The following is a 1,093,443-nucleotide window of genomic DNA, read 5'->3' as shown; positions in this document are numbered from 1 at the left end:
ATAGGCCCACGACCATAAGTGGAAGGAGGTTCAAGGACATACAAAACGCTAGAACAGGCCCTGCATATTACCCTCTAACACCTCCAGAGTCTAAAATTATCAAACTTTGCTTCTGTACATCCTATGCATAATGGAACAGAATCCATGTTATATATGCTGCTATATTCCAGGGTCAGATAACAGACAAGCCGCCCCATTTTGCATATGTTGAAGTTTCCAGATTGTTTCAAAAAGCGTTCCCATGTAGAGAGTGTTGTAGGAATCTAGTCTAGAGGAGGGTGGAGGCCCAGCCTCTATAAGAAAAGCTGCATAAGAACATAAGGAGAGCCTGCTGGATCAGGCCCATGGCCCCAGCACCCTGTTCTCACAGTGACTGAACAGTTGCCTATGGCAAACCAGCAAGCAGAATTCAAGCACAAGGGCACCTCTCACCCCCCCCCCCCCTCCTGTGGTTTCCAGCAACCGGACACAGCCTCTAAAAGGCAGTCTGTGTTTCTGCCAATTCCACCAGCAAATCCAGGGAAAGGAACAGATGAAGACCTTCCAGTGCCGTACCTGAAGATGCACACCTGCCACTTCAGAAGAAGTGTAACCTTTCCCAGAGCACAGTGATATATCCTCACCCAGATTGTCAGAACCGCTAACAGATAGTACGTATTTCTGCCTTATCAGAAGTAAGTTTCAGTATGTTCACCCACCCAATCAATTTCTAAAAAGATTTTGAGCTCTTGTGCGTAATGTATACTCCTGAGTTTGTACAATGACACTGCTGAAAGGCTATTTTAAGCATATTTCTGAGTGCTTTATTAAGAGCTTTGTGTCTGAATCATCTCACTCAGGAGGAACAAAACCTATTCAGTTGTTCCCTACGTTAAGTTGCTGGGTTGGGGAGATAATAGTGGCCTTTTGTGGGAAAGGACTTGTGAACTTGGTTCTGGGCTGATTGCAAATTCCTGGGCTGAGCAACTACTCAGCGGGACCCTGTCCCTTAATTCTTAGCATGCATGCATCTACCTGCTACGATGAGTATTTTTGCACCTGGTTCTAGCGGATGGACATGAAAGCCAAATCAGATTCCTCTAGCCTGAAGTTTTCTCCCCCTGCTCTGCACATTGTAGTAGTGTGGTGCAGTTGTCAGAGTGTTGGACTAGGACTTGGGAGACCAGGGTTCTAATCCCCGTACTCGGCCATGAAGCTCACTGGGTGACCACGGGCCAGACATTGCCTCTAAGCCTAACCTACCTCACAGGGCTGTTGTGGGGATGAAATGTGAGGGGCAGAACCGTCTACACTACCTGGAGCTCCCTGAGGGGGAAAAAGTGGAATTTTAATCAAACAATTAATTAAATGCATGGGAAATGACCATGTGGGTTATCCTATAGAGCAGGGGTCCCCAAACTAAGGCCCGGGGGCCAGAAGTGGCCCAATCACCTTCTGAATCTGGCCCACGGACGGTCCAGGAATGTGTCCTTTTATTAAAAATGCATCTCTGGGTTATTTGTGGGGCCTGCCTGGTGTTTTTACATGAGTAGAATGTGTGTGTTTATTTAAAATGCATCTCTGGGTTATATTTTTCAAAATATAGTCCGGCCCCCCACAAGGTCTGAGGACTGGCCAATTGCTGAAAAAGTTTGCTGACCCCTGCTATAGAGTTCTATTGGATATATCTAGTTTGAATGCTTGTTGCTTTGCGATGGGATCAGACAGTTGTGACTGTTGTACAGAGTAAACGAGTGAATGTATAGATTTGACATGTAGATCTGCATCATAAACTGCATTATTTAGCTTCTATTTCCCTGCTGGAATTACGAATACAGGCCAAATTTTGGGCTGGCAACAAGCAGCCTTGAGATATTCCTTTGACCTTTGTAGACATTGCTTTATTATAGCCACGTTTGTCAAACAGTTTATAATAATCCCATTACTTAAAAATCCTTAGTGATCAGAAATTTGTTCCGAGTCGTGTACAGGAGTGGCTATACTTTGATTTATGGTCCTGAAGAATGCCATATGGCAGAAATAGCCATCTGTCTTTGAAGACAATGAAAAAAACATTCCTCCTCCCAGATCTGGAAAATAACTGTCATGAGCTATTCATAATGATCCTCTGAGGGACTATTAACACGATAACTTTTATTTGTTTTGGAAAACACCAAGAGACACCCAGTGACGGCTTTAAGGCATTCAATGATAAAAATTCAGAGAGGTATGAGGTTATCCTTTTTTTTTAGTCTCATTCTCACAAGTTCTGGATTATTGGTTTTAAACAGTGTTTAAAATGGTTGGTTCTAACTACTGTTTTAAATTTTGGTATTCTATTAAGGTTTTGCATTGCAAGTCTATATTTTTATGTGAGCTGCCTTAGAAGAGCTTTTTGCCTTGAAAGATGGCTTAGAAATATTTAAAATAACAGGTACAAAATACCATAGTTCTGGAGCTTTCAAACTGCACACTACAGCTGCTTAAAGGGAAAGTGTATCCAGTGGACATGCTATTACCTCCCTCAAATTATCGGACCAAGTTCTCACCACCACTTCTTAATTTTTATGACTGTAAAATACAGTTTGGACTACAGCTTTGTGGGGACACTTGACATTCTCCATTCAATTGACTTCTGTAGATGGGTGTCTTTCTCTTCCCATCTTGGATTATGGTCATAAGCAGTAAATGAATCTAAGGTTGCCACATTTTCACCAGCTCTGTTACTGTTCAGATTATGATTAAACACATAGGTTCAGGCTGATAAAACAACAATCTGGTAGCCTTATTCCAGTCCCCCACCCGCTGCAGGTTTGTTTGTTTTTTCGCTTTGTTTTAAGGACATTTACTTTGACTGCCTTCGTACACTCCAAAGCTACAATGCATCTATTAATTTTTCCCTCTTTAAAGTTAAAAATAAAATAAAATAGGGGACCCAGGTGGCGCTGTGGTTAAACCACTGAGCCTAGGGCTTGCTGATCAGAAGGTCGGCGGTTCGAATCCCTGTGACGGGGTGAGCTCCCGTTGCTTGGTCCCAGCAGTTTGAAAGCACGTCAAAGTGCAAGTAGATAAATAGGAACCGCTAAAGCGGGAAGGTAAACGGCGTTTCCGTGCGCTGCTCAGAAGCGGCTTTGTCATGGTGGCCACATGACCTGGAAGCTGTACGCCGGCTACCTCGGCCAATAATGCGAGATGAGCGCGCAACCCCAGAGTCGGTCACGACTGGACTTAATGGTCAGGGGTCCCTTTACCTTTAAAGTTAAAATAGGACACCAACAATGGCACTTATATGTTCCGTCTAATAACATTTTGCCAGACATCTGCAGTTAAAGATTTAGCTAATTAGTTCAGGCCAATAACTGGAATTCAGTCAGTATCTGGGTCTTGGTCCTCTACATTCTGCCCCCACACTCCCGGCTCCTGTGATCATCCACTGACATGCTTAGAGGCCTTCCCTAGCTCCCATTTTTTGTTTGGCCTGTTTTTTCCCTTGATCCTCTCACGTATCTGCTTTGCAACCCACTGCTTACTCTGTTTCCCGCTTCCTTCTGCAACTCCACTCCATTCGGGCGCCCCAATTTTGATTTAGTTATCTGGAATTTCCCAAGTGAAAAGGGATGATCTGTGTCTTGCTCCCTCTCCTGGGCTTCTTTAACACTCCAGCCATAGTGCCCACAAAGCATCCTTATGCTCTCACATCATGAAGATTTGTACCTGAGACAGGTGTGCTTCAAATCAGTAGATTCCCTTTCAACATAGCAATTGTTACAATCTTTCCTGCATATAAAGAACAGGAGTGATGGGCCAAGGGAAAGTTTGGACGTGAAGATGCCAAAACAGGGAATACTGGCCTATGGAGCCCGCATTACCCTTTAAATTCATCCACCTGCCCAATTTACTGGCTGAAGCCTCCCATTATTGGCCTTCTCACAGCTGGATCGCTTTGCTTTGCCTCTCCTGACAGGTGAGTGTCTCCATCTCTCTCTGTGACTCAAGCTTTCATGAAGTACGTACGGGCTTGATTCTGTTCTCTGCATTAGGTGCCAGATATACAAGGACAAAGCATTTAGTTAAGATTTTACTTTGTAACTAAGGCTTTAATCCTAACCCTATTTACCTGGGAGTAAGCCCCACTGAATTCACTAGGGTTTACCTCTGAGCATGGACTGTCCTGTAAGGCCCTAAAAATTAAGAAATAAAAGAGGGTATTATTGGGGTGGGAGTTAAACTAATATTTCCATGACTATGAATTAGCTATTTTTAATTATCCCTACATTTATGAAGTCAAGAGGCAATGTTTTCTTATTATGTGTGTGTATGTTTGTTTGGTAATTTTTTGGTAATTAAACTTCATGCTGTTACTCTTTTAGTTTGGTTTTAAGCTGAGGTGCATGTTATTTACTCTCTCTGCTAGGGAAATATTCATGTTTTTATTTGTTTTTAAATCATTTTATTTGGTACTTTTAGATTTTTTTGGAGGAGTAAGTTCAGTCTGTGTCAGTGGGTTCTCTTCTGAGATAATTAACTGTCTTTCAGCTGGTAATTAATGTTTGATTTCATATTCTTTATAAGATGTTATAATTGTTCCAAGGTTTCAGCTGCAGGGAAATGCCAAGTGAGTAAAATATGGTAATTGCACATCAACTGCTTTTTAGCCTTTAAGATTAAAGTGTTCCTCCTTTCACAATTAAACAAAAATAAACCCCTTAGCACAAGATGTGAAGATAGAAGGCTAGCAAGGAAACATGTCGGGAGCATATATGATGTGTTTGGTACTTCTCCTTGTTGGGCTGCTCCAGGCTTAGCTGGCTTTTTCTGGCTTTGAACACCATTTATTCTCTTCCAAATAATCAGCTGGAGGTGAGTAGTTTGGAAGTGATGAGGAGAACTGCCTCAAGACATCTTGCTGGCTGAGACAACAAGCAAAATACTAGCCAGAGAATGTCAGTTTCTTAAGGTTTGCTTAGAGCAGGGGTCAGCAAACTTTTTCAGCGGGGGGCCGGTCCACTGTCCCTCATATCTTGGGGGGCGGGGCGGAATATATTTTGAGGAAAAAATATGAACGAATTCCTATGCCCCACAAATAACCCAGAGATGTATTTTAAATAAAAGCACAAATTCTACTTATGTAAAAACACCAGGCAGGCCCCACAAATAACCCAGAGATGCACTTTACATTCTACTCCTGTAAAAACACACTGATTCCCAGACCGCCTGCGGGCCAGATTTAGAAGGCGATTGGGCCTGATCCAGACCCCGGGCCTTAGTTTGCCTGCCCATGGCTTAGAGTTTACCTCACAGGGATAAACTACAGTGCCCATAATGTTTTAGGGGGTGGGAGAGGGATTGTGCTTTATAGTGTGTACATGGCTTTTCTTTGACAGTGGGAATAGACAGCAGGCTAACACAGCAGGGAGGCCACATGTCACATAGAGCTCCTTCCTCCAACACTCTTAATAATAATAATAATAATAATAATAATAATAATAATAATAATAATATTATAATAAGGCGGCTTCCAACAGAAAAATAAAACACAATAATCTATTAAACATTAAAAGCCTCCCTGAACAAGGCTGCCTTCAGATGTCTTCTAAAAGTCTGGTAGTTGTTTTCCTCTTTGACATCTGTTGGGAGGGCGTTCCACAGGGCAGGCGCCACCACCGAGAAGGCCCTCTGTCTAGTTCCCTGCAACTTGGCTTCTCGCAACGAGGGAACCACCAGAAGGCCCTCGGTGCTGGACCTCAGTGTCCGGGCAGAATGATGGAGGTGGAGACGCTCCTTCAGGTATACTGGACCGAGGCCATTTAGGGCTCTAAAGCTGCCACTCTCTCTAGTACCTCTCACCTGAGATGGCTGCCTCTCTCTAACACTGGGAACAAGAAGCAGGAGAGTTATTGTTTTCATGTCCTACTTGTGAGTTTCCTCAAAGCACATGGCTGGCCATACTCGTGTCATCTGATTCAGCAACCCAATTATTAGGTTCCTAAAGGTAAAGGGACCCTGACCATTAGGTCCAGTCATGACCGACTCCGGGGTTGCGGCGCTCATCTCGCATTATTGGCCGAGGGAGCCGGCGTACAGCTTCCAGGTCATGTGGTCAGCATGACAAAGCCGCTTCTGGCGAACCAGAGCAGCGCACGGAAATGCTGTTTACCTTCCCGCTGTAGTGGTACCTATTTATCTACTTGCATTTTGACATGCTTTTGAACTGCTAGGTAGGCAGGAGCAGGGACCAAGCAATGGGAGCTTACCCTGTCGCAGGGATTTGAACTGCCAACCTTCTGATCAGCAAGCCCTAGGCTCTGTGGTTTAACCCATAGATAGCCTTAAAAGGGCCCCCCTTTTTCTTATTTTGGATGTGAATTATGAAAGTGCAGCTGAATTTAAGATTGGAATGGGACTTATTTGCAGATATATGCTTGAACCAGCATGACTGGATTATTATAATATGGATTAATATAAGGGCTGATCTTATCCACTGCTTTTAGGGTTTGTGGTAGGGAGCACTGCAGATGGATTCAGATTATTTTGCTTCCAGTGTGCTGCTTGCTTTGTAACTGCTACATGGTAAGTCTTTAAGAATCTATGGTGCAATGGTAGCCACTTGGAGCAGTTCCTTAAACTACCATAAAGAAGAAGTGTGCATGCACACAAAAGCTCATACCAACGACAAACTTAGTTGGTCTCTAAGGTGCTACTGGAAGGAATTTTTTTAAAAAAAATTTACCATAAAAAGTGAGTTGCTAGATGATGCCAGAGTTATTGCCTGCAAGATTTCTGTGGTGAGAGACCCGTAGCAGATATTTTAAATCACAAAACATGCAGCAAAGTAAAATACAGTCATACCTCGTCTTGCATTAGGTTCATGTTGCGTCTTTTCAGCTTGCAAACCCGGAAGTGGTTTCGCCGTGTGTCTGCATGCTTCACACATGTGCAGAAGCGCTCTATTGCTCTCTGCGCTTGCGCAGAAGTGCCACTCTAGTTGCGGACTTTTCGGGGTGCGAACGGCACCCCGGAACTGATCGTGTCTGCAACTAGAGGTACCACTGTACTGGAAATATATGCTGTTAGACCTTTAAAACACCCTCTTCTAAGTTTCTTTCCTAAGTTTCTCACTTTCCTTAATATAGAAAGAGATCACGTGCTTGGTAAGTTAAAAATGGTTTACTGACAATTTTTTTAGAGGTCAGATTCATGTGCTTTTCCATGCAACAGCAAGAAAAAAAACAGGCAGTGCAACATAGTTTAAAAAAGTGGTAAGAGTTTCTAAACTTGTATAGAAACACAAAGATACAGTAGCTTGCTAAAGCCATGTGGTGTGAGCTTGGGGAAACCAGCCCAGATGTCCTTCCTGGTAGGGTGACATGGTGGAAGAGAGTAAATGGAAGAGAACAAAGAGTTAGGTAACCTGTCCTCCCGAGGTGAGGGGGTATGACCTCGCTAAGCCTGACAGGACAGCTTACTCTATGGCAGGGGTGTCAAACTCAAATTCATCGGGGGGCCGCATCAGCAGTTTGGTCACCCTCAAAGGGCCGGTTGTGTCTGTAGGACTATGTGTCCACTCTTTATTATCATAAATTATTGTCACTGCATTCAATTATTACTGTTTTTTGTAATAATGTAAGCTCATTCCCGCCCCCACGCGGATCACATTCCTGCGTCGTGGCGCGTGTGTGGGAGGGGATGTAAACGAGGCTTCCGGGGGGGGGGGGGCTCAACTAAACCTTCGGCAGGAAGGAGAAAGCCACTGCTGGGATTAAAAACCTGCAGATGGAAAGAGGGCTTCCCTCTCCCGCCCTGCGCACACCCAAACCCCGCTAGGCAGGATGCCACACGCTGCAACCCACCCCATGCTTTGGAGAGGGGCAGGAACATGCGGTGCAGTGCCAACTCCCTGCTTTGCTTTTGCATCCTCCCTCCTCAGCGCCAGAGTCCCTTCCCCTCGCGCTGAGGGAGGGCAGTGGATTTCCCGAGGAGGAAGGCGGCGGCAGCCCCAGCGGACGTGCATCTTCGCCTCAGAGCTGCTCTTCCCCCCACCCGCGCTGTTGTCGTCTTCACCGCCGCCTCTCCCTACCGGGACTGCAGGCAGAGGAGGCTTGAAAACCTCCCCCCCCCAAAAAAATTCCCCTCCCACCTACTCAAACCGCGAGGCGACTCCATCTGGAGCCCTACATCACGAGGGGCTGAGAGGAGGCGGCGGCAGAGCGGGAAGAGCAGGAACCCGTGCCGTCGCCGCCGCCTCCCTCCCGGCCGCCCCCCGGGGAGCAGCTCCGCCGGAACTGAGAAGCCAAAGGGCAGCTCGGGGGTGGGGGGCAGAGCAAAAGCCAGGCACCCTCCCAAGTGTCTATGAGGAGAAAACGGGGGAAGAGGGAAGAGAAACCCGGCTCCATCAAGAGAGCGACTGTTGCGCTTCGCCTACTTCCCCTCAGGCTCACTCCACGTCCCTTTCGCCCGCTCGCTCACCCACCTCCCGGATGCAGCCGAGGAGAGGAAGGGAAGCGGCGGGCGGCGGCTCCCCAGTGCCGCCTCACTCGCTCTCGGAGACAACAGCAAAGCCCGCCCAAAAAAAATCCAGCGCTGCTCCGTCCCGGCACCAACTTTGCCGGCGGCGCCTTTAGGGCTTTCCTACCTCCTCGGCGGGCTTCCTCCTCCTCCTCCTGCATCTCACTTCCCCGTCTGGCCACTGTGCCACCGCCTCCCTCAGCCTCATTCGAAATTGAAATTCCCTGGCCAAGGCCGTCAGCGCGGCTCCAGCGCCCCGGCCTCCGCCTGCAGCCCCGCCCCCGGTTTTGACCCTCGGCCAATCGCAGGCTCCAGAACTACTGTCAGCGGTTAATGTCGGCGGCGGCTACGCGGGCCACATGACGAGGTCTGGCGGGACGGATTAGGCCCCCGGGCCTTGTGTTTGACACCCGTGCTCTATGGTCTTAACCCCTTCAGGCATTAATTAGAGTTAAACATGTTGGTTATATGAGGCTGGATGAATTCCACAGTTTTAAGGGACAACTAGACAAGATGTTGGTGTGTCTATGATCTCTATTTTCCATACAGATACTTGCATGGCCTTCCAGATGGAGCGAATAGCAGCTTGTATGGAGGGAGATCTAGATTGGGGAGAATTGATGTACCCCAAACTGCAAACAGTTTGGTACTGGTTTAATATGCATTCTATTGACATGCATTGAATGCACATTGTTGTGGAACATCACAAGAAACATTATTGTATCTGACTGCACATCCTTCAGCTTCAGTACTGAAAGGCGTACATCTTCCCCTTTTTATTTAAAAAAATGGATTCAGAGGGGAAATAAATGTTTTATGCCACACATTATTTCCCTGCCCACCAATAATTAAATTACACTACAGTATATTGAGTGAGAGAGCATTTCTTGTGACATGTAGAGACTGCCATACTTCAGTTTTCACAGTGGCTTCCTCAGATGTTTATAGAGCATGGTGAATCGGAATCAGCCTTTGTGCCTAACAGATAGCATTCAGATTGATGCTGAAGCATAGCGGGCAGCCAATAGGTTTGCTGAAGGAACCAGAGGTGTTGGAGACTGCCAGAGGGGAGGCATTGGTTCCAGGCACACTTAATTCTCCCCCAGCCCCCACCTTGCAGATTCAGAATCTCAAAGCTTTGCAGATTTTTTTTTTAAAAAAAGAAACGTTTATTACCTGTTCTGCACTCAAGGTCCCAGGATGGGTTATCTATCTATATCAGGCATCCCCAAACTGCGGCCCTCCAGATGTTTTGGCCTACAACTCCCATGATCCCTAGCTAACAGGACCAGTGGTCAGGGATGATGGGAATTGTAGTCCAAAACATCTGGAGGGCCGAAGTTTGGGGATGCCTGATCTATATCTATATATTAGAAGGTCCATGTTTGTTAAAGTCCACTTTTCTCCGAAATCGCATGACTGATTGAGTTCAAATTTGGACACAACATTCTATTCCACTACCTGAGGGTTTCCATAACCTTAGAGTATACAGATCTCACACCTGTCACAGGTAAAACAATGTATTTGTCTTAAAAAACATAGCGCCCTCCAGTGGACGTCAAAGGAACAGACGCCATAATCCTGCCCCCCCCTCCTACCTCCCCATCGAGGCCTCTCCAGAATATCACTCCATCAAGAGCCAGGCCGGACCCCGCAGGCACCGCCACCAACAGACCAGACGCCCCGAGAGCCAGGCCGGACCGGAGGCTGTGCCACCGACGGAGCCAGGCTTCCCAGGAGGCCGCGCCCACACCCCGAGAGCCAGGTCGCCCCGGAGGCTGTGCCAACGGACGGACCACACTGAGCTGAGTGGGGGTCTGGTCTCCCCTGGGTGGGGGGGTGGGGGAGGATGGGGTCGGGACAGATCACATGGGTCGGGACGGGGTGGGGAGAGTCACAGGGATTAGCCACAGCAACGCGTGGCTGGGTACAGCTAGTATCATAATAAAACAATTAAATTAAATACATAAATAATGACTCTCACTAAGATAGATAGATATCTTTATTTCGGCTATAAGCCCACAAAAATAAAAATAGATCAGAAACATGAAACACACATACACATTTCTGATACATATATAAAATGTAACTATAAAATGATTACACCACCACATATAGGGGGCGCAATCTTTTAATATCACATATGATTACTGATAATAAATCAAATAATGTGTTAGAATTCAAAAATTGTGGAGCATTCCAGTTCGCCTTTTGTACGAAAGAACTGAAATCAGAAATCTTGCTACCTGCAATGTTCTGTGTGGGTCATTGTCTTGAAGCACACATGCTAAATGGGACTCAGATGGTTTATCCGCCATCTCCAAAATTATTGGATTTAGAATGCTGGTCCGAGCAACAGTGTGCAGGGGGCAGTTAAACATTATATGGTAAAGGGATTCTATTGATTTATTATCGCAAGCACATAAAACGGAAACTCGGCCTTTGGAGAACCTGTGGCTTAATACATTAGATGGAAATGCATTGAACCTCGCTTTGATGAATGCAAATCTATGTGACGCAACAGAAAGGGAGGACAGATATATGACTCTCACTAAAAGGACAACCAGTAAAATGATGAACAGAGGATGTACAATAATCAAACATTTCCAAAAGCCTCTGTAAAGAGGGATGCCTTTGGATGTTGCCTTAATATCCCTAAATTTGGGTCTTAGCACACATCCAGGGGCAGAGAATTCCAGGTTCTTGGGGGGGGGGCACTACTGGGAAGGCCTGTTTAGGTGCCAGCATCTCACTGACCTCTGAGGAGGACAGAATTGCCAACAAAGCCTCCCTTCCTCCTCTTAATTTTCCCGGCTGGTCTATAAAGGAGGAGGCAATCTTTCAGATGTTTGGGACCCAATATGTTACAATGCCTTGGATTTCAGGCTACTAGTCGTTCATTTTCTGTTGAAAACAGAACTTCCATTTTATCCTCACAACAGTCCCCTAAAGAAGCCAAGGATGAGAGCAAGTGACTGGCCCCGTATCACCACCCAGCGAGTTTTGTGGTTGAATGGAGATTTCAGGCCGAATCTCCTTGCTCAGCCCAACGCTGTAACCACTGCACTACACAAGGGTGTTTCAGTTGGTTGCATCTGAAAATCCGCTGCGCATTCAGCTGATCATGCAGACACAGTGAGGCAGGAAGCTGTGCTGGCCCTGAAGAAAACAATAAAAGGAAATGTTCTCTTTCCCCCGCTCATATGTCATGCTTCCTTTCAAAAGAGGCCTAAATGCACCAAACTATCCAAAAGGGATTGGAGGTGGACATGTTTTGAGTATTTGTTTTGTAGGTAGAAAGAGCCAAGTGATAGCTGGATCTGGAACCTGAGTAGAATGAGAACGGAATTATCACATACAGCTTGTGATCTTAAACATAAAGGGGATATACATCTTGCTAATTATATCTCTGTGAGGGGTCAATGATAGTAGTGCCCAGAATTCTTTGAGGAGGAAAATGGTAATACAAATGTGATTTCTAGGTATAGTGTGTGTATGCTGTTTTGCACATAATGCCCACTGAAATCAATGAAAAAAGATAGACCTGACATTCTTTTCACATTGATTTCATTGGGCCTAAGGGCAACAAACAGACTACAATCCTGTAAATAAATGCTTGTAATTGAATACAATTGAACTCAATGGGGCTAACTTGTACTGTTAGGGTTTGGCTGCACTGGACGGTTAGTATTTGCATTTAATTTGCATAGTCCATCTTATGTTACCCTCAAACGCAAATCTTTGTGCTTCCCCCCTGAAAATTTAGGTTTACCTAATGCAGGGTTGATGGGACCCAGGTGGCGTTGTGGGTTAAACCACAGAGTCTAGGGTCTGATCAGAAGGTCAGCGGTTCGAATCCCTGCAATGGGGTGAGCTCCCGTTGCTCGGTCCCAGCTCCTGCCCACCTAGCAGTTCGAAAGCACATCAAAGTGCAAGTAGATAAATAGGAACTGCTCCGGCGGGAAGGTAAACGGTGTTTCCGTGCGCTGCTCTGGTTCGCCAGAAGCAGCTTTGTCATGCTGGCCACAAGACCCGGAAGCTGTCTGCAGACAAACGCTGGCTCCCTCGGCCTATAGAGCGAGATGAGCGCTGCAACCCCAGAGTCGGACACGACTACTCTTTCCCTGCCCACTACTTGCTCAATTATTTCTTTTCTGGCAGTGCTTGTAACTCATCCTACTTCACTCCCCCTTTCATTTCATCTCTCAGAAAACCACACAAGTAAATTTACTATTGCCTATGTGTAATAGTAAACACACACACAAAGCCCTCTTTGCATGCCCTCTTGGTATTTTTGTAGGCACAATAGAACCAACACCTTAGAACACAAAGGGAAAGCCTACTGTTATGAAGGGAAATTCATGTGAGTGTAGATCACTCTTGTCTAACTCAGATAAGGGCAAAGTCAATCAACAGCTAAATAATGCTTGAATTGTATTCCTTCTAGTAGTATTTATGAAAGCAGAAGATGCGGTAGTTGCAAGAAAAGGTCAAAATCAATCATACATGTGGCAAAAACATGTCTAATTTAAATTTTCTTCACACCTGCCCCCTTCTCAGGAACAGCATAACTTGACCAGATTACCACCTGACAAAAGCTGGAATTTGGATGAGATGGCAATTCACTTAAAATCAAATGGTTTTTGGAAAATGGCCTTGTGGGTGAAATTGGGACCCCTGCTGGGCCAAATATGACCTATGAGTCAGAAAGTTATAGAGTAACATAAATTTGGGCTGCAATTAACTATTATACATTCTATTGTAGGTTAGGTAACCATATCTATATGGATCAGTCAAATTAATTACTTTCAGTGACATCATTATGACTTGTATATTCATTGACCACTAAAGAAGACCCCTGTGAGGGCTCACCCACACTTCCGCTTGTTCCATGCCTAGAAAGCACAACTCTGTAAAATAGTGGGTAGACGACACAGCGATTCTTCAAAAGCAGCTCTTTATTTGGAAGCTGGAACAGAACTGAACTGAATTGCTGAGCCGGCCTGCTTTTATAGATGGCTGGCTCAAACAATGTTGCAACCATAATTCAAAGTTCCCTCCTAAAGTTCCCTCCTAAAACAACTGCCAAGGACCTGAGGGAAAACTATATTCACCAATACATAACAGTTTTCCCCTTGCCCCACTCCTTTCCCAGGGGAAACTCACTCTTTTGTGCTAAACCAGAGCAAACCCGAATCGCTGTTTGCTCCAATTGAGCACTAAAGAGTGGTTTCCCCCAGAAGAAAGCAGCAGGAAAAGATTAAGGGTAGATAAGCCCTGAGTTGAAATGAATCTGGTCTTCAGCATTAATTTTATCATGGTCACCAAGGAGTTGGTCACATGAGCCTGATGTTTAGGCATCAGCTTACATTGTTGTGTTAATAATGACTCGGTTTAACCTAATCAAGGGGAGGGTTTTCAAATGCGTAGTAAGTAACCACACCCACCCATGTGGACTCAATCTAGATGAGCATGAATGGTTCCAGGCTGAGAAAAACTAAATTGGTCAGGAAGACTGATTGCAAAAGCCCTGGGTCACAGTTTCTGTGCTCCTGACTGGGGAAGCCCAGGTAATGTCAACAACAACAACAACAACAACAACAACAACAACAACAACAACAACAACAAACATTACCTGGGCTTCCCCAGTCAGGCGCACACAAACTATGATTATTATTTGCACTCCCCCCCCCCCATCTGACTGGGTTTCCTCAGCCACTCTGGGTGCCTTCCAACATACATAAAAGCATAATTAAACATTAAACATAAAAACATTTAAATCTGGTAGTCAGGATTGTTTAATTAGCTCCACCCAACTGCAGATGTTTCTAGAGAATGTAGACCGAGCCACAGGGATCCATGCTCTGGTCATGTTCAAATTGCACTCCTGCAATGCATTCTATGTGTGGCTGCTTTTAGAGGCAAACTGGAAACTTCAGCTGGTTCAAATTGTGGCTGCCACAGTCCTGATGGGTGCACAACAGCCAGCTTCACGAATTCCTGTATTATACCAACTATGTTTCTTGGCCCATTTTAAAGTGCTTAACCTATAAAATCCTAAATGGGCCGGAGCTATGTGATGGACCATGTACATCCATACCAGCCAGACGGCGTACTGAGGTCTCAGTCAGAGAGGCCATCTTGGTGTGTCCGCTGCCTAGGTCTATGAACCTGGTGACCATGTGTCAGAGAGGACCTTTTGTGCAGCGATTCTTCCCTTGGCACACCCAGTGGAACTGTGCTAACTTTGCTGAGCTGCTTGTGTGTCACCCTGACTTGCACATTTACTTTACTATGGAGATAGTTGTGAGACTTGGCTGGATTATCGTCAGTACCCTGTTTCTCATATTTTAAGACATACCCATAAAATAAGCCATAGCAGGATTTTAAGCATTCAAGGAATATAAGCCATACCCCGAAAATAAGACATAGTGATAGGCGCAGCAGCAATGCCGGCCGCGGCAGGAGGAGGAGGAAAAAAATAAGACATCCCTTGAAAATAAGCCATAGTGTGTTTTTTTGAGGAAAAAATAAATATAAGACATGTCTTATAATATGAGAAACACGGTATGTTAAATGTTTTTAACCATTGTGGTTTCATCATTTAGCCTATTAGGGCTGAATTTGATCCAGGGCTGAGCACAGTGCCCGTTTTCTGTGCAAAGGCTTCCACCCTAGGATATATGAAGCGAGAAAACAGGTCCCTGAACACTGGCATTTTGCTCACCAAGGAGTAAACATGGGAGTCCCCACTTGATGGGGACTGGGGGAAGGGCTTCCAGCCTGAGCTGTTGGTCAGGAAGACTTGAGCCCCACCATTTATTCTGCTGTTGATTGGAGGCAAAAGCAAAGCTGAAGTGAGTGATGTGCTGGTTCTAAAAGCAGAAAGCAATAAAAAGAATATAATCTGCTAACATGGAGTTCAGGATTTCAACAGGCAAAGAGCAACAAGTCAATTTTAAAGAAGAGACTCTCAAGATTAGCAGTGTCTGTTAATGGTCAACTAACTTGCAGAGTTAGCTAAACTGTTCAGATCCGATGTGAGCCAACAGGAAAAGAGAAGTGGGGGGAGGTTCAAACAGGAAAGGATGTATCGGGGAATTGGTTGGAACAAAAGTGGTCAAATGTGCCTTATGTTGCTGAAGTGAAAATTAGGAACCAGCAAGACTGGGAGGTAGGTGTACTCTCAGACATTTTGTTTGTGTGTTTTGATTTAGTTCTGTGGCTCTCATAGGGCTGACCTTATCATTAGGCAGAGTGAGGTGTTTACTTCAGAACAAGGGCAACAAATGGTTAGCTATTCTAATTTTGTTGTTGTTGTATTTTGACTGTCGGGAAGGCACTTGTGAGATTTTTTTTCTGCCTCAAGTGCCAACATAACTTTCCCTACTATGGTCCTTTGACCTTAACGTGGGGTTGGGGTGAGGCACCATTTGGTGTTCTGCTTCAACTAGCAAAATGTCTTGGGCTGGCCCTCTCTGCAGCTATTTCAAATACTGGGCAACTAACGCAGCTTTTTGCAGGAAGACTGAATGCACGAGAAGAGAAGGGGATTAGTCTGTAAAATAAAATAGTTACAGTGCCTGGGGGAAAAATGGCAAACTGATGTAAAACAGCTTTTCAGGAATTTGCACAGGATAGATTATTTTCTCTTCCTAGAATATGAAGTCCAATGAACCCTGAAGTCCTAAGTCCTTTGTCATCCCCCCACACTTCCACATGTACACTTTACACTGCCTTTCCCCCTTTCCATGTAGGTCAAAATGACAGCTGGTGTAGTTTGGGGGTTAACAGAACGAAAGCTGAATGACAACTGTAAACAAGAGCTTCCCCAGCTGGTGTCTATCATGGGTGTGCAAAGTGGGGGTCATTTTATGAAGGAGAAGCAGCAGGAGGGGGCAATTTACTACTGAAAGTTTATTTCCCTTGCACTCCTTTCCCTGGCCACTTTCTCCCAGTTGTAGGTTAACAAGGGGGAAAAGTGGTACTGGGGGGGGGGGGTGCAAAGGGAAAGCAGCAGCCGGGAAAGGACGAAACAGCCCCTCCCAGCCACCTCCTGCTTCTCCCCTCCAAATGCACCCCAGCAAATGCTTGGCAATTGATGGCATACATTGAGTTGAGTTTCTGGTGCTTGCTGCTGAAAAGTAGTGCAGGATGGGGTGCCATAAATATGGCTGTATTGGCTGTATCTCTCCTTCTCGTTTGATTCCAGAGAGACAGCAGAAGTCTTTTCTTTTTCTTTTTCTGGGAGCAATGATTAATTGGATGTGGATTAACAAGCTGAGGTTTAATCATGTAAAGACAGAGAGGTGCAATAGGAAAACTAATCCAGGATTAGCTGTGCAGCCTGTTCTGGATGGGGGTCGCTTACTTTAAAATAGACGGGGCTTCTTGAAAGATCAGCGGCTTAAGGGTGCTTCTGGATCCTGCCTTGGTCCTGGGTGGTCAGGTGGCAACTACTGAATAACAAGGACTGTGTTCATACTCCCATCCAGTGTGATCCGAGCACTGCTTTGGGAAGATGTGTACCCACAATGTTAGCAACATTGTATCTTGTATCTTATGAAATACTGCATTTTGATGTGTTTTCCTCCAAACCAGCTTTGATCCAAATTAAGAAGAACCACCACCCATTATTATTATTTTTAATGAATTTTAACCATTTTAATTTTACCTTTATTAATTCCACCCATCATTACTCCATATTGAATAATACTAAATTATACCATCCATGTCCATAGTATCTCCGCTAAAATCACACATTGGACCAGTATTCCATTTTTGTTTCTCATTCTATATCTGCTTGTTCATATCCAGATCCATATGTTCACCTCCATGTCCTGTTGTGTTTACGATGGTATCCCAATCTCCACCTCTTAGACCTTCCATTTTTATTTTCCCCAGTCTTTTTCCAGAGATAGTGCCATAGTTTTAATAGCAACATTCTCTTATTTCACTCCAGATTGTATGCAAAGTACTTTCTTTCTGCTAAAACTAAAAAAAGGCCAGGAATGAAGACTGAAAGCTTTTTTCTGCTCTTCACTCCATCAACACTACATCCAGATAGTTATCCAAATCATTTGTGACTTTATCTTCTACTTCTCCTCTAAATCCTTGTATGGAGGTCATCTCCATTTCCTTTTCCCTTTCCACATGACCACCTGGTTCCTTCCATTTGATCATTTCTTGATCTAGTCCTGCCCACTGTCAGAGGTAGAGGAGTGCGGGGGGGAACCCCCCCTGGCAGCGCGATCCCGGTGGGGTTCCATTGTGGCTGCCCCCCCACGCTGGGCACCCCCAGAATGCACGCCATGCCCCCAGAACGTGCACCAGCCCCGCCCCCACCTGCTCTCCCATTTCAATTTTCTGCCTCATATTCCTCTGGCTCCTTTTTTCCATTAATATCTGGTTCATTTCTTAATTTTCATCCAACATTGATCAGATCATTTTTAATTGTTCAGCCATCAACTGCTGAACAATACCAACAGTCACTGATTGGTCCAAAGGTACCTTTACCATAGTGGATGGGTTTAATGTTCTTATTATTAGCCACTCAATCCACCTTAATGAAGCCTGTTTAAAAACTACAGTGGTACCTCGGGTTACAGACGCTTCAGGTTACAGACTCTGCTAACCCAGAAATAGTACCTTGGGTTAAGAACTTTGCTTCAGGATGCGAACAGAAATCGTGCGGCGGCAGCGGGAAGCCCCATTAGCTAAAGTGGTACCTCAGGTTAAGAACAGTTTCAGGTTAAGAATGGACCTCCGGAACAAATTAAGTTCTGAACCCAAGGTACCACTGTACAGTCTTGGATTTCTGCAGCTGTGACTATTATCTCAAAACAAATTCTTTTCCCCATACCTAACTATGATTAGGTATGAGAGACATTTTCTTGAGTTCTTTAGTGACAGTGGTCGCTCAGTCTCATGGCAATACTATATCAGGTCAGCTACACCAACAGAGTTTGTATGGTATGGTGCTTTTTATAGTGCTGGTCGTACCTGAAAAAGATGGAGTCCTCAGTAGCAACAGGAGGAGAACAATTTGCCACATCTGTTTCTGAGTATGATGCTGTCACAGAGGGACAGAATCCCTGCATCTCTCCCTCATACCTGCAACCCAAGCAGAAAACCAGCTGGGAAGAGAATGCCAAGCTACTGGGAGAGAGCACCTCTCCTTGCAAGCTTGTGCCTTTGTCCAATGTGAATGAGGGAATTGTATTGCAGCAGCAGCAGCAAAAAGGTAAGGCCTATTAACACCCTCCAGTTGTTTCGCCTCTCCTCAACCCTCAAACATTTAATAATAATAATAATAAGTATCTATATGTAGATGTGATGAGTGTATCTGTTTTGTATTCTTATTTGTTCTGTAAATCTGTGAGGATAAGTTTTGACGAAATATTGTAAGAATAAGGTTTTTCTTGCCCTTTTTTTCTTTTTTTTCTTTTTTTTTTTTTTTCTTTTTTCTTTTTTCTTCTTCTTTTTTTATCGATCTTCTTTATTGTATTGCTGATTTTTTTTCCCTCCCTTATTATTCTCCCCCACCTTATTATTCCTTTTTATACGTAAGTGTGTATTTGTTGCTTTGCTGATTTTAAACAATAAAAACTATTTAAAATAATAATAATAATAATAATAATAATAATAATAATAATAAAGCTGTCAAGTTTTCTCTTTTCTCGCGAGGAAGCCTATTCAGCATAAGCCTATTCAGCATAAGGGAATTTCCCTTAAAAAAAAAGGGAGAACTTGACAGCTATGATAATAATAATAGTTCAACCTGCTTCAATATTCATATGTTGCCAGTGAAACAGTGTCAATTATGGTAGCATTCAGGGCCGTCTAAAGCCCATCCAGCGCCCTGGCGCTAGGTCCCTCCAGCGCCCCCCTCCAGAGCCTCTCCAAGGGCCCGGGAATGCCAAGCGGACCGCGGCAGCAGCGGGAGGCCACCTCTGAGGACTCCGCACTGCGCCTCCTTCTCATTGCCCCAGCTCAGTCAAGCTTCGCCACCAGCGTGCGCACCGCGGGACCAGCAAGAGCTGCTTGGGCACTGTGCGCACTCTGGTGGCGAAGCTCGACTGAGCGGAACCCAGCGCTGGGGAAACGAGAAGGAGGCGCAGCGCGGAGTCCTCGGAGAAGGAGCACAGTCCTGGCCAGATCGCCGGAACCCTGTGCTCACTTGGCACCCTTCCAGCGCCCTCCAGCGCCCGGCGTCGTGGTTCTCCGCGCCACTAGCCTCTATGGCTAGGACGGGCCTGGTAGCATTGCAGTCTAAAAGGGAAAATCACAGGGATAACTATGTATTATTTATTTGGTTTTGTTCTTATAAAAAGGAGTGTCTCATGAAAAGTTCTGTTAAGTAAGGGGATAATTCGCATTCTTGAATGCATTCAGCTTGCATTCATCTGTCTGTGGTTCAGGAGATTGCTCTGCGAAAGAACATATACGTCATTACTTAAATTCCCAGTATTTCCGTTCATAATATTATTCAACACATTTTTAACAATGGAATATTTCTGCTATATACATATGATGAAAATATCTTTTTGACATTTCTGATGTTTTAGGTAAGTACACTTACTTGGGAGTAAGCTCCAAATTGGTACTTACTTTGAGTTAATATGCATAGAACTGTCCTACTGTTGGTATTCTGAGTTTTACCACATTTATTTATATTTGGTGTCGTATAGTATTTATTCCTTGTCTTTTTCATAATAAAAAAGTGAAATACTGCAAATATTCACATACCCTTCTGCAAAGTAGACAGTTCTAAACTAGATGAAGTAATCTGACTTCAGTATAAGGTAGGTTAATCATATGTTCATATTCACAGTCTACCAAACACATATTTTCAGATTTACCCCTGAAGATAACCATGGTGAAATGTAAGACTGGGCTTCCTGACTCTCAGCTGCAGGGTTATCTGAGAGGACAACTTCGTCTTCTGGAAAACGATGACAAAAAAGCCAGGGCAGTTTTCTGTGTAAGTCATTTACAAACAATTATTATCCACAATTGCCTTCAGTGCCACAAAATTAAGCTTCCGGGATCTATAATAAGCTATGGGAATTGTGTTTGCACAGCCTGCTATCCTTCATGTAGAGAATAAGGCTGGGCATCCCTTGTCTCTGCTACCTGAAAAGCACAAAATGGTCCCAACTTAAGGGGGGCAATAATTTTAGCTCTATAGCTGTAGCCAACCTTATTTCTTGATGCTTTATGATAAAACAAAGCTGTCAACTTGGCTTAGAATACTATAAAGCTGAAATAGCAGCATCTGCTGTTATAGTATTATTCTTTGAAAGCCCTAAATGGCCTGAGAGGAGGGATATTCACATGATCACCTGCTGCTTTCAGGCGGAATCTCTTTCAGCCCACTTTGCTTCCCAGGAGGTGTTTCCACACCCCACCCCACTTTCCTCACAATTATACCCAAGTAGGATTATTGTGATGTGCAATCTGATCAGATGAGCAGCAGGAAGAAGGTCTCTGGATGAAGATTAGCTCCCCCCGCCCAGTCCAGCTCCCTTTCCCCCCACTCTCAGCTGCTCCCCAGTCAGCTGAGCCACACAAGGGGAATTGCGGGGAAAGGAAACTTTAAATGTTCCCTCCACCTGCCATCATTCTGATTCATCCCCACCACCGCTGCTATTAAATTAAATTCCCAATATCATGGGAAACTGCAGGGGAGGGGATATTCAACCAGGCAAGAGGACTGGGAGAGAAAGGGTGTAAAGTACCTCTAATCCTGCCCACTGCCATTTCTGGCTCAGTCCACTGCTGAAAGATTACTCCAAAAGTCCAAGTCCAGCCTTCTTTTCCTCTGCTGGTGAAAACTTTCCTTCCTCTTCAATCCCCCCTGTGCTGCTCAGTTGAGGGCGGGCATCCAGCTCAGGTTGGTGAGAAGGGACCTGGACTGCAGACAAAATTTAGGATTTATCTAGTGGATTTATCTAGGATTTAGGATTTATCTAGTGGGCCCCCACTTGGCTTGGCTGGGTACGTTGTGGCCCATGTAAGATTATAGATTGGCACAGAAGCAGCCCAGGGAGTGCAGATTGCACACGTCTGAACAAGAAATAGAGAATGGCATGTTTCTTGGAGACACTGCATACTAACCGGACAATGTGCATATTACCCGGCAAATGTACCAAATGCAATTGACACATGCCCAAACCCCTTTGGAGATTATGCATCGTATCCTGAGAATGTATAAAACTCAGTAAATATATTCTCATTTCCCAAGGCCTGTTGGAAATTATGTATATCGACTGGGAATATGTAATTCTCTCTTCATGAAAGGTTTGTTTGTTTGTTTCGTACAATTTATATACCACTTGATTATAAAATACATACATACATACATACATATATACATCTCAAAGCAGTTTACAAAACAATACAATAATCAGTAAAAAAAACAGTTAAAGGAACTATTTAAAGTGTTCCAATAAAAATTAAAACAGCAATAGGCTAAAAATGGATGAAAAAACATATGTGAACATTCTGCATATCTGGTTAAAGGTAAAGGTAAAGGGACCCCTGACCATTAGGTCCAGTCGTGACCGACTCTGGGGTTGCGCGCTCATCTCGCATTATTGGCCGAGGGAGCCGGCGTATAGCTTCCAGGCCATGTGGCCAGCATGACAAAACCGCTTCTGGCAAACCAGAGCAGCACATGGAAACGCCGTTTACCTTCCCACTATAGCGGTTCCTATTTATCTACTTGCATTTTGACGTGCTTTCGAACTGCTAGATTGGCAGGAGCTGGGACCAAGCAATGGGAGCTCACCCCGTCACAGGGATTCGAACCGCCGACCTTCTGATCAGCAAGCCCTAGCCTAGGCTCAGTGGTTTAACCCACAACGCCACCTGGGTCCCGCATATCTGGTTAGGCTTGTCTAAACAAAAATGTTTTTAGTGAGCACTCAGAAAAGCACAATGCAGGTGCTCGCCTGATGCCAGTAGGCAGGGCGTCTCAAATTGTGAGTGCTGGCACGCTCAAAGATTGATTTCTTTCGAACACTGAACAATTATTATGCAGCACCTGTAGCAGTGCCAGCTCCGCAAATCGAAGTGGTCTGGTGGCAGATATGGCATAAGGTGATCTCAAAGATAAACTCGCAGGATTATGTGCACATTCTCTGAAACTTGGTAACTGTGCACAATAGCCAGTTGTGCACATTGACCACTCAACTTACATTCCTCTTAACACATGCAGGGCTTTCCCCCCCCCCACCTGGAACTCACCAGAACTGAGTTCTGGCACCTCTTTTTTTCAGGGAAAAAAGCCCTAATTGCCAAACACATGTATGGTTTTTTGCTTCACTCGGTGCACCTAGGTTGCTTTTTCTTACTCCAATCTCTAATGTAGCTTCCATAGGTCTATTTCTCTTGGGGCAAACTTGTGGTTTAATTATTCCCACCATGGTTTTTTCTCTTTTAGCTCAAATATGATTTAATTGGTTCCTTCCATAGGACTCACATATATGTATTGTCTTCATCTGTACTAGAACTGTTTTTAAATATATATATTTTAAAGATGTTTCAAAGGATTTTTATTGTTTCATCACTTGTTCGCTGCCCTAGGCTCCCTTGGGAGGACGGACAGGATATAAATTTAATCAAAAGCAACAACCAGCAACACATGGGTGTTTTTGCCTTTCTTAGGAGTTGTCTGCCAGGCTGCTGTCCATTCACAGTGAAGACCAACTAATAGTGGTGACATTTTGGACCTTTGAAGAAATCTGGAAGTTTGTAACTTATTATTCCCTTGGTAAAGCACTTCTGCCTATAGGAAAGTTAAGATTTTGTTGTGATATTATAAATATAAGTCCTCACGGTACATTTCTTCACAGTAAGAAATATAAACCAGCTTTTTTCAATGCTTGCTCTTTTTTCTGCTTTCTTTTTTGGAAACATGCTGTTGGATTTTTACAGGTAACAAAGGGCTTGAAAATGGAAGGGTTTTCAACATCTTTGCTCATTACTTAAAGTGAAAACACTTGTAAGGATGAAATATTTATCAGCATAGCTTCCACTAGATAAAACGGAGGACTCTCCATTTCTGTTTGGCTGAAGATGGGTGTCATAAACTAAAAGTACATCATTGAGCATTATGATGACGATGACAATGACAAAGATTTTATTTTATTTTATTATACTGCCCTTCATCTGTAGATCTCAGGGCGGTTCACAACATAAAATTACGAAATAAAAAGCACAAAGTACATAATAAAAGTAGGAACAAAAAACAAACTAACAGTTCCCCCATCCAACAACACATTTAATAGGGCACCGGTTGTTAATCAGCCAAAGACCTGACTAAAGAGGAATGTTATTGCCTGGAGCCTAAAGGTGTATAATGAAGTCACCAGGCGAACTTCCCTGGGGAGAGCCATTCCACAGACAGGGAGCCACTGCAGCCATTTTGGAACTGGGCAGAGCAGCATCAAAAGTCGCTTCTGAGCATGCTCTGCCCAGTTCCAAAATGGCCGCCACACCAGAATAAACCGGGAAAAAACAAAAAAATCCGTTTTTTCAGCTAGGAACAGCTGGAAAAACGGGGATTTCCTGGGGAAAACGGGAGACTTGGCAGCTATGCCGGGTAGGTTCATATGGAAAGAGGTGGTCCTTGAGGTATTGTGGTCCTGAGCCGTTTCAAGCCATTATAGGTATGAACCAGCACTTTGAATTGGGCCCAAAAACTAATTGTCAGCTAGTGCAGTCCACCTAGGATCGGTGTAATGTGCCCGAACCATCTTGCCCCAGTGAGCAACCTGGCTGCCAAATTCTGCACCAGCTGAAGTTTCGGAAGCATTTTCAGAGGCAGCCCCACGTATAATGTGTTGTGTTGTGGGGTTCGTGATTTCATCTCTCTTGACATAATATGCTGGAGACAGTTCTCTAGTAACACTTCTTTATTAAAGCAAACAAGACTGAGCTCTGAGGAGAGGAAAGCTACATTTATAGGGACGGGGGACTAGCTAGAAAGGGATACATTTTGGAGGGAACAATATCAGGCAATCACAGTGCTGCCTTTTGGAGGAAACCAAGAAGACAGAGGATCCAAATACTGCAGCTTAAATGAACCAATAGTAGCTGTACCTTCTGGAACCAAAAGACAGTTACTTTACCCTAATGCAAATACAGATAATAGTAATACAGATATAAAATCCTTTAACTCAATATACAACATAACAAGCTGCAGCAATCTAACCTAGAGGTTACCAGAGCATAGAGCAGGCACCCCCAAACTTGCGGCCCTCCAGATGTTTTGGACTACAATTCCCATCTTCCCCAACCACTAATCCTGTTAGCTAGGGATCATGGGAGTTGTGGGCCAAAACATCTGGAGGGCTGCAGTTTGGGGATGCCTGGCATAGAGCATATAGTTTTCATTCTCCATGCTTGCATTCAAGTCCTTTTTATTTTGTTTTAAAAAGTTCATTTCATCTCTGTTACGACAAATGAACTGAATTCAAAAATGCATCAAATAGGTTACATGCACAGCCCTCTTGCCCTAGTTTTCAAAATATGCCCCCTAAAGGGTTCATATCATTGAGGGTGGGCAGAAGCAGTTTATGAATGAAATGGGTTCAAATAACCTTTGCTGTCTTTGCTGCAAAGGTTATAGCAGACACAAACAGTATGCAGATTAGAAAAAAAAATGTTATCAATCTTACTTCCAGCGATAACATGTCCTGGCCAGGATATTTTATTTCTAGGTCACCTTTTAAGGCAAAGATCTCGCAGGACAGTTCACATAAAACTTACAAAATGATAAGATGCATTTAAATAAAAAAAACCCAGCAATTTAAAACAGTGATCTTGAAACTACTCACAGGTCAGCTAACACCTTGTTACCAGCCCTTGTTTCTGCTATTATTGGCTTTAGGAAAAAGGGACTTTAAAAAAAACAAACCACTTACACTGAAAAATTTCTTCGGCAGGTTTTTTAAATCATTGTATGGAGAATCTGTTGCTAGATGACTATTTCTGGCTCTCTTCATCAGAGGAATCAGTTGGAATTGATGTCAGTCTTGATGAGGAATGTCTTGGTATGATATACAGAGGCCTCTTAATTCAAGAAGGTAATTGTCCGGAAATACTAAATATTCATGGAATTAAATTACACGATGATCTCTGGGAACAAATGTTGAATTTTCCATATTACAAAATGCTATGGCGTATGGGCCCCTCTCACTAGAAAGAGATGCTTCTTTCTAGCCAGGGGTCCAACTCTTCGGGGCAAGGGAGTTAGTGGAGAAAGGGGAAAAACGTTTTCCTCCCTGGTTTTCCTGAAATCCCTGTTTGCCCAGGACTTGATAGTGGGGTGGGAGAGCTGAAAATAATGCCAAGGCATTCATGGGCGTACCCAGGATCAAAACTAGGGGGGGGGCAAGGGGAGGGGCCAAGGCACGGAAGGGGAGGGGCCACAAAGTGGGCGGGAACGGCGAACTCGCGCTCCGCCGGGCTGTGCCCCTCCCTAGAAGCAGGGCTGGTGGGCGGAGGCGGAGCCCAGCCCAGCGGAGCGCGAGTTCAGCGTTCCCGCCCGCCGCGCCGCGCTCTCTGGTTTCCCGCCGCGCTTGGCCTTGCCAGAGGGCGCGACGGGGAGCTGGAGGGAGGGCGCAGCGCGGCGAGCGGGAACTGCGAACTCGTGCTCCGCCGGGCTGTGCCCCTCCCTAGAAGCAGGGCTGGTGGGCGGAGGCGGAGCCCAGCCCAGCGGAGCGCGAGTTCGGCGTTCCTGCCCACCGCGCCGTGCTCCCTGGTTCCCAGCCGCGCTTGGCCTTGCCTGAGGGCGCGCCGGGGAGCTGGAGGGAGGGTGCGGCGCGGCGCAGCGGGAATGGCGAACTCGCACTCCGCCGGGCTGTGCTCCGCCTCTGCCCACCAGCCCTGCTTCTAGAGTAGGGCAGCTGCCCTAACTTGCCCCATGGTGGGTACGCCCTTGAAGGCATTTCACATCTGGCAACCAATGCAACCCCTTGGTTTCAGATAGTACATGAGTAGATGAATTTTAAAAGCCTGGGACACAAATTTTCATGGCCCTCTAGTGGTTCATTTACCAGAAGTAATGTATTTAGCATTAACTCTGGAAGCATATACCGTATATTCCGGCATATAAGACGACTGGGCGTATAAGACGACCCCCAACTTTTGAGAAGATTTTCCTGAGTTAAAAAGTAGTCTTATACGCAGGAATATACAGTACTTGATTCTGACCAAACTAAGCCTCCTAGAGCACAATACTGTATACATCAGGATTACTCCACCTCACCCCCCCAAAAAATCATGGAACCACTGAATAATAGAATTTTAGAGTTGGATGGTCCACCAAAGGTCATCTAGTCCAACCCCTGCAAATACGACCATAAAACCTTAACCACCACCCCTTATTTGAATTAACAGCATCAAACATAAAAGAAAAGACAATGCTCAGTGTACTTCGCGTTTCAGAGACAGAAACGCCCCTCCTACAGGGTCTGGGGGGGACTCATTTGGGGTTCATTTTATGTGGCTCATGTTAAAATGACTGCAAAAATACTTGATATGTTTTTAAATACAGCTTTTTCCCCCTAAGGTACCTTCTTACCTTCTTTGTATATCATAATGAAAACGTAAGTGAGAGAAGAGCAGCAGATTGTGGAGTCGGAATTCACCAGCTGAATTGGTCCGCTACTGAGAAAGCCCCTGAAGAAATGGGGGGGAACCTGGCTAAGGGCTTTCCAGAGCCCCTGATCCCTTTTCATCAGTAGGTCTCTGAACTTAACTTTCAGTTCCACCTGTGTGTGCAGGTGTATTTGCAAATATACACCAAATAACTGTTCTATCATCAGAGTACAGTGGTGCCTCGCTTAACGAATGCCCTGCTTAATGAAATTTCCGCTTAACGAAAGGATTTTTTGAGCGGAGGTTGCCTCGCTAGACGAATTCATTTTACGAAAAATTCATCTAGCGAATCGTGGTTTCCCATAGGAATGCATTGAAATTCAATCAATGCGTTCCTATGGGCAAAAAAAAAATCCAAAAAAAATTTCAATGCATTCCTATGGGATTCGCTAGACGAATTTTTCGTTATAAGAAAAGACCCGTGGAACGAATTAAATTTGTCTAGCAAGGCACCACTGTACATGCTCATTACTTCATAATTTCCGCCCAGTTCTACAGCAGGTGGAGAAGGATTAATATTTAAATATTTTGATGTCTAGTGAAAGTGATAGCATTTTCTATGTATGGCAAGAATTGTTATTTCCTCGAACGTATGCCATATCCAACCTGAACACAAAATATCGCCATTTGTCTAAGAAGGAGAAAAGAAAAAGATTGGCCAGCTTACCATACAAAACAAACGCTGACTATGTGAAAACAGTGTGCAAGAGCAGGGGTGTTCAGAAGACACAGACACCCTGGATTTGTTCAATGAATGTTTGAGGGCAGCAGCAGGAACACGTGACTGTTGGCCATGCATGCAGCACCAGCATGAAGAGGGCAGAATTCCACCTTACTTCTGAAAGCACAGCCTTCCATGTGTGGTCACTCACTGCAGGCAAGCATGGCTTGCAGGCATGTTCCAAATGGCATCTCAATAATTCACTGAATGCAACAGGGAATTGTTTTGCATAGTCCTGATGTTGCTTTGCTTTTTTAATTGATGTCTTCCGATGATGAAATGAGCGGTCTTGAAAGCTCTGCCATTTTCCATTTGGAATAAACATTGCTATACAGAGTAGTACATAGGGCTTTAGGTAATCAGCTTTATATGCTAAAAACTAAGTGTAACATTTCACAGTGAATATTTTAACATAGCTCTCTTGCAAATATAAATTTAGCAACAGCAGTTAGATAATATAGCAGCCACAATCCAACAGAGTTAAGTGTGCCTTGAACAGTGGTGTTTTGCATCACCAGGAAACTGTTAATATGCTTCATCATTTCTCTACATTTCTGCCTTTGGTGCAGTTTCCCTTTATTATAACCCAATGAACGTTGACATTGATCTGGTGCTTGAGGTGGTGTTAAGATTGCTATTACTGTTACGGCAGGCCAAACTAATTTCCTTGAACCTTTCCCATGCTAGATGGTTTCTGAAAGAAAACACAGAGCCTGCTGATTTTGCTGTAAAAAATGAATCTGCAGTCACAGATCAAATAGGTAAGTAGCTGCTATCAAGACTGAAGCTGTAATAGTTCTGACGAGTTGTGACGAGAATGGAAAGGAGAAAACTCCATTTTGTGCCATTGCTATGAGGTAGGCAAAAACCCTACACAACCATACCCAATCTGTCTGCTGGTAAGAAAATTCTCTCGGGTCCTGAGAATCAGCGACCAAGCCAGAGCCCTGTCCCTGATTGGTTCCCTGGTTTGGGAAGTCCCTTCCCCACAACCAGGCAAACCATGTGGGAAAAGACTGTGGTCCCTCCTAGCGCTGTGTGCTGCTGCAAATTGGGCTCACTGGTAAGTTGGGAATTTATACCGACAAAAATGGAATGGCAGACGAAATTATCTGCGTATGCTGAGATGGCAAGATTGACAGGGAAAGTTAGGGATCAGGAAGATCAAAAAATTAACAGAGAATGGGATAAATACAGACAATATTTAAAAGATCACTATAAACATGTAAAATCTTTGGCAGGCTTTGAATGGCTTCTGCAATGTGATGTAATTCTTGGACGTGCTGTCTTGGATAACTGCAAAATAGATGCTGTTTAATATGCAGTTGATACAGAAATGTAGAGAGCCCAGGTTAGGGAGGAGGAAAGTCTCAATACAGGAATAACTTTACCTTATTCCCAACTTTTTTACTTCTTTTATTTACACTACTGATGGAGAGTTACAACTGTGATTCATTGCATAAAATCAATAAAGATTAAATAAATAAATAAAAAGTTGGGAATTTGACCTTGTGGCAATGCCTATGCTTTGAAACCAGTTTGCCCAGGACAACCAGCTGTGTTGCATCACTGTTTATCATAGGAGGCCCCCTTTACATGGAGGACTTGTCCACTTGTCCCATTCTTCCCAGGCATGGGTCCAAGCGGTATTGCCTTTGCCCCACTGCTTTCCCCCAGGAAATCCTGTAAAATCAGACAATTCCTCTCTGCCAGCCGTCTCCAAACAACGCCTAACTTAGAACAGCTCAGGAACATTGTGTTGCTGAGAATGGGGAGGGGAATCAAATCACTTACCATAGATCACATAGGAAGATGAGCAGGTGAATGAATCCTGGGTGTGTTAGCTGACATTTCGGGGTCTTTTAATAGGGTTGCCTAAGTAAATACGGGAACAAAGTTGACCTCTGGGTTTGTTGGAGGGTCTGGTCTCTGTGTTTATATCTCTGATATATGGCCTGTTGTTGCTGGTGTAAGTAACTATTTTAGTCCACATTGGGGCAGGGGAATCCCTACTTATAATGATTGTGAGTCCCTTCTCACCTCCTGCAAATGCTACCGTTTGCTGTAACAGAGAATGGCTGTGCTGATACTAGATTGCACCTGTAGCATCAAATTAAGGCATGCATCAAGTCCCACCACCCAACTAAATCATTCTCTTGCCTCTCTTTGTTGCATCAAAATCTATTGACTCTTATTTCTCATGTGACATTGTTAATACTAAAAGTAATGATGTTGACAACATATTGCCTTGATACCTTATTTTAAATAAGTTACCGGATTTCCCAATTCTTTGTTATTCAGCCACAGGATTTTCTGTAGCAATTGTTAGCAATGAAAGTGCTGTGCCTGAGGAAATTGGCTTCCAGAAAGGAGACAGAATTGAAATCATTGGCTACTTTATGAAATGCATGAAGTGGTTTGTGGGAAGACATGCCCCTACTGGCCAAGTTGGTTTTGTGCAGAGTAGCCATGTCAAACCTGAAGACTTTGAGACGACTGCAGCAGAGTACCGGTAAGTGCTATGGATTACCATAAAGCCAGGCAGTTACATCTATCTGCCAACAAATTCCACTTTTAGGAATGTTTCTACTGCTGTGCAGCGGAGGTCATGAATGTACATCTTTGACTCCAAGTTTGTGCCCCAAGTTTGTGCATTGTATCTTTCTTAGGGTCTTGGGGTCCTGGAAGACAGGAAGTTCTGAGTGACTACATCAAGGACCTGTTCCAAGTAATGGTGGACTTTGAACTCAAAAGCTTTCTAGCTAACTATATTGTAATTTTGTTGTTGTTGTTTAGCCGTTTAGTCGTGTCTGACTCTTCGTGACCCCATGGACCAGAGCACGCCAGGCACTCCTGTCTTGCACTGCCTCCCGCAGTTTGGTCAAACTCATGTTGGTAGCTTCGAGAACACTGTCCAACCATCTCATCCTCTGTTGTCCCCTTCTCCTAGTGCCCTCAATCTTTCCCAACATCAGGGTCTTTTCCATGGAGTCTTCTCTTCTCATGAGGTGGCCAAAGTATTGGAGCCTCAGCTTCATGATCTGTCCTTCCAGTAAGCGCTCAGGGCTGATTTCCTTCAGAATGGATAGGTTTGATCTTCTTGCAGTCCATGGGACTCTCAAGAGTCTCCTCCAGCACCCTTCATGGATCAATGCCTTGTCATGGCGAAGGGGCTTGAATAACTCAGAGAAGCTATGAGCTATGCCATGCAGGGCCACCCAAGATGGACAGGTCATAGTGGAGAGTTTTGACTAAACGTGATCCACCTGGAGAAGGAACTGGCAAACCACTCCAGTATCCCTGCCAAGAAAACTCCATAGACAAAGACAACAGGCATATATTGTAATAGAGACAGGAATATTCTGTTCTCCAGTTATACTTACTGCTCTCGAAGGCTAGAAGTGACTTCAATGCATGGGCGTAGCCAGGATTTATGCTAGCGGGGAGCAGGCTTTATGTTAGGGGGGGGGGAAGAACCTCAGTTAGTTAAGTATTTTTATTGATTTACTTGATTTTGGGGGAGCAGCTGCCCCCCTGCCCCCCCCTTGGCTATGCCCACTAGGTATGTTTACTTGAGGAAAACTAGAGAGAATATTGGAATAATAGCTCTTTCCAAGTGGCAGTTGAGACTGGAAGCCTTCAAGCAAAGAACTGGCAGGTTAGGTCAAAGCAGTACAGTATGCGAGACGCATCCCTGGGTTTGGGTTTGGTGCTCTTGTTGCATGATTAGGATTTCCACAGCAGAAACGGCATCTTCAAGACCCAGCACAACTCTGCGCCCCATTCCCTTTCTTCCTTTCTGACAGCCTCTACATTCTGAAGGCCAAATGTATAAGTTTGTTCCCCTTGTTTCACTCCTCTTGTTCATAGCCAAGGACAGATTAAGGTAGTTGAGGGCTCTGGCACCATTCCCAAAATACCCTCCCCCAGGAACACATGAAATGTGACTCTTCGTGACCCCAGGCACTCCTGTCTTGCACTGCCTGCCGCAGTTTGGTCAAACTCATGTTCGTAGCTTCGAGAACACTGTCCAATCATCTCATCCTCTGTCGTCCCCTTCTCCTAGTGCCCTCAATCTTTCCCAACATCAGGGTCTTTTCCAGGGAGTCTTCTCTTCTCATGAGGTGGCCAAAGTATTGGAGCCTCAGCTTCAGGATCTGTCCTTCCAGTGAGCACTCAGGGCTGATTTCCTCGTGAGAAAAGGGAAAACTTGACAGCTATGCTTTCCTCACCCCCGCCTTCTGCACCAATTAGTACAACTCCAAGGCTTAAATTAAATCATAAATTGGCCTGATTATTGTGCATTTTAGGCATTTTGGGTAAGTGGGATTGATTCCTAAGCACAGTTATCTTAGGTATTTAGCCACTGGGGTGGCAGACAGTGAAAGAAATGATCTGCTTTCTATTTTAAATGTGTGTTGTTGTTTCTTAAAAAAACATTTTACTATTTTACGTATAGGTAAAATAATAAGGAAGTCTGTCTTTTTCTGAATTGCTCAGTAAAAAAATAAAATAAAACAGGCTCCCACTTTCCAATGTTCTGCCTTAACAGCACAACCACTAAGGTAATTAATAGGTTTTTAAAATGTTGCAGAATTGTTTTCTTATTTTATGAATAATAATTTCACTGTGTTAACATTATTATTTTACTTTATATAGCTCTTCAAACATAGTGGGCTGCCTATATTTAAGTTCCCACCAAAATTGCCTTCGCAAGCTAGCACCTCTGGCCTTAACTGTTCCCCTACAAAAAATTCCACATCCCAGTCACTGGCTTGATCTCAAGTGAATCCATAGGAAAGATGCATCCTGGTTGCTAGGAAGAAATGAAGGGATTCCAAGGACTAGAAAGCGAAATGGAATCAGTAAAGAAAAAGTGCACCAAAGGGGAGGGGGAAACAGCGGCACTTTGAGACCCCAGGGTTTCCTATAATCTGCTGTCAAAAAATCCACCCATTATTCACAGTTCTTACTTCACCCACTGGCAAAAAGGACTAAAAGGAAAGGGCAGTTGGACTAGATCATCTCACAGAAATTGCTTATTTTTCACATTTTGTTTCATAATTTTCCTTTTAGGAGGGTATAGAGACTTGGGGGTTTGGGGTTGTTTTTTTAAATGAAAACTCAGAATCTGTTGCTATTTTGCACCATTATATTGGTCATGTGTTCTTGGCTCCTCCAGGTCTCAAGGACATTATTTCCTCCTCCTTGTCAGGCTACTGCCTACTTTCTCCCTCTTTCTTTAGTCACGCTGCCACCCGAACAGCTTTCCTACCACTCCTTCTATGTCCTATGTTGTCTTCTGTGTCCTAACTCCTCTGTATCGTGTGCTTCCTTCAGACCACCATGCCTGGCTTTCTTTGAAGATGAGCATTCTTCTGCAAAAGAAAATGCCCTTTTGGAAGAAAATGTGGTGAACCTCTTGGCACAAACATCACATTATAACATTTGCAATTTATATCAATTAGGTAAGCAACTTTCAGATTCAATAACTTGAGTTCTTCTGGAGAAAGCTAAGGTCTATTACAGTTACCGGGGGAAAAATATTTTTCGCAAAACATCCATTATAAAGACAATAACCATCCATATGCCAATCAATATACAATAAGGATAAAATCCTGATTAAATATAAAAACTGCTGTTTCCTGGCTTTGACCTTTCAGCCTTCCTAGTGGCTTCTTTCTGCAAAAATATCACATCAAACAACAGGCAGAATCCAATGTTTTCGTTTTCATTAGAGCAGCTGATAAGACTTGAAATCATGAGCAAATTGTTCAAAATTCATATTCTGCCTTGCCCTACGGCAAGGCTGGGTGGCGCAGGACCGCCAGACAGCAGCCGCGCTGGAAAACGGGGGGTGGGGCGCGCCGGAGGGATCTTCGCACCGCGGCGCTAGGGCACTTATGCTTAAGACGGCCCTGCTTCAGCACACCACAGATGAATTACAATTTCTGCTGGCTTCATTCTGTGAAATTTCAGATTCTTCTTTACAAAATATATGCAATATGGCTATTGTGATCCAGGGTTGTGCTTAATACACCAGAAAATGACCAGGTGGATTTAATGAAAATGATTGTGTTCACATTGCACATTTTGTGTAGTTTCATTCTCTGCAATAACTACAGCGATGGGGTGGCTTAAAAGTTTTTCCTTCTATTATTAGATCGCCAAGAAGATTTTGAATTTGAGAAATCTACCGAGCGAGGTAAAAGGGCAAAGCAGAGGGATTAGCAGTGTGTGTGTCTCCCTGCACCTCCACCCTTTCCAGACAGCTGCATAACTGGATTGTGGAAAAGGCTCTGCAGGAAGCAGTTCGATCCTTTCCTGATGCCTTTTCCCTGATTAAAGTCCTGTTCCACTCTTTACTCTGTTTTCCCTAGTTTGGTCCAATGTTTTTCTTGTAGTTCTTGGTATTTCTTCTTGTGCGGTGAGATAAATGTATATCAAAAATGTAATGCAGTTTACTTTTTCCTCTGATAAGCAGATTTTGCCCTTCGTTGAGCAGGACCCAACCTGATCTTATTATTTCTGTTGCTATTTTCAGGTGGGATTCAGTTCCATAGTGGCAAATCCCAGGTTGTGCCATTGCAGTTGATTGCAATGTCTTACACAACAAGCCACTTTCCCAAAATATCAGACTTTTTGCAAAAAAGGAGGAGACGGAGAAATGCAATGGGAAGTTTGAGATAGCATTTGCTTGTATGCAACACCCTCTAGTCTTCCCCATAAACAAATCAGAATGAATGCTCATTAAAGAGCAAACATTGTCTAATGTCTCTGCAGACAAATCAGGATAAATATCCCATCTGTAAGTGCTCTGAGAATGTTATCAGATGTTGCTTGTGAACTCTTACCTATCTATCTATCTATCTATCTATCTATCTATCTATCTATCTATCTATCTATCTATCTATCATCTAGAAATACCTCAGGCCCACATGTACCCTTGTTCTGCTTTGCCTATGGAAGAAGTCCCTCTCTCATACATGGTTCATAAACTGACTTCTAATCTGGTAATTAGACTTGGGATGCGGGTGGCACTGTGGTCTAAAGCACTGAGCCTAGGGCTTGCGAATCAGAAGGTCGGCGGTTCAAATCCCCGCGACGGGATGAGCTCCTGTTGCTTGCTCCCTGCTCCTGCCAACCTACGGTAGCAGTTTGAAAGCACGAAGTGCAAGTACGTAGATAAATAGGTACCGCTCCGGCGGGAAGGTAAACAGTGTTTCCGTGCACTGCTCTCGTTCGCTGGCCACATGACCCGGAAGCTATACGCCGGCTCCCTTGGCCAATAAAGCGAGATGAGCGCTGCAACCCCAGAGTCGTCCGTGACTGGACCTAACAGTCAGGGGTCCCTTTACCTTTACCTATTCATCACAATGTGTTCTTATGCTTTCCTTACTTCCTGCAATTCTCTGTCTTTTGTATTTCAGAGATGTCTCATTCCTTCCTTAACAAGCATTCTGGCACAATGAAAGACAATATGGTGCAGTCCCTGATAAAAGTGAGAAGCTCGCAGTTTCACAGGGAAGAGGTCAAGGATAAAAAAAGGCCATTCTCTGCTTCGGATGAGGAGATGCCTTCTAAATCCCAGGATCCACACTTCTGCATATGCCCAGAGGATGGAGTTTGTGGGCCAGAAATCCTGGATTCCTTACTGTTGTTTCTGAACTGCAAAGGATATGAGAGCAGTTTCAAAAACATATACGACCTCTCATTTTCCTTTCTTAGCACCCTATTCCATGGCTATGCCAGCGAGGAAGATCTGGTTGATTATTTTGTACTGGCAAGGGAAGCGGCAAAACGAGCAAGTCTGCCAAGGGCTTTGGCGAGGCTCTGCTATCTCTTGGGGAGAATGAGTGTCCGGAAATTCAAGCTTTCTCAAGCTCGAGTTTATTTTGAAGAAGCTTTGGCAACAACACTGGGAGATTTTAGTGACCTCTTCCTCATAGCTTCTCTTTATACAAATCTAACTGGTATCTACCTGAAGCAAAAGAACAAGGAAAAATGTGCTTGCTTTTTTGAAAAGGTTGCTTCTTTGCTTATGGGAATTCCCAACTACATCAGCAGCACCAGAATGGAATCAGATATTCTGAAGTACGCTTTAAAAAGGGCAGTGCTTAGTCAAAGCAAGTATGCAGAAGCTAGAGCATGCTTCCTTCTAGCAAAGCACTATCTGAACTTTCGCCAGGGTGAAGAAGCCCTGCCATTTCTAGAAAGGCTGCAGCTTCTGAATAATGCCTTGGGTTTGCAAAATGGCTCATTGTCAGTTGATTGCTATTTTAAGCTAGGTCCACTCTACAGTGAGAAGTGTTTGCCCCACCTTGTGCTAAGCTGTGTTAAGGTGGCCGCCTCTTGCAGCTCATGCAGTTTGCTGGAGTTATTCAGAAGCATTGACTTAGTATTTAAAAATGCTCCCAAAGTCCACTGTTTGAAAACTGTGGGACAAAGACATCCCTCCCAGACTGCGTATTATCTCAGACAAGTACTCCACTTGCTAGAGACCAGCAAAGAACACCCAAAGTTGTGCAGCATGGTTTGTTGCAATCTGTCTCTACTATATAGCCACCACAAACAGTACGGAAAAGCAATCGACTACATGGAGAAGGCAATAGATACAAATGCACATTCAAGCAGTGAAGAACTTATTGGTCATTTAGTCTCCCTCAGTTGGCTGTATATTCTCCACCAACAAAACACTGTGGCTCTGGACATTTTAAATGTTGTAGTAGAGTCTACACAGAGCAGTCACCAGCAGTTAGGTATTGTTTATAACATGACTGCCATTGTTTTAAAGAGAATGAACAATACCAAGCAGGCAGCTGAAAGCTACTATAAAGCCCTGAGCATTTCAAGAGAGATGGGAATAGTACATAATCAGGCTGTGGCTTTGGCCAACCTTGGGATTCTCTGTCTGCATTCAGCTGCCAGAAGTCTTGGAGAGCATTTCTTAATTAAAGCAGTCACACTGTTTTCTGAACTGCCAAGTGTTGAATGTGGCAGAGATTTTATAGACATCCTTCTCAGGCTAGGATGCTACTATGCCAATGGAATTTATAAAGATAAAGGGAGATGTTGTTATGAATGGGCATTTTTGGTAGCAATGGAAGCAAACCATTTGGAAGGTACGTATATTATCTTGCTTTCAAAACTGGGGTAACTTGTATTTCAGATGCTTAGATGAGAAGTTATCTCTGCACAGGGAAATATGAGAAAAGTTGGTTCCCTTATTTCCTTTGCAAACTCATTTGCTACTTTTGAATTAGCTTGTTCATTCTTTGTCATAATTATCGATTAAGTGTCCTTTCCTGAGTCCCTTCCCTCATCCTACTAGAAAAAGCTTCTCAGGACAGAGATTGCTACCTCCAAATTCTTCATTTGTTATAATGAGCTGGAACAAGCAATGGATGTAAATACCAGGGTGAGGTTATGAAAACTGCCACTTTTATCAAACCCCTAATTGGGGATGGGGGAAGAACCTTCAGAAGTTGGGATTCCTAAGCCAACACCTGGTCCAATCAAGGTGCATTGTGACTGGGATCAGATCATGAGTCCTTTTCAGAATCTGCAGTCCTGTTGATCCCTTTATAACAGTGATGGCCAAACTTGGTCCTCCAGCTGTTTTGGGACTACAATTCCCATAATCCCTGACCACTGGTCCTGTTAACTAGGGATGATGGGAGTTGTAGTCCCAAAACAGCTGGAGAGCCAAGTTTGGCCATCACTGCTTTACAAGGTATCTGAGGGCTGCAGCATTGCTTCCATCTGGTTTAAAAAAGAATGTATTTCCTTTTTAACAACTTGGTTATCTAGCCACCCACAGCCTTGAGTGGGGCAGGTGTGTGTGTGTGTGTGTGTGTGTGTGTGTGTATGTGTGTGTGTGTGTTTTAGATAGATATTTATTATGGCTTTAAGCCCATATAAACAAACAAAACAAAACAAAACAAGACCATAACAGAACTAGACAAAACCATTACAAAATCACAAGACCATTTACAAAATACATCCTAAAACGCATCACGGCAATTGGGGGAGACAAATAATATACAAGAGAGTCAAATTTTTGATTAAGATTAATATAAATAAAAACTTTCAGTAATCAAACAGCATTCCAGAACGTCTCTTGTGCGAGAGAACTGAGGTTAAAAAACCTTGCAACCTGCAAGGTTCTATGGGGATCCGTGTCTTGCAGCATGTATGCAAGGTGAGACTCAACTGGCTTATCAGCTAGTTTCTGGATTATCGGGTTCAATATACTAACCCGAGCCGCTCTATACATGGGGCAATTGAACATTATATGCTGGAGGGATTCAGTTGACTTGTTGTCACAACCACACAAAACAGAGACCTTGGTAAATCTGTGTCCCAGCACATTTGATGGAAAAACATTAAACCTCGCTTTAATAAAAGCAAATCTGTGTGACGCCACGGAAAGGGAGGTTAGATAAGATGGAACCTGGTAAATTGGGGTAATGCCAAAGTTCATCGGTGAACATACCCCTCCGCCCGTTAGAAGATTTTGTTGTATGTGTATGTATTTTGTTTGATTGTTGCCATAAACACTGAAAGTGGCCATTTCCCCCCCCCCCCCCCGTACAATTCCCTTTGGGAGTGGCAGACTGACAGCTTGCCCTGTTCAAAGTATGTGTTGGCCACTTCAGCTGGATGACCAAGATTCTTAGAATGAAAGTAATTATAGACCAGTGGATAAAAAATACAGCATTTTTTTATTTGTCTAATTCATCAGTGTCAATAAGCCAGGGAGTTCTTGTGTACGAAGCATGAGTTCAGCTTGTTATAAATTACTCTGAGCCTTCAGGAAAACATGGGATATCCAAGCCATATCTCTATGCAGGGGCCTTACAATAGCAAGTGTGGTCCCTTGGAACCAGCATGTTCCATTAAATCATTTGTTCCCTTTTCTTTATAGGGCAGCTACGGGCCGTTCAGCATCTGTGTCAGTTCTACAGTACAGTCCTTCCAGATGAAGCTCTGTGTGTCGTCTACAATGAGTATCAACTCTCCTTAGTTAGGAAAACATCCGACAAAGTCATGGAGGGGCAGATACTGGAAACGATCAGTCAGCTGTATCTATCTTTAGGCACAGAAAGGTAACAACAGGCAGAACAGGAAGCTGATTTGTCTCAATTTGAAAGCTTTTTAGTTACATTGCTAGTTTTATGTCAGTGAGCCAGACCCCAAGGTGCCCTTCTGCATGCAAAAAGCCACCTTCCACTCGCGGGAAAACTTTTTTACACCTCGTGCTAGAGCTTTATGCAAGAAAAGTGAAACGAATGCAAAGAGCTTCTCTTTGGGCTTGAGCTGCCTTCACCAGCCTGGGACTGTCCAGAGCTTTTGATCTACAACAGTTTTTGGACTACAATTAGCAGGGGCTAAAAGGAGTTGCAATTCCAAACCTCTGGAGGTCAGCAGGTTGATCTGCCCTAGAGCTTGTGCAGCCTCTTTCTCAAGTGGATATGTAAGAGCTGCAACAGGCTATATCAGGCATCCAGATGTTTTGGCCTACAACTCCCATGATCCCTAGCTAACAGGACCAGTGGTTGGGGAAGATGGGAATTGTAGTCCAAAACATCTGGAGGGGCGCAGTTTGGGGATGTCTGGGCTATACGTTAGCCCTGTAAAGCTGTTACACAGTATGCTTGAATGTTTTATTTTTTGACTCTTAGTTTTTTTTGTATCTTACCCATTTTCCCCGTATTATTTTGATGCTCTTAGCTGCAGCAGCACTGAGGTGCAGAGAGGCAGCAACTAAAGATGCCGGTGAGGCCCTGCTACTGGGCCACAACTGGAAAAGAACTTCAGTGCCCTGTTAAGTCTGACTCAAAGGAGAGGCAAGCTCTACAGGTGCCTGGATCTAGCTTGGATAGAAACCAGAGTCAGAAAACAATTGCTGGCTCCCAGTGTGCCAGGTGTTGCTGAACTACAACTTCCATGACTTGTGTAGCAAGCGCCATTTCTTTCTGTTATTCTGTTTTGGGAAATGGGATGCCATTGATAAGAAGCAAATCCCCGTTTCTCATGCCAGAAAATGGAATGATCAGGGCAGGGAGCATGTTTAGGTCTGCAGTCTGTCTCTTAAATAAGTGAATGGCTGCCATGTGGGGGACCACACGCACTCAGACACAACATTGCCACAAGGACAAGCCCCCTTCATCACTGCTCCTGGTGAATGGCTTGACCACTACAGATCGGAAGTCATAAGGGAGACTTAATGTTTGATAAATAGCCATCTGATATTTCATCTTAAGCTTCAAGTAAATTATTAGTTGAAAGGTGTTTTTGTTTTACTTGGACCATGAACTGTCAGTATTAAAGCAACCTATGGATATATTATGATGGTCCGCGGTGACTTTGACAACAATAGTATGTGGTAGCTGGAAGAAGCTTCCTTGAAAACAAAGTGGCACACAATGTTAGTGGGGACAGGTGTCTCCTTTCCTTACTCTGATTTCTTTTAGGGCATACAGATCTGCCCTGGAGTACACCAAAAGAAGCCTTGGAATATTCATTGATCTTCAATCAAAAGAGAGGGAGGCACAGGCTTGGCTTCAGGCAGGAAAGATATATTACAAATTGAGGCAGAACGAGCTTGTAGATCTTTATATCCAGGTAAGATTAATGCTGCCTTGGGAATTGATAGCTGGGTTAAAAAGAGATTGCATAGGTTAAAAATACAGTTTAATGCCATCTTTGTCTTCTGTTATTTTGCCTCAGTGATAGAGCAGCTGTCTAACTCTGTCGGGAGCATATAAATTAGGAACATGTTAATCTGATTAGAAAGCAAAGGGGGAGAACAAGTGATGCCAAATGAGGGATCTGCAAAGAGACGTCGTCATACTGAGATATTTGCAAGCTTTTGAGATGCTATGTGTGTTTGAAGCATAGTCCAAGTGGGTGGGTGCGCAGCTGTTTTAAAAGGTATCTTCACATCCTCCCAGAAACAAGAGGCAAGCTCTGTGAAAGTATTGGATAACAGAATAGAGGGAATGGAAGTTTTGGAAGGGAACTCGGGTGTTCAGGTGAGCCCCAGTGACAAGGGGCTCGCCTACACTTTCTCTTGCCCTGCCACTTTCCCTCGGGAAAACCTGATGTTTGCCACTGAATTGGAGCAAACGTCACTTGGGTTTTATCCAGATTGACGCTTGCTCCAGTTTAGTGCCAAAGAGTGTGTTTCCTGGGGTAAAACGGCAGGACAAAGGCAAAACTGCTTGGACTCGTGTTTCCTAGGCACGCAATGATCAGAACGCTGGACAAGACAAGTTACTGACATCACCTCCAATTTGTTAGAGCAGGAGCAGCTGGTGTGGCTGGGTGATGCCTTGGATTGCTGCCACTTACTTGGGCAGGCCAGGGCAGCAAGGTTAGGCTTGCATGGGTGCACCAGACCCAATCCGGTGCTCATACTGCTCTTCTCTGACCTCATCCAGGCAAACAGATGCCGGTGTTGGGCACTGTCCCACCACAGTGACCAAGGGCGTACCCACCACGGGGCAAGTTAGGGCAGCTGCCCTACTCTAGAAGCCAGCTGCCCGCCCCCCCCAAGCTAAAAAGAAAGAAATCTCAATGCAAAAAGTGGGGTGCGCGGCCCCAGCCAGAAAGAAACAGACCAGCCCTCCCCCCTTTCCCCTTTCCATAACCCATCGCACTTTCTCCTCTCCCCCTCCCACTATCGAGCTGCAAAAGCGGTGGGGTGTAAACGTAAGAGACGGAGGGAAACAGCGCACCCGGGGGATGGGGCGAGCTGCCCAGAGGGGCGACCAGTGCCGTGGGCAGGGGGGCAGGAGGGGGCAATTGCCCCCCCCAGAAGCAAAAGGCTAAGGGGCGCAGCGTGGCAGCCCCAGGCTCCGGCTCCCAGCGCAAAGCTCCAGAGGCGCGAGGGGAGCGTAAGCGGAGGAGCGCTAAGCGGGAGCGGGGAGTGTAAGTGGAGGAGGCAGCCACAGGCTCGCGTTCCCCGCGCACCTCTGGAGCTTCGCGCCGGGAACGGGAGCTTGGGGCCGCCTCCTCGGAAGACCTGGGAGGTGCGGAGGAGGCAGCCCCAGGCTTGCGTTCCCCGCGCGCCTCTGGAGCTTCGCGCCGGGAACAAGAGCCTGGGGCTGCCTCCTCAGAAGAGCTGGGAGGACGCAGGCCACGTAGCCCCGCCCATATTCCCACTGTGGCCCCTCCCCTCCCGCCCCTTGCCCCCGCCCCTTGCCCCCCCTAATTTTGATCCTGGGTACGCCCCTGACAGTGACTGCTCCTGCTTTAAAGCCAAGAAAACCCTTAATAAAAACTTTTTAAAAAGAAGAAAGAAAGAAAAGAAAGGTTGTATCGAAATACTCCAGGAGTAGCCAGTGTGACACCCTCCAGGTGCGGCTGCCATCAGTCCTGGCTACAGACCATTCTGGCTGGGCTGATGCTCTCGACCCGATGTAGTGCTTCTGTTTGAAACAGTCACCATTGTTGCTTTAGAGGTCCAAAATTATGAAATCTATCTCTCTCTCCTCCCTCCTCTCTCTAGGTTGCCCAAAATGCTGCTCTGTGTACTCACGATCCTAATTTGCAAATGGAATTGTTTGAAGCTTCAGGAGACATATTTTTTAATGGAGAATGGGAAAAGGAAAAAGCAGTGCCTTTCTACAGGGTTGGTTTTCTGTTCTTAATCTTTCTAACTCTCCGCTGTCTGCTCCTGGTCAGAGAGATGAGGCTGCGGTTGTGGCCCATATGAAATACAGTGGAACCTCGGTTTATGAACACCTCGGTTTACGAATTTTCGGTTTATGAACGCCACAGACCCATCTGGAACGGATTAATTCACTTTCCATTACTTTCAATGGGAAAGTTCGCTTCAGTTTATGAACGCTTCAGTTTATGAACAGACTTCCGGAACCAATTACACCCATGCTTCGGGTTAAGTATGCTTCAGGTTGAGTACTCCGCGGACCCGTCTGGAATGGATTAATCCACTTTCCATTACTTTCAATGGGAAAGTTCATTTCAGTTTATGAACGCTTCAGTTTATGAGCAGACTTCCGGAACCAATTGTGTTCATAAACCGAGGTACCACTGTAATGCAGTGTGGTGATTTTCTTTGTGAAAACACATTTTCCAGTAACTGTTAAAAAGTTTTGGTTTTTTTTTTTGTACTCCTTTTAGGACAAGGCTCTACCACTTGCTATTAAGATGAAGAACAGCAGTGCTGAGCTCCGACTCTTCAACAAACTGGTGGGATTGCTGTTAACTCTAAAGGTGTATGAGGAATGTCTGGAGTATGCACAAACAGCGTTAATGCTCAGTGTCAATTTAGGTAAGGAGAATATATGGAAAACTGTAAAGAAGTCTTTTAAAAGTCACTTGGGGCCTATTCAGACATGCATATACATGGCTGCATTTCATGTTGCTTAAAAATGGACAACTCAACAGTGTATGAACTATCTGTTGAAAGCATGTTGAAGGGGCACTAATCTTCTCTTTGTGGATGATGACCCATTTAGAGACTGCCTTTTCCCTATATGAGTCCACCCGCCAGCTGAGGTCATCTTTGAGGACGGTAATTCATGCTCTTGTCAGCTCATGACATTGAAGCATTTGCAGCAATCAGCAAGGCAGACATCCCCAAACTTCGGCCCTCCAGATGTTTTGGACTACAATTCCCATAATCCCTGACCACTGGTTCTCTTAGCTAGGGATCATGGGAGTTGTAGGCCAAAACATCTGGAGGGCCGCAGTTTGGGGATGCCTGCAGCAAGGCCTTCTCTGCAGCTGCCATGATGTCATAGGAGGATTTCCAGAAGGGAAGTGTGAGCTTCTTACTCCTGAACTCTAGGAGTCAGATGTTTTTGTGGTGGTTCGGCTGTTATACCACTGCTGGTAGTTGTTTCTGTGATAGGCTTTCAACTAATTTTGCTTCTAAATTTGTTGTATGCTACCTTGAGGTTAATGGGCAGTATCCAGCAAAGTAGTTTCATGCAAGGATTTCTGTGTGTGCAACAAAACTTCATCTCCCCAGATCTGCTCTAGAGGGTTGAAGGAAAACCCAGAAAAGATTTGGAGGCATGTGAGAGAGAGGGAGGGGAAGCTGTGTTGTGCCACCAGAAGTCATTGCGCTACTAATGGATCTACTTGGTTGGTTTACCACCTAATTGCAATACAATAGGTCAGTTGGAATATACTAAATTAAAAACATGCAAATCAGTAAACAAGGTTGCATATTCATCACTTTGTGACTGCATGTGTAAACCAGTCCTTAGATTTCTCTGAAATGTTTCCATGTCTCATGCTGTGAGCACAATCTGTGTGCTACTGTCTTTATTCCTTTACACTAGAACAGATGTTCCTCCTCTTGCTACAACAGGATTAACTCAGGGTTAAAAGAACTTGAAGTCTACAAGGCAAACTGAGCAATCCTCGAGTGACCTTTTGCTTTTAATTTAGTGTTTACCCAGCTTTGCATAGCTGCATATTAATCTTTAGTTACAATGTTTGTTGAGTACCGTATAGTTGGGAGCTGTCCAGAGTAGCTGGGGAAACACAGCCAGATGGGCGGGGTATGAACGAATAAATAAATGAATAAATGATAATAATTATTATAGTATAACAGAAACCTGCTGGGCTGCTCTGTGCAGGGAGCAGGAAGGCGGGTGGGGGAGGGAATATTGAGGGGCCTGTTTCCCCAGAATAAAATTATTGGGGGGTGGGCCCCAGCCCCCTGTTGTTTCCTATGGATGTGACTTGCCCTTTTAATGGCTGGAATGGAGTCGGCTGCACATACAGAGCTGTCTATACACACATGCATGTCTCCATCTAGCCAAGCAAGACACATTATCAGAATCCAAGGACACATTGCAGACAGGAACAGGAACGCCCATAGGCAGGAACAGTGATGGGTCTGGCCTGGGGAGAGTCGCAAGGGCTGGATAGACCACCTGGAAGGCATCATTCGGCCCCCAAACTTCAGGTTCCCAATCCTTGTTCTGGGGCCGTGTCCAGCTGTTATCATATTTATAAAGGAGAAAGATAATGCTTGCCTCATTTCAAAGGGGCTTCATGTAGCAAGTGGAATTAGCCCAAGGAGCGAGAATGACCACCTTCTCTTTCGATTCCCAGTAGCAGTTTCCATCTTGGGATTACCTGTGTCTTTTAATCAAACTAGTAGTGAAAGGGAAACTTATAGGTGTAAGAGGAATACATGCCTATATGCGATATTGGTGCATCTCTCTTTTAGTATAAACAGCTGGCCGGATTAAAAAGACTCCCTTCTTCTGTCCTAAATGAATCCACAACCTCATGCAGCCAAAAGGGGGCAAACAGATAGTGCAGGTTTTACTTCACAAATGTAGACTTTGAACCTTGCGAGGGGAAACAGATGTATGTGTGGGTGGCTGGGGAAAGCTGAAAATGGTTCGCAGGAAAATAGTTAACCAGCCGCTTCTCACCTAAGGCCCCAAATACTCTTTTATGAAGATGGCAGAGAAGGGATCAACAGGTCGCAGTTTGACCCTGGATGTTTGAATGCCAGTCCACTGAAAAACTTGTGTGTTAATACGATACTTAAGTTCTGTCTGCAATGGCCCCTTCACACATGCACATGTGGAGCATGTATGTGTGAATCTGGCGCAAGTCATTCATAGATGCATACAGTGCTGTGCTTGTTTGTTTTAACCGTTATTTCTTTGATTTCCATGCTGATTCCTTTGCTTACCTCATTAGGGAATCTGTTAAATGAAAGGATAGCCTATCACCGGCTGGCTGTTGTCTACCATCATCTAGGGCAATGTGAGCTTACTGAGCACTTCTTCTTAAAAGCCTTGTCTCTCTGCCCCTCACCTCTTGAGTTTGATGAGGAAGCCCTATACTACGTAAAAGTGTACCTTGTTCTTGGAGACATTACATTCTATGACTTAAAGGTGAGACACTTGGATGGAATTGATATATGAATACGGAAAATATTTTTGCATGCTCTGGATTAAGTAACGGCACCGAGATTATACAGTCTTGCCGTAACTGCTAGGTGGGTTGGATTCCAGTACAGTGGTGCCTCGCTTAACGAATGCCCTGCTTAACGAAATTTCCGCTTAACGAAAGGTTTTTTGTAGCGGAGGTTGCCTCGCTAGACGAATTCGTTTTATGAAAAATTAATCTAGCGAATCGCGGTTTCCCATAGGAATGCATTGAAATTCAATTAATGCGTTCCTATGGGCAAAAAAAATAATTCAAAAAAATTTCAATGCATTCCTATGGGATTCGCTAGACGAATTTTTCGTTATAAGAAAAGACCCGTGGAACGAATTAAATTCGTCTAGCGAGGCACCACTGTATTCTAAATCAAAAATATCCTACGAGGTGCTACCTTAGGAATAGTTTGTCTATTTGCTTGCTGGTGTGAAATGAATTGGTCTATTTAATTCCCTCTTCAGGTGGGTGAAAGATTAGTGTACGCTCCTACCACTGGCTATTTCTGTCTTCCAAACATTTGTCACTTGTTTTTCAAGTTCAAATTTGCAGAAACACATTTTAAAAAAGGAAACAAGCAGTTCGAGGTCTGGGGATTTTGCTTTTAGCCACTTTTTTTTCTGTTGCTGAGGATTGGAGTGCTGTCTTGCTCTCAAAGTGATGAATAAGGAGATGAGAGAGGAGAGTGGGGTGGCCTTGGTTTTAGTCTTATTGCTGGGCTTTGCTTATGTTTTCATAACATTGAGTTTCTGAGCTGTTCCATAATTTTATGGAGCAGATCAGATTCAACACCAAATATGACATAGTCAGATACCATCCTGTCACTAAATACAGCGGGAAATATAACAGGGAGAAGCATGAAGTTTAAAGCGTCTGAAAGTCTTTGTGTCCCCTAGGGAATCTCTGTGTGTGCATGGGTTGCAGTTTCTGTGTGCACATTCATGTGCCTTTGTGACCACATGAATGTAGTCATTTTTATGGCTCCAAAATCTATTTTGATTCTGAGGTCCATTGTAGGCATGAACCTGGGTCTTTGTTTACCTGTTCTGGAGAACCTTTAGAAAAAATACTATATTGCTTCCTTTATTGGATGGAGAAAATCCAAATTTAGTGAGATAAAGTACAGGCTGCTACTTGGATGATGATGCCATAAAGCAAAACAAAAATGGGCACAACAACTTACCCTCTTCTAGGAATTGGAGTGACTACTACAGTTATAAAAGGCAACAAATAGTTGCCACACTTCACAAAAAGTAGCAATTCCACTGCCTACAAAGTGTGATGGTTATTCTTAGGTTATTCTTATTTAGAATATTTGTAAATTGTTGTTTGGCTCATATTTTGCTGCACTGTTTCAGGACCCTTTTGACGCTGCTGGATACTATAACTTGGCCCTTGCAGCTGCCATGGACTTGGGAAACAAAAAGGCTCAACTGAAGGTTTACACAAGACTTGCGATAATTTACCACAACTTCCTGGTGGACCGAGAGAAGTCTCTCTACTTCTACCAAAAGGCAAGAGCCTTCGCCACAGAGCTCAATATTCGCAGAATAAATCTAGCCCCTGATCAACGTCTGAGGGCATCAAGGGCACCGTTGAAAAATGCCAAGTGAGGACTTGACATCAGGGGACTTTGTGCTGAGAGCAAATTGTAACATAGTCTTTTGCATGTGAAATGGTACACGGCGCATAGGGTTACTGACCTGAATGCGGCTACTTTAGCTCTTGCATACAGAAATGTGTTTGCAAATGTGTCTTCTGTCCCCAAATGAGCAGCTGTATAGGGTCCAGTGAAACGAGAGCAAAAGGTTCCTGGAGAGCTTTGGCAACAATCCATCTTACAAGCAGATTTTGGACCAAATTGTTCACATACTAACTGTTGGAAACAGAGGAATCTTAAAATACGATTAACTGAAATAATAAAGATACTGACTGACTAATCCTTAAACTTCTCATGCTCCCTCTGTAATTAGTATGAATGTTCTGGGATGTGATTGTGAAATATTTGTTTCCAAGTGGGGCTCGGGAAGAAAATGTTGTAATATATCCCATTCACATCTATACCTGAGCTAGTGTGTGAGCGAGCTGAAAACAAGTTGACATGAGACAAATGTAAAATGACAGAATAATGAAGGAGTAAGCGAAGGAACAAGGCAAATTTTGAGCTGGTGCAAATTGTCCCTGTGTCTCTCTCCACTGCCCATAGAGAAAGTTCCACCACCGTTTGTTTGTTTACTGGAAGTGGGTTTGTTGCACAACAGCACCAAATCTACATTTTCCAGTCTGTGGCCAAACTTCACTTACCAAAGAATACCAGTTGGGAGGCAGCCCAAGTATGTACACAGGGTTGTACACATTTAGCTAAAAAGGTTTATAACTTCTCTGCCCGTGAGAGGGTGCTCTGTGTCTTTAAGACAGGCTGCTGAATGCAAGAGCAAAAAGAAAGTTTCCCCATAACATTAAATGTGTTAAATACATTTGATAAAACTGGGCTTAGGAAGAGCCGCTTCAAATAACCAGTCCATCTTCTACGAAGTACAGCTGTGTTTCATAAAGAAGAAAGAAAAAATCAGGGCAATAGATTGTGTGTGTGTGTGTGTGTGTGTGTGTGTGTGTGTGTGTTGTTGTTGTTGTTGTTTGCAGGAGTAGGAACACAAAATAACCTATTGTAGGTGCCAGGGCAAGAACAAGGTTCCATGTGGCTGGGAACTGCAGCACTCACAAGGAAGCCTGAGTAAACGGAGCAAGATCCTGTTGGCAGTAGTAGAGGAGAGCTGTGGCACAAAGATTTGGGCAGAATAGGTTAAACCACAGAGTCTAGGGCTTGCTGATCAGAAGGTCAGCGGTTCGAATCCCTGTAATGGGGTGAGCTTCCGTTGCTCGGTCCCAGCTCCTGCCCACCTAGCAGTTCGAAAGCACATCAAAGTGCAAGTAGATAAATAGGGACCGCTCCAAGCGGGAAGGTAAACGACGTTTCCGTGCGCTGCTCTGGTTCGTCAGAAGCAGCTTTGTCATGCTGGCCACATGACCCAGAAGCTGTCTGCGGACAACGCCGGCTCCCTCGGCCTATAGAGCGAGATGAGCGCCGCAACCCCAGAGTCGGACACGACTGGACCTGATGGTCAGGGGCCCCTTTACCTTAAATTGCACAAGGAAGACAATCAAGCTGCACACTTTACATGATAGATGACAAAGAAGCACACACAAGAGTGGGGGGGGGAATTATAGAGTATCTTAAAGACCAGTGCAGATATCTAAAAACGCTAGCGGGATAATTATAACACTTATAATGTAATATAATTTAAGATTTGAAAGGATATAAAATGAATTTGAAAAATGTAATTAGATGCAATAGAAATAATAGAAAAACTGGAAACCAGGGGAGGGCAGGGAAGTCGGGGGATTTAATTAATCTCAGATGTGTAAAAATTGAAAATGATTTTAATGTATAAAAACATTGTTAAAAAACCGAAAATAAAATATTAAAAAAAGACACAAGAAGCAGACACAGGATTCCGACCTGCCCAGAAAGCACCCCAAATATTTGTTTGTCAACAAAATGTAAGAGACCATCCTTCACAGGGCATTAGGGGAGGGGGAGGACCTATAATGGGGTAACAGGTGGTTCTTTTTAGGGTAGTTTGTCCACCTTTAGCCCTTACCCTAACATGAACCCTACACCTAGCCCTAACCCTTTGGATCCTAGAGGCTGTCGTCATGTGATGGTGGCCACACCCTGGGAACAGCTTTGACTGGCTGGCTAAACCAAGAGAGGGTAGCTGATGCCTCTCAAACCCTTGGTTAGTTATGGACTTCCCCTGCATGGGAAAACAAGCTCCAGTGGATAGAGTGGACAAGACCAATAAGGAATGCTGGCCAATTGAATAATAATTTATTATTTATACCCCGCCCATCTGGCTGGGTTTCCCCAGCCACTCTAGGCGGCTTCCAACAGAAGTATTAAAATACAATAATTTATTTAACATTAAAAGCTTCCCCGATGTCTTCTAAAAGTCTGGTAGTTGTTTTTCTCTTTGACATCTGTTGGGAGGGTGTTCCACAGGGCGGGTGCCACTACCGAGAAGGCCCTCTGCCTGGTTCCCTGTAGCTTGGCTTCTCGCAGCGAGGGAACCACCAGAAGGCCTCGGCACTGGACCTCAGTGTCCGGGCAGAACGATGGAGGTAGAGACGCTCCTTCAGGTATACTGGACCGAGGCCATTTAGGGCTTTAAAAGTCAGCACCAACACTTTGAATTGTGCTCGGAAACGTACTGGGAGCCAATGTAGATCTTTCAAGACCGGTGTTATGTGGTCTCGGCGGCTACTCCCAGTCACTAGTCTAGCTGCCACATTCTGGATTAATTGTAGTTTCCAGGTCACCTTCAAAGGTAGCCCCATGTAGAGCGCATTGCAGTAGTCCAAGCGAAAGATAACTAGAGCATGCACCACTCTGGTGAGACAGTCCGCAGGCAGGTAGGGTCTCAGCCTGCATACCAGATGGAGCTGATAAACTACAGCTGCCCTGGATACAGAATTAACCTGCACCTCCATGGACAGCTGTGAGTCCAAAATGACTCCCTGGCTGCGTACCTGGTCCTTCAGGGGCAGTTACCCCATTCAGGACCAGGGAGTCCTCCACACCTGCCTGCCTCCTGTCCCCCACAAACAGTACTTCTGTCTTGTCAGGATTCAACCTCAATCAGTTAGCCGCCATCCATCCTCCAACTGCCTCCAGGCACTCACACAGGACCTTCACCGCCTTCACTGGTTCTGATTTGAAAGAGAGGTAGAGCTGGGTGTCATCTGCATACTGATGAACACCCAGCCCAAACCCCCCCCTTAACCTTCTCTTCTCCAGGCTAAACATACCCAGCTCCCTAAGCCGTTCCTCATAAACATACAGCTGAACAAACAAAATTCTCTATAACAGAACAGTACGTGATTTAGGCTTCTGCTAGTTTTTGTTAAGGGGAAATAGTTTTGGCTAGGCTATTGTTGGTTTCCTCTTCCTTTCTTCCAGAGACTGATATGGTCACTTCATCTGACACCAACATCTGCACTTGAAGTAGGAATTCCAAAGTCTGACTTACCTCCTCAGATATTCAGTTCCTCCCACTAAGATTTATGAAGAAAGCTGTTTTAGGCACACAGTGTTACGTTGAGCTCATAGCTGATGGGTGCTATCTGCAAAGAAACTCAAACATGTCAGAATATGTGTCTGTGAAAATATGTCAGGGCTGTAATCCTATGATTACTTACCTTCAAGAAAGTCACACTGAACTGAATGGGACTTCTGAGTAGACATCCATAGAATTGCCCTGGTCAACTCTCTCAGCTTTCTGTCCACTAAGAGTGGCCTATCTAATGCACAATGGAAGTTCATAGGCATCTCACGTTGTTTGAATAGATAGTAGAGTGAACCTAGGGAAAGAGAGCAAAACAGATTAACTGAACCCTTTGCAGAACTCTGAGTCCCAAGATGGTGTCAGAAAGGTTTGCACCCAAATGATGACCCAAAGAGTCAATGCAAAGTAGAAGAGCTCTACTCCTTGCCTTAAATGTCATTAGGAGGAATTTGACACAAGTACCGGTAATGCTTTATTTGCCAGAAGGCTGATCCACATTTGCTGGCAGAATCCTGACGCTTCTTGTCCGGTGGGTCCATACTTGTATCTGGGGATGGGATTGCTTGTGACTTTGGCCTGGCAGGCCAGAAAGGAATTTGTAGGCACAGCTGATTAGCAGTGCCTGAAAAGTCCTTAGCAAGGCATTTTAGATGCTCCAAGAGAGTTGGATATGTTTAAGAAGAGGAGACTGAGAGGAGTCAAATATCTCAAGGGCTGTTCCATGGAAGAGGGAGCAAGCTTGTTTTCTCCTGCTCTGGAGGGGAGGACCCGAACCAATAGATTCAAGTAACAAGAATGGAGATTCTGTTGAAAGATAAGGGAAAGCTTTCTGAGGTTAAGAGCTGCTTGACAGTGGAACAGGCTCCCTCAGAAGGTGGTGGACACTTCCTTCCTTGTGTGGGAAGATCTGCAGCCAAATCACAAATGCATGATTGCTAGATAGTCACAGACAGGGGGCTCTTCTAACCACTACACCACACTGACTCCCCCATGCTTTCTCAAGGAGAGTTAAGATGGTGGTGGTGTAGCTATCAAGTGATAAGGCTTCTTTGCATTTGCCACATAGTTTGGCGCCCAGGGCAGGATAAAAGTCAGCATGGGTTTCTGAAAAATAAGTCATGTCAGACTAATCTGATCTCATTTTTTGACAGAATTACAAGCCTGGTAGATGAAGGGAATGCTGTGGATATAGCCTATCTTGATTTCAGCAAAGCCTTTGACAAGGTACCCCATGATATTCTTGTAATGAAGCTGCCAAAATGCTGGCTAGACAATGCTACCATTCAATGGATTTGTAACTGGCTGACTGACTGAACCCAAAGGGTGCTCATCAATGGCTCCTCTTCATCCTGGAGAGAAGTGACTAGTGGGGTGCCACAGGGTTCTGTCTTGGGCCCAGTCTTATTCAACATCTTTATAAACGACTTGGCTGGTGGGCTTGAGGGCATCCTGAGCAAGTTTGCAGATGACACCAAATTGGGAGGGGTGGCTAATACCCCAGAGGACAGGATCACACTTCAAAATGACCTTAACAGATTAGACAACTGGGCCAAAGCAAACAAGATCAATTTTAACAAGGAGAAATGTAAAGTACTACACTTGGGCAAAATAAAAAATAAAAAATGAAAGGCACAAATACAGGATGGGTGACACCTGGCTTGAGAGCAGTACGAAAACTTGACGAGTCAACAGTGTGATGCAGCAGCTAAAAAAGCCAATGCAATTCTGGGCTGCATCAATAGGAGTATAGCATCTAGATCAAGGGAAGTAATAGTACCACTGTATTCTGCTCTGGTCAGACCTCACCTGGAGTACTGTGTCCAGTTCTGGACACCACAGTTCAAGGATACTGACAAGCTGGAACATGTCCAGAGGAGGGCAACTAAAATTTTCAAAGGCCTGGAAACGATGCCTTATGAGGAACGGCTTAGGGAACTGGGTATGTTTAGCCTGGAGAAGATAAGGTTAAGGGGTAATATGATAGCCATGTTCAAATATATAAAAGGATGTCATATACAGGAGGGGAAAAGGTTGTTTTCTGCTGCTCCAAAGAAGCGGACACGGAGCAATGGATTCAAACTACAAGAAAGAAGATTCCACCTAAACATTAGGAAGAACTTCCTGACAGTAAGAGCTGTTCGACAGTGGAATTTGCTGCCAAGGAGTGTGGTGGAGTCTCCTTCTTTGGAGGTCTTTAAGCAGAGGCTTGACAGCCATCTGTCAGGAATGCTTTGATGGTGTTTCCTGCTTGGCATGGGGTTGGACTGGATGGCCCTTGTGTTCTCTTCTAACTCTATGATTCTATGATTCTATAACTGGCTGCGATTCCCTAAATCCGCTTCTGTGGTAAGTGGTAAGTACTTGCCTGTATTCATTCACTCACTCACCCAGGGAACAACTATCACTCTGATCTTCTGAGAGGTGTTTGTGTTGGGTGAGTTTTGCCTTGCTACAGTCCTTGTGGTCGCTCTCACCATATAAATCAAACTCATGTGCAATTATGATGATATCTTCATACTCCGTAATCCTCCCTGCACCTTTCGTCCTCGGGAAACTACTGAAATGGAACCGCTGACACAAGAAAAACTCCCACCTACCAGAAAGATTTTTGTCTGTCAGTGTGGACATTCTCCGTCTAGGGCAACCTGGGACACAGCTCTTTCAAGTGGCGAGACATCATGGCCGGGGGGAGGGGGAAGAGGCTATTCCTTCATGAACTTCTAAAGCTTCTTACCATCATTAGATGAAGGATCTATTACATTGAGACAGAAAATCAAAGTTAGCTGGAGGCTCAGAAATGAGTTATGACCCGAGTGTGAGATATTTCTCTGTTTGCTTAATGGATCTTTCCCATTGCTATTTTCTGAACTTTTAATTATTTCACAAACTGTTTCAAAGTGCACATAAATTCCGTGGAGCTTTTGATGGAGACGCTCCTGTTTAAGATTCTAAGTCAGAGAGGCTTGGAGGTTAAAACCCAGCACCAAGCATTAAAGCCAAGCCAGGGAGAGTAAACAAGCAGCGTGCTGCAGGAAATGGCATTGGGATGAAGTCAGAGAGTGTGTGCAACAGTTTCAAGTATGCCATGGTTGTGAGCCAAGAAGAAGAAAGAAGGGTTGTGCTTGTGCATGATAGCGGCAGCAGCAGCACACACAGATGCACTGGCTGGGACTGCTCAGCTCATTTATTCTATTCTGAAAGAAAGAGATGCCTCTTGCTGCCAGCAGGTATCTCCTTCCCCAAGGTCCTGTGAGCCTTGAAAGACCAGCTCCCTGCCTTGCAGGCCTTTCCCACATGGGACTGACTCCAGCTACAAAAGCTGAGGCTGCTGAACAGGACTACTGGGCTGGGGTATTATTTAGGGGGCATAGTTTGGTGGGGATTGCTGCTGTTATTGATATTATTTTTCATATCTTTATTTTAGATCTTATGATTTTGTGCAAATTGCTCCAGTTGCGTGCACATGAGCAACAAACATTCTGAGCATGCAACTTAAAGGCTAGAGCATGAGAATTTATTCTGGCTGCAGCACGGTCATGCAATGACTCTAGTGAAATCCAGTTGCAGTGGACCCTTTGGATACGAACTTAATTTGTTCCGGGAGTCCGTACATACCCCAAAACGTCCGCATCTAGAGGTGCTGCTTCTGCGTGCACGGTGCAATAGAGCGCATCTGCTCATGTGTGCGGCGCGCAGAGTGCTTCTGCACATGCGGTGAAACCCAGAAGTATGCACTTCTGGGTTTGCCGTGTTCGCAACCCAAAAATTACGTTACCCAAAGGTAACGTAACCTGCGGGTCCACTGTGCCTACATTTTTGACTCCCTGAAGATTCTCATCATCCTTGAATCTCATCTCTAGCAAACAAAATTTTCACATTCTCCTATATAAGATGGAAATGATAACATGACTCTAAAAAACCCTTGTCCCTCCTTATATCACCTGTGTGAATTAACCAACAGCTAAGTATTGTTCTAGATTTAGGGTAAATCCTATAAATTAATAAATGTTATTTTAGTTATTTCTGATATGGAGAATGCATGCAAAGGAATTACTGGGAGGCTTGGAGGAATCCAGGAAGCTGGAGATCGCTTGAAGATGAACTGTTATTGTGTTTTAAAATGTGCCACTGTGGTATTCTTTGCTTTTAGTAAATCTGCTGGCCAGTTATGGAAAACTGGTTTTTTTTGTTTAGTTTTTTTGTTTTTTGTTTGCTAAGGGAGTGATGGTGTTATAGATTAGCAGGCATCCAGATGTTTTGGACTACAATTCCCATCTTCCCTGACCACTGGTCCTGTTAGCTAGGGATCATGGGAGTTGTAGGCCAAAACATCTGGAGGGCCGCAGTTTGGGGATGCCTGGATTAGAGTAAACCCTAGAAATCAATAAATGCCACGACATTTGTGATATGGAGAATGCAAGCTGCAAATGAATTCCTGAGGTAGCTTATGCAAAAAAACTGGCTGAGCTACGGGAATCAAGAGAACAACTGGAGGCTGCATATCCATGTTTCCCAGGGCAGCAAAATGTCCTGGGCCTGCTCTGTGCTGAAGTCTGCTGCCTTTCCTTATTACAAAACAACAAGGCAAGGAGGTGTAATAGTTACAACATTTTCTCTCCTCTTGGTACAAACCTGCAGGTAGATGCACATTGGAAGAGAGAATATTCAGCTCTCTCACAAAACTTGCATTCCCTTGAGAATGGAGGGAGGGTTGGAGTGACTCTAATAATTAGAAACAGGTTTGCATTTATAGTTATAGTATTTCCTAAAGGTCTGTGATGACAGTACTTCCCCCACCAAAAGCACAAACCTGCTTTCACACTCTAGCTCTGAACCAGAAGTGTGGGGAAACAGCAGAGAACGAGGGCATGTTTAATCTCAGTAATGCTTGCATTGCCATATAGATTCTGTCAGTCTCAGAACCATCAATCTGGCCAGCAGAGATTACAGAAATTGCTGTGATCCCTGAGGATGTCAGGTTCACTTGACTCAGAACAATGGAAAGCTGCAAAATCAATTACAGTATACACATATTTTTTGCACTGGTGGCTTTTGGGTGTGTGGGGCCCTGTCCACAGCACTTTTGGGCGACCTCATTTGCCCACCTAAATAAACATGACTTTGTTTGAAACTATGATGGGGCTAAATGCATAAGAATGAGTTGGCTAATAACATGGATTGTCTTTTTATGGTCCTCCAGATCCTCTGGAGAATTCTTTTGTTAAATGAAGATGTAAAGACAAGGCATATGCCAAGTGGCATACTGAGCAGGAAAATATGCTAGTCACCATCAACCCAATCAAAGCATAACATAGCCTAAGCCTGAGTTTAAGTTGAGCAGGGGGAAGACATGATTCAGAATTATGAGCCAGCCTCATAAGGAAATGCTTGAGCATGCACAGAGTGAGGAATCTGTGTTTGCATTTAATAAGATGATTCCATAACAGCAACTTCAGTCTGAAATATAATTCCATTGAGTTGTATCCAATACTAGTCCTTCTCAAAATAGACCCATTGAAATGAATGGATGTGAATAATTTAGGCCTATTAATTTCAATGGATCTACTCTAAGTAGGGCCAGTAATCCTTCATTGCTAGTCAGCCACATGATACACAGAATCACTGCTGTTCACTGTCACCAAAATGTGGAGAAGAAAAAACCCAGAAGCAAGTACAGGTAACTGTAGTACCAGCAGAGAATAAGGTTAAGGGAAGTACCCTTCTTTTTTGCCTTGGGGAGACCACCTGCTCAGGGGGAACTGGGTGGCAACTAATAAGCAACACTCTCCTGCAAGGAAGCGAAGTATAGCAAGAATCATTACAAGGAGGTTCACTGTCTGGTGCTTCAGGCCACGGGCGTAGGCAGGGGGGGCAGGAGGGGGCAGCTGCCCCCCCCTAGAAGCAAAAAAATTAATGTATTTTACAGACCATAACCAGCACTTTTCCCCTCCAAAAACTGAAGTGGAAAGGGCTTTGCTTTAGCAAGAGCAGCTAAGTCTCCGCTTGCTGGGGGGGGGGAGACACAGCAGTAACAAAAACACATCAAATAAATAAAGCAAAGTGGCTACCAGTAGTTAAGCAGTTAAGACAATGGAGCATATATCCCCAGGCAAGATTCGATAGCTGACCATTTCACCCTATTGTTCTTAAGTGGGAGTTGTTAATGAGCATTCAGGAGCATTAAGAGTTCTATTGGCGATTTAATGAGGGTGCAGACTCAGAGGATTCAATTTGACTAAGGTGGCTCTGCAAGGCTAAAAGGAAGTGAATAAGAAAGGGGGGGCTGTAGCTTTGACAGACACAGTGATGTTTATAAAAAGCATTGGTGTTCCAGTCTGCCCCTCCTCCTGCATCTGTATACTGTAAATCAGGGGTGGCCACCTCCCAAGAGACTCTGATCTACTCAGAGTTTAAAACTGGGGGTGATCTACCCCCTTTTGGGGGGTTCAGGTCAAAGCTGTTGAGTTTTTTTTAAAGGAAGGGAAGCCCTGTTTTTTGGGGTTTAGGTCAAACTTGTTGAGCTTCTTTTAGGAGGGAGGGAGGCCCATTTTTGTTTAGGGCTTCAGGTCATAGTTCAACTTTTTTGAGGGAGGAGGAAAATTTTGGGTGAGCTTTTTTTAGGGGTGCCAGTGACCTACCAGTGATCTACCACAGACATCCAGTGATCTACTGGTAGATCACAATCTACCTGTTGGACGTGCCTGCTGTAAATCAAGCAGAGAGAAAGCTGCTTACAAGGCTCCTGTACATGCAGAGTTCCAGCATCACAGCGTCGCCCAGAGGCACCCACAAATATGAGTTATCCCTCTCTCTATTTCTTCCTTCCTTCCCTCCCTCTTCCATCCTTAATAAAATACGGGGGGGCGCAGATAAGCCCCACATAGAAAGCCCATCAACATGGGGGGATGACTCTTTCAAATACGGTATTTACCAGTAATTGGGGGGAGTGTCGCCTGCCCGACACTCCCGTCCTCTCCAGCCAAGCAGGGTAGCCGCCAACGCTGCCAGCCCCAGAAGCACAAGGTGGCCGCTGCTGCCACCGCCACGATGTCATCAGGCCCGCTGGCCCTTTAGCCCCGCCCACTTCATGGCCCCTCCCCTTCCGTGCCTTGGCCCCGCCCCTGAACGATCATGGCTTGCCCCCCCCCCTAGTTTTGATCCTGGCTACGCCCTTGCTTCAGGCACAGCAGAAACAAGGGCAGCAGTTGCAACAATGAGACATTGGGAACATATTTGAACTAGATCTTGTTTACACTGTGGTGGCAGACACCCGACCGTCGTTTGTTTTTGCATACAGCCGCAGAACTTGCTGCTCTCCCGCCGTCGCCATTTCCAGCCACCTTATTCTTTGACATGCGGATTGCGGACCTTTGCAAATTTGTGCTTCCATCCCGTGCCTTTCTGCATCGTTTTTCTCTTTTGTATCGAACGCCGTCTCATGTTCCACAGCGCATTTGCATTGCTGCAGATGAAAGTTGTTTGGCATGGAAGCACTGCAAGTTGTAACTGTGTGAAGGCCGTACTCTTCGCCTGTTGTCACGGGAAGTAGGGCAGGCAGGAGCTCATTTCTAAAAAGAGATGATGGCGCTCAGGCTTGTGAGGGCGGGGAGGGGTGAGTCCGTCCGCGTTCCGAAAGCAGGCGACCCTTCACGCGCAGCCCTGGCCGCCCCTTTCTGAGCCTCCAGCTGGCGCTGCGCTCCTTGGCAAGCGGTTAGCGGGGAAGAGCCGCGTCAGTCAGTTTCCCGACGTAGCCTCGAGGGCGTCCTTTTTACCACCCGCGGCTCGCTCCGCGCCTCCTTCGGCACCACCACCACCAGCAGCAGCAGCCAGCCCGGCGAAGCCGCCTCGCTCGCTGCGTGTTGTGTTTCGCCTCCGCGGTCACCGGGGCTGCAGCGCCGAGGCGAGAGCTCCGCGCCAGCGCGCACCGCCTTCCCGCCGGCCTTCCCGCCCTTTCCGCGGCGGCGCTCTCGGCCTGATTGGCTCGTGGGGCGGGACTCGGCGTCGCGCTGCTGCCGGGACGGCGCCTTGGGCGGCGGCGAGCGGGGCTGGCGCGGGGCCGCTGGCGATGAGGGCGCTGGTGTTGCTGCTGGCGCTGCTGGCGCGCGGCTGGGGCGCACGGTGCCCGGCGCGCTGCGACGTGTCGCGGTGCCCGAGCCCCGGCTGCCCCAGCGGCTACGTGCCCGACGGCTGCAACTGCTGCTTGGTGTGCGCGGCGGGCGAGGGCGAGGCGTGCGGCCGCCCCGAGGACCCGCCGTGCGGAGACGACCTCACGTGCCGCTTCCCCGCTGCCGCGGGCCAGAGCCAGGGCCGGGGCGTGTGCCAGTGCAAGCTCCGCGCGCCGGTGTGCGGCAGCGACGGCAGGACGTACGCCAATGGGTGCCGCCTCAAGAGCGCCGAGCGCCAGGCTCTGCAGCAGGGGCTGCCGCCCGTCGTGCAGGTCCAGAAGGGCGCCTGCGGAGCCGGTAAGAGCCACAGGGACCCCCGCGCGGGCCGCCGGGAACGGCAGACCCGCAAAATCACGCGCTGCCCGCCCGTGGGAGAGCGCCGAGGCGAGTCCGACACGGTTCCAGTCGGCCTGGGCAAGGAAACGAGTAAGAAGTGAGGGCGAAGCGGAGAACCCGCCGCCCTTTGGCCCGAAGGGAGAGCAGCCGCTTAGTCGTAGTAGGGGGGCTGCCAGGGTCGCCTTCAGCCCCCAGAGGGTCATAGACCCTCCGGGTCATGCTCCTGATCCGCTTGTTACTGCAAGAGAGAAATACGCAGGGGGTCGGAGCTTTAGACCCAGGACTTTGAAGGCGGCATGTCAGCTGTCATTGCTCCAGTGTGGGTGGTGGTCGCTGTGATCTCACTCTGCTCTGCCGAACAGGTTTTGTATGCTTTTGTGGCGCTTCAGAAACCTGCAACACCCGTTCCACCAGAGAGAATAGCAGTGCAAAAGGTGTGTGTGTGAGTATGCACTCGATGCACAACTTGCATCGTTCCGCCTTCAGCTTTCTTATTGAGCCAACCACCGTAGGCAAAAGAGACAGGCAAGCTTTTTATGGCAGTGCGCTCTTCCTGACGGGGCATTCTTCTGGAGAAGGCAATGCTCTATTCCATTAAAAGACAAAAACGGTATTGATTTGTGCCACGCGCCAACGTGGTAAAAGAACCAATTTGGAGCAACCTCTCCATATAATAACAGCACAGCAGGGAAATTGGAAGGATTTTATGCACTCCATTAACTTCTCTCTCCAGTGGGGGCGCATGTACTACTGGCAGCATTAATAATAATAATAATAATAATAATAATAATAATATATTATTTATACCCCGCCCATCTGGCCAGGTTCCCCCAGCCACTCTGGGCGGCTTCCAACAAAATATTAAAATACATAAATCCATCAAACATTTAAAAGCTTCCCTAAACAGGGCTGCCTTGAGATGCCTTCTAAAGGTCTGGTAGTTGTTGTTCTCTTTGACCTCTGGTGGGAGGGCGTTCCACATCTCAAGAACGTTTTGTTCTGACATGGTTCCTTCTGTCAGCTGAACCCTTTTCAGTTCCCTTTGTAGTGCATCATGCCAAACGAATCTAGTTAGGGTCAAACTGCATGTTACTCAGGGCGGGTGGGCCCACCCAGCTTGGGTGGCAGGATCCACAAGGGCAGCAGATCTGGCCTCCAAGGAATGCCAGTGGCAGTTGTGGCACACTTCTCGGAGGCCGGATCTGTCACCTCCTTGGCAGCCCCCCACCCATGCCACCTCTACAGTGACCTTTTGGCAAAGAGGAGGCACTGCTGGTCTCCTCCCACTCTTGTTCCTAATGCAGAGCATTATTCCCCACTTGCTCCTGATCTAGATTGTCACTCACCCCTTCTTCCCTGGCAGGGGGACAAACCCATTTTGCGGTTCACTTCAAATGCCTTGGGTAGCATTAAATCAAAGCTGCAACAACAAACTAAGACGTGCCATGAACAACTCTTGGCAGTGGCACAAATTGTAATTCCCGGTTCTTCAGCTGGTAAGGTGGGACCCACTACTGGGTCACAGACTGATCTAAAGTGGGTCACACCAGCAACACTTACCACAAACAACACTATCACCATTTCGAGATAGGGTGAAACATTAAGAAGTGGGTCTCTAGATACATGTTTTGGGTGCTGTGTGGTGGCATCTCTCCTCCTTTCCCTTTGTGTATTATGCTCCAAAATGGACCACAGAGACTCCTGTGGTCTTATGTTGGTGCTGCTTGTGTCACTGGAGCTGATGGCTTGGAGGTGCTGTGATGTGTCCTTCATCAACCTCTCTCCATGCATGTGAGTGATTTCACCAGCACACTCTCCAGATCTGCCTTTCTCAACCTTGGGCCCCCAAATGTTCTTGAACTTCAACTCCCATCACCCCTGACCACTGGCCATGCTGGCTAGGAATGATGGGAGATGTAGTCCAACTACATCTGGGGACCCATGGTTGAGAAAGGGCCAAGGGGCACTAGGGAAGCAAGTCTAGAGACTAGGTTGATGTCTGTTGTTTCCATAACTCTTCTTGTTATGAGACTTTTGTGGGTGAGCAGAGTTTTTGTTTGGATCCTGGGTGAGAACTCGGAGATTGAGAGGGAGCATGTGTCAGAAGGAAAATGAATTGATATTGATTTATATATATTAGCCACTTTGCATTATTGGAACATTTTAATATGTAACGGTGTAATTTTGTAATATTTAAGTTGTCTGTTGCTTTTTTAAGTTTTTAGTACACCGCTTAGAGATGTTTTAAACATATTAAGCAGTATAGAAATTAAATAATCAATGCCTTCTCTTCTAAAATGCTATTTTAGTAGGATTTGGCAGCAGCTATTTTTTTTGGCATAATAGTTGCTTACCTCCCCCCATATCCTGCCTCCTGGTGTAACTAGGGTATAGGATTGCTCTTTAAGTGGGATTGTTGGGTTTTTTTTCTCAAATCAGAAACTCCAGTTGAACTATTTTTGGCAATTGGGTAACATTTTCAAATAGTATGTAAAATTTACATGACACACTTTTAAAGTTTTTGTTTTTAGAGACTTAAGTCAAACATGCTAAATCAGATCTCCTTGTTTTTAGGACAGTGGAAAGTTTTTTAGGTGAAAACTTTCCATTCAGTTTCCCCCAGAAAACCCACATAATCTGCTAGAAATACACTCAAACAACAACATTATTTTCTTTTCCGGTTGTTTTCTGCAAGTTTCAGACAGTTTCAGAATGTTTACTTTGGTTTTCTGTGTGTACGAGTAATACCATTTGAAAATTTAAAAAACAGCATTTCATAATCCTGTGGCTCAGTCATGAAAACATGTGCACAATGGGCTGTGATCTTTTTGTTCTTGAAGAAGAACTGTTTAACCCAGTAAATTATAGCCACTTAGTAATGCAGAGACAGAGTCTCTTAACAGTACACAATATTTGAAGGTTGCCAAAGGGAGAAAAAAAGCCATTATCTTAGGCTGCATACACACAGCAGTTTAAAATGGATTCATTTAATTTGGATTTCCCTGATCCACAGATAAGGGGGAAGCAACATATAATTTCATCTTACCCAACTGTGGACATATTGAAGAGTACCTGTTGTGTGTGAGGGAGGGGGTTTAACCTGTGTGCTAATGCAGTGCCATTGTAATAGGGGCAGGGGGGTGTGCCGCCCCGGGCAGCAGGCTGGGCGGGGGGCAGCAGGCTGGACCGGGCTGACCACCTCCGACGGCCCCTGCTGCTGCACGACGCGGCCGCCGCCATGGAGAAGCCCCGGTGCAACCGAGACTGCCTCACTCTGCGGCTTGCTCGCGGGGTTTGCCGCGGCGCCGTGTTGCATGCCTCTTGTGTGTGCATGCGCCACGCGTCGTGATTCATGCATCATGACACATGACGCATGTGCGCAACGGACACCCCGCCCCCCGGGCAGCCAGGCAGCTAGCTACACTGCTGTGCTGATGTTTTGCTGGATGCCATTTATCACGACATTCCTCAGTGGGCTGCTGGTGGGCTGAGAGCAACACATATTTTATATAAAACAACCTGCTGTTTTGCATAAGTGTGCTGTATCACAAAACTTGTATCTCAAAAACCATATATATATATAAAGTGGAACCTCGGTTTATGAACACCTCGGTTTATGAATTTTCGGTTTACGAACGCCGTGGACCCATCTGGAACGGATTAATCCACTTTCCATTACTTTCAATGGGAAAGTTCGCTTCAGTTTATGAACACTTCAGTTTATGAACAGACTTCCGGAACCAATTGTGTTCATAAACCGAGGTAAAAAGGTAAAGGGTAAAGGGGCCCCTGACCATCAGGTCCAGTCGTGTCCGACTCTGGGGTTGCGGCGCTCATCTCGTTCTATAGGCCGAGGGAGCCAGCGTTTGTCCGCAGACAGCTTCCGGGTCTTGTGGCCAGCATGACAAAGCTGCTTCTGGCGAATCAGAGCAGCGCACGGAAACGCCGTTTACCTTCCCGCCGGAGCGGTCCCTATTTATCTACTTGCACTTTCGAACTGCTATGTGGGCAGGAGCTGGGACCGAGCAACGGGAGCTCACCCCGTTGCAGGGATTCGAACCACCGACCTTCTGATCAGCAAGCCCTAGACTCTGTGGTTTAACCCAAAGGTACCACTGTATATATATATAAATTGCCCACCCACACAGGTAAACAAATATGCTCACAGTGGACCTTGCAACACTTTTATTGTTATCATCATTATTAAATAAATTTATATACTGCCTTTCAACCCAAGATCAGAGGGTGGTTTACAGCATAAGACTCCAAAATGAAAACACAAAATACATACCATAATAAGGCTACAATAGGAACAACAACAACAAGAAAGAAACACTACCCCACACACATGTAAAAGGACAACAACAACAACAACAAAACACTACCCCACACACATGTAAAAGGACATAGAATCAGCCAAAGGCTTGGGTGAAGAGGATTGTTTTTGCCTGGTGCCTAAAGATATGTAGTGAAAGTGCCAGACCCAGACGAGCCTCCCTGGGGAGAGCATTTCACAAACAGGGAGCCACTGCAGAAAAGGCCCTTTTTCGTGTTGCCACTCTCTGGGCCACATGTGTTGGAGGCACATGAAGAAGGGCCTCAAATGATTACCGCCAGGTCTGGGTCAGTTCATATGGGGAGAGGTGGTCCTTTGTGCAAGTCTGGTATAATGGAAAACTTGTATTTCAAAAATGGAAAAGAATTGGCTGTGCACAGTTAAACAAATATGCCCACAATTGACCTCAGGTTTCCAGAAGTTATGGTGGGTGGGGAAATACCAATTGAGGGGAGAGGACAACGCCACATGGTGCAAATAAATGCAGCTCATCTCACCAGTGAGGACAGAAAGGCTTAAGCAATTGAATGCTCATGCGTGCACAAAAGCACACCCGGGAAAATCTAATTTGTGTGGGTCACATGCACTTTAAACCTCTGGTGTGCCTGGCAGGGTGTAGAAGTATGAATGGTGGCTGAATGTATAAAAGGCCTTTTTTGATTGTTTAATGAGGAGTAACTTCGATGGAGGATTTGGAATCACAATAAATATGCATAGAAAGGAAATGGGTGTTGGGAAATTAAAAGGTGATGGGAAAACACACATAGCAGCTTGAAATATATACTTACTGAGAGCCAAAGCCCAAAGCATGGAGCAGCATATACTTATTAATAAATAAGAAATTTAAACGTTAATATAAATTCTAAAATCCAGCTTCTAAAATCGAACTTGCGCTGTAAGTTATAAAGTTGACCTCTGGCAAGTAAAGAAAACTTTTTGAAATGTTGACAATGGAATTTGTCCATCCCCTTCAGAATCTGCTTCCTTCATTTATTTTCTTTGAAGATATTTTTTTAAAAAGCAAGTTTCAGCACAACAGGTTCAGCATGGAATAAAAGAATAATTTTGACTCATGTCTCAGGAAATGAGATGTTAAACTGTTAAAAAGAAGAACCACTAGTCCAGAATAAATAATATTTTTAAAAAAGTTTAAAACCTCTTCCTAATGTTGGAGTATTTGATGTGCTCTTGTAGAGAAGCAAAACAAAAACATAACATTTTAAAAGAAAATAATATTCCTCCCCCACCAAGTACTTCTGGAAACTTATTTATTTCTAATTACAATTTTTACATTTCCTGTAATGATGATGTACTCATGCAGAATGACAAACAAACAAAATACAGGGACAATTTTTGTTTCTCTGGGAAACTAACCAAACAGCTTCCAGGGGGAAAAGGCCTTTAGATTTATGTTGTTTTTTCACACCTTAAATTAAAAATTATTATTTGCTCGATTCTGAAGAGCTGAGACAAAATTAAATACAGGACGTGGCCATTTTGATGGCTGACCGTCCACATGCTCATCACCACGGATCTGGAAGTGGCCCAAAAATGGGACAGGGGCGTAACACATTCATATTATGTAGAAATAAGCAAAATCCCTATTGATTTCTAGTTTCTTAATAACACTTCCTTTTATCTTTGCTAGTATAGATCATCAACAGCCAAACAGCCCAAGGTATAAGTTTAACTTCATTGCAGATGTGGTGGAGAAGATTGCACCAGCAGTTGTACATATAGAACTTTTCTTAAGGTAAGCTGCTGGCATTTATGATTAAAAGTAAAAATGCTGTGCAAGTACATACCTCGTTTTGATGGCAAGAGGAAAGCGCAACACTACTTTGCCACCATTGGGGATTTGACTCCTGGTGGCTGGGGGCAGGGCATGGGCGTAGGCAGGGGGGGCAGGAGGGGGCAATTGCCCCCCTAGAAGCAGGGCCGCTGGCCAGCCTGCCCCGCTGCCCGCCCGGTGGCGTCTCCCTTCTCCCTGGCTGGCTGTGGGGCGGGCGGAGGGAAAGCCAGGCAACCGCTTTACGCGGCTCTGGGGCTTTCCCTCTACCTGCCCCAGCGATTGCAGAGGGGGAGGAGGGGATTGGAGCAGCCCGATTTCGGGCTGATCCTGGCTCCCCCTCGCCCCTGCCGATCGCGGAGGGGGAGGAGGGAGTCGGAGCAGCCCGATTTCGGGCTGATCCTGGCTCCCCTCGCCCCTGCCGATCGCGGAGGGGGAGGAGGGAGTCAGAGCAGCCCGATTTCGGGCTGATCCTGGCGCCCCCTCGCCCCTGCCGATCGCGGAGGGGGAGGAGGGAGTCGGAGCAGCCCGATTTCGGGCTGATCCTGGCCCCCCTCGCCCCTGCCGATCGCTGAGGGGGAGGAGGGAGTCGGAGCAGCCCGATTTCGGGCTGATCCTGGCGCCCCCTCGCCCCTGCCGATCGCGGAGGGGGAGGAGGGAGTCGGAGCAGCCCGATTTCGGGCTGATCCTGGCGCCCCCTCGCCCCTGCCGTTCAAGGAGGGGGAGGAGGGAGTCGGAGCAGCCCGATTTCGGGCTGCTCCGATCCCCTCCTCCCCCTCCGCGATCGCTGGGGCGGGAGGAGGGAAAGCTGGCAAGGGAGAAGGGAGCTTTCCTTGCCCCACTGTGGCCCCTCTCCCCGCCCCTTGGCCCCGCCCCTTGCCCCCCCTGAATTTCATCCTGGCTACGCCCCTGGGGCAGGGGCGGGTTTATGGTAGATTTCCTAGATTTCTTTTGATTTCCTTCTCTAGCTTGTGCTCATTCAACCGTTCTGTTGAGGTGGATTTTGAACATGTCCAGGATGTCCGATTTAGAGCAGAATACTGTTGGCAACACACACAAAAATTGCACTGCATGCTCAGGCCTGGCTAGCCAATTGGATGGAGCTGGAGGCAGCAGAATTGACCTGTGCAGAACCAAGGAGTGGATGAAGAAACATGGGTTTTCTGGAGAAGGTTCCAAAATAAAATATGTATACAATGTGCACAAGTACGGACTCGCAGGTGACAAACAGAACAATGAAAGTCTGGATTTTACCAGCAAGGGTGGATGGCCCTAAAACTTTAGTTTCCATAGATTTCCATAGAAAATCTTTCCAGTATTGGGTGGTTACTGTTTTGGTGCATTTAATCACCCACCATCTGTTTGTAGTGCCCATTAGATCAACTCACTTGTGGCGACTTTAGCTCTGCCTCTTGTACCTCAGGAAACCTGATGGCAGAGGAAATGGGGGGTGTTCACTTTACTCACTGTTACCTGAGGGTGAATTTACAAAATGGAGAATAGCAGAAAAACGTCTCATTTTAAAAGGTGGATGCCAGAGCACTGATATTTTTGTAGAGAAGATTCAAAATCTAGCTCAGTTTCCTCAGGTAGGAGCTGCCACTTGATATACCGTAATTGGTATTAAAATTCATTACACTAAGTGAGCCTAAGGCACAAGAGCAACCCTGGCAATTTTATCAGCAGAGGTTTTCAACCTTTTTGAGTCCACAGCCTCCTCTCCTTGGGAATCTTCCAGGCAGCCATTTTGTTTCTGCAGTACTCATGAATTCATCTTAAGTTGCAGGGCCAAACAGCACAACATGACACAGGAGTTCTGGGACTGAATCACCCAATTTCTTTTTATTTTCCTGAAAGTGGGCAGATGATCCCATAGTGTTGAGGGTCGTTTAACTCATTTCCCCTCCAAACCAGTTCTCCAGTGCAAATCACTCAACACCCCCCCCCCCAAATGTCGCCGTCAGCCATGGAGGAAAAAAAACAAGCATTTGCTCATTGTACTTGCATGTTTTCTTCTCAGTAGCTAATACCAACCAGAGATGGTACAGGGGGAGGAACTCAACTCCCAGACTTTATCCTCAGTTCAAATTAGGAACCCCTTGAAGGTGTTTTTACAAAAGTAAAAGGGCATTGTAAGATCTTCATTTGTTTGAAACCATATCCCACCTTTTAAGATAAAGTGGATGGTAAAACAAACATTAAAACACACACACACACACCCAATATAATACATAATAAAACAGGATCAGGTAAAACCACCGATCTCCCACATCATATGTAGTTTCGCCTTGGGATACGAGAAGAAAAAGGAATTGGGAATTAACCTGATTATGGCTGACTTTTGTTTGGACATATAAGCTGTAGCTGCTGTTGCAGGCGGATGCTTAAAGATGGGTTGCTCCTGAAGGCTGTCTGGCGAAGGACCATCACTAGTACTGTATAGTGTCTGAATGCTTGTTGTGGGGCATGTGCTGTGATTTCTACAGCATTTTATGGGTCGCTTATGTTATTACCTTTTAGCAGCTCTGTAATCCTAGCCATTTCTGTGGAGAAGAGGCACTGCCCTCTACAGTATTTGTTTCTGGGAAAAGGGTGCAGATCACTGCTTATTTTTTCTTGGTGAGGTTCATTGATTAAGAGGTGACATTTTTTTCAGGCATCCTCTGTTTGGCCGGAATGTTCCTCTTTCCAGTGGATCTGGGTTTATTGTGTCAGATGCAGGTTTAATTGTAACCAACGCCCATGTGGTGTCAAGCAGCTCCACAGTCACCGGGCGACAACGATTGAAAATCCAGCTGCAGAATGGAGATACATACGATGCAACAATCAAAGACATTGATAAGAAATCTGATATAGCGACAATAAAGATTAATCCATGGGTAAGGAGGGGAAAGGAAGTGTGCTCAATATTTGATGAATGCTCTTTGCATTGAAACCTGAGGCTGCTTACACTCCATAGTTGCCTTTAGACCAGGCATCCCCAGACTTTGGCCCTCCAGATGTTTTGGACTACAATCCCATCTTCCCCGACCACTGGTCCTGTTAGCTAGGGATCATGGGAGTTGTAGGCCAAAACATCTGGAGGGCCGCAATTCGGGGATGCCTGCTTTAGACTCTCACTGTTTTATGGCAAGGATTCAGTCACATACCTGAAATTACAGTTTTCACGAATAAAGTGCATTAAAGTACTCTGGTGCAACAAATCCACTTTTAAAAAATACCCACACTTTTTGTTAGGAAGGAGAGTGATGGGGAAAGGCAGCAAAAGTGTGAGATAACAGTTCGAGGACAGCAAACGAATCAGAATAGATGCTCAGGAAAGAGCTGCGTTTGTGTCTCTTGTAACAACTAGTTTTTCCCTAAGAAGGTAGTGATTTTAGCAGGGTTAAAGTGGATTGGGGCAGGGGGTGCTTCTCCTCTTGGATCTTATCTTAATAGGCATCAAATGCATCACAAGTGAAACATTCCACAAATGGAAATTTCTTACATTTTGCCAAGTTTCTTTCAAGCGATTTAGATTGAGAACAGATTTGTAGATGAACGTGCACTCCGAAACGCCTAAAACATAAATCATAGATGGTGCGATGACTGTATTTCCTGACAAGATGTTGGAAGCAAGAGGAAAAGGGAAACCCTGGTTGATTTCTGAACTCCAGTTCTTTCATAGTTCTTTCATAGTTTCTTTCAGTTCATTATAGTTTCCAGTTCTTTCATAGTTTCTTTCAGTTCATTATGAAAGACACAAAGAAATAAAGTTTAAATTCATGATAGATTTACCAACACCACCCGCAATTACTTCATGAAGCAGCTTGGAAAAAGCTGAGAAACTCCCTTTACTTCAAAAGATACTGGTAAATAGCATAAATTATTCCAAACCAGTTGGAATTAATTCCCATCCCATCCCTGATTGGGAGTACAATGGCATCTGCTCACCCCGCCCATAAGCCTCTGTTTAGATGTCAGGAGCACTGCAAACAATATTCCCCAACAGTCTTTGGGATTGACAGAGCAGTGCTGGGAGGAGTACAGGTGGGGTGGGGAAGGAGGGAGGGAGGTTTCTCCCCACCTTCATGGTGGGTAAGAGAGTGCAATTGAGTTCTTCCCTGGCTTGATTGCCAGTAAAAACTGAGCCATGGGGAAATTGGGGTGGGGTGGGGGTTGTAATGGTCATCTTGTATGTGAGGGGAGCAGCCACAATTCATAACATGAACCTGGGAGTTACTATTTTCAGTGGCATCTCTAGTTTAAAGTTGAGAATTGGACTGAAAACCGAATGTTGGTGTCCTGGTGGTCTTTATGCAATTTTCTACATTTTGCTAACATTTCTGCACCGATACATCCCCAGATCTTGGAGTGTTCAAGGTGGGCATAAGGTCAAGTTCCAAAAGCAACAGTTGCTGGGAAAGGAGATAGAGCTGGGGCCTGGTGGTTCCTGAGGCCCTGGTCCTTGGGGTCAGTTTACAGAGTTGTCAGTCAGGTGTCAGGACTAGTTCTGCGGCCTTGAAAAGCAAAGCTTGTGGCAGTCACACACAGGGTGGATAAAAATCAATGATTTTTAAAAAAAAATAAAAAAAATCGGATTTTTTTGATTTAAATCGGATTTTTTTGATTTAAATCGGATTTTTTTGATTTAAATCGATTTTTTTGATTTAAATCGGATTTTTTAAAATAAAATGCTTTTTGAGGAAAATATATTACCATCCAAAGGTTATTCCATCATGAAATAAAGATTAGTTTTTTAATTATGTAGAATAAGGTTGTATATGTGTGAGGGGCAAGGGATATCGCGAAGCCCCTCCCCTCCTGAGTTCCAGCCCAGCCCCGAGCGAGGCTGAAAAGAGGGAAAGCTCCAGCTCAAGTGGGGAAACAGGAAGTGGTGTCCAAGGCTCTGGCAGGGTAGAAGAGCCATCGTCCCAGGTGGGACAGGAAGGGGGAAGGAAGGGGGGCAGGCCAGTCCCCCCAACTCCGGAACTTCGCAGAAAGCGTCGGGGGAAGAGGATGGGTCTCCCCAAGTTGTTATGCTGGCGCAAGACGCGCCAAAAGCCACTTGGAGGTTCTGATTCAAGCTGAACAGATGTGTCTTTGTAAATAGCACTGCCATTAGCACTGTAAATACTCAGCACCAATAAAAGATAAAATGCAGAGCTGTGTAGAGTCGTTACTCTGAAGTAGCCTTCTCCAGCCACCGTGACAGCAACCTCCAAGTCTTTCTGGCTACTTTGGAGCGGCCGCGATGAGTGCGCAAGACGCTGAGCAGTGGAGGCTGGAGGCCGAAGCCGCAGCACAGGAATTACAGAAATTACAGAACCTGACAGCGCAGGCACACCAGCAATTACTTGCCGCTCAGGAGGAAGCGCGAGGAACGCGGGAGGAGCTGAACAAGCTGGCAGAGCAGGTGAGAGCGAAAGATGAAACTGAGAAGCAACTAAGGGTGATGGTGGTGGAGTTACAGAAAAAGCTGGATGAGGAAAAAGCTGCGAGAGGTGGGGGGGTGCCCCAGCCCCAGCTAGTCCAAGTGAGGAGGGGACAGACCCTAGTCACCAAGTTTAGCGGCGACCCGAGAGAGTACTTAGGCTTTGAGACAGAAATAAATTATGCGCTGGAACTGCATGCGGCAGAATTCCCAGATGACGCGCACAGAGTCTCCTTTATCATAGAACATTTGACGGGGGCCGCCAGAGAATGGGTCAGACCGCTCATCGCGCAAAAAAATGATTGCATGAAGAACGCAAAACTGTTCTTAGAAGCTTTAAAAATAATGTATGCGAGTGACTCTGAAATGGAAGCCACAAAAGAAGAGCTTCATAACTTAACACAAGGAAAATCGACAGTTCGGGACTACTGGGCGAGGTTCACCATGCTAGTGCACAAACTGGGGTGGGATCTGCACAGTGAGCAAGTGAAATCAGCCTTCGACCTGGGGTTGCACTCAGACGTTAAGGATGAGCTGGCGAGAGGTCCTAAACCACGGACTATGGATGAGTTAAGCAAAGCGGCGCTAGCGGTGGGGGTGAGACAGGAATCCAGATGGAATGACAAACAAACGATGCGCGCAGCAAAACCTTGGTTCCCACGCTCCCAGGACAGACCTCATCACCAAACCCCACCCCAGGGCCCACCCCTAGTCCCGCCCAGACCAAGCTCAGAGCCGGAACCGATGGAGATCGGAGGAGCGCGCGCGGGGGCTTTTCAAACCCCGGCGGCGCCAAGACGCAAGGAGGGAAGAGGCGGGAATTGCTTTCTCTGCAACTCCCCCCAGCATCGCGTCAGAGACTGCCCACACCGCAGGGAGTGGCAAGGAAAGGCAGGAACGGTTGTGCCCTCCCCCACTGACGTAGCACCACAGCAGGGAAACGAGACAGCCTGGCTGCAGGAGACAAGGGGCAGCAGCCAGGCGCAATCGGCAAACAACAGCCCCAGCCCACCCACCCGCACAGCGAGGAGCAGCGCCAGCCCACCCCCCCCCCCCAGAGCAGGGGTGGTTCTAGAAGTGACGCTAACGCTCCCAAATGGCTATTCCCTGACGGTCCTCGCGTTAATCGATTCGGGGGCGTCAGCGAACTTCTTCTCGAGAAACTTTGCAGAAGCACACCAGATCCAACTTCTGCAGCTGGATTTCCCCCTGCACGTCTCCACCATAGACGGCAGGGAGTTGCTGGGAGGGGCCATCACCCACCAGACCCCCCCCCCCATGAGAATGACGGTGGGGCGACACTCAGAGACACTGGCATGCAACGTCACCACCATCTCAGACCCCCCCCCCCCATCGTCTTGGGCATGAGCTGGCTGGCGCGCCATGACCCCTCCATCAGTTGGCACCAGAGATGCATCACGTTTGGATCGGACTTTTGTCTAGAACATTGCATGCAGCGCCAACCAGGGGAGGGGCCTCCCATAGCCACGGTGGCCACCATGCACGTCAAGGGGGGGAGGCAATACCCAAACCGTACTGGGACCTGCAGGAGGTCTTCAGCGAAGCGGAGTCCGACCACCTACCCCCCCACAGGTCCTTTGACTGTCAGATCAACCTGGTGCCAGGGGCCACGCTACCCCCCGCCAAGCTGTACTCCATGTCAGATCAGGAACTGGAGGATCTGCGGGAGTTCATCGACAAGAACCTCAAGAGGGGGTTCATCAGAGAAAGCAAGGCAGCAGGGGGCGGCCCGGTCTTCTGGGTGGACAAGAAAGACACGCAACAGCGCCGCCTGGTGGTGGATTTTAGACGGCTCAATAGCATGACGGAACCGGTGGCTTTCCCAATGCCCAGAGTGGATGATCTGCTGACAGCGGCACGCAGGGGCAAGATCTTCACCAAGCTCGACCTGAGGGGGGCGTACAACTTGATCAGGATCCGGGAAGGCGATGAGTGGAAGACCACGATGTTCACGCCTCTGGGCTCTTTTGAATATCTGGTGATGCCCTTCGGTTTGCAAGGAGGCTCAGCATGCTTCCAGGCCTTCATGCACCACGTCCTGGGGTCCCTCCTCTTCAAGAACTGCTTGGTATTCCTAGATGACATCATTATATACTCCAATGACCCCGAGCAGCATGTGAAGGATGTCAGGGAGGTGTTGCAGCGCCTGAAGGAGAACCACCTGTATGTGAAGCTAGAGAAGTGCAAGTTTCACACCAGGGAAGTGGACTTCCTGGGCTACAAGCTGTCAGACAAGGGGCTAGCGATGGACAAGGACAAGGTGCAGGCCATCCTGGACTGGCACAGCCCCAGAACGCGCAAAGATGCCCAACGCCTACTAGGCTTCGCCAACTTCTACAGGAAGTTCATCAAGAACTTCTCACGTGTAACGGCTCCCATCACGGACTGCCTGAGAGGCAAGCAGAAGTTCAGATGGACACCAGAGGCGCAAGCAGCGTTCGAAAGCCTCAAGAGGGTGTTCGCCTCAGACCAGAACTTGTTCCACGTGGTGCAGGATGCGCCCCTGCGCGTGGAGACAGATGCTTCAGACAGAGCTGTGGGCACCATTTTGCTGCAACTGGACGCCAACAGAGAGTGGAGACCCTGTGCCTTCTTCTCCAGAAAGCTGACCCAGCCGGAGCGCAACTACACGGTGTTTGATAAGGAGCTTCTCGCGATCCACTCTGCGTTCCAGCACTGGAGACACTTCCTGGTGGGCGCCAAGCACCCCATTCAGGTGTGCACGGACCACAAGAACCTGGAGTTCTGGAGAACGGCCAGGGTGCTCAACCAGCGGCAGATACGGTGGGCAGAGTTCTTCTCGCACTTCAACTTCTCCATCCACTACATACCGGGGGAACAGAATGTCAGGGCGGATGCCCTATCCCGCAAGCCAGAGTACATGGAGGAGGAGTTGCCACCAGCACCCAGGCACATTTTCCCCCCGTCAGCATGGTCCTGCGGAGCAGCAGTGGTGAGCGAGGCAGAACTCACAGCACTGACGGCAGCAGATGAGTTTGCCACCCGCATCTTCAGAGAGCTGCGAGGGGGGAGGGAGCAGGCAAAAGACTTTGAGGAAAGGAGGGGGTTGCTTTTTTACAGGGGAGCCCTGTACCTGCCCACCAACCAGCTCAGAGGTAAGGTCCTCAAGCAGATGCACGACAACCCGACGGCGGGTCATTTTGGAAGGGACAAAACCACTCACCTAGTCATGAGACACTTCTGGTGGCCAGGGGTGCGGGAAGATGTTCGGGACTATGTAAGGGGCTGTGACATATGCCAGCGAGCAAAGGTGGTCAGAGCACCACCAGCAGGGTTGCTGGAGCCATTAGCCACACCGCACAGGCCGTGGGAAGTAGTGTCCATGGACTTCATCACAGACCTGCCGTCATCCAGGGGCAAGACCGCAGTGTTGGTGGTGGTGGACCTCATGTCCAAAATGTGCCATTTTATACCGTGTGCCAGGGCGGTCTCTGCAGAAGAGACAGCCAAACTGTTTGTTGACCACGTATTCAGACTGCATGGATTACCTTTAAGAGTTATCTCGGATCGAGGCCGCCAATTTGTTTCCAGGTTCTGGCGGCGGCTCATGAACCTCCTGCAGGTGGAGGTCAGCTTGTCGACGGCTCGGCACCCGCAGACCAATGGACAGGCGGAGGGGGTCAACGCCATTCTGCAGCAGTACCTGAGGTGCTACGTCAGCCAGCGGCAAACGGACTGGGTGGATCGCCTGCCACTGGCAGAATTTGCCTACAACAATGCGGTGCACCTCTCCACAGGGGTGTCGCCATTTAAGGCCAACTATGGGCGCGACCTCAGATCTTTCCCGGAGAGGGAGGGGGAGGAGGAGGAGGAGGGCCCACAGGCAGAGGATTGGGCAGAGGAACTGGAGACGGTGCACCAGCAGCTCAGAGAACACTTGGAGAGGGCCAAAGAAGCGTACAAGAAGGGGGCAGATCGCCACAGGCGACCGGGGGAGGTCATCAGGGTGGGGGACAAGGTTTGGTTGTCCTCGGAGGGCCTTCTCACCAGAGGGAGGTGCAAGAAGCTGGCACCCAGAAGGTTGGGCCCCTTCACGGTCACGCAGCAGGTAAACCCGGTGGCATACAGGCTGGCACTGCCAGAGGACATGAGGGTGCACCCAGTGTTTCATAGATCGCTGCTGTCTCCGTACAGGGAAAGTAGCAGGTTCCGAGGCAGCGCACAGACCCCCGAGGGAGGGGGGGAGAGTGGAGGCAGAGAGCCACTCAATGAAGCAACGGCCATCCTTGATTCACGAAGGGGGGTGGGGGGCCTGGAGTACCTCATGGCATGGGAGGACGCCCCGCCATCCCAAAATGAATGGGTCCCAGCCACCCAGATACAAGAGGAATTCTTAGTGGAAGAATTCCACGCCCTCTTCCCACACAGGCCCAAGCCCTGGCACATGGAACGGGAGTGGGAGGAGGAGGAAGCACAGGAGGGGGAAAGCAGTTCGCCATGGAGATGGGAAGCAGAGTTTGAGGACACGGAGGAGGAGATATGGGCATCTCCGAGGTCCATTCAGTCAGGAGAAGAGGTGGACTGGCAGCAGATTTTCACCCCCACCAGCTCTGAGGCCACGGACTTTTTGGGCTTCCCCTCTTCCCAGGAGGAAGGAGGGGGCCAACGGGACTGGGGGGAGGTGTTCACACCAACCGGCTCAGACAGCACGGAGTTTTTAGGCTTTCAGTCACCACCAACACCCGTGCAGCCTCTAGGGAGGGGAGAAGGGGGGCCTGGGAGGGGGGTGGATGTGAGGGGCAAGGGATATCGCGAAGCCCCTCCCCTCCTGAGTTCCAGCCCAGCCCCGAGCGAGGCTGAAAAGAGGGAAAGCTCCAGCTCAAGTGGGGAAACAGGAAGTGGTGTCCAAGGCTCTGGCAGGGTAGAAGAGCCATCGTCCCAGGTGGGACAGGAAGGGGGAAGGAAGGGGGGCAGGCCAGTCCCCCCAACTCCGGAACTTCGCAGAAAGCGTCGGGGGAAGAGGATGGGTCTCCCCAAGTTGTTATGCTGGCGCAAGACGCGCCAAAAGCCACTTGGAGGTTCTGATTCAAGCTGAACAGATGTGTCTTTGTAAATAGCACTGCCATTAGCACTGTAAATACTCAGCACCAATAAAAGATAAAATGCAGAGCTGTGTAGAGTCGTTACTCTGAAGTAGCCTTCTCTGGCCACCGTGACAATATGTTTATTTTTTGGGGTAAATAAATGCCATTAATCCATTCACAATGTCATGCTCTTCCAGAGGTTTTTGTAAGATTATTGGGCAGATTCTCTGCCTACAATATATTATCACAGATGCTTGGTTTACTTTTGCAGTTCTCAAAACTGAATTTGACTCAACAGAGATCACATGCCTCTTCTTCACAGCAAAAATGTTATAACATGAACAGAGTTGAGAAAAAGACCTTAATCCTATTGTTCTACAAACCTATGAATACAGAAACAACCCCTTCAGTGCTAAGTTTCAAGAAGTTCAGTGAATAGAATAGAAACAATATTTTTCTGATTGTTTGGAGTGGACAGTATTTAAGTTTTTCATGTGATTTAAATCGACTATGATTTAAATCAAGCCTTACTGACTAGTGATTTAAATCGTGATTTAAATCATGATTTAAATCAGTTTGATTTAAATCAAATCCACCCTGGTCACACAGTATGGGTCGGGGCCATCTTAAACATATCTGGCGCCCTGGCGCGAAGATCCCTCCGGCGCCCCCCCCAGCCCCGTTTTCCAGCGTGGCTGTCTGGCGGGCGCTGCGCTCAGTGCAGCGCCCCCCTGGCGGCCCTGCGCCACCCAGCCTTGCCGTAGGGCCGGCCCTGGTATGGGTGGTGCAGAGCGTAAGGCCACAGGGCTTGGCTCCTGGGAACCCAGTACAGTAGCTTGCCTTGAGTAGTGCAGACTTAGTCCAAAGTCACCCCATGAGCTTCATAGTTCTTCATAGTTCTACCCTGTCCCTAGTTCTGATACATTACTAAAAAAAATTCTGTGAATGCTATGGTTTGCTTTCCTCTGCTCAAATGCACCCACTGTCTTTATCTCCTAGAAAAAATTGCCTGTCCTTGCCATCGGCCTGTCTGGTGATCTGAGGCCGGGTGAATTTGTTGTGGCCATTGGGAGTCCCTTTGCTTTGCAGAACACAGTGACAACAGGGATTGTCAGTACAGCCCAGCGGGATGGCAAAGAGCTTGGCTTGAAGGATTCTGACATGGATTATGTTCAGACAGATGCTATCATCAATGTAAGTAAATCCTCCGATTTCAGGAAATCTCAAAATCTATGAAGGACCAGAGGTGACGATTTCTAATCAGTCCAACTACTGAGAAGGACCATACTATTGGAAGGTTTTCCAATAATATCACAGTTACAGGTAGGTAGCCGTGTTGGTCTGGGTCGAAGCAAAATAAAAAAATTCCTTCAATAGCACCTTAAAGACCAACTAAGTTTATATTTTGGTATGAGCTTTCGTGTGCATGCACACTTCTTCAGATACACGAAGAAGTGTATCTGAAGAAGTGTGCATGCACACGAAAGCTCATACCAAAATATAAACTTAGTTGGTCTTTAAGGTGCTACTGAAGGAATTTTTTTACAATAATATCACAGTTTACAGTTTATCCAATTTACAGCAGTCCAGTACATTCAATACATCTTTTGACTACAGGCAACTCCCAATTTTCGCAGGGGTTACATTCCCAGGCACCACACCTTGAAGTGAAATCGCATATGCAGTGGTGCCTCACAAGACAAATTTAATTCATTCCGCGAGTCAATTCGTTTTGCAAAAAAAACGTCTTGCGAATCGCGGTTTCCCATAGGAATGCACTGAAATTTCTTTTTTTGCCCACAGGAACGCATTAATTAAATTTCAATGCATTCCTATGGGAAACCACGATTCACAAGACGAATTTTTCACAAAACGAATTCGTCTTGCGAGTCACCATCAGATCGCACGACGCATTCGTCTTGCGAAAAATTCATCTTGCAGGGCATTCGTCTTGCGAGGTACCACTGTATTTGAAACACCACTGAAAAAGCCTGCAAATACCCGTTTTACCCCTTGTGACATTTTTGTAACTTTTGGGGTGACTTCGGATTGGGAACAATGGCTGTGTGCACATTGGACATGCCTAAAACAGTAGCTGCTTGTAGTTCAAAGAAACTGAGAGTGGTCTGTATTTATGAAATAGCAAAGGCTGCTTAATGTTTTCTACTTTACTGGTGTAGATGAATCATTGTTTAACTTCTGTCCTTGTTTCTTAAGAAAAAGCAACCTGTAGAACTTGGCAAATTGTTTTCCATTGGCTCATTATTTTAATGTTTCAGCTTATGTTCTTTGCAGGAGGAGGACTCTAGTCCTATTCCCTGATCCGCAGGGCTACCTTAACCCTAACCACTCCCAGCAGCAGTGTGGCATCTCAGACTCAGTCAGAGCCCCTGAGAGGGGTGCTGTAGACCAACAGCCATTAACCTTTTCAGACCTGGGGCCCACCTTTAACCCCAAAAATGCACTTGGCGATCCCATAACTTAATATTTACCACTTATTTGTGTGGTGGTAGCGCTGCTGCTGCGACCTATCTTAGATCAAGCTGTGACCCTGTAGTGCAGAGGTGGGGGATCTTTTTGGCTATACTGATGGCTTGAGAACCTTCATTTTCTCTGGTTGCTCCATTTCTCTACTGCCTGACCATCCCTGTTGGGCTCAGCTGCCATTCCCTCATCTAGGATGTGGTGGGGTCTCCAGCCATAAGGTTCCTGGGAAGTGGAAGGCAACCAACTCCTGTCATGCTGTGCACCACCTGGTCTTTCCAGTGCCTCACACAGCCCATGCATGACAGGCCGGGCAAGTGCAAGCTCTGAGAAAGATGGGAGGGGGAGGGCAACTCCGTGTCTGCCCACATCAGGCATGTCTATGTCCAGTGAGGCAAAAAGCAGAGATGCCTTACAGAGATGTAGATGCAGACAGCGCATTTGTGTTTGCCTAGCTATCCTAGTAATTTTAGGCGAACTGCCATCTTAATGAAACATGCAACTTGTGCAAGGGAACGAACGTGTGTCTTTATCTCTGCATATGGTGCATGCATATGGTTGCTGGCATTTGCCTGTCTCGAGAGACAATGGAGTGCACCTCCAGTGGTGAAGTCAAACCGCTGCATTATCAGCACTGAATTGACCCCCCTGTGAAGAAAATTAGTCTAAAGTGCACACAGCAGCTTTTGTGGGGCAGAAAATACAGAATTGCTGCTTGATAAAGTATGCTTCATTGAAATATGACGTTCACTTTCCAAAAGTAGCCACCATGTTTTCTGATATTGTTTTGCAGTATGGAAACTCAGGAGGACCTCTGGTAAACTTGGTAAGGACGGATTACTTTAAAAGAGCTTGATAAGCACTTGTTTTCATTTATCGGACTGAATTTTTTTATTTTAAAGGGACAGTTACCCAAATTGCCAACTTGATAGTCTCAGTTTGTCCAATAAAGTAGGAGTTGTGTCATGGCTGGACTAAGACCTGGGAGACCAGGGTTCTAGTCCCACTTGACTGTGAAGTTCAGTGGGTTATTTTGGGCCATGAGTTGGTCTCTCAGCCTAACGTACCTCACGGGGTTGTTGCGAGGATAAAACGGAGGGAGGAGAACTATGTACACCACCTTGAACTCCTTGGAAGAAAGGCAGGACATGCATGTAATAATAATAATAATAATAATAATAATAATAATAATAATAATAATAATAATAATAGAAAGCAGATGTTTTCAAATGTCACAAAATCAGAACCATGGACCTCTATTTTTACTTTTCTTTCATATGCCATGAAAATACGGGTGTGAGAAGGACAGGTCTATCAACGCATTGAAGATACCCAGCCTTGTTTCCTCTTCTAATTTAACCTAATTCCCACAGTCTTTCAAGACTATTGTGAATGGCAGTGGCATTCCAAGCTCTCAAGCAGAGAAAGGTCTTTTCCAGCCCTGCTCTGCAGGATTCCTTAACCAGAGATACCAGGGACCGAACACGAGACCCTGGGCATGCAAAGCCTGTGCTCCACCACTGAGCTGTGGGAGGTGCCCTGGGTCTGCTTTGTGACATCCAAAAGTGCCGTGGAAGCCCAGCCCACTGGTCCACTGGGCAAGGCAGTTCGATAGAGCTGAATGCAGAAGCCAAAAACTCAGTCCAGCATCACAAGTCATGGCGACACATGACAGTTGCAAAAATCCAAGGGTATATAATAATACAATCAGAGCTTTTTTTGTTTGTTTGTTTAAAAATGAAGTGCCAGCATTAATAGCTCAGCCGGTAGAGCCAGGGGCGTAGGAAGTTGGGGGTGGTCCGACCCAGGTTCCATCATGGAGGGGGGTGACAAATTATCAAGGAACAATTCATGCCCTACTAGGGCGGTTCATAAAAACTTTTTGTAAAATGCCTGCTCCAAAGGTCTTATCTTACTACAGTAGGGATTATATATGTATTATATATATATATATTATATGTATTATATATAGGGATTATATATGTATTATATATAGGGATTATATATACAGTAGGGATTATATATATATGAAATGTAATACATATCAGTTAATATCTTGACCCTCCTCCATGAAAATAGCTGTTTGCTTGGCCATTTTCCTATGTTGTGAAGGCTGAAATTTCAATTCAGTGGAGCACTTACTGTTCCCAACCCTAACCCTGCGGAAAGCCATATAATTAGACTTTAATTTGATTTTGACACGTTTTTAGGAGGTAATTTAATTATTGTTTGATTTTAAACCAATGTTATGTATTTGATGTTAGCCGCCCTGAGCCCGACTTGGCCGGGGAGGGTGGGATATAAATAAAAGTTTTTTTATTATTCCTTTGTAAGAAAATATGAAATAATGTAATACCATTTTTGCAGGCCAAAAAAAAAAAATCAATGTGTGGGTGTGGGTGTGGGCGGGGGATGACAAGAAATTTTCCGCACCGGGTGCCACCTGACCTTCCTACACCTCTGGGTAGAGCATGAGACTCTTCATCTCAGGATTGTGGGTTGGACAAAAGATTCCTGCATTCCAGGGGGTTGTGCTAGATGACCCTCAGGGTCCCTTCCAACTCTATAATTCTATCTTGGTAGACCAAGCGGGTTGTACTCTGTGGCAGTGAGTACCGTGTCAGAAAAAAGCGCTGGTTATCATTAATTTACTATTGTGATAAAAGCACAAGCTGCCTGTTAGGAATACACTTCTTTTTAAAGGCAAAAGCTTTTAAAATAACAAATGAAATGTGTTTGTATCTTACTTCAACAGGATGGAGAAGTGATAGGCATCAATACATTAAAGGTTGCTGCAGGAATTTCCTTTGCTATTCCTTCCGATCGCATTGCTCGATTCCTCTCGGAGAATTCTGACAAAGAAAGTAAAGGTAAAATTTGAAAGCAATTTTAAACCAGAGCGGGGGGGGGGGGACCTTTTCAGAGGCAAAAATGGGCAGAGCAACAAATGTGCTATTTGATATAAATATGCTTTTATGTTATGGCTGTATCATCTGTTGGCAGAACTGTTTGGCAGCTCAAATGACATTAAAATGGTCTGGTAGTCCATCTGAGCACCATCACTATTTAGGGACCACGAGTGCTGCTACTTCCCCTCTTCAGCCTCTGATCTGTGAAGAGAAAGAAGATGGGTCCCCTTCCTTTCTCACTAGTGGTTCGTATCCTGTTTCTGCCCCACTGGACCTTCCCCTTCCCCTTTCAGGCTTCACTTTTCCTCCTTCTGTGTTGAGCCTTTTCCCATGTGTGAAATTGACTAGTACATGACTAGTGCAGCTTAGGGCATTCTGTCCTAGCTAGCTGGCTGCCTTAATTTCCTTCCTTTCCACACACCCCCCCCCCCGGCTTTCATTTCTTCACACGATTTTAGTAGCAAGTACTCCTCCAGGCTACCAGACAGAAGGCACTGGGGGCTGCTTATCCACAGAACAGACACGGCGCAATAAGCTGTTGCGCCAGCTTTTCCTGTGTTGCTGCCGCTGAACTGAATCGATTCAGTTCTCACATTGGATTGACAATGAAGTGCTAGAACTGTGTGTCGAGGCTAGTAAAGATGTCAGTATTAATTGCTCTTGGAATTGTTATTACTCCTATTTCAATATCTGCCTGTGGGTATGAATTAGATACAAAGTGTGGCATTAAACATAATGGAAGCATTTTTAATGGTTACGTAATTTCTGATATTATTTCCACCAACTCTGGAAAAACTCAACCTCCAGCTGCTAAAGTAATTATGGTCCCTATCTGGGGCACGTTTTAATAATTATAAAATATAAAATACAATGCACAGATGGTTATAACCCTCCACCCACCCACCTCAGCATCCATTGTCCCTTCCACGTGGCCCCAGCTGTTGGATCAGTGGAGGAACAGTCACAGAATATCTATTTGCACATACATTTCCTCATCCAGCTGTAGTTATGAGAGTGGAAGCAGGGTTGGTTAGATCATTATTTGAAGCACACACCACCAGAGTAATTCTCCACTAATAATAGAAGTCCCTGCTGTTGCAGGAAAAGGGCATGAAAAATCGCTAAGAAAAATCCCTTTCTGGACTCCTAACACTTCACAACTGGAAAACCACAAAAAGATCCTCTATTAATTATCCTGCTCCATCTTTGATCCTTGCTGCTTTAACTGTTTCAGAGGGGGGCTTTCAGAAACATGAGTCCATAATTTTCTCTTTCCTACTTACTCATAGATTAAAAGCCTGTTGCTGCTTACTCTAGAAGCAACACAGGAAGTAATTAGGAGCAACATTATGCACTAGGGACTGATTGCCACGCTTGCAGAGTCCTGCCCATTTCTCCCTGCCCATTTCAGTCTCCCTTTAAACAGAGCTGTGGGTCCCCCAAATGGCATTGGCACCAGGGAACAGGAGGCCCCTTTCTCAGTATAAAGCCTGCTCCGCCATGTCACAGGTTTCCTGGTCCACGCCTAATTTGCAGGGCTGTTTTTAAAACAAAGTTTTAAAACAAAGTTTAAACAAAGCCTCACTGTCAGTCATCGCCTTGCATTGGGGAAAGGGCACCTTTCTTGCTTTGAAGTCATACAGAGAAATAAAGGTTTGAGAACTGCTGCAAATATACAACTGCTTGCCCTTTCAAGAAAGCACTTTGGAGACAGGTTTTACCTTAGGCGAAATAGATCATGTATATAAACTTTGTAAGTCGTAAGGTCTAAAAATAGGAAGCTGCCACATAGTTTAGAAACTTGGCAGATTGTCTGGCCTTTCCGTAAGCTTTCCTAACAACCTGATGTTATGAATTGGCTTGAACTGCTGCCTGTAGAGATTGGTTTGTGCTGCCACACACATACACACACACAAAAGTGGACTTCTCTGCCCTCCTTCCCTTACGGCTAGGGAAGAGAGGTGCAGGGCCCTTAAGATGCTGCCTGAGGGGGGGGGTGCCAGCCCTGGATCTCTTTCTCAGCCCCATTATGTAGCACACCTGAGCCCTGGGAGGGCTGGCAATTGAGCTGGGCCAACCCATTTATCTGAAGACTTTTTATGCTGACAGGGCGGGCCAGCTGTTTCCTTTTTAACTTTTTTTAATTAGCTAGGCATTTTAATGATTATCTGCATTGGTTTTACGTTTTGACGTTGTACCCTGTTCTCTTATTTTATTATACAACGACATAGAAATACTTTAAAAAATAAATAAAATTTACAGTATGCTGCTGAGAAACCCAATTGTCTTAAAGAGATGGCCTATGGCACAAACTTAAGGACTTGGCTATTTTATATGCCATGTAGAGTTTTTATGTAATTCTGTAGTGTTTGATGTTACTTTGGAACGTTTGAAAAAAAGCTAATTAGGCTTTCCTTTTTATTCCAGATATGAAAAAAAGGTTTATTGGAATAAGGATGCTGACAATAACGCCTGTGTAAGTCTCTCTTGGTGTGCTGAACTACAGAACACCCAGAGCTGCATTCATGTATATAATTCCAGTTAAAAGAAGCCAGTCTCCCATGTGCAGAATTGTAACCCTGGGCCCAAATCCAGTTGTCGCCAGGGGCTGCGAATCATGTGTAACAACTGGTGGACCAGATGAGCATTCTCATTCACATCAAAAAGAAGCATTGCTGGCACCTGGGGTCAGCATTTTCAGGCGAAGACCAATGCCATAATGCCCCAGGAAGGCCCATTGGTGCTACCCCCTGACCTGCTGTGTAGGAAGAGGAGCATCTGGGCAGCTTCCCTCCCTCCCTCCCTCCCTCAGTAGCACTGCACCCCTGCTGGCGTCGATAGCCTCTCTTTTGCAGCTACTGCCCACAATAGGAAAGCCTGCTGTTGTGTTGTGCCACTAACTGACACCCCAAGTAGACACTCAGGAGAGGTGAGTGAGTAGCAGCAGTACCTGGTACTGGAAGATGCTGGCAGCAGTGGGGATTGGACCACAGAGATTGGACCACAGGTCTAATCCTCACTTCTGTCCAGGACATGTAAAGCTCATCTCCTGTACACCTGAGGGTGCAAGTGATGAAGGTGGTAAAGAGGTGCCACAGCTTCTTGGGAGAGAGAAGAGCAAGCATGGGCAGCAGCTGTTCGTCTCACCTGCCTAACTGCTCATTTTGGCGAGCAGTGGGGAACGTCTGTGTGGGAATGTTCAGTAGGGTGGGTCATAAAAAACTTTTTTTTGAAAATGTTTCCTCCCTTGATCTTTTATCAGGCGTATGGTATAAACATAGTCAAATTTCAAATTTGGGACAAATCGGTTAATATTTGGACCCTGCTCCTACAGATTGAAATTTTGCCTCACTACGAGTGATGAAAACATAGGAATTTGACTCATTTATTCTCAGTATGTTAAATTGTGAACTAATAAAACATAAATTTTAGATTTTATGTAGAGCAATAATAGTTGCATACTATTATTTTCTGCAATATTTATTTATTTAAGATAAAACATGTTGATAATTTACATGAAAAACCAATGGTTTTGAACAAATTATATGGAACAATTAAGCAAACGGTGTACTAAACAAGTAAACATAAACATTAAACAATAAAACACCACTCATATTATGTGTTGCATCAAAACATCACATTATACTTAATTACTTAGGTATAAATTGTATTAAATGCTTACATTTCGTGTAATTAATAAAATTTAACAGAGGAGCATATTTCAATTGTTTCATTGCCTGATGGAAATTACATTGGTGGTCATGTTACACCGGTTGATAGCAAGGTGAAATCTATTGCAAATTCTCTTATCTCATTTCTCAGAGAAATGTGTGAGTCGACTTGCAGCAGTTGCTTGTGATGGGACAAACACAAACATAGGTGCCCCGGGAGGAATTAACCATCTTATTGAAATAGACATTGGCCGGCCATTGCAATGGAATATTTGCCTCCTTCCTGCCAATGAATTGCCTCTACAACATCTCATCATTGAACTAGATGGACGCACATCTGGGGTTAACACCTTTTCAGGGCATATTGGGAAATTACTGCCCAGTGTCACCGATTTGCCATTTGTTGAATATAAATGTTTTGCACGATCAGATTCAATCCCAGAAATGCCATAAGTAGTTTGGAAAAATCTATCTACTGATAAAAAGTATTTGTGGCAAGTTACATCTGCACTCATCTCTGGAGAATTCAGCAGTGACTTACAGCTGCTCAGAATTGGCCCATGCAGCCATAGCAGGTGGCTCACTAGTGCCTGTCGTATCTGCCAGCTGTATAGAACAAATGATAAAATGGTGGAAAACTGACACATATGAGCCACCAATAATCAGGAACATGACCAACAATGAACTGTTAAATATTGTGACCACTCCATTAACAATTCCAAAATTCAAGTGCCATTCGCAAATGGTTGAATGTGCAGTGAAGGAGGTTACTAAAGCATCTAGGATAGTTATTGGAGAGAAAAGATGTGATGCTACCATCAAAACAACAATGAACAATCGCTCTAAATTCCCAAAACAAGAGACAAATAAGGACTTTGTACCAAAATAGGCTTTTAGTGTAAGGCATAAAAGCATATTTTTAGCATAATAGAATATGGTGTACATGTACAATGTATAATATTGCATCAGGCATAATTTTATTAATTACACAAAATGCAAGCATTTAGTACAATTTATACCTAAGTAATTAAGTATAATGTGATGTTTTGATGCAACACATAATATGAGTGGTGTTTTATTGTTTAATGTTTATGTTTACTTGTTTAGTACACCGTTTACTTAATTGTTCCATATAATTTGTTCAAAACCATTGGTTTTTCATGTAAATTATCAACATGTTTTATCTTAAATAAATAAATATTGCAGAAAATAATAGTATGCAACTATTATTGCTCTACATAAAATCTAAAATTTATGTTTTATTAGTTCACAATTTAACATACTGAGAATAAATGAGTCAAATTCCTATGTTTTCATCACTCGTAGTGAGGCAAAATTTCAATCTGTAGGAGCAGGGTCCAAATATTAACCAATTTGTCCCAAATTTGAAATTTGACTATGTTTATACCATACACCTGATATAAGATCAAGGGAGGAAACATTTTCCAAAAAAAAGTTTTTTATGACCCACCCTAATGTTCAGGGTGACAGGAGAGGATATATTGTTTATTAATATCCTCCCTAACTTGCACTAGCAAGTTCCTTTACTTAGCAGAGTTACATTCCCCTTTTTACATGCACAGCAGATAGCTGGTTGCAGGCTCGTGTGAGCCTCTCACTATTATACAATTCAGTCTGTCTTCAGATTGAATTGTACGTTCCTGGCAAGTTCCCTTGAATCCCTCTTAAAAGAATAAAGACGCCACAATCTTATTCAAAGTTAATAAAAGTATTTAGTTACAAATATGTGCATGTGGATCTACTCCATATGGGGGAACAATCCCAGTGCTTCTGCTAGCTGAGAGCTAGGAAAGCAGTCCTAGCTAAAAGCTGGTCAAACGAAGAAGGAAGTCAAAAAGAGGGAGGTGTGCTGCGTAACTTGTCCCTTTGTTACCTGGACAGGTTAGGTCATGCCCACCTTCTATCACATGCAAAAGGAAGGATGCTCCAGCCAGGAGGAACAGGAAGTTTTGACTGGCTGGACCAAACATTCCCTCGCATGTCTTCTCTAGCATTTCAAGGAATGTTGTACTTGACTGCCTCTCATGGATCAAATCCTACAGTCTGCAGCAGCAGCAGCAGCTGCCGCCTCCTATCTCAGTCTGGAAGAGGAGGAGAAGCTCGCTTGAGGCAAAGCACTTTACCACTACCACAAACAATAACCTTGAACAAGGGTGTGGATTCACATCCATAGTGTCTGCAGAAGGCGGCTTATGCATCTGGATGCCTCTTACAAGTGTGCATGGGTGTGTGTAGCTAGGCTGTGACTTTATGTTTTATTAGAGACACTCTTGAGTTTATAATGACTAAGGACCAAAGTTCACATGACATGTAGTTTGTCCCCGGTATTTTTCCTTTTACAAAATTAAGGGTGCCACCTAAAGTGGAAGATAAGCACAGAGGATAAGGGACTTCTTAATCCTTGACCACTCACGTTTTCCTGATTAAAAACAAAACAATAGTACACACCCCAAAAGCTGCTTGTCTCAGGGCAGAAGCAGCTGGGAGGGGAGTGGGGTTTTGGCTGAAAAGAACTGTAGGCTTATATTCCATTTTAGATCACAGTCTCTGCAACTGCATTTTGTAAAATAAAATATAAGAAACTGTTGGGAGACACTCCCCACAGGTGACTGTAGACAACACATTCGAACAGAGAATGGGTTCAGCTGACCCAACAGCCAGTTTATTTGTGGAAATAGTTTCTCAGGCAAGATTACAGTGGTACCTCGGTTTATGAACACAATTGGTTCCGGAAGTCTGTTCATAAACTGAAGCGTTCATAAACTGAAGCGAACTTTCCCATTGAAAGTAATGGAAAGTGGATTAATCCGTTCCAGATGGGTCTGCGGCGTTCGTAAACCGAAAATTCATAAACCGAGGTGTTCATAAACCGAGGTTCCACTGTACGTGTGAGCTGTGTACTCTGATAAGAGGGGCTTGCAGCGATTCCTCCACAAAGAAGCTGTGATCTTCCATTGAGCTGTTGAGGCTTTGGGGATAACTTTGGGCTGCTGAGAGAAGCAGAACACATTTTTTAAAAAAATTAAACAAAATTGGCCAGTTCCTATGCAGCTGCAGGGTGGTATTGGCAGCAGCAGAATCCTTTGTCTACTGCAGATGCTTGGAACGCCCTGAACACCCTGTTAGGATGTTGTTCCCCAGTTCCCTGAGACTCCTAGGCTCTTCACAAGCCCCTCAAGGCCCAGCAGCTGATGAGAAACAGCTTGTTTTCAGCAGACTCCAAAAAGGAATGCCAGCCAGCAGGACTGCCAAGTCTGCGGGGTCCCTGGCAAGGTGACCTCTGGGTGCCACCCTGATTTCTCTGCAGTCCTCTCGCCTCACTGCCCTTCCTCTACCAGGCAGCAAGAAAGGGCCCCCGTTCCTTGTTTATGTCTAGTTGGGTGGGCAGAGTGAAAAATACATTCTCCGAAGGATGGCTTAGACATCTAGGCAGTCTCTTCTTAATGCTGAAGTAGCTTTCCCTCTCTGCACACAAACCTCAGTTGATGCTGCACATGGCAGCAGAAAAAGGCTCACTTTCCTGAACCCCAGAGGTTTATAAAATAAAAAAAAATTCCTTCAGTAGCACCTTAAAGACCAACTAAGTTTTTATTTTGGTATGAGCTTTCGTGTGCCAACTTTGCTGCCACATACACCCGGACAACATCATTACTGGCCCCAACAACATCCAACATACCATCTCAGGACTATTTAATCGCTCATCTTCTAACATTGTGTATGCCATCAAATGCCAACAGTGCCCTTCAGCTCTCTATATTGGACAAACAGGCCAAACCCTACGCCAAAGGATAAATGGACATAAATCTGACATCAGGAACCAGAAGACAGAGAAATATACAAGATCTATACAAGATCTCAAAGCAGCTGTTTTATTACAGAAAAATTTAAGGAACAGACTGGAAAGAGAAGTTGCTGAATTGGAACTCATTACCAAGCTTAAAACCATGGAGCCACCTGGGATGAATAAAGACATCGGATTCTTATCTCATTATGCATGATCTAGCTTTCTTTAGCGTCTCAGTCCTTGCTCCCCCCCCCCCAGGACTAATTGCAGTCATCAGCAGTCGTTAGCCATCTACAGGTTTACCACTCCCATCAGCCCATCTCCCATTCCCACCCACCCCCACCACCCTCTATATATATATATAGGGTCTGACACTTCTGTTTCAAGTGTATCTGAAGAAGTGTGCATGCACACGAAAGCTCATACCAAAATAAAAACTTAGTTGGTCTTTAAGGTGCTACTAAAGGAATTTTTTATTTTACTTCGACTCAGACCAACACGGCTACCTACCTGTACCCAGAGGTTTATAGTCAACAAAGTTGGCCCGTCAAACTTCTCTGCCTGCACTCCAGGACTTCCTCTCCCTCTCCTCTCCCCATGCGTGCTTCCCCAGCCCCCATATCTGCTTAGAGAGTTTTCCCCAACCCTCTGACGCCGGTTTAAGCACTAGAGGAGAGAAAGTCCCATTGCTCAGCTGGAAGTTCTTGCACTAATGGGGCAGCTTTGTTGGATACAACCCAAAATATCCAGAGATGGATGGGAGTGGGGAGAGGTGGGCTCATCCTCATCCTTTCCCACTTTGAGAAGAAATAGTGCTCCTAAAATTTCAGACACCCAGTCAACTTTTCTCAACCCTTCCTTCCAAAGAACCAGAGAAGCTGTGCAGCAGAGCCCACCTGCCCCTTCCTGTATAGGTTTCCCTCCCTCTGGGGTACTGCATCTGTTCCCGGAAGCCAAATGTTACAACCGTTTTTCAGGGAAAAAAACTACTCATCCACCTTGCCTCTCACCAAGAGGCCACATAAATAGCCTGTGTATTACAAGTTTCACTTGCACTGCTAACTTCCATTTAACACAATACTGCAAAGTTGTTTCTAAAATATTAATTCATGGAGGTAGAAATTCTGAATTCTTCAAAAGCTGCTTTTCAGAAGAAAAAATAAAATAGGTAAGGGGAGAAAAATGCAGTGAAAGTAGCAGCAGCAGCAATAGTAATACAATGATTCAATGTTGGTAATATTTGTGCTTTTCTTTTTTTTAGACTAGTGGAAGAACTTAAGCTTGATGATCCAGATTTTCCAGATGTCAGTAGTGGAATTTATGTGCATGAAGTTGTTCCAAATTCTCCATCTCATAGGTATATTGGTCACAGTCCAGAAGCAGTTGCTTAAAACATGCTAAATCCAGCATAAACTCAGAGGCACGATTAGATTCAAGGTTCAACTTGTGTTGACTGATTTTTATTTTTTAACCATCTAAAAAAACTTGTAATGAGAGCCCTACTTTCTTTTTCAGGAGTTGTACAATCCAGTGGTATTTCATTTTTAAGTATTATTCTTAAAGTCTCAGCTGTATTAGATTTCAAATCACGTAGGAGAAGTCTGTAACATCTGTGCTTATTTTTGTTTTTTTGTTCTGTTTTTTGTTCTAATATTGTTTTTAATGCTGTAATCCACCCTGGGACCTTAGGCTGAAGGGTGGGTTAGAAAATAATAATAATAATAATAATAATAATAATAATAATAATAATAATAATTCATTGTAAGCTGCTTTGGGAGCGTTTAGGGGAGATCAAAATGTTTTAATAAATAAATCTGTTTGTGGTTTTGTTTTGTTTTTTAAAAGGATGGGCTTTATCTTATAACTGTTTCTCTTTTGACATCACAGAGGTGGGATTAAGGATGGAGATATCATTGTTAAGGTGAATGGGCGTCCATTGGAGACTTCTGCTGACCTGCAAGATGCAGTAATGAATGAATCACCTCTACTACTTGAAGTTAGAAGGGGAAACGATGACTTGTTGTTTAACATAGAACCTGAAGTGCTTATGTAAAACAAACTGAGGAAGATCATTGCAACACAATTAAACTCATTTATTCTGGAACATCAGATACCTCCTTTACAATGTTAGTAATAGCACCTTGTGTTGACTGATGACAAGGTGGATTGACATAACTGCCTGAGCCAGGGCTGTACCTGACAGTCAACAACCTCACGACTTCAAGACAAGTTCCTTTTGGTAGTTCTGCATATTGAATTTCATATAGTGTACGACTGTTGTATATGGAAGCAGTGAAATGTAGAAAAAATGATTCTTATAGAATTATTGCCTGATATAAAAGCAAAACAATGTGCAAAACAAAGCTAAAACTTTGAGAAACTGCACAATTTTTCAGGGTTTTATAAATGATTTTTTTTCATTGCATTAAGAAAGCATTATTGTACAAATTATATACTTATGACAAGTACTGTATGTTCTACTGTACAAAGATTAAAGTTTACACAACTGAAAAGTTTTCTCTTAATTCTGTTTAGCTATTATTTCCTAGTACTATTGCTATGAAAAGAAGCACTATACAACAACCCACCTGAGCCCTCAATAGAAGTGCTATACTAGGACAACAAGGGCTATATCACTCACGTTTGAGCTTAAGCCATTGCCAAAGAGGAGTATAGGACTTGTAATGCTAGCTGGAGCCGGTGTCCTTTGGGACGAAGGGCAGGATATTTATTCAACAAATTAATAAATAATTCTATATAGTATCTCTGTTCTGGATTCACTAGAGGGAAGGGTGAAAACAAGGGTGCACATCTGTCGCTACTGTTCACTAAGTGTCTGTTGCGCAGTAAAATGTTCTGTTTTCCCAAGAAAAATAATAGAACCATAGAATTTTAGGCACCAGCAAAAATGTTTCTCCTTAACCACGCCTTTGGCTAGTCTCTGTCTTTCTAAATGTGTTTGTGGAAAGGGATGTTATTGGTTTGTTTTTGGTTTTGGATCTTATTTTCTTATTTTGTGTTCTCATCTTGTACTTTTATGTCATGAACTGCCCTGTGATCTGTGGACGAAGGGTAGTATACAGACTTAATAAATAGTAGTAGTAGTAGAAGTAGTAATAACTAATAGAATTGTAGAGCCAGAAGGGATGCACTCAATCCAACCCCCAAAGAGAGGAAGAGATTAATTTTACTAGTAATTATTTAGGCTCTACTGAGTGGGAACTACGGTAAGTGGAAAGGACCTTGTCACATCCTCCATCTAATGCACGAAACTGCTGGTCAGCCTGCCAGAAGGCTGGAGGCCACAAAGTACTAGAGCAGGCATCCCCAAACTACGGCCCAAAGGACTCTTTTATCCGGCCCGCGGTGCCCCCTGCCGCCCGCTCTTACCGGTGTGGCTAGGCTACCCACTTCTGGGTTGCAAGAGCACCAGAAATGGCTTCCACACATGCGCAAGCGTCATTTCCGGCGCACCTCTGGGTCGGAGGAGGCCCGTGCGCATGCGCACAAGCTATTTCTGGTGCTCCTGCGACCTGGAAGTGCGCCGAAAATAGCAAGTGCACACGCGTATGGGTGCGTGCTCCCGCGTGCTCCCCCGCCCTCCAGCCCACCGCGCGGTCGGCGCTACAGGCACCGGTCCGAAGCGCGGTAAGTTTGGTGACCCCTGTGCTAGAGGGATCCTCCATTTGTGTGCACAGACTGGCTGAACCACTCTCAAGGGGAGGCAGCAGCCTTAACAGATGCTGGGGGTTAGTGGCAGCACTCCCCATTCCTCCTGAGCTTGGTACACACCTCAGCATAGAATCAGGTTGCTTATTTATTTATTTTTAATCTTTATTATTATACTCCACCTTTCCCCCTGACATAACTCAAGGCGGCTTCCTGATAAAAATAAGAACCGCTTAAAAACACAGGAAAAAAACAATCATTAAAAACAATTTAACATTGATAGAATTAGAACTATATACATCTATAAATTTTGAATTATGGTGCTGGAGGAGACTCTTGAGAGTCCCATGGACTGCAAGAAGATCAAACCTATCCATTCTGAAGGAAATCAGCCCTGAGTGCTCAATATATGATTTAATTTAAGCCTTGGAGTTGTACTAATTGGTACAGTAGGTGGGGGTGAGGAAAGCTATGCTTTCCCCTTTTCTCACTAGGAAATCAGCCCGGAGTGCTCACTGGAAGGACAGATCGTGAAGCTGAGGCTCCAATACTTTGGCCACCTCATGAGAAGAGAAGACTCCCTGGAAAAGACCCTGATGTTTGGAAAGATGGAGGGCACAAGGAGAAGGGGACGACAGAGGACGAGATGGTTGGACAGTGTTCTCGAAGCTACGAACATGAATTTGACCAAACTGTGGGAGGCAGTGGAAGACAGGAGTGCCTGGAGTGCTATGGTCCATGGGGTCACGAAGAGTCGGACATGACTAAACGACTAAACAACAACAACAACAACAACAACATCTATAAAACCTTAAAACCATACAATTAATTACAATAAGAACAGCAGGGGACCAGCATTTTCATTAAAAAGCAGTGAGTTCCCCAAAGCCTGTTGCAACAGGAAAGTCCACCTGGCCGAGGAAGGACAGCAAGGAGGGATCCAGTTTGGTTTCTCATGGGAGGGAGGTGCAAACTTGAAGCAGACACCACCCAAAAGGCCCTCTCCCGCGTCCCCACCAAGCAGGCCAGTGTGGGTGGCGGGACTGAAGGGCCTCCTCTGAAGATCTCAGCTAGCTTGGACCTAAGCCATGTAGGGCTTTATAGATCATAGCCAGCACTTTGAATTGTGCCCGAAAACACAGCTGCTGTAGGATTTATCACAATTTACCACAAAAAGTGGTACACGTGCACCGTTTTCAGCATCACAAGGGGTGGGGCAGGGCAGACTAACGTGTCCTGCCAATGCGTCTGATGGCCAGGAATGCGAGTGGGGAGTTGCCTGCAGGGGCAGAGGAAGGGGGGTACGGTAGGTGCGACCTGCCCCAGGTGTCCCCACTGGGTGTGTGTGTGTGACAAAATGCCGGGCGGCACTCACCGTGGGGCCTGCAGTACACCTGAGACACATGTCTCTCCTGGGAGTGACATGGTGGCTTGAGCACCCGCAGGCTCCGTACTGCCCCAAACAGTCCACGGTCCACAGCTGTAGGGCTGAGTGGGAGGAGGCAGGCAGACTCCTCGCAGGCCCTGCGGAGCGTCCTGCCCTGGCTTGCCCTGCCCCACGGCCAGGTGGCTATGCCCCTGGGCGCAGGGCGCGTGCGCCGCCCCAGGCGCCCAATCAGCTTGCTCTGCCGCTGGTTGCCTGTACCATAATGGATAGTCTTTAGCAAATACTTATCTGTGGCCCCACATATTTATCTCTGGTACAATTTCGTGCATTATATTTGCTCTCCTTACTGATCTGAAACGAAAGGCTCCTTTAAATCTTGCTCTGGGCATGTACTGTACTATGGTCCATGCATCTTGATTGCCCCAGCGGCCAAATGACTAGGGCCTCACTTTCAAATACAGGACAGGAGAGTAAACATTGGGAGAACAACAGCTACAATTGGGCAACCTTCTTTTTAGAAACAGAAGTGTTGCTTTATGCCACAGTATCGCATGATTTGCGCATGTTCGGTTTGTTGCCCATTACAGATTTGAAACCTCTGAAATCCTGCCACTTGGTTCCTTAAACCCACAGTCTTTCCTCTGCAGAACCCTTCGCATTTGCTACTGATATCTGCCCAGCTAATTTTGAATGTATCGCCTTTCCACTAATGGTGATCCTACAAATATCTTGACAGATGACATGAAAAAGAGATGAATTCTTTGTTACCCCGAAAAAACGTCTGAAAAGTGTTTCAGGTAAACTTGCTAACCAAATAAGGAGCTCTTGGAGCTTTTAAGTTATGTTCTGATATTGCTATTGTAAGCTAGTTAGCACACACATTTTATTGGGCAGCCGTATAAATATAGTATAACAATAATAAATGGTTTCCCTCCACCTTCTTTTCTTACAACTCATTTTGAAGCCTTACTTTTGGACAGTTAAGTACTTGAGTCCTTGTTTAAAGCAAGATGTTCAATTGATCTAAAATAAACAACAAAGTAAGCACCCGGTTACTCTTTCTGTGTCTGTGTCAAAGACAAAAAAAAAAGGCTTATCACCAAGTCTGGGCTTTGTCTGAGGAAAAACTGTCAGCAGTAAGTTGCTTCGGTCAAGTTTAGGTCAAGAGAATGAAAGCATGCGAGCTTCATTAGCCAGCTTATTCTGTTATTCCCAGAAAGAGGTATCACAAGCCCATCACATTACTCAGAATTTGATCGGAGTCCCAGCATAGTTAATGAGAAAAATTGAGTGGAAACTTGATATGAATCTTCTAAAAGTTAACATAGAAATTTGTGAGACCTCATGTATGCATAAGAGAGGCAGTTGTTCCGTAAGAATGAGTGCAATACAAAGGATCCTATAGATTGGGTTATCAACCAAGAGTGGTTTTCTTTCAGTTTAACCGGTTCTGCACAACCTGCTAGACCAGGCATGCCCAACCTGCGGCCCTCCAGATGTTTTGGCCTACAACTCTCATGATCCCTAGCTAACAGGACCAGTGGTCAGGGATGGTGGGAATTGTAGTCCAAAACATCTGGAGGGCCGAAGTTTGGGCATGCCTGTGCTAGACACTATTTTGACTACTGAAACAAGTGCAATATTTACCCAGGATTCTGGCACAAAGTGGGTTGTGCTCAGTTCATCACAAAAAGGGGACTCTTGTGCAAGTGCTGCTTCTGGGTCATGGACCCTCTTGTGATGCAGGTCCAGTTTCACCAATGGTGCCAGTTCTTGGTCCTGTTCCCTGTCTTCTCTTGAGTTACGGGTCCCATGGGTTGTGGTGGTCAGGTATAGAGTACAGGGAAGTCACTGGTTCAGCAGAGTGGCTAGGTCTTGAAGAACAGTAACTGAAATATACTCGGAGTCGAGAGTGAATTTCATGCTCTTTATTCAGCTCATATTCATCAAGGAGAAGAAGAGAAGACGAATGGCTCTTTTCCCAAAACCATCTGCTTATATACATTATTTACACAATGGGCCTTGCGTGATTGGCTACTTCAGGGCTACACCTGTGGGCCAATTATATTGTGGATTGACTTCTGCCTGCAGCCTGATTGGCTGCTCCTACAGGCCAATCAGGTAGCAGATTCACTTCTGCCAGCCGCCTGATTGGCTGCTCCAGCAGGCCAATCAGGTTGCGGATTCACTTCCACCTGGAGTTGGATTGGGTAGCTCCCGCTGATTCTGAATCCTATTGTTCTAGGATTCAGCTCAGTACATAACACCCCTCCCCTCTAAGTTCCAGTCCTGCCCGGGAAGTTGCATTCGTAGTCCCCAAGGTCTGCTGGCCGCCTCCGTGTGCGTTGTGGCCTGGGGTGTTCCTTGGTCAGGGGTTCTGGTTCTGGCTCGTGTTCCGAGGCTGCTGGCTGTGCCGGGGCTGTCTGGTCTGGCGCCACTGAACCACTAGGTTGTGACTCTGGTTCCGGTGTCCTTCCAGCCTCGGGGCGCCCCTCTGTGCCTACTGCTTCTGCTTCCCCTGCCCACCCCTCTCGCTCTACAGGCCTCACTGCCCTGCTGTCCCCTTGGGACCCCTCTGTCCCGCTCTCCTCCCGGGTTCCTCCTGGGAATCGTCGCCGTAGCTGGTCGCAGTGGCGGCGCCAACATTGCCCCCCTTCCGTTAGTACCTCGTACGACACGGGACCGGTCACCTTGGTGACTGTGGCGGGTACCCATGCTGGGCCTGCCCCAAAATTCTTTGCATACACTGGGTCCTGGGCCACAAATGTCCGGGGGTTCCTGCCTTTCCCCACCACTACCTCATCCTGAGCTCTGTCGGGGTGAAGTCGGTCCAGTCTAGTTGCAAGGCGCCGGCCCATGAGTAGTTCAGCTGGGCTCCGGCCCGTCGTTGTGCTTGGGGTGCTGTGCTGTGCTAGAAGAAATGCGGCAAGGCGGTATTCCCAGTCCCCTTGTGTTATGCGGCGGAGGCTGTCCTTGGTGGTCCGCACCATGCGCTCCGCTTGGCCATTGGTGGCAGGGTGGAATGGTGCTGAGCGGATGTGGCGGATGGCGTTCTGCGCTGTGAAGGTCTGGAACTCCTCTGACGTGAATGCGGTTCCATTGTCCGAGACGAGGGTGTCAGGGAGCCCGTGGGTTGCAAACAGCTTACGTAGTACCCGGATGGCTGCCGCCGTAGAAGTGGACGGTACCAGTGCGACCTCCAGCCATTTGGTGTAGGAATCCACCACTATGAAGAATGTTTTTCCCTGGAAGGGGCCAGCGAAGTCCACGTGCAAGCGTGACCATGGATGTCGGGCGGACTCCCAGGGCTGGACTGGGGCCCTTGGGGGATCCAGGCGGGATTCTTGGCAGGTCTGGCAGTGTTGGACCCAGGCCTCTATCTCTCTGTCAATCCCCGGCCACCACACATAACTCCTGGCAAGGGCCTTCATCCTCACTACCCCTGGGTGTGTCTCGTGTAGGGCTGTGAGGACCCTTTTGCGGAGGGGCTGGGGAACAACAACCCTGCTTCCCCATAACAGGCACCCCTTGTGGGCCGACAGTTCATGTTTGCGGTTTGTGTAGCCAGCGAATTCTGGCCCGGGGCTGTTGCTGGGCCATCCTCGCCACACCCAGTCCAGGACCCGGGAGATGACCCTATCTTTTGTGGAATGGTGCGCAACTTCTTGTGCCTGAATTGGTCGGTCGGGAAGCAGCTCCAGGGTCATAACCTCTTGCGCAGGCGCTGGGTCGGGGCCTGTTTCTGGTAGTGGTAGCCTGCTGAGTGCGTCTGCGTGGCCCATCGCCTTCCCAGGGCGGTGGATTAGTGCATACTGGTAGCCGGCAAGGAAAATTGACCACCTGAGGACACGTGGAGACAACACTTGGGGGGTCTGCTTCTCGGGGGCAAACAGGCCAAGCAACGGCTTGTGGTCAGTCACTATGGTAAAGGGCCGCCCGTACAAGAAATCATGGAATTTTTTTACGCCCTTCACGATTGCCAGACCCTCCTTGTCAATCTGTGAGTAGTTTCGTTCGGCTGCAGCAAGCGTCTGGGAGAAGTATGCCACCGGCACCTCTCTTCCATCCGGGAGTTGGTGTCCCAGGACAGCGCCGATGCCATAGGGAGAGGCGTCGCATGCCAGCACCACTGGCAGCCTCTCGTCGAAGTGTGCCAAGACCGAGTTTGAGACGAGCAAGTCCTTGACTGCCTGGAATGCGGCCCTTTGTCGCTGGCCCCACACCCAAGGGGCCCTTTTATCTAGGAGTCTGTGTAGGGGCTCCGCTACCGCTGCCTTATGGGGAAGGAAGGCATGGTAAAAGTTCAATAGTCCCAAGAATGACTGAAGTTCGGGCTTGCTCTTGGGCGCTGGGGCCTCACAAATGGCCCGTACCTTGTCACCGGTTGGATGGACCCCTTCTGCGTCCACCTTAAATCCCAGAAAGTCCACCTGCGGCACTCCCAGTAAACACTTTTCCCGCTTCACCTTGAGGCCCGCTGTCTGGAAACGGTGCAGGACGGAGCGGAGGCGGTCCTCAAATTCCTCTGGTGTGGGCCCGGCGATCAGTACATCATCGAAGAAGGGGGTGACGCCAGGAATCCCTTTAAGGAGAGAGTCCATTAGATTCTGGAATATGCCTGGTGCCACGCTAACGCCAAATTGCAGCCGCTTTACTCTGAATGCCCCTCTGTGCGTCACAATCGTCTGAGCCTCTGCTGTGGCTTCGTCCACAGGCAACTGTTGATACGCTTGGGCCAAGTCCAGTTTGCCAAAGATTTTTGACCCAGCCAGGGTGGCGAGGACATGGCTGACCACTGGCACTGGGTATGCATGGGCCGTGAGAGCCTTGTTTATGGTGCATTTGTAGTCTGCACAGATGCGGACCGAACCGTTAGGCTTGACGGGTGTGACAATTGGAGTTTCCCAGGGGGCGTTGGGCACCGGCTCCAGCACTCCTTGCTCCACGAGCCGGTCCAATTCCTCGTCTATGCGGGGTTTCAGGGCGAACGGGACCCGGCGGGCCTTGTGCAGCGGGGTCTAGCTGTAGGGCAATGGGGGGTCCTGTATATCGTCCCAATGCCCCATCGAAAACCCCTGGAAACTCTTTGCATATGGCGTCCACGTCCACTTGTAAGCTAGTGCGGTTCACCCCGGTAACGGCTAGCCCCAGAGGTCCAAACCATGCCAGTCCCAGTAAGCTAACGTAGGGGCCCTTAACTACCAGCAAGTCCAATTGTTGCTTTCGCCCTCGATATTGCACCCTGAAGGTCCCCACCCCCATTGTAGGGACCTTACGTTTCTGAAAGTCCCGGAGGGTAAATGGGGCCGGCCTTAGTTTGGGACCCCCATTAGGGCACAGTTCCCTTAATGTTCGGGCCGAGATTATGGATAGAGTTGAACCCGTGTCCAGCTCCATGCGGCATGGGGCTCCCTCTATCTGTACCTCTATATAAATTTTCTCTGTGCTGGGATGGGGCAACTGGAATACCTGGTAGTCCGTGATCTCCGTCGAGTTGCCTTGGTGCATGGTGCCGTGTGACCTGGGGCTCCTGGGTCGGTCATCTGATGCTTGTCGACGGGTGAGTCGAGCCCGACACACCCGGGCGATGTGTCCCAATTTTCTGCACTGCCTGCACTCTGCGTTGCGGAAACGACAGGTCCTCCTCTCGTGGTTCTCCCCGCAGCTTGCACAGTTCCCTCCTTCTCGTCGAGGCTGCTGTGGTGTGTGTGCTGCTTGAGTGCGCCGCTGTACTCGGTGTACTTCCTCCCTGTCAGATTCGGATTCGTCGGTGAGGTCTTCATGGTAGACCCTCGGTTGGGATGGCGGGGCCGGTCGTGCCTCTTGCGTTGACCTCTCGGCGGCTTCGGTTGCCAGGGCTTCCTCCAGAGCAATCTGGAACGTGAGGTCTTTTTTGGCGTAGAGGCGTCGTTGCAACATCTCGTCCCTCAGGCCACCGACGAGGCGGTCACGAAGCATGTTCTCCAACTCTGAGAAGTTGCATAACCGGGCGGCTTGGCGGAGGGAGGTCACAAACCCAGTTATGGTTTCCCCCGGGGCTTGCCGCTTTGCGTAGAAGGCATTTCGGCAAGCTACCACCGAGGGCTGTGGTGAAAAGTGCTCCTTCAGCCGTTCCATTATTGTTTTGTAAGAGACGGTAGCGACATCTCTAGGTGCAAGGAGAGCCCGGGCGATTTCAAACGTCTCCTCTCCACAGACGCTGAAGAATGTCGCCCTCTTCATGGCATTGTTGGTGACTTCTTTCGCTTGCAGGAGGAAGTTGAAACGGGCGGCGTACCCTTCCCAGTCTCCTGATGCTGGTTTGAATGGCAAGAAGCTGCTGTCGGTTGCCATTCTGGGTTCCTTGGGTCCTGGAGCTGAAGCCTGGATGCACGGTGCGATGCAGCGGTGCAGCAGGTGGCGGTGCTGCGGTGCAGTGCGTGGTGGCGGTCAGCTCAGCAGGATCCCACCTTTGTCGCCAGTGAAATATACTCGGAGTCGAGAGTGAATTTCATGCTCTTTATTCAGCTCATATTCATCAAGGAGAAGAAGAGAAGACGAATGGCTCTTTTCCCAAAACCATCTGCTTATATACATTATTTACACAATGGGCCTTGCGTGATTGGCTACTTCAGGGCTACACCTGTGGGCCAATTATATTGTGGATTGACTTCTGCCTGCAGCCTGATTGGCTGCTCCTACAGGCCAATCAGGTAGCAGATTCACTTCTGCCAGCCGCCTGATTGGCTGCTCCAGCAGGCCAATCAGGTTGCGGATTCACTTCCACCTGGAGTTGGATTGGGTAGCTCCCGCTGATTCTGAATCCTATTGTTCTAGGATTCAGCTCAGTACATAACAGTAACCAAATAAGATAAGTCCAGAAGTTCAGTCTAGGCCAAGTGAAAGATTACAGAGAACCCTGGAGAGCTCCCTCGCTGGCAACAACTCTCTGCAGTTTTGTGAAAGCCCGTCAGCCTGATACCTCCTGTTAGGCCTGGTCCCTCTGAAGAGCTGTTTGTTATTCAAAGGGCTGTGGTTCTGTTTTGCATCCACTGGCTCCTAGAGGTGGTAAAGAGGGATGTCCTCTGATCTTCAGGAGGTGGGCAAGGATGGTCCAGAAGTGGAGGACAATGGTTCCCCAGCTGTGGTGTCCTCTGCCTCTGAGTTGGATTGCATATTGTTGGCCCAAGAACAGGACACCCAAATCATTTTGCTGGTGTCAGTGAGTCCCGAGGTGCTGGCAGGCTGGCAGAAGAGGAGGAACAGAAGGGTGGCATTGCAGGGCGGGCTAAGACTGGGCAACAGACTGGAGGAGGCCTGGTAATTCCCCTTCCAAGGAGATGGCTGCCTTGGCTGAGGATGCAGGACTCTCTCCTGGGGAAAGGAGCACAGCATCAGACTCCAGGGAGGCTGTCAGGCCAATGCTGGGGGCCGAGGAACCAGAAAAGGGAAGGGCACAGCCTGGCTGCCGTCATTGGGGATAGATGCATCTTCCCCAATGCAGCGAGCATTTGCACACTCAGCCATATCACAAGGCACGCGGGTCTCGTGAGTAAGCACACATTGACCTTCCTTTAAATGCTCAGCAGGTGGGAGTGCCAACCCGTTGGGACCATTTTGCAGTTTGCATGCAAAACTGAACTCCTTGCCTCCTTTAATTATTATTTGCTGATATTTCGTGTATTATAATATTCTAAGGTTATTGATTATTTTATTTGATACAAGTTGTTTATTTCAAGTCATATCTTTTATTGTGTCTTATTTGCATGGGATTGGGTTGTCATATGATGTATGGTCTTTGCTGTATATTTTGTAGTTTCTTCAGCTTGCAAACTGCCTTGTGTATAGTAATATAGCAAGGAGGTGTACAAATTAAAAGTTTGGATGCTGATGAAGAGGTTGGATCACCGCTTCTAGCCTAGCCAGCCTCACATTTCCTGCATCAATCTTGAGCCTAGCAGCTACAGTACTGTGATTCATCACCAATTCCTGTCTGGAAGTCTTCTTCGCTTCAAAAAATGTCTCTTCCTTACTCTCAAGTAAGAGTCTCTGTTGCCTCAGCCTGGATAGGCATCAGGAGAGTGAGGACAATAGTGGGAGAATATGATAAGATCAATGGGATGCTAGGGAAGATCCTCATGGAGGATGATTAATTTTTTAAAAAAATAATTTTTATTGGTTTTACAACAAAAAAAACAGCAAAAACAAACAGCACAATAAAACACAATAAAACACAATAACATAACAATAAAAAAGAAGCACAAAAATCCAAATACACAATCCTTTTCTTTTAACATTATGAAGGGACTTCCTCGAGTTCCCTCCATCTGCGGTTCACTTCTCCTTTATCTTTAGCAATTTCCAATTCATTGTTAAAAATTCCTTACAATTTCAAATCTCTCATACATCTATTTACAGGTACTTCACCTAATTCCCAAATCCACAGTTTCTATACACTTCTAAATCTAATCTCAATATACAATTTTACCACATTTTTTAAAATAAATTTTAAAGTCTTTCCACTCTTCTTCTGTCGCTTCTTCTCCCCGGTCGCGAATTCTCCCGGTCATCTCAGCCAGTTCCATATACTCCATCATCTTCATTTGCCAATCAGATCCTCATGGAGAATGATTGGGAAGGATGGTCTTTAACAAGGATGATTCACAATTAGCTTCCACACACGTGGGCCCTCTCCATTAGAAAGCCGATTCTGACTTGGTGCCACATGTGTAAGGCCAACTTAGAATGTGACAGGTCAAACAAGTCGTACACAAGATTAGGGTGTCTCCTTGGCCCCCAGTTTAACATTTTGTTGTTGTTGTTTAGTCGTTTAGTCGTGTCCGACTCTTCGTGATCCCATGGACCAGAGCACGCCAGGAACTCCTATCTTCCACTGCCTCCTGCAGTTTGGTCAGACTCATGTTGGTAGCTTCGAGAACACTGACTAAGTACAAAACTGGACAAAGGAAGAAAATGTTCTTTGTTTCCCTCTCAGCCTGCCATTTAATGAGTTAAGAATGAAGTCAGGAGGTGCCACAGTGCTGACTAGCAACTGCCTCATCCTTCAGTTGTTTCAAAACAATGTCTTGGCAATTCCTACATTTCTATGGTTACTAGAGAAAAATGGGAAAATAGCTGAACTGAGTTGCTACAACCTGCTAGCAAAAAATAGTTCCGTAGGAAAAATACTATGAGAGAAAAACCTTGAGTTGCAAGTGAGTCCCCAACCAACATATTTTGTGGACTTTAGCTTACAATTATAGTGCACCAAGGGGCCAAATTACGCTTCTCTCAGGAGGACATAGCAATCAGATAACAGGCAAAAGTTTAGACTCAAAGAAAATACGATTAGTGCAAAAGATAATTCTGTTTTCATGTTTGGATTGGGTTGGGGAACTTCCAGTTGACATGCCAGTCTTGGTCTGCCATGCATGCCAAATTGCAAAGATAATGCACCGCTATTTCCCCCAAACTACGCCCACCTAATGAAGTCATCTGGTGGGTGGGAGGGTAGGGGTAAATCCTGTATTGGCTGTCCATATCTGTTCCCAACAGGGAAAAGGGTTGTACAACCAAAGTGAACAGGATTTAAACCCTACTCATCAGGTTAAGCCCTGCTCAGTTTGGCAACTTCCAAGCAAACCCCCTCCCAGGTTCAGAAAGAGAGTTGCATGAAAAACCTGGCTCAAACAACCGACTTCCCACAGACATTTTAGCAGGGCTTTCCATCAGGGGCGTACCCAGGATCAAAAAATTGGGGGGGAAGGGGCAGGGCCAAGGCACGGGAGGGGAGGGGCCACAGTGGGAATGTGGGTGGGGCTACATGGCCTGCGCCTCCCAGCTGTTCCGAGGAAGTGGCCCCAGGCTCTCGCTCTCGCTCCCTGCACAAAGCTCCGGAGGCACGCGGGGAGCGTAAGCCTGGGGCCGCCACGCTGCGCCCCCCAGCCTTTTGCTTCTAGGGGGGAACTGCCCCCCTGCTCCCCCTGCCTACGCCCATGCTTTCCATCTACCTGGAAGGGGTTTACATTAAAGCCTGCTGAACCTTTGCTTTAGCAGTGGCTTACAGGGTGCTTATACGTTTATATTACTGTATGTTGTGTTGTCAAGTGACCGACAGGTTGGAAGTCCCACCCAACATGATAAGGATCTAGCTTGGTAAGCTGCAGATTAATCTATGATATGTAGCTATGGCAGGAGAAAATATGAATCACTGATAAAAATGGGAGTCAGGTTACTTGCAGGAGTATGACCAACTTCACATTGATGAAGCCCAGGGGGCTGACTGGATGGGTCCAAAGAGTGAATGAATGAATGAATGAATTTATTAATACGGTCGCAGACCAGCATCAACACGCACAATATCACAAATCATAAAACATATCAAAAATACAAAGGACAGTGTGTGAATATAACAAGGATTTAAATATAAGAATTAAAATTAATTATTAGCGTACCCCCTGTAGTTAACATTTAGGGGTTTGATCATTATGGGATACCACTTGCTTCCTGCGATTGATTGCAGACACACAAAATTTGGCTACATTTAATGTAGTCTTGGGATTCTTATCCTCTAGCAGTAGTTTTAAACTATGATGTTCAGATTCTTTCGTGGACTTTTGCAAGACAGGTGTAATAAAAGTCAAACGTATATCTTCATACAAACGACAACGTAAAAGTACATGTGAGGCAGTTTCTACTTCCATCGAGCCACAAGGGCAGACCTGTGCTGTAAAGGTCCAAAGAGTGGTGCCTGACACCTTTGAAGAGGCAGTGAGGCATCCTGTCCTTAAGAGACTCTCCCTGGATTATGAGGATTAAAATAACTACCACCCAGCCACCAGTACCTCAAGTATGCTACTCAAGAGGACTGTGGCCACCCAACCGCAGGCACCCTTGGATTGAATTGATTATCTACACCCCTTCCACTTTGACTGGCCTGGTTCTGGCACCGAGACAGCTTTGGTTGTTGTGGTGGATGGGAGAGAGACTAGAGGAGGAGAACCCTGTCAATTCTTCTTGAGCCCTCAGCTACTTTGATACAATTGGTCATGCTATTCTCCTGGAGGAGCTCTGTGGGTTGGGAGTGAAACCACAGAAATATGGTGGTTTCACTCCTATCTGGGGGCCATTTCCAGAAAGTAACTTCCAGTTAATTCTGCTTAGCCCCAGAGCAGTTATAGTCCCACAGGGCTCCATCTTTTCACCAAGGCTATTGAACATTTATGAAGAGCCGTTAGCAGTGGTCGTCAAAGAGTTTGCAGTTCGGTGTAAGAGAGAGCTCCAGCTCTCTCTATCATCTCATCCAGATGAATCACTCACTATCTGTGATGAATCAGTTCCTGGAGGCAATGAGTTGGATGAGAGCCAATAAACTGAAAATGAATCCCAGCATCTTCATCCAAGATTTAATCTGATGTTCCAGTGTTTCGCAATAGTACTCCAAGATTCAGTGGCTTATAACACAACAACTTGGATCCTTAAGTCTGAACACATTACTGTCTGACTACGTTTCACCTTAATTGCCTTATCTGGATTCGACAGCCATATTTCCAAGAAATATGGACTTCACTTAGCAGGTTGGGACCATGTCCGTTGAGGCGCATTCAGCAAAGGGAAGAAACAAGAATCCACCACAGGACCCGCTCTCACAGGGAAGCTATTTTGATCCTCTTTTCACAACACCCACTCTTTCCTGCAGAATTAAAGGTATCAGCCATGATGGCAATGTTCTGCCCATACTGTCTGTTTACTAGTTGAGAGTTGTGAAGGGAGCACTGTTGCGCTCATGGCCCGCTTGCAGGCTTCCTCTTGCCATCTGGCTGGCCAATGTGGGAACAGAAGGCTGAGCTAGGTTCAGGAGGACTTCTCACTGGTTCTTTTTTTTTTTTTAGAACAATTTATTAAATTTTCCAAATAAACACATTAAACACATTACACAAAACAAAACATTCAAAAACAAATACAACACACACAATTTTTCTCTTTTTAACAGTTATTTCCATATCTCTCATTCCCAATGCTCTGCCGAGCTTGACTTCCCTCCCTCCCCTCATTTGGTTTTCTTTCCAACTCTTATCTCGCAGTTCCTTATTCCTGTTTAAAGTCATTTCGTAGGATTTATTTCAGTCCTGCAAGTGTCTTTAAACTTCTACAGTTCTTTTCCATATAGTCCACAAATTTACTACAATCTTTTTGGAACTTTGTCTCCCCCTGGTTTCGGATCCTGCTAGTCAGTCTTGCTAGTTCCGCGTAGTCCATCATTTTTGTCTGCCACTCTTCAATCGTCGGTAAATCCTGAGTTTTCCATTTTGGGGCTAACAAAGTCCTAGCCACGGTTGTCGCATACAGAAATATTATATAATCCTCCTTTGCAATCTCTTGTCCAATGAGTCCTAATAAAAATGCCTCAGGTTTTTTGGGAAAGGTATACTTAAGAATCTTTTTCAGTTCATTATATATCATTTCCCAAAATCTTTTAACTTTTTCGCACTTCCACCACATATGATAAAACTCTCCCTCCTTCTCATTACATTCCCAGCACATTTTATTACTCATCCTATACATTTTGACTTCTCACTGGTTCTTAATGGAGCTGGGTCCTTAATCTCCCACCCTTTAAATGCAGGGCTCCTACTCTGACAGAGGTAGCAGTTCTGGGAGAGCAGGGCCATTGAACCTTTTCATCCTTGGTTATTTCTGCCATCTAAACTGCCCACAAACCTCTGCTGTCAGTTTTCCATGTGTGTGTGGGGAGGGGAGACAGTAGCTTCTGGTATTGGTGGGGATTTAGTTTGGGGAAATGGTGAAGGAAGAGGCAGGTACCTTTATCTGCAGTCCTGCTCATCCAAACAATTTAGGTCAAACTTGGTAGTAGAGCAACTGTTTTGCATGCAGAAGGTTCCAGGTTAAATTCCCAGGATCTCTTCTTCTTCTTCTTCTTTGGCGATCACTTGTAACCGAGTAAGATTGTCTTCCATAAATATGGTTTTAGCAGTGAGTCTGTAGGTGACAGTGGAGGCCAATTCTGGATCCACATGTCCTTCCACAGTGGGAAGATTGGTTACCGGGCAGGAGTTGATCACGGTGAGTGGTTGACAAGCGTGCCTTCCTCTTAGCATGTTTCGTCCTGAGTTCGTGCTTCTTCAAAGTCAATAACACCTTTGGAAAGGCTGTTCTCCAATTGGAGCACTTGCAGGCCAGTGTTTCCTAATTGTCAGTGTTTATGCTACATTTTTTAAAGATTTGCCTTGAGAGAGTCTTTAAACCTCTTTTGTTGACCACCAGCATTACGCTTTCCATTTTTAAGTTCAGAATAGAGTAGTTGCTTTGGAAGATGATAATCAGGCTTCCGAACAACATGACCAGTCCAACGAAGTTGATGTTGAAGAATCATTGCTTTGACACTGGTGATCTTTGCTTCTTCCGGTACACTGGCATTGGTTTGCCTGTCTTCCCAAGTGATATGTAAAAATTTCCAGAGACACTGTTGAGGGAATCTTTTGAGGAGTTGGAGATGGTGTTTATAAGTGGTCGATGTTTCACAAGCATACAGTAAGGTTGGTAAGTGCAATAGCTGTCAGGGGGACTCCCTACAGGGAGCCTCCCCCCATCATCTTGACCAGCATTTCGCCCAGCGAGAGAGAGAGCAGCGGGTCAGACGGGGGGGGGGATGAGGAGTGGAGCGGAATGGAGGAGGGAAGGCTCAGCGAGGTATCAGAGCCCCTGCACTGCCCTAGCCAACAAGTGAGGGAGCACAGCCGCTTCCGGTGCCCGAATTGAGGTGCGTGCCCAAACGCAGGTTTAGAGGGCAGCGTTTTGGGGTCCCCAAGCTATTATGCTGGCCCCGGAGCAGAAGGGCGCCATTGCCGGATTCTGCAAGTGACTAGGAGGTCACGTTTCCTGCTATCTCTGCACTGTAAATAGTATGCACAATAAAACCCTTAAAGACAGAACAGACTGGAGCGTCTTTACTTGAGAGTAGCCGCAACAATCCCCTGACAATAGCTTTGTAAACAAGCATTTTGGTTTCCCTGCGAATGTCCCAGTCCTCAAACACTCTGCACTTCAATTGGGAGAAAGCCACACTTGCAGAGCTCAGGCGATGTTGGATTTCAGCATCAATGTCAACCTTTGTGGAAAGATAACTGCTGATGTAGGAGAAGTGATTGACACCGTCCAACGTTTTCAGAAGGACAGTCCACAGGGCATTATGATTTAGTGTTGAAGGCCTTAGCCAGGTCAATAAATGCCATGTACAGCAGTTGGTTTTGCTCTCTGAATTTTTCTTGAAGCTGCTGGGCAGTGAAAATCATGTCCACTGTCCCCCTAGAAGGCCGAAAACCATTCTGGGATTCAGGAAGGGTAGCCTCAGATATTGTTAGGAGACAGTGTGCTAAGATCCTTGCAAGGATTTTGCCAGCCGCAGCTAATAAAGAGATGCCGCGATAGTTTCCGCAATCCTTTCTATCACCTTTTTTAAAAAAAGAGATTGATGATTTTGGCATCCCTAAAGTCTGCTGGGATCTCCTCTCTCCCAATTGTTTTCGATGAGCTTGTGAAGTTGTTGTGTTAGTTCAATTCCATCCACTTTGAAGACTTTGGCAGGTATCCCATCAGGACCGGTGGTGGCTTTGTTGTTTTTCATTTGGTTAATAGCTGTACACAACTCATCCCAATTTGGAGGTACTGCAAGCTCATCTCCCATTTGTTTTTGTGGAATTTGTGAGAGGACCTCAGCAGCTGCGAAAGACTTCTGCATGAAGCCTTGGAGAGCTGCCAGTCACTGGAGACAGCAATGAGCCAGATGAAGCAAGGGTGTGACTCAGTTTAGGGCAGCTTCCTATGTTCCTAACCCCAAACAGCTGAACTGAAGTTTCAAAAAAAAAAAAAAAAAAGCACCCGATGGAGATCCTGATCCCAGTCTTTCTGCGTCATGTCTAGTTTGTCTCCAAGAGAACACGACTAATTGAAAACTGACAGACCCTTTTAACCATATCAGTGGCAGCTTGGGGGGATGGGGAGAGAAAGAAGATCTTTAGCATCTCTTTAAAGTAGGTCTAGCAGCAGATTCATTGGCCTTGTCTTCTCAGGACAGAGATGATGACTTCCATTTGTGCTTTTTAATCATGATTTTTATCATGATTATAGCACAGGTTGTCGTCATAGAGACTGTAAATGTATACAGTACAAAAGAGGATGTCATAAGTATACATTAAATAAAGAATGCTTAATATATATATATATATATATATATATATATATATATATATATGCTGAGCACTGACCACTTTCTTCCTCAGTTGCATTCAATTTCTACCAAGGGGACACCAGCTCAGCTCAGCAAAACTTTACCTGGTCACAAAGGCAGCTCACTTGCCTCAGTTTACTTGCTGGCCACCACTGCGGTAGCAGAAGTTTTCTTTCGTAAATATGTTATCATTCCACTTCAAGGGCCAACTTACTCATGACAAGGAACATGCATGGTTGGCTCTCACTTCCAACTTTGCAGGGTGAAGGTTTTTGTTTGTTTCTTTGCTTGTAAACAGTTTCCATCATGTGCAAATGTTGCTCCCAATAGCTTGTGGGAGAATATTATTATTATTATTATTATTATTATTATTATTATTATTATTATTATTATTTTATATGGCCCTTCCTCCAAAGGTCACAGGGCAGTTCACAAATACAGACATATTGTGCCATCATGTTTTGTCTGCAGCAACTAACAGTCGCTCTGGGGTGGGGCAATTTGCATATGCAATTGCCCCCCCCCCCAGCTGTATGCCACAGCTCCTATGCAACCCCCCTCCTATGGCTGCTTCTTTAAAAAGAGAACAGCATTTGATAGATCTGCTGACAGATCTCTTATATCAGGCATCCCCAAACTTTGGCCCTCCAGATGTTTTGGACTACAGTTCCCATCTTCCCCAACCACTGGTCCTGTTAGCTAGGGATCATGGGAGTTGTAGGCCAAAACATCTGAAGGGCCGCAGTTTGGGGGTGCCTGTCTTATATCATATTAAATCTGGCTTTGAGACATGGCAAATATTTATCAGGAAATAATAGCTCAGACTTGCCTGGCATGCTATGGTCCATGGGGTCACAAAGAGTCGGACACGACTAAACAACAATAGCTCAGACTTGCAGGTAACAGTTCCGCCCCACCCTTGTGGCTTGCCAGCTGGCTGCTAAAGAGGGCCTTGATCCCAAAGTCACCCTGTTGGCAAATAAGCTGCTTTTTATCACACAAGCAAAGGGATGTTAACCCGCAACTCCCTCCTCCAGAGTAAGCAGCAACAATGAAGGCCGTCAGAAAGAATTCAACCCACATTATCTGCCTCAGAAAGGGCCAAACTATACATGACACTAAATCTATTCCTTGGGAGCAGGATAGGTTTTTAAAATATTTGTTTGTTTGCTTACAAAATTTATACACTGCTTGAGTGTAAACAACAACAACACAACAACCTCAAAGCGGTTTACAAAAAGTTAAAACAAGAAAACCCAGAAAAAATGACAATACTTTAAAACATACAAAAAAATTAAATACTCGAACAGATTAAAATCCACATGAGCACTGCTAAGCAAGTGTGTTTTTAGCCGGTGCTGAAAAGAATAGAGCGAAAGTGCCTACTTGATATCAATAGGCAGGGAGTTCCACACGAAGCAACTGAATTATTACAAATGCTTCAGCTCTTCCCTCCCTAGCTGTGATCCTGGCGATTATTAGCCATTAGCCTTGAAAGAAAAGCTCCCGTTCGTTTCCAGGCACTGAGCAACTGAAGCACATATGGAACGCAGCTCTGCCAAAGCCTTGTTCCCACTATAGAAAAAGGGGATTAAAGAGCTTTGCCTTTGTTTTGGCTTGGGTGGAGTGAGTCAGTAGGTGGAGCCCATATTACTGGCGGTTCAGCATTTGCTCCATTCAAATATGGTCCCTGGTATAAATTAAACCCTGCTATTGCCAGCAAGGCCAATTTACACATTGGATCTGCCTAGCTAGCCACCCCATGTGGGGATATATGTCTCCATATGTGAAGTCTAGCACAACAACCCTCTCACCCCAAGATAGAGGGTCCAGATAGGGCAGCTATTGCACACAATGTTTTGGCTCGAGATGAGATTTCTGGTGAGACAGTAAGAAATAATAGATCCAGCCAGAAGATTTGCAAGGAAAGATGCATAAGAACTTCCTAAAGTTCTATAGCCTGGGTTATTCTCTACAGATACCATAGATAGGTATCAGGGGAAGGTAAAGGTAAAGGGAACCCTGACCATTAGGTCCAGTCGTGACCGACTCTGGGGTTGCACGCTCATCTCGCATTATTGGCCGAGGGAGCCGGCGTACAGCTTCCAGGTCATGTGGCCAGCATGACAAAGCCACTTCTGGCGAACCAGAGCAGCACACGGAAATGCCGTTTACCTTCCTGCTGTAGCGGTTCCTATTTATCTACTTGCATTTTGACATGCTTTCGAACTGCTAGGTTGGCAGGAGCTGGGACCAAGCAACGGGAGCTCACCCCGTCACAGGGATTCGAACTGCTGACCTTCTGATCAGCAAGCCCTAGGCTCAGTGGTTTAACCCACAGCGCCACCTGGGTCCCTATATCAGGTATCAGGGCAACAGGTAGCCAAAGTACCGGTATCATCACTCTCGACCCTTGTGCATTTAAAAGTATGTTTCCTTGATGCTGACCTAAACCAGAAGGTATTCATTACATTAGACGTACAATAGATTATGCTGCGCAGAGCTCTACAGTGAAGTCCCCTGAGCTGCCATAGTTTCCTCAAAACCATCAATCACTGACACATCCAGTAAAATGCTTTCATCCAAATTCTATGAGTTTTATTCCATATTAAAACATTTTTAATAGGAATTTTATTTCCAACTATTGAGATATAACATTCTAATAACACGTTATTGGATCGCCACCAACTCTAACATATGCTTAACATATTATGATGATGATATAATCTTTATTGTAACAACTATCATTTTAACTGCTCAAAATACACCCCACCCCCATATAAAAGGAAGTGTTCCTATTTTTAGAACATCTCGCCTAGTGCCCATCACATCTTTGGGCAGCAAATTCCTCATTAACGATGCATTGTGTGAAGCATTTTCCTTCCATCTGCCCTGAACCTGCTGCTAAGGGTGAGTTGACAGAGCACATTTCACCGCCCTGGCCACCTTCAGGAGAGGAGGAGGAGGAGGAGGAGGAGGAGGAGGAGGAGGAGACGAAGACGAAGAAGAAGTTTGGATTTGATATCCCACTTTATCACTACCCAAAGGAGTCTCAAAGTGGCTAACACTCATCTTTCCCTTCCTCCCCCACAACAAACACTCTGTGAGGTCAGTGGGGCTGAGAGACTTCAGAGAAGTGTGACTAGCCCAAGGTCACCCAGCAGCTGCATGTGAAGGAGCGGAGACACGAACCCGGTTCCCCAGATTACGAGTCTACCGCTCTTAACCACTACACCACACTGGAAGGATGGGATATAGCATGGGTCAGCAAACTATGGCCCGGGGGCCGGATCTGGCCCAATTGCCTTCTGGATCCGACCCGCAGAATCACTGTGTGGATTGGTGTGGGGATTCTGATCATTCAGGCTGTGCCATTCCCCCCCCCAATGCACTCCGCGGTGGCGCCTCCCCCCCCCCGCCTCCTGACTTCTCCCTGCCCTGCCTAGAGGAGGAAGGGGGCTGGGCTTTGTTGAGCTGCGGGTGGCCGAGTGCCATTTTAAGCATCCCCTCTCCAGAGCCAGCTCTTTCACGCCGCTCATTGTCCCTCCGCCACCGCCAGCCCCTGCCGCTCGCACGGCACAGGTAAGCAGCCACTGGGGCTCGTCCAGTGCTGTGGAGAAGGGAGGGGAGAGTCGGGGGGGGTTTCTTTCCCAAATATAGTCCCGCCCCCCACAAGGTCTGAGGGACAGTGGACTGGCCTCCTGCGGAAAAAGTTTGCTGACTCCTACGATATAGAGTGATTTAATTAATTAATAAATTCAGGCCCCTTTTAAGGCAGGGGCAATTATTCCAAGCCACATATGAGGGGGGTGCCCTTACATATGCAGGCCACATCAACTCTCCAAATGTGCTTCAGCTGTTTGTTACGCATCTATGAGAATTTGGGCAATAACACTAAAGACTTCAGTGTCTAGTTTGCCAAGACATCAAATGTTCAACTGAGGCAGAGTGCAAAGCTGTAGAGAATACTGCTCTCCGGGCTTCCGGTCGCTCGCGCGGCCATGTCAGTCGAGGTTTTGCTCGCTGAGTAAAACCTGGCGCTTCAAGGACTGGGCACGTCGCTCCGGCGTAGCGTGTGCCCTTAGAAATCCCAAAAGGGGCTTTTTGGGAACGTGGTGGTCCGGCTGTGTATTTTGTGGGCTCCCCCCTCCCCGGGAACGGCTTTTTTTTTAAGCTGCCGAGAGCGAGGGGGTCGGAGCTGCAGCACGAACGGACTTGGTGCTTTCCTTGATAGCGCGAAGCCGCAGGACTGACTGGCAACAGCGGGTGATTCTTCCTTCAAATGAAATGCAAGGAACCGTGAGTAACAAGCGGAATTAATCAGATTAGTTGGTGATATTAAAGTTTGGCCACGGATAAGGGGTTTAAAAGAAGGAAGCCAGCCCCTATCTACTGTTTGAGGCGGCAGCAGCAAAAGTTACTGAAGCCGCAAAGACTTTTTAGAGACTAAGACTTTTTCTGGAGAGCTGTCAAACCTCCCCTATGGAGAGGGGGGGGGGGAGACGATTTAGGTGTATTCAGAGAACAATCAAGTAATTAAGCTGTAAAGATCAAAAGGGAGTCATTTGCTGGAAAGGAGGACCTGTCAGCTCAGCCAGAGAATAGAGGCTTTGTTAGTGTAACAGAGCCTCAAAAGAATTGGGAAAGAGCTGTGAAGTCTGCCTCTTTGTAACTATTTGGAAGTTGGGACAGTGTTATTTGAAAGCTGAAAACTTGCCACATTGTTGGAATTATATTGAGAAAACTGCAATAGACTGTTAGGGAGTTTGGCTATTCCTCTATGGATTGAAAGTACTTGCTGCCTGTGAGAAAGGAACTTGGTCTCCAGCATCTACCCAGTTGTTTGGGCTACATGAAGATTTGGTGACCTTGGGAGCCAGCTGGAGAAAAGTGTTTTCCAGCATTGCAGCCACTGTTGGTAATACAGTGGTGTTTTTGAATTTGGAGGAAACGAAAGTAATTTCCAGCACGTCGGCTGCTGTGTGGATTATAAAATATTTTGGGCTTTGGTGAAAGAGATGGGGTTTTCCAGCACATCAGCTGCTGTGTGGATTACAAATGATTGGTGATTTGCTTGGTGAAGAACTTATGTGATTTCCAGCACGTTGGCTGCTGTGTGGATTACAAAATAATTTTAAGGGCAGAAGTTCTGCTGGTCTAGCACATTAGCTGCTAAGTGGATTACAAAATTTGGGACTCTGCAAAGAAAGCACCTCTCTGGACCTGAAGATATAATAACTATATTGTGGATTACAGCTTTTTGGTGTGGGAAGGCACATTAGCTGCCTGGTGGATTACAAATTATTTGATAATTATAAAGGTGGAATATATAATTAGAAAATGACGGGTACGGATAAAAAAATGCAATTGAGAAGGGAGTCCAGAGATCAAGCTTTTCAAGAACAAATTTTGGAATTTATGAAAGATAACAAGCAGAGCCTACAAAGTTTAACCACAGAGGTCAAAGCCACTACAAAGTGTCTCCAGGAATTTAAAGAAGAATTTGGTGTATTGAAAAAAGATCTTCAGGAAGTAAAAACGCAGGTCTCTGGTTTAAATGTAAGAGTGACGGATATTGAAACAAATAAGTTAACGGATTTAGAAAAGTTGCAGGAAGAAACGCAAATTAGGCTCGCTTTTATCGAATTACAAGATAAGGAGAATCAATTAAGACTTAGAAATTTGCCGGAGCTGGAGAAGGGAAAAGGTGATTTGGGAGATTTAATTGCTCAAGAAATTTCTGACTGGTGGGGCCTGGATAAAGAAGAGGTAAAAGCCACTATTTTGAGGGCCTACAGAGTAGGCCCAAAAAAGAAAAAAGATTCTAATTTTTTGAATGATTGTATAGTGGTCTTTCAAACAAAGGAGCAAAGAGACAAGATACTAGGCCACCACTATCAGAAAAAAATTGGAAGTTCTCCAGCATACGATAATTTTATTTAAAGAAGTGCCTAAATTCTTTTTGTCTAAGAGAAATAGATATACAGACCTGACAACGATTCTGACAAGGAAAAATATTTTTTTTAAGTGGAAATTTCCAGAGGGCCTGGCATTTAAATATAAACAAAAGGAGTACAAGATCCGATCGGTTGAGGATAAAAGAAGATTTTTGGAAAGTCACGCAGAGGATTTTATATTATCAACTGGAGGAGATCAAGGTTTGGGAGCCGGTGCTGGACCAGGGGCATTTGATTTGGAATTGCTGGCAGGAGCAGGAGCTGGGACTGGAGCTGGGCCAGGGGAAGACGCTTAAATTATAAAGTAAGACAAGATGGCGTTAAGAGTACTTTCGTGGAATGTGAACGGACTTAATTCAAGCGTGAAAAGAAGGAAGATTTATCATGTAGTTAAAAAGCAGAATTTGGATATTATTTGTTTGCAAGAGACCCATGTAATTAGGACTCATAGAAAAATTCTACAAAACAAGTTATTGGGCCAAGAGTTTATATCTGCTGATAAAGTCAAGAAAAGAGGGGTAGTCATTTATGTAAAGGAAAAATATAATCCTAAATTGCTGTTTAAGGATGAAATAGGGAGATATATTGCAGTGGAAATATCTCTGCAAGGCGAAAAATGTTTGATACTTGGAATTTATGCACCAAATGAAGCTAAATCAGACTTTTTTAAGAATATACACACTACGTTGTTGGATTATTTGGATTATAAGATCATAATGATGGGAGATTTTAATGGGGCCGTATCGACGATGATGGACAGAACTCAAAGACAAAAAATATCTAATGATGGTAAGCTTCCAAAAACATTTTTTGATTTGGTAGAGAACTTAGACTTAGTAGATGTTTGGAGGCTAAGAAATCCATTGGAAAAAGAGTTCACCTTTTTCTCGGACTCGCAAAAGTCAGGAAGTAGATTGGACTACATTTGGATTACCAAGGACTTATGTCCAAAAGTGACAAAAAGCGAGATATGCCCCAGAACCTACTCAGACCACAACGCAGTTTTGATGGAGCTGAAACAGTATCTGCAGGGTTCTTTTAGATGGAGAATGAATGACTCTTTATTGAGAAATGAACAGATAATCAACAAGGCCCAGAAGATGTTGAAAGATTATTTCGAATTAAATTTGAATAAAGGACAGAATATTACAATGGTTTGGGATGCCAGCAAAGCAGTAATGAGAGGATTTTTGATCCAACAGAATACAATTTGGAAGAAGAAGAGAAATGAAAAGAAGGAAAACATTTTGGATAAATTGAAGGGAAAAGAAAAAAATTGAGAGATAATCCGAAAAGTCAGGAAGTCCAAAAAGAAATAAAAGCTTTGCAGGTGCAGTATTCCCAAATAATAAACGAGGAAATAGAATGGAAAATTAGAAGAATGAAGCAAAGATCCTTCGAATCGGCTAATAAGTGTGGGAAATTGTTGGCATGGCAATTGAAAAGAAGACAAAAAGAGAATACCATCATAAAGATTATGGAAGAAGGAAAATCTATTGAGAACCCTGCAGAGATAAGGAAATGTTTTACAAAATATTATAAACAGCTATATAAAAGGGAAAAAGAAGATTTAGATGGGATAGAGAAATTTATAAAAGAAAATGGGCTGCAGAAAATTCCAGTACAACAAAAGAACCTACTGAATGGACCGATTACAAGACAAGAGATCGAAATGGCGATTCAAGAACTGAAAAGTGACAAAGCCCCAGGGGCGGATGGACTTACCTCAAAGTACTACAAAGCATTAAAAAACTGGTTGATACAACCATTAATGGAGGTAGCAAATGAGATTTTAGGGGGGGGGGCAAAGCACCAGAGACTTGGAAAGAAGCTTTTATTTCTCTGATACCAAAACCGGATGTGGATAAGACTCAGGTTAAGAATTATAGACCAATCTCCTTATTAAATGTGGACTACAAGATATTTGCTAGTATCTTGGCGTTAAGATTGAAAAGGGTGTTGAAAGACTTAATTCATAAAGACCAGGCAGGATTCCTGCCTGGAAGACATATGAAGGACAATGTAAGATTTATAATAGACATTTTGGAGAGACTGGAAGTGAAAATAAACACCAAAGCAATGTTAATTTTTGTGGACACCGAAAAAGCCTTTGATAATATTTCTTGGAATTTTATGAAAAGAAATTTTGAAAAAATGGAGGTTGGCCAAAATTTTGTTAATGGGCTTAATGGTATCTATTCTGAGCAAAGAGCGAAGATTATTGTAAATAATGTGGTATCAGATGAGATAAGAATTGAGAAAGGAACAAGACAAGGGTGCCCACTCTCCCCCCTGTTATTTATTTCTGTACTAGAGGTTTTGTTGAATATGATAAGGAGCGATGAAGGTGTCAAAGGGATTACAGTGGGTTCGAAACAATATAAGTTAAAGGCCTTTGCAGATGATTTAGTATTGACTTTGCAGAATCCCGAACAGAGTGCAGTGAGAGCACTGCAGATAATTCAAGAGTTTGGCAGTGTGGCGGGTTTTAAGCTGAATAAAGGGAAAACTAAAGTATTGGATAAAAATCTGACATTACAAGAGAGACAGAATATAGAGGAATGCACAGGACTGAAGTGTGTAAAAAAGGTGAAATATCTAGGAGTTAATATGACGTCAAAAAATTTGAATTTGTATAAAGACAATTATGAGAAATTATGGAAAGAAATCCAGAGAGATTTGGAAGTATGGACGAGGTTAAAATTGTCTTTAATGGGTAGAATAGCAACTGTTAAAATGAATGTTTTGCCGAAAATGTTGTTTTTATTTCAGGCCCTACCGATAGTTGATAAAATGAAATGCTTTCAAGAATGGCAGAAGATATTGTCTAAATTTGTCTGGCAGGGGAAGAAACCAAGAATTAAATATAAACTTTTGACTGATGTTAAAGAAAGAGGAGGATTTTCCCTGCCGGACTTAAAGATTTATTTTGAAGCTGCTGCCTTTTGTTGGTTGAAAGATTGGTTTTTGTTAGATAATGATGATTTGTTGGATTTAGAGGGTCATGATAACGCATTTGGTTGGCATGCATATTTATGGTATGATAAAGTGAAATTGCATAAAGGTTTTAAAAACCATATAATCAGGAAATCATTGTTTAATGTCTGGATGAGATATAAGGATTTGTTGGAAAGGAGAACTCCTAGGTGGATCTCACCTCTTGAGGCAAAGAAACCTAAAAGGACAAATATGGATGAGAATAGGTTGAAATACAAAGATATCTTGATGGAAGTGGGAAACCACTTTAAGTTAAGACCATACGAACAATTGAAAGATAGGTTGAGTGACTGGTTTCAGTATGTGCAGATAAATGAGGTATTCAAGTTAGACAAAAAATTAGGATTCCAATCAGAAAAATCGAAATTAGAGACGGAGTTATTAGAGACAGATCACAAGAATTTGTCCAGAATGTATAATTTGTTGTTAGAATGGCATTTGAAAGATGAGCAAACAAAATCAGTTATGATTGAATGGGCCAAGGATCTGGGTCATAATGTGATGATGTCGGAGTGGGAAAAATTGTGGAAGAAAGGTATGAAATTTACGGCTTGTACGGTGTTGAAGGAAAATTTGATGAAAATGATGTATAGATGGTATCTGACGCCGGTCAAGCTAGCTAAAATGTACCACAAAAGCGACAATAAATGTTGGAAATGTAAACAGGATGTTGGCTCATTCTACCATATGTGGTGGACATGCCCTAAGATAAAAGGCTTCTGGGAAATGATTTACAATGAATTGAAAAAGATGTTTAAGAACACATTTTCGAAAAAACCGGAAGCCTTTTTGCTTGGAATAATTGGGGAAGAAATCCCCAAGGATGATGTTAATCTGTTTATGTATGCCACCACAGCCGCTAGGATTTTATTAGCAAAATATTGGAAAAAAGAAGAATTGCCTTCGAAGCAGGAATGGCAAATGAAAATGATGGACTATATGGAATTGGCAGAATTGACAGGAAGACTCCGGGACCAGACAAATGACAAAGTTTCAAAGGACTGGAAGAAATTTAAAATGTATATAGGGAATGTATTCGATAATTAGAGTTTGAAAATCCAGGAAAGTAAAGAGGTTAAGGCATTAGGGAAACAATAGAAGATTTAAAGTTTGAAATTAGGGTAAATGATATGAAGATGAATTAACTTGGAAGTTTTAAAGGGATTGCATGATGGGAAAGAAGATGATTTAGAAACTGCTATAGAAGTTTTAAAAAAAATGAAAACCAGATAGTAGGGAATTGGGGAAGCCTGAAGACAATGAGTATTATAATGGATGAGAAATGATATATTTTTTTGTTATATTTTTGTATTTTGTATTTTGATGTTTTTGATATGTTTTTGTATTTTGTATTTTGTATGTTTGGTGTATGTTTGTTGAAAAAATGTTCAATAAAAAATATTATAAAAAAAAAAAAGAGAATACTGCTCTCCAACAAGCAGACAGCGTAGAGAAAACACACTGTCCGAATCCAGCACGCCATGTTTATTTGCACATTGGACAGAGTTGCACACCATATTTTATTGTAATGGTTAAAAAAGTGAAGGCTGCCTGGGCCACTTGCAGCTCCTTGTCAAGTAGCTGATGCTGGTTTGCTCTGAAGATAAGTGGCCTCTGGAGAGCAGGACCACAGATCTGTTCAGGGAGAAAGGGCATCTTCTGCTTGTGAAGAAGAGAAGCTTGAAGGTCTGAACTGGCCTCCTGTAGAATGCTTCCAATAGAGGGGATTGCTGAGCTTCTTTGTCTGAAAGACTACCAGCTGAAATCGACCTAAGAGGAGAAAATTAGCAGTACCCTAGAATTGGCTTAGCCATTCTTACTGCCTTCAGCTGCAGAGCCACAGAAATCGTTCTCTGCTGCCACCTACTGGAGGCTCCCCAGTTGGGGCTGCAGCCTCTCTGCTGCCACCTGTTGCTTGGAATTCCTTACTGCGTGGCTCTCAAATTCTGCTGTCTTTGCTTGCATCCCCAAACAAACTGTGAGTAAAGCCAAGGGCACAGACTTCCATTGGCACCTTGGGAGAAGGTGCAACACTTTCTCAGGTTTCCTATAGAAAAAAACCCTTGAAACTCAATTGGTTCTTCAAGTCCCCGTGTTTGCATTCTGTAAAGACAAGAACTAGAGCACAGTGGAAACAAAACAGGTAGAGCACTGTGTGATGGTCAAGGCTATACCTGGACTGTGTGCTGATGGATCCTACAGCAAATAAATGTGACTTCCATGTATGAACCTGCAGTAAGTAAAACCTGGAGGTGGCAAGTCCACTTGGATAATAGGCCACAATTCTGTGAAAGTACATTTTGCAGGTAATCAGTAAAATCTCTGACTCTGTTTCCAGATTTATAAAAGGTGCTTGTCATAAAAAGTGATTTGTGAAAGGAAAGAAGCAGGTAAGCTTTTGCAAAACTGCAGGAGTATATCCCAGTGCTGGTTGTTGGTAGGGGAATATATCCAAGTGTTGCTTACCAGGTAATGGAGGTAGTAGGTATATGGATAAATAATAATACAAGTGTTCCACACAATATTTGGTTTCAGAGTGTACAGTGAGAATTTGTGACTTGTTTTTCCTTGAGGTGGCCAATGTGTTTGTGGACTCAAGCTGCAGAAAAGCATTCAGATGATTCAATGCTCTTGTGTGCTTTCTCTGCACATAAAAACTAGAGGTCAGGAAGAGGTAAGGTTAAAGCCATTCTCTCTGCCATCTATCAAAGTCATCTTGTGAAATGACGTGATGACTTTACCTTGTTAAAAACAACAACAGTCTTCTGGACAGTGTGAACAGAAAAGAACCTTGCAAGAGGCTGAGGTTTCTGTACTCAGCATTCAAAATTGTACTTCAAACTGCTTTTTATTTTCCTTTTAAAGGGAACCAATCGTGTATCGGAAAATTAAAGCAGAAATGTTCACTAATTTCATGGATTAAAAAGAATGCATATAAAATAAAACTATTTTATTCATCATTGTTAACATTTGCTCTATCTTGTCAGCACAAAACATTTCCTCAAAAATATGTAGCAGGTAGAAGAACTTTGTTATAACACATAATATTATGTTTACCTTTCACAGATACTAAACTAGGATTTTCTGACACCAACTTACAGTTAAAATTAAAAAGTGCGGATAAAACGCAGAATGTTGGTAAGGCGATATAAGGTTCAACATTTTCATTCACTTCAATTAGACCATGAATTAAACAAGGAACTATAAAAACATTTGACTACAGATGTACATGACAATTAATCAAAGTTAGAAAGTCCTTATCTGCTCTGTATTCCAGGAGAGTGAACATGTTTTAGGTCTTTGGGCGAAATTGTGCATGCCCAGTGCCTCTCATGGTCCTCTAAGGGAACTGACTTTGCAAAGGTATAATTTCCCTTCAATTTGTTATACCTATTTCCATACCTGGAATTCAGACTTCAACTATCATGGCCACTATGACCACTTCAGGCTCTGAGTAGCAGCCCATTTTAAAGTGACTTCATTTCTGCAAGACCTGACTGACTGACACACACAAGTGGGAACGGTGTAAACTGGGCTGCACTGACCCTCATTGCGCCAGTAGTCGGGGAAATAGGCGGAAATGCTATTTCAAAGGCCTTTTCCTTCACAAAAATTACCTTCTTCAACATGATCCTTTAACTAATAATTTGAGTTTACGATTTATTATCCATGCCCTTGCTGAGCCTCTCCAATATACCATTCCGTTTACATTCTTGATCTCAGCCTACCTACAACAGGTTTATTAGTACAAAATTCCGACCACCAGGATGGCCTCTCCAACACCTTATTGCCTTGCAGAACGGTGCTCCACAGGTTTTTATACAGCTGGAGGGGGAGAAAAACAGAAATGGTTTCAGCAACAGCATTCATTTCCAAAAGGTTCAGACTTTGCAGTGGTGTCACCTTTATGTCAAGGAGGCGTAATGAGATCTTCATTTAATAGTTTCCCTGTATTTGCCCATGTCTGTTTTCTAGGGTGACCCAACACAACAGAGAATTCTGGCAGGCGCTGTTCAGCAGAGACAAAAATTCCTGCTAAAATCCTTTCTATGCAGCAAATGAAAGGAAAAGAGCACTGTATTCTCTCACTCTCTTTCTCGGGGTTTCTCAGCTTCATATTTCTGCCTCTATCCTTAAAAACCCCAAAAGCTAGATTTAAAAAAAAGCACAGAGCTTGTGCTAGGGCCCACTTGTGGGTATCAAGGCATCAAGTGAAGAGCAATGTTTAGATAAGTAAACAGACAAATCATTTCAAAAGAACATTATGGCTACATTGAATTGAGCTGCAGCGTCTGAACAATGCAGTTCGGTTCCGAGATTATCAAAGAGCTGGTGAGCACATCATAAGGTTTCCTCTGTAGCCTGTGCTTACAGTCAAAGCTCTTCAGTTTGTTAAGTTACTTAATTTACTTTGGCCTGCTGCAACGGTTTCCCGGGCACCTCTTCTAAAATGGTTACCTTCCCCAAGCAGAGGTGCCTCAAGCTCAAGGATCAGAAAGGCTGGAATGTGCAGTCTGGAGTAGATTTATTTCCAGCATCAGAAGAATGCAGCATATAAATTCATGCTGCTAGACTGTGGGTCTTCCCTCTCTGCCACTCCCAAATACACACAGTTTCTAGCTGTGACACAACAAAGCACAAATATTGAAAACACAAGGTTCAAAAAGAGGCACACTCAATCTGGGTCAGAGCTTTGCAAAAAGACTTGTTTACCTCTCCATCAGCCCTGCCAATTGGCGAGTTGAGAATGAAGTCCAGAGGAGCAATTACATCGACCAAAGCCACAGCCTCTTGCTTCAGCTGTGCAGGGAAAAAAAAAGTAAGACTAGAAACTGGGTACCATATTTTTCGCTCCATAAGACGCACCTTTTCCCTCCCCAAAAGGAGGCGAGAGCCAGAGCCGCGAAGGTGAGAGCCAGAGAGCGTGACGGGAAACCGGCTCTCGAGCTGCTTCTGTGACAGCTTTTCTTGCTTTACAGCAAGGTGAGAAGAGACGGAAGGAAGGCCCTTCCGCCCCTCCTCCCAGCTTCCATCTTTCCTTTCTTCCCCCCTCTCTCCCCCTTCCATCCTTCCTTCCTTCTTCCTCTTTGTCTCACTCTTTCTCACCCCTTCCTTCCTTCCTTCTCTCTTCCCCCCTCTCTCACCCCTTCCTTCTCTCCCTCCTTCCTTCCCCCTCTCTTTCACCCCTCTCTCCCTCTCTCTCTTTCTCTCTCTCACCCCTTCCTTCCCTCCTTCCTTCCCCCCTCTCTCTTTCACCCCTTCATTATCTCTCTTTCTTTCTCTCTCTCTCTCACCCCTTCCTTCTCTCCCTCCTTCCTTCCCCCTCCCTTTCACCCCTCTCTCCCTCTCTCTCTTTCTCTCTCTCACCCCTTCCTTCCTTCCCTCCTTCCTTCCCCCCCTCTCTCTTTCACCCCTTCATTATCTCTCTTTCTTTCTCTCTCTCACCCCTTCCTTCCCTCCCCCCCTCTTCCAACTTGAATAAAAGATGGGGGGGCAGGTAAGCCCCACATCACATACCATATCGGCCTTTCTGAACCTGTGGGCCCCCAGATATTGTTGAACTACAACTCCCATCGCCCCTAGCTAGCAAGGCCAGAGCTCAGGGATGATGGGAGTTGAGGGATGATGGGAGTTGTAGTCCAACAACATCTGGGGACCCACACGTTGAGAACCGCTGCAATTGATCTCAAGACAAAGTGCATGCACACTATATGAATGACAATGCCCATCAACATTGGGGGGGGAATGACTTCCTCAAATATTTAATGTGGTGGTGGGGGGGCGGCGAAGGCACCTTGGCCTCTAGGAGTTGGCTGCTATGCCTAGGAAAATTCAAGAAAGCAAAATATTTTGTCTTGTTTTCAAACTAGGTGCGCCCTATGGTCAGGTGCGTCTTATGGAGCGAAAAATATGGTATTCTGAGTAGGTTTCTACAACAACCAATAAACTGCAGAGCTGTAGCATAACTATTTTGGCACGCCACTAACAGCCAGCAGTTTCAGATTTCTAATATTTCTGTATTTTAGAATTTCTGTTTTGTTGGAAGCCGCCCAGAGTGGCTGGGGGAACCCGGCCAGATGGGCGGGGTATAAATAATAAATTATTATTATTATTATTATTAATATGGAAAGCTCCATAATCTTCTCCAATTTTCGTTTTCATAGAACCTCATGGCTCATCGCGTCCAACCCCCTGCAATGCAGGAATCAAGTGTAAAAAAAAAGCTCAACTATTTTGGGGGTTTCCTAAAAAAAAAACAACACTAAGAAGGATGTCCCAGGTCATTTTGAAGCGTTTTGGGGTCTTCACTTGGGCCTGTATGCCTCCGAATTTCTCTGTAGTACTCATCAATCACAGCTCTGACTTCACTCATAAGCTAACAATGAAAGGCAAGACTAGACTCATATACCTTGCAAACCAATTGCTTTGAATGATGGCCTCACATTTTTCTTCATAGCTTTCAATCTAAAAGCTAGAGACTTGCACTTTTTGTTGAAAGGAAGCTCAGTCTGGGGCCCCTGCTGGCCCCAGGCCAGGAGTATGGCTTAACAACCCTCTTGCCAGCCAGCATGCCAACTTCCAAATAAAGGCATTATACTCTTAGTCTACAGGTTACTCGGCATAATATTTAAACCAATCGGGAACATACCTTTGAACACAGTTCTAGAATTGCATCTTGTACAAATCTGCCAGCATTTGCACCTGAAGCGTAGCCACCTGAAAGATATTCATCATGATAATGAAGCTAAAGGACTCATACTGGATCAAAAAACCTGCAAGATCTGTGGGGTTTGAAGAAAGTTATCTAAAAGTGAGCATGTTTCCCCCTTCATGGGTGAATGGGAAGAGGACTTGGAATCTGGTGTCCCAACTGTGGGAAGAATACTGCCGAGTGACAAAGCTGAGCTGGCCGTGCTCAGCGACAGTCCTGGAAGGAACAGAGTTGAGGCAAAAACTTTGTTTTCTACCTTCGAGTGCTGAGAAATAGATTTTCCAATGGACAGATATCGCTCTTATGTGATTGTAATTGTGGGACACCGGAATCGTTGCATCACATAATCCTTGATTGTGCTCTTCACTCATCGGCCAGGAGCAAGTTTCTTGCTCCATATCTAAAGGGAATCGCCGATGATTCGAATGAAGCCAAACTGAGATATCTACTAAATGATGAAGACCCCTTAAGATCACTCACGGTTGCCAGATTCTTGATCAGCGTCCTATCCCTAAAGAAGAAAAACAGACTCCTGTGCAGCTCGGATAACCCTTTTAAACCATGATTTATGTTTTAGGATGTATTTAGGTGATATCAACATTGATGTCTTTTATTAATTTATGAGCAGAGGGCGATGTTTATGTTGCAAATTTATTGTATTGTATGTTGTTGGTTTTTTGTTTTTGTTTTGTTTGTTTTTTGTAGTTTTTGGCTGTTTTAAATTTGGAGGTTTAAGTACATATATGTTGGTATGGGAAATTGTTGTGTGATGGGCCAATGGCCGTAATAAATATCAATCAATCAATCAATCAATCAATCAATCAGTTCCTATTCTCCTCACAGAGCTACAATTCTCAGAATGGTGTAACAATCAATCCCTCTTCCCAGGGAACTCTGGGAACTGTAGCTGTGTGAGGGGAATGGGGGGTTTCCCTAAGAACTCTCAGCACACTTAACAAACTACAATTCCAAGGATGCTTTGAGGGAAGCCATGGCTGTTTAAAGTGGTATTGCACTGCTTCAGATGTGCAGCGCAGGTGGGGCCTTTAGTTACCTTGCTAGTTTTGCCTTTAAGAAGATTGCACTCCAAAAGCTTCAGGCAAGTTTTGTAAGAGGCTGGATGTCAGAAGAAAAGGTTTAGGAAATTCGGTATTGTAGCTTAAAACACAGCTCCTCTGAGCTGTGCAGTAGAAGAGGACTGGGGCTAAAAGAATAGAGCTGTAAGACTGTACAGTGGAACCTCGGTTTATGAACACCTCGGTTTACGAATTTTCGGTTTACGAACGCCGCGGACCCATCTGGAACGGATTAATTCACTTTCCAATACTTTCAATGGGAAAGTTTGCTTCAGTTTATGAACGCTTCAGTTTATGAACAGACTTCCGGAACCAATTACACCCATGCTTCGGGTTAAGTACGCTTCAGGTTGAGTACTCCGCAGACCCGTATGGAATGGATTAACCCACTTTCCATTACTTTCAATGGGAAAGTTCACTTCAGTTTATGAACGCTTCAGTTTAAGAAGAAGAAGAGTTTGGATTTGATATCCCGCTTTATCACTACCCGAAGGAGTCTCAAAGCGGCTAACAATCTCCTCTCCCACAACAGACACCCTGTGAGGTGGGTGGGGCTGAGAGACTTCAGAGAAGTGTGACTAGCCCAAGGTCACCCAGCAGCTGCATGTGGAGGAGCGGAGATGCGAACCTGGTTCCCCAGATTACGAATCTACCGCTCTTAACCACTACACCACACTGGCTCACACTGGGAAATTACACGCAGAAATTACACTGGGTGCCTCAACTTACTTACTTAAATGCAGTAGTAAATTTGTAAGAGCCTTGAAGTGTTTGCAGATTCTAAATTTTACCATGTAGGCTGCAGAATGTTGATCTCACCTTGGTAGAGCACTGCCATGTGCTTATTTAAAGACCACAATCCATACAGCGAACATATATTCTTCAGTACCGGCTGGAGGCTGGCTGGTGTGTTGGAACTGTGAACGTAGTCATGGTATCTTTGCAAAACAGTGTGCTCAATAAAAGCTATAGCTAAAGAACGACAATAGTACACCTTGAAAAAAGAAGGGAAGAAAAATTCAACTGTAGCTACAAATCCAGGCAAAGATTAATAACTGTTCAAAAGCAATAGTTAAGTAAAAGGCACCCAAAAAGAAGATGAAAGGCCCATTCTTACTATCCTCTCTGTATCCTTCAGGGCAATCTGTGTTGCAAAAAAGTGATGCAGATTGTACTCTGAAGCAACAGTGTGAAGGAATGCTGGTGGCGTATATAGAACTCAACACAACACTACCCTGACTGCACCCCAGCTGAACATCTCTCATGCGATTTCAGGGGGACAGGTATACAAGACAGATTGTGACCCTTCTGTAATATGAGGCAAGGTTGGGCATCATGTCTTGCAACCTTCATCACTGATCCATTATCTGCAATTCTCCTGTTCCTCCCCCCGGAGCTTCCTTACAGTGGTTGGGCCTGAGAACGAGGCCACTGTCTCTGGAGGCTGGAGTTCTGGTTGGGAAGGCCGTGAGGTCCTGCCTCCTAGGGTACATCACATGGTGTTAGTCTGTTACAGCCCTGTGGTACCATAATGAGTAACAGCACCGTGGGACTCTCTGTTGTACAGTGGTACCTCTACTTACGAATTTAATGCATTCTGAACACACATTTGTAAGTTGGAAAAATTTGTAAGTCGAATCCCATAGGAATGCATTGGGAGAAAAAATTCGTAAGTCGAAGCAACCCTATCTAAAAATTCATAAGTAGAAAAAATCCTATATAAACTGCATCCAAGATGGCGGACGGAGCTCCATTTGTAAGTAGAAAAATTCGTAAGTAGAGTTATTTGTAAGTAGAGGTACCACTGTATTTAATACACTGTAGGTACCTTGGCAAATATTAAACTATGATGAACCATCATAACCAACAGTGATAATATTGGTCCCTCCAGCTCTTTAGGAATGGCAATTTCCAACCTCTAGCTTCATGAACCCTTAATTTGGATTGGTCGGCCACCATGACCCACTTTCCCCTTTTTTCACTAGTATCCATTCCTGACTTACCCCCACTATTTGACATGTCCATTCATGCACTGGAGCTGCTGGGCATTTTGGAGGAAGTCCAAATACTGGGCTGACTTTGCCCATTTTTTCTGCTCCTGCTATTTTCTCATGCTCTGCCCCTTCTCTGGTTATCTTCCTGACTGAGCAACGATACTAGGCCAACCTGATCCACCCTCACTCGTAACAGTCCTCAGCACCTTTTGACTCTCTTCCAAAGGCTTTTGTCATACTCGTTTCCCACCTGTGGCAGACCTGAGTACTATAGCGCCATGTGCGAGGCCAAAATTTGGTGCCCCCGCACCCAGCCTTTGCATTGCCTTCCCAAAGCTGGCTAAGTGAGGTGCTGGGTTTGGGAAAGGAGGCGCAGGGCTCTGGCAGGGTCCTAGAGCCCTCCCACCTCCTTCCCAAAGCTGGGAAAGTGCTAACTAGGCTTTGGGAAGGAGGCAGGAGGCCCTTAGGAGCTTCTCAGAGCCCTGTGCCTCCTTCCCAAAGCCCAGTTCCCCACTTACTGGGCTCTGAGATGGTGCCCCCTTGGCTCAGCACCCAGCACATGAGCATCGCTTGCAAAGCCCTAAATCCATCCCTGTTCCCATATTCACTGGAATCTCTCTGCCTCAAATTTGGATGAGCTCTTAAGAAAGGTGGGCATGGAACTGAATTATTATTGCCATCATAGAGAGGGAAGGAACTGTTACTGCCTGGACACAAAACCTAATGGAGGACTTGGGGTGGCCTGGACACATTCCATAAGGTTTCAGCCCAGCAACTGGGAGAAAGGAGAATGGGGCTCATTACACAAGAAATCTCCTGATGTGCAGATCACATTTCCCACCACTTGGTGTTAATCTCACTAGTTATTTCTTTTAAAGTAAAAAATGCATGCGGGAGGTTATTTGGCTGTAAGCCTGATGGCAGGGTTTATTCTTTTTAACTTAGTTGCTGCACAAAAAAAGCATGAACTTTAGCTCCAGCTGAGGTTGAGGTCCTAGGTGCTTTACTTTTCATATTTTTGTGAAAGTAAGTGTGCAATGTATAGAGTGTGTATGTGTAGGGGAAAGGCAGCAGAAAAGGGCAATGTCCATTAAAATAGCCCTTTCATGAAATTGCTCCGCAACATAAAACCATACAATGTGTTTACCTGAGTGTTGTTCCTTGCCTCAAATTCATCGCAACCACATTTTTCTTGGCTTCTCAGCTTCTGCAAACTCTCTTGGAGCAAGTAACAAACCAGCCACTTGTATCCCCTCAGAGGTACTGAAAAAAGAAATGTCAAAGGTTTAATGCTTTCATTCAAGATAATAATAATAATAATAAAAATCCTTATAAAGCAGACGGCAAATAATGCTGATAGTTTGCATCAGAATCTGAGTTTCTGTAATGCACAGCCTGCGTTTTGCAGAAATAAGGTTGAAAAGCATCCACAAAATTAAGTATTTTGCTGCTGAAACTTAGCTGTCCTTCCTCTGCTCCACCCCAACAACTTGCTGCTCATATAAAGACAGAAGAAATAATTTGGCATCATACCAACTAATAGAGGACAGACTTTCTTTTTTTGATACTGCTATTTAAGGCTAGTGAACTAATTCATGAGCACTTCAAAGCCTCATTTTTCCTATGTAAGACTGTATTCCCCTTCATCTCCAAAGCAGTATCCCCTCTACTCTCATGTTCATCACTAACAACATCATCATCTGTATTGAACGTCTTTACCAGGCATCACCCGCCCACAGGTCCCATTTTCCCTGCTGATTTACACGCTCTCTTGTTCCCATGCCTCGAGCCCATTCTGTCCTCACCAAGTTTTCATTTCCACTGTAACATATGGCATAAAGCTCCAGTAATCAGAATCTCAATCTCTACAAAAGAACTTAAAATTTATTATGTCAAGATGTTCCCTCCCATTCTACTGTCTCCAAGATGGGACAACCTTCCTCCTCTAGCAACTCACCCTCTAAACTGGTGCTTGCTATAACAACCCCAGTGTGTGAATTAAAGGGAAGAGAGAATGCACAAGGACTTAACCGCAAGCCCTGAAAGGAAGAATAGCCAACGGTTTGTAGGGGAAAGGGGCCACACTCAAAATTATAAGCACATGACAAGGGATGCAATTTGAAGAGTTACCGGAAGAATCCATGCAATCTTGAACATTTGACACTGTGAACTTCTGGCAGAGAATATGATCGCAGTCTTCCAAAAAAATTGCCGATCCCAATGGTGAAGCAATAGGACCTTTGTCTGAAATGCCAATGATACGAAAACTAAATACCAAGTCAAAGTGTGTTAATGTCTACGCACTAATGGCTTTGAAAGTCAATGCAAGTCAAAAAATCTGCTCATCGGTGCACGCAGCATGGATAATCTGATTAAGTTATTTCCCCCGTTTCTCCAACTTCAACCAAGCATGCTCTTTAACACTTCTATGCTTCTGAGACATGGCCCTTTTATTTCTCAGTCGGAAGCCTTAAAAACAACCTCTATTGACCTGTACTTTGCACATGATGCACAACTGTGCACTCCTTAGCCTAACTGCATCACATTCAAATTACGTTTTAAGTTAATTGGTTTAGGAACTTGAGCCAACTCTTCTTGAACTCACCCTAAGAAGAATAAATACAAGGGACTCAGCGTGAAACAGTAGACAGCCCTCACTGATATTCTCACATGACAATTTAGACTGCTGTTCTGACTGCTGTTTGAGGACACCAGAGAGTGCAGACTGCTGTTTCACACTGAGAACCTTGTTTTTATTCTGCTTGGGATGAGTTCAAAAAGAGTTGACCCAAGTTACCAAACTACAGAATACTATGGGTGCTAATCATGCTTTTTACAGGATGTAACTATTCTGAGATGCATGCAAGTTTGTTCTACAGACCACAGGCTCTCTGTTAAGCCCATACCAGGTGCTACTGATAGCAGGTTACACACACTCTCTGAGAAAACAAAGCCTAGCTTTTAACTTTTGGGTCCGTTCTAAAAAAGGCATCACCCAACTGCGGACTTCTGGGTTTTTGCTTACACCGCAAGATGGTCACCTTTGCTTTTTTTTGGAAATATTTCAGTTTCTGATTGGGAGGTTTCTCTCATCTCTAAAGTTAAAACCGTCGAAGACACTAATATTCGCATCTACAGAGCCCAACGAACTCAAATGAAGAATTCAAGTAAGGTCATTGTGACCCAAAACAGTACTAAAGGTAAAGGGACCCCTGACCATTAGGTCCAGTCGTGACCGACTCTGGGGTTGCGCGCTCATCTCACATTATTGGCCGAGGGAGCCAGCGTATAGCTTCCTGGTCATGTGGCCAGCATGACAAAGCTGCTTCTGGCAAACCAGAGCAGCACATGGAAACGCCGTTTACCTTCCCGCTGGAGCTGTTCCTATTTATCTACTTACATTTTGATGTGCTTTTGAACTGCTAGGTTGGCAGGAGCTGGGACCAAGCAACGGAAGCTCACCCCATCACAGGGATTTGAACCGCCGACCTTCTGATCAGCAAGCCCTAGGCTCAGTGGCTTAGCCCACAGCGCCACCTGTGTCCCAAAACAGTACTAAGAATAGTTAAAAACAGGGTGCTTGAGTGCTGGCCACCATTTCAACAGAAACACTGATAGGAATGGAGTAGTTCAACTATGCAAACACACAACTGCATCTGCTGGCCGTTTTACCCGGTACCCACTTGGTGGGCTCCTAAGTCAGCGCAACATCCGAGTTCTACATACTAACCTTGGTGTTTGGCATTCATCCAGCCTAATAAGTAGTTGCTAGTTTGCTGTAGCAGAACATTGTTGTCTCCCTCATAGGTGCAATTTGGGTCGTTGTCGTTACGGATATCACCCAGCCGATTCACTTTTGGAAAGAACAGTTAACATGTAGGGACTTGTATCAGTGAGCTGTGCTTGCGATTTAAAGTTACTGACAATTACGGGACACAATTATCCGTCAAGTTCACTTACTGGCCAGGTAGCCATGTCTTCCACAAGCTTCTCTGCACTCCTGAGTTCCTTGTTGAGTCAGCCAGGAGGCCAGGGGTTTCCCCGAAGTAGATAAAGCATGGATTTCGCGCCCGAGTTCCGCCTTGTAGAACCAGAGCAAACAATGAATATAGAACACAACAGCCAACATACTGCATTACCCCACGTTGTGCTGGTTTAGCGCAGTGCACAGTGACTCGCTGAGCAGGCGGCTCAGTTCGGGGGCGGCTTGTGGCCCATGGGCATTAGGTTGCCGACACCTGATATAAATGCTCAACTCTAAGCCTCTTTTGTGCAGGTTTCTGGGTTACCAACAACCAGTGCTTTTTTCTGGGGGGATTTGGGGGTACACATACCCCTAAACATTTTGTGAATCTAAGTTTGGCCTCATTGAGGGGCAGTATTTCAATATGAGTAGGAAAATGAGAGTACCCCTAAAAAAGTACCCCCTTTTTAGGGGGGAAAAGCACTGCCAATAACTGTGGGAAACTGCACAAGCAGGGTTACCAACAAACGTACTAGCAATTTCCTGCTCTTTACAGAATACAGCTCAGAGTCTGTGCCTGTGTGTTTAGAATATGCAACACTCCCCCCCCCCCCCCCAGCAAAGGGATCAACTGTAAATTTACTTACTATTAAATTTATAGATGCAGTTAAAAGAAATTAAATCCTAACAACAACAGTGCCCCTCCTTCATGCTTAGAAGTGATGTGTTTTAAAGAATAAATTAAGAAGAAGAGAAGAGGAGCTTCAGTTGAGGTAAACCAAGACTTACGTGTTTTAGCTATTTCTTTTATTTAACAAAATCTAAATATCGCTTGATTGTAATACGGTAAAACCTCTAGGCAGTTTACAAGAATATTAAATTTATCATTAAGAACAATTTAAAATGTTTAAAGATAAACAAAAAAACTGTTTCACAGTTAATTAAAATGTAATTCAGATATTACAAGAAGCTCTTCCCCAAAGGAATAATAAAAATTGGCTTTCGTTATGTGCTCTTCTTTTCTGCATTATCTTCTCACTATTTATTTGGAAAATACAACCTCTATAGTGCTCCTATGTTGTGTAACTTTGATTATGTACTTTATTAATTGTACTTTTGATTTCACATTAATAAAAAAAACTTTATATAAAAAGAAGGCACTGAAGAAACAGTAGGTTGTATTTGTTAAAATTGTTGTGCATACAGAACTGGCTGTTTTATTCATATTCAGAAAGGTAACAGAACTGTGCATTTTCCCGCAGCTGGCAATATAGTTACTGTTTTCCTCTCATGAAATTGGGGTGCAAGTTGCCATGTTCTGGGATGTGAAGCATTTAGCCTCTGGTGAGCAGAATAGGTACCCTCTTCAGACACCAGGAGATGCTTGGATTCTGCCCATCCCCACACAATGGCTTATAACAAAGAATTACTGACAAATCCTCACCTGCTGTGGACTTTTGTCTTTCATGAGGAGACCTATGTGGAATTCTACGGAGTTTATGAACAACATTTTGGAGAAATGGTCTAAGGCGTAGGTGGCTGCTAAATATGGCAGCAAGCGCCATTGCTGGAACAAAAATGAAATTTGCATGAAGAAAAACAGAGATACACATTCTTTTAAAACATTTTTCAAACACACAGAGGAGACATTTTTGTCCCCTTTGTAAAAGTGGTAATTTTCTTAACCTTCTTTCAGTGATCCATCGCTCTGAGGGCCTTACCTTCCAAGTCCTGGACTGCAGAATCTGGGACCAGCAGCCGTGTGACACCGGACGTTGCGTCGACCTAACTTCCGGTGTCGCTTTGCCCTTCTATGGGCACCAAAAATGGCCACCACCGGCTTCAAAAGTAGCTTCTACGCATGACCGGAAGTGCGTCGACGCGACTTCCGGTGTCAGCGGCGGCCATTTTTTTTGCCCATAGAAGGGCAAATCGGGGGGGGGGGGAAGGCCGCCGGCAGGAGAAAATAACGGAGAAAAACGGGAGACGAAGTGATACAGGGGACCACCGGGAAAAGGTAAGTAAAAACGGGGGTTTCCCGGGGAAAATGGGGTACTTGGCAGCTATGCTGAGGGCCTCATTGCAAGAAGTGAGGTTACAGGGAACCAGGCAAAGGGCCTTCTTGGTAGTGGCGCCTGCCCTGTGGAACGCCCTCCCACCACATGTCAAGGAAATAAACAATTATCTGACTTTTAGAAGACATCCGAAGGTAGCCCTGTATCTGGAGATCTTTAATGTGTGATGTTTTACTGTGGTTTTATAATTTGCTGGAAGCCACCCAGAGTGGCTGGCACAACCCAGTCAAATTGGTGGCATGTAAAAAAAAAAATACAACCCTGCTTTATTCTGCCCCTGCAACCCTCCTCCCCAAGCACTACTTTGGATTTTTCTGAGCCAGGATTTTTAAAAATCCAAATAGCAAAACAAAAGCATCCCTCCTCATTTAACAAGGAGCCATCATCCAGTTCAACAAAACAAGTTATCCTTGTTCATGAAGAATGTTTGTTTTTAAGGTGTTATATGTTAAAGGAGAGGAACCAGAGACCAAATAGCAAACATGCGCTGGATTATGGAGAAAGCTAGAGAGTTCCAGAAAAACGTCTACTTCTGCTTCATTGACTATGCAAAAGCCTTTGACTGTGTCGACCACAGCAAACTATGGCAAGTTCTTAAAGAAATGGGAGTGCCTGATCACCTCATCTGTCTCCTGAAAAATCTCTATGTGGGACAAGAAGCTACAGTTAGAACTGGATATGGAACAACTGATTGGTTCAAAATTGGGAAAGGAGTACGACAAGGTTGTATATTGTCTCCCTGCTTATTTAACTTATATGCAGAATTCATCATGCGAAAGGCTGGACTAGATGAATCCCAAGCAGGAATTAAGATTGCCGGAAGAAATATCAACAATCTCAGATATGCAGATGACACAACCGTGATGGCAGAAAGTGAGGAGGAATTAAAGAACCTTTTAATGAGGGTGAAAGAGGAGAGCGCAAAATATGGTCTGAAGCTCAACATCAAAAAAACCAAGATCATGGCCACTGGTCCCATCATCTCCTGGCAAATAGAAGGGGAAGAAATGGAGGCAGTGAGAGATTTTACCTTCTTGGGCTCCTTGATCACTGCAGATGGTGACAGCAGTCATGAAATTAAAAGACGCCTGCTTCTTGGGAGAAAAGCAATGACAAACCTAGACAGCATCTTAAAAAGCAGAGACATCACCTTGCCTACAAAGGTCCGTATAGTTAAAGCTATGGTTTTCCCAGTAGTGATGTATGGAAGTGAGAGCTGGACCATAAAGAAGGCTGATCGCCGAAGAATTGATGCTTTTGAATTATGGTGCTGGAGGAGACTCTTGAGAGTCCCATGGACTGCAAGAAGATCAAACCTATCTATTCTGAAGGAAATCAGCCCTGAGTGCTCACTGGAAGGACAGATCCTGAAGCTGAGGCTCCAATACTTTGGCCACCTCATGAGAAGAGAAGAATCCTTGGAAAAGACCCTGATGTTGGGAAAGATTGAGGGCACTAGGAGAAGGGGACGACAGAGGACGAGATGGTTGGACAGTGTTCTCGAAGCTACGAACATGAGTTTGACCAAAATGCAGAAGGCAGTGGAAGACAGGAGTGCCTGGCGTGCTCTGGTCCATGGGGTCACGAAGAGTCGGACACGACTAAACAACAACAACAAATGTTAAAGGAGAACCCACTGACCTATGCCTAAGACTTATGTTTAATTAAGAGTCTCACCAGCTGCAAAATCTAGCACTTCAAGCTTTTAAAGAGCACTCTAGATTTTCACCTGCATTTGGTATTCAAGAACAGGAATTTCTTCATCATCTGTTGGTCCAAATTGGCGCCGGGTAGCTGAGAAGCGAATTGCTATTGATATGGCAAGCTTTAAATTGACCACAGACATGGATATAATCATAACTCTTCCATTGGACAAAGCACCAAGAGAAGCTCCTAAACGCTGCTTGCGATCCTGGAGAAATAAGATAGGATAAGCAGAAAAGGCTTTAAGGATTTGTTTGAACATTTTGTACCCAGCAAATTCTCCCCAAGTCCACCAAGTGTTAACATTCAAAGTACTGTATAATATTGTGTTTGTGTTCTTAATTATACTGTGATGAACTCTGGAGAGCGTGTGAGGGAGAAGTAAAAGGATTAGGCAATAAAAGGAATATTCAGTTAAGAGCAATTAAGTTTTTGCATTAAGCACACGGACGTTAGTTAAGCACAATTCATACCTTGAAGGCACTTGTATATGCTCCCTCAACTGTGACATCTCCAGTTCGGTTCAGCAAATTCCTTTTGGGTATCCTGACATTGTGAAACATTGCAAAGCTGCCAATCCAAAAAGAATGAATTAAGAGATAACACCTGTGCGTCCGATGAGCTGTATAAATCAAATGCTGAATACAGCGACACTTATTAGTTTCACAGAACCAAGAGCAGACATGATGTTAAATGCATGAATGCATTGAGTGTGTCTCCTTCTCCTTTCAGAATAACAGCTGCAGGGGGACTCCTGAGCAGGATTACACTGCAACTTTCAGTTGCAGTCAACAGGTCCTGTTGCACTACAAGTCCCATCATCCCCGGCCACTAGCCATGTGGCTGGGATTACAGGAGTTCTGGAGGCACCGAGTTGGCTTCATGTGACTTAACTCTATCATTCTTACATTTCAGTTCTGGTTAAAGACCTCCCTAGAGATGTGAAGGAAAATATGGAAAGATTGCTCAGGGGACTGTTCCCCATAAACAGCTGTAACCACTGCTACAATTTACTTCCCGAGTCATTTTAAAGGAGGCAGTCAGGAATACTATGTGTAGCACAATCCAACTGTTTCTTGGCAGGCGATGGGTTTGTGTGTGTGCATATGTGCACGCGTGTAACACAAGGAAACGACAGTGAGCAACATGTATTTTCTAGAAAGTAAATTCCACAAATAATCCAGTGTCCACTTCCTCACACGATCTGGTCTGCATTTGTTTTGAAGCTTCACGGTCATCCTTGGGACCAGACTCTTCAACTCAGTGCTTCCAACCTATAAAATGAGGGTTTTCTAGAACACCTGTTAAATGTTTGTCAATAATAGGCTGCACTTATCCAATCTGTTAATCTGTCGTGAGCTTGTGTTGTGCATCCTGCTCGTGCTTTAGCCTTTGCCTTGTGCTTTTGACACAGCTGTAGTCCTGTGCCACTAGGCCACTAGGTGGTAGTTTAATAACGTGTATGGATAGTTTTGCCTGGTGGGCTTGTAAGCACATGCAGTAACCGTGCACTTCAGACATTTGTCCACCCAACCTGCATTTGCTGACAGGCCAAGGGAGCACCTGACTGCAGGGAGTCTTAAACCATAGGCAAGCAGGAGAGAGTCTGTAGAACATCTTTACTGCTCAATTGGTGTGGAAGTTAAGGTGGGCAATTTACAATCTCCATACTTTCTGGCATAGGAATGGGTTTGCACAACCCTTAGCTTTTCAACTAGCCAAAGTTTTTGATCCTAGAATTGTTTCTGCTTTGTGGTCTTGTTCCTTCAAATACAATAGAATGAAACTGCATTACTGAATGAATTGTAAAAGGTAAAGGTAAAGGGACCCCTAACCGTTAGGTACAGTCGCGAACGACTCTGGGGTTGCGGAGCTCATCTCGCTTTACTGGCTGAGGAGCTGGCATACAGCTTCCAGGTCATGTGGCCAGCATGGTGAACCGGAGCAGCGCACGGAAATGCCGTTTACCTTCCCGTCGGAGCGGTACCTATTTATCTACTTGCACTTTGACGTGCTTTCAAACTGCTAGGTTGGCAGGAGCTGGGACCGAGCAACGGGAGCTCACCCCATCGAGGGGATTCGAACCGCCAACCTTCTGATCGGCAAGCCCTAGGCTCTGTGGTTTAGACCACAGCACCACCCGCACCCTGAATTAATTGTACCACTCTCCAATTTGGAATATTTCTGCTCTTTAGACTATCTTTTAGTTGACTTTGAAAAATGCTTGGGTTTTGCAATCATTCCTTGATAGGGAGCAGAGATGACTTTGAGATTCCTAAGCATTTCTCCACTCTTTCGTGTAATGGCGCACAATGATGTGGCAATGTGCTTGAACCATCTCAGACTAGAACCGATCAAACTGAAGGTCCTTTCGCTGTATGATGCACATGCTAGGATTTCTGTTCTCGAGGTCTGCAGAAGTGACTTGCAACTTTTGCAACATTCCTTTCAAGTTCAGAGTGCTTTGGTTTAAACTTACCCATTGTCTAATCCATTCTGCCCAAGTTTTCTACCTATATCACCAACCAACACCCCTGGCATGGGAAGAAGTGTTTTCGGATCTCGGATCTGTAACAAATGCTTCCATTAAAACATTTACAAGAAGTCATGGAAACACCCTTTTGTTCCGGTTAAGAACTCTATAAAATTAATTAGAAAAATGTGCACATCTGTTTCAATGCATGCAACTGGTTGGATTACAGTGGTGTCTCGCTAGACAAATTTAATTCGTTCCACGGGTCTTTTCTTATAACGAAAAATTTGTCTAGCGAATCCCATAGGAATGCATTGAATTTTTTTTGCCCATAGGAACGCATTAATTGAATTTCAATGCATTCCTATGGGAAACCGTGATTCGCTAGACGAATTTTTCATAAAACGAATTCGTCTAGCGAGGCAACCTCCGCTCGAAAAATCCTTTCGTTAAGGAGGGCATTCGTTAAGCGAGGCACCACTGTATATAGCTATGATTTAAATGGCTCTCACATAGTTCCCTGGGACAAGACATAAGCTAAGAAGCGGAAATACTTCTCCTCCACTGGGGTTATCGGAGGTTGGGGGAAAATTTGCTCACCAGAGGGGTGTCTAAGTAGACCCCCTTCATTTTCTCTCACTTAAATGAGTGTACCTGGGAACAATACAGCACTAGGGTAGGGAGAACCCACCTAAAACACAGCAACTTCACATTTCCCACATGCGCTTCTGTGGAGCTCACAACGTCTCTCAGTACACAGCTCATTGTACGATTGCACTGTCAGGTCCCCTTCAGATAAACATTTTTGTATCTGCTACAAGGGCACATGATGCTCCCCACCTTCTTGGGTCTAAAGTAACACAGGACTCAGCAGCACAGAGCTATGTTCACCTACAGCTGCGTGTCTCTGAAATCACTGTCCAAACGCATACTGGGAGAGCAATGCTGAGAGCAAATTCAAGCCCCAATGGATCTAAAATAAAAAAATTCCTTCAGTAGCACCTTAAAGACCAACTAAGTTTTTTATTTTGGTATGAGCTTTCGTGTGCATGCACACTTCGTCAGATACACTGAAACAGAATCCACCAGACCCTTATGTATATTCAGAGGGTGGGGGGTGGGGGCGATGGGAATGGGTGATGGGCTGATGGGAGTGGTAAACCTGTAGATGGCTGTTAACGACTGCTGATGACTGCAATTGGTCCTGGGGGGAAAAAGCAAGGGCTGAGGCGCTAAAGAAAGCTTGATCATGCATAATGAGATAAGAATCCAATGTCTTTATTCATCCCAGGTGGCTCCATGGTTTTAAGCTTGGTAATGAGTTCCAATTCAGCAACTTCTCTTTCCAGTCTGTTCCTTAAATTTTTCTGTAATAAAACAGCTGCTTTGAGATCTTGTATAGAATGTCCTGGGAGATTGAAGTGTTCTCCTACTGGTTTCTCTGTCTTGTGGTTCCTGATGTCAGATTTATGTCCATTTATTCTTTGGCGTACATAAGGGTCTGGTGGATTCTGTTTCAGTGCATCTGACGAAGTGTGCATGCACACGAAAGCTCATACCAAAATAAAAACTTAGTTGGTCTTTAAGGTGCTACTGAAGGATTTTTTTTATTTTGCTTCGACTCAGACCAACACGGCTACCTACCTGTAACTAGCCCAATGGATCTAGTTTTGCACTGGGTTGTACATTACTTTCTGTTTGGCCAAAGCAGAGCAAGGGCACTTGCAAGCCTTTCATACCCAGTAGAAAGATGTTTGCCTGAACAGGGGCACATTTTAAGGGCCCCCCCCCCACACCTTTAGTGACGCCAGCATGATCTTATGCAATTTCCAGGCTAGCAAGTGACCATTCCACAAAAAGTGTTTACAACTGAGAAATACAGTAATAATAGGCAAATGCCACCAAGGATCCAGGTTAAGGAAAAGCTCTTGGCTTATTCCAATATTCTAGATTGAGATGAATTCATTCTCACCTGTACGACAAAGGAATGCAATCCATGGCATTGGCCATCCGGAGTGTATAGCTGCGCATAGACAACTGCATGAGTGGCATTCTTCCCCATGTTGCCAACCCAGAACTTGGCTGCTTCAAAATCCGGTGAGTGAATAATGAATTCCTACGTAGTTGATAAGAGGGGGGTGGGGAGAAAAAATCGAAACACACTTTATATCTTCTCTGAAATATGAAGTTGGATGAAGCTATTGATAACCTCTGTTCTGTGCGGTCACAGCACAATCCCGGTCTGCTTGGCATTCGGCGGGGCTTTCTCTGAACTAAATGGGCACAGGACTGCAGCCTCATTGAGCAGGACAGAAACGCAATGGAAAATAGTTTTACAGGAGTAAACAATACGTACATTTTAGGAGAAAGGCTTAAAAAAAAAACCCAACAAAGCCACAGAGGCATTTTTTCTTTTTACCTTTGCTCCACAGTCACGGAGCTCTTTTCCAAACCATTTACCAGCAGCCAACATGAGGCTGTAGGGTAGGGCTCTTCCCATGGCAGGTCCCAATACAGTGGCCTGTCTGGATCAGGCCTTGCCCTCCGCCCTGCTTACTGCACAAGGGCTCTGGGAGTATCTCAGGGCCCTTGCACAGTAGAGCCTAGCCAGCAACGCAGAGGACTAAATAATCTCCTGTGCCTCATTCATTCATTCATTCATTGGACATGAGTCTACGTTTGTGATCATATAAATAAGTTACATGTGAGTTGCAGGCCCAATGTATAGAAAAGATTAGAATACCTGGGTTCAGAAGTACAATGTCCTATTTTAATGAAAAGTTAATATTAGAGAATTTTACAGGGCTCTGCTACTAACTTGCGTAGTCGGGTCATATCTAGCAGTAGTCCGCATATTCTTGGTATTGCTGCCATGGCTTAATTCAGTCAGAGCAAAACATCCAAAGTTCTGGAGACAAAAGACACAAATTGAGTAAGAACTCGTACAATTCAAACTGGAGCAGCACAAACATTCAGCAAATGTTCTAAAAGAGCCGCACTGGAGCTCCAGCTGACAAACTTCAAGATTTTCACCTGTGAGCGTCAAAGTCTAGTCCTTAAATGATTCAGAGTGTGCGCACTGCCCTGCAGCTGGGTCAGGGGTCACCCACTGACCAACGGCTGCCCTTTGGGAAAGCTCATCTCCTCTGGCAGGCTAGGACATGAGGTGGCCAACCCTCTACTGGCTGCATTTGACAGGTGGGGGGTGTCAAGTGGGTGTGTCCATCTTTCAAGCTCCTGTCAGGTGGATCTGATCTCTGCTGAAATGCATGCCAAATGCTTCCAGGCATGATCAGTTCCACTCAGGAGCTCTCGACGGAAGTTTTGATCCTTTCTGGAAGCAGCAGGGCATGGCTTGCATTATGATGCTGTTCAAATTTGGCACCCAGTGCAATGAAAGCTTCCCAAGGATTACAGCAGGCACCCCCAAACTTCGGCCCTCCAGATGTTTTGGACTACAATTCCCATCTTCCCCAACCACTGGTCCTGTTAGCTAGGGATGATGGGAGTTGTAGTCCCAAAACATCTGGAGGGCCGAGTTTGCCTATACCTGCCCTAGATCATGCTCCATGCAATATAAGGATGGTGGCATTGGTGGGGAGCAACAGACCATTTGCTGCTGCAAAGGCCCTGGCTAGTGGCCAACTTTACCACTGCCTGGAGTCAGCGCTACAACTGGCATTCACCTTATGGCTACAGAAAGAAAGGGAAGAGCAAACTATTCCTAAGTCAAGAGCCTAAGGACAAAGGGTTGCTAGGAGGTTGTGGTACCGTACTTCCTCCCCCCCCAAGGGTATCAGCCTGGTCCCTGCTGGATTTAAATACTTTTTAAAGCTTTCTGGCATTATCACCATGAGATCCCACACACCCTGTTCCTGTGTGTCTAGTCCAAAGTTGCATGCACATTCAAACACATTTCCCTCAAGAATTCTGGGTTTACCCCTCACAAGGTTACAATTCCCCAAACTCTTCAGAAACTGCAGCATCCAGGATGCTTTGGGGGTGGGGAGAGAACACGCTTTGAATGTGCTTTAAAGGTCTAATGTGTATATAGACTAGGCATCTTCGGCCCTCCAGATGTTTTGGACTACAATTCCCATCTTCCCCGACCACTGGTCCTGTTAGCTAGGGATCATGGGAGTTGTAGGTCAAAACATCTGGAGGGCCGCAAGTTTGGGGATGCCTGGATTACAGCTACCGTCAAAGAGTTCCTGATTGGAACTGGTCCTGCCTGGAAGTGACAGGCAGCATGCACTGGGCAGCAGCGTAATGCAAATGATTTATCTGGAGTGTTGTCTGCCTCCTTATTTTTCCTTTGAAGCCATGGTTGTGCTTGTCCCACACCTGGCACCATATAATGTTGGGTTAGTGACAGGTGGCCACGCATGACTATTGTGAGGTTGCAGCAGCTCTAAAGTGAGCCCTGAAATGTACTGTATTTATCATTTTTTATTCGTTTATTAAATCTCAGGGCAGTTCCCCCTTTCCCTCTCCTCCCACCCATCTGAGCTCAGTGTTTCTATTACAATTCACAGGTGCAAATGTCTAAAGGTAAATGTTAACACCAGGTCACCACAGCAACAAGCAAAATCCAAAGCTTAGTCAATGTATTAACAGTGAAGAAACACAAAATGAAAAAGTTTCCTTAAGAAGTTAAAAGAAAACTCTTTGTTTGATCCAAAGGAGTGTGCACAGAGTCCTTTAGAAGCAGGATCCGCTCTCTCTAATCCTACCGTTCAGAGAAGCACTACTTCCCTTTCTGAACATTTTGCTTAAGCCGGGTGGGGGAGGGGATGATTCTGCGGCCGTGCACATGTTGCCGGACTACAACTCCCATAATCCCTGGCTGCTGGTCACACTGGCTGGGGCTAATGGGAACTGGAGTTCAACAACATCTACATGGCAACAGGCTCTTCATCCCTTGGCTAAGTTGACACCTTTTGAAAACGGTTTGGTTGTGGGAATAGGAATCACGCACACAGAATTGACGTATACAGCTTAGGATATGCATGTGGAATCCTGCTTCTACCTGCATCACCCTTAACTGAAGCAAGGTGAGCATCTTTTGGACAGGTATGTTTGTGGCTTTGTGCTGAAGGACTCCACGCTGCTGATTTGATGCTGCGAGGCACTTCTTGAACTATTGCCTTATAACTTTTGTATTAGAGATTGGTGCTGATGATCCTGCAATCTATATCTATAAAGTGCAAGTGTCCCTGCATCCAAGTTGTCCCATGTGTCCCTGGGGTACTGCGCATGTACGCCAGGGACACAGGGATTGGACAGCAGAGACTGCACGCGCGCACTCTCACCCCCCCCTGCCTCCTCCAACCGCCGCTCCCGGCCAGAACGTCAGGGAAGCGAGGGTGGAGGCCGGCGGAGACCTCCTCCTCACAACCCTCCCTGGCCCGTGAGAGGAGCGGCGGGAGGCCGCGAAGCAGCGGCGGCGAGGTAGGGGTTTGTGTCCCGCGTCTTTCCTGTCGGCGGCTGCGGGAGAGGAAGGAAGGAGGCGAAAGCAGCGCTTTCTCCTCCTCCGTTCCTGTCCTCCTGCCGGCGACAGCAAGTACAGGTCCCAGGGTTCAGAGAAGCGCTGCGCAAGCGCTTCTCCGAACCCCAGGATGTTCTAGCGCCCGTTATTGAACGGGCTGAAATACACTAGTAGTTTCATAAATGATGAATAAGCAAACTGATAATCACTTCCACCGTAAGAAACTTTAATTATGGTTTTCCAATTGTAACAGAGAAGCACTAGTAAATAAAAATGAAGCAACTCCATATGAGATACTATTTTACAAGAGATTTGCAGATATTGCTTCATTAGAATACATAGTTAATAATCTTGTTTTTAGAAATACCATTAACTCAAAATTAGTTGCAGTACTGTATATACATTTTAAAGCAAAGATCGATTTCGGCAGTTTAAAGCGTACCTTCATATTTGCATTATCTTTAATAAATTCTTCATGTCTTTCAGGCCCTGTACTCTCAATTGCACCTTTGAACACCTGTAAACATTAGACAATTAGCTGATGCGACTGATAAATAGTGTAGTAAAAACATTTTTGTCAAAGAGGAAGGCGAAGGGGTCAGAATGACATGTTCATGAAAGATTTGAGATAGTGAAGCATCACTGCTCACAGCTCAAACCACAAGTGTGCTTCCTCCCTAGGAGAAAATGCCATTCTGTGATATTTTATGCTATTCTGCATCAGGAAACCCAACTTCATTACAAGAAAATAATTTTCCTCCTGGTTTCAGCTGCAAAGTGAAATAATGAAAATAAAAATGATCTCTGATCTCTGGATTATTCTTAAACAATAGTAAAATGTCTTCTCAAGGCCGGTGAAGAGAACGGGTTTCATCCTAGAGCACTTGCCACTATCCCACGACCCTCTCAATCAATTTTCCAAAAAGGGGGTATTTGCAACTGGGCAGTAGTCGTCACAAAGCAATGGGCCCAGGGAGATTTTTTTCAAGGAGTGCTTGGGTCACTGCGTCTTTCAAGATGGCCAGAACCACTCAGTCCCAAAAGGATGTGTTGGCCACACCCAGGATGCATGTGATCACACACCCAACATGAAAAGAGGAGCAGGAGCCAAGAAAATATGTCCCCAGGCCACATCCATTGATCCCGATAGGGTGATGAGGCTGGATTGAACTGTTGAGTAAGTCTGACAATCACGATAAAATCAAACATGGTAGATGTTTGTTTTCAACCTTTGACACGCAAAGGCTCTGGTAAAGATCTAGTGAGGATATAGAGGTAAATCTTTCCACTGCAACGTTTCAGGTCTTCCCATCCTGCCTCCTCCTCCTCCTAATGGTAGAGTTTGTACTTCCTTTTCATCAGGACTTTTGTGTTCAAGGCACTGCTGCCCACTGGTGTCAGAATAATGATACTACAGTACTTGTTTAAAAAGGGTTTAAAGGTAAAGGGACCCCTGACCATTAGGTCCAGTTGAGGACGACTCTGGGGTTGCAGCGCTCATCTTGCGTTATTGGCCGAGGGAGCCGGCATACAGCTTCCGGGTCATGTGGCCAGCATGACAATGCCGCTTCTGGCGAACCAGAGCAGCACACGGAAACACCGTTTACCTTCCCGCTGGAGCGGTACCTATTTATCTACTTGCACTTTGTCATGCTTTCAAGCTGCTAGGTAGGCAGGAGCAGGAACCAAGCAAAAGGAGCTCACCCCGTCACGGGGATTCGAACAGCCAACTTTCCGATCAGCAAGCCCTAGGCTCAGTGGTTTAGACCACAGCACCACCCAAACATCTAGCAGACCTAAGCATTTTACAAAAAAAGTAAGTTGCTTGGAGACCTTTTAGGGAGTGCTATTTTTCCAGAAAAAGAGATGCCGGAACTCACCTCGTTCTCTTAGAATGGCAACGGCGCCCACTTGAGAGGTGCCAGAATAGAGTTCCTGTAAGTTACCCTGGGGAAAATGCCCTGCTTTTAGGTAACAAGCAACTGATAATAAAAAGAGTAATGGAATGTCAGGTGGGAATTCTGCCTGTGTGGCCCCAACTGTGTCTGTCCAAAAGAGAGAACTTTAGGAAGATGCTACATAACTCTTTATACCATTAGGCACTTCTTAACCCTAAAGGTTTCCTGGCCAGCCTAGATCACTGCTATAAGCGAATAGGATGTTTTATAGACTGTCTGCTTTGCTCCCTGTATGACAAAAACCAGCTTAGCTTAAACCCAAAGGGGACGGTGCAATTATGTTAGCTTCAATCAGAATCTGACCAAGCTCTGCATCAACACAGGGAAATGGTTTAAATAAAAGTAAGAGAAATAGTAGCTTAATCATTTCCCACAGTTAGGTGATTAGATGACATGATGAGATAATGGTTTATAATTCCGATACCAGTTTTATAAATTTATTTATTTATAAAAATATTTATATACCACTGTATCATAAAAATATATCACAATGGTTTACAACAATATAAAAATATAAAACCAAAGAATAACATCATAAAACCGCCCTGAGACCTCCGGGTATAGGGTGGTATATAAATTCATTAATAATAATAATAATAATAATAATGATACAGTGGTACCTCTAGTTGCGGACACGATCCGTTTCAGGGTGCCGTTTGCACCCTGAAAAGTCTGCCACTGGAACGGTGCTTCTGCGCAAGCGCGGAGTGCAATAGAGCGCTTCTGCACATGTGCGAAGCGCACAGAACGCTTCTGCGCGTGCGGCGAAACCCAGAAGTATGCACTTCCGGGTTTGCCACGTCTGCAACCCGAAAAGCCGCAACATGAAGTGAACGCAACTAGAGGTATGACTGTAATAATAAGTGAAATAATAATAAGCGAAAAGCAATTTAAAAGCAAAAAGAAACTAAAAACAAATATCAATAGACTATTGTGGAGCGTGTACGTTCAAGCAATGAAGTTTTCACTACAATTACCGCGTGAAAAAAGTGCCAAGCCTCTATAGTCTCTAAATCAAAAACGCACATAGAGCAGCTAAGATGTAATCTCCAAAAATATTTATCCAAAATAAAAATGGAATGCTTTGCCAGTAGGCTTGAGTCTTTAAGGAAATCTATAACGGAGTTTACACCTGCATTGTACATACCTGGGAATTTAGCAAATATTTGGCTCCTAGAGACCAGTCATACATCCCCAGGCAAGTAATCAGTGCTACAACTCTTAATGGTTTCTCAATTATGTCTTCTAGTCGTAGAAAATCATATTCAAAGAGTCTCCTACAGCGAAGGAAGGTTAGTTCACGGTATTTCTCAAGAGGTAATTCTTCTCCAGTGTGACGAGCAAAGAGAGGGTCATTTTCAAGAGCAGAGAATATTCTGTTCTTCAGGGTAGAAACACATCAGAATATTTGAACGTCAGATTTGAATTTGTCATTGAACTGAAGTATTCTTATTTTATATACGGTATTAACACATTTAGTCATTTCCCTATGCCATAAGAAATGTACAAGGACATGGACAATCAGGAAGCAGTTTAAAACTTAATAAATGTCAACCATCTGATAAGCAATATTACTAAATAAGTTCACATCCAAATGCTGCCTCAGTGATTAAAAGCTGTTTGAATTCTTATTATAGATATTGCATTTCATGTACTGCACTAAAAGTAGTAGAAGTTTGGATTTGATAAAGAAGTGCATACTTTCAATTTTACCAGTATAATTGTGTGGTTTCCCTCCAGATCAAAAACACAATACAAAAGAAACCTATTTCCTCCTCAAAAGGCTTCCAATATTTTTGAGAATATTGTTTTTACCCAATCCTAGATTGAAAACCCTTTAAGCATGAATCCTATCAAAATGTAAAGTAACTTACTGGACGGCCATTTACACTGACAAAAGCAAAAACACCTCAAATCACTATTTATCAAGGATCACGGCTCTCTTGACCTAAGAAAAGGTCATGTGAATCCCTTGGCCAGACAGGGCTCACAAGAGCCAGAATTTATATTGGATACTTTAAGGGGGTTACAGCAGATTTTGTTTCACTCGCAATATCGTTTTTAAAGAAATATTATTCTAAGCCTTACTTTAAAACGTAGGAGATCTTCTTCCTCTACGAAGAGTGCCATCTCTTTCCAGTTGAAGGATGCTTTCTTTCGGTAGGCATCCAGCGGCCCACTGGGTAAGCCTGGGAGCACCAAAGTGTTCCAAGAGCTGACCTTTTCCTGATCACTGACAGATGCCATCTTAACGTGCAATGTTCTGTAAGCAAAGCCCAAAATTATTCAAAACAAATGCCTTTTTTTTTGAAAAAAGAAGAAATCCTTCCAAAGTTATTTGTTCAGAGGATAACAGAGGCCGTGTAGACCATCCTCTCCATGTAGGCTACATTAACAGTTCTTAAAAGAGAGGCTGCTGCTGCTAAAAAAAACCTTTACCTTCTCTCTCTCTCTCTCTCTCTCTCTCTCTAACTGGATGTGGTAACTGCCTTTGGTCAATGTAAATAAACTTCGGTACTGATCGACCCCGCACAAAGAAAGCTACAAGGGGTGCTTAGATAAAAGAAGGAGCAGCTAGTTTATGGGCCTGTTGTTGACAAGTTCACTGCCTCTGTCACATGCCATTCCTTTCATAAGCAGGTGACCGCTAGTTATGCAAGACAGCGCCCGAGTGCAACTTCCACGGACTGCGCAACCGGACAGGTTCGCTGGCAAGCAGCTGCCTCCCACTCCGGACAGCCCAGGGCGCTTCCCCGGCCAACGCGCGCAGCAGGGCGGCCCTTCAGCCCCCGCGGAGCACAGGCGCAGCAGCCAGTCCGGGCTCCTTTCCCAGCGACGCGTTTGCGCCCCCTTCGCCTCGCCAAGGGCGCCCACCCGCGGCAAAGGTACCCGAAGGGGATCTCGCGGCGATTCGCGCAAGTGAGCGCCTCGAGAGGCTTCGGGTGGGGAGGCGGGACGCGCCGCCAAACAGACGTTTTCTGCAGCGCGAAGGGGAAAGAGGTGGGAGGAGGACCCCTGCCGGCTCCCCCGGGGCTTGACGCCCCCGCACCCACCCGGGACAAGGCGCTTCGCCGCTGCCCCTCTCCCCACGGTCGCGGAAAACGCGAGGTCGCAGCGCTGCGCAGCTTCCCCCACGGCGGCAGACTTCGGTCTCCGCTCCGCTACGCGCCACCCTCTCCCGGGCGCGCCGCGGTCTCGTGGGACGCGCGCAGAAGCGCCGGCGCCTCCTCCCGCGAAGCCCGAAGGCAAGGCGACGAGGCCCCGGGGCGCGCAGCGTTGTATTGCTCGGGCAGCCAAACCAGCCCCGGGCGGAACGGCGCACTGGGGATCTTCATCGCCTCTAATAGTTCTCAGTTCCTTATTAAACTTACTAGACGCCGCCTTTCACCCGAAGGTCCCTCCCTGGGCGGTTTGCGGCACACAGAATCGTACCGACACGCGCGCGGGACTTCCGCACCTGCGGCTGCCTTTTCTTCCGCGGTGAAAGCTTTGCAGCCGCCGTGAAGTTGCATCGAAATCCTGCCTTGCGCCTTGTTTGTTTAATGGCCACCTTCCATGGATGCTTTGGTTCAGATTCCTGCATTGCCGGGGGTTGGGCTAGATGACCCTCGGGGGGTCGCTTCCTACATCATGCTATGTTGCTATGACTTTCTCTAAATCAGGCATCCCCAAAATGCGGCCCTCCAGATGTTTTGGCCTACAACTCCCATGATCCCTAGCTAACAGGACCAGTGGTCGGGGAAGATGGGAATTGTAGTCCAAAAATCTGAAGTTTGGGGATGCCTGCTCTAAATGGTGCTAGAGGGGAGAGATTGCTTATCTCTCGTCGTTGATATTGCAAGCGACTCCTCTCGGAATATCCCTATGAGCAAGGAAAGCGCGCCACTCTTCACCTTTTCTATAGCTCTCTGGGTGAGATGGAGAGGAAGAGCGGGGCGGGGAAAGCTCCTTACCCGGATGTGACGTCGTCAACCCGCGCCAGCTGTCCTCTTCCGCCGACTGTCATGGAACTGCTGGGGGAGGTCGCCCTGCGGGACTCGGCGCTGCTCCCGGGGGGCTTCTGGGCGGCGGTGGGCGTGTGGCTGGAGAAGCCCCAGGTGGCCAACAAGCGGCTGGGCGGCGCTTCTCAGGACGGGGCTTGGCGGGCCGCTCGGCCTGGGGCAGGCGGGGAGGGGAGCCCCGCGAGGGCGCTGGAGGCCGCCTGCGAGGCTTTCTGCCGCTGCTGCCGCGAGGACTTCGAAGCCCTCGGCCTCGCAGGCCCCGGGGAGGAGGAGCTGGAGGTGGTGCTCCGGACGCTCGTGCCCAAGGCTTGTCCTCCCGCGCCCGCCAGGGAGATAGACTTCGGGGCGGGAGGAGGAGGAGGAGGGATAGGGGCGGCCGCTTCGGCCCTGCCTCGCGCCGGCTGCGGCTCCCCTGAGCGAGCTTGGACCTTGGACGGGGGGCGGACAGAGTGCCTTTGTTTGTGTGCCCCTCCCCTCCGTGAAAAAAGCCCCACGGTTTATTGTGTTATTACAACACAAGGCAATCCAAGCCAGATGGGCGGGGTATAAATAATAAATTATTATTATTATTATCAGGTTTTCCGCCATGGAAGGCAAAGCCACTCTGCGGGGCAAGCGAATAATCCTAAAGGCTTGTCCACAGTTCCACTTGGCCCATGCCTAGAAAGCATGGGTCTGAGCAGTTTCCCGTTTGCCCCTCCACTTTCCCCAGGAAAACTTGCTCTTTGATGCTGAATTGGGAGCAGTCCATCCACGGAAAACCCCACTGACATTTGCTCTGATTCAGCGGTAAAAATCGGGTTTCTTGGAGCTGGCGGAAGCAACGGGGCAAGCTGAAGTGTGGGTGAGCCCTAGCTTTGCCCAAAGTGGCCCAAAGCAAAGAGAAAACATTCAGAACATCAAAAATGGAAAGCATTGGATATAAATCACACAGTAAATTCAAAAATCAGCTATGTGTCTGCTCTTGGTGGGCAGAGACACCTTATTACTATAGGCAATGGCTTACCTGTGTCAATGTGGCTCTGCTAACTAGCAGCACTGTGTATTTCTATGTCCAGCGCAGGTGGGAAATTAAGCATTGGGCCTTGCTAGGAAAGGGCTTGAGCATCAAATGGCAAGAGCCTCCACAGCCACCCACAATAGAGTGTTGATAATAAAGCTGGCCTGTTTACAATGTTATTGTAAAGGTTGCAGCAATATGATGTATGCTACGTAAGCCTTAAACACTACTCTGTTTCCCAAAGGTGAATAAAACCTACTGTTATGAAATATTTACAGATATATTTAATGGGACCGTCACTTTTTTGCCATTGGTACAAACCCATGATGGGAAATACAAGATCAAGAAGAGCAATATTTATCAAGTTCGACTTCTGCATACACAAGACAATGAATGGTGGGTGCTGAGAAGATTTTTCACTCTTTTGAATGTATTTGTCATGTGGAATTATTATGGTGTGTGTGGTGGCTAGAGTATAACATTTTTGGAAATTTCTGAAACCACTAAATAAAAATAATGCACACCCAACTTACACATTTAAATATAAGCAGTTGAGTGCTTCCTGACACACCTAAACCTATTTCACTCCTTTGGTAGCATAAAAAGCATTTATACCTGAGGTGGCATACAGGCAACTCCCCATTTATGTGTGGGTAGCACTGCAGGTCATTGCATGTGTCGGCCAAGTGTATGTAACTGTTCTGCTCCCTTCTGGGGCCGAAAACAGCGTATGTGTCAGCAGTCATGCGCACACAAAATGATCGCCACCTGTATATAATTTTTACTATTTACCCTATATATGAAATTTAAAAAGCAGTCCTATCTGTTTGTTTACTCAGACTTACTCTGATAGGGAGTGTTTCCCAGTTGTACACGTAGGACTGCAGCATCAAAAGTATGGATGTCCAAATTAAGGCAAGCAAAATCATGAATACTCCCAATCCTAGAGAAAGAGTGCTCCAAACTTCTGCACAGTGCTACCCATGCACAGTTATCTTAGTTTTTGTCTTTTGAGATGTAAATAAATAAATATATATATGGAAATGGAAACTACAAATTCTGTAATAAGCAAAATAAAATTTATTTATACCATAATGGTCTCCTGCAGTCATGGTATTAAGGGCAGAGTCCACAGCATATTACTTAAATGCTAGTATGCAAAACAGTAATATAGTAAGCCCACAACTTGTGTAGGAGTTACATTCCAAGGGTTTGCCTGCAAAGGCAAAACTTTGCAAAGTCCAGAAGACCCCCGGAACCAACCCTGCGTGACTATTCCTACATTGCTAGGTTCTGGAAAGGTTGGTTGAGGCCTCTGGAAGGCTGTGGGAACTACCCATGAGATCCAGTAAGCAAGGTGGTGGGCTTAAAAACCCTTTTTGGGCACGAAAATCTGGCACAGAAAAAGCTTGTTAAGTAATCTGTCTTGCTTACCCAGCTCTAGGGAGGTCATGCAAGATCTAACGAGCCTTTTGAGATCTCGAGACAGCCCATTCCGACCCGTGATAGAAACTTAGATATGTAAGCTAATCAAATGGTACCTGTCACAGTGGCCGGAGTGGACTACTTCAGAGTAACGACGCTACGCAGCTCTGCATTTTATTCTTTTATTGGTGCTGCGTATTTACAGTGCTCAAGTCATTGCTATTTACACGGAGCGATGTTGTCAGTCGGTTTCAGAACCTCCTAATGGCTTTTGGCGCGTCTTTCTCCAACACAAAAGCTTTGGCAGACCCATCCTCTTGCCCCTCCTCTTCCTGCGTAATTCTGGAGTTGGAGGGATGGGTCTTCCCCCCTTGCTTGCCCCTTCCTGTCCCACCTGGGACCCTGGCTCCTCTACCTTGCCTGAGCCTCGGACACGACTTCCTGCTTCCCCACTGGAATCGGAACTCTCCCTGCTTTCCCCTTTGCTCGGGGACGGGCTTGAACTCAGGAGGGGAGGGACTTCGCGATATCCCCTGTCCCTCACATCCACCCCCCTCCCAAGCTCTCCTTCACCCCTCCCCAGGCCCCCCCCATGTGTCGGTGACGACTGGAAGCCTAAGAACTCAGTGCTCTCCGAGCCCGTTGGTGTGAATACCTCCCCCCAGTCCTGCGAGCCCCCCCCTTCCGCCTGGGCGGACGGGAATCCCAAAAAGTCCGTGGCGTCAGAGCTGGTGGGGGTAAAAACGTTCTGCCAATCTGCTCCTTCCTCTGACTGGGTGGATCTCGGTGACACCCATACCTCATCCTCTGGTTCCTCAAACTCCGCTTCCCAGCGCCATGGTGAGCTGCTCTCCCGTGCCTCCTCCTCCTCCCCCTCCCTTTCCATGTGCCAGGGCTTGGGTCTGTGGGGAAAGAGGGCGTGAAATTCTTCCACCAAGAATTCCTCCTGTATCTGAGTGGCTGGGACCCATTCATTCTGGGACGGTGGAGCATCCTCCCATGCCATGAGGTACTCCAGTCCCCCCACCCCCCACCTTGAATCCAGGATGGCCGTGGCCTCATTGAGTTGCTCCCTGCCTTCCCTCTCCCCCCCTCCCTCGGGGGTTTGTTCGCTGTCTCGGAGCCTGCTGCTTTCCCTGTACGGCGACAGCAGCGATCTATGAAACACTGGATGCACCCTCATGTCCTCTGGCAGTGCCAGCCTGTATGCCACCGGGTTTACCTGTTGCGTGACCGTGAAGGGGCCCAGCCTTTTGGGTGCCAGCTTTTTGCACCTCCCTCTGGTGGGAAGGCCCTCCGAGGACAACCACACCTTGTCCCCCACCCTGATGACCTCCCCTTGTCGCCTGTGGCGATCTGCCCCCTTTTTGTACGCTTCCTTGGCCCTCTCCAAGTGTTCTCTGAGCTGCTGGTGCACCGTCTCCAGTTCCTCTGCCCAATCCTCAGCCTGTGGGCCCTCCTCCTCCTCCTCCTCCCTCTCCCTCTCTGGGAAAGATCTGAGGTCGCGCCCGTAATTGGCCTTAAAGGGCGACACCCCTGTGGAGACGTGCACTGCATTGTTGTAGGCAAATTCTGCTAGTGGCAAGCGATCCACCCAGTCCGTTTGCCGCTGGCTGACGTAGCATCTCAGGTACTGCTGCAGAATGGCGTTGACCCTCTCCGCTTGTCCGTTGGTCTGCGGGTGTCTAGCCGTCGACAAGCTGACCTCCACCTGCAGGAGGTTCATGAGCCGCCGCCAGAACCTGGAAACAAATTGGCGGCCACGATCCGAAATAACCCTTAAAGGTAATCCATGCAGTCTGAAAATGTGATCAACAAACAGTTTGGCTGTCTCTTCTGCCGAGACTGCCCTGGCACACGGTATAAAGTGACACATTTTGGACATAAGGTCCACCACCACCAACACTGCAGTCTTACCCCTGGACGAAGGCAGATCTGTGATGAAGTCCATGGACACCACTTCCCACGGCCTGTGTGGTGTGGCTAAGGGCTCCAGCAACCCTGGTGGCGCTGCTCTAACCACCTTCGCCCGCTGGCAGGTGGTACAGCCCCTTACATAGTCTCGAACATCTTCCCGCACCCCTGGCCACCAGAAGTGTCTCATGACTAGGTGAGCGGTTTTGTCCCTTCCAAAATGCCCCGCTGTAGGGTTGTCGTGCATCTGCTTGAGGACCGTACGTCGAAGCTGGGTGGTGGGTAGGTACAGCGCACCCTTGTAGAAAAGCAGCCCTCTGCGTTCTGCAAAGTCTTTTGCCTGCTCCCTCCCCCCTCTCAGTTCTCTGAAGATGCGGTTGGCAAATTCATCCGCTGCCGTCAGTGCTGTGAGTTCTGCCTCGCTCACCACAGCTGCTCCGCAGGACCATGCCGACGGGGGGAAAATGTGCCTTGGGGCTGGTGGCGCCTCCTCCTCCATGTACTCTGGCTTGCGGGAGAGGGCATCCGCCCTGACATTCTGCTCCCCCGGGATGTAGTGGATGGAGAAGTTGAAGTTCGAGAAGAACTCTGCCCACCGTATCTGCCGCTGGTTGAGCACCCTGGCAGTTCTCCAGAACTCCAGGTTCTTGTGGTCTGTGCACACCTGGATGGGGTGCTTCGCGCCCACCAGGAAGTGTCGCCAGTGCTGGAACGCAGCGTAGATCGCAAGAAGTTCCCTATCAAACACTGTGTAGTTGCGTTCAGGCTGTGTCAGCTTCCTGGAGAAGAAGGCACAGGGTCTCCACTCCCTGTTGGCGTCCAGTTGCAACAAAATTGCGCCCACAGCTTTTTCAGAAGCATCTGTCTCAATGCGTAGGGGCGCGTCCTGCACCACATGGAACAGGTTTTGGTCTGAGGCGAACACTCTCTTGAGGCTTTCGAACGCTGCTTGCGCCTCTGGTGTCCACTTGAACTTCTGCTTGCCTCTCAGGCAGTCCGTGATGGGAGCCGTAACGCGAGAGAAGTTCTTGATGAACTTCCTGTAGAAGTTAGCGAAGCCTAGTAGGCGTTGGGCATCTTTGCGCGTCCTGGGGCTGTGCCAGTCCAGGATGGCCTGCACCTTGTCCTTGTCCATCGCCAGCCCCTTGTCTGACAGCTTGTAGCCCAGGAAGTCCACCTCTTTGGTGTGAAACTTGCACTTCTCCAGCTTCACATACAGGTGGTGCTCCTTCAGGCGTTGCAACACCTCTCTGACATCTTTCACATGCTGCACTGGGTCATGCGAGTAGATAAGGATGTCATCTAGGAAGACCAAGCATTTCCTGAAGAGGAGGGACCCCAGGACGTGGTGCATGAAGGCCTGGAAGCATGCTGAGCCCCCTTGCAAACCGAAGGGCATCACCAGATATTCAAAAGAGCCCAGAGGCGTGAACATCGTGGTTTTCCATTCATCTCCTTCCCGGATCCTGATCAAGTTGTACGCCCCCCTTAGGTCCAGCTTGGTGAAAATCTTGCCCCTGCGTGCCGCTGTCAGGAGATCATCCACTCTGGGCATGGGGAAAGCCACGGGCTCTGTCACCGAATTCAGCCGTCTAAAGTCCACCACAAGACGGCGCTGTTGCGTGTCTTTCTTGTCCACCCAGAAGACCGGGCTGCCCCCTGCTGCCTTGCTTTCCCTTATGAACCCCCGCTTGAGGTTCTTGTCGATGAAAGCGCGCAGATCCTCCAGCTCCTGGTCTGACATGGCGTACAGCTTGGCTGGGGGTATCGTCGCCCCTGGCACCAGGTTGATCTGGCAGTCAAAAGGCCTGTGCGGGGGTAGGTGGTCGGACTCCGCTTCGCTGAAGACCTCCTGCAGGTCCCAGTACTGCTTGGGTATTGCCTCACCCCCTTTGATATGCATGGTGGCCACCGTGGCTATCGGAGGCCCCTCCCCTGGTTGGTGCTGCATGCAATGTTCCAGACAAAAGTCTGACCCAAACGTGATGCACCTCTGGTGCCAACTGATGGAGGGGTCGTGGCGCGCCAGCCAGCTCATGCCCAAGACGATGGGGGGGTCTGAGATGGTGGTGACGTTGAACGCCAGTGTCTCTGAGTGCCTTCCCACCGTCATTCTCATGGGGGGGGTTTGATGTGTGATGGCCCCTCCCAGCAGCTCCCTGCCGTCAATGGTTGCTACGTGCAGAGGAAAATCCAACTGCAAAAGCTGGATTTGGTGCTCTTCTGCAAAGCTTCTCGAGAAGAAGTTGGCGGACGCCCCACTGTCAATTAAGGCGAGGACCGTCAGGGGATAGCCATTTGGGAGCGTTAGCGTCACTTCTAGAACCACTCCTGCTCTGGGAGGGGTGGGCTGGCTCTGCACCTCTCTGTGCGGGTGGGCGGGCTGGGGCTGTTGTCTGCTGACTGTGCCTGGCTGCTGCCCCTTGTCTCCTGCAGCCAGGCTTTCCCGTTTCCCTGCTGTGGTGCTGCGTCAGTGGGGGAGGGCACCACCGTTCCCGCCTTTCCTTGCCACTCCCTGCGATGTGGGCAGTCTCTGACGAGATGCTGGGGTGAGTTGCAGAGAAAGCAATTCCCGCCCCTTCCCTCCTTGCGTCTTGGCGCCGCTGGGGTTTGAAAAGCCCGCGCGCGCGCGCTATCAATCTGCATGGGCTCCTGGTCCTGGCTGGCTCCAGGCGTGGCCTGAAAGGGTAGTTGAGGGAGTGGCTTCTCCTGCGACCGTGGGAACCAAGCCCGCTTTGCGCGCGTCGCTTGCTTGTCGTTCCACCGGGATTCCTGCCTCACCCCCACCGCCAGAGCTGCTTTGCTCAGCTGATCCATAGTACTGGGCTTTGGACCTCTCGAGAGTTCATCCTTCACCTCCTCGCTCAAACCCAAGTAAAACGCAGCTTGCATGGGAGGCGAATCCAAAACCCACCCCAGTCTGTGCACCAGCATGGTGAATTTCGCCCAATATGCGCGAACTGTCATATTTCCTTGGCGTAAATTATGCAGTTCCTCCTTAGTCTGGTCCAAATGACTATCGGACGAATACATCGTCCTCAAACCTTCTAGAAATTGTTGGACATTTTTCATGCAAGGATTCTTGGTTGCGATTAATGGTCTTAGCCACTCCCTGGCTGCTCCGGTGAGATGTTCCACAATAAACGCTACTCTGTGCTCATCATCGGGGAACTCATTCTGGTGCAGCTCAAGAGCATACACGATCTCAGTCTCAAAGCCCTGAAACTCCTTCGGGTCTCCATTGAACTTGCTTACAAGGGTCCCTGCTCTCCTTCCTGGCAGCACTTGGACTTGGGGAGCCCCTCCCTCCTTGTTTTTCTCTGCATCCAGCTTGTTTTGGAGGTCTACCGCCACCGCCCTTAAATGCTGCTCTTTTTCCTGGAGCTCTCTCACCTGTTCCGCAAGTTGTAGCCGGTCGTCCTGGACCTTCTTAGTCTCCTCTTTAGCTGCCTTCAATTCTCCCTGCGCCTGCAGCGACAGCTGTTGCAGTTCTAGCTGGGCTTGCTCAGCGATCTGCCGCCACTTCTCCGCCTCGGACACGCTCATCCCGGCAACTCCGAAGTAGCCCCAAAATGATTAGGAGGTTGCTGTCACAGTGGCCGGAGTGGACTACTTCAGAGTAACGACGCTACGCAGCTCTGCATTTTATTCTTTTATTGGTGCTGCGTATTTACAGTGCTCAAGTCATTGCTATTTACACGGAGCGATGTTGTCAGTCGGTTTCAGAACCTCCTAATGGCTTTTGGCGCGTCTTTCTCCAACACAAAAGCTTTGGCAGACCCATCCTCTTGCCCCTCCTCTTCCTGCGTAATTCTGGAGTTGGAGGGATGGGTCTTCCCCCCTTGCTTGCCCCTTCCTGTCCCACCTGGGACCCTGGCTCCTCTACCTTGCCTGAGCCTCGGACACGACTTCCTGCTTCCCCACTGGAATCGGAACTCTCCCTGCTTTCCCCTTTGCTCGGGGACGGGCTTGAACTCAGGAGGGGAGGGACTTCGCGATATCCCCTGTCCCTCACAGTACCTTAAACCTAAGTTATGGTTGCCATAACGGAACATATTTTTAAAAATGAAATTTATTGTTATGATAATTATTTTCATTTCTATACCACTATATTTTAAAGAAAATAATCTCAAAGTGGTTTACCTACTTACCGGTACTGTAATTTATAGAGATGCCCCATAGCAGAGTATTCTAGGAAGCCAGTGTGGTGTAGTGTTGGACTAGAACCTGGGAGATCAGGGTTCAAATCCCCACTCAGTCATGAAGCTCATTGGGTGACCTTGGGCCAGGCACAGCCTCTTAACCTACCTCACAGGGTTGTTGTAGGGATTAAGTGAGGAGGGTGAACTGTGTACTCCTTGGAGAAAAAGGTGGGAGATAAATGCAATAAATAAGCTCTTCTTACCTGCTTAAAGCTGGAGGAGCCAGCCAGATGGAGACATCAGTTGCCAGTCTGGCATCCAGAGATCTCCACATGGTCACAATTGGACCCTCGACAGTTGAAAAATGTGCCTGGCACCTGGGGAATTTCTAACATTGCTTCTGACACTTTTCCCGGCTCTCCATTTATTAATTTTTTTGCCACTCATTCAAAGCTGCAATCGCATAAGTAAATCATGTGCAAGTTTGCAGCTCTGCGATACCATAAATACCAGCATCTGTAATCAGAATCTGTTTCACTATGATTAATAACTTGTGATCCTGAATACGAGGCTTCATTTTTATCTCCATGGATGGAAAAAAAAGTTGAGTTTTGCACAAATGGGACAAATGTTTCCGTCACATTTTGGTTATATCATTTGGTGTGAGAATTTTAAACATGGGTCAGTTTATTTCATGTGAAGGAGTCTGACGCATGTACATAACAGGAGGCGAAGGCTGCATCACACAGATCTAAGTGTTCACAGAACTACAGGCGTCCCACACTCGAGGGTTACGTTCTGGGCCCCCACATAAATAAGCGAAAATCACTTAAGTGGGAAGCACCCTCTAAAAATCCTCTAAATGCCACCCCACCCCCCGCTCCCTCCAATCAATTCTCCTTTCAACTAAGCCCTGCTGTGCCTCCAGTCTCTGGAGCATCCACTGTCATTGAAGCCACAAGGACTCTCCAGCTCTCTCTTGCCATTCCCTGGTTTGAATCTATTTCCGGACCCCACACGTCTACACGGTCATCCGCAAATCAATTGCGCTTAAGTTGGATGCCTGTATCATTCTATAATGCTATTGATTGTCTTACCTAAAACTCTTCCTACAACACATTCTTTGAGAGTGTAAACCATTGTCTTAAAAATGATTTCACCAATTCAAAATTATTTATCGTCCTAATTTATCAGTTTTATCACTGGGGGGGCCAGTGTGACATTTCCTCTCCCCCCCCCATTGTTTTCCTCATAGACCTCTGAATCTCTATTACCCAGAAAGCTAACTTGCGGAAAACATTTCTTCAAAGTTTATTGAATTTTTCCATTAATGTGGTTCAGTTATGCCAAGCTTCTCTCTTTTTAAAAATAGCCAGCCTAAAACTTAAAATTGCATTTAATAGAAATTCGGAAGGTTGGACCCAGCCATGATGACATAGACCCTAGTTACGGCCAGATTGGGTTTGCTGCAATATGTTTCGCATGGGAAAGTCAATGGAAACATAACCTCTGGCCACCTTTTAAATCCCTAAATGGTTTGGGCCCATGATACCTAAAGGACTATTTCTTTCCGATACGAGTCTGACCACCCTTCAGGGTCTGCTGGAGAGGCTGTTCTTCACATTCCCAGGAAAATGGAGGCATGATTGCTTGGGATGCCAGAGATAATATTCTCTATGGCTATTCCCAAACTGGAATTCCCTTTTCCAGGAAATTTGGTTGACCTCCCTTCTTTCAGACTTGTGGTCAAACATTTTTTCTAGCAGGTGTTTTGGCCTTGTCAGACTGAGTAGTTTTTAAGAGACCAGTCCTCTGTAAGTTTTGAGGTTTATCTACTTTTCTTGCCTTTGACCTTCAAGGTTTTATGATTGTATTGATTTGTTTAATGGATTTTGCGGGTGTTTCTAAAAGCATTGTGTCTGCAGTGCAAGAGCAGGGTATATATATATTTGTATATATTTTAAACTAAGAAAAATAGGTGGCATAAGTCCAGCTTGGCATGTCTGTCATTTTTCTACCCTGTCTTGTGATAAGAATGAGCACATACAAAATTGAGTAAGATAAGGATAATTACGTAGTGTGCTAGGCCCTCAAGTCATATCAAAACCTATTTTATCCTCCCTCTTATTACTTTCCCCATTTCCTGTAAACCTATAAAGGTTTAAGAGTGACGGGAAAGTTAAATGAGCATGGTTTCAAACTAGAACTGAGATCTGGATTTCAACAGGGACAAATATAAGATTCTGCACTTAGGCAGGAAGAACCAGAGGGGGGTCTTAAAGGCAAGTCCCCTCAATCCTAGTCTACAACCACATTATACTGTCTCCAGAGCATCTCACTTTCAATAAATCCTATACTACTGAAATAGACCAATCAATATGCATATGTGGAAGTATCATTCTATAATGTCTGAAAATTTAAAACAAAATATTTGTTTCCTTTAGCTGCCGGTGGAGACTACTGGAGACTGCTGCCTCCTGGTACATATGTTGTCAGTGCTCAAGCTCGCGGTTACAGTAAAGTCCTGAAGAAAGTGACTTTGCCTGCCAAGATGACCAAGGCTGGACGGGTAGACTTTGTCTTGCGACCCCTCCTTGGTAAGCCCTCCCGAACTGGCCATGGGGCCGTGGGCACAGCATATGAGCATTATGACCCACTGGAACACTTTGACCCTCATGCTCAACATGCCCAACCAGAACCAAGAGATGATGGAGGGCAGTCTGTGCAGCCGAGAGAAAAACCTTGGTGGTGGTCTTACTTCAGCTCTCTAGATCAACATAAACCTTTGTGGCTCCTTAAACATCACTAAACTGTTCATCTGAGCACACTAGCAGTAAATTGCATTTCCAGCTCTACCTTTGATGATAACAGAAGTGTTTGAATCTGATTCCATTGTGAATATAAAATTGCCTTGCTTTCCCCCTCCCTGCATTTTCTTTATTTCAAAATACAAAGAAAATATTAAAATTAGTATGCTCTTAAAGCTGGATGTAGCAGTTAATATTCCCTAGTACTGTACTTCCCTTGTGCCATTGTTGTTAATCATCAGATTTATTATTTATTAGGACTCTAAAGTACCTGAAGAGAAATCTTTCTGATCCTTTAATGCATTTTCATACATGTCTTAACACATTCATTACTGCAAGTGAAAACACCCTTTAGGAAAAACTGGAAAAGCCTTTTCTTCTATACACATTACTTCTACTTAACTTGGTACATTAATTTCCCCATCTGAAATGGTTTCTTAAAAAATATTACTTAATGTCTACATTGGTTTTCATGTAGGCTTTTGAAAAGTATGAAAGAAGAGGTCCTCATTTAAGCCGGCAATGACAATAAATGGGGTAGCCGGATTCTTTCAGACTGAAAAGGACATCATGCTCTTGCTGAAACGAAGATCCAGCAAGCATTTCTCAAAAACAAGTCATGCCAGACAAATCCCATTTCTTTTTTTGATAGTGTTTGATGGATCAGGGGAATGCTGTGGATGTAGTGTATCTTGATTTCAGAAAAGGTCCCCGCGTGATATATTTGTGAAGAAGCTGGAACAATGTGGGCTGGACGAGGCAACTGTCAGGTGGGTTTGTAGCTGGTTGACTGATTGAGCCGAAAGAGTGCTGATGAATGAATGGGTTTTCCATCCTGGGTTTTCTGAAGCTTTTATGTTCATGCCATCGTCTCCTCCTCTTGTTTTTTAATTCAGATGGAATTACTGAGGAAAGTGCTTCTGGTAGTTTTTGAGACCCACCAGCTGCCCAACAGTTTGTGTCAGAGCACATCCCATAAGGATAGGGAAGCAAATATTGGGAATAAGGGTCCCAGATAGATAGATACAGGAAGGAGCCAGGCCATGATTTCAGCTCAGTACTGTTTAATTGTTTGTGTTCTGGATAGGACAAGGTGTATTTGTGTTCACTCCTGACCTTGTCATCATGCATCACAAGGGAAGCAATGAAGATGCAAATATGGGGTGTGTGTATATGGAGGGGGATTTTTTCTCTCACTAAACGTTGCTGTTTTGAACGCTCAGGAAATGCAAATCCCCTGATGCAAGAATCCTAGCTTGAGAAAGGACATCTGGATGACATACAAGCCAGCTTCCCAAAAATAAAACCATATAATAAATAAATGCAATGCAAACTTGCGCACACCTCTCTCTGGCCAAGTGAGAAAATGCACAGAAACATTTGAGCCTCTTCAGGTTGCAACAAAGCTGATGTGAGCACATATGGACGGGGTTTTCTCAGGCATGGAAGCAGACAGGTCAGCTAGAAGGGAGGGAGCAGGCCCAGGTGGCCCCAACATGTGGCCTAAAGGGGCCAGAAGGAGGCACTCCGGGAAAGCCAAAGGCCATGAGAAGTAGGGGGCTGCCACCTCCTGCTCCCAACACTCCCAGGCAAAGCAAGCTGCCCATCTTGAATAGATTAAATTGGGATTTTTCTGGGAGGCAAACGAGGAGAGCAGCAACAGGAAAATCATAATAGGGTTCAACATGCAAATAACGGTATAATGGTGTTGCCAAATGTGGATGTTATTACCCAGGGAGGGTTGTGTTTTGTTTTGTTTTGTTTTACTATATAATGTTGGACGAAATTAGTATAAAGGCAGAGATTCTGCATGCACTTACCTGGAAGGTTCTGGGAATGACTGACTTGCACACTTGTAACTGGGCTCTAACTTGAAACTCAAAAGCCTCCCCCCCCCCGCCAATCCCCGTCCTCCTCGCTGCCACCTCCCAAGAAGAAAGGCATTTTCATTGCATTTCTAATCAGTTCTATTAACCCACTTCTATTAACCATTTCTAAAATAAAAATAAGTTCCCGAATTGCAGCATATAAACCTTTTCAGACTGGAAGCAAGCTTGTTTTGTTTTGGAAATTGTTACTCTGCTTCTCATTCTTCTTCTTCTCCTTCTTCTTAAAACCCTCAAAGCAGCCTTTATCATAGCAAATACAAATTGAGTAAAGCTAATGACCTGGGGAAAACTTTGCAATTCTTTGCCATCAATCATTGTTTTGTAGAAGCAGAGGGAAATCTTCTCATCTCATACTGAATGAACTTCAATGGAGCATTGATAATTTGTTTACTTTGCAATTATCTTCCATCAGTGGAGACAAATTGATTTGAACAATAAAATTGATGGCAAGTGCAGTACAAATGTCGTCCAAAATTGAAGAAAGACATAACTAGTTTCAATACCTGGGAACACAAATTTACTCAAAAATACATATCTTATTTGATAATGTACTGCATTGTGTATTAGGACCAGGAGATTGCATATAAGATATATTTTTACATTTAAGCAGCCTAAAGGTTCAATTTTAGAACTTATTGTCGATGTAGTTACTAATCCCTCATTGGTTTTTAGAGGTTCTTTTTTAAAAAGAAGAAAATAATGTCAATAAAGATGGTATTAAAAGGAAGCAAAGTAATTGAATAGACTTCCTTTTTTATATACAGTAATACAATACTTTTACTGGATAAAAGAAAATGAGATTAACACATTGGATAATAATTGATAAAATATTAAGAATAAAAAGCATCTCAAAATACATACCAACTAAAATGAGGTTTGCATATTAGAAAAGAGCAGAACAATCTTTTACGCACATTGCACTAGGATGCCTTGTGCTGCCTGTGGGTTTTACACTGTCTTTGCATTTTCTGGCTGTGTGTTTTTGCCTGCTCCTCGTTGACAGGGCAAGTGTTGGACACAGCAGCCGTTCTGCTGGAACAGAAGAGATTGCAGTGTATGCAACATTATATTTTTGTTAATTACTGCATTTTTCCATGTAAAAGACAATGTTTTTTGCTAAGAAAAAAATTAGTGAGAAATGGGGGGTCGTCTTATACATGGATGGGGAATGCACAGGTTAAAGAAAACCCGCACTACTTCCCTTCCTGTGGCTGCAGTGAAGAGGTTGCCGGAAACCCCGGAGCGCTAGAGACACCGTCCCTCCCGGGTGTCCAAATTTGGGTGATCTTGGGTGTTGGTGGGGCACATTCTGCTGCTGGCTGCACACACCCACACACACTCCAGGCACCAGCAGGGGGTGCTACGCCAGTGCCAGTGTTTTGACTAGTTAATAAAATATAAAAGTTGTTCTGTTTGATGTGTAAAATATTGATTTCTTAATTTTGGTTTAAAAAAACACACAGGGGTTTTCTTATACACGGAAAAGTACAGTATAAGCATTACTAACCCAACTTGGCCACCATGACCTTCATAATTGTGCTAAATAATGTACATCTTTCCTTCCCAAAAAGGAGAGCCCTGCAGGAGCAAAACAATGGCCCATCAGGTCCAGCATCCTGTTCTCACAGTGGCCAACAAGATGCATTTTGGGAAGGCCAAAAGCAGGACCTCAGTGAAACAGCACCCCCCCCCCCCCCCCGTGCATACCTACCAAGTTCCTGTGGGAGAAATAAGGGACCGGACCAGAAGTAGCAGGCCGGAAGTACCGCTGCCGCCATTTTGGAACTGGGCGGAGCATGCTCAGAAGTGACTTTTGATGCTGCTTTGCCCAGTTCCAAAATGGCCGCCGCGCCAGAAGTCGCACTGAGCATGCTCCGCCCAGTTCCAAAATGGCCACCACGCCAGAATAAACCGGGAAAATACAAAAAAAAATCCATTTTTTCAGCTGAGACCAGCTAGAAAAACGGGGGTTTCCCGGGGAATACGGGAGACTTGGCAGCTATGCCCCCGTGAGTCTTAGTAACTAGCACCCAGAGACATATGTCTCAAAAGATGGCCCTAGGAAATTTACTATTTTATTTCTAATATTTGTATCCTATACAATTCACCATTATTAAAATACAATTGCAAATATTGTACAATTTAATACATTAGCCGTTGCAATCCTATATCCTCTGAGGCAATAGGAGAGATCTCCCTCTCCAAGGTCAGAAAGAGAGCGCCAATCTTAAAGAACTTTGGCTTCACTTTTACAAACCCAGGTGGCATCAAATTTTGCAGAACCTGAACAAACCATAGATGACGCAGGAGTAGCTTAGTAGCCATGCAAGTCTAGACCATGGGGGAAGGCATGAATGATAAATTCAAAAGAATTGCCTTTTTACTACTTTAAATGTCAAAGGAATTTGGGGAAGTGTCTTTAGAAATAACACCCAGGATAACTGACTTTTAAGGAACTCTAGTAGAGTGTTGAATCACAGACACTCAAGGGGGCACCGTTGGTCTTTGTCAGAAAATAGGCTTTGTCACTATACCTAATTAATTGATGTTTTCTTACTCTTTTCTTTTTTTCTTAGGATCTACTTGTACCATTTTGTTTCCAAGGCTATCTTATTTTCTCCAAAATATTTTCAGTTGGACCAGCTCCAAAAATCTTTTTTTCCCCCCAACCAGTAAAGGCTTGTAAATTATTTCCTCAACTTCCTTAGTTGTGGAATTTTGCTGAGACAGGATGAAACAACCGAGAGAGTGAGATATTGAAACTTCTGTGCATTAAACCATGGAACCATGTTGCATGAGGCTGGTTCTAAACATTGCAGCGTTAACATGAACACTGGAAATGGCAAAACCTCATCTATTCCCAGAATCTGCACTTTAAAAGTTCATCAGGCTTGCATTACTAACGTTGTCGACTTTTTGCAGAAATGCAAGATCGTTGTTAAATGATAACAGCATTTCTTTATGCAAACTTTAAAGTCTGGAGGAAAATGATACTTCACAGTTCAAGCACATTTGACTGGGCTAATTTACAAGGTAAACAAATCATTCTGAGCCCTGATCAAAGTGCAGATCTCGGGCCCAGTGACCTGATCTTTAGGTGTGAGAAAGAAAATTGGAGGAAGAAAGTCCCATGCTTGAAGCCTTAGCCATTGGACTTTGACTTGACCTGCCCGCTTAGCTAGGAGTGGTTCCCCCAGCTACTAATATGGGATAAGGTGAAAGGTTACCAATTAGTTGGAGAAGCTAAGAAAGTTGTAAGCAGTTGCTCTCGGTTGTCATTTCAAATTAGTATTGGGCCACTAGTAGGTAGGTTAGAGCGCTCAATGCTTCATTGCACTGCATTGGTTGCAATGATTCAGAGACAGTAACAAGGAGACATTTTTCTATCAGTTTATTGTGTCGGGCTGCTGTAATTTACAGTAGGATTTTACTAGGGAAACCCATCATAATGATTTCTGTTATTTCCACGTCGTAGGTTTCTGCTTAGCCGTGAAAGTAATTTTCTTTCTTTCAGTGAGTTACATTCTTAAGCAGGGTTGTGTTTCTTTTGCCATTTCTGCAGTATACAAAAGGTCTGCTCTTGCTTCATTTTAAATATTCAAGTAAAATCCACGTTCTTGCCAGAAAATCTACTTGATACTCAGAACACAACACCGGTTTTGTAAGTGCCTTATTAATTAACTTACATAACTAATATTACAGATTCAAAATTTTAATATTGTAAACCAGATTCCAAGCGTTATGGTACTATTTTGTGTGTGTGCATGTTTCTAGTGGTGGGCGGGGGGGGGGGAGGGGCCACTTGACCTCCTGTGAGGATTGGCTACACTGGGCATTTCCACTGTGCTGACCTCTCTCCTCTACATCTTGGCAGGCAAAAGCAATGCAGCCAACCGGAGGTCAGGTGAGCACTGCTACCCAACCCTGAGGGTGCACATTTCTGTATTGTTACGCACACCACACTCTCCAGCCAAGGAGAATTTCTGGAACCCCAGTGCATGCCTTGTTTGGTTCCCTTCTAGTGACGGTCACTGGAGACTGGTGCCATTTCTGTGACAAAAGGCTTATTTACACGCATATACAGGCTGAATGTGCGATGGAAGGCTCACAGGTCCTTCTTCCCCTTAGCTTTCCGCAGGGGTAAGAAGTACAAAACTCCTTTTCTGCAGGCATAAAGGGGCAGGGAAGCCAGAGACCTAGTTGCTGGGAGTGTGTCTGCATGAAGTTCCTGTCTCTTTTCCTGCTCCAGTCCCTTGAGTGCTAATTTCTTTTACACTCTTATATAGTGGTGGCTGGCCTACTAAGGCTATTGGGGCGCAGCCCTCCCACAGAGAATGCCAAACAACCCCCCCAAAAAAAATCTCAAAGCTATTTCCTGTGCTACACACATTTTATACTTTTATTCCAACTCTCAGCAGCTCTGCAAACATTCCTGCCCATCTCCCGTTCTCTGGCCAAATGGGGTCTCTGCAGCACTTGGCTAACCCTAATCCAAAAATATTGTTATGGCAAAGAGGTCCCGCTCCTGAGTCTTGAGGCAGGAAAAACATGTGAGTGAACGGACTGCCTGAAGGCTATTATGAAGGCTATCCAGCATTCTCAGTCTTGGCCTAGTAGGGCCACCTTAGCATGCTCAGAACTGTATTTTATTTTATTTTATTTTATTTTATTTTATTAAAGCTGTCACTCATTTGTAGCTAGACAAAAGAAGGATGTTGTTTAGGGTTGCATTTATTTTTGTGAATGGGGGAGGACACTTGAAAGTGCTATTGGAACAGTAGGGGTTCTAGGTGTGTCTCTAGGTTTGAGATCTATAGAGAAATTTTGCGTTCCAGTTTTTCTTAAGGTTTAGATGGTACCCTTCCTGCACAGCACACCCAGGCAAACTTATTTCAAGTGAGACCCCTTCTGAACTAAAGCAAGACACTTTTCACTTTCTATTTGTAAAATTGTAGTGCTTCAGCATCCATAGTAGCTTTGCAAGGGAGAAAACCAGAACAACTTGGCCATGTTCCTGTGAACTTCTAGTAGTCTAGCACGCACCAAGCTGCCACAGCTCTTAGGTGCACACAGACCTTGACAGCATCCCTTCCAGCTGGGAGAGGAGGAATACCAGTATCACCTTCTGCTAGCTAGTTTCTATAACAAGCCTTTGGCCCAAGCTTTTCTAATAAAGTAGATGCTTAATAGACCTGGCTAGGCTATTTACAAGAAACTGTTCTCACCATTTTGCAGTTGCCTCTCTTCGCAGAACTTCCATCTAACAACTGTAAAATCCTACAGTCGGAGGAGACTCCCCAAGCCCAAACTTGTTATGTGGGTGAGGGGTTTGTTTTGTTTAGTTTAGTTTTTTGTTTTTTTAAATGTTCTTGAACGGAAATCCTGCTCTATTAGTATTCTGTTTTGTTTTTAAAAAAACACCCTTCATTTGAAAAATAGCAGTTCCAGAACCAATATGTTTTTTTCTCCCCTCCAAAGTTCCTCTCTGTGCATATCAGAAGTTGATTTCTTGTCTCTGCAACTCATTTTGGAGTTTGGGCAGGTTAGAATTGATTTCCCCCCCCCCTCAATCAGCAGTTTGCAAACCAGATTCCTATTGTTGGTAATCTTTGCTTTGTAGAAAGCATTTTGTCTCTACTTAATGTCATTCTTAAAGGGACCCAGGTGGCGCTGTGGTTAAACCACTGAGCCTAGGGCTTGCTGATCAGAAGGTCGGCAGTTCAAATCCCTGTTGGTCCCAGCTCCTGCAACCTAGCAGTTCGAAAGCACGTCAAAATGCAAGTAGATAAATAGGAACCGCTACAGCGGGAAGGTAAACGGCGTTTCCATGTGCTGCTCTGGTTCACCAGAAGCGGCTTGTCATGCTGGCCACATGACCTGGAAGGTGTACGCCGGCTCCCTCGGCCAATAATGCGAGATGAGTGCGCAACCCCAGAGTCGGTCACGACTGGACCTAATGGTCAGGGGTCCCTTTACCTTTTTAATGTCATTCTTATTGCACCCACACCCAGGAAATAAGGAGGTGGGATAAAAACTTCTTGCCGCAACTTTATTGGCTGTTTACAGGATCTAGCTAACAGTGGGATAATCTTAACGACCCACTATTTCCAACCCCCAGTTGGAATATGCTACTGCTGAGGCTTGAGACAATGGATTTCATCCAGTGCTTGCTGCATCCGCTGAAATCCAGGTGAGCACCAGCCTGGCTCTGAGCCCGGAAGCAGTTATATAACTGTCCCAATCTCCTCATGGCCCCAAGTGTGTTGAGAGAGGCCTGCCTCATCACCCCACTTGCTCATTAGCTTTGGCTGAGTGAAGCAGCTGCACCCCAAGAGAGTCCTGGTAACAGCTCCATCTCAGGAAGATGGTCCAGTAAATCCTCTTCGCCCCTGCAAGTGATGTGTCAGAGGCCTCGCCACCATCTCCTCCTTCTACGTCCTCTTTATCCCCACTGACCCGATAACAGGAAAGAACAAGCTTCCTTCGTTTCCTATTTGTGTGTGCAAAAGCATTTCTAAACTGTTTATTACTATAATAATCTCTAAGCAGTGTCCAATATAAAAACAGACTAATCCAATAAAACATCAATCTAGAAACCTAAACCATGAAAACAGAACCGAAAGAACAGGGACCATGGTACTGAGCTGATTTAGAATACTTGGCCCGTTCTTTGAAGTTTTTTCAGTCCATCCTTCCTAGTTTTGTATCAGCCTAAATGAGACAAAGGATAAATGTGATGACAAATAAAAGGAATGTAAAAAAGGTCCCCTGACAGTTAAGTCCAGTCGCAGACGACTCTGAGGTTGCGGCGCTCATCTCGCTTTACAGGCCGAGGGAGCCGACGTTTGTCCGCAGACAGTTTTTCCGGGTCATGTGGCCAGCATGACTGAGCCGCTTCTTGCGCAATGGAGCACTGAAACCAGAGCAGCACACGGAAATGCCGTTTACCTTCCTGCCAGAGCGGTACCTATTTATCTACTTGCACTTTGAAGTGCTTTTGAACTGCTAGGTGGGCAGGAGCTGGGACCGAGCAACGGGAGCTCACCCCGTCACAGGGATTCGAACCGCCGACCTAGGCTCAGTGGTTTAGACCACAGTACTACCCGCGTCCCAAAAAATGAATGTACTGTTGATTATATTAAGCAATCCTGAATGTCTCCAAGACTTGCTGTACTTCTTCATGGATGTTTAGAGGACTACAGGGCAACACACTGTTGTTCATGTCACCCTGGGCACAAACAGCATAGCTTAGTGGTGACTTGATTTGCTCTTGGCTGTTCTAGGTCTCTCAGTGCATTATCCAAGTTGTCTGGTGCATTATGAACAAGGACTTCCATTCTACTGTGGAAGGCTATTTCAGAGCCTGAGGTGGATTGTAGAATTCCCTCCTGATTCCATTGCCCACTCTGGAGTTTCACGGGGGTGGTAAGAGGGTTGCCCCGAAGGGATTTGACCCTTTTGTGTGCACTCCCAAGTTAGTGCATGCAGCATGTAGAACACCCATGGTTGTTCCAGATCCTCCAAGTGTTCCTCTTTTCTAGGGACAGTCCTGGATTTACAGAAGCTGGCCCCATTTCTGATTTGATCCTGGAATGTCCCGCTCAGGGGTGTCTTACCCATAGAGCCTAGTGGCGCGGGGCACCAAGTTTTGGAGGGCACCAGGGAAAAGGCAGAGGCTGGACGCGGTGCCTCCTGGCATCAGCTCGCTGCTCTCGCCCACCTCTGCTTTGCTGCCTGCGCTGAAGCAGCACCGCGCTCAGAGCCTCCGTCTGCCGTGGCCACTGTGACACGAATTGACCAGCTGACCCGGGAGGCGCCGCGTCCAGCCTCCGCCAATTCCCCACCAGAGGAGCTGCCCTCCAGCCGCTGCCCGCCTCTTCCGGCCCCACCGGCAGTGCCGTTCTCCCTAAAAAAAGTCGACAACTCTGGGGAAATGGGGGGGGGGGGCGCCGGGGGGGAGCTTTGCACCACGGAGCCAGATATGCTTAAGACGGCCCTGCTTAGGATGTCCCTATTTTCAAATTATGTTAAGAAGCTGCTAAGGATCTGGAGCCCCACAATGCCACCTTCATTTCATTTTTTTTCTCAAATAATTTTTATTCACTTTTCCAAATCAACAAAAAACACACAAACAACAAACACAGTTTCAATTACTCTTATATCCCCTCATCTCAGTTCACTTTGCTCTGCCGAGCAATGACTTCCCTCCCACCATTCGGCTTTGTTGGTCACTCTTGCCTCGCTGTTTCTTTCTACCCACATTTTAAACCAGTTCGTAGGATTTACTTCAGTCCTGCAAGTGTCTTTAAACTTCTACAGTTTTTCTCCATATAGTCAATGAATTTACTCCATTCCCTTTGGTACTTTCTCTCTCCTTGGCCGTGGATCGCGTAGGTCAACTTTGCTAATTCTGCATAGTCTATCATTTTGGTCTGCTACTCCTCAATCGTTGGTAAGTCTTGTAGTTTCCATTTTGGGGCTAATAAAGTCCTTGCCACAGTTGTGGCATACATAAATAATCTCTGGTCTCCTTTTGCTATTTCCTCTCCCATTAGTCCCAATAGAAAAGCCTCTGGTTTTTTGGGAAAGGTATACTTAAACAATGCCACCTTCATTTCAACTATCTCTTCCTTCTCTGCCCTAGGAAAGTTTGGGATCTCAGGGTGTGGGGAGGAAAGGGGAAGTTGGCAGTGAGGGCTCAAGATGGGTGCTGAGTGGACACTCCCTCCCTTGCAATGATCCGAGGCGTTTTTTGTTATGAGGACCTCTTTGCCATTATATACTTGCAAGCTGTAGGATCCTGAGCAAGGTCGGCGCTTCAGTGAGGCAATGTGAAGCAATTTGCCTCAGGCATTAGATCCGACCCCCACCGTTGCTCCACTACCAGCCCCACCATGCCTTTCCCCCCCACCCCTGCCACTACAGCACCCTTGCTTGTACCCTTGCACCACAAGGGGAGGTGGGGGGCATATACCATATGCCTACAGTGGCAAAACATTACAGGCCACCCCTGATTCTAAGGGAGTGACTCTCAAGGGAGAGCCAGTGCGGTGTAGTGGTTAAGAGCGGTAGACTCGTAATCTGGGGAACCGGGTTCACGTCTCCGCTCCTCCACATGCAGCTGCTGGGTGACCTTGGGCTAGTCACACTTCTCTGAAGTCTCTCAGCCCCACTCACCTCACAGAGTGTTTGCTGTGGGGGAGGAAGGGAAAGGAGAATGTTAGCCGCTTTGAGACTCCTTCGGGTAGTGATAAAGCGGGATATCAAATCCAAACTCTTCTTCTTCCAACTCACTTGTTCCTGGGTTTTTTGTCATTGTTCTTAGACATGGCACCCAGCATCTCCACACCACAAATATTTACCATTACGACAGTAGAATATTCTGTTCTTGACTTTCATCTGTGCACAATGCACATTTGTAGTTGCAGTGGCTCCACCAAACATTTGCTAAACAAGAGCCTGGTTCTTCAGCTCGTTCAAACTGTCTTGCGTGTTTTATGGATTGACTCAACACGTGGGAATTTTCTAGCACTGTCAAGACTTCTGCAGAGTGAAACACACACTAGTCCACACATAAAGGAAAAGAAAACGGAACATGAGAAAAATGTGTTGCACAGGCTTGCATCCAAAAATGCCCCAAAGAATGTTAGCATTTAGTTAGAGTTAATTGAGCAGTTCTCCAGTTTGAAAGACATGACTATTAAATCAAGCAGAGAACCATAAAACATTTCTGGCAGTTTATTACAAGGCTAACTTCAGACTGAGAAGAAAATGTCTGTCAGGCCTATAGGAATATGGTTGGAATGGGGTGGGGTGTGGCGGTGTTTGAAAGGCAGAGGAGAGGCCATAGCTTTGACCATAAATTGCTGATTAATAAAGTGTTTTTCTTGTTTCAATTAGCTTGGTAAAATGAAAGGCGGCGGCGGCGGGGGGGGGGGGGGATGTCCCAAAATAAACTTCATGGAGGTCAAACCACAAATCAGACAAAGATAATAAATGTGAATGACTGGCAGCTGACAGAGTGACAGTAAAATGAATTCCCCTCCAGGTTATTATTTTTATTAAATTTGTCTATCTTGAAATTCAACATTTTTTCCAAGTCCCTCCCCCTCTTTCTCTCTCTCTCTCTCACAAACACACACACATTTTTGAACATGTCAATTCCATGTGGAGATGCAATGGATGGCTAGGAGAAGGAAATTGTAAACAACTGGATATGAAACTTCGGGCGTATATATAAGCAGAGTAGCTATTGCGCAACAAAAAGCGGTTGGAGGAGACCTGCAGAGTATAAATAGGAGTGGATTTAATTAAAGAAATATAACAACAAAAGTTACACTAATCGTAGTTACATAATTACAGAGACATGACCCATTCAACAAGCAGAGGTTAAGAGTATCAGAGGAAAAGAAGAGAGAGATGGATACTGAGCAAGGTACACAGACCTCTCTTATACTGTAGAATCATAGAATCATAGAGTTGGAAGAGACCACAAGGGCCATCCAGTCCAACCCCCTGCCAAGCAGGAAACACCATCAAAGCATTCTTGACATATGCCTGTCAAGCCTCTGCTAAAGACCCCCAAAGAAGGAGACTCCACCACACTCCTTGGTAGCAAATTCCACTGCCGAACAGCTCTTACTGTCCTACTGTATGCGATTGCTAACACGCCCCAATCAGTACAACTTGACATCAGCTGCTGTGCTATCCCACCGCTGTGTAACTAGGCCACTACATCTCTTTCTTTCTTTTAAAGCAATACACAGTTCTGTGGAACAATGATGAACCTAGATTGTAAAACACTCAACAGAAACATCCTTTAAAAATGATGTGTGGGGGTCCATCTTGTTTTAAAGGGATTGCCACCTTACATGAATTGACAAAAAGGCTGTGTCTGCAATCTCTGCTTATGGATAAAGGGTCATAAAAATAGTAATGACTATGACTAGTCTGGACTTTTCAAATCATAATCAGATAATCAGATATTATCCATCTCTGTTACCTGGCCTTGCATTGATTACTTGAATGTTCATCTATTCCCCCATTAGATGTCCAGAGAAAGTTAACTATTTTTGGCAAGGTATTATATGTACAGTTTAATGAACATTAATTCTGGATTGGCCTCCACAGTCACTTATGGAAGACAATCTTACTCGGCTACGAGTGATTGCCAAAGAAGAAGAAGAAGAAGAAGAAGAAGAAGAAGAAGAAGAAGAAGAAGAGAAGAAGAAGAAGAAGAAGAAGAAGAATCAACACAAACATTTAAGCAATTTACATAAAAGTTGGTTGCCTACTGAGGTCAATGACATTTAAGTTAGAAATGGAGTGAACCAAAACCGAGGGCATGTAGGTAAAGGACCCCTGGATGATTAAAGTCCAGGCAAAGGCAACTATGGGGTGTGGCACTCATCTCGCTTTTTCAGGCCAAGGCAGCCCTGTTTTGGGAAGCTTTTTAATGTTTGATGGATTTCTGTATTTTAATATTTTGTTGGAAGCCGCCCAGAGTGGCTGGGGGAACCCGGCCAGAAGGGCAGGGTATAAATTATTATTATTATTATTATTATTATTATTATTATTATTATTATTATTATTCCACAGACAGCATTCCGGGTCATGTGGCCCACAGGACTAAACCGCTTCTGATGCACGGAGGACCGTGACAAGTGGCAGAGTGCATGGAAACACCGTTTATTTTCCTGCCACAGCTGTACCTATTTATTTACTTGCGCTGGTGTGCTTTTGAACTGCTAGGGTTGGCAGGAACTGGGAGAGAGCAACAGGAGCTTCCCCCATCACGTGAATTGGAACTGCCAACCTTCCGATCAGCAAGCCCAAGTGGCTCAGAGGTTTAGACCACAGTGCCACCCACTGAGGGCATGAAAGACTTTCACTTCTTGCAAAAAGTACCTCCCACTTGGCAATGATTTAGAGGTCACTGTGAAAGGAAGCAGAAGTAGCCCCCCTCCCCCTCCATGCAGAGGCAGGGGGGGTGGGGGCTGGGGTGGCATCCTGTCTCCACTGCTGAGTCCACTGGGCAAGATTTCTCATGCTCTGCTACACTGCGGGCTATGCAGGTGCTGTAGCACAAAATAGGAAAGGAGCTTCAGCCCAGCTGTCAAGGCAGTGCAGCCCATTCTCGTGATGCCTGTTCAGAATGAGGGCAATAGGTTTAACTTGGTTTGCCTTTTTTGATGGCTAATGGGGTGCAGGATCACATGGCAAAGGGAATCCAAAAGAATGTTGACAGAAGGACAGAAGGATGCTGAAGCTGGAGAAGATTGGGGTGGTGAACAGTGGCAAAAGAATTGTAAACGTTTTTAAAGTTAGTGTTTATAACATGTTTGCCTTCTCAAAAGCCACCTTTCACTCCCAAAATGTTCACAGGAGAGCATCTGGCACAGATCTAGTTCTTATTGACATTTTCAGAAGGACTTCAAAGGTGCTTCCTAAGCAATGTCGAGTTTTCTTTTTCAATGGAAGGTGGTTGATTTTGACTCATGAGACCATTTGGGGGGGGGAGCCACACACCCCCTACACCTGATGCCTTCAAGATGTTAGGTACAGGGTGGGGAATGGTGGGGCTTTAGAGGAACTAGGTAAAGGTAAAGGTACCCCTGACCATTAGGTCCCAGTCGTGACCCGACTCTGGGGTTGCGGCACTCATCTCGCATTATTGGCCGAGGGAGCCGGCGTACAGCTTCCAGGTCATGTGGCCAGCATGACAAAGCCACTTCTGGCGAACCAGAGCAGCACACGGAAACGCCGTTTACCTTCCCACTGTAGCGGTCCCTATTTATCTACTTGCACTTTGACGTGCTTTCGAACTGCTAGGTTGGCAGGAGCTGGGACCGAGCAATGGGAGCTCACCCCGTCACAGGGATTCGAACCGCCGACCTTCTGATCAGCAAGCCCTAGGCTCTGTGGTTTAACCCACAGCGGACTTCTGGTTGTTCTTTTGCTGAAGCAGGGCATTCTCCCTATCAGCTGATGGGTGGTAGAAGCACACCTTGCTCAGGGAGAGGGAAGCAGTCTCCATTCAATAGAAACTGCTTCTCCTTCCCAATGGAGCTCTTTGAAACCACCCTCTATGGCTCCTTTCCTCCACCTCCATTGGAGGAAGAAGCAGTAGTGGAGGAAGCCTCTCTGGCACCTGGTGCAGGGTGCTGAGGGGTGGGGCAAACCATCCATAGGGGTGGGGTGAACTGCCGGACAGCGCGTGAGTGGTGTCCATTACAAACCGTGTATGCGCGCCCTCGGCAGACCCTGCGGGCGCCCGAGACTTGATGCGGTGCACTGCAGCCCCCCATGGTGAGTTCTGCCCGCCATTTTGTCACCGCCTCAGGGTGACACTCAGGGCGGACCGCACCTGGGATGCCCCCTGGGTAGAAGGAAGCAGTGTGGGTGGCTTTCAAACCATAGAGCTAGCAATACCCCTTGCACTGTAGTTCCCAAGCACGGGATCCCTACGCAGTGCATTCTGACAAGTGAGTGGAGCAACCAATTTGTCAATCATGGGCATCATAATTATGTCACGTGATTGACAGGTGGGTTTCCCACCCTGCCTACCTGTGAAAACTGGCCCATGGATTGGGGCCACAGAGAGATCTGCTGGAAAGGTTCCCCCGCCCCTACTCTAGAATTTCAGGTACAGTATATGCGACTGTCATCATATTTCAGTTACATCAGAAGAGCCTGGTGGGCTGAGTCAAGGGCCCATCTAGTGAAGCACCTGTTCTCACAGTGGCCAATCAGATGCTTATGGAAAGCCTGAAAGCAGGACCTGAATTCAATGGCTGCTCCCCAGCAGCTGACATTCAGAGGCATACAGCTTCCAACAGCGAAGGCAGAACACAGCCATCATGTCTGGTAGCCATTGATAGCCTTAATCTCCATGAATTTGTCTAATCTTATTTTAAAGTAATCCAAATTGGTAGCTATCATTGCCACTTGCAAGGGATTAATTCCATAGTTGAACCATGTTCCACTGTGTGAACTTTCTTTTGTCTGCCCCGACCCTTCCAAAATTCAAATGCCTTTCTCTATCCACTTTCTCTACACCAGGAATTATTATATATATACCTCTATCGCTTTATACTGGCCTAGATTATTTGATTCAAAGATCAGGCGACTGTTAATATGCCCCAGAGCTGCAAACTGTTATGCTGTTGGACACTCAGTGGCCCGAATGCTATTTCCTCATTTATGTTCCTTTTTACGTTCTTAATGATTCTATTCATGTCTTTGAGTTTTCTTCTACCACTACTTGATGTAAAGAAAAAACGATTCTCATTCTGTCTCCTTAGCATCAAAGATAAATTAGGTACATTCTGTCAATCTGCGTCCACCTAGACTGAATACTTAGAGCTCTTCTGCTCTACATTATATTGTTTCTCCCTGTAATAATAGTCCTACTTACACCCTTGAGGGACAACATCTGCTATTTCCCAATCACCAGATTTATGTCATCTTTTTTCCCTCGGCAATATCCTTGACCACAGTGATGTGGTAATTTTTTTATGCATTTCAGATGTGTTTTTCTCAGGGTCCTAAACATCAGAATGTACTCAGCCTTTATACTTTCCATACTATCTCAACAGCATCAGTTTGGTGGAGGGTAAACCTTTTAAGATAATTGTAGCCCTTGAGGTCCATCCAAGTAAAAAATTGAAGAGACTAAGCAATGATTTCAGCTTAGTATCAGTTTCTTATCTGTGTAATAAGAAGGACGGGATGTCCAGGCAAAGTGTTTGCCCCTTGTGGTTGGGTAAGAAGCTCTGATTTCTTAGAGACTAAGAAACGACTTAAATGTAGTTGGGCAACAGAGTCTTACATTCTTGCTTTCAATTACATGCAAAGAACAAAGCCTTGTTTACAGTTACATCTTTGTCTGAATGAAGATTATCAGGGGAGCCTTTGGAGTGTGTTGAATGTCAGAGGGAAGATGGTTTCCTCTCAAGAAGCACATATCCAAAGCAGAGGTGCATTTGAGTAATTAGAACCAGTTGGGACCGTGGATGAGTCATAACTGCAAAACAACAAATATAAGATGGGCCTCACTTTATCACACTAAAGTAGGGTTACCAGATGTCCCCGGATTTGCAAATCTGTCCCCGGACAAATTCCGTCTCCGAAATGTCCCCAAATTTGCAAATCTGCCCCCAGGAAACATGTCAAGGGCAGCCTCAGCAGCCCAGAGCCAGCCTGGTAGCGCAGTTGGCTCTGGCTAGCTTCAGGAGCTACTCATTGCTCACTGCCGTAGCACCCACCATTTTTCCTCACCGGAAGACCCCATATGATTGTGTTGCGCACAAGACACATCATATGGGGACCTCCAGTGAGGAAAAATGGTGGGCGCCACGGCAACGAGCAGCTCCTGAAGCCAGCCAAAGCCAACTGCACTTCCAGGCTGGCTCCGGGCTGCTGACTGCTGCTGCTGCTGCCGCCACCACTGCTAAAAGGGAACCGGGGATGTCCTGTGGTACACATCAAAGGCAGAAGGGGGCAGGAGATCGGGGAAGGCTCAGGAGTCACAGGCGGGTGGCAGGGGCGCAAGGCACGTGGTTTCTCTGCTGGGCAAGGTGCAAAACCCTTATTTCGCACACTGTGAAACATAAATGTGCAGAGTTTTTTTTAAAAAAAACTGGGCAACGGCGCGCCCATGACTCCGAAGCGTTCCCCGATCTCCTGCCCCCTTTGTTTTGACTGATTCGGGGAGGCTCAGGAGTCGCAGGCGGCCAGCTGTTGCTCAGATATTTTTTTTAAAAAAAACCTCTGCGTATTTATGTTTCACAGGGTGCGAAAGAAGGGCTTTGCACCTTTATACAATATGCATGTGTGCTTGGGCCCAGAGTCTTTTGCCTCACCATACCCACTACTGACTCTCTGTTGCTACTCAGCTTCAAAAAAAAAAAGTGTCCCTGGATTCATTGAAAAAAATCTGGTAAGCATACACTAAAGGCCCATCTAGTCCAGCATCCTGTTCTGACAGACGACGAAACAGATTCCTGTGGGAACCCTGCGTAAGAGGACCCGAGTAGAACTGCACTCCTTACTCGTGATTCCCAGCAACAGTCTCTAGCACTGGAGGTAGAAGATAGCCATCATGTCTTTGTTGGATTTTTTGAATAGTCAAGTTACTTTATAATAATAATAATAATTTATTATTTATACCCCGCCCATCTGGCCGGGTTCCCCCAGCCACTTTAGAGCCGGTCTGATGTAAATACTGTCTGTTTAAGAGAAATAGGTGCCGGTGATTTCTGTTAATTGCTCACAGGCATGGGCTCTGCTTCTTGTATATAAGGCTCTGCCAGAAAGCCTTCTGCATCTCTTAGTTAGATCTCTTAGTAGATCACTCTCTCAGTTAAATATCTCTCAGTGTGATTTAATTCTCAGTTTAAGAGATTCCCAGTTGAATCTTAGTATGAGAGTTGCGTAGTTATAAAGCTAATTTGCTGTTAATTCTTGGGTAGTTTAATGGGAGAGGTTTGGAATGGTTTGAAGGTTGGAATGTGGGTAGATAAAGTTGCTAAGAGAGAAAGCATTTATCTTTAGTTTAAAGTCTCTTTAGAGTCAGTTTGTTTTTCAGTTAAAGAAGCCCAACCGTTTGTATTGTCTTCTGTATACTTTTACAAGTGTACAACTAGTAAGGGGTTTCATATAAGGGAGATAATTCCCTACGCTCTTGGTGGTGTTTTCTTAGCCAGGTCAACTTCTGACTGCGTATACTCTGTGTGAAGCGTACTTTAAAGGGCCGCTGAAAACTGGGGTATATGATTTAGATTAAGCAGGTTTCAATACCCAGTTTTTCCAATATTTTTCTTATTATATATATTTCCCCCCCAAAAGTCTTGTCCTCTATGAATTTGTCTAATCGTTCCTTAAAGCTGCTCAAGTTGGTGACCACACCTGCATCTTGTGGAATGCACTCCAAGGTGGAATCCTTGATAAACTCAGACCAATGAAGCTAGAGACAAAAATGAAAAGAAATGAAGGATTACTTCTTCTCCCCAGAGTCTGAGCTGTAGGAGTACAAACCCTTCCATTCAGAATGGAAGAAAGAGGGGCAGGGAAAATATGTGGCCTTTGACTCCGTACACGGAGTAGAAATGCTACTACCCTCTCTGCAGGCCAATAATGACTTGGGGCTTGTCCACATTTAATCCACAAATCCCTCCAATTCAAATTTGACTAAAATCCACACTGTTAAGTTTAAGGAAAAGTTATGGCAACAGAGCTGCTTGGAAGGTTGGGCACTCCGTGGTCCTCATGAAAATGCCTTGTTCATGGTACAATCTGACTCAGTAACGTGAAAGGCTACCTAAAATCAGAGAACCAATGCACACCCTTACTATAGCTACTATACAACAGCGATAACAAAGCTGGGTTTTCAGAATCCAATACAACTCAATTAGATGTTAAGGTATTGACACATGAGATTGGATTGTTTGGGAGTCCAGCCAGTCATAGCGTTTGTCTTAAGGCAACAGAAGGGAAAGAAGGGGAGGACCTAAATATTCAAATACTGCTTTTGAGAGCTTACTGATTTATATTAATTGTATTGTCATTTTTCATATTCCGCCTTGAATTTCAGCATAGGGTCTGGATCTTGTTTTTTGTGTAAAGGGGGTGGCAGTTTATTTATTGTGGTATTATGATTGTATAATGGCTTTCTCTTTTGTAATATGTAGAACTCAGTGAAGAACTATATATATATATATATATATATATATATATATATATATATATATATATACACACACACACACAGCTGTTAAGGTTAGGTGTACGGTAATTTCTAGATGTCAGGAATCAATCCCAAATAAACATTAGGCTAATTGAGCAAGGTGCTGTAGGTTAAACCACAGAGCCTAGGGCTTGCTGATCAGAAGGTCAGCGGTTCGAATCCCTGTGACGGGGTGAGCTCCCGTTGCTCGGTCCCAGCTCCTGCCAACCTAGCAGTTCGAAAGCACGTCAAAATGCAAGTAGATAAATAGGGACCGCTACAGCGGGAAGGTAAACGTCGTTTCCGTGTGCTGCTCTGATTTGCCAGAAGCGGCTTTGTCATGCTGGCCACATGACCTGGAAGCTATACGCCGGCTCCCTCGGCCAATAATGCGAGATTAGCGCCGCAACCTCAGAGTCGGTCACGACTGGACCTAATGGTCAGGGGCTCCCTTTGCCTTTACCTTTATGCAACTGCCCATACCAGTCATAGAGAACACGGCATGTACAAAATGTACAAATAACACAGGAACCTGAAGAAAAACAAGGATAAACCATGTCTTTTTCCCAAAGAAAGCTAAGCGACATCAAGACAACCAAATCAATGGATGGGTGACCTCACAGTTCATGTTGTTTAAGCCCAATCAAAGTCTTGACTTGTGGAAGCCTCCTGGTGGTTCTCAATTCAATTAGCTTTTTATAAGTGAAGAACAGACAGCATACATTTCTCCTATTATGACTTTATCTGATAGAAACTCTACAATAAAACAGGACAGTGCTTTAGGGGTGAGTCATATGGTGCTAAAGAGTCATATCTTGCAAGGTTGAGAGCCATTTGGAGATCCTGCTACAGGCTTTGTAGTGATGGCAGTAAGTAAGGGTGGAAATAAGAATAGACCTGTGCAGAAAAAGGGTCCAAGATTCAGTTACCATTGTGTTTTTGGATAAGAGAAATATAAGCTTAAATACAGAATAGCCTATGCTAAGATACAATACAAGTCCAACCACATTATTTTTTTGTTATTGTTATTCTTTTTTATAAATGGTTTTCCATATTTGCAGGGCTGCTGAAATTGGAGGATAATGCACACCCTTCTAATTTGTACGTGAAATAAAGGCTTGCCATGCTAGACAAAAATCCCTTGGTTTACCTATGTCTCCCAATATAGATAATCTAGCTGGTATTATGAGTAATATAAGCAACTCTGGGGGACTTAATATCGAGATTAGGATACCCTCAAACAAATAGAAAAAGTATGGGTTCTTTCAAAAACAAAGTCATTTCCTGTTGCACTTTCTCCCAAAAAGTTACACCCATCAGACAAGCCCAGTAGAGGTTATACTAGGAGCCTCAATGCCCACAATTATGCTAGCAGGTTATGGAAACTCCATTTACAAAATGTGCAAATTTGTATTTTTGTCCTATATCATTTATTCTATACTATAGTTTGCATGGATTTAAATAGCCAAATAGATTTACAGTCACAATCATCTATAGACAGTTCCGTAACACTTTCCCAGGTTATCTTTAAACCAGTCATGGTACGGTACCAGTTTTTGTTTTAATTAGTTCCGCATATAGTTTTGATTCTAGACCCTGCTCAGAGAATTAGTTGCTTCTAACACATTTTTTTAAAAGCAGGTAGTTTGCATGCATTTGAATCCCATCCTCTTTAAGATATATTGTAATTGATGTATTTGTACCCAATCTACCACAAGTTCTCCAATATCTGTTCTTAAACACTCCGTGGTAATTGGATTGCCACTTTAATAGAAATCTCTAAGTTTGAAATAGCATTTTTCTTCCCATTTTGCTGGTTTACATTTAGATATATCACATTTGAATTTTCCTTTTTAATAATAAATAATAATAATTTATTATTTATACCCCGCCCATCTGGCTGGGTTTCCCCAGCCACTCTGGGCGACTTACAACAGAAAAATGAAGTAAAATAATCTATTAAACATTAAAAGCCTCCCTAAACAGGGCTGCCTTCAGATGTCTTCTAAAAATTTGGTAGCTGTTTTTCTCTTTGACATCTGTTGGGAGGGCGTTCCACAGGACAGGCGCCACCACTGAGAAGGCCCTCTGCCTGGTTCCCTGCAACTTGGCTTCTCGCAACGAGGGAACCGCCAGAAGGCCCTTGGTACTGGACCTCAGTGTCCAGGCAGAACGATGGGGGTGGAGACGCTCCTTCAGGTATACTGGACCGAGGCCATTTAGGGCTTTAAAGGTAAGCACCAACACTTTGAACTGTGCTCAGGAACGAACTGGGAGCCAATGTAGATCTTTTTTTAAAAAAACTTGTACATATTTCTCATGTTTCAGGAGCATCCAGGGAAAAAAGAACAAGAAATATTTCCTGTGTCTAGAACCCTCCCATTTTTATTTTATGTTATTTTGTACTCTGACTGACAGCAGCTCTCCAACTTCTCAGACACAGGTTTCTTCCCACCCCTTTTACTGACAATCCTTTAATTGGGGCCTTCTGCATACAAATAAGCACTTGACTTCTGCTAGACCCCTTCCTGAATTGCATTGTGAAGGGCAGCCAGGAGGGAGCAGTGGAACTAAGCTTCACACCACCCAATCTCTCAGCTATGCACTCCACCAGATGCAGATTTAAGTTTCTTTGAGCCAGACTTTATCATTGCCATCTGCATGAGAGCACCAAGAGAGAGAACATCAAAGAAGAAGTCTGCACGTTTTGCAAGAACTGCTAGAGGAAATTTTTAAAAATTGTGATAAAAGCAGAGAGATCCATTCCCAAGCACCATGAACCTTTGCTAAATGTTGAGGTTTTGTTCTCATCGTTAAGCTTAGCATCTCAAGAGGATATATTGTTAGTATATATGGCCAAAGTGATGTAGCCCTTGTGCTCCATTATCATTATGTACAAAATCAATATCAGAACAATCCAAGTCTAGACGCATAAATGTCAAACTATTTAACAAGAAGCAGTTAGAGTGGGAGCAGGAGAAAACCCACTTAAATCACCACTGAGGTGGTCTGAAGTAGCTTCCCAGGATTTTATGTGAGATTAAGAAACTGTTTAACTAAGCATGTAGAACAAAGCCTAGGGCCTTCTGGTCATGGAGAATGAAATGCATGGGTCTCTACAAGGCGAGATGCAGCAGTAACAGCAAGAGACTTTATTGAGCTAACAGAACAAAACAAGGGCAAAGCAACTGCTTATATACAATTCTGAAGGCCTGGGTCACTCCCACTCTCAATGTTATTGGCTGTCTAAACCCCCAAGCTACAAATCGTAACTCTTAAGAGCCTATTCCAGTAGCCCAAATCCTGATAATGCTATGTGATTGGATATCATGTATCGAATCAGAACACAGGTGCTCAGATTCCTTAGTCCAGACTCAAACTCGGGCGAACACAGACCAGTGAATATATAACAGGGAATATCAGAGGGAACAATTACAGAGTTCTTTATTGTACCTGTCAGGCTGCTTTGTCAAAAGGAAAGAGACTCTTTAATCTAATTTTCTCTTTCTTTAAAGTTTTTAGGTTACCTAATCAAGTTACCAAATATGGAAAATGGCATATTCCTCCGACTTCGAGAGAGCTGAAGTTACTCACATCACTTTCCTTAACCTTGGCCTTGTTGGTTCTGTATAGCTTTATGAGCCAAAATATTTCTTGTAGTAACACAGGAGAAAGCAATGAAAGCAGGTTTCACCTGTCTGTAAAATCATTATTGGCCCAGCATTATTAGTCCTATTAGTGTGTACAGTTTTCTGGTTTTGTGCAAATATGAGGAATCAAAAGAAAAACTGCTTATAAAAAATGCTGAGCTCTTGATGTATGTCAGGAGTTTGTGCAGGAGCCGGGCCCTGGGACCAGCAGGGCTTTGCAGGACTGGGATCCTCTTTGGCTTGTTCCAGAGAGGCAGGGCGCGGCCGCACAGGTGAGGCCACTTGGTATTTGCTGCACCTGGTGGCAAGAGCCGGCAGGGAATATAAGGTCAGCATTTCCCCTCAGCTCTTTGCCACAGTAATGCACTCTCTGCCTCGCCATGTGCCTCCTTATCTTCTGACTGTGACTTCGTGCCTTGACCCTTGGACTGTGACTTTGTGCTTCGACCTTTGGACTGTGCCTTCTTCCCTTGTGCTTCTTGACCCTTGAACCTCATCGGACGTTTGTGCCTACCATCTTGCCCCCGGTCCTGACGCTCCTTGCTGGGACTTCGCTCGTACCCTTACTAGAATGCTGGAAAAGAAATGCAAGCCATTTTAAAATCACAGCACACACCTTTCCGATTGTTGTTGTTGTTTAGTCGTGTCCGGCTCTTCGTGACCCCATGGACCATGGCACCTTTCCGATTACTGCCCATTATATCAGGTGTAGAAACTTTGAATGTGATTTGCTTGTGCAGCTTTCTGGTTTTGTGCAAACATTAAGAATGTGTGTGTGTGTGTGTGTGTGTGTGGCTACACTCCTCGGTCCAGGAGTGTGCTGGAAAGAGTTATATGTACAGCCAGAAATGAAAAGAAAACATTGAGGAAGCAGTGAACATGGTAAATGGAGTAGCAGACACCCCCTCCCATCCCTGCTCTCCAAAACACTGAAACAAATAGTTTGCAATTCTGAGTGGAGTGATTTGGTGTCTGATTTCCCCTGATTTATCAGATTATCCCCATATTGGATGGACTCAAATTTACAGGAGAAAAGCATCAAGTCCGGTGCTGTTGGAAGTAAACACCATGTAGAGTACACAAATTAAATGTAAATGCAAATAGCTGAAAACATATAGTGCAGACAAGCCCAAGGTTGCCCACTGTAGACTATGAAGAGAGGATTCTGCCAAGAAGAAGAAGAGGAGGAGGAGTTTGGATTTGATATCCCGCTTTATCACTACCCAAAGGAGTCTCCAAGCAGCTAACATTCTCCTTTCCCTTCCTCCCCCACAACAAACACTCTGTGAGGTGAGTGGGGCTGAGAGACTTCAGAGAAGTGTGACTAGCCCAAGGTCACCCAGCAGCTGCATGTGGAGGAGTGGAGCATAGCTGCCAAGTTTTCGCTTTTCTCGCGAGGAAGCCTATTCAGCATAAGGGAAAATCCCTGTAAAAAAGGGATAACTTGGCAGCTATGGAGTGGAGACACAAACCCGGTTCCCCAGATTACAAATCTACCACTCTTAACCACTACACCACACTGGCCAAAGGTACGTTCTCCCTTCACCACAGTCATACAACTCTGAAATCCAAAAGGATATTGAGAGTCAAGTGATAGTTGGATAGAGAACTGGTCAGCCAAACTTCTAAACTGTATTGGAAGAAACCTCAGGCAGAGAGCAGGAGAAGGAACAAGCGAAATGAACCATGCCCAAGTTTCTGAATAATCATCATTGTTTCAGGAAAAGCCCCTTTAAGAAGACTGCCATGCTCCTTTCTTAAGGGAGGGTGAACACCACTTGGGTTGCAGGGGTGACAATGTCGATTGAATTAGGGGGAGGCAGATTTATAATTCAAAGGGCTGGTCTTGGAATTATTCAAGATTAATAATCTGGTAAAATAGCATTTTACTTTGTGGATTTTTTGTGGTTGTTTCTTTAGAAAATAATCCTAGCATGTTCTTGAATTAGCCCATCATATCCAAGACCGCATCTGATACTTTTTCATGATAGAATGGGCAAAGGATGTGGGTCACAACATAACGATGGAGGATTGGGAAAGGTTATGGAAGAAGAACATGAATTTTACTGCATGTACTGTATTAAGAGAAAATATGATGAAAATGTTTTATAGATGGTATTTGACTCCTGTAAAGCTTGCTAAGATCTACCATAACCAAGATAATAAGTGCTGGAAATGTAAAAGTGCTGAAGGAACATTCTATCACATGTGGTGGACATGCCCATTAGTTAAGGATTTCTGGGAAATGATTTATAATGAATTGAAAAAGGTGTTGAAATACACATTTATTAAGAAACCATAATCCTTCCTATTGGGCATGGTTGGAAAAGAATTGCCTATGAAAGATGTGAGAGGGGAAGACGGAAGAGGAATGGAAGAAATTTAGAGTTTATTATAAAAAATATTGTAGAATTGATATATGAAGAGAAATATAAGCATTTCTGTACGCTGCAGGTTATGAAATAAGAGAGAGAATTGTAAAATATAGATTAGAATGTTACAATGGAAGTGAAAGAGTATGAAAAAATTGTAACAATTGTAATTAGGTATAGAAAATATGAATAGAACCTGCGAAATATGATAACCAATGAACCGTTAGAAAAGGAGCTCGGGGAAGTCCATGAATGAAAATGAGTTGTTAAATTAGATCTATTTGTTGTTATGAATTGTTTTTTCTTTTTTCTTTATATAATAGAAAATCTTACTAAAAATATTATTTAAAAAAGACAGCATCTGATACTTTTGTGGAAGGAAAGCTGGAAGGGGTTCTGTTTGGAATGAACATCATGACTTTCATAGACCAGAACTGAAATAAGAACTGACATATCATCATGAATAATTTTCATAGCTCAGTTTTAAAGAAAATTAGAATACTCCCTTTTCATCTTGACCCATTGCCACTGAACTGATTGTATTTTTAGTACAGTTTTCACCATTGTGCATTATAGTTGAATTAGAAAATATAATGTTATGTAATCCACTGTCAAGATCTGTGTTGCTTCAATTGTTTATATTGTTCATAATGGCTTTTCTAGGCCCTGTATGAAGATTAACCTGTCTGGCTTGCATTGTGCACACAGATTCCCCCATATTGATTACTGAGATCTTTATGAACTTCAGTTTGGACATTTTTCTTAGATACATTATGGACTCAATGGCTCTTGTAATTGTAGGCTATCTGGAAGTACCCAACACTTAACTCATTACTCATTACCTTGATTTTTATATAGACCACAGTGTGTGTGCGCACACACACACACACACACACACACACACACACTGTACATAATATAGCCCCAAGCACAATCTATACAACTATCCTTTCCTTGCTTATCTGTTGAGTAGATCTGCAAGGTCTGTTACATTAAGAAAATGGTAGTTCCATGTTAATGAACCTGGCCATGCTGTAATTTAAGTGAAGGTGTGGGCTGGGGTACTGCCAACTTATTCATTCATTATGTTTCTACTTCCTGTCCTCCCTTCAAATAGCTCAGGGTGGCATAAATGATATCTGCCTTCACTTCCAATTTTATCATCATCACTCTGTGAAGAGGGTGGGGCTGATCAACAGCCCAGGGCCAATCAGAGAGCTTGAACCTGGGATCTTCTGGTCCTAGGCTAGCACTGGCTAGCTCACAGGTGCCTGCTGCACATGTGGACTGAGAATGGGAGACATAATACTTGGCTACTTTGCAGGAACTCCCACAAGCCACCTTGTGGTATGGGTCCATAGCTCAAATGTAGGACCCCACGTCAGATGTGAACTCTTCTCAGTGGCCAGAGCAGCACTGCCCCATGCCTCCAATATGGGGTGCCTCCAATGTGGGGTTCCAGACCCATATAGGCAGCTTTTAACATTACTTTCCTAAGAGGGACACAGCTGCCAGATGAAGTTGGCAAAATGCCATAGCAGCAAAACTATCAGGTTCAGAAGAAACCCAGATCTGAATGCGATTCTTCTTATGGGAATGTTCAGGAATGCAGGAGAGGATATATGGTTTGATTACAGCCTTTCCAACTTGGGTTAACGAGTTTCACAATTTAGCAGAGTAACATTCCCCTTTTTAAACTTGCAGCGGATGCGTTTGCTCAGGCTCGCTGAAGCCTCTATAACAACTGTCCTGGCATTTCCCCCTTTATTTCCTAATAAAATATAAGACACGACACAGTCTTCTGTAAAAGTATAAAAATGAGTTTACTCACACATCATTCTGTTCGCAATAGGATCCCAGAAGGCAGACTTAGCTTAGAAAAGTAACATACACCAGCAAACTATCCCATACGGAGATAGCTCCTTTGTCCTCTCTTGGCTGGAAGCCAAGAGGGCATCTTAGGCTAAGCATATGTTGCGTCCTTGACGAATGTGGTGTGTGTGAGAGAGATGGGGGCCAGCCCTATGCTTTTGTTACCTGCACAGAAACGATGGGATACAGTTATCTCTGAATACTAACTCTATAGAAAAGACAATGAATGGTGTACAGCGGGGGGCGATGCTCTATACTTCACAGAGGGGACGAGTGAAATAAATTAGAAATATCAAATGGGGCAGGTTCCTCCACAAAACCTGTGTGAACAGTAATGCCAGATGATAGGCTCTGGAAGCTCTTGAGATGGAGAATAAAATCAGGAAGGGATCCAAAGGAAGAAGTGATGTAATTTCAATGCCCTTCATGAAGGCTGGATAGTTACAGGTGTGGTGTACAGGTGTAAATGAAACAGGCTTTTCTTTTATAGACCTTTATGAGAGATAAGAAGAGACTACAGTACCTCCTCTTAATGATGATGATAACACTTCCGTGTGACGGACACCTTTAACATGTCCATCAAGCTGATTTGAGCTTGTGTATTGGCTAAGTCCTTTAACTTATATGCAGAATTCATCATGCGAAAGGCTGGACTAGATGAATCCCAAGCCGGAATTAAGATTGCCGGAAGAAATATCAACAACCTCAGATATGCAGATGACACAACCTTGATGGCAGAAAGTGAGGAGGAATTAAAGAACCTTTTAATGAGGGTGAAAGAGGAGAGCGCAAAATATGGTCAGAAGCTCAACATCAAAAAAACCAAGATCATGGCCACTGGTCCCATCACCTCCTCGCAAATAGAAGGGGAAGAAATGGAGGCAGTGAGAGATTTTACTTTCTTGGGCTCCTTGATCACTGCAGATGGTGACAGCAGTCACGAAATTAAAAGACGCCTGCTTCTTGGGAGAAAAGCAATGACAAACCTAGACAGCATCTTAAAAAGCAGAGACATCACCTTGCCTACAAAGGTCCGTATAGTTAAAGCTATGGTTTTCCCAGTAGTGATGTATGGAAGTGAGAGCTGTAACATAAAGAAGGCTGATCGCTGAAGAATTGATGCTTTTGAATTATGGTGCTGGAGGAGACTCTTGAGAGTCCCATGGACTGCAAGAAGATCAAACCTATCCATTCTGAAGGAAATCAGCCCTGAGTGCTCACTGGAAGGACAGATCCTGAAGCTGAGGTGCCAATACTTTGGCCACCTCATGAGAAGAGAAGACTCCCTGGAAAAGACCCTGATGCTGGGAAAGATTGAGGGCACAAGGAGAAGGGGATGACAGAGGACGAGATGGTTGGACAGTGTTCTCGAAGCTACCAACATGAGTCTGACCAAACTGCGTGAGGCAGTGCAAGACAGGAGGGTCACGAAGAGTCGGACACGACTAAACAACAACAACAATGAGAGATAAGAAGAGACTACCTCCTCTTAATGATGATGATAACACTTCTGTGTGACGTCCACCTTTAACATGTCCACCAAGCTGATTTGAGCTTGTGTATTGGCTAAGTCCAAACTTTGAGCATTTTCCTAAGGAGCTTACCATTCACCATGGGCCAGTATTTAATTTTATGGGGGAGGAAGTCCTAGTTACATGTCCCACATTCCACAGTGCTTAATATATATCTGACTCAGCAGGGCTCACCAACACTTCCGCTTGTCCTGTGTCCAGAAAACACAGGTTTGAGTGGATTCCCACTGGACCTCTCCTTCCTGGGCAAGGGCCGGAGCGGTTTCCCCCGCACCGCACCTTTCTCAAGGAAAACCCACTCTTTAGCTCTAAATCTGAGCAAACGTCAAGCAGTGGGACACAATGAAGTGGGGATAGGCCCTCATTGTGGAAGGAGGTTTTGTAGATTAGAGACAGGCATCAGGTGAAATGGACTACAGTCCACTGACATGCCTTTACAGTACTAAACAACGGCTGTTTTTATGTTGCACATTGGGAGAGAACTTTTCTGCCCATGTTAATTCTTCAGCCTGTAGAGGAAGTTGATTTCTGCATTGAAAATCAGAAATCCAGCCCTTCAAGTTCCCCATACTGTATATGTTTAGACATAACAAATATGTTAAAACATGTTGCTATATCATAATAGTTCATTTCATGAGACAATATGTTGCATTCTGTGGTATCTACTGTAAACTGTTTTGAGGATTTTTACAAACAAGTGTATAAACAAACAAACAAAAACAGTGGTAAAAATCTACAAAGATAATTAAATAATTTCAGCCATGTGATATAGGTGAAATGATCTGAACGTTTTAAAATGCCTGTTAGTAGTTAAATAAAGAGAATTTTGTTTTTCTAAAGGCCTCTGTTTTTCATTTCACAGACCCACAAATTGAGCTTGTACGATAATTTTCATTGGATAAATGCTAGTTTAAATAATTTGCATTTGACCTTTAAGCTACTATTAAAATGTTAAAACAATTTGTGCTGTTAAAATGTATTGGATAAAATACATGACAATCACTCTTATAGAATGTGAAGCTGTTTTGATGATCTTTAAAGATAGTGGATGGTATTTATGATAACAGCTCAAAGCACCTTTATATCACAGCTGTGGTGAGGCTTAATGTGGCAGCAACTGTCAGACGAGATCAATACATGCTTTTCGGGCAGCTTTTGGTGCTGTAATCCAGTCCCTGCAAGAAGTGACCTCATGAGCAGCCTAAGCTCTCTTGTTCTCGTTCTGTTTGATTAATTGAAGAATATCCAGACGCACTAAAACGACAAAGCGGGACAAAAGCTAATTACCAAAGGAAAACAATGAAGCTGAGGGTGAGCCTAGCTCAGCTTTCTTCTGAAGAAGAGCCTACTCTCTCTCCCTTTTATTTTGGTATCTCTTCTTTTCAAGAAATGAACTGAGAAATGCACGTTACTGGTAGGAAATTAGCATAAAGATACAGGGCTTAGCAACTGCTGAGCAGCCTAGTTTGTGCGCACGTTCACAGACTGATGACAAAGCACACATTAAGATGCTTTGCATTAATACATTGTGAGATGTGGTTTTTACAAGGAATTAGGGTGCTTACAGAACACACCCCCTGCCAGATTCCTCTCTGAATATTGGGGTTCCGCTTCACTGGAAATGTTTACGAAAGCACAACCAATCATATCAGAATCCACAACAGCAGAATTGTTGGGTGGTGGTGTGTGTTTTTAATGACACAGAATGGTTTTTATTTGCTGACACAGGAGTATTTGGCTTTAATTTTTGCTTGATTTCCCACCCCTCTTCTGATTACACTTCAGCAGAATGGAAATTTTTAAAAAAATGATCTGGAGAGGAAACCCATTTCTAGAACCCATTTGAAATTGTACACTTAATTCACCCTGTCCACAACGCTCAATTTAAAATACCCATACTAGGAATGTGTTGTTAACTTTTCTTCCACAGGATCTCAATTTTGCTCCTTTAGGAAGGTTTTATTAATTTATACTTTTTATTCTTTTTTAATGTTTGGGGATATTATTTTATATGTGGATTTACAGTTTACAGCTGCAACATTACACATTCATAAACCCAGTGCTATTTTTCTAGAAAAAGAGGTGCTGGAAGGCCTCCCTTGTTCTCCTATGATGGCAATGGTGTGTACCTGAGAGGTGCCAGAACTGAGTTCTGGCTGGAAAAAAAGTCCAGCATAAACATATGATTCTACACTGGGGGGGGGAAACCTCATACTAATTCATTCAGTTACTTGAAAGCATTTATAAACCACTTAATAGTTCAAAAATCTCTTAAGTGGTACAAAGTCTTAAACCCCCTCCCCAAAATATCAGTAAAACAAAAATTCAGCCTAAACCCAATAAAATAGTGGTATAAAAGCACATAAAAACAAATTAAATAGAAATCCAGAGGACTCAAACATGTAAAACAGGGTCCATTCTTATGGGTCAGAGAAAGCCTGCACAAATGCCAGAAGAACATTTACTAATGTTTGTTCAATGTTTGGGTCTAGGCCTGCAGACTAGAGAAGGTTAGATGCAATGTTGTAATAGTTTCGTGATTTGATGCTCCGCTTGAGTAACTATTTTACTGATCTTCCTTTTGGTTCCATGTGCAGAAGACTGTGGTCTGTAGATTAGAAGAAGAGGCTGGCTAACTGAGTCAAGAGTTTAGAATTTTTAAGTTTATAGCTTGTTTAAATTTGATCGTACGACCAACCCACCTTCGCTGTTGCCCCAGATCTGCAGAGCAAGAAAATTGAGATGGAAAGACTAAGGGGTAGTTTGCAGAGATGGAGGCAAAGCTATGAACAGGCACATGTTTACTGCATGTAAGGTGTGGTCATTAAGTATGGACGCCTTAACTTACAATTTCTAAACTTTTTGGCAAATGAGATGATGTGTAAGTGTCTTACATATATATTCTGCACTATAGAAATTAAATCAGTAGAGCTCTGTATTTGCAACATCCTTTGAAGGTAGTTACTCTGAATCAAGAATACCATGGAATTTCTCCCTTTTATTTGGTCAGCGGTCATCTACAGGAGATAAGGATCTGGTTCTGCATTTCACTTTTACCCACTATCCTATATAATAAAGTCCCTGTGTCTCTGCGTCCAGATTCCGTGTGTCCTGTTTTCCGCGCTAATGCGCATGTGCCCCAGGGACACAGGGATTGGACGCAGAGACTGGACCGTTTCCCTAACCGCTTCCCTGCGGCCGCCAACCGCCAAATTCTTTTTTTTTTTTTTGCCTCACACGCGCAGTGGGTCGCATTCCTCTTCCCGCCGGACTCACATGGACGTAGAGCGCGGCGGCTGCCTCCGCTTCCTGAGCGGGAGGCTGAGGGCGGAGCTGCACAGCGGAGGCGCCTTCGAAGAGCCTCTCTGGTGGCTGAACTTTCCACAGGCCAGCCGGGAGCGCCGCCCTGAGTTTGCCAAGGGTGCCCATGCCGCTCTGCGCTGCTCTCAGGTCCCGGAGATCTCTTCCGGTGCCTGACGGGCGGAGGTGATGAGGAGTCCACCCATAGCGACGGGGAGGGCAGGGGGCGGGAGAGGCTGGGCTCGACTGGAGCTTCTCTGGCCCACGTTGCTTTTCACACAAGCGCGGTGGTCTGAGGGCGGGAGGGGGAAACAGGCTGCTTGCCTCCCTCGGCCCCCGGACAGCTCGGAAACCTTCCTCAGGCCTCATTCTGCCCCCTTCAGAGGCCGGCTGGGGAAATGCCTCGATGACGAGCGGGGCTCACGGCTTCCCCTCAGCCCCCTCTTCCCTTTGTCTTGCCTCCCTACCCCCTTTTCCCAGCGGCGGGAGCGGTGCTCGCTCCGGAACTCATTGTGAGCCCACACTTTTCTAGCGCCCGTTTACCTAACGGGCTGAATGACACTAGTTCTATATAATGCTAAAAGACTCAAGATTGTGCCTGGATATCAGCCCAGAATCTGAATGCTCTATTGCCATGTATCTGGGGAAAGTAGGAATTATAATTTGGATAAGAGATTCCTTCCACTTCCCAATATTTCACAATCTATCCATTTTATTTTAGAATTGTATTATTATAATAGTATATAAATCCAAAAGTAGAAAGTTATTGGGGGGATTAATATATTAATTTAATTCATGCAATGTACCTTGCTCCAAAGCCAAATTTATAGTGTTTAAAAAAGATAATTCCATTCAACCTGATCAAAAGCTTTTTCAGCATCTGAGAGCAAAGGACCACGGGTTTTGTCTCCTAGTCTTATGAATCACATTTAATGCCTTATACATATTTGTTGTTAACTTGCACTCCTGTCATGGACTGGCTGGATGCAGACACATGGTGGGAGGCACCAGCTGGTGAACCCCCCATGGAACCCCCAGGGGAAGAAGGCTCAGAGCCAGGCAACTGGTGGCGGGACAACAATGCTTGGTCAGAGGGAGAAGAGGGAGCAGACTGGGAGGAGGGGGTGTCAGAAGCTGAAGAGGCAATAGGGTTTAGTGAGCAGGAAGAGGCTGGGGATGAATCCAGGCTGCCAAAGAATCCAGGGAGTCTCACCCTCCTGCTGCAATCAGCTCCCATCCCTACTGGTCTTCCAAAACATGCAAATAAATTAAGATAGCGGTGAATAAGATACAAGGAAACAGAGGCTTAGGCTGCTGGGGAAGGAACCTTAGAGAGCAGTGGGAAGGCAGGGGACCTTCAGTCCTTGCAACTGCTTCACTGGGGAAAGACCTGTTCAGGGCCGTGTCAAGCACATCGGGTGCCCTGGCGCCGTGGTGTGGAGATCGTTCCGGCGCCCCCACCCCGCTCCGTTTCTTGCCGTGGCTGGTGGGCGGGCGCAGCAGGCAGCACGGTTCCCACACGGCGCCCCCTACCGGGTCGGCGCCCTGGCACCCCGTGCCACCCAGACTGCCCCTAGAGCCGGCCCTGGACCTGTTGGAAGGGTTGCTGTGACCACTAGGACTGAGCTGGTTTTGTTTCTTTGAATAAAGAGTTAACTTCACTGACAACGGGTGCTTTATTATTTTATTGCTGGCCTATGCCTGACTCTGGCTTCTTGCAAAACCCTTACTAATCTTCAGTTATTTATTCTTCAATCTTTTGTCCAGATTATTTCTTCCCAGCTTGAATTTTGATTTAATAATGCTATAACTCTGCAACATTCTGGGCAGATCTTTATCTACTTTATGATCAGAATAATTTTTGCCTCCTCCTATGTTTTACGACAGAGTTAATTGTATTTAACATGAAGTTTGCTAATAAGGTCAAAATATTTGTAATATTCAGTTACAGGTAGGTAGCCGTGTTGGTCTGAGTCGAAGCAAAATAAAAAAATTCCTTCAGTAGCACCTTAAAGACCAACTAAGTTTTTATTTTGGTATGAGCTTTCGTGTGCATGCACACTTCTTCAGATACGAAAGCTCATACCAAAATAAAAACTTAGTTGGTCTTTAAGGTGCTACTGAAGGAATTTTTTATTTTGTAATATTCAGTTGTAGAGTCATGTGGCTGAAGTGTGCATTCTCAAACCCTTCACCACTAGTGTTAGCTCCTGAAGGCTATATCATTCATAGCTAAATGAGACAGCTTTAATTTTCTCAAACGTTTGCATCTTCCTCATGTTTGAATATTCTAATGAATACAGTTTAGCATAAACTTCTTTAAACCTATATACTATGCCATTGGGATCTGAAATATCCTTTTTTGTACTGCATTGGGGTGTGTTGAATTTTTCAACTTTCAAATGATGGGTGTTAAAAAGTTGTAACATGGGAACTCAAAAGATATTTTGGTAAAATCAATATAATTTTGTTTTGCTTGGTAAATACTGTATTAAAATATTGACTTTTATATTTTTATGGAATTTCCAATAATTCTAAACTTGTCTTATTTTTAAAAAAATTGTGGGGAAATGTGTGGAAAGCATTGTTTGCATGTCCTACCCCTGCTGGTTTAGCATCAAATAAAAGGTTCAACATCAAATAAAACACTAATCTTACCTTGACTGGAACATAAGATTAAATAACCATGAACTCTGCACAGCCAAGCTGCCAATACTGCTACACCCTTAAATCAAAATGTGTTAAAGAAACACATACACACATATCCAAAACAGAGATAGAATCATAAAATTGTAGAATTGGAAGGGACCCTGAGGGTCATATAGTCCAACCCCCTGCAATGCAGGAATCTCAGCTAAAACATCCATGACAGATGATTATCCAACCTCTGCTTAAAAACCTTCAAGAAATTGTAGTTTATAATTAATAAGGGGTGAGTTGATATTTCTAAGCTTTGGAACAGAGTACTGGTAATAAGTGTTGTATATAAAATCAAAGGGAATTGGTAAGGAACACTTAATTCACAAACAATACAGAAAGATGTTCACAGAAATATATTGTAGCATAGATTAGCTGAGGATATTTTCATAAAGAACAGGTTCATGTTTGTTGAAAACTTTGAATGTTCCTTTTTACTCAGTCTAGGATGTTACTGTGGAGATAGCAAAACAAAAGGAGGTTAATACAAAGCAGGTATATTGTACAGCCCTTGCCTTTAAACTTCCAAACTTCAAAGACAAGGTTAAACTGAAACAGTGTTGTTAGCAAGGTGTCACTACAAAGAAAACTTATTGTACTGTAAACCTTTTCCCTATACCATTACAAAACTCATAGATATCATAGAAACATTGAAAAAGGGGAGGAGGTGAATATGGAAATTTACGATAATTCTTCTTTCTAAGCTTCAGTCCTTCAAAGCTTCACAGATAAAGTCAATTATAAAAGTAGTACCTGTACTATGTAGAAAATTAGTAAAAGATGCTGCGTAGTCTGGTCACAACTCTTCAAACCTGTATTTGTGGGGAATCATCTTGTGTCCATGGGTCAGATCCTTATCACGATCAGGTGATCGTTCATGTTTGCAGAGAGCCTTCCATGGGGCTCTGAAAGGCAAGGTTTATGGCTTGTAACTACAGACTGTTGACTCATGACTAAACCCCACACGCCATTACATGAGAAGCAGCAAGAAACAATGGTGATTTAGTGTACTGTATGGGATTTTATATTTCAGAACGAAATCTAACCAATTGCTGTATTTGTGCATTTAATAATAACAGAGTAAGGCACTAGAAAGACAAGCAGCTTTAACTTGCCCATTGAACAAGAGTATGTACTGTAGGACTCTAAACCAAATAAGAATAAGAAGAAAACACCTAAAGCTGACTTTCACACCTTTTACCTTTTACACAGACTCTGTCTTAGCTGTGGTGAACGCCAGACATAGGATCTGAAACCAGTCAGGCTTTTTTATTAACACTTGCCTACCTACAACATAAAGGAAAAATATAATACAAAGTGGATCACTCTTTAAACAAAAACTGGACTCTTCAAAGATCTTGGCCAAAACAGTCAAGAAAATCTCCTTGAGATAGGTCTTCAACTTTTCTCTATGGATGCTCAACAAGCACAAGCCAGACAATTGATCTTCAGCCATTGTCAAACATAGTCCTGCCTTTGCCTGCGCAAAGTGCTAAAGGATCGTTCAATTATGCATGTTGTAACTGGGATGGAAAGTGCTGCAAAGATGGTCATTTTAATAGCAGGCAACCATTTGGCGTAGTCCTATACTTCAGTAAAGCTCATGTTGCATAGGTCACATGCTTTTTGTTTTGCCCACGTCTCGTACCAAGTCATAGCTTCCTCCCCCAAGTTTTCAAATTTGTATAGTTCCTGAATTGAATTTATATGAGTTTATAAATTCTTTTTCTTCAGTGGGGTATATCTGAGATGGTTACAGTTTCAGAAAACTGTGAGCAAGTTGGCTTTCATCACTGAAATGAGTCCTCGGTGAGGTAGGGAATGTAGAAGAATTGCTGGTGGCACTCTTCCGTGAATTGGTTGGGACGAATGGTACAGTTCTTCCATTGTATGGCTTTTCTAGGTGCTTTAAGTTAACGTCATTGTCCAGTTTCTTGCACTTCTCTATTATTGTGCTAATAGCCTCTTGACTTGCTCCCCTGCATTATTCTGTTATTCACAGCAATTCTCCTATTGCTGCTTTCATTTCCATTACATCTAACAGCACAGATTGCAGAGCTTGAATGACTGGCTCCAGCACTGAAGAATATTTGCTTATGACGACAAGGCAAACAATAAAACTGGCATGAAAGATATCGTCTTTTGGTGTCACTTGATTCTGCTAATTGCTTGAGTTGTGAGAAAAGACTTGGGTAATTTTCTGCAAACAGATAGATACTCCACCATGTTTTGTATGCTGGATATTAGATGTTGTCTTTGGGTGCTTTCACAGAAATTATTTCATGGTGGCTTTCATTGTGCCAACTGTATTATGCACATGACTTCCACTGTTGAGATCATTTACAGTGAGATTATGTCTAGGAATGAGCAGTGGGCAAAGGTTGCCTGAGGATATGTTGTTGCCATGATTTGTGCTCAAACTCCACCTTCTTTCCCTGCCATGGTTGAACAATCATCATATCCTTGTCCAACTAACTTACTGAGATCTAGTCCAAAATCAGAACGAGCATGTAAGATTGTGTTGGCTATGCAGACAGCAGTTGGGTTGAAGTCTGAAATGAACCCAAGGAATTCCTCATGTACTTATGCTGCCCATCATCTAGAAACAGTTCCTTACATCTAGAAACAGTTGTTCTATGCCAGAAATATCTGATGTTTAATCTGTTAAAACTGAGAATCTCATAGACACATCATTTTTCAAAACAACATTTTCCCTCAGAATTTAGCCACACCACTAAATTCATTATTGCAGATGTGTACTACCGTGTTTCCCCTTTTTTAATACGTAGCCATAAAGTAAGCCATGGCAGCATTTTTAGGAGTTGCTATATCTAAGACACCCCCCGAAAATAAGACATACCTCTCATACCATATACAGCGAGACCGCCAAGCGCCCCAGCCAGCCAGCGGGACCCAGCCAGCCAGCGGGGCCTGGAACCAGCTGCTGCAGCGGCGAGCCACCTGCCGGAACAGGCGGCTGCAGAGTGGAGCGCTCTGCAGCGCCGAGCGCTCAGAGTGCCCAGCAGCGCCGGGTGGAGCGCCCAGCCAGCGGCCTGGCCTCTTCCTGGCCCGGCCGAGGAGGCCTGCCGCCCCGCCGCCGGAACAGGCGGCTGCAGAGTGGAGCGCTCTGCAGCGCCGAGCGCTCGGAACGTCCAGCAGCACCGGGCGGAGTGCCCAGCCAGAGCGGCGAGGCAGAGCGGCGGCCGGAGGCCCGCTGGACCTTCTGCACCACCGGAACGTTGTGGGCCGCATGGCCCGAGGCAGAGCGGCGGCGGGAGCCCCGCTGGCCCTGCCAGAGTGACGGGCGGCGGCGGGAGCCCTGCTGGCCCCATCCGCGCCGTCGGAACGTTGTGGGCCGCATGGCCCAAGGCAGAGCGGCGGCAGGAGCCCCGCTGGCCCTGCCAGGGTGACGGGCGGCGGCGGGAGCCCTGCTGGTGGCCCCATCCGCGCCGTCGGAACGTTGTGGGCCGCATGGCCCAAGGCAGAGCGGCGGCAGGAGCCCCGCTGGCCCTGCCAGGGTGACGGGCGGCGGCGGGAGCCCTGCTGGCCCCATCCGCGCCGCCGGAATGTTGTGGGCCGCATGGCCCAAGGCAGAGCGGTGGCGGGAGGCTCGCGGGTCCTTCCGTGGTGCCGGGGTGCGGACGGCGGCGGAAGCGCTGCTGGCCCCTTCCGCTCTGCTGGAGCGGCATGGGCTGCATGGCCCGCCGCCGGAATTTTGTGGGCAGGGAAGCGGGAGGCAGGCAGGCGGGCGGGCTGGGCGATGGGCCCGTGGCTGTGCTCGGCGGGGCCGGTAGTGAGCTCAACGCTGGCCTGCACCAGGGGCTCCGGCTCAGTCCGCTGCCGGCGCACGGCGCCTCGTCGTGGCCGGGATCTGGGTCATGGTTAGGTGAGTGCCCTCCACTCCCATAGCGGCGCCCGGGACGAGGCTGCCTCTGAGCATGCACAGAGACACCCCCTTCACATCCCCCCCGCCAGTCCAGTGCCGGGGAAAAGGCGTCTTGGAAAACCAGGGTGGGTTTATAGCTGGGGATGGGGTGGTCTCTGAGCATGCACAAAGTGTCTCCCTCACCGCTGCCTTTGCTCTTTTTTCCTTGTCTCTTTTTAAAGGAAGTTGCTCCCCAGGGTGGGTCCATAATAAAAATGGTAATAAAAAATTAAGACATCCCCTGAAAATAAGACACCTTGTGTTTTTTTGAGGAAAAAAAGTTATAAGACGGTGTCTTAAAAAAGGGGAAACACGGTAAGTATAGTCTGACCCAGTTTCCAAACATTTCTGTTTTAAAAAAATATTTCATCTCCTGCCTCAACACAAAACTGAAAAGGGCCTGTCATGTTACCTGTGGCACTGGAGTCGCCATGAAAAGCAAGGTCATGTGACTCACAAAACACAATGACTGATACTATTGAGTGCAGCGTCTGATTATTTTCTTCTATAGCTCTTGCATGTGATGTATTAAGTTGCTGGTTCAAGTGACAACTTTTTCTTGCTCGTGACAGAAAGAATGGAAGCATCTGCAGGTGAACACCTATGAAATCAATATTCTGGCAGGCCCTCCCTTCCACAGCTGCAGCAGGCAACATCGGGACCTCCTGAGTCCCGCAGTTGCTTTTTGAAGTAGTTGCAGGGAACCAGACAGAGGGCCTTCTCAGTAGTGGCACCCGCCCTGTGGAATGCCCTCCCAGCAGATGTCAAGGCAATAAGCAATTATTTTACTTTTAGAAGACAGCTGAAGACGGCCCTGTTTAGGTAAGTTTTTAATGTTTGATGCTGTTTTTAATATTCGGTTGGAAGCCGCCCAGAGTGCCTGGGGAAACCCAGCCAGATGGGCGTGGTATAAATAATAAATTATTATTATTAATTATTATTATTATTATTATTATTATTATATATTTTTATCCACAGGTAAACAAACATGCCCTCCACCCCACCATTTTAAAATGATGTTGTGTCGAGCAATTGTTATCCCACACTTTCCGATGCATTTTCCTTTCATTTCCCTTATTGTAAGAAGTCCTCTTTGAGGATGTGGGTGGGGAAAGTGGGTGTGTTGTGCACAAGCTGAAGACCAACTTGAATTGCACAATTTACTGCAAAGGGACACCCTCTAACATATTTCGATCCTGTGCAGAGGCTGCAGTGGAAATGAAGGATGTTTCCATGAGTGGCAGTTTATTGCACAAGGGGGGATGCCACCGCTGGATATCATCCAGAGTCTTTGTTTGAGGAGCACTGAAAACAGATCCATAATAAACTGCAGTCCCGGACAAATGCAATTAGAGCTAGTGATCTCTAATCCTCTCTCCCCTATTTGCTCTTCAAATGACAAAGACTCCCACCCATACCTTCGCCTGTCAAATCCCTTGTCCCACTTACCCTAACAACCCAAATTCCAAACGATCTCCCCTTCCCTCCCAATACAGTTAATTGCACCACGCTAATAATATTTAAAGCTGAGCATAGCTGAGAGCAGCCAAAAAGGAGATGGTGCTGCTCTTTCACAATTAGGTAACTAAGGATACAAAATCTGAGCCGAGCACATTACTGTATTGTGCTCTGAGGCAGGAAAGTGCAAGCATGCATAGAATATGCAGCTGATCATTCCCATGACAGGCTACTGACTGGGGATTGGTGGAGAAGGTGTGCTAACTCTGCTTCTCAGGCCTCACTGGGATTATCACTTATTTTATGTGATTCAGGCAATGAGCCATGCAAGCAACCATGTATGTAGACAACCGCTTAACAAATAATTTGTTTTCAGCGAAAGCATCCTCTCATGGTTTGGTATATTTACGCAGGCAATTCATCTATTTTTCTAGCTAAAAGAATTTAAATCAACAATGCACCAGCTTTAATGTGTTTGGAGGAAAAACATCACTGAATATTCTGGAACATAAAAGAAATATCATTATCCACCAGCCCTTTGTTAAAACGTGCTTTTATTTAATTCTTGATCACCGTGAAAAAATATAAAACACCTGTGCTTTTGGGACAGCAACAATAATGATATGATTCAATAATATAGATGTTAGGTGCAATGTAAATCGAGTGGTTAATGTGAATAACAACTGGCCATTGTCATGGAGAATGTGCACATAATCCATCCATGAAACAGGAATTGTGCACATTTCTCAGTCAATATACTGCACATAACTTCCAACAGGTCTTGGGAATCTTGACCGCATTGTGTATATTTTCCTGGCAGTATGCATATATATAATCTTCAAGAAACATGTCCCCCCCCCCCAGAAACCTGCAATAGGACACAGGCACTGGTTGCAAACCCCAAAACAAAAAAACCAAACAAATTCTCAACAATAAACACCCCCCCCAAAAAACCCACAATCACACACAAATAATAAATGTAAAAAGGGCATGTGGGAGAGGGGGAATCACAGGGATAAGCCGAGGGTGGGGCAGTGGTGGGGGGAGAAAGGGATGGGAAACGTCATGGATCAGAACAGGGTGGAGGAAATCACACTTCAAAAAATTAAAAATACAAATAAAACTACCAAAACAAACAAACAAACAAAAATACACAATCATAAGAAGACACACACAAAAAACCCATAAATACAAGGACAAAGTTGAAACATCTGGACAAACAGAATACGTTCTACAATTCAAAAAACAAAGGTATTAAACCATTAATTTTCAAAATAAAAATGATTTCAATACTCCAAAAAAAAACAGCAACACGTGGCCGGGTCAGCTAGTCTTATATAAGAAAAAACAAAATCCAATGTGTGCATGATTGGTGGCAGCAACAGCAATGACAGAACTTACATTACTATAAAAAAAGGTATATTGCAATGAACTTCGGTCAGAGAGGGAGCCAAAATTGTGGACAAGAAAGTGTTCGTTGGGGTATAAGTCTTACTTAAGGCAAGGTTTACTTAGCCTCTGTAGATGTTCATTTTGTACAGAAATTGCATGGGGAGGAAGAACTCCATGTGTTCAGTGTCCCATATGCCTAGGGGCCTGTGACATAGATGGCTGAGCTCCCTCCTGCTGATCTGTACTCTCAATTTTTGCAGTGTACAGATTGTGTTAGGAGTCCAGGTTCCCGGCTTGATAACACAGTAAGCATACGTAATTAAAAAGGAGGATTTATTGCAAAAAAAAAAAAAAGCAATTATCTCCGGATGGCTCTAGCAAGCCTCCAGCCCCCATCACTCAGTTGACCCTTCTGAAGAGTTCTTCCTGTGTCGACAGAAGAGATTGAACCTTCGACCTTTACATTTCTTCTTTTGCTTCCTGTCTAGCAGCCTTCCTATATGCCTATGCCTCGGACTTATTTGGTCAGCTGCAGCCCCTTCCTGTTCCAAAAAGCGTGTCTCTGCGGCTTTCTGTGCCTGTTTGGGCTTCTGGGGAGCTTTGGCTGTGTTCCCGCCTGCTCTCTGTTCCTCCCTTATCAGCCGGCTGGCCAAGGTCAAGGGGAGTCAATGCTGGCACCTGCGGGCTCTCCTGTGCTGACGTAAAAGCCCAGCCTCCCTGTTGCTGACTGCATTCTGGAGCCGGCTGCGAGATTACACTGGGAGCTGGTGTGTTCATGACAGATTGGATGTAGGGAGCCTTTGCAGATGGGGCTTTAAACATTTGGAGGTCAAGAGCACAACCAGCAGCTGTTCCTCTGTCTTGTTCCTCTTCAGTACTATACACAATGTTTCCTGGCTCCACCAGTTGTTCAAAGGTAATCTGGTTTGTACACCAATATTTTAGTTGTAATTTCTACTTTGGGACTTGCAGTGAAGTTACTCTCTTCACCACAACACAGTGGTGCTCTCTCTTGTAAAGTGGTTCTAAGCCCAAACTCCTGGTCTAAGGGCAGAACCAGAGGAACATTCCAGCAGGATTGTGTCAAAGATCAGTGAGCCTTATAGAAGGAGTTCAAGTTCCCAAATCTGGTGAAGGAAATTCCTGGACATTTTTTTTGAAACTGAGATCAAATTTCTGTAAGTTGCCTTACCCCTCTAAATGCTGGTTGGAATTCAGACCCAATTTCACTCCCTTAATTCACCTTTAAACAGTTAACCTAGGGGTAGCAGTAGTTCTCCCCAGACAACTACTAACTCTCTGAGATCATTTCTGTTACCCTCCTAAGTTTATTGTATTATCCCTCCCTGAAGCAAGGAAGCTGTCATGACACCGTCATACCACAATTAAATGTGACGTTTTGTTTTAAAACTGGGTTGGCTTGCCCTCACTTCCTCACTTTTAAGTTTGTATTGGAGCCTGACCTCTTGCTGTTTTTAGATTATTATTTTTAAGAAGGCAAGGAAGTCTGCACATTTAATGTTAATGTTCAGATGCACCTGCAGCTCAACCTTCACTCTGCCCATTTCTGTCCTTGGTTCACAGTAGTGCCATTAAACGGAAAGCTCCCTCACAGTATGCATTAGATACAGGAATGAAAAGTGCAGAAGAGACCATCATCTTCATTTGGTTGCCACTAACCTCTGGTATTCATCTGAAAACCCATCGACATTCTGCTCCTTGGAGACAACCTCTTCCTCTGCTTGTTGTAAAACACAGTAGTCCTCATACAACTTACCAGTTGGCAACCTAAGGCCCGTGGGCCGGATGCGGCCCAATCGCCTTCTCAATCCGGCCTGCAGATGGTCCGGGAATCAGCGTGTTTTTACATGAGTAGAATGTGTCCTTTTATTTAAAATGCATCTCGGGTTATTTGTGGGGCATAGGAATTCGTTCTTTTTTTATTATTTCAAAATATAGTCTGCCCCCCCCCACAAGGTCTGAGGGACAGTGGACCGGCCCCCTGCTGAAAAGGTTTGCTAACCCCTGGTCTAGTGCCTTTAAATGAAAGAGGCAAGGAGCTTCCCCATTTTGAAAATATTTAAATTTATTATTAATAAAATAAAGGTTGACTTAAGATAGGAAGTGGGACCCAGGTGGTGCTGTGGGTTAAACCACTGAGCCTAGGGCTTGCTGATCAGAAGGTCAGCGGTTCGAATCCCTGTGACGGGGTGAGCTCCCGTTCCTCGGTCCCAGCTCCTGCCAACCTAGTAGTTGGAAACACGTCAAAATGCAAGTAGATAAATAGGAACCGCTACAGCGGGAAGGTAAACGGCGTTTCCGTGTGCTGCTCTGGTTCACCAGAAGTGGCTTTGTCATGCTGGCCACATGACCTGGAAGCTATACGCCGGCTCCCTCGGCCAATAATGCGAGATGAGCGTGCAACTCCAGAGTCGGTCACAACTGGACCTAATGGTCAGGGGTCCCTTTACCTTTGTAAGATAGGAAGTGAGAGTGAGGCTGTTAGTATTTTGCTCCATGTTTTCCAAACCATTCAATTGTCTTGTTGTTTTGAAAGGTGGATTAAATATGGGAGGCCGTAAGAGTGTATACAAGTCAGCTCCTATAGCAGCCATTTTATGATGGCCCATAGGCTCATAAGGATTGAGGATCCCTAAAAACTAGAAACTCAATGTTGCCCCACTCTGGTGGACGAATTACCATAATTCTGGCTCCTCCCAATAACCTAAACTCCCCACCACTTGACTTCCATGCTTCCTGGTTCTTTCTTGGTTTCCAGTGAGACTACCCAGATTAGCACAAAGGGCCGTGAGGCTGTGAACAGTGCCCACGAGATTAATCCACTGCTTTACCTGTCATGCCCTACCCTTTTTGGATCACTTCATGTGTATAAGAATTATCAAAAGAATGTTTTGCATCAGTTTCTTCCACATAACGGAGAACAACTTGCTTTCTACTCCAGCTGAAGAACTATAACATCTATGCATTCTCTTTAAGGATGGTGACATGTTTTTGTTTTGTTTTGTTTACCAAGTAATCACTGGGCTACAGTATTTTTTTCCAGGATTTACATGGCATGACGTTCTGCTAGATCCTCAGTTCTGAAAGTCATCAATTCTGGTCCCTTTTGTTTACCTCCTTTAAAACCTGAGTTCTGTGCCTGCCAAGCTCTGAGTCAGTTTGGGACTAGTAGATAATTAAGCACCCATTCAGTTGCTAGCCCACCGGAAAACAATCATGACCGGCTCTAGCTATGCTGAATGTATGAAGTTATTATTTTAAAAATAGCTGCCGTGCTAAATTCCCACTGGGCGGGTTGTATTAATGCACTGATAGTCAGCATTTATAATACACTTTTTTTTGCTGTAGTTTTTTAAATAAGCCTGGTTGATCTTCTTTGATGCATGTCATTGGCAAGTTAATTTATCTCCTTTGAGAATTATTAAAAACAAATGCTTACCTGCCTGAATTGCATTTGTGTTTCTACAGAATGTCAAAGATGTTGCATTTCGAGTGCAGAAAAATAATCTGAGGAAAGCCCCGGCATAATAGTTGCAGGTTCCCCACAGGCCACTGTGAGAACAGGATGCTAGATTAGACGGGTGAAATATACTCGAAGTCGAGAGTGAATTTCATGCTCTTTATTCAGCTCTTAGTCATCAAGGAGAAGAAGAGAAGAAGAATGCCCTTTTCCCAAAGCCATCTGCTTATATACATTATTTACACAATGGGCTTTGCGTGATTGGCTACTTCAGGGCCACACCTGTGGGCCAATCAGTTTGTGGATTGACTTCTGCCAGCAGCCTGATTGGCTGCTCCTGTAGGCCAATCAGGTTGCGGATTCACTTCTGCCAGCCGCCTGATTGGCTGCTCCTGCAGTCCAATCAGGTTGCGGATTCACTTCCACCTGGAGTTGGATTGGGTGGCTCCTGCGGACCAATCAGACTGCTGATTCTGGATCCTATGGTTCTATGATTCAGCTCAGTACATAACAACGGGTCATTGGCCAGATCCAGCAGGGTCTTCTTATGAACTTGCAAATAAAGCCTGCCTGTTTCTTACCACACCGATATGTGTCCCGCCTTCCAATTTGTTGATTTTGGAGAAATGAGACTAGTGTCCAGTAATCAGCAGAGCCATGGGCATACCTTTTTATTTTATTTTTTAAAAAAAATGTATCTGTGGAGCAGCACACATCTACTATCACACAAGTTTGTGTGTGTGCAGTTTAATTGTGTCCTCCCTCAGTGTTGCGGTGAGACCTAGCAACCAAACCCTTGTGTTGTCGGTGGGTACGACTGGATAGCCACGGCACCCGATTGGTAGGACCCTTGATGCTGGGTACAATCTGACCAATGGGCGCTAGCCAAAATGGATCAAGGGACCTATATATGCCAATGCATTTGACCCCGAGCTTTCTCTCTTGGTCAGTGCATCGGAACACCTGCCCACCTCTCGCTATATTTAGGGCTTGCGCGCTTGACCTTGCTATGCTGTCATGTGTCGTCTGTCGTTGGGACAGGGGCACGGCAGGAATTTTCCCCAATAGGCTGATTGGCTGGTGCCATTTGGGTTTCGCCTGCCGCGTAGCAAATCGTCACAACTTGTAAGGTTGCGGAGAGGCTCTGGTTCAGGTGATAGGGATGGGGGAACGCTCTCGCCATCCCTATGCAAAGGGATATTCCGTTAAAGGAATCCAGGGACTCGATGGTTTGGTCAACCCTGAGAGGGGTTGTGCCCGTGCCTGAGTCCAGGGGGACATCTGGGTGGTGGACATAGCATGTCCCCGGCTTTCCGCCATCCCAAGTGTTCACCCTTGGTTGACCTACGATAGAGCTCTGGGTCAGCGCTACCTGCAAGGGTGCAGGGAGCTAGTCGAACCAGAGCCTATGCAACCACTCACTTGATTGTAATCAATAAAGCTGTGGCCTAAATTCTGCCAAAAACCAAACCAAAAATTGAGTCTTGTCTGAATTTATTTAAGGGGGAGGTTTAAAGGTCTGAACATGCAACTTTATATTTAATCCTAGAACAACTGGAATTTCCCATTGCAGAACAGGAAGATGGCAATAGATAGGGGGAAATGATGCAGTGAGAGTTGGGAAAATAATTGTTTTCCAGTATTGCCCAAATCTGATAGGTTTATTTTAAATCCATGGTTGTAGAGCACACCCACTCACCCCAAAAAAAGAAATAGGTACCCTACTACTGGAACAGAACCGGCATTAGGTGGGTTTGGGGCACGTATAAGATTAGGAACACCTGGCATTACATGTGGAAGAGATGTAGAGGTCTTAGTGGAGCACAAGCTATAATGAGTCAACAGAGTGATGCAGCAGGGGGGGAAAGCTCTAGGCTGGATCAACAGAAGTCTAGTATCCAGATCAATGGAAGTCATAGTTCCACTCTATTCTGCCTTGGTATACTGGAATACTGCGCCCAATACTGGGAACCACAATTTAAGAAGGATAAGGACAAGCAGAGGAGGCAACCAAGATGAATACGGTTCTGGAAAACCAAGCGATTGAAGCTGCTTGTTATGTTTAGCCTGGAAAAGAGGAGACTGAGGGAAGACATGATAGCCGTCTTCCTTGGAGGCTTTTAAGCTATGGAGGCTTTAGCTGAGATTCCTGCATTGCAGGAGATTGAACTAGATGCCCTTTGAGGTCCCTTCCAACTCTACGATTCTATTGATTCTATGGAAAGGAGAATAGCAACAATGGATGCTTGATCCATGCCTACTCTCTTGAATAAGGTTGTTCCGGAGCTGCATTTTTCAAAACTTGCTGCGTTATGTCTCGATCAAAGAAATAAATTTTACAGAAGAAGACCAGCAGGATAGGGGCATGTCATGTTAATGACATTACTTAAATGGGAATTTAGGCTGCAATCTGCTCAGTCCTTGTCCCTGTATTTATAACGTCTGGTATTTTTTTAACCATTTCCTTTCATTATTTCTGCAAGGAACAAAATCCTTGTAAAATAAATTATTTGAATAAAAGTTAGCACACTTCAGCTAATTTTGAATGTTTGTATTCCAGGCCTATAAGCTCCCGACTGCAGGCATATAAATGAAAGCATATTTGTTCACAGAAAGTTTATACATGACACACCATTGTCTTTGCCCCATCAATCATAAACGCCTACAAATTCTCCACCTTGGATCAATTTTTGTTCACCAATTCAAAAGGAAATAGATATGCCTGAGGTGCTGGGAACCTTCCATTGTGCATATGGATATTATTACAAGTTTATTGAATTCTCTCTGTGATATTTCCTTTTCTCCCCCCGAAGCTTTTTTTAAAACACACATGCACAAACACACAATATAAACAGGCCTGATGGAAATCAATTTAGGCCAGGAATATATTTAACTAGGATTAAATGTAGCACCCCTATTTAAAAAAAAATAAAAGTAGGCTATTTGTTACAGTGATAGAGAATTTCTGCTTGGATTCCAATTTTGCTGCAATTTTTAAATATAAAAAGTTACAGATAAGATTTTTTCCCCACTTTTATTTAAAATTTATGTAATTTAATTATATAAATTAATTAAGGAGAACCCGAGCAACTTTGAATCTACATTATATTCTGGTGTGAAAAGGCACTAGGTTTGTGAGAATGCCATCTGCTTTGGTGTCTGCCGTGAGAATGTATTGTGGGAGATTAATGAAGATACAGGACTATATTAAGTGCTATGTGGAACCACAATTATCACTGAAGTTCCGACTGATTGTGGAAGAGTAAAAGGTCCTTGTGTGGAAAGGACCAATGATTTGTGGATGTGCTTAACTTGCATCGTTTCCACTCGCTCTCTTCTAATTGCTGCCATTGACTTCAAAGAACTAGGAGGATTCCATGTTTTCTCCTGTGGCGTTCTTTTGCTTCAATTTCTTATGCACAAGCTTTTCTACGAATCTCTGCTTAGTAAGTATTAATTTACCCTCAATTACTAATGACAAGTAAAAGAAATTCTTGCATTCATCAGTGCCACTGCCTTAGGACACCCATTTGTCCTTCAAAGCGTTCAACCTTTCAGTGATTAAAATTAATAGTTACTCCAGGCTATAGACGAGGAAATGTGGCCAATCGTCCTTATGCTCCTTTTTTGCAGAAAGGAATCCTGATAGTTGCAACAAGCTCTTGATTTTCATTTAAGAGAAAGTCAAGGAATTGGGCACAATTAAGATGTGACTAGTCAATTGTTACCTACTAACCATGGTAAATATCTCTTCTTTATTATAATCAGAAACATAACATAAAAGCCAAAACTAATGAGAAATTTAAATGGCTTCGTGAAAAATACTGTGTTTATAGCGCAGGACTCAACAAACAAAGGAAGGCAGCATGTTACATTTAAATATGTTCACATGTCCTATGAGAGTGCAGGACCAAAATACATGAGTCACCTGGCCTCTTTGAAAACTCGGAACCAAAAAGTGAGATATGTAAGAGAAACGGAAGATTGTTCCTGGGGGTGCTGTTGTGAACGTATGCACAGACAATGCATACTTTTTGAGGAATACATTAAACATAATAGGTCTTCCCTCAAATAACTATGCACAGAATTAAGCTGTTAATTTCCTTTTCCAGGTGACAAGGCAGTCATCAATAGCCTTTGTCGAATTATCTGGGCATCTCCTGTATCCTTCCCTTTTCTGGAACCACAGTATGGACTGTAAAGTCCAGAGCAATTCATAGAATCATAGAATTGTGACGCATTCACCACTACTTGGAGCTCATTGCCCAGCCCTGTCTGGCTTGCATTTATGAGCCAGGATGGGCAAGGGTCAAGAAGTCAAGTGGTTGGTTTCACTTGTCCACATCCTTGGAGGTTGAAACTGATCCCCTACAACTTGACTTGATGGAGCACCAGCACTCTCCTGTCCCGGTCGTCCTACTACAGTATCAGTATCAAAACCTTTATTGGCATCACTTAAAGGTAAAGGTAAAGGGACCCCTGGCCATTAGGTCCAGTCGTGACCGACTCTGGGGTTGCGCACTCATCTCACATTATTGGCCGAGGGAGCCAGCGTATAGCTTCCAGGTCATGTGGCCAGCATGACAAAGCCACTTCTGGCAAACCAGAGCAGCACATGGAAACGCCGTTTACCTTCCCGCTGTAGCGGTTCCTATTTATCTACTTGCATTTTGACGTGCTTTCGAACTGCTAGGTTGGCAGGAGCTGGGACCAAGCAACGGGAGCTCACCCCGTCACAGGGATTCGAACCGCCGACCTTCTGATCAGCAAGCCCTAGGCTCAGTGGTTTAACCACAGCGCCACCTGAGTCCCTCATCACTTACAAACATTCAAAATAGGCCAGTACGATCTCATCGCCATATCACCTATCACCTATCATAGTAGCGTTAATCTCCTTCCAAATTGCTATACTGTCCTTCTCAATGCAGCAATTGCCTTCTCTCGTGCATACTTCACAAGAGCCTCACACTGTAGTAATAACAGGCTCCATGCCCTTAATGCCAGCCTCAAACCAGTCAGGGATCTGCTATTCTCTTTTGCCAAAAGAGGACATAACGGTGTTGGTTGCCTCTTTGATATAATTCCACCTTGCTTCAACGCTGTCTCTGGGGCAGTTCAATAGTGCTTGTTCGACAGGATCAGGGAAGCGTTCACAAAATTCAGGTATGGCTGTTTTGGCTGTGTTGATTCGAAGCCACACTTTCTGCTTTGTGCTTATAGTCCCTCTTGGGCTGGAGAAGGATCTTGCTTGCCACCAGGGAGTGATCCATGTCTCAGTCAGTACTGTGGCAGCTTTGTGTGACACGAACACAATTCAGTACCTGTCAGAGGTTGTTACGGCTACTCTTGAGTAACGACTTTCCACATACTTGTCTTTAAGAGAGTCTTTATTGGTGCATGTTATTTACAGTGTAGTGAGCTGTCGGTTTCATGTCCGCTCATTCCGTGTCAGAATCCGGCACTGCCCCCTTTCGGGACCTGGACCAACATAAGAGTCGCGGGACAACGAATCTCCTCCCCCTTCTCCTCCTTCTTTATTCCGCTGCCGGGGGAAAGGGTCTGCGCTCCGTCTTTTCCCTCTTCCCCCTTCCCGTCTCTCTCTCTTCCCGCCTGTGGAGCAGGGGCTCTCCCATGCTGCCGGAGACCTAGCTCTCTCTCTCTCTGCCTCCTGACTAGCCCCTTCAGACCCCGTGCTTTCATGGCTGCTTGGGGACGAACTGCTCCTGATGAGAGGGGGAGGTTCTCTGTAATCTCTCCCCCTTACAGTACCGATTACCTGGTGACAATCCAACCTCCTCTACGGCTCTTTAAGTAACAATGGAATCTGGAGAAAGGCAATGGATAGCCATATAATCTCTCCTGAGCAGAATCTGGGTGAACAAACAGTACCAAATACTGCCGTTTCCATGTTTTTATCTGTAAGCACCCCAGCCAGTACCAGGTTCAGGTCTGAAAGGGAAATTGTAGAATTGCCCTCCAGGGAGCACCTGCCCAGTTTCTGCCACCCCCACCCCCCAGATCCTTTTCCCTCCATTATCTGCTTCAAAAATGCAGAAGCCAAGGAACCAACAGCAGTGGAAGAAGAAGCAGGAGCAGATAGGAAGGGCCCTGCAGAGCCCACCCAGCAGCCCAGTGTTTCCTGGGTCCCAATCCTACACAGGGTGCCCAAATAGGGCAAGCAGTGCTGTGTGCTGTCCATCATGAGTTGGCAGTGGGTTCTGCAAGGCTCAGCATGATGTTGCACCCCCCTTGAAGGAACAGGTTTGTAGCCTTGAGTGTTCCTGGAGCCATCTTTGTCATTTGATGTTCACTTGAAGCTTCATTGGCTAAGAGTGTGCACCCCCAGTTACACCTGGTTTCCTAGCTACAGCCTTTCTTGGACAGGGATAGCCTGGCTACAGTTAATAATAATAATAATAATAATAATAATAATAATAATAATAATAATAATAATTTATTATTTATACCCCGCCCATCTGGCCGGGTTCCCCCAGCCACTCTGGGCGGCTTCCAACAAAACATTAAAATACAGAAATCAAACATTAAAAGCTTCCATAAACAGGGCTGCCTTGAGATGCCTTCTAAAGGTCTGGTAATTGTTGTTCTCTTTGACCTCTGGTGGGAGGGCATTCCACAGGGTGGGTGCCACTACCGAGAAGGCCCTCTGCCTGGTTCCCTGTAACTTGGCTTCTCGTTGCGAGGGAACCGCCAGAAGACCCTCGGTGCTGGGCCTCAGTGTCCAGGCAGAACGATGGGGGAGGAGACGCTCCTTCAGGTATACTGGACCGAGGCCGTTTAGGGCTTTAAAGGTCAACACCAACACTTTGAATTGTGCTCGGAAACGTACTGGGAGCCAATGTAGGTCTTTCAGGACCGGTGTTATGTGGTCTCAGCGGCCGCTCCCAGTCACCAGTCTAGCTGCCGCATTCTGGGTTAGTTGTAGTTTCCGGGTCACCTTCAAAGGTAGCCCCACGTAGAGCGCATTGCAGTAGTCCAAGCGAGAGATAACTAGAGCATGCACCACTCTGGAGAGACAGTCCGCGGGCAGGTAGGGACTCAGCCTGAGTACCAGATGGAGCTGATAAACAGCTGCCCTGGACACAGAATTGACCTGTGCATCCATACATGCTCTGGTAGCTTCCAGATTTGAGTATTGTATTGTGGGCAACATTAAGTTACCCTTGAAAACAGTTTGGAAGGTACAACTGTTGCAAATGCTAGCAGGTGGGGCTGGTCATTTGCATATAACACCTAGATTGAAAGAATTGGACTGGTTGCAGATTGCCTTCTAAGCTCGATATAAGGTGTTTTTTTTAAAATCAGATTTAAAGCCCTAAACAACTTGGATCCCAAACATCTGAAAGAATACCTCTTCTTATACTAACTTGCCTCTGACTTAAGGTCTGCAGAGAAAGCCTAATTAGTGGTTCCCAAACTTAGTGAGGTTGGCAGAAGAAGAAGAAGCACCTTTGTCTCGCCTCTAGGGATGGATAAGGCGCATCAGGGACTGATGCTGCTGCCTTGTATTCTCAAGATTAATTGTAATTTTAATTTGACAGGGTTGTATTTAGGGTTTGTTTTAGTTCTCATAGATACTGTTAATGCTTGATTTTGACATTTATGTACACTTCACCCTGGGATCTTCAGGTAAATGGCAGAGTATAAATGCTTTTTATAAATAAGTAGGTAGAAAAAGCTCCTGCTACCAGCACTTTAAAAAAAAGCTAATATGTATTTACAAAATATCATGCCAGAAGCTGAACACAAAGACACAGAGAGAATGGTGGACTGTGTCACTCTCCCAATAACCCTGAAATGAACCCCTATGTAAGTACAGTGGTACCTCTATTTACGAATAACTCTACTTACGAATGTTTCTACTTACGAATGGAGCTCTGTCTGCCATCTTGGATGAGGTTTAGATAGGATTTTTTTCTACTTACGAATTTTTAGATAGGGTTGCTTCGACTTACGAATTTTTTCTCCCAATGCATTCCTATGGGATTCGACTTGCAAATTTTTTCGACTTACGAATGTGCGTTCACAATGCATTAAATTCGTAAGTAGAGGTACCACTGTACGCTGCTGCTGCTGCTTCTTCTTCTTCTTCTTCTCTCTCTCGGTCTCTCTCTCTCTCTCTCTCTCCAGCCCAAATTAGGGTTTGGACTAGAGAGGATTAGGGTGGTATAAATGGAATAAGAAATAATTGTTCCAAGTTGATTTGCTTCCAGATAGTTATAAATATTCATAATTTTACAACTGACAGCATAGGTAGTTACAGGCCTACAAGTATAAGATCACTCAGGTGGACTCAAAGAATGATTATGATGAGATACAGAATGGCATTCTGGTACTGTATCCAGTATCAAACTTACAACTATACATGAATTATTGTGTCATAATTATAATGGTTGGTTAGAAAAGGCAGATATTTTTCCCTGGTTCTTTCTCTAAATAGAAAAGTAGTTTGTCTTTCACCCAGTGTATTTAATACTATGTCATGTCAAGAATTAAACTCTAAGAGCTTTCCTATAGTGTATCTGTCACAGGGGCTTTGGTGGCTACTCTAGAGTAACGACTCCTCCAGGCGTTGTCTTTTCATGTTTTTATTTAGTGCTGATTATTTACAGTGCAGAGCAGTACTATGTACATGTTGTCCGTTACAGGTCAGAACCTCCGAATGGAGATTCGCGCGTTTTCCTCCAGCAAAGTAATCTCGGCATACTGAATCTCCGCCCCCTTCTCCTCCTCCTCAGTTCCGGGGTCGGGGGGACTGGTCTCCTTCCTTTGTTTCCCACTTCCCTTCCCATACTGGGCATGGGCTCCGCTACCTTGCCTGAGCCTCGGACACCACTTCCTGAATCTCCACTGGAGATCTCTTCCTCCCCACTAACGCTCCCATTGGGTGATGAGCTGCTGCTTAAGATGGGAGGGACCTGCCGGTACGTTCTGTCCCTCACAGTATCTGTATTAATTTCAAACATCACTTTAAAGCAGACTGCTCTTAATTAAAAACAATATAAAAGTTTGTTAATTAATAAGTGGTTAATTAATGTGCTTGCTTATTGATAAGACCCATTCTCCACTCTCTACTAGATTACCTTTGGATTTCTCATAATCAACTAGGGTTGTGCATCAGATTCAGAAAAATCCCAAATCCTGAAGCAAAGCAAATACCTGGAAATATTTTGAGCCTGCCGGAGGTAAAGTCAGTCAAGTCAATGATGAGAGCCCTAAAGGACCTTATGGCACCTTGGCAAATCCAGACCAGAGGAGCTATTATACCTGCAAATTTCATCCAATTCTGCCAAAAATGGAAAGTTAAAGCTATTTAAAAAAAAAACTTCTGCAGTGAATGGGGATGGAAGAATGAAGTGAATTTGGATCTCCAAACAGAATTTGCAGCATGGGCATGTTTTACAGCATGCCAAATTGGGGTCTGAACTAAATCTTGACAATTGGGTTTTCTCTGGATTGCTATTTGTTCTGATTCAGTGGTAAACAGCAGGTATTCCCAGAGAAAGCGGCAGAACAAAAAAAAAACCCACTCAGTCACAGACTTAGAAAACACAGGCCTATGTCTGGAAAGCATAGTGCAAAAGAAGTCTGTATGAGCACTCTTGCAGAAAAGAGATCGTGTCAAGGTCCTTTCTTTTAGCTTTTGGAACGGAAACTGCAGTCTAGTAGATTTAACAGATATATTTAAAACTCTTTGTATCCACATCCAATATGAAGTGAGCTACATCACACGAAACCTTGTGCCACATTAAATCCATGCCAACGGTTATTTGTCATTTTGCTGCAACGACAAACTAGGACAGCGACCGCCTTGGAACAGTTCTGTATGGAGAATGTGACTGAAGACAAACCTGACTTTGCAACCTAATATGGACTTCACAGCACTGGTGAATTTGTCTTCACTTGAAATTTAAGACTGGCCCTTCATCCCTAACCAGAGAAATGACCACAAAGAAACCCACAAGTTTGGATGCATGCCACTGTTTGACCAGGATCAAGGCAAACAGATACTCCTGCCACATACAAGCCCATCCTGGCTCCAAGGGGGGAAAGCTTAACTTGGAGGCCAGGATGGGGTAACAAGCCTCAGCTCTGACCATGGCTCTGGCATCAGCTCCTTCTTGGATGGAAGAGATGGTTTTATGGATGCATCAGACAGAAATTTCTTAATCATGTCATGTGCTTAAGAGGTGTTTCTTCCTGGTAAAATGTGGAGGCATGAAACTTTTTTATAGGTGGCGCTATGGGTTAAACCACTGAGCCTAGGGCTTGCTGATCAGAAGGTCGGCGGTTCGAATCCCTGTGATGGGGTGAGCTCCCGTTGCTTGGTCCCAGCTCCTGCCAACCTAGCAGTTCGAAAGCACACCAAAGTCCATGTGCTGCTCTGGTTTGCCAAAAGTGGCTTTGTCATTGTTAGGGATGCTGGCCACATGACCTGGAAGCTATACGCCGGCTCCCTCGGCCAATAATGCGAGATGAGCGCGCAACCCCAGAGTCGGTCACGACTGGACCTAATGGTCAGGGGTCCCTTTACTAGTGTGTGAACTACACACAGCCTTCACTGCTTCCATGATACAAAACATAAGGCATTTTCCTTAGCTTACAAACATTATGCATTTGGGAGTGTGAATGTGCCTTTGCTTTTACGTTATTAAACCAAAGGGGTTTTGCTTGTCTGTTTTTTTTATAACAGACAATATACATAGACACCGTAGTAACAAATTGGCACATTACCCTATGCTACCATTTACTATGCAAGATTATGAATGTCATCTAGATTTTATGAAGAAAGAACAAAGCACACATCCCTTGCTTCAGGGAATTTTATGGGTGAAATGTCAAACTGTTCTTTTATTCGCAAGATACCATATCAACATAACTACAATCGATAAATTAAGGTTGACCTCGTTATTTCATCACTTTACATAAGAAATAAATCCCAGTGCCTGTCAAGAAAAATAAGAATATGCCCAGAATGAAAGGCACAGATGATTTCATAAGATTTTTATTCTCTGGAACACAAGAATTCGAGTCAAGAACTTAAGCTGCAAGGGGGCAATTGCTGTGGCTGAAAGTATTTGTTTCAAAGAAGGGTGAAAGTAAATGAATGTGTCACTTTGAGCTAATGTGATAGGCAGCTATTCTGCCCTGTCAGAACAAGCAAAGTCCTGTAAGCTTTATCCCATGGCCACAGGCACTTGGGCACCTCTCTTGAAATCAATCACAGATTGGCGTGAAGAAGAGCAGAGCTCCCGAGCAGCTCCAAAACAATGGAATGGCACCAGAGCATAATGAAAGCCACTTGTTAGTCCACACCTAGGCTGTCTAGACAGCACCTCCTGTGCTTTGATCACTGATAAAACAGTCTAAATGTTACCAGCACCCTTTTGGGGTTCTGTTTATGGGTAATCATTGGGCCTCTGGCCACTAGCACCATCTCAAAGAGTCTTGCATTTCATCTGCCTGCAATCAAATAGAAAGATCAAAGAGGACAAAGAAAGAACATTCTGGATATGATGCACTTGGGTTTTTTTCCCTGGCTTATCCATCTATAAACTGATGGGGGGGCGGGATATGATTATGAATGTACATGATAAAAACTTTAAATCAGAGCTATGTTAATCAGCTGGATGAAAGATTTCCTTCCATTATGTAAGTGCAAGGATGACTGATGTTGCTTCAGAAGCCTCCCTAATCCAACATTATATGGAAAGAGTTCTTAGGGCTGACTTTACAACTTTTCCCATGCAGCTGGAGTAGTTTTTTTTTACATATTAAGCAGGCTAGAAATAAAAAAAAGAATGCTTTCAAAAATAGCAACTTCATAAGAATTAAGAGGCAAACCACAACTTTTCTAATACAAAAGGATCTACAATGAGTTTATATTTAAGCCCAGTTCTATCCCTTCTTTCCAGAATGTGGAGGGATATTAAATGGACTAGGGTGGCACTGTGGGTTAAACCACAGAGTCTAGGGCTTGCTGATCAGAAGGTCGCCGGTTTGAATCCCTGCAACGGGGTGAGCTCCCGTTGCTCGGTCCCAGCTCCTGCCCACCTAGCAGTTCGAAAGCACATCAAAGTGCAAGTAGATAAATAGGGACCGCTCCAGCAGGAAGGTAAACGGCGTTTCCGTGCGCTGCTCTGGTTCACCAGAAGCAGCTTTGTCATGCTGGCCACATGACCCGGAAGCTGTCTGCGGACAAACGCCGGCTCCCTCGCCCTATAGAGCGAGATGAGCGCCACAACCCCAGAGTCAGACACGACTGGACCTGATGGTCAGGGGCCCCTTTACCTTTACCTTTAGGGTGTAAAATCAGCATAAAATCACCACTTATCTGAAGCTCCCTGGATGACCTTGGGCTGGAGAAGGATCTTGGGCTATTCATTGTCAGCCTATGTCTCAAGGTTGTAAGAAGAAAATGTGCAAAAGAAGAATCATAAATGCCATCATAGGACAGAAAAGAAATGAGTTCAAAGAATATAGAAGAGATCACAGACTCACTGTCAACAATCAAAAGTTGCCTTTTGAGCAGAAGAAAGACACTTGGGGAGGGGCCCAGTGCTCTGCTGGAGGTAAACACTGTAACAGAAGGCCTCTCGGGGTCACGGATGACAATAAAGATGCTGCAGGATCGATAATATAATAATAATAATAATTTTATTATTTGTGCCCCACCCATCTGACTGGGTTGCCCCAGCCAGAAAGAGCACCAAGTATGACTCAGTATGATGCAGGAATTAATTTATTATTATTATTATTATTATTATTATTATTATTATTATTATTATTATTATTATTGCCTTGCCCATTTGACTGGGTTTCCACAGCCACTCTAGGCGGCTTACAGCACATATAAAAAACTGTAAAACATCAGAAATTAAAATTTTCCCTATGCAGGGCTGCCTTCAGATGTCTTCTAAAAGTCAGATATTTGTTTATTTCCTTGACATCTGCTGGGAGGGCGTTCCACAGGGTGGGCGCCACTACCAAGAAGGCCCTATGCCTTGTTCCCTGTAACATCACTTCTTGCAATGAGGGAACCGCCAGAAGGCCCTCGGAGCTGGACCTCATTGTCCGGGCTGAACAATGAGTGTGGAGATGCTACTTCAGGTATACTTCCACATGCACAGCCCTCCTAACCGAATTGGGACACAGTTAATCAAGTGTCAGCTAAATGTCATTCCCTCCTCTGACATAATTTTTGTCAGATGGGTGGCCATCTGTCTTGGATGCTTTAGCTGAGATTCCTGCATTGCAGGGGGTTGGACTAGATGATCCTATGGGTCCCTTCTGTTATAAGAATTTTGAGGTCATATATATATATATAATAATTGTTCATAAAACATGTACATGAATGTACAGAAACATGTCTGAAGCAGCACAGGAAAACAGGCCTGACTGACACCATTTTGACTCTCTCTGACCAGGTGTTCCTCTGCAAGGAAGAAGTGGGGTGGGGGGAACCTTCTCATTGTCTCAGGAATTAAAGTGATAACCCTGGCATCCTGATACCTGAGTGCCAGACAAAAGGGTGTGATTAACTTGGCTGGGAAACAAGGAAATGTAAATATCTCTCAATTTTGTTGATTAGGTTTTGGGGGCAGGGGGCAGGGTCCAGACTGCTCAGATTCCTGCCACCAGACCTCCCCTTTCATGATGTACCTATGATGAATCTAGGGAGGGGGGGTCTTGGGCTACACCCCTTCTGTGACATATGGATGATGCTTCTGGGGGGTGGGCTGAAACCAATTTCAAATTTCTTTTTAAGGACAGGACACCTTTGTTTGGGGTTCCTTCCTTGTTCTCCTGTGTGAGAGGAAGGACCCTGTTGCAACAGCAAAAATAAAAGTGCCTTGCTTCGCACGTCCTGGTTTGGTCTCTGTTATTTGGTGGGCAGGAGACGCTTAAACTTTGTCTGCTTGCCAGGATACCTGGACTCTTCCTGGGTCGAGGATCCACTTAATTCTAGGGCCGTGTAGCTCTGCAAAATTTTTATAACACTTCCAACTCTACAATTCTATGATTCCATTATTATTATATTATTTAATTTTGTTCTGTTGTTTTTGCAGGCACTGATTTGCTGTCATTTGGTAAAGGAGAACAGCCTTTACCAAAGGTGTCATGGGCTTTGAAGAAACTCAATCTCAGGACGCAAGGGAGAAAAGTGCTAAGAGGAAGCCACGCTCATAGCTGCCAAGTTATCCCTTTTTTTAAGGGAAATTCCCTTATGCTGAATAGGCTTCCTCGTGAGAAAACTTGGCAGCTATGGCCACGCTTGGCAAATCCACATCGTGATCAACTCCTGCCTGAAAACCAATGTCCCCACTGTGGAATTGGCCTCCACAGTCACTTACGGACCCATTGTTAAAACCGTGTTTATGGAAGACAATCTTACTCGGCTACAAGCGATCGTCAAAGAAGAAGGAAGAAGAAGCAGTCATCACCTCTGCTTTATCTTTGTTTTCTTTCTTTTAAGTGTTTTATTATTATTTTACTGTATATATATCTACTGTATTGACTGTGAGTGTTTATTTTTTATTACAGCACAGCCAGAAATGTGGGCTGCAATCCTATACACACTAACATGGAGGTAAGCCCATTGAATTCAATTGAGCATTTAAATCTAATAAGCAATATTTCATATAATCATGACTAGAGGCTGCCACACTGAACGACTTAATTAGTCAACTTTTATCCATAGGCTAACAAGGTGGCTTCATTAATTCTATCCAAGACTGTTTTTCGCATCTGCTGAAAATAAGAGTCAAATCAATTTAAAGGAATGTTGCATTACCAAAAGCTATCAGCCAGAAACTCTGCTGAAATCAGTTTCACATAAATGTTAACATTTCTGACATGCTCAAATATTTGGATTACATTTATATGTAACTGATGTGCTTGGGATAATATTTGTTATGGTTAATGATTTTCAGCTGTGAAGATCCTGGTATTTTGAGCCATATATTGAGCATATACTGTACATTCACATCAGAATAAATATACGTATTTAAAAACCGATTTCTGATTAAGGCCGAATCGAAACAGGGGAATCTGTCCCTCTGAAATTTTTTTGCCTATTTGGAGTGATAGAGCAGGAGAAAAACAAGCTTCATCAGAGCAGGAGAAAAACAAGCTTCCTCCATGGGGTGGCCCATTAGGAAGCTGGCTATCATATCTATCTCCTCTCACTCGCCTCTTTTGCAGGCTAAATATATGTTACTCCCTCAGCCATTCTTCAGCAGTCTTGCTTTCCAGACCCTTGATCCTCTTGGTTGCCCTCCTCTGCACATGTTCCAGATTGCCAATATCCTTCTTAAACTGTGGTGTCCAGAACTGGACCCAGGACTCTAGGTGTGGTCTGACCAAGTTTGTCCTTACTTTAACAGAACCCAGTAGCTTGTGGGGAGGAAAGAGGCAGAAAAGAATAATTATTTTGTATTTTGATGGTGTGAACTGCCCTGAAATCTTTGGATGAAGGGTGGCATACAAATTCAGTGAATGAAATAAAAATAAATAGATCTATTTCTCATCAGGCTGAAGGGGTAGATACAAAAACTGGCAGAGGAAGTGACCACACACAGTATGAGACCAGCATGATCAAAACATTACACAAGAGCTATTAAGTAGTGAAGTAAAGAGAGGAGAGAAAGAGAGAGTATATTTGTGAGGGACAAGGGATACAGGGAAGTCCCTCCCATCTTATGTCCCAGCCCATCCCCAAGCGCTGGAGAGAGCAAGGAGAGCTCTGCCTCCAGCGGAGAGTCAGGAAGTAGTGTCCGAGGCTCAGGCAAGGTTGCGGAGCCCATGCCCCAGGTGGGACAGGAAGATGGGAGCAGGGGGGGAAGGCCAATTCCCCCAACTCCGGAATTGCGACGCAAACGTAGGGGGAAGAGGTTGGGTCTTCCAAAGCTTCTATGCTGGAGGAAAACGCGCCAATCACCATTCGGAGGTTCTGACACCTCACCTTAAGGATGTATATTAACCGCTCTGAACACTGTAAATAATCAGCACTTAATAAAAGCCTAAAAAGACCATGCTGGAGTCGTTACTCTAGAGTAGCCACATCAGGCCCTCTGACAGCAACCTCCGAATCTTTTTTTGGCTACTTTGGAGTGCCGCGATGAGCGCGCAAGAGGCTGAGCGTTGGAGGCGGGAGGCTGAAGCGGCGAAGCAGGAGATACTGAACCTGACAGCCCAGGCCCAGCAGCAATTGCATGCCGCTCAGGAGGAAGCGCGCGGGGCGCAGGAGGAGCTGAACAAGCTGGTGGACCAGGTGAGGACAAAAGAGGAGACTGAGAAACAGCTAAGGGTGATGGTATTGGACCTGCAGAAAAAGTTGGAAGAGGAGAAAGCAGCTAGAGGTGGGGGGGCGCCCCAGCCGCAGCTAGTCCAAGTGAGAAGGGGACAGAGCCTAGTCACCAAGTTTAGCGGCGACCCTAGGGAGTACCTAGGATTTGAGACAGAAATAAATTATGCGCTGGAATTGCATGCAGCAGAATTCCCAGATGACGCGCACAGAGTCTCCTTTATCATAGAGCATTTGACGGGGGCCGCCCGAGAATGGGTAAGACCGCTCATCGCGCAAAAAAATGATTGCATGAAGAACGCAAAACTATTTTTAGAAGCTTTAAAAATTATGTACGCGAGTGACTCTGAAATGGAAGCCACAAAAGAGGAGCTTCATAACTTAACACAAGGAAAATCGACAGTTAGAGACTACTGGGCGAGATTCACCATGCTGGTGCACAAACTGGGGTGGGATCTGCACAGTGAGCCAGTGAAATCAGCCTTCTACCTGGGTTTGCACTCAGACGTTAAGGATGAGCTGGCGAGAGGTCCTAAACCGCGGACTATGGATGAGTTAAGCAAAGCTGCGCTAGCGGTGGGGGTGAGACAGGAATCCAGATGGAATGACAAACAAACGACGTGCGCAGCAAAACCTTGGTTCCCACGCTCCCAGGACAGACCACATCACCAAACCCCACCCCAGGGCCCACCCCCAGCCCCGCCCAGACCAAGCCCAGAGCCGGAACCGATGGAGATCGGAGGAGCGCGCGCGCGCGCGGGCTTTTCAAACCCCGGCACCACAGAAACGCAAGGAGGGGAGGGGAGGAAACTGCTTTTTATGCCACTCCCCCAGTCACCTCGTCAGGAATTGTCCGCATCGCCGGGAATGGCAGGGAAGGGCGGGAACTGTTATGCCCGCCCCCACAGACTCAACGCAACAGCAGGGAAACGAGACTGCCTGGCTGCAGGAGACAAGGGGCAGCAGCCAGGCGCAATCGACGGAAACCAGCCCCCTCCCTCCCTCCCTTCCACAGAGGGGCAGCGCCAGCCCACACACCCCAGAGCAGGGGTGGTTCTAGAAGTGACTCTGACACTCCCTAATGGGTACCCACTGACGGTTTTAGCGTTAATCGATTCGGGGGCGTCGGCCAATTTTTTTTCAAGGAATTTTGCGGAAGCACACCAGATCCAACTGCTGCAGCTGGACTTTCCCCTGCACGTCTCCACCATTGACGGCAGGGAGTTGCTGGGAGGGGCCATCACCCACCAGACCCCCCCCCCCATGAGAATGACAGTGGGAAGGCACTCAGAGACACTGGCCTTCAACGTCACCACCATCTCAGACCCCCCCATAGTGCTAGGAATGAGCTGGCTAGCATGCCACGACCCATCCATAAGCTGGCACCAGAGATGCATTACGTTTGGATCGGACTTTTGTCTGGAACATTGCATGCAGCGCCAGCCAGGGGAGGGGCCACCGATAGCCACGGTGGCCACCATGCACGTTAAGGGGGGAGAGGCAATTCCCAAACAGTACTGGGACCTACAGGAGGTCTTTAGCGAAGCGGAATCCGACCACCTGCCACCCCACAGGTCTTTTGATTGTCAGATAAACCTGATACCCGGGGCAACGCTACCCCCAGCCAAGCTGTACTCCATGTCAGACCGGGAACTGGAGGATCTGAGGGAGTTCATCGACAAGAACCTCAAGCGGGGGTGCATCAGAGAAAGCAAGGCAGCAGGGGGCAGCCCGGTATTCTGGGTGGACAAGAAAGACACGCAACAGCGCCGTCTTGTGGTGGATTTTAGACACCTGAACTCCATGACAGAACCAGTGGCTTTCCCAATGCCCAGAGTGGACGATCTGTTGACAGCAGCGCGCAGGGGCAAGATCTTCACAAAGCTCGACCTGAGGGGGGCGTACAACTTGATCAGGATCCGGGAAGGCGATGAGTGGAAGACCACGATGTTCACGCCACTGGGCTCTTTTGAATATCTGGTGATGCCCTTTGGTTTGCAAGGGGGGTCAGCATGCTTCCAGGCCTTCATGCACCACGTCCTGGGGTCCCTCCTCTTCAAGAACTGCTTGGTCTTCCTGGATGACATCCTTATTTACTCCAATGACCCAGTGCAGCATGTGAAGGATGTCAGGGAGGTGTTGCAGCGCCTGAAGGAGCACCACCTGTATGTGAAGCTGGAGAAGTGCAAGTTTCACACCAAAGAGGTGGACTTCCTGGGCTACAAGCTGTCAGACAAGGGGCTAGCGATGGACAAGGACAAGGTGCAGACCATCCTGGACTGGCACAGCCCAAGGACGCGCAAAGATGCCCAATGCCTACTAGGCTTCGCCAACTTCTACAGGAAATTCATCAAGGACTTCTCTCGTGTTACGGCTCCCATCACTGACTGCCTGAGAGGCAAGCAGAAGTTCAGGTGGACACCAGAGGCGCAAGCAGCGTTCGAAAGCCTAAAAAAGGTGTTCGCCTCCGACCAGAACCTGTTCCATGTGGTACAGCACGCGCCACTGCGCATCGAAACGGACGCTTCAGACCGCGCGGTGGGGGCCATTTTACTGCAACTGGATGCCAACAGAGAGTGGAGACCCTGTGCCTTTTTCTCCAGAAAACTGACCCAGCCAGAACGCAACTACACGGTGTTTGATAAGGAGCTTCTCGCGATCCATTCTGCGTTCCGGCACTGGAGACACTTCCTGGTGGGCGCCAAGCACCCCATCCAGGTGTGCACGGACCACAAGAACCTGGAGTTCTGGAGAACAGCCAGGGTGCTCAACCAGTGGCAGATACGGTGGGCAGAGTTCTTCTCACACTTCAACTTCTCCATCCACTACATACCGGGGGAGCAGAATGTCAGGGCGGATGCCCTCTCCCGCAAGCCAGAGTACATGGAGGAGGAGTTGCCACCAGCACCCCGACACGTGTTTCCCCCGTCGGCATGGTCCTGCGGAGCAGCAGTGGTGAGCGAGGCAGAACTCACAGCACTGACGGCAGCAGATGAGTTTGCCAACCGCATCTTCAGAGAGCTGCGAGGGGGGAGGGAGCAGGCAAAAGACTTTGCAGAACGCAGGGGGCTGCTCTTTTACAAGGGAGCCCTGTACCTGCCCACCACCCAGCTCAGAGGTAAGGTCCTCAAGCAGATGCACGACAACCCAACGGCGGGCCATTTTGGAAGGGACAAAACCACTCACCTTGTCATGAGACACTTCTGGTGGCCAGGGGTGCGGGAAGATGTTCGGGACTATGTAAGGGGCTGTGACACCTGCCAGCGAGCAAAGGTGGTCAGAGCAGCACCAGCAGGGTTGCTGGAGCCATTAGCCACACCGCACAGGCCGTGGGAAGTAGTGTCCATGGACTTCATCACAGACCTGCCGTCGTCCAGGGGCAAGACCGCAGTGTTGGTGGTAGTGGACCTTATGTCCAAAATGTGCCATTTTATACCGTGTGCCAGGGCGGTCTCTGCAGAGGAGACAGCCAAACTGTTCGTTGACCACGTATTCAGACTGCATGGGTTACCCTTGAGGGTTATTTCGGACCGAGGCCGCCAATTTGTTTCCAGGTTCTGGAGGCGGCTCATGAACCTCCTGCAGGTGGAGGTCAGCTTGTCGACGGCTCGGCACCCGCAGACCAATGGACAGGCGGAGAGGGTCAACGCCATTCTGCAGCAGTACCTGAGATGCTACGTCAGCCAGAGGCAAACGGACTGGGTGGATCGCCTGCCACTGGCAGAATTTGCCTACAACAATGCGGTGCACGTCTCAACAGGGGTGTCGCCCTTTAAGGCCAACTACGGGCGCGACCTCAGATCTTTCCCAGAGAGGGAGGGGGAGGAGGAGGAGGAGGGCCCGCAGGCAGAGGACTGGGCAGAGGAACTGGAGACGGTGCACCAACAACTCCGGGAGCACTTGGAGAGGGCCAAGGAAGCGTACAAGAAGGGGGCAGATCGTCACAGGCGACCGGGGGAGGTCATCAGGGTAGGGGACAGGGTTTGGTTGTCCTCTGAAGGCCTTCCCACCAGGGGGCGATGCAAGAAGTTGGCGCCCAGGAGGCTGGGCCCCTTCACGGTCACGCAACAGGTCAATCCGGTAGCCTTCAGGCTAGCACTGCCTGAGGACATGAGAGTGCACCCAGTGTTTCATAGATCCCTGCTGTCGCCGTACAGAGAAAGCACCAGGTTTAGGGACAGTGATCAGCCTCCAGAGGGAGGGGGGGAGAGGGGAGACGCCCGACGACTCAATGAGGCAACTGAGATTTTAGACTCAAGGAGAGGGGTGAGAGGGCTGGAGTACCTCATAGCATGGGAGGACACTCCGCCGTCCCACAATGAGTGGATACCTGCCACGGAAGTACCTGAGGAATTTTTAGTGGAAGAGTTCCACGCCCTTTTCCCCCACAGGCCCAAGCCCTGGCACATGGAAAGGGAGGGAGAGGGGGAGGGGCGGGAGGAAGGGATCGCAGGCAGCAGCTCTCCATGGAGATGGGAAGTGGAATTTGAGGATACGGAAGAAGAGGTGTGGGTTTCACCGAGGTCGACTACGTCTGAGGCAGGAGAAGACTGGCAGAACATTTTTACTCCCACCAGCTCTGACGCCACAGACTTTTTGGGATTCCCGTCTTCTCAGGGGGAGGGGGAAAGATCGCCGGATTGGGGGGAAATTTTTACACCCACAGGCTCTGACACCACGGACTTCTTGGGGTTTCACTCATCTCCAGCAAGCGGATAGCCCCTAGGGAGGGGGGGAGAGGAGCCTGGGAGGGGGGTGGATGTGATGGACAAGGGATACAGGGAAGTCCCTCCCATCTTAAGTTCCAGCCCATCCCCAAGCGCTGGAGAGAGCAAGGAGAGCTCTGCCTCCAGCGGAGAGTCAGGAAGTAGTGTCCGAGGCTCAGGCAAGGTTGCGGAGCCCATGCCCCAGGTGGGACAGGAAGATGGGAGCAGGGGGGGAAGGCCAATTCCCCCAACTCCGGAATTGCGACGCAAACGTAGGGGGAAGAGGTTGGGTCTTCCAAAGCTTCTATGCTGGAGGAAAACGCGCCAATCGCCATTCAGAGGTTCTGACACCTCACCTTAAGGATGTATATTAACCGCTCTGAACACTGTAAATAATCAGCACTTAATAAAAGCCTAAAAAGACCATGCTGGAGTCGTTACTCTAGAGTAGCCACATCAGGCCCTCTGACAATATTTGTGTAGTGCCTTCTTAGGTTACATAACTGCCTACGTATTGTATCCATGCAATAAATGCTTCAGGGGGGCTTGTTCCAACTGCAGTCATCTAACGTAGATGAGATGGGACCCCAAATATTTTTCCCTGCAGGTAAAAAAAAGTAGCTTGATTTGGGCTTTAAAAACTAAAGAAGCACAGGAGTAAATGAAACCTGACGAACTGAACAGGGAACAGTACGTAGGTTGCCTGTGAGGCTGTGTGCAGCATCTGGTTTTTCCTGCACCAGGATGTGCATTTCTTTGCTGGCATAAATATTTGGTAGAAAAACATTATTAGCCATGTTGAAGCCTGATGCTGTAGGGAGCCTTGCAGCACAATCAGTTGCATGTTATACTCATGCTGTGGCCAGTGGTTTACTCCTAGCCTAGGTGAGCATGCCTAGGAGTGTGGCCTTAGTCCTACCGGAGTCGAGCTTTCTTTCAAAAACTGCTGCTTGTGTTGAGCATCTTTTTTCTTAAATATTTAGATCCCTAGCTTGGTGTTTCCCAGTGACCAAATGTATTTAGAAATAAATGTACAAACTGCACTTTTTTTAATCCAAATTTTACTTAGAAAAAAAAACGTTGCTTAGCTGAGTGTGTAAATCTTAATTCAGAAAAGAAAGAACAAGCTCTTTCCTGATAAAATGGTACAAAGTGTTTTTCTCTTGCTGAGACAACAAGAGTGTAGCAGCTGTGATCCAAACACCATGCTGGATGAACAGCAAATCCTGCAGTGCAGAATTGTTCCAGTAAATGTTAAGTGATTTGAAAAGACCTGACAGGCGAGAACAGCAAGCCCTGAAGTCATGTAAAATGCAAGAGAAATACCATTTTAAGGATGCTTCGTGATGGTTTAGAAACAGAAGATAGCAAGCCAGCTAATAAAACTACTTGGGCATTAATCACACACACACATACAAAACCCCCACCCAGTTTTTTTAAAGTATCATTCTAAGACTCTGTATCTTAAGAACTCAAAATGGTATTTGCAACATGTGGCTTGAAGAGCATTCGCTTTATTACCAGCCTGTACTTATTAAACATGAGAATATATTTTCCTTCCATCAAAAATCATTCAAAATAATTTTTTTAGCACACCCCACTAAAAATTGAACTATATGCAAGGGAGTCGATGTCGGAGACTCTGAAGATGGTTATTCATGCATTGTGAATGGGCCTGGAACAATTTAACTATTTCAGCTACAACTCATACATAAATCTAGCTGAAGACAATGAGACTTGCCACCATATAACCTATGACAAGTTTGCAGCCTTAGACAGCATCTGGTGGGACTCTCATTCAAAAGCACTATCTTCATTGGTAACAAATCTGTTTAAGTGCAGCATTAAGGCATAAGGTTAAAGGCATTTAAATGACAAAACGCAAGGAAGTTAAATGTGAACAATTCAAATATTCACTGGCAAACTTAGCCCTGTATTACATGTAGGGAATTGGGGCCTCGTGGATCTGAGAACTCTACACAATTCCTAAACAAACCTGGGAATAGGAACAAAGCATGAGGGTGACTTTATTCAGTCGAAGAACTCCATGGGTTTGCTCCTATTATCTGTATTATACATATGTTTTCATTATTTATATAGGAAATTTGCAATTGTAGGGAATCAATGTTAGTATGAAATGGTTTATCGCTGCTTTAGGTAGTTAAATTGTGTGGTTGCTGTTTGAGTTCATCGGCTGTCTTTCTTTTTAGAAAAGTGGCTGTTTGTTAAAAAATCTATTTATTGCCCCTACATGTACACCAAGTTAAAGTGTCAAACACCCAGTGACATAATACAAGCATTGCACCATATTGTACATAATAGAGGAAACTCACACAATATGTTCCTAGAAAGACAAAAAATCCAGTTAACCAATCCATAGATAAGCAAGCTCACATATACTGTGAGTCCTTATGATATTTGACTGAACTAATGCAGTTAACATTGGGGTTATAATGGGAGTGAAACAAAATTGTAGCCTTTTAAATCATAGGCCCAAGACAGCCCATTTATGGTTCAATCCTAAAGTGAATTATGAAGGAAGTTTAAGCACTTCATCCAACACCCTGCTGGGCCATTGCCAGCAGGGCAGAACTGAGGGTGGATAAACATTCTGCATTCTTCTCCCTGTTTTCAGTCTCAGAATTCTTTAAAACACTTTTGGAAACAAGGGGAGGAAAGGGGAGGAGAGAGAGAGAGAGAGAGAGAGAGCGCACATCCCCTTTTTGGTCTTGCGAATGATGGAGCTCCAATGTTGGTTGGACCAGGAATTTGTAGGGGTGAATGGCATCAGATTGGAAGACTCCTGTGGGTAGAAAATATGAATCCCTGTGACCCACATGTGTGGGATAAACAACAACAACAACAACAACAACAACAACAACAACAGGCTGGGTGCCTGGATTCAAAACATTGGGGCTAAACTCATTCTCCAGCAGGAGAGAGCTCCCAATAGCAGAGTTTAAATTCACAAAAATCAAGCAGCACAGTGAAGCGTTAGTAATGTAGCATGTTAAACCTTCTGCATATCCTGTTTTGTCTGCTTACAAAGCATTCCCCTCTTTCTACCCCTCTTGCAATGAACATACCACACACTGTTAAGTAAGTTTAAAATGCATTACTTACAAAATGTTCCAAATGTCAGGTCTTGAACTTATCCAAGCAGCAGCAGCAAGGAGAACGCAAGCAGTATACTCTTGGGTAGAAAATACAGAGATCTAGTTTCAGACATGTGCTCTAATCTTGGAGCTTACTTAGGCACATCTTCCTTGGTCAGTTACATTGTGTGAGAGGAGAGGGAACAGAAAGAGAAGACATCACTTCCTCCATCATCAGAGAAGAGGGGTGTGTGACCTAGCTGAGTCTAGGAATCAACCTCTCTGGTCTTAACCCCTTCATGCACTAATTAGCACTGATGTTTGATTGTAATTTCTCTCAGCCTCACTTCTCCTGCTTCAACACTGGAGATCTCCCAGAGACCATAGGATTGCACCCTTAATCACTTTTCATGCGTTGCTTTCTCTAACTGAAAACAGCTTTGTCTGGCTTCTGCCAAATATTTTACTTTGTGAAAATGGTATCAAATGATATCCCAATGCTGTGGGCACTAAGAATGGCAAATGCTCAGTTTGGTTCAACTTTCCCTGTCCTTATGCCTCAAATGTGACCTTACTGGTGTTTTACTCCCAGTGAATGGTTCTATAATTTGGGGAAGGGCAATATTGTAGGATTTGGACCCTCCCTTGCAATTCATTTTGTATTCTCTATAATTACTGACATCATAATAAATTCATGATGCAGTCCCATGAATGTCATTGTAATTTAGCATTAGTTAAGTGCTAGCTAATGAACTGTTGTTGCTCAGCATTTAATTTATGTAGATTTTAAGTGGTGTGTGCATGAATAAGTGGCAAAGGGAAAACTGGGGCTGAGTCCGAACTAGGTATGATGTTCTTCAATGGACTTCTTGTTTTTAATTTTATATACACACAAAAAAGACTCTACCAAACTAGGTCATATTCTACTCCCAAGTGTACAGTAGAGTTCCATATAAATGAGTCTTCTGGATAGCCAAGCATAGCTCTGATACTATTTTGCTCTACGAAAGTCAGGAGTATATTCAGGAAGCTCAAATGTAGGAATCATGGCTTTAATACAAAATTGATGCAGAAATTCAAGGGAAAACAGTTTTGTGAAACTGTCCCACCCTCAACTTCATCTCTGAATTATTTCACTGATTCCTCAGCACATTTGCTTGCTGGTAAGTCCCCCTGAGCTCCCTAGTGCTTACTTCAGACGTGGGTGGCGCTGTGATCTAAACCACTGAGCCTCTTGGGCTTGTCAATCAGAAGGTTGGTGGTTCAAATCTGCACAACGGAGTGACCTCCCGTTGCTCTGTCCCAGCTTCTTCCAACCTAGCAGTTTGAAAGCATGCCAGTGCAAGTAGATAAATAGGTACTGCTATGGCGGGAAGGTAAGTGGTGTTTTGGTGCACTCTGTCTTTCATCACGGTGTCCCGTTGCGCCAGAAGCCAGAAGTTTAATCATGCTGGCCACATGTCTGTGGACAAACGCTGGCTCCCTTGGCCTGAAAGCTAGATGAGCACCACAACCCCGTATTCACCTTTGTCTGGACTTAACTGTCCAGGGGTCCTTTACCTTTACCTACCTTACTTCAGATTATACAGTTTTTTGTGGGGGTTATTTTAATAAATAGTTATTTGGGATGGCTGAAACATGGCTCAACTTTCTATAGAAGAGTCTGCTGGAGGAAGGCCTACTCATCATTAAACCAACCATGGGGCATAAAAAGGTGTATGGAAAGCTTTAGGCAAGGATGCAAAACTTTTTGATCCTCAGAATCAGGTTGCCTGGATAGACAGCTCTCCAGGCCTGCATTCCAGCCGTGCAGAGTGTGTTAGACACACACATAAAGGTAAAGGTAAAGGGACCCCTGACCATTAGGTCCAGTCATGACCGACTCTGGGGTTGCGCGCTCATCTCGCATTATTGGCCGAGGGAGCCGGCGTATAGTTTCCAGATCATGTGGCCAGCATGACAAAGCCACTTCTGGCGAACCAGAGCAGCACACGGAAACGCCGTTTACCTTCCCGCTATAGCGGTTCCTATTTATCTACTTGCATTTTGATGTGCTTTCGAACTGCTAGGTTGGCAGGAGCTGGGACCGAGCAACGGGAGCTCACCCCGCCACAGGGATTTGAACCACTGACCTTCTGATCAGCAAGCCCTAGGCTCAGTGGTTTAACCCACAGAGCCACCCGGGTCCCTGCAGACACACACATACACAATTGCAGACACACACATACACTTTAACGTGTGTGCGTGCACACACACACACACACTGCACTCAGAATCCTTCCCATGCACACATCACATTTTCTCAATGTAGCACCCTAACAGCAAACCCCCACCACAAGCATACAGATTTCAGGAGAATTCCTAATTAATGGCAGGAAATAGAGAAACATGGTGCTTATCATAACGCTTCCCCAAACACCCACAAGTAGACGAGCACTTGCAGACCTTCCTGAGCAGTTCCAATGATTTCCAAAGATGCAGAGTGCAGCACAGAGATGCTCAAGAGCAGCCAAGCGCTCTGGCGGTGAAGAAGCAGCTCCACCCGCAGTGCTGTGGGTTGGATGGAGTGGGTCTGGTGGGCCACGATTTGGAGGTCTCCCTTGCATGCAGTGCCTTAAAGGGTGCTGAGGGGCTCTTCCTGCGCTCCGAGGGCAATTACAGAGCTGCCAATAGGAAAACCCTAAAGCTGAATAGGGAACTCCTCTTTCGGGAAGACTCAGCAAGCCGATAATCGATATCTCAAAGAGCCAGCAGAAGAAGCAGGCTGCGGAGAAGGCAACAAAGGTAGGGTAACTCATGTGAATTGCGAAACTCTAAAAGAACATGCTGAAATCCTGGCCCTGCCAAGCCGAACACTGTAACCCCAGGCTGTGCTCTCAAGCATGTTCCAGATGGCTGACCTACTATTTGGAGGGTAAGAGCAACCAGGCTGCTGCGTTCCCCTATCTATTGCTTCTAGTGCTTGCTTGAAGAAACACAGAAGACTCTCCGGGACACATGGGAGGAAAGGTATTTCTGTTATGTTATGTACTGAGCTGAATCCTAGAACAATAGGATTCAGAAACAGCGGGAGCTACCCAATCCAACTCCAGGTGGAAGTGAATCCGCAACCTGATTGGCCTGCTGGAGCAGCCAATCAGGCGGCTGGCAGAAGTGAATCTGCTACCTGATTGGCCTGTAGGAGCAGCCAATCAGGCTGCAGGCAGAAGTCAATCCACAATATAATTGGCCCACAGGTGTAGCCCTGAAGTAGCCAATCACGCAAGGCCCATTGTGTAAATAATGTATATAAGCAGATGGTTTTGGGAAAAGAGCCATTCTTCTTCTCCTCTTCTCCTTGATGACTATGAGCTGAATAAAGAGCATGAAATTCACTCTCGACTCCGAGTACATTTCACTGGCGACGAGGATGGGATCCTGCTGAGCTGACCGCCACCACGCACTGCACCGCAGCACCGCCACCTGCTGCACCGCTGCATCGCACCGTGCATCCAGGCTTCAGCTCCAGGACCCAAGGAACCCAGAATGGCAACCGACAGCAGCTTCTCGCCATTCAAACCAGCATCAGGAGACTGGGAAGGGTACGCCGCCCGTTTCAACTTCCTCCTGCAAGCGAAAGAAGTCACCAACGATGCCATGAAGAGGGCGACATTCTTCAGCGTCTGTGGAGAGGAGACGTTTGAAATCGCCCGGGCTCTCCTTGCACCTAGAGATGTCGCTACCGTCTCTTACAAAACAATAATGGAACGGCTGAAGGAGCACTTCTCACCACAGCCCTCGGTGGTAGCTTGCCGAAATGCCTTCTACGCAAAGCGGCAAGCCCCGGGGGAAACCATAACTGGGTTTGTGACCTCCCTCCGCCAAGCCGCCCTGCTTTGCAACTTCTCAGAGTTGGAGAACATGCTTCGTGACCGCCTCGTCGGTGGCCTGAGGGACGAGATGTTGCAACGACGCCTCTACGCCAAAAAAGACCTCACGTTCCAGATTGCTCTGGAGGAAGCCCTGGCAACCGAAGCCGCCGAGAGGTCAACGCAAGAGGCACGACCGGCCCCGCCATCCCAACCGAGGGTCTACCACGAAGACCTCACCGACGAATCCGAATCTGACAGGGAGGAAGTACACCGAGTACAGCGGCGCACTCAAGCAGCACACACACCACAGCAGCCTCGACGAGAAGGAGGGAACTGTGCAAGCTGCGGGGAGAACCACGAGAGGAGGACCTGTCGTTTCCGCAACGCAGAGTGCAGGCAGTGCAGAAAATTGGGACACATCGCCCGGGTGTGTTGGGCTCGACTCACCCGTCGACAAGCATCAGATGACCGACCCAGGAGCCCCAGGTCACACGGCACCATGCACCAAGGCAACTCGACGGAGATCACGGACTACCAGGTATTCCAGTTGCCCCATCCCAGCACAGAGAAAATTTATATAGAGGTACAGATAGAGGGAGCCCCATGCCGCATGGAGCTGGACACGGGTTCAACTCTATCCATAATCTCGGCCCGAACATTAAGGGAACTGTGCCCTAATGGGGGTCCCAAACTAAGGCCGGCCCCATTCACCCTCCGGGACTTCCAGAAACGTAAGGTCCCTACAATGGGGGTGGGGACCTTCAGGGTGCAATATCGAGGGCGAAAGCAACAATTGGACTTGCTGGTAGTTAAGGGCCCCTACGTTAGCTTACTGGGACTGGCATGGTTTGGACCTCTGGGGCTAGCCGTTACCGGGGTGAACCGCACTAGCTTACAAGTGGACGTGGACGCCATATGCAAAGAGTTTCCAGGGGTTTTCGATGGGGCATTGGGACGATATACAGGACCCCCCATTGCCCTACAGCTAGACCCCGCGGTACGACCCATCAGGCACAAGGCCCGCCGGGTCCCGTTCGCCCTGAAACCCCGCATAGACGAGGAATTGGACCGACTCGTGGAGCAAGGAGTGCTGGAGCCGGTGCCCAACGCCCCCTGGGAAACTCCAATTGTCACACCCGTCAAGCCTAACGGTTCGGTCCGCATCTGTGCAGACTACAAATGCACCATAAACAAGGCTCTCACGGCCCATGCATACCCAGTGCCAGTGGTCAGCCATGTCCTCGCCACCCTGGCTGGGTCAAAAATCTTTGGCAAACTGGACTTGGCCCAAGCGTATCAACAGTTGCCTGTGGACGAAGCCACAGCAGAGGCTCAGACGATTGTGACGCACAGAGGGGCATTCAGAGTAAAGCGGCTGCAATTTGGCGTTAGCGTGGCACCAGGCATATTCCAGAATCTAATGGACTCTCTCCTTAAAGGGATTCCTGGCGTCACCCCCTTCTTCGATGATGTACTGATCGCCGGGCCCACACCAGAGGAATTTGAGGACCGCCTCCGCTCCGTCCTGCACCGTTTCCAGACGGCGGGCCTCAAGGTGAAGCGGGAAAAGTGTTTACTGGGAGTGCCGCAGGTGGACTTTCTGGGATTTAAGGTGGACGCAGAAGGGGTCCATCCAACCGGTGACAAGGTACGGGCCATTTGTGAGGCCCCAGCGCCCAAGAGCAAGCCCGAACTTCAGTCATTCTTGGGACTATTGAACTTTTACCATGCCTTTCTTCCGCATAAGGCAGCGGTAGCGGAGCCCCTACACAGACTCCTAGATAAAAGGGCCCCTTGGGTGTGGGGCCAGCGACAAAGGGCCGCATTCCAGGCAGTCAAGGACTTGCTCGTCTCGAACTCGGTCTTGGCACACTTCGACGAGAGGCTGCCAGTGGTGCTGGCATGCGACGCCTCTCCCTATGGCATCGGCGCTGTCCTGGGACACCAACTCCCGGATGGAAGAGAGGTGCCGGTGGCATACTTCTCCCAGACGCTTGCTGCAGCCGAACGAAACTACTCACAGATTGACAAGGAGGGTCTGGCAATCGTGAAGGGCGTAAAAAAATTCCATGATTTCTTGTACGGGCGGCCCTTTACCATAGTGACTGACCACAAGCCGTTGCTTGGCCTGTTTGCCCCCGAGAAGCAGACCCCCCAAGTGTTGTCTCCACGTGTCCTCAGGTGGTCAATTTTCCTTGCCGGCTACCAGTATGCACTAATCCACCGCCCTGGGAAGGCGATGGGCCACGCAGACGCCCTCAGCAGGCTACCACTACCAGAAACAGGCCCCGACCCAGCGCCTGCGCAAGAGGTTATGACCCTGGAGCTGCTTCCCGACCGACCCATTCAGGCACAAGAAGTTGCGCACCATTCCACAAAAGATAGGGTCATCTCCCGGGTCCTGGACTGGGTGTGGCGAGGATGGCCCAGCAGCAGCCCCGGGCCAGAATTCGCTGGCTACACAAACCGCAAACATGAACTGTCGGCCCACAAGGGGTGCCTGTTATGGGGAAGCAGGGTTGTTGTTCCCCAGCCCCTCCGCAAAAGGGTCCTCACAGCCCTACACGAGACACACCCAGGGGTAGTGAGGATGAAGGCCCTTGCCAGGAGTTATGTGTGGTGGCCGGGGATTGACAGAGAGATAGAGGCCTGGGTCCAACACTGCCAGACCTGCCAAGAATCCCGCCCGGATCCCCCAAGGGCCCCAGTCCAGCCCTGGGAGTCCGCCCGACATCCATGGTCACGCTTGCACGTGGACTTCGCTGGCCCCTTCCAGGGAAAAACATTCTTCATAGTGGTGGATTCCTACACCAAATGGCTGGAGGTCGCACTGGTACCGTCCACTTCTACGGCGGCAGCCATCCGGGTACTACGTAAGCTTTTTGCAACCCACGGGCTCCCTGACACCCTCGTCTCGGACAATGGAACCGCATTCACGTCAGAGGAGTTCCAGACCTTCACAGCGCAGAACGCCATCCGCCACATCCGCTCAGCACCATTCCACCCTGCCACCAATGGCCAAGCGGAGCGCATGGTGCGGACCACCAAGGACAGCCTCCGCCGCATGACACAAGGGGACTGGGAATACCGCCTTGCCGCATTTCTTCTAGCACAGCACAGCACCCCAAGCACAACGACGGGCCGGAGCCCAGCTGAACTACTAATGGGCCGGCGCCTTGCAACTAGACTGGACCGACTTCACCCCGACAGAGCTCAGGATGAGGTAGTGGTGGGGAAAGGCAGGAACCCCCGGACATTTGTGGCCCAGGACGCAGTGTACGCAAAGAATTTTGGGGCAGGCCCAGCATGGGTACCCGCCACAGTCACCAAGGTGACCGGTCCCGTGTCGTACGAGGTACTAACGGAAGGGGGGCAATGTTGGCGCCGCCACTGCGACCAGCTACGGCGACGATTCCCAGGAGGAACCCGGGAGGAGAGCGGGACAGAGGGGTCCCAAGGGGACAGCAGGGCAGTGAGGCCTGTAGAGCGAGAGGGGTGGGCAGGGGAAGCAGAAGCAGTAGGCACAGAGGGGCGCCCCGAGGCTGGAAGGACACCGGAACCAGAGCCACAACCTAGTGGTTCAGTGGCGCCAGACCAGACAGCCCCGGCACAGCCAGCAGCCTCGGAACACGAGCCAGAACCAGAACCCCTGACCAAGGAACACCCCAGGCCACAACGCACACGGAGGCGGCCAGCAGACCTTGGGGACTACGAATGCAACTTCCCGGGCAGGACTGGAACTTAGAGGGGAGGGGTGTTATGTACTGAGCTGAATCCTAGAACAATAGGATTCAGAAACAGCGGGAGCTACCCAATCCAACTCCAGGTGGAAGTGAATCCGCAACCTGATTGGCCTGCTGGAGCAGCCAATCAGGCGGCTGGCAGAAGTGAATCTGCTACCTGATTGGCCTGTAGGAGCAGCCAATCAGGCTGCAGGCAGAAGTCAATCCACAATATAATTGGCCCACAGGTGTAGCCCTGAAGTAGCCAATCACGCAAGGCCCATTGTGTAAATAATGTATATAAGCAGATGGTTTTGGGAAAAGAGCCATTCTTCTTCTCCTCTTCTCCTTGATGACTATGAGCTGAATAAAGAGCATGAAATTCACTCTCGACTCCGAGTACATTTCATGTTATAATTAGAGTAGTAACTACAGTGGGTTCCTATTATGCATGCCTGGAATCCCTAGCCTGCCTTGCATGTCTAACTTCAATAAAAAAACACTTCAGGCTGGAATATTGCAGGGCTGCATATATGTAAAGAGAACCTCCATAGACACAGCTAGGAGAGGCTAACCCAGGGGCCAGCAACCTTTTTCAGCCGGGGGCCAGTCCACCGTCCCTCAGACCATGTGGTGGGCCAGACTATATTTGGGGGGGGATGAATTAATTCCTATGCCCCACAAATAACCCAGAGATGCATTTTAAATAAAAGGACACATTCTACTCATGTAAAAACACGCTGATTCCTGGACCATCCGCGGGCCGGATTGAGAAGGCGATTGGGCCGCATCCGGCCCCCAGGCCTTAGGTTGCCTACCCCTGGGCTAACCCTTCCACCTTGGTCTTGGTAATATATGGCAATACATTCATCTAGACTCAAATCTTACTCATCTGGAGTAATCTAGGTGGCAGATGTTTTCCCATTCAGTGGTAGGAGTCAGAGCCCTTCTTGTTGCCTACATGCCGACAGGAACTTTCCCTACTAGAAGGACAATAACAGAAAGTTGTCGTTCTCCCCTTCCTTGGCTTGTCCTATTTCCATTGCCCATACACTAAGATCTCTTCACCCCAACACAAACCCATTGGAGAGTGGCACCACACATCCTTTCCTCCCACAAACATCTGCCCTTTTCTCCAAGCAGAATAAAAAGGATAAAGAAAAGAAAAATTGAAGATGACAAAGTAAAGCACATAATAAAACAGATACAGAATGGAAAGAGCAAAAGGTGCAACCATATATATATATATATATATATATATATATATATATATATATATATTCTCAAAGTATTTTGGTTGGTATATAGAGCTGTGCCCTTGCAAAGCAACACGACAAAATGTAAAGAAAATAGGCCACATCAGGAAGCACTAGCAAAAGCTAAGAAGCTGCTAATTACGATCCTCAGTTAAAGGCAGCATTGGTGAGGAATATCTTCAATGGCTGCCTAAAGGTCTGAACAATGAGGCAAAGCACAAGTTAATAAGAAAGGAGTTCTGCTGTTCTCGGACCACCACCGAGAAGGTCCCATTTCTTGGGCTAACCAATCGTAATCGTGAAGCACTTCTGAAGCAGAACTCCACTTATGGACACCGTTATATGGGTGAAGGCAATTGTCCAATAACCTGGTCCCAGGCTGTTTAGGACTTTAAAGGTTAAAATTTAGGATACAGGAGAACCCACAGGCTATAGCACACCAAGCACCAAACTTTTAAAAATCTGTCAAGGCCATAGTGCTCATCAGAGGGCTAATTTCAGCTACAAAACATTTCCCCCCTAAACTAAACGCACAAACTTCTTAATTCGTTCCTATGACTCACAGAAAACATGGTCAGCAACACTGAAGACAGATAATGGCCATGGGAAAAAATCAGATTTGTCTTGAGGTCTTTTATTTTATTATTCTGCCAATAATTCAGTGAAACAAGTCTTGTTAATCTTACTCATATTTATATGTCACACTGTTCAGGCCACAATTTTCATTTGCAGTGTTTTGTAGAACTGGGGCTTTAATATTTCACAGAGGTAACTGACCCAGGTCAGGATCCTAAGCACAGTAGCAAAGTAGTATAATGGGTTAAATGGCTTGCAATGGATGCTGATTTTGACAATTCAAAGTTATTGTTTGCTAAATCAGAGTATAGATAGTAATGAGAGATCTTAGTGGAGGGAAGGGGACATAAGGGAAAGCACATGAATAGGAATAATTAGGAATAGACATCTCCTTAAAATAATGGACAGTCTTAGAAGACAAAAAGTAATTTTATAAAGTAAGGATTACTTTTTAAATTGAATTAAATGCCTGGATGTTTTAGCTGTTCATTCCTCCTTAATATGTAGAAGTTGGAAATAGATTAGAAGGAATTTAACATATTTTGAATATGTTTTTTAAGGTCCAGATAGGACCTTGATAACTTTAAGGAAGATAAGTTCAAGCTGAAATGGGAAATAAATTTGTATAGTACCACAGTTAATCATGCATGCCATTATTTAAATGCACAGATGCCATCAATTTCATTAAGTGTGAAAATAAAGAGCAAATTCTTAGATTATTTATAAATAGTATTTTACTTCTGCAAAAATTAAGTTATTTATGTATTATCAAGTTCTGTTCGTTAAAGGTGTATATCTAAATTTAAAGAAACATACATTTTTGCACATCTGGTGGTGGTGTAAAAAGATTCAGATATTTTAGCCTATGTGATGTTTTTAGGCAAAAGCTAGTTCTGCCACGAAGTTAAGCCTTACTGAATGATATGAGAGTTTTGTGAAACAAAATGTTAAATTGCCTGTTAATACACGTATAGCTCCTGGGATATTAATAGCTAGAGGAAGAAAGGCAGTGTGTCTCTTGTATGTGAACGGTTTCCAAAAAATGTGGTCTGTTATATTATTGAATCAAAATTCTGCTCTGATTTTTATCAGGGCAGAATAAATACATTGCAAAGATATGTTAAAGAGTGGGATTTGTTTGCATGTTACGGGAAAGTCAAATTTCCTGGTTACGGAGTCTGTGATCAAGGCATGGCTTTGAATCAGAAACTGTTGGCTTTTTCCTCTTAAGAACAGAAGAATCTGCTGGATCAGGCCAAAGGCCCATCCAGCCCCCCGCCCCTCCTGGCCTCACCATGGCCAACCAGAGGCTTATATATAGGAAGCCCAAAAGACCTGGGGGGCAACCAGACTTTCTCACCTGCAATTCACTGCAAATGGCCATGGAGACATCATGCTTCAGACAGTTAAGATGGTTCCCCCTCTCTTGATGGATGGGTAAGGCATTGATTATGAGGTAAGAAGGTCAAGAGAGATATTGATGAGCCATATAATATTCAGTATTCTTAGCATTTGCATAGTATGTATCCTTACTGATATGTGCCTTTGTGATATTTATTTGCAGAGACATTTGCATTTATTGTATCTGCAGATATTGAGATATTTGTTCATGTAGAAATATATGACTTGATGAAATAAATGTGATATCATATATGACTTACATTGTGTTTAATAAACAGCCAGTATTAACTATTCATTGTGTATTATTAAGCACTTTGTTCAGTTATGAACTTCTGTCTACTAAATGTATTAAATTAATGCAACAATAACAAATTTTTAAAATTATGAAAAAATATTTCTCCTCATCAAGTTATGTTTTACTTTTAGCAAAGGTGTGGAGGGTATGCAGAATATTCCAGAGCAGAAAGTTGAAAAATAATTGTTTTTACATTATATAATGGAAGGAAACTATGCTTTAACAATGTTGCTTATCATGAGTTGTCTATTTTCTAGATCCATATTTGTTTGTATGATGGGTACTTTGTTTGCTTTAAAAAAAAATATGAGTGGCTTAAGAAAAATAGCATTTCCATGTTCATTGTTAGGTGGCACTTAAGTGTGTGTTTCTCCTCTGGGCAGTGCAGGAATACCCTGCTGAATGGAAAGGGTAATAAACAATGAAGCAGCTGCTAAATATGGCACGAAAATGCTCCAAGCAGTGAAAGGGCTAATCAGCTTGATGGAAATCGCTTCCTGACAAGCCCAGGATTCCTGTGACAATAATTAAGAATCAGGTTTCCACCAAAGGGCTTTCTAACCAGAAGGGGTTGTAAATCAATAGGCAGCAGTTTTATCACAGAATTGGAATTAATTATTCTGTGTTCAACATCCTTTCTTACACTAAATGCTTCCATTAACCCTTGATTCCTACGAACGCCATTAAAATATGGTTCGCAATAGTGGCTGAAAGATAAAGCTATGAATGAGGAAGTTCAAATCTCATCTCTGCCATGACCTCCCTGGGTGTGGCCTTGGCCAGCCACTCTCTCCGTCTGCAGTATTTAAATGTTATTACAGTTGTTAAAACAGCAGAGAATCTTGTGACACCTGGAAAAACTAACAAATGTATTAGGGCATAAGCTTTGGTAAACTATAGTCCACTTCATGTATCTCATGAAGTAGAACACAAAAGTGTGGGATGTGAAACACAAGAGCAGTCAAGTACAACATCCCTAGAGTGGACATAAAAGGGGATGTCTGGACCAGCCAGTCAGAACATCCTGTTTCTCCTAGGCTGGGACAGACTTCCTCTGCATGTGGCTAGAGGTGGGCGTGACCTCACCTGCCCAGGTAACAAAAGAGCAGGAGTGGTCAGCCATCTCTCTCTCTCTCTCTCTCTCTGACCACATTCATCGAAGAAGCAACATCTGCTTAGCCTAAGATGCTCTCTTGGCTTCCTGACTACATATTGACAGTGAAAGTTTATGAAAGGACATGGTCTCCTAATAACTAAGAATCAATCTTGAGCTTTTAAAGCAAGATATCAGTTATAAGACACTTCATCGGTCCTGGAAGATGCAAAGAAATCTTGGAACCAAAGTCCAAATTAGCTGAAAAGGGTCGTGGATGAATCACAATGCAGGAAAGTATATATATTTTTTTAAAAAAATAAACAAATGTCCAGTAGCACTTTAGAGACCAACTACGTTTGTTCTTGCTATGAGCTTTCGTGTGCATGCACACTTCTTCAGATACCTCTCTATCAGGGCCGGCCAGCCTGCTAGTCTAGGAATCTAGCACAATCATATTAAAAAATTAAATAAAAGGATGCATCCCCACTTCATGCAGCACATGAAGGCCCACCCCACAAAACAAGAGACTCTTGGAATGAAAGTCAGTTCTCTTTGCCTTTCTTTGTTCAGCGCATTTACACGGAATGAAAAAAGAGCAGTGCAGATTGCAGCTGCTGTAGAGTTCAGGGAATGTGGAAAGACACACAGAGAGATCCAGACCAATAAAGAACAACTTACTGTAGATAAAACAACAAAACATGGATGTCTCAATCCCTATCCCCTGTCGATCATGTTGCCATGTTAGTTTACTGTTCTTCACTGATCATAGTTCTGTTGCTATTTCCTTTGTAGCTCGCTTTCATTCTGGTGTCTTTTTTTCTTCACACTCTTTTTCTTCAAAGGATTACTTCTAGACCTCCTCTTTGCTTCTTCTGCAACTAACACCAACCCTCTTTCCCCTTGCTTTCTCCCTGCATTTTCTGCCTGTCCATGATGAGCTTGTAGCACTAGGCATTGCCGTTTCCAGCCACACTCTCATGGAAACCATAGTGCAGGCATCCCCAAACTGTGGCCCTCCAGATGTTTTGGCCTACAACTCCCATGATCCCTAGCTAAGAGGACCAGTGGTCAGGGATGATGGGAATTGTAGTCCAAAACAGCTGGAGGGCCGAGGTTTGGGGATGCCTGCCATAGTGGAACAATTTACCTTTCCATGGCAATGTTCCCAGTGGCATAAGCAACTTTAAGGTCCCTTTTAAGGGGGAGCCACCTCAAACTGATAATTAATAGACAATGTGGTTTCAAGGGTAACAATTAATTTCTCTGTTAATGAGCATGCACATATACATACGGTAGGTGCATACTTGGAAAAGTATTGTTATTTTAGATAAATTTCACAAATGAATAATGGATTCTTATTTGCAAATATATTTTGACAGAAGTATACCAAAACCCAGTGCTTTTTTTCTGGGGGGGGGTGCGGGGGTACGCATGCCCCTAAATATTTTGTGAATCTAAGTTTGGCCTCAGTGAGGCGCAGTATTTCAATATGTGTAGGAATATGAGAGTACCCCTAAACATTTTTTTGGGGGGGGACACTGCCAAAAGCCATAAGGTTTTTAGTGATAATTTTATTGGTTTGTATTTTTTCCTGCAAAACCACTTTGAGGCTTTTTTTCTACCATCAAAGAGAGATATTTTTAATGAAATAAATAAATATAAATAAAAAGCAGAAATAAAAACAATTATAAAATGCTTGGCACTCCAAGAGAGAAATTCAGTGTCGGGCATGGACGTAGCCAGGATTTATGTTAGGGGGGCAGGCTTCATGTTAGGGGGCAGAACCTCAGTTAGTTAAGTATTTTTATTGATTTGCTTGATTTAGGGGGGCAGCTGCCCCCCTGGATACGCCCATGGTTTCAGCCTATTATGATGGTTCGATCAGCACAAACAGGCAGAACGAACTCCCCTCTCCTCGCCCATATGGGGGTCCCTCCCTACCCTCAAGCCAATTCCATTCCACTGGCTCCCACTAGCACAATTATTTAGTTGAATCTGGCCTCAAAATCCAGGGTTGACCCAAACTATGGCATCTCTTCTGCAGGCTATAGGCCCACTTTAGGAAATTGAAAGAAAGAATGAGAGAGGTTGTTTGGATAGCATACTCTAAAGGAGTCGTCATACACACCTGCTAAGCATTGAAAAAAATACATGGGAGGATTGTGCAGCCATTTGGACTAGCCCCACCTCAGTACATTCATCATATCCCCTGGCATTCTTGTATTTGGCACATGCAAGAAAGGGCTTGAAATGGACACCAACATGCTCATCACTCAAGGGGAATTCTGAGCCAATCAAGATCCCTCCTTATATGGAACAGTGTGACATCATGCATACGTTTCACATGCGCTAAACATGCGGAGGAAGTGCATGGCCACAAGGTGCAACAGCAGTGGACCTGAAGGTAGCCTCTATAAAGCTGTGACTCAGTCATGTGTGCTGGCACTATTAGACAGACCACTGGTCCAACTGGCTCGCTGTCGTCTACGTTAACTGGCAGTGGCTCTCCAGGCTTTCCGACGGGGTTCTCTCCCAGCCCTGTCTGAAGGTGCCAAAGATTGGACCTGGGACCTTCTAAATGTGCAAAGCAGATATAAGGCAGCTTGCTGTGTTCCTATGCATAGGCAAGGAGAAGCCAGCCAACAGGGTATGGTAGGGAAGAGAGCAAGAAGTAGAGAGAAGAACAGTGATAACCATGGATAGTGAGATCCCTGGGATGGTGGTATCTACTGTTTGAATTTGCAGGCCCCAAATATACGTGAGTAGGCAAGTTCGAGAATTAGAGCTCTGGCACATAGAAGACCTGACATTAGATCCCAGAACAGGGAACAGAGTGTAAACGTCCTTCCCTTTTGTATAATTAATATTCATGCACGGCATATAGCTGTGTCTGGGTCTGACAAAGCAGGAACATTAGGAGGTTTACTAAAGGTAAAGGGACCCCTGGCCGTTAAGTCCAGTCGCGGACGACTCTGGGGTTGCGGTGCTCATCTCACTCTATAGGCCGAGGGAGCCGACATTTGTCCACAGACGGCTTCCAGGTCATGTGGCCAGCATGACTAAGCCACTTCTGGCGAACCAGAGCAGCGGACAGAAACGCCATTTACCTTCCCGCCGGAGTGGTACCTATTTATCTACTTGCACTTTGATGTGTTTTCGAAGTGCTAGTTTGGCAGGAACAGGGCCCGAGCAACAGGAGCTCACCCGGTCGCGGGGATTTGAACCGCCGACCTTCTGATCAGCGGTTTAGACCACAGCACAACCCGCGTCTAAAGTAAACTAAAAGAATCTTAAAGACACCTAACAATCCTTCTATTTCAATACAGACAAGGGATTGCAAGGGGGAGAATTTCCATAGAAATTCATAAAATTCCATAGAACTGAAACTATAGGTGTACCATGCCCCATTCCATGTCCTGATTTCATGCTCTTTTGACACAAAGGATCTGCAGATGCGCGGCTGAGTGGTGCAGATTTCCGTTGCAAAATTCAAGCATAGTTTGAAAAATCATTTAATAGGTCAGTATTATTGGAAGGATTGCCCATAACAGCTGTTGTAACATTTGCTAGGGGCTCTAGATATTTGATACTATACATAATGAAGCATCTGTCTAGCGAGTGGGGAAGAGTGTGCCATCCCAAACACCTAAGTTCCATCCTTGGGAAGTATAACACATCTCAAATATTTTCTTAAAAAATCAAAGAAATAATAGGCTGTTCTAAAACGTACGATCCCCTAATGGCACAGTTTATCTGAATTATTTGCTACTTAATTGAAAAATAAGGATCCTGCTTCTTTACTGGAGCTGTATTATAGGTTGCGACGCACTGCAAATATCACTGAACTTAAGTCTGTATTGAGAAGGCTATTAAGTTTTCCAGACACCTTGGTGGAAACCCAAGTTCACTCCCAATTTTGTAAAGCTCAACTGTTTCTTGTTTTGTGACAGTGGAGTACACTGTGAGACAGCCAGAATGCAGATTACAAGAAAACTCTGGATGTATATGACTAAACAGAGAAAGGCTAAAAAGTGTGGTAGCAGCAGCAGCAGCAGCAGCAGCAGCAAAGAAGCAACTTCCAAGCAAAGCTTTTAAGAGAAGTCTGTGGCTTGTGGAAAACAAGCAATAACAAGTTGCTTGCTAAGCACCTCAAGGATTAGATCATTTGGATCCTATTGGATCATTTCCTACCTATTTTTATTAATGCTAATGTCTTTTGATGATATGATCTGTATTTCAACCAAAAAATGATGTTTCAACGTGAATTATTTCTCCTTATCGGTATTGTAGCATAAACAAAAATGTTCAAAACTGAGTGTGCTTTCTTATCTCTGATCCTCTTTTATTTTATTTATATTTGCTTATACTTATCATGGAAGGAGTATCAGAGCATAAGGCCTTAAATGCAGAAAATTAACAGAGCGCTCTCTCATCTTCCAGACCCTTTTTGACCTTATACAGGTCAGGGCATAAACCATAATGGATAAAAACAGAATGACTAATGGACAAGGGAAGGGGCCCAGACAGAACTTTGTACCCCTTGATAAAATTCCCATTCAGAAAGGAGATTCTCTATAGCTGCACTTTGAATATTGCTTGACCCCCTGAGTTGGTTGCCTGAGATTAGTTTTTCTTTGCTGCTGTTTTTTTGTAATTGTAGTTAATTGTTTTTAATTAGCTGTGTTTCATATACATACATACATACATACATACATATTAATTTGTTGTGAGTTCCTTAGAAACTCCACCCCCACCCCACCCCGGTCTAGAAGCAGTAAAAAAGTACTTCTTCTATAAATGAATGCATGCTTAAAACATACAAGGGGGTTTGAATAAATTTATTTATCACAATAATTTCAAGATCCCAATCTCATTCCTGCTGCTGAGAATCAGCATTTTATATAACTGCAGCCTTATATTTATAGTAAAGCGTGCTTTTATATCTTCCATCTACTTGTTTTTGGAAGTATATGAGGAAGAGAGTAAACAGCTCTTTTGCTGAGCAAGTTTTAATGCTATTTTACCCCTTAGAGAGGCTTTGCTGGTGTTTGCTCTTGCAAATTGCTCAGTACTTCCTGATCATGTGATGTGCAAGAAGCCAATAGAGCTCATGCTTGGTGTCATCACTTTTTAGTTCAATCATCCCAGGTGCTGAGCTGCATCATATTGAAGATGGCCTTTTTAAATTATGGATGATTGTTATCCATTATTGAAGACTTCTCTGCCCCACATAATTATTGCCCACACAAGTAATAACTGATAATTTCCTGGTAATTTATGTGACTTAAAAACAAGAAATTTTACCAAATTCAGGTATATATCTTTCACTCGTTCCCTGCCTGTTTTATTATGCATGTTCTTTCTTGTTTGGGGGCTTCATAAACTGGATCTTAAAATGTAATGATTTTGGCTTATTAAACCACTTCCCTACTTCCCCGTTGTTCACAGTAGAAATAATCACTGAGTACTTGGGTTCATCCTTTTCTGTCCATGTCCCCCATCTCCCATGAGTAAGAGCTGTCATCCCATTGGCTTTCTATATATGCATAGCTGCGTTCTCTTCTTTGTTCATCACATAGGGAAGTGATGAGCAACAATATGAACTTAGTCCTTTTGCACAAATAACAATAGGAGAGATCTTCAATTTCTCAGAACTAGGAAAGGGCTTGTATTTTCTCTCTCTAGTGATATATGTAAGATAAAGGGGGGAAATGGGATGGAGGAGGTTCTTGATTTGTGTAATTAACAAGTCCTGTGAGATATACTGTGCAAATGCAATGTTGTCATTGTGCCTGGAAAGAATTGTATAAGCCCGGTGCCAGATCTCCTGGGTCTAGGATGTGAGTAATAGGGCTTTGGGGGCTTTCAAATGGCAAGCAGAGCAGAGCTGCACAACTATTTCCTTCTTGCCAAGTGCAAATGATGATGGTGGTGCTTTAGGTGCAATAGCTCAGGCTGCTGTTTGTACTACTGCAACATAGCTGCCAAGTTTTCCCTTTTCTCACGAGGAAGCCTATTCAGCATAATGGAAAATCCCTGTAAAAAAGGGATAACTTGGCAGCTATGTACTGCAAATTAAGTGGCCCCTTAGGACTGGGCTGTAAGAGAACAGGAGTGTTGCCAGTTGCCTAGGGTAAGTGCCAGTAACTTTTGTTAAAGTGCACACTCCTGTGTGTACAGTTGACCTCAGAATGACACACTTGAGATGCCTCTTGTACTGAAGCTGATTAACCATTTGAAATCTACCTGGAACATGTTCCAACCAATTCTGAGCTCAACTACCCAGCTGATTGCAAGGCCAAAGATGCAGAGTTAGGTTCAATTACTGGGCTGAAATCACTGAACTAAATTATCATGAAATTGCCTGAATGAGGAATCCCAGGCCCCCACCCATATTTTAATGGTGTTGTACGGCTGCCTTTTCTCTAGCATGCTTTAAATTCCTCCGCTGTTAAATTTTATTGCTTTGGTCACTGGGTTCAGATGGTATCCACCAATGATTTTTTTAAAAGGAAGCCAAATATGAAACTGCTTATCTTCTAACAAGAATACGTAACTACTCATTAAGATCAGCCTCCATACCTGAGCACTAGAAAGTGACCAATACACCATCAATTTTTGAAAAAGTATCCAGAAAATTACAGGCCAGCTAGCTTATTGTCTTTTCTGTGAAAATTTGTTAAAAGCATTATTAAAGAGAAACATTATCAAACATAAAGTCTTGCTAAAGAAAAATCAAGATTACTTCTGAACAGATGTCAACTCTCACTAACCTTCTAGAAGCAGGACCCCCCCCCCCAATAGCAAATGTGAAATGTGAAAGCTTTGCAAATGAGCTTAAGACATATCTTATGCTAAAGACCGGGCACTCATTAAGAATTCACTGTATACAGTACAATGGTATACATGTATACACAGAAGTAAGTCTCTTTGGGGCAGTGGAGAATTACTGCCTAAGGTTGGGTTTGGGGTTGGCAATTGGGAAAAGTGGAGTTATTTTACCTCTAGCTGTGTGTGTGGTGGGCAGAAATTGAACAGGTGAAGCCTTTTCTAGTTGAATTTCTGCCCATAACACAGCTGTTAAAGTTCCAGACTCTCCAGCTGATGCAAAATGCTGTGGCTAGAGATTGTTGATGGGGACAAACTATTGCCTGTACACAGGGCTGGCCCTACGGCCAGGCTGGGTGGCGCAGGGAGCCATGGCGCCGGCCTGCCAGGGGGGCGCCGGGCAGCTGCGCCCGCCCGCCGCTCCGCAAGATGTTCTTCCATACAAGGTGCCTAGGATTTATAGGTTAGTTTCATTGAACCAGAAGGGATTCAGGGATCGGGACCATAAGAACCTATTATGGCACTGACCTCTTATAGCCACAAAATACCAATGTGCAAAATAAAACGGTGAAGGGAATGGCTTTTGGGTGCCCCCAGCACTTTCCATCCTTGCTCTCGTTTCAGAGCATTTCACACAGAAACAAAAGGCAACAGTACACATTAAACTATTTTCAGCACTTTAAAGGAAACTTGATTGAATGTCTTTTTAAGCTATTGCCTATCTCAAGGGGCTATTGAAGAAAGGGGGGGGGGACACACACAGAAAGTGCTTAGAGATTGCAAATGGGAAATAGGATGCTTGAATTTCAGCGTGAACAGTATCCGGTGTCTATAATTGCTATAAATGAAGCCAATCAATAGTATGTACAAAATACCATTATAATGGTCCATAGTCTTAGCTATCTCTAAATGATTGCAGCTGGTGTGTCTTCATCAAGAGTACTTTGATCAGATGGAATATTACATAGATTTTTGTCCCTAACAAAGCTTGACTCAAAACAAGGCAGAAAATGGACAGGGCCAGAAGGTCGTGTTAACCTTGTGGTTTTATAGCAAAGTGCAGCTGGAGACAAAAAATGGTCCCATGTTTAGAACTTTGTTCATGGGCAGAGCCAGAAAGTCTGGCCACTATCTGTTATCCTAGCATTAGCAGCCAAAGGAAGAAGCGTTAATGGGAGTTTAAGGGGGGGAAATAGTAACCTAATATTAATGAACTGGCATGTCTGTCACTTCTGTGTTCATTTAGTTTGATTCAACTGTCAAAACTTCTGGAGCCTGAGTAATGGAAATAAACCTTGGAGATCTCATTTAAGAAGAATCTTAAGTCTATTTGTACAGGCAACCATCTCAGAATTATTCATTAATGTTTCACTTTACACTGCTGGTTCAGAAGCTGCAGTGTTGAGAGCTGATAATGAGTTAGAATCAGAAAAGTTTAATTATTAATGCACTAAATATTTGCAAAAGAAAATACTGAGAAATCTTATATGTTGTCTCTGGAAGTTCTCTTGATAGACTTAAGATGCCATTAGTCACTAACACTGGGAGTTTTGCACCCATTCATTAAGCTTGGCAACACAGGGCAAAGCATTTGGCCCTATATATTTAATTTTTCAGCTTTAAATAGCAAGGGCAGCTTTTCACAAATATCAGCTTCCCTCCAGTACAGGTAGTATAGCAGGGGTGGGCACAATTTTGTGAAGATCATGGCACCAGGGTAAAGGGTTCTTTAAAAACTCATTGTGTTCTGATCCTGGTATCTCACACCTTAGGTACTATTTAAAGTGGAAGCACTGGGCACACAGAAGCAAACTGTACATTGAATTCAACAGGCACTTTGGCCCAAAGTTTTCCGAGGGAAAGTAATACAAGTTAAGTACTGAGCAGAGTCATGTCTGCTTGCACTAAGAATTTGCCAGCACATCCGTGCAACAGACGTGGGTGGCTACAGCTTCTCATTCCTGACTCAGTGTAGTCCAGCTACATCCTTTTTAACTTAGAGCAGTGGGACAAGGGAGCAGGTTCCTATTCCTTCTTCTCTTCAAACTTTCTCTCTGGGCTGGTGCTCAGAATGTGGTGCCAGAATGTGGTGCCAGAATGTGGTGCTTGGCAGGGGGTTGGACTGGATGGCCCTTGTGGTCTCTTCCAACTCTATGATTCTCTGCTTTCTGCTCCTAGAAGAATGGTGGTACTAGCTATGGATGAAGGAATAATAACTATGCTCAGATTCAGTTTTTCACATGCTCTGGGTCTGAGCAGGGGTGGACTTTGGTTACCCTTCATAATGTGGTGCCCTATGTGAGGCCAAAATTCAGCACCCGCAAATGGATCTTCTTCCCTTGGCTTGGTGCCCTAAGCGGCGGAACCACCACCCTAAATCCAGCGCTGGTCTGAACTCTTCACTGAAAACAGGTGCTGGGGCTAATTCCTGGAGGGTCCTATCTTAGGGAAAGAGCTGGAGGCAAAACACAGTGCATTCAGTTTCTTTAAACTGTTTAACAAGCTTTAGCTATATTCCTGAACCTAACTGCCTCTTATGAAGGCTGTGAACCAGAGATTTGCTAACCCATGGTCTGTCCATGGCACCATCTGACCCCAAGAAGTACCATACATTTATCGTTTAAAATAATAATGACAAGTGTTTATGTTTTAAAAATACAGAACGACTGCTCCCAATGATGCCATTGCTCCAAAAGTGTGTGTGTGTGTGTGTGTGTGTGTGTGTGTGTGTGTGTGTGTGTGAGAGAGAGAGAGAGAGAGAGAGAGAGACTCAAGCCCTCCCCTCAAATATTCCCCCAAAAAAGATAACCAGTTTATTTAACATTAATCCTGATTTGCTTGCACAAAGCTTACACCGTGAGTAGATTATATCTGGTCTTCAGTGAACATTCATTCTGATTTTGTTATAGAGCAGTTATATAACAATAAGCATTTATCCTGCGTTCATCCAGATTTGCTTGCAGGGTGTTCACACATCTTCCCGTGTGAGGAATATGGATATGTGTAGGACTTCCGAGGGAGGGAGGTGGCAGACTAGATGCCTCTTGTTGACAATCTGTCAGCAGAGATAATTATGTGGTGATTAATGATAGCGAAGCCATAAATCTTGGTTATCACATTCTCTCTGAGAAAATGGAAAGAAGAGGGGACCAACCTCTGATGGTCTGAGAAGCCTGCTTTCCATGCCAGGAGACGTTTCAGGGGACCCGGATGAGGGTGAGTGACCTAAAGCAAGGCACTTCATTCATGCCCAGACACCACATAATAGTGCTGAGGGTCAGGCCATAAGGTCAGCAAAACCTCCCTTTCTTTCATTCCTTTTCAGGCTGTTATAAATTATGACTGAGCTGATCTGTCTGCCAATCTACCAGCTGACTACTTGCTGAAGAAGAGCCATAAAACGCTGAAAGCAAAACAAAAAGCTGTGCTGGGGTTGCCCCTTCCCTGCCTCCCTCCATCCCCAACTGCTCACCATGGGCCTTGGCTGTTCCCACCACCATCCGGAAAGCATGGTGTGCCCAGTGAGAAGCGAGCACTTGCCAGGGGGCCATTTAGCGAGGGGGCCAGCCTTGATGTGACCCAGCCTGGAGACTGAAGGGCAGCCCGGCCTCAAAAATGCACCCTCAGGAACACAAGGAAGATGGACAGAGCCCTCTGGCAGACCTGTGCACAGCATGTGCATTTACCGGCCTCTGCTGGGGATGCAGCGGTGATGGGCTCCAGGGCCCAGAGACCCCAGCAGTAGGCAGAAAAAGACAGGGCCCACCACGATGCGCCTGGGCAACAGCCCCCCATGGACAACTCTGCTGTATTCACTGGGACGGGGTTCCCCACTGAAGCTGACGCCTTGTTGCACCCCCTTAGCATTTTGCACCCAGGGCCATGGCCTCCCTGCCCCACCCCCATGTTACACCACTGCTGTGTACAATTTGGAGTGAATGCAGAGGGGGAAACTACCAACCTCTGGTGATTCTCCTGGAAAAAGAATGGAAGAACGGAAATGGAAGGAAATTTCCCCCCTAAACTAGAATGAAAAATCATGGCCAACAGGAAATGGGATTGGAAGATATGGAACTGGGTGTGAACTGATTAATATACAATAAGTAAAAAAAAAACCTCTGGATTACTGTTTTAATATATGACCTCAGTGGAGAAACTCCTGTGTGAATAAAGATGAAAGCTTTATTGTTTTTCAACATAGGAATTAAAGTTGTTGTGCTGGAATGGAGGAAGACTATTTTTGACATTTATTCATTATAATAATTGGAGAACCCCTTTTAGACATTTTGTGTAGGAGGGAAAATGAATGAACCTGAGATGTTTGGATCTGAAGACGGGGAAAATATCACCTAGAAGGAGGAACACCTGGATACCACCCTGAATAATCTTTATATATATGACTGACAGACGAAGAATTGCAAGCTCTTTTTATTTCTTTTCTGTTTTCATTCTTTTGTTGTTTTTATCTTCCTGCTTCTTTTTCTTCTTTTTTCTTTCTTTTTTTAAAAATGATTTTTATTAGATTTTACATACAGGGGGAAAAAGAACCATGGAAAAATACAAAAAAGGAAAAATATAAGGCAATTTCAATAAATCTTATTCCCCAAAATTCTTCACTATCAACAATAGTACAGTAGAACAAGAAAAAAAGGAAAAGGTAAAAATAAAAAATAAAAAGATTCAACTCTATAACTTCAAATCTAAACATTTCGGACTTCCTCATTCCCCCTTCTTGAGTTCTAAATGATACACTAATACCTGCAGTTCCCAATTCTAAAATCACATTCTTTTTTCCAGGTTGTAACTTCTTTATTGCTAATAACCCTTCACACTTCACATTGCTGTTATTTATCTACTAATCTCTACCCTTTACCCAAAATTATTCCAATTTATCTATCAAAATCTTTTACCCCCTATTGTTCCCACCCACAAAACTAAATCTGTCCCCCTTTCCTTGGAGTCGGTATCTCCAGAGGCATCAGCCAGTTCCTTAATACATTCCGAATTCAGACCATTTTTTATCAGTCAATACAGATTAATACAGTTTTCCCTCAACCCACTCCTAATCTGTCCCAATCCAAATTTTGTAGAACCCTTCTTTTTTCCTTGCTTTGCTTTTGTTTTGTTCTTTTTGGTGTCCTCTAGGAAATCAGCCCCGAGTCCTCGCTGGAACGACAGATCCTGAAGCTGAGGCTCCAATACTTTGACCACCTCATGAGAAGAGAAGACTCCCTGGAAAAGACCCTGATGTTGGGAAAGATTGAGGGCACAAGGAGGAGACAACAGAGGATGAGATGGTTGGACAGTGTTCTCGAAGCTACCAACTTGAGTCTAACCAAACTGCAGGAGGCAGTGGAAGACAGGAGGGCCTGGTGTGCTCTGGTCCATGGGGTCACGAAGAGTCGGACACAACTAAATGACTAAACAACAACAACAACACTGGGGTACTGAGGGGATTGTACACACATTAAGGTGATGGATAGCAGGTGAAGAACCCTGTGTGAGAGACAGGGAAGGGAAGATCTCCCAGAGTGGGAGAATGGGACAAGAGAGAGAAGTTCCCAGGTGAGAGCTGGCAGGGTCCACCCCCTTCAGTGTGAGACAAGTATTGAGATCTCCCTTTGAGAGAGGACTGTGTTTCTTCTCCTTTTTCTTTCTCTGTTTTTGTTTTATTTTGATTAGTTTGTTTTTTATTGCATTGTATGATGAAAAAAATCAATAAAAATTATGGAGGAAAGGTATATGGATATGTGTGCATATCCACATACGTATATGCACTATTGGAATTTGAACATGACAAGAAAGTATTTGTTTTAAAATATTAATACCAATACAATACCAAGAGAAAATAATACCTGTAACATCTGGGACAAATGAACTATTGCAAGATTATTAAACTTAAGAAGCGGCATTGTACCACTCTCTAATAAGCACATGCAAAAATCAAATCACATTTTCTCTCCACAACGATCAAACAGTAAATGTAAAGGCTCAAAAGAAGACTCAATTTCTGAACATACATTATTGTTTTGGGCTACTGGTGTTCAAGAAAGTGCTCTAGGACATTTTTCTGCTGAGAAGGAGGAAAGGGAGGAAGAAATAACAACCAATTATAAGCTTTGCTGTATTTACATGAAAGAACCTTTTTGTTGTATTCTTCAATCTCTTGTTTGGGCTGTCAACAGCAATTTGATAAAGAACGTCCCTCTGTCTGACCTGTTTTTTCAGTGGTAACCTATATTGTGTGCCACAGGAACCAATGATAGGGCAATATATTATGTTCTTTCCTCAAACCTCCTGCATGTTTAACATAGCATTTAAAACTCATAGCTGTTTGATAATTTAGCTAATACTATTTTAGTTAGGAAACAAAACTTAGTTACTTTAATCTCTTTTTCCCCTCCCCCAACACACACTTTAGAGGCCAAAGCTCATGACAACTGTTTTGTGGTGAATGGTCAATTGTTACAAAATTCTAATTGGTTCTGGGTCAGTCCCTTTGAAATGACTGCTCTGCTCCAGTAATTTTTTCAATTAATTCCTAACAACTGACAAAACTTTGGATCTTGTCAAAAATTGTTGCAGTTCTTTAAACTAGAGGTACAAATAACTTAATAAGGAATACAATTGAACTGAATTACCAGAAGATACCTTCTCACTCTCAAAGATTTTGCTGGCATAAAATCTACTTGCTTGCATCCACATTATATTGATATATTTATCTCCCATCTTAGTTGGATAACTTCTGTTCGAGGCTTCAATTTAAAAAAAAAAGGCTTTTACTGCAAATGTAGGAAGTGGGTGCTCAGTTTTATACAGCTGAAAGAGATTTTCATTGCAATAAACTTTTTTACCTGCTTAAAGTACGGTAATACTGCAAAACAAACAAGTTCATCCATCAATTGTAACACGAACAGACAATTTATATTACTTGCCCTTTGCCCCTTTGGTAGGCCAGTAAATGAGAAATCCAATGGTTTTATGTGAAAACGTCCATTGATAATTCTTTGGCCAGTAATCTGTCCTCATTGATTAGATTTCCGGAGAAGAGGGAACACAATGACTTGGAGTCATTTTGCATCATTTCCTAAAGTCCACGTTGATTCAGATATTAGACTGTGGTTGTTGAATCCTGTGTTTCTGAGATCAAGGAAGCCAGTGGACAGGTCATCATGACTGCAGAATAAATCCGCAAGGTTTCAAAACGCAAAATACACAACCAGACACTAACTCAACCAGTTTCATTTGTAGTGTCTTCTACACAGCAGATGCAAGTGTGCAGAAAGGGGAGCCTGTGAACTTTAGTCCATGAAGATAACTTTTCTATTTGTGAATGACAGGCCTTTTCCTCTCTTCCTCCCCCAGTTAGGACCAACACTTTATAACAGCGGGTTGTTGTGTTTTTGTTGTTCTTGCTCACCTGAGTTGGCCTCCGGATGATAATGTGAACAGGAAAGCAACCCAGGGAAACCTTTGCAACAAGGGCCTTCACCCGCTGACCACTTTAGCCTCAACAACGTAAGAGGGAAGCCCACTCTGGTCTCATTAGCTTCCATGGTAAATAAGGCATTCTGCTACATGGTGGTCGGAAGGATGAACAATGAAGTTTGCTAGGGAAATATTTAGCAAGCCCAGGCAATAGATCGGAGGGCTAATGCAAAAGTCCTGTGGGAGTCTGGCAGTTTGGCTGAATCAGGGCTCCTTCTGATTGGTTGCTCTCTTAAATAGTAACGGAGCAGTACCTCTCTCAGTTCAGTAGCCATACCACACAATGACTCCGGTGATGCAAATTTTCAGAAAGGTTTATTTTATTTTCCTTGGAAAAGGTATACATGCATATATAATTGATAGCTACTGTATGTTGTGCTTGAATAAATAAGAATGTTACAAGATTTAAAGAGAAAGAAATTGATACCCAGAAGTGGTTGAGGTATCTGGAGAGTGAGACTTACCATCCGCCCCCATTCACCTTGCCAAGCCACTCCCACTGCATGTTCCCTAAACTCCGCCCATCCAGGCTCCTCCCACCTGCTGCAGAAACACACCAACAGTGCCTGTGTCCTCTCAAGGAAGGACAAGTAGTTCCCTCTGCTCACCCCAGTTCTGCTCATGGTCATGGAAGCCCCTCTTCTCAGCCATAATAGGTACATGGGACTTCCGTGTTCAATGTATCCCAGTATACCTGGTGCTGGAGACAACTGGAACATTTGACTTCATGCATCTGATTATTTATTGTTTTATTCTTTATTCATTGCATTTATATCCCACTTTTTTTTTCTTCAAGGATCTCAGGGTGCCTTACATTGTTCACACCCACCCCTCATTTAATCCTCACAACAACTGCATGATTTTGGTTAGGCTGGGAGGCATGAACTGGCCCAAGGTTACCCAGCGAATTTTGTGGCCAAGTGAGGATTTGAACTCTGGTCTCCCAGGTATTAGTCTTACACGCTAACCACTATGCCACACTGAATGTTGTCCAGGAAAGCATCGGCCATAATAAAGGTGTGAAGTAAAATTTTAGCTGGTTCCTATGAACCCAGAGAAATGGATCCTGACCCAGGGAGAGTCCAGGTATCCTGGCAGGCAGACGAATTTAAGCGTCTCCTGCCCACCAAATAACAGAGACCAAACCAGGACGTACGAAGCAAGGCACTTTTATTTTCGCTGTTGCAACAGGGTCCTTCCTCTCACGCAGGAGAACAAGGAAGGAACCCCAAACAAAGGTGTCCTGCCCTTAAAAAGAAATTTGAAATTGTTTTCAGCCCACCCCCCAGAAGCATCATCCATATGTCACAGAAGGGGTGTAGCCCAAGACCCCCCCTCCCTAGATTCATCATAGGCACATCATGAACGGGGAGGTCTGGTGGCAGTAATCTGAGCATCCTGGACCCTGCCCCCTGCCCCCAAAACCTAATCAACAAAATTGAGAGATATTTACATTTCCCTGTTTCCCAGCCAAGTTAATCACACCCTTTTGTCTGGCACTCAGGTATCAGGATGCCAGGGATCATCACTTTAATTCCTGAGACAATGAGAAGGTTCCCCCCAGCCCCCTTCTTCCTTGCAGAGGACCGCCAGGTCTGAGAGAGTCAAAATGGTGTCAGCCAGGCCCGTCCTCCTGTGCTGCCCCAGACATGCTCCTGTACATTCATGTACATGCTCCATGAACAATTATTATATATATGACCTCAAAATTCTTATAACAGGTGTAAATCAGGCACCCCCAAACTTCGGCCCTCCAGATGTTTTGGACTACATTTCCCATCTCCCCCGACCACTGGTCTTGTTAGCTAGGGATCATGGGAGTTATAGGCCAAAACATCTGGAGGGCCGCAGTTTGGGGATGACTGGTGTAAATCTTGCAGGTTACTGCAAGACTCTGTTGCTTTTGCTTCAAAAGACTAACCTTGTAGGCAACAAACCCTGCTAGTGAGCTGCCCAAAGCACTGTGCACAACTGGAAACAGAACGCTGGACTAGATGGGGGCCAGTGGCTAGTTCACCAAGGCAGCAAACTGTGTACCAGAAAGAGTCGAGGGGCTAAGCTGCAAAGCCAAGTGGCTCTTGTGTCTTTCACATTTGCTGCGGCAACATTCATTTCACCAAAGTGAAACGAGGTCTAAAAGTGGGGTCCCACGGGGGTCTGTGCATGGTTCTGCCCTACCCAAAAGTAGTGTCTGCACAGGGCCAATGTCCTCTTCCTCCTCCCTGGCCTCCCTTCAGTCTTGCCTTTAGGCGCTCAAACTCTCCAAGGCAGTGTTTCCCAACCTTGGATCTCCAGCTGTTTTTGGACTAAAATTCCCATCATCCCTGACCACTGGTCTTGCTAACTAGGGATGATGGGAGTTGTGGTCCAAAAACAGTTGGAGACCCAAGGTTGGGAAACACTGCTCCAAGGAATGTATCCCATTACAAACAATTATTTCCTTTCCAAAAATTCATTTCCCCCAAATTCTGCCATAGTAATTTCCCCCTCCGCTTTCCTCCACTAGCTCTATTTAAACAAACAAACAAACAAACACAAACACAATTTTTTTCTCTCCCCTCCCCCACAAAAAGTGGTGGGGAGGGCCACCAGCCCAGCTCTCAGACTCCCCTTTAGTCTGGGCCACTAAATTATAACATGACATGGCAGCACAATCCTTCCTTGAATGCCCACATGTTCTTTGTGTTCAAAAGTGCCACAAATGAGTGTGAGGAGGAACTGCTCTCCATTCTGCCACTGATAGCCAGCCTGGCTCAGTCCTGCTCTACTCCTCCTTTTCAGCAATAAGAACAGTGCAGGCATGGGCCATGCTCCAGGGAAGTCAGTTTTGTGACCTAGAGCAGTGTTTTTCAACCTTTTATGGGCAAAGGCACACTTGTTTCATGAAAAAAATCACGAGGCACACCACCATTAGAAAATGTTAAAAAAATTAACTCTGTGCCTATATTGACTATATATAAAGTAATTCTCCCACGGCACACCAGGCAACATCTCACGTCACACTGGTGTGCCGCCATGGGCGTACCCAGGATCAAAACTAGGGGGGGGCAAGGGGAGGGGCCAAGGCACGGAAGGGGAGGGGCCACAAAGTGGGCGGGAACAGCGAACTCGCGCTCCGCCGGGCTGTGCCCCTCCCTAGAAGCAGGGCTGGTGGGCGGAGGCGGAGCCCAGCCCAGCGGAGCGCGAGTTCAGCGTTCCCGCCCACCGCGCCGCGCTCCCTGGTTCCCCGCCGCGCTTGGCCTTGCCTGAGGGCGCGCCGGGGAGCTGGAGGGAGGGTGCGGCGCGGTGCGGCGGGAATGGCGAACTCGCGCTCCGCCGGGCTGTGCTCCGCCTCTGCCCACCAGCCCTGCTTCTAGAGTAGGGCAGCTGCCCTAACTTGCCGCATGGTGGGTACGCCCTTGTGTGCCGCGGAACAGTGGTTGAAAAACACTGACCTAGAGGAGCCACCCATCCATTCAGGTGAGCCAGAAGCAGTTGTTTGGGCCCCAGATGCAGGCATTGCATTCCAGAACTGCTGGCCAAGGACCAGATCGACCAGAGGTAGGTGTGCAGTCACAAGTCAGGCCCAGATCAAGATCCAAGGAAGCAGTCAAGGAAAGGGCATTGACACTCAGGCCGCATCCTTACACCAATACAAGTTTGGGAAGCCAAATTAGCCAAAAACATACAGGGCCCAACACCTACAAGAATGAAGCCCAGGATCAGCTGAGGCTTGAATTGGTCAGGATGCCACCTTGGTTAGGCTCCTGATTGGTCCAGCATATGACCTGTAGGTGAGATGGGGGCTTTGGTGTGTAGATCTCCTTGGCTAGATTAAATAGAGAAGTATGGGTGGAGGAAGAAAGGGGGGCATAGTGGGGGGTTCTCTCTCTCTGTCTCTGTCTCTGTCTCTCTCTGGGCGTCCGAGGCGACCTCCACCTGGAGGATCTGGCTGGTGGATCCTCTTTCTGGAGGCCTCCGTCGGCGCGCGACCGCAGCTCCAGTTCAGTTCTCGCTAGGAGGGCTCCAGGGCCCGGCTGCAGAGGCCCTCGGCCTCGAGTGGGGACGCAGAAGAAGGCATGAGCGCGCGCCGGAAGGCGAAGTGGACGGGACGCGGGCACACCTTTCCAAAACACAGCAGAGAGAGCGCGGCGAAGGGGAAAGTCTGCCGCTTCAGGACCACAGGCGCAGGATAGGGTCTTGCCTACCCGGACTAGCATCCGTCCTCCAGGGCTTCAGGCAGGAGAGCCTTTCCAGCCCTCCCTGGCAGCGTGGAAAGCGCCTCCCCTCCAGCATGGAGCGCAGGCATTGGAAGCGAAGGCTGGCGGTTCTGCGGGCAGCGCTTACCTTTCCTTGTAAGGCCTGCCTACCCCAGCAACGCCTCCCTCCCTCGGACTCAGTCGCCCCAGTACGGTTTGGAACGCACGTGCCCCTTTCCAATCCCCGAGCCAATAAAGGACGCGCAATGTAAGCGCTAGTGCGCAAAGGAAGCAATTGGGGAGTCCCACCTGACGGAATCTCTTTCTCGGCTATGGCGGAAGAGCCCTCCGGCCCCCGCCCGGCTCCTCCTCGGCCCCCTGCGGTACCGGAGCTCCCCTTCCAGGCTGCCTCTGTCCCTACAGGGCCGGCGCGCTCCCTCCAGTCCTCTTCAGCCTGCTGGGGGAAGCGCTCCCGCTCGAGGTTCCGCTTCGGGATATTGTTGGTGGGTGGCGAAGGGCAGCCGCGGCCGGGGATGCAGCTCAGCTGACGGTTCCCTGGCCGGAGCTCTGCGCTTCCCCCGGGTCCCCGAAGCCTTGGGCTCCAAAGCCCCCTCCGGGCTGCACCATCCGTCGGCGGCGAGGCTTTCCCAGCAGCGGAGCGGAATCTCGGACGGCGACCGGGGGGGGGGGAACAGCTGCCAGGCGCTGGCGATTGGGTTGGCGGCCAAGAGGGCGAGAGGAAGGGGCGGGGATCGCACGGGGGTGGCAGGGAGCTGCAGCTCCAGAACCCTTGTGCTCGGATCTGACCGGGGACCCGAAGGAAAGGAAACGGCGCCTGCTGCGCTGCCTTGCGCCAGCGGCCCGTCTGGCTGGCCTCGTTTGCGCTCTATCACGTTGCTCAACACCCCGCGCTTCAGACGGCTTGTTTAAAAAAAGACATCCTGGAGGTCTCAACGGCAGCTTGAAGGAAAGGCGAGGCCCCGGCTGCCGTCCCTCCCGTCTCCCCGCCAGAGGAGGAGGCGCGGACGTGGCGAGCGAAGGCCTGAGGCAGGGGAAGGTACGGGATGTCCGCCTGAGACAGGGTCGTATTTGGCCCCCGGTCCTAAGGTTAGGAAGGGGAGGGGGGCTCGTGGTGGAAGAAGGAACGTTCAGGTCACAGTTGAGCGATCCCTGGAAAAGACACCCCTGACCTCTGGAACAGCACCCGCTCCAAGTTTTGGATGCAGGATCCAGCCAGCGAGCAAAGACAGACACCCTTTGGCAGAGGGCTGTTCTATGCTAGCTTTCTGGACATGCGCCATAGTTGCGCAAGCCAGACGGGCGGCGGGGTTTGGGCCGAGGGACGCGGACTCCGAGGCGACCCCCGCCGGCTTCCGTGAGACTGCGAATCTCCCGGGACAGGAGGGCCGGTCTTCGCTTCCCGGACAGCCCCAAGGCGGGAGCAGGTTCCCTTTTTCCCTTGCTGATGCTTCCTTGCTGCGAGATCGCGCCTTCCAACCCCAAAGCAATAATCGGCCCGTCCCTGATCCCTGGTAAGGGTCCGCCTGGGATGTGGGGCTCGGGCAGAGGCGCCTGCGCTGTAGCGGAGCCGCGCTTCTTACCAGGGAGTGGCAGGGACAAGCGCGCGCGCCTGTGCTATAGAGAGCCTGGAGGGCGCCAAGAGCAGCGGCACCCCTGCGCTGGCGACCACGAGGAAGCTCCTTGGAATCAGCCACTGAATAGCTAGGGCTCCGGCTGCAGATAAGCCCTGCCAGAGTTTCAGAGAAGATCCTCGGCGAAACAGGGGAAGAGGCTGAAGACAGGTCAGACTCTGGCCAGCAGCGAGGAGCGCTTAGAGGAGAACAGTTCCCTGCCAAGCTATTTCCGTGCAGCAAAAGCAACAAGAAGTTCGTGCCGTAATAAATTCCTTAGTCTTTCAGGTGCCGCAAGACTCTTCTCGGTTTATATTAGAGTTGCTGACATCCCGTGAAAGATAATTGAGTCTGGATGGGATGGATGTGCATCTTCCAACCTGGGGCAACAATTGTGGTGGAGGCTGACGCTGTTCTTTGAAAAAGGAAGCTTTAGAATACAGTCACACGGCGACTTCACAAACCGATCCAGAGGCGCGCGCGCGCGCACCCACCGCCCATTTTCCAATGGGCAAAAAGGACCAACCCTAGCAAGGCATCGAGATTAAGGCGTGTGTAACTCGCCTTGCTCCGCACAGTCTACTTAGCAAGGAGATGCGGAGAGTCAGCCGCCTTCATTGCTCAATGTCGACCCGATTCTTCTCATTGTCTCCAGTGGGATTGCAGCAACGCCTATGTGTACAGTATTACGGACAAAGTGTTTTGAAAACAGATTTGGGTTTGGGTTTGGTTCTTGTATAAACTGAAACCTAAGCCCACGTGGTGTAGTGGTTAAAGTGTCGGAATAGGACCTTTAAGATCATGGTTCAGAGCGAGCCCCTCTCCGTCACTGCCTCTCAGCCTAACCTACCTCACAGGGTTGTTGTGGGGATTAAATGAGGAAAGGGGCCCCACCTTGAGCTCTTTGGAGATAAAGTTGGGATATACCTGCAATAACAAAATACATAACGAACCCAATTCGTGTTCGGGGTCCCGGACATATTATGCATTTATGAGTGAGGTTTGTAAATCCTGCACCTGAAACTGTTTGGCTTTGGATATGAATCCAGCTTGGGCGGAGGGAGCTAAAAGATCTCCCTCTCCCAACATATCTTGTTTTTAAAGAAAGCAAACGTTATCCAAAAAGAAATGGCCAGGTAATTTTTGCAGCGCTACCACCGCACCGCTAAAGACTAAACCCGCAGTAACTGAGTGTAATTCGATACAGGTAGGTAGCCGTGTTGGTCTGATGCAGTCAAAACAAAATAAAAAAATCCTTCCAATAGCACCTTAAAGGTAAAGGGGACCCCTGACCATTAGGTCCAGTCGTGACCGACTCTGGGGTTGCGCGCTCATCTGGCATTATTGGCCGAGGGAGCCGGCGTATAGCTTCCAGGTCATGTGGCCAGCATGACAAAGCCGCTTCTGGCGAACCAGAGCAGCACACGGAAACGCCGTTTACCTTCCCGCTGTAGCGGTTCCTATTTATCTACTTGCATTTTGACATGCTTTCGAACTGCTAGGTTGGCACCTTAGAGACCAACTAATTTTGTCATGGATATGAGCTTTCGTGTGCATGCACACTTCTTCAGATACAGTGTAATTTTTCAGTGTAATTCGGTTGGTACTGTACCAGCCTCCTTTAGTGGAGTAAAGAGAGCCTTGAGGTCAAAGCGGATGGCAACGCTTACCTATCGGAGCCCTAAACAAATCGCAATTCTTTCTCCGAGTGTGGATGCTGATGGAGAAAAGGCGGCACCGGCGGAGGTAACAAAAGGCAGGGGTAGTCAACTCACCTGCATATCTTGTCGGACTACGACTCCCATCATCCATTGTCGTTGGCCATGCTGGCTGGGGCTGATGGGAACTGAAGTCTAACAACTCCTGTCCCTGCTTTTGGAGGCGCACACCGAAAGGGAGGGGGATCAAAACAGCCCAATGGGAACGGAGAACTGGGCATTTTCAGCGGCCCCGGAATGCTTGGGCTGTTGGTGAAAACCTGCTTGGAGGGGAATTGCTTGAAGCATGAGGAAGGCCACACGCAGCATCTTGACCAAATATACGTATATGGCACCTTCCTGGCTTAACAGGTCGAGAGTAGCGTCGCTTCTACCCAAATGCCTCTCCTCCGTCCCATCGCTCAAACACGTTCACTTAAAAAAGGCAAGAAGGAAACCCATTAGTTCCCTGCAAGTAGGGAAGCCGGCTTAAATTGGCTGAAATGCTGCCCGGAGAAAGGAGGCTCAAATCTTACTGGACGGCAATGATGTGGCCCGAGTTCAGGAGTGCAGCCTTTGAGGGTGGAGGGGTGTGTGTGTGTGTGTGTGTGTTACTGCTGAGTTTTGGATCGGGGGTGCAAAGCTGCCCCCATTCTACTCCCAACGCCTCCATCTGTTTGCAGCCCTGGTCCGAGCAGCAGCACAGAAAGTCAAAAATAGCAAACGCAAATAAATAGTCTCTACCGACTCCCTGGAAAAGACCCTGATGTTGGGAAAGATTGAGGGCACAAGGAGAAGGGGACGACAGAGGACGAGATGGTTGGACAGTGTTCTCGAAGCTACGAACATGAGTCTGACCAAACTGCGGGAGGCAGTGGAAGACAGGGGTGCCTGGCGTGCTCTGGTCCATGGGGTCACAAAGAGTCGGACACGACTAAACGACTAAACAACAACCTTCAAAAGTAGAGGGTGATCAGACAAGATCTGCGTGTTCAGGGTAGCATGGCCTTAGAGGGGGGGGGGGGGAAGGAGAGGGTGATTGACTACAGAGCCCCAAATCAGCTTCCATACAAGGAAGGAATCCTGCCTCCTCTGCGTGACTCGAGACCTCTTTTACTTGCGCATTCAGTGATATTTGTGATCCTGACGCTGTGGGCGCAGGCATACCAATGCCACCTTCAACTGTTTGCAAAGCCTTCAAGGTAGTCGCTCGGCTTCATTTCTGATAAGACGGTAACTTCCCGCTGAAATCCCGTGACTTTTCGTGCCACAATGTGAGTGTGTGTGTGCTGTAGCCCCCCAGCCTAAGGTAGTAGTGCTGGAGGAAGTATGGCAGAACAACGAAAAGAATAATCGAATTGTTGAGTTGGAAAGGGACCCCGGGGGTCATCTAGTCCAACCCCTTGAAGCTCCTCACCAAGCAGAATAAATCCACTACTCTGCGCTATTGTTGTGTCGAGCACGTGCTCCAGAAAACCAGTCTCGGGACAAGAAGTCCACCCTCTCCGAACTGGTTTTTGGATCTGGCTACTGGCCTTGGCACCAATAACTTGTCCAATATGACTCAGCTCACGTCCTATTCGGATTTCAAAAGCGAATCCCGAAGATGACACGGACAGTTGCTGTGGGCTGCGTTGTTGGGTCACCACCGGACCTCATCTCAATACTGTACCTTCAATCGGAAACAAGCTTGCTCAGTTGCTCTTCCTCTCCAGTGGTGTGCAAACTTTTTTCGAAGAGGGCCAGATTTGATGAAGTGAAGGGCCACGAGGGCCGACCAAAGTTGTTGACTTTTTTTAGGATTGAAGTTGACCTTTTTATGATTTTGCCCCAAACTTGTTGAGCTTTTTTTTTAGGATTGAAGTTCTTGAGGTTTTTTTTTTAAGGATTTTTTAGGAAATTGACTGCCATGGGGCGGATTAAACCGACTGGCGGGCCGGATTAGGCCCCCGAAACGGACTTTGGACATGCCTGCTTCTAAAGTAAGCGTGCAGAGGATACCTGCTCATTCTATAGGTTTAGGTTGTAAGCCATTTGACACCAAATTGATGATGAAAAAGAAGCATTTCTATTGGGGTGGGGCTTTTGGCTGTTGTTGTTTTTATTATGCATTTTGTGTTATTTTATGGTGTGATTTTATGTTGTAACCGCCCTGAGACCTCCGGGTACAGAGCGGCATAAATATTTAATAATAATAAATAATAATAATAAATAATAAATATTGCACCAGCGCATGCTCTGTTTTGGAGGCAAAGGGCGGAAAGGGAAAGGCAGGCTTGAACAATTGCCCCTCTCTCGGCACTTGGCTGTAGCAGTATAAGCCGGTTTGCCAGCTGGATGGTTGGTTTTTAACCTTAGGGAAAGAAAGAAAGAAAGAAAGAAAGAAAGAAAGAAAGAAAGAAAGAAAGAAAGAAAGAAAGAAAGAAAGAAAGAAAGAAAGAAAGAAAGAAAGAAAGAAAGAAAGAAAGAAAGAAAGAGCCATTAGGTACCATCACGTGAGCCACTTGGGGATGGTGGTCTTTACTGGGAAGGGGGCTACAAATGGGAGAGACAAACATGCAGTGCTTCTCCGTGGGGGACTCGGGTAGACGTAGCAGAGTTTGCAGTGTGGCGTAGTGGTTACCGTTAGAATGTCGGATTAGGACCTGGGAGACCAGGCTTCAAATTCCCACTCAGCCAACCTCACAGGGTTGCGCTCGCTGATTTAAACTATGAGGGGAAGAAGCATGTGCACCACCTTGAGCTCCCTAGAGAAAAAGCTGGGATATGAACGCAATAAACAGAAGAAATATCGTATGGCATTTTATTTCAACGGAATGTGCTTCAAATGACCGACGCGCCACGTGGAAATCAATAGCACTTCTTCCCGCGCAAGTCTAGTTAAGAGGGTCTCGTTAGGCAGAGGCCCCATGCGCCTGGAAGCAGGATCCGAGCCGAGCCAACTAGTCACTGGATTGTGCGCAAGCTGCAGCTGGTCTCGGCACAGATTTACAGTCATACCTCGGTTTAAGTACGCCTCGGTTACTTTCAATGGGAAAGTCCGCTTCAGGTTAAGTACCCTTCAGGTTAAGTACAGACTTCCGGAACCAATTGTGTTTGTAAACTGAGGTACCACTGTACCTGCAATAGACGGGCCCTTCTTTGAGGAGAGCTTACTTCACCACCAGTTCCTTCCGAGCAGCCTGAGCGGCATGGGGCTCCTTTCCCCTGCCCCTTCCCTCCGTTTTGCCTGCCCCGCTCCCTCTTGACACTTGGAAGGCACTTTGTTTTGGAGCGGAGCAGCTGTTTAATAAAAAATATAATATTATTTATACCCACCCAGCCACTCTAGGCGGCTTCCTACACATACAAAAACACAATACAAAATCAAGCATTAAAAACTTCTGATGGAAGGGCATTCCACAAGGAGAGCGCCACTACCGAGAAGGCCCTCTGCCTGGTTCCCTGTAACTTCACTTCTCTCAGTGAGGGAACAGCCAGAAGGCCCTTGGAGCTGGACCTCAGTGTCCCTTTAGTGAGAACTAGACATGTCACATGCTCAAGGGCGGAAGTATCCTTTACGCAGGAGTGGAAACATTACTCAGAGGAGTAATCAAGAGGGGAAGGAACACTCTTGATTATTTTTTCCACACCCAAAATGTTCTCCTAAGGTTGGGAGGTTAGTTGTTCCAGTGTTTATGGCTAAATTAGGCGACAATTTAAACACCTGCAAATCCGTTCAGTGGGCTCTGCCTCCTAGGACGCAGGCAAAGGCTTGAACTGCTTGCTTCTTTCTGTAACGGCGAGCTTTGTAGGAGGTGAGGGTTAGGGATACGCAACGCCACCCCTCATCTTTATCCTAATTACAGTGGCACCTCGGGTTACAGACCCTTCAGGTTACAGACGCTTCGTGTTACAGACTCCACTAACCCAGAAATAGTACCTCGGGTTAAGAACAGTTTCAGGTTAAGAACGGAGCTCCAGAACGAATTAAGTTCTTAACCCGAGGTACCACTGTAATCTTAACTTGCCTTCCTGACAATTTGTTGGGTTCAGGTGAGTCCGGCTCTGGAAGCAACGCCGCTGATCTCCAAGTGTCGTCCTGTAAATAGCAATGTTTCTTCATCGCCCCTCTTTCAAGTGCAGCCGACGGTCTGTCCCTTCCACTGTCAGGATTCATGCACCTCTTTCTTTGCCCAAGAATTTACCTTCCAATAGGGACCGTCGCCGGTGCCTCCTGGTCCATATTCGTAGAAGAGGGACAGTCCAGTCTCCAGCCACTAGTTCCTCCCTGCCCCCCGCAACTGAGCGCTGCAGAGACCTATTGAGGCAGAGCGAACCAAGGGCTCAGGCGGGCGAGGTGGCCTCATCCCTTGCCAGGGGTGGCAAGACAAGCGGATCAGTGGGATAAGGGGATAGGGATCCTGCTGAGGCGCACTTATTTAATGGCTCCGCATTTGTGTCTATGGGTTCCCTGCTAGTTTGGGCCCGAAACCAAAGCAGATGTTTTCACGCAAGTCGGAGGATCTCCGGGAGCTCCTGGGCCTCGGTGCGAATTGTTGCAGCAGCGATTCCCTTTAAGGACGCCCCAGCGCGCATAGTCTCTCTAAGAGGTGGCTTTACTTAGCTATGCAATCCTGTACAGGCCTTCTTAGAAGCAAGTCCTGACAAGATCACAGAGACTTACAACTGTCGAGGGTTTTGTCTTTGCTTAATACTTTCCATTGAAATCCGTCGTATTTACGCAATAGCAATAGTAGTTAATAATTTTATATCTATGCAACTCTTCTTCTCTTGTTTAGTATTCAAAGCACTTTACCTAAACGATTTGTCACTTCCCCAGATGCGATTCTATGTACGGTACACATATTTGAGAGGAAAGGTCATTGGATTCAAATCTGACTTTCTTCCGATTAAACACATATAGATTTGTGTCTGCCTTTAGGATTAAGAGTGATTAGGATTAAGAGTCTTCCCTCTTACATACGCGACACCTATATCCAAGCATAAAGTTGTACATATGCAACTTAAACTTTTCTTTGACATGCTTTTGTTTTTTTCTCCGTAAGTTATACTAAAAATAATCATGTATTACTTTGCTGTATCTTATACTGTTTAGTTTATAAAGCCTTCGGGTATCTTTATTTTTCCAAATACGGACAGTGCACGGAATTTTGCAATTTAATTGTGTGACTCCTGCACTAGGTTTTAATTAAAAAAACAAAAACAAACGGGGGAGGCATGTTATTTTCACCTCTTTCCTCACTTTCGAGGAAGCAGCTTAACGCATATAAACTGATTCTTCTTGGAAATCGAAATGGCAGTGAAATTCACGATGCTGTGTTATGAGTCTTCCCCTGCCTCCAGCATTCGCCCGGCAAAAATGCAAAATCAAACTTTCAGGACCAGGCGCACGCAGAAGCCGAAGCGCCTCTCCGGCGAATGGCTCTCGTCCTGAGAAGCGGTGCAGAGAACAGCAGCCTCTAGGGCCCCACAGTTCCCAACCAAGGATATTTACCCAGGGAACAAACTCGTTCCCAAATCAAGTGTTCGATCCCGTGCTCACGAATTTGTGAGTAAGCCCGACTGAACGGAATGGGAGCTTTTCCGCACTTAGCACTGCGCCTAAGTGAGCTCGTTTGAACTCCTACTGAGAAACCTTTAAAAAGGAGAAGCCACGATCACAGATTGCAAGATTAGCATACATGAACAAATGTTTATTGAAATATTCAGAATGCCTTTTAAAAAGAGAGAGAGAGAGAGAGAGAGAAGCAGCAGCAGCAAGAAGACATTTTTAGCTGCCAGTTTGTCGCCTTAAAAAACATGTTGGAGAATAACCCCCGATCAATCGCGTTTTCTAGGGAAGAGCAGAAAAAGGGAGGAAAGAGGTCCGGTGCATCAAGATAAGGGGGCAGGGTCCTTCCGGGTTGATATGCCTGCAGCGAAGTGTCCTTTTTACACTTAAAGATTTTTGGGAAACCAGTTATGGTGGTCAGGGAGCTACTTTTTGTGTTTTCTTGGGTACCTGTAAACACGTGGATCAAGGGCAGGGGGGGGGGAGGCTGGGGTCTAACTGGAACAAAAAACTCGAATTGAATTTGTTGGAAAGTAAATCCTACATAGTTCAGTGGGATTTACTTCCAGGTAGCCTAAACCTGCAACCTTAAACAAATTCCATTTAAATTACAGTATCTGAAAGATAGGCCTAATGAGCCATCTTGGATCCTGTTGGTGTTGTAATCACAGCGCGGAAGGCATGAAAGACCCTCCGACGCACGACTGCAGAATCACACCCTAATAGCTTGGGACAAGACAGACACTCAATATATTCTGCCTGTTGTATAAACAATAATACTTTGGAGCATGTGATATTGCGCTCTGTCCGAGCAGACAACGATTTCAAAGCCCCTCTGCGAAGGCAGCTTGTTCAGTGACAGACACACTGCTTTAACAAAATAAAAAAAAATTCCTTCCAGTAGCACCTTGGAGACCAACTAAGTTTGTCATTGGTATGAGCTTTTGTGTGCATGCACACACGAAAGCTCATACCAATGACAAACTTAGTTGGTCTCTAAGGTGCTACTGGAAGGAATTTTTTAATTTTGTTTCGACTATGTCAGACCAACACGGCTACCTACTTGTAACTAGAACACTGCTTTCAGATTCAGTTGCATAAAAATGAGTGGGCATTTTAATATAAAGACTGCATTACTGTTATGCAGATTAAAACTGGTTTGAATAGCGAACAATTACTTCCTTTTGTAAATATGCTTCTCAAAATACTAGCTGAACTACCAACAAAAATCGTTCCCCCCTCTATTTTTTTCATGTTTAGCTGCCAATTTTGATCCTAGAATCATTAATTCATAATTGCAAGTAGGCTTCAAAAATTGGAAAAGATTTATGTTTACAAAATTTATCCTTCAAGCTTTACAGGCTTCAGGGTGTTTCCTCCTCACTGGCTATTTCAACATTCGCGTCTAATCATAAATGGTTAGCTTGTTCAAAATAACACTAAAAATTAGTTTGTTTTTTAAAAAGAGGGCACCCAACCCCTCAATATTCCACGATCTCTATGCCTGGAATAGCTCCGAGCTAAGAGACTAAATTATAGTTGAGTGTACTATGATAATACATACGTTTACAGCTTGAGGTACATCCCAGAGTAACTTATCTGGCGAAATCCCTTCTTCATTTCTCCTTCCATCTCTTCCCCCACCCCCAAATCAGATTTGCTACAGCAAACTGACGAAACTGGGATTGATTTTGTGACTTGGACTTGCTTCCATAAATATTCAGGCAGAGAAAAAGATTGGTTAAAGAAACATAGTTTACGCATGCATAATACTTCATATAATACCGCATTACAGTCGCTAAAGACAAGTTATCAACTGAAGTTTTACTCTAATATGTTGTGAACAGGACACATGAATGCGCAATCCAGCTTTCCACAGGAAACATATTCGAACATGACTGAAGGAAATCAAAGGCTTTGGCAAATTGGTCATTTTCAACCACTCAAACGGAATTAGGCTATAACATGACGTCAAGGGAAGTATAAACTATTATAACGGGGCGCTTGGGGAAATGGTTGAAGAATGAAAATTATTAAGGAGGATTTTAAAACATTTTATACCATAAATTAAAATCAATTGAATAATTATAGCGCATACTTCATATATGTTGATTTTTGGGGTGTGAGGCACAGAAAATAAATCCAAATATGGATTTTACATCTAAAATGTTACAGCAAGAGAAGTTTGCAGGGGGTTTTTCCTCATGAAAACCGGCCCAAAATTCAATAATTATTTGCAAATTGGGAAGCAAATCTCTTTAGCATCCAATTAATTCCAGGTTGTTGTTTTTTAAAAGATACAAAACACCCATTGACAATCAATTTCAAGGTAGGCCAACTAAAGCCTTTCCTAAACAAGATACCGAATGAAAAGCTTTCAGAGGGAGGGCGATAAAAACTATCTTGTTGAATGCCAATACTTCAGTTTCCCTCAATCTTCCTCATCCTATGAAAAGGCAATAAACTATGCGACAGATCACGTGTTTCAACTATACTTTTGATCAGAGGAAGAGCTGCCGGGGGCGGACAAAGGCAGGAGGCCTGTGTCCCTGGCATTGTGGCTGGAAAAGTAAACATCTTTACATTCTTTTCTTACGCAACATTGCCGCCATTAAGAAATGCGAGAAGCCCATCCGCAGATCTTCGAAGTATAAGGAGAAGTGTCTCTAGGACTTGAGCCCGCAAACTATGGTCTCCAGAATTCCTGGACGCAAACCTGGCAGGCTCTTGCTCAGGAGAAGTCCGAGCGAGGAACAGAGGTCAAGTAGAGACTTTTTGCTTTGCTTCTTGAAAAAAAATTTTTTTTTACGCCCGGGGAAAATATATAAGTTTATTGCACCTTTAAAACAATCAAAAGCATCCAATCAAGTAGTTTGGGACCCAGAAAGGAAAACGGTGTCCAGGAGGGAGAGGATCAAACGAGGCCAGTCACTTGCGAACGGAGGAAGGGCGCCGAGGCCGCGGGGAAGGTCGCCAGCGGGTAGGCGACGCCGCTGCCGGAGACGGCGACCAGCGGCGGGGAGGCGTGCGCGGGAGGCGGCAGCGTGAAGCAGCCCAGCGCACCGCCCGCCAGCGAGTTCTCATGGTACAAAATGGGCACGCGGACTATCCTTTGCGCCGCCGTGTGCGGGAGGTTGGCGGCCTCCAGGTCGGCCGCCAGCTGCCTCTTCCACTTGTTGCGGCGGTTCTGGAACCAGATCTTCACCTGCGTCTCGGTGAGGTGTAGCGAGGCGGCCAGGCCGGCCCGCTCCGAGCTGCTCAGGTAGCGCTTCACGTCGAAGGTTGACTCCAGCTGAAAGACCTGGCTCCGGCTGAAGACGGTGCGCGTCTTCTTCTTGCGCCCGCCACCGCCGCGCGCCTCGCCGCCCTCCGACTCCTCCGCGCGCTCCTCGTCCAGGCTGCTGCTGCCCTGGCTGCCGCCACCGCCTTCCTGTGCGCCGCCGCTGCACGCCAAGTCCTCGCTTTTCGCGCCCGGGCTCAGCTCCGCGGCCACTTTCTCGCAGCAGCCGCTGCCGCCGCCTCCTACTGCAGCTGCTGCTTCCTTCCCGGGTGATGCCTCCTCGGAGATCTCCGGAGAGTCTCTGTCGCTGGCTGAAAAAGGAGGAGAGGGTAAGCGAAGCAGGGACGGGTCAGGGACTGCATGCAACGAAAGGATCCTGAGCTCTGACCTTCGGCCACCCCCCTCCAACAAGCCTTGCTCAAGTGCTAACGGTGCTGCCGATTAATTCACCTCGAATTTGTGCCGGCAGCTGAAACCTAATGATCCTGTTAGGTACCTGGACATGCACGGGCGCGCAACGCTATAAAACGATCGGACTTACTGCCGAGGCTGTTTCTCTCCCCTCGTTATTCTTGTTTTCCTCTTTACCATGTTACAGGAGCCCGGGAGAAATTTGTGTTAACTCTAAGGAACAGAGTGCTGAGACAGACAGCCTCTTTGGGCAGACCCCAGCCCACACGCCCGCCCGCCCGCCTTCGGAGAAGCGTTCAAGATTCAAGCGCCAAGTTCTGAAGATCACGAGGCTCCCCGAAACAGTTTAAAGTGCAGAGAATGGGGCTGCACGCCACAAGGCCCAACATAGAAACTACAACGAGTCGAAGTGTGTGTGTTTTTAGAAAACAGACTGCAAAAAGCCAAATAAGTTGTTCCCAAATACCGTCGCTGCTTGTGGCACACCCCAAATCCTACCCTCTCGCGCAAAGTACCTTTTACAATCCTCCATCTCTCGTCCTGAAGTTAAAGCGAAGCCTTTGTTTGTGTTTGTTTTAGGGACAAAGCACCCAGCTCAGTTAAAGCTAAACATCTGGATTTAGCCAAGTTTCTTCCCGCTAATAGTGTTGACGGCGACAAAGTGGTCTCTTCAAGCTAACGCGAAGCGCTTTCCTCGGAAGACGCTTTCCAATACTTGCTTCCGAGAAAAGCGCTCCGGTGCTGCAGGCCGGCGCCCGCGTTTTACTAGGCCGTAGGCCGAGCTGCCCTAGGGACTGAGGGAAGAGGCGGCTCGTTACGACTGGATGTATATATGCAAGATTACCAGATTTTTTCAATTAATCGGGGACATTTTTCAACTTTAATGGATTTTGTATGTGGACTGATTTTTAAATCCGGGGGCGAGCTATAGGTTGTAAAAACATTTCCCGTTTTCAGAAAAGAAATGTCGTTTTATGTCTCCAAAAGTAAGACCTGGTTGTAAAAACGAATCTTTTGCGAGAAATATTTCTCTCTCTCTCAAGAGGCCTTAATAATGTCTTAAGCAAATTCGTGTGACACCCCAAGGACAGGACTGGCCCACCGACACTGCCAGGGCCTGCGGTCGATGGGGCGAGCAGGACAGAAGAGGAGGCAGGAAGGAATTGCACTTCGCGGGGCCGCAGAGGGAGGTCGGCCGGCCCGCGACCCTCTCAGAACAGCGGAGCACATGGCAGGAAAGGGTTTTCTTTTTAAATGTTTATTTTTATTTTTTTAAGGGGGGTATTTCGTCCAACGCCAGCGGAAAGTCTAGGGAATCACAGGGGGGTTGCTTGGGCCTCAATACGCTTCCAAGAGCCGCCTTCACTAGCCTTGAAACCGGCTGGGCTTCCTTTAGTGGGGAGCTCCACGACCCCTGCCCCCTCCCCGCGAGGCTGTCCCTCTCAAAAATGCTCTCGTGCAATCTGACGAGCCACCCACTCCCGGAACAGGGGTCGGCGTGATCTCCGTCCGCTGAGCCTGGGTTAGATGACGCCCCTGCGGCGGCCTGGGGAGCGGCCGGGCGCCCGGGGCCGGGAAGGGGAGCTGCGGCGATCCCGGACGGCGGCGGGCACTTACTTTCCGGACTGGCGCAGCCTATGAAAGCCACGTGCGCTCTTCTGTACCAGTCCACGGTGCTCTCCCGGAGCGGGTAGCCGCGCAGCCCGAGCCCGAAGCGGGAAGCCTGGCACGGGCAGCAGGCGAGCGAACAATGGCTGCCTGCGAAGCCGCCGCCGCGCGCCCGCCGCGCTTGGCGTTCCTCGTCGGCGCCGTCTGGCCTCTGCTTGTCCTGGGCTTTGGCGGCCAGCAAATTCGCGATGAAAAAGGAGGAGACGCGCGCGGCCGCCGAGGCGGGAGACGCGCTTTCCGCGGCTTCGTCGGGCATCGCCGAAGGGAGGCGAGAGCCAGCGCGGCGGCCGGGCTCCGGGCTGCTGCCAAGGCGAGGGACGCCGCCCGCTCAGCTCACTGGGCCAGGCGAGGCGCCTTCGACGGAGTCCTCATCCGCGAGCACAATAGGCCCTCATTTCCTGCCTGGGCAGCGCGAAGGGAAGCCCCCATCCAAGGCGCCAGGGGCTGCGCGATAACCAGCCACAGTCCCGCGCTCGGCCAGCGAGCCAAGCTTCTCCGATGGGACGCGCCGGCCGGGCAGCCGGGATTCCTGCAAGCGGCGCAGCAAGGGGAGCGCCCGGGAAGTGCCCACCGGAGAGCGAGCGCGCAGCCCCGGGCTCGGCGCCTCGCCCTCGCCAGCCTCGTTATTTAGGTCAATTGGGGAGCAAATCAAAACGCAGAAAGCGAGACTCACTGGCCGCAACTCCGGGAGAAAGGAAGGAGGCCGGAATCCGGGACTCCCATTGGTTAGCCTGGAGGGAGAGGACAGACGGAGCAGCCAATCACGTCCTCTGGCACGGAAGGATGCTGATGACCAGAACGGCAGTCTGCGCGCTGCTGGCAAAGCTCCCCCTTTGCATTCCTTATTTGGACCCTCCCCCCCCCCTCTCTCTCTCTCTCACACACACACACGTTACCCGTGACCAGGGGAGACACCGCGGTCTGCTGCAGCAAGAGTCTGCGGAGCTCCAGCAAGCTTCCTTAGGTAGCCTTGGAAACGCGGACGTGTGGCCAGGGCGGCCCAAGATATGTGGGCACCTGAGGAGGACCCCAGAATGCCACCTCCCTCCCGCTGAGGGAAGATGGACATCAGGAACAAGGGGGAAGAAAGATCGACATGGGCATCTCCTGCCCCATGAACCGTGCCGCCCGAGGCACTCGTCTTACCTGGCCTTCTAGCACCTAGCCGCCTCCGCCGCCTCTCCCCGTAGAGCGAATTTTTCGCGCGTGGGGAGCGCGGAGAGATCTGCAGACAGGAATGAAAGCCCATCGCGCGGGCCTGCGCCCAGGTCTCTAGCGCCACAGGCTTCCGAGCCGCGTCCGTTTTCTGGAAGCAAGGCACTTCCCAGCGACTAGAGCCGAGAGAGGTCGAGGCGGCCCGAGGAGCACCCGGCCGCTTGGGGGCGCTGCGGAGGCGCGTTTTCCCGGTAGGGGCAAGAACCGCTAAGCTGCCGGCTGCCGAGTCTCCTGCACAACCAGGGAGACGGCCACGGACTAGACCCGCACGGCTCCCGGACTCCGGGGGCCGCCTTGGACCCGCACCTGAATTTGGCGCCCGCGCTGTCCTCCAAGCGCTTCGGCGGCCTTGGCTGGCTTGCGGCTCCTAGCGCAGGGAGCTCTCGAGGGTCAAAAGCGGCTACTGTCCGAGAGGCCTCCTGTTTGCCTCTCCAGGCCGGCTGGAACCTGGAGCCGGCACTACTGAGCTGCAGCAGAGGACAGAAGCACGGAGGGCGCCGTCGGGCAAGGGCTGCAACAGCCCTCGACGCTCTCGATCCCAGGCCGGCCCGGAGCCGGCCGTTTCCTCCGTGGCAAGGTGCGTCGAAGGAGCGGAGGGACTCCATCCAGGTGCCCTGCCGACTTTCTCCCCAATCACGCCCAGCGCGATTGAGTCCTCGCGGGCCAGGCATCCCTTTCCATTGGCCCGCCTTTCTGCGCCAAGTCCGGGACCCCTTCTGCACCTCGGGCTTGGCCTAGCGCGGACTCGGGGCATTGCAAACGTACCGCGTACCGGTAGTTGCAATGGAAATGTTATTTATTAATTTTGCTAGTCGCTTTATCTTGCCTAGGGCAACCCAAAGCGACTACAGCCAAATGGACAGTGTTCTGCAGATGCAGGCTCCCGAGGAGCGAGTAGGCACTGAGTGGGGCTTTCTCCTGGGCAGGCACGAGCTCGGGCTCTGCGCTTGGCAAATTGTTTGCCGCGTTAGTTCTGTTTCTTGGTTTCCAACGCGCGCCTCGTGCCACAGTCTAGGAAAGTGAAAGGAGCGGCCGCGCTGCAGTGGAGGAACCCGGTTTGAGTCCCCCGCTACTTTAGTAGCAGCATGTGAACACGAGCCGAGAGGGGCAGAGTGTGGCCCTCTGGCCGGTAAAGGCACTTCCATAGCTGCCAAGTTTTCCCTTTTCTCGCGAGGAAGCCTATTCAGCATAAGGGAAAATCCCTTAAAAAAAGGGATAACTTGGCAGCTATGGGCACTTCACACGCTGCAAGAAAGACGCAGAAACGTTATACAGCAGCTAGCTCACTCCACCGTGGGAGATAACATTGTGGCGAGCTATTATCAACTCGCGTGTGAACACTAACGTGAGCACGTTACCAATAATAACAGCAACCAGCTGTATAAGATCACTAATACGCGCGCATTTATCAAGATTTTTTTTTGTCAGCCTGGTGTGCAACGTAGCTAAAACAGGTGGCATTAAATCAAAATCAGAATATCGCCCCTGTTTTTAACCCCACGAATATTTGGTTTAAGTAGTTTGTATACTTAGATTTCATGTAATGTTAAGGTGGGTTTAGTATTTGAATATTTGAATTTTTAATATGTGATATGGTGTGCATCTTGAGAGAGGCGGGGAGGGAGGAAAGGGGAGAGGTGATTTTTTTTTAAAGTTTTTTTTTGTTTAAAATATTCCAAAACCATAGGGGATGCTGGCATACAGAGAAACAAACATATCAGCACATTTACTAATTCAGCTACTAGATGCAAGAACTCACTCTGATTCTCCTGCACTGACCTCCCAGTACAGGATGGAATTGGGGGTGGTATAAATACTAAGCTACTCCTTTCCAAAAGAGGCTTAGCTCTTGGAAATAAATTACATCGAAACCAATGGGATTTATTTTCACCTAATATGTTTTGTCTCAGAAGCTAAAAAGAGTGATGTGTTGCCTAATTTTATGCATGTATATTTAAAAGTAACTATTTATTCAGTGGAACTTCTTCCCAGGTAATAATATTACTGCATTTGTGAGTATGGCGAAGAGACAGGAAAACATACTGGATTATCCAGTTTTAGAGGAGGGGATCCTTACTGGGAACATGGAAACAGATAATCTTCCCCTGACACAATTGTTACAGGAGCTCCATAAATTGGCATTTCAGACCAAGGCTAAATATTGATAAAAGTTCTGCCGTGTTTCTGTTGGGTGAGGGCAGCTACTGGATAAGGTGCTAAACACACACACACCCTAATTTATTCCTTCAGGCTGTTTTCCCAGTGGCCATCTCAGAGAAAGTTAATTAAGATGTTTCATAAGCTATAGCAATAAGAATAAAAATGATTTATACAAATTAGAATTAGAATACAAAAATAAGTTGTCATATATACCATGCCAAGTGAGTCCCCCTTTAGGAAGCAAATATTGTTTCCACTGCAGAATAATAGCAGCTGATTTTTAAGCAGAAGGTGGCAAGAAAGGGGAGTGTTAAGCAGTTCTTTTGCAATTGTTTAAGAAAGAAAACATCAGAGAAAAGACACATTCTAACTAAAATAAAAAAATTCCTTCAGTAGCACCTTAAAGACCAACTAAGTTTATATTTTGGTATGAGCTTTCGTGTGCATGCACACTTCGTCAGATACACTAGAAACAGAAGTGTCAGACCCTATATATATACAGAGGGTGGTGGGGGTGGGTGGGAATGGGAGTATCTGAAGAAGTGTGCATGCACACGAAAGCTCATACCAAAATATAAACTTAGTTGGTCTTTAAGGTGCTACTGAAGGAATTTTTTTATTTTGCTTCGACTCAGACCAACACGGCTACCTACCTGTAACATTCTAACTAGTACATGTAATGCGTAGTTTGGTATGGAGACGCTGAGCTTCACTGCTGATTCAAAAGATTACCTAGCAAACAACAGACCCATTGTTTAATCTAAGATCAAATGCATCGCAATTGGGGAAACAATGTAACCTAAAATGACATTGGAACAAAGACTCGTAATTGCAAAACCTGAAATAGGAAGTGTTCATGAGGCAAAGCAGGTATGGAAGCAGCAGGAAGGACCTCTGCCCCTGCTGAATGGGGGAGGAATCCTCGGAGGATCCATCCTTAGAAAGCAAGTTCCTAAGCAGGCAGATGAGGCAGCAGACAGAAGCAAATAAGGTAATGGATCTGAGAGAGGAGGGCGGGATAAATGAGGGAAAACAAGGTGGATAAAAGGCTACCTTAGCTTAGAAAAGGAGAAGGCATGTGGGGCAAACTCTTCTGAAGTTAACACGGGGCTTAGTGAAGTTATGAGGGGCTGTGTGTGCAGCACCCAGAAAACCTGTGCACACACAGCCAGCCTCTGATCTGCAGCTTCAAGAGCACAGCATGGATGCAACTGCTGGGAGTGCCTTTGTTGTCTGAAAAATAGGTCAAAAGGCAAGCCAAATAAAAGACAAAGACATGGTAGAATGACATCAGCCACATGACAAAGGCAGAAGCACTCCTCTCTTCTCATTAGGCCTCAAAAGCCAGGGTCCATGATCTAGCCAGACCTAAAACTTCATTCATGGGGAGCACAAAATGCAAACAAATTATTATTGTTACAGATCTGGGATAACAGAGTTTGGGGTGTAAGGGCACCCATAACTGCTAGAGTTGGTGAATGTTAGAAAATAATAAAGGGGTAGGATTTAGCTGATTTTTGGAGTATTGAAGGGACGATGCCATATCAGTGGGAAAATTACAGGCTAAGTTCCCTTTCCAGGCCAGGGTCTCACCTGGGATAGAAGCCATTAAGCATGGCAAAAGGTGTTGATGGGAAATCCTTGTGCCTGTGCCAACTGAGGTTACTACAGGAAAATTGTCACCTTTTAAAACTAGGCTTGGAATAGCAGGAAGAAGGGGAGGAGCAGACAGAAGAAGAGGAGTTGCTTGGAAGGTGGGGAGAACTCCACGCAGGGGACTGAAGGACAGGTACTATGAATGGTGGCTGGAGACAAGCTACGCAAAGGCACAGAGATGGCGCTTGGAAAGCCTTTGAATGCAATGCTGGGCTGCTGTGAAGGACAAGCCCATCTTTAGATGTGAATGCTGTAAGTTCTGCACTCCATCTGCACACAGGTTGCTAATATGTGTTAATAAACCATATTTCTTAAAAACATTATAGTCTCCACCACATCTTGATTCCAAACGGAAACACGACATCCTTGTAACATTATTTCTATTTCTAAGATGTCATATGTAAAGTAAATTTCTGCACAGATCAGAAGTATAACAAAATTGCATTCTGACAAAGGGATCTCTCAAACCAACAGAGTGAAAGATTAACTGAGTAAAACCGCTTAGCACACAGTGGCTTCTGAACAATAGGTGGCTAAAATGAGGCACCATTCTAGAAAGATAATTTATGTTTTTCAATAAACTTTGGAAATCACATTCTTATAAAGTTACCTTTTTATTTTAGCTAAGTTAGAACATGACTGTTTGTTTGCTTATAACAATATAGACAAATTTCTGTAGCAGCACCCAGAGTGTGGAATGTTCTTCCCTAGAAGATTAACTGATCACCAACTCTGCTAGGATTCCATTGTCATTTGAAATCCTTGCTTTTCTGCTGCTTCAGTTACATTTTTTTAAAAAGTTGCTCCTGCTGTTTACATGTTTGTTAATTTTTATTGCTGTTTATTGATATTGTAAATTATTTTAGAGATCATTTTATTTTTCTTGCTGGCTTTGTGTTGTTTTATTCCCTCCTCAAATTCATTACCTCATTTGTAGGTGACAAAATGGGTGTGTGGGGGAAATTCTGCTAAAGTTTTAGGGCCCCTTTGCCTTTGGTGGTGGTAGGGGTTTCTTATATATATTTTCTGCCTTTTAATTTATTTCCCTTGTTTCCCCCCATTGGGACAGCAGTAACAGTGTCATTCTCTCTGGTGGCCAAAGTCTTCTGGTAGATATTTTCTTTTCTCCAGAGTGCTCCCAAGAATTATACTCTCTTACAATGTAGTGTAATTCCAGGAGCACTCTGGGATGGAGAGAACAATGCCCAGAAGCCAGAAAAGAAAGGTGACTGCGGCCACCACAAAGTGATTTTAACAGATTTCCATTTCACCCTTTATTGAGCCTCCCACCACTTAGGAGCTGAAAGATCTATTAAAAAAAAAACCTTTCAGATGAGCGCTAGTTCCTATATTTTATTGGCTGCTTTGGGCATTGCAGTTTTTGCAGTAGAAAGCCAGATACAAATAAGAAAGAAAGAAAGAAAGAAAGAAAGAAAGAAAGAAAGAAAGAAAGAAAGAAAGAAAGAAAGAAAGAAAGACGTGTCACTTTTAAAATATTCCAGGATTGTAATTTCAATTATCATTCAGATCTTTAAAAATGGGTAAAATCAGTATCCATTATTATCCTCAGAGTCACCCATTTGGCCAATAAGTCTATTTTGGCCAAGCAACGCCCACCTGTCTTATCACCTGACATCACCCAAATTCCAGCTGCAGCTTGCAAAGGAAAAAAATCTTACTCTGGATTGTGGATTCAATTTACAATCATCTGGAATCATATGATGTCAGGTGATGGACAGGTGGGTGGCCCCATCCCCTTCTCAAAGTGGTGGGAGTTTTGGGGTGGTCTACCTGTCTATCTGATTGTGATAGGTAGGAAGCATGTTTTTAATACATAACACAAGCAGATAATAATAAATCTGCTCTCTTTTTTAGTGTGAGTCGGTAAAAGAGACCAGGGCCACAGAAGTCCCACATGCTGGAGAAAAACAGTTAAGCCACACTCAAGCAAGCTATCCCATCATTTTCTGCCCATCCACTCCCAGAACCAAATATCGAACAGAAACATGAAATGGAAAAATGCGACGTGGGGTTTGCCAATATCCACCTAAAAAGAAAAAAGAAAAAGAGAGAAAATAAATCCTAATTGATTTGGCCACACAAGAAAAAAGGGAGAATTCTGAACAGGTAATGTGTAACACAGTGCCATCTTGAGGAGAATATCAGCATTGCAATTAGGAGCAGCTCTTACCGGTACCTATTCAAATAAATCAGTGCAGTCAGTTTATCTTTATTTAGATGGATGTTATGCCGTATGTACACATTAGTATCAAGTACATTTTAAGGTCTTGCTTCTTTTATTTTATACAAATTCTCACACTTGATGTGATGAGGCAGAACACTGGAATACAGCAAATTCTCTACAAATATTAAATTATTTGCAAAGCAGTAAGTGTTGTGGGACAGTGTGAGCAAATCTGTGTTCAGTCCCATATACAGGCAGAAAGCATGCTGGATGGCATTGGGCATTGCAAACTGAATGGTTCCCCAAATACATTGATTTATTTATTTGATTTCTTCACCATAAGGCCCCAGCGTGGCATAAAACAGCAGAATATACAAATATACATACATACATACATACATACATACATACATACATACATACATACGTGTGTGTAACCATTACAATTAAAAAAGAGAAAACCATTCCAAATGGAACAGAAGAGAGTCCCACTAAACAAGTCACCTCAACTGTCAAATGCCAGGGTTAAAGAGGCGCCCAGGTGTAAGCTATACAATGAAAATGTTAGACACACCTCCTTGGGGAGGGAGTTCCACAGTTTACAGGCTGCCACAGAGGAAGTCCTTTCCCCAGCCGCCACCCCCACCTGCACTCTTGAGGGTGATGGAGCTATCTTAATACCCAAAAGGTTGATAGGGATGGAGACTGTCTTCCAGATATCTGGGGCCAAAGTACCCTGAATTTGGCCCTGATTCGCAGGGTGGGTGGCCAAAAACTTTGCTAATGGTGTGTGTATGTGTTTGTGTTCTATTTAAAATAAAACCTGTTTATTTTAAAGAATGTGTTAGGTGAACTTATTGGTATCAGATTGTACCAAATATTATTGGGGAGGGGGAGAGACACAGTTGAGAAGAAGAAGAAGAAGAAGAAGAAGAAGAAGAAGAAGAAGAAGAAGAAGAAGAAGAAGAAGAAGAAGAAGAAGAAGAAGAAGAAGAAGAAGAAGAAGAAGAAGAAGGAGGAGGAGGAGGAGGAGGAGGAGGAGGAGGAGGAGGAGGAGGAGGAGGAGGAGGAGGAGGAGGAGGAGGAGGAGGAGGAGGAGGAGGAGGAGGAGGTGGTGTAATGTCAGGTTGGCAGCAACCAGGCAAATGTTTCAAGAGCTAGACAGGAAGCGCAAAGCACAGCCACAGTTACCCTTCCTCTGCTGTCAGCCTGGTTGTGTGGTCAGATCACATTTGTGACAACACAAAGCCCCACGCAATACATATTCGTATAGACACATAAAAACTCGATTTGGGTCTTGCCTGGCTTTTGATTCAGTTGCTATATAGATCGCTCAGCAGCAACAATAGCTTCTAAGGTCAACACTAATTCACTATTTTTTAATATAAATAAATAAATAAGCAAGCTACAAATACAAACATTAAACAAGATCTGTTATGGCAGCATCCTCTGAAAGAAGCTTGAGCAAGTTAAAATGAATTTAAACATATCGTGAGATCTTCTCTTGAACACGAGAGGTTGTTAAATATGGTGATCCTTTCAATTGAAAATAAAATAACATAATGTATACATTTTAACCAACTAATCAACATTTTCACTACAATTAAAGCTTGGAGGTTTACATTATAAGTTGATGTCTGAGGATGTTATGTATGTATGTATGTATGTATGTATGTATGTATGTATGTATATAATGTTGTGGTTATCATTATTATTACTCAACCTTCACGCTAAGGTCCCAGGGCAGGTAACATCATTAAAACACAACATTAACAACAAATTAAAACAACTTAGTCATAAAAATTTGGTGGATCCTTAAAACATATACCACAAGTGCCAAAAGCCAGGGTAAAAAGGTGCATCTTCAAGATTCTCTGCAAGTTGCCAGATGAACAGCTCTTAGGGGCCACCACAGAGAATGCCCTCTCCCAGACTGCCACCACCCCCACAAACCCTGCGGGTTGAGTAATTTCCAAGAGGGCCACCTCCTCCAATCTCAGCACCTGAGGAGGTCTTAGGAAAGGAGGCGATCTTTCAGCTGTTTTGGGGCCTGAGACACCTAAGGCTGTAAACACCTATGCTAGCAACCCCCACAACATAATGTAGCCTATTTAATGACCTACAGGGGTATTGACAGGATAAACACAGGATATAAAATGGAACAAAAAATGCCACATGTTACATTTATGGTATCGCAGAGAATATTAGGAGCATAAGGCATGGCAGGATTATGATGTCTTTGGTTTTCCATGGACAGGGCAGTCATACCAGGCTAAAAAAGCAGAAAGCATTTACTGTACTTTAGCACAGAGGTGGGAAGGGTCCTCCAGATGTTGCTGGAAAACAACCGCTGGCATCCCTGACCATTGGCCATGGTGGACTCCAACAACATCTGGAGGGCCAGAAGTTCCCCAGCCCTGCTTTTGCAAGAGCAAAGCCAACACATGTTGATGGAGATCACAAGGAAACTTTGTTATTCTTGTTCCTGGGTTGGGGACCTGTTTTGGCTGGCCTGTTGGATTCATCTGCGGCCAATCCTACCTGAGCCACATTTGGAAGGTGGATAGTATTTTGTAAGGTTAATTAACTAGTGCATAACCTGATCGTATAGTTCAAGCTATGGTTTTCCCAGTAGTGATGTATGGAAGTGAGAGTTGGACCATAAAGGCGGCTGATCGCTGAAGAATTGATGCTTTTGAATTATGGTGCTGGAGGAGACTCTTGAGAGTCCCATGGACTGCTAGAAGATCAAACCTATCCATTCTGAAGGAAATCAGCCCTGAGTGCTCACTGGAAGGACAGATCCTGAAGCTGAGGCTCCAATACTTTGGCCACCTCATGAGAAGAGAAGAATCCTTGGAAAAGACCCTGATGTTGGGAAAGATTGAGGGCACTAGGAGAAGGGGACGACAGAGGACGAGATGGTTGGACAGTGTTCTCGAAGCTACCAACATGAGTCTGACCAAACTGCGGGAGGCGGTGCAAGACAGGAGTGCCTGGCGTGCTCTGGTCCATGGGGTCATGAAGAGTCGGACACGACTAAACGACTAAACAACAACAACAACCTGATCATAAAGATAACAAAGTTATTCACCTAAATAAAAGTTCTCACACATTCCTAGGTCCAGGGGCAAATGAACTAATCAACTCCAGCGCAAACAAATAAGTACTCAATGGCTCACTTTGGACTTTAGTGGGAACAGAACAGGCAAAGAACAATTTGCGCTTAATAGGCTAGAATAGTGATCGCTACTATAAATTATGTGTATCCTAAATTGTTTATTGATGATGCCCACCGATTCCAGCAGGGCCTAAGGCAATGAACCAGAGCTAAATATAAAAAGAGGGAATGAAATTTCCTTAACTCTGCAAATTAAATAGAAAAAATGCCTTTCTTTCAGTGGCCCCTCTCTCTGGCACAGGAAGAGCCTAAGAACAAAGTTCTAAGCCAGTTTTGGAGTATTAAAACATCCCTACTCCTCTAAGCAAGTGCTGAATAACAGAGATGCTTTTACTTCTGTCTGGGAAAGTTTCCCCTCATTACACTCCTGACAGAATAGACATAGACAACATTAGAGATGCCGGTTTAAACTTCAGCCCCCAAAGGAATGTTCTGCACAGAGCAGAAAGGGGCTCACAAGCATTTTTTGTTGAATACACGAAGGCTCTCAAGCAAAATTGGCCATAGGAAGGAAGGGAACCCCAAGCCTTCATCCCCTCCATCCACCCCCCCCCCCATTTGTGTTCCCTCTGAATTATCAGCTTTTGTCAATTATGACCTTTCCCAGGAATACGGGGAGAATGGCGATTAAGAAGAACACATTCTGAGCAGCTTTCCTGACAAAGAGCTTACAAGGTCCATTTGTTTAACCTTTCCACAACAGCTTGACCTTGTCAAAAAGAACAAATCATGTTCAAATAATGTCTGATGAGAGCGGAGGCAGGGGCTGGGCTGGGGTGGGGTGGGGAGGGACAGTGCTTTTAGCTCCTCAGGCCACAGGGAATGCTGGAGAAACAAGGGCTCAGGTTAGCAGATATCACCTCTTTTAGCTCCATTTTAATTCTGCAGAATGATAAATGGGGATACAACTCTGGGAAGTTATTCTATCTAAGCATCTCTGCAGGGAATGAAAACTGTGGAGGACCCATTAAAATGGAGCAGGGTTTCTATCATATTCTATAGTGCGTAGCTCAGCTGGGAAGGGCTGTAGCTCCAGGTTCACTCTAGCATCTCCAGGTAGGTTGGGAAACCCAGGACAATGGATGCTAGTCAGTGTAATCATGTCTGAGCTGGATGGGCCAGTGGTCTGTCTCAGTATAAGGAAGATGCCTATGTCCCCCCCCCAAGCATATCTTCAGCATATGACTTTTCCCTAAATGTCACTGGTAGGTGTGTACTGGCATTGCTCTTTACGAAAAACTAAAGGCAGTTGCATAAAATACTTAAGTGGTGGGAAGATGATTAAAAATTAAGCAAAAGAGATGGTCAAAGAACATCCCCATTCCACACCTTGGGTTACAAACACCTTAGGTTACAGACTCTGCTAACCCGGAAGTAGTACCTCGGGTTAAGAACTTTGCCCCAGGATGAGAACAGAAATCGTGTGCCAGCGGTGCAGCAGCAGCAGAAGGCCCCATTAGCTAAGGTGCACCTCAGGTTAAGAACGGTTTCAGGTTGGCTTCCGGTCTACCGCCAGCACTGATTGGCGAGGAATCCTCAAGCTCCGAGGTTCCTGGCGCTGTGAGGGAGGGGGGAGCCGCAAGAGCAACGCAGACACCCAAAAGAACCCCAGATTGAGCTTTCTGGAGGCGTGAGAGCCCGCTGCGCCCCAAAGTGACTCCTCTGCCCCCAGGTAAGCTCTTTTTAAGAGCTCCGAGAGCGAGTGGAGTGAGAGTTGCGGGCGCCATTTTCGAATATACCGCTACCCTCACAGAGCAAAGCTCCAAGCTGGCAGTGGAGGAGCAGTGGATTTTTTTTTATTAAAAAAAAGGATTTGAAGACATTGGACACCATGAGTAACACAAAGAAATTCAAGAAACAATTTTTTTAATTGAAAAGAATTGGCCACGGGAGGAGATTTAAACAGGAAGTCGATCTCCCCATTGAGAGAACTGTGATGCGGTTAATTTGCCTGTCACCGGAAAGACTGAAAGGAACTTATCAATTACCAAGGATTGGGCCCAATACCTTCCCCCTGAAGCAGGGTAAAAGGGAGAAGAGCTGAATCCACTAAAATCCCTGCAAAAAATTTTTTATTTGGACTGGGGAAAGTCCCCCTGGAAGCTGGAGTCGGGTCCCTGGAGGGATCAGCAAGCCGTCATTATGATATTACAATAGAAAGGAATTTGTTTACCTCTTTGAAGTTGAGAACTGTCAGTTTTGAAGAGAGCACAATATATAAAGCTGGGTATAAGAAGTTTGATAAATGCTCTTTTCACAAATGGTCACAAGATTTTTAAGATATGAAGAAGAATTAAAAATGAGAGTATAACCAGTTTGGATATAAACTTGGTCCCTGATGTTTTTGGAAATAGGATCTGCGCCACTTCCTGCTCTGTTCTGTTCTCATGAAATCTGAGATGAGCAGGATGTCTGTAGCCACAACATCACCTGATGGCCTGGACTTTCAGAAGGAACTTTTGGAATTGCTTTTGGACTTGAGAAATGAATTGCGGCAAAATAAGATATTGTTGTGTGAATGTTATTTACAGTTGCATGAAATGCGTGAAAGGAATCAGAATTGTGTGGACAGTGAAAAAGGATTAATTTCAATAGAGAATGAAGAGAAGCAAGAAGAACAATCATCAGTCTTGGACAATGTAATTGACTTTAAAGAAGGTGAGGAAGATGCATGGAATATTGTTCCCCCAGTGAGAGAGGGGACAACAGAACATATGTCTGATCCAAGGAGTCTCCAAAGAAGAACCAGCATGGAATAATGTCCTCCCAGTGAGAGAGGGAGGGCAGGATCCATACTGGGGCCAGAACTTAAGGGGGGGGGAACTGAGATAGGGCTGGAAAGTGGAAATATAACTGGATGGTTTTGTACTACAGTATTTAGAGAATTGGGGAGGCAGCAGGGGATGATCAAGGAAGAATAGGGGGTAGGCTGGGACAGGGTGGGAGTGGGGTGAGGGGTAATAATGGATGTAAATTTTTGATTGATCTAGATGGTCCGAAACTGGAACGACTTATGGAACTCGCTGAAGTATCTGGGAGACCCTGAGTCCAGGGGAAGAGGGGCTGAATTAATTTTAAGTCTTTAAATGTTAGTATGATAGAAGAATTAATATTTAAATTTATGGAAAATTCTTGGTAATAAATTTTAGGCTAAGGGGAGAAATAGAAGATAGAAGGACGGGAAAATAAATTTTGATTTGGATAAATTGATTAATCATTGGTGAAGAATAGATGATGCTTTTAGAATAGAATATTTGAGTGATAATGATAAAATGTGATAGAATGATTTAAGATATAAAATGGAAATTGCTTACTTGAAATTTTAAAATGGACCCAGTGAGGGGGGAATTGAGGAAGTCAACAATGTTAAGTTAAAAAATGCAAAAATTGATGGGCTTTTTAGAAAGGTTTTTGTTTGTTTGTTTGTTTGTTTTTTGTTATTGTGATTTTGTAATATTGGAAAATGAATAAAAATTATTTGAAGAGGAAAAAAAGAACGGTTTCAGGTTAAGAACGGACCTCTGGAATGAATTAGGTTTGTAACCAGAGGTACCACTGTTTTGGCTCACTTTGCACATTTAATTTATTCATTTATAAATACGTCCAATCATCACATCAGTCAGGTGACTCCCCTTGTGCATGTTTGTGTTTGAACCTATGCGTCTGCCAAACTGCATGTGCTATACTATGTGCAGAACCATATCTAAAGTGAAACTTACATATGGCAGTGTCCAATGCCATTGAGGTAAACTGACGCTCATTATGCTGGTTTTAATGTGAAGTGTTTTTTTTTGTGGTTTTACTAATGAACAATATATTGCTAATCAAAGCTAAAAGGTAAAGGGACCCCTGACCATTAGGTCCAGTCGTGACCGACTCTGGGGTTGTGCGCTCATCTCGCATTATTTGCCAAGGGAGCCAGCGTATAGCTTCTAGGTCATGTGGCCAGCATGACAAAACCGCTTCTGGCAAACCAGAGCAGCACATGGAAACGCCATTTACCTTCCCGCTGTAGCGGTTCCTATTTATCTACTTGCATTTTGACGTGCTTTCGAACTGCTAGGTTGGCAGGAGCTGGGACCGAGCAACGGGAGCTCACCCCGTCACAGGGATTCGAACCACCGACCTTCTGATTGGCAAGCCCTAGGCTCTGTGGTTTAACCCACAGCGCCACCTGGGTCCCTGCGCCACCTGGGTCCCTAGTGAGATGCTATTTCCTTCTATAAGTGACTGCATATATCCCAGTTGCGGCATGGCAGAGTCATGTCAATGATTGCAATCTTTTATCATCTTTTAGTCCCCAACCAATTTCAGAACATACTGGCACAGAAACAAACATAACCCACTTTTCAAAAAACAAGTGGAAATATAACTTAACGGAGGATGAGGAAGGTCATCTCCAAGAGCGAGGTCTTTGTAACTGATTGACCAGGAAACCATTACCAACCAACCAACCATAACCTGACTCTTAAAGTAACAAGAGTACCCAACACAGAAAAGAGGTAGGTGCCCCCCCCAGCAGAGTCCAATTCTCATCGCTTTAGGAGAAAGCAATAATTCAAGGAGCAAGTTAGTTGTTAATTTAGAGTATAACGGAGAGGAAAATGTTTATTTAGTGTGCTGAGCTGGAGTAAAGAATGCTCTCATCATTCTCTGCTTTAGCCAGGTCATAAAAGGCCCTTTGGGAAGAATTGACCTCCCAGCATATAGTGTCTAAATGCAGCAAACAGCAAACTTAATCCCTCCAGTCTAGGAATCAGGTTCTGTCTTGTTACACCAGGATAGAGAAAGAGAGAGTGTCACGATGTGCCAAATAAGTAAATATGGCAGAATTCCAATAGCCTGTCCTGGCAAGTAACTTAGATGGAAAGTAAGGCAGGGGAGGGGCACTGGCGGAGGAAGAGGAGGCGGGGGAGTACACCACCTCCTGCACCACGATCCCAGTGGGGTGCCATTGCGGCTGCCCCCCTGTGCTGGGCGCCACGCCCCCAGGGGACTTGCCATGCCCCTGTGGGTGGCGTGCCACTCCCCCATGACATGCGCCACACCCCTGCAGGCAGCACGCCATGCCCCCGGGATGCAGGCCACGGCCCCGAGATGCACGCAAGCCACGTCCCCACCTGCTCTCCGCACCCGGTGCTGGAGCATGAAGCTCTGCCACTGGGGAGGGGACCTGGGAATGACATTGCTCTACTCCTTGCTCCCACTACAGCAATGGAAAGGGACTGGCAGAGCCTGTACAGAGTGCATCAACCACAATTATATACCCTCTGACATTTCACCATTGGAAATAGGAACACTCTTTTAACCATTTAGGGGCAGGGCCTAAACAACCCAAGCAGAATGTAGAATGTAGAAAATAACTACATAACTAACACAAGACAGGTAAAGTCACACCAAGTCACAAACTGGGCAAGGAAAAATGCAACACACACACACACACACACACACACATGTCATATGTTTTATTTCAGATCTCTGCAACCTTCCAACAGCTTGACCTCACCCCCAAAGGCTCATTCCTTCATTGTCTCCTGAGATTGATGGATGACAGCACGTTAGGTAGGAATAAAATTTAGAGGGCATCATGGAACTCATTTTGTTTACATGGTAAACACGGTCCTTGCAGTAAGTTTTAACCTTGGTTAGTTAATTCATGGCAGAGAACATAATACAAGTATACATATGATATTTTACAGAAGAGAAATACGAGCGTCACACACACACACAGAAGATGCATACAAGTACACAGCAACATCATCACGCCTCACTTTCTCTCTCTCTCTCTGATGTACACAAACAAGACTTTATATACAAGTGTATCTATGTCACACGAGTCACACACAGTTAGGCAATACTATCAGCACCCTGCTGGATTAGACCAAAGGCCTAATTAGACCAGTATCTTGTTCTCCTAGCAGCCAACCAGGTGGTTATGGGAAGTTCTCAAGCAGAACATGTGCCTAATCTCACTCTCCCCATATGGGCTCCCCCGGAACTGGTGTTCAGAGACATACTGCCACCATCCTCAGTAGCCATTGATAAGCTTATTGTCCATGAATCTGTCTAATCCTTCTTTAGAGCTGTTCAGGTTGGCGGCTGTATCTGTGGTAATGAATCCCCTTGTTTACTTACGTCTTTTTACTTATGTACTCCCCCCCCCCACTTCAACCCCCTTGGTTTCAGCCAGCCATCTCTGCAGCAGAAACTTCAGCAACAGCTTCTGGCCAGGTATGCAGCTGCTATTGGGACTAAACTGTTGTAATGTTAAGGAAAGTAAGAGAATATATATTGTTTTGATATTATCCCTCCTCACTCACGCTAGTGAGTAAACAGAAGAGCACATTCCCGTTGTAACTTATTGGAAGCAAGTTGATGATTCATTAGAAGCCTTTAATTAAGCAATCCTTTATTTAAGCAATTCAGTCTTGATTGTTGCTGGTAAGTTTCCCCTTTATTTCGCTCTTAAAATAATAACAACACAACACAGTCTTCTTTAAAAGTAAGAATAAAGTTTTTCTCACATTCAGTTCACAGCAGTGATCTGAAGGCAGGCTTTATCTTGTGGTTACAATGAAAAGAAGTCTGATCATGTGCTTAGGACTGACCAGGCCTCTTCATTAACAAACAAACAAACGCATCTGCAAGAGCTCTGATCCAGATCCGGACTGTGGCAGGAGGCAGGGGTGTGCACCATGGTCCCAATCCAGACAAGGCTGTTGCAGCTGCTTTTTTGTGAAGAAAGGTATGACTAGCACTAAGCATGCTATTTAAATATGTTTAGTAATGTGCTGCCTTCCTACTGGCAAGAACCCCTCTTGCTTGAACCCAGGCAGGCACCACCTGGCTGCAACTCCTTCCAAGATCAGTCCAAGAGGAAGTTGCACTGGCTGAGTTGAGCTGCTGATAGAGAAAGGCTGAGTTTGTGTGTTGGCAGCAGGGGTCTTTTGAAGCACATGCAAAACAGATACTTATTCCTCTTCCTTTGTGGCTTCTTAGGTCAGATTTAACCTTTTAAAGGCAATGTTAGGATGATTTACCAAACATTTCTCCTCTGCACTAGCCCACTAAGAATCTTCCGGAAGGCAGTTATGCAGGTATACAAGATTGTGTGTGTGTGTGTGTGTGTGTGTGTGTGTGTGTGTGTGTAGCAGCATCTGCATGGCAACATTGGCATCAAAATGTCAGCCTGCAAATTTCCCCCATTGATTCAGATCTACCCTTTCTGGTGGAAATGCAATAATTTTATTTATACCCCGCCCTTCCCAGTCAAGACCGGGCTTAGGGCGGCTAACAGCAAAAATATCAACGCAAGTATAAAAGAAATAATTCAATTAAAATGCAGATTAATACAATGTTAAAATTCAATTTTAAAATTAGAAATATACAAGTAAGATAAAACCATTATAAGACAAAACCTTAGGGGAGGGTAACCCCAGGGCCAGACTGCGTCAGTCCAAAGGCCAAGCGGAACAGCTCTGTCTTGCAGGCCCTACGAAAAGATGACAAATCCTGCAGGGCCCTAGTCTCCTGAGACAGAGCGTTCCACCAGGTTGGGGCCAGTACTGAGAAGGCCCTGGTCCTGGTCGAGGCCAGCCTAACTACCTTGTGACTCGGGATCTCCAGTATGTTATTATTTGTGCACCTTAATGTCTTCTGCGGGGCATACTGGGAAAGGCGGTCCTGTAGGTAGGTACGAGGGTCCTAAGCCGCATAATTAAAAGATCCTTCTCAAATACCATTTTTACGTAAGACCCCATCTGAATCTGCTTTGGCCAGGGAGGTTTAAAAACTGGATTCCTATATTGTCACAGTGGCCGGAGTGGACTACTTCAGAGTAACGACGCTACGCAGCTCTGCATTTTATTCTTTTATTGGTGCTGCGTATTTACAGTGCTCAAGTCATTGCTATTTACACGGAGCGATGTTGTCAGTCGGTTTCAGAACATCCTAATGGCTTTTGGCGCGTCTTTCTCCAACACAAAAGCTTTGGCAGACCCATCCTCTTGCCCCTCCTCTTCCTGCGTAATTCTGGAGTTGGGGGGATGGGTCTTCCCCCCTTGCTTGCCCCTTCCTGTCCCACCTGGGACCTTGGCTCCTCTACCTTGCCTGAGCCTCGGACACGACTTCCTGCTTCCCCACTGGAATCGGAACTCTCTCTGCTTTCCCCTTTGCTCGGGGACGGGCTTGAACTCAGGAGGGGAGGGACTTCGCGATATCCCCTGTCCCTCACATCCACCCCCCTCCCAAGCTCTCCTTCACCCCTCCCCAGGCCCCCCCCAGGTGTCGGTGACGACTGGAAGCCTAAAAACTCGGTGCTCTCCGAGCCCGTTGGTGTGAACACCTCCCCCCAGTCCTGCGAGCCCCCCCCTTCCGCCCGGGAGGACGGGAATCCCAAAAAGTCCGTGGCGTCAGAGCTGGTGGGGGTAAAAATGTTTTGCCAATCTGCTCCTTCCTCTGACTGGGTGGATCTTGGCGACACCCATACCTCATCCTCTGGTTCCTCAAACTCCGCTTCCCAGCGCCATGGTGAGCTGTTCTCCCGTGCCTCCTCCTCCTCCCCCTCCCTTTCCATGTGCCAGGGCTTGGGTCTGTGGGGAAAGAGGGCGTGAAATTCTTCCACCAAGAATTCTTCCTGTATCTGAGTGGCGGGGACCCATTCATTCTGGGACGGTGGAGCATCCTCCCATGCCATGAGGTACTCCAGGCCCCCCACCCCCCACCTTGAATCCAGGATGGCCGTGGCCTCATTGAGTTGCTCCCTGCCTTCCCTCTCCCCCCCTCCCTCGGGGGTTTGTTCGCTGTCTCGGAGCCTGCTGCTTTCCCTGTACGGCGACAGCAGCGATCTATGAAACACTGGATGCACCCTCATGTCCTCTGGCAGTGCCAGCCTGTATGCCACCGGGTTGACCTGTTGCGTGACCGTGAAGGGGCCCAGCCATTTGGGTGCCAGCTTTTTGCACCTCCCTCTGGTGGGAAGGCCCTCCGAGGACAACCACACCTTGTCCCCCACCCTGATGACCTCCCCTTGTCGCCTGTGGCGATCTGCCCCCTTTTTGTACGCTTCCTTGGCCCTCTCCAAGTGTTCTCTGAGCTGCTGGTGCACCGTCTCCAGTTCCTTTGCCCAATCCTCAGCCTGCGGGCCCTCCTCCTCCTCCTCCCCCTCCCTCTCTGGGAAAGATCTGAGGTCGCGCCCGTAATTGGCCTTAAAGGGCGACACCCCTGTGGAGACGTGCACTGCATTGTTGTAGGCAAATTCTGCTAGTGGCAGGCGATCCACCCAGTCCGTTTGCCGCTGGCTGACGTAGCATCTCAGGTACTGCTGCAGAATGGCGTTGACCCTCTCCGCTTGTCCGTTGGTCTGCGGGTGTCTAGCCGTTGACAAGCTGACCTCCACCTGCAGGAGGTTCATGAGCCGCCGCCAGAACCTGGAAACAAATTGGCGGCCACGATCCGAAATAACCCTTAAAGGTAATCCATGCAGTCTGAAAACGTGATCAACAAACAGTTTGGCTGTCTCTTCTGCCGAGACTGCCCTGGCACACGGTATAAAGTGACACATTTTGGACATGAGGTCCACCACCACCAACACTGCAGTCTTACCCCTGGACGAAGGCAGATCTGTGATGAAGTCCATGGACACCACTTCCCACGGCCTGTGTGGCGTGGCTAAGGGCTCCAGCAACCCTGGCGGCGCTGCTCTGACCACCTTCGCCCGCTGGCAGGTGTTACAGCCCCTTACATAGTCTCGAACATCTTCCCTCACCCCTGGCCACCAGAAGTGTCTCATGACTAGGTGAGTGGTCTTGTCCCTTCCAAAATGCCCCGCTGTTGGGTTGTCGTGCATCTGCTTGAGGACCGTACGTCGAAGCTGGGTGGTGGGTAGGTACAGCGCACCCTTGTAGAAAAGCAGCCCTCTGCGTTCTGCAAAGTCTTTTGCCTGCTCCCTCCCCCCTCTCAGTTCTCTGAAGATGCGGTTGGCAAATTCATCCGCTGCCGTCAGTGCTGTGAGTTCTGCCTCGCTCACCACTGCTGCTCCGCAGGACCATGCCGACGGGGGGAAAATGTGCCTCGGGGCTGGTGGCGCCTCCTCCTCCATGTACTCTGGCTTGCGGGAGAGGGCATCCGCCCTGACATTCTGCTCTCCCGGGATGTAGTGTATGGAGAAGTTGAAGTTCGAGAAGAACTCTGCCCACCGTATCTGCCGCTGGTTGAGCACCCTGGCAGTTCTCCAGAACTCCAGGTTCTTGTGGTCTGTGCACACCTGGATGGGGTGCTTGGCGCCCACCAGGAAGTGCCTCCAGTGCTGGAACGCCGCGTGGATCGCAAGAAGTTCCCGATCGAAAACTGTGTAGTTTCGCTCGGGCTGGGTCAACTTCCTGGAGAAGAAGGCACAGGGTCTCCACTCTCTGTTGGCGTCCAGTTGCAACAAAATGGCGCCCACAGCCTTATCAGAAGCATCTGTCTCAATGCGTAGGGGCGCGTCCTGAACCACGTGGAACAGGTTCTGGTCTGAGGCGAACACCCTCTTGAGGCTTTCGAACGCTGCTTGCGCCTCTGGTGTCCACCTGAACTTCTGCTTGCCTCTCAGGCAGTCGGTGATGGGAGCCGTAACTCGAGAGAAGTTCTTGATGAACTTCCTGTAGAAGTTGGCAAAGCCTAGTAGGCGTTGGGCATCTTTGCGCGTCCTGGGGCTGTGCCAGTCCAGGATGGTCTGCACCTTGTCCTTGTCCATCGCTAGCCCCTTGTCTGACAGCTTGTAGCCCAGGAAGTCCACCTCCTTGGTGTGAAACTTGCACTTCTCCAGCTTCACATACAGGTGGTTCTCCTTCAGGCGCTGTAACACCTCCCTGACGTCCTTCACGTGCTGCACTGGGTCGTTGGAGTAAATAAGGATGTCATCCAGAAAGACCAAGCATTTCCTGAAGAGTAGGGACCCCAGGACGTGGTGCATGAAGGCCTGGAAGCATGCTGAGCCCCCTTGCAACCCGAAGGGCATCACCAGATATTCAAAAGAGCCCAGAGGCGTGAACATCGTGGTTTTCCACTCATCGCCCTCCCGGATCCTGATCAAGTTGTACGCCCCCCTCAGGTCTAGCTTGGTGAAAATCTTGCCCCTGCGTGCCGCTGTCAGGAGATCATCCACTCTGGGCATGGGGAAAGCCACTGGCTCTGTCACCGAATTCAGCCGTCTAAAATCCACCACAAGACGGCGCTGTTGCGTGTCTTTCTTGTCCACCCAGAAGACCGGGCTGCCCCCTGCTGCCTTGCTTTCTCTGATGAACCCCCGCTTGAGGTTCTTGTCGATGAAAGCGCGCAGATCCTCCAGTTCCTGGTCTGACATGGCGTACAGCTTGGCTGGGGGTATAGTTGCCCCTGGCACCAGGTTGATCTGGCAGTCAAAAGGCCGGTGTGGGGGCAGGTGGTCGGACTCCGCTTCGCTGAAGACCTCCTGCAGGTCCCAGTATGGTTTGGGTATCGCCTCACCCCCTTTGACGTGCATGGTGGCCACCGTGGCTATCGGAGGCCCCTCCCCTGGTTGGTGCTGCATGCAATGTTCCAGGCAAAAGTCCGATCCAAAAGTGATGCATCTCTGATGCCAACTTATGGAGGGGTCGTGGCGCGCCAGCCAGCTCATGCCCAAAACGATTGGGGGGTCTGAGATGGTGGTGACGTTGAATGCCAGTGTCTCTGAGTGCCTTCCAACCGTCATTCTCATGGGGGGGGGGTTTGATGAGTGATGGCCCCTCCCAGCAGCTCTCTGCCGTCAATGGTTGCCACGTGCAGAGGAAAATCCAGCTGCAGAAGCTGGATCTGGTGCTCTTCTGCAAAGTTCCTCGAGAAGAAGTTCGCTGACGCCCCACTGTCAATTAAGGCGAGGACTGTCAGGGGATAGCCATTTGGGAGCGTGAGCGTCACTTCTAGAACCACTCCTGCTCTGGGAGGGGTGGGCTGGCTCTGCTCCTCTCTGTGCGGGTGGGTGGGCTGGGGCTGTTGTCTGCTGACTGTGCCTGGCTGCCGCCCCTTGTCTCCTGCAGCCAGGCTTTCCCGTTTCCCTGCTGTGGTGCTGCGTCAGTGGGGGAGGGCACAACCGTTCCCGCCTTTCCTTGCCACTCCCTGCGATGTGGGCAGTCTCTGACGAGATGCTGGGGGGAGTTGCAGAGAAAGCAATTCCCACCCCTTCCCTCCTTGCGCCTTGGCGCCGCTGGGGTTTGAAAAGCCCGCGCGCGCGCGCTATCAATCTGCATGGGTTCCTGGTCCTGACTGGCCCCAGGCGTGGCTTGAAAGGGTTGTTGAGGGAGTGGCTTCTCCTGCGACCGTGGGAACCAAGCCCGCTTTGCGCGCGTTGCTTGCTTGTCGCTCCACCTGGATTCCTGCCTCACCCCCACCGCCAGAGCCGCTTTGCTCAGTTGATCCATATTACTGGGCTTTGGACCTCTCGAGAGCTCATCCTTCACCTCCTCATGCAACCCCAAGTAGAACGCCGCTTGCATCGGGGCCGACTCCAGATCCCACCCCAATCTGTGCACCAGCATGGTGAATTTCGCCCAATACGCGCGAACTGTCATATTTCCTTGGCGTAAATTATGAAGTTCCTCCTTAGTCTGGTCCATATGACTATCGGACGAATACATCGTTTTCAAACCTTCTAGAAACAGTTTGACATTCTTCATGCAAGGATTCCTTGTTGCAATTAACGGTCTTAGCCACTCCCTGGCCGCCCCTGTAAGGTGCTCCACAATAAACGCTACTCTGTGCTCATCATCAGGGAACTCATCGTGGTGCAGCTCAAGAGCATACACAATCTCAGTCTCAAAGCCCTGAAACTCCTTCGGGTCTCCGTTGAACTTGCTTACTAGGGTCCCGGCTCTCCTTCCTGGCAGCACTTGGACTTGGGGTGCCCCTCCCGCCTTGTTTTTCTCTGCATCCAGCTTGTTTTGGAGGTCTACCGCCACCGCCCTTAAATGCTGCTCTTTTTCCTGAAGCTCTCTCACCTGTTCCGCAAGTTGTAGCCGGTCGTCCTGGACCTTCTTAGTCTCCTCTTTAGCTGCCTTCAATTCTCCCTGCGCCTGCAGCGACAGCTGTTGCAGTTCTAGCTGGGCTTGCTCAGCGATCTGCCGCCACTTCTCCGCCTCTGACACGCTCATCCCGGCAACTCCAAAGTAGCCCAAAAATGATTAGGAGGTTGCTGTCACAGTGGCCGGAGTGGACTACTTCAGAGTAACGACGCTACGCAGCTCTGCATTTTATTCTTTTATTGGTGCTGCGTATTTACAGTGCTCAAGTCATTGCTATTTACACGGAGCGATGTTGTCAGTCGGTTTCAGAACCTCCTAATGGCTTTTGGCGCGTCTTTCTCCAACACAAAAGCTTTGGCAGACCCATCCTCTTGCCCCTCCTCTTCCTGCGTAATTCTGGAGTTGGGGGGATGGGTCTTCCCCCCTTGCTTGCCCCTTCCTGTCCCACCTGGGACCTTGGCTCCTCTACCTTGCCTGAGCCTCGGACACGACTTCCTGCTTCCCCACTGGAATCGGAACTCTCTCTGCTTTCCCCTTTGCTCGGGGACGGGCTTGAACTCAGGAGGGGAGGGACTTCGCGATATCCCCTGTCCCTCACATATATGTATGACAGAAACCTGCCCAAATTTATCAGCTGGGGCAATCCTGGGCTGTTCAGGACTGTCAGAGGTTATTGCGGCTGCTCCTGAGTAACGACTCTCCACAAACTTGTCTTTCAGAGTCTTTATTGGTGCACATTATTTACAGTGTGATGAGCTGTCGGTTTCATGTCCCCGCTATTCCGTGTCAGAATCTGTGGGGATAACACGAGGAAATTGTGCTTGCATGTGTGGGAATGACTGAGATCTGGTGCTGGCAAGCCACACCGATCTGCGAGAGTGTGGGCATTAGCGCGGCAAGCCGGCTAATGTCAGAATGGGAAACACGTGAAGAAGGACAGGTCAGAGGCTCAGGTCAGCAGGGCAACAGGTCACAACAGAGCTAGAAGGATCAAGGAGGATCTGGATGGAACTGGATGAATCAGGACAAACCAGATGGGTCAAGCCAAGGAGGGCAACACAATGGGAACTAGGAGGGGGTGTTTACAGAGTGACATGTGCTTGGAGCATGGACAGAGGGCATGGCAAAACAACACGTGGGCTATGGAGGATGTCTTAGGGAGTGACCGGGTGTGACGTTACAGGAAACATCACCTTGTATGGGACTGCACTGCTGTAATTGGCTAGAAGTTACACTGTCGTTGTAATGATTAACTGTCATCCTGAGCTTTCAATAAAAGGAAGCCCTCGAGCTCTGCTCTTGGTCGCCTTCCCATTGAGTTCAACCTGCCTCGAGTCGTGTGTCTTTGCCCCAGACAACATCTGGTGACGCCGGACGTGATGCGATTCACCCCATGCTCATAAGAGACTGGACAAGTCTAGGTACCTCAGCGCAGCGCGCTCCCCGTGAGTATGGGTTCATTAGAAGCAGTTCAAAGGAGAGGCCACTCAGAAGAACTGCAGAAGGTTTGTAAACTTTCGGTCAGGCAGGTTCTAGCATAGGAGCGCTAGGGAAATTATCAGAGGATATCAGAAGTTCATGCCCTGGTACCTAGAGGCGGGTTCTCTAAATATTGGGAGAGAATCGGGACAAAATGTCCACGCTTCGGGTACTCATAGTGACTGTGTTGCTGTGGCAAAGACGCAGGGAAGCAATAGAAAAGGTGGAGATTTCATTAGGATCATCAGGATCAAGTATCAAGGGACCATCTCCACCAGATATTCCTCAGCTCCAGGGGGAGGTTTTAATCCCCCCCCCCCCACATCAGCCCCTAAGGCAACAAGGCTTCCGGAAGTGAATCTGTCTGTCGCTTCTTTGCTGCCCCCCAACAAGGCGGTAGAAGAAGCTGTCAGATTAAGATTTATGAAAGGAACCTTGATCAGAGAGGGGTTGGAGGCAGAGTTGTTGCCGCTTTGCTGCCTCCTCCTCTTCCTCCTCTTTTCCCTCCTCCTCAGACCTGCGCTCCTCAGAGCGGCCAGAGGGAGTGCTGCCGGCTCCGGATCGCAGCAGCTCCTCTGCCCGACAAAGCGCGCACACCCCATGCCCAGCCGTTTCCAAGTGGGGCAAATTCAGGCCGGCTGTGCCAAGCGCGCAATGCCAGCAAGCGCCGCTGAGCGCCGGCTCTTGGGTGCTTCTGCTGGACGTGGCATCAGGCAGGGACAGGGGCAGGCGCTGCAGCTGCTGCTTCTGCTGCTTCTCCTGCTCCTCCTGGCAACCCCACTCCCGTCAGGGATCGTGGCCGCTACCTTCACGTTCTGGGAATCTGACTTGCAGCGGGAGGGTGTCTCTCATTGCCACCTATTTCCCAAGAGCCTTTTACCAGCTCATTGTTAGGTACTCAATGCAGAATTGCATTTCTCCCTCATTCAGGGCTTTTAGCAAACACAGAGCTGGGAACTTGCAAGCTCCGGCTGGAGCTAAGCTCTGGGTTGGCTTCAGGAGTCTGGAGTCAGGAGTCAGGAGGATTTTAGCAACATCCTCTCAGAAATATTCTGTGTGTCACTGAATTTCCTTGATTTTGCCAACACTGTTGTTCCAACAGCATTCCATTAAGCTTTTGGGATTGGCAAACGTTACAGACCGCCATTTCCTAAGATATGCCAGCAATTCATGGCACAGGTTTTAAAAAGGGTTTTCATTGGGAGAAAACTTAGTCTAAAAACTGTGCTAGCATTTGGAATTTTCTAGTTTTGGAGTCTAGACTTTTCTCTTCAGTTTGTCAGCATTTTTCTTCATTTTCTTCTGGTAACACTGTATCTTACGAAAGGCAACATTATCTGTTCCTGGTTAGTTACTAGTTTGTGAAACTGAGATTCACACACTCACCTCATATATTTGTAAGGTGCTCACATTACTCCAAGTCTGGAAACAAGTCTAAGTCTTGCTGTGTGCATTTCATTTTTATAAAGGTTTCATCTTGCTAATTGATATATTTCTGCCCAAGCATAGCTTCATAGAGCAAGGCTGGGTCACTAGATCTTGATAGCATTAATTTCTTCCTTATTTTCTGGAAGTAAGGATGCAGCTTAACCAAACAGCTTGTAACATAGTTCTTAGGATTTTTCTTCATTTTAGCATTCTTCGCACACTTTTCTTTAAATGTATCCTCCTAACATTTTGGGCATTCAGAAAGGCGGGAGATTTCTGTTTCAATTTCTCTTTTGTGTAATTTATTGGGATTCCTTCTACGATAGTGTTTAGGTTTTACCTTTCTCTTAAATGTCAGATTTTTGGATTAAATAATAGATTTTCCTGTAATCTTTTGAGCCTTTTTGTCAGAATAAATAACCCTATACCCATTAATAGGCTTAGATTTAGTGTGTTGCTATTTCTTACTTCAGTTTGCATTGTCTTCCCTTTAGCACTTCTTCCTAGGGTTGACTTTCTTGGCTACACATTAGTTTATTTTTATTCCTTTTCAAATGCATAGGTTACCTTATACCTATTCAAGTATTAATAGGTTTGGGTTTTGTTATTATTTCTCACAACAGAGTATTTCTGCAAGTATCATATTTTTCAGTACATCTGGTGTCAAAACTGACTGATTTTCTAGGTTTTGTATATTCTATTCCTCATTCAAAGGTGTGAGCATGGGAGTCTTAACTCTGCTCTCTAGTTACTTTTGATTGCTCTTTACAGGATTTGTTCTTTTCAGATTGCCCAAGCTCTGACTCGAATTTATTTTTCTACAGGAATTCCAGTAATATTGTAACTAATGTTTTTTCCCTCCAGGATTTAATTCTTTCTCTTTTAGCACTGGTTGAGCTGTTCTTAGCTACAGATTTCTCACTCTTAAACCCTAAATTGGTCTAGTTTCTTGTTTTTGGTTTAAATGCATTAATTTTGCAACTACTGTTTTTTCAAAAGTTTCTCTTCACAAATATAAAAAAGAAAGGGGAAACTACCCTGGAAAATTATTATGGCTAAACACAAATTATTATTACATTAAATATTTATTCATATTTTTAAATTTATTAATACCAGTGTGAAATCTCCAGCCCTTGGTTAGATACAGGGCTTTACTCTCTCTCTGGCAAGGACCTGTCCCCCTTCTGCCTTCTACAGGTAAACCTATCTGGCATCTGGCTCGAAGTGTGAGACTGTGGAGAGATGGCTTGGTGGAAAGGGATTCAGCTTCAGTGCCAGAGACAGCAGAACCCAGTGCCCAATCCGGTGCCCAGCATTCTGGACCAGTCTACCTCATTGCTGGACTTAGCAAGGCTTCAGATACAGGATCCACAGAGGGACCGTGATCGTGTTCGCTTGCTTTTGGCTGCATTCTCATGCCTCACTATCAACTCCGCAAGAGTGTGTGAACATGAGCATACCAAGTCGCAGTAAAGGACAAAGACTGACCACAAGTTTAAAGTTTAAAATTTCCCCTACGTTGAGGGGTGCAGTTTATCTTTCTTGAAGGAACGAACTTAAGCTGTTATACCCTCGCATTCCGAGAGACTGACTACTTTTGCTATTTTCATGGACATTGTTGCAATGTTTCATTTGTGTTATTTATACAAGAGTTTATGCAAAGTTTTATAATATTTGTTATAAGGTTTATAAGGTATTATTTAAAAGGAAACAGTTTCAGGAGTTGACAGGTTAACCGGTACAAGCGGTGACAGCTGACAGTTGCCTCTGTTCCAAGATTGTTTTGCACATGTCAAAAGTTTACAGACCCCTCACTCACTCACTCATCTATTTCATATTTCAGACTCATATTTAAAAAACAAAAAAAGGGGAGATGTGGGGATAACACGAGGAAATTGTGCAGGCATGTGTGGGAATGACTGAGATCTGGTGCTGGCAAGCCACACCGATCTGCGAGAGTGTGGGCATTAGCACGGCAAGCCGGCTAATGTCAGAATGGGAAACACGTGAAGAAGGACAGGTCAGAGGCTCAGGTCAGCAGGGCAACAGGTCACAACAGAGCTAGAAGGATCAAGGAGGATCTGGATGGAACTGGATGAATCAGGACAAACCAGATGGGTCAAGCCAAGGAGGGCAACACAATGGGAACTAGGAGGGGGTGTTTACAGAGTGACATGTGCTTGGAGCATGGACAGAGGGCATGGCAAAACAACACGTGGGCTATGGAGGATGTCTTAGGGAGTGACCGGGTGTGACGTTACAGGAAACATCACCTTGTATGGGACTGCACTGCTGTAATTGGCTAGAAGTTACACTGTCGTTGTAATGATTAACTGTCATCCTGAGCTTTCAATAAAAGGAAGCCCTCGAGCTCTGCTCTTGGTCGCCTTCCCATTGAGTTCAACCTGCCTCGAGTCGTGCCGTCTTTGCCCCAGACAACAAGAATCTGGGACCAACATAAGAGCCTGGGGACAGCAAATCTCCTCCCTTTTCTCCTCCTCCTTAATTCCACTGCGGGGGGGGGGGGGAAGGGTCTACACTCCATCTTTTCCCTCTCCCCCCTTTCCGTCTCTCTCTCTTCCCGCCTGTGGAGCAGGGGCTCTTCCCTGCTGCCAGAGCCCTGGCTCTCCCTCTCTGCTTCCTGACTCCCTCCTTCAGACCCTGCGCTTCCGTGCATAGCTGCCAAGTTTTCCCTTTTCTCGAGAGGAAGCCTATTCAGCATAAGGGGAAATCCCTTTAAAAAAGGGATAACTTGGCAGCTATGCTTCCGTGGCTGCTTGGGGAGGAGCTGCTCCTGATGATAGGGAGTGGTTCTCTATACTCTCTCCCCCTTACAAGGACACTTGGAGTTTATGGAATTAATCTGATGCACACTGCAAAAATGACAGTAGATAAATTCTTCAGCTATAAGCAATTCTGCAATCACAGAATTCTAGTTTTAGATTTTTACCAAATAGTCACCCACCTTTTTAAAAAAAAACTAAGACAAAAGATAGCTAGTATATGCAACTGTCTGCAAAATAACTCATTAGACTGAAATACATTGTGACCACTGATTCATGAACATAACTTATCCTTGTTCCATTATTTTCTGTCTAGTTTGGTTTGCGTATGAGCAAAGGAAACCCATGCCAACATCTGATGCACAGTTCTGTGGTGAAAAATAGTAAGCTATATCTTTAATAGAGATCAGACCTTTTCTAGTGCTTCCTAATAAAGAATAGCGACTCAGTTTAGAAACAAGTTTTTAGAAATACAACCATTCTTGGGGGAAATGGCCTCCTTGAAAAAACTAGAATACTGATTTGAACATATTTGGAGATTAGTACCTTTGGTTCAGTAAAAACAAACCAAGGAAGATACTTTGATCACCAAAGACCTTTGGAGGTCTTTAAGCAGAGGCTTGACAAGCATATGTCAAGAATACTTTGATGGTGTTTCCTGCTTGGCAGGGGGTTGGACTGGATGACCCTCATAGCTGCCAAGTTTTCCATTTTCTCACGAGGAAGCCTATTCAGCATAAGGGAAAATCCCTTAAAAAAAGGGATAACTTGGCAGCTATGATGACCCTTGTGGTCTCTTCCAACTCTATGATTCTATGATTTCATGTCAGGGTAATTTACCAGCTGATCACAAATTAAGGGCCAAACTAGACAAAATATTAGCACATATCTGTGCCCTTTAGCAAGGTTTTTATCCAATTGTAATACTTGTTACCAAAATTGGATGATCTGGATTGGGGCCACAGCATAAAAAGGGGGTGGGGAGGCATGAAGCTGAAGTAAAGGAGAACTGAGGAGGAGGCTGGTCTTGGGTTCTGCACTCTTATCTGGACAGAGATATTTGTAGATTAGGACCCCAAGGGGACACAAGGCTGCTAGTTTTTGAGCCAAGACCATGAGAGACGTATCCCAACCATTGCAGCTTCTACTGGTGGTGTTGCAGGATTGTAACTGTGAGCAATGAGGGATAAAAAGCTACAGAGTTTGGTAGGGCTGGATTTCACCCATTGAGTTTTAACTCAGGTGATTCTTTGGCTGTAGGCTTCAAGATAAAACAGATAGCAAATACAGATAGCAAATATACCGTAAATATGTTCCTAGTAAGATAATAGGCCTATCTGGAGAATCTTGAACACTAGATTTGCAGATAAATTTTCTTGTAATTAAAATGGAACATCTTTCACTTTTGATTTAGAAGAAAAAAAGGACAGTTTTATCACCAATAAAATTGTCCCTGTCCACATTCTTTTTATGCCTCCCAAAGTACAGAATGCCGGCAAGACGTCTCCTGTTTCACAGACCTCTCTCCTCTCTCTCTCTCTCTCTCTCTCTCTCTCTCTCTCTCTCTCTCTCTCTCTCTCCCCCCCCCCCCAACTGAGGTGAATTAGAAGTGTCAGTTTGAAATAGTTGGCAAACTGATATAAATTGAAACTGCCCTCCATGCGAAATGCTTTGAAATGGCAGAGAGGCCAGCATAGCTGCCAAGTTTTCACTTTTCTCGCGAGGAAGCCTATTCAGCATAAGGGAAAATCCCTGTAAAAAAGGGATAACTTGGCAGCTATGGAGGCCAGGGGCAGCCCAAAGGAAAAAGAGAGAAAGCGCATTGCAGTGAGCAGAGAAAAGGGGATGGGCGGCTCCCTCTCCATTTTTTGCTCAATAAATTTCTGTTTTGTTCTCACTGTGCCTAGGCCATCCCCTCAAGGCTGGGTTTCTGCTGTGGGAATATCTTATTTCTCAGCACTGAAAACCACAATATTTTGTACCTGGGAAGATGCTATAGATCACATTGTAATTTGGAGCCAGTTTGAATTTCATAGTGCAGCAGAAAGGTGGTATAAGAAATATTACAAGAACAATATTAAATTAACAAAACACAGCTTCCAGACTAAACTCTCACGCCCAGTGCCAAAGGATTCTGGAAGATTCTAGTTTAATTGGGAAAATAAAGCATTTCCTAATGCTGTAGAGTCTATACAATTCCCTGCACAGGGGTACTTATTCTCCCCCTCTCTAAACACCAAAACAGGGAAGGGGTAGAGAAAAATCATGGTTTTAATCTGGACAGTCTCACCTTTAAAGTTCTGCAATTTTGCTCCATCTGGGAACTGATGGGAATATATAAATACTGCATAGAACTTAGCATGATTCTCGCAGCCTTTTTCCATGTACATGGAAGAGGTGCTTCCACAACTAACCTGGACCACATACATATGGGATTTGGCTCAAAGAAACCTTCTGTAACAAAGGTGGAGAACAGCTAGGTGCATGTAGCTCACATAACTCTTTCATCTGGTCTCCTGTATCCCCTCCTAGCAGATCCCAAAGGTGTGGGCATTTGGATGTATGGATGTGGTGACCGAAAGATGTATTTTAGATTGGAGGTTGGGGTGCGCCATCCAGCAGGGACATTTACCCCCAGAGAGACAACTAGAGGGGGAAATGCGAGGCCTTCAAAATTCCAAAATAAATAAATGAAATTAAAATTAAAATAAAGGTTCCTGGTCTTTACTCTAAAAGAATATCTTTTTTAGAGCTAGATTTGACTACTCCCTCCACCCCCAGCAGCCACTGGATAATGCCTGGACATTTCCATACTTTTGCAGCTATGTTTTGGTATTGTTTCCTTCTGTGTGCGGTTGGTGCAAAGAGTGTCATGGGTTGCCATGGCTGTTGCAGGAATGGCTGTTGCTACATTCTCTGATTTGGAAATGCTGCTGTTTCCTTTTCGACTTTCCTGCTAAAAATGTATAGGATCGTGGGCATAGCCATGATTTATATCGGGGGTGGAGACAGAACCTCAGTTAGTTTAGTATTTTTTATTGTTTTACTTGATTTGGAGGGGCAGCTGCCCCCTGGCACCCCTTGGCTATGCCCTTGTACAGGATCGGATCTTATCTACCCCAGTGTCAATGCACTGCTGCTAAGCAGCTGCCACTGTCCCAGTTACATTCCAGCCTTTCCAGGATTTGTATGCTACTTGTGAATGGAACATGACCATGCAGGGGCATATGGGTGTGTGAGTCAACTCTCCCATCTCCATGTGTCCTGACAAATATCACAATAATCTCCCAACAGTGCTCTCTCTCTCTCTCTCTCTCTCTCTCTCTCTCTCTCTCTCTCTCTCTCTCTCTCTCTCTCTGTGTGTGTGTGTGCAGCAGCAGCAGCAGCAGCAGCAGCAGCAGCAACAACAACATACATACATCCCATGTGGTTTACATTTATTCCAATGTGTAGTTTGTAGGTGCAGCATAATTGTAGGAGGGTCTTAAAAACAACAAACACCAAGACACATGGATGGTGCTTCATCATAGCTGTGTCTGTGCCCTTGAAGATCCCCAGAAAAAAATAATGAACAAGTCTCTTCTCCATTGCTGCATGCCCAATGCAGGTATGACAACAAGGGCCCTGCACAATAGTACAGTTGCCAACTGCACTGGGAAATGGCACGGTGGTTGCTGTAAATGATGATAATTGGAAACCTACTTTTCTCTGCACCTGTTGGAGGACTGCCTGGGAAGAGCTGCAAGAGACACATGGAAGGGACTGAGCAATGATCAGCAGTTGCCTTTGCCTGACTGTTCTGTAAAGGTAAAGGTACCCCTGACCATTGACTCTGGGGTTGCAGCGCTCATTTCACTTTACTGGCTGAGGGAGCCCGCGTTTGTCCGCAGACAGCTTCCGGGTCATGTGGCCAGCAGGACTAAGCCGCTTCTGGTGAAACCAGAACAGCGCACAGAAACGCCGTTTACCTTCCCACCGGAGTGGTACCTATTTACCTACCGGTACTTGCACTTTGATGTGCTTTCGAACTGCTAGGTGGGCAGGAGCTGGGACAAATGAAAGTTTTGCTACTTCAGATTTCCTCCAATACTGTAGATGGTATTCATCCTGTGTGTGTTTTAGGAGCAACTGCACCAATCCTGATGAATCCTCCTGGGACACAGATGTTATGGGCCCCATTTTTATTTATTTTTTGAAATAAGGAATATAACTAGATAACCTGTTCAAGCTACACCTCAGTCGGCATTATCATCAATATTTGATGGTAGAAAAGAGGAAGTAAAATCAAACTCACTATTATTATAATAATTTATTAGAGGCAGCATGTGCTATCATGGTTCAGAAGTGGAGGAATCTGGTATTGGGAAACGGTGGGATAATGTCTGGCAATTTGCAAACAGGAAAAGCTTACGGTACATGGCATGTAAGATTCATGCTAGGTAGGATTAAGCCAGAAGCCTTTTGGGCAGTATGGAGAGATTTTTTTGAAGATACTGTTACAAGGGTGGGTGCCACCTCAATCTCTGCCCAGCATAATTGGCGGGGGGGGGGAGGGTTGGTTCTAGGCAGTCACCCAGGATCCATGCCCCTTTGAGAATCCAGATGTAGGGGAGGTTGTCGTAGTTTTAGGAAATATGATGTATTCACATGTTTACACCTTCAGACTCCAGTCCGACGGAAGTTGCCGGCCTCGGCCTGGGTACATTTTAGGGGTGCTAAAAGCCTCGCGGAGGGGGCGGCGGGAGCTCAGGGGTCTCGCTCCCTCTCATGTCGGCGGCGGAGGATTTCTGTGTGGCTCGAACCTGCTTTTCCTGGCGCGCCAAGCAGTTGCTCTCGGCTGTCGGAGATCCGGCAGGGAGGAAGCGGCGGGAGGGAAGGCAAGGCCAGGCCAGGCCAGGGCGGGAGATTCGGACTCGGGTCCCGCGTCCCACACACCCCCGTTGGCAGGGAGCGGCTCCCTCCCGGGACCTGGGCTCGTCCGCCTGCTCCGCCCCGCCTTGGCCGGGGGGACGCGGCGGGCGGGTTTCTAATGGAGCCGCTCTGGGGTTTTCGGCCTGTAAAAGGTTTGATGCGACGGCCGGAGAAATGGGCGCCCGACAATCACTTGACAAGCGCGGATCGATCTCGCCCATTACCGACAGGCGGGTTCCAGGAAAAAGGCAACCGCGTTGGCAGCTGGTTTCTGGGCTCGGGGGCGGGCGGCCCCCTGGCTGTGCCCACACGGGACGTGGCGCACCTTCCCGGGGTCGATAGTTCCCTCCTCCGACCTTCTTTTCCCAGAACAGACAACAGGGCGGGAGAAGCAAGCGCCGAGGGCTCGCCCGACCCTCGGACGCAGGAACCTCTCCGCGGAAAGCCAGAAGCGCTTCCTTCTGAATTCCAAAGGGCTTTCCTTCCTCTCTCGCGCTTCGCGCAAAGGAAGCACCGAGGCAGCGACTCTGCTCCTCCCCACGATCTGCAAGCCCCATTCGCCTTGCGTCGCTTATGACTTACCCCTCGAAAACTGCCTACGCGCATCTCGAAGTATACTTTGTTTCGAATTAAGAAATCCTAAGGCAGTCATGCATTACTGACGTCCCGGTCCAGCACCTTCGATGGAACTTTGGCTGGTTAAGTCGACGGAAAGGACGGGACGAAAGGCGAACTCGTGGCTGAAGCCAAGCAAGGCGCCGGGGGGGGGGTGTCGGGGCCAGGACTCGCCTCAGTCCCGTGGCACCGAGTTCGAAGCGCGCTACATTAAATTATGAGGGGTTTATCAGAGGAGGAAATACTTTAACAATTTCACAGAGAAGGAGGAACAGAAGGCTATTAGGTCCTTAACTTCCAAAGCTGGTAGTTAGTGTTAGTGCGTTGCAAGCACCACAACAAACATCTTCTTGCGGCATTTTGGAGAGGCAGGTTTCTTGGACTTAACCAGCTGCATAGAGGGTGGGCCTAGGGTTTATACAGGATGCACACGTGCGTAATGCGCGGGGGGGGGGAGGGGCGGAAATATAAAAGTTTGAGACAGAAATGATAGGCAAAAGGTGAAGTCTGACAATCAAATAGAACTCAACTGGTTTTAAATTTATTTTAATTTTATTTTTATTTTTTTTGCAATCTGTAAGCAAGGACCACCTCTAGCAAGCATCATCAGTTTTGGTAACAACAGACATGGATCTGTTTTGCAAGCGAGTTGGAAGTCAGAAGTTTGTTTCTCCTGGAGGAATGCTGGAAAAAACGAAAGACACATAATGATAAAAAAATTCAAATTAGTCTAGTGCATCTATTGCATCGAAACCAACGAATAGGGTTTTATAGTTGTGTTTTTCTGCAGATTAACAGACTTCGGTGATATAAGCTTTTCGGAGCTCACTTTTGTCAGCTACGTGGAATGTCTTACTTTGACAAACGGGATAGGTTTGAGGAAGGGGATTTTGTCCTCCGGGAGTTGATGAACTTGCTTTGTTTTCAATGAGCCACGGAGCTCTCTCTCTCCCCACCCCCTTCCTTCCTTCCTTGGGCTGCTTCAATGCTGTTGAAGTGCGAAGCTTAAGGAAGTTGCGCGGCGTCCCTGTGACCCAATGGGAAGAAGGTAAAACGCGGATCTACACGGATCCTCATGGATCCTCCACTTTTTTTAAAACAACTCCAACAAATCCAGTGTCATATCACATCTGGAAGCCACGACTACAGACTGGACTATAAAAAACGTGGATCCAAAACTTTGCTGCCCTGCAACAACACAAAAACGTGGTTCCGAGGCACGGATCCTCATGAATTCATATGATTTTTATATAGAAACAAAATAAAACCACCATAATACTCTAGACCACATCTTAGTCTATAGGCACCACCAAAAAAATCACGCACCCACTGTTTCGTGTGGTCACAATGGCACAAAAACGTGGTTTTGAAGCACGAATCCTCATGGAACCCCACGCTTTTTGCATGGGACCCCCCCTAATTCACCCTCAAATCACATATCATGCCCAGGAGTACAGCCTGCACCACAAAAATCAAGGATCCACAGCTTCCTTGCGACACCGTGGCCCAAAAACGTGGTTTTGAAGCACGGATCCTCACGGATCCTCGCGAATCTTCACCTATTTGCATGGGACCCCCCCCCCAATTCACCCTCAAATCACATATCATGGCCAGGGGTACAGCCTGCACCACAAAAATCAAGGATCCACAACTTCCTGGCGACACCGTGGCCCAAAAACATAGTTTTGAAGCACGGATCCTCACGAATCTTCACCTTTTTGCATGGGCCCCCTCCAAATTCACCCTCAAATCACATATCATGCCCAGGGGTACAGCCTGCACCACAAAAATCAAGGATCCACAGCTTCCTGGCGACACCGTGGCCCAAAAACGTGGTTTTGAAGCACGGATCCTCACGGATCTTCACCTTTTTGCATGGGCCCCCCAAATTCACCCTCAAATCACATATCATGGCCAGGGGTACAGCCTGCACCACAAAAAACAAGGATCCACAGCTTCCTGGCGACACCGTGGCCCAAAAACGTGGTTTTGAAGCACGGATCCTCACGGATCCTCGCGAATCTTCACCTATTTGCATGGAGCCCCCCCAAATTCACTCTCAAATCACATATCATGCCCAGGGGTAATGCCTGCACCACAAAAATCAAGGATCCACAGCTTCCTGGCGACACCGTGGCCCAAAAACGTGGTTTTGAAGCACGGATCCTCGCGAATCTTCACCTATTTGCATGGGACCCCCCCCCAAATTCACCCTCAAATCACATATCATGCCCAGGGGTACAGCCTGCAGCACAAAAATCAAGGATCCACAGCTTCCTGGCGACACCGTGGCCCAAAAACGTGGTTTTGAAGCACAGATCCTCAAGAATCTTCACCTTTTTGCATGGCCCCCCCCCCAAATCTCCCTCAAATAACATATCATGCCCAGGGGTACAGCCTGCAACTCAAAAATCAAGGATCCACAGCGTCCTGGCGACACTGTGGCCGAAAAACGTGGTTTTGAAGCACGGATCCTTACGAATCTTCACCTATTTGCATGGGACCCGCCCAAATTCACCCTCAAATCACATATCATGGCCAGGGGTACAGCCTGCACCACAAAAAACAAGGATCCACAGCTTCCTGGCGACACCGTGGCCCAAAAACGTGGTTTTGAAGCACGGATCCTCACGGATCCTCGCGAATCTTCACCTATTTGCATGGAGCCCCCCCAAATTCACTCTCAAATCACATATCATGCCCAGGGGTAATGCCTGCACCACAAAAATCAAGGATCCACAGCTTCCTGGCGACACCGTGGCCCAAAAACGTGGTTTTGAAGCACGGATCCTCACGGATCCTCGCGAATCTTCACCTATTTGCATGGGACCCCCCCCCCCCCCAAATTCACCCTCAAATCACATATCATGCCCAGGGGTACAGCCTGCACCACAAAAATCAAGGTTCCACAGCTTCCTGGCGACACCGTGGCCAAAAAACGTGGTTTTGAATCACGGATCCTCACGGATCCTCGCGAATCTTCACCTATTTGCATGGAGCCCCCCCAAATTCACCCTCAAATCACATATCATGCCCAGGGGTACAGCCTGCACCACAAAAATCAAGGTTCCACAGCTTCCTGGCGACACCGTGGCCCAAAAACGTGGTTTTGAAGCACGGATCCTCACGGATCCTCACCTATTTGCATGGAGCCCCCCCAAATTCACCCTCAAATCACATATCATGCCCAGGGGTACAGCCTGCAGCACAAAAATCAAGGATCCACAGCTTCCTGGCGACACCGTGGCCCAAAAACGTGGTTTTGAAGCACGGATCCTTGCGAATCTTCACCTATTTGCATGGGACCCGCCCAAATTCACCCTCAAATCACATATCATGGCCAGGGGTACAGCCTGCACCACAAAAATAAATCAAGGATCCACAACTTCCCGGCGACACTGTGGCCCAATAACGTGGTTTTGAAGCACGGATCCTCACGGATCCTCGCGAATCTTCACCTTTTTGCATGCCCCCCCAAATCTCCCTCAAATAACATATAATGCCCAGGGGTACAGCCTGCACCACAAAAATCAAGGATCCACAACTTCCCGGCGACACCGTGGCCCCAAAACGTGGTTTTGAAGCACGGATCCTCACGGATCCTCGCGAATCTTCACCTATTTGCATGGAGCCCCTCCAAATCCACCCTCAAATCACATATCATGCCCAGGGGTACAGCCTGCACCACAAAAATCAAGGATCCACAGCTTCCCGGCGACACCGTGGCCCAAAAACGTGGTTTTAAAGCACGGATCCTTGCGAATCTTCACCTATTTGCATGGGACCCGCCCAAATTCACCCTCAAATCACATATCATGCCCAGGGGTACAGCCTGCACCACAGAAATCAAGGATTCACAGCGTCCTGGCGACACCGTGGCCCAAAAACGTGGTTTTGAAGCACGGATCCTTGCGAATCTTCACCTATTTGCATGGGACCCGCCCAAATTCACCCTCAAATCACATATCATGGTCAGGGGTACAGCCTGCACCACAGAAATCAAGGATCCACAGCATCCTGGCAACACCGTGGCCCAAAAACGTGGTTGTGAAGCACGGATCCTCACGAATCTTCACCTATTTGCATGGGGGCCCCCCAAATTCAGCCTCAAATCTCATATCATGCCCAGGGCACAGCCTGTAACACAAAAATCAAGGATCCACAGCTTCCTGGTAATACCAGGGTGCAAAAACATGAACAGCAGAAGATGAAAATATTGACAGATCAAGTATGGATGTTGGTGATCTGACACTAAGTAAATGCGAACCGAAAGATGTGCCATGGTCAGATCACTACCTGGTGCAACTTGACTTCTCCACGACTCTTCCCCTCTCCAGGGAGGTGGGACCAATTCGGACTTGGGGGTTATGTTTCTGCGGTTTTTAGAAACAGAGGCTGGGCATTTTTGACGGAGCATACTGGGCAAGTATTTTTTGTACGTCTGCAACGCAGCTAAGAATTTGTTCGTAGGCAGATAGATTTCTCTGCTATCTTTCTTTCTCACAAAGCTGTGTTAACGATAATTAGCCAATTACGGGCTATTAATCTCAACAGCCGATTCCCTGGTGGCCCGCTGGAATGTCGAGTTGACCAGGGCTGTTGACTGTTTGGCTCCGAAGCGCCCTCTCCAATTGCATGGAGCCTGGACAGCCCCGTGGTTCTCCATGGATCTGAGGGCAATGAAACAATCGTTGAGATGGCTAGAGCGCCGGTGGCGGATAACTCATTCTGAAGCTGACCAGACATGGGTTAGAGCTCAATGTCAAGCCTACCAAGTGGCGGTAGCGACCGCAAAGAAGACTTTCTTCACCGCCTCTATTGCATCTGCGGAAAACAGCAGCAGGAGACTTTTTCAGGTGGTTCGCAGTTTAGTGAAACCACCTGCTCCATCGGGGCCCAGTACGGGCCCCATGATCTCCTGCAACGATTTTGCAAAGTTTTTTTGCAGATAAAGTCGCTCAGATTCGGGAAGAGGTAAACTCCACTGTGGGAGCAGGACCGGGGCGGGGGAGCGCTGGAGGTCTGTCTAGTCCAGTTGCGTGGGATCAATTCCAATCTGTTACCTCCAAGGATGTGGACAGGCTGCTTGGACGAGTGAAACCAGCCACCTGTCTCCTTGATCCTTGCCCATCCTGGCTTATAAAAGCTTTGCGGGTTGGTGAATGCTTCTCTCTGTGAGGCAGCCTTCCGAGACCCGCTGAAAGAGGCGGTTATTAAACCGCTTCTTAAAAAACCATCTTTAGATGCGGCCAATATGGCCAACTATCGCCCAGTCTCAAATCTTCCATTCTTGGGCAAGGCGATTGAGCGAGTGGTTGCTGAACAATTCCAGGCACACCTGGAAGAAGCGGACCATTTGGTTCCCTTCCAGTTGGGATTCAGGCCTCATCATGGGACTGAAACTGCCTTGGTTGCACTGGTTGATGATCTCCAGCGGGCTAGGGACAAAGGTGAGAGCTGTTTCCTAGTTCTGCTGGATCTCTCAGTGGCTTTTGACAGCATCGACCATAACATACTTCTGGACCGTCTAGAGGGGTTGGGAGCTGGGGGCACTGTCATACAGTGGTTCCGCTCCTTCCTCCTGGGCCGTGTTCAGAGAGTGGGGGTGGGGAATGAGTGTTTGGACCCCTGGGCTCTCACTTGTGGGGTGCCTCAGGGCTCTGTCCTCTCCCCCATGCTTTTTAACATCTACATGCAGCCGCTGGGAGAGATCATCAGGGGGTTTGGGCTGGGTGTTCATCAGTATGCGGATGATACCCAGCTCTACCTCTCTTTCAAATCAGAACCAGTGATGGCAGTGAAGGTCCTGTGTGAGTGCCTGGAGGCGGTTGGAGGATGGATGGTGGCTAACAGATTGAGGTTGAATCCTGACAAGACAGAAGTACTGTTTGTGGGGGACAGGAGGTGGGCAGGTGTGGAGGACTCCCTGGTCCTGAATGGGGCAACTGTGCCCCTGAAGGACCAGGGGCGCAGTCTGGGAATCATTTTGGACCCACAGCTGTCCATGGAGGCTCAGGTTAATTCTGTGTCCAGGGCAGCTCCCTACCAGCTCCATCTGGTACGCAGGCTGAGACCCTACCTGCCTGCAGACTGCCTCACCAGAGTGGTGCATGCTCTAGTTATCTCTCGCTTGGAATACTGCAATGCACTCTATGTGGGGCTACCTCTGAAGGTGACCCAGAAACTACAACTAATCCAGAATGTGGCAGCTAGACTCAGGGGCGTCTTTCCCCTTGGGCTGAGTGGCACCCTGGGCCATGTTGCCTGCCCAGCAGGGGCGCATTGATACGGCACACGGAACCACCCGCGTGTCCGCTTCCCCCGCTTCACTCCTTTCCCGGTGGCGGTGGTGGTGGCGGAGCTGCCTCCGTCAAGGGGCTGTGCCCCCACCTGCTCAGCCCAGCCCAGCCGCCCGGCGCTGCGCGCTCCTTGGGGTGCAGATTGCAGTGCCTCCGACAAAGCCACCTCGAAGGCGGGGAGGGGCACCTGGAACCATAGTTTTTGGTCTGTTTTTTTAAAATTCTGGTACATCGCTCATGCAAAGAAAAGATCCTGCACTGCGTGTCTCAGGCCTGATCGATCAACTTTGGCAGACGCAGTAAGGCTGTTGTTTAAAGAGAAACTACCATAAACAGAGAAGCAACTCCACACGAGGCAGGCTTTGGAAGGTGAAATAGCAAAAGGTTTATTTGGTAACGCTCTGTCGGAATGCCACTTGATTCGCAAGGACACGTCAATTGCAGCATTTTCATTTTAAACCGTTCTCTCAAAGTGAGGCTCCACTTTTCCAAATGCCCCTGCGAGGCAGGGACAACCACCCACCCACCAGCCTGGGAAAACCAAGACTATGGACCACAGCATGTTCTGGTCAGGGCCCGCCTGTCAGAGCCAGTGTCATATGCCATTGGTTTGCCTGGGTGTCGAGGACATACCCATCCATCCGCAGCCCTTGTATGCAAGAAAATGAATCATGTGATATAGAAAAATATGGGGGAGAAATATCCACTGTGCAAAGCACAACCTGCCCGCATCCTTCACTTCCCTAACTTTGCCTATGGGGGCCGCCATTTTCAAGGGTTGCCCAACTGGGCCATTGAGCAGAGATGAGTCGGAAGGCATGGTGGTCTCTGTTTCGAAACATAGAATTGTAGAATTGGAGGGGACTATTAGAGTCATCTAATCCAACCCGGAATTTTGCCCAACATGAGGCTCGAACCCATGACCCTGAGATTAAGGGTCTCATGCTCTACCAACTGAGCTATCCAGCAACAGAGGCTGTAATTTTGGAGCTGGCAGTCCATCAGTCTTGATTACCTATGCCAGTTTCCCCCAACTTGGTGCCCTCCAGACTCCAGCTCCCATCTTCTTCCCAAAGTTCAGGGATGGTGGGAGTTGCAATCCCAAACATCTGGAAGGCAACGAGGTTGAGGAAAGCTGTACTTGAAGGGAGGCCAGCACTGTTTGTGTAAATCTGGTCATTATAATGAAGACAATGCCCTCAGCAGCAAGGCACCCACCAAACCAAAATAACAACATTTATTTATTGTGACATTGGCACTCAAGGAACCATTTTGTTAGCACCAATGTGGTGAACCTTTAGCCCGCCAGACATTGATGAACCACAACTACCATCAGCCCCACCCAGCAAGCAGAGCCAGCGACCAGGGATGACGGGATGATGGGAGTTGTAGTGCAGTAACATGAGGAGGTTCCCCATACCTGAGTTCAGGGATGTTCTTGATGGATTTCATCATTTTATTAAGGGGTGTCCTTGTGGGGTTTTCTCTTGCTTGCTGTTCTTTGATCCCTTGACTACCTTGTCAGTCCTTGAGAGTGTTCTTGCCCTTTTAAGAGTTCTATGGAAGGAAGTTTTCTTTTTCTGGGATACATGAGACTTTTCGCAGAAGAGTGCTATACTCATGGAAGAAGTTACAGTGGTACCTCGGTTTATGAACACAATTGGTTCCGGAAGTCTGTTTATAAACTGAAGCGTTCATAAACTGAAGCGAACTTTCCCATCGAAAGTAATGGAAAGTGAATCAATCGGTTCCAGATTGGTCTGCGGCATTCGTAAACTGAAAATTCGTAAACCGAGGTTCCACGGTACACCTAATGGCCTGGCTTCTTCCATGTCCATCGTCAAGGGACAGCAGCTCTTTCTCAAGTTCTGGCCCTATGGATGGGATTTATACCTACCCCTCCATCTCTGTCCAGCTTTCCTTCAACTGACACCAACTCCTGACAAATCATTGAAAATCCACATGCAGGTTTGTCCTTTGGTAACTCGATTCATACACTAAATATTGGCTGATAATCAAGAGGAAGGCAAAACGGACGTGCTCGCCTATGGACAAATGACATGGCTTTGAACTGGGATTTAATGTGACTTCAGAACTCAGCCAGAACCATTTTTTTCAGTATCAGGGTTTGACCCTGGGACATGTGAAGGAATGAGGAATGAGAGTTTCTTTGTGCATGGACAGAGTGCTGAACGGCTACAACCAGCCTCTGCACACCTGAACTTAAAGGGAACGGCTTTTGGGAGAGGCATGTATAGGTGCGCTTAAACCGAAAGAGGTCGCTTTAGAAATTCAGCACCATTTCTTACATGTTCATAATAAGTAGAACTTAAAAATATATGTATCTTGATTTTACGAAAAGGGGGTTTTAAGTGCTCAGGCTCACAATGTAAAAAAAAGAAAAAGAAAATAACACTTGCAACTGTAAGTATCTTATTTTTCCTTATTTTAATAATTTCAATGGGGGGGTGTGACCAAAAAAATCCGCACCGGGTACCACCTGACCTTGCTGGGTCGACAACTTCGCCTTCTTCCTGCGCTACAGCTGGTTCCCCTTTTTTTGCCACTCGCCGCCGCTTCGTCTTTCTATGGCTGCGCTTCGCAAGATGAAGCGGCGTTCATAGAAAACCTCGTTGTCTTGCGAGTCCCTCGTGCAAAGCAAAAAAATTTCATCTTGCGAGTTTTTTGTTGCACGAGGCATTTGTCTTGTGAGGTACCACTGTACTTAAAATAATAATAATAATAATAATAATAATAATAATAATAATATATTATTTATACCCCGCCTATCTGGCTGGGTTTCCCCAGCCACTCTAGGCGGCTACCAACAGAAAAATGAAATAAAACAATCAATTAAACATTAAAAGCCTCCCTAAACAGGGCCTCCTTCAGATGTCTTCTGGTAGCTGTTTTTCTCTTTGACATCTGATGGGGGGGCGTTCCACAGGGTGGGCGCCACCACCGAGAAGGCCCTCTGCCTGGTTCCCTGCAACTTGGCTTCTTGCAACGAGGGAACCGCCAGAAGGCCCTCGGTACTGGACCTCAGTGTCCAGGCAGAACGATTACCCCATTCAGGACCAGGGAGTCCTCCACACCTGCCCACCTCCTGTCCCCCACAAACAGTACTTCTGTGTTGTCAGGATTCAACCTCAATCTGTTAGCCGCCATCCATCCTCCAACCGCCTCCAAGCACTCACACAGGACCTTCACCGCCTTCACTGGTTCTGATTTGAAAGAGAGGTAGAGCTGGGTATCATCTGCATACTGATGAACACCCAGCCCAAACCCCCTGATGATCTCTCCCAGCGGCCGCATGTAGATGTTAAAAAGCATGGGGGAGAGGACTGAGCCCTGAGGCACCCCACAAGTGAGAGCCCAGGGGTCTGAACACTCATCCCCCCCCCACCACTTTCTGAACACGGCCCAGAAGGAAGGAGCGGAACCACTGCATGACAGTGCCCCCAGCTCCCAACCCCTCTAGACAGTCCAGAAGGATGTTATGGTCAATGGTGTCAAAAGCCACTGAGAGATCCAGCAGGACTAGGAAACAGCTCTCACCTTTGTCCCCAGCCCGCTGGAGATCATCAACCAGTGCGACCAAGGCAGTTTCAGTCCCATGATGAGGCCTGAATCCCGACTGGAAGGGATCCAAATGGTCCGCTTCTTCCAGGTGTGCCTGGAATTGTTCAGCAACCACTCGCTCAATCGCCTTGCCCAAGAATGGAAGATTTGAGACTGGGCGATAGTTGGCCATATTGGCCGCATCTAAAGATGGTTTTTAAAGAAGCCGTTTAATAACCGCCTCTTTCAGCGGGTCTGGGAAGGCTGCCTCACAGAGAAGCATTCACCAACCCGCAAAGCCCATCGCCCAGCCCTTCCCGGCTAGCTTTTATAAGCCAGGATGGGCAAGGATCAAGGAAACAGGTGGTTGGTTTCACTCGTCCAAGCAGCCTGTCCACATCCTCGGAGGTAACAGAATGGAATTGATCCCACGCAACTGGACTAGACAGTCCAGTGCAGGAGATCATGGGGCCCGTACTGGGCCCCGATGGAGCAGGTGGTTCCACTAAACTGCGAACCACCTGAAAAAGTCTCCTGCTGCTGTTTTCTGCAGGTGTAATAGAGGCGGTGAAGAAAGTCTTCTTCGCCGTCGCTACCGCCACTTGGTAGGCTCGACATTGAGCTTTAACCTGTGTCTGGTCAGCTTTAGAATGAGTTATCCGCCACCGGCGCTCTAACCGTCTCAACGATTGTTTCATTGCCCTCAGATCCATGGAGAACCACGGGGCTGTCCAGGCTCCATGCAATTGGAGAGGGCGCTTCGGAGCCAAACAGTCAATAGCCCTACATTCCATCGGGCCACCAGGGAATCGGCTGAAAGGCCATCAACATGGGATAAAACATCCCCTACCTACCACTCTCTGGAAACCATTTGGATCCATTAAGTGGCGGGGGCGGACCATCCAAATTGGTCCACCTCCATAGAGAGGGGAAGAGTTGTGGAGAAGTCCAGTTGCACCAGGTAGTGATCTGACTGTGATGTATGTGACTTTAAGTGTGGAATCTTATTATGTGCACCTGAATCCTATTAACTGGGATACAGGTATTTTAGTGGTAACCTGTTCCCCACCCATTCACTCGTCTTGTGCTTTTCCTCCCTTGCCGGGTGGATGTTGTCACTGTGTGTTATTCTTCAATAAACCATGTCTATAGCTCAGTAAAGACTGTCTTAGCAGCGGTGCCTCCTCATTGCTGAGGTCCAAGGTTTCCCGGAGACATTACATGTGACCAATGACCATGGCACTTCTTTAGTTTCGCTTTTACTTAGTGTCAGATCACCAACATCCATACCGTGTTTCTCACATTTTAAGACGTGCCTATAAAATAAGCCATGGCACGATTTTCTCAAGGCAATAAAATATAAGGCATCCCCCCAAAATAAGACATGCTGGGGTACTGGTAATATACTGTGCTGGGTGCAGGTCCAGGTGGCACTTCCGTAAGGAACAGGAAAAGGAAGATGCCAGTCCTTGCCGGAAGCGGATGCGCAACGTGCGCCGCGTGCTCAGATGCAGCGGGAGCCGGCAGAAGCTGCAGCACGCCCCGCGCTGAGCCCCGACCCAGCAGGACCCTGCGTGACCCGCAGCGTGCCCCACGCCAAATCCTGACCCAGCGGGACCCGGCAAGAGCAGCAGCACGCGCTTTGCCGAGCCCCGACTGAGTGGGAGCCGGCAAAGCGCGTGCTGCTGTTTCTGCCGGCTCCTGCTGGGTCGGGGCGCGGCGCTGCACGCGCTGCTACCCTTGCCAGGTCCCGCTGGGTCAGGAGCCGATGGAGCGGGAGCCAGCAAAGGCAGCAGCAAGCGCTTTGCGGAGCCCCGACGGAGCGGGAGCCTGCAAAGGCAGCAGTGCATGCTTTGCCGAGCTCCAACCCGGTGGCGGGACGTGGCAAGAGCTGCAGCACGCGCCGCGCCCCGACCCCAGGGGCGGGACCTGGCAAAAGCCACAGCGTGCACCACTTGGAGCCTCGACCCAGCAGGACCCAGCAGCGTGCCCTGCTGAAGCGCCAACAAAGCACCCAGCAGTGCAGCTGCAGCAGCAACAGCAGCAAGTTCCGGGCGCCAAGCCGCAGCAGGAAGAGGAGGTAATTTTTTAAAATGAGACACCCCAAAAAATAAGCCATAGGCTTATTTTCTTCAGTAAAATAAATTTAAGGCAGTGTCTTAAAATGTGAGAAACACGGTACTTAATCTGTCAATATTTTCATCTTCTGCCGTTTGCGTTTTTTAACCTTGGTGTCGCCAGAAAGCTGTGGATCCTTGATTTTTGTGGTGCAGGCTGTGCCCCTGGGCATGATATGTGATTTGAGGGTGAATTTGGGGGGGGGGGTCATGCAAAAAGGTGAAGATTTGCGAGGATCCGTGAGGATCCGTGCTTCAAAGCCACGGTTTTGGGCCACGGTGTTGCCAGGACGCTGTGAATCCTTGATTTCTGTGGTGCAGGCTGTACCCCTGGCCATGATATGTGATTTGAGGGTGAATTTGGGCGGGTCCCATGCAAATAGGTGAAGATTCGCAAGGATCCGTGCTTTAAAACCACGTTTTTGGGCCACGGTGTCGCCGGGAAGCTGTGGATCCTTGATTTTTGTGGTGCAGGCTGTACCCCTGGGCATGATATGTGATTTCAGGGTGAATTTGGGGGGGCTCCATGCAAATAGGTGAAGATTCGCGAGGATCCGTGCTTCCAAACCACGTTTTTGGGCCACGGTGTCGCCAGGAAGCTGTGGATCCTTGATTTTTGTGGTGCAGGCTGTACCCCTGGGCATGATATGTGATTTGAGGGTGAATTTGGGGGGGGGCATGCAAAAAGGTTAGTATCCGTGAGGATCCGTGTTTCAAAACCACGTTTTTGAGCCACGGTGTCGCCAGGAAGCTGTGGAACCTTGTTTTTTGTGGTGCAAGCTGTACCCCTGGGCATGATATGTGATTTGAGGGTGAATTTGGGCGGGTCCCATGCAAATAGGTGAAGATTCGCAAGGATCCGTGCTTTAAAACCACGTTTTTGGGCCACGGTGTCGCCAGGACACTGTGAATCCTTGATTTTTGTGGTGCAGGCTGTACCCCTGGGCATGATATGTGATTTGAGGGTGAATTTGGGCGGGTCCCATGCAAATAGGTGAAGATTCGCAAGGATCCGTGCTTCAAAACCACATTTTTGGGCCACGGTGTCGCCAGGACACTGTGAATCCTTGATTTTTGTGGTGCAGGCTGTACCCCTGGGCATGATATGTGATTTGAGGGTGAATTTGGGCGGGTCCCATGCAAATAGGTGAAGATTCGCAAGGATCCGTGCTTTAAAACCACGTTTTTGGGCCACGGTGTCGCCGGGAAGCTGTGGATCCTTGATTTTTGTGGTGCAGGCTGTACCCCTGGTCATGATATGTGATTTGAGGGTGAATTTGGGGGGGGCATGCAAAAAGGTGAAGATTCGTGAGGATCTGTGCTTCAAAACCACGTTTTTGGGCCACGGTGTCGCCAGGACGCTGTGGATCCTTGATTTTTGTGGTGCAGGCTGTACCCCTGGCCATGATATGTGATTTGAGGGTGAATTTGGGGGGGGGCTCCATGCAAATTGGTGAAGATTCGCAAGGATCCGTGCTTCAAAACTACGTTTTTGGGCCACGGTGTCGCCAGGAAGCTGTGGATCCTTGATTTTTGTGCTGCAGGCTGTGCCCCTGGGCATGATATGTGATTTGAGGGTGAATTTGGGGGGGGCCCCATGCAAAAAGGTGAAGATTCGCGAGGATCCGTGCTTCAAAACCACGTTTTTGGTCCACGGTGTTGCCAGGAAGCTGTTGATCCTTGATTTTTGTGGTGCAGGCTGTACCCCTGGCCATGATATGTGATTTGAGGGTGAATTTGGGGGGCCCCCATGCAAATAGGTGAAGATTCGCGAGGATCCTTGCTTCAAAACCACGTTTTTGGGCCACGGTGTCACCAGGAAGCTGTGGATCCTTGATTTTGGTGGTGCAGGCTGTACCCCTGGGCATGATATGTGATTTGAGGGTGAATTTGGGGGGGGCATGCAAAAAGGTTAGTATCCGTGAGGATCCGTGTTTCAAAACCACGTTTTTGAGCCACGGTGTCGCCAGGAAGCTGTGGAACCTTGTTTTTTGTGGTGCAAGCTGTACCCCTGGGCATGATATGTGATTTGAGGGTGAATTTGGGCGGGTCCCATGCAAATAGGTGAAGATTCGCAAGGATCCGTGCTTTAAAACCACGTTTTTGGGCCACGGTGTCGCCAGGACACTGTGAATCCTTGATTTTTGTGGTGCAGGCTGTACCCCTGGGCATGATATGTGATTTGAGGGTGAATTTGGGCGGGTCCCATGCAAATAGGTGAAGATTCGCAAGGATCCGTGCTTCAAAACCACATTTTTGGGCCACGGTGTCGCCAGGACACTGTGAATCCTTGATTTTTGTGGTGCAGGCTGTACCCCTGGGCATGATATGTGATTTGAGGGTGAATTTGGGCGGGTCCCATGCAAATAGGTGAAGATTCGCAAGGATCCGTGCTTTAAAACCACGTTTTTGGGCCACGGTGTCGCCGGGAAGCTGTGGATCCTTGATTTTTGTGGTGCAGGCTGTACCCCTGGTCATGATATGTGATTTGAGGGTGAATTTGGGGGGGGCATGCAAAAAGGTGAAGATTCGTGAGGATCTGTGCTTCAAAACCACGTTTTTGGGCCACGGTGTCGCCAGGACGCTGTGGATCCTTGATTTTTGTGCTGCAGGCTGTGCCCCTGGGCATGATATGTGATTTGAGGGTGAATTTGGGGGGGGGCCCATGCAAAAAGGTGAAGATTCGCGAGGATCCGTGCTTCAAAACCAAGTTTTTGGTCCACGGTGTTGCCAGGAAGCTGTTGATCCTTGATTTTTGTGGTGCAGGCTGTACCCCTGGCCATGATATGTGATTTGAGGGTGAATTTGGGGGGCCCCCATGCAAATAGGTGAAGATTCGCGAGGATCCTTGCTTCAAAACCACGTTTTTGGGCCACGGTGTCACCAGGAAGCTGTGGATCCTTGATTTTGGTGGTGCAGGCTGTACCCCTGGCCATGATATGTGATTTGAGGGTGAATTTGGGGGGGGGCATGCAAAAAGGTGAAGATTCGTGAGGATCCGTGCTTCAAAACCACGTTTTTGGGCCACGGTGTCGCCAGGAAGCTGTGGATCCTTGATTTTTGTGGTGCAGGCTGTGCCCCTGGGCATGATATGTGATTTGACAGTGAGTTCGCGGTGGCCCAATGCAGAAATCATGAGGATCCATGAGGATCCGTGGTTTTTAACCACGTTTTTGTGTCATTGTGGCCGCACGAAACAGTGGATGCATGATTTTTTTGGTGCTGCCTACAGACTAAGACATACTCTACAATATCATGGTGTTTTTTTTTATTTGAATGAAAAAATCATATGAATTCATGAGGATCCGTTTAAAATCATCTGGATCCGCGTTTTACCCTGACCCGACACAATGTACACACAAAGAGTTGCAAAGAGCAATACATGCACAAACCGAAACCCTAGTTTTAAAATGCGCAGGAATTATCTGCAACTCCTCCACAAGACAAAGTGATGTACATAATTTATATTCTCCGGCAGTAAATAAATATTGCTGTACGTGGACTGTGAAGCACTTCTGCTATGGGACCGCGAGCAAAGGCTCCCTCGTCTGACTTTCTCCTGTTTTGCAAGCGAGGTCTCTCCATCTTTCACTAGCCTCTTCCGGACTCCCCTTCCAAAGATTCACATACAGTTCTGTACAAGCCTCGGAACAGGCCTTCAAAGTGCCGCCGGGGCCGGCCTCGTAGGCCTCTGGGGGAAAGCTCCCCTTGCCTTCGGAAAGGGCCCGATCCTTGCTCTTACCGCCTTGCTTCGGCCCCGCCAGGCTCAGGCTTCAAGGGATCCTTCCTGTCGCTTTCGCTAAAGCCAGGGGGTGTTGGTGGAGCTGGGGGTTCAATGCCTCTCCTAAGCTTGGCCAGAACCCGCTGCGAAGGCGCTGAAGCCAACCCCGGACGGGGCTGGTCCGCGAAGGGGAGGCCTCCAAGGACGTCGGGGCGGCGGCAGGATGCTGGGAGCCGAAATACGCTTTTGAAAAAAAAATTGTTTAATACAGTAAAAACAAAAAACACCACAACTTTTAAAACGTGTACTTTAGCTCCGTCTGAGGGCTCGCGATTAGACGTCCTTCCCTTTACCAAAATAAAATATAAATTGAAGCTGAGCCCGGCGGCTCGTGGGGTGTCGGGGGACCTCTTTTTACTGCACGGATCGGAGTCAGGCCCGCCGAGTTCCCACGCGGAAAACCCGAGCCGCCCCGACGGAAGAGGCTAAGCTAAGGCAAAGCTCCCGCTAAGAAAGCAAAACGGCGTACGCGCCTGCTGGAGGGCTCTTCTGCGTGAAGGGCCCACGCGTGTGAATAGCGCCTGCCCAGGTTAACCGTGGCGAGGGAAAGGCCGCTCTGGCGCAGGACGGAGGCCACTTGGAGCTGCTTCCCCTCGACGTGGAGGCCTCAAGCTTCTGGGGCATAATCGTTTCAGTTTGTAAAGGTGACTTGGAAATCACTAGGTAAAGGAGACGGGTATCACTAGGTACTGGAGAGGGGTATTTCAAAAGTCCATTAATAAATCCAAATGACAACCTTTAAAGGTCTGCAAATTTGTTAAAAGTCAAGAGTTGGCCGTCTAGCATTCCGCCGACACGCCGAGGGGTTCTGTCCTGGGCCTGTTGTTGTTCAAGGTCTTTATAAAGGACTTGGGTGAAGAAGAAGAGAAGAAGAGTTTGGATTTGATATCCCGCTTTATCACTACCCGAAGGAGTCTCAAAGCGGCTAACATTCTCCTTTCCCTTCTTCCCCCACAACAAACCCTCTGTGAGGTGGGTGGGGCTGAGAAACTTCAGAGAAGTGTGACTAGCCCAAGGTCACCCAGCAGTTGCATGTGGAGGAGCGGAGACACGAACCCGGTTCCCCAGATTATGAGTCTACCGCTCTTAACCACTACTACACCACACTGGCTCTCTTTTTTAAACAATTAAACCATTTATCCTATAAGCAAGCCATCCTGAAGGAAGCAATGTAGTTCCAAAAGGACAAGTTTCCTTGTTTTCAGGAATATGTAAGTCCGGTCAATTCTCATCATCTCGACTATAGTGAATAGTCTGAATTTCCTGAGCTATGAATGCAGCCTGGATGAACGAACTGGGCGGATGCTCATCAAATTTGCAGACTGGGTGTGGTAGGTAGAAGACAGAATCCTTGGGATCAAGATCCTGGCTGCTACTATTGTATACATAAAAAGTGGTCTAATTTCTTTTTTAATTTCTTTTTTAATTTCTGGTGTCATTATATGTACTTAGGAGGAAGGTTTCAGGTTTTTTCTTTAATGATACCTCAAATAATTTTTTTCAGTTCATTATAGATGTTATTCCAAAATTCCTTAATGGCTGTGCATTCCCACCACATGTGCATGTATGACCCTATACCATATTTGTTCAGTTTCTGTTAATTGGTTAATTGGTTCTCATGGGAAACTTACAGATTCTGGCTTCACACAATTAACTCAAGGCAGTGTCAATTTACTCTTGGCAGAAAGCCAAGGTCTGCCTGACCTAGAAACTACTCTCTTCTGATTGGTTAACGACCAGCACTGAACTCTGTTATCAAGGAATGCTAGCACAGTTGGTTTTTGTTAGGTGTTAGGAGTAGAAGTGTTGTGTATATGGTTGGAGAGAGAGAGAGAGTAAGGATTTATTTTGCTTTGCTTTGTATGCAGAATCTCTGCTGCTTTTATTTTCTTTTAATAAATCCTGTAAATAGTTATTCTGCGTCTAGCCGACTAGTCATTTCCACCTCAACTAGCTTCTGCGTTGTGCAGGAAAACTCTGCTACGTTTGGGCTAAAGCCACTAGAGCTATGCCTGACACTTCAAAATTCTAAGAGGTTATGGGCAAGGTGCTGCCAGCCTGAGTTGTGGTGGTGTCAGCGTAAGCAGAGAGCTTCCAGTAGTTCCAGAAGTCGTTGTTCCTGTGACGTTGGTGCAGCGGAAGGACACTGGCTGGTTCCTGACTGTCGTGAGCTGGAGACGCAGTGGACGCAGCTGCAGCGTGTGAGTGCTGGGTGCTGTGGTTCCTGTTCTCTCTCAGTGGCCGTGAGTAGCTGGTTCCAGGTTCCAGGGACATCGCTCTCAAGATGGCCTCACAACCAGTTCAGATGGCTTTTGAGCGTCTGAATGACTCCAATTACTTGCTGTGGTCGGAACGCATGCAGGCAGTGCTGCAGAGGGATCATCTCTGGCAAGTGGTGAGTAAGTTTCCTGCGAAGCCTGATGATGAAGACCTCGATAAAGACCAAAGAGCAAGGGCCACAATTGTCTTGGGGCTGGAAGATTCCCAGTTGCCGTATGTGAGGGGAATCAAGACAGCTAGAGGTGTGTGGCAAGCACTTAAAGAACTCCATGTGCGTGAGACAGCGGTTTCCAAGCTGTTTATTCGCAAGGCATTGTACAAGGCAATGTTACAGCCTGGGGTTACAATGCAGGAACACCTACACAGTCTGCAGTTAAAGTTTGTTGCGCTTCAGGAAAGAGACTGTGCGTTAGACCAGCAGGAGAAGGTGGCTATCATTCTGAGCTCTCTCCCGGAAAGCTGGGATAATCTTGTTATGTCTCTAGAAGCAATGAAAGAGGATGATTTAACAGTCAGTTATGTTACTGGGCGTTTGATTGAAGAATGGCAGAAAAAGCAAGAAAGGTCGTTGGCTGCAGAGGCTTCTACAAGCGGGCGGTTTGGAAGGAGTTCTCATGCCGTACCAGAGGTGAAGCAGCAGCAGCGTGCCAGTGAGGAGTCAGCGTTTGCTGTTAGGCGTTGTTTCCGATGTGGGTCTTCAGCGCATCTAAAACGTCAATGTCCAGAGTTGGTCAAGTCTCAGCGGCCGGTGCAGGAGCAGAGACGAGATCAGCAGCAGCAAAAGCAGCAGCAGCAGTGTAAAAAGAAATTCTTCAAACGAAAACAATCAGCTCAGCTGGTGACCGCCGAGGTCAAGATTGCTGAGGAGAAACAAGCTGTCTGGGTGGTCGATTCGGGAGCGTCTCGGCACATTGTAAATTCAGATGAATTGTTTGTTTCCAAGAACTCGGCACAGCGCAGCCAGGTGGCTCTAGCAGACGGAAGTACTTCTGAAGTGGTTTCGGGGGGGTGCAGTTTTTGTTCCTTGTCTGCGTGAATGCCTGCAAAATGTACTGTGTGTGCCTTCATTAAGGAGCAATCTGATGTCTGTAGATTGTTTGCTAAAAGCTGGGTTTAAAGTGCATTTTGAAGGAGACAGTTGCATGATTAAGAAGGCTGGTGAGATTTTAGGCACTGCTAAGTCAGAAGGAGGCTTGTTTTGGCTTAAAGCAGGATCTCAAGTTGCAGCAGTGGTCAATAAATCTCAGCCTGCAGTGAGCAACAAAGCTATGCATGACAACTGTGTGCACTTATTGCACAGGAAAATGGGGCATGCTGGCTGGAAAAGTGTACTGAAAATGTCTGAATTGGCTGATGGGTGCAATTTAAAGAGTTGTAACCAGTTCCTTGACTGCAATATTTGTAAAAAGGTTAAAACCCACAGAGTCTCTTACCCCAGGAGTGATAGAGTTAGTGAGTCACCGCTACAGCTAGTCCACATGGACGTGGTTGGTCCATTTGCTGTAAGCAGGGGTGGATCGCGTTTTTCGCTAACAATTGTTGATGACGCAACACGTTACACTTGGTGTTATCCAATGAAGCATAAGGGTGACGTGTTCACTAAATTTAAAGGCTGGGTGGCATCTGTGGAAAGGTTTCTGTCCCTTAAACTCAGAAGGATTCAGACGGACAGAGGTGGGGAATTTATGTCTAATGCTTTTAGAGATTGGTTACAGAAGCGTGGCATTGGGCATAGGAAAACGAACGCTTTTTCCCCGGAAGAGAACGGCATTGCGGAGCGAAAACACAGATCTCTTCAAGAAATGATGTTTGCCATGCTTGAAGATGCTGGTTTGCCCATGTCTTATTGGGGGGAGAGCATGCTCACCGCGTGTTATCTCCAAAACAGACTCTTTCATCAAACAATAGGGACAACTCCATACTTTAAATTGTTTGGCAAAAAACCCAAAATTGACCACTTGCATGTGTTTGGGTCAAAAGCCTGGGTATTAATTCCAAAACAAATGAGAAAGAAGGGAGATCCTAAGACCAAACAGTTAGTGTTTGTGGGCTACCAGGAGCTAGGAAAAGGTTTCCGCTTTGCTGAAGGGACAAATGGCATTGTGATCTCCAGGAATGCCAGTTTTTGTGAACATAGTGGCTGGGAGAGACTACATGCCAATACTGAGGTTTGGTTTGAACCTTCCCAGGGGCTTCGTGACTCTGAAGGTAAACATAGAGAATCAGAGTCTGAGGGGGAGGAAAGTTCAGATAAGAGCTCTCAAGAAAGTGCAATTAGCCAGAGACCAGTTGCTAAGCAACAGAAGAGAGGTCATAGTTCTGAGGAGGAAAGTGGGTCAGAAGAAAAATTTTCTCCCAGAAGATCTAAAAGACAAAACAAAGGAGTGCCTCCAGAGCGGTTTTCTCCAGATACTGCAAATGTGTTTAGTGTAATTGCAGAGCCCAAGAGTTTTCAGGAGGTGTTAAAGTTACCAAAAGAGGAGGCAGAGCTTTGGAAACAGGCAATGGAGGAAGAGATGTCCTCTCTGAATGAGCACAAGGTTTTTACACCAGTAGCAGCGCCTGAGGGGGCAAAGATTGTAGGCTGCAGGTGGGTGTACAAACTTAAACCACTGGTGACAGGAGGGTACAAATATAAAGCTCGTTTAGTGGCTCAGGGATACTCTCAGAGGCCTGGAAAAGATTATGACGAGATTTTTTCCCCTACTGCTAAAGGGGACAGTGTAAGGCTAATTCTAACGCTTGGAGCAAAGAGAAAACTCCAGTTAAATCATTTTGACATACAGGCTGCATATTTACATGCATCATTATCAGAAGACCTGTATCTAGCTGAACCGCCTGGTTATGAGACAGGTTCCAATAGAGTGCTGAAATTAAACAAAGCTCTATATGGGCTCAAACAGGCTGCAAGATCTTGGAACAAATGTTTTCATGAGGCCTTAGTGTCATTTGGTTTCAAGCAGAGTACAGCTGACAATTGTGTTTATGTACGTGGTACAGGCAGTAATCAAGAGTTTTGTCTGCTCTATGTAGATGACGTATTGTATGCTTGCAAGACAGACAAACAAACTAAAAGGTTTGCCAAGCAATTGTCAAGTAAGTTCAAAGTGAAGGACTTAGGCCCTGTTCGGGCATATCTAGGGTTGGAAGTGTGCTGGGCCCAAGATGGCAGCTGCCTAATTAGTCAGCAGAACAAAATAAAACAGCTACTGACTACGTACAGGATGCAAAGGGGCAGCGGTACCTATGGATCCAGGTTTCATAAAAACACTTCATACAGATGAGAGTCCTGTATTTGAACATCCTGATGTATATCATTCTGTAATTGGAAGTCTATTGTATCTAGCACAATGGTCCAGACCTGATATTAGCTATGCAGTAGGCATACTAAGTAGATTGGTCTCAAAACCCACACTAAATGCCTGGAAAGGGGTAAAGCAAGTTCTGAGATACCTCAAACAGACAATTGGCTATATGTTACAACTAAATTCTTCAGAGGATGAAATGTTGAGTTGCTACTGTGATAGTGACTGGGGAAATTTGCCAGATAGAAAATCTGTCACAGGATTAGTCATAATGTTCGGTGGAGCTTTAATCAGCTGGCGATCGCGCAAGCAAAACGTTGTAAGTGTGTCGTCAACGGAATCGGAGTACGCCGCATTGAGTGAATTGTGCAATGAGGTGGTTTATTTCAAGCGTTTGTTAGCAGATTTAAATGTAAATTGTGGTGAACCAGTACAAGTTTACATTGATAATCAGGCTTGTATAACCTTAAGTAAAACAGAGGGTTTCAAGTCACGTTCCAAACATATCGCTGTAAAATACCAAAATGTACGTTGTAGTGTACAAGACAATGTAATCACATGTATTTATGTATCAAGTGAAGAAAATGTGGCAGATGTATTAACTAAACCATTGGCAAAGATAAAGAACAAGCAAATGTGCAAGGGTTTAGGTTTGCTGGAAAAATGAGTGAACAGTAAAAGTTCCTACACAGGAGTTAATAGATGTTAATTGTCCAGCAGAATCTGTGAGGGGGTGTTCAGTTTCTGTTAATTGGTTAATTGGTTCTCATGGGAAACTTACAGATTCTGGCTTCACACAATTAACTCAAGGCAGTGTCAATTTACTCTTGGCAGAAAGCCAAGGTCTGCCTGACCTAGAAACTACTCTCTTCTGATTGGTTAACGACCAGCACTGAACTCTGTTATCAAGGAATGCTAGCACAGTTGGTTTTTGTTAGGTGTTAGGAGTAGAAGTGTTGTGTATATGGTTGGAGAGAGAGAGAGTAAGGATTTATTTTGCTTTGCTTTGTATGCAGAATCTCTGCTGCTTTTATTTTCTTTTAATAAATCCTGTAAATAGTTATTCTGCGTCTAGCCGACTAGTCATTTCCACCTCAACTAGCTTCTGCGTTGTGCAGGAAAACTCTGCTACGTTTGGGCTAAAGCCACTAGAGCTATGCCTGACACTTCAAAATTCTAAGAATATTTACACCTCCAGCAGGTTGGTGATCTATTTTTGTACATTTTTGTGAGTTTTGCTGGAGTGTGGTGCCATCTGTATTGCATTTTCATAATATTTTCTCTCAGATTATAGCACGCCGTAAATTTAATATCCTCCCTCCATAGTTTCTCCACTGATCCATATAGATATTGTACCCTAGGTCTTCCACCCATTTCACCATTGATCCTTTCACCAATTCTTTTCACCTCCCATTCTAGGAGGAGGTTGTAAATTCTTGAAATATATTTTCCTTTATATTGCATTAGTTCTTTTTCAAATCTAGATATTTCCTCTGCAAGACCTTTCTTTTTATCTATAGTCAATCTTTCATTTATTTGAAAATATTGTAGCCAGGAAAAGTGATAAAACACCCACAATGAACGAATGGCAGGTCCTGATGATAGAATACTTGCAAATGGCCATGATGACAGGGAGACTTAAGAGGATATCCAAAACAGAAAGTTCAAAAAGAATGGAAAATCTTCAAAGAATATTTGGAAAAGTACTATAAAAATAAATGCCTCCTGGCAGAAATAGAACAATCCTTGATAAGAAATATAATGGGTTTTTTTGTATCTGAGGAAAACAAAGAAAGTGAATACAGTACAACAATCTAGAAATGTGTGCTAAAAATAGGAGAAACAAGAACACAATGAGTATAGTCGGAAGTTAAATGTATTTATTTTGTTGTGCCTTTTTTCTTTCTTTTCTCTTCTTCTTTTTTCCCTTTTCTGCTTTTCCTTCCTTCCTTCCTTCCTTCCTTCCTTCCTTTCTTTTTCCTTTCCTTTTTGCACCTGTTTCTTTGGTCCTTTTCTTTTTGACCTGTTAAGAAAGAGACAAAGAGAGAAAGTTAAACATGAATATTTGAGTAAATTAAAATGATGTTTAGCAATTTTTAATTATTGTTTAATAAGTGCTAAAGATGGTAAGCTGTAATAAATCGATGTACCGGTAGTAATTATTGTGATTTTTTCTTTTTGTTATTGTCGAATTCAAAATAAAGCATTCTTTTAATAAAAAGAAGAGGACAGAATCAGAATTCAAAATGACCTTAACAGATTGGAGAACTGGGCACAAACTAACAAAATGAATTAGACAAATGTTAGGTTCTGCACTAAGGCAGGAAGAACTAGCAGCACAAATACAAGATGGGGGACACCAGGCTTACTAGCACTACATGTGAAACGGATCTAAGGGTCTTGGTGGACCACAAGCTGAACATGAGTCAACAGTGTGATGCAGCAGGGAAAAAAGCAAATGCTCTTCTAGACTGCATCAACAGAAGCATAGTGTCCAGATCAAGGGGAGTAATAGTTCAACTCTGTTCTGCCTTGGTCAGACCACACTTGGAATACTGTGCCCAGTTCTGGGCACCACAATCTAAGAAGGATATTGACATGCTGGAAAGTGTGCAGAGGAGGGCAACCAAGATGATCAAGGGTCTGGAAACCAAGCCTTATGAGGAATGTTTGAAGACGCTAGGTGTGTTTAGCCTGGAAAAGAGGAGACTGAGAGGAGATATGATAGCCATCTTCAGATATCTCAAGGGCTGTGACATGGAAGGAGGAAGAAGAAGCTTGTTTTCTCCTGCTCTGGAGGGTAGGACTCAAAGCAATGACTTCAAGTTACAAGAAAGGAGATTCTGACTAAACATTCAGAAAAAACCTTCTGGCAGTAAGCTGTTCAACAGTGGAACAGTCTCCTTTGGGAGGTTGTGGAGTCTGCTTCCTTGGAAGTTTTAAAGCAGAGGTTGAATGACCAACTGTCAGGGATGCTTTAGCTGAGATTCCCGCATTGCAGGGGACAGGACTAGATGACCTTTGGGGGTACCTTCCAACTCTAAGATTCTATGATTCTATGAATAATAATAATAAATCAACATGGATGCACAAGAATAGTGACTGGATAGTTGCACTATTGTGGGGATGTTGACAAACTAATGGCCTTTGGATTATTATTTGATCATTAGTCATCTAGCTTTAATGAATCAGTTAAAATTCAATAAAAATGTGAATTCCCAGAACTTCAATATAAGTGTGTCCTTCAAAAGTTATTGAAAGTTATTGAGCAGAGTTTCACATAAGTATAAGGGAATAAATAACCACATTTTCAGAAGAAAAGTCTGTACTCTATCATTTTCTTTTCTAAACTGAAAGTCTGAAATACAGACTTATTTGTTTTAATAACCACAATACCAAAGCAAGAACTGCTCCAAAAGTGGAGGACATCCTCTCATCTATTGTGGAAGGTCGTGGTTTAAAAGGATATATTGATATCGATTTCATCAGTTGTCAGTGGTAGTAGTTTTACCTTGAAACGCAAAACATCAGCTGACTTGGAGTACAAAGAATGGGGAAGTTCTTTTTCAAGTCTTTAGGAGACACAGGAAAGAAGCCGATTCTCTCCCCTGGATACTTTCAATGACAGCCTACCCTGACTAATTTGGCGGGGTTAACCTTCAGCTGAAGTGCTGGTTAAGTTACAGCTTCCAGTTTAACCATTAGACTCTCCTCTGGGTGTTGAGCAGTTATATTCCCAGCCAGGCAGATTGCATTGTGCCATTTCTATGTATTTATCAGAGCTGTGGCTCAGGCAGTAGAGTGAGTATCTTATTTGGCTGCAGACGGTCCCAGGTTCCATCCCCAGTGGCATCTTTGCCTGAAGCCCTTGAGAGCAGCTGCCAGTCATTGTAGACCATGTGGTGGGCCGGACTATATTTTGGAACCAATTCCTATGCCCCACAAATAACCCAGAGATGCATTTAAAATAAAAGCACACATTCTACTCACGTAAAAACACGTTGATTCCCGGACCGTCTGTGGGCCAGATTGAGAAGGCGATTGGGCTGCATCCGGCCCCCGGGCCTTAGGTTGCCTACCCCTGTTGTAGACCATGCTGAACTTAGATGGACCCAATGGTCTAACTCAGTATAGGATAGCCTCCTGTGTTCCCATGTTTCATAGTCAGCACCCTCACCAATGAATATGGCAAAGGTGATATTGGATACACATGGTGGTGAAGAAAAACAATCATATACCCTTGAAAATACATTGCAATCTATAACAGTAAAAGTGGCATTTCAAAGGAGGAAGTGTTATAGGCATCAAAAAAACACTGAGGTCCAGTGTAGAGGGCCTTCTGGCGGTTCCCTCGATGCGAGAAGCCAAGTTACAGGGAACCAGGCAGAGGGCCTTCTCGGTAGTGGCACCCGCCCTGTGGAACGCCCTCCCACCAGATGTCAAAAAGAAAAATAACTACCAGACTTTTAGAGGACATCTGAAGGCAGCCCTGTTTAGGGAAGCTTTTAATTTTTAAGAAATTAGTGTATTTTAATATTTCTGTTGGAAGCCACCCAGAGTGGCTGGGGAGGCCCAACCAGATGGGTGGGGTATAAATAATAATATATTTATTATTATTATTATTATTATTATTATTATTATTATTATTATTATTATTATAAAATAGGAATTGGCTATTCCTTGTTGCTGTTTTTATTTTGATTATGTATTTTGCGGTTTTATATTTATATTTTATTCTGTGAACTTCCCTGAGACCTCCAGGTATAGGGCAGTTCACAGAATAAAATAAAAATAAAATAAATAAATAAAATAAATAAATAAATAATATTTCCCTCACAGATGAAAGCCTAACGATAACTTTTGTTTGTTTGTTTTACAAGCCAAGGTTTGTCCTTTGCAAGAATTTTTCATTCCTGTGAATGAAGTGCGTGCTCAGTTTCCCTAGGAAAATCGGTGGGCATTGCACACACTTGAGCTGTGCCGTACAGCGGCAATTGTGCCTCCAAAGGACTGTCTGTGGCTTAAGTGAGTCTGCATTATTCACATAAAATACCCTGGCAGCAATAGCCTAATTAGGAGTAGGGCAGACAGGGTTCCTCAACCCTAACAGTTGGGTGGGAGAGGACATTTCAGCAGCTGCAATTTGCCATGCAAACTTATGATCCTCAAAGGTGCCCTCATTTGCAGGCTAGAATGGATTTGTCCTTAGTCTTCACCTCTCACAGACAGGACTCTTCTTGTCCTTGCCTCTGCCTCCTGGGCAAAATGTAAAACACCCTACTTTCTTGAGGGCCATTCTTTGCTTCAGCTCCATACCCCCACCATGGCTTCCTTTCCCTCCAATCCCTGCCTCATAATCAACTCCTCTTTCAGAATCTTGCCTGCTGTGCTCCTTTCTTTCACCCACCCTGTGTTGGGACTCCCTGCTCCTCCTATGAACCCCTCCAATTGTCAGTCTTCCAATCACCATGTCCTTCTGTCACCATGTCCCCATGATAATTGTGGGATGTATTACTAGAGCAGTGAAGTACAACATTTTCCTATTGCCTAGAAGGGACACACAGGGAAATGTGGCTCCAGACAGCGAGGACTTCCTGTCATACCTGTTGGGAGCCTCCTCCCCCTGTGTGTGTGACCAGGTAAATGGGTGTGACCCTAGCTGACCAGGTAAAAGGGCTGGCCACGCTGCCATCTTCCTCTCTTCTTTTGGACTTCCTCTTCTAGATCCTCACTTCTGGATCTCTACTGTTCCTGGCTCTCAGCCAGCACATGGCTCATTCTTTACAGAGGTGGGAGCCCACAAGTAAAAAGGCTGAGACCTAGCTCAGACTTCTTTTCTCTACAAATGTAACTGCAACCACAAGATAAAGCCTGCCTTCAGATCACTGAATGTGAGTAAAACTTTGTTCTTATTTTCAAGAAGACTGTGTTGTGTTATTCTTTTTTTAAAGGGCAAATTTACCAGGAAGAATCGATCGAGTCTGCACAGCCAGATTGGATTGCTTAATTAAAAGACTCTAACAAGTCATCAACTTGTTATCTGAAGCTCATACCTATGACAAACTTAGTTGGTCTCTAAGGTGCTACTGGAAGGGATTTTTTTATTGTTTCGAAGTCATCAACTGCTTCCAATAAGTTGCAAGGGAATGTGTTCTGTTGTTTGTTCACAAGTGTGAGTGAGGAGGGATAATATCAAAACAATATATCCTCTCCTACTTTCCTTAACATTCCCACAAGAATTTCCTCAGCCACTAATCTTTCATGTCAAGAAACTGTTTTATGCACAGTTACACAACAGCAGCTCTGTGCAATGTACTCATGAGCGAACACGCTTCAGACTGAGCTGTAAGAGTTATTAATCTGGAAGTCTCCAGTTCAAATCCCCTTCCTGCTTGCTACATACATCCATTTAGTGCACGTGAGGTGTGGGAGGATCTGCAGCCAAATCACAGATAGCATGATGGCTAGATAGTCACCCACAGGGGACTCTGACTCTATGATGTCATATCCTCTAAATTTTCATGGGGGGAAGGGAAGAGTTGAGAGGGAGGGGTTGCCAGGGTAATGGGGAGAGCATGATGTTGCCACAGGAAGGAAAGTATCCTGAAGTTTTTGGGCAGGAGAAAGGAGGGACAGAACTCCATGCAGGGATGGAAGAACGGGCAGCAACCATGCTGGAGCAGGCTGTTACAGAGATACATGGGGATAGTGCCTTGGATGCCTCTGAATCCAATGCTGAGCTGCTGGGAAGGATAAGTCCCTTCTTGAGATGTGAATGCTCCATCAAAAACCAGGTTGTAAATTTCTGCAAAATAGATGACCCTTGTGGTCCCTTCCTACTCTGCAGTTTTATGATTCTATGACAGTCTCTACTGTGGGAATGTTAGGGATGTGGATTAGGATATATTATTAGATAGATCCTATCCAAGCTTGTGTTAGCAAGCTTCCAATATGAGCAGAGTGACATTCCCCTTTTGTGCGCAGCAAAGCGTGAGCGTTAGGTTTGCTAGAACCTCTACAACAAATATACAGGTACTTCAATATTATACTTCCCGGCAAATCCCCTTTGTCCCTCTTAAAGGAAATACACGACACAATAGTATTAAAATAAGATAGAGTTTACTCACATGACATCCTGAGTTAACAGCATAATCTCAGAAAGGCAGGCTTGCTTAGAAAAGTTACAGATATATACATGTGGAGACTACTTAGTAAAGTAAGGCTCCATCTGGTCTCTCTCTTGGCTGCAGGCCAAGAGGGAGAACCATCCTAACTAGAGATTCTCTGGAGATGTGTTCCCATCGAAGGAGAGAAGGCTAAGAAAGAGAATGGCTGCTGGCTAGGGGCTTTTGTCCCAGCTAATCCATCTCATCTGCATATCTGGAGGAACAGGAACTTAATCAGGTGTCCCTCCAGGTGAGTTCCTGTTAGTGGACACTCTAGGAACTGTTGTGACCTGTCTGCCCCAGTGTTCCATCCCACATCTACTGTGCCTCATTGCATAGGGCTGCCATATTTCATAAAGTGGAAATCTGGACAAAAAAAAGCTGTTGAGCTATTTTTGCAAAATCACAAAGAAGTAGGAGGTTTTTGAGCTATTGCTGGGAGAAATCGGCAAAAATGACACTGCCGACATGGGCTCCCATGTCCCGGACATTTCTGCCTGTACCTTGCTTGCGACTGCAGTATTCCAGATATGTTCAGGAATTTCCAGATATATGGCAACCCTACATTGCAAAGGAGCACAAACCCTGGTTAAGTGCCAAGACCCCTGAAATCTTGCTACAGCTCGGCTGAAATTGGGATGGCCTTTCCCTTGTTTCTAACTTGCTCTCTAGATTTTAAATAGGGCAGGCGCCATTTCATTGAATTACAAAGTATTTTCTCTTTCTTAGATCATGCCAATGGATTGGGTTTGGGGGTGTCTCCAGGGCCCTCTGGTCCTCCCCTCCAGCTGAAGATCCTAGACAGCCATTGGCCTCTCTCCTCCCCTCATCACCTTCAGGGTGCCTGAGTTTTGCTTTTGCTTTCGAATGAGCAATGAGGGTCCCAACAAATAATTATCTCTACAGCATTTTAATTCTTACATGGCCCTCTGCCTTGTCACATAACCCTGGTAGGCTTGTGAGCAGGCATCCCCAAACTTCGGCCCTCCAGATGTTTTGGACTACAATTCCCATCATCCCTGACCACTGGTCCTGTTAGCTAGGGATCATGGGAGTTGTAGGCCAAAACATTTGGAGGGCCACAGTTTGGGGGTGCCTGCTTATGAGCTTCTAGTCAATTCTCTCCTGGAGGCACCGGGCGTGGTCTTCATGCCTTCTCCCAAGGAATTGAAATGACAAAAGCAAGAAGCATTTGAGTCTGAACAGCTATCTTCTGCTCTGACGTCATTCTGCCCTGATGGGCTAGTAAAACATCAGAGCAGAAACAAAACAGAAGACAAAACAGAAATTTGTCAATAACAGAAGATGTTTCCAAATTACCTGTGGGGTGAAATACATTTTAACACAACATGAATTAAGTCTTATTGATTCATGAACTTCCGATTGAGTGTGCCTGGGACTGCAGGCTGGCAGAGTTTAATATGCATTGAAAAGCTTTCATCGGTGGACTGACTGAATGCCAGTAATAGCTGGATCTGCATATTCCCCTTTGGAATAAATCCAGATCCAGCCAAATCCACATATCTTGATGCCAGACCTCTGGAGCTGCAGGTGTATGATTAAAGGCTGGGGGCTTGAATCCAAATTTGCCTCTTACCAGTTTCTAACTTCTCACCTCTGCAAATAAGGACTGGATCCATAGATAGCAGAAGATCTGATGTGATACTATCCACATCTTTCATTGAAAGAGAAGACATCAAAACAGGAGTAATGAAGAAGGAAGACTTCAAAGGTGCACCAAATACAATGTATGGAGCCATGGGCATAGTCGGGGAGGCAGGGGAGGCAACTGACCGCATTAAATAAAGTAAATAAATAAAAATAACTTATTGACCAATTGCGTCACAGATAACTTGGTTCTGCTCCCCTCAAAAATAAATCCTGGCTATGCCCATGTTTCTCGTTCTGTTCCTCAAATTGCAAAGCTATTTGGTTTGTCCAGTATATGGGCTTTGTTATTTTTACTCATTTGTTGTTGTTGTTGTTTAGTCGTTTAGTCGTGTCAAACTCTTCGTGACCCCATGGACCATAGCACACCAGGCACTCCTGTCTTCCACTGCCTCCCGCAGTTTGGTGAAACTCATGTTGGTAGGTTTTACTCATTAGATTTTTATTTTTAATGACATCTATGAGCAGTCCTTTTTTTTAATCAGCCGGAGCGCCAGAGCACAGTTCCAGCCCTTCTCAGGTGGGCGCCATTGTGGGCCAGCTCCACCTAACTCCTAGCTACTCCTCATCATGGTTGGTCAAGATACAGGGTGGGGCCAATTCCTATTTCCTTTTCTTAAATCCATATCCTGTGTAGCTTTCAAGCCAGGGCTCTACCATTGCACACGCTTGCATTTGCACAAGGGCCCTTCCGAACTGCCCAGAATCTGAGAGAAGGAGGGAGGCAGAGGTGCATTTATTTGACCTGCGTCAGAACCAGAGGCAGCCACCAAATCAGCTAGAGAGACGGCGCTTGCCATAGCTTTTAGCAGCTCTGGGGTGAATGTGGCTCTTGTCAAAACAGCATCTGTTCGGGCGCCACAAGAGTTGCCTGATGACTTAACTGCAACAACTTCATGGCAAAGGAGCCAACTTCGAGGAATATTTGCCCCCCCCCAATAAAATATTTGATGGGGCTGCTCCCCGCAGTTGATGGGCATTGCCATTCAAATGGTGTGCGTGCACCACATCATGTGATCACTTACACAGGCAGGGCTCACCCCCCCCCCCCAATATTTTATTCAAGTTTGCACCCTGCTTCAAGGTGATTTCTGGGGGGGGAGCACTGTTTCTGAGGGTCTAATTTTCAGGGGAACAGCACCCTCCCTTATTTTAAAGTGAAATTGTTTTTCAGTTTAAAAAATGACAGATCCAGTCAATGGATTCCACGGAGATTCCATGGAAAGCGCTGTTTAACCTGCAAATCACGGAATGAGGAACACGGATAATTATTATTTACAGAATACTGCCATCTAGTGTTCACTTCTGAGAATTCTGCACGCATACACTATCCATAAAGCATTTTTATGTGCTGACTCTGATTAGCACAGGCAGCCAGTCAATCGTCACAGTCTTGTCTGGCATGTTGATTCCCCCTCGCCTCTGTTTTGTATCCTCTTCTCCCCTTATTGTTGATCAGGGGATATTTGAGGCATGAAGATTGGCTTCTATAGATGGCGAAGAGTGAAGGATTGCAGCTGCAACTTGTCATGTGAAGATACCAGTGAATGCTTCATAGTCTGTCATAAGCCCTGTGCAGTCATAAATAACCGTAGTTATTTTGCAGAATAACCGTAGTTATTATGTTAGAAGTAGACCCTTCATCTAACAGCAACAAAGCCACTGCTAACTCGAGGCTGATTTAAGAAACAGAGATTGTGGCAATTACACAATTTATTACAAAGAAGACCCCCTTAGAAAATGGACAGATTCACGCATTGCTGAAGTCTGGAATTTGCTGGGCACTTTGAACCGTAGAAACCACATCTTCAGGAAATGGTTGGATTTTTGTGAGTTTGCCCCATCCATTACCTGATTGGATCATTCCCCCATCCAAGTCACACACCAGATTTTCTGCCATTGTTTGATTGCTGGTGCTGTCTTCTGCTTTCAGCATCCTGACATTGCCATTCAAGTCGCCATTAGCAAATAGGCAACTAGCCATTTGTGCTAATACGGATGATTCTCAGAAACTATTAGATCTAAGATGTTTGGGTATCCAGTTCCATCATATCTCCAAGACTACCGATTACCATAATTGCTGGACTACCATGCATTGACCCTGAGCCCTGGTAACAAGAAAATTTGTAGTACCTCTCCCAGCCAAAGATTTACTCTGAGGCAAAGCAAAATGAGACTGCATTAGGGTAGAGGGGTGGAATCCTTATAGCTAACCCCCAGTAACATAGAAAGAACAGCTGCGATCAAGTGAAAGGTTTTACTGAATAGAGACAGAGGTAGATGGGTGTCTCATCAGTGTTTGTGAGAAGATGCTTAGAAATTCCCTACCAAAAGGCAAGTGCCCTTGAGACTCCGGGGAGGTCAAGTCCTCCTGTACTGCTTCTATTATCAAGATTTGCATAAAACCTTTATTGAGCCTTTCTTATGAAATTTGCCAGGATGATCAGATGCAATTTTATGCCTTGCTACTTCTCTCAGATCAAAATATATTGGCCACACTCAGTGTAGTTAAGTACAGTACGGTGGCAAGCAAGGCCCACCAGGAACTGAACCCATAAGTTTTGTAATTTTCCTTTTTGGAGTTCATGTCATGGCTCCCTCGGCCATGATGCCCATTTTATGCTCTGTGTGCTACTTTTATTTACTTTGTTTCATTTTATTCTATTTTACTCTGTTATGCACATCTGGGCAATGTGTTCTCTGCTCTTCTTATCTTGCTTTCTTAATGCTGACCATTGACCATAACAATAAAGGCTTGATTTGATGCCTGAAAATATGCAAGGGTAGGCTTGCCAACCTTTTCAAACCAACAAGGCTCCTGTGCTTCTTCTGACACATGCATCACAGATGCAGAATCTGTTGTTCCATCTTTATGCTGGGCGTGGCTTCACTGTTGCATAAATGCCTATCACAGAGTTTGTAAAGGTGCAGGAGCCTGTCTGAATTGTCACAAATGTCACAGGCCACAAGCTTGCCACCTGGGAATTTAGGATTCAGCAGAAGCCACATTACATCCCGGTGGAGTACAGGATCAGGTTTAAGGTGCTGGTTTTGACCTTTAAAGCCTTATGCGGCTTAGGACCCTCGTACCTACGGGACCGCCTCTCCCGGTATGACCCACAGAGGACATTAAGGTCCACAAATAATAACATATTGGAGATCCCGAGTCACAAGGTGGTTAGACTGGCCTCGACCAGGACCAGGGCCTTCTCAGTACTGGCCCCGACCTGGTGGAACGCTCTGTCTCAGGAGACTAGGGCCCTGCGGGATTTGTCATCTTTTTGTGGGGCCTGCAAGACAGAGCTGTTCTGTTTGGCCTTCGGACTGATGCAGTCTGACCCCACGGTTACCCTCCCCTAAGGTTTTATTTCATAATGGTTTTATCTTATTTGTAGATTTTTAATTTTAAAATTGAATTTTAACATTGTATTAATCTGTGTTTTAACTGAATTGTTTCTTTTATACTTGTGTTGATATTATTTGTTGTTAGCCGCCCTGAGCCGGGTCTTGACTGGGAAGGGTGGGGTATAAATAAAAATTATTATTATTATTATTATTATTATTATTATTATTATTATTATTACACCAGCTGTGACCCAGATATACCATATGCCACTGGAATACCCCAGAAAGCCTAGCTGCAGGAAAACAGGAATGGGGTAGAGCCATGGTTGGTCCAGGAGAGGAGCACACAGGCCAGACCCCCTACTTCTTTAACACACCAGCACACTTTGGTCAGTTGTGCAACTTTGCACCAACCCTAGACCTGGAGCAGCAAATGGCCTTCTCAATTTCCAGACTTCAAGGTCAAGGAGCGGTAAGCAAGGGAAGGAGGAACACATCATGTAATGTAGAATTGTCTTTCATAGCTTTCTCTCTTTGACATATGTGAATACTGTGACTTTTCTTAATTATATTGTTCTAGCACTACTTCTGCACACACACACACACACACACACACACACACACACACACACACACACACACACACGGAACAGCCTTCCCCTGTGGGGAATCACAAAATCCTTGTGGTGAAATCTGCAGTCAAATTATGCTAGCCAAATAAGCATATAAAGTGGTTAAGACTCACAGGGTTCCTGTATTCCTAGAGAAGAAAGGTCTGTATGATGACATATCCCCTACATATAATGCCAATCCTGGCTCGACTGCACTGGCTGCCAATTAGCTTCTAGGTCTAGTTCAAAGTGCTGGTTTTGACCTATAAAGTCTTACAAGGCTCAGGATCCCAATACCTTAAGGACCGCCTCTCCCCATACGAACCAACCAAGGCCCTTCTCTACGTCCCTTCTCCCCAGGAGGTTTGGAGGGTAGCAACATGAGAATGGGCCTTTTCTGTGGTGGCTCCCCTCTTGTGGAATGCTCCTCCCAGAGAGGCTCTCTTGGCACCATCTTTACATTTCTTTAGGCCCCAGGCAAAAACATTCCTCTTTACCCAGGCCTTTGGCTATAAAATAATCCATGGCCTGCTAAAGCATGGGTGTGTGTAACTGTTATTATGATAATTTTATTATTATGTTGTCTATTATTATGCTTTTTATTATGCTTTTATTGTTGTGCTCCATAAAATGTGTTCTTAATATACACCGCCCTGGGATCTTTTGATAATGGGTGGTATATAAAGTAAGTAAGTAAGTAAGTAAGTAAGTAAGTAAGTAAGTAAGTAAGTAAGTAATTTTCTGTGGTGGGAAATAGGACAAAGAATCTTAATCTTTTTTCCTTCCTCCTTGCCTCAGCCTATTTTCTTTCTTTCAAGCCAGCTATGTGAGCAGACAGGGGAGCCAGGTGGCGCTGTGGGTTAAACCACTGAGCCTAGGGCTTGCTGATCAGAAGGTCAGCGGTTCGAATCCCTGTGACGGGGTGAGCTCCCGTTGCTCGGTCCCAGCTCCTGCCAACCTAGCAGTTCGAAAGCACATCAAAATGCAAGTAGATAAATAGGAAGGTAAACGGCGTTTCCATGTGCTGCTCTGGTTTGCCAGAAGCAGCTTTGTCATGCTGGCCACATGACCTGGAAGCTGTACGCCGGCTCCCTCGGCCAATAATGCGAGATGAGCGCGCAACCCCAGAGTCGGTCACGGCTGGACCTAATGGTCAGGGGTCCCTTTACCTTTACCTTTATGTCAGCAGACATACATGGCTGGGCTCTACTTTGGAAATTAAGTTTGCATTTTGTAACTAAGAAGTATTTTTACCTGCATACTCCTTTGAAATATTTGCTGCCTGCACTGAAACATAGCTGCCAAGTTTTCCCTTTTCTCACGAGGAAGCCTATTCAGCATAAGGGAATTTCCCTTTAAAAAAGGGATAACTTGGCAGCTATGTTGAAATTTAAGTAAACCTTTTTGTTTTTACTAAAAAGTGTGGTTCATTTTTAGCAATGGGGACAGAGAGGGGAAAGGTGAGCAGCCCACAAATAAGCAAGGATCAGAGGTGTAATTGCCTAATTCCTAGCTTCCAGTAAGCTGCAAAAGTGTGTACAGTAAGTGTTTTTACTCTGCTAAAAGGGCTTCACAGCCAGCTTACTCTCATATTCCTCCCACACACAGGGGATAGGAGGTTTAAATTTAAATTTACATATTTATGCATCTCCATCAGTGCTGAGATAAAGCTTTTACAGAATGTTACAAAATCTGTAAGTAAGAATGTTTTCTGTGATAAAGGGACATTTTTTTTCCTAAATAGATTGTGTCATAGTCCTAGAAGTCCTCTGGTTTAATACAGGGCAGGGGTTTTAATTAACGTTGTGTGTGTGTGTGTGTGTGAAGGTCAGCCATTAGATTTGCAAATTAATAATTATGATGATTTTGTGTATGTATTTTCATTGTTTACTGTACAGTGGTACCTCGGTTTGCGAACACAATCCGTTCTGCGGAGGCGCTCGCTCGCCGAGGCACTCGCTTGCCGAAGGCACGCTTCTGCGTGTGCGCGAAGTGCCGATAGAGCGCAGTACACACGCGCTGCACAGATCGCGTCTGCGCATCTGACACTGCGGAACCCGGATGTAAACACTTCCGGGTCTGCGGCGTTCGCAAACGGAGGTTTTCGTAAACGGAGGTAGGCGTAAACCAAGGTTCCACTGTATTAACCTCATGTCTATGTTTTCTATGTAAAAGGATGACGTTGGGGATTATTATTATTGTATGAGGCGGAGGAAGTTGAGAGATGATCTGCAGGATGAGGAAGCCTCTCTATAGTCAGGTTATATGCAGTCCACTCAGGAGGTCCAGCTCATGACAAACAGCAGGAATAACCAACTAGGTTCCTAAGCAGGTTCTACACACTATGATTGGCAACAGGTAAAGGTGTCCTAGCTAGTGATCGAGTAGGGTGCCAAAAGGTGTGGGATGGAACACTGGGGCAGACAAGTCACAACAGTTCCTAGAGCAGGGGTCCCCAGACTTACCGGGCTTCAGGCTGGAGGGTAGGGGAGTGCGCGCGCAGCGGGCCGGAGGGCGGGGGAGTGCGCGTCCGTGCGCATGCGCACACGCACACGGTCGGAAAAAAATCACCGAAAATCGCTTGTGCGCATGCGTATGGGCCTCCCCCGACCCGGAAGTGCACCGGAAATGGCCTCTTCTGGGTCGGGAGAGGCCCATACGCATGCGCACAAAGGATTTTCGGCGATTTTTTCCGATTTCGAAGATCGCCGCCGTGCCGCGCGCTGTAAGAGCGGGCGGCGGCAGCGGGCAGCGGGGGTCGTCGCGGGCCGGATTGGGAGGCCAATTGGGCCGCATCCGGCCCGGGGGCTGTAGTCTGGGGACCCCTGTCCTAGAGTGTCCACTAAGAGGAACTCACCTAGAAGGACACCTGACTAAACTCAGTTCCTGTTCCTCCAGATATGCAGATGAGATGGATTAGCTGGCAGACAAAAGCCCCTAGCCAGCAGCCATTCTCTCTCTTAGCCATTTCTCCTTCAATGGGAACACATCTCCAGAGAATCTCCAGTTAGGATGGTTCTCCCTCTCGGCCGGCTGCCAAGAGAGAGACCAGATGGAGCCTCACTTTACTAAGAAGACTCCAGATGTACAAATTTGTAACTTTTCTACGTAAGCCTGCCTTTCTGAGATTATGCTGTTAACTCAGGATGCCATGTGAGTAAACTCTATCTTATTTTAATACTATTGTGTTGTGTATTTCTTTTAAGAGGGACAAAGGGGATTTGCCAGGAAGTATAATATTGAAGTATAATATTGTTGCAGAGGTTCTAACAAACCTAACGCTCACGCTTTGCTGCGCACAAAAGGGGATTGTCACTCTGCTGATATTGGAAGCTTGCTAACACAAGCTTGGATAGGATCTATCTAATAATATATCCTAATCCACATCCCTAACATTCCCACAAAAGGGACTTGCTATGTTACTGTACCTTGAGGAACAGATTCCAAGGAATCTGAGTTCTGCTGGGGTGACTGGTTGGCAAACCTGCACATGTATTTTTCATTTCAGGGTGTCCTCCAGCCAGATGCTGTTCATTAAAGGCTTTGACACTGGCGCATGTGTGGTTAGTTGCTTCCTCTGGCCTCAGGATGAGCAGCTTGATCAGGAATTTGATGGGTGCAGAGGAACTTGATGTGTACAGAGACACTGCCTCTTGTTCACCAAGGTTTATTGGACAGTGAGGGACTCACCCTACTCCTTTCTCTAGGGTGTTATTCCCTGGATTCAAACCAGTGACATCTGACCTGAAAAACAACCTGCTCCATAGCCTAAAGCACTTCCTGCAAATCCTGTGCTCCTGGCCCCTGTGAGTGTGTTTTGGAGGCAGGGGGTGGGCAAAGAGATTGTCATGGACTGATTGGACACAGAGGAATGATGGGAAGAGCCAGCTGGGGAACCACCAAGGGAAGAAGGCTCAGAACCAGAAGACTGATGGTGGGATGAGGATGAGTGGTCGGAAAAAGAAGACGACAGGGAGGAGCTGTCAGAAGCTGAAGATGTAACAGGGCTTAGTAAGCTGGGGGAGTCTGTGGCAGAGACATGTCCAGAATCAGAGGCAGAAGCTGAAGCAGGAGAGGTGGGAGGCCAAGAGACATAGATGAGTTTAGCTAGTGAAGAGGCATGGGTGTCTCCTCTTCCTACTCTTGGTCCCCCAGAACCAGGAGAGGCATGAAGAGGCTGAAGAAGAAATTAGCTTCACACAGGCACAGTCTCAGATTGCTTGGGAAAATCCCTGGAGAGGAGGGGACAAGCAGCTGTGGGGAGGCAGGGAACCTTCAGTCTCAGCAACTGCTTCATGGGGGCAAGACCTGCTGGCGATGAATTATGCTGCTCACTAGGCCTGACACTCCTGGGCAGATCCTGTTTTGCTAATGAAGAATTAACTCCAACTTGCTCGGTATGATTTACTACTGGCTCGCTCCTGTCAGAGACATATGTCCCCCATGTGCTATCACTGAGCAGTTCTGCTTTGTGGCTCAGATCCTAGGAGTTCACTCTCTTTTGTCCTGATGTGACTGTTTTCCCCACCAACCATCCAAAAGTGAGTGGGGTTATATTCCCCCCTTCTCTCAAGCAGGGCTTCATTTCTGTCTCCTGCTTCTCAACCCCATGCACAGTGCATGAGTCACTTGTGGCAGCTATCGCCATGGGCCTGTGATGTCTCCTTTTGCACATCCTGGTGTGGTCCCTGACTCCTTATCAAAGTAGTCTTACCCTCCCTCCGTGGATCTTGCACCCTTGTCTCAGGAGGGTTGTATGGACTTTCTGCAGATATCCTGCCCAGAAAACTTCACGTATTCAAAAGAATATATATGAGCATGTAGATAGGGAGGCATGCACCTCAAATGTCCCCACACCTGCTCCATCCCCAACATGTCCATAATGGGTGAGAAGGTCTGAAGGGGGTTTATAAGCACATTCAGGTGACTGCACTTAGAAGCCTCCCACAATCCTGGATAAAGCTGGAATCCTGATTGGAGGGAGGCTTCTAAGTGTGCTCAGTTGACTGAGCTTAGAAGCCTATTCAGTGCTTATTATACATACCACCACATGTGGCTTAAAAATACAAATCAGGTAGCCAAAAAGGAACTTAATTATATTTTAAAAAAGAGAGTGCAGAATGGTCAGTTGCAACAGTATGACATTCTTCGAAAAGGCTATGATGTGGTACGTACATTATCATGGGCAAATATCAAAGAGTAAGGCACATATCAAGTTGTAAAACAATTTGTTTTCATGTGAAAACCATAACAAGTCATCTGCTTGAAAAGCCTTCACAAAACTCTACAAATTTTGACATTTCCAGTTTCGAAGATAAGAACATCTGAACAAAAACATTTTGTTTCTGGCTTCGGTTGTTTTGGAAATCACATCATTGATTTGGATGACACAGTAGCTAATCTAGAGCAGAAAATAAAGCAAATGGTCTGTGAACACCTAGAAAGAAACGCTGTGATCACTAAAAGTCGGCATGGGTTTCTGAAAAATGTCATGTCAGACTAATCTGATCTCATTTTTTGACAGAATTACAAGCCTGGTAGATGAAGGGAACGCTGTGGATGGAACCTATCTTGATTTCAGCAAGGCCTTTGACAAGGTGCCCCATGATATTCTTCTAAAGAAGCTGGTAAAAAGCGGGCTAGACAATGCTACCATTCAGTGGATTTGTAACTGGCTGACTGACCAAACCCAAAGGGTGCTCATCAATGGCTCCTCTTCATCCTGGAGAGTAGTGACTAGTGGGGTGCCACAGGGTTCTGTCTTGGGCCCAGTCTTATTCAACATCATTATCAATGACTTGGATGATGGGCTTGAGGGCATCCTGAGCAAGTTTGCAGATGACACCAAATTGGGAGGGGTGGCTAATACCCCAGAGGACAGGATCACACTTCAAAATGACCTTAACAGATTAGACAACTGGGCCAAAGTAAACAAGATGAATTTTAACAAGGAGAAATGTAAAGTACTACACTTGGGCAAAAAAAATGAAAGGCACAAGTACAGGATGGGAGACACCTGGCTTGAGAGCAGTACATGTGAAAAGGATCTACGAGTCTTGGTAGACCACAAACTTGACATGAGTCAACAGTGTGATGTAGCAGCTAAAAAGCCAATGCAATTCTGGGCTGCATCAATAGGAGTATAGCATCTAGATCAAGGGAAGTAATAGTACCACTGTATTCTGCTATGGTCAGACCTCACCTGGAGTACTGTGTCCAGTTCTGGGCACCACAGTTCAAGAAGGATACAGACAAGCTGGAATGTGTCCAGAAGAGGGCAACCAAAATGATCAAAGGCCTGGAAACGATGCCTTATGAGGAACGGCTTAGGGAACTGGGTATGTTTAGCTTGGAGAAGAGAAGGTTAAGGGGTGATATGATAGCCATGTTCAAATATATAAAAGGATGTCATATAGAGGAAGGAGAAAGGTTGTTTTCTGCTGCTCCAGAGAAGCGGACACGGAGCAATGGGTTCAAACTACAAGAAAGAAGATTCCACCTAAACATTAGGAAGAACTTCCTGACAGTAAGAGCTGTTCAGCAGTGGAATTTGCTGCCAAGGAGTGTGGTGGAGTCTCCTTCTTTGGAGGTCTTTAAGCAGAGGCTTGACAGGCATATGTCAAGAATGCTTTGATGGTGTTTCCTGCTTGGCAGGGGGTTGGACTGGATGGCCCTTGTGGTCTCTTCCAACTCTATGATTCTATGATCTACTGCCCATAACATACGTTACCGTTCCTCATAAGGTTGCATATGCAATCTTGAAATTAAGTAATTATTTTGGAGAAAACAAGATTTCTGTATTTTAGTCATCTGTAACCTACTTGGATGCTAAGCATCTTTCTACCTGGTCCTAAACATATTTTATTGGAACTGAGACTGCAATCCTATACCAATTTACCTAGGAGTAAGCCCTATCAAACCCAATGGTGTTGACTTCTGAGTAGACATAAATAGTATTTCACTGTAAATTCCATTGATTTTTGTCATTTTCTTTTCAAGTCAATGTGTCAAGGACTATAATACGCTTCCTTCAAATACCAATATATTTTGTTTATCTTTTGATAGCAGGCCATAGTGAACCTGCTCTAAAATTATTCAATACCATTTTCCATCAGGAAAAGAATGGTTTCATATTAATAGAATTACTTTACACTGTCAGCATTGTCCAATTTTTCCTATGATTTTTTTTAAATCAAGATACCAAAACAAAACAAAACAAAAACTCCAAAACAAACACACTCTGGAAACTTTGATGATCCACAGCAAGAGGAAAGCACCATTAAATACAGTATCTCTTTGTTGAATCTTATGAAATTGCCTGGTTTTAGCTAGCATTTTTTAAAAAACAACCAGGATTATTGTTTCCAAACCAATCCTATTTCACAAAAGCAGAAATCCTGGGATTGATTCTTCATGGATTTGCACATACACAGCTGTATTCAGTGTTTTAGTGAACAGGAACAAATTATGCTTAGCAATTATGAACTCTAGACTCATTTACTCTACCATTTTATATAGGTTGAGGTCCACATTAATTGATACCTTCACTGGTTTTTGCCATTTTTACCCACCCTTGTGAATGCTTTGACATGTGTGTTGGCTCATCTTTCCCCACATCCCCCAAAATACTCAATCATTATCTGAATACTCTTTAAGTTGCGAGACTAGTTCAACCCTTCAAAATCCACTGAAAATGTCAGTCTGCATTGTTTTTAACACAAACATAATAAGAATCAGAGTTAACTTAGGAAATGTAAATATGCAATGGCGACTTCCTACTTCCTTAAAAAAGAAAAGCCAAAAACTCATTGCGGAACAAAATGAAATGATAAACATTCCAAATTACTTAATAACTTACACGTACTGTATATTTATAATTCATTATGTTCCGACAGGTGCTCCTCACAGATGACTCCGCTCTTTATTTTCCTTCCGCAAAATGTTTGCTCGATGACATTACCAACATGAGAAATTAGCTACTTAGTTTAATGACTGTTGTGCACCTAAACCTAAAGTAACATATCCTTGTACTAATTGTTACTCATTCAAGAGGGGCCTTCATGGTTATCTGAACATCTCTATTGAAACAATGTGCAACAGATGTTAGATGTTGGATAAAGAAAGAGTGGTGGGAGCTATTGACCCATTGCAGCCCCTCCACCATAAGACTATAAGCAATGGGTCAATAGCTCCCACCACGCCTTCTCGGTAGTGGCACCCACCCTGTGGAATGCCCTCCCACTAGAGGTCAAAGAGAACAACAACTACCAGACCTTTAGAAGGCATCTCAAGGCAGCCCTGTTCAGGGAAGCTTTTAATGTTTGATGGATTTCTGTATTTTAATATTTTGTTGGAAGCCGCCCAGAGTGGCTGGGGGACATAGCTGCCAAGTTTTCCCTTTTCTCGCGAGGAAGCCTATTCAGCATAAGGGAAAATCCCTTAAAAAAAGGGAGAACTTGGCAGCTATGCTGGGGGAACCTGGCCAGATGATGATGATGATGATTATTATTATTATTATTATTATCATCTATGCATCACTCAGCTACAGGCATGTGACTGTGCACACAGTATTCCCTGCCCCCCCCAAAAAAGAGAAATACCTGGCACTCACAAAACAATAATGTGTTTTTCTCCCACTTCCTTCCTAATGCCTCTTGATATCAATATACTTGCTTGCTGTGCTACTGCAGTGCAGAAGGAAAACCCACAGAGCTCCACCCAAGGGTTCTATCCCTGCAGTGATGCTGCCCAATTGTGGGGTGCTCAGTAAGTGGAGAGGATCAGCAGCCTGGACGTATACAACTTTATATTTGAGGCCTCCTGTGGTGCAATGGGTCAGTGGGTCTGGCTGTTAACCAGAAGATTGGCCGTTTGAGCCCATCCAGGATTATTGCATTGCATGGAGTTGGACTACTAACTAGATGATTCTCATGGTCCTTTTCCACTTCTACAATTCTATTTCCTTTCCCCTCATCTTAGTGGAGCCTTCTTGTCCGTTTAATTTTTGCCCCATTCCGAGGAAGGAGAGAAGTGGGAAGTGGGTTGTAGCAAAGTCTTTGTGCTACTTCATGGATAAAGAAAAAGGCTGTATACTGAGGTAAGCTGGGCAGGGTTGAGTGCAAAGCAAGAAGATGTTTATGGAAATCAGGTGGGTGCTACAAGGACAGGTGGGGGAAGGGCAGTGCACTGCCAAAAGAAGCAGAACAGCTATAGCAGAAATCCATTTATTTCAGAGGAGAAACTGAGAAGCAATATATATCTGGTTCAAGGATAGATTTGATTTGGGCAGCTGAAGATGCCAGCCTTATTCAATTAAGTTTAGTCAAATCTGAAAGAGTTGTTTAACATGGAAAGGCCTGAAGACAGATTCGTCCTTCTCTCTTCGGAAGAAGTGAAATGCCTAATATAATCTATCAGGTTTCCCCTTCAATTTACAGACCTTTTGCAACAGTATATTGTGGGTGAGAGAGCAAGCCTCTGAAATCCTCCTGGAAATATTTTAGCTATTAATGGCTGGGTTGAGAGGACATTCTCTGTGTACTCTTTGGTAGTTAAGAAAATTTATAAATTATCTGAGAAAATAGTTTGTCACTTGTAAAACTGATTAGAAATTTTAATCTGTATACAAATACTCAAATATTCAATCAATCAACAGACAGGCAGAACAAAGGCACCTTAATTGGTTTCAGTAATCCTAAGGTAAAGGTAAAGGGACCCCTGACCATTAGGTCCAGTCGTGACCGACTCTGGGGTTGCGCGCTCATCTCGCATTATTGGCCAAGGGAGCCGACGTATAGCTTCCAGGTCATGTGGCCAGCATGACAAAGCCGCTTCTGGCGAACCAGAGCAGCACACGGAAACGCCGTTTACCTTCCCGCTGTAGCGGTTCCTATTTATCTACTTGCATTTTGACGTGCTTTCGAACTGCTAGGTTGGTAGGAGCTGGGACCAAGCAACGGGAGCTCACCCCGTCACAGGGATTCGAACCGCCAACCTTCTGATCGGCAAGCCCTAGGCTCTGTGGTTTAACCACTGCGCCACCTGGGTCCCTCAGTTATCCTAACTCTCTAATAAATGACTGTTGCTGGGTGTTTTGTTTCTTTTTTAAAGAAACAGTTTGTCACAGGTTGCCAAGCCTCTGGAAACCCAAGTTCACCTGAAAACAGGCATACCATCACATTCTGTGGGAAAGGCATTTACAGTATAAGCAAATCTACTCTGTTAGTAGTAGTAGTCCCTCAGCCCTCCCCATGGGGTGGGTGGGTGGGAGGTGGGAGATACAAACTAGCTTCTGGCACAAAGATGTGGAAACCTGTGGCGCTCAATACATTGTTGGGCTACAATTCCCCTCTTCCCAATGATGGGAGTTGGAGCACAGCAACATCTGGAAGGCCACGTTCATTCCCATCCATAGCTGCCAAGTTCTCCCTTTTTTTAATGGAAATTCCCTTATGCTGAATAGGCTTCCTCACGAGAAAAGGGAAAACTTGGCAGCTATGTTCCCATCCCCTCCGGGAATCACTGACCAGGGAAGAGAAATGTCACCTCAGGGCAAAACCACAATTCAGCAAGGTTTACAACTGATTAGAAACATTTATTTAGAAAAAGAAAAGTTCATAGTCTCCTTTAGCAGGATTTGGGCAAATATATAAACCATTTCAGGTATAAAAGACTGTCCATGCCTGACAGCAAGCACAGGCTGGGCTCCTCCCCCCCCCTCTTCTTCTCCAGTAAAGCCAGGCTCCGTCTTGGAGCAAATCCAGCCCTGAAGACAAATCAAGTTCTGACACCCGCCAGGGCCGGAACCCCCTCGCTCCCCTCCTTTTCTGTGCCCCTTGTGCAGGTGCCAAGGGACCCCTTTCCTGCCCCCTTGTATTCCCTCGGCCGGAAGTGTTCTTCTGGTGCTGATCTCAGGCGCCTTTCGTGCGCCCCGGAGTCAGTGCAAGAAGGGAAGCTTCCTCTCCTTCCTCCTCCTCCTCGTCCTCCCGAAGAGAATGTGCTTGAAGGACCTGCGGAAGTCCTGGTTGAAGATGGTGTAGATGACCGGGTTGAGGGAGCTGTTGCAGTAGCCGATCCAGAAGAAGAATTTGAAGAGCGCCTCGGGGATCTCGCAGGCCTCCCGGCAGATGCCGTACAAGCTGTAGCTGAAGAAGAACGGCGACCAGCACACCACGAACACGCCAATCACCACGGCCAGCACGAACGTGAAGCGCTTCTCGCGCGCCTGGCTCGCCGCCGCCTTGGGGCCCACGCTGCTCGCGCGCCTCCGCCGGTGCGACGAGAAGAACTCGAGCGAGCGGCTGCTGGAGCGGGACAGGCGGCCGCTGGACGCTTTGCACGACGCCGACGCCAAGGGCTGTTGCCGCTTGGCCTGCGCCCGAGCCGCCGCGTCCCTGCTTTGCCGCCGGCGCCGGCTCTCCAAGGTGCTGCTCTCGTCCAGCTCCACGTCCTGCAGCTCCGCGGCTTCCTCCCAGCGCGCGCCGGGCCACGGGCCGTTCTCCCGGGGCGGCGACCTCAACGACATGAAGCCCCTGCCGCCGCCGGCTCGGGGCGCGCCATTCTCGGCTTGGCACGCGCCGTCGGGCCCGGGTCGCTTTTCCGAGAGCGTCCTGGTCCTGAGCTTGGCCACGTGGTAGATGCGCACGTAGACCAGCACCATGATGAGGCAAGGGGCGAAGAAGGAGCCGATGCACGAGGAGAGGATGTACCAGGTCTCGTCGTTGAGCTGGCACGTGGCGGGCGCCTCTCCGGGGGGCTGCCAGTACTTGGAGACCAGAGGAGGCGAGGAGATGAGCGCCGAGAGGAGCCAGACGAGCAGGATGGTGCCCTTGATCCGCCGCGGGGTCCGCTTCTGGTTGTACTCCACCGCCTGCGTGACGGACCAGTACCTGTCCAGGCTGATGGCGCACAGGTGCACGATGGACGAGGTGCAGAACAGGACGTCCAGCGCCAGGTAGATGTTGCACCAGGCCTTGCCGAAGTGCCAGGCGCCCATCAGCTCATTGGCCAACGAGAACGGCATGACCAAGGCGGCCACCAAGATGTCGGCGCTGGCCAGCGAGACCAGGAAGAGGTTCTGCGGGGCTCGCAGGGCGCGGCTCGTCAGCACCGCGATCACCACCAGCACGTTGCCCACGATGGTGAAGACGATGAGGAAGCCCACCACGGCGGCCAGGCCGGCCACGGCGCCCGGAGAGTAGGGCGAGAGCGGCGCCCTGCGGGACCCGTTGAGGGGGGTCGCGCTGCTGTTGGGGGGCACCTCCATAGCCCAGGCGAGACGGGGCGCGGGACTAGGGAGACGCCGGCACCCCCCGCTCGCTCTTCAGTTTAGCCCTGTCGGCGCACGCCCCACCCGCGGCGGGCGCCTCCATCCCGGGGTGCCCCCCGCCCCAGGACCCCTTCCCGGGAGCAGCGGCGCTTGCCTGCCTGCGCGCCCCGGGCAGGCGGGGGACTCCCTCGCTCGTCCTCTCCTCCTCGCTCCTCTCCGAGGCCACGGCCGCGCCGCCTGCTCGCCCGCAGCTCCGGGCGCCCGGCGCTCCTCGGGCGGGAGAGGCGGCGTCGTGCGAGCTGCTCGCCGGGCATCCGGAGCCGCGCGCTCCTCCCGCCGGCCGGCGCCTCTCACCCGGGCGCCGAGCGCAATGCCGGCTGCTGCGGACGGCGCCCGACGCTGCCTCGAGCATGCCCAGTAGCGGCGGCGGCCAGGCACGCTCCCTCACGTGCGCCAGACGGGAGGGGCGGGCGGCCAGGGAGCCCGGCAGCGCCCGCCGCGCCCTCCGTCTCAGGCGGCTCCCCGGAGCGCGCTCCAGCCCGAGCATGGACGCCCCCGCTCCTGTCCTGGCCCTCGCGGGGCGGGCGAGTGGGCGGGAGAAGCCGAGAAAGCGCGCCAGGGAGAGCTGCCTTCCCCCGAAGAAAACGGGGACCAGCAGGGAGACCCCGGAGAGAAAGCCTCCGCCCCCCCCCCCACGAGCGCCAGTCCGCCCCGCCCCCTCATGCCCAGTAGCGGTGGGGGCTGGCTGACTTGTAAGGCCTTCGCTTTCTCATCAGAGTTCCGGCTGACCAAGAGTCGGGGGTGGGGTGGGGGCAGAGAAACGCGACGGCAGCACCAAGAAGCTGCCGAGCTAGAAGGGAGGCCCCATCAGTTAGTTGCTGCCCTATCTTAGGGACCTGTCCCGCCCCGGCCTGTTTCCGCTGGTGCTGCGGAGACCAAAGAGTTCCCCGGGCAACCTAGGAGGAAAGTTGGCCTGGGATGTTGTATGGCTGGGATGCTTTCCAGGCAACTTTCGAGGATACGCAGATGGACCTGCTGTGAATGCTTCCTTGAGAGCAGCGCAAGGGACAGGCCTCCAAGGGTTGGAAAGGGCTCCCCAGCTCCTTCCTTAGCAAAGCTGGGGAGGCGGCAGGGCTGGTGGATTCAGCTGGTTACAGCCTTTATGATGAAGCAATCCAGGATGGCTTGGCGCAGCCTGGATTTCCCTGATATTTCCCTGATATTTCCCTGTTATTTCCCTGATATTTCTCCTTTTATCCCACTTAAAAACAATAGCAGCATACCAACAGTCTTCTAAGAAGAAAATAGTTTACTTGCAGTTCACATTCAGTAGCAATCTGGAGGCAGGCTTATGGTATGTTGCAGTTATAGGTACATTTTGTGTGTGTGTGTGTGTGTGTGTGTGAACAATGGAATCTGAGTCTGACCTCAGACTTGAGAACTAGCTACATCTCTGTAGAGATGCAGTGACAAGATGGACTAGTCGAAACAAAATAAAAAAATTCCTTCCAGCAGGAGGAATTTTTGTTTGTTTGTTTCGACTACGGCAGACCAACACGGCTACCTACCTGTAACTAGAAAGATGGACTAGAACAGGGATCAGCAACCTTTTTCAGCTGTGGGCCGGTCCACCGTCCCTCAGACCATGTTGTGGGCTGGAGTATATTTTGAAGGGGGGAAAATGAACAAATTCCTATGCCCCACAAATAACCCAGAGATGCATTTAAAATAAAAGCACACATTCTACTCATGTAAAAACACGTTGGTTCCCGGACCGTCCGCGAGCCGGATTGAGAAGGCGATTGGGCCGCATCTGGCCCACGGGCCTTAGGTTGCCTACCCCTGCACTAGAGCAGGCATAGGCAAACTTGGTCCTCCAGATGTTTTGGGACTACAATTCCCATCATCCTGGACCACTGGTCCTGTTAGCTAGGGATCATGGGAGTTGTAGTCCCAAAACATCTGGAGGGCCGAGTTTGCCTATGCCTGGAGAGCCAAGAGAAAAAGATGGCTGCATAACCAGCCCTTTTATATAAGTTACGCACATCTCTTCCTGGCCGCACCCAGAGGGGAGTAGCTCCTGCTGGTTTGACAGGAAGTTCTCCCTGTTGGATCCACATTCCGCTGAGTGCCCATTCTAGCAAACAGGAAATGTTGGACTTGACTGCTCTTTCTGGATATCCCACAAGTGAAAGGGTAGCAAGTGGCAGTGGGCTGTGAGCAGGATCAGGGCAAGGGGACTGTTTGAGGCAAACTGTGCCCACCTTGGTCCTGTTCTCTAGAATTTCAAATTTGAGCAGCTGCCTTTGGATCTTTGCCCCTCCTCTCCACATCTTTGTTAACAGGCAGTGTGATCAGAATACTGCAAGTTGAATATCACCGTCTTATATTTATTTTTCCTCAAAAACAACAACACGGTGGCTTATTTTCAGGGGATGTCTTATTTTTTTATTTTATTAAGTATGGTACAGTTTAACCTAGGGACCCAGGTGGCGCTGTGGGTTAAACCACAGGGTCTAGGGCTTGCTGATCAGAAGGTCGGCGGTTTGAATCCCTGCAACGGGGTGAGCTCCTGTTGCTCGGTCCCAGCTCCTGCCCACCTAGCAGTTCGAAAGCACATCAAAGTGCAAGTAGATAAATAGGGACCGCTCCGGCGGGAAGGTAAACGGCGTTTCCGTGCGCTGCTCTGGTTTGCCAGAAGCAGCTTTGTCATGCTGGCCACATGACCCGGAAGCTGTCTGCGGGCAAACGCCGGCTCCCTCGGCCTATAGAGCGAGATGAGCGCCGCAACCCCAGAGTCGGACACGACTGGACCTGATGGTCAGGGGCCCCTTTACAGTTTAACCTACAAGGTTAAACTGCCTATCACTATGGCTTATTTTTGGGGTATGGCATATTTTCGGAGAAGCACGGTAGATTGAACATAAATTTGGGAGCCCACTCGTGTTCCAGAACAGGTATAAAATTCTGCATGCAAGACATGTCCCACTTTGTCAGTTTCTTTTTTTTAAAAAAAATGTTTTTTATTTATTTCAATCTTTAAAACCATACAAAGGAATCATGGATCCTCAATTACAAAATGGTAGAAAAAAAAGAAGGGGAAAAAAGGAAAGAGGTGAGAAGGCAAAACCACAGCAATGTCAACCACAACATATCCTAATCTATACACAAATTGTCTCCTCTAAATGAAAACTGAAAAAGAAAAAAGAAAAAAAAGAAAAAAAACAGAAGAAAAAGGAAAAATCTGTACATATGTAGTAAAACACAAAAAATAACATCGATCTTCCAATCATATCCTATGCAGTTTGTATTAGTCCATCTTATTATACACAGAAAGTTCACCTCTAATTTTTCTCCTTTTATTTCCCAACAGGTTCAGTACCAATCTGCCTTCATGATCTTATTACTTTACTCGTTGATATATAATCGTCAAAAATCTTCCACTCCTTTTTCGTTTTTTGTTTTGTTTGTCCTCTAATTCGCCCAGTGACCCTGGCTAGCTGTGAATATTCCTTCATTAAAATTTTCCAATCTGTTACGTTGGGTGTGTTCTTACTTTTCCAGTTTCTTGCGATTAAAACTCTCGCAGCTACTATGCCGTACATAAGTAATATTCTGTTTGCGCTTTTTATGTCTTCTGGTATTATATTTAGTAGGAACATTTCTGGTTTTTTTATAATCTTACATTTTAACATTTTCTTTAACTCTTCATAGATGTTATTCCAATATTTACTTATCTCCCCACTTTGTCAGTTTCAATTCTCCTTCCATGGAACAGCCAGCTGGAGTTCTTGTGCGGCTGGATGAAATAATGGATTTGTAATGCGGTTCTCATACTGCATAAATAACCTGCGGGAATTAATAATCAAAGCTCTAGTGAGACACTGTTCCCCCCCCCCAACACCACTTTATTTGCTTAGGAAGGTTTTGTGGGACTTTGTTGAAGAACCTGGGAAGGAAATCCCCAGAGTTCCAGAGGGCATCATGCGCTGTGCGACTGGCAGACGTTCTTACAGCCTGTTTGTTCCAGTTCAGATCAAAATTCCACTGACTTCTTTAAGGTGCTTTTAGACTGAATTTGTTTCAATGCAGCACATAGCTTAATCCATTTCCTTAGGGCACTGAATGTCACAGAAAATTAATCAGGGATAATGATTACCTGCTTTAAAATCCATTTTAACTTATGAGATGAATCTGGGGGCTTCATTTTGTTCTCAACTCTTAAAGAAGAAGAAGAAGAAGAAGAAGAAGAAGAAGAAGAAGAAGAGGAAGAAGAAGAGCTTTTGAGTCACAGAAACTCTTCTCATGTGCTGACAGGATGTGAATTAGTAACCTGGAGATAGTCATCCCAGCATTTGCAAATGCAGAAGAAGATGCAGTACTCATAAATGCTTACACTGAGCTGCATATAGAGTCTTTCCTGTTCACATCAATGGGGGTAGCTTTGTTACATCTCCAATGGAGCATGCATCTTTCCTCAAAAATGAAGATAACAGGAAACTTGTTCACTCTAGAGCTCCATAGAAGTAGCACTACCAGGTAGAGGCTGCCTTTTATTTTGCTATCTATTCGAATTTTAAGCAAGGTTATGCTTAAAATTCTACAAGGCAGGCTTAGGCAGTATGTGGACCGAGAACTCCCAGAAGTGCAAGCTGGATTTTGAAGGGGCAGAGGAACCAGAGACCAAATAGCAAACATGCGCTGGATTATGGAGAAAGCTAGAGAGTTCCAGAAAAACATCTACTTCTGCTTCATTGACTATGCAAAAGCATTTGACTGTGTCGACCACAGCAAACTATGGCAAGTTCTTAAAGAAATGGGAGTGCCTGATCACCTCATCTGTCTCCTGAGAAATCTCTATGTGGGACAAGAAGCTACAGTTAGAACTGGATATGGAACAACTGATTGGTTCAAAATTGGGAAAGGAGTACGACAAGGTTGTATATTGTCTCCCTGCTTATTTAACTCATATGCAGAATGCATCATGCGAAAGGCTGGACTAGATGAATCCCAAGCCGGAATTAAGATTGCCGGAATAAATATCAACAACCTCAGATATGCAGATGACATAACCTTGATGGCAGAAAGTGAGGAGGAATTAAACAACCTTTTAATGAGGGTGAAAGAGGAGAGCGCAAAATATGGTCTGAAGCTCAACATCAAAAAAACCAAGATCATGGCCACTGGTCCCATCACCTCCTGGCAAATAGAAGGGGAAGAAATGGAGGCAGTGAGAGATTTTACTTTCTTGGGCTCCTTGATCACTGCAGATGGTGACAGCAGTCACGAAATTAAAAGACGCCTGCTTCTTGGGAGAAAAGCAATGACAAAACTAGACAGCATCTTAAAAAGCAGAGACATCACCTTGCTGACAAAGGTCCGTATAGTTAAAGCTATGGTTTTCCCAGTAGTGATGTATGGAAGTGAGAGCTGGACCATAAAGAAGGCTGATCGCCGAAGAATTGATGCTTTTGAATTATGGTGCTGGAGGAGACTCTTGAGAGTCCCATGGACTGCAAGAAGATCAAACCAATCCATTCTGAAGGAAATCAGCCCTGAGTGCTCACTGGAAGGACAGATCGTGAAGCTGAGGCTCCAATACTTTGGCCACCTCATGAGAAGAGAAGAATCCTTGGAAAAGACCCTGATGTTGGGAAAGATTGAGGGCACTAGGAGAAGGGGACGACAGAGGACGAGATGGTTGGACAGTGTTCTCGAAGCTACGAACATGAGTTTGACCAAACTGCGGGAGGCAGTGCAAGACAGGAGTGCCTGGCGTGCTCTGGTCCATGGGGTCACGAAGAGTCAGACACGACTAAACGACTAAACAACAACAACAACAACAACAACATCTATCCGAATGCAGGCTTAACATTTGTGGAAAGCTTCACTGCACAGTAGCAGTCAGCAGAAAGCATTTCAGGAAAACTGGTTTGTGAGCAACCAGGGTATGGTGCTCATCCATCATGTATTTATGAGCAAGATTCAGCTCCCTTCCCTTTCTTCAGAGGAACTTGCTTTTCCCTGACAAATGCGAGGGCATTTGGAGGAGGCCTGGAGTGCTGTCTCATGCTGTGCATAGGATCAAGAGACATGGGGGGGGGGGTGAGGGAGTTGCAGCAGTGACCTGCGACACCTGTGCCATGTTTGTCTTCCTGAGAATGTGCAAAACTACGCCTGCAGCAAATGCAAGTTGTTTGCCTTGCTGGAAGAGAAGGTACAGCACCTTGAGGCCTGCCTAGCCCCACTTTGGGGCAAGATGAGGATTTTCTTGCAAGAATGCAAGTGGACTGTCCTGGAACAGCAACGTAGATAGGCTCCCCCCCCCCCCCCGGGGAGGAGAAAGATTGCCCATTGCAGGAAATGAACTCTTGGAGAATCATAACACACACAAGCAGGACTGTCAGGAGCTGCAAACATGATTCCGTGCCCTCACCTCGGACACCAATTCTGGGCCAGAGGAGCAAGGACAGCAGTTGGAGACCTCAGAATACACCGAGGAGGCTGTGGAAAGTACAGTGTACAGAATGATTCCTGCCACTCTCCAGAGGAAAAAAAGAGACACACATGGCAGGGGCAGGTGATTCGCTACTGAGCAGGATGGATAGAACTAGATAGTAGTACCTGTCATTTACAAGGGACCCAGGTGGCGCTGTGGGTTAAACCACAGAGTCTAGGGCTTGCTGATCAGAAGGATGGCGGTTCGAATCCCTGCAACGGGGTGAGCTCCCGTTGCTCGGTCCCAGCTCCTGCCCACCTAGCAGTTCGAAAGCACATCAAAGTGCAAGTAGATAAATAGGGACCGCTCCAGCGGGAAGGTAAACGGCGTTTCCGTGTGCTGCTCTGGTTCGCCAGAAGCGGCTTTGTCATGCTGGCCACATGACCCGGAAGCTGTCTGCGGACAAACGTGGCTCCCTCGGCCTATAGAGCGAGATGAGCACCGCAACCTCAGAGTCGGACACGACTGGACCTGATGGTCAGGGGCCCCTTTACCTTTACTTTACCTGTCATTTACAGTACTCAGCTGGCCCCAATGCAAACCGCACAGAAAGATATTCCAAGCCCTCCCCTATTAATTTTCCAGGTTCCTTGCTTTGATTATCATTATTACAATTACAATGAAGTGTTTTTTGACACTGCGTCTGCACTGATAGGGAAGTATATTGTGGTATTAGTTGTGCGGACTCTCCGTATGATGTGCTGATGCTATTACTTATAACAATCATGGTATCCTGGCTCTCCATAGCAAGTGACCAGCAAACAGATCATGATTTTCTGTAGCAAATGAGTGGAAACATGTAGATACCTTCTGCTATAGCTTAACACTTTGGTTTTAGCATAAATCATTTTTCATTCCTAGGATTATGGGGAATGCTACATTGTAAATCAGCTCAGCGTGATACACCACAGCATAAATCACATAGATTTGGTGATTACAAGTCTAGACAATATATTTTTGCAACTTCAGACATTTCAAAAGATGATTGATGACAGAAATGAATAATTGAGTAGAGTGTCTCTGTTCTACAAACAATAAATAGAGCAGCATCATAAAATGTGTGGCTTAGGGGAATAAATGACTCCAGTTTCTCCAGAGTTTGCAATTCTTACATCCATATATATTTATTATTTTAAAAGTAAGTGTGCACCTAGATGGTCAAACTACAGGAAAAGATGTTCTAAAATGAAAACCACTTCTTCTGGGTTCCTGACAGTTAAGAGAGATTCAATTCTGAAAGACTTAACAGAAGACAGACCCGGTCAACAGTTTTTAAGACAGTTGATTGGTCTGTGAAGAAGAAGCAAGGAAGCTCTTGGGCCATCTCATGAACAGCTAAGATAGTGACACTTGCCCACTCTCCAAAACATTGGCATAAGTTCTCTTTCAATTTCATGGGTGAAAAAGGTTTTGTGAAGGGGGAGAATTACCTCTAAGGATGGGATAATCTAACAGTTTTAGTTTCTCACTACACCAATCTTAAATTCAGTTCTCCATGTAGTTTGTTACACACAGAGAGAGGGGGGGGGGAGAGGGAGAGAGGGAGAGAGAGAGAGAGAGTTCCTGACAACACAGAACACCATCACATACTCATCTGAATGCAAGTAGGCACCCTGCAGATCCATCAGTGTGCATGTTATAAAAGGTGGAGCAGCAGCACAGCTTCACTCATGTTTGTGGGAGTGTTCAGAGATGAAGGAGAGGGTATATTGCTTGATTATATCCTTTTCAACTTGTGTTAACAAGTTCTACAATTTAGCAGAGTAACATTCCCCTTTTTAAACTTGCACAGCGGATGCGTTTGCTCAGGTTCGCTAAAGACTCTAAAATAAGTTACTTGGTAATTTCCCCGGTAAAGGTAAAGGTAAAGGGGCCCCTGACCATTAGGTCCAGTCGTGACCGACTCTGGGGTTGCGGTGCTCATCTCGCATTATTGGCCGTGGGAGCCGGCGTACAGCTTCCAGGTCATGTGGCCAGCATGGCTAAGCTGCTTCTGGCGAACCAGAGCAGCACACGGAAACGCTGTTTACCTTCCTGCTGTAGCAGTACCTATTTATCTACTTGCACTTCACGTGCTTTCGAACTGCTAGGTTGGCAGGAGCTGGGACCGAGCAACGGGAGCTCACCCCATCGCGGGGATTCGAACCGCCGACCTTCTGATCGGCAAGCCCTAGGCTCTGTGGTTTAACCCACAGCACCACCCGCGTCCCCTAATTTCCCCTTTAGTCCCTCATAAAAGAAATAGACACAACACAGTCTTCTATAAAAGTATAAAAGAGTTTACTCACTCACTCATTCTGTTCACAGATAGATCCCAGAAGGCAGATTTAAGTTACAAAAGTTACCTGGAATCTATCCCATAAAGAGATAGTCCCTTTTTCCTCTCCTGGGTGGAAGCCAAGAGAGCATCTTAGGGTAAGCAGATCTTCCACGAATGTAGTCAGAGAGAGAGAGAGATGGTGGTCAGTCCTATGCTTTTGCTACCTGCACAGCTGAGGCCACACCCACCTCTGGTCACATGTAGAGGAAGTCTGTTCCAGCCTAGGAGGAAACAGGAAGTTCCAACTGGCTGGTCCAGACATCCCCTTTTTATGTCCACTCTAGGGGTGATGTACTTGACTGCTCTGTGTTTCACATCCCACAATGTTATCCATGTGTAGTTTCAACTCCCAAGTAATGTCTACAAAGATCTACATTGTCTTGAAAGATCTACATTGGCTCCCAGTACGTTTCCGAGCACAGTTCAAAGTGTTGGTGCTGACCTTTAAAGCCCTAAATGGCCTCGGTCCAGTATACCTGAAGGAGCATCTCCACCCCCATCGTTCTGCCCGGACACTGAGGTCCAGCACCGAGGGCCTTCTGACGGTTCCCTCGTTGCGAGAAGCCAAGTTGCAGGGAACCAGGCAGAGGGCCTTCTCAGTGGTGGCGCCTGTCCTGTGGAACGCCCTCCCATCAGATGTCAAAGAGAAAAACAGCTACCAGATTTTTAGAAGACATCTGAAGGCAGCCCTGTTTAGGGAGGCTTTTAATGTTTAATTATTTTATTTCATTTTTCTGTTGTAAGCTGCCCAGAGTGGCTGGGGAAACCCAGCCAGATGTGCGGGGTATAAATAATAAATTTTATTATTATTATTATTATTATTATTATTATTATTATTATTATTATTATTATACAAAGGCCTTAAATCTTTCCAAAACTGGATTGGTTAAAGCTCCATTGAAGCCCATGGACTTTAAGGTCCCTCTACCAAGCTACACACACACCCATCAGCAAAAGTTTCTGCAGCAGTTGTGTGGAGGAGAAATAGTTGGATCTTCTGTTACTATGGAGACAACAGTACTGTAGTCAACATGCTCTAAACTCCATGGTATTTTATATGGGCACCTCCAGTCACCATGGAAACAGATGTCTCTAAATCTTCTCAGTATTGTTGGAAGAAAAGAATGATTTCAAGGACGGTATGGAATCAATCTGCTTGGTGAGCTGCACCCTCTGTACAGGGATCTCAAATATTTTTCTGCATTGATACTGCAGGGATATAATGTGAAGGAAAAGGAACCGCCAAGTCAAACCTGGAATGCCCCTTGTGATGTGCTAATGTGTTACAGAGACAAGATGAAATGACAATGTCTTGTGTTAAGTTCTTTTAAGGGGAGGTGTTTGAGTGTGAGGTCTGTTTTACAGAGGGAGCGACTGCAAATATGTGGACTCGTGTAAGTTTTAAAATTCCTAAAGTTCTAGTTATTGTAGCATTTAAATTGCACTGGAATGTATAATGTGGGCGACATTTCTCACCAGCCACACCTCAACTAATTCAAGGAGGCAAGAGAGCTTCTGCAGATCTTAGGGACTGAGAAAGCTCATATTGGCAGAACATTCCTGAACCCATGCCATTTAGGGCTTTAACAGTAACAACCAGCAGTTTCATTTGTGCCCGGAAATGATTCAGAAGCTAGTGCAGCAGACCCTCCAAGTTTCCCTATTTTCCAGGGATGTCCCTGATTAGAGAAGCCATCCCAGTTTCTGATTTGATCCCAGAATGTCCCACTTTTCCTTAGAACATCCCTATTTTCATTGATGAAATGTTGGCGGGTATGGAGTTATCTGACCACTGAGGCATCTGAAGGCAATCCCGTATAGGGAAGTTTTTCAATGGTTTATGTTTTATTATGTTTTTATATATGTTGGAACCTGCCCAGAGTGGCTGGGGCAATTCAGTAAGATGTGTGGGGTATGAATAGTAAAATTTATCATTATGGAATGGGACATCCCTATTTTCATCGGAGAAATGTTGAGGGGCATGTTGAGGGTACATCTGTTGTAAGATGTCAGGAGGTACCAGGGACCTTTCCACCCCTGTGTGTGGCTGTCCCGTGTAGTGAGCTATGAAAACTGCAGCACCAGGCATTTCCCAGGCCGATAAGGAAGCCTTTTCAGAATTTGGTCTGGTCCTGGTTACTCAGGTCAGGTTACTGGACCCTCCTGTATAGGACAGGGCCACAAATGGTTTCCTGTTTGGGCTGGGGCCTTGCCTGAGGAACAAAGTTTTCCTGGCTCCAGTGTTTCTATGTCCCTTGGTACATGTAGCCAGTGACCGAATGGACTCTTAAACATTTTAGCGGCATGCTTTGTAAATGTGCCTTTTCATGTTCTCATCGGCAGGGATGTAGCAAGGCGCTGCGACACCCGGGGCGGCAAAATTGCCATGCACCCGGGGGGGGGTCACTATGTAACAATGCATGTGTGTTATGTAGTGATGCATGCGTCGTCGCCCCCCGCGCCTCCAAAGCTGTGCACCTCCAGCTACAAACTCCAGGTAGAAAGCCCGCTCAGTGCGGCGGAAGGGGTGCCACTTGGCGCCCCCACCCCTGCGACTCCCAAGCCGAGCCTCCAGGCCTCCCGGTAAAAAGTCCACTTGGTGCGCCGAGCAGACTTTTTTCCGGGAGGCTGGAGGCTCGGCTTGGGAGTCACAGGGGTGGGGGCGCCAAGTGGCACCCCCCAGAGTGGAACCCGGGGCGGACAGCCCCCATCGCCCCCCATTGCGACGCCCCTGCTCATCGGGAAGTCAACTCACTGACATCATTGTACCACAGGCACAGCCTGCACATGGCAGAGCAACAGAAATACATGACATGTTATACTCGGAAGAGAACGTACACCCCCAGGACTTGCATGATTCATACTTTTATTAGCTGGTCTGCATGTTCCCTACAAAAATCTGATGAGGTTAATGCAGTGCAATTCTATGGTAGTATAACGGTCCTTTATCATCCCAGCATTTGGTCTGAAGGATGTAAATGTTAACAAGGTTATGAACCTGGATTCCTTTCTTCTATAACCATGAGTCCATGTGGGGTTTTATAAAACAAAAGCAAAATCCCCTAACACTGATCATACTGAAAATGAAGCCCCACTCCATAATTCAGTAGTTCAATAGTTGTGCTCTCCACCTGGGTAGTATGATGAATGGGTTTGGGACCACTCAGCCCTGATGCATATTGTACCCAGCCTGAAACTTATTTTCACTCTAATTCCAACCCGCTGCTTATTATTTGTGCCTGTGTTTGGTCATTATTTAAACTTGGGTTGGTCTGGCATGCTCACTGCCACCTCCAGGATTTTAAAAGATCCCCCAGGCTATGCAAATGGAGAATTCTCTCTCACTGTCTCCGCTCCGACTTTCTTGGATGTGAAATTGGCTGTTGAAGCCAATCTTGGGGCCCTGGCAAATGCCCATACTTTCCAACCTTTGGAATTCTCGATGGGGGGACATGTTCATTTTGACCAGTATTGTCCTCCAGAAGAAGGGGGAGGCACCCTTCCTTAGTCTGGCAAGAGAACCTGACAACTGATATTCACAACTGACATAGTCACCTAAGGACAGGAGGGGGGGGGGCCTTGGGCTTTCCCTCTGCTACTGGCAATTGCTATGCTTTTTGCCAATGGCAGGGATGGCAATCAGTGGTCGCTCGATGCTTCCTGCCTACTGTAGCAGTCAGTGCTCTTGTACTAATGCCAGGGATGAATACACAAGACATTTAAAATGGTGGTATAATTAACAGTGACAAAGATTGGCAGGGTTGGGTGGGAGGGTGCATTTTAAAATCCTCTGCTTTAAAAAGCCTGACACTCCTAAGTGTTTATAAAAGCTTCTCTAAAGAGACAGAAAATACATACCTTAGTCGTCGTCTTCATGTATTTTGTGTGGAAAAGTCACTAGCAGAAGAAAACAGATTGTGTAATGTCTGATCCAAAATACTGATTGATTGTCCTGATCAGCTGAGGTTGCCTATGGTCAGGGGCGTAGCCAGGATGAAAATCAGGGGGGGGCAAGGGGCGGGGAGCAAGGGGCGGGGCCAAGGGGCGGGGGCGGGGCCACATCGGAGCAGCCCGAAATCGGGCTGCTCCGACTCCCTCCTCCCCCTCCGCGATCGGAAGGGACGAGGGGGAGCCAGGATCAGCCTGAAATCGGGCTGCTCCGATCCCCTCCTCCCCCTCTGCAATCGCTGGGGCAGGTGGAGGGAAAGCCCCAGAGCCGCGCAAAGCGGTTGCCTGGCTTTCCCTCCGCCCGCCCCACAGCCAGCCGGCTAGAAGGGACGTCTCCCTTCTCCCTTGCTGGCTGTGGGGCGGAGGGAGGGAAAGCCAGCCAAACGCTTTGCGCGGCTCTGGTGCTTTCCCGCCGCCCGCCCCACAGCCAGCCAGGGAGAAGGGAGACGGCACCGGGGGCAATTGCCCCCTCCTGCCCCCCCTGCCTACGCCCATGCCTATGGTCCTCCCAAGACTGCAGTCTGCTGCAGTTCAAAACTGAGAGTGACAGGAGCATCCCGCTATGTTTCCTGTGAACTGCAAAGCTGTGCAAGATGAAAAGCGGGTCATCACACTTCAGCCCAGTATGAAAAGCCTCCTGCCAGCTCCCTCTCCCCTCCGATTGTTCTTTGTGAGAAGTCTAGCGCCCACCTATTTCCTCAGTATACCAAATGAGCCTGCATGGAGTCAGCTTGTTTTCAACCCAGTCTCCAGGCTGGCATGAAGTGAACCAGCCCCGTGAGTAGTTTGTCATAAGACTCTGGTTTCATTTGTATGCCATCACTCAAACCACTTTAGGTTTTTGTTGACATACAAAATTGCAGTCTGGGCTACACTCAGACTAATTTACGTATTTCCACATTTGATTTGTAGCAGCATGTTTTTAAGATAAGCAGGCTTAGCCCCATTGGACGGGTTGTTTGATTACCTTCCAAGTGGGCTAGTTCTTTGAACAATGCCCTCCCCACCCTGGGTGGAGGTGGTTTTGCCCCCATCTCCCTGGAAGCACAAGTCTCCCAGGTTTTCAGCATAGGAGCTCTCCTGCTGCTTAGTCAATGAGAAGGTGGCTCCTCACCCCTAATCTTGGTCCAAGGGAGCTGTAGCATGGCATGTATGGTGCCTGACTTCTGAATTACTTTTGGCTGCAAGCCTGAGGGCCAGTGGCAGAGAGAAAGGTGGCAGCAACAATAGTATATTGTCCATCATTCTGCCCGGACACTGAGGTCCAGCGCCGAGGGCCTTCTGGCGGTTCCCTCGTTGCGAGAAGCCAAGTTGCAGGGAACCAGGCAGAGGGCCTTCTCGGTGGTGGCGCCTGCCCTGTGGAACGCCCTCCCAACAGATGTCAAAGAGAAAAACAACTACCAGACTTTTAGAAGACATCTGAAGGCAGCCCTGTTCAGGGAGGCTTTTAATGTTTAATAGATTACTGTGTTTTATTTTTCTGTTGGAAGCCGCCCAGAGTGGCTGGGGAAACAGCCAGATGGGCGGGGTATAAATAATAAATTAAATTATTATTATTATTATTATTATTATTATTATTATTATTATAGTATATGTTCAAGACATAAGGTATTGTTAATTTGGGATTACTGGTTAACCTGAGAAACACTATTGCTCTGATATAATGAACAAGGAATTGTAAAGTATTTTTTACAACTAAGTACAACTCAAGTTATTTCGGCCAAGTTGCAAGAAGCTGCAAAATTTGCAGGGGAAAGATAAAGGTTGTAGTGTTGGGGGAATGAAGCCCCCAGGTTCATATGTATGGACACAGCAAAGTAGGTCACAGGCAACTTTAAAGATACACGATGAGAGTGTCATAGACTCCTGTAACAGTATTTAATGGCTGCTTGAGATTTGTGAGTTTTCCAGAACTCTTCATTTTGCAAGAAACAAAACAAAAAGAAGATTCATTCCAGGGGAAAGACAAGAAGGGAATAGAAACTAAAGTTACAGTTTCTTTTCCTGCCATTGCACCTTTCTCCTTACATGGTCCTGTGCAGATTCATGAATATTTCGGTCCCTAACTTTGCCCATCTGATGTACGGAGCATCATGGCAGCCTTTTGGGTGGACAACGATGTCACTAATTTACAACAGTATATGTGCAATCAGGTTGTGCTACTGGTCAGGATTTAAAAAATTATTAATTTAGAAAACTGCTGACAGAAAGCAGGAGATTTCAAGAATGCTCAGTCTTCTGAAAGAAAGTGAGAACAAAGAGAGCAATTGCTCTAAATCTCAAAGAGCTTAGGGGGCAGACAAAACAAACCTTTGGCTTGTAGGTAAGCTCATTATCACTGTTATTGCATAAGTGGCGTGGAAACACAAGCTAAGGACTTATTAGCAAAGAGAAACTCTCTGGAACAAGACCTTTTCTTAGCTCCTCTGTGCAATAGGAGCTAAACTAACACACACACCCGATGTATTTTTGTCAACCGTCCTTCACTTGTTCAAATCCCATGCATATAAGGATTTATTGCATGGGATTTATTTCCGAATGACAATTTTTTAAGTCAAAAGTTGAGTCTAATGTGGAATCATTTACCACGACTGAAACTATACTGCCTTACAAATGTCAATATAAAAGGGGCAGGCGGGCCATCTCTTGGGACTGCTCCAGCTCTACATTTCCTGCATTAAGCCCTAGAGGGGTTGAGCTGGATGAAAGCCTTTTCCAATTGCAGGATTCTAGATGCTGAAGCGGAAGAACATGAGGTCGCCTCATCAATGCTGCTGTGTTTTTCACCAGAATTTTACAGAGAGTAGCTCAAAACATCTGTGACAGACATTCCCTGAAAAATAACACTATTACGCAGACAGGAAAAACATACTTGAACCATTTCTCTTCTTTTTACTTCAGTATACCCCCCAGCATCCCTCAGATGAAAATAGGGACATTTCTCACTCCCCATCTACTGACCCTCCTCGACCTCCGATTTTTTTAACGTCCCCCGCTGCAGAGCATTTCCTATCAGAAGTAGGGTGAGTGCACACTAATAGGACACAGCACATATGCCCTCCACCGTCCTTAGAAAACCCCTTAATTGCAATGTTATTGTCTTTTACTCTTTGGTAGATGTACAAAAAGAAAAGCACACACCAATAAATTAATTTTAGAAAGGGGCAAGGTTAGATGTGGATGCACAAAGCATTAAAAAATACAGTGGTACCTTGGGTTAAGTACTTAATTGGTTCCGGGGTGCCATTCACACCCTGAAAAGTACTTAATCCGAGCGGCGGTAGCGCGCATGCACAAAGCGTCGATACATCGCTTCTGCGCATGCGCGAAGTGCACAGATTGCTTCTGCGCATCCGTGTGTGGCGGAACCCAGAAGTAAACACTTCCGGGTCCGCAGAGTACTTAAGCTGAAAGTACTCAAACTGAAGCATACTTAAATCGAGGTATGACTGTAAAATCAAGGCTCTTTGAGCCCAGCTCTGCTCCCCCTTCCTTTCGGCCCAGCACGGCCCTGTCCTCTGCCTGCCCCTCAGTCAGCGTATCATGCGAGGCTGGGACGTGGTGGTGGAAGCCTCTCCTCCTCCTCCTCACCAGCTCTCCAGCAGCTGCTATGAGTTGACGGAAGGAGGCCAGCAGGATGCTCCCTCACCACGGCAGCCACCACTGCTTGGGACAAGTGCTGGCTCATCTTCCTCCCCGAGCTCAGCGCTGGCGACAGAAATAGGGACATTCCAGGATCAAACCAGAAGCCGGAATGGCCTTCATAATTCTGGGGCTGCCCCTGGGAAAATCAGGACACTTGGAGGGTATGCTTCAGTTCCTCTTACTTTTGTCCATTATTTTCAGACATCTGCAGCAGGATGAAATGTGACATAATTAGAAATGGATGGTGATCTTCGCAAGGAATGGGCTTGCTTCAAATAGGTTAATCTCGGCTTGATTCAACATGGGCTCAAAATAAGTTAATATCCGCTAAGTCCCGTCTAGAGTGATAGCTTCAGCACACACCTGATTATATTACTGTAGACGTAATCAGGCCTTAAGGCCTCACCCCAGCTCCTTTTCCTTCCCCGTAATTCAATAGACCTTCAGCCTGTTGGCAGAATCTTGAATAAATATAGTTCTCATAGATTGACATCTTAGAGGGATCATTAGGAACTACTGGTAAATCTCTTGGTACCACACTCGTGATACTGTCCAAGTGACGCCCATAAACACCCCAGGTGTAAGAATACATGGGAAATGTAGTTCCCATGGGTCCTGAAAATTAGGCTAGCTAGGACATCAGAACCATTGGGAAATAGCAAAATATTAAGGCAGCCACCTTGTAAATTTGGACTGGGAAGGGAAAGGCTTGTGCCAGTCTGAGTCCAAACAAGGCCCATGCATTAGATTAAGATTGAACTTGGGTTTTGTTTTTTGAACAGGGGAAGTTGTAGCTTTTTGCACTCCCCAATTCCAAACTTTAGCACCATCACTAGTTGTTTTCACATATGCAACCCCCCCCCCCCAAAAAAAACCCACCAGTTATGCAGATGAATATTCTGGCAAGTCAAAGATACAGCGTATGAGGAATACAAGAGGTGGAGAGTCATTAAATTTCAGTTGTGTCAGTGAAGTGAAGTGTTTATGACATGCCAAATGAGAAATGAAAGAAGGCAGATTTTAATTCAGGGCCTGCAGCATGAGTAACTGGGTTAAAGTGTGAAGCTTGTACTAAAAGGCACACATAAGAAAGGAGTGGATGATCTCTGAGAGAACAATTGTTAGTTCTATTTTTGAAATATTTTCATTAGTCACCTTAGGGAGGAAAGTAGGAGCATCTATCTGAAATCTGCAGATGGTACCAAGTCATTCTTTTGTTTGCTTCTCCCACTCCCTAACTTTGTATCTTTCCTCCTGCCATTCTGTCAAGCCTACTCAGCCTTGTCCCAGCCCATGTCCTTGGCACATAGGCCACCCCCACCCCACCCCACTATCTCAATGTCTTGTATGCCTCCATGGGATGAGGGGAGAACTTCCACTCCTTTAGTATGGTCTGGGTTCGAGTAGCTCTGTACTCGAGGGGGCAGTGGTTGCCAATGTGCCAGGGCTCATCTCTGGACCAACATGGGGGCAAGAATGGCCCAAGAGGGCTAGTGAAGTGTGCTGTGACCACAGCAATAATTGCTTAAACAATTTAGAGATATTCATGTTCATGCAATTAAGCACACATATCATAGGTCTGGAACATATACAGGAAGTTACCTTAGACCAAAAGTGTATTTGTGCATGTATGTCTATGAATTTCTGTGCATTTTTATCCATGTAAACCTGTGCACATATGTATTTCTCAAGTAAACAGTTATAACGTTTGCCATCCGTAGTGCTAGGCACCCCAAAGGTTTTTTAAATTTTTTTAAAAAAACAGAACCATCAGTGCTATTTTACCTTCCATGCAAGATATGTCTGTACCATGCAATACGCCCCAGAGATTTGCCTTTATTTTAGTCACCCCTTTTATTGCTGAAAAGAGCTATCCAGTTTATCAAACATTACAACAAGTATAACAAAACCAAATAGATGTTAGAAAAAGACAAAAATAATTTTAAGAAATGACATCAGATCAGATACTAGCTTTTGATACTTAAATTTTGAAAGATACTTAAATTATGAAAAAAAAGGAAAATTATGTATAAGATCAATTTAGCCTTATCATGGGGAAATTATATGTAAAGCAGAAGTGACTATGGAAGAATTTATTTAATTACAATAAAGTGCCTTCATGTCACCTTCCATCAAATAGCATATTGAAACATATTACTAGTTTCAGTTTAATAACAACACAAAAAAACTGAATTACCATGTTGGGTGCTCAAAAAGCATTTGATATTGTAGAGAAGCCTTTGTTAAAAAGCAGTATTAACTACATTTATTTTGAGAACTCAAGTTTGTGAATTAGTTTTCAAGTATTTATGATAGACCCATTCCTAGGATTGCTCCAAGTAATAGATGGTCAGAAACAGCATTATTGGAAAGAAGAACATGACAGATTTGTTCCCTTTCACCAATATTTTTTATTTAGAGTACTAAAATCTGAGCAATAGCAATAAGAACTAATTAAAGGGATGCCTCTTAGAAATAAAGAAATTAGCATTAAATGTTGGTGATAGGGTGTTAATGCTATCAGATCCAGTGCTTTTAAAGAAGTATAGCTAGATTTCCAGTACTAGTTAAATAAATTAAAGAAGGACATTTTGGGAATAATCATAATACCACAGTCTTTAACTTACAGCTTTTTGTAAAAACCCTTGGAAGAAGAAAGTTAATTATTTCCATATATTACTTAGCAGTAGATGTTAAAGAATTTTCTTTGAATTATTTGTGAATCAAAAAGAGATTGCAATCGAGAACAGCAAGAATTGAATGTAATTCTAAATCGTTTGTGTTTTTACATTATGAGTAAATATACCAAAATAAAGGAGAAAATAAAGGTATACATTAACAGGATTAAAAGCTCTGGACTTGCATGCAAGATTCTATATCAAAACAAGCAATTTATGGGGATACATACGGTAGCAACACAAGTAGCAGGACTTTGAAGGTAGTTCCTAAAACCTTCTCACGATTTAATCTGTCAAGAAGAACAGCTAGTTTTAAGGTGGTATCCAATTAACTAGGTCCATCAACACATTGATTCATGCTTGTGCAATGGAACTTCCCCATTCTCCTCCCCGCTCCTCGCTGCCTAAATCTGTTCTGGGCTTCTCCCAACCCTCTGGATCAGATCTGGGGAGGGTACCTGTGGCTTAAGCAGTGTGAGTTCCATTGCACAAGTATAAATCCTTGCACTGACAGAACAAGCTAGTTGGATTCCTTAGATATTCCTTTTAAAGACATTCATATGGTTGAGTAAAAAACAATGGCCAGTAAATGCCTTGGCTAATCCTGTAATTCATTCCTTTTTTACATGCTGGAAAATGATCCAGCTTAAGTATTGTTATTGTCTCATATGCATCCTTCTGGTTTAATGATTAGGTTCAAAATTTTATATTTGATCCAGTTCAAGATCACAGTGTATGTTTAAACCTAACAATTGTGTTAGTTCTTAAAATAGAATAGAATACTTTCTACTATATAAAAAGGTAAAGGTAAAGGGACCCCTGACCATTAGGTCCAGTCGTGACCGACTCTGGGGTTGCGGCGCTCATCTCGTATTATTGGCCAAGGGAGCCGGCGTATAGTTTCCAGGTCATGTGGCCAGCATGACAAAGCCACTTCTGGCGAACCAGAGCAGCACACGGAAACGCCGTTTACCTTCCCACTGTAGCGGTTCCTATTTATCTACTTGCATTTTGATGTGCTTTCGAACTGCTAGGTTGGCAGGAGCTGGGACCGAGCAACGGGAGCTCACCCCGCCACAGGGATTCGAACCGCTGACCTTCTGATCAGCAAGCGCTAGGCTCAGTGGTTTAACCCACAGAGCCACCTGGGTCCCTCTTATATAAAGGTAAAGGATCCCTAACAGTTATGTGCAGTCACAGACGACTCTGCGGTTGCAGCACTCACCTCACTTTACAGGCCGAGGGAGCTGGCGTTTGTCCGCAGACAGTTTTTACGGATCATGTGACCAGCATGACTAAGCCGCTTCTGGCACCACCGAACACCGAAACCAGAGCAGTGCACAGAAACGCCGTTTACCTTCCCGCTGTAGCGGTACCTATTTATCTACTTGCACTTTTGGGCGTGCTTTCGAACTGCTAGGTTGGCAGGAGCTGGGACTGAGCAATGGGAGCTCACCCCGTCGCGGGGATTCGAACTGCCGACCTTCTGATTGGCAAGCCCAAGAGGCTCGGTGGTTTAGACCACAGCACCACCCGCGTCCCTTTTTTCTACTATGTATAGATATGAATAAAAATTGAGGAAAAATTTTGGTTGGAAAACTTTCAAATATAGCATATATTTAGTTATTTATAGTGCAACTCCATGCATGTCTTATCAGAAGAAAGTCCCATTGAGTTAAATGGAACTTACTCCCAGGTAAATTATAGGAGTTCATCCTTAGTGAGCAATGTTGGAATACACTGGAACTTGGTTTGAAAAATTATTAAGTGTACTTACAAGAAACCATCTAAAGTATACTGGGTTTAATGGCAGAATGGGGAAGGAAAAATGAAAATCCATTTATGGAAAAGGTCAAAGTATTGTGAAATAGAAATAAACGGAGAGCCATAGGTATCCCCATGATTTTTTCTGGGTGACTGAAATATAAAACACTGAATGGAGCAGGCCAGTTTTTCTACACACACAACATGAAAAGTGCCTATACATTTTGCTTCACATCTCAGGCTCTACAAATAAATGCTAGAAACTTATCTGTTTAAAAATGAAAGCTGGGGATCTGGAGAATATTGTTTTTTATTGGGATGGGGGTGTCCCTACCCTGCTGAACACCCATGCGGAGAACTGGATTTCTGAAAGGACTCCAGTTTTCCATTTCAAAGGCACTGATGGAAAAATCATTTTATATTGTTATAAACTTCCCATCAGCAGAGTTGCTGTTGTTTGTTGGAAGGAGAAAACTGCTTCTTGTTTTTGAATTTTTGTATGGAGGCAAAAGCTGGTCATAAAAAGGATTCCATCAAATGTGGATTTTAGTGGTATCACAGAATTCTGCTTCTCTCACATAATAGTATGCTGTGTGGAAATGAAGCTTAGCTCATTGTGCCTATTTAGTAGCTATCATGGGAGTTCTCATCTTACAGGCACAATTAGAATATAGTTGATGCAAAAAATAGTGACAAGTGCTCAAGTAGACAATTCTTATACTTAGAAGGGGGGTATTATTGTAATATTATGAGATTGTTTAACTTTCTCTTTTAAACCCCTGCATTGCCAGGAACAACTTTGAATAATAGCAGTTTGATACAAAAAGACACAGCAGTAAATTATAAATAGTAAATTGTATTAGACTACAGTTGAATATAAAAACATTAATAGAATTAAAGGCTCAGTTGTACCAATCCTTCAATACAAAGTACAGAGACATTACTGACTTTCCTATAGATAGAACACTGTTCTCTAAGTATCTGCAGCTATATTTGCAATAAATGTTATGAATCCAGGTAAATACTGTATTCTTTTGACTACTTATTTGCAAGAGTAAATAAGTATACTGTTTATGGAATACTGTTACAATTGCTAAAGCCCAGAGTGCGATGCACTAATATCTGAATTGTGTCAGTAGTATTAGTGCCACTTTTCATAAAATAGCAACTTCTTTGCCTGAGAGCACCTCCATCTTTTAAGTATTAAGTGGGAAAGTTGTATTAAGTGGAAAAATACATGTAAGACATGATCTCAATCAGAAAATGGGACAAATTAAAACAATGAAATGAAATGAAATGAAAACAAAGGATAGACACACTTACTTCATTTGGGTCCAAAGAAACTGAAGGCAAGAAATGTCCATCTAGGTGAAGATGGATTTGTCACTGGATTTGTGCATAAGCAGGTTCTAAAAACAACACAGGAAGCTAGGATGTTGGCCCAAAGGTCATGATCAAGCACCCCACTCCTGTGAGTGTTTTTGTTTCAGCCACCTGAAGCAAACTTGAGGCAAACTTAGGAAATCAAAATGCAAATCCGTATATTTAAAAGGGTTCATGGATTCTGCATAAACTATCCCTTACAAGATTCTATAAAATCATGTGACAGTTTCTTAGGATGTCGAACCAAACTCTAAACTACATGAGATAAACAAAGAAAGTGGCACAGTCATGAAATGTGGACAGGAATAATATATTAACCTGTTTCAGTAGAGTAAATAATAAATTGGATTTGATGGAGGGGAAGATGGCATAGATACCAGTTCATTCTACATGGTACTGCTGGATCCAAAGTCACTAGTTACATCTAATAAAAAAAAAAAGGTGTTGCTTTAGTAGAAAAGTTACTTGTAAAAAAAACCCCAAACCCCAGAGGAAGTCATTGACAGCATACCTGTTTTATCAAGAGATGAGGTTGCCATAAATGTTGTTTTTCAAAAGTCCAATTAAACAAGCCAAAAAAAGAAGAAAGGTGGTGTATCCACAGATAATAGGAATCCACCAGCGGAATGGGGAGGGAGGCAATTTTTTTTAAATCAAATTGTTTATCTCCCAAAGGAGTCCAGGGTGGCATTTGGGGAGATCTCCCCCCACCCCTGGTCCATTCCTCTGACGGACTCCTTCCACCAGCACATGGTTGCCACTGAAGACTACCCATAATGTTCAGCGTAGCTGGTGTGCCTTAATTCTGCATTTTCTACTGTGAATTACGGACTTCAACTTGGTTTATTCAAGGTGCGATTGGCTGTTAAACTAATAGCACAACATTGACTTCACTGGCTGTTGCTTTGCTGTTCATTGCCTCTACTATTATGATTTTGTTTAAGAACTGAGCTTGTGTGCTACAGCACGGAGGCACCAGCTCCAAGGCCAGAATGTGGGCTTGCTGTTGTCCCTTACAATGTTGCCAAGACAAAGTGGGACAGGCAAGTAGCAAGTAGATGTGTGAGCCTATTTTCCTGTATATCTTTTCCTGGGAAGTGGAGCAAAGCTTCACTTGCCATACGATTAGGCTTTGCCTGCACTGGCAAGGACCATTACACTCAATAAAGTGTAGTGGCATTTGCGGACAGGCCTGAGAGAAATCTGGGAGGGGGTGGGTTAAAATGTTAAGCTAAGTCACGGGGCGTGCCTTGAGTTTGATTGACAGGCACTTCTAACTTAATGACCGCTCACTTTCGTTTTTGCCCAGTCCGTTGGAGAAGCTTCGAATCGCTGGTTCACTCCCGCTGGTTCCTGCTCCTTCAAGAGACTTTTAAAACGGTCATATTCGCTCTTTTCAGTCCTTTTCTCTTTTCACCCTTCTTAGTCAATTGTTTTAAGTTAGATTGTATATTTTATACATTCCTGCCTTTCCTTTTTCCCTTCCCTTCCCCCTCCCTTGCCCCCAGGGTGCTTCAACATATTTTATACATTCCTGCCTTTCCTTTTTCCCTTCCCTTCCCCCTCCCTTGCCCCCAGGGTGCTTCAACGGCCGGCCGTCTTCAACGGCCGTCATGGCCGGGAAGCCTCCTTTCTTCATCCCCCCCCCCTTTCCTCCCTCCCCCCACCTTGAAAGCCGATTTTATAAGGTAGCCTTTTTATTCCGGCCTTACCTTTCTGCAATTATTGTTGTTGTTTTTTTGGGTAATTTTGTGGCTTCGTGGGCGGTTTTTTTCCTGGGGGGTTGGTTGAGCTCCGGAGGGCGGGTGACTCCGCTGGGGGCTTTCCGGCCCCAATACACTCATTCATAGCCACTCCGGGGGCCTGAGCCGTTCCTGCGGGCCCTTCTCGCTCCTGTTTAGGGCCTTTTGTCCAGCGGGTGCTGAGCGGTTTGCGTGCGCGGCCGTTCCAGGCGCAGCCGGCGCTCTGTCGCCTGGGTAAAATTCGCTGTTGGCGGCCGCCATTTTCTAGCCCTCCCTCCTTCTGTTTCGGCGCTCTAGCGAGCGGGCGCAGAGGGGGCTGTGAGCGCGGCCCTCTTGTAGGAGGCGGCCGGCGCTCCGACGTCCTTTACTGCCGCGGCTGTGGCGCGGCCTTCCCTGCTTGGGGGGGGGGGTGTGCGCGCGCTTCGCGCGTGCAGGCTCGCCAGGGAGGCTTGTTTTGGTGCCTCTTTCCCCCTCCACATTGTTTCAGACCCCTGGGGACGGTCTGCCGCGCTCAGGGGCGGCGCTGAGCGCCAATTTTTTCGGCGCCTTTTTTCGCGCCAATTTTTCTTCCAGCCTTATCCCGCCTTGCACGGGGGCTTAACCCCGGCTGCCTGGGGGGGTTGGGGCGGTCTGGGCCTCCCCTGGGGTGGTTGGCTCCCTGGCGGGCGTGCCTAAAAAGGGCGCGAATCGCCCTTTTGGCTGCAGCATTTTCGCGCTCTTTTTTCTCAGGCTTTTGCTGCTGTGGTGAGCCTATGCAGAGCATTTGCTGTTGCTTTTAGTGGGCGATTGGCTCCCTCTTGTGGAAGGTTACTGCTACCGCAGGCGGTTTCCTTTAATTCTTAAGCTGTTCATTTGGCCTGCCTGCGCAGGCATCCTTTGTTAATTCAAATTGCTTATTTCATTAACAGACCAGGTGTGTGCTGTTGACCCGCCACTGGCTGATATAATTTAATTCATCTGGTTCAATCTGACTTATTTAATTTAGTTTCAATTTAATTTTCATTTAATTTTAAACAGTTTATTTGATTTTATTTATTTATTTAATAATTTAAGTGGTTCATTTGGCCTGCCTGTGCAGGCATCCTGTGTTAATTCAAATTGCTGATTTGATTAGCATATCAGGTGTGTGCTGTTGGCCCGCCACTGGCAGACATTTCATTCCATCTGGTTCAATTTATTTAATTCACTTAAGTTCATTTTAATTTTCATTTAATTTTAAACGGTTCTTATTTAATTTTATTTTATTTGTTTGGTTATTTGATTCATTTCTTTTATTTTAGTTCTTTTAATTTATTTCCTTCCCTTCCTTCTATTTTATTTTATTAGTCCTGACAGACTTAATATAGGCTGCTGAGTTTGGTCTACTGTTAATATTTAATTGATTCAGAAGTTCACCATTTGGTTTGTGTTTTGATCTAACCTTTCTTGACTAGGATGGCTGACGGCAGTGCAGCACCTCAAATGCCAGCTCCGGCCAAGGACAGGAGGTCCAAAACAGCCCAGGCTGCGCGTTCTAAGAATCCTGCAGCGTCTGTTCGCGTGAGGACGATCAGAGCAAGTCTGGCTGCTGACCCACAGGCCTTGGCCCAATTTGACGCCGATTTTGATGCTCTCATTCAGCGCTCCGCCGCATCAGCTCCATCTACCTCCACTGCTGTGCAGTCGGCAGCGGTGCAACCTTCCGCTGCCGCAGGGCCGCAAGTATCACAGGCTCCTCCTAATTTGGTCCTTTCAGAGTCTTCTTCCCCTCCTCTTTCTTCTAGTGATTTGGATGACATTGTCCCACCTTCGGGAATCCCTGTGCCTGCCCCTCCGGTGGCCCCGCTCCTCGCAGCGCCTGCTGCGCAGGGGAAGGGGAAGCAGCCCCTGAAGCCCGGAAAGAGCGGGCCAAAGGGGGCCGGCGCCAAGGGTCCCACTCAGGTTGCGCAGGCGGGAGGGGCAGACGGGGCGGGGGGCTCTGTCTCACCTCTTATGTTTTCACAGCCCGCAGTCGCCGCATCGCGACAAATTCAGCATACTTCTTCCTCGGACGGGGACCCCCTCCCGGTGCCAGCCAAAGTATCGCGCGGCGGTAAACGCCATAAGAAACGTCGCTCAACGAAGCGTTCGAAGCGTCGTAAGGAGGATTCGACGACTACCTCCTCGTCAGGTTCGTCGAGTTCTGAGGATTCTGAAGCCTCTCTCGGCTTGTACTGGGGTCTGGGTGAATCTTCTGGCTTGCCAAAATGGATATGGGATAGAAGAGCTAACTCCCATCGTGCCCAATGCGGGGCAGTGCAGGAATGCCTTAATGGCGTTCTTTTGCCCGAAACCACAATCCCCCCGAACAGTGTCAGGGACATAATCCCTGGCAGCCATTTGTCCTCCAAGTTGCGCTCGTGCATATTGGATGGCAAATATGTTGATATTTTTGATCTGGTGCCCCGCGAAGAAGAAACCCCAGCACAAGGGAAGACCACTTCCTATTCGAAAAAGAAGGTCAAATACAAGAGAGTTGAGCGTAACTTCGAGCGTTGGCTCGATGGGTTTCAGGTCTTCGCAGGTGTAGTGATGGCCGCCTACCCTAGGAGATCACTGCATCTCATGGTCTACATGTCCATAGTGAGGTCCGTGTTTACGATGGCTGGGGAAACGGCGGCCATCGCTTACGACGAACATTTTCGTCGGCGAGCCTCCAAGGTTTATTCCGCAAGATGGGACCGGAAAGACTTGGATGTCTGGACGACCTATGTAGCCCCGTCAATGTCCAAAAAGCTCCCTGAGCAAGAAAAGCCCAAGGCCGCGGCGTTCAAGCTGGCCAATAGGCGGCGTTGTTGGGACTTCAATAAAGGTCTCTGTCAACGCCAACCCTGCAGTTATGCTCACCAGTGTGATAATTGCGGCGGTAATCACCCAGCAGCCTATTGTTTTGGGGGCCGGCGGCCCTTTCGCGGAGGCAGGTGGGGCTTCAGGAGGCCACGAGGAGCCTCTGCTAGCCAGGCTCACCCAGCCCCCCCCTCGGCCGCAACCACTTCACAATAGTCTGCTTTATTCCTTGGCCCGGTCCCCCATCCGCGTTCCGGCTCTTGTTCGTTGGTTACATTCTTACCCCGATAGGGAAGCCGCGGCCTATCTTCGCGAGGGTTTTACTTCCGGCTTTCGGATTCCGGTAGCTTCGCCACCCGTTGCACGGAATCCTCGCAACCAGAAGTCAGTGAGGGAGCTGAGCGATGTGGTCAGCAGAAAGATCAATAAGGAAATTTCCCTCCAGCGTATCGCTGGCCCCTTTGATGTACCTCCTTTCTACAATCTGCACCTCTCTCCCCTCGGCATCGTACCGAAGAAGGCTCCTGGCGAATTCCGGCTCATTCACAATTTGTCACATCCCGTTGACACTTCTGTGAATGACGTGATCCCACCTGAACTATGTTCAGTCAAATACGCATCTTTGGACCAGGCTATCAAGATGGTCAGAAGATTCGGTCAAGGAGCCTTACTAGCGAAATGCGACATTGAGTCGGCATTCCGGCTATTACCTATTCATCCCCAGGATTTTTGGTTGTTAGAATTTCAATTCGAAGGCGCATTTTACTTTGATAAAGCCATGCCAATGGGCTGCTCTGTAGCCTGTGCGGCTTTCGAGGCTTTCAGCACTTTTTTGGAGTGGGCTCTTCGGTCTAAAACTGGTCTGCAGGGGGTCACGCATTATCTCGATGATTTTCTGATTTGCTCCGCCCCTGATTCAGGCAACTGTGTCGCCATGATGCAGGCCTTTGAAGAGCTCACAGGGGAACTAGGTGTCCCCTTGGCCGCGGACAAAACCGAGGGCCCGACCACGCAACTTACATATTTGGGTATCCTGTTGGATACCGTAGCTCAGACTTCTAGCCTGCCTATTGCAAAAATTTCAAAGCTCAAGGAGGTCATTCATGAGATGTTATTGCCTTAAAAAGTGACTTTGAGGCAGCTGCAGTCGCTGCTGGGTCATCTTAACTTCGCCTGCAAGGTGGTGGCGCCTGGACGCCCCTTCTGTGCTAGGTTGAATAAATGCACCGTGGGCCTGCGTTCACCGCATCATCATTTGCGGTTGACGCAGGATGAGAAGGCAGACCTCCTGATGTGGTTAGAGTTCCTGGGTGACTTTAATGGTGTGTCATTGTGGCAGGATGTCCTGAACCTCCACAATGACTTCCAGGTTAATTCAGATGCAGCCGGGTCACTTGGTTTTGGCCTTTACTGGAATGGTCACTGGTGTGCGCAGCGCTGGCCTTTGTCCTGGCTGAACTCCGATATTTCGCGCGACCTAACGTTCCTTGAGTTTTTTCCTATAGCAGTGGCTGTTCATATTTGGGTGAACGAATTCAAGGATCGCAGGGTCTGTTTCTGGTCGGACAACTTGGCCGTCGTCAACGTCTTGGCAAAACAGTCCTCCAAATCCCCTAGGGTATCCACCCTTCTTAGGGCTTTTGTATTGCAGTGCCTTCGTTTTAACATTATGTTTTCAGCCCGTTTCGTGCCGGGGGTTTCTAACGACATTGCTGACGCCCTGTCACGTTTTCAGATGGAGCGGTTCAGGTCGTTGGTTCCGGACGCCTTGCCACAGCCGGAGTTTTTCCCGGATCGTCTTTGGAACCTTGGAAGCTGCTAGTTTTGCAGGGAGTAGCAGCTTCAGTTTCCCCCTCCACCTTGCGGGCTTATCAGAAAGCTTGGACTGACTTTTTAACTTATCGTCAGCAGTCCATCGCAGTCGAGAGCTCGGCACGGCCTTCTTCGTCTCAGGTGTTGCAGTATCTGGCGCACCTTTTTCAATTGGGTAGGGCGGCTAAGACGCTTAAGTTACAATCTGCCGCCATGTCATTTTTCAGTAAATTGTTTTTCAACAAGGACCCTTGTGCTAAATTTGTGGTTCGCAAGGCTTTGGAGGGGTGGGGTAGACTGCATCCCCCCCGTCCACCGTCAAGACAGCCCATCACCTTTGACCTCCTTTGCGCAATGCGCGTCAAGTTGAGGTCAGTCTGTTGGTCTAAGTACGAAGCCCGCCTATTTTCAGCTGCGTTTGCGGTGGCATTCTTTGGTGCACTGCGAATAGGTGAGATAGTTAGGGAGGCAATCCGACCAGGTTCCTCTAGGGGTCTTTTATTACAGGATGTCCGTCTTTCACCCTCGGAATTGTTGCTCTCTATTGGGAGCTCGAAAACTGATCAGCTGGGCAGGGGCTCAGCCATGCGTTTGCCTGCTACAGGACAGAGGGGCCCCTGCCCAGTTAAGGACGTCTCCAAATACTTGGCCGTTAGGCCTCCAGGAGACGGGCCCTTATTTAAACACATTGATAATGCTCCCCTGACAAGACAACAATTCACGAGAGTCATGAGGAAAGTGATAGCGGCGTGCGGTTGCTCGGCCGCTGATTACGCTCCTCATTCATTCCGTATCGGGGCTGCCACCACGGCCACCCACTGGGGTTTGTCGGTAGACAGAATCAAAGACTTGGGGCGGTGGAAGTCCAATGCTTACAAATCCTATGTGAGGAAGCGTCGCTAATTTGCTTGTTTGTCTGTCTCTTCAGGCCCTGAGGAAGTGCGGATTTGGATAGTTGGGCACTCCATTGTCCACTGGGCGGGCGACCACGCCGCCAAATCCACCCTGGGGCTCCAGCTCGGCCTTCCACCCCACGTTCGTTTGACCTGGATGGGCAGGAGAGGGATGCGATGGGGGGAACTCCTCCCGTTGCTCCGCCGCGAGGTTTTTGCTCTTGGGTTCCCTACTGCCTTGGTTCTGCAGCTGGGTGAAAATGACCTCCCTGATGTGGACTCTCTTTCTTTGCGTTTGGCCATGGAGTCTGATTTGACGCATCTAAGGACTTTGATGCCGGGTGTTACAGTAATATGGTCCCAGCTGCTTCAGCGCATTGAGTGGAAGGGTAGCCTTTGCCCGGCTGCCACGGAAAAGGCCAGAAAACGCGTTAACAATGCAATTTCTAAGTTGGTCTTAGAGTTAGGGGGGTCTGTAATTTCTCACCCGGATATCACATTTAAGGCCACTTCCCTCTTTCGTCCCGATGGAGTTCATTTGTCCCCGGTTGGGAATGACACCTGGTTGAGGGATGTTTCAGAGGGTTTAAAAAGATGGCTAGGGTTATGAGTGTTGGCGGCAAGCCGAGGCGGCTTGTTTGGCCGTTAGGCTTTGGTTAAATGGTTTTGGAGGGGCATGGCCTATAGGCCTATCCCCCAATTATTTGCTCCTTATAGAAGTATTCCGTTAAAGGAATCCTGGGGCTCAGGGACTCTAGTCCATCATCCGGCCTTAAGCAAGGATGGTGTGTCCATTACAGAGCCGAGCCTCGGGGAACACTCCTTGGGGGAAGGAGAGTACTGGGAAACCGTACCTCCAATCCCTTGGGGTGTTTACTTGACTTACCAACCGCGAGGTAAGTCGGAGTTGGTCCTGACCCAAATGGTCAGATGGTATGGCCCTGACCCAGTGGTCAGATGGAAATGGTCCTGTCCCTTAGGGTGGACAGAAGGATTAACCAAAGCCTAAGCCAACACTCGAATTTAATTTGTATTTTAAATAAAGTTGTGGCCAAAATTAATGCCAAAAACCAAACCATAATTATTGTGTCCGTTGTGAGTTATTGGGATTTCTTGGGGCCTTGTTACGCAATGGTGTTGCTGCTGCAACAACTAAAAAGAAACAGTTCAGTAATATCTTATTGCTTCATTGTAATTAATGGTTACGTTTCCTATACAACTCAAGAGTTGCCAAGAAGCAGAAGTATAGAAGCTGGCAATTTAAAGCTGCATCTGCTCTCCTTATGAGAAATCTGTCTTTGACTTTTGAAAAACAGCATGAAAAGCTACCTTAACTCTTAACAAAACACAACATTCTTGTCAATACGCATGCTGTATAGACCAATATTTAATGTATACTTAGCTACATGTACATCCTTGTTAACACACAACACATTCAAATGTCTTTAAATTAAATGCCACAGTTTGAAAATCATTTGTATTTGATACCTGATTTGTCAAGATAGTAAAAAAAATTACAGCATAAGTGATCTATCATACATGTGTACAACCAATGTTTTTACACAGAAACCCACACACCCCATGCTACCAGTTTTCCAATTGGAAATTAATAGATTGGAATGAATCTGGTATAAATCTGAAAACGATGGCAGCGTTTAGTTAAATTAATACACTCGTGAAACATTTACAAGTAGTATGTTAGGGGCAGCTATGAGGAGCCTTTCTTCTTCTGTTCCAGCTCCTGCAGGCGCTCTTCTCTGAACTGAGCGTGTTGTGTCCCTACTTTGTGGGCAGTCTCTGTTGCTGCAATGTCAATCTGGGCATATTTAGTTGATCCACTCCCTATGGCAGAAAAACATTGCCATGGTTATAACATCTTCATGTACTTTCACCTAAGATAATTAGGTAACAAGACAATAATACTCAGTTTGATGTCGCAGACAGCACAAATAATAATACCCACACCAGAACATAAAAGTTATGATCTTTGTTACTGGAAAACATAGCATCAAGAAACAGTTCAGCTCTTGTAGCTCAGAGTCCAAACAAACAAGTGGAATCTACAACATAATGTTGCAGTGTACCATAACTAAGACAATATATGTGAAATTGAAATAATCACTTAGTCTCTCGCTGCCTACCAATGTCCCCATTTCCTTCCTTCCTTCTTTCCTTTTTTGTCTGTTTCAGCTTATAAGCTCCTTGGAGTGCTGACTTGTCATACCTGTTCTTTGTGAAATGTGTGCATGTAGGTGCTGCTGCACAAACAAACAAACAAACTTAATAAATCCCTATCATGGAATTTGTCTTCCTGTCAATTAATTTGTAGTCAGTTAGAAAGATTAGCTTAAGAGTTTTCCACCAACTAAACCTCAGTTTATTAACATGGCTTTGAAATTTAGCCTGATTCCTTAGCTTCATATTTCTCTATTAGCTGCAAATCTGTTTAAAATATTCTCTATTCCATCCATCACATATCTGGAAGTGATGACACCTCTGAAACCAGCATAGACTCACTTTTCTCCCCAGGGTTTCACAGTAGTAACCCAGTAATTATTTCTCCATAGGTGACACTTTCTAGTCAACTGTGTATCCATATGAATGGTAAAGGTAAAGGGGCCCCTGACCATCAGGTCCAGTCGTGTCCGACTCTGGGGTTGCGGTGCTCATCTTGCTCTATAGGCCGAGGGAGACGGCGTTTGTCCGCAGACAGCTTCCGGGTCATGTGGCCAGCATGACAGAGCTGCTTCTGGTGAACCAGAGCAGCGCACAGAAACGCCGTTTACCTTCCCGCCTATTTATCTACTTGCACTTGACATGCTTTCGAACTGCTAGGTGGGCAGGAGCTGGGACCGAGCAACGGGAGCTCACCCCGTTGCAGGGATTCGAACTGCTGACCTTTTGATCAGCAAGCCCTAGACTCTGTGGTTATTAAGCCACAGCACCACCTGGGTCCCTATCCATATGAATGGTAGCACTGTGTAATCCTTATTTTTACAGACCTATTCATTCTTAAATGGTTGGAGATTGTATATTACTTGAAATAAATGAGAAAAAATACAGCATGTTAACAGTACTTTATTGCAGCTAGCAAATACCCAATAACCAGCAGTGACTGGTACACCTGTGAAAGGTGACCGTGCGGCAGTGTAGCTTTGCAAAAGCCCCTTTTGGTCCCTGGAACAGCCTAAAATGTTATGCAGAAACCACAGAAACCTGCTTCTGTTGCTTTCAAAGATATTTACCTCTTATGCTTGTACTAGGTTCCTGAAGTTCCAACTCCATATAATGAAGCTGTTTCTTTGATGTGGGGCTTGTAGGAATATTAACATAGTTTGCCATTTCACCACGCAATCGATCAGCTGTTGGTAGGTCTGCTGAATACCCAACTGCCCCTGCCGTGAGAAGGAACATGCTTTTAAAAGATACGTTAACTTAAGCCCCCTGAAGATGTAAAAAGAAATCAACTTGGGTGTAAGACAAGAAGGGAAATCTTTGAATTCATGCACTCATGGAGTTCTCCTGCCTAAAATCCCCCACCCCGTTCATTTCAACATAGGAAAAAAAGATTCTCCTTTGTGATATGGCTGGAAATTAATGTTGCCAACCCAAGCATACATGACTTCCATGCACACCCAGAGTGCATACAGCTGTCGGTTGTATTACAATGAGAGGGTAGGACTGCATTTTGAAAGTGCCCTTGCTCTGCAGGTACTGAGGATCAAACTAGACGTGATGTTAAAGTGCACCTTTGCATTTACAGTGGAAGTTTTAAAAAATGCAAATAGCATCAACTGGAGGGGGGGCAATGATAATGATCATGATTGCAGCAGGTGGGGGTGGGAAATATAACCCTTTCCTCCCCTGTTATGGTCCTGAGGGACATTCCTTCCTTTGAAGCTTGTATTTGCATTGGGAGGAAATTACCTGGTAAAGGGCAGTGGAATAACATGAATAAAAGAACTTCTACAGATTCTCCACAAAGGATATGTGCTTAGAAGTGAGGAAATGAGGACTAGGCAAGGCAAAAGTCTGATTAAAGTTGGGTATTCTATGGAAAACAAAACTCTCTTAGGGTGAGGTATGCCCTGTAATACTCATGGGAACTATCCGTATATGTTCATGGCTTTTGAATTTAGGAAGTAGCTCACGCTGTTCCTCCAGCAAGTGCTGGCTTGGGCCCTAATCATATCCCTAGTGCTATTTTTCAAGAAAAAGAGGTGCCAGAACTCACCATGAACACCTCCCTTGTTCTCTTATAATGGCAACGGCACACACCTGAGAGGTGCTGGAACTGAATTTCTGCATATTCCCATTAAGGGTTTGTCCAATGCCTTGTGTCATTTGGAGTGTTCCCTCGCCACCCATTGAACTGGATCTGTCTGCCTATTCATATGAAATCACCACCCGTCTGTGTACTCTGCTGCAAGTCAGTTTACTCACCAGCTTCTTCAGGATCAGATGGCGCTCCAGACTCTGTAGGTGGCATCATAAATTCATAGCTTCCTTTAGGACCTAGAGCATACAGAAATCGATACATTGTTGATCCAATTTTAAACAACAATATGGACAGTAATATAATGCACATGTCTCAATTCTTTTAAGTTTCCTTGCAAATGATTAAAAAATGTTGCTCAGTCAAGAAATATGGAGATTATCTAGGAAGCATTATGTGCTTCTAAGAACACTTCGAAGGGAATAAATACTACCACCCTTTGAAGAGTTTGCACCGTGGGCTACTGGGTCGTGATGCATGGGGGGTCAAGAGTGCTTTGATACTTGCAACCTTCCCAGAGTCTTTTAAGACAGTCTACCTAACTGAATGACAGTAATAGCAGACACATCTGATTAGAAATGGTACAGCTTCAAAAAAGGACTAGTTCACCTCAATCTTATGTGAGGGGACACCTGGAAAATCAAAACTGTTAAACCTGTTATTAAATAAAAAAAGTTTCTCATGGTACTTTTTACAATTTCTACAACCTGCACTTCAGGATCGGTACCACATAAGATGGACATAAAAATGAACTCCAAAAGATCATCTGTAAACAGGATTTTCTTATCTTTCATGGAGCTTACTCCTCATTAAACTTTGTTTTCTTAAATAATTCAAACATAATTAATTCATCACAGGTGCTCCAAGGACCAAGAACTACCGCAAACATTGCTTTGACCAAAACCAGCATTCCTGTGATGGAGTTCCTCACAAAAGGTCTTCCAACTTGCAGTTTAAAGGCAAATGCCTGTGACTTTCCACACACAGGCAACCTTTCCTATCTGAATAGAAAAGTAAAGCATAACTATCTATCTCATCAAAAACACCAAGTACTTGCTTCTTTGACCTAGGTTTGTTTGAGGAAATTGCCTCTCCAAATACTATGCCTACCAACTTGTAAAGTTTGTCCTTTATATGCTTTCAGGGACCAAAACACTATTTTAAAAACACCTCCAACATAATACTAAAAAATATTCAGTTACATTTATGGTTCTATTGTGCTCAGTTGCTCAAAATAAATTGCTTTGTGGAGATATTCATGGCAGTGGGGCAGTAACAGATAAATCAATTCCCTGTTTCTTCTTCCTACTATTCCCCCCCACCTTTGAACTAACTGAGAGATAAAGTCATTATTCTATTGACTTTGCTTTGGAACAAAAATTCTGCAATGACTGCTCCACACATCAAATGGGGGGGCGACCTTTGCGTGGTCGCGCGCAGCCCCCTGATCCCATAAGGCGACTCCTATTGCAGCCTTTCTGATATCCATTAGATATCATTAACACTAAAAATATAACACAATTTACCACATTATAACCACTGCACATGACTAGTAGCCAAGGACAACAAAATGAGATGTGCATTCCCACTTGCATGACAACAGAAATGGAATAGCCATCTCCAACCAAGTAAAACAATGCAATCAGGAATTATTTTAATTGGCGCCTAGATGCACATCATTATGTGATAATAATCATTATTAATTTTTAAGAACAGATTACAGATAGAAATGAACATAAAGTCAAAGATTATTTGAAACTTATTTTTTCAAGAAAGAAAAAAATGATTGATTTGGTTCTTAAGTAACTTCTGGAAAAACAGATCAGCTTGGGTCAAGAAGGCTAATGCCTTCAGATATATATTGGATTTCAACCCTCATATTTACTTCCAAGTCCTGCATGGCTGAAGCTCACGCCAAAAGAAATCAAAGGTGAGGGTGATTCTGGCTGGATCTCTTTGGACTCTGGAGAGTTTGATTTGGCCTAGGAGGCAGGGGCTGGTTTGGCTGCAACTGACAGGGCTGTTATTTCTTCATCTTTGGAGGTAGAGTAACTAGGAATGCTTATTGAAGGTAGCCGAGGGGATTTTGCTGTGATTGGACTATTGTAATGCTTTCTGCCTTGGACCTCGCTGACTTTGAAGACGAACTAGAACCTTCAAACTAGTGGGAAATGCGGGCACACAGAGATCCACACCCACAACTTGTCAGTTGGCTTCTATGGAGGAGGTTGCTTCCATGTATCATGCTGCCTACTGAAATGAATGCTGAAGCCTGTAGACGCAGGATCTGCTTGCACACATGACTCGTAAGGAAAATATACCCGATATGAAGCAAAGTTATAGGGGTGGTGTAAGGGGAAGGGCTTATAGAGAACAGCCCCCTCTCATCAGAAGCAGCCCATCTCCAAGCAGTCATGAAAGCGAAGGGACGGATGAGGAAAGTCAGGAGACGGAAAGGGAGTGCCAGACCTCTGGCAACATCCAGGAGCCCCTGCTCCACAGGCAGGAAGAGAGGGAGAGGGAAAGAGAGGAGAGGACACAGGCGGAACGTAGACCCTTCCCCCCCCCCCTGACTCCGGAATTGAGGAGGAGAAGAAAGGGGAGGAGATTCGCTGTCCCGAGGCTTTTATGCTGGTCCAAATCGCGGAAGGGGGCAGTGCTGGATTCTGATTCGGAATGAGAAGACATGAAACCGACAGCTCACTACACTGTAAATAATGTGCACTAATAAAGACTTTTGAAAGACAAGTATGTGGAAGGTCGTTACTCAGGAGTAGTCGCAATAATCCCTGATAGGTGGGGATGGGAAGGAAAGAATGGGAGGAATATTGAGGGGGCTTTTGTTTTGTGTGCATGTACATACTTGCCCAACCCACAAAGAAAGAGGATTGGGGCTCTAAGACAAGGTAAATATAGGTAGCTGGGGGGAAATTTGATACAGAGTGAATTTATTAATACTTGACCCTCCTTAAGCTTAAGACTTGTTTTTGTCTCCTTTAAAGTCCAAAAATAAATACTGCAGTCTTGTGGATTGGGACCTTAAGTTGTAATTTCGTTTCCCTGAGAACTGAAATCAACAGGTGTCAACATCTAGCAAAAATCTCATTGCCTCTTACCTGGGCTAGCTGGTAAGATTCCAGATGATAAAATGGATGTTTCCTTTTAAAAACACACACAGAGAGAGAGAGAAACAGAATGAGTTATCATGAGTTTCTTGCAAACTTAACAACACTGAACTTTTCCACCTGATAAACTGTTCTCTAAATTATTTCCAACCATGTTCAATGAGTTGATAAAAGTTCCAAGGAACAGCATAAGAAATTCACCTTGTTCGCATGAGCTCAAATCCTGTTAGTCCAGCTCTCAATATTGTTTGTGAATAATTTTACAAGTACATTTGGAATGATTAATCCTTTATGCATATGTAAATGATTATATATATATGCAACAGATGAACACTTTATGCTGAAACTGACCTCCATATGAACTAGAAGATAATAACTATTAAATAAAAAAATAGATCAATCCTAACTATAGGAAGCCAGCAGAACATAATGCTGCCTTGAGTTAAGCAGGCATAGGTAAAGGTAAAGGGACCCCTGACCATTAGGTCCAGTCGTGGATGACTCTGGAGTTGCGGTGCTCATCTCGCTTTACTGGCCGAGGGAGCCGGCGTACAGCTTTCGGGTCATGTGGCCACCATGACTAAGCCGCTTCTGGTGAACCAGAGCAGCGCACGGAAACGCCGTTTACCTTCCCGCCGGAGCGGTACCTATTTATCTACTTGCACTTCATGCTTTCGAACAGCTAGGTTGGCAGGAGCTGGAACCGAGCAATGGGAGCTCACCCTGTCACGGGGATTCAAACTGCAGACCTTCTGATCGGCAAGCCCTAGGCTCTGTGGTTTAACCCCCAGTGCCACCCACGTCCCTTAAGCAGGCATAAGTTACTCCTTTTCCAAACTCTGTCCAGCACTGGGGCTAGTGCTGGCTGAGCTGTCCTGAGCCTGGCAGAGGGAGAACAAGACTTTAAAAGAAGGCTTTGAGTTAGATTATCATTTTTGCTGGTGCAAGTTCAACTGGGTTGCTAGGTCACATGGCTGAGCTGAAAGGCATTTGGAATGGGTGCAAGTCTGCTCCTGTCCTGTCCTACCCCAGCATTGCTGCACCCGCAGAACAATCCCTTTGGGGGACTTACTATGGTCAGCCAGCTTCAGCTGAGCTCCAGGAGGAATTGCCCTGGCTTCCACAAATGTGGAAAAGGCAAATGATGGGTTTCCATATAATGTGAAAAAGCATCTGGTTTGTCTTCTCCTCAATGCAGCAAAAGCAGGGGCAGAGGAGGAGCAAATTAGGCATTATTGATCAGCACGCACCAGCATGCTGTTCATTCAACATTAAACTACAATATCTATTAACCAGCTGCTCTGGTTCACCAGAAGTGGCTTTGTCATGCTGGCCACATGACCTGGAAGCTGTACGCCGGCTCCCTTGGCCAATAAAGTGAGATGAGCGCCGCAACCCCAGAGTCGGTCACAACTGGACCTAATGGTCAGGGGTCCCTTTACCTTTTTAGTAGACCTCTTTGTCTGCGGCACCTTAGCTGTGGAATGCTGTCCCCAGTGAGGCTCACTTGGCACCTACTTTAGAGTTTTTTTGTGGCAGGCACAGCCATTTTTAATTTATTTAATTTCTTTAAATTAATCTTAAATCTTTTAAATTCTGTTGAAGCCTGATGTTTTATTCTTCTATAAGTGACCGATGCGTTTTAATAGTTTATGGACATTGCAAGCTGCCCAAGAAAGTTGTTATCGTGGGATATAGAAATGTAATGAATAAATCAATCCCACTAGCCACTAACCCCTGCTTCTGGAAAGTTCAGGACACTACTGAATTTCTTGGTTTATAGTTACATGCAAACCAGTGCACTGCAAGTAGGCCCACGCTGCTAAATGTAGAAAAAAGCAAGCCAATTTCTGTATTGTCTCAGCCCTGGAATATGTGCAGCAATAAAGACGTAAGCCTCTGTTGCATGCCTGGAGTTCTCCTCCCTCGTCACTGAGAAACATAAAGCAGCCGCCACACAGCAGATATGAGGGACAAATGACTTGAAGCCAAAGAGCAGGACCTCACATGCAGGCCACATCCTCATAAGAACAGGAAAATAATTGTGGCGTCCCAGCAATCAATAGAAGTTCATCTGTCTAGCATTCTGTTATCAACAGCGACCATTCAGAAATCCCAAGGTGGCTTGTAAGCCAAGCATGATACAGCAGCTCTCCTACTGCTTCCCCTTAACAACAGGTATTCTGAACATGTGCTGATTTAGAAATCACAGAAAGCACTTAATTTCTAACGTGGCGCATTTTCAGAGATACTCGTCTTCCAGTTCACCCGTCTCAGGCCTCGGCAAATTCTGAAAGAGGGCTGGTCAGTTTGCCTAACGCTTTTTACACCACTGCCCTATTATTAGAAAAGCTAAAATTACAGCGGCACCCCAAACTTCCCCCTTCTCAATGGTCTCTGTCTGGAGGCCTTTGGAAGCAACCAGCCAGTCAAGAAGTTGCCAGGAATAGCAGGGGGAAACGACACAAGCAAGACTGTGACAGCTGAGTAAGATCATTATATTTAAAGTTCCTCATTTATGGTACTTCATATATTCTTAACCAGCACAGTAACCAGACTCTGAATTATATATATGAATGACCCATGACGTTTACTCAAGACTTTTTAGTGTACTTGGCCCAACAGTTTTCATGCTCCCTCAACCTGTTGCAATAAACTTTTCACTAGCATAAGCACCATGTTTTGCCTCATTCTCAGGCCACATTCAACCAAGCATATTCTCAAGGAGCTAAAACGCCAGTGCAACAAGGCATGGTTGTACTGTGGAGCTGCTCACCTAAAGATTTTGCAGAGACAAAGAACTGAATCATTTTTGTTTAAAAGGATGAAGCTTTTCACATGCACATCTAGATATAGCAAGTGGTACAATGACACTAATGCCTTGGGCCAGGAGCCTGATGGCTCCCAGGCAGCATGCAACCCTTGGCCCAATTTCAAAGTCAGGGTGGCACAGAGAGAGCTATAAAATGCTGCAAATACCGCTCATTTTTGGCTCTGGCTTAGCCCACCATCAGTTGTAGCCCTTGACTGGCTTTTCCAGAGGGTAACAGAATCATAGCACCAGAGTTGGAAGGAAGCCCCAAGGGACCCCCTGCAATGCAGGAATCCTGCCCACAGCTGTCGCTGGGTGGGCTCAAACAAACAACCTTCTGGTTAACAGCCAGACACACTGACCTGTTGCACCACTGACCAGTGGCGGAGCTTCATGCTCTGGCACCGGGGGGGGGGGGGCGGAGAGCAGGCGGGGTTGGGGCTTGTGCACGTCTCGTGGGTGTGGCGCACTGCCCACAGGGGCGTGATACGCATCCTGGGAGCATGACGCGCTGCCCGCAGGGGTGTGGCATGCGTCCTGGGGGCATGGTACGCTGCCTGTGGGGGTGTGGTGCCCAGCGTGGGCACAGCTGCGATGACACCCTACTGGGATCGTGCTGCCAGGGGAGGTGTGCTCCCCCCGCACTCCTTTTCCTCCGCCAGTGCCACTGACCCTTTATAGAGAAAAGGTTCCCACTCCTGGACTAGGGACAATCTTCAGTTGAATTACGAGCTGGTTGGCAGGAACCATACCCTAAGACAGGCCATCTCAGAATGGCCCGACACAATTTATTTTAATAAAAGTTTGAACAAATGTTCAGTTATTTCTGATGGAACAAACTGATTTCTCCTACAGACTTAGCAGTTGTCTTCCGGAATATTTGGCCCTCCAAAACGGTAAAAGAATCGTTGGGACGTGTCCGTCTCGATAGACAGTGGAGTGCGCCTCGAGGGGTGAAGCGAAACCACTGTGATAGCAGCACTAAAGTGACCTCTCTGGGGCACAAGCCCAGGCAGTGTGTATGGAGGTCCTTGACTGCTCAGATGACAAGACCAAAGGCAAGCAGAGCAATTTATTTGGCCCCAGCTTGGCTGCAGGAGTTGTTGGAAGGAGGCGTACAAGGTGCCCTCCAACCATCTTAGAAACTCCACATAGGCCTGGGACAAGGTCAGCAAACCTGGGCTGGTCAATGTCTGCATGGGAAATCACTCAGCAACCTTAAGCATGACACCCTGAATTCAATGGAACAAAATAACATTTACCTGTTGCTGTTAGTGTTTTCCTGACGGTAACTGATTTCAGCTACCATTGGCACATATATAGTAGCATTTATCCACCCATAAAATGCACACAATTCTACAAACAAGACCAGCATGTGCTCAGAACAATGATTTACCTTTAGCCCTCCACAGACCGGGCAAGGTGAAAAGAAAGCTCGTGTTGTCCCAGAAGGAGAGCTACACAGTTCACACGGGCTGCTGGGGACCCCAATGAATGTTGTCACATCAGTACTTTGAGAATCTAACAATTGTGCTTGCTGTCTTATATGTGACCACCTTGAAACAAAATCTATGCTTGCCTCAAGCGATGAGTCTTTGGCATGTTCCTGGGGGAAAGCTGCTTGCAAGCCCCCTTCCCCTCTGTGCTCAGGAGAAGCTTGTGCTTCCAGATGTGGCAATGGCAGTTTGGGGTCACTAGTTTCTTGAGACGATTCACCCTTGGATAATGAGGAATCTGCACTTGAACTTTGTGTGTCTTTAGCAGCTACCTGTAGCAAACTCCTGGGTGTGTCATAGGCATGTCTAAGGGAACTGGGGACCTGGTACTCCAAGCCAGGGCTCCTCAGGTGATCACCTGGTGGGCAAGTGCATATGTTCTGGTCTGAAGGGAGGGTCAGCGGCAGACTCAACAATGATCCAAATTCATCACCACGGCAAATGTCCAGGCTCCCAGCATATGAGGAAAAACTTCCTGAGTAAGAAGAATGACTCCCCGTAGCTATCCCACTATCAGAAGAACTTTGGCGGCCTATTTCTTGCAGCTGTCTGGATCGAAGAAGCTTAGGAGGTGGTTTGGTGATGCTGCGAATACCTTCTGAATGGGCCTTCTCCTCTCCAAGATGAATTCCCTTTGTTGCAGGCAACCCATGACTTTCTTGAGAAGTACTGGCTGAAGACTGGTCTGCCCAAATAGTCAACCTGCTCCCAATGCTAGCGTCAGAGTGGCTTGTGTCCGAAGATGAACTTGATAAGCTTCTGTCATCACCTAGGGTGAAAGAAAGGAGATTAATGATTCAAGTGGAAATGGCTGCACTATAAAGAAAGATGATAGCTGCGGTATCAGCCATACTTCTGACTTTGACAGTTCAGGGAGTTCTAGACCACTACATCTCTGAGGGGGATAACATTCAATTTAGAGAAACCAAGTCCCTTGGCTGCATTAGGGATTTTCCACTGGGAAACTTCCTAGTGCAGCCAATTCCAGAACGGGACCCTGTCAGCATCATCCAGCTGATTGACATTGACAAGGACATTGACACTTGCAAAGGAACCGGCAGAAGCTCACACAAAGCTTCCAGTTGTCCCTTTGAAGCCCCGTCTCTACCTGCCCCATCCCAACATCATATGTGACATCAGGTGTGGACCAAATTATGACTCATGCCAAACCTAATTAGGCCACCAGGCCATAGGTACCCCACAACTGCTACAGGAGAATGAAGAACAGCAAAGATACCCGATGACAAATTTCATTCCATCATCTCTTTAGTCTAAAGCCATGGCCTAGATGTGACTTTAGCTTTAGCTATTTTGAGGAGTCTAAGGGCTCATCCCAGGGATGCAGGTGGTGCTGTGGTCTGAACCACTGAGCCTCTTGGGCTTGCCGAGCAGAAGGTTAGCAGTTTGAATCCCCGTGACAGGGTGAGCTCCCGTTGCTCAGTCCCAGCTCCTGCAAACCTAGCAGTTCAAAAGCACGCCCCAAAGTGCAAGTAGATAAATAGGTACTGCTCCGGCAGGAAGGTAAACAGCGTTTCCATGCGCTGCTCTGGTTTCGGTGTTCTGTTGCGCCAGAAGTGGCTTAGTAATGCTGGCCACATGACCTGGAAAAACTGTCTGCGGACAAATGCCAGCTTCCTCAGCCTGTAAAGCAAGATGAGCGCCGCAACCCCAGAGACGTCTGCGACTAGACATAACTAGTCAGGGCTCCTTTACCGTTACCTTTTAAGGGCTCGTCCGCACTTCCGCTTGTGTGATGCCTAGAAAGCACAGGTCCTTGCCCTGCTGCTCCTTTCTAAAGTAAAACCCGCTCTCGCCATTGCCATTTGCTCTGACTGAGTGCTTTCCATGCGGGGCTAGAGGAAGTGTGGAAAAGCCCTTTATCAGGTAAGGGGACACATTCACTCCCTGGCCAGCTTCTAGGGGCTTGAAAGCCTGCAGTGGGTGGGATCAAAGAGACAGAAACACCCCATGGAGATTCCCCTCTTTTTCCAATAGCACAGAAACATAGTGACCTGCCCACGAGGGAAGAGAGCAACCTCCTCCTCTGTGGGCAACCATGGCCCCCCTTTTCCCACCAGGGCTGCAGAAGGCAAGGGGCCTCAGAGGGTGTGGGGCCTGGGAGAAGTGGTTGGTGAGTCAGTTGGAGAGGCCTTGTGGCCCACGTGCCACCACCCCTTATGTCAGAGGCCTGAGAAAACAGGATCAAATGCCCAGGTGGATTATGTACTTTGTCCTTACCATGATAACTTGTATGGGACAGAAGGCTGAGTCGCTTCTCTAACTGCAAAGCTTCATGGGCCACTCTCTCTTCTGTGCATGCAGGATTTATGCTGGGGTCTTAAAAAAAACACACATAATGATAAATCACAACTGAGGCTTAGCTGTAAAAAAACCAAAACCCTCCACTTTAATAGTCTAAGACTAAGTAGAGCACCTGGAGTAAGCATCAAGGGTTCAAGGCTGCCTGCCAACCTTAAATGTGAGCGCTTTGTTGCTTTATAGTCAAGAGGGTTCAGGTACCAGAGTTCTGTTCTTTCCTGCCTCCCAAAATCTTCACGTATAGCATCAGAAGGGGAGGTTTTTAATATCAGCTGCTAATAACTCCCTCCAGGATACTATAAAATGATAATGGTTCCAGAAAGCCAATTCCTTTTCTCCCCTCCTTCACTTCCATTGTTTGCTTGTTTCCTTTCAACTGGTATCTCCAAACATTTTCAAGTCCTGGAAGCTCACATACTCTACGTGGGACTTTTCCCGGTTGTAAAACAAATATTTCCCCTTTAATTTACAACCTAATATAAATTCTACACAACTGGACAATTGACTGAGAATATAGAAACCTCTCCTTTACTTTTTTGTGGGGGGCAGGGTGTACATTTTGCTTCCAAACTGATAAGCATGGGACTGCCCAAGTTCAGTATTTGAGGAAATTATAATTCCCCAATACTTTATTCAATACAGATCATTCAAAGATCTATCTGTCATTATTAAAACATTCACTTTGGTAATAAATCAATAATTCCTTCTCAGCAGACAATACTTGTTCTTCCATTTTCCAGTCAGGAATTCTAGTAATTATTACAGTTAATACATTTGTAAAAAGATATTTGAATTGCTAGACATCAATGCTATTTTCATCATTTGTCAGATAGTGGGAGGTGAAACAAATATTACTTTCCTTTCAGTGACAATCATGCCCTTGTTTAATCTGGTAGGATGCACAAAATTAAATCTAGGTTGTTGAAGACCACACAGTGATTTCTTGAACCACTTTGAAGTGAGTGTTAATCATAGCTGCCAAGTTTTCCCTTTTCTCGCGAGGAAGCCTATTCAGCATAAGGAAAAATCCCTTAAAATAAGGGATAACTTGGCAGCTATGGTGTTAATGTTCTAAATATTTAACGGCTGAAATCCTATGCAGAAAGTGAGCCCAATTGAGCATAGTAGGATTTACAGCTGAGTCAACACTTGTAGAATTGGCCTGTAAATCGTGTTTCTTCAAGGTGGTTTGTCTCATTCTATGGGATACAACTGAACTAATGATGCTTGGACTAAAAATTTGGGGTGCTAATAATGCATTCATGTATTTCAAACTTCACAAACTTGACCATTTTTGTTGCCCTCCTCTGGACACGTTCCAGGTTTTCAATATCCCTCTTGAACTGTGGTGCCCAGAACTGGACACAGTACTCCAGGTGAGGTCTGACCAGAGCGGAATACAGTGGTACTATTACTTCCCTTGATCTAGATGCTATACTCCTATTGATGCAGCCCAGAATTGCATTGGCCTTTTTAGCTGCTGCATCACACTGTTGACTCATGTCAAGTTTGTGGTCTACCAACTCCTACATCCTTTTCACATGTACTGCTCTCAAGCCAGGTGTCACCCATCCTGTATTTGTGCCTTTCATTTTTTTTGCCCAAGTGTAGTACTTTACATTTCTCCCTGTTAAAATTCATCTTGTTTGCTTTGGCCCAGTTGTCTAATCTATTAAGGTCATTTTGAAGTGTGATCCTGTCCTCTGGGGTATTAGCCACCCCTCCCAATTTGGTGTTATCTGCAAACTTGCTCTGGATGCCGTCAAGCCCATCATCCAAGTCAATGATAAAGATGTTGAATAAAACTGGGCCCAAGACAGAACCCTGTGGCACCCCACTAGTCACTTCTCTCCAAGATGAAGAGGAGCCATTGATGAGCACCCTTTGGGTACGGACAGCCAGCCAGTTACAAATCTACTGAATGGTAGCATTGTCTAGCCCGCATTTTACCAGTTTCTTTACAAGAATATCATGGGGCACCTTGTCAAAGGCCTTGCTGAAATCAAGATAGAAGAGCGAGAAAAATTCTTAGGGACAATTCACACCCTGGCCAGCACCTCTTTAACCCTCTACCCTTGGGCAGGAGCTATTGAAGTATAATCAGTCATAAAGGTAAAGGGACCCCTGACCATTAGGTCCAGTCATGACCGACTCTGGGGTTGTGGCGCTCATCTCGCGCTATTGGCCGAGGGAGCTGGCGTACAGCTTCCAGGTCATATGGCCAGCATGACTAAGCCGCTTCTGGTGAACCAGAGCAGCTCACGGAAATGCCGTTTACCTTCCCGCCAGAGTGGTACCTATTTATCTACTTGCACTTTGACATGCTTTCGAACTGCTAGGTTGGCAGGAGCTGGGACCAGCAATGGGAGCTCACCCGGGGATCTGAACCGCCGACCTTCTGATCAGCAAGCCCTAGGCTAAAAAACAGTTTCTATCCATGGGCTGTTAGGCTGCTGAACAGAAAATAATATAGTGCAACTGACTTTCAGGGTTGGTGTGTTGTGCGACAAGCACACAGAGTGCAATGGGATTGAGTGTTTGCGGGGGGGGGGGGAGAGGCTCGGTTAATTTCATTGTACACAGATTGTACATTGACAATAAAGGTATTATTATTATTATTATTATTATTATTATTATTATTATTAGCTCACTGAGGTGGTCCAAAGAAAAGCAGAGCAATATGTTTGGGACTAGCTTGGCTGCAGGAGTTGCTGGAAGGAGGCGTACCAGGCGCCATCCAACTGTCTTAGGGACTCCACTTTGGATTTGTCTAGGGTTTACGCCTGAGACTTTTCTTCTCCCAAAGATATCCCGCAAGGCAGCAGAGGTTTAGGATCAGAGTTTTGCTTCTGCTAGATGGGCTGCCTTCCCAGGTTGAGCCCCATCTGTCCTTACTTCCCTTGACAGCACGTACAGAAACTGCCTTCTTGACCGTTGACCCACTATGGGTCTCTTCTGCTCAATCCACCAGAACCAGTCTTCACATGCAGGGCAGGTCCCTAACTCACCAAGGATTTAAGATCCATTGGCTACCCTCACTTGTTTTAGTCTCCCAGTTAGCCATTCTCAGGGTGTGGCACCACTCTATTCTGCCTTGGTCAGACCACACCTGGAGTACTGTGTGCTGTTCTGGGCACCACAATTTAAGAAGGATTTCGACAAAGCTAGAACGTGTGCAGAGGAGGGTGACCAAGACAATCAAGGGTCTGGAAACCAAGACTGATGAGGAATGGTTGAGAGAGTTGGGTATGTCCCATGGAAAATGAAGCAAGCTTATTTTCTCCTGCTCTGGAGGATAGGACTTGAACCAATAGCTTCAAATTACGAGAAAGGAGATTCCGGCTAAACATCAGGAAGAACTTTCTTACAGTAAGAGCTTTTCAACAGTGGAATGGACTTCTTCAGAATGTGGTGGACTCTCTTTCCTTGGAGATTTATAAGCAGAGGATGGATGGTCATCTATTATAGTTGAGATTCCTGCATTGCAGGGCATTAGACTAGTTGCCCCTCGAGTCCCTTCCAACTCTACAATTCTATGATCCTATGATTCGCCTGATCCTAAACTAAACCAATAGCAATGTTGTTCTCAATGGTTGCCTAGCAAAGGAAAATTTTTACTTTCAAAATTAATTACCTGGCAACTTCCAATTATGTCAAAGTTTAACAAGTTAATTTTCAGAGTAGTGTGATGCAACTCAACTCAACTCAAGTCAACATCTCAAATTAATGTTGGGTCCCTCTCTAGCTTTTCAACATTTATACACATTTATGCAACTATATGGGACGTGGGTGGCGCTGTGGTCTAAACCACAGAGCCTAGGGCTTGCTGATCGGAAGGTCAGCAGTTCAAATCCCTGCGGGGTGAGTTCCCGTTGCTCGGTCCCTGCTCCTGCCCACCTAGCAGTTCAAAAGCACGTCAAAGTGCAAGAAGATAAATAGGTACTGCTGTGACGGGAAGGTAAACGGTGTTTCCGTGTGCTGCTCTGGTTTCGCCAGAAGCGGCTTAGTCATGCTGGCCACATGACCCGGAAAAACTGCCTGCGGACAAACGCCGGCTCCCTTGGCCAGTAAAGCGAGATGAGCGCCATAACCCCAGAGTCGTTTGCGACTGGATTTAACTGTCAGGGGTTCCTTTACCTTTACCTATGCAACTATATATATACCATTTATTTAGACCAGGCACGTCCAACAAGTAGATCGTGATCTACCGGTACATCACTGGACGTCTGTGGTAGATCACTGGTAGATCACTGGCTTCGCCCAAAGAAGCTCAACAACTTTGGCTCCCCTAAAAAGGCTCAACATTTTAGCCCTTCACCCCCCCCCCAAAACAGGGCTTTCTTCCCGCCTCAGAAAAGCTCAACAACTCTGATCTGAACCCCTAAAAATGGGCCTTCCTCCTTCCTAAAAAATCTCAACAACTTTGACCTGAACCCCTAAAAACAGGGCTTTCCTCCTCCCTAAACAACTTTGACCTGAACACCCCAAAAGGGGGTAGATCACTGCCAGTTTTTAACTCTGTGAGTAGATCGCAGTCTCTTCGGAGTTGGCCATCCCTGATTTAGACAATCCAAGGAAAAATGACCATGTAATTGTATTTTGATGCTTAATGATGACAAACATTTTATGCATCCAGAACCTCTTATTCCAATCAAAGCGAAATATATTATACAAGCTAAATTCCCTTGTTACATGGAGTGCTATTTTTCTAGAAAAAGAGGTGCCAGAACTCACCATAAATGCATCCCTTGTTCTCTTATAATGGCAATGGCACCCACCTGATAGGTGCTGGAACTGAGTTCCGGCTAAAAAAAAGTGCTAGTTGTGCTATACACCCAAAACTAACCTGGCAGGACCGGACGTAGACCAAAAGGGCCTTTCATTGGAGAGATGCCATGAACAATGCAATCAAAGAGAAAGCTGATCTTTTCTCCTTCCGTGCAAGATAGAAAAAAAACACCAGCCCCTGAAAGAAAGCAAAACATTTAGGACAAATTTAAATCTGAATGCGAGACACATTGGCATATTTATGCAAGATCAAAAGAACCTAAGGAGCAATTTATATGCTATGCTGGCTCTAGCATTGCTTCCAGAAAGGCCTTATCCTTAAGGGGTCACATTTCAAAGGTTCTTAACCTGTGTACCATCCTGTGTTTCTGTACTAGACCACAGAGTACTATAATAATGTGAACTTGTGGTTGCTATTTTGGTCAAATTCCTGAACCAGAGAGGAAGAGGTGCTTTCTTGTGCTACATTGTGAACTTTTATTTGTGAAGGGCAACACATTATTGGGCTCTTGTCTTAATAATTAAATATAGCAAAAACCACATAGTTGCAGAAGGCTTTTTTTACGGTGGTTTGGAGACAATGAAACAAGAACCTGATATTCTATCAAACATTTTGAATATATTATTACAGTCTAGAATGAATAGTGACCAAATGCTTTCAAGATGAAATTGCCTTTCCTTTTTAAATATTATTTTACTACTTATTTTTTCCTAGAAATAAGCCAAAAAGTATTTTTTATTATTTCATTGACAAAAATTATTCTTAATTTTTCAGTCTGTTTAAAGTATCCCCCCTGAAACATTATATTTGTCCAAGTTCTAGACATGGGAATAAAATGAGTGAAATCTGGATATTAAGGCTCCAGGAAACCACACAATCCCTAAAATAGTCCACAGGGGTAGCTCCCAAATCCTGCAATAAGCTGACATGGACTGGTTCACAGCTGTTTTACACAGGGTATTTTTATTAGGAAACATTTTAATGACAGGGAGGCAAAATTCTTTTGCAGGGGAGCTGTTTCCTGCCCCCCCCCAACACCTGTTCTGAGGTGAATTTTGGAAAATTCAAACTCATAAAAATAGCTGTCTCCTTTGCTACTCACTAGGGGGAGCCATTATAGTGGACAGCAGTTAAATATCCATTAAAAAACATTTTTACAGAGTGAGCAGATTGTTCTTCCAACAGCTCAATTAAAAATAATAATCTTTTTTTTTACTTGGAAATCCCTTTGGAGAAAAACATTTCTTTCTTTTAAAAAATTACCTTGCAAAACCCCAAAATATGCTTTATTTAAAAACAGACTCGAGAGTTTAAAAGGTGCCCTGTGGTTTGTTGGTTGGTTGGTTGGTTTGTGGAGAGGGAGCAGAACTTAACAGCGCAACCTTATAAATACCAAATCAGAGGTAAGACCCATTGAGAGCAATGAACTATTTCCCAATGTGAATGTGCTAATAAAATCAGCAAAATCAATCACTGAATAAATGTTAAACAACGCTGGAGAGGCAGTTGAAATTAAATGGGTAAATTGCACAATTTTGAGTCAAATCATTGTTTCTCTACAAGGAATATGGTCTAGAGGAACTTTCAGAAAGTGTATAAAGGAGATTATCCAAGCTTATTCTGACAATTTTTGAGAATGCACAGTTCCCTTGCTCCCAAAGGGACTACAAAATTCTCTGGTGCATAAACATTCAGTTGGGGGGGGGGACTTTTGCATAGGTCTGTTTGAACTGTGATTAACATAAAAAATGGGAAAACAGCAGAACACTATTTTGATTGTGTGTGAGAGAGAGAGGGAGAGGGAGAGAGAGATTTGCTTAGCTGTATTGAAAGGTTCATCCATATCAAATATTCATATTTCAACACAAAAATCAAACCTCACAAAAATTCAGTTCACCTCTAATTTATTGATGTCTATAATGCCCTATGAATGCCCTACATTACTTGGCAGAATAATGCTTTTCCATTTCTTGGTCAGACATTATTATTGCTGCCATTAATAGATTTATTCCTTGGCCCCTGCCTGGAAAAGAAAACACGTATGCAAAACACATTCCTATCTATCCTCCCTCAGCTCATGTCCAATTTGGACAGTGTGTTGTATTTGCTTAATGACAACTGAGGACATTCTCCTATCGCTGGGTCAACATTAAAAATCTTTTAGGGCTAGCTATGCAAGACAAAATAATCCTGAAGGCCTTTCTGGTCTGCAAAAATTATTGACACAACCAAGTGCTGATTAAAATAGGAGATGGGGGTGAAATTTAAAGCTGAGAAGAGTCAATATGTGATGCATTTTGGGGTTAACTACACATGATGTTGGCACAACCTGCATGTTAGAAGGCATATAATGCTGAACAAAACAGGATGGGAGGGTTTAAAGCTGAGAAAGGCTGAGGAAGAGTAGGTCCAAAATGCTTTTCCTCCTCACACTTCCCCACCAAAACTACTTCCCCCAATTTGCAAGTGGGAAACTGAGAACCGAGAGCAGAACATACCCCTGCAGCAGATACTACCCCAATTCCTCAGTCCCACATCCTCAGAGCACTCAGATACCCCGTTTAATATCCCAAGGACCCAAGTCCTTGCCGCTAGAAGGGTGCTTAAGGAATTTGTTGATTCTGTATTCCAAAGTGGACTTGCCCGATCCACACTCGATGGACTTGTGTGTGGATCGGAGAGTAGCCCTCCTTCAGAATCTAGACTCCATCCAAGGACAGGGTTTAAAATTGGGGCTTATCTTAAACACAGGTAGTGCTGAGGGATGCTTTCTTAATTTGGAGTTCCCAAAAATAGGGGCCGTCTTATACATGAGGGCGTCTTATAGACAGGGAAATACAGTAAATGACTTCTGTAAAGCAGCTGTGCATTCAGAGGGGTCAGGGGGACCATGGTTTCCTTTAATATACCATGGTTTGTTTCAACAGGTGTGAGCTTGTTCAACAAACCAGGCTAAAAATAAACAATGGCTTAGCATTATGTCTGAATACAACCAGAATATAACAATGAAATTAATAATGCTAACACTTAGCAGACATCAGAACTTTTTAAAATCCTCATTTTATTTTAGGACCATTTTACCACTTTATTTGCAGCCCTTATATTTTTTTTAATATATATTTTCTTACATACAGATCCCTAATTGATGAGATGCTATCATCCTACAATTTTCTATATTTAAAAAGCTAATCAAAATTTAAGTGCAGAACACTCACAGAAACCACACCGAGTTCCTCCTTCAAAGACAAATCCATTAGGAACAGCTCCGTAGCGTCGCAGATCTGAGAGTTTCCATTGTCCCATGATAGAGGATGGGTTATCTTTTGCTAGTACTAGAATATCATTGCAAAAGTGGAGAGTTGCTGGACCACTCTCCAGTTTAGTTCCAGGTGCTACCACAACATGAAATCTGTGAACTATCAGAGGGAGGGGGAAATGGGATTAATTTAATCATTATGCCAAAAAAATTAAACAGTCAAATGTGCACAAAGACTGGTTTCATTACCTCTAACATAAAAATGTTCATGCTAATCCACGTTCATATAATGACATTTAGCAAAGGCTACAAGACATAAAATAAAACTTGGTGGTGCTAACTTTTCCCCCTGTAATTTCATTACAATTTTATTTTAATTCTATTTTTAAATATATAACAGCAAAGGGCTGAATATTTTAAGAACAACCCATTTACTCTGATGGCTCATAGGGAAAACAAAGAACTTCAAACTACTGAAACAATCGTTTTCATATTTTGCTGAAAAAGACATTAATTTAATGGCAACAAAGAGAAGGGTGCATTTTAACAAGATGTGAAGAGGGGGAGAAGAAGAGGAAGAGTTTGGATTTGATATCCCGCTTTATCACTACCTGAAAGAGTCTCCAAGCGGCTAACAATCTCCTTTCCCTTCCTCCCCCACAACAAACACTCTATGAGGTGAGTGAGGCTGAGAGACTTCAGAGAAGTGTGACTAGCCCAAGGTCACCCAGCAGCTGCATGTGGAGGAGCGGAGACGCGAACCCGGTTCACCAGATTACGAGTCCACTGCTCTTAACCACTACACCACACTGGCTCTCACTTATACTCAAGTCGCAACTATTCAGAAAAACTGCTCTCCATCAAGTGAAGTCTGATGGGAGAACTAGTTATCATCTCAGTGGTACAGGGGCACTTGCAGGGGAGAAATAAACCAGCAAGAGAGAGAGAAGCAACACCCCTCCTGCAGCTTTCCCCTTGCCTAAGCCTACTTCCAGTCTTAGAGTCACAGATGGTTGAAATGACCTAGGGGGCATCTGCATGGGAGAAGTAGGGAGTGGGAATTAAGCATCAGTGGGTGGAGATATTGGTTAAGAACCCCCCTTTTTACTTATAACATGCAGCTTTCTAGTGTGCCAGCTTCAACCTCCTGCCTACCAGCACTCGTATTCAGGTCGATTCACAATGGAGCTTAAAATGCTGAGACCATCAAGCTTCATGATGTGGAGAGAGATTTGCCAATTGTGTTATTGAGCTAGATCTGATCCTATAGTTTGCATTGCCTGCATTGTATAATTGTGAGTGGCTTAGCCCCCCCATATCCCTGGGATGACTTGCTTAAAATGCTTTTTTTCTTTGCCTCTCTCTGTGTGCCAAAGGGTAATGTAAACAAAACAGGATGCCCAGCTAAGCTATCAAGGCCGGATAACTGTCTTGTCTGATGCTAGCAGTCTGACGCAAAGAGCAGCAAGATAGTCAAGGCTGCCTGAGTCAGCATGTGTTTATGCATAAGACCGGATACAGGAAGATCCTTATATGTACTTGTGACCCCCTTGTGTGCGTGACCCCCTTGCATGCGCACATTTACAGAGGGGGGAAGGAGCCCAAAGAAGCTTGGCAATTTGTGTTTCTTTACTACTCTTGTCATCAGGAGTCTCTCTAATTAGAGATTAAAACTCTTTCTCTGAAACTCAACCCCGGTGTCTTATTGACTGTCTCTGTCCTTGCCTGGGCGCAACTTAAAGGACCCTTAATAGCTGATAAGGCTACAATGAGACTGACTTTTTTTACATGACAGCTATGGATGAAGTGGTCACAACAGCAGACCCTAAGACAGGATTGGGGAAACTCTGGTCCTCCATTTCTCCAGATGTTGTTGCACTCCAACTCCCATCAGCCCCAACCAATGATGTGATTTCTAGTCCAATAACATCTGGAGAGCCACAAGTTCCCCATCTCTGTCCTGAGAGATGCTATAAAAAGCAAAAGAAGAGAGGGACAAGTAGCCAAACTAATTGTAGAAGGCAACCAAGGAGCAGGGAACCATCATATGTTAACCATATCATTGAAAAAAGTAAAAGAAATAAAATAGGATAAGGGGAAGCATGGTTCAACCAAAACACAAGCAAGAGTTGTGTAATCTCTGAAGCATAGTGGACTCACAATACTTCTGGACCAATGTGAGATGGCTCAGAGCTATGAGATAACTCCATGTTATTCACCTTCACAAAGGCAGAGGTGCATGAATGAATTTGCTGATATGTATAAATGGCCACTGATGCTAGGTCAGGCTTCCTCAACCTCGGCCCTCAAGAGGTTTTTGGCCTACAACTCCCATGATCCCTAGCTAGCAGGACCAGTAGTCAGGGATGATGGGAATTGTAGTCTCAAAACATCTGGAGGGCCGAGGTTGAGGAAGCCTGTGCTAGGTTTACAAAGCCCATGGCTAGGAGCCAAACAGTTGTTTAGGTTTGCACATAGGCTAGTAAAATTGTTAACGTTTTTTCTTTGCTCTCTGATCTCAAAGCTATATCACAAAGTACTTCAGCACCAAAAGCACATTCCTGTGCACAATATTTTTGCTTTAACCAAATGAACCATGTGTTTAAAAGGAGGAAACATTACCTTCACCTAAACTGTAGCGAATGCGCAGATCCCAGGCATGCATGGTTTCCTTGTTTTCAAAGCCCAGCATAACAACTTGACTCAAACAGATGATGGCAAGAGTGTGATTCAGACCCTCATAACAAAGCCCAGGATCCAGGCCACAGATGTCTTCCAAAGTAACGCTGTTCCTCTCCTTCAGCCCCTTCAGTCGTTCAGATCTTTCCTTGTATACAAGCATAAGCAAGCAATCTGAAAGATGGAAGCCTGTGATCAAATACAAAGTATGGATGCATTGCAACATTTATTCTCATGCTGATCAGAATTTATCCTTAGTATTAACCAGGACTCATTTCCTGATCAGATAATATATTTTATCTTTTTATCTTATCAGATCCCATCACCTCCTGGCAAATAGAAGGGGAAGAAATGGAGGCAGTGAGAGATTTTACTTTCTTGGGCTCCTTGATCACTGCAGATGGTGACAGCAGTCACGAAATTAAAAGGCGCCTGCTTCTTGGGAGAAAAGCAATGACAAACCTAGACAGCATCTTAAAAAGCAGAGACATCACCTTGCCGACAAAGGTCCGTATAGTTAAAGCTATGGTTTTCCCAGTAGTGATGTATGGAAGTGAGAGCTGGACCATAAAGAAGGCTGATCGCCGAAGAATTGATGCTTTTGAATTATGGTGCTGGAGGAGACTCTTGAGAGTCCCATGGACTGCTAGAAGATCAAACCTATCCATTCTTAAGGAAATCAGCCCTGAGTGCTCCCTGGAAGGACAGATCGTGAAGCTGAGGCTCCAATACTTTGGCCACCTCATGAGAAGAGAAGAATCCTTGGAAAAGACCCTGATGTTGGGAAAGATTGAGGGCACTAGGAGAAGGGGACGACAGAGGACAAGATGGTTGGACAGTGTTCTCGAAGCTACGAACATGAGTTTGACCAAACTACGGGAGGCAGTGCAAGACAGGAGTGCCTGGCGTGCTATGGTCCATGGGGTCACGAAGAGTCGGACACGACTAAACGACTAAACAACAACAACATCTTATCAGATAAAAAAGGAATAATTACAGGTACCACGGTGTGCAAACATTGCCATGTTCTGCAAAGCCATCTCACCTTGTGGAAAAAATAATTCCACCACTCCACAAGGTTATCAATATGAATTTATGGGTTAAAACAAAATCTATGTAGTTATCCTAATGCTATCTTTTGTTAGCTATTCAGAAAATAAATAGTTACAGGTAGGTAGCCGTGTTGGTCTGACGCAGTCAAAATAAAAATAAAGAATCCTTCCAGTAGCACCTTAGAGACCAACTAAGTTTGTCATAGGTATCTGAAGAAGTGTGCATGCACACGAAAGCTCATACCTATGACAAACTTAGTTGGTCTCTAAGGTGCTACTGGAAGGATTTTTTTATTTTTATAGAAAATAAATATATATTCTCTATATCTCTTCCCAGTTCTGTCACTGTGGCTGTTCTGAAGAAAGCAGGAAAGAAATCACCTCATCTCACATGCTACTACCAAAGCACTAGAATGAGAATAATTATTTATTTCCATATTTTAAATGCACAGACTTCTTTTTTGAAGAAATGGCCCTCAAAATTTCCAAATATTCTTATCATGGTTTACAGGCAATATAATAAAATAAGCAATTTAGCATTTAAACAATTAAATGCTCCAAGTCTTGAGATGTTGTCACTTAGACTTGTGGTTGGTAGTCTCTCTGAGTCTTTAGTGTTGACTGAAGACCTGAGAGGTCTGGCACTGTGTAGCCTTTTCTTCTTCTTAGGCAAGGCTTTCTTCATGAGGACCTTCTCTAAGGAGCCACCGAAGAGCTTCACTCCTGAGAAAAAAGGGCCTACCAACGGGAAGATGGGATCCACATCTGAGTGATGGAGCTGCTAAAGGACCATTGACCGCCATAGATCTTGCTGTGAGATTTGTGGTATTAAGTAACAAATATGAGAGAAGCAGCAACTCCTGTTTCTGCAATAGCAAATGCTGAGTTACAGCACAATCCTATTCATGTCTACTCAGAAGTAAGCCTTATTGAATTCATTAGGACTTCTTTTCAGGTAAGTGGGACTAAAGTTGCTTAAAGCCTCAAAACTCTTATTTAATACCACATTTTCATATGTGAATCCTCTGAGGTTTCTCCTATAAGGCGAACCCTTTGAGGCCTCCACCACTGCATTGTACCCAAGGGTACTGCATCCTACCCATGTCACTGAGAATAGGGGAAAGTGTGTAGTTTGTCACTGAATGGCTTGCCTGCTCCTGAAGTCAATGGTGAAGTCAAATGGAAGAAAGCCCAAGGGCAAGGGACTGCCACTTCACAGGCGTCTATTGCCTATTATACTTGCCCAGCCCTGAGAAGGCAGCAAAGGCAGGAGAGAAAAATGGGAGTAAAAACAGAAAGGCTATGAGGAATTGTACCTTCTCTTGATAGAATCATAGAATTGTAGAATTGTAAAGTACCCCCAAGGGTCATCTAGTCCAACCCCCTGCAAATAATCCTGAGAGATCCAACCTCTATTCAAAAACCTCCAATGAAGGATACTCCACCACGTTCTGAGATAGTCTATCAGAAACTTCTTCCTGATGTTTAGTTGGAATCTGCTTTCTTGTAATTTGGATTCTTTGAATTAGGTCCTACTCTCTGGAGCAGGTGCAAACAAGCTCGCTCCATCTTCCATGTGATTGACAGTCCTTCAGATATTTGAAGTAGGCTATCATATCTCCTCTCATTTTCCTGTTTCCCAGGCTAAACATACCCAACTCCTTTAACCATTCATCATAAGGCTTGGTTTACAGACGCTTGATCATCTTGGTCGCCCTCCACTGCACATGTTCCAGCTTGTCAATATCCATCTCAAACTGTGGTGCCCCCCTCTGCCCAGTTGTTCCTCTCTGCCCAGTCCACTTGAACTTGAGGGGATGGTGTTACAAGATAGAGAAAAGGGGCAAGTGTATTTCAAGTTCATCATGCTGCCTCCATGTCTCTGCTGCCCTAGACCAGCAGAAAAGGCCAAAGAAAATGCCTTCCTGCAATCATGTAGTTTAGGAGAGAAGCAGGCAGCTCAAGCATACCCTCTCCGTTGTTGTCTGCCAAGTGCTCCCCAAAGGAAAGCAAGCCCCAACTGATTCCTTTGAAGAAATGGCAGGGGGGGGGAGGACAAGAATTGCCACAAAATGATGTTGTTGTTGTTGTTTAGTCGTTTAGTCGTGTCCGACTCTTCGTGACCCCATGGACCATAGCACGGCAGGCACTCCTGTCTTCCACTGCCTCCCGCAGTCTGGTCAAACTCATGTTGGTAGCTTCGAGAACACTGTCCAACCATCTCGTCCTCTGTCGTCCCCTTCTCCTAGTGCCCTCCATCTTTCCCAACATCAGGGTCTTTTCCAAGGATTCTTCTCTTCTCATGAGGTGGCCAAAGTATTGGAGCCTCAGCTTCATGATCTGTCCTTCCAGTGAGCACTCAGGGCTGATTTCCTTAAGAATGGATAGGTTTGATCTCCTTGCAGTCCATGGGACTCTCAAGAGTCTCCTCCAGCACCATAATTCAAAAGCATCAATTCATCGGCAATCAGCCTTCTTTATGGTCCAGCTCTCACTTCCACAAAACGATGTAGCATCTGGCTAATCTAGACTCTGCTTCTTCTTCCTCCCCATCATAAGCCAAGTGAGTAAGAGCCAGAAACGGATGGCAGAAAAGACTCAGCCCCCATAGAGCTCACCTATCTTCACCTGCATCACCTGTTCATTCTGATGCAACAAGGGTAACCCTGAAATGTCTAGAGCAGGCATCCCCAAACTGCGGCCCTCCAGATGTTTTGGCCTACAACTCCCATGATCCCTAGCTAACAGGACCAGTGGTCGGGGAAGATGGGAATTGTAGTCCAAAACATCTGGAGGGCCGAAGTTTGGGGATGCCTGGTCTAGAGCATGTCTACTGTACTAGAACTGGGTAACCATAAAGATCAATTACAGGTCATTTTTGGGGGTGTGCTTTCCTCCACTTTCACTTTTTATTTTTAATATTGGGAGCCTATTGGCACACACTTTTAATGTGACATAAAGCTCTTGATGCATTTTTTAAAAATGTTACAAAAATGTGTCTCATATATATACTGTATATATATATAACCTCTAATCAAAGAGCAGATAAAAGCTATGTGATGTAAAATTCCACTTATGGTACCTATTGTTCAAAAAATGCAAATTATTCTGAGCGGTCTCCAAACATGTTTTACATAAGAAAGCTTGTTTAATTTTTTGTTAGCCATTCAACGTGAGTAAGATTAATTTATGGCAATAAACAAAATATTTCTCAAGAATTAGATTATGCACTTTTCTTGAAACTGTACTTTTTACATATCCATGCAAGAGTACCAACAGGGGGAGGCAAGTGTATTTCAGTATTTATTACAACATGAATTTCAGTCCAATATAAGTTAACTTTAATATATATAATGCTTCGGAAAACCCAATATATTACCGTACATACATTAAAAAGAAGGCGCTGTCTATCCATTCATTATCACAGCCATTTCTTATCAGAAGAATGGTATGGGAATAGAGAAGAGGCAATAGTTAATTGAAAGGTGTGGGTCTTTTGAAACACAGCTAGCTTATACTGTGTGGACGGTTTCATCAGAAAACACTAGGAGCGGGATAATCTTATATTACGCTGTGTTTATTTATTTATATTATGCCCAGCAGCAGCTACTGTTTAATATACACCAGCAGACTGAGAGGACCCGTCCCATACCATGGCCTTCCCAATATAGAAATGGTTTGAAGCGGAATCCAAGATTTGGTTTTATAGAGGAGGATCAACTAATCCGCGCAGGCTTCCAGGCCCCACCGTGTCCGTCCGCTGCCTTCCATATCCTCTTTCTATAATTAGCGCGCCCTCCGGGCCACCAGGAGAGGAAGGGAAAAGGAAGAGCCGCGAGACGGACAAGGGCAGCGCTCTCGCCGGCGGGCCGGAGGGGGGCGAGAGGCGCTTGGGAGAGAGCGCTCGACTCCTTCCCTTCTCCAGCCGCGCCGCCTGGCTCGCTGCCCTCCCTCTCCAAAGGCGCACGGAGTCCCCTCGCTCTCCTGGCAAGCCTGCGGAACCCTCTTGCGTATCTCATTGTAAAAAGCAAAGAGGAAAGGGCGAAAAGCCCATTTGCCCCCCCCTCCGCTCCCGGACTCACCCGCCACCGGCGAAGGTTTGCGCAGCACCGCCCATCGGTTCTTCCACTGTGGAGACAGAAAGAGAGACAAGCCGTTGGTTGGTGGCGGGGAGCGGCGCGCCTTCCCTTGCCCCTCTCCCGCGCCGAGCCGAGCCCCTCCGGCAGCTACCCCGACCCCCACCCCGACCCCACCCCCAGCCCCCAGGGCAGAAAACGTAGGCCGAAGCGGGCCGGGGAAAACTTCGCGCCGGGGACCTTTTTGCCGTCTCTCCACTTGAGCGGGCCCTCCACCACCACCGCGGAATCCGTCATCTTCAGTCATGATTTCCGACAGCTGCTGCTGCTGGCTGGGCTGAGCTGCTGCGGGGGTCACTTTCAAAATAGCTTTATTGGGTCACTGCTGCGAGTGGGAGCAGGCGGGGCGGAGGCGAGCGAGCCGGCAGGAGAAAGGGGAGCGCGCCGGAGGGAGGCGGCCGGCGAGCCGGACGTGGCTGCAGGGCTGGTGGCTTTGGGGCACCTCCTGGGGCGAACCCCAAACTGGCGCCACCACCTCCTCCCCGCCAGCGCGAAGAAGGGATCAGTGAAGATCTACATCAGGAATAGGAGGGGGAGGGGGAGGGGAGGGGGAAAGAAAGATCGACATCGCGATCGACTGCCCCTGGGAAACCTGCCGCCCAAAGGGCTCGCCTCCCCCGGCCTCCTGACTGACTAGCCCCTTGCGTCTGGCCCTTGCAAGGAGCACCCTGCTTGCTGCCTCGCCTTCTCTCCGGCTTTAACTCATTCTTCATAAAGGATCAAAAGTTAGAGGCCAGCAGTGAAGGAATCAGAGCTACAATACCAAAAACAAGTAGAAGCCCCAAAGGATTTCTCCAAATTGAATGGGCAGTAAAATGGCAAACAGTTCAATGTAAGCAAGTGTAAAGTGATGCACTGAGGGGGGACCCCCCCAAAAAAACCCTAAATGCACAGATATGTGCTGAACAGAACTGATAGTGACTGACCATGAATGAATCTAGTTACAGGTAGGTAGCTGTGTTGGTCTGGCATAGTCGAAACAAAATATTTTTTCTTCTTCCAGTCGCACCTTAGAGACCAAGTAAGTTTGTCATTGGTATGAGCTTTCATGTGCATGTACACTTCTTAGTTGGTCTCTTAAGGTGCTACTGGAAGAAGAATTTTTTTTTTTGTTTTGACCATGAATGAGATACTGTATTGAGATTGTAGTGAGTAGCTTTAAGAGAAGGAAGACTTTGATCCTAACCCCCTGATGCCTTGCAGCTATACTTCTTGGTGGAAAAGGCTTTGGGAGTAAACCCTGAGGAAAAAATCCATACCCACTGACTTGTGGGGCAACTTCAGGAGAAGAAAAGGATAGGGAGTAAACCCTACACAAATCCAGAGTGCAGTCCCTAAGGCAAGTTGGGTGGCACCTTGTACACCTCCTTCTGGCAACTCCTTCAGCCAAACTGGTGCCAAACGAATTGGTCTTGCTTTCCTTTGGACCACATCATCAGCGAGGTGAAGAGGGGGTCTTGTTGCCTGGGAAGCCCAGGACCTCCAGACACACTGCCCAGGCTTGTACTCCAAAGAGTTGATAGCTTGATGAAGATGTGGGCCCAGAATAAGGCAAATGTGAAAAAGGCAAATTCCATGCTAGGGATCTTTAGGAATGGGATTGAAAACAACAATGACTCTATGGTGTGACCACACTTGGAATACTTGTTGCTTTACCTCAAAAATAATATTGTAGAGTGGAGAAAACTCCCAAGAATGATCAAGCGGATGGTGCAACTGCCCTTTGAGGGAAGGTTGCAACATTTGTAGCTTTTTAATTTAGACGAAAGGTAAGAAACTTGCACAATACTTTACAGGGGTTGAGTTTCTGAGGCACCATGCACATCAGGACGTGTGTAAGCCCTCCCCGTCCCACTTGCGGTGCATCAGGGGTTGCATGCATGCCAATCGTGCACAAGTGGGTAGTTGCCTGTTATGGAGAAAGTGGACAGAGAAATATTCCCTGTTGTACGGTACTAGAACTTGGGGGTCATTCAATTAAGTGGACGGTTGTTAAGGCAGACAAAAGAAAGTGCTTCTTCACATGGCACATAAAACTGGCATTTGCTCTCATGAGACGAAGCAATGGCCACCAACTTGGATGGCTTTAAAAGAGGATCAGACAAATCCAGGGGGGACAAGGCTGTTGGACTACTAGCTACAGTGTGGTTCTACTTTCACTGCCCTTGGTGCCTTTGAATGCCGGTTTCTGGGAGACGCAGGAGACTGTGGTGGTTGCACCCAGTGTCTGCTTATGGGCTTCCCATGGGCCTCTGCCCGGCCACTGCGAGAAGAGGATGATGGAGGAGATTGATTGGGACTGTGGCCTAACCTGCTGATTAGGCACTTATCTTCGGAGTACTGTAGTTTTGTGCTGGTTACAGGTAGGTAGCCGTGTTGGTCTGGGTCGAAGTAAAATAAAGTATCTGAAGAAGTGTGCATGCACACGAAAGCTCATACCAAAATAAAAACTTAGTTGGTCTTTAAGGTGCTACTGAAGGAATTTTTGTAGTTTTGTGCATTCTTTCAAAACTAAAACGAGCAACGCAACGACAAAATTAACCCTCGGTTTGATGATAATAAGTGTGTGCAATGTGGCGGTTCCTGTCATTACTTTCGACGCACGTACTTCAAAAGGGGCTGTTTCCAGAGCTCATTTTATGTAGGTGCGTTTTTCCGCCTTTTCTCTCAAAACTCGGGGCAACCCTGAACTTCCCGGCCCGCCTCCCGAAGGCGGCAAGGACTGAACTTCCCAACAGGCCTCACGCGTCTGGGCCTCCGAGAGGCGGGCAGGCGGGCGGGGAGGGGCATGGTGGGAGTTGTAGTCTCTCGAAAACTGCCGCCTCCCGCCACGCCAGCTCGTCGTGCCAGCCGAGGGCCCCGTGATTGACAGCCCGCCTCGGCCAGTGGCCGACGGGGCTGTAGTCAAGGCGGGCCCGGCGGGCATCACCCTGGCAACAGAGTCGGGGCGAGAGCTCGCTCCTCTGAGGGAGACCTGCTTGGGTGGTCTCCCGGCCCCTCGGCGAGGGGGCAGGGGGCGAGAGAGGTGAGAAAAAAAAGAGAGAGACAGATCCCTTTGCCTCCCCCCAGCAGCTGCGCCCCCTCCCTGGTGCTGGGATTCCTGGGGAGGTGGCGGGTGAAACAATGGGCGGGGTGGGGGGTGGGCGCCGGGCGTGTTGTCGTCGAAGTTAAGGCGCTAGTTCTCTGTGTTGGAGCCGTGGGCTCCTGCCTGCACGGGCTCGGCCGAGAGCAACAAGTTCTGAGTCCGGCGGGCCCTTTCCCCTGTCGGCCCTCTTCGTCGCCGTCGGCGGGGGCTTTGTCTGGGGCTGCGAGGCGCCGCTGGTCCCTGCGGCCGGGGGGAGGGGGGGCGCGCGGATCTCGCCCCGGGGGCTTTTCGCCCTGAAGCGAGGCAGCCGCTCCGCCCGCCGCGTCCCAGGCGCGACTTTTGCTGGGCTCTCCGCGCTGCCCGGACGCGGCGCTGCGTTGCGCTTCCGAGGCAGGGAGGGAAGAGTATGGAGCAGCCAGGCGGTTGCCACAATAGAGGCAAGGCAAGCGTATGCAGCGAAGCCTGCTCGAAGGATCTTGGAATGGGAGCTCCGCTGCTTATGCATGCACAGGGATGAGTAGCGAGGCGGTCCAAGTTTATTCCTGCCTGTTAGTTCAAAACACTTATTATCCCGCTCTTCAGCCAAAAACAGCTTCCGAAGCAGCAGCTCACAAGTTACCTACCAGTAATGAGTTTGCAGATGGTGGCAGGCAGATTATTCAGAGCACAATGAAATCCCAAGAAGAGTTTGAAGAGCTTTGAAAGGAACCCACTCTGAACTGGGTAGAATGGGCAGGTGTGAATAGTATGCCAAGGAGAGCTTGCTGGGAGGACACAGTTCACTTCACCTAAATGGAAAGGGAATACAGTACAGTATTGGCTAATGATAGGAGGTACATTTTTAAATGGCAAGACATGCATGCGATGAAGGATATCAGTCATATGTCTCCTGTAATGAAGTTGGAGGACTCAAAATGCACTGCATATGGGTCTGCCCATAGCTGCCAAGTTATCCCTTTTTTACAGGGATTTCCCCTTATGCTGAATAGGCTTCCTCGCGAGAAAAGGGAAAACTTGGCAGCTATGGGTCTGCCTTTGTAGGCAGTTTTGAAATTTCAACTAAAGCAGGATGCAACTGTCTAGAGACTTGTCAGGTGATCAGAACATGGTACACCAGTATTGTACCAGTTGGTTGCCTATATTCTTCTGGGTGCTGCTACTAACTTCTAAAGTTGTAAATGGTTTGAAGTAAAGTGATTTCAAGGACCACCTGCACCCATGTGAACCTGGTTGGGCCTTGAGATCGGTATTTGCAACCCTGCTCATTGATATACCTGTAAGATCTGTTAAATAGACAGGAAAGCAGGCCCTTCACAATGTGCCCCATCGCAGCTATGGTAAAATAACATTTCTGATATCTCACTTCTGTTCTGGGGGCATTAAAAATATATTCTTAGTGTAAACCAGATAGTTCTCTTTACATTTTATATATGTCTCTTCCTCCATCCTCCCTTTTCCAGTCTGTTGCAGACCTTAGGACTAACTAGCCTGTTGATACAGTACTACATATTGTGGTAATGTTTTGGCTACATAAGTGCAAACACTTAAAAAACTGATATTTCTGTTGGTTGGAGCGTGGTGCTGATAATGCCAATGTTACAGGTTTGATCCCTGGATGGGACAGCTGCATATTCCTGTATTGTAGGGGGTTGGATTAGATGATCCTCAGGGTCCCCTCCAACTCTACAATTCTATGATATCATTAAATAGTATCATTATTTTTAGTTAATTATGGGATCTGATGTTGGATTATAACTGTTGCGTTTTTAATTGTGTTTTAAATAATTAAATTGTTTTTAGGGGTTGCTTGATAGGACTTAGATTTTTCTAACTTCTATTTTAAATTATGGCATTTTATTTGATGTTAAATATTTACATTTTCAGGGACATGGGTGGCGATGTGGGTTAAACCACAGAGCCTAGAGCTTGCCAATCAGAAGGTCGGCGGTTCGAATTCCCGCGACGGGGTGAGCTCCCATTGCTCGGTCCCAGCTCCTGCCAACCTAGCAGTTCGAAAGCACGTAGATAAATAGGTACCGCTCCGGCGGGAAGGTAAACGGTGTTTCCGTGTGCTGCTCTGGTTCGCCAGAAGCGGCTTAGTCATGCTGGCCACATGACCCAGAAGCTGTACGCCGGCTGCCTCGGCCAGTTAAAGCGAGATGAGCACCGCAACCCCAGAGTCGTCCACGACTGGACCTAATGGTCCGGGGTCCCTTTACCTTTACCTATTTACATTTTCATATTAGCCACATTGGGAGGGCTTTCCCCCCTAACACAGCTCCATTAATAAAATAAAAGTTGGTGTTAGGAAAGGGATGAAGTACCACAATGTTGGTGTACCCATTTTAAGAATATGGTGTGCAGTTCTCTGGCCACATTTTGAAAAAGGATGTTGTAGATATGGATCAGCTTCCACCATTGAGCAATGTGAAGAAGTCACCGTGGGCAGCATACTGGTATTATACAGACAACCCAACATGTTCAATCTTTTCATTTCATACTTAACTAATGTACTCTGGGTGACATACAGCACAGTACAAAACAAACCATAAATTGCAAAATACATTTCTAAACAATACCATTAAAACCATCCAACCCCCCAACCCCCCAAAAAACAGAGAATCAAACATTGCATAAAATTACTCTTGGATATTAGAGGGATTAAAAGGGATAGATTAGAAGGCTTGTGATAATAGAAATGACATTGCCTGGCACAAAAATATTATTAAAATAGGATGTAGGTGAGCCTCTCTGGGGAGAGCATTCTACAAGCAAGGAACCAGTTCTGAGAAGGTCCTTTCTCTTTAAGCCACCTGCCTTATATGCAGAGAAGGCCCCCCTGCTGATGATAACAGGACCCAGAGAGGTACCCATGGGAAGGGGTGAGCCATTAGATACTGAGGTCCCAGGTTGTGGAGAAGCAGGGGGATTGGTCATGTAAGTTGCTAGGGGGAAGAGGTGTGCCAGAAGGGTTAGTTCACCCAGGCAGGAACCAAGTGTCAAAGCTGGTCCTACCTTTAGGTAGTGTAAGGCAGCTGTTTCAGGCAGCAGACTCCTGGCTAGTTCCCCTAAATCTCTGGCTAGAACCTTCAGTTGGGGGACAGAGCTCTGTGTGAGCTGCAAGGAACCCACACTGAACCCAGGAGACTTCAGGAATTGCTTTCCGGCTCTGGATTTAGTCTGAGACAGAGAAAAGAAGGGGGGGACTCCTGACCCATCCCGGGCGTGGTTTCACCAACATCTCTTTAACCCAGTAGTACACATGGAAAGAGTAGAAGTGTCCCCCATAATGTTAGTTTGAATGTAACTAAATCGCTCTATGCTTGCTTGACATTAAGTTCCATTGAGCCTAATAGCACTTCCTTCCAAGAATGAAAGATTGCAGCCACTGTTATAGAATAAAATGGGGGACAAGATGGTTAGAATTTTGAGGCTTTGAGCAACGGATCCATGATCCCAATAAAAATGTCAGCAAATGGATGAATTAGGGAAAGGTGTGAAATTTGAGTCTGCAGTACAGTATTTCTGGTCCTGTAAGCTCTACTGTGTGCTAACAAGCCAGCACTGTATTAGAAAAATGTGTCTTTTAAAGTTAAGGCTTTCAGTAGTGAGGCTCAATGCAATTTCTTGGAAGGATTATTTTATATTTAATGCTTTAAGTTCTTTGTATCTGCCTTTACAAAAGTGAATTTCAGAATAGAAGGATCTGGTCTTTTAGGAACTGCCACAATTAACACTGGAACTAGATATGGAGCAAAATGAACAGAATAACAGAAACCACCAGTTTCGTGGGCTTCTTGCTGAGAGTGAACTTGGCAGATGTTAGGTACTTGGGGAAGTAGTAGATGTGTGACTAATAAATAGTAGAGTTTGTGCTTGTGATGGGTGCTTCTTTTGCTTAGGAAAGTTTGTACCTGGGTCAGCCTCCTTATATTACTACCTTCTTCTTCTTCTTTGGCGATCACTCGTAGCCGAGTAAGATTGTCTTCCATAAACACGATTTTAACAATGGGTCCGTAAGTGACTGTGGAGGCCAGTTCTGGATCCACACGTCCTTCCACAGTGGGGACATTGGTTTCCAGGCGGGAGTTGATCACGGTGTGGATTTGCCAAGCGTGCCTTCCTCTTAGCACGTTTTTCCCTTGTGTCCTGAGATCGAGTTTCTTCAAACCCATGACACCTTTGGTAAAGGCTGTTCTCCAACTGGAGCGCTCGCAGGACAGTGTTTCCCAGTTGTCAGTGTTTATACTACATTTTTAAAGATTTGCCTTGAGACAGTCTTTAAACCTCTTTTGTTGACCACCAGCATTACGCTTTCCATGTTTAAGTTTGGAATAGAGTAGTTGCTTTGGAAGACGATCATCAGGCATCCGCACAACATGACCAGTCCAACGAAGTTGATGTTGAAGAATCATTGCTTCAACACTGGTGATCTTTGCTTCTTCCAGTACACTGATATTAGTTCACCTGTCTTCCCAAGTGATGTGTAAAAATTTTCAGAAACACCATTGATGGAATCTTTCGAGGAGTTGGAGATGGCGTTTATAAGTGGTCCATATAAATGGTCCACAAGCATATACAGTAGTAAGGTTGGTAGTACAATAGCTTTGTAAACAAGCACTTTGGTTTCCCTGTGAATGTCCCGGTCCTCAAACACTCCGCACTTCAATTGGGAGAAAGCCGCACTCGCAGAGCTCAGGCGATGCTGGATTTTGGCATCAATGTTGGCCCTTGTGGAAAGGTAACTGCCTAGGTAAGAAAAGTGATCAACATTTTCCAACGTTACACCACTGAGTTGGATTTGTGGTGCTGCAGAGGGGTTATTTTGTACTTGTTGGTGCAGCACTTTGGTTTTTTGGATGTTGAGTGATAGGCCAAGCTTTTCGTAAGCTGCAAAGATATTTAGGATGGTTTGGAGGTCATCCTCTAAGCGTGCGCACACTACGTTGTCATCAGCATACTGAAGCTGTATGACGGAAGTTACGGTAACCTTACTTTTTGCTTTCAGCCTGTTCAGATTGAAGAGCTTTCCATCTGTTCGATATATGATTTCTACTCCGGTGGGGAGGTTCCCGTTGATAAAGTGTAGGATCATGGCAATGAAAATAATGAATAGAGTTGGGGCAATAACAGAACCCTGTTTAACACCTGATCCCACTGTGAATGGTTCACTTTGAAAGCCATTGTTATCTGCGATTGTTGCTGTCATATTATCATGGAGGAGCTGAATGATGTATACAAATTTATCTGGGCAGCCAACTTTCAGAAGGAGAGTCCACTATTTACAGTGTCGAAAGCCTTAGTCAGGTCAATAAACCCCATATACAGGGGTTGGTTTTGCGCTCTGCATTTTTCTTGAAGCTGTCGAGCGGTGAAAATGATGTCCACTGTCCCCCTAGAAGGCCGAAAACTGTTTTGAGATTCAGGAAGGGTCACCTTGGATATTGTTACCAGACGGTTTGCTAAGATCCTTGCAAGAATTTTGCCGGCCACAGGTAATAGAGAGATGCCTCGATAGTTTCCACAATCAGTTCTGTCACCTTTTTAAAAGAGATCGATAATTTTGGCATCTCTAAAGTCTGCTGGGATTTCTTATTTTTCCCAGATTTTTTCGATGAGGTTGTGAAGTTTTTGTGTAAGTTCAATTCCGCCCACTTTGAAGATTTTGGCAGGTATCCCATCAGGTCCACTGGCTTTGTTGTTTTTCATTTGGTTAATAGCTGTACACAACTCTCCCAGATTTGGAGATATTGCAAGCTCATCTCTAACTTGTTTTTGCGGAATTTGTGAGAGGACAACAGCTCGGGGGGAGTTGCGGTTAAGGAGATGTTGGTAATGTTCTTTATCTTTTAGAAGTGTGTTACCGTCTGCTGAGCGTAGGGGGCATATGTCATGATTTATTGGCCCATAGATGGTCTTTGTGGCTTTAAAGAAACTCTGTGCATCATGAGTGTCGGCTAAGTGCTGGATCTCTTGAGCTTTTTTTTTTATCCACCAGGTGGTTTTTAGTTCTCTGGTTCTACCACATATCTGAACAACAACAACAAAAGTGGGAATAGCAGATATATTTAAACAGTATTTTTCCCCTCTCTAGGCTTCACTGGATAAAGACATGAAAATTCCTTGCCTGCATCCCAGGAAACATTAACACTGCATTGCACGGACTTTCTTTTCCAAGAAATACCAGCATGTACAGACCAGGAGAGAAAGTGAAACGCCGGATGCGTATGCATGGTTCCAGCATAAGAAGTGTTGAAGTTGCTAGAGGAAGAGCTGGATATGGATTTACCCTTTCTGGTCAGGCTCCCTGTGTTCTTAGTTGCGTTTTAAAAGGTAGTCCTGCTGATTATGTGGGACTTAAAGCAGGAGATAAAATATTTGCAATAAATGAAATCAATGTGAAAAAGGCATCCCATGAAGATGTGGTGAAGCTAATAGGCAAATGCTCTGGGGTTTTACACATGGTCATTGCTGAAGGGGTTGGCCACACAGACTCTGGCTCAAGTGATGAAGAAGTTGGGTTTTGTGATGGGAAGGGGTGGCTGAAGCCAAAGCCCGATTCCAAAGGATTGGGTATAAACAGAGCAGAGAAGGTTGTAGAAGAAATGCAGTCTGGTGGAATTTTCAACATGATCTTTGAAAATCCTAACATTTCTCCTGGTAATCTACAGACGTCGATCAGAAAGCAAATGCTGGTCCATGAAACTGCTCCTGTTAAATTAGAAGTAAGACCTGAAAGTAACAACCCAGATATTCCCTGTAATGAGGAACTTCCCAAAGCCTTGAATGATGACTCAGTTTTTAGAATTGGAGTGGAAAACCAGGAATATTTTGGATTAGATGCAAGTATTTTAAATGTGGCAATGGTTGTAGGCTACCTAGGATCAATTGAACTTCCATCTTCAAGTTCAAATCTGGAATATGATAGTTTGCAGGCTATTCGTGGATGTATGCGACGTCTTCGAGCAGAACAAAAAATCCATTCATTGGTTATAATGAAGATTATGCATGACTCTATTCAACTCTGCAGTAATAAATCTGGTGTGATTGCAGAATATCCTGCAGAGAAGCTGGCATTTAGTGCTGTATGCCCTGATGACAGAAGATTCTTTGGGTTAGTTACCATGCAAACCCTTGATGATGGAAGTTTGGCTCAGGAAGAGGAAGCAGTTTTGAGGACCTCATGCCATGTGTTTATGGTGGATCCAGAGCTTTTTCATCATAAAATTCACCAGGGCATTGCACGACGTTTTGGACTGGAATGCACAGCAGATCCAGACACTAATGGCTGCCTAGAATTTCCAGTGTCATCTCTCCCTGTTCTTCAGTTTGTCTCCGTTTTGTACAGGGATATGGGAGAATTGATCGAGGGAGTTCGGGCAAGGGCCTTTCTTGATGGAGATGCAGATGGTCAGCAGAATAACAGTATGAGCAGTAATAGTGATAGTGGCATTGGAAATTTTAACCAAGAAGAGAAAAGTAATAGAGTTTTGGTAGTTGAACTAGGAGCTAACTCAAGTAAACATGTTCTTAATAGTGCACAAGACAGTGCAGTAGGTAGAAGTCAGGCTATTTCCCATTGGGCATTTGCTCATGAACAAGAAGAAAACTCTGCACTAGAAACAATGTTTCAGAATGATAAATCTCAAAATGTAAGTAAATTCTTAGCTTCTTCAGCTCGCACTGAAGTTCCACTAGTTTCTCCCCAAAACTCAGTTACATCATGCAAGAAAAACTCTGCGAACATTTCCAATCAAAGATGGTTGCCGGTTCATGTATTAAAGGATTGGCAACATGGATGTGTAAGTGACCAGGAGTCATACACAGATTCTACAGATGGTTGGTCAAGTGTCAAGTGTGGTACTCTTCCTCCTCCCATGAGTAAGATTCCTGCTGACAGATACAGAGTAAATGGAAGCTTTGGGCAGCCTCATCTAATCTCTCAAAATAATGAATTGACTAAAAAAGGGTTTCATATACAAAACACATTTGACTCTCAACATAATGTCAGAAAGGCCAAAGAAGATAAAAAGGTAAGAATGTTCATGTAACACTCTTTGAAATTGCCCATTAATTGGAAAGCAGTGCTGTTAGAGAATGTGGGGGGAATATAATAAAGGAGCTGCTGTCTTCTGTTCTTTCCCCTCTGTCTGTAATTATTATCAGTACCATGCAAAAGAAATTGTACTTACAGATAATAGGAATGTTGAATAATAATATTGCACTGCATCTGTAGGGTGGAGGATTGGAATGTGATTTATGAGCAGCAAAGAATTTTTAGGCAGAACCTAATGTCACCCATGGAAAAATTAGACATCATAAGTCTGTTCTTTAATTTCTCTGTAGTTCTGTATTTGCCCGCACTATATCAAATCGTCAAAGTTTTGGGGTTTATATGTATAATTAAACCATGTAACATGCAAACCTCTTGTGAGATGAAACTAGAAAACCTCTGTAAAATATGCTTGCAAAAGAACTTGGGCTGGTACAGCCACAATGGAGCTGATCTTTTAATAACAATTACATCAACTCCAGGTGTTGCACACAGATGCAGAATGACAAGACTGCACAAAATACATTGAAAGAATGTGTGGGCAACAACTTTATTAGACCATTAAAGAATGTGCAGCAGGGTAAACTTGGAAGTTTTCAATACGGACCTAAAAATGGCATTGTAGTGGCTATTGAGTGATTGGGGCAGGGTTAGAAGTATGCATGCTCCACCCCAGCTCAGGGCCTATGAGCCCATATGGTTTTCAGTCGTTGCAGCTAACCTGTTCAAAGTGTGATCTGGGAGGCTTTATCAAGTCCTCATTTTTCAGCCTTCTAAGCTTTGGGTAGGTGATGTGGCCATTCCACAAGAGAGTTTCTGCCCCTGTTCTCCCAAGCAGAGTAGCACCGAGAGACTGGTCTGAGGAAAGGATGCTCAGCAGTATTCCCCTCTCTAATCCTGTGCCATAACTGTCACCTGAAAGGTATTCATGATTATTCCAAGATTCTTTGGGGTGGGGAATATGTAGCATCCACCACTACCAAGTTCCACCTCGAGTCCTATTAACCTTTTCCCTGGCTCTGGCAATGCACTTTGGGTCCTTGGCACATCTCAGAACCGTCCTTTTCAACAAAGCAGTCAACCAACCATCTCAGTCTAGATCTGCTTTAATCTGTCGGCAAAGGGATTTGCCAGTTCTCATCCCCAAGTAATTTGCACCTGAACGAACCAACAAATTTTGAGAAAGTGGGAAGGCCTTCAAGTCATAAAAGAGGACATGAAACAGGCAATCCCACAACATGCTTCTTACTTTGTGCCTGTCTGTTTTGTTATTTGAGCATATGCCATACTGTGATCCAGGAAGAGCTCCCAGAATGACTTGCCCCACAAAGTTCCTGTAGTCCCACAAAATAATTTGTTTGGGGGCATTAGGCTTATATGCTTAAACCTCTAATAAAATATTAAATACTGAGGTGCATCCTAAAGAGAGTCAGACCAGCCCACAATTAGAAAAATAAATAGTGAAATTTGGCATATGGACAGGGAAGGGACCTGTACTGCCAACTAACACAAATGGGGGGGGGGGGACCTGGCCTTAAACCCATTGTGTCAGCAAGATTTACTGCTGGCCTATTAACCACTAAAATAAAGCGTCTCGCAGTGTTTGCCTGAAATTGCCACCTGCTCACCATTTGAATTAAAGGAGTGCCAGATATCCCCCTTTCATGGGACTATTCGTCTCCTGCAAAATTAGGGGCAGGATACAGTGGTACCTTGGGTTAAGAACTTAATTCGTTCTGGAGGTCCGTTCTTAACCTGAAACTGTTCTTAACCTGAGGTACCACTTTAGCTAATGGAGCCTCCTGCCGCCGCCCCGCCGCCACCATGCGATTTCTGTTCTCATCCTGAAGCAAAGTTCTTAACCCGAGGTACTATTTCTGAGTTAGCAGAGTCTAACCTGAAGTGTCTGTAACCCGATGTACCACTGTAATCAGCAACTTTCATGGCAGCAGGCAAATTTTAAGATTTTGCGGGGAGGAGTCTTCCCTTTAAATATGAGATGGCTCATCGTTTTTCTTGCATTTTAAAAAATGCTTGGACAGAATGCCCTGGAAAGGATACTACATTATGATATAATGCCCTTCCCAAGGACATTTTGGAAGGGGATCAAAGCTGGCTGCCAGAAACTGCCAACCCACTGAATGAAGCAGCAGTAAAAATCCTTGCTTCTTTCTTCAAGTTAAAACACACACACTCTTTAAAATTCCCTGCGATCTTTGGTGGTATTTGTCCTCCCACCCCACCCCCCACCCCAAATAACCTTCAAAGTTGTAAAGGACCAGGATAGCTCAGTTGGTAGAGCATGAGATTCTTAATCCCAGGTTTGTGGGTTCAAGCCCTATGTTGGATGAAAGATTCCTGCATTGCAGGGAGTTGGACTAGATGACCCTTGTGGTCCCTTCCAAGCCTATGATTCTGTGAAAATTTAGCTTCAGTACAGCAAAAATTTGAATGATGTGGTAATAAGTGTCCAAGAATTTAGGCATGGATGTTGCTCCAATCATAAGCCTACAGGGAGGTATAATTCAGAACTGGTATCACATCAGAGGCACTGCACCAGCATTCCTGAAAAGAGGTGCTGGAATATTTCCCTGAGGTCTTCATGCCTATATCTTGCTGCAATTGCACAGAAGCCGTGGACAGCACTTAAGGCCAGAAAAAAATAGATGTTTCCCTCTCCTGTTCCATCTTAGAGAACTGTAGTTTCAAAGAGACAGCATTCTTCTGAACAGCCAGATCCCAAAAATTATGTCATCTGCCAAAACTGTTGAATCCAGAATGAACCAGAAGCTTTCTAATACAGAAGGATCCAGTGTGTTCTAACTGCAGCTGCTTGAAAAAGATAAAGAACAAATATTTAAAAGACAAGTGTTGCCAAGAGCAGGTCCAGAGAAACAGGGCTTCCGCTTTTCAGTGAGGACCTTTATAGGTATCTGAAGAAGTGTGCATGCACACGAAAGCTCATACCAAAATATAAACTTAGTTGGTCTTTAAGGTGCTACTGAAGGAATTTTTTTATTTTGCTTCGACTCAGACCAACACGGCTACCTACCTGTAACTAGACCTTTATAGGGTTACTCTTCCAGCATCCTCCATACCTTAAAGTCCCCACCATTGTCTGTACACCCAACTGCCCCTGGCATGAATTATTTGTTTAGAATACTTATACCACACTTTATAGACCTGGAAAGCTCTGGAGGCCAATACTTATAGGTACACAATTCTAGGTATGGTTGCATCAAGTGTCTTGCATGTATGAGCTAAATATTAGAAAACTTAAGGAATTAGCAAAATGCCTAGCATAAAATGCCCAGTAAGAGGAGCCAAATATGGAATGCATTGCATAACCTATAGGCCCTATAACTTGATGGTAATTTTCTCTAGCATATCTTTTACCTTCAGTGCCAAGAGTTGAAAATGCTCTGTTACTATCTGTATCTTTTGCACAGCTGATGCTCTTGCTAACAACACCATTGCTTTAGATAAGATAATCAGTTTTGTGTGATTCAGACTCCATCTGCACTCTGAGAGCTGCTGGGAGACCCTTGCAGAATACCCAAAGTGATTTAACGATCACACCCTCTTCCCAGGGAGCTGTGGTAATTGAGGGGAACAGGAATCTCCTAACAGCTCTCGGTCCCCTTAACAAACCACAGTGCCCAAAATGCCTGCAATACAGTACCCCTGTAAATGACAAATCTAGCCAGTGCTGGGAATTAACTAGTTCAGATGACTAAAGTTCACTAAACTAGTTCAAAAATCTCTGAACTGCAGCACCTGGTTACCTCAGTTTGTTCGAGTGTGCTGCTGATAATGCCAAGGCCATGGGTTTGCTCCCTGTATGGGTGCCTATTCCTGCATTGCAGCCGGTTGGACTAGATCAGGGGTAGGCAACCTAAGGCCCGGGGGCCGGATGCAGCCCAGTCGCCTTCTCAATCCGGCCCGCAGATGGTCCAGGAATCGGCATGTTTTTACATGAGTAGAATGTATCCTTTTATTTAAAATGCATCTCTGGGTTATTTGTGGGGCCTGCCTGGTGTTTTTACATGAGTAGAATGTGTGCTTTTATTTAAAATGCATCTCTGGGTTATTTGTAGGGCATAGGAATTCGTTCATCCCCCCCCCCTAAAATATAGTCTGGCCCACCACATGTTCTGAGGAACGGTGGACCAGCCCATGGCTGGAAAAGGTTGCTGACCCCTGGGCTAGATGCTCCATGGGGTCTTTTCCAACTCTATGATTCTATCATCTGTAATCTAACTTAAAGTAGTTCCCATAATTGCTAGTTGAATTAAATTCATTATGAAGAAGAACTTTGAATGATTTCTAGTTCTTCATCACATCCATTCCATCCCCACCTCCCAGGAGGAGGCCTGGTATTTTAGCTGTCATTAAAAAAACCCTGATACAGTTAGAAGCAAAACATAGAGGTGATGTTCTAAGTCTTATTTAGGCAGATATGGAGGCAGTACTGTTGCTAAGGTCACAAAGTCACTTAATCACTGTTGCTAAGCAATCGAAGGAGAAATGTGATAAGAGCCTGCTGGATCAGGCCAGTGGTCCATCCAGTCTATCATCCTGTTCTCACAGTTGCCCTGCAAGCAGGGCCAAAGGGCAACAGCAGCCTCCCCACTTGTGATTCCCAGCAACTAGTCTTCAGAGACAGACTGACAGTCAAGGTAGAACATAGCCATCCTGGCTTCTAAAGGAAATGGGAGGCATTTCCTCTAGCTTCCTTGCTTAAGAGATTTACTCTCTTCCAACACTATCAGCTTGCAGCAAGAAGTACAAGCAACTCCTGTTTTACGTGTGTTCAAAGAATGCACTACCGTGCATGGGTGGGCCGTTTTGGGACCTAGAAGAGGGCGGAGGCATAATGGGGCAGGTTTATGCGCTCTGCTGTTGCATGCCATGACCCAGAACGTAACCCCCACACAAAACTGGGGTTGCCTGTACAGGTACAGGAACAGAATAAATGATGTCTTATGCCTGGGGCTGGCACAAAGTAAATAATAAGCATTTTATTGTAGAGAAATACAATTATGGGGAAGCTTCACCTGTTTACATTCTGTCTGTGACATCTTATTACTTGCATGTGGCCCCTGATTTACTTTGAACCCTATACATCCGCACAGTAGCTTGTAACATTCTGAATGCTGATTGACTCAAAATGTTTTCTTTTGCCACGGATGAACTTTTTATGAACTAAAAAGCTCATTTGGGTGAACTTTAACTGAACTAATTCATTTTGTTAAAGGACAAACTAGAACTAGTTTCTTTTTGGATGGAATGAACTCAAATGAGAATGAGTTCCTTTTAAAATTGAGCTTTCCAAGTACTGATCTTAACAGCCACTTGCCCTAGTACCTGTGCTCTTTGGTGCTGACACCTAGCTCTAGCTATGTCATCCATGTCTGTAATGACAGAGTTCACTTTCTGTTGAAGGCTTAGTACTGGCAGTTTTAGGTTCCAGTTCCAGCCTTTGAATGTAGTGTCCTCTGTACTCTATGCGCTCAGTATCTTCTTTGGTACTGATGGCCCTGCACTTTGGTACATAGTAGCATCCAACTATGTCTATGCCTGGCTCTCACTGCACAGGCTGTTTTAGCAAAACCCCAGTGTCCCATACTCAGTGCTCTCTGCACTGGCAACTTTGGCACCCTGTGTTGCATACGACATATGTCTCAGATGAACTTACAGTTCAGACAGCATATTGTCTGGGTACGTATTGTTTCTCTGTGCCAATAATCTCAGTTCCTAACTTGAGTCCTAGCACCAAGCACATGCTGTATAGATTTGTTACTGCTCCAGAATCTTACTCGGCTATGAGTGATCGCCAAAGAAGAACTATACAGCTCCAGTTCTGGGCCAGATTAACTTCACAAAGACAATTTGGGTATATGATATGATATGATATTATATTATATTATATTCTGTTGTTGTTGTTGTTGTTGTTGTTGTTATTGTTGTTGTTTCTATACTGCCCTTCATCCGAGGATCACATTCTTCTTCTTATTGGTACTGTTATTTTATTATTTATCACATTTCATCCAAAGATCACAGGGCAGTTCAAAGCATAAAAATACAAAATGAGAATATGAAATACATAAAAGAAAAACATACCAATAACGTCCCTCCCACAAACATATTTAAAAGGCCATAGAATGTTAATCAGCCAAAGCCTGGTAATCAAGAAACATTTTTGCCAGGTACCTAAAGACCTGTAATGAAAGCACCAGGCAAGCCTCCCTGGGGAGAGCGTTCCACAAATGGAGAGCCACTGCAGAAAAGACCTGTCCTTGTGTTGCCACCCTCCGGACCTCTCACGGAGGAGGCACATGAAGAATTATCATTTTATTTATTATTAATTAAATTTGTATACCGCCCTTTACCATCCCTTTGAATCTACAGGAGATTGAGGAATCTGTACACAAGGCACACAATGTGGGGACTTTGTCTCTTTTGTTGGCACTACTGCTGCTTGCCACCAGCTGGAGGCACTCTGTACATTACCCAACAGGGGGTATAGACAAGCTTTCAGTTGCTGACCACCTTTTTTGAGCACAGAGAACTCTAAGGGTTCTTCGCTCACTAAGGTTACTACCAGTTCCAGAGGTGTCCCTCACATTGTATTGCCTCTACCGGTACATCCCATGGTGAAGCAATATTCATACCACTACAGAACAGTTGGTTGCACCCTCCTTCTCTAGAGCATCTCCCTTATTTAGTTCACCTTCAAGTGAACTCCATGAGTGATCTTTTACACAATCTTTGTACCCAGTTGTCTAACTTGGTCAGTGTCTGTCTCCATAAACATCCTGAGGAATGCAGCACTGTTCTCTTAATTTAACACAGTTTGCATCCTGTTGACTGAGTGTGTACACCAGGGGTCACCAAACTAAGGCCCGGGGGCCGGATGCGGCCCGCGTGAGCCAATTGTGCGGCCCCCGATGACTCCCGCTGCCCGCTCTTACTGGTGCGCCGCGGTGCAGTTGCCCATCTCCGGGTCAGCACGGTGCCAGAAACTGCACCGGAAATTATGTCTGTGCATGCGCAGAAGCCATTTCTGGCGCCACCCCATGCCAGAAAAAGCGAGTGTGCACGCATATGGGAGTACGTTCCCCATCGATCGGCGATCGGCGCCAGAGGAACCGGCCCAAAGCTGGGTAAGTTTGGGGACCCCTGGTGTACACCATCGGGCAGGAGCTTCCTTCTGCCTCATGCATTAGTAGGTGTGGAGGGACCAGTCCCTATGAATTATGACAGATTACTGTTATGTCTTACCTCCATGGACAGTTTGACAGTGACTGTTAGGGACTATGTATACCTGCACACTCTGCATGAAGATCATTCACCTTATTACACATATGTTGGGAGTATGCCCTGCATATGTCCCTCAATAGATGTACCTGGCTAGCTGTCTTATGGTACCTGCCATGCACCCCAGCTTCCCTGGGTCCTAGACTATGAAGGGAAGGATGATTCAGCTAAAACAATGTGTCTCCTTTCTGTTCACCTGCCATTAGTCTCTCATTGCTTCCAGGTGAAAGATTTTATTTCCATCACTGCATTCAGACACTGATCCAAAGCTTTCACAGCCTCTCCTGATTCAGATGTTATGGAGAAGTAAAGCTGTGTATCATCAGTGTATCGGTGACATCTTCCTCCAAAACTCCAAATGATCATTCCCAATGGCTTAATATAGATATTGAATAGCACTAGGGAGAGAATAGTGACTTGCAGAACACTCACCCAGAGCATATGAAGTACGGGGGAATCCCCACTTACACAGGGATTCAGTTCCCACACACTGCATGTGTCACTGGGATGCACACAAGTGTGAATTCCTCCATTCCGTCCCTCCCCCTTTCAGCGCTGAAAACACGTGTGGCAGCAGGAGCACACATGCTGATCACACGCGAGTGGGGAGACAGCTGTAGCGCAATCCTTTGAAAAGCAGAGCAGGAAGTAATATTTAGCAGATTATTTAGTATATTATTTTCATTGACACAGAATTCCCAAGGAGAGGGTGTATTTATATATATTCATAGAAAGCAGAGTGGGAAAGCTTTTGCAGCCAGAACCTGCAGGTTGTCTTCTTTGGGCTGCATGTTGGTGATGGGTAAGTGCAGAGACAAACATGGATAGGCGTAAAGCCAGAGCCGAAAGTGGGCAGAGCAGCAGATACGACTCTTATCGTTGTGCAGTAGACCACATACCAGTCATGCAAAAGCCAGCAGTTTCTACATGCGTATCCGTGCGTGTACACACACACACACACCTACACCTCTTTATTCTCCAAACAAGAAGCATTATCACAATTCAAGAGCACATTCCAGCCAGGTTAACACACTTGAGGAAGCACAGAACAGAACTGTTGAGACGTGTCACTTGGAGCAAGTTCTAGATAGGAGGACACCTTTAGCCTCTGGGTCAGGCCTGAAGTTCCTCGCCCCAATATATAACACTGTTGCATGTTCATTTACAAACATTTTTCATGTTTTATTTCAAGACGGTTGTGCCTCATTGGGCCTCCCTTGTAGGACTACTGTAATTTCATCTTATTTGGAAGTGAGGCATAGGTGATCTCCGCGGGAGTGAACTGGCTCAGGCGAGGTAAACCTTGCCAACCCCTGGTCTAGAGGCACCTTTGGACCCCCATTCAGAGCAAGGACCTGAACCACCCATGAACACAGCTCTGTTCAGAGAGATCAAGCAGATTTATCCTCCCAAGATCTCTTAAGCATGTCTAACAAAGGACTTAACGTCCTTTTAACTTCAGCACCTTTAGTCACGTAAAACTTGATAATTTGCTGGGAGCATTTAAGGTCAAGTCAGTCTTTACATGTACAACACCTCTTCTCACGTAAGATATCACAGCAAATGTCAGGCTGGTATAAGTTAACCTCTGAGCCTAAACAGAATGTAAAACAAAACTTTACCAACAATACATGATAGCCATCTTCAAATATCTGAAGGGCTGTCCCATGGAAGATGTCTGCAGTCATGGGATTGTTGTCTATCACATGACGGTGTATGTTTTTCATTCCACAGAGTGGGAAGTGACGGAAACAGGATGTTTATGTTACTGTGTTCCGTCAAGTGGGACTATTGTCCCTTGTTCTTTCTCTTTGCTGTCTGATGCTAGAGAGAGAGAGGAAGTCATGTTGCTGTGTTCCATGTGTTTTTATATGTAAATAAAATAGATTAGCCAAATGCTGAGTTGCTGAGGTCTGTTACGCAACTGCGAAGACTCTACGGATCCCTAAGTGTGCTGATGTCTCCAAGGCATCAGTCGCAGTGATGTTCAGGTTGGAGAAAACTTTTGAAGCTCCTGAACGATCAACCAGGAGGGAGAGAACATGCCAGTTGGGCATGTGTCTTTGCCAAGGTCCTACTCGTGTGCAGGACTACTCCTAACGGTTTTCTCCTGCTCTGAATGGTTGGACTCAAACCAATGGCTTCATGTTACAAGGAAGGAAATTCTGACTAAACATTAGGAAGAACTTTCTGACGGTAAGATCTGTTTTACAATGGATTGGACGACTTCCTCAGAAAGTGATGGACTCTCCTTCCTTGGAGGTTTTTAAGCAGAGCTCTACTATATAAGAAACGTTGTTGTTGTTGAAAAAGCAGCCTCTGCACTGTGTAGAACAACATAACCTATGTCTGGAAGTCATTATTATGCGAAGCATTTCTCTTCCCTGTCAGGGGCAGTCAGTGATGTGCAGTGGAGGTGGGGTAATGGACAGCATAATTAGTCAGGGCATGGCTAAGTTGTGCTAGACATTATGAAGGAGTGAGGAAGGATGAAGATAAGTTGCTATTTTCAGCAGTCACCACATGTTCCTTAGAACATGTAGTTCTACCCTCAGAAATTAATGCATAGCAACCCAATATTAGAACAGTTTTTCTAGAAGTTATTTAAAAATAGAACAAAATCCTACAATTAAAAAAGGTTACATTAAATTGCATGGCACTAAACAGAATTCCAGCTGCTACTAATTTTGCTTTATAAAAAGATTCTCTCTCCCCCCTCCCCTCTTTACTAAAAGGACAATCTCCAAAGCAAAGTGAGCAGAGCTCTTGAAGACTGAAGACACTATAATTACGCAAAAGAAGAAACTGATAGTATTATGCAGATTTGTTAACATTGTCCTTGCATCACAAGTGACTTTGGTTTATTTCAGCAAACATCAGCTGTTCATTAAAAAAAAACACCAACCCTTAAATGCATATACCGTATGCCGTGTGAGCTGAAATGCATATATGCCAACTTATTTCAGTGAACGGTTGCATCTTGCTTTTCCTTCCAACAGGAAGCCTATTGCACTTAATAACAAAAAAATGCAATACTTTTTTTAAAAAGAAAGAAAGAAGGATTGTATGAAATATTCTAACAATAAAAATGGTGCACTAATCAGTACAATATTTAAGAGAGGGAATTAACCATTAAATTAATAAACAGCAGACATTTCAAGAAAAGGTCTAAGCAGCAAGCCCTTTGGAATTACCCTTCGGTAATGACATGCTGTCCTAAACCACCTCCACAATTTTATAGCACTACCTGGAGTGCATTCATACATATATACCGTATATGGTTTTTATTCCATTCTGTCTTAATTCCCTTTTTCTGTCTGCTTCCTGTAGTGAACTCTCTTCCTGTTGACCCATCAGAGCTCGTTGCTCATCCTTCTCTTTGCTAACTTCACCCTCTCTTTTCTGTCTACATCCCATAGCATGCACACTCTTCTTTTTGCCCAACAGCAACTCTGCACTCCTAACTGACGCCTCCTCTCCTTCCGTTTTCTTACTTGTAGGTTCTCTTTAGACCTATAGGCCTGTTTCCCTCGCTGAATCAAAAGCAGCCCAAACAAGAAGTCTCTAGTCCCTTGTTAACTGCAGTAACAAATTTAAGTATGGTAGTTTAAGGCACTAGTAGAACTACAGTTACAGGCAGCCACTGGAGAAAGTGTGAGGCAGTGGCTTTACATCTACCTACCAGCGCCAGTTTTCAACCTAAAGCAGTCAGATGTAACTCCTGAACTGAAGAACAGGCTACATGACTTATGTGTTGGAATAATGGCAACAAAACTACAACCAAAGAAGTCAAGGGAGCAAGATGCAGGATACAAGACTGTTGATGTTGTATAGAGAGTCTTCAGTAGCCAGACAGTGGATCTAAAGCAAATACAAGACCAGGAAACTGCAGCGATCCTGGAGGGCAAAGTGTTTATTCAGAGAACATACTCTCTGCTTTTGGAAATGCCATAGTTAAATGAAAGGGTACAGGAATAGTTTACAGCACAGCTGGGTGTAATTGAGAAGTTCTCCTGTTCTACATCACAGAGAAAGAGGATCCACTATTGCTAGGCAGTGTACTTCATTATGAACCTCATCAGGTGAGTTTATGATGATGCATTACAAGCACTCTCCAGCAAATATAATGTTTTCAAACTATAGATACTTTTGAGGGGCTTTGATAATGTCCCAACCCTCAGTGTATTTGCTTGGTTCCATCTGTGACCTCAGGGATCCAGGAAAATATTATATGCGATGCTAGCAAATCTTAAGGCTACTTTTTAAAGGCTGGAGGCTGATAGAGTTGTTATCAAAGTGTTGAAACCCAAGCCCTACCTAAGTCAAGGACATGGTAATCAGAGAGTAAAAAGAATAACTGTGTATAGTCATGGCAAAACAAAGCTAAGTGGCACCATTTCCGTTGCTTGCAATTAAGGATTCCCTCATCTTTCCCTCATTTTACCCCTACCCCACAAAAGGCCAAGTCAGCTAGAAATAAACTACCGTATTCATGATCCTGGATGAAAAAGATGCCAAGTGCAGGTGAAAGTGGACAAATAGTCTTCAGAAGACCACATGTTTCTTTACCCATGGAGATGCCACTCCAACAAACTCCCTTTTGGAATAAAGTCTGCAAGTGTTCTAGTAGAAAAACGAGTGTTATTAAGTGCACACATCATAGCAGATGATATGCATAATTGCATCAGCTGCCAAAGAACAGGCTGCCATTCTAAAGCAGAGCTAATCAGAAAGGAGGAAAACTCAACAAGAAACAGCACAATGCCTGAATCACAATGTCAAATATATGGAGTTAAACCAAGTGAAAGCAAGACAGAAGGCATCTGCTTACAGAAGATTCTCAGTACTAATCAGTAACTAGCATAAACTAAATAAATTTAGCCTGACAGCACAACTGCTGAAAAATAATGTCATCTGCCAATGGGGACCAAAATATGAAGGCTCAAGCAAAGCCTTACCGCAGCTCCAAGTGATAACACAGCTGATATTATGACCTGGCAGAGCAACTTGAAGTACAGGCACATCTAAGGATGGTCTAGGTGCATGTCACTTCAGAAGAGAGAACCCTTAAAGCCTGTGCATCGCTGCCATCTCTATAGCATCAACTGAAAACAGTTGCAGGAGACTCATTTAGGTGGTTCATAATTTAACAGAACCACTTTCTCCATTGGGGTCCTGTGAGGTCGAGATCTCTTGCAATTATTTTGCAAAGTTGTTTGCAGATAAAATCACTCAAATTCGGAAAGAGGTTGACTCCATCATGAGCTGGGAGAGTGCCCGTGCTCTGTCTGGTCATGTTGTATGGGATCAATTTCAACTTGTTGCCTCCAAAAATGTGGTCAGGCTGCTGGGATGAGTGTAAGCAACCACCTGTTTGCTTGATCCTTGTCCATCCTGGCAAGCAAGCCAGGCTTGGCTTGGCAAAGGGTTCCATTGGGTAGTGAATGCTTCCCTCGGTGAGGGAGTCTTCCCAGAACCCCTTAAAGAAGCAGTTGTTTTAAAAGCTATATTTGGAACAGCCATTGTGGCCAAGTTATCTCCCAGTCTCAAATTTTCCATTCTTGGGCAAGGTGATGAAGTGGGTGGTCGCTGAACAACTCCAACCATGTCTGGATGATGCCCAAACATGACTTCCCAAACTTGTCTTGTTCATAACTCCTGCCCACTTACCTGGTGATGATTCTGCAGGGCACTTTGCAGCACCTGCTGCATCCCTAGGAGTTGAGTTGAGGAGAACAGGGTAAGGAATATCCTGGTTATCTAATATACTACTTTGCTTTCCATTTCTAGCCTTTCCCTCACTCTTACTCATTACATTTTATATCCTCTCCTTCTCCCAAGGTGGCATATGTAGTTCTCCCCTCCCTTTTTGATTCTCACAACAGCCCCTTGAGGTAGGCTATGATGAATCAAAGTATGGTAGCTGTACACATTGGGCGAAAGGAGGGGCTTGTGTGAGCTAAAGCCTTTGAAGTGGACTTGTTAAAAAGACAAAAATGCCTGCGAACCACATGTCTGTTCGTGGGGGACAGGAGGCGGGCAGGTGTGGAGGATTCCCTGGTTCTGAACGGGGTAACTGTGCCCCTGAAAGACCAGGTGCGCAGCCTGGGAGTCATTCTGGACTCACAGCTGTCCATGGAGGCACAGGTCAATTCTGTGTCCAGGGCAGCTGTCTATCAGCTCCATCTGGTACGCAGGCTGAGACCCTACCTGCCTGCAGCCTGTCTAGGCAGAGTGGTGCATGCTCTAGTTATCTCCCACTTGGACTACTGCAATGCGCTCTACGTGGGGCTACCTTTGAAGGTGACTCGGAAACTACAACTAATCCAGAATGCGGCAGCTAGACTGGTGACTGGGAGCGGCCGCCGAGACCACATAACACCGGTCTTGAAAGATCTACATTGGCTCCCAGTACGTTTCCTAGCACAATTCAAAGTGTTGGTGCTGACCTTTAAAGCCCTAAATGGCCTCGGTCCAGTATACCTGAAGGAGCGTCTCCACCTCCATCATTCTGCCCGGACACTGAGGTCCAGCACCGAGGGCCTTCTGGCAGTTCCCTCGTTGCGAGAAGCCAAGTTGCAGGGAACTAGGCAGAGGGCCTTCTCGGTGGTGGCGCCTGCCCTGTGGAACGCCCTCCCAACAGATGTCAAAAAGGAAAACAACTACCAGACTTTTAGGAGACATCTGAAGGCAGCCCTGTTCAGGGAGGCTTTTAATGTTTTATAGATTATTGTGTTTTATTTTTCTGTTGGAAGCCGCCCAGAGTGGCTGGGGAGACCCGGCCAGATGGGCGGGGTATAAATAATAAATTATTATTATTATTATTATTATTATTATTATTATTATTATTATTATTATTTCTAAGCCAAGGTGTGTGTGTTGCATTTGACATGTGACTTGCTAAAAGCAGCAGCCCCACATCTCTTCTTTCCCCCATAACAATTAGCAAACCAAAATGTATTAGGTGGTGTTGTGAATTTGCCATTCCTATAAATGGTGGCCAGTGAGGTAGCATGGAAGCTACACTGTGGTGATGATGTTAAGAAGGTTATTGCCATCTTAAGCAGGAATGAGAAGATGACACAAGGGCACTGCTTTCAACAGTGGCCTTTTATCAGCTATAATATGGTGTCCTGGCTAGTGCACTTTGCTCATTTGTGAAAGTAAATTTGCAAATAGCAGACGCGTTAGTTCACTTCCCATGATCTCCCAGACATACATGAAGAATGTATTTATGAGTATTCATAAAAGAAGTAAGAACCATACTACTCAATGGGGGCTTACACCCTGGTGTATGTGTATAGGATTGCAACAAAAGTTGAGTCTGTACTTATAGTAAGAAGTAAATGGAGAAAACCATCCTTGAGAATGGCTAGTAGATTCTCCCACAAAAGCAAAAGTCTACTGTTTCGTGTGCAGACTTTTCTGTAACCAAACTACCTCAAATACAGCTTTAGCTTCTACTGGATTTGATTACTAACTGGCATCCCATGGAAAATCGAAAAATCAGATGAACTCTATGCTAACATGCTTAACTAGAAAGCATAGTCAAATGCTCACATTAGCTGATAATTTTTATTTTTATTTGTGAACCTGCAGGCAACCAAGAAACAGATTCACAATGGCATTGCTGGAAGAGTATCCAAAGGATGTTGACCTTAGTCTAGTCAATGAACTCTTGCACTTCCACCTGTGCAAACCTACCCTGAAAAAGAAAGTTTCAGCCACCAATATATGTATCAAATAATATTCCAGGAGAAAATTTGGACAGGTTTTCCAAATGTGGAAACAATTTTCAGATTGTTCATGTGTTTAACAGTTACAAATTGTACTGGTGAAAGATTATTTTCTAGACTGAGAAGGATATAGCATGATCTGTGGTCAACAATGTCCCAAGATTGGTTGTGTGATCTAAGCATTCTCTGCACAGAAAATGATAAACTGCGACTCACTGATTTTAATGATATAATTGATAAGTTGGCATCTAAAAAAGCTCAAAAGAAACCATTGCATATAGTGTAATGTTACAGCTGTGATTCTCCTATGAATGTTCTGTGTGTATGTCTTCATTAATTCCATACTTTTGTAAACTTACTAAAGTTTATAAATTTAGAAACAATATTTCCATTAATGCTCAAATTTCAGCAATGTTCTGCTTCCATTGAGTAGATAAAGAAGAGAATAGGGTTTTGTTTCTCAGGATCAGGTGCTATTAAATTTAGGCCTCCCAATGTCTCCTAGTCCAGGGCCTCCAGTTGCTTTAATCCAAAAGGGTGATTCAGAAGACAGTTGAAGATGGTGACTGATGTCTAACATACCTGGTGTCTTAAGGAACTTCCCTTCTTCAGTATATCTCAGTTATTGTGGTTTATTAAAGGGAATAAGGATTGATTTATACTGTAGTTGATGTTCTCTGATCAGGGAAAGTGGCTCCTGGGCTATGACATGAGGTCAAGTTTGCTTCCACCTAATACTGTTCTCTGCAGGACAACTATGTCACCTATGTAAACAAGCTTCACGACAAGGCTTTCTTATTGCGCTGGGGATGAAGACAGGTGGGTGGTAGAGCATCTTCATTTTAACCTACAGTATTACTGCTGCCTGCCACTTATGTACAGCCATACCTCGGTTTAAGTATGCTTCAGTTTGAGTACTTTCAGTTTAAGTACTCTGTGGACCCGTCTGGAATGGATTAATCCACTTTCCATTACTTTCAGTGGGAAAGTTCGCTTCAGGTTAAGTACGCTTCAGGTTAAGTACAGACTTCCGGAACCAATTGTGTATTTAAACCGAGGTACCACTGTATATCGGACTAATCACTGGCCTCTTTTTTATTCTGTGTCACTTGCTAGCTAAAGTAAAATTTGTTCAAGAACTATTTCATTGATTAGAATTTTAAAAGCAGGCATGTTAGCACAAGCATCTGTGTAGCAAGTCTAGGCAGTAAAATAAATAATAGTATACATTGTTTGGTTGCTAATCTGCACATAGCCCCACAAATGGCTATTGTTAAGCCTGTTGTTTTTTAAATAAATGCTAAGTGCCATCAAAGGGGATAATAAAGTTAAATAAATCTTGCTGTATCAGGAATGAATAAAGCAATATAATTAAATATATATTTCTTGGCTTATTTAGTGCACAAAGTTTGGACCTACTTCTGGTTTAGGACAGCTTCCCCAGCGCTCTTCTACTCGAAGATCATTTGGACGGACAAAGAGATTCAGCATTACTCGCTCACTTGATGATCTTGAGGTAATTTTATTACACTAAGCTTTCATTGTTTCCTGTGATGAGAGAGAGTGAACAGGCGTTAAATAAGCTGCTTAAACTGTACTCTAAGGAAAGTAGATATGTTCTCAAATGAGAGTAAATTAATGTGTTGCTTTTCTCTGTTCTGCTTGACAAATCACTTTAAACCACTGTTGAGCTTGACCAGGCATCCCCAAACTGCGGCCCTCCAGATGTTTTGGCCTACAACTCCCATGATCCCTAGCTAACAGGACCAGTGGTCAGGGATGATGGGAATTGTAGTCCAAAACATCTGGAGGGCCGAAGTTTGGGGATGCCTGAGCTTGACTGTGATTTAAAAATGAATGTGCCATGTCCGTGTGTGTGTGTGTGTGTGTGTGTGTGTGTCACATCACTCCTCCCCTGCTCCCACTGCTGATGCTACCAGGAGTTGAGCCCTGCTTTGGCTTAGCGTTGCGTTTGGACCTAGACTTGGGAGTTATATCTCTCCAAAAAAACCATGAGCTATAACCAGATTTTGTTCTTATCTTACTGGTCATGGCTTGTTTGGGGAAGGCAAACCATGCAACCCAGGTTCAGATGTCACCCTAAGGCTGAGCTCTCAGAAGCAACCTTTAAACCATAATTAAGCTTCATTATGGTTTCAAATGGCATACACATGAGGCTATACAAATGAGGCTAAATATTGTTATAATATAGGTGGTACTGCTGAACATGACGACCTCTGGAATTTGTGTTATAAAATTCACCCAGGTTCTCTGTTTGATTCCTTGTGACCAAATCTTTGCTTTCATAACAAAGCCTAGTCTTCATGATTGTGTGTGTGTATGTGTAAGCGGGGAGAGTCTCTACTAGTCTTCAAAAAGTGAACATTAACCAGAATGTAGCTCAAAAAGCATGATTTTCAAAATGTAGCAAAGTTCTAAAAGGATCATAGAATCATAGAGTTGGATCATAGAGTTGGAAGAGACCACAAGGGCCATCCAGTCCAACCCCCTGTCAAGCAGGAAACACCATCAAAGCATTCCTGACAGACGGCTGTCAAGCCTCTGCTTAAAGACCTCCAAAGAAGGAGACTCCACCACACTCCTTGGCAGCAAATTCCACTGTCGAACAGCTCTTACTGTCAGGAAGTTCTTCCTAATGTTTAGGTGGAATCTTCTTTCTTGTAGTTTGAATCCATTGCTCCGTGTCTGCTTCTCTGGAGCAGCAGAAAACAATCTCTCTCCCTCCTCTATATGACATCCTTTTTTATATTTGAACATGGCTATCATATCACCCCTTAACCTCTTCTCCAGGCTAAACATGCCCAATTCATTACCGGGGTGGCAGTATCCTACATATATTTTTATATAGTATATTCAAAAGTAGTCATTTTTAGCTAAGCAAATGACTTTGTGGTTGGAGTTTGACTAATGCTATGACATAATAGAAGTATCCTCAGTACTTCATAGGCTTGTGAGTTAAAATAAATGGGTGTGGTACTGAAATGTATGAGATTCCTGTTGCACAAGGAAAAAGAATTCTGTAACCTTCTTTTGCTTAGTCAAAGGAGCAAGGAACAGACAAGTAGGATGGGGCAAACAGCATAATAGGCTTGCATGTGATTGCAATCTTCAAGGAACATGCAGCTACATGCCAAGAAGCAGAGAAAATGGAAACAAGCTGTATAAAGTTGCTGTTTGATTTCAGAGCTAGTTTAAAGTTTTTCTATACAGTTCACACTGAACCTATGAACCACTAGTATGCAGTCTCTGTGGAGGGTTCATTGTCATGCAAAGACAGTCACAGCAACAATTTAAAGCCTTGAGTGCAAGCTGTTTTTTTCTTTTTCTTTCGATGGGTAGATACACAAACTGGTGCTTAATCTGGGTGGGTCTCCACTGTGAAAGGAAGGAAGAAGAGGCATCTTAGTTTCATTTGTTTTACTGGACAGGAGAAGTAAACATGTGTGTTTGTAGGAAACTTTCCTTAAAATGAGAGAGAAGTCCCTTAGGGACAACTTGTACATGGAGGAACTTTGCAACATTAGTCACGTAAGTATGTTTCATTTATCTAATAGTGTACTGTATATGGAACTCAAGAAAGTGACTTAAAGGACTGCCTTCAGTAGCAAGATCTTCCATATAGTTCCTGTAAAAGTCCACGTTCTCTCCAGTTGATTTGCCCCCCTCTATTAATGTTAACTGATAATTTTTATATTTAATTCTTTTATTGTGTAAGACAGCAGTAAAGTTGTTTTTCCAGTAGGTACTTATGCAACACTGTGCACTGTCATTTTTCTAAGAATGATGAGATGCATTAAACAATGGCAGCTCCCCATGTATAAAAATAGTTTGATTGAATGGTTTGATGGTTCTTTGTATGTTTATTTGGTAAACCTACCCGCTAGGGGTTTCCATGACTCAGATACCGGTAGCTTGAGACGGGGACGTTTCGGTTTTTAAAAATGTTTAATGTTTCTTAAATGAAACACAGAGAAGTATTCTAAAAGCTCTGCGTCATTAAAAAAGGAAGGGGAACAATATGCCCCGGCTATATTGTTAATGGCATACATTCCAGTAAAAAAAAACAACACACACACACAAACAAACAAACAAACAAACACACACACAACTCACTTGTGGGCATATCTATCTTCAACAGGTTGTTAAAAGATACCTTTTGTATTGTGTGGCTATTTCTTAGTTATTCTTATTCTTACTGGTAAAGAAGATAAAACAAGCACACTTTCAATATGCAAAAAATTGGTCTTCTAAAAAATCCTTTGTGGCTACAATTTATTGGGCTTGCTTCAGTGCTAGCATGCATTGGATAGCACATTTTCTATTGGTATTGTAAGTTTCAACCATATCCTGAAAAACATGTTCAGTTTTCTTAAGAGTGACATTTGAATGCTTTGATATATAGTTTTTTCTTTGAGGTAGATTCTCTAGGGAGAATATATTTTTGCTATACCATCTTATAGTTTTCAAAGTATTATTATTAAGACTGAAACTTTATTGAAATTTTAATAGCTTAATCATTGAAGGGTTAGTCAATCTATTAGTTAAATTTGAATATTTATACAGCATTCTTCCCATTCCCATATATATAAAACATAAAAATAATCTATGTTTAATAGATTATTTTATTTCATTTTTCTGTTGTAAGCCGCCCAGAGTGGCTGGGGAAACCCAGCTAGATGGGCGGGGTATAAATAATAAATTATTATTATTATTATTATTATTATTATTATTAACATATTTGGTGTGTTTCATATTTTCACTAAATTCTGTTGTTTCCTGCTGGGAACTGCTGCTAACACAAGATATACACTGCCTTCGTAAATTGAGGTTCCATCCCTAACTGTCCTACTGGTGGTTAAGAAATTCCTTGATTAAACAGATCTGGCTATTCATACTTAAGAACTGCCCTGCTGGAAGAGAACATGAGTTCCTATAATTTAGTGTCCTGAACAGCAGACAGCCCAGTATTGCTTCTGAGAAACCCACAAGTTTTGAACTCCCACCCTACCCCCTAGCACCTGCTATCCTCTGCCTGTGTTTTTTTTTCTTCATGGGCTGAATTTGTGGGTGGAGTGGAGAGACAATGTGGCATTGAAGGAGTAGAGCAGCAGCTGCCCCTTTCCCTCTTTACCCTTCCCAGTAAAAAGCTGGTGAGAAGTGCACAAGCCTGTGCCATTTGCGCCAACATCCACCTCTCCTTCTCAGCATTTTTTAGCTGATTGACAGAGCACAGCCTTTGCATACAGAAGGTCCCTGCTTTGATCCTTTGCATCTCTAGTGAAAAGGATCGTCTGGCCAGTAATGAAAAAGACCTCTCTCTTCCTGAGATCCTTAGTGAGCCAGCCACTGCCAGGAAGAGTAGACTAAATGGAGAAATAGTTTGGCCTGGTATAGTCAGAACTGTCTTTAGCATATGCACCGCTGGGGTGCAAAGATCCGCCCATGTGCCCCCAAGTTTAGTATAGCCCCCAAATTAACTTTTATTATGCTTAGGTCAGACACCACGCTTACGCCTTATCTCTTGTTTACGAAAGAAGGGAGGAAAACGAAACAAAACTTTTTTATTTGCTCATTTATTTACAATACACTTATACTTGAGTACACAACACCACCACACTTAAACTTATAAATATTGTTTAGGCACCTACTTAGGAGAAACATCAGTCATGTCAAAGGTGCCACTGGCCTCGCTGCCGCAAAGCAGCTTAATACAATACGTAACAATATTTTGATGTAAGAGTTAATTTTGCGTGCGCGGTGCCGTTGTGAATGACAAATGCTGCCACTGGCGCGGCGCATCTTTGGTAAATGAGTGCACAAAGTCGAAAGTCCTTTAGTGAAACAGTAGGTATACATTTCGATAATACCTAGGTATATTTGTATTTTGTTTTTCTAGCTAATAATAATAATAATAATTTATTATCTATACCCTGCCCATCTGGCTGGGTTTCCCCAGCCACTCTGGGCGGCTTACAACAGAAAAATGAAATAAAACAATTAAACATTAAAAGCCTCCCTAAACAGGGCTGCCTTCAGATGTCTTCTAAAAATCTGGTAGCTGTTTTTCTCTTTGACATCTGATGGGAGGGTGTTCCACAGGGCAGGCGCCACCACCGAGAAGGCCCTCTGCCTGGTTCCCTGCAACTTGGCTTCTCGCAATGAGGGAACCACCAGTAGGCCCTCGGTACTGGACCTCAGTGTCCGGGCAGAACGATGGGGGTGGAGATGCTCCTTCAGCTTGATCAAAATTATTTATTATTTCATGACAGGCAGTTAAGATAGTTAAGAGCTTAGGTGGCTTCAGCGGCGGGGCACCTGGCACCCCCCCAAAATTTGGCGCCCAGGTGCCCCGCACCCCTTGCACCCCCGGGTAAAGATGGCCCTGGATATAGTGCAGCTTGCTACATGAGTGAGCCTCTTCCCTTCCCCAGCACAGCAGCCGCTGAGATCAGCCAGGGTGACTTGCATGCTGAACTTCTGACTCAGATGTTCAGCATCAGAACCGCCCTGGACACCAAGTAATGAGCCTTATCAGTGTTCAATCGGTCTGAAGGGGAGGGGCTTGTGTCAGTGAATCATGTGCTGAACACCAACTATGCAGGGGAACTTTGCACGCAGAGAAGGGAAAGGGGGGGGGGGAGAAAGTTGCAGCTCAGCACAGCTCAGGCTGATTGAGGCTAAACATTGGGAAGAACTTTCTGAGCTGTTCAACGGGAGAATTGTTTCCCTCGGGAGGTGGCAGGCTCTCCTTCATTGGAGGTTTTTCATCAGAGGTTGGATGGCCGTCTGTCATGGATGCTTTAGCTGAGATTCCTGCATTGCAGGGGGTTGGACTAGATGACCCTCAGGGTCCTTTCCAACTCTACTGTTCTATGATTGGGTTCGGAGCCTTGCCAACTGAAAAGAGGATATTGGTCCACAATATTGATCAAGGCAAAATATTTTAATCTTGCGGCCATTTATTGCATCATTTCATTTATTTGTTTAGTTACTTAATACTGCTGGAACAAATAATATGCAGTGCAGAAAACAAACCTGTTTGCTTCCCTGCGAAAGGGGGCCTTTTGAGACAGAAATCCATTGACAGAACTGCTTTTGACTGCGAAAAACATTGAAAATTATATTTTTACATCTGCCAATAGTTGCCTCAAACCAGTATCAATCTATCTCTTTCCTGGATTGGGACCCTCGTACCTACGGGACCGCCTCTCCTGGTATGTCCCACAGAGGACCTTAAAGTCCACAAACAACAATATTCTGGAGATCCCGAGCCATAAGGTGGCTAGATTGGCCTCAGCTAGGGCCAGGGCCTTTTCAGTATTGGCCCCAACTTGGTGGAACGCTCTTTCACAGGAGACAAGGGCCCTGCGGGATTTGTCATATTTCCGTAGGGCCTGCAAGACAGAGCTGTTCCGCCTGGCCTTTGGGTTGGATTCAGTCTGACCCCTGTGTTTTCCTCCCTCATGGATTGGATTTATGGACTACTTAGGATTTATGGACTACTTAAAATGAGGCTGCATTTTAAATTTTAATATTGTATTTTAATCTGTATTTTAATTAATTTTTTTTAATGTGTTATTGTAATTTTATTGGTGTTAGCTGCCCTGGGGAGGGCGGGGTATAAATAAAAATTTATTATTATTATTATTATTATTATTATTATTATTATTATTATTATTTGTTGAGTCTTCCTTTCAGAAAAAAAACCTCTCACCTTAGAGGGTACCAGGAGCATGCTTATTTAGACGTAAATCCCGTTGCATTAATGAAGCAAGGCAGTCTTTGTTCCTGTTTAGGTAATCCAACATCAGGTCTGTCCCTGCCCACTGCCACATTACCCTCAAGGAGTAATCCTAAAAACTCATTTAAAAAAAGAAATTAAAATTCAGAGTGCTCAGGTTGTCTGTGGGAAGGTAGTGCTCACAAGTGTCACGTTGTGGGACCCCCAAAGCTACTCTGACGCCTTGAGTAAGCTTTGTGTGGTTCAACTTGTGTATGGATCTTCAAGATGTTCCTCTGAAGGAAAAAAAAGTTGAAGTCACTCTCACCTATATCATCTGCACATAGAGGATTTACTACTTGCTTGTTCCTCCTCTTTCTTTGAACATGACTGAAGAAACTTTTTAGATTTTATTTTTAACCTCTCTCGCAAGCCTGAGTTCATTCTGAGCTTTGGCTCACCTGACCTCCTTGCAACTATTCGCTACTCATGTATACTCACTCTTCCTTTGTGGTTCCCCCGTTCTCCAAACACATTCTTGCCAACCACTGTGAGGTGCAACCCGTGTCTTGCCAGAAGGCCTTCCTCAAGGAAGCGAAGACTATGGTCCAAGCCTTCCTGACAACACCAACTGCACAGCCAGTGGTTTACTTCCAGTATTTTCCTCTCCCTCGGCCAAGACCTTCAACAGAAAGGAGAGATTTTAAAAAACACCTGTGTCTCAAGGCCCTTCAGGCTTGGTCAGAGTCAGAGTCTCATAGTCCCTTGCTATATGTCAAAGGCTATGTTTGGCAGTATTGTTTGTACCCACGTGAATCAAAAATAAGGGGTTGGTGTCAGTGAACTTTATAAGATTTGGCAACTTCTCTGTCACATTGTGAATCTTTGCACCTGGAAGACAGCACACCTCCCGAGACATCCTGTTACTTCCGCACACTGCTGCCTCTAAAGATAACTAAAGAGTGGTGCATGCTCTAGTTATCTCTCGCTTGGACTACTGCAATGTGCTCTATGTGGGGCTACCTTTGAAGGTGACCCAGAAACTACAATTAATCCAGAATGCGGCAGCTAGACTGGTGACTGGGAGCGGCCGTCGAGACCACATAACACCGGTCTCGAAAGACCTGCATTGGTTCCCAGTACGTTTCCGAGCACAATTCAAAGTGTTGGTGCTGACCTTTAAAGCCCTAAACGGCCTCGGTCCAGTATACCTGAAGGAGCGTCTCTACCTCCGTCGCTCTGCCCGGACACTGAGGTCCAGTGCCGAGGGCCTTCTGGCGGTTCCCTCGCTGCGAGAAGCCAAGTTACAGGGAACCAGGCAGAGGGCCTTCTCGGTAGTGGCACCCGCCCTGTGGAACGCCCTCCCACCAGATGTCAAAAAGAAATATAATTACCAGACGTTTAGAGGACATCTGAAGGCAGCCCTGTTTAGGGAAGCTTTTAATCTTTAAGAAATTAGTGTATTTTAATATTTCTGTTGGAAGCCGCCCAGAGTGGCTGGGGAAACCCAGCCAGATGGGCGGGGTATAAATAATAAAATTATTTATTATTATTATCATTATTATTAAGAAAAAACAGTATTATATAAGGGGAGGTGGGATGCCTTAGACATGCCTATTGCCTATTCAGCAATGGAGTCTTTGATGGACAGGCAATATTGGTAGACATGCTGTGTCACATTTATTATACTATATCTCAGACATTAAATCTAGTTCTGTCCCCAGTTTGTTGTTTTACATAGAAGAGCAGACTTTTGCTATTTGTTTGGTAAAGGGTCCTGGATAAGAGACTATTGCATTCCTGTATAATTTTACACCACCTGTTTTTAAGGAGCATTTAATGCAACATACACACTGATTTTTGATAATCCTGATATATTACCTTTTTCCAGTAGTGGAAGGGTGAAAGACTTCAAAGTTGCTCCCCAAACCAGTTATTCAGCAACCCAGCAGGTATCTGAGATTCAGAAAACCTTGCTATCTTTGCAGCTAAGAGGACTGGAAACCTCCTTTTAAAAAATAAAATCTGAGATGCTCTAGAAGCTGAATTCTATATCTACTGCCACACCTTGCCCATTTTTGCACTCTTGTAGCCATGGCAGATGCACAGACCTAACTATAGTGTTCTTCTGCAAACACACCTTTTCAGACTGAATAAAGTGTGTTATGTTATTTGCTACAGACAGGATTTGTTAAATACCACAGCCCCAATTCTCCAAACTCTCCTTTTTCTGTGAGATAGCCGAGATACAATCTGATCCATGATGAACTGGAGCGTTCTGCGGTGGTTGGTTGCTATTGGTAACATAAAGAGAGTAAAATAGAACATGTGAAATGCCTTTAAACTTTGTAGGCATTTTGAACAGGCAGTGCGTAGTATTGGATGGTGCACTTAAGCTCTTGAGAACCTATTTTACAGTATTTAAGAAATGCTCCACCATCTCAAGTAAAGATGAATTTAGGAAAGGTGCTTCTGGCAAAAATAACTGCTTTTTCTTACGATGAACAGGTAAGCAATATGATTGCTTGTCACTTGCATTGGAGATTAGAAACCAGAATTATAGATTCTTATTATTATTATTCCATATTAAGACTTTTGAGACTTATAGCTGAAATTGTATTTTGTGAAAAAATAATTTTAAAAAACAAATGTTGATTATGGGAGCTATGTGAAAGAAACTACATAGCAGCAGTTTTACAAGTTTTTTGTTTTACTCATCAAATTTTAGTGTGTAAATATTAACTTTATCAGAGATGTTTCAAGATGAAAAGCAAATTTGACAATCATCTATAAATGGTACAGATTGCTTATGTCTTCTTGTCTGTTTGCAATAAACCACAAATGCATTTCTATTTTGGAGGGAAACCCTTTTAATTTTTTTTTAAATTTGAGTTGCATTTGTTTTGACACCAATGTCTTGTAACAATTTCTCTAACATGACAAGAAAAAGACTATCATCTTTGTCTTCTTCTTGCTTTACTGTTTTTATGCAAGTAGACAATTTTAGAAGTGGAAAGAAAATAATTTAAAATATTCTGAAGTAAAGGAATGTTATCAAATCATGATGAATCAGCTTCCTGCACAACAGAAATTATGATTTCTTACAGTTCCTTTGCTACTTTTTGGTGTTTAAAAAATAACCTGCTTCAATTTCCTCTGTAAGAAATGTCTGGTATATATCTGTCCTTTTCTTCAAAAAATAATCAAAGTAAAATGAATGAGTGATAACTGGGGCAGGAACCGGGAATGAAAACATGCAGAAAGTAAAATGCATATTTTTAAGGCATTCATTTCATAATAGTAATATTTATATTTTTATGTTTTGGTAGTTTTTTTAAAGTAATATTTATTTTCATACTTGCGTCCAGAGAGGTTGTGTGTCATTTGAATTTTTTAATTTAAATGAAAATATTGAATATGCATAATCTCTTGTGTTAGCAAAAATATAATTTGCAAAATAGAAACCTTGACCAGAAACCAGGAAGACACAAGAGAGGAGGGTGCTTCATGTCATGATCAAGAGCCCTTGATCTGCCAGGAGAGCTTTCAGAGGGTGAGGGGCTGTTGCCAGATGGTTAGAGTTGAAAAGTACCAGTACAGAACATCACATGAAACGCTCTAGATCCCAGCAGCAGAACAGGCGTTTCTGCTGTGTGATAACAGCAATAATTTATATACCATTCAAGTTGTTTCTCACACACATCATTGTTGTATGCATGACACTTTACAATCTAAAAAATAGACACAAAGGGAATAACGGGGAAGGGATATCAGGGTAAATGGGAAGAATATGCAATTACTTCAGCTGCACCTACTGAGGTTTAGTTACAGTAAGGTTAGGGTCCGAGGGTTGTTCCACGGGCTTCATGGAAAACGTGAGTTTTGAGGAGGGATTTGAAGTATAAAGAAATAAGTTGGTCTCTGAAACTTTCTGGGAAGCAATTCCAGACAGATGGGGCAGCAATGGAGAAAGCAGTTGTCGTTTCAGGGAGTAGGAAACCTTCCGATTGTTGGTGGGGGTGCTTAACAATCGGATGCCAGGATACAAGAAGAAGGAGATGGGGCAATGGCGGAGGAAGAGGAGTGCGATCCCAGTGGGGTGCCATTGCGGCTGGGACCACCCACCCGCCCTGGGCGCCACGCCCCTGCAGGTGACATGCCCCGCCCCCAGGACGTGTGCCCCGCCCGGTGGGCGGAGCACCACGCCCCCGCCTGCTCTCTGCCCCCTGGCGCTGGAGCATGAAGCTCCACCACTGGGTGGGGGCGGTGAGAGACTCTGGAGGGTTCTGGCTTGTGCAAGGGCCTGGAACGGATGGAAGCCAGTACAGTGGTACCTTGGGTTACTTAATTCGTTCCGGAGGTCCGTTCTTAACCCGAAACCATTCTTAACCTGAGGTACCACTTTAGCTAATGGGGCCTCCCGCTGCTGCCATGCCGCCGGCGCACGATTTCCGTTCTCATCCTGGGGCAAAGTTTGTAACCCGAAGTACTTCTTCCAGGTACCCAAAGCATTTGTAACCCTAGGTGTTTGGATTAAAGGAGAGGTTTTTTTGGGGGGGCTACCCTTGGCGTTGGCCTGGAGGCTGCAGCTAGTGCTGAACACACTGGTTAGATGGCTTGCGGGTTGGTGGGGTGAGGGACCATCACCAGCATATAACTCTTAGTTCGAAGGATTTGCAGTTTGAAGGATTTCCAATATGCTACCAGGCCAAGTTCAAGTGTTTCTTATTTGCTGTACGCAAATAAGGACTAGGTTACTTCAGAAAGTGCCCTATTGCTTGTACTGTATACCCAGTCAGTTGCTGCATTCTGCAGAAGTTTCTCCTTCAAGAACCAACCCCACAATAACTTGGGCAAGGCTTTCAGTGTGGCTGCCTCTGTTCTGTAGAACATTCTTGTTGAGATATTACACAGGCACCCACTCTTTCTACTTTCTAGAAACAACGCAAGAGATTTTTCATTTCAACAGGCATTTCCAGCTTCATGAGAAGGTGCCTCTGATTATTTTTGTATTATTTTTAAACCTGCCTTGTTATTTTTTGCACAATTTTTAAAACTATTTTAGCGGTTTTTATATGTTCATAAATTGCCTTGACTCAAATGTTGAAGGCGTAAATTAAGAAAAATGCATACAAATAAAAAAGATGAAAATACTGTTTTGGACATTCTGAGCTTGAGAGAACCATAAAGCATACAAGTGGAAATTTCAGGAGAAGCACTTGGAGATACACGTCTGGTTCAGAATTTCATCAGCATATAAACTACTTTTTTATTTGTTGATTTTATTTCTATCTTGTCCTTCCTCCCAGAGTAGCAATCAACAAAGTGGTAAAGCAATACAGGTAAAAACATGTCTAAAGAATGTAGAAACAATGAAAAACATTTAAAACAGTGACCTATCCTCAGCGATAATAATTCCAAAGTTGTCAGTATCTTTGGTAGTATTGAAAGCTGTAGGATGTGAAGATGTTTTCCAGGGACACTAAATATGGAGAGAATAGTGAAGGGCCAAGTAAAGTAGCCCAAGGAATGTATGTAACCTTCCAGGAGCCACAAGTCAACAGATCTGACTTCTTTTTACCTTTTGTACAGTACATTCTGCAGGGACGCAGGTGGTGCTGTGGGTTAAACCACAGAGCCTAGGGCTTGCTGATCAGAAGGTCGGCGGTTCGAATCCCTGCCACAGGGTGAGCTCCCGTTGCTCGGTCCCAGCTCCTGCCAACCTAGCAGTTCGAAAGCACGTCAAAGTGCAAGTAGATAAATAGGGACCGCTACAGCGGGAAGGTAAACGGCGTTTCCGTGTGCTGCTCTGGTTCGCCAGAAGCGGCTTTGTCATGCTGGCCACATGACCTGGAAGCTGTACGCCGGCTCCCTCGGCCAATAATGCGAGATGAGCGCCGCAACCCCAGAGTTGGTCACAACTGGACATAATGGTCAGGGGTCCCTTTACCTTTACAGTACATTCTAGACCATGCACACACATGCACACACAAACCCCCATTACAGCCAGCAAGTGGTTGTCGTTCAAGGGTAAAAGTTAAACAATGAGAAAAAGAGTTGACGGAGGTTCTGAAGGAGGGAGATCTGGAAGAGGGAGGAGAGAGGGGTGTCAGAGCAAATAGATTCAATTATGGCATTGAAGAAGATGGCAAAATCTTAAGGAGGGGAGAGGCGGAGGAGCAGACATCTTCAGGATGTCTTTAAAAATTATCCCCAATAAGAAGAGGTTCCCATCACTAAGAATGCAACATAGTTTGAACACCATTTATTTTTCTTCTGGTCTATAATACTGATTTTTGGCTACAATTCCATATGCATTTATCTGGAAGTCAAGCTCCGCTGAACTCTTCAGGACTTGCTTCTAAGTTGACAGGTGTAGGATTGTACCGTTCATTAATCAAGGTAAAAGAGTAAAATGTGGTAGATTCATGAGACAAGAAAATGGAGACTAGGGTTGTTGTTGTTTTTGTCCAGTTGGATAATTTTTTTATATATATATAATTAATATGGTAGGTTACACTGTGCTAGATGCACTAGAGGGCTCACTATTTGTTTATAAAATAGGAGTTCGGAAACCATATCATTATGTTGTATACATGCTTCTAATTTTGGTAATAGCTATTTTCTCCACCAGCTTGTAATAAAAAATGACGACTCGTTGGGGAAGCAGATTTAATATTTGGAAGTGATTTGGTACAAGGCCCATTTCAATCTGGCTAGTCACCCAGGTCAAGAGGCACAGGGGAGCTGGACCCTGTTAATTCTCCTCAGTCTCTCCAACAGCTTTTAATACCATCAGCCATATTATCTTCCTTGGTTAAGGTCTGAGGGTACATTGCTACGGTGATTCCACTTCTACCTACAGCAGGGGTTCCCAACAAAATTTTCTCAAGGACCCCTCATCGAGCCGCTATTGTGACAAGGACCCCCATTAATTCCTAATCCCAAAATTAAAAAGTGAGAGCCAAATTAAGAGTCTTTTTATATTTTATTTATATGTTTTTTACAGTTACAACAGAGTACTCCATCAGTATACAGTTAGTTTAAATTTTCAGTTCTTAATGAGAGGAACCACTTTTTAACCAACGGTCCATTTTTAACTACACGAACTGTAGCTTCCGCGAAAAACAACGCTTTGTTTACAAACACTACTGTTTTGCAAAGAGGCAGCGCGCGCCAGGGAGGAGGGAGGGGAATGGAGAAGACAGGGTACCTGCGCAGTAGCGCACAAATGAAGCCGACGTGCGCAAAGCATCTTGGGGAGGTGAGCGTTAGTAGAATGCGCGCGCTGCCTCTTTGCAAAACAGTAGTGTTTGTAAAGCGCCACCTAACGGCATACAGCAGAACTACTGCCTCTATCTAATTCTAGTTTTGCGCTAGACTCTGCTCATGCAGGAAGCGGCCAAAACAAAACATCTGTTATCATACGAAATATATTTAATATATTTTTTAGCATCTTGCGGACCCCTCTGGCATAGCTCGCGGACCCCTGGGGGTCCGCGGACCACCTGTTGGGAACCACTGACCTACAGGATTGATACCAGAGAATAGCAAGGAGGGACTTCACTTCAACCCCATGGCATTTGTGTGGTGGGATCCTGCAGGGCTCCATCCTGTCCTCCCTGCTTTGTAACATCTATATCAGGCATCCCCAAACTGCGGCCCTCCAGATGTTTTGGCCTACAACTCCCATGATCCCTAGCTAACAGAACCAGTGGTCGGGGAAGATGGGAATTGTAGTCCAAAACATCTGGAGGGCCGAAGTTTGGGGATGCCTGATCTATATGGAGGTGTTGGGTGTGATCATTAGGGATATGAGACACAGTGTCATGAGGACAGTATGCTGATGACACCCAGCTCTGTGTCTGGATCAAGTGCTGAATCAGTGTCTGGAATTCCTAACCAATTAAATATTGGTTCCCCACCACACACACCTTTCTGCAAAGTTGACTGACAAAACAATGGCTTGTCATGTTGCTGCACAGACCTATGCAAAGCAGGCCCCAAGTTTAGAATTTGATTTTGCTAGATATAATGAAACTAGGAAAGTTGTCGCCTAAACAAGTTTCTTCTGCTTAATAAAGAAATGGCTATAATATTTGGACAGTAATGCCGGATTAATTCCTATAATTGAAATAATTTGGGAGGCCCCTAAGGCATTTATGAGGGGTACCCTTTTAAATTGCTTATCAGCAAAAAAAAGAGACAATAGAAAAGAGATGATCTTTTTGGGAATAATCTCATGATACATGTTAAGGAGGCAAATAGTTCTATACAATTTTGTATATTAAGGGTCATTTCCCGGCTCTGGAATCATGATCAAATCAAAATTGCTTCCCTTCAGTAGTCTGGGATTTGTGTATCAAAGTGGCAGGCGGATTGTGTCCACTTTAGATATCAATTCTAAATATCCCAATCTTTTTTCTAAACTGTTTTATAAATGTTTGATGTGCAGTCAAATGCCAGATTTGTGAATGGAAGCAACTATGACTGTGATCCTCAAGCAGCTAGACACTTAACATGATCTGTGATTGTGTGAAATAGGGATCTTGTTTAGGGTTGAAACACTCAACTGTTGCAAATGATTTATTTGATTACTTTCCTGTAAATGGACAAAAACTGAGAATAAGAGGTAGGAAAGACTTAAGATGTCACACATCTCTCTAGATTTTTATTATTTTTTAAATTGTTACTATACCTGTCAGTATTCCTATGGAGTTACTGGAACTGAGAAAATGTGTTGAAAAGATTAATAAATTGGCAGGGATGGGGGAAGATCTAGGCTATCATAGTGTTCTGCATCTTTTTTTAAAAGGTTCACTGTCTAAACTAACAGTTCATTACTTGGCCCTAAACTGGTTGCTTTACAGTTCAACCATCTGCATGCTGGAAATAACGAGAACAGGATGTGACAGGCATTTGCCTACATTTAGTCTTTAGAAATAAAAGGCCTACATGAAAAAATGGGTAAAAAAAGAACCATAGTCAGTTTATTTACATATTTCATTCCCCACAGATGCATATCCCATAGACAATCCAATAGTCATAGAATCATAGCATTGTAGAGTTGGAAGGGACCCCAAGGGTCATGTAGTCCACCCCTGAAGTTCAGGAATCTCAGCTAAAGCAGATGGCCATGCAACCATTCACATAAGTTCAGTACTATAATAACCATGATTGCTGGCATCCATCTGTCTTGAAAGGCAATGGAGTGCGATTCTGGGGGTGAAGTCAAACTGGAAAGCATAAAGTTGACATAAAGCTGACATCAATACCAGGAAAGATTAGATTCTAGAGCAGATCATTAAGCAAATGGTCTGTGAGCACCTAGGAAGGAAGGCTGTGAGCACTAAAAGTCAGCATGGGTTTCTGAAAAATAGGTCATGTCAGACTAATCTGATCTCATTTTTTGACAGTCACAAGCCTGGTAGATGAAGGGAATGCTGTGGATGTAGCATATCTTGATTTCAGCAAGTATAGCATATAGATCAAGGGAAGTAATAGTACCACTGTATTCTACTCTGGTCAGACCTCACCTGGAGTACTGTGTCCAGTTCTGGGCACCACAGTTCAAAAGGGATATTGAAAACCTGGAACGTGTCCAGAGGAGGGCACCAAAAATGGTCAAAGGCCTGGAAATGATGCCTTATGAGGAACGGCTTAGGGAGCTGGGTATGTTTAGCCTGGAGAAGAGAAGGTTAAGAGGTGATATGATAGCCATGTTCAAATGTATAAAAGGATGTCATATAGAGGAGGGAGAAAGGTTGTTTTCTGCTGCTCCAGAGAAGCGGACACGGAGCAATGGATTCAAACTACAAGAAAGAAGATTCCCCCTGAACATTAGGAAGAACTTCCTGACAGTAAGAGCTGTTTGACAGTGGAACTTGCTGCCAAGGAGTGTGGTGGAGTCTCCTCCTTTGGAGGTCTTTAAGCAGAGGCTTGACAGCCACCTGTCAGGAATGCTTTGATGGTGCTTCCTGCTTGGCAGGGGGTTGGACTGGATGGCCCTTGTGGTCTTTTCCAACTCTATGATTCTATTATTCTAATAAGAGAAACCTGGACTAAACTCAATGTCAGGAGAGAGCACTCCTGCTTCACACTCACTGCCAAATAAGAGGAATGTTTTGCACTGCTACCTTTAGCTAGGGTGGGGAGAGGCTGCTGCTTAATCACAGCTGCACTGAAATCTGAAATTGTTCCCTCTCCCTTTGTATGTCACTTCCACCTGAAGGAGGGGGGGGAGTCTAAAGAAGGGGTAGCTAAACCCCAGTTTGGGGAGCTGATCTGCCCTTCTTCCTTCACAGTATGGAGAAAGTCTTAGAATTTTGAAGTGTCAGGCATAGCTCTAGTGGCTTTAGCCCAAACGTAGCAGAGTTTTCCTGCACAACGCAGAAGCTAGTTGAGGTGGAAATGACTAGTCGGCTAGACGCAGAATAACTATTTACAGGATTTATTAAAAGAAAATAAAAGCAGCAGAGTTTCTGCATACAAAGCAAAGCAAAATAAATCCTTACTCTCTCTCTCCCCAACCATATACACAGCACTTCTACTCCTAACACCTAACAAAAACCAACTGTGCTAGCATTCCTAGATAACAGAGTTCAGTGCTGGTCGTTAACCAATCAGAGAGAGTAGTTTCTAGGTCAGGCAGACCTTGGCTTTCTGCCAAGAGTAAATTGACACTGCCTTGAGTTAATTGTGTGAAGCCAGAATCTGTAAGTTTCCCATGAGAACCAATTAACCAATTAACAGAAACTGAACACCCCCTCACAGATTCTGCTGGACAATTAACATCTATTAACACCTGTGTAGGAACTTTTACTGTTCACTCATTTTTTCCAGCAAACCTAAACCCTTGCACATTTGCTTGTTCTTTATCTTTGCCAATGGTTTAGTTAATACATCTGCCACATTTTCTTCACTTGATACATAAGTACATGTGATTACATTGTCTTGTACACTGCAACGAACATTTTGGTATTTTACAGCGATATGTTTGGAACGTGACTTGAAACCCTCTGTTTTACTTAAAGTTATACAAGCCTGATTATCAATGTAAACTTGTACTGGTTCTCCACAATTTACATTTAAATCTGCTAACAAACGCTTGAAATAAACCACTTCGTTGCACAATTCACTCAATGCGGCGTACTCCGATTCCGTTGATGACACACTTACAACGTTTTGCTTGCGCGATCGCCAGCTAATTAAAGCTCCACCGAACATTATGACTAATCCTGTGACAGATTTTCTATCTGGCAAATTTCCCCAGTCACTATCACAGTAGCAACTCAACATTTCATCCTCTGAAGAATTTAGTTGTAACATATAGCCAATTGTCTGTTTGAGGTATCTCAGAACTTGCTTTACCCCTTTCCAGGCATTTAGTGTGGGTTTTGAGACCAATCTACTTAGTATGCCTACTGCATAGCTAATATCAGGTCTGGACCATTGTGCTAGATACAATAGACTTCCAATTAAAGAATGATATACCTCTGGATGTTCAAATACAGGACTCTCATCTGTATGAAGTGTTTTTATGAAACCTGGATCCATAGGTACCGCTGCCCCTTTGCAATCCTGCATCCTGTACGTAGTCAATAGCTGTTTAATTTTGTTCTGCTGACTAATTAGGCAGCTGCCATCTTGGGCCCAGCACACTTCCAACCCTAGATATGCCCGAACAGGGCCTAAGTCCTTCACTTTGAACTTACTTGACAATTGCTTGGCAAACCTTTTAGTTTGTTTGTCTGTCTTGCAAGCATACAATACGTCATCTACATAGAGCAGACAAAACTCTTGATTACTGCCTGTACCACGTACATAAACACAATTGTCAGCTGTACTCTGCTTGAAACCAAATGACACTAAGGCCTCATGAAAACATTTGTTCCAAGATCTTGCAGCCTGTTTGAGCCCATATAGAGCTTTGTTTAATTTCAGCACTCTATTGGAACCTGTCTCATAACCAGGCGGTTCAGCTAGATACAGGTCTTCTGATAATGATGCATGTAAATATGCAGCCTGTGAGGGACAAGGGATATCGCGAAGTCCCTCCCCTCCTGAGTTCAAGCCCGTCCCCGAGCAAAGGGGAAAGCAGGGAGAGCTCCGATTCCAGTGGGGAAGCAGGAAGTCGTGTCCGAGGCTCAGGCAAGGTAAAGGAGCCAGGGTCCCAGGTGGGACAGGAAGGGGCAAGTAAGGGGGGAAGACCCATCCCCCCAACTCCAGAATTACGCAGGAAGAGGAGGGGCAAGAGGATGGGTCTGCCAAAGCTTTTGTGTTGGAGAAAGACGCGCCAAAAGCCATTAGGAGGTTCTGAAACCGACTGACAACATCGCTCCGTGTAAATAGCAATGACTTGAGCACTGTAAATACGCAGCACCAATAAAAGAATAAAATGCAGAGCTGCGTAGCGTCGTTACTCTGAAGTAGTCCACTCCGGCCACTGTGACAGCAACCTCCTAATCATTTTTGGGCTACTTTGGAGTTGCCGGGATGAGCGTGTCCGAGGCGGAGAAGTGGCGGCAGATCGCTGAGCAAGCCCAGCTAGAACTGCAACAGCTGTCGCTGCAGGCGCAGGGAGAATTGAAGGCAGCTAAAGAGGAGACTAAGAAGGTCCAGGACGACCGGCTACAACTTGCGGAACAGGTGAGAGAGCTCCAGGAAAAAGAGCAGCATTTAAGGGCGGTGGCGGTAGACCTCCAAAACAAGCTGGATGCAGAGAAAAACAAGGCGGGAGGGGCTCCCCAAGTCCAAGTGCTGCCAGGAAGGAGAGCAGGGACCCTTGTAAGCAAGTTCAATGGAGACCCGAAGGAGTTTCAGGGCTTTGAGACTGAGATCGTGTATGCTCTTGAGCTGCACCAGAATGAGTTCCCCGATGATGAGCACAGAGTAGCGTTTATTGTGGAACATCTCACCGGAGCAGCCAGGGAGTGGCTAAGACCGTTAATCGCAACCAAGAATCCTTGCATGAAAAATGTCCAACAATTTCTAGAAGGTTTGAGGACGATGTATTCGTCCGATAGTCATTTGGACCAGACTAAGGAGGAACTGCATAATTTACGCCAAGGAAATATGACAGTTCGCGCATATTGGGCGAAATTCACCATGCTGGTGCACAGACTGGGGTGGGTTTTGGATTCGCCTCCCATGCAAGCTGCGTTTTACTTGGGTTTGAGCGAGGAGGTGAAGGATGAACTCTCGAGAGGTCCAAAGCCCAGTACTATGGATCAGCTGAGCAAAGCAGCTCTGGCGGTGGGGGTGAGGCAGGAATCCCGGTGGAACGACAAGCAAGCGACGCGCGCAAAGCGGGCTTGGTTCCCACGGTCGCAGGAGAAGCCACTCCCTCAACAACCCTTTCAAGCCACGCCTGGAGCCAGCCAGGACCAGGAGCCCATGCAGATTGATAGCGCGCGCGCGCGGGCTTTTCAAACCCCAGCGGCGCCAAGACGCAAGGAGGGAAGGGGCGGGAATTGCTTTCTCTGCAACTCACCCCAGCATCTCGTCAGGGACTGCCCACATCGCAGGGAGTGGCAAGGAAAGGCGGGAACGGTGGTACCCTCCCCCACTGACGCAGCACCACAGCAGGGAAACGGGAAAGCCTGGCTGCAGGAGACAAGGGGCAGCAGCCAGGCACGGTCAGCAGACAACAGCCCCAGCCCGCCCACCCGCACAGAGAGGTGCAGAGCCAGCCCACCCCTCCCAGAGCAGGAGTGGTTCTAGAAGTGACGCTCACGCTCCCAAATGGCTATCCCCTGACGGTCCTCGCCTTAATTGACAGTGGGGCGTCCGCCAACTTCTTCTCGAGAAGCTTTGCAGAAGAGCACCAAATCCAGCTTTTGCAGTTGGATTTTCCTCTGCACGTGGCAACCATTGACGGCAGGGAGCTGCTGGGAGGGGCCATCACACATCAAACCCCCCCCATGAGAATGACGGTGGGAAGGCACTCAGAGACACTGGCGTTCAACGTCACCACCATCTCAGACCCCCCCATCGTCTTGGGCATGAGCTGGCTGGCGCGCCACGACCCCTCCATCAGTTGGCACCAGAGGTGCATCACGTTTGGGTCAGACTTTTGTCTGGAACATTGCATGCAGCACCAACCAGGGGAGGGGCCTCCGATAGCCACGGTGGCCACCATGCATATCAAAGGGGGTGAGGCGATACCCAAGCAGTACTGGGACCTGCAGGAGGTCTTCAGCGAAGCTGAGTCCGACCACCTACCCCCGCACAGGCCGTTTGACTGCCAGATCAACCTGGTGCCAGGGGCGACGATACCCCCAGCCAAGCTGTACGCCATGTCAGACCAGGAGCTGGAGGATCTGCACGCTTTCATCGACAAGAACCTCAAGCGGGGGTTCATCAGAGAAAGCAAGGCAGCAGGGGGCAGCCCGGTCTTCTGGGTGGACAAGAAAGACACGCAACAGCGCCGTCTTGTGGTGGACTTTAGACGGCTGAATTCGGTGACAGAGCCAGTGGCTTTCCCCATGCCCAGAGTGGATGATCTCCTGACAGCGGCACGCAGGGGCAAGATTTTCACCAAGCTGGACCTAAGGGGGGCGTACAACTTGATCAGGATCCGGGAAGGAGATGAATGGAAAACCACGATGTTCACGCCTCTGGGCTCTTTTGAATATCTGGTGATGCCCTTCGGTTTGCAAGGGGGCTCAGCATGCTTCCAGGCCTTCATGCACCACGTCCTGGGGTCCCTCCTCTTCAGGAAATGCTTGGTCTTCCTAGATGACATCCTTATCTACTCGAATGACCCAGTGCAGCATGTGAAAGATGTCAGAGAGGTGTTGCAACGCCTGAAGGAGAACCACCTGTATGTGAAGCTGGAGAAGTGCAAGTTTCACACCAAAGAGGTGGACTTCCTGGGCTACAAGCTGTCAGACAAGGGGCTGGCGATGGACAAGGACAAGGTGCAGGCCATCCTGGACTGGCACAGCCCCAGGACGCGCAAAGATGCCCAACGCCTACTAGGCTTCGCTAACTTCTACAGGAAGTTCATCAAGAACTTCTCTCGCGTTACGGCTCCCATCACGGACTGCCTGAGAGGCAAGCAGAAGTTCAAGTGGACACCAGAGGCGCAAGCAGCGTTCGAAAGCCTCAAGAGAGTGTTCGCCTCAGACCAAAACCTGTTCCATGTGGTGCAGGACGCGCCCCTACGCATTGAGACAGATGCTTCGGAAAAAGCTGTGGGCGCGATTTTGTTGCAACTGGACGCCAACAGGGAGTGGAGACCCTGTGCCTTCTTCTCCAGGAAGCTGACACAGCCTGAACGCAACTACACAGTGTTTGATAGGGAACTTCTCGCGATCTACGCTGCGTTCCAGCACTGGCGACACTTCCTGGTGGGCGCCAAACACCCCATCCAGGTGTGCACAGACCACAAGAACCTGGAGTTCTGGAGAACTGCCAGGGTACTCAACCAGCGGCAGATACGGTGGGCAGAGTTCTTCTCGAACTTCAACTTCTCCATCCACTACATCCCGGGGGAGCAGAATGTCAGGGCGGATGCCCTCTCCCGCAAGCCAGAGTACATGGAGGAGGAGGCGCCACCAGCCCCAAGGCACATTTTCCCCCCGTCGGCATGGTCCTGCGGAGCAGCAGTGGTGAGCGAGGCAGAACTCACAGCACTGACGGCAGCGGATGAATTTGCCAACCGCATCTTCAGAGAACTGAGAGGGGGGAGGGAGCAGGCAAAAGACTTTGCAGAACGCAGAGGGCTGCTTTTCTACAAGGGTGCGCTGTACCTGCCCACCACCCAGCTTCGACGTACGGTCCTCAAGCAGATGCACGACAACCCTACAGCGGGGCATTTTGGAAGGGACAAGACCACTCACCTAGTCATGAGACACTTCTGGTGGCCAGGGGTGCGGGAAGATGTTAGAGACTATGTAAGGGGCTGTACCACCTGCCAGCGGGCGAAGGTGGTCAGAGCAGCGCCACCAGGGTTGCTGGAGCCCTTAGCCACACCACACAGGCCGTGGGAAGTGGTGTCCATGGACTTCATCACAGATCTGCCTTCGTCCAGGGGTAAGACTGCAGTGTTGGTGGTGGTGGACCTCATGTCCAAAATGTGTCACTTTATACCGTGTGCCAGGGCAGTCTCGGCAGAAGAGACAGCCAAACTGTTTGTTGATCACATTTTCAGACTGCATGGATTACCTTTAAGGGTTATTTCGGATCGTGGCCGCCAATTTGTTTCCAGGTTCTGGCGGCGGCTCATGAACCTCCTGCAGGTGGAGGTCAGCTTGTCGACGGCTAGACACCCGCAGACCAACGGACAAGCGGAGAGGGTCAACGCCATTCTGCAGCAGTACCTGAGATGCTACGTCAGCCAGCGGCAAACGGACTGGGTGGATCGCTTGCCACTAGCAGAATTTGCCTACAACAATGCAGTGCACGTCTCCACAGGGGTGTCGCCTTTTAAGGCCAATTACGGGCGCGACCTCAGATCTTTCCCAGAGAGGGAGAGGGAGGAGGAGGAGGAGGAGGGCCCACAGGCTGAGGATTGGGCAGAGGAACTGGAGACGGTGCACCAGCAGCTCAGAGAACACTTGGAGAGGGCCAAGGAAGCGTACAAAAAGGGGGCAGATCGCCACAGGCGACAAGGGGAGGTCATCAGGGTGGGGGACAAGGTGTGGTTGTCCTCGGAGGGCCTTCCCACCAGAGGGAGGTGCAAAAAGCTGGCACCCAAAAGGCTGGGCCCCTTCACGGTCACGCAACAGGTAAACCCGGTGGCATACAGGCTGGCACTGCCAGAGGACATGAGGGTGCATCCAGTGTTTCATAGATCGCTGCTGTCGCCGTACAGGGAAAGCAGCAGGCTCCGAGACAGCGAACTAACCCCCGAGGGAGGGGGGGAGAGGGAAGGCAGGGAGCAACTCAATGAGGCCACGGCCATCCTGGATTCAAGGTGGGGGGTGGGGGGACTGGAGTACCTCATGGCATGGGAGGATGCTCCACCGTCCCAGAATGAATGGGTCCCAGCCACTCAGATACAGGAGGAATTCTTGGTGGAAGAATTTCACGCCCTCTTTCCCCACAGACCCAAGCCCTGGCACATGGAAAGGGAGGGGGAGGAGGAGGAGGCACGGGAGAGCAGCTCACCATGGCGCTGGGAAGCGGAGTTTGAGGAACCAGAGGATGAGGTATGGGTGTCACCGAGATCCACCCAGTCAGAGGAAGGAGCAGATTGGCAGAACGTTTTTACCCCCACCAGCTCAGACGCCACGGACTTTTTGGGATTCCCGTCCTCCCAGGCGGAAGGGGGGGGCTCGCAGGACTGGGGGGAGGTGTTCACACCAACGGGCTCGGAGAGCACCGAGTTTTTGGGCTTCCAATCGTCACCGACACATGGGGGGGGCCTGGGGAGGGGTGAAGGAGAGCTTGGGAGGGGGGTGGATGTGAGGGACAAGGGATATCGCGAAGTCCCTCCCCTCCTGAGTTCAAGCCCGTCCCCGAGCAAAGGGGAAAGCAGGGAGAGCTCCGATTCCAGTGGGGAAGCAGGAAGTCGTGTCCGAGGCTCAGGCAAGGTAAAGGAGCCAGGGTCCCAGGTGGGACAGGAAGGGGCAAGTAAGGGGGGAAGACCCATCCCCCCAACTCCAGAATTACGCAGGAAGAGGAGGGGCAAGAGGATGGGTCTGCCAAAGCTTTTGTGTTGGAGAAAGACGCGCCAAAAGCCATTAGGAGGTTCTGAAACCGACTGACAACATCGCTCCGTGTAAATAGCAATGACTTGAGCACTGTAAATACGCAGCACCAATAAAAGAATAAAATGCAGAGCTGCGTAGCGTCGTTACTCTGAAGTAGTCCACTCCGGCCACTGTGACACAGCCTGTATGTCAAAATGATTTAACTGGAGTTTTCTCTTTGCTCCAAGCGTTAGAATTAGCCTTACACTGTCCCCCTTAGCGGTAGGGGAAAAAGTCTCGTCATAATCTTTTCCAGGCCTCTGAGAATATCCCTGAGCCACTAAACGAGCTTTATATTTGTACCCTCCTGTCACCAGAGGTTTAAGTTTGTACACCCACCTGCAGCCTACAATCTTTGCCCCCTCAGGCGCTGCTACTGGTGTAAAAACCTTGTGCTCATTCAGAGAGGACATCTCTTCCTCCATTGCCTGTTTCCAAAGCTCTGCCTCCTCTTTTGGTAACTTTAACACCTCCTGAAAACTCTTGGGCTCTGCAATTACACTAAACACATTTGCAGTATCTGGAGAAAACCGCTCTGGAGGCACTCCTTTGTTTTGTCTTTTAGATCTTCTGGGAGAAAATTTTTCTTCTGACCCACTTTCCTCCTCAGAACTATGACCTCTCTTCTGTTGCTTAGCAACTGGTCTGTGGCTAATTGCACTTTCTTGAGAACTCTTATCTGAACTTTCCTCCCCCTCAGACTCCGATTCTCTATGTTTACCTTCAGAGTCACGAAGCCCCTGGGAAGGTTCAAACCAAACCTCAGTATTGGCATGTAGTCTCTCCCAGCCACTATGTTCACAAAAACTTGCATTCCTGGAGATCACAATGCCATTTGTCCCTTCAGCAAAGCGGAAACCCTTTCCTAGCTCCTGGTAGCCCACAAACACTAACTGTTTGGTCTTAGGATCTCCCTTCTTTCTCATTTGTTTTGGAATTAATACCCAGGCTTTTGACCCAAACACATGCAAGTGGTCAATTTTGGGTTTTTTGCCAAACAATTTAAAGTACGGAGTTGTCCCTATTGTTTGATGAATGAGTCTGTTTTGGAGATAACACGCGGTGAGCATGCTCTCCCCCCAATAAGACATGGGCAAATCAGCATCATCAAGCATGGCAAACATCATCTCCCGAAGAGATCTGTGTTTTCGCTCTGCAATGCCGTTCTCTTCTGGGGAAAAAGCTTTCGTCTTCCTATGCCCAATGCCACGCTTCTGTAACCAATCTCTGAAAGCATTTGACATAAATTCCCCACCTCTGTCCGTCTGAATCCTTCTGAGTTTAAGGGACAGAAACCTTTCCACAGATGCCACCCAGCCTTTAAATTTAGTGAACACGTCACCCTTATTCTTCATTGGATAACACCAAGTGTAACGTGTTGCGTCATCAACAATTGTTAGAGAAAAACGCGACCCACCCCTGCTTACAGCAAATGGACCAACTACATCCATGTGAACTAGCTGTAGCGGTGACTCACTAACTCTATCACTCCTGGGGTAAGAGACTCTGTGGGTTTTAACCTTTTTACAAATATTGCAGTCAAGGAACTGGTTACAACTCTTTAAATTGCACCCATCTGCCAATTCAGACATTTTCAGTACACTTTTCCAGCCAGCATGCCCCATTTTCCTGTGCAATAAGTGCACACAGTTGTCATGCATAGCTTTGTTGCTCACTGCAGGCTGAGATTTACTGACCACTGCTGCAACTTGAGATCCTGCTTTAAGCCAAAACAAGCCTCCTTCTGACTTACTACCAGTGCCTAAAATCTCACCAGCCTTCTTAATCATGCAACTGTCTCCTTCAAAATGCACTTTAAACCCAGCTTTTAGCAAACAATCTACAGACATCTGATTGCTCCTTAATGAAGGCACACACAGTACATTTTGCAGGCATTCACGCAGACAAGGAACAAAAACTGCACCCCCCGAAATCACTTCGGAAGTACTTCCGTCTGCTAGAGCCACCTGGATGCGCTGTGCCGAGTTCTTGGAAACAAACAATTCATCTGAATTTACAATGTGCCGAGATGCTCCCGAATCGACCACCCAGACAGCTTGTTTCTCCTCAGCAATCTTGACCTCGGCGGTCACCAGCTGAGCCGATTGTTTTCGTTTGAAGAATTTCTTTTTACACTGCTGCTGCTGCTTTTGCTGCTGATCTTGTCTCTGCTCCTGCACCGGCCGCTGAGACTTGACCAACTCCGGACATTGACGTTTTAGATGCGCTGAAGACCCACATCGGAAACAACGCCTAACAGCAAACGCTGACTCCTCACTGGCACGCTGCTGCTGCTTCACCTCTGGTACGGCATGAGAACTCCTTCCAAACCGCCCGCTTGTAGAAGCCTCTGCAGCCAACGACCTTTCTTGCTTCTTCTGCCATTCTTCAATCAAACGCCCAGTAACATAACTGACTGTTAAATCACCCTCTTTCATTGCTTCTAGAGACATAACAAGATTATCCCAGCTTTCCGGGAGAGAGCTCAGAATGATAGCCACCTTCTCCTGCTGGTCTAACGCACAGTCTCTTTCCTGAAGCGCAACAAACTTTAACTGCAGACTGTGTAGGTGTTCCTGCATTGTAACCCCAGGCTGTAACATTGCCTTGTACAATGCCTTGCGAATAAACAGCTTGGAAACCGCTGTCTCACGCACATGGAGTTCTTTAAGTGCTTGCCACACACCTCTAGCTGTCTTGATTCCCCTCACATACGGCAACTGGGAATCTTCCAGCCCCAAGACAATTGTGGCCCTTTCTCTTTGGTCTTTATCGAGGTCTTGATCATCAGGCTTCGCAGGAAACTTACTCACCACTTGCCAGAGATGATCCCTCTGCAGCACTGCCTGCATGCGTTCCGACCACAGCAAGTAATTGGAGTCATTCAGACGCTCAAAAGCCATCTGAACTGGTTGTGAGGCCATCTTGAGAGCGATGTCCCTGGAACCTGGAACCAGCTACTCACGGCCACTGAGAGAGAACAGGAACCACAGCACCCAGCACTCACACGCTGCAGCTGTCGTCCTTGAGTCCACTGCGTCACCAGCTCACGACAGTCAGGAACCAGCCAGTGTCCTTCCGCTGCACCAACGCCACAGGAACAGCGACTTCTGGAACTACTGGAACCTCTCCGCTTACGCTGACACCACCACAACTCAGGCTGGCAGCATGATACCCATAACCTCTTAGAATTTTGAAGTGTCAGGCATAGCTCTAGTGGCTTTAGCCCAAACGTAGCAGAGTTTTCCTGCACAACGCAGAAGCTAGTTGAGGTGGAAATGACTAGTCGGCTAGACGCAGAATAACTATTTACAGGATTTATTAAAAGAAAATAAAAGCAGCAGAGTTTCTGCATACAAAGCAAAGCAAAATAAATCCTTACTCTCTCTCTCTCCAACCATATACACAGCACTTCTACTCCTAACACCTAACAAAAACCAACTGTGCTAGCATTCCTAGATAACAGAGTTCAGTGCTGGTCGTTAACCAATCAGAGAGAGTAGTTTCTAGGTCAGGCAGACCTTGGCTTTCTGCCAAGAGTAAATTGACACTGCCTTGAGTTAATTGTGTGAAGCCAGAATCTGTAAGTTTCCCATGAGAACCAATTAACCAATTAACAGAAACTGAACAGAAAGGACCTCCCCCATCAGTGGCTGACACTTAGGTTTGGAATTCTTTTCTAGACTTGCCAGCTTAAACTATTTGGAGTTTTGTTTCCTCGTATGCATTTTGGTAATGACCACTCCACACATCAATGGGGGGCGCTTTTTGATCCCAGAGGGCAGCTCCCTGGAAGTTCAGGACTGGCACCGCCTTCCCAGGTAGGATGCCAGGGGTCTCCGCCTACCCAAGCCTGGCATCCAATCCTGCCTGGGGAGGTGTTGCCAGGGGATGGCCAGGTAAGGGGAGGGACAAACCGGCTAGGACAATAGCATTTGAATCTTACCTCCAAGCGCCAGTTGGTTCCAGAGCTTCTCCCACCCTCCACACCCTCGTTCAATTTCCTTTGCAGGCTAACCTTTTCTCTACAGGTTCTCAGGCACTGCTGCGTTAAGGCCGCTGTTGAAGGGTCGGAAAGGAATTTCCCTGCATTGGCAGGTTTCGCCTTTCCCGTAGCAATACGTCACAACTTGGCGGTGTCAGGCCTTGGGCGGAATTCTTTGGCGATTTTCCTAGAGGGAGGGGCGTGAGGCGGAGACCTCACCCCTTTGCGGTGACAAGATTTGGGGGAAGCCTTGACCATACCAATAGGTGTCATCACTTCCCTCTACCAGCGGCGGCGAACAGGGGGCGGGCTCTCTCTGCTTGAACATATGTTCTCCAGAGCCAGCCCCAACCCCCATACATGTGGATGACCCCGAAGCCTCCCAGAACCCCAGCTGGGGACTGGGAAGGATAATGCCCAATGCCTGAAGCCAAGGTCTCCCTACATCTGAATTTGAACAAAGCTGTGGCCAATTTGAATCCCATAGGTGTATTTTTCTGCTCGGGGGGTCGCCTGCGGGTTTCGGGGACTCCGCCTGTCCACGCAATAGAAAGAGGGGAAGAATGGTTGGATAATTTAGTTTAGCTCCCTGCCTCAAGGCTTTGGGATGGCAGAAGCGGTAAGTCTGATAAATAATAAATTTTGCTGGGAAGCAACATTTTACACATTTAACACATTTAACACATTTAACATTTTACACTGAGTTACAGAACAATTTTAAGAAGCTATGAATAGGCTTGGAAAGCAAGATGACTGTATTTTGAATCTTGGTTTGGGAAAAAAATCTGTGATTAATCATATTAGACTCCTGGTGCTGGTTATTTATTTGGCAAAATAAATGAATAAAAATATTCAATGCAGTCCACACAGAAGCCAGAAAGAAACAAATTTATATTTTGAACCTAAATTGTATGTGGACAAAACCTCTTTGATTTCTAAACATTCTGGACCTTGTAAGATTTTATGAATCCTGTGTTCCACATGGAGCGTAGGAGAAGCAGCAAAGAAAACTGTCTTAAGATGTTAAATTCAAAACTCTTCAGTTTGAGCAGGGCCTGGATGTCTGCATTAAAAGCAAAACACGAACAAAAGAAACCTTTGGGTTATCTTAAGTGTGCATTGTAGATACATCAAAGACTACTGGTCACCCTTGGGAATAGATTCAAACCCTTACATACAAATAATGTTACTAATCTACAGTACAATCCAAAATTGATCTTATTCCCTTTATAGTCAGTGGGAACACGTTTGTTGACATTGGTGGGGAGAATGAAATTGTCCTGAAGGGGCTGCAATGGATTGCTCAAAATTATCAGTGAATTTGGAACAAAAGTCTGGTTCATATATTTTTGATAACTGAACAATGCTCACTATCTATAGCAGTTTATGTGTAACTGATTTTCCCCCCTTTCTCTTTGCAGTGTGCAGCTGTGTCTGATGGAGGTAAGCATTAATTATGTGAAAATATTTGATGTTTCGTAATTTGGCACTGTGGCATTGGATGATAATTTTAGCAACCTTATTTTATAAAAATTTGTATACCACTTGATTGTAAAACAGGGGTCAGCAAACTTTTTCAGCAGGGGGACGGTCCTTGGACCTTGTGGAGTGCCGAACTATATTTTGAAGGGGAAAAAAGAGAACAAATTCCTATGCTCCACAAATAACCCAGAGATGCATTTTAAATAAAAGCACACATTCTACTCATTTAAAAACACGCTGATTCCTGGACCATCCTGCAGGCCTTAGTTTGCCTACCCATGTTGTAAAACAACAATAAAAACAAAAACAACCTTCAAACCGGCTAGCAAAAAGATAAAGAAATAAAATCAACATAATGGCTAGCTGTATTTGTTTGGAAAACAGACCTACCTACCTGTAACTAGACCTAATACTAATTTCTCAATGTAGCTTATTGAATATAATGCTGATCTCTGTCTGTAGTAGTTCACTAAGAATGTTCTCTGTGCAATGTCTACATCCTCTAGCCAGGTCCAGGTTTGCCAGGAGCTCCCTTCAGGAGGGTGTGATCCTGGAAAATATAGTTGTGCAATGGGCCGATCTCATATCAAGGCATCTGTACTACCTGATTACTCATCCAGATGCTGCCCTGTCGTCTTGTTAATTATACCTAAAATGCCCAAATAGGATTTGCATTAAAGTCACTATCAGTGCCTGGAAACTGACAGAGTAACACTCCTACTCTATTACAACTGCTGCTAATAATAAAGCACCATAAAGTTAATAAACAATACAGTCCCTGTCCACATAACCAGACTATCTAACCGACTCAGTGCAATAAGAAAAGAGAACAGGAAGAGAGAGACAAGTATACTCAAGTTGCAAAATTTGTACATGCTGAAGCCTGTGAGGTGTGTATTCTGCCTTCCTTGGTATGCCTTTAGTGATTGTGAAGCTTATTTACAATTTTATCAATATCTAAATATAGAAGAGCTCTTTCACTGGCCTTTCTTAATGTTTTACCTTCATAGCTCGTAGATAGGAAATATGCTAGAGATCCTTTTAGAGATGCTGTAGATGTTGGAAATGATCACTCACGTCTTCTTTTTCTGTAGTTACTATCAGGAGTCCCCTAACGCAGCTCTGCTGAGCGTTTTTCTTGGAGAGACTTTTATCTTTATCACTGAGAAGGGGGCAAAAATGGTTGTTTCTCTTTCAAACCTTTTACAGTTGCCAGTTAATCTTAGTTCATCACTCTTTGTAGCTGGTTTTACGGAGGCTGTGATTTTGTATTTTGGGTTATTAGAGAAATACATCCTGCTAAACTCAGAAAAGGGAAAGGGGAGAAAGAGGATAGGTAAAGAAGGCAAGGAGTAGTTACAGGTAGGTAGCTGTGTTGGTCTGGCATAGTCGAAACAAAATTTTAAAAAAATTCCTTCCAGTAGCACCTTAGAGACCAATTAAGTTTGTCATTGGTATGAGCTTTTGTGTGCATGCACACTTCTTACCTGTCCCAGGCCTGGCTGAATGTGAAAGGGGACATATCCATGCCACTAGACTGGGGGGGGGGGAGCGCATCCTGTTTCACCGCCTGAGGCAAAACAGAAACGTGCTGCTTAGTCCCCGCCCTGCCCTGTGAGTCAAAAAGGCAGTGCCCCCTGCACCAGGATCCCCGACTGAACTGAGTTTAAACGAACAGAAGGGCGAGGAGTAGCAGTTAGACCAGGTTGACGTAATCCTCCTCCTGGAAACCATGAAATGGACCTTTAAGAATGAGTAGGACAGTGGTCAAAGTGCGGGTGACAGAACACCCAAAACAAACCCAACCATTTCTCCCCCTGCTCCCCTTGTAATGGCTAGCAGGAAATGCCTTTTGAGGAGCATGGAGGGATACATTCCTGTTTCGTTTCTTTGCTGTCCAAATCAGCTGCCATTACTTGCAATGCCAGTACAATGTGAATAATTCATGTTCCTTCAGCGACAGCAGTTGAAGGCCCTTTCTTTAAATTATTTATCCAGCTTTTTTATAATGCTTTGTGCCAAGTATATTGAGGATATCTCTTGTGGCTATAAGGGGAAATAGACGTTCAAGTAAAAAAATGCATAATTTGTTGAAGAGTTATTTGAAGAAGATGTTGTAATATAGCGGGAGGTGTTGCAGAAGAACAATGTTTCACACTGTTCAGAGAGCGTTGATCAAGCGTGCTCTAGGGGAATGGATCTGCGCTAGGAATGGATACAGAAGGATGGTATTCAGTGAATGGTTTCAAGGATTTGGTTAAATGGCACTACAGTGGCTCTTACCAGCTCTATCCAGGTAATACCTTCAGTGATGGTGATGATCGTTTAGAGATATAGGCATTCTGAATAGGATTGTGCTGTTTCACTGGAAAAATGATTGCACAGGAAATATTTGTTTTGAAAGGATAGTTCTTTGCTTAAATATTTTCAGCATTGATTATTAAACTAAAACTTTTTTAAAAAAAGCCCTCTTACAATCAGTAATATTGTTAGCTTTTTATTTTTAAAAGATTCCATTTTGGGTAGTATTTTTTATGAAAGCAAGAAATGGGTAAATAGGAAAATTATTTGAATTTGCCTTTCCATTCAGTTACAATTTCCCCACTTTGCATTTTTATTTGTAACAGTTGTGAAGATGTTATAACAAGGAGGATAACAAGGAGGAGAGGGTTTGTTGATCAGTGTGCATAAAATTGCTAATACAGTAACTTACCAGAAGGATATTTAATTTCATCTGCTGGAGTGGGAATGCAAAGTAAAACTGTACTACTCCAACTGTTAAAGTCATTAATAGAGACCCTATATTAATGCCTTTTGCTTGTCTAGAGGAGGTAGAGGTAGAGCTGTGGGTGTGGAAACTAGCCCACTGCATTAAAATACACCCATTGCTCCGCCCATTTTTGCATCTAGCCCCCCCCCCCACGGCGGGTATGTTGCTCTTGGAAGGCTGCCCCAAGCAGAACGCAGCCCTTGAGCTGAAAAGGGTTCCTCACCCCAATAGAGGGCAAGGTCCCCTTGCACCACCCCACTCCCCTGTCCCCCTCTGAGCGCAAGTATGGCTTTGTCCACATGATGTGATGGGTTGACTTTGTGTGTCTCCCATAACTTCATCCAGCCCTCCTTCTCCATGTCTTACAAATTGTGTATACTGCCCTTCACCAATAGGCCACAATAAAATTCTATAACTTCGACACACACACAAAAAGAAAAGAAAAATGCAATAGTAAATTATCTATCGATCCAGCAGTGGATGTAGCTTCTGCACCAGCCCAAGCGGGGCATAGGTTTTCCTAGCCAACAAGACCCCTTGGACCTCCAGACACTGATTCAGCACCTTCATTGCTTCTCCTGGTACCAGTGGAAGAGAGAGATAGGGCTGGCTTGCATCAGCATAGTGATAGCCACATGGTAGACACAAAGGTGTGCTTGAACCTGTGATGATCATGTGCATCCTGGGCTCTAATCAAATTTGTACAGGTTGCAAGTGAGATAAGAGCTTGTGAGGCCCAAGTTCTGATTGTGCAAGATTCTGCTCTCCAGCTCAACGGTGATGTCAGAACAATAGTTTAATACAGAAATCGTAGCTGAAATTTATTTTCTGAAAAGTTTGCGTTTTTGTAATTTGTTGATACATTAATTGGTTCTTTCTTCCCACAACAGAGCTAAATAACACAGATTTGAAAGATTGTGTCAGTGATAATAGCCTCAGCAGCAATGCGAGCCTCCCAAGCGTCCAGAGCTGCCGGCGACATCGGGAAAGAAGAGTTGCAAGCTGGGCCGTTTCATTTGAACGGCTTCTGCAGGACCCGGTTGGTGTAAGATATTTCTCTGTAAGTAAGGGACAAAATGCTAACTTTTTTGGTATTCATATTAACGTAAACAAAATGTATCCAACACAAATTGTGCATAAAATATAGCTTGTTTCAAAAATAGAATTAACTCCAATGTTAATTCTCCTGCATTAAATATGCTCATTTTTGTTGGATTGGGCCTGTTTTATGTTTCAAAAACTCTAAACGAAGCCTGTCAATTCTTTCTACCAGGATAAAAATAGTGATGTGCAAATACCAGTTAAATTATATTTGTGCTAGAAATTTCAAGCTTCCTCCATGAACATTAAGAAGATTGCTTTTTCTAAAGTCTTGCATATTGGCTTGTATACTGTCACTTACATGAGACCATGTGGGGGTGTCATTTATTTTTATTTTTTAATCCCAAGGAAAAGTGATTATTGCTCGAAAGGGGTGCAGCATTCTTTAAAATGAGTATTGTGAGCAGTTTCTTGCAATCAGTGGGGCTAATTAAAGAGATTGCTGGGCAAATCTTAGATTGAATCCTAATTCCAGCAATGTGAAGTCTACAGAACCCATGTGTGTATCACATGAAGGGGCTCCATGAATAGAACATGAGTTGGGCTACACTGCTGGCCATGCCCTCAACTTCACACAGCTGGACTCTCCCCAGCTGCCAACTCCCATGCACTGATCACAAGCATCCTGAAGAGGAACAGGGCTGTCTTAAGCATACCTGGCGCCGTGGTGCGATGGATCCCTCTGGCGCCCCGCCCCACCCCGTTCCCCAGCACGGCGGGTGGGTGCAGCGTGGCTGGCGCCTGGCAGCCTGACACCCTCTGCCACCCAGCCTGGCTGTAGGGCTGGCCCTGGGCCAGGGGGCACTGCCCGCCCCCTGTTGCGATGCCCCTGCATGCGGCGGAGGCGGCCCCAGGCCCCCGCGCCTCCGGAGAGCGGCCTGAAGCCGCTGAACAGCTGAGAGGCGCGCCTAGGGCCGCCTCAGCCGTGCCTCTCAGCGGGCGCAGCGGTGCCCCTGGCGCCCTGGCGCCCCGCACCACCGGACCCAGGCCTAGAGATGGCCCTGAAGAGGAACACCTATGCATAAGCAGCCATGCTCAATGCGCACAAGTTGTAGGCAGGGCTAGCCTGGCTGCTCAATGTTGGAGGCAGAGTCAACAGCTCAGCCCCACTCTTTGTTCAGTGAGTGAAGTGGGCTATCAGTTAATGGAAGTGTGAAGCCATTTAAATACAGGAAATTATTGTTTCATTGAAAAACTCCATACTCCCCTCTATGGAAAAGTTACTTAAAAGTAAATAAATTGAGACCTAACAGTCTCTGGAATATTGTAATTACTTTTCAATCAGGCCATCTTTGAGTGACAGCTAATCACTTTTCTTTTTCTAGGAATTTTTACGGAAAGAATTTAGTGAAGAGAATATTTTATTCTGGCAGGCCTGTGAATATTTTAACCACATATCCGCTCATGACAAAAAAGAGGTAAGACCATGTGGCCATGTGCTGCTTATGTTATATATGAACTCCTAGTAACTTAGTGCTGTATAATTTTTTGGAGAAGGTCTTCATGGTTTTAGCTGGCTTGGGGTAAGCCCAAAGGCTTCTCAGTTCAGGGTTCCTTTTCCTGAACCGAAGTGAATGGCATAGCAGGAGAATACAACTGTAAGAGTTTGAGATTCTATGCAACAATTCCCCCCTCCTTCGGGTGAGATCCATCCACTCTGCAGTGCGGGTACCACCCTGCCCTTCTCCCGTGCTTGTGCCATTGGTGAGGCTTCAGCACACACTAGGCATGTTTGGGAGCTGGGAAATGCCTGGCCCAGTGGCCACATAAGTACCACTGGCACTGGTTTTGCGATAGAAGAGTGATAGGCAGGACAAGTTTTAAGCAAAAGGATATGCCATGTAGTATTGCCACAGTGCCCTCCTTTCAGAACAAACTGACCAAGCAGGTAGTTACTTTCCCAGGGGGTTACTTTTATGCAGGTGTTACTTCCCTTGGGGGTTGTACGACCCCCAGAACTATGCCCGCCACCTGAGATATTGTGAGATATCGGACGGCCCCACAAAATCATGCAGGAGCTTCCCAGAGCCTGGAAGGCAACATGGGACTCTGGGAGGGTTGTGCAAGGGCTCTGGAGGCTCTCTCTCAAAATATGACAAGGGCCTCCTAGACCCTGGTGAGGAAGGCTGTCCTGCCCCCTCATTCATTCATTCACTATTTTTCAGAACAACATGCTAAGCTATAATCAAATATGTGAAATATGCATATTGCAGTCCAACTGAAGTCGAAATATGGAGTGGGCAGCAGGAGTCTGCCTGCCAACACCATTGTTGACACATATACACTGAGTGGGGCTTACTTGCAAACATTGTATGCAATGCTGAGATGTCAGGGAGGTGGGGAAAGCTAGTTATCCAAAATTCCAGTTACCCAAACACAAGGAATTAATGCCCAAACCTCTCTACACAAATGGCTGATTCAGAGATCTAAACAGCTGGAGTTTGCTGACCTGTTTTCTTGTTTGTGGCTTGCTGGTCGGCAGTAGTAATTTCGAGCAGAAACCAGGGAAGGGAAGGAGGGAGGGAGGGAGGGAGGAGTGGAAATTGAACAAATCAGTTTTCCCTCATTTGGCTTTTGCTGATTGGCTGAAGCAGTTTCGGGCAGAATGCATGGGGAGAGAAATGTTTCCATAGAAAATAATGGAAATCATTGACTTGTTATGTGAATGCTTGTCTAACGAACAATTTTCTGGGAACGGAAAATTTCCTGGGAACATACCATGTTGAGAAAGTGGGGCCTGTGTGTACCTACCGTGTTTCCCCCTTTTTAAGACGTAGCCATAATATAAGACATAGCAGGATTTCTAAGCAGTTGCGCGATATAAGCCATAACCCGAAAATAAGACATAGTGATAGACCCTTCCCCCCTCCCGCCAGCCAACTCTCCCCCATAAAAATCTCTCCCCATTTTACTGTCGCTCCAAAGACACGTATTTCTTTTAAAAGCTTGTAAAAATGCACCGTAGAGCCGTTCCTGCAGCCTCGTGATTCCCCCTCCTGTTTCTGTAAGCATTTTTTAAAATACCTGTAAAAGGATTCCAAAATATTTTTTTTTAGCTAGGCTGTGTGAGCTCTGCTTGCTTGGTGAAGAGGAGAAAAGTGGCATTTGCGGTGGGGAGAAGATGAAAGCACGAGGGAAAAAAGAGGGGCGATTGAAGACGCTGCCTTCCCCTTTAGGGAGAGACTCTGTGTGCGCGTCTCTCTCTCTCTCTCCCCCCCCCCCTCTCTCTCTCACACACACACACACACACACAGCCCACCTCTCGCTTCCCCCCACCTTTCCCCCTTTTAATAGCCTTTTAAAAAGTGAGGATTCTTTTTTCTTTCCATTGCTTGTCTGTAGAGCTTCCCCTTTAAGGATTTGTACCGGTACCGGGATCGCTGCCGGTGGCGCAGTCCTTGCCTTGGGGATTAAGGACTTTCCCCTTCTCGCTGTTTAGGAGCTGCTAAACACTGCCCTACACCCTACACAAAAGTTAACATTTTGTGGGTAAGAGAAACACGGACGGGTTGTTAGGACCAGCAGATTATCTCACCCCGCTTTCTGCTGGCTCAATTGCTACTTAATTGCTACCATTTACCATCTTAATTGCTGCTCAGCTGGCTGCTTTGTTTTCTACAGTATCTCAGCCGGTAGCCTCTTTGCTATCAGTGCTACAAAGTGCTACATTGTTGGAACTTTCGCTCTTAAGTCTTGGGCAGTTGGCTGGCTGGTAGAGATCCTTATTTGCTTTAGTATAGGCTACTGCTACGACTGCATCACACAGATAGATTCCATTATACTGTACTGGTTTAAATTTAAGAAGCTCCAGTGTAGCAGATTGCTATTAAGTGAGTCCCCACCTGTGAGGGGAGAGAGAGAGAGCAGCCCTTCGGAGGAGCTCCTTCCCTCCCTCACGAACATCCCAGGGCCGGGGAGAGAGGGCTGGGCCAGCGATGCACACACCTCCCTTCCCTCAGACTCCCTCTCATGGAGCTTGGTGGTGGCTGTTGCCCGTCATTTTCTTTCAGTCAAGAGTCCTGCCCCGCAGGGAGACAGGGAGCAAGAGGGGCACTGCTCCTGATGTAATAAAAATACCGGTAAGACATTCCCTGAAAATAAGCCACCCAGTGTTTTTTTGAGGAAAAAAAGTGATAAGACGGTGTCTTAAAATGTGGGAAAGACGGTAAACAGCCTATTTTCTTGGTCACTTTATTTTGGAAAAAAGGCCTCATGACAAACCTGTAGCGCATAACTTTTTTTCAACCAGAACTAATAGGCTTTCTTCAGATGAAAGCGAGTTCTTTTATTATCTGTATATTTAATATTTTATTGATAAGTTTAAAGAAAAGTGCAGACATAACAAAAAGTTGGAAAAGAAAGAATAAAAAATGTAAACCATATAGCCTCATGAACTGGAAGGACAAAAGTACAAAGATCTATTTGATAACTAAACAAATTATTACTCCATCTTTCCACCTGGCACTTTGGAAACTGTATATGGAAACAGAATGGGTTTTGAAAAGCAAAGAGCTTATCTATCATCAACAGCAGCCCAAGCCTCTGTTGCCAAAACCTAGAAGACCTTCAATCTCAAGAATTTGGATTGCTTTTACTCTAGGGTTTGGCAACTTGCCCTCCTTGAAATGATATCTCATAAATTGGAAGTATCTAAAGGGCAGAGCTTGAATGGCCTTTCCTCTTTTTTTTGGCTATATGGCATGATTTTATTACTTAAACAAATATTGAGGCACACGGTCACTCAATGTCACCAGTATATGCAAACGTTTGGTTGATCTAAAACATTATAGACCCTTTATTCTTAATAACCATGGAACTCACAGGTGGAGAACACTTTTATTCTTACATATCTTTATTATTTCTAAAGGGAATCAATGTATGAGTTAATGCTTTATTATCTCTTTTGAGCTGTGTTGCATCTTTGAGAGGGTTCTGTTCTCTGAGAGTTTAGCTGCTCTTCATCTGGAGAGCCTCTAAGGCTCTGGTCCTAAGGCCTTAACCATTCGGATGTGAGGTCTATCAGCCTAGGTCTGAGAAAAAAGTCTGTTATGGGACTCTCTGTTTGAAACTTTCTCTGGACAGGTAAATTATTTTAAGGAAAGGTGAGCCAAGAAACTCACTTTATATGTTTAATTGAATAATTCCAAGTTGATATTAGCACATTAGATGAAAATTAATAGATAATTTATTTTTTAAAGATTTTGGGGAAGATCTAAGGGAAGTAAAATGCACAAAAGAGTAGCTACAAAACAGATGTACTTTTTAAGCTGTATTTTTAATGTGTTTTGTTTGTAGAATTTGTTTTGCGAGTCACCTTGAATTATGCATTTAATAAGTAATACTGTAGTAGCAAATGCAAGGTAACTTCTGCAGACCAGACCACCATCTGTGCCAGGGTTTCTCATTGTAGTCACACAAGGCAGCCGCAACACCCAGGGGACTGGGGTGAGAGCCCAAGCAGGGTATTCTGGGAGCCCTGTTGGATTGTTAAAAACGTCTGATGTTTGTACAGTAGATCTTGTAGCAGGGGCCAGACTCAATGTAATATTAAATCTGTGAATTCGTGGAAGTGTCTAGTTTTTATTTTAAATATGAGGTACTGGGCAATGAGGACTGGGGCTGCGGCCTGTATGTAGGGATTTTAATCTTTCCCCTACATCATAGTTATCCCTGAAACCCACCCACCCACCCAGGGAGAAATTGCAGTTTCAGGTGGGTGCTAGTGGGGAGGGATGAAGTCTTTTCTCCTTGTGTGCTGCTGTCCTGATCCTGATGCCCCCAAGCTGCTCTTAATTTAAAAGAAAAATTATTGGGCATGTTAAATGCATTCACACATTTAACACCACATCTAGTTTGACCCTGATTCCTTAATTACTTTGCAAGTTGTTTTGCTTCCAGGTGAAATAACAGGACTTGTGCTTTGTAGCTTTCTTTCAGAGCTCGGGAGATCTTTAATAAGTTTTTATGTAGCAAAGCTACAACCCCGGTTAATATTGACAGCCAAGCACAGTTGGCAGACGATGTTCTCAATGCACCGCATCCGGATATGTTCAAGGATCAACAGCTTCAGGTGATTTTTGAAATGTTAGAAAGTACATTTTGGAGAGCTTATAAGAGAGACTTTGCTCACGATGTGATGTAACACAGACAATGTTGGGCATAGCCGTGGGTGGGTGAAAATGTGCTTTCCACCCCCTGCTACTGGGTAAACATCGCTTCCCACAGCTTGCATGCCTCAGATGATGCACATGCTTGTCTTCCTAGCCTGCTTTCGTCTTTATCCCTCTGCATTCCTCTTTACCCTAATAGGCTACCTTGCAAGTTTTGCAGATAAACATTTTTTTTGTTACCTTAAATAAAACCAGATTTTATTTAACTTGAAAAACTGTTCTGAAAGGGGAGGGTGTTTGTGATTGGTTGGCTTTTGTGACAACCAGAACCACTGCTGTGAACTGGATGAGGAAATGGATGCCTTATGAGGAACGGCTTAGGGAGCTGGGCATGTTTAGCCTGGAGAAGAGAAGGTTAAGGGGTGATATGATAGCCATGTTCAAATATATAAAAGGATGTCATATAGAGGAGGGAGAAAGGTTGTTTTCTGCTGCTCCAGAGAAGCGGACACGGAGCAATGGATTCAAACTACAAGAAAGAAGATTCCACCTAAACATTGGGAAGAACTTCCTGACAGTAAGAGCTGTTCGGCAGTGAAATTTGCTGCCAAGGAGTGTGGTGGAGTCTGCTTCTTTGGAGGTCTTTAAGCAGAGGCTTGACAGCCATATGTCAAGAATGCTTTGATGGTGTTTCCTGCTTGGCAGGGGGTTGGACTGGATGGCCCTTGTGGTCTCTTCCAACTCTATGATTCTATGATTCTTTTAGAACTTTGTTACATTTTGAAAATCATGCTTTTTGAGCTACATTCTGGTTAATGTTCACTTTCTGAAGACTAGTAGAGACTCTCCCCGCTTACACATACACACACACAATCATGAAGACTAGGCTTTGTTATGAAAGCAGGGATTTAGTTACAAGGAATCAAACAGAGAACCTAGGCGAATTTTATAACACAAATTCCAGAGGTCGTCATGTTCAGCAGTGCCACCTATATTATAACAATATTTAGCCTCATTTGTATAGCCTCATTTGTATGCCATTTGAAATTCTATGAGTGGCTTTCACTCCGAATCTCAGCGATTAAGAGAAGGCTGTGCATCTGACCAAAACGAAGTGAATGCAGAACCAGAGCAGACTCACTGCGCATGCATTTCGACGTACACTGTATGGGTTCTTTCTCCAGTTCTAGGCTTGATGCTTCTCTTCCACTCACACGCAATCCCATTCATAATTTCACGGAATCATAGAACAGTAGAGTTGGAAGGGACCCTGAGGGTCATCTAGTGCAACCCCCTGCAATGCAGGAATCTCAGCTAAAGCACACATGACAGATGGCCATCCAACCTCTGCTTAAACACCTCCAGGGGAAAAGAATACACCAGAGGTGCAATAGCACAAAGCAGAAATGAGCAAAATATCCAGAAGGTGCAGAGAGTGATGAATTAATCCAAATACTTTCAATCTCAGTTCAGATTATTTTCACAACATTTTTGAGATACCCTTCATCATTTTAGATTTAATGTAATATACAGCATTAAACATGAATTGGTAAAGACTTTCAAGTCTTTAGTTTTTCAGTTGCCCAGAATAAGAAATCCCAGTTGTTGTACAGTGTTTCCAAGCAGCATTTTTTCAAGAGATATAGATATAGATATACGGTAGATATATTGGATAGGTTGTTGTTGATTTTTTAATGCAGGGAAGGTAACAGAATCTGCTCATATGCACCAAGGATATGAACTTCGGTTTTCCAGGTGCCATGGATCAGATTCAGCCAAAATGAATCACTTTTTAAAATTAAGCACTTTTAAGTATTAAGCACGATCTCTCCTATTGAAAACACTGGAGTGTAAAAGTCATTTACATAGTAACACTTATCACAATAGTCTTTTATTTGCAGTTGTGCAGGAACTTCTTTTATTTACAACAGTTAACGGAAATTAGATGTAGCTTCCATTTTCTTCTTAAACTACAAGCACTCTTACGACAAATTACTATGTTTTTTAAAAATGATGCTTGCAAAAGCTTTATTCAGTGTTGTTGTTTTTGAGATGTTGATGTGTTTGCTTCTCAGATTTTCAACTTGATGAAGTTTGACAGCTATACACGTTTTCTGAAATCTCCACTTTACCAAGACTGTATTTTGGCAGAAGTAGAAGGTCGCCCTGTTCCTGATCCACAGTACGCTCCCAACAGCCCTACTTCTAAACACAGCTTTGGTTCTGAGCGATCAACACCAAAAAAGGTTTCTGTCTCTTACATGACCAATCATTTACAATCAAGCGTTTTCTGTTTGTTGATTTTCTGGATGTATAGGAAAATATAGCCATTTTTTGTTATACTGCCCTTTGTTGAATGAGGTTCTGGGTCAGATGTAATGAATGTGCTGAAGTGAGCCTCAAGCTTTTATTTTGGCACCTTTTTCTATTTTTTTCTAGCACCATAGCAAAGGATCAGAAGCATTCTGTTCCACATTTACTGTAGATGAGTTTCAGTTCCACATGTGTTGGTGCAAGCATTTACAGCATTTACAGCATTTACAGATATGGGGTAACAGAGTTTGGGGTGTAAGGGCACCCATAACTGCTAGAGTTGGTGAATGTTAGAAAATAATAAAGGGTTCGGATTTAGCTGATTTTTGGAGTATTGAAGGGACGATGCCATGTCAGTGGAAAAATTACGGGCTAAGTTCCCTTTCCAGGCCAGGGTTTCACCTGGGATAGAAGCCATTAAGCATGGCAAAAGGTGTTGATGGCTCAACACTGGGAAATCCTTGTGCTTGTGCCAACTGAGGTTACTACAGGAAAATTGTCACCTTTTAAAACTAAGTTTGGAATAGCAGGAAGAAGGGGGGGAGCAGACAGAAGAAGAGGAGTTGCTTGGAAGGTGGGGAAATGGGGAGAACTCCATGCAGGGGACTGAAGGACAGGCACCATGAGTGGTGGCTGGAGACAAGCTAGGGCAAAGGCACAGAGGTGGCGCTTAGAAAGCCTTTGAATGCAATGTTGGGCTGCTGTGAAGGACAAGTGTGTGTGTGTGTGTGTGTGTGTGTGTGTGTATGAAGAAATCCTAGTTGGCGAGATCCAAATATGGGGTAAGTACTCTTTGGTGAGAGTACCCCAGCAGAGATCTAAAATCACAAAATATGCAGCTTGGAAATATAGGCTGCTAGACATTTAAAATATGTCTTAGTGAGTTCCAAAACTTCCCTTAGCATAGAAAAAGACCACAAATTTGGTAAGTTAAAAATTGTTTACTTACAATTTCTGCAAAGGTCATATTCATGTGCTTTTCCGTACAGCATTCATAAAAGTTGCACAGGCAGTAAAACTTGGCTTACAGGGGGAACCCGGAAAATTAGAATATCGTTGAAAAGTGCATTTATTTCAGTAACGCAACTTAAAAGGTGAAACCAATATATGAGATAGATGCATGACATGCAAAGCAAGATATGTCAAGCCTTTATTTGTTGTAATTGTAATTATTTGTTGTAAGGCAGGTCAGTTATAAATGGAATGTAATTAATGAAAATGTAATAGCGATATTTATTTTTGTTTATTTTTGTATTATTGTAATTATTCGTTTTATTACTGTGGAATTTCCAAAAGAAAGCATTTGTTAATAATAATAATAATAAGTTGCATTACTGAAATAAATGCACTTTTCGCCGATATTCTAATTTTCTGAGTTTCACCTGTAGTTACAGTGATGAAAGGAACACAAGAACGGCTTGTAAGAGTCATGTGATCTGAGCTGCAGCAACCAGCTCAAAAACTTCTTCACATGCTGAGCTTCTTTGGTACCGTGTTTCTCCTAAAATAAGACACGTCTTATATTAATTTTTCCTCCAAAAAAACACACCACGGCTTATTTTCAGGGGATGTCTTATTTTTTTATTACCTAAGTAGGGTACAGCATTATTAATAAGCCATTACATGTGCTTATTCCTTTTTATTTAAGATCTTCTTTAATTAAAAAGTCTGTTTTATTTGGGTTCTTTTTGTTTTTTCTTCCCCCTTTCCCCAGCGCTGTCCTTCCCCGATATTCCTTTCTCTCCTGTTTGGATCTTTATTCCTTCTTTCCTTCTGTTCCTTTGCGTATCGTCAGTCTTTTATTTATTAGTTAAAAGCTCCTAATTCCTTCTTAAACTCTTTGTCTTCTTGTAGTCCTTTCCTGACTGAATGTCACGAAAACAGATACTTTATAGCCCTTTCTAGCCGAGCGTAGCAGAAGCGGATAGTTTGTATCCAGAAAATGTCCGCTCTCCGCACCCCTCCTCCTCCTTCGTTGTCTCAACTGCGCTTTACAGCCTGATCCTTTCCCCTTCCAAAGGATGTGGGTACCTCCAGATCAGGCTTAGGGTGCAGGGAGGGGAGGGGGGTTCTTCACTTTCTTTACTGTAGCTTGGATTTCTGGGTTCTTACCATGTTTCCTGCAGCTCCCCACGGCTTCTTTTTCTCAGCTCTAGCGATTGCCGGTGCAGGAGTAAGCTCCTTTCTTTCTTCTTCTTTTTTATTTTCCCCTCCAGACTCTTCTTTGTTATAGCAAGGTTTTAAAAGTTTTCCTTTAAAGAGTTCTTAGTTTTGCCTTGCTCTAAGTTTATTTTCTTGTCTTTGTAGTAGCTGCCGACATACAGAGTTCCGTCTTGAGGCAAAACGCAGGGGGAGGGTATCTCAAAAGCGTGTGGGCTCCGTCTCTTCACTGCTGTATTCAACACAATTTATAGCCCTTTTCCGCGCCGCTTTGCCCCTCAAACCTCGAAATTTTCCTTCGTAGGTCTCTCGGGAACCCTTTGCCTTAGGAATTCCCTTTCCCCCTCTGCGTTTGAATCGAATTTGGGGTTTTTTTTCACCCTCCTATTCGATCCCAGACTCAGCTCCGTCGCGGCCAAACGGCTTCACGTGGCGTGGCTGAGGCTGCTGCCGGCTGCTGCCGGGTCCTGCGGCTTCACGCGCCGCCCGCTGCTGGGTCCCGGGCTTCACGCAGCTGGCTGAGGCTGCTGCCAGCTGCTGCCGGGTCCTGCGGCTTCGCGTGATGCGATGCGGCGCGGCTGAAGCTCCTGCCGGCTCCTGCGGCTTCGCGCGCCGCCCGCTGAGCCTGCTGCCAGGTCCTCCCAGGTCCTGAGGCTTCGCACAGCGCGCGCCAAAGCTCCTGCTGGGGCTTCGTGTGGCGCGCGTTGCTCTTGTCGGGTCCCAGGGCTTCACCTCTCTCTGGGTCCTGCTGGGTCGGGGCTTCGCGCTGCACCGACAGGCATCGTCCTTTTTCTACCGTAACGGAAGCGCCATCCAGACCTGCTAACAACACTACCTGGTATGGCTTATTTTCGGGGTATGTCTTATATTTATTCTACTCATGAAAAGCCTGCCATGGCTTATTTTTAAGGCCCGTCTTATTTTAGGAGAAACACGGTAGACTGAATGAGGACAATAGGCTTGCTTATCTTCCTCCCAAGGTGAGGGTGAGTGTCCTAGCTAAGCTTGGCAGGACAGCTTACTCTATGGCAGGGGTGGCCAACTCCCAAGAGACTGTGATCTACTTACAGAATTAAGAACTGGCAGTGATCTATCCCCGTTTATAAGGCTTTGGGGGGGAAAGGAGATACAGCCACTCACCAAAAGATCGCTGGGGAAACAAACAGCCTCACTGAGTAAACTCTGTCTTCTGTTCTGCAGATTGACAATTGAGGGCAGGCCGAGGGGGCGGGGCCGGATTCTATTTTTCAAACGCTAAGGAAAGGGACCCTGCGATCGACCGCGATCTACCAAAACCTCCTGGGGATCTACCAGTAGATCGCGATCAACCTGTTGGACATCCCTGCTCTATGGCATTAACCCTCTCATGCAATAATTAGACTTAAGTATTTTGGTTTTATGAAGCTGGTTATCCCACAATCTGCACTTGAGGGACTTGGATTTGTGTAAAGTACAGTCATACCTCAGTTTGCGACCGCAATTCGTTCCAGGGAGCTGGTCACTCCCTGAGTTCGTCGTAAACCGAGGGGCTCTTCTGCACATGCGCAAAGCACCGATAGAGCGCCTCTGCACATCCGCACGCTGCGCAGATTGCTTCCGCGCATCCACACACCGCAAAACCCGGATGTAAACACTTCCGGGTCCGCGGCGGTCGCAAACCAATCGGTCGCAAACGGAGGTGGTCGCAAACCGAGGTATGACTGTATAGTTACTGAGAGCAGTTCACAATCAAACCATAGTAAATCCATTTGCTGACTTAAAAAACAACAACCCAAGAAACTGTAGTTTGTTTAAAAGCAGAAGTGGATTATTCTGATCTCTTGTCACAGAGAGAGAGAGCCCAAGGCTTGTTGGGGCAGTCACTTGTATGAAAGGTTAGTTGTGAATTGGGCTATAATATTTAGCTATATCAGAAAGTATAAGTGCTGCTGCTCTGATTAAATTAGCACAACATTTCCAGCTGTTTTTCTTTTTTAAAAAATTATATTGTGATAGTTATGTGGAAAATCCAAGTCTGGGCGATCTTTAAATGAAGAATCGGGAGAGGAAGACCTTGAAAGGAAAAAAAAAGGAACATTTTTTTCGTGGTCTAGAAGCAAGAGTTTGGGGAGATCTCAGAAGAAAAAGGAGAATGGTGATTATCCCAAAGGTAAGTTTAATTTGCAAACATAGAATTATATCTGAAGAAGTGTGCAGGTATCTGAAGAAGTGTGCATGCACACGAAAGCTCATACCAAAATATAAACTTAGTTGGTCTTTAAGGTGCTACTGAAGGAATTTTTTTATTTTGCTTCGACTCAGACCAACACGGCTACCTACCTGTAAATAGAATTATAGACACTGTTTATAGTCTCAAGCGTGCTTAGTTGATTGCAATGGACAGAGCAATATGTTTTTTTGATCTTAAAGCATGATTAGGAAGCTGTTTCAATACATTCTACACGTGACATATACTCAGCATTTTATTTGAAAATTCTGCTCTGGTGATTTAAAGTTGTCTAACAAGATTGTTACTATATGTTTAAATTAATTGCACTATCCATGATTTTAAGATTGCTGTACAGATCCCTCTCATGCCAATGGATTGTCCTACAGACATGAATCTCAAGACTCGTTGTCATCATCTGCAAGTCTTGAAATGGTAAGGCTTGCATGTTAGGACCAAAAATATGTCAGGGAGAGCATGGGGGTAAAAGCTTGAATAACTGTACTCCCCAAGTTAAAACACCCGGAGATGAGTCAGAAAAATACTGCTTGGTAGGCAAAAGTCCAGCTGCTTGACAGAAAATAGGATGTGGTGTTTCATTATGCAAAAATAATGTGCAAATGTTAAAGGAGAGAACAAGTTTTACATTTTAAATAGTATAGATAATGCAGCTACGTTCAATAATTTGTTACTGTACTTGAAAATAGGTCAGATAGATAGATAGATAGATAGATTGTAAATGAAAGGTGAAAGATTTTTTTTAAGACAGCAAATCACACTGAACACAGCCTGACCAAAGTTAAACATTTTGAAGGCCCTTTGATATCCATGACATATGCGTATCTCATAATTCAGTGGAGCTTACTGCTTATATTTGAAAGGGTCATTTGCATTTCTTTAAAAACATTACCAAGTAGGAATGTGGAAGGTCTTTCACATCCCCTGTTGCTTTAACTGGAGATGCCATGGATTGAACCCAGAATCTACTACATGCAAAGCAGGCGATCTATCACTGAACTATGTATTTTATCTGAAGGAAGTATGCTCTAGTGAGAATTATATTGCATACTGTAGTAATTTGTATTTATAAGACATTTTTCTAGCCCAGCGCCCTAAACATTCGTGTGTTGTAATAATATTTTGCATTTCATGTGCTCTTTGATGCTCAGGTTGTTTGATATCGAATATATAGTTGGCTGACTTTAACAATTTCCACATTTTCATACGCATTATTATATGCAGCAACATATGCATTACTGTGCATATGTTTTCCTAAAATAAAGAAACATAGAAAAGAATTGTAGAGTTGGAAGGGACTTCAAGGGTCATCTAGTCCAACCCCCTGCAATGCAGGAATCTCAATTAAGCATCCATGACAGATGGCCATCCAACCTCTGCTTAAAAGCCTCCAAGGTACAATCTCCCAAGGGAGTCCATTCCACTGTCAAACAGTTCTTGCTGTCAGAAAGTTCTTCCTGATGTTTAGTCAGAATCTCCTTTCTTGTAACTTGAAGCCATTGGTTTGAGTTATACCCTCCAGAGCAGGAGAAAACAAGCTTGTTCCCTCTTGCTTGTAACAAGCTTTGAGATACTTGAAGATGGCTACCATACCTCCTCTCAGTCTCCTCTTTTCCAGGCTAAACATGCCCAGCTCCTTCAACTGTTCCTCATAAGGCTTGGTTTCCAGAACCCTTGGTCAACTTGGTTGCCCCCCTCTGCACATATTCCAGCTTGCCAACATCCTTCTTAGATCTTTCTTAAGAGCACATAAAGATCACATAAACATGCAACAATACAATACATGCAAAAATACTTATAGATAAAAATTGTGTTGCAGGTATTGTTCACCATAAGGCTTGACTCTTTCATCCCTGCTAGCCCTCATTAACAAGGAGAGAGTATGTAGTGTATAGAATGACAGCTTCTAATAAGAGAATAACAATATTTAATTCTGATTGCACAATAATTTAACAAAGGAAAGTTAAACATCAAGTATTTTTCTTTACAAAACATACAGTGGTCTTTGGGTTGTAATGCTGTTTTCCAAGTAGCCTTTCTTCTCTGCTTGTTATTTTCATTTAACATTGAATATTAACCTGCTCTCTTGTCTCTTGGAAGTTTGACTCTTATAGGGCATCTGCAACTGAGAAAGAGAAGGCTTCTAAATGCTGCCATATAAACCTTCCAGATGGCTCATCATATACAATGGCTGTTAAAGCTGGATTCTCAATCAAAGAGATGTTATCCGGATTCTGTGAGAAACAAGGCATTAACATAGCTGCAGTAGATCTGTTTTTAATTGGTGGAGACAAGGTAACACAAAATTTGGGTAGCATTCTAAGCATTGCCTGCATATTCACAGTCTAGCATACATTTTATTTTATTTAACAGGATTTGTATACCACTTAATCATCAAAACCTACAAGTTGTTTACAGAACATATGAAACATACTTTAAAAGTACTGATAGTCAGATGTTAAAAACAAGTGCACAAAAGAAACAAATTAAATATAAATAAATTCAACAGGCTTTAAACTATACATAATAAAATAGAATTGCATATTAAAATACATGTCAGAAAATGTTTGGGTAGGATTGCCTAAACTAGGGTCCCCAAACTACGGCCCGCAGGCCAGATGCGGCCTAATTGGCCTCCCAATCCGGCCCGCGACGACCCCCACCGCCCGCTGCTGCCGCCCGCTCTTACGGCGCGCAGCGCGGCGGCGCACTTCCAAATCGGGAAAAAAGCGCGGAAAATCGTTTGTGCGCATGCGTATAGGCCTCTCCCGACCCAGAAGAGGTCATTTCCAGTGCACTTCCGGGTTGGGGGGAGGCCCATACGCATGCGCACAAATGATTATCGACGATTTTTCCGACCTGCAAGCGCGCCACCGCTCCAGTAAGTGTGTGCGCGCATGCGCACGGGCGCGCACTCCCCCGCCCTCCGGCCCACTGCGCACACACTCCCCTGCCCTCCGGCCCGCCGCGCGATTGGCGCGGTGGGCACCGGCCCAAAGCCGGGTAAGTCTGGGGACCCCTGGCCTAAACAAAAGTTTTACTGAAGCTGACAGTAAAAAAAATACCATGAATGATACCATGAAGGCCAGGGGATACCAGAGGATAGGTGCTGACACACCGAAGGATACATTTCTCGCATGTGAGGAACAAACATTATGTGGCACTTCTAAAAGTGCCAATGATCAACATGGTTCAATGTGCTTATATGGGGAGATGAGAGAAAAGGAAAAGGGAATAGGGAGGGAAGAGGAAAGGATTCTTCATTGGCCAATAGAAGAATCCAGATTCCTGGGAGGCAGGGCGTGTAGTCTCCCAGTAGACCTTAGTCTCATGCCTCCCATCAGCTCTGCAGTCACAGGGCAATTGGCAGATGGAGTAGTTATGAATTTCCAAAATCCTTTGTCACTTATCTGCATTTATTTCTGAGATTGCATGACATTGCTTTTAATAATAATGTTATGTACACTAACACAAAATGAGAACATAATTTTAAAATATGTTGCATATACACACATACCATAGCTGTTAAGTACCCCGTTTTCCCCGGGAAACCCCCGTTTTTACTTACCTTTTCCCGGTGGTCCCCCATATCACTTCGTCTCCCGTTTTTCTCCGTTATTTTCTCCTGCCAGCGGCCATTTTTTTCTTTCTGATTTGCCCTTCTATGGGCACAAAAAATGGCCGCCGCCGACTTCAAAAGTCGCATCTACGCATGACCGAAAGTGTGTAGACACGACTTCCGGTGTCGGCGGCGGCCATTTTTGGTGCCCATAGATGGGCAGGGCGACACCGGAAGTTGCACCGACACACTTCCGGTCATGCATAGAAGCAACTTTTGAAGCCGGCGGCGGCCATTTTTGGTGCCCATAGAAGGGCAAAGCGACACCGGAAGTTACGTCGACGCAACTTCCGGTGTCACACGGCTGCCGGTCCCGGATTCTGCAGTCCGGGACTTGGAAGGTAAGACACATACTGTACAATATTTCCCATAATGAGTGGGAGAGGGAGGCAGAGGCAGTTTCTGCACTCTGTTCATTAGCTGGTGTTAGAAAGGTGTTGCGTTTGCAATCCTCTTCCTCAGCTATTCCCAACAAAGCCAGGTAGGCATGAGGAATCACCTTGAAATATATGCATATATATGTATTCCACAAAATCTCAGTAAAGTCCTAAGTAGTAGTTTGCATGTAAGCACTGTACTGAAAGTAAGACTGTTTCCTGTTTTTGATAGATTTTATTTCCCCCCTAAATACCATTTCTATTACCATGTTCTTCTGTCCCTTCTATGGTTGTAGCCACTTGTATTGCATCAGGACAGCAGCATTTTGGATTCTCGAGCTCTTCGTTTAGAAAAGAGAACTTTATTTCGGTAAGGAAAAAACCTCCTCCTCCTGTGGCTTTTAAAGTTGAGAGCACATTGTGTCCCGTTTCTCTGCCTGAGGCAAAACAGGAGCATGAGATCTCGCGAGATACCACTGAAATTTCATAAGATCTTGTGTGCTCTGTGATAATCTCACAAGATTTCGGTGAGAGATTTCACCAGAAACTGGCACCACTGCCAGCGCTGCTTCTCCACCAGCGGCAGGGCAGGCAAGGCAGCAGAGTTCATTTGGTTTTCAGCTTCTTCGACAGAAGCTGCTCTGGATGTTGTACCAGAACAGCACCTTTGGGGCAATTACTGCACAGACAATAATTGCAGTCTTTCTCAAGAACGCAAAGGGTGCAGACAGATCTGTAAAACTGATGTGCCTATAAGTGAAGCTACACTGAACGAAATGTTCACAGCCTCTCATTTATTCAAATACCCTAACATGATTGCAAACTTCTTATATGTTCTGAATGGCTTTTAACGGCAAAGACTTACTGAATGTTTTCATATGTTTTAGGTTGGATCTCATTCCTATCAATAGATCTGTTGGCTTAAAAGCTAAACCCACCAAACCAGTAACAGAAGTCCTTCGACCGGTGGTTGCAAAATATGGTTTAAATCTTAATAATCTTGTGGCAAGGCTAGTAAGTAATTTATTAGAATATGTTTGAAATCTTTAGCTTTGCTTATCTGCAGAAGAATATACGGGGTTTTTTTTACAGCATATTTGTAATACCTTTATATAGTAAGCACCATATATTGAAGTACAAATAATGCAGTCAAAATATTTCATTCTGGGTTTTTTTTAGGGGGGGAAACACCTATGTATCTATTACTTTGACCCCACGTAATATACAAGATTTTAAAGCTTATTTCGGACACCATTATCCTTTACTTCTGAACTCTCTTTTTCTATTACTGATATATGTTTAAAGACTCTAGATCAGGCATCCCCAAACTTTGGCCCTCCAGATGTTTTGGACTACAATTCCCATCATCCCTGACTACTGGTCCTCTTAGCTAGGGATCATGGGAGTTGTAGGCCAAAACATCTGGAGGGCCGCAGTTTGGGGATGCCTGCTCTAGATGTATGTGTGCATTTACTTTTGCAGTTATCAAATCCGAAAGACTAGGAAGTAAAGGTAGATAGCAATAATATGTGTGTTAACACTATACATTTGTCAAATGCATATCCATGTGAGACACCCTATTAAATACCTCTTCTCCTGAAACAAGAATAGCTTTGCTTTAGGATATGATCTCTTATCTTCAGATCTGTCTGAGTCAAAAAAAAAGGTAGGATGATGGTCTTCAGAGCCCAATAAACCAGGGCTGATCAGGAATGTATTGCCATGAAACATACTCTGTTGGGAAAATTCAAGATTTACAGGGCAGCTAATCTACTTGCACTTCCAACAGCGTGGTTCAAACTTAAGAGGACATACAAATCTCTGATTGAACTTTTTTTAAGCTTTTACCCCAGGAAATACAGTGGTACCTCGGTTTAAGTACACAATTGGTCCTGGAAGTTTGTACTTAACCTGAAGCGTCCTTAACCTGAAGCGAACTTTCCCATTGAAAGTAATGGAAAGTGGGTTAATCCGTTCCAGACAGGTCCGCGGAGTACTTAAACTGAAAGTAATCAAACCAAAGCGTACTTAAACCGAGCTATGACTGTATACTGCCACAGGGGCCGAATTAAATTGACAGGCGGGCCGGATTAGGCCCCCAAAACGGACAAAAATTGACATGCCTGCTATAAAGGAAGTGTGTCAGTTTACTGTAAATCTCAAACAAGGCAAAGCCCCGGGGATAGATAATATTCCTTCTGAGCTATTTAAAGCCAATGTTGAATAGTGGGCCCAAATGCTAGCAGCCTTGTTTACCAGCATCGATCAAGTCAGCAATTATTCCTGACGATTGGGGATTAGCAATTATCATACCACAATATAAGAAATGGAATAAATCTGAACCACCTAATTATAGACCGATTAGTCTTTTAAGTATAATTATAGTAAACTAGTCGCTGCCCACCTCTGTAATAAACTAGCATTCTAGCAGAAGCACAAGCAGGATTTAGGGTGGAGCTGTCAACCATAGATCAAGGACTTGTGCTCCAACATGATAATAGAATAAATGATGCTAGGAGGGAGCTGCACCCAAAGGTACAAAAAGAGCTTGTGGGTGTAATCTCAGAGCCTCTGTCTATCCTCTTTGAGAATTATTGGGGAACAGGTGAGGTCCCTGCAGACTGGAGGAAGGCAATTCAGAAAGGGAGAAAAAGATGACCCTTCTAACTTCTGACTGGTCAGCTTGTCATTGATACCAGAAAAGGCCCTAGAACTGATAATTAAACGGTTGGTCTGTGAGCACTTAGAAAAGGATACTATGATTAGTAAGACCCAGCATGGGTTTCTCAAGAACAAGTCATGCCAGATGAGTCTCCAGTGGCACAGCTGGATCTTGAAGCACCCCCAGGCTGCGAACCTGATCTTACCAAGCAGCTTCCACCTCTTCACCAAGCAGAACCTGAAGTACCACCTGTATAACTTACAAATCAGCTTATTAATAATTTCAGATTGCTTTGCCACCATCCTACAGACTGACCTGTCCCAAAAACCAGTCGCTGTCACTGGATTGCTGCTTCTCCCAAACTGGGATCCTTGTTGATGGCTTCTTAATTATGTTTTAACTCAGATGTTTCCCAGAGTAAATATCATAGTAACTATGACCTAGATTTTTACTATCATTATTATTATTATGAAAGTTATTACGTGCCCTTCACCAGCAGGTCCCATACCAATTTAACAGTACAGCCATTTTTTCAATTCTATTTGATATAGTTGGTGGTAAAGTTGTTGAACTGTTCTAGCAATTAATAAAGGTTGCAATGTAAGGAGCCATCTTTTGCATTTTCCCTGGGATTGCCCAACTCAAGAGAATGGGTTGGCACAGCAGCACATAAAATATCAAATTGACTACTTATAAAAGAATCTGTTCAAGGAGCCAAAGCTGGGACGGCATACGACGGTAACAATTTTATTCTGCTTTGGACTAGTCAGTAATGTCCCGGGCAATTTCGATTCTCACAGTTGTTTGAGTAAAACACACTATCAATAGTTACATTAAAATCACACAGAGCCCACTAAAAATACACCCGAACACCAATACTTCAGGATGATCAAATAAAATGTAAAGTAGTTAGCTATTTTTACTTGAGATGGAATTGCTACTTACAATTAGCTATCATCCTCCTCACAGACCCCTTTGGCCTTTGGTTTCTAGAGGTTAAATAGTTTTCTGGGCTGCTCTCCTTAGAGCGACCAGATGGATACAATAACTTCTCACAGGCAGATGCTCCAGCAAGTAAATAAAGATGTCTTCCCCAGGCTCTAGCTGATAACTTATGTTTGGTAATTCTTTGTTATATAGTGAATTTTAAGGTAAGAGCTTAAAATTAGTTTGTTTTTATCAAAATTTGACCACAGAATGGTGAACAGGAACCATTAGATCTTGGCGTTCCCATCTCTAATCTTGATGGACAACGGGTTATTCTAGATGAAAGGCAACCAAAAAAAGGAAAAGGTAAGCAGTTCTGAAATGATTATTTCTGATTAGTCTACTGCTTTCTTCACTTCACATTCCTAGAAATACAGCCTTGCCCAACCTGCCACCTTTCAGCTGTTTTAGAACTAGTGCTTTTTTCTAGAAAAATAGGTGCCAGTACTCACCATGAAGTTGTTACAAAGTGTCATACTTTTTATCCAAATAAATAAGAAAAAAATGCAGGAATGTTTGAAAACTTGGAATTTTATTAGCACTGTATCAGAGGGGTACTGCATTTTAGAACTCTGGTTTTTGTATTTGGCTGTTGTATTTAGCTGCTTTCTCTGTTCTGAACAGGGATCCTTGCTTTTGGTGGCCAAAGATTGGGTTAGGGAATTGTAAGGTGGGAAATCTGAACGCTACTATAGTCAGCGTGTTGAGCAGAAAGTGATAAGGCAGTGGGAGTGTTTCAAGCAAGGAAGTTCAGACAAGTGAGAGCTGTTCTTTTTCTCACAATATTCTGTAGTTTTTGGCAGTCAACCCTGGCTGTGATTGCTTGGTCAATAATACATCAGGCACCCAGGGCTTGAACCTGGATGGGCAGTCCAATATGGTTTGTGTGATAGAGACTTGTTGCTTAGATGAGGTAGAAAGGATTTATCTGTCCCACCAGTTTTCCTATTGCAGCAGCAAGCAGGGAGATGGAACTTTAGTAATCTGATGTGAATCCACCTCTTTGTCCAGGCCCTTTCTGGCTAGCTCTAAATAAGCCTTGGCATCAGTATCTCCCTGACCAAGCATACAGAGCTGATTTCATTGACCAAGCCTGCATGGGAACAATGAGCCTGTCTTAATACTGGGTCCCACCCATATTGTAGCATATATGTATATACAGCACCAGCATATGTGCATGTATAGATTGGAGAAGTTATCATAACTCCTTTGTCATGAACTGATCACTACCTAATATGGTTTTGGATTTTCTGTAGCCTCTATTTGCAGGGAGGGGGTTGCTATTAAAATAGTCTACCGCTGGAGACGGAAGGATCCAGATGGATTCCTGACAGTTCTGGAGGTGTTTCCTAGTGCCAGAAATGGATACCAGTAAATGATCAAAATAGTTGACATTATAAAGCTATAGCACTTTCTCCCCTCATTAGAGGCAATAGTTTCCTGCGGACCTGGGAGCAGGGATGGTAGAAGGCGGCATGCAACAAGTCTGATGAGACTTAGGTTAGAGCAGGCTTCCTCAACCTTGGCCCTCCAGATATTTCTGGCCTACAACTCCCATGATCTCTAGCTAGCAGGACCAGTGGTCAGGGATGATGGGAATTGTAGTCTCAAAACATCTGGAGGGCAGAGGTTGAGGAAGCCTGGGTTAGAGCCTATTGCATTGGAGTAATAGTGGGGTAGCTTCAACTAATATGCTTTTCCACCTTTAGAAATGTATTGTTAGGAACACAATGAATGAAGATTAATTGGGCAAATCAAAGTTGTAATTAATTTTCTCCTCCTCCTCCTCCGAAGGAATTACTTATATTTATGCACTCTTCCATAGCTGCCAAGTTCTCCCTTTTTTTAAGGGAAATTCCCTTATGCTGAATAGGCTTCCTCGTGAGAAAAGGGATAACTTGGCAGCTATGCTCTTCTGGCATGGGCATTAGTATGTTTATAGATTTAAATGCATGCCTTTAAAAAAATCTAAATAATGTAAGGCAGAGGTTTTCAACCTTTTTGGGTCCCCGGCTCCCTTGACCAATTACATTATTTCTGTGGCACCCCATGGGGCTCAGGAGCCCAGTTATGTCACCACTTGCCTGCAGAGCTGGCAGCCTCTCACCCCTTTTTGAACACCCTCCCTTGTGGAGTGTTTCCTCAGTCTCCTCTCTTTTCTTCTCTTCTCTTCTCTTCTCTCCTCCTCTCCTCTCCTCTCCTTGGGAGTCCTCTGGGCAGCCGCTACTGCCACCCCTGGTCTCTGAGCTGCCTCTGTCGCATCCCAAAGACAGGTGCCTCCTCACATTCCCCCATAGGGGCCTGGGAAGCACCCCCTGAATAGACACTCTTCACCTGGGAAGCTTGTAGCCAGGGCTGCTGCAACAAATAGCTGTGCAAGCCTTTGGGAGGCAGAGATGCAAGAGGGCACTGAGAAAGGAGAGAAGGAAAAAGGGACAGAGGCCAGTATTGCCCGCAGCACCCATGATCACCAAATCAAGGCACCCACAGCACCCTGGTTGAAAACCACTGATGTAAGGGAATATGCTATCATTTACAAGTATTCCAATAAAAATATTTCCAAGGGTGATATCCAACTAAATCATAGTTGACCCAATGAAATCTGTGGACTTCAATTACGTAAGGTCAGTGATTTCATCACTGAGTATGCCTAGCAGAGTACTCTGAGTATGCCTAGCAGTAGGTTTCACCTGAAGTAAAGCTAGAATTGGCTTGAGTACAACATAGCATTTAATCCACACTACAGTCACATTACTGAATGTTTTTCCTAATCAAATATTTCTTTTCACCCACCTTTGGCTATGGGAAAAGCTTTTTCAGATATTTAAATTGCATTTAAAATTAACAGGAAACGCTTTTTAGTTGTGATTTGTGAAATGTAAATCAAATAAATGTGCTTAATCAGATCTCTAGGGTAGTGGAAACATTTCCCCAATACAAAATTTCCCATAAAACCCACATCACTGTCATTATGTTTGCTCCGTGTAGATCACTGGAGCTATTCTGGATAGGAAAGAGCCTATTACAGTATACCTTGGTCTGATGGGGAGGTATTATCGCTAACCTGCTGTGACTAATTTGCACAACACATTGCTGGTATTCATTCCTACTTGGAGTACAGGTTAATTGCTGAGTCTGTGGATGTACCCGATACATCTGCTTTTTCTGTTTGTTATGGGTACATTTCAGCTTGTGCAGCTTGAGAAAGCGAACAAAATCCTTGGAAGTTTGTGTTTGACCATTTACACTTCTGGTCCATTCTTGGCTAATTTTGGTGGAGAGGAATGGCCACATGGAACACTTAGTACGTGAGAGTAAGGTTACATTAACCTTGAAAGAAGAAATAAGCAATAATAAGATGCTGGATCCCGTCATCCTGAGTAACTCTAGACTTTTGGGCAAGGGGCTCAAGATTACACAGTCGTACCTCGGAAGTCGAACAGAATCCATTCCGGAAGTCCATTCGACTTCCAAAATATTCGGAAACCAAGGCGTGGCTTCCAAATGTTTTGCAGCCAATCAGAAGCCGTGGAACCCGCACCAGACGTTTGGGTTCCAAAGAACATTCACAAAGTGGAACACTCACTTCCGAGTTTGTGGCGTTCGGGAGCCAAAATGTCCGAGTCGCAAGGCATTCGACTTCCGAGATACGACTGTATGCGCTTTCTAGACGCATCTCAGTCTGATTGCAGACCTGGTTTTGGTACTGAAACTGCCTTGGTTGCACTGGTGTACAGCTTGTATTAGGAATCGGACATGGGGTGTGTGTTCCTTTTAGTTTTGCTGGTCCTTTCAGCAGCTTTTGATCTACCGCTAATAAACTATGATATCCTTCTAGACTGCTTTGCCAGATTTGACTTGTGGGCACTCTTTGGTGTTGGTTCCAGTGCTAACTGGAGGGCAGATTCCAGAAGGGACTTGCTCATTTGAGTTGCATCATGTTCCCCATGCTACATGAAGCCACTTGGAGAGGCCTGCATGACATCTGTAAGAAACACTGGGAGAAGTTGTCCATGGTGTTGGAGAATAGTGCCATCAGTATGCAGTTCACGTCCAGCTCTATTTCTCTTTTCCATCAGGCTCTTGGGAGGCAATTGAAACTCTGAACCAGTGTTTGGAGGCTGTGATGGGCTGCATGTAATAAGACTTAATTCAGGCAAGACGCAGGTGCTTTGGGTCAGTGGGAAAGCCAATTTGGGAATAGGTATTCAACCTGTTACAGGAAGCTAAGGTTTACAGTTTGGGCATGCTACTGGACTCAGATTGTGACTGTGGCTAATAATAATGCACAGCTTTGGCTAGGGCACTAACTTTCTGGGGAAAGCAGATCTGGCCACTATTATACATTATTTGGTTGCACTTTGCAAGGGAAATCTACTTTGAAGATTATTTGTAAACATCAGTTGGTTTACAGTGTTGTTGGTAGCCTGTGTTAACAGGACCCCTTATTGGGAACATGGGACTCCATTGCTGTGCATCGACTCCCTGTATGTTTTTGAGCCCAGTTCAAATAGCTGGCTGTTACTTTGAAATCCCTGAATAGGTTGGGTGCAGGATATCTGAAGGATCATCTACTCCTACCCTCACGATAGTAAGATCTTGTGCTCTGGGTCCTTTCACCATCTGAGCTATACTTGGTGAGTACCTGGGACACAACCCTCCCCGTAGTAGTGCCTAAGGCCTAAGTTCTGGCATTCCCTCTCTCAGAGGCATGTTTAGGACCTTCCCTCCTAGTCATCAGAAAGTTTGTTAATGCTGTATAGATGTGCTTTTCATGCTGTCTGAACACCAGTATTTTGTTCTGTTTTGTTAGTTCCGATGTTGCTTTTACTGTAGTTTGTTGTTTTAAAGTGTTCTGTTATGTCTGTGAACAACTATGGGGCTGTGAAACAGTGTGTATATGCCTTCTTCTCAGAAAGGGGAGATTTATTTGCGCAGCTTGACATATCCTACCCCATTCTCTGGCATTTAGTCACATGGGCCTTTAATAATGAATGTATTAGCAACACCCCCAATTTCTACACATTTTCAGCTGATATGTGGAGGGGGGCGTATGCATTTATCTAGGGATGGGTGGATCAGTCTATCTGTGTCAGTTTTGTAAGTAGATTTCAATGCAATTTTGGCATCTATTTTTAGCTGAGAACTACAGTGCAAAATTTGGGGAATTGCAAAAGCCAAATGATAGCTGCATTCCAATCTTCGTAGTAGTTGAGCCACTTCACTTAACAAACAGATCACATGAAATCATTGCATCAGTATGGATGCAGAACCCCTTTACATGCTGGCTGAACACACAGGGGAAGGAGCCCACACTGCCCCACAACACTCTTCACTTTGTCTTTCAATGGGGGACGGAGTTTGTCTGAACCTTCCTCATGGGATGTTTGTGAACATTGGGCTGAAATTGGCATCTTCGCTTCAGGTGCCTCCACTTTTCCACTGAGAGGTAGGGCTGAAAGCACCTAGTGCTCAGACAGATTTAGGGCCCTAAACGTCTTCCTGAAACTCCCCTTTGTACCCTGTAGGGAAATCCAAATCCTCTGTGGTAAGTGGTTGCCTATGTTAGAAAACCCAGAACTGAGTAGCTCAGCAGACTGTTTCTGAAAAAGACTCTGGGTAGAAGAGGGAGCACCAGATCTACTTCCTTGCTTCCTGTTGCTCTGATCCATAAAGAAAAGCTTGGAAAGAGAACACTAGCTGGGTTGGAAATAAAATCAAAGTATATCTTACTGAGTAGGAACCAAAATAATAGAAGTTTGAAGTCTTGTAGCACCTCACATAAAGGGAGGCAGCTAGCCAGCAAGAAATCCAGGATAGACAAGGTCCAGCACAATTGTTTTAATGCATCCTGGGACCTCGGTGAAGGGTGGGTAAGAAATCTAAATAATAATCATAGTAATTTCTGTCTTCATTTATGACACTCATTCAAACTGATCCAGGCCACTGAAATAGCAATCATGAAAGTCGGTGGGGATATCCTCCAGAAAATGGTAAAATCCAGTAAACTCTTCTCTCCCCAAATTCTTGGTCATAAACTAGTACGGTATGATTTAAATACCTGTGTTACAGGGGGGAAAAGGTTTGTAATTTTTAAAATCTCTATCATTCACAGACCAGGGAAAGGGGGCACCATTAAAACACAGTACAGCTATAACTCCTAATGCAAGATATCAAGCACCTACAGTAAGTTTATTGAAATTATTTGTCACTCCAATTATTCCCAGGTTTTGATTTATTTCCCAGATTGGAAATTGTGGGTGAAAAGAATGTCCCAAATGTTTAATGGCATTTGCTTAGTGTTTGTTTCGGCTGATTATGTCCTGCCTTTCACGTATGTAAGGGCTTTGTTTTGTTGCTTTCACCCGTGCATGCCCCTGTCTTCTGTTCTCTGACTTCTGTCCTTGAAGGCCAAGACACTGTTATATGCAGTTACATGTACCTCCCCACATTTTCCCCCCATGCAAAGCATCTAAAGGGGGCTGCAACTGGGCGTGAAACATCACAAGGTGATGAGAATGCTTATCCCTGTCACCTTGGACTCTTTTCCCACTCAAATCATCCCTGGCTGCTCTTCCCCACAGAGAGCTGGAAAATGACTGCCAAAGAAAGGGGTAAAGTAGCTCTCCTCCCATGCACCCTCACCAGTGCTCTGCTCAAAGTCACAGTCTCCACAGATTTTCATGGGGGCAAAGAGAGAAGTTGCTGGGTGAAAGTTACATGCAACTATATATAACAAAATGGAGTTTGGTCCAAAGACAGACATAAACTCTACAGTTCAAATGAGCATGTTGCTTTTTTTGTATGTAGATGTAATTCTTTTTTTCTCTTCTCTTTTTGTTTGTGGTTTACTGAAAATGCTTGTACTATGTTTAATCACAACTCTGTGCACAAAAATAATTGTTATTTATCCACTATTGCATCCATTTTGTAGTATTATGTAAAAGTAAGTAGCCCTTTAACTTTCCTTCTAATACAGGGAGAGGGAAGAACTCTAGGAAAGTCTAATTCTATTAAAATAAAAGGAGAAAGTGGAAAAAGCTCTAGGGATGTCCATCTAGCAAACAGAGAAGAATGTGTTGCACAGACGGGGGGAAAGAAAAGTCAGAAAATTAATTTGGACGAAGCAGAGGGTACGTCACTTTTTTAGTATATGCAGTAGTATTAGTTTCTAAACCAAACTTTTGTAAACAGTGGTATTACCGTAGTTCATTTTATAATTGAAGAAAACAGGATGTATTATAAATTTCAGCAGTGTGGTGATGTTACCGGTACTAATAAATTAATCTAACCTACTCTAGAATTACCTTTAATTGTAGGCAAAGGCTTCTGGAATGTGTGTGAAGGAATGCGCTCCCAGCAGCCAAATTGAAAACAGCAGTACCTAACTACAGAGAACATAGAAATAGTGCCACCCACTCGCCCAGTAGTATCTATGGCAACATTGCCAGCGCTCACAAATCACAGAACAGCATGGCCACATTGGCAGTGCAGGGGGGCGGAGCAAAGGGATGTGGGAACTTTCCAGGAGATGACCCCACCCCAGCCGACACTCTTGTGAGAAGGGGTCTGAATAATAAACATCCTGGGGGAAAGGATCCACTTGCTGATGGAGCAAAGCTGTATTTAAAAAACCCACCGCCCTTTTGCCAGTGCTGCAGATGGAGGAACCAGGACAGGCAACAAGGGGAGCCACAGTTGCACAGAGCTCTGAGATGGGAAAAGGTTCAGGGAGGTTTGAGTCCTGCTTCGTTGCTTCGTTGCCTTTTCAGCAACCCTCATGTCAGAGACAAAAGAGGCAGCACACAGAAGTGGCACAGCACAGAGCAGCTCTCTGGCCATTTAGCCACCACAGGCAGGCGGAAGGACACACCGTGAGGCATTTGCCTTTCCACAGCCAGCAGTCCTTAGTCCCAGCCATGCACACTAGAGGCAGGTCTAGCCCAAGCAAACAGCACAGAAGATCCCCAGTTTGGATCCTGAATGTCATCTCCCACCGGAAAAGTGTAGATTACCCCACACAGAGACACAATGAGGGAGTACATAGGCTCTGAGAATCAGAGGACCAGCCTGGTCTGATAGGCAGTACTTACAAGATAGCGCCCTAGCAATAATGGACAGGTTTTGAAAGGTAGACACATGGTTGGGGTTGCCAACTTTTTTGCCGTAGCAGGAGTCACATGCCTTTGAAAGTTCAAGGACAGGCAGCATTTTAACAGGCATCATTCACTCCATGGCTTGTTCACCCTCCTTCACTGATGCAACAGTATCCTTAGAATCATAGAGTTGGAAGAGACCACAAGGGCCATCCAGTCCAACCCCCTGCCAAGCAGGAAACTTTTTGAAATAGCTTGCAAGGATGCAGGACCCCAGCTGGAGCATAAAGCTTAGCAACCGCGCACAGAGGAACAGTATTTTTTTTTTAATTTTTAGTTTTGTACATTTTGGGAGCTGGGATAGTCTACAAATGTTTTTATAAATACAGCTAGAACCACAGTGGGAACCACACTTAGCATTAGGAATAAGAACCATCCCTACTTCTGCAACTGTTGAACCTGTGCAGGGCAAGAGCAACACAGGAACAGTAATGAGCAATGGTCAGCAGCATAGCTGCCAAGTTTTCCCTTTTCTCGCGAGGAAGCCTATTCAGCATAAGGGAAAATCCCTTTAAAAAAGGGATAACTTGGCAGCTATGGTCAGCAGCAGTAGCCACACAGTCCCTGGACCAAGATGCCCATCTCTCAGCCTCCCCCACCCCTTAGGGGAAAGACTGTAGTAACTGAGACGATATTTATCTCTTCCCATAAGGAGTTGCAGTGAAACTCGTTACAGTGGCTGCTTGTTCTGTTCTGTGTGATTTATTTGTGCTCCTGAAAATGTTTGATCGGCATTTCCACCAACAGAGCGCTCACCTGCTTGTAGAATGGCTGCCATCTCTTCCTACCCCTTCTGCACAGTGCATGCTTTACCCAGTGTGAAAGGCAGCGTTAAAGGAGGAAGGAATGGCTAGTCAATACAATTTAGTCAGTACCCAGTGGACAATACCAGAGGCGGAGGGAGGGACATTGAAGGAATTTGAAGCAATCATACTTGGAAGTATTGTCTCATTTTGAAAAGAGAAATGTTAGCAATCTGTTGTTCCCATATATATTCTGCGGTGAAACTGTGCAAAGTGTTCCTTTTTGTGCAAAATCACTTTTCTCTATAATTGCCATCACCCATGTCACTAACTGATCAAGGGCACTAAGCACTCACGACTTGAGGCCTAAAGACCTAAAGTTCCACACCACGCCGTATGAGATACAGCACATTGACAGGGGTTTATATGCTGCTGTGAGTGTTCTGTAATTGGGTTCAGATTTGTAATCTGCTGAGAATGAGATTGAACATTAAAAGAATTGCACATAATTGTTTTTTGACCGACTAATATAAAAATTGTAATGCCCAACCTGACCTAAACTAGCTTTTTTTCATCCCCAGTTGTTTTTTGAAGTGGCTGGAAAGTAATAGCCCCTTGACACTGTAATATCTCTTGTGTGAACCTGGCCTGTTAACATCATCACAGTGTGGGTGGGTGTGGGCTCTACTACACCCACTTTGCTCCTCTCCTAGCATGAATAGGCACAACAAACCAAGGTTTCCTGGGTCATACAAACCAGAACTGTAATTTGTTTCCCCTTAAATATACAAAATAATTAGCAAGCCAAGAACAAACCTTGGAGTTAGGTTTCAATCTAAGCCTATTCCTTGCTGACAAAATGTGATGGTCACATAGACATTGGGGATACACTAGCATTACATTATACCAGTGTGTCCATGATGTTATGTCAACATAACCCAGATATCAGTGTGATGTTACTGGCAAAGCAGACATTTCCAATCCTAAGGTCTCCTAGATGATGAAAACTGAGCATAGAATTCTGTCCTAAAATATAGTGACATTTCATCATCTACAACTAGGAATATTGCAGTTCCCTAAGGGCCCCTATTAGGGACCCAGGTGGCGCTGTGGGTTAAACCACAGAGTCTAGGGCTTGCTGATCAGAAGGTCGGCGGTTCGAATCCCTGCAATGGGGTGAGCTCCCGTTGCTCGGTCCCAGCTCCTGCCCACCTAGCAGTTCGAAAGCACATCAAAGTGCAAGTAGATAAATAGGGACCGCTCCGGCGGGAAGGTAAACGGCGTTTCCATGTGCTGCTCTGGTTTGCCAGAAGCGGCTTTGTCATGCTGGCCACATGACCCGGAAGCTGTCTGCGGACAAACGCCGGCTCCCTCAGCCTATAGAGCGAGATGAGCTCCGCAACCCCAGAGTTGGACACGACTGGACCTGATGGTCAGGGGCCCCTTTACCTTTACCTAAGGGCCCCTATTAGTTGCCAGGCAGGACCCTACTTATAGCCGGCTCATGCAGGCTATGAACAAAGCTGTTCATGCCCCAGTGTGCCTGGCAGGAAATCCTGTTCCTGATGGAAATGGACATAATTAGCATAGCATTTCTGCTAGGTATGTTGGCATATGTGGGCCCTGTTCCCTCCTTGGCAAGAACTATCCTCTACTGATGAGCTAGATTCCTTACCTCTCATTTCCCCTGCCCTAATTTAATTGGGGGGGGAGGGCAGAGGAAGGTGGAGAATGTGTCAGCAAAGATGGCAGCACACCCTTCATGCCTCCGCAAGTGTTTTTAGCACATGAGCTTGGTGTGCACACTGAACGTCTCTCTCTCTTTTTTGCATGCACTCACTTAAAGGATCACACCTACTCATGGTGACCCAAGGGGTGCTCATGCATACCATCTCCTACATGCAATAAAGATGCCTGGTCCTGGCTTTAAAGTGCCTGGTTATTTCTTGCAGCAGCGGCAGCAGCAGCATGCATGGTGGGGCTAAGGGTGATGCCTTATGTACATGCAACTGCTAGTCCGTGAATGCTAGTTGCATGAGGCAACAATGGGCAGATTCAGAGTTCTGCTTTGGGCATGTCTAAGTTGTTTCTGGATTCCAGAGAGTGCTGCTCATTTGTGAAACTTGCCTGGGTCCTGGACAGATGAGGCTATAACTTTCTGTCCATCTCCTTCTGCAGTTAGAATTGGTATTCACATGAAATGCCTATGTGTCACATTGTGCATTTTTTCTTCACGTTTTTTCCCCTATTTGTGTTCAGATTCAGCAGGTAGATATGTCCCCCCCCCCCCGTAATCAGTGGAAAAAAACAATCATTCTTTCTCAATGTATTTAATACAGGCAGGGTGAAATATGGAATATTACAAGTGGCAGGTATAATGTGAAAAGCTGGTACCAGAAAAAAAATATGCACCTATTAAAATCATCAGAGATTTAGGATTACTATTGTCTTTTAAAGTTACTTGTAAACTTTACAGTTTTATTTATAATGTTATAGGACTTTCATCTCAGAAAGTGGGCAAATGTATTAGATTTTGTTGTTTTTTCAGTGTTGGTAAATGGTGGGTGAATCAAATGTGTCTAGTTAAGAAAAAAATGATTGTGTGGTGTCATGAAATTTTGCAGTATTGACTAATGGATCTATTATGGGTTTCTTGCAATAGAGTTTTTTGAACTTATATCGAAAGTGCAAAGTAACAGAGCAGACGACCAGCGAGGGCTGCTGAGAAAAGAAGACTTGGTTCTGCCCGATTTTCTCCATTTGCCTTCCTGTGGGACTAAGCCTTCTTCATCTACACCCGAAGGGTCTAAAGGCTGCAGCAAGAGAATTGCACATCCTGATGTCAAGGACAAATGCGTACAGTTAAGTGGCAAAGTGGACATCATGAAAAACAGTAGTGAAAGCTCAGGAGTCAAAATGGCTCTTCCTGAAAGCAAGCAAAAACCAGCTGTGCTGGCAACTTGCAGCAGCCAGAAGACTTGCAGTGTTCCTTTTGGTGCCCCACTGTCACCGATTCCACTTTCGCAGGATGCCACCATATGGAAAAGGCAATCAAAAGAACTGCAGGCTGAAAGCATACAAACTATTGAGGATGAGAATGTAGCAGACTTGACTCTGGTGGCTGAGGGAGACATTAACAGCCCTAACAGTACGTTGTTGCCATCTCCACCCTCTTCTTCAGACAAAAACACTCTTGCAGGAGCCAAGTATCCACCTCCCGTGTCACTAGCAGATAATCAGGAAAAAACTACCAATGAGAAATCCAAACCAGGTATTTCCAGATTTTAAATGTCTTTAATAAGAAATGATTCCCCATTACATTTGTTCCGGCACTTGTTGCATCTGTTTACAACATGCAGAAAAGTGCAACTGAAGCCTGTCTTTAGGGCATGTACAGACCGTAGTTCTGATGGGTAGCACAGAGTTTGGCCTCTGTGACCCTTGTCTACATCCCACCCTGGCCCCTCCTGCCTGTCCACACTGCGGACAGCTGCAAGTTCCGGACCAGCCAGCCTGAGCTGCAGGCTCTCTTTAAGTACACAAACTCCAAATTGAGAACAGATGTGGTATCACTTGTTTGGCTGTGCACTCATAAAAAGCCTCCATGACTATTTTGCATGTTGGAAATGAATACATTTTTGTTTGGAAGAGCCTTGCAAAACATAGGTTTTTTCCATTTAAACCTCCAAGACACACTTTTCAAGCATATGCATGCATTATTTGCTGTCGCTTCCTCTTTGTGCTGTATACCATTATAATAAAGACTTGAAGAGGAAAGGGAAAGCCCAGCCTGCTTCCCACATTTCTTCTGGAAGTCATGGGCACATCCTTGCAAAGCACACGCAGACAACTTTTTTATAGATTCTCATCTCTAAAGACACATGCAAATGTAACATGTTCCTCCTGGACACTTTTGAGGTTGCACATGCCAGTGGTGGGCAAAGTGGGCAGAGCAGTTAGTGTAAATTTTACCAGGAGGCTGATTTTACACACACACACACACACCCCTCCATCCTCCATCTAGGCAGCCAAGCAGCATTATCAGAATTCAAGGACACAAAGCAGTCAGGCACGAACACTCAGGGAAGGTGCAAAGGAGGGCTGGGGAAGGGTGCGAAGGAGGGGGAGCCTGGGGGTGGCCAGAAAGAGAGGCCTGGATGGATATGTCTCCCCATCCCAGATATGTAACACCTACCTCTGGGAGAAGATCCATCCCCCCTCCCCAAAGATGCACCCCTCCGCACACTCTGAGCAGCAGGCAAATATCAGTATGGGCAGCTGGATTATCTGCTAGAAGGCACAGAAATTCAGTAATTGCCATATGCCTGGTAAGAATGTGGTGCTGGGCAGGGGAGAAAGTAATCTGCCTACACTGCTTCCTGCTCTCTCCATTGAACGTGGTCCCAAGGGCTGGATCGCCACCTCTGATGGAACTGACTGTACTTATCTTCATAATTCCAATACCAAGTAGAATCATTCCTTGTAGAATGCAAACACATTTGGTTTGACTGCTTATTTCTTGTTTCTTTCCTGTACTTATTGAGTGATCTTCACATGCCTAATTGTTACATGCTAATGAATGACAGCCAAACTCTTTTGTCCTGCTACTCTGAAAAAATCTGAAAAGGTTTATGTCTATCACAATGTTTTTATATATGCTACCATAAAAATTATTGAAATTAAACATCAAATGACCTTGTAAATTGGTTATGTCCAAATGATAATACAGTACATGAAGTGTATTTTGTGGCCTGGTTGTGTACATTTGTGTATATCTATAGTTAGAGCGTGTGTGTTTTAAAAGGGGAGTTTACAAGTTAGACTGTCTGATTTTTGAACTGGAGTTCATATGTGAATATCTTCAAATCTTCAAACTGAACTGTACTTAGTGCATGCCATACCTTCCCGTGAGCTGCAGATTTTGTTGTTTCTATCTTCTTCTGTAGCTGCCTTAATGTAGTTGTGTGGCGATACCCCGATGCCTCCCCGAGAAATAAAAACACTAGACACATTGCATAAGGTTAATGGGCATAGAAGGCCACAACTTTATTGATTACGGATGTAGAGGGGTATTGGCCTAGGCATTGGATCTAACCGACTATATCTGACTCCAGCCCGCTCTGCTGGCAGTCTGTGAAAGGTTAACCCCCGTTGGATGAGTCCTGCGATGCACATCAACTAGGAGCTCATCCTGGGGCCACCGCTAGGGGCGTGCCCTCTGGCCCTCACCTACCACGGCTTCGGACTTGGCAACGCCCCCGGACTCCTTAAGGGAGTACCTTTCCGCATTTTGGGGGAGGTGATGGCCGCAACCTCCCCCCCACACCTGTACCTTCACGAGATAATCCAATGCCTACCGCCAAAACCCAAGTTGTGACGAGTAGCTACGAGGTAGGCGAAAACCACAAGGCCTGAGCCAATTTGCCAAGTGGGAAAAACTCCTACCAGGCCCCAATAGGCGACCAACCGTAGTCCATAGCACTGTCACGAAGAAACCCTGCCTACGTGGGGGAGGTGGGTGGGAGAAACGCAGTTGTTGAATCCAGAAGAAGCAAGGCAGAGTCTCTGCCGCGCTCTTGTTCAAATAGGCGAGCCGCGCCCCCCAGAGCGACCTAATTGGCTGTGCTAGGGGTGTGCCGCGGCAGGGAGATGACCAATGGGCTGGGGAGGAATGCTAACCATTCCCCCCCCCACGTGAAGGCCTCGTGGCGCCCACAACATCTCCTCCCCCCGAGGTGGGGAAGAGACTTTGTGTGGCGATACCCCGATGCCTCCCCGAGAAATAAAAACACTAGACACATTGCATAAGGTTAATGGGCATAGAAGGCCACAACTTTATTGATTACGGATGTAGAGGGGTATTGGCCTAGGCATTGGATCTAACCGACTATATCTGACTCCAGCCCGCTCTGCTGGCAGTCTGTGAAAGGTTAACCCCCGTTGGATGAGTCCTGCGATGCACATCAACTAGGAGCTCATCCTGGGGCCACCGCTAGGGGCGTGCCCTCTGGCCCTCACCTACCACGGCTTCGGACTTGGCAACGCCCCCGGACTCCTTAAGGGAGTACCTTTCCGCATTTTGGGGGAGGTGATGGCCGCAACCTCCCCCCCACACCTGTACCTTCACGAGATAATCCAATGCCTACCGCCAATCGAGCCCAAGGGGCTCGCCGCCAATACCCCCACAACCGCAACCAATACCTAATAGCAAAAGGAATGTCAGCAAGCCAAACACCATTTCCCTCATTTGAGAGGTGAATGCCATCAACACGGTACAGGAACGCCTTGCAGTCATATGACTCCAGCCTGCTGCGCTGGCAGTCTGTGAAGGATTAACCACCGTTTTGTGAGTCCTTCAACTAGGACTCACCCTGGGGCCTCTCAGAATCCTATGGCTGGGCACAAGATAGTTTGTCCATTCAAAGCTGAAACCTTTCTGGTCACTGTGTCCATTTGAAGCTGAAACCATTCTGGCCACTGCCAGAACCAAGAATTTCCTTCATTTATCAATAGCAGCAGGGGTGTGAAAGTCGCACAAAATGCGTCTCTTCAGCAGTGAAGACCAAAGATAGTTCAAGATTTGGAAAGGCAGTCCCAGCTCGACAAAGTCTTTAAAATCTTCGGTGCAAATCAACGCCTTTACAGTAAACCAAATCATTTCCACCAGGCTGCACCTCCAAGAAAACAGGGGGATTTTGTGAGGCGGCCCTGGCGGCCTTGGCCTACACAGCTGGCAGGAGTCTGTCCCAGCACTTCCATCTCCTTGTAAAGCAGGAAACTTTGACCCGTGGAGGTAGCCCCAAATTGGGACCCAGTCTCCAATCAAGGGCGCGCGCCTGGGCATGGTACTGTGATCAACCATCCAGATATTCACCGTATTATCTCCTGAGAACAAAGCAAAAGAATGTAAGTGATTTGCCGAACTCAGTTGCTTAGTCACATTGTGCAGCGGAGGTAACCCTTGTAAGCTTGGACTTCCATTGACCCAAATCTTTTATTCTCTCCAATGAGAGGCCCATGTGTACCACTGCTGTAGCAGACCGAATTCGGAAGGAATGTGCAGTACCACACAGGGACTCTTCCCTCTCCTGTCCATTTTTGATTGACGAATGTGAAGCAATAGTTATGTATCGGATAGAATTAGGTCGGATAACCAAGTGCCCTTGACAGACTGGTCGGGGGCAGGGAGCTCGCACACCCATCCTGATGGATGATGAAGGGGCAAGGCGTGGGTGTCCTTAACTGAAGGAATCGCCTGGTGTCCTTTACCGATTCTTATTCAATTTTTTTAAGCTAAGAGAGGAATAGCGGCTGTCAGGCTAGTAAAAGACTTAACCACACGTCCAGGTAACACAGTCAGGCAAGGTATTAAAGCACCTGATCTGTGGCGGGAGGGCTGACTGTGCCTGATATCCCCAGATTTGCCCCATAGGCCATAAAATCTGAAAGCCAAAGGCTTTGAACCGAAAGTCAATGAAATCAGCCATAAGAGTGGACAGAGCCAATATGTCGCTTCTCCCACAGCCCATCGAGGCTAGGCATCGCGATGCCGTTAGTAATTCCAGAAATAAATGTGCTGGTAAGTCGAAGAGAAACTTAAGGTGAAGCTGCACAATTGCGCAGAGTGGGAGTGACATCATCTTGGACCGCTTTGCAAGGGTACCGATGACAGCTCGATTATCCATCCCAAAGGAACGTGGCGATCTCTGAAGTCCTCCATCCAGGGTGAACTGGAACTATTATGAAAGAAACTTCCAAAGGTTAAATAGCATGCAATAGTAACCAGGCAAGCCAAAAGGCCACAAAGTCCGACACCAATGATTTTGGACCTAAGTCCATCACATCCGCCCAGGCCCTCTTATAAGATGTCACTACTCCCTCAGCCCGTTGAGGTATGTCAACGCAATGCCATTAGTAACCCCGGGAAAAAATTCTGAGAAGTTGATGATAAACTTAAGGCAAAGCTGCACGAATGCACAGAGCGGAGCGACATCCTCTTGGAATTCGACGTCTGCTCTGCAAGGACACCTACGACAGCTCGACTATCAATCCAAAGACAAACACAGAGATCTCTGAAGTCCTTCCACCAGGGTGAAGAGCCACTACAATGAGAAGAAACTTGGAAAGGTTAAATTGTATGTAACCGCCAACTTCATGCACCACTGGTGTCCATGAAGGAGCCCTGACTGAATCTGATAATGTGGAAAGAATTACCAATTGTCCTGCCAGAGAGATATCCCCTTGTAAAGATCCAAGAAGTTCAGTCAGGAGTACACCCATATGAAGAGGAATGAAGTCCAGCGGTTTACCCAGCCAGAAGCGCCCCGAATGGCCGGCCTGGCTTGCGAAGCTCAAGAGTCCCCAGAGACTGAAACCACCATATGCGTGCTAGGGGAAGTGAAGAACTCTGGAAGAGGGGAGTTTTGGATCTCGAAAGATCCAACAGCATAAACCCTCATATTGTGCTAATATATGCTGGGATTCCCAACCAAAAGTGAATGAGCTCTGAACTGGAATCCTGGCCTCAAAGACCTCTAATTTTATATTTAAGTAAGGCTGTTAGTGGTACACAAACCATGCCATCCTTAGCCCAAGGCTAAGCAGCCCAGCAAAATCATTCTCAAAATAACCTACAGGGCCCAGGACAAAGCGATAGAAAGCACGGATTGTAATATATGCTTTGTTGTTGTTTTAATTATTATTATTATTAATATGTATTATTGCAATAGTAACATTAATCCAATTATATTCGATACTAACAAAAGATATTTGAGATTGTAAATATCTGCACGGTGCTTATTGTTATTATTATTAAATATTAATAATTATTATTACTGGTGTACTTATTTCTTATTTAAAGCACTGTTTCATACTGCCATCAATGAGATTTGCAATGGGCAGAATGTACGCAGGCAATTAACGGGGAGGGAGTGGGTTAATCAGCAACCAAGCATAGAAACAGCCTGACGTGTCCCTGTGGTTCTAATCGAATAAATAAGATTGCAAACCAATATTGCTCTTGCAAACAAAAAACAAAAAAAAAAACAGTCACCAAACAATATGCCCCCGAGTATTGATAATATCTATGCTGATGACCAGCCAATGCCCCAATATTGTCTGCATCGCCTAGCAAGCAGGACCCCACAGGAAGCGGGGTTTATTCTCAATAATGTGACTCAATATTATGCACACTGACTGGATTGACAATACTTATTTATTTATTTATTTTAATTAAGAATGCTGAAGTTTGTTTGGCGTGGGCTTGGACACACCTGGACTAGACACCATTTAAAGCAGTCTACTGTGCATCCCGGACTCTCGCAGGGGACAAATCTGAATTCAATAACCAAAATTTTTAAGGATGTGGAATCTTTTAAAGGTGTGGGAAAAGTAGGAATATGGTAGGGTGCCCCTAATTCCATCAGAAAATTGTTGAAGGTTATGGCGTTATGCAACCCCCAAGCTACATCTGCTTCATAGAATCTGAGTTTTTGTTGTTGTTGTTTTTTTGTTTTTTTGTTTTTTTCCTCCCCTGGTGGTCATCTAGTCCAGCCCCCCGTATTGCAAGAGTACGCAGCTTCCAATATGGGAATTGAACCTGCAAACTTGGCGTTAACAACACTACTATCCTACCAACCTAGAAACAGTACCTCAGAGTTTGACTTGACCTTAGAGTTCGAGGGACCCTAGAGGTCATCCAGCCCATCCCCCTGTAATGCAAGAACATGCAGCCTTCCCCATATGGGGATGGAACCTGCGCCCCTGGTTTTGTTTTGTGTTTTGTGTGTGTGTGTGTGTGTGTGTGTGTGTGTGTTTTGTTTCTTTCTCTCTCTTTTTTTCCCCTTTTTTATATATATATATATCACTACTATCCTGCCAACCCAGAAACAATAACTCCACCTCAGGATGAGAACCAGAATCATACTCTATCGGCAAGGCGACAGCAGGAGCCCCCATTAGCTAAAGTGGTGCCAAAGAACTGATTGGCGGCCCCTGGGGATGCCCTTTTTATTTATTATATTATATTATTACTTTCCAAAAAGGACACTATAAATCAAACCACCCTAAAGTACATTTATACTGGGACAGTGAGTTGAATAGACTGTAGCCTTGGAAGGGGTCTGTAGGTCATCCAGTCCAACCCCCTGCAATGCATGAATATGCAGCTGTCCCACATGGGGATCAGTGTGCAACCTTGCCGTTTTAAGGCACCGTGCTCCAATCAACAGGGCTATTTCAAAGGGAATCTAGTACAGTATAGTGTACACTGGCCAGAAGCAGGCTTCTTCTTCTTCTTTTAGTGTGATGCCCACAGAGATGTAGGAAATAGAAGCAAGCAAACCGCAGCATAAAAGGAAAAGCCACTACCAGTTAAATTAACTCAAAATGTAAAAAGATCCTAAGCAGTCGTAATACTGGGATTTCCTTATGATGAAATTTACCCTAAAAGAAGTAAGGATACTGGGCTAAATGTGTGGTAGCATGACGAGAGGTACTGATTTTTTTATTATTATTAATTTATTAACTTATTTATTATTACTGGGCTAAATGTGTGGTAACATGAAGAGAGGTCCTGATTTATTATCATTCATTATTATTTAATTATTATTTAATTGTATTTTTATTCTGAAAGAGAATTTTGTATGCAGATGTAATAATAGCTAGCAGATGCCAAATTCAAATAATCAATCCACAGCTTAAAGAGGCTAAGGCAGCAAGTACTGTTTCTTAAACAATTGAGAATACAATACTGAAATAAAACGGGGGGGGGGGGAGAGGACTTGCAACAGGAAGCATGTAACAAAATGTTAAAAGAACAGGTAAGCGTTTTATAGTAGCAAGCAACGTCTCACTTAAAGCAGGGCCAGATAATTCAGAGCAGCTATACTGTGTAACAAAACTGCTATGGGCCTGATAAAACTTCCCCGCAGCTAAACTATGTAACAACTGCTGCTATTGGCAAAGTAAACTGCAGAGCAGCAAATATATAAAAAGGCCAGGCGATCTGGTCAGCTAGGCGATCAGGAAACAATGTAAGCAGGCTGACTGGAAACTGCTGGGCAATTAAGCAGTACTTAAGCAGTAATTACTGGATCCGACCCAAGACTGCACGGCGATCAGGGGAACAAAGAAACTGGGATTAAGGTGATTTTGCTGATAGGTAGAAACTGCCAAGCCCTTAAGCAGCAGTTCAGCCGACTCTCTCATTTTTTTATTTTATTTTCTACGCGACTTATTGGGAACCTTTGCGAAGCAAAAAACAACAAAGGGGACCCAGCAATCCTTCCCTGTCCCAGGGAATAGTCCGACACTGAGGGCAAAATTGGGAAAAAGGCTGGTAATATGCAAACATAACTATAGCAACTGCAGTAATTAAGGCCAATGGCTCAGTGAATGGAAGCAATCAAGGGGCAATTTACCCCGCAATATCTATATCAGCAGCTCACAGTTAAGGGTTTTAAAAGCAGACTCACTGTAGTTTGCGACCAGAAAAGGCAAGGAATTTTAACTTTTTGTAAACTTTGTGGCCACGTGTTCTATTAAAATGGCGATGCACACGTGCTTCATGGTCGTCTTGGCAACCCTCAGCAACTCGGCAAAGGGAAAAACATTCAGCAGTTCCCTCTAAGCCTTAAACACTGCAAATGTTAGCAAGCACAGGGAAAATAGCAACAGCGATTAGAACTAGCTATAAAAGGGGGTCTAGGAGCAGCGAAAGGGGGGGTGGGGTGGACGATTTAACCACGATAGCAACAAAGTAACCCTCGGCAACACTCCCAAAGCTACTGAAGCACGAAGCTGCTAATTAAACAAAAGGCAACTAAATAGGTTGTGCTGCTCTGGCTTCTTTTGCAAAATTAAAGCAGAGGTGAATTATGCACGTGTTGCATAATTCAAAACAAACACAAACACGCACACATTAGTCAAGGGGATGTAGAGGGGTTCGCTTTTTGTCTTTGTTTCTTTTTTTTTTTTTTTTTTTTTAAAGGTAGCTCGCAAGGAGGGGTTTTCCCAGCGGCAGAGAGAAATACAAAGGGCTAAATGAAAACACAAGGCAGAGATGCAAATTTCCAGGCTGTCCCCCCCACACACACACCCCGCAAGCATACGATACCCTACAGCAGCTGCTCCTTGCTCTCACAAGATCCGTCAGGATGCCGAAGGAAAAAGGCATCAGCGACGATCCAGATCCGATGAGGGGAAACGCAGTTGTTGAATCCAGAAGAAGCAAGGCAGAGTCTCTGCCGCGCTCTTGTTCAAATAGGCGAGCCGCGCCCCCCAGAGCGACCTAATTGGCTGTGCTAGGGGTGTGCCGCGGCAGGGAGATGACCAATGGGCTGGGGAGGAATGCTAACCATTCCCCCCCCCACGTGAAGGCCTCGTGGCGCCCACAACATCTCCTCCCCCCGAGGTGGGGAAGAGACTTTTCTGCATATATTTTGTATCTGAGTTCCCACCACTACGAAGAGGAATAAACTCTGTTCTTCGTAAATTCTTTTTCTTCCCTTATTCAAAAGTATTTAATGTGCAGAAGCAGATCTAAATGCAATTGGGAGACGTACAGAAAACCAATGGGGAACTATCCTCCTCAAAGCAGCTTTTCAATTTATTTGCATGGAGGCAATGTCCTATGCAATCTGCACTCTCACAGATACCTTGGCCAGGGCCCATGCATATTGCATTCTACAGCAAGTCATGAAAACCTCATTATCCCTTTAGCGCTTGCAAATTTCTTTGCCCTTTTATCTCTTCTTTGAGCCCCCTTTAAGTCTCTTGTACCATTGACTCGTATTAAACTCTTTTATAAAACATGCAAGATTCTACACTTGCAAAATGTCGAAAGAATTTGTTCTGTTATACTGTATTTGCATTTATGAAATGGTGTTGCCCATTTTCTCCCAACATCCCTATTTATTTATTTGCTTATTTAAGCCTTTATTTATTTTGCCTTTCACATACAGCAAGGTGGTGTACAAAACATCTATACTTTAAAGCACAAATTAAATAATAATTTGTGGTTCAGGGCAAATTAAAACATAATGTTACGATGCCAGCAAAAGCCTTGAGCATAAGCATATTTTCAAGAGGTGCTAAAACACTTAGTTAAAGGGGGAGTTGGTGCTGCCACAGAGAAGGGCCTCCTAGAATCATGGAGTTGGAAGGGACTCCAAGGGTCATCTAGTCCAACCCCCTGCAGTGCAGGGATCTCAACTAGATCATGCATCCAACCCATACCTGCCAAGTTGCTGTCAGAGAAATAAGGGACCAGGCCGGAAATAGCAGACCGGAAATAGCACTGCCGCCATTTTGGAACTGGGCGGAGCATGCTCAGAAGTGACTTTTGATGCTGCTTTGCCCAGTTCCAAAATGGCCGCCACACCAGAAGTCGCACTGCAGCCATTTTGGAACTGGGCAGAGCAGCATCAAAAGTCACTTCTGAGCATGCTCTGCCCAGTTCCAGAATGGCCGCCAGGCCAGAATAAACCGGGGGGGGGGGAACAAAAAAAAATCCATTTTTTCAGCTAGGAACAGCTGGAAAAACGGGGATTTCCCGGGGGAAATGGGAGACTTGGCAGCTATGATCCAACCTCTGCTTTAAAAAACCCCAAGAAAGATGCTCCCACTGTCTAACGGCTCTGTTACTCTTTTTGGTTACTCCCAAATGTACTTCTCCAAAGTGAAGCACAACCAAGAAAATCTCCCCAATTGTTCTCAATGAAGGATTGGGGTGGTATGAGAGAAAGCACTTATCAAAGCTCCTTACAAACAGGCAGACTGCCTTGGCATACACATTACTTTGCTTTATAACAGGGGCAGGGGAGCCTGTGGCACTCCAGGTATTGGACTCCAGCTCAAATTGTCCAGAAGCTGCTCTTGAAACGATTTCTACTGTGGGCACTTTCACACTAGTACCTCTGATATCTCTATTCCGACATAGATGACTTGCAGCAGCTGTTGCTTTATCATGTGTCAGTAGTTCCCATTCCTGAAGTATAATGCCACACTGCTTCATTGTTGCTCTCAGATTGCCCTTTTATTTCTTTGTTCTGGGCGCCTTATTTTTTACCAAGCCTCTATAAAAGAGATGCTTGTGGAGGTGGTCGTGAAACATTTGGATAGTATGACCTGACTATCAACAGAGGCTTCATAACTCTGCCATCTGCACTTGACAGCTTGGCTGTTCTATATTCAGTTTCAACTTTGGATTCACAAGGCAAAAGTGTGAATTTGTTCACCACCTGGTAGAAGTAGCTTCAAATAATTTCTGCTGGAGCACATATATCTATCCGGAAGGTGGCTGAGATAAAATTGGGGCAGAATTATATAATGCCACCACCTTGGCTGGTTCTACCAAAGTGAAAGAATTGAGGACATTGGTTTATATGAAAATAAGCACCTTGTTAAGAGATCCTAAATTTCAATCTATTATAAATGACCCAGGTGGCGCTGTGTTAAGGTTCAGGAGGGGGGCGACTAGTAGGATTTGCCTTTCCATGGTTTTCTGCTTTGTTTTATTCAAGCTCACTACAGTATCTGCTCTGTTTTGAAATGTTTCTTTAAATGCATCTAATGTTTTTATATGTTTGTAATTGTTTTGTATACGGGACCCAGGTGGCGCTGTGGGTTAAACCACTGAGCCTAGGGCTTGCTGATCAGAAGGTCGGCGGTTCGAATCCCTGTGACGGTGTGAGCTCCCGTTGCTCGGTCCCAGCTCCTGCCAACCTAGCAGTTCGAAAGCACGTCAAAGTGCAAGTAGATAAATAGGTACTGCTACAGCGGGAAGGTAAACGGCGTTTCCATGTGCTGCTCTGATTTGCCAGAAGCGGCTTTGTCATGCTGACCACATGACCTGGAAGCTGTACACCGGCTACCTCGGCCAATAATGCGAGATGAGCGCGCAACCCCAGAGTCGGTCACGACTGGACCTAATGGTCAGGGGTCCCTTTACCTTTATTATAAATGAGGAAGTTCAAAGGCCCCCTCTGTGCAGAGGGGTGGGGGGCTGAGAGATTTCTCCAATCCCTATAAAAAAGGTAAAGGACCCCTGACAGTTAAGTCCAGTCGCAAACGACTTTGGGGTTGTGGTGCTCATCTCACTTTACAGGCTGAGGGAGCTGGCGTTTGTCTGCTCTGCAGCGCACGGAAATGCCGTTTCCCTTCCCGCCAGAGCGTTACCTATTTATCTACTTGCACTTTGGGGCGTGCTTTCGAACTGCTAGGTTGGCAGGAGCAGGGACCGAGCAACTGGAGCTCACCCTGTCGCGGGGATTCGAACCGCCGACCTTCTGATCAGCAAGCCCAAGAGGCTCAGTAGTTTAGACCACAGCGCCACAGATCTGGGGAATTAGAGGAAAGAGGTTGCCAGAGCAACAAAATTCAGACTGAGAAGTCTGCAGGGTGAAGAGTCAGATGGTACAGGACAGATACCCACCTGACATCCAGATCTGCATTTGTTCGGACAGATACTCAGAGCAGATACTGTAGTGAGCTTGAATAAAACAAAGCAGAAAACCATGGAAAGGCAAATCCTACTAGTCGCCCCCCTCCTGAACCTTAACCAATGCACCTTCATCTTCTTTGCAGACTCCAGTGGGCTGATACTGCCAAGAAACATGCAAATTCTTCTGCCCCTTTTCCTTCCCGAGAATAGTCCCTCAAAGCAAGCTAGGAGGGAAGAGAGTGAGAGATTGAAAAAGTTCAGGATTAGAAGAGTTAGGCTTGATTCACTTTTTTTGGAGGGGGGGGGATTGCGTTCTACCGATATCCTTTCTTGCTTTCTCATGATGTTCATCCCCACTTGTGTTGATACTGCTAGTTCTGGCCCTTTATTCCAGGCTTTCTCAGGGCAGATTCGTGCCAAGCTTTTTCAGTTCCTGTGTTTTCCTACTGCCTATCCTCTCATGAACACCAGCTGCACAGTCTTGATATCGGCGAATGTGGCGTCCTTCCTTGAAAACCTATTTGGCACTCTTTTCTAAACCTTCCTCCTCCGCCTCATCCTTGGCCTTGCAGTGAATCTGTGGGAAGAAAGTTTTAGCCTCCATTTTTATTGACTATGTGGTCATATGAATCCTTCTTTTTAGATGCTGCTTCTCAATGTGCACCTGCACATCTGCACAGCTCTAAGTATGTTTTTCGATAAATAATGTTTCTGTGTATTCATTGAACAGCTACAGGGTACAGGCTGAGATTCTCCTGCCTGGGATGACAAAGGAAAATAATAATGAAGCATAAACATGCAGGGAGAGAAGCAGGAAGAGGGGTAACTGGCAATGGAACACACAATGGGAGGTGGAGAATCATCAATGGCAGGGGGATACTCTATTTGTTTATTTTATTTCTATCTCTGCACCTCCTTTGCTCCCCAAAGAGCTCTGGGTGACAAACAGAAAAAGGGTAAAAGAATACATGTTAAAAAAAATGGAAAAGTATTTAAAATATATACAAAACAATTAAGGTAAAGGTAAAGGGACCCCTGACCATTAGGTCCAGTCGTGACCGACTCTGGGGTTGTGCGCTTATCTCGCATTATTGGCCGAGGGAGCCGGCGTATAGCTTCCAGGTCATGTGGCCAGCATGACAAAGCCGCTTCTGGCAAATCAGAGCAGCACATGGAAACGCCGTTTACCTTCCTGCTGTAGCGGTTCCTATTTATCTACTTGCATTTTGACGTGCTTTCGAACTGCTAGTTTGGCAGGAGCTGGGACCGAGCAACGGGAGCTCACACCGTCACAGGGATTCGAACCGCCGACCTTCTGATCAGCAAGCCCTAGGCTCAGTGGTTTAACCCACAGCGCCACCTGGGTCCCGTATACAAAACAATTACAAACATATAAAAACATTAGATGCATTTAAAGAAACATTTCAAAACAGTCACATACTCTCACGGCCTAATCATTCCAAGGTTGCCGGGTTCTGTATCTTTCAGCCATCAGACACCTGGCCTGGGTGAACAGGGACTTTTAAAAATGCCTCTTGAATATTGATAATGAGAAAGATAGAAACAACTCCCCAGGAAGGGCAATTCCACAAATGGGAGCCACCACTGAAAATATCCTGTCACAAGTTACCACCTGCCGGGCAGCACCCAGCAATTGCAGCAGCGACGGGGGATTTCCAAAGTTCAGCACATCAGTGAGTTATTTTCTGATTGAAATCAACCTGTGTAATGTGTCTGAGGAAAAGGCAATGAGGCTGAAATGGCCTCAGGGTCTCACTGCCACATAAGCATGCCTTGCACTTCATCAACAGAAATAGGAAGTCTTCACACAGGGGGGCTTAGCTGGGAATGACTATTCCAGCAATGGCAGATGCCCACCGCATCAGGTAGAGCTTCTAGGAGAGGAGGTCACGGGTGTGTGGCGAAGTTACGGTATTCTGGTTTCCTCCCGATCCTCCTCTCTTGCAAAGATACTGTGGAATTGCAGTTTTACAAATACCTAGCACCCAACTGAACTGATAAAGTATTTTACCTTGGTTCTGAAGGAGTCTCTTTTACAGTTACAGTTGCTTCTCTGATGGGAAAAACATTATGCCACCTCCTCCACCTGTTCTTGTTTTCTCCCTGTCCTCCTTTGCAAAAAATCAGTGGGCACTTTAATTCTTCAGTTGTGCAAACACTTAACATCTTAACTAAATAAATAAGCTGCAATAAGGTTACCTGTGTGACCTCAAATACCCCTTAGAGCCACCCAGATCCTCTCCCCCTGGTCCTCCCTTTATCCTCTTCACTTGCAAAGAACCCAAGCACCTGTGAATCCTGCAGCATCTAATAAAACAAGAAAATTATACTGTGGTTCAGAAGAGGTTGATGTAGATTGTTATATTTAGTTGCTGGGAGAAGATTACCTGTGTCACCTCCACCTCCTCTTGCAGCCACCCCAGTCCTCTGCTCCTGCTTCTTATTTCTCTCTTCGTCATCTTCTCCTGCAAAGACCAGGATGCTATGTGATTAAATAGGGTATTACCTTGGTTCGGAAGAGAACTGTGCAGTCAGCTCAGGGCTGTTGAAGCAGCAATGCATGGGGTCCAAGCTGTGGAAGTTGGGAGTTGCGTTCCATCTTTGCATCTGTAAATGCACGGGTGAGTCCTCCAAATACCAAGAATATCAGACCTACACAGTCCTCTCAAGCCACATGACAGGCTTGAGAGGTGGTTTCTAAGAAGCTTCTCCCCACCAGCGTCTCAGGGTCTTCTTTTCATATCTTCTTGTGCAGAAAGTTCATCCAATTATCTTTCAGATTGGCAAAAAGTTTAATGATCCTACTGTTGAAGTCTGGAATCCCTGGATCATCCATTTCTCAATGGACATGCATAAAGGAGGGAGGTCTAGCAGAGCAGGTCGGTAAAGAGCCCCTATAGGAAAGCTTCATTTGCGAGTGTTGTACCTGCAGAGGACTGGAAAGTTCAGTGGCTTTCATGCCTGTTCAGGCTGAAGAATTGACATTTTGATTTTCTGTTTATAGAAAATAATTAATTGTGGTTGCAATCCTGTGCACACTTAAGTGGGAGTAAGTCTTGTTAAACTCAATGCAGCTTACTTCTAAGTAGATTATTATTATTATTATTATTATTATTATTATTATTATTATTATTATTATTATTTCTATACCACCCTCCATCTGAGAATTATAAATTACCTGGAAGTATTTGCCCCCACTTCTGACTGGATAAATTTCAGCTTATACAAAAGGTCTTCAGTCAAGTGACACACAACCTTTAGCTAGGGAAGGCAGAGAAATTCAATAGGCTTGGAATTTAAAAGCAATCCTACCCAATCAGCATTTTCCAGAAGAATACACAAGCCCAAACCCAGCCACCCTGCGAAATTGGCACTTCTCTGAATTTTGCAGTGCATTTCTCCAGCCAAGTAATGTGCACGAATATTAAGAAACCAGGGTAAAGTTTGCATTTATTAGTGAAAATGGCATACAAAAATGCATTATGTAAGGAAAAATAGCTTTGAGGGAAATGTGTATGTAGGCAAAACTGAATATATGAAGCCAAATCTTCACTAAAACCCTGCTAGGTTTTAATGATGACTTCTTGTTTTTTTTACAAAAACAAACAAATCACAAACTGATATGGCAATGTAGAGTGGGAAAATGAGAAAGAAACTGAAAGTGACCTATTTCTTTAGCTCTTCATTAGAAAAGCAAATAAGCTTGGAAAGAAGGGTTACCATTTAACCTGCTCATGTAAACTATGAACCCCATCAAAAAAAGAGGAAATCTAACCTCTGCTTGGTTATTTTCCTCATTCTCCAATTTATGCTAATCTGTCATAAACAAATTTGAAGGCTTCATCATCACGTCACTCATTTGCCGGAGCAAAGAGAATCCAATAATTTCTCTGGTGTACCAGCAGATGATAGCATCGGTCCTGCTCAGAAACATCCTAGAAGCGTGCTCTTCCTCTGCTACACCACTGGATGACTTGGAAGAGACAAAATAATCAGCCATCAGCCTAGTAAAGGATGAGGGAATATAAGCCTTGTGATTGATTGATTGATTGATTGATTGATTGTCTGTCTCACAATTGAAGACTAATTGACTTAGGGGTGTATGATGGGCCTACCTGGATGTGTGGGCCATGGGGAGCCAGGAACAGAACTAGAGGTTGCTCTGTGGCTCTGAACTAAGGTTGTCTGAAGAAGGGCATGAAGAAAGGAAGAACTGCCTCCCACCCCATGACTGGTGGGTGGGGCTTTAAATATTTAAATATTGTAATGTTTAAATAGGAGTAGCTTGCTGCAGTTCTTTTGCTAACCAATAAATTTGTGGTTACAGGTAGGTAGCCGTGTTGGTCTGGATCGAAGTAAAATAAAAAAATTCCTTCAGTAGCACCTTAAAGACCAACTAAGTTTTTATTTTGGTATGAGCTTTCGTGTGCATGCACACTTCTTCAGATACAGTGAAATGGAAGTTTCCAGGCACTTATGTAGAGAAGGGGTGGGGAGGGGTGGGGATGGGGAGGGGGGATCACTCAGAAGGGTGGTGGAAATGGGTGATTGACTGACTGATAGCTGTTGATGACCGCAAACGACTGCAAATGGTTTTGCATGAAAAAGCAAGGGTTGAGATGGCTGAAGATCGCTTATCATGTATAATGAGATAAGAACCCGATATCTCTGTTCAAACCAGGTCCCTCCATGGTTTTGAGCTTGGTGATAAGTTGCAATTCAGCAACTTCTCTTTCCAGTCTATTTCTGAAATTCTTTTGTAGTAAGACAGCTACTTTGAGATCTTGTATAGAATGTCCTGGGAGCTACCCCTACACATCCAAGAACAGATCCTCACAAACACACCAGCGGAACCTCGGCCAGGAACTTTCTATCTTCTACCCAAAATACACAAACCAGGAAACCCAGGACGCCCCATCATCTCAGGTATTGGCACCATTACAGTGGGTGTTTCCGGCTATATGGACTCTGTTCTGAAACCATATGCTATCAGTGCTCCCAGCTACGTACGTGACACCACAGATTTTCTGAGGAAAATACAATATTTAAACAATCTTCCTAACAATACTATACTAGCCACTATGGATGTGGAATCTCTATATACCAACATCCCACACAATGATGGTTTACAAGCCATAAGGAACACCATTTCAGATAAAACCACAGCGGACTTTGCTACCAAACTCTGCCACTTTGTCCTTACCCACAACCACTTCAAATTTGGTGATGACCAGTTCCTCCAGATCAGCGGCACAGCCATGGGCACCCGCATGGCCCCACAGTATGCCAACATCTTCATGGCAGATTTAGAACAACGTTTCCTTAACTCCTACCCACTCAAACCTCTCCTGTACCTGCGATACATTGACGATATTTTTATTATCTGGACACATGGACAACAGACCCTGGAAACCTTCCACCAGACATTCAATGACTTTCACCCCACCATCAACCTAACAATGAACCAATCTATGCAAGAAATACATTTTTTGGACACTACTATAAAAATACAGGATGGACGTATAGACACCACCTTATACAGAAAACCAACTGACCGACAAACATATCTACATGCTTCTAGCTACCATCCCAAACATACCAAACAATCCATCGTATACAGCCAGGCCTTACGTTACAACCGCATCTGTTCCAACTCTACAGACAGAGAATCTCACCTAAGAGATCTACAGCAAACCTTTTTAGAACTAAAATATCCACCTGATGAAGTTAAACAACAGATCAACAGAGCCAGACAGATACCTAGAGAGAACCTGCTGCAAGACAGACCCAAAAAAGAAAATAACAGAACACCACTAGTCATCACATACAGCTCCCAAGCTAAAACAGTACAACGCATCATCAGAGATCTACAGCCTCTCCTGGACAATGACCGCTCCCTTTCTCAAGCTCTGGGAGGAAGACCTTTCATTGCCTACAGACAGCCACCCAATCTTAAACAACTCCTCACCCACAATAATACAACCACCAGACTTAACATGGACACTGGTACCAGAGCCTGCAATAAACCCAGATGCCAACTTTGCTGCCACATACACCCAGACAACACCATTACTGGCCCCAACAACATCCAACATACTATCTCAGGACTATTTAATTGCTCATCCTCTAACATTGTGTATGCCATCAAATGCCAACAGTGCCCTTCAGCTCTCTATATTGGACAAACAGGCCAAACCCTACGCCAAAGGATAAATGGACATAAATCTGACATCAGGAACCAGAAGACAGAAAAACCAGTAGGAGAACACTTCAATCTCCCAGGACATTCTATACAAGATCTCAAAGTAGCTGTCTTACTACAAAAGAATTTCAGAAATAGACTGGAAAGAGAAGTTGCTGAATTGCAACTTATCACCAAGCTCAAAACCATGGAGGGACCTGGTTTGAACAGAGATATCGGGTTCTTATCTCATTATACATGATAAGCGATCTTCAGCCATCTCAACCCTTGCTTTTTCATGCAAAACCATTTGCAGTCGTTTGCGGTCATCAACAGCTATCAGTCAGTCAATCACCCATTTCCACCACCCTTCTGAGTGATCCCCCCTCCCCATCCCCACCCCTCCCCACCCCTTCTCTACATAAGTGCCTGGAAACTTCCATTTCACTGTATCTGAAGAAGTGTGCATGCACACGAAAGCTCATACCAAAATAAAAACTTAGTTGGTCTTTAAGGTGCTACTGAAGGAATTTTTTTATTTTATAATAAATTTGTGTCCCGGTATTCATCCAGCATCTCATCTTTTCCTGTTTTTGTTTGTTTGTTTTTGTTTGTTTGTTTTTTTGGTGTGCAATAAACTTTCAAAATACAACTTCCCTTTTCCATGCTAGGTCAAAACTAGCTCTGAGATCTGTCAGTCATAGCCCCGTCTCTTCTTTTTAACAAATTTGGATTTTACACATTGTAAACAAATGGAAATACAATAACCATTATCCATTGCTTCCAGACATATACTTACACATTCAGCAATCAAACATATTACTTAACCTAACCCCTCCACTGAGAATTATTATTATTATTATTATTATTATTATTATTATTATTATTATTATTATTATTTCTATACCACCCTCCATCTGAGAATTATAAATTACCTGGAAGTATTTGCCCCCACTTCTGACTGGATAAATTTCAGCTTATACAAAAGGTCTTCAGTCAAGTGACACACAACCTTTAGCTAGGGAAGGCAGAGAAATTCAATAGGCTTGGAATTTAAAAGCAATCCTACCCAATCAGCATTTTCCAGAAGAATACACAAGCCCAAACCCAGCCACCCTGCGAAATTGGCACTTCTCTGAATTTTGCAGTGCATTTCTCCAGCCAAGTAATGTGCACGAATATTAAGAAACCAGGGTAAAGTTTCTGGACATCAGAGAAAGGAAAATATTAGTGTCAGTATAATTGCTGAATCTGGAGAGTCATGCATATAAGTGGAAGAAAAAGAAAGAAACTATTTTGGTGTGTCAACTGCTTTTTCATCTCAATTAATTAATGATCTATTCAACTGCAAATATTTTGCCCTCTGGAACCAATCTTAAATTTTCATTCGGAATTTGAGTAGTAAAAATCTGTCATTGGGAAATATATGTAATTTAAATATCAGATTGCCCATCCCTCTTCAAAAAAAAGTTTTCTTTACAATGATCTATTATTGCAATTTTTTCTTTACAATGATCTGTTATTGCAACTTGCATAAATCAGTTATTTTAAAATACTAATTTTGTTTTGTTTGAAGTAAGAAATGAATGCAATTTGAGCTTCAGAATTAATCCAGTTGTGTGTGTAAAACAAGAATTCAGTTTAGCTTAATTAAGAACACAACATCTTGTCATAATGATGCTAAGGAATCAGTCTACAGTGTAATATACGAATGGCCATGTAATCTGCTTGTATGATATTAAAGCAATATTAAATCTTTCAGTCTTTCCTGTTCTTTCCATGTGAAAAGAACTATGAGGAGTGATGCATTACATTGGTTTTTAAAATCTACAATAGGAAGGAAATTAAGGCTGAAATCCTAATCCCACTTACCCAAGAGTAAACCTCACAGCGTTCAGTGGTATTTATTTCTCATTGGCCGTGGGTAGGAATGCAGTCTTGGTGCACAGAGCCTGCCTTTGGGAACAAACACTTCAGAAAGAAGAAAAACAAATAGGCACATGTGTACATCAGTGGATGTTGTTGTTGTTGTTGTTTAGTCGTTTAGTCGTGTCCGACTCTTCGTGACCCCATGGACCATAGCACGCCAGGCACTCCTGTCTTGCACTGCCTCCCGCAGTTTGGTCAAACTCATGTTCGTAGCTTCGAGAACACTGTCCAACCATCTCGTCCTCTGTCATCCCCTTCTCCTAGTGCCCTCAATCTTTCCCAACATCAGGGTCTTTTCCAATGATTCTTCTCTTCTCATGAGATGGGCAAGGTATTGGAGCCTCAGCTTCAGGATCTGTCCTTCCAGTGAGCACTCAGGGCTGATTTCCTTAAGAATGGATAGGTTTGATCTTCTTGCAGTCCATGGGACTCTCAGGAGTCTCCTCCAGCACCATAATTCAAAAGCATCAATTCTTCAGCGATCAGCCTTCTTTATGGTCCAGCTCTCACTTCCATACATCACTACTGGGAAAACCATAGCTTTAACTATACAGACCTTTGTAGGCAAGGTGATGTCTCTGCTTTTTAAGATGCTGTCTAGGTTTGTCATTGCTTTTCTCCCAAAAAGCAGGCGTCTTTTAATTTCGTGACTGCTGTCACCATCTGCAGTGATCAACGAGCCCAAGAAAGTAAAACCTCTCACTGCCTCCATTTCTTCCCCTTCTATTTGCCAGGAGGTGATGGGACCAGTGGCCATGATCTTGGTTTTTTTGATGTTGAGCTTCAGACCATATTTTGCGCTCACCCTCATTAAAAGGTTCTTTAATTCCTCCTCACTTTCTGCCATCAAGGTTGTGTCAACAGCATATCTGAGGTTGTTGATATTTCTTCCGGCAATCTTAATTCCGGCTTGGGATTCATCTAGTCCAGCCTTTCGCAATATGAATTCTGCATGTAAGTTAAATAAGCAGGGAGACAATATACAACCTTGTCGTACTCCTTTCCCAATTTTGAACCAATCAGTTGTTCCATATCCAGTTCTAACTGTAGCTTCTTGTTAGAAGCTACATCAGTGGATATTTAATGTATATTACAAAGCAGTTTCTGTATTTATGCGTAATGTGTTCATGCTTTTTCTTTTAAAAAAATGTTTTTTGTATAAAACTGAGGCAAATAGTTGTTGTTTTTTGAAGTTAAATCTTCATTTATTAGGCAGACAACACAAATTATCACTTTGATTTCTGACTCTGTGCTTGGGCCTTCAGCACCTTGACAGCAATCTTCTGTTCCTTAATAAGGAATGCTCGTTTGATTCTGTCATGAACGCATTTCGCACACATGGAATCACCATAGGCTCTGCTAACATGCTTCTTTGTTTTTGACAGCTTCATAAGAACTTTAGGGCGAACAGCACGAACAGCACGAAGTCTTCCTGGGCACACGCCGCATGCAGACTTCGGTGCCTTGCCAACTTTCTTGGTGTACAAATAAACAATCCTGGATAGCCTGGTGTGAGGGACAGGGGATATCGCGAAGTCCCTCCCCTCCTGAGTTCAAGCCCGTCCCCGAGCAAAGGGGAAAGCAGGGAGAGTTCCGATTCCAGTGGGGAAGCAGGAAGTCGTGTCCGAGGCTCAGGCAAGGTAGAGGAGCCAGGGTCCCAGGTGGGACAGGAAGGGGCAAGTAAGGGGGGAAGACCCATCCCCCCAACTCCAGAATTACGCAGGAAGAGGAGGGGCAAGAGGATGGGTCTGCCAAAGCTTTTGTGTTGGAGAAAGACGCGCCAAAAGCCATTAGGAGGTTCTGAAACCGACTGACAACATCGCTCCGTGTAAATAGCAATGACTTGAGCACTGTAAATACGCAGCACCAATAAAAGAATAAAATGCAGAGCTGCGTAGCGTCGTTACTCTGAAGTAGTCCACTCCGGCCACTGTGACAGCAACCTCCTAATCATTTTTGGGCTACTTTGGAGTTGCCGGGATGAGCGTGTCAGAGGCGGAGAAGTGGCGGCAGATCGCTGAGCAAGCCCAGCTAGAACTGCAACAGCTGTCGCTGCAGGCGCAGGGAGAATTGAAGGCAGCTAAAGAGGAGACTAAGAAGGTCCAGGACGACCGGCTACAACTTGCGGAACAGGTGAGAGAGCTTCAGGAAAAAGAGCAGCATTTAAGGGCGGTGGCGGTAGACCTCCAAAACAAGCTGGATGCAGAGAAAAACAAGGCGGGAGGGGCACCCCAAGTCCAAGTGCTGCCAGGAAGGAGAGCCGGGACCCTAGTAAGCAAGTTCAATGGAGACCCGAAGGAGTTTCAGGGCTTTGAGACTGAGATTGTGTATGCTCTTGAGCTGCACCACGATGAGTTCCCTGATGATGAGCACAGAGTAGCGTTTATTGTGGAGCACCTTACAGGGGCGGCCAGGGAGTGGCTAAGACCGTTAATTGCAACGAGGAATCCTTGCATGAAGAATGTCAAACTATTTCTAGAAGGTTTGAAAACGATGTATTCGTCCGATAGTCATATGGACCAGACTAAGGAGGAACTTCATAATTTACGCCAAGGAAATATGACAGTTCGCGCGTATTGGGCGAAATTCACCATGCTGGTGCACAGATTGGGGTGGGATCTGCAGTCGGCCCCAATGCAAGCGGCGTTCTACTTGGGGTTGCATGAGGAGGTGAAGGATGAGCTCTCGAGAGGTCCAAAGCCCAGTAATATGGATCAACTGAGCAAAGCGGCTCTGGCGGTGGGGGTGAGGCAGGAATCCAGGTGGAGCGACAAGCAAGCAACGCGCGCAAAGCGGGCTTGGTTCCCACGGTCGCAAGAGAAGCCACTCCCTCAACAACCCTTTCAAGCCACGCCTGGGGCCAGTCAGGACCAGGAACCCATGCAGATTGATAGCGCGCGCGCGCGGGCTTTTCAAACCCCAGCGGCGCCAAGGCGAAAGGAGGGAAGGGGTGGGAATTGCTTTCTCTGCAACTCCCCCCAGCATCTCGTCAGAGACTGCCCACATCGCAGGGAGTGGCAAGGAAAGGCGGGAACGGTTGTGCCCTCCCCCACTGACGCAGCACCACAGCAGGGAAACGGGAAAGCCTGGCTGCAGGAGACAAGGGGCGGCAGCCAGGCACAGTCAGCAGACAACAGCCCCAGCCCACCCGCCCGCACAGAGGGGAGCAGAGCCAGCCCACCCCTCCCAGAGCAGGAGTGGTTCTAGAAGTGACGCTCACGCTCCCGAATGGCTATCCCCTGACAGTCCTCGCCTTAATTGACAGTGGGGCGTCAGCGAACTTCTTCTCGAGGAACTTTGCAGAAGAGCACCAGATCCAGCTTCTGCAGCTGGATTTTCCTCTGCACGTGGCAACCATTGACGGCAGAGAGCTGCTGGGAGGGGCCATCACTCATCAAACCCCCCCCATGAGAATGACGGTTGGAAGGCACTCAGAGACACTGGCATTCAACGTCACCACCATCTCAGACCCCCCAATCGTTTTGGGCATGAGCTGGTTGGCGCGCCACGACCCCTCCATAAGTTGGCATCAGAGATGCATCACTTTTGGATCGGACTTTTGCCTGGAACATTGCATGCAGCACCAACCAGGGGAGGGGCCTCCGATAGCCACGGTGGCCACCATGCACGTCAAAGGGGGTGAGGCGATACCCAAACCATACTGGGACCTGCAGGAGGTCTTCAGCGAAGCGGAGTCCGACCACCTGCCCCCACACAGGCCTTTTGACTGCCAGATCAACCTGGTGCCAGGGGCAACTATACCCCCAGCCAAGCTGTACGCCATGTCAGACCAGGAACTGGAGGATCTGCGCGCTTTCATCGACAAGAACCTCAAGCGGGGGTTCATCAGAGAAAGCAAGGCAGCAGGGGGCAGCCCGGTCTTCTGGGTGGACAAGAAGGACACGCAACAGCGCCGTCTTGTGGTGGATTTTAGACGGCTGAATTCGGTGACAGAGCCAGTGGCTTTCCCCATGCCCAGAGTGGATGATCTCCTGACAGCGGCACGCAGGGGCAAGATTTTCACCAAGCTAGACCTGAGGGGGGCGTACAACTTGATCAGGATCCGGGAGGGCGATGAGTGGAAAACCACGATGTTCACGCCTCTGGGCTCTTTTGAATATCTGGTGATGCCCTTCGGGTTGCAAGGGGGCTCAGCATGCTTCCAGGCCTTCATGCACCACGTCCTGGGGTCCCTACTCTTCAGAAAATGCTTGGTCTTTCTGGATGACATCCTTATTTACTCCAACGACCCAGTGCAACACGTGAAGGACGTCAAGGAGGTGGACTTCCTGGGCTACAAGCTGTCCGACAAGGGGCTAGCGATGGACAAGGACAAGGTGCAGACCATCCTGGACTGGCACAGCCCCAGGACGCGCAAAGATGCCCAACGCCTACTAGGCTTTGCCAACTTCTACAGGAAGTTCATCAAGAACTTCTCTCGAGTTACGGCTCCCATCACTGACTGCCTGAGAGGCAAGCAGAAGTTCAGGTGGACACCAGAGGCGCAAGCCGCGTTCGAAAGCCTCAAGAGGGTGTTCGCCTCAGACCAGAACCTGTTCCACGTGGTTCAGGACGCGCCCCTACGCATTGAGACAGATGCTTCGGATAAGGCTGTGGGCGCCATTTTGTTGCAACTGGACGCCAACAGAGAGTGGAGACCCTGTGCCTTCTTCTCCAGGAAGTTGACCCAGCCCGAGCGAAACTACACAGTTTTTGATCGGGAACTTCTTGCGATCCACGCGGCGTTCCAGCACTGGAGACACTTCCTGGTGGGCGCCAAGCACCCCATCCAGGTGTGCACAGACCACAAGAACCTGGAGTTCTGGAGAACTGCCAGGGTGCTCAACCAGCGGCAGATACGGTGGGCAGAGTTCTTCTCGAACTTCAACTTCTCCATACACTACATCCCGGGAGAGCAGAATGTCAGGGCGGATGCCCTCTCCCGCAAGCCAGAGTACATGGAGGAGGAGGCGCCACCAGCCCCAAGGCACATTTTCCCCCCGTCGGTATGGTCCTGCGGAGCAGCAGTGGTGAGCGAGGCAGAACTCACAGCACTGACGGCAGCGGATGAATTTGCCAACCGCATCTTCAGAGAACTGAGAGGGGGGAGGGAGCAGGCAAAAGACTTTGCAGAACGCAGAGGGCTGCTTTTCTACAAGGGTGCGCTGTACCTACCCACCAACCAGCTTCGACGTACGGTCCTCAAGCAGATGCACGACAACCCAACAGCGGGGCATTTTGGAAGGGACAAGACCACTCACCTAGTCATGAGACACTTCTGGTGGCCAGGGGTGAGGGAAGATGTTCGAGACTATGTAAGGGGCTGTAACACCTGCCAGCGGGCGAAGGTGGTCAGAGCAGCGCCACCAGGGTTGCTGGAGCCCTTAGCCACACCACACAGGCCGTGGGAAGTGGTGTCCATGGACTTCATCACAGATCTGCCTTCGTCCAGGGGTAAGACTGCAGTGTTGGTGGTGGTGGACCTCATGTCCAAAATGTGTCACTTTATACCGTGTGCCAGGGCAGTCTCGGCAGAAGAGACAGCCAAACTGTTTGTTGATCACGTTTTCAGACTGCATGGATTACCTTTAAGGGTTATTTCGGATCGTGGCCGCCAATTTGTTTCCAGGTTCTGGCGGCGGCTCATGAACCTCCTGCAGGTGGAGGTCAGCTTGTCGACGGCTAGACACCCGCAGACCAACGGACAAGCAGAGAGGGTCAACGCCATTCTGCAGCAGTACCTGAGATGCTACGTCAGCCAGCGGCAAACGGACTGGGTGGATCGCCTGCCACTAGCAGAATTTGCCTACAACAATGCAGTGCACGTCTCCACAGGGGTGTCGCCCTTTAAGGCCAATTACGGGCGCGACCTCAGATCTTTCCCAGAAAGGGAGGGGGAGGAGGAGGAGGAGGGCCCACAGGCTGAGGATTGGGCAGAGGAACTGGAGACGGTGCACCAGCAGCTCAGAGAACACTTGGAGAGGGCCAAGGAAGCGTACAAAAAGGGGGCAGATCGCCACAGGCGACAAGGGGAGGTCATCAGGGTGGGGGACAAGGTGTGGTTGTCCTCGGAGGGCCTTCCCACCAGGGGGAGGTGCAAAAAGCTGGCACCCAAATGGCTGGGCCCCTTCACGGTCACGCAACAGGTCAACCCGGTGGCATACAGGCTGGCACTGCCAGAGGACATGAGGGTGCATCCAGTGTTTCATAGATCGCTGCTGTCGCCGTACAGGGAAAGCAGCAGGCTCCGAGACAGCGAACAAACCCCCGAGGGAGGGGGGGAGAGGGAAGGCAGGGAGCAACTCAATGAGGCCACGGCCATCCTGGATTCAAGGTGGGGGGTGGGGGGCCTGGAGTACCTCATGGCATGGGAGGATGCTCCACCGTCCCAGAATGAATGGGTCCCCGCCACTCAGATACAGGAGGAATTCTTGGTGGAAGAATTTCACGCCCTCTTTCCCCACAGACCCAAGCCCTGGCACAGGGAAAGGGAGGGGGAGGAGGAGGAGGCACGGGAGAGCAGCTCCCCATGGCGCTGGGAAGCGGAGTTTGAGGAACCAGAGGATGAGGTATGGGTGTCGCCAAGATCCACCCAGTCAGAGGAAGGAGCAGATTGGCAAAACATTTTTACCCCCACCAGCTCTGACGCCACGGACTTTTTGGGATTCCCGTCCTCCCAGGCGGAAGGGGGGGGCTCGCAGGACTGGGGGGAGGTGTTCACACCAACGGGCTCGGAGAGCACCGAGTTTTTAGGCTTCCAGTCGTCACCGACACATGGAGGGGGCCTGGGGAGGGGTGAAGGAGAGCTTGGGAGGGGGGTGGATGTGAGGGACAGGGGATATCGCGAAGTCCCTCCCCTCCTGAGTTCAAGCCCGTCCCCGAGCAAAGGGGAAAGCAGGGAGAGTTCCGATTCCAGTGGGGAAGCAGGAAGTCGTGTCCGAGGCTCAGGCAAGGTAGAGGAGCCAGGGTCCCAGGTGGGACAGGAAGGGGCAAGTAAGGGGGGAAGACCCATCCCCCCAACTCCAGAATTACGCAGGAAGAGGAGGGGCAAGAGGATGGGTCTGCCAAAGCTTTTGTGTTGGAGAAAGACGCGCCAAAAGCCATTAGGAGGTTCTGAAACCGACTGACAACATCGCTCCGTGTAAATAGCAATGACTTGAGCACTGTAAATACGCAGCACCAATAAAAGAATAAAATGCAGAGCTGCGTAGCGTCGTTACTCTGAAGTAGTCCACTCCGGCCACTGTGACACCTGGTCTTGTTAGAGGCTGTGTTGTAGGACAACCTACGTCGGTATGTTAGACGCTGGACCATTGTGTCTGGAGTGGGAGCCAGCACCGGAAGCAACTGAGGCAAATAGTTTTCACAGGCAGAGTAAATGTTGCAATGGGGGTTGAATGGACGGACTGAAAGAAATTCACTTGTTAGTCAGTTTTCAGTGGATTCCTCTCATATCCCTAAATTCATTTGGAAAGAGACATTCCTTTAAGTACTGAGCTCCCAAGCTATGCTGTATTTACCAGCGGGACAAAATGAAAACAACTTGCTTACGTTATAGGTCAGGAAAAGCTAGTGAGCTCTTCGAATCCTGATTTTCCTGGATAAGAAAGTATATTGCTCCTGAGCATGGTCAAGTTCTCTCCTTGCTAACCACAAGCTGTAGTCAAGAGCAAACATTGACTAGAGGGGAAAGACTTTAACAGCTGCTTCCTTGAGTTTTGGCTCTCTTTTCTTCAGTCTGCAGTGGTCTGGTCCTGTTGACCTTCTGCTTGAGGATCTGGCCCCCTGCTGCTCACCTCCTTTTTTTCTTGGGACCATCTATGAGCTTTCCCTCTTGATTTCATTCATCAAGCGACACTCAGGCAAATGCTACATATGGGTCTGGTAGTGGGGCAGTTCAAACTAACAACTCTTGGGATACTCTAAAAGGCTCAATTCCTCTCCTTTGAAGAGTCGGTTGTCCATTACCTCCACCAGTACTGCTGCTGATTTTCTCAAGGGGTTATGAGTATGTCTCCACATGGTCAGTTGTTATGCTCTGCTAGGGATTTCTTTCTTTGTTTTGCAAGTCACTTTCCATTGGAAATTTTGTAAATAAGTTGCAAAATCCCATTTATAAAAAATGTGGTGAATATGCATTTGAGTCTTTCCATTTTGGTCAAGGGCCTGGAAACGATGCCTTATGAGGAACGGCTTAGGGAGCTGGGTATGTTTAGCCTGGAGAAGAGAAGGTTAAGGGGTGATATGATAGCCATGTTCAAATATATGAAAGGATGTCATATGGAGGAGGGAGAAATATTGTTTTCTGCTGCTCCAGAGAAGCGGACATGGAGCAATGGATTCAAACTTCAAGAAAGAAGATTCCACCTAAATATAAGAAAGAACTTCCTGACAGTAAGAGCTGTTCGGCAGTGGAATTTGCTACCAAGGAGTGTGGTGGAGTCTCCTTCTTTGGAGGTCTTTAAGCAGAGGCTTGACAGGCATATGTCAAGAATGCTTTGATGGTGTTTCCTGCTTGGCAGGGGGTTGGACTGGATGGCCCTTGTGGTCTCTTCCAACTCTATGATTCTATGATTCTATATACCAACAGGGATAAAACAATTATAGTACATTTGCATTACAGAGGGCAGCTGGATCTGTGTTGAAACAGGCCAGGACCTCTAGCGTGCAGTGCCTGCAAAAAATAAAAATCACTTCCTAGTATATGAAGCTCTTCTAAATCCTTGATGTGGATTAGGGCAGCAATATAGCCTGCCTCTTGAATGTCCTTCAGGCTTCACCTCGTACAGATTGTCAAGTGTATGTGTTCAGCTGAGGGCTCCTTCGTAAATGGGGAATTTCCCTACACAACAGTTACAGATTCCTTTCATTTGACTTACCGTTTGATCTTGCTGAAGACAACCTATTGGGGTCAACAGCTCTGTCGAAAGGGACATATTTAATTTACAGCTAAAATGTGAACTCCCCCAGGGTGGCAGAGGAGACTGCAGCCTACTCAAATCTATAGTCAGAGCTTTCTTCCTTTGCTTTCAAAGCTATAAACCTATTGGAAACATGCAGTGGGGGTGTCTAATATGCTAATGAACAACGTGGGTGGAAAAGCAGAAACTCTAGTACATCTAAAAATGTAACCCTGAAAAAGTGCAAATGAGTTTATTCTAAACTCCTTCAACTTGGTTGGCAGAATTTAAAAAGTGGGTGCATTTACAATGTGTGTTTTTTTTCAAAGCCAATACCAAAAATTCCACTCGGAAATCTAGCCGTGTATAGATAATTATTTCAGAAAACTCAGGGTATGATCCACAACCCTGCAGACATTTCCCTCCCTGTGCAAGTTTTGCAGAGAGCTAAGTCCTAGCAAACTAAGGCAAAGGTGCAAGAGGGACAGTAGGGGAAGCTGTCCAAGCTATTCTAGTATCTTCATGCAGAATCTTCAGGAATGGGCTGTGACCTCTTGTTCCTTTCTCACCAGGGCATGGAAAGATGCTAAAGCCCCTTACTGAAATTGTCTCTATTGTCCATATGCCTTTGCCATCCTGGGATGGAGTCACCTCACTGCCTGAACTTACTATTATGAGGTTAAAAATAATAATAATTCAGCAATTCGTGGTGGGGATTGGGATTGTGAGGCCATTCACCCGCAAGGTTCAAATACCTTCAGATTGCTCTCCAGTTAAATAATGTTATGAGTTGCGGGGGGGAAGGGAGTAGGTTGTATGCCAAGAACCTTCTAATTCCTGGATCCAGCAAGTGTTAAAATCTAAGCAAGGATTAAAGGTAAAGGTAAAGGTAAAGGAGCCCCTGACCATCAGGCCCAGTCGTGTCCGACTCTGGGGTTGCGGTGCTCATCTCGCTCTATAGGCCGAGGGAGCCAGCGTTTGTCCGCAAACAGCTTCCGGGTCTTGTGGCCAGCATGACAAAGCTGCTTCTGGCGAACCAGAGCAGCGCACGGAAACGCTGTTTACCTTCCCGCCGGAGCGGTCCCTATTTATCCACTTGCACTTTGGTGTGCTTTCGAACTGCTAGGTGGGCAGGAGCTGGGACCGAGCAACAGGAGCTCACCCCGTTGCAGGGATTCGAACTGCCGACCTTCTGATCAGCAAGCCCTAGACTCTGTGGTTTAACCCACAGCGCCACCTGCGTCCCTTAAGCAAGGATTATAGCCAGACAAATAATGGTAATGGCCCTCTGAGAATGAGGCAATAAGGATACAAAAAAAAGTGCTCCATGCCAGATAGCAAATGGGTGGGCCTGGGTGGGCCTCCCTCCCTCAACTCTCTGGTAGTGAGTTAGGAAAAGACAAAGGCCAGAGCTGAGGGGTGGGGGTGTAAGCTAGAAGTCGGAGGAAGAAGCAGGCTCTCTCTGCTCAAATCCACGGCTGTGGCTATGGGTGGAGCAAAAGTCTTTTCCGGCTGCCTTTCCTAGGGGATGAGAGCTGCACATGGGCATCAGCTTGAGCAAAGTCCAGAGAACCCAAACCCCAAGGGGCCACCACTGCATGGACGCCAACACCACAGGTTCCTTGACGCCACCAACAAACTAAGTGGAGTTGCCCATCTCCACAAGGGAAAGTGTTCCAAGGCATCCCAATCGCATAATGTCCCACTGGGACCAAGCTTGGCCTGATGCCTTTCCTAATAAAAGTGATGCGTTCGAGTTCTAATTACCACCCTGTCAGGAGTATGGGCAGGAGTCAGGCTCTGGGGCCTGTAGTGCTTTGCAGGACTGGGGCCTGCCTCAGCTTGTGCTGGAGAAGCAAGGAGTGGCCACTCAGGTGAGGCCACTTGATACCTCACTGCACCTGGTGGCAGGAGCTGGGAGGGATAAAAGCTCAGCATTTCCCTTCAGCTCTTTGCCACAGCAACGCTATCCCTGCCTGGTTGCATATGGCCTCTTGATCCTTGCTCCTTGGACCCTTGCCTTGCCGACATCTTGATCCTCGACCCTTGGACCTTTGCCTTGCCGACGCCTTGCTCCTTGACTCCCAGACCTTCGCCTCTGCCTTGCTCCTTGACCCTGCGACTGGACCCTCAACCCTGCACCTGTTCCTGCTTCTACACCACCATCTTGCCTCTGGTCCTGACGTCCTCAGCCAGGGCTTCAACCGCCCGCCGACCGGACCGTGACACACCCCCAATAAAGAGAAAATACCAAACCTAAACCTTTGTTACGTAAACTGTAACTGTGACGTTGAAACCATGTATAAGTATCTATGAATATCATCCATCTGCCTCCCAAACAGGAGTTCACCTCCACCCTTAAATCCATTTAAATTGTAAAGGGAAAACAATGTAAAATAGCTTTACAACACATCAGAATGTCAGTTCTCGGACCTGATTGTTTCTCTCCTGAATGATGTACAGTCATACCTCATGTTGTATCGGCTGCGGGTTGCGTTTTTCCAGGTTACGAACGCGGTGGACCTGGAAGTGTTTACTTCCGGGTTTCGCCATGCGCGCATGCGCAGAAGCACTCTATCATGCTTTCGGGCATGTGCAGAAGCACCGCTCGGGTTGCGGACTTTTCAGGGTGCAAACGACACCCTGGAATGGATTGGGTCCGCAACCTGAGGTACCACTGTATTATGTATTTTGTGTTTTTCTCAACTGAACTGCTCTGAGATCTACGGGTGAGGTGCTAAATAAATAAATAAGGATAAACTCTCATAGATTTTGCATGAACTCTATTCAAAAACCTGAGCATCTAAATACCAATCCAGATTTCCTATTCACTGCTGGTTGTTCTGGTTATTCTGGAGTATGACAAATAATGGAAAGGCATGGAAACTGTGGGCAAATATTAATCAGCCCAAACGGAAGCTAACCTAAATTCTTAACTGTTCAGGATGTGGCATACTTTTTGTGTGTGCTTTCCCCGAAATGTTTCTGAAACCAATATTTACCTCAGTACACAAACACATTACTTATTAACATTGCCGAAGGAGTGATTGCTTAAAAAGTCAAACATACTCTCTAACGCAGGGAGTTTCCATAAGCCCCAATGTTGCTTAGACTTCCCACTCTGGATTTTCAGACACTGGAAGGCCCACTCCTCCAGGAACATTACAGGGAGCTGCAAAAGAAGAAAAGAAAAGAGAAATAAAAAGGTGAAAGATGAACGTCTACATTTGCTCCATGGTAGTTACCCTCTCTTTGGCTTTAAGCAGTGCTCCCGAGCGAACGGTAAGTGTGCCTCTTCAGTTTCTTCCCACAACATTATCATAAACCTGCTTGTTTAGAATATGCGCCACCAATATTTAAAGAATATTGTAAATGTGCCGTAAATGTCCTGAAACCGAAACGTGTTTTGGCACCAGGCACTGGTGTACACTGCATTTAAAAAGTGCAACAAAGAACGTTAAGCATGGCTGCCCTGAAACTGGAGGCCAGGGCATAGACTCAAGGAGGACTTTCATAGAATCATAGAATTGTAGAGTTGGGAGGGATCCTGAGGGTCATCTAGTCCAACCCCTTGCAGTGCAAGAATGTCAGCTAAAGCATCCTTTGCACACCTTCCAGCTTGTCATTATCCTCCTTAAATTGTGGTGCCCAGAACTGGACACAGTAATCCAGGTGAGGCCTGACCAAGGCAGTGAAGGAAGTAGCCTTCGGCTATAGATAAGATCATCACATACCTACCCCGCAAGAACAGCTGCCAAACAGGTCTGGCAGCGACAGTGGGCAAGGCACACATCTTTGCAGGGACAACATTCCTTACAAAGTAAAGTGCACGTGTGTGTTAAGTTTATCTTTGAGCAAGAACTGAATCTGATTTCTCCCCACTTCATTAAGTTCAAATTATTGGCAAAATATTCTCTCACATTAGAAAGGAGTTGAGTTGGAGGAGGCCATGGAGAGGGGGCCATCCAATCCAACCTGCCAGGCAGGAAACACCATCAGAGTATTCCTGACGTGGCTATCAAGCCTCTGCATGGAAACCTCCAGGGAAGGAGAGTCCACCACATTACCTGCAGGCAAATTCCACTGCTGAACAGCTCTCGCTGCCGGGAGGTTCTTCCTGACGTATGGGTGGAATACTCTTGTAGTTTGAATCCATGGTTTGTGTCTACTTTTCTGGGGTAGCAGAAAGCAACCCTTCACCCCCTCAACCTTCTCTTCTCCAGGCTAAACATACCCAGCCCCCTAAGCTGTTCCTCAAAAAGGCACTCCATAAAGATAGGAAAGAAATGCTAGTCAGGCTACATTTCTGGGGGCCCCAAGCCATGACTCTCCCATGGACAATATATGAGCTTGTAAAATAATATAATAAGGAAATACTTTGCCCCATCATCTTGCTTAATGGGAATTTACAAGACCCCCGCTGTGGGGGGCCTCCGGCTTGCCCAACGCAAGGCTGGAATGTACCAACGCAGCCAAGGCTGGAATGTATCAACGTGGCACTCCAGAACGGAGGGGTAGGACTGCCCCACCCCACAGGAACAAGGGTATATAATGTAGCTACAAACTCAACACAGTGTGTTGCTTTGAACGCATCACCTTTTTGCCCTGCTTGCATGGCAGAAATAAAAAGCTCTTTTCTCTAAAGCACCCGGTGTCGTTTGACTCCTTTCTTCCTCCACGGTGGCCATGTTGCACTAGGCTCTGGCTGGCAGCCTACAGCAGAAGAGAGCAGGACTATTACTACCCTTAGTGCTATTCTTGATGCAACCTAGAATAACAGTAGCGTCTTCTTTTTTTGCCACTGTATCCACTGTCGACTCATGTTAAGCTTGTGGCCTACTAAGAACCTTCTCACATACATAGCTGCCAAGTCTCCCGTATTCCCCGGGAAACCCCAGTTTTTCCAGCTGTTCCCAGCCAAAAAACAGAATTTTTTGTTTTCCCCCGTTTATTCTGGCGCAACCGCCATTTTGGAACTGGGCGGAGCATGCTCAGAAGCGACTTTTGATGCTGCTCTGCCCAGTTCCAAAATGGCTGCAGCGCGACTTCTGGTGCGGTGCAGTGGCCATTTTGGAACTGCGCAGAGCAGCATCAAAAGTCACTTCTGAGCATGCTCCGCCCAGTCCCAAAATGGCGGCAACGCTACTTCCGGTATGCTACTTCCGGTCTGATCCCTTATTTTTCAGGCAGGAACTTGGCAGGTATGCTCACATATTCTACTGACAAGCAAGGTGCCCCCCCCATCTTATATATGTGTAATTGGTTGTTCGTGCCTAAGCGCAGAACATTTGCCCCTATTGAAATTCATTTTGTTAGTTTGGGCTCAGTTCCCAAGGCCATCTGGAATCCTGGTTCTGTCTTCTGTGGCATTTGCCATCCCTTCTTGTTTGGTGTCATGTGCAAATTATAGGATCATCCCCTCAAATCCTTCATCCAAGTCTAGATATAGATGTTAAATAGGGCTCCCAACTAACTGCAGGGCATTCCCAAATGTATTAATAGGCCTATCGCAAGGTTAATGTGCGTGAGAGAGGCAGAAGCTAAAAGGCTGCCATAGGTTGCTGCCTCAGTGCCTCAGACGATTTAGTTGTTTTTAAGAGGCAATCCCTGGCTGCTCTTCTGCCAATAGGAACTTTGTATTGATAAAATCCTGTCTATACAGTAAATGCAAACTTGTTCTTCATTGTTTTATTTGTAGGAAGGAAGTAGCAGTTGTGGTACTGAGCCAGGAGAATCCAAACATGAAGTTCGTTACTCCAGAGGTACCACAGATGCTTTAATGTAAGGTTACCAGACATCCCCGTTTCCCAGGGACAGTCCCCGGATTTACCAATCAGTCCCCATACAAAATCCATTGAAGTTGAAAAGTGTCCCCGGATTCATTGAAAAAAAAATCTGGTAACCTTACTTTAATGTGCCTCCCAAACAAACTAAGCCTTCCTTCCTTCCTTCCTTCCTCCCTCCCTCCCTCCCTCCCTCCCTCCCTCCCTTCCTAGCTTGCTTTCACAGTGTGTAAAATTGCTCGCTGGGCGGCTTCCAAGATGGATCCCAAGATGTGATTCCAAGGGGTTATTTCCATGATCCGGCTGAATTGACATGGCAAACTGGTTGCAACTGAGGCTGGATTCTCAGTGAGAGCCATCCTGCTTAGCTCTCACAGTATGAGAAGGGGGTCAGCCACCTTGCCATCCTCGCCACAAAGTGGCACCCCAAGGCCTCGCAGGGCTGGGAAGGTGACCTCCTCATTGCGTCTCCTCTGCACCACCTCTGGCTGGGCTAAGGAGGTCTTCAATTCTCTTGAAGTGCTCAGTTCTGCTCCCAGCTCTGGTTCGCCCACATTATTCATGGCTATGGAAATGGATAGTCTCTCTGCTTCTAGGAGCCTCAGGGCGGTGGGCGACATATGCCCAATATACTGCAGTCCCTCCAATATAATGAACTTCCTACTGTCATTTACTCCCTAGAAAAATATTAGGGTTCGTAATTTATGCTCTTGGAGGTCGGAGGCAGCATATCTCTGAACACGCATTGCTGGGAACCAGGCCCATGCAGAAGGGAGGGGGCACCCAGAGGGCTAAGCCGTTGGGGGGGGGGGATGGAGCGCCAGGGACCGGCTGCTTTTTTGTTTGAGTTTATACTTTATTCTAACAAGACTCCTACCCAGGGGCGTAGGAAGGGGGTGCGGCCCACCCCGGGTGTCATCCTTGAGGGGGGTGACAAAATGACACACCATGGGGGTTGGCACTTACCGCGGGGCCTGGCCTGCAGCGCGCCCGAGCCACATGTCTGTCTTGGGAGTGACGCAGTGGCTCAGGGCCCCACGCTGCCTGAAACGGCAGTGTGGGGCTTGTGTCCGCCAGGCAGACTCCGTGGGCAGCTCACCATGCCGCCCCCATGCAGCGCCCCCGTGCGCGGATTGCAGCAGTGCCCCCGTGGGCAGCTCGCCCTGCCCCCAGCACGCTGGGTGCCGGAACAGCTAGCTATGCCCCTGCTCCTACCCCGGGCCTCAGACAAGCTCCACATGGGCCTGCTGGGAACTGCAGAAGGGGGGAAGATCCTGCTTGCAGGTTTTAATGGACTAGATGGGCCGAAGCCAGGAACATCTTCATGTGCTCTCCAGCAATGTTTCTTTTATAGCAAAAGAAAAAGAAAAAAAAGATTTAAGAATAAGGCTTAATGTGCTCTTTTGCATTTTTTTAAATGCAGAAAAATGCTTTGATGAAACTCTGCATGAGTATTTTGCAACTGGAGAAAGCTGGCCAAGAATCTACCAAGGGATAGTGCAGAAATGCACATGTGTTAACAACCTCATTAACTGCCAATACGCACAGCACACAGGTATTTCTATACTGTATGCTTTATTTTAGTATGTTTGCTCATCTGTTTATATGTAGTCCAGTGAAATGATAAAACAAATAAAATGATTGAGACACTGAAGTTGAATTGCATTAAATAATGCATATTGTAGTGAAGAAGTCATACTCTCAGCCTTAAATCACTTACAGCAATTAAAAGGTATACCTCTTAAAATGTAATCTGTGAAGTGGCTTCATCAAAGCAATTTCAAGTATTCTCTTAAGTTTCCTGAAAGGATTTTATCTTCTTCACCTCCTTTCCACTTTTCAAATCCTTAATAATTTACCCTAACTGTACTGGACTTTCTGGATAATGTGCTGCTCACAGATTGAATTTGACTGAAAGTTATAAAAGTTATTCAACAATTTATGTGGTTTTGTACCAGATCATGGGCAGCTCTTCGGAATAGTTGATGGTCCTGCCTTCACAAATGAATTTCTCAAGGCACAATCACATTTGTATCATTTTTTGCACCCCCTGCCTCTGTCCTGCTCCATACATGGGAATCCCATGGATTGGCGTTGCCTCCACTGGCAGCCTCCCTATGTTTGAAGAGCTGCTCCCTTGGGAAGGTCGCATCCACCCAATGGGCAGGAGGGAGGTGCTGGGTGGGGCCCTTTGTTTCTTTGCCCTCTCCTGGGTTTATAGTTCCTCACTCGGCTCCCCACCCAAGCGACAGTCGCTTTGAAAAGGTTACAGGGGGAAGTGATCTTTTCTCCCTCTTGGCAAAGTGGGGGAGGATCATTGGTGCCATGGAGAGGGGGAAGAAGAAGGAGAGGCTTTAAAGCCCCTTTCTGAACTGCAGCACCAGCTTCCTTGCCTGCAAGAAGGGATAGACACTCAAAGAAAGCAACAAGAAACACTGTGCACAGCGCTGCCTTCTTCTCTCTTGGCAAAAATAATAATAGGAAGTTGCACGTCCTGCTGATTGCCTCTGTGAAGTGGCCGTTTCAGTCACTTTAAGAGAGACACTCTGCAATGTGTGTGTGTTTGGGGGGGCAGTGGCGTCGCAAGGGGGGTGGGAGCAGTGTGCCCCGGGTGCTGCTCCTCCTCCCTATAAGCAGTGTGTGTGTGTGTGTGTGTGCATATGCGTACAGAGCTTTGTGTGTGCCCACATGGAGGGCACTGCTGCTTTCTGGCTGGTGGTGAGGAAAATAGGGTGTCAGGTGGGAAAGGCCTACATGAATCACCCTGAGCTCCTTGGGAGGAAAAGCAAGCTTATAAATGTAAAAATTAACTTAACTTGGGGTGGGCGGAGTAGGAGAGGGGAAAATATATTTTGTTAAAATCATCCTATATATATCATAGCTGCCAAGTACCCCGTTTCCCCCGGGAAACCCCCGTTTTTACTTACCTTTTCCCGGTGGTCCCCCGTATCACTTCGTCTCCCGTTTTTCTCCGTTATTTTCTCCTGCCGGCGGCCATTTTTTTTCTTTCCGATTTGCCCTTCTATGGGCACCAAAAATGGCCGCCACCAGCTTCAAAAGTCGCATCTACGGATGTCCGGAAGTGCATAGACGCGACTTCCGGTGTCGTCGTCGGCCATTTTTGGTGCCCATAGATGGGCCGAGCGACACCGGAAGTTGCGTCAATGCACTTCCTGACAAGCGTACAAGCGACTTTCGAAGCCAGCGGCAGCCATTTTTGATGCCCATAGAAGGGCAAAGCGACACCGGAAGTTACGTCGACGCAACTTCCGGTGTCACACGGCTGCCGGTCCCGGATTCTGCAGTCCGAAACTTGGAAGGTAAGTATATATATACAGTGGTACGAACTTAATCCGTTCCGGAAGTCCATTCTTAAACCAAAGCCGTTCTTAAACCAAGGTGCGCTTTCCCTAATGAGGCCTCCCACTGCCGGTGCCCTTCCACCGGATTCCGTTCTTAGACCGAGGTAAAGTTTGCAAACCAGGACACTTACTTCTGGTTTTGCTGAATTCATATACCAAATAGTCCGTAAACAGGGCTGTTCTTCAACCGAGGGACCACTGTATTGTTTTGGTGTGTTCATGGTCAATCATGGTGCAGCCATTGAAAGTACCAGGGTTTCCTCCTACCTCAGACTCTTATACCTGAGTCTCTTGGATTTTTAAAGTATTTTTCAGGAAGAAGATTATTCTATTCCAGTTAGAATTCAACTGACATTATATATCTCAATCTCTATATAGTGGTACCTCGGTTTATGAACACAATTGGTTCTGGAAGTCTGTTCATAAACTGAAGCGTTCATAAACTGAAGTGAACTTTCCCATTGAAAGTAATGGAAAGTGGATTAATCCGTTCCAGACGGGTCCGCGGAGTACTCAACCTGAAGCGTACTTAATCCGAAGCATGGGTGTAATTGGTTCTGGAAGTCTGTTTATAAACTGAAGCGTTCATAAACTGAAGCGAACTTTCCCATTGAAAGTAATGGAAAGTGAATTAATCCGTTCCAGATGGGTCCGCGGCATTTGTAAACCGAAAATTCGTAAACCGAGGTGTTCATAAACCGAGGTTCCACTGTATGTACTCTATGAGACTCTGGGTTTAATATGGGGTTGGTCCAGTTTTAATTTGCCTTTGGATTTTCCTACTAGTAATGTGCACCTCAGCAGTTATCACAAAAACACTTTAGGCCATTTCTGTGGGTATTGTGTGCATGTTAAGGCTTACCTTCCAGGCAGAGGTTCAAACATTAATGCTCTGTGTCCAAGCACCCCTTTTCTGGCTCCGGAGCTTAAAAACCCGCTCTTTAAAGGTGAATCATAGTAAACGTCAATTCAGGTTTCCCATGGATTGACATTTGCCCCAACTGAACTTTAAAGAGCGGAAAGAGAGAGGATTCTCAGACACAGAAGTTTAAATTGCAAAAACTCTTTAAAGAGTTTTTGTGGGGGGAAACTGGGGTGGGGGGTAGGAAATGCTTGGTCATGGAGCGATAAAGTGCAGGGTTCTGCCTGGACAGAGCAGGGCAAATGGTCAGTGTGGATAAGTCCTCTGCTTCACTTTGCAGGCTGCACCGTCAATCCATGCCTCCATGGCAGTACTTGCAAGAAGATTGTCTTCACTAACGAAACAGTCTGTGACTGCAAAACACCCTGGGCAGGAAAACATTGCAATGTTGGTGAGTTGTATTCTACTTTCACTCAGTTTCGCTCTTTGACTTACCGTATTTCATTCCACTGAATTTAAGCCTCATTCGCCGAGGCTTATGCTATATCCCAGATGATATGAAGTAATCATAAATTTTGTTTTGGAATTTGATAAACACCTCCCTGCTCCTTGTTGGTGAGGTGAATGGACTAGATTTAAAATTATTGGAACTCTGGACTCTTGCTGCCCTTTCTTGTGGTACAGCTTGTCTGTCAATATGGACATTTTATTTACTCATGTTTATTTTTTGGCTGCTTTACAGGAGCCTTTATCTGCTCTGACTTCTCAACGTGGCTTACAATATAGTATTTAAAACCTAACTCCAGAAAAACAGGATAGATTAAAGAACCATCTTCAAATGTCAAAAGCCAAGAGGAGTAACTACAATTAGTAAATCCTTTGAAACATCAATCAACCCAGCACAAAAATCTAGATCAGTCTAAAAGATCATAATCTGCAAGCCAGCAGCAATGGTTTTATTAATCAAAATACATTTGGAAAATATGAGATTTCAGAGTTTGTTTCTTTGAAAGCCAGAACTGATTAAGCCATCCACACCTGTTTTGGAAGGGTATATGATTGACCTTAATGGTGGCCTACCAAGCAAGGCCTCTGATGCCAGTCTTAAGGCACAGTCAAGTCCATACAGAAGTAAGCAGCCCTTAAACTAACCTGGCTCTAAACCAATTAGGGCTTTAGAAGCCAAAACCAGGACTTTGAATTGGGCCCAGCAGCATCCTGGCAACCTGTGCAACTGGTATAGAGTTTATGTCATATGCTTTGACTAACCTGACAAACACCTTGAGCAGCTGGATTATGTACCAGTTAAAGTTCCCAAGCTGTCTTCAAAGGCAGCCCTATGTAGTCTGTCCTAGGGCATGCATGCCTATGGCAAAGTCTACCTTTTCTACTGTTAGGAGAGCTTGCAGCTCAAGTGAATGAGATTGAAATTATCACTTACTGTTTTTGGAGTTCAAAGGCTTTATTCATGCAGGAACAGATTTATCTTGAAAGGAACTACTTACAGAATCAGAGTTGAATGAGAGAGAGATAGCAGACTTTGTGTCTCAACAAGCTGGGAGAGAAAAAAACCAAATGGCTCAGCTTTTAGGGGCAGAGTTAACTTAGACAGGTAGGCTACAAGGAAAGGCTGGCTAGATTACTAGACAAACAGACTAGCGGAGGGCAGGGGGTGGGGTGGGGACAGGAGATGGGGTGGGCAGCAGCCATGCCTTCCCCACTCCTCATAGCGTTGATTTCTAGAACTGTCCCATATGCCCAACCTAGTGAAATGTTTAGAAACTGGATTAGGTTGGATTCAAATCACTCCTCTTTGCCACCAAGCCAACAACTTCATGCTTTTTCTAGAGGCTTTTTGGACAAAATAGCAACTGATTAAGCTGGGCAAGGAGTCTAGCTAGATAATCAGATATTTGCTTCTTACAATGACCACTTTACTCTTCATTCACTGTGTGGGGCCATCACATTTAACCTGCTTTTTCAGCACCTTAGCAGACACAGTTGCTCTCCCTTTGGCTATCATCTAAACCCCTGCTGTAAAGAGGGCCAAAAAGCAGAGGAGAACCCACTACTACCACCACCACCACCACCACCATCATCATCAATGCTGCCCTGAAGTCCTTGTATTTTCATTGTCATGATCGTTGTTCATCCACAAAAGATCATTTAAAAATGTTTTTTCAAATATTGTGCAGATGATGTGAAACTTTGCAGATAAGAAATTGCAGTTCTTATTATTTACCACTAGGTGGCAAAATCCAGCAGAATTTAATGCTTTAAAAGGGAGGAAAGTACTGTAGCAAGACTAAGAACAGCTGCAAGAACAGAGATACATTTTAAGGCAAACATAGTGAAATAAAACTGCTCAATTCTCTGAGTTTGTTAAATACTCAACAAAGCAACAGAACTACACCATGCTTGCCACTCATAGTTCTTCAGGCATATTGCAAAAAAAGAAAAAAGTGTGGGTCATAGGTTTCAGCTTGGGCAGTCAGGGATGCTTATAGTGAGAACAGGATTCATTCTATCCAAGCTGTTTACTGTACAGCAGCACACAGTGCCACAAGTGGCCCTGCCCTGGAAAATGTAGCTTCACCAAGGAATGCTGCAATGTAAAGGCAATGATGTTCTCTCCCAATGGCCTACAGCCAGGTCCACTGTCAATAGTGCTGGACCAGAAAATAGAGCTGAAAGGAGAAAAGATGGCTGGAGAAATCAGGGCGTGGTGAAGAGGGGCTGGGTGGGGCTAGGGTCACATTGAGATGTGGAGGGGGGGGGTAGGGTAAAACAAATTTGGATTGCCTCAATATGCTGAAATGTTTCCCAGTTTTTCTGGAAGCAGCTTGGGTCATTTCCAAACCTCAGTGGTGTAGCATGTGGGGGTCAGAGGGTCTGTTGCCCTGGACACAAAGTTTGGGGGGGGGCAAAATTCCAAAAGAAAAATAAGCCACTCTGAGGGTTTCTTTTTTAAAAAAATAATAATAATCAAGTGATGAAAAAATGTTGCTAAATAAATAAAGGCTGCAGCCACTGTCTCCTCCCCAGATTCCCTTTCCTTGCTGGGAAGATTCTCTCCCCCCCCCCCAATTGCCTCTATCCAGCCCTGACAGGAGCCGCTGGTTAGAGGGCACAATACTTGCCTTTCCTTGGGTACTGGCAAACCACGCTATGCCACTGTTATCACTAACTTATATATTGGTTAGTCATAAATGATGTAGACCAACTGCCCATATGGACCAAGAGAGAACCAGTGGCTGGAGTGTTGGGCTAGGAAGTGGGAGACCAAGGTAAAAATAGCCATAAAGCTCACTGCCAACCTTGAGCTACGGTAGTCACTATCTTCCAGCCGGACTTACCTCACAGGACTGTTGTCATGACAAAATGCAGAGAGAGAGATCACTGCATGCCACCTGGAGCTCCTTGGAAGAATGACAGGATATAAAAGTAATACACACACACACGTGTGTGTGTGTGTGTGTGTGTGTGTGTGTGTAAATAATAAGTGGATAAAAAGGTAAAGGGACCCCTGACCATTAGGTCCAGTCGTGACTGACTCTGGGGTTGCGGTGCTCATCTCGCTCTATTGGCCGAGGGAGCCGGCATACAGCTTCCAGGTCACGTGGCCAGCATGACTAAGCCGCTTCTGGCGAACCAGAGCAGTATACGGAAACGCCTTTTTTTCTTCTTAAAAAATGTAAAGGGGTACTCTCATTTTCCTACTCATATTGAAACACTGCCCCTCAATGAGGTCAAACTTAGATTCACAAAATGTTTAGGGGTATGTGTACCCCTGCACACACACCCCCAGAAAAAAGCACTGTAAATAGGTAAAGGACCCCTGGACAGTTAAGTCCTGTCAATGATGACTATTGGGTGTGGCACTCATCTGGCTTTTCAGGCCGAGGGAGCCGGCATTTTTCCACAGACAGCTTTCCAGGGTCATGTGGCCAGCATGACTAAACTGCTTCTGGCGCAATGGAACACTGTGACGGAAACCAGAGGGCACAGAAACATGGTTTACCTTCTCGCCACAGCAGTACCTATTTATCTACTTGCACTTTGACGTGCTTTCGAACTGCTAGGTTGGCAGAAGCTGGGACAGAGCAACAGGAACTCACCCCGTCATGGGGATTCGAACTGCCGACCTCCCGATCGGCAAGCCCTAGGCTCAGTGGTTTAGACCATAGCACCACCCTCTCCCTCAAAGAAATAAGTGGATAATGTTATGCTAGCGGATGTTTACTTAAGACTTCTGTATGTTTATCCAGTTCCTAGCCAACATTGCTATTCTGGTAATGGGACAAACTACAGGGGCATTGAGAAAAAGACAATTTCTGGAGATAATTGTCTGCCATGGAATTCAGATCTCCTTTGCCAAGAGCTTCATGCTGACATAGTTGAAAACCCTGTGCAACTGGGACTGGGACCACATTCATACTGCCGGTAAGAAAATCAGCTGGTAGCTAGAGGAAAATACAAGTAAAAATAGAGACATTTGTGAGTTACACCCTGGTTCTCAACCCAATGATTCTCTGATCGCACATGCACACATGTTCTTCTCTACTTTGATAGATGTGCGGTGTTGTGTGTTAGCAAAGCCACTTGAATGATGATACAGACAGAAACCAGAGAGAAAATTGGGTTGAGAACTGAAGGTATATGAAGAAAACTAAAACTTGCATAAGAGGAAAAAAACATTAAGGGGCAAATGTTTTTCCTTCCCCACTGCGTTAGAAACCCAGATGAAGACCAGGGGCCGTGGTGCTACACAGTCAAAGAAAACTCAGTATCTTGGGAATACTGCAATGTTACTTTATGTCGTAAGTAACATTTTGCATCCATGGGGTTTTTTGAAGTTAGGAAGGAACAAGTCTCTTCCCCCTTCCATATGCAGCTCACGTGCCATTTCTTATGTTTAAGGTCAGAATGTTCTGGAGCAGATAACAGTTGCCACAACAGCTCCATAGATAGTCCTGTCTGTCTCCGCCACTCCAGCCCAGTATATGCCTCTCCAGACCAACTTCTGATACTGTGCTGTAAGGATGAATCCTTAAAGACTTCTGTGCCCACTGTGTCAGTTCTCATGCAAGGTCGACTTGGGGCCTTCAGCCTGCCCAAGTTCTGCTCCTGGGGAAGGACTGAGAGACTAAGAGATGGGTTTTTATGAGGTTGTGTGCGCGTGATGTGGCTCTGAAGGACTGGCGTGCACCTGCCTGATAAGTGCTTGAGTTTGAGACCCTGTTCGCTAGTATGAATAAAATGGCTCAATCCAACCCAAGTCCAACAACAAAGGAACATATACAGTAACTACTGTACAGGGAAGGGAAGAACAATGCTAACATCAAAGGCTGAACTAGGAATGAAATAAGCAGGGTGACTATACCCTTCCTATGCAGTTTCTAACTCTGGTGTTACTCTGGGATGGCATCAGGTTGAGCAGCAAGCAGGAAGCCCAGAATGAGAAGATGCAGCCTAAATTAAGCTGCTCCACTTCTGCTCCACCACTCTGAAGATGCCATCATCAGAAAAGAGCTCTTTGCCTTGTAATCATATTCCGTAGCTATTTAAAGTAAATAGTAAAGGTTCAGTAGTAAAAATGGGTTAAAGATTAAATATATCTTTTCTTTACTCAGAGAGCAGAAGAAGGCGGCCGCCACCCCCACCCCCACGCCCGGAAACTTTTGATGACTTTGCCGTGGCCCAGAGTTTATGTGGGAGAAGACATAAGAAGCGAAACTTCTTAAGACCCAGAATTATAGGAGGATCTTCCTCCTTGCCAGGATCACATCCCTGGCTGGCCAGCATATATATTGGGAAAAATTTCTGTGCTGGAAGCCTTCTTCGTTCTTGTTGGGTGGTGACATCTGCACATTGTTTTGCTGATAGGTAGAGCCTATGCTTTGATTTCATCTGAAATTCACTGCATGCGCCTCAAACTGCTTTTAAATCAAACAAAATGTTTCATGTGAGACCCCTGAGTGAAGATGGAATAAAGTTTGAGCCAAGAATCCCTAACGCTCAGAACCTCTAGAAGCAGGCCCTGGGCCCTGTGAAGCAATAATACAAAGATAATGCCTCTTAGCATGTTCACTAGCCTGCAGATATCATAAAGACTGTAAAGGAATGGTGTCATAATGGGCCATCATACCTGCCAAGTCTCCCTCTGAAAAATGCGGGATCAGCAGCGGCGCGGCACTGGAAGTTGCATAGAAGCAACTTCCGGGGTTGCTCTTCCCATGTGTGGGCACCAGAAATAGGGCAGAGTGGCACCAGAAGTCGCTTCTACGCATGCCCGGTGGCCATCTTGATTTCCAGTGCCCACACATGGGAAGAGCGGCACCCAAAATGGAGGCTCCCTGGCAGGTAGGAAATCCGGGGGATTTCCGGGATTTTTCTCCATTCGGGAGAACAGCGGGAAACGGATTAAAATCCGGGGGTTTCCCGTGAAAAACGGGATACTTCGCAGCTAAGCATCATGGGATTCTCAGAACTTTTAATATTTTCCAACAGTATTTAGCAGTTAGGAACAGCAAGCATAAATAAAAAGTAATTCCCACAAGGCGCAGCTGATGTTATGTTAAAGAAGCAAGGACAGGAATATAGCGAAACTCAACTCCCATCTATCAGAGCGGAGTGGACTGAAACTGTCTGGCAGCTGGATCCTTATTTCCCCCACCCTCTGTGTCCAAGCTTGACAAGTATGGTGTGCATCACTTTGGGGTCCCAACAAACCGCTGATTGCCAGGACTTTAAAGCTCCTTTCACCGCTATCTGCTGATCATCAGGGGACCAGCTGATTGTCGGTACTTGCAGAGATGTGTGTGCATTGCTTTGAAACTCTGATGCTTCAAAGTGCCACTTGCAGCTCCTTGTAAGCTCCAATGATCTCCTGAACAATGGGGTTTCCAAAGAGCAATGTTGGGCACTAAGCGGATACAAACCCGCTTTTGACCCAGTCATGTCTTTATCTGCTGCATACCTGACATTATGTATTCTACAGTTTAAATCTAGAATCATAGAATTGTAAAGTTGGAAGGGAGCCCAAAGCTCATGTAGTCCAACACCCTACAATGCAGGAACCTCCACTAAAGCATTCATGACAGATGGCCATCCAACCTCTGCTAAAGTCCACCACCGTCTGACAAATTCTGTTCCACTGTCGAACAGCTCTTACCATCAGAAAGTTTTTTTCTGATGTTTAATCGTCCTCTCCTTTCTTGTAACGTGAAGCCATTGGCTTGGATCCTACCATTTGGAGCAGAAGAAAACAAGCTTGCTCCGTCTTTCATGTGACAGCCCTTGAGATATTTGAAGATGGCTCAGATATCTGCTCTTAGTCTCCTCTTTCCCAGACTAAACGTACCCAACTCCCTCAACCACTCCTCATAAGCCTTGGTTTCCAGACCCTTTATCTTCATGGTCACCCTAATCTGGATACAATCCTGTTTGTCAATATCCTTCTTAAATTGTGGTGCCCAGAACTGGACACAGTACTCCAGGTGTGGTCTGACCAAGGCAGAATAGAGCTGGACTATTACTTCCCTGGATTCTATACTTCTGTTGATGCAGCCTAGAATAGAATTAGCCTTTTTGCTGCCGCATCACATTGTTGACTCATGTTAAACTTGCAGCCTACTAAGAGCCCTAGACACTTTTCACTTTTCACAAGCCAGGTGTCCCCCATCTTATATCTGTGCAGCTGGTTTTTCATGCCTCGTTCTCCAATCTGTCAAGGTCATATTGAATCCCCATTGTGTCTTGTGCAGCATTAGCTATCTCTCCCAGTTTGGTGTCATAGAATTGTAGAGTTGGAAGGGACCCTGAGGATCATCAGCAAATTGGATGAGCATCACCTCAATTCCTTCATCCAAGTCTTTACAAAGACGTTGAACAACAATGGGCCCAGGACAAAACCCTGCGGCACCCCACTTGTCACTTTTTCCCAAGATGTTGAGGAAACATTTGTATACCCTCTTTGGGTTTGGCCAGTCAACCAGCTACAAATCCACCTAACATTTACCTCATCCGGCCCACATTTCACCAGCTTCTCCACCAGAATATCATGGGGGACTTGAAATCAAGAAATGCTATGTCTACACCATTGCCCTGATCCACCATTGCCCTGTAACTCTATCAAAAAAAGAAAAGAAACGAGATTGGGTCTTAGTAATCACAGCATCCTTTACTAAGTGCCCATAGACTGACCATTTAATTATCTGTTCCAGGACCTTTTCTGGTATCAGTGTCAAGCTGACTTGTTGGTATTTATTTACCTGGGTCTTCTTTTTTCCTCTTTTTGAAGTGGGGGACAACATTTGCCTGCTGCCACTCTGCAGGAACCTAATCTGTTCTCCAATATTTCTTAAAGATTATAGACAGAAGTTCTTAGACATCTGAAAGCTCCTTTAGTACCCCTGAGTGTAGTGCATCATGCCCTGGAGAGTTGAATACATTTCAAGTAGCTAGGAGCTAGGTGTTCTTTTCCTATCTTGAGCTTCAGCTCCCTCCTTGCAACATGTATTCTGTTATCACCAGGTTGGGCACTCCTTTCTTTTGGGTGAAGACAGAGGCAAAGAAGGTGTTGAGCAGTTCTACATTCTCTTTGTCATCCTATAGCATGTCTCTGTCTTCTCCATGCAGAGGAAGTACTACTTGCTTGTTCTTCCTGTTGATTCAGACATAGCCAAAGAAACCCTTCTTGCAACTGTTGGCTTCCACAATGAGGTGCAACCCATGTCTTGCCAGAAGTCCTTCTTCAAGGAAGCGGAGACCATGGTCCAAGAAGCCAAATCCTTATTGACAACACCAAAAGTCAGTGGTTTACTTCTAGTATTTTCCTCTGTCTTCCTGGGTCACATCCTTCAACAGGAAGCGGTGGTGAAAAAGGCACCTGTGCCCCAAGGCCCTTCAGCTTCCCACCCAGAGTCTTATGGTCCCCTGCTATGAGTTAAAGACTGGCTGGCAATCTTATTTGTATCCACATGAATCAGAAGGAATCAATGCAGCACATCCTCACTAGTTCAGCAGACCAATGGCAGAACTAAATCCACAGGATGGAAGCAAAGGTTATGTCAAACCAAGGTCACTTCCAGGTAACCCATTTACTGAGCATTCCTCCCCAATGGGGAGGTGATACAACATCATGTTAAGCAGTTGCTATTCTGAATTCCCCCCTTCATTTTCCTTACAACAAAATGTTTTTGGAAGCAAGTTTCTTGTGCATGAGCACAGGATGTTACTCTTCATTTGGTGAGCATGCCCTGCCATGCCCATTTCTGCTATTCATTCTGCTGCTGCTGGGCTACTGCCAAAGTTTCAGTTGGCTTATAGCATCATGACAGCAACTCACAACATTACATTGGCACCCTGACACCCCAATCAAAATGTTATTTGCTGGATCAGCCAGTTTAAATATTATAATACTATAATATTCTGTTCCTTACCTATAGGAAGGAAGGAAGTGTATTTGTTAAGGTCATAACAACATCATTCAACTGTACAGATAAATAAGAATAAAATATTTAAAATGCATCACATAGCTTAATACCATCATCCTCTTCATCATTCTCTTTCCTCTTTTCTTCAGTCCGCTGGTGTCAACAATTCGAATTGTTTTGGGACAACATTTTTTCAATATAACAACAGATGTTACTCAAGAATTTGATGTGGAAAAGTACTTCTTGCACCCTGACTTCACAGTATACAACCCAACTGAAAATGATATAGGTGAGCCTTTTTCTTGTTTCTGGTTTAGTTTCAAGTGTGTGGATTGGGGTGCAGCAAGTGGGCAGTGATATTGCCATCCCTTCCACCCATTAGACACCTGGAAGCTGCGGTGGAGGAGGAAGCCACTCGGGCGCCTGGGGCGAGCCACCCATAGGGGCAAGGCAAGCCGTGGGGCCTCCGGAGTCTGCCTGCCTCCTCCCCCTCAGCTGCCCTACAGCTGGAGGGGGAGGCAGTTGGTGGACCGTTTGGGCAGGGCAGAGCCTGCGGACGTCCAAGCCACTGTGTCACTCCCAGGAGAGACGCATGGCTCAGGCGCACTGCAGGCCCCACGGTGAGTGCCACCCAGCATTTTGTCACCCCCTCAGTGGTGACACCTGGGGCTGACCGCACCCACTGCACCCCCCTTCCTCCGCCCCTGCCTGGAAGTGTAGCTATGGCTCACTGTGCCTGGCCAGACTGACCTGCAGGCATCGTCCTCAATAGGGCAATCCACTCTATAAAGTTTGGGCAGATCAGAATGGATCTGTTCTCCTTGCTACAGGAAGCTTTTTTTATAAAAACCAGAACTTTATGATTCCACCCATTCTTAGTGGTAAAGTGCTTTTTTGAACATAGGTGAGAGACCCAAAAAAGGTAGTACCTGAAATCTCAGCTCTTCACTTGCAGGGCTGGGTCATCCATGTGTGGTCATTGCTTGATGATTTCAAAATCAAGTGAAGTTCATGTCTGTGTGAACCAGTCCAGTCACTTTCTGTGATCTTTTTTTTAAAAGTTATTTTCTCTTGCAGTTTTAGTTAAGTTGAAGAAGGCGAATCATCGCTGTGCAGTGAAGTCCCAGTTTGTTCGACCAATCTGCCTGCCAGAAAAGGGAATGACCTTTCCAGATAATCAGAAATGCCAAATTGCAGGATGGGGACACTTACACGAAAGTAAGTTAGAATATTGCTTTTATGTGTGCTAGTGATACTGACCAGAGACATAACCAGATGTTCTAACTACGTAGGAAGACTTAGAACTATGATCACTTTAGTCTTCAGGAGATGATTTGTCAATTGAATCACTTCTTTGGCCAATTCAAGAAGACATATCACCCATTAATTATTTTATTGACAGCATGATTTATCTCTGTTTTGCTGAAATGTCCTTTGACTTTTGCCACAGAATTCTAGCACAGTGCAGCATAAAGTATGGCACCTGCTTTCTAGACATTGCATTCAGTTTTAAAATGTAGTTTCTCTTTTGAAATAGCCACTAAATCCTCAGAGGCTGAAATGCGCAGGGACTTTTTTCCCTACAGCTGGTCCTGCACAGTGGTCCTTTGCCTTTCTGCCTCGTACATGATCCAGTGGATATGGAGAGAAATGGGAATTGGAGCCTTCAGAATATCTATAGGAAAGAAACAAGGGCTGGAGAGGAAATTTAGGGGCCAGAAAGAAATGGTTATTGGATCAAAAGGCAATGGCAGTCAACCATGACTGTGAATGGGATTATACAGGAATAATAACAATAGCAATAGCAATAGCAATAGCAATAGCAATAGCAATAGCAATAGCAATAGCAATAACAATAACAATAACAATAACAACAATAGAATCATAGAATCATAGAGTTGGAAGAGACCACAAGGGCCATCCAGTCCAACCCCCTGCCAAGCAGGAAACACCACCAAAGCATTCCTGGCATACAGCTGTCAAGCCTCTGCCTAAAGACCTCCAAAGAAGGAGACTCCACCACACTTATTGGCAGCAAATTCCACTGTCAAACAGCTCTTACTGTCAGGAAGTTCTTCCTAATATTTAGGTGGAATCTTCTTTCTTGTAGCTTGAATCCATTGCTCTGTGTCCGCTTCTCTGGAGCAGCAGAAAACAACCTTTCTCCCTCCTCTATATGACATCCTTTTATATATTTGAACATGGCTATCATATCACCCCTTAACCTTCTCTTCTCCAGGCTAAACATACCCAGCTCCCTAAGCCGTTCCTCATAAGGCATTGTTTCCAGGCCTTTGACCATTTTGGTTGCCCTCTTCTGGACACGTTCCAGCTTGTCAGTATCCTTCTTGAACTGTGGTGCCCAGAACTGGACACAGTTCTCCAGGTGAGGTCTGACCAGAGCAGAATACAGTGGTACTATTACTTTCCTTGATCTAGACGCTATACTCCTATTGATGCAGCCCAGAATTGCATTGGCTTTTTTAGCTGCTGCATCACACTGTTGACTCATGTCAAGTTTGTGGTCTACCAAGACTCCTAGATCCTTTTCACATGTACTGCTCTCAAGCCAGGTGTCTCCCACCCTGTATTTGTGCCTTTCATTTTTTTTTTGATCAAGTGTAGTACTTTACATTTCTCCTTGTTAAAATTCATCCTGTTTGCTTTGGCCCAGTTGTCTAATCTGTTAAGGTCATTTTGAAGTGTGATCCTGTCCTCTGGGGTATTAGCCACCCCTCCCAATTAATAACAATAACAATTTATATGCCACCCATCTAAATGGAGTATTTGTCAAGTTAAAGGCTTAAGCACACTGCTGAAGCCTCGTCTTGCATAAGGCTTGGCCCGCTGGCCCCACCTACGAAGAGCAAGAGTTAGAACTTGGCCACAGCTGTAGCTGTTTCCAGGCGAAGCCTATTTGACAGGTTTTGGGGGCAGTGAGTGTCTACGGGCAGGCCAGCCCTGGTGGGATGGCAATGATAGGGACAGCCCCCCGCCCCCCCGAGTATTTCTCCTTTGGGGTGTGATGAGGGTGAGGGCACTCCCCCGGGCGACTGCTTGTGGGTGGGCTTGCTGCTCCTAGGTGCGAAACTGAAGCAGCTGGACTAGGGTGGGCAGCGGGGATGCGAGTTAACCTGGCTTCCAAGTGAGAATAGTATTTATTTGTCTGCTTGGTTGGTTAGTTGGTTGGTTTGCACCGATATCCTGCCATTTTCTCCAAGGAGCTGAAGGAGCACATGGTTCTCTCCCTCCTCATTCAATCCCCACAATGACCCTGACAGCTAGATAAGGCCGAGAGACACTGGACTGGACCAAGGTCAGCCAGTGAGCTTCACGATCGAGTAGGAATTTGAATCCTGGTCTCCCTGATCTTAGTCTGACACCCTAACCACTACACCACCCTGGGGAAAATGTGTCTGAGCATGAATCCAGCTCGCAAATATATAACTAGTGTGACTGCATTTCATTTTGCTATTTTATATTATTTTAATTTACTGCACTTATTGTACTTTTATTACTGTTATTTTTGCGTAAATATTCCATTCACCGCATTGGGGGGCATCTGAGCCAAAAAGTAGCATATAAACCATAGCATAAGATCTCTCCTCTTTCGAGAGGGGAGACTTTGCAAACGGGATCCGCTTCCTGAACTAAAGCAAACTAAATTTTACTCAGAGTAGACCCTTTTAAATGGATCTGTTAGTCATATTTCGATTGGTCTCCTCGGAGTAGTGCTACTATTGAATCCAACCCTTGGGAGAGTGCTTGGCAAAGCACTTTAAACACTTTCCATGTTAATCTACTCTGCTCTACTTAGAATTAATTGTTTTCTATACAATTTATTTCCACAGATTCATCCAGCTACTCGAAAGTGTTGCAAGAAACACCAGTTCCGATCATCCCTGATTACAAATGTCAAAACTATGATGTTTATGGAGCTGACATTAGTGAAAATATGTTCTGTGCCGGTTACCTTGATGGTAAATCAGATGCCTGCCAGGTAATATTATTGAGTTTCTGCCTGAATTAGATTTGTACAAGAGAGTGAATGGGAATGTGAGGGTCCAAGGAATCCCTCTTGGCATTTCTGTTTTGTTCACCCTTTGTTTTTGGATTTTTGGGGGGGGGGGCAGGGCTGTGTAGCACAACTTTCCTCCCCCTTCCTTTGTTGTTGTTGTTGAGTCGTTTAGTCGTGTCCGACTCTTCGTGACCCCATGGACCATAGCACGCCAGGCACTCCTGTCTTGCACTGCCTCCCGCAGTTTGGTCAAACTCATGTTCGTAGCTTCGAGAACACTGTCCAACCATCTTGTCCTCTGTCATCCCCTTCTCCTTGTGCCCTCAATCTTTCCCAGCATCAGGGTCTTTTCCAAGGATTCTTCTCTTCTCATGAGGTGGCCAAAGTATTGGAGCCTCAGCTTCACGATCTGTCCTTCCAGTGAGCACTCAGGGCTGATTTCCTTCAGAATGGATAGGTTTGATCTTCTTGCAGTCCATGGGACTCTCAAGAGTCTCCTCCAGCACCATAATTCAAAAGCATCAATTCTGAGGCAATGCAAAAAATACTGGATTTGGTGTAAGGGGTGGTGGAGCGGCCACCTCTGCTTAATGGGAGATAAATCCCATTTGAAATGTAGACCAGGCATAGGCAAACGTGGCCCTCCAGATGTTCAGTTCCCATCACCCCTGACCACTGGTTCTGTTAGCCAGGGATCATGGGAGTTGTAGGCCAAAAACATCTGGAGGGTCGAGTTTGAGAATGCCTGATGTAGACTATGTAGATGAGATTGAGATCTCCATTTCAAAAATCTGAACTCACCACTCCTAACCAGTTATGTGCCCTTGCACTAATCCAGAATGATAGAGTGTGTGTGATATATACGGTATATAGGGAAATCAAAGTGGAAACATTTTTTTTGGGGGGGGTCCTTGACTCCTCTGGAGATTGGAGAATTCCACATTTTAAGTGCTATTATGAGTCCTATCAACTCCACCATTTACTTTTTAAAAATGCATGGGCAGAGCCATCAATGGGTGCAAATCAGGGCCGGCTCTAGGTAGAGTCCTGGCAGTGCGGGGCGCCAGGGCGCTGGGCCGGCAGGTGGGGTGCTGCACACTGCGAGGGCGGGGGCACCGGAGCGATCTCCGTGCCTCAGAGCCAGGGGGCGCCCGACCTGCTTGAGACTGCCCGGTGCAAATCATTAAAAAGTCCAATTCCCTATTTCCAGAGGATATTCCTTTTGCAAAGAAGGAACTGAAGTGAAGTATGTCCGTTCTACATGTAGGGCCACACCTCAGGTTTAGAGCTGAAAGCATTCTTTGATGCCTGGGGTCTTGCCTCTCATGCCACTTCATTGCCTCCTGGAGTTTTTAGTTAGAGCTGAGCAATTTATTGTCCTGCAGTTTCCTCAGGCTGACCCTTGTCACATGCCCCACAACTGAAAGTATTGAGGATCCACTCCAGATCTTTCATAGAAGTTGGGGGTTTGTGGTATAAAAAAGGCAGGGTTTGTTAGTACATTATTCTTGACTACTAGCTGAAGGATGCCAATGTTGTGTGGCCAACTGCCCCTGCCCCCAGCAACTATTCCACTATAAATGGTGAGCACCTAAAGGCCATGCCCAAATATTCAAGGAAATACTCTAACCATATGAGCATTAATTATTTGGCCCAAACTATCTGGCAATTGTTTTGAAAGGCCTCTCGGTGTCCTGCACAGTTGGAAATTTATGACACTGGTAAGGAATATGAGTATGCTTGGTCCCCATTTTCTTATTTACATTTTTCCAATTTATTACACAGCTTGTGTTCCAGGTGGAATCTAGACACAAATAAAAACCGATTAGAAACTGCTTTTTTTAAATAAAAAAAAATACATTGACTTTTCCATAAGGCTCACCATTTCCATCTAGTGTCACATTGTATATTGCACTTAAAACACACTTTAAACGTTTTATTTGCAGCCGTATAGCTAGTCTCCTTTTGCAATGTTATTGAGCTTACAGCAAGCAAAAATATTTCAGAAAACACAGAAATGGTCATTTGCGAAACCTATGATAAAATGAGCCAATCTTTCCAAATAATGGGAACTGTAGCGAAATACTTTTGTCCTTGAATTTATCTTTGAAACAGGGAGATTCTGGCGGCCCCCTGGCCTGTGAAAAGGATGGCGTATCTTACCTGTATGGCATTATCAGCTGGGGTGATGGATGTGGCAAGGCTAGGAAGCCTGGTGTTTATACAAGAGTGACAAAATACGTGGACTGGATAAATGAGAAGATAAACCGCCTCCAAAAGAGCAGCCGTAGCTCCTTACCCAGATGAAGCATTTCACATTTTGCTAAAATTATGGATTGCCACCGTCATTGTTTATAACACTAAGTGTTGCCATTAAAAGGCACCCTGTTCCACCTGTTTCTTCCATATCTTTCTGTTTGCTTCACAATAATGGACTTGTTCCAGGGCTGGATGAAAGGATGATGAAGCCCTAAGCTATGTCAGTTTAAAAGGTCCCAAAGCATTACCCCACAAAAATGTGCATTATTCTAAAAGAAAGGACAACAGAAATAGAAATTATAACCTTTATATGTGTTTATATACAGGATATACACACATATTTTCACATAGATGAGAATTCAACTAAAAACTCACAGTAATTGAAATGTATACCTTGCAGCCATTGTGTAAAACCTGAAATTTGGGGATTTCTTTTGTAATCAGAGTGTGGGAGTGGTCAGGATCAGGCACTGCAACATAGGGGCTGTACATAGTCGTTATGGTCACCAGTAACTATGCTGTGCTTAGCGCTAGAGCTGAACTGACATGGCCCTCTCCTATTTGGAAGCAGAAAAACAGGATAGGTATCAATAGAGCAAAACATTTGCAGAGTACTTACCTTGCTTTAACACTACCCCCCATTTAAAAGTACTACCCCCCTCACTTATAGAGAGTTCCCCCAGTGCAGGAAGTATGCCTTACTTGGAATTCTGGGAAACACTTACAAGAGAGAATTCTTTACTGTACTGCAATTTTGGAGTCAACAAACTGAACAGGGAAGCATGAAGTCTACTCCTTTGGGCTTGTGATCTAACATTCAACTAGTGCAGCTGGATCTGGCCCAATCGCCTTCTAAATCCGGCCCACGGACGGTCCAGTAATCAGCGTGTTTTTACATGAGTAGAATGTGTCCTTTTATTCAAAATGCATCTCTGGGTTATTTGTGGGGCATAGGAAGTCGTTCTTTCTTCTTCTCCAAAATATAGTCCAGCCCCCCCCACAAGGTCTGAGGGACAGTGGACTGGCCCCCTGCTGGAAAAGTTTGTTGACCCCTGCTCTAAGAGGTCATGAACAAGGAACATAGATACTCATAAATATTGATAGCAGGAGGATCAATAGCAGCCAAAACTATGGAGATAAAGAATATTAGAGTAACGCACACACCCATTGTCTAGAGAGGGACTTTCATGGTTTACATCATGTACAAAAACTACTCTTCACCGGTACTGGTGGGTTTTTTGGGGGGGGCACTGCTGCCCAATCACAGGTAAGCTAAAATTTGGATTTCAGCTGGGCAGACTGTATGAGACCAGCAGTTAAGTCTGTGGTTGCCAGCAGATGAGGCACAGAATGAAGAGATTGGAAGATAACATTTAATATTAAGTTTTCTGAAGCAGGGGGTGGCTGTCACGAGGTAAAAAAGAAAGAGGCCTCACTTTTCTCTATACAGCAATTAAAACACTCATGTTTGGGTTTGGCAGCCATAGCACAGTAGAGGAATAGCTCAAGGGTGATGGGAAAGAAAAATGGTTTCTTGATTGAGCCCTCAATCTAGTCAGTCTATTATGGAAGACAGAATAAGAATATACATACATATATATATATATATATATATATATATATATATATATATATACACACACACACACACACATATATATCTCCACTTCCTACACCAGGCATAATTTATATACCTCTATCATATCTCCTCTTACTGGTCTTTTGAGTAAAAAATCCCATGTGCCATTCCTCTGTTCATTCCGGCTGCCCTTTTGAACCCATTCCAGCTCTACAATATCCTTTTCTTAACACGAGGCAACCAGAACTCTACACCATAGATTTGCATAAGAGCATCATAATGTTGGCAGTTTTGTTTTTAATCCCACTCCTAATGACCCCTAGCATCTTCACTGAACTATCCACTTTGCCCCCAAGGTCACATTCCTGGTCAGTCACTGCGAGCTCAGACCCCATGAACATATACTATGTGAAAACAACCACTGCCAGGATCTCTCCACCACCTGGAGTGTTTTCACTGGCACATGAGGATAACTGCTTCTCTCCCTCTTCCTCGGTGATGCCCTCCTTCCCCAAACCCACCCACCCCATGGCAGCAGGGGAGATCTCCTCCTTGGAATGGGACACAGCTACCAGTCCCTGAAGGCCTTGACCACCAACCCCTCTGTTTTTCTCAGCCTCTTCAGGTCAGCCAAATGTTACCCCCTGAGCTTTTCTATCTAGCAGGGAACAAAATTAGTAGATAAATGCAAGGGGAGAGATGGAGCTACAAATCTTTCAAGCTCTCCCAGTCTATCAGGACAGCAGTCAGAGGAGAACCTGGTCCTAAACAGACCAAGCCACCAGCATTTTATTAAATTTAAAACTGCCTACAGCCAGTGTTTAATTAATACCCCCCAATATTGTGCATGGTTGGTTCTCTGCATCTCTTGACATCCAATGTAACCTAAAGGTCTGAAGTTTTTACACATACTGAACGTAGGAAAAGTGTGCAGGATCAGGCCAAAGGCCCGTCTAGTCAAGCTTCCTGTTCTCACAAGAGCCAACTAGATGCCCCTAAGAAGAATGCAAGCAGCATCTGACTGCAGCGCAGGGCTGTCTTAAGCATATGTGGTGCCAGGGTGCAAAGATCTGCCTGCCCCCCCCCCGATTGCCCAGTCCCAGGCACGCAGGAGGGCGGAGCCAGCCAGCCGCCTCAGTGTCTCGCTGGCTCGGTTGCCCCCGAACTCGCGGTGCAGAGCTGCCCGCAGCAGAAAAGCTCGCTGCGGTGTTCCAACCAACGGGCAGGCTCTTTCCTGGACTCAACTCTCTGGCCCCTGACTCTCAGCCTGGCGCCCCTGAAAGCCCGGTGCCCAGGTGCCCCGCACCCCTAGTGCCTATGGGTAAGACGGCCCTGCTGCAGTGGCCACTCTCTTGCGTTGAAGGTCCCAGCAACAGGGATTCAAGGGCATACTGACTATCCTCTTTTGGTTTAAATCCCAAACTTCCTTGCAGCAGACCACACAACTGGTACTGTTTGGTGATCAGCGGTGTACCTAGGGGTCCCTTTTGCAAGGAGCTGTATTGGCAGTGCCCTTCCCCCCCCCCATCACTTTACTGCAATAGTGACCCAAGTACTTGGTGTGTCTGGAAAGAGGGCAAGGTGACGAGGAAGGGTGAAAAATTCACACGCCGATGTGCTGCAGTGTGAGAAGGATGGGGAGCTTCTCCTGCATTTGATTTTGTTGTGATAGCAGAGTTGCGTCGTCATACACTTCCAGCGTCCTACTGTCTCCAACTGCCTTGCCCCTTCTCCTACTGCTCAGCTCCGGCTGTTGCCAAAGCTCATGACCTTACACAGATAACAGAAGGCAGATTTCCGGGGCGATTTTTGCGCCAACCCCTCTTCCTCTCTCCTGTGTTGGGGGCAGACAGATTGTTCACTCATAAATCCATTCTATCCAGTTTCTAAATTATTCTCAGGTTTTTTTAAAAAATAGACATGAAAAGCTACATTTAAATATGCTTCCTCTCAAAATATGTATCATGAAATTGCATTTTGATTAGTCTCCCGGCAATGTAAGTACAACTGTTTCCACACCAGGTGATTTCTCCTCTCTGCTACCGCAGAGGGTGAGACAAAGAAAATCAAATGACTTTTGAGTCTTTCCCTGCACTTTAGACAAAGTGATCCCTCATTTTTTCAGAGCTCCCGTGTGCTTTGAGAAGAGGACTGCATCTGCCCCTGGGAGTGAAGTGCTGTCATTTCCAAGGTCATTGAACAGAAAATAGTTGGGTGCCCTAAATTGAGCATCCCAATTCGAATAAACTGTCTAGAATCTAGAAAAAAAATTCACAAAGCAATACCACATTTTATTTCATTAAGAAACACCCAGTTGTCTAGATGGCTCACCTCCTACACTGATTAAACTCTTCATAATTACATTACAATTTTTTATTTACCTGGAAGGAAGAGGCAATCCTAGGATATGCAATTTTTGTAAAATAGATAAATATTGTATTTTCAGGAGCACTGCAAAAGAAACTAAACATTGGCTTTAGATATCATTTTCTCCAATAAATTCATCATTCTCTCTTGCAACTGCAGGCTCTGAACTTGGATGATGTTCTGCTGATCCAGAATCCTTCGCACTTCCCTGCAAGTCTCTTCCATTGCCCTACTCAGTTTCTTTTGTTCCTCTAGCATTGCTTCCATTAGCTTTAGTTTCTTCTTTTGAAAGCTACAACTCTGCATTTTCCTTTTCTTTACGGGTCTCTCTTCAGCTCTGAAAAGCAAACATTTGGGCATTAAATCTGCTTTTGCAATCCGCTATATCACATGGTTGGGTAATATTTAATGTTCACGTGGCCTGGGCGAAAGCAGGGCTGCCCTGTTGGGGACCCTGGCAAAGCAAGGGAACACTCCTGTAGTTTCTCAAATTTCTTTCAAACTTGTTGGGTATTCCATGCCCCCCTACAACCCAGCTGGAAGCATTATTTGATATACTCACCCAGCACTTGGCATTGTTTTCACAGGGAATACTGTTTGTCTGCACATCCCACCAACCCAAGGTCCCAAGCCTCCTCCTCCTAAGAATGCTTTGATGGTGTTTCCTGCTTGGCAGGGGGTTGGACTGGATGGCCCTTGTGGTCTCTTCCAACTCTATGATTCTATGATTCTATCCGAAAATAAAGCTTTATATAACATAGCCAGAGGGCTGGCTATGTTAGGCAGTATAAACAACAGAGTGTCTTTGGCACCTAAAGACTAGCAAGTATATTATGCCATATGTTTTAACAGACTAGAGCCCACTTCACTGTAGCTGTTATCTTTTGTTGCTGGTTGTATATGTACCTAGTGTGGAGAAAACAACGCAAGGAGTGATGAGAGAAAAGAAATGCAAATAAAACCCAAAAACAGTCTAATTTAGTTTATAGTTTAGTATAGTTTAGAGTTTGGGGTGGGGTCAGTCTGGATGAAACCCTGGTTTGCCTTCCAGGCCTACAATCCTATATCTATGAGAGCATAATGCAAGGGGAAGCTAGACAAAATGCTGTAGCTCCTTTGCAGAGGTGGGCTTTTCTCCTCCGCCCCGCCCAAACGGGCTGCTACATAGGTGAACAACAGCCAGAGCTGTGTGTGAGAGTTGGAAGCTGGAGAGAGAGAGGTGTGCATGATCTGTGCCGGATCTTAAGTTGTGACTAGTGGAGGAACAAGATCTGTTGGGGTGTTGATGCTGCTAATCCATCTTATGCTCAGGTCGTATATATGTGTAAATGAAACCACATATCCTAAATCCGTGGAAAAAGCACTTGGAACACCTGGAGTCTGTCACTGCGTAGAGATTGTGGTGGAACATAGCAGTATCTTTTAGTGAAAAACTTTGCATATTTAAAATAACTTATAATAGAAGAGTAAAAGGTAAAGGTAAAGGGACCCCTGACCATTAGGTCCAGTCGTGACCGACTCTGGGGTTGCGCGCTCATCTCGCATTATTGGCCGAGGGAGCCGGCGTATAGCTTCCAGATCATGTGGCCAGCATGACAAAGCCACTTCTGGCGAACCAGAGCAGCACACGGAAACGCCGTTTACCTTCCCGCTATAGCGGTTCCTATTTATCTACTTGCATTTTGATGTGCTTTCGAACTGCTAGGTTGGCAGGAGCTGGGACCGAGCAACGGGAGCTCACCCCGTCGCAGGGATTCGAACCGCCGACCTTCTGATCAGCAAGCCCTAGGCTCAGTGGTTTAACCCACAGAGCCACCTGGGTCCCTTCAATAGAAGAGTACTAGGGGTCTAAAAGGATCTAGGTGTCTTAGTAGACCACAAGCTTAACATGAGTCAACAGTGCAATGCAACAGCAAAAAAGCTAATGCTCCTCTAGGCTGCATCAACAGAAATATAATGTCCAGATCAAGGGAAGTCATGGTGCAGTGGTACTATTCTGCCTTGGTCAGACCACACCTGGAATACTGTGTCCAGTTCTGGGCCCAACAATTTAAGAAGGATGTTGACTTGCTGGAATGTGTGCAGAAGAGGGCAATCAAGATGATCCAGGGTCTGGAAACCAAGCCTTATGAGATATGGTTGAGGGAGCTGGGTATGTTTAGCCTGGAGAAAGGGAGATTGAGAGGAGGTGTGATAGCCATCTTCAAATATCTCAAGGGATAGAGAACACTTGCTTTCTCCTGCTCTGGGGGGTAGGATCCGAATCAATGGCTACAAGTTGCAAGAAATGAGATTCCGACTAAACATTAGGAAGAACTTTCTGATGGTAAGAGCTGTTCAACAGTGGAATAGACTGTCTTGGGAGGTGGTGAGATTCCTGCGTTGCAGGGGGCTGGACTAGATGACCCTTGGTGTCTCTTCCAACTCTATAATTCTATGGTTCTATGATTCTTAGGGTAGATGTAGATCAGCATGTCAATCATATTTTTATTGACAAGCTGTTCATCACATGATGACTGAAAATATTCCTCTGACCTCTGTCATTCCTTTAATTTCCATTTTAAATAGACTGAAATGCTCTCAGAAATCCTAGAATGGAATTAGGTAACAAGTGCCCCCTTCAAAAAAACAAAAGAAAATTGTCCCCTCCCATCCCAAATCTAGTTAGTGCTCAAATGCATACAGAAGCTTGATGCTCCATTGACATGCACACCCAAAAAATTTTTTGTCAATGAGCAATTGAAGGGTTAAAGTAAAATCATTACACACATGTATATTGCGAACAGATATTATTCATTTCCTTTGGAAACTAAATGGTTACAACAATAATTTTCTGAGCATGCACAAAGGTGAAGGAATTTGGCTGCAGGTAGGTAGCTGTGTTGGTCTTGGGCAGTCGAAACAAAATAAATTTTCTTCTTCTTCCAGTAGCACCTTAGAGACCAAGTTTGTCATTGGTATGAGCTTTCATGTGCATGCACACTTCTTCAGATACAGTGAAACAGAATTTGGCTGCTTAGTCAGGCCAACCATGACTAAGGTGCAAGTTAATATCTAGTAACTCATAATTAATCTTGGTTTGAATTATGGATTATTATTATTTTTAAGATCAAAGTCATGGTTTGTTATAAGTTTGAGAATTACGATTTCTGTCTAGTGAATTCTATCTAGTGATAGATAGAACTCAAAATAGGTCACTTTATGAGCTTTGTCAGGGTCACTAGTCTTGCCATTCATTCATGGTCAAAATACACCCCTTGAGTCTTGGTAGCTGGACTACCTTTTTAATTACTTACCACATTTACAGTATATGTTGTCTTTGTGTCAATGCCCTCAAGACAACTCACAGTTTAAAACAACGGCTTACAAGTAACTCAATGCTATACATCATAGCTGCCAAGTTATCCCTTTTTTACAGGGATTTTCCCTTATGCTGAATAGGCTTCCTCGCGAGAAAAGGGAAAACTTGGCAGCTATGATACATTACAGGGGTTGCCAACTCCCAAGAGACTGCGATCTACTCACAGAGTTAAAAACTGGTGGTGATCTACCCCCTTTTTTGGGGGGGGAGAAAGCCCCGTTTCATTGGGGTGCAGGGGGGAAATGCAATGTTGTTCAGCTGCTTTGGGGGGAGCCAGTGATCTACCAGAGACATCCAATGTTCTACCGGTAGATCACTATACAAAAAGGGACAGACAGTGAGGGAAGAGGAAAATAAGCCTGTGATGGTTCTAGGAGGGGAGGATCAGATGGAGGTTGGGTCCAATTGATGGGGGAGACCTCACTGTATCACTTCTCCCTGTGAGTTGCTGATGGAGATGGTCTCGAATCCCACAAATGGGAGCCTATAATTTTTCACATTAAAAGACAGCAACCCTTTGCATACATCTGACTAAACTATAACTACTAATAGACCCTTCACAGCTGAAGAAAACAGAGAGCCCCTGAAGCCCCCAAATTAAGTGGTCCTTAGAGAAATAGATTTTTGCAGCTTTTATCCTATATCCCACATAGGGCCCAATATGTAAAAGATCAAAGTAATACATAACTGTTACCTTAACTTATAAGAAAGTAAGCTGGAAGAGCTCTCAGAATGCTCATCTTCAAAAAATTCTTCTCTCCCTTCATATGTGAACTGGTTATAAGGCAAATAGAGTGGAGTAGACTTGGCAGATGGTGACTGTGATGCCTCAGTCTGGGATGTTGAAGGACCTGGCAGCTGACTGTCATGCATTTTCACATCATTGTGCTCTGACACTTTAGAGAGTATTCTATCAATGGTTTTAAAGTAAGGCCAATCAGGTGCAAGCGTTTCACTATCAGTCATACATTTTAATTTCCTGCAATGAAAGAAATAATCATGAAAACTCAGTAATTTCATGCAGGTTTAAAAAACCCTACTATAAAAATGTGTGTGTGTGTGTGTGTGTGTGTTGGGAGGGATGTAAATTGAGCTGTGCACATTATAATCTGTTCATTAATTGTGCACATTTCCTGGTCAGTATACATAATCTCCAAAAGGTCCTAAGGAATGTGCATATCTCAAATGCATTTTGTACATCATCCAACTGGCCTTGGAGAATGTGCACATCTCAGCTGATTAATTGACTTCCAACTGAACTCCCATTCAAGCAAACCAAATACTTGTTCTTCATTTCTGACTCCAAACTTTTGCAAGAGGCAACGATTTCTTGAAATTGTCAGTTCTGCTGAAGAACTTGTAATATTCTAAGAGGCCAAGAAAGAACACTTTGACAGAAAATGCTCTTCAAACACACAAGTGTTTGAGGAAGGGTCACTTCCATCATTTTCCAACCTGGGCTTTAAGGTCCATGGGAGATACACTGCTGTAATTCTATCAACAACTATGGTTAATAGCATGACAACATGGAGCAGGAACTCCTTGCTTTCTGGTTGTTAAATGAAATACAATTGTCCTCCACATTAGAAGCTTTTTGGTATTATGAAACACTTTCAGATGTTTGGGGCCAGCTGAACTAATGAATTCTCTTTTTACTGTTATGCTGGTTGTTTTTTATGAGACGTACTGGTTTTATATTATGTTTCATAGTCTTTTAATATAATCCTGAGTATTGTTCTGTGAACCTTCTGGTTGAAAGGTGGATTCTAAAAACAATAAATAAACAATTTAGCAGAAATTATCTAAGGCAGCATAGTGGACTAGCACAAGTCCCGATGTCTTGATCATTGGGCTGAAGTGTATTCATACAGGGTGGGCATTACTGTTTATTTAGTTGAAGAATTTAGAGCCCATCCTTATTTTAAAAATAAATCTCAGAGCAGATTACACTAAAAACATCATAAACAATAAGACCAAACAGATCAATTTCTGTATAACACATTAACAAGATCAGCACATCCATAAGGAAAGGCCACCTCTACCTAAGCAAAAGCCATAGCTGCCAAGTTATCCCTTTTTTACAGGGATTTTCCCTTATGCTGAATAGGCTTCCTCGCGAGAAAAGCGAAAACTTGGCAGCTATGGCAAAAGCCTGATTGGATAGATGACCAGAAGAATCTTTATTTGCATCAGCCACTAGCCATAGCAATAAAATAAAATGTACTGAAGATAGAGGTTAAAACTTAACTATACAAAATACATTTTGGAGGTTTCCATCAATAATCAAGTAATAGATCTTATTCTAACTGCCCCTGCTTTTTTATTGGTTTTTTGCAGTTATTGCTGTCACCTGATCATCTTGATCTGCTAGAAAAAAGGACACAGTAGCAAAGGTTGAGCAACCAGTCATGGATAAAAGTAGAGGGGTAATGACCTCACTCCTCAAAACTTTAGAAAGAGTGCAAGCCAGAAGCACTCAATACTGCCATTTCCACAGGGACATAACTGTTTTCCCAGCGGAACTTTTTGAAATTGACCCTCAAGTACAGCCGAAGGCAGTACAGTATATTCAATCTTGCAAAAGTGAAGGCGCGTAAAGCTTTTGGTTGACAATTTTAGTCCAAGCGCTTTCATGGCAATCTTGTGATACTAAGGGTAGTAGACCGGTGGGGTTTCAATTTAGACGAAGCCAATAATTAAATCCTACACCAAATCTGTTATTAAACAGAGGGGAGATTAGCCTCCAAGCGCAATGAAGCATTTGGAACACAGGCAGGGCCATCTTAAGCACGACTAGCGCCGTGGCGCAAAGGCCCAAGATCCAAGGTGAGCGTCTGTCCGAATCTGAGCCCCGTATAATAACTGTGCTAGGGGTTTAGCTTTAAACATTTCAAGTGCTGGTGGTAGGTGATTGCCACCTTTTGAATGGAAAAAGCATGTCAGAATTTTGGCGCTTTGAAACGCTTTTTCCTTTGCATATTTCTGATGTGCTCCCCATGATCCTGTTGACTGAAAAATAAGGCTGGGGTATTTAAAGCATAAAAAAGAACCAGTCTAACGTGAAAGCAATTCTTCCCCTATTTCAATTACAGATACAAATTTCATGGCCCCAAATTAGTTTTTCTGGAGACACCCCATACTCATAATTAACTGTGTCGTTCTCTAACCAAGTGCCCAGTTATCTGCTTTTTCCATTGAGGAGGCTTTCAAGATTGCGTGTGAGATGAAGAGGACACCTGGCATTTAGCAAGAATTACACAGGTCCAAACAAAACCAGAGAGACAATACTGAAGAACGACAGAATTAAGTGCTTGAATTAATAGTGAGGAAATATCCTTCATAGCATATATCATTTACATTAGGAACAGCATAATTTAGTCTTCTCAGAGAAGTCTTCATGAAGAACACCACTAATGGGATAAAGGATGAAACTTTGGTTTGTTTGGGTGCTTAAATTAAGTTTTACTCAGAGAAGAGCCACTAAAATTAATGGACCTAACTTAGTCAAGGCCATTGGAATTTCAGTGAATCTACTCTGAGTAAAACTTAGCGAATCCCACTTTTTAAAACTACTATGGAAATAAAATTTAACAGTTACAGCTTGATTTTGTGTGTCCACCACTCATGCCAGTTAACAAGTAAATGTCTCCACTCCCTAGAAAAATTGCCCCTGAGGACATTTATGTAAGTTACCCTTGACAGAGCTGGAGCAGAACTGAACACTCTTGCACAATTAGTGTTGCCAAGAATTATTTTCTCTGTTTTGGGCAGCTTCCTCCGCCTTTAGCAGCTGCATTACACACAAAACATTAGCAGGTGAACCTCTATCCATCACTTACAGTACACTTCTGTGCACTTCTACTCAGAAAAGTCTCAATGAGTTCAATGGGACTTACTTCCAGGTGAGAGAGTATTGGGATGTAGCCTTAGGCTGTAGTCCTACATATTAGCTAGGGCTTGCCGATTAGAAGGTCGGCGGTTCAAATCCCCACAATAGAACTTCACATCCTCATTTAATAACATTGTAACATTCACACAGTCATCATTTGATGGCTGCAGCGTCAACAGATAACTCCCTGGGTCCTACCACACCTGGAGTCGTGTGTCCAGTTCTGGGCGCCACAATTCAAGAAGGGTATTGACAAGCTGGAACTTATGCAGAAGAGGGCGACCAAGATAATCAAGGGTCTGGAAACCAAGCCTTATGAAGAACGGTTGATAAGAGGAGACTGAGAGGAGATATGTTAGCCAGCTTCAAATATGTAAAGGCTGTCAACATGGAGGATGCAGCAAGCTTGTTTTCTCCTGCTCTGAAGAGTAGGACCCAGACCAATGGATTCAAGTTACAAGAAAGGAGATTCCAACCAAACATCAGGAAGAACTTTCGGGTAGTATGAGCTGTTTGACACACCTTTGAGAGGTGGTGGACTTTCCTTCCTTGGAGGAGTTTAAGCAGAGGTTGCATGGTTTTTTTTAGTTCCGATTCCTCCATTGCATAGGATTGGACTATATGAGCCCGTGGTTCCTTCCAACTCTACAATTCTCTGATGGCTTTGATGTAAGCCATCAAAAAAATTAAATAGACCAACAGTACTCTAAGAAATGGGGACCATTTTGCCTAGCAGATTGCTTCCCCCAGTACAGACCAAGACCTTCTGAGGAAATCCAACTAGTCGTCTAAGGACCAGTGGATTGTCCCTTGGTGACAACAGACAAGCAGACTTCTTTGGTGGCAGCACTGATGCTTAGGAATGGCCTCCCTCAGGTGGGTTGAGAGGCAGACACAGCAACCAGCTTTAAGCACCTCTTAAAGTCATATATATTTGCACAAGTTTTCCCTATACACTGATTCCCAGTTTTTTGTTTGTTTGTTTATGTAATGCTCTGTTTTACCTACAGTAACATTATACGGCTCTGCTCTTTTTATTTAGCTTTTAAGAAGTCTTATTTGAATGCTGTTATTGTATTCTTATATGAACTGCGTTATTTTTCTGGTTATACTTTATGTAAACTGCTCAGAAATTTCTTTTTATACTGAGCAGTATATGAAATGTACGATTAAATAACCTTTCAATAACTGCAAGTAACTTGAGTTCCCACACTCAGTTGTGAGTATTCAAGTCTTGAGTAACGAAGCAATGTTACATCCTTATGTGAATCCTAGGATCCTAGGGTTTACACCTGGCTTTTCATATAGTTGATGCTTTTCAAAGTACCAAGTGCAATCAATCAATCAATAAAAGTATATACACATTCCAGTTTCTTTCCATTCAAAATATAGCATTCCTGTCTCTTGGATTCTCTTTTTTTTATTATGGTATTTTGTTTGCTAATACTCTACTTGACCTGCTGAATGAAAACAAGATTAATCTCTGGAGGCTTGTAAAAAAGCTTTCAAAATAAATTATAAATAACATCGCTCATGTGCCAATCGGTGGCTAAAGGGAAGAGAGGAGCAAAAGTGCAGTACTTAAGTTGTGTCTCTGCTATGAATGAATTATTCAAATAGAAGAGAAAACTGGTAAAATATTCAAATGCAACTTTCTGAAGCAATTTGGGAGATTTCTCTCTCTCTCCAATTACGACATCAAAGAATCCACACTGAAAAGCATAGCAAGGATCTAGATAGTGAACTCCTGCACCCAGCGACTCTTGAGAAAATTTTGATGTTTTAAAAAATATGGATCACATTTTATGAAGTGTGGAAATTAGATATACAAGGATGCTTTACACAGAACTTTTGGAGGGGTGAAAAATGAGGTGCAATACTTTATTCCAGCAAGTTCCATTCCTAAAAAAAGGACATATTGAGGGGGATGACACATCTTTTCCTTTCCCACCTCCTGTGCTGTACAACCTATCACTATAGGGCTCAGATTTGGGGCTGGTTGTCAGTCTTGAACCTGAGCATTTTATTGCTCCATTGCAGGATAAAGGATTCCTGGCAAAGGGGAAATAAAGGTGTCCTTTCCTCTTTCCTTCCTTCTCAATATCCTTGTAAACAGAGCTGAGAATAGAAATGTGAAGAGTAGGGGACAACAAATAAGATTGGGGTCAAATGGTTCCTGGACTTCTTTTTTCCTCTGATGGTTTTATTTCACTTTTTTCCCAGTGGAAAAAGTTGGAAAGTTGGAAATCTGGAGGGATTTTTAAATTTTATTTTATCTTTTAGAATAACAGCTGAAAGGGTTGTGACGGGTATAGGGCTCCGTTGAGTTGTTTATGACTCAATTAGGAGCCTCTGATTATCGCCCGGCGCGCTTCCTCTCAGCTTCTCTGCTTACGTAGAACCGGGCTGGCAGTAAAACACACACACAGCAGAGTTCTTCTTCTCACACAGCGAAAGCTTGTATAGCCGTTGGATAAAAAGCCTCTTAAGAACACACAGAGTCCAAAGTGTTCTAATAACTACTTAAGTTTATTCTAGAGAGAAAATAACAAACAACCTGGTGAGAGCGCAGACATCTTGCGACCGTCTCCCAGGCAGAAACGAAACCAACTGCAACATACAGAAACACTTCTGGTACATTCTGTAACATGATATTCCTCAGTGGTCAGGTGCTATACAGAACACAGTTAACTCTTTAGTTACTTGTTACACATCACACCCCCTCTCACCTGAACACTGGGGATAGCGGGTATCCAAACTTACCCCAAAACCAACCCTTCACAGAATTCCCCATGCCGTTGGAAACTCAAGGGTTTTGTGAACCCATCTGCTAGGTTCTCTTGGCTTGGACAATACCTCAACTTCACCAAGCCTACCTGTATGCTCTGACATACGTTTCGGAAGCGGATGTCTAAGTGTTTGGTTCTGGCTTTGAACTGTCCAGACTCCGCCAGTCTCAAAGATGGTTGATTGTCGCCCCAAACAGTGATGGGCTGGCTACAATCACCCCAGATTTCCTGGACCAAACATCTGTAGTACTCCAATTCAGTGCATGTCGCAGACAACGCACAGAATTCGGCTTCCGTGGAAGACATTGCTATTAGGCTTTGCCTGCGCGACCGCCAACCAATCAGGGCATTTCCAAACTTGACTACCAAACCAGTCACTGACTTCCTGTCCTCCTGATTGGCCCAATCAGCATCTGCAAAACAAGTGAGTTGTGGCTCACCTTGCGCTGACATCTCCAAACAATACTCTTTGGTCTCCTGCAAATACCTAAGCACTCTCTTAATGCCATTCCAAGCATGCACGCTAGGTTTCGATGCTTCTCTACTGAGCAAATTGACTGCAAAAGCAATATCTGGTCTGCTCCATTGTGACAAATACAACAGACTTCCTAGCGCTGACTGAAACACTTCAGGACTCTCAAACGCTACTTTGTCTTTCACTTGTGACTCTTTCACAAAGTTTGTCTCCATGGGTGTTCTGACCCCTTTACAGTCAGACATTCTGAACTTCTCAAGCAAATGTTCAATCTTGCCTTTCTGACTGAGCAAGAAACTTCCATCCTCAGTTCTGTCTATCTGCACACCTAGATAAACATTCACTGCACCTAGATTCTTGAGTTTGAACCTCTTGCCTAGCTCTTTTGCAAACTTCTGCACTTGCATCTGGCTCTTTGCTAAGCAGATCAAGTCATCAACATAGACAAGCAACAGTTCTTGCTGTTCTCCTTCACCTCTGAGATACAGACAACTGTCAGCTAGACTCTTCCTGAAACCTAGGCTCTTCAAAACAGAATCAAGACATGAATTCCAATTTTTAGCGGATTGCTTCAGACCGTAGATCGACTTGTGCAGCTTCCACACCTGACCTGGCACGTCACTCTCAAACCCTGGAGGAGGCAACATGTACAACTCCTCCTGGAGGTCAGAGTTCAAATAAGCGGTGTCCACATCAAAGTGGTTGACCACTAGGCCTCTCTGCGCTGCAGTCGCTAAAAGCATCCTGAAAGATTCCGCTCTCGAAGTCGGACTAAAGACATCTGTGTAGTGGATTCCTTTCTTCTGAGTAAAACCTCTAGCCACTAATCTAGCCTTGTACTGAGGCTCTCCAGTCACTGTGGGTTTCAGCCTGTAGACCCACCTACAACTGACTGCTTTCTTACCTTCTGGCAACTGTGTTAGGCTATACACACCAAGAGATTGCATGGAGTTCAACTCTTTCTCCATTGCAACGTTCCACTTCCTAGCTTCCTCCACTGACAACTGTTGCACCTCTTCAAAGCTTTCAGGCTCACACACTGCTAGGTTCGCCCATACACTGACAGCTGAAAACCTTTCAGGTGGTTTACCTTTTGTGGTGCGTTTTGAACGCCTTGGTCCCACATCTTCCCCCTCTAAATCCGAACTGCTTGTCTCTGACTGTGGCTCTCTCGGACTAGCAGCACTGTCAAGAGACCTACTACGCTTTGCAGCCCCCTCTGGGCTTGCTTTGGGTGAAGTGGGTGACCTACCACGTTTGCTGTACTTCCCAGGCTTGACCTGGGGTGAAGTCGGTGCGCTTCTGACTACTTGCTTCACTTCCTTAGGAGCTACACCACTTGGACCAGCTGCCTGACCTGGATCTGGTCCTGCAGCACCTGGAACTCCAGCATCAGCTACCTGAGTTTCCTCTTCCTGGTCAAAACCTGAAGACCAGTCAAGAAGAACTTCGGGGTTAGCATGAATGCGTCTCCAGCCCTCTTGTTCACAGAACGTAGCACTCCTGCTAATGTGAACGCGGGTTTGGTCCCCCTCTGCTGGTACAAACCTCCAAGCCTTTGAGTTTGGTTCGTAACCACAGAAGATCATTTTTCTGGATCTTGATCCTCCCTTTCTGCGCTTCTGCTTTGGAATTAGAACCCAAGCCTCACACCCAAAAGTTCTGAAATAGTGCACCTTCGGAACTTTGCCATACAACATGTAGTAGGGTGTGTTGTCCACAACTGAATTAAAAGCGCGGTTTGAACAATAATTCACAAATTTATAGCATTCCCCCCAAAACTTCTGGGGTAGTCCTGCATCAAACAACGTTGCCTCCACCAGTTCAGACAGCGTTCTAAATTTCCTTTCAGCTAAACCATTCTCCTGTGGACTAAAAGGAGCGGTTTTTCTGTGTCTAATTCCCTTGCTTCGGAAAAACCCTTGTAGTTCTGCACTCAAAAACTCTCCCGCCCTGTCACTCTGAAAACACTGGACAGTGACGGAGAACTGTAGTTCTACTTCGGCTACCCACTCCTGTATCACTTTGGCAGCCTCCCCCTTCTCTTTCAGTGTTATGACCCAGGAAAAATGGCTGAAATCATCCAGAAGACACAAAACATATTTTGAACCACCTAAACTTAACGTTGACATAGGCCCAGAAATATCCAAGTGCACTAACTGAAATGGCTTTGTGCTCTTCCTCTCAGACCTAGGATAAGAGCATCTCTTCGTCTTCGCTTTCGCACATGCTCGGCATTGCAGGTGTTTTTGACATGGCTTGAACCTGCAACCTTTGACAAAATCAGGGGCTTTTTTCACATAAGGAAAAGACATGTGACAATATTTTCTGTGCCAAGCATGAATACAATCCTTATGGATAGCGCCCTCTGTGCCCTTTGGGGTATTGGCACTTTTAGCCTGAGCATCACCAGTGTTACTTCCACCTGCTTGCCCCCTCCCATCTAGGACAAACAGACCATCAGACCCAACAGTAACACTTACCAGCTCAGCCCCATCTCTGGCAATTTTGCAAACACCATTGGCAAAACTTATTTCAAAGCCCTCACACAATAAGCAAGACACACTTAAAAGACCATTTTCCATGCCTGGTACAACATAAACATCAAGGTTAGTGTCTAAGCATTGCATATAAAAAACACCCTTGTTTTTAATTGTTCCAGAAGAACCATCAGCAAGATGCAGGCTCTTTTCATCTTCAAGTGGCCTGCAGTTCAGGATCTGTCCTGAAGGAGGTACAAGATGATGGCTGCTGCCTGAGTCGATAATAAAAGTGAAACTGTCCTGTCCTTTGTTTCGAATCGTTGCTAAGGCAGCAGAAAGACGGCTGACAGGCTTATCTGGAGTTTTCCCACGTCCTCTGCCTCGGCGCTGCTGGCTGGTCCCACGACCACGTCCGCTGGGTTGCCTGGCACCTGGCTGAGTGACCTTGGCTGCTTCCGGAGCTGGGCAAAATCTCGCTACGTGCCCCGGCTCCTGGCACCGAAAACAAAGCCTTGTTGCGCACGCACTCACAGTGGATTCCTCAGTGCTTTTTACTGCACCCCCACTGGCTTCTCTGCGCCCATGGCCCCCCTTCTCAGCCGATTCTTTCTGGCGTCTCTGTTCCTCATCCGCCAAACTGTCCCAGGCTTGCTTGGCATTCTCAGCATTTTGCACATAGGGCAGTTGCGTAGTATCGCAGCTCATGGCAATGGCACATAGAGCCTTATTGTCTTTCCTGGTTTCTGCTGCAAACCTCTGTGCCTCAGCTGCTGAATTATCAGCGACAGGGGTTGGAGGATTTAACACACAAGTCCACAAATCCTTTCCTAGCAACCACATTCTGGCCCTTTCTCTCCACTCTGCATAGTTGTCGCCATTCAACCTCTGGAACGGCACGACAAATGACTCCTGTAGCTGCTCCGCCATCTTGTCCACCCCCGGGCTCCGTGTCTGTGTACTCACTCAGAATAGCTCACGTTGCTCCTCCGGGTAGACTGCGGATCCCAGCCTTCTGGTACAGGGTCTTTCTGCTAGCGAGTGCATCTATTGATTGCCGACTGCAAAACAACAGGTTTCTCCCAGCTAGCTCTTTACACCGGCTTTCTCCACGGCTTTTACAGCTGCAATCACCTTTTATTGCTTTGGTGATTGATCAGGTTCAGGACCTCTTATCTCCCATAACCTGTCACCCAGAACCTGTGACAGGTGGCCCATGACCTATGATCCATAACCTGTGACGGGTATAGGGCTCCGTTGAGTTGTTTATGACTCAATTAGGAGCCTCTGATTATCGCCCGGCGCGCTTCCTCTCAGCTTCTCTGCTTACGTAGAACCGGGCTGGCAGTAAAACACACACACAGCAGAGTTATTCTTCTCACACAGCGAAAGCTTGTATAGCCGTTGGATAAAAAGCCTCTTAAGAACACACAGAGTCCAAAGTGTTCTAATAACTACTTAAGTTTATTCTAGAGAGAAAATAACAAACAACCTGGTGAGAGCGCAGACATCTTGCGACCGTCTCCCAGGCAGAAACGAAACCAACTGCAACATACAGAAACACTTCTGGTACATTCTGTAACATGATATTCCTCAGTGGTCAGGTGCTATACAGAACACAGTTAACTCTTTAGTTACTTGTTACACATCACAAGGGTTTGTTAAAAAAAACAGAACAAAAATGTTTTAGACACCTTTTACTTCTACAAAAATTGGTTCTAATAGAAAAGGTTTCTAGTAACATTGTAAAATAATATATAGTACTAGGCAATTTAAATACCCATATACTGTAGACTGCTCCTCCATAAACAACAATGTATGTATTAGTTTCACATGTGATTATTCTATCCATTTTCTCAATTAATGTGTAATTTCTTCCCTCAAAATTCCAAACAAAATTCTTACGAAAAAGAACTGATTGGGTATTTCATAAAATATTGTCTTCCCCCCCCCCCCAATCCAAGTCATCACTCCAAGCAGCTAGAGAGCTGCTACCTCTGTTTGCACTACACACATTCAAAATAAGGCCGCAAATTCATCTGGAACAAAGAGATGCAAGGATGTCGCTGTCCCTCCCAGGGATAAAGTAAGGAAAAAACATGGCTGCCTCCATTTGCAGCCTCTAACAACGTACTTGTAAATATATACATTTGTAAAACTTAATTAAAAGTAACCTCCAGACCACCTTGTCAAATTTGTTCAAGGGGGGGATTCCGAAAGATAAATATGTTTCTATATACACATTAATCCAGAAGGTGTGGATCAGGTGGGCTGCTTTGGAATTTGTCCTGAAAAAATTCCTCAGGCTTCCTTAATGTGCTTGCTACTCCATCTCTAACTCTGGATATACCATATTTTTCCATGTATGAGACTATTTTCCTTAAAAAAATAATGTCAAAAATTAGGGGGCATCTTATACACGGATACATCTCCCCCCATTTTCTTAAATCTGAGTCACCAAAATTAGTCTTATACATGGGGGCGTATTATAGATGGAAAAATATGGTATTTGTTGCTGTGCTAGATAACTCCCCATATATAACTTGCGTTACTATCCACCGCATGTGTCAGTCGGACGTGCACAAGTACGCCCTGCCCCCTTTCGGTGCCAAAACGGTGTGTGCATCAGTGGTTGCACAAGTGCCCATCGCACGCAAATGGGGATTTGCCTGTCTACCACTTTTTGACCAAAAGGTCTCCAAAGCAGTGGAAAACATATAAACATGAAAGAAAAATGCCATAAATGAATCAAAATAATACAAAATACCCACAAATCACATTGGATATATGGAACTCCAGCAACCCCTGCAGCAATCCAGCCCCCCCTCTCTCTAGCCCACCTTGGGTGTTTCTCCTGCCTCTCACACAGCAGGCAGGTTCCACTAACAGGCTCTCATACTAGAGCAGAAACCACTTCTGTTTTGTACTGCAGCCAACCAGCCAACAAAGTACTCATTAAATCCACATTACAATAACCAGAGCCTAGGGAGAAAAGGAACACAGGTCTGCAAGCCCAGCATGGAATGGGTGGGTGGTGGGCAGTGGGCAGGATCCACAAGAACAGGCTCACATGCTGGAGTATGGAACAACTGTTATCTCTCTTTCCTAACATCTCCACCGGCTGATAATTAACATTCCATACAACTCAACACTTTTACACAAAGGCCTAGCTTCTATTTTATTTTTTACGCCAGCAAAATAAAACTCAAAAAGGGCATGGCACCCTTTGGGGTCATGCTGTCAACGTTGCTCCACTGCATCATGTTGGCTGGATGCTTTACAGCTGAGGAGGTCCAGTCCTGAAGTCACAGCTGCCCAGAACACCCTCACTGCCTTGCCAAGGAGCTGGTCTTTGCCGCAGGTACTTCTCAACTAGGCAAGCAAGGTTACTGGGTGGTGGGAGGTAATTTGTAATTATTTTGCTTGAATAAACCGAGGCACTTATACTTTTAATAAGTAGAGCAAAACAATGCCCTTTTCAATTACGTGGTCAAACTGAAAACCTGATGATGCTTCTTCCTCCTTCTCTCACAGTCTTCCTAAAACAAAACTTGAAATAACAGTGGATCCTCATTATTATTAGACTTATATAATATGGTAAATCCTTCCCAGCCACTCCGCAATTCATGCTACCAGTTCAAGAGGAGAGTCTGACGGAGGGCGGGAGGCGGCAACTCTGATGTGCAACTCTCACTTTCTCTATCCACAACGAACCACAACAGAAAACCAAAGTGCAGAAGAATTCTTATACATTTATATGTTGCACGTAGGCTTATTGCAGGATCTACAGCAGGCATCCCCAAACTTCGGCCCTCCAGATGTTTTGGACTACAATTCCCATCTTCCCCGACCACTGGTCTTGTTAGCTAGGGATCATGGGAGTTGTAGGCCAAAGCATCTGGAGGGCCGCAGTTTGGGAATGCCTGATCTACAGCATATTTCCAATACCTAGTTTTCTCTGGTTTATCTATAAAAAAGTTGAACTATGTAAATCTTAAGCACTTAGCTCAAGTATTAATTGAGAGCGTGGGATGACTCCTCACTCAAGCAAGGACCTTTCCTCGTGTGACGGTGCCTAACTAGTAAGAGGGAAGATGTATTGCCTGGATAGTGACCACTTGGCTCTTCTTGCATCACTGCTTGGTTCTTCAATTATATGCATGCATCTGGTTTTAAAATTAAACGTTACAAATGCTAACAAGTGTTACAAATGTCTTGTTTATCACTTTTAAAAATTCCATGCATACTTGATAGTGCTTTTTGGTGATTTTTGATTGTGAACATGGAAAAGGGGAAGCACCAAAAGTGGTATTTGCCGTAAGTCTCTCTCGGGAAGAGGCCCATCCAGATCACTCCATTTTGCAAACAGCATGATGAATAATAATTGATATTTACACCTTCCCTTGTGAACTAGAACAGTCTCAGCCGCAGCTGAATGCAATAAGGCAGTGGGGGAAGAAATTGCAATTCCTCTAGTAATCTCTACTTCTGGTCTATATCAAGCTTTGTAGAATCTTAGCTACTGGACTGAAGTGAAGCAGAGCTCTTCAGAACATTTCAGGGTTTTTTTGGAAATTAATTAAGGTATTGCTGTATGTGTCCAGATTATCATTCATGTACACAGAGCCATAATATTTAAACTTGAATGTTCAGTCTGCAAATATTTTAGATGTCTTTGTTTTTAGCACAGTTTAAGTTTATGAGCAAAAGAAATAGAGTAGGATGCTCTCAATTCCAGTTGTATTCTGGGTCCCGTCCCAGCGGTTAAGGTACTGTGAGTATGTCATGGTCAGAGGGTCGTGTCAAAGCTCCCAGTATTGTACTTTCAAAACATTTTGGTTCTTAAAAATATGGATTTTATGTGTGTGAGAGATAGTGTATGCAGATATATTTCTATGCATACACATTCATGTGTTGTGTGAGAGAAAGACATGGAATATGTTCATCTCTTTTTCCTTTATGCTTTGGGGACCATCTCAATTTATGAACCAAAGGTGGGTTCTAAAAACTTCAGCCCACCTTTTCTGGATTTCTCACTCTCTTGTCAGACTAAGGGCACAAACTATGTGTTTCAGAGTGTACATGTGTTAATGATGCTGGTGCCATCCTGCAAGGTGATATGTAAGTGAAAACATCATTTTGAGAATATCCACCGTTTCATGCAAAACACTTATACGTAATAACTTAAGAGGTCACCATCTTAAGATGATCTAGCCAAAGTGAAAAAGAAGACACAAATTTATAAATGCTAATAGGGAGTCATGGATTGCACAGCATATGGTTTAAATATAAAAAATTATGTTCTAACAAATCTAACCTAACCCACCCAGGCCCACAAAACCCAAAACAAGCAGACTTAACATGGATGCCTGTTACTTTTTTTTAATCACTATTTTCCTGCACTGAATAGAGATTAAATAAAGGAATCATGTATTTCAGATTAATGAATTATAGTTAACCTCCAACAGATCCATATTAGAGATTGCATGTTGTCACAAATTAGAACATAGCTAAAAGCAGATGTCGCCTAGAAATAGGAAAATGCTTTTCAACACCATGCAAATATTTTTCTGTCCCTAGGCTACAAATATTTCATTTTCCTAAGCCAACTTCCTCTCCTGATGGGCTCTAAATACTTCATTATCTCATTTCAGATACCTCAGTTTCCTCCCCCAGCTGGAACAGTGTTTACAGTGTGCACTGATTTCTGTCTGCAAATGTAATTGTTCCTTCGCTAATGCTAGCTACAATTATAGCAACGTGTGTCACTCAGTGGTGAGGCATGCAGTTATTTTAGTCCTCCGGAGGGTAACTTCCTCAGTCTGCGATGGCAAAATTTAGAGATTTTTTTTAGCAATAATTATTTTATTTAAATTGTATTTAGTTACATTTGAGAAGACCAGTTCAAAATTGATCTAAGCTGTGCCAGTTTAAGTGCAAGTGAAAGCTAAAAATAAGAACATAAACAACAATAATTCATACTATCTTTTGCATTCCCTTGTTTCATAAAAGCAGTAATTAACAAAAAAAACCACCACCAAAGTTATGCTACCATTTGAAAGCAGTAAGGAGAAAAATTAAGAAGGATAACATGGTGCTGTTAAGAGTGATTTTCAAGAGCCCTATGAACAACCTTTAATCTTTCATCTGTCCTTTCTCTTTACAAGATATATTTTCAGAAAGGCAAAGAGCCTGATTAATATCTAGAAATCACCCAAATAAAAGGAATTAACTGAAGCTTACCTGTACTGGAATGTCATGTTTGTAATTTTTATCTTTATTTCTTCTCCATGTCGAATTTCTCCAGTCATTTCAAAGAGTTTGTTAGCCATTTTCTCATAAACTTTGGCATTCCTTTTAGTTTGTTTCAATTCATCAAAAAATTCTTCCCAAACCAGCATTAAGCCCCTCATTTCTGCATCAGTCCAATTCCTGGCCCTCCTGTGCTTCTCAGTCTGAGAAGAAACAATATAAGTGGGAATTTCTGCAGCAGCCATTCCTGATTGACCTAAAAGGGTTTTAAAAGAGAACACTTAATATAGATTTCAGTTTTTAGTTTAGGATTTTGCAGTGCAAGGCATGCATATGAAGCTACAGGATTTGAATGGCAACAGAACACATGAAACCTCTTTGCAACAGCTTGAAGCTTGAGTGCACAAAATGGGGCCTACATCTGACAGGCAGGAATTTAGTTAAAAGCTTTTAAACAGAGAAACGTCATTTTGATGTCACGTTTCCATAGCAACAGAGCAACTGCATAAGCTACAACAACAAAAACCTTTTAACTGAAAGCCAAAGAATCAGGACAAAGTTGACAGGCCATCAATATTAAAGCTTTTAAACACTTTAGGTTTAACAAAAACAACAACAACAAAAGATCTATGCAGCCTTTGAGAAGCTACTTTTAAGTTTTTACTTGTTTTTAGATTTTCCCCCCCTTACCTTTTAGGCAATCTGCTGCAAGCAGGGGGTCATGGCTGCTGTCTGAATGAGCTTTTAAGTTGTGCCTTGACAGATTCACTAGGTTGAGGGAAAGACATGTACACAAAAAAAGACCCCTTTGCAACAATTGTGTCTAAAAAGTCTCACACCTTTGGGGAAGCATAGTTAGCATCTGAAGTATATAACAGCAGCACTGAAAACAGTTAAGCAGCTAAAATGGTGCCAGATTCCTATTTCTGGAACATGCACACAGATTTGTGTTTACAGATTTGTGTGTGCAAGGGAGAGAGAGAGCCAGGGGCCGGTTTGGGCTCCAAGATGCTTGTCTGCCGCTAAGCAACCCCTGTCAGCATGAATTTGCCTTTTGTAGGTTCATATTACCACATATGTATTTGCAATCCGAACAATTTCAATGCTGTTTGGAGTCTTTTATTCAGCCGTGTGCTGCAGCCTCGGGACTGCAGCGGAGGCATTTTAAATCTGCCTTATGGTGAACCCATAAAGATTATTTACTGTGCAAAAGCAACTGGAAATGGGGAGAACGGCGTGAGGATTAAAAACTCTAAACAAATTGCCGTTTTTATGTAGTAGTTTTCTTCATACAGAACGAAGGCTAGATCTTGTTCCCTGTTATAATAGCAACGCAGCATCTCTTTTCCCAAAGCACCGTTCCAGAGTCTGCGCTGTGGCAAACATGATGGACTCAGCTCTGGCTTTAAGGTCCAGGCACTTTATCCAGTGAAGCAATGCTGATGGCTAATGCACAGCGCATTAATTCTCTGTATTAGAAAGGAAACTACTGCTCACATTTTAAAAGAAATACCAGATAGCAGTGGGAAGAAAAAAAATGTGTGTGTGTGTTCATTTTTGAGACAGCAATATGCACCTCAGTGCTGGGCGTTTCCTAGAGATTAATGGGAAGCAGAAAATAATGTACTCCATAGGCTGCTAATCCCCAGGAAAGGTTCTCACGTGCTTTAGTCCACACTTAAGTATCCTATACAATAATTACCTGCTCAATCTGAACAAGCAGAAAAGCACAGGATCCGGAAGGAAGAGGAGGTCACAAAATGCCTTTTTCAAGGCTGTAAACACAGACCTCCTGTTCCATTCCTTGTTAATGGCTCCCCCCCCTTCACTGTAGTGCTTTAATGTAAGGAAGTCAGAATCAGGGTTTCCTAGAGAGAGAAAGGTTTAAATGCTGTTCGAATAAAAAACACAATTCACTTTGTTGATATGTCACAGGTTCCTATAGAAGAATCTGGCACTCAAAAGGCACCTTTTGAGCAGCAACTGTCAGTGGTCCTGTGCAAAACAACCCTTTCAAGGCTGGCAAAGTGCCACTGTATGCTGGCCGGGGGCGGGGGGAATATATCATAGAGACCCAGTTGGGAGGCGTCATGTGACCAGGTGACAGATGGCAGCCAAGAGGAGGATTAACTAGAAGCAGGGTCTCCTTTTCATTCCATGTGTGCATTTCAGACTTTCCAAGCATTGCCTCAGGAAGCACCAATGATAACATCCAAATTTAACTGTGGTTGGCTTGGAGAAAAGATTGGGAGTTGTTTTCAGGCCACTGTTGCATGTATAGATCTATCCAAAGAAGGCATGGGTTGGGAAGGATTTGTACCCACATCTTCTTGCAATTTAGCCAAAGGTATGTGAATGCCAGCATGTGTCTGACCCACAAATGTAAATATGCATTCCTCCCAAACTGCATGGGTTTGGATTCCTCCAGAATTGCAAAGTGGCTTACAGAAGAATATAAGCAGGACTTCTCAAAGTGTGGGCTGCAGACCACCAGTTGCCCATGAGCTTCATTCTGGTGGTCCACGATTGTGATTCTGCAGAGTGGTATAGCTACACGTGAGAGAAGAGCAGTGTGTGTGTGTGTGTGTGTGTGTGTGTATGAAGAGCAGCTGGCACAACTGCAGCATGTGTGGGAAGAATTGTGGTTACAGCGGCTGCTCCGTTCTTATCCTGTGGGCCACCCAGCAGGTAAGCAGAACAAACTGGAAGTAGAAGCTAGTGGCAAGATGGCGGAAGCTCCCAAGCGAGGGAAAGGAGCACTTGAAAGGAGCAGAGAGTCAAAACATGTGGAAGAAGGAAGCCGTGAGAAAGACAGGAAGAAACTAAGAGCAAGTGCATGCAAAAGAAATGCTTTGGAATATTTCCTCATTTATTTCCGATAAACCATATGACTTTTTCCTGATTGGAGGACATGCTGATTTTTGCATGGCTAAAATCCGGTTTTCTACTAACTGGAAATAACAAAATAAGCTTACTGAACGCTACATTCAAAGGTCTAGTTTGCACATTACAGTCATACCTCGGTTTAAGTACGCTTCGGTTTGAGTACTTTCAGTTTAAGTACTCCGCGGACCCGTCTGGAACGGATTATTCCACTTTCCATTACTTTCAATGGGAAAGTTTGTTTCAGGTTAAGCACGCTTCAGGTTGAGTACTCCACGGACCCATCTGGAATGGATTAATCCACTTTCCATTATTTTCAATGGGAAAGTTCACTTCAGGTTAAGTACGCTTCAGTTTAAGTACTCCGCAGACTGTCTGGAAAGGATTAATCCACTTTCCATTACTTGCAATGTGAAAGTTCGCTTCAGGTTAAGTACAGACATTCGGAACCAATTGTGTACTTAAACCGAGGTACCACTGTACATTAAACAGAGCTGAAAACAAACTGTAATGTGAATGAATTTTCACTCCACTCCTTTCTTGCTGTTGCTGCGCTGCCAGGAAGCAAATGACATCTGAACCCGCGTTTGTGGTTTTCCCCAAGCAAACCACAAGACCAGATTCAGACATCAAAACCCAGACCTGAGTCCTTGTGGTGTGGCAGGAATGAACTGTGTGGCAGCACTGTGAACCAGTACAATGTGCATTCACGTTAAACCACCCCTTGTTTCACCTATGGTTTATATGACAGTGCTGGTCCACTTGTTTATAAGTTATTTAGAGGAATAAAGAATATGATGGTTGAAATGGTTCCTACTCAGGGATATATCTCCCCAACCAAATCACAGATAAATCAGAATTGTGAAAAGTAGGAGAGGTTTGGAATAAATATTTAGAGAGACCAATTATTTACTTGCTGCATTTATATACTGCCTTGTACCAATGAATCCAAGCTCCTCCACATGCAGCTGCTGGGTGACCTTGGGCTAGTCATGCTTCTCTGAAGTCTCTCAGCCCCACTCACCTCTCAGAGTGTTTGTTGTGGGGGAGGAAGGGAAAGGAGAATGTTAGCCGCTTTGAGACTCCTTCAGGTGGTGATAAAGCGGGATATCAAATCCAAACTCCTCCTCTTCTTCTTCTTCTTCTTCTTCTTCTTCTTCTTCTTCTTCTTCTTCTTCTTCTTCTTCTTCTTCTTCTTCTTCTTCTTCTTCTTCTTCTTCTTCTTCTTCTTCTTCTTCTTCTTCTTCTCCTCCTCCTCCTCCTCCTCCTCCTCCTCCTCCTCCTCTTCCTCCTATGAAAGAGAGTCCACAACCTCCTGAAGGAGTCTGTTCCACTGTTGAACAGCTGCTACTGTCAGAAAGTTCTTCTGGCTGTTAAGTTTGAATCTCCTTTCTGGTAATGTGAAGCCACCGGCTTGTGTCCTACCATCTTGAGCAAGAGAAAACAGCTTTGCTCCATCTTCCATGTGACAGCCATTTAGATATTTGAAGCTCTCCTCTCAAACACTTGAAGGACTCTGTGGCAGCATGCGTGTGAAGGGGGCCATTTCCATAGCTGCCAAGTTTTCCCTTTTCTCGCGAGGAAGCCTATTCAGCATAAGGGAAAATCCCTGTAAAAAAGGGATAACTTGGCAGCTATGCATTTCTGTGGGTCAGGCGTTCAACACTGGGATGCGAATGCTGCACTAGAAGCAGCTCATTTCAGACTAGCACTGCTGGCGTAATGCCTGGGGTGTGACCAACACATACAACAACAGTGACTGGGCAGGCCTAGCCTTGCACATTCACAGAAGTGCTGAATGTCTGAACAGGTTTTCTGAAAAGCATCGTGTGGCAGCAATGACCATCACACCTAGCATTCACAGCAACTGACCCAAACCCACCAATCTTGCTTCTGCACAAATACGATGCCAAATAAAATCCATGACTAACTGTAGGTTTTAAATCTTGGTCTGATTCCTTTAATCGGGCACCTCCACCTCACCCTCAGGCCCCCAGTGCAGCCGTTTTGTGACTTGTGCCCTCGACATTTTCACCAAGTTCCCCAGTGTGCCCTTGTGGGCCAAGCACCGTGTGAAAACAAATGAAGCTGGCAGACAGACACACAGGACAGAGTTGCTAGAGAATGAGGAGGGAAGGGAGCTTGAAATCATAAGGAGAGTATTGCAGAGGATCCAAAAACCTACCATGGAAAACAGAAGTTGAGCTGAAAAGATCCATTGTCAATGGGCTGGGAGCAGGGCTGTCTTAAGCATATCTGGCGCCGTGGTGCGAAGATCCCTCCGGTGCCCCCTCCACCCCGTTTCCCAGCGCGGCTGTCTGGTGGGTGCAGCGCGGCACCCCCCTGGCGGCCCGGCGGCCTGCGCCACCCAGCCTTGCCATAGGGCCGGCCCTGGCTAGGAGGGCCGGAGAGAAACCGCTTAACTCCTAAGCAGGGGAAAGGATTGTTTTGTTTTCCCATGGTATTTTCATACCCTAGTTTCTCTTATGGGTAATTACAAAAATGGTTTTGAAATCTGGGTGGGCTGGGAGGGGTTGCCTAGAATTAAAAAGGTAAAGGGACCCCTGACCATTAGGTCCAGTCTTGACCAACTCTGGGGTTACGGCGCTCATCTCGTGTTATTGGCCGAGGGAGCCGGCGTACAGCTTCCAGGTCATGTGGCCAGCATGACAAAGCCACTTCTGACGAACCAGAGCAGCACACGGAAATGCTGTTTACCTTCCCGCTTAGAGTGGTACCTATTTATCTACTTGCACTTTGACGTGCTTTCGAACTGCTAGGTTGGCAGGAGCTGGGACCGAGCAACGGGAGCTTACCCCGTCGCAGGGATTCGAACTGCCGACCTTCTGATCAGCAAGCCCTAGGCTCTGTGGTTTAACCCACATCGCCACCTGCGTCCCGTTTGTCTAGAATTACGACTATAATAATTGTTTGCTTGTCATAGTCTTTTTTTTAAAGCACATTTCTTATTGGCTTAAACTTGGTCTGACGCCTTGATTTTCACCCCTTCTTATCCATTACAATGAGCTGCTTGAGGCACTAGTAAGTTGCAGAGGTCATAGGGCTGTTTAGCCAGGAAACAAAGACTTATTCTTGATGATGCAACGAGGACCACGGAAGGGGTTAATTTAGCTGGTTTGCTTGCCTCCTTTTCATGCTGCAGCCCCTGCCCTCAAACCCTTGCTTCCACCTAAGAACATCATATACAACATGATCCACCAGCAACATTTAAAAACAATTTAAAAAATCAGTTTACAGTATATAAAGTGGTAGATGGGAAGATATGAACAAATAAATAAGATTTTTAAATGCCTACTGAAACAACAAAGCTTAAGACAGGCATCCCCAAACTTCGGCCCTCCAGATGTTTTGGACTACAATTCCCATCATCCCTGACCACTGGTCCTGCTAGCAAGGGATCATGGGCGTTGTAGGCCAAAACAGCTGGCGGGCCGCAGTTTGGGGATGCCTGGCTTAAGAGATGGTGAAAACCCATTAAAGGAGTCACTGGATGGATCTCCTGGGGTGGATCCACAGGAGGGCTTTCTCTCTTGAGCTTAAGGGATGGGCAGGTTCCTACCCCATAAGTGATGTAAGTTAAAAAGACCCACTAAACTGGAGAGCAAGAACACACTGCTGTTGTCATCTCCCATAACCTGCTACCACAGTAGGTATGTCTGAGGCTTTGCCATCCACTCACCTGAGTATAACAGGCACCAGATTCTGATGATGGGGTGTTTTCCAGGACTCTGTCTCTGTTAGGGTTGCCATGCATCTGGACATTACCAGGATTTCAAAGGTGGAATTGACATCCAGGGGGGATTTCCAAAAGGCGGCGCTTTGTCCTGGATCTTAGGCAAGTCGATCGAAAAATTGTGTTGCTCCACACCTTAGGGTTTGTCTTAAAAAGCCCCAACAACTTTTAGGTTTTCCTTAAAAAAACAAAAACTCAACAATTTTAGGGTGCCCTGGTTTTTACTTTTTGAAATATGGCAACCCTAGACTCTCCATGCTGAGTTTCTCTGCACTTATTGCAAAACCATTTGGCAAGCCCATGAGGCTGGCAGGCCCTCTGGTTAGGCATTGTGTCTGTCTGCATAGGACAGTCTGCACATTGAACACTGAACACAGGTGTACCTGCTGCGGAACTGCCTGTGGACAAGAGAGACACAGAGAAAAGGCTGCAGCATTTTGGGGGAGGGTGGAGAAACCCAGTGCAAACTCACACCACAATTCCATACTATGCAATCTCACACATTTCTATCTTAATTCTGAAATTACATTTCCTACATTTCTGAAATTACATTGTGACGCTTTCTTTGCATGCTTTGTTTTACATGACATTCAGTCTGAAACAGAGTTCGAAAAAGCTTCCTGACAATTTTGAAACTATTTTGGTTGGTCCTTAAAAAGATCTGTTGGGGTTTTTAAAAAAGAAATTGCAATGGAGCAATGCAGCTGCAAAATATACATAAACAGCCCAATTCACAAAGCCTTGTTTTTCTGGCATTTTACATTGCAAAGTCATAATTATCTGTTACGTTTTTTGGATCTTTGGTAGAAAAAAAATAAGATAGTGTAGCAGCTCAAATCTTCTAGCTACAGTAGTACTAATAACAATATTACCAGAGTGGGCTCACATGATGCATCTGGCAGCCTTTTCCATAACTTGCCACAGACAGTCTTTACGCTGAACCCATTTTCATTCTGGATGCTTTTAAAAAAACTGCTTTCCTATTCAGTGAATTACCTGAAAGGCCTCGTCCGTTTTGAAAAGGTGACGGACTTATTTGTGTCCTGCGTGTAGCTTCTTTCCGTTCCCTTTGTGAGCCCCCTTGCTCTTTCCAGCTGCCCAGTCTGGTTTGCATTACAGCCAGTTAGGGCCGTATGGTACATATGTATGTCTGCTAGACATTCACTTGCAAATATCTGGGGCCCCTAAATACGACCAGCAGCACTGGCTACCGCTGCCCTAGGGGTCAATTATGGTGCTTTGTCTCACCCGCAAGCTGTCCCTTCCGCTTGCCTGTGCAGCAGGCATAAGGCACTCTGGGACTGGTAGTTCTTCACAGAATATGTCACATAGTCAATAAGGACTGCACCAGCAGTTGGTGTTTCCAGGAGACTGGAGAAGAAACTGACCATCACCCGCCCCGCCCCACCACCCCACATTTGCCTTTTGCTGCTGTCAGCCTCCTCTGGAGTAAGCCTATGGGAACCAGCTGTATGCTACCTCCCCCTCCCCTCATGTAAGCCAGGCTCCTTAGCAGTGCCAGAAACTTGGTTGTTGGTTAACTCTTGTTCTGCTACGTATTTATGCCTAGATGTTTTGTTTCGTTTTGCTGAATTTATTCCGCTGTTTGCCAAATTGTTTATTTTCATCATTTTTGAATTTACTGGCATGGCCTGTATTTTGTATATTTGTATTTCCAGTGCTCTGTTTTTGGATGTTTTTGAGTGTTTGCTGTAAGCTGCTTTGGGCAAAGCTCATTGTGGAAAAGTGACATATATGTAAACTCAGTCAAACTCAATAAATCACATAGGAAAGCACTAACCTGTCTCTCCCCCTCTGTTTTAGTTTAACTACAGAACCACCATCCCATTCTGGGGAAGGATGGGGCAGCAACTCACTGATCAAAATGTTGCATGTTCTGCTGTAACACAGCTGCAGATTGGCTCCAACATAATCTTTTGGATACAGGTGTCTAGATATAGAAGAAGATATAGAAGATGGGCTCTGCAATTTATTTATACTGCAATTTATCTCTTCTCAGTGGTAATGAGACTGCAGCCCCTGGATCTTCTGGCCCCAATAAGCACCAGGCCCTGCCTGGCTCACATGTCTGGGCTCTCCATGGAAAGAGAGTAATGAGTTGGTGTTGGGATGGGACCTCCCAAGAATTCTTGCACTGCTGTTGCTGCAGACTCCTCACCCTTGTGAGGGAAGATGAGGCTGTAGTGACTGAGCCAATACAGTACTTAATCCTTCACCCCAACAGACCACGAACTATAGAAATAATTGTTGGTTTACAGATTGCGTTTTTTGGGGAGCACAATAAACCGTGATCCCTGGCTTGGCTGTTAAGCCCATGATTAGCGGGAAGGAGACAAGCAGCCTGGAGAGATGAGTTCACATTTAGCCATGGTTTACTGAGGCATATGAACTGGGCGAGAGTGGCTTAACCTCCAAACAGAAATGTACCATAGTGTTATTACTGTATATTAAAAAATCAAGGGAATCCATGGCAAAGATCTCAAAACAAGCCACAAATAGTAACTGAAGACACGATACAGATATTGTGCGCAAAAGGTGTAAATCATTCGTAATTGCTTAGAGCAGGCATAGGCAAACTTGGCCCTCCAGATGTTTTGGGACTGCAACTTCCATCATCCCTAGTTAACAGGACCAGTGGTCAGGGATGATGGGAATTGTAGTCTCAAAGCATCTGGAGGGCCGAGTTTGCCTATGCCTGGCTTAGAGTATCCTTCCCAAATTCGGTGCCATCCAGACTACAATTCCCACCAGACCCAGCCTTGTAAGGCTATGAGGGGCATTGTATGGATAAAAAGGAAGATGGGAGGAAGGCAGTCATCTTTCTCTTTGTACAGTTCTCCAGGAAGAGGCTGCATGTTGTCATGCGCAGTCACTTCCTGGGAGTATTTTAAAATCATGTGACCATGGCGCTGCTTGAAGCAGCTTAAAATGCCTTAGGAGAAAAAGGAGTCTTTGGACCACTTTGTAAGTATAGTATGGACCCTTGATTATGGACAGTAGCCTAACAGAAGTACTCACTAGAATCAACTCTGCTGGGGGGTGGAGTCTTTCTATTGTTAATTGCTTTTGCCAAAATGAAAACAAGAAAAAACAACATGTGGATAAATTGCTTTTTAATCAAATTATGTTCAGATGCAATAATGCTTTAAGATGTTTAAGAACAGGAAACAGTTTAAATCCATCAGTTTAATAAATACAAATATACACATGTATACATCAAATGCAGTCACATGTATAATTTTACATATATTATATACACAAAAGCACAGTCCACATTCCTCCTGATAAAACTATTGTTTTGTTGGTGATGGATAAAAATACAGCATAATAGAAAATCAAAATATTGAACTTCCCCCACCTTGTTTTTCCATATGTGAAGTCAATGTTCTTTTCCTAGAAATACTATTTATGGGGAATTTTAAGATGAATTACTATTTATGCTATACATCTGTACCGGCAAAGTGCTGAGCCATAGAATAATGCTTGCATATTTATCAAATATTTGAGCCAGCTCCAGAGAAATCATAGTTAGACCTCGTTCTTAATCTGCATACAGAGTACATGGACTGCATTTTTTTCCAATCAAAAGACTTATCTAAAAACATCTGATGATTTGTTGCTTACCAGGAAAAAAATTTCCTTTCCTAAAAATGTTTTGCACTAAAGGAGTGGCTAATTTATTTCCCCCATTCACTGGTTCAAAGGAAACCTAAAGCATCTGCAGAAAATTAATGATATTTAAAACCAATTTAAACTAATATATATAATTCCAGTTTTTCAAATAGTGACATACAAGAGACGTAATATAGGGCTTTAAAGATGACTTGTACATCAAAGTGATTTTCAAATATATATATATATAAGAACATCCAATAGGAAACAGAGGGATGGTGTCAAGATACTCAGCTAGAGGGGCTCTTATTAATTTCAAACTGCAAGTGCTTTTCCTGTGCTGCACCATTTTACATCTTTACATCCTATACATGATACAGAAATATTTATAGAAGTTTTTTTTTAACCAATATATCGTTTGAACTTTTAAATCCTGAGGTAAAAAAGGAAGTATGGTTATGTATGTCTACTCTTCTCCCCACCCCACCCCCACCCCAGAACACGACAATAAGGTCAGAGAGCATCCAAACACGGTATTACATGCTGAGTATAAACTTTTTCTTTCTTTTTTTCTTTTTACAAGACGTATTAAGGGGGGGGGGGGGGAAGCCTCTGGTCAGTATTATGCCACAAATGAATACGTACAACTACAAAAAAACAAAGAAAGACCTAAAGCATTTTGGTTTTTAAATGCCTGTAGCTTGCCTTGCGGGACAGGATGTGATTAATCAGGTTCACTATTAGCAACAATAAGGTGACTTATGTTGACATTAAAAAGTTGCTTGGCGTTCAGTACTTGTCCGTTATCTTACACAGTAATGCTAAAGTTTATCCCAAACTTTGCAGCAAATGTGACCAGACATTCTTTTAGCACGACCCTGGTAAATACCATGTCCAATTTAATGTCGTTTGTGTAGTTCAGCTTTATGCAAAGGAAGATGGAAAAATATAAACTGACAAAACCGAAACCCAGGACGGGACCTGGACATTTGTAAATGTTCAATTGTCCTCATATGCCAATCAACCCATCAGGTTTCAATATTCCATTTCTTCATACCACCACTGTCCCGGATTCAGCACGTTGCTATCTTGTGGACATTTTGCAAACAAGTTAGAAGGCGTTGATACGGGTTGCCTGGCGATGCCACCACCTCAAATACAGACTGGAAGGCTCTGCGATCCAATTCTTCATCTATCTGATGTCTGTAAAAGTCTATGGCCACCAAGCAGAAGAGGTTTATGTCCACTTGCTCCGATTTTCCCATTCTGCTGATAATATGTGGAAGACTTTCAAAACAGTCAAGGACATAACCAAAAGCATCATGTAAAGCATTATGAGTTTTAACCACACCACTCCCCACTGGAAAAAGGATTCAAAAGTAAACTTTACTCTGCACATCAGCGTAAAGAAACCTAATATAGTGGCTTTCAGGAAATCTCCTATTTTGGCTCATTTCTCAACTGCTTCATACAGCAGCTTTTTTTTTTAACAGAAACATGTATGGCAAATAATAATAAATAATAAATAATAATAATAATAATAATAATAATAATAATTTATTATTTATACCCCGCCCATCTGGCCGGGTTCCCCCAGCCACTCTGGGCGGCTTCCAAAAAACAGAAATTCTAAAATACAGAAATCCATCAAACATTAAAAGCTTCCCTAAACAGGGCTGCCTTGAGATGCCTTCTAAAGGTCTGGTAATTGTTCTCTTTGACCTCTAGTAAATAAATAAATAAATCACCCAGTGGACTGTGAGGATAAAGATATCCCGCCAATAATAATAATAATAATAATAATAATAATAATAATAATAATAATATATTATTTATACTCCGCCCATCTGGCTGGGTTTCCCCAGCCACTCTGGGCGGCTTACAACAGAAAAATGAAATAAAACAATTAAACATTAAAAGCCTCCCTAAACAGGGCTGCCTTCAGATGTCTTCTAAAAATCTGGTAGCTGTTTTTCTCTTTGAAATCTGATGGGAGGGCGTTCCACAGGGCAGGCGCCACCACCGAGAAGGCCCTCTGCCTGGTTCCCTGCAACTTGGCTTCTCGCAACGAGGGAACCGTCAGAAGGCCCTCGGTACTGGACCTCAGTGTCCGGGCAGAACGATGGGGGTGGAGGCGCTCCTTCAGGTATACTGGACCGAGGCCTAAGTATTCTGTATTAAAATTCAGCAGAACTGATGGAACAGAATCAAGCCTCAGCATAAGATGGTGTTAAATGTTATTCAACATGCTGATAAAACATATCTGTTGGCTAAAATCAAGTTTGGGGAGCTTTGAAAGTGAGTCTGCACTTTCAAAAGCTTCTGTCCTCGGGCACAAGGCTTCCCAGGCACCGAGGACAGATTTGACCGTGTGGATAAGTCTGGCTGTAAGCTCCACGCTTTCAAAGGCATCCAACACTTCCTTCCCTATCCACCATTTATTGAGGCAAAGGTCAAGTGGGGAGAGGGAGTACGTGCCACAGGCCAGATGAAAGCAAGCAGCACCTTGGATCTGGTCTGGGAGCTGCTCCCCCAGACATGCCTTAAACTGTGGTGAATCACAGCTATGGCTTGTTGAAGCAAGTCACCTTTATAAGACACCATTTGAAGTTGGCTTGTTACAAAGAGACCGTAGTGAACGTTAGCCATACTTTGCCACACCCCTCGTCATGTGTGAACCACACAATCTGTGTGGAAGCAAAACCTTCTGCACTCTTCCTTGCAGCCATACCAGTGGAGAAGGTGGCGTGAAACTGAGAGAAGCTTATAGGCTATGGTAAGTCCTGCCACAATAGACCATGACCTACTGTGACATTCAAGCATCGCCACCAATTTTTTTTGGTATTGATTTTACCACTGCATCCTGCTGATAAACCCAATAAAAACCTTTTAAAAAGGCAATGGGAGCTTTTGGCATTGAGTTTTTCACCCATCAGATTCCAAATGATCACTTGCTGCTGTTCTGACAGATTCTGTGGCTGCAGAGACAAAATATTGTGGATGAGACATCACTGAATCTCTGATGGAGACCAGGTAAACTGATGGGTGTTTCATCTAGATTTTTCATTTGGGGGGCAGGGTGAATAACTTTGGTCACATCCACACTATACACTTAAAGTACATGGCTTTCCCCAAAGAATCCTGGGCACTGTAGTTTGCTAAGGGTCCTGAGAATTGTAGCTTTGTATTAAACTACAGCTCCCAGGATTCTTTGAGGGAAGCCATGTGCTTAAAATGAGCTTTGTGAACACTGCAGATCATCTTGAAGTCAAACATCAGATTCCTGCGCTGAAAGCAGTGGTTGATTTAAGTTAAGTGCAACTTCTTCTGAAATGGACAAATCAGAACATGGAGATAAAAAAAGAGAATTTATGAGCGGGAGATGAGTTCTGCAGAAATCCTTTTAACTGCTAATGGCTCACTATTCTGGAAACCAGGGCAAACCCCCACTCCCGCTGGTGTTCAGTCGATAGAGCATGAGACTCTTCATCTTAGGGTCATGGGCTCGAGTCCCATGTTGGGCAAAAAAATTCCTGCATTGCAGGGGGCTGGACTAGATGACCCTTGATGTCCCTTCCAGCTGTACAACTCAGTGATTCTTTGAAAGCTCACCCTCCCAAAGTGAATACTGCCCTATCCCAGCACCACTGGAAAATGAAAGGCTTTAAAATGAGGTCTTAAAAAAAATCTGTTTAGGATACATTGCTGAAATCCACTGGCTGGTGGAAGCACTGACAAAAAAACAAGACAGACTCCACATTGCCATGGCGACCGGTGTTCTCTGCGTGAAGTTGGAAAGTGACAGCATCACCCAGTCACGGACCATGGATGACTGGCCAGTGGTATGCAATGTCTGAAATACCTGCAAGAGTTAAAACAGATAGATCATATGCAAAAGAAAATGTTTATTAAAGATTCTCCTGCAACAAACACACAGATATACCATACCCAGTTATATATAACCGCAGGGCTGGTTTTGTGTTTATGCTGTTAATCCTGTTATTCAATTCAATGTCACTTTTCAGATTCATAATCCATAAATTATAAAACAAACTACGTAAGGAACATGTACTGTACATTAATTAGCAGACAGAATACTAGCACAAAACAGACTTAAAGCTAACAAATCTAGAAGGCTCGGGAAAATAAAAAGCCTTTACAAGCTTCACAACTATTTGGGTTGTGTATGCTTAAAAAATCTGCTTGCTTTCTTCTTCTTTTGCTAGTCACGGAGATGAACAATTCAGATGCACAGCTTTGGGAAGCCATGTCAGCAATGTGGCCTCACTCCCTGCTGACAACCCAAACCCTGATTAAGTGTGTGTGTGGGGGGGGGGGGGGAACGAGCAGTACGATAACTTGTTTCTTTAACCATGATTAATCTTTCTAATGCTGTATTAAAAGCAATATAAACCTATTTTTTTCCTAAGCAGTGCCACATCATATGTCATGTACTCTTGCAGTAAATAAATAATTTGTTTCAGTATTCTCATCATCATCATCAACTGTATTACACTAGCCAAAGGCCATGGCATCATTCACAAAGGTAACAAAAAGAAAAGCAACATAACCATAAAAACATCAGGCCCTGCAGATACAATAAACCATGATCACTTCTCCTAAAAATTATTTGTTGCATACGATAGAATAGCAAGGGGTTCTCAGGTAGAATGTGCTAGCTTAAATGTCCGAATCACCTTTGCAGTTGATGGCTATTTTATTTAGTTCTTTTCTACTGATCTTCTTAGCTGCCAACGCATATAGTGCTACTTTATAAGTTACGAAGTCATGTTTCAGTATTTCAACACTTTCCCCACAATTGACTATTTTTAAAAAAGATTTCACTAACAGCACAATCCCAACGTAAATAAATGTGTTAGGGGAGAAAGGGAAGAATGAAAGACTGCACGCCCAAATGCTGATGGATTCCAACTTCTATCAGCAGAGCGAGTGTGGCCTCTGCGGCTAATTTGCCACCCTTGCTTTAATTATTCCATTATTTTCATACATAGAAAGGATTCTGAGCTGTGGAAAAGATGCATGAATGTGCTATTATGGGTCTGAGACCCCATAGGAAACAACACGACAGATCTCAAATACCGTTTGTGTGGAGTTAGACTGCTGTTGACTCTAAAATACAATTTTGTGCCTTTCTTACATGATTTTGTTTATAAAAGTACGTATATACCGCCCTCTCATAAAATATCAGGGTGGTGTACAGCAATATAAAAACACAAAAAAATTAAAGCAGTACAGACTAAATATTAACATGATGGGCTACTCAATTTGATTTGAACATTAAATTGGAATCAGTATCAAATACATTTAAGAACTATTACTTAAATGGGGTCTTATCTGTGCCTCCCCCCCCCCCAATATAAGATTATCAAATGCTTTTTAGAAGCAGGGGAGGGTTAAGGCCTTGATCCTCAGAGACTGTCATTGCTTGCTTGCTTGCTTGCTGTGAATAATTTGCCACATACTTTGCAGACAAAAATTTTTGTTTCACCCTAGTAGTCACAGTTAGTGAGCTAGTGAAAATGTCTAAGCAAAAGGGGAAAGCGGAAAACCAACAAAGTGTTAGAAGTGAGCAAACAAAAGAGGTGAAAAAAATACAGTTTTAAAAATCTTACCTTATATACTACAGTTGCCATAAATTGTGGATATGGCTGTTGGTTAGATAGAAATTCTCCTATGACTTTATTCATTACATCTTGTGGGGGGAAAAAGTCATCAAGAAACTGAGGGAGAATCCGAGTTACGACTCTGGCTTCAAAGGGAAATCCTTTTCTAACCCTAAAAAACAAACACATGTAATAACAAGCAACTATCATATTTCTCAAATATTCAGCTTCATGTATCAAGATATATTCATCCCAGTCAGTGACCACAACATAAAGGGCTTCCCAACTCCATCCAGTGCTGATAAATTCTTTAGTGTAATCTCTTAACTGAAGAGGGGTTCATAGCACAAATTCTTTTTAATGAACCATCACAGCTATTTTGGAACTCTCAGGCTGCTAGTTTGGAGCAAATGAGCTTCTCAGTCAGCACTTTTAGCAACAGAATATGAGTTTTTAAAAGTATTCTAAAAAACAGTAGGACTTCTCTAGGTGATGTAGATCCTGGAGAATGTGGAAGGGCAGAGTGCTCTCAGGCCACTGCTGGTTCCGTTCCTTCTGGAGCTAATGATGCAAGCATTCCAGCTGCAGCATCTTCTCTTCTGCTTTCTCACAGGGCACAAAGTCATAGACAGCCTACGTGGATGTATGTCCATCACATTGTAGCCACTTGATAAACAGATGTTTGTCTTTTCAGCTGTTTTGTTTTTCAGCTGCGACTTATAGGCTCTAAAAATGGAAATATTGCACTTTCTCCAAATGTGTATTATTCTGCTGATGTAGGGGAAAGAAAGTGAGTCTGGAAAACCTACAACTACATTGTGCGATCAATTCCAATCATGGTTTAAAGGATCATAAAATACATGCTTGATTATTTCTAATAAATATATATGTGGTTGTTCCACTGTTGACACATTGAGTATTGACTTGGTGTAGTATTTTCAGCAATTAAATCAATCTTAAGAGACTTAGTTTCAGATAACAAAGGTATTAACTTGATATATATGCACATATCCAAAATCTTTGCATTGAATTTACATTAGATTCATCTTCCTGGAAATGGAATTTACTTGTATGCTTCATCATGGCATTTTGTCCCAGAAAGATGGCTAGGCTACTGGGATCAACCAAAAGGTTGCCACTTTTTCTTCTTTTCCCAAAGGAAGGCAGTGTGTGTGTGTGTGTGTGTGTGTGTGTGTGTGTGTGTGTGTGTGTGTGTGAATATTTTGGACACTTCATCTTTCAAGATAAAACCCACCTCCCCTGAAGATTCTTAAAAATCTATCCTCCTAACCTGCCATGAAAGTGTTTGTGGGGCATATCTGACATATCTTTAATCTCACCTATAAATACAAACCCTGCCAATTACATTTTCTTTAAAACAACCATTTCCTACCTGTCAAAAAGAACAGAAACTCTCTCCATAGCCACAATGACAGACTCGCTGTCTGGAGCTGCTTGATTTTGATCTGCAACTCGCCCTGGACTTATTTTCTCTTTTCCTAAAGGCAAAATACCAAGAAAACACCATTTTAACATACAGTACAAGGGAACCAGATAATTTAAATAAAGGTAATTAAAGTAATACAGGCACTAGGGTGCAAACTGAGGGGCTGGCATCCATTGGCTAAGTGCTACAAATGCCATGCAGTTGGCCCCAGCCAACTCAGGATTACCAGAGTTTGAAAACTGAATCTGGAACCACCATTCATTACATAATCAACCTCCTGCCTGACCTGACCAAATAGCCCGGAAGGGAGCCCACCATCATTGCTGAAGTGCCCTGATATTAAGACAAGTTCTCTAAGGAAGAAGAGAGCCCTGGGCTATCTCAATTTGAACGTGCTTTCTGGCATCCCTGAACAGCTTCACTTTTAGAAGGCTTCTTTATGCCATAGTGGGTATGCAAGCCACAAACTCTTGTCTTCAACATACCCAGCAGACAAGCTACGCATTTTGGACTTGGCCCACAATCCTAGAAATGTGCAAGAGGTCCCTGAGTAGGCGTTCCCTGTGCTAGGCTATAAAAAGCACCAAAGGGGTAGGGTGGGGGGGTGGGGAACCAAAATATATCCTGGAGATAACAGCTTGGATTGAAACTAGGTGTTGAATTGTCCTGCTGAAGGCTTGATGCTTCACTGAATCCCTCAGGCAAGGAACCAGGCAGAGGGCCTTCTCGGTAGTGGCGCCCACCCTGTGGAATGCCCTCCCATCAGATGTCAAGGAAATAAACAACTATCCAACTTCTAGAAGACACCTGAAGGCAGCCCTGTTTAGAGAAGTTTTTAATGTCTGAAGTTTTATTCTGTTTTTAATGTTCTGTTGAAAGTCACCCAGAGTGGCTGGGGAAACCCAGCCAGATGGGTGGGCTAGAAATAATAAATTATTATTATTATTATATTATTATTAGGTGAACTCCAAAGGGGAAACTCCAGATACTTTCCTCTGGAGACACTGGCCCACTGCTGTCTGGGACCATTTTGGGACCAAATGGTTGGTGTTATGTGGAGGTACGCTCTTTCCTGGCATGTAATTAGAAGTTGAGAAACAAGTGGAAGATTGGTTAGATTTCTTGCCCGATGACTTGAAGATGCAGTTCCATCCAGGCTTGCATACTCCAAAGGTTTGTGCTTTTTTTTTTGAAAAAGACTTTATTGTTTAAAATAATACAGAGTAGAACATATGCATGATATGAATACAACGATAGTTTCCTCCTCGTCGTATCTCATACAAAAGAAAAATAAATAAATACAGAAGAACTAAATACATAATTCAAAATACAAAATAAATTCTTCTTCGCAATGTGAACCGTATATTATCTTTATGTTAAATCCTACTTCTTCCTTCTTAGAAACTTCCCGTTCTTCCAATATTACACTTCCAAATTCTTTGTTTTCTACGGGTCTTCGTTATAACTTTCTTCCTTTCTTCTCTATTTTCCCTTAATCTCATTTTTATTTTACAAACGTTAATCTATATCTGCCAATATGGAATTATTAGGATAATACATTTTTAAGTATTTTTTGTAGACCTTCCACTCTTTGGATACTTTTTGTGTTGATGATTCTCTTACTGAGTCAGTGAGTTTAGCCAGTTGTACATATTCTAGCATAAGTGTTTGCCACTCCAATATAGTGGGTAAGGTCTCACTCTTCCACTTTCTTGCCACTAGTACCCTGGCCGCGGTCATTGCATACAGCAGTAAGGATTTTGTTTCTTTTGGAGTTTCTGGTGGTAGTATGTTTAATAAGAATAGTTCCGGCCTTTTTTTTATTGACTGTTTAAATAGTTTTTTGATTTCTTCGTATATATTATTCCAATATCTTTTAATTTCCTGGCAGGTCCACCACATGTGGTAATATGTTCCAATTTCTTTTTTACAACGCCAGCATTGGGGACTTGGTCCTCCATACATTTTTGCAAGTTTTTTTGGGGTATAGTGCCACCTATAGAATACTTTCATATTATTCTCCTGCAGACTATAGCATGCTGTGAATTTCATATTATCAGCCCACATTTTCTCCCATTGATCCATTTGTATGTCCTGGGCCCACTTAATCATCACAGCTTTAGTCTGCTCCTCCTTTGTTTCCCACTCCAGGAGGTAATCATATACCAAGGAAATATTCTTCTTTTTAATCCTGATTAAATTTGTTTCAAATTTTGACGTTTCAGTTGCCAATCCTTCCTTTATATCTGTTTTAAATTTTTGATTTAATTGAAAGTATTGAAACCAATCCGTTAGATGTTTTTTGATTTCCTCATGTTCTTTCAACACTAATTTTCCTTCTTTGATTTCTAATACATCTCTATATGTTAGCCAATCATTTCTCATATTTCTTCTTTTCACCGCTACTGCTTCTAGCGGTGATGTCCAGAGTGGAATTTTTGGTTCTAATATTCCTTTGTATTTGGTCCAAATATTAAACAAAGATTTCCTTACTATATGATTTAAAAAACCCCTGTGTGCTTTGATTTTCCCATATATTAAATAGGAGTGCCATCCGAACCTCGTGTCGTGGCCTTCAAGATCTAAAATATCCGTTCTTTCTAATTTAATCCATTCTCCCAACCAGATTAATCCTGCTGCTGCGTGATAGAGTTCTAGATCAGGCAAGGCAAATCCTCCTCTTGTTTTCTTATCAATCAGAAGTTGGTGCTTTATTCTAGGCTTCTTGCCATTCCACACAAATCTTGCTATCTCCCTTTTCCACTCTTTAAAGCATTTAGATCCTCCTAATATTGGGATGGCTTGAAATAAGAACATCATCTTTGGCAAGATGTTCATCTTAACTGCCGATATTCTCCCCCATAGTGATAGGTGCAGTTTGTTCCACATTTCCATATTTCTTTTTATATCCTTCCATGTTCGGTTATAGTTGTCTTCATATAGATTTAAGTTATTATTTGATATCCAAATTCCTAGATATTTTCCTTTATTTGTTATTTCTAGTCCTGTTTTTTTCCTGTAGTTTCTTTTTCTCTTCCTGTCTTAAGTTTTTGGTTATCATTTTTGTTTTTTGAAGATTTATTTTCATTCCCATTAGTTTCCCAAAATTTACAACTGTTTCCATCACCACTGGTATATTCTGTTGGGGGTCCTGAGTTGTTACGATCAGGTCGTCGGCAAATGCTTTTAACTTATACACCCTTTCCCCGACTTTTATTCCTAATATAGTTTCTTTACTTCTAATTTCCTGTAGAAGGGGCTCTAGCGCTAGAATAAAGAGTAAGGGTGATACTGGACAGCCCTGCCTTGTTCCTTTACCTATTTTGATTTTCTCTGTCACATTACCATTAACCAGTAATCTCGCTGATTGTTTGCTATATATGGCTCCTATTCCCTTTCTAAACTTTTCCCCGATGTTCATTATTTCTAGTTGTTTCTTTATGTACTGCCACGAGACATTATCGAATGCCTTTTCTGCATCCAGGAGTAACAATGCTGCTTCTCTTTCGTTGTTAACTTCCAGAAATTCTATTATGTCCACGATGTTTCTTGTGTTGTCTGTTATTGATCTTCCTGGAAGGAACCCTGCTTGATCTGGGTGTATAACCTCCTGTAAGGCTTCCTTTAATCTATTGGCAAGTATGTTTGCGAAAATTTTGTAATCGCAGTTTAGAAGCGAGATTGGTCTGAAGTTTGACATCAGTTCCAAATCTCCTCCTTGCTTGGGGATAAGAGTAATATACGCCTCTGACCAAGAGTCAGGCATTGTGCCACTTTCTAAAATTTTATTCATAATCTCCTTAAGCGGCGTTGTCAATATTTCTGCCAGTTTTTTGTAATATTCCGATGGTAGACCATCGGGACCCGGTGATTTGCCTGTTTTTAATTTCTGTATTGCTCTCATTATTTCAGTTTCCGATATTGGGTTATTTAATTTTTGTAATTTCTCATCTCTTATGTCAGGTATTTTATGTTGTTGTAGATATTTCCCTATCTGTTCTTCTTTTCCTACCTCCGGTTTGTATAGGTTTTCGTAGAATTTCACGAACTTTTTAGTTATTAAGAAGGGGTCATCTATTGTTTTCTCTCCCACTCTTATTCTATTTATTTGTTTTCCCAATTCTCTCTTTTTCAGTTGCCACGCAAGGTATTTTCCGGGCTTATTTGCAAATTCAAATTTATTTTGTCTAAACCATCTTATCTTTTTTTCAATTTCCTGTTCTATTTTCCTCTCATATTCTTTTTGTAGGAGCGTTATTTCTTTCCTAATACTTTCTGGATTCGGTTTCTTTAATATCTCCTTTTCTTTTTTCCTAATTTCCTCCAAAATCCTTTCCTTCTCTCTATTTTTTTCCTTCCTTTCCTCTATACTTTGTTTGATGAAAAAGCCCCGCATGACTGCCTTTCCCGCGTCCCAAATCATGTTTATGTTGTCATACCCCTCTCTGTTTATTTCCAGATATCTTTCTAATTCTTTTTTTGCTTCCTCTACTATTTTTCCATTATTTAGCAGTGATTCATCTAATTTCCATCTCCTCATTCCAGAGACCCATTTTGGTTTCAATTTTAACATAACTGGATTATGATCCGAGATTGTTTTAGGGAGTATCGATGCTTCTTCAATTCTTGTTATCAAATCTTTAGTTATCCAGATAGCATCAATTCTACTGGCTGTTTTTTTTGCGTCTGAGAAGAAGGTGTAGTCCCTCTCCTCTCTATGTTTATATCTCCAACAGTCTATTAGATCCAGATTATCTACTAAGTTCGTGAAAACTACTGGTATCTTCCCCTGACTTCTTGTTTTCCCTGATCTGTCTATTTGCGGGTTTACCACCCCGTTGAAATCTCCCAGAACTATCAATTTTTTTCCTATATATTCCATCAGTTTTGTTTCTATTTTTTTATAAAAGGCTGTTTTTTTCTCATTTGGTGCGTACAATCCCATTATTACTATCTCCTCCCCCTGATGTGTTATTTTAACTATCACTATTCTTCCATTTGCATCTGAGTATATTAATTTGGGATCCAATGTTGGTTTTACATACATCACCACTCCTCTTTTTTTTGTTTGGTCTGCTGCAATGAATTCGTCTCCTAATTTGGCATTAATCAACACTCTTTTGTGTTCTTTATTTACGTGTGTTTCCTGCAGACACACAATGTCGTTTTTTTGTTTACAAAGTATATGTTCTATTTTATTCCGTTTCTTTTTGTCATTTAAGCCGTTGACATTCCACGTCAGTATTTTTAAAATCATCTTTATTTAACCAAAATTAAAACATGAACTACTGGGTTTCTTTCTTTGGCTCTTCAATTTCTTTGTTCTGAGTTCTTTCTTCGCTTCTTGCCTCTAATCACTTTCTTCACTTCTCTCCTGCTCTGTGAGTTTCTTTCTTGAAGTTTTAGGGCTGGGCTCCCTTTCTACTATTTGTCTATCGCCCACAAAATCATTTTTATATGTTCTCAGGAATCTTTCTGCATCTTCTACTGTTTCCACTCTTTTTCTTATCCCTTTGAAGGTAAAGGTAATTCCTTCCGGAATTTCCCATTTATAGTATATTCCTTTTGCAGTCAGGGCCTTTGCCAGGAAGTGGTATTTTTCCCTCTTTTTAAGTATGCGTGGTGGGATTTCCTTTAATATTATTATTTCCTCTCCATCTATTTTCAGTGGGTTCCTCCTTCTATTTCTGAGCATAAAATTTTTAATTTTGTTTGATGTTACTGTGATTAAACAATCTCCAGGCCACTTATTAGCTTTTGCCTTCTTAGAGTTGACCCTGAATATGCTCTCTGTATTGTTTACCAGTTCCTCTTCACTTATTCCTATCCAGCTTGCCAGTGGTGATATTATTAATTTTTCTATGTCCTCTCCCTGTTTTTCTGGTATTCCTCTCAATCTGAGAATCCTCTCTTTGCTCTGCATCTGCAAGATTGACAGTGCATCCCATGTTGCCTCTTGCTTAATTTTGAACTCCTCATTGTCCTTTCTTAGTTTTTCGCTATCTTTTTTGTGCTCTCTATAATCTTTAGTTGATTTCTTGGACGCTTCCTCTAGTTGCTGTACCTTAATTTTTAGATCCTCTACCTCTTTTTTCATTTCTTTATTTTCTTCTATTACTTCCTTCATTTGGGACTCTAATTCTAAAATTGATTTGGCATTATCTTCTGTTTTCGTCCCCATTTTATCAAATTTTTCCTCCAGGCTTTTCACTTTCTCATTCAGATCACTTTTCATTTCTGAAAATTCTTTCCTCATTTCTCCTATAATCCCCCTCAAGCTCAGAATCAGATCTCTCAAATCCATTTCTTGATCCTGTCCTGAATTTCTTCTTGTCTGGTTATTATGTAATCCCAAATTTTGTTTTTTGTTATGGGTCATAATAGATGAGTTGCGTTCCGACTGACCCACAATTCACAAATCACTGTTCTCAATTCCCACTTGCACAAGTCACTGTTTTCAATTCACAAATCACTGTTCTCAATTCAGCCCCTTCACTTTTTTTGCCTCCAAAAGTTAACAAAAATATCGAATTCCTCCAGGTGACCCTTTCTTAATTTACAATATCTATCTTGGTCCACCTCCCTTCTTTTCTCAATAGATTATACAATCATATATACAGCTGATTATGTAAAGAGTCTCATCTTTTTATACAATTTTATAAATTCCCCTTTTAGCCGATTTGGCAGATCTATAAATTCCTCTTTTAGCTGATTTTAAAATGCCCCTTTTTTCCGATTTGCAGATTTCCACATGTGCAAGTTTTAACCTTTTATACAACTCTTCCAATTCCTTTTAGCTAACTTTAATATATCCCCCCTTTCCAAATTTCTAAGCCAAATATTGAATATTTACTATTAATTGTTGCTATCCCCTCAATAATACTAATATTCCCCCCCACGTTCTTCTTGTCCCAAATGAGCAAGTATTCCTGATATTTAATAGGATAGTAGTGTTATTCCAAGTTCTCAGTATAGAGCAACAGGTCTCTCCCTTTAAACAAGGTCAATTCGCTGGCTTTAGTCTTCCTTCAGTCTTTTGACCTTAATTTCCCACTCAGTCTCTTATTTCTTGTCTTTGGATTTCTCTCCTCTTGGTGTCGCTGTTTCCCCCCTGACATCAGTCTTTCTCTCCACCACCACACAGTCCCTTGTGTTCTTCTTCCTGTTCTTTAATTGGCCCAGCCCAGTACCAGCGAACGCTACTCCATTTTCTTGCCTTCACTCATTAATCATGTCCCAAGGTATTTGCTATTTATTTTAACTTTGTATTGGAGTTTAAAGTTTAAATCTCTTGATTGGCGTTGCTTTTTACTCCTTGAAGCTGGCTCTCTTAACCGCTCAGCTCTCCTTTTAACAGAGTCTCTGTCTTTATTGTAAACACAGCGCAGTCTCTCTTGTTCTTTTCTCCCTTTTTTAGCTAGCGTTTGCCTCGTAAGAAATCCCGTGTTGGCAGTTTTGTAACATTGAAAGGGCTTCCCTTGTATTTTCCCTTCTTTTCCCCTTGAGTTAATCACTGGCGTCCGTTTCTTTTAGTGGGGAAAAAGTTCTTTATCCTTAGTAGGCTGGTCGCTACCGCGCTCAGCGTCCGTTTTTTTCCCCCCCCGGTTCCCCTCTCTTTCGGTAGTTCTGATGACTTTTCTAATGGTACTTTGGGGTTGTATTAGTGGATGTTCCCCCGCCTCGCCCCCTCGGGTTTTAAGGCTTTGCTCGCCTTGGGTCGCTCTCAGCCTTGTGCCGCGAGTTCCCCCCGTTGTCTCACCTCGTCGGAGATGTAGGCTTCGGAGGTCTCTCTTCCACCGGCGCTGCAGGCTCAAATTTCGTCCTGGTCACCCCAGGATTCACGGGGTCGCTTAGCCTCTGCGTTACCCCCTAAAACCCCTTCAGGCAGCCGCTTTCTTCACGGAGCTTCTTCAGAGCTCCGGCAAAGCGTGTCCGTAGGAGGCGCGAGGAAACCGGAAGTCCAAAGTCCAAAGGTTTGTGCTTGTTGATAAAGAGGCTTGTTGAATTTTTGATTTCCACTTGTCCCTTTTTTTGTTTTTTTATAACACAGGTGTATATGTGCGTGTGTCTAGTTTCAGTGACAACTGCCTCAACAGGCTCACCAAATACTTCAGTTCTTGCAAAAGAGAAACTTGCCAGTCTGGCCCAGATCTATGTCCTAGTTCCTCAGCCAAATTATTCTTCTGGCCACTGAGTTCTCTATCATGGATCTTAGATCATGGGTTGGCGAACTAAGGCCCGGGGGCCGGATCCAGCCCAATTGCCTTCTGGATCAAGCCTGCGGACGGTCCGGGAATCGCCGTGTGGATCGGTGTGGGGATTCTGATCATTCGAGCTGTGCCATTTCCACCCCTCTCCCTCTCACACACCGTGGTGGCGCCTCCTCCCTCCCTCCTCCTGGCTTCTCCCCGTCCTGCCAAGAGGAGGCAGGAGGCTGGGCTTTGTTGAGCCACGGTTGGCTGAGCGCCAAGATAAGCAGCCCCTTGTCGGAGCCAGCCCTTTCGTGCCACTCATCGTCCCTCCACCGCCGCCAGCCCCTGCCGCTCATAAGGCACAGGTAAGCAGCCATCTGGTGCTGTGGAGAAGGGAGGGGAGAGTCGTGGTTTTTTTTTTTTTCAAAATATAGTCCGGCCCCCCACAAGGTCTGAGAAACAGTGGATCGGCCCCTGCAGAAAAGGTCTTAGATCATGTCCAAGGGCGAATCTGCTAGTTTATAGAAAGCACCATCTTTTTGAACCCATCTCTCACTGGCCCACTTTACCTACACATCATGGGGCAAGAATTAGAAAGTGAGAGGCAACAGAGGTAACCCAGCATTTATTTCACTGTTGGGTCAGTATTAGCTTGATAATCCTTATTCTAGAGGGCTACAAATTACTGAGAATATGAAAAAAGTAAACGCATGTGCTATGAAAAACAGTTTCTTGGAAGTGTTCTTTTATGAGGTGTGCATTTTCAGCACTGAAAACACGTGAAGAGATCCGTACCTGTATACATGCACGTCAGCATCAACCCCAATGCTGCCATGGCTCTGTGTGGGCTGTGCACATTCACTCTGTCTACACTCAGTTTAACTAATGATTCACAATCCAGCCTTGAGAGTTGTTCGGAAAGGAGGAGCCGTTCTAACCCTCTCAAGACACAGTGGTAAATAATGGATGGCGTCAGTTCTTCACTTCCAGACAACATCACTCCACACATCTAAAACAAACAGGAAAAAATTTAAATATCCATAGGCAGGTGTGGACTCACAACAGTAAACTCAATTTAATCTGTGAAACTCAATTTAAAATAAAACAGAACTCGGCAACAGCAAATTCATTACGACAGAGGCACATACGTCCAAGATTAAAGCACCATTTATTACCACTATGAAGCACAGTGAAGTCTAGCACCACACTGGGCTCCCTTCTCTCACAAGCATTTTTACAGATTATACCCCCAAAGAGGGTCTTTCCTCAGACTGAAGTGGCAGGAAACTATCCAACTTGCTCGACATTTCCCCTTATTCCCAAATAGCTCATTCACAGGATGGTGGAAAATAACTATGACGCAGCTGCATGCTTCTAATGCGGTTTGGTATTCACCAGTATTATAAGGAAGTGAATCTTAAGAAGGTGCACGGAAGGTTCAGTGGAGTCACCTGTTACTTTTTGCAGCAGACAACAGTGGGCAAAGGTAGAAGAGAAACATGAGGATACAAACACATGGCCAAGCTCTACCTGATAAACCTTAACCACAGCAGACACAAAATCTCCTTACATGCGGCTGTGAAATTCAACCTCCAAAAGTGTTTTCAGTCTGGTAACTGAGGTCGCACCAGCTCTCAGCTATGCCTTCCAAGAACAGGCTAAATTCACACCACTTAACTCATAGTAAGTACACAAGCACACTATTATGGGTTGAAGGTCATTTCCTTATATTCTGCCATGGTCATTTATGCTAATTGATCAATTCTATTTTACTTCTCAAGTAGTAAAGTCTCTCTCACACACGCCATACCTACCTGTATAATTCCTGAAGAGAATTCAGGCCCTACATCAAGAGGATAGTTTTCTATTAAATAGAATGCCACTGCACACATTACCAAGACATGCTGCTGGTTGTGGGCATTCACACAGCTGTTAAAAAGGAGAAACATTGATATATCAGTGGGCTGGAGTCTTCCCATAGAGTGTTAAAATCAAGTGCTCTGTTCTATAATCCTTACATAGCTGGAACTACAACTCTTTCTAATGAGACTCAGAAGAAGTGACTAGAAGAAATAACTGTTTTATGGTTCTTGTAGCGTTTTAAAAAAAATATACAATATCTATCAAACCAACTGTTTGCTCTTGTTAAAAAGGAAGTTTCCCTGGCTAGGTGACTGGTAGCCACATATTTATGCAAGATCAAAGTATCATAAGATGCTAACAATTTCTAAAGTTTTACCCGCTGTTTCAACTTTGCTGATAACTTTTACTAAAATGTCCATTAAAGCAGAACGAAGAGGTTAACCATATCAGGTTGTGTTGCGTTTTCAGTTCCACAGCTCAGAAATTCTGTTAAATGAAGGCCACAGTACGTCATTACATAAACACCTACTGTGATATTCCTCTTAGATTGGAAAGAAGATATTCAGAGATGATTGGAATAAGCTGCTTTGCTGTTTCATCAAGCAGGTCACACTCAAGGATGTAAAGAATTCCATGTAGGGCTCCTATGCGGCTTGGCATGTGAGTGCTGCGTAATGTTGATTCCAGCAGGCGGCTCACGGGCTCTGCTACCACTTTATCCTAGTGGGTGTGAAACAATAGATGCAAAATTGTGCTGAATTAATTTACAAGCTGACAACTATGAAGTTAATAACAATTAACAAAATAATGAAGCTAAAGTTTATAAAATCCATAAAATATTCTAAAGTATGATGAAATATGTCCAAGTCATTAACATTCTATCCATTCACTTACATGTGGTATTATTTTGAAGGAAAACAGCTTCATATTGAAATACATGACACAGGTAACTCGTGGTGTGTCATTTGATAAGCTAAAGGACAGAGTCCTCTTATATTGTGTCCTGGGAAGTAAATGTGGTTTAAATGTTTGGAAGATTCTGCCCCTTACGCATTGTGCTGAAATCAAGAGAAAGACTGAGAAAGGCCAGAATCTAGAAAGAAAACTGGAAAAATGTACAAAGGACATTCTGTCCCCAAGGGACACATGCAGCAAGCAGTTGCGGGCCATGAGTCAGGAGACCTAGTCATTTGCAGAGACACCCTACTTTGTTCCTTAAGAAGAAAATGCCACCGACGTCACCCACATCTTTTCTAATCAGAACTTTCCAACTGGTGGGTTGCAAGGCCTGTGCAAGTGCGCTTTATAAGTAAACCCAAAATAATTTTTTCTTGTAATCTTTAACTGGTATGATGAATGCCTCTTCCAACTTTTTATTTTCTTGCCATATTATAATGCAATATTGGCATATGTAACTGAATGTCAGAAAAGCTAGAGTCTTACATACCCACAAACAAAAAACCCTTTTTGAATAACTTTGTGAGTACTTTGTAAGTACACCACATCAATTGGGGTGTTTTGTAAATTTAATAGGCAAATTTGCAGGTTAAAGTGCACTAAACCAATGGCTGCTGAAGAACAAAGGTCCAAACTTCATGGGACAATAAATCAATTGATCACCATACCAAGTAAATTTAGACTTGTGGGCCACCATACCAAAAAGGAAACCACTGCTCTAGATTGACAAATTCCAGTGTGCTTTGCTAAGATCTTGGGGTGTGTGGGGGAGAATGTATGTATTTTTTTTTTGCCTCTTGCATTCTAGACTTGATAGTTTGACAACATTTGGTGGTATAGAGTAAGAAATACCCTCAAAGTACATTAGATATGTCATTTTCTGCAGTGGCTCCCTGTTTGTGGAATGCTCTCCCCAGGGAAGTTCGCCTGGCACCTTCATTGTACACTTTTTAGGCGCCAGGCAAAAATGTTCCTCTTCAACCAGGCCTTTGACTGATTAACATCCAATGCCCTTTTAAAGTGTGTTGGGGAGGGGGTTAATAAAAGAGAAAGAACAGTTATCTGCACACAGATGATACCAAACTCCAGTTGATGTTTCCCCATGAGATGTTAAATAGATCAGTGAGAGCCAGAAAACAAATCGTTCCTTCAGGCAGGAGAGAGAAAAATGAGGCATGACCGCGCCTGCCTCCCAGCGTTCTTTGCTCTCCTGCCTCCATCACGTGACAAGACCCAACACATTCATAGCATCAGCAACTGCCTCCAATCCCTGAAGAACAGTACCACGCAGATACTATAGTGCTGAGCTACCACCCTCCAACACCACATTCTGGAACCAGCCATACAGGTAGGAAGTGGAGCGCAGTGCCCTGAAGGATACCATGGTCAAGAGAGGAAGGCACAGATGTCTCTCATGAGAGGAATGAGATTCTTCCTCCTGCTCACATGGCACTCTATCTAATCTTACACTGCATTTAAGGAAAGGAAAGAGGAGGGGGCAGCTGTAGTGTCAAATGCAGTCTATGTGCTATTTGGTGCTACCCAGATAGGAAACTGTAAGGAAGTGTATATAAGAGCAACTTCTGGAAGAGTTTGTTGTCTTGCCCTTGTGATGAAAATTGTTATTTTGAATTGTATTGTATTGTTTTGATGAATTTATTGCTGTTTGCGTTATTTATATGTAACTTGTGGTTGATATGATAGTATTTACAATGCTTCATCCCTCCTAATGCTATTGTGATTATTGTAAGCCACTTCATGCTCAACATTTGTTATTGGAAAAAATGAATACAAATATCATATCAAATCAAACTTATTAAAAAGCCGCTGAGAATTCTAACAGAATCAACAGGGATGTACTCCTCTTGGTCAAGCTCCCATGAAGGTCATCCATACCAGAAGATAAACAGCTGATTCAGTCCCGTTACTAGGCCAGAAACCAGACAGAAATGGAACTGGGAAATGACTTGTAAATTAAAAGAAATCCTACCATTCCAAGAACAGCAGCTGCCTTACATGTAGCTGGAACCAAATACTGTATAAGAATTTCATCTTCTGATGGGTGTGTCTTCCGCAGTTCTGTTAATGTTGTGTACATCATTTCAAACTGATTCCTTTCTGTAAATAAGTCAGATACTGCTAAAAGCTGCAAGTACAAAAAAACATTACAAATTAAGTCTTTTAAAGTTGTTTATATAACAAGTCATTTCAATGAAGTATACGTAACATATATGAATACAACTTTACTAGAAAGAAGCTCAAAGGTGAAAATGTTAAAATATTTAAGATTAATCACAAAAAGAACACTGAGATCACTGAGAGAGTTCTTTCTCTGCTTCTGAGTTGAAATCAATTCAACTCACATTAAGTTGCCCAGCAAGCTTCTAAACTTACGTGTTTTTTCTTTATTCACCAAAATTTCAAAACAATATATTCTTTCAATATGACACTGAAAACCCTGAAAACAATATGATACTTACAGATCGGACAACTTCACTGATGAGGATTACCGGGGTCCTTTTGCCTGGGTTGGAGGGCAGAATCCACTGACTATACAACTCCAACAAGAACTGAGAACAGGAATGTATATCTACACCGGCACGATGTTTCCTATAACCAGATACAAGCAAAGTTAGTAAGCTACTACACTGCAGTTATCTTATAATAATTTATAATAATCTAAACACGTTCACCAAGGAGTGGGTCTTAGGGAGGAGAAACAGCTTTGCCATGAATTTGAAGCACTCATTCAGCTGTTGGAACTAGAGAATGGAGATCTACTGTCAGGTAGGACAATGTATTTCTGGCTCCAAGTTCCTACTAGCCACAGAGGCAGTGCTTTTATTTTTTAATTTATTTGACAAACATGTTATTTAATTGTGTTTTCAAAGAGCACACTTGAAGGCGAACCAGGAAGTCAATTGTGGCTGTGGTTAAGATTCATATTAACTGGGAAAGGTTGCTGTAATTTAGGATTATCCAATCAACCTTTTACTGAACTGTAGCTAGAGTGGGAGCTGGGCAATGCATTTTATATGATCCCATTCTGCAAAAACCTGAGGCAATAACTGAATATTTGTTACAGGCAGTAATGGCTTTTGCAACTACTGAAAGGCAGAGTCTTCTTTAGGATTAGAGTGGATGAGAAAGACTTTCAAGTATAGCTGAAAAGGTTAAATGCAAGAAGAATAAAATAAGCAACTACCCCCTATTCAGCGCTGAAATGTTTACTGTAAATAGTCTCCCTTAGAAATGAATATTCTCTTTGGTAATTATGGGAGATGTGACTGTGTAGTGTCCTTTGTATCTTATGATAAACCACACACACACACACACACACACCAATCAGTAGATCCACTGATTAATGAAGGCACAAAAAGATTTTCACTTCCGAATGCAAAACTAACTGCAGATTATTCCGATTACAAACAAATATATCTTACTATATAATAAAATCATATAGGTGTCCACAGCAACTCCAGTCTGACAGAGCAGCAGGCACAAGAGCAAGAATGGGTTGAAGTTCAAAAGAGAGTGGGAGGTGCTTCAGAGATCAGTTTCCCAAACTGCTCTCTGAAGTGACTCCCATCTGCCTTTAAAAGTGGGCGGGGGTAAGCCATGGGGTGGCAGGTGAGGAGGCAGGTGAGGTGTAAAGGGAGGAGGTGTTGGCCAGGTGTGGGATAATAGGGGCTGGCAAAGGGTTGGCAGGCAGGTGGGGTTGGCAAATGGAGCAGAGGTGTCAGCCGTGTGTGCATGCAGAAAAATCCAATACCTGGAATTCATGGGAGAGGATGGTGGTGAGGAAGGGGCAGGCATATCACTCTCATCGTCTTCATCTTCATCCCATTCTTCTTCCCGCAGTGGAGTGATGTTATTTCCTAGCCACACAGAGTGGATAGAGACCTTAAACAAGAGGGGAAAGCAAGTTGAGTAATTCAGTATTTTTACTTCTTAAGATGCCCTCACCCTTTGACGTAATGAAAAACCTCAAATTAGTTTCCAGTCTATATACAAATGATATCATTACATTTGCATCTGTAGGCAGCGTCTCTCCTAAATACTTAGAATTGTGCCCAGAGACAACTGGAAACCAATAATGAAAAGGTTAATGCAGTATGTTTGCCAGGGGATCACATCAGCCTCTACCAGCAAAAGTTCCTGGAGAACTTTCAAAGGCAGCCCCCATATATGACAGTAATCAAGCCTGGGTGTGATTAGTAATCTAGCCTTGCATGACTAATTGCAACCAGCCCCCTCCCAAGTAAGCATCCCAAACAAAGTTGAAGTAACATGGTCTGATGCCACTTAGGTTTTTGTTTGTTACTATGGTATGTATTTTCTGTGTTTTTATATTGTAAACTGTCCTGTGATCCTCAGATGAAGGGCAGCATAGAAATTTAATCAATAATAATACCTGTAAGTTCCTACTATGTGTAGTAATGCTATCTTCACCAGTTCCTCAAGCAGAATGATTTCTGCCTTCAAGCAGAATTTCCTACCTATCGGCTCCCACAGAGGAGTACTGAACCTGTTACAACCACAAAATATCTTCCAAATGTAGGTTTTACTTGCTCTCAGCATGATAAGGCTAAGCCAGTGCAACTTTACAGGACGTTTGCTCTTTGTTCCACAAATAATTCTGGTGTTTTCCATTATCTTGTTGGGTACAATGGTTCCTTAAAGGTAAAGGGACCCCTGACCATTAGGTCCAGTTGTGACCGACTCTGGGGTTGCGTGCTCATCTCGCATTATTGGCCGAGGGAGCCGGCGTATAGCTTCCAGGTCATGTGGCCAGCATGACAAAGCCGCTTCTGGCAAAGCAGAGCATCACACGGAAACACCGTTTACCTTCCCGCTGTAGCGGTTCCTATTTATCTACTTGTGTCCTTAGCCACCAATAGATATCCAGAGGGATGGGATAGTGAGATTTGTTTCTTGCCCCCAACCAATGCACTTTTCAGGAATGGGGACCTTAGGTAGGTACCGGTAATAATTCCCTCTACCCCCAAAGAATAGGAGACACATCTGGTATGAAGCCTGCTCCCTAACCTCTACAGAAGATACAAATAGTGGTCCTGATGGCCAGAGCCATCTCATCAGAGTGAATGAGACCACATGTCTGTTGCTCTGCTACTTCATTCTGTTTTCAATCATAATTTGTCTTCCCCTAAAATAATAATCCTACAATCCCAAGATTGTAGATTCAGCATTTCTTGTTACACTGGAAAGTCAAGAATACAAAGGTTCTCACTAAATATAGACGTTTGAACAAACCTGTCCTAGTTTATAACCCATATTTCCCATTTCACGCTCTGTATTGATCTGTAGTAAAAGCTTTTCATGGCCGATAAGAACACCTAAAATAAAAAGAAAAATATAAAATTCTTTTAGGCAAAGCCCACAATAAGCCTGAAAGTACACATTATCACTGTGGTCAACATATAATGCTGACCCTTTTTGCTACTTTTTGCCTTCTCTCTGCTGGAGATTCTGCTGATATGCTCCATTTCTCCTATCACTTGGGCCACGTTAAGTAACCTCAGCTGCTTTCTTTGGGTTATACTCTGCTGGAATGGCTCTGGAAGCCACTTGCCTGACCCAAGGTACAGTAAGGCAGGGGTGGGTGCAGGGCTAGTGCTGGTCCAATGGGCTGAGGGAGAGCTTAAACAGAGAGAAAGTCTCTTCCACAAGCAATGTCAAATGGGCTAATTCAGGGACAGCATGCTTCCCTGGAGCCTTGGAAGTTAACATTTCGGTGCTGCTGGATATTTCCTTTTGCCAGTTACTGCGGACAAGACTTAGTAAGATGCACCAGTGGTGTTAGAAGAGCATATGCCAAGGATGGTTCAAGTCTGAAGAATACTTCCACAGCAAGTAACCTAAGGTTACTTTCCGTTTCCATTTCAAAAACTGTAGAACTTCTGCATAAGCAGCCATTGGACATGTACCTGTAGCAGAAGGAGAAAGAGATGGAACAGGATCCCATGCCTGGTACAAGTGGTGGGTGGCAATGTTGTCTCTTTTGGATGCCATTTCTTGGATTTCTTGTTCTACAATTCCTCTTATGACATTTAATTTCCTCCCAAACCTGAAGTTCAGCAGAAATAATCATAAATGACTAAAGCATCTTCTACAGTCAGGAAATCTTCACTAACAAAATGACTACTGGCCCCAACAACATCCAACATACCATCTCAGGACTATTTAATTGCTCATCTTCTAACATTGTGTATGCCATCAAATGCCAACAGTGCCCTTCAGCTCTCTATATTGGACAAACAGGCCAAACCCTACGCCAAAGGATAAATGGACATAAATCTGACATCAGGAACCAGAAGACAGAAAAACCAGTAGGAGAACACTTCAATCTCCCAGGACATTCTATACAAGATCTCAAAGTAGCTGTCTTACTACAAAAGAATTTCAGAAATAGACTGGAAAGAGAAGTTGCTGAATTACAACTTATCACCAAGCTCAAAACCATGGAGGGACCTGGTTTGAACAGAGATATCGGATTCTTATCTCATTATACATGATAAGCAATCTTCAGCCATCTCAACCCTTGCTTTTTCATGCAAAACCATTTGCAGTCGTTTTCGGTCATCAACAGCTATCAGTCAGTCAATCACCCACTTCCACCACCCTTCTGAGTGATCCCCCCTCCCCTCCCCATCCCCACCCCTCCCCACCCCTTCTCTACATAAGTGCCTGGGGACTTCTATTTCACTGTATCTGAAGAAGTGTGCATGCACACGAAAGCTCATACCAAAATAAAAACTTAGTTGGTCTTTAAGGTGCTACTGAAGGAATTTTTTTATTTTACTTCGACCCAGACCAACACGGCTACCTACCTGTAAATGACTACTGTATCAGCTTTTATTATTATAACAGGATTCACTTTTGGGGGAAAAGGCATACAGTATCAACTAATTTAAAATGCAAACCAACTATGCTTGATTTGCTTAGAACTAGCCTAATTTAGAGATGTCAAAATTAACCAAATGCTGCGAAAAGAAAAGCCTATCATTATACAGATACAGGTATTACGTAAGACAACATGGGAGTTTATTACCCATAAATTCGCTCTTTGCGACTCCTGGAGGGCATTCCTTAACAGTGGGGTGGCACCCCTCCTCCAAAAATAAGTTTAGTTGACAACATTGCAGAGGGTCACCAACTATGAGAAATACCACACCTGCAAGGACCTTTCTACCAATTTAACCCATATTTTCTTTATTGACAAAAGGGAATCCTGTGAGGCTTCGTACTGCTCAGTGCAGAGCAGTTCCTGGAGTTGGGAAAGTCCATCCCTTCCTCTTCAGTTGGCTGGGCACAGTCAACTTCTCCCCTCTTTGGCGTGTGAGAGAAAAAGTAGGGATGGATTTCCCACTTGCCTCGTGGGCTGCCTTTCTGCATTTTCCTATCCCTGCAGACATTTTGAATAGGGATTGGGAGACATGGGCGTAGGCAGGGGGGGCAGGAGGGGGCAATTGCCCCCCCCTAGAAGCAGGGCCACTGGCCAGCCTGCCCCACTGCCCGCCCGGTGCCGTCTCCCTTCTCCCTGGCTGGCTGTGGGGCGGGCGGCGGGAAAGCACCAGAGCCGCGCAAAGCGTTTGGCTGGCTTTCCCTCCCTCCGCCCCACAGCCAGCAAGGGAGAAGGGAGACGTCCCTTCTAGCCGGCTGGCTGTGGGGCGGGCGGAGGAAAGCCAGGCAACCGCTTTGCGCGGCTCTGGGGCTTTCCCTCCACCTGCCCCAGCGATTGCAGAGGGGGAGGAGGGAGTCGGAGCAGCCCGATTTCGGGCTGATCCTGGCTCCCCCTCGTCCCTTCCTATCGCGGAGGGGGAGGAGGGAGTCGGAGCAGCCCGATTTCGGGCTGATCCTGGCTCCCCCTCGTCCCTTCCGATCGCGGAGGGGGAGGAGGGAGTCGGAGCAGCCCGATTTCGGGCTGATCCTGGCTCCCCCTCGCCCCTTCCGATCGTGGAGGGGGAGGAGGGAGTCGGAGCAGCCCGATTTCGGGCTGATCCTGGCTCCCCCTCGCCCCTTCCGATCGTGGAGGGGGAGGAGGGAGTCGGAGCAGCCCGATTTTGGGCTGATCCTGGCTCCCCCTCGTCCCTTCCTATCGCGGAGGGGGAGGAGGGAGTCGGAGCAGCCCGATTTCGGGCTGATCCTGGCTCCCCCTCGTCCCTTCCGATCGTGGAGGGGGAGGAGGGAGTCGGAGCAGCCCGATTTCGGGCTGATCCTGGCTCCCCCTCGCCCCTTCCGATCGTGGAGGGGGAGGAGGGAGTCGGAGCAGCCCGATTTTGGGCTGATCCTGGCTCCCCCTCGTCCCTTCCTATCGCGGAGGGGGAGGAGGGAGTCGGAGCAGCCCGATTTCGGGCTGATCCTGGCTCCCCCTCGTCCCTTCCGATCGTGGAGGGGGAGGAGGGAGTCGGAACAGCCCGATTTCGGGCTGATCCTGGCTCCCCCTCGTCCCTTCCTATCGCGGAGGGGGAGGAGGGAGTCGGAGCAGCCCGATTTCGGGCTGATCCTGGCTCCCCCTCGTCCCTTCCGATCGTGGAGGGGGAGGAGGGAGTCGGAGCAGCCCGATTTCGGGCTGATCCTGGCTCCCCCTCGCCCCTTCCGATCGTGGAGGGGGAGGAGGGAGTCGGAGCAGCCCGATTTTGGGCTGATCCTGGCTCCCCCTCGTCCCTTCCTATCGCGGAGGGGGAGGAGGGAGTCGGAGCAGCCCGATTTCGGGCTGATCCTGGCTCCCCCTCGTCCCTTCCGATCGTGGAGGGGGAGGAGGGAGTCGGAACAGCCCGATTTCGGGCTGATCCTGGCTCCCCCTCGTCCCTTCCTATCGCGGAGGGGGAGGAGGGAGTCGGAGCAGCCCGATTTCGGGCTGCTCCGATGTGGCCCCGCCCCCGCCCCTTGGCCCCGCCCCTTGCTCCCCGCCCCTTGGCCCCCCCTGATTTTCATCCTGGCTACGCCCCTGTTGGGAGAGATGAGGCTCACCTGTTTGCTTTTTCTTGTCCCAGAGGGCATTTTGATTTGGAGCTTCATGCCTTCACCAGGAGGTGCATCACACACTCATTTAATGCCCATTGGAAGAAGGTGAGTTGTGGTGGGTGTGCATTGCCTGCCTTGCTTGGCTGCACTGCCCTTGACTTCCCACTCTGCCCTGTCTCTGCAGTTTGTTTTATTAAGTCCAGCTTGCCTGCTTTTCCTTTCCTATGAGATTTCCCTCCCACTTTCAATCTTGGTAGTAGCAAACTGCCAAGTAGTGGTAAGTAGTGGCAGCCTAATTCCAGCACATGGCCCTTCCCCTCTGATCACTGGGTCTTTCAGCTGACTCGGATCCTTCCCTCTCCCCCTGCAGTAGGTTTTCTGTCAGTTGGTCACATGCAGACAACATAGGGAGGAAACCTAAACTCCTCACTTCTCTGGTGCCTTGATTTACACTGTAGGAAGAGGGCTTCCCATCTCTTAGGCCTGTTTTTTATTGTTTTATGTTGGTGGAGGAGGAGGGGGCTGCCAGCTACCCTGCCAATTTGTTTGTTACAGCAAAGGGGGGAATTCCCACCTGTTTGGCTGCCTCCGCCCTGCCTGGCCAGTTTTTGTTTCTTTGCTACACTGGAGGAGGAGGAAGGCTCATGTCTTGTGCTGGACCCAGGAGGCCTTTAGGATTCTTGCTTTTCCTGTGTGTAAAAGGGGTGAGGAGCTGGCATGGCATTCCCACACATTTATTAACCTGCCTTTATTGGTGATCATGGGAGTCAGTGGGTGCTTCCTTGGCCTCCTGGGTGAATGTATATGCATGCCTTCGCCACCAGGGCCGGTCCAGCTATTTGGTGGGGTGAAGCCATTGCCTTAGGTAGCAGAAGTCCCTGAGGCAGTGCCTCTGCAGGCATCCAGCATATCCCTGCCACACTGGCACTGATTTCCAGTGAGATTTTGCCAAAATTATGCAAGAGCTCACTAGAAATTGGTGCCAATGCCAGTAGTGGTGGCAGCAACGGGGGGGTGGGGGGTGCAGGAGGCACTTCCTGTTTTGTCTCAAGTGTTGAAATGGGATGTGCCACCCCACCAGCACTACAGAATGTTATGTTCTATATTGTATTGCTGTATTTTGTACATTGGTATGACAATCTAATTTTTAAAAATTCTGAAAAGAATTCAGGGAAAGAAAAGTTGGGATGAGCATCACCACAGAAAAGCATGAAGAGCACCAACATCAGAAGTACCTTGTATCTAGAGCTTTTAAAGCTTTGTTTCGAGGTTGCTGCTCCAAGCAGCTAACAGCTGGATTGCCTGCAAGTGGTATTGTCATTGCGCTCAGCACCAAGGATGTTATGGCTTGAACAGCTAGAACGTTTATTTGGGTCCTCTCTGTATCTTCCTGAAAAAATGTACACACGAAGCCAAAGTTATGAGTGCCATTCTACAATAAGAAAAGAAAAACCTGCAAAGAAGCATCGTTTCGTACCTAATAAGTTAGGATTACAAATTTCTTCTTGGCAGAGCTCCAATTTGCAACTCTGCTCTTTAGCAGAAACATGTAAAAAAAACTCTCTTCATAGGAGAACTTGTATATTCTATTCAGTTTCTCTTGGGGGCTCTGTCTCCTTTTGTACTCAGGCCCATCTGTTCCAGTAGCGTTACTGGAAAATCCAAATCGGCAACACTATGGAGGTGGGATTGGCTATCTATATTTTACAGGCCCCTAACTCAGGGCCACTTTCCTGGCCAACCAGCCAGGCCCTAGTCCTATGTAAATTCCCGTTATATTTTTACCCAACACGCATTCCTTTCGCCTTCACCCAACCAGTTGCATTTACTTGGATTTTATATTTAATGTTCTAATTGTATTTGTTGTAGTTTTATTGTTGTGCGACAATTGCCTGTCTGTACTTGTGCTATGGCCATACGGCTAATGCAATAAAACCAGTCACTGGATTACTTTACCTCTTGCTGGCTTTCCTCTTGGTCCAATACAATTGGCTGGGTTACAAGAACACCAAGAAGACTAGCCCATGTCTCTTCAAACTGCATGCGGTTTGTCCACCCTGAGGGAAGATCCAAGCCACTGGTGTTTACCACTTCAAAAGATAGAGAATTACCAAAGTATAGGTTCCACAGCTGTATTTTTATGCCATGAGCAAAAGAAGTTATAGAAATCCCTGATAACATAGTATGTTTATCTGCCAGGGGTGGGGAAGATACGGGTGACTAACTCCCTATAAAGACTCCTTATGACACACAGAGTTTATGTGTAGAATTAACATATAAAACTTGCATTCTACAACCGTAATGGCATATTTTGGCCAGTACTAGAAATTCTTTCCTTGAAATCACAATTTTATCCACGTGAGAACCTACAACACTCCCACACCTCAACATTCCATCCACACATGACTATGGCCTGCTTTCTGCTGTGGAATGCTGGTTTTTGTTATGTCATTTTATGATTGTAAATATGTCCCATTAAAAAAACTATGAAAAATGTAAAAAATTATATCTATGCTCACACTCTAATCCAGGCCCCCCCAAACTTCGGCCCTCCAGATGTTTTGGACTACAATTCCCATCTTTACCGAACACTGGTCCTGTTAGCTGGGGATCATGGGAGTTGTAGGCCAAAACATCCGGAGGGCCGCAGTTTGGGGATGCCTGCATCTGTACATTCACATTGGAGGCTAAAGATTTTCCCTCTCCCCACCTACATTTTTGTAAGCATGTGGAAATGAACTCTTCTTTCCAAGTGGAAAGTTGGTTTAAATTGCAAAAGTAACTTATTCTGTAGTGTTGCATAACGACAACACAAAATACAGATTTATATTTGAAAATGTTCCTTCAGATTCTATGAAGTTAAAGTTTATTTTGGATATGCAGGAAAGGGCATCTCAATTTTGAAAACTGATAAGCCATGTCCTATATTCATAATCTGACCTACTGAGATACGCCACATACTGCAGTGTTCAGTGTAGCAGATCAGCAAATTGAAAAGGCCTTTGCCTCTGACTTCAAAATACTAAGGTACCTCAAGGTCACCCACTCACAAACAAGGCTTACTTTGTATTAAACAGTTTAAAATAACGTTAGCTCACCATGAACAGTGTTTTAAAGTAATAAAGACTAAACTACAACTTATAAATTCAGCTCAAATTATCTACCTACCCAATGTGTTAATTCGATAGATAAACTCCTTGAATACTTCTCTCTCCTGAAGAAATTCTACTGGTATTTCTGGGAAATTTGTGCCAAAATCACCTGTGGGCTTTGGAGACCAACCCAGTTTCCAGACCTGTACAATACAAAGACATAAAGAAATATAAATATCTTGTAGTTTGGAGCCCTACCCTTCCACAGACATTAAGAACATCAGGTCTTATTTTTCTGATTTGTCAACAACCATAGAGGGAGACAGGGAAGACATGTGTGACTTCTTTGCATGTGTAAGAAGCTAAGAACAAAATGAAACTACTGCTCTTAACCTATTAGAAGGGATTCTCATAAGACCACCACCAAATTTCCAATAGGGGCCTTTAGGCATGAAAACGTGTAATTTAAATATTTATATAATTTACTATGAGAAAAAGATACCTAGTAAAAATCAAGAAAAAACATAACAGTATGATCAGCAATAATTCTCAACATCAACTTTAGCAGTTAAACACATACCAGTGGAGGAACTCTTGCATAGCTGTTTACTATCGGCAGTCTTGACAAGCTGATGATGATGTTCTTAAGAACAGGGGTGAGGAATGCTGGAATATGGCTATTTTTCTTGTACCCCAAAGCCAAGACAGATTGCAAACATTCCACCAACTCTGCTACTATTTCACAAGCCGTTGCAATATACTCAAATTCTTGAATTGGGAAAGAATACAAAAATTCAGTACAGAATACTCCAATACATAAGGTAAAGGGTAAAGGGACCCTGACCATTAGGTCCAGTCGTGACCGACTCTGGGGTTGTGGCACTCATCTCGCGTTATTGGCCGAGGGAGCCGGCATACAGCTTCCAGGTCATGTGGCCAGCATGACAAAGACGCTTCTGGCGAACCAGAGCAGCGCACAGAAACGCCGTTTACCTTCCTGCTGTAGCGGTACCTATTTATCTACTTGCACTTTGACGTGCTTTCAAACTGCTAGGTGGGCAGGAGCTGGGATTGAGCAGTGGGAGTTCACCCCGTCACGGGGATTCAAACCACCAACCTTCTGATCGGCAAGCCCTAGGCTCTGTGGTTTAACCCACAGCGCCACCCGCGTCTCAATACATGCAAACATACTAAATTCAAAATTGCTCCAATCTATCCCTAGACTCTGTGGTGTCAGAACAGCTATCTTGACAAGACACATTAACAGGCTTCATCTGGCAAGCCATGAAAAATGATGCATACTGCACAATTATCTAAAAAAAACCAGTAAGAGCAGTATCAATTACTGGTAAAACTATTCTGAAAGGCAACGTAGATGTGATGTTAAATGTGTAAATCCATTTAATGTGTCTTTTTCTTACTTGCAAATGTGGGTGGTGGGGTAGAAACAGGATCTGGTATTGCAGCGTTTAGTAGACGGAAGGTTTTAGTCAAGGCCTTCAGATGAGGCAGTTCTGTGGAAGCCTCAAGCTATAGCAATTTTCGGAACCAGTATTTTTGGAATACTGGGCCTTCAATAAGACTGTGATTAACTTCACTCCACAATGAGAAAAGCTGTTTTGGTTAAAGCGCCTTGCCTGTTTCAGCCGCCTGAGGAGAGCACTGAAATCTCCTCAAGCTGGAGCAGTGCTGGCAGAACAGCTGCTCCTGAGCCAGAACTTCTGGGGAAGTGGGGCGCCACTGTAGCCAGCTCGGAGGGAAATTTTCTTCCATTTCTTCCTCCAAGGCAACAGCTTCATTGCTCAAAGAGGGGAAATTAGTCCCTGAGATCGTAACACATAGGGAAAGTGTGTTCCTCCACAAATGTTTGTTCTGATGAACACCATTCGCCTAGAGAAGCCATTATCATGCCTTAAGCTTTGAAAGCTTAAAAAGATACATTAAATGCAGTCACGCATTTAACATTACATCTAATCTTTGCCTTGATAAGGTAGCAACAGAATACGTAAATGAAACGGGGAAATATTTCAACAATAGTAATAAATGTGGAACTATATATAAGAAATGGTAAAGGTAAAGGGAACCCTGACCATTAGGTCCAGTCATGTCCGACTCTGGGGTTGTGGCGCTCATCTCGCATTATTGGCCGAGGGAGCCGGCGTACAGCTTCCAGGTCATGTGGCCAGCATGACTAAGCCGCTTCTGGCAAACCAGAGCAGCGCACGGAAACGCCGTTTCCATAGGAAATGGTACAAAGATATAAAACCTGCTACAGTTTTAAAACAACATAACTGTGTAAAAGTTTCTACTAGTTAAATTAAAACACTATTATATGCATATTTGAAGCTTGAATCTCCTTACTTTCTCTTTGTGGATCTACTTCATCCTCACTTGCAGGTTTTGTAATGTTCTTCTTCCTTTCTGGACTAAGAAGTTGATTTCCAGGTTCAACTGCCACTATATTAGAGACACACCAAGCATTTCTCAATGCTAATCTTTAATTCCCCAGTAGCATTATTGGACAAGAATTTGAATTGCAAGCTGAACAAAAATACTGTAGTTTCATAAGACAGAATTGCACAAGCTGATGAGATTTTGTTGAAGCTGTTTGATCTAAAGGATTTTTGTACACTGAGAACTTCACTCATTCCAGGTAAGTAAGCAGAGGCACAAGATGATACACCCACTTGGGATTGTATTTCGTGTTTTTTATTTTGTGTTTTATGCTGTAAACCACCCTGTGATCTTTAGATGAAAGGCAGTATGCAAATTTAATAAATAAAATAAAACAAACACAATGCACAGAGCAGGTCCCAGGATGAAACTTGTAAAGGCATTAGAACGATACAAGATTCTGGGATGGGCCCCTTTGATTGAAGGAGCTTCCCCTACTACTTCCATCAGGTAACTCACCTGCTTCTATGATGAATCTGATACAGCTGATTACAGAGCAGGCATGTGTCACATACGCCACCGATGCCAGCAGGTTCCATAAATTAGGTTGTTGCAATGCCAAACAGCAGCAATCTAACACAGCCTGAAGATCAAGACTTAGTGGAATATGCTTATGTATCAAATGCCAAGAAAGTATCTAAGGAATAAAAACAATACGAGATGAGATGGGACCATTGGTACTTAACTGAAGGGTGTTTCTCTATGGCTGTTTGGATACATCCACGTGGGAAGTATCCCTACCCTATCGCTCAAAGAGGAAGCTTCCTGTTTGCTCCAGTTTCTGTTTCTTGGCAAAGCTCCTAGTTCAAACTTAACATTATACCCAGAACAAGGGACCAAGCAATGCAACAAAGGGGGAGAAAGGTTAGCCCTGGTACCCCAGAGCCAGTGCAGTGACTTCTATGGTGACTGGCAGCCTGCAGATAAGAATGCAGCCATGGATTCATCCTGACACCCACACAGAAACACTCTTCAGGTGAGTACTGCTGGTTCCTTCTGCCTATTTGCCTCCCGGGGGGCTTGGTGCCATTTGGCAGGCTACCACAACTGATTCTGCCCTTGCTGCCACTGAAGTGGTGGGAGATTTTTCAACTTGTGGGTGGCACCTCCAGTGGTAGGGGGAGACAAGTCCCCAGTCAATGCATCCTACATCCACTACAGAATATTTTATTCTTGTAGTAATGTGCATATTGTCTCTCCCTCCTAATTAGGAAAACAATAGACATAACCCATTCCAAACTAACTGCAAAAGGCTACAGAAAGTTTGATAGCATCCTATTCACTTTCCAAACAGGTGTTGCCGGTGCTCACATCTGTAACATATAGTGGTACCTCTACTTACGAATAACTCTACTTACGAATGTTTCTACTTACGAATGGAGCTCCATCCGCCATCTTGGATGCGGTTTAGATAGGATTTTTTCTACTTACGAATTTTTTCTCCCAATGCATTCCTATGGGATTCGACTTACAAATTTTTTCTACTTACAAATGTGCGTTTGGAATGCATTACATTCGTAAGTAGAGGTACCACTGTACTTTCAAATGGTTTCCACATATGCCATCTCAATAGAAGTATGGCAGATAAAACTCCCCAAATCAAAAATCACTAGAACTATTACCTTAGATGATTTTATAGTAAAGGTTGTGATGAGACACACACATCTGATAAGCAATATTCTGTTTGCTATATTTGTGGCCTTACCTCTAGTAACATTACAACAAACTTCAGAATGTCACTTTCTTTGTCAGGTGGAATGCGAAGAGAGGGTGGCAGTTTTGAAAGTAACACCAGATGCTGACTTAAAGCATGAGACAAGACCATTGTAGATTGATACATCCCTGGGTCTCCTGCATAGTAAGGACATATCATTTAAAATGTTATCTGCAAACATCAAACTTTATAACTGAGCAGCACAGGGGGGAAATAGCTCATGGGTAGCTTTCAATACTATGTGCAGAAATCATCTGGGATGAATGTAGAATATGGGAACCAACATAACCCCCTAATGTTGCCAAATTAACTAGTTGTTACACGCAGAGAAGCCGTGGCAGTCAGTAAAAGTTGGCAGCCTTTATATATAATCTTATTTGACTTAATAAATGTTATGCTTAAGATACTTCGCATGTGAATTCTTGCCTTCCTTAATGATGTGTGATTTCTTATTAATTCTGATGTTTCTTCCTTCTTCTCCCATTGAATTTCTCATTTTTAATTTCAAGCTTGCTGTGATGCCTACAAGAGTTTGTGTCATGAACTGCATCATGTTTCTCTATTCTTTTTACAGACTAGTGAGATGATGTGTCAAAATGACATGGGTCTCATGCTAGGTATGAGGTCCTCCAGTCTATATGAGGTCCCTCAAAAGGTGGGTCCTTCAAGTCTCACCAACACTACAGCAGACAGACAGCAAATGAGCTTCCATGTAGCTTAGAACTATGCTGGAGTTATTTGGGCAACACAGGCCCCACTCAGAAGCCTCCCACCTGAAAAGATATTCCACTACTTCAGGCAGGGTAACTGGGGTGCCAGAATCAGGCCAATTGGGATAGCTTGTGGCTTTCTTCTGAGGAGGTATGTACTGAAAACACAAAAACAATTCCTTCTCATGGCTCTGCTCAGGAGTACAAGAACCTGCATGTAAAGAACGTTTCTGTGAAGTCATGTAAATTCCAGGCAGGAAGTGTGGGAATTCATGACACTGGCTCAACAGAAATAGGATCAACTCATCATCCTTTGACTTCACTAAAGATGCAAACCATAGTTCTAGTTACAGGTAGGTAGCCATGTTGGTCTGCTGTAGTCGAAACAAAATAAAAAAAAATTCCTTCCAGTAGCACCTTAGAGACCAACACGAAAGCTCATACCAATGACAAACTTAGGTGGTCTCTAAGGTGCTACTGGAAGGAATTTTTTTAAAGATGCAAAATAAATGCTGGTGGTCTCATTCTAGCATGGTCTCACTTCCATTTCCTTTCTCCATATAACCTGCTAGGAAAACAGTCCTCAGCTTTCTGCAGGCTGATCTCACATGGCTTATTGATTTGATGGGGCAGGAATAGTTTACTGGGGGTACCTTCTACCGTACAGATTTAGTTGTGTGAATGCTGCAATATAGCAAACTGCTTTATAAAAATAAATACTCTTTACTTCTATTACCAAAAATATCGCTCAACTTCTTCCAGTATGCTGATGTTTCATTTGGCTGCAATGGCTGAAAAACCTGATGACTGGTGGGAAGTTTTTGTATGATAGCTGTCACATGACTGAGAGTTACCCAACGGGTAGCTTCAAAAAGGCTCTTCTGATTTTTGGAGATTTCATGCATGCCAAGACTTAAACATGGAGCTAGAAGGCTCAGGTTGAAGTCCTGAAAGAACAAATGATGGATAAAAGGTTAACAAAAAAAAGCATTTTCACACAGAAAAGGAAAGCTAGAGATTCTAACAAGCCCATATGATTTGAAGTGCTAGCCTGGTTATATAATGACTGTCAGTCAAGATGGAATTGAAATAAATTGTTGTAAATTTTACATCATCAGTTCCTGTCAAGCTCAGATACAGCAGACAGATGTAGAGGTCTTTTGGCCCAAAGTACACCCACAAAATGGAGGACACCTAGTGCAAGACAAGATTATCACAGCACTCTGAAAATAAGAGTAATTATGTCTAATGCAAAAAACTCACAAGATATTTAGATTGTATACATATAGGCTTGCGCTTAATGCATAAGCTTAATGCACCTCCTAAGAGTGGCAAGCACTTCATCAGAATTTATGCTAAGCCACAATTGTACGAAATGGTGTGTGTGTGTGTGTGTGTGTGTGTGTGTGCAGAAGGGAGACACAGCTTCAGTGCTCCAACTGAGTTTGATTTACATACATAAAAATAAATGAAATAGCCAATGAAATCTACGGATGGTTCTACATTTGTAAAATACAAGATATAATGTATTAAAATTCCATTAGCAAGATGGCAAATGTATAACCTTTGCTCCTTTTAAACAATTTACTAATTACCTATTGCTCAGGGCAGCCCATTAGTCACAAAGCTGCATATTTATTAAGTCACATTGACTTAATTTCAGGTAAGCATGCACTTACTTAGCCTTAGTAATAATTATAATGAAGATTTTAAAAAGTTCTTAGTTTTTATTTAAACAGAGAAAAATAACATGGATATTTGATAAAAAGATTTCACATGTCTGGATTCTAAAAAAAGAAGGTAACCATCTATTCCCTGATGTGAAGGCTCGGCTTCCCAAATTAATTTAGCTTGGATATTTTAAAAATACATATTCCATTATGAAGCTTACACATCAAATCCTTGTCATGAAGGGGTGTGTAGGAATAGCCTACTGGATTAGGCCAATGGTCATACAGTAACAGAATTGTAGAGGTGGAAGGGACCCAGAGGGTCATTATCTAATCCAGCATCCCATTCTCACAGTGGCCAACCACCATGTGCCCTATGGTCCCAACAGGCTTGAGAGGCTACGGTGGCAGTTGCTGTCAGATGAGGAGCAGGAGGATGCAGTTGGTAGGCTGTGCCCCCAAAGGAGAGATCTGTTGCCTTTAGGGGCTGGGGAGGCACCCTCACTGGCTGCTTGTCATTTCCTATCCATGCAGCACAGGGATTCCTAAGCAGCGGAGGGAGGGCATCAACCTGCCAAGAGGGGAGGCTGGACTGCAGGAGGAGGAGGAGCCAGAAGGGCTGACCAACAGTGATATGGAGTGGAAATGATTTCACTACTATATTTTTCTGCAGAAAATTTCCCACTGTTAGAAATGTGATGCTTTATAAAATTAACTAGTACAGTATCATAATGGTGTCAAATTGAGCATCGGTTGGGGGGGATACAATACCAGTGAAATCTAAAACAAATAGTTAAAATACTACTGAACAGTTTTCTAAGGGCTTTCTTCCACCCTTAACGTCTAACACGAAGTATATTTTATTGAGTTTATTATGTTCTAAAACAGCTGCATTTAAAAAAGAAGAAGATATGTGGCATGTTACTTTTGTTTGCAATCATATTTTTATACCTGGAATTGTATTTTTGTTTCGATCATTTTGAAAAAGGAAAGCCAATTCATAAAAGTATACATTAAATCCCTATTTATTTTGTAATGACAGCAAGCTAAATTACCTTATGTAGCATAAAAGATCTCAGTTCGGGTTCAGGAAGCCGATTCACCAACTCTGCACCTTCTAACAGAGCCGAGGCTGATTTCGTGTAGCATTGTGAACTCACTAGTGAAACATACCAGTCCTTTCAAGAAAATAGTGTCAATCAACTACACATACTTGGAAACAAAAGAGATAAAACTATCTTGCTTTAAATCAAGCTTCTAAAAAGTACTGAGAAGTTGAACGCATATGCATACTTATGCACTTGCCACCACCAGGGTTGTATTTACCTGATAATATAATCCTAAATTATTGGTGAGCGGACTGACCCCACCCCTCCTTTTTCATACAGCATCCAAGGCTTCTGCTGGATCAACACAACCATTGTGGGTGACCAATAGAAGCCTCAAATGCCAGGCTAAGAAGAGAATGACAATTCTGATCAGGTTGCAGTTCACCAGACATATGGACCCTATCAGAATTTTGTCAGCACAAACAGTGCAAGCAGTGCTACAATGCTCTGATAACCTTTTAAAAGTCTGATTCACTTGGTTCTTGTCTAGCGATGCAAAAAGGTCCACTTATGCCTTCCCAAAGCAAGAGAGGTCACAAGATGAAAAACTGCTGCATGAAGCTTCCCTTTGCCCTGACTGAGGTGCTGCCTGCTTCGTCAGTTGGCCTGGACAGTTTTTTCCAAGACAGGAGCTCGGCCTTCCAATGATAGGCTCACAGGTACCGGCACACCACTGTACTGGCCACCAGGAATCTGTCCTGGACGGAATCTAGGGATGCGTCTGCCAGAAAAGACACTGCCTTTGACAATTTTAGGAGAGACTTCCAGAGTCTTACCAGGTCTTAGGGAGGCTCGTCTAGGACAGACATCCCCAAACTTCGGCCCTCCAGATGTTTTGGACTACAATTCCCATCTTCCCTGACCACTGGTCCTGCTAACTAGGGCTCATGGGAGTTGTAGGCCAAAACATCTGGAGGGCTGCAGTTCGGGGATGCCTGGTCTAGGAATTCCTCTAGCCATATCAGAGTCACCATTTTGTCCTCTTGAGCCCACCCTCCTCCTGCATTCTCTACTACAACTGTATGTCAGCTATTGAGAAGGTGATACCGTAGGTCAATCATTTTACAGCAAAAGCCCATCTTTTTCTAGATGGAGACATACTTTTTGAATGCACAGGGATCCACACATTTCTAACAAGGATCACATTCTTAGCATTTTAAGGTGTGTGTGTGTGGAAACCAAGACCTATCTATTTTGTCCTTATTTAGAACACTGTATTTGATTCTAGGCATCCTATTTTGATGAGCACTTGCCAAAAACGATCAATTAAAATTAATAAAATTAATTAGGCCCACTTTAAGGACAGTATGTCTAAAAGGAATATTTTTAACATGCTAAGTGTCTCTGAATACAATTGCTCTATAATATGGAAGCAGGAATCATTAAATTGCTCTGCATAGCCTTAACATTTGAACAACACAGACACAGATTCTTGCTTTTAACCAATCTCTAGCATTCAGAACAGAAAATGTACATCTATTTACTACGTTTATTAGACTGAAAAGTGTTACCTGTACATTTAAAATAAAATTATAATTACAGTAAATCTACAACAATAATCTACGGCCTTACTTTATCTGGAATTACAGTTTCCAGAGCAGGCTGGTTCTCCCCATCCAGTGGGTGTGAAGTAACCAAAGATGATGGGCTAATTGTTTCTGGTGCTACAGTAAGACGAAACCTATCCAGGAGTGAGTAGAGCCTTTGGTGTCTGGAAAAAAGAAACGCAACCAGATTATGCAGAGTCTAGGAGAGACAAAAAAAAACTGGTAACATTTCCAGTGGATAAATGAGAACAATTTCAACAGTACAAGAGATATGGTGCACTTGATAAATTAAGCGCAACACTTCCATATATGATTTTTAAAAAGCAGGATGTGCTTAACAAGTAGGAAGTAATATATTTTAGCAGCCTCAAACCTTCCTCCTAATGAGAGACAATAGACTCAGTGTGCCCTAGAGTTCTGTTCAAGGTAGCTCAATCTGCAGAAGGAATTGCAAAGGAGAACAGAAAGGCTCTATATCCTTGAGCACTCTTTCTAAGTAGTTTTTTAATTACTGTACAAAAATACAACAAAAAATATTCTCCAAAAGAAAATCACCAATGCATTACCTGAGTGCTAATCCAGTATTCTGAAGATATTCCTGAATTCTATCCAGCTCTTCAACTGGTAACTGAGCAGTGCTGTTCTATACAAAAACAAGAAAGGCAATACATTTGTATAGGTCTGGCGAATGAAAAATAAAACATACATTATGATAAGTTAAGAATAACACTAAGAAACTGTGGTTAGCACTAATCATTGATTGTTGCTTTAATTTTACCTAAGACCGCAAATATGAACTGAAATAACTTTTCTCTTAAACTTAAGTTTTTTAGATACTAGATGTATGTATTTTTATTTAAAGCCTTGAGACTTATGCACATTTAATATATTGTGCAGCTCCCCTTCTCATTGCATTTAAATAGCTATGTTTATATACAACATTGCACATAACACAGTCAAGTCTCCCTATGAGACATGGTAAATAATTTTGTTCCCACAATTTACTTAACAGGCAGACTGAATGTAAGTTAAATTTAAGAACATTCCACTGTATCAGAAACACTGACAAACAAAAGTATACATAAACATGACAATGCATTTGGTACCTGCACCGTTGCAGCTAAAAGCATTTCTACTCGACGGCAAGCAAGAGTATCGACCATGCGAGCCAGCACACGGAATGGAGTACACAAAAGCTTGTCCACATACAATATTAAGACAGCACCAGACTGGCTGAGGTGAATCCCCTCTAAGCATTGTAGAGTTTTCTTTACTGCAGTTGGCTAAATGGGGAGACAAGAAAATTACAGGGCTTTTTTCATACTAAACTACCCCAAAGCAAATGACATATGAAAGTTTTGAACAAAACAAATCATTCCATAATAGAGTTATAGGTTAAACTCAGGCACAGACTAAACAAAGGCATGGACCCCAAAAATGTACACACCACTTCCTTGAGTTTCTCTTTATGTCAACCCCCCCCCTCAAATAACACCCAACTCTACCTCTTTTTTGCATCTAATCCTGACTAATTTAGAAGATACTCTGAACAGGAGTGCTGGGAGATAACAATAGGGTAGATGAATGCTACTAAACTGAATCTGAATCCAGCTAGGGTTCAGAAAGCAGGCTTCGGAGCTCCGCAGGACTCTATCAGCACTTTCTTCTCTATGTTTTAAGAAACACTCTGGGCAAGTACTGCGAGAAGCATCCCGCTATCTGCTAGCTGTTAGTTGCCAGCTCCCTTTTACATTTTGTTTTTTGACTTCCTGGCAGTCATTACATAGAGAAGCTCTTCAATAGAAGAAACTGAGCACTTTCCCCCTTTCTTTTTCTGCTAAGGAAATCTCTCTTTGTTTACTCCTCACTGCATTATTATGCCTGCTACTAACGCTACAGGGATACAGAGGAGGAAGTCCTTTCACCGGCTCCCAAACAATAAAACATGGAGGACTTTTTAAACAAATCTGCTTTTACAGTTTCAACAAAAAACCCGTTTTCCCCTCTTGAAGTTGATTGTGAATGTGAGGAGAATACTCAGAGTGGGTGTGTAGAACTAGACCCAACGATGGGGCAAGCTGACTCTGAGCTTCAAATAGAGGAAGAAATAATAAGTAGGGAGAGCACCCAATTAACTCTAATTGCAAGAACGGTTGAACACATCTTCCAACAAATTTGAGGTATTGCCTCCCAAATAACTCAATTATCCAAAAAGGTCCACAGATTATCTGTTAATAATAAGCAGGTACCAATAGACCACCAAAGTACCAAAGTGAAATGGTACTTTGAAATGATCCCTAAGCTCGACGCAGAATATGTAGAGGTCCTTAAAATCAACTCTTCTCAACTAATGTTTCAACCAGAAAAGATCTGCATGACAGTTTGTGGAAGTTCAGATCAAACTCCTAACTGGAATCCAGCTAAGACAGAATTACTAGTACAGTGGTACCTCCGGTTGCGGACAGGATCTGTTCCGGAGCTCCGGTCGGATCCTGAGGTTTCACTACCAGAGGTGCCTGTTCTGCGCATGTGCATGCGTCGAAACCTGGAAAAGTACTTCCGGGTTTGCTGTGTTCTCATCCTGAAGTTTATGTAACCAGAGGGTTACATAACATGAGGTACAGCAGGTGACATGTATCCAGCTGATTCTGGATAGGGTTGCACTCCCCCTTAAAATTTAGGTTTATAGAATGGGATTTTTTATTGATCCAGCATTGCCCATGCCACACACACACCCGAGCCAATATTGGGAGGTGCTGTGTGCACAGGGGAAGCAGAGTGAGGAAAGCACAACAGAAATCCTTGCACAGGGCTTTTGCTGATGGGGCTCAAGGTGAGGATAAGAGTCACAGAAAAAGGGGTAACAGGGAATTTTTATAACTCAAAACAACTTACAGCTGCAAAGTTCTCACACCGCGACTGAATAGCCTGGATGAAAAGTCCACTCGCTGCTGAATTCCTGTGAATGGCACTAATGAAATCTTGCACAGGTGGTTCATGGGAGAGATTAATAAGATCTTGAACGTGATTCACTGTCAGCCAGGTTAAGTGTTCAGAATCATGCAGGTTTTGGCACTATAGAAGGAAAAAGAATTTGATTCATCAATTCTAAGGCAATGCCAACTGTCAACTGGGATAGCTCAGCCAGTAGATCCATAATCTCAGGGTTGTGGGTTTGAGCCCCACATTGGGAAAAATATTCCCACGCAGGAAGGGACTAGATGACCCTTGTGGTCCCTTCCAACTCTATGAGTCCATGAAATCATAAAGGTTTGCATGGATGACATCTCCTACATGTGAATTCCTCTACCGATACCCTAACTCAAGAGAACTACATTTAAAGTTGGCCAACCCTCTGAAGGTCTTGTGCCACCAAAGTGGCCACCGAGTATGTAGGAGCCCTGCCCATATATATATATATATATATATATATATATATATATATATGGTAAAGGTAAAGGGACCCCTGACCATTAGGTCCAGTCGTGACCAACTCTGGGGTTGCACGCTCATCTCGCATTATTGGCCGAGGGAGCCGGCGTATAGCTTCCAGGTCATGTGGCCAGCATGACAAAGCCGCTTCTGGCAAACCAGAGCAGCACATGGAAACGCCGTTTACCTTCCCGCTGTAGCGGTTCCTATTTATCTACTTGCATTTTGACGTGCTTTCGAACTGCTAGGTTGGCAGGAGCTGGGACCAAGCAACGGGAGCTCACCCCGTCACAGGGATTCGAACCGCCAACCTTCTGATCAGCAAGCCCTAGGCTCAGTGGTTTAACCACAGCGCCACCTGCATATATATATATATATATGCAACACACTCTTTCTCATATGTGTGCAGGCACATGAAACACAGCATACAACAAAGACATGCACACACCTCTTAATCTTACTTAATGGTGGCTAGTGAGTCTTTTATGTGTTTAATATGTCTGGATTATCATTGTTTTATGGTTTTTATTGTCTGAATTATGCCAGTAAAGGCTGAATGAATGAATGCACACATCACAGTCATGCTCATCACATCATTGGGTTTGCTCGGGAGGTTTAAACCTCTCCAACTAGCCCAACACAACAACTGTACACGAGTCTTGCTAGGCAGAACTAAACCTCTTCCCAGAAGCCCAGAGCTGCATTGAAGAGGAAGATGGGGCTTGGAAGGCTTTGTGTGCCTGATTCTGGCGACAACCACCCCTGTTGTAACAGAAAATAGAGAAAATAAGGAAGACAATCTTCCCTCTTTGTACTAGAAACCACAGTATTTAAGTGGAGATCAGGTAGACTTGGTGCTATGTTTTCACCTAGATGCAGACACTGCTTAAGACTAAAGACAAAATTATCTTAGAAGCAGTGTTTTTTATTAAACTTCAGAATAGAGCCCTATTACTTGTTATGGAGGAGGCAAGAACAGAATGAGTTAATGGCAGAAATCCTGACTTTGATGTCCATTGGGAGAAAATCAATTCACTAAATCATGGAAGGAGGACATATCTAACAAACTTTAAAAGTCTTTAGTGGTGCCATGTTCATAGATATGAACCACCCTGAGACCTTTTGATGAAGGGCAGTATATAAATATAATAAATATATAAGCAAAAATAAAATAGATATGTGAAAGTTCAGGAGTGGGAGAGGAAACACTCAGGAAAATAAAATTTCCTCACCTGAGAACTTCCACCCCACAACTTTCGCCAAAGGAAAAAAAATGACACATTCCATTTTTCAAATGAGTGAAATGTTTTCAAGACTGGAGTTTAGTAACTCAAAATGTATAGCATAGCATTTCTTATGTAAGGTAATCTACAGCATTAGAAAATGATAGTTCCAGTGCATATGGTAGACATATACAATACAGGCAACTTCCAATTTATGTGGGGGTTATGTTCCAAGGCACCGCGCATCTAAGTGAAATTACGTATATTTGAAACACCATTGAAAAAGCCTGCAAATACCCCGTTCCACCCCTATTTGTGACTTTTGAGTTCAATGCAGTCATGCACATATTGGCCGCACCTAAATAATAATAATAATAATTTATTATTTATACCCCGCCCATCTGGCCGGGTTCCCCCAGCCACTCTTTGCCGCTTTCTGTACTCAAATCTATGACGCATTTCTTAACCTAGAGAGTGCTGCCACCTTTCTGAGAGGAACCTATAGGGCCTTCTTTTTCTTGTGAACTGTTACCTTCTTCTTCTGACCTGTGATCTAGTGTGGAGATGCTAGAAACAAGAATTCTACACCTGCTGCCTTTTGACCTCACCTCTCCCTTGTGGTTGACTTTCACTTCTCTTCTCAAATGACACAATCTGCTACAATCCTGCACCTACCTACTTAGAAGCAAGTAGCATTGGGTTCAATGCTAAAGCACAGTCATACCTCATGATATGTCCGCTTCATGTTGCGTCTTTTCAGGTTATGGACACGCCAAACCCAGAAGTCCCGGAATGGGTTACTTCCGGGTTTGGTGTGTCCATAACCTGCGCGCATGCGCAGAAGCGCTAAATTGCGCTTTGCACATAAGCGCCACATTGCATCACACGCGTGTGCTGATGCGGCGCTTCATGTTGCGGACGGGCCGCCGGAACGGATCCCGTTTGCAACATGAGGTACCACTGTATGTGTGTACAGGATTGTAGCCTAAGGCATTTATAACTTGGAGGCTGTTATCTGATGATGGCTTTCTTGGGACTGAGTATTATTTCTAAGTAAATATACATAGAATTACTTGTGAATTTAATAAATATGCCAAGTAGTATAATTTTATATGCCAAGTTAAAATGATGCATTTTATGTTGTTAAAGTAGTAAAATGAATTTAGGTCTGATAAGAAACTATTGTATATATTTACATTTTCAGGGGGTGGGGTGGAAATACTGAAATGTCCAGCAACTTTAAGAAGCTGTCTAGGGCAGAGACCTGTTCAATTTTTGTAAATAAAAGGTTAAATGTCCACACTATATGTAGGCAGAGTGTCTGATCCTGACACTCTGATGTCCCAAATGGATAATTGTCAGGAAGCAGAGAATTGGGAACGAAAAAGTGCAGAAAATGGCAGTGCCACAAATACATAAAATGTTTATATGCCAGATTATGCATCAAAATCACTGAAGGTGTTCTCTGGGAGTTATTATTTATCTAGCAGCAATACAATGTCCGTGGACTTTAACAGCATAAGGCAACAGGTCTTTGCTCAGAAGAGTTTTCAATCACAATTACATGTGAATAGGATAATAATAGTAAGTAAATAATCACCACAACTGACTAGTTTACGCACAAAATGTTAACATGACAAGGGTAAAATACACAAAATTAAAACTAGGTCATTGCCATAGGAGGGGCGGCGGCATTATTTTGAATAATTCAAAACTTACCACATAATCACAAAAAAGGATGAGTGCCCCTCTTCGGACTATCTCTCGATTACACATACCAAGTTTGGATTCAGAATCTGCTTCAATGTAATCTCCATGCTTCTCAGGCCTAAACAATTTTGTAGTGGAAAGACTGTGCCTTCTGGGGGGGTGGGGCGAGGGAAACGGAGAGAGAGAGGGGTAATATTTTTACTCCTAAATGGAGACTTTGATTTCCAGAAAACAAAACTGTCAAACTTTCTTCCAGTTTGAACAATAACCCTTCATTGTGCAGTTAATTTATCATTTTCTTCTAAAGCCGCAAGGTGGACAAGTCTTCTATTGTCTAAATCCCTCTGTACAAGGTGAGAGGAACAGAAGGGCGCTAATGGAGCTTTCCTAGATCCTCTTTTAGCAAACTGATTAGAGTGGCGGGGGGGGGGGGGGGGGGGACAGGGCAGTCACCAGACAAACTAACATCTTCACTAACCCCACCCCTCAAACTCCCAGACAAGAACCCAAGAGAAAGGGCTACAAAGTCAAATGGAATAATAGCAGGAACGGGGGAAACAAAATGGCAGACAGGCATCAGCAACAAGAAAAATACACACAGATTAACAAGCAAAGTCCCTTTAAAAATAAATAAATTACACACTACAGGACACCCAGATAAGGACAAAGAGTAGAGGAAGAGACACACACAGAGGGTTGAGTACCACTTTGAAGCAGGCAAAATCAGAAATTGAAGTTGCATGCTGCTTGTAGTTGAAGGCAGGGCTGATGCCAATTTTGGGCAGGACCATAGGTAACTAATCGCCCTTTTCTGTACTCTCTGACACCTGCCTCTCTTCCTCTCCGCCCAGAGGGCTAAGGGATAACAGATCTATCTTCCTAGAGGTACAGTGATTGCTAGCAGAGGTCTTCTGAAATTAGGCCAGGGGCAAGTGAAATTATACTACGGGTTGAAGGGTGCCAACCCCTATTAAGGACACTGCTTGAATGAACTATGGACAATTTGTATTTATTAAATTTATGTACCACCCTTCATCTGAGGATCACAGGGCTGTTTACAATATGAACACACAAAACTGCTTAACAAGATACTTCTACCACCATGAAAAATAGCCTTACTTTGGAGTCTGATGCACTTCTGACCACCAGCTACAGTTAGTATAATTAACAAGTAGTAAGATTTGACACCACAGGAGGACTAAAGAAGGATGTGTGGGTATCATGGACTGAACGAGGTCATTTAAGCTTTTAAGGGTGTAGAAGTCACCATCTGGCTCATCTCCTGTAAAAAGCTTAGTGGCTGCAGCTGTGATTCTTCTGAACATTCCTAAAACAGTGAAAATGGTTTTTAAAAACCCAAACAAAAATTAGAAATAGCACATTATAACAGAGATCCACCTGACAACTCATGGTTTAGGCCACTAAAATATTTAATTCTTATCAATCTGAATTTTAAATATTTCTTAGTTAATGAAGTTTCCAAGTATCATGCTTCCAGAAAAAAACTTATTAAAGTACTCCTAGGATCTCTTTTTGACTGATTTTTAGCAGTGCATTTCACTGAAATTAGTCACACCCTATCCTGGCAAAATGCAAAGCTCTCCAAATATCAGTGAGTGTTTCCTTCAAAACATGACCAGTGGAAAACAATGAGGCCCAGTTAGAGAAACAAGACTACCCTTTGTTAAGGGACATGGCTGCGTAATTGTGTGCCCTCCCCTCCATCCTTCTGGCATAAACCTCAGAGATGACCCTAAGCTCAAACCTTCCTCAGCTGTGATACACAAACTGCAATTAGGCTTGGAAGAAGGTCCTTACTGGTACTAACAGAAATCTGTTTTGAAGTCTAGCTGTGGCCTGTGGGGCATGCACAGCAAGGATGCTGTGTATCAGAGAGCCCATAGAAGACCTATGAGTTGCAGAGTCCCCCCACCCCAACAGCACTAGTTCATTTCATAGAATAACAGAATAAGAGTTGGAAGGGTCATTTAGTCCAACTTCTTGAACTGCAGGAATCTTTTCCCCCAATGTGGGGCTTGAACTCACGACCCTGAGATTAAGAGTCTTATGTTCTACTCTCTCAATTGGAAAGGTTTTGAACTCTAATTTTCTCAGGGGAACTAGCTTAATCAAACAGTACCATTTAAAAAACAAGTTTTTTTAATTCGGGTAAAACGGAAACAGAACTGTTCAATGGAATTCATTCCAAAATAAATCCAAAGTAAAGCCTTTATTTTAATGGCTTACACAATAATGTAAAACAACACATTATCTGAAGGGCAATACCTGATTTGAAGGTATGAATTAAGCACATAAGCAACGTGCCCAACTCTTGGCAATAGAATGTGTGCTGCTGTTCATTCATATCCACATTCAAGTGTTTGGTAGTGATATCTTCCAAGAGGATCCCCACTAACTGCAACAAGAACCTAGGGAGAGGGAGTTTTACAAAGCACCATGTCATTCCCCAAGTAAAGAACAAAATAGGGTTAATATCTATTTGTCAACACAGCCCTGGAGGGAAAAAAAGAATCCCATAAGTGCATACATAAATGTATGGACACAATAAATAAATAACTTATATTTGCCCGTAGTAAGGTTTTATTGTTGGGTTACTACAAAATTCTAGTATGTCTAATACCCTGTTTCTCATATTTTAAGACATACCCATAAAATAAGCCATAGCAGGATTTTTAAGCATTCAAGGAATATAAGCCATACCCCGAAAATAAGACATAGTGATAGGCGCAGCAGCAATGCCGGCCGCAGCAGGAGGAGGAGGAAAAAAATAAGACATCCCTTGAAAATAAGCCACAGTGTGTTTTTTTGAGGAAAAAATAAATATAAGACATGTCTTATAATATGAGAAACACGGTAAATACACACTTTATCCCGATATGTATTATAAGGAAATTGTACAACAACAAAAAACGACTAACCTAGAAAATGTCTCTTCAGGCAGATATTTATCTTGCTCTTCCAGAGTTTGTTCGTGAGTTGAGGCAAGATTGTTTTCACCATTTCGTAGTCTGTTAATTGTTTTGCATGAGATTAAATATGGTGAGAAGGAGAGCTCTTGAATACGAGAAAGAACAATGTCTTCTGTCGACTGTGAAATCAAAACGCGAAGAATGGCAAGAATGCCAGATATCCATAATTGCACAGTGCTCACAGAGGCCTACCAATGAGAGAAAAACCCCAAAAGAAGGAAAGCGATGAAGGAAGAAGACAACACCAGGGCCTGCCCAAATTGAACTGCCTCCCTTCCCCTCCAAGGGCCAACTTTTCATTATTTTTATTTATTTTAGTATTTTTAAATTATAAACTGCCTTGGCAGAAAGGTAGTATATAAATGCAATCAATCAACAAACTGTACGTAAAGTTGAAAATACTGATGGGGGCTGGAGTGTACAATTCCCCCTTCCATTTTTTTTTACCAGATTGCTTTAGCTTCCTGTGATTTTCCACTCACATCTTCCCAAGTAAAAAATTATGCTTACCAACGTACTGGGAGTCACAAACATGCTCCTTAAAAGCATGTCCACTGGTCGGAGGGCTGATGGTGCCAGTATTTCAAATAAAGTGTTCAATACCCCCAGAGCTTCGTGAGAATCTATATGCATCTATTTAAAAAAAATCCCATTTTTGTCACCACCAACATTAATATGTTTAATTGTTTACAATGATAGTTCCCCCCGATTTTAGATTTTTTTTCTAATAATAATGATGATGATAATGATAATAAAAATGTCAAAAAATCTACAAAGTCAGTTAAATAACAAGAATAAAAATAAATAAATAAATGCTGAACTCATTTTTAATTTCTGAGAGCAACCTAATCAGACAGAATTCTAATGCTTAGTCTTTCTAACACAAATCTCAGCATGGCATTAAAAGTATACCATGAATGTACATTCAACTTTTTCACAAAGAAATATAAAGAGCTGGGAGCATCAACAAGGCAGGCCTATGATGTATACCAGGCATCCCCAAACTTCGGCCCTCCAGATGTTTTGAACTACAATTCCCATCATCCCTGACCACTGGTCCTGTTAGCTAGGTATCATGGGAGTTGTAGGCCAAAACATCTGGAGGGCCGCAGTTTGGGGATGCCTGATGTATACAATCATGATATCAAATTTACCTGACTTTATGAAGTTACTGGTTTACATTTGCCACATACAGTCAGCAACCATTTGGCACATGTCCCAATTGATGCACGACTGCTGAGGTATGGGCCCCTTTTGGCGGGACGGGCTTATGCGGGACCGCTGACACAAATGACCCAGAACGCAACCCCCGTGTAAAGGGGGAGTTCCCTGTATTTAAACGTTTCACACATTTGGAATTTTCAAGCCTTGTGGGTTTCATGTAAACGATATGCAGAGTAGACTCACTGAAATCAGTGAACTTAAAGAGTTAGACATTACACTGATTTCAATGGGACTGCTCTGAGTTTGACTTAGTTGGATAACACCCCCTATATATCTAAAAGTCCTGTATGCCCTGGCTCTTGCTCAAAACACGACAATAGAGGCTCCTACTCGAAAGTAAGGAAGATATATTTATTGAGGAACAGACTCAGTGACAAGGCTAAAGTAGCCTCAAACCTCTGACTAGGTAATGGGAACTGGTGGCGCTTACCAGGCTAGAAGCCGCTGTCAAAGTTCAAGGAGTTCAAGATCAAAGCAAAAAAAGTTCAAAGGCATAAGGCAGCTTGGCTCGATGAGTTCTCACACTAGCCAGCAAAGCTTTTAAAGGCATGGCAGGCAGGGCCGTCTTAAGCCCATCCAGCGCCCTGGCACTAGGTCCCTCCAGCGCCCCCCTCCAGAGCCTCTCCAAGGGCCCGGGAGTGCTAAGCGGACCGCGGCAGCAGCGGGAGGCCACCTCCGAGGACTCTGCGCTGCGCCTCCTTCTCGTTTCCCCAGTGCTGGGTTCCGCTCAGTCAAGCTTCGCCACCAGCACACGCACCGCGGGAACAACAAGAGCTGCTTGGGCGCTGTGCGCGCGCTGGTGGCAAAGCTCGACTGAGCGGAACCCAGCACTGGGGAAACGAGAAGGAGGCGCAGCGCTGAGTCCTCGGAGAAGGAGCGCAGTCCTGGCCAGATCGCCGGAACCCTGCGCTCACTTGGCGCCCTTCCAGCGCCTGGCGCCGTGGTTCTCCGCGCCACTAGCCTCTATGGCTAGGACGGGCCTGATGGCAGGGCAAGCTTATGCATAAGCCTCCTACAGCTTGTTGGAATGCCAAACTTGCGGACGTGCTGGAGAGTGTGGGTCTGCTCCCACTTGTGGAGCCACAGCTGCATCTTGAACAACAAACCTGTGTCCTCCCCATCTGACCCTGGGACACCCACCAAAGGAGGGATTAGGTGGCTGGAACTGCCACTTCCGCATCAAAAGCTGCCAGATTGCCAGCCCTCAAATGGGCACAAGCCTGACATCAATAAAGACAATACATAAAAACCAGCAGAGAAATATTTCATGATCCCAGGGTTATTTATTTATTTGAACTTAATTTATTAATGGACCTTAAGCTGACTATCCTTGAACAAAGGAACTTCAAAAGGAGACTGCAGTAAAAACTCCTGAATTTCAATTCATCATCATAAATTTGTTAGTCTTTAAGATGCTACAAGTTTGCCTGTTGTTTTAGCTGCAGCACACTTAACAAGCCTACTGGAAGTTGAAACACACATATTGCAAACTAATAGTGGAACATATATTAGTTTAGGTAACTGATAGTTTTAACCTGCTGTTTTGCCAACATTGGGAGAATGATGTCTGCTATCTGTCGGGATAATCTTTTCCATTTGTCTTCATTCTCTCTGTGACACTGCTGCAATACTAGGATGAACATCTCCAGTACCTGAAGATAAATAAAATCTCAGATCTCAGAACACGCCACATTCCTTTATATCATTAGAAAACTATTCCTTTCAGTTCTCTTTGCCGAACACAACATGGAATTCAAGACCTTCAACCCAAACTATTCTAAACAAAAATGGACATACTAAGTAGCCTGCAAGCATGCCTACACAATTTACCTGATGGTACTGGATAAGTCTCAACAACATTGAGACAACCACTTCTTTTTGTGTCTCCAGTTCTTTCCCAGCATCAGCTTTGTTTGCTCCTCTTAATATAAACAGATCATGAACAATGGGCTGCAGAGCTGGTATTGCTACAAAAAAAGTTACAATATCAATTTTTAATTAAAATGTAACAGAACTCAAAGATATAAACTCTTAACAATAGACGTTCTGCTGTCAAACCTTAGGACTAATGTATCTTTAATGTGTGTTTTTTTTAAAAATGACACTTGTATTTTAAGGCCAGGAGTAGGGGGAAGGATTCAGAAGCCAAGCCTTTTATCTCTGCTTGGTACAAGACACAAAAGCTTACGGTTAAGATGATCCAGCTCTTGCCAATAAAGAATAACCAAACACCCAGGTGGCAAAGAACCTAGCTAACAGTTATAGTAACAAAAAATATTCTTCCCAATAGAAGAGTATTTCTTGAATAGGTCAACAACTGGTACAGAAAGGTTTCTTGCACAAATTCCCTTATTAAAAGGAAGAAAAGGCAGGATGTAAAGAAAGCACATAGACTCTCCTGCAAATTTTTATAATGATTGGAATAATTCTCGAATTCAATGCCACAAAACCCTTACAACTTTTTAGCACTTGATATACTGAACGTCAGTTATGAAACTTTACTCTTTAATTACCATGCGTAACGGCTTTCCTTCCACTGGCCATTATCCCATCACACAGCTGAATAATTTTAGGAATTCCAATTATCTGTTTGGAGTGGTAGCGCTCATAAGACAACAATACCAGGAAGAAAAAGATACTAGGAATAATTGCTTCTGATTCCCTAGAGAGAGAAAAAGGAAGAGAAATATTTTAAGAGACTTCTGAAACTTCCATAAGGAGGAGGACCACTCACTTTGGAGGCTCAAAACAGCTGAGAACTAGATTCAGCTAATGACAAAAGAATCTTATGCCTAATAACTCTATAATTTAAATATTCCTAAATGCAGAGCAGTAAGAGAGGATCATCCCCATGATCTAATTTCTTTCTTGGTTGTGGGAGGATGACATCCCATTTAAAAAATGAAAAAGACAACCACTGTTTTTGCTGTCCTTTTGATGCCATTTTCTTCTCCCATTGCATGATCTCAGCCAATTATTGATCATATATTGCAATGATATAATAACCCCACATACCCAAATCTGATGACATGTCAGCACCACTGAAAGCAAATTAAGTGGCATTACCCTTGCTTGAATGGGGAGGGGATCTGCGCCAATGCTCCCCATTTAGCGACACAACTGCTATGGTGCAGCAAGGGGGGTGTCTTCACAATAGGGATGTAATTTCCCATCTACCCCCAATTGCCACGAGGAAGCAATTTTTGGAAAAATGAAAATCATTTAAAAATTGGACTTGCATTCAATTGTTTATACATATAATTCCAGAAGTCTGTAGGAGACTTGATTTATACCTGAACTGTCCCACTTCAATGTATTCAAACTGCTTTAGCACAAACCCAATGAAAACCTGCAAACAAACAAAAAAAATCTGCATTAATTTATGCCCCACCAAAAGTTTAAAAAGACAAAACACTTAATGTGCATTGGGATTAAACATCTGATCAGACTTTTTAAAACAACCTCTTGTTGTTCATAAGAATGAACTTGATACATTGGACCATATCTTCTTCTCCTGTAATTACGGCACTAATGCTAGAAGGAGATTGTTAAATGCTTTACAAATGGATACATCAACCTCTACATTACCACCTATTCAAATATTATTATCGGACAGTAACGATAAAATCACTTTAATAGTGGCAGAGATTTTATGCTCAGTCCATGCAGAAAGACTAAGCCACTATAAAGAGGATTAGGGGATTGATATATTGTTTCAATTAATGTGTGTGTGTGTGTGTGTATAAAAAATATTTTACATATATAATTTACATATTTTTTCTATAATGTCTGTCCTGAAATTGTCGGGTCTGTTGTGCCTAATAAAGGTTATTGATTGGTTGTTCATATTATTCCACATACTGTACATACTATTGCACAAATACAATTTACATGGGGCTTGTTCCTAAACCTCCCCCCCCCCTTCCAATCAGACTCGTGTGGCGGTGGTTGTACGTTTTTTGAATGTGTGCAAAACGGTCACTGCCTGTATGTTAAAAAGAAAATGAACAATTCTTGTAGTGACCAACATTCCAGTTGCCAAATGTGTTTCTAAATTTACTATAAAGTTCCCTTGTTATGCCAATGCAGTGGTCAGTTTCTCTGCACATCCTCATGGTATGAAAACAGGGTCACTTCTGACACCATTTAGGGGAAGAAGCTTCCTGGTTTTCTAGTCCAGAATTGGCAAGGAAACAGTTTCCTCCATTAGAAGTATACATGGTCAGGAGTCGGGGTGGGAAGGGAGAGTAACCACAACCAAAGAAAACCTGAGAAAACTAAGAAGGAACAATTGAAGTGGTAGGAACACAGCACCCCTGTTTGACCCTGCCTACTCCTTCCACACATGTGCCTATGAGAACAGAGCAGCCAAAACACTTTTTGGGGAAGGAGACGGCCCTCTGGAATAAGTAGGAATGCAAATATTTCCCTCACTATTCCAGTAGTACACAGGCCATTTTCAACATCCTGCAGGATCCTGAAGTTATGCAATGAATATGTCTTTGAGTAAAAGACATTTAATATATACAGCATATCCAATAGCACAATCCACAGCAATGCTTTATTTCAAAGGAGGTGAAGTGGCAGCCAGCCAAACCAAGAACAAGAGTAAAATATTAGGTTTCAGAAAATAAGGACATGATTTTTTGCTTTAACACAAATTACATCTTCTCCACTGAAGTAATAAGTCAAGCTTATTTGTCTATAATCATACATTATGTCAATTTGAGTAAGAACACAAATGGCCACTCCTCTTTTATCAATTCCACATAAGTGAAACTGAAGGACATACCTGATCGGAGTCGAGAAGACAATAGTTAACCCGTAGCTGAACCAGTTGTGCAAGAAGATCCAAAACTTGCCTCTGTAGTTGTACAGATGTTGTTGTGGTATACTGTTTTAATGCTTTGATGACAAGGGGCTCAAACAGACGAATGTGATTATGAATAATATTCTACGGAAAAAGGGGAAATGCAGGAATTAAACTGGATCCCAGTGTGAAAATATTGCATTTAATTGTCAACCTAAAGTGACAAAACGTTTCCTGTCATGATCATGGGCCCAGTTCCAATACTTCCAATAAATCTGTTTTGTGAAAAGCCAGCAAAGGGTTTGGGACTGAAAGGTTTTAGAAACACTTAGGTCAACCTCATTTCTTTATAGGCAAGTCTTCCATGATTTTTAATAAAGCAGGGACTGGTGTGGGTTCACAGGTTTGGAATGCAAAACATTCCTCCCTCAATTGAGCTCTAATAATGAAAGTGAGTCCTGCTTTTTTTTTGGGGGGGGGGGTAAAGCACTCTGTGTCTGTGCCAAAGGAAACCACTGCAAACTGAACAAGCAGCAGTTTTAGAAATGTATTTCTGCTCGTACCTTGTCAGCACGATTCTTCACTGCACTTGACATGCCAGCTTTCAGTTGGGTAGAAACCTTTTGCAATATATCAAACCACCTATAGAAAACAAATATTAATACTTATTATTAGTGCATATTTATTTTAGAATACCTATATTATTGCAGAGAGTAGTGGAAACCACCCTGTGATCTTTGGAGAAAGGTCGGTATATTCTATTATTTTATTATTATTACTAGCTGGCCCTGCACGCGTTGCTGTGCATTAGTCTGTGAAATGGAGGGTAATAGCCCACCTTCAGATACCCCTGAGCCTCAGAGTCCCCCTGAGTCGAGGCGAGATACTGTGGAGAGGGCAGGTTTCATCCCTGTGTTCCCACCCCTGTTCTGACCCATTACGTATCCCTGCCCTCTATTGCCCCCCCCCACCTCCACTTGGCCTAGTCTGGAAAGCGGCCTAGTCTGCAAAGCAGAGGTGAGATATTGTGGAGAGGGCAGGTTTCATCCCTGTGTTCCCCCCACCCTGTTCTGACCCATTACGTATCCCTGCCCTCTATTCGCCCCCCCCCCCCGCCCCACCTAGTCTGGCCTAGTCTGGAAAGCGGCCTAGTCTGTCTGATAATGGCCGCCTTGGTGGTTTCAGTTGCTTGGTTGATGATGTCATTTGGTTTGTGGGTGTGGCTTAGATTTCACAGGAAGGGAGGGGTGGAGGAGGGTACTACGCCACTTGAGGGCACTGTTTGACTTGGTGGAAAACCAGGTCTACACCTGCCCAGGTGTGTGATTTGAGGGATTTTTGCCCCCAACAACGCTCGGGGAGTGGCCTGGATCGTTGTGTCAAAATTTCAGGACGATCGGTCAAGCGGTTACGGAAAAAAGTGTAGAACGCAGTTTCACGATTTTTATATTTTTATATATATAGATCGTTGTTGTTGTTGTTGTTGTTGTTGTTGTTGTCTGATCTAATTTCAAGAAGGCCTATGGTTAGGCTGAAGAGGTTTATACTGCAACACAAGAGGAGCACCACAAGTGCAGTAAATACACAAATAATTTAACAGGTGACCTGCTTGGGTTTGCCGCCTTAATCCTTCCTCCTGCTCCTGGCGTTAAAATATCAGCTTTATTTATGGGTGTCATAAAAAATGTATTTCTGTTTTCAGAGGGCTCCAGCTGGTGTGGTCTACTTAGAACTTTAAACAGTAAATCTAAACCCCTGTTGCTGAATCTTATGAACCCATGGAAAGAAGAGTAGAGACCGCGTCCTCAGAAACTTGGGATCGCAGCTCATGTGTGACCTTCCTTGCATGCCCACATGCTGGCTAATGTGAATTGTTTCAACTTCCTGGGCTGCAAGACTTCTGAACTTAGGATAGGCAAGCCCAAGAGGCCTGGTGGTTTAGGCCACAGTGCCACTGACGTCCCTTGCATGGCAGTAAGTCCTACTGAAGAGGTCTTACTTCTGAGTAGATAACTATAGGATTGCACTGTAACAGTCATCCTATTCACAATTATCTGGGAATAAGCTCCACTGAACACAGTGGCACTTATTTTTTAGTACGCATGCATAGGACTGCAGTAAAATGTGTATTATATCCTGCTTCTCTTCATCTATGCATTACAAGGACAGTGTGGGTGGGTGGGTGGACAGATAGAGAGATATAATGTAAATAAAGGAATATTATTGAAATAAAAGGATAAAAGTTGCTCTTACCCATAAGTATCATGTTCTTGTTCAGCCTGCATCATATTCCTTAAGCTAGCGTCAGCAAGTGCCTGTGTAAAATGTGTGTAAGGAGCCATGAAGCAATAATGATAAAGACCGGGCCTCAAGTTTGAAGAGCCTAGGCGCTGGGCTTTGCCTTGGGATCTGCTAGGATTTGAAGACAAGCAATCGTATTGTGACGCCAAGTTGGTGCCAAACAACGTCTTTAGCAACTAGGGGGGAAATGGGAAAACAAGTGTAAAATTAGGCAAATGCAGACAAGGTTAACAATGTTGAAAGAAAACAACTTTTTTTCCTTTTTACCTGCTGCACACATACAGTTGCCATCATTGGTTCTCTGTTGAAACAGGATTTCAGATAACCCAAAATTTCTTCAACATACTATAAACAGGGAAATTTCAAAAAGTTGCAGTTTAGCCAGTTTATAAAGATGCTGTGCTTTCTCACTCTTTATATATATATGTATATACAATAATCACATGATATGAGGAGCTTGGTATTGTAACATTAATTTTATTATACTGAACTATTAAATTAATTTAAGGAACAGGAGGGAAACAGAAAACAAAGACGAAATATTGTTATCAGTGATAATACTGACATGGCTCCCAGAGTATTATGGGTGTTTATAAAGTAATTGTAATTCTGTAATGGTACCTCAGCAAGTAGATCAGTGAAAACACTTGTAAATAGTCCTTCAAAATTGTGTATTTTAAACATATCATTGTGATGGCAAATACTGAGCGAAGCATACCTAAAATCTGAGGATATCTGTAAGGACAGTGGTAGAATATCTGTTTTGCATATAGAAGTGGCCCTAGTCAATTGCAGGGGATAGGGGAAACCCGTCTGAAATCCTGGAGAGCTACTAGTCACTGCAGACAATACTGAGGTAGTTGGGTCAATGGTGTGACTCAATATAAAGCAGGGAACCTTTTGGGCCAACAGGCCAGATTGCCACCTGTCCCCACCCCTGCAGGCCAACTTACCTGTCCGTTAGCCACCCAGTTATTTCACCCAGCTGTCAAAATCCCTTGCCCTGTACTTCCTAAGCACAAAGCACTGAGTGTGGGGCTGGGAAAGGTGCTTTCTGCAGGGACTGACTGCATGATCAGCTTCCCAATGGGGAAACTCAAGTCTCACAGCCCATTCAGGAGGGTTAAATGCAACATCCAGCAGCTGATGAGCATTGACTTCAACTCTGCATTCTGCAGGGACTGGCTGTGCAATCCGAGTTCCCCATGAGGAATGCAGTTGTGCAGCCAATCCATCTGTGTCTCTACTTGCCCCACAACAGATATCACATACATACAGGCCAAATTGTTTTGAGTCATGGCTAGTTAAATTTGGGGCCCGGGCTAGAGATTCTCTACCCCTGGTATAAAAGCAGCTTCCTTTGTTCCTATGATTCAGAAATGGAAAGCAGTGCTATTTTTCATTTGCACCCCTACTTTAATAGCACCTCCTCCAACTGCTCTGGAGACTGCTAAGGAACCTCTCCAGAGTTTCAAGGATGGCTTATCATACAACACACAAGGGCTGTGTCTGGAAACAGGGGACACATTGATCCCCAAATAGAATAGGCAGATCCAACAACGAGCAAATCGTAGTTCTGGTTACAGGTAGGTAGCCGTGTTGGTCTGGATCGAAGTAAAATAAAAAAATTCCTTCAGTAGCACCTTAAAGACCAACTAAGTTTTTATTTTGGTATGAGCTTTCGTGTGCATGCACACTTCTTCAGATACAGTGAAATGGAAATTTCCAGGCACTTAAGCAAATCGTAGGTTTGTTTACATATACTTAAGTTCAACTGACATCATTGTGGTGTACGGGTGCACACACACTCCTAGATTCTGTCAAAAATCATGGCCCGTTAAACTACCTGACAAGCTTTGCATGTACGCTGAGACTTCTGACTCATTTCATTCTTATAAGAGTCTGATAGGCTGCTTGTGAAGGCACTTTTGAGAATTTGAAAGTAGAAAGAAATGTCAAAAAATCTTGGCATGGACTGAAGGGGTTCTCAGGATAGGAGTCCAAATCTTTAAAGCCAACTTCTGATACCAACCAATAGGGACAGGAATTACTTAACAAAATATACCATCACATCCAGTATGAGGATAACTTGTAAAACAATTAAGACTTGTTTCTCTAGTTGATGAAGTGACACAGTCATTAAAAAGCATTACAAGTAATTAATTAACCCACTTTTCCAACATCTTGAAGAGTGGCAAGCTCTAAAATCTGAGAGAGGACATCCAAAGCAGACCGCAGAAATCCACCAAACTTTTCATTGTTGTTCTGGAGATCCAGTGTAACCTTATCCACCGATACAAAATGAAGAAGAAGAAGAAGAAGAAGAAGAAGAAGAAGAAGAAGAAGAAGAAGAAGAAGAAGAAGAAGAAGAAGAAGAAGAAGAAGAAGAAGTTGAGAGCATAATAACCATTTAGCAAGTTTGTAAAACCCTTGCAATAAGTTATCTAATAATACACCTCATCAAACTACTTATCAACAGACTACTAATAGGCAGGCACAGGACTGCTATCAAAAATGGAACCTACTACAAAAAATTAAGGAACTGAAACCTTTCCAAGCAGAAAGAAAAAGGAGTGGGATGCTTCATTTAATTTTGTGGATTAAATTTAATGCGCTTCATTTAGGTATTCTGTATGTTGTTTTTATGCAGCAACTGGGCTCAAGAAATGAAGCAAAAAATACACTTCTCTAATGCTTGCTGCTAAGCTATGACTTGGAACCCTAAGAAAATACAATTTACAATATGAATTAACTCGGTAACATCAGAGCATGCATGTTTTGAAGATAGATTTAAGTGCAGGGGGAGATAGTACCTTATAGTTAGCATGGGTAGCTTTCAAAACATCATACAGCTTGAGATATGAAGGGAGATGATAGAAGTTACCCAGTGTTGACGATTTGCTTGTTGGAACAGGACCTGAAGCATCTGTTTGCCTGGGAGCTTGTTAATGAAAAAAAAAAATTCTATTAGTGTTAAACTCTTAGAACTGACCTCCAGAGATGACAGCGATTCTCTGTGTAATCACTTTGTGGATTAAATATATATGCACTTCAAATATCTAAAGGGCTGTCCCATGGAAGATGGAGCAAGCTGGTTTTCTCGTGCTCTGGAGAGCAGGACTGCAACAAATTACTTCACTTTACAGACTCTCCTTTCTTGGAGGCTTCTAAGCAGAGGTTGGATGGCCATCTGTCATAGATGCCTCAGTAGAGATTCCTGCATTGCAGAGGGTTGGACTAGATGACATTTGGGGTCCCTTCCTACTTTACAATTCTATGATTCTAAGTGGGATTTGCATGCTCTTCTCAGGAATGTTTTTTTGGGGGGATTCTGTTCTTTAGTTCCCCCCTTAGTTGCACTTCTGCAAACCACAGGGTTCTTTCAAGTACAGATTTTGGCTGTATTTGGCCCAGCAGTTGGAGAACTGAAATGATCATTACCCAACCCAGTTAACCCTTCCTTATCCCACTGAAATCTGAAACTGCTATGGGTTTGTAGTATTATTATGAGTCTGTGATAAATTTTATTTTGCCTTTTCCCTATGCTCCTGTTTTTAAAATATTATTAATTCAATTTGCATACTGCCCTTCATCCAAAAATCTCATGGCAGTTCACAACAGAAAAATACAAAATGAGAAAACAAAACACATAATAAAATAAAAACAAAAAAACTCCCCTCTCACAGTAAGCATATTCTGTGCAAATGTAGACACCAAGCCAGGAGAGATCCAACATGGTGTGAGCAGGTGTCTGTTTGTGTAAGGGGCTTCTCCTTCCTCTCTTTTGCACTCTGCAGACCTTTCTACACTCACCAACATGAGTGCAATGTGACTTGCAAACCTGGCCTTTATATTTAACCATCTTAGAGCTGCTATGAAAAAGCTAATAAACAAGCCAGCTTCATGTGGACCCGTTATTCTGACTATAAAACAATTGCAAGATTAGAAAGAAACGGCTTTGTCAGAAAACTCATCAAAAAGATGCGCAGTTTCCAAATACTGTACTGTACTATTTACAGGTAGGTAGCCGTGTTGGTCTGAGTCGAAGCAAAATAAAAAAATTCCTTCAGTAGCACCTTAAAGACCAACTAAGTTTATATTTGTACTGTACTATATAAGCAGAAACAGGGCAATGCTTTTGGGGGGGGGAGTGAACTGAATTGGAAAATACAAAACATTAATTGGCTATGCTATGCATAGCTTGACAGACTCATCCTACCCACCTGGGCTGTTTTCACTACTCTTTTTAGGGCTCATTGGTACGGATGTCTGTTCAGCAACATCTTTCTCTTTTCCCTTGCGCCGAATTGGACTCAGAGAAGGTGGATTTGTTAGAGATGGTAAAGTTGCCTTTAAAAAAAGTATCAGTAAAAAAAACAGAAACACAACTATGCTTAGTAAAAAAAAAAGGCTGCAGGAAAACAAGGAACATGCCAATCTGCAGTCTTCTTAGCATTAACCATTTTAGCATATAAAGGGTATAAACTGCAAATCATTACATTTTAGATACATTTTTAAAAACCTTAGAGCCTAATTTTATCAAATTCTTTTATAAAGGACAGATAAAACACTTGTTCTGCATCTAACTGAACTATTTATTTTAATTATGAATAAACCATAAACAAACTGAGAGCAACTACAATGCCATAAACAGCGACATCTGATGGGAGTTTTCCTTGCTCTCTCACCACTCCCAGCCCTCCAAATTTGGCTCTGGATGGCTGAGTGACAACACTGGAGTTTATTTAACGGCACTACTTTGTGACACTTCAGTTATTCCTAACGAAATGGGGAAAGCATATACTACTATTGCTCCTTAAGTATATTGTTACTAAAAAACAAAGCCATACCTTTATTGTTGAACCAGGAACAACATCATCCATTACATGAGCACAAATATTAACGACCTTCAGTAAATGGGAAAAAATCTGCTCTACCAAAATGACAAGAGTTCTGTCTGCTAGAGCTGGCCAAGGCTCCTCCTGTTTAGCCCCACCAGTATTAGCATCCTCTTCATTAGTCCAGGGGTTTTTCAAAGATTTTGAAGCACTAGCTGAAATCATAACAAGCAGCAAATTCCTTAAGTTAATTGGTATATATTAAAGAAGTCTGGAATATGCATTAGGTAAATGTTCCTTACCAGAGTTCACTCTATGTATGTATCTATCTATCTACCTATCATCACACATGGTGTGTGTGGGCGTGTATAAAACACATGGTTGATAAATGAGTAAAAGCCTTCCACTTTTTAGGGGAAGGACTGTAGCTCAGGGGTAGAACACATGCCTTGCATGCAGAAAGTTCTACATTCAATCACCAGATCTCCAGGTACAGCAGGGAGAGATCCTGACAGAAAACTCTGGAGAGCTGCTGCCAGTCAGTGTAGACAATACTGAGTAAAACAGACCAATTGTCTGACTCAGTATAAGGCAGCTTCAAATCACAGATGAGTTAGATCTTACTATGTACCCCACCTGGCGTTTTAAGCAACAGCACACACAGGCTGGTGGGCACAAGAGGTGGGGTGGGAGCTAGGAATAAGGTACAAATAGTGCCACCTTTACATTTTAATATAATTATTTGTCCCTACTAATGATCAATGAAATTAGGGTAGTGTCACCCAGGGCACCTTACTCCCCAAAGACCTCCACTGAAGCATATGTTGTAAAACGCAGGATGTTATCTGAATGCTTCATTTATTGAAGAAAGAAAATTAAAATATATGTGTTTAAAAAACACTTTTAATTGTGCTTGGAAATGGACCTGTAACTAGTATTAAAAAAAGGACCCCTGACAATAAAGTCCAGCCGTGAACGACTCTGGGGTTGCGGTGCTCATCTCGCTTTACTGGCCGAGGGAGCCAATGGTTGTCCACAGCCGTTTACTTTCCCGCCAGAGCGGTACCTATTTATCTACTTGCGCTTTGATGTGCTTTCAAACTGCTAGGTTGGCAGGAGCTGGGACCAAGCAACGGGAGCTCACCCCGTTGCAGGGATTCGAACCGCCGACCTTCCGATCAGCAAGCCTTAGGCTCTGTGGTTTAGACCACAGCGCCAACCGTGTAACTAGTATATTCACTGCAAAAATGGAATGTTTTCTATATCTGGTCTCAGGTTATAATCACACTACCGTATTCTGGCAAACAATAGTTTCTGAACAGTCTTCAAGGCACTTTCCTACACGAAACATTGCAACAGCCCAAATAAGATGCTACCAGTGCATGGAAAAGGAAAGAATGAGAAGAGAGAACCTGAGTGACAGCCATAAACTGTTGATTAAGATTAAATCATCATTGCTGAACTTTCTTCCTACCTGCAAGCAGGTTTCCAGCCAGTATTAAAGCATCGTGGTGTGCAGAAAGATCTAGTGGGAACCAAGCGGATGAAAGCAGGGACAGAACCAAACCAGCCATACCAATAGTGCTACTCTTTTGAGAGTCTTCGGTAGTAGAACCCAGTAGAGTAAAACTGGAAGTTGAATTATGAACAGTCAGTTTCCACAAAAGGCAATATACACGATAATGCATAATAAAATACAAAAGTTAGCACAAAAATGCAAATAAAATATTGAGGATGCCCCTGCCTCATATCCTGGAATTTTAGCAAGTTTCCATAGTGGTCTGTAGTGTTCCCTGGCCTGAAGCAATGCAATTACGGGTGCAACACAAGTTAGTTTGTGTAAAATTATGAAGTGAACCATCTAGCAACCTTATTCTTTAGCATTTGGGGAACTGAACTAAAGACTACAAAGGCTAAAGATGGAAATACACATCTCCAACTAAGTCCAAGAAGTCCAATGGGGCCTGGTAGATAGTATGAAGTTCCAACCAGGTTATGCTCCTATCTCTGGGTAGTTCTTTGGCCTTCATCTGGGGCTTCCAGACAAGATCAAGCTGGCATCAATCATTAAATAAACTGACTATCTTCCAAGGTTCCCACAGCAGCTTGTTCCAGAGGGATCCAACACATGCGCACACAGAGGACTAGACCATGGGTAGGCAAACTAAGGCCCAGGGGCCAGATCCAGCCCAATCGCCTTCTCAATCCGGCCTGTGGATGGTCAGGGAATCAGCATGTTTTTACATGAGTAGAATGTGCCCTTTTATTTAAAATGCATCTCTGGGTTATTTGTGGGGCACAGGAATTCGTTCATCCCCCCCCCCAAAAAATATAGTCCAGCCCCCCACAAGGTCTGAGGGACAGTGGACAGGCCCCCTGCTGAAAAAGTTTGCTGACCCCTGGACTAGACTGTATCTGGAATTGCTATTCTAGTTTGCTGTCTGAGAGAGGCAAGAAGCAACCCCTCACTCCTTCATCAGCCTATCTGGGACTGACTACGATTTGACTCCACATAAGAGTGTGGACCTGAAAGAGAGGGGAGACAACCATAAAAGGAGGGAGGGAAGGAAGGAATGTGGCTGTCGATATATCTCTATGCTAATCTAGAAGGCCCATTCATGGTAAATTATCAACACTCCTGTCTCTGATTGGCATGGGATACATCCTCACGATGTGAGGTGCTGAAGCTAAGATGATCTTTGGGAAGATCTGAAAAACAGAAAGCATCTGTCTTAAAACAAGGTGAGCACATTCTATAAAACCAAGGAAAACGTTCAAAGTGTGAAGGTCGTCTGATTCAAATGCTAGTGTTTGTGAATGGGACAACTGAGGTTGTCCTCTTAAGTGTGCAGTAATCTGTAACAGGGTGGATGGATGCTGAGCCTTATAGGTGAGAGCAATACGTGCCTTTATCCTCCTAGCAACAGTGAAGGAAGAGGGGGCCCCCCTTGCCCAAGGTCACAAGGGGAAAGGAAATAAAAAAGGAGTTAATGAAAAGTAAGGACACAGTCTTACTCCAGTATATTTTAAGGACCCTTTTACACTCTGGCCTGTGCCAGTCCTTTTACAAAAGGGTATTGAGTTTTGGGGCAAAAAGAAAGCAACATCTCTTAAATTGTTGGATAATTCTTTATAACAGTGTTACTAATTAACCAAGTTTTGTTGTTGTTGACAACAAAGAAAAATGAAAGTATTTACCGTACTATCAAAATACTGGTAGCTTAAAGGCAATCGTCACTTTTGAATATCTAAATTTTGACATTGACAATTTAAAACATGGCACAGAAATTGAAGATGATACAAACTTCTATTGGTGAAGTATTCATGGCAGGGAAAGGATCCACCATCAGCAAGTATAATCCCCATAAGGCAACAGGCACAGAGAAAGAAAGATACAGACCAGGGATGGGGAACTTGTTCCCCTCTGGATATTGTTGGACTACAACTCCCATAATTTCTAGTCATAGTGACTGGGGCGGATATGAGTTCGAGACCAACATCTGGAGGGAGGGACACAGTTTCCCCATTCTTTGCATAGACATCAGTTGTCTACTCAGAATATTTTTAAAATCCCAACAAAAAACTAAAATTAACATTTCTGATCCGCTCTCTCTAGCAGGTTTTCATGCCTTTGATGAGAGCAGTAAGAATCACACAGAAAGTACTAAGCTGTATAAAATGTTAACTTCTGAAAAGAACATTATTCCACCTTATACTCGAATACCACATAGTCCTCTTCACTGGAAAAAGTTCTTGTTTCTCACACCTTTATTAAGTTAAACCATCTTTTTAAATTATCTGACTTTCTAGACCTCGATATGACAGCCTATCACGCTAATTTTGAAATTTCATTCTCATTAGGGTTCAAAGGCAAATAAGCTAATAAGACCATATGGCGGTCCTGTTTTTGTAAACATGAGCTCTAGAAGCTTGCGTAAAGGAGGAAGAAACATACCTGCAGTGCCATCCTCCGCTCCAGGTGCAGACTGGAAATGATGTGGACAGAAGACACAAAGCTTCACAACAACCAAACTAAAATACCAAAACAGAAAATACATTTCTATCAATAACATGGGGAAATATGAAGCATGACACAGCATCCCCACCCTTAGCCTCCATCATGGGCGCTTGAAATATCAATGCTTTATACACAGAAGAAGTAAAAAATATCTGAATATATTTAGAAACTCAGCTGGTAAACTTCTGGACAAACTCACTGTTAGAGATCTTGTTGATGATGTTGTCAAGGCATGGGAAACTGCAGAAATAACTCTAGAAAGGTTATTTTCCATTGTGACATCTGTTGGACTTGGTAATATATTATATCCTCTGTACGTTCTAAAACAAAAGCAATAAATAGGTGTTACTTTTTCCTTTAAAAGTTGAATAGTACCTTGTTGAATGAGGGAGGAATTGAATATAATTTGTGATCTTCACCGTCCCATGTGAGGTCTGCCTGATGTATATTCCCAGGGTTGTTCTTTGAATATTACCCTTTTTAAAAAAAGTGACTATATAGACTCCAGACTATAACTTGCATCAGCCTCAGCTAGCACAGACAAGGGATTGGAGTCCAACAACAGCTAGAAGACACAAGATTGGGCAAGGTTGTTCTAGAACAGGCATCCCCAAACTTCGGGTCTCCTGATGTTTTGGACTACAATTCCCATCTTCCCCCAACCACTGGTCCTGTTAGCTAGGGATCATGGGAGTTGTAGGCCCAAACATCTGGGGATGTTTGGGGATGCCTGTTCTAGAGGACTGAACCAGACAAGGATTCTGAAGTGGCATTCTAGATCCACCATGTTGTTGTTTAGAAGTTTAGTCGTGTCCGACTCCTCGTGACCCCATGGACCAGAGCATGCCAGGCACTCCTGTCTTCCACTGCCTCCCGCAGTTTGGTGAGACTCACTATTTGGTGAGACTCACTATGGTGAATCTTGTCGAAGCTACCAACAAGATCCACCATAGGAAATGCTATCCATTACACAGTATGAAAAGCAGGAATGGTGACATTTATGCCATATTTTTATTTCTTCCTTTTCTCGGGTGCTATATATATAGCTGCTGGTTTGCTCATGCAACTACTTACAAAAATAGTAATACTGTAATACTGTTGTCCCCACCACCCCCCTCCAGATGACCATAGGGAAGAATGCCCTTTTGAATATATTCATTTGTTCAGTCTTGCTCACCACCTAGAAACTGTATTTATTCCCTCAATAATTAGGGTACACAACTGAGAGACCAAGTTTCCAAAAGAGATTAATCTGCAATTTCTTATCCATCCTTGTCCAGTCCACACTTGCCACATACAGATCACAGACCAAGTGCAGGTTATAGGTTATAGTCTGTTTCCTAACACAATTCAAAGTGATGGTTATTATCTAGGTAAAGGTAAAAGTAAAGGACCCTTGGACGGCTAAATCCAGTCAAAGGCGACTATGGGGTATGATGCTCATCTCGCTTTTCAGGCCAGGGAGCCGCCGTTTGTCCACAGACAGCTTTCCGGGTCATGTGGCCAGCAGGACTAAACCGCTTCTGACGCAAAGGGACACCGTGACGGAAACCAGAGCACATGGAAATGCCATTTACCTTCCCGCCACAGTGGTACCTATTTACTACTTGCACTGGTGTGCTTTCGAACTGCTAGGTTGGCAGGAGCTGGGACAGAGCAATGGGAGCTCACCCTGTCATGCAGATTCAAACTGCCCGACGATAGATCGATAGATGATCTATAAAACCCTATGTGACTGTATTCCTTCACAGGAACTTGCTCAGGCTCTGAGATCTATGGGGGAGGCCCTTCTCTCTGTCCCACCAGCCTCATAGGCATGCTTATTTCCTATCCACGCAGGAACTCTTTTCCTGGAGAAGCTGGTCTGGATCCCTTCTTGCTGTCCTTCCACCAGCAGGTGAAGACTTTCTTGTTCCAACAGGCTTTGGGGAATTGACTGCTTTGTTGCCTGCATGTTTTTAAAATATTTATATATGGTATGTGTGTTTAATTGGATTTTCATTATTGGTTTCTCTGTTTTTAGCGGTTCTTGTTTTAATCTACAAGCTGCCACGAATCCCATCAAGGAAAAAGGTGGGGTATAAATAAATAACATCCCTCTCACAGATCACACACACAAACTTATACCTCTCCCCCTCTCACAGACCACACATACATACATTCCTCCCCTTCTTCCCTCAAATATACCCCCCCACACCTCCCTCTTTCTCTGCTCAAGTGCATCTCTCTCAAACAGACACACACAGCGAGTCCTAGCATTCCCCTTGCCACCAAAATATCCCAAAAATATTTTTATAATATTTTTTTAAACCACGGGCAACAGGCTGGCAATCCCTTTCTCAAATATACTCTCAGGGTAAAAATACAAACCAAAATTTAACACCAACTAGGAAGCTTGCTCAATTAGAGAATGGTTAACCCAAATTGCAGAAATTGATATATTAATGGATTAACTGTTTCAGTATTGTTAACAGCTAAACATGCATCTTTTATTTATTATTGAGATATATCAATTATATATATATATATATATATATATATATATATATATATATATATATATATATATAATCTTGGTGTAACATCTTGGCATTGGACTGTAACTTGTTTCCGTAACAACACCGTCAAGCCTTAGGATGCAGTGTAAAACAAGTCCTTATTACTGCCAATTTACCATGAGCAACCGCCTTGCAACAATGAGACACTATTGCACAAATATCCTTGATCAAAAGTAAGAGAAGCTGCTATTGAGGGCGAAGTGAAAACTGTTTTGAATGCTGTAAAGAAATGGGGTCCAGCTGGTTATGCAGGAATTTGACTCAACATAGTTTTCTTGCCAAGCAATGAGACGATAAAGTGTAACTCTACCTGGTGATAGTGCTTACTGCAAAATGAGAAGCAGGCTGAGTTTCATGCATTAGCAGCTTTAGATAGACACTACTTTGGTCCCTTGCCACTGCTACTACTGGATCAGCTTGCCCTTGGTCACAGTTATAGAACAGCTTTGGAACCAGCCTGAAACAAAAGAGAACAGAAGCCACAATGCAGACCAGTTATGGAAAAATAGTGAAATGTAGATTATATGCAAGCTTCCTCATCTTCAAGATCGAAGTGTGATATTCATTTAAAGCAACAGGCAAACACTACCTTTTAGCCTTAAAAGGCGAACTACCATGAAGAGTCTAATCCACATTACAAAACTCACTATGGCCAACATTTTTAATTCATTAAGGTATTTGGGTTATATGGACAAATAAACTAAAAACAAGAAGAACTTACCCCATGTCTTTGCTTTATCTGAGTGGATGTAGCAACCGAGTAATTTCATTGTTCCCGCAAGGGGACAATGACAATAAAGATATCTTATCTTATCTTATCTTATATATAGCCTATACATATACATATACATATATACATACACCTTGTTTCCCCTTTTTTAATATGTAGTCATAGAGTAAGCCAGCCATAAAAACCGTACTGGTAATAAAAAAAATAAGACATCCCACCGAAAGTAAGCCACCCTGTGTTTTTTTGAGGGGAAAAAGTTATAAGATGGTGTCTTAAAAAAGGGGAAACACGGTATATATGTAAGACTCAAAGACATGGGGTAAGTTGCTAAAACTAAGGAAAATAAAGCAACAATAAAATGATACCAAAAACTGAAAATTTATCTGAAGAAGCAGGAGAACCAGGAGAAACAACTTGCTGAGTCAGGCAGGAGAAAAAACTGAGGAGGAAGTGCCTGTCTCCCACAAGTCTTTGCTCCTGCCTAAGGTCATGTGAGAGGAAATACCCAATCCACTGTTCCCAGTATCCCATGAAACAAACTGAATGGTTTTCATGGGCTAATGGAGTTCAAATATGGTTCCACCCCAACTCTGAAAACTATCAAAGAAACCCAACTTTTCAGTTGGACTTCTTTTCAGAGACTTCTGGTCTCTCGTTCCAAGACAAGGACCGCCAAACTATGTCCTGCAGCATCAAAATTCAGGAAACAGTCTTGCAGTCTGGCAAACCCAACAGCAGGCTTCCTCAATCCCAGCCCTCCAGGTGTTTTTGAGACTACAATTCCCATCATCTCTGACCACTGGGCCTGCTAGCTAGGGATCATGGGAGTTGTAGGCCAAAAACATCTGGAGAGCCAAGGTTGAGGAAGCCTGCCCAACAGAATAGCGTTACTCTCTACTCTGGCAATTCCTTTACTCCATGCAAGTATCACACATAGCATTAATGCTAAGTTAGTCCCCAATGACTGCACCAGAAAATTGCAAACTGAATGTTTTTAAAAGGCATACTAAGCAAATTTATTGTAATTGTTTAATTTAACCAATACCTTATTAAAGCTGCAGCAGCAATGTGCCTCACTCTAGGGTCTTCATCTCCAAGCAGAGAAATGACTACATCATTGAGCATGCGTTCCTGAAGTTTTAAAAGCTATAGGAATTGAACAGCAAATGCATGCACATTATAACTATTAGCAACAGTTTATTAATTACAACTTCCACATTGGAAAAGGTAAGAAAATTGATGGTATGGTAACTAGAGATCACAATGTGTCAAACAATGAAGACACAAATTCTAATTTCATCTTCAAGGGCATCTCATTCATAGATAACCTTTTACACGAAGGATACATTAGAAATTCTATGCAAAAACGCAAGTGCCTCTTTTCAGCGCTGGCTCAACAATGAGGTGGGGTGAAGCACCTGCCTTGGGCAGTGGAAGAGCAAGAGGCGGCACCGCACCCCACTGCTGCAATGACCCCCTCTGGCCAGCAAGATGGAGGCATTCTGGTGCATGGCACTGTCACTTGTTTTCCTTGCCCTGGGGCCAGGAAGGTGAGCGGCAATGCCTTGCACACTGCAGTGAGAAGAGAGGCATTCTGACAGCAGTGGAAGCCTGAGGTGAGTCAGCAGCAGATCTCCGTTTCATCTCAGGTGGTGAAACGGTACAGGCTGCCCCTGTCTCTTTTTAGGTAAAGGGGCCCCTGACCATCAGGTCCAGTCGTGACCGACTCTGGGGTTGCGGCGCTCATCTCGCTCTATAGGCCGAGGGAGCCGGCATTTGTCCGCAGACAGCTTCCGGGTCATGTGGCCAGCATGACTAAGCCGCTTCTGGCAAACCAGAGCAGCGCACGGAAACGCAGTTTACCTTCCCGCCAGAGTGTTACCTATTTATCTACTTGCACTTCAATGTGCTTTCGAACTGCTAGGTTGGCAGGAGCTGGGACCGAGCAATGGGAGCTCACCCCGTCACGGGGATTCGAACCGCCGACCTTCTGATCAGCAAGCCCTAGGCTCAGTGGTTTAACCACAGCGCCACCTGGGTCCCTTGTCTCTTTTTAGTATGCATTAAAATCCATCTGCTTCAACATGGAATTAAATATATACTAGGTTTTTCCCCCTAAAAATAATGTCAAAAATTAGGGGGCATCTTATACATGGATATATCTCCCATTTTCTTAAATCTGAGTCTATATGGGGGCATCTTATAGACGGAAAAATATGGAATTTTTTATTTATTTATGGAATTTAAATAGCTACTTTCTGTTAAGTAAACCCTCAAATCCTGACAACCATAAAGGTTAAGAATTTAATAGAACAATTACTCACGCCGGTATAATGGTGTGCACCTCTATGCAGGTTGTCGGCCCCTCCTTCCAAAAAACTGATTAGCCTTAATTGAAAGATGGGGAGATAGAGTACAAGAGATTGTTAAAAGTTGAGCAAAGCAAAGAGAAAAAATGTAATTAAAGCTGGGGACACAATTCTGAAATAATAACTTACCGAAAATCTACCTCAGCAAGGGTTTCCAGTAGCTCAGTCCTAACCAGCCAATAGGCACTATTCCTCAGTGTAAGGAGGTCAACCATTAATTTTAAACCTAATGCACTATAGTTGCTACTGCATAAACTCATGATGCAATGCTAAGGAGGAAAACAAAAAATTAATTGTTTTAAACAGTATAATTAGCACATTAGTACACAGCATTTAAACTTTATAAAAGCTTACAATCTTAGTATTTGCATAGTATTTTTGAACTGGACAATTTGCCTATTATGATAAATCTATCAATACAGCAACGTCTAAATAAACAAAAGTTATGTATTTATTACTATCTGGAATTTCCCCCCGAAACATTACGCAAATTCCTTCTGGAAGATTCTTTGAGCTCAGTATCCTACGCTGTGGCCAAGTTTTGCACCTTAGCTATTAAAAAACGTAAATCTCTTTTATTGAATAACATATTATAACAATTTGTCCTGCCCTCCGATGATGATATTGCTGCTACAGCTCTTATTCTTTTATGGTGTTTTATTCCACTGGACCTGTATTTTAAGTATTGTATATTCAATTAGTATATTGACTGTTAAAACCCCATATCAGTCGTGTTTATTGTTTATGTAGAGAATTATGCAGAATTTCTGGTTTGATATGCTGGCTGTTGGCCGTAATAAACATTGACTGACTGTATTTATTACACTGAATAGGAAAACAAAGTCCCCCGCCCCCTGGCAAAAAATTAATAAATCACTAGTGCACTGAAGCAATCAAGCAGATGAGCCATAAGAATCTGAAGGACTGTTGCACAGAAGAGGGCAAAGACTTGTCTGCTGACCAAGAGGGCAGAATTAGATCTAAAGGTCTTAAATCAGGCATAGGCAAACTCCGGCCCTCCAGACGTTTGGGACTACAATTCCCATCATCCCTAGCTAACGGGACCAATGGTCAGGGATGATGGGAATCGTAGTCCCAAACATCTGGAGGGCCAGAGTTTGTCTATGCCTGCCTTAAATTATAGGAAGGTTAAATGTTGCTGAACATTAAAAGAAACATCTTCTTGACAGTAAGAGCAGTAAGACAGCAGGGGGCCCTTCGACTCCACAGGGACACACAAGAAGGAAGCAAAGGTACACAAACGGAAGGTGTAAAAAAGAAGAAGAAAAGCTCAAGCTCCTAGAGCAGGCATCCCCAAACTTCGGCCCTCCAGATGTTTTGGACTACAATTCCCATCATCCCTGACCACTGGTCCTGTTAGCTAGAGATCATGGGAGTTGTAGGCCAAAACATCTGGAGGGCCGCAGTTTGGGGATGCCTGTCCTAGAGTATCCTATTGGAGGAAGATTGGGGGACGGGGAGTAGGGAGGAAAAGCAGTGGAAGAACTGGCTCTAGCAGTTTGTATGCTCTGCCATAGGAGCACAGGAAGCTGCCTTACAGTATACCACGTGAGACTATTTGACAATGGAATCCTACATCACCCTACAGAACCATGAGTTGTCAGCAGTCCAAGGTGCAAAAGGTCTATCAATTTGTGCTGCAGAAAGTGGTTGTGAAAAAAGCATTTTGGTTAATGCTGGCTGCTTCGCAACTGTATTTGTGAATCCCTGCCTCTGCAACAAGACCATAGAGATGTGCTCTTCTTTTCAAATCTTATATTTTTGAGAGATTTCTGCTTACCCGTACAGCTGTACAAGCCAGTTTGCATGTGACGGAGGACTCATCTTTCAGAGTCCTTTGCAATAAGGGTATACAGTCTACTAGTGAAAAGCTGTTTCCTGGGAATAAGAAAAACAAAGACAATGAATGAAACTATTGAAAGCATATGATGGTATAAATTCTGATTCTACAAATTGATGTGGTTATTACCTGTTGAAGCTCTTATGTTTGCTAGCCAATTTTCCACATCAAAGCGAGATTTACTGAGAATGGAATAAACAATCGTTCCACATAAAATGGCAGTTGCTCCTCTAATCTGGGGGTCTCCATGATCAATATAATTCACAATATCCTTTATATACTGTTCTTCTAGAAAAATAAATTAGGTACAGATAATAAAGATCTTTGTCTTGGTTTACAGGCTTTCTGTTTCTTGCCATTTTCCACAGTGCTGAAATAACCTCTCTCTTTTTTAAATCATCTTTATTCATTTTACACATATGAAAAACAATACATTTAAGTGCAAATTACTAAAAGAAAAAAAAGAAAAAAGAGCACAGAAAAAGAAAAAGACAAAAATAGCAAAAAAGAGCAACAAGAAAAAAAATATATCTAATAATCTTATATCATCTTCATAACATTATAGACTTCCCCGGCTCCCCCCTCATTGATTCCCTATTTCAATTGATCGTATAGCAGTTTTCACAATATACAAATTATTTTTTAATTAATTAAAATTTCCTCTCTAATTATCACCATTCAATTTGTCTATAAACTCAATTTTTATATACTTACATTCTATTAATTATATCTCCCCTTAGCTTAAATTTTTACCAGCAATGAACTCCAATTTAATACTTCACAGTGCTGAAATAAGCTTTTAGTCTTTTCTAAAGGAAGGCTGAAATTATATATCAGATATAAAATCCAGTAAAAACAATAAATCAAAGAAGTGCATAATAAATGCAAAGGAGAAAATGTTCTTTAGTCTTAGACTTCCATTTTTTCGTTACAGGTAGTTGTAGTTGACAATATTTTTGAATTAACAGAATCAAACGTCCAGCTTTGAAATTCCACTGACTTTGGCAAAACGTCAAACACCTAGGATGTGTACAGTAGTTCCAAACAATTTATAAAGTTGGACCTAAGCACGAAGCAACGATTCTCCAGCATTATCCGGGAACAGCCAAAGTTATGTGAAAGTAAGAAGAGAATTCCCATGTTGCCACTGCAAAAAGCATATCCCAGTTTCCTAACCTTTACTGGAAGTACCAAGGGGCTGTCAAGGTATTCATTGTGATTTATAGCCAAACAGGAATTGCTGTTATTCCTCAAAGTATGACATAGTAGTTCTTAGTTTACATATGAGGAAGGAATTCCTTCAATATGTATTTCTGGGTACTGAAGCAGAGTGGCTTATTTAATTATTTAATTACTTTCTTCATTCCTTCCCTGCCAGCAGGTAATAATGGCAAATGCTCCAACTATAGACAGATGACTGTTTCACTACAGACAAGATATCTGATAAATTTTGAAATAGTCAGAAATAAAAATGTTCTATTTTTCCACAAGAATACAAACAAGACAATATGAAATTCAACATACCGCCCTCTTCTTTGGTGGCTTCAAAAGGCATTTTATAGAGTTTGCTGAAGAAAGCTTCGGGATGGAGTGCAACAGCTGCTCCTACACAACTCACTGCTAAGGCTTTTACGCTGACTCTTACATCTTTATCAGGAACCAGTGCTAAAGAAAAGATAACTGTACCTGACTATACATTTAATGAAATAAAATTCATTTAATTGCATGCTACAAAACACCCACATTTTCAGTTTGTAATAGTTTCACCTGGATAATAGATATTGCAGTAATGATAAGCCATTATACAAAGTATAGGGAAAAGTACCAAAAAAGTAGACCTGTCGGAACTGGAACTAGACAAAAAACACTAATTCCACTCCAGAAAATGTTGTCTTAAAAGAGAAAGGTTTTTAGGGCATTCTATTGCTATTTCATGTATCCTGGAGGAATCTGTCCAGTTCTTGATCACCTGGTGAACTGCAGCCCTCACCAGGTCTCTCCTAAGACCTCTGTGTATATAAATATACCCCATCATATCATCAGTAAATGCCACATTCTATGGTCCTTAATAAAGGATACAGCTCATATAGTGGAACATCTCCCTGAACTAAATCCCACTGTGCCAGCTACAGCTTCTGCTAAAGTCTGTTGGACCCACAGTGCACCTGTTATATTATAGCATAGCTTTAAGACATCAGCAGAAACCCAGTACAGTGGTGCATGGCCTACTGAACCTGCCACAGATTTCTATCTGCACCCCCAATTCACTAAACAACATTCCCAGTTGTAACATCAAAATCATGACCATATTCCAGCTGTGGCAGAATTTTGCACCAACCGTAGTTGGAACAAAATTTTAATGCAAAGTTTATTGGTGTTTCAGTTTGTCCCTAACTTAGAAGGAAAAAGAAAACACCAGCAAAGGCTAAGAGGGAAGAAGGCTTAGAGTGGGGGGGTGGGAAAACAAAGAGAGGTCACAGGAAGAAGAGGGAGAAGATCTGGAGGAGGTGGGGTCAGAGAGAAGTTCAGAATCAGGGCCAGAAGCTGAATGAGTGGAGGAGGGAAACCAAGAAGCAGAGATGAGTCAGAGTGGTGAAGAGTCACGGGTGCCTCTCCCTCCTGCTGAAACAATCTCCCCTTCCTCCTTATCTCCCAGAACCAGAAAGGGGATGAAAAGAGTGGAGGAGAGATTGACTCTGTGTGGACACAGTCTCTGATTGCTCAGTAAAAAAAAACCTAGAGAGGAGGGGACTTAGGCAGCCGTGGGAAGGCAGGGACCTTCAGTCTCAGCAACTGCTTCATGAGGGCCAGACCTACCAGGAAAGAGTGGCTGAGCTCATTAGGTCTGACACTCCACAAAGACTGTGCAGATTTTGTTTGCTAATAGTGTTAACTAACTTGCACCGTGTGATTTACTGCTGGCTCACTCCTGACAATAAACTAGGAATTATCAGCACTGAGAAAGCTTTAAATAATTCTAAATCGCACTCCTGTTTCATACATTTATAATTAATAAAAGGGAACCAAAGTCTCTCAAACTGTTCTTGACTTTGCCTTCTTTCATATGGCTTCAGCGAGCTGCAATCATAGCAACAAACAATGCTTTGTGGAGCCTAAATTATGTTTTCAAACAAATCATTCATTTCAGTTCTTTGCTAATCAGAATTTTAGCCAATCAGGTATTAACCATATTAAGTGAGAGAAGCAGGAAGAGGTGGTTTCTATTGGTATTTATACTACTTACCACCTTTCTCTCCTGTAAGAAGAAAAGAGGCAGCCAGGAGACGGACACAGTGAACTAGCGGAGCAGCATCTCCATCCGTATAACAACCAATATCTCCTTTAATTCTGGAGAGCTGTTAAAAACAAACAAATTATATATTGGTAATAAATATACAGGTTCTTTGTAACAAAGGTAACAAGTATAATGGCCTCTTTGCTCTTTCCTCTATCCTTTTACTGCAACAGTATCTGGAATTAAGCTACGGTTTGGCTTAGCATTACTTCCAAAGCTGGGCTGGCAGTTTGTCTTGCTTCAGACAAACTATGAGCTGTAGCCAAGGTTTTCTCTTGGCTTATTGCTTGTGCACTTGCCCAGAGGAGATGAACGATGAGCTCAGGTTCAAAAGCAGCAATAAGCCAAACCAGGGCTTAGCTCTGAGAAGTATTATATGGACAGGCCCTAAGAAAGATTATATTCTCCTGTCATTCACCTTTGCTGACATATTCCATTATAAACGGCTTTCAGATACACTTAACCCTTGAATGTGAACAACCATCTTACCTTATTTTCATAATCATTGGGGTCCAGTTCTTCTTTTGATGTAAATTTGTCCATACTGCTGTTGGAAGGCTGTCTGCTATGACCCATGGTCTTTAATAAATGGGGTTGTTGAAGGGCTTAAAAAAAGAAAGCAATGAAAGTGATGGTTGACTTCCACCTCAAACAACAAATATGAATATGTAGGATCAATTATTAGAAGTAAAAACTGCTGCCTTAAGAAAGCTTCATTCTAAATGAAACAGTTCAGTAAATATTTTCTCACAGACTTTCTCCTTATAATGAACATACCAACACAAGAATTTCTGAAAGCCTCGGCTGACTCATCCTGGAGGACATTTGCAGTTTCATCTTCCTCATCTTGAAGCTGTCCAATCTGCATTCCAGAATACTGGCTTTCAGTTCCCTCAAGAATCTAAAGTGTAAAAGTAGTAAACTTTAAAAACTTTACAGTTTAACAGTGCAGTTAATCCCAACTTAGAAATCCGCCTGTCACACATATTCTTTTATAGTTCCATACCATCTTACAAAATCCTCAGGCTGTCATTTCTAGCTATAACCCTGGAAATGTTCCCCTTGAAGCTTGAAGATGGTCCAGAATGTGATGACCAGGGAGTTAAGCGGGGTAGCTAGATGGGATCATGTGACACTGATCTTCAAAGTTATGCACTGACTGCTTGCGAACTACAAGCCCCGAATCAAGATGTAGGTACTGACAAAACAAAGCTCTGAACAGTTCAGGATCCAAGTACTTAAAGGATCCTGGTTCATGTTCTGAGACTAGCCCTCTTTCCCATAACAACAAATAATTAAAGCAGAACCTGGATCCTAGATCTAGGGCATGCCTGGGTATGTTAACAGAAGACACGCGTTTAACCCTGTTTGTGTGCAAAGGGATTTTGAGTGCACACATATATCCCCAGTCCTGAAAAGCAGCCACAAAGACTTTCTACTGAGGGTATCAGGCTGAAAAAGTTTGTCCCTGTCTGCTTTAATTTAAATGGATGGCAGATGCAGAAAGAAGGGGCTTCTCCTGTCCTTTCCCCTCCCCCTCACTGCCAGAATACCTTGTAGGGAGATAATATTCTTAGTAGACAGGTATTAGTAGACTGCAAGGTATAAGATGTACAGTTAGTCTGCTCAGTGTTTGGAACTACTAGACTGACTTACTGCCCAATTTGGTTGCCTAGAAGGGTTATAGTTATGTAATGTAAAAATAAAGCAGCAACAGTGCTAAAATGACATCAAACCACTTCGTGTTTAAAGAAACAACAACCTTTAAAGTGCAACTGGATAAGAGGCAGGTATGTCTAAACCAGGCACCCCCAAACTGCGGCCCTCCAGATGTTTTGGCCTACAACTCCCATGATCCCTAGCTAACAGGACCAGTGGTCGGGGAAGATAGGAATTGTAGTCCAAAACATCTGGAGAGCCGAAGTTTGGGGATGCCTGGTCTAAACCTTTACTTTCTGCCAAAAAACTAAGGGATGCAACCCATCAGACTTCCCAGTAACCCCCTGGAATCCCACTGAGCACTCACCATTTCTGAACTGTCAGAGGGGGTGACGGCTGAATCAGGGCCTTCTGTCGTTGTCTGAGAGCTGTCACTAATGGGAGAGGAGGCCCGAGTGCCATCATTCAAGTCCACCATAAGGTCTGACTGGACAGCACTGATTTTGCTGGAGCTTCCGCTAAGAACGTCATCCTCAGCATCTCCTTTGTTAGCCGAACTTGTCAAATCACAACTTGTCAGATCTGACTCTGTCTGCAATGTGTGCTGAGAACGTGGTTGCTCAGTTATGATGTCATAACTTGAGGAATCAGCTCCTGAACTTGCAGGCGCAGCTGTTGACAAAGCTGATGAAGCAGCTACTTCACTAGTTAATTCACTCTTCATAGTAGCTATAAAAAAAAAGGCAAGAGAAACCCACAAAGATCCAGGAACCCATTAAAAAGGTAAGAGAAGCCCACAAAGCTCCAGAAACACCTAAAAGCACCTACAGAATAACATAAGTAAGCTACGGTAAATGGATTAACAGTCACTTGCTAATACAGTATGCATACACTCCTATCTAATTTTTCATGCTTCATCTAAAACAGGCTTTGGCTAGCATCTTAACCCTAACGGATAAAACGTAACACAATGCAGAGCCAAAGCTGAATGTTCAGAGCCTTCAGCATACAAGTTTCTTTACAATGCTGGTAAAGAAAGCTAAAAATGCAAACCAATGCTTAGAATTGTTATTTTTAAAATAAATTTATTTATCATTTTTCAATTTTACAACAAAACAAAAATTCTTTAACTAAACCAAGAATACACATCAAATCGACTTCCCTTCCCCCCAATCTCTGGTTGCTTCTTTTTTGTCTTTACTGCTGCATATCCAAATTAATGTCTTAATTCCTTATTCCCCCCTAAAAAAATTCTAAGCACTGAGTAGCAGCTTGGTTTCAGCCTTTATATAATATCTTGACATATTTCACAATTGTTTTTGTTCTACATAATATCATACTAGAAATCACCCAAGATATTAACATAAACAAAATACAGTGGTACCTCTATTTACGAATAACTCTACTTACGAATGGAGCTCCGTCCGCCATCTTGGATGCGGTTTAGATAGGATTTTTTTCTACTTATGAATTTTTAGATAGGGTTGCTTCGACTTAAGATTTTTTCTCCCAATGCATTCCTATGGGATTCGACTTACAAATTTTTTCTACTTACGAATGTGGGTTTGGAACACATTAAATTCATAAGTAGAGGTACCACTGTACTATTCTCTGGAACTCTGCCATCTAAAAGAGTCATATGGAGTTTTCCAATTAAAAGGCTATAGCCTTATGACCACAGGGACATTCACACACATCACAGAAGCACAGGTGTCTTTTCCTGACTGATCTTCAACAGCAAAATTTATAGAAGTACAGTTTTTAGGTTAATTCATTTAAAACATTTTATCATTACATACAGCCTTCTAGCTATAGGGCAATGTTTTCATGACTGACAAAAAATTATAATGGGTGGAGTGAATGGATTACAGACATGTTAACAACAAACATGAGAAGAAGAAGCACATCTACCTGAGAAACTTGCGCTGCTGCCTTCAGGTCTTGTTTCAGTGTCATCTTCCAAACCTTCTTCTCCTAGGAGTACTTTAGCTGATAACCAAGGCAATAATTTGTTTTGATTTTTTGCTTCTTGTAAAACTCTGCACACAACAGTTCAATTATCTGCTTGCTAACTATTTACTGTAATAGTATTTGTTAATGTAATGTCTAGAATAGATGTACTGTCAGGAACTAAAACAACATTAATAGAAAGGAAAGAAAATACAATAACTAGTACCCCAAAAGATACTTAGAAATGGACCAGAAATGGATATTGAGATAGTGGATAGTAATGTTGGCAAAGGAGCAGTCAAGAGTTTATCAGAACCACAAAATAGTTCAAGAAATTTAAGTTCATATACTTAAAATATAAAGAGAACCAAAATATAAAGAGAACCGATGGTAGCATTTAAATAGCTATATTTTTTAGTTTCCTGTATAAAAATCTAGATCAGTGCCCCAGTCCAGAGAACTTGCAAGCACTTCCTTTTGCCCTTCCAAACAGATGTTGTTTAGAGATGCTTGGACTGGAGGAAGCGACAGGCAGAAATTCTGACATGTCAGCAGTGGGCAGCCATCATTTGTGGCTCCATGGGTGAGGGAAAGCATCATGTTCACTTTGTGGTTGGAATGTCTCATGTATTGCCAATAACATGAAGAATCCACAGCAACAATAGGTATCTGCCTATTTAAGGGCAATGTGAGACTTACTAAAGGGCAATGTTCTGGTTACAGGTAGGTAGCCGTGTTGGTCTGGATCGAAGTAAAATAAAAAAATTCCTTCAGTAGCACCTTAAAGACCAACTAAGTTTTTATTTTGGTATGAGCTTTCGTGTGCATGCACACTTCTTCAATGTATTTTTGTCTTCTGAAGAATTATCTCTGTTATTTATTAGACCTTCACAGGTTCCACCAAGGGCTGCTTTTCTAATTTAAAAGGTAAGGAAGTCTGAAACACAGACCTCTCTCTAACTGCCCCCCTGGCCACCATTCTTGATCAGGAGTTCTGCCCAGGTAACTGAGCAGGGTGAAAACTCTGTTCTTGCTTCCCCGACCCAGTACCAGCTTTCATGTGACTACAGCCCATTTCATCTGCCCTGTCACTTTGGGAAATGAAGGTGGCCAATGCAGCTGGAGCCGGTTTGTGTGGTGTTCCCCTGCAGCACAGAACACCAGTAACATACTTTTTTTAAGGTAAGCAAATGGCCCCTTTCCCCATGACACTACCTGGTAAGGTGGGAGGAAGAAGAATAAAGCAATCAGGGTGCCTGGCGTGCTCTGGTCCATAGGGTCACGAAGAGTCGGACACAACTAAACGACTAAACAACAATAAGATTACAGACCTGGCCAGGAGTGCAATTGCACTGCTTCAGCTAGTGTGCCAGCTATTAACTTTCCTGGTAAAGGTAGACCTAGCCATTATCACATGTGACTCTGTCACATGTAGTTTAGACTACTGCAGCATGCTGTAATGTAAAGGACCCCTGGATAGTTAAGTCCAGTCAAAGGTGACTATGGGGTGTGGCGCTCATCTCGCTTTTCAGGTCAAGGGAGTCAGCGTTTGTCCACGGGTCTTGTGGCTAGCATGATTAAACCGCTTCTGGTGCAATGGGACACCGTGATGGAAGTCAGGGCGCACAGAAACGCCGTTTACCTTTCTGGCACAGTGGTACCTATTTATCTACTTGCACTGGTATGCTTTCAAACTGCTAGGTTGGCAGAAGCTGGGACAGAGCAATGGGAGCTCACCCCGTTGTGCGGATTCGAACCACCAACCTTCCGATCGGCAAGCCCAAGAGGCTCAGTGGTTTAGACCACAGCTGTAATGTAAGCCTCTATGGCTTAGCAAGTTTTTGCATAACCTTTTTTTAAACAAATGCCTTCAGCCATCAGTGGTTCTGGCAGAAATCCAAGTAGTAAATAATGTCCTCTGCTGTAGAACAGATGACACTAGAATAACATGGGACTGAGCTAATACAGATTCCTACAGAATACTGACACCACTTCATATACTGAAGTGTTTCTAATGGACAAGATTAATATCCAGCTGATGGACACAAAGAGCATGAAGAGCAGAGGTGAGGGACTTCAGGCCCACAAGCTATTCCCTCTCTGTGTGGCCCTCAAAACTCTTCCCAGATCATACCCTTCATGGGCCCTGCTTCAGGGCCAAGGCCCTGTGTTCTTCAAGGCCCTTGTCCTTGAATTCTAGTCACTCTTGCTGGCCAGGGAGGAAGACGGAGAGGAATGATTGTAGAAGCTAGCCTACTGTACAAAGGTAAAATGTGCATTAATTTCTTCACACATTTTTATCTGTGGCTCCACCCCACTGGCATGTGGCCTTTAGAAAGTCGCCCAGAAAGGAATGCAGCCCTCAGGATGGAAAATGCTACCAAGTACCAATATAGACCAACACAATATACTACTGAAACACCAATGCAAGCTATAATATGCAGCAAGCTGTGCTTCTCCAATTAACCTAGGCCAATCTTAAGGGGGGAAATGTTGCTGGCCTTAATGACAGAAGTGGGCAGTTTAGAGCTTTGTGGAGAAGCATGAGTGAACTGCCAGGCTAAGGCACAGCCTCCCTCTCTTCTTCTTCAGCCACAGGAGCTTTGTGGAATCTAGGCTTGGCATTATGTAAAAACTTAGAAATTAAACAAGCTGGCTTCATAAACACATGGTTTGAAGGTGGTTTATTTTGAAGCTGGTCAGAGTTGGTTTTAAGCAAGGACTCCTGGTTGGTATGGTATGCAATGCTAAACAATACTTATCTAATCTCAGTAGTACCTCCCTCCCAGATGTATGGAATTAGGAGAAGAGGGGGCTGGGCAGGGGAGAGAGCATGTGAGTCTAGCACAGGCATCCCCAAACTGCGGCCCTCCAGATGTTTTGGCCTACAACTCCCATGATCCCTAGCTAACAGGACCAGTGGTCAGGGATGATGGGAATTGCAGTCCAAAACATCTGGAGGGCCGAAGTTTGGGGATGCCTGGTCTAGGAGCTCACTTGGGCTCCACACAGCATTAAACCATGTCAAGATCTAAAAAATAGAAGTAATGAATTCACATAAACTAGTCAGATTTCAATCCAGATAAACTACCGGTAATCTAAAGGTCTAACTGCAAGTCTAAAGTTAAAATTCTAATTTGGGTTAGATTCATAGAACTCTGCTTATGTGATGTGGCTTTCATAGCTCCACCATTCCAAACCCAATGTAGTCTTTTGCGCACACACCCCAGAAGTCTCACCCACTTTTTGGGTGGTGTGTGATGGGGCATCAGAGGCTGCAGCGGGGTGGGGAAATTATGAGACTGCAGCTGCCTTGTGCAATCAGAAGTACTTTGTCACTCATTCAAGTCATTCCTAGATCCAAGCCATCATTATATAGACTGTGATAGTAAGAATACATATTATATATGAAGAGGCATTTAAAATGTGCAATACATAAGCATGCATTACACGAATACCATAGAAGTTGAAAACATAATGAACAAAGCAGACTTAAAAGTAGGTTGTAAAAAAACGTTTTGACTTTTATTCAAAGCAAGGTATGGTAGTCAAAAGAAACAGTCATAGACAAATCAAGCATGTATCCAAAGCCATATGCAATTAAGAACAGCAAAAAGCAAGGAATGGCTATAAGAAATAATAAAAAACTGTTATTTTTAAAATACCAACTGTATATGCCAAAAGTAAGAAAATAATAATAATGTGTTGAATTATCTTAGTGACATGTGTGTAATTAAAGAAGAGCCAAACAAGATATGATAATGGAAACCAATATTTACCAAGTCAAAGAAATGAAAAGGGTAGAAAATGTAAAGTCAGAGACTGTGATTTCATATATAATCACCTTTTTGTTTTCTGGGAAAAACAGGGCTGCATGAAGACCCCCCTCCAGCTGCAAAATTACAGAAAGTAACAAATCAAAGCATAGATAAGAGTGAATATCAAGAAGGAATTTCAATAGCCTCTGAGAAATTAGGTATCAGAAGATTTTGTTGTTAGCCACCATTAAAAATAACGCTATAAAGTATTTCCTTCTTCTAACAGTCAGCAGCAAACTTTACTACTGGGTATTGGTTAGGTTTCTCATAAAGTGTGAACAAATAAGGGTCATCTTTAAATGTTACAATCGGAAATGAACATTTTTATAAAATCTAAGCAATGAAAGGAGAAATAAAGGCCAAGAAAACTGGAACTCATATTTTATTCCAACTGAATGTAGCTTCAGTACAAGGATCGGCTACAAACACTTTACAAAAACAGACTTCTGTGGCAACTTGAAGGGCAATAGGTTTATAATGCCATAACTTCTAGTAGTCTCTAAGGTACCACAGGAATCTTTGTAGAGTAACTAACATGGTTCTCTGGAATTCCACACTTAAATGCATCCAGAAAGGAACACAGGAACTTACCATGAAGATTCCTTCTGGTATGGTGTGATGGAGACATCCAGCAATGTGGGTTGTCTCCTCCTACTGCCCAGGAAAAGGCAGAGAGCATGTTACCTAGAACTTTTGCTTTTAGGTCTTGTCTGACTCTTCCCCAGTTCAGTCCTATGGCCAACTGTGAGACAGAGCAAAACTGAGGAGACATAAGAGCCAAAAAAAAAGGGCGGGCAACAAGGGGGAGTACAAGGAAGGAAAGACTGGACTCCCGTTAGGCAAGAGTCTAACATAAGCTGCAAAAAGCTGGGGTGAGGGGCTTAGCCTTCTGACTGACTCATGCTGGTATCAGCTAATGCTTAGCCCATAGCGCAGCTTAGATGCCTCTAGAAGGAATCCTCATATTAAGTGTCCAGTGTTCCTTTCTAGGTTTAGTGTGCAGGAGGCATCCAATAATACAGGCTATGCAAAAGCTAACCTGTTCACTAAGGGGATAAATGGATTAGAAGGGCCGATTCTAGGAAACACTGAGTATGCTGTACAACACTCCTTCCAAAAGCCTCATCATCTAAAGCGAATGTTGCAGCCATTCGTATCTGATGAATGTGGAAGGTGACTCACATGTTGTCAGGGACTGGCTAGATGAGAAAGAGTGGTGGGAGCCGGCTGCCCAAGAGCCCCCAGGAAGGACACAGAAGAAAACGAGTTAGATCCCGGATCATGGTGATGGAACACTGAAGAGCAGTCTGCAGAAGGGATGAGATGGGACAGGCTTCCTCAAACTCAGCCCTCCAGATGTTTTTGGCCTACAACCCCCATGATGGGAATTGTAGTCTCAAAACACCTGGAGGGCCGAGGTTGAGGAAGCCTGAGCTGGGAGGTGCTAGAAGCAGGGAGTATGATCAAAGGGGATCAGGAGAAGGAGGCACTTCCAGGACAGGATTAGAGGCTGAGAGTCACAGTATGAGTGCAGACTTAGATAGAGGAGTCAGAGGTTGCCCTCTGTCCTGCTGGCTCTCCTGCTCTGATACCTCAAATGAGGAGAGTTATGCACATTACTGAGCAACAGGACCAGAGGAGGTGCCCACCCCCTCAATGCAGCCTTCATTTGCTTGGGAAGGATCCAGAGGGATAGACTAGAGAGGGAAGGGCAGGGCCAGTGGTCAGTTTCAGCAACCTCTCAGCTGGATTAAGACGAACCAAAGGACTATGTTTATATTTTGTGATAATAAAAAGCTAATCGGATTCTGTGCCTTCTGTGTGTCTCTGCCCTGTGGTCAGCCTGGGCTCGCTTGACAGCTCCTTGGCACATGTGATGGCTCAGTAGATCTCACTGAGAGGCATAGTAGTGGAGAATAGCTGGCCTTCTAGTAGTGTGTGCCATGACATTCTCAGGTTTATGGAGAACACAGTTTTTTCTGGATTTGACAGAATACTACTTATGCCTGGGCTATCCTTTGTCCTCCCTCTTTTAGAAGCACAGGAACATAGGAAGGCGCCTTATACCAAGTCAAAGCATTGGTTCATCTACATCAGGCATGTCAAACCTGCGGCCCTCCAGATGTTTTGGCCTACAACTCCCATGATCCCTAGCTAGCAGGACCAGTGGTTGGGAAAGATGGGAATTGTAGTCCAAAACATCTGGAGGGCCGCAGGTTTGACATGCCTGATCTACATCAATACCGTCTGCAGTGACTGTCAGTTTCCTAGTCCTACCTGGAGATGCCAGGAATTGAACCTGGGCCCTTCCATATGTAAAGCAGTTGCTCTACCACTGAGCTATAGCCATTGGCCATTGCTGGCGCTAGGACACAACTTTATGCTTGTCCCTCATTTCTACCAGAACTTCAGACTGATCTTCACCAAAGGGGCAAGCGTCTTTACAGAGGACAGGAACTAATTACATTAGGAGGCAAAATCAAGATTCCAGTGGTGAGGCCAAATTGATCTCCTGCCCATAGTATTGGCTGCTATAGCCTTGGCAGAAAATTAAATACAGGCAGCTCCCAATTTACATGGGGGTTAGGTTCCAAGGCACCGCATGTTTAAGTGAAATTGCGTATATTTGAAACACCATTGAAAAAGTCTGCAAACACCCTGTTCCGCCCCCACCCTGTTCTGCCCCTTTTTGGGATATTTTTGGCTAACTTCTGGGTTTGCCGCAATGCGAGCAGTTGTGGTCACACACATATCGGACACGTATAAAACAGTTGCTGCCTGTAGTGACTAAGGTGGCATCCACAACACAGAAAGATGCCTTATATTAGCAGCAGCAGCAGCAGCAGCAGCAGCAGCAATTTATTAGTTGGTTGACAGAGAAATCTTGAAGCAACTTTCTGATTTTAAAAGCATAAAGGATGGCATTAAACACATTATAATAAAAGCCATGTAAAAGTCTATAAAACAACTCAACAAAACAGCAAAACCGCATCATCCATAGACAGCAAAATCATCACCATAATCTGCCAAATGGCACCAAAGGATGCCAGGCAGACCTCACTGCTACCAAGTCTCATGCAGGCCTCCCCCCCGGACTCTAACCAGAAACAAAGATCATATACAAAGTCTGAGAAGCAGTAAGTGGTGGGTTGTTTTTAACGGAGAGTGGTCTTTGCTGGCAGGCTGAAGAGAGATAATGAAGTTAATGTCATGCTGCACTTCCATTCAGTGATTATAGTTGAACCCAGCAAAAAAAAATCCTCCTTGGAAATTGTCTTATGACACTAAAGGAATGGATCTAATAAGTATGAGATAAGGTGCTGGGCATATGCATGCAGTCTCCCTTCACATCAACTGTGCTGGAGGGAATAGGTTTGCCCTGAATTCTCCATGGTTGCTGCCTTACTGGGAAGCCCTGTTAACAGCAGTTGCTGGCATGGATGGGTTGCAGCTGGCAAAGGGGAGAGATCTCTGCCTGCTCCACTCAGGCATGGCTCAAAGAGCCATGGAGACTTGCATTAGGTCTGAAGCTTTTAGTGACAGAAACATGTTGCTGGCCTATTTTAAAATCCAGATTTGGCAGTTTGCCTTCCAGAAGGAGCCAAGGGCAGGGGAGAAGAAAGCAGGCAAAGAAAAAAAATTGTTTTACTTTTAAAGAGGTAAATGGAGGGAGAAAAGACAAGAAAAGAGGTTTCAGCAAGGTGGATGTCCAGAAGAAAACAATGAAGGAGGAGTATGTGGCAGAGGCCATAGGTACTAAAGCCAAGGGACTCTGTTCCTGGGCAAGACGGGGAACAAACTGTGGAAGCATCTATCAGACAGGACCTAATGGCAGAAGTTCTAGGTCACATGTCCCCTGCCTTTTCTCAGGAAGTAGGAAGAGGCAACCCACACCACTGGATGCCTCCTTCACACCGAACTCAGAATGATAGGATAGATCTTCTGATTAAAATTACTTGGTATTCTTAAGGCACCTTTACTGAAAGATTTTTTAAATGTGCTTTGAAATTCTGTTATTGTAAAAACCAGCAATTTTAACTGAAGATGTTTACGATGACTTATTATCATACAATTGCTTTTTTGGGGGGGGGGGAAGTATCTTACCTATAAATTCTACTATGCTGTCACTGCGGTTTCTGCTGGTAGTCTCATCTTTGGATGCATTGACTTGCGCAATGGCACCAGCAGTAGTGAGGGCGAGGAGGAGAGGAGGAGGGGGTGTTCTAAGAAGCTGCTGTAATAGTTCCAAAGAGCCAGTCACAACATTGTGGTCCCGGTGCTGCGTATAATGCAGAGTCAATTCATAAACCTAGAGGACATGGAGATCAGGGTTCAAACATTTCTGTGAATGTTCCTGAAAGCCTCTTTCTACAAAATGTGCTTTCCACAACATCCTTGCACCCCAAACACCTTGTGTTGCTCTGATGCCACTTCCAAGGGCAAACTCAACTTTCAGCAACAGGTACTGAAACCATGTGGGGTGCTACAATAGGAAGAATGAAGCTGGAAATGGCCAATTTATGGTCAGGCAATTTAAGTTAAGAACACTAAGCAAGTGTTGAATTGCTATTTCGTTTTTTCTGTTATTTTTTTCTAAATAAAAGGTGTGGCTTCACTCAGATTACAATATACAAAACTACAATTTGAAAAATACTGTTTGGTATTCACCTGCAAGTGAAGGTTTTCCTTGCAATTTTGCCTATAACCACTAGGGGGGCTGAATACCCACCCTTGCCATTAGCTCCTATGTACGTCTGGGGAACTTTATACATGACTTCATATTTACTCCTGGGTACATAAAGCTATGCTAACAACTAGTACAGGTAAACAATTCAGATTATTTGAAATATTTAGGATAAATCTGAAAATAGCTCTTTGCCTGTTGCAAGCAGAATGACACAGACTGAGAACCATCTGTTTGTGCAACTGGGCTTCTCCTTCCTCTGCAGCCTCCCATGCATCTCCAAAATCTGCTCTGAAGTCGGTGGACCATCTGGAACAGATTTGGAGGGCATGTTCTGGGGCAGAGAAACAATAGGCTTTATTGCATGAGCAAATTTCTGTTGCACAAGGGGGCAGTCATCATTGCATGCTATATACCAGTGTTTCCCAACCTTGTGCCTCCAGATGTTTTGGGACTACAACTCCCATCATTCCTGACCACTGGTCTTGCTAGCTAGGGATGATGGGACTTGTAGTCCCAAAACATCTGGAGGCACAAGGTTGGGAAACACTGCTATATACCATGACCAAATCATTGGCTGCCCATTACATAATTGAAAGAGAATGAAGAATTTCCTAATCCAAGCCCATGATAGTTAAAGAAAGGGAAAGCAGTAGATTTCAGAACCACTGTAAAAGTTAAAGTGTTCTGTAAAGTATGTAAAAGACTATGAGAACTGAACAGCTGCCGTTTTATTCCTACCTGTATAAGTTGATCTAAGGAAGGAGAGATCTCCATTTCTTTCCGTATCACACCAAAACTACCTTTAAGACTTGTATCTTTCACCTGCTGCTGTAGTAAAGGTATTAGATACCTTAAAGTGAGCAATACACCAAGAATTAAGACACTGGGATATTCATTTTCCATGGGAAATAATAAACCTGCAAAGACAACAATCACAGTTTAAAAATTGAGACATTTCCCACAATAGTCAATCATGTGCCTGGGGAAAGCCAGAAGGAAGAGCAAAAGGCCTCTTCCGTTGTTGTTCGCCACAGACACCCCCATTCAGAGGCATGTTTCCCCTGATCCCGGAAGTAGTATATGAGCTATCTATCATTACCATAGCCTTATTCCTCATTAATTTGTCCAATCCTGCTTTTAAGCCATTTAATTTGATGACCATTGTCACAGTGGCCGGAGTGGGCTACTTCAGAGTAACGACTCTACACAGCTCTGCATTTTATCTTTTTATTGGTGCTGCGTATTTACAGTGCTAAAGGCAGTGCTATTTACAGAGACACATCTTATCCGCTTGAATCAGAACCTCCGAATGGCGTTTGGCGCGTTTTTCTCCAACATAACAACTTGGGGAGACCCATCCTCTTCCCCCTACGTTTTCTGCGCAATTCCGGAGTTGGGGGGACAGGTCTGCCCCCCTTGCTTCCCCCTTCCTGTCCCACCTGGGATGCTGGCTCCGCTACCCTGTCTGAGCCTCGGACCCCACTTCCTGCTTCCCCACTTGAGGCGGAACTCTCCCTGCTTTCCCCTGCGCTCGGGGATGGGCTGGAACTCAGGAGGGGAGGGACTTCACGATATCCCCTGTCCCTCACATCCACCCCCTCCCAGGCCCCCCTTCTCCCCTCCCGAGGGGCTCCAAGGGCGTCGGTGACGACTGAAAGCCTAAAAACTCTGTGCTGTCCGAGCCGGTTGGTGTGAACACCTCTCCCCAATCCCTCGAGCTCCCTCCTTCCGCCTGAGAAGACTGAAATCCCAAAAAGTCTGTGGCGTCAGAGCTGGTGGGGGTAAAAATACGCTGCCAGTCTGCCTCTTCCTCTGACGAGGTGGACCTCGGAGACGCCCATACCTCTTCCTCCGGGTCCTCAAACTCCGCTTCCCATCTCCACGGTGAACTGCTCTCTGCGACCTCCTCCCCTTCCCCCTCCCCCTCCCTTTCCATGTGCCAGGGCTTGGGCCTGTGTGGGAAGAGGGCGTGGAATTCTTCCACCAAGAATTCCTCCTGTATCTGCGTGGCTGGGACCCATTCATTCTGGGAAGGCAGGGCATCCTCCCATGCCATGAGGTACTCCAGGCCCCCCACCCCTCTCCGTGAATCAAGGATGGCCGTGGCTTCATTGAGTTGCTCCCTGCCTCCCCTCTCCCCCCCTCCCTCGGGGGTCTGTTCGCTGCCTCGGAGCCTGCTGCTTTCCCTGTACGGCGACAGCAGCGATCTATGAAATACTGGGTGCACTCTCATGTCCTCTGGCAGTGCCAGCCTGAAGGCAACCGGGTTGACCTGTTGCGTGACCGTGAAGGGGCCCAGCCGTCTGGGCGCCAGCTTTTTGCACCGCCCTCTGGTGGGAAGGCCCTCCGAGGACAACCACACCTTGTCCCCCACCCTGATGACCTCCCCCTGTCGCCTGTGGCGATCTGCCCCCTTCTTGTACGCTTCCTTGGCCCTCTCCAAGTGTTCTCTGAGCTGCTGGTGCACCGTCTCCAGTTCCTCTGCCCAATCCTCTGCCTGTGGGTCCTCCCCCTCCCTCTCTGGGAAAGATCTGAGGTCGCGCCCGTAGTTGGCCTTAAAGGGCGACACCCCTGTGGAGACGTGCACCGCATTGTTGTAGGCAAATTCTGCCAGTGGCAGGCGATCCACCCAGTCCGTTTGCCTCTGGCTGACGTAACATCTCAGGTACTGCTGCAAAATGGCGTTGACCCTCTCCGCCTGTCCATTGGTCTGTGGGTGCCGAGCCGTCGACAAGCTGACCTCCACCTGCAGGAGGTTCATGAGCCGCCGCCAGAACCTGGAAACAAATTGGCGGCCTCGATCCGAAATAACTCTTAAAGGTAATCCATGCAGTCTGAATACGTGGTCAACAAACAGTTTGGCTGTCTCTTCTGCAGAGACCGCCCTGGCACACGGTATAAAATGGCCCATTTTGGACATAAGGTCCACCACCACCAACACTGAGGTCTTGCCCCTGGACGAAGGCAGGTCTGTGATGAAGTCCATGGACACTACTTCCCATGGCCTGTGCGGTGTGGCTACTGGCTCCAGCAACCCTGCTGGCGCTGCTCTGACCACCTTTGCTCGCTGGCAGGTGTCACAGCCCCTTACATAGTCCCGAACATCCTCCCGCACCCCTGGCCACCAGAAGTGTCTCATGACTAGGTGAGTGGTTTTGTCCCTTCCAAAATGACCCGCCGTTGGGTTGTCGTGCATCTGCTTGAGGACCTTACCTCTGAGCTGGTTGGTGGGCAGGTACAGGGCTCCCTTGTAAAAAAGCAGCCCCCTGCGTTCTACAAAGTCTTTTGCTTGCTCCTTCCCCCCTCGCAGCTCTCTGAAGATGCGGGTGGCAAACTCATCTGCTGCCATCAGTGCTGTGAGTTCTGCCTCGCTCACCACTGCTGCTCCGCAGGACCATGCCGACGGGGGAAACACGTGTCGGGGTGCTGGTGGCAACTCCTCCTCCATGTACTCTGGCTTGCGGGAGAGGGCATCCGCCCTGACATTCTGCTCCCCCGGTATGTAGTGGATGGAGAAGTTGAAATGCGAGAAGAACTCTGCCCACCGTATCTGTCGCTGGTTGAGCACCCTGGCCGTTCTCCAGAACTCCAGGTTCTTGTGGTCCGTGCACACCTGAATGGGGTGCTTGGCGCCCACCAGGAAGTGTCTCCAGTGTTTAAACGCAGAATGGATCGCTAGAAGCTCCTTATCAAACACCGTGTAGTTGCGCTCTGGCTGGGTCAGTTTTCTGGAGAAAAAGGCACAGGGTCTCCACTCTCTGTTGGCATCCAGTTGCAGCAGGATCGCTCCCACAGCTATGTCTGAAGCGTCGGTCTCAACGCGTAGGGGCGCATTCTGCACCACGTGGAACAGGTTCTGGTCTGAGGCGAACACCCTCTTGAGGCTTTCGAACGCTGCTTGCGCCTCCGGTGTCCATCTGAACTTCTGCTTGCCTCTCAGGCAGTCAGTGATGGGAGCCGTGACCCGCGAGAAGTTCTTGATGAACTTCCTGTAGAAGTTGGCGAAGCCTAGTAGGCGTTGGGCATCTTTGCGCGTCCTGGGGCTGTGCCAGTCCAGGATGGCCTGCACCTTGTCCTTGTCCATCGCTAGCCCCTTGTCTGACAGCTTGTAGCCCAGGAAGTCCACCTCCTTGGTGTGAAACTTGCACTTTTCCAGCTTCACATACAGGTGGTGCTCCTTCAGGCGCTGCAACACCTCCCTGACATCCTTCACATGCTGCTCGGGGTCAGTGGAGTAAATAAGGATGTCATCTAGGAAGACCAAGCAGTTCTTGAAGAGGAGGGACCCCAGGACGTGGTGCATGAAGGCCTGGAAGCATGCTGAGCCCCCTTGCAAACCGAAGGGCATCACCAGATATTCAAAAGAGCCCAGAGGCGTGAACATCGTGGTCTTCCACTCATCGCCTTCCCGGATCCTGATCAAGTTGTACGCCCCCCTCAGGTCGAGCTTGGTGAAGATCTTGCCCCTGCGTGCCGCTGTCAGCAGATCGTCCACTCTGGGCATTGGGAAAGCCACCGGTTCCGTCATGTTGTTCAGCCGTCTGAAATCCACCACCAGGCGGCGCTGTTGTGTGTCTTTCTTGTCCACCCAGAAGACCAGGCTGCCCCCTGCTGCCTTGCTTTCTCTGATGAACCCCCGCTTGAGGTTCTTGTCGATGAAAGCCCTCAGATCCTCCAGTTCCTGGTCTGACATGGAGTACAGCTTGGCAGGGGGTAGCGTGGCCCCTGGCACCAGGTTGATCTGACAGTCAAAGGACCTGTGCGGGGGTAGGTGGTCGGATTCCGCTTCGCTGAAGACTTCCTGCAGGTCCCAGTACGGCTTGGGTATTGCCTCACCCCCCTTGACGTGCATGGTGGCCACCGTGGCTATTGGAGGCCCCTCCCCTGGTTGGTGCTGCATGCAATGTTCCAGACAAAAGTCTGATCCAAACGTGATGCATCTCTGGTGCCAACTGATGGAGGGGTCATGGCGCGCCAGCCAGCTCATGCCCAAGACGATGGGGGGGTCTGAGATGGTGGTGACGTTGAATGCCAGTGTCTCTGAGTGCCGTCCCACTGTCATTCTCATGGGGGGGGGTCTGATGGGTGATGGCCCCTCCCAGTAACTCCCTGCCGTCAATGGTGGCGACGTGCAGGGGAAAATCCAGCTGCAGAAGTTGGATCTGGTGCTCTTCTGCAAAGTTTCTTGAAAAGAAGTTCGCTGAAGCCCCCGAGTCGATTAAAGCTAAGACCGTCAGGGGGTACCCATTTGGGAGCGTTAGCGTCACTTCTAGAACCACCCCTGCTCTGGGGGGGGGGGCTGGGGCTGTTGTCTGCCGATTGCGCCTGGCTGCTGCCCCTTGTCTCCTGCAGCCAGGCTGTCTCGTTTCCCTGCTGTGGTGCTGCGTCCGTGGGGGAGGGCACAACCGTTCCCGCCTTTCCTTGCCACTCCCTGCGATGTGGGCAGTCTCTGACGAGATGCTGAGGGGAGTTGCAGAGAAAGCAGTTCCCGCCCCTTCCCTCCTTGCGTCTTGGCACCGCTGGGGTTTGAAAAGTCCGCGCGCGCTATCAATTTGCATGGGTTCCTGGTCTTGGCTGGCCCCTGGCATGGCCTGGGATGGCTGTTGGGGGAGTGGCTTCTCCTGCGACCGTGGGAACCAAGCTCGCTTTGCGCGCGTTGGCTGCTTGTCGTTCCATCGGGATTCCTGTCTCACCCCCACCGCCAGAGCCGCTTTGCTAAGCTGATCCATATTACTGGGCTTTGGACCTCTCGAGAGCTCATCTTTCACATCCTCATGCAACCCCAGATAGAACGCAGCTTCCATCGGAGGCGAGTGCAGTTCCCACCCCAGTCTGTGCACCAGCATGGTGAATTTCGCCCAATATTCGCGAACTGTCATTTTTCCTTGGCGTAAATTATGCAGTTCCTCTTTGGTATGGTCCATATGGCTATCAGCCGCATACATTACTTTTAAAGCCTCTAAAAATAGTTTGACATTCTTCATGCAAGGATTTTTTGCCGCGATTAACGGTCTAAGCCACTCTCTTGCGGCCCCGGTAAGGTGTTCCACTATAAACGCTACTCTGTGCGCATCATCAGGGAACTCATCATGGTGCAGCTCAAGGGCATACAAGATCTCAGTCTCAAAGCCATGATATTCCCTCGGATCTCCATTGAACTTGCTTACTAGGGTCCCCGCTCTCCTTCCTGGCAGCACTTGGAGTTGGGGCCCCCCTCCTCCCTTGTTTTTCTCTGCATCCAACTTGTTCTGGAGGTCTACCGCTACCGCCCTTAACTGCTGCTCTTTTTCCTGTAGCGCTCTCACCTGTTCAGCAAGGTTTTGCCTGTCCTCCTTGACCTTCTCCGTTTCTTGCTTTGCCGTCTTTAATTCCCCCTGTGCCTGCAACACCAGTTGCTGCAGGTCCTGCTGGGCTTTCTCCGCGATCTGCCGCCATTTCTCCGCTTCTGGCGAGCTCATCCCGGCAACTCCAAAGTAGCCCAAAAAAAAGATTCGGAGGTTGCTGTCACAGTGGCCGGAGTGGGCTACTTCAGAGTAACGACTCTACACAGCTCTGCATTTTATCTTTTTATTGGTGCTGCGTATTTACAGTGCTAAAGGCAGTGCTATTTACAGAGACACATCTTATCCGCTTGAATCAGAACCTCCGAATGGTGTTTGGCGCGTTTTTCTCCAACATAACAACTTGGGGAGACCCATCCTCTTCCCCCTACGTTTTCTGCGCAGTTCCGGAGTTGGGGGGACAGGTCTGCCCCCCTTGCTTCCCCCTTCCTGTCCCACCTGGGATGCTGGCTCCGCTACCCTGTCTGAGCCTCGGACCCCACTTCCTGCTTCCCCACTTGAGACGGAACTCTCCCTGCTTTCCCCTGCGCTCGGGGATGGGCTGGAACTCAGGAGGGGAGGGACTTCGCGATATCCCCTGTCCCTCACAACCATCATAACTTGTATAAGCAAATTCCATAGTTTAACAACGTGCTGACCCTGGATTCTAGTATAACTGCAGTGTGTGAAGAAACTGGGCTCTGGAAATCAGATTTATGCCTACACTTCTGTGCATGTTAAATTAGCCCTCATTGCTTCTCAAGCACCCTCTTGAAACAGTATGCTACCCCTTAACATATGAGATGCACCAAAGCCTGGTAACCTCTGAACTAGCCCATGGTTGCAAAGAATAGCTTGTATCTTCGGGTACTGCAGTTTCCATACTTGCCAGTTGAGAATGCATCAGGATGCCTCTTCTTATTGCTCAAAGGCAAACATGGCTGATTTCAAATATGGTCATTTCAAGACATGTTATTTATTAGTAAAGATGACTCCTTTCATTGGACATTTCTAAGCAGAGGTTGGATGGCTATCTGCCACTGATGCTTTAGTTGAGATTCCTGCAGGGGGGCAGACTAGATGACCCTCATGGTCCCTTCCAAGTCTACAATTCTATTATTCTATGATTCTATGCATCTTTATTTAGTTAGAATACTTTGCCTTCATTTGTCTTCCCTGGAGTTGCTCAGTTAGAAGTGAAGTCAACCCAAGGTTTAGTGCTACATGAACAAACCTGTTTTTTTCTTCTCCAGCTTGCAATTTTGTTGCAAGCAATGGAATTGCTTTTCTTTTATATCAGTTTTTATCCAGCTGGCCAGTTCAGATTTCCATATATCCACAAAATTAGAAGTAAAAAAAAAGGGGGAAGCACAAATCATGGCTGCCATTATGTCTGAATCAGCTCATAATATGGGAGAAACAGTACAATAATACCCTGTTACAAATACCCCATTATTACATTTCCCCAGTTTTCACTGAAGCCTAAAATATTGTTGCCCTTCTTACCTAGTAATACATTCAGTAACCAAGTATAAAAATACTGTGTTCTTCGTGAATGCTGGCAGATGCTCACTGCTGATGCAGCTGCTGTTCGACGAATAGTAGGAGAACTGGATTTAAGGTTAGCTACAAAAGCCTTCAATAAAACCTAAAACAAACAAAGCTTTTATCAATGTTTCAATGACACCAACATTTACTAGGTTCTTTACGATTGACTAAACATGAGATTGACCTACACCTTTAAACTAGTAGAAATATATATAAAAATAATAATTGTCCAGTAGCACCTTAGAGACCAACTAAGTTTTATCTTGGTATGAGCTTAGGGAAGAAGTGTGCATGCACAGAAAAGCTCATACCAATAACAAACTTACCGTAGTTGGTCTCTAAGGTGCTACTGGACAATTTTTTATATTTTTATATACATTTCTACTGCATCAGACCAACACGGCTACCTACCTGAACTTTTAAACTACTGTACAGTGGAACCTCGGTTTACGAACGTGATCCATTCAACGGAGGCGTTTGTAAACGGAGGCATTCGCTCCCCGAAGGCACGCTTCTGCGCATGCGCGAAGCACCCATAGAGCGTTTCTGTGCACACGCACGCTGTGATCACGTCTGCGCATCCGACACCGCGGAACCCGGATGTAAACACTTCCAGGTCTGCGGCATTCATAAATGGAGGTGTTCGTAAACGGGACTGTTTGTAAACCGAGGTACCACTGTAGATTGTGCATAATAAAGAAAAAACTCTCAGTGAAGCAACAATGATATCGATCTACCATACAAACTGAAAATAAGCTAAATTTATCCTAAATTGCAATCACAGCACTTAAGGAAATCACATCTCTATAGCACCAAATGTCCTCCCATCTATTCATCAATGCACTTCTAGCAGCGCTGCAAAAGTATCCTGCCAAAGGGTAATAGCATGTACATATTTCCTCATGGTTCTGCACAGCAGCATTTGGTCAGTGCTAACTGCACTACAAATGCCTCCAACAAATGAAATTACTGATTATTTTATTTCTTAAAGAGGGAAAAATGAAAAATATAGAGCTTCCTTCTGAGCATACCAGGCAAAGAAAATCCCTAAAAACAGGCAAGCAAGTATTGTATCAGTGCTTCTATTTGACAAGTCATAACTTGTTGCCAATTCCTTCCAGGTGGCTCCAGTGCTTTATCAGAGGCATACTAGAACGGTGTAGTGATTTAGCTTCAACTTAAACCTTACTCTGTGGTTTAGTTTACATGCAGATATTACATTACCGACTTTGATAAGGAAGCCTGCAAAATATTCTTGCACCACAGAAGTGGAAGTAGGGTCTACCAGCTTGCACGAGTATGTTGGGGGGACGGGGACTGAATGGTTGTGTGTGTACATGTGTGAAAGAGAAATGTACCATGTTCATTCAGTGGCTGCATTTGCCTGCAATTCTAAACTACCGGTAAAACTTAGTGTTACAAGAAAAACCTCTGCTTCTTCCTACCTCTAGCTTGCTGATGTTCAAACCTCAACAAATTGCAATTAGTCGCAACTGTAGTTAGTGGAAACAAGTCAACTTGAAACCATCTTTTATGAAGCTAGATTGTTTTTACTAGATGTAGTTAAGGATTATGCACACTTTAAGGTTCAGATACACTGCTAAACTGTGGCTAGTCTTAAACAGCAGTGGAAGTCTCTGGTCTTCTCACACCTATGCTAGAGGAGGAGAAGGGGGCATGTGAGCTTGCGAGCTCAAGGCCTCGTGAATAACAGTAAACCATGGTTTAGTATTTCCTATGAACCAGCCAATTAAGCCATGCCATGTACATGAAATAAAACTTAAATCATGTCAGTTGAGGATTTCTAGATGTTTCCACAGAATATTCATTTTATACTACCCAAATTCCAGAACTTGTATTCCAGAAGTAAGCCCCATTTAAGATTAGAAAATTGCTATTAATCCTATGCAAACTAACATTTTGCCTATTTCAAAACAGTGAATTTACTACAGGTAAAATCTTGTTTCATTTACTACAGCAAACATTTTAGATGATTATACCTTAATTTCATTGTCATTTGCAAAATTTCCAAAAGCTGCCATGATTTTTGGTATTGCTGCAGCCAGCGTTTCTTGTACTGATTCTTCAGAGCGCTTGCTTACTCGTGTTAAGCAGGGCAAAAGGTTTACTAAGTATGGTCTGTAACAAAAAAAGAGAGATATAAGTATTCTTCAGTGGTTTTGAACATAATATTCAAAGGTTTGATGCACTTGAGAGGTTTGCATGATGTGTCACAATCCTATTTTTCTCCTTAAACAGAAAAAATATTAGAACTCTGACGAGTGTACCTTCTCTTCAGAGCGAAAGAGCACACCAGACTTCATTTTTTAAAAAGCAAAAAAATTGCAACAGAAGCTAACCAGATGAAAAGCAAAAAATGAATTTCACCCCAACAACACTGTAACCAGGGTGGGGGTGGGGGTGGGGGTGGGGGTGGTATGACCAGAATATAGGAGGCTCCACCAGATGAAAAATATACGAAAGAAGTAGTACAACGGGCACAAAAAGAAACTCTTCCTTGCCTTCTTTGCAGAACCAACCAACAGGTGAGGCATAATACCATTCTTACCCCTTAAGGAAAAGAACCCATGATAAATCCAACATTCCATTCTCCTTCAGAGGACAATATCCTAAAGGGGGGAATGTAAAAAAGCAGAGGTTCTCTTCCCAAATGGCCCTGCCACCTGCTGAAAAGGATCACACAATTCACCAAAGAACACATGCCCAAAAGCTGAACCTTCTGAAACATAGCTATCAGTTGGTAACCCCAAGTAAGGGTTGACACAGACACCAACATGACATCTGTACTTAAGTCTACCAATGATGCAGAACTGCAAGACCTGCTCGGGAGCAAGTACTCCAGCATAGGCGGTTGCTGTGCTTAGCCAGTAAGTAAAATAAATACAGTAAGTGTAGAAAAACCAAGTGTGCTCTGCTGGGTGGCTTGTACTAGATGGTGGAAGTGCAACTCTCTTGGTTCTGCTGGAGTTTTTCATAGCACTTGAAACCATTTACCAGGGCATCCTTCTGGGCTTAGGAAGCACTGTGTTCACTCTGACTGTGATCCTTTCTGGACAGAGAGTCCCAGAAAGCAGTACTAGGTGACTTTTGCTCCATCGACGGCTTTTTGGGGTACAACTTCAATTTCTGTAGAAAGCCTCTGAGAGAAACCATCTGGAAACTTGTGGAGCAATGTCACCGACATGCAGATGGCATGCAGCTCTTGCGCTTTTCAATCTAAGAGCCACAGGGAGGTGGAACTCTTTAACATGTGGAACATGTGGAACTCTTTAATATGTACCTAGATGCAGTACTGGGATGCATAAAGAAGAACAAGGTGAAAGTTACCGTAATCTAGGTAAAATAGAGATTTTATGGACTGGGAAGTCAATCAATCTGGATGTATAAAACTGTTCCTGAATGGGGCTGCACTCCTCTTCAAAGACCAGGTATGCAGCTGAAGGTGTTCCTGGGTTTGTTACCTTCCTGGGTTTATCTCTGCCTGATGGGGCACAGGTAGAGTCTGTGGCCTGGAGTGCCTTCTTCCAGCTCAGGCTTGTATGTCAGCTGTACCCCTATCTGGAGCAGCCAGATATGGCCCATGCACTAGTTACTTCCAAGCTGAACTGCTATAATGTACTTTAAGTGTGGCTGCCTTTGAACACTGTTTGGAAGCTTCATCAAGATGCTAGTGAGAACCAGAATGTGCAAATATATTAACACCATTTTTATGCCAGTTGCATTGATTACCAGTATGTTTATAGGCCAAGCTGAAACTGCTAGTTTAAAGCATAAATAGCTTGGGATGAGGTTACCTTAAGAACTGTATTTTCTGTCTGTATTCTGAACATACCCCAAGTGTCACAGATCTTGTACCTCTGGTGATCCCTGAACAGGTAAGGATCCTAGACATCATTTTCTATTTCAAACCATCAGGTTAATACTTCTAATTTTTCAATAGGGCAGGTAATCTGAATGGGCTTGTCCTTTTGTAATGTACACAAAGTTGTTAAGAAGGTAGATCTGGTCTCACTTGACCCTGTGCTAAGACAATTAAGTTACCCCTTTTGCATTGGTGTAGTTATCCCTTGCATTATAATGATATTTCACAAGCTTTCTGTGAGTTTTGGGAAGGTAAGCACAAACTCCTTATGGTTCTAATATTTCTAGCGATGGATTTAAGGAGTTTCTTTGTCATTTGGAATTGGGATATGCCGTTCTCCACATCATGACTTGTACCAAAACATGAGAGATCACACAAATCTGAATTTTGCTAGCACAAGGTGATTTTTCAACCTTAGTAACCATGAAAGCAAGAAAGAATAAAGCAATGGTGATGCAAAGTCCTCATCCCATATGCATGACATACCACTGCACACAGGGGCTGGGTGGGAGGAGCACTCTAAATTTTCTACCCACTGTCTAACTTTTCCACCTGCTTCTCATCTTCACATGCCCATATGGAGGCTTACATTAAACTCAAAAAGTTGATAAGTTTTGTCATTGCTCCTTGGAATTATACACACACACACACACACACACACACACACACCATATACAAGCAAAATGGTTTTCTCCTGTGCACATCAAAAGGCCTTGATTTTCCAAAAAAGAAAATCCTCACACATGTCAGGCACACAGTTACATAATAAAAAACCACACACTGCTGTTATTATCAGAGAAGATCATGTTGGCTGCTCATTTTCCTTTAAAACCAATCCAGTATCTATTTTACATGAACAGCTTGGTCACAAACGATAAAGAAACACTGGAAGTAATTTAATTTCCATTGTGTGCATTTAAATTAAACATCCCAATGTGTTAACAATTTGTTTACAGTTCAAGAAAAGCAACCTCACCTGCATTTCAGGGGTCGAACAAGATGTGCAAGTTCAGCAAACCTCCAAAGAGCAGCACGTAGACTTCGAGAAGCACCATTCTATCCAGAAACAATTTAGAATATATCAGTCACACAGACTTCAGTCCTGATTTTACAAAGAAAGTATGAATAGGTATGCGTATTCTAGATAAAAGGTAAATCCAGAGCAGAAACTCAGAGGAGTTTTTAAAGGCACACAATTAATAGCCTTTAACTAGAATGTCAGTAGGGATGCGGGTGGCGCTGTGGTCTAAACCACAGAGCCTAGGGCCTGTCAATCGGAAGGTCGGCAGTTCGAATCCCCACCATGGGGTGAGCTCCCATTGTTCGGTCCCAGCTCCTGCCCACCTAGTAGTTTGAAAGCATGTCAAAGTGCAAGTAGATAAATAGGTACTGCTCCGGCGGGAAGGTAAACGGCGTTTCCGTGCGCTGCCCTGGTTCGCCAGAAGCGGCTTGGTCATGCTGGCCACATGACCCGGAAGCTGTTTGCGGACAAACACCGGCTCCCTCGGCCTATAGAGCAAGATGAGCGCCGCAACCCCAGAGTCGTCTGCAACTGGACCTAATGGTCAGGGGTACCTTTACCTTTTTAGAATGTTAGTACTGTACAGGCAAGTCTCCCCTTACACAGGGGTTACATTCCGGGTTCCTACACGCATAAGTGGGGGGTCTGCTGCAGTAAATATGGTTTCCTGCCCAACAGCTGTTGAGAAAGGTAGCACAGCAGCAGTGAGAGCTCCCACAGGCCGTTTTAGAGCCACCGGGAGTCTTTTTTCTGGACTTGGTGCTCTGGGGAGTGTGTCCTCACAAGCCACAAGGACTTTCCAGCTCTCTCCCACCATTTCAGGTCAGTATTGATTGATTTATTTCCTGGCGCCGCATATACATGTGCCTGCACGAGTCAATCATGGACAAATGGGGGGGGGGCGCCAAGCCAGTATGTATTTGGATGAGTATAGCCTCTGGAAAGTTAACAATGATTCAAAAAGAACAACAGTTCCACTTGGAAATATAGGAGTGGAGTTCTGGAAATCACTCTTCTACAGGATCTCAAACCAGTGCCCTTAGTAAAAGTTCAGCTCTTCATTAATATATGGCAAATCTTGTATACTTCCTAATACATCTTTAACGATGAGAAAGATGATTTCCAAACGGCCCAACATTTCAAAGAATCATAGAACTGTAGAGTTGGAAGGGACCACGGGAATTATCTAGTCCAACCCCCTGCAATGCAGGAATCTTTTACCCAACATGTCAAATTGTTAATATGATTTAGAATAACCTTTGTGTTTATTGTCAGTGTTATAATAGTTTAAATATTTACTATGTGATTAATCACAAAGTCTTGTTTAAAAAAGGTATGACTATAAATCCAAGCAAATTAAGAACATCAAATAACACCCCCCCTCTCACCTTTTTAATCTCCTTGTAGAGTTCTAACTGTAACCTAGGAAGACTAGAATCCATCAAAGCCTGGAAGGAAACAATAATATCTTTTTTAGTATCAGCAAAATATGCCTTGCTTCAATAGATTACATATTGCACTGAAAAGCTTGCAGGTTTACTTGCTATGATAGTTAACTCTTACACTACAAAGATAGCAATTTGCTAGATCTACAGAGATGATACTCATACATCAGAACTTCATATACTAAAATGCTGCAAAAACCTACTCTTTCCACCAAGTCATCTGCCACAGAACCCCAATGATAATATTCAGTAATTTTATCAGCAATTACAGGGCACAAAACCAAATGCAACTTACTTTTATAACTTTATTGAGACATTCATCAGCAACCATCCTTACATCTGACTCTGCATCATCACTACAGAGTAGGAAAAGTTCCATAGCAATGCCCAGCAATTTCTGAAATTCTGGAGAATTTCTTCAATGAAAAAAGAAAAGTTATAATGAGCCAAGTTCCACTTGTCAGGTTAAACTCCTGGACGTTACGCTGTATTCATAAAATTCCAGATTAACTGAAAACATAAGAATTATTTTTCAAGTTCAATAATCCAAAGTTAGCACATTCCCCAGTATTTTGAAAAGGCTCCTCATCAAATGCTGGCTACCTCTGGATCTTGCTCCTCTCCTTCACTGCAATCCTTTGGTGCATGAGAGTTTGAGGGAGGAGATGCAAAAGCACACTTTAGCACAAAAACTGTGACAAATAGTCATAAAAACGAGTGCAGCCTGAGATGTTTTGGTACCTGAGGTGAAACACCCTGCTGCCACCCCCGCAATTGGAGGGGGTGTGAGGCTCCACAAGGGCTTCCCCTCAAGCAAAAGTCCTTGCAAACTCTGCAAGGGTTTCTCCTCGAGGAGAAACAGCAAAGCAGAGTGGATGGACACCTCCCTCTCACTGAAACTCAGCAAGAGCAGGGGTGTTGCGGAGAGATTTCCCACCGGCCTCTCTCCACCCCTAGGGGTGGGGGGAACCAGCAGCAAAGCGGAATACTGGAACGCCCCGCTCTCGCTAGAACTGCATGGTAATTATGGATAATGATGTTTGTGCATGAGAGAACATATGGGCTGGGGTGTGAGAGATAAAGGGTGGGAATGGTTCTTGTCCTGTCTATCACTAGCCAGTGACCACCAGCAAGTTACCCCAAGGGAATATGATCCTCAACAACAAAATAGTTCCCAAACACTGATCTAAACCATGGCTGAGGAACAAGCAGGATTGAGCCAGAGTGATTATTTGGCTCATGCACTCTCCCCATCCTTTTCATGGTTTTATTTTCCAGTTTGATATTTAACTCTGCATTGCAGGGGGTTGGAATAGATGACCCTCTGTGTCCTTTCTATAATTATATACTCATTGAAACATTGAATCACTGAAACAGAACAGCATTTGCATAAACAGAGATCAGAAAACACTTGATTACCTTAAAGATTGAGCAACTATATTTTCACATATTGTTAGGCAATGATTCACTCGATCTTTCTTGGTGGTGGAAAGTTCTTTCTTTCTAAAATAAGAGATAAGATTTGTAATTATGCAAAATACCAACCTTGATATGCTTTATACAACAGTAAAGTTAAGGTAGTAGAGCTATCCTGTGAACAACATTTCATGTAAAACATACTCTATATAGTTCATCAATATTCCAAAACCTATGATCCTCAAATGAAAGGGGGTATAGAAATTTAATAAATATAATAATAAAATGCCAAGAAACAATAACAGAATGATTTCAATAAATTTCTTCCTAAAATGCTCGAGCAAGAAAAGGGTTTAGTTTTACAGGTTTTCTGAAAATGCATGGCACTGAAGTCAAAACTCAAAGCCAGATAGCCAAAAATATATTGTGAACCGCCCGGAGATCTTATGATGAAGGGCGGTATAGAAGTCAAACAAACAAATAAATGCAAATATTCAATTTTGACCAAGACAGCATTAAACTTACTTGATTATCAACAAAACTACAGCTATTATGTCAACTGAACCATTAGTTCCATGCCTCTAACAGGGTTTTGAACTTATGCTTCCTCTCCTTTCTCAAGCTACATTGCATAATGATTCTAAAAACAAGAGAACTTCAAATGGAAGTTTGATATGGCAAACAGACCTACAGTTTAAAGAAGCATGGTATCCTAAAAAGTACCTCTGAAATCTACCTTATCAGTTAGAATGTTATGTGGGAAGAATGTTATGTTGGAACACTTCAGAGAATCAGAGTTGAAAAGGCCCTCAAAGGTCATCAAGGGCAAACTTCTACTGATGCAAGAAACCAGTGGTGTAGCGTGGGTTGCTGGCACCCAGGGTGGGGCAAGTGTTGCGCCCCCCTGGTGGACTTGGCAGTTGAGGTGGAGGCATGCACCAAGGGACCTCTTCCTACCTTGGGCACTTTCCTGCCTTCCTCCCTCCTCGCTGGATGGCAGCAGCCTCCCACTCCCTTCCTCTCAGGCAGGCAAACGTGCGAGGGCAGGGGGTATGCTGTAATTTGAGCCCACTGGCATTTTGAGCAACAGAAAATAAATCTGACCCATCACCTACCAGTAAGTGACAATTGAGGTTTGAACAAAGAATAGAGCAGTTCAATTACTTCTTGCAATCTAAACACTATACATAGAATCATAAGAGTTGGAAGGAATCCCAAGAGTCATCAAGTTCAATCTCCTGCAATGCAGGAATCTTGGCTACAGCATCCATGACAGATGGCCATGGACCACACAGCTGACTCATATAATGTTTAGCTTGTAGTCTACTAAAAAGCCCAGATCTTTTTAACATGTACTGTAACTCACAACTTTAACATGTAACTCACAAAGGGATTGCATTCCGAAGATTGCAGGAAAAGTCAAAATTGCATATAGTTAATACAACCCCAGCATTGCTCCTGCAAAAGCATAGCCATATGACAACCCAGTCAGATGGGCAGGGCAGGGTACAAATATTATTATTCTTATTAGCCAGCGAGCTGAGTGGGTCTTGCTCACCAGACTCTGGAAAGTTCAAACAAGCCTCCCAGCAGTAGGTAAGCATATATGAAAGCTAAAAAACTCCACACCAGGGAAACTCAGAGTAGAAAGAGCTTTTAAGGCTAGCTCTCCACTTTGTATCTGTATGATTTCAGCTGGCCAGCTGCCAAGCGCATGAAGCTGGAATCACACTTTAAATTTACATAAGTAGTGTCACTCATCCTATATCAGTACACCTGAGTCTTCCCACCCACATTTATTTCTTTTGGAATTTGTTTTGTTAGTTTTGGCCCTGTTTTCCATCGTATCAAGATCTTGGATCCTATCTCAAGCAATTTTATGTGATCTGCAGCTTTTATGAGCATCCCTTTGACGCCTTCATCAAAGCCATTTATAAAGGTACAATATCAAAAGCATATCGGACAGAATCCTGCACCACCACACTTCTAGGTGGATAAGGAGCCACTGATCAGCATTTATTAGGTACAGCCCTTCAACTACAGTAGTTGCAAACCCACATAAACAGTAGGCTCCTCTTAACCACAACCAACTTGCATGTGATGAAGTGGACTCTAGTCCAGAAAAATGTACTGGTATGCCATGGTAAATTTGCTTTAAAGATGTCACCACATCCATCATCATCATCTGACAGCAAATGAGCTCTACTCACAAGCAAGCCCTATTGAAGTTAATGGGGCTTACTCCTAGGAAAGTAGAAGTTCAGTTGAACTTAGTGGGGCTTATGCATGCACAGATTCCACTTAAGAGCTCTGAGTGGGGCAGCAGATGAAACTAGACTAGTAAACCACTTAAACTACTCATAAATTAGTTGAAAATATATTAAACATAATATATGGAAGTTTATTTAATATTTTTATTAAATCTACTACTTCCTTACGGTACATTTTAAGGCCATCCACCGCTGCAAGAAGCCTCCTCAAGGCCCCCTCTGCCACCACGTTTAGGCGTGGCAAGGCCCTCTGCCACTGCAGGGATGAATGTCGGGACCCTCTGCCCCCACAGGGAAGCTCAGCAAGGCCCTTTGCCACCACAGATATATATTGTGATACAGTGATGTTTAGTTGTGATCTATCATGATGTTGAAAACCAGATGTTGTCCAGCCCTAGCAATGAGGAGGTTTGACTATGAGTTTGTGTATTTAACCTACCTACTTAGTAAATAAATGATAACAGAAGACTGCATTTTCTATTAGCAGTAACTGGTGAGGAGAAAATTCCTAAGAAATTTGGTGTGTTGACAAAAAATGAGAATTTTATTTTATGCTTTTATGAAAAACTGAATAAAAGTATTTCATCTCTTAAGCTAATATTTGTTGAGATACATCTTTTTAAAGGGGGCATGCTGCAATCTGCCATGGAAATTCAGCATTTTAAGTTTAAGTTGTAATTTTATTTGGGTCAGAGTTAACTTCTATTGGTGATACCCTGCGCTATTTTCATACTGTTAAAGTTTCATTTGGTGATGGTCTGATGAGCATATCTAAAACTCTTTACTCAAAGAAAAGCTGCAAGCATGAGAATGTATACAAAAAAACTACAGCTTTTATGTGAAAAGTGAAAGTGGATTGGTAAGAACTCCATATAAATTCTGTGTCCTCACTGCAGAAAGAGCAGAGGCTAAGAAATTTTGTCCCAGGAAAGCAAGATGAAAATTTGTGTGTCTGTCACATTGATTTGGATTAACCAAACAAATATTTGTCTGCACATCTCCTTCGAAGCAAGGGCTGTTAGATTATGTTTTGAACTCCTTTCTATGTTTCTAGATTATATATACCTGTTACATTTTAAAGGAAGGAAAATATTAAAATGGATACAAGTGTCCAGCAATTTGAGAAGCAGCTCAAACACACTCACAGAAGTGGCACAGCACCTGCATACAAGACTTCCAGTCTATATTTATTTGAAATTAGTAGCACTCATACTGTTGCAAGCACCAACTACACTGAGGGTGGGCAGGTTTTCCCCCACGTAAGAGCCATGCACCCTTACTGATTTGTTTATATTGTGTACAGTATAATAGGGACCCAGGTGGCTCTGTGGGTTAAACCACTGAGCCTAGGGCTTGCTGATCAGAAGGTCAGCGGTTCGAATCCCTGTGGCGGGGTGAGCTCCCGTTGCTCGGTCCCAGCTCCTGCCAACCTAGCAGTTCGAAAGCACATCAAAATGCAAGTAGATAAATAGGAACCGCTATAGCGGGAAGGTAAACGGCGTTTCCGTGTGCTGCTCTGGTTCGCCAGAAGCGGCTTTGTCATGCTGGCCACATGACCTGGAAGCTGTATGCCGGCTCCCTCGGCCAATAATGCGAGATGAGCGCCACAACCCCAGAGTCGGTCACGACTGGACCTAATGGTCAGGGGTCCCTTTACCTTTACCCTTTACCTTTACAGTATAATAGTTGCAAGAACCAATGATCCCCATCTTTAAGACTGAACAAAATGCTTGTTTAACCTGGAAGTAGGCTGTCTGAATTGTATATTGCCTTGTAACGATTTATTGGGTCTCTAGACCGTAATAAAGATTGATGATGATATTGTGTATGTTGCATACCATTTTGACATACTTCACGAAAGTGAGGATTACAAATATTTAAACAAATAAATGTTTAGAAGTATGTATGTACGCTTAATGTTTCCAAAATCACTAAGGAGTTTTTAAGAAGGGCTTGAAGCAAAGAAGACAGAATGGCAACTGGATTGTACTAGGTATAGGTCCAGAGACAGGAAATATAATGGAGTCTGAGTTGAGGCAACAAGCATGGATATTAGATTACCTAAGCAAGCATACAGGGCAGACCTATGCATTATACATAGTACATGGGAACTGCCTCTCAGCAATGAGTTACACCAGTCTTCAGCTGGAACATGTTAAAAGAAATGGGTAACTAGCTCCCTTTTCTTGAGTCACTTGCAACAAGTAACCATCAACTCCACTCCAGGCAGTCAGATATGTAAGCTTTTTAACAGTTGCTTTTTTATTATGTCAAGTAGAATTATCTGCACGGATACTAAAGCCTGTTAACTTTACTCAGGGCTGTACCGTAGCTATAGTAAAGAAAACAAGGACTAGAATGTCAAAACTAATCTCACTGTAGAAAGTAATATGGCAAGGGTCAGAGTTTTTATAGCTTTAACTTTCAGCAGCATTCCATAAATGCACCTGCTTCCTCCTTGGCAGCAACAGTTCCTCCCCTCTCTGGCAAATCCCCAGTCTCACTCCAGGAGGTCTACCACAGACAATTTGGTGAAGGAAAGCGGAAGAAGAAAGAGGAATGGTTTTTCCTCTAATGTGCTGTCTTGGAAAACGTTTTGACCCACCAAACAGTGGGCATTTCTCATGTTGTTTTACTGATCTTGGTTTCCAACTCTGGAAAACATTTCCCTCTTTTGAAATGGGGTGAAGGGATGAGGCTTTGTGGGAAAGTTAAGAACTTATAATTTAGACAACAACCTTTGAACAGAAAAGGAGCATTGTTCTCCTAAGGCAACAAATTAGAAGAACTTCACAGTGCTGTCATAATGATGCTTATTCAAGAAGCAAGTCATACTGAACTCAAAAGGATTTGCATCAAGGTGCCACGCAAAAACATTTCTCTACAACCAAACAAAGGCATTATATATTTGTGGCCTCGGGGGGGGGGGTTAATGCATTTTCCACCTCCCCTTGGTTTTAATGTGGAAAGAGGGATTCTTTGTTCATGTTTGTTTGTTGCTTTATCTTGCCCAGGACAACCCAAACAATTTACAAATTTAATAAATAATAATGGAAAAATATGACTGTCAAATATGATGTGTCAAGGCCCTGGGTAACTTGCAGAACATCCTGATGGTTCGTGCCATTGACACGATCACCCTTGAGCACCCTTTCTCACTTCATGGAGCCCATTTGGCTCCTGTGTAACTCCAGAACCTAGGGCAAGGAAACAAGCTGGGAGACAGTTTGAACACTACTGGAGTAAAACTCCAGTCAAATGCAACTGAACACTGGTGAGGGCTCAAGATCGACTCTACCTAGTGGGATGGAAAGCAGCAAAGAAGGCATACTTTGCTGCCTCCACTGCATCCTCATGGTGTCGCCCGGCAGAGCTTTTCTGGGTAGTATACAGGGCCTCTTGCAATCTGGCCCAAAGGAGGAAGAACCGACTAGCTCACTGTGACTTGTTTGCGAAGCATTTTGAGGATAAAATCCACCAGGATCTTGACTCTGCTGTTGCAGCAGATGACTCTCGAGGGATGTCCAGAACACTATCCTGTCCTGTTGTGTTGTATGAGTTTCAGCTGGTAAAGCTTGAGGTCGAGGATGTGGACAAGGTGCTTGGATCAGACTTGTGCTCTGGACCCTTGCCCTTTTTGGCTGAGAAAAACTAGCAGAGAGGTTACAGCTACGTGTACACAAGAAAATGGGTTATTCTCATTCATGAGTGCAATACATCCCATAGATAATTTAATTGCAAGTGCATGGTCAGACAAGCCAGTTGCTACAGTAGCAGCCCAGTGTCCTGACTATAGCTGTGATTAATACGTGTCAGCTCAGTAGTCTGTTGGTATGCAATTTGTCTGTCTGTCTGTTTCTCAGTTAGCCAGTCGGTGTTACTTGTCCAGTGTTACATCTTGAATTGTTTAGCTTATTTAGCCCAGTTCAAAGTGCTGGTTTTACCTATATAGCATTAAATGGCTCTGGACCGCAATGCCTCAAGGACTGTCTCTCATGTGAACCAATTTGGACCCTGTGATCATCATCTGAGGCCCTTCATATGCCTCCTCCACAAGAGATCCGGAGCAGACCTTTTCTGTGGTGGCTCTCTGCAGGGAGGTTTGTCTGGTTCCTGGGGAAAACTTACCAGGCCTTTGAATGATTGACATACAATGCCCTTTTAAATGTGTTTGTGGGAAAGGGGGAGGGGTCATGAGCTTATTTTGTTCTTGTTTTTTACTATGCATGTCTTGTTCTCAATTTGTATTTTTATCTTGTGAACAGGGGAGTTCAAGTAAAAGGGGGTATACAAATCCAGTAAATATAACAATAAGAGAAAACACCTAGACCAGTAGGACTTGAGGCCTCGAAGATTACATTTCCTTGATTTAAAGAGGCTGGTTTCCGCGATGTAGCTGCCGTGCGGACGCAACGCACTGCTTTGGTGCTTCCGTGCTCCAGCCACACTAGCCTGCGGGGACACGGATGACGTCCAAGAGCAGACGGCGCTCTGGCTTCCACCGCTTCCACCGAACCACCTCCCCGTCTCTCCCGAGCGCGGGCCCGGCGGCCGCTTTCTCGCCCCCCGCCCCAGCCTCCCTTCACAACTCACGGTCTGTGAGGCGGCTCCCCGGGGGGCGCGGCTCCCGTGGCGGCGGCCGTGGAGGCGGGTGGTGCCGTGCCTGGTGGTGCTGCTGCTGCCGAAACAGCGGGGCCCTGTTGCTGCTGAAAGGAGCGGAGGGACTCAAAGGCCTTCATCAGCTTCTCCATGGTGGCCATGCCCCCCCTCGCCCTCACAGAGGCGCGCGTGTGGAAAAGCCAACTCCGATTCCTGCTGCTGGCCGGCCGGCCGGCCAAACTCCCTCGCCCGCCCTCGGGAGACTCAGCCCCGCAAGAGCCGTCGCGGCCAGCCGCTCAGAGCGCCAGAGAACGGGCTAGAGGGAGACAGCGCGCTCAGTCCGCCACCGACGCGCCGGCGCCATCTTGAAAGCCTCCCATCATTCGCGGCGGCGGCGGCGGCGGCGGCGGCGGCGCGGAACCTCCTCGCTCGGCGGTCCCGGCACAAGCGCGGGCAGCTTCCCGTTCCCCAGGCGAGCCTCCCTGGATGGACTGCCTACTCCACCAATCGGAGCAGGGGTGGGGGTGGGGAAGGGGATCGCCGCGCCCCTTCCTGCTCAAGCGGCGCTGCCAGCGAGTCTGAGGGGAGGAAATCGTGGAGGGCCAATCGCAAAAGGGAAGCGAGACCGAAGGTCCTCCCCCTCCCCACTTCTAACTGGGCTGCGCTGAGACCCCGCCCCCTTTATGTCCAGCAGCCTCGCGAACGCTTCGTAGATGCTTCGAAGGCTGTTCCAGCTCGCCCGATGGGCAGACGTTCCTCTCTCATGGGCTCAGCTCTGTCTGGATCCCCATATAATTTCCGCAAGAGTCCTGGACGGCGTTGGCTTCCGATCAGTGCTATGATCCCTCTCCTCCTCTGTGCAGCAGGAGCGGTTACGTATTTCAAATCTCGACATATCCTTGCATATCCTTCCTCTTTTCCAAGGCTTATGTATGACGACCGGGGTGGGGGGTTATTACTGTATCTCGTTTGCTGTTACGTACTTTTGTGATTTTCATATACAGTAATACCACAAACTGCCCTGGGATCGTCGGTACATACCTTTAAAAAATAAAAACAAACCATTGCCACAAAACGGAACCTCTTGATTACTTTACATGAAATCGTTTTACATGAAATCGTACTTAAACACTCTTGCGGGGGCGGCTAAGACGACCTGGAATCGGAACCGGAAGGCTTGGCACAGAGGATCGTGGTCTCTGGACCCCCAGAAAAGCGAGAGCCAAGGCTGCGTGCACATTCCGCCTTCGAAGCGAATTCGAAACATGTCCTTTCCCTCAGAATTCTGGGCACCTCGGTGGAGTTGGGTTACTAGTTTGCCAGCTCCTTATTTGCTCAAAACCACTTTTTAAAAAAAGTCTCATCTATTTATGAACGTCAAAGTTAAGTTTGCATGTTCCTTAACCCCAAAATAAAGGTTGGGATATCCCCACATCATGCATCTTCATAATTATTAGGGGCTTCCCTCTCCTTCAAGCCCAACAATCATGTTAATAAAAATCATCATTTCCAAATTATCATAAATGCATGATCAAGACCAGCCATGATGCACTGGCATCTTGTAAAAGGATGCTCCGTTTTTGCTTGGGTGTATGATTTGTCCTGGCCCAAAGCATATTTTGGAGTCTCTCACACACACCCCTCCAATACCATTATCAAATGACAGTTGCAGGGATTCTTTGGGGGAAGCAATGTGCTTCATGGGTATAGCCAGGCTTATTGGGGGGGGCGGAGAGAAGAGAAGAACCTCAGATAGTTATTTTTATTGATTTTCTTGATTTGTGGGGGGAGCTGCCCCCCTGCCCATGATGTGCTTTAAATAACGTAGATTTGCCCTAAGCTCAGTTTTTCAAGACCAGTGACAGGTGCCCATAGAAAACAACAGGGCCGTCTTAAGCCCCCCTGCGCCGTGGTGCGCCGGATACCTCCGGCGCCCCCCCCCGCCCCGTTTCCCAGTGCGGTGGGCGGGTGCAGCGCGCAGCGCGGCTGCCGCAGGCGCTGCTGCGCGGCGGGCGGGCAGGCACAGCGCGGTTGCCGTGGGCGCAGCTGCACGGCGGACTGGCCGGCCAGCGGGCTGGCGCCGTGATGCCCTGCGCCACCCGGCCTGGCCGTAGGGCCGGCCCTGCTTGCTGATCAGAAGGTCAGCGGTTCGAATCCCCGCGACGTGGGTGAGCTCCCGCTGCTCGGTCCCAGCTCCTTATAGCTGCCAAGTTTTCCCTTTTCTCGCGAGGAAGCCTATTCAGCATAAGGGAAAATCCCTTTAAAAAAGGGATAACTTGGCAGCTATGCAGCTCCTGCCAAGTGCCAACCTAGCAGTTCGAAAGCATGTCAAAGTGCAAGTAGATAAATAGGGACCACTACAGCGGGAAGGTAAACAGTGTTTCTGTGTGCTGCTCTGGTTCGCCAGAAGCGGCTTTCTCATGCTGGCCACATGACCTGGAAGCTGTATGCCGGCTCCCTCAGCCAATAACGCGAGATGAGCGCCGCAACCCCAGAGTCGGTCACGACTGGACCTAATGGTCAGGGGTCCCTTTACCTTTACCTTTAAGGTGCTGCTGGAAGGAATTTTATTTTGTTTCGACTACGGCAGACCAACACAGCTATGTACCTGTAACTAGACATAATATGTAGTCCAGCGTTTCTCAACCGCTGTTCCGCGGCACACTAGTGTGCCGCGAGACGCTGGCTGGTGTGCCGCGATGTGCGGCGACGAGAAGGGTGATTTGCATTGCCACGTGCCTGGCGGCCGCCAATATCCAACACTGACCCGCCGGAAAGGAAGCCAGCCGGGTCACGACGCGGGGCGAGCGCAGCTCTCAACAGCCACCACCACGGGAGGGTGGTTTTAGACAAACTTAAAGAAGCTGGCTGGATGAGCTCAACCTGAAACTTGCTGAGCAAAGGATTGTGCTGGCAGAGAAATCAGCGGCTTGTGAAGCCTTATTACAGGAGATTGCAACCAACACAGCAATTGGCAAGTGTTTCTTACAGTCATAATTATATAGTCAATATAGGGCGGCACAGAGTTAAAATTTTTAACTTTTTTAATGGTGGTGTGCCTCGTGATTTTTTTCATGGAACAAGTGTGCCTTGGCCCAAAAAAGGTTGAGAAACACTGATGTAGTCACACTATTTACTGTTGATCAACACATTGCCAAATTAGTACTGAAACTCTTCATGCATTTTCAGAATTTACAGATAATGATGTTGCTGGTGTGTGCAACTTGATGAACTGAGCATCATACCATTGGGTCTAATTAAATAAATGTTGATAATTTTATTAAATATTCAGGGTAATGCATATTTAGCACAGCTAATTATATATTTTCTTAATGGGTTGATTAATGCATTGAATTTATTTTTTAATATAGTCTCTGTTACCCAGTGCACCTCCAGAATATGTTGTAACGGATTGACACAGTTTTGAAATATTTATTCCTACCTGGCTGGAAAAGAGTTAATCCACCTCCAGCCTGACTGACATAACATTCTGATGGGGGCGGGACTGTTCCCAGTTTAAAAGGGGAGAGGAGCGGTTTGGTCAGTTAGGTGGTTGGCAGTTGGGAGTTAGGGAGTTGTGGAGAGTAGAGTGTCAGAGAGGGATGCAGGAGCTGTAGTAACAAGTCTGTGTTAAATAAAAAGAAGATATGTGCTTTTAAGAACCAAAGAAACTCATGTTTATAAGTTAAATAATAAAGTTAAATGTGCTTAAACGTTCACTGACTCGGCAGTGTCTCAGTACTTTCAGAGGTGTGACAAAGAGGGGAGAACAAAGCTTTCCTGGGGAAGAGGAAACTGTTTGCTTTTTCTCCTGTCATACAAAGGGCTGGTTAGCGAAGCTGAAGGAGCCCCATAGTTGCCTAAGGGAGAGGCACACTGTAGCAGTAGGGGTCCATGGGAGGGACTTCCCACTGGTGGCCATAGGTTTCGAACGCAGCGACTGAGGTACTCTGGAGACAAGTCCAATTTGGACACTCGAGGTTTTCTTCTCCTGTTTGTAGAGAAGCACAAGGAGAGCCTCTGATGTTAAAGCAGTGAGGAGGGGGGATCCATCACATATGTCCACTGGAATCACCTGCATATTTAAACCTACATCTCAGGCAGAGATCTTTCCCATTCACCTGCTACCTGATCCTTTTAAAAAATCCAGGATCTGGAAATGCCATAATTGAACCTCAGCCCTTTTGCATGCACGGAGCAGGCACTTTGCACTCAGCTACAGTTCCTGCCTTAATCCTGATCTGCCTTCTGCCCTCCCATAAGAGCATCAGATCCTCCTGGATGAGGCCAATGGCCCATCTGGTCCAACCTCCTGTCCTCACAGTGAGCAACCAAGCGCCTGTGGGAAGCTTGCAAGCAGGATCCAAGCACAAGAGCAACCCTTTCCCCTCCTGTGGTTTCCAGCAACGCAGTCAGAATAATTGCTGCCTCTGACCGTGGAGCCACAGCATGGCCATGGGGGTAGTAGCCATCAATCCCCCTCTCCTACATGAATTTCCCCAATCCTCTTCTAAAGCTGTCAAGTGGCCAGCCCTGCCTCTTGGGAGTGCCAGTTCCAGGCCTTATCTGTGCACTCCATGGAAAAGTCCCATTTTTTAGCTGCCCATAACCTTCCAACATTCAGCTTTGTTGGATGTCCACCCTTGTTTCCGGGTCACGTGGCCAGCATGACTAAGCTGCTTCTGGCGAACCAGAGCAGCGCACAGAAACGCTGTTTACCTTCCCATCGGAGTGGTACCTATTTATCTACCCGCACTTTTTTGCATGCTTTCGAACTGCTAGGTTGGCAGGAGCTGGGACCGAGCAACGGGAGCTCACCCCGTCGCAGGGGTTCAAACCGCCGACCTTCTGATCAGCAAGCTCCAGAGGCTCGGTTGTTTAGCCTGTGTCCCTTTGGTCTCAAATTGTAGAGTCGGAAGGGACCATCTAGTCCAACCCCCTACAGAGCCATGGCAGGAGAGCTTTCTGCACACAGAAGCAGTTCTGATTCAAGAGAGACAGAGAGGAAAAGGTGCTTTTCCAGGTCAGTTCTCTGGTCTTTCACTTCTCTTTTCTCAGAAGCAAGAGCCATGAATCCAAATGCCTCTCTGGGCCTCTCTGTAAAATGCAAATGCCAAATGCTAACATGCAAATGCCAACCAAACTGATATCACTGTAAAATGCAGATGCCAACCAAAGTGGTATCATGGCTGATGGAGGCATCCTTTGAGATTGGACCACAACATATACAGCAACAGGCAGGGGGGGGGGGCTCCATGTGGGATGGTGGGGGCTCTGCTCCTGCAGCACCATCAGGCAGGCCCCAAACACAGCAGGGCCTAATCCCCACATTTTGAAAGCAAGTGAAGGAATATGCCTGCGCAGCTAAAGAACCCCTCGGCCCACCTCTTTCTGGAAATAGCTGCTGCTCAGTGGCAGAGCAGCTGCTTGGCATGCAGAAGGCACACCACCCAGCATCTGCAGGTAGGGCTGGGGAAGCGCCCCCCCCCCGCCTGAAAACCTGGGGAGTCACGGGGAGGAGAGGGCTAGTCATGGCTTCTGTCCACAACAGCTGGAGGCAGCTGTGCTTCTGCAGGAAACCACAGGAGGGAAGAGGGTTGCTCTTGCGCTCTCTCTTGTGGTTTCCCACTGCGAGAAGAGGATGCTGGACTAAACGGGTCTGTGGCCCGATGAAGCAAAGGCTCTTTTTATGTTCTTATGTAATAGAACATTGGGAGCTAGATGGACTCAGTGGGCACAGCCCTGTGGAACTCGCTGCCACTAGAGATTCAGCAGGTGCCCTCTGTGCCAGCTTTTAAATACTTGCTGAAAACTTTCCTATTCTGCTACCCTATGCAGGCAAACAAGAGTACATCTCCCACAATGGTCTACTGACATTTGTTTGTAATTATTTTGCTTTTAACTTTCTTATAACTTTACCGTATATTTATGGTTTTATATTATTGTAAACTACTGCAATTATTTTTAATGATACACGATATATAAGGATTTTTATAAATAAGCAAGACTGATAAGTCCGGGGTCTAAGATTACCCAACTTCACTCCTGCTCTGTCCACACAGCCAGGACCGTCGGACGTGCAAAGTTCCTGATCTCATGTTTTACTGTGCACTGTATGAGTCTCATTCACAACTTTTGTTAAACACCAAGTTAATAGAGATGAGGTCCAGAAGCCAGAATCCTCCTCCCTGCATTCGAGGCAAGAACACAGCGACTGTTATATACTGTACTCCCAATGTCCAACAGACATGGCAGAGAACGTTCATCTCCCAAAATAATTCTTTACTAAACCCCAGCAGAGGTGTAAAAGTACCAGACAACCCAAAGGCACATACCCCCTTCCACCAAAACAATGCATGGAAAAATATACCCCTTGGCCCCCCGTCTGAAGGCCCCCCACTACCACCCAAAACGGTGTATGTACGAAGAGCCTTCTGGTTCAGGCCAAAGGGGGACCAGCTAGCCCAGCACCTTCTTCTCACGGTGGCCATCCAGTTGCAACTTCTGGGAAACAGGCAGCAGGACCCGAAGGGCACAGGAGCTGAGCTCACCCCTCCAATGGTTTCCAGCAACTGCTATAATGTGAACCTAGTGATTATTGCCAGTGCAATTTTAGGAGAAATAGACTGGTAGCCTGCCTTTTGGCACCCACAGCTTCACATCATTGACATCTTGAGAAGTTGCTTGTGCCAGCCTTGCTCCTCTCTGACCATAGTTCTGCCTAGAGGGTGCCTTTCTCGAGTGGGAAATTGAGACCCCTGCAACACCTGGAGGGCTACGGGTCCTCCATCCCCGGGATAAGGAACTGACACTTGGAAATCAAATAGGGTCCGGCACCAAATGATCAGCAATCCTGTTTATGCCGACAGTTGGACAGGCTGCTTCCGGTCTCTGGAAGCTTCTATGAGCATTCCAATGCCTGACCTCAAGACCTGAGGGGCAGAATTCTCCTCAACCAGAGGCCGGTTTGGGGTGAATTCGTGGCCTCCAGTCTGCAGCAGCTGAATGCCCCATACCCGTCACCCCACCCACTTTGCACTTGCTCCCAGAAAGCCTTCTGAGGTGGTGCAGAAGCCCCCTCGCTCCCCTCGGAGGCTGTTTCACGTCTCCCTTGAGGTGCCCAAATGGGACACTTCTGAGGTGATGAGTTTTGCTTCTATAATGGTGTTGGAAGAGTCTGTTATCGGGGATTATTTTACACTCCTATGAAGCAACTGGGTGCTACTGTTTAAACTTTTTGTTTTTGTTTTGTATTGTAAAAACAGACTTGTTTTATTCCCCCCCACACCCCCAAAAAAGAAAAGTGCCATTATTAAAACAAGATGTTCAAGTCTCTATTGGTTTTGGCTGTTTTTTTGTTAAATTTCTTTTTCTTTTTTAAAAACCATTTATTTATTTATTTACATACATGCAAACATAAACACACAAATGCTACATACCAAGAAAAAATAATAAAAACATTGAACAAAAACCTACTTAAACATACAAAAAAAATAAAATTACCTGCACCCATGTGACTTCCCTCTACCAGTGCTTGTCTTCACTTAGGCTATAATTTTGTTAATCACATTGCAATTTTTATCTCTGATCCTTAAACCTCGTTTTACTATTGTTTTTTCCTAAATCAGTTTTACAAACTTAATCTAAACAGATCAATGTGTTGTTTTTGGAGCAGTGTTTCCTCATATAGCCTTCAAACCATTTCCATTGTTGCCTTAAATTTTGGTTTGTTTGATATCTTATTGCTGAGGTTTTGCCATTTCGATGAATTCTGTTAATTTGTTTAGCCAATCTTCTTTTGTGGGGATGTGATTTCCTTTTCAGTTCTTTGCTACTACGGTAGTAGGAGCCTTGCTGCAGCAGTAGCGTATGTTTTTCTGTCTTGTGGTATATCCTTGCCCTGTATACTCAATAAATAAGCCTCTGGGGTTTTTTTCTATAGAGATTTTGAGCATCTTTTTCAATTCCTCATGAATGCAACCCCCAAAATTTTTAACTCTTCTGCAGCCCCACCATGAGTGCATCACAGTACCCTCTGCCTCTTTACATTTCCAACAAAGAATGGATTTTGACTTGTCTATTTTGGCAAGCTTTGTTAAATTTATGTCCACCACGCAGTCTGAGGGGAGGTTACAACAATATAAAAATGCAGGCTTGAAATAAGTTAGAACAATTTACAGTCGGAAGAATAGGGCAGGCCTTAAAATAGGTAGCATCTGCTTCCTCCAGCCTATCAGGAGAGGGACGTTGACCTGCAAAGAGGGACACCTGCTATGGAGACCCTCTCGTGAAGGTAGAGGGCCTCTTGCTCTGGCTGCCCAGCTAGCAGTGAGGGCATAAAGGAGACATTATGGGGGATTGCCAGGGGTGGAAGCAAAAGGCTTTGGTTCCACCAGTATGCACAGAAAGCCTTGGAACTGGGGTGGTTGTTTTGCTTCCATTTGGAAGGAATGGGACTTCTTGCTGAGATAGCACCCCCCCCCCAGGACCCTTCGCATCCAGGGGTGGAAGGATTTAAAAGGGGGTAGAGTGGGGGGCTCTGAGCAAATTGACATTTCAACTAATGAACCAAGGAAGGCCGAGGAAGAGAAACCAGTGGAGTGCTGTCCCCAAATGCCCCCAAATCTATGAGGGAATCAGCGGAGTTGGAGAAAGCACACAGTGACTGGATAAAATAAAAAAATTCCTTCAGTAGCACCTTAAAGACCAACTAAGCTTATATTTTGGTATGAGCTTTCGTGTGCATGCACACTTCATCAGATACGAAGTGTGCATGCACACGAAAGCTCATACCAAAATATAAACTTAGTTGGTCTTTAAGGTGCTACTGAAGGAATTTTTTTTATTTTGCTTCGACTCAGACCAACACTGCTACCTACCTGTAACTAGTGACTGGATACTGAGTCTATGCAGCTAACTGAAGAGGGATCCAAAACTCCTGCCCAATTCATCATCTCCCATGGACCAGGTGAGTGTGACGGTGGGAAAATGGCCTTGTGGGCCAAAGTTAAACAGACCGCTGGAGAGGTTTACTTTGACCCACAAATTGAAGGATCCCCATTTGGTTGCCTGGGATTTGCAGCCATTTGTGTCACAATGCCTGGGTTCCGGTGTCCCTGGAGACGCCAGAGAATTCCAATGCGATGCTTCAGAAGCAAAGCTGTTGAAAGACAGTTGGGCTTTCCACCCTGCTGAGGTTAAGATGTCGCTTTTTAGCCGTTACGGGGCAAAAAGTAACATAAAAAAAGAACTACTAAAATGAATCACAATCAGCATTGATCAGAATCAGTTTCCAACAAAATAAATTAATAAAAAGTGTTAGATGAGACAGACCATCAACACAATAAACCTAAGGAGACTAATTGGATTTTACCAGGAATGAAACTCTAAAGCAGACATCCCCAAACTGTGGCCCTCCAGATGTTTTGGCCTACAACTCCCATGATCCTTAGCTAAGAGGACCAGTGGTCAGGGATGATGGGAATTGTAGTCCAAAACATCTGGAGGGCCGAAGTTTGGGGGTGCCTGCTCTAAAGTAAGATAGGGACCCATATTTACAACATAGAAAAATATATATAGCTGTACTTTGCCACAGAATCATATACTGTAATTGTAGAGTTGGAAGGAACCCCAAAGGTCATCTAGTACAGCACCTTGCAATGTAGGAATAACATTTGTTTTTACATTTATTATTCCAAAGAGGTTTAGCTAACATCAATTTTTCAACAAGTATGTTGACTTATTTTTAGAGAAACTATTTTAAAAAATAAGCTGGTTTCACTAATAATCCAACGTCCCTGAGTCTTTTGGGCAAACTGAAAGTGTTGGGGTTTTGCAGAGCTTCCCAATGTGCTGCTGCAGGAACAAAGAGTCTTTCTTTCCAACTCAAACCTTATTTGGTCTGAAAATGTTCGTTTTCTTTTCTAGCTTTTAAACATTTGAAACAGCAACGTGCCAGCAGGGCTTCAGTCTACATGGGAGGCTTTTTCAAGTTAGAAGTTCAAACCGGCTTCAGTTCCACCTGCTAACCTGCAATACCGGTAGTAAAAGTTAGGTTACGTTGCGCGGCTGACACAGTCATCTCATTCGCAATTTGCAAATGCACGGTCTGTATTTTTATTTCCATGTTTTAAAAAAGACATTGGAAGTATATTTTTCCGCCTAACGCGAACTTCTCTCTTTGCTACTTTCCCGGCTTCTGCGTAAACGCGTCGCTGCCCGATGACAACCGGCCTTAGTTTCCTTTGTTTCCAACCGGCCGTTTCAACTTCTGCTTGGTGAATAAAACTAGCCAGGGACAAGATACGGCGAAGAAGTCTGCATAGGCCGTTTATTTATAGCCCGGGTGCGGACCCAAGAGACGCCAGCCGACGCATTGGCCCCGCCCTCAGGGGAGGTCTTCCAGAGCAACCCCGCTGCGATTGGCAGGCCGGTTACGATCCGCCCAGCGCCGCCACGGGATTGCGCAGGCGGGACAGTGCCAGGCCCAACCCCGCCCGCCAGCAGGGGGCAAGCGGACTCCCGAAACGCAGTCGTGAAGAATGAAGCGGCAGGGAAGCCGTAAAGACCCCCGCGCGAGGCATTCTGGGATGCGCCGTTCCTTTCTCTCTAAACGGCTTCGACTCTACGGTCCGTTTCCGCCAGAAGAGAGATCTCGCGACACTAGAGAGCGAGAGTTGTCGCGCAGAGGCTCACGTTCGACCCACGGCGTGAGCTGCTGGCTTTCGGGGCTCGTGGGGTTGGGTGAGCTCCGTCGACGGGAGAGAACTGCGGGAGCGCCGCTCCGTGTGAGACGCCGCCGCCGTCGCCGCCGCGATGGGCAAAGCGACCAAGCGGAAGGGGGCCGGTGGTGGCGCCGCGAAGCGGGCTCAGGGCCTCGACGCCGCCGCCGCCCCCTCGGTGTCGAGCAACCCCTTCGAGGTGAAGGTCAACAGGCAGAAGTTCCACATCTTGGGCAGGAAGACGAGGCACGACGTGGGGCTGCCGGGTGTCACGCGCTCTAAGGCCCACAGGAAGGTGAGCCCTTGGCTGCCGCCGTAGACACGTGCCTCCGAAGTTGTGAATATGATGATGATGATGTATTATTAAGTCTGCTCGTCGCTTTATTTTAGCCGTTGCAGCCCGAAGCGACTGACAAACAAACAAAACCCGCAGAGATACGCTAAGACCGGGTTGGTGGGGGGGTGAGATACTGTACATTAAAGATATACCGCCCACTTATAAAAGGCCACATATTGTATAATCGACCTAAGGCCTGTTTATAGAGAAAGGTTTTCGCCAGGCACCTAAAGGGTTATTATGAAGATCCTACCTGGGAAGGGCTTTCCACAAACTGGGAGCCACCACAGAAAAGACCCTCTATCGTGCTGCCACCTTCCAGACCTCAGGCCTCAGATGGTGTGGAGAGGCGGTCCTGAGCATGTGCAAGTACACAGCTAAATTGTTCAATTTCCACATCAATCAAAATAAGATCTAAGAGATACAAAAGTAATATCACTAGCAGCAACAAAACTCCTAAACAACACACCAGCCTCAAAGTGTTCAGCAACCTCATCTGTCATAACTGGTATGGGGCTCACCTACAAGATCACCTGCAATTAGATGGCAAGAGACTCTTGACTGTGCCTCGAGTCTCTGTTGGCTGGGAATGCATGAGGTGTAGATTGTGCTCTTGCTAAATGAATACCTGAAAATGGGGCCAGACAGTTTTGCAACTCTCGATGTCTTGGTATGATGTGGGATACAAATCTTTCAAAGGCGCTTACAAATGACATTAAATTAATTTTAGCAAACGCTATACAGTAAATAATACTGGCATGCTAAAAAAAAACCCATCATGACCTTTGCCATAAGGCAGTTGGTGAAAGAAAGGTGAGGGGGGATTTTGGGGGAGCCTAGTTAAAGCAGGCTTTGTAGTAGTCTTTATCTGCCTTCCCTAACCTGGAATCCTTTTCAGAGGACAGTTGGTGGAAAGTGACCTGGCGGGGAGATGGGACATGTCTAAAAGCAAATTCATATGAGCTAAAGGTAAGAATAGTTCATGTGTTTCCTAACTATGGGACGCGGGTGGCGCTGTGGGTTAAACCACAGAGCCTAGGGCTTGCTGATCAGAAGGTCGGCAGTTCGAATCCCCGCGACGGGGTGAGCGCCCGTTACTCGGTCCCAGCTCCTGCCAACCTAGCAGTTCGAAAGCACGTCAAAAGTGTAAGTAGATAAATAGGTACCGCTACAGCAGGAAGGTAAACCGCGCTTCCGTGTGCTGCTCTGGTTTGCCAGAAGCGGCTTTGTCATGCTGGCCACATGACCTGGAAGCTGTACGCCGGCTCCCTCAGCCAATAATGCGAGATGAGCGCCGCAACCTCAGAGTCTGTCATGACTGGACCTAATGGTCAGGGGTCCCTTTACCTTTCCTAACCAAGCATCACCTAATTTTGCGTCTTGGTCAAGAGGATAATTCAGGCTGGGGAAAACAGTGTGAGAACTAAATACCAGCAGGTGAGCAGCTAAAAAGCCCGAAAACACATTATGTATAAGCAGGTAGCATTGTAATCTAATAACATATGGCTTGTAACATGTTTGGCTATTGCTTATTGGTGCCCTGTTTGAGTAGTATTTGTCTCTGCCTTAATATAGTGGCATTTTGTTTTTCAGCGTATTCAGACTTTGCAGAAAGAATACAAAGAAAAGGAAAAATCCAATGTCTTTAAAGACAAACGTTTTGGGGAATATGATACCAAAATAAGTCCAGAAGAAAAAATGATGAAGAGGTTTGCTTTGGAACAACAGGTAACAAATGAAAATGATTTCAGAAAGTGACTTGGCAACTCTTTAGAAATTTCCTCTTATAAATAAATATTGAATTGAATCAACATTTGAGCTGTATTTTTACTAAGTAATATTATAGCAAAGTTGAAGATATGTTCTAACTTAATTCCACATTTTACTAAGACCAATTTTTTCCACTTCTCCAAGAGGTTTGTAGTTCCCTTTCTCTCTTACCAAACAAAATTTCCAGTAACATTAAACTGTGATCCTATGCACAGTTAATTGAAAGTACCATATATACCTGAGTATAAGTCGAGTTTTTTCAGCCCAAAAAATGGGCTGAAAAAGCCGCCCTAGGCTTATACTCGGGTGAAGCGGGCAGAGGCGGAGAAAGGCACAGGACCGGGAGTTTGGAGACCCCGTCCTATGCCTCCTCTGTGCGAGGTGGTGGGGAGGGAGAAACGGGGGTTCGTTCCTCCCTGCTCACTGCCCCCACATGACGCGCTCTTCCCTCCCCTTGCCCAAGCTAGGAGTGGAAGTGCTGCCATGCAGGGCAAAGGGAGCCGACGAGGCACCGGCTGCTTCTGCGACTCTGCTCCACTCCCCCTTTTTGCCTCTTTAACCCCATCGGGGCTTCCCGCTCACTGGTTCCGAAATGGTGGACTCTCCGAGGCTGGAAGAGGCACGGACACGCCCAGCCCTTATGGGGTTAAAGAGACACGCTTGCTGGACACGAGAGAGGCAGGCGGCTGCGGCAAGAAACAGCAGCTTTTGAGGAGCGAACGAAATGGTGCTGCTGCTGCCGCAGAGGGGGGGACGAGCGGGAGAGGTAGCAGCATCGGCCCCTCCCCGCCCTCCTCCTCCCCGCCACCCTTCGGCTCACCTTCACCTGCGCAGGAGGGCGAGCCGGCAGACGATCCTGCACACTTTCGCCTCAGGGCGCTTTCCGGGTGTGTAAGGGGTGGGGGTGGGGCTCATCTCCCCCTCCCCCAGAAAGAGGGATAGGAGGGTGGTCGAGTGCTCCCCTCCCTCTTTCCTTCCCCTTCCTCAGTTCTCCTGCTGGAAAGGCTGACTCGCTTTTCTATCCTCTTTTCACTCACACACAGACACACAACTGCGTCATTGAAGGCTGTCTCCTCCACACACACACACACCTCCGTTTCATTCAGCTCCTTCATTGCTCTCCTGCTGCAATCCAAACCTGATGGTGGCTTTTTTCTTTTACAGTATTTTTTTCTCTCCTCCCCCACTTTCCCCGTGCTTCTCTCTCTTTCTTTCCATGGGCTATTGTTCTTTTCTTCCCCTCTGCTTTTGTAAATTGTTTTGGATTATAAGCAATTCTTCACCTACTCCAAAATATATTTTAAGGGAGGTGTTGAAAAATAGGCTGTTAATTTAGCACATAAGGCCAACTGGTCATTACTTGTATCATGTGAGAAGGGCAGCAAAAGCGTGTATAAGAAGGAAGAGCAAGGAAGAAACAAGGGAAGAATTGGAAGCTGGCATATGGCTCTTGGTGTTCAGGTAAACGATGGTTAAGCCATCTGAAAGTTTGCTTTCTCTGCAGCAAGGTGGTTTTTATCATTTATTCATTTTGCAGAATTTTGTTGGGTCTGTCTAGCAAATGCCATATGTAAATTAGACATCAAAGTCACTTGAATAACTTAAAATATGTATGTGGATAAGAGTTAAGAGAACTACAGAGCAGAGATTAAGTGAGCAACATGAAGGAAGAGACAGTGTTTCCTGCTGAGGGAAAGGATAATAGGAAAAGCAAAAGTTATAAGCTTTGAAATATTGCTTTTGTTCCTACCGTAAGGTGTATGATGAAATATAAATGTGTTTGACTGCATGCTTTCAGACCATGGGTTTGAGCTTTGCTTGTTTTCACTGTGGATAAACAGCTCACAGTTGCACAGCTATAAAACAAATACCTGATCGAAAAGTGTGTTTTATGAATTGCGTATTGGGCCATTTTACAAGGGTAATTGTTGTTAAAGGTAAAGGTAAAGGGGCCCCTGACCATCAGGTCCAGTCGTGTCCGACTCTGGGGTTGCGGCGCTCATCTCGCTCTATAGGCCGAGGGAGCCGGCGTTTGTCCGCAGACAGCTTCCGGGTCATGTGGCCAGCATGACAAAGCTGCTTCTGGGGAACCAGAGCAGCACACGGAAACGCCGTTTACCTTCCCGCCGGAGCGGTCCCTATTTATCTACTTGCACTTTGATGTGCTTTTGAACTGCTAGGTGGGCAGGAGCTGGGACCGAGCAACAGGAGCTCACCCCGTCACAGGGATTCGAACCGCCGACCTTATGATCAGCAAGCCCTAGACTCTGTGCTTTAACCCACAGCGCCGCCTGGGTCCCAAGGGTAATTGTTTTACAAGGGTAATTGTTGTTATAGTTATACAAAAAAGAAAAGCATCATTTCCACCAAATCGTATTTCAATTAAATAATGAATATGATCTTACATCATTGTTAAATTTGTCCCCCCCCACACACCCACCCAAAAAAGTTGCCTGTCTCTCCAATACCTGTTTTCATAGAATCCATTGCCCGTCAGTCATAGTGCATTTATATGTAATTGCCATATCCCAGATTCTGTAAAACCATTCAGAGGGGAGGAAATCTCCCATCACCTATATGTTGACTTTGACATTTTAGCTGCAGCCAGGAATGTACTTTTCTACATTTACTCTACATACCCTTCTAGATAGAGAACTACTTTCTCTTGATTCCAGGCCTTACCCAGAAGTCTAAGCTTCTTTACTTAACCGAAGTATAGGCACAATATCTCAATGTCTTGACAATGTGGATAGGAATTAACATTTTACCAAAGATCACAAAAAACACTTACTGATTTGTTTTGTTTTGTTACAGAAAAATTATGAAAAGAAAAATATATATAATCTCAATGAAGATGAAGATTTAACCCACTATGGCCATTCTCTAGCAGACATTGAAAAATGTAATGATACTATTGATAGTGACAGCGACACTGAAGAAAGAGGAATGCTCTCAGGTAAGGAGGGTCAAAAAGGCAGAGTGGTACATATGTCCTACTATACGGCAATTGTGTGTTACATAAGGCAGCACATTTTCTATTTATTGCAATGGTGGAGTTTTTCAGATGCAAGTAGCTACAGTTATCCAAAGTGTGATGGAACATGAAACTAAAATTTGGCACATGCTCTAATTTTACACCCATACAGTCATGCCTCGGCTCCTGAATGCCTTGGGAGTCAAACGTTCCAGCTCCCAAATGATCGAAAACCAAAAGTGAGTGTTCTGGTTTTTGAACGTTATTTTGGAAGCTGGGCTTCTGATGGGGCTTCCGCAGCTTCTGATTGGCTGCAGGAGCTTGCTGCAGGCACTCAGAAGCCGCGCTCTGGAAGTTGAACGTTTCGGAAGTCGAACAGATTCCGGAACGGATTCTGTTCAACTTCTGAGGTATGACTGTATTTAAAACTCTACTTTCAGAAGTTAAAATTATAGTGTGATAGCTAACGTAAGTTGAGTAGATCCATTGAAACTAATAGGCTTTAAGTCCATTGATTTCAGTGGGTCTACTTTGCGAAGGAGTAATGACAGATATGATTAAAAATGTCCTGCTTATTTCATTTAGCACAGTCTCTAGAGTTGGAGAAATTTTTGGACATGCCACCTGTCACGGTGGCTGGAGAAGGCTACTTCAGAGTAATGACTCTACACAGCTCTGCATTTTATGGTTTTATTGGTGCTGAGTATTTACAGTGCTAATGGCAGTGCTATTTACAAAGACCCATCTGTTTAGCTTGAATCAGAACCTCCCAGTGGCTTTTGGCGCGTTTTGCGCCAACATAATAACTTGGGGAGACCCATCCTCTTCCCCCGACGCCTTTTGCGAAGTTCCGGAGTTGGGGGGACTGGCCTGCCCCCCTTCCTTTCCCCTTCCTGTCCCACCTGGGACGATGGCTCTCTTTCCCTGCCAGAGCCTTGGAACCCACTTCCCGTTTCCCCACTTGAGCTGGAGCTTTCCTTCTTTTCAGCCTCGCTCGGGTCTGGGCTGGAACTCAGGAGGGGAGGGGCTTCGCGATATCCCTTGCCCCTCACATCCATTCCCCTCCCAGGCCCCCCTTCTCCCCTCCCTAGAGGCTGCTCGGGTGTCAGTGGTGACTGAAAACCTAGAAACTCCGTGCTGTCCAAGCCGGTTGGTGTGAACACCTCCCCCCAGTCCCTCTGTCTCCCTCCTTCCTCCTGTGAAGAGGGAAATCCCAAAAAGTCCGTGGCCTCAGAACTGGTGGGGGTGAAAATCTGCTGCCAGTCCACCTCGTCCTCTGACTGAGTGGACCTCGGAACTGCCCATATCTCCTCCTCCGTGTCCTCAAACTCTGCTTCCCATCTCCATGGTGAACTGCTTTCCCCCTCCTGTGTTTCCTCCTCCTCCCATTCCCGTTCCATGTGCCAGGGCTTGGGCCTGTGTGGGAAGAGGGCGTGGAATTCTTCCACTAAGAATTCCTCCTGTATCTGAGTGGCTGGGATCCACTCATTTTGGGATGGCGGGGCGTCCTCCCATGCCATGAGGTACTCCAGGCCCCCCACCCCCCTTCGTGAATCAAGGATGGCCGTTGCTTCATTGAGTGGCTCCCTGCCTCCACCCTCCCCCCCTCCCTCGGGGGTTTGTGCGCTGTCTCGGAACCTGCTACTTTCCCTGTACGGAGACAGCAGCGATCTATGAAACACTGGGTGTACCCTCATGTCCTCTGGCAGTGCCAGCCTGAATGCCACCGGGTTTACCTGCTGCGTGACCGTGAAGGGGCCCAACCTTCTGGGTGCCAGCTTTTTGCACCTCCCTCTGGTGGGCAGGCCCTCCGAGGACAACCAAACCTTGTCCCCCACCCTGATGACCTCCCCCGGTCGCCTGTGGCGATCTGCCCCCTTCTTGTACGCTTCCTTGGCCCTCTCCAAGTGCTCTCTGAGCTGCTGGTGCACCGTCTCCAGTTCCTCTGCCCAATCCTCTGCCTGTGGGCCCTCCTCCTCCTCCTCCCCCTCCCTCTCCGGGAAAGATCTGAGGTCGCGCCCGTAGTTGGCCTTAAAGGGCGACACCCCTGTGGAGACGTGCACCGCATTGTTGTAGGCAAATTCTGCCAGTGGCAGGCGATCCACCCAGTCCGTTTGCCTCTGGCTGACGTAACATCTCAGGTACTGCTGCAGAATGGCGTTGACCCGCTCCGCCTGTCCATTGGTCTGCGGGTGCCGAGCCGTCGACAAGCTGACCTCCACCTGCAGGAGGTTCATGAGCCGCCGCCAGAACCTGGAAACAAATTGGCGGCCTCTATCCGAAATAACTCTTAAAGGTAATCCATGCAGTCTGAATACGTGGTCAACAAACAGTTTGGCTGTCTCTTCTGCAGAGACCGCCCTGGCACACGGTATAAAATGGCACATTTTGGACATGAGGTCCACCACCACCAACACTGCGGTCTTGCCTCTGGACGACGGCAGGTCGGTGATGAAGTCCATGGACACTACTTCCCACGGCCTGTGCGGTGTGGCTAATGGCTCCAGCAACCCTGCTGGTGGTGCTCTGACCACCTTTGCTCGCTGGCAGGTGTCACAGCCCCTTACATAGTCCCGAACATCCTCCCGCACCCCTGGCCACCAGAAGTGTCTCATGACTAGGTGAGCGGTTTTGTCCCTTCCAAAATGACCCGCCGTCGGGTTGTCGTGCATCTGCTTGAGGACCTTACCTCTGAGCTGGTTGGTGGGCAGGTACAGGGCTCCCCTGTAAAAAAGCAACCCCCTCCTTTCCTCAAAGTCTCTTGCCTGCTCCCTCCCCCCTCGCAGTTCTCTGAAGATGCGGGTGGCAAACTCATCTGCTGCCGTCAGTGCTGTGAGTTCTGCCTCGCTCACCACTGCTGCTCCGCAGGACCATGCCGATGGGGGGAAAATGTACCGGGGTGCTGGTGGCAACTCCTCCTCCATGTACTCTGGCTTGCGGGAGAGGGCATCCGCCCTGACGTTCTGCTCCCCCGGTATGTAGTGGATGGAGAAGTTGAAGTGCGAGAAGAACTCTGCCCACCGTATTTGCCGCTGGTTGAGCACCCTGGCTGTTCTCCAGAACTCCAAGTTCTTGTGGTCCGTGCACACCTGAATGGGATGCTTAGCGCCCAAAAGGAAGTGTCTCCAATGCTGGAACGCAGCGTGGATCGCGAGAAGCTCCTTATCAAACACCGTGTAGTTGCGCTCTGGCTGGGTCAGCTTTCTGGAGAAGAAGGCACAGGGTCTCCACTCTCTGTTGGCATCCAGTTGCAGCAAAATGGCGCCCAAAGCTCTGTCTGAAGCATCGGTTTCAACGCGTAGGGGCGCATCCTGCACCACGTGGAACAGGTTCTGGTCGGAAGCGAACACCCTCTTGAGGCTTTCGAACGCTGCTTGCGCCTCTGGTGTCCACCTGAACTTCTGCTTGCCTCTCAGGCAGTCCGTGATGGGAGCCGTAACGCGAGAGAAGTTCTTGATGAACTTCCTGTAGAAGTTGGCGAAGCCTAGGAGGCGTTGGGCATCTTTGCGCGTCCTGGGGCTGTGCCAGTCCAGGATGGCTTGCACCTTGTCCTTGTCCATCGCTAGGCCCTTGTCTGACAGCTTGTAGCCCAGGAAGTCCACCTCCCTGGTGTGAAACTTGCATTTCTCCAGCTTCACATACAGGTGGTTCTCCTTTAGGCGTTGCAACACCTCCCTGACATCCTTCACATGCTGCTCGGGGTCATTGGAGTATATAAGGATGTCATCCAGGAAGACCAGGCATTTCTTGAAGAGGAGGGACCCCAGGACGTGGTGCATGAAGGCCTGGAAGCATGCTGAGCCCCCTTGCAAACCGAAGGGCATCACCAGATATTCAAAAGAGCCCAGTGGCGTGAACATCGTGGTCTTCCACTCATCGCCTTCCCGGATCCTGATCAAGTTGTACGCCCCCCTCAGGTCGAGCTTGGTGAAAATCTTGCCCCTGCGTGCCGCTGTCAGCAGATCATCCACTCTGGGCATTGGGAAAGCCACCGGTTCCGTCATGGAATTGAGCCGTCTAAAATCCACCACCAGACGGCGCTGTTGCGTGTCTTTCTTGTCCACCCAGAAGACCGGGCTGCCTCCTGCTGCCTTGCTTTCTCTGATGAACCCCCGCTTGAGGTTCTTGTCGATGAACTCCCTCAGATCCTCCAGTTCCTGATCTGACATGGAGTATAGCTTGGCTGGGGGTAGCGTGGCCCCTGGCACCAGGTTGATCTGACAGTCAAAGGACCTGTGTGGGGGTAGGTGGTCGGACTCCGCTTCGCTGAAGACCTCCTGTAGGTCCCAGTACGGTTTGGGTATTGCCTCACCCCCTGTGATGTGCATGGTGGCCACTGTGGCGATGGGAGGCCCCTCCCCTGGTTGGCGCTGCATGCAATGTTCCAGACAAAAGTCCGATCCAAACGTGATGCATCTCTGGTGCCAACTGATGGAGGGGTCATGGCGCGCCAGCCAGCTCATGCCTAAGACGATGGGGGGGTCGGAAATGGTGGTGACATTGAATGCCAGTGTCTCTGAGTGTCGCCCCACCGCCATTCTCATGGGGGGGGGTCTGGTGGGTGATGGCCCCCCCCCAGCAACTCCCTGCCGTCAATGGTGGAGACGTGCAGGGGGAAGTCCAGCTGCAGAAGTTGGATTTGGTGCTCTTCTGCAAAGTTTCTCGAGAAGAAGTTCGCCGAGGCACCACTGTCAATTAACGCGAGTACCGTCAGGGGATAGCCATTTGGGAGCGTTAGCGTCACTTCTAGAACCACCCCTGCCCTGGGGGGGGGGTGGGCTGTCGCTGCTCCTCGCTGTGCGGGTGGGCGGGTTGGGGCCGGTTAGTGCTAACTGTGCCTGGCTGCTGCCCCGTGTCTCCTGCAGCCAGGCTGTCTCGTTTCCCTGCTGTGGTGCTGCTTCAGTGGGGGAAGGCACAACCGTTCCCGCCCTTCCTTGCCACTCCCTGCGATGAGGGCAGTCCCTGACGCGATGCTGGGGGGAGTTGCAGAGAAAGCAATTCCCGCCTCTTCCCTCCTTGCGTCTTGGCGTCGCCGGGGTTTGAAAAGCCCGCGCGCGCGCTCCACCGATCTCCATCGGTTCCGGCTCTGAGCTCGGTCTGGGCGGGACTAGGGGTGGGCCCTGGGGTGGGGTTTGGTAATGTGGTCTGTCCTTGGAGCGTGGGAACCAAGGCTTTGCTGCGCGCGTCGTTTGTTTGTCATTCCATCTGGATTCCTGTCTCACCCCCACCGCTAGCGCCGCTTTGCTTAACTCATCCATCGTCCGCAGTTTCGGACCTCTCGCTAGTTCATCCTTAACGTCTGAGTGCAACCCCAGGTAGAAGGCTGATTTCACTGGCTCACTGTGCAAATCCCACCCCAGTTTGTGCACTAGCATGGTGAATCTCGCCCAGTAGTCTCGAACTGTCGATTTCCCTTGTGTTAAGTTGTGAAGCTGCTCTTTTGTGGCTTCCATCTCCGAATCACTAGCATACATGATTTTTAACGCTCCTAAGAAGAGTTTTGCATTCTTTATGCAATTATTTTTTTGCGCGATGAGCGGTCTGACCCATTCTCTGGCGGCCCCCGTCAAATGCTCTATGATAAAGGAGACTCTGTGCGCGTCATCTGGGAACTCTGCCGCATGCAGTTCCAGCGCATAATTTATTTCCGTCTCAAAGCCTAGGTACTCTCTCGGGTCGCCGCTAAACTTGGTGACTAGGCTCTGTCCCCTCCTCACTTGGACTAGCTGGGGCTGGGGCACCCCCCCACCTCTTGCAGCCTTTTCCTCATCCAGTTTTTTCTGTAACTCCACCACCATCACCCTGAGTTGCTTCTCAGTCTCATCTTTCGCTCTCACCTGCTCTGCCAGTTTGTTCAGCTCCTCCCGCGTTGCTTGTGCTTCTTCCTGAGCTGCAAGTAATTGCTGGTGTGCCTGCGTTGCCAGGGTCTGTGCGTTCCGCAATTCCTGTGCTGTGGCCTCGGCTTCCAGCCTCCACTGCTCAGCTTCTTGCGCACTCATCGCTGCCGCTCCAAAGTAGCCAGAAAGACTGGGAGGTTGCTGTCACGGTGGCTGGAGAAGGCTACTTCAGAGTAACGACTCTACACAGCTCTGCATTTTATGGTTTTATTGGTGCTGAGTATTTACAGTGCTAATGGCAGTGCTATTTACAAAGACCCATCTGTTTAGCTTGAATCAGAACCTCCCAGTGGCTTTTGGCGCGTTTTGCGCCAACATAATAACTTGGGGAGACCCATCCTCTTCCCCCGACGCCTTTTGCGAAGTTCCGGAGTTGGGGGGACTGGCCTGCCCCCCTTCCTTTCCCCTTCCTGTCCCACCTGGGACGATGGCTCTCTTTCCCTGCCAGAGCCTTGGAACCCACTTCCCGTTTCCCCACTTGAGCTGGAGCTTTCCTTCTTTTCAGCCTCGCTCGGGTCTGGGCTGGAACTCAGGAGGGGAGGGGCTTCGCGATATCCCTTGCCCCTCACACCACCCCTAGAGATGCCATGTAAAACTCCTTAGTGTTTCCTAGGACACAGAAAAAATATCCTTGGGTTCTTAGCAAACATTGCTGGCTTAGTTGGTACTTTTGCAGTGGAATTCTAACCATGTTTACTCAGATGTAAGCACTATTGAATTCAATAGAGCTTCTTCTCCAATAAATGGGGTTAGGATTGAAGCCTCAGTTGACCTTTTCCTAAGCAGCTTCATTCTTTCATTTCTAGCGGAATTAACAGCTGCTCACTTTGGAGGTGGTGGACTTCTCTGCAAGAAAGCCATCACAGGGAAGGAAAACGAAGAAGATAAAAAACCTAAGTCACGGAAGGAGCTCATTGAAGAACTGATAGCAAAATCCAAACAGGAAAGGGTAAACTCTGGGTTTTTTGTACTAAATCTGAATTCCTTTGAAATTAAAAAATGAAATAAAACAAGCAATGTTAACCAATATGTGCCATTTTCTGTGAGATGCAGTGTTCAATTTGGTTCTGTCTTGGCTGTGTACAATTTCAGTTTCTCTTGGTTTTCAAGAGAGGAGTTTGCACATTAAAGACTAGCTGTATGATAGACCATTTACCACAATTGTTCTTTTTTCTATTTAGAGGGAGCGGCAAACACAGAGGGAAAATACTTTGGAGCTTACAGACAAACTTAACAATGATTGGAAGGAGGTTCAAGGCTTTCTGTTCCACAAGAGCCCAAAGCTGGAAAGACAAAATCAAGAGGAAAAGCTCAAGGTAAACCTTATTTTACTTGCTATCCAGTTTTACTTCAAATTCCTGTATGGAATTAAAGAGAAAAACTGAAGCTTTGTGAATTTTAGTGGTACTCTCTTAGCATGCTTCCCTGCTCTTTCTTAACGTCCTGTGCATTTAGGTGATAGTCTAGATTCTGCTTTGCCACGTCCTCCTCTCTCCAGGCTCCGTAAATCTGGATCTTCCTTATTTATCTAAAGCCTTTTTACTCTTATTCAGTCAAAAATTCTAAATTATATTGCAGATGAATTTTTAAAAAAGACAGTCTCTGCCCTCAGGATTACAATCTAAAACACACACACACAATATTGAAGGGAGGAGAAAAAAAGGGATAAACTTGGGCACCAGTTCTTAAAGCTAAAGTTTTTAAATAACCATCTGGTATGGAAACAGTTCAAGTAGCTTGATGGAATGGCAGTTGCTAGGTGACAGTAGATGGATAGTCGGAGGCATCTGGTGTGTCAGCTAATGGAATAGCCCACCCTCCCTTCTCAGAAATTCCAAGTGTTAAGGTACCTGTCTCTGAAGGCATTCAGTCTGTTACAGATAAAATCAAGTGTTTGTTCTTGTGTCCTTCAAAAAAAGTGAAGAGTGCAGGCCGCCAACTTGTGCATTCTTGTAGATGATTCTCAACTGTTTCAGTGGTGGACGTGTAAGTAGGTAAGCTTGCAATCCAATCCGCACCTAGTAAGTCCCATGGAACACAAAGGGGTTTACTTCCACATAGACATGTATAGGATTCCATTGCAAACTAATGAGATGTTCGTGAGTCCTGTCTGGGTCTAGGCAGCTATTTGCAGTGTCATATGTCATATGTACACTGCCTTAGATTCCATGACAGAAGAAAGGTGGGAAGTAAATGTAAGAAAAATTGTAATGGTGTTATAATGCTTCCTGGTTTGGGAGTTAAAATAGATGTTAATGAAATACTTCAAGGTTTTTAATGCAAACTTTTATGCCAAAGAAATGGAAGTTGCTCCCAGTTCCAGTCACCACACAGAAAAAGGTTCAGATAGTTTACTGTTGCAGAAGATAAGGCTCAGTAAACCAGTTCTGGATGTAGATATTTACAGCTTGTAGGCTTTATATATACAGATACATGCAAGTACAGGATATCCCCGTTGCTCTAAATAAGTTCAGTAATTCAAGATGTAACACTGGACAAAAGTAACATTGACTAACAGACTAGCTGCAGACTAACAGATTGACACCTGAAACTATTGAATTAGCTGATACAACATTAATCACAGATATGGTTGTTGCCCTGGGCATTACCATAGCAACTGGCTTGGCTGACCATGCACCTTGAATTAGCTCATCCATGGGGTAGTTTACACTCATAAAGGAAATTAACCCTTTCTCATGTCCAGTTTCTTCAACATACTGTTGGAGCTGCATGCCTCTGAATACAGTGGTACCTCTGGTTGCAGTCACGATCCGTTCCAGGGTGTCGTTCGCACCCCGAAAAGTCCATAACCAGAGCGGCGCTTCTGCACATGCGCGCACGGCGAAACCCAGAAGTAAACACTTCCGGGTTTGCCGCGTTCTTAACCCGAAAAAAATGCAACATGAAGGGTTTGCAAGAAGAGGTTGGGGAGAGCACTGTTTCACTTGGGTGGGTCCTGCTCGTGAGTTTCCCACATGTGTCTGGTTGGCCACTGTGAGAGCATGCGGCTGGACTAGATGGGCCTTTGGCCTGAACCAGCAGGGCTACTCTTAGGTTCGTATTGTAGAGCACAGCACAATGACTGTTACTGTTACTGTTTGTGATTATTTTTTTCCCACAGCCTGATGAATATGATATGATAGTTCGGGAGCTTGGGTTTGAAATGAAGGCACAACCCTCTGGTAGGATGAAAACAGAAGAAGAGTTAGCAAAGGAAGAGCAAACGAGACTCCTCCAATTAGAGGTATGATGTTTGTGTATTGTGTTCCACATAATAATAAACTGTTTTCAGTGACTGTGAATATACAAGGTGCCATAAATATCCATGAAATATTTTTACTTGAAATAGCTGAAGAATTTTCTCCTACCATATATACCTGCCCAGACCTGGAGACCTTCACTGCAGTCCCTTCTCTGGGTCCCCCTGCCAGCTGAGGCTGGACAAGTAACCACTAAAGACAACATTCTTCCCAGGAGTGCCTTCCCCAGAGAGGCTTACCTGGCACCTACATTGTCTAGTTTACGCTACGTGAAACCTTTTAACACTCCCAGGCCTTTTAATTCTAGCTTCATTTTAGTTCATTTTAGATCTGGACACTTAACTTGTTTTTCTCCCTTTGCTGCTTCTTGAGTTGGTTTTTACATGGATTTTAGGCATTTTAACACTGTTTGGTTTGGTTTTATGCTAAGTTCTGAGTTTTTATGTAACTGGATTTGAAGTTGTTTTATTGAATTGTATTTTGTGTATTTTATTGATCATTTGTAAACCACACGGATTTTGATTAGGGGAGGCCTGGATATTGAATACATAAATATCAAATTTTCTTTGCACAATTTTAGAGCCAGAGTGCTATAGTGGTTTAGAGTGTTTGGTTTAGACTTCAGATTGACCTTAAACTAGTCTAACCTACATCTTAACCACAGGATGGTTATAAGGATAAAATTGGGGTATTCTGTCCTGAATGTTTTGGACAAGATACAAATGTAATCAACAGATTATGCATGTTTTATGTTAAATTTGATTCATGTAGATCTTAATTTACTGGAATAATCAGTTCCAACCTGGCCAAGTTGATCTGAAAGGCTCTTTCCCCAAACTCTGCCCATCAGCTGATGTTCCCAGCTTATATCAGCTGATGGAGGACTAATGAAGGTCCGTCCTGTTGCGTGCTCTTCTGCCAGCTTGGTCCCTGCTGGTGAAGCAGACTCCTGCAGCAGGAGGATTGAACCTGCTGGGTGCTGCTTCTCCAGTGTGTTCCTGGTGAAGCAGTTTCATCCCCATACCCTGTTGGACAATTTTGTTGGATGGGGATTGTCCACCTGTCAGTAACCTGGCATTGTCATGACATTAGATGCTTGACAGAAAGATTGCCTCATAGGGTAAAGATAAAGGCACCCCTGACCATCAGGTCCAGTTGTGTCCGACTCTGGGGTTGCGGTGCTCATCTTGCTCTATAGGCCGAGGGAGCCGGCGTTTGTCCGCAGACAGCTTCTGGGTCATGTGGCCAGCATGATGCTTCTGGCGAACCAGAGCAGTGCACGGAAACGCCGTTTACCTTCCCGCCGCCGGAGCGGTCCCTATTTATCTACTTGCACTTTGATGTGCTTTCGAACTGCTAGGTGGGCAGGAGCTGGGACCGAGCAACGGGAGCTCACCCCGTTGCAGGGATTCGAACCGCCAACCTTCTGATCAGCAAGCCTAGACTCTGTGGTTTAACCCACAGCGCCACCTGGGTCCCACCTCATGGGGTGGGGACATATAAAGATCTGGCTTACTGTACCAAAATTGTTCCCCATCACTGACAAATATAAATGCCTCCATCATTAATTGAATGCTGGCACCATTGTAGCAAAATGATAATGATAAAAATGAGACTAGCTGTTAATGTTATTGTTCTCAACATATTTTACATTGCAGGCTGACAGATTACGGCGGATGCATGGAGATGAGCCTGAGAAAGAAAAGAAACTCAAGCACATATCAGCTGATGATTTGGTAGATGGATTCCTCCTTGATAAAGATGACAGGCGTATGCTTTCTTATAAGGTACATGTTTTTTCATTTGAGTTTTTAAAGAAGCTGAAACAAAAAGATCACAATCCAGCCATGCCAACCTTGGGAGCCAATTGCAGAGGCCTTCAAATTACTTTGAAGACTAGGTATGCAACATTGCTGGCACATGAATTTAAATCCCTTGTAGTTGTACAGCTGGTCATGGTGGTGCACTGGGAAGTCTGCTTTCTCCCCCAGCCTGACACCCTGTATCTTGGACCCATCCCATTCAGTAATACTCCCAGTGGGAGTCATAGAGGGATGGTCTGACCAGAGATAGTCTGTGGCTCAAGAGGAATGGAGCTATTGTTTCTTTTGGGGCAGTGCTCTATTGCACCCTAGCAGCTGGACCACTGAATGGAAGCAAGTAGGGAGAACTGAGAAGTTGTTTTGCTGTCAATTCTCCCCCTACTATTTCATCAGAGTGGTCCTGGACCTGCCTATTTTGCTGTGGACACTTTCTTTGTTGTTGACTGTACTATTTTTTAGCTATGTCAGTCGCAACTGCTCCTAGGGAGAGAGTAAGTGGGGAGGCATTTTCTGAGCCATACTCTTTGCCAGGTTTTTCTTCTCAAAGGTTTTTCCCTCCCCATAGTTTGCAGGGAGATCATCCCCAGAGTCTCCACCAGTCAAACAAGTAGGAGACTTCACTGAGAAGCAACCTCTGCTTTAATGCCTAAAGATTTCCGCTGATTAATATAATTCAACCTATTAAATAGGATGGCAAGCTGAATATTGACGATGATAAAGACCAGGAAGAGAGTGTGGAGAGAGAAGAAGGCAGTAGTGATGGAGAGGAAAGTGATGAAGAAGCTGTGACTGGTGCTGATGATATTGACGATATTGACAGCGCCTCTGATTTTGAAACTGAAGAGGAAGCCATTGCTAGTGAAGAACAGAAAAGGGGAAGGGGGGAAGGAAGCAAGGATGAATTGCATACGAAGAAGCAAGATGCCAAAAGAGAAGCTGCAAAACTGGAGGTGCCATATTTGTTTGCTGGTAGGAAGAAACATCTGTATTCAAATTGCATTATGTACTTTCTGTAGAGGAGAGCACTGCTTCTAGTTCACTGGTAGAATATAGTGTGGTCTGGTTTTTCAGAAAAAACATCATCTAAAACATGATAAAATAATCTCTTGAAAGTTCAAATCTTAAACAGCATTTACATTGCTGCCTTCTGGTTTAACCACAAAACATGGGGGAAATGTGGAATTTGGCCTGTTAGATGCCTAAGAAAGAGGAGGAACAGTGGCACTTATGTCAGAATCGGAGGAAACACCAGGGGCAGGACTACGAAAGTGAGCTAACTACCACCTTCTGATTACTAAAGCCATCTCTGCATTAGGCTTGTGCTCTCCTGAACCACACCCAGTTGAGTAAACCTCAAAGGGTGTTTCTGTTCTTGAATGAGTCCCACTCATTCAATCTGATGCTCTCTGAGTGGTTGGCACTTTTCACAAGCAAAAAATCGAGTGGTAGTGCTCTGAGCTTTTAAAACCTAAAACAGTTTTTTATGCATGTCATTAAAATTGCTGAAGTGGATTGTATCACTTAATTTCCAACATTCTCCTGCATAAAGATGATGATGCCATATTAAAACAACCTGATGAGGGGGGAAAGCAGGTGCAGCATGACGAAGAGACTTGGAGGTAGCCTTCAGGGTTACCTCTGTTTTTTCAGTTTTAGCCAGAGCCAGCTCAAGTAATTATCACACCTTACTTAGCTGTCCAGAGAACAGGAATTCCTGAAAGGTGCCACTCTGGATCCCATATTCTTTAGCTTCAGGGCAAAGGGAAATTTTAGTCTTTGTTTTGTAATCATAGTGCAATTTTTCTATGGCATATTGTTTGAGCTTTGTTGCGTGTAAGCTAGCTATATGTTTTTTATTTTTACAATAGCTCCAGAATCTTATGAGCAACTTGAAGCTGAATTGTTGGGAAGAACGACAGAAGAACAACTGCTTGTAATTGAACGAATTCGGAAGTCTAATCATCCAAGCCTTGCAATGGGAAACAAAGCAAAGTTAGAGGTATGTTTTTGTGATTATGTACGTTATTCACACATCAATATGGGGGGGGGCAGTTTTTGCTAATTGAAAGGAACAAAGTACTTTGCATTCCAGAGTTCATTTACTTTTTAAAAACTTATCCTGTAGAAACTGTTTGAATTCCTTCTGGAGTATGTTGGGAAGCTGGCACGTCAGACGCCTCCGGATCTGAAAACTGTTGATAAGTTGGTAATGTAAGTATAATATATTTTTATTTCAATGTAAATTGTCTCCAGCACACACAAATTTTATTGTATTTGCTGCTCTTTTTGCTGACACAAATTCACTCCCTGTGCTTTGCTTAGCTGTACCAGACCTAAGGTTAGTTTCAGCCAGTTTGTCAACTAGTTTTTAAATTTTGGTTTAAAACAGGCACCCCCAAACTTCGGCCCTCCAGATGTTTTGGACTACAATTCCCATCTTCCCCGACCACTGGTCCTGTTAGCTAGGGATCATGGGAGTTGTAGCCCAAAATATCTGGAGGGCCGCAGTTTGGGGATGCCTGGTTTAAAAGATAGGCATGGCTTGCAGCTGTGCAGATGTAATGCTCTCTATGTTAGGCTATCCCTCAGCTTGGCCCAGGAACTGCAGCCAATGTAAAATCTGGCTGTTTGGCTGTTCACTGAGGCAGACTATTGCCATCATGTTACCCTGCTCTTGAGAAAAATGCATTGGCTGCTAGTTGGCTACCAAGCTATGTTCAAGGTGCTGAAACTAGTATACAAAGTCCTAGGCATTTCAGGACCAGAATCCCTAAAAGTCATCCTTTATATGTCCAGCTGATCACTGACTCTAGACAGAAGATCAGTGTAGCAGCTACCTAAATATTATGAAAATGAAATTTGCAATCATTTTATGGGCTCCATAGGGAGAAAGGACAGGATAGAAATATAATAAAGAAATTATGCAAATAGAGACTATGGTTCCTGGCTGCTACTGGAAGCACTCATCTCCCCCGCCCCACTCCAAAAAGTAAAAATATGAACAGACAAAGGAGCTCCCATACCTCACTGTAATGTGTCATGCCTTTTTGATCTGTAGTACTGACCTATGAGGTATTGATGTCCATGTTTTGACATGTGGGAAATCGTCCCATTTTCAGACTCTTCTAGTGACAAAGTGCTGTAGACTATGAATATGTCTGTTTTCTAAGTCACTGAGAAATACTGTAATTTTTTTGGCTGTAAACAATAGTTCATTCTTCTTTTGGAATTAAAAGGGCATTAAATGTTGTTCTTAAATCTGACTTGAGCTTCTTCTTAACAGGCCCTTGTATGATCTTTGCCAGATGTTCCCTAAAGCTGCAAGTAATCATGTTAAACGTGTCCTTCAAGATGCTACTCATGACATGGAAGAAATTCTAGCAGTGAAAAGTCATGCGGCGTTTCCAGAGTTAGATATGGTATATCTTTTTGTTGGAGGTCCTACCTGAAATATTAACAGCATATATTATTATTATTATTATTATTATTATTATTATTATTATTATTATTTATACCCCGCCCATCTGGCCGGGTCTCCCCAGCCACTCTGGGCGGCTTCCAACAGAAGAATAAAACACAATATCTATTAAACATTAAAAGCCTCCCTGAACAGGGAGAATAGAGACATGCACAAATTTTACAGTATTTGTGAACCGCCCTGAGATCTAGGGGTATAGGGCAGCATACAAATTTAAGAAATAATAATAAAAAATAGTGATTTCTTAAGACAAGTTGACTTCTTTTAGTATAATGTACATAAACATATGGATGTTCTATGGTATAGTGCAGGGGTCAGCAACCTAAGCCCCATGGGCCAGAAGCGGCCCACGGAGGTTGTTTGACCAGCCCATGAGCCGCCCCTGAACCAAGCCACCCACTTGCGCACTGCGCTAAACCGGCACAGCGCAGGGACTTGCTTCTGTGGCGCCAAAAATTGCAGCTGCGCATGCGCAACTACTGAAAATCGCGGACGCGCACGTGCAATCCAGCCCAAGCAAGATAAACCTTGCTGACCCCTGATACAGCGTTTATAACACATTCCCTTGAATGTCCAGTGACTTCAAATGAGTTTAACCCTCATGCACCATGAAACTTGGGGACCTATCAGCTGCTTCTGAGCGGCTAGGTCTTGTGGTATTTTAGCAATTTATGAAACTGGAACTGCAGGGAGCAGATGTAGAAAACTGTTGCTTCACTTGAGCCATTTCTTTTCTGCATGGTTACATGGCTGCAGTGACAGGGCAACGGAATCCACAAAAACAGCTCAAGCTCCCTGCTGCGAGGGCAATGCGAAATGGGGCGTGAACATCCCCTTAGATAGCTTGCTGAGCAGTTGGTAATGTAATTTACCACTGTTACTGACTGAATATTTTTCCTTTCAGCTTATATACTTGAAAATTATTGCAGTACTTTTTCCAACCTCTGATTTCTGGCATCCGGTGGTAACACCGTGTTTGGTTTATATGAGCCAGCTACTCACAAAGGTATGTCCACAATATTGTTAATGACACAGATCTTTCTATAATAACCTAGTTGAAATGTGTAAAGATTTCCATTGAAACTGCAGTTAGGCATCTAAAAGAAGATGAAACCACTTGACTGTGTGCAAAGTTACCATCTTTGTAAATGCACTTGACTATATACAGAGACCATCTGCCTAAAGTTCTTATATCATTCCTTCCTCTTGGAGGACATAATTTGAGGTTGAACTTCCCTGAACACCATAAGACCAGGGGCGTAGCAAGGGAGGGGCGATGGGGTCGGGGCACCCCGGGCTCCACCGACTACGGCCCCGCTACGCAGCGGAGCGGAGCCTCTGGCAAACATCCCCAGCACCGCACAGGGACACAGCTGCTGCGGGGATGAAGCCGCTGCAGCTGTGAGCGGAGGATCCCGGGTGGTAGCATCCCCGCATGGCGCCGGGGACGCCCGCCCGTGGCTCTGCTGCGTAGCATGCATGCACAGAGCCGCCGTGCACGGCGCATACATCACACACTTCCTGTGCATGCGTTGTGCACGGCGATGCCCTGCCCCCGGTGCTGCCCCGGGCCGTGGAAAGTCTTCGTCCGCCCCTGCACAGTACCTTTCCACTACCTGAGTTTAGTGGCCGTAGTGGAAAATGGGGTGAATGGTGCAGGGATTGTAATTTTGTGCAGAGCTGAACCCGTTCTGAGATACGGTAAATGAGCAAGTGCAGAAAGGCAAATTATAATAACTTCACAGCTATCTCTCTGCATAGTTTTAGGGCTTCAAGTCAGAATGTCAGGACAATCTATGTGTGTGCATATGTATGGGAAAAGAGACCACTACAATGCAGGATTGTTCCGACCAAGAATGGGGAGTTAAAGCAATTTATAGCATTTATAAGGGACGCGGGTGGCACTGTGGTCGAAACCACAGAGCCTAGGGCTTGCCGATCGGAAGGTCGGCAGTTCGAATCCCCACGATGGGGTGAGCTCCCGTTGCTTGGTCCCTGCTCCTGTCAACCTAGCAGTTCAAAAGAACGTCAAAGTGCAAGTAGATAAATAGGTGCCGCTCCGGCGGGAAGGTAAACGGCATTTCCGTGCGCTGCTCTGGTTCATACTGACTAAGGAAGCTGTACGCCGGCTCCCTCAGCCAGTAAAGCGAGATGAGCGCCGCAACCCCAGAGTCGTCGGCGAGTGAACCTAACGGTCAGGGGTCCCTTTACCTTTTACTATAGCATTTATTTATAGCATTTATATGTGCCCCTTTATAAAAAAAACAAGATGTATGCAGATCTCGCTTTCCAGAGCTCTTATGCCAGACCTGTAGTGTTGCTGTCACAGATCATTCAAGTCCATTCTGCTGAGGTTACATACATTTTATTCTATAGCCACATCACCACATAATCAAGTATTCGGGCTTGATTGCCAAGAGTTACTTGATTCCACATTCTGTACTGTGTGTAAAGCTGTGGTGTACTGCCTCATCTTCCCTCATAACTTTCGAAGGCTGCAAAATTACCTTCCTCTTGCGCATGCATGGACCCATGACGCTTGGGGGTTCCGCCCCGCACCCACCCCCATAAGTCAGTGAGCCGCATATAAGTGCACCACACCCTGTTCCTCCCTCTTACAGGTCCAAAAGGACCCACATGTTGTTGATTGCCCATTGGATGCGGCTAAAATGGTCGCCTCCTGCACAGGAATTATAGGCTGGCTTTTGGCAGGGAGTTTCCACCCAGCTGCCAATTCCAAGTTACATGTGAAAGCAGTCTTGGCTTCTAGTAGACGTTGGAACTTTTATTTTTCAGGACTTATTTTGTAAAGGTGGACATTAATACAGTCCAACAAGAGTTTGTGAGACATCTTATAATTTATTGGTTACCTCTGCTTGTGTTCACCTCCAGTTACGTATCCTTTGGGATACGTACGTGGCAAACCCAGAAGTATTTTTCCAAGTTTCGCTGCATGTGCAGAAGCAGCACCTCGGTTGCAAATTCCTCGGGATGTGGTCGGAGTTCCGGAACGAATCCTGTTTGCAACTGGAGGTACCACTGTACTGATAACCTGCTAACTGAGACTAATTAGAATAAATAGTTGGTTTTCTGTGTTTAATAATTGCGTGTGCTATTTTTTCTTTAGTGCGCAGTAACAACAGTGCAAGATGTCGTTAAAGGATTGTTCGTGTGCTGTCTCTTCCTAGAATATATATCCTTGTCCCGAAGATTCATCCCAGAACTTGTCAATTTTCTCCTGGGAGTTCTTTACATGGCTATACCAAAAAAAGAAGTTCAAGGTATGGTTATTGGGGAGAATATGCATAAATGTTCTCTCTATCTCTTCCCTCCCTCCCCCCTTCTGAGTCTAGTTGGTTTAGTGCATTGGGATTTTTTTAGAATTCTGTCTCTCAATATTTTGAAATTTATCCTACTGTAAGATATTCAGCGATATTAAAACTAATCGCTGAGTGTGTTCTTATCTTCCAGATTATCCCTTGGTACATCCTTTTGTGTCACTAGGAAAACGCTCAGACTTACTTGTTGTCACTGACAAAGCAGATGCAGATACCTGGCAAAAACAACACCTTCCACTCCATATTATGACTAGATATAAAGACGACAGAACAGGCATGAATCATCTACGGTATGCTAGAATGTGTTCCTGCTGATATAGATCCAGTGCATAAATATTTAGTATAAAAGAACTGTATTTTATGTGCCTTAGCAACAGACACAGAATCATATTGTGGGCAAAATATTTCACCTTGCCTTTAGGAAATTGGTTAGTGGTAGCTGAATAAACTACTACGAAGCATTCTAATATCAAGCAAATCAGAAGAAATAGTCCTTTCATAGTCTTCAGAGACTAGAGAGTGCAGCCTTGCAGCTGTTGGAGAGTAAAAGCTGTCTGCAGATGAATTCCGCTGCTGCTCAAGACAGCTTCAGTCCCATTGTTCACAGACACATATGTGTTTGAAAAACCTCAGAGCTCATCTTGTCCAGCCCCCATACCAGCTGCAGGAAATGTGGGGCAGGAAGTTCCATGGGGACATCCCTTGGGGATAATGTGTGCAGACCCAGAAATAGGGCTACAGGGTGCTACTTAGAGGAACGTCTTCCTCGTTGCTTAGTGCCCTCAGGTGTGATGAGGAACAACAACCACACGTAATTTCTTCTCCCTGCTGACCTCAGCCTTCCCATGATAAAGATGTAGAAGATGCAGACTTTGATAGCAAGGGGCAAGCAGTCCTATACTAATGCTTAGAGTCCCCAAGACCCAGGGAGGTTGAGTGAAATGTAATGTGATAATAGTTTAAATAGACCTGATAAAGCATGGAGTTTGTATGTAAGGGCTTACTGGCACTGCAAGATTTTGGGCCAGTCACTACCTTTTAGCATGCCCACAGAGGGCATGTATGCCCTACAGGGCTCCTTGGCTGAAGAACAGAAATTTAAAAGTAGCAGTGTGCATTTTTGTCTCTCCTTACCAGTCAGACAGCTCTAAGCACTTCAAGACTTTACAGTGGGTTGGGGAAACCGTCAATTGTGCTGCAGCTTTTCTCATTTAATTGTGGGGCAGAAGTAGATACTTCAACTGTTCTAAATTCTTCATTAAAATTGCAATGCCAGTTTTGTCATTGAAGCTTTTGATATGACCACTACCGATTGTTTTACAGGTTATCATGCTTAGACCTGTGCCTGAACCTGGTGAAGAGATGTGCAATTGCATATGGATCAATTCCATCATTCAGTGAAATAATGCAGCCCACCCAAATGCTGCTTAGGACGCACATGCCAGTGATTAGGTACCCTCACCACCTGCAGGTAAAACATGCTGCCGCCTCACTGAGTTTCAGTCTGTGAAGCATTCTGTGGGGCAGACACCCAATGGACACATTTGTGGTACCTTACCAGATTGTACGACGCGGGTGGTGCTGTGGGTTAAACCACAGAGCCTAGGGCCTGCCGATCAGAAGGTCGGCAGTTCGAATCCCCGTGACGGGGTGAGCTCCCGTTGCTCAGTCCCAGCTCCTGCCCACCTAGCAGTTCGAAAGCACGTCAACGTGCAAGTAGATAAATAGGTACCGCTCCAGCAGGAAGGTAAACGGCGTTTCCGTGCGCTGCTCTGGTTCGCCAGAAGCGGCTTAGTCATGCTGGCCACATGACCTGGAAGCTGTACGCCGGCTCCCTTGGCCAATAAAGCGAGATGAGTGCCGCAACCAGAGTTTGGTCACGACTGGAACCAATGGTCAGAGGTCCCTTTACCCAGATTGTACACTGAGTCCTTTCGTTTGCTAGACATTTCAAAAATGGTCAGTGTGGAAAGGCAAACTGCTTGACAGAATTTCTAAGAGCAAGTGACCAAACTAATAACCAAAGTGGGCTTTTTATTAGCAGCTTTAGAATTTGGAGGGGAGGTTCTGTGCAACTCCTGTATTCCATAGTTGCTGACAGAAATACAATCAGTGAACTTGTGTAATCCTCCTTAAAGCATATAAGCCAGGCTTCCTCAAACTCGGCCCTCCAGATGTTTTTGGGCTACAACTCCCATGATTCCTAGGTAGCAGGGCGAGTGGTCAGGGATGATGGGAATTGTAGTTTCAAAACATCTGGAGGGCCGAGGTTGAGGAAGCCTGATCTAAGCTATTGACCATCATTGCACTGTGTGGCAATGGATTCCATTAATCAATCATGTGTTGTGTAAAGGATTTTATATTGTTTGCCCTGAATTTTGTCAGTCAATTTCATTGTGGGACCCCAGGTTCTTGTATTATGAGAGGGAGAAATACTTTCTCCACACCATATATAATTTCTATGAATCTCTTCCTCCCCTTTAGTTCTCTCCCTATTAGCAAAAAGCTCCAAACACTTTAGCCTGCCCTTTTGAGAGGTGGTATTCAATCTTCTGGACTACTTTGGTTCCCCTCTCCAATGCTTTTTCCACCTCTGATACAATGCCCTTTTAGAGATGGGATAATCAGAACTGTGCATGGTATTTCAAATGCATCACACAACAGATGAATGTAAAATCAGTATGATGAAAAAGCAAATACCGTGCTAGGAATTTTTAAATTTGCATACTAAGTTACCTTACTCATGGAGCTATCTTCCACAATCGAAATACATTTCCTATTTAGTCATTGACAATTTGGATGCACTCACACTGTTGGAGAGTTAGCCTTTTGACCCAGTCTGTAACACTTTGCACACACTGAGCCTAGGGCTTGCTGATCAGAAGGTCGGCGGTTCAAATCCCTGCAACGGGGTGAGCTCCCATTGTTCGGTCCCAGTTCCTGCCCACCTAGCAGTTCGAAAGCACATCAAAGTGTAAATAGATAAATAGGGACCGCTCCAGCGGGAAGGTAAACGGTGTTTCCGTGCGCTGCTCTGGTTCGCCAGAAGCAGCTTTGTCATGCTGGCCACATGACCCAGAAGCTGTCTGCGGACAACGCCAGATCCCTCGGCCTATAGAGTGAGATGAGCGCAGCAACCCCAAAGTCGGACACGACTGGACCTGATGGTCAGGGGCCCCTTTACCTTTACCTTACATTTGCCAATTCTCACAGTTTGGAGAGATCTCCTTTGAGGTCTTTGCAGTCTACTTGGATTTTCACATCTTGATTAATTAGCTGTCACAGTGGCCTGGGTGGGCTACTTCAGAGTAACGACTCCACACAGCTCTGCATTTTATCCTTTTATTGGTGCTGTGTATTTACAGTGCTAAAGGCAGTGCTATTTACAGAGAGTGGCACATCTTGTCAGTCTTCTTCAGTACCTCCGAATGGAGGTTGGCGCGTTTTCCTCCAGCATAAAAGCTTGGGGAGACCCAGCCTCTTCCCCCGACGTTTCTTGCGCAATTCCGGGGTCGGCGGGATCGGCCTTCCCCCCTTGCTCCCCCCTTCCTGTCCCACCTTGGGCAGTGGCTCCGCTACCTTGCCTGAGCCTCGGAAACCACTTCCTGCTTCTCCACTTGAGGCGGAACTCTCCCTGCTTTCCCCAGCGCTCGGGGATGGGCTGGAGCTCAAGATGGGAGGGACCTCCCGGTATCCCCTGTCCCTCACATCCGGTGATATCCACAAACTTGGCTGTTTCGTTGACTGCCTGACACCGGCTTGTGATGAACTATCAGTAGCACTCCGATATAGACCCCAACTGCCTGCTTGCTTCCATTGCAAGAACTGTTTGCTCCTACCCTCCGCTTCCAGTTCCTTAGCTGGTTGTTGATCCCTAAAAGGACCTGTCCTCTTATTTCATGACCGCTAAATTCACGTGGGCGTCTTTTGTTGGAAGACTATCAAAAACGTTTTTGAAAGCACCAGGCAAATTCAGATACAATTTCACACACACTTTTTTGTAAGTATCTGTTAACTGTATTATAAGTGTATCTGTATATTTGTTTTATTGTGTTTTATTCAACTGCCTTTTTAAAGCAGAGTTTCATTTTCAGGAGCTGCTTGACAGTGTTCTGAAACAGCTGGAGAGCAAAGGGCAACGTTATCCCTTGGTGTGCGAAAAGAAAAAGCCAGTGCCTTTGAAGCTGTTCACACCCAAAATAGTGAAAGTGTGAGTATCTCTAGCTCTGGAAGAAATACAGCTGAGGGTCATGTATGGAGGTTGCCTGTGTTGCAAATAAAATTTGACACTTTGTATCCATGCCAAACCCTGTTCAACAATTAAGTTGAATTGATAGCTCTGCTTAATTCACATAATTGCTTAGTTTTTACAGCCCCATGTGAAATTAATTCAGGTGATGAGACTAGGAAGAAAAGCTAAAGACATATAGCTAAGGTCCAGTGGTTGCATCCTATCCTGAATCATTAATGTTTGAACTGGGAATCATGTGGCTGGTAGTAATTATTTTGCCTTGGGTAGCATAAGAATTAACCACATATTTTGCCTTCCCGCATGGTTTCTCGTGGTTTCAGAGCAGCCAGTGTGGCATGTGATCTAGCCATAGGGCAGCCTCAGTCAAAGTAATTAACCAGTCTACCCTAAGCCTACCTGAGGTGTGCAAAAAACCTAGGGCAGGCATCCCCAAACTGCGGCGCTCCAGATGTTTTAGCCTACAACTCCCATGATCCCTAGCTAACAGGACCAGTGGTCGGGGAAGATGGGGATTGTAGTCCAAAACATCTGGAGGGCCGAAGTTTGGGGGTGCCTGACCTAGGGGGACTTCTGGTAGATATGCACCTATGTAAATCAGACACTTAATTTGAGGGTTAGTACACTACATGCTACTAAAACAGTACTATGTAAGGAAAGGGAATTGCAAAACATTGTGACCTTACTGCTGCTGCTACTGTGAAACACCAGTTTATTTCTGTAACTTTATTCTAATGCCTTTAATTTACTGGCTTATAAAAGGCATTTTTAGGGGCTGCATCACCTTGTTAATAGCTGGAAGAAGCTACATAAATTAAAAATAACAGTTTATATATAAGGTGGAAATAATTCTGCTGTTTTTTACCTTTACATATGCTAAACCATATAAAAATGGATCAGATTTTTATGTTATGAAATTAATTTGCTGTGGTAACAATGTCCACAATATGTGTGCAGTGTTGTTGATCCTGCGGCAAAAAAAAAGAGTTCCAGTTAAGTCCAGCAGGAAAGTGTGTTTGAGATAATGTACTTTATAATTTCAGCCTGGAATTTGGAAGAAAACAAGAAAGCAGTAAGAAAGAACAGGAAAGAAAACGGCTAATTCATAAGCACAAACGTGAATTTAAGGGAGCTGTTCGTGAGATCCGCAAAGATAACCAATTCCTTGCTAGAATGCAGCTTGCAGAAACCATGGAAAGGTAATGCGTATATTCTTTTAATTCCCTTTGGTTTAGATTTTTTATCCTTGAGATAACTAAGAGAGACAGCAGTAAGGTGATCTATTGCAGTGGTTTTAATGTAGAAATACACCAGATTTCAAATGAAATCAAACCCTTTATAAACCCTGTTTATATTTTTTCCAGCAATCGCTAACTCACAAGTAACAGACTGCACTAATCCTCATATCTTGACATGCAGTCTGCAGTGTTCTATTCATTCCCCAAAAAAACATTTTTGAAAGTTGCAGTTTCATCTTACAACTAGGACTGATGTCAGAAAGAGTGGTCACATTGGAAAGAAATAGTCATCCGCAAGTGAATCTTTCATTGTCATTTCTCAAAACTTTAGGCAGTTTGTCCTCTTTCTACTCAAGCATTAGAATAATGCAAATGGCATATGAGGCCCCTTCCTATTCTGAATCAAGCCTGTTCACCATGGCTAAGGAAGATATATGCACTCAGCCTTTGTAGAGCATGGTTTGATCCCTGTCAGGGATTTGTTTCCATGTCTTTGAAGAATCACCCACTATTAAGAATTCTGAAACCATGAGGTCATTTGAAAACTAGAAATGCTAGGTGGTCTGGATAAAAACATTTGGTTCTCATAAATTTTGAAAGGTGGATGTGATGGGTGAGGATTTCTTATAGCCACCAATTCAGTTAAAACTGTATCAGAGGTTGTATATTTCAAACCTTGATTGGACGGGTAGTTCCCAAATAAAAGTGATTTTATTTTAATTTTCAGGGATTCAGAAAGAAAAAGAAAAGTGAAACAACTCTTCAGGAGTCTTGCTCAGCAGGAAGGAGAATGGAAGGCATTGAAAAGAAAAAAGTTTTAAATATACAGTTTTATATTGTACAGAAGGAAACCAGAGACATTTTACATTTTGTGTTGTGCATCTTATGTGTGGGTCTATTACTAAGAGGGGGAAAACACAAACTGGACAGATAGGCATTTCCTTATAAAGGAATGTTCACGTTGAAAAAATGTATACCAGATACAGACATGTTTATTTAGAAAAAGAATGTGGCTTTGGAAGAAGGTATTTGAAAGAAATGTGGAAACAGGGAATACAATGTTCTCTCCCCAACTGGCATTTTTGGTAGATGAGCAGCAAAACCACAGGATATCAATGGAGGGTTTTTTCCTGGGGCGGCAATTGATTATTGGTGTATTTTTTTCATAACATGTGGAACAATTATCCTGGCACTGCAAGCAAGTAGCACACTGGCCTCTGAACTAATTGGGAATCATTGTAGGCCTTTCCCTTCTAAGCAAGCTCTTGCTAATTAAAACCAAGTAAGTGTTGCATACAGGTGAAACTTGGAAAATGAGAATATCGTCGAAAAGGGCATTTATTTCAGTAACGCAACTTAAAAGGTGAAACCAATATATGAGATAGATGCATGACATGCAAAGCAAGATATGTCAAGCCTTTATTTGTTGTAATTATTTGTCGTTAGGCGAGTCAATTATAAATGGAATGGAATTAATGAAATGTAATAGCGATGTTTATTTTTGTATTATTGTAACTATTTGTTTTATTACTGTGGAATTTCCAAAAGAAAGCATGTAAAAATAAAAATAAAAAATAATAAGTTGCATTACTGAAATAAATGCACTTTTCAACGATACTTTAATTTTCCAAGTTTCACCTGTATATACTGGCAGTATCCAAGGTTGTACAAGCAGCCTTTTATTCCTACAGCATGACTTGACCTTTCTCCCACACCCCTGTAGCATGAGTTTTAATTGACTTTAATTCCATCTGTGAGAAAGCGTCATTGGCTACATCCCAGTATCCAGTTGGATCTTGGATTAGCTCACCTTCCAGGGGCCACTTCTGACAGGTGTTGGGGTACCTATACCTGTCCAATCACCTGATCAAACTGTAAAGATTCCTGCTGAAAGTTTCAGTGCCAAAGGCAAGCTGCACTTTTGCACTCAACTGGAGTGGCGCTTGCATTTTGTGCAAAATGTAAAAGATGCTGAATTGGTGGCAGAGCATTTCCTGCCTACGCCCAGTCAGATGGGCAGCATATAAATAATGAATTATTATTATTAGGTTTAAGCCAGGTGCCGTTTGGCAAAAGCTGTAGCTGGGGGGGAGGGGGGGCTAGCTAGGTTTTTGCACCAGGTGAAGCTTCCAGAAGGCACCATTGAGGCTCCCAACTGTCAGCATTTACTGTGGGCTTCAGCCAGAGAGAGAAAAGGAAAAAGTAATGTTTGTTGTAAGCGACTAGCCGCCTTTGTTGCTGAGTCAAAATAAAAAAATTCCTTCAGTAGTACCTTAAAGACCAACTAAGTTTTTATTTTGGTATGAGCTTTCGTGTGCATGCACACTTCGTCAGTTTGTTGCTGAGTGTTCATTTCAGATCTTTTCCCCTTGAAGTGGAAGGCTCATTTTACAAGAGGAAGCAGGGAGAGGGAGGGAATAGTTGGACTGAGGCTGGTGGCTCTCCCCAGTGAAGCTGAAGATTGGGTCCCCTGTGGTTTTGTAACACTGAAATTCTGAAGAGAGGGATGGGGAAGCCTGCCCTCCAAGCAAAGTTGAAAATGTGTGTGTTTTGTTGCTGTCCACTGCTTTGTTTTGCTGTTAAATCTAAGGATCCAACTCCTGGAAATATACTTTCTCCTTTTTCTTTTTCCATGTCTCAGTTGTTGTTTTTTAGTCGTTTAGTCATGTCCGACTCTTCGTGACCCTATGGACCAGAGCACGCCAGGTCTCAGATCAATTAAAAGTGATGAAGAGATCAGACTTTCCCATCTTGCCTTTTGGGGGGGGCAGGAGCATTTGTCATGATAAAACAATTTAAATGGCAAATTCACAAGATAAGCACTTTGGAGTATTGCTTGCTGATAATAGGTGGGGTGGGATGGAGGTGTTTGTTTGGATCTAGAGGACAACGTACATGTTTATACCATTTGAATACATGAAGAGGGCACTGCTGTAAATTACTTGTACCAAATGAAATAAATGTGATGCTGACATGTGAAACACTTTGTATTTATTCCTTCCTGTAATTTTGAAGGGAAATGTAGCCAATCCGCTTTAAATTGAGTCTTGCACTGAACGTTTCTACTCAGAAATTAAGTCCCACTGAATTCAATTGAACTTATTCCCAGGTAACTGGGTAAAGACTGCAGTATTATACTGCAATCCTAAGCATTTTTACTCAGACATCCCAAGTGGGACTTGCTCTTTGGTATGTGCCTGATCATTCTCACAGTTACCATACAAGAAAATTTGCTCTATTACATACATAAAGCCAGTTAGATTCTATGTCAACAGAGGAGCTGAGGGCAAAAGCCAATGAACCTGCAAATTTATAGTATGATGATGTTGATAAAGGTGAACTCATTCTTGGAAGTGGAAAATTTCAAATATCATGCATTGAATTTAGACTTGTACACCAGCGAGTCAAAAATGGTACTCAAGACGCATACCCAAAAAACCGTTTTGAAAATGTTGAAAGCTTTGGGGCAGAGAAAAGAAAAGCCCTTCACGCAGCCCATCAACGATGCAACTGGCTCCCTCACGAGACAGCGATGGCCACCAAATTGGCTCACGCCAATTCACCGAGGACCCCAGGTAGTGTGGTTGCTGACCTTGAGCCAGACATCTTGGAGAGTGAAGTCAAATGGGCCTTAGAAAGCACTGCTAATAACAAGGCCAGTGGAAGTGATGATATTCCAGCTGAACTATTTAAAATTTTAAAAGATGGTGCTGTTAAGGTGCTACACCCAATATGCCAGCAAGTTTGGAAAACTCAGCAATGGCCAGAGGATTGGAGAAGATCAGTCTACATCCCAATTCCAAAGAAGGGCAGTGCCAAAGAATGCTCCAACTACCGCACAATTGCGCTCATTTCACACGCTAGCAAGGTTATGCTTAAAATTCTACAAGGCAGGCTTAGGCAGTATGTGGACCGAGAACTCCCAGAAGTGCAAGCTGGATTTCGAAAGGGCAGAGGAACCAGAGACCAAATAGCAAACATGCGCTGGATTATGGAGAAAGCTAGAGAGTTCCAGAAAAACGTCTACTTCTGCTTCATTGACTATGCAAAAGCCTTTGACTGTGTCGACCACAGCAAACTATGGCAAGTTCTTAAAGAAATGGGAGTGCCTGATCACCTCATCTGTCTCCTGAGAAATCTCTATGTGGGACAAGAAGCTACAGTTAGAACTGGATATGGAACAACTGAGCGGTTCAAATTTGGGAAAGGAGTACGACAAGGTTGTATATTGTCTCCCTGCTTTTTTAACTTATATGCAGAATTCATCATGCGAAAGGCTGGACTAGATGAATCCCAAGCCGGAATTAAGATTGCCGGAAGAAATATCAACAACCTCAGATATGCAGATGACACAACCTTGATGGCAGAAAGCGAGGAGGAATTAAAGAACCTTTTAATGAGGGTGAAAGAGGAGAGCGCAAAATATGGTCTGAAGCTCAACATCAAAAAAACCAAGATCATGGCCACTGGTCCCATCACCTCCTGGCAAATAGAAGGGGAAGAAATGGAGGCAGTGAGAGATTTTACCTTCTTGGGCTCCTTGATCACTGCAGATGGTGACAGCAGTCACGAAATTAAAAGACGCCTGCTTCTTGGGAGAAAAGCAATGACAAACCTAGACAGCATCTTAAAAAGCAGAGACACCACCTTGCCGACAAAGGTCCGTATAGTTAAAGCTATGGTTTTCCCAGTAGTGATGTATGGAAGTGAGAGCTGGACCATAAAGAAGGCTGATTGCCGAAGAATTGATGCTTTTGAATTATGGTGCTGGAGGAGACTCTTGAGAGTCCCATGGACTGCAAGAAGATCAAACCTATCCATTCTTAAGGAAATCAGCCCTGAGTGCTCCCTGGAAGGACAGATCGTGAAGCTGAGGCTCCAATACTTTGGCCACCTCATGAGAAGAGAAGAATCCTTGGAAAAGACCTTGATGTTGGGAAAGATGGAGGGCACTAGGAGAAGGGGACGACAGAGGACGAGATGGTTGGACAGTGTTCTCGAAGCTACGAACATGAGTTTGACCAAACTGCGGGAGGCAGTGGAAGACAGGAGTGCCTGGCGTGCTATGGTCCATGGGGTCACGAAGAGTCGGACACGACTAAACGACTAAACAACAACAACAATTCACCGAGGAGGAAACGGCTGCCGACGGGTCCCGTCTAAGACCCGCTGGCCCCGCTCTGCCCGCCAACAAGGGAGGCAGCTGGGCTTCCGAAGGCCCTTCGCTGGACCCCGCCGGGAGGCGAGGAAGGGCTGCCAAGGACCAAGGGGCTCCTGGAAGAAGAGGATGCCGGGCTGGGGGGCCCCTTGGCCGGACCCAGCAAGCGCCTCGCGGGCGCCCGGTACCCGCGCACGGCAGCAAGTAGCGGCGGGGCGTTTTTGCGCGCCGCCTCGGATGCTCGCCGAGCGGCGCCGATTGAAGAATCTTCTGCCCTCGGCGCCCGTCTTGGGAGACTCCACTTGCTCCGGCCTTGGAGGCGCAGGGAGAGGCCCCAGCCCGGAAGAGGAAGCGGCAGGGAAAGCTGCGCCACGGAGGACCCCGGACGCCGACGCCTCGTTTCTCGGGCAGCCGCCGCCGCCGCCGCCGCTCTGCCCGTCCGGTCCCCGCGCTTGTCCGGGCAGGTGGGCTTCCAGGCGGCCGGGAGGGGCTCGGGCGGGCGGGGCGGTTGCAGCGCGCGGGTCCCGCGCGGCCTCCCTCACCGGCGAGGCTCCCCTTCTTCTCGCCCCTGGCGCTTCTCTCGCCGGGTCCCCGTCCGGAGGAGGAGGAGAAGGGAGAAGGGCACGGCTGCCTCCTTCGCCGCCGCCCCCTCGGGCGAAGAAGGCTCCCTTCGCGAGCCCGAGGCGCGGGCACCGTCCACCTGCCGGAACGAGGGGAGAGGGGAGGGTCCCCAGGGGAAGGGGCGCAGCCAGGAATTTTGTTAGGGAGGCAGAACCTCAGATTGGTATTGATTTGTATTGATTTATTGGGGCAGCTCTCCCCCCCCCCGCATGCCGAGGGGTCCTCAGTCTTTGCATTCCAGTCCTGCTCTCGCCCCAGGAAGCAGCCTTGCCGCGCGCGCAGGACGCGCGCCAATTCCCCGCGTTTAGCCTCTGATAGTTGATGCTATAGGTTTAAATCGTACTGTACTGCGAAATAAATATCACTTGGCACTGTTAAATATTTGGTTTCTTTTCGAAAATTAGTAACCCTCCTTATAATGTGACTTTTAACAAAAAACACATAAAACATAATTGCAGCTGCAACCAAACAATGTATCAGTGTTAAAAATGCAGCCATAAAAGCTAGGGTTGCCATATTTCAAAAAGTGAAAATCCAGGCGATAAAGTTGTTGAGCTTCCCCACCACCCTGACATTTTTACCCATTTTCAGAAATTCCGCAGAAAACCAAACCATTAAGCAGTACCACCAGATGATATGAGCACTTCAGGGCAGCGGCTGCTACAAGTGTGAGACCACAGCGGACCATGGACGGGGATGTGGTGAGAAATGTCTTGAACAATATGCATTTTTGCAGCTTCATTTGTACATATGGGAAAAGTGATAATAAGGAGTATGCTTCATATCCTTCGTATTTTTTAATTTCTGTCTCATGTGCATCCTGTCAATCTGCTTTTTGATAGAACACACTCATTTATCAGTTTTCTGCAGCTGATAACCTTGCCCAAGGAAGTCTGTTCTGTGTATATTCTGTGTATATTCCTGCGTATAAGACTACTTTTTAACCCAGGAAAATCTTCTCAAAAGTCGGGGGTCGTCTTATACGCCGGGTCGTATTTCTTATACGGCGAGTATATCCCAAACTCTATATTTTAACTGGAAAAGTTGGGGGTCGTCTTATACGCCCAGTCGTCTTATATGCCGGAATATACAGTACAGTATTTAAACCTTTACAGCTAGATTGTGCTTCTCTTACTACAATGCCTCCTCTCAGAGGAGAGTGTGGTTTCAGTCCTCACTAGAGCACAGGGGCCTCTGAGAAGACAGAGTGTGGCCGTTCCACCTCTGTGGGCACTCAAATGTTTTACCCTAAAGCAGTGATGATGGGAGTTGTAGTCCCAAAACAGCTGGAGGGCCAAGTTTGGCCATCACTGCCCTAAAGAATACAGCTTGCATACTTTTAAACCCTATTAGAATACAGATGAGAGCTCGCTGTTCTTCCTGCGGCAGTTAAAAGTCATCTGTATTCAACATCAGACCTTATTTGATTGCTAAAGGCTATGACAAATACTTCCAACTAAAGCATCTTCTTCGAAGAGCACCTGATTAATGACACATCAGGGTGCTGCATTGAAAATCAATGGCATTGTGTTCCAGCCCAACATTGGGAATTGGAGCTGTAGGTTAGTTTCATTGATATTATTGATACTGTGGTACCAAATATATTAAATTTTAATGTCTGTGTGTTTATTTGGATTTTTTGTGGTTTACTGTATTAAATAATACTCGAAGTAATAAAACAAATAAAACTTCATTAGCTGCAGTAATACAGTGGTTGGTACCTCTACTTACGAATTTAATGCGTTCTGAACACACATTTGTAAGTCAAAAAAAATTGTAAGTCGAATCCCATAGGAATGCATTGGGAGAAAAAATTCGTAAGTCGAAGCAACCCTATCTAAAAATTTGTAAGTAGAAAAAATCCTATCTAAACCGCATCCAAGATGGCGGACGGAGCTCCATTTGTAAGTAGAAAAATTCGTAAGTAGAGTTATTACTGTATTTCTATTAAGGGAGAATGAGTCAGCAAGTTATCCAATTCCTCCCCTTCCCCCACCACCCCACACCCTTTGTATTTCAGAGTGGGATTGCTGAGACAATGTCACTGGGGGAAAGCCAAGAAAGCAGGAGGCCTCTCAAGGAGTCACTGGGAACTGAAGAGGGCTCTACTCGTGTGATCACCATTGTTTTTATTGCACTCATCATAGACTTGTTGGGTTTCACCCTCATCCTGCCTCTCCTTCCTTCAATTCTTGACCATTACAGCAATAATAATGTAAGTAAGACCTAAGCCACATTTACCGAAAACACTTGCAATAAACATGTAAAATATGATGGGATGCCACCTGTATTTGACCATGGCATGGTTGTGGTATAGCAGTGCTTGAAACTCAAATCTTGTAGGGGGTGTGCTCTAACGATAATGTACCACTTTAGTCCAGGTGCCAAAGTGGTCCACCTGGAATTTTGGTGTGCCAAACATCCTATATTCTGTACATGCAGATGCCTAGACCAGACAAGGCCTCTATGTAACCTCTGGGCAATTTGAAATTGTTGGGTTCAGTGTTTTGGTATCTGAGTGAACCAGCAATGCTCATGGAGCATGTGTTACTGCTTAAAAACAACACATTTTCAGGCAACAATAAATGTTTAGAACTCATAGTAAGTGATCTAGCACATCCCTGTCTTAGGTGAAAACTTAAGACAGGTTTTGATGTAACTCTGAACTGGTATGGTAATACTGCAGTGAATATTAATTGTTAATGCTTTTTTAAAGCTGCTCTTGTTATCATACAGTGGGGAGATTTCAGACTAATAATAATAATAATAATAATTTTTTATTTATACCCCGCCCTCCCCAGTCAAAACCGGGCTCAGGGCGGCTGACACCAGTAAAATTACAATAAGATGTAAAAGCAGTAAAATCAATTTATTAAAATACGGGTTAAAATACAATTTAAATTAAAAAATTTAAATGCAGCCTCATTTTAAAGTAGCCCAAATCAAAACCATAAGGCTAGGAAAACATAGGGGTCAGACTGAGTCCAGCCCAAAGGCCAGGCGGAACAGCTCAATCTTGCAGGCCCTGCGGAAAGATGTCAAATCCAGCAGGGCCCTGGTCTCCTGTGAGAGAGCGTTCCACCAAGTCGGGGCCAGTACTGAAAAAGCCATGTCCTTGGTTGAGACCAGTCTAACCACCTTATGGCTTGGGATCTCCAAAATGTTGTTATTTGTGGACCTTAAGGTCCTCCGCGGGGCATACCAGGAGAGGCGGTCCCGTAGGTACGAGGGTCCCAAGCCGCATAGGGCTTTAAAGGTCAAAACCAGCACCTTAAATCTGATCCTGTACTCCACTGGGAGCCAGTGCAGCTGGTAGAGCACTGGATGAATGTGATCCCGCGGCCGGGACCCTGTAAGGAGCCTCGCCGCGACATTCTGCACCCGCTGGAGTTTCTGGGTCAGCTTTAAGGGCAACCCTGCGTAGAGCGAGTTACAATAATCAAGCCTGGAGGTGACCGTCGCATGGATCACTGTGGCCAGATCGGGGCGAGAGAGGTAAGGGACCAACTGCTTGATACGGCAGAGATGGAAAAATGCCACCTTTGCTGTGGCTGCAACCTGCGCCTCCTTGGAAAGGGAGGCGTCGAAGGTTACACCCAAACTCTTGACAGAAGGCACTGGCACTAATTGAGCCCCTGCAAGAGATGGGAGTTGGCCCCGCAGCCGCAAGTCGTCCCAACCCAACCAGAGAACCTCTGTCTTCGAAGGATTTAGCTTCAGTCGGTTCCCACATAGCCATCCAGCCGCAGCTTCCAAGCACCCGGTCAGTGTGTCCGGGGCCGAGGCAGGGCAGCCGTCCATCAACAGATAAATCTGGGTGTCATCAGCATATTGATAACAACCCAGCCCAAAACTCCAGACAATCTGGGCAAGGGGGCGCATAAAGATATTTAAAAGCATGGGGGAAAGGATTGCGCCCAGCGGGACGCCACACACCAAGGTGTGCCGCGGCGACAACTCATTCCCTAGCGCCACCCTCTGTCCCCGACCTGAGATAAAGGAACACAGCCATTGTCAGACTGTGCCCTGAATCCCCACGTCGGCAAGGCAGTGGTCTAAAAGTTTGTGATCAACCATGTCGAAGTAGGAAGGCAATGCCTGATTGGATATGAAGCATAGGATTAGTAAAAGAAGAATGTGACTAGTTACTTCCTCCCCTTGTGATGTGCCATAAATAACAGAGAGAGTGTGGTTTTGCAGTGGCTTGTCTGACTCTGAACCACTAAGATGTTAAATGATAGTCCAAATGTTACAGAGCCTGCTAAGGTCTGATGGCAATTAAGGCTTTCTGTCTATTAAAGCAAGTGTTTCTAAAAAGATTGGTTGTGGTTACTTTTTGCACATGACAAGAACTAGAAAAAAATATTGCGGAATCATTGCATGTGGTGCGCAGCTCAGGCTGACTGTGGTTGCTCCCCTGTCCTCCCCGAATAGCTCCCCTGAATTTATCCCTCCCGTGCATATTTTCTTCCACAGGATAGTTTCTACATGACGTTGCAGCATGGGGTGGACTGGTTCAGTGAAGTGGTTCAAGTGCCTTCTGAAAGGAAATACAACAGTGTCTTATTTGGAGGTATGGATGAAATTTTAATATAGGACTCCTAGGTTTGCTCACGGTTTGCAAGGAGCACAGGACCATGTATATCTGGCATTAAATGCAATTTAGCCATCTTAATCATGCGTGGAAAATGCTTCCCGATGCTTTCAGGTGGGTCCTGAGGAATGCGGGGTATGGCTCACACATGAACAGGGCTGTGAAGGAAGTGAAGGATTTACCTTGATGCTGGCAGATCCATGTTGCATTTTAATTTTCCATATTTTGCAGGTCTGATTGGCTCCATATTTTCCCTCCTTCAGTTCTCCTCTCCACTTACTGGTGCTACATCTGATTACTTTGGGAGACGGCCGATCATGTTGTTGACTTTGGTATGTCTGTTGACGGGACTAAAGAATGTGCAGTGTAGATCGGTTACGTGATCTAAGTCAGTGTTTCCCAACCTTGGGTTTCCAGCAGTTTTTGGACTACAACTCCCATCATCCCTAGCTAGCAAGACCAGAGGTCAGGGATGATGGGAACTGTAGTCCAAACGCAGCTGGGGACCCAAGGTTGGGAACCACTGATCTAAGTAACCCCGGCTAAACCCAGCCAGCCCTTTTCCATGCAGGCATTATGCATTGGCTGTTGCGTGAGTCAAACCATTGCATTTTCTGGAATTAGTTCTGGTCAGGCTGAATTCATATTGCAAGGTTGATTTGCACAGGTAATAAGTAGGGCAAAATCATAGTTGTTGTTTTTTTAAACTCACCCAATTCAGCATGAGCTGGCTGCTCCTCTGGTGCGCGCACACAGGCCTTGAGCTTTTCCTGCATGTTCTCCTCCACTGAGGAACACATTGCCATTTCCTCTGGCGCAGGCTGCTCTTCTTACACGTTCGCATGTGCCTCCCATTACTCTGTTCCACAAGCGGAGAAATCCATCAACAGCAGCTCCTCAGCTCCAGCCACCTCACCCTCCTCCAAGGTTTTGTCCTCAGCTACTGACTGCATCTCTCTTCAAAGTCCAAGCCCCTCCGCTGCCCATCCACACTTTGGATCTCTCCAGCCACCTCTTCCAGCGGGGCTCCTGGGTCGCTTTCAACCCCCTGTAGCATTTCAATCTGCAGGGCCCTCACCTCGCGTGGAGTCCCACTTTCCTCTCCGCTGAGGCTTCTCACACACTCTGCTTGCAGCTGTCTGTTGAACCGCTCCATCCATTGCTGCCGCTCCATCCATTGCTGGCTTTGCTGCTCCAGGAATGCTGCTGTTCCTCCATTTCGGCTCAGATCCTTGCTCACAGGTCCTGTCTTCAGGGAACATGAATCCCACTTCTGACAGCAGTGTTGCACGCCATCCTAATCTCCCAGCAATGCGAGATTCCAGGGGTTCCAGGCGCTTAACCAGGGATCTTGTTTCCTTCGGGATGAGGTACAGGGGAGCTTCTGGGGTCTTTATGGGAGCCTATCATGGGTATGGGGGGTGTCTACAGCATTAACACCCCAGCTTTTGGATTCAAACATAAACATTGCTCTGACTCTCCCTCCAGTCTGTTGCTTTGCTTCTAGCTCACATCACTCCAAAACTCTCTGCTGTCAACTCTGCATTTGTGCTTCTATCTAACCGCAACTTGAGAGAGGGGCCCCCACCCATTTGGTATCTCACACAGAGGCCCTTCCTTTGTTCTCTTTATGGCCCATCACCCAGGTTCTCAACTCAATGGGAAGCCAGCCTAGCTCCTATTTCCACACTTCCTGGATCCAGGGGTTAGGAGGGTCTTTGCTTACAGCCTACTCCCCCGCCCCAAACTTAAAGCTTTATATATTCATGGGGCAGAATCCTACAAGACCTCATCATCTTCTCCTCCCCATTGCAGCCCTCTGCACATGCCACCAGAATCTGTGCTTTACTTTTCATTTAAAGAAAGGAGAAGTAACACACACACAAGGAGAAGTTCACACTCAAGCGCGCGCGCACACACACACACACACACACACACACAGACACACACACACCAGTACATATCAGCTTTCCTGATTCCTTTTAATGAAGTGAAGAAAATGACTAATTTATCAAGTAGCAGAAAGGAAGGAGATGGGGATGAGAACACGTATTGGGGGTAGGATGAGTGAGTGATCCAAAGGGCAGGGGCCAAGGGGCTCTCAAAGGCATCTTTCCCTGGGCTCCCTTCAGCTTGGCAGTGCTGTTGATTCTATCTTACAATAAACAGCTGTGTATCGCCTTGCCTTTAGGCTAGAAGAGAAAAGTTTATATGCCAGCTGAAAAAGCTGCAATTCTTTGCAGCATCAGAGATGTTTTAGATAACCTTAATGATTTCTGCTGCTTGAAGATTGCTGAATACACAAGCTTGGACAACCCCAGCATGTGTGAAAATTCTCTTCAATACTGCTTTTATGTGCTTATTAATTGGTTTGCATATGGCTAGTAATTGTACTAGGGTTTTTTTCCTCATCAAACTTTTATTCTGAATAAATAACCTGGAATTTCTCTTTAGCTTTTGTACCAAACTGGGTTCAATAAAGAATCCAATAACAGTATTCTTCTGAGAAAACATGAGGTTTTGTCCCATTTTTTTAGTTTAGGTTTAGTTTAGCTTCTCCTGTGTAATACTGTAGGTCCAAGGCAGAGTGCTTACATTTCCTTGTGCTTTCTAAATACCATTATTTTCATTATGTACCTTCTTATTTCTGTAGATTGGTATGATAGCATCATATTCCTTGTGGGCCATTTCCAGGAGCTTTGAGCTATTCATTTTCTCCAGAATTCTTGGTGGAATATGTAGTGGTGACTTTCTAGTGATCTATGGAAGGGAATCAGGTACTCATAATTATGTGTGCCTGTAGAGGATGTCTGAGCTTCGTGGCTCCCTTGATATACCTCTGCTGCCTGAATTATGAAAATCCTGGTCTTGGACATAGGTTTCTGGGATGATTACTGACTCCATTTCTTTCCACCTTTAAAACACGTTTCAGTCTGGGTTGCAAGAAACAGGCATTTGTTGCCATTTGTTTCATGCCTGGCTGTAAAACATTTGGCTCAATAGATCTGGGTAAAAGGGCATCTGTTAATCTTCCTTCCTTCCTGTTAGCCTTTGAAAAGCTGACAAACCTGTTTTCTGACAAGACACTGTTAATCTATGCAAGAATTCCTGGGCCCCTTTCCTTTCTTTAGTTGTAGTTTCTTTGAAGTCCAGGAAGTCTTTTTAGCATCTTGGTGTTAGTTCCAGATCTTCCCAACAGTATCAGATTCAAGGTGGGAGGAAACCTGGGAGGGGTTTTAGAACTTAGGATGAATTCTATTGGATGATTTGAATCTTTGTAACCTTTTGATATTGTAATAAAAAGATCTGGCGAGGGGAGAGCAGGACGCACTTTCCCTCCCAGAGATTTGCTGGTTGAATCTCTGTCCTTTGTCTTTTGTTTCCATGTGGTATTCCCACATTTTGGTGCCCTCTCTGAGGCATCTTGAAAAGAGAATCGGGTAAACTGATTGCTCTTCCTAAGTTCGGAATTAACAAGCCCCCTAGGTGCCTTTAGTCTCTATCTGCATTAAGAGAGCTATTGGGCTGAACTTTCTTCCTGCTCAGAACCTGGAGCATCCTGTGCGCACAGAAAAATAGGTAAGAAATGGGGGGTGATTTAAGTAAAATGCAGAAGAAACATAAGAGAGATTTGCTCTTTTTGTTAAGTTCCGATGGCCACAATGAGATTTTGGCCCCATTAATAGACCAGTTATTGCAAGAAATAGCTCATGTTGCACCTTTTTTCCCTGAAGAGGGTACTTTAGATTTAGAAAAATGGGACAAGGTGGGGTTGGTTTTGAGTAAATCTGACCGACCTTCTGTTCAAATCCTACATACGTGGAAGCTTTGTAGATCAGCTATAGCTAGGGTGGCAAATCCATTGCTTCAGCTTCAAGATGCTTCCTCAGCATCTCCAAGGATTTTGCCCCCTTCACAGCCTCCAGGTTTGGGGGGAGATTTTGTTTCGAAGGCAGCTTCAGCTCCTCCAGCGCCTCTGCCTTCTGCCAGCTCCCTGTTGCCTGGGTCTGGTTTAGAAGTAATGCCACCTTCTTATTCTGTGGGTTCTCATTCTGAGGTACCACAAACGGCAGTGCAACAGATGGTTAGTCAGGCTTTAAAAGAAGGTGACGGTGAGGCGATTTTAGACGCTCTGCCTCTAATGGCTCTTTGTCCCATCGCGCGTAACGCACAAGGACATCATGTCCATGAGCCTCTGTCTCTCATAGCTTTTAAAGAACTTAAGAAAAGTGTGACAGAAAATGGGCTTCATAGTACATACACAACAGGATTGCTAGATGGTCTGAGAGGAGGAAATAATTTAATTCCTAATGATTGGCGTGCTTTAATTAAGGCGCTCTTAACTCCTGCTCAGTATGTGCTTTTTGTGCAAGAATGGAAGGACGCTGCTGCTCAGATGGCTATGAATAACTTACAGAACAATGTGGGTATTTCTGTGGATATGTTAACTGGTGAGGGTACATTTTCCGCTGTTGCTCAGCAGATTACTATGCCTAACGCAGCGGTAGATCAATTAGGACATCTTATTAAAGAAGCATGGCACCGCGTTCCTGAAGCAGGAACACCGGCTGGCTCTTTTGCTACTATCCAGCAGGGAGCGACAGAGGACTACATGTCTTTTGTGAATCGATTGCAAAGAGCTTTAGAAAGGCAGGTAGTAAACCCGGAAGCAGCCGAAGTTTTAATGAAACAACTTGCATTTGAAAACGCTAACCAGGATTGTAAAACTGCTCTTAAAGCAATATACCAAAAACCTGAGACTGATATCGCCCACATGCTGAAGTTGTGTCAGAACATAGGCACTGAGTCTCACAAGACTGGTTTGCTGGCTGCTGCTTTAGCGCCACTGCGTCACCCTGGAAATAATAATAATAATAATGGATCCAGGGAAAAAAGATGCTTTGGCTGCAACCGGGTGGGGCATTTTTTGAAAGATTGTAGGGTTTCTAAGCCAGAGAATGGATCCAGACCTCCTTTCCGATGCAAGAAGTGTGGTAAAGGCTACCATTGGGCTAGTCAGTGTCGTTCTCAAACGGCGGGAAACTCTCAAGCGGGTGTTCTCCCAGCCCGGGGTTAAATGGGGGAAATGCTATGGATTTAGAAGGAGACAGCCTGCCGTCGGAGGTGGCAGCCCCCGCTGCCCCCCCGCTTCCTATTGTGAGAGCCAAAGCTTCTCAAGGCTTGTCTCCAGTGACTGATTTGCGTCATGCCACTAAGGGCAGCGCAGGCTTGGATTTAATTACCTCTGAGTCAATGGAGTTTCAGTTCCCTATGGTAGTTTATAAGATTTCTACGCAGCACAAAGGTCCTATACCATCTCAAACTGTGGGCATAATTTTGCCTCGCTCTAGTACTCATAAGAAAGGGCTTTTTGTGGTTCCTGGAGTTATAGACTCAGACTATACAGGTCCTTTGATTATCCAGGCTTGGTCTAATATTCCTCAAACTCTCCCTTCAGGAGAATCTATAGCGCAGCTCATTCTTTTGCCGCTGTGTCAGCTAAATGCTGAACAGGCTGAGAGGAAGGGGGGGTTGGTTCAACTCGCGTAGCTGCTATAACTACGATCGGACCTGAGAGACCTCACTTGCAATTTAAAGTGGGTGGTCAGCTTTTAACTGGTTTGGCTGATACTGGTGCTGATGTTTCTGTAATTGCCACAAAGCATTGGCCATCTGCGTTGCCTACAGCCCCTGCCCAGGATTTGTGGGGGATAGGGGGATATGAGCAAGCTCAGCGCAGTGTTTTGCCTGTGACTTTTGAATCGGTTTCTGAGAATTCTAAGACTATACAGTTGCGTCCCTATATCATGCCTCTTCCTTTTTCCATTTGGGGGCGTGATCTGCTACAGCAGATAGACGCAAAGCTCCAGACAAATTTATAATGGCCTCTACACAAGATTATTCTGATTTAGCTATTCCTCTGACTTGGATTCCAGGTCCGCCTGTGTGGGTGGATCAATGGCCAATGTCGGCAGAGAAGCTCCGCGTGTTAGAGGCTTTAGTTGCGGAGCAATTGGAACAGGGTCACATAGAAGTGTCTCACAGCTCTTGGAACAGTCCAGTTTTTTCTATATTAAAAAAATCAGGCCGTCATCGTCTTCTTCATGACCTTAGGCGGGTAAATGAAAGGATTGTTCCAATGGGAAATTTATCGGCTGGTGTGCCTAATGCTAATTTAATTCCTCAGCATTACCAGCTGATTATTGTGGATTTAAAAGACTGCTTTTTTTCTATTCCTCTTGCGCCCCAGGATCGTGAGCGGTTTGCTTTTACGATCCCTGTAATAAATAATTCTCAGCCTATGCGTAGATTTCATTGGAAATTTTTACCGCAGGGTATGAAATGTTCTCCCGTTCTTTGTCAATTTTACGTGGCACGTGCCCTACAGCCTTTTAGGGATGCACACCCTGATTTTATGATCTTCCATTTCATGGATGATATTTTAATTAGCTCACCAGCGCTCCCTAGTGGTGTCTGTGAGGAATTGTCGCAAGTACTGGCTCAGCGTGGTCCCAGTATCGCACCAGAGAAAATACAGACCAAACCGCCGTACTTGTATTTAGGTCATTGCCTGTTGCAAACTGCTTCTTCTCCTTTTTTGCCTGAGCTAAAAGTTCCTGCTCAATTTACCTTGCAGCAGTTACAGAGCTTTTTGGGGCAGTTAAACTGGGTTCGTCCTTTCTTTGGACTTTCTACCCATGAGCTCCAGCCACTGTTTGCTGCTCTTAAAGATAGACATTCTCCAGCTGAAATAATTCCTGTTACTAAGGCAATGCGTCATGCTATTCATCAGGTTAATCTGGCATTGCGTAGAAGCATGGTGGATCGTGTAAAGCAAGAAGGTCCTCTCCATGTGCTTCTTTTGAATACCTTGTCTCTGCCTACTGGTCTTTTGTTCTCTCCATTCGATGAGAAGCGCATTGCAATCGTGGAGTGGCTGCATTTACCTAATACGCCTCCACGCAATGTTTATCCCTATCTCTCTGCTCATATTGAGTTGCTTTGCAGAGCGCGAGTTAGGGCAAGACAGCTTACTGGTTTTGATTTGGCTAGCTGCTATTTGCCTTTTTCTAATCAAGAGCATGAGTTTTTAATGAGTACTTCTTCTGCCTACCAGGTTGCGTTTGCTGATTATTTGGGAGCGATTCATTTTAATCCACCCAAGGATCCACGCTTGGTTTTAATTCAACAGGTTCCTTGGCGTTTAGTGTCTATTCAATCACATGTGCCTATTCCTGATGTTTTAACTCTTTTTACAGATGGTTCACCGACAAGAGGGGTGGTGACTTTCAAGGACTCAGAAAATAACTGGAAATCTTTTTTCACAGCTGCTCAAACTACTGCACAGCGAGCTGAACTGGCTGCCGTGATTCTGGCTTTTACTATGTTTCCAGATCAGCCTTTTAACCTTATTGTACATACTCAGTATGTTTTTAACTTGTTGTCTCATTTGGCTAATTCGTATCTTTCTCCTCAGTTGGATTCTAATTTGCTTTCTTTGTTTCTAACGCTTAAGAATTTACTTTGTAGCCGAACAGTACCTTATTTTGCAGCTCACATTCGATCTCATACTGGACTGCAAGACGCTCTTTCTGAGGGAAATCAGCAAGCAGACTCTGCATTAAAGTCTTTATGCAGTCTTTTTGCTAATGCTGTGGATAGTCGTGCTTTTTTCCATCAAGGTGCCAAGCAGCTAAGGAAACAGTTTTTAATTCCTATGTCACAAGCTAAGGACATTGTGGGAGGCTGTCCCTCTTGTTCTTTAGCTCCTCTGAGTTTTCCTTTTGATGGAGTTAACCCTAGAGGTTCTGAGTCTAATCAATTATGGCAAATGGATGTTACTAGGGTAACAGCTTTTGCTCCCCACAGCTATTTACATCTTTGCATCGATACGCACTCTGGTTTTATATGGGCAACACCTTTAAGAGGTGAAACTGCTCGCCATGTTATTCAACATTGCTTGCGTGCGTTTGCTGTGATGGGAAAACCTTTGGAAATTAAGACTGACAATGGCCCTGCGTACACTTCAGCTGCATTTCGCAACTTTTGTATGCAGTGGGACATTCGCCTCTCTCATGGCATTCCTTTCAATTCCACTGGTCAAGCAATAGTTGAGAGGGCTCACAGGACTTTTAAACAGTTGCTAGGAAAGCAGCTTGGTGATCATGGGGTTCGCCCACAAGACTTGTCTGATGTTGTTTCTGTTGTTTTGTTTACTTTAAATCAATTGACTTGTTCTTCTTCTAGCAAGGTATCGCCTATGGAACGCCATTTCCGCAAAGAGTTGCCTATAGAACGTCCTCTTGTTCTTTATAGGCAGCTTCCGGAACCTGATTGGAAGGGTCCTGCAGAGCTTATAACTTGGGGACGGGGTTTTGCTTCTCTTTTAACCCCTCAAGGTCCTTTGTGGGTTCCAGGTCGCTGCGTGAAACCTTATAGAGTTAATCATGAGTTGGCACACCGCTCTCAAGGGAACCGAGACCCCGGAGGATCTGATTCCGTTGCTGGACCCCTCGCTATCCCTGACTCGTCCACGCCGGCTGTCCCGTTGGAAGAAGAGGAAGATAGCTCTTGAGTCCGGCCGCGGTATCACCTGGACTATGATTCGGACTTTGACTGATGAAACTAAGGCTCAGCTTGAGCGAAATAACATTCCAGAGACTCCTGATACGTTCCTGGCTGCCTTGATTACTCAATTGAATATGAATTCTATGATGCTTGTATTGTGTTTTTTAATTGCTCTATGTTTTCCATGTGTTCAATCTAATGCTGTGCCTTTCCAATCTCCTTCTATGAATTCCAATTTATGGTTGAATTTAGCTAAAATTGCTAACGTGTCTCAGTTTTGTCTCAGTGAATCTTATGAAATGCGTAGTATTTTAGGTGATTGTATTATTCCTGTCTGCAAAGAACCTTTTCAAATGTTCCCTGACACTGATATTGGGAAATGGTTTTATCATCATGGAGACAAGCATGCATTCACATACAATCATATTTATGGATGGGGAACGGCTGTTAGAAAGTTACCTTTAGATTCTGTTTCTCTGTATACACCTCGTGTTGCTGCTACTCCTGCGACCCCTTGTGCCAGGATGGTTAATTGCAGCAGACATTACTCTACATGTGTTCCTACAGGGAAGCCTTCATGGAATTGTTCTCTGGTTCAAAACATGACTTTTATTAATGCACACATGTTACTACCTCCTGGCTGGTTTTTTACGTGCAATGATATGATATAGTTATATTCCAGCCAATCTTTCAGATTCTCAATGTTGCCTTAGCAGGCTGACACTGGTTATGCCTGATCGTTCTTTTTTTAAAAAGAAAGGGCAACTGTATTCCCCGGTTCGTTCACAAAGGAATGTGGAGACCTTATCGGAGCAGTGTGATTCTAATATACAGCTTTTCTCTAAAGCAGAATATGTTGCATTAGCTACCTCATTAGTTGGCATCCCGGGTTTATCTGTTTACAATGCTAAAACGGGAGCTCAACTTGCTTGCTCTTTGGCAAAGACAATTAATCATACCTCACGTGCATTAACTCTTCTGAATCAAGAGCAAAAAGTTCTCAGGGAAGCTGTCATTACTTTGAAAGCTGCTGTAGACTACCTCATGCTGCAAAATCATTTAGGATGTGAATCAGTGTCTGGCATGTGTTGTTTCAATTTGTCTGATAATAGCTACCATGTGCAAAAGCAAATTGATCAACTGCAAATTTTGGCTCACAATATCACAGTGCACACCTTGCCACCTTGGTGGGATAATTTCTGGTCATGGTTGCCAGGGTTCGGTTGGCTTCGAACTTGGCTAATGTATGGATTCATGATTTTAGTTCTCCTAGTGGGAACGTGCTGCTTTATTCAGTGTATCCCATCTCTTGTTACCCTGTGTTCATCACTGTGTCTGGCTAAACCTTCCACTGGCATTTCAAGGAAGGATCTGTATGAGATCCGACGCCATCTACAGGAATGTAATGAGGATGCAATGCCCTTATTGTCCTAAATGCAGGAAACTTTCTTCTGCAAACAAAATTAAATTAAAAAGGATGAGATGTAGTGGTGACTTTCTAGTGATCTATGGAAGGGAATCAGGTACTCATAATTATGTGTGCCTGTAGAGGATGTCTGAGCTTCGTGGCTCCCTTGATATACCTCTGCTGCCTGAATTATGAAAATCCTGGTCTTGGACATAGGTTTCTGGGATGATTACTGACTCCATTTCTTTCCACCTTTAAAACACGTTTCAGTCTGGGTTGCAAGAAACAGGCATTTGTTGCCATTTGTTTCATGCCTGGCTGTAAAACATTTGGCTCAATAGATCTGGGTAAAAGGGCATCTGTTAATCTTCCTTCCTTCCTGTTAGCCTTTGAAAAGCTGACAAACCTGTTTTCTGACAAGACACTGTTAATCTATGCAAGAATTCCTGGGCCCCTTTCCTTTCTTTAGTTGTAGTTTCTTTGAAGTCCAGGAAGTCTTTTTAGCATCTTGGTGTTAGTTCCAGATCTTCCCAACAGTATCAGATTCAAGGTGGGAGGAAACCTGGGAGGGGTTTTAGAACTTAGGATGAATTCTATTGGATGATTTGAATCTTTGTAACCTTTTGATATTGTAATAAAAAGATCTGGCGAGGGGAGAGCAGGACGCACTTTCCCTCCCAGAGATTTGCTGGTTGAATCTCTGTCCTTTGTCTTTTGTTTCCATGTGGTATTCCCACAGGAATAAGCAAAGGGAATGTCAGCCTCTCCACTGCAATAATTGCTGACTTGCAAAGTCCAAAAGCTCGAAGCAAAGGCATGGTGAGTTGACGGCCTGGTTTGAGCCTTTGATTAGGATATTTGCTGTTTAATTTTTGATCAGCCACCTGGACGTGAATGTGTTCCGCATACAGAGCGGGATTGGATGAGATGCAACATTGACAGGAACATGGCCGCTCCCCAGTTTTGTTTACCCAATACTAGACTAGGATCATGGCCACTGGTCCCATCACCTCCTGGCAAATAGAAGGGGAAGAAATGGAGACAGTGAGAGATTTTACTTTCTTGGGCTCCTTGATCACTGCAGATGGTGACAGCAGTCACGAAATTAAAATACGCCTGCTTCTTGGGAGAAAAGCAATGACAAACCTAGACAGCATCTTAAAAAGCAGAGACATCACATTGCCTACAAAGGTCCGTATAGTTAAAGCTATGGTTTTCCCAGTAGTGATGTATGGAAGTGAGAGCTGGACCATAAAGAAGGCTGATCGCCAAAGACTTAATGCTTTTGAATTATGGTGCTGGAGGAGACTCTTGAGAGTCCCATGGACTGCAAGAAGATAAAATCTATCCATTATTAAGGAAATCGGCCCTGAGTTCTCACTGGAAGGACAGATCGTGAAGCTGAGGCTCCAATACTTTGGCCACCTCATGAGAAGAGAAGAATCCTTGGAAAAGACCCTGATGTTGGGAACGATTGAGGGCACAAGGAGAAGGGGACGACAGAGGACAAGATGGTTGGACAGTGTTCTCGAAGCTACGAACATGAGTTTGACCAAACTGCGGGAGGCAGTGCAAGACAGGAGTGCCTGGCGTGCTGTGGTCCATGGGGTCACGAAGAGTCGGACACGACTAAACGACTAAACAACAACAACAACAACAAGAAGACTAGGAATATTAGGTGCCATTTCCCACAGAATCCCAAGGGGGTGGGGGTGGTTAAAATTCTCCAGTCACGGTCCAACCTGACTTCGGCCTAAACTTCATGCTTCTTTCTATCCAGTAGAAAAATTGCAGATTCTAGGTGGTATCCAATGCAGTTCAAGGACTTCTGCTTGCACAACAGAACACCCTCCCCCTCTTCACCCTTTGCCTAAATGTGTTCTGGAGTTTTGCCCCCAACCCTCTGGAGCAAGTTTGGGGACTGTGCGAGGGGAGTATGAGGAGGCACAAGCAGCGGCCGTAGTGGCAGCCCTGGCTCTGGTCGTGTCGCAGGGAAGAAGACGCAGCTCTCCTGAGGCTGGTGCCTATGCTCTCAAGATAAAGGGTAAAGGGTAAAGGGGACCCCTGACCATTAGGTCCAGTCATGACCGACTCTGGGGTTGCGCGCTCATCTCGCATTATTGGCCGAGGGAGCTGGCGTATAGCTTCCAGGTCATGTGGCCAGCATGACAAAACTGCTTCTGGTGAACCAGAGCAGCACACGGAAACGCCGTTTACCTTCCCGCTGTAGTGGTTCCTATTTATCTACCTGCATTTTGACTTGCTTTCAAAATGCTAGGTTGGCAGGAGCTGGGACCAAGCAACGGGAGCTCACCCCGTCACAGGGATTCGAACCGCTGACCTTCTGATCAGCAAGCCCTAGGCTCAGTGGTTTAACCCACAGTGCCACCTGGCTCTCAAGATAGCTTACACCATATAGAAGCTTTATCAGTACAACTTAAAACATCTTCGTATGTGTTGGCTTTGTGCAAAGTGCATACTTTTCCCAATGAAACCAATAAAATATTAAGAACAAATTCCTCAGGAAAGTGCTCTCGCTCCCCAACGGGACTCCAGCTGCTCTTCTTTGTGCTGAAGCTGACGTGACAACAATACAGGCGAGAATTGATTACCTGTGCCTAAATTATGTGAAAAGACTTCAGTCTCTTTCGGAGGAGAGATTCCCCGCTATGTCTTACACAGAACGGGAACAGACCAAAGGCTGGCATCCAACGCCTCTTGCCCCAATATCAATTACAAGATCTTCAGGTGACCATGAAGATGGATAAGAGGCACTTAAGAGACTGTCTCTTTAGGTCTGATATAGAAAGGGATCTAACCATGATTGCTTCTACCAAGAGCTCACCATGGTTCCCACTTATCAAAACGGAGCATGCCCGAGCCAGATACCTCACAAAGCTCCCACTTGCCGTACTAAGATTTGCTTTTACAGAACTACGATTCCAATCGATGCCCTCGGCCATGTTGGATGGACGGTACATTACAAAGAGAGACTCTGTCTGTGTGGACAACCCTGCATCAAGGACTTGTGCCATTATTTATTGCAGTGCCCATTATATATAGACCCAAGAGACCAATTTATAAAACCCCTGTTTACGAATGGACCACATTTGAATAGGGTGGAAAGGGTGAAATGGCTGCTGAGCGACACCGACGACTGTGTTACTTATAAACTAGCACTCTATGCACCGACAGCTAAGAAGATCAGAAGGAAAGAACTAGACAAAATAGCGGTCAACTGCACAGGGGATTCAGATATTTAATTTGGCACATATTACCCGAGAATCTTCTGCTATGCTATTCTATTTAATGCAACAAATAATTTTAGTAGCCATGACCGTGGTTTTATTGTATGTGTGGTGCCCGATGATTTTTATGGTTATTGTTTTTTGTTCTCCTTCTGAATGATGCCATGGCCTATGGCTAGTGCAAAAAAAGTTTAATTGGTATTGGTAACAAAATATTAAGTTACTATCGAGAAAAATGAATGTGTAATTATGGGTATCTGTGTTTCAAATAGTACATGTCCGTATTTGCTGCTCTGGAAGCTCTATTAGAGTTGAAGGAGGAGAGAAATGTTACTAAATAAGTATTACCCTTGTTTCCCTAGGCCATGATTGGTGTTGCTTTCTCCTTGGGGTTTACCTTTGGGCCTATGCTTGGAGCATACCTCTCCATGGAAAAAGAGAAGGGAGAAATCTTCTATGTTCGGTCTGCTATGTTTGCTGTCATGTTTGCAGTGATTGACTTGGCTTTCGTCTTCATGTTGCTGCCAGAGACACTCCCCAAAGAAAAACGGGTAACATGTTCTAGAGACAGATAGTCACCATCTTGGTCTTGACAGAACATCAGGGAACCAGTGCCTCCATTTTTAAGCAGAATCTGGCCCAAATAAATCGTCTCACTCTGCTCTGTATTTTCAAAACAGGTCTGGAGCTCCATGTATGCCTGTTATTGGCAAGTGAGGAAAGCAGTTCAGTGGCAAGTTATCTTCCTTATGTTCCATTAAGTAGAATTGCAGAAGAACACATAGTCCTCAAGGGCAGATTTTTTTTTTACTGCATTCAAGTCCCATCTCCCCTCCAAAGAACTTGGGGTGGTGTACAGTCGTCGTTGTCCCCCCCGCTTCCCATTTAATCATCACAACAACACGAGATAGGTTAGACTAAGAGAGAGAGAGCCCACAGTCCCCCCATGAGCTTCATGGCAGAGAAGGGATCCAAACTCTGGTCTCCCAAGTTCTAGTCTAGCAGCCAAACCACCACATAATGCTATCTTTATTGCCCTAGTTGGAGCATGGGATATGGATGGAAAAGGCGGACTGGGTTAAGCGGTCCAAGTCACTAAAGGCAAAGTAGCAAATACGATTTTAATGGTTCTCCATTCATTTTGCAAATGCTTAAGATAGTTTTTAAATTAATCTTGATCCTTCCAAGAGCTGCTTTGAGCTACTTGGCTTTTTAGTGCTGAGAAATTATCAAGTGTAATTTTACTTTAATTCTGGACAGAAAAGGCACACAATGAGAGAAATGATTAACCAACATAGTTTAGGCCTTGGAAGTGCGCAAGTGGCTGTGTGTGTTTGTGTGGTGTCAGATGGTGGGCGTCAGCTCTAACCATTAGCAGAGCGAAGCAGCTGCCAGATGGATGGTGTATTGCATACTGTCAGGGAGGAAGAGAGATGAATGTGGGATTTTTCTGCTTCAGGTGTCAAAAGTTGGTTGACCTTGGTCACTATGCACCTTCATTCGCCGAGGGACCCTTTGCTGCTCTGCCTCAGGCAGCAAAGTACATTTTGTCAGCCCTGGTGCAGATACAGGAAAAGTAAAGCTAAACTAATTCCCAAAAGGCATTGTTAGAGAAGTACTGTATAGTCATTTGAATCGGGGATCTCTCAGCCACCACAACCCCCTGAATCAGGGATATTAACAGCACATTTACACGTCCACTCAGGAACAAGTCGGAAAAAGTCCCTCGAATTCAGGGGGGCTTATTCCCAGGTAAGAGGGTATAACATTGCATCCTAAAGACACCTTAAACCTGTTTTATAGCACAATGTTGTGCATGGATACTTTGACAAAAGTCCCATTGGGTTCATTGGACTCAGAATTGCACCAGAGGCCCAGGCCCAGACAGCCCTGCATGCATACTTGTGTGTTTCAGATCTCCTGGCTAACATGCGTAAGCTGTAAGAGTCTGTCTCCCTTGCTATGTCTTTCCTCTACATATGATGAAAATAACTGGATGTAGCTATAGTGTCATTTTAAAATAACTACTTAGAGTGCATTGTACAAGCAGAATTGGGAAATGGTTGTTTGAGATCACCAACTGAATTTAGAACAATGTGCATAATAGATAAAATTCTGATTTGGTCTATGCAACTTTAAAAGAAAAGTGTGTTAAAATAAATATCAAATGTTATACCATCACAAACCAGATATATAAACCAGGACAAATGGGAGATAGATTTTTTTGGGGGAAATAAATATGAGGTTTTCTTTACCATTGGTGGGGTTGTCTCAAAGTGGAAAACTATTAAAGGACATAAAATAAAATTTAAAAGTAAAAATTGTTTTAAGACCCAGACTTAAAAAAAACAAAACTTTTTATTGTTTCATTAACCAGTACACTCAAAACAATAAATGCTAACCAGAATTAGATAGCATAATAGAATACCAAGGAATAAATGAAACGAAACTGGTTAATCTAAATTTGCTGTTGTTGTTTAGTCATTTAGTCGTGTCCGACTCTTCGTGACCCCATGGACCATAGCATGCCAGGCACTCCTGTCTTCCACTGCCTCCCACAGTTTGGTCAAACTCATGTTGGTAGCTTCGAGAATTAGTCCCTGTATAACTTAGTCCCTGTATAACTTTCGATTAGTGTGAGGTAGCCTTCTCTCTTTCCCAGTACTCTTTATGTGTTAGATAAATTCCCTTTTATTTATACCTGTACAACCCAAAATTTGGCTCCTAAGATAAGATTTCCAGCCAGAGCAGACTCCCAGACTGATTTTGCAGCAACATGGGGTGGAAGTGTCAGTCTTGCTCAGGGGTCAGCAACCTTTTTCAGCCGTGGGCCAGTCCACTGTCCCTCAGACCATGTGTTGGACCAGACTTTTTTTTGGGGGGGGGGGGTTAAAAAAATGAATGAAAAAATGAATGAATTCCTATGCCCCACAAATAACCCAGAGATGCATTTTAAATAAAAGCACACATTCTACCCATGTAAAAACATGCTGATTCCCAGACTGTCCGCGGGCCAGATTTAGAAGGCGATTGGGCCACATCTGGCCCCCGGGCCTTAGGTTGCCTACCCCTGGTCTTGCTCATGCAGGTAGCACTAAAATCCTGGTTTTGTGTGGCACGCAAAGCAGCTCAGTCACAGCCGCTTCCGACTCAATTCTTTCTTTCCTTCTCCCTGTTTTGTTAGGTGTCCTCCGTTATGTCCGGTTTCCAGTCAGCAGCTGGCCTGATTAGTCCTCGGGCTCTGTTCCAGTTCTCTGCAGTCAGCCAAAAGATGGAAACCTCTTCGAAAGAGAGCAAGTCCTTGAGCTTTTTGTGCTTCCTTTTATTATGAAGTTGCCTGTGCATGTCAAAATCCACTACTTTTTTTCTCCTTTGTGCCAACCCTGATGTTGCAAAACGTTGTGTTGTCTTTCTTCACAATGAGGCTCAGCCCTTTCCTGAATATATTTGCATATCTGCACTTTTGCTTGAGATTTGGCAGTCATCCCAGTGAGCAATCTGGCTTGGGTTTATGCAGAACATAGCATGAAAGAATGATTGCAGAGATGCTTTGAGTGCATAAGGCCTCTGTGTGCATCAGCTTCCATTAGTAATAAATATATATACTCTCTGACATGTGGAATGAAACATGGAGTTCAATAGAAATAGGTTTTTCTATAAAAACACACACACACAAAAAGCACAATTCAAGTAAAAGGCACATTTACTCTGAACTAGTAATCACACTGGTATTTTTCTTACCACACCTGCATAGTAGGATTAGTCAAGTACTGAAGCTTTCAATACTTTTGCAGAGAAAGCCTCTTATCTCACCATCTTTTAAAATGTATTTGTTTAAAACATATTTATGCCACTTCTAACATATATCAAGGTATAGCATCTAATTTATTAGAATTTTGAGCATAGCTCTAGTGGCTTTAGCCCAAACGTAGCAGAGTTTTCCTGCACAGCGCAGAAGCTAGTTGAGGTGGAAATGACTAGTCGGCTAGACGCAGAATAACTATTTACAGGATTTATTAAAAGAAAATAAAACCAGCAGAGTTTCTGCATACAAAGCAAAGCAAAATAAATCCTTACTCTCTCTCTCTCTCTCTCCCCAACCATACGCAGCACTCCTACTCCTAACACCCACAAGAAACAACTGTGCTAGCATTCCTAGATAACAGAGTTCAGTGCTGGCCATTAACCAATCAGAGAGTTGTTGCCAGGCCAGGCAGACCTTGGCTTTTTGCCCAGAGTAAATTGACACTGCCTTGAGTTAATTGTGTGAAGCAAGAATCTGTAAGTTTCCCATGAGAACCAATTATCAGAATCCGAACATAATTACTATCCCCTTACGCAGGGGTCACGTTCCGGGGATAGCACATGACACCAAAATCACGTGTAGTCAAAACGCATTGGGTGCAGGGGCAGGTGGGATTGCCAACACTCCCCCCCCCCATGTCTGTCTCAGTGGGCTAGCGGAGATGACCTTCTAAGGCATGGAAAGGTCAGCAAGGGAACAGAGGAGGAAGGGGCTGGAAGCAGTGTGTGTATGCAAGGAGTCAGTATTACATCTGCACTGGATTTGTGTGTTGTAACAGCTTTCAGTTTTCCACAACTGAAGCCAGAGCCTCACCTGAGATTTGCAAAGTCTAGAGCTGCTTTTTTGAAGGTTTTGATTCTGTTGGTATGTTTACTTTTGTACTTGTTCTTATGAATTTGATCGTGGTGTTTTGTAATAGATCTCAAGATCCTTGGCCTGGTGTATTTCCTGTATCTTTTCCTGTTTTCTGGTCTGGAATAAACTCTGAGTTTTCTTGTCCATCAACACTTCCAATTCAGCAGGTATTTCGCATGATATTTATTTTATTTGTCAAAATAGTGAGCATTACAAGAGATCAGTATAAACAAAGTTCTATCATGGTATTTACTCGGATGACCTCTATGTTTAATTACAGTATTAGATGTCATTCCCACTCCAGTCCACCCCCATAATGTAGGCTCTGGTTGAGAAAACTCATCTAGTGTTGCAGTTTCTTTAAAAGAAGGCCATTTTCTCTGAAAATATTTGCCCTGTTAGCTTGCTCACCTGAAGTGGAAACTCAGCCGGCAGTCCTCTCTCATGTGAGTGAACATTCCTATAACCATTTTACCTACCTATTTCCTTGATACATTTAAATCATGCTCTTCCACCAAGGATATGTCTGACAATTTAGCCCAGGCATAAGTAAACTCAGCCCTCCAGATGTTTTGGGACTACAACTCCCATCATCCCTAGCTAACAGGACCAATGGTCAGGGATGGTGGGAATTGTAGTTTCAAAACACCTGGAGGGCCGAGTTTGCCTGTGCCTGATTTAGCCTCTGCAACTCTGTTAGGCTGAGAGAGTTTCTTCCAAAGGCTAATTACCACATTTCATGTCTGAGCAGGGATTCAAACTCATGCTTGTGCTCTTTTGGAACATAGAGACGGCATTCTCCAGGTCTGAGAGATCTCCTTTCAAGGTGCTCTGCTACGGACCCAGGTGTATGTGGCGGCTAAGTCTGGGAGGCTGCCTGCCTCTCAAATTCCCTACAATGTGGGGGGGCCAGACTGTATTCTGAAAAAAAATATGAACGAATTCCTATGCCCCACAAATAACCCAGAGATGCATTTTAAATAAAAGGACACATTCTACCCATGTAAAAACCTGCTGATTCCCAGATTGTCCGCGGGCCGGATTGAGAAGGCGATTGGGCCGCATCCGGCCCCCGGGCCTTAGTTTGGAGACCCCTGTGCTAGAGCAACACTGCGCCATGCACCCCGGGGCATTGTGTTATATTATAACATGCCAGGCACTTTCCCACACAGGCCCTGACCCCAGATAAGTCTACTACTGGTGGGGCAGGAGGGTGGGCTCAGGCAACTGCCGTTGCTAATGGGCCCTGCTAGGGAACACAAGGCCTGGTAGCTGCTCAGTGCTAACACTGGTTCTCTCATATCTTTTGTTTACCTCAGTTTCTACCATATGATGATGATGATGATGATAATAATAATAATAATAATAATTTATTATTTGTACCCCACCCATCCGGCCAGGTCTAGCCAGCCATCCTGGGCAGCTTCCAGCAAATTACAATTTTTTAATTAATTTTTGCATATTTTAACAATGTCAACAAACATATGAACATACAAACGTAACCCATAAATCCTCCCCCTTCCCAAAGGCAAGAATATTCCCAGACTGTCTTCCATCACGGTATGATTTTTAAGAGCTTAGTTTTTTTAGGATTCATTGATGGTAGCTGATTCTGTGTTGTTGGTGGGGAAGCTGCCCACGAAGGCTTCCCTCTCGCAGGGACACCAGAAGCTGGGGGCAGCTTTTCATTTCTGACCGTGGAGATGTTTTGGTGACCAGAGGTCATTCCCGAGAGGCAATTTGGTTTGTAATGATCAAGTGTTGCCCAGGCACTGAATGTTTTTCATTATAAAAATGTGAATGGAGTCAGATTTCATCCCCCACCCCCGGCAACACAGAGGTTTTGCCAGGTACTTAAATGACTCAGCCCATGACATAAATTTGCTTTTGCTCATTTATATGTAGAAATGCCCCTGGGAAATTAAGATGGTGTCTGAATCATAGAATCATAGAGTTGGAAGAGACCACAAGGGCCATCCAGTCCAACCCCCTGCCAAGCAGGAAACACCATCAAAGCATTCTTGACATATGTCTGTCAAGCCTCTGCTTAAAGACCTCCAAAGAAGGAGACTCCACCACACTTCTTGGCAGCAAATTCCACTGTCGAACAGCTTTTACTGTCAGGAAGTTGGTTGGCCAGGTGTGTGATTTAGCAGCAGTACACCTTGCAGGGCAGCTGGCTATCCTAATATATTGAAGATTAAAAAGGAGAGGAGGGCCAAAAGATCTGAGGTATGTTGGCAAAGTCCTGGGAATTGGACCCCTGGGCCACCCCACCCCCCAACATCCCTGTATGTTCCTGTAATAATTTTACAAGCCTCCAGTAAGAGGGGAGATTGAATGCTTTATGGTAAGGCTTCTAACAAACATGATTGCAAATCAAGCTAAACTACTTTGCCCCTAAGAGGGCTGTGTCATAATTACTAAACTGGTTAGTTAGTGAACATGCCCAAATATCTACAGTATGTATTCCTTAAAATATAACAGCGCCAGCCATGCTAATTTTGGGAGTTTGGACATGGAGAAGAAAATAACTTTTTTCCTGTTTTCTCTTAGTCTGGAACAAGGGAAGATGTTTTTCTTCATTGGAATTACGATGGCTCTAATCCAAGGAGGTTACACTCGCCAGATTGAGCCAGGAAACGAAGTGAAGACTGTAAAAAGGGTGGGGCTTGTTTTCCATTTGAACTTTCCATTTGAACTTTTTTTGTACTTTCTCTTTCTTTTGCTTCATGCATACGTGAAGAATTTTCAGGAAATGTGTCTTCTGTCCTTTAACTTGCAATAGAGTGGTACCTCGGTTTATGAACACAATTGGTTCCGGAAGTCTGTTCATAAACTGAAGCGTTCATAAACTGAAGCGAACTTTCCCATTGAAAGTAATGGAAAGTGGATTAATCCGTTCCAGACAGTCCGCGGAGTACTTAAACTGAAGCGTTCATAAACTGAAGCAAACTTTCCCATTGAAAGTAATGGAAAGTGGATTAATCCGTTCCAGACGGGTCCGTGGAGTACTTAAACTGAAAGTACCCAAACCGAGGCGTACTTAAACCAAGGTATGACTGTACACTCAAGATTGTGGGATTTAGGCTCACATGCTGGTGGTAAACTTGCCTGAACAACTCTGCTGCATGTTCTTGTTTCTCATAAAGGCAAAGTTGAGAAGAACTTCTAACACTATTGGGTCCAGTTGCACCTAAAATACAAGATTAAAGGGACAAGAATGAATTGGAGATAGTTTGAATGCTCACTGGGTTTGACAGTGCAGACTTGTTCTAATTATTTGAATAACTGAAGGAGTTGGGTTATGTTGAAAGTGTTGCTTGGTAGCTGGGGTTGTTTCTGATGCAACAAAAGTGTTTCTTTTGTTTGTAAGCCATCCAGGGCATTTTTGTCAATGGACAGCTGTCCAAACGTAAGAAGTAGATGAACTACAGCAGCTTTTTAGTCTGAGACATCATGGCAAACGGACAGATACTCCTGCTACCTCCCTGCTATAGAACTCCTTCCTTGACTCCACTACTTTGCAGCCATTTTGCTTGAGCTCTCAAATCTGGGTCTGCTGACCAATGTACAGTCCCAGCCCCAATAACTCTCAGGAGGCAGTGGTCTCCTTCCTAACCAGGGCCTCGGCCCAAAGATGCATGGTTCCCTCTTAAAGACCCAATCCTTTATCATTTTATTTCTCAGATGTTTTCTAGTGCTGGGCTCTTAAGTGTTTTGCCTTGGTAGGGAAAGCCAAGAAGTAAAAAAACTGACAAGTAGTAAATGATGATGATGGTTCTTTCTTTCATAGGGTTAGCCAGCCAAAAGGGAACCGTAATGGGAATCCTAAGGAGTCTGGGGGCCCTTGCAAGAGCTTTTGGACCAATTGTGTCAGCAACAGGTAATTGTGCATGTATGTGTGTGCCCACATGCACCCTTGTCAGTAATAGAAACAATCTACTGTTCTAAATGGATTTCACCAGGGAGAAGACCGAATCTCACACTGCATATCATGGAAAGTGTTTCAGCTATGGTAGGATTCCTGTTTTCATGCTTTTCTCAGGAAAGGTTGCAATAGCAACATGCATTTTCCTCGATACTGTGATACAGAGAAGTGCATCCACGCACCCCACATTTTGTTTGTAATTTGTCTCACAAGATAGTTTTGGGAGCCAGCTAAAATTATAAACTTGCATCTCTCCCTCTCCCTTCTAACGTCTATAACTACAAAATGGCTGCCTTGAGGTTGTTGCAGTCACTTTCTTTGCCTTTGCTCCAGTTTTTGGTTTGATGTGGGGACTCTTCAGCCCCCTCACCCAACCTTCCGTTCCCACCATTAGGTTTAAGAAGCATCTTTTGGATAAGAGCTTTTTTAAAGGGGAAATTCTACTGGTCAAAGTCCAATCTCCAAATGCTTTTTGAACTTAGGAGTTTTAAAAATCAATTTGGGTATTCTTCCAGGGAAATTCTGAGGGGAAAGGTAAGGTTTTTATCTCACTGTGGGCTTGCTGTAGATGTTTATGTGTATGCTTTGACGCGAACTAGCTCTGTATTGGAAAAAGCAGCATTTGAGGCTCTCTGAGGAATTGACCTTCCTGTAGCACTTGCTGACTAGAGAGAAGCAAAGTTTTGAACCCCGGTTACTTCACAGGAGCCTTCCTATAGCTTGCGCCAGGCACAGAGCCTCAGAAAAGCAAACAGACCTGCAGCAAAACGTTTGTGGAGCTGAGTTGCGTCCTCGCCACTTTCCCATCCATGAGGCTTTCCTCATGGTAGAGTTCCTGGAGCATTTTCTGACACCTGCTGTCTTGGGCAAATGTGGTTGTTGTTTTTTATTGGGCCCTGGCTGCTGCCAGTCTATTGATATCGTTGGATAGGAGTAGAGGGTTCTGCTTTCAGTTTGGTACAAACTGTTTCGTGGAGGCCACTTTAGGAAAGTTCCCATTTTTTTTCTGACTAACAATGTTCTTAAATGCTATTTTTCTCCTTCTTTTCTTTCCAGTATACTGGCTGGCAGGAGCTGAAGTTTGTTTCACTGTCTGTGCCTTTTCGTTCCTCCTCCCCTTCGTTCTCCTTGGATACATTCAAAAGCAGAGGAAAGAGTAATAAGCAACTCTGGCTACCATTTTCCAAGAAACATTGGAAATTGGGCCCTTAGGTGGCTGGGCTAAGAAACATTTTGTGGCACCTCCGGCCTTTGCTTATGATGAAGTGCATAGATTTCGAGAAGCTGAGCCTCCATGCTATTTCTGCTGCACTGTGGCAAAGAGCCCTGGAGAGAAACCTCAGCTACTGCCTTTCAGCGAACGATACTTGCGCCATAAAAAACGGTCAGATACATTTCCTGTTCTGCAAGAGAGTGCACAGTGGTGGAAAAGGGTTGTTTGCTTTGGCAGAAAGTGTTTAAAGAAGGAAATGAAACAATTACTGGTATACAGACTTGCACTAGACATGCTGAATAATTTTTGTTGAATATGTTTTGTCTGTACCTATACGTGCACACACACACACATGCAAATGTATACTATCCTTGAAATACATTTTCTAAATAATATACCGTTGATTTGTCTGCCAGATTTGAAGCACACACAGGTCCTGCTATGGGAACGCTCATTATCTGCAAATTCAATTATCCAGACACAAAGAATTATGCCCAAACCTCGCTACAAAAACAGCGGATTCAGATATCCAAACAGCCAGAGTTTGCCCACTTCCTTACTTGTGTTTTGCTGGTTGACTGCAGCCATTTCTGGAAAAAGCCTGGGGTGGGGGGTGGGGGCAGAGCAGAGACCGGACAAATCACAGATTAGAAATGTTCCCATAGGAAATAATGGAAATCATCAGCTTGTTATGCAAATACTTGCAGATGATTTCCTGGTAATGCACTGTGTTTGGAAAGCAGGACCTGCATGTACAACATTTCATTGATACTTAGCTATTGAGCTCAAGTAGATATGTATGTTTTGTATATTGATGCCAAAACTTGAGTCTTAACAGGTTGCCAAGGGCAATAGTTGTTTCTTTAAACCAAAGACTTACTGGTACGTTGCAAGCTGGAAAAGTGTGTCCAGGTATATCCTATCTATGGGAGGCAGTAAGTTGAAACACATCATGCTCGGACCTTCATGTGCAAAAGATTGTAGTTAAGGTAATATGTAGCTAAGGTAACCACGGTTTTTTTGCATAATTATGATTCTGGCTCTGTTTACATAAATATTTTATATTCTTTACATAAATATTTCAATTAATCCTGTCTTTGTGCCTTATCCAGCAAGCTGGATCCCAGCTGGTTTATTCTCCTGAATTCTGCATAGCATCCCAGGGTTGTACCTGTTAGAAGAGGCAAATTTTATTGTTGTTTTTTCCTTTTTCTCCTGCTACACAAGCAGCCAGCATACCAGCTGCCTCTGAATGTAATTGAAAAAAGAGAGCAACAGGAAAATTAATAAAGCCAGGAATGCAGGAAGAGAAAAAAGCAGAGAGGGAAAGAAGAGAGGAAAGTTGGGGAAATGAGAGAGCAAGAAAGAGAGGCAGCAAGAAGAACAAGAGATTCTTTCGAGAGCAGGGGGTAGTAAAAGGATGCTTCTCCCCCAATTTATTTCCCTACCTTAATCCGTAGTTGACTACTACGACCTCTGCCAAAAGCATAATAGAGGGGCTGGCCCCTCTACTTAAATTAGAACTGTGCTATGTGACAAAATGGTTATTTGTCTCTGTAAAATAGGCTAAAGGGTCTGTTTATATTTACTGCTCTGGTGTACATGAGGGGTTGTTTGTCATTGCAGCCTCTAATAGGAGTCTCATGTAACAAAGGTCACCTAATTAAGACCTGCAGAGCCCATTCTCAGCCAGGTCTGTTCTGTGTCCTCCCACTACATAGCAGATATCTATATTGTGTTTTGAAGACATTACTTTTTCAATAAACATTTTAAAATGGAAATTTTTATTCTAGTCTGTATCTGTACTGGATTTTGTTTAGATATATGAATGACATGGTTTTAGCTATGTTTTTATGGTTAAATCACTTAGCTATGTTTCCAAGAGTGATTTATGAATTGAGCTTAAAAAACAATATAATAAAAATTCCTTCCTTCCAGATAGTATTCACCGTATATTATATGTAAGATTTGGGGCACAAACTTTAATATCAACATACATCATAGTCAACAGGGACCCAGGTGGCGCTGTGGTTAAACCGCTGAGCCTAGGGCTTGCTGATCAGAAGGTCGGCGGTTCGAATCCCTGTGACGGGGTGAGCTCCCGTTGCTTGGTCCCAGCTCCTGCCAACCTAGCAGTTCGAAAGCACGTCAAAATGCAAGTAGATAAATAGGAACCGCTACAGCGGGAAGGTAAACGGCGTTTCCATGTGCTGCTCTGGTTTGCCAGAAGCGGCTTTGTCATGCTGGCCACATGACCTGGAAGCTATACGCCGGCTCCCTCGGCCAATAATGCGAGATGAGCGCGCAACCCCAGAGTCGGTCACGACTGGACCTAATGGTCAGGGGTCCCTTTACCTTTACATCATAGTCCTTCAGCTTGGCTGCAGGCCCTCTGCAGTTTGGCCTACCTAGTTTTGTACATATCATTCACGTCGAGAATAAATTGTAAGAGAGTTGGGTCAATGAGATTAGCCTTGGCCAAGGTAAGCTTATGCTCAGGATCTAGAGAAAACCAAGACTTTTGCATATGAATAGTGGAAGATAAGCACCCGACAGCTAGATCTAATCCACAGATAAATGAAATATATAAAAAAATTGTCCAGTAGCACCTTAGAGACCAACTATGTTCTTGGTATAAGGTTTCATGTGCATGCAGACTTCTTCAGATACATGCACACAAAAGCTTATACCAAGAACAAATTTAGTTGGTCTCTAAGGTGCTACTGGACAATTTTTTTGTTTTTTTTATATATTTTGACTGCGTCAGACCAGTACGGCTACCTACCTGAATCCAGAACCACAGATAAACGTTGATGAAGGCTGTACGAGTGGGTTTTTTTAAGTTGCAAATTTACACTGTTGAAAGCCTGCCTGTGGGTTAGGGAGCAACGGTGCAGTTACAGTGGTGCCTCGCTTAACGAATGCCCTGCTTAACGAACTTTCTGCTTAACGAAAGGATTTTTCGAGCGGAGGTTGCCTCGCTAGACGAATTCATTTTACGAAAAATTCGTCTAGCAAATCGCGGTTTCCCATAGGAATGCATTGAAATTCAATTAATGCGTTCCTATGGGCAAAAAAAAAAATTCAAAAAAAAATTCAATGCATTCCTATGGGATTCGCTAGACAATTTTTTTGTTATAAGACCCGTGGAACGAATTAAATTCGTCTAGCGAGGCACCACTGTATTGGGCTCCTCATCACAGGTTTCACCGGTGATGTGATATTATTTGGCCTTGAACCTTTTTGTCAGGGGTCAATTATATTGGCTTGCTGGATTCCTGTAGCCATATGCTATAGTTAGTGATTTTGTTTCCATGCTGCTCTGCTTGCCTTTTTGCCCCATTGCCCATGGGGGAAAACAGAGATTCATCTGAAGACCTGAACAGCATAGGAACATAGCTTCTCACTTGGGTTGAGATTGCGCCACAGGCCTACATCATCTGGCATGTCTCATCTGAGTTGGGGGAAGTGATAGTTATCATGGACATTAAATAATAAATAGTGGATACACCACTGCACAGATTGGCTGTATAGTTCAGCAGATTTGGGGTGCTGAAGGCCTGGCTGCAATTTTTACTCTATTGTTTCTGAAAGTGGTGTGTGTGCCCCTCCTCTTCTGGGTTTGGAAAGTATAGCAGACACAGCAGTGCTGTAGCCCCAGCATATTCTAGCCTCCCCATCCTCTCCACCATAACTGGTATGAATACTCTGTTGGTGTCTTTGGATCGCTCTGAATTGGCCGTTTACTTTTCCATAAATGTGCTATGGGTCTTGCAACAACATGAGCTCAAGAATACCTGGATCTCAGAAACAAGGCACAAGGACACACAACTCCTTTAAAGAATTTTATTTGTGTAGAATTGAATTAAACAACAAAAGAAGAAAAAATACAGGACTCTTCCCTTTCCCTCCCTGTCCCACTGAAGTGTGTTCTCATACAATACACAACTAGATTTCATTATGTAATAGAAAGAATTGAGAACTACAAAACTGGAACTTAAAAATCATTGCATATGTGGTCAAAGTTTATAGAGTCCCTACATTTTATAACAGAAACACTAAAGCAATGGATTTTGTAATGCAATTTCAATCCTGGCAATGAGACACGGTTAAGCTTTTAGTGTTCACAGGACACACAGTTAGGAAACAAGCTCAAAGCCATTAGTGTCATGCAGTCCATATGAAAAATTCTTTTCTCTCTCTCTGTGATCAGCACTTCTGCTTTTCCATTAGTGATGGTTTTAGTACCACCAAGCCTCCCCATCTCCCTGTAACCCTTCTGCACGGGTGTTAATTTATTTATTTTACCATTTAAAGTGATTTGTTTCAAACTGGTTTCCAAGGTATCTGTTGGGAACCTAACATAGGTATGTTTAGAATAAAGCTGCACCAGTCACGGAATTCTTTCTAATCTTCTGTGCTTTTTTAAAGCACGAATTGTAAGGCATTCAATACTATCTATTTCACCAAACTTCAATTAAAAACCTACACAATCTGCCCCCCCCCCAAAGTGGTGCATTATTCATTACTGAAGTTAATCAATAAAAATCATTCCCAACTGAACTTAAACAGCGAGTCTTTTCTTTTGTTATAACCAGCACTTAAGTCAACTTTATAGGTTTGGGAGAAATACCAAGTGTTTCTGAAACATTGCCTTGCACAACTCAAAAGTTTAGTCTCTGCACTGTAGCTTAAACCAGTGAATCCAGAGACGCAGAAGAGATTAGCAAGCTGTGCCAAGTCAGTGCCAGATTATGACAAACCTTCCAAGGGTTCCCGGAAATGAGCCACATGGCCTTGGAAATGACTGGGGCAGCTACCATAAATGACAACACACACTGTAGTACAGGTGCTGTTGCATCCACAAAGTATTGGAGCAATTGAGTGAGGTCATGATCTGACTTAATAAAGGCCTGTTACTAGGAAATTTTATTTTCAAAGGCTTGAAATTAACTTGGTTGAGGTTGGATACAAACTTTTGGTAGAAAAGATACAGTGGTACCTCTACTTACGAATAACTCTACTTACAAATGTTTCTACTTACGAATGGAGCTCCGTCCGCCATCTTGGATGTGGTTTAGATAGGATTTTTTCTACTTACGAATTTCTAGATAGGATTTTTTCTACTTACGAATTTTTTCTCCCAATGCATTCCTATGGGATTCGACTTACAATTGTTTTCTACTTACAAATGTGCGTTTGGAACGCATTAAATTCGTAAGTAGAGGTACCACTGTATTAGTAAAATAACTGGTTGTTCTGTCAGTTTATTAGAACACAGGCAGAGGGATCAGCAGGAAACGCCACAAATCACTTCATTCTTCTTACACATAACAAATAGATTTAAGTTTCAGCTATGCTACAATACAGAATAAGGGAGGAGAAAGACAGCTTTCTTTAAAGCCTCAGTGTAACGTTATTTCTACTTACACAGTGCGAAAGCAGGTGCTCGGTTCCATAATACAACCTCTCAAAATATAACTGCAATCATATCCAAGTTGTCAGTATTTAAGAAGCCACTTGGTAACAACAGTAGGCTCTGGGACAAGAACAAATGTTAGAGTGAGCAGACAGCAACACCCTGTGGAGCAAGACCTTGCAAAAATCCATTGACTGCATATATAAATCAGCATGGGCTCTCAACGTGACACATGGGGTTCCATGGAAGTCATTTAGCTTTGTTTACGTACAAGGGATAAACCCTGGTTAGCTGCTGTTGAATATACAGGATTAGCACCTTCTGCTCATTACTTTTCCATTATAATCTTAAGCAATCAAGCTATAGCTTGAGGGTGTTGCTCGTTCTGCTTGTTACTAAAGACAAAAGAAAACACTCAGTAAGAACTGATACATTCTAGTGGTTAATAAACTTAGACTCTAAACCATGACAGTATATTTGAAGGTATTTAGGAGTCAGTCTTCTTTTTGTTTTTCTTCAGGAAGGAAGGTGTACGGAACTTCTTCTTCTTCTTGGACGGAGACTTCCCAGGAGACTCGTCACCGCCTGGTTCGGCTGCTGCCCCCTCCTCAGCCAGCGGGGTCACGGCCTCTTCACCCAGCTGAGATTGGGGTTCTTGGTTTTCAGGAGGTAACTCAGTCTGGCTTTGGGCGAGATCTTTGTCACTTTTATCATCCTCTTTTCCAAAGTTTGGGAAGCCGAGGTGCTCTGAAGGCTCATCAGGGGTGAGATCTGGGAGGCTTTGCTTGAAAGTTGCAGCATCACTGTCATCGTTGCAAGTCTGGTTGGGCTGCCTCTCTAGTGGAGTAAGAAACAGGAAACGTCTGTTAATGTGTGCCTGTTGCTGAAATGAGGCCTAACGGAAATTAACTGTGGGAAACCTACATGCAGAGCCAGGTATTTTGAGTCTCTTTGTAAATGGCCTTTGGCCAGAGAGATGCAACTGAAATATTTATTTGAATTTTGTCTTCTCCACAATGCTTTAGAGTCAAAAACCAAAATGTCAGAAGTTCACATACTAAATAATCTGCTGACTTCTTACATTTATTTATGAAATATTGTTCACTCTTCTCTATAAGCACACAGGGTAACATACAACAATGTAGTGCTCTTCATAATAACTGCCTTAGAAAACCTGAAGTTGTCCTCACTGTGGATTGCTCAGTAGTTAATATAAATGTAAGATGCATATGCTTGTTTCTCCTTATTTTGCAAAATAATAATAATTGGACTCAGTATTCAGATGGAATAGCACTGATGACTTAATGAGGTTTTATGTTAGCCTCTTGCAGTGGCCCAAAAAACCGGCTTACACGAAGGCATTCAGTATGGAAAATGAAGCCACACTCTCTGCAGATCAAGCAGCTTTTATACGAAGCTCAACAATGCTAACTATTGCTCCCTTATCCTCAAAAGACATCTCACTTATATCTTCAAGTGGGCCAGAGTTTTGTGTGACTTGGAATCTTAAATTCTGCATTCTTTGCAACCTGATTCTCCGTTTGTTCAAATATTACACAGACAGGGAAAGCAGAAGCATGAACTACCCCTGCTTCTGCTTCCCCTCTCGCACTGTAGTGCAATAGAAGAAAGGAAACATGGACGTATATGGGAGATTCATCTTCTGTTCCCCCCCACTTTTGCATAATGCATGAATTGGCTTTCAGGGTGGAAAAACATGTTGCACTTTGCCATTTCATATCTGTTTTTTTTAGACACAGTCCAACGATTTAAACATCATTAGGAAGGTGCCTCTATCTCTGGCCCTATAGGAAGTGAGAAAACACTATTGTGAAGAACATCCCTGACATAAACAACAGGAGATGATCTTATGTAGATCCAATCTTAGCTAGCTCCTTGAATTACTAAGGATCCATTGCACATGCTCTCTTCACATAAACACAGGAAAGCGCAAACCACAGCAAAGTTGCAACAGCAAACATACCACTTTATTTCTGAGGCACTGAAGGTTTATGGCCATGGTTCTTGGCCCAATTTGAATTGCAGTGACTTTAGGTACCTGCTTCATTTCTAGTACTGCACTGAAAACACCATGCTGTGGTTTGTATTCTTTTAAGGTTAATTTAATATTGCATTCACCTTCTTTGCGTTTGTATTTAACAATTCTCTGTTTCATCTTTATTTGAAGCTTGGAACAGGAAAAACCTGGGATTTGTTAGCTTAGTGATGATAACCACTTCAAACTCAGCAAACCAAAACGTTAGAAGTTTTAAAATGGGTTAGGATAATTTAAAAGCCGGGGGGGGGGGATGAAAAAGCTATTTGGAAAGTTAAAAGCTGCAATTAATTTCTTTTATTTAAATATAGCTCTTTAATTGTAGTTCAACTATCCTTCTGTTTTCATTGTTGCTGTTACAGCAATTAATTGCCGCCTTCACATGGAAGGAAGGAAGTCAGATGAAAATGGAGTCAGACCAACAGCCCCACTAGCTCAGCAATGTTTACACCAGATTTCACCAAGCGGGCACCCTCCAGAAGTTTTGGACTACAATTCCCATCAGCCCCAGCCAGTATGGTCATGCTCCCATCAGCCCTGGCAACATACAGCTGTGCTGGTGGGGGCTGTAATCCAAATTGTAGTCAAAAAACATCTGGAGGGAACCAGACTGGCAAAGGTTGGTCTACAGTGAGTGGCAGTGGCTCTCAAGAGTTTCAGACAGCGTATTCCCAGCCCTACACAGAGATGCTGGGAATTGGAACCTGGGACCTTCTTCACACAAGGCAGATGCCGTAATACGAGTTATGGCTCTTCCTCAAGCTTTCCTGGCTTCCCTTTCCATTGTAATTAGAGAACATGGTTTGTTTTTCTGTAACAAACCACAATCTCTAGCCTACACTAAGCCATGATTTGTGGCTGGCTTGCTGATCATGGCTTGTTAGGGAACCACAATCCCAATCCCTGGTTCAGATGCAACAGGAAAGCAGGTCTTCCCAGTTTAACCCCTCATACGCCAGGAGAGGAGTGAAGTGGGAGCAATCAGGCAGCATGTGCCAACACGCTGCCCATTCATGCTATACTGGTAAGTCTGGCTTTTTGTTACGTGCAAACATGGCAAAGAAATGTATGGATATGGTATTAAGGAACAACAACAAAAACTTTTAACATTTATTCAGCTCAGCAATTTAAATGCACCTTTCCAATGGGACTTACAGTTACGGTAGATTTTACTTGAAAGAATTTCAGAGTCAAAAATAAATCGAAAATGTAAAGCTTAGTGGATGCCCATGAAGAAGCACAGTAAATGCTATATAAAACAATGCAACTGGTACAACCATGTGCTGAAAATGGCACTATAAAGCCACTCTCTAACATATGATTATAGTCCAGTTTGACATGAGGAGAAGAAGGGACTTTCCCATCCCACAGAAATCTATGTAGAGTGCTGTCATGGAGGCATCTTAAGAGAAATACAGGCTACCAGATTTACACTGTCTACCTTCTTCTCTTCTTTGTGCTCCTCAGCATGAAGAGAGGAGCTCAGACCCCCTTCTCACAACAGGCAACGCGCTACTAAGGACACTTAGGAAAACATAGACAGAATCATGAAGAGATGAACCTCTTTGAAACATCCTTTTGTCTCTTAAGGTGATTTTAGTTTGTTGTCATTGATATAAGGAACAATGCAACACTACCTTATTCTCTCCTTTACAGGATAACTCAATAGTTTGGAGTCAAAATCAGTATGTGAACATCTACTTGAGTGTTTTATACATAAGGCTACCAAGTCACACTCAAGTCTAACATAGACTGTATTTTTCTTAATGTACCTCTGATCTCTTTGTTCTGGTAAAGCAACTGAAATAGTTAAGCAGACTTGAAATTATGTAAAGGCTGACCAAACCAACATAGGGAGGAAACACCACAAAATATGCAAGAGAATGAAGCACAGCACAGAGAAGTCAGGATAAAGCAGCAGGAACAGGGATGGGATGATACTTACTATGGCAACAGGTACTCTTTAGCATATCCACCTCCTGTTTGTAACGCAGCCACAAGAAGAAAAAAGCACAAGTAGAGAATCTATACATCCATCACAGCCATTGTGTTATATTAAAAGAATGGCCACTACCATTCTTATAAAATACAGAATGAGGTGGTGTGAAGAGACAACTTTGTAACAGACAAGTGATACAACTCCAGGGTAAAAGGGAAACACTGAACACATCTTAGATTACACCTGGTTTGAACACTCAACTTATTTTTACCAATTCACTGCAACAATAGGTCTGGTCTTGCTCTCATTAAGCAGAGACCTTAAAGAAATCAAATCTTTTAACTTTGAAACCCATGAGTAGAGGTGTAATCCAATTACAATAATGCTTAAGAAATGTGCAACTACCAAGCAGAATTTGCTTTAAAAAAATTGCATGATCCAAAAACCCATTTGGGCAGGCAGATTTCCCCTCACATTTCAACAATGGAAACAGCTCTAGACAGGAGTCCATATATTCAAGACCTGTGACTCTCTGGAAGTGAAATCTCCTTTTGTTGTTAAGTGGGGCTCAGGTGCAGCAGTGGCTGGCGTGGCATTGCCAGTTACCGAGAGGAAGGGAGACACAGCCGTGGGGAACTTGGTGCAGCGGCATTCGAGTGGTTCTACCACTGCACTTCCAGCCACTTGCCCCTCCCCCTCTTGATAACCGGCAGTGATGAGCAGTGTTGGGAAGCCAGATCAGCAAAGCAGTGGTGCCCACTACTGCTCAGGGGTACATAAGAGTTGCTGAGCACAAGAAACACCTAACTTCTCTAATATCCTGATGGATGGCATTCTACAACTTGTGCCTGGTTTGGTAGGCAGCTAGTATTTGGTAGCATAGATATTTCCAAGTAGCCAGCTGTGAGATCAAATCCTAAAACAATAGGTTCAAGATCAACTGCTGACAAGCATTTCTGCCAATGAAAGTTTCAATGAAGAGGAGAGAGATAATTGGCAGAGTGGCTAGCTATTAATGATCAAGAGTCTTTCAGTACTGCCGAAAGGACACTCTGGGAACCCTCAGTGCAAAGAAATTATTTCAAAATTCTCTAGCATCATTTTAATTTCAGCAAATTTATAAATTCTATTCTTGTGACTTTGTTAATTTGACCACCCAAAAAGCTATTATGTGGTTTCTCACCCAGTCTCCCATTTCACAGTATTTAGCTATGTTAAGTTTTTTTAATAGCATGATCCTGTGCCAATTTACTTGGAAGTAAATCTCACAGAGTTGAACAGCAGTTACTCCCAAGTTAACTGGGAACAGGATATTAAAAGGGGCTCTGAAGTTGACTCTTCCTGATCCCAGAAGCAATGAAAAAGTTACACTCAAAGCTGGGAATGATCCAAAAGAAGTTTTTATTGCCATTATGAAATAGAGAATTTTGAAATACTGTGTACAGTTTTTGGAGACCGCTGCTTGAAGAGAGAGCCAAAGAGGTGAGAAAGTTGCATAAGAGTGCAACCAAAGAGATCCAGTGCTGGGACATCTTCCCTATGAAGAAAGGTTAAAGCACTAGTGGCTTTTCTGTTGGAAAAAAACTTGACAGATACAGGACAGAGGTTTGCAAAGTTGTGTACAGTGCAGATAGAAAGAAAAACCTCCCTCCTTCACAACTCAAAAACTCAGCATCACTCGATGACACTACTGGCAGCAGATAAAGAACAAAATGTGTAAATAATCCACAAACGAAAAGTTGATATTGCTAACTAGCTAAGATGGCTTTTAAAAAGAATAAAGCAATTAATGAAAGAAAACCATTGGTAACTCTATTAGACGATATGCCACTTATCAGGAGCTAACAAAAGGAGATGGCCATCACTTTCCATGCCACATGAGACAGACGGCGGTCTTGCCCAATCAGGCAGCCCTTGTGATCTCAGTGCACATTTCTTTATTATTGCAAACACAATCACTAGCACATTTAGCTATATGTTGCTCTACAGAATAAAATAGATGAACACATTTTTATCTGATATCAACTGAAACATGAACACAGAGGTGCAGCTACACAAACTCTTAGCTCCAGGGGACATACCTTCCTCCAGTTTAACTGGAGTGCTGGGTGGAGTGCAAGCAGCAGGGTGGTCCAAAGAGCTCCTCTCCCTCTCCTGTCTGGCATCTTCTGAATCTTCTACAAAATATTAAGAGTACAGACAAGGTTAGGCAGATCACACTCACAATTCACATAATTCTGTTCAGAAGCTGTTTCTAATGCAAACAAAAACATGAGTGCAACTAAGCAAAAATGTGCTACTAACTGTGCCCTATGTTAAAATAGAGAGGGAAGTTTGATGTTTCATTTTAGAATTTACTGCGGTTGATGACAAAATCTGAAATTCATAGGAGGCAACGAATGGAACATTATATAAATTATAAACACAAACTGTTCAGGATTCCAGATTAGTCCAGCTACAACAGATCACAGAAAAAACATAACTGACCATTGCAAGGAACTTTGTTCAGCGGAAGCCTCTCTAGCAGGAAGCAGTTAAGGAACATGGCCAACCATAAACTAAAGCGAAGGTATTCACAAACTGGACTGGTCTTGCCCAGGTGGCAGTTTCATTGCCTGCCACACTGGGAAGCAAGATTTTTGTCAAAGTTAGCTCAACTGTATGTAGCTGCTGCTGAAAAGCTATGTACTGACGTGCAATTCTCCATCCTCTTTCTACCCAACTAGTCAACTAAGAACAATCAGCCTGGGGTTACAAGGCATCTGTCTAGTTGCCTTGGCAATGCAAATGTCTTCATTTTCTCACCCTCAACCACCCTGCAAACTGAATCCCATTGTTTCTTATAGGAATGCAAAAGAAAAAAAATCCTCCTAAAGGAGAGGCAATTTTTGTTCAAAGCTCAAATGCAAGGAAGGGAACAATCGTCGTATAGTGGCAAGCATTTCATGCTTGTGAGACTGATCCTTACGCAGCCACGAAAATGAACTGCCTGACCTTGGGCTCAGTCTCTCCTTCTGAGCCTAATCTACTTTACAAAGTTGTACTGAAAATAAAGTAGGCAAAGAGGGAACATATATACCACCCTGGGCTGCAAGAAGGCCTGGATAAAAATGCAAACAGTCATCATTATAAAGACAATCAGTTTAAGCTGAAGTATCTCATGCATTAAACACACAAGAATAACAGAGTCTTCAACTGCTGGGTCAACTTGTTCAAAATTTCTGGATGTCCCAACAATTTTAAGTCTTTTGATTTTTAACATATACCAAATCATTATGCTTTACTACTTGACGTTTCTAAATTACATCCATTTTGTCTGAAAAACATTTTTCACAAGGGGTGCCAGCATGTTATATCCAGTAAGTGTACTATTTTATACCTGTGTACACAATAGCTGAGCTGCACAAATCAACAAATGTACACTCTTACACAAACATCTGTACATGCATTGAGATTGCTTGTACCTGTATTCAGTGCAATGTGTGAGCACGTCTAGAGTTACTGAAAACATAAAACAATGGGCAGTACTAGGCTCAGCAGGACATTCTCTCTCCCCCCCGGCTGCCCTTGTTGCTTCTTTGTGGTTTCAAATAGCTTTTCTGTATATGTTTTATTGTATTGGGAAATAGCTTTGAGATGCTTTATAGCAGGGGTGGGAAACTTTTTTGGCCCTGAATGCCAGATTTCTTTCTCCCCTCCAACCCATGGGCCAGTTTTGACACCATAGTAAGGCAAGTTACGAGTTAGGTATACACAAACCTGACTGCCTCTGTTTCCTTTCTACTTCTCTGCGATACTCTTCTAATTCTTGGTCTGTGAACTTGTTGAAGGGGTTTGGTCCTGTTGTGCTTACGATGACTCGTGGCTGGTACTCCTTCTCAATTATTGCCTTGGATGCTGTCACCAATTCTCCCTAGTTGAAAGAAAATAGATGTTCCTCATGAAATAATATACAGTGCACTAACGATACCTGAGGGCTAAAACAATGGAAGAAATTATTCAAAAATCTGATTAAAAAACCAAGACTGAAAAGATTTTCATTTAGAGAAAGTAAGAATATCCATTTTATCACATGGTTATTCCATCATGACTACATTCCGCAATAGAGCGAGACTAATGAGTTCCAAACTTGTGAAGAGTTTTCAAGTGAAAGACTGCCCCCACACAGAACAAATTAACAGTGGTAACAATGGTAATAATAATACGCATTTAACCCACTACATGAGAACAGGCATTTCAGGGATAGCATCACACAAACATCAGTGTTACTGCCACACTATATCCACTCTTAAGCAGCACAACAAAATATAGCATCACCACACAATATTTAAAAGCACCCCTTGGGAAGTAGTGGGAACCAAACTGTTAAAAGGTTCAGCTACAAGTCCAAATTAACCTTGTCCAGAACATTCAAAAGTGGGGACAGGCCTTCAGGGAAGGCTTTCCTCCATGGGCTTTTCTCTTGTGCAAAACTGACCAGAAATTCCCTTTTACACTTCCACTGGGTGAAAAATCTTGACAAGGTCCATAGCCACATTTTAAATTTCAGACTCTTCTGATCAGATTTCAAAGGCTCATTTCTGGCCCATATCCCCGAGTGCCCAAATCTTGTTGGAAGATATTAGAGGATGCTCTTGTTGACCATTAGAGAACTCCAATGTCTGTTCCCTGAGCTTAGATTCCAGCAGTAAAAAAGGTGGATGAGCAGGATAGGGAAAATAAATAAACTGTGGATGCTCTGACTAATTCTGAGACACTTCCTATGGCAGTCAACCATATTTTTGTCATTTTTAAAATTTTATTTCAATATTTGAAGTTACAGTTTGTCACTCAACAGATGTAACCCTATTCTACAATACTAATAACTAACCCAACCTTGATTTTTAAAAATTGTGATTACATACAATTGTGTTTTAAAAATTCATTCATATTCAGTTTCATCCTTTTTAAACAAATTTCTTACTATGTTCGGCTATTCTTTTTCTGTGGACTTCACATATGAAAAGTTACTTTTTAAGTAGACTAGAAAAGAGACACTGCGCATACCTTTGTAAACTAAGAAAACTTTAATAAAAATATCAACTGGGGGGGGGAGGTAGGCTAGAAAAGGCAGTTAACTATATTGATCAATACTACTATCAATGAAGCACTGGAAACTGGCCAGTTCGTCTTGGGATAAGACCAATTCCAATGTCTTAGCTCAGCCCGGTCATATATTGAAGTACTCTGCTGTGCATTAGCAGCTCATAAGCTGTTAGACCAATGTAGGGACACTGTACTGACTTCATCAATGAACCTTTTAAAAACTCTAAAAAGTCAATGGCTAAGTCTGAGGAGGAGAGCCAGGACAATGTAATTCAATGTAAACAGATGCAAAATAATGCCAGGAAAGTATTAATTCCACATATATCCTCATGGGGACTGAACTGGCAGTGACCCCAGGAACGAGAGGAAGACGTTGACCCAGTGTGTAGCAGCTGTGAAAAAGGAGAATTCCATGCTATGGATCATTAGAAAAGGAACTAAAAACAAATCAATCAATATCATAAAGCAGTTATATAAATCTATGGCGTGACAGAATTTGGAATACTGTGTACAGTTCTGGTCACATCACCTCAAAAGGGATATTGTAGAGGTGGAAAGGGTTTAGAAAAGGGCAGCCAAAATGATCAAGGGGATGAAGCAACTTGCATATGATGAAAGGTGGGGAGTGTGGTCAGCTTAGAGAGAAAACAAGCAAGAGGTGACATGATAGTAGGGTATGAAATTACACGTGGCGTGGAGCAAGTGGCTAGAGAAGTTTTTCTCCCTCTCTCATCAACACTAGAACTCAAGAACATCCAATGAAACAATGTTGGAGGATTTGGGACCCAGAAACAAAAGTACTTCTTCACGCAGCGCATAGTTGAAACTATGGAACATGCCCCAGCAGGAAGTAGTGATGGCCAGCAACTTGGATGGCTTTTATTAATGGCCACGAACCATGATGGTTAGTTACACTCTGCCTTCATGGTTTAGAGGCTGTTTCCAGCAACTGAATATCAGTTGCTGGAAACCCTGGCAGGGGGAAATGCTTTGCACTTGGTCTACTTGCCAACTTTCCATAGGCATCTGGGTCAGCCACTGTGAGAACAGGATGCTGGTCCATATTTAGCAAGACACGGTTGCTGTTTTTAACCCAACTATAAGCATTTTATATAAATGAGCAAAAAGTTGTAATACAAACAACTTTTTAAAACTGTAAACATAATAAAATTATCAAGGCATAGATAAAATTAAGTTTTTATAATTGCTGGCGTCCATTTTTCTTGGGAGGCAATGGAAGAATGAACCTCCGGGGTAAAGTCAAACCATTGGAGAGTTACAGTGCCTGCTGTGGCTGTATCAGAGACTGATACAGGAAAGTCATGTCTCTGGTTTCACTGCTATAGGTGCACTATGAAGTTTCTTCTCTCTGCGGTTGCTGCTGTGGATATACTACCTGTCTGCCTCTGGACACTGACATTGCCTGCAAGGGATTCCCACACAGCGGGGTTAAGGTTGCCAGCCTTCAGGTCACATTTGCGGACAACTCTGTAACACAGAGGTGGTCCACCAACAGGTCTAGTGCCTGAAGTCAGATTCCAATAGAGCACATTCATGTGGATTCCTGCCATCTTCCATTCTGTGGACATGACCAAGCCAGTCTGAGACAGAAGTGCAAACAGGTTGTGAATGTGGTCTTAGGAGAGCACATCTTTGTTTGAGACTCTGTCCTGCCATGTGATGTCCAAATCTTCCTGACCCACTGTATGTTGCCCATAAAGCTCAACACTGGAAGCCTGGTAGACCTTCATCTTGGTATTGGTCACTGGCATCACATTCTCCATACCCTTTTGGAGAGGCAAGCCATTGTCATAGCTGCCTTACCAATACGTTTGTCCAGCTCAGTGTTGATGGAAAGGTTACTGGTTATGGTGGAGCCCAGGTAGACAAAATTGTCTACCACCTCAGGCGTTTGGTCACCAATGCTGACATGTGGGGTACTTGTGGCCTCCTGAGCAAAAATGTTGGTCTTTGTCAGGCTGATGACAAGACCAAACGGACAAAATGGTTGACGAGAAGTGTTTCCCTCAGAGTGCACTGTCAAGACTGAGTCATCTGCAAACAACATCTCTCTGATAGGACCCTGCCACACTTTTCTTTGTGAAACATGGGGATGTTTAGCCAGCTGAAGGATGTCAGAGCTCAGTACCCTGTGTCATAACAATCGGAGCCAAAATATCACTTTCAGAGACACAATATGGAACGCTTCAGTGATTCAAATTGTGGTTTCTGGAGTGCTAGAAGCACTTTGTTGAGATCCCAGATCTTTGCTGGACAGGTGGATTAAGGAGAGTTGCTCTCTATAAAAATGGAGGATGCTAGAGCTTATAGGTTTGCTGGAACATTCTGAAAGCCCTGAGGATTATGCAGAGGGTATTAGGCTGAAGATGCAGAGTCCATCTTGTAGGTATGAGAGAAGCTGTGTAAGTCCTGTGGTGTTCGGTTGCTGATTCTTCTCGCACTCTCTCAGGAATGCCACCCAAGTGGACTGGCAAATTCTAGGGATATTTGGCCACCCAAATGGTGCATGGGACTTCCTCTGCCAGCCCAAACCTGAGGAACTTCTCAATCTCCAGGCTGTCAGTTGCAACCATTGGGCCTGTTTTTAGCATGCCGAACAGGAGCAGAGTTTGAAAAGCACACAGAGAAGGCTGTTGAGGGCATTTCCGTGTCTGGAGAAGAAACAAGCCATCTTGTAGCTGGTGGCTGACATAGAGGTCCACTTCATTCTGCTGAATGCTCTAATTGACACTCTCCTAGCACGTGGAAGGCCTCTAGAAATTCTGTGAAATTTGTGTATGGCTCAAGATGTCCTCAAAAAAATTATGCCTACTTCTTAAATTAGCAGACTGCTATCAAGCTGTAGCACAAAGCTATCCAAAAGCAAATAGGCCATGACTCCACTGCAAGAGGAAGTACAAGGCTAACTAATACTTTACAAATCAATTGCCCTTCATAATATTCTATACAAATACAAACTAATGGAATCATGAAGATATTTGAAAAGCTGACAAATAAAGTACAACAAATGCATGAAACTGACGGCTTTTATTTTTCAATTTCTAGTATGATCTACTCTTGTGGCACCAGACACCTTAAGGACGAACAAATTATAAGTCTTCATGCAATACAGTCCACTTCATGATGCAACAAATGTTATCCCAGATTGGCAGGTATATATGCACATGAGTGTAAACTCTGTGGAGAGAATTTTTTAGCAGTAAGGCCTATTATTTCTCTTTCTCCATATTCATGTAGCAGAGGAGAAGAGCACAACAGAGCACAAAGTGATGCTATTAGTTTGAGAAGAGCAACTTAGGGCTGATTCATATATGTGTCAATGTCTGATGTGATGTAGTTCCTTTCACTGTAATGGGACTACCTAATATAGGTGTGTTTGTAGAAGATTGTCCCATATGGGTACATGCCAGAAACAAGACTACAGTACTTTAAAGCTTACCGCCATGTTACATTTTATGATTTTTCACAATTTCAGATACATGGGGTTCTCGTGCGAAATTTGGCCAGTACAATCTGTAAAACGACTTTAGGAAGCCAACAAATGACTCAATCTTCAGAGGCAGTACCATTTGAGAACCATCCATATACAATACCCCTTACATGAAAACAGCTACTATCATGCTTTACATATTTGTGCTGCTTTAATTTTTGGCTAAGCCTGTGGATATTATGGGTATTACACTGATGTAACCAGGTTACTTAACAAAGACCATGCATAAACAAAACTACACTGAGAACTGTACAATTTTCCATATGCTATCCATGATCATAAATGGAATAAGACTGACCTTATTTCTTTAAAATAATAATAATTAACGTATCAAACAAACCCATGCATAATTTGTGGAACCATATAACCTTTTTTTAACATTTAAAAAGAAATATAAGCTACAACCCAGGGCAAGAAAGAGGTAAAAGTGAAAGGTAAACAACAGAACTTAGAGCAGTTATGACATGGCAGTAAGTACCTTTCTAACAGAGACAGATTTAGCGGGATTAAAGGCCTGCTCTGTGGGATCGAGACCTTCAATTGTTTCCGTACAGTCTGAGAGGGGAGCATCCTGCAACAGTAAATTGAGTGAACAGAGCAAACCAAGCTCGGGCTTTAGATCATCAGCTTAAAAGCATTATGACATGGGATAAATATCGTGCAGAAAAACAGTAAATTGTGATACAGAAGCAATGGCAATGAAGCAACATGCACCAATACACTAACCCCAACTTGGAAAAATTCCTTGCCATGATGATGACTAGTCAAACTGCATAAAAGTACAATAAAATAATTGGGCTACCTTTTGCATCTCTAAAATCTACTGAGTGAAGTCATTCGGTTCTATGCTTTCTCTGAAAAAGCATACATTATACCTATTTAAAAACTATAAAGGCATTATCTTCAAATGAATATGTCCTTAAAAAGAAAGTTTGCAATAAAGAGTTCATTGCCGATTAAATGGACTGTAGCAATAATGGCTTTGGACTCAGCAGCTTTTTCAATACAGCTGTGACACAAAGTCTGACTAGTCAAGAATGGGTTTTTAGCCCACAGAGAAGCAGCCTTGGTGTCTCTCATGCACTGCAACCAGCACCAAAGGCAGGATACTTGCTAATAACATGCTTCCCACTGAGTTTCTGACCCTAAACATGGTTGCAAAGACAGCAAAATGTTACCTCTAAAACTTACCTTATAAACAGTTAACTTCTGCCAATTAAAGAATAATTTCATAGTGATACATTAGGTGACAGCAGGAAGGTACTGTAAAGTAACTCTTAAGTTTGCATTTTAAGCAGGCTATGTTCTCACCTGCACGAGGCTCCTGTCCACAACACACCCAGAAAGAACCTGCGACTGTGGGCCAGCCGTTTTAATGTCTTGAAGGTTTTGCTCTCGGATCTGTAAATGGAAAATACATTAATTGCATATGAATAACAGAGAGAGAACTTAACTCACCTGCCTGTGTGCACAATATGAGCTCCTGCATATGAACCTTGGTGAAGCTGGTTTGGATATATACGGTATCAGTTCCATCAATTACCACTGCAGGATACTCTTTTATATTTTATTACACATTTGGGGCTACAAGCAGCAGCCTCTTGGAAGCTTCCAGGGGTAAAAGGTAAAAAGGACCCCTGGACAGTTAAGTCCAGTCAAATTTGACTATAGGATGTGGCACTCATCTCGCTTCAGGCTGAGGGAGACGGCGTTTGCCGCAGACAGTTTTCTGGGTCATGTGGTCAGACTGACTGAACAGCCTCTAGGATCCTGCACTAAACCTCAAATTTTGTGACTGCAAACCAGCAGGTTTCTTTCTTTCCATAGGCTTAGTTTGAATACATTGTTTTTGTTTTGCAAAAGGAAGAGGATATTACGAGCAATACAAGGGGTTAAGTACGTTCAGTGCTACACCCACAATAATAAGATTGCATCTAAATTTCCAAAGCTCAATTCTCAGAAATAGTGCGCACACACAATATCTACCTACCTTTCTAAAATGCAAAATTATGACTTTAGGGACAGTGTGAAGGGCAACATGGTTAGCTTCTTAAATACACATTCAAAAGTAATCAGGGTTGACTTGGAAAGCCAAGGGAAGTATGAAGACATGAATAGGGCGTGGGAGGGAGGGAGGGGGGCATGCTCTGTGGGGTTGTTTGAAAAACCAATTGCTATCTAAACAACATATCTGGCACACTTAATATATGCCAGCCTTCCCCAACCTGGAACCCTCCAGCAGGGGTGTTGCTAGCTGCTTTGGCACCCGGGGCGTCAAAGCAGAGGCACCCCCCGGGGGTGGGGCACTGCTCCGCAGCATCGTGACGTCCCTCGCTGGCCCGTCCCTCACCTCTGTCCAAGGAGAGCGCGCGTTGGGTGAGCAAGCCCCTGCAGCGCCTAGCGAGGTTTTTGCTCCCGGCTTGCTCCCTCAGCTGAGGCGCGCTCTCCCTTCCTGCTGCAGTGTGCGCTCTCCCTGGACGGAGTCGAGAGGCATCACAAGCGTCGCCTCACTGGCCCACCCCTCAACTCCACCCAAGGAGAGAGCGCGGCAGCAGGAAGGGAGAGCGCACGTCGGCCGAGGGAGCAAGCTGGTCCCAGCAGCCGCCCGGCGACAACCTCGCTAGGCACTGCAGGGGCTTGCTCAGCCAATGCACGCTCTCCCTGCTATGGCGCGCTCTCTCCCTGGACGGAGGCGAGGGGCGGGCCAGTGAGGGGTGTCACGCCACCCACAAGCATGACGCCACCTCACATGCGTTTTGGGGCGGGGCGCGTTTTGGGGGCAGGGTGGGCAGCCGTGATGGCGCCCCTGGGATCGCGTCGCTCGGGGCGGACTGCCCCCACCACCCCTATCTTCCTACGCCCCTGCCCTCCAGAGGTTTTGGACTCTAACATCAGCCCTAGCTAATGGTCAACAATCCAAACTACCAGTAGGGGACCAGATTAAGAAAGGCTGGCTTACACCAACAGCCGCTGTGCTATTCTGACAGTTCTTGCCAACTTGAGGAAAGGGATATGAGACTGTTTAGCAAATATGGCCTATAAGTTACTTATTACAAACTGAAAAGTCAAATCCCACATAGGAGAAATGTTTTTAAGGCATTTTGTCTTCATTTTTGATTCTCTTGAGATATCAACTATGATATATGCGTACTTTCAATGTGGACTATAAAAAAACATTCAGAGATTACGGATAGATAGCCAGTACAAACCTTGTTCCTCATTTCCTGGACTTCCTTTGGGTTAGTGTTCAATGGAACAAATAGATTTTGGACAGCAGAGGTGGCAGTTCTATGTCCATCCTCTTTAGTCCACTGTAATATCAAGAACAATTACATAAAATCAAAATTGCTGTAATGGCTAGAACATTCATAGCAGCAAGTTCACAGCACAGTAAATCATGCATATACAGAACTGAGAAATGAATCAATGATTGCGTTCCAGTATTTGTAAAGACATAACCATCTCTCAGTTTTGAAACAGCTGTTAAGCTGATTTTTTTTGTAATTCAGAGCAAATATTTTAAAAAAACTAAATATGAAAAGGAGTCAAGGTCCTGAAAAATGCGTCAAAAGATCTTGTTGATTTTTCTGATTGTCTATATTAACTTAACAATACTCCAATAAATGTGAACTAGCTAAAAATGTTACTTTGCTATTTGTATTAACCACAGAAGGCTGCAATTCTATGCACTTTCCTGGAAGTAAGTCTAACCATACTCAGGCCCCACCTGTGCTACACATTTAAAGCTGTCTCATACTACTTTCAACAGTTACAGCTTCCTCCAAAGAATCGAGGGAAGTGTAGTTAGCTAAGGGTGCTGAGAGTTGTTAGAGGCCACCTATTCCCCTTCCAGAGCTGCAGTTTCCAGAGTTCCCTGGGAAAAATGATTGTAACAATTTCCAGAGTGCTTTAACAGTCAAACTCTAGTTCCCAGGATTCTTTGGGAGAAACCATAGCTGTTTAAAGTGGCATGATACTGCTTTAAATGTATAGTGCAGATGGAGGCTTAGTACAGGACTGAGCCATTAAAAAATAAATCTATCGACAATGCCAAACTTCTTTAACTGTCTTAATTTCCACATCATTGATTCACTTCCCTGATATTTAAACACATCAAAGCCAACAGAAAGCACAAGATGACAGGAATATGAAAAGCAGTGTGATGTCAATAACCAGGTTGAGTGAACGATTCTGTAGTATGAGGAAAGAGTGGGCATCACCAAAGTTTGGATTCAAAACAATATTCAATGTGGTTTTCAGAATTGTTTTTGCACAGGCAAATAGATGGATCAGCCTAAGGAAGGAGTTTGGTGATGTCAAAATATTTTGTATAAAGCTTACAGATTCAAAGATTACAAAAATTAAAAACCCATACATAAAGCACTTCCATGATTTCTTTACAGAAGGTTGTTTCATATGGCCAGTACATTTAGTATGTTGGAAGGCGACTTTGTGCCACATCAATCTTTTGAATGCTCAGTCTCCTAAATTACACATCAATTATTGCACAGAAAATGTACTGAACACTTAAACAAACCTGTTTAAAGATGCTATCCCCCCCAAATAATTTTAAGACGAAAGATAGCCAGAAATAGAACTCTTTAAAAAAAAGCAACAGAATTTAAAAAATGTTTTGCAAGTATGAAGTAAAAAAATGGAATGAACATGGAGCTATGGATACTCACTGATTCTTATCTTTTCACATAAAAATAACTCCGGGTTTTTATTAAAGATATTTAACAACAGTATTAAGAACCTTAGTATAACTGATACTTTAAAAATATTTAAGAGCATTAAAAATCAAATACACAAACTGAATAAGATTACATTGTTCTAGCAAAATATTAAAACAAGTTTATGGTTTCAAGTGATTCTTATTTCAGATATTCACTTCATTACGTGTTCAAAAAACACAAACTCTCATCAATATTTTTACAACATAGGGCACTAACTCTTTCTAGAATAAAAGAAGGGTTTTGACAGTACTAGATATAGTATAGCAAAAGGGGAGGGAGTCACCACACAAAGAATCTCTCCTTTGGATTCCATTTTCTCCGTGGATTTTTAGATGACACTACCTTGACTAAGAGCAACTACATTCCCCATTAATCATTCTGAAAGGGAGAAAAAAGCAACCAAGATTTAGGGGGTTTTCCACTGAAAGCAAATTCAAAGGAGAACAGGAGAAAGTTAACAACTTTCGAACAATATGATTTTTCATGCTTGACACTGATATGTACTATCACTAGAATGGCTATGAAGGACTCTGTGTTCTTGTCTCAAGTTCCTACATTGTCAGTTTATGTATCAATCAGCCACTTTAAAGCCGGCATCATGCACAAAATCTGGATTTTATAATAGAATAGTATACACTATCACAATAAGCATTTCCAAACAGCTATCCACACGATAGCATTTGAAAACCTTTAGTCAAGACCGAAGTGCATATTTTAACTTTGTAAACAGCAATGTTAAACGAAGTTTCCCGAACAGTGCCTGGTGGATGCCTGAGCTGCACTTTAGTCATGCCACACCCAGCTGGTACTAGAGGAAAGATTTTCAAATCATGGCCATCTACTTACATGCAACAATTCATGCAGAAGGCTGTCAACACTGGGAGGCTTTAGGACAGACAGAAGCATAGTGGGTGGAGCAGCAAAAGAGGTCAATTTATTAGGAAGCAAAAGTGCTTAAGAGGAAATAAAGCCTGTTAAAACTCTATAGTCATTTTTGGTAAGCCACAGATCAGGTAAAAGGCACTTCAATACGATCCAAATCAGGCCCACGGATGTAACTAAAATGTGGTGTAACTGGCCAAGTACCTAAAACAAATACCACAAACTATGAGAAGGCACCCTGGATACAGCTAATTTCTGTGTTGAGGAGTGTTCATAATTTAGACAAAAACTAAAAATACTAATAAACTTTAAGTTTTAACTAGGATATTTTCCAGAAAGTACGACCAAAACTTCTCTGATAAAAAAACCATTTAAGTAACTTGAATATATAAAACAGAACCAATAAGACATTGGCTTGTTCATTTGTTGCTGGCTTAGCAGTCTTAAATGCACAGCTCTCTGAACCCTTCCATTCAAATTGCAATGAGAACGCAGGTTTAAATTTCATGACTAGAGCATATTAGAAATGAATGTTTCAAGTGAAGCCAGATTAGACAGTCAGGAAAGAGGGAGGAGTGAGTGTTGTATTTTATTCCCAAAGCCTCACAGTGCCTGCCACACAAAGTTGCTCTACATCATCTAACTATGAACAGTAAGGTAGGCACAGACCAAGCAGTTGGTAATACAGCTTGGCACGCAGACACCGGACGAGAGAGACTGCAGCAAGGGTTTCACGTGATCGTGTGTAATGTTCGTCCACACCTTAGTCTTCGACTTGGGGCTGCCGCCATTCTGCCCTTCTTCAGAAGCATCATTTCCTCGGCCAGAATTCAGCCACCTTGTCTTCTCTCGCTGCTGTTTCTGAAAACTATGCCGCAGAGGAGAACAAGTGCCCGAGTCCCCATCGCTAGCAAAAGAATATCCCGTGACACTAGCAGGGATCTCCACGTCACTGTATTTTTTAGATCTCTCTCTCAAAGCAGGGCATCGATAGGGATAGCCAGTTCTGTAACCCTAAGGAAACACCATAGCAGAATACTGTCAACATGGCCTCAAAAACCTACCCATTAAACAAATTTACGGAAAGCCATTATGGAAACATTTATATCATGCATGCCAAGTTCTGCCCTTGAATGTCTTTGCCATTTTGGTGATTTGAGTTCACACAAATACATCCAATTACAAAACGTGCTTTGAAGCACTTTAATTATATTGGCATGCCCATCAAGTATTATGTCAGTCCAAAGCTCCTTTGCATGGAACAAGTGCAGTTTGCACTTAAGAGGAATAAATATGAACTAGAACATATGTCCAAGTCTCAGTTCTTCTCTTCTATGATGTAAAAACACAAGGCATCCAAGTGACCACTTGTAAACTAGGCAATGCCAATTGGAAAAAAAAGGATCAGGAGGAGGCTGGGACTATCAGACTCCATTAAGGAACACAGAATGAGAATTTGAAGGTCTGCCTGTCTCCAATTGTGTCTGCCCACCTTCAGTAGAAACTCTTCTCCAGATGCTCCTGTCACCTGAGGTGCAGTAGGTGGTTACCATGGAAAAGGGCCTATTTGGTGGTGACACTTTAATTATTATTTACTTACATACCATCACCAGTGTGCATTACCGATTCCTCCCACTAGGGAAGTTCACCTGGTGTGTATGCTAATGCCATTTCAGAAACAGGAGAAAACCTTATTTGTCTAAGCTTTTTAGTTGTTTTAATTTAATCTGGTTTATTTTTTCTCTTTTAGAATTATATTGCTTTGTTTCTATTCTTTTTTTAAAAAAATCACCTTGGAATATTGTTTGAAGGGTGTGTTAGACATTTTAAAATCCCATAAATAATAATAATGCTGAATTACTGCAAGTCTACAACAATTTTGTTTTGTTCTTGCTATAAAGGAGATCAGGGTACAGTTAAGGACTAGCCTCTTGGCAGCTGCCATTGGAAATGGAGCTCCACAACCTACTGCTGGCATTCTCAGAAAGTGCTTTTCTCCCTAGACTTATTTGTCCTTTAATTATGTACATTGTCTAAACAGAAACAAAACCCTTGAGACCATTAGCATATGTTACAAGATCTTTCTGATGTTAAAAAAATCAGTTGAATAGTAGATTTTCTCTTACCAAATTATCAAGCATTCGCATAAGAGCTTCAAATTCCTGCTCTCCAGTCTGCCATTTTGGGTAAGATGCTGTCCCCTCCCCTGCTAGAGGCTCATGACCACGTGACTTAGCCTTGTATTTTCCAGGGTCCAAGAGCACTAAGTTGTCTGCACCCCCTGCACTGGCCAGAGTACGTACCTTAAAATAATCAAAACAGATAAAGTTTCTGTGATAATGAGTAAATCAAACATATTTCAATGTCTAATCAATAATTATGCTAAATGTTTCATTACAATGTCTCTAATCAAAGTGCCATTTAATAATAGCAATACAGTGGTGCCTCGCTTAACGAATGCCCTGCTTAACAAAATTTCCGCTTAACGAAAGGATTTTTCTAGCGGAGGTTGCCTCTCTAGACAAATTTGTTTTATGAAAAATTCATCTAGCGAATCACTGTTTCCCATAGGAATGCATTGAAATTCAATTAATGCGTTCCTATGGGCAAAAAAATAATAAAAAAAATTCAATGCATTCCTATGGGATTTGCTAGACGAATTTTTCGTTATAAGAAAAGACCCGTGGAATGAATTAAATTCGTCTAGCGAGGCACCATTGTAATATTTTTTTATTTATATGCCACATCTGGCTGGGCTTTAAAGATAAAACTACTAATCCAATAAATTTAATTCAACATTACCATTCATTTACTGTGCTAAAATAAAAACCTGCCATATACAGTAGTTTCAGCAAATAAATATTTTCATTACACTGTCTGCTATTCGCATTACCAGCCTGAGTTTTTTTTAAAAAAAAACCTGATGAAGATAAATAAATAATAATGAGATTCAAACAATTTTTTAAAAAAATCTAGCATGCTTACTTGGATCTCACAAGCAACAACCAAATTATGAATATAGTAGAAAGCCTCTTCCATGCTTTCTCCAGCTGTTACCAAACCATGATTTCTGAGTATGAGAACCTTGGAGAGGAGATAAAGAAAGAAAGTGTTGCACAAGAAAGAAGAAAAACAAAATAGACTTTCTGCTTGCCTTTTGTACCTTAGATGTTTGGACACTGACCTTGCTTTTGGGGCCCAGATTCTTCTGAATCAACACTTTCTCCTCCTCATCTACAAGAATCCCATGGTAATCATGATAGGTTACTTCCCCAAGGGACAGTGCCTCTGGAGAGATTGGCAAGAGACCACTTTTCATTGCTGACACCTAAGAATATGACAACAGGCTTCATAAACAGACATTTATGAAGAGAAAGAAAATCTTGGCAGAAGGATGACAGTATGGAGAAAGGCCCCTCCTTCAGGGCTAGGAAGGCAGTCTCCAAATTTCACTGCCAGAAGAGGCACTCCTCTCATCAACCCCTAAACCAGGTTTGGGGAGTCTTTGGCCCTCCAGATTTGGAGGGTCAAAGTTCTCCATGCCTGCCTTAGACAAACTCTAAAAATGAACAAAACCTGACCTAAGGAGGCAAAATACAAAACTGAAGAACCTCCAGTGGGATGAAATAGAAATACTGCAAACTTTGCAGGCCCATGCACAATGAAACAGAGAGGGGAAGTAGGAAATAAACAGAGGGGAGCCAGTTTCTCAGGTTAAATAAGGTCAAAACTTTGCCTATTACAAGTAAAGGTAAAGGGACCCCTGACCATTAGGTCCAGTCGTGACCGACTCTGGGGTTGCACGCTCATCTCGCATTATTGGCCGAGGGAGCCGGCGTATAGCTTCCAGGTCATGTGGCCAGCATGACAAAGCCGCTTCTGGCAAACCAGAGCAGCACATGGAAACGCCGTTTACCTTCCCGCTGTAGCGGTTCCTATTTATCTACTTGCATTTTGACGTGCTTTCGAACTGCTAGGTTAGCAGGAGCTGGGACCAAGCAACGGGAGCTCACCCCGTCGCAGGGATTCGAACCGCCGACCTTCTGATCAGCAAGCCCTAGGCTCAGTCGTTTAACCACAGCGCCACCTGGGTCCCCAGAGAGGGGAAGTATGAAATAAACAGAGGGGAGCCAGTTCCTCAAGTTAAATAAGGTCAAAACTTTGCCTATTACAAGTAAGGGGCACCAAATTCAAGCCATGCTGATCTGGGTAGGGATCAGGTTCCACACCTTACATGTGCACCTGCTATGTTAGCTGTGCAGCCACATACACCTGCCAATGAGGCCTGCAAAGGGCTGGCCACTTCTGGATCTGGCCCTCTGCCCCAAAGTGGTTCCTCACCCTTGTCCTAATGGAATAAAACATATCTGTGGAAGACAGAACACACGGAGAAAATCTGTTCCACTTCATTATATGTAAGCAGACAACTCCATTTACCAACCTACAGAAAGTTGGTAAGATACAGAGCAGCATACCTGCCCTCCTGCCCTTAAAAATGACAGAAATATTGCAGTTAGTACGGATTCTCCATTTCTCTCCTCAAAAAAGGCCCTAATCGGATGAAGCAAATGTGTCAATTTTTCCCAGAAGGCTGTTGTGTTGAAGTTTAGGATAATCCGTTCTTTCAGCTAATGTGCAACAGAAGCCACAGAAACCTTCCCACCCAAGACTGACCAAGAAGACACAGTGCCCTGTGCTGGGTGATGCAGTTTTGTCCTTCCTGCACAGTGCTTTCAAGTTTATCTACAGAGTAAATGCAAATAATTTTAAGTATGAAAATTTATTTCTCTGAGATACATTTAAGGTTTCTTTTTTTCTACTTTAAAAAGCTTTGTAATTTCTACCCCTCAACAGCGAGTCCTTTTGGTTACAGGGCATGCAATGCCCCTAACTTTTTTGGATTGGGAAGCAAGTACCACACATGTTCTTTCTCCTCCTGGACTGGTGCAGTGTAGTACTTTACATGAAATTTCCCCACCACTACATAACTAGAGGAAGAAAGAACTTCTTACCGCTGCTCCCGCCGGTGTGTGAATATGAACAATGCAGTTAATGTCAGGTCGAGCTGCATAAATAGCCGAGTGCAATGTGAAGCCAGCCTGATTAACTCCCAAATTAGTGCTTCCACGATCAACAACATCACCTTGAATATTTATTTTAACCTGGTAACATAAAATAGTATTAATTCCAGAAATGAGCCTACTGTCCTATCGCAGGAGAAAACAGGCTCAGTAATTTCAAATCCACCTCAATGAAGACAAATGCAAGATGGATACAAAAGCAGTAGTCACATTAAATAAGGACAGGGACAAACCAGTTGATCAGTCGCTCACCAGAGCACCCTACCCCCTCTGGCAAGTACCCCCATGGGGGGGGGGGGAGTGGCGTCTTTCCCTTTGCATTGGGCTTTCACCAGGGATGAAAGCAGCAGGGAGGTGCTGCTGGCAGTTTCTCTTCTTATGGGGAAAACAGCAGGGGGAGTGCCCCTCACTCCCACTGAAAAGGATTTTATAGGGGTTTATTTTATGCTACTCTTTGAAGGTGTTTACACAAATACATTAGAAATAGTTTGCACTGCAAGCATAGTTCTTTATTGTGGTGGAATGTGGGGGAGGAAAATGAACACCTAATTTTAATCGTCAAAATATTTGGGGCCAGATAATGAAAAATCACCACATTCTCCCAATATATCTGAGTGGCTGTGCTGAGCTTGTAGAAAAGTTTAAGATTGGAGTTTTCTTTTTAATAGGCTCAACATCCATGGAATGACTACAGCCAACTGGAGACTTTACAGACAGATAATATGCTTTTCACAGAATTATTTGCATCTTTATAGGTTTTCACATATTCTTTTATTTGATGATGAAAAGAACAGAAATCATGTTGAAAGCAGGAATAAAATGCCATTTTTATTCATAACACCTCAAACATTTGTGCAATTCAACATTAGAAGGATTTTGCAACTTCTTGGGAGTTCTTACCATTTTTATATTAACACTATTGGAAAGTTGTTTTTTTTAAAAAATAGAAAAGTTAAAAAAACATGTCTTATGCTGCATTCACGCATGGGGGGGGGGGTATTGCGTTAGTGCTTCCGTCCTGACTTCCTAATGTTCTTCTCCCACTGCAGTACCTGTATGTTAAGGAAAATGTTTATTGAGTTAAATTCATATGCGTTGGTGATGCTGACTCATGCCTCACAATGCACCTGGCTGAATCTGGTGCCTTTCTCATGTACGTTACTGGACAGATTTGGCAAGTAAATTCGTGTATAAAAAGGCTCAGGTTACTGTATACAGTGAGGGTCCAACAGTGAGAGTCGTGGTAAGAGATTGCAGGAATTGAAGGCTATCTGCTGGAACTGTGTATTCGTGTGAAGACTTTTTGAAGAGATCATCTGAGAAGAAGTTGGAGAATTGCCAGACTTCAGAACTCAGAGAATTCAGTCAAGTTGTTCAGGTCTCCGAACAACTGAACTTAGAACTTGGTAATGGACTTTGGTTCAAAGGGACTTTGAAGTACAGAACCCTCTCTGGGACCAGAGAGAGAAACGCCTTTGTGTAACCTGCATAGGGAATGTGTGTGCCAAGTAAAAGAACTCTGCTAAGAACAGCTGTTTTGTGTTGAAGAGCTTAACTGCTTTGCTGAAGCTTCTACAGTGCACGTACAGAGAAAAAGATCTATAGGAGGAAGATAAATACAGCCTGCATACCACCATGTTGCACTAAATTCCATTCAAGCCAGTAGGTAATGCAGTGTGAAAGGTAGGTAAAAATAATCAGGATTTCACCTCTGCTCAACAGCTGATGAGCAGTGGTATCAATGCTGGGGTATGTGTGATCAAAAGGGAAAGCTCTTTGCGCAGCATCACACCCACACACCCCTATTCAACCCAACTGTTGAGCAGTTGTGTGTGCCGATGCCTCACAAGCAGCTATCTTTTAAGGAAACAGCTTCTGGTGCATCACCCAGAACCTGCAGGATTGCAGTTGATCCTGGGATGGGTAGCTGAGGAAAGCCACTAGTGGAACCTCACCCCTATATCTTGCAGGATCACAGCTGTTATGGGGAGCGGGCAATACTTTGGGGGGGGGGATGAGGCTCCACAACTGGCCTACCTTAAGGGAAAACCAGTTGCAGATCCTCTCCTGTTGAGGGGAGGGCCAATGGGGGGCGCAAGACTTTGCAACCTGCTTTCCTACATGAAAGCCCCTTGCAGAGCATCCTGCAGGGCCTCAGTCAATGCACAGTCCTATACAGAAATTCCAGACTTGCAAAGTGATTGTGCTCTGGAAGCAAGTAACACCAAAATGAATGCTGAACCTGTGCTATATTCCACTAGAATATATTTAGAAATGTGAAAGCCTGAATATAATGTGCATATTAACTTTTAGGGAAATGCCAGTAATGAACTGCTGTGTGAATGCAGCACAAATAATTTGCCAGTAAAACCAGCACTCTTTGAGTGGTCTTATTTGCTGTCCAACATACAGGTTCTGGTCTGAGCAAACTAACATCTTGAAAACTTCCAGAACTTTAGAAACCAGGTTCTTACACTTCCCCATTCCTGTGATGGGGTGGACCCTGATCTACGTAGGAAAGGATGCAGCATCTGGATCTCAAGTGTTCAGCAAGCAAGAAAAAGGAATGAGTATAATTTACAAGTAGGTGATCCTAACTCCCTACTTAACTAATTTTGAGAAAGCTCCCAAAAACACAGGTGGTGAGATGCTGTTCAGGCAGTGGTCAAAGAAGACTACAGGGTAGTAAAGTTCTTCCTTGCTCTTATCACATGAGGTCTGCCCACTCAAAGGAAGGGACAAGTGCTAGCTCCTATTTCCTAAAGTGCTAGACGTTTTAGATGCTTCTTTGCACAGGCGCACAACTCACTGATATGACTACATAAATACCACAAAGAAATAGCTTGCAAACTGACTATAGGGAAGAACTTGTTACGAATTCAACTTCTATTATTATTATTTTGCAGATACAGGAAAAAGGAAACATTGTCAAGTCAGCTCATATTAATAAAAATTATCCCATCAATCTTGATTTAAACATATGTATTAATATAAGCAGTCCATTTCTCCAAATGGATGCCCAAACAAGACGGACGATTATAAGATTAAAAGTTTAAAAGTAGAAAGGGCAGAATACCCTTGCACACAAGACATGGATTAAATACTACAGTCCCAATCCAAGGTCAGTTGGGACCAAATTATACTGATAGCAACTGGCCTTGTTCCATTGCCTTTAATTGTGCTCTGTCACATCTAAATGGAGCTGTATTGTGATCCGATGTTCAGGATTCTGATTTGTTTGAACAAAAGAGTCTTTCACTTACCAGACTGGATGCAGCAACTTCACTATAGAGAAGTCCAAAAGGCACAATGAGAAAGTGTTCCTGCTCTGAATTTACTCTGACCTACAAAAAAGACAAAGAAAAAAGAATGAAAACTGAGCATGTAGAGACAAGGAAACATCACTTTAAATAACTGACTTACAAAAAAAAAGACAAAATCTAGAAATTGCAAAATGCATTTAATTCAGATGCACTAGAATAAGTCATTATTACATGTAGTAGGAGTATTTTAAAGTGTATTACCTGCCCTTCACCAACAGCTCTTGGGGCTTGTTACAATTAGAACAGTCAAAACAGATTACAGTGGGGGGAATAGGTTGGGCCCTGACAACACGTATCTTAGGTGTGAAAAAGCTAGGGTAAAGATATGTGTCTTCAGCATTTATACAGCATTATACACCATAAAAACCGTATAAAGAAGCCAGATGCACCGCTGTGCAGAGGGGCTTCAACAACTTAGGGTCTGCCACAGAGAATGATCTCTCCTGGGCCCCCTCCCTCAAGTGAACTTCTGAGAAAGGCAGAACCGCAAGAGGGCCCCTTTGCTGATCTTAACACCTGGGAGCGTCTGTAAGGAAGGAGGTTGTCTTCCAGATATATGGAGCCTTAGTCATTTAGGGCTTTAAACATGAATGGGAGGGCCTGAAATTAGGCCCAGAAAAGAACTAGCACTTAATGCAACTGTTTTAGAACAGGAATTGTAAGAGTTCCACAAGAAACCTCGGCCAGTAATCTGGTTGCTGCATTTTGGACCAGTTGAGGTTTCAGAATAGCGTTCAAGGGCTGCCCTATGTAGAGTGCATTGCAATACAGTCATACCTCGGTTTGCAACCGCAATCCGTTCCGTGGAGCCGGTCGCTCCACGATGCGTGCTTCTGCGCATCTGAGCACCGCGGAACCCGGACATAAACACTTCTGGGTCCGCGGTGGTTGCAAACCGAAGCGGTCGCAAACCGAGGTATGACTGTAATCCAATCTGGATGTAGCACGGAGTACTATGACCAAGACATCTCTGTCCAAAAAGGGCAGCAGCTGGTGAACCAGCCATACCTGGAAATAGCCACTCCTAGCCACTGAGGCCACCAGGGCCTCAAGTGACAACGTTGGATCCAGGAGTATCTTCAAGCGACAAACCTATTTCTTCCAGGGGTATGTGACCCCATCTAGAACAGACTGTCTTCCCACCTCCTGGACTTGAGAACTTGGAACGTAAGTACATGAAAGAATACAGATACTTTGTTTTCATGATACATGTTGGAACAGTCAATGCTTTCACACTCAGACTACAAACATTACTGAGAGTTTAGACCAGACTTTCCCAACCTGGTGCCCTCCAGATGTTAGATTACAGTTCCCACCATCTCTAACCATTGGTCACACTGGTCTGGCTAATGGAAGTTGTTGTCTCTGGGCCATAATGCCTATAGCACGATGACAATTACCAGCTCTGAATGACCAGCTCTGAGAATGAAAGGCAGTGAGATCCACGTGAACTGCTCTTCGCTCAATTCATAATTGCTACGAAGTTCTAGTGAGAAGTGAAGGGACTCCAGAAGGGTCCAGAACAGACATGTCACTTAATTTTGAACCTATGAACATTCCCAAAGCAGCCACTATTTACATTTATCCTGCAGTCTCAAATCTAATCAGCCAAACTGGTGTGAACAGCAAGAAAATACCCTTTGCACACAAGAGAACTCTAACTTCATTCATGAAGGCTGCTGACCCAGTTTCCATCTTCTTCTCTACCTCAATGCCAAGTGGCTGGTTAAGAGATTTCACACAGCCTTTTCAGCAGACCACTTCCAGTTTGCAGGAATTGGGGTAATGGCCAGGTTTCAAAAAACTTGCCCAACCCAGCTTCTTCCTTCACCTGCAGCAACAGACTTAATGAACATGTGGGGGGTGAATATGGCTGTGAATTGGAATTAAAGGACCAGCTCATTCTTCCCCCATCAAAGCGGATGGCTTTTAGCTAGCCTTAAATAAAGAGTACTTCTAACTAAATGAACATTTCTAACATACACATCTACCCCCTGGAATACCCCTGAACAAACATCTATTCCCTGGAATATCCCTGGAAACTAAGTGTCCACTAGGGTGGTAGACTTTCACCTCCAGGTAATGGACAGGAGTGATTTCATACAAGTATGAAATAGCCTGGGAGGAAAGACACTGGAGAATGTGACAGATCCTCTGAAGTTACCTTCTGTGAGGTAACCCTTGAGGCCTTCACCTTTGAAGTGTTACACCCCTCTTACATTTTACTCTTAGTTGAGATCAGGGCAGGGTGTGGGTCTGTCACTTACTTGGCCCAGAAGATAAGCCATGAACAAACAGCATCAAGCATATGGGTAAAGGACTGCAGGCTTATTGTAGTCCAGGCATCCCCAAATTGCGGCCCTCCAGATGTTTTTGCCTACAACTCCCATGATCCCTAGCTAACAGGACCAGTGGTCAGGGATGATGGGGATTGTAGTCCAAAACATCTGGAGGGCCGAAGTTTGGGGGTGCCTGTTGTAGTCTGTGCTCTGTCTGCCCAACCAGGAGAAGTCAAAGGTGGGAAAGACAAAACTGAACTGCGGCCCCCTCTCAAAGCCTTGTTTCTTTCTAGTTGGGACACTGCCTCTCTCTCTGTTGTTGGCTTCAGCAGACAGGCCCAAGAAGGGGAAAGTGCCAAAGACTTTCTCCATGAATTGCTTCACAAATCACATCTAAGGTATGCTCACAAAAATGTGAGTAAGACAAATCTGTTTTTGAAAACATGCACACCCTAATATGTTTGGTATTCAGACAGCAGATTTGGGAAAACAATGGTTTGATCATGAGCAGCCTTTGTGTAAGGACTGCTATTTGCAGAAGGACTGGCAACCTAGCAAAATTTGCTTCTCACAGAACAGGGAGGATAAGCTATTTTCACCAATTTTCACTTCCTCCATCACTGTTCTGAGGGCTTCAACTGTTAAGAAAAACCACATGAGAGAAAATCAGAAGTCTGGAAACCTCTTCACAATTAAGCTTTATAATAAAAGACAAGAGTGACTTCAATTCTTACTACAGCTGTAGCTTAATGCTTATTTGGCACATGAGTAAGCTCATTGTGATGCTATTCATTCTTCTCAAGCATTAATGACATGGGTGCCAATAAATTACTCACAGTATAGACATCTGGAGCACACAGGCCAAATGGTTTCACTTAAGATGTGAAGTTCCAACAGTTATACTAGATTTTAAAAGAGATACAGTAGATGTCCCACTACTTTGTCAATGGAGCATAAACAATTGCTTATAGTAAGATAAATACTCGTACTGTTTATTAAATTTCATTTCTATCTAAGGAAACAAGGGTAAATTTTTCCAAAATCTTATTTCAGTATGAAGACTTTTCAAATCTCATTTTTATTAAATTAGTTGGGACATATCAGCAGGCAACCAATATTTCCAAACTGCGGTGTGAATTTCAGTATTAGCATCTTTACCATTTCATCTGTTCACTTAACCATGAACAGACAACTTCTCAATTTTGGGAAGTGGTGTTAGGGTTATTCTATGGGCACAACTCCAGGACCTAAAACAATTCAATCCCTTCACAGTCACCCATGATTTATAATAAAATTGGTGTCAACTAGCAGTAAAATCATTGCTGGTACAGTAATGAGTATTTATAACCAGGAGCTAAAACATTCACCAACTAAGTAATTTTCTTTAACATAATTTGTATATCCCTTAACTGTAAATAAAACTTCTAAACAGATTATAAAAAAATATTCAACATACAATAAAATAGTTAATAAAGGTCAAAATTAAAATAAGTTTTTTAAACAGCAAAATAAGGTCTCTGAAAGATCCCAAGAAGCAATGATCTTTTGCCTCCCAGAACATAAATATACAGCAACACACGAAGTTATATGAACTGCATGCAGAAACCCATTTCCCTATCTTCCGCAAATGAAATGAAGACAATTTCCTATTACACCCAGATCCAAAATTGATAAGGCCCACTAGGGGCCAGATAAAGTTTTGTAAACCACTATGAGGTATTTTACAATCAAGCGTTGTATGAAATAAATTAAGTTGTTTCAAATGACTGGACTCCTCCAAAGTTGGTTATTCCTACTCTACTCTAAATAACAAATAAAAAAGAGAAATATAGATATAGATGATTTAATACTCACTGTTATGTGATTGTAAATAAGCTGTGACCACCCAAAGAGGTCAGCTAGTCTGTAGAAGGCTGCCAACTTGCATCTCAACAGTTTCTCACCCTTGTCATAAGCAATTGAATCTGAACCCCTGAGATCATTCACAGGGGTCACCATCCCAAGACCTGGAGAAAAGGAAAGACATGCCCAATATGGTTTACATCTCTTAATAATGGTCTAAATGGTGTGGCCATACTCTCATTCCAACAGGAGGCTAACACCATAGTCAAGTCAATTCACAATATGAAATCTGAATCCTTTCAGCTGATGCAAGGCACCACACCCATTTAATGAGGAACTTTTCTCTTAAAACTGAACTCTACATCTATTCTTTCACTGAAGCATAACAAAACCATTCCAGCACTTATTACAACATCTCATAATTCCCTAATCTTAATACAATAAACCCTTGAAACAAAACTAAGAGACAGTTCTCACTAAAAGAGTTGTTTCAAAACTGCTCTGCTGCTATTCAAGTTTGGATTAGTCCACTCTTAGTTTTGAACTCACCAGCTGCAATCCCTATCCACTCCCAAAATATCTGATGGAACTCACTCATGTTAAGGGCAGTCATTCCACCGTGAGGTGCTGCTGGGTAGACATTTGGAACGTTTGTCGTCATGAAATCTGCAATCTGCTGTAAAGCCAGTAGACCTGTTGGGTTCTTTCCTTTCTTAAATTGTTCCTGGATCATCGATTCCAATTCTTCACAAAATGCCTAACAACAGAATACCATGTTATACTGCAGAACCTCAAGCAAATTGGATTCTCTTAATTCCTCCCTTCCACATCTGTCGTTAATGCTTCTCACAGACAGAAGCGTCTCAATAGGAATAATTATTGAGCCTGCTCCTGCTTTTTTGGTGCACTGTCTGAATAAGAGACTTGAGGCAGAAGAGACAGACACACAAGTTCTTAGCAACATTGTGCCCCATATACTACTGTTATTTAAACCCAGTAGCTTCATAGCAGCTTGACTGCATTCTGGGATCGGGTGCTCTCATGGTCAGAAGTGAGGTGTGTGATGTCTGGGAGGGGGCCTCCTTTGATTAGGGCAGGGGTAGTCAAACTTTTTATACCTACTGCCCACTAATGCATCTTTCTTGATGGTGACATTTCCTTACCACCCCCCAGTGCTCAACAGGAGGATACAGCTTGTGCTACAAAACCCCCTACCGCCCACCTAGAATCCTGAAACACCCACTAGTGGGCGGTAGGGACCAGATTGACAACCCCTGGTTTAGGGAATTGTTCCTCCAGAGAGGCTCGCCTTGTGTTTATTCCACTATATTTTAAAGTGCTAAGCAAAGACTTTTTATTCTCTGAAGTTTTTTAACAGTTAACCATGATTCTTTTTATTGTTGCCAGTTTTTATCCAAATTTTGATATTTTGTTAGTTTCTTGTTGCATTTTATTATTATTGCTTAAGCAGCCCTGAGAATATTTATATTGAAGGATGGCAAGAAATATTTCAAAAATAAACAATACATTTCATCAAAAAGCTTTAACCAACTTATTCAACCGAGAAATACTCTTACTGCAAGTTGGCAGCTCAACACAACCGAGGACTGCTTCACACAGAGCAATTTTACTACAGAGACCAAACTTGTGTATAACAAACATCACAGATACAGCATTAAGAAGTAAAGTTTACATTTCAATTTGGCTATATATTTGTGCTACAAGAACTTGTGGCTTTCTTCCATATCACCAGATGCTTTTGTCACAGGGTGCTGTGTAACTTGTCATTTTCTACAAGGAAATTATATTGTACAGGAAAATAATTTTGTATAAAGCAGCCTAGAGTTGCTGAAATTCCTGATACCTTAATGACACCAGAGCTAAATGGTTTCACTCCCCGCCCCCGCCCCCCAACCCCCATTTTGGTTTCAGCAGCAATATACTCAGAAAACATGGATGCTTGCTGGAATGAGGCCATAGCTGGGATTTATTTATGTCATTCACTAGATTTCTCAGTTGCCTGGGCATTACACAGCATAATTAAAAAATACAACAGAACTGTAAAATGCAAAAGGCTAGACGCTTTCACGAACAGGAAGCCTTTCCCAAGAATATTTCATCGTCCACTGCAATACATCAGCCTGAACTTGATTGAAACCTGGGATTTGGAGGACTCCAAGGCAACAAAAGTACTTGCCACTGCAAAAAACAAATGAGCTCCTGTGTGCCACAAACATACACAATGTGCCTTAAGACGCTTTGAATTCTGCCACACAACTTAATGCTGCCTTTTTGAGGAAATGCTAAAAAAAACCTGTTGATTTCTTTTTGTTAGCTCTCTTTTAAAGTCATGTCTAAGTATTTATCCTTACTGGGCTTTGAAGGATCATGGAGACTCTCTTCTTCTGTTCCATCATATTGAAATCCTGGCGAAGGTCAGGAGCCATGTTCCGCTCTCGCAAGTACTCTGGGTTATTTTCATCAACTCTATCAAAATACCTCTCTTTATGAGGGGCTGCTGGAGGTGGTGAGGTTACCACCTCGGCTCTAGATTCACCATTCATAGCCCCTTTTCAGTGGTTCTATGGAATAAAAATAAATAAATCAGAAGCATTCCAATTAATTCATCTGCTAAAGTTTAAATGATTACACTGGTCCCTACCCCTTTGGGCTTTTACCCTTCAGTGGACATGGAAAGAAATAAAAGTTGTTGAATAAGGAAGCAAAATCAGAATGTACTAAGCCAGGCTTCATACTGGTGTTAAATTGTTTCTACAGTTCAGAGCCCAGCTCCTGCTCTTGAATTCAGAAGGGCTTCTCTCCTTTCCCTCATTCTTAACTCTCAAGTCACAGAGGACACAGCTGAATCTCTATATTAACTTCATTAGACCTAGTGCCTATTCAGCACTCTAAGTTTTGTGTTTCATATTTTTATGTTGTAACCCACCCTGTGATGGTTGTCAGCCTTTGAACAAGTCAGGATTCAGAGCCAATTCAAACAGGGATTTAGAATACTACGTTGCTCCAAGATTTACTGGGCAACTCTTTTCATAACTGCTTACTAAGCCAATAGAATTGTTCAAACTGGGCAATTAACTTTTATGGGTCTTACCAGGTTCTAGTCTTAGATGTCTAAGAGGTACAGAACAGCTGATCTTCCAGAGCAGGGTTTCCCAGCTGTTTTTGGACTACAGTTCCCATAATCCCTGACCACTGGTCCTCCTGCTAGCTTGGGATGATGGGAGTTGTAGTCCAAAAACAGCTAGAGCCCCAAGTTGGGAAAGCCTGCTCCAGAGCATCAGAGATCCTGCTGACTTCTGCCAGGTAGAAGGTTGGAAGTGTTTTCCTTTGCTGCTGCGTCAGCTCCAGGCTGACACAACAGAGGGGACCAAAGATGGGGCTTTAGATGCCATGGATTCAAAGCCTACACAACACCATAAAATATTGTGGCTTACTTCCAGTGGCAGCTTCCAACCTGCTAGGGCAGATCTTTGTGTCTCCAGCACAGCAGGGCTACATCCCTCCCACCAGTAGCGCTTCTACCACTCAACTTCGGAGGTTGAGGACTGTGTCCTTAGAACATAGCCACAACACATTACACACTATTATCAGAGTGCACCAGTATCTGAACAGGGCTTAGAATATGGCTTCTACTTCAGTATTAGAGTAGTTCACAGTGAACAGTGTTATGTAAAACTATGTTGCTGTTACATTTTGAATTTTGAATGGTTTTTTTTTGGTTGTTGTATGTATGTGTGTGTGTGTGTGTGTGTGTGTGTGTGTGTATTGGTGGGGGCGACGGGTTGAACAATTTCTTTATTGTCTATCCTTATCATGATTTCATTTCACTGTGTTCTTTCCATTTTGGACATTTGCAGCTAAACTAAAGGGGAAGCTGGCACCATAACAGGAAGCCAGCAGTCAATAAAAGAAATCAGTTTGTTAGCAGACTGTTCAAAGATCAGAACACGCTCCAATTTAATGAATGGGGTTGGCACCACTGGAGTGCTTTTGCAAAGATTAATGCAGACAACCCAGTTCTCAAAGCTCTTATACTGGCAGGAACAGCAACAAACAAAGAAATATGCAGTGCAATTGTTTAAAAGATGACATATCTGTGTTTTAAATCTGGGACTCAGTTAATTACCAATCCTATTTAAGAGGGTCCTTGTAGATGAGGAAGCCGCCATATTAAAATAATGATGGCAATCCTTGCTTTCTTTCTTGGCAGAGAAGCCGCAGGAAAATTGACATAGGAGGGTGTGAGAAACGAGGAATTATGAAAACTTCAGTAATTAATAACAATAATTTTATTATTTGCATCCTGCCCATCTGAATGGATTGCCCCGACCATTCGGGCTTCCTTCCTATGTTTTCTAGAAGTCGTGTAGTCTTTGACATCTGATGTGAGGGTGTTCCACAGGGTGGGTACCACATCTGAAAAGGCTCTCTCCCTGGTTCCCCTGTAACTTCACTTCTTGCAGTGGGGTAACCGCCAGAAGGCCCTGGGAGCTTGACCTCAGTGCCTGGGCTAAATGATGGGGGTGGAGACGCTCCTTCAGGTATACTGGACCGAGGCCCTTTAGGGCTTTAAAGGTCAACACCAACACTTTGAATTGAGCTTGGAAACGTACTGGGAGCCAACATAGATCTTTTAGGACCGGTGTCCCAGCGTCTGCTCCCAGTCACCAGTCTAGCAGCCACATTTTGGATTAGTTGTAGATGGTATCATCCACATACTGATGAACACCCAGCCCAAACCCCAATGATCTCTCCCAGTGGTTTCATATAGATACAGTGGTGCCTCGCAAGACGAATTTAATTCGTTCCACGAGTCAATTCATTTTGTGAAAAATTCGTCTTGTGGATCGCAGTTTCCCATAGGAATGCACTGAAATTTCTTTTTTTGCCCATAGGAACGCATTAATTAAATTTCAATGCATTCCCATGGGAAACCGCGATTCGCAAGATGAATTTTTCGCAAAACGAATTCGTCTTGCGAGTCACCATCAAATTGCAAGACGCATTTGTCTTGCGAAAAATTCGTCTTGCAGGGCATTCGTCTTGCGAGGTACCACTGTACTAAAAAGCAAGGGGGAGACGATGGAGCCCTGAGGCACCCCACAAGCGAGCCCCCAGGGGTTTGAACACTCATCTCACACCACCACTGTCTGGACATGGTCCAGGAGGAAGGAGCAGAACCACTGCTTAACAGTGCCCCCAACTCCCAACCTTCCACTGTGGTCAATAGCTCTGATTAGAAAATGTAATTGGTCTCTCCTAACTGCCCCACCCCCCACGCTCTTTCAGCATTTCCAAACCTTTGGAATGTAAGGTAATTAGCACAACAGATTTTAAAGCCTTACTGATCCTCATATTATTGGCTCATTCATGTTTGCCAGAAATGAAGGAAGTAACACTTTCCAGAACAGAGAGGGGCCGTAACCATAGTGACCTTGGCAAGGGCTGTTGTGGATTGCTATCAATGGAGTTTACTCCTACATTAGAGTGCAAAGGGCTGCAGTGTTAAAAGGAATGTGGTGAGGAGTCAACACTTGTAGCCAGGAAGGGCTGAAAGAAAATTTTAGAACTGATAATCTCAAGTGAAGAAAATCTGGCTACATGACTGAATATTAAACGCGGATTATAAAAAACAACAACACTTTTTCCAATACCTATTGGCAGAGCACTACAGTGCTTTAGGCTGAAAAACTGTACTTGACTTCCTCCCAAGTAAGTAGATATAAGACTGCAGCTTAAGTGGACTCCAAAGCCTATGAAAATGCACAACAAAAAGACTGTTTATTTTTAAATGTGACAAGTAATTCCTGCTTCTTAAAAAAACTTGCCATTCTTCCTTCACATTTGCAATGATTGACAGCGAATTAAAATAGATATGTTACTGGACAAAATCCATGCATTAAAAAAACTGGAGTTTTGATAAAACTCTTTACCACTAGTCCTAAAAATGTGAAAGAGAAAAAAAACACTGAATCACAACTAATTTTGTTTTAAAATATGTTCACATATTCACTGAACTAGAAACATCTGAATTAATACATAACTTCATTAAATTGAATGAATGAATGAATGAATGTATATCTATAAAATACATTGGAGGACAACACAATACCAGTATATTCTGTATATTCCTGCGTATAAGACTACTTTTTAACCCAGGAAAATCTTCTCAAAAGTCGGAGGTCGTCTTATACGCGGGTCATATTTTTTATATGGCGAGTACAGTGGTGCCTCGGTAGACAAATTTAATTCGTTCCACGGGTCTTTTCTTATAACGAAAAATTCGTCTAGCGAATCCCATAGGAATGCATTGAATTTTTTTTTATTTTTTTTTGCCCATAGGAACGCATTAATTGAATTTCAATGCATTCCTATGGGAAACCGCGATTTGCTAGATGAATTTTTCATAAAACGAATTCGTCTAGTGAGGCAACCTCCGCTAGAAAAAACCTTTCGTTAAGCGGAAATTTTGTTAAGCAGGGCATTCGTTAAGCGAGGCACCACTGTATATCCCAAACTCTATATTTCAACTGGAAAAGTTGGGGGTCGTCTTATACGCTGGAATATACGGTACTAGATATTGATGGTATAATGCTAAAGATTGTTACAAGCTGAAGATTTCCTATGTGTCCTAACATAGTTTTCTGGAAAATAACTTTGGGCTTCATTAGCCAAATTATGGACACTACATTTTTAATGAATCCCTGCTATTGTATTAATTGGCTATTTGATGGATTCAGATGCCTAATTGGAAAACTGATTAATACAGGGGTCCCCAGACTTACCGGGCTTCGGGCCGGTGCCCGCCGCGCCAGCTGCGCGGCGGGCCGGAGGGTAGGGGAGTGCGCGCGCAGCGGGCTGGAGGGCGGGGGAGTGCGCGCCCGTGCGCATGCGCACACGGTCGGAAAAAATCGCCAAAAAACGCTTGTGCGCATGCGTATGGGCCTCCCCCGACCCGGAAGTGCATCGGAAATGACCTCTTGTGGGGTCATACGCATGCGCACAAAGGATTTTCGGCGATTTTTTGCCCATTTTGAAGATCGCCGCCGCGCCGCGCGCCGTAAGAGCGGGCGGCGGCAGTGGGCGGCGGGGGTCGTCGCGGGCCGGATTGGGAGGCCAATTGGGCCGCATCCGGCCCGGGGGCCGTAGTCTGGGGACCCCTGGATTAGTACTTCTACCAATACAATTTGTTTTTGTAAAGAAGTATTTCTGCCATCACTGCCAGGTGCCTCATTGGAATCCTGGATTTGCATCATGTCAGGGAGGGGGGCGTGAAGAAGCAAAACAGGAGGCAGGTTTGAAAATGTTGGTGTGGTTCTAAACAACAGCAGAGGCATGAATAATGGAGAAAATGTAGTGATTGTAAACAATGGCAGAAATCTGAATAGAGTGAGCAGGGCGTGACACAGAGTGAAAGTGGGATTGTGCCTTCCCACAATCATGTATTTCACTCTTAGTACATTATGTTGTCTTCAACATGAAATTCCAGATTCAATGAAGTAATTTAGGAATTATTTTATTAACAAGCAAACGCCCATACAAACACAACACTCAGCAACTGAACTTCTCTAACTGAACATGCTAACTGGCAGGGCTGCTATTGTTCACCTGAAAGATGCAATAAAGTACAGAATAGAATAGAAAGAATAGAAGAATAGAAGAGGCGCAGCGGCATAGAAATGAAGGCGACCTGTGAGCAAGGCAGAGTTGAAAAAAGGGGAAAGGAAGAGTGAGTGCAGGGTGGGGACCAAAGCAGTATTAGAAAATTTGCAAATAGCACCTTAAACCTGGGTTGCAGTCTCCACAACTGAATGTCTATGCGCTTTTTTTGTGTGCAGTAATATTTATAATTTTTGTTGTTGTTCATTTCTATACCACTTTATATTTTAATGAAAAATCTCAACGCCATTTACAACACAATAAAACATCAAATAAAACAATCCAAATAAAATTAATTCGAGCTTCAAGGAAAATATTTCAGATCCTTCTCTTAGTGACGTTTTGCCTTCCCCATATTTCTTTACCTACTTAATTTATAGAGCTGCCCCAAAGAAGAGCTACTTTAGGTAGCCAGTGTGGTGAAGTGGTTAAAGTGTCGGATAGGACCTGGGAGATGAGGATCCAAAACCCCACTAAGTCATGAAGCTCACTGAGTAGCCCTGGGCCAGTCACAGCCTCATAACCTATCTCACGGGGTCATCGTAGGGATTAAATGAGGAGAATGAACAATGTACTGTACTCCTTGGGAGAAAAAGGTGGGATATGGATGCATATAAGCTCTTATAGAAATGGATCTAAGCTTACCTGCTTAAGAAAACTGGAGGGGCCAGCCAGATAGAGAGGTCAGTTGCCAAGCTGGCATCCAGAGATCTCCACATGCTTACATGCGTGCACATGTATGATTTGCAATAAAATAAGAAAAAACCTCTTTTTAAAAAGCCTCTGAATTAAAGAGCATTTGCCCTTCTAAACCAACAGCGTAGATAAAACTTACGCCTTAAGGGGAAAGACCTTCAATTTCTGTAGCATTCTACTTAGGCATTTTACTTTCAACAAGAGACTGTTTGAAATGCAGCCTCCCTGCAGCCTTCAAGCCAAAAGCTCCACCCTGAATGAAGGCCAAGACAATGATATATTTAAAAACTGACAAAGAAAGAGAAAAGATTAAGTTACAAGGCTTATGTTCTTTCCAAACATGGAACATACATCTTAACACAATACAGATGTGTCAAAGCATTAAGTGTGTGCAGTAACATGTAGTCAAAGTTAAGGACAATTATAAAAGTGGCAATTTGAAAAGAACATAGAAAAGTTTCAAGAAAGTAGCCACTGCAATTTTCAAATGGTACTGTGATGCGTATGAAGAGCTATGTTAAAAAGATCAGAGTCGATAAGTCTATTTGGGGAGGGAGAAGGCTTTTAAACAACTAGTCTAACTTATACAATAATATTTAAAACCTGTTAAAGGAGATAATACAGTAACGGAACAGACACAGGCCATGTTTGGATGAATCCCAAGCCGGAATTAAGATTGCATTGCCGGAAGAAATATCAACAACCTCAGATATGCTGATGACAGAAAGTGAGGAGGAACTAAAGAGCCTTTTAATGAGGGTGAAAGAAGAGAGCGCAAAATATGGTCTGAAGCTCAACATCAGAAAAACTAAGATCATGGCCACTGGTCCCATCACCTCCTGGCAAATAGAAGGGGAAGAAATGGACGCAGTGAGAGATTTTACTTTCTTGGGCTCCTTGATCACTGCAGATGGTGACAGCAGTCACGAAATTAAAAGACGCCTGCTTCTTGGGAGAAAAGCAATGACAAACCTAGACAGCATCTTAAAAAGCAGAGACATCACCCTGCCTACAAAGGTCCGTATAGTTAAAGCTATGGTTTTCCCAGTAGTGATGTATGGAAGTGAGAGCTGGACCATAAAGAAGGCTGATCGCCGAAGAATTGATGCTTTTGAATTATGGTGCTGGAGGAGACTGCAAGAAGATCAAACCTATCCATTCTGAAGGAAATCAGCCCTGAGTCCTCACTGGAAGGACAGATCCTGAAGCTGAGGCTCCAATACTTTGGCAACTTATGAGAAGACTCCCTGGAAAAGACCCTGATGTTGGGAAAGATTGAGGGCACAAGGAGAAGGGGACGACAGAGGATGAGATGGTTGGACAGTTCTCAAAGCTACCAACATGAGTTTCACCAAACTGTGGGAGGCAGTGGAAGACAGGAATGCCTGGCGTGCTCTGGTCCATGGGGTCACGAAGAGTCACACATGACTAAACAACTAAACAGCAACAATAACAACTACTAATGTTTGGATAGGCAGCCCTGTTTAGGGAAGCTTTTAATGTTTAATAAATTATTGTATTTTAATACTTCTGTTGGAAGTTGCCCAGAATGGCTGGAGAAACCCAGCCAGATGGGCGGGGTATAAATAATAATTATTCTTATTATTACACACAAAGCACAGGTTCTCAAGTTCCCCCAACCCCTCCTCCTGTGCAGCAGCAAAGGAGGCGTCTGAATTAGGACTGCCGTATGTCCAGCTTTTCCTCTTATTCAGGGGTAAATTTTCTGTCTGGGTGGATTTTTAGAATTTGGCAAAATGTCCAGAATTTTTTCTTGTTGTTACAGTGCGAGAAAGGAGGGAAATGCCAGGAATCCGCACTAGGCACCTTGCCTTTGTGGCTGGGCAGCGCAACCCCCACTAAGTCCCCTCCCAGTCTCACAATGGGCGGAGGGTGAAGCTGCTGGGCTTCATCCCACCTCATGTTGACTCAGCCAGTTCCTTCCCTTCCCAATATTGGTTCTGCTGCTCTGCCAGTTGTGCTTCACACCTCATTTACCCTCTCTTCCTGCCATCTCTGTCTCCCCCCCCCCCCACAGCTAGTGTTAGGATGGAGGTGTGCAAGGCGGGTTGGTAGGGGCGTCATGGACACCATCTGCTGCTTTATCTGATGGCATTCAAGTTAAAACGAGGAGCGCCTCAGGCAACCAAGGAGCAGCTGCCTGTTGCAAGAGAGCATGCAAACTTATGCAGAGGGGGCTACATGGTGCAAAAGTAACTGCTCCATTGTCTATTGTCTGGGCGCTATAATATTGCACTAGAGTGGCAGTCAAATGTATCAGATGACTTGCAGCCTTTCTGAATAAGCTCTGCTGTTTTTTAGCCCAGGGTGCGGTGAAAACAAATAGTTGTGTCCTCTTAAGCAAAAAGCAGAGAAATATGCTTGGACCAGACAGTCAGAAAGAAGAACAAAGTGCATCTGAAAGTGACACACCATGAGGTATTTGCTAATATCTGTATCAATACAGGAGTTTCATATAGGGTACCAATTGTTTGTATTATTTTATTGTTGAAAGTTAACAACATTGCTCTTAGCAGTATATCACACCTTCTATAGCCTACATATAGTAGGGGCGTTTAAAATGAGAGTAGTCATAGCAATCCATAGTTAAAAGTATAAGTCGGCAAATGTGTCCTTTGTTTTGCTCTTCAAAATATGACAACCCAAAATGCTTTCATGCTTCGTTAACTACATCTTGCCATGCCATCCACACCTGCAACTGGTAACAAACTTAGTTTAAACAAGCCAGCTTTAGAAATCATCATTAAAGGTAAAGGGACCCCTGACCATTAGGTCCAGTCGTGACCGACTCTGGGGTTGCGGCGCTCATCTCGTGTTATTGGCCGAGGGAGCCGGCGTACAGCTTCCAGGTCATGGTGGTCAGCATGACAAAGCCGCTTCTGGCAAACCAGAGCAGCACACGGAAACGCTGTTTACCTTCCCGTTGTAGCAGTACCTATTTATCTACTTGCACTTTGACGTGCTTTCAAACTGCTAGGTTGGCAGGAGCTGGGATCGAGCAACGGGAGCTCACACCGTCGCAGGGATTCGAACCGCCGAACTTCTGATCGGCAAGCCCTAGGCTCAGTGGTTTAACCCACAGCACCACCCACATCCCCCAGAAATCATCATTAGCTAGTTTCAAATTAATCAGTTACTGTTCATGTTTTGCAAAATCACGTCAATATGGTGTCAGGGCCCTGCGTGCTCTGGCAGGGGAATGAGGTGAAAGGTTTTTAGGAGAAACAGAGCCTTTCACTCTGTTGAACAGGAATACCCAACATGCTGCCCTTCAGATGTTGCTGGACTACAACACCTATCATACCTGGCCACAGAGCGGATGGGCCAACCCAGTCAGATGGGTGGGGTACAAGAAATAAATTATTATTATTACTGGCCTCTGCTGTGGTGGATGGGAGTTGCAGTCCAACAGAGGAAGCACACTGGCTACCCTTACTGTAGGATAATGCTTGCTCAATTCTCTTAGCTATTAATTGAAGTAAGCAAGCATCTAAAACTTAAAAACAAGGCTTCTTTCTAAGGACACCACACCCAGTAAATGCCAGGGCCTTGCCTAAAGATTTTAATTTTACATTTATTTTTAAATGGAACATCTGGCTGTGCTGTGAAGCAGAGTGCCTAATCTCAAGCTGACTGCCACCTAGAATGCCTTTGCTGTGGGCACTCCTGGAAAGTGAACTAAAACAGGTGGCTACTAGGAAGAGGGGCTCCTTGGTGGTGACATTCTGGTTAAAGAAAAACCCTCCCCAGAAAGGCTCATTCTTTTGGCCACAGATGAAGACTTCATTCCCCCACGGTAAATATTAACTACCAAAAGCCTGGTGCCTAAACGCTAATAATGGTGCCAGTTTACTACATATAGGAAAGAATAATTGCAGTAGTTATTTTAGTTATTATAATTAAAGATGTTTTATAATTACTACAGTTAAAAAGCAGACTACACATTAAAAAGAAAACAGTTAAGAATGCTAATACAGATTGGGTTTATACTCAGTATAAACCACAAACTAACCAAGTTCAATTAGGAACCAAGAGATTTCCTCCACTAATCCAGGGGATAGCAGGGTTGATCTATGCTGGTGTTACCTGCTAATAGCTTCTTTGTATGCTGAGCAGTCTCTCCACTCAGTTTCTGCATGTCAGCCACCTATGGTCAGGTGCACTCTCTTTCTTACCTTCTGTAAGGTAGAATGCAGTATTTTGCATTAAATGTTTGAACAATAGAGTAGTTATCTTACTCAGGGGCCCTTTTCTAGATGTCCACGATTTTAGAGATATGACAGTTGGCTATTAATATGACTGCAGGAGGCAGGACAAACTTTGGCTATCTCCGCATAGAAATAACTGCAGCCCTAGGGTTCGTTTAGCTTCTGGCAATGCAGCATCAACTGGTGAACACCAAAAGGAGCTCCTGTTCCTCTTTCTGGAAATACCGGTAAACCCAATAAGCCATTTTCCAGCTTCTCAACTGCAGGGTCCCTGCCTTCAGGTCCACAAGTTTCATTTGGGAGGTATGTGTGTCTGTGCAGAAAACTAACCAAATGAATTATATGGAATTCAAATTGCAATGCAATAAAAAAGCAACAAAAAGACAATTAAAAACCTCACCACATATAGCACAGCATATTACAACTGATACAACAGGCAGAAAAACCAATTCAAGCCTTTAAAGTGTCTATGTTTATGTAGCTAAACACCACCACTTATAAGCAACCAGGAGGAACATGAAGCCTCAGTCAAAGAACAAAGTATTTTTTTGGGGGGGGGGGAACTGGGTAGTGGTGGAAAGAAACAGTCCCAAAGTAACTCAAAGACTAAAAATGTTCAGAGTCTGAGAGGGAAAGAAACCCTTAAAACTGGGAAAGGGAGGAGATAAAAATATAAACCAGTACAACACATGGAACAAGAAGACAAGTTCTGTACGTGCAGAGGTATGTGAGCACACAGTGCAGACAAGCATCTCATTCTCTAGCTGGAACACTTCCATTTTTTAAAAAAATGTCCTCGGGCATAGAAGAACTGCAAGCAGTCATCAGTGGACAAATAAAGCAGTTACTGTAATGTTCTGGGCTTGGGGACAAGTGCAGTCACCCACTCCCCCACAAAATAAAAGGAAGTAAGAAGATGCACCTTGAGAGAAGCCTTGGAAAGGAAGCATGCCTCAGTAAGCACTGGATGCTGAGCAACTGTGGGAGGCGGAAAAGGGGGGAATGGAACATTTTAAGGACCCATACTCGATCCCTACTTCCGGGGGGGGGGCACCACCGTTTCTAACACAGCATTCTACAATGCACCCAAAGCAGGCCCACCCATCCATTGTTGATTGTTGCCACGCTGACTTGGAGACCCCCGAGATCTCAGGAGCACACAAATTCTTTTAGCAAAGGAGGAGAGCTGGAGCTGCTGCCGCCACCGTTTGAGTCAGGGGTGCAGGGCCTGCTCTGCTGGCACTGGCACTTAAGCAGCTTCCCAACCAGCAGGTCTGGGGAAACGGACGCGGGACAAAGCTGTGTAAAGTGGCCGGCCAGCCCCCTCCTCCTCTTCCTGCAGGGAGGCTTGCCCCCTCTCGCCGCCCCCTCCCCTCGCGCCTGAAAACACGCCAGCTGGAACAAACGCCGCCCCCTCCCCCCACGGCAGAGTATTCAATCTGCTGCTCGGGGGGGGGGGGGAGAGAGGAAACAAAAAAGAGGGGATTGGGAAGGGTGGCAGCGCGAGAGAAAAGTCGGGCTACAAACATAAGAGCAACGACGGCGCGACGGTGCCCTGACTCAAGAGCACCTGCCGCAGCCAGAAGGGCTTCGCTCCTCCAGCGGCAGCGGCGGCGCCCCCGTCTCGGGGGGGGGGGTGGTCGCTGCAGAAGAGAGGCCGCTCCACCCCCTGCATTGGACGCGACCCGAGCCTGCGGGGCTCCCTCGGCGCGACGGGGTATCAGAGATCCCGCACAGACAACGAAGGAGGGAGGGAGTCACCGGTCGAGCAGCGGAGCGGAGCGGAGCGGAGCGGGGCGCCCCCCCCCCGCGCATTCACCATCCGCACCCCAGAGAAGCGTCAGCACGGGGCAAGGGGAGGGGGGCGCACACCCTCGACTCGCCCCGGCCAGAGGGGGATGCAGCTCCCTCCCTTCCTCTCCTTGGGGCCGCCCCCTCCCAATCCCCAGGTGAGGCGGCGACGCCGACGGGCCCTTCTTTACCTCCCTCCCCTGAAGACGAGGAAGCGGCCGCAGCCCCGGACGGATCCGCCACAGACGCTCCTTTCGCAGCCAAACCGACCCCAGACGACGCCACCGCCTCCTCCCGCCCTCTCTCCGCCGCGCCAGGGTGCGGCTTTGAAGGGTCCGCAGGCCAATAAACGCGGCAATCATTGGAGCACGCCTGGGTCCGGAGCAAGCCGCCTGCTCATTGGCCGGTCCTGCAGGAAAAAGGCCCGCCCTTCCCCCCGCCTTTTAGGATCGTAGACTTATAAAGGAAGACTAGGGATTCCGCGGTCTGCTGCGGAGTTGCACCGGGTCCTTTCGGGGGCCATTTGCTAAGCAGGAGGCGACAAAAGGATGAATCCGGGATTTTTAATCCGGTAGCAGCTTGTTGACGTGAAGGCGGAATTTATTTTTTTAAAAGAAACGAACTACCTCCTTAAACGTTGTTTTTTTAAAGTACTGTACGGCAATACCCAGCAATTAAAGTGCAAGCACAGGCGGTGGGTGGGTAACACTCTGCAGCCTAATGCAGTGCAGTGGAAGCTGTTTCTAAAAATGGATTTTACATAATTTTACAAAGCTAAACAAAAACAGTAACAGAAAAGAAACACATCGTATTCCCTATGCAGCGGAAGTTAGTAATAGTACTAGTAGCAGCAGCAGAATTTATTACCTGCTCTTCACCCCAAGGTCCCAGGAGTTACAACAATCAATCAATGTTATTTTCATTGTTATTATTAAAAACAACTTTAAAACAATTTACAATCACAGAAATAAGATGTGAGTCTTACAAAATATACACCCTAAGGGTCAAAAGTCAAGGCAAAGAGGCGGATCTTTGGCATTTGCCAAAAGCTGTGTAATGAAGGTGTCAGATGCACACCTGTGGGGAGTGAGTTCCACAATTTTGGGGCTGCCACAAAGGAGGCCCAAACCCAAGCCGCCACCCCCCCAATTGAATTTATGAGCGCAGAGGAACTACCAGGAGGTCCCCGGCTATTGATCTTAACACCCAAGAAGGTCTGTAAGGGAGGCGGTGGACTTTCAGGTACTGTATTTGGGGCCTGAGTAATTCAGGGCTTTAAACACCAACGTGAGCACCTTGAATTGGGCCTAGACAGACAGTGCAGCTGTTTAAAACAGGGGTTATATGATATCTATATGAAGCCCCAGCCACTAACCTGGCCAGTGCATTTTGGAACAACTGAAGTTCCTGAGTTGTCTTCAAGGGCAGCCCCAAGATGTGGGTTGTACAACAATGAACCAAAGAAAAAGTAGCAATTGTCATAATGAGCAGAACATTTTAGGCAGAACAAAGGATGCTTATTATGGGTGAGTAGTAGGAACTAGCAAATCTAGCCAGAATTGCAGTTTGTTAGCTCACTCACACACATTAGTCATTGTTTTAAAGTGTTTTTTAAAGTGTTTTCAAGGTGTTTAAAGTGCTTTTTCCCCCCTTGCCAATTCAAAAGATCAGTGGGTGGTGAGTATACATTGTCTTTCAAAACTTGGTTATTACCCAATGGAAATGGACAGGGTCTTAAAGGATATAAGGAACCAGTGGCTTCTGACAATTTTTTCACCGCATTTGTCCGGTGTTCTGGACTTAGATGGAAGTCATGACATCTGCAGTGGAATCCACAACTGTCCAGTGTCTCAAGAGCCATGGACTGTTGGAAATTGTCCCAGGGAGCCACTGAGGTGGCTGCCATTGGGGCAGTGGGTGGCAAAGGCACCACACACAGGTCTTCATAAGGAGGAGGTTGCTGGTTTTGTTTTAAAAGCATCTGACATGCAGTTTTTGAACAGGGAAGCTCATATTTAACGATCACTTGTAGCTGAGTAAGATTGTCTTCCATAAACATAGTTTTAACAGTGAGTCCGTAAGTGACTATGTGGAGGCCAATTCTGGATCCACATGTCCTTCCACAGTAGGGACATTGGTTTCCGGGTGGGAGTTGATCAATGTGTGGATTTGCCAAGCGCGCCTTCCTCTTGGCATATTTCTTCCTTGCAGCCTGAGTTCGAGTGTCTTCAAAGCTCATGACACCTTTGGTAAAGGCTGTTCTCCAACTGGAGCACTCACAGGCCAGTGTTTCCCAGTTGTCAGTGTTTATACTACATTTTTTTAAGATTTGCCTTGAGACAGTCTTTAAACCTCTTTTGTTGACCCACCAGCATTACACTTTCCATTTTTAAGTTCGGAATGGAGTACAGTAGTTGCTTTACACGTAATCCATTTGTCTTGGATATTGGTTCTCTAGAATGTGTCTCAACTATTTCCACATGACTTCAAACATCAAGCCAACACTTCCTCTTCATTGTAAACTAATGCTAATATTTCTCCTTTCCTGTTTGGTCTATTCCTTTTGAATAGGTTATATGTCTCGGTTACTACATTCCAGTCATGAGTTTCATGCCACCAGGTTTCCTGGTATCATGTTTGATGCCCTGTATTAAGAGCTCAAGTTCATCTTGTTTATTTCCATTATTGTCAATTTATTTCCATTATGTCCATTATTGAAGTTATTATTCCCAGTACTTGGTGTCCCCGTCCTCTGAAACATTGTCTCCCTCATCCTGAGGATTCAGTTTAAAGCTCTCCTAATCATGATGTCATGTTTGACAGGTGGCTTGTTCCGTCCACCTGTCCAATTTGTCCTGCCAAAGGTCCTCCTCCTTTGCCTATTGTGGGGTGGGTGGGAGGCTTGGTGAAATCTAAGGGGATAGGGGAGTTGGCAAGCTGTAAGGGGTGGGGATGGCAAGGAATAAGCTAGGAGTGGGTGGCTTTTCTGGGACGTAGGCAGTTTGTGAGCCAAGTGAGTGGGAACAGCAGCCACTGGTGCCACAATTAATGTGTTGGTCTTTAAAGATGCCACAAGGTTCTATACCCAGTGCTTAGGTAGCTGTACTCCCTTGGGTTGAAGATTTCAGAAGACGTTATTCAAAAAGGAAAAAAATGTGTTTCCTGAATATTTTATATAGGAATAGCATACAACAGTATTTTCTTTATATCTGAACAGGATTAAATTAAAGTTTGGTGCATATGTGGTGTATGTACACATAACTACTACCTATGGTAAGTAACTCATGCTTGTTATATATGACCATGACTTGAACCATTTCTTCAGTCTGATGCACCGATTTGGTTAGAAGCATCTTTGAAGCATCTGCATTCAGCACTTGGTGCAGAAAGTCTCCCTTACCTTGATACGACACAACTTCCACAGAAATGCCTTGCCTTCAAGACATACATGGCACACATGTCTCTTGCACAGCAAAATTCTAATGAATACATTGTGAAAGATGTAGTATGGAACTGTTGACTTAATATTGAACCAAATAATTATACAGGAACCATCACAGATGTATCAATACAAATCACAGATTGAGAAGTCTTTATATAAACCCTGTTCAGTAGAGTTCTTCTTTCATAAGAGCCATAGTTCGTTGGTATAGTTCTTACAATATAAAAATAATGAAATATAGGACATTACAAACCCTTATTTTTCACATTAATTTGCATGTTAAAAACAAGTTGCCATTCTATTTATTCATTGGGTTAATACTTATGGTTTATCATATGGTCAACACATTTCTTTAACTCAACTATTTGGTGAAAATAGCAAAAAGTGCATATATCTCAATATCCCTGGTAGATTTTTCCAAAATTACAATTTGGCATCAGCTGAATTTTCACACAGTTACCCTTGCACAGAGGAGCTTTTTAACTCATTGAGCAGAGCGAAATACAACAATATTGTGTGATGTGTGTAAGAGTGAGAGAGACTGGTGCTTACTTTGACAATTATCATGAGATCCAAATGCCCTTAAAATATCACAATTGTGACAAAGCAAAAGTGACAAAGCACATTCATGCATGGTTTGCATTATGGTGCAGAAGTGTACTTAATAATAAATGTTTTTAAAACCATTAGTCTATAGAGATTGTTAAACATACATGGATGACAAGACAAGCCACAAAGTTACTAACTGTATATTCTGAAGTGGGGGGGGGAGCATGCTGTGGTTTGGGTGGGTTTTGTGTTACTTATAGCTAAATTATAAACTATTTAAAAACTCTGTCACGCGCCAGTGATGAGTCAAAAACCAGCCAGGAAAACACATAGCAAGAAGCCATTAGCTGCACTTTGCTTCTAGACACGTCTCTTAGTAGCTCTATCAGTTGTCCAGATGACCCATTCAACTTCACTTAGAGGTACAGAAGTTTAGAGGTGGTGTCTTCAGCCCTCTTCTGAAATTGGTCCAGACTCTTTATGAAAAGCACAGGGGGAGTGGAGAGGGGAAATCAGTCTATAACTGTTCATTAATGGGGAAGGTCAGCAGTTGTGTCCTAGGATTCCATAACTGTGCTTGGTGTTAGAGTGAGAGTGGATTAGGTAGGTCTGTCACCTGGGTCCAGAATAGCCGTAAGGAAATTGAAGGAACAGATTGTGGTGGTGGGGCAAGACATGGCTGCCGTAGTGCTCAACCAGACTTCCAAGGCTTAGAAACACAACATCTGCCTCCAGGTAAAACTTTGAGTCCTGTTGCAGAAGTAAAATGGACATCTGAAGTCACTGACCACCACAGAACATTCCATGACAATACAACAGACATACAACTCAGAGCAACTCTGACATACAGCAAAACGTAACTATTTGGCTACACTCCAGAATGTCTGCAAGCCTAATTCTGGGTAATGTTCAGATCAGAATACTGTATCTCCTCCCTTCAAACATCCTCCCTTCCAGAATGGATTACATTTGAAAAGCGAGGTACCACTGTAATTCAAACTCTGTGGAGGAAGATTAGTTTAGAAGTACAATGAATATTGTTTTATTCAATCACATAAAACAGAAGGGAATAGTTGCAAACCATGTTTTTACCCACCTGTTGAAAGATTCTGTAGTTTCTCACTTTCCCAATAGATTCATCCCATACAACTAATACCTTAAAGGAGGAGGGGGGAAATCAAGATAAATACCTTACAACACCAACCATGTCCCAAACATCTTCCTAGCTGGTATATTGCAAACAATATTATTACACTTTGGTTTATTACCTTGCCAGGTTTTGTGGATGAATTCCTAATACAGAATAATCCACTTTTCGGGGGTCCTGTGGGATTTTCTGATCTGAACATCCTAAAATTGTTGGAAAATACTGGATTGTTACTTTTTTGAAACAACAAAAACAAGCTTGAATATGGCAATTACGGCAAACCTGCCAATTGAATTCTCAGCAGCAGCACTCATTTTCAGAACACGTTAACGATTTGCGTAGCCACTCAGAACACGGATATTTGAGGAAACCACAACATACCCATTATGGGAAACAGATACACACTGCACATCAATGAGAGCAATCTAACCCAGTCATAAGTTGCCACAGGATCCCATCTTCAAAGCTCTCGGCACCCAATAATCAATACTAAATACTACAATACTACATATCAAGAGTTCAGAATTCTGGTTTTCAGCCCTTTGCCAGCAGCTATTTCCCCTCAGTTTTCCATCCCTTTTTCTGACTGATTTTTGCAGCAAGCACTAGGAAATATCAACATACCACAACGGCTTGCAATAAATGTATTTTACCTTTCAACTTCAAGGGATTCAGAGTTGTTCACAAATACTGAATTAGGCAGCTCAACCTGTATGAAAAAAAGGATTGTCAAGCCAAAAGAATAAAAAGAGTACAATAGGTAAATGCCTATCAAAAGCAACTTTATGATCACATGTGACCAACCCATCTGTGGATCAAGCCCAAATCACACACATAGGGAAGCCTATGTGACATCAGGGCAACATTAAGAGAGTTGAATTATGAGCTGGCACTTAATCAACGCAAGTTGGGGTTTTTTTTTTACCATATGTCTTCAATGCCAAATTACAGGAAATGCAGAATACTGCCCCTAAGATCATAAAAGGCAGGTGCCGCAGTACCAACAATTCTGTAACTTGACTTAGTACTCATTAAAAGCCTGGTAGAGTGCCCTCTTTGCGCCAGGCTTGCGGGAAGGTGAGGTGCCACCAAGCATGGGCTTGGGGCTGCTGCTGCCAAACTCTGTCCCTCCTCCGTGTCTCTTGGAACTGTAATCACCACGAGACTTTGTCTGCAGCAACTTACGGAATCAACATCCTGCATACATCTACCAAATGCTTGGCCTTTCCCCCACTTGAGTGGGACTTATCACGTGGCAATGGTTCACAACCGGACTTGGTTGGCATTGGTAGGATCTATTGTCCAGGGTGCATAAGGGTGGGCTCCCTTGCTTACCTTCTGGAGCTAGATCTTTAAGGAGCCTTGAGGCTGTGGACTCAAAGTCTGAGAGATGGCTAGCCAGCCATACCCTTCAGGTCAACAGTGGCAGTCATAAGCCATTTGCTACTACTTACACTTGCAACTACTTTCTTGTCCTAATATGGTACTTACTGCAAGTACAAGCCCACATTTTCAAACACTATGGACTACATACTTGAATACTGTGACACACATTACGGTACAACATTCCTACCGCATCAAGTTTCCAGATGTTTCTGGACTACAACTCCCATTATCCTTGACCACTGGCTATCCAGTGGTCCACTGGTTATCCTGGCTGGGGCTAGTGGGAGTCGGGTGTCCAACAACTTTAGACTGTAAACTGCCGTGTGATCTTCAAATGAAGGGCAGCATATGAATTTAATAAAGAATAATAATAAAGAATACCACTGCATTTTTTTGATGCAAAGGCAATGTCATGGTGAGCTGCATGTGAATTTAGTGTATACTCCTACTTTACAGTGCTTTTGTTGTAGCCACTCAGTAACATATGAAGCAGTTCTGCTTGTTTAAAGATCATTAGATGATTTGCCCATCAATTCCAAATACAAGGTATATCAGGGTTCTGGTACCAGCCAACAGGATAGGACTGTATAAAGCAGAGCAATCTTATGGAACAAGCTGCCTTACCTTTTCATAGTCACCATCGGACTCTTCTCCAGATAAGTCTGATTTTGAAGGCAATAGTGGTTTCTCAAATGAGGCAACTCGGAAACTTTGTCCGTCTGGAGAAGATCTTCTAGGAGAAGCAGGGTCTAAACTGAAATTAGAAAGGAAATGTCATATCGCTAACAGATTATGTAAGGAGATTCATGTATGCCCAGTGCTTCATATGAACTGAGCCTGGGATAGATCTACTGAGTCTTCATAACTGAAGCATATGAACTGAATAATGCAATGCAACCAATAAATACGTATGTAACACTTGTGGCTGCACACAGCAGGCAAAATTTGACAAAAGCAGACAAGTCGCTTTGCTCACCATTGTTGATCTTCCATTGAGAAACTCCCAGTAAAATTTCCAAGGAATCCTAGAATGCCTGGGAGCAAGTCTGAAAGCTAGCTAACTATAAGCCATTCCAGAGGTTTAATTAGGATTAAAGGTAAAAGGTAAAGGGACCCCTGACCATTAGGTCCAGTCGTGACCGACTCTGGGGTTGTGGCGCTCATCTCGCATTATTGGCCGAGGGAGCCGGCGTACAGCTTCCAGGTCATGTGGCCAGCATGAAAGCTGCTTCTGGCGAACCAGAGCACACGGAAACGCCGTTTACCTTCCCGCTGTAGCAGTACCTATTTATCTACTTGCACTTTGATGTGCTTTCGAACTGCTAGGTTGGCAGGAGCTGGGACCGAGCAACAGGAGCTCACCCCGTCGCAGGGATTCGAACCGCCGACCTTCTGATCGGCAAGCTCTAGGCTCTGTGTTTTTAACCCACAGCGCCACCTGCGTCCCTTAATTAGGATTAGGGGACCACAAATACCAAGCAACCAGGAATCGAATTCAGGCAACCAGGACAGGGGGTTAGTCAGCAGCCTGGAAAAACTGCAGTATTTTGCCATTTCTTAGAATCTGTGAAGCAGCAACAGCAAACAGGGGCTTAAAAAATTATGTTCTTCTGCCACCTTTGATGTTACATCAACAGAAAAAATAATAAGAAAAATATACATTAATGTTTTCCCTTTTGAGTTGTGTTTTTAAATTTTGCATTCCTGGGACAACTTAGTTTTTTAATCCATTTTTTTCTAAAACCTGAGATTTTAAGGGGCTTTTAAAAGTTTTTTTTAATTATTCACACGTTTATCTATAAGCAGACTGTGGGCATTATTTGTAAGGTTGGTAACTCGGCAAATTGTTTGCAAGACTGCTCTGGCAGCTTTCCATTCCAAGGCAAGGATTTGGGGGAATGGCAAATGAATGACCACCACATAATTGAATTAACATCAGAATCTCCAACATGATCAATACACATTTGTTTTCCAACTTACTGTGGAGGCAAAGGATTCTCTGGTTTAGAAACAGGCACACGTGGTTTCTCAAAAGGCGCTTGAGGCTTAGCCGGTACTTTTGGTGTCGAAAGTCCAGGTTTCCTTGGGGCCTGGGTATCTACCAGTGGAGTCACAAGACACTGTGGTAATTTGGGCTTGCTGCTTGGCAATGAAGGAGGCACTTTTGCAGAAAGTTTTTTCTCTTTAAACCTCTGGCTCTCTTCAGCAGTAAGTAAAGCGCAGGTCGGCGGCAGACGTATACCTGGGGAAGAGCAACTCTCTGTGAGGTAGGTGGGCTTTTTGGCCAGAGGAATAGGAGGCACTGGTGGAGGACCCTGGGTAGTTATTTGATGGCATGTTGAGTGGGGTCTCACATCATGCTCTGCTTGGTACTGAAAAGGGAATTCTCTCCTGCTTAAGAGGACTTCAGGCCTCACATCTGTTAAGCTTTTCTTCAGGGGGGGCGCTGGAAGCACTGGCACACCACGCCTGCCAGAGAATGAGTGTGTTTTTGTCTCTGGACAGAAAGCTTTTCCCGGCGACGGAACCGGAGGAGGCGGGTACACTGGTGGAGATACTACATGATCTGTGTAAAAAAAGACGCAGAACAGATCAGTCATTTAAATGAAAGGTCTTCTACTCAGAGGAGAATCTGACAAATTTATTTAAAGATCATTTAAATTGTAGAAGGGAGAGAGGAGGAAATGGCATGAGGCACAAATAGAAGACAGAGATGCAGAAATTAGAAGAAGCGACAATAACCACTTTAAAAAGTGTATTTAAGAAGTTGGTGGCATTACAGTCCATTTAGTATGTGATTTAGAGTAAGTCACAGACTCTGGGAGTGGCAGAGAAGGAAGGGGCGTGGTCCAGATCTGGCCATCACACAGCAGGCCACATCTCTAGTCCAAGTGCTCATTTTGAATCTCATCAGTTACCAAACCTTTATCTGGTATGCAAGGAAAGTCACTTCAGGATGTATCCCAAAGTTATACTGTATTTTGTGGGAAGAATGAGTGACAGAGGTACAATTTGACATTTTGATGATCAAGACTTCAGTACAGATGTTCTAAGTCACATTTGAAGAGACTTGGAAAGTTATTTGTTCTTTTAAAAGGGTTGTGAGATTGACTAATTTGGAAACCTAGTTTAATTCAGAAGCAGGATATAACTTATCTCAATATATTACTTACTGTCACAGTGGCCGGAGCGGGCTACTTCAGAGTAACGACTCTACACAGCTCTGCATTTTATTCTTTTATTGGTGCTGCGTATTTACAGTGCTGAAGTCATTGCTATTTACACGGAGCTATGTGTTCAGTCGGGTTCAGAACCTCCGAATGGCTTTTGGCGCGTCTTTCTCCAGCACAAAAGCCTGGGTAGACCCATCCTCTTTCCTCTCCTCTTTCTGCGCAATTCCGGAGTTGGGGGGATGGGTCTCCCCCCCTTATTTGCCCCTTCCTGTCCCACCTGGGACCCTGGCTCCGCTACCTTGCCTGAGCCTCGGACACGACTTCCTGCTTCCCCACTGGAATCGGAACTCTCTCTGCTTTCCCCTGTGCTCGGGGATGGGCTTGAACTCAGGAGGGGAGGGACTTCGCGATATCCCTTGTCCCTCACATCCACCCCCCTTCCAAGCTCCCCTTCTCCCCTCCCCAGGTCCCCCCCAGGTGTCGGTGACGACTGGAAGCCTAAGAACTCAGTACTTTCCGAGCCCGTTGGTGTGAACACCTCCCCCCAGTCCTGCGAGCCCCCCCCCTTCCGCCTGGGAGGACTGGAATCCCAAAAAGTCCGTGGCGTCAGAGCTGGTGGGGGTAAAAATGTGCTGCCAGTCTGCTTCTTCCTCTGACTGAGTGGATCTCGGCGACGCCCATACTTCTTCCTCTGGTTCCTCAAACTCCGCTTCCCATCCCCATGGTGAACTGCTCTCCAGTACTTCCTCCCTCTCCCCCTCCCCCTCCCTTTCCATGTGCCAGGGCTTGGGTCTGTGGGGAAAGAGGGCGTGAAATTCTTCCACCAAGAATTCCTCCTGTATCTGAGAGGCTGGGACCCACTCATTTTGGGATGGCGGGGCGTCCTCCCATGCCATGAGGTACTCCAGGCCCCCCACCCCTCTCCGTGAATCCAGGATGGCCGTGGCCTCATTGAGTTGCTCCCTGCCTTCCCTCTCCCCCCCTCCCTCGGGGGTTTGGTCGCTGTCTCGGAGCCTGCTGCTTGCCCTGTACGGCGACAGCAGCAATCTATGAAACACTGGATGCACCCTCATGTCCTCTGGTAGTGCCAATCTGAAGGCCACCGGATTGACCTGTTGCGTGACCGTGAAGGGGCCCAGCCGTCTGGGCGCCAGCTTTTTGCACCTCCCTCTAATGGGAAGGCCCTCCGAGGACAACCAAACCTTGTCCCCCACCCTGATGACCTCCCCTTGTCGCCTGTGGCGATCTGCCCCCTTCTTGTACGCTTCCTTGGCCCTCTCCAAGTGTTCTCTGAGCTGCTGGTGCACCGTCTCCAGTTCCTCTGCCCAATCCTCCGCCCGTGGGCCCTCCTCCTCCTCCTCCCCCTCCCTCTCCGGGAAAGATCTGAGGTCGCGCCCATAATTGGCCTTAAAGGGCGACACTCCTGTTGAGACGTGCACTGCATTATTGTAGGCAAATTCCGCCAGTGGCAGGCGATCCACCCAGTCCGTTTGTCTCTGGCTGACGTAGCATCTCAGGTACTGCTGCAGAATGGCGTTGACCCTCTTCGCCTGTCCGTTAGTCTGCGGGTGTCTAGCCGTCGATAAGCTGACCTCCACCTGCAGGAGGTTCATGAGCCGCCTCCAGAACCTGGAAACAAATTGGCGGCCACGATCCGAAATAACCCTTAAAGGTAATCCATGCAGTCTGAATACGTGGTCAACAAACAGTTTGGCTGTCTCTTCTGCAGAGACCGCCCTGGCACACGGTATAAAGTGGCACATTTTGGACATAAGGTCCACCACCACCAACACTGCGGTCTTGCCCCTGGACGCAGGCAGGTCCGTGATGAAGTCCATGGACACCACTTCCCACGGCCTGTGTGGTGTGGCTAAGGGCTCCAGCAATCCTGCTGGCGCTGCTCTGACTACCTTTGCCCGCTGGCAGGTGTCACAGCCCCGTACATAGTCTCTAACATCTTCCCGCACCCCTGGCCACCAGAAGTGTCTCATGACTAGGTGAGCGGTTTTGTCCCTTCCAAAATGACCCGCCGTTGGGTTGTCGTGCATCTGCTTGAGGATCTTACGTCTAAGCTGGGTGGTGGGCAGGTACAGTGCCCCCTTGTGGAAAAGCAGCCCCCTGCGTTCTGCAAAGTCTTTTGCCTGCTCCCTCCCCCCTCTCAGTTCTCTGAAGATGCGGGTGGCAAACTCATCTGCTGCCGTCAGTGCTGTGAGTTCTGCCTCGCTCACCACTGCTGCTCCGCAGGACCATGCTGATGGGGGGGAAATGTGCCTGGGTGCTGGTGGCAACTCCTGCTCCATGTACTCTGGTTTGCGGGAGAGGGCATCCGCCCTGACATTCTGCTCCCCCGGGATGTAGTGGATGGAGAAGTTGAAGTTCGAGAAGAACTCTGCCCACCGTATCTGCCGCTGGTTGAGCACCCTGGCTGTTCTCCAGAACTCCAGGTTCTTGTGGTCTGTGCACACCTGGATGGGGTGCTTGGCGCCCACCAGGAAGTGTCGCCAGTGCTGGAAAGCAGCGTGGATCGCAAGAAGGTCCCTATCAAACACCGTGTAGTTGCGTTCTGGCTGGGTCAGCTTCCTGGAGAAGAAGGCACAAGGTCTCCACTCTCTGTTGGCGTCCAGTTGCAACAGGATCGCTCCCAAAGCCCTGTCTGAAGCATCGGTCTCAACGCGTAGGGGCGCATCCTGCACCACGTGGAACAGGTTTTGGTCTGAAGCGAACACCCTCTTGAGGCTTTCGAACGCTGCTTGCGCCTCTGGTGTCCACCTGAACTTCTGCTTGCCTCTCAGGCAGTCTGTGATGGGAGCCGTAACCCGTGAGAAGTTCTTGATGAATTTCCTGTAGAAGTTGGCGAAGCCTAGGAGGCGTTGGGCATCTTTGCGCGTCCTGGGGCTGTGCCAGTCCAGGATGGCCTGTACCTTGTCCTTGTCCATCGCCAGCCCCTTGTCGGACAGCTTGTAGCCCAGGAAGTCTACTTCCCTGGTGTGAAACTTGCACTTCTCCAGCTTCACATACAGGTGGTTCTCCTTCAGGCGCTGCAACACCTCCCTGACATCCTTCACATGTTGCACTGGGTCGTTGGAATAGATAAGGATGTCATCCAGGAAGACCAAGCAGTTCTTGAAGAGGAGGGACCCCAGGACGTGGTGCATGAAGGCCTGGAAGCATGCTGAGCCCCCTTGCAACCCGAAGGGCATCACCAGATATTCAAAAGAGCCCAGGGGCGTGAACATCGTGGTTTTCCACTCATCGCCTTCCCGGATTCTGATCAAGTTGTACGCCCCCCTCAGGTCTAGCTTGGTGAAAATCTTGCCCCTGCGTGCCGCTGTCAGGAGATCGTCCACTCTGGGCATGGGGAAAGCCACTGGCTCTGTCACTGAATTCAGTCGTCTAAAATCCACCACAAGACGGCGCTGTTGCGTGTCTTTCTTGTCCACCCAGAAGACCGGGCTGCCCCCTGCTGCCTTGCTTTCTCTGATGAACCCCCGTTTGAGGTTCTTGTCTATAAACGCACGCAGATCCTCCAGTTCCTGATCTGACATGGCGTACAGCTTGGCTGGGGGTATCGTTGCCCCTGGCACCAGGTTGATCTGGCAGTCAAAAGACCTGTGTGGGGGTAGGTGGTCGGACTCCGCTTCGCTGAAGACCTCCTGCAGGTCCCAGTACGGTTTGGGTATCGCCTCACCCCCTTTGACGTGCATGGTGGCCACCGTGGCTATTGGAGGCCCCTCCCCTGGTTGGTGCTGCATGCAATGTTCTAGACAAAAGTCCGACCCAAACGTGATGCATCTCTGGTGCCAACTGATGGAGGGGTCGTGGCGCGCCAGCCAGCTCATGCCCAAGACGATGGGGGGGGTCTGAGATGGTGGTGACGTTGAATGCCAGTGTCTCTGAGTGCCTTCCCACCGTCATTCTCATGGGGGGGGGTTGATGAGTGATGGCCCCTCCCAGCAACTCCCTGCCGTCAATGGTGGCTACGTGCAGGGGAAAGTCCAGCTGCAGAAGCTGGATCTGGTGCTCTTCTGCAAAGTTTCTCGAGAAGAAGTTGGCTGATGCACCACTGTCAATTAAGGCGAGGACCGTAAGGGGATAGCCATTTGGGAGCGTTAGCGTCACTTCTAAAACCACTCCTGCTCTGGGAGGGGTGGGCTGACTCTGCTCCGCGCTGTGCGGGTGGGAGGGCTGGGGCTGTTGTCTGCTGACTGCGCCTGGCTGCTGCCCCTTGTCTCCTGCAACCAGGCTTTCCCGTTTCCCTGCTGTGGTGCTGCGTCAGTGGGGGAGGGCACAACTGTTCCCGCCTTTCCTTGCCACTCTCTGCGATGTGGGCAGTCCCTGACGAGATGCTGGGGGGAGTTGCAGAGAAAGCAATTCCCGCCCCTTCCCTCCTTGCGTCTTGTCGCCGCTGGGGTTTGAAAAGCCCGCGCGCGCGCACACTATCAATTTGCATGGGTTCCTGGTCCTGGCTGGCCCCAGGCGTGGCTTGGAAGGGTTGTTGGGGGAGTGGCTTCTCCTGCGACCGTGGGAACCAAGCCCGCTTTGCGCGCGTTGCTTGCTTGTCGTTCCACCGGGATTCCTGTCTCACCCCCACCGCCAGAGCCGCTTTGCTCAGCTGATCCATATTACTGGGCTTTGGACCTCTCGAGAGCTTATCTTTCACATCCTCATTCAACCCCAGGTAGAACGCCGCTTCCATGGGAGGCGAGTGCAGTTCCCACCCCAGTCTGTGCACTAGCATGGTGAATCTCGCCCAATATTCGCGAACGGTCATTGTTCTTTGCCTTAAATTATGCAGTTCCTCCTTGGTCTGGTCCATATGGCTATCGGACGCATACATAGTTTTCAAAGCCTCTAGAAATAGTTTGACGTTCTTCATGCAAGGATTTTTTGTCGCGATTAACGGTCTTAGCCACTCCCTGGCTGCCCCTGTAAGGTGTTCCACAATAAACGCTACCCTGTGCTCATCATCAGGGAACTCATCATGGTGCAGCTCAAGAGCATACACGATCTCAGTCTCAAAGCCATGATATTCCCTCGGGTCTCCATTGAACTTGCTTACTAGGGTCCCCGCTCTCCTTCCTGGCAGCACTTGGAGTTGGGGGGCCCCTCCCGCCTTGTTTTTCTCAGCATCCAACTTGTTTTGGAGCTCTACCGCCACCGCCCTTAATTGCTGCTCTTTTTCCTGAAGCGCTCTCACCTGTTCCGCAAGTTGTAGCCGGTCCTCCTGGACCTTCTTGGTTTCTTCTTTAGCTGCCTTTAATTCCCCCTGTGCCTGCAGCGCCAGTTGCTGCAGGTCCTGTTGGGCTTTCTCCGCGATCTGCCGCCATTTCTCCGCCTCGGACGCACTCATCCCGGCAACTCCAAAGTAGCCCAACAAAAGATTCGGAGGTTGCTGTCACAGTGGCCGGAGCGGGCTACTTCAGAGTAACGACTCTACACAGCTCTGCATTTTATTCTTTTATTGGTGCTGCGTATTTACAGTGCTGAAGTCATTGCTATTTACACGGAGCTATGTGTTCAGTCGGGTTCAGAACCTCCGAATGGCTTTTGGCGCGTCTTTCTCCAGCACAAAAGCCTGGGTAGACCCATCCTCTTTCCTCTCCTCTTTCTGCGCAATTCCGGAGTTGGGGGGATGGGTCTCCCCCCCTTATTTGCCCCTTCCTGTCCCACCTGGGACCCTGGCTCCGCTACCTTGCCTGAGCCTCGGACACGACTTCCTGCTTCCCCACTGGAATCGGAACTCTCTCTGCTTTCCCCTGTGCTCGGGGATGGGCTTGAACTCAGGAGGGGAGGGACTTCGCGATATCCCTTGTCCCTCACACTTACCATAGAAGGCAGCATGCCTAGAGAGTGGCAGGTGTAGCTGGGAACTGAGATTGCTTATACAGTGGTACCTCAGTTTTCGAACGTCTCTGTTGACGAACATTTCGGTTTTTGAATGCCATAAACCTGGCTTTTGAACGTGCCTCGGAAGTCGAACATGCCGCGCAGCTTCTGCTGAGTGCAAGATCCTGAGGCCTAGCTGTCGACTATTGAGTTTTCGGTTTTCAAACATTTCAGAACTCAGTCTTCCGGAACGGATTATGTTCGAAAACCAAGGTACCACTGTGTAAGTATATATGCTTAATGTAAGTTGCAGCTGGATTGTTCTTGTTGTTAATCATTTCTTTTCCTTGTTTATATTTGGATGTTTTTTTTAAAAAAAAGTAATGTATTTCTTCAGCACAGAGGTGAGCACCCTTTTTGACCCTGAGGGCCACGTGCAGAGGTGATCACTTACAAACTGCATGCACATACTCATCCTTTGAGATCGCCCTTTAAAGTATCACATTGCTGGAATGGAGAAGGGTAGACTCCTCTCCCCACCAGCAGGGAGACATCGCACTTCTCTTAGCTCACCTCAGTTTGACAGGCTGAGTGTAGCATGATTTACACAAAGAGGAAGGTGCATGAGGTGACTCTTACTGTGTGCCTTCCTCCCCATTGGAATAAACATTTCTCTGGCATGCTAACCTGATTTTTACCAGTGGCAGCAAAAAGCAAAAGTTTAGAGTAGACCAGGGATGTCCAAACAGTAGATCACAATCTACCGGTAAAATGCTGGCTGATTCTGGTAGATCGTGGGATCCTTATCGTGTACAAAAAGCTATTGGGGGGGAGTAAAAAACAACAACACACAAAACACCCGTGCAATCCTTCCCCCCCCCAAAAAATCTCAACAACTCTGGCACTTCACTCCTTGAAAAAAAAAGCTCAACAACTCTGGGTAATCCACCCCCCCCCACTCCTCCTCCCTCCAATGACAATGGGTAGATCACTGCCAGTTTTTTTTTTAATACTGGGAGTAGATCACAGTCTCTTGGGAGTTGGACATGCCTGGAGTAGACAATGCTAGGATAGGTAGAGAGTTTTAAATCTGTCTACCCAACCCATTGTCCTGATAGGCATGGGAATGGGCCCATTTGATAGATACACTGAGAATGAGGAGCTATGTGTTCATGCAAGTGTGCACATGTGAAAGTCTAGGGTATTCATATCCACTTTCCGCACACACTCATTGCTGGTCTGTGGGTGCCAGAGGGTTTACCAATGGTGAATGTAACTTTAGCCATTCCTGCTATAGATATTATTTTCGTTAAACCCTCAAGGTTTTTCTCCTCTTACCAAGTACCAATAAATCCTCTTTGCACCAACAAATTGCACTAATTAGTTACAGGTCATAGCTGGTCAGATTTCTGCAAATCATCGATCCGGTTTCTGTGGGGATGTGACTTCCTAGTTCCACGTACCTTCACACTTTATACCACCCAGGTTATCTGGCTGTAAATAATCATCATCTCCATCCTGGTCATAATCTGAAAATCAAAGTAATGCATTAAATAGCACAGCAAGGTTACCTGACAGTGCATGTCAGGGGCTCTGCAGCAGACCAAGCAGCAGCTTGCCCAGCCAGAGGAAAACATGATTGGGCTGGAAATTACACAAAGCTTGTAGCATTCTGCTCACATCCTTATACAAGGCCTCTCAAAAACAGAAGAGAAGCCCTGCTGGATTAAGACAAAGGCCCATCTAGTCCAGATTCTTATTCTCACAGTGGGCAACTGGACACCTCTGGAATTCCACAAGGGGTCAATTAAAACAGTGCTCTCCTGACTTGTGGTGGCCGGCAAGGGGTATTCCGCAACATGCATCCTCCACCAGTGGAAGCACAGCATAGCCTTATCCTTCAGGAATTTGTTCCAATCCCATTTTGAAGCCATCCAAATTGGTGACCATCACCACTTCTTGTAGAATTCCAGAGTTTAAACCATGTGCCATTTTGATGGCTTTTCTTTTGCCTGTCCCAAGTCTTCCAACATTCAGCTTCATTGGATGACCCCCAGGTTCTAGTGTTATGAGAGATGGGGAAATGCTTCTCTCTTCTCACTTTCTCCACATCAGTCATAATCTTGAACACCTCTCTCATGTACCCCCATTGCCTTTTTCTAAACTAAAAAGTCCCTCATAGGGGCTCTAGTCACTTGATTGTTTTGGCTGCCATTTCCTGAACCTTTCCCAGCTCTATAGTACCTGTTTTCCAGGTGAGCTGGCACAATATTCCAAGTGTAGTCTCACTATAGATTTGTATAAATATTGTATAACAATATTTCATTTTCACCTTGTTTCTTAATGATCCATAACATGAAGTTCACCATGTTATGGACAACCATGATACATTCATGTTGAACTTTGCTACTAATTAGGGACTCTCTTCTCTTTCCCTCCATGTACCTTTAAGAGTTCATGCCTTGGCAGTGGTACAAGTTATCTGGGGTGAGCCAAAGGGCAAGAGCTCTAGGGCTCTTTGTCTGGGGTTTGTGCACCTGGGAGGAGAGAAGGAAGCCAGTCCAAAGGGACTGTGGAAAGGAGTGGTCTTAAGCCTCTCACATGGAGAAAAGATATAGAAAATCTGGATCTTCTTTGGAACCTGTTGCCCCACCCTTCCAACAATAACGTCATTTCTTTATTTGATCAGTTTCTTTATTTGAGGGTGAAACAGAAGTGGAGACTACAACCTAAGAAATACTTTGCTGCCTGGGAAAGTGAATTCTCCCTTCCCAGAGAGAATATATCAACTGCCCCAGAGCTGGTGCCATTTCTGATATTTTTTTGAATCACTACGAGTTCATATTCAATTCTATTAACAGTTTGTTTTTATGGTTTGTTTTCTGCCTTATTTATATGCTATCATGTTTTTGATATGGTTATAGTGATTGTAACAGTTGCTAATTTAAAACGTTATTGCTATTAGTATGAGCAGCTTTGAGCTCAACATTGTTGTTGGAAAGGTGGAATACAACTGTTAAGTCAAACCTGATTTGGATAGGGTTGCTTTCCCACAAAGGGCATCATTCACTTTGGAGGTTTTCCTGCACTCATTGCTGTCTGTGGAAATACAGATGGCAGCTGTGGCTAAGGAGTGTGGCTGCCAAATGATCAGGAGACTTAACATGTGCTCCTGTTTGTTCCTTGGCAGGAGAGGCTTGCTGCCACAGTCAATCAGCTGATCGCCAGTGAAAGAAGCCTGCTGGGATTGGCTGTGTTAGAGAGTTCCATGTTGAGAACTCCATAATGCGCAGCTTGAAGTCATCGCCTGTCAACTGACCAGCAGTGACTGCAAGCAGCACTTGAGTCCTAGCTGTGCTGCAGAGAAAGATCCAAGGTGAAGTCAGGTGATTGATGGCAGGCAGTCCCACCCACCTGTCAAAGTAGCCTTGTTGGGGAACCTAGGATCTGGCCCAGCCATTGGAAAGGTTCTTCCCTCTGCCTCACTCCACAGGGAAAATGTCTACCAGGTGCATCACCTTTATGAAAAGGGAACTTCTAAATTATCTTCTCACCTGAATTTTCCATTAAATGTTGAGAGTAGTGTATATTAATGGGTCGTTCTATTGAGCCATAGAAACTGTCAACATCTGAACCGGAATCACTAGATAGAGATAGAGAGAGAGAGAGAGAGAGAGAGAGAGAGAGAGAGAGAGAGAGAGAGAGGAGTTTTAGAGATGGCACTTGTACATTGGACTTATGGGAAGAGAAAAACTAGAGCACATTGATTGTGGAAATACAAAGTAACTGGAAAACTATTTATATCTTATGTTACTGACAAAATGATATTGTATTAACAGGCAACATTCTTATTTTAGACTTTATAGCAGCTTTCTCCAACCCTGTGGAACGCCCTCCCACCAGATGTCAAGGAGATGAGTAATTATATAACCTTTAGAAGACATCTGAAGGCAGCCCTGTATAGGGAAGCTTTTTAATGTGTAATGTTTTATTATGTCTTATATACGTATGCTGGAAGCCGCCCAGTGTGGCTGGGGCAACCTAGTCAGATGGGCAGGGTGCCAATAATAAAAAGTATTTATTTATTAATTATTATTATTCTCCTCCCTACTTTAGGGGTAGCCCTTGTGGCAGCCTCCAGATGTTTTGGAATACAACTCAGATCAGCCCCAGCAAGCATTGCCAATGGTCTGAGAAAAAAGGAGTTGGTCCAAAGCTTCTGAAAGCACCAGGCTGAGGAAGGCGGCTTAAGGCAAGTTCCTTGCCATTCTTCTGCCATGATGCCTGTGCCAGCATGTGCAGACCTTAAGTCAGTAACGGTTTCCTTCTTCTCGTGGTAGTGATCTATTTCTCTTCTAAGTGAGGCCATCCAGTCCTGAAAGACAAATGATGCATTATTTGGTAGGATTTGTAAGCAACAAGCATTTTGAAACAAGTATGTTTCCAAGATATAACTGCACAAACAGCTATGAAGCACGTAACATTCTACTAACTAATTTGTATTTTCAAAGCAACTCTTATCCAAGATTTATACAGGGGAGTAATCTCACATGGGCCAAGCTCACACCATGGCCAGATTTTTAATTGTACAAATGATACAACTGCACTATGGCCCATGCCTGCAATGCAGCCCAGACCCTAAGCCAGGGTAAAAACACCAGGCAGGCCCTACAAATAACCCAGAGATGCATTTTAAATAAAAGGACACATTCTACTCATGTAAAAACATGCTGATTCCTGGACCATCCGCGGGCCAGATTGAGAAGGCGATTGGGCCGCATCCGGCCCCCGGGCCTTAGTTTGGTTAGTTTGGGGACCCTTCTTTTTTAAAAAACAGAAGAAGTAAACCTCTCACCCTACTAGAAGGAAAGTGATGAAGAAAATTATGCAGGCACCCTTCTAAGCAATTTCTGTGGCATATGCCAGTGTGTTTAGCCAATGAGTGAAGTTAGAACTGGGAATGATAAGTAAGTTATTTGGACACCATACTGGGATCCTAAAGAGCTACTGCTTTCCCCTCCGCTCTAGTGCACATTTCCTTCCTGCTTCTGTTTCATATTCTAGTCTTTTGAAACTCAGTAGTTCTAAAGACCAAATTTTGTCCTTCCCTCAATCACCTCAGGTGGTTTTGTTTGAGGTAAGGTAGTCTCTAAAAGTATTTTTTGCAAATGCTACTACGTAATAGGTAGCTGAAGTCCAGGCAGCCCCTAAGAGTTCACCATATAGTTAACATACAATACAGTGGTCTACATGACTACTCTGAATTAAGTCTTTCTGTATTTACTCCCAGTTAAGTGGGTATAGGATTCCAGGCCTTTGCTAGCTTGTGAGGAAGGAGCAGAGGGTGAGGGGGTCAGTATCAATACAAAACAAACAGATCTTACATAAAGGCATTTATTTTAAAAATTATGAAAGAGGAGTATAAAATTTACAATAATTTTAGCACAAATAATAAAATACAATTATTCTATACATTTAAAAATCCTGTTATTTATCCCGGTGGGTCTGCTGTTGGAGTAGAATATTGAAATGTAGGCGGGTTTTTTTGTTTTTTGTTTACTGGGCCATTAGGGAAAATACTATCCTTACTATTTTGCCTATAAAGAATTAAAATAGTAAAAAGGAAAAATGAAATTAAAAGTATATCACTCTGCTTTTCACAATTATTAGTATATAATTATGGCTGTGAGGGGGCATACTTATGACTACCATGAAGGGACCCTAAACTTCTGAATTTGCCACTACAGTACTGGTAGACATGGCTAGGAACGTAGCATTGACTGCCTTTCTAATTTCTTATTTAGATAATAAATTTTATTTCACCTTTCTTTCATCTTCAGAGGCAGCAGAAAAAAACCAGGTCCTATGCTTTTTGCTAATGTGAACCAACTTGAAAGGAAATACATTGTTTGATGTTGTTTCTTCTGCTGCCCGCATAACCCTGTGTAACAATGAAATTATTTTTAATCTAAAATCATGTCTATAAAGATAGCAAAATTGACATACTACAATTGCATATAGACTTTTCTGTCCTAAAGACCAACCAAAGCAATCCACAACACAACATCTGTACTGCTTTGTCTAAAAGAGCAAGAAAAGATTCCGTGCCAAAAGAAAGATACAGTTGTACCTCAGGTTAAGTACATTGGTTCCGGAAGTCCGCACTTAACCTGAAGTGAACTTTCCCATTGAAAGTAATGGAAAGTGGATTAATCCGTTCCAGACGATGAAAAACACCTACTAAAATAGCAATTTAACACAAATTTTACTGTCTAACAATACCATTGATCCATAAAATGAGACAGTATTGTAGATGAAAAAAATAACATTTACAGTGGTACCTCAGGTTAAGTACTTTATTGGTTCCAGGGTGCCATTCGCACCCCAAAAAGTATTTAACCCGAGCGGTGATAGCACGCGTGCGCGAAGCGCGCAGATCGCTTCTGCGCATGTGCGCGCAGCGGAACCTGGAAGTAAGCACTTCCGGGTCCATGGAGAACTTAACCTGAAAATACTCAACCTGAAGCGTACTTAACCCAAGGTATGGCTGTAGCTCAGCCATAAAAATGTAACCCTACTAAACTACAGGTGGAAACAACCTCCACAAATTAGGAGGACCACATGAAATAGTTCCCAAAGGGGTAGCCATGTTAATTGTTCAGCCAAGAGTCTTGCAACCACCTTAAAATACATTTATTATGGCATGCTTCTTTGTGGACTACAGCCGATTTCATCAGCAGCATGAAGCATTCTCCTAAATAGGCAAGTACTACACAAGCGTAAAACAAAATGCTAATGCAAAACAAGCCACACTGTGGGAACTATATTAAGGCTTAAATATATGTAAATAATTACAACAACAATTCACAAAACCATGCTGGTGAGCGCACAAATAACCTTGTATTGATAAGCTAATTTATGCATTATTAATTGAATTTATTATATAGCTACTCCATACCATAAGCTCTCTAGGCAGCTCCCAAAGCAAATTCAACCATTAAAATACATTGATAGGCAGATGCTCCATGAATATGACTAATGCTCGTTTAAAGTCATCCAAGCTGATAGCCGTCACTGCATCTTACGGGAGCAAATTCCATAATTTAGCTATGGGCTACGTGAAAAAGTAGTTTGACTCTCCTGGATTTTCCAGTGTTCACTGGATGGCTCCAAGAGTTCTAGTATCATAAGGTAGGGAGAAAAACTTCATTTCTATCATGATGAAATACTGCAATAGGATAAACTATATTTCCACTTACCTATTATAGCCCTTCAGTGAGAAGGCACCCTGAGGAGCTGCCGAAGTGCTACTCTTAAAGTAGTAAGTACATCCCTTATGGATAATCACAAACCTCAGCGGCCCTGGACCAATATCAATGACATGGAAAGAAGAGGGGAAAAGGGACTTCATGTATTATTACAAAAAAAAGTAGTTGCTTACATCAACACTGATGCGACTTCGGATCTATAGCCTTTCCAGATGCCTATCACAATGCTAGGGGATGCCAGCGGCCGTCCCCCTTCCTATCCCAAAGACTCTCTACGTGGGGCAAAGTAGTATTTTATAAAAGTCCGTGAAGACACAATCCTGGCTCCTTGTGAATGGTTTTGCAAGTTGGATACCTGCCTCGGGAACACATGCTCCCTCCCTCCTTTCCACCCTGGAAACTGCTTAAACAGGAATCTGGTTAGCATCAGATTCAGTGCAGAAGTAGCCATAAGGCCAACTAGGGAAAGGAAAGGGGACATTTGTGCCAGAAAAGGGATATGCTACTAACACATGTACCTGGTTTGCAAACCCTATTTTGCAGGGAGCTAGTGTTACATCTGCACCAGACTTCATTGGCTGATGACGCAACCACATTCTACACAGCTGCAACAAAAGCACAGCAATAGGATGTGGGGATGAGTGTACATTTGCTGCACTAAAAACAGATAGTGAAATAAGGCATGCCAATAAAATTAACTCCAGTCCACTTTGACCTAGTGCTGAGATAGCCTCCATACAAACATCAGCACATACTTTATCACAGCTTGGAATGAAAGCATTTGAGGTGGCACATCCTTGTTTTCTAACTTACATTTTAAGAGCTGGAACTGAGTTCCTCCTTTTTTGTGCAGGTATCCTGACTTGGTAACACCTCCAGGCATTGTCAGTAGGTTCTGTGCTCCAATTGCTTTCATTGGGACAGGCCACAATGTCTCTTCTGAAGTCATTGTTCTGAAATTTAAAAATGAGCACATTAGAGATATCACTTCATTAACAAACACCAACACCAATTTACATGTATGTAGTGTATTATCTAATTTGATACAGCCTGCCAACACTGATCTATGTTCAACAGAGAGAGTAGTCTAGCTTAGACTGTTGCAATGTGTTTGTAGGGCTGCCTTTGAAGACTGCCTGAAAACTGTGTTAGTTCCATACAAAGAGGTTTAAATACTGTATATTCCGGCATATAAGATGACTGGGCGTATAAGACGACCCCCAACTTTTCCAGTTAAAATATAGAGTTTGGAATATACTCGCCGTATAAGAAATACGATCTGGCGTATAAGACGACCCCCGACTTTTGAGAAGATTTTCCTGGGTTAAAAAGTAGTCTTATACGCAGGACACTTTTCAGTTAACTTAGGTGTAAAACTGCAATGTTTAACGTTCCACAATATCTTTGCAAGAGAGGAGAGGGGGGGAGAAAACCAGAATGACTTCACCGCACTCCCATGACCTCCATCAGGCACAGCTATCTGGGAGTAAGCCCCACTTAATTCAATAAGAGTTACTTCTGGGTAGACAATGTTTAAGTGTAGACAATGTGCCATGTATTGAAAACCATGACAACATGGCACTCATCTTGAAATTTTTATTTTTATTTTTGCTTTCAGTGGGTTTATTGTTCCATTGCAGATGTGTGCTTTCAGCTGGTGAGCAGCACACAAATTCTTCTGCTGGTAGCAGAGAACATGCTTGGTGTCAAAGCTAGCTGCATACAAGGGTTTAATGCATGGGTGTAGCCAAGGGGAGGTGTAGCCAGGGGGAGCAGGGGGCAGCTGTCCCCTCCCCAGAGGGGAGTAAAACAATAGAAATACCGTACTTAACCAACTGACCAATCAGATCGGTTCTGTCCGCTCTAACAAAAGTCCTGGCCCTCCCCCAACAAAAATCCTGGCGATGCCCCAGGGGTCGACAAGGTTTACCTCGCCTGGGCCGGTTCACTCCAGCAGAGATGGGCCGGACTGCACATGCGCCCGCGATTTCCAGCTCCATGAAAGCGAGTACCCGCACTGCGCTATGCCAGTTTAGCGCAGCGACTCGCTGAGTGGGTGGCTCGGTTCAGGGGTGGCTCATGGGCCGGTTAAATGACCCCCCATGGACTGCTTGTGGCCCATGGGCCTTAGGTTGCCGACCCCTGGTTTAATGCTATACCCTGTTAGAAATATTCTTTCCCCTATTTCTTTTATCATCCTGGTTGTGAGAAAAAAAACCATGCAACTCAGAAGCTCAGTATTATGAACACTGATTACTCTTCAGCAACTCTTCCATAAAAAATAATTTAAAAAAATTATTAGGTTTCCAATAATAAGTAAACACAGAACACTGTTATACTTCCAAAAACCCAACCCAAACCCCAAAAGTCCCATGGCGATTGGCAAATGGTAACAGGGGCAGGATCGTGAAATCTGGAAGCCCCTAGTCATGAACCAGCAGCTTTATCCTTGACTGAGCAGCCCTTTTTTAGGATCCGAAAAGGGGGAGGGGCTAGAAAAGATGCTCTAAACATAGTCTGCCTCCCTTTTCCCCTGACTGGATTACCACGCCCAGTGTGGTCACCACCTAGCGGTCATAAAAGACAATTGAACTTTGGAACATGGAATATACGGACTTTGTTAGATAACACAGACAGTCAGTGCCGTAGTAATAGGGGGGCAGGGGGCACACCGCCCCGGACAGCAGGCTGGGTGGGGCTGACCACCTCCGACAGCCGCCGCCACTGTCGCGCCCGCCGCCATGGAGGAGAAGCCCCAACGCAACCGAGGCCCCCTTACTCCGCCGCTTGCTCGCAGGGTTTGCTGTGGGTTTGCTGTGGTGCCGCAACACATGCGCTGTGCGTCATGCATCATGATGCATGCGTTGTGGAGCGCAACACATGCGCGCGACGGATACCTCGCCCTCCGGCAGGGTGCCTTCGCATTTGCCACCCCGGGCAGCCAGGTGGCTAGCTACGCCGCTGCAGACAGCGAGCGTCCTGAACAGCCATCATTGCAAGAGAGCTGCGACGTTTTAACATTGATTGCAGCGCTTCAAGAGACTCAAAGAGCAGGCGATGGACAACTGAAGGAAGAAAAAGGAGGCTACACATTCTTCTGGAAAGGTCTATCTGAACAAGAACATCAAATACATGGCTTAGGCTTCGCTATCAAAAACAATCTTGCAAAGCTCCTGTCAGAAGTCCCTACCAGCATTAATGAGCTACTCTCAACCCTTTGAATAAAGCTCACCAAAAACCAACAGGCTACTATTATAAGCGCTTATGCACCAACACTGGATGCCGATGGGGAAAAACCCAGGAAAATCTTCTCAAAAGTCGGGGGTCGTCTTATATGCCCAGTCGTCTTATACGGCGGAATATACTTCCCCACTGAACAAGCAAACAAAGCATGCCTGCAACTTTCACGGGGGTTATGTTCTGGGGGTCATGCCTAAATCCAAAATCGTGTACATATAGTCAGAACACATTGGGTTTATTGGCAGCAAAGAAATAACAATTTACATGCAAATAATAATAACACATAGCAAAATATATTTAATCTACCAAAAGAACAGCTTACTTCAATATGCCCAAACAGCAACTCTTCATAAATTCTATTGTTATTAACAAATTTCACAGCATAAAAACAACCAGTGTGGGATTTGAAGATTTTCAAGTACAGTACTGTATAGTGACAGCCGAAGTACCTATATACAACTGAATCCCTCCAAAATGATCACTGGAGAATTAGTAGTAGTAGTCATAATAATAATAATAATAATAATAATAATAATAATAATAATAATAATAATAATAATTTATTTATACCCCGCCCATCTGGACGGGTCTCCCCAGCCACTTTGGGCGGCTTCCAACAGAAGAATAAAACACAACAATCAATTAAACATTAAAAGCCTCCCTGAACAGGGCTGCCTTCAGATGTCTTCTAAAAGTCTGGAAGTTGTTTTCCTTTTTGACATCTGTTGGGAGGGCGTTCCACAGGGCAGGCGCCACCACCAAGAAGGCTCTCTGCCTAGTTCCCTGCAACTTGGCTTCTCGCAACGAGGGAACCGCCAGAAGGCCCTTGGTGCTGGACCTCAGTGTCCGGGCAGAATGATGGAGGTGGAGACGCTCCTTCAGGTATACTGGACCAAGGCCATTTAGGGCTTTAAAGGTCAGCACCAACACTTTGAAGTTGAAAAGCCCCTCCCTATGAGTTAACGTAAGTAAGAAAAGGGAACCACACATCCATAAAACTGTATCCCCCACCAGCTAATCTACACTGAGAATATTTCTCTTCTAGAGCTAACAGCCACTCTATGATATGAATGCTCAATCAAGATTTTCTCTAATACTGTACAGTACTCTTTTCAATTATTTATTTAAGGCATTTATATACCTATTAATCATTAGCATTTCCCACGATGTAGAATTTCCATACTCGATGCCATCAAGAACTTAATTATCTCTATGAGGCACTTGATTGTTACTGACTCTGAAAATACTGAGAAGTGCTAAAACTGGATCTTAAATCCTTTATGTGGACAAAACATTCTCTCTACAAGAAAGAGCAAAGAGAATTGATTTGCAGAAAATCAGTGCAGGTTATTATAAAGAAAATATCCCTCATTCCCTAGCTGAAGATGAGCCTAAACAACTCTCACCATACCTGGCCAATTGGACGTATTGACTGGGGGCTAACGGGAGCTGGTATTCAAAACATCTCTGCTGGGCACCAGGTTGAGGGAAGCTATTCTAGGCTATAAAATCACAAGGTTGGAAGGGGCTTCAAGGCCAATCTAGTCTGAATGCAAGTAATTTGCTGGTACTGTATCCACCTCAGAGGTTTTTATCTACAGGCTGCATGACCACCTAACAAACAAAAAGTTCACAACTTTCCAGGGCACTCTGTCAAACTGCTCATACACACACATGAAGATTTTTCTAATATTTAGTCAAAATTTGCTCTCCTGACATTGTTTTTAAAGTATTTTTATTAAAGGTTTCTTGATTTACAAAAGTATGTGCAATGTCTCTCTCTAGTATTTTTTCCATTTATCATTTTTACAAATCAGATTCACTTGTTGAGACATTGGGAAGAAGAGGGAAGAGAGGTAGAAGGGGGGGGGGAGGTTGGGTGATGATGCTTCTATTTTACTTAATATATGTAGAGTTTGATGTCAGCGTTGCTTGTGTAGGTTCTCTTTTGTTTGCTTGTGTTCCTTTGGTGGTGAGAGAGGTTGAGTGGTGAGAGAGCCTAGGGTATGGTTGTTCATTGTGATTGGCTGTGGTGGTCTTTGTTTTCATGTGTGAGTGGGGTGGGTGGGTGTTTTGGGTCAGGTTAGCCATATTGTATGCTGTAGGTAGATTTTTGTCATTGTCTTGTTGGGCTGTATGTGTGATGAAAGGGAGCCATACCAGGGTGAAGGCGTCTTCTTCTGTTTGTCCCTGCTCTCCTGACATTTGAACCAGTTCCTTTGAAATGAGTCACAGAGGAGACTGTGATGCCTTTATGATATATGGTTTATTTACACATATACAACCTGAGCCTACAGTGGAGGGGCTCACTGTAAAAAAGTGAAAGGTTTTTGGGTGATGATTTATAATGAGCTTATAAAAATGTTGAAATATACATTTGTTAAAAAAACCAGAAGCATTTTTACTTGGAATAGTAGGCCAGGATATTAAGAAAGCAGATGTAAAATTGTTCCAATATGCAGTAGCAGCAGCTAGAATATTGTTAGCCCAAAAATGGAAACAAGAAGAATTACCAACGAAAGAGGAGTGGATTATAAAATTGATGGAGTACGCAGAAATGGACAAAATGACGGGGAGAATCCAGGAACAGCGGGACCAGAAGTTCACTAAAGACTGGACAAAATATACAGATTATTTGAAAGACAGTGGTACAGAAATGAAAAAGTTAGTAGGATTTAAAGAATCTTTGTAGATACAAGTAGTAAAAGATATTGCGAAAGGACAGTATAATATGAAAGGACAATATAAAAATCGGGACAATGTTAGAAATAAGAAATATAGCAGTTAGAAATAATGTTAGAAAGTCATTAGGAGGGGTCAAAGGGAGTCGTGGCTTATATAAGCCGATACGAAAGAAAGATATTGAAAACATGTATGGATGTAAAATGTTTATATGTATGTAAAAATAAAAAAAATGATTTGGCAAAAAATACAGTGGAGGGGCTTGCAGCATTAACTCCTTGGATTAAAACAGACATTAAATGCTGCTCTCTGACTCTCTCTTCTGCTTGCTGCTTTATTTCTAAGTTCACATCACAGCCCCAAAACTCCGCATCAAATTCAGCTTTGTCTGTTGTGGGAGCCCCCCCATTTGCTGTCTCACACAGAGCTCCTTAATCCTTTGCTCCCTTAAATGGCCCATCTCCCAGGCGATCATTTGCCAGGAAGCAAGCTTGGCTTGAATAGATGTTAACATTTCTTCTGGATCCAGGGATTAGAGGGGTCTGGCACCCTGTTTAACACACTGACACTGACACACACACACTTGAACTCATAACACCTTCAAATGTTGAAAGATAGTTATCAAGTTGCCTCTTCATTTCTTTTTCAGGCCAAATGTATACAACTCCTTTAAACTTTCCAGGGCCTTCAGAAACTTTATCACACTCCTCCAGACACATTCCAGTGCCCCCGCATTGATATCCTTCTAAAACCACGGTACCCAGTTTGGGCACAGAATTCTAGGTGAGATTGGACCAAAGCAGAATAAAATGGTGTCATTACTTCTAATGATCTGGTGCCTATAATTCTGTTGATGAAGCATAGAGTTACATTAACTTTCTTAGCTATCACATTGCCCTGGTGACTCACCTTTAACTTGTGGTCTACTAAAACCCCTTCCCACATGCACTGTTGTAAATAAAGCCCAGTATATTCCATTCAACATTTGTCCACCTGATTCTACCTAACCAAATGCAGAACTTTATATAATCTGTTAGACCAAACTTTACTTTTGGCCCAGTTCTCCATCCCATCATGATCATTCTGAAATCTTGTTTCTGTCTTTAAGGCTGTTAGGTACCTCTACCGGTTTGATGTCACTTGCAAATTTGATAAGGATTCCCTCTACTCCTTCATCCATGTCATTTATCCACTACAGTGGTGCCTCGCTAGACGAATTTAATTCGTTCCACGGGTCTTTTCTTATAACGAAAAATTCGTCTAGCAAATCCCATAGGAATGCATTGAAATTGTTTTTTGAATTTATTTTTTTTTGCCCATAGGAATGCATTAATTGAATTTCAATGCATTCCTATGGGAAACCACGATTTGCTAGACGAATTTTTCATAAAACAAATTCGTCTAGCGAGGCAATCTCCGCTTGAAAAATCCTTTCGTTAAGTGGAAATTTCGTTAAGCAGGGCATTCGTTAAGCGAGGCACCACTGTATGTTGAAAGCCACTGGGCCCAAGACAGACTCCTATGGCACACAACTTGTCAATTCTCACCACAGATGAGCACTCTTACCAAACAGCTTACCATAGCTTACCAAACAGCTGCAAATTCACTTAACAATAGCACAATCTTGCCCACATTTTGCCAGCTCGTCAACGATAGTATGGGTGGGGGAGAAGACTTTTCACAAGGTATACCTTGTGAATCTACAGCATTCTCCTTATCTACCAGGCTAGTAACTATACTTAAAAAGAAGATACAGTTACTCAGGCATAAATTCCTGTTGAGAAACCCTAGCCAGCTCTTTGTAATACATGTACTTTTCTAATTCCAGCTTTCTTTCTTTTTCAAAGTTTTTAAAATTTCATTTTATGATGTACATAAAACAGAGAGAAGAATTATAACAGCAGATTAAAATTAAAAGGTGAAAAACAAAACCATAAAATAGGCAGATATAATGAGTACAGTTCCACAATGCCTTAAAATGACAAAGTCCAAGTAAAGACTACCAGGGTTATCAGATTAGCAAGAACATTTCCAACTATTGACATTATTGACATTATGCTATTGACACAGCAGTTGCCTGGGTCCTCTTTCCCTCTCTTTGTAGAGGGAGGGATTTACTTGCCTCTACTTCTCTTGTTCTCTAAGAATTCTGAAAACTTGAATGGACAGAGGCTCTGAGATTACAGCTTTAGTTCCTTGAGTAATTGTCAAACCCTGGATTAATTTAGAGAGGCTGCTAGCTGCTCCCATACTGCTTTACCCAAATTGGACTGCAGCACTCTCCCTTGTCAATTTGCTATATTTTTGCCGGGTAGAACACGGTTATCCTCGTGGGAGAAAACTGAGGCAAAGTTTAAGTTATTATTCATTATTTTATTCATTACATTTCTACCCCACCCTTCCTCCCAAAGGAGCCCAGGGCAGAAAACGCACCTTGTGCCACATTTCTCCAGCAAAGCTACTATTTCCTTGTTCTTTCTCTTGCTTTGAACACAGTAAAAAATCAGTCTTCTTATGAGCATCTCTCACACACCAAGCCTCATTCTATGCTTTAGCCCTCCTGACACTCTTCCTACAAGCTTTGTTCACTTGTTTCTTTTTCTGCATATTTATATAACACGGTGTCCTATGAAAAACATGTTTTTCATTGATGTCTACTACACAGTGAAAGTATATAATAATTTCTTGGTGCTGTTCTACATGAGCCAGCCCCACCCCACCCCGTTCTTGCTCTTTCACTATCTGCCACAGTCAGAATACATCCACAATTTAATCTGCAAGCTCTAGCTTTCTCATAATGATCTAACAAAGGGAATATTCGCCCAACAACTAGCAATTAAAGCCCTCAAGTAAAAGCTCCATGAATAGAGCAGAAACCCTTATCAAAAGGCTGTATTATCTCCAGGAACATTTCTGGCAAAAAGTTGGCCCAGCGTTGCTCAGTATTTGAATTTTTAAAACTATTAAAAATAAATTCATATGCACTGTCTCAAGGATCTGTACCATATAAAGATTCACTCGTTTACCCCACGTGTGGGCACAGCAAACTCTTTCTCCACATCCACATGGAAAGTTTATACAATGATAATGCTATGGCACTCCAGTTTATGACCAAAATGGTAGCTTTACAGCTGACACCAAAACAGAGAAATAGAGTGTTCTTTTCATTGCCACCCTTTGCCCAACATTATGAAAATCATATCACCTATCCATCTATAATCTGGGGCTGTATTTTGTAAAAGCTGGAACACTTATTCCAATCTACAGCGCTCATAGTTTAATGCAGTGCCAGCTGGTGCTCCCAAAATGTGGGGCTTGTCCAAGTCACACTTATCCTGCCAAGCTATCCAACCCCTCAGTCTCACCCACACAAAGTTCCTCTTAGGAGTCAGGAGACTGCAGTTGCTCTCATGCTCTGCTTGTAAGCTTCCTAGAGACATTTAACTGACTGCTGCTAAAATGCTGGGCTAAGATGGAGACAGGCAACTTGTCTAAGTTAGTACAAAGCAGAGCTACGGCCTGGGCACCAAACATCAAATGCCTTTACCTTTTATTTGCTACACCACCACAGTACGCTGTGCTCTGAATTGCTTCTCTTTCCTTCAGCACCCCCACCCTGACTTTCCATGGTTCTGGAAGCAAGACGAGGGGGAATGAGTGTAACTTTATAAAACACTGCACATGTTAAATATTTCTCCTCTCATCTTATAGAAGTGAATTCACAAGCTGTGGCAATGACCACTATGTTAATGGCTTTAAAGAGGATCAGACAAATTCATAGCGTATCAATGAACAGCTATTACCCATGTACGCTAAATGAATCTACTGCATTCAGAGGCATAATACCTCTGAATACCAGAAGCTAAGGACAAAAAGGAAAATATCGTCATTAGCTTCACATCCTCCTTGTGAGCTTGTAGAAGCACCGGGCAAGCTACAGCTGGAAAAAGGCTGCTTGATGAAGAGCGATATATGAACATGCCTCAACCTTTCTGATTATCATTTACACTTTCATGTGGTATTTCAAGTTCACTGCAATTGCTTTATTTTGTGCAAGTCTGTGTTCTGTTGTGTCATCCACTGGTGCGAAAATAAATGCAGTTTGAATTAAGTATATTTGTTATATTTTACACATATGATTTTTTAAAAATAGCACACAATAGACATGCATATCTCATATTAATTCAATATTTACAAATGAATTTATTTCCCTGCATGCTCCCTTTCAAAGTTAATGAATTTTCAGAAAGTAGCCCTGTTACTCTTTTTCAGGAAAAACAGCAAAGAGCCTTCTGACACCTTAAACGCACAGTTAATGAAGTGTTTAATTGCTCACCACAAAGCCATTTATGACTGTAAACCTAATCTACTCCCAGGTAAGTGGGGATACTGCAGCCATTCTCACTATCTTGATTTCACAATTCACTATAAATTTGTCATCCTAGCTCACTTCTCTCACTTGGGCATCAGGGTTGGTCAAGTTTAGTTATGTCAGAGAAAAATGCAAGGAAGGGGAGAAAAGAAATTTTAGATTTAATTATACTTTTTAAAAAAGTATATGGTGGTCAAATATGGGTAGTCAAATCAGGATGGTTCCCCCCCCCCCCCCGCCGACAAAGAGGCTAGGACTTTCATGGAAGATCACAAACAAAATCCACAGATATTGAGAGATTATTCTTTTCCATGTAATAATGAGTGGTCAATTCCATTGGTTTTCACAATAGGAGGAAGATTAAGGCTGAAATCCTAACCCCTTTTACCTTGGAGTAAGTCTCACTAAATTCAATGGGATTAGCTTCTGAAAAGACACAAGACTGCAGTCTTTGTTCATACAGACTGCCTTTACCAGCCAACACCGTCTCAGAAATAAGAAAAGCAAAGAGACACCTGTATATACATCATTGACTTTCAAACCCTTCTCTCAGCCAAAAACAAATACTGTACTTTGTGTTATTTACCTCCATGTGCATTCTATTTTAAAGTAAATTAAGCAGCTAATGCCCAGCCATATCCCCTCATGGTTCTAAACCTCTATTGTGCTTCATGAGAATAGTGTTAGGAAACATCAAGTAAAGCAGCAAGCCAATATATTACAATATTAATTACTTAAAATATTCACTTAAAACAGTGTCGATGAATGAATGTGGATTCCATTCACTTCAAGGAAGTACATTCCTGAGCACTGACCAAACAAGCAAACAGGGAATTTCTGTATCTGTCTCTACTTAGAGCGGAATTCTCCAGCATCCGTATTGATGACTCAAATGAATTTTGAACTGATTCAGCAAAGATCTTATACATAAAAGCCCAATTACAATTTCCTATAATAAAAATATTTTCTTTTTACATACAGTATTCATCTTCCCCAGATTCCTTGAAAATTAATTTTCTGGCAGAATACAGTTCTCACCAGATTTCTTCTTCTAAAAAATCTTACCTCCAAACTAATTCTGCCCAAATTACATTTTTCTTCACCCCTAGGAAAATACTGGTTTCCCCCCTCACCTCGCTCATGCCAGTTCCCACTTCAATGAAGCATGACCCTATTATGCCTGTAGTCACACACACCTCATTTTTTCAAAACAGATATGGCAATGCTACTGTTGGAAAAGCTTATCAAACCTTTATTAGGCATTTTACAAATAAAACCATAAAAGAGAAAATAACATATAAGAGCCTTGAAATATATATTAAAAAGGCAGCGGTTGGCTACATAGACTGATTGTGTATGTGTGTGTGTGTGTGTGTGTGTGTGTGTGTGTGTGTGTGTGTATATATATATATATATATATATATATATATATATATATATATGTATGTAGAATCGGTGGTTTTCCTTGTTAACCTGCTCCTTGAAGGACTGCTACCAAAAACTCAGCTACCCCTGCCGTTACCCTTTGGTCAACGTCAGATAGGCAGAATCCCACACTTTCACCTTGCTGGGGTTCCAGACCACCCAAAAGAGGGGACAGCACACGTTGACGGAGCGTATTATACAATGAGCAATGAAAGAGAATATGCTCTACAGTGTCCGGGACATTCATAGAACATCTGCAGAATCTCTTGTTTCTAGGAATGTTTTGATATCTTCTGTTGACAAATGCTGAGGGAAAAACATTCAGACGGGAATGAACCAAGCAAAGATGGCGCCGAGGTAAGACGCTCTTATCAGAGCTCGAAGAAATCTTTTAACTAAATGCCTTTGTTGCTGTTGGAAAAGCAGTGTGCAAACACATTCACTCAGCAAGTGTGTCTTGTTCAGGATTGCCTCACACTGATCTGTTAGTGGAAGAGACTCTCATAAGTAAGTTCATTATGCATCTCTCACTATTTAGATGTAGCATAATCTAATACTACTGAGTGGCTTTATAAATATATCAGGAAGCAGGGATGACAAAGGGCACGCCTGCTTAGGACCCCGGGCTACTCAAGTCATCTTTTATCAAGTAATGAAGTCACAGGAAGTTTTTAATGTTTGATATGTTATTTTATTTTATATATTTTGCTGGAAACCGCCCAGAGTGGCTGGGGAAATCCAGCCAGATAGGTGGGGTATAAATAATAATAATAATAATACATATGGCTGTACTGAATGAGGGGTTGCATACTAGCAATGTCAGAGCCCAAACATACAGACTTCACACTACAAAAGGGACTTCCTTTCTTTGCTTCCTCACTGCGTGCTTGAGGAAAAGCCCCTTTCTCAGCACAACCAAAGGAAATGCAGCAAACTGGAGGTGCAGGAAGAGGAGAGCACTATCACATTGCATTTACTCCCTGTTTCCAACCAGGCTCTTGGCACTACACAACTCCACTGGCCCTGCTTCTCAGCTGCCAAAAGCTCACCAATCAAGACAATCATTGGAGGGGATGGAGCAGAGGCCGGTGTCAGAATGGGGTATGGCCTGCAGACAGGTTGGGAGAACTAATTTCTGCTTTTAAAAAGGTATCTAGGGATAGGATTCTGACAGGGACTTCATAGACATTCCTCAGATGTGCTATTCTATGTACAGAATTTGAGAGCTGTAAATAACAAATTCTTTTTCATATTTTAGGCTATATAGGTTGCAATAGTCAGATTGTAATGACTTGACAAATCCAGGTTTGAGAAAGGCAGCTTTCTTCTAAACTGGAGTCTAAATTGCCTACCAACTACCCTCACAAGCACCTTATACCCAAATGGCATATTTTAGACTAGCTAATATTTGCTAAAGTCATCTTGGTTTAATGCTCTTCTTCACCAGGAAGGGACTGAACAACAAAACAGCATTAAATAATTCCTTCCAGTAGCACCTTAGAGACCAACTAAGTTTGTCATTGGTATGAGCTTTCATGTGCATGCACACTTCTTCAGATTTCGTGCATGCACACGAAAGCTCATACCAATGACAAACTTAGTTGGTCTCTAAGGTGCTACTGGAATGATTTTTTTAAATTTTGTTTTGACTACGGCAGACCAACACGGCTACCTACCTGTAAACAAAACAGCAGTCACATATCCAACCCTAAAAAGTAGCATTGCTATCCTATTGACCAGGCTGGGCTGGCTTTCCAGAGCTAGGTGCAACCAGCCAACAAGGGCCATACCTCAGACGTCTCTCCAAGACCTTGCCTGCGTCTCCAGGCAAAAGCAAGAGAAGCAACTGCAACTATAAGATGCCGTGGGGACAACCAATGCAGATTTTGCTTGGTTTTCAGGTTACTGGTGGCAAGATCACTAATTCTCAGCTTTCAAAGCAAGGCTACTTACTAATGGAAATATTTCCTGTTCTTTGATTTGTAAGCCCTAGCAAGAGGAGGCTTCTCCTTGCTATCACCTGAAGTTTCAGGAAACGAAGAACTCAGTGCTCTACAGCAGGCACCCCCAAACTTCGGCCCTCCAGATGTTTTGGCCTACAACTCCCATGATCCCTAGCTAACAGGACCAGTGGTCAGGGAAGATGGGAATTGTAGTCCAAAACACCTGGAGGGCCAAAGTTTGGGGATGCCTGCTCTACAGCAAAGTCATAAGCAAGAGAACAGTTCTCTAAGCAGGTTTCTAGTCATGAAGCTGTCAGGAATCCAGTAAAGGTCCTGGAGCAGGTACTCCCTAGTAGAGTCCCATTTTCTTTTGTACCAGAGTAGCTTAAATGTCAAGGTTATGTACAGATGCCTAAAAAGACCAAGCCACATTTCTTCAAACTGAAGATGATGGCTGCTTCTTCTGGAATATATACCTGTATATTAAAAAAAAAATCACAAAAGTTGAGCTATCAATATAATTTATTTTTATTTATTTCATAAAATATATCTACCGCAGTTGCAGGGCGTTTGATTTTCGTCTTGATTTTCTACCTCCTGCTGTTTGAGAAGCTGCTGTTAGTTAGTTGGGCACCGGGGTGTGTGTGTGACGGACACCCGCACTAGTCTCGGGAGATCTCCCCTCTGCAGTCGGTCCCTCGGCCGCCTTTCTGGCAGAGCTGGCCTTATCAGCTCACACAAGCGGAAGAAACTTCCCCGAGCCAAGAGAGACCGAGGAGGAGCCGTTTCCCATGTGTGAGGAGACGCCTTCAAGCGGCCATGGCGCGCAGCCCAAGGGCGCCGCGTCCACCAGGCCCGCCCGCCAGGAGGGAAGGCGGGGAACTTGGCGCCCGTCCCGCGCTCGCTTCCACACGGGGCCTGCTGCCGCTTTCCGGGCTCGCACCTGGGAAACGCCGCCGAGGGAGAGGCGGCCTGAGCACCTGCCGCGAGCGCAGTCAACCCCCGTCGACGCTGAGCAGCAGCAGCGCGGGAGCAGGAGGGCTGCGCTTGCCGCCGGTCCCGTCGCCTCCGCTCTCCGGAGCGCAAAGGCCGCTCGCCGCCTTCCTTACCTGCGGGCATAGCGAGAGTCCCGTCAGGGGCGCTTCTTCCCGCCGCGGCGCCGGGAGCCTCCCGGAGCCGCCATCCTCCTCGCCGCCTCCGCCTTCCCGCCCGGCTCCTCCTCGCGCGCAGACTTGCGCCTCCCTCGCAGCACCCGGCGGCCCCGGCTCCTCCTCTCCGCGGCCAGGAGCGCGGCGGAGGGAAGGCGGAGGCGGCGCGGCCGGGACACCTTCGCGAGATGAAGACTTGAGGTGCCGCGGACGCCCGTCGCCGCAATGGCGCCTCCTGGCTGCCGGCCCACAACGCCCGATACCGGGCTGGGAATAAGGCTCACTGAAGGCGCCTCTTGGTAAACGCAAAGCCCGAATTGTAAACGCAACTGTGAAACCTTTTTCTTCTTCTTTTGCTGAATTCTTCTTTTGCTGAATTGCACGTTCACGTCGAAAATCTATCTCCCTCCTCTGCATTGTTCCCCCCCCCCTGACATAAATAGATGGAGATTCATATGCGGAAACCCCTGATTCGTAAACTTTCAATAGGGTCCAAGTCTGGGAGGTGACTCCGAAGAAAGAACTCGCAGGAACCTGAACCTTTGCTTTGCTACAGGGTGAAAGCTTTATAAGGGGCGAAATGTAAATCGGTCCCTTAGCGCTCTCTCATTTGCAGTGACCCTGAAAATTCTGGATACACGTAATGGAAAACTGCTTGCCAGCACTGAAGTAGGCTAATAGGAAACCTGCTTCAGCTTCAGTCATCTACCACCTGTAGAAACACCTTCAAATAGCTATGTTAAATATGATATTTGCCTTAAAAATAAGCTCATACGTTTTTGTTAATCTTGATTGATAAAAACACTTTTATGGATCTTTATTGTTCTGAACATTCTCTTTGATGGAAACACGGCAAAAGGAATTTAAGGTGTGCACTTATATAAGACTACAATAAACCTGTAGAATGCATTGGTCAGCATGATTATAGTGGGAGGCGATGGTTTGCCTTAAGAACATGAGAACAGCCTTCTGGGACAGGCATCCTAGTCCAGCATCCTGTTCTCACAGAGGCCAACCAGATGCTCCCGTGGGAAACCTGCAAGTAGGACCTGAGCACAAATAGTGCTTTCCCCTCCTGTGATTTCCAGCAACTTGTATGCAGAAGCATTGCTGCCTCCAGTTGTGATTAAGAGCTGACTTGATAGTATGCCATAAAAGTATGCATGGCATTGAGAAAGTGGATAGAGGAAAGCTATTTTCCCTTTCTCGTAACACAAGAACTCAAGTGGGCGCTTATCCACCAAGTCCAGGCAGTGGTACCATGTAATGCCAGGTCAGTACAAAACAAGACCATGCTTGTTGTGTATTGAGTCAAAGGATTTTATATCTGTATTATTATTGTCTGTATTTGCATTAGGATAAAGTAACTGCCTTTTGGTTCCAGAGGGTACAGCTACTATTGGTTCATTTAAGCTGCTGTATTTGGATCCTCTGTCTTATTGGTTCCCTCCAAAAGGCAGCACTGTGATTGCTTGATATTGTTCCCTCCAAAATGTATCCCTTCCTAGCTAGTCCCCTGTCCCTATAAATGTAGCCTTCCTGCCCTCACAGTCAGTCTTGTTCACTTTAATAAAGAGCTGTTACTAGAGAACTGCCTCCAGCATATTATGTCAAGAGAGCTGAAATCACAAACCCCACGTCACAACAACTGGCGACGAGGATGGGATCTGGAATGCTGAGGAGCGGTTAAACACAGCCCTGCCTCAGAGTCCGGATTGCAGCGTAGAACAAGACTCACTGGCCAGCTGAGAAGACGACCCTGCCCGCTAGGACAATGGAGAGTCCAAGGGTATTGGAGCCCTTCCAGCCATCAGAGCCCCACACGTGGGAAGACTACGTCGAACGCTTCAAGTTCTTTGCAGTGGCTCAAGGGATCACTGATGCCAGCAAAAGAAGGGCCACATTCCTGAGCTACTGTGGGCCCGAGACCTTCAAGCTGGCCAAGGCATTACTTGCTCCAGCGAAGCTGAGTGAGACATCTCTCAAAGATATTCTTGCCTGCCTAACAAGCCACTTGGCGCCTACTGAGACCAAGATGGCCCGGCGGATGGAGTTCCATAAGAGGCAGCAGCGTGCTGGGGAGTCTGTATCCGCATTTCTGGCTGAACTCCGGAAGCTCGCTCAGCACTGCGGCTTCCAAAATCTGGAAGAGACTCTCCTGGATCGGTTTATTGGTGGTCTGAGCAGCAAGAAAGCCAGAAGACGCATTGTGGCTAAAGAAGAGGTTACCCTTGCTTCAGCCTTGAAGGAGGCCACCGCCACGGAGAATTATGAAAGAGAGGAGCTTGATGCCAGTCGCAAGGCCACTAAGCCACAGATAGAAGTTGCGCATGCCATGGACGAGCTAGAGGCTACTCCGAGCCAGAGCCCAGTCCGTGGGGTCGAGTTGGTGCGTCAGGCCTGCACAGTGCACAAAGATCGCCGAGGCAGTTGCCCAGGTTGTGGCGGAAACCATGAGCGGAAGAGTTGTCGTTTCAGGGATGCTATGTGCCGGACGTGCGGAAAGACGGGTCACATCGCCAGGATCTGTAGATCGGCGGTGTCGGGAGCGACAGGAGCACCTAGACTGGAGCATCGCAGACCGCCCACAGCACCTCGTTTTCTAAAGGACTGCCACTATGTAACGGAGATCAACGGGAGGGCCGTGCAGTTTCCAGCGCAAGGCAAGGCACACGTCAAGGTGAAGATTGAGGGTCAGCAGTGCGACATGGAGGTGGACTCCGGATCTGCATTCACCATCGTGTCGGACCAGACCGCGAAGACATTCTTCCCCAGGGGTAAGTTGCCCCCTCTGGAGCCCTTCCCGGCAACCTTGCAGTCGTACTCAGCAGGCCGCATCCATGTTATGGGAATGTGTGCCGTGAGAGTACAGTTCCGGGACAAACAGGCTGTACTCAAACTGGTGATTGCGAAGGGCAGTCGCCCCAGTCTCCTGGGCACTGACTGGTTCCCCGCCCTGGGACTGAGTATCTCAGGGCTAAATTCAATCCAAACCTGCCCTGAGATGAGCGAGGCATTATGCAAGGAATTTGCTGGTCTCTTTAATGGAAAACTGGGTTGTTATAAAGGGCCCCCAGTTGACTTCGAGTTGGATCCCGGGGTGGCCCCAATCCAACTCAAATCAAGGCGAGTGCCATTTGCACTGCAACCCAAGATCAAGGCAGAGCTGGATAAATTGGTCAAGCAGGGAGTTCTCTCACCCGTGGACTCTGCTAAGTGGGAGACTCCAATCGTCACGCCCCTTAAAGCAAATGGGGAAGTAAGGATATGTGCAGATTACAAATGTACTATCAATAAGGCACTCAGGGGAAAGTCATACCCCATTCCAGTCATATCACATCTGTTGGCTAAACTGGCTGGGGGCAAGGTTTTCGCCAAAATTGACCTGGCACAAGCTTACCAACAGCTGCCAGTAACCCCACAATCAGCGGAAGCACAGACTATTGTCACACATAAAGGGGCGTTCAGAGTTAACAGATTACAGTTCGGAGTTTGTGTGGCCCCAGGGATTTTTCAAGGGCTCATGGAACGCCTGTTAAGAGGTCTGCCGGGGGTCTTGCCATTTTTTGATGACGTTTTGATTGCTGGAAAAGACCCACAGGAACTGGTTGCGCGTGTCCGTGCAGTGTTGCTCAAGTTCAAGGAGGTGGGGTTGCAACTGAAAAAAGAAAAATGCAGTTTTGGGGTGCCAACTGTGGATTTCTTGGGGTTTAAAATTGATGCATCAGGCATCCACCCCACAGATGCTAAGATTAAGGCCATCATCGAGGCACCACGACCACAGAACAAGACGGAGTTGCAGTCACTCCTGGGACTTATTAACTTTTATCATTCGTTCTTACCCCAGAAAGCTTCGGTAGCTGAACCATTACATAGACTTTTGCAGAAAAAGAATGTGTGGCGATGGGGGCGGGAGCAGCAGAAGGCTTTTGACTCCTTGCGAGAAATGCTGAGTAGCAGGAGCGCCCTTGCTCATTATGATGAGTCGAAGCCGCTGGTCCTGGCATGTGATGCCTCTCAATACGGCCTGGGGGCTGTGCTGAGTCATAGGGAACCGGATGGGTCGGAAAAGCCCATCTCTTTCTATTCCCGCACGTTGTCACCCACGGAGCGCAACTATGCTCAAATTGATAAAGAGGCACTAGCAATTGTGTCAGGAATCAAAAGGTTCTATGATTATGTGTACGGTCACCATTTCTCCATTGAAACGGACCACAAACCACTGTTAGGGTTGTTCAACCAACCAAACAAACGCCACAAATTCTCTCCCCCAGAATGTTGCGTTGGTCAATATTCCTGAATGCGTTCCAGTACACCTTGACCCATGTGCCGGGGAAACAGTTGTGCCACGCTGATGCGCTGAGTCAATTGCCCCTTCCTGGCGGGAGCAATGAGGATCCTGCTCCAGCAGAGCACATTATGATGCTAGAAACACTTCCGGGGGCTCCTGTAACAGCTACTGATATAGCTGAGAAAACGAGGAAAGATGCTGTTCTCTCCCGTGTGCTCACTTGGGTGGGGAGGGGGTGGCCAGGTGGTCCGCATGAAGAAAAATTCAGGCCTTATGCGACAAGGGAGCACGAATTGTCCATGCATAAGGGTTGTCTCCTATGGGGAGATAGGGTGATCATCCCAGCACCACTGAGAAACAGGGTTCTTGAGACGCTTCACATGGGACACCCGGGAATGGTCAGGATGAAGTCGCTAGCCCAATGTTATGTGTGGTGGCCTGGAATGGACCAGAACATAGAACAATGGGTACGAACATGCAAGGCATGCCAAGAGGTGCGGCCAGAAGTGGCCAGAGCACCAGTCCACTGGTGGGAGCAGTCCAGGACTCCCTGGAGCCGGCTGCACATAGATTTTGCTGGGCCATTCCAAGGGAAGGTCTTTTTGGTTATCGTTGATGCATATTCCAAATGGTTAGAAGTGGCGATGGTCCCTAGCATGGCATCAGCTGCCGTAATCAAGGTGTTGAGGCAGCTGTTTGCAACCCACGGGTTACCTGAGACCATTGTATCAGATAATGGGGCAGCTTTTGTATCCCAATAATTCAGGGCATTCTTGGCTGATAACTTCATAAGAGGGGTCACATCCGCGCCCTTTCACCCATCCTCCAATGGGCAGGCTGAGCGCATGGTAAGAACAGCCAAAGAATCCATTGCGCGCTTAATGGAGGGTAACTGGTCGGCTCGCATTGCGCGAATGTTATTTTTGCAGCATGCGACGCCGTGTACTGCGACGGGCAAGTCGCCAGCCGAGCTGCTCTTAGGGAGAAGACTGGTAACGGTGCTGGATTATGTCCACCCAGATAAAATGCCAAACCGTAATTCAAGAGCAACCCCCCAGGCTGAGACTGACACAACAAGGTATCTCGCCCCTGAAGATCTGGTCTGGGTGAGGAACTATTCACGAGGTCCGTGGTGGGTGGCCGGTGTGATCACCCGGGCTAGTGGACCTGTGTCCTATTATGTGACCTTGGAAAATGGGCAAGTTTGGAAGAGACATATAGATCAGCTGAGGCGCCGGGCGCTCAGCAGGGAGGAGTCAGATAATTCATCCCTGGCTAATGACGCACAGCTGCAAGACCAGAGTGAAGATGGCCCAGAGGTGCAGTCACCAGGGGCTTCAGCAAATGAACCAGGGTCTGCTAGTCCTCAGGATGACGAGGTACAGGTAGGGGACCCTGAGATGTCTGGGACTCCATCTGTTCCTGATGAAACCCCTATAGCAGCCCCTCCACCACAGGTAACACCCAATCCAGAACCTGCAACACCTGTTGTCAGGAGATCAAGTAGAAGTTGTAGGACCCCACAGTACCTGAGGGATTACGTCTGCTGTGCTCACTAGGGGGGGAGGGGTGTTGTGTATTGAGTCAAAGGATTTTATATCTGTATTATTATTGTCTGTATTTGCATTAGGATAAAGTAACTGCCTTTTGGTTCCAGAGGGTACAGCTACTATTGGTTCATTTAAGCTGCTGTATTTGGATCCTCTGTCTTATTGGTTCCCTCCAAAAGGCAGCACTGTGATTGCTTGATATTGTTCCTGTGAGGGGCAAGGGGTATCGCGAAGCCCCTCCCCTCCTGAGTTCCAGCCCAGCCCAGAGCACTACTGAGAGCAGGGAGAGCTCCAGCTCCAGTGGGGAAACAGGAAGTGGGATCCAAGGCTCTGGCAGGGTAGAACAGCCAGCGTCCCAGGTGGGACAGGAAGGAGGAAAGAGGGGGGGCAGACCCATCCCCCCAACTCCGGAACTTCGCAGAAAGCGTCGGGGGAAGAGGATGGGGCTCCCCAAGTTGTTATGCTGGCGCAAGACGCGCCAAAAGCCATTCGGAGGTTCTGATGAAAGCTGAAAAGATGTGTCTCTGTAAATAGCTCTACCTTTAGCACTGTAAATACGCAGCACCAATAAAAAGATAAAATGCAGAGCGGTGGAGAGTCGTTACTCTGAAGTAGTCCCATCCGACCACTGTGACAGCAACCTCCGAATCTTTTTTGGGCTACTTTGGAGTTGCCGGGATGAGCGCGCCAGAAGCGGAGACATGGCGGCAGATCGCGGAGAAAGCCCAGCAGGACCTGCAGGAACTGGCGTTGCAGGCACAGGGGGAATTAAAGGCGGCGAAGCAAGAAACGGAGAAAATTAAAGAGGACAGGCACAACCTTGCTGAACAGGTGAGAGCACTTCAGGACAAAGAGCAGCAGTTAAGGGCGGTAGCCGTGGACCTCCAAAACAAGTTGGATGCAGAGAGAAACAAGGGAGGAGGGGGAGCCCAACTCCAAGTGCTGCCAGGAAGGAGAGCAGGGACCCTAGTAAGCAAGTTCAATGGAGACCCGAGGGAATATCATGGCTTTGAGACTGAGATCGTGTATGCTCTTGAGCTGCACCATGATGTGTTCCCTGATGATGGGCACAGGGTAGCGTTTATTGTGGAACACCTTACCGGGGCAGCCAGGGAGTGGCTCAGACCGTTAATCGCGACAAAAAATCCTTGCATGAAGAATGTCAAACTATTTTTAGAGGCTTTAAAAATTATGTATGCGTCCGATAGCCATATGGACCAGACCAAAGAGGAACTGCATAATTTAAGACAAAGAACAATGACAGTTCGCGAATATTGGGCGAGATTCACCATGCTGGTGCACAGACTGGGGTGGGAACTGCACTCGCCTCCGATGGAAGCGGCGTTCTACCTGGGGTTGAATGAGGATGTGAAAGATGAGCTCTCGAGAGGTCCAAAGCCCAGTAATATGGATCAGCTGAGCAAAGCGGCTCTGGCGGTGGGGGTGAGACAGGAATCCCGGTGGAACGACAAGCAAGCAACGCGCGCAAAGCGGGCTTGGTTCCCACGGTCGCAGGAGAAGCCACTCCCCCAACAGCCATCTCACGCCATGCCAGGGGCCAGCCAAGACCAGGAACCCATGCAAATTGATAGCGCGCGCGCGCGGGCTTTTCAAACCCCAGCGGCGCCAAGACGCAAGGAGGGAAGAGGCGGGAATTGCTTTCTCTGCAACTCCCCTCAGCATCTCGTCAGAGACTGCCCACATCGCAGGGAATGGCAAGGAAAGGCGGGAACAGTTGTGCCCTCCCCCACTGACGCAGTACCACAGCAGGGAAACGAGACAGCCTGGCTGCAGGAGACAAGGGGCAGCAGCCAGGCGCAGTCAGCACACAACAGCCCCAACCCACCCGCCCGCACAGAGAGGAGCAGCGCCAGCCCACCCCCCCCCCAGAGCAGGGGTGGTTCTAGAAGTGACGCTAACGCTCCCTAATGGGTATCCCCTGACGGTCCTCGCGTTAATCGATTCGGGGGCGTCGGCCAACTTCTTTTTGAGAAACTTTGCAGAAGCGCACCAGATCCAACTTCTGCAGCTGGATTTTCCCCTGCACGTCTCCACCATTGACGGCAGGGAGTTGCTGGGAGGGGCCATCACCCACCAGACCCCCCCCATGAGAATGACGGTGGGGAGACACTCAGAGACACTGGCATTCAACGTCACCACCATCTCAGACCCCCCCATCGTCTTGGGCATGAGCTGGCTGGCGCGCCATGACCCCTCCATCAGTTGGCACCAGAGATGCATCACGTTTGGCTCAGACTATTGTCTGGAGCATTGCATGCAACACCAACCAGGGGAGGGGCCTCCAATAGCCACGGTGGCCACCATGCACGTCAAGGGGGGTGAGACGATACCCAAGCAGTACTGGGACCTGCAGGAGGTCTTCAGTGAAGCGGAATCCGACCACCTGCCCCCGCACAGATCATTTGACTGCCAGATCAACCTGGTGTTGGGGGCCACGCTACCCCCAGCCAAGCTGTACTCCATGTCAGATCAGGAGCTGGAGGATCTGCGTGCGTTTATAGACAAGAACCTCAAGAGGGGGTTCATCAGAGAAAGCAAGGCAGCAGGGGGCAGCCCGGTCTTCTGGGTGGACAAGAAAGACACGCAACAGCGCCGTCTGGTGGTGGATTTCAGGTGCCTGAACAACATGACAGAACCGGTGGCTTTCCCGATGCCCAGAGTGGACGATCTGCTGACAGCGGCACGCAGAGGCAAGATCTTCACCAAGCTCGACCTGAGGGGGGCGTACAACTTGATCAGGATCCGGGAAGGCGATGAGTGGAAGACCACGATGTTCACGCCTCTGGGCTCTTTTGAATATCTGGTGATGCCCTTCGGTTTGCAAGGAGGCTCAGCATGCTTCCAGGCCTTCATGCACCATGTCCTGGGCTCCCTTCTCTTCAAGAAATGCCTGGTCTTCTTGGATGACATCCTTATTTACTCCAATGACCCAGAGCAGCATGTGAAGGATGTCAGAGAGGTGTTGCAGCGCCTGAAGGAGCACCACCTGTATGTGAAGCTGGAGAAGTGTAAGTTTCACACCAAAGAGGTGGACTTCCTGGGCTACAAGCTGTCAGACAAGGGGCTAGCGATGGACAAGGACAAGGTGCAGGCCATCCTGGACTGGCACAGCCCCAGGACGCGCAAGGATGCCCAACGCCTGCTAGGCTTCACCAACTTCTACAGGAAGTTCATCAAGAACTTCTCTCGCGTTACGGCTCCCATCACGGACTGCCTGAGAGGCAAGCAGAAGTTCAGGTGGACACAGGAAGCGCAAGCAGCGTTCGAAAGCCTCAAGAGGGTGTTTGCTTCCGACCAGAACCTGTTCCACGTGGTGCAGGATGCGCCCCTACGCGTTGAGACCGATGCTTCAGACAGAGCTTTGGGAGCGATCCTGTTGCAACTGGATGCCAACAGAGAGTGGAGACCCTGTGCCTTTTTCTCTAGAAAGCTGACACAGCCAGAACGCAATTACACGGTGTTTGATAAGGAACTTCTCGCGATCCACGCTGCGTTTAAACACTGGAGACATTTCTTGGTGGGCGCCAAGCACCCCATTCAGGTATGCACGGACCACAAGAACCTGGAGTTCTGGAGAACGGCCAGGGTGCTCAACCAGCGGCAGATACGATGGGCAGAGTTCTTCTCACACTTCAACTTCTCCATCCACTACATACCGGGGGAGCAGAACGTCAGGGCGGATGCCCTCTCCCGCAAGCCAGAGTACATGGAGGAGGAGTTGCCACCAGCACCCCGACACATTTTCCCCCCATCAGCATGGTCCTGCGGAGCAGCAGTGGTGAGCGAGGCAGAACTCACAGCACTGACGGCAGCAGATGAGTTTGCCACCCGCATCTTCAGAGAGCTGCGAGGGGGGAGGGAGCAGGCAAAAGACTTTGAGGAAAGGAGGGGGTTGCTTTTTTACAGGGGAGCCCTGTACCTGCCCACCAACCAGCTCAGAGGTAAGGTCCTCAAGCAGATGCACGACAACCCAACGGCGGGTCATTTTGGAAGGGACAAAACCACTCACCTAGTCATGAGACACTTCTGGTGGCCAGGGGTGCGGGAAGATGTTCGAGACTATGTACGGGGCTGTGACACCTGCCAGCGGGCAAAGGTAGTCAGAGCAGCACCAGCAGGGTTGCTGGAGCCATTAGCCACCCCGCACAGGCCGTGGGAAGTAGTGTCCATGGACTTCATCACAGACCTGCCGTCGTCCAGGGGCAAGACCGCAGTGTTGGTGGTGGTGGAACTTATGTCCAAAATGTGCCATTTTATACCGTGTGCCAGGGCGGTCTCTGCAGAAGAGACAGCCAAACTGTTCGTTGACCACGTATTCAGACTGCATGGATTACCTTTAAGAGTTATTTCGGATCGTGGCCGTCAATTTGTTTCCAGGTTCTGGAGGCGGCTCATGAACCTCCTGCAGGTGGAGGTCAGCTTGTCGACGGCTCGGCACCCGCAGACCAATGGACAGGCGGAGCGGGTCAACGCCATTCTGCAGCAGTACCTGAGATGCTACGTCAGCCAGAGGCAAACGGACTGGGTGGATCGTCTGCCACTGGCAGAATTTGCCTACAACAATGCGGTGCACGTCTCCACAGGGGTGTCGCCCTTTAAGGCCAACTACGGGCGCGACCTCAGATCTTTCCCGGAGAGGGAGGGGGAGGAGGAGGAGGAGGGCCCGCAGGCAGAGGATTGGGCAGAGGAGCTGGAGACGGTGCACCAGCAGCTCAGAGAACACTTGGAGAGGGCCAAGGAAGCGTACAAGAAGGGGGCAGATCGCCACAGGCGACCGGGGGAGGTCATCAGGGTAGGGGACAAGGTTTGGCTGTCCTCGGAGGGCCTTCCCACCAGAGGGAGGTGCAAGAAGCTGGCACCCAGAAGGTTGGGCCCCTTCACGGTCACGCAGCAGGTAAACCCGGTGGCATACAGGCTGGCACTGCCAGAGGACATGAGGGTGCACCCAGTGTTTCATAGATCGCTGCTGTCTCCGTACAGGGAAAGTAGCAGATTCCGAGACGGCGCACAGACCCCCGAGGGAGGGGGGGAGAGAGGAGGCAGGGAGCCACTCAATGAAGCAACGGCCATCCTTGATTCACGAAGGGGGGTGGGGGGCCTGGAGTACCTTATGGCATGGGAGGACGCCCCGCCATCCCAAAATGAATGGGTCCCAGCCACCCAGATACAGGAGGAATTCTTAGTGGAAGAATTTCACGCCCTCTTCCCACACAGGCCCAAGCCCTGGCACATGGAAAGGGAGGGGGAGGAGGAGGACGCACAGGAGAGGGAAAGCAGTTCACCATGGAGATGGGAAGCAGAGTTTGAGGACACGGAGGAGGAGATATGGGTATCTCCGAGGTCCACTCAGTCAGGAGAAGAGGTGGACTGGCAGCAGATTTTCACCCCCACCAGCTCTGAGGCCACGGATTTTTTGGGCTTTCCCTCTTCCCAGGAGGGAGGAGGGGGACAACGGGACTGGGGGGAGGTGTTCACACCAACCGGCTCGGACAGCACGGAATTCTTAGGCTTTCAGTCACCACCAACACCCGTGCAACCGCCCAGGAGGGAGGAAGGGGGGCCTGGGGGGGATGGATGTGAGGGGCAAGGGGTATCGCGAAGCCCCTCCCCTCCTGAGTTCCAGCCCAGCCCAGAGCACTACTGAGAGCAGGGAGAGCTCCAGCTCCAGTGGGGAAACAGGAAGTGGGATCCAAGGCTCTGGCAGGGTAGAAGAGCCAGCGTCCCAGGTGGGACAGGAAGGAGGAAAGGGGGGGCAGACCCATCCCCCCAACTCCGGAACTTCGCAGAAAGCGTCGGGGGAAGAGGATGGGGCTCCCCAAGTTGTTATGCTGGCGCAAGACGCGCCAAAAGCCATTCGGAGGTTCTGATGAAAGCTGAAAAGATGTGTCTCTGTAAATAGCTCTACCTTTAGCACTGTAAATACGCAGCACCAATAAAAAGATAAAATGCAGAGCGGTGGAGAGTCGTTACTCTGAAGTAGTCCCATCCGACCACTGTGACAGTTCCCTCCAAAATGTATCCCTTCCTAGCTAGTCCCCTGTCCCTATAAATGTAGCCTTCCTGCCCTCACAGTCAGTCTTGTTCACTTTAATAAAGAGCTGTTACTAGAGAACTGCCTCCAGCATATTATGTCAAGAGAGCTGAAATCACAAACCCCACGTCACAACAATGCTCAGCCATTATTTGATAATGGATTAAGGCGCCAACTTGGCATGTATCGCTGAGACCTGAGTGGGTCAGCTGGGTGGGTCTGACCTACTTGGTGCAGCACCAGGCCATACTGGAGAGCCAGGGCAGGAGCATCACCAATGTCTATAGGAGTTCCATTTCCTTTGCTATAAAATATCTAGCATTATGCTGGCGGACCTCAGGGCAATAGTTCATAGTGAGTCTAACATCCATATAGAGGCTGCTGTTGGGCCAGCTTGGGACTTGGTGGTTTCCATGTGGCTGTCTCAAATGTTCATCGGTCTAACACACCAAACAGATCATATCTTCAATGTAATCTCTCCCTGAGTGATGCAAGTTGTGGTCCGACGGTACTGTGCCTGTAGTCGTAGTCTGACCAATATCTGGTGAAGTTTGGGTTGGTGGAGGTAATTCACACCTAGAAAAGTGGTGTACCTGTTTGAATGTTCTGCCCCTGGAGCCTGATCAATTCCCGAATGCTCGGGGTGGTGGTGGTGGTTTTACAGCTGAGAAAGCTTTACCATCCTGTCAAAGCCCTGATCTCACAGTGGAATGGTGAGTTTAAATCAGGGCCAAGCCACTCACCCATGAGACAAGGTGAGGCAAATGCCTCAGGCAGCAAGAGCCACAAGAGAAGCAGATCCAGCCCTCCCAGGAATGCATTGCCTTCTGCTGTTGCTGTGGTGGCAGCAATGACTGCGACACACTGCCAGGAAGCCAGACATTCTGCTTCCTTGGCAGCCCTCTGCATGCCGCCCCCACAGTGGCCTCTCAGTGAATAGGAGACACTAATGGCACTGATGGTCTCCTTGCATACCTAGGGAGGAAATATTGGGGTCTCCGGGGCTCTGCACATGCCCAGTGTGATTCAGACAAGCACCCTAGCCCACGATGGCCTTTGATTCCCACTGTTGGGGAAGGTTGATTAGATCCCCCCCCCCGCGCTTGTTCCCGATATAGATCTTCACTTCCCATCCCTTGTTCCTGAAGTAGATCTTCACTCACCCCTTCTTCCCTGGTGGTGGGGTTCCATTTTGTGGTTCGGCTCAGGTGCCAAAAATATTGGGCCAGCCCTAGTTGTGGAATGCATTTATATACAATTAGTATTATAACCAACAACCCTTTGCTAAAACCAACCATTTTTGCTGACTTGGGCCATACAGAAGTTGTTTATTTTAACTTTTCCCTCTTGGGTTCCATTGGAGGCTGTGTTGGAGATGTGGAAAATGCTACAAACTAGTCTTGTCATAAGGCAGGGTTGGGAAACCTATGCACTTGCATCGCCCCTGACCATTGGCTATGCTGTCCGGGGCTGATGGGAGCTGGAGTCGACAACGAGTGTCAAGGTTCTCTCCCAAGAACCATGGCATAGCAAGTAGGGAGGGCCTCCTGCCTTGGCAATCCAAGATTGCAACATAACGCAGAAGGAAAGAAGTGAGCACAGGAGAACCCAATTGCTACAGCTATAACAAAACATGAATAAGATCAAATTAATCCTATCCTAGAATGGGATGATGTAGAGCAAGTTGATTTTAGTATTTTTGTTTTATTTTCTCCCTTAAATGTAAAGGCCTGGCTTCCAGGCACACAAGCTGAAATCCTTGCCTGCATTCTCATTTTCCAGTTTTACTTCCATGCAAATCTTCCCTGGTTGGATAGCGAGAGGCTGGCTGGGAGGGGCTTGCTCAGATGCAGCATAGGCAGATGACAGCAGTAGCTGCAGCAACAATCACTGAGCTAGTACCAGGCAGCATTTGCTGCAGTCAGCTGCCTGCCACTTTCTTCACATTCTGCAAGATTTCTCAGCGGCAAGCTTTTGGAGCTGCCTCTGCATAGGAGCTCATTTAAGGAGCAGCTGGCTAGAGAATCTAGCTGTGTCAGCAGGGCCTCTTTCCTTTGCATCTGGACCCCTCCTGGCATTTTGAGTTCTGCATTGTTGATTTTTTGGAGCCGATCTTGTGCTTGTTCTTTCTTTCATTCACCTTCAAATCTTTGCTGCATCACAAGCTCTCATTATGCTGTACATCATACCACAGTCTGCTTCTTGCCTCTGCTAGGCAGTGGCAGCATGGATGGTGTTCTTGTGACGACCTCTGCTGATTCTATCAGTCCACTGCGGACAGGCATGCTGAGTAATCCTGCTGTAAATGGGCGAGGACACAGACACACGGAAAATTAACCATGGCTTTCTTCGAGACCACAACTATGTGACTGAAGGTAAAGCTGATGTTGACATAATTTATATTTTTTGTTTTTGAATTCTAGTGCATTATAATCAAAACCTGTATTCACTTGTTTGGGCAAGTTATATACCGGTATAATGAAAGCAAATTTTTTATGTTTAGCAGACGAAGAAGCCAAATCTCTCTGGTCTTGCTACAACGCAAGGAAATTTGCCAGGTTCCTGTAAAAATCTGAAGTAAATGGAGCACTTGGATTAGCTTGTTGAGAGGAATGTGAGCAGCTGGAACTGCATGCCTAGGAGATAACTTGAGAGATCAATTAATTTGATAGGCTGAGCTTCCATACATCTTTGGAAATATGTATTCTTTGCCTTGCACCAGATCTCTTTTAAGTGAGCCCTTCCTTTTCAGTCTCTTCTGACTCTCTGTCTGGAATGTTACGTAAAAAGCTTGTTCCTGTAAATGTCATGGACGCTAAAAGATTTATAGTGAACAAATATATATTTACAGGCAAGCAGGGCTTATATCCATAACAATGTATAGCTGCATAGCATAATACTGGAAATATGGTTTTAAAGCAGTCGGTCACGACTGAGCAACATACCTATCAGTCACTGTGTGATTAGGTTGTGAACTTCCCAAGCATGTCGTTGTCGTCGTGTGTTGCATGTAGCCTGTTTCTGTAGCATCTTCCATGTGGTATTTTCTCAGCCAGGATGGCAGCTTACATAAATTTAATCAACTGGGCCATGCTTGATTATCGATGATCTGCATTTTTCTAGAAGTATGAAGCAGCTTTATTACTGGAACTACAAAGGCAATTTTGGGAGAAACCCCCATCACTTGCTTGAACTTAAGGAGCAAAATTAAGTCAAAACAGCCATTTCTACAGCATAGACTCCCAAGGCCTTCTGCTTTTATGTTATAAATTGTTGTTTGAATTCTTGCATCTGTGTGCTTTCTGCCCTGGGCCTCTCAATATTTGGTTTATATTAAATATTATTTACACACATTTTGCAATCAGGTGGTAAGGTTGTTTTATTGGGTATGAAGGATGGCAAAAAAATTGCAACATGACAACTGTGGGGTGCTCACTTTAGCCATGTAGGCCTGTACATGTGGACAGCTGTAGGTTAAATAGAAACTGAATTCTTCAAGGATCCAGAGCAGTATTCGGTGTCCTCAGTAATTACCACTGGAGAAAATAATTTGCTCAGTTATAATATATCTTTATATATTAAAAAATACCTCATGCCCAGAAAATGGCTGTTGCTATAGCTCTTTTTCATTTTGCTGAGCATACTGTCGATTCGTGCTTTCATGGTGGCTAATACTTGAGTTGCATTTATTTTTAAAGTTTAGTCACTTTCCTGCAAGAGTAGCCTTGAAGGAGAACGTAGAGCTGCCTTCCCCCACCATACCGTTCATAGAAATGTTACTACAAATTAACTGTTGTTTTCTCATGGCAAAACAGGTTCAATGTGTCATATTCTCCATTAATTTCTATTTTATTTTAACACGAGGGGTGTTCCTGCAAAATACCCCTCATGTGATAAAAGAGGGAGTGGCGATGGTACCCAGCGGCCGCATTCCCCCACTGCACTCACACACCGTGTGACCATGTGCCAGGTGGCCTTACAACATGCACATATAGAAATATTCCATGTGGCGCTGATCCTGGCCCAAGCAATAACAACAACAACAACAATAACAACCTTGCCTATCTGGCTAGGTTTCCCCAGCCACTCTGGGTGGCTTACAGCATATGCAAAATGTTAGTATATATATATATATGTAGAATCTCTTCACACACGTGCCACAATTGTGTGTTTGGGTGGGGGATCTGAGCACCTTTAAATTGATAGCTGAAAGAGAAGTTAAATTGGGAATAATTTACATGTCTCAAGTTTTCTTCCTTTCATTTTGTGACCTCCACCTACTGTTTGCACCTTAAACAGAACCTTAAATCTTCCTGAAATAAATAAATTGTGGTGCACATAAGTATTCTGTATAAGGAGAAAAAATAATGGAGGGCAGCCACCTTTAGACATCAGTGTTTGGCATCTCTGTTACCTCCTAGTTCTATCTGGAGCTGTAGATGAAAAGTGTACCTAGGTTATGAATATAGAACAGCTGACTTAATTGGACTCTTAGGGCCAGTCTTGCCACAGGAGTGCAGGAGTGCTTTGGGAATTATTCCTGTTGAGAGAAAACATGGAAAATGTTGCATCAGAAACTAAAGCATTGGGGTGGGGGTGGGGCTTTCTTGGGGGGGGGGACATAGATTCCTGCAGACTTTTCTTAATAGAATATTTCTCAAATTTTATGGATTAATGCTATGCCCAAATTCACTAGGGATTATTTTATTTATTTGTTCAGAAATAGTACTCCGAGAGGTCTAGTAAAGAAGTTTGAAGCACTATCAAAGAAAAATAAAGATGATAAAATAAAACATAATTCAGTAAATAGCAATGCAGATTGAAAAATAACATATAATGGCTCTAAAGTCTGGGCAATTAAGAAGTTATTCACCTAGTGCCAAAAGAATATCAGACAATGGTGCCATGTACAGCCAAAGCACCGGGAAAGGGAGGGGGACACACACCTTTTTGAAATGAAGAGATCCAGAAGGCCCCTGGACAGGCTGTAGCCTCATTACCACGAGGAAAGTATATGAAGTTGTTATTTGTCCACCTAGCTCAGTATTGTTGAATGTGACTGGCAACACATTCAGACAAGAGTCTCAGTAGAGGTTAGATTGTAAATAATGATTGAGGATATTTAGGGAAACTTATTTCCCGGATGTGAGGGACAGGGGATATCGCGAAGTCCCTCCCCTCCTGAGTTCAAGCCCGTCCCCGAGCAAAGGGGAAAGCAGGGAGAGTTCCGATTCCAGTGGGGAAGCAGGAAGTCGTGTCCGAGGCTCAGGCAAGGTAGAGGAGCCAGGGTCCCAGGTGGGACAGGAAGGGGCAAGCAAGGGGGGAAGACCCATCCCTCCAACTCCAGAATTACGCAGGAAGAGGAGGGGCAAGAGGATGGGTCTGCCAAAGCTTTTGTGTTGGAGAAAGACGCGCCAAAAGCCATTAGGAGGTTCTGAAACCGACTGACAACATCGCTCCGTGTAAATAGCAATGACTTGAGCACTGTAAATACGCAGCACCAATAAAAGAATAAAATGCAGAGCTGCGTAGCGTCGTTACTCTGAAGCAGTCCACTCCGGCCACTGTGACAGCAACCTCCTAATCATTTTTGGGCTACTTCGGAGTTGCCGGGATGAGCGTGTCCGAGGCGGAGAAGTGGCGGCAGATCGCTGAGCAAGCCCAGCTAGAACTGCAACAGCTGTCGCTGCAGGCGCAGGGAGAATTGAAGGCAGCTAAAGAGGAGACTAAGAAGGTCCAGGACGACCGGCTACAACTTGCGGAACAGGTGAGAGAGCTCCAGGAAAAAGAGCAGCATTTAAGGGCGGTGGCGGTAGACCTCCAAAACAAGCTGGATGCAGAGAAAAACAAGGCGGGAGGGGCTCCCCAAGTCCAAGTGCTGCCAGGAAGGAGAGCAGGGACCCTTGTAAGCAAGTTCAATGGAGACCCGAAGGAGTTTCAGGGCTTTGAGACTGAGATCGTGTATGCTCTTGAGCTGCACCAGAATGAGTTCCCCGATGATGAGCACAGAGTAGCGTTTATTGTGGAACATCTCACCGGAGCAGCCAGGGAGTGGCTAAGACCATTAATCGCAACCAAGAATCCTTGCATGAAAAATGTCCAACAATTTCTAGAAGGTTTGAGGACGATGTATTCGTCCGATAGTCATTTGGACCAGACTAAGGAGGAACTGCATAATTTACGCCAAGGAAATATGACAGTTCGCGCATATTGGGCGAAATTCACCATGCTGGTGCACAGACTGGGGTGGGTTTTGGATTCGCCTCCCATGCAAGCTGCGTTTTACTTGGGTTTGAGCGAGGAGGTGAAGGATGAACTCTCGAGAGGTCCAAAGCCCAGTACTATGGATCAGCTGAGCAAAGCAGCTCTGGCGGTGGGGGTGAGGCAGGAATCCCGGTGGAACGACAAGCAAGCGACGCGCGCAAAGCGGGCTTGGTTCCCACGGTCGCAGGAGAAGCCACTCCCTCAACAACCCTTTCAGGCCACGCCTGGAGCCAGCCAGGACCAGGAGCCCATGCAGATTGATAGCGCGCGCGCGCGGGCTTTTCAAACCCCAGCGGCGCCAAGACGCAAGGAGGGAAGGGGCGGGAATTGCTTTCTCTGCAACTCACCCCAGCATCTCGTCAGAGACTGCCCACATCGCAGGGAGTGGCAAGGAAAGGCGGGAACGGTGGTGCCCTCCCCCACTGACGCAGCACCACAGCAGGGAAACGGGAAAGCCTGGCTGCAGGAGACAAGGGGCAGCAGCCAGGCACAGTCAGCAGACAACAGCCCCAGCCCGCCCACCCGCACAGAGAGGTGCAGAGCCAGCCCACCCCTCCCAGAGCAGGAGTGGTTCTAGAAGTGACGCTAACGCTCCCAAATGGCTATCCCCTGACGGTCCTCGCCTTAATTGACAGTGGGGCGTCCGCCAACTTCTTCTCGAGAAGCTTTGCAGAAGAGCACCAAATCCAGCTTTTGCAGTTGGATTTTCCTCTGCACGTAGCAACCATTGACGGCAGGGAGCTGCTGGGAGGGGCCATCACACATCAAACCCCCCCCATGAGAATGACGGTGGGAAGGCACTCAGAGACACTGGCGTTCAACGTCACCACCATCTCAGACCCCCCCATCGTCTTGGGCATGAGCTGGCTGGCGCGCCACGACCCCTCCATCAGTTGGCACCAGAGGTGCATCACGTTTGGGTCAGACTTTTGTCTGGAACATTGCATGCAGCACCAACCAGGGGAGGGGCCTCCGATAGCCACGGTGGCCACCATGCATATCAAAGGGGGTGAGGCAATACCCAAGCAGTACTGGGACCTGCAGGAGGTCTTCAGCGAAGCGGAGTCCGACCACCTACCCCCGCACAGGCCTTTTGACTGCCAGATCAACCTGGTGCCAGGGGCGACGATACCCCCAGCCAAGCTGTACGCCATGTCAGACCAGGAGCTGGAGGATCTGCGCGCTTTCATCGACAAGAACCTCAAGCGGGGGTTCATAAGGGAAAGCAAGGCAGCAGGGGGCAGCCCGGTCTTCTGGGTGGACAAGAAAGACACGCAACAGCGCCGTCTTGTGGTGGACTTTAGACGGCTGAATTCGGTGACAGAGCCCGTGGCTTTCCCCATGCCCAGAGTGGATGATCTCCTGACAGCGGCACGCAGGGGCAAGATTTTCACCAAGCTGGACCTAAGGGGGGCGTACAACTTGATCAGGATCCGGGAAGGAGATGAATGGAAAACCACGATGTTCACGCCTCTGGGCTCTTTTGAATATCTGGTGATGCCCTTCGGTTTGCAAGGGGGCTCAGCATGCTTCCAGGCCTTCATGCACCACGTCCTGGGGTCCCTCCTCTTCAGGAAATGCTTGGTCTTCCTAGATGACATCCTTATCTACTCGAATGACCCAGTGCAGCATGTGAAAGATGTCAGAGAGGTGTTGCAACGCCTGAAGGAGAACCACCTGTATGTGAAGCTGGAGAAGTGCAAGTTTCACACCAAAGAGGTGGACTTCCTGGGCTACAAGCTGTCAGACAAGGGGCTGGCGATGGACAAGGACAAGGTGCAGGCCATCCTGGACTGGCACAGCCCCAGGACGCGCAAAGATGCCCAACGCCTACTAGGCTTCGCTAACTTCTACAGGAAGTTCATCAAGAACTTCTCTCGCGTTACGGCTCCCATCACGGACTGCCTGAGAGGCAAGCAGAAGTTCAAGTGGACACCAGAGGCGCAAGCAGCGTTCGAAAGCCTCAAGAGAGTGTTCGCCTCAGACCAAAACCTGTTCCATGTGGTGCAGGACGCGCCCCTACGCATTGAGACAGATGCTTCTGAAAAAGCTGTGGGCGCAATTTTGTTGCAACTGGACGCCAACAGGGAGTGGAGACCCTGTGCCTTCTTCTCCAGGAAGCTGACACAGCCTGAACGCAACTACACAGTGTTTGATAGGGAACTTCTTGCGATCTACGCTGCGTTCCAGCACTGGCGACACTTCCTGGTGGGCGCGAAGCACCCCATCCAGGTGTGCACAGACCACAAGAACCTGGAGTTCTGGAGAACTGCCAGGGTGCTCAACCAGCGGCAGATACGGTGGGCAGAGTTCTTCTCGAACTTCAACTTCTCCATCCACTACATCCCGGGGGAGCAGAATGTCAGGGCGGATGCCCTCTCCCGCAAGCCAGAGTACATGGAGGAGGAGGCGCCACCAGCCCCAAGGCACATTTTCCCCCCGTCGGCATGGTCCTGCGGAGCAGCTGTGGTGAGCGAGGCAGAACTCACAGCACTGACGGCAGCGGATGAATTTGCCAACCGCATCTTCAGAGAACTGAGAGGGGGGAGGGAGCAGGCAAAAGACTTTGCAGAACGCAGAGGGCTGCTTTTCTACAAGGGTGCGCTGTACCTACCCACCACCCAGCTTCGACGTACGGTCCTCAAGCAGATGCACGACAACCCTACAGCGGGGCATTTTGGAAGGGACAAAACCGCTCACCTAGTCATGAGACACTTCTGGTGGCCAGGGGTGCGGGAAGATGTTCGAGACTATGTAAGGGGCTGTACCACCTGCCAGCGGGCGAAGGTGGTCAGAGCAGCGCCACCAGGGTTGCTGGAGCCCTTAGCCACACCACACAGGCCGTGGGAAGTGGTGTCCATGGACTTCATCACAGATCTGCCTTCGTCCAGGGGTAAGACTGCAGTGTTGGTGGTGGTGGACCTTATGTCCAAAATGTGTCACTTTATACCGTGTGCCAGGGCAGTCTCGGCAGAAGAGACAGCCAAACTGTTTGTTGATCACATTTTCAGACTGCATGGATTACCTTTAAGGGTTATTTCGGATCGTGGCCGCCAATTTGTTTCCAGGTTCTGGCGGCGGCTCATGAACCTCCTGCAGGTGGAGGTCAGCTTGTCGACGGCTAGACACCCGCAGACCAACGGACAAGCGGAGAGGGTCAACGCCATTCTGCAGCAGTACCTGAGATGCTACGTCAGCCAGCGGCAAACGGACTGGGTGGATCGCTTGCCACTAGCAGAATTTGCCTACAACAATGCAGTGCACGTCTCCACAGGGGTGTCGCCCTTTAAGGCCAATTACGGGCGCGACCTCAGATCTTTCCCAGAGAGGGAGAGGGAGGAGGAGGAGGAGGAGGGCCCACAGGCTGAGGATTGGGCAGAGGAACTGGAGACGGTGCACCAGCAGCTCAGAGACCACTTGGAGAGGGCCAAGGAAGCGTACAAAAAGGGGGCAGATCGCCACAGGCGACAAGGGGAGGTCATCAGGGTGGGGGACAAGGTGTGGTTGTCCTCGGAGGGCCTTCCCACCAGAGGGAGGTGCAAAAAGCTGGCACCCAAAAGGCTGGGCCCCTTCACGGTCACGCAACAGGTAAACCCGGTGGCATACAGGCTGGCACTGCCAGAGGACATGAGGGTGCATCCAGTGTTTCATAGATCGCTGCTGTCGCCGTACAGGGAAAGCAGCAGGCTCCGAGACAGCGAACAAACCCCCGAGGGAGGGGGGGAGAGGGAAGGCAGGGAGCAACTCAATGAGGCCACGGCCATCCTGGATTCAAGGTGGGGGGTGGGGGGACTGGAGTACCTCATGGCATGGGAGGATGCTCCACCGTCCCAGAATGAATGGGTCCCAGCCACTCAGATACAGGAGGAATTCTTGGTGGAAGAATTTCACGCCCTCTTTCCCCACAGACCCAAGCCCTGGCACATGGAAAGGGAGGGGGAGGAGGAGGAGGCACGGGAGAGCAGCTCACCATGGCGCTGGGAAGCGGAGTTTGAGGAACCAGAGGATGAGGTATGGGTGTCACCGAGATCCACCCAGTCAGAGGAAGGAGCAGATTGGCAGAACGTTTTTACCCCCACCAGCTCTGACGCCACGGACTTTTTGGGATTCCCGTCCGCCCAGGCGGAAGGGGGGGGCTCGCAGGACTGGGGGGAGGTATTCACACCAACGGGCTCGGAGAGCACTGAGTTCTTAGGCTTCCAGTCGTCACCGACACATGGGGGGGGCCTGGGGAGGGGTGAAGGAGAGCTTGGGAGGGGGGTGGATGTGAGGGACAGGGGATATCGCGAAGTCCCTCCCCTCCTGAGTTCAAGCCCGTCCCCGAGCAAAGGGGAAAGCAGGGAGAGTTCCGATTCCAGTGGGGAAGCAGGAAGTCGTGTCCGAGGCTCAGGCAAGGTAGAGGAGCCAGGGTCCCAGGTGGGACAGGAAGGGGCAAGCAAGGGGGGAAGACCCATCCCTCCAACTCCAGAATTACGCAGGAAGAGGAGGGGCAAGAGGATGGGTCTGCCAAAGCTTTTGTGTTGGAGAAAGACGCGCCAAAAGCCATTAGGAGGTTCTGAAACCGACTGACAACATCGCTCCGTGTAAATAGCAATGACTTGAGCACTGTAAATACGCAGCACCAATAAAAGAATAAAATGCAGAGCTGCGTAGCGTCGTTACTCTGAAGCAGTCCACTCCGGCCACTGTGACACCTGTAATTATGTACCTAACATATCCACTGAAGCCAAACGTGGGAATGTTCAAAAATGCTGAGTGATAGATGCCAACTTCACTCTAGATACAGTGCAAGTTCCAAAGCAGTGTTCCTCAACTTTATCAAACAAGATGACCCTGGTTTTCTTCACAAAAATCTACTGAAAGAACTGGACTGCATTGGAAATTTCCTCAGCAGGCCTCAAACCACAATGGGTTAATAAAAGGTGGGGTGCTGCATATTAGCAGGGGCGTAGCAAGGGGGCGTTGGGGGTGGGCCACTCCGGGTGCCACCCTGGAGGGGGGTGACACTCAGGGCGCCCCCCACCTCCACCTCCGATGACGGCCGCCACTGCCGCCGCGACCGCCACCCCGGAGGCCCCGATGTTGCCGCCATCCCCCTTCCCTTCATATTGCCGAAGGAGCCGGGATTAGCCCAACCAGCACAGTGCGGCAAGGCCTCCTTCAAACCTTGCCGCCCAATGAGGAGGCGGGGGAAGCTGCACGCCAGCGCGCCGTAAAAGGCAACATGGGAGGGGCAGTGAAATGTTGCTCTTGGGAGGGGAAAGGCGAGGCACCATTGGCTACTTCACATGCCACTCAACAGAGTGGCGGGTGGGGCTGTGCATGGAGCTTGCTGTGTGTCCTCTTCCTCACCCTCTCCGCTTTTCCTCCATCTCTGTCGGAGCAGACGGTCAGACCTTCCTCCGTGCACTTTCGGTTGGAGAAGCAAGTGAGGAGGCAGCCCAAGGTCCTGTGTTCGTGGCTGCACCCATGACCATAGGGCCTGGCGCTGTCCCTACGTGTCACTGGAGCGGTTTCCTGGCGGGAAGCCGCTCCAGTACCTTGCGGGGATGGTGCCGAGGTCCTGTGCTTGCGGCTGCATCCGCAACCGGAGGGTCCCGACACCGTCCCCACGTGGCGCTGGAGCGGTTTGCCGACGGCGGCGCTGCCCAGCGCGCATGCGTTGTGTGTGGTGACGCCACACATGCTCGCTGCATGGCAGCACCCCACCCCTGGGTGCACACCGCTCCAGGTGCCGGAGCAGCTTCCTCCACCCCTGCATATTAGTGCCAGGTTGATCACTGAAAAAATATCTGCCATCTAGGATTTGATTGTCGTTTGTGGATGAGTCACAACTTCAGCCATAGTTTGGTGAAACAGATTATTTAGATAGGGTTGTCATATTTAAAAACATTTTTTAAGAAAAATCGCCCTACTTGCCATACGTCCGGGTTTTCCGGGATATTTTGCAGATTCAGCAAAAATCTGCCTGAATGCCATTTCGCAGCCCGATTCCCAGATTTATGGCAGCCCTAATTTACGGTAGTTCCATTCCAATTTGGCTGTTACTGTGATTTTTGTTACCCATGCATGCTGGCACAAAAAAAATCTTAATTTCACATACATGCTCAGGCTGGATCAGGTACAAGACCTTCGGGTCATAGCTTGATGAAGATGTAGACCCAGTGTGCGGCAGCTGTGATAAGGACAGATTCTATGCTAGGAATCATTAGGAAAGGAATTGGGGGGGGGGGAGTCTGTCCATACCATGGCATCATACAAACCTATGGTGTGATTGCATTCAGAATACATGCAGGTCCTGCTAGGTCAGGCATCCCCAAACTGCGGCCCTCCAGATGTTTTGGCCTACAACTCCCATGATCCCTAGCTAACAGGACCAGTGGTTGGGGAAGATGGGAATTGTAGTCCAACACATCTGGAGGGCCGAAGTTTGGGGGTGCCTGCGCTAGGTGAACCTAATCTGTTCATGAGAAACAGTTCATAAGGTGAGTGTTTGCATAGTGAGCTGACAATTTCCATTCTTAATTGGGAAAATCCCGGTGCATTCCCAAAACCATAATGGTTAACCCCCAAATGATTAAAAAAAGCAACAACAACAGAAGCTTGAACATAATTACCGTACACACAGGCCTTGCTATTCAGATTCTCCTCTCCTTTCATTTTATTTTCACTGACCACAGTTCCATAGGTTGCACTCAGTCAGGGTGCTGAACAACTATTGCTGATTTGTATACATGCAGTTCCTGCTGTTCGGATATTTGAATCAGACATTCCTTTAGCGACCTTAGAGTAAAGATCCTTCATGTGCAGATAACTGAAAGTTCATATAACGAGTGTTTGCATAGCTGGACTTGCATGTAATATGTATGGTTCACATCACCTCACATCAAAAAGGATAGGGCACAGTTGAAAAAGGTTCAGAAAAGGGCAACCCAAATGATCAAGGGAATGGAAGGACTCCTGTGAGAAAAGGTTGCGGCATTTGGGATGTTTTACTTTGGAGAAGAGGCAAGTAAGAGGTAGCATGATAGAAGATTATAAAATGATGTGTGGCATAGAGAAATTGGATAGAGAAAGGTTTGTGGGCTTTGAATGAGGATTGGACATTGGGGGTCTGCTGATGTCATGAGAGCCCGCCTCAGGGCGTGCTGACATTGTGCAACATGCTCAATCGCGGGGGCAAGGCGATCCTCTCAAACCAGATACAATATTAGGATAATTCCTAGTGTTGGGGCAGAGTAGTGTGCTTATGCAGGCCTACAATATTACTGGAGTTTCCAAGGTTCATATAACAAGCACTGTGTTGAGTAGTATATGATATTAAGCTCAGCTTTTTTATAGGAAAAAAGGTGCCAGTACTCGCCATGATCCTCTCCAGGGGTGTCTTGCCCATAGAGGCAAGTGGCGCGGGGTGTCAGGACGCCAAGTTCTGGAGGGTGCCAGGGAAGAGCTGGAGGCTGGATGCGGCGCTTCCTGACATCAGCTCGCTGCCCTCACGCGCTGAAGCAGCAGAGCCCCTGCCTGCTGTGGCCACTGCGGCACGGGTGCCAGGGAAGAGGCGGCCAGGGAAGAGGCGGTGTGGCGTGGCGCCTCCCAGCATCAGCTCACCGCCCTCTCCGCCCTCGTCGGGAGCAACTCTGGGAAACGGGGGAGGGCACCGGAGGGATCTTTGCACCACGGCGCCAGATATACTTAAGATGGCCCTGAGCCTCTCCACCCCCCTTCTCTCTCCCTCTCTCTCTCCCCCTCTTCCGCCGCTCCCACTTTGCATGCCCCTCCCCCTTCCTCAAGCTTCCCCCCACCTTGCTCCATCTGCTGTTCACACCCACCCAGCATTCTGCCCTCCTCCTCCCCCCTTCCCCTCCTTCCAGCCACCAGCCACACTGCCCATGCTCACCTCGTGCCCTAGCCACAGAATGGAAGGCGGTGGCACTAGCAGCACAAGATTTGGGGGGGGGGCGGGGAAGGTGCCGGTACTGTGTACCATTGAACACCGCCAGAAAAAAAGCCCTTAAGATTTCTGGCTGCTATCTTTCATTTCTTGCTAATAGTCAGGGATTATCAGTTGTTGTTTCCTGAATGACTGAAAATCCCTTTAGAAAATGCCACCGTTCAACTAGTGGAAGGGGCAGAGAAATAGTTTTGCAGTGTGAATTAAAAGACAGAGAGTGGGGCATTTTAGAGCTTGGCTTTATCTGGACTGGAAGCAGCCGGGGTTTGGCTAAGGATCCCACGCACAATCGGGGAATCTGATGCAATTTTGCACCTGCATTTAGAATGCGTTTGCTTGCACTCTGGTGTGCTCAGCTATGGCCCTACAATTACGAAGACTGAGGCAGCCTCTTCAAGTGCTGAATTCTGGGGAGGGCGGATCTTGTGGTGAATGCTGGGGCTCCATTCCCCCTGGCCCCCCTGGCCATTTCCTTCTGTTGTAAGATAGACATGGGTGTGCCACACAACCTGCCCTGTGTCCCTAAGAAGTTAACCTGCTGATCTCAGGTGTGGTGAAATTGAAATTATATTCAACTGTCAGATTGATCTGCATCTGTATTTAAAACTGGGAGGTGTGCCATCCTGTCCTTTGTTTTAGGCAGCAAAATGTCTTGGCTCAGCCTGTATTTGTAAGCAAAACAATCTCCAAATCTCTCAATAGCAAATGAGACCTTATAGCATCAACCTAGACAGGTGGTGGTTCAAGAAAGTGTGAAGCATTTAACTATAGTGTTGAAATCACACCAGTTGCTACATCTGAAGGGTGAGGTCATTATCTTGTATGAAATGCTAATCTCTTTGTAATTGAAACTGGCAGATCAAAATAATTGAATAATGCAAAACGAAAGAACACACAGTTCGCGCAGAACACTTCCTGTTGCTCCACTGCAGGGGATTTTTTTCAGCACCTACATCATTCTGAAAGGGAAAACTTATGTTTTGTATCATAGCCATCTAGAAAATTTTTCTTTTATAACCGGGTCTCCTTCAGAATGGATAAATAAATTAGAGGAAGATAGACAAGTTGTCAATTCAGTCTATGACACTGAAATATGGTGGAATAATACTGAATATTTTATGGTAGAAAAATTAGAAATGATTGTCTTTTATTAAACTCATAAAAAGAAAATCCATCACTACTGGGTATATCACATAACTTATTCCACGTCTCATCTTTCAAAAAAATGAAAATGAAAAAGGCAATTCACATACTATAAGTTATCAATGTATAAGGAAACATCCCTCCTTAATGCCTAAGTGAGGGAAATAAGATAAGATGATGTGTAAAATCAAGCTGGTGAGGCTGGGGAAGAAATTTGATTCAGTTGAGAGTTAAATTAAGCTGAATTTGTCAAATTTGCAGTTTCCAAAACAACATGAGAAATGAAACATAGCCGTTCTTGCACTTACAGTACCTGAATTTTGCAGTGCAGTTTTCCAACTAACCAGTGTTTACAAGAAATCACAAATTAGGTAAACCTGTGCATAAACATGAATATATTAGTGTAAACAAGGTACAAAATGCTTGCATACCTTTTCTAAAGGTAGAAAACGCTTGCAAAAATGTGTATATTAGTCAAAACTGCATAAAAAATGTATTCTTAGGAGAAATTCACTCTAAAATGCTGAAGGCATTTCATTAGGATTAAAAAATAATAATAAATTGCTTCAGAAATATGGAAAACTGAACAGAAATTGACAGTTCCTTCCATCCCTATCTGGTAGTAAACCTAATTTAATTCATTGGGACTTACTTCTGAGTAGACATGCAACTGTAGATGGTTTTTGATAAGTTTTTGATAGGCCATTAGCCAGTGCATTTCATTTGTCTTAAAGGTTCCATAAGATTATTTGGTGCAAAAGACTAACAGAACTATCCATCTGGAACATCATTAACTTTGAAAGGAAGGCAACTGATTAGAAAATAAATAGTTGAGGGATATATGTGTATTGTACAGAATATGTAAAAAATATGTTTTATTTCCTCATCAGCAATGAACTGGAAGAAAGACATGTACAAAATATACCAATTGCAGTGGAACAGAAAATACTGGATGAAAGTGGAATTAATTAATTAATTAATTTTCTATACTGCCCTTCATCTGAAGAACACGGCATGGTTAACAATACAAAGATATCTACAGGTGATACCTAACACCATGTAAGCTAGCGATGATACACCCAGGAACTTCACGTAGGTGCTGGAGAGGCTGCACCGCCAAAGGCACATAACTCCACATATGGTGGGAATGCTCCAAAATTCAATCTTTCAGGATATCAGTTTTACAATAGATCTGCAAAATAACAAAACAGGTAATAGAAGCAACTCCAGAACTGGTCCTACTAAATATCTTCTAAGACAAAAACATACAGTAAATAAAAGTGTGGAAATACAGGCTTTAAATCCTTTAAAAGTGCCCCTTTCGGTTAATTCCAAAGTATTCCACTTTAAAATCTCCTTCCAAATTTCCTTCTTCCCCCAGCATAGAAGACCACACATTTAGTAAGTTATAAAATGGTTTACTTACAAACTCCCCAGAGATCATATTCACGTACTTTTCAATACAGCAGTAAAAAAAGCTCTGCAGACAGTAAAATGTAGCTTGGTTACAAGATGGTAAAAGTCCCTAAACTATTGGTATAGGACAGGGGTGGCCAACTCCCAAGAGACTGTGATCTACTCACAGAGTTATAAAATGGCAGCGATCTACCCCCTTTTGGGGGGTTTAGGTCAAAGTTGTTGAGTTTTTTTTAGGAAGGCCCCATTTTGGGGGGGTTCGGGTCAAAGTTATTGAGTTTTTTCAGGGAGGAGGTAAAATGTTGAGCTTTTTTTAGGGGAGTCACAGTTGTTCAGCTTCTTTGGGGGAGCCAATGATCTACCAGTGATCTACAGCAGACGTCCAGTGATCTACCGGTAGATCACGATCTACCTGTTGGACATGCCTAGTATAGGAAAACACTACTTTCAGATTCCATTCTTGTCTGAAGCAAAAGTGACTGGTTAAAGTCATCTCCCCCTTCAGCCTGCCTGCTACATTTTTCACCATAGGAAGTTTCTGAATTGGGTTCAAGGGCAGCCCCACATATAGTCATAGCTGCCAAGTTATCCCTTTTTTAAAGGGATTTTCCCTTATGCTGAATAGGCTTCCTCGCGAGAAAATGGAAAACTTGGCAGCTATGCATATAGTGCACTACAATACTCAAATCTGGAGGTCACCAGACTATGGAGCACAGTGACCAAGTAATCGTGGTCTAAGAGTCAATGGAGCCAGCAAACCAGCCAGAGATGGAAATAGACACTCCAGTCCGGATGGCATTACCACTTGTTGCAAAGAATCTGAAAACATATACCGTGTTTTTCTACTACACGGTTGCAACTCCTGGACCTACTTCCAAACGCCATACATTGACCAGGTCTTCTGCAGACAGCCTTTATGCACACAAGCTGTAGGCTCTGTCTGTGTAATCTGAGTAGAAGTGTGCACAGGCTCTGTGAAGGAGCTCTGAACAATGGGTGGTGAATAATCATGCTTCCTCTTCTACATCAGCGTTTCTCAACCACTAGTGTGCTGCGAGACGCTGGCTGGTGTGCCGCGACGTGCGGCGACGAGAAGGGCGGTTTGCATTGTCACGTGCCTGGCGGCCGCCAATACACAACACTGACCCGCCGGAAAGCAATATTTCTCCTCCTCTTTCCCAAAGCTCAGTGCAAACGACTGGAGGGTGGTTTTAGAGTCTAGGGAGGCCCCCTAGGGAGGCGCGCTCCAGATCCGCCGCTGGCCCCCCTTAAGCCGCATCGAGGTTGCTCCGCCTCCCCTGCCTCCTTCGCCCGTCCTTCGCCATGGCTGCGCGGCGGACGCTGGGCTTCGCGGTCCGGAATTACTCGTAAGCAGCAGTCAAGGTAACCTTTCGCCTTTGAGCCGCCCCGCAGCTCCCCTGGAAGTGCGCGCGCCCTTGTAATTTGGCAAGTGTTTCTTACAGTCATAATTATATAGTCAATATAGGGCGGCACAGAGTTAAATTTTTTAACTTTTTTAATGGTGGTGTGCCTCGTGATTTTTTTCATGGAACAAGTGTGCCGTGGCCCAAAAAAGGTTGAGAAACACTGTTCTACATATTGAAGATCGCCACACTGTAGTCATTTGCACAGGATTAGTAAAAACTCTGTGGAAGACAACCGAGTGCATAATTGATACCCAAGGATCCATACACACATGCATCTATGCCACCCTAACTGGTTCGCATTTCAGTATGCAAACTGCCCTCACTGAAGAATATTATGTTTGAGGTGATTTGAAAGTTGTCTCTGTTATTTGAGCTTCTAAATGACATAGCATCACACCTTGTGATTCAATTGCCAGTATATTGCCAGAAACTATCAGTACTGTATTATTTCTAGAAATCCTTGAGATATACATGCAAATATGTAAGAGATAAAGAAAAATGTGTGTAACAATAGGAATTCTCAGACTTTTGTTGCTTGAGGATGGCTTCTAGCTGTCTTGTATCATTTTTGTTTTTTTACAGCAAGGGTGGGAAACATTTTTCAATCTGAGGGCTGCCTGCTCAGGGGGTGGGGGTGGTAAGGGGGAGGCAGAGGCAAAAGCCAGGGGATCAGTGGATGTACAGCAGACAACATTTCACCCATGCAAAAGTCTGAGGGTCACACCCACCCACCTTTCCCCATCTTTTGTGCAGGCAAGGAAGAGGCATTCAAAGACACAATCTAAAAGGTGTGGGGGGAAATCTAAGGAGGGTGTGGAGCAGGACTGGCAAAGGGTGTGGCTTGGGCAGGGGGGTTGTGGCCTAGAAAGGCCTGGAGGGTTGAATTCAGCCCCCTGACTGAGGTTCCCCACCATAGCTGCCAAGTTATCCCTTTTTTAAAGGGATTTTCCCTTATGCTGAATAGGCTTCCTCGCGAGAAAAGGGAAAACTTGGCAGCTATATTCCCCACCCCTGATTTGCAGGCTAAAATGTACCACACGAATTAAATGTTGAAATAAAACAGAGGATGTTGATCACAAGAGCTGAACATTCTCATCGGGATCATGGAGAAAATCACTTTGGACCTCTGATGGAATAATTTCTAATGCAATACACAAGGCATTTTAGATTAATTTGTACTTAGACTGTTACAGGGAAATTATAATTGGAAGGTTTCCCATAGACCTAAGTGCACTTTTGCATGATCTTTGAAGACTCTCCGAAGCAACACTTCAACCATTTATTTTGTTGAGGTTGGAACTGACAGAATGGTGGGAGAGGGCTTGGAATACATCAATTAGTTGGCAGAACAATCCTACCAGAGGGTTGCGAGAACCCAGCATCAGGCGATGCAAACCCTTGCCAGGCACATGGTGGAAGGAAAGGAGGAATGGCAATTCCCCTCTATTTTATTTCTTTCTGGGGGCAAATCATACCACACACTTAAAGCACACGACTTCTGCCAAAGAATCCTGGGAATTGTAGTTCTCCCCCACAGAGCCACAATTCAGTATCCTTAACAAACTACAGTCCCCAGGATTATATTGGGGGTGGGTGGGAGTCATGTACTATCAATGTGTATTAGGTGTGCTTTAAATGTTTAGTGTAGAACTGCCCTGTTGTTGTTTTCTCTAGGAATGTCTCTCTCATGGTTTCCAAAATATATATGCCATATCCTGGGCTTGTGTATATTTGCCCCGGTTTTGAGAGTGTGCTGGGTTGAGTGGGGAGGTTTTGGATCCTTCAGATTCAAACCTTCCCCCTAATATGCTTCCTGAGATGCTCTGCTTTTGTTTCTATCAATGCCAGGGCTCTGGTGTTGGTGAGGCAAGGGCCACTGAGGTTTCTGAGGCAGTGGGGAGGGACCCTACAAAGTCAGATCACCCTCTCAGAGAGGCAGATCTTAAGCATTCAATGACTCCTGGCTGGGACACCCTTCCAGGGACCATAGGAAATATTAAAATAATCTATAAAATATTAAATAATCAAGGCAAGCTCAGAATTTGTCTCATCCTCTTTTAAAGCCAGGGGCCAACCACATCCTGTGGCGGTGAATTTTATGTAATGTATAATTGACTTACAAGATCCACTGCCACAGCCACAGGATGTGCTGATAGCCTCTAGGTTAGAAGACTTGAAAGGGAGATTATTACTGGTAAAGAGGCGTGTCATTTGCAGTGGTGTTAAAAGGCTGCATGCCTCTGAACAGCGCATGCTAGAAACAGAGAACAGAGAACAGGGCAGGGCGTTTGCTTTCCCGCCCTTTTGTGTAGGCAGCTCTCTTGGAAAAAAGGAGGCTGGACAAGGTGGCACCTCTGTCTGATCCACCAGAACTCTTTTGATGTAACAACCACACATTTAAAGGCTTCGAGTAGAACCTGGGACCAGAAAACTTGGGTTTTATCTCCTTAGAGCAAGCATGGCCAAACTTGGCCCTCTAGATGTTTTGGGACTACAGTTCCCATCATCCCTGACCACTGGTCCTGTTAGCTAGGGATGATGGGAGTTGTAGTCCTAAAACATCTGGAGGGCCAAGTTTGGCCATGCCTGCCTTAGAGTATGCCTTGCATCTTCCCATTACAGGAGAGTCAGTATCAAAAACAAGTAAGTCATGCTAGCAAACATGGCACGTTAATGGGTCAAATCTACTTTCTGAAAAGGCAAATCACAGCTGAGGTTCATGTAAAATTATATGGATACTCCCCCCCCCCCAAGAGCTAAAAGGATTAAGTTTGTCATATTTGTTCTTTGTTCTTAGAAAACCATACATATATGAGGATATATATATCCTCATCAAAAGATTTTACTGGAAGAGTTCATTCCATCAGAAATATTTTAGGGAAGGGGAAAGGCACAAAATGCCATTTCCCTTATTGCAAACAGTTTCCCCCAACACATCCTTTGCAAACACGTTACAAATTCAATTCATTAAAATAATGGTGTTTGCAAATATTTTGCCTAAATATCGTTTTTAAAAAAAGAGCAGTGCATATGAAGTTACGAAGGGCTCTTCATCGTCGTTTCTAATGAAGATGGGGCTAGATAATTTTGTTTGTTTTCTTTTTCTGCACATGTAACCTGACAGGTGCTGAACTGGCAGCACTGGAAATTGAAGTCCTCTATTTCTCCACAGGACTGGCATAGCATGGGCGGCGGCAGCCATGCAACCTTCCCCACACTGCCATGCCAATGTGTCTGAACCCTCTACTGAAGAGAACACCTCTGGAGGTGAGTGGGAAGGTCAGTCTCTATGTCTGTCCAGTCAGTGGCCTGCATGCCAGTGACTCATGAAGCTGCCCAATGTGTTGGTATTCTGTGGGCACTCATCCTCTTGGAGGGCTGGCCCTCCCATGAGGCAAGGTGAGGTGACCATCTCGGGTGGCAGGATCCACAGGGGCAGCAGCTCCGGCCTCCGAGGAATGCATCACAAGTAGAAGATCTTTATTCCCCGCTTGCTCCCAATGTAGAGCTTCACTCCTCCCTTCTTCCCTGGCAGGGGGAGGGCGCCATTTTGTGATTCGCCTCAGATGCAAAATGTCTTGGGCTGGCCCTGGATGAGAACACCACCTGTACTGTGTGAACCACGTAATGGGCTTGGCTTATGGTGACAGGATAGTCAGAGCCTTTTGCTGCTGGGCTACAAATGGTGGGGGAAGAATAATATTGGGCTGCACAAGAGTTGCGCTCACTCTCTGAGTGCAGCTTGCTTGCAGCTAGCCTGGGTTTTTGTCTCCTCACTATCTTGCATCATAGCTGCCAGTAAATGATGTTGGGCAAATTCCAAATTCCATTTTGTGCATATATGCTCAACAGTGCTAACTAAGCATCTCTTCTGAGGAAGAACTTGCGGGTTTGCATAAATCCTCAAGGCTGGGTTACTGCAATGTGCTCTATGTGGAGCTACACTGGAGGTTCTTCTAGAGCAGGGGTCCCCAAACATACCCGGCTTTGGGCCGGTTCCTCCAGCACTGATCGCGTGGCGGGCCGGAGGGTGGGGGAACACACTCCCATACGCACACGCACTTGCTTTTTCTGGCATGGCACGGAGCCGGAAATGGCTTCTGCGCACGTGCAGACGTAATTTCCGGTGCACTTCTGGGGAAGTGCGGCACCAGAAATAGCATGTGTGCGTGTGTATGGGAGCGCGTCCCCCCGCCCTCCGGCCTGCGCGTGCGCACAAGCTATTTCTGGTGCTGCGCCGACTCGGAGATGGGCAACTGTACTGCGGTGCACCGGTAAGAGCGGGCGGTGGGGGTTGTCAGGGGCCGCACAATTGGCTTGCGCGGGCCGCATCCGGCCCCCGGGCCTTAGTTTGGGGACCCCTGTTCTAGAGGGTGTAGCGAGTGCAGAACACGGTGCTTAGGTTGCCTGGAAGGGGGAACAAGCTACTCAGTGGCGTAGGAAGGGGGTGCGGTGGGTGCGGTTCGCCCCGGGTGTCATCACTGAGGGGGGTGACAAAATGGCAAAAATAACTCCCGCACCCACTGCACCCCTTCCTACGCCATTGCAGGAGCACCCTCCCCTTGAGTGATTTTTTCCAGAAACCAGAAGCATTGCAGCCTCCAACTTTGCAGGCAGAGCACAGCCTTTATGGCTAGTAGCCTTCAACAACCCTCTCCTCCACGAATCTGCCTAATCCGGAGGCATAGCTAGGTGAGGCGGGGGGCACTGGGCATCACACCACGGGGCCTGCAGCGTGCCTGAGCCACGCATCTCTCCTGAGCATAGCTGTCAAGTCTCCTGTATCCCCCGGGAAACCCCCGTTTTTCCGGCTGTCCCCAGCCGAAAAAAATGATTTTTTTGTTTCCCCCCGGTTTATTCTGGTGCGGCGGCCATTTTGGAACTGGGCTGAGCATGCTCAGAAGCGACTTTTGATGCTGCTCTGCCCAGTTCCAAAATGGCTGCAGCGCGACTTTTGGTGCGACGGCCATTTTGGAACTGGGCACAGCAGCATCAAAAGTCACTTCTGAGCATGCTCTGCCCAGTTCCAAAATGGTGGCAGTCTGCTACTTCCGGTCCGGGCCCTTATTTCTCAGGCTGAAACTTGGCAGGTATGCTCCTGAGGGGGAGGCAGGGGGAGGACTGCCTGCAGGCTGCGCAATGCTTTTTTGAGCAACGCAGGGCTTGCATCTGCCCACTGCCTCAGCCACCCTACAGCTGAGGGGGAGGCTGCGGAGAGGCTCCACACAGCCCTGCCTTGGCTCGCCCCACCCCCATGGGCAGCTTGTCTGCCCCATGGTTATCAGATTTTTTTCAAGGAATCCGGGGACATTAAAAATAAATAAATTAATGCTTTATTATTTTAGGAAAGGGTTGCCCAGAGTTCTTGACCTTTTTTTGGAGGGGGGGCAAAGTTGTTGGGTGTGCACCTTGACACAAGGCAGGCGGAGAAGCCCATCTACAAACACACAAACTCCCCCAAAAAGAGGTTGGGGGGGGGGAGAGAGATTGAGTAAAGGTGCTCGCTAGTCTTGGGAAAACATGCATTAAAACACACTCACAAGGCTCTGTCTCTCTCTCTCTCTCTCTCTCTCTCTCTCTCTCTCTCTCTCTCTCTCTCTCTCTCTCTGTCTGTCTGTCTGTCTCACAACGCAGCACAGCTCTTTTCTAGGCTTCTCCTCCTCTTCTTCACTGCCTCAGTGTCTCATCCCCCCCCCCAACTCAGGTGCACAGAGCCTGCAGCAGAAGAGCGCCGTGGGCTCTTCTGCTGCGGGCAGCTCTGTGCGATTTTGGGGCGAGCATTGATTGAGGAAGCGAGCTCATGCCTCGGTTTAAATAGCCCCCAACCCCAGCCAGTGGATTGGCTGGCTGGAACTTTGACGTGGCCGGGACCTCCGGTGCTGCTCGCTGCCATGGCACCCGCCATGTTACCTCGCCGGAAGTCCCCAGGCCTAAATCCAGGGAAATTAATTAAATTCTGGGGACAACATATTACTTGGGGACTTACACTGGCTGCCAATATGCTACTGGGTCAGGTCAGGTTTAAGCTATTGGTACTATCCACAGGGGACTCAGGTGGCGCTGTGGGTTAAACCATAGAGCCTAGGGCTTGCCAAACAGAAGGTCGGCAATTCGAATCCCTGCGACGAGTGAGCTCTTGTTGCTTGGTCCCAGCTCCTGCCAACAGCATGTCAAAGTGCAAGTAGATAAATAAGTACCGCTACAGTGGGAAGGTAAACAGCAATTCCGTGTGCTGCTCTGGTTCGCCAGAAGTGGCTTTGTCATGCTGGCCACATGACCTGGAAGCTGTACGCCGGCTCCCTCGGCCAATAACGCGAGATGAGCGCGCAACCCCAGAGTCGGTCACGACTGGACCTAATGGTCAGGGGTCCCTTTACCTTTACCTTTACTATTCCATAAAGTCCGATTCAGCTCAGGACCAGGTTACCTACTATTACCTATTATATACCCAGCAGGTCACAGCAGCCCCTGGGGAGATTTTTCTCCTAATAGTTCCAACGAGATCAGAATCTTCCACAGTAACTCGGAGCAGGGCTTTTGATGTGGCTGCCCGTTCTGTGAAACAGCATCCCTGTTGAGATACAGGGGCCCACTCTCTGCATTTTTGGAAAACATCTGAATTCATTTTTGTTCCCAACGAGCTTTCCCAGCTGGATGAATAGGTCTCTGTTATGAGTGTCTCATTTTATTCTTTTTAAAATTCATTTGCTGTTATTTTCTGTGCTGGTTTTTAACTGATTTTTTCATATTGCATATGTCACCTTGAGACATATATGTGGAAGGTGATTAATTAACATTTGATAAGTTGCCTATATGCACTGTACACAATTACGTTTAGTCTTGTTAATCTTTCCCTGAGCACATTGGTGTCCCTGAACACAGAAGGTCTTCTGCAGGTGGGAGCTGTAGTCCAAATATCTGGGGGGCATCTTGGAAACTGCTTTTGCTTTACACAAATCAATTTGTCCAGGGTTGGTTTTTGTTTTTTAAGCATGGGCAGCGGACATGATGCCCACTAGGGTGTTTTGGACTGTAGCTCCCATCCACCCTAGCTAGCCAATAGTCAGGACTGATGAGAATTTTAGTCCACAACGGCACTACAGCACTTGCTCCTTTCATAAAAGATAGCTGTAGGTGTGCCGTCTTTCATGGGTGGAGGTCACCGTTCCAAGGCTGGCCTGTGAGGGAGCTACGGCAGTCCAACAAGGAGATGCAGCTTAAACAGCTTGGAATAGACCATTACACTCATAGAGTGTAGTGGCGTTTGCGGACGAGCCCAAGAAGAAATCTGGGAGGGGGTGGGCTGTTAGTCAGGCTGAGTCACGGGGCGTGCCTTGAATTTGATTGACAGGCAATTCTAATTTAACCAACACGTTGCTTTCGCTTTCCCCACTCTTGGAAAAGCTTGCGCGCGCGCCCTCCGCTGCATTTAGGTTTAGTCGACACTGCTTGCCCAATTAGCGGGGGTCGCCTGTATTCAGGGGCCCAGTAGGAATTTTGCCACTTGGCTGATTGGCTGTTGCCATTTGGTTTTTGCCTACTGTCAAGCAAATTGTCACAACTTGTTAGGTTGGCCGTTAGGCTTTGGTTAAAATGGTATAGGAGGGGCATGGCATAAAATGCCTACCCCCCTTACTTGCTCCTTATAGAAGTATTCCGTTAAAGGAATCCTGGGGCTCAGGGACTCTAGTCCATCATCCAGCCATAGGCAAGGATGGTGTGTCCATTACAGAGCCGAGCCTTGGGGAACACTCCTTGGGGGAAGGAGAGTGCCTGCGAATCGTACCCACAATCCCTTGGGGTGGGACTTACCAAGCACTAGGTAAGTCGGAGCTGGTCCTGACCCAAATGGTCAGATGGAATTGGTCCTGACCCAGTGGTCAGATGGAAATGGTCCTGTCCCTTAGAGTGGACGGAAGGATTAACCAAAGCCTAAGCCAACACTCAGAATTAAAATTGTATTTTTAATAAAGTTGTGGCCAAAATAATGCCCCAAAACCAAACCTAAAATATTGTGTCAATTGTGAGTTATTGAGATTTCTGGTGGGCTTTGTCACGCAACCCTTGTTTTCGTAGGCAAGGAAGATACCCAGCCTGAATTCTGATGGTACAGCCTGTGTAGTAAGTTCCTCTGAAGTTTCTGTTGGGCTCCGTGTGTCCACTGAGTGTTGCACAGACTGAAAGTCTGCTTCTGGGTTTTGGCTGCTTTCATGTATTGTGTTATGCACCATGTTTCCCTTCCTTGTTCTGTGCAGTCTTCAGATGATGGCAAGTAACTCAGCATCAATGTAATCTATTATACCGAGCAATGATAGTGGCTGCAAAGTGGCAATATACCAAGTGCATAATGATCGCTTGTAGATCCTGTATACTTTCCAGAAAGGCTCAATAAATCTTAGCAGACATGACTGATGCAAAAACAAAGCACACAAAAAAGAGTTCAGCTAATACCAACATTTAGCATTTGTTGCTTTGGTTTCTCTTGCATTAGAGATTTACCCAGGAGTCTTGGAAATTAATCATGTTGTGTAAAGAAGCCATCACACTGTTGACATAGATTCTGTAGTGGTGAACTTCTGTAATGCAGGAAGTATGGGTATTATTACAGTAGTTCATTTGGGTGGTTGAATAGTTTTGATAAATCTGTGTTCTCACCTCATGATTTGCACACTAGTTTTCACTTGAAATTCATCTTTCTCCTGGCCCGAGTTCTTGCAATTTACTGTTTATCACTAGTTTTCAAAAGGCAAGCGTGCTTTTGTGAGCTTGAAAGAGAGGTGGCTTGTTGGGTGCGTTTTGTTTCAGCTTCTCCAAGAGAAATAATAACCCCGAGCTAATTGAAGTGATGCTTATAATGTCTTGTCAGGCTATAAAACCTGAAAAGTTATGATTGGGCAGACATACATAGAAGGTTGGATTTTGTCTTGGAGACTTGTGATCCTCAGTGAGACATGGTGGGTAGTTAGCTCAGTTCCTTTTTGTTCTCTTCCTTTGGACAAAGTAAAGTCTTGTTCAGTTCTAGGGACTCGTCTCAAAAAGGATGTTGCAGATTTGGACAAGTTTCAAAACTGAGCAACCCAATTGATCAAAGCTTCCCTATGAGGAATGGTTACAACATTTCAGGCTTTTTAGTTTAGACAAAAGAGTAAGAGACAAAATGATAGAAGTGTATAAAATTATGCACGGTGGGGAAGAAGTGGAGAAAGAACAGTTTTTCACTCTCTCACACAATGCTAGAACCGAGGCACATCCAGTGAAGCTGAATGTTGGAAGATTAAAGACAGAAAAAAGAACGTACCTTTCAACACAGCACATAGTTAAATTATAGATTTTGCTTCCACAAGAGGCAGTGAAGGCCACCAACTTAGATGGCTTTAAAAGCAACAAATTCATGGAAGACAAGACTATCAAGGGCTGTTAGCCACAAGGGCTGTGTTCTGCCCTCCACAGTTGGAGGCAGCAATCCTTCTGAATACCAGCTGCTGGAAACAGCAGGAGAGAGAGTGCTCAGGTCCTGCTCATGGGCTTCTCATAGGCACCTGCCTGGCCACTGTGAGAACAGGATGTTGGACTAGATGGGTCACTGGCCTGATCCAGCAAGCTCTTCCATTGTTCTTAAGCTACAGTCCAAGCATACAGAAGTCAGAATTCCCCATTTTTCTATCAAGAGAAAATGTATTATTTCAATGAAGAGACAGATTTCAACAAAGCAAAAGCCCCAAACCTGGATTTTGGCATCCAAGGATTCTCTATTTTTACACCTATTTTCCCCTTAACTAACCAAATTCCAATCGTTTGCAAGCTTGGCCACCTCACTGAGGGAACACCGGGTCCTGGGGCATCTAGGTGCTGTGTTGGGGACCCTGGTTCTATGATATTTAAGCTAGATATTTAAAATATATATATATATATACATGCTTTTGTGGAATCCATGGACATAACCACAGGTTTACCTGGCATACTTTTCAGGCTATATAGAAAAACCACAGGACAAGAAACAAATAGCTAAGCCATTATCCTTCAATTCTAATACAGTACTGAATTTTTCAGTCACTGTGCTGGCTTTGGTGCAATAAAGCTGTGATTCAGGCATGTAGTAGCTGGGCCACTGATTGGTTGCTATGGCATGTACAGACCAACCAGCCTCCTGATTCATTTTCACTTGAGAAACACAAAATACTTGTGTGTTGCGTATCACTTTTTGTTACTGGAATAAAAACATCAGCCCATTACTTTGGGATTCAGAATGATGTTAACTATGAAAGAGAGTCCATGTGGCTATAGTGCAAGTAAAACAGGACATCTGTCTTGCAGAATGTAGTAGTTTATTTTTCAAAATAAAGTACAAGAAGACTTTGTGGTTTTTTAACAAGCAAGCAAGCGATGTATAAATTGCATGAAACAAACAAATCACAGCTCTAACTTCACACACTTCAAACACTGAAAGGCAGGAGGAGTCAGTCTGAGGTATCTCCCAGAAATTGCTTAGAAGCTGGCCTGAGCATTATGCTTCATAACTTTCTTTCTAGAAGGGCTTGAGATACGTTTTTTTAAAAGAGAAAAGCTCAGAATCTGGGGCACCTGCTGGCATAGGCCTGGAGAGAATTGCTGCAATAGCACTGTCATAAGTTCAGCTCCAATAGTTACCACTCCAGTACTGTGAGCCAGGGTCCTGTGGCCATCAGGTGGCTGAAAGAATTTGAAGCAGAGCTGGAGAGATAGCAAATAGAGAGATGGAGGAAAATTATGACTTGAACAGCTTTTATATTGATCAGAACCTGGACCAGGAGGGTGAAATCTCCTATATTTCACATAAGTTTCATTACTTATATAGGCTAGTCCATTTAAGAAGTAGACTGTGGATTACTACCATCAGTGTAACTGGGACCTCTGCCTTTCTGATACATTCATTTGAAACTTTAACAGTCCTTATAATTTCATATCCAGTGTGCCACGATCGTTCTTCTCTTCCTGTTTTTTAGCATCTTTTCAAAATGTTACGGTGATGGTATGATGTTGTCATTAATCTTATCGCCATCCAAGTTGCCAGGGTCTCATGCGACTGTTACTGAGTCTTTTCCACAGGCCCACACAAAGGTGGTGGAGCACTGATCCTGTCATCCACGGACACCCATCATAGCTGCTCTACTGCTTCCTGAAGTTTGCTGTAGCTGGTGGTTTGGCACAGTCCATATTAGCAAAAGTGACTCTGTAGCATCGGAAACATACGTTTTGAGAATGTTTATTATTTATTTTACTGATCCCATTGGCCTGTAAAGTGTCAAACAATAGTAATAAAATACTTCACTAATCCATAAAAGCAGCCCCTTTATTGTCCAGTAATCCAGAAAACAAATAGCCTAGGATGACATTTATGCCATTGCTATACAAGCAGAGAAAGATCTTGCCTTAACACTTCTTTCCAAGCTGGAACTCATACTACGCTGACATACAAGGATCATCTATTCAAATGAATGGTAGTAGTGCTCATGGAAATAGTGCTCAATTGGAAGGATGTGAGCAATCTTTCTACCCACAGATGTTGCTCCTGAATATGGCCACTAGCATTTGATGAAAAACTGACTAAGCAATGTAAGAAGGCATGGAGTGAAATCCAAAGATGTAGGTTTCAGGACACCTGGTTTCAGTTTATTAGTTATGTCAACTTTAGTGATCATTTGTCCTCACTCTCAGTGTCCTCGTTGGCATGATAACCTTCTTCAATATGATCTCTAACAGTTTACAGTATAAGTATTTTGCTGTGCTTGAGAATGATTATGTTTATTTCTTTGTGCAGGACACATGTAGTTTGAAGTTTTATTGTTCAGAGTTGGAAAAATTAATTAGAAGTATTTTAATAAATGCAAAGTAGCTGTGTTTGATGTTTTTGCCATTATTCCACTGCTCATTTTATGTGTACATATTTCTTTAATATTGAAATCATGGTCATATGAATTTAGATGTGCTAATTAGCTTTTGGTGATGTCATGTCAGCATCTGGGTGCAAGCTGTTTTATAACCATCATCTCTTAATGTGCTTCATCAGAAGTTCACCTCCTCCTGATCCAATTACTCCCAAGGATCATTGGGGGTTGTGCCAATGGGTGTCAGAAACGATAAAGAATAATGAAAGTGGCTGTGCAATTAAGTGAATGTGGAATACTATTCAGATAATTAAATTCAGAATAATGTGCACTGTACTTGTGTTGTATAGCATATAAAATATTCTCCATCGGTTACAAATAGATTAAAATTATTCCCCTATAGCTAGAGTATTCATAGCAAGTGAGTGAAAATATTTGACCTTTTTAGTGCTCTGAATAGTCGGGGAGCTTGATATGGAGTAGTATTTTGGTGGTTTGGTTCCTGTTACCATTTAGTGGCCTGTATTTAATGAACTGGTTTCTAGATGGGTGACGACATCTGGCTTCTCAGCAGCACATGTCAAAAGGATGCCAGTGTTTTGGAAAACAACAAGCTAAACATGAATCAGCTGTGTGATCTGGTGGCTTAAAAGGTTTAAGCAATTCTAGGCTCCATTAACAGAATTATAGATCATAGTAAGTACCACTCTATTCCGCTTTGGTCAGACCTCACCTAGAATACTGTGCCTCCTCCTGGGCACCGTAGTTAAAGAAGGATATGCTGCAAACTGGAATGTGTCCAAATGGTGACAAATATGGCAAGGTCCTATAAAGAGAGGCTGAAATAATTGAATATACTGTATTTAGAATGAAACGGTTTGACCCCCAGAGATGTACTCCATTGTCTCTCAAGATAGATGCCAACAATTAGGAGGTAATAGGATAGCCATCTTCAAATACTTGGCATACTACAAATACATAGAGGTTGGAGCAAATATGTTATCTGTTGCTCCAGAGGATATCACCTGAATCAATGGATTAATTGACAAAAAGCATTACTTCCCGACAGAACTCCATGAAGACCTGCATGATAGTGTGAGCTGTTCAAAATGGAACAGATGATTGAAAGGTGGTGGGCTTTTCTTCACTAGAGGCTTTTACATAAAGGTCAAATAGCCATCAATCAGGTGTGCTGTTGTGGATTTTCTGCACTGGCAGGGGGTTGGACTAGATGGCATTTGAGGTACCCACCAGGTCTATAATTATGTGACTCTTAAATGCTAAAGTTCTCTTGTGGTGGAATGAAGGTGGGGTTCAAGAAAAGAAAAAGAAAAAAAACCAAGTAACTCATTGTGAAATATTTGGTATTGTGGATGGGCAGTTTTTTTTCTGTAATTTGATTTTTTCTGCTTTTTCTTTCACAGCTGACATTATTTCAACTGTTGAGTTCAACCACACTGGAGAGTTGCTGGCAACAGGGGATAAAGGAGGTCGAGTTGTTATATTCCAAAGGGAGCCAGAGGTATGAATTTTTTAAAAGGTGCTCTGATTGTTGAAGGAATGTCTCTTACTACAGTATTCAACAGCAAATAACCCCACCCTCTGTTTGACCATACTATTAGCTTCCATATCCTGATCCACAAGCCCTGTGCACACACAAAAGGCTGATATAGCATTCTCCAAAGCTACTCTAGCTCTGGACGCCTGCCCAGAAGTGTTTATTGTGGCATTGGTGCTCCTTATTTTTGCAAGTTCTTTTTTTGCAGCATCTTCACGATGTCACTGGCAGCAAAATGCCAGCTCATCTGCACACACACACACACATTTACAAAAATCCGATATCTACAAAAACCCTCTTTGCCGAGGACCTGTTTTCAAATTAAGCTGCTGACTGCAAGCACCCTGTGAATATTTTTTAAAAACATCATGATGCAGTAGCTGCTATTCCCCTGTTGTTTGCAGGACAATAGATGTGACTGTTCTGGGCTTATTTTAATTGCACACTGGCTATTTTTGTCATGCTCGAATGCATGGTTGATAATGTAATGGTTACATGTAAAGGTTCTTATTTGTGGTTCAAATCGAAACTTTCCCAAAAGATTTTGTGATGGTTGGAAAGAAAAACTAAGTTGGGCCCTAGGTTTAGAAACAGTGAAGCTGAGGCTTGGAAGGGATTGGTGCCTTGTATTTTTAAAATTTGGTTTGTCCTCTCAAAGTGAGATAATATTGCAGTAATACTGTAGGTATTACTACAATAATATTGTAGATAATAAAGCAGTAATTCTCCATGGTGCCGCTAGGTGATGCTGCAAGGCAACATTCACAATGGTGGAAAGAGGAATTTTCTCCTCTTGTAGAAGCTTTGTGCAAATAAATTGATTTGCAATAGGTTGAGAACAGACAAGAAAGTGGGTGATATTCAACTAAGTTTTACTCAGAATACACATAACTTAGTCATGCTCATTGGTTTCAGTGGGTCTGCTTTGAGTACAGCATAGCTGAATGCCAACCGGTACTTTTCCACATAACAAATTACCTTGCAGAATGCACCACAAGGGGAGTTGGTCACTAGTTTAGATTAAAAAGAAATTATTAGATAACGTCATGGAGGGCAGATATAGCAGTGGCTATCAGAACTAAATGGAAACCCTGTGTTCTGAAAGCAGATGCCCAGCGAAAACCATGGCCCAACCTGTTGCTGTAATAGTAAGTATACAGGCTCTCTTCCTTCTTGGTTGCCATTGAACATATGGTTTATTTGGATCAAGTCAACTTGAAAGATCAGATAAGCTCTGAGGTCAACAGTTCATTTTTTGTTTGTCCTATGTTTTTCGCAGAGCAAAAATGAGCCTTATAGCCAAGGTGAATACAATGTTTACAGCACCTTCCAGAGTCATGAACCCGAGTTTGACTATCTGAAGAGTTTGGAAATAGAGGAAAAAATAAACAAGATAAAGTGGTTGCCGCAGCAGAATGCAGCCCACTCTCTTCTGTCCACAAATGGTAAGACAGCAGAACAGTACAGGATTCACAGTTTTTCTTTGTCTCTGGCAGATTGGCATCAGCTGAAAATTTGATGAATTACACCTAATTTTAAATATACATTTTTAGTGTAAAAAAGAACCCTGGAAGTGGTAGCAGGTTATGATGTGTCGTCACTTTCTGGGAGTAAAGGTGGGCAGGCAGCCCTCATGTACCTGTAGAGCCATCTTTTCCCCATACTGTTAGGCACCCTATAATGTTCCATTTTGATGCACATTCACCCATGTAACATAACATAAAAATGATGGGTTATTTAAGCCCGGGATGAGGAACCTATGGGCCTCCAGCTGCTCTTGGACTCCAAGTCCCATCACCTCCAGGCAGAATGGTGAATGGCTAGGGATGGTGGGGAGTTACCTCCCCTCTTTTCATGGACTGAGTAGGCAGTGCCCCTCCCCAAATTAAAGAAGAGCTCATTCAAGCACTCACTGAAACATGTGTGAGTTTGAGCTGGGAACATGGAAGCCGCTTGCCACAATAACAGATGTCATCAGTCAGACCTTTGCACGTACAGTCAAACATCGGTTTTCAAATGTCTTGGCTGCCGAACATTTCGGAAGCTGAATGCCAAAAACCTGGAAGTGAATGGTTCTGTTTTCAAATGCGCCTTAGAAATCAAACGGCTTCCGAGGCATGTTTCTCAATTTTCCCCATTAAACTTGCTGATCCTCATTTTTTGAATGTTTCGGAAGTCGAATGGACTTCCGGAAGGGATTACGTTCGAAAACCGAGGTTCCACTGTATAGCACCAAGGTCTAAAGAGGAGTCTCCACTCCCAGGGACACTGGAGGTGAGTCTTGTGCACCTGGCCTGCTCCCATTCCCAGTGTGAGCCAGCACATGTTCAGGCTAAGGGTGAGGGCAAGGAAACGGATCAAAAGTGTGTAGATTAACTTGGGATGTATTTTATATAAAGTGAGAATCTTAAGACAGGAAGAAGTGCTCAGAAATGTTCGCTGCTGATAAGAGGTGCAGGAACAGTTGCCCTAGGTCAAGATTTTCAAAATTTAGAACCCTGGGGCTCATTGAAAATTACTGAGGCCCGCTATTAAAATATTGGCACATGGGCAGAACCAGTCACAATATGGCAGTGGAGCCAGTCACAAAATGACTGTGCAGAAATAAATTGTATAATCTCTTCCTATTTCCTAATAGTGGCTATATTTTGTTGTTGTTGTTTAGTCGTTTAGTCGTGTCCGACTCTTCGTGACCCCATGGACCATAGCACGCCAGGCACTCCTGTCTTGCACTGCCTCCCACAGTTTGGTCAAACTCATGTTCGTAGCTTCGAGAACACTGTCCAACCATCTCGTCCTCTGTCGTCCCCTTCTCCTTGTGCCCTCCATCTTTCCCAACATCAGGGTCTTTTCCAGGGAGTCTTCTCTTCTCATGAGGTGGCCAAAGTATTGGAACCTCAGCTTCACGATCTGTCCTTCCAGTGAGCACACAGGGCTGATTTCCTTCAGAATGGATAGGTTTGATATTCTTGCAGTCCATGGGACTCTCAAGAGTCTCCTCCAGCACCATAATTCAAAAGCATCAATTCTTCGGCGATCAGCCTTCTTTATGGTCCAGCTCTCACTTCCATACATCACTACTGGGAAAACCATAGCTTTAACTATACGGACCTTTGTCGGCAAGGTGATGTCTCTGCTTTTTAAGATGCTGTCTAGGTTTGTCATTGCTTTCCTCCCAAGAAGCAGGCGTCTTTTAATATCGTGACTGCTGGCTACATTGGTTATACCAAATAATTTGGGAAATGATTTTAAAAAATTAAGGAGAGAATGAATAAATAAAAAGTTTGTCAAACAGCACAATTGACTACATGAACAGTGTGTGTAATATTAAAAGATGGAAGACATGGGGAACCATCTGGAGCAGATCTGGGGAAAGCACAGGGGAAGAATGAATCATGCCCCCCTCCCCAAATTCCATTGAGAAGTGCCTTCTGCTGTGTGGGGAGCAGCAGTCCATGTGTCTAAACTAATACATACAATCTGCATGTTGTTCCTTTTGTAGAACAAACAGTTCTTATACAGTGGTTTAGGGAAGCTTTTAATATTTGATTAATTATTGTATTTTAATATTTTGTTGGAAGCTGCCCAGAGTGGCTGGGGAAACCCAGCCAGATTGGCGGGGTATAAATAATAAATTATTGTTGTTATTGTTAAGAAAACCGTGACAGTATTACTTCTCATAACAGTGCTGATGTCTTTTCTTAAAAGATAAAACTATTAAACTGTGGAAGATCACGGAACGAGATAAGAAACCCGAGGGGTACAATTTAAAGGATGAAGAGGGGAAGCTTAAAGATCTTTCTACGGTGACATCACTTCAGGTGAGTAGTTGGAGAGTTGTTTTCTTCATTGAAAGAACAACTCGTGATGCTCTAATGTTTTATGTGCTGTGTAGCTTCAAGCAATCAAAAACACTTGAAATGCAACACAACAACATGTGAATAGACATTTGAATGTGCAACAGCGGCCAGGGAAGCTGGGAACTAAGGGTGTCAAATTTCTCATGGTTCCCAGTAGCCCCTGGATGTTACCATTCGCAGTGTCTAAAGCCTAATTGAGGTGCCTCTACAGACACAGAGATGGACCAGGCAATTTGGTCTGTTCTATTAGTAAAACTTACATCTTAAGCACCATTTTAGGCACCAATACCTGGAAGATGAAGGGTTATAAAAAATTAACAGGAGATAGTCTATTTTAAGCCCATACATAACCAATGTTGGGAGAGTAAACAAAGACACTTGCCCATCAGCCATATGCTATGATAAGAAGCGTAGGAATGGGGGGAAAGTTAAAATCCAGACAGATTAGGGAAGCAAAATTGGGACATTCAAAGGAAGCTGGCATTTTACATGAAAGAGTGGGAAGGTTTGTGGCAGACCCTAAGTAATGAAGCCAAATTTTGGAGACTTGTGGCTGTAGGAGAGGGTGAAGGGAGAACAATAAAGGAGGCCTCAATTTCCCCACATGAATGGTTTTTGCATTGTAGTAAGGGTTTTGGAAGGGATGTGGGTGGCGCTGTGGCCTAAACCACAGAGCCTAGGGCTTGCTGATCAGAAGGTTGGCGGTTCGAATCCCTGGGACGGGGTGAGCTCCCGTTGTTTGGTCCCAGCTCCTGCCCACTTAGCAGTTTGAAAGCATGACAAGTGCAAGTAGATAAATAGGTACCGCTCCGGCGGGAAGGTAAACGGCGTTTCCGTGCGCTGCTCTGGTTCTCCAGAAGCGGCTTAGTCATGCTGGCCACATGACCCGGAAACTGTCTGCGGACAAACGCCAGCTCCCTTGGCCTATAGAGCGAGATGAGTGCTGCAACCCCAGAGTCATCCGTGACTGGACCTAATGGTCAGGGCTACCTTTACCTTTACCTTTACAGGGTTTTGGAGAACCTTCAAATGTCTATTCCCTTATTCTTGACCTGCCTTTGGAACAGGGTTACATCAACTCAACAGGCATTTTAATTCCAGGCTAGTCATCCACTGTTGTTGTTCCAGTCTTTTACAAAGGTAACAACAGACCAATTACCTGCCGAATGTACCTTCTAAACTGTTCTCCAGATACCTTCTGAGCCAGCTAATAATATTAAAAAATTGTTTCCAGCCTTTATAGACCTGACCACAGCTTTCAACTCAGAACACAGGTCCTGCCTTTGGGAGAAGCTTGTTAGTACCAATTTTGACGGAAAATAGCTTTGGTTAATTCAAAAACACCATCAGAATAATGTGACCCATATATTAGTGGGTTTAAATGGACATCTTACGGAAGATAAAAATATTTGTCAGGGAGTCCAGCAAGGATGCATTTCTGATTAATTATCCCCCTCCCCTTAAAACAAGCACGATTCCAATCTTTATGTACACTAGTTACCGTACTTTTCCGTCTATAAGACGCCCCCATGTATAAGACCCACCCCCTATTTTGGGGGACTCAATTTTAAGAAAATGAGGGGAGATGGCCCAAAGTTGTTCAGCTTCTCCCCCCATGCAGCTGCGGGCAGGAAACACTCCCTAAATTGTTTCCCACACACAGTGGCATCGGAGGAAGTTGCGCTCCCGCCAACTGGCTGGCTGGCAGGGGCAACGCTTCTCCCCCTCTATGCCACGATCCGTGTATTGGATGACACCAGTTTTTTTACACGATGCTTGAATCAAAAAACCTCGTCTAATACACAGAAAAATTGGGTATGTAGTTCTGCTGTCTGTCAATTAGATAGGATTGTGACGCATGTTAACTAAGCTCTTTTGCAATAAAGAACATCTTAGCATTGATTACTCGAAAACCAATATAGTTGTTTTTGAGAAAGGACACAGAAAGCATAAGTGCACCGTGGAGGTCTCTGCTGTTGAGCAGTGTAGCTCTTTTATATAAGCAGTCAAAATGACGGTATGCAGAACTAGACAATGGATGTTAACAGCTTTTATTTCTAAAGGCAGCTGATTGGTGGAGTCTGTTCTAAAACATATTTGTAGGAAAAGCAGTTGCTCAAAGGTGTTTGGGTCCAAGATCCATCCATTTCGGCGCTCTAGGTGACGGCCTAGTTCGCCTATATGGACGCGCCGGCCCTGCTGTGGGGCCATGCGGGTGCCCATAGCTGTGCCGCTGATCTGGAGGAACAAGTCATCACCAAATTTGAAGTGGTTGTGGGTAAGGACAAAATGGCAGAGTGACATATTCCAGCAGCTCATCCATGTATTCTCGCGCTTTCTGCACTGGTCCAAGATCTGGAGTGAAGGCAGTGTTACTTCATTGGAAATACTTCAGAAAGGGTTCTTGAGAAAATTACTTGCTTTTATCCTGGATATACGCCAGCAGCTTTGAGAGCCCTACTGAATCAGGAGTTATAGCAGGCTGATCCAGTATTGGTGCAGATTGAATGAAATGGGCAACTCAAGACTCCCAAAGAAGAGCTGGTATGAACAAGTGAGATTGTGGGGTGGGGGTGGGCGAAGATCTGCCATAGCAAAATGAATATTTATTCAGTTTCTACAGAGTATGTGGCTATGCTTGGGGTTCCACCTAGTTTTAATCAGCGAATTAGAAAATTCAGTTTATCCCAGGATAAGGAAGTGATTAATGACCTTAATAAAAACCACTCCCCTCAATGATATGTTGCCATTTAAAAAGTGCCATCAAATTCAGTGATATTTCTCTAACATTCCCTACCGACAACTGAGAAAAGTTTTTACAGAATTAAGATTTCAGCAGCTGCTTTCCACTAATTTGACTAGCAGGTGTCGTCATATTCCTGTAAGAAACAGACATAGTACAGTATTTATTGCATTACTCAAGAAATTGTTATCTTATGTTGCAATGTAGTAGGTAGCCAATATTTGTTGTTGTTTAGTCGTTTAGTCGTGTCCGACTCTTCGTGACCCCATGGACCAGAGCACGCCAGGCACTCCTGTCTTGCACTGCCTCCCGCAGTTTGGTCAAACTCATGTTCGTAGCTTCGAGAACACTGTCCAACCATCTTGTCCTCTGTCGTCCCCTTCTCCTTGTGCCCTCAATCTTTCCCAACATCAGGGTCTTTTCCAAGGATTCTTCTCTTCTCATGAGGTGGCCAAAGTATTGGAGCCTCAGCTTCACGATCTGTCCTTCCAGGGAGCACTCAGGGCTGATTTCCTTAAGAATGGATAGGTTTGATCTTCTAGCAGTCCATGGGACTCTCAAGAGTCTCCTCCAGCACCATAATTCAAAAGCATCAATTCTTCGACGATCAGCCTTCTTTATGGTCCAGCTCTCACTTCCATACATCACTACTGGGAAAACCATAGCTTTAACTATACGGACCTTTGTCGGCAAAGTGATGTCTCTGCTTTTTAAGATGCTGTCTAGGTTTGTCATTGCTTTTCTCCCAAGAAGCAGGCGTCTTTTAATTTCGTGACTGCTGTCACCATCTGCAGTGATCAAGGTAGCCAATATACGACATAGTAATTTACTCATTAACTGAGGAATATACGAGTATCTATATCCCATCAAGTTGTTTACTACTGCAGTGGGGGGGGGGATCCAAGTGAGAATCCTTAAACCAAATGTAAAGGTTTGTCAAGGTGACTTGTTCATTTGAGCAAGCTACCAGTAAATACAATTGGCATTATGATTCAAATGCATGTTCATACGGTACTTGGATTTTTTAAAAATTGTATTGTGTAATATTGTTTTGTATATTGTATGTATGTTTTGAGAAGTTCTCAAATAGTGACGTATGTAGTGCTGTTTTAAAATATACCAAGTTCTACTCACAATTCACAAATCTATGAACAGCTCCAAGTTTGAAATGTTGTTTAAAACACATTTATTCTTTACTTTCTTATGTAGGTGCCTGTACTGAAACCGACAGACTTGATGGTAGAAGTCAGCCCCAGAAGAATTTTTGCTAACGGCCACACCTATCATGTCAATTCAATTTCTGTCAACAGTGACTGTGAGACATACATGTCGGCAGATGATCTTAGGATTAATCTCTGGCATTTAGGAATTACAGATCGAAGCTTCAGTATCCTTTCTCGTGGTTTACTCGCACTAGTCAGCTACTACAGTTTTATGTTTCAATGCATTTCAGACAGCTCATTCTCTGACTAGTTTGTAACTAATGTACTAAGGAAACAAACCAATAATGATGATGCATGGAGACTTCTGCCTTACCACCCCACTCAAGCACGCCCCCTCACCCCCGTGATTGAGGGGGGCAGGGCCATGCCACGTGTGGACCCTGTGTACACATGCCGCAGGGCATGCGGACGTCACTCACACACAAGTGCACCACACGGTGTGTGCGCACAGCTGCCGTGAAATTTTATGGGGGGGCTGGCCTCATCCTTGAAAATTTGGGGGGCCCTTAGCTCCCTGCTCCCCAGTTGGCACCCCTGACCCCACCTGAATATCCACTCTCTGCTGGAAAGTACAATGAGATATCAAGTCTTTCCCACTACTAACCCTATTGTCAGGGCCAGCTCGAGGTTTTGCCCTGCCCCCCACCTCTTGATTTTTGCCCCCTGCCACCACCAGGCACTTCTCTGCTTGCCACAAATGGGTGCCCGCTTCCTCCTCCTGCTCCTCTGCTGCCCAGCCATGGCCCTAACACCCTGCTGCCTCCAGCACGCCAGGGCTTCCCCCGGCCGCCTCCAGGACAGCACAGCAGGACTTGGCCATTGTGGCGGAGCACAGCCATGGCAATGGAGGAACAGGAGGTGGTAAATGCCCTGCCTTGGTAACTGGCAGGTGCCCAAAGTCATGAGACGGTGGCAGTGCCACCCCAGGAGCCTGCCACTGAGGCAACGGTCTCAATACGCCTCATGGCACTGCTTATTGTGACACACACACACACCCGCAATCTCAGGCAACCCCATTCCATTCCCCCCAGAATTTAGCTAGCAGTGGGTAATATCTCAAGAGGCGGCTGACCCTGTATATTAAAAAAAAGGGCAGTCATGCCAAAATGACGTTTGGGTCCACCATCTTGATTCAAAATGACACCCAGGGTCGGTGACAAAGTCTGCCACGTTACCTTGGGAACCCTTGTTCCAAGTTTGATGATGATATAGAGAGAAGGCCAAACATATGCTGTGGTAGAAAACAGGTGAAGTCCCACCAAACTCACATTTGGGTCTGCCATCTTGATTCAAAATGGTGCCTGGTGTCCAAGCATCAGCAAAGATCATGGCCTCCACTCTGGCAACCCCTGAGTTGAATTTGGTGGCAATATCTTAAGAGGCATCCAAAGGCATAGAGAACAACCAAGCACTCCACAAATACAAAATAGGTTGCTGATGTGGCCTTATTAAGGACCCATGTTGTTTGAAAAACAACATTTCTCAAGGATGTTGAAACTCATAAAGCAGTAGCAAAAGGTTATGACAAAGTGCAACGATAGTTCTTCTCATTGTCATGCACAGATAATGGCAGGTATCAGGAAATAATGGGATGAGTGCTGGCGCCTACGGCAGTGGTAGGAGGTTCGTGCTGATTGTGAGCCGAGTCTGAATCAGCCCAGGAGTTCTTTGGACTTCAAAATCCCCAAACAAGAACTTGGATCACTACTTCACAGACAAAATCATATTTATCTGAACATTGGAGGGGTGCATTTCAGCCTGGTTGCCATGGCAGTACTTGATGCATCAAAGAGTTTTTCCTCCTCTTTTTAACAGGTTTTAATGGAGATTTTTTCACTCTCAGATTTCACTGTCAGTCCCATAACTGCATCAATTGCATCCTCAACAGCTTAGCAGAACAAGTGGTTTTGACTAATAAAATGTACATAGCTGATATGATTAGCTAATAATATGTATTTTTAGCTTCCTAGCTGTAATTCAGTAGTGTTTTCAGTGAGAAATCATGAATGTAACATACATGAAAGATGGTAGCGAATAACAGTTTGGTCTCTGAACATGTTCCTTGCTAAATATTTCCACTCAGACATTGTAGATATAAAGCCAGCCAACATGGAGGATTTGACAGAAGTTATTACTGCATCTGAATTCCATCCTCACCACTGCAATCTCTTTGTTTACAGCAGTAGCAAAGGGTCTTTGAGACTTTGTGATATGAGGGCATCAGCACTCTGTGACAAGCATTTTAAACGTAAGTTACCGAGTGACATCTTCATTAAAAATGTTGACATCTGATATGGCAGACTTGAATGGGGAGGTTATTGTTTATGCGCTCATTAGAAGTACAGATGGCTCACAAATAAGCGCCCTAACCACCCTCCTCACCAACATCAATGGGGCAGGAGGACAGGGTTAAATCCTGCATTGGCTATAGGTGAGACTGTTCTCAGCATGATAAGTGGGAGTGGGAGTTGAATCATGCTCAGTTCAAGCAACCCAGAAAACTAGAGGCTCGGCTTGGAGTGTGTGGGCTGCCTGAAAGCCCTTGGCAAGCAGCATGCTGTCAGGTCAGGTCTGCAACCCCCCCCATGGGCACAGGGGTGAAATGGACGAGGAACAACAAGCTGACCTTGAATCCTGGCATGATGGAGGCACGGTGGGTGAGTAGCTCCCGCTTCCGAGAAATTGGCCCGTTTACCTACCCTAGATCGGGTTGCACTCCCACTGAAGGAGGAGGTTTGTAGTTTGGGAGTGCTTCTGGGTCCAGCTCCATCGGCAGCTGGTTTGACAGCTATGGCCATTCCTGGACCAGGAAAGCCTTGTCACAGTAGCCCATGTGCTGGTTACTTCAAGACTGGGGTTCCTGGAATGCGTTCTATGTGGGGCTTCCCTAGCGCTTGATCTGGAGGCTGCAGTGAGTGCAGAATGCTGCAGCACAACTGCTGACACGAGCGAGGCCTCTCCAGTATATCACACCTGTGTCATCTCCACTGGCTGCCAGTTTGCTACTGGGCCAAGTTCAAGGTGCTACTATTAGTGTATAAAGCCCTTAACAACTTGGGTCAGTTTACCTACAAGATTGCTTTCCCTCACATGTACCCATTTGACTGGTGAAAATGGCACTTTCTGCCTTTGTTAAGTTAAGTTAAATTTCGTTAAGCAGGGCATTCGTTAAGCGAGGCACCACTGTATTGTTTTGTAAACTGTTTTGAGTTATTTTACAATGAAAGAAATAAGTAGTAAAAAACCAGAACCTAGGCAGTGACTAGGCACCTTGGAGCCACTGTGTGAAATGTTAGCGTTTTAAACATTAAGTCAGTTTTACATTAACAGGACAATCCTATGTCTTGAGTTAGCATAACTGTATTTGTTATTTGAGCCAACTATTAAAAATACATTTTAAAAATACCTTTATAGTGCCTTTTTTTTTTTAGAAATTCATGGTGGATAACAGATTTTTAAAATCAGATAAGAAATTACAATGTAATATTCTGATTACAATTTGAAAATGCCATGACAAAATAAGCGATGTGTACTTCTTAATAGGCATATTTTTCTCTCTTTTTCACCTCATCAGTTTTTGAAGAGCCTGAAGACCCCAGTAGCCGCTCATTTTTCTCCGAAATTATTTCTTCTGTGTCTGATGTCAAATTTAGCCACAGTGGGCGATATATGCTAGCAAGAGATTACCTCACTGTCAAGGTTTGGGATCTGAACATGGAAACAGTGCCAGTTGAGATATACCAGGTACGTGTTTGTTGTTTTTATTAGACCATGATAATAAATGGCAGTCTAGGATAAAATCTTTTCAAACTCTGCAATAGATAGAGGAGACTGGATTACCTTTGACACATAAGAGAACATTTTTAAAGGAAGGGATGTGGTAGCAGCAAACTCTTCCTGGGCCAAAAGTCAGTGCTGTTTCTGACATTACTTAAAAGTAAGTAGCTACAACTGCTATATAAACCATCAAACAAACAGAAGTGGGTTACATAAATAATTTATAATGATTCAGAGCCACTGAGAAGGAAAGCTAATTGACAGATTTTGCAATTTTCCCATCACTCCCATGCAAGAGGCAAGTGAGTACTCTGGAACATGGGTAGGAGTTGTGAATGTTCCTGTTATTAAACTCCAACATATATCCAATACTATCTTTTTAATCCTAAACCTAATAGTGAAAGATACAGGAAATTGAATGCAGATTTCAAAAAAATAGCAAGGAGAGACAAGAGGGCCTTCTTAAACGAGCAATGCAGAGAAATAGAGGAAAACAACAGAAAGGGAAAAACCAGAGATCTGTTCAAGAAAATTGGAGATACGAAAGGAAAATTTCGTACAAAGATATCCATAATAAAGGACAAAAGTGGAAAGGACCTAACAGAAGCAGAAGACATCAAGAAGAGGTGGCAAGAATACACAGAGGAATTATACCAGAAAGATATGGAGGTCTCGTACACCCCAGGGAGTGTGGTTGCTGACCTTGAGCCAGACATCCTGGAGAGTGAAGTCAAATAGGCCTTAGAAAGCACCGCTAATAACAAGCCAGTAGAAGTGATGATATTCCAGCTGAACTATTTAAAATTTTAAAAGATGATGCTGTTAAGGTGCTACACTCAATATGCCAGCAAGTTTGGAAAACTCAGCAGTGCACTTCCGCTTGGATCACCATAGAAGATGGCTGAAAATACCATCTCTCCGGTTCCCACGGGGTAATTTACGAGGATGTAAATGGGAGCATGCAGCCTCCTGAAGTCTTCCCGGGGGGTACGGGAAGATGCAGTCTCATCCGCAGGTGCCCACCACCAGCTTCGACTGGAGGGGCTGGGGGGCACTGGATGGAAGCCCCCATGGGAGTCTGGATCTCCCGGACGCTGAATCTACTAGCGAAAACAGCTCCATGACAAGAGAAAGATTGGATATAAGTCGTGGACATGCTTCAGACAAGGAAAGAAGATTTATTCTGCTAAGCTCAGCCACTGAGAAAACAAAAGATAACAGAGAGCAAGAAATGGTATGTGTACACAAGAGCAAGAAATGGTATGTGACGGAGCGGAAGGGGGGAGCGAGAACTTTATAACTCTGCTTTACTGTGCTTTACAATTTACTTAACAAAACTCCCTCCTGAAGAGCCATAAACAACATTTACAAAGCAAGCGAGATCAGAAAGTGGGAAATTTATTGAATTAATATGGTTTCTCAAATATATAAACTGTGTGAATTGAAAATATAAATAATCAAAGTATGTATTCTTGGATTTGCTTGGAATGTGGTTAAAGATTCCCTAAAACATGGACATCAAAGAGAAGCAATCTCACTAGCGGCTGGAAACTTATCAAGAAACTTCTGAGATACGACGCAGTTACAATTTAGATTCCACCATATTGGAGATAAAGCCGGCTACGATATTAGTCAAAGGGGGAGAGAGCCATAAATAAGACATTAAATGTGTGTTTATAGTTCTGACCTGGCAAAATCTCCCCTGAAAAGGCTATTTTGAGTAGCGATTTGGAGAAATCATCACAGAGGCGTAAAGATTTGATTTATTGGGACTGCTTGAAGATGGCGGCTGCTGGCTGTGAGAAGGATTTCTGGATTTCTGGACAGACTTGGCAAGATACCAGCGTGCGAAGAGACAGTGCTAATTTACAGAGGAATCATAGGCATAAACTCACACAGAAACATATACAGTTTGGTCAAACTTGCTTGCTCGAAGAACTCAGTGGCTTGAAAGAAGATAGAAGGATTTAAATAGATTATTGGATAAGATCTGGACTATATTGATTAGAAATGCAGAGACTATAAGAGGACTAGGCTTTCTGAGTCTGAAGCATGGGAAGTCAAATTTAAATTTGTATAATTTGGCAGAAGATTTGGATTGTTTAATTGATATTTGCATAATTTGTATAATTTGAAAATGGATTAGATATTTAAATTGGAAAATCTAATAAAAATGTTTATTAAAAAAGGAAAACTCATCAGTGGCCAGAGGATTGGAGAAGATCAGTCTACATCCCAATCCCAAAGAAGGGCAGTGCCAAAGAATGCTCCAACTACCACACAATTGCACTCATTTCACACGCTAGCAAGGTTATGCTTAAAATTCTACAAGGTAGGCTTAAGCAGTATGTGGACCGAGAACTCCCAGAAGTGCAAACTGGATTTTGAAGGGGCAGAGGAACCAGAGACCAAATTACAAACATGCGCTGGATTATTGAAAAAGCTAGAGAGTTCATCTGCTTCTGCTTCATTGACTATGCAAAAGCATTTGACTGTGTCGACCACAGCAAACTATGGCAAGTTCTTAAGGAAATGGGAGTGCCTGATCACCTCATCTGTCTCCTGAGAAATCTCTATGTGGGACAAGAAGCTATAGTTAGAACTGGATATGGAATAACTGATTGGTTCAAAATTGGGAAAGGAGTACGACAAGGCTGTATATTGTCTTCCTGCTTATATGCAGAATTCATCGTGCGAAAGGCTGGACTGGATGAATCCCAAGCCGGAATTAAGATTGCTGGAAGAAATATCAACAACCTCAGATATGCTGATGACACAACCTTGATGGCAGAAAGTGAGGAGGAATTAAAGAACCTTTTAATGAGGGTGAAAGAGGAGAGTGCAAAATATGGTCTGAAGCGCAACATCAAAAAAACCAAGATCATGGCCACTGGTCCCATCACCTCCTGGCAAATAGAAGGGGAAGAAATGGAGGCAGTGAGGGATTTTACTTTCTTGGGTTCCATGATCACTGCAGATGGTGACAGCAGTCACAAAATTAAAAGACACCTGCTTCTTGGGAGAAAAGCAATGACAAACCTAGATAGCATCTTAAAAAGCAGAGACATCACCTTGCCGACAAAGGTCCATATAGTTAAAGCTATGGTTTTCCCAGTAGTGATGTATGGAAGTGAGAGCTGGACCATAAAGAAGGCTGATCGCCGAAGAATTGATGCTTTTGAATTATGATGCTGGAGGAGACTCTTGAGAGTCCCATGGACTGCAAGAAGATCAAACCTATCCATTCTGAAGGAAATCAGCCCTGAGTGCTCACTAAAGGGACAGATCCTGAAGCTGAGGCTCCAATACTTTGGCCACTTCATGAGAAGAGAAGACTCTCTGGAAAAGACCCTGATGTTGGGAAAGATTGAGGGCACAAGGAGAAGGGGACGACAGAGGATGAGATGGTTGGACAGTGTTCTCAACATGAGTTTGACCAAACTGTGGGAGGCAGTGCAAGATAGGAGTGTTTAGCATGTGTTCTTGAAGCTACCAATGTGACAGTGTTCTTGAAGCTACCAACGTGAGTCTAAACAAACTGCGGGAGGCAGTGGAAGACAGGAAGAGTCAGACACGACTAAGCGACTAAACAAGAAAAATGCCCCTTTTGTTGTTGTTTAAACTGCACCTGTGATGTCCTTCTGCTCCCAGGGATGCAAACTTAGTTCAGTCTCCTCTCTTCTGTTAAGCCAAGCCTGGAAACATGCCAGTAGGGCTTGAAATATATAGAAGCTATTTGAGAACAATGCAAGCAGTCGGGGCTTTGGGCTCGTCCACACTTTTGTTTATCCTACCACTTCCCCTTGGAGGAAACCTGCTCTTTACTACTGATGTGGATAAAACATCTGTTGGGTTTCCTGCAGATTAATGTTTGTTCTGATTCAGCAGTAAAGAGCAGGTTTTTCCAGGGAAAGCAGCAGGGGAAATGGAAAACTGCTTGGGCCCGTGCTTTCTAGGGATGCAACAAGTGTAAGTACAGAAAAGTAGAGAGAGCTAGCTGCTATTGCGAGCATTTGTGTGGGAGAACATGGCTTTTGAGATAGGAATTGGGATTGAAATCCTGTAGCCACTTTCCTAGGAGTAAACCCCACCTAACAGGAGTATAGGGTTGTGACATTACACTGAAACTGAGCACAAGCCTCTTTCTAATTTCACCTCTGAAGCAGGGGTGGCAAGGACATTGAGCTACATAATTCAGCTTACTGTCTCTTTCAGGGAAACTAGTGCCACATCCCAAATAAATTAAATATAGTTCATAAAAGATATGGGATATGGCTTCTTTTTGTAGTACTGGTTTAAGTTATGTACAATTTTCCCACAAATAATGGAAAGTTGGTTCAAAGATTAAAATATTAACTTAGGCCTGTAAATCTATGAAGAGTCTTTAAAAATTATCCAAAATGTGCCCTCGTTGCTTTTAAAAGAAATTCATCTTAAATGTTGAAGAGAAAAGCTTGTCTGGCATTAGCAATAGCACAGCTAGGAACTTAACAAAATAAATTAATCAGCAATGTCAGGTTTGCTGCTAGGGCCATTGCTTCAAAACAGAAATAAGCTCACAGTCTCTAAAACTAAGATAATCCTATCAATTGCCTGGGAGCAAGCCCCATTGAACTCAATGGGCCCTCCTTCTGAGCAGACATGTAGAAGTGTCAGAGGATCACGGTAGGTAAGGAAGAGTCTTCTTCACGTTCACTATTTATTTATTTAGAAGTGGGACTTGCAACAAACATTCTTATGCAGTTAATCCCCAGGCCCTAAGAATAACGCTCCAATTCAGGGCTGCATCCAGCCCGGAAGACCAAAGCTGAATGAAAGCAAATGTAATTCCTAATAGTGGGGCCAAAGAAGGTTGAGAGGTGTTTGGATCTCTTAACATGATCCGTCAATAAAGTTACTTCAATGTGGATGTTCTGTTAATTTTATTATCAATGCTTGTTTACGGGTAACATTTAAAAAGCTGATTCCACCAAGAGTTGTTGGCACTGATGTTCTTTGAGGGCAAATGGAAAAATAAAAGGTCTAACCTTGAAATAACAAAGCTGCTTTTTGCTCACAAAACAGGTTCATGACTACCTTAGAAGCAAACTGTGTTCCCTTTATGAAAATGATTGCATCTTTGACAAGTTTGAATGTGCGTGGAATGGATCTGACAGGTAATATAGCCACCCAACTGTCTTGTTTACCATACAATACTACTTTGGTAAGATGAGAGGAGCCAGTCAAGAACACCATTCTAGCTACAAAGGAGCTTGTGGTGGACTTTAGGAGACAGAAGAACAAGGTCCAGCCACTTTTGATTGACGGAATTTGTGTGGAGAGGGTAACGACGTTTAGATTTCTAGGCATTGAGTTACAGGAGGATCTGTCCTGGAGTGTTAACACAAAGGGGCTTGTGAAGAAGGCGCAGCAGAGACTGTATTTTTTTGAGAATTTTAAGGAAAAACCATCTTCCACAAAAGCTGCTGCTTGCCTTCTTTCACTGTGCCATACGTACGGTTTATGTGTGTGGTACGGAAGCTTTACTTCTCAGGATAGAGCAGGGCTGTGTAGAATTATTAAAACAGCAGAGAGCATTATTGGCTGCTCACTCACCACCTTAGAACAAATCTACACCACCAGGGAGTGCTAGACATATCAAGAGATCCAACGCACCCTGGTCACCATTTCTTTGAGCTCCTGCCATCGGGACGGAGATATAGAACAATGCAGGCAAGAACGAGCCGTCTCAGGAACAGTTTCTTCTCTAGAGCGATTTTGGCCTTAAATGGAAAGCCTGGACTTTGAAGTCATCTTATTTCACTTGTTATTTTGTATTATATTTACTGTTTTTAATTAGGTTTTGTAATTTTGGATTATGCAGAATGCTTTATCTGAGTGGATGTAGCAACCGAGTAATTTCGTTGTTCCCGCAAGGGGACAATGACAATAAAGATATCTTAAAACAGGCATCCCCAAACCATGGCCCTCCAGATGTTTTGGCCTACAATTCCCATGATCCCTAACTAACAGGACCAGTGGTCAGGGACTAACAGGACCAGTGGTCAGTAGTCCAAAACATCTGGAGGGCCAAAGTTTGGGGATGCCTGTACTACCGTAGAATATGAAGAGGAATATTTCTTGCTCTAAGAGATGTTTGTAAAGTCTGAAATATATTGCTGCTCCCTTCAGTGGGGGGGAAGCAGAGTGGCACTGCGAAGCAAGAACACTCCACACTTTATCTATTCATATAGTTATTGATTTTATATCCCCCACCCTGCCTCCCAAAGGAGCTAAGGGAAACAAACATGGATAAAACAATGAAAACCATCTTCAAATGATCTTAAAAATAACCCCAACACCGATTTCAATGGCTCCTGTGCAGAGGCTTTCCCCACTGGGTTGTGCACTTCGTTCGTAACGTCTTCCCTGTTTCCCTTCCTCTGCAGTGTCATCATGACAGGAGCATATAACAATTTCTTCCGAATGTTTGACCGGAACACTAAGCGTGATGTTACATTGGAGGCCTCCCGAGAGAGCAGCAAACCGCGAGCAATTCTCAAACCTCGGCGGGTGTGTGTTGGAGGCAAGAGAAGGAAAGATGACATCAGTGTAGACAGTTTGGACTTTACCAAGAAGATTCTGCACACGGCATGGCACCCAACAGAAAACATCATTGCTATCGCAGCAACAAACAATCTGTACATATTCCAGGACAAAATGAACTCTGAAATGCACTAGGATTCCTCTTTGTAAACAGCCGTCCAAGAGGTGACAGGTGTGGTCGCTGTTTTGAGATGTGATCCTAATCCTTTTACTTGGAAGTAAACACCACTGAATTCAATGGGTCTTACTCCCCATTAAGTGTCTGCAGGTGTGATGGAGATGGATTTGCCCTTTCAACTACCCCTACCACACCTTGAGACAACCACTCAATGTTTTAATTTATTGCAATTGGTGAAGATACATTTCAAAATAAATTATGTTAAGAAGGGGCCCTGTGTCCTACTCATCACCAATTATTTTATATTAATTCTAAAAAACTGCCCACAAGAATCAGACACCTACATAGTACAAGGTCCTCCATTATTTATTTTAAGGTTTAATCCCAGTTTTTACTTTTTTACATTAGCCCACTAACACAGTTGTAGTTCCAAGAGCAAGAAGTTACTGAAGCACAGAAATGGCCTCAAATATGCCTTAAGCCAGAATCTGGGGCATAAGAAAACCTTGCAAGAAGCCTCTGGTTGGGCCAGAGCATCTAACAGCACATATGCAAGCAGGAAAAGATGCCGCGGAGGTCAAAGGTAGATAAGGCGGCTTTTAGACTAAGGACCACATGGTTGGCACTATCCTAAGGTATCAGCTAAGGGGGTGGCACCATTAAGGACACACAGAAAGCAGAGGAGCGCACCTACAGCCTGTCAAGCAAAACTGCTGCATGACTCTTTCAATCCGTAGCTCTTCTCCATTATCCAATACCAGCGTAGGTTTATGGAGGGACTGGCGATTATTCTTTAAGGAGACCTATTTCCCGCTCAATCTGAGTAAGGTGGGTAGAATATAATGATAACAGCTATCTAATGACTTTTCAAAATATTTGCCATTGTTCCATCTGCAAGCAGGTTTCACTCTGAAAGTTCATAAAGTAAAAGGGTAAGGAGGACAGGCACTAGCTCACCTCAGGATAAGCAAAACGAATCAATGGCTGTCACAATTAATGTCACAATGCAGCCATTTAAAGCACTCTTCCGACAGAACTCGCCTCTTCCTACCAGAACTCACTGAATTGTCAATGCAAGCCCCTTGGACACGAAATGTGGAGATTTAAAAACATACAGCATGCTCAATGACACCTGCAAGAGTGAGTTGTCTCATGTCAACCATCTCCAAGTTATTTCTTGGCCTGACTGAAATGGAGGAAAGCACAATCACCTAACTGGCCAGGCTGCCTTTCTCAAGATCCCCCTGCTGTTAATTAATTTTGCACTATTCTGCATAGACCTTTCGATAAATGGGGAGGGGGGGCGTCTTAAAGAAACTTGCATGCCTTTGCACTTTGATTTGGAGGGGGGCGAGGAAAGAGAAGGGGAGAAAGTGAATCCAAGCGGATTCTGTGACACAGTGATTTTAATCAGAAGCTTTGTTAACATTACATGAAATGAAGGACACCTGCCATTTTCTTGATGCTGGACATTGTGTACAGAAGCATCAATTTCAATAATCCACATACAGTATGAAATGTATACAGTAATTTTACCTGGGAATGAATGTTTACCTGGGAATAAAGCTACTGCATACTCTACGAGACACTGGCAGTATTTACATACACTGTATTCTAATTGAAATTTGAACAATCCGGTCTTCTTGCAAAAACTTTTAGGAATATGAATACTGTATAGAATTCTTGTTAAAGCCAAATAATCATTTTTCCCCTAAAAAAAAACCTTTTGGCTTTATTCATTAATCAGAGTAATTTTTAAAATGCTAACTGCACACTGGAATTTTATGTCTAAAAATGGTATTTTGGGGGGTGGCGGGGGCACTGTCTGGCAGTAACCAATGATGCAATTGTTTTTCACACTCTTTTTCCCAGTTTCAATTCTATTATCTTATTCATCAACTACTGAACTGGTTTATGCAGGGATTATATAAAATCTTTCTAACTACATAAAATGGGTTTTCAGGCCACATTAATACAAAGTTTTCTGTTAGAAAGGAGGAACTAAACTCAAGACAGTAGTGATCTGGGTCTCCGATATCACCATTATAATCTAATTTTGTGAATGTAAGAAATGAATGTCGCTCATTCCAAATCCACGAAGAACATCTTTTTGCTTTGGTTTTGAACTTAAGAAGGTAAATAATGATACAGTTGATAAATCCAGTTAGTTGGAAAGCTTCATGGCTGTATTCTTATGTTGCACAAATTAGCTGACTTGTTGGAACATATATATAAATATGTTGATACTGGCTTTTTCAATAAACACTTTCTTTAAAAAGCTGAGCTGTGCTTAATTCTACTCCAGCAGTTGCTCCTTTAAAACAAATAACTGCACCTTTGATTCAATTATTGTTTTCAAAGCACTTGAAATGTACATTTAACAACAAGATCAACCCTATTCTATTCAGAAGTATGTGAGCAACAGAGAAGTTCCAAATTTAGTAGATTATGCTCTCCATCAGCTTCCTCTCATCTGTCCCCACCAGCTGAACGAACCGCCCCCCCCCCCAAAATCCTTCCACTTGGAAAGTGGCAGCAGAAATGGTTTTGAGTAAAGGATGGGCGCCGTATTTCTTGAAGCACAATTTAAAATGCTGGGCGTGGCCACACTGCTATCCAAAACTGTGGAGTTGCCCTATAATTGTGGGTTTCCTTTTGGTATATTCAAGAAGTTTGCACAGAGCAGGAGGGATGTACCCATTAGTTCATACTTGAAGGCAATAAGAAGGGAGGGGTGCAGGCCTCTATAGTAGTCCATTATTGAACATAGTCTGGGCTACTGCGCATGTTAAGCGAAAAGTAGTGTAAAATCTAGAACGGTAGGTGTGTGAGACAGAAGCGCATTCAAATAAGACTACAAACCTTTATAATGCAGATTTTGATTCCTTTTTTAATTTTGTGTTTGTATTCATATATACAGACCATTAGCCAGATGACCATTTCCACCTTCAGTGCAGATTCCGACACATTAGCAATTCAGACTTTCCACTACGATCACTCAAGTACTTTAACAAAACCTTTCCCTTTTCTTTTCTGTTCAAGAATACTTTCAGCAAAACTGATGACTGATTTTAAAAGTCTGTCGTTCTCCAACACCGAGTACACGATTTCTATCTCATAGCACAGCTAATATTTTTGTATGAATCACTGTATAACTGGCACTAGACAGTTGTCACCCATGAAGTCAGCTTTAAGTATAGAAGAGTGGAAGAGTGAATTATCTAAAGGAGGAAGTGCTTTTAATATCTCTGACTGATGTTAAAAATCAGCTCCTGTAGGAAACACTGTTCATGCTTTTAACGGGCAAATAATGCTTTTCACATATAGACATGTCCAGCACAGAAATTACTAAGATGGCATTGTGCATTGTACTCAAAACTAATTTCATTCCTTTGAAACATTGTAAAGCCAAATCTTTGGTTGTGCAGATATGACAATTAAAATTCAGCATGCAACTGACAAAAATGGGGAGAAGAAAAAATCAAAGGCAAATCTGAGAGCTTTCTGGACGGTGGTTCGCCAGTCATGCTCTAGTTTCACATGCCTTCCTGCAGGAGAAAGTTTAGACATGCAATTTAAGCAAGAAATGGCTTTCAGCTCAAATACAGGCCATTTGCTGCCAAGACGGCCTTCCAGGATGGTACTAAACTCAATGACACTCCCTTGCCTCAGGTTCAATAGCACTTTCTTAAACTCGTTGCTTGCCTTCAGCACAATATCTTTGGTTACATCGTCCTCTTCCATAACCTTGCTTCCATTGAAAGGCATGCCTACTGTTATTTCAAATTTATAGCGGTCAAACCTTTTCATGTGGCAGTCGTGTTTTGTCAGAAACTTTAGACGACAGAGTTCCTCCTCTTCCAGGGTTACATTTTTGGGATCACATGCTGGATATGTTTCACCGTACAAGCACCTCAACCAATCACCAATAAAAAAGGGAAGCATGTTTACTGCTGATTCTGCACTATTGTCGATGTCAGTAACTCTCACGTATTTGAACCTTCCCATCCAAGTCACTCTATGGCCCTCCAGATGACTACATAAGATTTGGGTGCGCGCCATGTTAGTTTCCTTCCAAGCCCGGGGACCACACAAAAACCCATACTGATTCCATGTCAAGGTAGAGTTGTACACCTTCATCCCCTCTGAGCGGTACACATAAAACCAACAAAACAACACTATGGCAGTAATCCACACCAAAATAAGCTTAACTATAGAACTCTTTGTTAGGGATTTCACAATTTCAACCACAGAGATGCTGGCCTTGGTCCACCATCGGAAAAGCAACGGAATAGCACATAACAGAAGAGTGACCACAATCTTCATGAGCTCTAATGTTATGAACCATTTTATGAAGTGGACGAGGCCCATCAGTGCAATGCCTACCATGAGAACAGGAAGAGCAAAGAGGAAAAGGAAGTAACCAACGGAGGCACGAATTAGCCCAATGCCAGAGGATTCCTGCAAAATAACCACCGAGAGTTCACACCACATGAAACACACTAAATAAGGAACCAGGTAGCAATAGGTGCCTTTAAAATTCCTCATCTGTGCCATTCTGAAGAAGAGATAAAACAAATACAAAAACAAAAGGCAAGGAATGCTCACATTCAGGACAAAGAAGTGGCCAACAGGAATGCTGTAAAAGGTTTTCCCCAATAGCTTCAAATGGCCCAAATGAACAGGTACAATCGGCAATAAGGAGAGGGAACCTGCTGCGACCTCCGTGAGTAACGCTCTTCGTGTGTACGGCTCGGCACTTGCGCCCAAACTCATGTAACTTGTCACCATGAAGAAAACAGAGATAGTGGCTAACTCTGAGCAGGGTATCCAGTCCTTACTAGCTACAGGGAAGGAGAAAATGACAAAGAACACCGAGAGGAGGAAGTACAGGTAGGGCTCTAAGTGGTTCCAGCCAAAATTCACTTCCGCTTCCTCAACATCTAGGTTGGGTTCAAAGCGAAGGAGCAAGTCAGTGAGGGTGCGGAAGTTTTCCCAAGCTTTGCTATCTTGGAAGACTTTCAGGGTGCAAATCACCATGGAAATGAAGGACAGATAGAAGATAACTAGTGGGATAAAAAATGCAAAGAAGTCAATGGTCAGGTTACTGATGATGAAGAAGAAGATGAGAGCATTGATGTGGTGTGTTGGGATAATAGTGGATAGCCAATGCATTCCTGCTTTAGATGCAATGTCGATAAGGTGCTCTTTGATTTCCATAATGGCATGAAGTGGAAACTTTATCACCTGGAAAGAAAGAAAATGCAGTTCACGCAACAACTCTTTTTTAGCATCACATGTCACCCCACGTTCCCTGGACAGAATGGACAATCAAGCCAAGCCTGATTGGCTGTTTCAGAAGTTTCTTCTTCTTCTTTTTAATTAACAAGCTGATTGTGATAGCCATTGCGTTTGGCTCTCAACTTGTGCCCACAGACATTACAAAACCTGTCACCATTTCATCCCATTGAAATGGTGAACTCAGGTGATCCAAGTACATATGAGATGGAAGTGAAATGAGGCGTTTTAAATATATATATTTTTGCAGGGACAACCTGGGTTCTACACACTGGGGAAGGGGGGCTCCCCACATATGCAGAGGTTTGCAAATTAAAAGAATTTTTAAAAACCCAACCCCCAAATGCCTGACAAGGACCAGGGGGTAGAGAGTCTATATCAGGCATCCCCAAACTTCGGCCCTCCAGATGTTTTGGACTACAATTCCCACCTTCCCCGACCACTGGTCCTGTTAGCTAGGGATCATGGGAGTTGTAGGCCAAAACATCTGGAGGGCCGCAGTTTGGGGATGCCTGGTCTATATAGAGAAAAAGAAAGAGAGTGTAAAGAAACCAGAGGTCAGGCAGATTATATGAGTTTATCAATTAATCCAATAGTCAAAAAAGATGAGACACAGAATTTTGGCTGTCAGTAGAAAAGCAACCTCTTCAAAAGGAGAATGCAGTGTGTGGAAATGGACCTGCGAAAGCCTCTTACAATAAGTATCCTGGCAATGAGAGTTGTGATTGGGGAAGGATGCACGCACGCACGCACGCACACACACCTACACACACACAGCAAATGAAAGGAAAAAAATGAGGCTACATTCAATTCTCACACTTCAGAACCTTGGCCCTCCTCACTTATTCTTAAACAAAATTGCACCTTGAGTCGAAGAGGAAGGTCTTCTGGACTCTTTCCTGCCAGTTCGTCATCATCGTCATCCTGCAGCAGAAGGTTGGTTGGCATGATGCCTTTTGCATACTTTTTGGTAATTTCAACAAAGTCATCCAAGGCAATATAATTCTTGGCTGCAAGTTGTAAACACAAAATGCATTACTAAAACATTTTTTGGGGATTTTTCTTGAGAGAAAATGGTTAACGGTGGATTGTTAAGCAGTGACAACACACACATATAAACTAACACGACTAGATTTAAAGTTGGTTCCGATATCAACATTTTTAACGTGGCAAAACTGTCTTCCTTTTGACTCTCCCATTTAAGTCATGAGTTCAAGATTATAATGTTGGAGCCAATCCTTAACTATGAAACTTTAAGCCTATTCAACTGTATGACTGCCACAGGGGCCTGTGGAGGAAATAAAATTCTAGAAAATATTCAAAATTATCATCGAAGGATGAAGAGCAAAAAGAAACTCTCCAAAGCGAGCCAGTCACATACACCAGTAAATGCAAATCCTGAACTACGGCCTGAACTGTTGATCTCATCAACCAAAAATGGGGAAGCTGTGGTCCTCCAGATCTTGGGACTCCAGCTTCCATCAGCCCCAGTCATCATGGCCAATGACTTAACTAAATGAAGATGAGCCCATGACTCCCAAGTTCCAAACACGTCATTAAAAAACCACTATGCCTGTATTTTTAAAAAGTAGACTTCAGGAACTATGAATGAATTAGCCCTTTAAACATCCTGTGGAATAAACAGGGTGATCCTGGCATCTGAGTCAGGTGGTTGTATGCTGCTCAAGTGGCAGGCCAATTCAGATACTCAAAAGAAGCTATTTGCCCATCCTCTGTCTCAATGCATGCGCACAAGCGCCCTCTCCCTTCTGCCCTTCCTTCAAGGTATTTGAAGCAAAGTACAGTATTCTCCCCCAAAAGGACCCTGAGAAGTAAGGTTATGATGAGAGAGTGAATGGTCAAAGGTCACACAGCGACCATGCACCAATTCCCCCAACGAAGAACTCCCCAACCAACCCCCACTCAACATTGCTGGCTCTTTATGGGAAGTGTGCTCCCCCACTTTGGAAAAGACTCAAACATGAAGGAAAACAATCTGAAGCAGTGCAGTGGGATACTGGAGGGCAACTGTTAGAAAACACATCCTTAGCCCAACTGAAAACATTCTGAAGACATGATCTCCAACATCTTTCTCGCAAGATAACTGATAAAAGAATTAGCCCGGACCGTGTAAAAGATCCAAGTTTAACAGAAGAAGTGCTTCCTTACATTCGCTGCTCACCAGTCGTTCCAGCATCCTCCTTTGCTTCTGTACAGCTTTCGGAATTGGACCCACAGGCTGTTCCTCACCACCTGTTTGTTCAAGGTATTTAATACAGCATCAGTGGAAAAATTCAAAGGAAGAGAAAGCCACCCAAATGAGATACATACTGCATCAGTCAATTGCATAGCATAGCAACCTGCTCTTTCAAAATAGCTGTGGCCCCCATGTTTTAAATAAGCAATGTAAAGGCTGATTCAACAGCGATTCAATCAACAACGGCTTTCAATGGATTAGAATGTGAAGTTGATTAATTAGCCAAAATGCCTCTTGTTTAAATGGAAACCTATTTGCCATAGGAAGGTGCGTTTTTGAGAAATCAAAGAGAGCGAAGATAGTGTGAAAAACTAAACACGGTCACTTAAACTTTGAGGGCCACTTTATATTACAGTAACACATCAGAAATAAAATGCTGTGCCTAAGCATGCTACCTGCTGTTTCACAAGGGTTTGGGTTAAAAATATTTTTTTTATTAAAAAAAGCCCAAATAATGAAAAAGAATATGTAATTTACCTAACAGATCTGTGAGGGACAGAAGTTACAGGCAAGTCCCTCCCATCTTAAGTAGCAGCTCGTCACCCAGCGCAAGTGCTAGTGGAGAGGGAGAGGTCTCCAGCGGAGACTCAGGAAGTGGTGACCGAGGCTCAGGCAAGGTAGCGGAGCCCATGCCCAGTGTGGGAAGGGAAGTGGGAGGCAAGGGAAGAAGGCCGATCCCGCCGACCCCGGAATTGCGCAGGAAACGACGGGGGCGGAGATTCAGTATGCCTAGACTACTTTGCTGGAAGAAAACGCGCGAATCTCCATTCGGAGGTTCTGATCCCTAACTGACAACATGTACATAGTACTGTTCTGCACTGTAAATAATCAGCACTAAATAAAAGAATGAAAAGACAACGCCTGGAGGAGTCGTTACTCTAGAGTAGCCGCTACAGCGCCTGTGACAAGATCAATCAACTCATTCTTATGATTCCTGGGCATCTCCAGTTCTTGGGAAATAGGACTGGGAAGGACCTGTCTCTTCTTGAGAACCTGGAGGAGTCCGCCAGACAGGGGCGAAAATACTAGGCTAGATGGATCATGGTCTGACTCAGTTTAAAGACTGCTTCTTATGGTCATAATAGATAAGGTACTATTGTTTCCAGACACTTTACATTCACAGAAAGCGCAGTGGAGTTCATGTGCTCTTTCACTTTCATGTTTAAATGAAATAATACCTATGACTATTACTGCAACATTTTTTTTCTCTTAAGCAATTTTCCCTAGAGCAAAGGTTTAATTACACCATTCTAATTTTGGAAGAATTATTCATGTTCCGTACATCTTTTATATTATATTGGATACAAACCTTCACTGTCAACTTGGCCAACATTTTCTAATAGTTCTGAAACAGCCAACTGCTTTTTCTTCGTTGGGTTTAGTTTCCAGTACATGACTAATGCCGCCTTTCTCACGGCTCTTTCTAAATCAGTCTCTGATGATAATTTCTTCACTTCTTGTTCATTCTTTGAAGTGATGCCTCAAGTAAAGAAAAAAAAATGAATTGGGTACGATTATCCCACCTTCTAGGCTGAGGGAAGAGTTGACACCTGTTAATAATTTGTCACTTCAAAAGATATCAAAGTGCTTGCAAAAACTAACTCACATTTCAAACCAGAGTTAGGTTACTCATATAGACTCTAAATTCACATCTTAAATACCGGTAGCTAACGTAAGTACGCAACTTCTTAATTCACAATGTATTTTACAGAAGATATCTCTACATACCCTTTGGAACAAAGACTCTTCTTAATAAATTACACACCCAAAAGCGTTTTGTTGGTGAGCAGAAGTGATTTTTGCCTGATCATGACATGGGGCTGATGCCAAGTCTAATCATGAGAGCTAACCCAAGGGAGTTGCAAGAATCACATGCACTTTCTGGTTCTCATTGTAGGCCACTCATTTTCCCACTGATGTTGGTAAATACTAAGTATTCCTTTGCATACTGCTCATCTGGCCTTTAAAAGTGTATACAAAACTGCAGATTCTTGGAAAACAAGAATCTAGTCTTCCCCTTGTTAGTGGCTGCGCACAAAGAACAAAAATGTAGTCAAGCAAGCCACCAGCCACACACATTTTCCCCTGGACTAGAGGAAGGCCAAAAACTGGAAACTCATTCCATGAAGGTGCTGGTGGAGGGTGGTTCGTCTATTCAGGGATAGCTTGGGAATGCTCGTGGATCTGTAACTGTTGATAAAGGATCAAGTGGCTCCAATGTTATGGATTGCCTTTTGTTAGCCAAGGCTAATAAACTAATTGTGGGCTTTCCTAAACAGAGACTTCATAACCTCAGTTACTCAAACTCTGTCTAGTAATTTGCAGGCTCAGGTGGCTGCAGTGCATTCTTGCTGTGTTTTGCCTTTGATGAAAACCCACATGCTCCAACAAGTTCAAAACAAAGCTGCTAGACCACTAAACAGAGACTAGGGACTCAGCTATACAGCTGGAAAGAAAACGTTTTAAGTGTGTTGTAAAGTGCAATATACAAATGTGACATTAGATGGCGATGGTGAGCGATGGCAAATTCAATATATATTTTTCAAAACCCTTTTTTAAAAGCATTTTCACAGCATTTTTATATATGTGTGTAGATTCTGCATAGCAAGGAGGATCATAGCACACAGGATAAATATTAAATAAATAGAATAAAAATAAATCTTGAGATTTTTCTAAACATGCTTATCATTGAGGTAGCTCAACAGAAGTCTCTTGAAATTCACAATGGAGATGTTAATGGTCAAGGACCAGGAGGGATGTATACCTCTTCTTTCCGCTAAACACCTCCTCAGCAGTTTAACAGCTTCCCTTCGTCCCTGCTTGGCAGCAAGGATCAACCACTCCACCCCACTGCAACTGTTCAGCTCCTCATCCTGGTCTTCTGCTAGCTTCAAGTAATGCTTCCCCACCTATACAAACATAGAAAAAAGATTTTTTGTTTTGTTTTAATTGAAATAGGGTTTCTTCCACCTCTACAATTCTATGATGCTACAATTCTCTTCTGCGTCCAAATCAGGGTTCTCCTTATGAACAGTCATATTCCATGGCATACATCATACTGAAAGAAAAGTACCAGTGAACCAAGGATTCATTTTAAAATGAACCTGGCTGACATCTATTCCTGTGTTTGATGTAACACAGCTGGGTAAAAGTGAGTCCTGGTCAGCCATCACCTGGGCAGTGGGGGAAAGACTGGTGTTACAAACAGCTGGAATGGATGCTTTCCCTCCTGTGTTTCACATCTTTCCAAATTGTAAGTTTCTGTAGTAAAAATTGAATCTCAGAAAATTCAGCGCAATGCCATTTATAATCCTATGAAGTTACAACTACAGCGCAAGACTTTAAACTATAATTGGGGAAAAAGTCATCTAGCACTTTAAAGAGAGCTATACAGGAAGGTGACAACCATGAAAAAGTACCTCTGTCTGTGCTTTAGGTTCCCCAGCTTTTGCTCTTTCCAAAAGTTCTTCAAAGAGCTCCCCTGGTTCCTCCATCACAGTCTCTACAGAAGGCAAGCAAAAAAAAGACTTGCGTTTACTAAAGGAGCATTGAGGCTGGCCCCATCTACAACCACTGGGCCACCTGCGCACAGCTTGAGCAGATCATGTACTCACTGACGCTTGCAATTCGGTGTTTCAGAAATGCAAGTCAAATCTCCAGCTACAAACAATGATGCTGCGCCTGACATTAGTAATAAATTAGTTACCCCAAACCGGATCTTGGTCACAGGCACACCACATATTTAAAATACTCTTGTGCCACTTTCAAGATTTATGCAGAATCCTGGGAGCTGTAGTTTGTCAAGGTTTCGGGAATTTTAGCTGTGTGCGGACAGCACCATTAAGAATCTTCCCAGGATTCTATGGGAGAAGCCATGACTGTTAAAGTTGTCTAAGTGCTTTAAACGAATGGTGTGGATCAGGCATCCCCAAACTGCGGCCCTCCAGATGTTTTGGCCTACAACTCCCATGATCCCTAGTTAACAGGTCCAGTGGTTGGGGAAGATGGGAACTGTAGTCCAAAACATCTGGAGGGCCGAAGTTTGGGGGTGCCTGGTGTGGGTCTTTGGATATAGTACCAGCTCTGCTACACTGGAATAGCAGCAAGTGAGTCACCATTTCTACTTCCTCTCTAGGCCAGAAATTGCCAATGCAACATGCTGAAAAACTGTGTCTCAGGACCACCATAGTTGCTTGTATATTTTCATTTTCTCTCTTCCTCCATCTCCTCTGGAAGCCAATTCATCTTTGTTTGGATGACAAGTTTATGTTGAGCATGAAACTGGGCCTTTCAGAAAGCTCTGACTCATGCAAATGCACGGCCCGTCTTCAAAACAAGCACATACTTTACAAAGGTCACCTTCTTAATTCTTGGAAGGAAAGAAACTGGCAGCAGTATTTCTTCTTAACTCTTTGAACGCAATACACCTTCCTACAAGTTAGTGGATGGTGAAGAAACTCTTCTTCCACATTCAACCTGAAGCAAGTCCATCAGAACTTCAGGAAAACTAAGCAGTACCATCACATTTTTATGCAGAAGTTATTTTCAAAAAGATTATCTAATTAGGCCCCTATAATTCCCAAGCAAATCAACCTGCTTTTGAAAAAAAATAGTAAGGGGTGAAACAGCTGGAAAAAGGGCGTTTCCTCAACCTCCAACAGCAGCAGCCAACAAAGTAGAGGGAAACCCCTGGGTTTCAGTAGGCATTACAGCAGGGAAGTAGGTGCAAAGCTTTCATTATTAGTGGCAGATATGCCTTTAGCACACTGGCTAGTCTGGCCCTCAAGCGCTTTGCAAGTAACATAGAAACTTCTGCTTTCGAATTACTAGTAGATATTTCATCTAACAAGGACAGACTCTTAGCTTCTCCAGAGTCTATTTATACTGTACTCCTCGAAGCGAGTTCTGTGGCTGAATAAATATCCTGCTATACAGGGAGGGACCAGGCCACATGCTATGTATGAAGTCCCATTCCATTCTTAAACTACACAGATCAAACAGGTTTGATAAATCCTGATTGGAATTATCTGTGCTTACACTGCAACTTGTACCAAAACAAATGTCCACCAGGGTTAGTATGATGGGCACCTGCTAAAGCCCACAGTAGACACACCACAGATCTGAGATGCTGGGGCTCTTGCTTACTTCTTGCACGGACAGATGCCTGGCCACCACAGAATTAAAGAGGGCGCAAGGTTCCACTGCTACCTCCTTCAGGCCCCCTCCCAAAGACCCTTGAAAGATGTACTGTTTGCAAGAGTAAGTAGAACAATGACTACCTCAAATTATTTTTGGGCCTGACAGTTCTGTGAAAGGAGAGTCATGCTCCATAACCACCAGCAAACAGGTGTCAGGGGACACTGTAAAATTTCATGGCCCTCCAGGGCATTGCTCCATTTAGAGATACCCCTAGAGGGAGCAGAGTAGCTACTTGCTCAAACTCAAACAAACAAACAAACAAACCCCAGAGAGTTGCTGCTCCAATTCTTCAACAAATTATCTCCCAACAAGAAATAGGAGTCCCCCTCCCAGGGACCCGGGAGAAGGGCACCGTGCTTTTTATCACCACTGGGGTACAAAAAAGAGGTTGTTTTTTTTTGTTGCTCAGCTCCTTCAGGTCTCTCTCTAATCAGGAAGCAGGAAACTCCTCCAAAAGTGTTATTGTCTCTGGAGCCAGGTTTCATATCCCATTGGGAAGGACACCTGCTTTTGGCAATGTCCTTCCGCATCCCTCAAATAAACAAATACATAAAGAATCTTCTGCAGAGTAGGAGCCAGCACATGCAAAAAATGTGTTCCCTCCAAAAAAAAAGTGATGAAGAGATTAGCTATTTACTAGACTAAACAAGCTCCTGCCCACCTAGCAGTTCAAAAGCCCATCAAAGTGCAAGTAGATAATTAGGGACCGCTCCAGCGGGAAGGTAAACGGTGTTTCCGTGCGCTGCTCTGGTTCGCCAGAAGCAGCTTTGTCACGCTGGCCACATGACCCAGAAGCTGTCTGTGGACAAACGCCGGCTCCCTCGGCCTATAGAGCGAGATGAGCGCCGCAACCCCAGAGTCGGACACGACTGGACCTGATGGTCAGGGGCCCCTTTACCCTTTACCTTTAGACTAAACAAGAAATGCAGTTGATTTTGCTGTAATTATGAAAATGCAAAAAAGAAACCTACTTGACTAAAGATTCTGTAAGCAAAGTAAGTAGATGGTATCTACTGGTCAGCAATACTGAGAGTGAAGAGAGAAATTCACACAGTATTATTAACATCTTATATTCAGTTTTCAGAAGCTATGACAAACATGCCACCCCACTACAGAATGGGATTTTGTTATGTTTGTGTCAGGAAGAAAGTATCCATAGGTGTTTTGGCATCCTTAAAATCCCATTCTAAATGTATTACACGGAATCAAGAGTCGCTGAAAGAATTCTGAGATATTGCTACGCAAGCATCTGTGATCACTGGAGTCACACCTTAACTAAAAGCTATCAAGCACACTAAGTGCCATGGGGATGACATTTCTACGCCCACAAGTGACAGTAATAAGAAGCACATTTAAGATATGTAGGTGGAGGAATAAAAGGGCCAAATCACTTGACACTTCACAAGAAAGAAATAAAAAAGACAATATGTTACAAAGGATAATTTGAATTTCTTTTTATGTGGCACCAATTATTCAGAGAACAATGAAAGTCATTTACATAGAGTTTGATCCAGATTTGGACTCATCACAATCCCGCTCACAGAGGAGGAAGGATGAGGGGAGGCAATTTATCCATCTCCCTGCAGCCCCAAGAAAATCTGCTCCAAAGGGTTGTAAGGGCCTTTGGGGGGCCTTTCATGATCCCATGAGATGGCAGGCAGGAAAGGGGAAATGTGGAAATGTGGAAAAAACCATATCCTCCACTCCCCCTGCAGGGAATCCTCACTGGATCTCGGGGCCTTCCGTGAACTGAAGGCGTTTTGTTTACAGATGGACACCCTATTTTTAAGCATGAAAGGAGATCTTCAGCCCTAATCAACATATAAGTAAACAATAACAATACAGGAACTAGTCAATCTTCATTGTGTTGTACAGATGCACTCTTTCCTTCTTTCACAAATCTGGCAGGAGGCAACTCAACATCCAACTAACTTTCTTTCCCAAATCTCTGGTTGAAGCCTAGCAAACAGTCTAAACATTAATCCAGTGCAGATCAGGTAACTGGTGGAATCTGACAGGACCCGTCTGTGCCGCTCCAGATGCGTTTTTAGTAATTTAAAGTTATCCAGTTCTTAGCAAGACCCAATGCAAGCAAAACTTTCAAACAACTTGAAAACTTTAGAAGCACATCAAATGTCCATTGATGGACACTGAAGAGTAGATTAGACCAAGACCCACGCTTTCAACAGTTGCCATCCAGATAAAACAGACTAATTAAATATTTACTAAACAATGGCATTTGCTAAATATTACTTTATTATTTTAGCAATCTCAGAATAGAGCAGCTTTAATGGGACTCCTAGCAACTGTGATGGTCAGGTCAGGTCTACACTTCCCACGTTTTCCCACAGGTATTGGATTAGGACAATCAGACCAGATACTAGTCCCCAAGGGGACTCAGCAGGATTTGAACTTGAACCAGCAAACCACCGTAGTCTTGCCACATGCCACCCAGGCTGCTCTGTAGGGCAGGGAGAGACATTTGAGTGAGTGGAATCTGAGCATGAATACTTCTGGGGGGATGGGGACTACTGCCTCTCTTGACACCCCGTATTCAGAGCAACTTCTCTATTCTAAGAAACATGATAAAAACCCTCAATATTAGACTATGATGGGATAATTAAGAGAAACAATGATATTAATGAGGTCCAAGATTTTGGACTGGCCTTTGTAGCCAAGCCCAAACCTGTGTCAACCTGTCCTTCCCCACGCTGGTTTGGCCACCATGAGGCTGATGTGCACATGGCAGCCACAGGAAAGAGGTGCAGGGTTTGTCCAGCTGGCTCCTGCTCGGCCAAGGCACTCTGGGTGTTTTGGCCAGTCAAGGAAGCCCCCCACCAGCTTTTCCTCCTTCCAAGCAGAAAAGTTGCCCCTGCGCTATAAGTATACAGTACTCCAACCACCTCAGCAATGCTGCGACCACACTCCTCCCAGGCTTGGGAGTGCCAGGATGATCTTACCACAACTTGAGAAAGTGCCAAAAGTGCCCTATTTCACAGCAAGTACAATCCATTTCAAAGGTATGTGAATGCATGCCTCTGCACAGGTATATTATGCTGACAAAATGCCTGCACCAAATTCACACTTCATGTGTACTGTTCATCTCACCAGGGCCGTCTTTAGCAGATGCAGCGCCGGGGTGCAAATATCCACCCAGTGCCCCCAAATTACCACAGATAGTGTTGGGGTGGCCGTAGCTGCGCACTGCCAGCCATCCGGGGGGTGCAACTCTCCCCATGCCGCTGCGGGAGAGAGATCCCCGCAGAGGCTTGGGAGTGAAGTTGCACCCCTGCCAAGCATCCTCGGGAGGAGAGCAATCCCTGCAGAGTCTTGGGAGGGAAGCTGTGTGCCTGCCAGCCTTATAGTTGGCGGGGCACAGCTGGTGGGAGTGCAGGGAAAGGGGAGGCCTCCGGCAAAGCCGTGCAGCTCCCCCACTTGCTGGGGTGCCCCTGAGAGGCAGGCGCCCTGGCGCAACGCACCACTAAGCCCTATGGGAAAGACGGCTCTGCATCTTACCAATCCTTTTCTGCCTGTTTGGCAGACTGAGGTAGAAATAAGTAGACAAGTACTAAATCTCCAGAAGACGATCAAGGTTTCTGATTTCCCTCACCTTGGCCTTCAGCATTAGCAGCTGCATTTAGTTGGGATTTTCCAAGCTGAGTGTGATGGATGCCTGAAGCAGGATCTTGTTTTGAATCCATTTCTGCTACAGATTAGAAATAACAGAGATTGGAGAAAGTTTATAGCCACTGTGTTTTGTTTTTAATTTTTTAACCATGAAAATAATAAAATAGTAATGCATATGGAAATGATCAAGGTCTAACACTTATCTTTTGAGAGAAAAGCAAACTAAATACAAAATGTATTTCATAGAGAAATGTGGCAATCCTATTCCAACTTACCAAGGAAGCATGCATAGGATCATGTTGGAAATTGTTTCCCCCCTACTACTTCAATTCTTCTTCAAACAAGATCCCTGAACTGGCCCCCCTCCTTCAATAAAGATGGGTCATATTACACCAGATCACCTTTCTAAGCGTTCGCTCTCATTCAAGGTACATGTTTTTACTGAGCAAGAGGCTCATAATGTTGAGTGCTGCTCGTATCAGGATGTGTAATAAGTTCTAACACACACAGATTTTGACCCACCCGATATCTATTTACAAGGATCTGCATGCAAGAAGAGGAAATTAGTAGTCACCCTCTCCTCCTTATGAGGCTTCACATGCCTGTCAGCTGCTTGACCAAATACAGTACAGGCAGTGAACATTTTGCGCAGGGGATAAAAAAAAGAAGGGGAACCTAACAGAGGAACCCCCAAAATAGCCCCATAGTGGCATTGAATGTTGAAATACGAAGAAGAAGAAGAAGAAGAAGAAGAAGAAGAAGAAGAAGAAGAAGAAGAAGAAGCCTGTCAACTGGGTGGTGAGGGGAATGAAATGGAGTACAGTAGTTGAAATGCAAGCATGCAGAAACATAGCTATATCATTCTGTATTTAGATATCCATTCAGTAGAAAAAAATAATTCATTTCTGGAAAGGTAGCTGCCTGGTTCACAATGAGAAGCCATTTTAAAATAATGCCAGGAAGAAATACCGTAAATGTCCATAAACATCAGTGGGGAAACTGAGCCTCGCATAAATGTGTCTGCTGCCTTGGCCATAGAGAAAACAGCAACAAAAGCAGCCAGTGAGGACTCAGCGTGTTCACCGGGTGTGGAGCTAGAACTCCGAACAGATGCACTCCAAACTGAAACATTTTGTTGCATTTAGCTAACTGCAAGTCTGAAACCAGTTGATGATTGTATTGCTTCTATTTGCTTATATAATCAATATTATATATCGATTAGATTGATGCTTTAAAAAATACTTGACCAAATCCTTTTGAATGGTTAACCTCTACTGCCAGTTAAGGTGATCAAGGAACACAAGAGGGATCTACAGAAAAATGCTGCAGTATCCTATCAGGAGTGCTCTTGCTCAGGATTCCAGCTAGACTACAATAATAGTACTATCCAGGATACAATAAGGAGCTCAAAATGGGCAATTCCCCTCTCTGCCCCCCTGCTCAACAGAAATGACATATTTTGTTGCCCCTGAAGACCATAAGCATTCTCAGTCGTCACTGGATTTTTCTGGAGTGGGGGTGCCCCTTTGGGATTAAAAAAAGAAGTTTTATACTTCCACATACCTCAGGATTCACCCAAGCATCATTCTTGCTTCTCAGTCACCCAGATCTGGCTCCAATCCTGCCAGCACTTAGCTACTCATGTTGGCAACTAGAGGGAGCGAGTCTTGTTTACAAGATTCCATAAGGGCAAAAACTGGAGTCTGGTTATTCCAGGGGCATAATAATTCATTTGACAGCCAGTTTTTCCTCTACCTAGGATAGCCAGTCTCAAATGCAGAGAGTATATTACAAGTATTGTTGTTGTTGTTGTTTAGTCGTTTAGTCGTGTCCGACTCTTCGTGACCCCATGGACCATAGCACGCCAGGCACTCCTGTCTTGCACTGCCTCCCGCAGTTTGGTCAAACTCATGTTCGTAGCCTCGAGAACACTGTCCAACCATCTTGTCCTCTGTCGTCCCCTTCTCCTAGTGCCCTCAATCTTTCCCAACATCAGGGTCTTTTCCAAGGATTCTTCTCTTCTCATGAGGTGGCCAAAGTATTGGAGCCTCAGCTTCACGATCTGTCCTTCCAAGGAGCACTCAGGGCTGATTTCCTTAAGAATGGATAGGTTTGATCTTCTTGCAGTCCATGGGACTCTCAAGAGTCTCCTCCAGCACCATAATTCAAAAGCATCAATTCTTCGGCGATCAGCCTTCTTTATGATCCAACTCTCACTTCCATACATCACTACTGGGAAAACCATAGCTTTAACTATACGGACCTTTGTCGGCAAGGTGATGTCTCTGCTTTTTAAGATGCTGTCTAGGTTTGTCATTGCTTTTCTCCCAAGAAGCAGGCGTCTTTTAATTTCGTGACTGCTGTCACCATCTGCAGTGATCAAGGAGCCCAAGAAAGTAAAATCTCTCACTGCCTCCATTTCTTCCCCTTCTATTTGCCAGGAGGTGATGGGACCAGTGGCCATGATCTTGGTTTTTTTGATGTTGAGCTTCAGACCATATTTTGCGCTCTCCTCTTTCACCCTCATTAAAAGGTTCTTTAATTCCTCCTCGCTTTCTGCCATCAAGGTTGTGTCATCTGCATATCTGAGGTTGTTGATATTTCTTCCAGCAATCTTAATTCCGGCTTGGGATTCATCTAGTCCAGCCTTTCGCATGATGAATTCTGCATATAAGTTAAATAAGCAGGGAGACAATATACAACCTTGTCGTACTCCTTTCCCAATTTTGAACCAATCAGTTGTTCCATATCCAGTTCTAACTGTAGCTTCTTGTCCCACATAGAGATTTCTCAGGAGGCAGATGAGGTGATTAGGCACTCCCATTTCTTTAAGAACTTGCCATAGTTTGCTGTGGTCGACACAGTCAAAGGCTTTTGCATAGTCAATGAAGCAGAAGTAGATGTTTTTCTGGAACTCTCTAGCTTTCTCCATAATCCAGCGCATGTTTGCTATTTGGTCTCTGGTTCCTCTGCCCTTTCGAAATCCAGCTTGCACTTCTGGGAGTTCTCGGTCCACATACTGCCTAAGCCTGCCTTGTAGAATTTTAAGCATAACCTTGCTAGCGTGTGAAATGAGCGCAATTGTGCGGTAGTTGCAGCATTCTTTGGCACTGCCCTTCTTTGGAATTGGGATGTAGACTGATCTTCTCCAATCCTCTGGCCATTGCTGAGTTTTCCAAACTTGCTGGCATATTGGGTGTAGCACCTTAACAGCATCATCTTTTAAAATTTTAAACAGTTCAGCTGGAATATCATCACTTCCACTGGCCTTGTTATTAGCAATGCTTTCTAAGGCCCATTTGACTTCACTCTCCAAGATGTCTGGCTCAAGGTCAGCAACCACAATACCTGGGGTGTACGAGACCTCCATATCTTTCTGGTATAATTCCTCTGTGTATTCTTGCCACCTCTTCTTGATGTCTTCTGCTTCTGTTAGGTCCTTACCACTTTTGTCCTTGATTATGGTAATCTTTGTACGAAATGTTCCTTTCATATCTCCAATTTTCTTGAACAGATCTCTGGTTTTCCCCATTCTATTGTTTTCCTCTATTTCTTTGCATTGCTCATTTAAGAAGACCCTCTTGTCTCTCCTTGCTGTTTTTTGGAAATCTGCATTCAGTTTCCTGTATCTTTCCCTATCTCCCTTGCATTTTGCTTGCCTCCTCTCCTCCGCTATTTGTAAGGCCTCGTTGGACAGCCATTTTGCTTTCTTGCATTTCCTTTTCCTTGGGATGGTTTTCATTGCTGCCTCCTGTATAATGTTACGAGCCTCCATCCATAGTTCTTCAGGCACTCTGTCCACCAAATCTAAATCCTTAAACCTGTTCCTCACTTCCACTGTGTATTCATAAGGGATTTGATTCAGATTGTATCTTACTGGCCCAGTGGTTTTTCCTACTTTCTTCAGTTTAAGCTGGAATTTTGCTATAAGAAGCTGATGATCTGAGTTACAGTCAGCTCCAGGACTTGTTTTTGCTGACTGTATAGAGCTTCTCCATCTTTGGCTGCAGAGAATATAATCAATCTGATTTCGATGCTGTCCATTTGGTGATATCCATGTGTAGAGTCGTCTCTTGTGTTGTTGGAAGAGAGTGTTTGTGATGACCAGCTTGTTCTCTTGACAGAACTCTATTAGCCGTTGCCCTGCTTCATTTTGAACTCCAAGGCCAAACTTGCCAGTTGTTCCTTTTATCTCTTGATTCCCTACTTTAGCATTCCAGTCCCCTGTAATGAGAAGAACATCCTTCTTTGGTGTCATTTCTAGAAGGTGTTGTAGGTCTTCATAGAATTGGTCAATTTCACTTTCTTCAGCACCGGTAGTTGGTGCATAAACTTGGATTACTGTGATGTTAAAAGGTCTGCCTTGGATTTGTATCGAGATCATTCTGTCATTTTTGAGATTGCATCCCATTACAGCTTTTGCCACTCTTTTGTTGACTATGAGGGCCACTCCATTTCTTCTACAGGATTCTTGCCCACAGTAGTAGATATGATAGTCACCCGAACTGAATTCGCCCATTCCCTTCCATTTTAGTTCACAGATGCCCAGGATGTCGATATTTATTCTTGTCATCTCATTTTTGACCACATCCAGCTTACCTCCACTCATGGTTCTTACATTCCAGGTTCCTATGCAATATTTTTCTTTACAGCATCGGACTTTCCTTTCGCTTCCAGGCATATCCGCAACTGAGCGTCCTTTCGGCTTTGGCCCAGCCGCTTCATCAGCTCTGAATCTACTTGTATTAACTTGTATTAATTACAAGTATTAACACCTGATAAAATAACAAATCCGAAAATATGAAGCCTATGCAAGTTTCAGAATATCTGTCTAACATTAGGTTGTTGCAAGCAGAATTGTTTTTACAAGGTCAGGTCAACGGACACTTTTGAAAGTTTTCCATACAGTACTGATACTGAAGCTACAGAAGCTGCCTTTGCAGCTGTCCGGTTTCAGTTCTTGAATTTCTGGGAGAACACAGAGCCAGCTCACTGCGCACAGGAGCCAAGCGCAGAAAGGCGACGCAGAGAAAGAGCTCCAGCTAGCAGCTTTCGTTTCTGCTTGTGGCCCAAGTGCAAAGAGTTCCCAGAACTATAAACAAGGTCAAATTATCAATACAAGAAGTGGGCGCTGCAACGGGAAGGTTGAAATGAGGGAAAGTCAGGCTTCTCCGTTTATCCTCACCACCGCCGCCGCCAATAAATACCGTAAGCAAGCAGCTCACTCTGCATGCCAAAATGAACTACTGTAATCGTCTTGGAGCCAAAGATTTTGGAAAAGGCACATTAACTTTAAAGTTATTGTTCAAAATGAAATCGGAACAATTGTCTATTCAGACAGCAACCCCGCTAAGAGTTAGAGGTTTCCACAAAAGGCGAGGGTGAGATGGAAAAAAAATGTTAACTTTCCGGTTCTGCGCTGGGAATGGAGAATGAAAATGGAGAGCGGAGGGCGCCCGGAAAGACACGCGGGGAATTTATTTCAACGTGGCTTCTCATAAACATACCAAGCGTGGCTTGAGAAGAGCCAGGCTCAGCTCTGGCTACCAGCAGTCAGCTCCAAAATATGCTGAGTAACTGACAGACATTACGCGGAGAGCCTTTTCCCTCGACGCTGCCCGCCCCACCAGGTGCCGCGAAAGAGTTACCTAGCCCAGCAGAGCCGCCTCTTCAGAGCAGCCCCGGGTCGCCCGGCCGACTCGGCGAGCAGCAGCTCCCGGAGCGAAGAGCAACGCGCCCGAAGAGCAGCAGCAGCAGCGCCCAGCCCGGCGCCCCGAGCGCGAGGGAGCTGGAGGCGGGGAAGCTTCGGGGCGCCTCCTCGTCGCCAAGGGCGCTCCGCCCTGCCGAGGGGAAAGCCGCCTCCTCCCGGCAGCAACTCCGGCGGGTGGGGCGGGGGCTTACTCCCGAGTAAGTCTCTCCGCGAGGGGCGCGCGAGCGAGGCACTCTCCGCTCCTCTCCCGGGAAGAGCCAAGCGGGGACGGGGACGAGCGCCTTGGACCGTCAGGGCACCCGAGCCCCCCGGCCACCCGCCTCACCTGGAGGCGCGGACGGGGCGTCCGGGCCATAGCTGCCAAGTTTTTCCTTTTCTCGCGAGGAAGCCTATTCAGCATAAGGGAAAATCCCTTAAAAAAAGGGATAACTTGGCAGTTATGGTCCGGGCGAGTCCCCGCGAAGCTGGCGGCGCGTCCCCGCAGCCCCTCCCCGTCCGGCCCGGGAGGAGCTCCGCTGCCCAGCTGCTTCCTGCCCGCCCCTCGCCGGACGCGCCTCGGCCTCCGCACCCCGGGGAAGGCCGGGAGGGCGAAGGCGGCGCGCACGGCCGGCTCTTGCCCCTCTGGGGAGGTTTTCCTGCTGCATTAACTTCGAACCCCAACATCTGAGACCCGACCCCCCGCCAAAGCGGTGCCAAATCTTTGCAAGCATTTTCAGTGCAAACCTTGCCTTCTGCAGCACCCCTCCCCTGAACTGAGTAACTGCTATGTCAAATCAGGGTTCGTAGTTAACACCACTCAGAATTCAGCATTCTCCCATTTACTCCAAACCGTGCCAAAGTTTGGCAGTTGTTTTGCAGCCCAACAACCCCCATGTTTTGCAGCACCCCAAAAATGCACATTTCAGTGATACATCACCCCCGGGTTGCTAATTAATACCACTCAAAATTTTGGGCTGATGCGGGGCATTTGAAATTTTTTTTAATGGAAACTAAGGCACCCAATGCTAATGCTTTTGTAAAAAACAAAACTCATCACATTGCTTTGCCTTCTGTGTGCAACTTTGATTAACATCTGCTATGAGAATAGTACTAACTCAAAAGATTAGCAGCTATTACTAGTTACAGGTAGGTAGCCGTGTTGGTCTGGCATAGTCGAAACAAAATTAAAAAATTCCTTCCAGTAGCACCTTAGAGACCAACTAAGTTTGTCATTGGTATGAGCTTTCGGTATCTGAAGAAGTGTGCAGGCACATGAAAGCTCATACCAATGACAAACTTAGTTGGTCAACTATTACTATTCATTCATGTTACAGGTAAGTAGCTGTGTTGGTCTGATGTAGTCAAAACAAAATAATAATAATAATAATAATAATAATAATAATAATAATAATAATAATAATTCCTTCCAGTAGCGCCTTAGAGACCAACTAAGTTTGTCATTGGTATGAGCTTTCGTGTGCATGCACACTTCTTCAGATACACTGAAACAGAAGTCACGACCCTTATGTATAGTCATAGGGTGGGGAGGGGTATTACTCAGAAGGGTGGTGCATGCACATGAAAGCTCATACCTATGACAAACTTAGTTGGTCTCTAAGGTGCTACTGGAAGGAATTATTATTCTTATTATCATCATTATTATTTTGTTTATTCATTCATGCTTCAACATCTCGCTTTAAACTGAGAAGAATCATTTCCAAAATGGTGGATAATAAAGGGAAATTCTGAATTGCACAACTGTCACTGAAAAGCCAGGTTTCCATGCAGTGCTAAGCCACACCGTAACTCAGCAAGTACAGTAGAAGTAATTATGTTGGTGCACAGAACCAAAACCACCACCAAAATAGTGTGGCTAAATTTTGAGGGAAGATGTTGGGAAGGCTAACATTTTTACGAGATTATCAGTTTTCACAGCACACATTTCTGGCAGACAACAACTGTCTGTCTCTAGGTGTAAAATTTGTGGACGAAAACAACAGGAATGCATCAGTACTTGAGAAATTCCTTGGGTTCTTTTCAGTCTCGGACCCAACTGCAGTCAGCAGAGCCAACACAATCCTATCTGCTTGTGCTGGGTTTGGACAATAGCTCACTAGTGGACAAAAAAAAAAGCAATTTGTTAGAAGTTAGTTCTGAAACGTATAATCCCAGGCAGAGCTCAGCATGGTTTCTCATTGCTTCTCTTCAGCGCCAGAAAATGTTTTGTTCCTATAAAGTCAAATAGTTGAGTCAGCAACCTGGAGTGACAAGTCATAGGCCTTACCCATTTTAGACGTGCAAGGGGGTCCTCTTGGCATATAGCACCATCCCAAAACTATTTTAAGCATTGCTCCTCTAACTTGGGATAGGATGGGAGTGCAGCAGTGTCACATCCCAGAGTTTGTTCCATGTGGCATCATCTCTCTAGAAAACAATTCCTTTTTATTTAATCAAGAACATACAGTATGTATATCAATAAAGAAATAAAGGGGGGGAGGGGACACAATTCAACTGAATGCAAATTAGAATTAAACACACACACACCAAATACAAATTTGAGTCATTTCATTTACGAATCCCTGGGGGAAATAATTATTGGTGTTGTGGGGTAGCGATTTTTAAAAATGATTTATTTATAAATATCAGAATATTGCCAGTGAGGTCTTCTTATATTCTCTCTTAAAGCTGAAAAGTTACTAAGAATTCCAAAGAGTAGAATGTTTCGCAGGATGCAATGTAGTAATCAATAATAAATAATAATAATTTCCCCCAACACATAGTAGAAAATTAAAGGTTGATTGTTTGCCCTCTAGTATACTTTTAATTTTGGGGTTAGTTTTTCAGCAATAGCTATAGACCAGATTTAACTATACCATAAATCCTTATTAAACCCCTCTAAATATTTCTATTTTCTTGCCATAACCATCCTGGCAGCTAACGAGAAATATAGAATCAATTATTTATCCAAATCATATTTGTTTGGCCGATGCCACACCCCTAGTTAAGCTAAGAAAGGGGTTGGGGTCAATTATTGTCTTGTTTATATAAACAACATCTCCCAAAAAGCGGCCAGTGGGTAAGTTGAAATACATAGTTATGTTTTTTTTCCACAGAGCCAGCATTTGGGGCAGAGATTGAGGTTAATACAGTATGTGGTAAATTCATGGGTGCACAGTGCCACCTACTGGTTAAATTAAGGGTAGATCCTTGAAACTTTGCTGAGATTGATTTCATAGGAACCTTGTTCCATATTCTTTCCCATTCCGTGGGTTCAATATCGTAATGCATGGCTGTAGCCAATGGGGGGCAGGGAAGGGCAGCTGCCCCCCCCATAGATAGATAGATAGATAGATAGATAGATAGATAGATAGATAGATAGACAGAGAGACTGAGGTTTTGCCCCCCAAACAAAAATTCTGGCTACACCCATGTCCTAACCTAAATCCATTCCTCAACGTTTTGTAATCCTGTTATCTAATTTTGTTACTATTCTACAAATGTGACTGATCTGTCATTAAATTATGTCCCACAATCAAGTGTTCAAATTGTGTTAATTCGCTTTTAATTCTTGTTTATATTTTGCTATGGGGGAGCTAACCCACCTAAATTCAAATCAAGAGTGCTCTTGTTTATTTTATTTTTTTTAATTGTTCTCTCGTTCTGTTTTAGGTTGGCCATTACAGAAATTCCCAATCTTCTATATATATAAAAATGTAAACTAGGCATGTGTGTTCCTCTCCAATGTTCAACAAAACCGCTTGACCGATTGCGTTCAAATTTTAACACAAAGTCAAATGTGACTACGAGAGCAAGCCCATACCGTTTGCGTAGACAGATGTCGTACCTGGGCCAGGTAAAACCCCAAAACCCACGTGTTCCAGAACTCACAAATCAGATGAAAGTGCATGCTGGGAGCACAGCAGAGGTTGCAAAATAGCGCCCTCTAGCGACTGGCTACACTGGTACAGTACTGCATCTAGGAAAACTTTCCACAGCATCTCAGCTCGGCTTTCCAGACTGAGCCAAGTGGAGGTGGGGGCTCGCCTGGGTGGGGGATGGGGGGAGGAGGGGTGAGATAGGTCATGGGTCGGGACAGGGTGGGGCCAATCACAGGGATGAGCCAGGGGGTGGGGGAGGAGGGGCCGGGATGTAAAACGGGGACTCTGAAGGTGAGGGGAGTCTGAAGGGGGACTCTGAGGCTCCATTTAACAGACTGAGCCACAGCAACGCATGGCAAGGCCAGCTAGTCCTTTATAATTCCTTTAAAATTTTTTTTATAATTGTTTAATTGAATAAAATAAAAATAAAATAAGAAGGAAAATGTGTATTATATCCTTATAAAAGTTAATAATTACAATTCCGTATATACTTATACTTATCTAAGGTGTAAGTATTATTATTATCCAAATAATATGTATGCATATATATTAAGCCTACTATATTTTGTAGAAATGCGTTCCAGATATCAATATACTTGTCCATGCAAAGTCGACATCTATAAGCAATCCATTCATAAATTGCAAGTGTGGTCATATCTTCAATCAATTGATTAAATCCAGCCTTACACTTACCTTTCTAGTGCATCAGTATCAGTCTGTTGGTCACAGCAATGGCACGAAGAATCTATTTATGTGTTCAGTTGTCAAATTCCATATAGTAGGTTTTTGTTGTTTAGTCATGTCCGACTCTTTGTGACTCCATGGACCAGAGCATGCCAGGCACTCCTGTACGTACTTCAAAAAAACATTTTTCCCGGGAAAAAAATTATCCACACAATTATATTTATATCATCCACTAATTTCCCCAAAACTTAAGAAATGTAGAACGTTGTAAAATCATGTGTTTTAAATAAACAATCTCCTTAACTACCTCTCCAACAAGTTGACTTAGACAGTCCTTTCCTATACTAGCATAAAGATAAAGGTAAAGGGACCCCTGAACGTTAGGTCCAGTTGCAGACGACTCTGGGGTTGCGGCGCTCATCTCGCTTTACTGGCCTAGGGAGCTGGTGCTTCTGAGTCATGTGGCCAGCATGACTAAGCCGCTTCTGGCAAACCACAGCAGTGCACGGAAACGCCATTTACCTTCCCGCCGGAACGGTACCTATTTATCTACTTGCACTTTTTGCGTGCTTTCGAACTGCTAGGTTGGCAGGAGCTGGGACAAAGCAACAGGAGCTCACCCCGTCACGGGGATTCAAACCGCCAACCTTCTGATCAGCAAGCCCTAGGCTCTGTGGTTTAACCAACAACGCCACCCGCGTCCTTTTTTCCATAGTGGAGTCCAATGAATTCTAAATATTATTTTGTGTTATATAAATCGTAGTTTAAGGTCCATTGATACATTTGCTACAGGAGCTAAAACACTTCCCCTTTGTCTAGGCAATATAGGAACCTCCAATTATTTATTCACTCATTTCTTTAAATCTGCATATCAAATTGATTCATTTATAACAAATATCTATAAAAACTATTCATTTCAAATGATTTGACCAATTGTTCTAGTATCACCAGTGTACCAGAAGCTGTAAATGCTGCTGATGCAAACAAAGTTGTTAGCAAGTGTCGTAGCTGCAGGTTTACATCTGATAGGTGATATTTATATCTTTATATCACAAAACAGCATGTGTTAAAAATTCATCTTTCTCATCTAACAGTTGATCCAAAGTCAATATGCCCTCTGGATGTGCTCAGGACAGCAAGTCAAAGAAAAACAATAAGCTTAAGACTCTGCTAGGAAAGCAGGGAATATTTATTTCAATTACTTTCTAAAATGAACTTTGGACATGATTTTATATTCATTTTACAATGTTTATATAGCAATAGCAAGGCAATGGTAAGGGTAAATGGGGTAAATGGACAAGATTTGGATACTCTGAACACACAAAGGGGCACTAAGCAAGGTTGTCCCTTGTCACCTTTGCTACTTGCTTTGTCAAACAAAGTCCTAGCTAACGCCATCCAGAATAACCAGAAAATAAAATTTATCTTGAGAAATGGGCAGAGTTTTCCACTAAATATATTTGCTGATGATATTGCCCTGATGGTCTCCAACCCGGAGGCATTATTGTCAGAGGCCCCCAGAGAAACAGAAGTAATTATCGAAGTAATTTTTTGTCATTAGTGAAATAGATATATACATCTAAAGATCTAAATATTTGGTCTAAGGCATCTCTGTGACAGATGGTTAGAGTGGCATCAGTCAAGATGATGGTGGTATCAAAGTTTTTATTTCTGTTTCAGACTTTACCTGTATGTATTTCAGTAGAGACCCTTAAGAAATGGCCAAAAATGATTGTAAGATTTGTACACGAAGTTAAAAGATCCAGATTGTCTTTGGAGATTTGAATACTGTATTGACCTTAATGTAAGCCACACTCCCCCCCCCCAAATTCTGACCGTGTGGCTTAAAGTGTGGCTTATATTCGCAACCTTATGGTATGCAGCCAGGAGCACGGGGCAAACAGCGCCAGTAGCGCGGCAAAGTGTTGCCCGCCCCATGTGTGCATAGTCCCTTACAGAGGGTGTTGAGCAGTTCTCCCTTTCACCCAGTGATTCTGCCATCTGCTCCACACAGAGGGCCTACGACTTCATGGTTCTTCCTCTTGCTTTGAACATAGCCGAGTACAGGGGCGTAGCCAGGATCAAAACTAGGGGGGGGCAAGCCATGGCTGTTCAGGGGCGGGGCCAAGGCACGGAAGGGGAGGGGCCACGAAGTGGGCGGGGCTAAAGGGCCAGCGGGCCTGATGACATCGTGGCAGTGGCAGCAGCGGCCACCTTGTGCTTCTGGGGCTGGTAGCGTTGGCAGCTACCCTGCTTGGCTGGAGAGGACGGGAGGGTCGGGCAGGCGAGAGGGGGTGGCAGGGCGGGCGAGGGCGAGGCAAGACACGGCTGCAGCCACGACGGCTCCGAGGCGTTGCTGCATATCAGCATAATATTTCAACCATGGTTCAAGCCCCACCTTAGGAAAAAAATCCTGCATTGCAGGGGGTTGGACTAGATGACCCTTGTGGTCCCTTCCGACTACAATTCTATGATTCTATTGATATATTACCATAGCATATGCATCATTCTGCTTTCTTGAATTGTCCTACTCCTAGGCATAGCATCCAACTCCTAGAGGCCTAGGTGCCCCCCCCCCAATTACTGGTAAATACCGTATTTGAAAGAGTCATCCCCCCATGTTGATGGGCTTTCTATGTGGGGCTTATCTGCCTCCCCCCGTATTTTATTAAGGATGGAAGAGGGAGGGAAGGAAGGAAGAAATAGAGAGAGAGATAACTCATATTTGTGGGTGTCTCTGGATGACACTGTGATGCTGGAACTCTGCAGCAAGAGGACGGGAGGGTTGGGCAGGCGAGAGGGGGTGGCAGGGCGGGCGAGGGCGAGGCAAGGCATGGCCGCAGCCACGACAGTTCCGAGGCGTTGCTGCATATCAGCATAATATTTCAACCATGGTTCAAGCCCCACCTTAGGAAAAAAATCCTGCATTGCAGCGGGTTGGACTAGATGACCCTTGTGGTCCCTTCCGACTACAATTCTATGATTCTATTGATATATTACCATACCATATGCATCGTTCTGCTTTCTTGAATTGTCCTACTCCTAGGCATAGCAGCCAACTCCTAGAGGCCTAGGTGCCTTTCCCCCTCCCAATTACTGGTAAATACCGTATTTGAAAGAGTCATCCCCCCATGTTGATGGGCTTTCTATGTGGGGCTTATCTGCCCCCCCCCCCCGTATTTTATTAAGGATGGAAGAGGGAGGGAAGGAAGGAAGAAATAGAGAGAGGGATAACTCATATTTGTGGGTGCCTCTGGGTGACGCTGTGATGCTGGAACTCTGCATGTACAGGAGCCTTGTAAGCAGCTTTCTCTCTGCTTGATTTACAGCAGGCACGTCCAACAGGTAGATTGTGATCTACCAGTAGATCACTGGATGTCTGTGGTAGATCACTGGTAGGTCACTGGCACCCCTAAAAAAAGCTCACCCAAAATTTTCCTCCTCCCTCAAAAAAGTTGAACTATGACCTGAAGCCCTAAACAAAAATGGGCCTCCCTCCTTCCTAAAAGAAGCTCAACAAGTTTGACCTAAACCCCAAAAAACAGGGCTTCCCTTCCTTTAAAAAAAACTCAACAGCTTTGACCTGAACCCCCCAAAAGGGGGTAGATCACCCCCAGTTTTAAACTCTGAGTAGATCAGAGTCTCTTGGGAGGTGGCCACCCCGATTTACAGTATACAGATGCAGGAGGAGGGGCAGACTGGAACACCAATGCTTTTTATAAACATCACTGTGTCTGTCAAAGCTACAGCCTCCCCCCTTTCTTATTCACTTCTTTTTAGCCTTGCAGAGCCACCTTAGTCAAATTGAATCCTCTGAGTCTGCACCCTCATTAAATCGCCAATAGAACTCTTAATGCTCCTGAATGCTCATTAACAACTCCCACTTAAGAACAATAGGGTGAAATGGTCAGCTATCGAATCTTGCCTGGGGATATATGCTCCATTGTCTTAACTGCTTAACTACTGGTAGCCACTTTGCTTTATTTATTTGATGTGTTTTTGTTACTGCTGTGTCCCCCCCCCCCCGCAAGCGGAGACTTAGCTGCTCTTGCTAAAGCAAAGCCCTTTCCACTTCAGTTTTTGGAGGGGAAAAGTGCTGGTTATGGTCTGTAAAATACATTATTTTTTTTGCTTCTAGGGGGGGGCAGCTGCCCCCTCCTGCCCCCCCCTGCCTACACCCATGGCCGAGTAAACCTTTTTTGTTATTTTAAAACCTCTCTTGCAAGTCATTCTGAGCTTTGGCCAGCTTGACTTTCTCCCCCCTTGTGTACATTACTCCTTTGTGATTTCCCCTTTCCTATACACGGCCTTTCTTAAAACTCAGCTAAATTCAGCCTGTGTTTTATGTGTTCCAGGTCACCAGAATCAAAATAGTTCCATTCCAGGTTTTACAAAATGCTCAAGGGCTCTAGGGACAAGGCCCTGAAGCAGTAAGAGACAAATTTCTGTTGGGCATTGCACATTCTAAATAAAGTGGTTTCATCAACATTCTTCCCATAAAAAGTACAATTTACAATCCCCCCCAGTATTGACAACAATCCAGCTTTGCAGTCATTTTGCTCACAATCAAATATAGCAATAGCAATCAGTATGGTTACACAATAAATTATCTCAGGTCAGATCAAACCAGCTTTCCATGATTTGATAATGGATAAGGAAACTGATCTGGTCTGAATCTCTGAAACCTGGGTGAGTGAGCAGGGCAGAGTTGGTCTCACCCGGCTGTGCCCACTCATTGCAGCATCAGGGCAGATTTGGGTCGGGGAGGGCAAGTTGCTGTGCTGTATATAAATTCTCTCTCTCTGCTCTCTGTCCAGATGTGAGGGGATATAGTGCGTGTTCCTGACATTGGGCAATTGGGACAGATTAGGGATTCTGCTGGTTTACCACCCTCAGTTGATCAAGCTGAGGGAACTACGCAGGGGTGAACAAAGGCATTGTGACACCCAGGGGCAGGGCGTTGCTACATAGGGCACATGTGCACTGTCACTATGTACGATGCATGTGCCGTATGTAGCAACGGCGCACATGCGCTGTACATAGCGGGTTGTCGGTGGTGCCGGGATCCATCGCCGCTACAGCCGCGGAGGATCCTCTACATGCGGCTGTAGCGGCGATGGCGGGATCCCACTGCTGTCCATACGGTGCTCGAGCGGCACCGGTGGCAAACCACTATGTACAGTGCATGTGCGGCGGCATTACGTACAGCGCATGCGTGCGACACTGCACATGTGCCGTACATAGCGGTTTGCTGCTGGTGCCGTTTTGCTTGTGGCTGCAGCCGGGAACGAAGGGTTCTCCACATGCTGTGGCGTGATGGCTGCTCGTGCTGCCTCGAGCCCCCACGGGGTGCCTTATTGTTACCCCTGACATGGCACCCAGGGTGCACCGCCCCCGTTGTGACACCACTGGACCCACGTATTAGGATAGCCCACCCTTAAAGGTTGATAGATCCAATGGGTTTCCAGTAGGGCCGAGTGATATTTGGTTGTTAACATCATGATATATCAGCAGCTAAATACCATGATTTACAATGTCTGAAATGTATGTCAGCTGCTTCTTCCTCGCCCTGAGCAAGAGCGGTATGAGAGCTTGATCAGCTGAGGGGCAGACAGTGTGTGAGTGGCAGAGTCCCATACCAGAGGAGTCTTGCATTTTGTGGCTGGCACAAATATCCTTGCCATCCTACTTGTGCCCATGGGCAGAGCCAGGATTTATGTTGGAGGGGGGCAGAACCTCACTTACTTATGTATTTTTATTGATTTACTTAGGAGGGAAGCTGCCCCCCCTCCCTTGGCTACGCCTATGCTAAGTTGTGCCATTGATTTATGGGCTCTCGGGTTCTGCAACGTTTGGGGAGCATTCCTGTGCATGGTGGGGCAGCTACTGGGCACAGGGTTGGAGGCCTGATTTTCCCCAATAATGGGACCAGCCCATTTTTCACTATGAAGCATGTTGCAATACATAAAAAAGTGCAGGTTACAAAAGTTTGAGTGCTGCCATAAAAAGTTAAAACGAGTCATTGTAAGATTGCAATTAATTGGAAATGATGTAAGCACAGTAAAAATTTTTTCCTTCGGTAGCACCTTAAAGACCAACTAAGTTTTTATTCTGGTATGAGCTTTCGTGTGCATGCACACTTCAACAGTGTATCTGATGAAGTGTGCATGCACACAAAAGCTCATACCAAAATAAAAAGTTAGTTGGTCTTTAAGGAATTTTTTTTATTTTGTTTCGACTCAGACCAACACGCTACCTACCTGTAACTAGATGTAAGCACAGGTTACTTTTACTTTAAAAAATTGTTGCAAAACAGATAAACGTGTAATTATCCCTGCAGCAGTCAGACGTAGTTGCCCCCTTGTGTGGAGGTCCCGTCCCTCAAGCACTTTTTGAGGGCTAGTGCTAAAATCTCTATGAAAAGCGGGGCTTCATGGGGGAAAAAATTCTAGTTAAAACGGGGCCACGGTGAGACGCACCACCTTCAGAGTGTTGCTACTGAGGCGTCTGCGCTTTTTCAAACGGCCTTTCGATTCATTCCGCTATTTTAATTGCGCCAGGAGCTCTTGCGAATAAAGGAATGATGGGGGGGGGAGGGCGGAGGTAGAAAAGGGGCGCCATAAGAGTGGGAGTTGGCGAGCGCGTCTCCAGGGACGGGCCAAATCGGAAGGCTTCGTGCACGTACGTAAGGGCAGAAGGAAAGCGTGGCCGGATCCGGTCCAAGGCCCACCGCACGCGGCAGCCTATTCTGGCGGCGTCCACAGAGCCAGGCGCCCGCAGGAGGCACCAGAGGAGCGCGCAGCTTCTTAATCGCCAGCGGCTGGGTCCGCGCGCAGCGCCTCTTCCTCAGCATCCTCCTCCTGAGCTCCAGCCGCAGGCGCGCTCCGGCTCCCGGCGGGGAGAGGCTAGGCGAGGCGAGGCGAGGGCAGGCGGCGGCGCGCTGGAGTGGCGGGGCCCGTCGCCAATCCGGACGAGCGCGGCGCGCTTCAAGGCGCTCGGAGGCGGAGCTGCAGCCGCAGCTCGGCAGGGCGGAGCGCGGAGCCGAGCCCAGCGCTGCACAGCCTGGCAGGCGGCGCGCCCGCCGCCCGCCTTGCTTCCCTCCGCCAGGCTGCCTCGGGACCCTCGTCTTCCCGCGAAGGCAAGTGGACGCGGCCGGGAGGGGGCACCCCAAGCCCGGCAGCCGGGAAGGCGGCGGGGACCCCGGGGAGCGGCAGGAGACGCCCCGGGAGGAACGGGCAGCAGCAGCCGCGGGGAGCCGCGTGGGCTGGGGGCTCGGCGGGTGTTGGAGACGACCTGCCCTGCAGTGAGAAAGGGCTCGGCCCGGATGGGCTCCCCACTGCTCCTCGCCCGGCGGGCAGGAAGGCGTCGCCCGCCGCGAGGGAGCCACCCTGCTGCTGCCGCCTGCCGCATCCTTCCTGCCCAGAGGATGCCGGCGGTGGCTTGCTTCGCGCAGGGCGCACCCGCCCCAAACGGGAGGCTCTTCTCGTTGGGCGAGGGGGAGGGAAGGAGAGCTCCCCGCTCTACGCCCCCCAACTGTTTGCCGCCCCCTTTTCGAGGGGGACCCGCTGAGCTTCCAGGGGTGCGGCGGCCTGGCAAGCCTGCGCTCCTCCTGGAAACGACGCCCCCCCACCCCAATTCGCGGGTCAAGCGCGGACATAGGCGGCCCACCCGGCGCTGCCTCGCCTCCTCCGCGACCTCGTTCGCACCTGCTGGGCAGCCGAAGTCCTGCTGGGCTCGAGGGGCCTTGCTCCCGAGGGAAGGGCAAGGAGCACAGTAGCGCCCCTCGGAGGCAGCCCCCGCCGGCCTGGCTGCTTCGAGGAGGGGCGCCCTGGCCACTGGGCCGGGTGGTCGCGGGTGCCGCTGCTGGCCCGAATCCGCTGCTGGTCCCGCGTGGGAGCGGAGCCTTCTTTCTCTGCAGAGAGCCAGAGCAGGATGGGGTCTGGTGCTCAGATCCCAAACTTTTCCTCAAATGCCCTGATAAAACAGTATTGTTTCTGATCTGCAGAATGATTCATGAGGTACCAAGGATATGTGTGAAGATTTTATTTTCACTCTGAAGCGGTCACAGACTGAGATATGAGAAGTGGTGCTTCAAAGTTTACATGCAGCGCCCCTCACACTTCACCTCATCCAAATTGTCCCCACCCCAACCCCCCCAAAAGCTCTTTGTTTTTCTGGAGAAGCTGTACAATACTAGTGGTTGGGGGGGTTAAGACTGGGCAGAGGGAAAGACTTGATGAGGGTCCAATGACTGCTTTTAAGTAAAAATCAAAGCATCAGGAGATCAGAAGTTAAGGATCTTATGCACCCTGTAAGTTGTCACCAAGGGTTCAGTTTGATGTTGCAAGCCTTACGGTGATGTCTGGGAGGCACTTTGGCATATAGAGACCTTTTTATGAGGAAGTTTGTGTCTGTTGAGTTCAGTGTAGCTTTAGGATCACAGCTTTAGGATCATTGGAACGCCTCCCATACAAACTGACAAAGTTTTGAATTTCAATTAGTCTTATTAACTTCAGAAGAGGCCTCCCCCCCCCCCCACTGAACTGTGTTATTGTGTGATTGCAACTCTTAAGTAATACAGTGTCTTGTGGAATTTATTTTTTTAATGGTGGTATTAAAATAATTTCGCAGACTTCACTGAGGGTACTGATTTGCATTTGCACTTCCTTACAGTTTGCTTTTTGTTTTGTCTTTTAACATATTAATGGTCCACAAATTTGGGGTCTGTATCCAGAGTTCTATGATCAGCCTTCAGATTTTAGGTCTCTGTGACCACACAGATTTATGGAAGGCATGGATACTTGCTTTAATTGAAATTAGTGGCTTCTAAGGTCTATTATTAATCAGTTAGAGATGCTGTATTACCAGCCCATTTTTTTCTTTTTAGTGCTACTTGCTTTTAAAATAGCACTTAATGAACCCAATGTCTAAAATGACATCACTGGTGAGAGGTATATTTGGATGGGGAGATAGCAACTAACTTTACCTTCATTTCCCTTGTGCTTTACACATCGATTTACTGCAAAGTAGTCCAGTTAAAGAAATTGTGAGTTACCGTACTTAATATCCTTGTGGTATGAGGTGCATCTTGATACACATAGTGAATGTTACCTGATTCAGGTTTTAGTTCTTATTTAATTTTCATGTATTTGACCAAACTGATTGCATGGCACTGCTCCTCCATGGTTGTTCTGCTGTTCGTTCTAAATTGCACACTATTTTCTGTTGGCTTCTCAAAAATTTTGTGACAACCTAAATTGTGGCCGGGGTGTGTGTGCTTAGGAACCACTTGAACAATAAGAAGTACAGTTGTATCTTGGATCCCAAACGCCTTGGTACTCAGACATTTTGGTTCCCGAACACGGCAAACCCAGAAATGAGTGTCCTGGTTTGCAAACGTTCCTTTGAATCTGAACGTCTGATGGGAGCTTCCTGCAGCCAATCATAAGCTGCGCTTTGGTTTCCAAATGTTTTGGAAGTCGAATGGACTTCTGGAACGGATTCCGTTTGATTTCCAAGGTAGGACTGTAGCTGAATATTCTGTTGTAAAGTGAATTTTACTTTGCAAAGTGTAAATGTATTTGTACCTGGCGCATGCATAAATAACAACAGCAAAGTTAGGCTGAATGAGATGAATGTCCCTGCTCCCAGAATTTACAGCAGAGGTGTGGGAGCTACAGTCTGCAGTATGCCATTAATTCTGAGCTCAGTTTTTAGAAAGATGGCCTGTCTAGGAGCCATTCCATTTGCCTTGGAAATTATACTTCTGAACCCTGACACATGGGAACATTACATTTATATTGTTATTCTTTGGGGTACAGATGTAAAATTCATGGAAATTTTGTAGACATGGGGTAAAATATATATATGTTGCCATTGTTTTCTAAAGGTCGTGTACTTGGGGGTCTTTTGTGGCTTAGAAAATATTTACAGTTATTTCCAAAGTGGGAGTAAGTTTGCAGCATCCAGGGGTGAGGGACCCAAGGATGTATTGGGGTCACAATATGAACTCTGTGATTTACTGTGAGACATGCTGCGTGACATACACATTATATTACTACCACTACTTGCAGCATTCATATTAAACATAGAACTTGTTTTTGGCTCAAGTTTATTTAGGCCCCATCAGTACCTGTCATGTAGCTCTGCTTGTGGTTAATGTCTGGTTTTTGTGTACAATGCATTACTTTTTGTGTAATGAGAAGTTTGGGGCTTAAACCTGCCTGCATGGCCATACCCTTTCGGATGCTGAGAGCTGAGGACTGAGAGCGAGGATTAACAGTGGGTGAAGCAGCACTTCTCACACACAACTCATGTGTGGAATTGCAAGCATACAGTAAACCCCCCGAACACCCAAGGCTGAATTACGTGGTGTGACTTGCTCTGCAGTGCACCCTACCCCTGTAGAAGTCCCTTTTAAAAGTCATTTAAAAAAGCTATCTCCCTAAAAAAGAAAAGGAAGTGCTCACTACTGCTGCTGCTGTTTGAGTCCCCAGTTCCTATGCTTGTGCCTTGTAGTCAATCCTTAGAAAAATCAGTTTTGGACTGGGACAATTTGGCATGGGGACAGCTTTGAATGTGGACAATTCTGCTGTTGGTGGGTTTTTTTCAGTGGTAAAGTAGAGGGGGAATGCAATTGAGGGCAGCTTGGGAACCTTTTTCAGAGCAGGATTGATGTAATCTACAGGAGTGGCCAGTCAGCTGACAGATGAGAATTTGAAGTTTGTTGCCAATGACAGGATCCCCTTTCAATTTTTCCTGAACTGTAGAGAATGCAAGGGCGGGGGCGGAACCTGCCTCTCTTCACTAATCATATTTGCTCAGAAGCATTTGCCCAGTTTTTTTTTAATTAGGCAAACAAACCTCTGCTAGGTGTGCCATGGCAAGGGCCAAGGAAGATTCACATTGTAATCAGTAAGCTGAGGGATCTGTTACCGCTTGGCTGAGATCCCTGCGAGGGTGGACTTCCCTCTTCTTGGCTGACTGTGTCTTCAGTGGAGTTGAAACACAGGGAGGAGTGAAGCCACATCAATGTATGTGTAATTTGTTAACAGTTGTGTGCATGGAGAATTTGCTCAGGAAAAGGAGTCCCGGTCACCCTATGCTTGTGAGAGAGCTACTTTGAGAAGAGTAGTTACCTTAGCATTTTTGTGTATTTTGCGTTTAAAGCATTGAATTTGGCCATAGACATGCAGTGATCGTGCCCAAACCTTTTGTGACCTATCCATCCTCGTATCTACCCCGCTTTGAATTTTTTAGACTGATCACTTACAAACTAATATTCTTTATATCATGCAACTTGCACTAGTGGCGATTTGTAAGGTGCTAGTTGAACTAAATGACTAATATAAAATAGTTTTATATGCAATGAACAAAGAAAGGCATGCGGATTCACAATGTACAGTAATATGAAATCTTGTAGCATCACATAAGCATACAAATAGGGAAGATGGAGCAAGCTTGTTCTCTCCTGTTCTGGAAGGTAGGACTCAAACCAATGTCTACAAGAAAGGAGATTCCAACTAAACACCCAGAAGTACTTTCTGACAATAAGAGCTGCCCCACAATGGAACAGATTCAAGAGAAATTGTGGACTCTCCTTCCTTGGCGGTTTTTTAAGCAGAGGTTGGATGGTCATCTGTCATGGATGCTTAAGTTGAGATTCCTGCATTGCAGGGGGTTGAATTAGATTACCCTTGAGGTCCCTTCCAGCTCTACAATTCTATGATTCTAAGTAGTTCACTGAAAAATGTTGTTTGCAGCCAGTGATGCAGCTAGGCAACTTTAGACCCTGAAATTAATGCTTGTATAGTGTCCCCATTTAGATAATAGGAGACCTATAAGCCTGTTACTTCACTTGTGAAGCATATAATTAATGCCTCTTTACAACGTGTTCTATAACCACTTCTACGTTCCTTAAATGTTGCGGGGTGGGGAGTTTGCCAACCCAGTGTGCAGGTTTGCATTTTAAGATCAGTTAGACTGCCAGAATTAAAATGGAGCTTGGCTTGGCTGCCATGATGCTTAGCACATTTATTTTGGAATAAGCACTGTTTTATTTTAGAATAGGATAATATATTTTAAAGTAAAAATAATATCAACATATTATTACTGTTTTTTACAGCTACGGAGCAGCCGTAACATGCTTTTACAGTTGCCCTATAGCTATAAAAGATTTTTTAAGATAAGAAAAAACATGGTGACCATGTTGGCTGCCGAGGGCTTGGCATGCACATGCCGGCCAAAGTACTTGATGCTAATTTGCTGGTGTGCCCATCTTCTACCACTCTCTGTGTTGTGGGCCCTGGATTTCATCTCATGAACCTTTTTATGGTTCTTTGTGAGTGTCAACAAGCAGGTAGATATTCACAGAACTGATCTGGTTTGTATTATGCAGAGTTTCAAAAAGCTTTCAAAGTACCTCACCAAAGTTTTCTGAGTGAGTTTAGCTGTCTTGAAAAAAGAAGGCAGGTCCTCTTAGGGTCACGAGTTTAAAAAACAGTAAGCTTAAAGCAAGAATAAATGTAGTTCTGCCAGTGAACAGATCAAAGAAAGTGAAGTTCCCAAAATGGTTGGTGTTGGGACTTGTGCATTTTACCTTGTTTAATGATCTGTAGTTAGGGCTCAGCAATGAGATAGCCATGTTTGTTGACACCAAATTGTCAAAGGTGATTAAAACAAGGGATACTGAAAGGAGCTATCGAAGGGTCTCTCCCAACTAGGTGAAATGGCAAATGCAATTCAATATAAGCAAGAATTAAGTGATGCACAATAAGACACACCCTCAAAAAAATCCTTATTTAACACATTCTTTCTTAGAAAAGAAATTGAAAACAAAACTGCCAATACAATCAAACCTCGGTTTGCGATCGCCTCCATTTGCGACTGCTTCGGTTTCCGACCACCGTGGACCCGGAAGTGTTCCGCGGCGCTCGGATGCGCATAAGCAATCTGTGCAGTGCGTGCTCAGAAACATGCCTTCGGCAAAGGACTGATTCGGGGAGCGACCGGCTCCGAGGAACGGATTGCGGTTGCAAACCGAGATACCACTGTAATGCTATGATACAAATCTATGGTGCGACCACCACTCTGGTCGCCTCACCTGAAAAAGGATCCTGCAGAGCTGGAAAAACTTCAGAACGGGGGCAATCAAAATGATCAAGGGGAAGGAACCACACTCCTACGAGAAAAGGTTACAACATTCGGGCCTTTTTAGTTTCGAGAAAAGGTGAGTAAGAGGAAACATGATAGAAATGTATAAAATCTTCTTGGTGTAGAGAAAATGGATAGAGGGGGGAAATAGCTGTCTGCCTACACACTCCCAAGTCAAGTGCAAGGTATGGATGAATTGGGGTCCAAATACTTGCAGGCATGCTTCTCCCCCTGTCTCGAGCTTGGCCCTTGAGACCCGTGAGGGAGGCCCTTCTCATGGCCCTACAGTGACCCAAGATACAACCTTCTCTGCTTTGCCTGTGTAGCTCCTCGCTGTCAGAGGTCCACCAAGTATCTTTGATACTGTATTTGGACTTCGATGTCGCCATTTATTTCATGCTGTGAACTGCTCGTTTAAAAATTCAGGAGTGGTCAATAAATAAAATACAGTGGTGCCTCAACTTACGAATTTAGTCCGTTCCGGAGGTCGAAAAATTCGTAAGTCGAAAAGCGCCATTGGAAACGTGATTTCCCACAGGAATGCATTGGAAACGGAAAAATTCGTAAGTCAAAGCAACCCCACCAAAAAATCGTAAGTCAAAAAAACCCTATCTAAACCCCCGCGGTTGCCCCATTTGTAAGTTGAAAAAATCGGTTGTCGAGTCGTTTGTAAGTCAAGGTACCACTGTATGTAATTTTCAGCTTGGTCTGCCTTCAGAGAGGAAACGGATATGTGAGTCCAGGCACGAGGGGCGTTCTTAAAATGGCAGAAGACTTGCTTTCTTGGCCGTGGTTGGGGACTCCTTGCCTGCCACTTCCGTTTCTTCAGCCTATCTAATTCAGCTCATGGAGGCGATGCCCCTCCGACTTGAACTCTTTATGCCTGCGTCGGGGGATCTCTTCACACATTACACGTCCATGGGTGCCAAGCCGTTGCTAGATCTTTGGACGGTAGCCCTGAGAGCAAGGAAACTCACTGACTTCAGACACAGGCAGCAGGAGTGATGTTGATTAGCTGGGACAGAAAGTAGTATTATTTGCCCAACAGGTATTGGATTTGTCATTTTCTGTTTGCGATTTACCGGTAGGTATCCTGTCTATTTTTAGCTAAGCATACATTAAGCTTCTTGGTAACTTAAGGACAGTTTGTTCCTCTTGCAACCTTTTGTAACCTGAGTTCTAGTATATTACCTTTGGTGTTTTCCCCCCCTTTGACCTATTATTTTTTTTAGGACTACAGTATGCTTCTAGAACACATGTGTGTTCAGCACCTGTTGTAAATCAAATGTACCTGACTTGAATATAGCAGCAGAATTCCTTTCTTGAGGAACTTGCCAGGGCTAGTGTGGTAGCAAATATTCAGAAACAAGTGTGAGGATATTTCCATTTTTTTGTAAGTATAAATTGATTAGGTGTCAGTTTTGAGGTTAGGCATTTGCTTTATTCCATTCTGTTGCACCTTGGGTAAAATGTGTTGGTGATCCTGGTTCCATTACCAGAAAGGGCTGGTAATGAGAAGTTCCAGGGGTGCCACTAACTGGATTTGGTACAGGAGATTTATGACACTTGTACAATATTTGATTTATGTACAAATTATATACAGAATCCTTTCTCTTTCAACTCTATCTTTGCCAGCTCAGTATGCCTTTTAATTTCTCTATCCATGGCTTCGTTCCACTCCTCCAACAACAGAACTCAGCCACTTGGATGTTTTATTTCTCTAGACTAGGGTTTCCCAAACTTGGGTTTCCAGCTGCTTTTAGTCTACAACTCTCATCATCCCTACCGTAGTTAGCAGGACCAGAGGTCAAGGATGTTTGGAAATTGTAGTCCAAAAACAGCTGGAGACCCAAGTTTGGGGAACCCTGCTCTAGACACCTGTGCAAAGGTCTTCTCCATTTCATCATCCACAGCCTCCAACTTTACCATTGCCAGAGCAGGAGATATTGCCAGCCTTCATGTCACGTTTGCGGACAGCTTTGTAACACACTCTGCCAACAGGTGCCTGAAGCCAGCTGTCCATAGAGCACGTCCTTGGGAATCCTTCCATCTTCCATTTTGTGGACATGACCAAGCCAGCGTAGACTTTGTTGAGACAAGAGTGTGAACATGCTGGGAATGTGGGCTTGGAAGAGCACATCTTTGTTTGATAACAGGTTCCATGACCTCAATGCCAGCCTCAAACCGTTGGGGATCCGCTGCTATATTTTGCCCAAGAGGGCATAGCTGTGTTGTAGGTTTCCTCTTTGCTGTAGTTCCACCTTGCTTCAATGCTATCTCTTGGGCAGTTCAGTACAAGTTGTTTGTCGGTATCAGAGAAGCGTTCACAAAGTCCAGGTATGACTGTTCTGTTAGTGTTGATTCCAGGCCATCCTTTGTGCTATGAGCTGTCTTTGGCTGGAGATGGATCTTGCTCACTACTAGGGAGTGATCTGTGATCCGTGTCGCAGCTGGCACTGTGGTAGCTTAGTGTAACATGAACACAGTTCAGTCACCAGATCTCCTCTTGGCAATCAAGCCCAGCTGGTGCCAGTGGCCTGACCTTGGATGTCTCCAGGATCCTTGATGTTTTGCCTTGTTAGAGAAGAATGTGTTCCTGAAACAGGCTGTGATGCGAGCACAGCTCAAGCAGCTTTTAGCCATTCTCACTCATATTGCCAATTCTAAAGTGGCCTATGCAGTTATCCCATGTGTGATGATCGTTCCCAACTCTGGCATTGAAATCTCCCAGCAGGAATAGGTGTTCACAGTCTGGGACCCTCACTCTGGAAGATAAGTAAGTGTGTTGGGAAAGCTACAGTCACACCATAAATTGCCTGTGAAAAACTGGCCAGTCTCTATTTCCTGGCTGCAGCCCTAGCTAGAAAGCAGAGATGGGGCCAATGCTATGTGGGTCCAGGAACCAAGAGACTGCTGTTTGCAACAAAGAGCTAAAGATAAGATAAATAAGATAAATCTTTATTGTCATTGTCCCCTTGCGGGAACAACGAAATTGCTCGGTTACCACCACTCAGATAAAGCAATTCCACATAATCCCAAAAAATTGCTACAAAAACCTAATTAAAACAGTGCAATACGGTATAATATAACAAGTAAAATACTGTAAGATGACTTCAAAGTCCAGACTTTCCATTTGAGGCCAAAATCGCTCTAGAGAAGAAACTATTCTTGAGATGCCCCGTTCTTGCCTGCATTGTTCTATATCTCTGTCCCAATGGCAGGAGCTCGAAGAAACAGTGTGTTGGATCTCTTGAGATGTCTAGTGCTTTTCTATGGCACCTGGTGGTATAGATTTGTTCTAGGGTGGAGAGTGAGCAGCCAATAATGCTCTCTGCTGTTTTAATAATTCTGCACAGCATTGTCCTATCCTGAGAAGTACAGGAGAGAGGGAGGCCAAGCCCTGCCACCTCCCTGAGAAGGGGAGAGAAGGAAGATGAAAAAGCTAGTTCCTTTTTTTAAAAAAAACAAGATTTTATTAAAACTTTTCAAAATACAATAAAAGACCAGAACGAAACAGAGGTAAAAACAAAACAAATAAGACAGAAAGAATATTAAAAGAAACAATAACTGAATAAAAAGATAAAGAAAAAGCTAATAAAAAAGGCAATACAGTAAGTAAAAGTGACTTCCAACTATCCATCTGTCAGTTATATATACAAGAGTTCCTCAAAATACTGTAATCGAATGTTCAATCCAGAGTAATACCCAGCTGTTTCTTTCTCTGCTAGCTGAAGTTTTCCCAGTCTTCCATCAGGGCACCTCAAGTTCATTCATTTTCCTTTCTAACCAAGAAGTCCAAAACAGCTTCTCCAGTGGTTATTATAAGTAAAGATCAGCAGTAGTCTTCCTCCAGACCCACATCCCAACTTTATCTCCAATATTTAAATAAATAAATCAGTCCTTATTGTTTTATTCCTCGAGTTTCTTTGCTGTGGTTATGTAATAAAACAATGATCCATAATTGGTTGCTAATTGTATAGACATTAATTCACACCCAAATTCATATACAGTGGTACCTCGCAAGACGAATGCCTCGCGCAACAAAAAACTCGCAAGACAAAAGAGTTTTGCATTGCGCAAGGGACTCGCAAGACGGTGAGGTTTTCTATGGCAGGAAGCTGACAGCGCGGGAAGCTGACAGCTGATCTTCCTTTGCCAGGGGGGCAGAGCCGAAGCGTGGCGGTGCTGTGGCTGCCCCTGCCTGTCTTCCCTTGGCTTGGGGAAGACAGGCGGGGGCAAGCAGCGCCCACAGCGCTTCGGCTCCATCCCCCGGAGCCAAAGCGTGGTGGTGCAGTGGCTGCCCCCGCCTGTCTTCCCCTTGGCTCGGGGAAGACAGGCGGGGGCAGCCACTGCACCGCCCCGCACAGCCAGCATGGGACGGGGCTTTGGAGAAGGCGCAGCGCTTCTCCGAAGCCCCGTCCCATGCCGCTGCCAGTACCCGGAGCCCATAGGAATGCATTGATTAAGTTTCAATGCATTCCTATGGGAAACCACGACTCGCAAGACGAATTTTTCGTAGGACGAATTGAGTCCTGGAACGAATTAAATTCGTCTTATGAGGCACCACTGTACAAATCTTCTAATTCCCTTTCCTGTTGGCCATGTGTTCCATCCTTATCTTTTTTTTAAAAAAAAAAAGTTTCAATTTCTTGCTTTTCCATTCTTTTTCCAGAAGTGTTGCAGGAGGCTTAGTGGCTTTTTCCTCTTGAGTTCATTCCAAATTGCGCACAGAGTCCGTCCTTCTCCAACATCATAGTTTCAAGTTTACCTTTTACTCCTTCAAGCATCAGTATGGAACCATCCTCTAGGAATGGCTAAGCATCATCAATATTTTCCCCATGAGCTATACATCTTCAGCCATCTGTATGGAACCATCCTCCTGATCTTGCACATCATCACTGGTATTTTCCCCCAGGAGCTATAAATCTTCTCCTGCCTCTGCTTTGTCCAATACATTTCGCCATATCAGTTTCTGCATCTCCATTCTTAATTCCTTTAATTGATCGTTAAAAAGTTGTTGTACAACTGCAGCAGTCAGTAGGGATTTTTTTTTTTGACATTTTTTTCAGTCCTGGGTGCTTTAAAATAAGTTTACACAGCCCTTGCTCAGATAAGAGGAGGCCATTCTGGTCTGTATCACTGAGACCTGGGTGGGTGAGCAGAGGAGTACAGGGCAGACCAGAGTTGGGGAGGAGGAGTTTCTGTTTTAGCAACACCTGGCAAGCTGCTTTTAAATCCCAACTTTAGGATTTCAGAGTACCTTGCACATGATGTCAAGTATCCATGCCTTCCATAAATCTGTGTTAATGATCTGCAGATCTAGTAAAACTGCTGGCACATTTGCAAAGCTAAGAAGGCAATGCGGGAATCTCAACACAGCCTCCCATCCAATTTTAAACCATACTGGGCCCTGATGGTAAATAGACACATAGAAATGTAGAGCTGGAAGGGACCCTGGGAGTCATTTCTATGAGTCTATTTACCATCATGATTTTTACTAAGGATGATATGAAAACCAACAAATCACAGAACACATTCATAGACACAAATTTGATGGTGCTTTTGTGAGGATTACTTGTAGAATGATCTGTCTGGATCTCTGCCTCAGATCCATGTTTTTTCTTTGTATCATAACAGTGATGGCAAACACATGGTTCAGTCAGTGGAGACAGATGTGATCTGTAATTTTATGGTTGGTCCAGGGGGGGGGGGTGAGGGAAGGCCCTTTAGGGAAAAATAATGCCATTTCAATAGGACGTTTTCTCTTCTGTATCTCTTACCCCTCCTACCCTGTGCTTTCCTCTCTCCTCTCGGATTGTTCCCCTTTCCCTCCTAGTCTCTCCGCCATTCTACCTTTTCTTCAGTTGACAAGGTGCCGGTCTGAGCTTTGGAAAATGCATAGAGGTGAAAGAGGAAGTTGCAGAGAGCATCACTCTTTCAGCTCTATGTACTTTTTTTTGGGTGGGTGTGTATGTTGGATAATGACCTTTGCCATCTTTTGTGGGAGGCAGGACTCAGAAAGTTTTCAGGTGCTATAAGGGCACGACACTAGTGACCTCAAGAGTTGATGAATAGGAACTGTGAGACAGACCCCTCATCCAGCCTCACCAAAAAACAATCCATGCCTAACAACTTGAGGAAGGAGGAATCAGGTGTGTTTGAATGACTGCCTGTTGCGCTGTCTGCTAGGAAAAGGAGCCCTATATTTCAGTAAGTTTTCCTTTGCACACATGGACAAGACTATAATTGCTTTAGATCAAATATAACAGCTTGCCAAAACAATAGCTGTTCAAAATCTATAATATGAATACAATAAAAGCCATGAGTGTGTTTCTGCCTTATGATTTATCACACCAGAAGTAAATGAGGGGACTTTGAGCGTAAGGAATCTACTCCTTTGCCAGCGACAGCTAAAGAGGCTGGGGAAACCCAGCCAGATGGGTGGGGTGGTATGTATAATAATAATAGTAATAATATTAATAATTTTATTATTTATACCCTCCCCATCTGGCTGGGTTTCCCCAGCCACTCTGGGCGGCTTCCAACAGAAATATTAAAATACACTAATTTCTTAAAGATTAAAAGCTTCCGTAAACAGGGCTGCCTTCAGATGTCCTCTAAAAGTCTGGTAGTTATTTTTCTCTTTGACATCTGAATGGGAGGGCGTTCCACAGGGTGGGTGCCACTACCGAGAAGGCCCTCTGCCTTGTTCCCTGTAACTTGGCTTCTTGCAGCGAGGGAACTGCCAGAAGGCCCTCGGCACTGGACCTCAGTGTCCCCGCAGAGCGATGGAGGTGGAGACGCTCCTTCAGGTAGTAGTAGTAGTAGTAGTAGTAGTAGATAGAGCCAACCTTGATCCAGATGGGTGTAGTTTTCTCATTTTAACCTCCATAGTGGAAGCAGTTGAGATGAGTATCAAGGCATCCCTTTTTCCTAATCACACTTCATACAGAGATGAGAGCTGTACAGTGAAAGATTTAGCTAAAGATCGTTCGTGATGGAGCGAACTATGAAAGCAAAACCATGTTCTTGTCCCAGCAGGGTCCCTGTGCTTCTGAAAACTGTTGTCTGTCATGCAGAATAACAGGTGCAGTTCCCGCAGATGCACAAATAGAGGATGGGGAACCTGGCTTGACAGCAGTGCTTGTAAAAAGGATCTAGGGCAGGCATGTCAAACAGATTTTTGGCCTACAACTCCCATGATCCCTAGCTAGCAGGACCAGTGGTTGGGGAAGATGGGAATTGTAGTCCAAAACATCTGGAGGGCCGCAAGTTTGACATGCCTGATCTAGGGGGTTTTAGTAGACTACAAGCTTAACATGAGTCTACAGTTAAGCAGAAAAGCTATTATTTCTGCAGTGATTTTTATTATGATAAATTGAAACAGCTGATTTACAAGCTCCACCCTCCCTCCAGAACCCCATGAAAAGGTTCAAGAATGGCCTCCCTTTCCAAGATCATGACAGCAGGGCAAGGGTTAAGCCAGGCTGTTGTAATGAAACATAATTTGGCTCTATGAAAAGCGCTCTATGCTTTGTGACTGCAGCTGCCTCAACTTCTTGGGTTTTAGTGCCTTTATTGCCTGCATAAGATCTTTGGAAAAGATGACAATTGCATGCTGCTCAATAGGATGGGATAGCACTGATCAGCTTTTCCTGTAACTTTTGCCTTTATTGCATTGAACTAGGCTGCATTTCTAAACCCATATGCAAAGAGTATTTCCATGATGCTGCTTGATGTAGTAATTGGTGAAGACGTTAGGTGACAAAATAGCCCTCAATTTGCTATCTGGTAGTATTTGACAAGTCAGGTAGTACTGTAATCGGAAAGACTCTAAATCAGATGTCTTGCTCTCCAGCTAATCTATAAGCATATTTACTGTAAGTGCTAGCTTGGCCCTGGGCCAGCATCTCAGATTTGCAGAATTTTTGCACACTGTTGAGATTTTTCCTGTAGATTTGGTCTAATTAATTTTAATTACTGTAATTCAATGAACCTTTTTTATTTGCAGGGTTTTACTGTAGCCAAACAGGGTGCATGTTACTTCCCAGTTGATGTAAAAATGTTGGCATATTGATACATGGGGTATGATTTAGCCACATTAAACTTCTTAAATCTCATTAGTTTAATTGAAAATGCCTTTAGTCAGATCCTACAGAGATGTTATGTTCATGTTATGTTATATGCTCCCCTGCAATAAATGGGAATGAAACACAATAATCCTGGACAGCATTATGTTTGTTTAAGGCTTTCTTTGATCAAATAGTTAACTTTCATTTTCCCTTTTATTTTGTGCTTCAGAATATTGAGGATAGTGACTATGACAGCAGTGGGTTCTACATGGGATGGCACTGACTGCCGCTTGACGTCTTAACATTCGATGTTCAGAGCTGCTTGGCAGTTGATATATTGCCAATATAAGAATACGTACTTGAAGCCATGTCGAAGAAAAGCCGCACAAAGGCAGAAAAGGACATGGAGACGGAAGCTGTCCAAGCAGCAGCGAATGAGGAATTGCGGATGAAATTGACAAACATTCAGATTGAATATCAGCAGGAAAAAGGCAAGGTATGTAAGCTTAATGCTATGTGGAGGTATGTCCAGCTGAGCAATGAGCAGCTCTCACACCACCAGGTCTTAGAGGAATTTAAAGAAATGAAACACTCATCAAACTTGCATACATACAGTGTTTTTATAGCTTCTCCTTTCTGGAAAGATGCTCCCTTGTTTTCAGTGCTTTAGAATAAAAGGGCGTGTACTGTATAATTTTTTCTGGAACGGAGGTGTTGGTGTCGCTGTTTTGCCAACAGCCAGATGAAACTACTATGCTTGTTGGTGTTATCCAAATAGATAATATTTTTGAATGATAATTTTAAAGATCCCACGATGCAGCTCTTTCTGCCTTGTTACTTTATGTGAGAGATTTGGTGTATCGAATCCTCGCGACGGGGTGAGCTCCCGTTGCTCGGTCCCTGCTCCTGCCAACCTAGCAGTTCGAAAGCACGCCAAAGGGCAAGTAGATAAATAGGTACCGCTCTGGCAGGAAGGTAAATGGCGTTTCCGTGCGCTGCTCTGGTTCGCCAGAAAGTGGCTTAGTCATGCTGGCCACATGACTCGGAAGCTGTTTGTGGACAAACACTGGCTCCCTCAGCCTATAGAGCGAGATGAGCACGCAACCCCAGAGTCGTTCGCGACTGGACCTGACGGTCAGGGGTACCTTTACCTTTATGCACATAAAACCTCATGCACTTCAATGGCTTATGTGTTTAAACTGTGGATTATTCACTTCAAAAACTCTTAAGACCCTGTTGTATCAGCTTCACTCAGGAAGATCTGTGTAAAATGCTGGGTCTTATTTTTTTGTTCAACTCTGGTTCGCTAAACTGGAGACTCTTGCAAGACTCTTTTCAAGTGCTTGCTCACATGTCCTACTAGGTTATACATGTCTAGATTTAGGGGTCTGCTGCTGGCATCCTTGCCTCTTGTTGCAGCTCTTGTTTTCAAGGTGACAGCTTTAATTATTTACCAATAAACTTTTAGAAAAAGCTCCTTGCTAGAATTATCCTGCCCTTTCCTCCTTGCTTTTTGAGAAATAAGTATTACGCCTTTACAGCAGTAAAAGAAGGCTTGCTGCAGCTGTCACAAAGATGAGTTTTAGATGATTGCTTAAAACATTTCTTTTTGCAGAAGTATTCTCTGAAGTGTTATGTAATAAGGTATTAGTTGTGTATTATCCCAATATAAATTCAAAACATGTACACAATATTGTGAAAGCTTAAGGTGTCCACAGCTTAGGTATTTTGATTTGGCAGTATACTCATTTGTATTGCATATAACAAAATAATAAGCCACTCGCTTTAAGAGAATTTTATCACCCTCTTTTAGACAGGGTCTTGCAAGTTGGTAGCTAAGGGTTTGTTTAAATAGCTGGTTTATCCCAACAGTGTTTCCTTTATACAGAAGCTTTTGGAAGGACCAGGCATGAACACAACCTGTAAAAAAACTGCCTGTTCTTTTAGTTTTGGGGAAATATCTGTCTGTCATTTCGCCTTGATCAACAAAGCATATTTTCTTATGAGTGGGTATATTTTGTAAGTGATCTCTCCTGTACATGCCGTGGGTGACAGGTGCCTATTAAGCAGTTTAACCAAGATACAACCCAACTAAAGTTTGACCAGAGTTAGGAAGCTGGGGAGGGAATCTGTGAGTGCAAGGAGAGCTGAGAGCACTCATTCATGTCACATCCCAGGCATCCCCAAAATTCGGCCCTCCAGATGTTTTGGACTACAATTCCCATCTTCCCTGACCACTGGTCCTGCTAGCTAGGGATCATGGGAGTTGTAGGCCAAAACATCTGGAGGGCCGCAGTTTTGGGGATGCCTGCATCAAACCATGGTTTGGTATTGCAAGAAGCCAGGCCCTGTAGAACTGGAATTGCTGTCATATTTGCCTAGTCAACAAAGCTTAGAAAATAAGAGCTATTATTGCACATGTATGCCACTTAATGTTTCTTCACACTTCAGTAAGTCAAAGAAGATAATGTTGGTGCATAAAGCTAAAAAACAATATACAGTAAACTTCCTCTGCTGTTTAGGCACGTATGTACATATTCAGAAAGCTGAGATTTATTAATGATGTGTGTTTAGCCAATTTTATATATAAATGATGGCTTTGAAACTATTTTAGTGTTTTAATTGCCCCTTAACAGATGTTCTTTGCATGTTCATTGAGTGTGTGCAGGGGGCTCTGCCAAGATTTCTGATGACACAGAGAGCCCTCTGTACGTTCAACTGTAAATGTGTGTGCTCTTTACAGGTGTTTTAATGAGTGTGAGTAGGGGAGCAAGTAGGATCGTTCCGGCGAGGCAAGATGGCGGCGGGCACGCTGGCGCGGAGCTCTTAGAGACGACCAACGTGCCAACGCCGCCAAAACAGCCCCCCGGACAGCGGAAGGCCACCGGAACCGCAGCCGCTGCAGCGCGGGAGCCCAGTGGTCCCGAAGGACCACCCGGAGAGCCGCCGACACCCCTCCCCGGCGACCACGCCGGATCGGCGCTGGGGAAACCCGACCATCGGCGGAGCAAAGCTCCGCGAAGCTCCGTGGCCCTGAGACTTAAGGAGGGCTGCCCTGCGAAGCGCCGACGCTCTGGCGGAGACGAAGAGCCCCCAAGCGCGCTGAAGCCTGCGTCTCGGAGCGCCGACGCTCCGGTGACGGGGGAGAGCCCCCGAGCGCGCAGCCGTTGCCGCCACCACTCTCTCCCCCCTGGGACATAGGGAGGAGAGAGAACGTGCCAAAGGAGAGGGGGAGCCGAGCCCCCGAGTGCGCTGCCGCGGCCGCGGCTGCAGCCGCTCTCTCCCCCACCGAGAGGAAGAAAAAAGAGGGGGAAAAGAGAAAGAACCCGCTGAGGGAGAAAGAACCCCATCGTCCCCACCATCGCAACTGAGCCTAGCAGCCCTGCCGAAGGACCACCGTCATTAACGAGGCTGAAGAGGCGAGGTAGGAGGACAAAGGCCGTGGGGGAAACACGAGGCCAAAACCAGGCCCAAGCCCACCTCTCAACCCCACCAACGAGGCCCGTTGAAAAAGACATCGCTTTCGCAATTTTTTGAAATTTTTAAAATAATTTTCAGCTATTTTTTTTTATATTATTATTATTGCTATTACTTTATTTTTTCTATTTTTTCTATATATATATTTTTTTCTCTTTCTATTTCCCCCTTTCTTATTTTCATTTTTTTTTTTGTTTCTTTCTCTTTTTCTTTCTTTCTTTTTTTTTTACATATATACATATACTGTACTACTTGCTGCTCTGAACGGGCGAGATCCAGAGAGAGGCAACGCGAGGGAGGACTCCTGACGCTGCTTGAGATCACCTAAAGGAGATCTCTGTTTATTTTTTGACTTTGTTTTTGTCTTGTATTGCTTCTCCTATTTTTATCTTTTCATCCCTTCAATTTTTATATTACTTTCATTTTTCAATCCCTATTGTTATTATTAGCCCCCCCCCCCCGCACCCTCCAGTCCTTCTAATTTGGAAAACAAAATAAAAACAGGAAAGGCCTCCCCCCCCCCAATTTCCCCCCTTCCTTTTTCTTTCCTTTTTTCCTTTTTTTTTCCTTCTCTTTTTCTTCTTTTTTCTTTTTGAATATCTCCCTTTTTAAGGGGGGCGCTGCCATTGTAGCCACCTCCTCCACACAATTTTGCTTTTTACACCTCATTTTTGACTCTATCTCGTGTGTGTGTGTGTGTGTGTGTGTGTATGCGTATACACATATATCAATCACCTATATCTCTATCCCCATATCCCCATCTTACTTTTTAAGCCCCCTTTGCTCTTCTCCCCCCCACCAGCATCTTTACACCACCAATAACATCCCACTCCCACCCTTAACATACAGAACCCCCCTTAGTTACTAACACCCAACCCCCCTTTTTTACGCATCTCCCTCTCACTACCCTACCCACCCCATTTCCCGCCCCCCATGCTTGTTTGACCACCTTACTTTATTCTATTTCTTAAATCCACCACATACCTAATCCCAGCATCTCTCTGTCCAAAAGGGGACCACTGTTGCTGCAGTCATCCCTACTTTGATTTACTGCTAATACCCCCATCCCTCACTGTTCCAAATACACTGTTCTCCACCCCAGCCCCAGCCCCCAATTTATACCTCACTTTAAGTTTGTCAGTTCCCTGCTCCCTCCCCCCCTTAACCCCTAAAACTACATACCTATACCCCCCCACTTTCATCAACAACCCCCCCACATCAAACTTAAAAGCACCAATACAATATACCATCACTGCTGCTACTTTCCTTCCTTCCTTCCTTCCTTCCTTCCTTCCTTCCTTCCTTCCTTCCTTCCTTCCTTCCTTCCTCCCTTCCTTCCTCTCTCTCTCTCTATCTCCCTCTCTCTCTACCTCCCTTTCACTCCTTCCTTCCCCCCCTCTCCCCCCTCACTCCTCTCCTTCCCTCCAACTCCCATTTACTTTCCAATCTCCCATCCTTCCCTCCTCCCCCCTTTTTCCCCTCCTCCTAACCCCCCTCTCCCCCCTCTTTCCCACCCTCTGACACTATACAGTTCTGCTTAAATCTACCTGAAAACAACCCTGCCAAACTTAAATCCTTTTACTACCTGTTGTGGATCCACAACCCCACCTTCCACCCCCAACTGGACCCTAACACACACACCCTGAACGCACTGAGGAGAACGCGAGAATTCCAGAAAAGCCTGCAAAGCACAACTCAGACGGCACATAAATGACCGCCTAATTCAAACGCTCTGAATAGCCACCAATCAACAAAGCCTGATCTACCCAACAACCTAACAACACGACTTCCAACCACACACTCTACTCCAAGAAGTCACCAAACAGACCCCAAACCAAAAACCCCAGGGAAATCACGACAACACCAACCAGGAAAATGGCACACAGTGCTGAGAACGCAACGCCTCTTCAAGAAGACGACTACCCGATGACCAAAAGAGATCAGAGGGACCTGGAAACAAGACTAATAGAGAAAATAACAAAAGAACTAACAAGACAATTCACAAAACAACTGGAGGACACAGTAGCCCCCCTACAGGCACAAATCAATGAACTAACATCCAAACTGGTAACTCTGGAGAATGAAAACCAAACACAAAAAAGGACAATAGAGCAACACCAGGAGGAAAACACACATATAAGAAAGAAACTGAACGAATTGGAAACAGAGAATGAAGAACTGAAAATCAAGCAAGCGGACCTAGAAGATCGGAACAGACGTTGCAACATCCGCTTCCGCAACTTTCCGGGAAAAGCGGAAGAGAAAAGCCCAGCGAACCTAATAGTAAGCTGGCTAAGAGACACAGTGCCAAACCTGAAAATCGAGATAGACGACCTGGAGCGGGTGCACAGAGCTCTAAGACCCATGCCAAAACCTGGCGACCCCCCAAGGGACATCATCGTGTGCTTCGCACGCTACAAAAAGAAAGAAGAAATTTGGAACTACCTTAGAAATTCGACCAACCTTCAGTACAAAAACAACCACATACTGGCCTTACAAGATCTGTCCCAAGATACCCTAAACCGGAGGAAAATCTTACGCCCATGCACCCGAAGTCTCCAAGAAACAGGGATCAATTACCGATGGGGCTTCCCCTTCCGCCTCATTGCAACAAATAACGCAAAACAATACACAGCTACCAACAAAACGGAAGCCAAGCAACTACTGAAGGACCTTGGACTCAGCATCCCACCGGAATGGCTTCAAGACGACCCACCAAGCAACAGCCAAGACCAAGACAACGAAACAGGAACAACAGCAAATGGCTGGACGAAAGTCCAGAACAACAAGAAGAAAAAGGCAAAGAATCAAGAGAAACACAAAGCACGCCAATACAACCAGACAACACCATCACACACGAAACCATCCGGCCGACCATACGACACAAGAAGCCTGACCAAGACCGACGAAACCAACACAGCACAGAGGAACGACCTTACTGCAACAACAACCACAGCAAAATGAAGCAGCCGGGAAACATCGAAAGCTGAAGGACTGGTGACTCTCCCCCCCCTCCCCTCTCCCCCCTAGGCTATGAGCAAAACTAACACCAGCAACATTCCCCCCCCCGCCCCACATCCCCACAGAAACCGCCACTCCAACACCAGTCCAAACAACCACATCCCACATCCCCCTTAATCCGACAACTCACAACACACACCCTCAACACCCCCCCCCCCGAATCCACTCTAAGGAAAAATAACAAATGCAACCCACACACCCCAACCTACGATCAGGCTAAAAGATGTTACCTAATTAGCACAATGGTGGCACCAGAGAGCGCACCAACACTCACACCTACACCCCAACACAAAAATGATGTTGCTATTAATACTGGCAACATTGTTCCCAAACCTTAAACCCGACATCCATGTCGCAAGGACGCTTTACATTGTCTCGCTGATCACCCCCCATCGTAAACGACAAGGGGGAAGGCCTGTCTCTGAACACGGCTCTCCACATCAGCTGAGACCCAGGGCCAACTGGCCAAGGGCCGGACGGCCCAAAATACCCCAAATGAACACCTATAAGACTACACATAGGAAACTCTATACAACTTACTCCCTACTCTCTAACCCAAATCTAACTCTAACCCCACTAGCCCCCTACCCACCACACCCTAGGTCAGCGAAACCCCAATGGTTCAGTAAACAACACATAGTGAGAGACACAGGACAACCTGGACGGGTTGGCAAGGAATCGCCTTACACAACAGATAGACGTGATGGCTAGCTTAAAAGCGATTACACTAAATGTGAGGGGGTTGGGAAACCCCATTAAAAGAAAACGCATTACCTCATACATAAACACCATGAAACCACACATCACCTTCCTACAAGAAGTACACAACCCCCCCAAAGGGAACAAACTTCTGAGCGACCCCCGCTTCAGTCAACAATGGGTGGCACAAGGCTCAGGAAAGGCCCGCGGAGTAGCTGTAATACTTAATAAAGACCTAAACTTCAAAGCCACAACAGTCCTGAAGGACAAAAAGGGCAGATTCATTTTCATCAAAGGAACACTAGATGGCAAAATTAAACTGACAATCGGCTCTATATATGCCCCAAATTCAAAACAACTAGAATTCTTCCAGAAGACACTGAACAAACTTCTCTCCTTCATGGAAGGGGAAGCAATCCTAGGAGGCGACCTCAACCTAAACATGAAAGGCATATCCCTAAAAAACATCCAATCTACAACCCCATGGGCAACTTTCCTTCGTGGAAAACCCCCAATAACTAGGGACTCTTACAAGTTAATAAAACTGCTAAAAGACAGGGGTCTCTACGACATTTGGAGTGAACAAAACCCGGGAGACACTACCCACACATTCCAATCTGGACGGCATGGCACAACGTCCAGATTGGACAGCATTCTGCTCACACAGAGTCTAATCCCTTGGGTAGAATCATCAAACATAGGCAACATTAAAATCACAGATCATGCCCCAGTAGAAGTCACTATTAAAATAGGAGAGAGAACACATAATACCCCATCATGGTCCTTTAACCCCATCCTAACCACAAACAAACAAATTAGAGAAAGTCTCACAAAAACCCTCCAAAATTACTTCAAAGAAAATGATGTAGACAACATAACAACCCCCCTCCTATGGGACGCAATGAAAGCAGTCACCAGAGGAGCTTGCATAAAAGAGAAAACACTCCTTAAAAAACAAACCACCACAAAGATTAGTAAACTGGAACAAGAAATTACAACCCTCTCATCACGCTACAAACAAACAGGATCCAAAAAACTTCTTAAACTTATAGAACAAAAGAGAAGAGAAATAATTCCCTAGAAATTAATAAAACAATGATCAACATTCTATATTCTAAACAACGCTTCTACGAATATGGAGGGAAGAACTCCAGACTATTAGCGAATAGATGCAGGAAAAGAACACTCAAAACAAGAATACACTGTATCACCAAAAAAGACGGCAACACAACATTCTCCCCCAAAGAAATAACTTCAGAATTTGCAGAATTTTACTCTAGTCTATACACATCCCACAACCCACCTGAGAAGGGAATAAAAGAATTCATAGCAGGACTGACCATGCCTACCTTAACAGATGAAGAACAGGAATACATGGACAGGCCCATCACCCCAGAGGAAATAGACATGGTCCTAAAAAACCTGAAACCACACAAAGCCCCAGGCCCAGACGGCTTCACAGCAGAATTCTATAAGAAATTCAAAGAACCCCTAATGCCACACATGACTCGCCTATTTAACGACATCATGAAAGGGGGGCCCATCCCCCAAACCTGGACCCACTCCAAAATAGTCTCCATCCCTGAAATATACTCGGAGTCGAGAGTGAATTTCATGCTCTTTATTCAGCTCATATTCATCAAGGAGAAGAAGAGAAGACGAATGGCTCTTTTCCCAAAACCATCTGCTTATATACATTATTTACACAATGGGCCTTGCGTGATTGGCTACTTCAGGGCTACACCTGTGGGCCAATTATATTGTGGATTGACTTCTGCCTGCAGCCTGATTGGCTGCTCCTACAGGCCAATCAGGTAGCAGATTCACTTCTGCCAGCCGCCTGATTGGCTGCTCCAGCAGGCCAATCAGGTTGCGGATTCACTTCCACCTGGAGTTGGATTGGGTAGCTCCTGCTGATTCTGAATCCTATTGTTCTAGGATTCAGCTCAGTACATAACACCCCTCCCCTCTAAGTTCCAGTCCTGCCCGGGAAGTTGCATTCGTAGTCCCCAAGGTCTGCTGGCCGCCTCCGTGTGCGTTGTGGCCTGGGGTGTTCCTTGGTCAGGGGTTCTGGTTCTGGCTCGTGTTCCGAGGCTGCTGGCTGTGCCGGGGCTGTCTGGTCTGGCGCCACTGAACCACTAGGTTGTGACTCTGGTTCCGGTGTCCTTCCAGCCTCGGGGCGCCCCTCTGTGCCTACTGCTTCTGCTTCCCCTGCCCACCCCTCTCGCTCTACAGGCCTCACTGCCCTGCTGTCCCCTTGGGACCCCTCTGTCCCGCTCTCCTCCCGGGTTCCTCCTGGGAATCGTCGCCGTAGCTGGTCGCAGTGGCGGCGCCAACATTGCCCCCCTTCCGTTAGTACCTCGTACGACACGGGACCGGTCACCTTGGTGACTGTGGCGGGTACCCATGCTGGGCCTGCCCCAAAATTCTTTGCATACACTGGGTCCTGGGCCACAAATGTCCGGGGGTTCCTGCCTTTCCCCACCACTACCTCATCCTGAGCTCTGTCAGGGTGAAGTCGGTCCAGTCTAGTTGCAAGGCGCCGGCCCATGAGTAGTTCAGCTGGGCTCCGGCCCGTCGTTGTGCTTGGGGTGCTGTGCTGTGCTAGAAGAAATGCGGCAAGACGGTATTCCCAGTCCCCTTGTGTTATGCGGCGGAGGCTGTCCTTGGTGGTCCGCACCATGCGCTCCGCTTGGCCATTGGTGGCAGGGTGGAATGGTGCTGAGCGGATGTGGCGGATGGCGTTCTGCGCTGTGAAGGTCTGGAACTCCTCTGACGTGAATGCGGTTCCATTGTCCGAGACGAGGGTGTCAGGGAGCCCGTGGGTTGCAAACAGCTTACGTAGTACCCGGATGGCTGCCGCCGTAGAAGTGGACGGTACCAGTGCGACCTCCAGCCATTTGGTGTAGGAATCCACCACTATGAAGAATGTTTTTCCCTGGAAGGGGCCAGCGAAGTCCACGTGCAAGCGTGACCATGGATGTCGGGCGGACTCCCAGGGCTGGACTGGGGCCCTTGGGGGATCCGGGCGGGATTCTTGGCAGGTCTGGCAGTGTTGGACCCAGGCCTCTATCTCTCTGTCAATCCCCGGCCACCACACATAACTCCTGGCAAGGGCCTTCATCCTCACTACCCCTGGGTGTGTCTCGTGTAGGGCTGTGAGGACCCTTTTGCGGAGGGGCTGGGGAACAACAACCCTGCTTCCCCACCCCTTGTGGGCCGACAGTTCATGTTTGCGGTTTGTGTAGCCAGCGAATTCTGGCCCGGGGCTGCTGCTGGGCCATCCTCGCCACACCCAGTCCAGGACCCGGGAGATGACCCTATCTTTTGTGGAATGGTGCGCAACTTCTTGTGCCTGAATGGGTCGGTCGGGAAGCAGCTCCAGGGTCATAACCTCTTGCGCAGGCGCTGGGTCGGGGCCTGTTTCTGGTAGTGGTAGCCTGCTGAGTGCGTCTGCGTGGCCCATCGCCTTCCCAGGGCGGTGGATTAGTGCATACTGGTAGCCGGCAAGGAAAATTGACCACCTGAGGACACGTGGAGACAACACTTGGGGGGTCTGCTTCTCGGGGGCAAACAGGCCAAGCAACGGCTTGTGGTCAGTCACTATGGTAAAGGGCCGCCCGTACAAGAAATCATGGAATTTTTTTACGCCCTTCACGATTGCCAGACCCTCCTTGTCAATCTGTGAGTAGTTTCGTTCGGCTGCAGCAAGCGTCTGGGAGAAGTATGCCACCGGCACCTCTCTTCCATCCGGGAGTTGGTGTCCCAGGACAGCGCCGATGCCATAGGGAGAGGCGTCGCATGCCAGCACCACTGGCAGCCTCTCGTCGAAGTGTGCCAAGACCGAGTTCGAGACGAGCAAGTCCTTGACTGCCTGGAATGTGGCCCTTTGTCGCTGGCCCCACACCCAAGGGGCCCTTTTATCTAGGAGTCTGTGCAGGGGCTCCGCTACCGCTGCCTTATGGGGAAGGAAGGCATGGTAAAAGTTCAATAGTCCCAAGAATGACTGAAGTTCGGGCTTGCTCTTGGGCGCTGGGGCCTCACAAATGGCCCGTACCTTGTCACCGGTTGGATGGACCCCTTCTGCGTCCACCTTAAATCCCAGAAAGTCCACCTGCGGCACTCCCAGTAAACACTTTTCCCGCTTCACCTTGAGGCCCGCCGTCTGGAAACGGTGCAGGACGGAGCGGAGGCGGTCCTCAAATTCCTCTGGTGTGGGCCCGGCGATCAGTACATCATCGAAGAAGGGGGTGACGCCAGGAATCCCTTTAAGGAGAGAGTCCATTAGATTCTGGAATATGCCTGGTGCCACGCTAACGCCAAATTGCAGCCGCTTTACTCTGAATGCCCCTCTGTGCGTCACAATCGTCTGAGCCTCTGCTGTGGCTTCGTCCACAGGCAACTGTTGATACGCTTGGGCCAAGTCCAGTTTGCCAAAGATTTTTGACCCAGCCAGGGTGGCGAGGACATGGCTGACCACTGGCACTGGGTATGCATGGGCCGTGAGAGCCTTGTTTATGGTGCATTTGTAGTCTGCACAGATGCGGACCGAACCGTTAGGCTTGACGGGTGTGACAATTGGAGTTTCCCAGGGGGCGTTGGGCACCGGCTCCAGCACTCCTTGCTCCACGAGCCGGTCCAATTCCTCGTCTATGCGGGGTTTCAGGGCGAACGGGACCCGGCGGGCCTTGTGCCTGATGGGTCGTACAGCGGGGTCTAGCTGTAGGGCAATGGGGGGTCCTGTATATCGTCCCAATGCCCCATCGAAAACCCCTGGAAACTCTTTGCATATGGCGTCCACGTCCACTTGTAAGCTAGTGCGGTTCACCCCGGTAACGGCTAGCCCCAGAGGTCCAAACCATGCCAGTCCCAGTAAGCTAACGTAGGGGCCCTTAACTACCAGCAAGTCCAATTGTTGCTTTCGCCCTCGATATTGCACCCTGAAGGTCCCCACCCCCATTGTAGGGACCTTACGTTTCTGGAAGTCCCGGAGGGTGAATGGGGCCGGCCTTAGTTTGGGACCCCCATTAGGGCACAGTTCCCTTAATGTTCGGGCCGAGATTATGGATAGAGTTGAACCCGTGTCCAGCTCCATGCGGCATGGGGCTCCCTCTATCTGTACCTCTATATAAATTTTCTCTGTGCTGGGATGGGGCAACTGGAATACCTGGTAGTCCGTGATCTCCGTCGAGTTGCCTTGGTGCATGGTGCCGTGTGACCTGGGGCTCCTGGGTCGGTCATCTGATGCTTGTCGACGGGTGAGTCGAGCCCGACACACCCGGGCGATGTGTCCCAATTTTCTGCACTGCCTGCACTCTGCGTTGCGGAAACGACAGGTCCTCCTCTCGTGGTTCTCCCCGCAGCTTGCACAGTTCCCTCCTTCTCGTCGAGGCTGCTGTGGTGTGTGTGCTGCTTGAGTGCGCCGCTGTACTCGGTGTACTTCCTCCCTGTCAGATTCGGATTCGTCGGTGAGGTCTTCGTGGTAGACCCTCGGTTGGGATGGCGGGGCCGGTCGTGCCTCTTGCGTTGACCTCTCGGCGGCTTCGGTTGCCAGGGCTTCCTCCAGAGCAATCTGGAACGTGAGGTCTTTTTTGGCGTAGAGGCGTCGTTGCAACATCTTGTCCCTCAGGCCACCGATGAGGCGGTCACGAAGCATGTTCTCCAACTCTGAGAAGTTGCATAACCGGGCGGCTTGGCGGAGGGAGGTCACAAACCCAGTTATGGTTTCCCCCGGGGCTTGCCGCTTTGCGTAGAAGGCATTTCGGCAAGCTACCACCGAGGGCTGTGGTGAAAAGTGCTCCTTCAGCCGTTCCATTATTGTTTTGTAAGAGACGGTAGCGACATCTCTAGGTGCAAGGAGAGCCCGGGCGATTTCAAACGTCTCCTCTCCACAGACGCTGAAGAATGTCGCCCTCTTCATGGCATCGTTGGTGACTTCTTTCGCTTGCAGGAGGAAGTTGAAACGGGCGGCGTACCCTTCCCAGTCTCCTGATGCTGGTTTGAATGGCAAGAAGCTGCTGTCGGTTGCCATTCTGGGTTCCTTGGGTCCTGGAGCTGAAGCCTGGATGCACGGTGCGATGCAGCGGTGCAGCAGGTGGCGGTGCTGCGGTGCAGTGTGTGGTGGCGGTCAGCTCATCAGGATCCCACCTTCGTCGCCAGTGAAATATACTCGGAGTCGAGAGTGAATTTCATGCTCTTTATTCAGCTCATATTCATCAAGGAGAAGAAGAGAAGACGAATGGCTCTTTTCCCAAAACCATCTGCTTATATACATTATTTACACAATGGGCCTTGCGTGATTGGCTACTTCAGGGCTACACCTGTGGGCCAATTATATTGTGGATTGACTTCTGCCTGCAGCCTGATTGGCTGCTCCTACAGGCCAATCGGGTAGCAGATTCACTTCTGCCAGCCGCCTGATTGGCTGCTCCAGCAGGCCAATCAGGTTGCGGATTCACTTCCACCTGGAGTTGGATTGGGTAGCTCCCGCTGATTCTGAATCCTATTGTTCTAGGATTCAGCTCAGTACATAACAATCCCAAAACCACTGAAGGACAATCTCAAAGTCGAATCATATCGCCCAATCTCATTAATAAACCAAGACTACAAGATATTCACATCAATCCTGGCCAACCGCTTAAAAAACTTCTTATGCAATTTAGTAGCCCCAGATCAGACTGGCTTCGTCCCTGGTCGCAATATCACAGACCCCATCAGGAAACTGCTGAACCTAATCGAACACAGCAAGGCAACCAAAACCCCACTGACAATCATGTCTCTAGACATCCTCAAGGCCTTTGATTGCCTAGAATGGAAATACCTGTTAGCAGTATTAACTAGCATGAAATTTGGCCCAAACTTTCTACAAGTCCTCAAACAAATATACTCCCAAGCCTCAGCAAAATGCAGAATCAACAACATAGACTCCAATAGCATAAAAATCCAAAGGGGCACAAAACAAGGATGCCCACTATCCCCCTTCCTATTTATACTGGCCCTAGAACCGCTAGCAATCCGAATCCGTGCAGCCACAGACATCAAAGGAGTGGAAATAAAAGGCAGAACATATAAAATAGGGCTCTTTGCAGATGACCTAATGGTCACAACATCAGACCCCTTAAACACAGCAATCTCCCTAACCAGAGAACTCAACACATTCGCAACGGTGTCAGGCCTGCGAGTAAACTTTGCAAAATCAGAAGCCATGTGCTTCAACACTCCTCCCCACACCCAGAAAGAACTCACTAATATCACCAAAATAAAACTCTGCCACACCAAGTTCAGATACCTAGGGGTACAAATAACCAAAAATCTCAACAAATTATACCTACACAACTATAAACCCTTGTGGCGACAAATAAACAAAGACCTGAAGAGATGGGACAACATGAATTTCACCCTCTCAGATAAAATGGCAATGATCAAAATGATCATCCTCCCAAAATTAACCTACTTATTCCAAACCCTCCCAGTCTGGATCCCCCCAATTCAACTCCGCAGATGGCAGAGAAAACTGCACTCCTTCATCTTCTCACATAAAAAACCAAGAATAAGCACCAAATACCTGCACCTCCCCACCTCACAAGGAGGATGGGGAATCCCTAACATAGAAACATATTACAGGGCCAATCAAATACGACATATAATCCTGTATATACTGGAAGATGAGACAAAACAATGGATACACTTAGAGAGAGACACAATTGAGAATATCAGCACCACAGCATACCCATTCCTCCCAAACAAACTAAGAAGGATCCCCACAACACTTAATAGGTACACACAAACCATGTTCAAAGCATGGAAAACAGAAACGGACAAACTAACCCCAACCACATCCCCACTACTCCCCCTGGTCTACCATCCATTATTCCACCAGGCAGCACAAAACATCCAAACTAAAACTTGGCAAACCAAAGGCCTATATCGCCTAACAGACTTCTATAAAAATAACATACCTCTGACAACACGAGAAATACAGGATAAACTAGAAGACACCCAAATACCCTGGTTAGCACAACACCAATTACATGCCCTCTTAAACAAGCCAGTAATAAAATCAGCAGCAACAAGACCCCTGACACCTTTTGAAAACCTCCTTCTAACGACAAAGGGTCACGGCAAAGGGATGGTATCTGCAATATATAAAATACTGCTCCAAAATTCCACAAACTCCCCAGACGCAATAAAAAAACAATGGGAAGAAGATATAGGCTATGAAATCAACCCCACTCAATGGACCAGAATGTGGTCTAAACCCCCATTTAAATCCATATCAGCAAAAAGGAAAGAACTCACTCTGAAAACCATCTACAGGTGGTACCTAACACCACGAAAACTAGCACTAATACGCCCAGGAACCTCATCAAAATGCTGGAGAGGATGCACATCAACAGGCACATATTTCCACATGTGGTGGGAATGCCCCAAAGCCCAACAATTCTGGAGAACAACCGTAAGAGAAGTAGGTAAAATAACCCAACAAACATTAGAACTTACCCCAGAACTGGCCTTGCTAAACATCTTCCAGGACAATAATGCCCACCTACATCACAAAGAACTCATAACCCACTTACTCTCAGCTACCAGAAACACCATAACCAGACACTGGAAAGACCTGGCAGGAGTAAACATGGACCAATGGTACCAGACGGTATGGGAAATAGCCCTATTAGAAAAATTAACCAATAAGTTGAAATTGACACGGGGTCAAATAGAAGAAGACTGCTTCACCCCAGTATGGTTCCCCTTTATCACATACACAGCGCAACAAGACAACGACAGAAATCCACCAACAGCATACAAATCAATATGGCTAACCTGACCCGCCCACCCTACTCACATAAAACAGACCACCACAGCCAACCACAAAAGAAAACTATATCCTAGGCCAACCCCAACAACTCTCACCATCGAAGGAAAACAAATGCACAACAAAGAACCTGCACAACCGATGCTGACAACCCCCCCCAACACACTTTAAGTAAACTAGAAACATTGTCACACTACCCCCACCCCCTTCCCTTATCTACCGCTCTCCCCCTTTTCCTCCCCAATGTCTCAACAATTGAAACTGATCTGTAAAAATGCTATGAGAGACACTGCCCATGTCTTTGTAAACTGAGAAAACCTTTAATAAAAATAAATTTTAAAAAAAATAATGAGTGTGAGTAGGTTGGGGTAGAGTTTTCTGCTGCAGTGCCATCCTGCATCACCACTGATTGAGCAAACAATGTTTGTAAGGACTACACTGTTCATTGACTTCAGATGCCAGGCTAGGCTTTGCCAGTGTGGTGTAGTGGTTAAGAGCGGTAGACTTGTAATCTGGGGAACCGGGTTCATGTCTCCACTCCTCCACATGCAGCTGCTGGGTGACCTTGGGCTAGTCACACTTCTCTGAAGTCTCTCAGCCCCACTCACCTCACAGAGTGTTTGTTGTGGGGGAGGAAGGGAAAGGAGAATGTTAGCCGCTTGGAGACTCCTTAGGGTAGTGATAAAGTGGGATATCAAATCCAAACTCTTCTTCCAGAATCCCGTCTTTGGCTCTCCCACCAATATTAAGTACCTTTGTCTCTAGATTGTTCATTAGCATAGGGATATCTTTACAGAAGCCAAATGCAGTAAGGTGTAACGTTGGGCATGGAAATGGTCCGTTTCTAATAATCCAGTAGTTTTTGCTTGCTGTCATGTTTTGGAGCTGCCTTGAATTTTTGCTGTTTGTCCTTGCTAGATGGCCATGCAAGTAACCAGCTGCCAGATTTCCCCCGTGTTGCTTGTTAGTCAGCAAAATTGGGAAGTGATTATAGTTACTATTTTTCAGTTGTGCTGTTCCCCTCTGTTTCTCTGGTATGCATAATGAGTAATTGTGGGGAACGCAATTGGGCAGAGAAATTGCCAGCTTCTTGAGGCTGGTTCACACAATACATCTTTTGTCCGTGCAAATATTGCATGGTGTTCATGCTTACGGACAAACATAATAACCCATTTGGGATGTAATGATAAACAAAGGTTTATTGTGGCATGTAGAAGCCTTGGGGTTATGGGCTCCCCCTCTGCCATTGCTGTGAAGGCTGTTGGCTTAGTTACCCAGAGTTTAGCATTGTGTCTGAATGGAACCTTAAACTCTACAGTAGTTGAGATTAACTATATTTAGTTTGTTTCAGCTAAGTTAAGGCTAACTGCAGTTTGGAGTCAAGCATAGCTCTTACCTCAAGTTAGTCTAGAACAGAAGTGGAAAATTCCAAACCCTTCTTCCCATCCATACCAGAGGGAAAGCGGGGAGGGGAATGTTGCAGCAAGCTTCGGGTTTGTACCTGTGCCTGTAATGATAAGCAAGGGCTTTTATCATTCCAACCAGATGAGCCCAATGTGTGAGCAAGAGATCACAGAAATCACAAACAGCAGTTCTCATGATGATGCTATCTGGAAAAGTGCCTCTGATTTTCTGATTTCACATGCTGTGTTGCTATTTCAATACATAGCCCAGGCTATCTTTCATTGTGGGTGTGTATGTTCTGATTTACACAGGCATTTTACTAAAATAGTTCTACTTCCTTAGTTTTAGGGACTTTCAAATAGATTTTAAAATGTGCTGCTTTGTTCGTATCTTCCCCCCAACATAGGGCTTGTCCAAACTGGGCCTTATGGTGAGTTTGAGGCTGATTGAGTCCAAGATTTCTGAGCATCGTTCACATGAAGCTACACTCAACCAGAACCCATTCTACTTCTTTTGATGAGTGAATTTAGACTTCCCCAATCCTGGGAAAATCAGGAGAGCAAAACAAAACCTCTGTAGTCAAGGTGGCATCAGGACTTAAAAGAGCAACACGGAATTGGCTTTTTGGTTTGTGAAACTGTGAATTGAACCGTGTACATCCATTCAAGGAGCAGCAGGGGTCTGTTCAACCTGGCCTTTCTCTTGATCCAGCAGGCTCTTTGCATATGCATAAAACTGAAAATAAGAATGAAAAATGCACCTCTTTCCCTGGGAAACTGCATGAATCTGGTTCTGTCCACTACTGGAATGGGAACCCTGACAGCTTTCTGCTGGGGTACTGTGGCCCTTGGATTGAAGAGCTTCACCCCTAATGTAAATCCTTGTAGTTAATTTCCACTATGTGCTAGTCAACTATGTGCTGCACACAGGAAACTCTGGTAAATAAATGAATTGACCATTGAGGATTATACCTACTTGGTCCATGCAATGCACTTAAATCCTCAATGAGTCCTCAGTCCAGTCATTCTGAAGAGGATCTGGTGCAAAGTGATGGGATGTAACGTTTGGAAGTAGTGAGGTTATTGAGATGAATCACTGGTTCCCCTTCAGTACACCTTTTGGGACCGAATGTTTAGGAGTATTCACAAAAATAAAACACTTCCGGTTGGGATTTCATTGGTTTGCTTTTAATTGCTGTGCTTGTTCCATTCTGCAGAAGGGAGTAGCCTTTGCAGTAGCACTAAACTGGTGAGGATAAGTTCTTGCATTTCAATGAGCTTACAAGTGAAAAGCTTATGCAAGGAGGACTGTAATGAGATTGCCTTACTTCATTGAAGGTAGTATGGGCCCATCAGTAATCCTATTCAATCAGAGGAGGCCTTTGAATGTTTGTGTTTAAATCCTCCTCCTGTTTATTAAAGAGCTAATAATGATGAAGAAAGTAGTGGAACAGTACGGTAGGACTGAATTTTTATTTCATTTTTAGGATCTCACTTGAGTAAATTTTATGACCTAGTGGATTCCGAAATGCTTAAATGTATTTCTTGTATTCTGTAATCTCCTTTTCTGAACATCTTACTATAATCCCCACCCTTCCTCCAGTCCTGGCTATCATTCAACTGCCTTCCTATTACCTATCCTGCTATCTAATTTCTTTGCAACATCTACTGAGCTAAGGCAACCTCCACGCTCATTACCTTAACTATTATTAACAACTAATAATAGAAAAAGAGTTAGTAATTATGGCACTGTGCTTTGCTTATATGTACATGGATACTGTATGTCAGGCATGGGCAAACTCGGCCCTCCAGATGTTTTGGGACTACAACTCCCATCAGCCCTAGCTAACAGGACCAGTGGTCAGGGATGATGGGAGTTGTAGTCCCAAAACACCTGGAGGGCTGAGTTTGCCTATGCCTGCTGTACGTCTTAATATTGTAGTATACTGTATACCTTCAGTTCGTGCTAAAATTTATTTTGGCCAAAATTGGTAGCAGTTTCAAAAGTCCTTTTGCATTTCTTCATTGACAACTTCCTTTTTTAAGTGGTGGTGGCAGCTGCAGCAGTGGCAACAGCAGCCACATTTGTCCTAAAGCACCCGAGGATAAGGCTGTAGGGGAAACGCGGAAGACCATTGTAATTTCGAGGAGTTGGATGACATGTCTCTTTCCCTTTTACATCCCCGGTTTAAGGTTTGCCGATTCATGATGGTATAATTTGCTTTTCACACCCCTGTGTAGTCCTGGGTCTCCTGTGTTCTAAGTGCTGATTGGCTAGTGGGGAGGATACCCAGTTGCAGTGAATTGGGTGGGAGACTCTCAGCTGCTCCGCATTAGTCGCACCCGGTGTCCCGGGCTGATCATGAGTGATGCCTCCTAACCAGTTGCAATCAATCAAATCAAAGCTGCCTCTTCACAGATTGAGGTACCTGATACTGTGAGAGTGTTGGCCCGGGGTGTCTCTTGCTGCTCTACCTGGAGCTCTGGGCAGCTGAAGGGGAGATTGTGTGTGACTTCTGTCTGGTATGCTATAATTTGTGTTTTGTACGCCTGCTGCTATCGGTTAGGTAAAGGGGCCCCTGACCATCAGGTCCAGTCGTGTCCGACTCTGGGGTTGCGGCGCTCATCTCGCTCTATAGACCGAGGGAGCCAGCGTTTGTCCGCAGACAGCTTCCGGGTCATGTGGCCAGCATGACAAGGCTGCTTCTGGCAAACCAGAGCAGCGCACGAAAACGCCGTTTACCTTGCCGCCAGAGCGGTCGCTATTTATCTACTTGCACTTTGATGTGCTTTCGAACTGCTAGGTTGGCAGGAGCTGGGACGGAGCAACGGGAGCTCACCCCGTTGCAGGGTTTCGAACCACTGACCTTCTGATCAGCAAGCCCTAGGCTCTGTGGTTTAACCCACAGTGCCACCTGGGTCCCTGCTGCTATCTGTTAACCTTATGCAAATAAAGCATTACTTACTCTTCATCTACTGGTGTGCTTATTGGCTCCAGATCCGGAAAGAACTCTGCCCTTGGCAGAGACATAGCATTATTCCATGGGGGCTGCTGGATACAACTGCCAGACAGGGGCTGCAGAAAGAAGCTCTACTGCTTCCACTGCTAAGGAAAGGGGAAAGGGAAAGCTGAACTGCACTCCTTCAGCCCACTTTTGCCGCTTCCCCTAGTCTCAGTGCACAACCTCACTCGCTAAGGGAGTACTTGGAGTATAAAACTCATTAAATGCTTTCAAGTGTCTCTGTGCCAGAGCCAGGGCCACCAGCTTTGTCCGTCCCGTGGGTGCATTTGTAAACTGGAGAAACTGTCATGGGCACTGCAGGTATACTGCAACCAGTCATGGAGCACAAGCTCTTCTATTGACTACAATAAGATGTGTGTTTCAAGCCTAATTTCATTGAGGGGAAGGGACCTTGTGGGGGCCAGAGAACGCCTTCGCAGGTGTATGTGTATCCACTGTTGCCACATTGGTAATCCGGGCACAGAGTAAAGAAAATTAGGATGAACTTGAAGCCTTAATGCAGGAAGGCAAGTATGAACTAATAGACATTGCCTGTGAGGATATGGCCCACTACTGGAGTGACAGGGATGGAACTTGTTGTTGTTTAGTCGTGTCCGACTCTTCGTGACCCCATGGACCAGAGCACGCCAGGCACTCCTGTCTTGCACTGCCTCCCGCAGTTTGGTCAAACTCATGTTTGTAGCTTCGAGAACACTGTCCAACCATCTCGTCCTCTGTCATCCCCTTCTCCTTGTGCCCTCAATCTTTCCCAACATCAGGGTCTTTTCCAAGGATTCTTCTCTTCTCTTCTCATGAGGTGGCCAAAGTATTGGAGCCTCAGCTTCAGGATCTGTCCTTCCAGGGAGCACTCAGGGCTGATTTCCTTCAGAATGGATAGGTTTGATCTTCTTGCAGTCCATGGGACTCTCAAGAGTCCCCTCCAGCACCATAATTCAAAAGCATCAATTCTTTGGTGATCAGCCTTCTTGATGGTCCAGCTCTCACTTCCATACATCTCTCAGGGATGGCGCTTACTTAACAGAAATAGACTAAACAGGAAGGGCGGAGAGTTAAAGAGTGCATACACAGGCAAAGAAATCCACGAATTTGAACATCTAGGTCAAATTAAAAGAAGAGGAAGATAGTGGGGCCATTGTAGGAGTATGCTACAGACTGCCAGGCTGGGCAGAATTCTTGGGTGGTGCCTTCCTATATAAGAGTACCACTTGTGAAAATTAGGCCTTCATGTAATTAATTAAAAAAACTGCTAACTTAAACAATGGAAAGGTGATCTGTTAGTATTATCAATGTATTTTATTTGTCTTACTGAATGCTGGTTTGAGGGCATTTTGACTGAAAAGGAATGTGTAAAAATATTGTAATACACGTGTGTGTGTGTGTGTGTGTGTGTGTGTGTGTGTATGTGTGACAACTCTGACTTTTGAAATACAGAGTTTTTGTCATGGGATCACACAAGGGCCTACTATGCACTCCAATCAGTATTAAACATTTTGTCCGTAGCCCAAGTTTAGAAGTACTACGTTCAGAAAATTTTTAGATATCTACCGTGTTTCTCCTAAAATAAGACGGTCCTCAAAAATAAGCCATGTCAGGCTTTTCATTAGTATAATAAATATAAGACACCCCCCGAAAATAAGCCAGGGGTGGGAGCCGCTTCGGGGAGCGCAGCGCAGCGCAAAGAGCCTGGTGAGAGGCAGCTGCGGCTGCAGGTGAAGCCCGGGATCTGCATGGGCGACTGAGGACGAGCGCCCTGAGCGCTGCAGCAGTAGCGAAGAGGCGCCCGATCAGCCCGCTTCTCAGCTGATCGGGGAGCGCAGCGCAGCACGAAAAGCCTGGTGAGAGGCAGCTGCGGCTGCAGGTGAAGCCCGGGATCTGCGTGGGCGACTGGGGCGAACGCCCTGAGCGCTGCGGCGGTGGCGAAGAGGCGCCCGATCAGCTGAGAAGCGGGCTGATCGGGCGCCTCTTCACTACCACGCAGATCCCGGGCTTCACCTGCAGCCGCAGCTGCCTCTCACCAGCCTCTTCGCGCTGCGCTGTGCTCCCCAAAGCGGCTCCCGTGCAGCCGCCTCTTGCCGCTTCGGGGAGCACAGCGCAGCGCGAAGAGGCTGGTGAGAGGGCCGTGCGTGGCAGCGGATGGGGAGAGTTTGGCTGCTGAGAGTCACCCCCCTGGAGGGGACGCCCTTGGCCCGAGCAGAGCGCCCGTAAGAAGGCGAGGCCGCTCCCCTCCGCCCGGCTGGCCGGCGCCCATGTCTCTGCCCGCGGTGCTGCCGGGCTCCTGCTGCCCGCTGGCCCGGCTCTCGGCGGCGCCCGAGGCGCCCAGACCTTGCTCCGCCTCCTCGGTCCCGCCGCCCCCGCCAGCTGCCCGGCCGCGATGGTCCCGCTCCGGGTGGCCTCAGCCCCGCTGGGCTGCGCTCTCCCCCGGCAGGGCCTGCCGTTGGGCGGGGAGGCTGCCGCTGGCGTGTCGGGCGGGGCTGCTGCCGGCCCGACCTCTGCTGTCTCTGGGGCTGCTGCAGCTGATCTTGGGGTGCTGCCTGGTGGCGCTGAGCTTCGGCGCGCTCTCCCTCAGCAGCTCCCCGCAGGTGAAGAACTCCTGCCCCTTCTGGGCCGGATCCTCGGTAAGTGCAGCCGGCGGCCGCGTCTTCTGTGGAGTCGCAGACATAAAGCCGCCTTCAGATTTGGCCCGCCACCCCGAAGCCGAGTCCTTCAGAAAAAGTCCCAGGGGGGCCGGGGGCCAGAGGGGCCGGTCGGCGCCGGGAACCTGCTTCTGTTTGCGGCGCTTATTCAGTAGCGAGCGGCTCTTGGGGGGGCACCCAAAGGCGATCTTCCTTTATTCACCCCTGATTGTTTTCTATTGGTTCTCCCGCTCGAAAAAATAAGACATCCCCCGAAAATAAGCCGTGGTGTGTTTTTTTGGAGGAAAAATAAATATAAGACGTGTCTTATTTTAGGAGAAACACGGTACCTCATGTTTCATTTGCTTCCCAAACATTCCTCCAGTTCTACATAGTCATGCTAATGTGTTGCTTTTGTTTTTTGGTGGTGTTTCAGGTGAGTAAACTGAGAGAGAAGCTCCAGGAAGTCAAACAAGAACGAGAACAGGAACAGCACAAACACACAGCCTACATATCCGAACTCAAGGCTAAACTCCATGAAGAGAAAATGAAGGAACTCCAGGCTGTCCGAGAGGTACTCATTCGGCAACACGAGCAAGAAGTGGCTCGTATGGTGAAAATAAAAGACAGTGAGATCCAGCGATTGCAGTCCACAGTGAATGTCCTGCGGGACGGGGCAGCTGACAAAGTGAAAACTGCCTTGCTCAATGAAGCCAGGGAAGAAGCCCGGAAATCATTTGATGGTGAGCGTATAAAGATGCAACAGGAGATACTAGAACTGAAGTCAGGGAAAAAACAGGTGGAAGAAGCCTTGAGTAACATCATGCAGGCAGATAAGATGAAGGCAGCTGACCTGCGCACAGCCTACCAGTCCCATCAAGACGAAATTAATAGGATAAAGCGTGAATGCGAGAGGGACATCCGTAGGCTGGTAGGTTCACCCAATATTACCATGTGTGTTGAATAGTTGAATATTCCACTATTAGAGGTCTATTTTTAATTGCCACTAGTATAATTGTGTGTCATATCACAGTCACTTGCTTTCCCCCTATTTTACTTTGTAAATAAATGGATGTTAATCCTGTATTGTAATTTTCTCTCAGGGAAAGGAGGGCATTTCTTATTCAAGTCTCTTTTATTTCCTCTGACGAGTGGCACACTTAGCTGCTTTGATTGATGCAAAATTAGATCTACTATCTGTTCACAATTGCTTTACGCTGCCGTTTCGTGAGATTTTTGAAAGGAAGTCAATTGTTCTCATATCTGGCTAATACTAAGTAAGTCAAAAGAACACATTAAACAAAAAACAGAACTTAAGTTCATTCCTTTCATAGAGGCAGCCCTGGCTTTAAATCCAGCGCTACTTATCCTTTGGTATGAATTGGCTAACATAAAGTGTTGCTAAGGCAAAATAACATTCAGTTTAATGGGAAGTATTTGGAGAAATTCACATCGTGTTGCTTTCTAACTTTTCAAGATGGATGAGATACGAGGCAAAGAGAGAGTGATTTTGGCTTTGGAGAAAGATCTTGGTGTCCAGGCAGGCCATACACAAAAGTTGCTGCTCCAGAAAGAAGCCCTGGATGAACAACTTGTTCAAGTCAAAGAAGCAGAGCGGTTCCATGGCAGCCCAAAGAAAGAGCTTCCTCCCTCTGTGGGAGATATGATGGAACTTGTAGGAAACCCGGTAAGAAATCTAACTGTTTTTATATGCTGCATATGAATGTTAAAGTTATTTTAACAATGTGGTGATTCCCTGCTAATGAGTTATCACCTTCAAAATACAAATAAATTATACTGTGAAATTGGAACATTAAGCTTTGCTTCCACCCTTCAGAGGACTTTACTGCTAGAAACAATAGTTCAGAAGTACATTGTGCAGAGTCCATTTTTATTGTCTCTGTATTGCCCGGGTGGTGGTAGTGAGGGGACTGCAGGCTTAAGCTGAGACAGTGCCCTTGTTTGCAACACCAACCCAAATCATGTCTTAGTGCAAACAAGCAAATGTGGGGGCTCTAAGAGAGGAGATTGCCCTTTTGCTCCTCTGGTTGTAATGCTGCTGTGCTTTTGGTAAGCTGTGATTTGGCACGTTGTGATCCCCAAAACTTTGGTTTCAGGACAGAGAGCAAAGCCCATCCTCTGTATAGTCATAGCCCCAGAAGAGAGTGCTGTATTTTTCGCGCCATCAGATGCACCTGACCATAAGACGCACCTAATTTTTTTTAGAGGAAAACAAGAAAAAAATATTTTGCTTTCTTGAATTGTCCTAGGGCTAGGCATAGCAGCCAACTCCTAGAGGCCTAGGTGCCTTACCCCCCATATTTGAGAGAGTCATCCCCCCATGTTGAGGGCATGTGAGGTGGGGCTTACCTCCTCCCCCATATTTTATTAAAGTTGGAAGAGGGAGGGAGGGAAGGAAGGATGAGAGAGAGGGAGGGAGCTCACATTTGTGGGTGCCTGTGGGTGACACTGTGATTCTGTGATGCTGGACATTGTTGGCAGCGGCGGGGGAGGAGCGGGCAGCGCAAAAGTGGTGCTTTGAGACTGTCTGCTCCTCCCCCACCCTCTTTGCCATTGCTGTTGGCAGCGGCAGAGGAGGAACGGACAGTGCAAAAGTGCCGCTTTTGGGCTGTCCGCTCCTCCCCCACTGCTGGGAGCCATGGCTCCGGTGGCAGAGGCATCCCTCCGCTTGTGACTGCAGCGGCAGCCGAGGGGTGCTGCTGCCGTCTAGTGCCTTTGCTCCATAAGATGCTGTGACTTTTCCCCTTCCTTTTTAGGAGGGAAAAGTGCGTCTTATGGGGTGAAAAATGCGGCACACAAAGACTAGCGCCAGACCTATTGTTCTCCTTCCAGTCTTGTCTGCTCACTTGTCTGCCTCCTCAGTCAACCCTGCCCCTTCCCTGTATAGCTCTGCCAAACCATGGCCCAGGCGAGCCTCAAAGGAGCAGGGACAACAGGCCAGGTCACTTCCCCAGCAAACATCTTGCTCTTTTGTTGCTTCCCTCCCCTTTACCTGCCAATATGGATGCAGACAAATGGCCTCGGGAGCACAGGGAAAAATGGAGCAAGATGGCTGCTTGGAAGCTGCCCCTGGTTGTTCCTCCATGGCTCTCCTGAGCTGCTCACTCACCTGCCTGCCTGAGCTGCCCTCGTGCTGTTCTGTCTGGCAGCCACACAAATTGGAGTCTGATGACAGCCTTGCAATTTTATTATACAGTGGTACCTCGGTTTATGAACACAATTGGTTCTGGAAGTCTGTTCATAAACTGAAGCGTTCATAAACTGAAGCGAACTTTCCCATTGTTTTATTTGAGTGCATACTCTGGCCCTTCGCCATCATGTCTCTTCCCACAAACCCCTCTGCTTTCTTGCCACTTTTATTCAGGGCCTGAAGACTTGCTGCTCATGTTGCCATAAAAAAGGTAAAGGGACCCCTGACCATTAGGTCCAGTCGTGACAGACTCTGGGGTTGAGCGCTCATCTCGCATTATTGGCCGAGGGAGCCGGCGTATAGCTTCCAGGTCATGCGGCCAGCATGACAAAGCCGCTTCTGGCAAACCAGAGCAGCACATGGAAACGCCGTTTACCTTCCCGCTGTAGCGGTTCCTATTTATCTACTTGCATTTTGACGTGCTTTCGAACTGCTAGGTTGGCAGGAGCAGGGACCAAGCAACGGGAGCTCACCCCGTCACAGGGATTGGAACCGCCGACCTTCTGATCAGCAAGCCCTAGGCTCAGTGGTTTAACCACAGCGCCACCTGGGTCCCATCCATGTTGCCATAGGTCCAGCCAAAAGACAGTAGCATGGCTGGGGGCGGGCAGAGGGGGGGAGACGGACAGAAATGGGTGAGGGGGGGTCTGTGCCGCTGAGGCCAGCCTCAAAGGAGACTGAGGCCAGCTGGTGGTATCTGCCCACTGTATGAGAAAACACTGCCTTCCCGCATCTATTCCACATGCTTTTTCACTTTTCTGTAAAATGAAGTTATGCCCAGTTTTGTGCTGTAATGTAGCTTTTTATTTTCAAGGAGCAACATATGGAGGAACGAGACGTGCGGAGATTTCAGCTAAAAATAGCAGAACTCAGTGCTGTAATTCGGAAGCTGGAAGATAGAAATACACTTTTAGCAGATGAAAGGAATGAACTAGTAAGTAATTTTGATATTTTATATAACAAAATTTATATGCTGCTTGGTTATAGTAAAACCTCCAAGGGGTTTACAAGAAATATTAAAGTTATCAATAAAACATTTAAAAACAACTTACCGTATTTTTCCGTGTATAAGATTATATTTTTTCCTAAATTTTTGAAGTTTAAAATAAAGGGTCCTCTTATACACGGATAGTGCATTTTCTTAATTTTGAGACCCAAAATATAGGTGGTGTGTTATGCACAGAAAAATATGGTAAAACATTTAACGATATTAAAATTAAAATACACCATCAACATCTGTGTGTCTGGATAGGCTTGTCTATACAAAAATGTTTTAAGCAGGTGCAGAAAAGAGTACAGGACAATGAATGTAGCTAACTGTCAATAGGCAGGGGGTTCCAAAGTGTAGATGCCGTCACACTAAAATATCAGTTTCTCACAACTTCATTATGTATCTTTAGGCACCAGGTGAAAATGTCTCTCTATAACTAGGCCTTTGGGTGATTAAACAATCTGTGGCCTTTTAGAACTGGGCAGGATGCTTTTAATGTATCTGTGTGGGGAGGGTTGTGTTATTGTTTTTGTCTGTCTAGTCAGTTGTAAGTTGCTTTGGGTTCCCCTGACCAAGATTAAGCAACTAATAAATTCAATAAATAAATAAATAAAATAAAAATAAAAAATGTAAGTGGACAATTGCCAAGGTCACATTTGACTTTTACAAAAAAGAAGAGTTCCCCGAATGAGGGAATGGGTAAAAAGAAAGTAGAAAGGGGACACATCTCTCCAAAATGTTTAACCGTTGTTCACAATTATAGAATATCAGAAGCTCAACTAGAGAACATACCACAGAACAGGAAAGATACTTCCAAGGCCAGCATGGGGAATGAGCAAAGGCAAGGAAGCTGTTAGAGGCAAGGAGGCTTCTTTCAGAAAAGGGAAGTCTTGTCCAAATGAGGAGAGCAAAAAGAGCAGGGACTTTGGTACAAGAAATTCTAGCAGATGATAAGGCATGAAAAAAAGAGAAAGATAATTTGATGAGCGTATTACAAAATAATAATAATAATAATAATAGAGGAACAACAAAACTTATTTAAATACATTAAAAGGAGATCAGCTGGGGAAGTGGTTGGACCTTTGGATGACGAGGGAGTTTGCGTTTGTCTTCACAGTGGGAGATGGAAGGCAGATCCCTGTGCCTGAGCTATCTGCCTCAGAAAGGGAGTCTGAGGAGCTGATGCAAAAGTGGTGACAAGACACAAAATGGGCAAACCACCAGGCCCAAATGGCATCTGCCTCAGAATCATAGAATCCTGGAATTGTAGAGTTGGAAAGGATCCCCGAGAGTTATCTAATCCAACCTCCTGCTATGCAGGAACCAGTTCTTAAAGAACTCGGAGAGCTACCAATGTCAGAATGCCATTATATGGCGAGAGCCCACTTGGAATACAGTGTCCAGCTCTGGTAGCCTCACCTCAAGAAAGACATTATAGAGCTTGAGAAGGTTCAGAAAAAGGCAGCCAAAATGATTAAGGGGTCAGAGCAACTCCCTTATGAAGAAAGGCCACATTTGGGACTTTTTTTGTTTAGAGTAAGGGAGGAAGATGTTGTTGTTAAGGTCCCAGGTTGGGTTACAACATTACAACACAATATTAAAAACAAACAACTTACAATTACAGAACTAAGTTGGGTCCTAAAAATATACACATCAAAAGTGTCAAAGGGCAGGGCAAAGAAGTGCATCTTTGGCGTTTGCCGGAAGCTGTATAATGACAGTGCCAAGAGCACCTCTGTGGGGTGGGAGCTCCACAGCTTTGAATGTCCTCTCTGAGACTGCCACCCGCTGAGTGTCCGAAGATGGAGGAACTACCAGGAGGGCCACCTCTGCAGATCTTGGCACCTGAGAGGATCCATAGGGAAGCAGGCAGTCTTTGAGGTATTTGGGACCTGAGTTGTTTAGGGCTTTAAACTCTAACGTGAGCACATTCTACACCAGCTGGAGCTTCCAAACCCAGACCCCAAGGCAACCCCACATAAGAGCACATTTCTATCCAGCCCAAAGCATGGACAACAGTGACCAGGCTATCCTTGTCCAGGAATGGCACTAGCTGTCAAACCAGATGAGGCTGGAAAAAGGCCTTCCTAGCCATAGAGGACACCTGGGCCTCTGTTGACAAAGATGTGTCCCCAAGCTACCCACTTGCACCGCTGTGCAGAACAGATGTGCTTTAAAAACAAAAACAAAAAAGTACAACTTTTTTGCAGCTGAAACGGTCTCGGGAGACGGAAGTGCAGGTGAAGCCACTTGTAGAAAAAAACAGAAGGCTGAACAAAAAGAATGAGAGCTTGCTGCAGAGTATACAAAGAATGGAAGAAAAACTTAAGCATCTTTCCAGGGGAAATGTCGAAATGGTAAGCAGTCGTCATCTTCAGGTCGCAGATTCTGACGTTTCGTTTGCCAGTTGTAAGAAGGATGACCAGAAAGTGCTCTGCTCCCTTTTTGCTTTTATAGCCAGTAATATTACTTACCGGTATTTATTTAATAAATTTTCTATCTCATTTTCTCAGAAATCTTTTCCATAAAGTAGTTGTCACAGTGGTCGGATGGGACTACTTCAGAGTAACGACTCTCCACCGCTCTGCATTTTATCTTTTTATTGGTGCTGCGTATTTACAGTGCTAAAGGTAGAGCTATTTACAGAGACACATCTTTTCAGCTTTCATCAGAACCTCCGAATGGCTTTTGGCGCGTCTTGCGCCAGCATAACAACTTGGGGAGCCCCATCCTCTTCCCCCGACGCTTTCTGCGAAGTTCCGGAGTTGGGGGGATGGGTCTGCCCCCCCCTTTCCTCCTTCCTGTCCCACCTGGGACGCTGGCTCTTCTACCCTGCCAGAGCCTTGGATCCCACTTCCTGTTTCCCCACTGGAGCTGGAGCTCTCCCTGCTCTCAGTCGTGCTCTGGGCTGGGCTGGAACTCAGGAGGGGAGGGGCTTCGCGATACCCCTTGCCCCTCACATCCATCCCCCCCAGGCCCCCCTTCCTCCCTCCTGGGCGGTTGCACGGGTGTTGGTGGTGACTGAAAGCCTAAGAACTCCGTGCTGTCCGAGCCGGTTGGTGTGAACACCTCCCCCCAGTCCCGTTGTACCCCTCCTCCCTCCTGGGAAGAGGGAAAGCCCAAAAAATCCGTGGCCTCAGAGCTGGTGGGGGTGAAAATCTGCTGCCAGTCCACCTCTTCTCCTGACTGAGTGGACCTCGGAGATACCCATATCTCCTCCTCCGTGTCCTCAAACTCTGCTTCCCATCTCCATGGTGAACTGCTTTCCCCCTCCTGTGCGTCCTCCTCCTCCCCCTCCCTTTCCATGTGCCAGGGCTTGGGCCTGTGTGGGAAGAGGGCGTGAAATTCTTCCACTAAGAATTCCTCCTGTATCTGGGTGGCTGGGACCCATTCATTTTGGGATGGCGGGGCGTCCTCCCATGCCATAAGGTACTCCAGGCCCCCCACCCCCCTTCGTGAATCAAGGATGGCTGTTGCTTCATTGAGTGGCTCCCTGCCTCCTCTCTCCCCCCCTCCCTCGGGGGTCTGTGCGCCGTCTCGGAATCTGCTACTTTCCCTGTACGGAGACAGCAGCGATCTATGAAACACTGGGTGCACCCTCATGTCCTCTGGCAGTGCCAGCCTGTATGCCACCGGGTTTACCTGCTGCGTGACCGTGAAGGGGCCCAACCTTCTGGGTGCCAGCTTCTTGCACCTCCCTCTGGTGGGAAGGCCCTCCGAGGACAGCCAGACCTTGTCCCCCACCCTGATGACCTCCCCCGGTCGCCTGTGGCGATCTGCCCCCTTCTTGTACGCTTCCTTGGCCCTCTCCAAGTGTTCTCTGAGCTGCTGGTGCACCGTCTCCAGCTCCTCTGCCCAATCCTCTGCCTGCGGGCCCTCCTCCTCCCCCTCCCTCTCCGGGAAAGATCTGAGGTCGCGCCCGTAGTTGGCCTTAAAGGGCGACACCCCTGTGGAGACGTGCACCGCATTGTTGTAGGCAAATTCTGCCAGTGGCAGACGATCCACCCAGTCCGTTTGCCTCTGGCTGACGTAGCATCTCAGGTACTGCTGCAGAATGGCGTTGACCCGCTCCGCCTGTCCATTGGTCTGCGGGTGCCGAGCCGTCGACAAGCTGACCTCCACCTGCAGGAGGTTCATGAGCCGCCTCCAGAACCTGGAAACAAATTGGCGGCCTCTATCCGAAATAACTCTTAAAGGTAATCCATGCAGTCTGAATACGTGGTCAACAAACAGTTTGGCTGTCTCTTCTGCAGAGACCGCCCTGGCACACGGTATAAAATGGCACATTTTGGACATGAGGTCCACCACCACCAACACTGCGGTCTTGCCCCTGGACGACGGCAGGTCTGTGATGAAGTCCATGGACACTACTTCCCACGGCCTGTGCGGGGTGGCTAATGGCTCCAGCAACCCTGCTGGTGCTGCTCTGACTACCTTTGCCCGCTGGCAGGTGTCACAGCCCCGTACATAGTCTCGAACATCTTCCCGCACCCCTGGCCACCAGAAGTGTCTCATGACTAGGTGAGTGGTTTTGTCCCTTCCGAAATGACCCGCCGTCGGGTTGTCGTGCATCTGCTTGAGGACCTTACCTCTGAGCTGGTTGGTGGGCAGGTACAGGGCTCCCCTGTAAAAAAGCAACCCCCTCCTTTCCTCAAAGTCTTTTGCCTGCTCCCTCCCCCCTCGCAGCTCTCTGAAGATGCGGGTGGCAAACTCATCTGCTGCCGTCAGTGCTGTGAGTTCTGCCTCGCTCACCACTGCTGCTCCGCAGGACCATGCTGATGGGGGGAAAATGTGTCGGGGTGCTGGTGGCAACTCCTCCTCCATGTACTCTGGCTTGCGGGAGAGGGCATCCGCCCTGACGTTCTGCTCCCCCGGTATGTAGTGGATGGAGAAGTTGAAGTGTGAGAAGAACTCTGCCCATCGTATCTGCCGCTGGTTGAGCACCCTGGCCGTTCTCCAGAACTCCAGGTTCTTGTGGTCCGTGCACACCTGAATGGGGTGCTTGGCGCCCACCAAGAAATGTCTCCAGTGTTTAAACGCAGCGTGGATCGCGAGAAGTTCCTTATCAAACACCGTGTAATTGCGTTCTGGCTGTGTCAGCTTTCTAGAGAAAAAGGCACAGGGTCTCCACTCTCTGTTGGCATCCAGTTGCAACAGGATCGCTCCCAAAACTCTGTCTGAAGCATCGGTCTCAACGCGTAGGGGCGCATCCTGCACCACGTGGAACAGGTTCTGGTCGGAAGCGAACACCCTCTTGAGGCTTTCGAACGCTGCTTGCGCTTCCTGTGTCCACCTGAACTTCTGCTTGCCTCTCAGGCAGTCCGTGATGGGAGCCGTAACGCGAGAGAAGTTCTTGATGAACTTCCTGTAGAAGTTGGCGAAGCCTAGTAGGCGTTGGGCATCCTTGCGCGTCCTGGGGCTGTGCCAGTCCAGGATGGCCTGCACCTTGTCCTTGTCCATCGCCAGCCCCTTGTCTGACAGTTTGTAGCCCAGGAAGTCCACCTCTTTGGTGTGAAACTTACACTTCTCCAGCTTCACATACAGGTGGTGCTCCTTCAGGCGCTGCAACACCTCTCTGACATCCTTCACATGCTGCTCTGGGTCATTGGAGTAAATAAGGATGTCATCCAAGAAGACCAGGCATTTCTTGAAGAGAAGGGACCCCAGGACGTGGTGCATGAAGGCCTGGAAGCATGCTGAGCCTCCTTGCAAACCGAAGGGCATCACCAGATATTCAAAAGAGCCCAGAGGCGTGAACATCGTGGTCTTCCACTCATCGCCTTCCCGGATCCTGATCAAGTTGTACGCCCCCCTCAGGTCGAGCTTGGTGAAGATCTTGCCCCTGCGTGCCGCTGTCAGCAGATCGTCCACTCTGGGCATCGGGAAAGCCACCGGTTCTGTCATGTTGTTCAGGCGCCTGAAATCCACCACCAGACGGCGCTGTTGCGTGTCTTTCTTGTCCACCCAGAAGACCGGGCTGCCCCCTACTGCCTTGCTTTCTCTGATGAACCCCCTCTTGAGGTTCTTGTCTATAAACGCACGCAGATCCTCCAGCTCCTGATCTGACATGGAGTACAGCTTGGCTGGGGGTAGCGTGGCCCCCGGCACCAGGTTGATCTGGCAGTCAAATGATCTGTGCGGGGGCAGGTGGTCGGATTCCGCTTCACTGAAGACCTCCTGCAGGTCCCAGTACTGCTTGGGTATCGTCTCACCCCCCTTGACGTGCATGGTGGCCACCGTGGCTATTGGAGGCCCCTCCCCTGGTTGGTGTTGCATGCAATGCTCCAGACAATAGTCTGAGCCAAACGTGATGCATCTCTGGTGCCAACTGATGGAGGGGTCATGGCGCGCCATCCCGGCAACTCCAAAGTAGCCCAAAAAAGATTCGGAGGTTGCTGTCACAGTGGTCGGATGGGACTACTTCAGAGTAACGACTCTCCACCGCTCTGCATTTTATCTTTTTATTGGTGCTGCGTATTTACAGTGCTAAAGGTAGAGCTAGTTACAGAGACACATCTTTTCAGCTTTCATCAGAACCTCCGAATGGCTTTTGGCGCATCTTGCGCCAGCATAACAACTTGGGGAGCCCCATCCTCTTCCCCCGACGCTTTCTGCGAAGTTCCGGAGTTGGGGGGATGGGTCTGCCCCCCCTCTTTCCTCCTTCCTGTCCCCCCTTGGACGCTGGCTCTTCTACCCTGCCAGAGCCTTGGATCCCACTTCCTGTTTCCCCACTGGAGCTGGAGCTCTCCCTGCTCTCAGTCGTGCTCTGGGCTGGGCTGGAACTCAGGAGGGGAGGGGCTTCGCGATACCCCTTGCCCCTCACAGTAGTTTTCACTCTATCTAGTACAGTTTTACAGGTAGAAAGTCCTACTGCAGATTTTGATTCCACCTGCTTGATTGGCACATTGACATAATTCCTATTTTTAAGGTATATTCTAATAATAATAATATCTTTATTACGGTCATAGACCAGCAAAAAGTATATTCTAAAAGTGTTGGGTAGCTCAAAAACAGAAATTACAGTTGTTCTTTATCTTTCTTTGGGAGCACCTGCAAATCCAAGAAGGATAACTTAACAAAATGAGTCATTACTATATGCTATATTCTCTCTCTCTTTTTTTGTTGTTGCTTTTTTCCCCCTCTCTTCTATCTTTCTTCTATTTTACTGATTTGTGTTCTACGATTTTGTTTTGTAACTTTGATATATAATTTATGATTTATGATCCATGTTTTATGATCTTGTTTTGTAACTATAAAATACGAAATAAAGGTTTATTTAAAAATTTTAAAAAAATGAGTCATTACCCAATGTGTAGCCCAATATGTAGTACTTTAACATATGGCCTGCAGAGTCACAATGTAACACATTCTGGACTGACCTTTTTTAACTGGTCAAGTGGTCGGCTGCTGTGTTCAGCTGCTTACCATGCTGTGGGCTTCAAGAGGAAAGGCACCAGCTCAACCCCAGCCCACAGGATGTTACCCAACTCAGGGTACAGTCACCCTTTTCCTCAGCATTTATTTGTATGCTGTCTATGGGGGCTCACATCATTCACTAGTTACAAAATACAGCAGAATTTAAATAATCTGTTAATGAAAGCATCTCATTAAGAAATGATCAGTAAAATTGAAAAATCCCTTATAATTCATGATAAGATCTCATGACAAAACACAAAAGCATAATAACGAAAACAGCAAAAGTAATGCACCACTAAAATTAAATCTGGGCCCACACAGTAGTCCCTAAACATCCTGTGCAGACTTGTGGTCAAGACGGTCTCTGGTGCCTCCTGCAGCAGCTTTCATAGCTGGAAATGGTCTTGGCCTCCCCTCTCTCAGCCCAGATGGAAATAGGCCAGCAAAGATGGGGACAGGCCCCACAGGACTTGCAGATAAGATCCCTGCATCTCTAGAGTTTGAGCCAGGAACCCCATTGCCCTAGTGCTGAGAGGCTTCTTGGGGCTCTGCATTCAGGCTCCAGAATCCTTTTGGGCCTAGAGGCACATTTGGAAATCTAAGAAACTTTAATGGGCACTTCAAAATACCTATTTCACAAAAGGAAAACTGGTGATGCTTAGGACCCCTCCCCCAAATGACAAATCACCCTAACCTCCTCAAACAAATAAAACAAAGACAAAGCAGGCGACACCACCCCCTCGCCACAAAAAATGAGGTCCCACCCAGTATTTACTTAAGCTTGCTGAAATCAGATTTCCCAAAGTCTAGGGTGCACACCTGACCACGTTCAACTTTACTGTTTCCCAGTATCTTGAATCCCAAGTTGATGTGGTCACTTTCACCCAAGACTCACACTTCTGTCATGTGAAAGGGATAGTAGCACTGGTTATTATGGTAGCAGTTGCTCTGTTAAGGATTACAGTCATTCAGTCTCACTGCTGACTTTTTCTCAGATGTGTTTTCTCTTTGCATGATAATGTTTAAATTCATGATTGGAAAAGGGCAAGGATGTTTACCAACCACCTTTTTGTACTAGTATTGTTTTGGCTGGAACCAAAGAGGGTGTAAGATTTGGTTGTGTTAATGAAATTACTTTTTTTTTATAGAGGGAGAAGCTATCTGCTCAGCCAACAATAAGGAGGCACACTTCATTGAATGACCTCAGTAGCACACATGAAGAACCAGAAGTTGAATTTCTTAAATTGCAAATTATAGAACAACGGCATCTTATTGATGATCTGACAATGGTAATATGCAGTTATTATTAATCTCTGCTTTGGCATTCGTTTCTTATTCCCTTGGAGAGACATTTGTAAAGCCACATGGTCACTTGATCCAAATATAGCATGCATTGTATTTTGCATTGTATTTTGAAACAGCCTGCCATTGCTAAATACTAAAGAGCTAGGCCTCCCCTACCCATGTTCATGCTCTTCCTTGTCACATCAACCATGGAGAAGGAGCAGGGGACAGTGAGGGGAGTAACCTTGTGACAACAGACAGTCATGTTTGCTGCTTTCAAAGCATTATATTCTTGGCAAAGTATAACAGAAGGCTATGTGTTTGGGGGCAAAGATAACAAATAATAGAAAATGTTATATTTACAAGCAAAAAAGTGAAGTGGGGATATAGTATCCCCAATATTAACCGTGTTTTCCGGAAAATAAAACACTGTCTTATATTTATTTTTCCTCAAGAAGACACACTATGGCTTATTTTCAGGGGATGTCTTATTTTTATTATGCGTCCAGCCACGCCTCTTCCTTGGCGCCCTCCAGAACTGCGCCTATCACTATGTCTTATTTTTGGGGTATGGTTTATATTGTGCAAATGCTTAGAAATCCTGCTATGGCTTATTTTATGGGTAAGTCTTATTTTTTGAGGGGAAAGGGAATATATATTCCTGCATGTGGATGTTTACAAAGGGCTGTTTGAAATTTATGTGCTTCACTTTGAAGTCCCAATAATCAGGGCTTCAAAGGGAAGAATCACCTGAATAACAGGTGAGTGGCCCTGGCTAGCTGTTAAACATTGGCCTGCCAAGGGTGGAGCAATAAGAATCAGACCAGAAAAGGTTCCCCACTCCTGAATTAGAAGTAAATAATCTATTTGTCCAGTTTTAAACCCATCTCCTTTTCCATGTTTTCATTTCTGTTTCTCATAACTCATTAATCTATCTCATAAAAGGAGGAGTGGATAAGTGAAATGATCCAAAATCTCTTTCCATTTCTCATGGTTTGTCAACTGTGTACATTGTCAATTTGCTGTGTTTCCCCCAGATTTTCCTCTGCGGCAACTAGTTTTAAAAGTGTGTATTTCAAAAGAAATGGAAAGGGATATTTAGCTTTGCTGTGGAGCATGTTTCCACACCCATGATTATCTGTTACGTATTTTGAATATATACTAAATAAATTATTTAAAAGACATTCCTTGCTCTAGGAGCGGGATCGATGGTTACGCTCCAGGAAACAGAAGACGCAAAATTTGAAACCCACAAAGGTGAGTGACATTTTTATTGAGACTAGTGGATAATGGTTTTTCCAAACTTCTTTTCTATTTTAAAATTATGGCAATAAAATAAGAAAAACAACAATTGCCATCATTATTAATAATTAATTTTAAAAACTACAAAATGCTGATTTCCCCCCCCCCCCCACATCTGCTTCTTGATACTTTAATATATGGAGATGTCAAATATTTAACTGCAGTGTAACCTGGAAAGTACTGCTGAAGGCCTGACGGTGGCACTTTTCCTTATCGTTCTGTTTTGCACAGCTAAGTTTGCAAACATGTGCACACTTATCTGGAAGTAGGTCCCAAATAACTCAATGGGGCTTCTTCTGAAACAGTTTAGTTATTAAAATTTATTACCCGCTTTCAGTATTAAACAATCCTAAAGCAGGGTATAGTACAGATAAAACTCTAGAAAGTCTTGTAATCAATCAATACATAATTAAATAGTAAAAAAAAGGAAACAGGTGACAGCACATATACAATTGTATATTCTTTGTTTGTTTCTTTTTCCTTTTTCTTTTAGATTAGTTTGGTTTTTATTGTAATGTATTATGAAAAGTCTTAATGAAATCTTATAAATAATAGGTATTGTTTGAAACGAAAACGTAATTCTACAGCACTGAATGTGAGCAGGGTCAGGCCAGGATATTTCTCTGGCCCCTCCCTTCCAGACCCCCCTACAGTCATCTGGAGGTGGCCCAGGAAAAAGAGGAAAGGAGGCTGGAGAGGAGCAGGTGGGGGGGGGAACAGTGGGTGGGGACCACAGTGGTGGGGAGGGCATGGAGGAGGAGGAGGAGGAGGAGGAGGCAAATGGCACGCTGCTAGGGCCTGGGTCTGCCCTCTGAGGTGGCTGCTTTGCCTCGCATCATGGGCCAGCCAGTTCTGAATGTAGTAAAATGCAACTGTTTTGGGGGGCGGGGGCGGGGGTTGAGTTTGTTTCTCAGTGACTTTCTAAAATGGAAAACTTTGTATCTAAGCCTGTATGGATGTCACATGGATTTGACTATCCTTCCCAGACCTGGAGGATGCTCTTCCTGTCTTAGGCAAAAGAGGCTAATTAGGTTTAATCACGTGTGTGATGTACTCTGCACATGAGCAGAGGTAATGGCTTCACATTTTCAGGATTGAATCATGGGTTGCAAATAACGTTATTCAAGTGAATCCATTATCCATTATCCATTGGCTGGAATATTTAGTACGTTCAATTTGGAGAAATAAATGTTTGGATTAATGAAAAGTTAGTTTGATTTTTGGGTGAGGGAGCAAAACAGCATGCAAAGGTCCTCACATTTTAACATTTGTGTGTGTGGTTCCTTAGTGGCGGCAGGGTTGTGGGGGCTGTGGCCAGGCCTGGACCCAGAGACCGCTGAGGGGGGGAGGAGGGAGGCCTGACGTGGCTCTAAACTCACCGTGGGGGATAAGCGGGGTCCACTCAGCTGGCCAGCCAGCCACCCACCAGACTGACAGACAGACTGTTCACCCACTCCCTCAGCACACACCCAAAAAAACCCTGGATATTTTTCAAAATTTAAATCCACCCGGATGGTGATTTTGCCTTTGGAATCTCAGGCATGCCCAGGGAAATCTGGACGTATGGCAACCCTGGGGACGACATGCCAGTAGCGGGGAGGGCAAAAGGCCACTGAGCAGTGGATGCAAACTTCATACCATAAGCTAGTTTGTACACACACTCACAAGCCCTTCTCTAATCTCTATCCAGGCAAGCAAAAGCCATTATCTGAGTTCTGGGACACACTCCAAATACGCACGGAGGGCGTGAAGCTGGCAAGGGGCAAGGCCTGGGGAAAGAGTGGAAGGGTGGCTGGAGAGTCCCATGGACCAGCTAGGGAGGCCTAGAGGGCCATATTTGGCCCCTATCCCTGAGATTCCCCATTCCTGGTGTAGAAACTAGTTTACTGTACGAAAGTAAAGAACATTGCTCTGTCCGCTTTTGCCTCTGACCCCCGTGGTAGGAGGAGAACCCTTGGTGTGGTGTAGTGGTTAAGAGAGGTAGACTCTTGATCTGGTGAACCGGGTTCGCGTCTCCGCTCCTCCACATGCAACTGCTGGGTGACCTTGGGCTAGTCACACTTCTTTGAAGTCTCTCAGCCCCACTCACCTCACAGAGTGTTTGTTGTGGGGGAGGAAGGGAAAGGAGAATGTTAGCCACTTTGAGACTCCTTCGGGCAGTGATAAAGCGGGATATCAAATCCAAACTCTTCTTGGTTTCTAAAGAATCATTGAATTCTAGAGTTTGAATGAACCTCAAGAGCCATCTTGTCCAACCCCCTGCAATGCAGGAATCTCAACTAAGCATCCATGACAGATGGCCATCCAACCTCTGCTTAAAAACCTCCAATAAAGGAGTACACAACCTCACGAGAGAGACTGTTTCACTGTCAAACAGCTATTACTGTCAGAAAGTTCTTCCTCATGTTTGGTTGGAATCTCCTTTCTTGTAATTTGAATCCATTGGTTCGGATCTTACCTTCTGGAGCAGGAGAAAACAAGATTGCTCCATCTTCCATGGGACAGCCCTTTAGATATTTGAAGATGGCTATCATATCTCCTAGTCTCCTCTTTTCCAGGCTAAACATGCCCCAGCTCTTTCAACTATTGCTCATAAAGGTTGCTTTCCAGACCCTTGATCCTCTTGGTTGCCCTCCTCTGCACATGTTCCAGTTTGTCAACATCCTTCTTAAATTGTGGTGCCCAGAATTGGACACAGTATTTCAGGTGTGGTCTGACCGAGGCAGAGAAGAGTGGTGCTATTGCTTTCCTTGATCTGGATATTGTACTTCTGTTGATAGCCTTAGATTTTTTTTGCTGCTGCATCACACAGTTGACTCATGTTAAGCTTGTGGTCCACTAAGATCCCTAAGTCCTTGTCACATGTTCTACTAGTAAGCCAGGTGTCCCCCATCTTAGGCATACTGTTCTTCCTGACTAAGTGTAGAATCTTACATTTGTCCCTATTGAAATCCATTTTGTTAGTTTGAGCCCAGTTCTCCAATCTGCTGAGGTCATTTTGAATCCCGATTCTGCCTTCTGCGACATATGCTAGCTCTCCCAGTTTGGTGTCATCTGCTGCTAATAATAATAATAATAATAATAATAATAATAATAATATATTTATACCTCAGCCAGATGGGGGGTTTTCCCAGCCACTCTACGTGGCTTCCAACAAAATATTGAAAGTACAATAAAACATCAGACATTAAAAACTTCCCTAAACAAGGCTGCCTTCAGATATCTTCTAAAAGTCAGATAGTTGTTTATTTGACATCTGATGGGAGGGCATTCCACAGGGCGAGCACCACTACCGAGAAGGCCCTCTGCCTGGTTCCTTGACAAGCACCCCCTCAATTCCTTTGTCCAAGTCGTTTATAAAAACATTGAACAACAATGGGCCCAGGATGGAACCCTGTGGCACCCGCTTGTCCCCCACTTGACAAGGAAGGTGGCTGATCAAGTGGGGAAAGTAGTCAATGGGGGGCAGATACTTCCACAGCCAGTAATATGTGATGGTCTATGACCCAAACATTAATAAACTCAATCTACATCTCAGCCAGTAGGAGGAGCTCTGTCATGGCAGCTAAGGAGATAGGGAATCCCAAAGCTTGTGACCATGGTTAGAGAAAGCTGGCCTCATCAGACATCCCATGAAGAGAGTGAGGAGGGATTTGGATGTCTGTGAATCTGGCAGTAAAGCTCTTTATTTGCATGCACGCCTAGCCATGTGCTTCCCTGTGGAACCATGAAGGAAGATGGGCAGGGAAATAAACATTAAGGCTGCAACCAGTGTTACTAGGTACCTTCAATAAAGCATTTTCCCACCAACTTTAGAATATTCTGTATTTGCTCTACCTTCGTATTTACTTCAGCAGTCAAAATGGACATGCCAAGTGCTTAAACAGATTGCTCAATTGGGGACTTTGGGGGCTACCAGAGTGAGAAACAAGATATTAGATGGCAAGGTGCTGTGCCCTGTTAAGCAGTATTTTGGGGGGCTGATTAAATTTGGCAACCAAGGTACCACTGTAATTCTTCATGATAATAGACAGCAATTCTGAGAACAAGCCCCTTCGGTACCCTAGAATTGATCTGACCCCGAGGACTTGAACTTGTTTAAGGTAAATAGGTATTTTCTCCTTGTCAAATCTGGAACTGCGGTACTAACACATCCTACAGATGTGGGTAGAGCTGAAAAACAGCCTTCCCAGTCGGTGAATCACAGCTGCTTACTGGGAAGGTTGGAGGGGTTGTGGGTGCATGAGATTGGTTCCACCAGTGCAGACTCACTGCACTAACCTCCCCGCTACCTCTCTCCTCCCCCTCCAGGTAAGAGGAGGTGTCACACCAGCTGAGAAAAAAGCATTGTGGCTGCCCCCCCCCCACCCTCCTGGCTGCTTCTACTGTACATTCATGCTACATTCTATTCTCCCTCTGGGAATAGAATAGAAAAGCAAAAAATGGAGTTGAGCAGTTCTGGCATCTAATACCATGTTTCCCATATTTTAAGACACCGTCTTATATTTATTTTACTCAAGAAAATAAGCCTATGGCTTATTTTTGGGGGGTGTCTTACTTTTTTATTACGTAATAAAGCAGCGTTGCTGCTGCTGGGTTCCACTGGCTCAGGGCTTGGGGCGCGCAGCAAGCCTCCTCCTGCTGCGTTGCTGCTGCTGGGTCCCGGAGGTGGCCTGCTGGGTCAGCGCTCAGCAGCACCGCACCGGATCAAGGAAGTGGCCTGCCGGGTCAGCGCCACGCGGAGTGCCGGATCGAGGAGCCGGTCTGCAGAGTCAGCGCCTAGCACTGGATTGAGGAGGTGGTGCTCCATGTGGCACTTGTTGTTGTTGTTTAGTCGTTTAGTCGTGTCCGACTCTTCGTGACCCCATGGACCATAGCACGCCAGGCACTCCTGTCTTGCACTGCCTCCCGCAGTTTGGTCAAACTCATGTTCGTAGCTTCGAGAACACTGTCCAACCATCTCGTCCTCTGTCGTCCCCTTCTCCTAGTGCCCTCAATCTTTCCCAACATCAGGGTCTTTTCCAAGGATTCTTCTCTTCTCATGAGGTGGCCAAAGTATTGGAGCCTCAGCTTCACGATCTGTCCTTCCAGGGTGCACTCAGGGCTGATTTCCTTAAGAATGGATAGGTTTGATCTTCTTGCAGTCCATGGGACTCTCAAGAGTCTCCTCCAGCACCATAATTCAAAAGCATCAATTCTTCGGCGATCAGCCTTCTTTATGGTCCAGCTCTCACTTCCATACATCACTACTGGGAAAACCATAGCTTTAACAATATGCCTGTTGTCTTTGTCCATGGAGTTTTCTTGGCAGGGATACTGGAGTGGCTTGCCAGTTCCGCCTCCAGGTGGATCACGTTTAGTCAAAACTCTCCACTATGACCTGTCCATCTTGGGTGGCCCTGCATGGCATAGCTCATAGCTTCTCTGAGTTATTCAAGCCCCTTCGCCACGACAAGGCATTGATCCATGAAGGCCACTTCCTCGATCCGGTGCTCTGCATGGCGCTGCTGGGTGCCAACCCGACAGGCCGCCGGATCGGCGCCGCGCGGAGCACCGGATCAAGGAAGCACCACCTCCTCAATCCAGCGCGGTGCTGCTGGGCGCCGACTCTGCAGACCGGCTCCTCGATCCGCCACTCCGTGCGGTGCTGATCAGCACCGACCCGGCAGGCGCCTCCTCAATCCGGCACTCCGTGCGGCGCTGCTGGCCGCCTCTTCGATCCGACGCGGCGCTGCTGGGCGCCAACCCTGCAGGCCGCCTCCTCCTGCTGCGACCAGTGTGCTGGGTCCCGCTGGCTGCCTGGGGTGCTCGGCGGTCTCGCTCCGCATGGCGCGGAGGTATATCTTATTTTTGGGGTATGTCTTATATTTCACAAATCCTTAAAAATCCTGCTACGGCTTATTTTATGACTAGTTGGCCCTTAACATTTCTCAATGGGAGCAATAATACTAGCACTTCCCCTTTCTCTTGTTTTGAGTATACATGAACAACAATAACAACCCCCCCCCCTTAGCATCCCTCTCCAGCCTCAGTTTGCTTTGATCTTTAGCTTACCTGATACCATCTCTACAGGTGTGGGCTATTTGTCTGTATTTATAGTTGGTGACTTTCACCTTTTAGGCATGCTCCCTTCCTTTTCTATTCATCTCCCACTAAACTTTTAATGCAACCACACTGGCCTTTTTTATATGTTTCCTATTTTTCTTATATACTGGTTCGCCTGTCCCCGATTATGCCTTGAGTAAGATTTTCTCCAGAAACTCCCATTCATCGTGGCCCCCTTAATAATAATTAATAATAATAATAATAATTAATAATCATCATAATTTATTTATACCCCACCCATCTGGCTGGGTTTCCCCAGCCAGTCTGGGCAGCTTGCAACAAAACATTAAAATACAATAATTTGTCAGATATTAAAAGCTTCCCTAAACAGGGCTGCCTTCACATGTCTTCTAAAAGTCGGATAGTTGTTACCTTCTTTGACATCTGATGAGAAGGCCCTCTGCCTGGTTCTCTGTAACTTTGCTTCTCACACTGAGGGAACCACCAGAAGGCCCTCAGAGCTGGACCTCAGTGTCTGGGCTGAACAATGGGGGTGGAGATGCTCCTTCAGGTATTCTGGGGCGAAGACGTTTAGGGCTTTAAAGGTCAGCACCAACACTTTGAATTGTACTGGGAGCCAATGTACGTAGGTCTTTCAAGACCAGTGTTATGTAGTCTTGGCAACTGCTCCCAGTCACCTGTCTAGCTGCTGCATTCTGAATTAGTTTGTACAGTGGTACCTCAGGTTACAAACGCTTCAGGTTACAGAGTCCGCTAACCCAGAAATAGTACCTCAGGTTAAGAACTTTGCTTCAGATGAGAACAGAAATCGTGCTCTGGTGGCACGGCAGCAGCAGGATGCCCCATTAGCTAATGTGGTGTCTCAGGTTAAGAACAGTTTCAGGTTAAGAATGGACCTCCGGAACAAATTAAGTTCTTAACCAGAGGTACCACTGTATTTTCCAGGTCACCTTCAAAGGTAGCCCCACGTAGAGTGCAGTGCAGTAGTCTAAGCGGGAGCTAACCAGAGCATGCACCACTCTGGCAAGACTGTCCATGGGCAGGTAGGGTCTCAGCCTGCGTACCAGATGGAGCTGATAAACAGCTGCCCTGGACACAGAGTTGACCTGCACCTCCATGGACAGCTGTAGGTCCAAATGACTCCCAGGCTGCGCACCAGGTCCTTCAAGGGTACAGTTACCCCATTCAGGACTAGGGAGTCCCCCACACCCGTCCGCCCCCTGCCCCCCAAAAACAGTACTTCTGTCTTGTTCTTGTCAGGATTCAACCTCAATCTGTTCGCCGGCATCCTAATGAACCTAGCCTTTCTCTGAACTTACTAAAATCAGCTTTTTTTCTGAAAACCAAGCAACATGTTTGCATAAGATCATGAATTCCAGTATTACAAAGTGACTTCCCCCAAGTGTTCCTTCTAATCATTCCCTTGCTTACGTGTAAGAGTACCAGGTAACAGTTGCTATGCTTGCTTTCACTGGGCACTCTCTTAATTGCCATGGGAAGTTTGAAAGGAGCAGGCTGCAGGCTGCTGGCAGCTGACTTGGGTCTCCAGGAGCAGCACAGAGGGTGGAGCTCTTTGTGTACTGGGTAGCCATGGATATTTAAATCTTAGGAACTTTGGTGAGTGAAATGCATAGAAAACCTGTCCAACATGTCTGACTTTACGGTGGAGTAATGGCACTACAGTGTGCGGAATTTAGACCGCTCGTGGGACTATTTGCTGCTCTGCAAACTTAATTACGATGCTCTACTTTTTATAAACAAAGTGCCCGGTGTCTGCATCATTAAGATGGAATACATCTTTCTCGTCTTGTATTTTTCTTTTTTCATCTGTCTCTGTGCTCTGGTATGCCTATATTTTTCTGGCTGTCAAGAAATGACTTACAAGCATGAAGGTAAGAAACTCTGAGCTATTTGTTCATATTCTTGCGATGCTGAATTTAGCTTGAGTTTCTACCCTGTTACTTCGTTAATGACGTAAAAAATGTAAAGTGAAGTATATGAAGTTACTGAAGTTAAAAGAAGAGAAAAGGGTGTTTTTTTACACAGTTTAGCTCCTGTTACTTATTTATTAATTAATTTATTTAATATATTGCTCTTCATAAGATTTCAGGGCAGTTCACAGAATAAACAGCTAATCATTCAGTTTTCAATGCTGTTCAGACCAGTTCTTGTGCAAGAAAATCCCAGTGGATTTTGCCCTTTGTCTTCAGAAATAAGACATCATTTGCTCATAAACAGCTCTTCTGCTTTAATCAAAGTGGTGTCGCCCAGTGGTGAAATGGATAGCATATTCTAATCATTTTCGGTGGCTCTCATAAATTTACTGTGGACCCTCTGAGGTGATGCTTATAAAACCTATGTTGCTGCTTTGGATAGGGAAAATATAAACACAAAGGGTACAGTGGATGAATTTTGACAGAAGTGGTTTTAAAACAAAATAACGATATAGAAATGCTTTAAATAAATGATAAGGCCTTTGAAGTAAACCATGCCATTTCACTCTATTTTTCATCCATTATTTTTTTTACTGTAGTTTTAAAACGTTATGCATTAAAGAAGAGTTGTTAAATGTTACCACTACTGGTCCACCTATTTGAGTGCTTATCTGATGAATACAGATCAGTTGTGTTGTAAATTACATTGCAATAATAATAATAATAATAATAATAATAATAATAATAATAATAATAATAATTTATTATTTATACCCCGCCCATCTGGCCGGGTTCCCCCAGCCACTCTGGGTGGCTTCCAACAAAACACTAAAATACAGAAATCCATCAAACATTAAAAGCTTCCCTAAACAGGGCTGCCTTGAGATGCCTTCTAAAGGTCTGGTAATTGTTGTTCTCTTTGACCTCTAGTGGGAGGGCATTCCACAGGGTGGGTGCCACTACCGAGAAAGCCCTCTGCCTGGTTCCCTGTAACTTGGCTTCTCGTAGCGAGGGAACCGCCAGAAGGCCCTCGGAGCTGGACCTCAGTGTCCGGGCAGAACGATGGGGGTGGAGACGCTCCTTCAGGTATACCGGACCAAGGCCGTTTAGGGCTTTAAAGGTCAACACCAACACTTTGAATTGAATAAATCCTTTGGTGCACTTAACCTCATAATAATGGTGGTGTGTTAATTTTCATTTTAATGAATACATTTCTCTTACACTGAAATAGTCTGTGTGTGATGCTTTCCAAGCATTTTTCATAAACTGTACAAAGCATATTAATTGGCACTCAAACATTATGGTCCATTGATTAATAATGCAGGGAGGAGGACCATTGTGTGTGTTTTGGGGCTTGGAGGTCCTTACCCCTCTTCTCTCGAGCCCTTTTGTGCTTTCTTCTGCCTCTTCACTTCTTTGCACAGCTGCCTCGGTTTTCTACGTTGCTAGGTCTTTGCTTCCACATGAATAAAAATAATTACTTTGTTAACTGCCCATATAGTTATGTTGAAGGTGTGAAATATAAATTATGTAAATATTAAAAAACCCTTCATTCTGACACATTTCTGACTCCCACTCTTCACGCTCCCATTTACAATTTCTATTCTTGTGTGCGTGATCTCCTCCTCCAAATCACTTTTTGAAGTGGCCTTACACATTCACACATACAGATAGTGTCCTCCAGGCACAACAGCACTTCGTGGCATTTCTAGACTGCAGTCTAGATTAGGGATTAGGTGCCTATGGGAGATGGTGCTATTTAAGGGCTAATACGCACCCCCCCCGGAATTCCTATAATTATCTGTTTCTTGTTGGGCTATCAACACTAAAGAGCTGTTTAACCAAAGAACACAAGACACAATTGTAAAAACTCTTTGTAGGAGGTAGAATTTTAATTTCGAGTTATAAATATGGTGTTATGTGCAACAAGACACAGCAAGAGAGCTTTAAAATACTTCTAACAGCCTTGGCAAGGCTGTTAGAAGTATTTTAAAGCTCTAGTTCTGTTCTTTCGGTCGTGTAACACATACTCTGTTTAAGGTGATGGTTTTTACTACCTGGTATTTGAACACCAAAGCTCAAGCTGATGTGCAATTGTGGGCAAGAAATAATTATTTTTGGCATTTCTTGGAAATTGTGGCAGAGGTGGCGTCATGAGCCTCATAATGCGGACTGCCTCAGGGCTGGGGCGACAATTGCTGTCAGATGAGGAAGATGAGGAGGGTGCAGATTGCAGGGATTAGAGGGAGGTCAAGCACCATGCCCCATTTACCTTTGGAGACAGTCCTGATGACTTCCTGTCCTGCCCCCTCCATGAAGCTGAGTGATGGCCTAGCAGTGGCGGAGGCCGTTGAGCAGCCGTCAGGAGCGGCTGACCTCCATCCCACTGCTAAGAACTCAGGGCTGCCTCTGTTGGATTTTTTGAATAGTCAAGTTACTTTAGAGCCGGTCTAATGTAAATACTGTCTGTTTAAGAGAAACAGGTGCCGGTGTTTGTTAATTGCTCACAGGCGTGGGCTCTGCTTCTTGTATATAAGGCTCTGCCAGAAAGCCTTCTGTATCTCTTAGTTAGATCTTTTCAGTTTGCTTCATCTCTAAGTAGATCACTCTCTCAGTTGTTCACAGTTTAAGAGATTCCAAGTTGAATCTTAGTAAGAGAGATTCTCAGTTTAAGAGATTCCTTAGTTGAATCTTAGTATGAGAGTTGCTTAGTTATAATGCTAGTTTGCTGTTAATTCTTGGGTAGTTTAATGGGAGTTTTGTGGGAGTTTGTGGGAGGTTTGGAATGTGGGAGAAAGCATTTATCTTTAGTTTAAAGTCTCTTTAGATTCAGTTTGTTTTTCAGTTAAAGAAACCCAACCGTTTGTATTTTCATCTGCATACTTTTACAAGTGTGCAGCTAGTAAGGGGTTTCATATAAGGGAAATAATACCCTACGCTCTTGGTGGTGTTTTCTTAGCCAGGTCAACTTCTGAATGCATATACTCTGCGTGAAGCGTACTTTAAAGGGCCACTGAAAACTGGGATATATGATTTAGGTTAAGCAAGTTTCAGTACCCAGTTTTCTCCAATATTATTCTTATTATATATATTATTTTCCAATAGCCTCTGCTGTTGGGAACAGACCCACGTCCCTCAGAGAAGTAGGCACCTCCACATTCACTAGTTTTGTAGGGACAGAGTATTGCAAGTGAGTGTGCCACATCTCACTTTTAAAAGCTGGTGGGAGAGGCGTGACTGCTTGTTGAGACATCTTCACAGCTTTCATTTGTCATGGACCCTGGATGCTGTTCTTGAACACTGAAGGTGTGCTTTGGTGGTCTGTACATGTACTGATGTGTTACGAGAATTATAAGGTCTAAGATATAAAGGAAATGTACCAAGCAAACACATAGATAAATATATAAACCACATGTCTGAAACAGTACGGGAAGACAGTCCTGAAACCATTTTGTCTCTCCCAAATTGATCTCAAATGTTTCTCTGCAACGAAGGAGGGAATGGGAAAAAACCTCCCCATTGTCTCTTTGCTCACAAATCCTGCCTTAAGGAAACATTTAAGATACGAATAGGGGGAGCCCGTGACCTGGACTCAGGAATTAAGTATTTATCATCACAAATGGATGGCTAGGTAAACCCATTAACAGGGCAGATTTTGTTTACAACAGATGCATGCCGTGAATGAAGCTTCCTTTCTAACCCTTAAGAACTGCTTTCATAGCATGGGAGCAGGGCTGGCCCAGGTATTTTTTGCTGCTTCAGGCAAACCAGCTCCCCACTTGCTGCCTCTTCCTCTGCAGTGGGTGCAGAAGAGGTGGCTGCAGCAGCTGCTGCGCTTGTAGGCCAGATCCGTCACCTGAGGTGACCTTGCCTCCTGGGTGGGTCGTCCCTGGATGGGAACCATCTTGAGAATTTAAGCCAGGGATTGGGAGCCTGAGGCCCCCAGATGGTGCTGGACTTCACCAGGCCCAACTAGCATGGCCAGTGGTCAGGGCTGATGGGGAGCTGCAGTCCAGCAACATCCCTGACCTGATGTAAATTATTAGCCTATTGTATGTAGAACTGCCATGTTCTATTCCTATGGGTCTTGATAACAAAGACTGGCCAACTAGCAGCAATGACTCCATCTACAGGAGTGCATCATAAGGCTTCCTCTTTTGCTGCAGCTGTTTTGCCCTAGTGGCATCAGGTGTGTGGCAGGTGGACACAGCTCAAATTAGGACCCCTTTCATTAGAACTGCAGGCCCACTGATTTAACCCCTTCTCCTCTGAATGTTTCCATTTTCTCTCAGCTACTCACTCATAATTTATTTTTATTTTAACTGAGTGCACATTAGTTAGCAACTGTGTGGCATAAATGAAGAGCTTTGGTTAGTACATGACCTGCACTCTTTTTTCTGGACTAGGATAGTTTGGCCACTGTGGTCCATGTATTGGAAACGTTGCAGTTGGGTTATTGCAATGCACTCTTTGTGGTTCAGAAGCTGCTACTCCTGCAGAATGTGGCTGTTAATGTCTTCACTGGGATATCAAACTGCACACATACTACACCAATGCTAAAAGAACAGCACTGGCTGCCGATTAGCTGTCAAGCCACATTCAAGGACTTGTTAACGTATAAAGCATTGCACCACTTTGGAGCAGGTTATCTAGTAGATTGCCATGCATTCACTGAGAACATCAAAGGAGACTTTGCTGCCTGTGTCACAGCCTGCAGACTACAATTTAGTAAAGACTCAGCTACATTAGTAAAGAAAAACCATTTTATATGCGTTATAACACTGTTACACCAGATGGGCGCTGTGGAGTTCTGTCTTTCGTCAACATGATTTGCCTTTAGGAAGTTTACAGCGCTTTAAATGAAACACTTTTTAGATGTGTCTTGTTGTTGTTTAGTCGTTTAGTCGTGTCCGACTCTTCGTGACCCCATGGACCATAGCATGCCAGGCTCTCCTGTCTTCCACTGCCTCCCGCAGTTTGGTCAAACTCATGTTCGTAGCTTCGAGAACACTGTCCAACCATCTTGTCCTCTGCCGTCCCCTTCTCCTAGTGCCCTCCATCTTTCCCAACATCAAGGTCTTTTCCAAGGATTTTTCTCTTCTCATGAGGTGGCCAAAGTATTGGAGCCTCAGCTTCACGATCTGTCCTTCCAGTGAGCACTCAGGGCTGATTTCCTGAGTTTAGATGTGTCTAGATCCAGCCTAGGAGACCCTGTAGTGCGTTTCAAGTGCTTACTGACAACATATTTTTCTGTGTGGGCATTCCACAACTGTTGGTTGCTGGATTGTACTGCTTTTTATTTTTAGTATTTTATAGGCAAAGTATTAATTAATTAATTTGGTTGCTATTTATATTATTTGTGTGTGTGCGTATAATATCTATTGAGAGTTTTAGAGTCTTCGACTCCTTAATGTTGCGGTAGCCAATACGGTGCCCGTCAGACATTCTTGGACTACAACTCCCAGTAGCCTCAGCCATGGAAGTTATGCCAGGTTGTTCACCCTTGCCTTGCTGTAAACCAGTTCAATATATATTTTATATAGCAAGTGGTCTATAAGTTAACAAGCAGGGTAGTCCTAACTATAGGAAGCCGACCTATCTTAGGCTGGTGCAAGTTATCCCTATTCCAAACTCTGTTCAAACATGGACTGAGTTTTGAGGCTTGGGCTCTAGGTCACATGGGCAGGGCTTGGAATAGGTATAAGTTTATCTTTTCCCTATTCTGGCTCTGCCAATAAACACCCCCTTTATTGGGACTTACGCTGGCACACGTTCTGCAGGCTAAGCTAGGGTGGGGGACGGATGCTGGTGGATGCTCAGCTGGGGTGAAGCCTTTACTCCAGCGTAGCCCTGGCTGAACCCCATAGCAGCTGGGAAAGCCCAATATGTCTCAAATTCAAATTCTCTCATCCTGGTGGGTCTTGGGTTTGGGTTGTTGCTGATCACATTGTGGAAGAGGACATGGAAAATATTTCCCTATGCCAGGCATCCCAAAACTGCGGCCCTCCAGATGTTTTGGCCTACAACTCCCATGATCCCTAGCTAAGAGGACCAGTGGTCAGGGATGATGGGAATTGTAGTCCAAAACATCTGGAGGGCCGAAGTTTGGGGATGCCTGCCCTATGCCTTAGCTTGAGAGACTGTGGCTGAGGTGCATAGTTTGTGGGTAGTTATTTTGGTGCTATTCTGAGGACCGGGTGGGACACCTTTGGCCTCTGATTGTTGTCACCTTCTTTAAAGGCAGAAATAAAGGCCATTTGATACAGCTCTTTGAATAACCTGCTTGTCTATAACAAAGTACATTGGTCTTATTTCAGAGGCATGTTGTGGAGACATTTTTTGGATTTGACGAAGAATCAGTGGATTCAGAAACATCATCGGTAACTTCCTATAATACAGATAAAACGGACAGGACTCCAGCTACACCAGAAGAAGACTTGGAAGATGTAAGCACCTGTGACTTTGATATAGCATACTGTCACGGACTGGTTGGACGCAGAGGAATGGTGGGAGGCAGGGGAGAAGGCTCAGAGCAGACACCCCCAAACTGTGGCCCTCCAGATGTTTTGGCCTACAACTCCCATGATCCCTAGCTAACAGGACCAGTGGTTGGGGAAGATGGGAATTGTAGTCCAAAACATTTGGAGGGCCAAAGTTTGGGGATGCCTGGCTCAGAGCCTGGTGGGACAAGGGGGAGAAGAGGTGTCAGAAGCTGCAGCAATAACAGTGAGTGGGGGGATTCTATGAGAAGAATTCCCAAATCAGGCTGAAGCAGGAGAGGAGGGAGGCCAACAGGCAGAAATGAGTCCAGCCGGTGAAGAGGCATGAGTGTCTCTCCCTCCTGCGGCAATAAGCTCCCCTCACCGCTGGTCTCCCGGAACCAGGAGAGGCATGAAGAGGGCAGAGAAGTTAGCTTCACATGGGTGCAATCTCAAGATTGCTTGGGGAAAACCCTGAAGAGGAGAGGACCTAGGCAGCTGTGGGGAGATGAGGACCTTCAGTCTCAGCAACTGCCTCATGGGGGCAAGACCTGCCAGAGATGAGTTGCTGTTTTTGCTAATAAAGAGTGAACTCTAACTTTCTCAGTGGGGTTTACTGCTGGCTCTTTCCTGTCACATGCATAATGTCTCTCCCAAACTCAGAGCAATTGGAAGGACGTGGTCCCAAGGGCAAGTTCCCAGTGTTGCCATAGTACAGTGGTACCTCGACTTACGAAGACGATCCATTCCGCAGCCGTCTTCGTAAGTCGAAGTCTTCGGTTGCCGAAGCACTGCTTCTGCGCATGCGCGAAGTGCGATTTTGCGCTTCTGCACATGTGCCGACCATGTGCGCCACTTTGCACAGGCGCAGAACGCACGCGCGGTGAAAAGACTTCCGGGGTTGTCGACTTGGAAGTCGAAACCTTTGGAAGTCGAATCGTTCGGATGTCAAGGTTCCACTGTACTTGACAGTGGTACATTTCGTATGGGATATAAACTGAGTCCATAGGAAAGTCTTCATGGGAAGCACAGCAAGCTGCTGGAGAAGGAACACAGCAATCAGTCCCTCTTCTCATCCTCCCTCCTCCTCTCTGCAGCCAGAATGGAGGGGATAAAAGGCTAGGACGGCTGAGAAAGAGAGGCTGATGGCCAGTTCCAAATATGCTTCAGGGGGGTGATTCCCCCCCTGCCCTAAAGGGTTTTGCCCATGTTTTAGAGATGCTCTTGGATCCAGCACTTGTCACTAGGCCAGAGGCTCCGAGCACTTTTATCCTCTATGGCTAATATACCAGCTGTTGCCTTATCTGGACTGGGATAGCTTTGTTCTTGTAGCCTCTTATTTGGATTACTGTTGCTTGCGGGGCTGCCTTTGAAAATGGTCTGGAAACGTTAGTTGGTGTGTACTAGGGCGCCATCTGTTCCAGTCAATTTCAGGATCCAATTTAAAGAGCTGGTATTCATCTTTAAAGCAGGGATGGGGAACTGCTATCTGAGTACTATTCAACTAAGCTGTAGCCAGCATGGTCAATGGTCAGGGACGATAGTTGCAACCCATGCTTGCTTCAGGCCCTAAACAGCACAAGCCCAGGTTACTTGAAGGATTGGCTCTTCCAATATACACTGAGGCACTTTTCCAGTTGCCCCAACAAATGAGGTTTGGCTGGTAACTACCAGCCTTTTCAGCAGTGAAGCTCCCCGGCACTTATATTTTGCTTTTTTCTGCATCCAGTGGATCCCCACCCCCAAAAGTTTTATATTTCTAGTGCTATTAAGATGATGATGATGATTTATTCTTTATACCCTGCCCATCTGGCTGGGTCTCCCCAGCCACTCTGGGCGGCTTCCAACAGGAGATTAAAAATAAATTAAATCTCTTGTGTTTGCTGTAGTTTTCCATTGCTGGTTTTAAATCTGGCTTTATTCTGCTGCTGGTTTTCCTCTGTTGTATTTACCGGTATGTTATATTTTAATATTTTGTTATTGGATGGTGTGTAGATACTTGGGAGGCATGGGCTTTACCACAGTAAGCTCTGATCCCTCTCACAACCTGTGCCACAGCTTTTATCAATGCAACTGTTGGTGAGAGTGTGGGCATTCTTTCCGTTTACATTATCATTAAGAATCATTACGTCAGAAGAAGAGACAGGGAGGACACATTATAGGGAATAAAGGTTTAAAAAAGGTAAAAGCCCTGACAGTTAAGTCCAGTCGCGAACGACTCTGGGGTTGTGGTGCTCATCTTGCTCTATAGGCCGAGGGAGCTGGCGTTTGTCCGCAGACAGTTTTTCCGGGTCATGTGGCCAGCATGTCTTAAGCCGCTTCTGGCGAACCAGAGCAGCGCACGGAAATGCCGTTTACCTTCCCACTGGAGCGGTACCTATTTATTTACTTGCACTTTGACGTGCTTTCGAACTGCTAGGTGGGCAGGAGCAGGGACCAAGCAACAGGAGCTCACCCCGTCGCGAGGATTCAAACTGCCAACCTTCTGATCGGCAAGCCTTAGGCTCTGTGGTTTAGACCACAGTGCCACCTGCATCCCTATTATAGGAAATAAAGATGGCTAATACCAATGTAATAATGAAGGAGATTGGAAGCACAAGTGTAGGAGAGAGGTGGTGGTGGTGATGGCTGGTGTCAAAGTTGGATTGGGGAGACCATGTTCCAGTCCCCACCCAGCCATGAAACTCACTGGCCATCACCCTTTTCCAGCCAATTCTATCCCTTTAGTATAAAGGGGAGGGCCAGAGACACTATCATTTTAGGAAGAGTGGGATATAAATCTAAAAAACACATAAACAACATTTTCATGTTCACAGCAAGGCCTTGACCCTTTTATAAATCAGATTTCTAAAAAGGCTGGGACTTCTCCATTATGTTGACCCTTTAAAATATTTAATGTGTTGAAACTATAGCTAAGTTTGTGTTTCAGTCATCACCAAAAATATCTCGATGTTTGCGATTTCAGGACATGACAAGGAAGTGTAAAAAGACTTAGCTAGAATGGCATGTCTTACCATAATTTGTTTATATGCAGAGTTCTTTCTCTTTTAAAATGATGACGGTAATCTTTTTTTTTACATTTCTTTAAAGAGCACCCCTAAAGAAGAAGCTGATTTGCGGTTCTGTCAGCTAACCAGAGAATATCAAGCTTTGCAAAGAGCATATGCATTGCTCCAGGAACAGGCTGGGGGAACCCAGGATGCAGAAAGAGAAGCAAGGGTAATTTTTTTTAATGTGGCTTTGCAAAAAATAAAAACAAAATAATACAGATTCTTTCAGTTAATTTGACATATATTCAGTTTTGAAATGCCCAGACTTTGCCTGTTTAACTCCTTTGCTCTGTCTGAATGCATGCTGCCTGTTTTTTTTTTAAAAAAGCACTCTTTACTTTATTTTAAAGTTTTACCTTTGAGCATTTTCATTTGCTTTGGGAACATTTTTTTTGTGTGGATCCTGGCTTCAGAGTTGGACCCAATAAAATTGCAGACTGGATCTCAAATTTGTTACATTCTGGAATTGCCAATTTCAAGCTGTGCAGTGGATCTGAAAAGGCACTGAGCAACTTGATATGTATGTTTGTAATATTTTTACCCAGGCAGCCCTGTTTAGGGAAGTTTTTAATGTTTGAAGTTTTATTCTGTTTTTAATATTCTGATGGAAGCCGCCCAGAGTGGCTGGGGATACCCAACCAAATGGGTGGGGTATAAATAATTTATTTTTGTTTGTTGGTTTGTTTGCTTTCAATTTAAGGCAAAATGTTCCTAAAATTGCTTTATACTATCATCTAATAATAATAAGAATCAATTTTTTAAGGTGATGCACCTCTTGACCTAATGGAGCTTAGAAATGTTCCAGTGAGTCCTGGTGCTGCAATGCTGGGTTCCTCCTAGGTGGAACACAAAGCCCATCACCAGAAATCAGGTTAATCTGATTCGGGCAGCAACACTATTCCTTGGTAATTTGAACCCTTTCCCATTTTACTTTGAAGCATGTTTTAAGACAGAGTGTCTTGTCAGCTTGATAACACAGTTTATGGACATTCCCTTTAAATCAGACTGGACAAATTTTATTCCCCATAATTCTTTTTCCATCATAGAATTGTAGATTTGGAAGGGACCCCAAGGGTCATCTAGTCCAACCCCCTGCAATGCAGGAATCTAATCTAAAACACCCTCACTAACCTACTGCCAAACCCAACATAGTATTTACAGAGCGTCAACGTAGTTGGCCCCCCACTACTGCTTTCAAAACGGTTACTGATTTTGCTACATAAATCCAACTGGAAATGCTGAGTTTTGCAATGATTAATTGTGCAAAAAGGCAGAATATAGTAGCACCTCCTATATCCCAGCTGTTACCATGATATCAGTTAAGTATTCTTCAAACTCTCTATTCAGACACGTGAACAACTACAAGCTGATATTCTCAGGTGCCAAGCGAAAATTGAAGACTTGGAGAAAGCTCTGGTTGAGAGAGGACAGGTAAAAGACTCTCTTCATACTTTCCGTCAGTTCATTCTCTCTTCTGCATGCAGTGCTGCTCTTATCATCTTCATTGCTTCCTGGTACATTTCTGTGTTTGATGTACAATAGCTGCTATTCTATCCCTGGAAAAGTAGACAAAATGGGGAAACAATTGTATTGAATGGAAATACATGTACTGGAGAGGAGGCCTTAAAAGTAGTGAAATAATAAAAACACATTAAGGTTGATATCCTTCCTAATACAGTCAAATAGCATCTTGAAGATTCCCACCAAGATCCTTACAGAAGAGGACTTCGACTGATGATGTCAGCTCTGTATTTTCCATCTCCAGGATGTAATAGTTTAGGCACTTGCTCAAAACATTTGTGTTTGTTTTGTGTTGTCTGTTTTGTGATCAGGCAAATGACCCCATGTTTGCAAACCGCATATTCCTTTATCAAAGAACACAGGAAGATTCTGTATCATATAGAAAGGTTATGACATACAAGCTTAAGACAATTCAAAATTTCTTAGTAACAACAGATCACAGATATAGAAGATTCCTTAGGAAGTTAGTTTTTCTATAACTGAAGTAAAAACTGTAGCTCTTAACTTTGCACAAGGAACCTCAGAATGTAGCATGCACAGTTTTTATTTCGTGATGGGGGAAATCCATAATTTTATGAAGTCTGCACACTTGATTTGTGGGGTCCATTTTATTCAGCCCCATTTGGGAGTTTGTGGACCCACAAAGGCCTACTAGTGTTCAGCACCCCTCCCATGCCCCCTCATGTTGTATCCTTTCCTAGAGACAGGGGGGCCATGTGGGTCAGACCCGTGTTGGGAAGGCCAGTGAGCCTAAGGAGGTATTAGGTACTACTGCAGATGTACAGCACTTCAAGGTTGGTTTGTTGTCATGGAAAGGGTCATTATTTTTGATGCCTGGGTCCTCTCTAATCCAGCATCTTTCCCGGCTTGGATTAGGACTTCTCCACCACCTTCTATCTCTGGAAAGTAATGAGAAGTGGGGGGGTCAAGTGCCCTGGCTCTTGGGGAAGGGCAGTGTTCCTAGAGAGGCCTTGGGCACTGCTATGCGCCTGCCACACATTTTGGTGGCTTACATTCTTCTGCTGACATTCAGAACGAGTCCTCCTACTGCTATAGCAGTAGAACACGGGCTAGAAGAGACGGTGTCAGGCTCAAAGCAGTCTTACTGATCCTGGCTCAGCTCTACTGCATTTGAGGAGGCAAGACTCGAACTTGCATATTTCCTAACAGAAACAAAGATCGTTTTGGTTCAGATTCCTTGCTCTTCTTACTTTTGTAAGCATAGGGATGCAATGTTTGCGGTCAAATGGTACATGCCATATAATTATTATTATTTTTTTAAAAAATTAAACCGTTAACATATAAGAAATGGCTGCCTTTGCATGAGGGCCAATTTAATGTTTTTGAGTGGAGGAGCTTCCTTGCAAGCACCCTCAAGGTATTCAGTCCAAATGTACCTTGTCTCTCCAGGGCTTTGGTCAGGGTGGGACGGGTAGGACCTAGTTTTGCTAATTTACGGCAGGGGTCATCTGTTTATAAGTCAGTTGGTGGGTGTCTCTAATGTCACTGAGAAGCACCTCTCCACAATTCCCAGAACAGCACAGCTTTTTTTAAAAAAAAATCATTTATTTTGTCGATAAGGTAACAGAGGATTAAAAAAACCCACAAATGTACACAAGCTCCACTTTTAAAAATAAAAAGGGAGTGTCTCTCCTGAAACATGGGGAGAAGTGACTGAACCAGCATTCAGTTTGCTGCTACACATTTCCATTGGAATCAAATCATTCTGTCTGTGGGGCTTAGGGGCCTCTCTGAGCTCTGTTTTACTTCTAGCCTTTTCGCTATGTACTACTGCACAGGTGTCAAACACAAGGCCCGGGGGCCAAATCCGGCCCGCCAGACCTCATCATGTGGCCCGCCGAGCGCCCCAGCCAGCGGGACCCAGCAGCGGGACCTTGCTGCTGAAGCGCCACGCCGACAAAGCGCAGACAAACAGCTGGGGCCGGGGGGGGGGGTAGAAAGGCGGCCAGAGCAGCGCTGCGCCGCACGGAGAGTCCCGAGCCTCTGCGACGCAGCAGTGCTCTGTAGCACTTTGAATCCTCCTCCTCCTGCCACGGCTCGGCGCCTGGAAACGGCTGCTGCTGAAGCACAGACAAAGCACCCAGCAGCACCGTGTGGAGGAGGAGGAGGATTCAAAGTGCTACAGAGCACTGCTGCGTCCCAGAGGCTCGGGACTCTCCGCACGGCGCTGCCGGGCACCGACCCGGCAAGCCTCCGCCTCCGCCTCCTCTTGCCTCACCTCCTCCTCCTCCTGCCGCGGCTCAGCCTCATGAACGTGAGCTCAGCAGCGGCTCAGCCTCACGAACGTGCAACTCTGAGGCTTTACGCACTTCTCCTAAAACGGACACCCGCTGCCTCACGCGGCACGGGAAATGCTTTTTGCCCCTGGGTCCCTTCGCGCTCTTTTCTGGCGCTGAATCAAGGCAGCGACCCCCCCCTCCCTTTCTTTCTTCCTCTCTCTCGTTCTTATTCTTTCTTTCCCTCTCCTTCCTTCCTTCTTTATCTCTGTCTTCTCTCCCTCTTTCTTTTTCTTTCCTTCTTTATTCCTTCTTTCCTACTCTTCTTTCTCTCACCTCTTTCCTTCCTCTCTCCCTCCTGCTCCCTCTTTTCTTCCTTCCTTCCTTCCTTCGTTCCTTCCTTCCTTCCTTCCGATCTTTCTTCCTCTCCCTCATTCTTATTCTTTCTTTCCCTCTACTTCCTTCCTTCTTTCTCCCTTTCCGTCTTCTCTCCCTCTTTCTCTTTTCTTCTTTATTCCCTTCCTTATTTCCTACACTTCTTTCTCTCCCCTCTTTCCTTTCTTCCTCTCTCCCTCCCTCTCCCTCTTTCCTTCCTTCCTTCCTTCCTTCCTTCCTTCCTTCCTTCCTTCCTTCCTTCCTTCCTCCCCTCCCCTCCCCTCCCCTCCCTCTCCTCAGAAACATAGGATGCTGCTTTATACTTCTGGCCCTTAAACCCTGGAACCAGGAGAGCAGCTCCAGTGAGTCAACCTTAGCCAGTCCCTTTGGTGAAGGGTGGTGGCTCACTGGCAGAACATCTGTCCTGCATGCAGAAGGACCCCAGCATCTCCAGGTACTAGTAGCTCTGCAAAGGTCCTGCATGAAACCCTAGCGAGCCTCCACCACCCAGTGCAGTTACCAAAAATCATTTTTCAATAAATTGTACAATAATCGTACATTTGAATATCTACTTGCCATTATTCTGACTATGTTTCTGCTTTCAGAGCTAGTTATTACTTACATTATTACAAAAAAACAGTAATAATTGAATGCAGTGACAATAATTTATGATAATAAAGAGTGGACACATAGTCCTACAGATACAACCGGCCCTTTGAGGGTGACCAAACTGCTGATGCGGCCCCTGATGAATTTGAGTTTGACACCCCTGTACTACTGTATTAAGCTACGGAATGTTCCACAATTGTGAATGTCTTTTGAAGTTCTAGGTCTGGAAAACACAAAACACTTTTTCTTCTTGGGGCATGGTGTTTTCACTACTAAGTTTGTCATTGGTATGAGCTTTCGTGCGCATGCAGTTCTTCAAAATAAATTTGGTTTTTGCAACTCATGAAATTTTCTCGTGCATGATGTAATTTATTTATTTTTAGCAAAATGGTTGTTTTGCAGCAGAGCTAGTCATATTATTTTATCGTCAATGAAATGGCTGCTTTTCGCCTGAATTGGCAAACAGTTGTCTTTATTCATTTATTTGAGAAGAGATTTAAAATGCTTCAGATTGCCTCCATCTCTTTAAAAATAGGAATGTTCCTCCCTATCATGAAATCACTTAGTGCTTTTCCTAAGTACTTTGCATACACCATCTCTGTCATCTTTACAAAATAAGATAGACCGGTTTTGTCACCCTCATATTGTCAGTGGCCGACACAAACTGTTAGGCAGCTTGCCTAAGCTCAGACTTGATTAGGTAGTTAATAACATATATGAAATAAATTAAAAAATTGTCCAGTAGCACCTTAGAGACCAACTAAGTTTGTTCTGGATATAAGCTTTCGTGTGCATGCACACTTCTTCAGATACACTGAAACAGAAGTCACCAGACCCTTATATATATAGTGGGATAATAACATAATAATAATAATAATAATAATAATAATAATAATAATAATAATAATAATTTATTTATACCCTGCCCATCTGGCTGGGTTTCCCCAGCCACTCTGGGCGGCTTCCAACAGAAAGATACAATAATCGATTAAACATTAAAAGCATCCCTAAACAGGGCTGCCTTCAGATGTCTTCTAAAAATCTGGTAGCTGTTTTTCTCTTTGACATCTGATGGGAGGGCGTTCCACAGGGCAGGTGCCACTACTGAGAAGGTCCTCTGCCTGGTTCCCTGCAACTTGGGAGGGTGGGGTGGGGTTTTCCCCCCAGAAGGGTAGTAGGAGATAGGTGATTGACTCATATATCAAGTATTTGGTAGCACTCTTAAGTATGTGAGCATGTTCCTGTCTGCCCTGCTCTGAACAACTGCAGCTGCAATATAATAATAATAATAATAATAATAATAATAATAATAATAAATTTATTTATACCCTGCCCTTCCCAATTTAAAAACCGGGCTCAGGGTGGCTAACAGCAAATATAAAACATTGATTAAAAAAACATTGACTTAAAAACAGCATAAAATACAACATAAAATGCAGCATCAATATCAATAAAATTAAAAAATTCAGGGGTCTTTTTTTTGGGGGGGGGACCCAGTCAGTAGACATCAAATGATCACCAGGGCTAACTGGCCAGGTTGGTCCTACCAGGGCCAGTGAGGAGACCAGGGAAGAATTTAAATGTGGGGTCCCAGAAAGGGTTTCTTCATAGAAGAGGAAAGGGAAAAGGGAATGGAGGATCAGGCTAATTCAAATTGAAGGCCAGGCAGAATAGCTCTGTCTTACAGGCCCTGCGGAAGGAGATCAAGTCCTGCAGGGCCCTAGTCTCGTGGGACAGAGGATTCCACCAGGTTGGAGCCGTCACTGAAAAAGCCCTGGCCCTGGTGGAGGATAGTCTGGCTTCCTTAGGGCCCGGGACCTTTAAGCTATTAGTCATGGACCTTAGGGTCCTCTGCGGAACATTTAGCTGAGAATCTGTACCTCTGTGTGAAGGGCAGGTGTTACTTATGACTATCATTTAAAGCCAGTATTGTATGAGGCTGTAGAAAAGCTGAACTAGTGTTGGATGAGAGCCAGTGAACTGTGAGTAGATGGTTCTCCAGTTCAGGGAGATGATAGTCAGTTCTGGATGAAGTTGCACTATCACTTAAGAAACAGAGTCACACCTTGGTAACGGCCCTCAGTCTAAGCCCAGGTGACCTCTGTAGCACAGTAGTACCTTTTGCCAGTTTGGGCTGAGGTGTCAGTGACCACCTTTCATAGGCAGATAATCTGGCCATGATTATCCATGCTCTGGCAACATCCCATCTGGGTTACTCCACTGCGTTTATACACAGGGTTTCCTCTGAAAAAGGCTCAGAAGCTTCAGTTAATGCAGAAAGCAGCAGTCAGAGTTTTGATGGGCATTGCTCACATTGTGTATTATATCTCTTCACTGATTGCATATTCATTTCTAGGCCTGGTTCAAAGCTAGTAGCTACTACTTAACTTGAAGTACCTAATTGGCTTGGGACCCAAGGACTTAAAAGAGCATCTCCTCCCATACCTGCTTGCCCACACTATAATGTCATTGACCAAAACTTTTCTACAAATGCCACCTCCATTAGAGTAGAGGTTTGTTTCAGTGGGCAAACTGAAGGGCAGGGCTTTTTTGGCAACCCGGGCAGTGCAGTAAGCTTCCCTAGAGTGCTACACTTGAAGCAAATTTTGCTGTTTTGATGCTGGGCAATAACTTCTATTTACACAGATAAATTCAAATCTCTTGATTTTGAATTCTACTTTTATATGTTGGTTGTTTTGCATGCTTTTTAAAATTATTTTGTAAATGTCTTGGTCATTGATAAGTTGCAGTGTATATAATTTTTAAACATAAGTACAATGCATTATAATTCTAAAAATTCTTTGCAGGACTCTAAATGGATAGAAGAAAAACAGGGGCTTATCAGAACAAACCAAGAACTGCTAGAAAAGGTGGGTGAAGTGAATGGTAGCATCAATATTTCCAGAACTGATTACAACTTTCTGTATGCTGTGAAACTCAAGCTTTTGCATTGATAATTTTGTTTTCTAAAATTGTGTGATTAATACAAACACTGTGTTTGTTTATTAAATTCCTGTCCTGCCCTTTCCTCAAAGAAGCTGGGTTTCACTAGCCAAAATGAAACTATTAAGAGCCTTCAGAAAAATATAGTAGGCAGTAAGGGAGAGGATAACTGGATTGTTTTAATGATAAAACTCTTTGGGTTCAGTCAGGCAACCAGCTGCAAATCCACCTAACAGTTACCGTACCTTGTTCAACTAACATTTTACCAGCTTCCTCACAAGAATATCATGGGGGACTTTGTCCAAAGCCTTACTGAAATCAAGATACTCTATGTTCACAGCATTCCCATAATCCACCAAGCTTGTAACTCCATCAAACAAGAAATGAGATTAATCTGACATGACTTATTTTTGAGAAACCCATGCTGGGTTTTGGTAATCACAGCATCTTATTCTTAGTGCTCACAGACCGACTGTTTGAATTATCTGTTCTAGGACCTTTCTAGGTATTAATGTCAAGTTCATAGGTCAGTGGTTACCTGGATCATCTCCCTTTTGAAGATGGGGACAACATTTGCCTGCTTCCAGTCTGCAAGGACACCGCCTGTTCTCCAAGAATTCTCAAAGATTATAGACAGAGGTCCTGAGATTACATCTGCAAGCTCCTTTAGTACCCTTTGATGCAGCTCACCAGGCCCTAGAGATTTGAATTATTTTAAAGTAGCCTGGTGTTCCCTTCTTAAAAGTCCAAATGCATGCCCAACTACACTCAGGTTTCCCTTGCCCCTCTATGTCATGAAACCCGAGATGACATGATCACTTCCTCCCAAAATTCCCAGTACTTCCACTTGGTCAATCGGTTCCTGTCTGTTGGTGAGGACCAGGTCCATAATCAACTTCCACCTCCTGGGAAAAGAAAGTGTCAGCAAAGCAATGGGGGAATTTATTGGACCTTACTTTCTTGGCAGAGTGAGTTCCAACAGATAGGGGTATGTAGTTGAAGTCTCCAACAGATAGGGGTATGTAGTTGGCGGCAGCATCTGTCTGTCTCAAGAGACAATTGAGTTGGATGGCCATCTGTCATGGATGCTTTAGCTGAGATTCCTGTATTGTAGGGGGTTGGACTAGATGACCCTTGGGTCCCTTCCAACTCTTAAGATTCTATTATTCCTTTTTGAATGTTTGGTAATCTGCTGTAGGAAGGCATCACCCAAGTCTTCCGTCTGGCTTGGAGGTCTGTGTTACTCCTCCTCACTTCCTGTTTGGTCTATTCCATTTGAATACTCCTCAGTTTCTACATTTGAGTCATGAATCTCATCCCACCAGGTTTCAGTAAAGCCTATTAGGTCATCTTTGCCAACCTGCATTGAAAATTTCAATTCACCTTGCACATTTCCCATACTCTGTGTATTAGTACAGAGACAACTGAAGCCATGAATCATTCCCTCCAGCTGCTTCTGTCTTATAGTTTCTAGCCCTTTAGCAGGTTTCTGGAGCATCTGCTCAGTTTCCTGTGCACCAATGAAGCAATTATTCCCAGTACCAGGTGTTCCCCTGTTGTCTGTAGTATTGTCTCCCTCCCCCTCAGGATTTGTTTTAAAGCTCTCCTGATCAGGTTCAGTTCTTGTTGGAAGTAGGCAAGCAAGATAAGAAGACAGTAGCCCTCTCTGGTAGATCATTTGCCAGCTCATATTCAGTGACTTACTGTTTCTCACCATAGAGTTTGCATATACCCATTCTGACCATTAACTGGTTTCCTCTCTTCCAACCACTTGTTTTTTAATGGCTCACTCTTAACTACAGACTACCGTATTTGTGAATTAAAAGCATCCGTCCCAATTGAAATCCTCAGGAACTATATACCTATACCTATACCTATACCTATACCTATACCTATACCTGATCCATAAGAGGACCTTTGCTCTTATCTCATAACTGCTAAGTTTACTTGGGAATCTTTGGCGAGGGACTTTGCCAAAAGCTTTTTGAAAGTACAAATATGGAATATCTTACTTGATCGCCCTTGAAGAACTCTAAAACTTTACTGAGACAGGACTTACCTTTGCAAATACCACTTTGGCCTTGTTCTTCTGTATTCTTTATAATTTTATTTTTAAGCATGCTTTCCACCAATTTACCCAGGACAGATGTTCAGCTAACCATTTTGAAGTTTCCTGGATCCTATTCCCATTCTAAAACAAATCTTCCTGTGATAAATAAAGCAGACGCTTGGTGAAATGAAAGGAACACTTAAAGTTTGCATTCCTTACAAGGGGTATCCATGGGCTGACTTTTTTAAAGAGCAAAAACCTTTAAAACGCACAGATTTTACAGAAAGGCTTACAAGGTTGTCCTAAGACTGCCTCTTTATTCCTTTTAGCATTTTAAACATTTTAAGCTGCTTTAAACATGGTAAAAAAATACCTTTGAAGGGGTATCTGCAAATGTGCCTAGAGCCAAAACAAGCCCCTAATGCGCCATGTTTTTCCAACTAAACGTCAGGAAGAACTTTTGGGGGTAAGAGCTGTTTGACATGGGAAAAGACTCCCTTGCAATGTGGTGGGCTCTCCTTCCTTGGAGGCTTTTGATCAGAGGTTGGATGGCCAACTGTCAGGGATGCTTTAGTTGAGATTGCTGCATTGCATGAGGCTGGACTAGATGAACTCTTACCATTCTGTGAATATTTACCAAATGCTGCTGAACTGACATGGAATCCCCCTGTCATACTGTGGTCAAGTCTCTTAAGAGCTATTGTCTGGCTCAAAGAATCATAGAGTTGGAAGAGACCACAAGGGCTATCCAGTCCAACCCCCTGCCAAGCAGGAAACACCATCAAAGCATTCCTAACAGATGGCTGTCAAGCCTCTGCTCAGCCTAAGTGGGGCCGGCATCTGGAAGATCCAAATTTGCAAGCCCACACTACCGTGTTTCTCATATTTTAAGGCATCCCCAAAAAATAAGCCATGACAGGATTTCTAAGGGTTGGTGAAAAATAAGACATACCCCGAAAATAAGCCATGTCGTGTAGCCCCGACCGAGCGAGAGGCGAAGGCGCGGGACCCAGCAGGAGCTCCCTGCCTGCTTCCCCGAGCCGTCGCGCATCGGGGGACAGAGCCGAAGATCGGCGGGCGCTCCTTGCTGGGCTTGACAAGCCCGGCAAACAGCGCCCGCCGATCTTCGGACCTGTGCTGTGTGGCAGGCAGGGGTGGGGGGAAGCGGAGATCGTTCTCCGCTCTCCCCCCACCCCCGCCTGTCACCAAAGATCGGCGGGCGCTCCTTGCTGGGCTTGACAAGCCCGGCAAACAGCGCCCGCCGATCTTCGGACCTGTCCTGTGTGACAGGCGGGGGTGGGGGGGGAAGCGGAGATCGTTCTCCGCTCTCCCCCCACCCCCGCCTGTCACCAAAGATCGGCGGGCGCTGTTTGCCGGGCTTGACAAGCCCGGCAAACAGCGCCCGCCGATCTTCGGACCTGTCCTGTGTGACAGGCGGGGGTGGGGGGGGAAGCGGAGATCGTTCTCCGCTCTCCCACCACCGCCGCCTGTCACCAAAGATCGGCGGGCGCTCCTTGCTGGGCTTGACAAGCCCGGCAAACAGCGCCCGCCGACCTGTGCTGTGTGACAGGCGGGGGTGGGGGGGAAGCGGAGATCGTTCTCCGCTCTCCGCCCACCCCCGCCTGTCACCGAAGATCGGCGGGCGCTGTTTGCTGGGCTTGACAAGCCCGGCAAACAGCGCCCGCCGATCTTCGGACCTGTCCTGTGTGACAGGCGGGGGTGGGGGGGAAGCGGAGATCGTGCTCCGCTCTCCCCCCACCCCCGCCTGTCACCAAAGATCGGCGGGCGCTGTTTGCTGGGCTTGACAAGCCCGGCAAACAGCGCCCGCCGATCTTCGGCCCTGTGCTGTGTGACAGGCGGGGGTGGGGGAGAAGCGGAGATCGTTCTCCGCTCTCCCCCCATCCCCGCCTGTCACCGAAGATCGGCGGGCGCTCCTAGCTGGGCTTGACAAGCCCGGCAAACAGCGCCCGCCGACCTGTGCTGTGTGACAGGCGGGGGTGGGGGGGAAGCGGAGATCGTTCTCCGCTCTCCCCCCACCCCCGCCTGTCACCGAAGATCGGCGGGCGCTGTTTGCTGGGCTTGACAAGCCCAGCAAACAGCGCCCGCCGATCTTCGGACCTGTCCTGTGTGACAGGCGGGGGTGGGGGGGAAGCGGAGATCGTGCTCCGCTCTCCCCCCACCCCCGCCTGTCACCAAAGATCGGCGGGCGCTCCTTGCTGGGCTTGACAAGCCCGGCAAACAGCGCCCGCCGACCTGTGCTGTGTGACAGGCGGGGGTGGGGGGGAAGCGGAGATCGTTCTCCGCTCTCCGCCCACCCCCGCCTGTCACCGAAGATCGGCGGGCGCTGTTTGCTGGGCTTGACAAGCCCGGCAAACAGCGCCCGCCGACCTGTGCAGTGTGACAGGCGGGGGTGGGGGGGGAGCGGAGATCGTTCTCCGCTCTCCCCCCACCCCCGCCTGTCACCGAAGATCGGCGGGCGCTGTTTGCTGGGCTTGACAAGCCCGGCAAACAGCGCCGGCCGATCTTCGGACCTGTCCTGTGTGACAGGCGGGGGTGGGGGGGAAGCGGAGATCGTTCTCCGCTCTCCCCCCACCCCCGCCTGTCACCGAAGATCGGCGGGCGCTGTTTGCTGGGCTTGACAAGCCCGGCAAACAGCGCCCGCCGATCTTCGGACCTGTCCTGTGTGACAGGCGGGGGTGGGGGGGAAGCGGAGATCGTTCTCCGCTCTCCCCCCACCCCCACCTGTCACCAAAGATCGGCGGGCGCTCCTTGCTGGGCTTGACAAGCCCGGCAAACAGCGCCCGCCGATCTTCGGACCTGTCCTGTGTGACAGGCAGGGGTGGGGGGGAAGCGGAGATCGTGCTCCGCTCTCCCCCCACCCCCGCCTGTCACCAAAGATCGGCGGGCGCTCCTTGCTGGGCTTGACAAGCCCGGCAAACAGCGCCCGCCGATCTTCGGACCTGTCCTGTGTGACAGGCGGGGGTGGGGGGGAAGCGGAGATCGTGCTCCGCTCTCCCCCCACCCCCGCCTGTCACCAAAGATCGGCGGGCGCTGTTTGCTGGGCTTGACAAGCCCGGCAAACAGCGCCCGCTGACCTGTGCTGTGTGACAGGCGGGGGTGGGGGAGAAGCGGAGATCGTTCTCCGCTCTCCCCCCATCCCCGCCTGTCACCGAAGATCGGCGGGCGCTCCTAGCTGGGCTTGACAAGCCCGGCAAACAGCGCCCGCCGACCTGTGCTGTGTGACAGGCGGGGGTGGGGGGGAAGCGGAGATCGTTCTCCGCTCTCCGCCCACCCCCGCCTGTCACCGAAGATCGGCGGGCGCTGTTTGCTGGGCTTGACAAGCCCGGCAAACAGCGCCCGCGTGCACTTTATTAAAAAATAAGACATCCCTCAAAAATAAGCCATGTCGTGTTTTTTTGAAGAAAAAATTAATATAAGACATGACTTATAATATGAGAAACACGGTAGTGACTTTTTACAACTGCGTATGATAGAATTCACGCTTGCATTTCATTAAGAGGCTCCCCCCCCCAGTGGCTTTCATTTCTTTTGCATGCTATAAAGATGTTTGCAAGAATGTATTCTCCTTCTCCCTTGGCTCATAGCCACATGATACTTTTCTCTTAGATCTACAAGATAGAACTAGAAGAAGATCTGCTGAAGAATGAGATGCAGGATGCTAAAGACCAGAACGAGCTGCTGGAGTTCCGAATCCTTGAACTGGAAGTAAGAGATTCTCTGAGTTGTAAACTCACAAATGGAGCAGAACTTGTCTTTGAACCCAAGCTGAAATACATATGACATCCATTAGCATCCATCGCATGTGTAAGGGAAAACTAACTGGATTTTCTGAAATCTGCCGTGATGTTGGGGCAATGAATATAATGCCTCTGCCTTAATGTAGTTTTGGAGAGCATGCTCACTAATTTTGCAAAACTGTAACATAGACAATATGTATATTACATATAGTTTGTTCTGGCCAATAAATTTTTTTTCTGTGTTTCTGTCTTTTTGTTTGTTTCATTTCCATGACTGCTCCTTTCTTGCATGTGACATTATCTGATACACATACTACCAACTCCCAGCTGGCATTATTTTAATTAACACACCTCTGTGCATTCTGCATGAAATCAAACCTTAGGCTGTGACACATCCTTCATCTTAATATTTTTTTCTTAAGTTTACTTTGGCAGTTTTGAAAGGGAAATTTCTACAGAACTTCTCTTATTTTATGGGGGGAAATTATTTACATAAATCTGTTAATGAAGTAACAATGCATTTTAAAATGAAAGAATCTTAAATAGAAAAAAAATATGGTTACCTGAAGAATTTGCATTTTCTTAGCACATTAATTCATTCAGTCTGGTTCCATTGTTGTTAAAGGAGTGGACGATATTGTTGTTGCTACAATATTTTTTTGTTTTTAAAATATGCTCAGTTGTAACGGGAAGGGTAAGACTGTTGCATTTTCATACCCATGTGCAGTACATAAACCTAACTAAAAGGTCGTTAACAAAAATCATTATCATTAGCCTGTTTGTAATTTTATCTACTGAATGTTTCAGAACTCTTGGCATGCACAATCTTCATTCCGCCTCATTCCACCTCCGACTCCCTTTAGAAAAGTTTATGTTCTGCATATTACTTAGATAGGGGGTGGGCAAACATCCATTTCTGTCGAGGGCCATGCTCCTTCAAGGACAAGCCGCTTGGGGCCAGAGCCAAAAGCAAGTAAAAGCACCCTTCCTTCCTTCCTTCCTTCCTTCCTTCCTTCCTTCCTTCCTTCCTTCCTTCCTTCCTTCCTTCCTCCCTCCCTCCCTCCCTCCCTCCCTCCCTCTCTCTCTCTCTTTCTCTCTTTCTCTCTTGCCCTCTGCTCTTCAGCTGGCAAGCCACTGGCAGTAAGGATAATATGCTTTTGTCAGAGGTCTGAACTGAACACTTCTAGTGTTGCAGAGGGCTTTTGAAATCAGGATAAGGGCCCTATCATCCAGTTAAAAGGATATTTGGTAGCAGGGCTACGAAGTACCGTCACCCAAAAGCTGTGTGATAGATGGGCCAGTGTGCCTTGCAGGAGGATACAGCAGCACCGCAGGTTCATTTCACAAGCCATGAAAATTAACTCCTCCTTGACATCTTGGAAATTCAGCTGTGGATGGAATAGACATGAAAATGAAACCAATGTTTACACTGATTTTTTTTACTTCCGTGTTTGCTTTTGCTCACACCCAGTGCAGAAGGGGTGGTGAAACCTGTGGCCTCCCAGATGTTGAACTCTTAATTCCAGTCAGTATGCAGGACCACAGGTTCCTGATCCTTGGCTTTTTTTATGGGCTCGCCTTTCTTATAGTTAGACTGTTGGCTTATGAGCTGGGAGACCAAGGTTTGAATCCCCACTCAGCCTTGAAGCTCACGGGGCGGTTTGGGGCCAGTCACACAGTCTCTCAGCCTAACCCACCTCACGGGGTTATTGTGAAGATCCAATGGGGAGGTGAGACTCGTGTACACCACCAAGAGTCTCTCTCAGGAAAAGATGGTATATAAATGTAGGAAATAAGAATAAGTCAAAGGAGTGGTACTATCCAGAGTTTATATGCTGCACTACCTGTGCTCACAAGGTTGGCAGATTGTGGGGTGATTTGTGGGGTGTCAAATTAGTCTATTAGTTGGAAATGCCATGTAAAGAAACCCCTAATACTTTCTGGGTCTGTTCTTCTTACCCATCCAGGTGCCATTTACTCTCTCCCATCACCATTTTGTGTTTGCTGGTATCCACGCCACTTTCCTCACCTCTTGTCTCATAACTGCTTCTGCTCTCTTACCTCTTCCAACCGTTACCGCTTTAATAATTTTGGTTGAAAAGCAGAGTGTAAAAAACTCCCGAAACCACCTAAGAACACAATCTATTTCTGTGTATAAGGAGCCCTCCTTTGCAGCAGCAACTACCCTCTGAAAGCTTAAAGGTAGCCTTACACGGCCTGGGCCTTCCCACCTATGGATTGCACTGGATATATTTGAGGGTGCCTCCTGGTGGTCACTATTTTGTGGGAGGGATTTAAAGTTGTTCAAAGTGCTCTGTCATCTAGTGCAATAAATCCACTTCGAAAAGAAGCAGACTTTAGGAAAGTGATAGATATGCATTGTAATGTGTGGGATGAGCAAATAATCACCGGGTGATTGGAAATCGGACGTAATCTAACCACCACATGTTTTGTGCAAGCAAATCAGGATGAACGCCCAATAAATAGGTTGTATGGAGGAGCCTTCAAAACTGCTGTGTAAGTAGGGCATATGCTGCAATTACACCATTTGAGGACTAGATGCTTTTGAATAAAAACCAAATCAAAACCCAAAAGTTGATGCTTATATTTTAACAAGAGCGGTTCATATAAACCTGTTAGGTGGATTTAATGTATCATTCAAACTGGTCCCTGTGGTTAAGCAGTCACAATGTAATGCCATTGAGTACTTCTTTGTTACCATGGATTCAGTTGAAAGGTGATTTACTAGAGCCATATATCACAGTTGGGTATATATTGGTCCCTCGATTCCTCCGCAACACTTTGGTGGTGTCATTGTCTGGTTCATATGTGTCACACAGAAGTGCTTGGGCTGCGGATCTTGATAAAAAGATGTTCTGAAATATGGTTTCTGCTCTAATTACAGGAAAGCTCCACAAGTTAACATAATGCTTTGCTGCAACAGGAGCAGTGTTTGCCTCTACAAGATACAGTAGTTCTTATTTTTAAACTAAATTCCCACTGCTTTGGGATACTTGAATGAATTGAAGTGTCATCAAATGCATCTGTGTGTCGCCCTACTGTGTCATTGTTTAAAATTGCTGCTTTTTCTCTCCGTCTTTCTCAAGCCAAACCTCTGCTGTTGTTTAAAACTGCTATTATTTTCTGTGTTCCTCCACCCCCACTCTAGTCCAGTGTTTCTCAACCAGTGTGCCTCCAGATGTTTTGGGACTACAACTCCCATCATTCCTGACCACTGGTCTTGCTAGCTAGGGATGATGGGAGTTGTAGTCCCAAAACATCTGGAGGCACACTGGTTGAGAAACACTGCTCTAGTCAAACTTTTGCTAGTGTTTAAAGCAGCCACTTTTCTTTTCGTTTCAGTCTCTCTCCCTCTTCCATGTACTCAAACATCTCCCTCTTCCATTCCTCAACTGCCGAGAGAGAGAGAGAGAGAGAGAGAGAGAGAGAGAGAGAGAGAGAGAGAGAGCACAGAGCTCTCAAATATTCCATAGTATGTTTTTCAAACCTCTGCAGTTGTTTAAAACTGCCATTTTCCTCTCCGGTTTCTACATCCATGCTGTGCTCAAACCTTGCTTTAAACCACCACTTTCCCCCTCTTTCCAATGTTCTTGCTCCCATACCATGATCAGGGCCCTAGTGCAGCCTGCTTCCCCCAACCCCACCAATTTCATGCAAATTTGGGATTGTGATGCAGCACTACAGTGCAATGACAGTCTTATCTTTTTAATTGCACATGAACACATACATAAGAAAGATGTAACGGGACTCCTATGGGGATGATAAGGATGGTGGTGAATTTGCACGGGTACTGCTGCTGTAATTTGAAGTCTCACCACTCAAGCTGTTTCTGCTGCATACTAAGCAATATGGAAAATCCATTTGGGCTATTATTTTCTGGTTGCATTTCTGCATGGGGAGATTGGGGGGTAGGTCTCTCAAGTCTGCTTCTCTTAAGAATCACTCGCTGCAAGCAGAAACTAATGCCTGAGCTACAGTTAAATGCACGGTCTCTCTTAACTTGGTGGGTATTGGATTCAATCTGAACATTATTGTCCCGTGTCAACTCAGAAGGTGGGACTGCTAAAAACAACAACCTTGTTGGCTGCTTTGTGAGCAGAACCAGTTAACCAAGTTTGCTTGTCTCACCCTCCTCCTCCACCACCACCACCACCACCTCACTCCTCAATCAACACTTGCATTTCCTTTATCACAAAGTTGCAGGCAAAGGAAGGTGTAAAGCAGAGGTTTTCAATCTTTTTGAGTCCACGGCTCCCTTGACCAACTCTCTTCTTTCTGCAGCTCCCCTGTGGGGCTCAGGAGCCCAGTTAGGTCACCCCTTTCCTGCAGAGCTGGCAGCCCCATACCATTTTTCAAACACCTTTCCTTGTGGAGTGTTCCCTCAGCCTCCTCTCCTCTTCCCTCTCCTTGGGAGTTCTCCAGGCAGCTGCTGCTGCCCCTGGTCTTTGAGCTGCCCCCTCCTGGCCAGACCCAGCGGCACCATTTGCATGGGGAGCTTGTAGCCAGGGCTGCTGCAACAAACAGTTGTGCAAACCTTTGGGAGGCAGAGACGCAAGAGGGCATCTAAGGAAGGAGAGAAGGAAAGAGGGACAGAGGTCAGTGTTGCCCGCGGCACCACTATACCTGATGCCCTTACTAAGCAACAGAGTTAAACCAATAGCTGGCTTTCATTCTAGCACCTTGGGAACGTATTTTCCATGTTTGAAAGAAAACATTGAAAGAGGTCTAGATTCAGGTAGGTAGCCGTGTTGGTCTGACCTAGTCGAAATAAATTTAAAAATTGTCCAGTAGCACCTTAGAGACCAACTAAGTTTGTTCTGGGTATAAGCTTTCGTGTGCATGCACACTTCTTCAGATACACATCTGATACACATCTGAAGAAGTGTGCATGCACACGAAAGCTTATACCCAGAACAAACTTAGTTGGTCTCTAAGGTGCCACTGGACAATTTTTTTTATTTATTGAAAGAGGTTGTGTTCTTATAACAGTAAATAAGCTTACATTGGATATCAGGGAAGGACTGGCGTTGTGATGCATTTTGGTATATTTTTCATAAGCAAAATCCAGCATTGGTTCATTTAACTTGATTTGAATGATTTGTAGAATAGAAGTTTGGTATCTTTTATAAACACCTGTCCTATTTTGAACAAAATCTTCCCTTAGGAGAGAGAACGAAGGTCGCCAGCTTTTAACCTCCATATAACTGCATTCCCTGAAAACAATGGAAGTGCACTTCAACTCTTTTGTCATCACGAGGGAATAAAGGTAGATGGAAATTTGTTGGTTCTTGTGCGGCATCTGCAAGATGGTCTGTGGGCCACCAGATGTGATGCGATGGCAGCGGTGGCATTTGTTTGATCAAATCTCTTTCCTGTTAGTTCGCACAAAGCAGAAAGTGGGGTCTAAACATCAAAGGGGATGCATAGATGTGAAGGAGGGACCTCTTCTCCAGCCAGACCTCTGCTTACCTCTAGAATCAGAGCTGTGTTAAGGGGAAAGTGGCTTTGGTGATGGGCCACAGAGGAGGTAAGGTGGCACAGGGGAGCAGGTTCAACTTTCCTCATCTGCATTCCACCTTTGAAATTAAAATCAGATGGATACCCTCTGCTTTCTATTGGGGGGGGGAACGGCACACCATTTAAGCAAACATAGCTGCCACCATGACATCTAGTTTTACCTTGTAAACCTATGCAGTTCCTACCCTTATGCGTAATTATACGGAAAGATTCGACGTAAGATCTCAGGTGGTTTCCACATCTTCCTGCGCACTTCGTATGAATTCCCAACCTTATTATTCTCATCTCATCTTATGACCACTAATTTTGTTTTACATGAAGCATTCTTTGTTTGACCGTGAATAGAAAATGGGTGTAATGTTGCCTAGTCCATTAAACCTGATATTTTAAGCAAAAACCTTTAATGATGTTCAGTGTTACTGCCGTGTTTCTTCGAAAATAAGACACTGTCTTATTTCCTCAAAAAAAAACACTATGACTTATTTTCAGGGGATGTCTTATTTTTTCCTCCTTATCCTGCCGCGGCCGGCATTGCTGCTGCGCCTATTACTACGGTATGTCTTATTTTCAGGGTATGGCTTATATTCCTTGAATGCTTAAAAATCCTGCTATGGCTTATTTTATGGCTATGTCTTATTTTCGGAGAAACAGGGTAGTAGCAGTATGATGTGGTGTGAAAAGACATATTTCAGTTCAATATTATTTTCAGTGTCTAATCAGATGAGTAAATAGCAACAGACTATATGATATAATCAATAGTATTTCTGACATTGTACTGTTTCATTATTAATTTTGATAACTGTTCTTACCTAAATTTCCTGTGATTGAGAGGAAATCAGGTTCTCCCCTTTTTTTAAAGATGATGGCAGTTTTGCAATTGCTGGAGTCAGAATGCCTTCCATGGTGTTGTTTCTCCAGCCTAGTTAATGTGAAAGAATTTGTAACAGTTTAAAAACTAACACAAATACATGATTTAATTCTTGATTAAAAGATAAATGTTGAAATTTCTTTTCCAGGATGTGAATATTTCTGAACTTATGAAGAAGCTAGATATCCTTGGTGATAATGGGGTAGCTAATGTATTTATTTAAGTAGTTCCAATTGCATATTTGTGAAAGGGACACTATCTGTAATAGCATGCCACGAGGGGTGCTGCAATGGAGGGTGGGCAGCACATGCCTCTGTGTTACTCTGTGGTCTTATGCATTCCCCCACCCCACCCCACCCCAACTCACTGGGTCTCCTGTCATGACAGCTTTAATTTTATAATGCGAATTTTAAGTGCTTGAGTATGTTTCAAATACATTCCAGATGTATAATTGGAAATACTGTTTCAAGATGAAGCTATTACTATTAAGCCATTGGGATCATGAAAACAAATAAAACACCCCACCCATTCTTTGTTCTTGTTTTGCTTCAGTTATTTTGGTTTTAAGTTTATCTATTGGGATTTTATTCAAGTTGTTTTAATGTCATAGACAGCTAAAATTTTGCAACAGGAGTACTGTAGAATTGATGCAGAGGGCTCACCAACTGTCAGTTGCGATCTGTTTCGTTCTTGAAAAACATGTGCCAATTGAACCAATAACATGCATCTAACCCATGCTTCCTCAACCTCGGCCCTCCAGATGTTTTGAGACTACAATTCCCATCATCCCTGACAACTGGTCCTGCTAGCTAGGGATGATCATGGGAGTTATAGGCCAAGAAGGTGTGAGGGGCAAGGGATATCGCGAAGCCCCTCCCCTCCTGAGTTCCAGCCCAGCCCCGAGCGAGGCTGAAAAGAGGGAAAGCTCCAGCTCAAGTGGGGAAACAGGAAGTGGTGTCCAAGACTCTGGCAGGGTAGAAGAGCCATCGTCCCAGGTGGGACAGGAAGGGGGAAGGAAGGGGGGCAGACCAGTCCCCCCAACTCCGGAACTTCGCAGAAAGCGTCGGGGGAAGAGGATGGGTCTCCCCAAGTTGTTATGCTAGCGCAAGACGCGCCAAAAGCCACTTGGAGGTTCTGATTCAAGCTGAACAGATGTGTCTTTGTAAATAGCACTGCCATCAGCACTGTAAATACTCAGCACCAATAAAAGATAAAATGCAGAGCTGTGTAGAGTCGTTACTCTGAAGTAGCCTATTCCGGCCACCGTGACAGCAACCTCCAAGTCTTTCGGGCTACTTTGGAGCGGCCGCGATGAGCGCGCAAGACGCTGAGCAGTGGAGGCTGGAGGCCGAAGCCGCGGCACAGGAATTACAGAAATTACAGAACCTGACAGCGCAGGCACACCAGCAATTACTTGCCGCTCAGGAGGAAGCGCGAGGAACGCGGGAGGAGCTGAACAAGCTGGCAGAGCAGGTGAGAGCGAAAGATGAAACTGAGAAGCAACTAAGGGTGATGGTGGTGGAGTTACAGAAAAAGCTGGATGAGGAAAAAGCTGCGAGAGGTGGGGGGGTGCCCCAGCCCCAGCTAGTCCAAGTGAGGAGGGGACAGACCCTAGTCACCAAGTTTAGCGGCGACCCGAGAGAGTACCTAGGCTTTGAGACAGAAATAAATTATGCGCTGGAACTGCATGCAGCAGAATTCCCAGATGACGCGCACAGAGTCTCCTTTATCATATAGCATTTGACGGGGGCCGCCAGAGAATGGGTCAGACCGCTCATCGCGCAAAAAAATGATTGCATGAAGAACGCAAAACTATTCTTAGAAGCTTTAAAAATAATGTATGCGAGTGACTCTGAAATGGAAGCCACAAAAGAAGAGCTTCATAACTTAACACAAGGAAAATCGACAGTTCGGGACTACTGGGCGAGATTCACCATGCTAGTGCACAAACTGGGGTGGGATCTGCACAGTGAGCCAGTGAAATCAGCCTTCTACCTGGGGTTGCACTCAGACGTTAAGGATGAGCTGGCGAGAGGTCCTAAACCGCGGACTATGGATGAGTTAAGCAAAGCGGCGCTAGCGGTGGGGGTGAGACAGGAATCCAGATGGAATGACAAACAAACGACGCGCGCAGCAAAACCTTGGTTCCCACGCTCCCAGGACAGACCACATCACCCAACCCCGCCCCAGGGCCCACCCCTAGTCCCGCCCAGACCAAGCTCAGAGCCGGAACCGATGGAGATCGGAGGAGCGCGCGGGCGGGCTTTTCAAACCCCGGCGGCGCCAAGACGCAAGGAGGGAAGAGGCGGGAATTGCTTTCTCTGCAACTCCCCCCAGCATCGCGTCAGGGACTGCCCACATCGCAGGGAGTGGCAAGGAAAGGCGGGAACGGTTGTGCCCTCCCCCACTGACGTAGCACCACAGCAGGGAAACGAGACAGCCTGGCTGCAGGAGACAAGGGGCAGCAGCCAGGCGCAGTCGGCACACAACAGCCCCAACCCACCCACCCGCACAGAGAGGAGCAGAGCCAGCCCACCCCTCCCAGAGCAGGGGTGGTTCTAGAAGTGACGCTAACGCTCCCAAATGGCTATCCCCTGACGGTCCTCGCGTTAATCGACAGTGGTGCATCAGCCAACTTCTTCTCGAGAAACTTTGCAGAAGAGCACCAGATCCAACTCCTGCAGCTGGATTTCCCCCTGCACGTCTCCACCATAGACGGCAGGGAGTTGCTGGGAGGGGCCATCACCCACCAGACCCCCCCCCCATGAGAATGACGGTGGGACGACACTCAGAGACACTGGCATTCAACGTCACCACCATCTCAGACCCCCCCATCGTCTTGGGCATGAGCTGGCTGGCGCGCCATGACCCCTCCATCAGTTGGCACCAGAGATGCATCACGTTTGGCTCAGACTATTGTCTGGAACATTGCATGCAGCACCAACCAGGGGAGGGGCCTCCAATAGCCACGGTGGCCACCATGCACGTCAAGGGGGGTGAGGCGATACCCAAGCCGTACTGGGACCTGCAGGAGGTCTTCAGTGAAGCAGAATCCGACCACCTACCCCCGCACAGGTCGTTTGACTGCCAGATCAACCTGGTGCCGGGGGCCACGCTACCCCCAGCCAAGCTGTACTCCATGTCAGATCAGGAGCTGGAAGATATGCGTGAGTTTATAGACAAGAACCTCAAGAGGGGGTTCATCAGAGAAAGCAAGGCAGCGGGGGGCAGCCCGGTATTCTGGGTGGACAAGAAAGACACGCCACAGCGCCGTCTGGTGGTGGATTTTAGACGGCTGAACAACATGACGGAACCGGTGGCTTTCCCAATGCCCAGAGTGGACGATCTACTGACAGCGGCACGCAGGGGCAAGATCTTCACCAAGCTCGACCTGAGGGGGGCGTACAACTTGATCAGGATCCGGGAAGGCGATGAGTGGAAGACCACGATGTTCACGCCACTGGGCTCTTTTGAATACTTGGTGATGCCCTTCGGTTTGCAAGGGGGCTCTGCATGCTTCCAGGCCTTCATGCACCACGTCCTGGGGTCCCTCCTCTTCAAGAACTGCTTGGTCTTCCTAGATGACATCCTTATATACTCCAAGGACCCAGTGCAGCATGTAAAGGATGTCAGGGAGGTGTTGCAGCGCCTGAAGGAGCACCACCTGTATGTGAAGCTGGAGAAGTGTAAGTTTCACACCAAAGAGGTGGACTTCCTGGGCTACAAACTGTCAGACAAGGGGCTAGCGATGGACAAGGACAAGGTGCAGGCCATCCTGGACTGGCACAGCCCCAGGACGCGCAAAGATGCCCAACGCCTACTAGGCTTCGCCAACTTCTACAGGAAGTTCATCAAGAACTTCTCGCGGGTTACGGCTCCCATCACTGACTGCCTGAGAGGCAAGCAGAAGTTCAGGTGGACACAGGAGGCGCAAGCAGCGTTCGAAAGCCTCAAGAGGGTGTTCGCTTCAGACCAGAACCTGTTCCACGTGGTGCAGGATGCGCCCCTACGCGTGGAGACAGATGCTTCAGACAAAGCTATGGGCGCCATTTTGCTGCAACTGGATGCCAACAGAGAGTGGAGACCCTGTGCCTTTTTCTCCAGAAAGCTGACACAGCCAGAACGCAACTACACGGTGTTTGATAAGGAACTTCTCGCGATCCATGCTGCGTTTAAACACTGGAGACATTTCCTGGTGGGCGCCAAGCACCCCATTCAGGTGTGCACGGACCACAAGAACCTGGAGTTCTGGAGAACAGCCCGGGTGCTCAACCAGCGACAGATACGGTGGGCAGAGTTCTTCTCGCACTTCAACTTCTCCATCCACTACATACCGGGGGAGCAGAATGTCAGGGCGGATGCCCTCTCCCGCAAGCCAGAGTACATGGAGGAGGAGTTGCCACCAGCACCCCGGCACATTTTCCCCCCATCAGCATGGTCCTGCGGAGCAGCAGTGGTGAGCGAGGCAGAACTCACAGCACTGACGGCAGCAGATGAGTTCGCCACCCGCATCTTCAGAGATCTGCGAGGGGGGAGGGAGCACGCCAAAGACTTTGAGGAAAGGAGGGGGTTGCTTTTTTACAGGGGAGCCCTGTACCTGCCCACCAACCAGCTCAGAGGTAAGGTCCTTAAGCAGATGCACGACAACCCAACGGCGGGTCATTTTGGAAGGGACAAAACCACTCACTTAGTCATGAGACACTTCTGGTGGCCAGGGGTGCGGGAGGATGTTCGGGACTATGTTAGGGGCTGTGACACCTGCCAGCGAGCAAAGGTGGTCAGGGCACCACCAGCAGGGTTGCTGGAGCCATTAGCCACACCGCACAGGCCGTGGGAAGTAGTGTCCATGGACTTCATCACAGACCTGCCGTCGTCCAGGGGCAAGACCGCAGTGTTGGTGGTGGTGGACCTCATGTCCAAAATGTGCCACTTTATACCGTGCGCCAGGGCGGTCTCTGCAGAAGAGACAGCCAAACTGTTTGTTGACCACGTATTCAGACTGCATGGATTACCTTTAAGAGTTATTTCGGATCGAGGCCGCCAATTTGTTTCCAGGTTCTGGCGGCGGCTCATGAACCTCCTGCAGGTGGAGGTCAGCTTGTCGACGGCTCGGCACCCGCAGACCAATGGACAGGCGGAGAGGGTCAACGCCATTCTGCAGCAGTACCTGAGATGCTACGTCAGCCAGAGGCAAACGGACTGGGTGGATCGCCTGCCACTGGCAGAATTTGCCTACAACAATGCGGTGCACGTCTCCACAGGGGTGTCGCCCTTTAAGGCCAACTACGGGCGCGACCTCAGATCCTTCCCGGAGAGGGAGGGGGAGGAGGAGGAGGAGGGCCCACAGGCAGAGGATTGGGCAGAGGAACTGGAGACGGTGCACCAGCAGCTCAGAGAACACTTGGAGAGGGCCAAGGAAGCGTACAAGAAGTGGGCAGATCGCCACAGGCGACCGGGGGAGGTCATCAGGGTGGGGGACAAGGTTTGGTTGTCCTCGGAGGGCCTTCCCACCAGAGGGAGGTGCAAGAAGCTGGCACCCAGAAGGTTGGGCCCCTTCACGGTCACGCAGCAGGTAAACCCGGTGGCATACAGGCTGGCACTGCCAGAGGACATGAGGGTGCACCCAGTGTTTCATAGATCGCTGCTGTCTCCGTACAGGGAAAGTAGCAGGTTCCGAGGCAGCGCACAGCCCCCCGAGGGAGGGGGGGAGAGTGGAGGCAGGGAGCCACTCAATGAAGCAACGGCCATCCTTGATTCACGAAGGGGGGTGGGGGGCCTGGAGTACCTCATGGCATGGGAGGACGCCCCGCCATCCCACAATGAGTGGGTCCCAGCCACCCAGATACAGGAGGAATTCTTAGTGGAAGAATTCCACGCCCTCTTCCCACACAGGCCCAAGCCCTGGCACATGGAACGGGAGGGGGAGGAGGAGGAAGCACAGGAGGGGGAAAGCAGTTCGCCATGGAGATGGGAAGCAGAGTTTGAGGACACGGAGGAGGAGATATGGGCATCTCCGAGGTCCATTCAGTCAGGAGAAGAGGTGGACTGGCAGCAGATTTTCACCCCCACCAGCTCTGAGGCCACAGACTTTTTGGGCTTTCCGTCTTCCCAGGAGGAAGGAGGGGGCCAACGGGACTGGGGGGAGGTGTTCACACCAACCGGCTCGGACAGCACGGAGTTTTTAGGCTTTCAGTCACCACCGACACCCGTGCAGCCTCTCGGGAGGGGAGAAGGGGGGCTTGGAAGGGGGGTGGATGTGAGGGACAAGGGGTATCGCGAAGCCCCTCCCCTCCTGAGTTCCAGCCCAGCCCCGAGCGAGGCTGAAAAGAGGGAAAGCTCCAGCTCAAGTGGGGAAACAGGAAGTGGTGTCCAAGGCTCTGGCAGGGTAGAAGAGCCATCGTCCCAGGTGGGACAGGAAGGGGGAAGGAAGGGGGGCAGACCAGTCCCCCCAACTCTGGAACTTCGCAGAAAGCGTCGGGGGAAGAGGATGGGTCTCCCCAAGTTGTTATGCTGGCGCGAGACGCGCCAAAAGCCACTTGGAGGTTCTGATTCAAGCTGAACAGATGTGTCTTTGTAAATAGCACTGCCATCAGCACTGTAAATACTCAGCACCAATAAAAGATAAAATGCAGAGCTGTGTAGAGTCGTTACTCTGAAGTAGCCTATTCCGGCCACCGTGACAGCAGGAAAGCCAAGGTTGAGGAAGCCTGATCTATCTAATATGTGCAAATTAAGTGGCAGCCCTCTAGTCAATTCTGTCTCATATTGCTCTGTGTTTGAAGCCGTCCATCCCCTTTCCATTAAGAAAGGCCTTTTACTTCATCATTGTGCAGTTCCTATCATCAGAAGGGCACTGGCTTGCGCTGATCTGCCAGAATGCGAGAGTGAGATACCTGCAAGATAACAGCTCAGGTGACAGAAACCAACTCCTAGGGGACAAGGACCCTTCGGCCCACCCAATAAAATATTTGAGGGAGCCACCCCCCAGTTGATGGGCATTGCCATTCAAATGGTGGGTGTGCGCCACATCTTGTAATCGATTATGTGGGGCAGGGCTTACCTGGGCTCCCCCCCCCCCAATATTTTATTCAAGTTGGCACTCTTGGCTCAGGTAGTACAGGAGACCATGCTTAGACGAGAGGCCCCAAAAGTTGGGAAATGATGCAAATGTTAACATGATTTCTGCAGTGTAACCTTTTATCATATAATTAAGCAGGATTGGGGGGGGGTAATGTAAATCAGAATATTATTACATTAATAACCACCAGAAGCCTAAAGTTATACAATAGACTAACCTTATAGAGTGTGCTGTAATGCCTAACCTTACAATGATTGGAATGCTAATTAAACTGAGGACAGAAAACAAAGTTTCAGGATTTTTGCTAGGGGTAGATCAAGAATTGAAAGCTTGCTGGGGTGTTCAACTATGTAAGCAGAATTAAAGCCTGGCACAGTGTATCTTGAACAGCCTGCCAGCCTCAATGCTGCTTCCATGCCACAGCCCTGGGACACCCTGTGCCACAATTTTGATGGGAAATTAAGGTATTATTTGAAGAGCAGCACTTCAGAAAGCAGCTGCTGGAGGGCAGAAGCCCTAGTCTGCCCACTGCAGAGACCCCTCATGCCCCCATCAGGAGGTAGGCATTGCCCCAAATAAACAAATAACAGTTTTTCCAGGAGCAGCTTTTCAGTTTGATTGTTTGTGAGCATTCCCTTCGAGTACTCACAAAACCTGGGGGACTTTTGTGTGTTCTTTAAGGCTTGCAAAAACATACCCATTTTGGAGCTTCTTTTTCTTTGTCATGGTGAGGGGCCAGAATCAAGGGAGCAGAGATCCTGCTTGGCTTGAGTGAGTTTGCCATTTGTTACCTCTTCAATATTGAGGACTAGGGCATAAGTAGGGACGCGGGTGGCGCTGTGGTGTAAACCACTGAGCCTAGGGCTTGCCGATCGGAAGGTCGGTGGTTTGAATCCCCTTGAAAGGGTTAGCTCCCGTTGTTCGGACCCAGATCCTGCCCACCTAGCAGTTCAAAAGCACTCCAAAAAAGTGCAAGTAGATAAATAGGTACCGCTCCGGCGGGAAGGTAAATAGCGTTTTTATGCGCTTCTGGTTTCACCAGAAGCGGCTTAGTCATGCTGGCCACATGACCCAGAAAAACTGCAAACAAACGTCGGCTCCCTCAGCCAGTAAAGCGAGATGAGCGCCACAACCCCAGAGTCGTTTGCGACTGGACTTAACTGTCAGGGGTCCTTTACCTTTAGGGCATAAGTAGATGCTGTCCTCTGCTGGGATCTGTCATTCTGAGCTGCAGGATACTGCCTGATCTCCCTTAGGCCCAGTTCTCAGAGTCGAGCTCTCAAGGGGCCTAGCAACCCAATCCTGAGTTCACTTTGCTCATATGCAGCACAATCCTATGCATATCTACTCAGAAGTAAGCCCTATTGGGTTAAATGGGATTTACTCCCAGGTAAGTACGTATAGGATTGCAGCCTACACGATTCTACTGAAAAGTAATGATTTACAACTTTACAGTATACTCCTAAGGTTGTTGCAATTCCTGGCAGTTTCTGGCAATTTGCCTTTGCCAAACTTTTTAAACGAAAGGGAAGGCGGTGTGCTCAGTAATGCTTGCTGCAGCTTGAACTCTGCTTATTTTAATTGGATGGATTTGTGCCACAATGTAAAATACACTGAACTTCTTGTGTTTTAGAATTTGAGGAATGAAGAACAGGTTGCGATTATTCAGGCGGGGACTGTACTTTCTCTCTGCGAAAAGGTAGAGTTTTGCTTCTTTTAGACATGAGTTTCGTCCATCCCACACATCTCTGCACAATTCTGCTTAAATCTGTCACTCTGCTCATAAAAGTCTCGAATGTACAAGCCTTTTTAAGAAACACTTCCTGTAAGAACAGCAAGCTAAATTCCTAGTGGAACTTAATAGTATTTAGCAAGCGGTATGTCCTCACCGACTGAGTTGTCGGTGTGACCACAACGAGTGGCGTGTGCATCTGACCCAATAATTGGTATGTGACTAATGGGGTAGTTTATTTTATTTTATTTTAGTGCTAAAATGAGGACTGTACCTCAGAAGAAAGATTAATGTTAATAGTAGTTGGATGAACAAAATCATTTTACAGCTACTTTAAGGATTCTCAGTAGGGGTATATACCATCAATGAGTGTACAGTCTGTGTACAGTGGTACCTCGAGTTACAAATGCCTCAGGTTACAAACTCCGCTAACCTGGAAGAGTTACCTCGAGTTGAGAACTTTGCTCCAGGATCAGAACGGAAATCGCGTGGTGGTGGCGCAGCGGCGGCAAGAGGCCCCGTGAGCAAAAGCACGCCTCTAGTTAAGAACAGTTTCAGGTTAAGAGCGGACCTCCAGAACGAATTAAGTTCGTAACTAGAGGTACCATTGTACTTGGGTACACAACAGTTGCACTGCATCCCATCCAACATTCCTCAGGTGAAAATAGGGACATTTATCACTGTCACATCCCATCACTGGGGTGGCTTTTGTGGTTCCCTGGAAAATAGGGCTACTTGGAGGATCCGGAGCTGTACCCCTGCACATTTTTCACATGTAACATTCAACAAGTGTAAAATCTCTAGTCTGCACGGATTTGCTGCCAGCGAAAGGAAATGGTTCCCACGGCACTTACTAAATTTGTCATTGCAGCAATTCCCTTTTACTGGCCACAGGTCAAGGCACTGTAGGTCTATTGTACTTTCTGAAACAGTTCCTTACGTTTTGCTATTACATTTGCTAGCATGAGGGCAACTGGACAGCCCAATCCAGAGAAATCCTGCTATATGCACCTTTTTCTCTGATCCACCAGCTGGAAGCTTTCCTAGATTAAAGAGGATTTGCATATTACAAGGTTTCATCACAACCAGAGGGCACCAAAAATTAGCAAAAGAACTTGTTTTTCATCTTCACCCCTGGAAAATGTTGTGTTGGTTTTTTTTAAAAAAAAAAGAGTGAGGGCATCTGGCCATGTGCAGAAGATTTTGCCTTCACCACCACCATGGCTAGCTGAAATAGGGCAAGAGTTTCCAAAAACAGTGAATGTCTTGTAGGCACTGTTCAGCGCTAGCACCACCAAACTTTTAAAGCACATGGCTTTCCCTTGGGAATCCTGGGAATTGTAGTTTGTTAAGGGTGCTGGAAATTGTAGCTTTGTTGGGGTAGACTACAGGACTAATGTTTCCACTCTGGGGATGCATGGAATATTCAGTAATCATGAGAAGAGGAAGCAGATGTATACTACCAACTGTACATTACAGTACATAAAACTATGTACTGTAATGTACAGTTGGCAGTATACATCTGCTTCCTCTTCTCATGATTACTGAATATTCCATGCCTTCCCTGGGTTGGCATTGTGCTGCTATTTCATCCTAGGACTTTGTAACCTTTAGATTTTTAGCACATATGAAGTACATACAATGTTATGTCCCCAAAACTCATTGTACTGGTAGCTTTGTTGGGAAACATAAATTTTTCCCAATTTGGAAAGAATGAGCAATATTTGAATGTAGCTGTCACAGATGGGTGTTGGCTACTCCCGAGTAAGCACTCCACACATCCTCTGGATTTTCATAGTTTTATTGTGCATGCTATATACAGTGGTGAGATGTCTCAAATCATGTCTGCTCTGCATGGGGCAGAAGCCCACAATGGCGTCTCGTGGGCTCTGACCCCCCTTTTAAGACTGGGCATCCAAACGCCCCTCCTCCTTGCTCTATGGGTCCTCCGTGGTCCCAAACCAGGCTCCTGAGATGCCGTTCTCTCTCCTCCCTCCTTTCCAGCCCCTGCTGAAGCTAGCTCCTCCCCTGCTTCCCTGCTACCAACCTGGAGCTGAGCCACCAGGACTCTGCAGAGCCCTGGACCCGTCTTAACCCTTCCTGTTCCTGGTTTTCCCTCCCAGACTTGCTGCTGCTCTCCCATCTGATGGAAGTAAGCAGAGTGGGCTGCTCTCTGCAAGCCCTCTCTCTTACATCCACCCCCCCTCCAGGCTCCCCCCTCCCCCCTTTCTGAGGCCTGGTTTGCCTGGTCTGATGTCTGTAAAGAGGGCTGGAAGCCTGACAGGTCTTCCTCCTCTGTAGTGTGTGTAAACTCCTGTTCCCAGTCGGTGCTGGGTGGCTGGTCCGTGTAGTTCCTTCCGTTGTCATCCTCCTCCTCCCTCTGGAAAATTGCTTCCGATTCCCGGAGGGCTCCTTGGGTCTGCGTCTCCCCTGCTCCCCACCTGGGATCGCCCTCCCCCTCTGTGTTCCCTGTGCTACTGACGTGTGGTGGTTTGGGTCTGTGGGAGAAAGGAGCGTGCAGTTCCAGTGTGCGGTCCTCCCCTTGCATGGTGTGCGTGGTTGCCTCCGCGTTTTGGGAAGCAGGAGTGCCCTGCCTGGCCATCAGACATTTTAACCCCCCCTCCCCCCACCGGGAGCCCGGGCTCGCTGTGGCACTGTAGACCTCCTCCTCTTCCTTTCTTTCTGGAACCTCTTGGCTGCCTTCTCCCTCCACCCTTCTGTCTAGTGTCGTTTGTGTGATTTCCTCCCCCTCCCTCCTGTCAGCGTCTTGTGTTGGATGTGTGTCACGTCCTCTGAACCTTGGGCTTTCCCTAAAGTGCGAGAGCAAAGACCTTTGACCCACGGGATGGACCTTCCTCGCTGTAGGTACTTCCCCCCTGAAGGTGACAGGGTTGATCTGTGTCAGAACCTTGAAGGGCCCCAGCCTTCTGGGTGCCAGCTTCTTCCCCCTTCCCCCCATGGGAAGGCCTTCTGACCACAGCCAGACCCTGTCCCCCCCGTGGAAGACCTTCTCCAGTCCCCTGTGATGGTCTGCCCCCTCCTTGTAAGCCTCATTGCCCCTTGCCACGTCTCCATCCAGTTGTTGGTGTACTGTCTCCCTCCTCTCACCCCATGCCTCAATAGGTGGTCCCCCAATCTCCCCCTCCCCCCTGCTCTGGGAAGGCTCTGGGGTTTCGCCCAAGACTGGCCTTACTGGGTGTGAGCCTCGTGAAGACGTGTACTGCATGCCCCTCCGTGGGGTTGTCATGATATTGCCTGAGAATCTTCCCTCTGAGGGAGTTTTGGGGCATATACAAGGCTCCATTGCTAAAGAGTAACCCCTCTTTCTCTGCAAGCCCTTCCCCTTCCCCCTCTCCCTCCCTCAAGTCCCTCCGTATGTTCTGGGTAAAAGTGTCCTCTTTGGTGAGTTGGCTCAGTTTCTCTTCCTGCATCCCCGCCTCTGCGTCGTTCCATCCGCCTGGGGAGCTGATGTGGTGCGATCCTGAGGATTCTCCTTCTTCCATTTTCACGATGGCCACAGTGGCTGTGTGCTCTCGGTGTTCTCCTCCTTCCCTGCCATCTGCATCTCCGAAGGTGAGATCTCCCTGGCACTGGCTGCCCACAGGGTCATGGTCAATTAAGTCAAAAGCTAGCACTTCTGAATGCCTGTTCACCGTTCTCTTCAGAGAGGGGGTCTGTTGCGTGACCTCACCCTCCTGCAATTCCCTGCCGCCTATGGTCAAGATGCTCATGGGCAGCTCCCTTGGGAAAATGGGCATCTGATTCTGCTTAGCCAAGTCCACCGATAGGAAATCGTTGCTGCTGCCCCTGCGGAGAAGCCCGACTGTCTCCTGGGTCTGGCCTCTTGGCAGCTGCAGACTCACTTCCATCTCTTTGCTGTGCTGTGGGGTGTTACAGGAGGGCTCAGTTGTTGGTGCTCCGCCTGGCCCCTCCCCTCCTGATCTGGCATCCAGGCTTGTGTCTGTGCCTGCCTGCTCTCGCCATTCCTTCCTCTGGGGGCAGTGTTCCACCAAGTGGCTGGGTGCATTGTAAAGGCATCTCCCGCCTTTCTCTTCCCTCTGTTTTCCCGCGTCAGCGTTTGAAAGTACCCGCGCGCGGGCTTTGTCCCTCTGCATCACATCTGGCTGGAGGGGTCTGTGCTGGGCTGCAGCTGCCTCCCCGGGACTGTATGGGAACTTGTGGCCGCTGCCTTTCCCCTCCGTCTGTCCCCTCTGCCCGGAGTCGCCTCTCAGCCTCCTGCACTTCCACGCCACCATGCCTCTCCGCCTTAGAGCCAGCTTGTGCTGAGGGTCGCCCTACCAAGTGCTGGCCCGTGGCGGCAATCAGTTCCTCAGCCCTCCCGAGTGTCTTCTCTGCTTGTCCAGCCTCCGCTCCTCCGGCTTGGCTGTGTTCAGAGCTGCTCGGTTCACTAAGCCTGGCTTCCCCTGTGCCCGGGTGCCTACCTGGTGCTTGAGCCGTTCCATAGTTGCAGGGTGCTGGCTGCAGCTTGCTCTCTGCTGCTCCCCTCACGTGTGCCAATCCTTCCTTGGCATTTCTCTCTTCCGATTTAGATGCTGCCACGTTCCCAGGTCTCTCCCCTCGGGGTAGCCATCAAAAGATTGTGGGCTTGCTGTCACAGATGGGTGTTGGCTACTCCCGAGTAAGCACTCCACACATCCTCTGGATTTTCATAGTTTTATTGTGCATGCTATATACAGTGGTGAGATGTCTCAAATCATGTCTGCTCTGCATGGGGCAGAAGCCCACAATGGCGTCTCGTGGGCTCTGACCCCCTTTTTAAGACTCGGCATCCAAACGCCCCTCCTCCTTGCTCTATGGGTCCTCCGTGGTCCCAAACCAGGCTCCTGAGGTGCCGGTCTACCTCCTTTCCAGCCCCTGCTGAAGCTAGCTCCTCCCCTGCTTCCTTGCTACCAGCCTGGAGCTGAGCCACCAGGACTCTGCAGAGCCCTGGACCCGTCTTAACCCTTCCTGTTCCTGGTTTTCCCTTCCAGACTTGCTGCTGCTCTCCCATCTGATGGAAGTAAGCAGAGTGGGCTGCTCTCTGCAAGCCCTATCTCTTACAGTAGCCAATGCTCGCTCATTATAATTAGCCATCGTTTTCAGGTGTCCAAATCAATAGTTGTGTACAAAATTGAGAAAATGATGGAATTTAAGGTAAAGCGCTTTACTTACCTAATGTTTGGCATAAGCTCTGTCTCAAACTGCCGTTTTATTTTGCCCCCATCATTTTTATATAGTGGCTAAAGCAAATAGAGGAAACTGAAGCTGCCCTCACGCAGAAGATGATTGACCTGGAAAATGAAAAGGTAAGAGAAGCATCATTTCGTAGCCTTTTAGCTTGGGCAAATAACAGGAACACGGGTGCATGTTGCGTTGGGGTCACCCCCCCCCCACTTGATATAAATGACTGCATGACTGGCATTGTGCATGAACATTATTTTGCCTTGAGCATGCCTTTGTAGTTGGCAAATGCATTAAATTGGCCCAGAAATTAAAGGCATGGCTCCGTAAGTGAATGAAGTCTTTCCCCCACAAAGGCACCTGCCCACACCTTCCGTTTCGTTCAGCATTATGTTTCAGAAATAAGTGAAGAAAGGAGGTTTTGCTTGTTTTCTGAGGCTATTAAGTGGTGTTTGGGCCAGATTGTAGTTCTTTCACTCCCTAGTCGCTCAGCCGCCTGGGTTCCTTGAACATTTTTTGGTCCAAACCAAAGAACACGATTTCCATTGTGCCAACTCTTACTGTTCGTCAGCAAGTTGATTCTGACGATATCAATGCTGACAATATTAATGCTATCAAAAGGTGCAGGAGCAGGCCCTATATCCTAAATTCATGCGGCTTTGGCAGTACTGATCATTCTCATTGTGTTTTTTCTACTTTCGGATTCCAAGGTTGGACAGTTCCTTATCACGTCATTGCTTGCTATACAGCAGAGTTCCTCTCCCCTGCCCTCCAATGTTTATTGTTGTTGTGGGCCTCCATCTGTGTGCCTCTGGGGGTGAAGTCAAGCTGCCGTGTTAGCAGCACTGAAGTGACCTCCCTGGAGTGCAAGCCTGGACAGTGTGTATGGAGTTCCTGGGCTGCCCAGGTGACAGGATCTTGGCCTCCCTGATGTGGTCCGAAGGAAAGCAAGAGCAATATGTTTGGCACCAGCTTGGCTGCTGGAGTTGCCGGGAAAAGGCATACAAGGTGCCATCCAACCATCTTAGGGATTCCACTCCGGATTTTTTCTAGGGTTTCTTCTCCTGAAGATGTCCCACAAGGCACCGGAGGTTTAGGATCAGAGTTTCCCTTCTCTCCTTCCCAGACCTCTTGGCTGCTCTCTCCACAGCTGCCTGTGAGTCGTCTACAAAGTACAAATCACTAGAATTTAGTATGGATATTAGTTGATCATATCTCTTGAGATTCCAAAGCAGACCAGGCTCCTACACGACCACCCTTAGTAATGTCCCACATTTGCTCTCTGAGGTGCCTTTGTGGAAACCTCCTTTAGAGCCGTGGAAGGGCTTCACTATGGAAGGGGAAACAAGCTAAGGCCTCTGTTCTATTCTGCTTGCAGGCCCCTTGGTACAAGTTACAAGTGAAAACCCACTCTTTACTGCTGAATCAAAGCAAACAGCAGTCCACAGAAAATCTGAATTGCCATTTGTTCCGCTTCAGCATTAAAGAGCAAGTTTTCCTGGGGAAAGCAGCAGGGCAAAAATAAAGTGCTTGGAGACACAGATCATTAAAGCAAAAGGTAAGTGTGGAAAAGGCCAGGTAGAAGAAAGCTGTAGCTGAATGAAGCAGGGTCAATACCTATTCACTCACTCAGAGCTATCATCCATACTGCCCTCTGCTGCCCAGGATCTAACTGGCCACCATTAAGGAAGCATACCTGGGTAACCCTTCATGGATCAATGCCTTGTCGTGGCGAAGGGGCTTGAATAACTCAGAGAAGCTATGAGCTATGCCATGCAGGGCCACCCAAGATGGACAGGTCATAGTGGAGAGTTTTGACTAAACGTGATCCACCTGGAGAAGGAACTGGCAAGCCACTCCAGTATCCCTGCCAAGAAAACTCCATGGACAAAGACAACAGGCATATAAAAGTTATGACGCTGGAAGATGAGCCCCTCAGGTCGGAAGGCGTCCAACATGCTACTGAGGAAGAGTGGAGGACAAGTACAAGTAGATTCAGAGCTGATGAAGCGGCTGGGCCAAAGCCGAAAGGACGCTCAGTTGCGGATATGCCTGGAAGCGAAAGGAAAGTCTGATGCTGTAAAGAAAAATATTGCATAGGAACCTGGAATGTAAGAACCATGAATGGAGGTAAGCTGGATGTGGTCAAAAATGAGATGACAAGAATAAATATCGACATCCTGGGCATCAGTGAACTAAAATGGAAGGGAATGGGCGAATTCAGTTCGGGTGACTATCATATCTACTACTGTGGGCAAGAATCCTGTAGTAGAAATGGAGTGGCCCTCATAGTCAACAAAAGAGTGGCAAAAGCTGTAATGGGATGCAATCTCAAAAATGACAGAATGATCTCGATACGAATCCAAGGCAGACCTTTTAACATCACAGTAATCCAAGTTTATGCACCAACTACCGGAGCTGAAGAAAGTGAAATTGACCAATTCTATGAAGACCTACAAAACCTTCTAGAAATGACACCAAAGAAGGATGTTCTTCTCATTACAGGGGATTGGAATGCTAAAGTAGGGAATCAAGAGATAAAAGGAACAACTGGCAAGTTTGGCCTTGGAGTTCAAAATGAAGCAGGGCAAAGGCTAATAGAGTTCTGTCAAGAGAACAAGCTGGTCATCACAAACACTCTCTTCCAACAACACAAGAGACGACTCTACACATGGATATCACCAAATGGGCAGCATCGAAATCAGATTGATTATATTCTCTGCAGCCAAAGATGGAGAAGCTCTATACAATCAGCAAAAACAAGACCTGGAGCTGACTGTAACTCAGATCATCAGCTTCTTATAGCAAAATTCCAGCTTAAACTGAAGAAAGTAGGAAAAACCACTGGGCCTGTAAGATACAATCTGAATCAAATCCCTTATGAATACACAGTGGAAGTGAGGAACAGGTTTAAGGATTTAGATTTGGTGGACAGAGTGCCTGAAGAACTATGGATGGAGGCTCGTAACATTATACAGGAGGCAGCAACGAAAACCATCCCAAGGAAAAGGAAATGCAAGAAAGCAAAATGGCTGTCCAACGAGGCCTTACAAATAGCGGAGGAGAGGAGGCAAGCAAAATGCAAGGGAGATAGGGAAAGATACAGGAAACTGAATGCAGATTTCCAAAAAACAGCAAGGAGAGACAAGAGGGTCTTCTTAAATGAGCAATGCAAAGAAATAGAGGAAAACAATAGAATGGGGAAAACCAGAGATCTGTTCAAGAAAATTGGAGATATGAAAGGAACATTTCGTACAAAGATTACCATAATCAAGGACAAAAGTGGTAAGGACCTAACAGAAGCAGAAGACATCAAGAAGAGGTGGCAAGAATACACAGAGGAATTATACCAGAAAGACATGGAGGTTTCGTACACCCCAGGTAGTGTGGTTGCTGACCTTGAGCCAGACATCTTGGAGAGTGAAGTCAAATGGGCCTTAGAAAGCACTGCTAATAACAAGGCCAGTGGAAGTGATGATATTCCAGCTGAACTATTTAAAATTTTAAAAGATGATGCTGTTAAGTTGCTACACCCAATATGCCAGCAAGTTTGGAAAACTCAGCATTGGCCAGAGGATTGGAGAAGATCAGTCTACATCCCAATTCCAAAGAAGGGCAGTGCCAAAGAATGCTCCAACTACCGCACAATTGCGCTCATTTCACACGCTAGCAAGGTTATGCTTAAAATTCTACAAGGCAGGCTTAGGCAGTATGTGGACCGAGAACTCCCAGAAGTGCAAGCTGGATTTCGAAAGGGCAGAGGAACCAGAGACCAAATAGCAAACATGCGCTGGATTATGGAGAAAGCTAGAGAGTTCCAGAAAAACGTCTACTTCTGCTTCATTGACTATGCAAAAGCCTTTGACTGTGTCGACCACAGCAAACTATGGCAAGTTCTTAAAGAAATGGGAGTGCCTGATCACCTCATCTGTCTCCTGAGAAATCTCTATGTGGGACAAGAAGCTACAGTTAGAACTGGATATGGAACAACTGAGTGGTTCAAAATTTGGAAAGGAGTACGACAAGGTTGTATATTGTCTCCCTGCTTATTTAACTTATATGCAGAATTCATCATGCGAAAGGCTGGACTAGATGAATCCCAAGCCGGAATTAAGATTGCCGGAAGAAATATCAACAACCTCAGATATGCAGATGACACAACCTTGATGGCAGAAAGCGAGGAGGAATTAAAGAACCTTTTAATGAGGGTGAAAGAGGAGAGTGCAAAATATGGTCTGAAGCTCAACATCAAAAAAACCAAGATCATGGCCACTGGTCCCATCACCTCCTGGCAAATAGAAGGGGAAGAAATGGAGGCAGTGAGAGATTTTACCTTCTTGGGCTCCTTGATCACTGCATATGGTGACAGCAGTCACGAAATTAAAAGACGCCTGCTTCTTGGGAGAAAAGCAATGACAAACCTAGACAGCATCTTAAAAAGCAGAGACATCACCTTGCCGACAAAGGTCCGTATAGTTAAAGCTATGGTTTTCCCAGTAGTGATGTATGGAAGTGAGAGCTGGACCATCAAGAAGGCTGATCGCCGAAGAATTGATGCTTTTGAATTATGGTGCTGGAGGAGACTCTTGAGAGTCCCATGGACTGCAAGAAGATCAAACCTATCCATTCTTAAGGAAATCAGCCCTGAGTGCTCCCTGGAAGGACAGATCGTGAAGCTGAGGCTCCAATACTTTGTCCACCTCATGAGAAGAGAAGAATCCTTGGAAAAGACCCTGATGTTGGGAAAGATTGAGGGCACTAGGAGAAGGGGACGTCAGAGGACAAGATGGTTGGACAGTGTTCTCGAAGCTACGAACATGAGTTTGACCAAACTGCGGGAGGCAGTGCAAGACAGGAGTGCCTGGCGTGCTATGGTCCATGGGGTCACGAAGAGTCGGACACGACTAAACGACTAAACAACAACACCTGGGTAACCCTTAGGTGGGGCAGTTTTGGGGTTGTGGGGGTTCTTTGTTAACGGAGAAATCTGAGGGCTCCCTTGGACAAAAAAAACCCAGGACACCAGCCAGGAATACCCACCTGCCACCAGGTGAAACAAGATGGAAGCCCCATACAAAAGAGAATCCAAACTTTTATTAGCTGCTAATCCCCATATTACACTCCCCCCAAACTGCTTCACTAATGCATCATGGTTACATCGTGAAAGGGGAGGTCTGGTGGCAGTAATCTGAGCATCCTGGACCCTGCCCCATGCCTCCCCTTGCCCTCCACCAAACATCTGTCAAGTGTAACAAAAGAGATATTTACATTTCCCTGTTTCCCAGCCAAGTTAATCACACCCTTTTGTCTTCATCTGGATTTGCTATTTCTGGAATGGCTACCTTTCTGGCACTCAGGTATCAGGATGCCAGGGATTATCACTCAGGCAGAGGGGCTGCTGAGTAGCTGAGCTCACATGTCTACAGTATATGAATTTCTGAAGTTTTCCCAGTGAGCCAGTACATAGATACATTTATCAGTGAATTGAAGTGTTTTGTGGGGACAAGTCACAAAAGTGATTGTGCTGATTTTGCTAGTGGGCTGCATGTGCATGATATCTGCTGGAGGTGTAACCCCCCCCCCAACCTATACATAAATTTCTGCAGGGCCGGCTCTAGGTAGACCCCCGGTGGCGCAGGGCACCACGGCGCTGGCCCGCCAGGAGGGCGCCGCGAGCTGCGCCCGCCCGCTGGCCGGCCGGTTCGACGCGCAGCTGCGCCCACGGCAACCGCGCTGTGCCTGCCCGCCCGCCGCACAGCAGCGCCTGTGGCAGTCGCACGGCGCCCGCCCGCCCACCGCGCTGGGAAACGGGGCGGGGGGCGCCAGAGGGATCCGTCGCTCCACGGCGCCAGGGGCGCTTAAGACGGCCCTGAATTTCTGCAACAGTATGAAACCCTTCCATAATTTTTCTGTAGAGTTGGGTGGCCTCTGCAGATGGTAAAGCGGCCCCTTCTTCCTGCACAGGGTGAATGTCTGCACAGCAGACACCCGAGTTTAGAAACAAATAGGAAAATCTTTGTCTTTTCTTTTTTTTAAAAAAAAAAATATTTTTATTAATTTTCCAATTAAAACCAATTATATCACATTCAATATTTCAAATTATACACATATATATATCAATCAAACCGAATGTTATGCCAAATCATCTAAAGAATTTTTTATTTGGGTTCCCATGCTTCAAGAAATTGGGAATTCCTCGCAACCGTCCACTGCCGTCTTTTTTCTAAAGTTCAAATCGTCCTCCAAGTTCATAATAATCCAGATCTTCCCCTTACAGTCACATAGATGTTTTCCACTTTCATCCGATTGTTTCCCAGCTGCTGAGATAAATATCAAACAAAGTTTCACAGATGTTCTTTCTCCTGTGTGAGTTAATCAGTCCAGCCTCCCCATAAATCTTCTTAATGGAGCTCCCTGTTGCGTCGAAGCAGCTCGAAGCAGCGCCATCTTAAAAAGCTCAAATCACTTTCGTTTTCTCTCATAGCCATGAAGATTTACGATCTTTATAGAATTTACAGCTTTTCCAGGCAGGAGACCCAAACATCAAACCATAAACTCTTGGTAAATTAATGGATCTCCTTGCCCTATAGCTGAACTTAGCTTCAGGTCGCTGCTCCAATTTAAAGTGCGTCACAGCTCATAAATCCTCCGAACGCGTCCAGAACTCCTTCCGTCCGACTGGGGGGGGCTTTTCTCATCGGCAACTCCACATCTTTAAAAAATATGCTCAGTAACAACAGTTATAAAGTTCAACTCACACAGTCTTTTGCTTCTCTTTCACTCCAAACAAGCCAGGACATCGCGTCCGGGAAGGTACGAGGCAACATATATGAAGAAAAAATAAAAACTCACTTCCCTTATCGCTCCGTCCCCATCAATCCTTCTTCCAGATGCAGTACAGTCTTTGACTCCTCTCCCTCAGCAGCATAAATTTCTCAGCAGTAAACAGCGCTTCTTCCCCTCCTTCTGAAGTATGTCCATAGATTTAAGCCTAATTATCTTCTTTAACCATGGAAATCCCCGCCATGCAGATTAGCGTCCGGGAGTCCTGGCCCTCGTAAGTGCTCAGCCCAAGCTCCCCCCACTCCAAAAACAGTCGGAGTGGGTCTGGGGGCATCGCGGGCCAGCGGCCCCTCTCCGTAACCCCCGGAGAGGGTAGGGGGTTGCCATTTACTCCCCTAGCAACCGCCAAATTCCTTACGAAGGTCAGAGAGATGGAAAACAGGTCCGCCATTCCTGCAGGCGGAAACCAGAACCAAAATCTTTGTCTTTTCTTAGTGCTGAGCTGAAAGGAGTTCTATACCCAGCACTGTTGTCTAACTTTGTGCATGTTATCTCGCTCTCTTTTTGGCCTTTGTGGACTAGTTAGCTATGGATACCTGATCTGCCAAGTCTTGTGACATTTTGAGTCAAGCTGATGATGAGATGATTATTATTATTATTATTATTATTATTATTATTATTATTACTCAGGACCTGTTCAGTAAACAGAAGGGTTATTTAGAGGAAGAACTTGACTACAGGAAACAAGCTCTGGACCAGGCTTATATGGTAGGAAATCTGCGTGTTTGCTGAAAGTAAAATTCATATGTGTTCATGTATGCTGTCTATTCTGCTAAATGAAGGACCTAGATACTGCCGAGTTGAGAGAGATAAAAAGGGTGAGAACTGTTTTTTAAGGTGTTTTAAGCAGCATACTCAAAGTTTTAATGGATTGCAATACTTACACCATTTGTGGCAGAGGTTTGAAATGTCTTGTTCTCATGTTCTTGCAATGGCAGTCCTGGGGGTTGTTACCTCCATTCTTTAAAACTATGATTGCTGGAGTTCAGTTCAAGCTAGTCAGATTGATTCTAGTCCTACAGAAATCAAGTTTATTTCTAGGCTTTCCAAGTATGAGGGTAATGCTTTTCTAGAAACTCTTACAAGCTGCCAGGCAACTTTGCTCTCTCGGTTTCAACTGCCAAACAGGTAGACAGAAGAGGCAAAGACCAGTCAATTTTCACTTAAAAATGGGGGCTTTTTTGTTTGAGTTTTAACTTTATTCTGACAAGACGCCACTCCGGCCTCAGACAAGCTCTGCATGGGCCTGGTGGCAGGTTCCACTCATGCAATTATGATCCTGAGTGCAACAAAAAAAAACTGGTTTCAGAGAATCCTCTCTGTATACAGTGTTGACAAATACATGTTTACGATAGCACATGGTAGGGAATTGCAACAGGAAGAATTTCACTTGACCCAGCCGGTGGACTCTAGCGCTGGACCAAACTGCGTTTCCATTTTCTCAGGACCATTATTCCCCCGTGAAAATGGACAGTGAATTCTCCTTTCTTTTCTATAGAAAATGTATAGGAGTGTGTGTGTGTGTGTGTGTGTGTGTGTGTGTGTGTGTGTGTGAGAGAGAGAGAGAGAGAGAGAGAGAGAGAGAGAGAGAGAGAGAGAGAGAGAGAGATTACACAGATATTATACAGACACCCTGACTTGATAGCCTCGTCCTCCATAAAACTGGGTCACCCCTTTTTAAAGTAGCCATTCCTACAGCTGGTGGTAGAGAATGCCATAGTTCAACTAAGTACTATGTGAAGAACTACTGTGTTTGTTGACTGGATGGCCCTTGTGGTCTCTTCCAACTCTACGATTCTATGATTCAGCCTTGGATTCTCTTATTGTGAGAGAGGAAGAAATACTTTTCTCTATCCAGTGTCTCCACACACTGTAATTTTGTATGCCTGTATCATGCTGCCACCATTCTGTTTGCCTTTTATTTCTAAGCTAAAAGCCCCAAATGTTGTAACCTTTCCTCCTGTTAGAGTTCTTTCAGCCCATTAATAATTTTGGTTGCCTTTTTCTAAAACTTTTCATGCTCTACCATTTACTTTTTGATGTGAGGCAGCCAGAATTGTGCACAGTATGCAAAGCGCATACACACAGCATAAATTTGAATAATAGCATTATGATATAGTGCTACACCATGTGAGCCCTTCACACAAGACATTCTCTACTTGTTTACCTCATGTGGGAGCTGCTTCTCTGCTGCTGAATTGTGTCCTTATGCCCTGCAAGCTTTGCTTCCCTTGCCTTCCTGTTGTTGCCGTCTTGTGTGCGGTTGGCTCACTGTGTTCAAACATGAGTCTCTCTTGAATATGATTTGCATTGCATTAGAAAATCCAGGAGCTGGAAGCCACCCTCTATAATGCTCTGCAGCAGGAGTCAGGGAAGAGAGTGAGTGAATCCCTGAATGAGGCCCAGAGGGAGGACTTGTGCGCTGCTGTGGAAAAGGTGCGGAGACAGATACTGAGGCAAAGCCGTGAATTTGACTGCCAGATTCTACATGAACGCATGGAATTGCTGCAGCAAGCACAGCAGGTAACCTAGGACTTTCTGTGCCCAACACTATGTCCTTCCTTTGACTACCACCACTTTGGGGCTATGCTGCCACTTTTATTTCACCCTGTCGTGTTCTAATATTTTTCTCAAAAGTCCAGTTTCAGTTGGGGATCTTTAAGTTGTGCATGCTGTATCACTGGGAAAGTGGTTCCCATGTCCCAGTTTAAAACATGCTCCTTGTGCAAGCACAAAACTCCATTCTCGGGACCTGCAAAGTCCAAATCTGTCCTGGGTGTTAATGGCTGTAGTGAGGTATTGATAAACCAGAGGGAGAAGACACAAGAAGTGTTCGCTCTGCAGTGTTTTTGGCCAATCCATAGTTTGAAAACTATGTTTGAAAAAGTTCTGCACATTAGATACCTGTCTGATTAGTGAAATGACATACCTAACCATTCTCCAACGGAAGAGATTGGCTAAGATCTGTCTGTGATTACCGTGTTATCTGATAGCTATAAATGGCAAAAAATTCACCAGGTACGATTGATTGGAGGGTGGAAGGAGGTGCAAGCTGAGAAGGGAGGGAGGAGATTTCAGACTGCAAGTCAATGCAATGAAAAGCTCATGGGGCCACAGGCAGCATTCTTCTTGTTGTTGTTGTTTAGTCGTTTAGTCATGTCCGACTCTTCGTGACCCCATGGACCAGAGCACACCAGGCACTCCTGTCTTGCACTGCCTCCCGCAGTTTGGTCAAACTCATGTTCGTAGCTTCGAGAACACTGTCCAACCATCTCGTCCTCTGTCGTCCCCTTCTCCTTGTGCCCTCAATCTTTCCCAACATCAGGGTCTTTTCCAGGGAGTCTTCTCATAAGGTGGCCAAAGTACTGGAGCCTCAGCTTCAGGATCTGTCCCTCCAGTGAGCACTCAGTGCTGGTTTTCTTCAGAATGGATAGGTTTGATCTTCTTGCAGTCCATGGGACTCTCAAGAGTCTCCTCAGCATCAATTCTTCAGCGATCAGCCTTCTTTATGGTCCAGCTATCACTTCCATACATCACTACTGGGAATACCATAGCTTTAACTGTACGGACCTTTGTCAGCAAGGTGATATCTGCTTTTTAAGATGTTGTCTAGGTTTGTCATCACTTTTCTCCCAAGAAGCAGGCGTCTTTTAATTTTGTGACTGCTGTCACCATCTGCAGTGATCATGGAGCCCAAGAAAGTAAAGTCTCTCACTGCCTCCATTTCTTCCCCTTCTATTTGCCAGGAGGTGATGGGACCAGTGGCCATGATCTTGGTTTTTTTGATGTTGAGCTTCAGACCATATTTTGCACTCTCCTCTTTCACCCTCATTAAAAGGTTCTTTAATTCCTCCTCACTTTCTGCCATCAAGGTTGTGTCATCAGCATATCTGAGGTTGTTGATATTTCTTCCGGCAATCTTAATTCCAGCTTGGAATTCATCCAGTCCAGCCTTTCGCATGATGAATTCTGCATATACCAGCATTCTTACAGAGGTCAAATTATTTTCTGGCCTTATACACTGTTGGAATACAAAATGGCTATGATATTCCATAATCAAGCCACTGTCTGGTGTGTCTAAAATTGGAGGAAGTACAGGAAGTTTGAGGGCTGCTTCCTTCAAGGTAAGAGAGTGTTCTAAATATAGCTAACAGACATTGCACAACTAACTTGGAACGTTTTTACTGCAACTCACTAATGGAGGTTCTATTCCTTCCTCCATCCCTCTCTCTGAATGAGATGTGGCAGCAACAGACACATTTCTTGTTCCCATATCTGCTCCACTCATGTCTCAAAGGAGAGACAGTATAATTATGACCACAAAAGGGTGAGCAGAACTAAAGCCCCACCTTTCCCACCTGACATCCCCTTAGGCTGTTGTTTCCGTGTAGGCACATTTCTGCCTAGCCTGAGTCACTTCTGGTATCAGAGCTGGGCCTGGAGAAAGGCGTTTCAGGCGATAGAGCACAGTGTAGTAATGGAAGGAAAGAGAAAGGGCTCGGTTCCCCTAATCAATTAATCCATTTTGTTTTAAAAAACAAACCCCTCTTTGGATGGGGCAGACATGCAAATAACATCTGCGACTTCCTCCATCATGGTAAAACTTAGGAAAGTTCCCATAGCTGTGCTAAATGTGGCCGAGAGAGAGAGAGAGAGAGAGAGAGAGAGAGAGAAGAGCTTGCTGTGTATGAAAGAAGCCAGTCTTTCAACTCTCTGGACTGTGACGAACAGCCAGTTTGCAAAACCTAGCAGTTCAACATCTTTGATTTCTAACCGTAATCTTAATTCACAGCTTCATTATATAACATTTATATTAACAAATAAATGTGCCTTTCTGTCTATGCACCTTTCAGCATTTTCATTAACAGTGGTGAGTGGCACCACTTCAATTGTTTTGAAAGCGGAATTCCTTACCGTTGAGTTGCAAGATATTTCTCATTCTGGCGATTCTTACTTTTCATATTCTAGACCATGTGTTTAGTTGCAGGATGCTGTTGTTTGAAAGAGCTCTTCCTTAGGCATATCTTGTAAATCATACTGAATCTTTCAAAGGTTTTCAAGCTGAGTTTATAAGCAGCTTAGGGAGTCCTTCTGAACCTGCCTTGTGCTAAAATTACCACATTGTTTTCATGGATTTGTTAATGAACGTAAATCCAATAAGAACTAACATGAGTCACAAGAGCTACTAAGCTGCTTGCTAAACCTCCAATTTTGTATTATACTAGTTCAGACAACATCCAGACAGTGCTTCAGCAAAATAAATTAATGGTGCCAATGAGATAAAATCGGGTGCCCATGCCAGATCAATTTTACATAGGATAAATTGTGGGTGGATGCCACCCTCAAAAGTGACATTGAAGGTCATTGTCAAGGTCACATATCACTGCACTGCACATATGTGCACATATGAATGGGCTGGACTACTTTTTGGGAAACTGTTGCAGCTCCAAAAGTAATGAACGTACATTTGGATATGCTATGCAACAGAATGAAGGCAAGAAGCTTAGAAACAGACTCCAACCACTGAAGGTAAACTCAAACATGAACAGCTTTATTTAAGTATAATAGAAAGGGAGCCCTGCTTACTCTGTGGCCTCCAGGCACACACTGGCTTTCCCCGTCCATTCATCTTCACAGGAATTAACACATCACCTTGTTTCATTTTAGCCCCTTCCCCCTATGGGGCCTGTTTCAGATCTGCTGTGGTGGCCTCACTTCCCAACCACTCCTGGTTCATTAGGATGATGGTGGAGATTCCAGGTGTCTATGGTTCTTCTTCCTTTGGTTGTCTTCGTGGTGATGATCGGATCTCCTCATTGTTGGACAGTGGCCTTTGCTGTACTGTAGCTTCATTTCATGAAACTCTTGGGGATTATTTCTATAGGATCTTGTCAAATGGAAGCTGTCCTTCTAAACAGACTTTCAGCTACTGGCCTATGCTCAAGAGAGCCTCTCACACCCCCTTCGGTACCCAAACCTGCACAGCAGCCCTGCAGTGCTGCCATTTGGGTCTTACAACCCAACTGGTTGTTCCCACACACACCCTTTTTGATCACCTTCAACTCTAGAAACAAGGCGGGAAACAGGGAATAGCCAACCAATTGTTAAACTGCTTGATATAACTTTCCTCACGTCTTCACATGCTCTTCGTCCCAACAAGTTCATCCAGCACATAAATCATTTTTTGATTTCCTTGCTTTTACTCCACAAAATAGTTCTGAACATTCCACGGTCGCTACTCAGATTTTTGTCAGATTTTAAGAGGCTCTTCTTGAACTTTGATTTAAACAGAGTTAATGGGATTGCTGAACCTGCAAAACATACCTTTGCAAATTGCCCCTTTTTATTGCAATTACAGTGGTGCCTTGCTAGACGAATTTAATTCGTTCCACAGGTCTTTTCTTATAACGAAAAATTCGTCTAGCGAATCCCATAGGAATGCATTGAATTTTTTTTTATTTCCCCCCCCATAGGAACGCATTAATTGAATTTCAATGCATTCCTATGGGAAACCGCGATTTGCTAGACGAATTTTTCGTAAAACGAATTCGTCTAGCGAGGCAACCTCTGCTCGAAAAATCCTTTCGTTAAGTGGAAATTTCGTTAAGCAGGGCATCCGTTAAGCGAGGCACCACTGTATAGCATACAGAATCTTTACCTGGGCCGTTTTATTTTCTGTGTCTCTTCCTTTGCGCTACAGGCATCTGTCCTCTTAACTCAGAGTGTTAACTTTTTAGACTGCTCCCATGGGCAGTTTCTGTTGTAACCTTCTTTGTTCCTTTTGCTTCTGGCTTCTATCTACTTTATGGGCACTGCTGCCCCCATGGGTGCCCTATTGTTGTCCCTTGACCCTCTCCCATTGACCCATTGCATTGACTTATTTTTGCAGAATCTAAATGATCTTGGTACTTCATATCAACATAGTAAATTTTATGGAAAGGAGACCAACGATAACAAACTAGATAAACTAAAGGAGTGGCCAAGGGTGAAAGAGGAGGAAATTAGAGAGATAATCAATAGTTTCAAACTGGGCAAATCAGGTCTAGATGGTCTATCAATAGAATTATTTAAGACATTCATGGATTGATGGGCAGAACCCCTAGCTCAACTTTTTACGCTGAACTTCTCTGCGACCCTTCTCCTCTGCAGGGAGGTGGGACAGATTCGGATGGTCCGCCCCTGCCGCTTAATGGATCCAAATGGTTTCCAGAGAGTGGTAGGGGATGTTTTATCCCATGTTGATGGCCTTTCAGCTGATTCCCTGGTGGCCCGCTGGAATGCCTCTCCAATCTTCCAATCACTTTGTCATATTTCTTCAGATGATTTTGACTCAGCTGGAGTGAGAGCAGAATTTCATCTGCTTGGTCTCGCATTAAGTACACCAGGGTGTTTACTCCTCTTCGGGTTTATTATTTCACCCTGAGACTGTTATGAGGCACTAAAATCCATCTAGGCCACTAGTGTTGAAAATATAAATGGCTTAAGAGACTGGACATTAAAAGAAGCTGTAGCAAAGATCACCTTCTGAATTTTGCAGATTGGAATGATTCCAAATTCTTTGCCTATTTTATTTTATTTTCCTTCTACCAAAGCTGTTGATTCCCAGAATCCACCGAGCTGCCGTCCTTAGAAACAGACTCCAGGCACTTCAGGCAAACTCAAACATGAACAGCTTTATTTGGGAATGATAGGGAGCTCTGCTTAGCCGCCAGGTCTGCACTGGCTTCCTCCTCCCACTCGCCTCCATGGGACCCAGGAACTAACCGAGTGGCTTCTTTTTTGAAATGTTTTTTCTAAGAACTCAAAAGCTTCTGCTGTGATTTTGCCTATGCTTTGGTCAAAGCTCAGTGGAAGAGTAACAAGGAAAAGGTGCCATGTTTTGGTCCAATGTGTTAGGTTTAGAAGGTTCTTGTGTTCGTCTTTTGAATTCTAGTACAGAGCTTTGAAGCAGATCTCAAATCTTTTCAGGTGGTTGGTTGCTCTACTTTAGGGATAGCCAACTTGGCGCCCCCTCCAAATGTTGCAGGGCTCCCAACTCCCATCATCCCTGGCCATTGGCCCTGCTGGCTGGGGCAGATGGGACCTGAAGCCCAGGCACATCTGGGGCACCATGTTGGCGGCTCCTGCTCTCTAGTGTGTAAAAGCTGGATATTGTAATTTTAGATTTAGAAACTGCAATAAATAGTGAATAACAAGGAACTCAAGAAGGGGGAATGAGGAAGTCCGAAAATGCTTAGACTAGAAATTGAAAAATATGATTATGTCTTTTTTTTATTGTGGGTTTTTTTCTTTCCATTTTTTTCCTTCACTTTTTTATATAAAATGAATAAGAATTACTTATAAATAGAATACGAAATGGGAGTTAAGATGTAATTTTATGATATTTAGCTAAGATTTGGAAAGGTTATGAGTTAATTATAATAGGATGGCAAGAAGGGGAAGTGAAGAACTATGAAGAAATAAGATGTGATGATATTGTTTTGTATTGTTCTATTTTTTCTTTTTATGCTTAAATTTTTCATTTTTCATTTTCTTTTTTTCTTTATGTAAAATCCAATATCATAATTTTTTTTTAAAAAAAGCTGGATATTGTTTAGGAAATGCCTTTTTACCTTGAAAAAAAAATATTCCTGTTTTTTCCAGAGAATTCGAGAGCTGGAAGAGAAAATTGAACTTCAGAAGCGGCAGCTCAAAGAAATTGAGGAAAAGGTAGTTTATTCTCAAACCAATCAATGGTGTAAATTCTGGACTTCTCAGTATTTATTTTTTAGCTTCAGATTTTAATCTATTTTGGAAAAATGCACATTGTCATTAGAATTCTCCTAAGTCCAGGTAACTCACATCTTACGTGAGGGTTATGTTCCTGGCTATCACACATATACACAAAATCACGTAAAGCCAGAACAACTTAAAAAAAACTGTTAAAAAATGCTGCACTTACTTGTCTTCCTCCTCTCGCTTGCTGGATGATGCTTCTGTGGATAATATGAGGACAAGAGGGGTTTCAGGAGGTTAAGATCCAGATCAGTATCCATCATGTTAATAACAACAATCATAATTTTATTATTTATACCCTGCCCATCTGGCTGGGTTTTCCCAAATCATTCAGAAGAAGATGAGCTTTGGGTAAGCAGCAGGTCAAGCAGCAGATCATACCTTGATCCAGAGGCTGGATGAGGGAGAAGGGAAGAGAGGGACAACCTCTTATTTGCTGTGTGCAAAGGGGAGTGCCTTGGGGTGTACAGGAGCATTGTTCCTAAGCAGCAGCACTCTAAACCAGGGGTCAGCCAACTTTTTCAGCAGGGGGCTGGTCTGCTTTCCCCCAGACCTTTTGGGGGGCCGGACTATAATTTGGAAAAAAAGAAGAACAAATTCCTATGCCCCACAAATAACCCAGAGATGCATTTTAAATAAAAGGGCACATTCTACTCATGTAAAAACACGCTGTCACAGATGGGTGTTGGCTACTCCCGAGTAAGCACTCCACACATCCTCTGGACTTTTCAGAGTTTTATTGTGCATGCTATATACAGTGGTGAGATGTCTCAAATCATGTCTGCTCTGCATGGGGCAGAAGCCCACAATGGCGTCTCGTGGGCTCTGACCCCCCTTTTAAGCCTGGGCATCCAAACGCCCCTCCTCCTTGCTCTATGGGTCCTCCGTGGTCCCAAACCAGGCTCCTGAGGTGCCGGTCTACCTCCTTTCCAGCCCCTGCTGAAGCTAGCTCCTCCCCTGCTTCCCTGCTACCAGCCTGGAGCTGAGCCACCAGGACTCTGCAGAGCCCTGGACCCGTCTTAACCCTTCCTGTTCCTGATTTAAACTCCCAGACTTGCTGCTGCTCTCCCATCTGATGGAAGTAAGCAGAGTGGGCTGCTCTCTGCAAGCCCTCTCTCTTACATCCACTCCCCCTCCAGGCTCCCCCCTCCCCCCTTTCTGAGGCCTGGGTTGCCTGGTCTGATGTCTGTAAAGAGGGCTGGAAGCCTGACAGGTCTTCCTCCTCTGCTGTAGTGTGTGTAAAATCCTGTTCCCAGTTGGTGCTGGGTGGCTGGTCCATGTAGTTCCCTCCGTTGTCATCCTCCTCCTCTCTCTGGACAATTGCTTCCGATTCCCGGAGGGCTCCTTGGGTCTGCGTCTCCCAAGCTCCCCACCTGGGATCGCCCTCCCCCTCTGTGTCCCCTGTGCTACTGACATGTGGTGGTTCGGATCTGTGGGAGAAAGGAGCGTGCAGTTCCAGTGTGCGGCCCTCCCCTTGCATGGTGTGCATAGGTGCCTCCGCGTTTTGGGAAGCAGGAGTGTCCTGCCTGGCCATCAGACATTTTAACCCCCCCTCCCCCCACCGGGAGCCCGGGCTCGCTGTGGCACTGTAGACCTCCTCCTCTTCCTTTCTTTCTGGAACCTCTTGGCTGCCTTCTCCCTCCACCCTTCTGTCTAGTGTCGTTTGTGTGATTTCCTCCCCCTCCCTCCTGTCAGCGTCTTGTGTTGGATGTGTGTCACGTCCTCTGAACCTTGGGCTTTCCCTAAAGTGCGAGAGCAAAGACCTTTGACCCACGGGATGGACCTTCCTCGCTGTAGGTACTTCCCCCCTGAAGGTGACAGGGTTGATCTGTGTCAGAACCTTGAAGGGCCCCAGCCTTCTGGGTGCCAGCTTCTTCCCCCTTCCCCCCATGGGAAGGCCTTCTGACCACAGCCAGACCCTGTCCCCTCCGTGGAAGACCTTCTCCAGTCCCCTGTGATGGTCTGCCCCCTCCTTGTAAGCCTCATTGCCCCTTGCCACGTCTCCATCCAGTTGTTGGTGTACTGTCTCCCTCCTCTCACCCCATGCCTCAATGGGTGGTCCCCCAATCTCCCCCTCCCCCTGCTCTGGGAAGGCTCTGGGGTTTCGCCCAAGACTGGCCTTACTGGGTGTGAGCCTCGTGAAGACATGTACTGCATGCCCCTCCGTGGGGTTGTCATGATATTGCCTGAGAATCTTCCCTCTGAGGGAGTCCTGGGGCATATACCGGGCATCATTGCTAAAGAGTAACCCCTCTTTCTCTGCAAGCCCTTCCCCTGCCCCCTCTCCCTCCCTCAAGTCCCTCCGTATGTTCTGGGTAAAAGTGTCTATTCACTGTCCTCTTCAGAGAGGGGGTCTGTTGCGTGACCTCACCCTCCTGCAATTCCCTGCCGTCTATGGCCGAGACGCTCATGGGAAGCTTCCTTGGGAAAAGGGGAATCTGATTCTGCCTAGCAAAGTCCACCGATAGGAAATCATTGCTGCTGCCCCTGCAGAGAAGCCCGACTGTCTCCTGGGTCTGGCCTCTTGGCAGCTGCAGACTTACTTCCATCTCTTTGTCGTGCTGTGGGGTGTTACAGGAGGGCTCAGTTGTTGGTGCTCTGCCTGGCCCCTCCCCTCCTGATCTGGCATCCAGGCTTGTGTCTGTGCCTGCCTGCTCTCGCCATTCCTTCCTCTGGGGGCAGTGTTCCAGCCAGTGGCTGGGTGCATTGTAAAGGCATCTCCCGCCTTTCTCTTCCCTCTGTTTTCCCGCGTCAGCGTTTGAAAGTACCCGCGCGTGGGCTTTGTCCCTCTGCATCACATCTGGCTGGAGGGGTCTGTGCTGGGCTGCAGCTGCCTCCCCGGGACTGTATGGGAACTTGTGGCCGCTGCCTTTCCCCTCCGTCTGTCCCCTCTGCCCGGACTCGCCTCTCAGCCTCCTGCACTTCCACGCCACCATGCCTCTCAGCCTTAGAGCCAGCTTGTGCTGAGGGTCGCCCTACAAAGTGCTGGTCCGTCCCGAGTGTCCTCTCTGCTTGTCCAGCCTCCGCTCCTCCGGCTTGGCTGTGTTCAGAGCTGCTCGGTTCACTAAGCCTGGCTTCCCCTGTGCCCGGGTGCCTACCTGGTGCTTGAGCCGTTCCATAGTTGCAGGGTGCTGGCTGCAGCTTGCTCTCTGCTACTCCCCTCACGCATGCCAATCCTCCCTTGGCATCTCTCTCTTCTGTTTTAGATGCTGCCAACTTCATGCCGGCTGCTACATTTGCAGCCCTCTTCCCTCGGGGTAGCCATCAAAAGATTGTGGGCTTGCTGTCACAGATGGGTGTTGGCTACTCCCGAGTAAGCACTCCACACATCCTCTGGATTTTTCAGAGTTTTATTGTGCATGCTATATACAGTGATGAGATGTCTCAAATCATGTCTGCTCTGCATGGGGCAGAAGCCCACAATGGCGTCTCGTGGGCTCTGACCCCCCTTTTAAGCCTGGGCATCCAAACGCCCCTCCTCCTTGCTCTATGGGTCCTCCGTGGTCCCAAACCAGGCTCCTGAGGTGCCGGTCTACCTCCTTTCCAGCCCCTGCTGAAGCTAGCTCCTCCCCTGCTTCCCTGCTACCAGCCTGGAGCTGAGCCACCAGGACTCTGCAGAGCCCTGGACCCGTCTTAACCCTTCCTGTTCCTGATTTAAACTCCCAGACTTGCTGCTGCTCTCCCATCTGATGGAAGTAAGCAGAGTGGGCTGCTCTCTGCAAGCCCTCTCTCTTACACACGCTGATTCCCGGACCGTCTGCGGGCCGGATTTAGAAGGCGATTGGGCCGGATCTGGCCCCCGGGCCTTAGTTTGCATACCCATGCCCTAAACTCCAGGTGTTTCTCATTGAGAGAACATCTCACCTCTGGAATGAATAACTTGCGGAACCAGCCCAGAATTGTTACTCTAGTCACCCTGGCCTCTTTGTTGGAGTGCCAATACACAGGACAGGAGGGGGATAATTGTCCTTCCCTTTTAGGGCATGTGGGTGATCACCTTTGCTTGCTGCCACAGCACTACAGATCTCCTTCTCAGCCGCCTTGATGGCATGGATGCTGGATTCATTCTGGCCATATTTGCATGCCACGACGCACATGCCAGCCCTCAAGCAGTCCAGCATAGCCACGTTCTCTTCCAGCATGGGAACCACTCTCTGCTTCTTTGGTTTTTCAGTAGCTGATGCTGAGGCCCTGCATTTTGGGGCCATTCTGCAGACTCTCCAACCAACTCCTCCACAAGTTTCTCCTGCCTCCTCCAATCTATCTCCAGCCACCGCCCAAACTCCCTGCTATCTCCTCCACTCTCTCCCCACACTCCACCGTCTCTCCAACTACACCCAACCACTCTCTCAATAGCTGATGGCATTGTTGGCCATTTCCCTCCCCTCCACCCCACCCCCTTTCCCCACATGTGTGACATTCATTTAATTATTTTTGGTGGTCCATGTAAAGCTGCAATTGTGCAAATATAACGAGCAAAAGATGCAAGTTACCTGTAATGTGGTAGAAGTAGGACCACGACATCAACAATCCTGTCAAAGATAAAATAGGTGGATCAGGTAGAACTAGAACTCGCATTGCACGCTTTTTGCAAAGCAGCTCTTCTATATGGGACAAAGAAGTCATTCTGTATGGGGCAAGATGGTGCGACAACACACAGGTCTTAGACCCAGGAAGTACCACGTCTAAATTCTGGATATGATCAACCTTTGAAAATTCTGGGAGGCCACACCCAAGAGACTCCAGTGTTAGAATGGACAGATTTGTCTAGTTCCATTCTGTTTAACTTTCGCATGTCTTTGTTAGTTTAAAAGTAATGCCACGGGGCTTGGTGCCCTTACAGCCTGATCGAAAAACTATGCTAGGAAATAAGTGCTCCAATAGCCCAATCTTTCTGCTGCATGAGTGCCGGTGCCATAAAAAGTGTTGGACGTTAGCATTGGTGGTACTAAAAATATGATAGACGTAAAGTGGGATTTGCCAGCATTGAATATTTAGGAATGTGAATGTTGCTAGGAAATGGTTAGGAATGTGAATGTTGCTAGGACAATGGATTTATTTCCCCTGATTCATGAAAACATATGGAAATTATGAAAAGCAGTATAATATGTCCCACTGCATTTTTAAAAATAGTGTTCTAGCAATCTGAGGTTTGATACCGCTGAATCAATATTGCATATCTTACATCTTCTTTCTTCTTTTTCTTCTTTTCTTTTTGACCTTACTTTATAGTTTTTGTTTCTTTTTCTGTTTTTCTCATTAGCATTCATCCTGTGGTCTTGAGGAATCTACAGCGAAAGGATATATGGTTGGTATTATTATTTTATTTTACAAGGCTAATTTGTTGTTAGATTTTGTTAATTTTTGAAGATCTCCTTTTGGGAATGTCCGTAAAAGGCTGAAATATGAAATAAAAATGACCAAACTCTAGATCTTCAATGCTATCCATAAATTCTGTACTAAGAGTTTGAGAATGCAACTGAATTGGTTCATAATATGTATTCCTTCATAACTCCTTTAAGAGAGAACCCTTTTATAGGAGAAAATTACTTTTCAGGGGAGATTCGTATTTTTAACCCCTATTGGTCTTGCTTAGCTTTGTTCAAGCTCTGATTGTTAGGATCTCTTACTCGCAGGTAGGACCCTGGTAGAGACACATGCCCGACTGGCATGTTCTCTCCCTCCTGGTCGATCGTTCGGGAGCTTCAAAAGCTTTCTTCAGCCCGAACATCACAGCGACTGATGCCAACTTTGCTGCCTGATACTAGAGAGAGACGGAGCCATGTTACAGTGCTCCGTGTGTGTTTATATGTAAATAAACGTAGATTAGCCAAATGCTGTGCTACTGAGTTCTGTTACGCAATTGCGCAAACTCTGCAGAGCCATAAGTGCGCTGATGTCAGTTGGCATCAGTCGCTGTGATGTTCGGGCTGAAGAAGGCTTTTGAAGCTCCCAAACGATCAACCAGGAGGGAGAGAACATGCCAGTCAGGCATGTGTCCCTACCAGGGTCCTACTTGTGAGTAAGAGATCCTAACACTGATCACTTTTACTTCAGTATGCAAGTGAGCTAAGAATCTGCTGGGGCAAAAGTCCAATGCATGAGTCAAGTGAAGGAACCCTGGGAAGCCAGATAATTTTGCTGGGTAATAAGAGTCTAGACTGCTCAAGAGCGAGACAGCTCTTAAAAGCACACACACACACAAACAAACAAACACAAAAAAAGCTTTCTATATGGGGCCAGATTTTTTTAAATGGCTGGGCCTGAAAAAAGAAGGTGGACTGTAGCTCCATGCCAATCTGCATTTGCTCCTTAAGTAATGTGTGTGCTGCCACATTGATAAGAAATCAATGTTGTGTTTGTCGTGGCTTAACTTACACAACATAATTCTCACAATTAGTACTGTATAGTATGTGTTTGATAACTAGTAGCTGTTAATTAGCAACACATTGGAAAGCAGTTTGCTGGGATTTTGACACATATCAGTCCCCAGCCTGTCCCCCCTTTTTAAAGATCAGTAGTCTAAACCACTGAGCCTAGGGCTTGCCAATCAGAAGGTCGGCGGTTTGAATCCCCGTGATGGGGTGAGCTCCCGTTGCTCGGTCCCAGCTCTTGCCCACCTAGCAGTTTGAAAGCCCAGCAGGAAGGTAAACAGCATTTCCATGCGCCCCTCTGGTTTTGCCAGAAGCAGCTTAGTCATGCTGGCCACATGACCCGGAAAAACTGTCTGTGGACAAACGTCGGCTCCCTTGGCCAGTAAAGCGAGATGAGCGCCGCAACCCCAGAGTCATTCGCAACTGGACTTAACTGTCAGGCCTGTCATGGGTCCCTTTACACTTTACCTTTTTTTAGAACATTAGGAGGAATTGCTTTTGAACAGTAATATGTTGCACTCTTGGTTGTATAGCTAGCTTTCAAACGTCATAGAATTGTAAAGTTGGAAGGAACCCCAAAGGTTCATCTAGTCCAGTCAAACTTGCTTGTCTCAGGAGTACTGCAAAAAAGGTGCAGGATGAATTCCTGTATCTGTTTGTTCTTGAATTAGATTATCTTGCCAATTAATTGCTTTTAAATATCTATGAACATTTTTTGCAGTATCAACCTTGGACATATACTGTACATATACTGTATTAGAAGAAAGAAGCCTAAAAGATTTTTTAAATTGTGCATAACAATGAACTTACTTGCTATCTGCTGTATTCTCTCTCTTCCTTAGGGTATGAAAAGGGCCTTTGGATTGAACTGATGGATTTATGTGCAAATTCCAAAACTGTACAAGCAGTTCGAAGTCAAAATCTCTTTATTTTTCCTTGATGCCATTTACAACTGTTTGTATTTTTATGTTAAGCTGTGGGCTATTTGGGTTCCTCTAGGTATTTTATAAAATTATAGCTATAAACTGGAATTATTTGATAAGCTGATATAAACCAGCACACACTAAGAAACTTAGTGCACTTTTGAGACCAGTAAATTATTTATTATTATTTATTATATTTATATACAAAACAATGAATAAAAATGCAGGGGCCATTATTGACAGCAGTCTGAACTATGTCTACCTCTGTGAGTGTTATCTTTAGTCACCCAGTTGCATGATCTCAAAAACACAGTCTTCGTTTCACATAAAGACATCTGTACTGGAGCTTTCAGTGCAAAGAAGCAGTGGTCTCGTTCAATCTAGAGTGAAAGGTACTACAAGAATGGAACCAATTAAAGAACTCAGATTTCCGTTTTATAAAGCTAGCTCCAACTTAACAAGACTGGCTGTTACCAAGCAAGGAAGAACACACCAGGAAGAGAGAATGGCCATGCGGATCGATGCAACTCCTGTGTTAGAAGAAGAAAAACTAGGAAGTTCTGTGAAATCTGAAATGCTTGCAAAGAGATTATCGTGATCTCAGAAACAAAATTTAGTTTCTGGACAGTGTTTGACTGGGGATGTTGAGTATTAACAACTAAAATTCTGGACAAGCCTAGTACACTCAGTTGAAGTTTAGGTTGTTGTGTAGTTTGGAGCTAGAAAAACTGATTACTGAAAGAAACATTCAAAGAAACACAGAATGTTAAATAGAGCGCCTTAATGCTGCCAGGGTAGGGAAAAACCTGGTCATAACCCCATTTATATGGATTTACAATATTGACCATTTACAGTATATTTAAAAAGTTCTAATAAAACAAAAAAATTGAGCATGCGTTAGAATATGAAGGCACACAATGTTTGGCACAGAAGGAAATTTGATGTATGTATTTTATGGCATTGGTAATAGAGATACAATTTCTTCACCTTTAAGAAAAGTTACAATAGCAAAAAAATAAAACAATCTCTTATTGGGAATGTTTCTTGACAAAAGATTGTGCAAAGATAGTCAGATGAGATATTAGGAGGCAGCAGTGGCACAGTATTTCTTGGATGAATTCAAATAACTTTTTGTATCTGGTTTAATTAGTTACACATAGATTTAACTCTAATTATGGGGTCACGAAGAGTCAGACATGACTAAACAACTAAATAACAACAATGATGAACTGCAAATAACAGGCTAAATCTTCTTAGCCATTAAAAAGTACAAAGCTAGCTAAAAGGAAAGCAATGACCTAAAAAAAGAGAGTAAAGAATCAAATGCAAAAAATATTTTCATAATACTAGTCCAGAAATATAGAAAACATGCAACAATCATGGTAATAAGAAATGATCGCAAAGTGGTTAAATTCATGTGATATTGGGGGAGAGGGTGATTTTTTTTATTAAAAAAAAACTTGTTGAAATATCAACCCACCACCACCAAAGACAGAAGTACAGTGGGATTAATATGAATTTATTAAACCAACAACCTGCAAACTTTGAGTTGAGCATGACCTACATGGAAAAAGTAGGATTAGCCAACTTTATATTAAAAATGGAAAATGGAATTATCTATGCAGTGGTGGATATAGTACAATAACAAACCTGCCAAGAAATATATTCTTGTCACAAAAAGGGCTGTGAAAATAATCTGAAATAGTAACTCATTGGCACTGTTGTTCACAAGAAAAAAAATAGCCTTGAATAAAGCTTATTAGATCAGCCTCAAAAGTTTTAATTGCAGCTTTGGGAATCAACTTACAAGCACAAGTAGAATGTGTGGTTTTGCTTAAAAATCTAGAAGTCTATACTCTGCAGAAAATGTTATTGGGCAACTTGGAAAGCAGGTATGTTACAAAAAGTGTTATATATGAGAGTAAAGAACCTTAGACTAAAGATTGAAGAAAAATGTTTAGCTGTTTTGGAGCATTATTCTAGAATTATTATTTTTGAAACCAACCCTGCAATATGATTGAACCACCGTATTGTTATTATATGGTGTAGTGGTTAAGAGCGGTGGACTCATAATCTGGTGAACCGGGTTCACATCTCCGCTCCTCCACATGCAGCTGCTGGGTGACCTTGGGCTAGTCACACTTCTCTGAAGTCTCTCAGCCTCACTCACCTCGCAGAGTGTTTATTGTGGGGGAGGAAGGGAAAGGAGAATGTTAGCTGCTTTGAGATTCCTTAAGGGGAGTGAAGTCCAAATTCTTCTTCTTGTTGCTGTTGCAACAATTGGTTGCTACCTGAATTGGCAAAACTGAGTCGTGGTGAATGTAGGCTGGACTTCAACTTGGGATCAGATCTCTGCTGAGCGATGAACCTTGGAGAGGGGGGGACCCTTATTGTTTTATCCGTTGCATCTTGACTGCTGAATTCTGGCTCCATGCAGATGATGTTAACTTTATTTACAAAATTATACACAACACCCTGGCAGAGTTCCTAATGCAAGTCAGCACAGTGTTTCTTCTGGTCCT

At 45.2% G+C, this 1,093,443-nt stretch overlaps 19 protein-coding genes and 2 long non-coding RNA genes across 45 annotated transcripts; 11 read left to right on the top strand and 10 right to left on the bottom strand.

Moving 5' to 3' along the window:
* The first annotated feature begins 15,541 nt into the window (after positions 1-15,541).
* On the top strand, positions 15,542-48,014 carry SH3TC1 (SH3 domain and tetratricopeptide repeats 1). Its single transcript, XM_060278265.1, has 17 exons — positions 15,542-15,658; positions 18,475-18,727; positions 20,340-20,467; positions 23,155-23,260; positions 25,437-25,679; positions 27,172-27,235; positions 28,562-28,635; positions 30,176-30,386; positions 33,215-33,342; positions 34,038-34,079; positions 35,305-36,996; positions 38,802-38,982; positions 40,351-40,501; positions 42,390-42,512; positions 43,025-43,175; positions 45,578-45,774; positions 47,179-48,014. The coding sequence occupies exons 2-17, from the start codon at positions 18,496-18,498 to the stop codon at positions 47,431-47,433; spliced, it is 3,978 nt and encodes a 1,325-aa protein (XP_060134248.1). The 5' UTR covers positions 15,542-15,658; positions 18,475-18,495; the 3' UTR covers positions 47,434-48,014.
* Positions 48,015-50,663: 2,649 nt separating this feature from the next.
* Positions 50,664-58,021, bottom strand: LOC132592661 (uncharacterized). The gene is made up of 3 exons (XR_009558195.1): positions 57,878-58,021; positions 53,544-53,698; positions 50,664-51,241 (listed from the first exon to the last, which is right to left on the bottom strand). It is a non-coding gene; the product is annotated as an uncharacterized LOC132592661 (long non-coding RNA).
* Positions 58,022-58,946: 925 nt separating this feature from the next.
* HTRA3 (HtrA serine peptidase 3) lies at positions 58,947-92,055 on the top strand. Of its 2 annotated transcripts, XM_035113591.2 has the most exons (9): positions 58,947-59,408; positions 65,437-65,536; positions 68,229-68,451; positions 77,051-77,245; positions 79,329-79,361; positions 81,291-81,405; positions 83,872-83,920; positions 90,182-90,277; positions 90,808-92,055. In XM_035113591.2, exons 1-9 carry the CDS (start codon positions 59,012-59,014, stop codon positions 90,971-90,973), a joined length of 1,374 nt encoding a protein of 457 aa, XP_034969482.2. In that variant the 5' UTR covers positions 58,947-59,011; the 3' UTR covers positions 90,974-92,055. The 2 variants fall into 2 exon arrangements, with proteins under 2 accessions (XP_034969482.2, XP_060135038.1); XM_060279055.1 differs by lacking the exon at positions 79,329-79,361.
* A 29,036-nt stretch (positions 92,056-121,091) lies between these two features.
* Positions 121,092-149,699, bottom strand: ACOX3 (acyl-CoA oxidase 3, pristanoyl). 5 transcript variants are annotated; one of them, XM_035112267.2, is made up of 18 exons: positions 149,554-149,699; positions 147,689-147,863; positions 146,748-146,981; positions 144,085-144,159; positions 140,973-141,062; positions 140,127-140,270; positions 138,161-138,249; positions 136,155-136,251; positions 135,707-135,889; positions 133,347-133,469; positions 131,899-132,019; positions 131,669-131,791; positions 130,069-130,182; positions 129,086-129,201; positions 126,764-126,938; positions 124,806-124,873; positions 122,870-122,956; positions 121,092-121,981 (listed from the first exon to the last, which is right to left on the bottom strand). In XM_035112267.2, exons 1-18 carry the CDS (start codon positions 149,604-149,606, stop codon positions 121,862-121,864), a joined length of 2,187 nt encoding a protein of 728 aa, XP_034968158.2. In that variant the 5' UTR covers positions 149,607-149,699; the 3' UTR covers positions 121,092-121,861. The 5 variants fall into 5 exon arrangements, with proteins under 5 accessions (XP_034968158.2, XP_034968161.2, XP_034968163.2 ...); XM_035112270.2 differs by lacking the exon at positions 149,554-149,699 and adding an exon at positions 148,972-149,477; XM_035112272.2 differs by lacking the exon at positions 149,554-149,699 and adding an exon at positions 149,058-149,477.
* LOC118083642 (carboxypeptidase Z) lies at positions 148,243-162,796 on the top strand. The gene is made up of 2 exons (XM_060279054.1): positions 148,243-148,485; positions 160,527-162,796. The coding sequence occupies exons 1-2, from the start codon at positions 148,254-148,256 to the stop codon at positions 160,889-160,891; spliced, it is 597 nt and encodes a 198-aa protein (XP_060135037.1). The 5' UTR covers positions 148,243-148,253; the 3' UTR covers positions 160,892-162,796.
* Positions 162,797-271,617: 108,821 nt separating this feature from the next.
* HMX1 (H6 family homeobox 1) lies at positions 271,618-275,875 on the bottom strand. Its single transcript, XM_035113589.2, is given in 3 exon segments — positions 271,618-272,857; positions 272,860-273,471; positions 275,189-275,875. Coding segments are annotated over 3 exon segments (1,032 nt in total). The 5' UTR covers positions 275,496-275,875; the 3' UTR covers positions 271,618-272,744.
* Positions 275,876-354,940: 79,065 nt separating this feature from the next.
* Positions 354,941-356,269, bottom strand: ADRA2C (adrenoceptor alpha 2C). The gene has a single exon (XM_035113588.2). The coding sequence runs from the start codon at positions 356,267-356,269 to the stop codon at positions 354,941-354,943; it is 1,329 nt and encodes a 442-aa protein (XP_034969479.2).
* A 23,534-nt stretch (positions 356,270-379,803) lies between these two features.
* LOC132592660 (uncharacterized) lies at positions 379,804-386,692 on the top strand. The gene is made up of 2 exons (XM_060279046.1): positions 379,804-382,400; positions 385,797-386,692. Exons 1-2 carry the CDS (start codon positions 381,686-381,688, stop codon positions 386,369-386,371), a joined length of 1,290 nt encoding a protein of 429 aa, XP_060135029.1. The 5' UTR covers positions 379,804-381,685; the 3' UTR covers positions 386,372-386,692.
* A 15-nt stretch (positions 386,693-386,707) lies between these two features.
* On the bottom strand, positions 386,708-416,209 carry DOK7 (docking protein 7). 2 transcript variants are annotated; one of them, XM_060279045.1, is made up of 11 exons: positions 415,882-416,209; positions 415,648-415,693; positions 410,463-410,687; positions 407,794-407,994; positions 404,636-404,755; positions 399,709-399,807; positions 397,371-398,239; positions 393,154-393,196; positions 390,205-390,276; positions 389,007-389,156; positions 386,708-387,603 (listed from the first exon to the last, which is right to left on the bottom strand). In XM_060279045.1, exons 1-11 carry the CDS (start codon positions 415,936-415,938, stop codon positions 387,470-387,472), a joined length of 2,016 nt encoding a protein of 671 aa, XP_060135028.1. In that variant the 5' UTR covers positions 415,939-416,209; the 3' UTR covers positions 386,708-387,469. The 2 variants fall into 2 exon arrangements, with proteins under 2 accessions (XP_060135028.1, XP_034969225.2); XM_035113334.2 differs by having other exon boundaries at positions 410,457-410,687; positions 415,882-416,208.
* A 2,377-nt stretch (positions 416,210-418,586) lies between these two features.
* Positions 418,587-515,060, top strand: RGS12 (regulator of G protein signaling 12). Of its 7 annotated transcripts, XM_060279047.1 has the most exons (17): positions 418,590-418,726; positions 424,881-426,819; positions 443,295-443,411; positions 472,742-472,763; positions 476,463-476,632; positions 477,999-478,091; positions 482,600-482,743; positions 484,859-485,029; positions 489,252-489,405; positions 489,809-489,897; positions 491,581-491,775; positions 493,773-493,846; positions 494,364-494,490; positions 497,335-497,431; positions 503,241-503,311; positions 504,105-504,258; positions 508,687-515,058. In XM_060279047.1, the coding sequence occupies exons 2-17, from the start codon at positions 424,975-424,977 to the stop codon at positions 509,310-509,312; spliced, it is 4,149 nt and encodes a 1,382-aa protein (XP_060135030.1). In that variant the 5' UTR covers positions 418,590-418,726; positions 424,881-424,974; the 3' UTR covers positions 509,313-515,058. The 7 variants fall into 7 exon arrangements, 6 of the variants coding, with proteins under 6 accessions (XP_060135030.1, XP_060135033.1, XP_060135031.1 ...); XM_060279050.1 differs by lacking the exon at positions 508,687-515,058 and having other exon boundaries at positions 504,105-508,680; XM_060279051.1 differs by lacking the exon at positions 504,105-504,258 and having other exon boundaries at positions 418,591-418,726; positions 508,687-508,878.
* A 26,510-nt stretch (positions 515,061-541,570) lies between these two features.
* Positions 541,571-564,381, top strand: HGFAC (HGF activator). Its single transcript, XM_035113720.2, has 11 exons — positions 541,571-541,779; positions 544,196-544,259; positions 545,704-545,835; positions 548,845-548,955; positions 552,773-552,947; positions 553,239-553,324; positions 554,138-554,390; positions 558,091-558,230; positions 559,019-559,159; positions 561,793-561,941; positions 564,075-564,381. Exons 1-11 carry the CDS (start codon positions 541,711-541,713, stop codon positions 564,264-564,266), a joined length of 1,512 nt encoding a protein of 503 aa, XP_034969611.2. The 5' UTR covers positions 541,571-541,710; the 3' UTR covers positions 564,267-564,381.
* A 3,549-nt stretch (positions 564,382-567,930) lies between these two features.
* Positions 567,931-587,777, bottom strand: MSANTD1 (Myb/SANT DNA binding domain containing 1). The gene is made up of 3 exons (XM_035112932.2): positions 587,402-587,777; positions 572,220-572,504; positions 567,931-568,501 (listed from the first exon to the last, which is right to left on the bottom strand). The coding sequence occupies exons 1-3, from the start codon at positions 587,653-587,655 to the stop codon at positions 568,261-568,263; spliced, it is 780 nt and encodes a 259-aa protein (XP_034968823.2). The 5' UTR covers positions 587,656-587,777; the 3' UTR covers positions 567,931-568,260.
* A 9,826-nt stretch (positions 587,778-597,603) lies between these two features.
* Positions 597,604-709,524, bottom strand: HTT (huntingtin). Of its 3 annotated transcripts, XM_060279042.1 has the most exons (67): positions 709,017-709,524; positions 702,157-702,240; positions 701,033-701,153; positions 700,681-700,740; positions 699,248-699,327; positions 696,389-696,527; positions 694,347-694,488; positions 687,259-687,437; positions 685,938-686,142; positions 681,860-681,907; positions 677,977-678,054; positions 676,433-676,794; positions 675,184-675,307; positions 674,896-675,011; positions 674,356-674,467; positions 672,636-672,776; positions 671,241-671,399; positions 671,052-671,149; positions 669,380-669,519; positions 669,206-669,269; positions 667,927-668,027; positions 666,462-666,608; positions 663,793-663,913; positions 663,531-663,607; positions 661,050-661,204; positions 659,588-659,790; positions 658,961-659,087; positions 657,551-657,678; positions 656,910-657,020; positions 655,005-655,082; positions 654,690-654,913; positions 653,000-653,078; positions 652,419-652,580; positions 650,920-650,975; positions 650,140-650,288; positions 649,457-649,593; positions 649,162-649,278; positions 646,913-647,035; positions 646,352-646,590; positions 645,699-645,841; positions 644,532-644,739; positions 643,422-643,563; positions 639,943-640,122; positions 638,154-638,330; positions 637,614-637,690; positions 637,073-637,211; positions 635,447-635,569; positions 633,458-633,668; positions 632,003-632,148; positions 630,757-630,934; positions 630,205-630,300; positions 628,424-628,611; positions 627,920-628,046; positions 626,708-626,808; positions 625,987-626,141; positions 621,712-621,851; positions 621,038-621,120; positions 619,536-619,666; positions 618,244-618,373; positions 617,754-617,909; positions 615,336-615,526; positions 614,758-614,872; positions 613,739-613,952; positions 604,698-604,803; positions 603,314-603,476; positions 601,382-601,542; positions 597,604-598,967 (listed from the first exon to the last, which is right to left on the bottom strand). In XM_060279042.1, the coding sequence occupies exons 1-67, from the start codon at positions 709,181-709,183 to the stop codon at positions 598,754-598,756; spliced, it is 9,348 nt and encodes a 3,115-aa protein (XP_060135025.1). In that variant the 5' UTR covers positions 709,184-709,524; the 3' UTR covers positions 597,604-598,753. The 3 variants fall into 3 exon arrangements, with proteins under 3 accessions (XP_060135025.1, XP_060135026.1, XP_060135027.1); XM_060279043.1 differs by lacking the exon at positions 681,860-681,907; XM_060279044.1 differs by lacking the exons at positions 685,938-686,142; positions 687,259-687,437; positions 694,347-694,488; ... (4 more) ...; positions 702,157-702,240; positions 709,017-709,524 and adding an exon at positions 683,016-685,918.
* Positions 605,868-612,862, top strand: LOC132592659 (uncharacterized). Its single transcript, XR_009558192.1, has 2 exons — positions 605,868-605,924; positions 612,725-612,862. It is a non-coding gene; the product is annotated as an uncharacterized LOC132592659 (long non-coding RNA).
* A 10,082-nt stretch (positions 709,525-719,606) lies between the features above and the next one.
* Positions 719,607-751,424, top strand: NOP14 (NOP14 nucleolar protein). The gene is made up of 18 exons (XM_035113142.2): positions 719,607-720,038; positions 721,674-721,808; positions 724,665-724,806; positions 731,528-731,670; positions 731,903-732,037; positions 733,843-733,965; positions 735,640-735,768; positions 736,494-736,773; positions 737,673-737,803; positions 737,930-738,015; positions 739,088-739,223; positions 740,187-740,288; positions 742,410-742,563; positions 742,754-742,910; positions 743,944-744,091; positions 746,715-746,830; positions 747,913-748,068; positions 748,835-751,424. Exons 1-18 carry the CDS (start codon positions 719,838-719,840, stop codon positions 748,926-748,928), a joined length of 2,568 nt encoding a protein of 855 aa, XP_034969033.2. The 5' UTR covers positions 719,607-719,837; the 3' UTR covers positions 748,929-751,424.
* Positions 751,425-753,791: 2,367 nt separating this feature from the next.
* MFSD10 (major facilitator superfamily domain containing 10) lies at positions 753,792-783,289 on the top strand. Its single transcript, XM_060279041.1, is given in 11 exon segments — positions 753,792-756,101; positions 758,363-758,459; positions 758,712-758,812; positions 761,134-761,217; positions 769,201-769,275; positions 772,067-772,255; positions 774,889-774,997; positions 776,429-776,531; positions 778,921-779,141; positions 780,149-780,250; positions 781,352-783,289. Coding segments are annotated over 11 exon segments (1,443 nt in total). The 5' UTR covers positions 753,792-755,843; the 3' UTR covers positions 781,456-783,289.
* Positions 783,290-785,340: 2,051 nt separating this feature from the next.
* ADD1 (adducin 1) lies at positions 785,341-832,400 on the bottom strand. Of its 5 annotated transcripts, XM_035112216.2 has the most exons (17): positions 832,249-832,400; positions 820,034-820,243; positions 818,256-818,418; positions 817,674-817,825; positions 813,481-813,561; positions 810,149-810,298; positions 808,321-808,464; positions 808,122-808,220; positions 807,263-807,439; positions 805,899-806,150; positions 802,728-802,829; positions 800,830-800,919; positions 799,997-800,089; positions 794,682-794,835; positions 793,004-793,099; positions 790,929-790,962; positions 787,625-787,764 (listed from the first exon to the last, which is right to left on the bottom strand). In XM_035112216.2, coding segments are annotated over exons 2-17 (1,980 nt in total). In that variant the 5' UTR covers positions 820,226-820,243; positions 832,249-832,400; the 3' UTR covers positions 787,625-787,763. The 5 variants fall into 5 exon arrangements, with proteins under 5 accessions (XP_034968103.2, XP_060135022.1, XP_034968105.2 ...); XM_035112212.2 differs by lacking the exon at positions 790,929-790,962 and having other exon boundaries at positions 785,341-787,764; XM_060279039.1 differs by lacking the exons at positions 790,929-790,962; positions 832,249-832,400 and adding an exon at positions 823,337-824,018 and having other exon boundaries at positions 785,341-787,764.
* A 3,220-nt stretch (positions 832,401-835,620) lies between these two features.
* SH3BP2 (SH3 domain binding protein 2) lies at positions 835,621-869,740 on the bottom strand. Of its 3 annotated transcripts, none has more exons than XM_035113225.2 (13): positions 869,620-869,740; positions 855,662-855,801; positions 854,840-854,942; positions 853,404-853,521; positions 851,885-851,955; positions 851,135-851,223; positions 849,044-849,109; positions 840,562-841,147; positions 839,206-839,335; positions 837,849-837,904; positions 837,317-837,398; positions 837,145-837,204; positions 835,621-836,798 (listed from the first exon to the last, which is right to left on the bottom strand). In XM_035113225.2, exons 2-13 carry the CDS (start codon positions 855,795-855,797, stop codon positions 836,661-836,663), a joined length of 1,635 nt encoding a protein of 544 aa, XP_034969116.2. In that variant the 5' UTR covers positions 855,798-855,801; positions 869,620-869,740; the 3' UTR covers positions 835,621-836,660. The 3 variants fall into 3 exon arrangements, with proteins under 3 accessions (XP_034969116.2, XP_060135020.1, XP_060135021.1); XM_060279037.1 differs by lacking the exon at positions 869,620-869,740 and adding an exon at positions 869,065-869,348; XM_060279038.1 differs by lacking the exons at positions 837,145-837,204; positions 837,317-837,398.
* Positions 869,741-883,439: 13,699 nt separating this feature from the next.
* On the top strand, positions 883,440-931,852 carry PPP2R2C (protein phosphatase 2 regulatory subunit Bgamma). 2 transcript variants are annotated; one of them, XM_060279036.1, is made up of 10 exons: positions 883,850-883,926; positions 902,925-903,019; positions 913,041-913,138; positions 914,454-914,619; positions 916,883-916,995; positions 920,987-921,164; positions 923,084-923,248; positions 924,575-924,744; positions 929,842-929,933; positions 931,206-931,852. In XM_060279036.1, the coding sequence occupies exons 2-10, from the start codon at positions 902,953-902,955 to the stop codon at positions 931,495-931,497; spliced, it is 1,341 nt and encodes a 446-aa protein (XP_060135019.1). In that variant the 5' UTR covers positions 883,850-883,926; positions 902,925-902,952; the 3' UTR covers positions 931,498-931,852. The 2 variants fall into 2 exon arrangements, with proteins under 2 accessions (XP_060135018.1, XP_060135019.1); XM_060279035.1 differs by lacking the exon at positions 902,925-903,019 and having other exon boundaries at positions 883,440-883,926.
* A 1,188-nt stretch (positions 931,853-933,040) lies between these two features.
* On the bottom strand, positions 933,041-953,878 carry WFS1 (wolframin ER transmembrane glycoprotein). 3 transcript variants are annotated; one of them, XM_035112934.2, is made up of 8 exons: positions 953,510-953,878; positions 947,845-947,940; positions 942,455-942,537; positions 941,800-941,944; positions 940,345-940,515; positions 938,948-939,031; positions 937,643-937,788; positions 933,041-936,727 (listed from the first exon to the last, which is right to left on the bottom strand). In XM_035112934.2, exons 2-8 carry the CDS (start codon positions 947,933-947,935, stop codon positions 934,925-934,927), a joined length of 2,523 nt encoding a protein of 840 aa, XP_034968825.2. In that variant the 5' UTR covers positions 947,936-947,940; positions 953,510-953,878; the 3' UTR covers positions 933,041-934,924. The 3 variants fall into 3 exon arrangements, with proteins under 3 accessions (XP_034968825.2, XP_034968826.2, XP_034968829.2); XM_035112935.2 differs by having other exon boundaries at positions 947,845-947,937; XM_035112938.2 differs by lacking the exon at positions 947,845-947,940 and having other exon boundaries at positions 953,510-953,877.
* A 25,691-nt stretch (positions 953,879-979,569) lies between these two features.
* Positions 979,570-1,092,538, top strand: JAKMIP1 (janus kinase and microtubule interacting protein 1). 2 transcript variants are annotated; one of them, XM_035113222.2, is made up of 21 exons: positions 979,570-979,832; positions 1,002,820-1,003,314; positions 1,003,861-1,004,070; positions 1,006,409-1,006,528; positions 1,008,796-1,008,942; positions 1,015,150-1,015,290; positions 1,016,483-1,016,542; positions 1,030,905-1,031,033; positions 1,034,157-1,034,285; positions 1,035,464-1,035,547; positions 1,041,666-1,041,728; positions 1,047,479-1,047,577; positions 1,052,795-1,052,896; positions 1,054,164-1,054,217; positions 1,062,727-1,062,792; positions 1,068,063-1,068,131; positions 1,075,480-1,075,557; positions 1,077,169-1,077,372; positions 1,083,493-1,083,558; positions 1,088,888-1,088,932; positions 1,090,841-1,092,538. In XM_035113222.2, exons 1-21 carry the CDS (start codon positions 979,704-979,706, stop codon positions 1,090,868-1,090,870), a joined length of 2,520 nt encoding a protein of 839 aa, XP_034969113.2. In that variant the 5' UTR covers positions 979,570-979,703; the 3' UTR covers positions 1,090,871-1,092,538. The 2 variants fall into 2 exon arrangements, with proteins under 2 accessions (XP_034969113.2, XP_060135017.1); XM_060279034.1 differs by having other exon boundaries at positions 1,088,857-1,088,932.
* The last annotated feature ends 905 nt before the right edge of the window (positions 1,092,539-1,093,443 follow it).

This window comes from Zootoca vivipara, chromosome 9, assembly GCF_963506605.1.
Source record: "Zootoca vivipara chromosome 9, rZooViv1.1, whole genome shotgun sequence".
Classification (NCBI taxonomy): Eukaryota; Metazoa; Chordata; class Lepidosauria; order Squamata; family Lacertidae; genus Zootoca; species Zootoca vivipara.
The sequence above is the reverse complement of the archived record's forward strand: the minus strand, read 5'-3'. Positions and strand labels throughout refer to the sequence as shown.

What these genes read in the sequence shown, in the direction of transcription:
- ACOX3 (XM_035112267.2), bottom strand. Translation starts at nt 149,606, where the DNA reads ATGACAGTCGGCGGAAGAGGACAGCTGGCGCGGGTTGACGACGTCACA. An exon ending in GATGAATGCCAAACACCAAG is followed by an intron (nt 130,183 to 131,668) that starts GTTAGTATGTAG and finishes TTGGCATTTCAG; the next exon opens with ACAAAGGTCCTATTGCTTCA. An exon ending in TTCTAGAACTGTGTTCAAAG is followed by an intron (nt 122,957 to 124,805) that starts GTATGTTCCCGA and finishes TTCCCTGCACAG; the next exon opens with CTGAAGCAAGAGGCTGTGGC.
- HTRA3 (XM_035113591.2), top strand. Translation starts at nt 59,012, where the DNA reads ATGAGGGCGCTGGTGTTGCTGCTGGCGCTGCTGGCGCGCGGCTGGGGC. An exon ending in CAATAAAGATTAATCCATGG is followed by an intron (nt 68,452 to 77,050) that starts GTAAGGAGGGGA and finishes TTTATCTCCTAG; the next exon opens with AAAAAATTGCCTGTCCTTGC. An exon ending in CCAAATTCTCCATCTCATAG is followed by an intron (nt 90,278 to 90,807) that starts GTATATTGGTCA and finishes TTGACATCACAG; the next exon opens with AGGTGGGATTAAGGATGGAG.
- PPP2R2C (XM_060279035.1), top strand. Translation starts at nt 883,857, where the DNA reads ATGGGCGAGGACACAGACACACGGAAAATTAACCATGGCTTTCTTCGA. An exon ending in CTGTGACAAGCATTTTAAAC is followed by an intron (nt 923,249 to 924,574) that starts GTAAGTTACCGA and finishes TCACCTCATCAG; the next exon opens with TTTTTGAAGAGCCTGAAGAC. An exon ending in GCGTGGAATGGATCTGACAG is followed by an intron (nt 929,934 to 931,205) that starts GTAATATAGCCA and finishes CTTCCTCTGCAG; the next exon opens with TGTCATCATGACAGGAGCAT.
- LOC118083642 (XM_060279054.1), top strand. Translation starts at nt 148,254, where the DNA reads ATGCAAGACAGCGCCCGAGTGCAACTTCCACGGACTGCGCAACCGGAC. An exon ending in GGCGCCCACCCGCGGCAAAG is followed by an intron (nt 148,486 to 160,526) that starts GTACCCGAAGGG and finishes TGTTTCCTTTAG; the next exon opens with CTGCCGGTGGAGACTACTGG.
- HTT (XM_060279042.1), bottom strand. Translation starts at nt 709,183, where the DNA reads ATGGCCACCATGGAGAAGCTGATGAAGGCCTTTGAGTCCCTCCGCTCC. An exon ending in GTTCGACCCCTGAAATGCAG is followed by an intron (nt 696,528 to 699,247) that starts GTGAGGTTGCTT and finishes TTTTTGTTACAG; the next exon opens with ACCATACTTAGTAAACCTTT. An exon ending in CAAGAACATGATACTTATGG is followed by an intron (nt 653,079 to 654,689) that starts GTAAGAGCAACT and finishes TGTTTTCTATAG; the next exon opens with GTGGTTTGATATATTGCAAA.
- WFS1 (XM_035112934.2), bottom strand. Translation starts at nt 947,935, where the DNA reads ATGGATTCAAAACAAGATCCTGCTTCAGGCATCCATCACACTCAGCTT. An exon ending in TGCTAATGCTGAAGGCCAAG is followed by an intron (nt 942,538 to 947,844) that starts GTGAGGGAAATC and finishes TGCCTTCTGTAG; the next exon opens with AGACTGTGATGGAGGAACCA. An exon ending in TGGCCAAGTTGACAGTGAAG is followed by an intron (nt 939,032 to 940,344) that starts GTTTGTATCCAA and finishes TTGAACAAACAG; the next exon opens with GTGGTGAGGAACAGCCTGTG.
- HGFAC (XM_035113720.2), top strand. Translation starts at nt 541,711, where the DNA reads ATGAACGTCTACATTTGCTCCATGGTAGTTACCCTCTCTTTGGCTTTA. An exon ending in AGGAAAACATTGCAATGTTG is followed by an intron (nt 548,956 to 552,772) that starts GTGAGTTGTATT and finishes ATGTTTATCCAG; the next exon opens with TTCCTAGCCAACATTGCTAT. An exon ending in GCACATTGTTTTGCTGATAG is followed by an intron (nt 554,391 to 558,090) that starts GTAGAGCCTATG and finishes TCTTTTCTTCAG; the next exon opens with TCCGCTGGTGTCAACAATTC.
- ADD1 (XM_035112212.2), bottom strand. Translation starts at nt 820,225, where the DNA reads ATGAATGGTGAATCTAGAGCCGAGGTGGTAACCTCACCACCTCCAGCA. An exon ending in TGGACAGGAGCCTCGTGCAG is followed by an intron (nt 800,090 to 800,829) that starts GTGAGAACATAG and finishes TTACTGTTGCAG; the next exon opens with GATGCTCCCCTCTCAGACTG. An exon ending in AATCTGTCTCTGTTAGAAAG is followed by an intron (nt 794,836 to 799,996) that starts GTACTTACTGCC and finishes TCTTTCAACTAG; the next exon opens with GGAGAATTGGTGACAGCATC.
- JAKMIP1 (XM_035113222.2), top strand. Translation starts at nt 979,704, where the DNA reads ATGTCGAAGAAAAGCCGCACAAAGGCAGAAAAGGACATGGAGACGGAA. An exon ending in ATCAGCAGGAAAAAGGCAAG is followed by an intron (nt 979,833 to 1,002,819) that starts GTATGTAAGCTT and finishes GTGGTGTTTCAG; the next exon opens with GTGAGTAAACTGAGAGAGAA. An exon ending in ATATCCTTGGTGATAATGGG is followed by an intron (nt 1,054,218 to 1,062,726) that starts GTAGCTAATGTA and finishes CTTGTGTTTTAG; the next exon opens with AATTTGAGGAATGAAGAACA.
- RGS12 (XM_060279047.1), top strand. Translation starts at nt 424,975, where the DNA reads ATGTACAGACCAGGAGAGAAAGTGAAACGCCGGATGCGTATGCATGGT. An exon ending in CCGCTCATGACAAAAAAGAG is followed by an intron (nt 478,092 to 482,599) that starts GTAAGACCATGT and finishes TGTGCTTTGTAG; the next exon opens with CTTTCTTTCAGAGCTCGGGA. An exon ending in GAATGGTGATTATCCCAAAG is followed by an intron (nt 489,406 to 489,808) that starts GTAAGTTTAATT and finishes CATGATTTTAAG; the next exon opens with ATTGCTGTACAGATCCCTCT.
- NOP14 (XM_035113142.2), top strand. Translation starts at nt 719,838, where the DNA reads ATGGGCAAAGCGACCAAGCGGAAGGGGGCCGGTGGTGGCGCCGCGAAG. An exon ending in CAAAATCCAAACAGGAAAGG is followed by an intron (nt 731,671 to 731,902) that starts GTAAACTCTGGG and finishes TTTTCTATTTAG; the next exon opens with AGGGAGCGGCAAACACAGAG. An exon ending in GGTGCCATATTTGTTTGCTG is followed by an intron (nt 736,774 to 737,672) that starts GTAGGAAGAAAC and finishes TTTTTACAATAG; the next exon opens with CTCCAGAATCTTATGAGCAA.
- MSANTD1 (XM_035112932.2), bottom strand. Translation starts at nt 587,655, where the DNA reads ATGGCTGCTGCAGAAATTCCCACTTATATTGTTTCTTCTCAGACTGAG. An exon ending in AACATGACATTCCAGTACAG is followed by an intron (nt 572,505 to 587,401) that starts GTAAGCTTCAGT and finishes CTTTCATTGCAG; the next exon opens with GAAATTAAAATGTATGACTG. An exon ending in TTACTTTCTTATAAGTTAAG is followed by an intron (nt 568,502 to 572,219) that starts GTAACAGTTATG and finishes TTTGCTTTTCAG; the next exon opens with AGCTGAAGAGAGACCCGTAA.
- SH3TC1 (XM_060278265.1), top strand. Translation starts at nt 18,496, where the DNA reads ATGGAGTCCTCAGTAGCAACAGGAGGAGAACAATTTGCCACATCTGTT. An exon ending in CCCCTGATCCCTTTTCATCA is followed by an intron (nt 27,236 to 28,561) that starts GTAGGTCTCTGA and finishes TTCCCATGCTAG; the next exon opens with ATGGTTTCTGAAAGAAAACA. An exon ending in TTGCAATTTATATCAATTAG is followed by an intron (nt 33,343 to 34,037) that starts GTAAGCAACTTT and finishes TTCTATTATTAG; the next exon opens with ATCGCCAAGAAGATTTTGAA.
- DOK7 (XM_035113334.2), bottom strand. Translation starts at nt 415,938, where the DNA reads ATGACGGATTCCGCGGTGGTGGTGGAGGGCCCGCTCAAGTGGAGAGAC. An exon ending in TCTACGTCCGGTCCTGCCAG is followed by an intron (nt 399,808 to 404,635) that starts GTTAGTTTTGGG and finishes GTTTTTTTTAAG; the next exon opens with ACCCCAGCATAAATCCTGCA. An exon ending in GTCCCATACAAGTTATCATG is followed by an intron (nt 398,240 to 399,708) that starts GTAAGGACAAAG and finishes CTTTCACCCTAG; the next exon opens with GTGATGACAGAAGCTTATCA.
- SH3BP2 (XM_035113225.2), bottom strand. Translation starts at nt 855,797, where the DNA reads ATGACTTCAGAAGAGACATTGTGGCCTGTCCCAATGAAAGCAATTGGA. An exon ending in GAAACCGTTACTGACTTAAG is followed by an intron (nt 851,224 to 851,884) that starts GTCTGCACATGC and finishes ATCTCTATCTAG; the next exon opens with TGATTCCGGTTCAGATGTTG. An exon ending in GGGTGGTATAAAGTGTGAAG is followed by an intron (nt 841,148 to 849,043) that starts GTACGTGGAACT and finishes TTTTTTACACAG; the next exon opens with ATCATGTAGTATCTCCACCA.
- ADRA2C (XM_035113588.2), bottom strand. Translation starts at nt 356,269, where the DNA reads ATGGAGGTGCCCCCCAACAGCAGCGCGACCCCCCTCAACGGGTCCCGC.
- LOC132592660 (XM_060279046.1), top strand. Translation starts at nt 381,686, where the DNA reads ATGGCTGACGGCAGTGCAGCACCTCAAATGCCAGCTCCGGCCAAGGAC. An exon ending in GACGACTACCTCCTCGTCAG is followed by an intron (nt 382,401 to 385,796) that starts GTTCGTCGAGTT and finishes CTGTCTCTTCAG; the next exon opens with GCCCTGAGGAAGTGCGGATT.